Genomic DNA, 1153433 nt, shown 5'->3' on the forward strand with positions numbered 1-1153433 from the left:
CATCTGCTCATTTTAACTCCAAGTGGAAGATTTCCTCGCTGCATAAAAGAAGTAACTCTTGCCAGGTGCAGTTCAAAAAGCGCGTAGTGTAAAGAAATAGATTAATGCAAACGACATTAGCACATTCTGTTACAGGCTGTAGTTGTAGCTTAATTTGCAGATTTGAATATCATCAGAAAGACTCCCTGCAAACCCTATGCTGGTTTTCTTATTAAAGTGAAGTAAAAAGTTTGACATGCAAAATACATCTGACAGATTAGCAAAACATCTCAGAAAATTACTTTCTTGGATTGCAAGAGTGATGGAAAATTCTTCTGCATATGCCAGTATGTGTTGTTCTGGGAAAAAAAATGTGTGATGCTTTAAGAAATTCTTATCTTTCATTTCCTTTATCCTGTGCTCATTTATCTAAAGGGGAGGATCGGCGGGGGGAGAGGACAGGGAATCCTGGAAATGGCATCTCAAATAGCATCAGATATCCTTGTTTGGGGAGGAGAAGGGTGAGCTGCAAGTTAACATTAAAGTGTGAACCTACTTTTGTTTCATGATAAATGCACACAGAGTAAAAAGAATAGAAGAATAATACAACTAGATCCTAGGCTAGTGAGAAAACCCAGGCACAGTACAAACTTTAAATAAATAATTCCTGAACTTGGACTCCCTCCTCTTGCTGAAGAAAACATCTGGATACATTATTCTGACCTTTTTATCACCATGTTGATGAAGAACAAAATTTTATTTGCCATTATTAGACTGTTGAAGCAAGCATTATCTAGAGTGTGCCAAACTGATCACCGGCAAAAATTATATTGACTTTGTCAGGCAACAGGTTTCTAAATTGGACAGTAATGAAAAAGAGAGAAACAGAAAAACATGAGAGTATAGACAGGGCTGAAAATAAAAGTTACTAAGTAATAGTAATAGCAATAGCAGGAGGGTTTTTTCATATCTCAACAGGGGAAGACAGTAAAACTGATGACTTATCCTGCTGCTCCTCTTAGTTTAATCTGCCCAGAATAGACTCAGTGCATCTTCTGCCAGCATCAGAAAGAGGTCACAGCAGCATCAGGGTGACTGTCTGGCACCTAAAGTGTGGTACCAAGTGATTCTGAGAATGGTTAAGGCAATATAGTGCTAGCAAAACTGGCAGGAGTTCTAAGAAAAAAGACTGTATAAAAGGGTTTCAGCAGAGTAAATATCTCCTGGTAACCTATGTAGACTAAGGTTGTTAATCACGCAGGTGAATAGTCTTTCACTAGTCACTGTGAAGTGAATGGAGCTTCCCAGGAGTAGAAGTTCCTGAAGACTCCATAATCTCTGTGTTCAAAGAAAGCTGGCTTACTATAGTTTCACTGGAAGTCTTAAACTCCTAAAGAACAATATTTTTCTTGTTCAAACAAACTCTTTCCTACCATTTCTGTGACCCTATTTTGTGCCATCCATTGCTTATCATCAAGCTTAGCTGCTGTCATCTACTGAAGTTCAGATATTTTGAAAACACCCACTCAGCCTAAATGTAAGCATTACTTAGAAAATGAAATATCCACAATGCAATATCACAGAGCTCCTAATTCGAGTGATTTGCAACACTCTACACACTAAGCCTGCAGTTTTTCTGGACTCTGAATTGGCTGTTCTGCAAGTTGGCCTAATGCATTCTTGTGGAAATTCTGTGGGTTTTTTTTGAGAAAGGCCCGGAGAAGAATATACCATTTATTTATTTCAACAAACAAAACCAGTTTTAAAGATGCTTAGAGATTTGATGTGTTTAAATAATCCTAGTAAAAACAAATTAGAGTATAGGATATGGGTTAGGAAAGATAGGGGAAGATAAAGCAGATTAAATGAAGTCATTACCATTATATAATAACTCTGCAATTTATTATTTGGCTGTCAAAAGCAAATATGTGGCATGTGTTTGTGCATTATATGTAGGCTTCCCTCCTGGAGCAGGAAGAGTCTGTTGCATGTAAAGCAAGGCCAGCATGTCTTAGTGACCAGAGTAGTAATAAGTCAATTCATATATATAATTTTTTCCTTTTTATTGGTGATTTTATAAATAAGCAAGCAGAAAAATAATAGCAACTGCTGGTTAATGGATTCAGCTAACTCTTATATTACCATAGCAACCATACATACTATAGCCACACTGGAAATGCTTGGCTTTTCTTGGATATTAAAATGCAGTTCATTTAAAAAAACCCAAACAAACAGGCACAACAGACTAAGGATGTTTTTATTGCATGTGAAGAAATTATTCATTTCAATTGCATGGCCGAGAAAAATGTGAATATAACACATGTTGCATTGCTATGTTGGCTTGGAGTCTCTGCAAGTAAGACCATATTTGTATTACAATAAGAGTACCGTGCCTTGCAAAATATTAGCAAAATTAATACCAGATGATATTTATGAAAGTTATTGTCTCCACAATAAAGAAACATGGCCCTGATACAAAGGTCCTTGAAATCAATGGGACTCCTTCCATTGACTTCATGGATTTTGCATCAGGTCATAAAGTTGCAACCAAACTATTCTTTTTATAAATACTTTAGTATTTTGCAAATAAAATGGAACAAACATCCTGTAAAATTTCACAATGTGCCAAGAGCTAGGAAGAGCTGTAGATGTGCAAGGTATTTGCAAAATAAATACAACCCAAAGGGCCAAGCAAGCCCAAGACCCAAAAAGCAACCAGAGCCTTTCAGTTGAGACCCTTACCCCAACACCTGCATGGTAAATAGTTATATTTACAATACAGCAGCAGGAAATTTGGCATGCCTGCTTATTGGCTATTCGTTTACAACACATTTGCTATTCCAGGTGATGGAAACAAATGTAATTTTCTTACTGATTAACAAGAATGGAAATTGTCATCTTAATATAGTGTAAACGTGCTCTACAGAACTAGTGCTCTACTTTCCTCCTTCCTTCTACTCCCCTACCTCTCCCACTTTCAATAGAGTTGTCACTGGAATCTCCCAATAAAGAACAAGGAGGGAGAGAATAACCATGGTTTTCTCTGACTTACACACACTTGAAGATCTATCCAAGACTTCCTCTGAGACCTTGATGTGCAGCCAACTCTATAAAAAATGTACACCAAACCTGAGTGCATAAAACATCTTTGGCCTCATTTTCAGGGATACTGAAAGCATCTGTAAGCATCAGAATTATGAGCAGTAATCTGAGTTTCCTGTTTGCCAAAGGAAAACATAGATTTTCTCCTTTAAAGGAGAACAACACAAGAAACCACAGGTTTCCCCTTGTAGGCTAGCAGACTTCCAGTCTAGCTGCTTAGGGCTGGGGGGGAGTGGGAGGAGGGCAATCACAGGCAGAGGGCACCACTGCACCAGGGGGCACCAGTGTAGTGTGGGATCATTTTCAGTTAACAGATGATCCCAGGTATACTACCTGCCAAAGTCAGATCAGCCGGGGCAAAAAGTTGAAACACTTCACCACCACAGTGATGCTGCTACATCTCAAGAGGCAGCACATTCTTGCTCTTCTTCCTCCTCAGCCTCGAACCAGTGGGAGCATGCCCAAAGGGAAGTCTCCCTCATGCTACAAAGCCCCCGCCCCTGCCCCAAAGCAGAGGGAGGACACACTGGAGTGGTGGGGGAAAGCCACAGACAAAGGTGGGGGGGTGTTGCAAGGTCAAGCGAGGTCACCCAGAGCACTGGGGAGATACTTGCTCTGGATGGCCAGCCCTTCTCCTTAGTTGAGCATCCAGGGTTCAGGTGGCTCATGGCCCTATCCTACCAAGTGCCCATATGCACCACCTTTAGCAGGATGGTGGTGCTTTCCCTGTATGAGGCATTCAGGGAGTACTTGAGAGAGGAGCTGTGCAAGGCAGGTCTGCAGGTGGGCAGGCCAACATCTGGAGCAGCTGGGGTTGAGATCACTCCTACATCTACCTCACAGGGTACTGGTATGATCAGTCAGGCTGTCGGTGGGCTCTCCTTCAAGCCAAAGTGATTGATGAGTCCCACGTGGCAATGGAGATCATGGTGGCCATGAACTGCAGGTTGCAGGGGTGACTTGTTAGGCAGGGCAAGCTCACCCGCAGATTCATGGTCACTGACAACAGGGTCAATATGGTCAAGGCCATCCATGATGCCAACTTTGTTGGCATCCACTGTGTGGCACACAAATTCCACCTCAAAGTCAGGGTTGTCTTGGAGGGGGACAGGGCTGCTGGTGACAGCACCATCACTAACATGACCAGCCAGCTCATTTCAAAATGCAGAAAGGGGGCAGGCTACTTCCACCAGACCATCAAGAGGGGCAAGATACTGTGGGAGAAACAGGCAGAGCTGAACATCCCACACCAGAAAATCATGTAGGATGTGGAGACTTGGTGGAACTCCACATACCTGATTCTTGAAAGACTGGTCAAGCAACAGAAGGCCATCCATGAGATGACCTTGCTCAGGGTGATTGGGATCAGTAGCCCTCTTAACAAAACAGAGTGGGATACCATCTTCCAAATTTTGGTGGTCCTCAAGCTGTTCCTCGAGGCCACCGAGAGCCTCAGTGCTGGCGATGCCCTCCTTAGCCAGGTGATTCCCATAGTGAAGGATCTTGGGAATCAAATGGAGATGTTTCAGGGGATTGATGTTCCTGGCTGGGGCAAGTCACTTTCACCCGTGGGGCAGGCACTGGTGAAGCAGCTGAAGGAGGGCATCAAAAATGGCTGGATCCCTTGCAGTCCAGCATGTGCTGGTAGGCATGTCCAACCCAAGGGTGAAGGGGAGCATCTGTCTGCAGCAGCAAAACCCTCAATCACTGGATGGAGATGATGGTGAACATAGTTAGGGAGGCAGAAGGGCAGAGGTGGGGGGATGTGGAAGAGGGGGATCCACTGTCCAATGCCAGCACTCCAAGCACCAGTCAATCTCCTCCACTACAGCAGTGCCAATGTGGGCCAAGGGCATGGCTTTGATGGTGGGGTACAGAGACCCCACCATCTGGCAGGTAGCTCAGAGGCCTCGGTGGCTACCTATCTTGCTGAGGATGTGGAGCCGCTGCACTGCTACCGCTTCACCTGTTGGGCAACCTGCAGCCACATGTGGCTGAATCTGGCCATGGTTGCCCAGGAACACCTGTTCTGTCCACCAACCAGTGTTCCAAGCATTGCTGGTGATGTTGTGACACCCCACCACACCTCCTTGGTTCCTGGTTTGGTGGTGCAGCTGGTGTTCCTGAAGGTGAACCTCCTGCCAGGTGGTTGCAGAAATGGTGATGATTCTGTTCTGGGGTGTAGGAAATGTGGGAGTACTGGAGATATGTTGGCAGGTTTTGAATTTCTTGTCATGGCATAGTCTGAATCCATTCCATGTATTTTAGGCTGTAGGAAGTTTCCTTCTGGTGATGAGGTTAGTGAGGTTTGGTGCTTGTCTGAATTTACAAAATACCTTTTGTAGAAAAGCCTACAAACTTCACTTCATAAATCTACTGGAGATAAAAACTCATGGACTCAATACAGACATTGGATTTATGGCAAACTATAACCAGCCTGACATCTGACTCCCCAGGTACCTCTCCACTTTTTCCTGATTGCTACATCCCCCCTTCCCCCCTTTCCCCTCCTCCAGCCTGTATCTCACCCCCTGACACCTGAATTTACACTTTTACTGACTGGCTTTCTTGTCTACAGCCCAGCCTCTGGCTTCTTTACTATTCCAGGAAGAGCACCTACACCAACTACAGCCTGACAAAGGGTTTTTAAACCCAAAAGCTTGCCAAGATATATTTCTCCAACTATTCAGTTGGTCTAATAAAAGATATCACATCTACTCAAAAAACCTTGCCTGCCTGTTCCTTAGACCAAGACAGCTACAACCAGATACCCAGTTAACACACACAAATGATATGACTTCTGCTTTCAACAATTTGAGGTGCATTTTCAGAGAAGCCCCCACACCTATGTCCTTGAAACCTGGCAGGCTTCATGCCCTCAGAAGGGGCTACTGTCCCTACTACTTTCAACCCGCTCTGCCTTAACACACATGAGTTTTGCTTTCAAAAGTTTAAGGGGCACTTTCACAGAAATCCCTGCACCTTTCTCCTTGAAACTTGGCAGGATTCATGCCCACAGAAGGGGCTACTATCCCTGCTGCTTGCATCCAACTCTGAGAAAAAATGACAAAGTTGTATGTATTTTAGTGATTCCCCATTACAGTCTATGGCTGAATCACTGAATCACACTGAATCAGCGCTGAATCTTCAAAATCCGATTTGGCTGAATCAATTTGGGACAGTGATCCAAATCTGCGATTTGGATCACTGTCCCCTGAATTGGCCGAATCTGAATCCAAATACTGGTTGCTTTGCACAGCCCTAGTGCATAAATGTATGTGGCATCCAGCCGGTGTGGTGGAGAGCAGCTCCCACAGCTTCCCTCAGGTAAGTCTATGGGAGGGCATAAGTGAGGTGTGGGGAAGGTGGGGTGGGGAATAGATGACATGTCAGGAGGGTATGGGGACATATTTCTCTCCAGGTTTCTATGCCCGCAAGGGGCTTCAGCCTGGCTGAACCAGGATAAGCAGAAGCCACCTCCACCACCCAGTGGGTGGGACCCAGCATAGAAGAGTGGAGCAGAGTGGCAAGAGCCTATGCTGCCCCCTACCCACATCCCCTTTGGGGTTGAGACCCAGCCTGAGGGGAGCAGCAGTGGCAACCCAACAATGGGAAAAGGATAGAGCCATGGTCCAGTGTCTGAGTGTCTGGCAGCAGGAAGAGATGAGGGCAGCATGGCCCTCCCCTATTCCTTTACTCCTTGTGCTACTGGAAGCACAGCAGGAGTGGGGATTCTGGCAGCAGTAGCAATGAGTCTTGCTACCCTGCTCTGCCCTGCCATCATGCACTGGGTCCCACCTGCTGGTCCATGCCAGTCCAGCTAGGCTGCAGCCCCAAGTTCTCTGTGGCCACACAAAACTGGGGAAACACATGCCCCACTTTTCTCCCCTGATGCATGACCGGTGGTGTCACCTGTGGTTGGACACCCCTCTTGCCCCCCACACCTCCTGCCCCACATGTTGAGGAGGCTGTGGCCCAGGGGTAGGGGCAGCAGGTCAGGTGTGGGGGGCACCAGCAGGGCTTGGAGGGGTGGGGGGCTGCAGGTCCAGAGTGAGAGGCACTGGCTGGGACAAGGAGCTGCAGGTTGGGAGTGAGGGGCACCGGCCAATCAGGGCTGCTCAGCACCACAAAGTGGTGGCGGGAACAGCTGTATCTGAACTCACATCCTGGTGAGTGGAGGCAGGGGAAGCTCTGATTTTTCTATGAAAATAAAACCAAATCAAATGCCAAAATATATAGGTATTTAGAATTTATTTTATTAAATTGATTGAGGCACTGGTAGACTTCCAAATGTGCTTTAAAATTGTAAATATATGAATAAAACATTGTGTTCAACTGATATCTATCTATCAATCTATCAGTCTATCAATCTGCAATTTGAATTGTAGAAAAATGCAGATTTGGGGTTTTAAAATCAGAGAATTTGGAATTTTTAAACAGAGAAAACTAGGATCCCTGATTATAAGAGCCCTATGATTTTGTAAGTTGTGTATAACTAAACGTCTAGGCCAGGTTTCAAAATGTTGACTTTTGTCAGTCTATCCCTCAACTTCATTATTAATAAAATATACCACTAATATCCTTTTCTGTTGAAAAAAGGAGGAGTTCACAATCACTGATACTTGGATGGAAAGTACAAAGCATTACTTCAATTACATACCAGTACACATAACAGATGCATCTCTGAAGACACTGGCAACTGAACCAGTGTGGCCCATTGACTCAGTTGTGGTATTTTCTAAATTGTAAGGGTTAAAATAGCATTTAGTCTGTCATGTTAACTTAGTTACTTTGTTTTTTGTTCATAGACAGCTGGCAGCAAAAGATGATGCCTAGCTGCCCAGATGTAGCTCTGGGATCAACAAGGACAATTCTTCCCTGCAAGGGAAATCTGAGTTATGAAAGAGCTGGCTTTCACTGAGCTCTGGACTTACTCCTGAAGAGATATAACTCCATAGAATTTGGCTTGCTCTTGGGGAGTTGGGAGCAGCCCTAATGCAATGCAGATGTTCTGTTTCCGTAAGAAAGTTCATTTCACTATCAGGGGCTGTAACAGGCAGTCCAGCTTGAGCTAGCTGCTTAGTGAGCCACACCTGCATGTGGCGTTGACTGGCAGCCTTAACCCAGTTAATGACTCCAGTTGGCCTTGGTCTGGGCCTTTTGAATGACTGCTGGGAGATCAGTTTTGTGTCTGATTTATCTCCAGCTGTGGCAACAGCCACTGAAAAGGCAAGCAAGATCACTCAGACCATTGAGTATATGCTTGCTCTGGATGGCCAGCCCTTCTTCTTTGTTGAGCGCCCAGGGTTCAGGCAGCTCATGGCACTCATGGCCCCATCCTACCAAGTGCCCACATGCGTCATCTTTAGCGGGACAGTGGTACCCTCCCTGTAGGAGGCATGCAGGGAGTACTTGAGGGAAGAGCTGTGCTAAAGTCTGCTTTAAGTCTCCCTGTTCCTGTGCTTTCTGGTTTTCCTGGTCCTGCTTGGCTCTGTTCTTGGACTCCAGCTTGTAGACTTTTGCTTGGATCTGGTAACTTGGTTTCAGCCTCCTGAACCTTGACCCAGTCTGTGTTTTGGACTCTGCCCCAGGGTTTCCCCCTTGGATCTAGTAACTTGGCTCGCAAACCCTGACTCGGCCCATGTTTTAGATTATGCTCCTGGTTCCTTCTTTCCCATCAGTGGCTTAACCACTAGGATAGGCTACATATAACCCAGTATCTCACAGTGACTAACACACAAGTTGTATAACCTGATACCATGACGCAGTGTTTGTTTTGAATCCACTCTTCCAGAGTTTTCCATGTATAATGTTTCTTGATATCAGCAAATTGGTGGAGAATGGAATTTCATGATGGGCTTGTAGGGCAAAAAGGAGAAGAGGGTTGCAGCCCTGACTAGAAGGCATTTTCATAGATTCATAGATTCTAGGGTTGAAAGGGACCTCAGTGGGCCATCTGGTCCAACCCCCTGCCCCTGGCAGGCAAGAAAAGGGTCACCAAACCTGGAATCGTGATCCTAGCCAGGTGCCTGTCCAGTCTCCTCTTGAAGCCCCGCAAGGATGGGGCAAGCACCACCTCCCTTGGAAGCCCATTCCAGATCCTGGCAACCCTGACCGTGAAGAACTTTTTTCTAATGTCCAGTATAAACCTACTCTCCAGTAGCTTATGGACATTGTTCCTTGTTGTTCCAGGGGGTGCCATGGTAAACAGATCATCTCCTACTTCCTGTTGCTCTCCCCTTATGAATTTGTATGGCACCACAAGGTCCTCTCTTGGCATTCTCTTGAAGAGGCTGAAGAGGTTAAGATCTCTTAGCCTTTCCTCATAGGGCCTTCTCTGCAGGCCTCCAGTCAGACAAATGACTCTTCTTTGGACCCTCTCCAGGTTGTCCATATGCTGCTTGAACTGTGGCGCCCAGAACTGGACACAGTACTCCAGTTGCAGCATGACCAGTGCAGCATCGAGAGGGAGAATCACCTCTCTGGACCTGTTTGTGAAACACCTACAGAGGCACGACAAGGTGCAATTGGCTCTGCTGACTACATCACATTTATGACTCATGTTCATCCTGGTGTCAACAGTGACTCCAAGATCTCTTTCTGCCTCAGTGGAGCTGAGAAGGTCACCCCCCAGCCTATAGGTATGATGGCAATTCTTTCTCCCTAGATGCAGCACTTTGCACTTGTCCTTATTGAATTGCATCCTGTTGCTCTCTGCCCACTTGCCCAACCTGTCTAGGTCAGCCTGGATCTGGTTCCTCCTCTCCAGGATGTTAACTTCACCCCATATTTTTGTGTCATCCACGAATTTGGACAGGGTGCTTCCCACCCCCTCATCCAGATCACTGTGAAGATGTTGAACAGGATCAACCCCAGAACTGAGCCCTGCGGGACTCCACTGCACACAGCATTTATAATTGGCTACTTTTTTACTGAATAATACACTTTTATCTTATTTACTTATTTGTAGTACTGTAAAAAATCAGCTCTTCTGACTCCCCTTGTAAAAACCAGTGAGTTACTAGGTGATGCCCCCAATAACCATATATGGAGAGAGGTTTTCATGTAGAAGTCTCACTTCCTCCCACACACACTATAAATTCACAGTATAATTGCTGGAATGATTTTATAATGTAGAAAGTTGCATTTGTCAGTGGCTTTGGAATTTGTGTTAACCTCTGTTTTACTGATGATATTAGATGCTGAAGGTAGCACACTCACCCATGAAACAATGTGAGAGACTCCCTGGAAGCAAATACTTACGCATATTTCCCACTCTACTTCTCACACCCCATATCATTTTTTTGGGCTTTGCTGTAGATTTCTGGCAACTTGTACCTTTGCTTTTAAAAGAAAACTACCCCAAAAAAGTCTATCATTCAGTAAATTTATTATCCAGGAAAGATTAGAAAACTGATTTAGAGACTATTATGTTGTTTATAATAGCCCTTTTACCCCCTCTTTACCTTTGCTTATAAGTTTTACTTCATACTTCCAATATTTTATATCTATCAAATTTAGACTATTTAAGGAGAAGAGGTTATATTGTAATGCAGGGATTGAATAGTGATATTAACAACTGAGGTATAAACTCATAAAATGGGAAAACAGACTTCTAGAAATGTATGGTAGTAAAACCCAGTTAGCTAATGAAAGATAACAAATTGTGTTGTAGGTAGAAGCATTAGTCCAGATAGATTCAGTTGCTTAAAGTTACACTCAGATGGGCATGATTGATACAGTAAATTGCCATTGTTAATTACCTGAACAGTTCTAAATTTAAGTTAAAAACCACGTCTCCATCTTGAAGAGAATTCATAAGCTGAATAAACCAAATTAAGTGAGGGATCAAACACAGAAGCAGCAGATCCAGATAACAGTTGTCATAAATAAATTTTATATACATTTTTAAACATTTTTGTGAGGAAACATATGCTATACCAGTCACCCTCTAAACTTGCTAGCTATTTCTAACTGTCCTTTTCCATTGCTGTCCTTTCACCTTTTGACCATTATTTTCACTCTCTAGTGATTATCTTCTCTTCCACTCCAGATACAAAAAGACTAGGTCTTGGAAAGGGGGTGGGAAAGAGGCGATCACAATTTTTTGTAAGTTATTTATGCTCAGAATGACTATTAGAAATTTTATTAATTAGTGCTGTGCAAAGCTTTGGTCTCTGATTTGATTTGGCAAAGATTCAGCCTGATTCGGTGGCTGAATCCTCGAATCCAGATTGAATCAGAGGACCCTTTAATCTCTCTAAATCAAATTGGAACAGTCCAAATCAATTCAGAAAGAATTGGCGATTCGGACATAGACACAGCTTTAAATGTTTTTTCTACATACCTCTAAGTAGCAGGCAGCTTGTGAATGCTGCAATGGTGGGGCAGATGGAGCATCCCACAGAAGCACAGAGGGCTCCCCAGTGCGCTCAGCAGCAGACCTGTAAGTGGACCAGAAGCATTTCCAGTCCACTTCCAGGTCTGCTGGAGAGCATGCTGGGGGCCCCCCTGCATGCCTCCCTGGCTCGGCGACTGGTGCCTCTTGGGTCTGGGGGGGCACTTGGTCCCTCCATGGCCAATCGCCAAGGCAGGGAGTGTGGGGGAAGCCCTGCCCCCCCTCATTGATGGACCCTGAAGTGGACCAGAACTGTTTCTGGTCCACTTCCGGTTTGCTGCCAAGCACATGGGGGGCCCCACCATGCTCCTGTGGGATCCTCCATCCACCCAGCATCACAGCATTCATGAGCCACACCTGGTACCTCGAGGTATGTAGAAAAAACATTTAAAGCTGTGTGTATGTCCAAATCACTGATTCTCCGAATCAGCATCGAATCTTCATATTCAGATTCAATCGAATTGAATCGGGGACAGTGATCCAACTCAACAGTTTGAATCACTGTCCCCAATTTGGACTGAATCCGAATCAGAATTGAATAGGGCCCATTTTGCAGATCCCTATTGTTAATGTATTACATAAATATAACTGGTACACCTTCTTTGGCAATCCCTCTCAGTCATGGATGATTGTCTTCCATAATTGTCTTATCTGTGTATCCAAAGATGGCTGATAATGAGGCCTAACTGGGACTGACAAACTCTACTGCAGCTCAGACGTGTTTCTGTGTGGGGTGGATGGCACTGAATTCTTGATTGTGTCTGTGATGCATTGTTTCTGCCACTCCTGCTTTTCCATCTCCTGTTGTTGTCGAGGTGTTGTCGACGTTTCACAGTACTGAGATCCTTGCAGCAGACTCTTCCTCCATTTGGGGCGGTCCTGGGCAATAATCTCCCATGAGCTGGCATCAATGTTGCATTTTTGTAAGTTGGCCCTGAAGATGTCGCTGAAGCACCTTCTCTGCCCTCCTCTTGAGCATACACCTTGGCTGAGCTGAGAGAATAAAACTTGCTTTGGGAGTCTGGAGTCGGACATCTAGATGACATGGCAGCCCAACAAAGTTCATAGATTTCATATACATTAGGGCTGGAAGGGACCTTGCAAGATCATTGGGTCTAGCCCCCTGCCCAAGAGGCAGGAAGTCAGCTGGGGTCAGCAAGATAAGCATTTAAGTCACTCCAGCTAGATAAGCATTTAAGTGTTTCTTAAAGGTATCCAGAGTAGGTGCTTGCAACACTTTTGGGGGAAGTCTATTCTAGACTGGAGACTCGGACAGTAAAGAAGTTTTTCATTATGTCTAGTCTAAAACAGTCTTACAGCAGTTTGTGACCATTAGACCTTGTTTGCCTTTGGGGTGCCCTGGTAAACAGACATTCTCCCAGTTCCTGATGCACACCCCTTATATACTTATAGGCTGTCACCAAGTCACACCTGACCCTTTTCCAGGCTGAAGAGTCCCATGCTTCTCAGCTTTTCCTCATAAGGCCTGTTCTCTTGACCTCTAATCATGTGTGTGGCTCTCCTCTGGACTCTCTCAAGCTTCTCCACATCCTTTGTAAAGTGCATAGCCCAGAATTGGTTGCAGTACTCCACCTGTGGCCTCACAAAGGCAGAGTAAAGTGAGAGGATGACATCTTGGGTCTTGCTTGAGATGCATCAGTAGATGTAAGCCAGAGTTTTATTTGCTTTGCCAGCTGTGACATTGCACTGGTTGCTCATATTCATCTTGTGGTCAATCATGCCCCCAAGTCGCTTTTGGTCATGGTGCTAATGAGTGTAGCACTGCTGAGCGTTAAGTATGATGTGGGTTTTTTTCTCCTGAGGTGGATGGAGCACCTTGCATTTCTCAGTGTTAAATGTCATCCAGTTTTGATCCACCTACCTTGTAAGCCTGTCCAGGTCAGCCTGAATTGCCAGCCTATCCTCTAGCATGACCGCACTTTGACCATAATTTAGTGTCATCTGCAAACTTAGCCAGTCCACTTCTGACACCCGAATCCAGATAATTTATGAATATATTAAAGGATAGTGGTCCAAGTGCTGAGCACTGGGGAATGCCACTGGACACCATGTGCCACGTTGACTCAGATCTATCGACTATTACTCTCTGGGTCTGAACATGGAGCCAGTTCCCCAGCCATTGGACTATAGGTTATCAAGGCCACAATTCCCCAATTTTACCATGAGGACATCATGGGAGACCAAGTCAAAGGCTTTTTTGAAATCTAAATATATGACATCAACCTCTTCTCCTTTGTCCAGGTGATGCATCACCTGGTAATAGAAGGAAATGAGGCTGATCAGGCAAGATCTACCCACAATAAAGCCATGTTGATTATCTCTTAGAATGTTGCCTTCCATTAGCCTATAGTTGTTGGCTGCTTTGATGATTTTTCCAAGATATTTCCAGGGATTGAAGTCAAACTTATTGTCCTGTAGTTCCTTGGATCTTTCTTCCTTCCTTTCTTGAAGATAGGCACCACATTGGCCCTCTTCCAATCTTTTGGAACCTCTCCAAGCACCATGAGTTCTCAAATATCCTTGCCATTGGTCATGCTATGATGTCAGGAAACTCTTTTAGCACTCTTGGGTGCATTCCATCCAGGCCAGCTGACTTGTGGGTGTCCAGTCTCTCAAGTTGTTCCCTCACAAGATCTTCATCAATTATAGGTGTATGATTGCCCTTACCCTGCATCCTGCATCTTGTCAGGCAGGGTGATCCCCTTGGGCTGGTGGAAAACTGATACAAAGTAATTGTTAAGGAGATTAGCTTTTTCCTGGGTGCTGGTTGTCAGCTGCCCCATTTGGTTCAGCCAGTGTCTGATGTTGCCCTTGTTTGTTTGTTTTTCCAACTTCCCAAGTATTTGAAGAAGGACTTTTTATTGTCCCTGATTCCTGTAGCCAGTTTGAATTTGGTTTCAGCCTTGGCTTTCCTGGTCTGCTCCCTACAAGTGCAGGCCAGTGCTGCGTAATCTTCCTTAGTGGTGGTTCCTGACTTCCATCCCTTATAAGCTTCTCTTTTCAGATTCAAGAGGTCCATAAGTTCTCTGTTGAGCCAAGGGAGTTTTTCAACCCTTTTGCTACCTTTCTTATGGGCCAGAATGGACTTCCCTTGTGCTTTTAGGATCACATCCTTAAGGAGAGGTCACTCATTATGGACTCCTCTCCCTGTCAGATCATGGTCTCTCAGGGCCTCAACAACTGACCTCCTGAGCTTTCCTAAAGTCAAGGATTTCTGCATTGCTGACTGATTTGCCAGCTTTGTGATACACAGAGAAAGTGATCAACTCATGATCACTGTCACCAAGCTTCCCTTCAATCCTCAGGTCACTGACTAGATAATCCCCTTTAGCCAGTACCAGATCCAGCAGCGCTTTGCCTCTTATCGGCCCATAGACTTCTTGAGTCAAATAGGGCTCATCAATGCAAGTGAGGAAGCTTTGCAACCAATCAGATTTGGCTGAATGCTCTTCCCATGAAATGTCAGGGTGGCTGAAGTCACCCATAATGACCACGCACTGAGAGCATGCAGCCTCTGCCAGTTCCCTAGTGAATCTGTGGTCAAACTCTTTCTCCTGGTTAAGAATTCTGTAATAGACCCTACAGTTATATCCCTGTCACCACATTTTCCCCATATTCTAATCCAGAAAGTCTCAAATTGCCCTCCTTGGGTGCCAATCTCTGCTTGTGGGGAAGTGTATGTTCCTTCACATAGAGAGTTACACCCCCACCCTTTCTTGTAACACGACGCCTCCTGTACAAGTTAGCCATCAATACCTGTGGTCCAGTTATAGGTGGAGTCCTACCATGTCTCCATTATCTCTATGATATAATATTCATTTTTGCTTAGCAGAAGGGCCAGTTCCTCCTGTTTCTTCCCCATGCTCCTGGCATTTGTGTACAGGCAGCTAAACCTGCCATTGGAAGCCCTGGGCTTCATAGATTTCATAGACATTAGGGGCTGGAAGGGACCTCATGAGATCATCGACTGCAGCCCCCTGCCACAGCCAGGAAGTCTGCTGGGGTCAAATGATCCCAGCAAGATAAACATCCAGACACCATCTGAATGAGTACAGAGTAGGTACTTGCACTACCTCATGGTGGAGTCTATTCCAGACCCTGGGCACACAGACTGTAAAGAAGTTTTTTCTTATGTCCAGTCTAAACTGGCCTTCCAGGAGTTTGTGGTCGTTAGACATTGTTATCCCTTGGGGAGCCCTGGTGATCAACTGTTCTCCCAGGTCCTGATGCATCCCCCTTATATACCTGTAGCCTACCATCAGGTCTCCCATGAACCTTCTCTTCTCCAGGTTGAAGAGTCCCAAGTCCTGCAGCCTCTCCTCATAAGGCTTGCTCTCTTGGCCTTTTATCATATAGGTAACTCTCCTTTGGACTCTCTCAAGTTACCCATGTCCCTCCTGAAGTGGGGGACCCAAAACTGGACACAGTACTCTAGCTGTGGCATCACTAAGGCTGAGTAAAGTGGGAGGATGACATCCCTGATTTTGCTCAAGATGCATCAGTGGATTCACGCCAGGTTTTCGATTGTTTTGCCTGCCACAGCATTGCATTGGTGGCTCAAGTTCATCTTGTGGTCAATCAAGACCCCCAAGTCTCTTTCGGTTGTGATGCTAGCAAGCATAGCACTGCTGAGTCTAGAGGTATGCTGCTGCTTCTTTCTTCCATGGTGGAGCACTCTGCACTTGTCTACATTGAAGACCATCAGGTTTTGGTCTGCCTACCTTGCAACTGTGTCCAAGTCAGCCTCTAACCCCAGCCTGTCTTCCAGTGTGACCGCTTTCCCTCATAGTTTAGTGTCATCCACAAACTTTGCCAGCCTACATCTGACACCCATATCCAGATCATTAATGAAGATGTTGAAGAGTATTGGCCTGAATACTGATCCCTGAGGGCTGTGCACTGGTCACCTTGCACCACATTGATTTGCTCCCATCAACTAGTACTCTTTGGGTCTGACCCTGGAGCCAGTTCCCCAGCTGTTGGACCATGTGATGGTCAAGGTTGCAGTTCTCCAGCTTAAGCATGAGGACATCATGGGAGACCAAGTCAAAGGCTTTCTTGAAATACAGATATATGACCTCAACCTTATCTCCCTTGTCCAGGCAATGCATCACCTGGTCATAGGAGGAGACAAGACAAGATCTACCAGTGACAAACCCATTTTGGGTGGCATTCAGAAGGCTTCCTTCCATTAGCCTATTGCTGATGGATTCCTTGATGTTTTTCTCCAAGATCGTTCCAGGGATGGACATCTGACTGATTGGCCTGTAATTCTCTGGATCCTCCTTCCTTTCTTTCCTGAAGATTGGAATAACATTGGCTCTTGGGATCATCGGAGTGCCATGAATTTTCAAATATCTTTGCCAGAGAATGCGCTATGATGTCTGCCAGCTTCTTCAAGACTCATGAGTGCATTCTGTCTGGGCCCATGGACTTATGTCTATGGTTTATGGCTTCCCTTTTCCTCAAGTTTACGTTGGGTGATCATCACCTCAGTACTCATTGTGTTTGCTTGCAGAAGGATGCTAACATTGGTGTATCTATCTTCCCACTGGATTTGGAGGATCTTCTGCAGGCAGGATTGATGGTACTTCTCCAACAACTTTAGACATCTCTTGTACATTATCCATGTCTCAGTTCCATACAGCATGGTGGGGATCATGACTACTTGATAAACCATGAGCTTGGTTTCAGGTCTGATATTGCAATCTTCAAACACCCATTTCTTCAGGCATCCAAAGGCTGAGCTTGCATATTTGAAATTATGTTGAATTTCTTTGTCAGTATTAGCCTTCTGTGAGAGATGGCTTCAAAGGTATGGGAAATGCTCAGTGTTCTCCAGAGTCTCACCATATATCTGGATTACTGGAGCTGGGAACTGTTCAGTAGAAGCTTGTTGGTGAAGGACCTTAGTCTTTTGAATGTTAAGCACCAATCCCATTTTCTTATACACCTCAGTAAAGAAATCAACAATTGCCTGAAGGTCTGCTGAGTAAGCCCACACTACAGAACCATCAGGGTTCTGGAGCTCAGAGGCTGAGGTTGGGGTAGTCTTGGTTTTGGGTCAGAGTTAGCTTAGGTTAAACAGCTTACCCTCCATTTGGTAGTTTAGCTTCACTCCTTGTTGGTGGTCAGCAGGAATCCTGGTTTTCTCTGATTTTTAAAAAAACCCTAAATTTTCTGAAGTAAAAAAACACCCAAATCCACACTTTTCTGTGATTAAAATGAAGTGCCACTTATTTATAGATAGATAGATAGATATAGTATATTAGTGGTGTTTCATTTTAATCATGCAAAAATGTGGATTTTGGGTTATTTTTTTACAACGGAGAATTCTGGTAGTCAGATGTAGCATTGCGGCAAAGAATATTGAGAAAAGCATTGGAGTGATGAAGCAGCCTTGCTTAATGCCCATTTGAACCCCAAAGGGATCTTGATAGGTCCATTGCTGACAGCCAACCACTCAGAGGAGAGCAGATTTCAGTGAGGTAAGGAGACTACCCAGAGAGGTACTGAGGTCCCAGAGGGGAGGGGAGTTGGGAGTCCAAGAAGAGTGGTCATTCCTTAAGGAGACGATCCACCAAGCCCAAAGGGTGACAATCCCCATGCGGATCAAAGGGGGCAAGAGTGCTCAAAATTCCCCATGGCTTACCAAAAGCATCCAGGAACATCTCAAAGCTAAAAAGGAGGCATACGCCCAATGAAGGGAGGGGCCATCACCAAGGAGGATTATACCTCCATTGCTTAAGTTGTCAGGAAGGCTAAGGTGGAGATGGAACTGGGACTAGTGACTCAGATCAAAGATAACAAGTAGTCCTTCTTCAAATACATAGGGGGTAAAAAGAAGGTACTGGGTAATGTGGGGACTCTGCAGGACATGCTTGGAAATTTGATGGTCGCACCAGATGCCAAAGCTAACCTCTTTAATAGAGTCTTTGCTTCCATTTTTCTAAGCAGGAACCAGGACATCCCCCCCCACCAGGATTCTGGACAGACCCAGGGGAGGCACAGCCAGGCCCAGGGTCAGTGAGGACCTAGTCAGGGAACTTCTGGTGGGACTGTTCAAATAAGTAGGTCCTGATGATCTCCACTCCAGAGTGCTGAGGGAATTGGCAGAGGTTGTTGAGGGAACCCTGGCACAGCTTTACGAGCACTCATGGTGCTCTGGCCAGGTGCCAGAGGACTGGAAAAGGGCCAATGTGGTCCTCATTTTCAAAAAAGGAAGGAAAGAGGACCCAGGAAACTATAGGCCTGTTAGTCTTACCTTGGTCCTGGGAAAGCTCTTTGAGAAAATTATCCAGGAGCACATCTGCGAGGGATCAACAGGGGAGATTATGCTCAGGGGCAAACAACATGGGTTCACTAGAGGTAGGTCCTGTCAGACCAACCTGCTTGCCTTCAACCAGGTCACAAAATCCTTGGATGCAGGTGTCATGGTGGATGTAGTCTTTCTGGACTTTAGGAAGGCCTTGGACACTGTCTCTCAACCCATTCTCATTAAAAAATTAGGCTACTGTGGTGTCGACACCTACATAGTCATATGGGTCACAAATTGACTGGAGGGCTGCACCCAGAGAGTGGTGGTAGACAGGTCATTTTCAACCTGGAGCGATGTGGGCAGTGAGATTTCCCAGGGCTTGGTCCTCAGGCCTGCACTGTTCAACATCTTCATCAGTGACTTGGACAAGGGTGTAAAAAGCACCTTGTTCAAATTTGTGGATGACACTAAGATGTGAGGAGAAGTGGGCACGCTAGAAAAGAGGGACAGGCTATAACTAGAACTGGACAGGTTACAGAGGTGGGTGGATGAGAACAGGATGGGCTTCAACACTGACAAGTGCAAGGTATTGCACCTGAGGAAGAAGAACCAGCAGCATACCTATAGGTTGGAGAACTCCCTCCTTATCAGCTCAGAGGCAGAAAAAGATCTTGGAATCACTTTGATTCCAAGATGCACATGGGATGCCTATTTGGGGATGTGGTCAGGAAGGCTAAATGCTCCTTGCCATGCATCCACAGATGCATCATGAGCAGGTCCAAGGAGGTGATCCTCCCCATCTGTGTGACATTGGTCAGGCCACAGTTGGAGTACTTCATCCAGTTATGGGCACCGCACTTCAAGAAGGATGTGGACAGTATGGAGAGGGTCCAAAGGAGGGTCACTCTCATGATCAGGGAGCAGCAGGGCAGGCCCTACAAGGAGAGGCTACGGGACCTGAACCTGTTCAGTCTCCATAAGGGAAGGCTGAGAGGGCATCTGGTGGACATCTATAAACTTACCAAGGGGAACCAGCAGGCAATGGGAGATTCCCTGTTCCCCTGAGCACTACCAGGAATAACAAGGAATAATGGCCATAAGTTGACTGAGAGTAGATCCAGGCTAGACATCAGGAGGCACTACTTCACAGTCAGGACAGCTAGGATCTGAAACCAACTTCCAGGGGAAGTGGTGCTCACTCCTAATCTGGGTGTCTTCAAAAGGAGGCTAGATAATCACCTAGCTGGGGTCATTTGACCCCAGCACTCTTTCCTGCCCATGGCAGGGGGTTAGACTTGATGATCTGCTTAGGTTCCTTCTGAGTCTACCAACTATGAAACTATGAAATACAACATCACAGAGCAGGCAGAGAATGGTGACAGATTTTGGTGATTATCTGTACTTCTGAAGGGTCCTCCACAACACTTCTCAGCTAACAGAGTTGAAAAATGTCATGAGGACATAGAAGCCAGCTAGGTAGAGAGGCTCATGTTGTTCCTGGCATTTCACCTGCAGCTGGCAAGTTGTGAAGATCATGGCAGTTGTGCCTCTTGATGCCCTAAGCCCACACTGCGATTCCAGGAGGAGCTCTTCAGCAAATGGAAGGAGATGGTTGAGGAAGGTTCTCACAATGATCTTTCCTGTAATGGACAGCAAGGCAATCTTTCTGTAGTTTCCAGTGAGACTTGTCTACTTTCTTGAAGATTGTCACAATCATGGTGTCCCTGAGGTCATCTGGGATTTCCTTATTATTCCAGATCCTTAAGATGAAGGCATGGAGCTGTGATGTCAGCTCCTCTCCTCGCTCTCCTTCAAGATTTCTGTGGGGATTCCATCTGCTCCAGATGCCTTATCATTCTTCATCTGTTTAGTGACTGTTGTGGGATGCAATTAAGAATGCTCTTGTCAACAACAGTCGCAACTGAGGTCTTCAAAATTATCTTTTCAAAAGGCACTGATGGCTCCCCTTTCCTTGATCAGGTATCCTCCATCCTTAGATCTCAAGGGGATTGGTTCATGAATGATTGGACCATAAATGGCTTTGGTATCAGTGAAGAAACCCCACATATAATGGGTGTCAGTGAGAAGTTGAATCTTCTTAGCCTTGTCTTCCCACCATTTGTTCTTCATATTATGATCCTCCTTTGGACCTGTTCCTTGGCTTCTTGGAGGTTGAATTTCTTTTGCTTGGAGTTGGTGTCATTTTGCCAAACACAAAAGGCCTTGCACTTGAATCAATCAATTCCTGGAACTCCTCATTTTTCCCATCAAACCAGTCTTGATGTTTCCTAGTAGAGAATCCAAGTGTCTTCTCACAGATGCTGAAGATGGTGGCCTTAAGGGTCACCCCACGTGCTGCTGACCTTCTCCCATTGTGGATTGGAATTCACCAGTTACAAGAAGGTTGTCTAGCATTGGATGAGACAGGACCATGACTGAACAGCTCTCTTCATGATATGCTCTGCTCACCCCACATGGGAAGGAGACTAGAAAAGGTAGGTACCCTAAACATAATCTGTCTAATACAGTATTCTGTATTTCTTTCTGACTTGATAACTGCATCCAGTGGGATCACCTTGACTGCTGTTGAAAATACCAACAAAGACGCGTCATCATTTTTGGGACCTAGAACATCAGGTCCTGGATAGCCCTAATAGTGAACGCACAGAGTGCCACACTTCAGTTGTGGCCCAAGAAATCAGGCAGCACAATATCAGTGAGGCAGCACTGAAGGAGAGCTAGCGAGCAGGAGATGGACAGCTCAAAAAATATGGAAGTGGGTATACCTTCTTCTGGAAGGGTAAACAGGAATAAAAATGCTGACTTTGTGGAGTTGGTTTTGCCATTTAGCATGAACTCATAAACTAACTCAATCAGTTGCCTATCAGAATTAATGAGTGCCTCATGACTCTGCATCTTAAACTTGCAGGGAACCAATATGTTACTGTCATCAGCACATATGCCCTGACTCTTGACAGCACCAATGAAACCGATGAATTCTACGCCAACCTTGACCAAGTTCTTTCTGGTGTTCCAGAGGGAAACAGAATTGTTCTTCTTGAAAATTTTAAAGCCAGAATCAAAAGGGACTCTAAACTCTGGAACAGAATAATCAGCAGGGAGGATTAGGAAAAATCTACTCCAATGGCATCCTCCTCTTAACCAAATGTACAGAAAATGGTCTCACCATTAATAACACCAGAAAAAACAGGCACAAGATATCATGGCACAGACACAAGACACCCATGATCTGAACATTGGCACCAGATTAACTATGTCATCATCTGTGTACAGGATCACAAAGAGGTCGTATCACCTGAGCTACGCTAGGAGGTGATGATTGCTGGACTGATCCAGCAATTGGTCCACTTAGTTATGTCAGTCAAACTGGCTCCCAGATGAGAGCTGTAGCAGAAACAAGGCTGACAGAAGATCAGCATTGATCTGGTACTGGTACACAAGGAACTGGTACTAAATGCTCCAGTGGATTACACGCAGTGTGCCTTAAAACCAAGGCCAGTGAATCTTTCCCTGAACTTCTCAAACTAATTATGAAGCCAAAATAAGTATTTCTAAGTAGCAGAGTTAATACATTTTTCTGATGTCTTTTCTAGTATGGAATTCTGCAAATGGATAAACATCCCACTTTTTAAAAATAAGCTAAATTGGCCTGGAAGAATTCAAGAGTATTTTCATCAACTTAAATGTGAGTGTGTGAGAGTGCACTTAGTAGGATCTCTTGCTCAAGACAGATATTTTACTGTAATATCTTTTGCCTGTTTAGTGTGGGGATAGGGTCCCTCCCTCAAGTCATGGTGTGTAATTGTAAAACATATTCTTGATTTGTACTCATGACAAGCTTTTATCTTTTCTTTGCTTATCATTCAGTTTTGGAGTAGGGGGGAGACTAATGACCACACATGTAAGTTCGATTTAGTTGCTTTTAACAATGGAATTGTATTGTGAAAATCTTGCTGCTGTTTCCGCTTAAAACCATTGCATCTTTTTCCAGGGTGAACATAAAGATCTATCCCAAAAAAGGAAATGTTAACATCTGTGATGTTGATAGGCAAGGTGGAGGGAGTGGGGGAAATAGTGTATAATCCTTTCTACACTATACCACTTGATCATTAGAGTTACACATGCTTTGGGTGCAATAAAACTTACCACAGTAATTTAAGACCCCAGTGGTTTAAGATTAGTTGTTAGATGGTCTCAAAAGCATTAGTTGTGTTTTGGTTCAATTTAATTTTTCTTAGTCTGGTTGTTTAAATAGTTTTTTTTTTTCCTGAATTATATCATCTCCCCACCACCTTGCTTTGCAACCATGTTGTATCTGTATAGCCATCTAACCTTGTAGAAGATCATTGTGCTATGCTATCGGAATAGAATAGTAGGAACTTATACTTCAGAAGGGTATGGTTATTTTAATTGTATCAGTTTGGCCAATTCCCTATGTTGACTACAGTCATGAGCTAGAAGAGAAGTTAATATCAAGGAAAGAGCAGCTATTGCTACTTGTGTATTCTTCACTGGAGATTAACTTGTTTTCATATACTTATTTTTCTATAAACAACTGAACACATGGTTATCATACCTAAAACAAGAAAAACAAAACAACATACCTTTATGTACCAGACGTGCTTGCTGAAACTAGTAGAAGCCATCCTAAAAAAAATTCACCCTAACTTTCACTGATAAATGCCTGTAGAAATTCACTGTATGAACTTCCTTGCTTGTTCTACAACTTCAATGATTTCAGTCATTTGTCAAAAAAAGTATACATTTTGAAGGTCATATTACCACCTGACTGCTGTATTTATAGCCATTTCCGCTTTTTTAAAACCCAGCTTTTGGATTGTCTTTCCTGACCACAGTTGTCCTTCATTTTCTGTTAAGGCTGTTTTTACAACTCCCAAGGGTTTTAGGGCTGACTTAAACCAAATTTTGCAGTGGTTGCTACAAATCCAAGGTCTTCACTGTACCTATTAAAAGTACTTTTGAACTTATATCTACTGCATTTTATATGACCTCTGAGGTTCTGTACCACTCAGAACTGTTGCATCCCATATAGTATCATTCTAATGTTACCATAAGATGTCTAGCCCTGATGGCCCAAGAATTATGGGAGGCAAGGATTTTTTTGGGGTAGGGGTGACATCTTTTAGTGGATTACCTACATTGTTGGGATGAAGTTAGACAAGCTTTTGATTTCATAGATTTCATAGATTTCGTAGACATTAGGGCTGGAAGGGACCTCAGGAGATCATCGAGTCCAGCCCCCTGCCCAAAGGGCAGGAAGTCAGCTGGGGTCATAGGATCCCAGCAAGATAAGCATCCAATTTACTCTTGAAGGTGTTCAATGTAGGCGTTTGAACCACTTCCGCTGGCAGACTGTTCCAGACCTTGGGGGTTCGGACAGTAAAGAAATTCTTCCTTATGTCCAGCCTGAAACGGTCTTGCAGGAGTTTGTGACCGTTCGACCTCGTCATCCCATGGGGCGCTCTGGTGAACAGATGTTCCCCCAGATCCTGGTGGTCACCCCTGATAAACTTGTAGGTGGCCATCAGATCACCCCTGAGCCTGCGCTTTTCCAGGCTAAAGAGTCCCATGGCTCTCAGCCTGTCATCATAAGATCTGTTCTCCTGACCTCTGATCATGCGCGTGGCTCTCCTCTGGACTCTCTCAAGCTTCTCCACATCCTTTTTGAATTGTGGAGCCCAAAACTGGATGCAGTACTCCAGCTGCGGCCTCACCAAGGCCGAGTACAAGGGGAGAATGACGTCCCGGGATTTGCTCGAGAAGCATCTATGGATGCAAGCCAGCATTTTGGTCGCTTTACTAGCCGCAGCATCGCATTGGAGGCTCATGTTCATCTTGTGGTCAATGATGACCCCCAAGTCTTTTTCTTCTGTAGTGCTAACCAACGTAGCCTATAAGGGTGCAGCAGGTTTTTCCTCCCAAGGTGGAGAACCTTGCATTTTTCGGTGTTAAACACCATCAGGTTCTTGTCTGCCCATTTGCTGAGCTTGTCCAGGTCAGCCTGGATCATCCGCCTGTCTTCTGGCGTGGATGCTTTGCCCCAAAGTTTGGTGTCATCGGCGAACTTGGCCAGTCCGCTCCTGACTCCAATGTCCACATCGTTAATGAAGATGTTGAACAGTATGGGTCCCAGGACAGAGCCTTGAGGGACCCCACTGGTCACAGGGCACCACGATGAGTGACTGCCATCAATCACAACCCTCTGGGTCCGACCACGAAGCCAATTTCCCAGCCAGCATATCGTGGTGGAGCCAAAGCCACAACCGGCCAGTTTGGGCAAGAGGTGATCATGGGATACCAGATCAAAAGCTTTTTTGAAGTCAAGATATATGACATCAATCTCTTCTCTTGAATGTACACCTGAAGAAGAATTCTTTGCATTCAAAATCTTGTCTGCCTTTATCCCAACTATCCAACTGGCCCACTAAAAATCTGTTTAAAAAATTGACCAACCACAAAAATCTTTGTCATAGACATGTTATTTCTTGCTGGAACAGCTTCCTCTTCAAAGAAGCCTTTGCTGCAATTATATTTATTTATTAAAAGGAGCAGAAGCCAATGATGCTGTTTAAGTTTCATGATGTAGGTGATAATAACTAGAAACAATTATAAGGAAGCTGTTGGAGTTGCTTAAGATCCTCTGTCATCTAGGTTCCCATAATTAGTACAATTATGTAGAGACAAGTATATCCTTTTTTTAAAAAATCTATTTACTGCCTAGCACAGCTGCATCAAATAAAAGGCTCATCCCATTCCCTATTTAGAACTGAGCAACCATGGCAACAGGCCTTTGAAGAGTAAGCTCCATCAGTAAGTCCAAAGCTGTATGATGGTTCTAGGCTCAAAATTCCAAGGAATGGGAATTTTCCAGGGAAAGTCCAGATTTAAAATCATCTGTGGAACTAATGAGGCTCCTACTCTGAATATTTCAAACAAAAGTAACAGGAATTTGCATCCTTCTTAAAAATAAAGTAATGGAAACACAGCCCTTCCATTCCTGGGGAATAATAGGCAATTGTGTGTGATATTGAGGTGATGTACATTTCTTTTTCTCTGATTTGTAAAACTGTTTGTGAGTAGTAATTTCAGTGCTTTATATCCTCCAATGTGTTCTGTATTCCTCATTACCTCTCCCAGCAGCAAGGTGGTTTAAAAAAACCCTGGCTTCTAAATATTTTGCTTCTATATTATAACAGTTGTATGCTGGATGTTGTGCATGATGAAGAGGTGGTATTGCCCAGATTCCAGCATCTTTTCAGAGATATTATAAAATTCCATCAGAGTTGTCATTCAAACCTATTTTATGATTTTCCTAAGATCATTAAGCCAGCACCTTTTCTTAGAGTGGGAATTAACTCCTGTGTAAATATTATTATTAAAAGAATTTGAATATAGGGTGGGAAGAAACCACCTAATTCATAAAGCCTAGTCCCCTACAATTTCAGGTAATTATGTAATAAATGTTTAGTCCATAATGTTTTGTATGATCATTGACTCTTCGTCTTGCTCTGCCTTTACCCTCTGCATACCACAAAGTAACTCTTTAATACCTGGGAAAAGTTAGGAGCATTAATAGAACAAACCTTGCAATGTGTCATAGTAAGCAAGCAGAAAAAGCAAGAGTGAGTGGCAGGGAATTTGGTAGGTCAAATATGACTAAGTGATTTCAAGAGAGAAATACCATCCCTCTCCTTCCCTCTTCCCATCCCCCACTTCCCCCAAATATGTGCTCAGTGTTAAACAGATTGCCAGATCTTTAGGCATTGGCCAATATCCAGTGCTTCAGAGTAAGCTGGAGAAAAAAAGCCCCACAAGCCAGGTAACTCAATCAAGAAGGAAAAACAATTTCTTTTTAGACTCTAAATTGTTTTAAACAAACAATCACCAGAAGCCCTGAAGCATATGATTAATACAGTACATAACAGAATGCAACAACTATTGTAACACATTAAAAATCAAAGGAAGGAAACCTAATTCAGAAAAAGCTGCCACAGCTACCCAGCTCATTCTTCTTACAAGCCATAATATCTCCTGGGGTGCATCTCCACAAGAGCACACATGCAGGGGTATGTTTTCTCTTAGGGACAAATCGCAGTGGTACAAATTTGTGCCACTGCTATTTGTGCCTGGGCACACCCCTGCATGTGCACTCTGGCATGCAGTGAAGTGATCCAGGTGGGGTAGGGGAGGCTGGAGCCAGCACCTGTGTTGGCCCCAGCAGTCTTACTTGAGGTCCCGGGGGCCTTCCAGGGAAACAGAAGTGGCAAGGCAGCTGCTTGGAGCCTGGCTGACAGCCAGGGCATGGCTCTCGCTGGCTGGCCAGCCTCTGGTTTCTGGCAGCGCCATGAACTGCAAGCACACTTGTGGGGACATGCCCCAGTAGCCCAAACTTAAGTACAAATGCATGGAACTTGTCTCAGGAAACTCAGAATATTTTAAAATTGTTACTTAAATACAAAAATTATTTAAACACTTGACCTACCGCTATCACCAAGTAGTCATGTTTCTTCCTGAGATCACTTTTCTCAGTTTTGACATTTGCTACCAGATTCTTGACTTTGCTGTTGGGGTGAATGTGGCAGAGCACCTTTGGGTGCCTGCCAGTTTAAGGGCTTGAGAAGGCTAAAGATCAGCCTGCAGGTGAGAGCAGACCCAATCAGGCAGTCAGGAGGATGCCTGATTGGTGGAGGGCTGGGCAGCCTGGGTATAAGACTAGGCCCTGAGAGCAGAACTGAAGGTTGCTGCAGGGATGCTGCTGAAGTAACATCACCTGGCTGGAGATCCGCATCTCCCAGAACACCTGGAGGTTAGGGTAGGAACTATGGGGAAGGAGGAGGTTCCTGATCCTAGGATATGACCTGAAACTGCACCCTTCTGGGCTTGGATGCTGTGGTGGGGCTGCCTGTATAGGGCAATCTCCAGGAAAACCACACCTGTGCCTCTCCAGTGAAAGGCAAGGATGGAGCATCATCTAGCCTCAGCCTCCATGATCTGGTATTACCCTATAGAGGGGACAGGCATGTTGACAGACATCTGAGGCCTGAGTGGGCTGTAGGCCAAGTTTGAGACAGTTGAGGCCAGAAAAAGACAGGGACCAGAGTCAGCCTGGAGTATGGGGCAGTAGGCCTGATGCCCTGTTATAGAGTAGGGCCTGAATTGGGCAGCCTGAAGGTCTGAGAGAGGCCAGGACCAAGTGTGAGAGAAAGGAAGCCTGAAGAGCTGTATGGAGTAGGGCTAAGCAGGCCTGACGGGCCATACAGAGTAGGGCAGAGTGCATGTGGCCCATGGTATAGTGAGAATGAGTGGGACCCAGAAAAATGGGCAGTGCGAGTGAGATCCAGTTATGGGATATTAAAGAGGCCCAGAATAGGGGCAGCGTTCAGCCCTGGAAAGGGCTAAACAAGAGTCAACTGTTTGGATGCCATTTGCAAGGCATGGAACATGGTGTAGAGGTGGTTCAGAGCTATGTATTATGCCCTTGGCATCAAGGCATTGAATGGGCAGCCTTCCACCTAGAAACAACTTTTCTAGTTACAACAAAGGCATGGCAGATGAGTCAGGTGGGCAGACTGCCCTGGACAGGTGGGCAGGCCGATGTTGTGACCGGCCCTGGGATGGCCCTGTCACAGTGAACAAGAGACCTATGCTACCAGACACAGTGATCAAATGCAAATAGTCCAGACACTGATCAAATCCTCCTTTCAAGTTCTTCTTGGGTATATTGACCACTTGAACACTTGAAGTTCTATATCACAGGATCTAATTACTAAAGGTCACCCCTACATTACTATATAGTTCCTTCCAAGATCTTAATAGGCTTCATTTGGAAACAAAGCAGTTGGAACAAGAAACCCAAATTATTTGGAAATCCTTTGTAGAACTTCAGTCTTATGATTGGAAAACTTCTAACTTCCAATCTGTATCCATTTATTTTTATACCAATGTTATCCCTAAGCTTGAATAGTTCTTATCCTTCAGTATTTGCTCCTCCCTTCCAGCACCAAAGTATATTTATAAAAAGTAATAGTATGCCCTTCAAATTAGTGGTATTCCATGCTGGATCTGGCATATAGGGCCACTTCACATGTGTTATCAAGTGCACCAGATCAGAGCATGTGCAATGGGGCCCAACTTGACCTAGCTGCATGGTGGAACTGGTTGGCATTTATAAATGTGCTCTGGGAGGCGGAGGCTTGGGGGCTTTCTTGCAGAGTGCCCAGAGCATCACATGTATGAGTGCTAATTAGAGTGCCCAGAGCATCACATGTAGGAGCATCTCTGTGCTGAAAAATGGGAGCGGTACACTTTGAACTAAATCTCATCTCACAAATTTTAATTTAAAGCACCTGCCATCAATTTTCAGTGTGGGGATCCTGGAGCGCGGTAATTACCACGCTTCAGTAGACCTGATTAATCAAGTTTGCTTCAACCTACTGGAAATACAGCTCATTGGAGCAGCCTCTCTGCAAGTATAAAAGAGCTCATAAGTGGTCCCATGCGCTGGCCCGACCATGCACCAACATTATCTAATGCCTAGGGCCATGTCATTCAACCTGTGGAGCTCTCCACGGGTCTGGAAATTTGGTAGCAGAGAAGCAGCAAGTGATACTGCCACTGTTCCCCCACCACCAAATTTTCGGATCTGTAGGGAGACACTTAGGATGGATGACTTCCATTTTGCTAGCCAAGTTCTTTAACTGGATAATCCTAGTAGCCCTTTTCTGAATGTGTTCCAGTAAATTAAACATTTGGGGTCAGACCAGTACACAGTGCTTCAATGCGCAGATGCTAAAGCTTGGTGAATATTGGTTTTGATGGAAACCGCTGTACTTTCAGTTTTGTTTTTACCAGTTCTTTAAAATGTGTCTGTACTGCTGAAGAGATTTGGAGCTAGAGGTAGCATGATGCAATTTAGAATGCATAGCAACACTCATGTACTAATTATAATTTTGCCACTAGCAGTTGTCACAGTTATAAAACTGCCAGTCTGTCTGTTGGTGGGCACTGGCAGCACACTTTCACAGACATCTAGCAAGATCGACAGAGGATTGGCTTGCCAGACTACTGGCTGTGGGAAGGAACGAATAATTCAGTGTCAAAACAGCATGGAGCACTAGTTGTGCTCTGCAGCTGAGGTGTCATCGTGTAATGAAATATCTTTTGGCGCTGAGCAAACAAATCTGTGAATGCACTGCCACATTGGCTGTTGCAAATGCTGCTATTGTTCTCAAACTGCTGCAGCATTCCTTAGAGTACAAATGACTTGAGTATCTTATTTGTCTGTTAAAATACATAATGTGATTTAGTGCTAAGTGGTCAGTTTGTCTGTCTTTGCAATATGGCATGTAGGGAAGCATGGAGCTGTGCTACTGTAGAAAACTGAGAAGCAGACTATGATTCATTCATTTTTACTTCTGGTTCCCAAAGCTCTGGGGTTATGGGAATGTATCTTCCACCAGTGTTATCCTTACTTAAAGTTAACTAAAAATTTTCCCATGGAAATTTCCTGGAATGTTTGACTTTCATAGGAGCTTGACATGAAATCTGATATGTACTTCTTTTCAACAATTTGAAATACTGCTTTTCAACTCTAAATTTCATTTTTAATTTTCTATTACAAACATTTTGATCATGTCATTGTGAAATCTCTCAGAATATTTCATTTTGCAACAAATGTATGGTCTTCTCTCTTCTGACCTGAACTGAGACAGAACACAGTTTCCAAAAACAGAATTTTCTACAGCCTGGTAATGCTATTTTTCAACTAGTTCTGTACCTGTACCAGGGGCAGCATCAGCCTCTTCCCAGTGGGAGGTGCTGAGGTGAGCTAGACAGAAAATTGGGAGCAGGCTCAGCTGCGTGGGGTCGGTGGCAGTGGTCTGGGAGAGAGGGGCAGCACTGGGAGGGGTGCCTATGGGGGAGCTAAGGTGAATTTTGGGGTGGCTATAGCCCCTGCTAACACTGCCCCTGCCTAGTACAGTATACTTCTTCAAACACACTTACACAATTTAGAGCGGCACCAAGCAGAATTATTGCTTTTCTCATTGTCTTGTTTCAGTCATCCTAGTTCAATTAATTTCATTTTATTAATGTAATTGGTTAATTTACACTAATCTTTATTGTCATTGCCATATGCTAGGTGTTGCTCAACTGTCTGCATCAAAAGGGTTGCCTTGGCCCATGTTGCTATATGGTTCAGGTTAGCCACCTGAACATTTACTCTGACAAAAAAATTACTTGTGTTCTTTCTTGGAGATGTTAGGAAGTAACATCTGCCCTCCATGCTTTATCTGAGGATGATTTAAGGACACCTTGTTCTGCAATCCTCTTTACCAGATTATTAACTGTAAATGAAAAGATATAGGGCATGACAGAGATTTGTTCTCCTAAAAGAAAGAATGAGCACAATGTGCCCTCATAACTAAGGCTGGGCAAGCAGGCACCACCCCTGGGTGCTGGGATCCCCCTATACTTGGATTTTCATTGGTACCATTATATCAACGGTGTAGTGCCCGAAGACTGGAAGAAGGCCAATGTGGTGCCGATCTTCAAGAAAGGGAGGAGAGTGGATCCGGCTAACTACAGGCCCATTAGCCTGACTTCTATCCTGGGGAAGATCTTAGAAAAGTTTATTAAGGAGGCCATCCTTGATGGACTGGCCCAGGCTAACATCCTAAGGGATAGCCAGCACGGGTTTGTTGCGGGTAGGCCTTGTTTGACCAATCTCATTTCCTTCTATGACCAGGTGATCTATCACCTGGACGAGGGAGAAGAGATTGATGTCATATATCTTGACTTCAAAAAAGCTTTTGATCTGGTATCCCATGATCACCTCTTGCCCAAACTGCCCAGTTGTGGCCTTGGCTCCACCACAATCCGCTGGCTGGGAAATTGGCCCCGTGGTCGGACCCAGAGGGTTGTAATTGATGGCAGTCACTCATCGTGGTGCCCTGTGACCAGTGGGATCCCTCAAGGCTCTGTCCTGGGACCCATACGGTTCAACATCTTCATTAACGATGTGGACATTGGAGTCAGGAGCGGACTGGCCAAGTTCGCCGATGACACCAAACTTTGGGGCAAAGCATCCACGCCAGAAGATAGGCGGGTGATCCAGGCTGACCTAGACAGGCTCAGCAAATGGGCAGACGAGAACCTGATGGTGTTTAACACCAAAAAATGCAAGGTTCTCCACCTTGGGAGGAAAAACCTGCAGCATCCTTATAGGCTCGGCAGTGCTACGTTGGATAGCATTACAGAAGAAAGAGATTTGGGGGTCATCGTTGACCACAAGATGAACATGAGCCTCCAATGCGATGCTGCGGCTAGTAAAGCGACCAAAACGCTGGCTTGCATTCTTGAGCAAATCCCGGGACGTCATTCTCCCCTTGTACTCGGCCTTGGTGAGGCCGCAGCTGGAGTACTGTGTCCAGTTTTGGGCTCCACAATTCAAAAAGGATGTGGAGAAGCTTGAGAGAGTCCAGAGGAGAGCCACATGCATGATTAGAGATCAGGAAAACAGATCTTACGATGATAGGCTGAGAGCCATGGGACTCTTTAGCCTGGAAAAGCGTAGGCTCAGGGGTGATCTGATGGCCACCTACAAGTTTATCAGGGGTGACCACCAGGATCTGGGGGAACATTTGTTCACCAGAGCGCCTCAAGGGATGACTAGGTCGAACGGTCATAAACTCCTGCAAGACCATTTCAGGCTGGACATAAGGAAGAATTTCTTTACTGTCCGAGCCCCCAAGGTCTGGAACAGTCTGCCAGCGGAGGTGGTTCAAGCACCTACACTGAACACCTTCAAGAGTAAATTGGATGCTTATCTTGCTGGGATCCTATGACCCCAGCTGACTTCCTGCCCTTTGGGCAGGGGGCTGGACTCTATGATCTCCCGAGGTCCCTTCCAGCCCTGATGTCTATGAAATCTATGAAATCAAATAGTGATTTTTTGGGGCAGTTTCCAGGGTGATCAAGGCTCAAATAGTGTGTTTCCACAGTGTTTGCAATAAAATGCTAAGAGGAAAGAGTTTCTATGAGAGTGAAAACTGAGGTAGAAATGGGACTTAGCTTATTCACATTCTGTATGGAAACCGGGCTTTGTTTTGTGTGCTTGGGTCCTGGCTTTTATACACCATTTCAGTACATTGTAAACTTCTGGTTGTTAATGCTACTATACAGAAATGTATAGATTAGGAGGACTTCCCTAAATTTAATTCTTAGGAAAAGTAAAACACATCTTTTTAATTCAGTCTTATTTTAAAAATTGGCTTCTCCATCGCTAACATCATAACTGGGGTAAGATTTTTCACTGGTTAATTACTCTTGTTTAAAAAAAAATCAGGAGAAGAAATGTTTTTCATAAGTAATACAATCAATTCAAAAGTAATTGTTACATGAAAGTAGTCTCTACAAATAAAATGATTGTATTGTCTCATCTGTGACTTACAAATTATATTCAATTAATCTCTCCTACTTAACATTCCAGAATAGCCTAGATGTTAAGATTATCAGTACATTGTAAATGCCAAAAAAAGATGTTGGTAGGTTTGTTTTTTCTCTGCGTGATCTGTATTGCTCGTTACTGAGTGGTATAAAAAGAAGCAATGAAACTTTCTTTGTTGGCATGGTGAATTGCAGTGAAACTGTAGAGAATGCTCCTCCTTTAATTGAGCACTCATGAATAGCAGATAGACCTGGGTTTGCTTGAGACATACACATAGGAGAGATGGTTGACTAGGGCAGAAATATAAGGACCAACAGCAAAGCAGTTTCATTCCATAGAAAGTCATCCCTGGGTGTTTTGTGGCACTGAACAAATGGCTTGGTAGCTCAAATGCTTTTCTGCATTTCCTTTTCTGCCACAAAAGGGTGAATAATTTAACTAAAATGCAATGGGGAATGAGGGAATAGTTATTTATCCTGAAGCATTCTCTGTAGTCCTAGTTTACTATCAGTGGTGGTGCAAGGGAAACATTTTGTGGGGGAAATCATCAACATGAGATTGTGAGGATAATACAATAAAACTGGTGCATTCTGATTCAGTGGATTCCTTGGCTACTCTGATACCACTACTTTCTCATCAACCCATCAAAAGTGTACATTTCTAGTATTGCGTTGTTCCCTTGTGCTGATCTCTATGCCTTACACACCAGGTAAGTGGTTATTAGATAATTGTTGCTGCAGCTTGGCCCACGGATACCTGGTAGGAATTATGTTTAATGTCTGGGACTGCATAGTGAAAAATACTTTTTTGCTTTCTATTTGTCTGGAGCAATTTTTTGAAGGACCAGAGTTCATGCACTTACAAGAACTGGCTTCACATCTAGTATGTTGATGCTTTTTTTTCATTTTTTTCCTTCACTCCTGATTCTTTTAACTTTCTCAATGATATTTTTTGTTTGCTGTATCTTCTAGTATACTTTTCATTTGAATTGATTCCATATAGTTGGATACCTTTTTGGAATATGCTTCAAGGCACTAGATTAAAAAGTTATTGTATATTTGGATTTGTTTTTAAATTAATATATTTGACCAAGTTGTTATCCAAAAACACTTTATAGTGTTTCAAGATTAATGCAATTAACTTGCCTACACAGGACCTCTAATTAAGAATGGTAAGAGATAATTATTTCAGTCAGGAACTAGCTTTCTACATGCTATTTTTATACCACTGCAGGAATTTCCCACGGAGAAGAGGGGATACTTAATACACTTAGAATTCAGAAGTTGGAAACAACCCTTGTAGGGCTTCCTATGACCTAGTGAATATTGATGAAGGGGTATAGTCTCAGCTGGATGCGAAGGACTCTCATTAGCAAATATGGAAATTGCAACTTCAGTGTCCATTCACTAAGTTAAGTTAAACACCAAAATACTTTACAATGAAGGAAGTGTCTATGTGGAATTATTCCAGGTAGTCAACAGAAGAAAGGTTTGGGAAGTAATTCAGAAGAACCTAATGAAGGTAGGTGGCTGGACACCATAAGACAGATGAAAATAAATACAGACTTTATGCACCTAAAACATATTTGAAGGCACGACGGACTACCTGGATATCTTAATAGGTTTTAAATTAACTGTAACTACCTAGAAAAAATAATTAGGCATCAGTGAGGGTAAGCAAAAGAAAGGAAAAAAATACTTCAGTATGCAAAAGTTGTTAAGACTTCAAACCAGCAGTTCTTAGCCTTTTTAGACTCAAGGCATCCCTCACAAGATGCCAGCTCTTAATTTTCACCCCTTTTGGCTATGGAAAAATAAGTTGAATATCTGCAGATGGAGAGGGTGGGGACAAATAGGGGATCTGCTCCAGATGCCATCTTAAACAGGGCAACAGAATGGCACTCCCTGCCCCTGATTATCTTTGCTGTGGCAGCCCTGCACTGCCTGGCTGTAGGAACCATTTGCTGGTACAATGCAGGCAGGTAAGGCCACCCTCCTTCTCTATACACCTTTCCCTCTTCTGCTGCACACAGGGGTTTTTTGCCTATGACAAAAAACCTCATTAGTTATGCCTCAGGGGAAAAATAGTAGAGTAATTATTTGTCACAAATAACTCTGAAAGACCACATCAGGTAGAATGTTTTTGACACTATGGATCCCTATTTAAAATCTGTGGGTATAGCTTGTGAATCATGCATACTTGTTTGTACATCTGGCAATGCTAAAATTGTGTGGTGCCCTAATTGAGAATCCCTGCTTTGGACAGTGCAGTGGAGTCTGGCTAATTAGTCACTAGCATAACTCATCAGTATGGTCTGATTAGTTGCTGCACTGAAACCCCAGTATATTGATTTATACACAAAATACTTTGACTAATTCATCATTTGTTAAAACATAAGTTATTTCAAAATATATGTGCCTTCTAAAACGCAACGGAACTTGCTCTTAATAATTAGTCAGCTTAAATGGTGTTCTCCCACAGCATCTGTCAAGCCAACTGATGTTTGCAAAATGCTGGATACTCTTCAGTTTCCCTTGGCTCCATAAGACATAGGTGATCAACCATTTTGCAGAATAAACTTCTGTTCTGGTGATGAGTACGTGTAAGAGTGCAAAGTAAAAATCACTTTTATTTTATGCCATCATAATCATGCAATTTTCATATACCAAGTTTATAGTGCATTTATCTGTTTAATTCTTTCATAATAAGCCGAAGTGTGTACAATTTGGACTCAGAAGTTTGGTAATATTTTCGTAATATATTTTTAATTTGTTAGAAATGTCAGAAATCATTCTTGGATTGAGAAACTAACCCCTGGATGGGTTTGTGAGAACAAGTACCAGAAAAAACAATCAAGGAGGCATAGAAAGATAGCCATTTATAAGGAAGACTCTGGTAAACTTTGGTATCTGAGCATGAAATCCTATGGTGATATGTGATATATGGAATAACAGATATATGGAATAACAGAGACTCTGTGGGATAGCTCACATGACTGGAGAATTGTCATGGCTGGGTACAAATTGTTTAGGAAGGACAAGCAGGGGAGAAGAGGAGGAGTTGCACTTTATTTAAAAGAGCTGTATGATTGCTCAGAGCTCCAGCATGAAACTGGAGATAGGCCTGTTGAGAGTCTCTGGGTTAGGGTCAGAGGAAACAGCAACAAGGATGATGTCATGGCAGGGTCTACTACAGACCACCAGTCCAGGAGGAAGTGGTGATTGAGGGTTTCTTCATACAGCGAGTGCAAGTTTCCTGGTCACAGGCCCTGGTTCTCACAGAGGACTTCAATGACCCTGACATCTGCCAGGAGGGCAATACACAGGCAATCAAGAAAGTCTTTGGAGAATATTGGGGACAACTTCTTGGTACAAGTGCTGGAGCAGCCAACTAGGGGCCATGCTGTTCTTGACCTTCTGGTGAAAAGGCTGAAGTACTCAATGCCTTTTACCTCAGCCTTTACAGGCAAAGTCAGCTCCCAGACTACTGCACCTGGCATCACAGTTTGGGGAGGAGGGGAGCAACCAACAGTGGAGAAAGAAGGAACTGTAGCTGAACATGTACAAGCTGAACACGTACAAGTCCATGGGGCTGGTCATGATGCACCAGAGGGTGCTGAGGGAGTTGGCCAATGTGATTGTAGAGACACTGGCCATTATCTTTTAAAAAGCATGGGGACTGGGAGAGGTCTGATGACTGGAAAAGGGCAAATATAGTGCCCATCTTTAAGAAAGGGAAGGAGGGGGAATCTGGGAAAACTACAGACCAGTCAGCCTCACCTCAGTCCTTGGAGAAATCATGAAGCAGGTTCTCAAAGAATCAATTTCTAAGCTCTTGAAGGAGAAGAAGGTGATTAGGAACAGTTAAACTGGATTCACCAAGGGCAAGTCATGCCTGAGCAACCTGATTCCCTTCTATGATGAGATGACTGGCTCTGTGGATGTGGGGAGAGTAGTGGATATGGCATACCTTAACTTTAGCAAGGCTTTTGATATAGTCTCCCACAGTATTCTCACAAGCAAGCTAAGGAAGTATGGGCTGGAAGAATGGTCTGTAAGGTAGATAGAAACCTGACTGGATTGTCAGACTCACAGGGTAGTAGCCAGTGGCTCCATGTTTAGTTGGCAGCCAGTATTTGCCTGCTCCATGATTTCATTCAATGTCTTCATCAATGATCTAGAAGATGGGATGGAGTGTACCAAATTTGCTGATGACACCAAGCTGGGCTAGGATTTACAGAGACCTTGACAAACTGGAGGATTGGATCAAAAGAAATCTCATGAGGTTCAATAAGGGGAAGTGCAAAGTTCTGCTCTTAGGAGAGAATAATCCCATGCACCAGTACAGGCTGAAGACTGACCGACTAAGCAGCAGCTCTGCAGAAAAGTGCCTGCAGGTTACAGTGAACAATAAGCTGAAAATGAGCCAGCAGTGTGCCGTTGTTGCCAAGAAGGCTAACAGAATAATGGACTGCATTTGTAGGAGCGTTGCCAGCGAATTGAGGGAAGTGATTACTCCCCTCTATTCAGCACTGGTGAGGCCACATCTGGAGTACTGTGTCCAGTTTTGGGCCCCCACTACAGAAAGGATGTGGACAAGTTGGGGAGATTCCAGAGGAGTGCAACAAAAATGGTTTGGGGAGGGTGGGACACATGACTTCTGAGAAGTGGCTGGGGGAACTGGGTTTATTTAGTCTGTAGAAGAAAAGAGTGAGGGGAGATTTAATAACAGCCTTCAACTACCTGAAAGGTGGTTCCAAAGAGGATTGACTTGACTCTTCTCAGTGGTGGAAGAGAACAGAACAAGGAGCAATGGTCTCAAGTTTCAGCACAGGAAGTTTAGGTTAGATGTCAGGAAAAACTCTTACTAGGAGGGTAGTAAAGCACTGAAACGGGCTGTCCAGAAAGATTGTAGAATCCTATCTTTGGAGGTGTTTAAGACCTGGATAGACAAATCCTTGGCCAGGATGATCTAGTTGGGGATGGTCCTACTTTGAGCAGGGTGTTGAACTAGATGACCACCTGAGGTCCCTTCCAACCCTAATTTTCTATGATTCTATGATCAGAGATTATGAATCAGATTCCATCATGCCTTATTGCCAGTGCAGGGAGGGCCTGATCCTGAGTTTCCCCTGCACCAGCAAGAAGCAAGATCCTGTAGCTGTGAGCCCAATGCTGACAGGGTGCAGGGGCACAAGCTACACATACAAATTAAAGCTGGATAGAAACCAACTTTCAATTTATTATACATTTTCCAGCAATAACTATAGATGGTTGGACCCCTTTAAGGCACCATCATTAATTTGCACAGGCAACCAGTTTAAATTATTTGCATAATTAACTAGGTAATTGCCTAATATGTGTAATGTATAGAGGGTAAGAAGATTAGAGATACCAGCCAAATAATATGAACTGAGATGCAACATGATATAAGCATAAAAAACATCAATCATACACTTCTATATGTACTTTTCTGCATTAATGGACACCTAGTGAAGCTTAAAAGACATTTTGTGTAAAGGAAAAATATTTCTTTACCAAAGCATGTAAAAGAATGGTTGCTCTGCTACAGTTAAGGTTGAGAGTTGCTTGTTTAAATAGAGACTACTCTGTGCTCTAAAATTCATATTCTGAGTCAGAATGTCTCCAAAATTGCTGTGTTTCATGGAAATATGAATAGGTTAAAAATTCGAATTTGGGCTTATGGTGGCAAGGTTTCTCCCATATACAAGCCTTCTAGAAACATACATGCAAGAATGTGCATGGCTCAGGAGCTGAAGCCCAGCTGCACGGGGTTAGGGGACAATGGCATACCTGCTTAAGAACACTGGATCAGCTGACCGAGATGATTGGGCTGGGCTCAGAGGACATTAAAAGCTCCCAAGAAGGGAAGCCAGGTGAGGTACCTGGGGTGAAGCACAGGACCTGTGTTGCTCTTTCTGGTCTGAAGAAGAGACCCAAGGTTTGATTTTGTGTTTGTTCTTTGCACCTGTACTGCTTTTGTTTGCTGTGGAAAGAAGCTATCTCTTTCTTTAATAAATGGACTGGCTTTTATTAGGAAACTGGCTCCTGAATTTGCCTAAGGGAGTGATAACCTGGTACAATACATTGATAAATAATCTGGTGTTGCTTCATGAATACTGTTTTTGAAAACTTACTTTAATGACTAGAACTTTGTCTAACCTATTAGTGGAACTAATTTCCCAAAGGTCAAGATTCTTCTCCTGTGATTCTAAAACAAATAAATACTCATCCTCAGAGAGACCTTTTTTGGAAGCTCAGAAGTACTGATGGGTTCATCTACGTATTCATTAATGTGCAGTGGTTACTGTGAATTTAATTTAGTACTTATATAACCAAATACTAAATAAATGAGCAGTAACCAGAGTTTCTGTGCAGTAGTGCTGTCAACCACCTTTTTAGTGATGCTATTGCACAGTGGCCTAATAATACTGCAGTAGCATATTAGCACTGTCTGTGCAGTGATCCATTACTGCTCAATGTTATTAGGCTACTGAGCAGTTAGTGTCTTGTGTAGACATGTCCACAGAAAAGACCCTTAAGGGAAGAAAGCTGGGTACTTTTCCCTCCAGTGATGTGCTTGAGTGTGAAGGAACAGGGAAGGAAGGGAAATGGAGCCACCTCTACACTCTCCCAAATGCAGAAATCTTCTCTATAGTTTCTTCATGGAGCCAAAGGAAAGGGTTCTTCTTTCTTTCACTACTTCCCATTGAAGGAATAGCCCATGTTTAGCAGGGTTTAAATAGAAGAATGAATGAATTTCTTCCTGTGCAGAAGAGTTAAATCAGGTATATCTATCACGTGTCCTCCAAAAAAGCCCTCCAAAAGGTTCTGGCCCCCAGCCCAACACTTTGCCCTTTGAATAACTATTTCAATTGCATTAGCTAGTATGGGGTTGTCAACTGGAAGTACTTGAGAAGGCCCCAGGAGGTATGTATGGGCAGGCGGGGATGTAGCACCACTATGCACCATCCCACTCTGCTGTGTAGGCACTAGATGCAGGGGGCAGGGGAAGCTTGCCCGCTCTGTCCGGCCACGCACCACCTCACCTCCCCATCTCTGTGTCCAGCCGCTGGGAATACACTGATCCAAAAAGGCTGAAAACCCCTGAGCTAGTATACAAGCTTAATGCTCATGCTTCAGGGTATATGGCAATAACTGCATAGGAAGAAAACCTCTCTTCCATGGTGCAGTGCTGCATTTTTGTTCACTGTAGGATGTTGCTTTCTGTAACAAACCTGGTCCTCATCCTGTTATAGATGACAAAAAACAGTATTTTAAAACTGTATGGCACGTTGTGGTCAGTAGGGCTTCCTATACTAAGGCTGGTTTGCACTCTAATTGGAACACACCAGAGCAGACTTGATTAATAGCAGACTTGATTAATAATTACCTAACCAATCTCATCTCCTATGACCAGGTGACATATCACCTGGACAAGGGAGAAGAGATTGATATCATATATCTGGACTTTAGAAAAAAGCCTTTGATCTGGTGTCCCACGATCTCCTCTTGGAAAAATTGGCCAGCTGTGGCCTCAGTTACATCACAGTCCAATGGCTGGGGAATTGGCTCTGAGGCCGGACACAGAGTGGTGGTTGACAGAAGTGAATTATCATGGTGCTCCATGACAAGTGGTGTCCCCCAAGGCTCTGTCCTTTGACCTGTTCTATTTATTGTTAATGTGTATACTAGTGTCAAAAGTGGACTGGCCAAGTTTGCCAATGACACAAAACTTTGGGGTAGAGTGGTCACACCTGAGGATAGGCTGGTGGTCCAGGCTGACTTGGATAGCCTGAAAAAGTGGGCAGATACAAACCTGATGACACTGAATACTAACAATACTAACAAATGTAAGGTACACCACCTTGAGGGAAGAAAACCCCACAGCATGCTTATAGGCTTGGCAGTGCTACGCTCACTAGCACCAAGGCCAAAAGAAACTTGGGGGTCATGATTGACCACAAGATGAACATGAGCCACCAATGTGATGTCACAGCTAGTAAAGCAAACCAAACTCTGGCTTGCATCCATAGATGCTTCTCAAGTAAATCTCAGGATGTCATCCTCCTGCTGTACTCAGCCTTGGTGAGGCCACAGCTAGAATACTGCATCCAATTCTGGGCTCCACAATTGAAGAAGGATGTGGAGAAGCTTGAGAGAGTCCAGAGGAAAGCCATGCACAAGATCAGAGGACAGGAGACTAGGCCTTATGGAGAAAGGCTGAGAGCCATGGGACTCTTCAGCCTGGAAAACTGCAGGCTCAGGGGTGACCTGGTGGTCAGGGGCGTGCATCAGGATGTGGGGGAACGTTTGTTCACCTGAGTGCCTGAAGGAGTGACAAGAACCAACAGTCACAAACTCCTCCAAGACTGTTTTAGGCTGGACATAAGGAAACGCTTCTTTCCAGGCCTTGGGGGCTCAGACAGTAATAGGCTCCCTCCAGAAGTGGTGCAAGCACCTACTCTGGACTCCTTTAAGAAGCATCTGGGCATTTATCTTGCTGGGATCCTTTGACCCTAGCTGACTTCCTGCCCTTGGGGCAGGGGGCTGGACTCTGATCTCCCAAGGTTCCTTCCAGCCCCAATGTCTATGAAATCTATGAAATAGAGTCTTTTCCACTTTCTTATTAGAATGTTTCAGCATAGCCTCAGTATCATATGTATAAGCCCCTGGATGTTTAAAAATGTCCATAGGGGTGATTTATCTAAATCTTGTCAAATGAAGTTTAGATAAAGTGTCCTGAGGTCATTTTTAAACCTGTGGGGGCTAATACACATGATGGTGAAGCATTTTAATTAGAGCAGCTCTTTGGAAACTGCTCTAATTAAAACACCTCTTCCCCCACCTGCAAGCATATATATAGGCAGCCTAGGAGATTAGCCCTGAGCCTTTTTGGAAAGGACAGCATATAGATCTTATAAACAAATTATTTTTTTTTTAACTCTGAAGAAAATTCCTGAACAATATCTTTCATTGTGGGGGAGAGAAATGTTGATTAAAGAGTGATCTGTTCCCCTCTTTATGTACCTCACTAATAGAATTCTAGTTAGTGATAATGAAAGTAGTTTTTATTTACATCCCTTTCCACTTCAAAAATATGAATTACAGTAGGTTGTAAGGTTTGGGGGGTTTTTTGGTGGATTTATTAATTAATACCTTTTTTCAATCTATTTTTAAAATGTAGAAAAAACACATGCGCTTAGGGTCCTATTTCTTAAGATTTCAAAGACCTCATATAACTTTCCCTACTTGAAAATTTCCTGGATTAGGGACAGAAATTACACACAAACTGGTATAAGTATTGGAAACTGGTTCAAATCTGTAACACAGAAGTAGCTCAGTGCACATAAATCACTTTCAAAGTGACCAAAACCAATTTAAAATAAAGCTGGATGGATGTAGCATCAGACTTAACTGATTTAAGTTCAATTGGTTTATTGAACCTCTGTCCCAGATCCACTCCAGATTCAATCTAACTCTCAGTTCCCCAGTATCACAGGATGATTTACACCTCCCCTACAAACCCCTCCTCCCTTGCAGGGAGGGGATACTAGCCTTGGCCCAAGCTGTCTGCTCCAGCAAAGCAGGGAGGCATGCTGTAGTGCCCCCTGACTTCTGGCCTGGGTGTTTGTAGGCATGTGGCTGCATTTTTGGAATCAAAAGTGAGTGTCTATTTACATGCTTAAAGGTTCAATCTATGCAGCTTAGACTAACCTGCAAAGATTGAATCAATTCAGCCTCAGGCTTTTTGACTGTCTGTACTTAGCCCTGATCTCTAACCTAATGCCCTTTAAACTGACTCATGGAAAATTCTAGAATAGTGTGATGAAAGATGCCTTAAGTGGGGTTCCCTGAGTGATGTACTATCTGTCTGGTGTGGAGCCCCTCCCCTTAACTCGCCTGCCATGACTTGATGTTATTATATAAAGAGAGGGTTCAGTGGAGATCATCTTTCTGGGGGGCTCCCCAGGGACAGCAGTACACATGGTTTGGGTGCAATGGTCCACAGGGCTCTGCCTTCCCTACACCCTGTCCACTCGCCAACCAGATGGGCTCCAGCAATGGTGATTGGGTCATGCTGGCTCGACCATGGCTTGCCTTGAGGGGGACCCCACGTCCAGGTGGGCTCTGTTGGTGCTTGTCAGGCTGCCCCTTCTGCTTTGATGAGTAGCCTTCCCTCCCTAGAGACTGGTAAGCTATATGTGCGTAAGCTGGCACCTACTTCAGTGCCTCTGAGTAGGGCGCTTTGCTCTTATGCCTCTTCTTTTTTTTTTCTCAAAAGAAATAGACCCCTGGGGAGAAGAGGTGTGTGGAGTTGCCTCCTTTCCCCCAGTCTTCTACAGAAGGCTCAAACGCCTCCCCTGCTCTGCCTGCCGGTGTTGCACCAGCTGCGCTGCTCCTCTCCATTGCAGGAACCTCAGTGCATCTGGCGTGTTCTATGCCAGCATGCTCCCTCTCTCCCTCTTCTGCCCTCCGGGTTCTGGTGGGGCTTTTAAATCTTCCCACGGTGGCCGGAACGGCCGCCACGATTGCCTCAGCTGTTCCCTGCCTGAGAAACAGCTGATTAAACAGCCGGTATAATGTTGGCTCACATGGCCGTGGCCGTGGTTCCTGCTCTGGCTCTGGCTGCCCAGCGGGAGGTAAATTCCCCCTGCAGGGTGGCTGTTTGTGGGGTTTGGGGCCAACGGAGACTATCCTCTCCCCTTCAGGAGCCTGTGGGGGCATATCACCACCACAAATAGATATTTTTCAAAAGGTTACATATATTCAAATATTTTTCTCTTGCATAGTGATGAATGAAAAATGTAAAAAAATAGGGTATATGACTTTCTAGCATTGATTTTTGTTTTCTTTAATGTAAAAGGTGGAAAAGATAACTATAATCTTCAGTATAAATATAAAAAGTTGTTCTTATTGTATAAATGAAATATTTATAAACAGTAGGAAGGAATTTGGAGACTTCCAGTATATGAGCACCTTGTGTGGGAATTTTAACTTGAACACATGTATGAAACTTTGTGTTGCAGGGCACTAAGGTGTGCCTGCTCCTTCAAGAGAAGAGGCAGCTTAGCTAGGGAGCCCTGAGAGCTAGGCAGGGCTCTATGGATGCAGGTTGCCTTGGCAGTAGGCTAATCAGGGTATTAACTGGCATCTGTACCTGGTCACCATTTTACTAGTGGTTTACAGGGCCCTGGGCACATATAAGCCCTAAGGCTGAGGCTGGCAGGAAGTTAGTTCTCTGTCAGCAGCCATGGGGAGTGACCTCTTGCAGAAAAACTATGCAGAGATGCTTGGTTACCTATTCTGATGCTGGTAAGACTAATGGGCTCTAGAAGCTCCTAAAGTATCTGGGACTAGGAGGCACACATAATTGAGGGGAAAGTTTGCCTCCTTAAAGGGACAGTGTGTGACCTCCAATGTTATTGCTGTTATGTTATAGCCCATGGGATTGTATTTACATTGTTATTTGAATCTGGTGGACTGGGATGAGGCTTTTTGGGAGGAGGAGGCCTGATTAGGGATGAAGCAAGCCCAGTGCTAGTAAGGGCACAATGGCAGGGCCGCAGCAAGCCCAGCATCAGTGAGGGCACAGCATTAGGTCTCCAGGGAGCCCAGCACTAGAGGGCATCGCTACAGGGGGTGAAGGGAGCCCAGCATGAGGGCATTGCTACAAGATGTGAAGGGAGATCAGCACCAGAGGGTGCTGCCAAAGGGGGTGAAGGGGGCCCAGTGATGACAGGAGGCTGAGCTAGATGGCGGCCTCATCAAAAAGGGACAACATTTAAGTAACATTTGTGAGGCATGGGGCATGGTAAAGGGGCAGTTTTGGAGTCACACATCTATCCCATAAGGCTTAGGGTGTCTCTTTGAGTGAGCCTCGGCAAGGGATCCAAGATCAGCAGGATGTAGTGGGGTTCAGCGGGACCATGACACCACATACTCGTGGCAGCCTCCCAATGTATAATTTCAACCAACAAGACATGGCAGGTGATAGTAGAAGGTGCCTGCAGGGTGGAGCATGCACAGTCATGGAGCCGTAGAGTCATCACAGCCATCCCTGGGGACCCCGTGCTGTAACACTTCATTTTCCCTAAAGGTTATTGTGAGCAAACCCAACTCCATTAAGTACTATCCTAAAAACTGGTTACATGAGCATTTTTTTAGTAAATGATGTTATGTCTTCTATTTAATGAAAACCCTAACTCTACATTAAGTATTAGCATGTTTAAGATAAACTGTTTTTAAACAGTGCTTTTCCCCTCCCCCCTTTAATTAGGCTAAAATCTTACTCAGTCAAATATTTTACTATTATGTAAATGTTTTATTAAATCATAAATATTCATGAATGGTAATATCTTCCTTGCAATAAAAAGTAAATTTTGTTTCTAAAATAAAGACTAAAAGAAAAGAGTCTCATACAATAATGTGATTCTAGGAGCAGGGGATTAAAAAACAACTTTTATGAAAAAACGTTAGCATGCATCATGAGTTTAAGGCTTATTTAAAGTATTTCCTATTAGCATCAACCAGTAGTATTTTGGAATTAAAATGTATGAATGAGAAAAAATTGCTCCAAATACTGTTAGCATAGCTTCTCTGTTATCATGATGTCCAGTACTTTGGACATGAGATTTACTAGACTTTACTAAGTATAAAGTAATCCTCTTTTGCAAGATAATGTGGATTCTTTACAATAGCTTAGGTGGTAATTAGGTGAGGATCTTAGATTCACTGCCTGGATACAATTATAGCTTTGGGGAAGTGTCTGTCCTATGCTTCAGATCTAAGTGCACCTTAGCACATATAGTCTAGGTGTAAACCCATCAGAGGCTGCCTCTCAGATTGGCTTTGTCAATGATCCATTCTCTTTCTAAGTGTTTGTCCTATTGTGGTTGTTGATTCTACCTGTTAGCATTTATGATTGCACACTGTGCTTGTTGAGAGGTGGGTTTTAGAGGCATGGACTGTGAAAACATTTAGACTGTAATGTTTCATTCTGCTCTTAACTAAGACTTTAATATTGTGTAAAAAGAAAAACAAAAACCTCAAAAACCTCCCACTGCATTTAGTTACTACCTCTAATCCCTAGGTGATTAATGCTGGTATTTTCACTCAGTGAATATTAAAACTACTGCATTAGCCTCTTACCACATGCTTAGCCATGTAACTGACAGCAAGAAGATTTTGCTTCACACCTCTGGCCTAGTTCAATATGGTTCCTTTTTCCCAAATCTTACTTCTACTTAAAAAAAAAACAAAACCTCTGCTCAAGGACTGTTCAGTTGCATCTAGAAACTTTTTAAAAGTTATGCTTAATACATTAAATCTTAAATGAATGGTTTCTTGGTTAAAACTTCACTCTGCTTAAAGATTAATGCTATCTTACGTGCTATATCCACTGCACACAGCCTCTGTCCCTGGGGGTGTACTACAAAGTGTAGGATGAATTGGTTTTCTAAGATGGCTGATATCTGTGCAGTGCCTGCTCTTGTTGAAAAGATAAAACTTGCTGGCAATATTAGAAGCTCAGGTTTTCCTGAGTCCTTTATCTTTTCTACATTATACATGTCTATACTGAAGCAAGAGAAAAGCCTCTTTCTTTTGCTAAGACATAGTGATGATGGCTCTTTTGGGAAGAAATATGTATAGAAATGAGGTCAGTGTTTGAAATCCCCTGTCAGATCTGTTCATGCTTCAAGTCCATACAGGATTTCAAAAAAAAAAAAATATATGAAGCAGAGTTAACATGGAATTGAAAAACCAAAATTCAAATATATGGGATTTCCATTGTCCTGCAACCATCGTCTACTTGTCACTCTGCATAAAAGTCATTAGTTTGACTGGGAAGGAAGGTAGAAAGAAAAAACATAAATGTTTTAGTCACAAGATGAGTATAAGTTAAGTAAGATTTCAAGACAATGACTACATCTTTGGTAGAAACAAGTTCAGAGCTTTTGTGAGGTTTACAGGGAACGTTTGGTTTATTAAGGCCATTGTGACCATATGAATTTCACTAGGTGTTAGATAGTATAAGCACACACTGTCAGTGTTTAGCAGCACTAATATTAAGTCCCCATTCTTTTCTCTGACCCATGGAAATACGTGATCCACATGAAGGTCAACTGGGCTGTACAGACTTAGCTCACATGGATCAAAACCTACATGGAAGGGGGAATCCTTTTATGGAGCAGACACTGATCTGAGGTAACTTAAGTCAAAAAGGTGTAACTTTGGTGAAAGATTTGGGGAATAAGGAAATTTTTATCTGTGCTGCTACTCTTTCTGTTGAAGGTATGCAATGTGTATAACAAAGTTTGAAGAAGTAATAATTTCCAAAATGAAAGAAACTTGTTGGCATCCAAGGCTATCTTGGGTCTCTCTTTTTTTAAAAAAATGGATTGTTTAATCTGTAAAGCTGATGGGGGGGAAGTTCACCTACAGATAGTAATTTGCTTTTAAAATGGTGTTCAAAACCATCTGTAAACTGGAGTCAAATTCATTAGATAATGTTATGGTTTTGGAATTTTTGTCAAGGGGGAGAGAGACTAGATATTCACAGATATTCATAGTGGTAGTTCTTATTTACTAGAGCAATGACTAGAACATAAAAATCTCAACTCCCAGGTGAGTGCCCTAAACAAAAAACTAAGGCTGAGGAATCATTCTTTCCTGCTGTACTGAAATGGACCAGTTCCAAGAGAAGAGATTCAGAGAGTCCCATTAAGACTACCTTATAGGACACTTCCTTGGTAGGAGGGTGAGGTACTAGGTTAAAATTATCTCGGGCAAAGGTGTGGGCAGATCTAGGATTTTGAAAAGCGGGGGGTGCAGATAGTGTGGTGTTTCATTGCATATAACATAACACCTTTTTCTCCAGGGAAAAATAAACTAGAAGCTTTGGTAATATGCTAGGGGCCTAGGGCTGTATTATGCAGTTTAAGACAGAAACAAAAACAAATATAACTTTACTGGAATATGCATTAATTTGCTTTATCTTCTATTATGTATAAAACACACCACAAATTAGGCAAAAGCAATCAAAAGATGGTTGTTTATTTAGTACTGTAGCCAGAATTAGATTTATAAAACAAATTCTGACATTTCTTAAACTTGTCAAACAAAATCAAGCCTTCTTGAGCATCTTGATAGTACATCCAATGCTTCACGGAAAGTTATTTCCATACCCGAGTTAAAGTTTCCACCCTTGAATTAATGTTTTTAGCTAGAGTTAAAAACAGTCTGCAGGGCTATGAGATAGGAGCTACATTACCAGGAACAGCAGTAGAGAGCAGAATTGCGGAACAAAGGATAGCTTGATTCGTGGAACATTAAGACTATTAAAAATGGTGAGAGGGCCAATCACACCCATTGAATGAGGAGTTTAAAAGGAATCCAGATTATAACAAGCCATGAAGTCAAGTGACTCCCTCATTGCTGCCTGAGTAGAAATGCTGCTGCCGCCGCCAGGCAGTTTGTTTTTAAACTTTGTACAGCAGGATTTGGGGGGGGGGGAAAGAGGCATGCGGTGCTACTGCACATGCCAGCCAGATCCACCTGAGTGGATCCTTAGTGAGAGCTATTGAATCAAAAGAGACCTTTGCAGCTACCTGCTGTTTTGATGCTAACCATGTATTTTGCTTTGCTTTTCTGATGAGTGCCTGAAACTAAATGTTTTGGGTCAAATAAAATGACACATTGGTTTTTATTTTATCAGGAAAAACATTTAAATTTGATTGAATCCAAAATTAATTCTGTCTTGCTGTTTCTGTTCAGCAGCTGAATTACAAGATTCTATTAAAAATTATATATTTTTTCAAGTTACTATTAAGAAATGAATAACTATATATTCTCTGAAGACTGTCATTGTAATATTTACGGCAGTGTAGCCTGATGACATGTACAGTCTTATATTTGAGAGAAGTTTGAAAATCTGATTATTTTGAGTCTTTCAGGTACACTCACTTCAGAAGGCAAATAAAAAAGGCTGTAAAATCAATTATTATTTTTTAAATTTTGTATTATTTTTAAAACACTCTCATGAGTCACCCTTTCCCCCCATAATCATATTTTGGAATGCTTGGTTGGCAATACTGGAACAATCAGAAACTTAAACGTAGTAAATGCTGTTTTGATTTATTTTCTAAGTGAATTTCTTCCTGGTTCCTGACCTGGGATAGTTAAAATTAGCAAGGAATATATTTGCTAAGAGTAAGTGCAGCTGTAAAATAATCATTATGGAAGTATTTACAAGAAAACTTTTAAGAACACAATTGCTTTACTCTCTAAGCAGGAAGTCTGCAGAATTTTAGCATGACAAGGATCAACATTAGCTAATTAACTTCCATGTGAACTTTTGAGGAATAATTATTGCAAGGCACTGATGGGAAAGCAGACAAAGGGGACTAGTTCTGAAGACAAAATAGTGAAATAATTGCTTTGCAGTAATGAAATATGAAGAAGCCTCTTGTCCTGTGCCTGTATAGAATGGCACTGCAGTGGGAGAACAGATTTAAAACTTTCATTAATGAATGTTAAAAATTATAGCTATTTACATAGCTTTGTACAGTTGGAAGAGAATATAAATTCCCATGCCTGGTAGCTACATGTTTATGTAGTCTGAGACATGTAGTTGGTCATGGAGCCTACATTGGCCCACGCTTACAAAATTCCAGTCCCATACTATAATATAGGTGAGCCCTACATATGGTAGCTGAATTGTCACAGAGATGTACAGTGGCAAGGTAGTGTCAGATTGATGTAGCCATGATGGCCCAAAAATTATGCAAGAGGCAAGGATTTCTTAGATTGATATCTCTTATTGGACCAACTATGTACTTGGGATAAAGTTAGACAAGTTTTTGAATGTCTAACTTCTGAATATCTAAAGCAGTGGTCTCCAACCTTTGTAAGTAGGAGGTCACCTTTGGCATTTAAAAGCAACCCAAGAGCTACCATGCACTGCTGCCACACCCTGCCCCCCTCTCCCCCACCTCCCACCCACCAGGTAAGTCTGTGGGGAGGGAAGGGGGGACAGATTGAGGCAGAGGGAGAAAATAATATTTGTGGGGGCACCTCTGTGGTGGTACTGCTTATGCTTAAGGGTCTTACCCTACTTTCAGTGATTTTTACAATCTTGGGCCCTTTGCGGTATATTTCAACTCTTACCTGCCACATCTTCAGTATTATTTCTTTTATTTTTGATGTTATTAGTTGGGAGGTGTTATTTATTCTCTACCACAGCTGAACAACAGCAATCTATGTGTGGATTTACTTGAGCTACTATCTTTCTTGGCTTTCTTCCAGACAACCCCAAAATTTAGGTCATTGATTGAATTACAGTCCTATTTGGGTTAAACAAATTTCTTTATTTGTGTATTATTACATCTATTACTAATCCACAGTTAGCCAGACTGCAGTTATTTTACTCCATTCCGGTAAATTGTAATGTAAACTGGAAATATGTGGCTGACTCCACTTTTAAGTAATATACGGTTTAGGATAATTTTTACTTAACAGTTCAAACTAAACAAGGAACCTTTCCTTTTATTGTTTCTGTTTTTATCTTAAAAGATCACCCTATCTTCGGGTGAGATCTTGCCTCATCAAAATTCCTTTGTGCACACTTATTTTTTTTAAGTTCCCACCAAACCCTCTAGAGCCTGATTGGCTTCACTCAATATTCACAAATGATAAAAGAAAACAATAAACCCAACCCTTCCCAGCTCAACAGGATCCGGTTGAGCTCTCTCCCACGCTAAGAACCAGTCCTAGAGGCTCTCCTTTCCCGAGCAGCCTTCTCGAGCTTCCTTCCATGGAGCTGTCCTCTGCTCCTGGCTCCCTTGGCATGCCACCCCTCCCCTCCCGGGGCTGCTGTATGTTCATGAAACAGCTGCTCTAGAAGCAGCGCTCTCCCTCTGTCTTCACTCATCGCCGCTTAGTCTCGTTTCCTGCTGTAAGTATTTGATTTATAGCCAGCTCCTCTTCACAGCCTCCCCAGCAGGTAAGTCCCACCCAGCCAGGGCTTCACTCAACTTACCTCTGCTCCTGCCTCTGCAGCACTGTCCTTCACTGTGGGGGCATCGATCTAGCCCCCGCCCCTTTCCTCCTCCACAGACTGAGCTGCTAGGCTGGGGCTTGTGCATGCACGTATGCATGCAGGCACTCAGCCACCCACCTCAGCCTCGGATCAAGTCCAAGAGGCTCTGAGATCTATTGGTGGATCAAGATCCACTGACTCATATAAAGTAAGACATTCTTCCTTAGGTGTCTGATTATAGGAAGTTAGGTACAGCAAGTTAAGCACACCATAGAGGAGGGGCTGAGAGAAATTCTCTGGTGTAGCAGAAACACAGCCAAAGAAAAGAAGCTGAGTACTATGAAGATGAAGGTCTATCAGAAGGGTCATTGGTAGGGTGAGAGGATCAGTTTCAGAATACTTTTCTTGCATGGAAAGTATTCAGGAGTTGCATAAATTATAATGGATCATAAATCCAATATTAGTGTTTAGTCCTTTTTTTCTTAGTGTCCAGCCAGCTTATGAACTTTTGTTTCCAAATTCCTTTTAAAAGGTGTTAAATAGATTTATCTTGAACTTAAGGTAGTGGGTCAGAGAAGGAGTAGTGGTTCTGTGAGAAATGTGCTTCTAGTGGTGGGCTTATGTCTCTGTCCTTCATAACTTTTCTGTGAGAGTTGTACTTGTGCAGTGAGAAGACATTCTTAGACAATGACTTGAGTATGCAGTGTACAACTGTTGGGGTACAGAATAGTTCCACAGAATAGGAGTTCTGGCCTGGATACAAGATGCTCCCCATGTATGCCAGCATGGTTCAGTATATATATACCATCTCCCTCTCAACTGTTTATCTTCTTCTTGGTTCTGGATGTGTATCTTCATCACCTCTTTTTCTCTGCTTGTCCTTAACTTTCATCCCTTTCTTTTTAGCATAGTGATTTGTCATGCCAGAGAAAGAGAAACAGAAAGGGAATTCAGCAGCTGAGGTTTATGGTTTCAGCATCAGAAAACAAAGTAAACTGAGCATGATGTGTAATTTTGGATATCTGAAGCAAGACATGCAGTTCATTGATCCTGTATTGCCTACAGATGCTGTTGTAATATGAAATGATTTATGAATTGATTCCTTTCATTGGCTAGAAAAGAGGCAATGCCCTAATCCAAAATATGGATTTTTCCCCTATTGCTTCAGAATAGTTTTAACTTCTTAAATGACTGAGAGAATCAATTTTTTTATAGTGGCAGGGAAAATACATTTAAGTGTCTGGGAACCCACTCCACCAGCTATGTAAGTATTATGATTTTTCTCAAAAGAAATACCCTCTGCAGAAAAGAAAATTCCCTCTGCTCCCTTCACTAAGTTCCCTTATGACTATTTAAACTTTGTCCTTCATTTTGCAAGAGGCAAGGATTTTTGTGGGTGATAGCTTTATTGGACCAACTGTATAGTTGGAAGGGATACAGATACATTTTTGGGTACCAATGTCTGAAGTAGGGAACCTGATACTTGAAGGTGTATCTATATCCCTCCCAACTATATAGTTGGTCCAATAAAGCTATCACCCACAAAAATCCTTGCTTCCTCCATTTTTCCTGGACCACCATCACTACAATATCACCTGAACTCATCCTTCACATTGCACTTTTGAAGATCAGGAAATTCTCAAAACATACTTTGTCTCTATTTTACCATCTCCAAAATTAAAATTTCCTTGCAAGTAGAGGTATCTCAATATGTGGGTAATGGTGAGGAGAGCTGTTCACATATGAAATTCTTTCCATCCCTTCAGAAATTCACTATGAGATCAGAAATCATGCTGTGTTTTTAAAAATAGCTTCTTCTTCTAAAATTAACACTTAAGTAAAAATTTGAGAGATCTCAAAACTGTTGGGCTATATGCATATTTAACTTGCAGGATTTTATACTTTGCTCCCCCACAAGCTCCTACAGCCAGAACTTGTGAAGTACTGTATTAAACATTACAAGTCCCAGCCAGCCATTGCCATTACCCTATGGTATTACTGAGTTGTGGCACTCTTGATTACTCAGTAACATTTTAAAGAAGCAGAACATTGTTTGCTGTGCTTTCCCTGTGCTTTACCTGTGGCAGGCTAGCATGTTAAGTCTATGTTGTCAGGGTTGATGGTAGTCTTATGTAGAATTTAGATTATGATTGTATGGGATGATTTAGATAAGGATGATCTTGCCTCAGACAAATGATTGGACTGGATGACCTGGATGTCCCTTCCAGCCCTACTTCTGTATGACTCTCTGACTTTCCTTATATGTTGTCCCCTTTATTTACCAGTTTTTGAGATCTTATTCCTCCAAACATCCAACTTCAAGCATCAAACGATGCACTCCCCTATGCACTGTTTTGAATTCTTCTACCTAAGTACAGGTCTCTAAGAATAGGTTTGTTTTTTAGAGGCTGTGTTTGAATCAATATCAGCTGGCTACATTAGAACTATCTCTTAGGAGCATTATCCCTCTCCCTCTTCCCTTTTACATATAACTTGTATTTAAAATCATTCAACACTTGCTCTCATGGGGAAAAACTGAGCGCTTTAACTACTTTTTCATAATGATTCTTTTCTTGTGACTGGTAAGTGCACATAGCTAGAAAGATGTGAATTGCACAATTATTTCATATTTGCATGCATTTTATATGTACAATATCTGCTTGGTCTATGGAAAATGATTGGATATCAATCCCCTATTTGGCAAGCTGTATACCCAATTGAATAGATATGAATAGCAGTCAGATGTCCTGCTCTTTTATTCTTCTTCTCCTTGCTTCTAGCCCACATAGGCATATTTCATAAGCTTCAGTTTCCCAGCTTTGCATATTCCTGTAAGATCTTTTGGCTAGTTGGCAATATATACTGGTACCAAAACAGATAAGGAAAAATTATGTTCATTATGATCATATAAATCATACATAAGAAGTGTTTTGGGGGTTACACTAAACCTCCAAAGATTGTCTGAAACATTACCCATAATCAGGAAAAAATGGGTGCTTGAACACTCATGCTAAACATGCTAACACTATGCTAAAAAGCACAGATTTACAGTTTCATTTGTTAAACAGAACTATTCTGTAGCACAATGTCCATTCCTTGAACACACAGGATTAAACTGATCTCTTTTTTTTGAGTCATAAGCCTCTTTGGTACAGTAATACACATGGATTCCTAACAACTTACATTAGAGTTGGTGAGCGTCTGTAGATTCATTGACTAAATGCAGTTATGGCTGTCTCTTATCAGATTTTTCTAACCCAGACCTTAGATTGTCCATTACCAAGCATCAGCTACACCCCGCATCATTAAATGATTAGTGATTATGTTAGTATTTAAGAGGTTTCCTAAGGGAATGCTACAACCCCTGTAAGTAAACAAATGCCATGGGATAGTAAATATCCATTTTAACAGCTCTACTATTTCCCCAGGAAATGGTGTCTTAAGGCTGAGGTCCAGAAAAGACTGATTGGCTCACTCAAAGTACTATATAAAATCAGCTTGCACTTGTAAAATACCACTCTGTGTTAATGGCCATTTAGAACTGTTTTCACTTTGCACAACTGTTCTATTATAAATTCTTTCCTAAGACTCAGGAGAGTCTGTTGATTTACAGTATTGTGGATACTAGCATGAGGAATCATTATGGATAATGCTTCTCCTGTATTAGCTCTCTGAACTTTTCAGGTGCTACTTTTCTTCAGTGATGACACAGTTTCTGATTACAATTGCTCCTTTTAGTCCTATGCTATTTCTCTGAGAAACTGAAGGGAGACTCATTCTGGTTATGGTTGCTATTATTATTTAGTTGCACTTGGAGCTATTGCCTAGGTCTAGGAGCAATGGCTTAAAAACTTCATCAGAGAGAATTTAGGTTGGATATTAGAAAGAACTTCCTGACTATGAGGGCAGTAAGGCATTGAAGCAAGCTACCTAGAGCGGTTGTGGAATCTTCATTTCCTGGATATTTTCAAGAGCAGGTTAGGAATACACCTATGGGATATTCTTGACTCGGGTGGTTTAATCAAGGATAATCTTGCCTTGAGCAGGGGCTGGACTAGATAAGATCCACAGACTGCTTTCTAGCTCTTCTTTACCATTATCCTATGAACTAAGCAGGCTTCTGTTTGTAAGTGTGGTCTGCCACACTAGGAGCAGCCTTCTGCCAATTTTGGATCTCTGGAGTGCCAATGACCTCGCTGTTTTTCCCAGTCCACCAAAAAAATGGTAGCAGCCGAGCAGTAGAGTACCTTGAGGTCCCCTCCTCCAGTGAAAGACATGATTCAAACCAATATATACACAAACTTTAATACAAATATACACACACACACAAATTATAGGCACTTAACTTTATGAAAAACATATAAGGAAAAATGCATGGCTAATCATATAATACTGGTTAACAACTAACAATAAACAGCCCAACATTCACCAATTTGATCACAATATACTATACTTCACACTGGTAACACAGCACTTCAGATACATGAATGACAGTACCACAATGCTCAGGGTGACAATAAAATACCTTTTGCAATCTCTCTAGCAGCCAGCAGGGGAGCACAGCTTGGGGTCTGCTAGGCTTAGCACACACAACCTGGTCTTCAACTGAGTTTGCAGACAGCAGCCGGTAGAGGGTGCCATGCCCTCTCCCTCATTTGGTAGCTGACTCTGGCTCTAGCTACCTTCACATAGTGCTGTCTTGCCCTGGTACAAACCTTAAGTCAAAGGCAAGCACAAACAAGGCAACAGAAGAGCCACCATGCTTCCCAACCCCTTGATCACACAGCTTTCCTGTGTGGCACCCATTCTCTTCAGGCCAACCCAACCTCTCACAAATGCGTAAGGTGTCCTGGACTGTTGCCTTCCCTCACACCCCACCCAAGTCTCATGGGGTCCTGGTGGATGGTCCCTGCAGGGATCAGCCTGTCACATCCTAAAACCCCAGCTTGGTTGTTCAGGTCTGTGTGCTCCTGGGTCCTCCATTGCTCCTCTCTCAAGCTCCGGTCGGCCAATGGGATGGATCTGCCACTGCCAGGCTCCCTGTCCCCTCTGGTTCTGCATTCGCACCTTCTCTTTTAAAGGATCCTTCGCCCTCTGCCTGCCCCCACAATCAGGATGAGCAGACCAGACCGCAGAAACAGCAGCTGGTGACTTCAGGTTCAGAATCTTACTCTCCATCTACTCACTCTGGACTCTCTCAGCTTTCCCTCTTTTCCCTTCCCTGCTCAGTAGCACATCCTTTCCCCTGCCTTCTGATTTTCCCTCTCCTCTGTCCACCATTGCCACTGCCCCTGGCTGTCCCAGAGGTGGTAAGATCTCTCTTGCTCCATTGCAGCCAAGCGGTAGGGGGAGTGAGGGATGGCAGCAGCAGCAGGAGGGTTCTTCCCTGCTTTTGCTCCTGAGCTAGCAGAGATCACCTGGAGGGGGGATTGGGTAGTGAGAAGTAACCCATTTATTGCTACCACTGCCCCATGCTGAGCCTGGCTTTTCCCACAACCCAGCTGGAGAGAGACAGGAGCAACTCTGGAGGTCCCCCACAGCAGTCAGGAACAGTGGCAGCAGCTAGCAGGAGGGTGGGGCAGGAGTGGAAATGGGAGAGGAGGATCCATTGGTCACAGGGGAAGGGTTGCTGAAGTGCAGAGTTGAATTCTTACCTGGTTGGAAGACTTTACAAAAAATAAAAATTACTCCAGCCATCACTCTCTTATGATGTGGCTTGGAGGGGGAGCAGGGCAGTTTCTGTGCCACTGCTACCTGATTCATAGCAAAGTGCCTTGTGGGCAGTTTGAAGGAAGGATTGTTCACCTAAGAAACAGTGGTCAGGGTTTTTTTTTTCGGTTCTGGGTTTTGCGGGGTTTATATGGGGGGTGGGTTGAAGGATTATTGAAGGGGAAATACTTTTTTATCATTTCTTGGGGACCAAGAATGTGATGTGATGTGCATCTTGAGAAGGAAATGATTAAGGTTGAGGAGATGAAGGGTCCAGAAGAAGGCTGCTTTAATATCTTCTATAATCTCGTGTACCAGTCACAATGTCACAAAATGTGAAATGCACAGTATTTCTACATAGCCACTTGAGGCTCTGAGACTGATAACAAAGGTACTCATAAAAGTGTATATGTGCCTCTCCTTCCCTCTACACCCTTACAAAAATAACATGGGGGCCAATGGGAAATATACACTTATTTTCTATAGGAGTTCTACTGATATTCCCATGGTAGTTCTACAGAACACTAATCTTACTACATGACTCAATTTTCAGAATTTCTATTCATAATTTTAAATCTTAGGTACATGCAGTGGGCCGAAAACAGATGGACTCAACCTGTATAGTTACTGGTGAGTTTATAGTCAATACAGTAGATAAGTGATGAAACTGGAAGCAGAAATTAAAGATGACAGTCCTGTAAATGTTTAAGCATGTGCTTACCTTTCCCCATGTGACTAATATCATGAAGTCAATGGGTATATTCCTAAATAGTGCTCAGCATGTCTGTGGGTTTGCACAGCAGGGGCCTAAATTATTCCACTACCAGTTTCTAGTGAAGTCATGAGAGGAAACAAATTACCTGTTTGAGAAAGTGAAAAGGAGATATATTACAAAATGAGACTCATGTTTGTGTTGAGTAGGCATTACATAACCCATATGATTGTTTGGTGTTTGTGGCAGCGAGACACCCTCACAGGCTCCCGAAGGGGAGAGGATAGTCCCCAAGGGACCCAAACCCCACACACAGCACCCCTGTGGGGGAAACTTACCTCCTGCTGGGCAGCTGGAGCTGGAGCTGGAGCTGGAGCTGGAGCTGGAGCTGGAGTCACAGCCATGTAAGCTGGCATTTTGCTGGCTATTTAATCAGCTGTTTTCTGGGCGGGGAACAGCTGAGCCAATCATGGCAACCGTTCCAGCCACTGCAGGAAGACTTAAAAGCCCCACAGGAATCTGGGAGGAAGGGAGTGTGCTGGTGTAGAGCATGCTGGGGCACTGAGGTTTCTGCAAAGGAGAGGAGTGACACAGCCAGTGCAATGGGGGCAAGCAGAATCAGGAAGCTGTTTGAGCCCCCTGTGGGAGACTGGGGGAAAGGAGGCAACTCCACACCCTTTTCCATCCCAGGGGTCTATTTCTTTAAAAAAAAAAAAAGAGAGAGAGAACGAGAGAGGAGGTGGAGGGGCAAAATGCCCTACTCAGAGGCACTGGGAATAGGTGTCAGCTGACATGCCTATGGCTTGCCAGTCTCTAGAAAAGGGGGAGCTGTATAAGTACCAACAAAGCCCATTTGGACATGGGGTTCTCCTTGAAGCAAGCTATGGTTGAGCCAGCATGACTGAATTACCATCTTTTTGACACCCATCCGGTTGGTGAGTGGATGGAGTGTAGGGAAGACAGAGCCCCTAGGAACATTGCACCTGAACTGTGAGTACTGCTGTTCCCCCCATGGAGCGCCCCCCAGGAAGAAGATCTCCACTGAACCCCCTTCTCTTTACATAATAACATCAAGTCATGGTAGATGAGTTGAGGAGCTCCACATCCAGTGGGTAGTACCTTACTTAGGAAACCTCAGTCAAGGCATCTTTTATCTCAGTGGTAAACCCCTGTAAGCTTGTACGACTATTGGTCCATTGAATGACTCTTTTTATAAGCAAAGCCAGCTAAATGCAGAAGTACATAGAGCTCCATGTTTAAATAATTTACTGTAAGCAGATAGCGGAAATCCCTGTGGAGCCTATAACATTTTCTTGCTAATGTATCAGTTCACTCAGTTAATAAGTGTTTCTGGCAATTTGGTAGATATTTGGAGGAAAATAAATCTGTTGACAAGCCCAAAGACATTTCTGTAGCTTCAGACTGCAAGAAACATGGCACATCTATTTACAGAAGGAAGGGATTGTTGAAGAAACAGATGAAGTGATGCTCCATCTTCAGTATCTCTCAGCTTGAAATATAGTGAACTTTGGAATATCCCTGTAGCTACAACTGGCTTCCTCATAAATATTGCTGACATGCTGAATCACAAAAAAGAACGGAAGTCATTAGGCTTTTCATTAATGATATAGCCATTGGGAGAGAGTGCTAACAACTGCTGAAGACTAAATGACATACTGGCAACCTGTTTGGGTTCCCAAACGTGTTTTTCACTAGAAAGTAAGTTGCAAGGACTTATATTTATGGCAGGGGCATGGAGCACTGAGCAGTAAAAGAACTTGAAATGTGAGATTAATTCTTTTCCTAATTGGCATGCTACAAGATCTGCTATCTTTCAATGTTAAACAACAGTTTCAGGCATGCTTCAGGTGGCTTGTCATTGTAACATTTGAGTTCTTTTGATAATATCATGTCCATCTCATTATGTGTGCTTGGTCTTGCTAATAATGTGCAAGAACTACACCATAAACTACAAAAAATAAAAATAGTTTTTATATCATTTGATTCATGTTGGCATTTTTGTTGTTTGTAGCAGATGGTAAAAAATCTGAGAGAATGTCAGGATTGTGAGAGACAAAAGTAAACTTATTTCTAAATAAGTGAAAGGCCCTGTAAGAATTAATTACAGTTGAAGGATATTCAGTCCATAGCTGGAAGATTATTTCTATATGGTATGTGGGCACATTTGATGATGTAAATATAAAAATAGTTTGTGTGTGATGACTCAGATGCCTTTTTATTTTTGATATGCAATAACTTTTTAAAAATTCCTTTGATGTACACCAAACTTTTTTCCCCCCTGCATCATCAGTATGACTTATTTGGATGTTTTGTTGTAAGATATGAAAAAGGGGAACATGACTGTACTTTGACAAGCTGTCTACAAACAACCTTTATCCTGCAATATGATGAAAAGCTGGTAAATTTTCACAAGGAATGGAAACATCTTTTTTGTTTTTTTCCTGAAACTTGCCTCTAGTCCTGTGCAAAAGAGGATAAATTTCTAATATCTTCCAAACAAACATAGTACCTTAGTAAATGCAACAATTTAAAGCTTTTGTTTTGTTTTCCTTCAATAAGTTCACATAGCATTTTTTGCCATTACAAAGGTAGAGGGGATATTCATTAAAAAAAAATCAGATCCTCTTATACCAAAGACTATGGGTTAGAAGGCTGAAAACACATATACTCCTCCCTGCTTCAAGAAGTCATTGTCTATTGATTCCCTTCTCCCTGAGAAATGAGGCCAGAGGTCATCTTTATCCAATGGGCAGTGTTTCATAAGAGCCTGAAAGTGGAGGGTTATTTTGGAGGTGACAACTACTTGCCACTATCTCCTAGCTCTCCCATGTTCACTTTACAAACTGCATCACACATCTTTAGATCACATGGGAAGCAGGGCTTTTGGGCACCCAGAATTGGTATCACTACTACTTGTAGCAGAGGAGGGTTCTTATTTCCACCAATAGTTAGCCTACAGCCTGGATTGTACTTCCTGGTAGTGAATTGGTATTGCTCTTAAAAATGTAGTCCATCTCTGGTTCATTTGCTGATGAAGTTTCTGCAACATCTGAAAATAGTCTGTAGTCACTCTGCATAGTCAATTAGATTGTTGAGCCTTTCATGAATACAGAGCCAATGTCCCTGATATAAAAATATGTGCAATACATATCTCTCCAAGGGCTAAAAAAAAGTCTCATAATCATAATAGAAGAATGTTCACTGGGGTAATGATACTCAAAACAAATAAAGATTTGGCCAGGTAGATTTTCAGTTCATTTTTAGAGTATAGCGTTAACAACCGTATACATACATAAAATTTCCTCCTCTCCCCCACGGTATCTACTTGCTGGTTACTTTTCATGCTGCTTTGGTTCAAAGCAAACTGACAATTTATCTGGGCCTCGTACATTAGAAGTCAGCATGCGTGTTCTTTTGTCTCCATTTGGTGGATGTAGTGCCCATCTTCAAGACAAACATGATTAATGCAATTGTTTATTAGTGAGTTAATCTGATCTGCTGTTCCACATGCAACATTACCATATTTTTCTCTATAGTTGAACGCTCTTATTTACCTTAAATCCAATGTGGTTAAAAACAAAAAAGGAACAAACTAGTGTGATTGCCAATTTGGTGCAGAGAGGACCACTAGCACTCATGCTTTCTTCAGCAGGCCTGATTCCTGGTTGTGGATAGATATAAATATATTGAGAAAGACATGGAGAAAAAAGTAACTGATCTTACTTTGATATGAAAGCAAACAGGCTTTTCAGGCACACTGATTTTATGGAATACTCAATTAAATAGTATCTTGTTCAGAAATCTTGTTCAGAAGCTTCCTTCTGGTGTTTGGCTATCGGATAGAGAAGGGTTTTGGAGCTGCTGGCGTCTAAGTTTACTCCTCCACCTTCTTGAACCTTTCAGGCAAGCTGTCCTCCCCTGCTCAGTGGAATATCACATACAAATTCTTACATTCAGATTTCAGGAGGTGTTTGAATGTAAGAATTTGCTGGAAGTCAGACATCCTGGATGGTAGGGGTAGCAGTCAGCTCCCCACTTACCGCGGAGAAGAAGCAGTGGCCAGGAGCGTAGGTGGCATCCTTATCCAGAGCAGGGAGCTGGCCCGGTGAGTTGAGGAAACCACTTACCTTCTCCAGGGAAGTGGGACAGCAGCAGGCAAAGCATTGGGATCCATGAATTTCCCCCTGTTGCTTGGATAAATCCCTGTTTGTATTGTGTATTGGCATGACTTTTAGCCTTAAAAAGGAGTAATAATGCATAGTGGTAGGTATGGGACTAACATTTGTACTTACAGGCATTCTTGTACTTTCAGTTTATTTGGGGTTTTCTGTCTCCCCCCCTCCCTCACACACACTGATCCAAGTTGCAAATATAAATGGAGAATGGGTTGAAATGATAGCTTGCCATGAAGATCTTTTGTTTGAGGGTCACTACAGGTGAGGCTTATCACAGGCCTGAGGTCCTGAAATTTATAAATGTAACAGACTGCTGATAGGGCTCACCAGATTGGCTTGAGATACTTACCCAGGGCTAGAAACAGTGCTGGTGAACTCTGAGCTACCCCAAGGGTGGAGCAGGGGAGCCCTGCCCTGTGGAAAAGGAGAAGCCGATCAAAAGAAGGGGTTTTCAATCCCCTCATTCACATGGAAGGGAGATGTCTGGGGTTGTGGGCCAGCCACCCTGAGCCCTGGTTGCCTGGTTTGCAAGGCAGGGAGGGACTGCCGGAGGGGATAAAAGCAGCAGCCGAAGTGGCATGTACAGGCTGCTGACAGGGACTCTGGGGAATGATGCAGGAGGCCTAAGAAGAGCTGGGGTGAGCAGAGAGATCCCTCTGAAGAGCCTTGAAGGCCCTGGGAGAAGGCAGCAGCAGGCGGCCATGCCTCCAGCCCTGCAGCAGAGAGGGAGCAGCGGCCAGGGCTTGGAGTAGAAAGCTGGTTCCCCAAGGCCCCATCACAGTGTGCTGGACGTGCCGGGCATCCTGGAGGCTAGGGGTGGCAGTTGGCCCCCCACTCCACTGCGGAGAAGCAGTGGCCAGGAGTGTAGGTGGCATCGTTATCGGGAGCAGGGAGCTGGGCTGGTGAGTTGAGGAAATCCCTGACATTCCCTCGGGAAGTGGGACAGCAAAGCTTTGGGATCCTGAGGAATAGCACAGCACCAGGATGACAGGCCCCGGGAGCTCGGGGTGCAGGCCGGCACTTGGAGCCCGATTGGCAAGCTGTGAGGCATGTGGGGTGCCTGGCCAGTCATCTGGAGCAGGGTTTAGAGCAGTGACCCTGGGAGCTACCTGTGCTGCTGACCCTCTGCCATTGACTGCCCCAGAGGGGACTCAGTCCTGTTCCTTATTCTACAGCTGATTGGCATCGGATGGAGTCCCTGAGCTTTGTGCTTGAGTCACGCCAATTGCTGCAGGAGCCTACTCTGTTGCTTGCCTTTTTGGTTGCCACAGAGGGTCGCCCTTCAGACTCTTTGCAGGGTTGAGGTTTGATACAATTTGATTGATACAGACTGTTGCAGTGTAAGCTTATTGGGAAGCCTGTTGGAGCTGCTGGAAACGAGCACCCTGCTTCCTTGCTGTAGCATCTCAGCAGTGGCTGAAAGCTGCCAGTTAACCTACCTGTAGTTCTTGAGTCAAGGGTTGACTAATGCATTCTGGTTCGTTTTGCCATTTAAGTTCACTTGTAAATAACCTTTCCTATTATTCTTGTTTTGTAAATGAAGTGTAAATAGTTAAATCAGTTAAGTGTTAGACCTTCTTGGGACCATGGACTGCTCTGCGGGGAGCCAGGGCCAGCTGGAAAGTAAATGGGTGCTGGCTGGAAGCCCTGCCGCACTCTCACCACACCATCCCTGATATTTGGCCTGAGGTGATAAATGTTGCACCCGCCACCTGGGTTACATAAAGGTATGTCTGACAATGAGCTGGGTTTAAAATAAATTGTGCAGTTGAAGATCCTTTCTTGACACAGTTCTTCCCCTACCCTGCTCCCAACCAGGTGCATTAGAATATCCTGATACCCATGATAGGCCCCAGGACATGGATTTTTATGTCCTGAGCAAAGAAACAAATGACTCACACTCATCTTTCCTTGGTTGGCTTTTCAAGGATGGGGTCATTCAATGCAATGTTTTGAATTTTTTTGGCCTTTGATATTGTGGTCAGTGCTCTGTCACTGAAACGGAGAGAGATATTGCTAGATTTTGGATTCTTGTAAGGAAGACATGAAATGTCAAATGTCAGATGGGCACCTCTGTAACAGCAGCGAGGAATTCTGAACAGCATCTAGATCTTTTCTCTTCTTTTTTTATAGTGGTATTGTAGTGATGTGCTCTCATAATACACAGATTTTATCACCTGGGCCCTCTGAATTGAGATAACATCTTTGAAGCAAAAATTTGCATAGGAAGTTTAAATCCAAAAAATTAGGATTACCAATGTAGTTTTTCTTAAGACTTCATCTGGAAAAGCTAGCATTTTGGCAGATGTGGACCTGTGCCTGAATCACTTACTCAACAATAGCCAAAATTATAATAGAAAAAAAAAATCTTTTGGAAAAGGGGGATGCCAGGCAGAACAAATCATTTTGACACATTAGAGAAGTCACTTTACTAAGTAGTCTTGATGGAAGTGAGTCATTTTACATGTTGTGAGGCAAAGATGCTTCACAGAAAATCAAGGTCTATAATCTCCATGCCTGGTGTAAATTACATTTGAATGACAGCACAAAGACCCATGCTATTTATAAAGATGAGTGGAATGAGTTAGCATGTTGATTGGATGGTAAAAATTTCAAAGATGTAGATTAATTTCAGTGAACTGCAGAGTTCGGGGGAAACGCCTTTCAGTTTAATGAAGTTCAGAACTATGTAGTAGTAGCAAGAGATATATGTGCATTGGGCTCATCTTCCACAGGCATTAACAGAAGATTAAAATGCTACTAAATTAGAATGGAGGCAGCATGAGCATTTGCCACTGAACTACATAACTGCACAATATGCAATGCACATGGAAATCCCCTTAAAAATTGGTTCTAATGTTAATAAGGCAGACTTAAATATCCTACAATAGAATTACTTCAACCAGGGGTGCTGTATAGATCCACACTGTGAAGCTTATTTTTCCTTATCCAGTTTCTTGCACTCTGACTTGAGTACTGCCATCATATGCCCAGAATAAAAATGGTTGGCTTAGCTTCTTTGCTCTTTGCTGCTGCTGCCTGTTTCTGAGGAAAGGGTTATAATTTGAAGGAATCTGAAGTGCAGAACAAACTGGCTACTCTTAAATTTTTCATTGCCGGCTGCCTTGTCAGTAGTGCTGTTTGTTCCAGAGTGAGCTGCATAGTACAATCCTACCCCCCACCCCACACACACAAACAAAACAAGCACTTTTTTGTTATTTTTGTTTTGTTTTATTTGCTATGTTCACCTTTTTAACAGGTTTCTTTACATCCTTCTTCTGGAAATAATTTTTCTCCAGGGAGGAAGGAGTGCAGTAACCATAGGTGGCATTTGGGGACTGAATGCCACTCTTTGATAAAAATAAATGGGAAGAAACTTCCAGGGAGAAAATCTCAAAGAGGTGTTTTTTTGGCCTGCCTGCCTGCCTTTCCTCCCTCCCACACACGTTTTTCTACAGGAGGGTAATGTGGTTCTTTCCAACTTCAATATACAGGGCTAACAAATAACTAGATTTTTCTCCATTAGCCCACGATTTTATTATAGTAGGTTAACCTGAATTACTTTTTAAATGAAGTATGTTAAAACTTTCAAGTTTATAATTTTGAAGTTGTACAAAGTAGTAAATATTTTTACTATTGAATGGCCGGACAAAAAGCTTTGATAAATTAAAAAGAAATCCATTTATGGGATCCCATTTCATTTTATCCTTTCCTCTAACTAAATTACAGCTGCGTCCCCAAGCAGCTGGTGAGGTTTTAGGTTATACTTGTAATAATGGATACATATTGTTGTTTTACGTTGATCTCCAGAACTGGTTGGAAAGGGGTGGCTGGGAATCAATTTCCAAGGATTAACCACCTAGCTAAATCTCACTGTTATTCTCTATTAAGAGTTTTGCTGATGTGTAAATTATAGGAATGCAGGACCAGAAGATGGTCTTAGGGAAGACTTTAAAAAATGTGAACTGTATATATAAAAAAAAGAAAATGGAAAGGAAAATTTGTTAATGTTGTTTTTCCATTTCAGAGGAGGCTTGAGAAGATGGTGAATTGCTGATTATGGCCATGTGTAAATGAAATAAGAGGAGTGTGTGCACGACACTTTAAAGCAAGCTTAATGGTGTCAGTGTTTGCACACCTCAGCAGCGTACTGTGCATTAATTCCAGATGCTGTTAGAAATTTGGTGGCATAATGCATCTTAAATGACTTGGGGCGCAGCCAACTAAAACTCCTTTGAGTTTAGCTGCTCCAGGCTCCGTGCAGCTCAGGGGGTCTGTGGGAAGCCCTGCAGGCAGCCTGGCAGCAGCCCGGGAAAGCAGGTTCCACCCAAGAAAAGCAGTGAGCCTGATCTTCCCCTCCTTCTCCCCCACTACCCCGAGAGCCTGCCTGCCTGCCTGAGTTGTGCGGGGGCCTGGTGCGTCCCTCCATGGCTGCGATGCCCCCTGGGACTGCCCAAGCTAGGTGCCTGTGGGCAGGGCTGTTCCTAGGGGGTGCAAATCAGGGTGACAACCCTGCCCCATGACTTGGGAGCCCCATGGAGAGGGGCACAGCAGCAGAAGCGCAGAGCCAGTTGGAGTGGCAGGTCCACATCCAGCCACTTGCTCCACGCACCCCCCCCGCCACCATTGTTGCCTCCGGAGGACGCTCTGCCTGCCAGCAGCTTGCCCTCGCCTCCCTGCCAGAGAGGCAGGTAAGTCAGCAGGGTGTGTGCACAACATGGGGGTTTAATCAGCCCTAAATTGAAGCGGTGTTTTCAAAAACACCGCTTCAGTTTAGGGCCCCCATTTTATCTACACATGCCCCATCTTGAAAACATTCTGAGTCTTGATGGAGCTAAGTGTGAAGTGCTCTACTGCAGTCATTCAGAAGTGATTCTTTAGAGTAGGATCTTGCTAACCTCTAGCTTGAAGGTATATGGTACTGCTGCATAGGAACTATAGTTGTAAATTATGGTCTACAAGATTTATGCAAATTCAATTATAATATAAGTCATCTAAAGTGTAGCATTTTGTTTTTATTTTCAGTGTGATGCTTGCAACAGGAGCCACTATGTTGCATTCCTGAATTATTAGATCACATATACATCTTGATCATTTTAAATTGTAACCTTGCGAGTATCTCTCTTTCTTTTTACATGTAGCACACAAAACAGTTCATTAAATTAGCTTTGCAATTTTCATTCCTTAATTATTTGTCTGATACAAAACAAAAGAGGGAGAGTACAATGTGCAATATCCACAGAATTTAGATTATGGCAAACACATTTTTTTTTACTAATCAACATCTCTGAACAATATTAATTGAGCACTGGAAAATGCAGAGTGCTTGCTATGCAGCATGACTTACCAGCAGGAATAACAGAGACAATAAATAGGCCAACTCTGGCAGGCAGGAGTCATTTAGCAGCTGTTAAAGTTGCTGGGAGAGTGTCACAAGTCTGGGAGGTTTAGGAGCATTCCTAAAGACAGAATTCAGTCTTAGAAAACAGCAGCAAAACAAGAACAAAATGTCCTAGCCATATAAATGTCATGTTTTTATTTTTAAAGTGACCATATTGCTTAGAGTGGTGGTTCAAATCAAAAAACCTTTTTTCAGACTGCAATATGACTCATCAAAACTGAAAATGTACTACTGATGTTTACCTCTTTGTGATTATGTATATATTGAGAGAAAAAAGCAGGCACTAGCCAATCATTAGAATATTGGTAGGAGACAGAACTGGTAATTTTTTAAGCTGAACGTTCTGAAATACCTAGTAGCTGTTAAACTTTATGGTTAGGCCCTTTGGGTTTCTGTACTGTGAACTGAGTGTGATCTTGAGCTTTCAAGAAAGCAGTCATAAAGGACAACAAAGTCTGCAGGAAAAGTGCATTACCAAACCAAACCTTTTGGAATTGTAGGTGAATGACACATAATCTATGGGCTTGGCTAGACATTTGGTTTCTCTAGAGAGAGTCCCTGCTCCCTCTGGGGAAACCGTGAAAGTACAGAAGTTCAGAATTTTTCTCCCAGAGTAAAGAGTAGACAGGGAGAAAAATACTTTGAGAAGCAACCCAAGTGAAGTGGTTCCTCTGAGCATATCTCTTGAGAGACAGAAGTTCTGAACAGGCAGCAGATGCACAGCCAACCTCTATGATCCCATCCATTCTCTCCCTCCCTCTTCCTCTTCTCCACTCCATCCCACCAGAGAGAGGGAGAGAATGTATCAATTTCAGCCAAGCAAGGAGCATAACACTCCATCAGAGTACTTCGGGCTGCAAAATCCCAGTGATAAAGCAGGTAGGGGGCATATTATGCCTCTGACTTGTTCCCTGCCTGAATATATTGCAGCACTTGTGTGCAGAGAAAGGGTGGAAGACTCCTCTGTATGGAACCTTCCCTGACCCTGATGATACCTGCCTACTTTCACTTAAAAAAATACAAAAACAGTGCAAAATTCTCTGGGTTGCATGCTCTAGGGACCTTTGGCAGCCCAGAGTCTACATAGCAGGTTCTTTGCTTCTGTACCTGAACTACTGTACAGGTGATTGATTTTTTTTTTTTTCCCCCTCTCAGGAAAACAAACTGGATAAGTTGTTCTGGACAATTTCAAAGTGTGTATGGAGCCAATGTCATTGTCAGCAAATCCTAGGTTATCTCCTTGGGCAGGTTACCTAGGTTAACTACTTCTAAGGCCAGCCTTGAATATTATGCATCTGTTTATAGTGGGTATGTCTACACATGCAGAGTTTCTGCACAGTAACCAAAAATTACTGTGCAGTACAAGTGCGTGTCTATATGTGTATGCCCATACTGTGCAGTAATGATGCCGACTGATGCCAATTTGGGTGTAAATTTGCCACCTGCATCCTGCAGGTGGCAAACTTTACACCCGGGTAGTTACTGCATTGTAAAGCACGTGTAAATGCTTTACTGTGCAGTAACCATGTGTGGACTAACTTGGGACTCATTTTAGTCCTAAGCCTGTGACCCTGCACGCTAGAGTGAGCACAGGGTAGGGCAGCGAAGGGTCTGATCCTTATACATGGGGCTGATCAGAGGTGATACAGGGTCCCAAAGCCTGATCCCAGCACATAGGGCCCAATCCCAGTGCAAAGATTGGCTCCATGCCATTTATCTGGCCCCCTTGAGGCCCACTTTTCTACATCATCATAATTAGATACACAAGTGCACAACCCCGCTAGGGGTAATGCTTTGCTGGACCTGGTCCTGGCCATGGGAGATGACCTGGTGAGGGGACCGCAGGTCCTTGACCACCTGGGTAATAGCAATCAGCACCTGCTGGATTTCACTATCCAACACAGGGTGTCAAGGGCTTACACCAAGGTTAAAGCCCTTGACTTCAGAAGGGCCAACTTCAATGAGCTTAGGAGACTAGTGGGGGAGGCACTGAGGGCCCAGAAGGTAGAAGAGATGGGAGTCCACGAGGGATGGTCATGCCTTAAGGGGGTGATCCTCCAGGCCCAAAGGATAACAGTCCCTGAGAGAAGCAAGGGGGGTAAGTGTGATCAGAAACCCCCTTGGCTCAGCAAGGGCAATGCCTGAGGACTAAAAAAGAGTGGAATGGAGGAGCTGTCACTGAGGAGGAGTACTCCTCCTTGGCCTGTGAGTGTAGGAGGGCTATTAGGAAGGCCAAGGCAGAGATGGAACTCAGGCTGGCATCCAGGATTAAGGACAACAAAAAGTCCTTTTTCAAGTACATTGGGAGCAAGAAGAGGGCACCAGGCAATGTAGGGCCCCTGCAAGACACAAACAGTAATCTTGTGACTATGCCAAACAAGAAAACTGATATTTGTAACAGTTTCTTTGCCTCCATTTTCTTGAACAGGGACCGGGACATCCCACCTACCAGAGGTAGGGACAATCTCGGGAATAGCTCTGTCAGGCCTTCAGTCACTACAGATGTAGTTAGGAATCTTCTGGAAGGGCTAGACATTTTTAAATCTGTAGGTCTAGATGCCCTGGAAACTGGCTAATGTGGTCCCGATATTCAACAAACGGAGGAAGGAGAACCCAAATAACTATAGGCCTGTAAGCCTCACCTTGGTGCTCAGGAAGATCTTAGCGAGAATCATCAAGGAGCACATCTGTGAGGGGCCATCAGGGGAGATCATGCTCAGGGGCAATCAGCATGGGTTCATCAAAGGCAGGTTCTGCCTGACTAACCTGGTTGCCTTTTATGACCAAGTAACTAAATCCTTGGATGATGATGTCGCCATGGACGTAGTCTTTCTAGACTTTAAGGAGGCCTTTGACACTGTCTCTCACCCCATCCTCATCAATAAATTAAGCGACTGTGGCATTGATGCCTATACAATTGGATGGGTAAAAAACTGGCTGAAGGGGCACTCCCAGGGAGTAGTGGTGGACAGGTTGTGAGATGTGAGCAGTGGGGTACCAGGGCTCAGTCCTCGGGCCCACACTATTTAACATCTTCATCAGCGACTTGGACAAGGGGATGGAAAGCACGCTGTCCAAGTTTGCTGATGACACTAAGATGTGGGGCAAGGTGGACACACTTGAAAGCAGAGAGAGGCTGAAAATAGATTTAGACAGACTACAAAAGTGGGCAGATGAGAACAGGATGAGTTTCAACTTAGATAAATGCAGGGTGCTGCACTTTGGGAGAAGGAATCCACAGCGCACATAGAGGCTGGGGAGTTCCCCTCTTGAAAGTACAGAACGGGATCTTGGAGTCATTATTGACTCCAAGATGAACATGAGCCACCAATGCCAGACCGCAGCCATACCTTGTCATGCATCCAAAGATGTATCTCAAGCCGGTCCAGAGAGGTGATACTCCCCCTCTATGCGACTTTGGTTAGGCCACAGCTGGAGTACTGCATCCAGTACTGGGCACCACACTTCAAAAGGGATGTGGCCAGCTTGGTGAGAGGGCAGCAGGACAAGCCCTACAAGGAAAGACTGAGGGATCTGAACCTGTCAGCAAGAGGAGGCTGAGGGGGGACCTGGTGGCTGCCTACAAACTCATCAGGGGAGATCAACAGCAAATAAGTAGAGCCCTTTTCTCTGCAGCACCACCTGGGGTGATGAGGAGCAATGATAATAAGCTGATGGAGAATAGGTTTAGGTTAGACATCAGAAAGCAATGTTAGAGATCAGAAGGCAATATTTACAGTTAGGGTGGCCAAAATCTGGAACCAACTTCCCAGGGAGGTGATCCTCGCCCCTATTTTGGGCAAATTCAAGAGGAGGTTGGACGATCACCTGTCTGGAGTCTTGTGAACCCAGCATTCATTCGTGCCTGTAGCAGGGGGTCAGGCTAGATGATCTGTTCAGGTCCCTTCTGATCCTAGCTACTATGAAACTAAGATACCACATTATCAGGACCACTGTAAGTATGTTTCCCCTAGAATAAGATTGCTTCCCTATGTAGTATTTTTATTTTCATCTCATCCACACATGGCACTGGATACTACAACATTGCACTTGTTTTCAGTCTCTCCATCTGAGAAGTGAAGGTTTGCTTTTCTGTGGGGGGAGAGGGGCGGAATAGGGTGACCACTACTGCCCATAGCTATTCTTGGCAAGGCAATGGTATCAATTCATATAATGGCATAATTACTTCCATATTACCATCTGTCCTAATATCTTATTTGCTTATTTAACTACTAGTGTCTTATTTGAGCAGTTCACAATGATGCCCAGGTCCCTTTCTTGAGTTGATATAGTTAATTCAGGATGTAACAATGCTTAGACGGTATTCATTTCTTCTCCCATCATAATATAGCTTTAATGCTAGGGAACCACTCTAAAATGACCACTCTCAGGAAGCTGATCCTTTCGCACTCTTTGATCATGGCAGTTTTTCTGGTAGAAGCAACACCAGAGATGTGCTACTGCAGTATTGCAGTACTGAGATCAAAGAGTGGGTACAACAGAGCAGGTGAAAAATGTCCTGAGGGTATGGCCATCCACATGTTCAAAGAGAGGACGGTACTCCACTGCAGTGGCCTATGTGTTTGCTCCCGGCCTAAGTCAAAAAGCCTGAGGCTGAATCAATTCAGTCCTTGCAGGTTAGTTTAACCTGCACAGATTAAATTGAAGCAGAAGTGAACAGATGTCTACCTTTCATTCAGGAAGCCACATATCTGCAGTGGCTCAGGCCAAAAGCCAGGGGGCACTAAGGTACAGTTCTCTGGCTGTGTGTTCATGTCCTCTTCCTGCTGCCTTGGAGATCTCTGGGATTTGCAGCTCAGAATTACAGCAGGAGGACACTGCAGGGTTGCCCATCACCAGGGATCCTGGTTTTCCCTGATAAAAAAATTATAAATTCTCTGCTTAAAAAAAAAAAAAAAAAATCAAAAGTTCCTTGCTAACCCCCCCCCCCCCCCCCCCCCCTGCAAATCCATTATTAAAATTAAAGGTCCCCCCACAGCCTGCCCAAGCCTACTGGTGCCCCTCACTCCCCACCCACAGCCCCTACAGCCTTACTGGTGCCTCTTGCCCCCATCCACAGCCCCTGCTCCCCCAGCCCTGCTGGAGGGGACCTCCCGCTGCCAGGGGTACCAACCCAGGTCCGCAGCCCCTGCCTCCACTCTCTCTCACCCTCCTGCTGCTGGCTTGGGTGGGGTGGTGCCCTGCTGCTGTGTGCTCCCAGGGAGCAGGCGGGACTCACACTCCCCAGATCTGTACCTGGGGCAGGTGCAAGCTGAAGCTGCTGCCCAGCTGGGTAGGACTTGGGGCCACAACACTCAAATGCAGGGCCCCAGTCAGGAGTAGGTTCAGGTCACAGGTGGCTCCTCCATGGGAGGGGAAAGGGGAGCACTGCTCCCCACTACCACAGGCATTCCTGGGGAGCAGAGGAGTCCCCTGCCCCCCAGATCTGTATCTGGGGCAGGCACAAGCTGCAGACTTGAGGTCTTACCCTGCTTCCCTTACCTGCGGCCTCTGGAGCCAGTGTGCATGACCCAGTGCAGCTGGAGACAGTGGTGTGGCATGGGGATTCCTCTCCCCTGCCACTGCCCTGGCAATGCATCTCCAGTGCCTGCTGCTGCTTTGGGGGGCACAGCCCTGTGCCACTGCCCTTGCTGCAGCCCCGCATGCAGCAGGTGCATTGCTGGGCTAGCAGGGAGGTGAAAAGTAGTCAGAAGGTTTTCTACATGGCTCCTTGACTTACTGCTGTGCCTGGTCATGTGGGGTGGGGGGTGGTGTCATGGGGTGGAAAGCAGGGCAGGCGCTTCAGCCTGCAGCCTGTGCCTTCCCCAGGTACAGATTTGGGTACAGATCTGCCCCACCCAGCTGGGCAGCAGCCCCAGTCCTGCCTTCCCTCCCTACTGGGGCCTCAATCCCCTTCTCCCCTGTACTTATGTTGGAGCTGCTCTGCAAGGCCTCGATCCCCCTTTCGCCAGCACTTACCTGCTGGAGCTGCTGTCCAGGCTGACTGGAGCCACGTGCATGTCTATGCATGTAGCACCCCTTGTCCCACTGCCTTCCTCCTGCTCTCTGCCAGCCTGCAGGGAGCTCACTGCAAAATGGCAAAATCCAGAGGTTTCTCTGCTAAAATGAAAAATCTGCATTTTCCTCTGGTAAAAGGCAAAATCTGTGGTTTCCTCCATTTTTCTGTGGGAAACAGAAAGCCCAGATCCCTGTTCATCACTTCCTCTTCCTGTTTCCAGGTGCCTTTGGGATTTGTAGTCCACAGTTGCAACCAGCAGTAAGTTTGAGCAGGGGAAGGGGTGTTTAACCTCCCTCCCTGGCCCCAGACCCCAGCCAAGGTTTGCCTGGGTGGGGGGCAGTCTAGGGGCATCTGCAGCTAGGCTTGCACCCTGCCATCCCTTTATCAACCAGCTCTCACTGCTCCATCTAGGGAGCAGAGGGATAGGCCCTGCTCTCTGAAACAGACAGCCCATCCCATCCCAGAAAAGCATGCTGGGATGGTAGGAGACCGTGATTTAACTTGAACCAGGAAGGGGTCTGGGACAGAAGTTTCATAAACCAGTTTGACCCAAGTCAGTTAAGTCTGATACTACATTTAACCAGGTTTATCTTAAACCAGTTTCAGCCATTTTGAAACTGATTTATGTGCACTGAGCTTCTGTTCCGTTATAGGTTTAAACCAGTTTCTGATCACTTAAACTGGTTTGTGTAACTTCTGTCCCTAGCCTTAGTGTGTGGCAGATGAAAACTATACTGTGGTAGTTTAGCCTGCAATGAAAGACTAGTTTAGGCTAATAAGTCCACAAGGGCATTTACTATCAAACAGCTGATCAGTGGCAAAACCCTCCTCCTTTTTTATTTTGTGCTAACAGCTTCATGTGTTCACACCCTTGATTGATTTCCAATTGTTCTGTTCTGCCAACTGTTTGACTTCTGGCTTCTGTTGAACTCCGTAAGAAGGAAAAATGCATGTATATGTATGTGTGAGAGATGGGATAGGGCAGGAACCACCATCCATTAAAAAAATTAGTCTGACAAAAGGAAGTTTTTACAGAGTCTGAAGCTGACTGACATGTTCTCTAGGTATACAGCTGTTTATAAGAGACCTAAAAACTTGCCTGTGGGGAGAAAAAAGCATAATAGTTATAGTGAGAAATAAGATTGTATGGGTTTTAACATATTTGTTGTTCTTACATTTTAATTGTTTTTCCCCATATATAAATAGAATAATAAGGCAAAATTCTGTTACTTTGCAAGAGGTACAGGTGAAAAATTAATTCTTAAGAAATTGTCTCTGTTCCTGCACAATGAAACATTCTGTCTGCTTAAATATTCAGTCTTGTCGTTAGCATAGCCATAGAAGATTAAAAAATAAACCAGGTTATCTCAGCATGTACCTGTAGATCATGGCAGGGAAGAAAGCTGATCATTAGTAGCTTTGTAGAGCACCCCTAAAGGACAGAGAGTGAATAAAGCTAGAGTAATGTAAACATATATATATATTTCTTGAGAGAGCAGTTCTTTAATTCAAAAAATTATCTGGATCAGCAGATAGCTGAGAAAGTAACTTTTCTTAGGAAAAAAATGAGCAGCTTAATACTTCCTGGTTTGGCAAGGTGTATGAATTTCCCTGCCACCTATTGCACAGACTTCTGTGTTGGGATAACGAACTTTAACTTGACATGGACTTGAGGGTTTCTTGTCCTGTATGCCCAGAAGTAAGAGATGCCTGAGTTTTCTTCTGCCAGAAATAGCGAAATAATTTTGCTTTCTGTGGACACAGATAGACTTGTAGGTTCTTTGTGTATTTTTTTTTTGTTTTGTCCTTTAACTTGATTGTAAATGGTTTTTTTTGCTGGGGATTACAGTTTAGTAATCTTTTTGGCAAATATCAAGTTCAATAAATCTACTATTTGGGGAATGGAAGCTGTTCAGTTGAACATTTTCAGCTGGGAAAAATGAGGAGGGGAATTGAAAATGTCGAAACATTTTGTTTTAGGAAACTTGAAACATTTTGTTTAATGTTTTAAATGAAATATTTTGACTTTTCATGTTGAAGCAGCCTTTTCTCCTGAAAGTAAATGTCTGATTTTAGGGAAGGAAGAAGTCAAGAATGAATCAAATAAAATGGAAACAAAATAAAACATTTTGCTTAAGATCAGATCAAATAATTTGAGTCAACGCAGAATGAATGTTGGGGGGTTATTTGCCCTCTGTTTTTAGCTGGAAGAATTAAAAAATACCATTTTGAATCTAGTTTTGTTTTTTTGCTTTTTTTTCTCTGATTACTAAACCAAAAAATTCATTCTTTACAGGGCTCCCCAGGGGATATACTTGACAAGTTTGAAAGGTCAGTCTATTTTGAATTCTGTTTCTAGGCAGTAGAAATACTAACTTTTATAAAATGGGTTAAATTGTGGGATTGAAGTATCAGGAGACTCCAATGTATCTGAAAGCAACAACAAAGCAGAACTAATAATTTCAGGGTAAAATTATATCTGGAGTATATCCTTATAGTACTTATAACCGTGTCCTTTTTCTCTCTCCTGTGTGATTGTTTGTGCTGGATTCTGATCTCACTTCAGTGAAAGGACAGGAGTGTGACCACCCCTACCTCACCTACTAAAGAAGTGAAAACCCTGTTAATGCATTTAAGCCCATGGATGGCAATGTTTTTTCCTTTCTTTGGCAGAAAAGAAGCAAAAGCAAACCAAATTGATGCATTTATATAGTTCAGTGAATCTTGCATTCAGCAGAGACATAATCCTAGTTTTAAAGAATGTTTAATATCAACCAGCCCAAGTTTGAGGAGACCAGCAGTTAAATGTGTAAGTAGGTCTCCATTGTGCTTTGTTTCAAACTAGGAGATGTAGAACACTGAGTCCTGAAGGGAGAGCTGGAAAAGGCATTTCCTCATATTGCTCCTTAGGATATCATCTGTCTATCTCCAGAGAAGTACTAATGGGCTCTGAAAAGACTATTCTAGATGAATACCCTAATTTAGAATGATGTTAATTCAGACCTAGAATGCACTTCCAGGGCCTTTCTACTTCTTTTTCTGAGATTTAACATTCAATTGCATTTTTACCTGGCAGAAATTATGAAACTCATACTTCTGTTGCTTTGATGTATATGCAAACGATCAAATCAGTGCTGGGATCGGAGGATGGACTGACCAGGCAGGTTGCAAAGAAATATTTGGATATATTTGGTTCCCTAATCCTGTATTCTTAACAAGTTAATTGAATGAAAATCACCTGATTGGGTTGAGAAACCCTCATTCCCTATTTTCTACCCCCTTTCCAAAAAATAAAAAAGGGGGAAGAGGGGAAGGAGGACCTGACTTCAGTGATGAGAAAGTAAGAGCAATGACATTAGGTTATGCCATTGTTAGGTATGTGTTTTCCATAAATGCAAATTTGTAATAACTGGCTGATTACTTCTAGAAATTTCATAAACATTTTTAATATATTTGCTTTAGTCAGGTGCCTATATTCTGTTTGCTTTCCCTTAATATTTAGGTAAGTAAATTTAGTGAGAAGGAATGTTCCCTCAAAGCAAATTGGTATTAGCAGCCATGACTCTCTTTGCTATAAATTCATACACTGTTATAATCAGTGTGCCATAGTCATGATGGCAGTGCCATAGTGTTGGGCAGTACAGTAGACACAGCTGACTGTGTAAGCTTATGCATGGTAGGTAGCATTTGTCATACAGGCTGCGGTGTTGTTTACTGTAGCATTGTTTAGTTTGTGAGCCCATAAATGTGTGCATCCTGAGACTGGGGGGACACCATTTGTAGGTGGCAGTGGGGACTGCCTGCCGATGACAGTGGCGGTGAGCAGAGAGCAGGGAGTGCCTGCAGATGCTGGTGGCCATGTCAGCAGCAAGGGGAGGGGGGCGACTGCCCACAGAAGCCAGCAGCGGCTTTGGTGATGGTCAGTCTTGGGGGCGGGGGAACATGCCCCCCACCCCTCCTACACATCACCTATGTGTGAACCTGTCCAATCCTGCTGTATCCTTTCTAGTCAGCAAACAGAAACAATATTCCTGACTGTGACTTACTGGTACTACTTAATGGAAAAAAAGTGTTCAGTAATTTATTTTGCAGAATTATTTATTTTAATACTATGTAATTATGGATAAAGGAATTTGCTGTAGTGGTAGTCTACTCATAGAAATTCTATGAACAGTAAGATGTTCTATTAAAAAATTGGTTTATTTGGGGGGGATTTTTTTGTTTGTTTCATTTTGCTTTGGGGCTTTTTTTGTTTTTGTTTTTCAATGATCACTGTTATGTTGGGGTATGTCTACATTGCATTTGAAGGTGTGATTGCAATAAAGGGAATGTGTTTGAGAATTATTCTGGCTAATAGAAGTGGAAATAGCAGTGAAGACGTGATTTTATGGACTTAAGCATTGGATGCCCACCAGAGTGGGTACAAACCCACCATGGACTATAAAGGACAGCTTATGCTAGTGTATGTTTGTCTGCAGGAACAACTGATGTTCTTTCTTTTTCTTTCTAGGTAGTTGTCCAATTCAACATCTTAGTTTGTATTTTCAGCTTTGTGTATTGGCTACATTTGTTTACTGATCTGCTTTTTCTGCTTTCTGGAGGAAAACTTATTTCTTACTGTTTCTGTATGAAAAAAACACTTTGATAATGTCACATTTTTCTTGTTTGAATTCATGCCTTTCATAGTAGGTGCCTAAAGTGAGGGTAATGTGACATTTTCATAGCTAGGTAAGAGGTAACATTTTCAAGATGGTCTGAATGACTAACATTTTACTGAAAGCTAATGAATTGGGTCACTCCTGTGTGGTCAGCATTCTTGTCAAAATCTTCCTTTATTGTATTTCATCCAACTTTTGCCTTGATTCTTTTCTAAATTGTCTTAGCCGATCTCAAATAATTGATGTCAATGAACACTTATGTGCATCAAAACAATTTTTAGAAGTAGTGTGTGGTCTTGATTCTTTGTTCATTTAGCATTGCTTTGTCTGTGCTGATTTAACAAACAACCTGGGTATTCCGTGCATTTCCTATGTGGGATACACAGTGTCATACTCCATTTTATTTCAGCCTGAGGATATTTACTCATAGTTAGTCTCCATGGTGCTATCCTGCCTTGCCTTTTGCTTTATTTTTAAACTGAATTTTATCAGAGTAGGTAGAACTAAAAGTATTTTCATACTATAAGCAAAAATGTTAACTCTTATAGTTAACTCTGTTCAGTAATGACTCTCTCAAGTAATTGAAAAGAAGCCGAAGGGTAATTACTTATCATATTAAAATAATCCTATGCATGATATTACAACTGGGCAGTAAGCACCTCTTCCATCCTGTTTAGTGTTTATGCAGTGCTGAAAAAAGTATGGTCTTTTCCCTGCAGATCTGAATCAATATTCCTTGAAATTTTTACCTAGTCCCCAACTACCAGAAAAAAGAGGAGGCTCTTACATGTGAGAAGTGGTCATATAATGTGTGCCCCAATGGTTACAAATGGTAGATGAAACTTCTTAACCTAAAGAAACCCATTTAAATGGGTGGTCAGAGTAGATCCAGAAATAACTACTGCTTCTGGAAGGTTATCCAGGGATACTTGGCACACCTGAATTTGCAGCTACTGGGGTTGTCCAACTCTTGGCAAACAATTAACAAGTAGACATAAGTGCTTCAAGGGTAGATGCTCTCTCTGTGATTTGTTGTTGTGCTCCCTATTCTACTTTTGCTTCACTTCTTTGGCTGCTACTTCATTTCCTCCATATCCTTGGCTAATCTATTTGAAGTAGGGTATTTTGACACTATTCTTGCAGTAGTTTGAGTGCTTATCAGTAGTGCTTTATGCAATATGACTAACATTTATCATGTTTGACTCAAACACCTCCCAAGGGAAGAGTTGTGCAAGTTATTTAGTATTGGGAGACTATTCTTTTTAATGTAAAGACTGCTATACATTTCTGTTTGAGAAAGCAAGGTAGAAGAAGTGTGCTATGCATTTGTCATTGGTGTCGCGCCCCTGATGCCGGTGCACCCTTGACCTGCGAGCCTGGGTCGGCACGACCGGCTTGGCGCGAGGAGGGGGATTTATAACTGGATAGGTGGGTGATAATGGTGAGCAGGAGTCAGATGGTTTAAACACGGCGTATTGGTTACACAGAAAGTTTATTTTACTCATGCTACTGATGTGTCGGACTCGATCTATTGAGGTCCCTTCCGACCCTAGCATCTATGAATCTATGTGATGCAGCGTAGGCAGAGGAGTTGATTTATTGAGTTACAGCATGCAGATATCATATTACCCAGCATTTATAGGGTGGGTAAGAGAGTTGCTTCTGAGCGATTTACACAAGCCGTTGCAGTCTGCAGATTACCGAGAGCTCTTGATAAGAAAGATAACGACAAAGATAGACAGGCCGGCAAGACAGGGGTATGCCAGAAAGATACGTAGGCGGAGAGATAATATTTGTTGTGCACAATCTGTTCTTCTTGAGTGTATACGCAGTTCTCTGCTTTTGGGCGGAAGTTCTTTCAAAGTTATACTTGGCAAAGGTGACCAATTACTATACGCCAGGCATGAATAATTAATGGGTTGGCACTTGTACTCTCTGTTTGCTCAAATTTCAGAAAAAGGGGGGTTATTTTTACTTGGGTGGTACTGGTCCTGTTTGGTCACAGGATGGCGTGCGTAATACATTACTTTAATTTTGCAATTTCTTCAAAGACAGCCAATTTGGTATCTCGTTACCAGGTTACGGTATCTTTCTTGACGTCATAGCCCTTGAGTTATGTACAATTCAAGGTTAGCTTCTCTTTCTCATATGGGAGACTCGAGTGATTAGAAATGAGGCACAGACAGGGGTGTGTATATGCAGCACTGTTAATACAGAAGGATAAATTACAATTACAGAGTTTGTTGTGTTAGCTTCTGACCTTTTGCCATCAGCATCTGAAATCAAAGACTTTGATCTTTGACAATTGGAAGGTAGTGATATTAGCAGTATTTTATGGTTTCTGGAGGAGTACAATGGGAGGACAGTAGGGACTAGATAATAAGCTAGTGGTCATCGTGGTCTATGACTAGATCACAGAATATTGATCATAGGCCACTGAGGGAGCGCAGAAGCCAGGGGGCAAAGTCCATATTGCAGGACAAGTCAGAGGTCAGGAATCAGGGACTAAGGTACCAGATCCAAGATGGAATTCCAGAGGCAGATTTGAAGTCACAGGCCATGTCAGGATTCAAGATCTAAATTACCTAAGCTGAATAGAGTTCCCAAAATCCAGAGTCCAGAGGCAGAGCCAATCAGGGTCAGAAGCCAGAAAGCACAAGGTCCATAGAGGCTTACCACAGCAGAGCTACAAACAGAATTATTGGTTAGTCTGCAGTCTCCTGCCATAGATGGACTTAAATAGGGAGGCTACTCTCCCCAGTAGCCAATCAGGAAGCTCTAACAGTGGTCAGCTGGTTCATCAGCAGGTGTGGGCCACCAGTTTAAGCCTTAGGCAGGTTTGACCAACTAGGCAATTAGTCTGGCTGGGCTACCAGTTAGGGCCCCTGACAGGGACCAGCCTCCAAGAAAGTGGTGTCTTCTGTATAAACAAGCTTCAGCCTAGAAAGTCCCATTTTACCTTAGGAACAGAGTTGTTGACCCCACACTTCAACCTGGACTTTTATGGGCTTTTAGATATTCTAGCCCAGGTTGTCCAGAAATAGACTGAGATCCCCAAAGGGAACGCAGGATAGTAAAGTGTCATGTTAGGAGTACTTAGTGTTGCCCACGGTTCTGTGGAGATGAGATGCAGTATTCTGTAGCAGCTGGAATTTCCTGAGAGCTGATAGCTGTAATATAGTTGGAAGGTGACACAAGTACAACTAAGGTAAGAATATTATCTGCCAGCATGGCACAGTATACTACTCAGCCTATGATGGTAAAAAGCATTCCACAGAAATGCTGCTGTGCATGAACTTATCTTCAGTGAGGAACATGAGTACTTCACTATAATACTAGAGATTTCATTGGTCAAGGAGACCACACCATGCCTACAAACTCCCCCCAGAAATGGACACAAAGTCTCTTTTCCAGTATGGTTCCCTTGTCTGGAGACTCAAGACCTTTAGGAGCTCTGTATTTGGATTAGACTTCATAGGACAAAAACCTTCTTCAAAAGCTTTACCCTAGTGCCCGTATTTTTCTTAAGGACTCTCATTTGTTGCTGCCTTGAAGCAAGCAGCTTCTCCTTCAGATCTGTTGGGATGATCACTTAAGTAGTCTGTTAAAGATTTGTGAGGCAGTTTCTTAAAAAAGACCCATATGCAAATGCATGATCATGCAAACTCTCTGGAAATCATATATATTTTCCATCTCTCTGCAAAGCTGTCAAGATGGATTCAATGCAAGTGTTTTTTTTATTATTGTGTAGTTCCATAATATTTTTTAGTTTTTATTATTTTTATTAATAAACATTCGTAGTTTTTCATTATTGTAGGAACCTCTGGAACACCTGCATGATTCTACATAAGAACCTCTACAAACCTTGGGTGTTTAAAAAGCCTAGTATCCAATTTTGAGATTTTAAAAGATAAGACTTCTTTTTAGCTGTTTGTGTACACTTGTGGCATGTTTTCAAGCTTTCCTCTACAACCAGAAATTTGCTCTCTTTTGAAAAAAATAAAAGCTAAGGTTTTCAAGTAGTCTCTGGATTTCAAGAGGTCTAGGGCTTGTTTGAAAATTAGTTTATTGTGAGATTAGGTCATATAATTGTAAGTTTCCAATGCTACAAAGTAATTAAGTAGTTTGATATCAATGTTTTTCTGTTATAATACATGACTGAATGTTAGTGAAGTTCAGAATCAGTTGTAGAATGGGTAGCTTTTGGACATTGCATTTATTTACCCATACTTTATTTCCCAATTGTCTTCCACATTTGCATAGCTTTTCCTGAAGAACAAGAAAGAAGCCCCAGAGTTTCCTCAGCTTCTGGTTGGGATTATCCTCAGTAATGATGAGAGATAATTATTAGATGAGCCTTTTTAAAAATAACACTTTTATTGTTGTATGCTTGTAGAAGGCATAAGTGCTGCGGGATAAGCCTTCTTCTGTCTGATGCAGAGAGCCACATCCACAGTGAAACAGTTACTTTAAAGTTATGCATTTATCAATGTTTTACATACACAAAGAACATTTTTAATATACAGGTGAAGAGACGACTATAGATATATCAAATAATAGTTTCTTTTTTATTGCATATGTATGCTTTTCATGTAAGCGTAGAAGAAATCTCTTGGCAAAAGCTTTAGCAAATTAGAGATGAACCTATTAACAAGAATATTGAAAGAAACCATTTCCTTGGGCAAAAATATTTATATGTGAATAACATATTCCAATTTACTTTCAATTTGTTTTAAATGTACCTTCAGGATTACTGTTAATACCTGGATTCATAGCAGGAAACCCTGAATCATGAATTGATTGGAAGACCATACAAAGTTCATAAAACTAGAAAGCTTAGTTGTATATCTATGTTCAGTCTATCACATAGTACTCCATATAATTTTATAATCCTGCCGAAAAGGGTTGTACCTTTTTAAAGAGATGTCATCTCATTAAGAGCTGAATAAACCTGTTACACTTGTAGTTCCTGACAAAACTTATTAAATTCCACAGGTATTATAAATATATGCATACATTAAACTTCTTTATATGTAGATATGTATGTGTGTGTGTGTGTTTCATTTTGCCGGGGGGTGGGTTAGAATGTTAAAGTATGTTAGAGATCCCACTTTATTTTGTCGTCATTCCCTGTACTAAAAAGTTCATCACATCACAATGCAAAAGTATTTTGAAGGATTTGGGGCATACAAACATCTCAGCATAAAGAGGCAAGATGCATTGCACTGCTGACTCTTCAAAAAAATCAAAAAGTATCATTTCAAAGAGAGAATGGGGAAAAAAACCTCAAAACCTGAGATTAAAATGCCTAGAGATAAAATGAAATAGTACTTCTGATAACTGAATGTAATGTTACTCTGTATGACTCCAAACTTCAAAAGTCAGTTGATTCTAGTGAGTTCTCAACAACAGATTAAGTTTTATGGAGAGGTAGATGTAGAAAAATAATTATAAACTGATAGCGTGATCTTTCTGTACAAAGTTTACTAAATGCTGCTGCTTGGTAATGGCAGAGGAAGTGATCTGCATGTACTATGTCAGTATCTGAAGTGCAAAGGCCTTTTTTTTTATTTGAGGTAAGGCATGTATATCTTTAAGGTTGGTACGGTTCCTGACTTTATTATTCTGCCAAGCAGGTACTTGCATGCACATATCCTGCTTCTCAAGAGGTAAAGGAATATTTAAAAGATATTTACAATATCTAGTTTGAAATTAACAGTTTGCCAGATATTTAAAACAAAGCACTACTACAGTGTGTGTGTGTGTGTATGAAAGAGAAATCTTATTTTAAAAAAAGAAAGACTAAGCTCCATTTTGCCCTTCTTCAGAACAGGCTAAGAATTCCATTTTATGCCTTGAATCTTGCATCATATTGTAATAATACCTGGTCACTGGTAAAATGTTGTATTTCAGCTATTGGTCCCCTTATCAGAATTGCTTATCTGTGCCATTGCTGACCATCAAACCTCTGTGAATAGCAAAACTCAGCTGGAAAAACAAGAAGCAGTGGCTAAACTTTCTATAATATTTTGAGTGCAAATTCATGTTTGTAAAATCACATTTGGATTAAAACCTGGAGTTACTGTTGGACAATTGTTAAATAATGTCAGTTATTTTGCTTATGAATTGTTTGAGAACAATGAAGACATATTGGATACATGCTGTCACATATAAGACCATATATGTAACATGTAAAAATAACACCCTGTAAAATTACAGTGCTGTTTTCTGGGTTTTGCTCTGATAGGTAAAAACTTAAGATATAAAATTTAATGTACTAATTCTTTTTCTTATTTTATTGAATTTGAAAGCACTATTTGCATCATTTCAATGTCCAGCACCATAACTCAACTTCTTTATTTTAAAGAATTAAGTTTCTAGCTTCCCTTTTGATTCTTTTAATTACAGCAACATAAGATGGCATGTGTTGAAATGAACTAATTAAGCACTGCAACACCTTTTCTTCCATATGTCAATATGAAGGTTGTCTTGACCTTGCTTTTACTATTTAGATACTGTGTTTTCCTAATGTACTCTTTAGATTTTAAAATGGTGGTTGTGGTATGGGGAGGTTTTGGTGACAATATGATCAATGGTCTGCACTAGTTTATCAAAATACAATATTAATTTCAATTACTGTATTTTTGTGCATATAGCTTGCAGGCTATACACGTTTTTACAAACTTGACAGGTGGGTGCGGGCAAACAAGGCTGTGGGCTATGCAGAGTCTTTAGAACAGCATAGCCATCCCTGTCCGTCCCCGGCTGCGGGCTCCGGCTCTGGTGGGGAGCGGGGCTCTGCATGGGAAGGGAGGGATAAGGAGCTGCGAGCTGCACTTGCGGCCACGTCTCAGGGTAAGGGGAATACACAGGTGCGGGGAATACATGGAGTGTTTTACGGAAACACAATTTTCCACAGGTTATACATGGGTGCGGGATATATGCGCAAAAATACGATAAATCTTATTCCATAACTGACTAACCAGCAGGTTGATGTTTTATGCTGGCCATAACTTGGCCAAATCTTTATCTCTCTCTTTTTTTTTCTTTTTAACTTATCCTACTACTTCTAGTCTATGTTTTCCTACATACAGATAGTTTTAGAATGCCAAAGCCTAAAACTGGTTGAGATATAGGTCAAATTTCTCCAGTTTTCCAGTAAAATTGATGTAAAATGTTTCCATCATTTGCCAGGAGGAGAGATGGGCTGGCAGCAGGGAGAGCAGTAGGGAGGGAGGAAAAAAAATGTGGATATATGACTGAAGCTCATAGTCCTCATTTTAGGATGTGACACACAAATGTTTTCACAGTGAAGGTCACAACCCCATAGTGTGTTCATGGACTACTAGATTTTTCATTTGTGGTAGCACAATTTTTTGTTAAAGAAATTGTTTATGGTGGGTAAAAATAACATTTAGTACATATTTAAGTCTTTAAGCCCCTGTAAGCTGGGTTTACAGTCTTTTTAACCTCCTCTCCCCACCCAGAAGCAGTTAGATAGTAGAGCTGTGTGAAATGGCACCGTTTCCTTTCAACTTCTGTTTTGATGGGACAGTTGAAACCATTTCGCCGTTTCAGTGTTTCACCCGTAGGCTATAATGGGGAAGCATGAAACTGCCTATAACTTTGTCATTTCTTGCTTGAGTCAGATGAAACTTGCAGGGATGGTTGCCCCTTCTGAGGCCATGAAGCCTGGCACATTTCAAAGAGATAGGTGAAGGGGTTTCTGAGAAACTATACCTCAGGCTGATAACAAGCAAAACTCATGACATGGATGACTGTGTGTGTGTGTGTGTGTGTGTGTGTGTGTGTGTGTGTGTAAGGCTGAGCAAGGTGAAAACTGCAGAGATGGTAGCCCCTGCTGAGGACATAAAGCCTGACAGGTTTCAAGGAGATAGGTGTAGGGGTTTCTGGGAAACTGCACCTCAGGCTGCTGACAAGCAAAACCTGTGACACATGACTGTGTGTGTGTTCCATCCCTCCCCCAGAGCACTGGGATTGGAAGGGACCTCAGGGAAGGATCACAGTCACTGGCCAGCTACACAGTCAATATGAGAGCAGTCCTTCCCCCTTCTTCCCTATACCTCTCCTTACTTTGTTTCCCTGCAAGCAAGCCCAGCTTGAGCTTTGAAACTCAAAACTTTTGAAACTTTCAAAATATTTCAACTGCCCTTGTTTTGTTTCAAGGCTGTTTCAAAGCCCTTTGTTTCTTTTTGATTTCACTGTTTCAAGCTCAAATTGAGTTGAAACAGCATTGAAACAAAACAGCCGGAGAAATTTCACACCGCTGTAGTAGACAGCAGTTAACAGTCTGTCTGGTTGCAAGGCTGGGAACCAGCTGCAACTCCTGAATAAGAAATGAGGATGGAGGTAAAAGAGTGTTAAAAGCTCCAAGAGCAGAGTGCAAGGGTACAGAGAAGGTGGTTGTGCTAGGAGAGAAGCACAGAGCCTGGATTGCCCCTTGAAGTCTGAAGGAAGACAGCAGGTTTTTTTTGTTTGTTGATTGCATGTTTGCTTGCTTTATTTGTTTCATTTACTCTGGGGATGAAGTTGCCTCACATGAAATAAACAGACTGGAAACCCAAAATGGAGAGCAGAACAGACTAGATAAAGAAGCTGGATGAGTAAACTGCTTATACCACCCACTGAGCTGCTTCCTTCCCATATCCATTCCTTCGCTTGTCTTCTTTAGGTTGGTTCCACTCCAAATATAAGCCAGGCTGTAGTCTTTCTTTTTCTGAAAAGCACCCTTGTTCCATATACCAGCTGACATGTTTTCAGCTGTTGCTTGAAGGTCTTCTCCTTCAGTTACATTCGAAATCTCTTGTAGGTCTCTCTCCTTTGGTTTTCCTGAATTTGATTGAATTAAAGACTAGAAGAACTTTAAGGCATTGGTTCTATCTTAGTCATAAAGAAGTAGGGCTGGAAGGGACCTCCATAGACCATCTAGTTCTGTCCCCTACCTGGGGCACTATCATTCCTATTCAAACCATCCTATACGAATCTATTGTCTAACTTCTTAGCAAAACTACATAGTCAACCCCATGCAAAACAAGACATAACACTCTAACCTGCCATAGGTAAAGCAGGGAGACAATGGAGGCCAACCTCGTGCTGCTGTAAAGGTTGTTAATATTAGTTTGAGAGATTGCAGGAAGGGGGCCATGCTCCACTGCAGATGAAGGCAAAGACCCCACATATACACCAAGTAGAGAGGCAAGACACTGTAGTCAAGAACCTCCTGGTTTAAGTCCCAGCAGAAGCATTGGCACACCCCAGTCAAAATCCCATGCATTGGCTATAGCCAACACCCAATGCTTCTGAGGAAGGGGTTTAAAAAGCTCGGTTACATGTGGCAGCAGGAAGGGGAGAATTCCCTCTAAGCCCCATGCAGCAACCAGCAAAGCCCAGAAGCATAGGATACCCATTAGTAGAACATAAATATAGCTATGCTTTGATCATCCATGACCATTGGCTGTCCAACCTCTTTTTGAAGAGCTCCTGTGATGGAGAGTCCAAAACTTCCCTAGGAAGTCTATTCCACAGCCTCACTGCTCTAATCATGAAGAAATTATTCCTGATATCCAATCTAAATTAAAATCTTAGAACAGATTTGGAGAGCTTCGATGATTCGGACAGTCCCCACCCATTGCAGCAGGGAGCTGCAGCCAGACTCGAAGCTGGTAAGTAAGGAGGCAGGGAAGGGGGCCCCAAAACCCTAACTGAAACTATGTAATATTGTAACTGTTTATTTATCTCTCTCCTGTATGGCTATTTATTACTGGTATCATCATAAGTTCATATACCTGGGAATAAATAACTTTTATGGTCAAGCTGGTTGCTATACTTTCTCTATGAACCTCACCAGCTCTTCCCCTTGACCTCCCCATTTGCTGTACAGCAACGCTTCTTTTACCTAAGCCAAATATTCCTGTAATCCCCAAAACCACAGTGGGGTCTGCTCATCAAGAGGGTTACTACTAGGACCATTGTGAGAAGAGATTGTGATGTGCTGAGTTTTGAGGCGCATGAGGGTATCAACTGAAAGTGCTGATCAGACCCAGCCTGCTCGGACGTACTCTGTTAGTATGTGTATATGTGTGTCTAACTGCATTTATTATTGTCCTAATGAACTGAGTTCAAGGCGCATGAGGGTGTCAGCCTATTCATGCTGAATAGTCTGGCCTGACTCAGATATGTTCTGTTAACCTGTGTGCCTGTCTGCCTGCATTTTAGTGTTGCCCTGATGAACTGAGTTCAAGGCATATGAGAGTGTTAGCCTGTCAATGCTAAATAATCTGGCCTGGCTCAGGCATATCCTGTTGATCTGTGTATGTATGTGCGTATATGTGTTTGACTGCTTCGGTGGTTGGAGGAACCCTGCCCCACTGAACTGCAAGATAGCTCCATTGGGGCTAAGGACTTGCAGAAGGGAGAGATACAGCTCCATATAGAAACACAAGCAGCACATTGACAGAATTACAGAGACCCCCAAAAATGTTCCCCTAATAAATGAGCACACCCCAAAGTGACAGGCAAATCTGGTAACACCTACACCTGGCAGCACCCGCTGAGTCGGGACTTTTTTTCCCCAAGTGCCGGGAGCAGGGGCAGGTGGGGCAGCCATTGCTGGTTTGGAAGAGCAGGCAGGGGGTAGGCCTGCCTGATTTGGAGATTCAGAGATTCAGCTGCAGCTGAATCTCTGAAACAGATTCAGCCTAATCGATTTGGGACAGTGATTCAAATCACCGAATCAAATCGCTGTCCCCTGAATTGGCCAAATCAGAAGCTAATACTAGCCGCTTCGCACAGGCCTAGTATTCACCTTTTGTGCAGCTGTATCACATTGCAGTCTCTTAGTGAATCTGTGATCTACCAAGAGTCTTGTAGCCTTCTCCATAGTTTTGGCATCCAGCCAGTTGTCACCTGTCACAGTCTGCATGTGCTTGTAGTTTTTTATATTATTCTTCCTAAGGTGTATCTTAATACTTTTGACACAATTGATCGTGAACACACTTCTCTGGCTTCCATTCCTTTCTTGAGGTCAGCCTGTTGCTCCCTAACACCTCTAATGGATTTGTTTCCACTACGCCCATCATGACATGGATATACCTGAATGCTTGGTTTCCTTTTACTTCAAAAGTCTCTTGATTACTGGAACAACTTTTCTGTCTTGCTCTTAAAGTAATGAGCAAATATACTCTCCAATTACATGTAGAAGGAAGAGAAGTGTGATAATCTTGTTAAAGAGTATTTATATCCTTTCTTCCACTTAAATGCATGTTTTATTTTATTTTGGTGGCTTTACCTTTATTACAACTGTGATTTCATATGAGAGACTTGGTATTAATAATCAGTTAAAGAAAAGTTTAGAAAATTGGAGGCATACCATAGACTATGAATTTTCCTTTGTTTACCTGCTGCTGCTTCTATAAATGAAATTCTAAAGTTAGGGACTAAGCTACTTATCCCTTTATTGTTCTAACTGCTGGAAGTGGAGGTTCACTTCAAAACTGCTTTTGAACATAAGCCTCATGAAGCTCTGCTGCTATTTTCTCTCGTGTTTTTTCTATTTTTGTATGGTACTTAAGCCACCTTTGTTCTTCTCTGGCTCTTTTCCATCATGCTCAGGACAGAGATATAGGTAGTATTTAGTTGCTTTTATGTAAGTGTTTTAAACTGGAACACAGTAGGAAGAGTTTCTGTTCATCTGCTGAATACAACTGTTACAAGGAAATGTTTACTAATATAATAGAACTCAGTCCCTGCTTATTCTGGTAAGAGTCCTAGGGGAAGCGGCTAGGATCTGGAACCAACCTCCAAGAGAAGTGGTGCTGGCTTCTACCCTGGGGGTCTTTAAAAGGAGGCTGGATGAACACCTCGCCGGGGTCATTTCACCCCAGCATTCTTTCCTCCCCATGGTAGGGGGTCGGACTTGATGATCTGCTCAGGTCCCTTCTGACCCTAGAAACTATGAAACGTGTGTGTGTTGTGGTGTTTTGTTTTTTCAGGGCTCAATGTTCCCCTACACTTATGCAGTTAGAACAGCATGATTTGAGGAATAGATGCACTGCAGTGTGCTGGAGCTCACAGAAATCCCTACTTAGAATTATTAAGCTGTTAGGATCTTCTCTAATTAGAAAGAAGCAATTTTTTTATGGCATGTTTCATATAAGCGGTGATGGACTTCCAATTCGTGGTCTACTTACATGTTAATGTGAACAATAGTGCTCCAAGGACTGGTGAGACTACCTCAGCACTTCCTGACCCTTTCATGTTCAGCAGGCCCTACTGCAGATATTACTGCATCAAGATTTGGTCAATAGTAAGGGTATTTTTTCTTTCTGTGATAGTGCATATATGCCTAAAGCACTTTAAAGGGCTTTAAAAAATTATAATTTTCTGCAAGTCATAATGCTATATCTTTCAAATACTTTTTTTCCTTCAGCATGCAATCTAGTAATATTAAGTCTTTCAGCTAATAAATTTTAAAAAAAGCTTATAAAAAGTACCATGATTGTTGCATTTCAGCTGAGACTGAACACTTACTGTCACTTGAACAACTCTCAGTTTAAAAGTGTTGAATGTGTTAGGTCACCCACGCGCACACACACTTGTAATGTTCTAGGCATCTCTTTGCACTTAAGGTAACAATAATTCTCAGGTCTTTAGTTTCAAACATTTATTTCACAAATACAAGATGCCTTAAGTTGGCACAAAGAGAACTTCAGTTACCTGTTATGACATTTGGAGCATCAAATCATATCCACAGCTTTATACTATTATATACAGGACAAGAAGAGGAAATGATGATTTTTTGGTCAGAAGCAAAAAGTACTTATTACCAGTAATCAATAGCAGAATACATCACTGCACATCTTAGGGTAATTCTGATTTGAATCCAAAAACTATTTTGTAGACAGACTGTAATGCAATCCTTTTCCTGCCCTGACATTTGTTACTAGTGTGTCAGTTTGTCTCATACTATCATAGTCATAATCTACATATCCATGGTTGAGATATGCAGAAAATGTACTCATTATTGTATGCATCTGCAGCAAAAAGTTAAAGGTATTTAATTCATGCCTCTTTGTTTCTCTTACTTTTCAGTAGACTTTTCCTCTTCAGAGAACTCAATAAGGTTTTTAATTTCACTCTTGAGCAAAGGCCTATATTATACCTAAAATTACCATTAAAAGAGCGTTCAAACCACAAAGGAAGAATGGCGTCAGAAATGATGCTTGCTGCTTAAAATTATTAATTATATGTAGACGCTAAGAAAGTAGCTGAAATGACTTGGAGAAAGGTCACTAAATTGATTTTGACCTGGATACATCCCATAGTACAGAAGTAAAATTGAACAGTACCCCATATACAAGAGGAAAAACACACAGCAGGCAGTCTAAGGATTAGAAGGTAACTGTAATTAGTCTCTGATCTGCATGCAAAGCTATGATTGTACTCCAAATGGTAACAAAAGGGGTTTATCCAGCTCTCATTACAATTAAAGCTGAAATTGCGAAGCTTTCAAAGAAAAATTGTAAATGTCCCTATAAAAGACTTATAAATTATCTCTAAAAATTGACTGTGGGATACACAATCACAAGTTGTGTGCCTTGGTAGTTAATGTAAATAAAACCAGTATCTAATATGGTAAAGATGCTTCAACTGAAATGGGAAAAATAATGGTTCTGTTTCCATAAAGTCTCAGTATTTCCTTCTTGGTTCAATTAAGTTAGAAATTGAAAGCAAAGGGGCAAGGTTTGAAATCTGAAGGAGAGGGGACAACTTGCCAAACTTGGAATAAATGAATTACATTAAGCTAAACCCGAACTTGGATGTAAGTGTTTTATCCAGAAACTGGTGCCTATATAATTTCATTTGGGTTGGGATCTTTTAGCAAATTTGGCCCGAAGTGTGTCTGTGTATATGCATCTTTATAGGTCATTTCTGTGAAGAGATGTATCCAAGTTGTATATATTGGATCAGATAATAGACACAATTCATCAATCTTCAAAAAGTGACTGGCAATGGCCTATCATACAATGCTTAAATGAAGTTTGAAAACACCACTGACTACTGTTTTATTATTATTATTATTTCTTACTTCTCATTATGTCTTTCTTTCCCAGATCTCCAATTGTATGAAAAAGAAGTGAACATTTTAGATATATAATAAAGAAGTCTGTCTGTTCTAGAATGACCCCCTACCCCCAAGTTTGCCCCTTATGCAAACTCCTGTTAAAATTAATCGGGGATACATTTGCAGGACCACAGTTTTACCTTAAAATAGATGTGAACTGTTTCTACAGGTACTTATGTACATTGGCAGAGTATTGTCTTTTAAAATAATAACGCTCCAAGATCTAATGAGAATATAGCTAAAGTAGTCACATACGTAAAGGAATTTTGGGGAAAGACAAATGCGCAGAAATATAAGTGAACAATTCTAAGAAATGTATAAGATTTAAGATATATGATGGATCACTATGGCTAAGTACAAATAATCAAAAAGCCCAAAGCTGAATTGAATCAAGCTTTGCAGGTTAGTCTAAACTGTGCAGATTGAACCATTAAGCAAGTAAACAGACATTCAGTTTTAATTAGACAAATATAGCCGCGTGCCTGCAGTGGCCCAGGCCAGAAGCTGGGAAGTGTTAAAGCACACCTCTCTGCTCTGCTGGAGCACACAGCTTGAGCCAAGGCTAGCTGCTTTGTTGGAGAGGTGTAGAGCATCCTGGAATGCTGGGGGACTGTGAGTTAACTTGAATCAGGATGATGGGATTTGAGGACAGAAGTTCAATAGAACATTTTAACTTAAATCAATTAAGTGTGGTAATACATCCATCTAGGTTTATTGTAAACCAGTTTTGGCCATTTTGAAAGTAGTTTGCATGCACTAAGCTTCTGTTGTGTGACAGATTTGAACTGTTTTCCCATCATTTATACCAGTTTCTGTCATTTCTGTCCCAGGCCTTTAGGTGAAATCCAGAGGCTTGCAGTAAAACTGAGCAACTTAAAAATTGGAACAAATAGGAAAGGATCCAAATTTATAAATTGCCTGGTCAAGACTACCGGTATCCGAGATATTTAAAAGGCATAGCTAAGAAACTCTGGACCCTTAATCTTGATTTTAACAAGTATCGGTTTTACATTGGTGAGAAAAAAAACCCTGTTATTGCCAAAGATCAAAAAACAGTGCCTAATGAAGAATTCAGGTAATTGATTTTAAGTGGTCTGGATTATTTGTAAACTGGAAACAATATAGACAAAAAAAGGAACCTGTGTCAAAGAATGAAGGCCGTGCTTTCCAGCTGAGAAACTATCTGGGTAAGCAGTAACTTTGAAAAACTTGTACATCACAGTACATAGTTGGCTAAACATGAGCATCCAGTATGACTTTGTGGCTAATTAAAGCTTATGTGACCCTTAGTTACAGAGGAAGAAAATTACCAAGTAGAAGTAGAAAGATTTATATAACCTATAATTGTTACCAATTTGGCCAGTACTAAAATACTGATTCCAGTTTGGGTGTCTACATTTTTAGGATGCTGAAAAATTGACAAGCATGATTTTAAAAAAAGGAAAATATGCCTTATGATGCGAGACTTAAAGAGATCAATACAGTAGCTTTATGAGGGGTGGGGAAGAGAGACACCAGCCCTGGGCACTGACTTAGGAGGGGTGCCAAAATCATCTTCCCACTGTGGAGTCCATGCTCTGACAAGAAGAGCAGCCCCACAGTGATGCTCTTGTCTGAGCATCAGCTTCTGCTGCTGCGTTTAGACCAAAAGGTGGGGTGGGAGCGGCATGTGGCAGCAGCAGCAGCTGCTGGGGACTTAGTAAGACTCCTGCATGTCCCCCCTCTTCCCCTTGTAACTTCACCCCTTTCCTCCTACCCTTTCCTGCAGAGTTCCCTGGTAGCTCAATCTCCTTAGATCAGTGCCTTTTAACCTGCAGACCCCTGGGGGTCCACAGACTGTGTCTAGAGGGTCCATGAAAGATAATTATGTTCAATCAGAAGTATGTGAATACCCACACTTACAATTCAAAGGGGTCCGCACCTTCATTTGAACTTTTTTAGAGGTCTGCAAATGAAAAAAGGTTGAAAAGCATTTCCTGAGATGAGAAAATAGGGTGTTTGTTCAGTATATGGCAAAGAACAGAAATTGGATATCTTAAGGACTGTTCAGTTTAGCAGGCAAAACTATAACAAGATCCAATACCAAACACGTTTAAACTAGGAACTCTATACAAACTTTTAACATTGAGGCTAATACTGTAACAGGTACTAAAGGACAGTGGATTCTCAAGCATCAGAAACTTTTAATTAGGATACTTTTCTAAAGGATATGCTCTAGTTCTATCCCAACTCAGACCTGAAGTACTAGTACATTTACCAGAGTCTTATGACCAAGAGAATCAGTGAGATGATCATAATTATTACCATCAGACCTTAAGATCTATGAAAGTTCTCTTCCTTCTTACTTTGTCTCCAAACTTGTTCATTAATAAGTAACTTGAAAATTGCACCAACCCAAAATTAAATTGCAACTAAATTAGCAAAGCAAACAAGAGTAAACAAGGAACAATTGAAGATGTGGGGAGAAATACAAATTCAACTTAGTGCCTGTTTTAAAATTAATTTTCATTTCATTTTGAGAGAACCTTAGCAATATTATTTATATTATACTAAATGCAGAATTACTGTATTTATTCAAACATCACATGTATCTTTCTTCCCTCTGCCCCCAAAAGTCAGCCCTCCAAAATTGGGTTACATATCTTAAGCAGGGAGGCTGTTTTTTTTCCACTGGAATAGAAGCAGAGAAGACTAGAAACAAGCAGATACTGTGCTCTGATGGCTGCCAAGATGGATGTTGCTTCTCTCTGGCTCCAGCAAGCGGAAAAATTGGAGTCCTGTGTTAACCATCTCATAGCATTTAAGGATTTTGCAGTAGATATTAGCTGAGAACTGTTGCTTGCACCTGATGCAGCAACTGAGCTAGTATAGGACAAGTGAGCTGCTGCATTCAGTCTGTATCTTGATGAGGCTTGTGACACAAAACCAACATTTTTTTTTATTTACAGGAACTTTATACGGACTTATTTACAGTAAATAATTTAGTCTTGCTATCATCCTTACAAAGATCTGGGTCCTAATTTTGTTGTCCAGCTAAACCAGGGAGTTCCCACTACCTGACTTAGATTAATTCTCTGTCTCTGTTTCTCTCTTTAAGTAAAGAGGTTTCTTTACTTTCGGATACAGCTTTTGTTTCTATCACTGACAAAAATCTTCTTGGACAATTATCATAGACCCTTACACAGAAAAAAAGGTCATCTTATTTCTAAGTATACTCTTGCTAATGGCACCCATAATTCATAATTAGGCAATATAGGGCTGTCTAATCCACACAAAAGTGTAAACTTTTTTCGCTATGAATTCTACCATCAACCAGCTCCCTTGGTACTTGGGAGTCAGAGTCTGGACTAATAGTAAATGTATTTTACTAATTTCATCTTGCAAAAGAGTTAACCTTTCCCATTCTAAATATGTATCTGAATAGATCTATGGTTGAATATAGTGAAACTTCACTTGGTTCATTGTGTAGGAGTTCAAGTCCAGATAGACTGACTGAGAGGGCATACTACTGGCCTACTGAATTGAAATTCCTCAACAAGGTTCTCTATTTCCCTTTAATATATCCTCTGTCCAAAGTCTACTTTGATATTACAGTCAGTACAATAAACCGCAACTGACTCTTCCCAATAAAATGAATTGAAATCCAAGAATGGTACTAAACATCCTCCCATACAATGATCTGCCATGAGAGATAATCAAAGCCAAAATCTTGGCACCTTCAGAGCACACTATAAATATCTCCTTTTTCTTACAATTCTACTTTATTATTAAAATCGAGCGACAAAATGGCAGTCATATATGTGTAGTAGATGGGGAGGGCCCCCATCTTCCCAACACTCTTAGTAGCTGCCTGGATCCTCCCCTTCCCATGTCCACTGACCTCACAGGGGTCTATGTTGCCATTTTGTCTGACACTTCTTGATGTGTACTTGGATTGGGAGGCTTTCCTTAGAGGTCAGGCAGTTTTGCTTCAGGCCTTAGATTCTTGTCTGGGCTGCAGCCCCCTCGTCTTGACCCACTTTACTCTGGCTGGGTGCCTCCAACTGAGATCTGCTGTCCAGGACCCTAGGTTCCCAGGCCCCTTTGTCCCCTATCTCTTGCCCTTATGGGCTCTGGGCTTGTGCCCTCAGTCTTTTCTGCTGTGTGCTACAGTCCTCACTTGATAGCAGTGCTTCTCTCAAAAGCTGTCTGTGGCCCATAAGCTTCTCAGGGCTCACAGATGGGCCTTGGCCCTCTTGGCTTTAGTCCATTTACCCCTTTAAATGGCTTAAGACCTGAGGTGCCCCTTGGCACCCTTCTTGGTGGCCTCCTCTTCTCCTATGTCCACAACTCAGTCCTCCAGTTGAAACTTCAACAGAACAAAAGATACAAGCATCAGCTTCCAAACAAAAGGTTTCCTCTCCACTTTGGGTCAATGACACATCATGCTAACAAGCTAAAACATAAGGGCAAAATTCTTAGCTCTGTTGCCTGGTGATGCAGTGGCACCCTTGCAGCTCCCTGCAGTCTGGAGTCCTTCTTTCTTGGCAGGTCAGACCACCCATGCCTGACCCACTTGATTGCTTTCTATGATGAGATGACTAACTCCGTGGATGTGGGGATAGCATGAACATGACATACCTTGACTTTAGCAAGTCTTTTGATATGGTCTTCCACAACACGCTAGGAAATTTGGTCGTCACACCAGACGACAAAGCTAACATATTTAACGATTTCTTTGCCTCCATTTTCCTGAGCAGGGACCAGAACAGCCACCCCCGCTCTGGGCCCCTCTTAGACCTCAAGGGAGGCGCACCTAGGCCACGGGTTAGTGAGGAACTTGTTAGGGAACTTCTGGAAGGACTGGATGTATTAAAATCAGCTGGTCTGGACGATCTTCACCGTAGAGTACTGAGGGAATTAGCTGCAGTCATTGCGGGACCCCTGGCACGGCTTTACGAGCACTTGTGGTGCTCTGGTGTGATGCCAGAGGACTGGGAGAGGACCAATGTCGTTCCCATCTTCAAAAAGCGGAGGAAGGAGGACCTGGGAAACTATAGGCCAGTTAGTCTTACCTCAATCCTGGGCAGGCTTTTTGAGAGAATTATTCTGGCACATGTCCATGAGGGGCCAGCAGGGGAGATTATGCTTAGGGGCAACCAACACAGGTTCATTAGAGGCCGGTCCTGTCAAACCAACCTGGTGGCCTTCTACGCCCAGGTCACCAAATCCTTAGATGTAGGGGTAGCAGTGGACATAGTCTTCCTGGACTTTCGGAAGGCCTTCGACACTCTCTCTCACCCCATTCTCATTAAGAAACTGGGGGACTGTGGTGTCAACACCTACACAGTCAAATGGGTTGCCAACTGACTGGAGGGCCGCACCCAGAGAGTGGTAGTGGATGGGTCATTTTTGACCTGGAGGGATGTGGGAAGTGGGGTTCCACAGGGCTCGGTCCTCAGACCCGCACTGTTCAACATCTTCATCAGTGACTTGGACGAGGGGGTAAAAAGCACCCTGTTCAAATTTGCTGATGACACTAAGATGTGGGGGGATGTGGGCACGCTGGAAGGAAGGAATAGGCTATAATTGGACCTAGACAGGTTACAGGGGTGGGTGGATGAGAATAGGATGGGATTCAACACTGACAAGTGCAAGGTGCTGCAGCTGGGGAGGAAGAACCAGCACCATATCTAGAGGCTGGGGAACTCCCTTCTCATCAGTGCAGAGGCAGAAAAGGATCTTGGAGCCATCATTGATGCCAAGATGAATATGGGCAGGCAGTGTGGAGATGCAGGCAGGAGATGCCCCTCTATGCGGCACTGGTCAGGCCGCAGCTGGAGTACTGTGTCCAGTTCTGGGCTCCGCACTTCAAGAGGGATGTGGACAACATGGAGAGGGTCCAGAGGAGGGCCACTCACATGATCAGGGGGCAGCCGGGCAGGCCCTACGAGGACAGGTTATGGGACCTGAACCTATTCAGCCTCCACAAGAGAAGGCTGAGGGGGGGATCTAGTGGCCTGTTACAAACTAGTCAGAGGGGACCAGCAGGCATTGGGGGAGTCCCTGTTCCCCCAAGCACTACCAGGAGTGCCTAGGAATAATGGTCACAAGCTGGCAGAAGGTAGATTTAGACTAGATATCAGGAGGTGCTACTTCACGGTCAGGGCAGCTAGGATCTGGAACCAGCTTCCAAGAGAAGTGGTGCTGGCTCCTACCCTGGGGGTCTTTAAGAGGAGGCTGGATGAACACGTTGCTGGGGTCGTTTGACCCCAGTACTCTTTCATGCCATGGCAGGGGGTTGGACTCAATGATCTGCTTAAGTCCCTTCCGATCCTACAAACTATGAAACTATGAAACATTCTTGCAAGTAAGCTACGGAAGTACGAGTTGGATGAATGCACTGTTAGGTGGATAGAAAACTGGGTGAATCGTTGGACTTAAAGGGTAGTAATCAATGGCTTGATGTATAATTGGCAGCTGGTAGCAAGTGGAGTGCACCAGGGGTTGGTCTTGGGGCCAGTTTTGTTCAATATCTCATCAATGACCTGAAAAATGGGATGGAGTGCACCTTCAGCAAGTTTGCAAATGCCACCAGGCTGGAGGGAGTAGTAGATACACTGGAGGGTAGACCTCAACAAATGAGAGGACTGGACCAAAAGAAATGTCATGAGGTCCAATAAGGAGAAGTGCAAGTCTTGAACTTGGGATGGAACAGTCCCATGCACCACTACAGGCTTGGAACCAGGTGGCCAAGCAGCAGCTCTGCAGAAAAGGATCAGGGGTTACAGTGGATAATGAGCTGAATATAAGCCACCAGTGTGCCCTTATTGAAAAGAAGGCTAATGCCAATCTGGGCTGCGTTAGTCGGAGCGTTGCCAGCAGATCAAGGGAAGTGATTCCCCTCTATTCGACATTGGTGAGGCCACATCTGGAGTAATGTGTCCAGTTTTGGGTCCCCCACTACAGAAAGGATGTAGACAAATTGGAGAGAGTCCAGTGTAGGGCAGTGAAAATGATTAGGGGCCTGGGGCACATGACTTCTGAGGAGAAGCTGAGGAACTTGGTGTATTTAGTTTGGAAAAGAGAAGACTGAGGTGGGATTTAATAGCCTTCAACTACCTGGAGGGTGATTCCAAAGAGGAACCCTAGTCAACACCTTGATTAGGATGATTTACTTGAGGATGATCCTGCTTTGAGCAGGAGGTTGGATTAGATGACCTCCTTAGGTCCCTTCCAACCCTCACTTTTTATGATTGTATGAAGTGAAGAAGTCAAGTTGCAGTTAGTTAACTCTAAATCATTCTTTAACTTACAGGTATACAAAAATCACCATCTAAATTCTGTAGTATTGTTTCCTAGACTTCAATTTGATACAGACTGTCATATGTTTCTGCAGTACTCATACCTTTCCCAGTTATTTGGACAGTTTAATAATATTGTGTATATAATGTAACTGACACCTTTTATTTAGTACCCTAATTCAATAATTTAAACAGAACATTTTAAAATAAAGATCCTGTCTTCCTCAGCATCCTTATTCATACATTTTCTCTAGTATTTATTAGATATCAGTTTTATTTTAGCTAAAGGCTGTCAAATCTGCTCATATTTCCAACTCCCATGTTGTCGTGGCAAAGCAAATTTAAATGCTACAGGTACTGTTCTGATGTTATATTAAGAGACAGTCTTTATAAATATATTTTTGTTATATTAAAATTAGTGGGCAATCAATGATGTTCATCAAAATACCCTTTATTTGCATTTTTATTTATTTTGCATGTTTAGCACGCTGTAGATATTATATTTAGTTTCAGAATTGACAACCTGTTGAATGAATTGGAGCAGTTACACCTTTGAGCTCTTGTGAAGTTGTCTTCCTTAAGTATCCTGTCTACCTCATGAAGACAATCTGGCTTCAGCTGCTTCTTTTTTTCTCTTGTTCATATTTCTCAAACATTTCTGCACAATCAAGATTAGAATCATATATGCATAAATGTATTATTTCAATGGTAGCTAAAATCAATCAGAGTGCGAATTTGAGGTTGTGTGTAAATTCTGAAGCCGTAAGCCTATAGCATACACTGCTAATACTTAGCTTTGTTTTTTTCTCTTTGTCTTATGCTTTGTATTTAACAGAGCGCAATTAAAATTTTATTTTGTTTTTGCATAGAAATTTTTATTTTTATTTTCAGCAGGGCTGAGCATTCTGGTGGCAAAAAAGAAATGGGTTCCCCCATATTTGATTTTAGTGGAAATGCACTGTATAATGCAAATTATGCTTTCCCACTTCTCCTGCAAGAAATAATGTCCTAACCTGTCACAAATTTTTCCAGTTTAGTGCAAAAGTTAGTGTCATTTTGTAATGGTTACTTATGTATCACAACTATTGAATTTCAGGAGCTATGGTGGCAAAATATTTTATTTCAGGCAGAGCTGCAAAACCATAGAACTTATCTGCATCTCACATCCAACTTAAAAATAACAGAAAAAAATTACTTCTGAGAAATATCAGGTCTTTTTTGCTGCTGTTCAAAGCAGCAGAATATACTAGTTCCCTATGGATACTTTAAGTTACTGGCTTTTGTATTTCCTCTCTGGTCATTGCAAATATGCATCTCCTATCTATCTTGAATTGTAAGTTTCTATACACCACCTAAATGGGTCCTTGATGATTCTTCTAAATAATCTCTAATTGCCTTTGCTTATGTCTACATGAATTCATTGAGTTTGTTCTAGACTAAGAACTGACTACAGTGGTATGTGGTGTTGGATGAACATAGTTGTTTCCCTCCGCTCTCCCCCCACAAATTGCTGAATGAATTTCTTTAACTACAAGGTGGTGGCAAGGTGTATTAAACACCTGTCATCCTTTCAGCTTTTCTTTCTGTATTTATCAGCAGGTTGTGTGGTGTTTTTCAAATTGGTCATTTCACCGCTATGTATCTCCATTATTACTGATCCCACATAGCGGAATGAATGACCTGGTGTTTGAATGAAATTGGGGTTGGGGTGAGAATTAGCTGGTTCAAATGTAAAGCAAGGTAAGACTGAAATAATACCAGTGGCTAGAAGAAACAGCTGAGAGAATGGCACAATGCTAGCATAGCCTGAGGGAGCAATGTGTGCATGCATGTATGGCTATTGTTCCTTCTTTCTAGGACATAAGCGATTCCCACAAATCCTGCATATCTTAAGCACCTGTAACTCCTACTGATATCATTGGCAGTTCTATGAACATACAACTGATATATCAAGTGTTTAGAAACTTCTTGACTATGGACCCAGTTTTCTGCTTTTTCTCTTTCAATGAATGTCAGTGTCACTTAAAAATAAGATGAGCTCTCTGAATTACCCAGTTCCCTGATTTATTACAGCTTCCTGAAGTGGGTTGCTATGGTCCCTCTCCCACCCCCAACCCTGCACATCATCCTCTTAATGAGTTTTTGGAGATGAAAAGCTTTAACATAATTGAATAGTTATGCTACTAAAAATGGGGATGAAAAAAATTAGTCAAGATCATCTTCATTGTGAACAAGAAGAAGAACAAAAGAGGGAGAGACATGAAAGCCATGGATGTCTGGAATTCTAGCATCAAAATTCCTTTTGTCTTATCACATGAAATTTCAGCTAACTTCTGTATAAGCAACTGGAACTGGTATCACTAAGTATTTCAAGGTTCGATTCATATATTATGAATCTAACTCTTCATATTCCAGCACTTCACATGATTTTCCAAACCTTCAACCCAGGTGCAGAGATAAATTATAAGACTTGCTAGAAATGTTTTCAAGGTCATGTATCTCACTTAATACCGGTGGTTATTTCATAGTGCATGAAGTAGATAATCTCCAGTACACAGCAAGCAAGAATCATCTAGAGAGGAGATTATTGTACGATTTAATACATAGTATGGAGGAAACAAAAAGGCAGCAAATGTTGGGGGATGGGGGGAAAGGGACATAGTGACACAGGTGTTATAGGGACACAGGTGTCATAGGGCACAGTCGTGGGTTAGGACCCCATTGTGGCAAACACTATATAGGTGTAACAAAGTGTTGTATGGTACCTTATGAATATAAAAGACGTGTGGAAAGTGAAATAAATCTCTAGGAAGAGATTGACTTGCTACTTCCATGCTGCTACTTGTTTTCCAGCTATCATTATCTGACACAGCACTTTTCACTCTCGTGTGTCATGTAAGCGTTTGAGGATTAGCACTTCAACATGGGAATCCTTGAACTTCTACATTAAACTCCTTATTTCAGAAACATTTTATCAAAGAAACAATAAACTAAAAAGATCAAACAGGAAAAATTAATTTTGAAGTGGGGCTTTGAACAAAACAGTGGAAGCCTCACAATTAGCTATATAAATGAGAAAATGGCATAAAAATAAAACTATTAAGCCCCAGCTTGTAACTTTATAAGCTTACATGAAGTTCCGGGAACCCAAAATGCCTCCTGAAATGTAATAGAAGTTAAAGGCCTCTCTCAGGTTGTGACAGTTTCAGCGATATGAGAATGAAATTTGCTGAAAAACTCCAAGCAAAGAGAGCGTTTTATCTTGTATTATACACACAAATATTTTGTTAGAGAGAGTTACTTGAATGTTTGACTTCATAATGCTAAAGTTAGGAAATGCCAAATGTAAAGTTTAACTTGGCCCCCAGTGTGAACATACGTGTTCTAATGCATGTGCTACCTATATTATCACACATGCTTCATTCATTGGTGAGCTTGTAACATAATTCTATGATGTTTTGAAGACAGCATATCATGAGCCTCTTCATACAGTTGAAATAGATGACAGCCTTTCCTGAGAGGCACCTACATTACCAATGCTATGATGAAATATAGTTTTCCAGGAGGTAGAGGGAAAGACTGACATGGTTGTGGGAGGAGGTAGATCCATGCAGTCTGTTCCCCTTGAAATTTACTGTCATTTAAAGGTATATTTTACTGCAGATCTGAGCAGCCATTACACTATATCCTGTGTACATAAACCTCAGAGGGACTGAATATATTGGACATCTTTGGGGAAGGTGCAGCATGAGTTAATTGCATCTCAGTAGGGGCCGGAAGCACCATGGTTACTAAATCTGCAAGATTCTCTCTGCTGATTCCAGTTTCTATAAATCTTTTGCAGGGAACTCTGCATCCTTGATTTGCACTCTCACAGGTCTCCTGTTCCAATCAGGACAATGCAGCAGAACAGTAACTACTTACAAGACATGGCTCTGTTCTCACCTTCCCTGCCTTTTATCTGACAAAAGGAGAGAGTTGGTCTTCCTGTTTGCTTTATTAATGTGATTAATGTGATCTTTCCAAGAACATATGTGAACATTAATTCTGATTAGTTTTTATTGCATTGCTAGCACACCCTTAACTTTGTTCACTAATTGGCCTTGTTCTTTAGAGTTTGATTTGTTTTCTTAAAGCGTAACTGTCCATGACTAGCCAGTATTGGCCGCCAGCCTTTTCAGAGCTAGTTGCTGTATTGTTTTCAGCCTTTCCTCACCATCTACCTAGAGTAAATCTGGGAAAATTTTCAAGGCCAAAATTTGGGCAGATGCACATACAAGCCATTTTGGAAACATACTTTCTATTAGAATTTGAATGATTTTGCTTAGATGAGAGAGGCTGTTTCCTGTTAATCATAAAATTCCTCAGCAGTAACATTAGTGATCTGACCAGCATTGAAAAGAACTTCTGCCAAATGACTGACTGAGGCTCTGGATATTTGGCCTTGATCCTGAAGTTTTTTTCACACAGGCAGAGCGTCATAGAGTTTATCTGTGAGACCTAGGTTAATTTTACTCTCACCATTCCCTTGTACTCCCTTATTTGTGTTCATCTGTTGTCTCTTGTCTTGCACTTTTAAACTCAGTGGCATAACAGGCAGGGTTTGCATCCTGGGCAAATGCTGAGGGAGATTTTTGGGCAGGGCACATGTTCACATTCAGGAGAGCAGCGGGAGAGGGATGGGGTCCATGCAGGTTCTGAGATCAGGTGAATGAAGCACAGTCCCTGGCAGCTGCTAATGCTGCTGCTGCTGTTACATACTCTGCCCGTTTCTGCTCGTGGTCTTACAGCAGCAGCAGTGTGGTGTCTGTGCATTAGGGGTGTGTGAAATGGGCCCTATTCAATTCAGATTTGGATTCGGCCCAAATTAAGGACAGTGATTCGATTAGTTGATTTGGATCACTGTCCCTGATTTGATTTGGCTGAATCCGAAACTGAAGATTCAATGCTGATTTGGAGAATTAGAGATCTGGACACAGACACAGCTTTATATGTTTTTTCTGCATACCTCGAGGTACCAGCACAGCTGGTGATCACTGGGATGCTGCAGCGGATGGAGCATCCCACAGGAGCACGGTGGGGCCCTCCACATGCTTGGTGGTGAACCTGGAAGTGGACCAGAAGTACTTCCAGTCCACTTCCAGGTTCACTGGGGAGTGTATGGTGGGCTGCCCCCCACACCCGTTGGCTTGGCAATTGGCCACAGGGGGACCCTGGGTGTATCTATATCCGAATCGCTGAATCTTTCTGAATCTTTTCAAAATGATTCGGAGGGTTCCAATGCGATTCACAGAGATTTAAAGGGTCCTCTGATTCAATTTGGATTCGGAGATTCGGCCACCGAATCGGGCCGAATCTCTGCCAAATCAAATCAGGGGCCAAAGCTCACACAGCCCTACGGTGCACTGGCTGCTCTTGGGGCTGTTCTTGTTTCTGGGTAGAGAGTACCAGAAGCAAGAGCATGGGCATAGGGACAGGTTTGGCACCTTTCCTAAGTCAGCATCTGGGGCTGGTACCTCTCTTGCTCATGCTTATTTACACTTTGTTACTGCTTAAACTTTCTAGGCACATCCAGATAACCAGGTATGTTTGTTTTACTGGGGACAAGTAGCAGTGGCATGCCTTGTGCCCCTGCTACTTTTCCGTAGGGAATGGCAGTGCCATGTGCACTCTGGCACACAGCAGGTTACTCTGGGTGGGGTAGGAAACGCTGGGGCCAGCAACTGTGCTGGCCTCAGCAGCTTTACTTGGGCTCCTGGGGGCCCTCTGGAAGCTGTGGTCATGGCAGAAATTCTGGCCAGTAGCCAGAATGTGGCTCTGGCTGGCCAGGTTCCAGTTTGGGATGCTATGCTGCCACTACATAAGCCGCCTGGCTTTATTTTTTTTTGGAATGTTTTCTTTTCTTTTTTTTTTTTTTTGACCCCTGGATGTCCTGGGGTCAACCCCTCCCAATCCCTCTCCCTCCCCCAGGCTGCAAAGTAGCAGTGTGGGGAATGCCTGCATGTTCAGTGTGCGGTGCCACAGATGGATCTGGCTGCACATCTGGATGCACCCTCTGAGGCAGAGATCATCATTTTATTCTATGTTTGAGTCAAGCCTAACACGGTGAGTTCCAGGTCCATCAGGGCCCCTGGACCATTTGGTAAATTGAATAACGGTTGGGTTGTATTGTTTTTTACATGCTGGCTTACTTAGGATATCACCTGTTAGCTTGATAATGTGAAGAATAATGCTCATGTCATTTAGAGAAACAGCCTGATGCCTGTATTTTAATGAAAAAATTAAGAAACGCAGCCATATGTTTCTGGATCCCTGCCACTTTTTTGGTGAGATAAGTATCATGTTATTCTCTGTTAAGAAGACCTAGATCCTAGAGGATGATAGTGGATGTCTGCCTGCCATCCATTAGCAGCAGGAGACTGTTAATCATTTATTCATTAGTGCCATTAAAGCTCTTTCCAACATAGGATGGTCTGGGTTCAGGCCAGGAGGTGGTAGTCAGCTAGATGGAATGCACTAAGGTTCAGTCTCTTTGAGAAGATTACAAATTTGGTTGAAATAGTAATTCCATAAATATAATATCCTTAGACTTTTGTAAGATGCTTGACTTAAAATCTAAACACTATGTGGTGTTAAAAATAGAACACTGTACAGAAACAATAAAGGAATAAAAAAACTGACCAACACATTTCAAGCAGAGGTTGTGAATGGGAAAAGTTCAACAATGGGTATGCTTTCTAGCAGTGTTCTGCAGGGATTAGTACAAGGTTTGATGATAATGAATATTTTTATCAGTGATCTGAATTAAATATAAAATAATCTGTGATAAAATTTGTGAATGACACAAGGATTGATGAAGTGGTAAATAATGAAAAGGTTGGGATAGTTCTACAGAGTGATCTGAATATGTTTGGTAACTACGTGTACTTTTGATGAGGCAAGTGCAAAATTTTACTCGTAGGAAGAATCTATTTTCCTTTTTCCCCACAGAATAAAGAAACCATATGGTGTATCATAAAGCAATAGTCCCCAACTCATTTGGCCTCACAGGTCAGATTAGTGGCATGGTGCCATCCTATCTGGCCGAAGGGGCTGGGATTTGGAGTAGAGTTAATTGTTTTGGTTCTCAGAATGGTGGCAGCTGCTGTTCCTCCCACACCCAAATTTCCAGCCCCATTGCCAGCCCTGTGTGCCAGACAATGTAGTTCCACACTCCAAATCCAGTACGTGGGGCTCTTCACAAGACTGGAAATTTGATGGCAGAATGAGCAGTGGCAGCATTAATTGTGATGTTTCTGGCCCGTTGGGTTAACGTTGCCAGCACTTCTCCATGCCACCATGATTTCAGATCCATAGGGAGTCCTGCAGGTTGAATGATACAACTATGCAAGCTATATTTTGGTCACCCTGATGTAAAACATTGATTCTGAAAAGCATTTATAAGTTTCTTGTGGGCAAGCAACTCAGCATGAGCTTCCACTGTGGTGCAGTAGCAAAATGCACTCATGCATTGACTATATAAACAAGGTGTGTAAGAGCAAAGAACTGATTTCTGAAATTGGTGTTACCAACATTTTATAGACTAAAAATAGTTCTGGTCTTCCTATTAAAAAAAAAAAAAAAAAAAAAAAGGAGATTGTGAAGAAAAGAGCCACAAAACTGATTCAAAGGTTTGGAGAAAATTTTATGCCAAAAAAATTGATTATATTTATTTATTTAAAAAAAAAACCCCCAAGGATAAAAGGCTTTAATGAACATATAAATACTGGCTGCTTATCCATTAATGAAGAAAGGCATAACAAGAATCAATTACCAAAAGATAAAGCCAGACAAATGGGAAATAAGGTAACAAAATCAGCAACAAAAATATTAACTCTGTGTTTGATGAATCATAGGTGGGGAAATATCTACTGGGAGCAATAAAAAAATGTCGGGGAGAGGGAAATCTACTGTAGGTCCTCTGTTTTCTTTGAGGAGGGATGCCTTTCTGGAAGATTGGTTACTGGAGGATAGGATTGGCCTGCCGGTAGTCACACCTGGCTTGTGAAGCAGCTTGTGGCTTCTGAAGGCCCAGTGAAAAAACAAGCTCAATGTATGGTAAGCACTGACAATTTATGCATCTGTCCTAAAAGGCAGATCACTCTGTCAGTTTATGTACACCTGTTGTCCTTGTCACATCCTTCTAAGCATAATCAATGTTTATCCAGTTATACTTGCAGTAAACATTAATTAATTAGTCTATGTATTTGACTGACCCTCAATAACAGGGTTAAGAATTTAGGCATGACTAAGTTGTATTGAAATGAATGGTTGCTTATGGATCACAAGTGAAGAAAATAAACAATTATTTCTGAATTTAACAGTGAATTGGAGGAGCAAAATATATTCCCAAATGTTTAGCAGTAAAGGTTTACCACATGTGCTTCCCTAATGTTGCTATTGGGAAGAAATGCAATGATAACTGGCTCTTCACAACCTTGCCCACAACGTCCAGTGATTATCCTCAAAACAGAAACATGTAAACAGTAAATGCAGAAGAGCTCAATTACTTCCTAATTCTGGAAGTATTTGCTTGCAATGTTGGATTTTTTCACAGTAGTACAAATCTGTAGCAAAAAGAATAAATAACGTGAAATATACTGACTAGTGGGAGTGTTTACTTGCAGCTACTGACTTTTTTTGATTTTTTTTTTTAAGAATAAATTGGAAATCCTAAAGATTTTGAAATATTGTGCAACTGAGAACATGATAGCAAGAAAGATTGAAGCCACATCTGTAGATGTTGAAGGAAAAACAAAAGTAATCTAGAACATGAGTTCATCATTTTATAGTTGGATGATTCTACATATCTGCAGTTAATTGTATTTATTAGAAGAAATAATTCCACTGAGCTGCAAGACTCGTGGAAAAGGCATTTGCCAACAGTTCAAGGGATTCAGAAAAGAATTGGATATTGTTGGCATTGGGTTTATGACCCAGGTACCTCGTCCTAGGTGGACCCAAACCCTCAGACCAACCATGTCTTCTTCCATTTAATAGTAGGCAAATTTTACTGATACACAATGACAGCAGATAAGAGTATAATGCAGGCAAGCAAACAAAATATCCCCACCCTCCCCATTCCACTTATCTACCAGTTCCTAAGGCTTCACAAGGAGAATGGTGTGCCTGGCCAGTACACCCTGTGGTTCTTGTTGAATGTCAGCAGTCTTGGAGGTTGAGAGCCAATACCCCTCTCCCCAAGTGGGGTGGGTGATATGGGCTGGTGGTATGCCCTCTGTCCATGGTGGCCTCAGATTCCCTCCCTTAGGGACCTTTTGCTGCTCTGAAACCCCTCCTTTTGTATTGTTTATCATCTGATGACTCTTTCCATGCATTGTTGATCGGTCTCCCTGTGGTCATCATACTGTCCACATTCTGTTCTGTCAGCATAATTCTTTGTTTCCCAAACCTATCAGATGCATACATCTTAATTTGGTCCTTTATCAGTGTCTTAACTTGGGTATGCTTGGCCTCCTAATTTGGTTCATCCACCAAAACTGAAAATCCAAGGGGCTTTGCAGCTGGTCACTGTGACCTAATGCCAATGTTGCAAAGTCCCTTATCTTTGTTATGGGTTTTCAGATGACACTGTGATACATGTCTTTAATTTCCCAGGCTGTTTGTCTGCTAGCTTCAGATGCAGTGACTAAGAACATGAAACTTTGTCACAGACAGATTTTTAGAAACCAATTAACCCTTTCCATTCCCCTGAACCATTGTTTTAATGCATATCTACTCTACCTACAAGCCAGTTCCTAAAAGTAAAACTCTAAATATCATTTTCTAGCCCTTAGATTCGTAATTGCAAAAAATGTTTTCAGTAACAGACCGGTACTGTTACATTTGGTGGCACTATTTGTTTTTCTTTTGTTTTGCAGGAAAGATCCTGGTTTCTCAGAATGCCCGTATTTCCATTTCATTATCTACAGTCAGTGGTTCTGTATAAAGGTAGTTGTCAGGATGCCTTGAATGTGCTTCTGAAAATGGTGAAGTCTATCTGTGCCAGATCTCTGCAACACATACTTTTCAAAAAACCCTTTTCAAAAAACTTTTCAAAAACCTCTGTGCACACTACAGTCATCTAGTCTTGCACTCAGAGATGCAAAAGGTGTAATTAAGGTAATGTGTTGAAAAGAGTCTACGACCTTCCAAAATGCATCCTCTTTTGTAATAGAGGTGAACAGAGTGAAGTATTCATTGGTGGTCTGATTTGGCTTTTCTCACCCATTGGAGGTCTAAATTTTATTAACTTAATCTTAATTTAAATGTGAAGGGAAACATGTAACACAACTGGATCAGTAAATGCCTTCAAACTGAAACTAGAACTGTAAATTAATCAATTTCAGAAAGGTTCTTTTTCTTACTTTCCTAGCCTTCAAAAAGAAGTTGTGAAAAAATTTTTATTAGGCTATATATTCCAAGTGTCTTGACAAGATCATGAAGGTTTTTGAAACAAGAACTTCTGATTTCATCCATACCAAGCCAGTATCCACCTTCATTATTAACTCATTTGTTGTTAGTAATGCACAGCACACTCTATTTAAAGACTGAAAAAAAGCTATGTACCTACCACATTTACTCAAATCCAAGATGAGATTTTCACCCCGTCCCAGTTGAACATGGGGGAGGTGGTGGTGGGGGAACCCCATATCTTATATTCATGTACAACTATGGGAGGGGATGTGCAGATGTGGCTGGATCTGAAGGTCCAATTCTGACCCTGGGCTTGGAGTCAGTGGCAGTTGGTGACTCCCCACGACTTGCTTCCTACCACTTATCATCCAATTTCAGCTCCGGCTTCTGACCCTACTCTGGCCCAGGGAAGGAAGCACAGAGTACGTACTGCCTTTGGCCACAATCCAGTTGCATAGTGACAGTGGCAGTTTTGGCCCCAGGACTGGGGCCAAGGCTAAAACTGTTGCTGCTGCCACAACAAACTGCTGCTACGTGCTGGGCCTGGAGGCAGCACATGGTCCATGCTCTCTAGCCTTAGGCAGGGTGGGACCTGGCTGGAGCCAGAGCTGTGAGGGAAACGTAAGTGGCAGTGGCAGTGTGGGGCAGCTCAGGGGGCAAGCAGCAAGGCAGGTGGGAGGTGCAGGGGGTGGGGACAAGTGTATGGGGGAGGACAGGTGTTGGGGTTCCAGGCACTGTGGGGTAGGTGTCAGGGGGCCATATGGGGGGGACCAAGCAGGAGGGGAGGCACTTGGGGGATTAGGTGGCAAAGGTGCAAGTGGTGGTGTGGGGGCAAAACAAGTAGCAAGGGGCAGGAGTCAGGCTGCTGGACTCCCTGCCACCTGTTCCTCCACTACCTGCTCTGAGGTCACTACTTGCCCTGCTGCAGTTGTAGGGAGAAGAATTCAAGATGACTCTCTAAAATTAAAGTCTAGACATGGAAAATGTATAAATATGTTATAGAATCTAATTATTGGGATCATCTTAAATTTGAAGTAATCTTGGATATGGTCTCTGGATCATGTGTTTATCTGAAGTTAATGTAAACAATCAGTGCTTAGTAAGTACATGGCACTGTCAGTGGTATTGTATTAGTGGCCCGAGTACTCAGTAACTCCCCATATTTTCAGAGCTTGTAATAGTAGGAAGAGTGAATATTGGGAACTTGGAAGTGAGTTTTGGGACTGCTAATACAGATGCATTACTAATGCTATATATTTAAGGAGCATCATTTACAGCATTGTCAGTACAGTGGAATTAACCAACACAAAACTGACTAGTTCCATTTGGCATGTCATTATCCATTCAGCTTTGACATGCTCAACTAGAAAAAACTGGCTGAAAATATGAAATTTGCACTAGAACTGCTCTGGAAAACTATTTTTGTAACAGTTTGCAATAATATAGTAAACAACATCCTTCTGTGTCTAATGTTGCAATGTTAAGTTTTTGTTTGTGTAGTACTATGAGAGATGTAAAATTATATAGATGAGTTGAATTGCCTTTTGCTTGGCACATACACCTCAAGGTGGATGGTGAGGAAGGGGCCCAGGACTGTGCTGCCACAAGAATCAGGCCCCTTGCGGCCTCCTCAATGGCCGCCCTGGCACACTAACATCTTCCAAGTAGATGTTGCGGGTGCTTCTGGCACTCTGTGCAAAATCGTTACTGGCCCTTGTCATAGATAATAGAAGTTGATTATAAATTTTAACCACTTTTTAATCCTTAATTTTTACTTTAAGGTTTTTTTAGTGATTTTCATGCATATTTACATTAAAGTTCATAACTAATTTTCTGAATGGGCAGACATATTCCTGCGCTGTTTTCTTAATTAAGAAAAAACCTTCACCACTTTCATCATGAATCTGTTCCACACAGTAACAATAAATATGCATAGACTAAATATTAGGGAAAACAATGTGAGGTATATGCTTCATCTCATTTACATTTCATCCCACTCTTTCCAAGAACTGTTTTGGAATGAATTTATGGTCAGAAAAATAGTACAATTTTATTTTTAAAACAGCATTACTTTTACACAGCATTACACAATCCTTGTCTTTTGGTTTGTATTTTCTAAGATCTCTTTAGTTTTCTGAAAAGTAAATGTAAATTTCTGCCACCTCCCCCTACAGAACAATAGAACAGTAAAATGGTTTATTCCTAGCTCAAATATAGAACAGAATTATTAATCAGGTTCCAATGGCATAATTGCTATTATTTGTGCAGTTCTGTGAGCTAGAAAGAGCACAGTTTGACTTTCAGCCCCAGACTGAATTTGAACATATTGCAGCTTGTAAAGATAACTGAATACATATACTGAAAAAGACATTGAAAGGAATAAACATGGGATCTGACCTTGCCATTCCTAAGAACTCTTGCACAGATAACTATGGTTTAAAACACTTGGTCTTCTTTCTTAAGTTCTTGTAGTAGGTTATCACATGCCCTTAATCACCACTTATTGAAGCTATACATATTTAATTATACTTTAATCTTTTCTCACAAATCCAATTCTCCCTAGCTCAAGACACGATTCCTCTGTGTATGCAGCCCAAAACTCTATTAAAGGGTTTTTTTTCCCTCTACCTTCTCTCTAAGGTAATCAATTAAGCCATCTTTATGGCCCCTTTGTGTCACCAAAGCAACTGTACTGTACAGAGAATTCCTCCCCCATCCATCCTGGGTGTGAGTGATTATAGAAAGAATTGCTCACTATGCCTACTGCAGTGTTTTTGGGAGGGGGTATTATTTTGTTTTGGGGTTTTAAGTACGGGAGTTAGATCTGGTGTCATTGGGCTAATTCTCCTTCCTTTCTTCTTGCTATCCAATGTGATGTACACCAGTTCTGGAACAGACCACATTTATATAAATGGCTGTGTCAGATTGGCAAAGTAACTTATTCAGGTCAGATTTCTATCCTTTGCCAAATTCTGCTTTTTAACACATTTTCTTGCATGCAACAAGCCCCAGAATAAGTTATGCACCTTGTTTTTTGAAAGGCAGAATAAAGAAAAAAATCTTCCCTTGTAGTAATTAACTGAGTAGCAGCTAGGGAGCCCAACCTACTCATTGTTCTGCTCCCTGTGCAGTGCGCACAGAGTTACTTTTGTTTTCTCATAGCAGAAGCTTAAGTGACAGAAACTGCTGTTACAACATTTATTTGCTTATAATCAATCCATCATGCACAACTCCAGTTTCAGTAGCTGGGGGGTGGAGGTTGTCCTGTAAATTAGAAAATACCATATTTTACAATACATCTAAAACATTTTAGAAAGACAGAAGACATAACATGATTTATGAACAGATATTTATCTTATTCATGTATTGTATATTGTGTCAAATAATCTTTTGCACTGGTACTCTGTAATGCAACAAATGGCACTGGCAACAGTGATTCATATCTAACAGTGATATGAATATTTCCAGAAGTGTTTTTATATAAGTCTCAAACTGTGCAAAGTATGCTGGTCTGTATAAGAATTTCCATGTATCTACAGTTTCTTCATGGCTGTACAAATTCTGCAGTATAATGGAACCTGGCCCTATCAAAGTTGCCTGGTTCTGGAAGGAGTTCAACCTGCTGAGAAGAAGCTCCAAGTGCTGTGTTTCCCTTTATAGATGGCAAGTTCTTTGACATCTCACAAATCAGTTACTTGGTACTAGTGTAAACCTGCCTCAGCTGCTGGGAAGCAAGTATTCAACAGCAAAAGCCGAATAGTTGAACCTGCAAGATATGGGAAAGGAAGTTGTCGCATTTGGAGTTATAGTGGTGGCTGTGCAGACAAGAGAGCTGCCATGGACAAGTAGGAAGAGCTGCCTTTCTGCCAGTAAACCAAGCATACTAAATGAATTGTTCCCTCTGCCTCTGTGCATTGAGAGAATGAATACTTAGCAGATGTGTCCAGCTGGGGCAAAGCAAAACCTCAGCTGCTGTTGTGATAGTAGGTACCCTAGCTGCAGGTCCTATATGGGGTCCTCATGTGAGAATGAGAAGAGTGCAAAAGGGAAGGCAATAGGTGTCATTTCTTCTTCTTCAGCAGTCAGCAAATAATCTGCTAAAAACGAACAGGCTATATTAATTCAGGTTTCAGTGTGTTAGGGGCTTATCAGAGGCAAATGAAGCCCTGTCAGAGTGATTTGCTAGGGATGAAGTGACAGAAGCCTGAGAGGCAGGATGGAGGAATTCCTGCCTTCTGGTAGAACCTGAAGGACAGATGATTTTGGAGGCTGAAATCCTTTCTTCTCATAGCTTTTCAGGGAGAAATTTCAGCTTAAAACAAATAATGATTGATGGTTGAAATGTTTTATTTTAAAGCAGTTTGGTAGGAAATTCCAATTAAAGTTATACCTTTTCCTCCAAAATATAAATGAAAAATATATTCAATTTTCAAGAAAGCTCTGGGAAAACCACACAAGGGGATCTTTGTCAACTTTTCCACCCCCTATTTTCTGCGAAGTTGTTTTTCCCTATTTAAAAGAAGAAACTGAACCTTGGTTGTTGCTACCAAATTAATGCTGCAGTATCTACACTATTGGTTAGTAAAATTTTTTGCCCATGTTTAGGCCTTCTCACAGGTAGCATCAGAGAAGCATGCATTAAGTAACAGATCGTATTCCTAATGAGCAAAAGCTTAGGGATAGCAATCAGCAGAGGCCACTAAGGAGCAGATTTGAAAAAGGTATACAAGAATATGCTATATTATTCCTAACATAAATAGAAGTGTCACACAGATGCAGTATTGGATCCAGGTGGGTGTCATAGTGTGGTCACACCCGGTTTTGGCTGTGTGCTGCACGTGTAGTGAGCTTTCTGAGCACTCCTGGGAGCTCTGTATGTGCTGTGATCTCTGAATGCAGGAGTTAATCAGCATGGAGTCTGGTCAGAGCTCCAGAGCCCAGGGGGTGAGTGCTGCTGCTGTTTGCCTTTCTTCTTCCTCTTTCCCCCCACCCTCCAACTTCTTACCTCCCACTGAATTTAGTAGCAGGGTAAAAGAGGAGGCAAGCAACATGACACTCTCAGCTCCAGAGCTGCAAAAAGGAGGGGCTGAATGCCACTGCTGCTTGTCCCCTCTTCTCCTGCTGCTGAATGCAGGGCTGAGGGGAGGGAGAGAGTGGGTGAATGGTGGCAGCACTGTGAAAGCAGGGACTCCAGCTAGACTCCACCCTGACCAGCCTAAGCTCTGACTTCAGTGACATCCAGATGACACTGGATCCACCCATACAGGTGTGTCACCCCATATCACTTAATTTAACACATTGATATTTTTGAAAGAGCAACGTTAATGTAGGAAGACTTCAGTCAGACTAGCTGCATTGAAATAATGGCAGAATTTAGGTGCCAGGGTTCAGAAACTTGGTAGGTTTAGGAGGGAACTATTTTAATTCCTAATATTAATATTACTTTTGTATTCTTCAGTAGTTCATAGAGCCATTTGCGATGCATAACGGCGCACGTGCACCCCCTGAGCTTGGTGGTGCACTCCCTGCCACAAGGCGCCGCCAACACTGCCAGCGAACCCTGTGGGCGGTACTGCTCACTGCTACCCCCCTCCCTCGCTGCTAACACCTCCAGCGGTGTCTGCAGATGGTCCCCAATCGCCACTGGCCACTGCTGCCACTCCTGGCAGCATCTCTGGGTGGTCACCGACCACTGGTCGGCACTCAATACCGCCCTCCCTGCCGCTGACAGCACTGCGGCTGCCTGTGGGAGCTCATCGCTTGCTGTTGCCACTGACAGTGCAACCACTGCCTGCGGGAGCTCACCATGCCCCCTCAGCCTCTGGGGCTAGGCAGCATTCATGTCTAGAGCAGGAATGCGCAATTATTTGGGTTGAGTGCCACTTAGGGGGCTTTTCTGGATTGGATCAGCATCCTACTCCTCCCCCCACCCCGCCACCTCCAACAGCTCACCAAAACTGCTTAAGTGGGCCCTGTAGGCATGGCATGCTCCAGGATGGAGCTGCAGGCAAGCGGGGAGTGGCATCTGGGAGTGGGATAGGTGGCAGGGCTAGCCATGGGCCTGGGATCAGGATTTTGGGGTACTGACAGCACAGAGCTGAGGCCTAGGAAAGAGCTGCAATCTGCTTCTTGCATAATGGATTGTGACTGGCCTGACCTGGGTAGGAGGCAGAGTGTACACACATAACCTGAACCTCACTGCCCCCACCCCAGCACAGGTGTGCATGGACAGCCCCAGTACAGCACAGCTATGGAGTGGCGCAGCCTGGCTGCATTGGGTGGCTCAAAGGGATCATGACTGGATTAGGCTGGTCACAATTTGTTGTGCAGGGAACAGATCATTGCTCAGCCCCCGGACCTGTCCCCACACTGTCACCACCTTGTGATCCTACCTACCCCTAGCTCCACCCCAATCCTGCATACCACTCCCTACCCATCCATTCATGGCCCCATCCCATTCACCCAGCCAAGTTCACCCTGCCACGGGCATCCTGGGCTGGGCTGGTCTCCATAGTGACCCCACCAACTCTATCCAGTGTGCCTTGCAGCAGGTGCAAGGTGGATAGGCCGGGATGCCCAGGCAGCAGGGATGGATCTAGCAGTGATACTGGCTGAGGCAGCCAGAGTGAGCTGCTGCCACTGGAGCTGCCAGGAAGTGGAGTCTGCTGTCAGCCTACCCCTGCTGTGTGCATGGAGTGGTGGGACCAGCTGCCCCTCCATGGCTGGGCTGCCCCAAATCCTGGGCTGGGTGGGGTCAAAGGAACTGCCATGGGCCAGATAAAATCCTTTGGCAGCCCAAATCCAGCCTTTGGGCCATATTTTGCTCACCCCTGACCTAGAGGCTTTGCTCAATTCCAAGGCTTTTTTTGCATCAAGTTCCATACAACTATGAGGATGCATGTGTTTAAAAATCTAAGAAAATGACTCTATTATATTCTTCTACAAATGTTAATAGTTGAAAATTTTGTGCATGTTCTCACATATTTTTATTTCATATCTTATGTAATTTGTTCCTATGCCAGTAAAAAGTTACCCCTAATTTAATTACACTTATCCTATTTTAGGTAAGATATTTTTATGTGATGAAGTGTACATTTTATATCTCTGTTAGAAAATGAAGAAATCTAACTTATTCCCAAATTCTCTGATCCTTCCATTGAACTGTATTGCAAAACTCCTATTGACTTTCATAAGAGGCAGGAACAAGCCTGAAATATCATCTATGCCACCTGCAGTGACGTTATCAGTTCTTCATTGCGCCTTAAAATAATCCCTTTCCCATGCTTGACTGACACCTTTATTGATGTAAGTCTTAATTATCGGTCTTCTCTGGAGTGTAACTCTGTTACAAGTTCCTGTTAAAAGCTTTCCTCAAAACTACTCTAATTGTGAGATCTCAGCATATTCTTCTGGTGTGAAATGCAGAGCAATTGAGCATGTTATAAAATATGTTTTTAATTTTGGATATGGGTCATTTTGACAGCTTGGTAGCATTTTCTGTAGGCAGATGCTTGTCTTTTGATTTTTACCAAGAGTCACTTGTCTATGCAGTAATGTCAAATAATCACAAATAGTTTTCTTCCAGTAATGAACACAGGACGTCAGTAGAATGAACAGCCTTATATCTAAAGCAACTGCAAGTTTATTTCTGTTTCAGAGCAGAGAGGCTGCTTAGTTGACTCTTTCCTGCCTCCCTTCTATAAGTTTAAGAAAAATCAAACAACTTTATATTCCCTATTCATGTCTTCTTTCCTGTGTAAAATGATCTTTAGCAACAATTACTACAGTAACAAAAATTACAGATCTGGATAGGTCATTGGCTCCACCATTTATACACATTCTAGTCACCCCCTGCAGGGGAAATGTTGCTTGAATTGTCACATCACTGTGTTGTAAACTCCTGTTAAATGGTTCAGTGCTCCTCTCAGGGCTGAGAATCATCATTCCTCACCATTGCTGTGAAAATCACTTGGTAATTCTGCTGGATGGAAAATAATCTGAAAGCAATAGTCTTGTTAATCTACTGGGATTTGGGCACAAAAGGCCTTGGTTCATTTCCTGGCTGTGTCTCAGGCCTCCGGTAGACATGCAGCTAAAGCAGGGGTGGGTAAATACAGCCTGCGGGAGGGGCTCTGTTCAGCCCCCAGCAGGTCTCTTGGTCCTGCCTGGCCAAGGCACTGCCCAGCTGTGGTGTGTTCTGCTGCTCCCTGGGCAGGCAGCAGGACTGGGGTGGCTATGCGGGACTGCCTTTCTAGGTGACCTGGGGAGGGTGGCAGCTCTTTTGCTGCTGCCACTGGCCCCAGTCCCATGGTACAGGTGGGGACCAGCATGTGCAGCCCTGACTCCATGTATCCCACGCCTGTCCTGCACTGGCTCCAGGCTCCAGGCTGAGCAGTGGCGCACAGGGGGCAAAGTGGACCTTCCCCTTCGCCGGTGCTTCTTGGCATAGCTGCCTGGAGCCAGGTGGGGCTGCTCCTCGTCTATGCCACATCACTGCTGCATCTGGGCTGCCCTGCAGGGCAGCCATGGCAGCACAGGGCAGATGCAGGGCAGCCTAGTGTGGGCTCTGGGCAGCTACACCAGGAAGCTCTGGCAGCGGGAAGGGGAGGGGTTGCTTTTGCCCCATGCTGAGCAGGAGTTTCTCTCCAGCACCACTGCTCCTCTGGGCTGAGCAGCAGTGGCAGTGGCAGCACTGGGCAAAAAGCGTTGCTCAGCATGGGGAAAGCAGCCCCTCCCCCTCATCACCGCTGAGCAGTTTTTGGTGCAGCTGCCGAAAGCCCACACCATGCCAGGCTGCCCTGGGGCTCTGTCGCTGCCACCTCTGGGCTGCCCTGTGGCTGCTCTGCACTGTCACTGCTGCTGTGCTGGGCAGCCCAGAGGCAACAGTGATGGAGCTGCACTGCAGCCCAGTGCAGCACGGGCTCCAGGTGGCCACACCAAAAATGGCCCAGTGGTGGCGACAAGGGGGGAGGGGCCACTTTGCCCCATGCCAAGCAACACTTTCCGCCTGGCGCCGCCGTTGCTGCATTGAAGCATGGATGGGCAAGCCCACAGCTGGCATAGGGTTGGGGCTATGTGCACTGGTCCCTGCTGCTACCACGTGGCTGGGGCCAGCAGTGGAAGCCAGAAGGAGCTGCCCGAACCCTGCTGCATGCCCAGGGGACGTATCAGGGCTGGACAGCACAGGGTGTGCCGGGGCTGTGCAGTGTTGGCGGTGGCAGGGAGGTGCCACAGGGCACACGGGCTTTGGGCACACCTCACCATACACATATGCTCACACACACCCCCAGTCACCCTCCCCTTCCACAGCCCCACACAAACCCCATACCCACCCCCACACACATCTTCACAAACCCCTATACACACCCACAGCTCCCCACAAAACCCATACCCCTCACCCCCTCATACCCTTCTATACCCCCACACAATACAGAAGAGTAAGATTTCACTTTGAGCTATTATGCAATCAGTTCTATATATACAGCACAAACACACAAATCAGGACAAAAATATTTAAAAAAAAATAAATTCAAATAAATTATTATGGATACTAGATTTTTAGTATACAATTTGTTTTTTTTCCAGTTCTAAGATACTCTTCTCACAAGGAGTACTTCCAGGGGGTGGGACCCCAGGTGGCAAAGGTCAGAGGTTAGGGGCAGGATTTCTGGTCCCAAGATGGTGACTAGAGGGTGGGGCGCTTGTCGAGGGGCGGAGCTACCCCTGCAGCCCTTGACAGCTCACCAAAACTCATTAAGCAGCCCCCCACCAGAAATAATTGCCTGCCCCTGAGCTAAAGGCATGATGGGATCTGACGTGCAATCCCTACAATTGTGCTTCCTGCCATGCTATGTGCGCGGCAGGAGGTGTGATCATGGGATTGGGCATCAGATCCTATCACATCTTATTGCCACTGTGCCCCCATAACTGGGAGATCATCTGCTTATTCCTTACTTTATCATGCTAATAATTGCATTCATGTGTGGCTGGGTAACAATTTACAACACGATTGACTTCTTAATCATGTCTTAAGTGTCATGTATGCCAGGGGCTTCAAAGTTCTTTTTTTGTCCTAGGTGTCTACCTATAAAATCAAAACAATGCTTCCTTTCTCCTATCCTTGTCTTTCTCTTAAGATTAGATTTTAGACTCTTCGGAACAAGGACTGTTTACCCCTATATTTTTATGGGCAGTGACCTAGTCTCAGATAACGTTTCTTAGCACTACTTTAAATATGAAGGACCACTTAGGACTAATATTTACTTCTAAGGTTGGCAGTATTGTTCTGGTATGTTATCCCTAACACATGAACAGCTGAGCTGAACCTGTATAAACTGGTCCTTGTATAAACTGCTGATCTGCTTGCTGATACAATAGTTCTTGTTAATTCTTTTGTGGTTCTTCTATATCCCTGTGCACTGGGATAAAAAAAATTTATTTATTTGTCATCTTCTCCCATTAAATAAATGTATTTTTTCTAATTAACCAGGACATTTCAGGATGGGTGTAACAGAGTCCCACTTCAGGGATGGCTGTATCACCTTTGGAGACCCCTCTGCCCTTGTCACCTTTGCTTCTTTAGGCAGTGTCCCCTTACCTTGCCTGCTATACCTTGATGTAATTATGTTTCTAGAAGAGGGAGGCTGCCCCAGCAGTCACCAAGTGAGATCTCATACTCATGAACACAGATGTCATTTCTCATTTCCTTAAGGGCTAGTTACATGGCTTCCTCCCCTTTCAGCCATGCCCAAGCCTTGTCAGCTATGGGTCCTTGATTCTGGTTTTCACCCCTCACAGGCTACAGGTCCCTGATCCTGCCTACTCTTCTTGTTCTATGGCTGTGGACCTGCTTCTCAGCTTTGGCCCCTATTCCTGGGCTCTGGCCCCACTACTGAGTCAGCTGAGATCTCTACAGTCCCTACAGTCTCACTCTCCAAACCACCTGTGTTGCCTACCCAGCTCAGGAATTAATCAGGAGCCTGACTGCAGCCCATCTGCTCAGGAACTCCTCTCTCCATGGCTTCCAGGTCAGACTGCCTGCTCAGCTCAGATCCTGAATTTATATCCAATAAGCCTGGCCTCTTTTGGGTCATGTGGCTCCCTTGATTGGTCTCTGCCTCATTTGCAGCCTGCATTTCCTTAAAGTGGCAGAAGCACCAAGCTCCCTGCTACAGTGGAAAATATTGAAAAATTCAGAGAGCATTTTCCTTCAGCAACCAATTTCTAATAATCCAGGAACTAATTTCTAATAATATACTTCCAGGATTGCTAATGCTTTCTCACACTCTCATCTCCATTCCTCTGAATTCCCAGAAGATATGAAGGTAGAAGTAACTTTTACTATAGTGCTAGATGTGATGCAGTTGAATTAGTCCCTTAATAGAGTGTCAAAGAACGCTTTTTTTTAAAACAAAAACACTTCCTTTGTCTTTGTATGATGAAAGAATGTGTGCTCAATTATATGCAGACCAAATATGTACTGTGCCTTTAATTAGGAGTTGAGCTGAACTAGTACTGTACTCTGACTGAGCTAAAGCATGTTCCAGAATCTTTTCCTGTGATACCCACCAGGATTAGGAAAAAACTCTAATGCTCTGGGCCTGATGTCACATGCTCATGTGACGTGGCATTATGGGATATGAAAAAGAGCAATGAATCTGACTTTCCTATGGTATGATCTCCAATAGAATCAACGTGACACACTGAAGTGCAACAAGCCTTCTTATAGCTGAAGCTGGTGACGCTGCCTACTGTTACGGGTGTCTGACAACTATTATGAGACCATATGTTCAGTTGCTCATAACTGAACCATTTACCAAACTTTAATCTTTTGATCTAAATTTTTTTATATAGTTGTCTGCTTCAGGCTAGGGTTTTTTTTAAGTTACAAGTAGGGTGATTCAGGTATTTTTGGGAATTAGATTAGAGAATCTTGCACATGGTTAAAAAAATATTCAGCCACTTTATTGAGAAACCTCAGAGGGCCTCCTCATTTTGGAATCTGACAGTGGAGTTACCCGAGTGTCAAAGATCGTTCCAGGGAAATTCATCCAGATTTAGCCATGTTATTAAAAACAGAGAAACAACAACAACAAAACCCTTAGCATTTAATTGAAGCCTATTAAAAATATGGTAGTTAAATTATCTGAAAATTTGTCAGAATTGGGCCTGGTACAACCCTCTATAGCTCCTAGCTGAGACTGGACTGTGCATATATGCATGCACTTTCTCTACAGAGAAAGTCTGAGACTGAAATTCTGACAGATGGGTGTTTCATAGACTCATAGACTGTAAGGCTGGAAGGGACCTTGGAAGATCACCAGGTCCAGCTCCCTGCACCAAGCAGGAAAGATAACTGGGGGTCAGGTGACCCCAGCAAAGTGGCTGTCTAGTCTACTCTTGAGGATTTCACCACCTCTGGAGGGAGCTTATTCCACAGTCTGGACACCCTGACTGTGAAGAAGTGTTTCCTAATTTTGAAACTGAATCTGTCTTCCAGGACTCTGTGGCCATTACTCCTAGTTTTCCCCAAGGGTGCTCAGGTGAACAGTTGCTCACCAAGCTGTTGATATACTCCCTAATGTAGTGGTAAGCTGCTACCAGGTCTCCTCTCAGCCTTCTTTTCTTCAGGCTGAAGAGTCCCAGATCCCTCAGCCTTTCCTCATATGGCTTGCTGTGTAAGACTCTGATCATACAGGTAGTTCTTCTTTGGACTCTGTCAAGTGTGTCCATGTCCTTGTTAAAGTGCGGTGCCCAGAACTGGATGCAGTACTCCAGCTGCGGTCTTACCAGTGCTGAGTAGAGTGTTCCTTGGGTTTGCTGGAGATGCATCAATTGATGCATGCCAGAGTATTATTTGCCCTACTGGCTACAGCATTGCACTGCAAGGTCATATTCATACTGTGGTTTATTATTACCCCAGGTCCCTATCATTCGTGGTGCTAGTCAGTCTGGTGCCACCAATCCTGTAGGTTTGTTGAGGGTTGCTCATCCCCAGGTGAAAGACTTTACATTTCTCAATGTTGAACTTCATCAGATTCCAATCTGCCCAACTTGCTAGCCTATCTAGGTCCACCTGTATCTGTAGCCTATCTTCAAGTGTGACCACGCCTTCCCATAACTTGGTGTCATCCACGAACTTGGCAAGTGAGCTCTTCACCCCCACATCAAAATCATTAATAAAGATGTTGAAAAGTACTGGATGAAGCACCGACCCCTGTGGGACACAGTTGCCCACTGCTCACCAGGGTGACACAGATCCATTCACTGTGACTCTCTGGGTCCCATCCTGCAGCCAGTCAGGTAGTGAGAAACTGTCTCAGAGTTAATCCCACAATCCTCCAATTTCTCTCAAAGACATCATGGGACACTAGATCAAAGGCCTTTTGGAAGTCAAGGTATACAATGTCAACCTGCTCTCTTGTGTCCAGGTGGTGAGTTACCTGGTCATAGAAGGAAATGAGGTTGGTAAGGCAAGACCTGCCTGCAATGAAGCCATGGCTGGCTGTCATTCAGAATCTTACCTTCTGCAAGTTTATCACAGATAGACTCCTTGATTAATTTTTCTAGGATGTTCCCTAGGATGGAAGTTAGGCTGATAGGCCTATAGTTATCCAGGTCCTCACTGCTGTCCTTCTTGTAGATGGGCACAACATTGGCCCTCTTCCAGTCCTCAGGGACTTCTCCAGAGCACCATGAGTTGTGGAAGTTTCACCAGAGTTTCTGCAATGACTTCAGCCAGTTTCTTCAGCACAATCGGATGAAAATCATCTGGTTCCACTGACTTGTTTATGTCTGATTTCTATATGTCTAATTTTGAGTGGCCTCTAAGTTGTCTAATTTCAGGTGGTATCTAAACTATGCCTAGTTTCAGGTGGCATCAGGCACAGGAGTTAAAAGCAAAGTGATCATCTCATTTGCACTTCTGGAATCTATGCAGGAAATAAGGAGAAGGGACCTTTGTTACTGGGAGTAGTGCTGGGCAGGTGGCTATTTAATGCTGTGGGTTTTCCTCAGCAGAATAATTAAGGGCAGGTGACCAGAGTAGCAGCTGCAGGTGCACGATCTTTGGGTGGGGAGGGGCTGCAAAAATAGCTGCCATGAGAATTTGTGGCTGACTGTAGCTCTGCTGTCAGCAGCTGGCTTTGTTCTGTGTACCAGCCACTGCCTGAAGTACAGAGTTCTGCCTCTGGTCTGCCTACTTCCTTCGTTGCTTTTTAGGGCTATTTAAGAAGGGAACTGAGTGAGAAATGGCAGTTTTAGTCCGGCCACTGTAGAGAAAAGAACTCCCAAAGAAGAGGTGCCAGAGAGACTGCTGAAGCAGAGCAGTGGAAGAATAATGAGCTACAAGGTGCAATGGAGAAGATCAGAATAGTGCCTCAACAATGAGGTATTTAAGGTGTCAAGTACATTTCCTGTATCATGCAAGACTAAAGAACTGTGGATATAACAATAGGGGGCCTGACTGATGCAGTCCAGCCTGGAGAGCAAGAGATTAGCAGCCTACATAAATGTGCTAAATGAGATGTGGGCTAGCAGATAATGGAAGAGCTGGAGGCAGGAACTGATCAGGAGCAAAGGGGAAAGGGGGACCAGGAATTTATTTTTGGATAGGAACAGAAAGGTAGGAACCTTAGGCACACACCATCATGGAAAAAATCTTAGGCCAAAAAGTTTCTGTGGCAAAGTGAAAAGCAACTGAAGCTAGGGAATTTAAGAATGAGTTGGACAATCTTAAACAACAGGTGGCTATTTAACTCCATCCATGATTAGTATCCCAAAGAACTAGTCATAGAGCAGCTCTACAGTGGACACACAATGTCAACACACTCCCAGCTTTTACATTTTTAAGGGGTACTGTTTTCCCTTTGTCATATGTGTAGAAGTCCTACTAACTCCTGTGTGTTTTATGTGGGATTAATGGTAATGCTCCACATCTTTGTAACAAAAAGGAGACTGGGCTAGGGGAGTGAGTTCTAGTTTTGGAAAGTTGTAGGGATAAAGATAAAGTTAAAAAGTAACACCAATCGATTAACACTGGTCAACATTTTCTCAGAGACTGGGGGAATTAAAATGCTTTTTACATTTAAATTAATGGAAGAGATGTCTTATTATTTATATTTTAAGGTACTTTCATTTATTTGTTAGGAATAATTGCAGAAAGTAAGATTCATGAACAACTAGTTGAAACAATGTGTACAGTAAAAATAAAAGAATTGTTACAGAGAGTGGCCGCCCAGAATATTGTGTTTGTAAACATGGATGGTGTAATATTCTTCAGTTACAAAGGATTGCCGCGAGCTGCAATGGTATTAAGGCTTATGACGTAAATGAACAGTTCTGACTTTGTCCAGTAGAGGGCAATGGTTCTTGAAAACTAACCATGTATTACAAAAGTCTAGCTGCCTACACTATGAATTGCTAAATTCTAGCAAGTTGAAGGATGGCCTCTGAGCATTTACACAATCATTTTAATTTGCCTGTAATGAGAACCTTTCTCCTCAGCAGTCACACAATAGTTCTGCTTTTTAAAAATCTACGTGTGAAATGGAACATAAAAATAATACTTAAAATTGTCATTCAGACTTGAGATTACAGTACTGAAGGAAAATGAAAATATCTCCCCTCCCTGGTTTCTTGTCAAATGTCACCTTCCCATTTTCCCATTCTTGATCTAGTCTATACATTGTTTATGATCTCTTCCTTTTGGATTTTTATTTTATTCCTTTCTTTTCTTCATACCATGTACACATCTATACCTTTCCTCTTGTAGCCACATTTATACCCCTACTTCTTATTCTGTGAGGTTTAGGGTCTTTTATAGCTTGGCCCAGAAAATAAACTTTTTATTTGGAAACTAAACTAAAGCCTAGTAAGGAAATTGGGAGGACTTAGAAAATTAACTCACTGTTTACAAAGACCTAGGAAAGCCACAGCACTGAAGCCAGTATTTGATGCAATGATAGAAAACCATAAAGAAAGATCATCATGCAGGAATGTCCACTTTTTCTTTCCAGCTGTTTTTAATCTTGAAAGGAAAGTAGATCCATCTTCTTTCCTGGAGCCCTATGCCAATTCTCCCTCTATTACCACGTGGTGCGTTCCTTATAAATGTTCTCACCAGCATCCAATTCTGCTGAATGGATAGAATAGACATTCTTCTCTAGACGTACTGCTATAGATAACTCTGCTAACAGCTCCATAGCTGTAGTGAAAGCAAAAGAGATCATAATTATTTGGGAAGATTACATACATTCTAGCATGAATTCTTTATATACTTTTCTCACAGTCATAACAACAGATTATGATAGGTTTGAAGCTAGCAGTAAAATACAGCTCAGGATGAAATGTCAAATGATTCCTATTAAGACAGACCAGCCTATTGCATATGATACATGATTATACAATTTCATGTGACACATGAAATTACTTAACTGATACATGTGTAAGTAGGAAATATCATAAGAAAGCTATTATTTGTAACAATTTATCCAAGTTAGTTCAGATCAGATTCAGCATGAGGATCTCAGTTATACCAGCTCTTCAAGACTGCTGTGAGCTGTTGTTTGTTTTAGTTTTATTGTGTTGACAGGTCTGAAAGGTTTTGTTTTAATTTAGTTTTGATTTATTACCTATACAGTATAAGAAATGTCAAGGCTCTGGTTTGTTGGTTTTGCTGGAAGGACTTTTGAGAGGCCTCAGAAACATATTGTGATCACTAAACCTTACCGAAAGTTCCTTTATCCAAATGTTAATTGGTCATTGACACCAATAAGTATTAAAAACAAGGTAAGTTCTAAACAGTTAAAACCTCTTTTTTTCTCTTGGTTCTTGTAATGGTTACATTTCACTAATTGATCTGGCAGCACAATCTTCTGGTCGAGATTTGACATGGATTTTTAACATAAAAAGCAACAGAGAAAGAGATGTAGGTACACATTTGTCTGACAAAAAGAAGCCCCACTCCCGAAAAGGGTGCAAGTAGAATCCCTCTGCCTTCACCCCTGTGCAAGTCATTTGGTTGTTTGGTTATTTAACATCTGATACATAACACAATATCTGCTTACCTGGTTTCTCAGAAAGTGATATTCCACCTGGTATGAAAGGCCAATATCAAATCTCTTTCCAGCATGTATTTATGCATTGAAAATGCCACAGATGTAGTTCCAATGCCAATCGAAGCATGCCTCATGTGGGTAAGCAACAGGAATAGGTTCGCAATAGGGGGTATGAATGAAAAAGTTGCAGGTTGTGTTTAACCAGAATCCAGTGGTCCTAACAATGCATACGTGGTGTGAAAAGTTGCTGTGGCCTCTTGTATTCATAGTCAAAGAAAGCAGCTGTGGGAGAGGGCTTGTGTTTGCATCAGACTGAAGGGATGGATTTAACTTTCCTAGCATTTCTCATTCAAAAATATATATTTTTATTAAAGGGTCCATCTCCATTTGGAGACAGATTTAAAGTTGAGATGCAAGATGGGAATAATGGAAATTATCCATACAAAAAGAGATAATGAATTTAGGGGTTGTTAAACCTTATTCATCTACATAATTCTGTCTAGATATCAGTATTCCAGTTCCCATCCTAATAGGGTTGTATCAAAGATTGAAAATCCTAAACTCTAAATAGGGTTTTTGGGGCATGAGAGGGGGTGAATGCTCCAATCAAGGGACAGTTTGCTACAGACCTTCCACTCACAGAAATGTATTGGCAGGAATGTTGCAGAGTAATAGAGTATGAGTGATTATTGGCATGAAATGTTTTATTAATCGAATCTAAATTTTCTTATGAATTTATTTTTGAATAGATCAACATTACCATGGATTTGTTTATTGTTGATTAACTGGAAAATGTTTAGTTTGCATATCCTGCTTTTCATTCTATATATTACTCAAGAATTCTTTGTTATAAGCATTAAGTACAGTACCTGAAACTTGAGCTCATCTGATTGACTCTGGAGGCCAGGGGTGACTGGAGGCAAGGGGCACAATTTGTGAGTGGGCCGTGGGGCGGGCCAAAAGCCCCACATCCACACCTATACTTCTGTGCCACAGCTTACTGTCCGCCCGCCTCCCCACCAACGCGCCTCTGGCCCACACAGCAAAAAAACTGCCCTGTCCTGAGCCGTGCCAAGTTGGGGGGGCACGTGCCCCCCCTTCCAGTTGCCTGTGCTGGAGGCTCTTGTAGTGTTTTCTGCTGTGGCATCCCATTTCCAGTGCAATGGGAAGGGAGTGAAAGGGGAAAATGTATCTAAATAATTCTTATAAATATTCACCCATGACATGATGCAGTTTTTAGCCAGCACCGCCTATCTCTTCTTTCTTAGAATGTGCTCAAGAATCAATCCCAGATAGCGCAAGAGGGGTAGTGGCTCTAGGTGTATCCAGATGAGTGCGCGCACGTGGCTTGTGGCGCTGCAGAGCTGTTTGAGGCACCACAAACTGCACATGGTGCACATGCAACTGTTTGCCACACTGCTAAAATAGCAGCATGGCACCACAACTTGACACTGGGACATCATAGAGACAAAAAAACCTGCTGCTAAAAAAAAAGGGGGGCAGCTCATATGGCAGCAGCGTGTACCGCCACAAACGAAGCCTGGCTGGCTGGAGACGCACTCTGGCTGGCAGCCAGGCTCCAAGCAGCCGGACTGGCACAGCTGCTGCCCTAGGAGGCCCCCAGTTAAGGCTGCTGGGGCCCTAACACCACCCTGGTCCATTTGCTGTGCACTGAAGTGCACAGGCAGGGGCATGACCTGGGACAAAAAAACAGCGGCACAAACATGTGCTGCTGCAATTTTTGAGGCAGAAAACACACACCCCTGCATGTGTATGCTCGCCTGGTCCTCTGCTTTATGTGGGTTACGTACATGCAAATTCGCTCGTATGCGATGCCCCTTTTTATACCAAAAATATATTACATGTGAGGTAAATGCACTCTTATGCAATCGGTGTGGTGGAAGCCTGCAGTCAGCTGCTTTGTGCGATGCATTGTGGGATTGACGCGCACCAAAATATAGTCTCCTGTGTGGATCTGTGCTCCTCGCTCATTGTCTGCCATGTGTTTCTGTAGTTACCATGCCCATGATGATAGTGCCCTGTGCTTGTGTGTACTGTTTGCTGTTGGCGAGTACCAAAATTCTCTTGTAAAAGTTGTAGAAATGGGTCTGGGGGTCAGTACAGTCGAGATCTTGGAGCATATCTCTATTTGTTGCATTGTAAAGTGGGTTCCCTTTACGTTAATTTGAGTGATGCGCTGTTTTCCAGGAACGCATGTACAGCATAAAGCAGAGGGAACTTTTTGGGTTCCTGTTGGCTCCCAAGAAGGCGTAAAGGACCCCTATCCATCTCTCTCTCTGCACGCAGTTCTTCAGTAGCTACAGCCAACCTTTCTTTATCATTTCGGGTGCAAGAATAACGTCTGAGGCTTCCCATCAGAATTTAGGCGCAGTGTTCGGCAAGGTCTCGGCCCTCAGGTTTGGCACGGCCTTGGCCAGGCTTGGACCTGGGTGCAGGTGGAGCGCGGTCCAAGAGCAGGGCATGCTGGGGACTAGCTTTTCAGAGCAGCCCTGGGAGTGGGGGGGCAGGACCCGTTTCCAGCAAGGACTGGGCTTGGCTCCGGGTCCTGGGCAGAGGAGGGAAGGCCTGCACTAGCTCCCTCCCCAGGGCAGGCTCTGCCCTTCCACCCTGCGCTGCCTCGAGGAGCTGAACCCCGCCGGCACCTGGCGACCGCCCCAGGGCGCAGGACCAGCCAGGCGGAGGAGCTGACGAGAGGGCAGCGCCGTGCCCGGGGGGGGGGTGTAGCTGCCTGACTGCCTCCCCCTCAGCGGGGCCGGGCCGGGCCGGGCGGGGCGGGAGCCGGCGCCTCGCCGCCACTCCGCGCGCTGCTGCTGCGGGAAGCCGCTCTGGGCTGGGATTAGCAGCCGCCCCCTCCCCGCTCTCTTCCTCTCCCTCCTTCCTCCTGTCTCTGCGCGGCGGCGGCGGCGGAGGTAAGTGCTCCCCGGCCGCATTGTGCTCCGGGAGCGGCTCCCCCGTCTCGGGGCTGGGGCGGGGTTGCTTTGTGACAAGCCGGGGAAGCCCCCGCTCCCCCTCTGGTACAGCTGCCTGTGGGGAACCCCCTGCGCCCCCTCGGCTCCCGCCCCCGAGCCGGGGCTGCCCCTGCCAGCCCTTCTTGCCTCACGGGGCTGCGTCGCCTTTGCGGAGCGGGGCAGTGCCCTCTGCGGGGAGAGGGGGCCCCGCAGGGCCCGGGGGGCGCGGCGCGGAGCGGAGCGGAGCCGCATGCAGGGGGAAGTGGAGAGAGAGCCCCCCCCCCCCACCTCGGAGAGGCTGCCTGAAAAAAAGCCTGGATTGGTCGCCGCTCCTTTGCCTGCTACTGCATTGCTCCCCGCTCAGGGGGGGCTGGGGGGCCTTGGGCAATTGCCAGCTGCCCTTTTGCCCGCCTACACATCAAGGGGATAGTTCGCCTCCGCTCATGTTTGCGAGCTATCATCCCAAGCTCGCTGGGACCCCATAGCATCTCCTAAAGATGCTATGGATACACACTTGCATTATGCTCTGGGGTTTTTAGTTTCAGCCTGATCAACCACTGCACATGCCTTTTGCTTTGGGGTTTTTAGTAGCAGCCTAGGGACTGACCAACTACTGCACTTGCCTTTTGCTCTGGGATTTTTAGTCTTAGCCTAGGGGCTTGATCAACCACCACATTTGCCTTTTGCTCTGGGGTTTTTAGTCCCAGCCTAGGTACTCATCCATCACCACATTCAAATACCGTTTTGTAAAGGTCCTAAACACTAACTGAAAAGACAGTGGAAATTCAGAGCTGCTTGGTTTCCCCCCTGCTTTGGTAAGCAGCCAGTATTGCAGGACCATGTGGCATAGGACCACCGGAGCACAAGGCATTTGGAGCTGCACTTAGGGAGGTCTCATTTGTGCTATTCTGCTAGAAATGAATGCGCCTTTATTGCTTCAACATGGTCTAGGAGCAGGGATAGCATTCTCCTGACCTTCACCAGGAGGATTTTAAACTGATTTGCGTTTTTGCGGAGGACTGGTGATTATTCCGTTTGGGATTTGATGAGTAGGATGCTTGGGCATTCAAAGCGTTTCCAGAGCAAATTTTGGAGCCCATGCAAATCTTGCACGGATTTGGTCGTTTTACATCTGCTTCAGAAATTTCTGAAAAGGTAGAAAGTTGTAACACATTTTGTTCTGGAAAATTATTCTGCATATTTTGAGGAGGCAAATTTATATAAATCCATAGCTGCCTTATGGAGGGGAAAACACTGATTATGTAATTAGGTGTCTTATGATGAGTATAGCTGAAGATCCCAACCCATAAATTACCTTATTATGGTTATTTTTTAATAAGATTTATATTTTTATTTGAGTTTTGAGGGGAGGGGGGAAAGTAATGTTGGGTTACAGACATTTTTCAGGAAATACTTTGATGTTGGTTAAGCTTATTTTATTCATGTTTTTTTTCCATTTATCAAACATGTAAATACACTAATTCTTATTCAAGATATAGGTAGCAACAGAAACAGACAAATTATAAAATCAGAGAAATACTGTGAGCATTTGTCCAACATTCTCATAATCTGTCTAATGTCAAGAGCATAGATATAATCACAGGGAGAGCATATTTCACATATATAATGCACTGTACAGTATTTCTTTGTTAATAATAATATAATCTACCATTGTAGTCCGCTATAAAAATGGCAACTAGATTTGTAAATATATCTGAGATGCAATCAGTACTCTTCAAAAGTTTCTCCTAACTTGAAAGATGCTACTATTTCAATCGTATTTGTTCTGTTAAGTAAGGCATTAAGTACAGGTGGTATCTTGAAATAATTATAGTGTCATTAGTTGTTGTTAAGTATTTAACTTATGAGATTTTTTTTTAATAGGACCCACTCTATTTCTTTACTACTTTTTGCACTGTTTACTTCCATTTTCCTCAGATATTTCAGAATTACTGAAGTCATGTCATCAGCTAATGAAAACGTATCAGCAATAATCTTGTTTAATAAACGGGTAATTGGGTAACTATGTATAATTCTGAATTACAAGATTTTTATTCTTAGCAGAACTGGTCTTTTGATAGTATTTTTTGTAGAGGCTTTGTTATTAGAGTCCATTCTAGTCTCTTGTGTTGGATGGACACTTTTATCATGTGTACGTAAAGAAGTAATGTTGCCCTTGATAAGGGCAGCCAAATTCAACCTGAACTAGTTAAAGTATCACCTGGAAATAAATACAAGTGTAGTGTGCATATATTTAATCTCAGTTCTTTACCAAACAGTATTTGAAAATACCATCCATAGAGGTTCATGTTGTGACTTTCATTCTATGGATTTGTATAATATCCTGAATCAGGTTTCACAGTAACGAAGGGACCTAATGCTGCCTGAACTGTAGCACCATTTTGGGAGGAAATAGAGTGTGAGCTCAAGCATGCGAGATGTTTTATCCAACCACAATCTTTATAAACATTTTTTATTGTTCCTACAGTATTACCTTTCAAGATTTAAGAGGGATTTTTCTGATAAAATTCACGTATTTAGTCCCCTGTTAATTCCTACTTCTGGATCCCTGCACAAAGTTTAAATACAGACACTCACATAGGGAGATGCCCATGGGAACTAGAAAGGTGAAATACTTTCCCTTAGGCCAGTCAAGAATACAAGTGTATCTACTCTTTAGCTTCTAGTCACCTTCTCTGGCACCTTCCTTTTCTGTGGAGGCATTTTAACTAATATACCTATGCCCTTGCTGTCCTCCTAAAGCTCCCCCTGTATTATTTCAAAGTGACTGTATCTCTGTTGTGTATCCTGTCTCCTTGCATTGTCTCTTCAGAACTTGGATCACTTCTTTATGGTCTTTTATTTAACCTATTTTTTTTAGATATGAACCTACAAAATAAAACCTTTGACAAAAGGTCATATTTTCTCCGTCAGGCAGTTGTTTGATGATCTGTGGAATACTGGACTAAACTATGTATGAAAACTGACAGAACTCCATTTATATCTTTTCTTTTTATTCTACCTCTGGGAAGGGTGGATCTTTGTTCTCACTTTTCACAGAACTTTCTTGACCAAAGCTTTTTTTTATGCCCTTCCAGAGGATTTGAATATGAAATAAGCTATCCTGGATTTTTTTCTGATAAAGGAAGAGTACTTTTTCTTTTTATATTGATATTGGATGTCCACATTTCTGTTTGGGATACCCAAGGTTAAGTAATTGTTTAACCGATAAGTCCAATGATAATTGGTTAGCTTATGGGTTATCATTTAGCACAGAGTGAGGTGCAGTCTGGTGGGGAAGGGAAGCCACGTGGTGCCCCAGCAAGAACTGGAAGTTGGCAGGGCAGGCAGGAGGGAGGAGAGGGGAGGGGAGACTAATACCCCCGCCCCCCCAGTCTTCCATGAGGTTAAAGAAGAAAACATTGGGCAGCCTAATGACTTGTCAATTAAGCAATTAGCTGCTGGTTCACAGGTGTGGTCCTCCACCCCAGCACATGGCTTCAGGTGAACTGTACTGTCTGGTGGGGCTTGCCACTGTCTCCTTCACCATCACCCCCTTCCCCCTCCCTGCAAAGGGCCCTTGGAGCAGCTCTCTGCAGCAGCTGGTTCTGAACTGCTGTATTATTGGTTAACTGTTTAACATACAATTAGAGTAAGTTAAATAGAAGATTTTTAAAATGATACTTACATCCCTAGTTTCTGTTTGTATATGTACTGAATAGGTATTCCCCGCAGTTACACCATTATCCCTATCATTTAAAGTGTAGAAGAATCTAGCCCTGTGATATAGAACTTTCCCCAAAAAGTTTTACAACATTGTTTTCTTGAATAAAGCAGATTTATAGAACCAGAAAAAGCATGGGCATGTAGTAGCATTCAAACTAAAATACACCTCTCACATGAATACTTATTTTTACCAGGTAATTCAAGCAAATTTCAACAAGGAAGACAATTAGTTTTCTGTTTTTTTTCTGCGTGCAGCTTATATAGCAAAAGGCCCCACAAAAGGATATGAAATGACTATTTAAGATGTTCCCATAAGCTGCTGGTGTACCAGGTCTCTCTGGGCATACTTCCAATTCTGCTGCCTATGACATGGCTTTGGATAATTTCAAAACATCTGCTAGTGTAACCACTCAATACAAATCCCAGACATCGTTTATGGACCTGTAATTGGAAGACACACTAATTCTGAGTCTGGCCTTCTCAAACTTACCTTGTCCTTGTGGCAAGGTGTTTGGTCTGCACTCTGTCTCAAACTATTTAGAATGCTCTGCAATTGTGGAATGTAATTCTGTCCCAGGATTTCTTTCTCTGGAGCATGCTTTGGTGAGACTTTCCTTGATACCTGTTCTTTGGGAATATTCATCCCGTTTGAAAACAGTTAGATTTGCTACGTGGCCTACTAAGTACATGTGACTTTGCCCAAGCTTCCTTCTTAAAAACTAAGGAACAATGATTGACAGGTTAGAAACTATTTTTAAAGGTACCCAATAGACTTTTTTGGAGTTGTCCTTTTCATGTAAGACACGTTATCATTTTAGTTCCTTGTCTTAGGCTTGTACATGTGTCAGTGTTAGAATTTCAGATAAAAATGGAGTCTCATAGTTTCTCAACCACCTCAAACTCAGACCAGTGCGTACACTTGTTATCCCTCTGATTTCTCATGTGCAAGCAAACTGGGAATCTCAGAGCTTTTCTGGACTTGAGAACAAGTATATGATAGAAAAACTTCTAATGCATACTGTTTTGTCCATTCAAATTCTGAGTTGTGGTTTTACACTATGTTTAGATCTTGAAGTGTGAATTGCCAATTCAAATCTGACAAATCCATGAGCCTTGTCCCCTCTATATAAAAAGACCAGGGGCGGGGACAAGGTTGTATGCCTACCTGTCCTTTCCTGAGTTGCTAGGTACTAACATGAACCCTAGCATAAGCTTAAACTGGTATAATGTATGTTGGTGTGTGACAGTTCCCAGCCTACACCTCTGAGGTGGGAGTCAGATAAAAATAGCTGAGGTAGAGTTTAGATTACATAGAGTATAAGCAGTATAGTGCTTATACTGGCTGATACAGAGCTTATCCCCAGCTGAGGATAGTTTAGGCTTTTTTTCTATCCCAGTCTAGTATGAAAAACCTGCTTTAAAAGCAACTTCTAGGCTTGAGTTTAACAAATAGGTGGTTTAATTTAGAAAGTACCATAGCTAGTAAGATGTGAGCCCAGTGTTTTTTAAAAAAAATTCTGCAACAGTGAGTGGAATTTCTTTGGCGGATTCCCCTGCCAAAACTAATTCTGTAATAGCGTATGTACAGGTTCTGTGCAGCTTCCTACTAAGTAATTTTAAAGACTGAACATGTAGAAATCTCTGACTGGGGATACAGTTACAGGGAGGGCCTCATGTTTTACTTGCTCACTATAAACTCATTTTTGGTGATGTCCATAGCACTTTGATTAACGTGTTGCTAACTGCTGTTTTTAATGTTCTCACTTTTTCTCTATTTTTCCTTGAACAATACAAACCATCAGTTAATAAAAGCGTATTGAAGAGAAATGAAAAAGCAGAAAATGGAAGCTTGGCTTCTAAGTGGCTCAGCAGTATATTTATACATAATTTTAAAATGGTATTTACAATAATATTGTTTCAGCAAGAAGATGAGGAGGCATCATGCTGAAGAAAAGCGCAGTTGCCTCATGGAACTTGCAAGTGCACAGGCAGATCATACATGCTGCAGTACTCTCTTCAAGGGGTCCAGAACTTTTTCCTTTTGTGTGGTATTGAATGGAATTGCTTTTCCCTTTTCAGGTGGTTTGTGGCCTGGGGGTGCTAGGAGAGTTCATTTTATACTTGATAAAGCACAGAGACTATAGTCGTGTGTAAGTACTTCATCAGGATGTTGAAGGGTGCTTGTTCTATCTAGCTTGTATCCACTCTCTGTCCATGGACCTATGTTGTAACTAGGCAAAATCTCACCTATCATTTACAACTCTCAGCAACTGTACAGCTGCTTTATCTCTTTGGTTTCCTTTTTTGTGCCTCAAAATCCTTTAGAACTTAAATTTGTCCTTTAAATTCTTAAAAAATGCAATCCTATTTTATCTACTTGCTTGCCTCGGCAAGACCCAGTCCCCTTTGTTTTGCTGAGTAAACTTGTGGTCAGTGAAGATAGTAATTTAAACAGATTTTTTGAATGTTCTTGGTAAATACCTTTATCTGGTGTTCCATGTATACACAAATGTTAGCCAAGGTTCTTTGGGTAAATGTGATATCTTTTATTAGACCAATTAAATACTTGGTAAAAATTGTCCTTTGCAAGCTGTTGGGTACTATGCCTGAAGAAAGGTGTTTGTGCCTTAAAGCCTGCAAAGAACAATTTTCCCCAACTATTTAGTTAGTTTAATGAAAGATGTCACATCTACCCAAAGAACCTCATCTGCTTATGTCCTTAGACCAACACGGCTACAACCTACACCACAGAAATATTACACATATTGAGCCATTTGGGGTGGGGGATGGAGGGGAAGAAAAGGGAAGAAGAATGAGGAGAAGGTGGAATAACTATGAATAGGTCGTATTCTTGCTTTTTAGCATTGATTCAAATACATGTGTTCCCAGTGTATTTTGTTATATATGTATAATACATGCAGTGCCACAATTAGCATTGACAATTGTTCTATTAGTTATTATGAATCCAAAAATCTTGTATATATGAAATATTTATTCACTGATAACTGCCTCTACTATTATAAGGAAATGTTTAAATTTATTTAAGAAAATGTTGTTCTGAGTAGAAACGGGTGTTATTTATCTTGTCTTATCCCTTGACCATATCCATGTCTTTATCCATATTAAAATAGATATCTGCTGCAGAAAACAAATTTAAAGAAATGGACATTGAAGAAGCCTTTTCTTTCTACCTTCAGAATTTTTTCTTTCTGAGGGAGATGGGTAAAGCAAAAGGATTTATAGTGAAGATACTGATGTAGAAGTCAGGGAAGGCTAAATGTACCATCTGGTTGTCCATTTGTCCAAGGAATAGCATATATAATTAATTACTAAAGATGTAATGATAAAATGATGATTTGGTAAAATGCTGTTTACTGCTTCTATTTTGTTTCTCAGGTTTCCATTTTAAAAACTGTACTCTGACCCTTATAGCTAGACCTACTTAATTTGCAGTGTTGGGGATTTTTCACAAACTGTGAAATACGCAATTGCCATGGACTGACCTCACATGCTGGGGTTGAATCTAAATGCCAGGTCTGACTGTGGACTTGACCTCATGTGCCAGCCCAGTTGGCCAGAAGAGACAATTCTGGGGCTATGCATGGGGCCCTGTCATCTAGCTGAAGTGGTGCCTTTTAGATCTTGAAATCTGGTAATGAAGTAATGGTGGCAGCATTAATTGTCATGGATCCCAGAGGTGAGGCTGTATCTGGTCCCCCACTGCCATCTTTGCAGACCTGTGCGGATCTGTATTCTCACATATGCACACCCCTATTTCCCCCAGCTGGTTTTGCGGGGGGGAAAGGCATGTGTGCTTTGTGAGAAAATATGGTATGGTCCATGTCCAGTGTTACTTTCACTGCATACCCAGTAAGCATGGATCATCAACAGGGATAATGATCACTGAGTATGTTAAAGAAGAGGTTTCCTTCTCTTATATTTTGCAGCTTTATTTAAGCAGGATGGAATTTGGGGTTAGGTAAGCCTTTCTCAGCCAAGTGAGGGGTGGGGTTTTTACATCCGTGACCTTCATTTCTTCTTGGGCTATACAGAGCTTGAGACTCCTCTTTGAAAACTCTGTAGTGTACAGAGAAAGGGTAAAGAGAGGCTTGGAGTTAGGCTCAAGGGGAATATAAGGAGCACCCTTTCAAGAAACAGAGGAGCTTATTTTTTCCCTGGACAAAGAATGGAGCAAGGGACAAACTGCGACTGAATTTCTTCCCGGGGCTTCTTCTGGAGTAGGGCACTTTTGTGTGTTGCCCCTTACTCTGGCCAAAGGCTGCCTAGCCTTTCTTAGCAGCTTCTTCATACTACCCCTGAAAACACAACATCTCAACGTTAATAATTAAAATTCATAATAAAGGAGTTAATATAATATTGTAGTCAGCCATATAGTGTCCTTGGACACTGTTCCATCTCAGAGAGATGAGGAAATTTGCTCTTCTTTTATTGCTCATTCTAGTAATAAAAACAGCAGTTTGGCAGTGGCAGAGAAACACTACTTTTAAAGAATTTTGTGTAGGCAGATGTGTGCCCCATACAAATTGTAAATAACTATTTTGTTATTTAGTGTTCTATGATGTATGATTGAATTTAAAAATATATATATTAGGCTGCACAGTACAAATGTAGTCAATATGATAAAGCTTTTTCTACCACCACCAGAGGAGCCCAATAATTTATTACAACAATTTAGGTTTATAGATGTGATTTCATTCAGTCTTATCAGATACAAAAACAAATTGGCTTATGTTTGTGTAGCAAGTTATTATTCAAAGCCAGAGCTGAAGGTGTTCATTATATTATGAACACCAAACACATTTTTCGTAAGAAGAAATTGTAAAATTTTCCAAGTAAACTATCAAAATGGTCAATAGCCTGTGTTTTAGTCTAAGTAATTAAAAGTCCATTCCTGTACCTTATCGATTCCACCAAATCGATTTGGGACAGCAATTCGAATCACAGAATCGAATCACTGTCACTTGAATCAGCCGAATCCAAATCCAAAGCAATGAATAGTGAATCTCTAACATTAGCTCAGTAGGGATTGGTCCTAAATTATATGCTGTAACACATAATATTTATAATCCCAGTGGTGCTCAATTCTTTGGCCCCACGTGGGGCCAGTCTACAGGCTGGATTGGACCACTCATGCCAAGATCAAGCCCTGAGACCTTCTGCATGCCACGTTTGGGTTCCATGGCTCTGTGCCAGTCCTGAACACCAAGATTGGACCCTGGGCATGCAACCTAGTGTGCAGGGCCCAGTCCCACAAGGCTCCCCATGGACCCATGGAAAACCCTGCAGGCCATGTGGCACAACACCATGGGCTGAATTGGCTGCAGGCTGGGGTTGAGCATCCCTGTGTAATTCAAATAACTGGTCCAAATAGTTCATTCATCCTTACTAAGATTACTTCAAGGCTAACTGCCTCTGATGTCTTGTACATAAGACTAATTATAGATACCCCACAGTATAATGAACAGAATTTTTAAAATGAATGAAGCAAAGTGTGTAGTGTGTTCTTTGAATTCTGTCTGAAATTAGATAAACAAGACAAACAAATGCTCCTATTTTACTTTGCTGTCTGAATTTTATGATAAGTGACAGGGTGTTGTGACACTGCACTTGCTGCTACTCAAATGTTGATCAGTGTTAGTGCTAGCTTGAGTTGGGAGCAGTTGTATCTGAAAGCTAAAAGCTCCCTCACCTGCTAGCTGTGACTTGCCACTGGAAGGCTGGTGAGGAGGAACTGGACTAGGAGCTGACTGGTGAGCCAGGATAGACTTCTATCCCTGCTCTAGGTGGGGGCATGTGAGGTGGATTAGGGGGTGGGGTGCAAACATGAAGCTGATGGACATGGAGTTAATGGAATGGGAGGTGGAAAGGAAATGAGGGTGGGGGAAGGTTAGTGAAATGAAGGAAGTCAGCCACTGAGGGACAAAATAAAAAGTTAAAAAGAATTTAAAAAGAAATGAGGAAATAAAGATGGTCTTATGTTTTAATAAATTGAGATTGGGGTGTGGGGGTGCTAGTCATGCTTCTTGGCGTAGCTGGGAGGGGGAGCAGTAAGGAAAGGTGCTTTTGGGGGAGCTCCTGACCCAGGCCTGCAAGGGAAGCTGCAGTTCATGGGGATCCAATCTGGGCCCCAACCTTGTTCCCCTTGACCCCCAAGACCCTGCTCCTGGACCCTGCATCTGTGGCTTGTGACCTGGCTAGCTGCTATGTGCTCTGCAGGCTGTTTGTACTGTATTGCACCCCTGGGGGTAGGAAGGGGGGGTTGGTTTGGTGCCAGATTTGCCTTCTGGGCAGTAGAGTTCAGGGAGTGGAAAGTTTGTTCACACAGAACAGGAAATTTGTTCACACAGAACAGGAGAGTGGGGTATGGAACACTGCATCCTGGGATGCTGGAGGACTGAACAACTTGGGTGCCTCATCTGTGGGGAGTAGCCACACATTAATGGAACATGGCCTGGATAACACAGATGGATATAAACCTGCCCTGAAGTGGTGTAATTTTAAAGCTGCCTAAAGTGTAGTTAAAACTAGTTTCAGTTGTTAATGTGTATGCAGTCCAGGAGTTCAGAGTTCCAGGAGCCACCTAAAATTAATGTGTGAAAAGGCCCATAGATTGTTTCCCACAGTTTTATGGAACTGAAAAAAGATCATTTGTTGTTTCTTTGATACATTTCATATTATCTTTATCCTAGTTATACTCAGCAAACTCTTACTTATCCTCAGTGGAGTTTCATTCAGTTTGTATAGCTACTGAAATATCTTAGTGTGCCTAACTGTAGTGAATGTAGTTTCAAAGTATTTTCCCTAAGCACTTTTGTGGAAAGCATGTAAAAATACTCTCTAAAAGTTGGATTAATTTGGTTGAATAGCATAAATATTTTTTAAAATAAAAATACCCCATAATATCAATATTTATTTATTGTCTTTTTTTAACCAGCTCTACCTCTGTTAAATATGAAGATTTGAGGAAACAATTCTGCTGAAGAGACTCATGGTCTAGTCCTAACATCAGAAGAGGTCTGATCCTATCTTCTTGTGCACTCAGAATCCATCAGTTTGAGTTAAAATCCCACTGAATGCTTCAAGAAAGTACAAATTACATTGGTACTACTCTATATTATATACAAAAGGTGAGGTTTGCTTCTGGTGTATGGTTCCTGAAATCAATGGAGTTTTACCAGGGATGAATAGGACTAAATGATATTCACTAAATTTAATGTGGCATCAAGTCAGCTCTTTTGTTTTTCGAAAGGTTTAACTTCTGGCATATATTTGGTTGTGTAATTCTTTCCTTGTCCAATGATTTCCTGAAAAAAAATGGGGAAGAAAGGAAGTTTACAATTTCCCAACTAATGGGAAAACTTCACTTTCTCTAGAAGCTTTAGTGTCTGTGCCAGAGAAGAATTTGGCCCTAGAATATTCAGTAAGTGTCACCTTATGCATCAGAGTAGACTGAAATTAAGACAAACAAGGATGGAATGTGTAATGGAATCATCTCCTCTTCAGTGTGTCGAATACCACAATATGGCAAATCAACTCTATCATGCAGACTACAGTAATAAGATATATTTATTATCTCCTTGGTGACAAATAGCATATTTTTTCTCCCGACAGCTTTAAAGAAATGTTTGCTTTTTGGTACAACTATATTGTTAGGGTAATGAATTTGAAACAACTGTGTACTCGGTAAAAGGAAAAGGATTTATATGTAAATTATGACTTAAAACAGAAGAAGACTATATAAACTGAAACACTATGTATTTTGTGTTTCTTCTGTAGCTTAGTTGTAAATTAGTACATTGTTTCATAGTTTCACAGTTGATAAAATCAGAAGGGACCTGAGCAGATTCATAGATGTTAGGGTTGGAAGGGATGAAGATTTGAGGTCTGACACCCTGCCATGAGCAGGAAAGAATACTGGGGTCAAATGACCCTGGCTAGGTGTCTATCTAGCCTTCTTCTGAAGACCCCCAGGGTAGGAGCAAGCACCACTTCCCTTGGAAGTTGGTTCCAGATCCTAGCCACTCTGACTGTGAAGTAGTGCCTCCTGATATCTAGCCTGAATCTACTCTCTGTCAACTTATGGCAGTTTTTCCTTGTTATTTCTGGTAGTGCTCGGGGGAACAGGGAATCTCCCATTGCTTGCTGGTCCCTCTTGGCCAGTTTGTAGAAGGCTACCAGATCCCCTCTCAGCCTTCTCTTGTGGAGGCTGAACAGATTCAAGTCCCATAGCCTCTCCTCATAGGGCCTGCCCTGTTGCCCTCTGACTATGCGAGTGGCCCTCCTCTGGACGCTCTTGATGATGTCCACATCCCTCCTGAAGTGTGGCGCCCAGAACTGGACACAGTACTCCCACTGCAGCCTGACCAATGTCGCATAGAAGGGGAAGATCGCTTCCTTGGACCTGCTCGTGATGCATCTGTGGATGCATGACAAGGTGCTGTTAGGCTTCCTGATTGTGTCCTCACATTGTTGGCTCATGTTCATCTTGGAGTCAATAATGACTCCAAGATCCTTTTCTGCCTCTGTGCTGATGGGAAGGGAGTTCCCCAGTCTATAGGTGTGCTGCTGGTTCTTCCTTCCCAGGTGAAATACCTTGCACTTGTTGTATTGAAACCCGTCCTGTTCTCATCCACCTACCCCTGTAAGCTGTCCAGATCTAATTGAAGCCTGTCCCTCTCCTCTAGTGTGTCCACTTCTCCCCACATCTTAGTGTCATCCGCGAATTTGAACAAGGTACTTTTCACCCCCTTGTCCAAGTCGCTGATGAACATGTTGAACAGTCCCCCAAGCCCTGGGAACCCCACTGCCCACATCCCTCCAGGTTAAAAATGACCCATCCACCACCACTCTCTGGATGTGGCCCTTCAGCCAAATAGTGACCCATCTGACTATGTAGGCATTGACACCGCAGTTGCCTAATTTTTTAAGGAGAACTGGGTGAGAGACGGTGTCGAAGGCCTTCCTAAAGTCCAGAAAGACTATGTCCACCGTGACACCTGCGTCTAAGGATTTTGTGACCTGGTCATAGAAGGCAGCCAGGTTGGTCTGACAGGACCTGCCCCTAATGAGCCCATGTTGGTTGCCCCTAAGCATAATCTCACCTGTTGGTCGCTTGCTGATGTGCCAATGGATAATTTTCTCAAAAAGCTTCCCCAGGACTGAGGTAAGACTAACAAGCTTGTAGTTTCCTGGGTCCTCTTTCCTCCCTTTTTTGAAAATGGGGACCACATTGGCTCTTTTCCAGTCCTCTGGCACCTTGCCAGAGCACCATGAAGGCTCGTAAAGCCATGCCAGGGGTCCCGCAATGACCTCTGCCAATCCCCTCAGCACTTTGGGATGGAGTGTTAAAGTGTACTTTTTCAAATTCAGTAGTAAAAACATAAAAGAAGATAAAAAGTATAGTACAAAGTATCTATCATTGCTAGGGCTGTGCAATGCTTTGGTAGATTTGGTGGAGATTTGGCCTGTTTCAGTGGCTGAATCTCCAAGTCCAAATCGAATCAGGAGACCTTTTAATCTCTCCAAATTGAATCAAAACCCTCTGAATCAATTCTGAGAGGTTCGGCAAGATTTGGCTCAGTGACTGGTGCTTCCTGGGTCTGGTGGGGGGGGCACCTGAGGTCCCCCCACAACTGATTTCCAAGCCAGAGGGGTGCAGGGAGCCCCCCTGCTCGCTTGGTGGTGGACCCGGAAGTGGACTGGAAGTAGTTCCAGTCCACTTCTGGGTTTACCACTGAGCATGCGGCAGGGCCCCCTATGCTCCTGTGGGATGCTCCATCTGCTCCAGCATTGCAGTGTATACAAGCTGCACCTGGTATCTTGAGGTATGTAGAAAAAACATTTAAAGCTGTGTCTATGGCCGAATCATTGATTCTCCAAAACAGCATCAAATCTTCAGATTCAGCCCAATTGAATTGGGGACAGTGATCCAAATCAATGAATCGAATCACTGTCCCTGATTTGGGCCAAATCCAAATGGAATATGGCCTGTTTCATACACCCCTAATTATTACCTTTGCTATTTAAAATATTTGAGATTTTATTTATGAAGACAATTCCAAAGTGAATTTTGCATTTCATAGGTTAGTGGTACTTAAAGTGTGGCCTGCAGGCTGGTTTCCACCGACAGATCCAAGTCATCCAGTCTCTGGGGCTCCCCATTGCTTGGAAAATTTGGTAGCAGAGGAGCAGTGACAATGTTAATTGCTGAGGCTTTGGAAATCCCGTTGCAATTAACACTACCACCACTCCACTGTTGGTAAATTTTTGGACTATTGGGAGCCCCATGCACAAGGCCACATTATTTGGCTTGCTAAACTGGGCCAGTGTGTAGGGTCAGTCCACAGCTGGGCCCTGTATGTGGTTTGTGGTATGTGGTGGTGCACAAGTTCAGCTTGTGGCCCTAGAGCTGATGCTCAGGATTTGACCAAGCACATGGTAATAGAGCCAGCATGCAGCTCCAGACCAGGCATATGGGGCTGGTTTGTGGTCCTAGACTGGTTGGTGTGCAGGGCTAGTCCATGGCTGGATTTGGTGCGTGGCCCCACACCTGATACATGGCCTACCATGTGGTGTGATCTGACCCTGTATGCCAGATCTGGCTCGCGGACCAGCTGCGATTTACTCATCTGGCCTGTGTGCTGGAAAGATTAAGCACCCCCTGTCATTGACGTGGGGCTGTGCATTGGGTCTAGCCATGAACCAACCCTGCATGCCAGGTCCAGAGCACATCCTGGCTCTATTCCTGTGCGCTGGGTCTAATCCCGCGCACCAGGTCCAGGGCTGAAAATTTACCGTGTGCATTGGTCTGGGAGTTTTATGGTAGCCGGTTGCTTAAGTTAATTTAAATGAAAATACTACATTGATTTGAAAATGGTGAACTTAAAAACAATTATACTTTATAAACAAGCCAAGTAAATGATCTTATTTTCTACATAACTGTGTAAAATACGTTATAAATAGAATGGAAAAAACACACTCATTTCTAAGTCATTCATTAATCACAAAATTTATCAACTACGCTAAAGCCAATCCATTTATATTAACTCAGTTTATATTTGTATGAATCCTGCTCATACTGACTCTGAGGCCAGACTGTCAGAGGTGTTCAGATATCATTGTGATGAACACAGAAGTAAAGCCCTTGAAGTCAATGACAAAACTGTGATGGACTTGAATGGGGTAAGGATTCTATCCCTTGATTTTTAAGGCATAAAAAGAAGCTTGTCAAGAATCCAACAGTAAAATGTACATTTACGGTTTTTATTGTATGGAAATATTTCATGGTTTGGTATAAATGATACAATTCATAGTAGTCTGATTAAATACTGTTGAATTAAATGGTTCACCCTAAGGTGAATGGAGCAACTAGCTTTTACGTCAGCAAGGATTGGGGCCTATGTTCATATTTATTAAAGATCAGTGCCTCTTCTTAGAGTTTCCTTACTGATTAACATATCACTATGTAATAAATGTATTTATTGAACTTCAGACAGAATATTTTTGAGAATTTTAGTGTCAGAATTGAAACAGTAATACTAGCCTGCATGAGTAGCAAGTTGGTTTATGTGCCTCCGTGACATATGGCTGAAATTAACATGAAAATCAAGGTTATGCTGAAATGGTAGGAAATAAGCCCTAAAATTTACTTTGTCAATAAATAAAACTGGTGTTGATTGACAAAATAAACACATTTTAAAAAACGAATTAGGTGAAAATTATGAACACATCCAGAAAACCATGTAACTTTACCAAAGGACAATATATTAAGTATAAAACATATGTATATAATAAAACCTTCTAAGCTCTCTTAGCAGGATTATTGGATTCAAGGAAGACTAGTCTCTCATTAATCGTGAAAATGGTACTATTTTGTGACAGACACCAAACACCTCCCTATTTTTGAGGTGGAAAACCTAAATCTACGCAAACTACTTTCTGACTTTCTGCTGATACTTTATTTCTCAGGTATCTAAGATGACAGACTTATAAGCAGGGATCTATTCAAATTGCAGTTTCGCAGAGGTCACAAAATTGGGTGATCTCTGTGAAACCTGCTGGGGGGGAAGCTAAATGAAAAAAAAAAAATTCTGGCTCCCCACCAGGGAGAAGGGGGCTGCCAGCATGAAGGTGAGCAGGCAGGATGGCTGCTGCCCCACTCCTTGCTGGTGATTGGTTGAGAGGGCTTCCTGTCATGCAGCTGTGCTCCTCTCCACAAATCAACAGCAAGGGGTAGGGTGCATGATGGGTACAGCTGTCTCAGCCAGTCAGTACTGAGGGGTGGGCCACTGGGGCTTCTCAGCCAATCAGAGGTGTGGTGAGGCCCTGCCACAATAAGCTTGCAAAATCAGCTGGCCACCTCCTCCAGTTTGGTACACCCCTACTCATAAGTAGCTTCCTCCTTTGCTTTGCATTGTTGTCTGTGCAGCCCAGTCCTGTGATTCTGAAGCTTCTGACGGTTGAAGTGTGGAAATAGTTATAAAGCAGCTTGTCTTAGTTGTAAACAATTAAGGAAATAAGTTGCAAAGGGTAGCTCTGTACTGTACATGAGTTCCACTGACTTCATTGCATCTTAAACACAAGCTTAAAGATATGTCTATATAGCACAAAAACACTGCTGTATTAAGACATGCTGTGCTACTTCCTAAATTGGAAACAGCATAGCAGCAATAGTCCAGTGCTCCCAGATGCAGATCTGCTTAACCCATATGCAGCACCACTCTAACATGCTATTCTGCTTCTAGTTTGGGAGCTAGTGTACACTCCGTTTTAAAAAGAGTTCCGCACTCATAAGCTTTTATGAGCTCTTAATGAGAACTGCTGGGTACTGAACACTTATGAAAATCTGACCCTTAAGCAATATTCATTTTAGTTTGGTTGGTTTTTTTATTCCTTAAAGCATTGTCCAGAGGCACTTGGTTGCCACCTTGTTTTCTTTGTTATTACTCCAGTGCTTGTGAGTCTCTAGTTATTTTTATCTCACTTAGAATATGCTTAGGCTGGTACTCATGCAAAAGGCATTTTTAACATATTGAAGTAATGTGCAGGTGTGCACTCTGGATGCCAGTCTAGATTCAGCTTTTGAACATGTTAGCTAGTGGTTTTAGACTTTTCAAAGCAGCAATCTGTGAGGTAAGAGTGAAGCTGTCCCTGATTTCTTCCAATCTTAAGATAAAATGTATCCCTGTGCAATGGGCTTGCTAAGTCCCATGCCTGACTTATGCCCCATATTAGAGGTGTTTTGAGGGCTTAAGTGTAGTTTAAGTAGTGCCTGGTGCTTTCTGTGCAGAGATGATTTTTTTCCCATCAGAATAAAATTCTGTTTTTTAGTTTAAATACTGGAAGATTAAGGTAGTATGTATTTCTCTTGCTAAGGTCTTGTAGTAGTTAAGACTGTCAAACTCAATGTCAATTAAACTTCCAGGGGTGAAAAGTCAGCCAGCCTTCAAGAAGAATTTGCTAATTAAAGCAATGAATATTGCATTAATATTCCATTAGTCATATATGATAATTACACACTGATGGGCTGTCATTTTCAACCACATACAGAATAAGATCACAGATAAATTCTGCTGTTGATGTGCACTTGTCATATTTTGGAGCCTATCGACAGTCAACATTATGCATGTGTCTGCTGTAACATTTCTGAAAGACTCTTTCTGTAAACCTGTTATTTATTGTCACACTCCACACTTTGACTTTTGATCTGATGTTTATCATTTGCTTCATTTAACTTCTTTTATACCTTTGACATTTGCCCCTTGACATTTAATTCTTTGGTTGTGCCTGTAGGGAAAAAAACTTCACTAGTCAAGAGATTTGGTGAAAGGATAAAATGTGATATGTTATGGAGGAAGAGGAAACATAAAGGGGAAACAAATTGTTTTTACTTTTTAGGTATTAAGAAAAATCCTTAGAGTAGTGTGATTTCTGAAATGTAATCCAGTACTGCTAGGGCTCTGTGTTTCCTTCCTCACTAAGCTTCCCTGAGGACATTTATTGCTTTGCATTGTTGTCTGTGCAGCCCAGTCCTGTGATTCTGAAGCTTCTGAAGGTTGAAGGGTGGAAGCAGAGTGGGTATGTATCTGAGATCTCTGTCTTCTAAAGTGATTCTTGGGTCCACTGTTGAGGTGAAAATCCTGATAGCACAGTTAGGAGCTGTTTTTGCAGGAAAAGGGAGGTTTGTGTACATTATGTTCTGGGCATAGCATAGCATAAAATTGCAGGCATCAGTGTAACTAAGGGTGGAGGGGGTGAATGGGACTGCATCCACAGGGTGCCAACTTGGTTGAGGAGGGAGCTGCAAAAATAATAGCCTTTACCACTGCCAGCTGGCCATGCTGTCACCTCTGGCAGCCAAGAGCCAAGCTGCCTCATTAGGCATCTGATGACTGTTTTGCAGAACCACTTGCCTAAGTCCAGTTAGGTAGACTTTATGAGCAGGATTCTGTTTCTTCATGGAGTCTCTTTAGCCCATTTTACTAGATTTAGCATAGAGCTGAAGATTCCTATAGGAAGGAGAGTTGTTATATTATTTTTGTTCCATAGCTGAAAGCAGAAATGTTACAATTTCTATGGATGGATATCTTTGGGTGGACCATACATTAAATGAAAGCTAAGGTTGTAAATTTACACCTGCACATGTATAACATTGCTGATGGCAGAGGAATGCTGAGAATCATGAATTCTGTTTCAGGTTCTAGAGGAGAGTATGTTTCAGTGGTTCTAGGTCTTTCTGCTATTGCTTCATCAGCTGTCCCTAACCTCATCACTTATGCTTGCGTCTCCTACTTCCTAGGTTCTGTTCTTTCCTAGTCTGCAGTATTGCTGAGATGGCCTACCTAGTCTCTCTTTCAGTGACAAGTATCATGGTGGCCCATATAATGCTGGTTAAGCAAATGCACGAAAGCCCTGCTCAGCTGCTGAATGGAGCATATTCAGTCACCATTGTAGGAATGGATTATATGCAGTAAAAATAGAATTTTAGCAGAGTTCTTCTGTTCACTTCCAACAAACTTCTGTTTTATGTGCAAGATTTGTAAATGTACGTGTGCAGTCAGAGCCTTGTATACACATTTAGGTGAATATTCATAAGGATAGTGTGTTGTTCTCAAAAGACCAAGGAGTTAAGCTTATAGAATGATAAAACTTTTTTATTCAGAGAGTAGTGCCTTGTCTCCAATTCTGCTGTTCCCTCCTGCAATCCACAGGCAAATATAACAATTTATACATAACACACTTAAAGGTATCCACACATCTTCCCCCCTTTTGCATGTAACATATCCCCATATAATACTAACATTGGCAGTTTAGTTCAACCCATAGTTAAAGCACATTTTAACTGGTTTCTATTGGTCTTTGTGTTGGCTTGTTAGCTCTAAGTGATCGTCTCAGTTTCTCTGCATTCTCCATCCTTATAGGTTCAGTTCTTGTTTAGTTTCCTTGTTCAAATGTCTCTGAAAATGACACAGAAATAACCTTCTCTGTCATTTCTTGTTACTTTGATGTTAGCTCTGTTTCCTTTGGTGAGTCTTGTGATGCTGCTTCTTTTCTCCCTTTTACGAGCTGCAAGTGATGTCTGTTTTCTCTTAACACCTGTCCTTCTGGTATAACTACTTTATAGGATCTGGGCTTGATGGAAAACTAGTGTTTTTTGTTTCCACGTTCGTCCATCTGAAATAAGCACTATATCTTTGTTGTGTAGTGGTGGTAACCCACTTTCATAGTACCATTTTTTGTTTGAGTTTGTCAATTTTTTAAACGTTTTCATGTCTTGCTTCAGATTTTTGCAATCTTGTAATCCTGTGTAGTTCAGCTTGTTCTGTTTTTTCCTCCAACTTGTGCAGCCTGGCATTTTTTATCTCAGCTGCTTAATACATTCTAACTGCCTTAGAAAGTTATCCACACAGGTAGTAAAAGGCAAACCCCTTGACAGAGCAATCCCGTCAATCCAGTTTCAGGCTCCTGATCCAGACAGTGGAAGTATAGCAGTGTCTCAGTGAACAGTTTTAAAACTCTAACATCCCTGAAAGTTTCATTTTTGATGGTAACACTGATAATTTCCTCTATCACCTTTTTAACTTAACTAGTCTTAGGAGCTTAGCTGGAATGTAATGAGACTTACTTAAAAAATGGTAACACTTTATCAGATTTTCAAGAAAAGAATTGCTAGATTTGCCTGTGTTCATGATTAAAATGTTATTAAGATACTGTCCAGAGACTAGCAGTTTTTAACTACTTTTACCAGGATTTTGTAGCAAAAAGATGAAACCAAGTTTAACAAAAATCCTTACTTGGCATTTTTAAAATCATGTCTAACTTGTTATATCTTCCAGCTGACCTAAACACTAATGCCCACTGTATCAGCTTGCTCTAATCTTTCATCTTCTTTGTATGTGCAAATCTTATGTAAGTTAACAGATCTTTTTGTGCATAAGGGTGTACTGAGAATGTCTCCACCAAAAGATGTATACATCTCTCCAATGTATTGCATCAATTCTTTTTTCCTCATATGTTTGTATTTTCTTAAAAGCAAGTGACTGCAGCTGTGGCTTTAGATGCTTTACAGTTCTGTCTTTGGAGAGTAGTTCAACATTCTACTCCTACAAAATACATGCGTCTTTCTCCCTGTCGACAACAGTAAAGTCCTATATAATAGAAGTCTCTAACGTTCATATTTCTTGTATCATGTTCAAAACTCAAAAGTTATTTCTCATGAACTGCATGCCATTAAGTCATAATGACTTACTAATAACTACCATTCTTCATATGTGATATAATACAATAGTTCCTGCATTTATAGTTTAATAGAACGGTAGTACCTGGTGTTGTAGCTATTGGAAAATATTTACTTTTTTAATGGTTCACCTTTATTTCATAATTATACCTGCTTATAAGATTACAAGGCCTTATGAGAGAGCTCCTTCATTTACTCATTTGTGGTGGAAACACCACCATGAACCAAAACTTGCCTCTAATGCTAGAGTGGAGGGAGAGGCGGTGGCCGCAGAATGCCACTGAAGATCAAAGGCATGATGGCAGAGATGCCGGCACCAGAAGACCAGCCATGTTGGTGCAGGGATGGAGAGAAAAGTGGCAACCTCGAAGTGCTGCTGGAGATCAGATGTTTTCCCATGCATCAGCGTGGGCGTGTTTTGTAGATGCATGCTGATATTGGTTTGTTGGTCAGCCCTCGGAGTGCGGGATAAAAGCGCCAGCAATCCATATTCAAGGAGGACCAGAAGTGAGGCCTCCTGAGAGTCTGTTGTTGCAGGAAGCAAACTAATGCCCTGGCAGGGGTGAGTGACGGTAACCTCAAGAGTTGGGATGCCCAACTAAGGCTGGCTCGGAGGAACCCAGGATATGTACCTCTCTTGAAGCTGTGGATCCCAACTGAAGCTGACAGAGTTGGGACAATGGTGAGCCTGTGGGGAGAGAAAAAAAGAAAGGATACTAAAACCATGAGTTGCCCCTGGGAGAGAGAAAGTATTCTGAGGGAAGACACCCTGGGGTGAATGCAGTAATGAGTCAGACTGACGTGAAGCCTGAATAAGGACGATACAGTGTCTGAACTGGGACTGAGATCAGATAAGGGCTAAGGCCCACCTGTGACTGACTGACTTTGTGTTAGACTCAGCCAAGGTCTAACATCATTGCTGGTTGGTGCTAGGCTGGGTGTAGGGGAGGCAGAGCCCTGAGACCAAGACCAAAGTGAGAGACTGAAGAGGAAACCAGGAGAGGCAGGGTTAGAGAACTTCTTCCCAACCGTAATCCTAACAACAAGATGTGGCAGGAAAGAACCCCTGGGGACCTTTTGGGAAATCCTGCTGAAGGGCACGCTACTGACCCGGAAGGAGGCAGCTGAGTTCAATCGGCTCAAAGCCAAAGTGTTCAAGTGAACGTTGTGGGAAATTACATATTGGCACATTGGCTGGGAAACATGAAACGTGTGACCCTGGAGGGCAGATATAGAAATGGATGTGAATCTGGCACCCCAAGTTGACCTATTAGACCAGACTCTACATGCTGTCACCAGAATGTTATAAGTCCGACAGCAGCAGGCCATTCAGCAACAAGAATGGGAGATGAAATTGGACATCCTTTTGGATGCATGAGATGATGAAGGATTCTATGCAAGTCTCTGTGTCATCTTCTTTCAAGAGAATGGGGATACAAATGGGGATCAATAGAATGCTGTGGGCTAGCCAGTTGGGATCCCTGTTAGTAGGGAAGGCACAAGCCACATACTGTAACCCTTCCTAAGGATGATGCCCATGACTATGTGAAAGCCACCATATTGCACTGTTTAGAATTAGGGTTGGAGCATTACTGATGATTGTTCAGGGCCAGGAAAGAGAAGGAAGCCCTAGCAAACCTGGCTATAGGAACAATAGGGCTTCAGTTCAAAACTGCTCAGGAAGATGAAGAAGAATTCCTGAGGATTCAGGAGGAGGGGGTAGCCAGTATAGAGGATCAGGTACTACAGCCTGGACTAAATAAAAGTGACCCCCATTTTGAGATTCATAACGCGTTTTTTGTATTCCTTCTCCTCTGATGTCTCTTTATTCCCAGATGTCATTGATTGGTTTCCTTGGGGATGCCATACTGCTCACGTTCTGTTTTTTCAGCCAAAATCCTATCTTTATAAACCTATCACACTTACACACCTTAATTTGGTCATTTTATTTGAAACTGAAAATCCCAAGGGTTTTTGCAAGTGGGCACTGTAACCCTCCTCTGAGCCAGGCCTATCTCTATTATGAAAATAAAGTTTGGATGTTTTTAATTTCCCAGGATATGTATGAACATTGGCATCAGATACAGTGTCTTCCTTTGTGGCTGTGAAACTATGTCACATACAGACTTTTAAAAATCAATTAACCCTTGCTATTTCCCTAAACCGTTGTTCTAATGCAATATCTATTTTACCTACAAGCCAATTCCTAAAAGCAAATCTCTGAATATCATTTTCTAGCCATCACCACCCTCTGAGTCTAAAACTAATCCAACCAGTTTTTTGTCCACCTTACATTCCATTCATCCAACCTGTACTTTCTTAGCTTGCTTGCAAGAATGTCATGGGAGGCCATATCAAAAGCCTTGCTAAGGTCAAGGTATATCACATCCATTGGTCTCCCCGCATCTGCAGAGCCAGTCATCTCACCATAGAAGGCAATCAGGTTGGTCAAGCATGACTTGCTCTTGGTGAATCCATGTTAACTGTTGTTAATCAACTTCTTCTCTTCCAAGTGCTTAGAAATGGATTCCTTGAGGACCTGCTCCAAATTTATTTCTGGGATTGAGGTGAGGTTGACCAGTCTGTAGTTCCCTGTATTCTCCTTCTCTTTATTAAAGATGGGCACTATATTTGCCCTTTTCTAGTTGTCTGATTACCATGAGTTTTTCAAAGGTGATGGCCAGTGGTTCTGTAGTCACATCAGCCAACTCCCTCAGTACCCTCAGGTTCATTCCATCCAGCCCCATGGGCTTGTACACATCCAGCTTTTCTAAATAGTCCCTACCCTGTTTTCTCATGACTGTTGGCTGCTCACCTCCTTCCCAAACTGTGCTGCCAGGTGCAGCAGTCTGGGAGCTGACCTTGCCTGTGAAGACTGAGGCGAAAAAGGCATTCAGCATTTAAGGGTTTTCTGCATCCTCTGTCACTAGATTGCCCCCCTGACCTTTAGTAAGGTCCCACACTTTCCCTGATCCTCCTCTTGTTGCTGTTGTACTTGTAGAAACCCTTCTTGTTACCCTTCATGTCCCAACTGTGCTTTGGCCTTCCTGATTTCATTGCTGCATGCCTGAGCAATACTGTTATGCTCCTCTGCAGTTGTTGCTGAAGTTTCCACTTCTTATAGGCTTCCTTTTTGTGTTTTCCTTTTGTGAGTCACCATGGCTTGAAATGCTGTTGACTCTGTTGGTAAATCATGAGCCTTTTGGCTTTGGACTAATACAATTTATTGTTTGTTCTATATATAAGTAGGTGCCAAAGCACTCCTTAAAAAGTGTTTTTATGGAGCACCTGTGCTAAAATTTGCCGCAGTTTTAAGAGGTAAGATGTATCAATTTTGGATGAACTAGGTCTGTGGGTACCATATGCAAATTACTACAGCTATGCTTATTTCAAGATCAGTTATTTCAGATTTGCTTTTCACTTCCATGTGATCTGTAAGGGGAGTAGAAAGGAGCTGCAGTGGAAAGAAGTTGGGAGGTGGAGAGCAAAGGGGCTACCTGACCCCCCAGACTTATTTTCCCTGCTCTATAGTAGTGTGAGGGGGATACATTCAAGACAAAACTCCATAAATTAGTTTCTAGACCTGAAAAAATGTATAAATTCGATATAAAATTGTCCATATATAGAACCTAATTATTGGGGGGGGAGGGGCTCATGCTATAATTGGGTTGTCTTATATTTGAGCAGATATGGCTGTTGTATAATTAAGTGTCCTAAAGACAACCAGATACCATCTAGTTAGTTAAAGCTTTGTAATGTTTCTTTTATTTAGTTAGGTAGTGCACTGGGGCTTGTTGTTTTGTATGGAGCTTGGAAGTAACCTTTAGATTCAGGTATGTTTTTATTAACTGTAGGCACAACAGTAGCTTAGTTTTGTGACAGACTAATTAGATGTATTTGTTTTCCTAGCTGTTAAAAATGTATTGATAAGATTGTACTTAAGGAATTTTGTTTTTAGGTATGAACAGAGTTATAAGGGACAAAGACATACTGTTACTGAGAATACATGGATTTAATGCTTCAGCAGTTAATACATAATTCAGTTTGACAACCACTAACATGGATTTCAGAACAGACCAAAATCAGGTGTATAACCATGCCTATGATTGTTGCTCTATGGCACTGTTACCTTTCTGTCATTTCATAGGCTTATCTTTCTGAAGGACAAAAAGTAAGTTAGCATTATTTACTTTACAAAGGAAACTTTTTGAAAATGTAATACTTTGGTGTGTATGAAGCATCTTTGAGATATAGATGTAGGCAGAAATATGATTTGTATAAAATAAATGTATTGAAAAAATTGGAAAGTTGTTACTGCAAGGAATTTGTGATCTGTTTGCAGAGGTTTTTTTTAAAATCAATTTTAGAGGCTTATTTTGATGGTAAACTTAGTATGGTTTGCTCAGATCTTATTTGAAGACTAATTGTAGATTGGAAGGGAGAGTAAATGGAATTAAATGGTACTAGAACATTTCAGAGATTGGCTGAAATTCAGACTTCTTTAACATGAGTTGGATGTGAACAGTGACAAACTATCTGTCTTTGAATACATAAGGTCCTTGCTCCTGGAAAGCTTCAGGAAGAATAACTGCTCAAGGTTATATTTTATTCTACTGAGTAGCAGAATCATGACAGATTATTAGATTTCACTACTTAATGTAATAAAGATTAAAATGGTACCTTATATAAAACAGATGCTTTCTCCTACACACTTGCATTAGAAAATATATCTGATGATTCAATTTCAGATAAAAATGCTCTTAACTTTGTACATGCTTTCTTCTCTGTTTATATCACCTAGATTTAATGAAGCTGCTCCTTTTCATGTGTGTTTGTATTATTAGTTGTGACCTACAGTAAAATATATGTGAGGGGGCCAGGACCCTGAGGGGCCCGGCCCGAGCGGGGAATCCCGGAGTTCCGCCCCGCTTCCGGGTCCGGGCCCGGAAGCCGGGCGGGGAACTTAAGGTTTCCCGGAACTGGAACCGCGCCGACGCGGGACCGGCGTGGGGAGATAAAAAGGAACCGCCTACCCTGAGCAGAGGAGGACGGAGGCTCCGGCGGGAGCCGCGGAGCCGGGAGCGGCGAGACCGGGAGCTGCGGAGCCGGGAGCGGCGGAGGCAGGTACAGCCGCGCCGCGTGCCACGCAGCGGGAGCCGGCAGCGCCGAGGCCAAGTGCCGGGGAGCCGGCGGCGGCGAAGCCGGGAGCCGGAGGTCCAGAGGCAGCTGGGCCGGGTGCGGTAAAGCCGGGAGCCGGGCGGCAAGGACCAGCGGCAGTGAGGCCGACCGCCGCGAAGCCAGGAGCGGCGCAGCACCAGCCGGCAAGGCCGGAGGCGGCGGAGCCAGGGGGCGCAGCAGGCCCCGAACGGATGGAGGTACAAAAGGGACCGGTGGCCATTGCACCGGAGGAAGCCGGGAAGGGAGGCTGGGTCGGAGGGACCCTCCTCCGGCGGCTGCGGGCTGCTTGGCCGCGGGGAAGACCCGCGGGCAGGGGGGGCAGAGTTGTAGTTCCCCCGGGTCGAGAGAGTGAGACCCTGAGGTAGAGACGCCTCAGGACGAGTGGAGCGATCAGCACCAGGGAGACTAGGTGCTGATAGGACTCCTGGGGAGGGCCCAGCAGTGTGGGGTACCCCCCCCCACTGCGGAGCTAAGACGAAGACAAGGGAGCCCTAACGGAGGCTCCCCACCCGGAGGACCGGGCGAGGGTGTAGGGGAGGAGGAGCCCTCAGGACCCCTGGACCTTGGAGGTACTGTACCCCACGTGGACCGCCAGCTTCCCGGCAAGGGTGAACCCCATATTTCCATCAAGTCGTGGCAGGCGAGAGCGGCGAAGCGGGACGGTCCAACGCGTACCCCTCCTCTCCAGGGGACATCCGGGGATCGGGGTCCCACGGTAAGTGGCACACCCCCATCCCCTTACAATATACTAAACAATGCACAGGCAGAAAATTGCACCAAGTATTATGGCCCACTGGATCTAAAATTAATAGAATATAATTGTAGGTGTTACTCTCCTAAGTATGAGTGCTTCAATTTGCCGGTTTTCAGGCAGGGGATAATGTGCATCCCTTTACCAAGAGCAAGAATTTGGTGGGAAAAAACCTAATGTTATCTCAGGAGAATCATAGAACAGTAGGACTGGAAGGGACCTGTAAGATCATCAAATCCGGTCCCCTGCCATGGGCAGGAGGTAGTTGCACTCAAATGAGCTCAGTGAGGTACTTGTCTAGCCTCCTCTTGAACACCTCCAGGGATGGTGACTACACAACCTGTGCTGGGAGCATGTTCCAGTTTTTAGATACTCTTATGGAAAAGAAGCTTTTCCTTATGTCCAACCTAAATTTTTCCTCAACTAGCTTCTGCCCATTGGACCTCATCTTCCCAAGAGGTGTCTTTCTGAAGATTTGCTCCTTTAGATCGTGGTGTTCGCCCCTGACATACTTGCAGGCAGCTATCAAGTCACCTCTCTGTCTTCTCTTACTCAGACTGAACAAACCCAATTCCTGGAGTCTCTTTTCATACAGTCTGCCCTTCAGGCCCTTGATCATATGGGTGGCCCTTCTCTGTACCCTTTTGAGCTTATCCACATTCTTAGTTTCTAGGGTCAGAAGGGACCTGAACAGATCACCAAGCCTGACCCTCTGCCCTAGGCAGGAACGAGTGCTGGGATCATAATACCCCAGCCGGATATCTATCTAACCTCCTCTTGAAGACCCCCAAGGTAGGGGAGAGCACCACCTCTCTTGGGAGCCCATTCCAGAGCCTGGCAGCCCTAACTGCAAAGTAGTTCTTGAAGTATGGTTCCCAGAACTGGACACAGTAGTCCAGTTGTGGTCTCACCAATATGGAACAGAGGAGGAGGAGCACCTCTCTGGATCTATTGGCAATGCATCGACCGATGGACGCCAGAGTTATATTTGCTCTGTTGGCAACTTCATTGCACTGTTGGCTCATATTCATCCTCTGGTTGTTTATCACCCCCAGGTCCCATTCAGATGCAGTGTCATCCAGGGGACCACCACTTATCATATAGTTATGATGAGGGTTCTTCCTACCCAGATGTGAAGGACCTAGCACTTGTCCCTATTGAACCTCATCTGATTGTGTTGAGCCCATAGGACCAACCTGTCAAAGTCATTCTGGATTCTTACCCTGTCCTCAGATGTGCCCACATTTCCCCGCAGCTTGGAGTTGTCCACAAATTTAATCATTGAGCTAAGAAAATATAGAATCTGGTGAGAGAAAATCCTAATGCTTTCTGAGGAGCTAAAGAGGATATAGTCATGTGCATTTCTGATCTCATTAGTTAACATTATTCCAGATGTCAATATTATTGACCTCTGAGGAGGAGCTAAGACAAACTGATTTGTCAGATGCATTACTGAGCCTACTGCAAGCTAGGATGTTATTTGTGTTGGCAAAATGCTCCTTTTTCAGAAAGGGAAAATGATTTATTTGATAAATGCAAAGCAACTAATACTGTATAATATGCCAGCAATTGACTCATTGGTGGGAGAGGCTACTTACTGAAATTATTTGGTTTAAAAAAAAGCCCTTTAATGAAAGAAAAATGATTTCTTACAAAGCCATAAGGGATTAACTAGAATTCAATTTCTAGGTCCTCCCTGTTTTCCCCCCCCCCCCCCGCCCCCAATTTTATAATGTCTCGTGGTCTTAAAATTAAAATACTTTGGGATCCAAATGTTTCAAATAGTTTGTGGCCATCACTGAACTGTGGATAAGGGCTTCCTCTTGGAAACATCATATTTTAGTGAAACATAATCTAATTTGAGATGGGAGGTGAAGTATTAAAATTTTAATTAAACAGCAAAATTTCTGTTTTGTGGTCTCTGAGTATTGATGGTTTTAAAAGAAAGAAAACTAGTTTTCACCAGAATGTTGGAAAAGGCAGTCCTCAGTCCTAATTTTTAGTATTGTCATTGAGACCATTGGAGCGTCACTTACCAGCTCCACTTTAATTTCTCTTTCTGTATAAAAGACATAATTATTTTTATATTTCAGAAAGTTAAGTTGTGAGTTTTAATAGTTAATTTTTATAAATCACTTCAAAGAAAAGGCACTATATTTTGCTTAAATTCTCTGCAAATATTTTAGTAGTGGATGCTGTGGTAAGTAGCAGTAGGAATTCTTCTATGGCAGCTTTCCTAATACCTGTGACAGGCCCTTGTTTGGTGGAAACCACAGTCATTGGCAGATATTGCTTTGGGAGTTCTTGACTGGAAGAGTAGTGAAAAAGAGGACAGCCTTGAGGGGATCTAATTTTCCCTTTACTTATATATTTTACTCAAAATCAGAGTAGTTTTTCACATGTATCAAGAGGGCAGTAGTAATGAATGTAAGAAATCATCTGTTTTACTAAGGATCTATTAATTGGTATTTAGATATACTTCTGCATGGCACTCAACTGCCGTAGCATCTGGGAATTGGGTAATTGTAATGCTGTAAAGAGATATTATTTATAGGGGTGCACCAATAGAGATTTTTAGGCTGATACCGATGGCTGATTTTTAAGGAGCCATATTGGCTGATATCAATCCGATTCTGATATGCAGCCTGGCAGCTTGGAATCCAGTGTCAGGCTGGTAAGTCTGTTATGAGGGGAAGGGGGTGAGGGGAGGGAAGGGGCACGGGGGGTGCAGATTGAGGCCCCCACAATGAGGGAGGGAGTGGGGCTGGGGCAGATGCTGCTTAGCTGGGGAGGGTGGAGCATGGGATGGAGCCATGAGCTGCTTATCTGGGGGTCGCAGGTAGCTCCCACCCTGCATGCACCATGGGGGGGCATGTGCCCTGGATCTGTCCAGGGCAGGGTGGGCTGCCAGGGTGGCACTGGGTTCTTCCTGGTGGGTGGCTGGGCCAGGAAGTTACAGTGTGGGGGGCTGCAGCTACCCCAAAATTCACTGTAGCTCCCTCTCCCCGCCCCCATAGACTCCCTCCCAGCATCACTACTGCCTACTCTGAGTGCAGCCCAGCCCAACAGCCCCCGGGCTCAGCCTGCAGTGCCAGCCTGCCCTGCCCCATGCACAGATCCAGGGGCAGCCCCACATGCCCTCCCAAGGTCCGCGCAGTGTTGAGAGTTGCCTCTCCCATGCCCTCTGGATGAGTCGCTGGTGGCTCCATCCCACACCCCACCCTGTCTGTACACTGCCTGCCCATGCCCCAGTTCACTGCGGGGTCCACTATTTGCACCCCCACGCCCCTTCCCTTCCCTTCCCCTCACCTTTTCCCCACACCAGACTTAACAGACTGATGCTGCACTCCTGGCCATGTGCATGCTGCAGCTATGCACTTGCATGGGCATATATTGGCCACGTTATCAGCGACATCAGGCAAAAAAAGCCAATTTCCAATACTGTCAATTTGTCCTATATCGGTGTCAATTTGATATGGGCTGGGTGTATCAGTGCACCTCTATTTAACAGATTGTAATATAGTTTAGTGAACATGAGAGTGTAAATATAGTAGTCTAATATAACACTTGTATAACTTGCTGTATTCTTACAGAGTTTCACATCTGAATAATTACTTTAATAGTCTTAGTTATGGTAACAGTTCCTAAAGAACATACAAGTTGTTAAATGTTGTGTTTATACTGTGTCCATATTTCTTTAATGGAATCTTGCTTTTTCCCTTGATACCCATGTTCAGTAATTCTCACCAGCTATGCTGATAACTATGTGATATATGTTTAACTATTGTGAAGAAATGAGAAGGGAATGCATGGATCTGTTTGGGTCAAACTCCTTTTGGAGAAGAGTGAGAAAAGAGATTCTTCTTGGATCTGGCATCTACTATACACCCTTAGATTTGGATTTAGAACTAGTTAAGGATCTGTAACACTTTTTAAAGAAATACTGCAGGAAATTGTATAAATACATAGGAGACTTAAACTTCCCAGGTATAGATTGCAGAACAAATGCTGTTAATAATGGTAGACACGTTTTATTGCTCAGTGTGCAAGTCGGAAGTTTCTTCACCAAATTGTCCCTGAACTGCCAAGTGATGATGTTATTTTAGAGTTGGTTTGGGTAAGTAGTGATTAAATTAAATAACCTTGGGCTGAATGATTTCAACTTAAAATATGTAGAAAGATAAGATACTGAAAACAAAAAAGGTTTACCTAAACCTTGGGTACACACAAACACACACACACACGCACCCACCCACCCACCCCCTCCACCCCACGATCTGCTGGCTGGAAAATTGGCTTCGTGGTTGGAACCAGAGGGTGGTAATAGATGGAAGTCAATTGTCATGGTGCCCTTTGACCAGTGGGGTCCTCCAAGACTCTGTCCTTGGACCCATATTGTTCAATATCTTCATTAATGATGTGGACACTGGAATCAGAAGGGGACTAGCCAAGTTTGCCGATGACACCAAACTTCGGGGCAAAGCATCCACATCTGAAGACAGGAGGGTGATCCAGGCTGACCTGGACAGGCTCAAGAAATGGGTGGAAGAGAACCTGATGGTGTTTAACACTGAAAAATCCAATGTTTTCCACCTTGGGAGGAAAAACCTGCAGCATCCTTATAGGCTTGGCAGTGCTACATTGGCTAGCTCTACGGAAGAAAGAGACTTGAGGGTCATGATTGACTACAAGATGAACATGAGTCTGCAATGCGATGCTGCAGCTAGTAAAGTGACCAAAACACAGGCTTGCATCCATAGATGCTTCTCAAGCAAATCGCGGGACGTCATTCTCCCATTGTACTTGGCCCTGGTGAGGCTGCAGCTGTACTACTGCATCCAGTTTTGGGCCCCACAATTCTGGAGAAGCTTGAGAGAGTCCAGAGAAGAGCCACGCACATGATCAGAGGTCAGGAAAACAGACCTTATGATGACAGGCTGAGATCAATGAGGCTCTTAAGTCTGGAAAAGCTCAGGCTCGGGTGATCTGATGACCACCTATAAGTTTATCAGGGGTGACCACCAGTATCTGGGAGAACATTTGTTCACCAGAGCGCCCCAAAAGATGACGAGGCTGAACAGTTACAAACTACTGCAAGACCGTTTCAGTCTGGACATAAGGAAGAATTTCTTTACTGTCCGAGCCCCCAGGGTCTGGAACAGCCTGCCATCGGAGGTGGTTCAAGCACTTACATTGAACATCTTCAAGAGTAAATTGGATGCTTATCTTGCTTGGATCATATGACCTCAGCTGACTTCCTGCCCTTTGGGCAGGGGGCAGGACTCGATCTTCCGAGGTCCCTTCCAGCCCTAATGTCTGTGAAATCTGTGAAAGGAGCTAGTCAGTGAAATCAACCTGAGTGAGGAGTTGAGAAACAGGAATGTAGAGATATAAAGTAGGCTTGAATTTTCTTTAAGTCACTTGTGTAAAAATTATCAGGAATGTATATTTCCAAAAGGGAGCAAATGTGCAGGGAAGAACTCCACATCACACCACACCACACCACACCAGATGAGTGACCACCTCAAAGAAGAATATTCATTTTAAGTGGGAAGCCTGCAAGGAATGGGGGAAGAAGACTGATCATGGAAGAAGGATATTTCTTGAAGGCTATTTGGTCTAAGTAAGGAAAAAGTGAGACTCGCCAAAAACTTGAGCTGAGTTAGGCCTTGCAAATGATATTAGAATAAATAAGAAGTTCTTCAGGAATACAAATAAAAAGACCCCCAAGGTAGGAGCCAGTACCACTTCCCTTAGAAGTTGGTTCCAGATCCTAGCTGCCCTGACTGTGAAGTAGTGTCTTCTAATGTCCAGCCTGAACCTACTCTCAAACAACGTATTCCTTGTTACTCCAGGAGGTGCTCGGGGGAATAGGGTCTCTTCCAGGGTACATCCAGGTGTTTCTCCACTATTGCCATTTTCCAATGAATGGGACCCCCGACTGGAAAAAAAACAAAAAAACAACTATTCTTGGTATTTGTTCCTAGGGACAATGACTTTGCACTGCATGTCATTGGATATTATTTCATTTTACCTTCCATCTCCTCCTAAGTTTGCATAATCTCCTTCCATCTTGAGTAGTCTGTTCCAATTAATTACTACTACAGTGAGAAAGTTCTTCCTAATATGCAGTCTAAGTTACCCTCAATACAATTTAAGATAGTTGTTCCTTGTCCTGTTCCTTGGCCCCACAGAGAATAAACTATCACTGAAGTTTTTATAACAATCCTTCAGATATTTGAAGACTTATCATACTTCCCCTCAGTCTTTCTTCTCCAAACTAAATAATCCCTGTTCTTTGACCCTTCTCCCTCAAGGCATGCTTCCCAGACTCCTAATCGTTTTTACTGTTCTCCACCGGACTCTTTCCAAATGATCCATGTCTTCTTTGAAGTACAGTGACAAAACTGGACACAGCACTCTAAGGTGGGGCCAACTAGAACAGAAGACTCACTTCCCTTGACTTCGAAGCAATAGTTCTATTAATGCAGCCTAGTACATTATTGGCTGTTTCTGAAACAAGACAGTACTATTGTCTTATATTCAGCATATGGTCCACTATATCCCCCAGTCATTTTCTGTAATACTGCAGTCTAATCAGTCATTTACCAATCTGTATTTGTACATGGAATTACTCTCTCAAGTGTAGGACTTCATATTTTTCTTTACCAAATTTCATTTGATTAATTTTAGATAATTTTTCTAGGTTACCAAAATCATTCTGAATCCTAATACCACCTTCCAGACTGTTTGCAACTCCATCCATGTTGGTGTCATTCCCAGATTTGCTAAGCATGAACTCAATCTGATCCTCCAAACCGTTAGTAGAAACATTAAACAACAGACCAGATCCAGGACAAGCCCTGGGGGAACTCCACTTCATATGCCCTCCCTATAAGACACTGAACCGTTAATGACTACTCTTTGAGTGCAATAGTTCAAAGAGACCAAGTATAGTAGAGGTGTGCGAAGCTTCAGTTGCCGATTCAATTCAGAGAAGATTCAGCCTGATTCAGAGGCTAAATCACTGAATCCGAATAAAATCAGGAGACCAAAAAAACCCCCTCTGAATCGATTTGGAGCCTCCAAATTGATTTGGAAAAGATTTAGACCCTCTCCAGGTTCTCCACGTCCCTCTTGAAGTGTGGCGCCCAGAACTGAACACAGTACTCCAGTTGCGCCCTGACCAGCGCCGCATAGAGGGGGAGCAAGACTTGTCTGGACCTGTTAGTGATGCCCCTGTTGATGCATGATAGGGTGCAGTTGGCTCTGCCTATTGCTTCGTTGCATTGGTGACCCATATTCATTCTGGAGTCAATCATGACTCCAAGATCTCTCTCCGCGTCTGTGCTGCTGAGAGGGTCAGCCCCTAACCTATAATCATAATGCTGGTTCCCTCTCCCCAGGTGCAGCACTCTGCACTTGTCCTTGTTGAACCACATCTTGTTCAGATCTGCCCACTTCTCTAACCTATCCAGGTCTGCCTGGATGCGGTCCCTGCCTGCTGATGTATTCACTTTACCCCACAGCTTGGTATCATCAGTAAACTTGAACAGGGTGCTCTCCATACCTTCGTCCAGGTCGCTGATGAAGATGTTGAACAGTACCAGCCCAAGGACCGAGCCCTGGGGGACTCTGCTGCCCACACCCTCCCTTCAAAGGCTGCGGCTTCTCCACTAAACGGGAGATCAACAAAAGTCACACAAAGCTGATTGAAAAGGCAACACACCTAAATATAAGCTGCAGTAGACAACTGGAACCTCAGTCGTCCCATGCAGCTGTTTGCCAAGGCTCTGTATAGCCCTGGTTAATTTGCAATGCCTCATCTTAAAGAGGAGTTAGTAGCAGTGGGATAATATTATTATTTTTATAATTTAGGTTTTTCCAATATTGTCTAAGTGGCTTCCTTAATTATGTGTTTACATCAGGAAGTGGTATTCTAGTGTATATGCCTTCAATTATTGTGATTACATCTAGAAACATTCCCACTGCAGAACATAGCCAAAGGCAGAGATTATGAACTGAGGTGGTAGAGTATGGACTGTATTCTTGAGGAAGGTATTACCTGGGCAGCTGGAGTAAGACAGAAACAGAAGAGGAAGCGAAACAGGGAGGTTTCAGTTGGTTCCGATAGGGATTCAGTGTTCAAATGCACATAAGTGTTTTAGACTTCTGAATCCTCTGAAGTTTATCCTCTGTACTGTGTGCAGTAGTTTGGAAAGAAGACCACGTTGGGATTTAATAGTCTACATTTTTTCATATCTAAAAACAAAGCTTGTCACTAAAAGTGACTTTTTTAAATATCCAAATTATATTAAAATATTGTTGAGATCTGACTTGCCTGCAATGTTTTAGCTCTGAGTGAATTTTTTTGTAACTGATGCACGGATCCATGAACAGTCAGTGAAAATACTGACATTTTTAATAGTGCATCATCAACTGTTATGAACTAAGCCTGGTTCCCAAGCTCTCAACTGTCTATGATTTTTCTATATTTAGTGTTTAATTCCAGTAGGTTTTCAGAAGCATATTAACTTTAATTAGCAAGTTAAAAGAAGATTTGTTTTTCTTCTTATATTTGTGTAGATTAATTCGCTATTGAATTTACTTAATCCAGATAATTTATTAGTTTCCATTACTAAGGGCCAAACACTGCAGTCTTTAGGGAGAATACTCATTTACTTCAGTGGGAGTTTTGCTTGGATAAGTATTATGGGATTTGCCCCTAAATGACATCATGTTTACAAATGTAGTAGGTTTAAAGGGATAATTGGATATACATGTTTAAGACATGGTCCTCTAAACTGATGGTACTATCAGTTAATATCTTTCTAAATCATGCCACTCTACTTTAAAAATAACTTGCTCAAAAGATTATTCCAGACTTGTATCCTTTACTTTAAATCCAATTCTAGCTAACCCTTATGTATATATATGTACCTCTAGTATAACTTTGGGAAGCTTGTGAAAACAACATTTACAAAGTCTTATGACAGTAGATACTTTTTGTTGTCATTACTTTAACAAAAGGTTTTGTTATGGTTTGCATTATTAACTGGTTTTAAATCTTGGTACTAAAAGCAATGCTTATATCAGTAGAGTACACTCAGAATTAATTGCCTTTATGCCTATTAATTCTCCTCCCCTGTCCCCTCCTCCTCCTGCCTCCCCTCTCCCCCTTCTTTTCTCCCATCTAAACAGGGTCACTGTTGTGGAACCTGGCTATCCACCAGCTGCAGTCATATGTATCTTCTTCCAACTCCTCTCTCATATCCCTTTCCACTATATCTCTCCCTCTCATCTTTGGCCTTTTTCTTCCCCTCCTCTCTGGTAGTGCCATTCTGGTAACTTCTTTTCCCATGTATTCTTCCAGACTCCTTTGAACATGCTTATACCATGCCAGTCTTCTCTCTTGTACTTTCTTAGACTTCTCCACTACCTTCACTGATTCTCTGATGTAAGTATTCCTCACTTTATCCATTTTCATCACTCCACACATCTGTCGGAGCATTCTCATCTCTGTCACATTCAGTCTTTTTTCTTGAATTTTCTTTGGGGGCCATGTCTCAGCTCCATACAATAGCTCTGGATGCACACGTGTCTTACAGACTTTCCCGTTCAGCTTTACTGATGCTCTCTTTTTGCATAATATTCCTGTTGCCAATTTCCAGTTCATCCACTCTGCTGTTATTTGATTGGTTCAGCTCTTCATCTAACTCTGCATTTTGCTGAACAGTTGATCCCAGATACTTAAACTTGTCAACTTTTTGAATATGGTTTTCATTGATTATCACATTTATCAGGTACCTTGGAGAAATCACTGTGCATATATTCCATTTTGGATCAACTAATCATCATTCCTCCTCCTTGTAGGACTTTTTTCCATTGGGCCGATCCAGCTTGTACTTCCTCTAGACTTGCAGCGCAAATGACCACATTGTCCATAAATATTGCATTCCAGGACAGTCTTATTTGTTCAGTAAACATCCATCATGACTGCAAAGAGGAACGGGCTCAAAGCTGACCCTAGATGTATACCCACTTTTACCTCAAAACTCTTTGTCTCTCCTGAACTGCTCCTTGCTCTTGCTGTAAATTTCCAATACATATCCTTGATGGTTCTGTCATATTTCTCTGGTGCCTCTTTAACTATTAGGCAGTCCTATATTTCATTCCTGGGTACATGATTGTAGGCTTTCTTCAGGTATATAAAAGCAAGATGGATATCTTTGCAGCCTTCCCTGTATTTCTTCATCATCTGTCTTATTGCCTTTATGTCTATTCATTCATTAGAACTTAAATTGGCTTTTTCTTAGTCTTTCCTTTTTTGCATCCTTGTGACAAGGTATTAGCAGAATTAGCAAATTCATTAGAATATGACAGGTTATGCTGTGAACGCTTCTGCTATAGCCTCAAATTTGTGATCTCTGGGCTGTCAACCATGTATATTAGTGCTTGCACCACCCCAGTCCCTTTTCTTAGTATTTTATATTTTAATGTCACAAATTTAATCTCACAATTTTAGGTGGTAATCACCTATTTCAAAAAATCAGGGCTAATACTTCCCGTGGGGCAGGAATGAACTGTGAAGACAGTTTTATTTGTTTTCTGTTCCAGAAAGGAGCTTAAGTATCTGCATAAACAAATGATTAAGTATCAGCTGGCCTGGAACCTAACTGTCGAATCTCACAAACTTAAGGGAGAAGTCCTATTAATGCTATAATTCTAATATATTGCACAGTTATAATCTTTGAACCATATATATTCCAGAGTTGCTGGTAATGCCTGCCAAGGGCAAGACTCCAGAATGGTGTTGCTTCATCAGGACTATAGGGATTGGCTAGCACAGGGCTACCATCCTTATGGAGGGTTGGCCTTCCTAATGAGAGAATAGGGCCAGGTCAACTCAGAAACATATTGTTTCTCTTCTCCTGGGATCCCGCACCAATAATTATAGCTTTCCTTTTGCTAAACTTTACCTGCCCAATGCTGCAGCAGCCTTAGTAGGGGTTCAGTCTGTAGCTGCCACCTGACTTGTGACCACTAGGGTAAATCTGACTCTAAGCCAAGATTCAAGAAAGACTACTTTAAAAATAAGTTCATACATTTAAAAGGAATAATTTACACATTGCTAGGAATCTGTCCTCTTTGAATGTCTCTTAAATTTGTCATGCATTTAGACTATGAGTGTGCACGTGCTTTCTGTGTGTGCGTGTGTGTGTTTAACAGATATGATACATATATACATATGCATATATATAAAATCTCTTAAATGACAAAATTGAGTTGTGGTTCTTATATTAAAATGGTGGTGAAATGGCAGCTCCCCCTGAGAGCAACCAACTTTCTGCAGAGTCATGAAGATGTGGAAGCATTAACAGCGATTGCTAAAACTGTGTACACGCATTCAGATAATCTGGGAGAATTGTCCCAGGTTTATTCTCTTGGTAGAAGAACATACCCAGAACTGTATCTACAGACATTTGAATTCTGAGGCCCTGAAGAGTGGAGAGCTTGCAGTGCTGACACTACAGGCAGGGTGAAGGAGGGAGCACTCTGCACACATCTGTGTGCTCTGCAGGCTCCCTTAGTCTGCCTAGATGGAAGCAGTGCACAGAACAGCTCTGATTGTCTGACCCAGACTGCCCATGGTCATCCTATATTGTCAGCATGTATAGTCATTTGCTCTCCCAGGAGAAACTCTCCTGGAAGTGATTTAACCCTTGTTGTTCCCAGATTATTTTTCCTCTGGACTTGCCATTTTTACTCTGTGAGAAAAAGCTTGAATGGTTGTAATTTCTCTTGGGAAAGCTGTGATTCTCCCAGGAGAATCTGAAAGTCTTTAGGAGACCTAAAATTGGTTTATACAATGTGTTGTGTAGAAAACCTTACACTTAGTCATCTAAGGTATTAAATAAGTTCCTGAGCTTGTGTCCGAAGTTCAAGACTTATTCTTCAGCAAAACTTTGCTACTGAAGTAGTGAAATTCTGAATTTGCATATTGGTAGTGAGCTACTACCTTTTGTGCTAGTGTTACTGTTTCAATTTCAGAGAGGCGTTCTTTGTAAATAATTTCTCCTGTTTTGATTGCATAGAAACAGCAAAGTGATTGCCTTTGAAAGTAAGAAGGTTGAAAGTTATATAGGAACATTCAGGCATTTCAGTCCAGGGTAGGGCTAGTTATTTGTATCTGGCAAAGAAGGAGATATCATAGGTTGTGTGACTGCATATGTAAAAGTAACAAAGCTAACTTTTGCATTTTTTATGGAAACAGGGATGATCTCTAGGTATACATCTGAGGACTGCTCTGACCGGCACTCATTACTAACACTCTTAACAGGCTACAACCACAGCTGAGAGATGTTTTCAATAAGTCCTAGCCCTTATAATATTTTCATATGGTCAATTTGGTCAAAAGTTTGACCATTTTATGTTCTGTGAGCAAAACTATTATTTTAAATAATAAATTCAAAATGGAGTTTCAGCTTAAAAACATACGAAGGCAATATACTCAGTCTTTAAAGAGATTTCTTTCTGAGCAGATATCAAATATAAAAATGTTCAAGCAGACAGGAGGATTTTTCAAAAAAGTCTGAACTTGTAAACTGTGGTGTTTAAAATAACAGTACTTAAAGTCTTAACTAGTAATATTAATTAGTCTGATTCACAACAATAATAACTTGTACTCATTAATTAAATCTTTTATAATACTAAATCTTTAGACAGAGATTTTCAAAGTTGCCTCTTAAAATTAACGTCAGGCATCCAGAATCCTTAGCTGGATTTGAAAATCTTCATATCTGAAGTCTTGAAAAATATGAAGCTACCAACCATCGCTTGCAGTGTTACTTTGGAATCTATATTCCATACCAACTGGTAAGTGAATCCTAATATGCAAATGTACAACACTTTTCCCCAATGAAATTGTAAAGAATTTTGTATATTGATGAAAATCCCATAGATTTTGAACAGTTATAAAGCAGCTACCATTCCCATTAATTTTCTATTGGTTGGGTTTATTAAACTTGGAAAGCCTAAATTATTACAGTTTAAACTATAAAAAAAGTACTTTAATATGCCATAAATTCTGTTTCTGTCATGTAAATATGTACTATACTGCCACAGTGAATTAGATTAAAATTTTAATCTGACAGAAGATAATGACTTCTAAATCAGATTTCTATTTGAATGTTATTCTCTAGGTAATATTTTCTCATATTTAGTTTGTTTGTAAATGATATCTCTGTCAATCTTAAAGCATTTAGCATCTTAAGTAGGAAGTTAATTAGCTGCAGATTTCTTCTTGGTAAGCTCAGTTATTATGTGGATAGTGTGTGTGTGTGTGTGTGTGTGTGTGTGGGTGGGGAGATAAAATGTTAAAATAAAAAGCAAATGGTAGAAAGAAACACTGGTAGCATTTTCCTTAACGTTAATGAGGAATATTCTTTTGACAGTGAGAGCTGTCCATGTTCCTGGAATCTCCTGCCCCCATCACATGGTCTTTGACACCAGAAGGTCCACCCCTTGAACAGGAAACACTGCTCCTCCATGGGGCCTGCCCTCATGGTGCATGGCTTTCTCCTGGGCCCCAGAAGTTTTGCCTTCTAGGCCACGAGGCACAGGCATGACCTATCAAGTAGTGAGGGGTTATGACCTGTCTAACAACCTGTTCCATTACCCTCAATCAATCGGTGAGTGTTTTATGGGGGTTGGACCTCCCCAAGAATGGTGCCAGTTGAGTTGAGGTCCACGCACACAAAATCTTTCAGAAGAAATTATTTTACTGAAGATTTACAGATTCACAGAAATTTCGGGCTGGAAGAGGCCTCATGATATCATTGGTCCAGCTCTCCTGCTTGGGGCAGGACAGACGGCTGGGGTCAAATAACCCCAGCCAAGGTGTGCATCCAGTCTCCTTTTGAACCTCTCCAGGATAGCTGCCTGCACCACCCCTGCTGGGCATCTGTTACAGAGTCTGGTCACATGAACTGTGAAGAACTTTTTCCATATGTCCAGACTGAAACCTTTTTCTAGGAGTTTATGACCATTGCTCCTGGTTTTCCCGTGGGGCACTTTGGTGAATAGTTGCTCACCTATCCCTTGATGCCCTCCCCTGATATATTTGTAAGCTGCCACCATATCCCCTTGAAGTGTTCTCTTTTCTAGGCTGAACAGTCCCATATTGGTCAGTCTTTCCTTATACGCCTTGCTCTTCAGGCCTCTAATCATACCAGTGGCTCTTCTCTGGATGCTCTCAAGCTTCTCTACATCCTTCTTGAAGTGTGGCACCCAGAACTAGATGCAGTACTCACCAATGCTGGCCAGCAGTTCTGCAATGACTTGAGCTGTCATTCAGTCCTCCTGATTTATACATACCAAACCTCTTTCGCTCTTCTTTCACCAGCTCTACATTGATTGTTGGTAGGTGATCATCCCTACTGTGACTATTCTGTCATATTTGCATTCGGCAAGCTATCACTCTTAGACTGGTGGAATACAGATGAGATGTACTAGTTCAGGAGTTCAGTTTTCTCCTTGATGTCAGTGACCAGGTGTCCAGATGCACTGAGGAGTGATCTCACATTTCCACTGGTTTTCCTCCTGTTATGTACGTACCTCTAGAAGGACTTCTTATTGTCCTTGATTTCATCTGCTAACTTGAATTTGGGCGCTCCATATGGTAAAGTAAGTATTCCCTCAACACTAACTTAAGGTTTGTCTTTGCAATTCACCTTTTATCTAAAGCTTCTACTATGGATAAACTCTTTCCAATGTAGTAGTAATGTATTTTATGTAGCAGAAATTTGTGTGGCTTTCATTGTATGTAATTAAAGTCACATCAATTTTATTTATCCTAATTGTATCCTAATTCACATAAACCTGGAAAGGGATATATATTGGAATGTTGGCTCTAAGTATGACTTCTGCAATCAGAGCTAATGAAATGGGAATTCATAGGTGCATCCAGGAGTCTAGGTCAAGGTAGGATGTCAGGTATTATAGCAGATGAATGTAACAGACTCTTATCCCTTGTGGATAGTAATGGGGGGGGGGGTTGTACTACATAGTACCAGCTGTTTATACAGATATGTCCACACTCTAGCAAGGTGAGGATCAACTGGACTTCATAACTAGTTCTTATTTTTGTTGTGTTCCAGGCCAGAAACCTGTGTCTGAACAAAGCTAAACTTCGAGTTAATTCAGATATAAACGTTGCATTTAGGATCCATCTCTATTCACAGTAATTGCAATTAAAGTAAACCCCCATATCTTGCATTTTGAAGAGATCTGTTTTCTTAAACTTTGCGTCATGATAGACAGATGTAGCACCCTGCAACAGAGCTTCACAGATAAGTGGATATTCCAGTTCTGCTCCTCCTTGGAAGGGACTAAATAACTTGTACAACCTACTTGTAAATGTCTTTATATGTTAGCATAGAATAAGAGTAAAGTATGTATCTTTACTATTAAGTTGTAGCTGCTGTATTAATGTGCTATGAAAATATAAAGCAATTTGGATGAGTAACTGAACAAGAATTTAATTCAGAAACCTGTAAGGGTACATTCTCATTTCAGTGAGAGGAGGCCACAACTACTTTATCTGATCAAATCAGATGCGAGTGCAAATGCCTTATTTTTTCCTATTTAATTCCAATTTACCTTACAAATTTGATTTAAAAAAGTTTAAAAACATTTTTTTTTCATGTTACATGTTTTCTAATCTGGAGTATGAACCCATATGAACATTGCTTTTTCAACTGTTGACTAATACATTTTAAATGCAAGCTGTTAGAAACTGTTGTATTTGTTTTAATTAAATAATGTCTATCTGTGAGTCAATCTATTCTTAGGTAATGTAGTTAATATTTTAAAAAGTCCCAGTAAGGCATGTCTATGTCTTAGTTTGCATTAAAAAGAGAATGCATTTTAAAATGGAGGTACTGATTGTGAAATGAACGGATTTACAACAGGGACATGAATCATTGTAATTTCAGCACCATGGACAGGAACCACCATGACTTTCCTAGTTCTCAGTCTCTGCTCTGGACAGGCTTTGAGAAGGCTTCCTGTTTACTCAGTCTTGGTGTCTTTGCTGAGACCTAGCAAGACTGGTGTCAGGTGTGATACTGATTATGTGATCTAGATAATATCTGTCAGGAAGTACACAGAGACAACGAACTTGTATCAGAGAGGTTAACAAACAGCCTTCAGAGAATTATAAGCTTTAATTATGATAGAATTGAGGTAGTGACCAAGCAGTGAAAGTCTTCTTAGGACAATCCCAATCCCAACGCACTCAATTCTGTTTTTTAAAATTACGTCAAATATTAAAATATTGAGTATCCTTGTAGCAATATAAATTTCCACTAATTTTTATCCATAGTCAACATGAATTTTGTATTATGTTCATGGGGGATAATAGTTTTCTAATTATATTTTTTTCATCTACTATCAGTGAACTGGCATTTTACAACCCCATACACACAAAAAAGGTTTGATTCAAAACAAAGCAGTTGAAATAAAAGACAACAAGTGGCGGCCCAAGGTGCACAACCACTAGTTTTCCCCAGGTAATCAAACATCTACACTCCTCAGATTATGGGCTATGATGTGGCTAGCTGAAGGAAAGAAGAAAGGGGACATTTTACAACTTCCAGTATCTCTGCAGAAGTTGGATCAAATTTTGGTTCTAAACTCTAAATTGTATGTTCCGATTTAAGGATCTAAATTCATGGAATTCAGTGGAAGTGCTTTGACTTCTGTGGGTTTGGGATTAGACTCCAGCCTTTTCCTCCCTTTTTTTATGTTTTTATTTTTTTTGGTACTATGCACAGATAATTAATTACAAGGAGCAAAACCCACAAATTACCCACGACACCCACAATAATTGAATAATTCAATGGGACCAGTGAATCTTCTTTGAACTATATTGTAATTGCATGGAGTATATGACAGAATAAAAAGGAAGGCAATGCTGAAGTCTCACGTGTACAACAAATAGTTATTCTAGACTTGGTCAGTTTGGAATTTAACATTTAGATATTCAATGGAATAAAAAATATGGATCTGTAAGATAAAAAATATTTAAGGTCCATTTTAATTTTTTATGTACAAAAAGATAAAAATGATTTAAGGTCCATTTTAATTGTTCATGTACAAAGTACATATTTTATAGCGGCAGGAGAATAGTCAAATTAGAAGAAACTGCTGCTGATATAATAGAGAACAGCCTTATGAAATAACACTATGTACCAAAAGAATCTACTGGCAATACTGGAAGAAATTTATTTTAGAATGTTATGTAGGAGACTACCACATTTTTAACAGCTGGTTGTTGCTTATGCCTACATAACTGTTTAAAATAACTGAATTGTATGCAGTAGGTTTATTTAGACTTCAGATTAATCAAAAGAGCCATTTGGTGCTTTTTATAGGTCTGTATGCAGTTCAATGTTCTCATATTTATACTGAATTCTAATACCACTTCCTTAAATTTCTCCTTCCATATTATACTATGTATATGAATATCTTATATTTTTCTAGTAATTAATTAATGAAAAACATTCAGTTGTATTTACAGAGGTTTCATAAAAGATGTGCTCCTAAAAATGTAGACAATTAAGTAAATACATTAAGGCTTGTCTACGTTTTTAACAACTGATCAGATAATAATGGCTAACTGGACATAACTGAAAATTCTATCTTGGGCAATGGGAAGCTAAATATAGTTCTTTATTTCACAAATGTAGGGGAATAACAATATATTTTTCCATCTTTTCACATGGTAAAGCTTCTGTTGACTTCAGTAGGAAAAGTTAGGCTAATATTCTGCACTTGAGAAAATCCTACTCAGTTTATGTAAGTAGAAATACTGCTCATTTTACTGCAAGTATTCCAGAAGTCATCTTCAGAGAACCAGAAGTTAAGTATTGATTTTTCCATTTGAATCATATTATCAAGACTTGTAATTTTATTTTGAGTGAGTACATCAAGGCTCATTCTAGTCCTGCTCTTACTCAGATACAGGATTTGCTATTTAAGTTTTAAAGCCCAAATAGAGGCCTATATAGTCTCATCTCTAATGAAGCAGATTCTGCAACTTCCTTATGTAGTTTCTTCCATTGTCCTATTACTCTTAGGAAGTGTTTCCTGAGATTTGGTCTAAAGACTTTCAAGATTGCAGACTTTCAAAGATTTGAAGGTGTCTATCATGTCCCCTTTTAGCATACTTTCCTCCAGACTATATGTACTTGGTTCTTGCAGACATTCCTCACATGGGTTGCTTTTAAATCTCTTTACCATCTGTATCAATTATCTCTTTCCAAGTTTCTCTGCATCATTTTTAAAATGTGTTCCACTAAATTATACACAGTACTCCAGATGAGAGCTATCTGGTACTGGCTAGAGTAATACATGTTTCCCTTGCTTTATGCCATCCATACGTTCCTGGAAAACAGTACACAACTCAAATTCACATAAAGGGAACCCACTTTACAATGTAACAAATAAACATATGTTCCAAAACCTTGACTATACTGACCCACAGACCCATTACTACTACTTTTACAAGACAATTTTCGTACTCACCAACAGCAAACAGTACACACAAGCACAGGGCACTATCATCATGGGGATGGCAACTACAGAAACACTGTCACAGACAACGAGAGAGGAGCACAGATCCACACAGGAGACTATATTTTGGTGTGTGTCACTCCCACAGTGCACCGCACAAAGCAGCTGACTGCTGGTTTCCACCACAACAATTGCATAAGAGTGAATTTACCTCACATTTACTTAATTTTTGGTATAAAAAGGGTCATTGCATAAAAGTGAATTCGCACATACAGAACCCACAGAAAGCGAGGGAAACCTGTACTATCATTTCCTGTCTCTTGAGTTCAATGCTTCTGTTATTGCAGCCCAAAATAGGATTTTTTTTATGATAGCATCATACTGCTGACTCTTGTTGAGTTTGTGATCCATTATGAAATTTTTCTCAGTTGTGCTACTACCAAGCCCCCATTTTTGTTTTTGTGAATTTGTTTGTTTCTGTCCCATATGGTTCTTATCTTGCCTCTTTATTAGAATACCTTCATATTAAGCCTCAAATATTTTGCCTTTTAGGAAGCGCTGTTCCTCTTGCATACCTCTTTCTTTTTAATTTTTTTTAGCCAGGGTGCCTGCATAGTTTTTTGCTGAATCACTTGAAATCTGCCATTCCAAAGTCCAAGTTCCTTTGCTATCCTTATGCCTGCCTTTCCTTAGAATAAATAATTCTACCATCTTCTGTTTGTTTACTCCCTAAGTTAATTGCTTTCACAGTCTTCTTTGTTGATCAAAACTAGATATAAGATAGATAATCCCATATTTATTTCCTCAACTTTCTGTTCTAAAAAGTTGTCCTCTGAACATGTTAAGAAATGGCTGAACTTTTTGGTATCCTTTTTTTCCTTCCCATGTGGATTGGGGAAATTAATCTCCCATTATAAGTACCTAATACATTTTGGATATGCTTGTTAGCTGCTGGAAGTATGCCTTCTCTGTTTCTTCTTCCTGCTTTGGTGATATATAGCAGATGAGTACCACCATAACATTACTATGGTTCCTTTCCTTTATCTTCTCCCAGCGGCCCTCAACAAATATGTTATATTCTTGCTTTTGGATTGTAAAGCAGATATGTGTGTTCCTGATATGTGGTCTGCTTGATTCCATACCTTTAACTGTCCCTCTGGAAACAGATATACCCCTTCAAGTTTATTTTTCAATCATGGGAATCATCCCCTTAAGTTTCTATAATGGCAGTTAAATCATTGTCATCCTGATGGAATTTAAAAAAAATAGATTTTTTCCCTAATTTAAAATTTCCTTGCCAAGAAATTGTGTATATCCTCACTAGGGTGCCAAGCCATGCCATAGTGAAATGGGTCATGTCACCTCCAGGCGTGCTTCCTTCTAAATGAGGAGCGTAGCCATACATGAAAATAAGCTCTCCTGAGAGGCAGAGGCTATCTGTACCAAGGGCAGTGTTGCACTAAGGCAGTGATTCTCAACCAGGGTGTTGGGACACCCTGGGGTACTGCCACGTTTTTTGAAGGGTGCTGTGAGGGGTGAGGAGCTAAATGAAGCATTAGGAAATAAGCAGATAAACTAAGCAGATATGCACAGGTTCAGGCTTGTTCCTGCCTGTGATCCCCTACCCCTTCTGCAAAGAAGCATTGTAATATATAAATTAGTTTTTGAAATTGAGTGTTACTCAATTCACAAGTCATGGAGGGATGCCAACAGTCCAGGGAGCGGTGCTTCTAGTCTAGTGAGGGGGTGCCTTGAGTCCAAAAAAGTTGAGAACCTCTGCAGTAAGATGACTGTGCTACTTCTAGTTTGCGTTGTCTCGCCAACTGGAGATATTACAACCATACTAAGTTGGCTGTCTTTTACCAGGTAAACTACTTTTAGAGCGCAGTAGTATTGACTGGTTCGTAGCTTCAGCCATATCAGAAATTCTGATATTGTGATGATTTTGTACTGTCAGTCAGTGTAGATATTTCATTTCAACTTGAAATGTTTTCTTTCTTTGAATCTACTCTCTTCCTCTTGCTTTAATGTTTTATCCCAAGAATAGTCAGACATGAAGGGCATATGTCCTTTTAATAAATGCTTTCTTCTGTGCTCTTAAATTCAAGAGACAGAAATTGAAGGCTGATCCAAAAGTGATTGAAGCAGAGCACAGAACACACTTAAAATAGTTTATGTGGTTCATTTTTCAGGTAAGTCTGTACAGGACCAGTTTATATCTGGGACAAAGGTCAGAAGTTATAAAAGGAGAGTTAGTGAATTGATATACACATGAGGCTCTGAAAAGAATCTATGCATGCTATATTTATGAATACTCCTTTCTGGCGTTTAGCTCTATTAGAAATGGAAATACACACAGCAAGACCATAAATCTCTGGCTGTGCTTTCTCTCCAATCTTGATTGTTCTGAGGGTTTCCATGAAAGAGCAGTCTTCCACCTTGACCTCAATTTTCTATCCTTAAGCAACCATCTATCTTAGGCCAGTGTTAATGACCTGTATCAACTGAAATGCTGTCAACTCTGTTTTATGTACTACACCTGCTTGTGGAGTATATTAAAAGAAAACCCTTATCACCATGTTACAGGGGTGTAAGAGCAAGGTCTATACAAAAGTTTTATGATTTTGGAACAGTTGGTATAATAAATACACGGCATGGGAATCGGAAATTTAGCAGAACTCATACAAAAATGTGTACGTATAATATTTTAATGTCTAGATTTAACCAGTTGGCACTGTTATAGTAACACTTTTATTTTTCTTGCTTCAAATGTTAATGGCATACAGCAGTCAAGAGAGTAGAGACCTCACTAAAGGAAGAGGTAGAAGAAAATATCTAATTAATATGTTGATGAGTATTTGCATAGCCAAAAGAATTTCAGTGCTGCCTCTCAATGGCTGGAATAATCTGTTCTGCAGGATGAGTTTGCAGTATAAACTGCACCCTCTGAAGGAGTGCTTCCTTGTATTCCCCACAAGACCCATTCATATGCAAATATACCTACATGGTATAACTAAGCTCCAAGTAAGGATTTTACCAAAATGGATAGCATAGTTTAAGTCAAAAGGAAACTATCACTGTCATCTGTCTACCTCAGATACTTTTGAGAGTGTCCATCAGTTTAGCATGTAAGCCTTAATGAGCACTCCTTTTTTGTATAAATGAAATCTATAAATGAACAATGTCAAGTAAAATCAGACAGGGCATGGCATAGATGAAGAGTATGAAAGTATCCCTTTAACAGATAACAAGATACATGTGCCAGGCAACAAAAAGGGTGGAAGAAAGGAATCTCTCTTTTTAGGAAGACACTTAACAAAAAAAAGGGTTTTGCTAATCATTTGAAATCCCTGTGTGTGGTACTAGTTGTATTGTAATGTAAAGTTAGAGGAAGCTAAGAAAATACCAATGAGAATAATTAGACCCTGAGATGAAGCATAATGAAGAGAAGTTGAAGAGGATTGAGGTGGTTATAAGTGAGAAGAGGGCACATGATAAAAGCACAAGAAATAACAAATGGTATAGAGAAAATATACTGGGGACACATTCTCTACTTTTTCTCATACAAATGAATGGATTGGCATACTCTATGGGACAGCGATTAAACCAGTTGGCCAAGCTCACTAAGTGATCTGTGTAGGAGAAGAACCAAAAACTTTCCATTGTTTTTACCACAATACCCAACCATGTTTCATATTAACGTGGAAAAGTATTTAATGTATTTAGTGTATGTGGAGAGTGTGAGGCCATTGGAAATTACAAAACAATGATAATAACATGAATTTCTGTACTAAAGTAGTAAGTGATTGAGAAAGAAGTTTGTTTTTTGTAAGTAGACTACAAAAAAAGATATATGTGAATATAAATATGCCATTTAAGACTTCTGTAATTATGACATGAGTATTTTTCTAATACGTCTCTAATGCTTTTCTGCTGGAGACCTACTTACAGAATGTATTCCACTGAGTATTTGAAATTTATGTTTCATTTACTTGAAGTTGGTCTCTCATAATTTAGATCAGCAAAGAAAATGCATGTACAAGAACCAGTGCAGGTTTCCAAACTCTTGCAAGAAGTGGATCTCCACTGTGACCCCACAGACAGGATTTTTGTAATATTTGTTAGAGCATTTTTCAGGTGGACGATAGGAGAAAAGCAATAAAAAGATGCTATGGGGAAGAAGTGTATTTTTATAGTACCTTGTATAACCATAAGGACTATTTATCTATGATTTATTTTTCTGGATGGTCTGTTTTTCTTTAGGAGGCAGCTTTGGGAATGAAAATGAATGACTATCAATATGATTATAAAACTTGTATCTATGTAATTTTATGAATGTTTCATTAATGTATATCTAGTGATGGTAATGGAAATTGCACAATAGCACTGAAGGAAAAATGAACCCCTTGTCAACAGGTTATATTAATACCCAGAAGTTAAAGAAAAACTTCATACTGTTGGGGATATCAATAATGGCTAATGTAAAACATGTATGGGTTTGATAGCAATTTCTGTGCCAAATACAGATGAAGTTAAATTTGTTTTTATTTCCTGCTGATGCTTGGTCATCCAGAAGTAAGTAGATATCTATTATACTGCCTAGGCTGGAGCTGTCTGTTGCAAACACAGGGCAAATTCCCCAGGCTAAGGATTTCAGGTAAACTCTCTCAAATCTTGTTTTGTTTTTTTGGAGAAGAAACATTACCTTAGTCTGATCAAGACTGCATCTCATCCAAGTAGTCTTCATCCAGCCTTATCTGTAGTTTTTGTATGATATGTTTGCTATCTATGACTTAATTTGGAAACTCTTTTTAAATTTGTACTGGAAATAGTTAATGCATATAGTTCTCTTCCTACTTGTCTTAGTCATATGTGTCCATGTGTTGTGTGGTGTCAGGACTGAATGATGAATAATTTTGTTTTCCTTTTATGAACAACAGTTGTTTTTCTTTTTTAATTATTATGACACATAACTGTACTTTCCTTAGAGGTAATGCATTCCAAAATGTGATGGAATTTGTGTGGTGTTCAGCTTGAAAGCTCAGATTGGGAGATTTGGATTATCTGCTCAAGGAAATTAGTACTGGTATCAGCTGGATAATGGGAAGGGAGCTGGTGAAGGGGGAAACTGCAGTGATGATGGCAAAGTATTTTGTGGGGGGGGGGAGGAGGTAGGCAGAAGGACAGGATGGGAGACAAAAGCACCAAGGTCTGTGACTACTGCAGGGAAGATAGGGAGTTGGGGTTGTGTAGTGAAGAAGACTTGTTTATAAGACCCCTTCCTCACATTTACTGTGTGAGTTGGGATATTAGTTGTGAATGAAGCAGAGAAGATGATTACATAGTGAAGGAAACTGAACGGTGTTCTGAAAAAAGGTTTCTATTAGGGGTGTGCGAAACAGGCTGTATTCAATTCAGATTTGGATTTGGCTCGAATCAGGGACAGTGATTTGATTCGTTGATTTGGGTCACTGTCCCCAATTTGAGTTGGGTGAATCTGAAGATTCAACGCTGATTCAGAGAAACAGTGATTCGGCCATAGACACAACTTTAAATGTTTTTTTCTACGTACCTTGAGCTACCAGGTGTGGCTTGTGAATGCTGCAATGCTGGGACAGGTGGAACATCCCACAGGAGCACAAGAGGGGGGCCCGTGTGCTCCACAGCAAAGCCAGAAGTGGACTAGAAGTACTTCTGGTACACTTCTGGGACCACCACCAAGTGTGCTGTGGGACTCCCCTGTGCCCCCCCAGCGAATGGCCACAGGGGACCCGGAGTGCCCCCCCAGATCTAGGAGGGACCAGTCACTGAGCTGGGGGTGCGTGGTGGGACCCACAGTGCTGTCCCCAGCAGCCCCGGAAGTGGACCAGAAGTGCTTCTGGTCCACTTCCGGGTCTGCTGCTGAGCACGCTGGAGAGCCCTTTGCACTCCTGTGGGATGCTCCATCTGCCCCACCATCACAACATTCACGATCCACCTGGTACCTTGAGGTATGTCTATCATATTGTATCGTTTAAAGTTATTTCTGGGTCCAAATCACTGAATCTTTCTGATTCGATTTGGAGAGATTAAAGGGTCTCCTGATTTGATTTGGATTCAGAGATTCAGCCGTTGAATTAGGCCAAATAGCTACTGAATTGAATTGGGGACTGAAGCTTCGCACAGCCCTAATTTCTGTTGCTCCTGTTGACCCAGTACAGTTGTTTGATGTTAGGGCAAGTCAGTGGAGCTGGTTGTGTTGGATGCCCAACTTGAGAACCTGGGTTCTGCTTTGCAGAAGTTCTGAGCACTCACATCTGTTACTGAAATCAAGGGTTACTGGTGGCCTTAATTCTCACATTTCTTAACATTTTAGTATTTAATTCTGCAGCCTTAACATGATTTTTTTAAGCATAATGTCTCATACACATTTCTTTTTTGCAGTTTGCATGTTAGCAGATTCAGTGCAGCTGACTGAACTGGAATCTGTTCTGTTTTCCTGTATTGTCATTGGTATGGTCTAACTTGCTAGATGCTTGGATAAATCTCTTGCAGGTAGAAAGACTACACGTGTGATTGAAGGCATAATGTAGCCTGCAGAACCTGTGTTGTTGGTAATGATACATGGCAAAGAGAACTTAGAATGACTTTTAGTTCCTAGATTGAGTTTCCAGAAGTGACAGAAGAAAGATCATTCAGCTTAGAAACTGAACTCCCTATATATAGGAAGAATATTACGAGGTCATGCAGAATGCCATCTTTATGGAGTCAGACTAAAGAAAGAAGCAAATTCCAGGTTGAAAGTCTTTCACTGGCAGCACCTTTTTGTTTATGTGTTTTTTCTATATAAATTATAAAGTACACTTTGATTCTTTAAAAAAAAGATTTTTTGTGTATATGCCATAAACAGTAGACTTAGGCTATTATTAATGCTGGAGAACATAAACAGATTGAATGCTCTAGAATAGCAGTTGGTAACCTTTTTAGGATGGTGTGTTGGAATGACCTGGCTTGGGTCCAAGGTGGGCTGACACTAAGATCTGGCTGCTGCTGCCTGCCCATGGCATGGGCAAAGCTCCCTACAGCCTCATACTACCAAAGCTCTGCAGTTCTGCTGGACTGATCTACTGGCTTCATGATCTTCTGTCTCCTTCTCTGGAAGATGAGAAACCATGCACCCTTGACAGAGTAAGTGAAAACAGGTAGGGCAGGAGAGGTCACCCAGAGACTTAAAGAAGCATAAGATGATTTGTGGTCCTTTTCTATAGAGATAGTTAAGATAGTAAAAAGCATCTGTACTGTGATAAAGAAAAGTACTTAGCGGTTCTAGTGTGTGGCTACCCACAGGTACCATTAGCAGTGATTGTATTATGTAGCACTATTTGATTAGAAATGTACATTTTGGAAGAAAATTACTTGCATTTGTAGTGCATGAAACATGTGCGTATTGATAGTCTTGTACTGATGCTGCAAGAAAAGCCAGTATGAGACTGTTGTGTTAAAAGGAAGAGGTAGTTAGCCATGTTAGTCTAGAGCTTGATAGAAGGCAGAGCTGATTTGCACTTTGCAGATAACCTAAATCAGAGGCCTAAGCTTCCATAAGCAGAAGCTTGCTTCGTCAGATTCTGTGTTTTCAGGTAGAGGTGCACTGGCATATCACTCACATATCGGATCGGCACTGATAAACGAAAAATTAACATTATTGCCAATCAGCTTTTTTTTGGCTGGTGTACCCGATAATGTCATCAATAAATGCTGTGTGCATGCATGCAGCTGCAGCATGCATGTAGCCAGGAATGCAGACCAGCAGTTTGGAGAGGAGCGTCCAGCTGGTAAGTCTGTGGGAAGGAAGGAGTGTGGAGGGAGGAGATCAAAGCTCCCACGGTGAGGGAGGGAGTGGGGCAGGGGCAAGTGCTGCCCAGCTAGGGTGGTGAATGTGACTTCGGGGCTGGAAGTGGAATGGAGCCATGGGTGGCTCATCCAGGGGCTGCAAGTTGGGGGGGGGGGGGGGGCGGGTTCCCAGCTGCTGCATGGACCCCTGGAGCAGGCATGGGGGGCATGTGCCTCCCTGGATTTGTGCACGGGGTGAGGGAGGGCTGCCTGCTTCAGGCTTGCGGTCAGCGGCTGTGTCAATCTCTTCCTAGTCGGGGGGGCTGGGCCAGGACTAGGCTCTGAGTGTGTGGGGGCAGGGCGGGCAGTGGCAGCAGTGCTGGGAGGGGTGACTATGGGGTGGGCTACAGCCACCCCAAAATTCCCCATAGCCACCCCTCCCAGCTTTGCCACTACCTGCTCTACCCCTGCTCACCCCAAGTGCAGGCCTCCCCAGCCCTGCTCCACCCTGCTGGGAAGAGGCTGGCACAGCCCATGGCCCCAAGCCCACAGCGAGCAGCCCTCCCTTGAACTGCAGACAAATGCAGGATAGACGTGCCCCCTCTGTCTCCCTCGGGTTTGCACAGTGGCGTGACCTCCACATCCCCTGAACGAACCACCTGTGGCTCCTTCCCGCTTCCAGCCCCAGGGTCGCATTCACCACCCTGGCTGGGCAGCTGCTGCCCATGCCCCTCTCCCTCCCTCACCATGGGGGCCTCAATCTGCCCCCACATACTCCCTTTCCTCCCCCACTTCCTCCCCACAGACTTATCAGCTGGCTACATTCCTGTAAATTGGCTATTGTATCAGTGTTGGCCAATATGGCTGGTTAATAATTGGTATTGGATAAGAAAATCTTTATTGGTGCACCCCTACTACCAGATGCATTTATGAAGTTTGCTGCTTACAAAAGCTTATACCTCTGATTTAGTTAGTCTATAGGTTGCAAATATACTTTGTCCTTTCCCTGTATTAAACAGGAGAATTACCTGCAAGCCAGAGGAAGTGATTTTTCTGTTCTATTCAAAACTGTTGAGGTCTTATTTGGAGTATGATGTCCAGTTCTGGGCACCACAGTTCAAGAAAGATGCAGAAAGAGTCCAGCAGAAAACAGTAAAAATGATTAGAGGTCTGGGGAGCATAGTTTATGAGAAAAGGTTGGAAGAACTGGGATTATTTGGTCTGGAGAAGAGAAGATGGAGGGGGAATTTGATAAATCCTAAAATACCTGAAGTGTGATTATAGAGAGGATGTTGATAATCTGTTCTCTCTGGTTTGAGATGACATTTGGATGCTTACCTTGGAGTCAGGAGTGGACTGGCCAAGTTCGCCGATGACACCAAACTTTGGGGCAAAGCATCCATGCCAGAAGATAGGCGAGTGATCCAGGCTGACCTGGACAAGCTCAGCAAATGGGCAGATGAGAACCTGATGGTGTTTAACACCGAAAAATGCAAGGTTCTCCACCTTGGGAGGAAAAGCCTGCAGCTTCCTTATAGGCTCGGCAGTGCTACGTTGGTTAGCACTACAGAAGAAAGAGACTTGGGGGTCATCATTGACCACAAGATGAACATGAGCCTGCAATGCAATGCTGCGGCTAGTAAAGCGACCAAAACACAGGCTTGCATCCATAGATGCTTCTCAAGCAAATCCCGGGACATCATTCTCCCCTTGTACTCGGCCTTGGTGAGGCCGCAGCTGGAGTACTGCGTCCAGTTTTGGGCTCCACAATTCAAAAAGGATGTGGAGAAGCTTGAGAGAGTCCAGAGGAGAGCCACGCTCATGATTGGAGGTCAGGAAAACAGATCTTACGATGATAGGCTGAGAGACATGGGACTCTTTAGCCTGGAAAAGCGTAGGCTCAGGGGTGATCTGATGGCCACCTATAAGTTTATCAGGGGTGACCACCAGGATCTGGGGGAACGTTTGTTCACCAGAGCGCCCCAAGGGATGACGAGGTCTAACGGTCACAAACTCCTGCAAGACCGTTCAGGCTGGACATAAGGAAGAATTTCTTTACTGTCCAAGCCCCCAAGGTCTGGAACAGTTTGCCAGCGGAGGTGGTTCAAGCACCTACATTGAACACCTTCAAGAGCAAATTGGATGCTTATCTTGCTGGGATCCTATGACCCCAGCTGACTTCCTGCCCTTTGGGCAGGGGGCTGGACTCGATGATCTCCCGAGGTCCCTTCCAGCCCTAATGTCTATGAAATCTATGAAATCTTGCTGGGATCCTATGACCTCTGCTTACTTCCTGCCCCTGGGGCAGGAGGCTGGACTCGATGATCTTCCAAGGTCCCTTCCAGTCCTAATGTCTATGAAATCTATGACATCTATGAGATGAACAATGGGTAATGGTCTTAAATTGCAGCAAGGGACATATGAGTTGTATATTTAGAAGAATTTTTTCACTGTAGGATTGGTTAAGCATTGGAACAGGCTAACCAGAGAGGCTGTGGAATATCCATCCTTGGAAGTTTAAAAGCAGAGTTGGACCAGGTGACCTAGTACTGCCCTTTTTCTGCATGATTGTGACACTGTATTTAATAGTTTTTTCTCGTGTGTTCATTCCTTTCATTTGTTTTTTATGTTTATATTTGACGGAAATTATATATTTTAAACTTATTGTAGTTTATCTGTTGCTTTAATTCGTTTATGGTCACTAAAAGAACTTATGGGAGAACATTTCATTTGCTGTGTATGATAGTTGATGAGTGCAATTAAGTGTTTCACTTGAATGAAAGACCCAAAAAACTTCTTCTGAAATGATGATAAGAAGCGTAGCTAAAATCAGTTTTGATTCAGTTGAGTAGCTGGGCTAGAAGCCATATTTTTTCAAATAATTGATTACCTTGCCTTAGAAATTTGCCACAAAATAATTCTTCTTGTTGCCAGATATAGCCAAAACTTCTTGTGAAACATGCAAAGTTTATGTGAATAAGCTGCTTGCTGAGAATTTCATGGAAACTGAATTCAAAGATCAGTAGTTAGTGCCATATGCACTAGACCTGCTATGTATCTCTCATGTGGCAATCTTTGACAGCTGAACTGTGGACATTTTATATGGTTTGGTACCTCCTATAACAAGGGAAGCGAGAAACATTTGCTCTATATTTCCATGGAAAGTGATGGTGCTGATAGATATGGGGGAAACAAAACAACAAAAAAATGCGTCTTAGCAGAAGAAGTGGTGCGTTTGTTCAACCCAACTCTGAAGCATATGCATAGATTGGGTGTTTCAGTGGGGCTTTTTGGTGCTTTTATCTAATAGCTGATTCAATCACCTATTAGATAAAAGTTCCAAAAAAGCCCTGTTGAAGTGCCCGATCTTCGCAGACATTGGGTGAGCTGGTGCAGCTAAAGCAATGTCTCCACTGGGTATGCGCTGGGCTCAATGCAGGGGTGCACAGTGTTAAAAGTAAAGTGCCATTTTTGTGGAGGGTGTGGGGAGGGTTACATCTGTAAGAAGCACAAAGTCCAGTGCATGTGTGAAGCTAGGTATAGCATGGACATTCTCTTTCAAATATCCTCTTAATCTTCTGCTCACATTCTCTGCCCACATTTCTGCTTATAATTCTAAGGCAGCTAAGGGCAAAATGTGTATTGTTTGGAGGTTCACTGTATAAAGGAATGTGTTTACATTTTTTCTGAGTGGTTTTTCATTTGTTAGTTGATTGATTTGTATTTTTTTTTAGGGTACTTTCAAAAAAGTATGTTTTGTAGTCCCAAACATTCAATGGGTACTGTTAAAGAATAGCAGATTCCAAATAAATAAATTCCTAACATAAGCAGCATTTCAGAAGTGATTATTTTAATTGCATCTGCATAATCCACAATTTGCACCAAAACTTCCTTCTTGTAAGGGGACAGGCTCTGTGGATGGAAGAGCAATGGATGTGGTATACTACCTGGACTTCAGGAAGACTTTTGAGACAGTCTGCCATGGCTTTCTCATTAACAAACTAAGGAAATAGAGATGAGACAAAAGCTTGATGTAAGGTGGATCACAAGTGGTTGGATCATTGTACTTGAAGGAGTCATCAATAGCAATGTCTAGTGGAGAGGAGTTATTGAGTGGGCTTCGAAGTCCAGCACTTTTTTAACTTCAGTATATTCAATTGTTGATAATCAGTCATTGCCTTGGCAACAGCCCGTGTGAGGTATAGATGACTGTAGAGTACAGGGGTGGGAGGGTTGGGTTTTTTTGAGGGGGGAGGGGGCGGTGTTGGGATTTTAGGAAATGGGAGATGTAACACTGACAGATCAGCTTGTCCAGGCACTACCAATCTATTAAAAACATATAGGTGCATGAAGCTGACCCTGCTGTTATCCTAAAAATACTGCACAGAAATTCTGAGTATTGACAGCGTTTCCAGGTAGATTCTGTTTTTCTAGAGGGACAAGCCAGTGTAGACAGGTCTTACCTATTTTGGCAACAGACAAATCATAGAATCTGTTTGATCTGTTACACATAAATGTTTAAAGTACTACTTTGATGAAAAAGTGTGTACTGTGGCAGTATCAGTACTCATCGAATCAATGGAAGCTCTTCCATGAGACAAGAGCTTTCCCTTGGTTTACAATTTTAGTTGTATGTAAATAGAATTAGTACTTACTGGGGAAACCAGAAAGCTCAGTTTAGTGCTATCAATCATACAGTGCTTGTCTAGGGATTTTTACCTCAATTTAATTGCCATCCAGGGAATCGAAGAAACTTAACACATATATAAGCCTAGCATTGACACTACACTACTTACATATTCAATCTAGACTACAAATGTTTATTCTTTACCCTAGACTACTTCCTAAATTAAGTGCCCTGAGTTAATCGTCCGTCAATTAACTCAAGGTAAAGAGGGCATATTCTTAGCATTGTCTGCTGTTTCTGGTGATTACCTGGCAATAATCCCAAAACTGCTGTTAGTTTAACATGATGAATTGTTGCCCTACAGTATGTATTTCAGACAAAAAAAAATGTAATCAAATGAGCATTAAAGATAAACAGAACTACTCCAAAGTTTGTTTGTTTTTAAAAAAAAGCTCTTTAAATCATAGGATCACAGAAAAGTAGGGGTGAAAATAACCTGTGGGAGGTCATCTACCCTCCTGTTCAAGGTGGGATCTTCCCTGACTAAATCACTGCAGCCAAGTGTTTGTTTAATCTGTTGTTAGTAACTTCCAAGGATGGAGTTTCCATTTCCACAGTCTTTCCGGGTAGCCTGTTCTGATGCTTAACCAATTTTATAGCGAACAAGTTCTTACTATCCAACTCAAATATCCCTTGCTGCAGTTTAAGACCATTGACCATCATTGTTCTTTGCAGCCACAGAGAACAGACTATTACTATCCTCTCTGTAATCGCTTCAGACATTAGAAGACTGTTAACAAATCCACTCCTCCCCCCACCATCTTCTCTTCTGCGGTAATTCCAGTTCTTCCAACTTTTTCTCATAAGCTATGTTCCCCAGTTTCTAATTTATCTTTTGCAATTTGTCTATGTCTTTCTTGAACTGCGATGCCCAGAACTGGACATTGTACTCCAAATGAGGCCTCAGTAGCTCTGAACAGAGCAGAAGAATTGTTTCTCTTGACTTGCAAGTGACACTTCTGCTAATACAGACTAGCATGCTGTGAGCTATTTTGGAACAGAAGCCACACTGTTGGCTTATATGCAGCCTCTGGCCCACCCTAACCCTCAGGTCTTTGTGGTATTGCAGCCTAGTCATGTATCTTTATTTTGTTTTTTAAAGATATGTTTTAAACCTCAAACCTTTTTAAATTGTGGAAAGGCAAGGACATTGGAAATGACAGAACTAATGTAATCCAAACAACTTTACCTTTGCTCCTTCTATGCTTCAAGATTTATGTGTATTTCACTCATTTAAATATATTTACAGTCATTTTGGTTCTCCAGAGTTTTACACAAGTTTCATCTTTGCAGCAAAATGCAGATCGAGTACTGGAAGCGGTATAGCTGGACTAGCATAGTGTTCCGTTTAGTATAATATATGCCTCTCAACATTACTCTACATTATTACATTTATGCTCAATTGTGCCATTATGTACACCAGTGATTCTCAACCTCATTAGAGTTGAGGCAGCTCTTGGAAAATCTCAGCTTTTAGCTCTCATTCCTTTTTTGACTGTGGAAGAAAAAAAGCAAATTTTGTGTTGCAAAAAACTCAAAAATACTACAACATGTCAGAATGTTTTTGAAACCATGGATTCCTATTTGAACCTTCTGGGTTTATCTTATGAATCATGTGCAAGTGTTTGCACACTTATAGTACTAATATTGTGAAGTACCCCAGGATGCCCTGGCATATACTGGTTGAAACTCACTGGTATATATTCTTCTGATTGCCTAATTCCCTTTGTGTGCATGTATGCTTGCACTTGTAACTCACTGCCCCTATTTAAAGCAGGGGTCAGCAACCTATGGCCAATTGAGCCCCGGCTTTGGTGCCTTTTCAGGCAGGGGGTGCAGCTCTGCTTGGCCCACATTGGGATCCAGGACTTCAGCAGAGCGGGAGTGTGACAGGGGCAGGTTTTCATGCCCTGTGCAAGCACTGGCCTGCCCCTTGTCTATGGGTCAGCCACCACATCTCTTTCCTGCCATGTCTTGATGTAATAATATTGATGTAATTTTTAGGCAGGAGGCTGCCCATTATATACCCTGATATTGGAGGACTATCAGCGGCTCCGTTCCGCCCCTACACCATGGCCCAAGCCTCGCAGATGGCATCTCAGGCAGCCAACTCAATCATCCCCTTCGCCCATTAGCTGTGGCCCCTTTCCCTGGGACCTTTGACTTCCCTTTAAGCCCTGGCCCCATCTCAGGCTAGTTGGGACCCTTAGCTTCCCTGCTCTATATGGGCATCCCTTGCGGTGGCCCCCTGGCCCTTTGGACCCCTATCTGGGTCCTGGCCCCAGCATTGACTGGTTGGGTCCCTCAGGTTAGGTCTAAGCCCCCTGCCTGCACTCAGGGATTGGGATCCCCCATTCCTGGCTCAGGTGCTTCTCCTGTGGGGTCACTCACCCCAGCAGGCTCAGGCATTTCGAGAAGCTTACCAGGCTTTCTCTGGATTGGATGGATCATATAACCCACCCGAAGGTGAGGGCTGGGGTTAAGCCACCCCTACCCACCTTTCACCGGCGTGGTTACTGGCCTGATATTTCCTGGGGACTCCCACACCACTGGGAGTCCCACCAGACTGCCCACTCCTGGCAGGGGTGCAGTTTTAGGTCATGCCCAGGACCAGAGCCTCCTGCTCCTACCTGCAAGATGTTCCCATGCAGCAGCTCAGCCAGGCAATGTTTCTTACCTGGTTCCCAGCAGCAAACTGCTCTTGTTTATATAGGCGGCCAGAGTTCTAAAATGGCCATTGTTATCAAACACCTGCTGGGTGTTTGATCTAGCCCTTAAAGTGGCAGGCACCACTGGTGCCCTGCCACAGGGAGCCATATCATAGTTGGTCGGCAAGGTCTCTGTAGCAGATATTCTTCTTGCTGCATGCCACAGCTGGGCAGCAAGTGAAGTAGTGGAGGTGGCCAGGTCCTAGTGGCTTCTCATTTTATTCTGAGATTCTTATTTCCCCTGTTGGGAAATATTACTAAACCCTGGTTCAAAGGGTATATTGTCTTAGTTGCTTTGCCCCGCACATCTCTTTTTGCAATCATTTACCAGCCAGTCATATTTCTTTCCCATTATCTCTAGGGCCAAAGATCAGGACAAAAGGGGATCCTTATCCTCTGACCTTGCTTTATGTATACTTAGTATGTGAAGGCCCATACCAATATAGACAGAAGGGGAAGACTTAACTCTTCATTGGGTGAGCAGTTCCTTGTGTTTTCATATTTGGTGGGACTTAGCATGAGCATTCTCTAGTAATTCCATTTGAAGAGGAAGGGTGGAATTTTCCCAAAGCTCAGTTTGTCAGGGACAAAACTGAAGTTCACTTCTTTGCTTTGGTGGTGGGGTCTGGAGTTTGCTGACTAGGGCGAGGGGCAGAAATTACATATAAACTGGTATAAGTGATTGGAAAAAAGTTCAAATGTGTAACAGAACAGAAGTTCAGTGCACATAAACCGCTTTCAAAATGGCCAAAACCAGTTTAAAATAAACCTGGATGGATGCAGTATCAGACTTTACTGATTTAGGTTAAATCAGTTTATTGAATATCTGTCCCAGCTCCCCTCCAGATTCAAGTTAACTCACAGTTCTCCAGTCTCCCAGGATACTTTGCACCTCACCTGCAAACCTCCCCTCACAGGGTGGGCAGACTTGCCTTGGCCCAAGCTGGCTGTTCCAGCTGAAAAGGGAGGTGTGCTCTAGGTCCCCCCAGCTTCTGGCCTGGCCCACTGCAGGCATGTGACTGCATTTCCAGAATCAAAAGTGAATGTCTGTTAACTTGCTTATTGGTTCAATCTATGCAGCTTAGACTAACCTGTGAAGATTGAATTAATTCAGCCTTAGGCTTTTTGACTGTCTGTACTTAGTCTAGTAGAAAGACAGCAACATTTTCCCGCTGATTATCTCTGCAAACATATAGATGAGAAGGATAGTGGTCTTCTTTTGACTGTTATTGATCCAGCCAAGTTAGAGGAATGAAGAGGTTGCCCTATATTAGGCTTGTTTGAGGGCAGACCAGCAGGTGAAGCAGTTGCTTCATGATCCATGCTGCCACAGCTGTGGAGCTGAGCTGAGCTGCTGCTTAGCTTTCTTGTGTATGGCTCCACTGCTGAGCCCAACTCTGTGGTAGCAATGTGGAGCCAGAAGCTCTGTTTTTCCCAGGGTGAGGGGCATGTATATATTTTTTTGAAAATCTAACCTTCATAAGCAGTTAATTATTGATGTTTTTAATGCAATATTATATAGATACTAATCTTAAATTTTGTTCTGCTATGTTTTCTTTAGGTTGATTGATAGCTATACCAGCCTTAGGTAATTTATGCAAAATAATGCACAGAAAATTGATTTATCTTAACCATTCATCTTGAAACCTACATCATTCTAGAATAAGCCATGTACCAAGTGAACTGACAGGAAACTAGGGAGGGTTTTTTTGGTAGACTCCTACCTACATTTCTTTGAAAGTGAATAGTTATTTTTTTATGGGTTTTTTTGCATAAACACATTAATGCCTCACCTTTTTCTAAGAAAATTTTCTCTGTGTCCAAAAGTTCTGGACCCCTTACAAAACAAAGGGAATGAATGTTAACCAGTCTAACTTTTACAAGCTTGGATGTTATGGAAATATTTTCTGATAAGCCTATATTAAAAATAGAAATGACGACAATGGCTCTGTCTGGAGAACTGAATATCAATGTTAGAGCTAATCCGCTGATTTAGGGTATGTGTTATGTTAAAAAAATATGCAGCCTATCTCAGCGATAGTTCCTTAGAAGTTTATAGATGTGATTTTGTCATATGTATTAAGAGTTATATAAATGCTACTAAATTATAGGATCCCTTCCCCCAAAGTCTGTCAAATTTAATTTTCTGCTCTGTGAAGCACAGCTAGTGAGACAGTGAAGCCAAGTGACATTTTACACAGTGTTTGCTGCCAGCTGCTAGAAGCCTATGGCAGTGGATGAATCCATAGTAAAGTAGCTACCAATTGGTCAGAAGAATAGATTATGTAATTCTTTCTTAATATTCTTTCTCTTGGAATGTTCGTCTTTGTCCATCAGAATTATAAAGGCAAAATTAATGAGACTCTGAGGAACATGATGGAGCTATATCTAGCTTCTTTAAAGATTAGTTATGAACAGGATCCTGGTTTTCTCTGGTTTAAAAAAAAAAGTCCAACATTTTCTGATTTAACCCTTCCCTCTCCAATCCACGTTTTTCCACGATTAAAACAAAATGCCACTACATATATATGTATTTAGTGGTGTTTCATTCTAATCAGGGAAAAATGTGGATTTGGGGTGGGTGGGTTTTTTTAATCAGAAAATTTTGGGCTTTTTTTGTCAGAGAAAACCAGGATCCCTAGTTTATAATTACTTGAGGTTCCTCATAGACTGTTTTGGATTAAACATTGCGTCTTTTTAATAGCGTAATAACCAGTGGACAGTGGGATGTCTGGATATAATGCTTATTCCTGGCCATTAATAAGCTGCTTAAAGAACTGTTGAAACTTTCTGAATTGTCATTTATTACTTTTTTTGTTTTATATTTTATTCAGTAGCAGAAAAAGACTATAAATTTTGCAACTTCATGGCCTTTTTAATTTCTCTTCATGTTTCATTAAGATCATTTTGAATACTTGCTTATATGAAACTGAAAAGGAATATAGACATTCTGAATAGGTCAACTTTGCACAAATCTAGAGCTTCAGCTCACATGTCTAGAACTCGATATATCTAGTCTACAATGCTCTATTTTCTTAATTGGGTTAGAACAAAAATCAGAGAGAGGCCATTGTGAATGGCAGCACATCAAAACACCACGATAAATGTGATTCCACAAACAATTTTTGCTGTTTTTGTTTTTCACCCATTGAGGAACATTTTCCCTACTGGCTGAAAAATAGGTCTACCTGTCATGTCTTGCAACATATTGCAATTGTTAATCACAGCAGAGCAGACAGGTAATGTATTTAATTTGGATTTAGTTCAATCAAAAAGCAGTTATATCTTTTTCATTGTGCTGCTTGCTGTGGAAGAGCTGAGCTGCGTATAGCTGATTCTTTTGTACTTCTGTCAGTAAGAATTGAAACACATGAATAAAACATCATTATAAATATGCTAACATCAAAGTTACCTTCTTAGCAATTTTTCTACATTTGACTCTGTATAGAAATAAGCTTTTTCTTGCTTTTTAAAAAGTTGAGAGCCATTTAAAGAACTATTCTAAATTTCTAAACATGTTCCTCTCATATCGAGTATCTAATTCTGACATGCTTGAGAGAACCTGCCTTTTCTTTAGAAGAAATGCAATAATGCAAACAGAAGTCCTCAATAATTTGTTTCTGAATTCTGGTCCACATTAGTTTGCATCTTGAGTTTTGCAGAAATAAGAAGCTGTGCTACTCCAGAAATCCCCAGAATAGCCCCACAGAAAATCATGGGGAATGTCTTTGTCCTCTTTGTCCTGAGAGGAGGAAGCACAAATGCTACATAGGGGTGTCAGGAAGTTGGGTTCCCTTCCCATCTCTGCTACTGACCCTGCTGTGTGAGTCGTTGGACAAGTGAGTTCATATCTTTGTGCTTTGATTTTCCGCAGTTCCTCTTCTTGTTTTTCTTGTCTAATTTAGACCTTAAGCTTTTTGAAACAGGAGTTGCCTCCTACTAGTAATTCATTCAGTGCCTAATGTGGTTGGGCCTCTGGACAAATAAATAACATTCTTGCAGCAGAAGTACTTCTCCTGGTTTAGGTATAGATGTTATACTTATTGTATAGGTGTGTAGGAAGCACCATACAGCTGTAACCAAACAGACGCTGATGGCAAATAGTCTTTAAAAATGGCAGATCCCACTCTAAGTCAACATCTTAATGTAGTATCAGACTTAAGTACTTTAGATTAGAGTACTTTATCGAATATCTGTACCAGCTCCCATCACAAGTCAAGGTAAGTCATGTTCCACTGGTATCCCAGGGGTCCCTCATGGTGTGGCCTACTAGCTTCAGCCCGTGCTTGGCTGCCCCAGGTGAACACTGGCCCAGTCACACCCCACTCCAAGGCTGTCACAGAGAGGAGACAAAAAAGGTGGTCTCTCTGCATGACCGGGCAGGAGTGAGGGAATGGAGCCCCCCCTGACATATGACCACCCCCCCCAGCTTGCTGGCTTGGATTTTGGCGGTAGGGAATTGGGCCGGGTCCATGTGATGGGGAGGCTCCATCCTTCCCCACCTGTTTCAGACTCCTGACACCTGCATCTAAGAGCCTCACTGGGTACTAGCTGTGGGTGGGTGTGGGAATAGAGACCCCTTGCTATGCAAAACTCCCCCTGCTTGCTGGTTTGGGTCTTGGGGAAGGGCTGGGCCAGGGCCATGCAACAGAGGGGCTCTGTTCCCTTGCCTGCCTGTCCCCAGTTCCTGCCACAGCAAATAGCTGCATGCGGTTCTAAGCTGCAGCTATGAGGAGGCTGGGGCATTTGGGGCAGGGAACAGATTGGATGGCCCCAGCCTAGCCCCTCCCAAGATCTGAGCCAGCATGCTGTGTAGGAGAGCCCATGTGGAAGTGGGGCTCCATTCCTCCCCTCTGTTCCTTGTGCAGCAAAAAGCCTGGCAGTTCCAAGCTGCAGCTGAACCAGGGGGCAGGGAACAGAGCTCCCCTGCCATGCTTTCCTGTTTCTACACCCCCCCCCACCCCTCCAGACCTGAACCAGCAAGCTAGGGGTGGGGCATCTAGCAAGGGCCCCCCCCTCCAGCCACCAGCACTGACAGTAGGCAGCTGGTGTTGGGATGGGGCTGGGATCAGGGGCCATGCCGGCCAATCAGGGGTGCTTGCCAGAATGGCAGCCTCCTGGGAGGCATGCAGGAGCACCCTCAGCCTGCTGGCCTCAGCTAGTGCAGGGAGACTGACAGCCTCCCCTCTACCCCACAACAACAAATGTCTGTTCTCTCTGAGTAAAGCGTTATACTTACAGTGCTTCTGCCTTGGGCTTTTTGAGTACTTGTACTTACCCTCGTTTGTTGTGCAAAAAACCTTTTACAAGATAATGGCTACTGGAGCACATGGACCCACTAATTGGTTTTAATATAACAAATACTTACATACTTACATGACTGCCTTTTCTTAATAAACCAACCTCATTTGTGAGCAAGTCGTTCCCTTGATAAATTTGTTTCATGCGGTAATGTTCCCTCGGTAAGGAAACACTTGCACAATATCAGTTTCCTCTATCATTTTGTAAGATTAATTCAGCTACAGGATATAGCAGTCGTCCACAGTGGTCTTACCTATTTGTATTTTTCTTGAGTAAGCCCAAGGACTTCTCCTGCCACAAATATGCTAGTAATTTGGCAGGCTTTATGAATACAGATCTTGATGCATTTTTAGTGGGCTAATAAGTAACCAATATTTAATGAAGCTTTGTGCTAGAATTTTTAGTGCAAAGAGGATGAACTGTTTAAAAAGTTCCAAGCTACAGTTGACATTTATTTTCAAATACGTTATCCCAGTTATAGCAGCAAATTCTTAAATGAGGCTTTTATTTTAAAGATTTGTAACATATCTTAATCTGCTGTTTAATATGTTCTAATTGGTGAAGGGTTGGAGTGGAAAAGCCTGCACAGGTGCTTTTCATGCTGTACCTGTTCTCTAGGTAAATAGAGAAATACATTATCCAGTATTATCAACACAGAAGCATTAAGAATGGATTAAGAATTCTTGGATCAGCTCACAGAGGTAGTGAAGGCTAAGGAAGTGGTAGTCATGGGGGACCTGAATTTCCCGGACATCTGCTGGGAAGAACAGTCAGCCAGGTCTGAACACTCACGTAGGTTCTTGGCCAGAGTGCAGGACCTCCATCTAACCCAGGAGGTGCACAGCCCCACCAGAGGAGACGCCTTGTTGGACCTAGTGCTGGCCACAGGTGATGACCCGGTGAGGGGGCTGCGGGTGCTCGACCACCTGGGCGACAGCGATCATCGCCTGCTGGAATTCACCATCCAGCACAAGGTGGCAAAGGCATGCAGTAAGGCAGCGGCCCTAGTTTTTAGGAGGGCAGACTTCAACAAGCTAAGGAGGATAGTTGGAGAAGCACTGAGGTCCCGGAGGGGAGGGGAGCCAGGTGTCCAAGGAGAGTGGTCGCTCCTTAAGGAGACGATCCTCCAAGCCCAAAGGAAGGTAATCCCAACGAGGATCAAAGGGAGCAGGAGAAAGGCCCTTGCAGGACGCGATGGGAAACTTGGTCGTCACACCAGACAGCAAAGCTAACATGTTTAACGATTTCTTTGCCTCCGTCTTCCTAAGTAGGGACCAGAACAGTCACCTCCCTGCTGGGCCTCCCTCGGGTCCTGGGGGAGGCACACCTGGGCCACGGGTTAGTGAGGATTTAGTTAGGGAGCTTCTGGAGGGGTTGGACGTATTCAAGTCAGCCGGCCCGGATGATCTCCACCCTAGAGTTCTAAAGGAACTGGCCAAGGTCATTGCAAGTCCCCGGCACAACTTTATGAGCACTCGTGGTGCTCTGGTGAGGTACCGGAGGACTGGAAGAGGGCCAACGTGGTTCCCATCTTCAAAAAGGGGAGGAAGGAGGACCCGGGAAACTATAGGCCAGTTTGTCTTACCTCGATCCTAGGCAAGCTGTTTGAGAAAATTATGCTGGCACACATCCAGGAGTGGCCAGCAGGGGACTGCATGCTTAGGGGCAACCAACATCAGTGGCAGGTCCTGTCAGACCAACCTGGTGGCCTTTTACGATCAGATCACCAGATCATTAGATGCAGGGGTAGCAGGGGACTTCCGGAAAGCTTTTGACACTGTCTCTCACCCTGTTCTCATTAAGAAACTGGGGGGCTGTGGTATAGACACCCACACAGTCAAATGGGTTGCCAACTGGGTGGTGGGCCACACCCAGAGGGTGGTAGTGGATGGGTCCTTCTCAACCTGGAAGGACGTGGGCAGTGGGGTTCCGCAGGGCGCGGTCCTCGGGCCCGCACTGTTCAACGCCTTCATCAGTGATTTGGATGAGAGGGTAAAAAGCACCCTGTTCAAATTTGCTGATGACACTAAGATGTTGGGGGAGTGGGCACACTGGAAGGATGCAATAGGCTACAATCAGACCTAGACAGGTTACAAGGGTGGGCGGATGAGAATAGGATGCGTTTCAACACAGACAAGTGCAAGGTGATGCACCTCAGGAGGAACAACCGGCATCATACCTACAAGTTAGGGAACTCCCCTCTTGTCAGCACGGAGGCGGAAAGGGATCTGGGGGTCATCATTGACTCCAAGATGAACATGGGCCGGCAGTGCGGAGAGGCAGTTAGGAAGGCCAGCCGCACCTTGGCATGCATCCACAGATGCATCTCGAGCAGGTCCAAAGAGGTGATCCTCCCCCTCTATGCGGCACTGGTCAGGCCGCAGCTGGAGTATTGCGTCCAGTTCTGGGTGCCACACTTCAAGAGGGATGTCGACAGCGTAGAGAGGGTCCAGAGGAGGGCCACTCGTATGATCAGGGGACAGCAGGGCAGGCCCTATGAGGAGAGGCTACGGGACCTGAACCTGTTCAGCCTCCACAAGAGAAGGCTGGGGGGGGAATCTTGTAGCCTGTTATAAACTAGTCAGGGGGGATCAGCAGGCACTGGGGGAGTCACTGTTCTCCCGAGCACCGCCAGGAGTGACCAGGAATAATGGTCACAAGCTGGCAGAGGGTAGGTTTAGGGTAGATATCAGGAGGCGCTACTTCATGGTCAGGGTGGCTAGGGTCTGGAACCAGCTTCCAAGAGAAGTAGTGCTGCCTCCTACCCTGGGGGTGTTTAAGAGGAGGTTAGATGAACATCTTGTTGGGGTCATTTGACCCCGGTATTCTTTCCTGCCATGGCAGGGGGTCGGACTAGATGATCTGCTCAGGTCCCTTCCAACCCTAGAAACTATGAAACTAAGAAAGCATTAAGGATGAAGAAAGCACCAGGAAATGTGGGGCCCCTGCAAGATCCTCTGGGCAATCTGGTAGTTGGGCCAGGGGAGAAAGCAGACCTCTTTAACCAATTCTTCACCTCCATTTTCTTGGGCAGGGACCGGGACGTCCCCACCGTGATGCAAGACGGACTCGAGGGGAATGCCTCCAGACCTCAAGCTGGGGAGGACCAGGTTAGAGAGCTTCTGGAGGGATTGGACGTGTTCAAATCAGCAGGTCCAGATGCTCTCCACCCCAGGGTGTTGAGGGAGCTAGCTGGGGTTATTGCAGGGCCCTTGGCATGGCTTTACGAGCACTTGTGGTGCTCGGGCCAGGTGCCAGATGATTGGAAGATAGCCAACGTGGTCCCCATCTTTAAAAAAAGGGAAGAGGGAGGACCTGGGCAACTATAGGCCCATCAGTCAATCCTAGGGAAACTCTTTGAGAAGATCATCAAGGACCACATCTGCGATGGGCCAGCCTCAGGGATGATGCTTAAGGGCAACCAGCACAGTTTCATTGGGGCAGGTCCTGTCAGACCACCCTGATTGCCTTTTATGATCAGGTCACAAAAGCACTGGATGCAGGTGTTGCTGTGGACATAGTCTTCTGGACTTCAGTAAGGCCTTTGACACCGTCTCCCACCCCATCCTCATTAAAAAATTGGGCGACTGTGGCATTGATGCCTACATAGTCAGATGGTTTGCAGATTGGCTGAAGGGTCATACTCAGAGCGTGGTGGTGGACTGGTCATAATTGACCTGCGGGGAAATGGGCAGCAGAGTCTTTGGGCCCGCACTGTTCAATTTCTTTATCACCGATTTGGACAATGGGGTGAAAAGCAGCCATTATTGACTCCAAGGTGAACATGGTCCGACAATGTGAGGCCACGATTGGCAGGGCTAACCGGACCTTGTTGTGCATCCACAGGTGCATCTCAAGTAGGGCCAAGGAGGTGATCCTCCCCCTCTACGCAACACTGATCAGGCCACAGCTGGACTACTGTGTCCAGTTCTGTGCGCCCCACTTCAGGAGGGATGTGGATAACATTGAGAAGGTCCAGAGGAGGGCCACCCGCATGATCTGGGGACAACAGGGCAGACCCTACAATGAGAGACTGCGGGACCTGAACCTGTTCAGCCTTCACAAGAGAAGGCTGAGGGGGGGACCTGGTGACCATCTATAAACTCACTGGGGGGACCAGAAGGGTTTGGGAGAGACCTGGTTTCCCCTAGCACCCCCGGCATAACAAGGAATAACGGCCATAACTTGTTGGAGAGTAGGTTTAGATTAAACATCTGTAAGAAGTACTTCACAGTTAGGACGGCTAGGATCTGGAACCAGCTTCCAAGGAAAGTGGTGCTGGCTCCTACCTGGGGGGTCTTTAAAAACAGGTTTGATGCCTACTTGACTGGAGTCATTTGAGCCCAGTTTTTTTTTTCTGCTCAAGCGAGGGGTCGGACTTGAAGATCTACAAGGTCCCTTCCGACCCTACTTCTATGATTCCATGAATAAAATAAAATGCCCTCCCTTGTTCCCCATCTTAAATTCAAAAGGCAAAAATGGCTAGTAGATTTACATTAATATTATACTGTTAATTCTACCATATGTAAGTTACTTGTGGGATACACATATAGGATTTTGGTTACTGCTTGATTGTATATATTTATAGTCTGTTTATATTCTGGCATTAGAAAGACTTCAAGGCATTTGTAAATAATTGCATGTTATTTAAGCAATTTTATGTGCCAGTAGTGGAAATGAGATATGGATCCTTGAAGTTTGATTTGATTTTGTTCAATACTCGTATTGAAAATGCAAACCCTTCTTGTTTTTCGTGGGGAGGAATAGAATGTAATACTCTTAAACTTTTATTATTGGAATGTTATATTATATTGCACTACTATTATGGTGCACAAATCTATTTATAATTTTTGGGTTATCACATGTAATTCAGTTGATCTGATACTGTAAAACTGAAGGAGATGGCTTCATGTTTTGTCATCACATTATTAGCTCTTACTGTTTAAGCAATTTTAAGTGGCGCTGATAAATTTCTTATCTGAGTAACTTTTTGCATGAAGAGAAATAATACTACTAATAACAACGTGCTTATGGTGTTAACATTTTCAGCTACAAGTTGTATGAGAGTAGTGTTCAATATGGATGAGGTATGATGGTTGTTACTAGTTTCTGATAAAATCTGTATTTTTATTAATTGAAGAGAGCGCTCGTTTGGTAATAGGTTATTTTAACAGATATCAAAATTAAGGTTATGAGCCCTTTTGCCATCTCAAGTATACCTAGCTCTGTCATTAGGTTTAGTGTGACTCAGCTTTGTCACAATGATATATTCTGTCCACACACACACTAGCAGGTAGCTGCCTCACATCTATCGTTAAATATCAATTGATACATGTTTAATTTGAAGTGATATTTTGGGGTTAGTGGGTCTTGAACTTTAATCCTGTAAATGTTCCCATATGACTGCTTTGACTAAAGGAACAGCACTTCTTGCTCTGCTTAGCCAAGATTCTTTCCCATATAGAACCACAGAATCTGAAAATTAGGGTTGGAAGGGACCTCAGGAAGTCATCTAGTCCAACGCCCTACAAAAGCAGGACCATCCCCAACTATATCAACCCAGCTAAGGCTTTGTCTAGCCAAGTTTTAAAAACCTCCAAGGATGCAAAGTCTACAACTTCTTTAGGTAACCTGTTCTAGTACTTTACTACCCTCATAGTGAGAGAGTTTGTCCTAATATATAACTTAAACGTCCCCTGCTGCAACTTGAGACTGTCATCTGCCACCACGGACAACAGTCTGGCTCCATCCTCTTTGGAACCACCCTTTAGGTGGTTAAAGGCTGCTGTTAAATCACTGTTGAGTCTTCTCTTATCCATACTAAATAAGCCCAGTTCCCTCAGGCTCTGCTCAAAAGTTATGTGCCCTAGTCTCCTAACCATGTTTGTTGCCTTCTGCTGGGCTCTCTTCAACTTGTCTACATCATTTCTGTAGTGGGGGCAAAAAAACTGGACACAGTACTCCAGATGTGGCCTTATCAGTGCTGAATAGAGGGGAATAATGACTTTTCTTGATCTGCTGGCAGCACTTCTACTAATGCAACCCAGTATGCTGTTAAACTTTTTTGCAACAAGGGCACACTGGCTCATATTCAGCTTATTGTCTGCTGTAACCTTTTCTGCAGAAATGCTGCTTAGTCAATTAATGGAACAATCCCACTCTGTCCTAAGTGCATGACTATGTACTTGACCTTGTTGAACCTCATGAGATTTCTTTTGGTCCAGTCCCCCAATTTGTCTAGGTTACTCTGAATCCTAGCCCTACCCTGCAGTGTATATACTTCTCCCCGCAGCATGGTGTCATCTGCAAACTTGTTGAGGAACCACTCCATCCCATTTTCCAGGTCGCTGGTGAAGGTATTGAATAAAACCGGTTTGAGGACCAACCCCTGGGGCACTCCACTTGATATTAGCTGCCAACCAATCTAATCTGTACTATAGATTACTGCCAACTATACTAATTGAACCATTGATTACTATCCTTTGAAGCCAATGATTCAGCCAGTTTTCTATCCACCTTACAGTCTATTCATCCAACCCGTGCTTCCTTATATAACAAATAATGAACTAAATTACATGGAAGACAGTGAGAAAAACTAGATTTAAGGTTCGTTTTCTGTCCTTAATCTTTATATTGTACCACATAAAAATCACGTATGGCCCTGTAACAGGTAAAGTAAGGTAAGTATAGGACCAGTTTGATCTTGAAAATGCCTATGTTTAGGTATCTTAATGCTAAAATCTAATCACTGTAGCTTAAGCAAGTGATCCATTTGATAATTGGGTTTAAGTGCTGAGGATCTCTACACAAGCAGTGAGGGGAGATATGCCTCAGAACAATCTAATTTCCCTAAGTACTTTTACAAAGAATAAAGAGTTAGGGTCCTCTAAGAGGTGATCCAGGTAACCCAGAGCTATCCAATAAGAAATGCCAAGCTGGGGGGGGGTTCTCACTCTGCCACTTTCAAGAGCATAGTAGATGCCTCTGTTCACTTGTGAACTATTATGCCTCGTTCCACATCTGAATTTGGACACCTAATAAGTTCACTGGCTTGTGAGAGAGCAAAGCATTATTGCTCTTTGGAACTTAAATGCCACTATGGTGCACCTCTACCTTGCATTCTGCCTGCCTAAATTCTGAATAGCTCCTGCTTCAGTGCCTATGAGGCTATAAACAGATGTTGTCTTTGGAGTGGGGTCAGAGGACTGGAAAAGGGTCAGTGTGGTCCCCACTTTCAAAAGAGGGAGGAAGGAGGACCCAGGAAATTATAGGCTTGTTAGTCTTACCTCAGTCCTGGGGAAGCTCTTTGAGAAAATTATCCAGGTGCACACCTGCTAGGGGCCAGCAGGGGTGTGTATGCTTAGGAGCAACCAACATGGGTTCATTAGAGGCAGGTCCTGTCAGACCAACCTGGTGGCCTTCTGTGACCAGGTCACAAAATCCTTGGATGCAGGTGTTGCGGTGGACATAGTCTTTCTGGACTTTAGGAAGGCCTTTGACACTCTCTCTCACCCCATTCTTGTTAAAAAATTAGGAGATTGTTGTGTCAATGCCTACATAGTCAGATGGGTCACCAATTGGCTGGAGGGCCGCACCCAGAGACTGGTGGTAGATGGGTCATTTTTGACCTGGAGGGATATGGGGCTCGGTCCTTGGGTCCTTAATGTTCAACATCTTCATCAGCGACTTGGGACGAGGGTGTGAAAAGCACCTTGTTCAAATTCGCAGATGACACTAAGATGGGAGAAGTGGGCACGCTAGGGGGGAGGGACAAGCTGCAATTGGATCTGGACAGGTTACAGGGGTGGGCAGATAAGAATAAGATGGTATTCAATATTGACAAGTGCAAGGTATTGCACCTAGGGAGAAGAACCAGGAGCATATGTACAGGCTGGGGGACTCCCTTCTCATCAGCACAGAGGCAGAAAAGGATCTTGGAGTCATTATAGACTCTGAGATGAACATGGGCTGCCAATGTGGGGATGCAGTCAGGAAGGCTAACTGCCAAGGGTATTGTCCTGCAGACTTAGGCCCCTGGCATTCCCTAGGTTTTAGGGACCCAATTCCCACTGCCATGCCCCAACCCATAGGGTTTCCCCTGCTTGCAGATGTGTACCTAGAATTGGGGCACAGCAGCATAATGTGTGCAATGGGAACCCCCTGCAGGTATGCATGGGGAAGTACCCCAAGCTGGAACAACAGCATGAAACAAGCTGAGAATCCCCATGGAGTTTCATTTACCCAGGGAGAACATATGGGAGTCCCTGAGAGTTTAGAAGGTGCCGGAGAAATATGACAGAACCATAAAGGACATGTACGGGAAATATACAATGAAAGTGAGGAGAAGTTCAGGTGAGACAAAGAGTTTTGAGGTAAAGGTGGGCATATATCAAGGGTCAGCTTTGAGCCCGTTCCTGTTTATGGTTATGATGGATGTTTTTACTGAACAAATAAGGAAACCATCCTGGAATATGATGCTTGCGGACAACATGATTATTTGCACTGAGAGCCTATAGGAAGTGCAAGCTGGATTGGATCAATGGATGGAAGTGCTAAAGGGAAGAGAAATGAAGATTAGTCAATCCAAAATGGAATATATGCACTATGGTTTCTCAGAGGTACCTAATGTTGGAAATGTGATAATAGATGAGAAACATGTTCAAAAAGTTGACAAATTCAAGTATCTGGGGTCAGCCAGTGGAATGCAGAGTTGGAAATTGATGACAGGAATATTATGCAAAAGGAGAGTGTCAGTGAAGCTGAAGAGGAAAGTCTACAAGACGTGTGTGTGGCCAGTGCTATTGTACAGAGTGTAGACATGGCCCCTGAAGAAAACTCAAAAACGGAGGTCAAACATGACAGAAATGAGAATGCTCTAATGAATTTGTAGAGTGATGAAGATGGATAAAGTGAGGAATACTTGCATCAAAGGGTCAGTGAATGTAGGGGAGGCATCTAAGAAAGTACAAGAAAGAAGACTGGCGTGGTATGAGCATTCAGAAGAATACATGGAAAACGAAGTTACCATAATAGCACAACCAGGAAGATGGGGACTCCCTACTTGTGGAGCATACACGCTTGTCTTTGGCCTCCATTGTCCAGTTTCAGTCTCATACCCCTGTTGTTATTCCTTTCAACTTCCAAAACTTTGTTCTTCATTTCTTTGTGCAGGATGATCCCAACTCCATTTCTTCTTCTGTTTCCACCACTATAGAAGAGTTTTTAAATATTCTTCCAATCTTTCACTTTGTTTCCATTCCATTTCTTGTTTCCTGCACACACACAATATATACTTTCCTCCTTTCCAACAAGTCTCCACTTCTCCCTGTCATATTCCCTGCATTGAGCATCACAACTCTCAAATCCTTTCTTTGGGTTAGCTTCTTCAGCTGCACACATCCTTGGTGCGGTAACTCTTGCCCATTTCCCTCAGAATCCAGGCATTGATCCTGTGCATCACCTATGGGGTACACCTATGGGGTTTTTTCCTTGGATCCACATCATGATGATTGGGAAAAGGTTTTTTACAGCTGGATGCTGTTCCTGGTGCAAACCCTCCTCCTTTATCTGGGCTTGAATGGCTAGAATTGCTCAACCATGGCAGAGGAATTGGACTTTATATATGGGACATTTTATAAATTTGTTATATGTACCACATATAGAATCTAGTTATTGGAGGTTTGCCTTGAATTTGTCCCCCTCCTGCTGCTACAGCTGGGAAAATAAATCTGGGGGGGCAGGTAGCTTCTTTGCTCTTTGTCCCCCCCCCCCAACTTCTTCTCCTGATGCCTCTTCCCCCCTCCCTCCTTATTGTCAGACCCTTTTTTCCCTGAGCACATAGAAGTAAGGGGAAAATTTGAAAACACTGAAATAAACATGTCTGTAGTAATTTGCTTATAGACATATTTCTACAGGTACTTGTAGACTTAGTTCATCCAGAATTGATGTCTTGTACTTTTTTTGAAACTTCTGCAATGTTTAGCACAGGTACTCCAGAAACACACTTTTAAGCAGTGTTTTTATATCTACTTATGTCGTACAAACTGCATGATATTAATCCAAAGCCAAAAGGCTCATGATTTGCTGTCTAGTTCATTGGGCTGGGCCCCAGCAGAGTCAACAGTGTTTTAAGCAGTGCTCATTATGTGTGTATACTCCAGATATATCCCACACAATGAAGGATCCATGTGCAAATGGAGGGAACTGGGAATGCTCGTTATGAGTCCTGGGTTCCTGCAAAAATGTATATGCAGATTTCATAAACATTAGGGCTGGAAGGGACCTCAAAAGATCATTGAGTCCAGTCCCCTGCCCGAGGGGCAGGAAGTCAGCTGGGGTCATAGGATCACAGGAGGGTCAGATAAGGTGCAAGACAGCCTAGTCTGGCTTCACCTCCTGGAGGCAGGGCCTCACTAGTTTTCTAAGACAGGCTGAGAGAGGGGGGTGCCAGAGGGATTCTGGATGAACTGTTTGGGACCCTGTTTGGTGATGTTTTCCAGATATTTAAGGCTGGTAAAGAAAGAAAAATCACTGGAAATGGGAAAGAAAGGTGCAGCTCAGTTTTGGGAGTGAAGCGGAAGTCAAAATGTATTCGAAGTAGTGGCTCACCATAACTTAACAAGAGTCAGCACTGAGGAGAATTTTGATCATATGTCTTATTTAGATGTGCTGCATCTATCCTTTAGGTAAGTTTTCATCTGTATGTCTGCCCAATATGGGCCATGTGTTTTAGTCATGCTCGGTGAGGGCTGAATGTAATCAGCTTCCTAGTTCGTTTCCACTACTGAGCGCATGCTGCTTTTGGCAGCAATTTAATTATAGACAGTGTTTAATGAGTATTTCTTGTATGTGAATATAAGACAAGGAGCTTATTTCCACATGCTGATTGGGAGAAAAAAAAACCTCATCTTGTATTTCAGTAAATATAGCCCAACAAATATCACTAATGCTGGAATGGATTTGTGTGTCTCTTGTAGCTCTGTTATTACATAATACAACCATCTAGCTTTTTGTCTATGTTTATAAAGCATACTTTATAAAGGAAGGAAAGCATCATTATGTGCATTTTACCAATTGGGAAACTGGAGCACATTGTAAAGATATAACCTTGGGAAAGGGACAGAGCTAGGATTAGTCAACAGATGGTTATGTAGGTAGCTGCTTTTACCTGGCACATGGCTTTCTGACCCATTTTCCTTAGATTTCCATGATTTTGTTCTTTGCACTGGTTAATGGTTGTTTGACTTCAATTGTGAATGCCTCCCCCACCAAAAAATGAAGTAATTCTTTGAGTAAATTCTGAGAATGGGAGTGGAAAAGAAGTCTGAAATTAAAAAATGTTGTAGGATTTTCATAGAACAGAACTTTTCCAAACAGTCTGCCTGAATTATTAAAGGGATGCCATAAATTCCAGGCAGTATGTGGTGATGTTACTGATATATTGGGAAATGTATTGTCCTAAAGCTGATTGATACACTGAGTTATGTCTTGTACCAGAGATATAAACTGTACTTCCAGGTGCTATCTTTACATTATGAAGCCAACAGGGAGGGTGAAGACATGTCATGGGATTCAGTCCATAGCATCTAAGCACAGATGGTCAAAAAGCCCAGTGCTGAATAAATTCAATCTTTACAGGTTAGTTCTAGCTATGTAGATTGAACTGATAAGCAAATGAACAGATGTTTAATTTTGAATCAGGAAATGCAGCCACCTGTCTGCAGTGGCCCAGGCCAGAAGCCCAGGTGCAGTAGAGCAAGTTTTCTTGCTTGACTGGAAGACACAGATTGGGCCAAGGTAAGCCAGCCGAACCCGGGTTTGCAAAGGGAGTTGCAAAGCATCCTGGGAGGCTGGGGGACTGAGAGTTAACTTGAATCTGGAGGGGATCTGGGACAGAAGTTCAATAAACTGATTTAACCTGAATCAGTTAAGTCTGATACTGCATCCATCCTGGTTTATTTTAAACTGGTTTTGGCCATTTGAAAGCAGTTTACGTGCACTGAACTTCTGTTGTGTTACAGATTTGAACTGGTTTCCAATCACTTATACCTGTTTATGTGTAATTTCTGTCTCTGGCCAGTTTTTGCTTCTCTACTAAAAACCTCTAGAAAAGTCTTGGTCAGCAATAACTGACTGTAGGGAGAAGATCTTTGTATTAATTTAATTGACTATTATACCGTGTATGTGTGTGTGTGTGTGTGTGTGTGTGTGTGAGGGAGGGGAGGCGATCAGGAACTGTCTGATTTATACAAGAGGCAGGTCATTTATTGCATTTCAGAGAAGGATCACCACTGACCACAATTCTGTCTGGTGCCCCCTTTCTTCCTTCTGCCTCCTTCCAAAAAACATGAAGCCGCTTCTCTATACAGACTCAAACACTTTGATTCCAAATCATCAAAAAAACAGAAATGATACTATACTCTGCCAAATATGCTGTAAACTATAACATATCCAGGTACTTCACGTTGTGCTCTTTTGTCACTTTTTGGGTAGCTTTAGCAGTTTGAAGATTGAGCAATAGGTTCTAAAATACCATTGCCTCATGACAACATTGCTGGGTGCTACCATAGTAACATACAGAATAAAAAATAGCAGCATTATATGTTTAGTATCATGGCCAGTATGTTGTAGGCACTAAAGCTCATTACTTAAAATGTAAATTGATTATACATGGCTAAAATATACATGTAGGAATCCTACTTCAGAATGTCCAGTAGCTATTTGTTTCTGAATGCGCATGGGCATATGAATAAGACTGCATAGTGCTTTCTGGATGCACATTCTTGTTTTTAAAGAAGGAGATATAAATGTATATTAAAAATAAATTGGCAAAACACAGTAAATCAAACCAAGTTTTCTTTACTTAGCTTTACTTCCCCACTCAATTTTTTTTTGTTTCCTTTTAGCATGCTGGCCTAAGTTTATAGGCTTTTTCAACTGTAATTGAAAAGAGGACAGAACACTATCTTGACTCCCTAGCTAGCAGACTACGCACTGGATCAAATTATCCCTAAGACTGGGAAACTAATTTTAAATATTCAGTACTTTTTATTATTGCAAACTACAGTGAAAGAACCATTAACATTCTGTCTTATGCTTCTAGATTGTTTCTGTCTTCTGCTATTATTTTTGTCTAATTCTCAAATTTACTCTGCCTATGAAAAAAGTTGCATGGAAAGGACTGCGCATTCATATTATCAGCATTAACATCTGTATTTAAAAAATGAAAGAAAGTACAATCCTGGACAAAGCAAGATGCAGGTGGCAAGAAAACTCTTTTGGAATGCACTCTAATGTTGATGGTACCAAGCAAATCCAGTTCTGCTCTCTGTGATATAGCTTATGCCACACACTGAAAATTTAAGCATCTCTTGTGATTTCACTTGAAGCTTTTATAGCCAAAGTAACGAGTCCTTCAGCATTTTGTTTAAAAAGCACATTCAGCTGTAGTATACTGCAAGATGCACATCAAGGGAACTGTTAATTGATAGTAGATCTCAAGTTCATTCATATGGAATGCATTTATGTTTCAGCTATTTTATTTGATATGATCTCAGATGAAAATCAGTGTATGAGAGAATACGTATAATATATAGTAGTTAACCATCCATGCCACTCTCTCTCTTTTTTTTTTTTTTAAAGAAGTATATAACTATAGTAATGTTGAGGGGATGTTGCCATAGTGGTCCAGGGAATATGTGAAGGGCAAGAATTTTTGCAGGTGATATATTTTGTATTATATATTGGGGTAGAAGCAGGCACAGCAGAGCTATGTAGCAGATGGAGCAAAAGCTCGTTTAAAACTATATGTAATAAAATAATGAAAACAGAATATAAAAGAAGTTAGCAGGCAGCCCACAAACAGGAGGGATGCAGTAAAAGCCTGATGATGGAAAAACAAGATTGTTTAGGAGGGTTGTTATCCCCCGAGAAGTCCAGAAATTACTGAATATCATCAGGTACAGAGTATAATGGACCATGAAGTCCATGTCTGTGTTAAGTCACTGGTACTTAATGTCCAATAGGCTAATGGATTTTTGCCCCCATGCTCATCTTGTAAAGGTGTTGGGTAGATTTCCTTTGAGCACAAGAACTGTGAAATTGTACAGGGAGTGATTTCTCGTCCCACCTTACCCCCATTTCTCCCCAGTAAAAACCTATGTTCTAATGCCCATGTCCTTTATCTTCTTTTGGTGATCATTATTAAGGTGCTCAATTGTTGTCTGGTTTCACCCACATACTTGCCATGAGAGCATTTGGTGTACTGGATGAGGTAGATATTTGTATGTTTTATGGATTCTGATAGTTTTGCTATGGGGATTATTATGGCAATAGAGATGTCTTGACAGGTCCTGCATTTACTTTTAGGCAGATCTGGATCTGGATCTCACCAGGTACCTACTAGAGAAACTAGAGAAACTGGACCTTTTCAGCCTCCGCAAGAGAAGGTTGAGAGGCGACCTGGTGGCTGCCTATAAGTTCGTCAGGGGGGTACAGAAGGGAATTGGTGAGTATTTATTCACCAAGGCCCCCCCGGGGGTTACAAGAAATAATGGCCACAAGCTAGAAGAGAGCAGATTTAGATTGGATATTAGGAGGAACTTCTTCACAGTTCGAGTGGCCAAGGTCTGGAACGGGCTCCCAAGGGAGGTGGTGCTCTCCCCTACCCTGGGGGTATTCAAGAGAAGGTTGGATGTGTATCTAGCTGGGGTAATGTAGGCCCAGCACTCTTTCCTGCTTATGCAGGGGGTCGGACTCGATGATCTATTGAGGTCCCTTCCGACCCTAGCATCTATGAATCTATGGTCAGCAGGGGTTGTGTCTACATGAGATGCTTTACTGTGCAGTAGAATAATCTTCTGCTGAGTAAAGCATTACCATCTACATGTGTGCAGAATTTACTGTGTAGTAAACCAGTGTACTGCACAGTTAGCTACTACCTGTAAATGCAGGTAGTAAACTAGCTGCGCAATACATACTGTGGAGTAGAACATGTGTAGGTACTGACTGAGAGCAAATTTGTTCCTAGTCTGCCTCAACACTGTGGGGGTATAGAGGATGGGGAACTACCCTGGCCAGCTCCTGGTTCCCACAGAAGCTGGGAGCTGAGCATTGCCTAGACAGAGTAGTTCATGTGTTCTCCCTGAGATTGGTCCCCGAGTTAACACCACTTAGAATGGGACAGTTTTTTGCTGTGTGGGCCAGCGGTGTGTTGGGCGGGGGACACTGAGCTGCGGCATAGAAGTATAGGAGTGGATATGGGGCTTTTGGCCCGCCCCTGGGCCCACCCACAAATTGTGCCCCCGCCAGACTCGGTAGGCACCAGTCACCCCTGCCGATCACTTAAATCAGTTTATGTGTAACATGTGAACCTAGCCTTTTGATTCCAAATAGCAGAATGGAATCAAATAGTGGGTTCGCTTTTGTAGCCTTAAATGCTACTTCAGTAATTTCTTGTTCCCATCTTTTACTGTCTGGAAAGTCAGTATCACGGCATCTCTCCTGAATTCAGGTGTCATGTATTTTAGATACTTGCACAGGGCTAGCATTTTAAGCTTCTGTTTTAAAAAGTCCTGTTGATTTCACCTGGGCTAGGGACAGACATTACACATAAACCAGTTTAAGTGCTCAGAAACTGGTTTAAGCCTGTAACAGAACGGAAGTTCAGTGCACATAAACCATTTGAAAATGGCTGAAACCAATTTGAGATAAACCTGTTTGAGAGTAGGGCGGGGGTAGATTTAGGCCCCAGCATTGGGGGAGGGAGTGGGGCTGGGGCTGGGGCAGGGGCTGCTCAGCTGTCGTGGGGCACCAGACTCAACTGTATGGAGGGTGGCTCCCACCATTGTGTGCACTCTGAGAGGGCATAGGGGGGGTATGTGCCCCCAGATCTGTGTGGGGCAAGGCGGCATGCTGCTGCAGGCTGGGGCCAGGGCTGCATTGGGAACAGTTTAGCACCAGCCCCAGCCCACCCTTCCCCATGCAGATCCAGGGCACATGCCCCCATGCCATCCTGGGAGTGTGTGTAGCTGTGGGAGCCACCGCGCATGGCTCAGTCATGTGCAGTCCCTGCCTCTGCCCCAGCCCAGCTCCCTCCCCCACCCCTGGGCCAGTCTACCCTCATCCCATACGCAGATCCGGGGGCATATGCCCTCATTCCCTTCTGGGGTGTGTGCGCCAGTGGGATCCACCACCCCCTCCCCATGCCCCCCTGGATGAGCCTCTTACAGCTCTGTCCCATGCTGTACCCCTGCTGCACAGCCCCGCTCCCTCCCTTACCATGGGGGGGCCTCAATTTGCCCTCCCCTCCCCCACCCCTTAAGCCTCTTAAAAACAAGAAAATGTAAAGGGGTACCTGAGCTGGAACTTTGAGGGAGAAGGAGTAAACTTGTTAAAAAAGGTTGAAAACCACTGTGCTTGCTAATGCTGAGAGAAGTCTGTGTAAAGCAGACAGGACAGTATCGGCTTAGGGCTTTTTGGAGCTAATTAACAGGTAATGTCCCTTCATTCTGTCCTTGGAAAAAGCTGTTTAAGAAGAGCTTGAACTAATGAGAAGGGTTTTTGTTTTCTTGTTGGGGTGCTAAATTCTCTGTTATCAACACCCCGCTGGCTCCCTTGTTGGTTAGGAGCAGTAAGGGGGGATGGGACCCTTCCCTAATCGGAGCATCCTGCCTGGGCTTGTCCACATCCCAACTCAGCTCAGCATTGTGCAAGGGAAGGGAGGGATGCTCTAGTGTCCCCTGCCTTCTACTTTGAGCCACTGTAGGCATGCGCCTGCCTTTCTTCAGTCCAGGCCTGTGCACTTGCAAACTGGTTCAGCCTAACTAGTTTAAACTAACCTGCAAAGACTAAATCAGTTCAGGATCAGGCTTTTTGAATGTCTGTCCCTAGCCTTGTTGCCTAAACATCCACGAGTGCCAGCACTCAATAACTATTAACATTTAAAAAGTATCCATGGTAAATTTTTCAAACATAAGACCAGAATAGAAACAAATACTGAAACAATATTTATGTCTCTAAATAAGCATTGATTTGATTTTTATTTTTTTTCTCCCTGCAAATTTCAAAACTGTAGGCAGTTTGCCATTTGCATTGCCATGGCAAATTCTTTGTAAATCTTTTGCTCCTTCTATGATCGTAATTATTCACGTTTAAAAATTCAGTGGAAAATGGAAAAGTATGTTGTGGCTCAAATGTACCCCCTGGCAAAGACTATTTTCTTTAAGAGTGTTGATCCTGAGATCTAGCTAAATAAATAGCTGAATGACTGTTTACTAGAGTGTAGGACCTGATATTATTTTGCCCCATCTTACCATCATTTTAAAGATTAGAATTAAGAGTTCTGCCTGTAAAAATCTGATATACAGTTGAATGTGATAGTATAGATGTTTTGCTGTCACCCCTTAGCTCCCTTATAATAGAAAGAACTACAAGATTATTTAAAGCATCTTGTTCATGGGAGCTGAATCCTTGAAGCTAAAAGTGGCTTTTGAGTGCATTTAAGGGAGTAATCAATGATTGGCAAGGTTTTAACAAGAAGATCTGCTAGCTCTTTCTCATCCCAACTAACCTCTCTGTCTTAAGGTCTCTTGACCCGCAGGGATGCTGGATTTGTCCTAATGTGGATAATTGTTGGAGAGTATGTTAAAAAGAAACAAGTCTTTAGTGGAGTGAACTGAATAGAAACATGGTGATTAAATAAACTGTCAATAAGAATTTGTGTCAATTACAAGAAGATGCTTGAATTATCTGGTCTCTGACTAAAATCTTTTCATTACCCCATAGTTCATTATGAAAATGATGATGACAATTTATATCTTTTGAGTATTCTCCTTTCAAATATAACAAAATACTTATTACATTTTGAGACTTCTCTTGTAGTTAGACTGTTGTATGTTCATAACTATGTATGGATCCATTTCACAAAGAAAGGGAGCTAGTACCATTAAAGTGAATAGGTTTTATGACTTTTGTGTGTGAGAACAGAGATTTCTGATTCTAGAGGGTTCAGAGGGATTGTTATAGATTTTATTCCTGGTTTACAGAACATCTGCATTCCACTGCTGCCTTTGAAAGGGCTGAAAGCAAGAAACTATCTTGAAGAGGAAGCAAAAATATGTCAGCATTCGATAAATACTCCTAAGGGCTGAAGCAGCAGTCATTAGAGCACCCATTTCTCATGTTTTTAACTGCTCTGTAAATATTCCTGAAAAATATTTATTCTAAAGTAATTTATGTTCATGAGCCTGGGAGTTAGGGATACAGCCTCTGAATTAAGAACTCCCTCAACCTTAAATGCTGAAGGCTGCAAGTAAGAGAGGAACAGTAGGGAAAAAAACCTGAATCACACCCAGCTCTTTCCCTTTTGGCCTTCATTCTCCATCACTGTGTTCCATAGGATACTGGGGAGGATAGACCTCTGGGTCTGACCCAGTAAATGGCCATTCTTATGTTCTTACCTAACTCTGCTAACAGTTATTAGTATTTAACTGTATATTATTTATTATTACAGCTGAGGTGAAGTAATTATATGTGTGTGTGTGTGTGTGTAAATCTCAAAAGTTCACCAAATATTTTAATAACTATTTTCTTGTTTAAGTAGCTGTGTTTGAGACTGACTTCTTGAGTAGTTGAATACAAAGTAAGTACCCTTTTTTATGAAAGCAGAGTTGAGTGAAATGCACTTCTTCAAAATCCCTTTTATGAAGAAAATAGAAAAGGGATAATATAATGTGTGTGTCTATCTATCTATCTATCTGTCTGTGTATTGATGTCTAAACACACACCAATATTTAAAATATTTAACTTTCTTTGTGACTCAGAAATGTTGGCAAGGTCCATAGCTGACTGAAACTCAGAAAAACTGGCAGATTATTTTTGTGGGGTAGGGGAGGGAGGGAGGTGGGGTTTTTTTTTTTTTTTGGTTTTTAACATACCAGTCCAGTTTCCTATGTCAGAAGTCAGTTCTGGAAACACTGTGCGACTAACTGAAGTCAATGAGGCTACTCACAAAAGTGACAATGGGGCCAGTAACCAGGAATCTTTCAGTTAGGCAACTTTGTGTACTCCTTATTTAGTTCATACTTTGGTTTCAGGTCACCCTACCAAATCATTATTTTGTTCTTTGTTTAAAAAAAAAGGAATATTGTTGTGATATAATAATTGAATTTTGTTTGAAGTGTGGTAACTATATCAGCAATATAGTTACCATATTAACCACCCCCGCTCCCCTGTCTGCCCTCCCCAATTATATCGGTGTTATTTCTGACTACCTATATTTATCTAAGTGAAAAAAGAGGTTCAGAATCACAGATGTAAATTACTGATTTATGAAATGACTACTTAAAATATCAAAATAAGATAAATTGCTGATCTGAAAGGTATATTTAAATTCTGAGTGCAAATTAGGTTTTTATGGTGCTTTTTTTTTTCCTTCTTTTAAAAATGTCTAGCATTGGCTTGGTGGGGGAGACAGGAAAGGCAATGGAAGCCAATGCATTTGATAAGAGCAAACATTTTAGTTTAGATTTTATCAGCTCTGCTTTTTATGTTATAATTGATAATACAACATAAAAGACAGAGCAATCAAATCAAAATGAAATATTTTGACTTTATATAAATGAAACTCTCTGACTTTATCAGAGTAATTCATTCTTCCATCTGAAAATTTCAGTCAGCCCTAGTCAAAAAGTCCCCTTGACTGACTTCATTTCTTTTTAATTCTTAGCACTATTAGCATTGTTGTCACGTTTCCTTATGGGCTATAGTATGTTGCTGTGTAGCTATAGCTGTACAGGGTATTTCAAAAGTAATGGAAAAATGGGTGCCCAAGCTGTATGTCTGCAACAAAGTGGGAAGCTATACAGCAGTGGCAACATTAATGGCAACCTTCTCAATGACGCTTGTTGTTTTGTACTGAACACATGTGATGCTAGTGAGCATGTAAACAACATGGCTACACAGCTATTGATGTTCATCAAAAAAGAACGGTGTTCTATCACTTGTTTTTTGGGGGCCAAAAGTATGCTGCCTAGTGAAAGTTGCCATAGGAAAACTATGGTCTATGATTAGACGAAGAAGTTCAAATACAACCATAGTAGATCAGCCAATTTTGTGGTGTAGGAGCCATTGTCACAACAACCATAAAACTTTTCTGAGGATGATGTCAAAAACCTTGTGACTTACTGGAACACCTGTGCTGCAAAGCAGAGTGACTATGTAGAGAAGCAATGTGATTCAGTAAATGATCATTTCATACAAAATGGCTTTATTATGAAATTGCTGTTAGTTTCTGAAGCACATTTGTATGTTGTATGTGAATGTGGAAGATATCTAAATACTTGAAAAACAAGGGTGGTCACCTATCTTATGCTACTATACTGGTTTTTAAGTAAGCTATGTCTTATGTGAAAAAGTTTTACTACAATAGGGAAAGGACATGGTTGTCTGAATGTTGGTCTTTGCTTCATCTCAAAACGTCTTTTATAGATTTCATAAACATTAGGGGCTGGAAGGGACCTCATGAGATTGAGTCCAGTGTCCCTGCCAGAGGCAGGAAGTCTGCAGGGATCAAATGATCCCAGCAAGATAAACATCCAAATGCCTTTTGAATGAGTCCAGAATGGGTGCTTGCACCACCTCTGGAGGGAGTCTGTTCCAGACCTTGGACACTTGGACTGTAAAGAAGTTTTTCCTTATATCAAGTCTGAATCGGCCTTTTAGAAGGTTGTGGTAGCTAGACCTAATTATCCCTTGGGAAGCTCTGGTGAACAAGTGTTTTCCCAGATCCTGATGCACCCGTCTTATATACTTATATGCTGCCACCAAGTCCCCCCGAGCTTGCTCTTCACCAGGCTGAAGAGTTCCATGTTCCTCAACCTCTCCTCGTAAGGTTGCCCTCTTGGCCTTTGATCATATGGGTGGCTCTCTTCTGCACTCTCTCGAGCTTATCCATATCTCTCCTGAATTGGGGAGCCCAAAACTGGATGCAGTACTCCAGCTGTGGCCTGACTAAGGCCAAGTAAAGTAGAAGGATGATGTCCCTGGCTTTGCTAGAGATGCATGGGCAGATGCATGCCAGAGTTTGGGTTGCTTTGCCGGCCGTCTCATTGGTGGCTCATGTTCATCTTGTGGTCAGTCAAGATCACACCATGACCCAAGTCTCTTTGGGTCATGGTGCTAGTGGGTATAGCATTGCGGAGCTTATAAGTATGATGCTGTTTTTTTTCTCCCAGGGTGGAGTACCCTGCATTTTTCTACATCGAATGCCATCAGGTTTTGGTCTGCCCACTTTGCAAGTGTGTGCAGGTTGGTCTGTATCCCCAGCCTGTCCTCCAGGGTGACTGCCTTCCCCCATAGTTTAGTGTCATCCGTGAACTTTGCCAGTCCTCATCTGATGCCCAAATCCAGATCATTAATGAAGATATTGAAGAGTACTGGCTCAAGCGCTGAGGCCTAGGGGACTCCACTAGTAACCTTGCACCACATTGATTTATTCCTATCAACTAGTAACCTTTAGGTCTGACCCGAGAGTCAGTTTCCCAGCCATCAGGCTGTGAGATGCTTGAGGCCACAGTTCCCCAGTTTCGTCATGAGGACATCATGGGAGACCAAGTCAAAGGCCTTCTTGAAATCCAGATAAATGACATGAACCTCGTCTCCCTTGTCCAGGCAATGCATCAGCTGGTCATAGGAGATGATGTTGGTCAGGCAAGAACTTCCAGTAATAAAACCATGTTGGCTGGTATTCCATAGGTTGCCTTCCATTAGCCTGTGCAGATGGATCCTTGACAATTTTCTCTAAGATCTTTCCAGGGATGGATGTCAGACTGATAGGTCTGTAATTCCCTGGATCTTCCTCCCTTTCTTGAAGATTGGGATCACATTGGCTCTTTTCCAGTCTTCCAGTACATGACCCAGGCAGCACGAGCTTTCAAATATCTTGGCCATGGGGCATGCTATGATGTCAGCTAGCTCTTTTAAGACTCTTGGGTGCAATCCATCTGGGCCTGTAGACTTATGCATGTCAAGCCTCTCAAGGTGTTCTCTCACTTAATCTATGTCAATTGCGGGCCCAACTCCTGAGTCCTGGATGCTTTGCACCCTGCTTGACAGTGTGACCCCCTTGTGTGGGTGGAAAACTAGCGCAAAGTAATCATTTAGGAGACTGGCCTTTTCTTGGGTGTCAGACATCAGCTGTCCTGTTTGATCTTGCAGGGGGCCAATGCTGCTTTTCTTCTTCCTCCGGTTTCCCACGTATCTGAAGAACAACTTTTTGTTATCCTTGATTCCAGTGGCTAGCCTGAGTTCGGTTACTGCTTTGGCTTTTCTGGACCATTCCCTACAGGTACGGGTTAGGACTGAGTAATCCTTCTTGGTGATGATTCCAGTTTTCCATTATTTTCATTTCTCTTCCTTTCATTTTTTTTGGCCCCTGGCAAACATGAGACAAGCTTTGATCCCAGGTCCCAAGAATCATGTTTCCTGCCATGCAACACATGCCTGGCAGGATGCATGATTTTGGGGATCATCTCTCAGTTGTATGCTAATGTCCCAGCCAAGCCCATAAATGCAATTTTGGTACCTACATGCACCAACAATTTGAAAGTTAGGCATGTTGCAGCTCATCTCTGTAACTCTTGGGTGGGTGGGTGGGTGGGGCTCAGGGAGTGAAAGGGAAGTCCCTCAGTCATCTTGGGCTCTTTCAGACTCCTGAGCAACCCTGTCCCAGTTCTGGCTGCCCATTCTTCCTGCTGACACTTAACTGACTGTCAGCGTGTGGACCCAGAAGCCCAGGGTCTCAAACTGGGCTGATGTTGCCCTCCTCCTGATTGGACAATCATTGATTGTTGGCATGAGGAAGGGCATAAGACACACTGCCACAAATATGTGAAACATCTTTGTGATTGGTTTGCCATTTTTGACTGAATTGTAATTGAGGCATAAATGCAGTGTTTGCCAGGGGCTTTTGACTCTAATTTTGGTGAATCTGACTCAAGTTTTGTATTTCAAAATCTGAAGACTTGGTTTTATGCGTGTTTCAGCCTCTTGTGTACCTGTTTTCACCTGAAGGTCAGGTTGCTAGACAGATAGAAGTCAGAAGCTGCACCTGCATATAATTAAGGAGAGAAAATATGTGCCACTTTTTCCTCTGGCTCCTTTTGTTGGAACACACTCCTATCTGACATTCATTGAGCTCCTACCCTCTCTTCTTTCAAGAAGCTTCTAATCCACTTCCTGTTCTGTAAAACCTTCTAAGTGCAATGATTACACCTTTCTTTTTTCGTTTCTGTTCTTGTTGTTCTGCACCCACTCATGCTTCTAAGCTGCAAGCTGCTTGTACTAAGAATTTTGTTCTTTTTGAGAGATTTGTCCTGTGCCAAGAGTCATATGCACTTAATAGAACAACTGGATAATAGTATTTTTATATAAGTGGTTGAAAATGAAAGAGCTACAGTTTAAAATAGTTTTAAATTGATTTATAGAGGCAGCTTGTATTTATAGTCCTTTATGTATTTTTAAGGATCATTTAAATTTTGTATTTAAATTTTTACATGTGAAAGGCATGCAGAACTTGGGTTGAGTTGAGACTAACTTGATTTAGTTTCACAGTTGGTAGGGTTGGAAGGGGCCTGAGCAGATCATCAAGTCCGACCCCCTGCTATGGCAGGAAAGAGTATGGAGACCTTGGCAAGATGTTCATCCAGCCTCCTTTTAAAGACCCCCAGGGTAGGAGCCAGCACCACTTTTCTTGGAAGTTGGTCCTAGATCCTAGCTGCCCTGACAGTGAAGTAGCACCTCCTGATATCTAGCCTGACTCTACCCTCTGCCAGCTTGTGACTGTTATTTCTTGTCACTCCTGGTAGTGGGGCTGTCCAACTTCTGAGTGGCTAGGGGCTGCAAACCCCCTGGCCACATATCACATGGGCTACATGCCCTAGGCCTGCATGTTAAATGTGCTATAGGCCAAGCCATGGCAGCAGCTCCATGGTGCACCATGTGGGCACCACCCACCCTCTGCAGTGCACTGGCATCCTTGTACTGAGTGGTGTCCCTGGGTCCCCTGGCTGTAGGCTCCCTCAGGCTTGTCCTACTGTACTGCTCTGCCCTGCCACCGGGGGTGGGCAGGCTGCAGAAGCCAGAGGAGGAGGTAGAGCCGGGAGATTTCAGCAACAATACATCTGGGTGATTTCAGTAGGAGATTGATGAAGGGAGAGGTGCTTTGTCTGGGAGCCTGGTGGCCATAGGTTAACCCCTCAGTGGCTGCATACAGCTGACCACCAGTTGGACAGCCCTTGTATAAATAAATGAGCAGCATTTTAAATCTCCCATTGTATTTTTACGGGCATGTTATTTTCTGTTATCTGGACTTCAGAGCAAGAACAATGTCATTCGAGTTGGATAAAGGGCAAAATTATTGTCCATAACCCACAATCCCCATTCCTGTTGCAAATCATCTTGGCCCAGTTACAGATGAAGTGTGAAATGTTTCAAATGAATAGTTGTTCACAGCTGAAGTAGCGTGCCAAAATGAGGCTGTGAAATGGAGAAGAGAAGGTAACAGATTTAACTGTACAAGTTCAGAACTCTTCTAATATCTTAACGTTATTGGAACTATCCTTTTGAAATCTGTAATTCTGGTGTCTTTATAAACTGATTTCTTGATTGTATCTGCTACTTTTTTAGATATATCAAAAGTTCACAAAATATTTTAACAACTGTACTTTCTTAAGTAGCTGTTTTTGAGAGGGACTTCTTGAGTAGTTGAATACAAAGTAGTACCCTTTTTTATGAAAGCTGAGTTGAATGAAATGCACTTCTTCAAAATCTCTTTTATGAAGAAAATAGAAAAGGGATAATGTATGCATTTTTATATGAGTGAACAATCTGCCTGTGGAGTGTTCTTTAAAGTGTAATGCAAATGTAAATCTGGTTTTTAACATTAGAAGTGTTGGAGATATTGTAATGGAGGCTTCACCAGGTGTCCAGGCTTGATTAAACAATTTTATATTTAATATTCAAGCAAAAATGGCATAATTTGTCTTTCTTGTGAAATATTTATGAAGTTGCCATTTTGTCTTTGACTCTAGTGGTTTGTAGGTTTGTACATACCAAGTTACATTCTTTGAGCCATGTTCTGATTTCAGCAGCACAGTTCTAAATTCATAGGGTCTATCTCTTATTTACTTGAGGCATCTTTATACTACAGCTGATAGTATAAAAAGGCATTAAAATGGGTGTCACACAAGTACAAATGAGAATGTGGCCCATGAAGCTCATTGGACTGAGAAAAGGAAACATCCTAATAACTGAGCAACATGTGCATGCCTACAGTGTTACTGAGATGCTTTCTAGTGTAGGGTGGGTAGCGAGGCATGTCTCCCTTCTCGGTAATGGCATCTAGGATTACACCTCACCTTCTCTACTCTTGCCTGTTTTGGTGGCTCTGAGACTACTTGCAGTATACAGATCCTTCAGTAGAATGATTCAATCTCTAGTCTATCTTTATTCTTTTGACTCAAGAGTAAAACTCATCTGTCTATAAGAGAGAACCAGGTAGCCCTTGAGAAAGCTCTTGTTGGAGTTTCTCCTATAGTCTTTCAGGACTAACACAAACTTCATCACCTTCCACTCTGAGTACAAAAACTACTTTGAGTTGCTTTCTTTTAATATACTTAGCTGCATATACTTTTTCTTTTAAAATACATACACACGTCAAAACCAAAACTACCAAAACAAAGCACTACAGTCCCATTAGTTCACTCTGAGATGATAGGGTCAGAGAAAAACAAATATCGTAAACAGATATTAGTCATGTCACTTGCAATGCACTGCTGGAAGGTGTTGAGAAATTATAGTGAAGAAAATAATGAGAATCTCTATAGCAGAAGATAGAAAGTGCAGCAGTGTGCTTAAATGAGATAGTGCTTAGTTTGTGTTGACTGATTATTATAATTCAATCAGAAACTCCAGTTTTTCTTATGATGGGAGATGAGAGTAAATTCATGGATGAGAGTAAATCCAGGTTTCATGGCTAACATTCAGTGCTAAGTCTTAACAAGACCTATGCAAATTATGCACAACCTTAGTTCATATTTAAACTGTATCCACAAATGAGTAGTGATTTGCTCAAATTTATCATCGTAAATTTGTATGAAAATTACTGTGATGAAAATGTATTTGCTTTACCTAGCTACCTGCATGTTTGCCCTGCTGTGCTTGAAGATCTATTTACTTGTTGGAATAGATCACTTTCTACAAATCAAGAGAGAATTTTCCTTTGTTTAAGATTCCTTATATAGTCCAGAGGCTATATCTTGCTTAATAGAAGTCGTTTTCATTAAGATACTGAGAGGGAGGTCTTGCATTTTAATTGTTCTCTAAGTCATTTGTAATGATGTGGTAGGGAGTGGGAATCTTAAAAAAGAGCTTCTGCTTTTCTTTGAGTCTGACAGAATGTGATCTAATACACTGATTTCTGCACTTCACCTCTTATGGGTTTAAATTAAATGTAGGTAATTTTTGTACAAATATGTGCAAGTGCTGTATTCTTCTTCTTTTAGAACTTTTGTTATATCAAGGAATCATGTCTCCCTCTGAATCTGATAATTTGTGGGTAAGCACATGTTCTTTGCATTAGGCACATCAGTCAGGGTGTCCTACAACACAATAAAATGTTTCTACCTATGTGTCTCTCTTGATTTTTTTTTTTTTTTTTTTTTAAGTGTAAATCATTGCTATTTTTAGATGAGCCATTAGATATGTATTGCCAGTTGATGCCACAGTATAAATGTGGCAGAACAATTCCTTTTAATATACAGTAAATGATTTCTGTGTTAGCTGTAAAGGATGATTATAGTATTTTCTGAGAGTGGCATCTTTCTTATTTAAAATCTACTGTATTTCACAGTGTATAGGTTGACCCCAGATTTCCAGTGTGAAAGGTTAGGGTTTTCATAGGCACAATGTATAAGATGACCCACATTTTATTCAGGCCCAGGTAGTGCTGCTTGCAGGGGATGGGGTTGTGCTAGCCGAGTGATGAGCCCAGTGCTGCTCGCAGGGGATAGAGCCAAGCTTCGTGCTGAGCTGGCACAGCTGCACCCCCAGCAAGCAGTGCTGTCTGGACTGCGTCAGCTGAGCACCAAGCCTAGCCCCATCTACTGTGAGCATTGCTGGCAGGCCCATCCCCATCCCTATCCCCTGTGAGTGGCACTGGGCTCAGTGTTTGGCTGGTGGGGCCAGGCTTGGCACTCAGCAGTGCTGCTCACAGCAGACAGGGCCAGGATGGTACACCCCCATGCCCTGTGAACCTGGAGCCACTCACAGGGGATGGGACCACGTGAAATGAGCACCAAGCCCCGTGCTATCACAGGGGATGGGAACAGGGCTGCATTCAGCAGTGCCACTCACAGTGGGCAGGACTAGGCTTGGTGCTCAGCTGGTGAGGCCGAGGTACTGCCGCTTGTAGGGGATGGGGTTGCGCTAGCTGAGTGCTGAGTCTGGCCCCATCCCTGTCCCTTGCAAGCAGTGCTGGGCTCGGTGCGTGGCCCTGTTTCTGGCGAGTGGCATTGCCTGGGCTGTGCAAGCTGAGCACCAAACCCAGCACCACTCACAGGGGATGGTGATATGGTATATAAGTTGAGGTTGAATTTTAAGAGTTAAAAATTGGGTTTCATACCTTGACTTATACGCTGTGAAATACAGTAAGTCAAAATGAGAAAAAGTCAGAGAATGATATGATAAATGCATCTCATTCTCTTTTCCCTGTTCTTTGGTAATTTGTTTTAAATAACGTCAGACTTTATAAACATTCACCCGTGAAATGGTCTACATCTGTAAATCTTTTCATTAATCTTCATATCTAATGAAGGTTGGGGCCAGAATAGACTGTCCTTCATTGTAGTTCATCAGAGACCTTCCCAGTGTTTGGGGAAACTTGCAAAGGCATGGTAGTTCCTCCTGGAGCTCCATGTAATGCCGAATCAGTCTCACTTTCTCCCATTCCTCTGGAACTGTTGTAGTTTTCTAACATGGTCAGATAGCTACTAGTAGGGAGGGATGAGCTATGTACCAGAACCACATTTTCTTTCTGGTAGTATAGGTTGCATTCCAAGGAACATTTTAGAAACACCCTTCCCTTTAAAACCTCAAGCACAGGGACTGCAAATTGTGTATTGTTATTAAATATAGACTCAAAAGGGACAGTTCCTTGCACCTTTTTCTCACCTCCACAGTATATCTGAAACAATTGTTAGGCATATTTCAGCTCCTAGTGAAGGAAGGATATGCTACATTGTGACATCAGTGAGATGAAATTTAATAAAGGATAAGAGTAAGTGTAAAGTTTAAAGATTATGTTTAGGAAGGAAAAATATAGAAATACAAAATAGAGATTAACTATTTAGCAGGAGTAATGATGAAATATTGATCTATGGGTTACAGTGGTTTACAAATTCAACATGGGATACAATTACAAAAAGGCTAATATCAAATTATTAATGGACATTAACATGAGGTTGTATGCAAGACACAGGAGATAATTATTCTACTGTACTTGATTCTGGAGAGACCGCTGCTGGAGATCTGTGTCAGTTTTAGGCATTATGCATTAAGAAAGATGTAGGCAAATTGAAAAGTCCAGAGGAGAGCAAAAAGAATCATAGGGGTATTAGAATACTCTATCTGTGGCCCCTGGCAGAAATTACACTTCGCTTAAGATATGATTAGCCAGTTAATCACACCTTAAGTAGTAACCCAGCCATGGAATTAATGGCCCAGTAAAATAGGGAATAAGTCAGAAAGTTATTACACAAAATATGTGCAATAAGCTTTGTGGTTGGTTCATCACACCTTAAATTGAATGTATCACCAGAATCAGCTCCTCAGGGCCCTCAGCCTCTGCGGTGTTGGAGTCAAGGGATCCAATGCACCCCTGAAGCTGGGAGCCCTGATCAGCTGACTGCCACTACCAGCCTCAGGGGTGCATCCAAACCATTTTCTCCCATGCACCTTCAAGCCTGGGAGTGCTGATTATCTCACTGCTGCTCCCAGCACTTGGTTTACTGCTAACCAGTGCTGCGGGAGCCCTGTGCATTGGCAATAGGGTATGATTGGGATTTGATCCCAAATCCCACAATCATACCTCCTGCTATGCACGTATGGAATGGTAGAAACTAGAAAGCACGCTTGTTGGGATTGAAATCAGATGCAACTGCACCTTTAACTGAATGTCTGCCATGGTCCTATGAGAAAAGTTGAAAGATTTGTGTTTAGCAAAGAAAAGTGAAGACTGAAAGTGGGATATGTAATTATATGTAAAAAGCTGTTATCAAGATCATGGTGATTAATTGTGTTCCATGTCCATGGAGGATCAGAGAAGAAGCAATTGGCTTAATTTGCAGCAAGGGAAATTTAGGGTAGATATTCAGAAAGACTTTCTAATTGTATGGATAGTTAAGTACTGGAACAGATTACCAAGGGAGATTGTGGCAGCCCTGACATTTTGATTAAAAAAAAAAAAAAAAAAAAGTTAGATAAACTTCTGTCAGAAATGGTATTAGGTCTACTTGATCCTTTCTCAAATCTAGGGAATGAACTGAACGATCTCTTGAACCTTTCCAGCCTTTTACATTCATATTGTTTTATTTGCCTTCATATTGCAGAATAATATTTATTTGTTCCTTCATTGCATAACAGCCAACCCCCTATGAAAATACAAAACTCCCTTGCTTCTAACACAAAAATGCACTGTGCTTAAATGCTTTACTTGCTACTGGTACATGGTATTTTCCCAGTAGAGCAGCAGATTAAAGAGAATCGACATATTTTTAAGGACATTATTAGTATGCAGAAGAAGGTGGAATGATGATCCATGAGAAGACTCTCCACAGATTTCACTATTTTTCTGCAGTAGAATAAGCAAAATGTTAGGTGTGCTAAAAATACACTGCCCTTTTGAGAGTTTCCATGGATGTCAGGGGTTTCCATGGATGTCAAGAATTTTCATGAACACAATATTAAGCCTATTAAGGGCATTTTGAATTGTTTATAATGAGGGAACAAGAATGAATTTAAAACACTGGCTTTGATTGATTGTGTTAGTAGTAGGGAGAGAGGGAAACATGCAAAATAGTGAATCTCACATTCACCAAATCATCCATTCTCCACCTGCTTATTTATCACTATTTCTGTGTTAAAGTTCATCAGAAGAGGAGGAGGGGTACATTGTAGAGGTGTATGAGAGAAGAAGAGAAATGAAAAAGCAAGGAAAAAATCACAATTAATTGCAAGAGAAATCACAATCCAGAAAATTGGGGACTTTTATATATAAAACCTATTTAAAACTGCAGGAATTTTGGCTGTAATTAACTTTATTATAGGCTTTCTTTAGTGGGTTTTTATTTTGAATGTAATCTTAACTGAAATAAAGTGAAACTAGCTCATAAACTCCTTGGCTAAAGAAGAATATTGCTCTTTTCCAGTGTTGCCTCCAAAGGAAAAAGAGTGAGGCAGCAATATATTGGGTCAAAATCATAAAAGAAAAGACAATTGTATTCTACATTGCACCCAAACAACTTTGATTGCTTTTGGTCTGTCTTATTCAAGGCCATACCCTCACCTTTGCTACAAGGCATGGAGGGAAATAAACTAGTGCCATATCGAGCTGGAAAAATTACAGGGGGTTGAGGGCAGAGAGAAGCAGCTGTGAGGCATTCTGTCTCTTTCTCCAGAGATGGCAGAAATCTTGCATACAAGCACAATATGGTAGGACTTCTTTGGGCTTTTTAGGTGGAGTGCGGAATGGCCAGCTGGAAAAAGAAAACAAAGTGATGTGCTGAACACATTTTTAACAACGGACTCAAGCAGTCATGTATCCTTCTTGGTTTATAATTTATAATTAAACCTATGTTTGGGATGCACATACTTGTAGACGGGCAAGGAAAAGGACAGGAAATTCACAATATACTTTCTCCTTTTAAAAAACGCTGTTTATGATTATAACAAAAAGTGTTAACATGATGAGGCAGCACCGTTTGCCAGACCAATTGATATTAAATAAACTTTGTAGGAAACATTAGTCCTTTATATTTGGAAAATGTGAGAGCAGATTTGTATATTTCTCATATAATATGACATGAGAGTTCATTTTAAGGATATTTTTTGAGAATCCAGAGTTCTCGCTTCCTTAATGTTTGCTGCAATCTGGACCATTCTGCTTACAAAATACTTCAGACAGGGATTGATAAAGGTTCAGCGTAGTCATAAGTCTTCTAGGGCTTCTGTTTCTGAGTTTGTGGAATGGAGGGGGAAGCATATAGCACAACAGCAGGTGGGAGAACTGAAGGCAGGCTGGTTCTGAAGCACAAAAACAAGCCACAGCAGATCTGTTGGTTCTATGCACAGAAGCCTCAAGATTTACAAATTGTCCTGTAAATGATAGGATTGTCAGAGGGTCCTGCAGCTACCCTTTCTGTATTGCTACAAACCACTTCTGTGAAACAAATAATCTGTAAAAAATAACAGAGCTATCAATGTGAATTCGTCCCCCTGCCCAGCTTTTTTTTTTTTTTTTTTGTAGGAAGGGATGAAAGGACTTTAAATTACAATTTTGTGGCTGAATCAAGAAGAATTAAGGGCAAGGTGAGTTGTGGGGAGGGGCTGAAGGGACCAGAGATAAACAGGAACCTGTGGGAGGGAACTTGAAAACAGAAGAAAAGTGGAAGAGACTGGAGAAAACGGGGATGTGAAGGGCCTCTAACCATTAGATTCTTCACAGAGGGTTCTTCAGAGGTTTGTAGTGTTAAATGTACATGGTTTCCATACTTTCCCCCGTATTGGATTACCTCTTGTTTGAACTGGTCCTCCATTCTCTCTTTATCGGGTAAGGTATTAGTACTACCCATGTCAAATTACTGACTTCCCAGTAGGGCAAAATTTGAGTTGCAAACCTGAGGCCTCACACTATGTTTTATCTTTAAAAAGTTAAAGAAATGCAAACAAATTCCTACCACTTAGCAGCCTCTGCTCACCCATGGTCTCCAGTTCTGTTACTGTACCTAGATTACAGGAAATCTTGTGGGTAGGCTACTGATAAGAGGCAGAAACAGGTCTACAGCCTAACCTTTTATTTGCTTGCACTTGGGACAGACATTTAAAAAGCCTGAGCCTGAATTCATAGATTTCATAGACATTTCATAGACATTAGGGCTGGAAGGGACCTCGGGAGATCATCGAGTCCAGCCCCCTGCCCAAAGGGCAGGAAGTCAGCTGGGGTCATAGGATCCCAAAAGCTTGAATTGATTCAATCTTTGCATATTAGTTTAACCTGGCTAGGCTAAATCACTTTGTAACTGAACAGACATCCCAGACCTACAGGCACATGCGTACAGTGGCTCAGGCTAGAAGCTGGGGGGTGCTAGAGAAGCCCTCCCTTCCCTTTTACAGTACTGAGCTGAGGGGGTGTGTGGCCAGGCAGGAAATTGATAACAGGGTTTATCACACCTAACTCAGTGCTTATCACCCTATTAAGAAAACAACTGAGGGACATTACCAGCTACCTGTTGATTCTGCCTGTTGTTTCTGCCTGTTGATTCAAAAGGGACCATAGCCAGCTTGTGGTATGCCAGCTCATACACGACACTTCCTCAGCGAGGCAGAAGTGAAGGGGGAATCCCTGCTTAGGAGGGAGTGGTAAGGGGGAGTGGGAAGAGCTGCAGCCAGGGAGGAGAGGGGAGGGGCCAGCCCTGCTGTGGAGCAGAGAGCTTTGCCCAGCCCAGAGAGCATGCCAGGATGCTGGGGGAGCCTGGTGTATCTTAAACCAGAGAGGGGTCTGGGACAAACATTGCATAAACCAGTTTGACCCAAATCAGTTAAGTCTGTTACTACATTCAAACCAGTTTCAGCCATTTTCAGACAGGCTTATGTGGATTGAACATCTGTTTTATCACAGGTTTAAACCAGTTTCTGAGCACTTAAACCAGTTTATGTGTAATGTCTGTCCCTAGCCTAAAACATAAAAGCAAACATTTATCCCAAGGTCTAACTGGTTACCTGTGACAGCACAACATAAATTCTCACCTATGCTGGCTGGGGAGACTAGAGAGATGGCAGGAAGGTGGCACACAGATTGGCAGCAAGTCTTCTTGAATTTACTGAGTTCTCCAAATTTTCCTCCAGCCTATACCCAGTATTTATAGATAGCTCGTTCTAATATTCTAATAAATATCTCTGATTGGTTTTATTCAAATTTCTTTGTTTCACTCAAACTTTTGGAACAGAACTGAAACAGATTTCATAGACATTTGGGTTGGCAGGGACCTTGCAAAATCATCGGGTCCAGCCCCCTGCCCAAGGAGCAGGATGTTGATTGATGTCATATGATCCCAGCAAGATAGGCATCCAAGTGTTTCTTAAAGGTGTCCAGAGTAGGTGCTTGCACCACTTCTGGGGGAAGTCTATTCTAGACTCTGGGACTCGGACAATAAAGAAGTTTTTCCTTATGTGTAGCCTAAAATGAGTTTGTGACCGCCAGACCCTGTCTTCCCTTGAGGTGCTCTGGGGAACAGACTTTCTCCCAGTTGTCTTGTAGCTTTGGAAGTTGTCAGTTAGTTGGGATTTATATTCTTGGGACAGTAAAAAGGAGGGTTTCTTATCTCTTTTCTTTCCGCATTGTAGAATGCTGTTCAACACTTGGCTGTTTCTTCTTTAATTTATGGTCTTCTCTGACAACGCTGTTTTGTGTTTATAAATTAATTATCTTAACAAAATATATCTGTTACAGTGAAATAACATCTAATACAATTGGTTACATCAATCACTACTACTATTATTTTAAGATTAAGATATGATATACTGGATTCTCTGTGGTCACTCAGAAACAGGTTTTGGGGCCTTGTGCTTAGCCACACATCTGCAGCTTGGCCTAGCCTCCTTGAAAATGGCCAAGGCTGGCAACAGGGTGTGGTGAAAGGAGCTGAGATAAACAGGAACTTGGGATAGGGAACATGATAACAGAAGAGAACTGAAAGAGGCTGGAGAAAACAGGTACTGTAATGTAACTACTAGATTAAACTCCCATAGACTCCAGCGCTATCATTCCTAAATAGCAGCAGTGCTTTGTTCCCTGGCAAACAGTTGCAAAACCCATTTGAAAGGTTCCCTCATTCTATATCTGCTGAAGACCATTGTGAGAGGTTGAATATGTTTCCAAATCACTGATTCTTGTTTTCAGGTTTTTTTAATTTAAAAATGCTGGCAACAAATTCTATAGACTCTTAAATTTGCAAGGTCAAGGACTCAAAAATTAAGACTGCTTAATTTTGTTATATTATATGTGTGAATCATGATGCAGCTTCTAATTAGATGATTTTGTGCCCATTTTTCTCCCCACAAGACTTCAGTATTATAGCCTTTCTGTGGACATCAGTGTTGTATAGTAAAAGATGCTTTTTTTTCCTCTAAGACCTGTTCCTTATTTGTTGTAGAAGATCATAGAATCATAGAAGTAGGGTTGGAAGGGACCTTGTAGATGTTCAAGTCCGACCCCTCGCTTGAGCAGGAAAAAAACTGGGCTCAAATGACTCCAGCCAAGTAGCCATCAAACCTGTTTTTAAAGACCCCCAGGTAGGAGCCAGCACCACTTCCCTTGGAAGTTGGTTCCAGATCCTAGCCGCCCTGACTGTGAAGTAGTTCTTAGGGATGTCTAATCCAAACCTGCTCTCCAACAACTTATGGTCATTATTCCTTGTTATGCCAGGGGGCGCTAGGGGAAACAAGGTCTCTCCCAAACCTTTCTGGTCCCCGCAGTGAGTTTATAGATGGTCACCAGGTCCCCCCTCAGCCTTCTCTTGTGAAGGCTGAACAGGTTCAGGTCCCACAGTCTTTCATTGTAGGGTCTGCCCTGTTGTCCCCGGATCATGCGGGTGGCCCTCCTCTGGACCCTCTCAATGTTGTCCACATCCCTCCTGAAGTGGGGCGCACAGAACTGGACACAGTACTCCAGCTGTGGCCTGACCAGTGTTGCGTAGAGGGGGAGGATCACCTCCTTGGCCCTATTTAAGATGCACCTGTGGATGCACAACAAGGTCCGGTTAGCCCTGACAACTGTGACCTCACGTTGTTGGCCCATGTTCATCTTGGAGTCAGTAATGACTCCAAGATCCCTTTCTGCCTCTGTGCTCTCAAGAAGGGAGTTTCCCATCTTATAAGTGTGCTGCTGGTTACTACTGCCCAAGCGCAGCACCCTGCACTTGCCAGTATTGAAACGCATCCTGTTTTTGTTAGTTCACCCCTGTAACATATCCAGGTCTTGCTGCAGTCTTTCCCTCCCTACTAGCATGCTCACCTCACCCCAAATTTTGGTATCATCAGCAAATTTAAACAGGGCGCTTTTCACCCCATCGTCCAAATCACTGATAAAGAAATTGAACAGTGTGGGCCCAAGGACCGAGCCCTGGGGGACTCTGCTGCCCACTTCTCCCCAGGTTGAATATGACCCGTCCACCACCACCTTCTGAGCACGACCCTTCAGCCAATCTGCAGTCCATCTGACTATGTAGGCATCAATGTCACAGTCACCCAATTTTTTAATGAGGATGGGGTGAGAGATGGTGTCAAAGACCTTGCTGAAGTCCAGAAAGACTGCATCCATGGCGATACCTGCATTCAGTGCTTTTGTGACCTGATCATAAAAGGCAATCAGGGTGGTCTGACATGATCTGCCCCTAATGAAACCGTGCTGGTTGCCCTTGAGCATCATCCCTGAGGCTGGCCCATCGCAGATGTGGTCCTTGATGGTCTTCTCAAAGAGTTTCCCTAGGATTGAGGTAAGACTGATGGGCCTATAGTTGCCCAGGTCCTCTCTCCTCCCTTTTTTAGAGATGGGGACCACGTTGGCTGTCTTCCAATCATCTGGCACCTGGCCCAAGCACCATGAGCGCTCGTAAAGCCGTGCCAAGGTCCCTGCAATAACCCCAGCTAGCTCCCTCAACACCCTGGGGTGTAGAGCATCTGGACCCACTGATTTGAACATGTCCAGCCCCTCCAGAAGCTCTCTAACCCGGTCCTCCCCAACCTGAGGTCTGGAAGCATTCCCCTCGAGTCTGTCTTGCATCATGGTGGGGAAGTCCCAGTCTGTGCACAAGAAAACGGAGGTGAAGAATTGGTTAAAGAGGTCTGCTTTCTCCTCTGGCACAACCACCAGATTGCCCAGAGGATCTTGCAGGGGCCCCACATTTCCTGGTGCTTTCTTCATCCTCCCTATATATTTGAAAAAGGACTTTTTATTATCTTTTATTTTGGATGTAAGTCCTAGCTCTATGTCTGCTTTAGCTTTCCTGACAGCCCCCCTACAGGCCTGAGCAGAGGGGGTATACTCCTCTTTGGAGATAGCAACTCCCTTCCACTGGTTGTACGCTGCCTTTTTGGCAATCAGGCATTCCTGATGATGATGTCTAATGAATAAGGTAGGGACTTACAGGTTGAGAAAAGATGGTCTTGTGATTAAATTAAATGTCACAGTGAAGAACTGGATTCTGTCCTTGCCTCTGCCACAGTTCCTATGACGCTTGACTGCTAATTGCATTGGTTCTTTTCTGGGTGTTCAGTTTCTGATGACTTTTGAATCGGATCTGCAGAAATGCTGAGGACTACCAGTTACAACTGAGGACAGTTTATTGTGAAATACCTTGAACATATGAAACAGTGTAATGCTAAGTACTTTGAAAAATCTGGCCATAAGCTTCTCAAAATGTGCTGCGTAAAACCAGTTGACATTTCTGATGTGCTTGACTTCCTCGTATCAAATAGGTACAGCTTTCCCTCTCACAGCTACGAAGATAAGTTTTTTTTTAATTAGGAAAGAAACTAAGATAATGACAACATTACTTCTGGCATTAGAATTCTAGTAGAAAGCACTTTGCTTTGAAGTGCAAGTATTTTGGCTTATAAGCAAGTATTTTGACTTATTATTCATTGGTGATGTAAAAAGTTGAGTATTTTTAACTTGGATTTAAGCAGAAAGAGGGTTTGTTTGCATGTTTTGTACGTAGGAAGAACCCTGGGAAGAATCCTGGGTAGATTGAATGGCATGTGGTTGGATGCATTGCTTTAGGTAAATGTTGCAGGGCTCTGAAAATAAGCACAAAATTCTGGAACCCACAAAAGACAGTTAAGAAGGCTTATAATAGGAAATTATGACTGATGTGAATTCAAACTACTTTTTTTTCGAGGGGGGAGGGGGGATATTTGAGGAGGAAAAGCCTACTCATACTGATTTTTTTTTTCTGTAGTACTAGCTCATCCGCTTCCCAACTTGTAGGGTGCTTACAAACAAAAGGAATTGACACAGCTGACATGTCAGTTTAATACAAAAAAATCTGTTTAACTTCCTTGAAAAATTCTTAGGCAAAAATTGCAGAGGACAAAGAAAGTATAGCGAGCATGTGGACAGCCATAATTTGTTGTTTTTTTTCCTCTGGTAGAACTAGTAGAAAGTCACACTATTTTTTTTCTTTCAACCCTTTTTTTAATATAGCAGTCTTGTGCTAAATACAGTGTTTATTCATATTATGCAGCAAGTTGAGGGAGGTTGATTAGAAAATACTTTTTGTGTCTGCCAAGAAATAGACCAGTGTATTTATAATAATGCAGTTGATTTTAACTACATCCAATTAATTTAAAATATTGATTAATTACTTTTCAAATACATTGGTTGACTTGCTAACTTGTTTTTAATTAAACCCTTGTTAAATTGATTGACTTAATTAAATTGACTGTAACACCCTGGTGAGAACTGGGTTATTTTGAATCTAGTTAACCTTCAAATGAAGGTGTGTGGGCTTTTTTCTGCAGTGTAATTATGACTGGGATTAGGTTGTTATGTGCATAATAGGTGACCTTTTATTTCATGCAAGGTAAATAAGTGATCTGAGGTATTTATTGTATGAACAGAAAGCACATGAGTTTTAAGGTAAGATTTATAAATATTACTGTTTAGACCCTGAAAGATGTTGCTCAAGGGGATTTTTTTTAATGGGAAATTGTTGAAAGGTATTAATCAGAATAGAAGCTCAATTTTGTTGGGCACTCTATAAAGCTTTTAAAAGAATAGTACAACACCCAAAACTCTGCCTTCATTTTCAGAATGAATTTTAGGCTGTCTCTAATACATTTGGGCCATGTCTTAAATAAAAACAAATACAGTACTTTGTAACTGTAATTTTTTATCATTTCTCCTACCATTAGACTTGTCAATAATATGTTACAATAAGTCTGGAGGGATGTGCACATAGGTTTCAAATGCAGAAACATCCCTGTCACGGCTTCTATATGTTTTCCAGGGCTCCATTCATCAGGAACACTTCTGTTAATTTTTTTTATAGTCAGAATTATACATGTTCATATTTCAATTAAATAGTGATATAGGGTCTAATAGTGCAGGTTTTTAATGAGTAAAGTAATATTTGAGGCACATCAAGTAAGTAGAGGGAGTAACAATGAAGAATATAATTATGCCTAATAATTTCATAATAGAAAACATCACAGGGTAACTTCATAGTTTACATGGGAGGGGTAAGTGACTCATACAGTTGCAATACAGGGGATGCCCAGGCAGAGGACACAAGATGGAAGTTTGACATACAAAATGGAAACTTGACATGACTTATGCTAACTTACATATATAGGCCTGAAACAGTAATCACACAATATAAAAGCAATACAAACATAATAATTATCACTTATAAAACAGTGGGTATCAATATAAAAATAGCAGGGAGATTAAGTGTCATTGTTAGTAATTAATATTTCATAATTAATTAATTGGGAATTATAAAAATGATGTGTTAGTATGTTATGGTCTGTGAGTAATTATATAGGAAAATATTTCTCTGTTATCTTTTCTTATATGTTTTCAAGGACTCTTTGTAGCTTCCAAATGAAAATATAATGCAGTATATACTATAATACAATATATACAATAGTTATCATGCTAGAGCTGCTTACAATGAAAACTCAAGTCAAGAGCTCCATTGCAGGTAGTTCAATGTTTAGAATTTAGTTATTCAATGTTAGTATTTCAAGGCTCTTTCATGATTCCTGATGGCTTTGGATCCTTGTGGTTCTGGATGTTCTTGATCCCCACATAGTTATAATCATCATAGATTCGTGTTTAACCCCCATGGCATGCTCTGCTACACCACTGGGGACCCTCCCGGTGTGCTAATCTGATCCTGTTTCTTTGGCTGACATGCTGCTCTGCTTTCTGATTCCTGACCAATCTGCTGTTCTGCTTTCTGCCCTCTGCTCTCCATTCGATATGCTTCTCTGCTTTCTGCTTCCTGCACTGTCTGCTGCTGTGCTGCATGTCCAAACTCTGATCTGCCATAGACACACTGCCTGTGCCACTTGTGGCATGTACCATAAGTTGGCTACCGCTGCACTAGGCAATCCACAGCCTCCCTCCTGATGGCAATTAAATGATTCTATTAGTCTTCATTAAGGTCGAGTTTGTAGCTGCTGGAAAACAGGTACGTTTGAAGTCTCCTTGAGAGTACTTGAGATGGGAGTGTGTGCATGATCTTCCTCACATTTTTGAAAACAAAACTTTTTTCACATTTTTAACAGCAAGGTGACAGTCCCATAAATACATGAATTCTTTGCTATTTTCACCTCCCTTTACTGATCAGGTTTTCCTTTTGAGGTGGCATTAAGTTGTTAGGACATCATTCAAAGTTAGATGAGAAGAGACTTTTAGGTGTTGATTAGCTTATAAAGTGACTAAATCCGTATGTGATAGTCTGTTTATAAAAGCATTTATTAATGCAAAAAGTGTCAGCTAATAATTTCATAACATGAAAAAGGCACATTTTCCATTTAGTTGTCTGTGGCAAATATTTCTAAGAATGTATCCTGAGATATCTTTATGTGGTTTTTTTTTTTTGTTCCATTGTCTTCCTGTGAATTGCAAAATATGAAAGCAAAGTTTTGAATGGACAAATGAAAGAGTTGTGTGTTGTGAACTATGCATAATATAATAAAATAATACTGATCTAAGTGATAGGTAATTCATATCCAACAAAATGACAACGACTACAAAATTCGGGATTATAAATGAATCTCTAGTACTGTTATGAGTACAAGACTATCTAAGATGAGAAAAATACCTGATGAGGCAGCTAGCCAATAATCACTCTTGCAGCCACCTGTCAAAAAGACATAATTTGTCTAATCTGTAATTTGCTTAGGGCTGCTACTAAGCATTTTTGAAGCATTAGACTTGACTTCAAACCTCAAACTTAGCACTGGTTCAGCTTTAGATCCGACATACTAACTTTGCCCTACCACTGCTTCTTTAGTCAAGTCTTTGTTTAACTACTCCCTGTGGACAAACTCTGTTTGGCCTGATTTTGAAGCCATAATATTTGAATGGCTGGATGAAGTCAGCCATTGTCAATATCTTTAAAACTATCACTTTCTCTTCTCCAAATTCCTTTTTCAAAGCTCACCTTTGCTATGATGCCTACAGGATGCCTTAATCTGATAAAGGCTATGCGGGTGATAAGGTATAATTATTCTTAATTACATCTTATTATGTTCACCTCATAAGAACACAAGAAATGGCATCAATAGCAGTGGTCTCCAGCTTTTTTAAGTAAAGATCACCTTTTGGCATTTAAAAGCAACCCAAGATCTATCGTGTACTGCAGCTGCCACTCCCCTGCCCAGCAGGTAAGTCTGTGAGGAGGGAAGGGGGAGGGCAGATCAAGGCAGAGGGAGAAAAAAATATTTGTGGGTGCACCTCCCCAGCAGGCAAGTCCCACCCAGCTGGGGCCCTACTTAACGTACCCCTGCTCCTGGCTTTGTGGCACTGCCCCTCATCACGAGGGCCTTGATCTAGCCTTTGTCCTGTCCTTACCCCACAGACTGATTTGCTGGGCTGGGCCATGTGTTGCATGCCTGCAGGCATTCAGCCCACCACCCCAGCCTCAGATCGACGTCAAGAGGCTCTGAGATCTGCAAGAGCCTCCAAGATCTGCCAGTGGATTGAGATCTACAGGGTCAGAAATAGGTCCTCTTAGTTTAGTGTCCTGTCTCACAGTGGCAGAGTGTGAATGCCTAGGGGGGATGGGGAGCATGACATGTCCAGGATCTTCCACCCCTTGCTCCTGTCCCATTGCAGCTTTCAGGTTTCAAAGGTTTAGGGAGCTCTGATTCAGAGCTTCTGCCTCTATTTACATATTCAGTACCTACTCATGGGGTTTATATCTACTCATGGCTCCTCTTCACTTACCCGATCTTCACATTTAGATTGTTCTCTTGTGGAAGAGAAGTGTCATTCAGTGTAAGTTTGTTCAGTGCTTAATACAATGCTGCCCTGGCCTGTTTGAAGCCTTTAGATACAGTTACAATACAAATAGTAAATATGAATAATAGCAATTAAAATTTGTTACCATCTGGCTGCTGGTAGAGGCCTTAGTGAATTATTTGCTGACTATCACAAAATCATTACTCTGGCTGACACAAATTTGTGCCTTTGGTAACATTTTGACAGAGGTCAATGTTGAATTGGAATGATGGTTGAAACTCTTGTCATTAGAGGTTCTTCTAGGTTGGGGATGAAGCACATTGCATGGACAATTTGGGGGTGGGAATATATATATATATATATATATATATATATATATATATAAAAAAACTGTGTTGTAATTGTTATGGAAATAAATAGAGGACTTTACTCTTCATCACAGCCAATCCCCTACTGCAAAAGAGCACCAATCTCACTTAAAAAATGAAAAACAACCAAGTAACTACTCCCTCCTCCCACCAGCAATGGTATTTAAGAAGGAAAGTTTTATGGCGTTATAAATGCTAAGTGATGATGGCCCTAATCATTTTGTGAAAAACAAATTCATTTGGAAGAAAGATAAATCATTAAAGAAAACTATCAGAGCTAAAAATTTTAACTTTTTTACATCATTCAGATCTCAGATGACTATGTATGACTTTCAGTTGTCCCAATAAAAATATATTATTATTTTAATTCCTCTGTGGTAGGCAATAAATTAAGCTATTATACCTGTCAGTTTGCCCTTGGTTGTTCTAAGGTGCTTTTATTTAACTTTTCTTGCTGCTTAATAACTTAGTTCTGCTTGGCTGAAGCTTTGAAGAGGTGAAATTTATTTTTTCTTAAAAAGGGTATGATCAAAGTTTTCCTACCTTCAAGTTGATTTTCCTCCCCCCACAATTGGAACAGTTGCAGGTTTTTTCCCTTGTTAAAAGTGTCATACAGAAATTGAAGTGCAGGTTTCTCTCCTGCCACCTCCCCCTCCTCCCCTTCCAATTCTCTGATCTTCTGGAGGGAAAGAACAACAGTTACAGTTCTGATTAATTTGCAAGGCTTCAGAGTTGGTGTTTTTGCACTATGTTTGGATGATTTTCTTCTGTAAGATCTTCTGTCAAGGAGACCCTGTGGTGGGAGGTTGAGTCCTGTTTTTCTTTCACAATCAAAATGTTTTAGAGTTTTTTTTTGTTTCCTTAAAGGAAAGACTTCATTCTGTTTAGGCCAACTGAACAAACAGCAGCTAACGTCACTAGATGTTCATATCATCGTGTGATGGGATCTGATCCTTGATCTCAACAGTTGTACATATAATCAAGCCACATGTGCATGGCAGAACAAAAGATAATGGAAATCAGGGGCATATCCCAATTATGAATCATGCCAGCATCTCAGACTTCACTGACAGTTATGGGACACTAAAAGCTCTCCTGTGGGTGGGCTTTCCCTTCGGTGGAGATTAAAACCTGGTGACCTTTTATGACCAGGTCACCAAATCCTTAGATGCAGGTGTCGCAGTGGATGTAGTCTTTCTGGACTTTAGGAAGGCCTTTGACATGGTCTCTCACCCCATTCTCATAAAAATACTAGGAGATTGTGGTGTTGGTGCCTACACAGTCAGATGGGTCACTAACTGGCTGGTGGGCTGCACCCAGAGAGTGGTGGTAGATGGGTCTTATTCGACCTGGAGGGATGTGGGCAGTGGGGTTGCACAGGGCTTGGTCCTTGGGCCTGTTCAACATGTTCATCGGTGACTTGGACGAGGGGGTAAAAAGTACCCTGTTCAAATTCACAGATGGCACCAAGATATGGGGAGAAGTGGGCATGCTAGGAGGAAGGAATAGGCTGCAATCAGATCTAAACAGGTTACGGGGGTGGTGCAATGGGAACAGGATGGGGTTCAACACTGACAAGTGCAGGGTACTGCACCTGGGGAGGAAAAACCAGCATACCTACAGGCTGGGGAACTCCCTTCTCGTCAGTGCCGAGGCTGGAAAGGACCTAGGAGTCATCATTGATGCCACAATGAACATGGGCTGATAATGTGGGGATGCGGTTAGGAAAGCCAACCATACCTTGTCATGTATTCACAGATGCATCTCGAGCAGGTCCAAGGAGGTGATCCTTCCCCTATATGCGGCACTGATCAGGCCACAGCTTGAGTACTGTGTCCAGTTCTGGGCGCACTTCAGGAGGGATGTGGACAGTATGGAGAGGGTCCAAAGGAGGGCTACTCTCATAATCAGGGTGCGCAGGGCAGGCCCTACGAGGAAAGGCTCAGGGACCTGAACCTGTTCAGCCTCTATAAGAGAAGGCTGAGGGGGGATCTAGTGGCCTGTTACAAACTAGTCAGGGGGGACCAGCAGGCATTGGGAGAGTTCCTGTTTCCCTGAGCACTCCCAGGAGTGAATGGAAGCAACGGACACAAGCTAGCGGAGGGTAGATTCAGGCTAGACATTAGCAGGCGCTGCTTCACTGTCAGGGTGGCTAGGATCTGGAACCAACTTCCAAGAGAAGTGGTGCTGGCTCCTACCCTGGGGGTCTTTAAAAGAAGACTAGATGAACACCTGGCCGGGGTCATTTGACCCAGTACCCTTTCCTGCAATGGCAGGGGGTCGGATTTGATGATCTGCTTAGGTCCCTTCTGACCCTACCAACTATGAAACTATGAAATCCCTAGTGCTGGGAGCACCCGGAGGGCTGTCAGACACAGGGGAATGTTAAGAATTAAGGGCTTTGTGGTTTGTCTTGCATGATTTCTTGAGTTTGTTTTACTGAAATGGCATGTGTTGTCTCTACATAAAGGTAATGTTAAGCTTTATTTAGGCATATTGTCTTAGTATTTATATGCCTTATGGTATCGGATATAAAATATATTTCTTATGTGTCATATTAAGGCCAGGATTGCACAATATTTCAGGTACTAAACAATGAATGTCTCTGACACCTAGGAAAGACTACAATCTTAAATAGCTGAAGAGTAATAATGGCTTAAAATTAGCATTTGACTTGTGTTGTTTACTCATCTCTCATGCCAACCTGTGCTGAGGTATGGGAGCCAGGCTTTGCCAGGCAATGATGAATTCACTTTTCTAAAGAAGGGGCTTGAAGAATAGTCAAACTAGTGTAGTCAAACTATTGGGGGAAGTAAGCAGTATATTAGATTAGCAAATCTCCATGTCTGGAAGGATGCGTATGTTCCTCTGGTCCTAATTAGATCAGGAAAGATTTCTGCTTTGGCAACCATGTACCTTAGGAGTGGGGAAGGAAGATTACAGGTATAGCATTGACTGTTCCCCCAAGAATCCAAGAGGTAATGTGTGTGAGTAGCCAGGTAAACAACTGTACGTAAGCCTGCCTGAAAGTATGGTTTTGTCTTCAGTCTTCCCTGGTACAGGGGAGGCTGTGATCCTTCAGCCCATGAAGCTGAGTAAAGTAACCTGGCAGGGGAAACTACAGGATGCTCTGACACAGGTTGGAGATGTAAACTGCTTCTTAACCTGTTGAAGCTGGCTAAGGATCCTGCATCCTTGGATTTAAGGTGCAAAACAGATTTATTGTTCTGATATTTTCTGTCCATATCTCAACATATGTTTACTGATTTCTTATGCTTGTTCTTTTATAATGCATCTTTTTGTTATCTTTTTCTACCCTACTTGTGATTCCAGAGTTTTTGACTACAGATGCTGCCCCATTCTATGGAAAAGGGGATGCCTCTTTTCTGAGCGAGACCAGTAAAGCTGAGGCATCACAGGCCAAGGAGCTGGTCCCTGGCACATCTCAGCTGGTTCTCACTTGTTGAGCAGCAGAGTGCAGGAAGGGGTTTGCAGGTAAAGAGAACCCCTGAAGGTACAAGAGCACCCTGGGAAGGTCTGAGAGGCATTCCCAGTTGCACCTTGTGGCCAGGGTGTGTCATAGGAGGTTTAAACTCCCTCAGGGAGGGGGAACCCCTTGTCTTTGCCTGCTCTGGACTGGATCAGCCCATGGAGACTGGGGGCTGCTGTGGGGTCTGGTGTGGACCTTCAGGTGATTGTCAGCTCTGTGCTGGTTCATATTATCAGATCCCAGACAGTCCCAGTGTGTGAGCATACCACACATTCAATTTGAGACTATATACACACCAGTCACAAATATGTTCTATATTATATGTGGAACAGCTTTGTGACCAGTTTACCCAATTTCTGCTCCATAAAATGGCAAACACATGGCACCATTGCCATTTATGGCATGATTAACATGTTAATAGTCATAAAAGTAGTGTTTCAGGGACCTTAGTCATATTGTTGGAAAATGTCAGGAAGGATTTTCCTGCTTTATTTTTTCTTAAATCCATCTCTCAATTTTGTGGATCATAGGGATGCTAATCTAAAGATTCACCTGTTATGCTACTTTGGGTGCAATTAACAATCATAGTACGTTGTCATTTTTAAGGTGGAAAAGATTTGTGAAAGATGCGTATAATTATCTGTATAAAAACAAGAATGCTTAATCTAAATTGATATAAAATTTTCACCCTGAGGATCGCAGGCTGCTAGTATAAATTCTGATTCATTTAGATTCACAATACTGTGGGGTAAGCTGTTACTTTCTTGATGAATAAACTGAAGCTCTGAGTTGTGATTTAGCAAAATTTATACTGCATGAGAGTGGACTTTAAAAGGAAGGATGAATTTCTGATTATACACTGGTCTAGGACCAGCTGCATTAAATTCTCAGCTCTGTCACAAACCAATTGTTTGATAGTAACTAGATTGCTAAGAATTTTTTTAGCATAGGCCTTTCCTTTCTTCTCTCCTTAGTCAGTTTTGTCTGTTGAGACTAAGAACTTCAGGTTGGGAAGTTCATTGCATTATGTGCATTTATTTACATGGTGGGACCTCTGATCTCACTTGGGTTGTTTACACCCCATCAAAACCCAAACGACAAGAGCAAGAGTAGCAGTTGTCCTGCTTGAAATAGAAAATTAGAAATAACAGAACCCCAAAATACTAAATTTCAACTTGTTGCGTTATCCCCTGAGGGCAGGCAGTACAGAATACTTTTCACCTTCTATGGTGAATTCTGCACTTGTTCTATTCTCAGTTCCAAGGGGATGGTGGGCTTCTTTGAAAAACAAAATCAGCTGTCTTTTCATATGCATACGGCATGTAAACTATTTACTAGAAGCTAAGGTTTTTTTCAGCAAAAATTGAGTACATTCACGCTTAGATCTCCTCTACATCAGCAGAGCCATCCTATACCACTTCTGCCTGACAGTATCTAGCAGCCAGCAGAAGATGCATCTCTGTGTGTGTAGGCACTCCTACACCATTAGCTAGTTATAGCAGTCCATTCAGTAATGGAAGGTGCACGTGATTTTCTGGTATCACAGCTGCTGCAGTAGAGCTATGGGGAATTGCCAGAACTGTGGATGTGGATGTCTTGTATTTTGTAATCTGCCTTTCTTAGCTGGATATAAGCACAGTGAGGAAAGCAAGTTACTGAAAATATGTTGTATTTGGTGGTAGTGGGAGAATTTCTCTCACTTTTCTCACAAAATACTGGACTACCATTTTCCCTCTATTTAGTGATGCAGTCTGGTTATTGCAGCCATACACCATTTTGTGTTTATTCCAGCTGTACACTGTTGTATTGAATTTGCTTGCACATTTGTAGGTTGCATGCTGTTCAGACCAGTGGCTTTTTATTTATTTGATATTCTTCACTTCATCTACACCCCCAGCTGTGTTGTGTAAATAATCAGACCTATGAGGAGAAGGGCCTGAAATCAAGAAAATTTATGCTATTAAAAATATTTTTATTACTTTAAGATTCTGTCTGTGTGGAGCTGGTAACCTTTGCTAGAGAAGGATATGCCACTGACCACTAATGCCCAAGGTTTAAAAAAAACAGCTGAGAACATAAGCAGTAACTCTGGTGCTTTATGTTTAGCCTGTTAACCAGCCTTGCAGGTCATCATTTAAACATGTTTCTTGTAAGTTTTTTGAAAAGGTATTCATTAAATATTTATAAATTAGAGAGCATTCAGGATCACAGCTACTGCATAAAGCCACAGACATAATGCACAGTTAAAACCTTTTTGAACATATAAGTGAAATAGATTCTCCTGTCTTTTTTTCGAGTGCCTGATTTACTTTATTTCTCTTGTGTAAAAATTAAAGGTCCATTTTTCCCATTAACTTACAAGAGATTTATGCATATAATTCCCATTAATGTCAATAGAAATTACCTGCATTGCTCCCCTACCCATGAATAAGAAAGCAAAACCTTCTTAGGCGGCAAATAATGTCACCTTTGTAATGCCATAAACATTTTTATTGAGGCACAAAACCAAAGTGAATAGACTTCTCAGCCCTTTGTCATGACACAAAAGCCAAAATTCATGAGCTGGGCTATTCCTAGTTAGGGTTTGTGCTGCCTTTTTGTGGCTGAGGTCTGTTCACGTCTGGAGAGACATTTGCTAATGTCTCCAGCCATTCTGGGCAGGTACTCTCAGGGCTTTGGAGGCCCAATCATGTGCGCCTCAGGAATCCCTCAGCAGGAGAATTTCCCAGGGTGTATGTCTGCACGTGTGGAGGGGGAACCCCCATGCAGGGGATTCCTGCAGTGCATGTATCACGCTGCTGTACCCTGATTTGGGGTGCACATCTACAAGTGGGGGAACTCCGGTGATTTCCTCACTTGCAAACATGCCCTGCATTGCGGCGTGGCTACATGGCTGTTGTCCCACAGTATTGGGCCTCTGAAGCCCCAGAAGTGGCTCTACCCTCTGGGACAACAGCTGTAGTGATGTCTCTATAGACACATCCTGACACAGCTGATCCTGCTTCAGACATGTCTGTTTATACGCTTAGATGATTCTGTCATTGGTATTTTATGTACAGTATGTCTCTTACAACTGTCTACTGCTGTTACAGAGCAAGCAAAACCAGAACTTCATTTATCAGTGAGTTCTGTTAGGCAGAAAAATATTCTCCAAAAATAAAGGTAAAAGAAAAATTGTAATAATTTTGGTGTCATAAAACTAAATGGGAGAAACCAATAGGAAATGTACTGTAGAGATCAATTCAGTATTGACCGGGAGATAGATTAGATAATTGTCGGGTTGTTTGTAGATAAGTAAAAGCATTCATTAAAGTAATTTGAACCTCTCAGTAATAGATGGCATTCGCTTCAGGCTTCTCTACCACTTCACCACCATTGCCATTTCATTTTGAAACAGAAAAATGAGGGCATACCAATTCTAATGCATCTAGCCTAGTATTTACTGTTCTAGTGTTAAATCCTGGGCCTTTGCAGTGAATGGAAAAATTCCAAATGGTTTCTAGCATCAAGATTTCACCTGTTATGAAATCCTGAGATCTGCACTCCATTTTGCTGAAGTGACCCTTATAGATTTCATAAATATTAGGGCTAGAAGGGACCTCACAAGATCATTGGGTCCAGCCCCCTGCCTAAAGAGCAAGAAGTCAGCTGGAGTCAGATGACCCCAGCAAGATAATGATCCAAATCCTTCTTTAATGTGTCCAGAGTAGGTACTTCCACCGTTTCTGGTAGGAGTCTATTCCAGACTCTGGAGACTTGGACGGTAAAGAAGTTTTTATTTATGTCCAGTCTAAAATGGCCTTCTAGCAGTTTGTGACCATTTGACCTTGTCTTACCTTGGATGAACAGATGTTCTCCCAGATCCTGATGCCACACCCCTTATGCATTTATAGGCTGCCACCGAGTCTACCCCAAGCCTACACTTCTCCAACCTGAAGCATCCCATACTAAAGAATCCTTTATGTAAGCCACTTCATATAGTCATCCTCCAAAAGGAAAAAACTGGCTGTGATCAGTCCTCCAAGTCTATATAATGGAGGAGAATGGAGTTTGCACCTTATAATGGGGAAACTGCAAACCATATAAATAGATTCAAGAGCACCTCACAAATTGAGCTGTATTTTGACATAATAAAATAGCATTTAAACCCTGTCTAGTATTGCAGTTGATAACATTTTCTGCTTGGTATCCAGGCACAAGACTTGAATCCCTTTATGGACTATACTATCCTAAGCAAATAAAATAAATCCTCAGAGGCCAATTTGTGCCATCTGAGTAGAAGGATTTTTTTTTTTAAAGACTAGAAGGCACCCCTTTGCTCATTTAAAATCTAATACTCTACGTACTACTTGTCAAAGAATTTCATCTAGCAATTCCTGCATTGTGCCAAAATTCTAATGTTTAAGCAAGAATACTTTTTTAGAGATACTGTCTTGATTTAAAGACCACAAGTGGAGAATTAACAAATTGTTTTACAGTTGAATTATAGCCATTGTTCAAACTTCGGAATTTTATCTGTAGTATGAATTTATCTGTCTTCAGCTTCCATCTGTTGCAAGAGTTTCAAACACACCCCATTTTCCAGGTCAAATTGGGACCCTGGGGCTCGATGTGGGCTGGATATGGACTTTGGGCCTCCTTGCAAGCTGGATCTGTGGAGGAAGTGGTGGAGGCAGTGGTAGTAACAGCTGTACTGGAGCTGGTGTCAGTGGCAGGGCAAGCTGTGGCAAGGTGAACAGCCGCAAGCCAAGTGGCTGCAGGGCAAACAAGGCTAGGTTGGCACCATCTTCACTTTCCCCCCTGGCCATCAGCAGCCATATAAAATTGGGCCCCAGATTTCTCAGCCAACTCTGCTGTTCCCTAAGCTATGCCTCTGGCCCACCAGGAGACCCACGGGCTGAATAGAGTAGGTCCAAAGGTATCTGGCCAATGGGCTGTGTATTTTGTACCCATGATCTGTTGGACCTGTTGTTATGCTCCTTTTGCTAAATAAAGAGCCATCTACACAGGTACACTGATACATATAGGGTGCGGACAGAAGTTACAATTTTTGTCTGATCTGGCCACAGGAAGCAGTTTTATAGCCATGACCAAACGCAAGCTGTGACCAAACATTGCATGAGGGGTCAAATGAAGATGTTTCAAAATAGTGCAGACAGAAGTTACGGAAGACACTCTGTCTGCCAGGTTTGAGCTGTTTTCAGAATGGGAGTGGGGAAAGAGAACAGAGAGAGTTTAGTCTGGGGGCTTTTCAGCCCTTGCTGGAGGATGGGGTGGGTATATTGGAGCCCCCCCACCCTGAGCTGGGAGGGCTCCAATTCACCCAACCTGCCCTCCAGTATTTTCTGGGGAACCCCTTGAATAAGCTCCCTCTGCTCCCTTTTCCCTTCTCCTATTCTGAACCACGGACAGGCTGGGGGAGAGGTGGGGCTGGCTGGCTCGCAGACCGTAGCTTGATTTCCCCTAACCCCTGGAACCAACAGTCAACTTCTGTTTGTTCCAGGAGATCATTGTAACTCAGAAGGATTCCTACAAAGTGTTCTCATTTCCAGCGAGGAACTGCACTTCTGTCTGCACCCATAGACCAAACTTTTGGGGAGCATACCACAAGTTATTTGCAGAATATGAAAGTGCCATTCCAATAATAAGCCACCATCATTGCCCAGTGCTATTGAATCCCATTGCAGTCAGGAAGTAGCAACCCTGAATTCAGTGGAAACCCCTGCAGCTGCTGCGGGGCCAAACTCTTGAGCTAGCACCAATCTGCAACCTGTCCCCTCCCTAAGTGCTGCCCCAACTCCCATTGCCAGTGCCCCTTTAATTTGGTACTTGGGGCTTGTGCGCCAAAAACACTAGCTTCCCATATCACTCGTGACAGGCATGCCATAGTTTGGCCATCACTGGTATGGATTATGATGAAGCCACTATTTAACTTTCTCTTTGGTAATCTAAGTATAAAGTTCCTAAGTCTTTCCATGTAAGGATTTTTTTTTTCCAGACCTCAGATAATTTTTTATGGTTCTTTTGTACAGGTTCCTTTCAGCATCCTTCTCTGTTTAGACTCTAGAGGTAGACATCTTACTTCAATAATGATTTTCTGAACACTGTATTTAGAATAGTATCATCTCTCTACTGTTATATTACCCTGGAAGGACTTTGCAGGATTGTATTAACTGTCTTAATCACAGCATCATTCATATGGGGTGATTCTCAGCCAGGGTAGTGTGGTACCTCTGGGGTGCCATGAGATCCTTCTAAGGGTTCCAAGGGGAACCATACAATATTAGCACTGTTGGACATGCAAACATCTACATTATTCACAAGATGAACCCAGGGATTTCAAATAAGAATCCAGAGTGTCAAAAATATTTGGAGCTGGTTATGGTCTTTTTGAGTTCTTTACAACAAAAGAATGCTCTATTCTTTTTCCATAGTCACAAAAACAAGTGGGTGCCCTGAGGCTACAAAGATTGAGAACCTTTACATCAATGTAACCTTCAGTCTTTGTTGCTTTGTCTGCCCTTGCAGTTGACTGTACTAAAATGAATGTTATTCAGATGAGCCTAGCTTACTAAGTGATCCAGACCTATCATTCCACTTCCAGTCCTTTAATCAGTTTTAGAATGCAGAAATATATGTAACAAAAGAAGATGCACTAAAACAGGGGAAGGTTTGGGAACCCCCCACCCCCACCCACCCCATTAATTTTTTTCCTTTGAGTCAGGGGTTTAGACTCTTGATACTTGGGGTCCTAAATAACCAAGCTGCACCTTTGATAGATCTCCCTATAGTATTATAAAAGAGAGAGGGGGAAGTTTCCTGCCTTAGTTTTCAGAATGCCTCTTAGAAAATGGATTCACGTGTAAAGGGATAAGGTATATTGTTGAGTGAACTATTGCAATTCCCTCCTCCCCCAAACAGCCCAAGTTCCACAACAATGTTTAATTTTTATTTTTTCATGTGCATGTAACATAGTTCTTGGCAGGTCATTTTTGCATTGTTTTCAAGTGAATGATTACCCCTTATTAGAAATGAGCTATTTTTGTGTTGAATTCAATGTGCAATGTAACAGAGGGGTGTTTTCAAACTATAATTAAACTTCCTGATCAAAGTTCCAGATGAGACAAAACTGGAAAGGGTTGCAAACACTTCTGAGCATAGAAGTAGAACTCAAACAGTTCTTCATAGACTGGCGATTCGGGCTACACACAATGGAATGAAGTTCAAGGCAGACAAATGTAAGGTGCTCTACTTAAGGGGAAATAAGCTAACGTACTAATACTGAATAAAAGATAGCTGAATGAGTTGTAGCTTTGTTGAGAAGGATCTGGGGGTTTTGGTGGATCACAAACTCAACATGAGTCATGGGTTGCATCAACAGAAGTATTAGGTGTAAAACATTAGAGATGATAGTATCACTATTTTGGTGGTGGTTAGGCCTTCTGTTCTGTTCTGGGCTCTACATTTTAAGAAGGATATAGAGAAGCTAGAAGGAGTCCAGAGGCAAGAAAGAAAATGATAGCAAGTTATAAGGTGAGCTGTATGAGGAAGAGTTGAGAGGTGTAGGCATTTTTAGTTTGAAGAAACAGATTAAGGGGTAACAAGATGGCAGTCTTCAAATATTTGAAAGGCTTCTGTAAAGAAGAGGGAAAACAACTGTTCTTTTTCACATCAAAGGACTGGACATAAAGCAATAGTTTTAAATTACAGCAAAACAGATTTAGGTTAGATCAAAGGAAAATTTTCTATACTGTTGGAACAGTAAGGAAACATAATATACTGTCAAGGAAAGTGGTAGAATCTTCTTCATTGGAGATGTTCAAGAGGCGGCTGGATAAGGATTTGGTAGAGAGAGTTTAGGAATAGCATTTCTGCAGTCATACAGAGGGTTGGATCAGATCACCTTGGAGGTCCCTTCCAGCCCTGATTCTATAAACACGTGCTTTGAACCTGCTTATTGTTTTCTATATACTTGTAATTTTGCAACAAACATCTCTAAGATAAATTAAGCTCTAGAAATAAAGTGAAGATTTAGTATGCCAGCTTCATATTGTGTTAGTATGTGATACTTACTGTAGTTACTTGAATCTGAGATGAGGTTTTCTCCCCTCAGTCAACATGGGGGCATGGGATTCTCTCATCTTAAATTCACATGCAGAATGGAGGGAGGGGCAGGCAGCTGTTACAGCTCTGGCTCTGACCTTGAGTCTGGGGTAGAGTCAGACTTCAGGAGCTTCCTGTCCCCAACTCTGTTTGCCCTCTGCAGCTTTTGCCTTCTCCCTCTATCCTTTCCCTCCCCACCTCCCCATTACTGTCAAGTGCAGCTTGGCTTCAGTTGGGGCTGGGTTCCCTCCTGGACATGGAGTACATGGAAACTCCTTCCTCTGCTCAGCCAATCAGCAATGCCAACACTGCTGCATGCCTGGGCAAGGCTGAGCTTCCATGTGCTGTTCTATGGGAGGGAACAGAGCCCAAGCAGTGTCTGACAGTAAGGAGTAGGGGAAGAGGCAGAGACTGGGATGAGTGAGGAGGGAGAGGTAGAGACTAGGAGGAGCTGGGGTTGGGGGGAATGCAGGGAGAAAAGGTGGAGGTGGGGTAGAGGGCAAGGGTGAGTACCACTGCTTACCCCCACCACTGCTTACCCTATTGTATCAGTATGTGTATGCGTTTTGGGGGGAGGGAGGGGGCAATTTAAGACAACCCTCTGATACTTAGATTTTATACCTGAAAAATTAGAATACATTTATAAATTTTCCATGTATAGCCCCAAAGTGAAGTCAAAGTACATGCCATCTTAAATTTGAGTAAATACTGTAATTAGGTGATTTCAGATCATGTCTTCAAAAGTGGTGATGGTGATGGACTTTTCTAAGTTACCTTGACAAATTGTTTTGCAATTTTAATAGCTTTGGCATAAAATCTACTCTTCAGCTTTTTGTTGAAGATTTATGACAATGAAAAAGATTTCTGAATTCACTGCCTCATCACAATAAATTGCTTGTGCACAATAAAATGCACAAGTCTGAATGTTTAAAAGCTGACTTTGATAGACTACATTTTTTCAGTAATAAATGTTTTATTTTCTTTTAAAACTTTGGGTACAGTTGTCTACCACTTAATAAATTAAACTGATTTTATTCCACTGGATTCCAAAGATATATATGGCTAATCCAGTTTTACAAGATGTAGGAGTATGTGTTTGTATTGAGTCTACTTGACTATATTTGCATTATAATGGAATGTTTCAGTAGTTTTCCAGGATTTTAGGAAAAATTTCATAGAGAAGGACAGGAATACTGCGTTCATGAATACAGTAATTTGTATATGATGGTCCATACTAGCATCTTACTGATAACACTATGAGTGTGTGATATAGATATGCTATCCTCAAAACATTTTGTGTGTTTGTGTATGTTATTCTTTGTGAATCACTGTTGTGCACTGAATTGTTTAAATGAAACCTTTCCATTTCCATATATTTATTTATATTATTTGTATATTAAAAACAACAATGCAGAAATAGGGTTTCAGCTGTTTTGTGATGTATTGTGATACTTTCCCCCTCCATTCTGGAGGATACTACCAGGTAAGAGTTCAGGAATAGCAGTAGCATACAGAGTAGTGGTTATAGACACACTTTTTAATGTTGGTAGTTCATGAACTTTCCTTCTTCTGTGTTGCACTAGAGAGGCAAAGTAATGGAAACAGTACTTTGGAATAACTGCTTCTATTAGGTTATAGTTACTGAAGTAGCATATTAGCTCACCTAAACAGATTTTAGAGAGTGAAAAAGTGCAAAGAAGCCATGCTAGAAGGGCTTTATTTTATTCTTGCTTTAGTTTGGTATGCAATAATATTAAAGAGGCAGGTCTTCTTAGCTTTAATAAAAAGATTAATTCTGTCACAAAGATTTGCCACACAAAAAGGTTAATCATGCACCAAAACTGGAAAATGATATAAGAAGAACAAAACATCCCAAATAAATATTATTTTATGGGCAAGAACCTCTCCCAGATACTGCCCAAGATAAGTACAGGGATACGCCAAAAAGTCAAGTCTGGAGTACCTTTCTTATCGCAGTGTTTTCTGATTCATCCCAGGCTCATAAGAAGTAGTGTTTCTAGGGCAGGGCAAACAAGACACCAGTACTGGGCACAAAGCACCAGTACTGGGCACTGACTACAGCAGGATGCCAGAACTCCCTCCCAACACCCCTCCCCACTCCCACAATGAGTCTTTGCCACAGCAGGAACAGCCCATTGGAGCTGGGTAGGGCAGCACTGCACCAAGTAGTATATCTGGGGGAAGAGGGGTGGTAAGTGGAATGAGCAGAAGGGTGCTCCCCCCACATTCCCCTGGCAGTTGCAGTAGTAGCCCAGGAAGGTAAGCTTTCTTTCACTCACCCATATCCCTCCTTCCCCACCATCTACAGTGGTCAGCGTACCCCTTCACCCACTTCTCCCCCAGCCCTGGGTACTCCCAGCTTGCTATGCCTTGGCTCCTCTGCATTTAATTAACTACATTCTGAGACAGGAAATGTGTAAAAAGTTTACAACACATTGAAAGATTTTGTGCTTACTAAGTAGCAGTGATACAATAATAAGAGTCAAAACCAATTAATGCTTATCTCTGCAGTAACACTGCTGTGAAATAACAAGTTGCCAGGTTTAATTTATTTTGAATTTTTCAGGAGCATACTGCTGCCTTATCTGAATAAGCTATGAAGCCTTGTACTAGATAATTATACAACAGCCACTTAGATTTCTATAGGATGTGTAAGAGTAAACCACCCTAAATCACTTCTAAAATAAGTTTTAAAAATTAACACGTGTTAATGACATTTGCTGTACCATTGCTAAGTTGAAACTGCCTTCCTATTTAACCCCCAGGTTCAACATCCCACCAAAAGAAACAAATCCCTTAACTTCTCATGTGGGATCATATCCAAGAGTAGAATTTATTGGAAATCTAGAAAAATTAAGAGTTTAAAAGGTTTTTTTGCTTCCAACTCTGACCTCCTGAAGATTTGTCTATGTCATGCTTAGGTGTTCATAAGCTCCAAAAACACTTGGCCTAAAACCACCATGTACATTTTCTTTAATTGATCTCACTGATAAGTCCTGCCCCCCCCCCCAAACAAACAAAACAAAAAAACCAAAAAACTCTTACTTTTTTTCTGGGGGCACTAAATTATGAATATTCTGAATATTGTCTTCAGTTGTATCAAACTTTTGAGCGTACCTGTATTCTGTGCCAAAAAAAGACAGAGAAAAGCTTAGCTAGAGATTCATTAGAGAAGAAATCCTCTGTCTCCTCTTTATATATTTCTCTCTCGTTACACATTTAGGAAACATCAGAAAACGTTAGGGTTCAGATGAAGGCAGGAGACAAGGGCTTCCCAAAAATGACCATTATAGATGAGGTCAAGAGACAGATCATTTGTACTGTTTCATGTCAACCATTTGCATCTGCTTATGCAGGAATAAAGTGGAGAAGAAGAAACTCATGGTCAACCCACACTTTACAGTGGGCCACTATTCCAACTGCGTGATGTTTTTACATGGAGAAATAGGATGCATGATAAAACTTGATCCACTTTGGGAATATGGATGATAAATAGAAAAAGAAAGATAAGAGGTCTTGTGGAGACCAGAGGTCCCTAGGTAATGTGTGTATACAGAGAAATTGTGTGTGTCATTTTATTTACATCTTTATTTGATATTAAGAAGCACTGGATAGGCACTTACTAAAGTCTCATTTTTACCACTTCTGTAGGTTCTTCAGCAAGTATCTCTAAGTTTTTGTGGCTAGGTATCTCAATCTATCTTTGATTGGCAGACCAGCCACAAAGGTGGTCTACATTTCGTGTCAATTCAGTGCTGTTTAACGTGGACCATCTTTGTTGCTGTTTTGAATTTTGCTTTAAATTGAATGTGTGATGGGCTTCCTCTGCCCAGTAAGTTTAAAGCTGCTCTCAGGTCAGCCCTATGCTAAGCTGCATCACATGCCTTTCAACTTGCCAGTGCACAAGTATTCATGCCAGCAAGTTAAAAGGGTGCCTCAGGAAGTGCGGCATTGGGGACTGCTCCCTTGCCCCATGCTCTCTGCATTAGCTCCCTGCCATTGGGAACTGACAGTTTTATCACTGATCTCAAAAATCAAGCCTCCTGCCATGAACTTATGATATGACAGAACACTCGATTGTAGGGATCTGCTTCAGATCCCATTGTGTCATTAAATTAGTATCTGCCAGTGCCGTTTATGTACTCTTTGGGGCCTGGCATATTTCCGACTCTGTGTCTATAGGATACCAATTATAGTGGAGACTTGATTTGTTTTGTGGGCTCTGATAAAATTGTAGTACAAATAAGATCTAAGAGAACAACATGGAAGATGAATGGGATGTATCCAGTGGCATGGTTCCTTAATAGAACAAAATGAAAGGGAAAAGTTTGGAAAGAATCTGGGATGCCATATTGGCAATAAGTTCTCTTTTGTGGCCAGCAGAGTATGGGAGATCTCTTAACTATGTCTAAGCAGGTGCCAAGTTTAACCACAGATGACGCCCTGTATCTTGTTTGCTTACATCTTTAAGAAAACACAGATCTTGAGCATTCAAATTGGCTCTGTGTATAGCTTCCAAAAAAATCACACCTTGTACTGTTATAACTGCTGTCCTGCTTTCTCTGCTCCCTCAAATTGTATTCTGGCTTGTTAAAACTTGATTTAATTTAAATTGTCTAGTCTTTGGGACAAGGGGGGGGTGGAACTCTCTTATTGTAGTGGGCTATATCATTACAGTCATTTCTTGGCCATACAGAGGGGTAAAGAAGACCCTCCATCAGTTGTTCTGCTTATCTCTGATCATTCTGTGATTCTGATAGTGGTAAGGGGAGGAGGAGCTTTTCACCTGATACTCCCTGCATGAGCAACTGGAGAATATTTTTGGCTGTACTGTACAACTTACTGGCAAGAGCAGCTGACTGAGAGCACAGAGGAAGTATCTTCTGCTACAAAAAGGAACAGTAACATACTTTGTCTTAGGAAGCACAGGGGAAGGAGCCAGGGATGGATTTTGACCAAGTCACAGTAAGATTCCTGGTTTTCTCCTGCAGCAGTGAAGCTAAATTACCACTCCTTTCAGGTTGTAAAAGTCATAGTTTGGCTATATATGTTTATTTAGTATCCAGTAAGTATTAACAGACTAAATGCCTGCTAGAATAGATTAAGTATATAATGCATTAACCTGGATTCATGGTGTTTCAAGTCCTTATTAGCATTTCTGACAGATTCCATATGGGGATCCTGCCATTTCTTCTTCAGGAAGCTTGTCCTCTGACAGCACTACTACAGTGGTGACATGTTTATCTTTCATGCCCAAACAAAGCCAAACCAAAAAAAAAAAAGCCAACTGATAATGGGGAAAAGAAAACACAGTATTCATGGACACCTCAGGCTTATGGTTGGGAAACTCATTTGGATTATGTAGGGCGTCAACTATGAAGTTTTGTGAATGTACAACCTTCAGGCCATCAGAAGGAGGGTGAATCACATGTAGGCATTGAATTGATGTTAACATTCACTGAAGTATCACCTAGGGCCTTGAAGGAGCTCAGACCAAAAATTGCCAAACTCTGAACTGCAGTATGTAACCTAGCATTAGAAAACAGCCTCAGGACCAGAGAATTGAACAGTTCCCAGTGTGAGTCCAGTATTTTAAAAGAGCTGTAGAAGGGAACTATGCATCAGCAAGTCTGACTTCTGTTCCTGGAAAACTGGTAGACATGATTAAAAAAAAAAAAAAAATTGTTCAGCACATGGATTAACATGATTTGCTAGGGATGGATCAGCATGGATTTGTTGAAGGGAAACTGTACCTCACCAACCTACTGGAGTTCTTTGAAGGTGTCAGTACGCACAAGAACCAGCTCACATGGTATACTTGGACTTCCAAAAACCCTTTGACAAGGGTCCCCCATCAGAGGCTCGCAGGGTAGGTCTGCTTTACTCAGTTTTGATTTAATGAGTGACATGGACAGAATAAACTGATAATTGAGGCAGTTCTGGCCTCATTCAGAACTTATGACACCATTAAGCAGTACCAAAACAAAACTCCAAAACAGATTACAAAGGTATATCCTTACATAGGTCTTCCAAATGATGTGGCCAGGTATCGCCTGGCCAGGTGTTGTTACTGGCCCAGGGTTACAATTACAGCAGCAAGTTGTTGTTTCCTTCTCTGGCTTTTCAAATGTTGAGCTTCTGCTTTGACCATGTACATGTCCTTACAACTTTCTTTTTTCCTTTCACATGACTGACAAGCTCCCACTGGTAGGCTCCCACCAATCACCCCTTCATAGCAATTATCCCCATTACTTTGTTACCCACAGTCTGTGTCTCAAGGTTCTTATTGCTGGGTATCTCATTGTTACAGCCAAATAGGTCATATAAGTAGGTCACCCTGCCTAGCCGCTACATGCTTGCCCCATATCCAGCTAATGGCATTAGTTATGTCAAGGCCTCAAAATGGCGTGGGTTATAGCCAGGCATACAGGTCCACTTATGGATTAGAAATTAAACCAAGGTGGACTGTGAGGAGCTACAAAAGGATCTTGCACTGTGAGCAAATGTGTAGCTAAATGGCAGAATGCATTCAATATAGGCAAGTGTAAAGTTGATGCACATGGACCAAAATAACCCAAATTATACCTACACTTTGATGGGCTCTACATTTAGTTGTTAGCACATAGGAAAGAGATTCCCCCTCCCCACACACGCACTTAAATTTTGTGTGCTTTAAACAGTTTACAGTCTAGATCCAATACAGGTAAGGAAAAGTTTTTAAACTTACATGTTTTGGGTCTGGACTGCAAAGTGTTTGGAGCTGGGACTGTTAAAAAAGTAAATAGCTTGCTTCTGATGTCCCATGATGCTCCCAGACAATATTGCTCCTTTGAAACTGCCCAGGCATGGGGTTTCTGTTCCAGTGGTCCTCTTGGGTCCTCCTTAAGTGAGAATTTTCCTGTGTCTGACTTGAAACTGGGAAAACCTCAGTTTTCCTGCCTAATCTACACAGGGCTGCTAAGAGCTTATATGAAAATCATTATTTATCCATTTAATTTATGTTAAGGAAAATCCTTTTTTTGAAATTATTAAAATGCGTTCCCTGCCATTTTTAACCTTACTCCTTCATTTTGCTTAGTGTGTATGGGTAGGTGCTTTGAGTGTAGTGATACCAAAAAACGTTGGAACTGATGCTGTTAGGGGTGCACCACTAAAGATTTTTTGGGCCGATACCGATGGCCATACTGGCTGATACCTATCCAACTGCCAATATGCAGCCCAGCAGCTTGGAGAGTAGCATCTGGCTGGTAAATCTGTTGTGGAAAAGGGGTGTGGGGGAGGGAAGTAGCGGGGGGGTGCAGATTGAGGCCCCCATGATTAGGGAAGGAATAGGGCTGGGTCAGGGGGCAGTGCTGCCCAGCCAGGGCAGGGTGGGGCATTGGACAGAGCCATGAGCAGTTTGTCCAGGCAGCACAGTAAGGGAGGGGTGGCTCCCGCCACTGCGCACACCCCTGGGGAGGCATGGGGGAGGCGCATGCCATCCAATCTGTGTGTGCAGCAAGGGTGGGCTGGGGCCAAGTGTGGTGCTGGGTTCTTCCAGGCAGGAGTTTGGATGGGGGCTGCACTATGGGCAGTTAGCAACGGTGCTGAGAGGGGGACTATGGGGGGGCTATGATGAACTTTGGGGTAGTTGTGTAGGCCCCCTGCAGCCCCCCCTCCTAGCACTGCAGGTTCCTGCCCCACCCTGCCCAGCCTGGCCCGAGCAGAGTCCCAGCCGAACCCCCCCTCCCCCCCCGGAAGAGCCTGGCACCACCCCTGGCCCCAGCCTGCAGAGCAGCCCACCCTTATCCCATACACAGATCTGGGGGGCATATGCCCCCCATGCCACTATGGGGATGTATGCTGTGGGAGCCCCCCCTCAAGCCTGCTGGATAAGCTGCTCATGGCTCTGTCCCATGCTCGACCCTGTCCTGCCTGGTCAGCCCCAGCCCACTCCCTCCCTTACTGTGGAGGCCTCGATCTGTACCCCCATGCCACTGCCCCCCCCCCCCATAGACTTACCAGTTAGATGCTGGTTTCCAAGCTGCTGGACTGCACTTCTGGTAACATACACATTGTGGCTGAGCACATGCACATGGTATTTATTGGTCACATCATTGGTTACATTAGCCAAAGAAAGCCTATTGCCAATAATGTCAATTTTCCTTTTATCAGTGCTGATATGTTATGGACCAATTTATCGGTGCATCTCTAAATGCTGTATTTATTATTGGCACTACAAAAAGACCAGGTAGATAAACAGAATAATAATTTTGAAATCAGTTTTCTGGAACTTACATTTTCTTTTTACATTGGAATCTTTGAAAAGGTCAATAACAAGTGTACCAAAATGACTTTAGCGGTTTTGTTTCTGTAAGCACTAACAATAAATATTACGTATTACTTTAAAATTATCTGAACATATTAGTATTTACCTCTTCTCCTCCCCCCCCTCCCTGCCCTAGCCCCAGTTTGGACCTTCTATTTGGTAGTGCACACTGTGAAATAACGAATGCTCATGAAGGTATCCTCTTCCCCATTTCACAGGAGGAAAAACCAAGGTATAGAATAATATAGTGCCTTGCCCAAGGTCACAAAAATCAGTAGCAAAATCAGGGATAGACAAACAGATTTCTTGGCTTCTTGAAACTGCCCTGTACACTGACATGTGCTACCACCTACTACATGTAGTCATCTATTTTGAATAAGTTTTTTAATAACAATTTATACCATAGACTATATATAACAAACAAATTGTAAATATGTATTTATGTACCTGTGAACTATTATGATCACAGGTAAAAGTACTTCATTATTCCTTAAGAAAGATTTCTCGGCCCACACTTCTGCACTTTATCTCTACTGTTTAAAAGATAAATTAAAACATGATGGTTTTGACACAACCTAGTCAAAGCTAGAAGATTAAGGCTTTTGATCTTTCTTATGATAACTAACCTGTTCATTTCATCCTCCCCCTTAGTGTTTAACTTGATCTTTGTGAATAAGTGTTAGTTTGAAATTTAATGTTTCTGTGAACATAGACCTGGGAGGGTCAGGTCAGGTTATTGAGTTCTAGTTCCATTACTGTCATGTCAGGACCTAGGCGGTCAGGTCTGTGGGTTACTTCAGGGTCAGGAGAATCAGTCAAGGTGTGAGGTAAGCATGATGAGTCAGTGTAGGGAAGCCAGAAGATCCATGTGGAGAGCTGAGTCAGATTTCAAGAGGATCAGTGTGACAGTTGTCCCTCCCCGGGGCTGTCTATTTGTGGTCCCGCAACACCGATCAAGGGCCAACCGCCTGCCTTCTTGCCTGCCATACCTTGTTGTTATTTGATTGATTGAAAGATCTTAATCAAGAACGGGAGGCTGCCTGTTTTCTGTCTCGGTGCTTGAGGCACTATCTGCGGTTCCTTTCCTCCCCTTATACCGCAGCCCAAGCCTCGCAGATTTATCTGGTATTGTTCAGGTCTATCCTACTCTGCGCCGTGCGGATGCTGTCTGGCTTATCCCTCAGCCTGCACCCTCACCGGCTCCCTCTAGCTTGTCTCACAGCCCACGCCCCTACTGGTGCCCTCTAGCCTGTCCCGCACTGCCTGTTTTGGGACTTCTCGCCCGTGCCAACTCCGGGCTCCTCACTGCCCCCTTCAGTCAGGGCTGGGGCCAACACACCCCAAACAATGCTGCGCCCTTTCTGATGCTGGGAACCCCCACGCTACTGTGGAGTCCCTATGAGGCCTCCTCCAACCCCTAACAGCCTCTCCCGGTCCTCTGGTAAAACCAGCAAACACAAGAATACAAAGCCCCCGGGCTACAATGTAAAACCTGGACCATCCTGGTCAAAAAGTAAGAATCCATCCCTACCAGAGACAGTGAGCGCACCACCTCCCAGCAGGAACCAGGGGATGTTCCCACCATTAGAGTTCTCCCCTTTGTGCTGGCCAAGTTCCTCCTACCTCAGCCGCTGGAGGGAAACTGCCCTCCTGGCCTTCTGCCTGGGCTTAAGAAGGGCTAAGCACCGCCCCTTCCTGTCTCTGTTTCCCTGGTTGCCCTGGCAACCAGCACCTGCGCAGTCCTGGTGACTAGCAGCTGAGGTTCCCCCTTCATGCCAGGGGTCTCTCCCGAGCCATTTCTGCTCTCAGTTGCAGGGCACCTGAGAGCTCTGAGACAATCAGGTAGAACATGGGGTCAAAAGGCTACCAGAATTGGGTCAGGCAAAACTCAGGGCACATGAGCAAGCCAGGTCGGGTGTCTGGAGGGTCTGTCAGGAAGCCAGTAGCAGCACAAGCCAAGACTGCAACAGCCTGGATGCAAGATAGAAAGTCATTGCCCAGAAACTTCCTCTTCCACATCAGGGTTTGATTTGGAAGGGATGAAGGGTCAGCTGACCCTGGCTGGCAGGGAGTGGGCATCTGGCTAGGCTCAATTGGAGGGTTCTGGCCATCTGTCTGCCCCAGTGCTCTGTGGCAGGCCAGATGAGTGGCTCTGCCAGGTAGGCTGAGGCCCCAGGTTCAAGGCTACAGCTGACAATTATGATGGCAGGAAAGCATGTAGTAGACCAAGAGTAGCCAAAATATGGATCTGGCCTGCCGAGGGCGCTGCCTGGCCCATGGTGCATCCTGCTGTGCCCTGGCATGCAGCGAGGTTGGGGAAGCTCCATGACTGGACTCCATTTCTAGGCTGGCCCCACAGCTGGCCCTGGCTCTGTGGAGACTGGTGGGTACCTGCTTCCTCCAGACCCACCTCAACTGGAGTGGACCAGCTCCAGATCAGCCAGGACCCACACTCACAGCCCTGGGCCTGGTCCAGACCCTTCTGCTCATGATGAGCAGTGGCAATGGTGGTGACCAGGCAGAAGCTACTACTAGGTGCGGGGGAAAAATGGCCACTTCTTCCCTCACTGCTGCTGGGTCCTTCTTGCTGTAGCCACCTGAAGCCTGCACCCAGGCTGCCCTGCAGCACCTCTCTGCCACCACCTCCAGGCAGCAGCAGTGGCAGTGGAGAGGAGCTGCAAAGCACGGACTCCAGGCAGCTGCAGCAAGAAGGGCCCAGTAGCAGTGGCTATTTTTTTACCCATGCCCAGCAGCAGCTTCTGCCTGGTTGCCACCACAGCTTGTTGTGTGCTGGCCAGTCCAGAGGAAGCGCAGGGCTGGCCAGGGTCAGGGCTGTGCATGTGGGTACCAGCTAGTTTAGAGCTGGACCACTCTGGCCAGGGTGAGTCTGGAGTGGGTGCGGGCTGGGGTTGGGGCTCAGGCTGTTAACTCAGCTGGTGCTGGGTGCTGGTGGTGGTAGCAGGGAGGAGATGCAGGGTGCATGGGCTGCAGGCTGTTCTGGGGGGGGAGACGAGGGTGCTGACTGGCCTGAGACAGCTCCCCAAAATTGCCTGTGTGGCCCACAGGCCCAAATAATTTTCTGCCCCTGTAATATTTAGTCCAAAAAGGCCCATGAGAACACCCACATTGGCCCCTTCTATATATCACAGCCACAAAGCATCCTTATTACAAAACTTGGGTACCTGGATGCAGAAACAAGTAAATAAAAAGCTCTACAAGAACAACAATAATATCCAGACCCTCAAACATACAGTGTCTCACAGGAACAGAGAAAAAAGTGCTAGCTCCACAATGTCAGGAAGTTTGTTAGGTAAAAATATACGAACATAATGGTTCTTGCCAATCTGACCTAGAGAAGATTCCTTGCTGTTCTCAAATTTGACAATCCATTAGCCCTGAGCATGAACAAGGTATACCAGCCACAAACTAAGAGTTTTCTGAGTACCCCAAAATCACCATTACTCTTGAGCAAGTCTCCCATAATAATTCAATAACTTATGCCACAGAGGAAGGCAAAAAGACACTCCCATAAACCAGGAAGCATGTTCAGGGAGAAAATAAAAATGCTTTCTGTCTTATGCAGGTGATAGGCAGAAGCTCTGAAACATAGAATTTACATAATACCTTATCAAACACTGTCTCTTGAGCCATCAATAGTGTTATCCCTGGATACAAAGTATTCTACATCTCTTCAGTAATTTCTCCCTGACTGAGGAAATACCCAATGTCCTATCACAAATATTTCCCATGGGACCCCAGAGAGTGGGAGAATGCTTTTCATCCCATCATTAATAGGTCCTCAGCTACTGTCCTCTTGGTGATGAGCTCCATGTGCCATTATTAGTGTTCCCCCCAGAAATGGGAAAGGTTCGATATCCCAATAGCTATGCTCTGTATCTCATCTCTGACCTCTCAGAAAAAGTGTGACCTGTGTTTTACTACTACTTCAGGGGTGGGCAGTTTTTTGAGTTGGCAGGCCACTTAATGAGTTTTGGTGACCTGTCAGGGGCCACACCTCTCTCTCCCTCTCTCCCTTCCTCCTTCCCTCCTTCCCTCCTAGGGCTACAACCAGTGTGGAAGCCTGAACCCACCTGCAGCATTAGCACATCTCTCCCCTCCCAGCATCTGAAGTCCACCCACCTGCGGCTTTAGCATACCCCAGACCACACCTGAGTTTGGACCTGGCAGCTGCTGGCTCCGTCCGCTGCCCAAACATGGCCAGCATCTTCTGGATTGGGGCAAGGGCAGGGAAGGGCAATGCTACAGCTGCAAGCTGCAACCAATGTGGAAGCTGAGCCCTCCTGTGGATGTAGCATACCTCCCTCCTCCCACCCTGCACACAGAACTCTAGCCATGAAGCTGCCAGCCACGTTTGGATAATGGGTGGGTCTGGACTTGAGGTGGGGGCGGGGTGAAGGTGCAGGGCGTACAGCAACTGTGGGCAGGTTCCTGCTTCTACCATGCTGGTGCAGCCCTGGCCCAGAGAGGGAGAGCGCCCAGCATGCTTGAAGCAGCCCTGACCACGCAGCACCACACCGCTGCCAGCACTGCTGCCCACCCATGGGCTGAATCCAGTCAGTTGGTGGGCTAGATATGGCCCGTGGGTTGTATTTTGCTCACCCTTTACTACCTCCTGTTCTGTCAATAGTATCCTCACTAAAAGAAGCAATCTTCTGTCCCTGCCATTGTGTACTGCCCAAAAAATAAACTGTTTTGTATCCCATGAATAATTTCCCTCTGGAGGCACAAGACCTGCATGTCTTAGCAGTAGTCGTCCACTTGAAATGATTTTGGTTTTTCACAATCTTTTTCAGCCTGCTGTTTTAAATGTTTTTAAAGGATGTAATACAATAATAAGGATGGGAATGCTGATTAATGGTTAGAGACAGGGTTGTAGAGCCATGACTACCTGGTACTATTTTACTGTGTCATTGAAATGAAACAGAAATCTTTCAAAACCAAGAGGCAGCTAGAATAGACAACAGTCTGGTGTTAGACTACTCGCCTGATGCATGTTCAGGTTCCTGCTTTGAAACTGGATTTGGATCCAAGGTAGTTAGGTGTGTTAGTCTGAAGTCAGGCAGAAGGCAGGGCAGGGCGGTACCTTAGAGACTGAATTGTTCAGAGAGGCATAAGCTTTTATAAGCCATGCCGTTTCTCTGTATTTCCAGAGAGTGCTGTAACTACCACACTACTGGCTACTTTGAGGATGGAGGAAGGGTGTCCCCATTCTTTTTTAATTTCAAAAGATTCTTTTTTTTTTCCATTTTGGTGTGGCACGATAAACTATTTTAAATTTTGGAACATTTTGCTCAATTTTATTTTCCATTAAGACCTTTGTTTTCTGGCAATGCCTTATATGTACCCGTGCATTTTAGATAGAGCAAAGCTTTCCTTCAGTTCTAATTCACAGGTTATAACAAATGTTGTAGCACCCTGTCTTTGTTGTTGTTCACACAAACATTAAACTTAGGGCTTTGTCACCGGTTACTTTAACCATCATAAAGACACTTAAAATGAAACTGTTCACTTGTTAAAGGGTATTAAACTGGCATAAGTACCCTCTACATGTTTTAATGATAAGCCACTCTAAAGGAGGTTAATTTTGGAAATATTTTACCCATGCCATTCCAGGGTATTGTCTGAATAGTCAGGGGAGGTAAAACACTTCACTTTCTCATTCCTTCAGCATCCCAGGATGCACAGCTCCTAGCAACACTATTCATTCCCATCCTCACATTCTGGTGGTTGTCCCCCCCACCCCATTGAGACCAAGTGTTCTGAGCAGCTTAGTTGCAGAGAGTCCATAGAACTGGGGAAGCCTGCTTCCTTCCCCTGGCCACATGGTATTACTGTTGGGAGGCTCAGTTTTGGTGACACCAGAGAGCCCCGAGGAAGTGTGCTTCCCTGAGGCTCTCTGGTTTAGTTGAGCTGCAGCTGTGCGCTGAGAGCAGAGCCACCACCACAGCAGTTTCAGCGAGACCAGAGAATGCAGAGGAAACAGCTTCCCTGGGTCTCTCTAGTCTTACCAAGGCACAGTGGCTTTGCACTGACAGTGGGGCTGCCAGAGCTTAAGCTAGTTAAGTAAGTACTGATAGAATCATTAGAAATTCAGCTGATGGTTATGAAGTTGCACTGGTCTTTTAATAGGCATATTGGGCAACTGGTGAGCTGCATGTGTCACAGTAACCCGTCTACTATTGTGCTTCACGGTGATCACTGAGGAGGATAAGAAATCATGGCTCAGAACAACCACACATGCCCATGATATGAGTGGCAGCACCAGACAGCAGCGATTCATTCCCTTGATGCTCAAATTGCCAGCGTCCAGAGGAGAAGGGATTAGTTTTAAACAAGAAATGTTTTATCCAACTGAGAATGTGGACATTATAGAGCTGTTAATCAGGGCACTCGGCCTGAAAGTGGATTCAACTGTAGGATTTAGTGTAGAGGGAAACTGGAATTAGACTTTGAAGTGGTTGAGAATTGTAGGTAGTAGATTGAATTGCGTATTTTAGGTACTCCTCAAATTGCACCTAGGAAAATTTCACTCTGCAAATGCTAATGAAATGTTTGCATGGTTTGGTATTTTCTTCAAATGACATCCCCCTCAGTACCACTACTGAAGCTGTAAAACAGGCAGTTTAATTTGCTATGTGTTTTTTGCAGTACTATCACTTCAGGCTGTTGTTTTACTAAATCTTATAAATTAAGCCGAGTCCAGCCTAGTCACTAGCTAGGAAAACTCAAAGGAAAACCTGGATGCCCCTAGGCAGTTATATTGGTGATTTTAGCAGATGGTGATCTTTCCTCCTAATTGCTACTGAATGTCGGGTCACAGCCTCAAACCAGGAGCCTCAGGCTGGCCAGTGCAACCATTTGTCTCAGCTTTCTGCCCTTCAGCTGATCACCTGGACTGGTCAAGGGTAACTTGAAGCCTCCAGCAGGGCTTTAACTCTCTTCCCACTCATTGTCACTGGAGAGGCCAGCTGGAGTCAACTGACTCTCCCCTTCATCCCCTTAAAGCTTTAAGACAGAACAGGAAGTGTCTGAGCAACAGGGCTTATACCTGATCTATGACCCATCCCCGATCCTCTGACTTGACCCAAACTTCCCTCTCTGATTGACCTCTCAGCTCCCTGACCCTGCCTGTCCCCAGATTGCCCACCTTGATCCCTGAGTGGTCCCAGACCCAGCTGTCCACATCCCATCATGATACCAAACTATATCTGAGCTAGGTATTAAGGACGTTATACTGCTGGAATTGGGTGTAACACACTACAGTTTGCACATGTTAACTCTCATTTCCCTGGTAGGTGGTATTAAATTTAGCACATGCTACGAGCTGTCACACTTAGGGTTACAGCTCTGACTTGCTGCAAGAGTGTAGGCAAACGGGGGCATGGCTAGGAGCTGCCAAATTTGCTTTATGGCTCTCCAGCAGTTCTTGCTCACTTGTGGCTCCCTGGCAACTCCCTGCTCACCACCCCCTCCTCTGGCTCCCTACTCACTTGCCATTGCCTGGCTTTCCTCTGGTCTTTGTCAGTCTGGGGCAGTAGAGTTCTGGATGATAGATTGTCTGGGGGGGGCACGCTGGGGGCAGTGCATACTGGGATACTGGGAAGACTGCAGATTGCTGGTATTGGTCACATGGAGCAGACTGATGTTACTGCAACATGAGCTGCCTAACACCAGCTAGAGATAACCCTTGCCTGAAAAGATGCAACTTTGAGGCTCTCAGGCCATGTCCAGACAAGTGGAAATCTTTGTTTCCACACCTTGTTCCACTGTTGTCCCTGGGGAGCACCTGTGCCATGTGCACTCTAGTGCACGGCTAGTTACCCTGGGTAGGCTAGGTGAGGCTTAGGCCAGCAACTGTGCTGGCCCCAACAGCCTTAGCTGGGGTTCTGGGTGCCTCAGGGAGCTGCAGCTGCAGCACTCCTGCATCAGGGAGCCTGGCTGGCAGCCAGAGTGTGGCTCTGGCTGACCAGGCTTTGGTTTTGGGTGGTGTGTTCTGCTGCCATGTGCACCGCCCCTTTGTTTTGGCATGGGTTTTTTTTGACCATGGGATCTCCCAGTCTCATGTTCTACAAGGCAGCAGCACGGGGTGCTGCAGGTAGGTCTGTGGCACCGCAATCCACACATCTCCACTTTTCTAGATGAGGCCTCAGAGGGCCTTTTCTTACCTTTTCTTTTCTTACCTTAATATGTGGACGCTCCAATCTTAAGACCATTTAACATGTTGCAATGGTAATAATACCTAGCAATACCCTTTTATATAGATAAGACATAAGGTAAGTTCACATTCATTTATGGTCATTTCAAAACAATTCAAATGATAGGGCCCATATACAGTATATTAGCTTCCTGGTTCAGTGTCAGTTCTATCTACTTGCATTTCTCTCTTTCTCACATGCTCTCTCTCTAATCTAATTTGAACTGTAGCTTGGGAAGCTGATGTGCACTATATATGCTAATACAGGTGTCTGCATTTCACTAGAAAGGGAAATGGTCTTTACCTTAATTTTGTGGTTTGCTTTATCAAGTTTTCAGGTAGATAGGATTTGTTTGTTGTGTCTTTCCTCATTGTTACTTTTCCTTAATTATGTTTAGATGCAGGGACTTATGACTGAAGTTTATACTTTCTTGTCCCTAGTACAGTAATGATATTAGTGGGGTTTTATGCAGGTGCCAGAGTCTATTTGCAAAGAGTTTGTTGAAGGTCTGGGACCTTGATTACAACTGTGTGCCGAAAAAGTTCTCATCACTGTAGCCATAACCATAGTGGAGTCTTTGGCTGTATGGAATGTAAATGAGTGCCTGTGGTTTAGTGTGGTACAAGAATGTGTGCAGTAATACAATACAAATACTAAAATAAATGTAAAAAATGGTCATTATGATAGATTGGTTGAGAACCATGGAAACTTTAATAAAAGCTAAAACTGAAGCTGAAACTCTCAACTGTAATTGCTGTTGTGATATTGCAGATATATTCATAGAAAACTAGGACTGGAGTTTCAGCTCAGGAGACCATCTAGTCTAAGCCTTTATTCAAGGCAGGATCCCTGTCTAAGGTATTTCATCCAAACATTTGCCTGACCTGCTTGTAGAAACTTCTGAGGATTTAGATTTCACAGATTTTCTAGAGTTGGCAACCTGTGGCTCCTGGGCCAGATCTGGCCCAGAAAGCTCTGATATATCCTGGAGGATTGGGAGCATGCAAATGCACGGATCCACTCATCCCCTCTTCAGCACGCTACTCATGAGCCCTCCTTGTTGATCCCTTTGCCCATGCTTGCCATCACTGGAGGTTGGTTGGGTGTCTGCAGCAAGTATAAGAGTAGGCAACTTGAGGTCTTGCAGGAGCCAGGGGGTGCCAATAGCAGGGGGCCAGGTCAAAAGCACCAGCCTGGGGTGAAAAATATTGTTGGCCTATACTCTAGGTATTCTGTTCCAGTGCTTCATTACCCTCATAAGGAGAAAATTCTTCATAATAGCCAACCTAAATTCCCTTGTTGCAATTTGAGATTGATGCTTGTTGTCCTATATATCTTGATTTTAAAAAAGCTTTTGATGTGGTATCCCATGATTATCTCATAGAAAAACTGGCCAACTGCAGCCTCGGCTACATCACAGTCCACTGGCTGGGGAATTGGCTCCAAGGTTGGACCCAGAGAGTGGTAGCTGTTGGAAGTAAATCATCATGGTGCACCGTGACCAGTGGGGTCCTCCAAGGGTCCATCCTTGGGCCTATTCTTTCCAACATCTTCATTAATGATGTGGACATTGGTGTCAGAAGCGAACTGGCCAAGTTTGCTGATGACACAAAACTTTGGGGTAAAGCGTCCACACCCAAGGACAGGATGGTGATCCAGGCCGACCTGGACAGGCTCAGAAAATGAGCAGGTGAAAACCTGATGGCATTCAACACCAAAAAATGTAAGGTACTCCACCTTGGTTAGAAAAACCTGCAGCATGCTTATAGGCTTGGCAGTGCTACACTTTCTAGCACCACGGCTGAAAGGGACTTGGGGGTCATGATTGACCGTAAGATGAATATGCCACCAATGTGATGTTGCAGCCAGTGAAGTGAGCAAAACTCTGGCTTGCATCCATAAATGCTTATCTGGCAAATCCCAGGATGTCATCCTCCTGCTGTACTCAGCCTTGATGAGGCCACAGCTGGAATACTGCATCCAATTCTGGGCTCCACAATTTAAAAAGGATTTGGAGAAGCTTGAGAGAGTGCAGAGGAGAGCCATGCGCATGATCAGAGGGCAGGAGGACAGGCCTTATGATGAGAGGCTGAGAGCTATGGGATTTTTCAGCCTGGAAAAGCACAGGCTCATGGGGGACATGGTGGCTGCCTATAAGTATATAAGGGGTGTACATCAGGATCTAGAGGAATGTCTGTTTACCAGAGCGCCCCATGGAATGACAAGGTCAAATGGTCATAAACTCCTCCAAGACCATTTCAGGCTGGACATAAGGAAGAACTTCTTTACTGTCCGAGCCCCCATGGCCTGGAACAGACTGCTGCCAGAAGTGGTGCAAGCACCTACTCTGGCCTCCTTTAAGAGGCATTTGGATGTTTATCTTGCAGGGTTCCTTTGACCCCAGCTGACTTCTTACCCCTGGAGCAGGGAGCTGGACTCGATGATCTCCCGAGGTCCCTTCCAGCCCTAATGTCTATGAAATCTATGAAGTGATGTGTGCGTATGTATGTTTAGAGAATCCATAAATTGGGTTCACACAGCAAAGCAGATACCCAGTAGCTTAGAAAAAGTCACAATGAAAACATCATTCACAAACTGTTTAAGTTTTTAAAACAGCAGATACTGCAAAACATTGTATTAATGGAGGTCACAGGGAAAACTGGATAATTCATTTGTAATAAGTATTTTCTGAAAGAATTAAATGACACCAAGAAATTCATTCACTCCTCTCTCTCCAATGCATTGTCCCATGTTTCATACTAACAGCAGCTGATTATGGTGGATAAATTCTCTTTCATATTTTATTGATTAACTTATTTCTTCTTTTGCCGTGATGGCTGATTTGGCATATTTTATAACAACTATATAACACAGTATTATGAGATTCTAGTCAGATTTAAAATATAATGTTTAATTACTGAAGGAATGGAAAAAACAAAGAGAGACTGGGATAAATTTTGAGCCACATCATCCAGCAATTCTAAGTAATGGAGGGATAATTATTGCATTTAGAACTCATTTTAATGCACAGATTGCCGTTTCCTCCTTTTTTTGTGTGCATTTCAGATAAGAAGATATTAAAAGAATCATAATGTAAATATCAGTGGATAATTAATAAAAAGACTTTTACCAGAGGAGGAAGGATATTATGCAGTCCACATCAGAGCATGTGTGTGTGGGGGGGGAGGGGTAGAAATATCCAGCTAATAAAGAATTTCTATATTCCTTCTCTGCTTTAGAAAGAGGAGAGCCCCAAAAGGTTTTCCTTCAGGGTTCTTGGACTTTGTGCTAGTCCAAGGAGGGTTCATAACATCTCTGGCCACAGTTATAAATGTTTTCAGTTTCTGCATACTGACCCAAATCTAACTTACACACTTCTTTCCCCCTTTTGATGACATAACATGCTAAGGGAGACAGAAGTTACCTGTATGGATATATATCACAGAAACTAGCAAATAGTAATTAGTAAAAAACTAGGGCATCTGGATAAGAACCCAGTTACAGGCAGTAATATCAGTATCTTTTATCAGTGTTCTCAGGGAAGAATTAGAACAGTTGGTTATTACCTGAAAGTTTATATATTAGGGTGAGAAGCTGTTGGCTACAAAGTACCAACTCATGGGATCATAATAAATTCTAGTTTATTGGACGGGATGTGAAGTTACCAATAAAATCATAAATGCAAACTTTGAGTTATGGGTGGTACTGGTCACCTTAGCGCGCATGTTGATGGTCAGCTTCCTTCAAGGCGGTGTCTTCTCCAGAAGGGGTTTGCCAGCTTGTCCTTCTGTCTCAGTAGGCCAGGTGCTGGATGAGAGGATGCCCCAAGGAGGTCACACTGTACCACTCCATTTATAGAGGTGGGCTACCTGTGACTCCAACGAGAAGGACATGCCCAGGCAAGGACCAGTTCTGTTTGGATGAAGTCATGCTGTTCCAGGTGTCCTCACTGTCCAGTGGGATACAATGGTGGAGTTGCTGGTTTCTATTCTGTTCTTTGTTTCCATGTTGCTGGTTTCTTGGAGTCTTTATCTTTCAAATATTGGGTTTTGTCTCTGGTCCTGGGAGTAGGTATGTGCTTTCAATGCAGGGGCCTGGTCTGGCCATTAAATTGATGGCCCAGTCATTCAGCAGGAGCTATTTTTAGGCCTGCTACCATTATGTCTCAAGCACTCTCATTCATCCAGGAACCAATTTACATAGGACGGGTAGGTATGAATTATAGTTGCAACGCAGTTATAATAGGGTATGCCCAGGCAAGGGACACAAAATGGAGACTTGACATTACAAGATGGAGACTTGATATTACTTTGGCTAACTTTACAGAAACAGGCCTAAAACATACAATATCAATATAAGACAGTAAACATCAATACAAACATAATAGGAATACAATATAAAACAGTAAAAATCAATAAAAAATAAAACGATTTACAGTGATATATGGACAATATAAAAGGGGCTTGTTACAGTAGTGGCATACAAAACTTGTCCTATGTTTTAACTTAACTATGGCTTATAATAACTACTTATAAGGGATAGAGAGGGCAGAGAAAGAGTCAGAAATGGTTGGGGAACAGCAGGGGAATGTGTTTTTATATTAAAAAAGAAAAAATGGGGGTTTAGCTACAAAGCATGGGGAATGAGGAGGAAGAATTGGAGGTCCTAGTACAGCCAGGGGATTAAGATGTAGTTGGGAAAACACAGATATGGTGTGATAGTTCACATGACTGGAGTACTGCTGTAGATGGATTTAATTTGTTCAGGAACGACAAGCAGAGGAAAAAGAGAAGTGTTCACGTGTTGTCCTATATATAAAGTTTTGTTTGTAGTCATGTTTGGTCTAAGGAAATAGGCAGACAAGGTTCTTTGGGTAGATGTGATATCTTTTATTAGACCAACTAAATAGTTGGAAGAATTGTTCTTTGCAAGCTTTTTGGAACAAACACCCTTCTTTAGGCATAGGGAGAGTTTTGAGTATAGTAGTCATTGCGTATCCTTCCTATAACACCAGCTTTCACCTCTAATAGCAGACAGGATACTCACCACAGTTTCCACCTGATTTCCATGTAAATAAGATAGCAGAGTTTAATGAGATGTTGAAGATGCAACAGACATTATTTGATGTTCATAAATTGACTCAGTATTAACAGGATGTATAAACAGGATGCAGGCATGATTATTTCCCAAAATATGACATTATAGAAATGCATAAGTTGGGGGAAACAGCACCACATTCAGAAGTTTCTAAGTTTGAGGACTGCTGCCATTGGCGATGCGTAGGGGGTGCATGTGCATGAGACTGGCGGTGCACCCCCTGCAAAAAGTGCTGTTGACACTGCCAGCGCCACCTGTGGGCAGTCACAGCTCGCCACCTGCCTCTCGCCGCTGCTGCTGCTGGTGGTGTCTGTAGGTGGTTGCCGATAGCTGGTTGGCACTCACTACCCTCCCCCCGCTGCTGATGCCACTGCAGCTGCCTGTGGGAGCTCCCCACTCACCACCATGCTCCCGCTGCCGACACTGCCACCGCCGCCTGCGGGCGGTCACCATACCCACCCAGCCACCAGGGGCACGTGGTATTCATGACTGCTGCAGTAGAATTATGATCAAACAGGCTGCCTAGATTCAGACCAGTAGATATTCATTGCTGGATTGTACAGATTTTGCCTTTTAAATCTATAACGGCAGAAAATGTGGTGTTGTGGGTTTTTTTGTAAAAACATGACTACAGATTCAAGCTGTATTTAACATAAAGCACAATAGCAAAAATATCTATTTGAAGCTGTATCTATAGCTATGGTTGTTTTCCACTTCTTGACTTTTTTTCTCTCTTTAGATGTAGCACAACAGAGACACTGATCTTCAAAATAATACCAGAAATAGAACATACATCCATATGAAAAAGTAAAAAAAAAAAGCCTTAGTTTTGTGGTAACCACATAGTATTCACACAGAAAGCTTACCCTAAGGATCTTTGTAATAACTTGATTGTAAATAAATTGTTGGCTCATGACTTGCTTATACCAGTAGGCTGAAGAATCTAGACTAGAGGCTATTCAACAAATGATTTAACAAAAGCAAATAGGGAGAGCAGAGAAACTTCAAAGAACAATGCACATATACTGTAGCTGTGAATACGTGCTATGGTCTTAGTTTTTGCTTACGTAACACATTTCCTTGGTTTCACAGTCTCATGAATTTCAGTGGAAACCAGTCCATTTATGCAAGGATGGAATTTAGCCCTTCAATTATTTTTTTAAAGGATATTATCCAATGCCCAAATCACACAACTAAAAATATTGCCTGGCTTGTCCCAAATATATACATGTATACACACATGGCTTTATATAGATATATATACACGCACATTTATACATCTGTGTGTATGTGTGTGTCTATATGTACAGATGTTTTCGGGACACAGCAGGCAGTATTGTTAGTATTATGTTGTATATATATCATATTTTTAGTGGAAAAAAAAAATCCTAATCCTTCAAGTTTTTTCATAAGTTTCCCTGTTCGTATCAAATGCTTTTTTTTTCAAAATCTTACCTTTGTTTATTTTATCATTAATTACCTAGTTCTGTAAACATCTAATAAAAAAGGCCTTGTTGCTGAAATGTTCAGATATGATATGCTTTAATTATCCACATGGATAAGTATAGTATAAATATCTAGATGTGGATCAAGAGTTTCTTGATTCAGCAAAGAATGGCAGTGCATTGTTAAATGTGACAGGCAAGAGTTTGTGTGTAATGTCTTTTATTGGGCCAGCTACATGATTGGGATAGATTTATTTGATTGATAGGTAGATAACTCTACCTTGGGATAGATTTAGACAAGCTTTCAGGTATCACAGTACCCTTTCTCATGTCACATTATTAGATGTCATTCACATACATCAATGGCTGCTGCTTTGCTATTTAGTTTGACATTCTTTAATACTTTTAATGAAATACTCTTCCAGATTTTGGAATCATATATGTCTTAATGACATCCTTTTGTAGTTTCAAATTAAGTTGTAGTTATCTAATCTCTTTTTGTTTCAATTGATTCTGTGTATTTATATTTTTTTCCTTTTATTTCTTTAGCAGGCACCATTCCTAGGAGACCACAAGGATCGTTATTGTTCAGGATTTCAAAGAGCCATCATTTATGTTTGTGGACACAAGTGAATGGACAATGGTGCCCCAATCATCTGTTCAAGCTGTTTGAAAGAAAGGCTTCTGTACAAATGGCATGAAAGGTAATTTAACCTCAGAAGATCCCTTGGAGAGCTTTATTTCTACTTAATATCTTATTCTTTCCCTTCCTTAAACAAACAAACAAACAAAAAACCCCTCCAAACCCAAAACTTCATAGATTCTCAGTTTGAAGAGCTGTTAATCATACTAGCTGGTTCTGGTTGCTAAGTAAAAAAAGGTTTATTTCTTCTAAGTAGAAAAGAGCTTTTTGAGATAAATGGGAGATGTCTTATAAGTGGTCTGCTTGCTGTAGGGGGTCATTGTGTTTAATGATTTGTTTCTTAAAACTGAAGTAGTAAGTAATCAGGAAGTGCTGAGTAGTGGCGTGGAAGATATACACTTTCATCATGTTGAATCCCTGTTAGCCATGACACTATTGTTATCCAAGTAAAGCATTCAGTATACTCTTAAAGTAAGGGAAGCTTTCTCTGGTGATGGAAAAGAATGCCCTTTATGCTGTCATGAAAATTATGAATTCTCTCTTAGGCTGTTCTACTTTTCCCTACCATCATCAAGTAATAGTTTTGCAATCTAGTCTTGTATCCCCAGCTGACCTAAACTAACATATTTTATAAGCTGAATCCACCTTCAGTTCATCTCAGTAGAGGATCTAAAATAGTAAGAGTTAAATCTCTACAGTAATAGTAAGAGGGGAAGATGGGATGTTTCCTTTTCAAACATAAGTAAGTGTTTCAGGGACAGGGAAGAAGAGACAGATTGTGAGCTCATTGGATGTAAACTGGTGCCTCTTTGTTGATTACAGTGGTTAACAGTATTGTCAGCAGAAGGTGGCTTCAGTTTTGTGAGGCATACCACAAAAAATATACTCCAACCTTAACCTCTTTCCCTATTAAGATGTTTCTTTTCTAGCACCCTCTATTCCTAATTTACTGAATTTCCGCTGCAACATATTAGAACAGTCTCTCTCTCTTTCCTTCCTGTCTCTTATTTCCTTACATCTTTTCTTCTGCATAGATCTGAATCTACACTGAGATTTGAGGAAAGTAATGCTGGAAGGCTGGTATCCCTTCTGGAGCAGGATTAAGGTGGCAGTAAAAGTAGTTTGAAATATGGGGGTTGTAGAGTTGAACTATTATGTGCTGTTGGAAACCTCATTTTTCATTTATTTTAAAGTTGTGCCTTACATTATGTTTAGACAAATCTTAATTGCTGTACAACTCAGTGGGGTTTTTGTATTCATTTCTCTGTGTTTCTTAAAGCATTTTAAACAATACAGGGTTTTCTTTAGATAGATCTTGTTCTGCAGCAAAGGAGCTGCTCTTATGTTAAGGATCTTGCTCATAATTAAACATTTCCATTAGTTCAACAGCTCAGCTCCTCAAAATACAAGTGAATTTTTTACTTGGGTTCACTAACCTAAATTAGCTAACATGAGTTAAAGTGTCTGTGAAGGCAAGGTACCTTGCAGGTTATTAAGCTGAGATAAAACTTAGGTACCACGGCCTGAAAAACTGCTACTTTTGTAACATGTCTTCGATTTAAGACTTTAAGTCACAAAAATGGGTGATAAGGAGAAGGACCCTCCTATTTTATGCATTAATGTATTTTCATGAATGTGCATCCAGTGAAATAGGATTGTATTTAAACTCACTGGGGGTGTCCAGATGAGTGTGTATGTACCTCTTGTGATGTCTCAAACAGTTTACCAGTTTGAGACACCTCAAGAGGCACGCTAACAATGAAAAAATGTGAAAAAATTTGATACTTGGATTTCCAGAAAAAAGCGGCATAGGGCATGGTTCCCCACCGTGTCCTGAGCAAGTTGGGTCTCAGACGTCCAGAGACACTCTGGTATCCAGCCAGAGCATCTCTGTGGTACCCCCAGCTGCCCTAGCACACTGCTTTTGCATGCAGGGCAAGCAAGAGCAGCATAAGGCTGTGACCCAGGCGCTGTCCTCGGTAAGTAGGGACTGGGGTGGGAGGGATTGGTGGGGGGGCTGTAGATGCATGGGGGTTGTGTGGGGGTGGGAACCTGGTTGGGGGTGTGGGTCCCCCACAGGACCCACAGCCCCCCCACACCAGCAGCGGCTGTGGGGCGCTTAGGGGCCTCTGCAACCAGAGCCCTCAGCAGTGCGGGCCCAGTCACTTTGGAGCCTATGCTGCTTTTCATGGGGCTGGTGTGGCACGCTGTGGAGCCATGTGGCTTCAGGCAGCATCAGGGCCTCTCAAGCTGTCACCCAGGACCTGGCCCCACTTACAGGGACTGTGTGTTGCAACCCCACCCCCATAAACCCTACACCCACCAACAAACTCCCCCAATCCCCCCAAATTGCTTTACATTTGTAAATATATCAGTAAAACATTGCTCAACTGATCTCTCTATGTATAGATAGTGACATTTCATTTTAATAGTGGAAGAAAGCTGTTTTGGGTATTTTAATGAGAGAATTTGGGTTACTTATCAAAGTATTTGCAATTTGTAAACAGGCACACAAGAAACAGGGAACACAAGGATCTCTGCTGGTGAGATAAGTGGTGAGACCTGGGCAGAGGAGGCTGTCAAGGGCCAGCACTGGGGACCCAGCTGGAGAGCAGATGAGGTGTCTGACCTCTAGGCCATTTGGGGCCAAGAGGACATGCTTTGACAGTTCAAAGTGGGCCACAACAAGAAACACATCTTCTGGGCTATAGCTGCCCAGATTACCGAGCAGGGGCACCCCAGCTGGGTCTGGCAGGGGAGCAGCCTTGGGGCCACAGGTCCAAGAGGGCAGCACAGGTGGCAGCACAGGTGACACAGGTGGCAGCAGGTCACAGCCAGATTGCTGCAGTGGGTAGAGGGGGCAGGGGCCACTCCAGGTTAAGGTTGCTTCAGCAGTCCAGCTGGCACAAGGGGCTGTGTCCCCAGATACCAAGTGGTTAGGCCTCAGAAGCTCCTGAGGGTAAGTAGCCCTGAGCTTCTCACCAGGGCAGGTTTTTCTATTGCTGAGGCCAGCACAGGGCAGGTTTTTTATACTGCTGGGGCCAGCACAGGTGCTGGCCCCAGGCTCTAGTTACCCCTACCTGCAGATCTGGGAGGAGCTGTGCAGGGTCCTGCACAGATTTGCCTGAAGTGCCACAGTTTGCCCCACACAAACATGCATGTCCGGGCATGTGTGCTGAGGCAAAAGTCCCTAGTTCAAATTTGTGCCATTCCTCTTTGAGCTGCTGCAAGTGTACATGCCTGCATGTGTGGACGTGCCCATAGGGTGTGTCCAGATGAGCGTGCATGTGCATTTCCCTAGGGATAAGTAGCAGTGGCATGTAGTTGTGCTGCTGCTACTTGTACCTGGGGAACACCTCTGTATGTATGCTCTGCTGCACTGCAAACTGCCCTGGGTGGGGTGAGGGAGGCTGAGGCCAGCACTTGGTTTGGCCTCATCAGCCTTACTTGGGGTTCTGGGAACCTCCTGGGGCTGCGGCGGCAGCGATCCAGGCATATGGAGCCTGGCCAGCAGCTAGAGTGTGACTGGCTCACCAGCCTCTGATTTTGAGTGGCACATGCTACAGCCACATGTACCACCCTGTTTTCTTTTTAACCCTTTTTTTAGATGCTCGGATTTCCTGGTATCTAATTTTGGTTCCAACCTTTTGACTGCATGCGTTTTGCCATGCCTCAAGAGTCTTGCACCTGCACACTCATTTGGATGTGCCCCTAAGTGCCTCTTAGATACCTAATAGCTGGAACAGGATTTGGCCCATTGTGCTTGTCAATGAAAATAAGCAAGTGTCGAATTCCTGCATTAAATGTGAAATATAATGCAACCTTCATAATTACATCACTCCTACTGCACAAAACTGATCCATATTTTGCTTTTCCTTTCCTCTTAAAGAACTCTGAATAAACCCATCTCTTAGATATTTTTAAAAAGATCCAGAAAAGGTGGAACATGACAGATTTGAAAATGTTTTATATAACTTTCAACAAGAAGCAATTTATAGCAACTCAGACTTATGTAACTTTGAACTGAGATTTTTAGTGGCATAATTCAGAGCTGCTTTGGTGCTTTCATGATAATTCAAAGGGATATGCAATCAGTCAATCTATCCAATCTATTTTCAGCATTTCTAAGGAAACCATCATTGTAGTTTCTAGGTGCTAAATCTGAAAGCAAGTGACAGCTTGCCATAAACTTGTATTATGTAGAACATCAAAAAAGAATATGTCTTTATTTGTTTTTAAAGAGAAGGTTGGTCACTCCAGTTGAGAATCTACAATGCTGTCATACATGTGGCCTCTATTATTAAGGAATCTGTATTAATTTTTTAATCGCATTCGGTAAGGTGGGAAAAACTGAATTTGTAAAGGAACGGTGATCTGCTTGGTCTCAGTTAGCCTTTAGGCATATAATATCCTGGAATGTAAGAAACATCAAGCAGGGCTGATTTCATTTCTCCTTAGTTGAAAAAGAGCATGCAGGCGACACATTGGAGCACACTAGATTGGGGATATAATGAAAAGCATGCACTTTGGAAATGAAAATATACCTAGCACTTGAACTACAGCCTAGTATCTAATACATATACCTAAAGAGTATTAAATGATATAATTGAATAATTTATTCAATGAATTTTAGTTATTATTCAAATTATTCGGATATTTTTCATAATATTTGCTTGGTTTATGGAGCTGGATGAATAATTCATGTACACTTACATCGCATAGTTTAATTGAGGGATCATCTACATTTTTCATTATTTACTATGATATATATATTTACTATACTATGATATGGCCACATCAACAAAATAGTTTAATCAAGCAAACATCTTAAATATTCATTTATTAATATTCTACTTATCACCTCATCAGCCCATTAGTAGTTGCTAGACTTGCAATATGCTTACTCTACTTTGCAGCTTGTAGAGTTTAAATACTCCTTGGCAGGGCACACTACCCATTTGGTTCTTTGGAGAAGTAGGAAAAAAATGTTGTTACAAAGCCTGAGGACTTCCCATTTAAGTTCCATGCATAGGATATCTCATATTATCAAAAAAAATATTTTAAAATAGTTTATTGGTTTGTAATCACCGTGTTCAACATAAGACATTTTAAGGGAATTACATTTTTAAAGGTTTGGCCATTTGAATCAAGTATAATTAAAATTTTAAATGGCACTCTGAATAAGGGCTAGTTAAAGAATTTCTTGTAGCTGCTAACATACCAAAACAAAATAAAAAGCACACAAATACTTGGTTAAATGTTTACTTACAGGTAATATCAATATCATTTGTTGTATGATTTACTTTGTGCAATTCCTCTATACTACCTTTTTTGTAATTAACAGTTGTCACCCCACTCTTCCATCTGTTTAAATGAAACAAAATATAACAAGGTAGTTGAATATTGAAGTGTGAAGTGATATAATGAAATAAAACTAATTGAAAAGCAGATTAACAATTCTCTTTGGGCCAAAGTTCAACAGTATTTTAAGCAGGGTTTTTTCTTTTTCAGTTCAGTCTTTGTTTATGTGTCCTGTTTTATAGACTTCTGATAACTTTTGTTCTTCCTCTTTGGATTTTTTCTAATTTATCTACATCTCTCTTAAAGTGCCCTGTCCAAAACTGCACACAGTTATCCAGATGTGATCTTACTAGTGCTGAACAGAATGGAAGAACCACTTCCTCTGATTTGCAGATAAAAGTTGCGGGGTGCCTGGTTGTTTCCAGCAAGAAAAGAGCAACAGTGTTGGGAGATGCAGAGGAATGAGGTATTGTGGAATTAGAAATAGTCTGGAATTATTTGGATGGGTCATTTGGGAATCAGAATTATTTTGAAGAGAAGGGTTAGGGAAAAGATTGTATCAAATTGCCGGCTCACCACTTCCTTTCTATCATCAGTTGCTTGTACCCGGGCCTTCAGTCAGACATGATTCATAGATTTTAAGGCCAGAAGGGATTCTTGCTGTTATAAAATATATTGTGTTTGAATTGTGTATACATTATATTATGTGTGTATGTGTTATATATATAAATATATCAGAGGATGTCTGGAAATTTATTGCTTGAAGACCTATAGCTGTGTGTGAATGAGGCCATGTCTTCTAGGGGAAAAAAATCAATTTTGAAAATAGTCTTTTGTCCCCTTATCCCACATACAGTACTAGAGCCAACCAGCACTAGTTCTGATCCAGTGAGCCCTTTCTTTACCTTGCCTATGTTGTGTTGCACTTAGTTATGTACATATTTACCTTATTTATGCTAATAGAAGATGACTATGATTATAAGATGACTCACAAATAATTAGATTCTGTATATGGAAAATGTATAAATTAGTTATAATATTCCATATATAGAATCTAATTTTTGGAGGCTTCCCTTGAATTTGTCTCTTTCCCACTGCTGCAGCAGGGAAAATAAATCTGGGGGTCAAGTAGACATTTGCTTTCTGCTTTGTCCTAGCTTTTTCCCCTGACATCCCCCTCTCCCTCTTTTTTACTGTCCAACTCTGCACTCTCTGAACCTGTGGAAATGAGCTAATTTGAAAGCAATAACCTTGGAGGTAAACATGGCTATAGCAATTTGCATATAGTGCAGTTTGCATTGCTGCATTGCATATAGTGCAATTTGCATTGCTGCACATAGTTTATTCAGAATTAATGCATGTTCCCTTTTTTTGAAACTGCTGCAAGTTTTAACACAGATTTAGCACATGGACACACGTGAGCAGCACTTTGGCACCTACATATATATTGTACAAACTGGGTGCATCTATACATAAAATTAATACAAATGAATAAACTCTGGTGCATATTGTGCCAGAGTTTATTGTTCCCAGGTGTCAGCTTGCCAGCCCAGAGCTTCTCTCTGGGTCAACATGCTGTGAAGGGGTTAGATGGGGCATGAGGGTGCTCCAGTGTGGGGCTAATTCACAGGCACCGAAGCACCTTCACGCTCTAGCCAGCACCATCTGCGTCTAACACATGCATTGCTGCACCCTCAAAAATACCACTGAAAGATAGTACTTGTATTTACTAAGCTGTAGCAGAGTTAATTATTTTCCTGTAGTTTAATAAGGCCACACATGTAGATGTTGAGAATTTACTGTAGAGCTAATTAGGCAGCTCCATAGTAAATTGTATGTTCATATCACAAGTCCTGGGATGCTCCAAACATTTATATGCAGACGAGACACAGGGCACCCTGGTATGGTTTCATCTCATAGAGGGTTGAGCCACAATAATTACATGCAACAGGCTGAGAGAGTGTGCAGTAGAGGGATTCTGGGTGAACTGTATGCAATGTTGTGGCTCACCATGACACAAAATACTGTAGTGTTAGCTGTGAGGGGAACTGTACTTAATGTGTGCTACTATATGTCTTATTCAGATGGGCTACACTAACATATTCTTGTGGTAGGTTCTCATTAGGATGTTGCCAACATTGCCTAATGTGGGCCACATGTTTTACAGTCATGCTTGGTATTGGCTGCATTTAATCAACTTTATAGTTGCTTTTCATTGCTGAGTGCATGCTGCTTTTGGCAGTTTAATGATGGACAGTGCATTTAGTGAGCATTTTGTTGTATATGATATGAGAGAAGAGGCTATTTCCCCCATGCTAACTGGTGGGTGGAAAGAACCTCATCTTGTATTTGAGTAAATATGGGAAGTACTTGTTGAGAGTGAGTCAATTGTTCCTACCTTAGCCAGATCATAGTCATTCAGTAATAGTATTTCCAGTTGTGTACATTCTTTAATTCCTTGAAGTGTTTTGTGGATAAACATCCAAGGAAGTACCTGGAAGAGAACATCTACCTGGTTCTCTGTTAGGAATAAAGTTAAAATATAAGTCTATAGTTTATGTATATTCTTATTAAAACTGCTATGCCTCTTTATAATTGAACCTTATAGTGGCTTGATGATTGAGGTATTTAGTATTATGAAAACATTTACCATCTATCAAAGGGCATCTTTCTAGTCAGGATTTGTAGCTACTGGAGCTGTCTAACTTTTCTCAACTCAGCCTTTGTAATTTCCGGTTCAGAAATGATTACTGAGCTGCCAACTCCATTTTTCAGGACCTTCTATGATTGATTCCTTTATATTAACAGTAAAACATTCTAGAAGAAAGGGAGGGTTATCGCATAATACAAATACTTTGGGATTCTTTTATGTTAATGAAATTGCAGTGCAGTGGATTTAGGATAATGTATTAAGAAAAAACAGGCACTTGTTTTCAAAAAGGTCAAGAGGGAATTTTGCCTGCAGTCAGATTGACAGGGACTCAGGGAGGGGCAGGAATTGCTTTCTTTGGTAGTGGGATGTTGCTCTCTTCTTTAGATTTCTTGAGCATACTTTAACAAGACTTTCAGCAACAGAACACTGGCTGCCAGTGTCCCCCCTGCCTTACTCATGGCAGATTAGGTGCTATGTGTTGTGGTTGTGTGCCAGGGTTGACTGCGTCATTTTAGTAATAGATGAGACAAGGATTTATATGGAATGGTTTAGGGCAGTTGTCTCCAAGCTTTTTATGGTGAAGATCACTTTTTATAAGTAAAGGGCACCACAGAATCTACTGCCCCCACCCCACCCCCCACCTCCCAGACAAGCTGCCCAGGCTCTGACCCCACTCACTCAGCCCAGCCCCCGCGGCAGGGGGTGTGGCTAAGTCCAGTCATGTGTGCCCTGCTGCTGCCAATCATGGAGCCTCTGACAAAGTGTCAGAGGCTCCACAATCAACCAGTCAATCAAGGTCAACTGGTTGGTGACTACTGGTTTAGGGGCTTGGACTAGATGATCTCCAGACATTTCTTCTAGCCCCACTTTTCTGTGATTCTATGATTTCTTTTTCATAGGGAGTAAGTGTCTTGTTTTTTTCCAGGAAGATAATGTCCGTCTGCAGAATTCTCATAGTTTGGAGGAAGGAATTAATTGACTGCACAAAAATGGTGCATGCTGTAAACAGTGTTTATATTCTTAGTTGGATGTTTTAATTTTTTTAAAGTATAAATAGCTTAATTTGGGAGTTAAATGTCACAAATAGCTTCTGCTTTAAATACCAACTTTTCCTTTTCATTTGTTAATATGACACAAAGTCCTTAAACAGGAGGATTAATTTGTCATTGGAGTACTGATGCTTAATAAGAAAGCAGATCCTGGAGAGAGGCCATGTACACCGAGTTCCTTAAAAATGAAGTCTGATAGCTGTGTTTGGATTTTATAGGAGGTGATTCAAGATATTCTATCCAATTATTTCATACGTGATGTAGCGATATACACTAGAAATGTGAGTAGAGCCTTAGCTGTACCAGTCTGTTTCTGAGCATGACTACAGTTAAGTAACAAGGTGTGGCAGATAGAGCATTGCTAAACAATTTTAGCATGGTTAAAACAGAATGCTAATACTCAAGGGTCCAAATTTGCTATTAGTAGTCTGATTTCAGTGTGAGGCCATTTACATAATAAAGTACTATTCTGTGCAAAGGCTGATAAAATTGGACCTCAAGTGATTTTAAATCACATGACAGTTATTATTTGACCATCTGAGAATTGTACTGGTACCAAGAAATGTGCTGATAATGGAAGCAGTTCTCTGCATTTAATATGCTGTTTATATGATATCACTGACAGCCAGCTAGAGAAATCTATTGATGTTGTACATTTTAATCATTTTACAGTAAAAGTTTACTATTCTGTTTAAAATGCATGCCTTGTTTTTTCATTGTGGTAAAGATGATAGCTTTTTGTTTCACCTTCATGATTTGCTTTATTTTTAAGGTTCAGTTCCACTTGTCTTATATTGCAATATTCATTATTTCTGGTACCAAATCCTTTTATATTTTACAGTAATGTTTTTTTTAATTGTTCCCTGGTTTTATTCATGTTTGGATTAGTCAAAGATAAGATTGCTAGATTTGATGCATCAAAATGTGTGACTTTGTTCTGATACTCAGTCCCAAAAGGAGAGATTTCCCAAAGCATTTTTCAGTGTTCCCAGACTACTTGTCAGCACTGAAAATGGAAGTCACAACCTCACATTCCCAAGCAAATAAGGATTGTAGAACAAATGTTTCCACTGATACCTTCTGTTTTGCCTACAGCAGTAGCTTAATGCAAACAATGCAGTAGGAGAGCAATGAGCTTGAATAATGTTATGAAGAAAGCACATAGAAAATCTGGACTGCCTCTAAAGACTGGATTTTTGACCATCTCTCTCAGATGCATGCTTGTAACCTGTTAGAATTGAATATGGTTACTGTATTATTGTTTCTTGGGCTTGTTTTGGTTTGTTTTTTTCCCCCATATTGTGCATAAATTTCCAGGCTAATCTAAGCTATCTGCTCTCTTGATATTAGGATACAGCACCATCCTTTGGAATTGCACAGTTCTGGAGAACTATATCATATGTTAGATCTCTTTTGGTATTTTCACCGTTTGAACAATTCCTAATCTTCTACAGCAGCTTACTTCCTGTTTCCTGATTTTTACATATTTATTAGAAGACTTTAAAAAGGTACCACAAAACACAATAGAAATAAACCATTTAAAAATCTCAGAGCTGAATAACTTTAAGGAAAGGGATAGAAAGAGGGTTAAATTTCAGTTCTCCAGATCCATAATGATAGTGTGAATTGGTAGATGAAAACATTGTAGAGAGGCTATTTTTTTTTTCTAACCAATGTCATCTTTTAAAAGCTTCTAAAGATGCCTCAGCTGATTTTAGCAGAAACATTTCTGCACAAAAACTAGCTGCAGATGCATTTATTTTACTGCTTTCATCCAAAAAAATAACAGCATAAGCACATACCTGGGGTACAAGGTAGCCAATCAGCTGGTTACTTGGCCACTGGCATAGTTCACAACAATAGAAGGAAGGGAAATGTTTGGGAAACACTTCTCTTCCTTCTGTTGTTGTGAACTATGCCTGTGGCCAAATTTTAAAGCTTTCTCAACTCACAGATATGGCAAAAACCTCCCTCTGGATGGGGGAGAAGATCTGAGAGGAGTATGGTGAAAATGGAATTAAAGGAAGAGTTGCTTTCTTTTTCTTTTTAAAGTTTATTATTAAAATGTTACAAATCAAAGTGCAACAGTGTAGCTGGGCATGACACACTTGTCAGGAACAATCATTATCACCAGAAATTGAAACCCCCTCCCCAGTGCTCTTCATGGAATCACATGTTTAAGACTAACCATCCATTTTCCACCATGCAAAGTGTCTTCTCAGTGGCCCAGCACAACATAAACGGAGCCATGTTCTGTAGTAAAATGAAGTGTCCAGACTCAAGGGAGAGACTGTCTTGGACCAGGAAGCAGAACATGTGAGGGCATCATCAGAGCCCTGTGATCTGGTTCTTGTGGCTCTTCTGGGGCACCATCTTGACCTGACCCAGCAGAAAATTGGCGAAGCAGATCGTATTCCCTTCAGGCACTTGGTATGGGAGAGAGAAAATACAAAACAGTTTCACAGATGACAAAGTCTAGTGCCCTAAAGAGGGTGATGAGGGTAGCAAAGAGTGGATGCAGCCCAGGGTAGTCCAGGGAGGCATGTAGGTGTCATCGCTGTGTATAAAGTCCAGACTTCAGTTCTGATGGGTGTCAGTGATTGACAAAGGTGCTGGTGGCCAGGGCCCCTTGTAGGAGTCACCACTGGAGATTGCTGAACCACTTGGTGAGGGGCAGCTTGTACAGGGTGTGCCAAACCAGGTGGGTTTGCTTTGTTGCTTCTGCCATTAAGCACCACCTCCACATCATGCCAGCGTAGATGGCAAGGACTTGGGTGAGATTCACCTTGATTGTGCACATGTACAGTGCCTTCCTAGACAGGACCGCAAAGCATATCCCACTGCTAGTCTTGTTGGGCATGAGGAACAGCAGGGTACTAGGCTTGCCACTTTTATTGTTATCCATTGTAGAAGTTAGGCAGTGACAGTATTGACTTGTCCAGTAACCTGCCATCACTTGTGTGCAGAAGTGATTCTCCAGAGCAGTGACAGCATCTGTGGGGAAGGCCACCTCCACCATGGCCAAGCGGTATGAAGCAAAGAAGACAGGACTGCAGACCCAGCTGGGCTGTCAGAACTACAATCAGGAGCCAAGTAGACTAGTCAGGGTTAAGAAGGTTGATCGGTTTGATGATGTGTGATGGGACCAAGGAGGAAACAAGGCTTCCAGAGGCTTGGCTCACTGTTTTCCACTGCAAGGCCAGGTTGTGGACCAGGGGATCTTGCAAGAGCTCTGGAAATCACAGATGCATGGCCTGGGGTCTCAGGCAGAGGGAGACCTGTCAGGCCTGTGCAGTGCTGCAGTAGAATGGCAGGAAGGTGTCCCAACCAAGGTGATCAGATTCCAGAAGGAAAAGTTCCCAGCCAAAGTCAATGCCCCACGTGGCACAGGACCACAAAAGCTAACCATTGCCCAGGGAAATGGTTTGCCAGGAAAGAGCAGATGCTTTTCAACCATCCTGCTCTCCAAGTCAATCAGGTCCTATCACCTACCTCACTGGTTGGCAGGTAGAAGATAGCTCACTGAAATCAGTTTTACCCATCCCAAAATAATTCCACAAGGAGCTTCTGGAGCTTCTTAAGCAGGGTCATTGATGGATCCAGGATGGCACACACATGCCACAGCACACCAACTGTGAGGTTCTTGATTGCATGGCCTGAGCCATGGTAGGAGAGGCTGGGCAGATACCAATGCCACCTCTATAATCAGGTCTTAACCTCTTCACTGAGGCCTTCCCCATTCTTGGCTAGATAGTTCAGTGGGCCTTGGAAAATACCCCAGTCTTTGAAGCCATTGCAATACTAGGACAGACCTCCAGGCAGGTCACAGATTGATCGTTGGCTCAGGTGCCCAGGAGAACTGTCTTGCTTCTGGGCCAGTTGATATGGGCTGAGGAAGCATGCTTGTAGGTGTCCGCACAGTCTATCAGGGACTGGACATTGCTTGATGGGAGTGCCATAGGCTAACATCAAGAGGGTGGATTAGATAGAATTCAGCATTTACATACGATTCTATAATGGAATACAAATATGCATCTGAATATGTTTGGAGAAGGAACCCAGATTTTTTATGTGCAGTTATGGCTCTTGGAAATTGCTAACAGACAAATCAAGCCATACAGAAATATTTTTCCTGTTTCATATAACTCTATTTAGGGCTATGCACTGCTTACCAGTTTTGTTTACAGTTGTTTTTTGAGGAAGATGAGGAATATGTAGCCATTTCTTCATTATCATTATTATTTCTATATTTATACAAATCTGGAAGAGGCACACAAGAGAAGGAAATTCTGACAATAGTTTCTGTTGTTTGATAAAGCATTGCTGATTAGTAAAAAACCAGCTTACTTTATGATACAGGATTTTGAAGTATTGCATGTGAGGACAAAGTAATAGTTTCATCCATAGTTGGTTATTCAGTAGCTGACTGCACAGCTGGAAGCGAAAGTCAGAGATCTTAATACTACACACCTAAAACACTGATTCCAAGCTATGCATTATTGCAAGCAATAATAATGCAAGAATTAATTTTATGGCAATTTTAAGGATAATTTTAAAGCAGAATTGCAAACTAATTGTTACGGCAAACTTAGCATGTCTTGCACATTTTGATTATTGCCTGGAGGAAAAAAGAGATGACAGCAACCTCAGGGGAATGCTTTTACCTCTTCCAACTTTATTACTTTAGTTACCAATGTAAGACATGGGCTGATTGTTCACATACAGAAAAAGTTTTCTAATGTTGGTTTTTAGATGAAAATTCCATTTCCCACAAGAAGTATCTGAAGCATCTTTGTCCCTAAATGGTAATGGAATCTCAATTGTACTGCAGTTTCCACTTCATAAACCCTATGTGTACGACAAAGCACTTGCCCTTCTGCTTCAGCTGAGTGCATCCATGGACACTAATGCCTCTTTCTTTAAGTAAGCCACCTTTTATGACTGAGTAAACTGTGTTATATAATCTATACTACATAGGTTTTACTTTTCCCACTGCTATGTACTGAGCTTGCACTCTTTTCACTCCAAAAGAGAACTTCCATCTTCATCTTTCTGGCCAGTATTTGTGACTCGATTAGTTTTGATTAGAACACATACCACATTGAGCACAGTTGTACTGAATGTTTAATAGCAGAAGATGGTGTAGTATTTTTCTTCTCTGAAATATTTTCTTTTACAATCAACATGACATGCATTGTTAGATAGAATTGTCTTTCAGATCTTCACATTTTGTCTTTGAAATTCAGCAATAAGGGACCATTTAGAGGAAACCTAGTTTACATGACATCAGTTCTGTTATATTCCTCATAAGTGGATTTTTTGTTATAGAAAATTCTTAGAATGTTGTGTTTTATCTCTTTTCTAGGTACAAACTCTTTATGGTTAACTTCAAAAGGGTTTGGGGGGGGAAGCTGAAAGAAGACAGAACCATGCCCTAAGGTGCAGCTGAGTGTACTTGAGAAGAGTGCAGATATTTATAGTGTGACACAATTACTTTCAGTGCTAAGATTTATTGGTAATCTGAAAGTGTAAGCCTCAACTGCGGAGGGTAAGTTCATATACTTTACCTGAAAAGCAGCAGCTCTGTTTTATATATAATGTCCTTATCTGAGCCAGGGAGGGATTTTTGCAGCTAATGTCAAGGAAATCAGCCTTATATCTGTATTGTCTGAGAAGAACTGGATTGTAATCATATTTATCATAATTTTGGACACTGCCTGGTGATGATTCTGACAATTTACTATCACAGATTGTTTTCAATGTATTTCTGTGGTCTACCTAAATGGAGTAATACATGAGGTGGACAACACTTTGAGTATAGCACAGAAAGAGATAATAGGAAGTTGTGTTTATGAATTCTTTTCATACTGACAATGCCTCATTTCTGACTTTGTGCATATAATGAGAAAAAATAGTAATGAAAAATATAATTTTTCATAATTGAATACAGCTTGAAGATGTCATTAGAAAGCCATGAGCTACTGTTTCTTTCTGAAGATTTCGAGTCGATACTCCTTTTGTTCGTTTTCTTTCTTTAAAGATGGCTATTTTATTTTTATTTTATTTTGTTTTTATGGGGTAGATATGTTCCTGATGTAGGCTAATTACACAGAAGATAGATAAGCAATATTTAATTGTTAAAGGGGCATGACTGGCTAAAGAGCATGTACTTTAAATAAACCAGTTATTACAAATAATACTGATAACTCTAGATATTGTCAAAGTGAACGTAAGTGTAAAAATCAAATATATTTTCTATCAATTTTTGCTGGTCTTTAGTGCTGGTTGGTTATACTTTCTGCTTCTGTTACTATTGTGTTTTGGGTTATGGCATTCTAGTGAATGTTTATATTTTAAAAATACAGATTTTTAAATGTCACAGCAAATATTTATATGAGTTTTAACTCTTTTCCTCTGTTTTTGCTGTATACAAAAAAGATGATAGTGTCCATGTAAACAGCACAAGCCTTTTGAGTAATGTGAAGGGATAGGTATTTCAGAAGGATACACTTAGGCTGTGGATGTAACTGTATGCTGCACATCTAGCCAGGAGTGTGAGTGAATTTGCCTGGTTTCTAAAGGATATACTTAGAGAGACAATTCTCACACAGCCAAAGCAAACAAACATTGTTGTGTGGATTACCAAGGGAGTTTGCAGAAAGGAAGCAATCCTGTAATCTGAAGGTACAGACCAGGTACCCGTGCAGCCAGGTTGGAGCTACCCAGTGCCCATTGGGCAGTTCTGCATGCACTTAGCCTACAGTACCTGTAGATGTAATAGCTTACAGCTATTGCCTTGCAAACTTGAGTACCAAAGCTCCTCTTCCGACATGCTGCCACTGGGAGACCTACAGCAGATCTTGGCCATTGGTATAGATGGTTGTTTTCAAATTTCCTGAAGTCATGGAACCCTTTCATATCACTTCACCGCAAATCCCTAACCCAGGCTCCCACAGGCTGTGTGAGTGCAAGCAGAGCCAAGCAACTGGGTCAGCAATGGAGGTGCACCACCTCCCATTCCTTTCCATAATTACCCCCAATCACAATTACTTTCATTCTCCAGGAGGACCTATCATGCTGATCTATCATAGAACTTCAGCTTTCCACAGAAGAAAGCTTGAAAAACACTAGAAAACAGGAGGTTGTAGAGTTCCCTCTTCAGTCTCTTAACGCCCCACCTTCTATCTTGGGTCTAGAACCTACTGTTTCTGCTGCACATAAGAGCTTCCACAGCTTTGAAAGCCCATGCAAACTTTGCAGGGCTACTTAGATATTTTGTACCAAATAACCAAATAAAGTGTTTGAATTAATTTCAATTTGTTTGTCAATAACTTGTATTTGCCAGATAGAATGCTAGCAGATCACTGCATCTATTCATCGTTATTTCTTGGTACGTGATTAATCACCTAAATTCCATGGTACTATTTCTGCCCCCTAATATGAATTACTGAAAAATTTTGAACTGATGAATAATTCTGACGTGCAAAGAGAAAATATAAGAATGAAAACTTATTTTTGTGCATAAGTGTCTTGGTTGTCATGCTAGAATTGATAAAGCAAAACACAGTCTCATCCAGAGGACCCACACAAGACCTACCCATCACTTAAGCCCTTTAAAAGTATGGCATAAGCAACAGAATAAGATCCCTTTAATGTACAAAAGAAATTTAATGGCAAGGAGTAGATAATTCAGAATTATACATGTGAGTAGTACATGTAAGTGGGAAGTTGCACTCTTAGGAGTGAGTATATTTGTCTGGTTGCAGTAGGGGAGGCTTAAGGGGCAATTATCAAACAAAAAGCCAAAACAAATGGATTTTTGAGTGAGAAGAGCAAGCAGCTATTGTAGGAGATTAATCGTCATGCAAGCTGAAGATACAGCCCAGGTGCAACTAGATTCCACCTGATAGACTCTTAACATATAAAATTATGTGGAGAAACTGGCTTAAATGGTGCTTTGGCTTCCTTCCAGATTTTTGCCCATGCTGCTGGCAAACTTCTTGAAAAGAAGTTATTTCTCAAACACACATGTTAACAAAAAACCATGTCTACCTGTAAATATTTATAAATAAAAAGGTGCGTGGTGAAAGAGGTGGAATGTGAAAAATCACTGCATGGTGAAAGAGACAGATGGAATGCAAAAAATCACTGCCTCCTGCTCCTTCCATAGACCTAAGTTACCCTGGTTTGTCAAAGGCATAGAGGGATATCCCCACCACTCAGTTCTTCATGGAGACTGGGAGATAATGAGCTGTAGTTACCCCTGCACTTTCCACAGAGCAGGGTGATTTTTCCAAGGGTAGACCTCAGACCTGATTTGCCCACAGAAGAAGGGGGACTGCTGCAGGTGGAAATCCCTCCCACCAGGATTTCTAGTGCTGCAACTTTCCTGGATATTTGCAGAGCTAGAAATTGAATACCTTAGTTAACAATCAGTCAGAAAATACTAACACCTACAGGGAGAATAATACAAAAAGCAAAGGCAAACAAACAAACAATGAAAGGCTAACTTGTTCCCTTGAGTAGAGCTGAGACGCTGGGGAAATAGTAGTTTGCCACAGGTATTAGGTCAGCAGCAAATTACTGTTTTCCTGGAGTAATAGGAAGTTGGTAATGATTATAATCTGTACTGGGTGGTGCATGGATGTGCTGTCCCTTGCAAATTTGGACTATCTCTTAGTAGCATAATTGGGCACTAAGCAATAAACAAGGGGAAAATGTGGAATAATGCAAGGGCTATATGTTGTAGCTGTCAAATACTATTATAATTGAAATACTGTGAGGGACACTTGAGAATGTATTAATATATTATATTAATTGTATGATATTAATTAATTATATGATATTAATAAAATCCTTATCCATGTCTGATCCAATAACATATGCTTATTCAGATGATACATTCATAGAGCAAGAGCCTAACCTTTATATAAATAAGCTATTAGATTTCAAGTACCTACAGAAAGGTTGCCACCTTTGCCTTTACAAATCTAGACCAATCTGTCTTGATAAGTCCAAGCAAGATGTTTTCAGCATGCTCTCCAAAAAAACTGACAGAGGAAACAAGATGTTTTCACTGTGGTAATAGAGTATGACAGCATTCAAGGGCATGAACTCATCCTCCTGGAACCAAGGGGTTAACTGAAGCTCAATATACTGCTCTTACACAGAAAATGTCAAAAGTTTTAATACATATTAGGCCTCATGACTGTACAGTATGACTCCCTGACATCATTTCATTTCACTTGGATTCTCCTATGGTGAGCCCAATAACTTCAGTGAGACCACAGCATTTCAGTCCCCAGGTGAAACTGCTGTGTGCCATAGGCAACATAGAGGTATCAGCAGTTCCTAAAGCTCCTATGATGGCAGAATATTGATTCTGTGTTATATGTCCGAATAATCCCAGCAGGGCATCCATGGCCTATGCTGCAAGGAAGACAGAAAAAAAGCCTCAGGAGATGGTTGGATCTGTACTCATTCATATTAGCTGAAAAGCTTATCAGAGAATGGAAAATAACATTTGACTGCAGAACTCGGCACCCAGGGTCATAGGACTGAGTTTAATGCACTCAGAGGGGAATTCTGGTTACTGATTTTCCTTTTGTTAACTCATTTTTATTTCTTGCATATTGATACCTAAATTACAGGTAACCTTCCAGGTGGGCTATTGATGAAAGGGGCAGAAACAGGTTTATGGCCTTCTGTTCGCTTAACTATCCAGTTCTCCAATTTTCCCTCCAGCCTATACCCCATATCATAGAAGGCTGGTTCTAATATTCTAAAAAATTATCTTTGATTAGTTTTATTTAAATTTCTTTGTTTCACTGAAACTTTTGGAAATGGATTGAACCAATTTTTTTTTTTGTGGGGGGGGGATGTGAAACGTGTTAGTTGGCATTTATGGACACCTAAACAAATGCTCCAGGGTGGGGGTGTTTTAATTAGGGTGGCTCTTGGGAGCCTCCCAATTGAAAACCTGCGCTGTCTCATGTATTCAGCACCCTGCACTGAAAAACGATGGCAGGGATGCTTTAACTAAAGATGATTCGACAAGCTTTAGTTAAAACGCCTCCGCCATCATTTTGAAATGCAGGGACGCTGAATACATGCGACAGCAAGGCTGCTGAGTGTTCTAATTCGAATGGTCCAGCGGACTCAATTACTCAAGTCTGCTCTGATGCGTTGCAATGAGAATGCGTCGGCGCAGGTGTCCCACACATGTCCTGGGGCCCTATGTTTTTCTGAAAATTACACTTCTGGAGGGAAGAATTCCTGTTTCATTTCTTCACCATTACAGAAAACTGCTTGCCCTCATCCTGTTTTTCTCTTTCTCAGAAATTATAGTATTCTGTAAACAGGGCTGCTTTGTTTTCTTTACAACTTGCCTAGAAACTTAACAAAAATGTATCTATCGTAGGAAAACAGCAATTAATACGCTTGGTCACATCAATTACTATTAGATAAAGCTACGATATAGTGTATTTGTATTTTCTTGTATTGTCTCTTTTCAGAGCTTGTGCTTTATTTACCTGCATCTCATTACTGGTTTAGTTAGGCATGTTGGTGGCTTCCTATACTTTCCTGATCAAGCTGGCTGTCATGTCTGCAAAGGTTCGCTCTGTGGTTGCTCGGAAAGCTCCTACGCTTCTGCAGCTTGGACTAGGCCCCTCCCCTGGAAAATGGCGAAGGCTGGCAACAGTGTTTGTGTATGTGTGTATGTCCGTACACACATGCTATCATTTGCTTCTTTCAACTTGTGTAAATTATATTTTTTTCTCTCTTGATAGATAGATAGTTTGTACAACGTTAAAGGAGAAAAGGAAAAAACTGATAATGTGTTTGTCTTCAGGCTTGGTCAGTATGTTAATCGCTATGCAGCTTTGAGCCCAGAATACCTTCCTGAATTCAGTCTGATCAGATAAGTGTGTGCCCATACTCTGATCTTTAAAATTAACTGAACAAAGCTTTTAATTCTACAGTGGTGCCTCCTAATCTATCAGACTGGGTACATTTTAAGGGCCAAATTCTGTCCTTCTTGGCTCCTGATGTTGAATTTAGTAGGAGTCCCTTTTGTGCTTGTTAGGCCAATGGACCGAAAGGATTATCATCATGCTGACAGACCAACTAAAGGTCTCCTCAGAACACACTTCACTGTAGTGGAATAATGGGGATAGCTTAAATGTACATGCCAGCCACAGATAAAACATCCGTTATTTTCAGTTATTAAATAATTACTGAACTCATTGACCTTGAGCTATCTGAAAACAACAGAATACATTGTTTCTACATCCTCCTTTTCCCTTGTGAAATCAGGCCTGTACAAACAGATTTTTGCTTTTTAAAAGGTAACTATGGTAAGTTTTATTACTCACCTCCTGCATAAACTAAAATAAATAGGATATTTCTTTTAAGGCTAACATTTTCTGTAGCTCGTTTTATAACAGAGTTAAATTTTGGTCCTGAAGATAAAGGGTTTTTCCATGGAAGCATTAACGAACTTTTATTTATATTGATATGAGACAGTAATATACCCTGTGGCCATCAAACAGAATCTCTCTTTAAGGGGTGTTACTGAATTTGCTCCCCAGGCTGAAATGGTGTAGCATGCAGGTTTAACAGTTTCACCTCTGGCAGTGCTGTAGGGCATCCTCTAAGCCTTAATGCTAAACTCTAATTAGTGTAGACAGGATTGCAGTGCTGGATTTTGAAGGAGCCTAAGTTAACATGCAGGCAACTTAAATTTCCAGTGAAGTAGCATGACAGGCTTTGACACTACATTCAAATGATTTACAAAGAATACATCTGTCCGTTCTATCACTTCTTAGTAATTTAGCTACCAAACAATTTGCACCCTAAGCTATAAGTCACCAGACTTTTGGGTAAGCACAGAACTAGCTGGAGCTTTTGTGGCAATTCCATAAGCAGTGAAGTGCCTCTGCAAGGAAGAGATAAACAGCTAGTAATCCTCATAATTCCCTACTGATAGCCTATCCATCTCTGCTATAAATTAGAAAGCTTAAAGATTAGGAAACCTAGGCTGGGTATAGCTCACAACATTAATCACAGTATTAGGACAGCAGTGTGCTGAAATACTATGTCTAGGGGGTTGATATTTTACTTCAGGTTAAAGTGACATAATGTAGTTTAGAATAAATATTGATCAAGCTGCCAAACTCTGGCAGAGATGACTGCATGAAACATGGTTACACATTCTTTAGAACTAAAAGATCAACTACAATCTACATAATTAATTAACAGTTGCAATGTAAAAGATGTTACCGCGTTGCACTAATATTCTTCCAGTGTGCTAAATTACAGGTATTTGATTTTTAACACGCAAATTTTCATTTAAGCATGCATAATTCCCAGAGTATATCTAAAATATGGATTTTAGTGGTACAACAAGGGGATGAAACAAATATCACACTTAAAGAGCGCAGATGTTCTTTTAAAATGGTAGAAATTATTTCAGAAATACTATTTAATTGCATTCAGATGCAAAATAAGTAAATAATAAACCTTTCAGTGAAATAAGGAAATGGTTTACTTGGCAGAAATGTGCCATGCCAATGTGTTTGATGATAGCAATGCAATATTGATACTTGAAGGAATTTACAGTCATATGAAGAAGGAAATCAAGTCAGGTGACCAAACCATGATGTGCACAGAATGAATGTGCATTTAAGGACAGTTTTCGCCTTCTAAAGATTAATTTATTTTGGTTTGCTTTGTTGATGCATCACACTTATTAGCACTATGGCATCATATAGCCTAAACCTAATATAAAGTATATTTATTTAAAAAACTGCAAACTTTATAACATTTAATGTATTATAAAACTGATATTTGAAAGTGATATATTTATAATATGTCAAGTCCTTAATTCTTTATCAGATCTTTCTGCCATACCCTTATATATCCTTTCATTCCTGAACATAAATCCACATTTTATTTTAAAACTTTTACAGCTGTAATGTGAAAGCTGCATTTTACTATACACTTCATTTAAATGTTTTCAATATGATGGGAAGACTGCAGCTTGATACTTTTGAAAATATCCACGTTCCAAAAATGGTTGCTTATATTATGGAAAGTGAAATGTTGATTAATATTGACATACAGAATAAAAATGTGCTAGGTATGTCTGTGTGCCATACTGAACCACACTGGGGAGCTCTGCCATGAAAATGCCCTACCCACTGTTACCCACTATGCATACTGAGTGCCCAAAATATGTAATGTAGTCACTTTTCTGATGAAAGCCTAGCACTAATCTGTCTGAGTGGTGCTGGGTACAGCTGGCAGTACTCTGCTGGCAGCTACATTACATTTTTCAGCAGCTGAAATGCATGGTATAAGTGGGAGGGGCATGTTTTCACGGCAGCATTCCCTACCACTGTCTGATGCAATGTAGACATGCCAGCTGGCTTCTGTTTTAATAGAGAAAGTACATGAATACTGGGTGATGCTAATAATACCCTGGGTAATGCTGATGATCTGTGGGAATGTCTACACCTGCAATTAATGCCCATAAAGATTACTGCACAGTAAAATACTCAGTGCAGGGCTACTCCAGATTAGTCCACATTAGTCTACTGCACAGTAAAGTGTCTCGTGTAGACACACCCTGTGTCTCCTTCCTCTCACTGAGGAGGAAAGGGGAGAATACAACAAAGTGAAAGAGACTTATTATGCCTCTATCATAGATGGAAAGAATATGATGTATGAAATGGAGTAGTTGGAGCCAGGAAACAGCTGCCTCTTGTTTTTCATTTCAGTTTAGTCTTGCTGAACTTTGCAAATACAGAATATTAAAAGAAGACATAGTAAGAAGCAGGAGGGTTATTGGCTTAAGAAATACCAAGTTATCAGTGCAATTTTAGTGCGTATGTATACATGACAATGCATTCCTGCAAAATGATACCCCACATAGCTGTGAACATGCAAGCTTGCCCATTAGAGTTTGCAAGGCAACACCAAGTAGAACATACCTGAGCTAACTGTCCATGACAATTCTGGAATGAGTAGTGTAGCTTTGTTATCACAATTCTGCACACAGCCTAAACATGGCTATACAGGTCTCAGTTCTTGAACTAACTGAGGTGTCCTAGCCACTGCACTGTCTTGTGCATATCTATTTAGGGCAAGAAGAAGACAGAGAAAAAAATTCAGATTCCAGAAAAGTTTTCCACAAAAATCAGTAGACCCTTACACAGCACTTTTGACATCAGTCAACATCACTAAATGAATTCCAACAGAACTTCTGATGGCAAGATTATTAAGGGTGCCTCTTCCTGTGGCACTACCTAGACAGATACTTCCACCTAAATTAGCCCTACACTGAATTATTGAAAATCAAACGCTGAAATAGAAATCTGATGGCTAAAAAGCCTTAATGTTCACCCCAAAACATAAGTTACTACCTGAATTAAGACTAGAGAGCACAGGCTGGCTCAGAAATTTCCATGTGATTTAGATTGCTCAGAATATGTTGGTATCTCTCAGGTCCTGTCCTGGGGAGCAGTTGCTTTTGTCTTCATTAGGTGTGCATGCCCATTACAAATGCATAAGAAGTTGATCCTAAAGTATTTAACAGAAAATCACCCTTGTTTTCATATAGGATTCCTTGAAAGATGCCAAAGTTGCATCGCTGGAAAGGCTAGATTTGATATTGTGGGTCAGCCTCAGACTGAGGTGCAAAATAACAGGCCTTGAGTGAGAGGTTTAGATGCTATGTCACAGAAAAAGTGGATAGAAAAATAAAGTGCCCAAAACAAATCAACCAATTAAAACAGATTAAAAAATCTATAGCCACAAATATAGAACATTCACATTATCATGGAATAGTTAAAGTCCTCAGAAAAAGGGATAGATATTATATTACATTTTAAGGGAAACACTGCATTGATCAGATTATGTCATTTTAGCATGGTAGTGATTGCTAATGGCTTTAACATTCCTTTAAATATGGTCAATAAGAATCAGATGTTTCTCTAAGATTAAGTATGCAGAATCAGATGCTCATGCATTCCTCAAAAGTGTAATGATCAACCTGTCTTTTTAGTGTTTCTTAAGAGTTTTGTCTATCTGATATTTGTCTTGTATATCAACTGTAAGGTTAAAATCTTGGGTCACATTCTGTCATTAATCTACCTCAGATAATACATTAAATGATGGGTCATTGACCTATGGCCTGCAGGCTGCATACAGCCTACAAAGTAATTTTATCTGTCCTGTGGGCACACGCATGCTGGGATGGTGGTAGACAGGGGAATCCATGGTGGTGTCAGCAGTGAGAGGAGTGGTGGCCAGTAATGTGCTGAATGCTGCTGTCCCAACTGTCCTTGCTCTCTCTTGCACCCCTTAATGTAGCTGTTGCTTCTCTTACTGCTAAATTGACCCTTGGTAGCAGCTGGGGGCAAGGGAAAAGGTGGCTGCAGTAGGGCGGTGAGAGAGCAGCTCTTGGCACAGAGCAGAGAGGTCTGGAGTGGCAGCAGGTAGTTTGAATAGAGCAGGTTGGAGGAAGGAGTTGTTGGCCTAGGGCATACCTTCAGAACCATCACTAAAGCTGTAACTTTGGCATGTCACTCTTAAAACATTGCTGACCTCTGTGTTAGCTTAAAACAAAAAGCCTTACTTGAGTGTCCATTAGCAAGTTTGGTTACTAAACCAAAAAGAATTTTAAAAATTGAAACTTTTTACTGCAACACTACTGATATTTTGTATTTTGTTCACCTTGGGCAATGAAATTAGGTTAGCTGTATTCACTTTCATGTTATTGTTGTACTCTATCAGAAAGCTGCTCTGTTCTCACTGGACATGGAATAAGCGTGTTGTTTTCCAAACACATGATCTGGCCTGAATATTACTCTTCTAAAGATGAATATCCCCAGAAGAGGGGATGGGGCATGTTTCAAGGGTTTTTTTCCATCTTTGTATTTTCTCTCAATAGTTTCTTGTGTAAGAACTTGGATTATTTTCAGATACAACAGATGATGAATTAAATCTATTAGTAGATTCCAGATAATGAACTTGAGCAAGGTGCTGCAGCAAATAAGAGCTGTAACAGATGGCAGATTTTGTATCATCTTTGCAGTATCAGGTTTGTCACAGTCCCTGTTGTCATACTTTAGTGATCATAGCATGTTTTGCTTACTGCCACTCTAAAAGTGTTTCCACCCTGTTGTCTCATGACTGGAGGCAGACTCTAAAAATTCTGTAAGACCACAGATTCTAGTGATGTCTGCCAGAGATGGCAGATTTCTACATGGTCCTGCTGTCCTGGTCTGGATCTTGGGACTTGAGAGTGGGCAGACAAATTCATATTCTAGTACAGTTTCCATTGGTACATCCAAGACTGAAGTACTCAGTGCCTTTTGCCTCAGTCTTTATAAACAAGGTCAGCTCCCAGACTACCATACCGGGAAGGAGGAGAGCAGCCAGCAGTGGCAAAAGAACAGGTTAGGGACTATTTAGAAAAGCTGGACATATACAAGTCCATGGGATCAAATGGAGTGCTCCTGGGGATGGAGTTGTCTGATGTTATTGCAGAGTCACTGCCCATTATCTCTGAAAACTCATGGTGATCAGGGGAGGTCTCAGATGATTGGAAAAGGGCAAACACAGTGCCTATATTTAAAAAGGAAAAGGGTACTACAGACCAGTCAGCCTCATCTCAGTCCCTGGAAAAATCATGGAGCAGATCCTCAGGGAATCTATTTCTAAGCACTTAGAGGACAAAAAGGTGATTAGGAACAGTCGGCATAGATTCACCAAGAGCAAGTTGTGCCTGACCATCCTGATTACCTTCTATGATGACTGGCTCTGTGGACACGGTGAGACCAGTGGATGTGGTGTCCCTTGAATGTAGCAAGGCTTTTGATATGGTCTCCCACAACATTCTTGTAGGCAAACTACGGGCTGAATGAATGAATGGTAAGGTGGATAGAAATCTGGCTGGAGCATTGGGCTTAGTAGTAATCAATGGCTTGATGTCTAGTTGGCAGCCAGTATCAAGTGGAGTGCCCCAGGGGTCAGTCTGGGGTGTCAGTTTAGTTCAATGTCTTCATCAATGACCTGGAAAGATGGCACAGAGTGCACCCTCAGCAAGTTTGCAGATGACACCAAGCTGGGGGTAGTAGTATATACACTGGAGGGTAGGGCTAAGATTCAGAGTGACATAGACAAATTGGAGGATTGGGCCAAAAGAAATCTCCTGAGGTTCAGCAAGGACAAGTACAAAGTCCTGCACTTAGAATGGAGCACTCATATGGGGATTGCTCCATCATTTGGGGACCTGGTGACCATCTATAAACACTAGAGGGGACTAGAAGGGTTTGGGAGAGATCTTGTTTACCCTAGCGCCCCCTGGCATAACAAGGAATAATGGCCACAAGTTGTTGGAGAGTAGGTTTAGATTAGACATCTGTAAGAACTACTTCACAGTTAGGGTGGCAAGGCTCTGGAACCAACCTCCAAGGGAAGTGATGCTGGCTCCTACCCTGGGGGTCTTTAAGAGGAGGCTGGAATCATTTGAGCCCAGTTTTTTTCTCCTGCCCAGGCAGGGGGTTGGACTTGAAGATCTACAAGGTCCCTTCCGACCCTACTTCTATGATTCTATGATATGGTACAGCCTGGGGACTGACTGACTAGGCAACAGCTCTGCAGAAAAAGAACGTGGGGGTTACAGTGGACAATAAGCTGAAAATGAGCCAACAGTGCACCCTTGTTGCAAATAAGGTGAATGGCATACTGGGCTGCATTGGTAGGTGTGTTGCCAGCAGGTCAAGGGAAGTGATTATTCCCCTCTACTTAGCTCTGGTGAGGCCACATCTGGACTACTGTGTTAAGTGTTGGGCCCTCCACTACCGAAAGGATGTGGAGAAATTGGAGAGAGTTTGGCAGAGGGCAACAATGGTGAGGGGGCTGTGGCACATGACATATGAGGAGAGGTTGAGGGAACTGGGCTTATTTAGTTTGCAGAAGAGAAGACTGAGGCGGGGGGAGTGCTGATAAATGCATTCAACTACCTGAAGGGGGGTTCCAGAGAAGATGGAGCTAGACTGTGCTTAGTGGTGGCAGTTGACAGAACAAGGAGAAATGGTCTTTTAAGTTGCAGCAAGGGAAGTTCTGGTTAGATATTAGGAAAAACTTCCTTCCTAGAAGGGTAGTAAAACCCTGGAACAGGTTACCCAAATAGTTTATGGACTCGCCAATCCTTGGAGGTTCTTAAGACCTGTCTGGACGAAGGTTTGGCTGGGATGATCTAGTTTGGGATGGTCCTGCTTTGAGCAGGGGGTTGGTTGGACTAGATCTCCTGAGGTCCCTTCCAACCCTGATTTTGTATGATTATGCCAACGTAAGTTGAATTGAGATCATGAATGGACATATTTACAGCTATCCTGGGGTAGTTGCATGTGGCTATTACTATGCCACATGATTAGGTGGCTAGAGAAGCAGGTTCTAGTGTGTTTTCCCTTAGCACAGAGGTTGTCACCTGTGGGGTATGCATACCCCTGGGGTAGAAAGACAATAGGGGGTACGCATGGTTATGCAGGGAGGTGGGGACAGAGCACAACCCAGGTTGCAGTGGCAGCATCTCCCCTGGCATTTCCATACTTTGCTTGTTACCTGTGGGAGGGGGAGGTGCTGCCAGCCCTACGCAGTACACTGCAGCACCTCCCTGCCCCCAACCTCTCGCTCTCTGTGCCCGCTCCCAGGAGCAGGGCTGTGGGGGTGGGTGAGGGCAGGAGTACCTCTCTGTGGGCCGCACACATGCTGCCTGGCCAGCTGGATGGAGGGCGGGGCTGCGCTGCTTTCTCATGGATGGTTGCACGTGCAGCTCTGCATCTCTCCATCCATCCATCCATCCATCCAGGCGGTGTGTGTGCAGCCCACAGAGGGGCACCACTGTCCTCACCCACCTAGCCCTGCTCCTGGAAGTGGGCACAGAGACGCACTCCTCCCCTCCTCCCTGCCATTCTCGATCTGGCCCCACCCTGCCCTTCCTCCCACCGCACAAACTTCCCTGGTGGGCGGGTGGGGTCTGTGTGTGTCTGCATCTGCATTTGTGTGCATCTGTCTGCATGTGTGTGTGTCTATATCTACATGTGCATCTATCTGCATGTGTCCGTGTGTATGTCTGTGTCTGCATGTGTGTCTGTGTCTGTATCTTTGTGTGTGTGTGTCTGAATCTGTGTATGCGTCTGCATGTGTGTGCGCCTGCATGTATGTGTCTGTGTCTGTGTCTATTTGCATCTGTGTGTTGGAGTGTGTCTGTGTCTTTGTGTACCTGTGTGTGTCTGTCCCCTGCCTGCCCAGAGGCAGCAGGCACATGGCGTCACGTGGCTCTTGGGGCAGCGGGGTGCCAGCGGGGTGCAAAGTCCAGCCTGCAGCAGTAGCTGCCTCCACCCCACACACAGATCTGGCGCGGGGGGAGCACATGTCCACTGGGCCTCCACCAGGTTGCGTCCAGTGGTGGGAGCTGCCCCCCCACCCATGCCTCCTGAAAGAACCACTTTTGAGGCTCCATCCTACACTCTGCCCAGCTATGCAGTGCCTGCCTCAGCCCCACTCCCTCCCTCACTATGGGGGCCTTGATCTGCTTCCCCTTCCCCACTTTCCGTAAAAACAAGAGAAAAACATAAAGGGGTACATGAACTGAAACTTTGAGGCAGAAGGGATGCACTTGTTAAAAAAGGTTGAAAACCCCTGCCATAGCATATGACTATCTGAGGATATATGCTGCAGCCATACCTAGCCAATTGAGGGCACAGACAGAAGTTCATTTCCACACTGTAACTGAGAAAGCTTTGCAGGAAGTATTTTGAGTTACTAAGGATCCTGTGGACCAAACAGAATTTCACTATTGGTCTCAGGGGGGAGGGGAATCTAGCTGTTGGCCTGAAGTCTGCATCTGGCTTCTATTAGCAATGTACCCTCCTCTCTCCCAATCAGTGCTGTTTTCAGAATGGGAGTTGGGGGGTTAAGAGAGCAGAGAGAGCTCATACTAGGGGTTCCCCAGTCAGCACTGGAGGGTGGGGGGTTGGAGTCTCCCCACCTGGAGGGTTGAGGGGGTCCAATATACCCGTCCACCCTCCAGCAGGGCTGAGAAAACCCCAAACCAAACTCCCTCCACTCCTTTTTCACCCTCTCATTTTGAAAACAGCCGAATTGTCAGGCAATGATGGTTCAGATTTTTTCAGGATCAGGCCCTTTTAAAGTGCTTTGCAACCATGCACTTCTTTTTGGTCACAGCTAAAGTTTTACCCTGATTCTTTGAGGGGTAATTCTCCACTACATTGGAAAAATGTTCTGTAGGTTAGAGCTACTTTTACACACCAATGTAATGCTGGTTACACTAACATGAATGTGTTATGTGAAAGCATACCTAGTGGGGAGGCTGAATCTAATGTTTATTTATATACAATTTTCAAAGGTAGATGTTGACTGTATTTGTCTTCATAGGTTGTCGACGGTAAAATCTTAACTATTTATCTCACTATCTTGGTCATCTTAGCATTTTCATTATATAGTATACACCTGCCCACATTAAGAAGGCTTGCAGCTATTTTCAGTTGAGTCTTGAGAGTTGCATTGTATGGCATTACCAAAGGAAAAATCCCAAATCTCCTTTCCTGCCAGGATTCCAGTATTTCATGTGTAGTGAAGATAAATTAATACAGCTATGTCCCATCTTATTTTTCAGATCTTAACTTCTTTACAGAGGCAACTCTTGTATAGGGTGACAAGGGATCTGAATGGCTCTGAAAAAGCAAAATACAGTATAATACATTCATTTTCATTTGAAGCCACATTGTCTATCAGACAAAAAAGTTGTTCTGAATTATGTGTCTTTAATTCAATGCAGCACAGTCTATGTGAGCATTATTTTTTAAACTCCACAGCTAGGTAAATATGTCACTGATATATCTGAAATTTCATAGGACAGAATTCTGTCCATTGTTCCATGTATGTGTTTACACCAAAAGTTAAAGTTGCCTATGCTAATGTAAGAGCAGAATTTGGCCCAGAATTGGCCAGGTTAAACATTGTCATAGTAAATAATATTGGAATTCAAGCATGAATGTGCATTTTTAATGTTGGATGCATATATCTCAGGAATAAAATCTGATCTACATTTTTTTTATTTTATAGTAGCATGCATAGGAAAAGAATACTCATGCAAACTAGCAGCCATATCATATGTGGGTATTTTTTTTTGAAGAAGAAAGAGAGATTTAGAGAGAAATTATGGTTTTTCAGCTACAATTTTCTAGAGATACACCATTTTAGCCAAAGTCCATGGTATTGTGCCTGACTAAAGGACCATGATTCTGGGAGTAAGGATGAGAAATGATTTCTGTTTTCGTGGAAGTGTTTAGTATATGCCATTTCAGCTAAGCTGGCTAATATGAAGAGTGAGAGGGAACATAGTTCTATTCATTCCCCTTAAGATCACTTTTGGAACTTGCCTTTAAATTCTCTAGACTCCTTGAACACAAGGGCTGTTCTTGGCCCTTTATATAGGCTTTCAAGAGGCTGGGAGAATTTTTCTTGTATTCTCTTCCACTTTTTTGGGTGTTTACCATATATGTACTCACTATCTAATCTGTATGATTTGAATATGTAGAGGAGCTGTTTTGAGCAGTAAATTCTGGCTTTATTATAGCTGTGAAAAATAAATTTATGTTGTACTAATGCTGTGCAGTGTCCAGTATAGTAAAAGATGGAACTGGTGGTCTTGGTGATATTGATTTCTGTCTATAGAATCATAGAACATAGGGCTATAAAGCACCTCAAGGGGTCATATACTTCACCCTCCCCTCCGTAAACCCAAGGCAGGACCACCTATTTCTAAACCATTTCTGACAGATGTTTGTCTAGCCTGTTCTTAAAAATCTCCAATGATCAAGTTCTACATCCTCCCTCAGTAATTTTTCCAGTGTTTAACTGTTCTTAAGTTATGATATTTTTCTCCTAATCTCTGACCTTAATATTTATATAGGCATGGAGCATAACCCTCCTCTTTAACCTTTTACACATTTGAAAATTCTGACTGTGCTTCACCTTAGTCTTCTTTTGTCTAGATTCAACAAATGCAATTCTTTCAGTCTCTCCTCATAGATAATGCTTTCTAGACTTTTGATAACTTCCTTTTTTGACTGTGCTGTCAGTCCTCTGCAGATGGGAAGGGGGGGACTTGGTCCTACCTAGCCCAGGGCCAGGATGTTGGGGTACTTTGTTAGTAAGTGGAAGAAGTGGATTCAAACCCTTCTCTTAGTGAAGAGAGGCTGAGAATGGGGGTCTCCAGCATCCTGGACAAGTGCCCTGAATATAGGCTAAAAGATGCGTGGATCCTCTTCTCTTCTTCCTGGGACTTAACACAGAATTATATGCTTTCTTAGGTGAAAAAGTATTGCCAAAGAGTGTGAGTAGCAATAGAAGACGCTTTCCATATTCAGAAAGGCCAATCTCATTTTAAAGCTGAAAATGGCATCCAAATCTGTGCCATTTAGATATCTAGAGGTGAAACAGAATTTGGGCCTATGTTGTTTAACCCTTTTCCTGTTAATTATGAACAACTTTGGGGTTGCTTCAGTCAGTCCCCTAGGTACTGTAGGGTGAATTTTATTAAGCCGAGATCATCTGAAGCATCTAATTTTTCTAAGGCCCCTGGCAGATGTTACACTTAAGACACAATCAAGCTGTTAATCATGCCTTGAGTAGTAACCTGGTCACATGTTCCAGTCAATTTATGGCATGATAATACCACAAACAAGCCACAACATTATTGCACAGATAATGTGTAATATTTGTGGTTCATTTGTATCATGCCTTAAGTTGAATATGTGGCAGGTTGGGGCTGATTTTTATTTATTTTTCTTTTTAATGGAAATTTTTTCGTGTTCCAAATCAAATTGGCCAAATCAATTCCAAATTCACGAGTCATTCAAGAACCAAATGTGGCCCTACTACTGACAAACATGCTTCACCCCTGCCTGGGGCTTCATATGCTTCCAAATCCTTTGACAGACATCTCAGCTGAGTGGTGAGATCCAGCATGATGCAGCCTGCTGGTCCAGGACACTGTCAATCACTATCCAGTCAGGGTAGGGGCAGAATTAATTCCTGGACCCTGACCCACCCTCACCAGAGGCAGATAGGGTATGGAGGTGGGAGCATGAGCCCAACATCAGGGAGCATCTCCCTGAGCTGAGCTGTACACAGATTTTAAAGGTCCTGATATGCTGGTACCCCAAGATCAGGAACCTCTTTCTGATCCCAGAGTGCTTATGCATTGACGATATCTGAAAACTGTGCACGCAGCCCAGTCACACATGCAGTTTTCAAAGGCTCTGAGGGAACTGGACCCAGAATCAGGGAGAGGCTTCTCAATCCCAGGGTTCCCTGGCATAGCTGGGATCCCATTGGAGTTGGTTTGAAATACCAGTGCATTTCTTCGACTTGGCTGACAATCAGCTAATTGTCAGTCCAGTGGGGACTGCACAGTTTCAGATCCTAGTGCAGTCCCTAGAACCAGCTACAGAACTGACAACTGATTGTCTGTCTGTCAGGGACTGCACTGGGCCTGGTTCAAGACCCTGTTGCAGTCACTGGACCTGGGCAACATTCAGCTGATTGTCCATTTGGCAGGGACCACAGCAGGGCCAGTTCCAGTTCCTGGCCTGAACTGACAGTTAGCTAAATTGTTGGGCACTTGGCTTTCAGCTTGTCCATGCACAAGGAGCCTGGGATCGTGATCCTGGGCTTTCCCTGTATAGGCAAGTAGGGTACAATTTGGATCTGATCCCCAGTCCCAAAATCAAACATGGCAGGGTCAAGGCCATTTCACCTTTAAATGAATGTCTGTCAGTAGCCTAATGGGAGATTTTTTTTTAAACCTAACTTGTTCCTTCCCTCTCCTAGGCTGAGTACTTAATCAGTTACTGATACCTCTTACTGCTAATACTGACAGCATGACCAACTTGATCATATGACCACAGTTAACCTTCTAAGTTAAAAATGAAACAAAAAAGCCATTAAACTTTTGACATTATTTCATTAGCTTTTTCTCCTCACTGGGCGTGTCTACATGTGCATTTACGCTGGCTTAAATACACTGTGTAGTATGTTGCTGTGCAGGAAGTGGGTTTAGGCTGGCATCTACACATGCAGATACTAAAGTGTATTAACACTGTGTATAGACTGACTTGGAACTAAAGCTAGTCTCAGGTGAGTCTACACACCCAGTGTAGACACCCAGGAAAAAGCCAACCTATTAAATGGGTACTTTGTGTCAGTCTTTTATCAGTTCCATGGGACGCCCATGCTTGCTACGGGACATGGAAGTCTGGGTGAGGGGGATCCCCTGCCCTCCATTAATGCTGACCTTGTGAAGGAACATCTTGAGAAGCTGGATAGCTTCAAGTCAGCCGGCCCTGACAATCTACATCCCAGGGTACTCAAGGAGCTGATGAGCATCATAGCCCAGCCTCTGGCATGGATCTTTGAAATCTCCTGGCGCTCTGGTGTAGTGCCCGAAGACTGGAAGAAGGTCAATGTGGTGCCTATCTTCAAGAAAGGGAGGAAAGTGGATCCGGCTAACTATAGGCCCGTCAGCCTGACTTCTATACCGGGGAAAATCTTAGAAAGGTCTATTAAAGAGGCCATCCTTAATGGGCTGGCCAATGCCAACATCCTAAATGATAGCCAGCATGGGTTTGCTGCGGGTAGGTCTTGCTTGACCAATCTCATTTCCTTCTACAACCAGGTGACATATCACCTGGACAAGGGAGAAGAGATTGATGTCATATATCTTGATTTCAAAAAAGCCTTTGATCTGGTATCCCATGATCACCTCTTGGCAAAACTGGCCAATTGTGGCCTTGGGTCCACCACAATCCGCTGGCTGGGAAATTGGCTCCGTGGTCAGACCCAGAGGGTATTAATTGATGGAAGTCAATCATCATGGTGTCCTGTGACCAGTGGGGTCCCCCAAGGCTCTGTCCTTGTACCCATATTGTTCAACATCTCCATGAATGATGTGGACATTGGAGTCAGAAGCAGACTGGCTAAGTTTGCCAATGACACCAAACTCTGGGGCAAAGCATCCACATCAGAAGACAGGCGGGTGATCCAGGCTGACCTGGACAGGCTCAGCAAATGGGCGGACGAGAACCTCATGGTGTTTAACACCGAAAAATGCAAGGTTCTCCACCTTGGGAGGAAAAACCTGCAGCATCCTTATAGGCTCGGCAGTGCTACACTGGCTAGTATTATGGAAGAAAGAGACTTGGGGGTCATCATTGACCACAAGATGAACATGAGCCTGCAATGCGATGCTGCAGCTACTAAAGCAACCAAAATGCTGGCTCGCATCCATAGATGCTTCTCAAGCAAATCCCAGGAAGTCATTCTCCCCTTGTACTCAGCCTTGGTGAGGCTGCAGCGGGAGTACTGCGTCCAGTTTTGGGCTGCACAATTCAAAAAGGATGTGGAGAAGCTTGAGAGAGTCCAGAGGAGAGCCACGCACATGATCAGAGGTCAGGAAGACGGACCTTACGACAACAGCCTGAGAGCCATGGGGCTCTTTAGCCTGGAAAAGCACAGGCTCAAGGGTGATCTGATGGCCACCTATAAGTTTATCAAGGGTGACCACCAGGATCTGGGGGAATGGTTGTTCACCAGATTGCCCCAAGGGATGACGAGGTTGAACTGTCATAAGCTACTACAGGCCATTTCAGGCTGGACATAAGGAAGAATTTCTTTACTGTCCGAGCCCCCAAGGTCTGGAACGGCCTGCCATTGGAGGTGGTTCAGGCACCTACACTGAACACCTTCAAGAGCAAATTGGATGCTTATCTTGCTGGGATCTTATGACCCTAGCTGACTTCCTGCCCTTTGGGCGGGGGACTGGACTTGATGATCTTCTAAGTTCCCTTCCAGCCCTAATGTCTATGAAAACTATACACACACGATGTTACTATGCGGTAAGGCAGTTACATGTGCATTACTTTGCAGTAACTAATCGGAAGTAAATTTGATACCTGCATTATGCTCAAGTCGGCATAAGTCAGCATAAATACTGCATATTTACTATGCAGTATGGGTGTGCACATGTAGATGTGTGCCCGTATTGTGCAGTAATTTTGGTTAATGCACAGTAAATGTGCATGTGTAGATGCGCCCTCTAAGTAGTGGACCAACTCCCTCCTTTTACTTACTACTAATGAACTTATGGAATGTTTTCTCTTCACACTTTACCCTTTCTAAATGCATCTCGCTTTGTGCCTTGGATTTTCTAGATTTGTCCATATGTAGTTTCCACTTTTTGTGGGATTCTTTCTTGATGTTTTGGTCATAGAATAGCTTGTGATTTTACTTTACTTTGCATGTATTCCCTAAATATTCTTTTTTCCTTAAGAAACTTCCAACTCTGGTGAATAACTTTATCCTTTTAACTTACTTGCCAACTTTCTGACATAATTTAAGTCTGCTGTCTAGAAGTACATTATCTTTATTTTGCAATGTTTGCTCCTTTCTTTCCTAAAAATCATGAGCTCTGTCATTTCACAATCACTGTTATCCAAACTGCCTTTCTCCTTCACATTCTCAAGCATTTTCTCACTTGCACAATCAGATTTAGAGGAGCCTTCCCTGTAGTTGTTTTCTTACCTTCTGTGTCAAAGTGTGTCCCTGATGCATTCTAAGAATGCACTGGAAATCCTGTGTTCTGATGGCTGGGGGTTTAAAATTCCACATTACCACCAAGTCTTACATTTTGGATGCTTCTCTTAGTTTTTAAAAAAGCTCTTTCACCAAATTGGCCCCAGTCTTTCCATCATGAGACTGACAAAGTACTGGAAATACTATGAAATAAATTCATTAGCAGTTGTACAGCAGTAGGTTCCTTACACAACTACACAATGCCATTGCCTCACAAACGTGAAGAGAATTTTAAGGGGAGAAGTTTCTCCCAGTTTTCCTAGTGAGATGTGATATTCTGTGGTCCTGAGGTTTGGAATGTAAAGTGAGAGAAATGGGATCTACAGACTAAAAAGCATTCCCAATGCAATGTAGATATCATATAACTGAGCAGACTTTTCTTTTTCCCAAGAAGGGGGAAAAATTTTTTTGGATAATTTGTGGCAAAATGTCTCATGAAAGTATATTGCTACTAAATTTTATTTTTTACTGATCCTTGGAGAGACTTTTTATTGTAAGTCTAGCACTGTGAGATATTTTAGAGTTAACACATTGTTGCGGGGCACTCCCGCGCCCCGCTCCTAAGGAGATGCCCCAGGAAGGGGAGAGGTGTAACAGGGCACCAGGGTGCCTGCTACTAGCAGGAGGAATAGGGCTGCTGAAGCACCCTGGCGCAACAGAAGGGGGTTGCTAGGGCAACCAGGCAGGTCATGTGGCCAGGAGGGGGCAGGGCCAGGCCCTTATAAACAGCTAGGCCCAAGCCTAGCTAGCAGTACCCTTCTGGATGCCACAGGAGCAGGAGCTCTGTGGCTGAGCTGAGCGGCCAGAGTTGGGGGTTGCAGCCTTACCTTACTGACCGGCTGCGATGATGCTAGGGACGAGGACACCCTGATAAGAGGTAGGGCTGAGAGCCCGAGAGGGGCTGAGAGTTTGCATTACGAGCGGGTAGGCTCTTTGTTGGTTTTGTTACAGCCGTTCGGGCTTGGCTTGAGTTATGGTTAACCGGAGGACCGGGTGAGGCTGTAGGGGAGCGAGGAGGCCTCAGCGGGGCTCCCCAGCAGCTTGGGGGCTCCAGGTGCCCAGTAGGGGCACAGTGCCAGGGGGGCACAACTGCTTGTGCCGGAGTGGCATGGAGCCCGGGGTTGGACCCCGGCCCGTAAGGATGGCACTTTGCCCAGTGGGGCAAAAGACCCAGGAAAGGGTCAAGGGGGCCAGGCACGGCTAAGGCCACCTGAGCCCCAAGCCCAGAGAGGGTGCAGCGCCAAGGAGCGCGGTACAGGCCCAGAGAGGACGCAGCGCTGAGAGAGCGCGGTACACAGGCCCCAAGAGAGGGCGCGGCGCTGAGAGAGCGCGGTACACAGGCCCCAAGAGAGGGCGCGGCGCTGAGAGAGCGCGGTACACAGGCCCCAAGAGAGGGCGTGGCGCTGAGAGAGCGCGGTACACAGGCTCCAGAGAGGGCGAGGCCCCAAGAGAGGGCGCGGCGCTGAGAGAGCATGGTACACAGGCCCCAGAGAGGGCGAGGCCCCAAGAGAGGGCGCAGCGCCGAGAGCGCGGTACAAGCCCAGAGAGGGCGAGGCCCGGAGAGGGCGCAGAGCAGAAACGACCCAGGAAAGGGTCAAGGGGGCCAGGCACGGCTACGGCCACCTGAGCCCCAAGCACCCGCAAGCGTGGAGAGCGTGGCAGAGACCCCGAGTGGGGCCGCAAGCACAGAGGGCGCGGCGGGGACCCCGAGAGGGGTGAGAGGAGCTAGGGAGACCCCAGGGTGTCAGTAATAGGCCGGTGGGTGAGAGCCCGGCCCAGGGGCGCCAGGTGGGTGACGAGCCCAGGGTGCCAGAGGGAGAGCACCCGAGGGGCAGGGGACCAGACAACGTCCCCCAGGACAGCTGCGAGGCTTGGGGCGTGCTATAGGGGAGGTTTGGAGGCACGCATTTGCCCATAAGGCTGGGGTGAGAGTACCCCCACTTTGGAACGGAGGTGATACCATCAAGGTGCTGTTAGGTGTAAGTAGGCAGCCTCCCATTCTGAACCTCAACAGCAAAGACGTGGCGGGCGAGAAGAGGGTGCCAGACCACCCTAATTGGCACGGCAAGGGGGCGCTCGCGAGCTCACGGCCGCTCGTGGGGCCATCCGTGACACACGTAATGCTGTACTAGTGTTATTGTGGTTTGATTTTTCACATTATTATTTTATATAGCATCTGGGGACCAGCCCTTTCCTTTAAGAATCTTTTTTTTCTTCCTTTTAGAAACAAAAATTGGTGGTTTCACTCATGTTCCCCAGTCTTCTTCCTTTCTTTCTCTCCTGTGCCATTCCCTATTACTCAGTTATGGTGACCTTTTCTCCAGGGAGGGTGAATGGCTATCCAGAACCTGTCAGTGATAGTTCTTCAGTCATCCAGAGGTGACTGCTGAAGAGCTGTGTAACACCCACACTCCCCTCAGAGATTGGATGTGTTGTTTCTATACTAGCCAGTTGGACTCGATGATCTTCCAAGGTCCCTTCCAGCCCTAATGTCTATGAAATCTGTTCCCTGCCTGGGGCGGTGTAGGGATGGGGGATTGATGTGGGAAGCAAATTTTTATCTCCACTATGGCAACTTGATACAAGGGACCTCTCATCAGTACTGATTTACACATATACACACATTTTCTTTGAAATATCTTCAGCATTATTTTCCCTGCCTCATATGCCAGTAAAAGAAATCTATTTATTGATTGTATAACACACACACCTAATTGTTTATAAAATTACCAACTTAACTTTATTAACATATAATGAAATATTCTCTTAATGCTAAAATACAGTGCTCAGACTGGAAAAAAATAAGTGATGGATTTGCGAGACAGCCCTAACCACAGTCTAAATCCTACTTTTTTGTGATGGATCAACTGGAAGCCAATCACATAGGATCATTAAAACCTTTGAGGATATGACACCTTCTTCTAGGTTCAGTATTGTTCAGTATAATAATGTTAACATCTCAGTTCTTGTCAAGCCTTAGTGTTAAATGGGAGTGCTTTGAATCTCTCATATGTGCTGCTTCAGGCTTCTGCAAACTCAAACAGGTATGAAACAGACATAAAGTTATTGAGCAATTCTTTGGAACTTCTCTGTAGAACCATAGGGTAGGAGTTACTTCTAATGTAATAAAAATGAAGATTTTGGAGGACAAGATGGAGAATTGCCAGACTGTTGATTAGCTGAGAGCCAAGACAGTCCAATCTCTAAAGGCCTGACTAGAAACAACGCTCAAAGTACATTTTGTGATGCTTTATATTTGCATCTGATTGTTTATTCTGATAACATTCATTTCTGCAAGAGGCTTCACGCCTCAGAAAGCTGAACTTTCTCTGCTCTCAGCAGAGTTGAGGTTGCTGAGCACTTTGTGGCTAGGGACAGAAGTTACACATAAACTGGTTTAAGTGATCAGAAACTGGTTTAAACCTGTAACAGAACAGAAGTTCAGTGCCCATAAACCAGTTTCAAAATGGCTGAAACAGGTTTGAGATAAACTTGGTTGAATGTTATGTCAGACTTAACTGATTGAGCTCAAACCAGTTTATGCAACTTCTGTCCTAGACCCCTTCATGGTTTAACTTAACCAGAATCCCCCAGCATCCCAGCATGCTCTGCAGCCCTGGCGGGGCTGTGCTCTCTGCTCCAGTGAAACAAGGCTGGCCTCACCCCTCTGCTCCCTAGTTGGAGCATGGGTGAGCAGGGTGGGGGCATGGCCAGATACTGGCCCCACAAAGGGTGGCAGAGAAGAGGTTTATTCCTCCCTCCCTCCCCTGTACCACCAGCACAGACCCCGGGGGGGGGTCTCACAGTCAGGGGACAGCTGCTCCTGCCAGGCATCTCTCTGCTCGCTACCCAGCAGTGGGGGCATGGCCAGCCCTGGTAGTTGCCTGAAGTGAACTGGCAGGGAGGAGGTTTAATTCCCCTCCTCCCTGTCCCAATGGCATGGACCCACACCAGAGTCTGCCTGGTATTTCCTGCTCACTGCTCTAGTGGCAGGGATGGGGGCATAGTCAGAGGCCAGCTGACATGGCCACCTGAGCCAGAGGGGGCAAGGAGGGGGTTTCTTTGCCCCTCTGCCCGCAAGGGACCACAGTCAGGATTTGCCCACCCCAACTGCTGCTGATCACTCCACCTGCGTGGGGTGATTGGTGGGATAAACCCCCTCCCTGCCCCCTCCACCAGACGTCAGAGGTAGGGGGGACCTCTGGCTACGCCCCCACCTCTGCAGCTGGAGTGGTGAGGGGGAAGGTACCTTGATGGGGTGGTACCCCTTTCGTGGTTTCCTGGGGAGTGCAAGCCTCTTCCCAGTGGAGAGCTGTGCTGTGGGTGGGAGCAGGGCACAGCAGGGCAGGCAGAACTGCTGCAGACTGCCCAGGGCAAGTGGCAGAACTGGGGCTTGGAGGGGTGGCCATAGCCCCCCACACCCACCTTGCTCCACTGCCTCTCACCCCACGTTGTCTGTGGCAGCTCTGACCACCCTGCAGTGCAGTCCTCCTGCTGGGAAGAGGCTTGCAGTCCCTGGGAAAACATGAGAGGGGCTGTTGCCTCATCAGGGTTGCTCCCCCTCATCGCTCCAATGGTGGGGGAAGGGGGGCGGCCAGAGGCCAGCTGGCATGGCTCTCTGAGGCAACAGGGAAAGGGAGGGGAGGGTCATTTCCTATCTGGTGGAGGGGGCAGGGAGAGGGGGTTTATCCCACTGCTCACCCCACACAGGGAGCAATCAGAGGTGGTGCTGGCAGTTCGAGGTAGGAGACCCTGGCTGTGGTCCCTCAGAAGCAGAGGTTGTGGAGGGGAACTACACTCCCTCCCTGCCCCCTCTGCCTTGGGGGTCATCCTGACCAGCCTCTGGCTGTGCCCCTGCCCCCACTGCTTGAGCAGTGAGGGGGGAGCCCCAGACAAGGAGGGGGGACTTAAACTTGAGGCTACTGTAAGGATTACCCCACCCCACATCACAGCTTCCCTACAGTCAAAGGCACGCTGTAGCACCCCCTGGCTTCTGGCCTGAGCTACTGCAGGTCTGTGCCTGCATTTTCTGAATGTCTATTCACTTGAAAATTGGTTCAGTTGGGGCAGCTTAGACTGAACTGTAAAGATTGAATCAATTCAGGCTCTGTTTTCTATAATTCCAGGAAAAGGTATGATATTACAGTGACTTTCTACTTCTGTAAAATCAAGTTGATGGGGAATTTGTTTTGGGTCCTGATCCTACTCTATTGGGACAGACATTGCACATAAATGGTTTCATAATAGTTAGGGGTCAGAAGGGGCCTAAACAGATCATCTAACCCCCCACCACTGGCCAGAGCACACGCTGGGATTACACAGTCCCAGACAGGAGTTCATCCAACCTCTTTTAGAATTTCCCCAAGGTAGGAGCAAGGACAGCTTCCCTAGGAAGTTGGTTCCAGTTCCTAGCCACCCTAACAGTGAAATAGTGCCTCCTAATCTCTAACCTGAACCTATTCTCCAGCAGCTTCTGGCCATTGTTCCTCGTCACCCCTTCCTATTTGCTGCTGATCTCCCCTAACGAGTTTGTAGGCAGCCACCAAATCCCCCCTCAGCCTCTGTTTGCTGAGGCTGAACAGGTTCAGGTCCCTTAAACAGGTTTAAGTGTTCAGAAACTCATTTAAACCTGTAACAGAAGTTACAGGTTACAGTTTCAGCCATTTTCAAAGACATAAACTGCTCTGAAAATGGCTGAAACTGGTTTAAGATAAACCTTGTTGAATGTAGTATCAGACTTATCTAATTTAGGTCAAGCCAATTCAAGGAACTTCTGTCCCAGACTCCTTCTTGGTTTAAGTCGGGGTGGGCAATTATTTTAGGTGGAGGGCTGCTTGCTGAGCTTTGGCAAGCTGTCAAGAGCTGTATGAGTTGCCCCATCCCTTGACAGGTGCCCTGCCCCCTGAACACCATCTTGTAACCTGAAGTTCCACTCCCTAAGCCCTGACTTTTACCACCAGAAGTCCTTTCCCTTGCCCCAGAAGTATTCCTTTCAGAAAAGGGTCGTGCTGTCTCAGAACTAGAGAAATACCAAATTATATACTAAAAATGGAACATCTACAACATTCATTAATTTGATTTCAAAATTTTTTCCTGATTTATATGTGTTTGTGTAGTGTACATAGAGGTGATTGCACAATAGCTTAAAATAAAGTCTTGCTCTTGTATATTCTGGAGGGATGAGTATAGGTTTGTTGGGTGGCTGTGGGTGTGTGGGTATGGAGGGTATGGGTGTCTGTGAGGGGTGGATAGGTGTGCGGGGTGTGGATGTGGGGTGAGGGAGTATGTGGGTGTATATGTGAATACATGGGGTGTGGGTGGGGATGAGTGGGCTGTGTGTGGGGGAAGGGTGGCTTGGGTGTGTGAGGGGGTGTGGGGGTCAGCATGTATGGCATTGTGAGGGGGATATGGGTGCATGTGTATGGTGGGATGTGCATGTGAGACTTGCCCAGTGAAAATACCCACACACTGTCCCTTTCTCCCTCATTGTGCACACACATGTACACATACCCTTCTACTCCTGGCCCCAGGGTACTGATGTAGGCCCTGTGCTCCCAAAGTCCACCCATGCAGTTAGGAACCACCTGGTGCAGGAGTGGCCAGCGGTCAGAGAAGTGGTGAAAGTGGCAGTGGGGGTGTGGAGTGCAGTGACAGCTGGGTTGGAGCGCAGGGGCCCGCACCAGTGTTCTTGGGCCATTGGTGGCCGAGCCCAAAGCAGGGCAGCAGGAGCATTGGGCGCAGGTTGGCAGCTCCCCCCTCTCCCTGCTGTGAAGCTTGGCCCAGCTTCATAGAGCTCTGCCAGCCCAGGCCCTGCGCTCCTGCTGCCCCTGCCCAACTCTGGGTGTCACCAGTACTGGCCCCAGGACACCAGTGAGTGCCCCGTACTCCCACCCAGCTGTAGCTGTGCTCCCGTGCACCTGGTTACTGCCACCCAACCCTGCCTCCAGCTGCTTTCACTTCTTTCTGCCCCTTACTGGCTGCATGGCCGGACTGAAGGACTCAGCAGGACCCAGACCGGCCCTGAGGATTGGGACAATGCCCTCCACCCTCCCCTGCCTCTCCTCCACTCTTATTTGAATTTTCCTCTGGCACAGGGAGGCAGGAACAGCCCCAGGGTCCCAGGGCAGAAGCCTTCTGAGTGGTAGAGTGGGGGTGGCGAAGGGCCAGGTGGGCCTGGCTGCTGGGTCCTGTCAGCTTCCTTTCTTCCTTCCTTGTCATCTTCAAAAGGCAGCCAGGGTCAAGTAAATATTAATTTTCTAAGTTTTTTAGCAGGCCTGCAGACTGGGTAGAATGGCCTGTCAGGCTGAATTTGGTCTGCGGGCTGTATTTTGTCCACCCCAGTTTAAGTTAACTCAGTCCCTGAGAATCTCAGGAGAGGGGGTGTGGGCTGGTTATACTGCAGGGGCGGGCAATTATTTTGGGCTTATCCAGTTTTGACAAGCTGTCAAGGGCTGCAGTGTAGCCCTGCCCCTTGACAGATGTTCCACCTCTTGACAGGTGCCCCACCCGTGGTCACCATTTTGGGACCAATGTCCTAATGTCTTGGGACCAATGTCTCAGGGCCAGAACCGGCAGGGCCCAGAGCGGGGCGCAGGCTGGCAGGGGTCTGTGGAGCTGGGCTAGGCTGCACCAGTAGGGGGAGTGGGGAGTTGGCCCGGCTCTATACAGCCCCTACTGTACTCCTGTCGTCCTGCTTTGGGCCCCACTGGTGCAGGCCACTGGACACTGGTGTGGGCCCCATGCACCCGCTCACTCCCAGTGCCCCCCAGCCATGTGGTAAAGATGGGGGGCAGCGTGCAGCCCCAACCCCCTGCTCCATGGCAGGGAACAAGCTGGTGCTGAGTGTGGGGAAAAGCAGCCCCTCCCCCAACCCATGGCCAGCAGTCCTTGCTGCAGCTGCTTGCAGCCCACGCGAGGCTCTCCTGATCAGGCACAAGGTAGGCTGCCAGTGGCTGAAGCACGGGGTGCCAGCCATGGGGCAGGCAAGGGGCTGCTTTTCCCTGTGCTCAGCACCAGCTTGTAACCCACCCCTGCTGCCAGCCTGGGCCCTGCACCGGCTCTGGGCTCGCCTGTTGGGGGTGTGCCATGGTGGCAGCAGCTGCAGCACCGCCCCCAACTTGCCGCACTGGGCAGTGTTTACCACTGCTGCCTCTGGACTGCCCAGAGCGCAAGCTCTAGGTGGGCAGCATCAGCAAACACTGCAGTAAGTGGGGGGCCACAGCTGCTGCCGCCGTGATGAGGCCCTGACCGGCGAGCTTGGAGCTGGCGCAGGGCCCAGGCTGGCAGCAGGCGTGGGTTACAGGCTGGTGTGGAGTACAGGGAAAAGTGGCCCCTTGACTACCCCATGCCCGATGCCCCACACTGCAGCCACGTGCAGCCTGTGTGAGGCTGCCTGTGCCTGCTCAGGACAGCCCCACGCGGGCTGCAAGTGGCTGCAGCAGGGAGCACCGGCCACAAAGCTGGGGTGGGGCCAGTTTTCCCTGGGCTCTTTCCCTGCCCTCACTTACCTGAGTTTCTGGCATGGTGCAACCACATGGTCCCAGGCCAGAAGACCCAGCAGGGGAATGGAGACAGGTGGGCCCTTCTGCTGCTGTCCTACTGCCCCTGGTTCCTGCCATTTTTGACAGGCACCAACGACAGATGCATATTAATTTTCTAAATTTTTTAGGGGCCCCATGGGCTGGATAGAATGGCCTCGCGGGCTGTATTTGGCCCGTGGGCTGTATTTTGTCCACCCCTGGTGTACTGTCTGGTCCAGCGGAGCAGGATTGGTCCCACACTTCTGCTTCTTTACCTGGAGCACTATCACTGCTGTGGCTGGCTGAGAAGGGGGTGGGAAACCCTGCTTGTGACTGCAGTTGGGATCTGCCTGGAAGGGGTGCAGCAGCCCCTGCCTCTGCCACTCAAGCAGGGAAGAGGGGTAAAAGCTTGGCAGGGGCTGCTGTGCTCCTGCCAGGCAGACCCCTGCTATGATCCCATGCCAGTGGGAGAGGAAAGAGAGGAAGGGAGGTGGGGGATAAACCCCTCTGTCTCCCTCCCCCCCTCACCTTAGCAGGCCAGGTCCCAGGGTCTGGCCGCACCTCTGCCCCTGGAGCAGCAAGTTATGTCCTCCTTCCCCCTCCAGGCACGCCCTGGCTGTGAAACATGCAGGCCAGGGTTGGGGATTAAATCCCCCCCAGTCATACTCAGCAGCCTGCCCATGTCCCAGCTGCCTTCGTTCCCAGCTTGCCTTCAGCCTTCCAGCCACAGTGGAAGGAAAGGGAAGGCTTGTTGTAGCACCACCCCCATCTTCTAGCTTGAGCCACTGTAGGCATGTAGCTGCTTTTCTGGAATCAAATGTGAATGTCAATTCACTTGCTTCTCGGTTTAATTTATGCAGTATAGCCTAATTTGCAAAGACTGAATTGAATCAGGCTCAGGTTTTTTGAATGTCTGTACTTAGCCTTGGAGTTTATCTTTGATATTAGAAAAAGCCAGTAACATATCCTTCGTGTTAACACAATTTAAGTCATCTTGAGAGAAAATGTTTGAGAAATAAGTGAGGGCATTTAAAGAAAGATAGTAAATCTGCCAACTACAAATTCATTTATGAAATAAAATGTACTTCTAAGACACTGTAACACTGTAGCACTTGTAGCATACTAGAACTGCAGAGATATAATTCAGATTTATATTAGTCTGAAAAATACGCTAAATAGTATTGCTAACGAGGAAATGCATTTGAATTTAAAACCTCCTGAAATGTATATGCTTCATATGAATTACACAACCTGCTGTACATGAAAGAATTGTGACATCGATTTGGCCAGATGACAAAGCATATGGCAAGCTCTTTTATGGTGCCCGTGATCTGTAATGATAGCTGTATGTGTAGCTGTACCATTCACTGTGTGAGGATGGAACAGTGATGCAGCGTACACTGCTAAATAGAGCAAGCTGCTTTTATCAAGGACAAAAAAAACTGAGGAGCAACATTTCAGAAAGAGGAAAGAAGAAGAGAAGCAATGCAATCACCCAAGGGGGTTGATATAGAAGCAGTAATCTGAAGCATCCAGGCATATTGCCAAGAGCTCCAGCATGTTGTGTTAATCAAAACTTCCAAGTTTCCTGCCAGTCTATGGTGCTGCTTTTTAACAACTCTGTGCATCAAAAGAAAAAAAAAGCTATGAAATATTATGTGAAGTAAAGTATATTTTAATTTTGTGTTCATGAGCATTAGTACCTTTTAGAGTTTTCTTTTTTACCCATATCAAAAGATTTCTCTAATATCAGGCTTAAAACAGAAGTCATGTGCTTTTATAAAGATACAGGATAACTTGAAATACTCTCATAGATGATTCATTCTGTGTTAGCTGTAGTTAGTAGCAATAACATACAGTTTCTGTAGTGCTCTATAGAAACAGAAAAAATAGTGTAAGAGTCAAATGTATTTATACAAGAACACATTTTGATTTTGGTATATATAGCTTTCATATACAACGATTTTACTTATCTGTGTAGTTATTAATTTCTGTCTTTAATTTGGGCATTAAACAAATGTCTTTAAATTAACCAGAATAAATGGAACGATAAATTTCCAATATACATAGGTGTAGAATTAAAGTGTTTTGGTTTAATATTATCAGACACTAGATGCTTTACTTTGTAATTACTTATGATGAGCCTTGCATCTAGAAAATATTTCTTTAGTATAGTCTTATCATAACGAAGAGGTGAATTGTACCATTTACATATTTTCCACTTACATTTCTGATGGGAAATGCTTTTTCACTCCACTCCTAGGAATAGGAAGTAGATGATAAAAGGAGACTCTGTGGTGTGATTCTCCCGTCCTGTTTGCCAGACAGATTCTGTGGGAGGGGCTGCACACAAGAGAGGCAATCCAAAGGCTAGAAGGGATACGGTATGAGTATCATCATTCTTTGAGATGACAGCCTTCCAATATCCCTCTGCAGTTTCACGTAACTTAGAGATTATGGGATCTGAACTGACACAGTGAGTCGCGTCTGTTTTGTAGCAGTGAGCTTCTTGGGAAGCCTTTTTGGACCCAATTCTGCTTCCATTGACATTTGTCATTGATTTTACAGAAACAGGTGAGCATCCTTCATATTAACATAATCTGAATCGCATGAAAAACTGGGAAAGAAATGTATTGAAAGGCTAAAAATCTGCTCACCACAAATGGGTGTGTGAAACAAAATTCAGCATTAAAGGATCTCTGTGTTACCACTAAAACAATATTAACCACAATTAATAAAAGAAGATGAATTCTCTGATGAGACCTGGATTTATACTGTTTCTTTATAAAAAAACACATGACTTCTTCTAAAACTCATTTTACAGGGGTGAAAAAGAAAAAAACAGGAGTGTAAGAAATGCATTTTATGATTATGTGGTCTGGCAAGTTTTAAAATGTAATCCTTCATGAGCATGTGGGAAGCCTGCAAGCCTAAGGAATAAGGCTTTTTGGAAGCTATGCTGCTATGGAAACTGAGATGTTGAATTGAGGAGTATTGGCTCTCCCAGTGGATGGCCCTGGCTCCCAATATGTAGATCACAGGAGAGGTATGCATTTATGTGAATTAAAACCTGTTTCCTCTAAAATTCCCCTTCCACATCATCGCATAATGAAATTATTTAAAAGAAATTGTTGAGTCTGAATTAATAGATCTCCCACTGCCTTTTGCAGGGTAGAGAACATGATTTAACCCAAAGATTTCATCAACAAATATTTAATCCTGGCCCAATGAGCCAGGGATTTTTTATGTGAAAATATGACTTTTTATATTATAGAATGCATCTGTAAGGTCATTTTATATTTAACTTATTCCTGAGATTTCCGCTCTCTGGAACTCCAAATGGTGATTACACTGACAAATAGGCCTATTGATATCATAAACATGTTGGGCATCATTGTAGATCAGTTTCCTTTTCTGGGCTTATCAATTTTTAAGAAAATCAAGGCAAATTAAGTAAAGTTGCAAAAGTGACTACATATAAGTTAAAGTGTGTGGTACCCTTGTTTTGGAAATTCCTTCATTCAGTTTGTAGTTTGCTGAAGTTTAATTTATCCTGTATCTGTATAAAAAACAAAAAATGACTTCTGTTATGCCCTCTCTACACATTCAGGTAAAGGTATGATGGGATCTAATGAGCAATTCATGCAGCTGTACTCTTACCATGCCACATGCCTCAGCTGACAGGGCTCCCAGCTGCTGGGAAGGCTCAGTACATGTACAAATAAAAGCTCATTAGCAATCAACTATGAAGTTAGTACACATTTTTGAGGTCCAACTTTATACAGGAAACCCTTGGTATTCATGGGTTCAGCATTCCAGATTTCAAATATTTATGAATGCTGATGCCACTGGGGGGTGCCGTATTTATAGATTTTGCTATTTGCGGGGATCACAGGAACATATTCCCGGCAAATGGTGAGGGTCACCTGTTGGCTGGAAATTTTTATGGTGTGATAGCTATTTTGCATGTGTAGTTGGTCTCCAGATAATTTTACAATTAACCAGTTAATTTCATGATACCTGTAACATGTAGAGGAGGCCTTAGTTCATTGTTGTTAGTTAGTTTTCTAAAATAAGTCATTTTGGACAAATGCATGATAAATAAAACTACAGTAAATGAATACCATTATTTCTAAACCGAAATGTCATAGCTGTGCTAACTTTACAGCTTCAGTTGATTTGTCTTAATTTTCCTGAGGGCATGCCCAGATTGGAGTCGGAGGTATAACTCCATATTCACACCCCCAAGCTACTTTGTAATTTGCCTCACCCCATTTCCAAGAGCAGCTGTATGGCTCTGGTGGCATGTGTTACTGTAAAGGCTTTCTGAGCAAGTAAATAAAAGTGGCCTGAACCAAGTAGCCCATGCAGAGGCGGACTCTATTTTGATGGCTTCATTGCCATAGCAACTGAGCTAGCTAAATTAAAGATAACTTGGATACGCCCATATATGATTCAATCCGTCATACACTGTTTAATGTCAGTGTAAACATATCTTGCCTGTCTCATTGTCTTTTTAAGTGAGAGGGAAAATAGCTTTTTGGTGGATTGAAGTTTGGCAAAACTGGATTGTATTCAGTATAACCTTAAATCCCCAAGCTCTACCTCTAGAAGCAGCGTAATCATACTGATTATATTAGTAGTAGTCCATTACTTTTTAAAAATGTTTTACACTTTCCAAGCTAACATCTAGAATAAAATAATTTCTGTGCCAATCCTATTTCATATGTCTGTGTTACATAACCATTTTAAGTTCTGAATTGGCATCGGTTTTTTTCAGAAGCATATAAGAGATAGATGTTCATTATGTCTGCTCTGTCTTCTAGATTGCTACATTGTGTATGAATTCCATAGAGGGTGGGGAGAGGAAGGCAAGTATATAAACAAATTTCACTAAAAGAGAACAGTCAGCAGTTATGCCTGAGCTATTTTCAGTGATGATTTGCTGAACAGCAAATTAAGATACTGGAAAACTGTTCTAAAATATTGTTTCTCTTGGAAGGTTTTTTGCCTTTACAGTCTTGGTTTTTTTAATAACACAAGTGTTTCACTATTGATTTGGTTTGATAAAGTGCAGTAGCTACTGTTAATTTTAAATGCAGTTTCAAGTGCTTTTTACTTGCCTATTTGACAGAGGTTATTGATTTACTTTTTAATTTAAAGTAATCTGTCCTTTTATCAGGTGTGTACCCAATTAAAAATGGAAATCTCACGATGACAAAGTCAGTCAGTTTTCATCTTGCACTCAGCCACACTGCATTTCATTCATATGACAGTTCATTTTGTTACCAATTTGGGCCTAAAAACATGGGGAAAGCAATTAGCTCAGATTACGAGACTGAAGGTGCCCAGGAGGAACTTTTCATTAAAATTGGATACAATCTGTTTTTAATAATAATATTTGCTGTAATACTGTGAATCTGCAAATCCCAAAAACAGCTTTAAAACTACTTTGCTGCATTTATTAGGGAAGCACCTGGTGACTGAAAGGAACATCATTCTGGATCATTCATTTTTCAATAACATTTTTGATTTTGCTATGGTAATGGTAAAAGAACGTAAACAGTCACTGTGATCCTAGGGTCCTAGAAAAGCTGAATTTGGCTCCTAGATTCAGATTTTCAATTTCAGATTCTGACTGTGCTTTTATTGCACGTCTTTCTACTAACAGGAAAAGGGTCTTTTCTCTGAACATCATTTAATGTACCTTTACTGATTTGCGACATGCTTCAGTATCTGAATAAGTGCAGGTTTGCTTAGTTTTTTAAGTCAGACACTGACATATTCTACACACAAAGATCTATATCAAAGTTAACACCTCCTATAAACATATATTTTCACTCAAGAATCAGGCCCTGACTGCAGTTAGGAAGGAGCTATATATGTATTTTAGCTCTTTTGCATATTATGTCATGTGGCAGACTTTCCCATTTTAGAGTTGGTGGGAATACCCAATTCTGATGGGCCCAGGATTCCACTTTTCTGCCAACTTAAATAAAACATTAGTCCTACTTCATAATAAGTATGAATGAGTGTTTACCAGATGCTGGGGTAGTAAAGAACCACTAGAGGCTTTGAATGTAATATGAAAAGATTACTCTTTATTGGATCTCAACCATAGGAAGCTGAGAAAAATGCCTGGTGTTTAATTATTAACATTGAATGTAAATCAATAGCAAAATAGACTTTGATGGTGATCTTCAAAAGGGTTTTCATCATTACTATCCCAGATATAGAGAAAGCAATGCTGAACACTAGAGGTTTAGACCGTTTCTGCTAACTGTATTAGAAGGTTACAGCTGTGGGAGATTATGCTAACATTGATATCACTAATTAGTTTAGCACCAGGCTTTAAAAAATATCAGTATCTTGGGCTTTATTGTTACTTCACTGTACACATGGGTAACTCCTAAAGAACAGATGACAGCCTAATGACTACCACTCCATTAAGTCCCATAGAAATTAATGAAACCATATAATGGGGAAGTCACTGTAGAACTTGGCACCATGTGGTTCACAGGCAGCACACAAAGGTGCACTGCAAATAATTAAAATATTGAACACAGTGTTAGAATGATGTATATAATCTACTTAAGCCTGTCTAGACTTCATTGGCTCCTATATGAAAATAGATGTCTAGGATTATCCATACATTCTGATACTATGCTGAACTTTTCACAGCGCTACTCCTATATTATAGGTTAAATTCCTATGCTTTAAAAAGTAAAAATCACTGCTATAGAGAGTTGCTGCACTGAAATGGCTGGAGATACCTGTCTTTAATCTATAAACAGAGAAGATACAAGGGAACTGAGTGTAGGAGAGATGTTTGAGAAACAAGGCAAAAAGTTTTGAAAGTGTTGGTTGGTATGCTGCTAAATAAGGGAAGAGCAGTTTAACCAAAAGGCTGTGATAAAAGAAAAGGAAAAAAATCTATAATGAAGTGTCTGCAAGATATCTAGATTTCTTCCCAGTGTGTGGAGGCAGAATAATTTTGATAAAAGAAATCAGTATGAGTTCTATTTTACCATGTGGGTCCTCCAACAAAATTTCCATCTAGTGAGTGTTTCTGATCCTTTTTATTTTTTCTGATGATGTTACACAGAGGAGAAATGAAACATCATTTTTATATGTTAGCTTTTATGGTCTTTGGTGAAATCAAAATATTGGTATGTTTGTGCTCTTGGCCCAGCAGGACTTTGGTGTCTGTTCCCTTGTGTGATAGCGTTAGTAGTATAAAAAGATTCCCTCTACTTTTTCCCTCAGGACAGGGAGCTGTAGCAGAGGCAATATAAAATGGCATTTCTTTTTCTTTCCACCTGCCATGAACTTTGCCATTGCTCTGTTGACTTCAGTGTACTTTATTTCAGCAAGTAAATGAGCATCTGTTTCTATTAACATGGGTCATGTATTGTTTGGTCTGGGGGTAGTGGTAAAAACTGCTGCTGGTGCTGCTTCTTTTCTATTACTAAGCCAACAGATTAGTTGAAGCACCATAGGATCACTCTCTGTGGCTTCAAAATTGTAGATTAGTTCCTGGATTTAAAAGTTGGGTCTTCCAATGAAAAGGACAAGACACTTCTACCAGGATACAGAGTTTTAATAGGCTAAATCGTCTAGATCATCCTACCCTACCACTCAAACTGATAAATAGTCTAGAGAGAAATTAACTTTCTGTTCCCTAGAAGACTCTTTTATCTTGAAAATGTTTTTCAGGAGAGTTTTACAGTACTATAAATTATTCTTTTGGCTAGTGCCATTTTTCATGAAGCAAAATCAAGGAGTTATCTGTCTGTATGAAATGTTATTCATGTGTTGTTTGTGAAATAATTTTCTTTATACTTTTCTTATGGAATCTTAAGTGCAGTATTTGAATATTGTAGTTTCCAAGCTTTGTCTTTCTTAGTTACTCTTGTATAAAGTGACTAACATTTTTATCAGTGTCATTCCTACCCCCCTTGCAGTTAGTTTTCCACAGCCCATATCCCATGAATGCTGGCTAAATTATAGACTTTTATATCAATATTAGCCAATTGCCCATTGAGAATGATGGGGGGGGGGGAGCGGGCGGGGATGGAGCCCTGTGTCACCCCCCACATCCGGGGCCATTCCCCCTTTACCTCCTGCTGCTTGGGATCCAGGCCCACTCCCCACCCTTGCCACCGCAGTGACATGGGGAGGAGAGGAGTGGGCCCAGGGCTGATGTGGGTGGGACTGGGCCCAAGAATGGGGAAAATCTGGCCTGCTATGGCAGGGAGGAGCAGCAGGCCTGGGCCAACTTGGTGGCAGGGGAACAGGAGGAGTGGGCTCAGAGCCAATGGGGGTGGAAAGGGGGAGGGCTGCATGGGGCTGGGCCCACTGCTCCCCCCAATGCCACAGTGTGCCTGCTTCTCCCCTGGCTCTGGCTCGCTTCTCCTCCACCCCCCCGGCTTGGGCCAGGGTCCCTCTCCCTGCTGCTGCCACATTGGGCCAGGGTCCACTTCTCCCCTCCTACTGCTTCAACAGGCTGGCTTCTCTATCCCCCCCTCAAGCCCGATCCTCCCCCACACCTCCTCTGCATCAGACCCAGGCCTGGGCGCCTCCCATGTTACTGTGGGCCCGCTCCTCCCCCCCATCCCACCCATGCTGGGCCTGGACCCGCTCTCCCACTTCTGCTTGGGGTCCAGGACCCTTCCCCTGTTCCCTGCCGCAGCAACAGGGGAATGGCAGGAGTATGTGCAGGCCCGCTTCTCCCTTCCTTGCTGTTGGGGCTGGCCCTGCAGGCAGCAACAATGGAAGAGGGGAGGGGCAGGCCGAGGCCATCAGCACTGTCCTCAGCCTCCATAGCATCCTGACTCCACTTCCCTTGCCCCCCCTTCTCCATCATTGCCATCTGTAGGGAGCCGGGGGGGCAGGGAGGCCAGGGCCTCGCCCCCCCCCACCCACTCTGTCCCCCTGTGTCACCACCATCATGGTGGTGGGCTGCCACCTGTCCAAATGCTTCTTCATGCTCTGATTGGCTCTTTGACAGCCAATCAGGTTGTGGATAAAGCATGATGGACGGACGGATAGACTTAGGCTTTTATAATATTAGAATCTATATGGTCCTTTTCTAATCCTACATTCCTCTTAGAAATGACAGATCTTTAGATTCTTCCTAAATATTTATGATATGCTTATGAGAAGAACTCAAACTATTGGGAAGGGTTCACAAGCAATCTTTATCAACCTAGGGAAAAAATCAAGTAAAAATATGACTTTATAAAACCTGATATTATAATATTCAGGAATCCAGAAAGAAAATCCCTTTCTGTTTTACATTGTGAACTCCTGGCCCTGAGATGCATGGTGAGGTAAAAATGCACAGTCTAAAACAATTATATATGAAATACTAACGTGTAGCAGTGAGGCACAGATATCCAATTAGCTATGCATCCTTTTTTTTTTGTCCTCAAATAGACTTTAAATGACATACAGTATAGTAATAAGATCAGACCAATCCATACAATAGTACAGTTTATTACAGATTACTGCTAACAGAATTATATTTTTATAACTCCAAAATGTGACATCTGAGTTATTTAAGAAAAAAACATTTTTCTATCCTGAAATATTTATCTGTTTGAGTCTTGGCCACTTAAAATTTGGATCCAATCTGTAGCTTAAACTTGTTGGAATTAATGCAGATTTTGCTATCATCACTGCCATAAACTGCAAGTACAAATCTTATGAGAACAGGTGCTCTATAGAACATAACTCTTAAGTGTTTATGCTCTGTTGAATAAGTTTCTTGCCTGAAAGATTCTGTACGGTGATTTTTCCAGCATATGTGAGGAATGACTGTTCTATTTCTCTTCTCTGAGAAGTTGGCTGACATCCAGAAGAGTGTTCATCATACCTCTCTTCTATGGGTTCTGGGAAGGTTTAGAAAGGTATGAATCAAGTTGTTCCCAAGATGGGTTAATTTATTCCAAGTTGATCTAATTTCTTGAATTCGTGAGGATATTGTATCTACTAATTCAAGACTTCCACATTTCTTTGAACCCAGTGAATCCAGGTATAACATTTATGTATTTATTATGTTTTGGTTATGGATTTCAGTCATTTAAAGCAATCATACTAAAATGTGATTGGACCATGTAAGTTTTCTTTGATGTGATATGCTCACATTCATTCTGAAGCCTTCCTCTACCCCTTTCTTTTTTTGTGAGGTGCTGAACTGATTGTGCACAGACTTGTCCCCTGCCTGAAGATTCCTAAGAGCCTATATTCTTCAAAATAGAATTTAGATAGTGATGTGGTTTTTTAGATGTGCATTTAATCTATCAGATATTGTACAACTTGTAGCATATATCACTTCCTCAACAATTTTATATATATACAATTATTGAGTGGTGCATTTATATTTGGAGGAAAAAAATCCTCCTGACCCAGCAAAATGTTCATGTGTCTAAATCCACTTTTCTACATGATCATGTTGATGTAAAACACCTTTCTGAATCATATTGTTTGTCACGTTCATTGCATTAGATTTTAAACTCTTTTGAAAACTGTTTTTTTTTTTTGGTTGTTTTCTCTAAAGAGAAAATGCCCAGGACATTTTTGGGGTTTAGAAAATAATAGTAGGAGCAGCTGTTTGCAGAAGGAGAATTAGATTTATCACACTGGCAGACTGTTCAGGATATTTTTTCTATTCAGTGCTATGGAAACAATAGCACTTTCTGTCCACTTTAATGTAGCAGATGGTATCTCTTCATTATCAAATAAAATTAAAAGTAATAAAATGTAAAGTAATCGGTTTATAACTGCTACCCTGTAAAACACATGGCATATGCTTAATTTTAAGCATGTGAATATTCCTTTTTATATGCTTAAAGTTAAATAGTGTATTGAAATATTTTCTGAATTAGCATCTAATTCATATTTGTTCATCCAAGATACATGTCAAGGCAAGGCTTAATTCAGAAAGTGATATACAAACAACACACATTGATGTGGGTTTTTTGGCAAGATTCAGACCCGATATCATTCAACCATACATTGGGATTACCTGCTGAAGGTCTGCCACCATAACTTATCTAGTGGAGAATTGGATTTTAATATCCTTTAAATATGTACTAGTTAAACAATAATGCTAAAGTTGTGTAGTCTTTGCAAAACAATTAGTTAGAAGTGTATGATAGGAAAAGATATCTTCGTTACAGTTGGAGGTCAAGGACTTTGAGTATATTGATTATTTGTTCTAAGTTGTGGCATGTTACCATAGCTGAAATTGTATAAAACCTGATGGCTGATTATGATTAGTCTTCATTAGACTAAATTTCTAGGAACTGTCACTTGCCATTATCAGGGTGATTCTTATCTTCCAAATATACAGAAAGATGTCCATGAAGATCTCTTTTCCTAGTTTCAAAATGTATATCCCTTCAGCCAATTTAATGGCCAAACATGCAATCTCATTTAATAAAGATTGCTTTAAAAGTTCTCAGTTTGACTTTTCCAGTCTTTCCAGATGAGATGAGTCATATTGGCATAATTTTCATTTGTTTAGTTCTCTTTCAGTGCCTGAACATCAGTTGTTTAAGTAAATATTTTTATATTATTCTCAGTTCTTGCAATCTATTTTTATTTCTTAATTCCTGTATTTTTCAGGTTTTACTCTGTATTTTAACAGATAGGGTAAATCATACTATGTTTCTTAAAATTCTTGACCAAAATGTGATGATTTTCAAAACTCTATCTTCATTCTCATTTGGTACTCCAGGAACATCATCATTTAGATCTTCCTAGTTATCAAAGACGTAGGTCCTGATTCCTTGTTCTTAGTGAAATGAGGAAAGTCTCATCAAGGAAGTGAATTTTCTAAGTCTTATAAAATACATTTACTGTAAATGTGGAATGAAGCCTAATAGAACCACTAAAATATGATGGATATTTATCTCTAAGCGTCTTCTTTTTCTTCTATTTCTTATGTTGGCAGTTCCCAGATCAGGCAATGGTCAGCTGATATTTATTGCTGAGCATTTTAGAAGAAAACTTGCACATTATCCCCAGTATATTTCCATTTCTATTCCAGGAGTCCTCATCCATTTATGTGGCAGTGAGGTTGTTGTTACTATCTTTCACATTGCATCATGCATGAGAGCCTAGTCTGTAGTAAGCAGACATGCAGAAAATATAGCTGACCCTTACAAAAAGCTTTTTTTCTTTTTCTTTTTTAATATAATAATTTTTAGCTTGACACTTCTTTGTAAAGACAGAAAAACTGAAACTCTGTAGAGCTTGTGCTGGGCTGTGTCAGGTCTGTCTGTAGTCATTAGGGCTGTGTAAAGCTTCAGTCCCTGATTCGATTCAGCAGAGATTCAGCCCAATTCAGTGGCTGAATCTCCGAATCGAATCAAAGGACCCTTTAATTTCTCATAATGGAATCAGAACCCTCTGAAGCGATTTGGAGAGATTCGGAAAGATTCGCTGATTTGGACATAGACACAGCTTTAATTTTTTTTCTACATACCTCGAGGTAGCAGGTGACTCATGAATGCTGCGATGCTGGAGTACATGGAGTGTCCAACAGAAGCATGGGGGGCTCCCCAGCGCACTTGGCAGCAGACCTGGAAATGGATCAGAACCACTTCCAGTTCACTTCTGGGTCCACCGGGGAGCATGCTGGGGTCCCTCCCCCACTCCCCTCCCCAGCTCGAAGACTGGTGTCTCCTGGGTCTGGGGGGGGGGGCTTGGGGTTCCCCCCGTGGCCGATCACCAAGCCAGGGGGGGCCCTCAAGTGCAGTCCTCAGCAGACCCGGTAGTGGACCAGAAGTACGTGCAGTAGATCCTGGATTGCACTTTCATTCAAAAAGTGATCTTGTACTTAAAGAAGTTGGAGACCACTGAACTAGAGCTATTCTGGGATTGCTGGTCATCTGTCTGAACCAGATCCTGGTCATAGTTTTATAATTAGTAGGGTCGGAAGGAACCTGAGCAGATCACTCTGACCCCCTGCCATGGCAGGAAAGAGTACTGGGGTCAAATGACCCCAGCAAGGTGTTCATCTAGCCTCTCTTAAAGACCCCCAGGGTAGGAGCCAGCACAACTTCTCCTGGAAGTTGGTTCCAGATCCTAGCCGCCCTGACAATGAAGTAGCGCCTCCTGATATCTAGCCTAAATCTACCTTCTGCCAGCTTGTGACCGTTATTCCTAGTCACTCCTGGTAGTGCTTGGGGGAACAGGGACTCCCCCAGTGCCTGTTGGTCCCTTCTAACTAGTTTGTAACAGAACACTAGATCCCCCCTCAGCCTTCTCTTGTGGAGGCTGAACAGGTTTAGGTCCCATAGCCTGTCCTCGTAGGGCCTGCCCTGCTGCCCCCGATCATGCGAGTGGCCCTCCTCTGGACCCTCTTCATGTTGTCCACATCCCTTCTGAAGTGCACCACCCAGAACTGAACGCAGTACTCCAGCTGCGGCCTGACCAGTGCCACATAGAGGGGGAATATCACCTCCTTGGATCTGCTTGAGATGCATCTGTGGATGCATTTCAAGGTATGGTTGGCCTTCCTGACTGCATCCCACACTGCCAGCCCATGTTCATCCTGGCATCAGTGATGACTCCAAGATCCTTTTCTGCCTCTGCACTGATGAGAAGAGAATTCCCCAGCCTGTAGGTATGGTGCTTGTTCTTCCTCCCCAGGTGTATCACCTTGCACTTGTCGGTGTTGAATCTCTCATCCTTTTCTCATCCGCCCACCTCAGTAACCTGTCTAGGTCTGATCATAGCCTTTTCCTTCCTTCTAGCATGCCCATATCCCCCCACATCTTAGTGTCATCAGCAGATTTGAACAGGGTGCTTTTTAGCCCCCATCCAAGTCACTGATGAAGATGTTGAACAGTATGGGCCTGAGGACCGAGTCCTGTGGAACCCCACTGCCCACTTCCCTCCAGGTCAAAAATGATCCATCCACTACCACTCTCTGGGTGTGGCCCACCAGCCAGTTGGCGACCCATTTGACTGTGTGGCTGTCGACACCACAGTCCCCCAGTTTCTTAATGAGAAACGAGGTGAGAGACAGTGTTGAAGGCCTTCCAAAAGTCCAGGAAGACTATGCCTACTGCTACCCCTGCATCTAAGGATTTGGTGACTTGGTCATAGAAGGCCACCAGGTTGGTCTGACAGAACCTGCCTCTAATGAACCCGTGTTGGTTGCCCCTAAGCTTAATCTCCCTGCTGGCCCCTCGTGGACATGTGCCAGAATAATTCTCTCAAAAACCTTACCCAGGATTGAGGTAAGACTAACTGGCCTATAGTTTCCCATGTCCTCCTTCCTCCCCTTTTTGAAGATGGGAACCACATTGGCCCTCTTCCAGTCCTCTGGCACTACACCAGAGCACCACAAGTGCTTGTAAAGCCATGCCAGGGGTCCCGCAATGAACTCAGCTAATTCCCTCAGTACTCTAGGGTGGAGATCATCCAGACCAGCTGATTTGAATACACCCAGACCCTCCAGAAGTTCCCTAACTAGTTCCTCACTAACCCTTTGCCTACGTGCGCCTGCCTCCCCTGGAGTCTAAAGGGGCCCAGAGGAAGGGTGTCTGTTCCGGTCCCTGCTCAGAAAAATGGAGTCAAAGAACTTGTTAAATAGGTTAGCTTTGTCATCTGGTGTGATGACCAAATTTCCTAATGTGTCTTTCAGGGGCCCTACGTTACCCGGAACCTTCTTTTTGCCCCCTACGTATTTAAAAAAGGACTTCTTGTTGTCCTTCATCTGCGAAGCTAGTCCCAGTTCTATCTCCGCCTTGGCCTTCCTGACTGCCCCCCTGCATCCCCGAGCAACCGCAGTATAGTCCTCCCTGGTGATGGCCCCTCCCTTCCATTGGGTGTGCACCTCCCTTTTAGCTAGGAGACTCCCAGATGCTTTTGGTGAGCCATGGGGGCTTTTGCGCCCTCCTGCCCCCTTTGATCCATGTTGGGATTACCTCCCTTTGGGCTTGGAGGATCGTCTCCTTAAGGAGCGACCACTCTCCTTGGACACCTAGTGCTTCTCCCCTCTGGGACCTCAGTGCTTCCCCGACTATTCTTCTTAGCTCATTGAAGTCCACCCTCCTGAAATGTAGGGCTGCTGCCTTGCTGTAGGCCTTTGCCACCTTGCAATGGATGGTGGATTCCAGCAGGCAATGATCACTGTTGCCCAGGTGATTGAACACCTGCAGACCCTCACCAGGTCATTGCCGGTAGCCAGCACCAGGTCCAACAAGGCATCTCCCCTGGTGGGGCTGTGCACCTCCTGGGTTAGATGGAGGTCCTGCATTCTGACTAGGAACCTACGTGATTGGTCAGACCTGGCTGACTGCTCTTCCCAGAAGATGTCTGGAAAGTTCAGTCACACATGATGACCACGTCCTTTGACCTAACTACCTCTGTGGGTGACTTAAGAATTCCTGGTCTAGCTCTTCCACTTGGTTGGGTGGTCTGTAGTAGACCCCCACTGTTAAATCTCTGTCCCCTCGACTGCCTTGTATTCTAACCCAGCACTTCAGAATGCCCCTCCTCTGACTCTGGTCTGTTTGCATCAGTTTCGAAAAATAATGTGAACTCCCATTCTGTTAGTGTTGTATGTGTCCTAGTCAACCATATTTCTTTCCGTCTATATGCTGGTGATAATTTTTTTTTGGTAAATCTTAGTAAAGCAGTACCATGTCTGCTTGTTCAAGACCTCTGTGAATACCTTTGTAAAAAGAATACTTTCTAGCATCAAATCCTGTCAACTCTTCTTTTCTAACCTCTGTTGACTTCAAGGGTAGTTTAGGTAAGTAAAGTGTGTACTGCAGTGTGTGAGCTTTGTTCTGCAGTAGCCACTATTCTAAGAGCTGGACTTATTGATTATGGTAGTACATGCAAAAAAAGAACTGTGCAATGAAAAACATTACCAAATACAGTACATGCCAAACAGAGAGGAGAATCACTAAGAGAGCAATTTTAATTTAAAACTGGAGAATACATTGCCAAAGAGCTTTTAAAACTGTTTAAACCAAAAATGCAAACTATAAAAAAGAGTGCTTTTTAATAAGGAAATGATACTTAGTAACTGATTCTGAAGAATGAAATCAGGGGAATTTCAAATTTTTGTAAAAGTGTTGTTATGACTCTCTGCAAATTATTTAGCATCTCTTTGCTAGGTTTCTCATCCGTAAAATGGGATGATGATATCTACATTAAAGAAATACCGAGCCATAATTCATTAAAGATGACAAAGTGCTTGGAACCATGAATCAAGTGAATCTTTCTATTCAGGATGTGCCTACGTACTTATCTAAAGAAGGATAGACATGAGCATTAACGTAAATGCTTTTCTGAGTCAGAGCATTGGTAATTTTGGAGTGCAAGGCATTATACATGACAATTTTTGTTTGTTGGTTTTTAAAATGTACAAATGTTTCTGTGTTCATAGAGAGCAGGAAGGGAGATGGGAAACCAACAACTTTTAAGCACCATCTTATTTTATGTGGAAAAATAACATCCGTAGTTTATATTTTTGCATTGCTAAGCTTGTGTGCTACATAATATGAAACAGTATGGCATAGGTTGGAAACAAATGTTAGAGGTGAATAATGCAGATATTTTTCAATGTACTTACATTGGTGATATGAGTTAGTTACATAGATATTTCATAATAGCAACAGCAGTGGTATAGTAACTCCTTTGGAAACAATAGTATTTTCAAGTGAAGCCTCTTAATGCCATTGCTTACTGCCCAGTAAGTTTACAAGTTTCCTTTGCTGCAGAATATATTTCCTCAGGTAGTTCTAGCAGTAGTACCTTATCTCTTCTGTAGATGTCATTTTTGTCTTGGGTGAGAATGGTGTTAAGCATCTGAATAATGGTTCCTATCAGGCATCTCCTTCCTGTTTTTATTTTTAATTACCAACATCTGGCACTCTAGATCAAGACTGCAGTGTAATTGTGTTGAGTGCTAAAGGTTCCAGGACATAGTCTCTGTCTGAAGTCTGTTAATAATACTTAGTGTTTGTTAAGTATTAAATAAGTTCTATCTAAGTCTCTCAAAATACCTCTGTGAAGTAAGTTAAGCCCAAATGAGGCTGAGAGGTTAAAGGAAAGGCCATAGACTATAGAGTCGGATTAAGGAAATTTCTGGCATTTAACTCTGCCATAAGACAACCTGCATGATGGGTTTATTTGTACTTATACATTATCCTGGACTGGCCAACATCTCCTTTTCTTCATTCTCTCCTGTATTAAGAGTATAGAGTATTTTACGTTGTCTGGTCCAAAGAAAAAGATACAATACATTATACTGTAACACTTAGAGACTATGTACAGATATTTAATGTAATTTTGTACTGTTATTTTAGAGTGCATTTCTCTGTTAGCCACTCTGTTTCTTTTATTCTCACTTTTCATAAATACAGGGGAAATACAACCCTGTCTATTCTGGAAATTACTTTGAAATGGAACCCCTGGCTCTGCTCATCTACCAGAAGTAAAATATTTTTTGCTTGCTTATTTAAAAATACTTACTGACCAAACCTGGGTAAGTGTCTTAGTGTAAAGAGTGGGTGCATCCACACATGCAGGCACATATACTTGTAGCAGCTTAAATAATGGCAGCACAAATTTGTGCCAGAGATTTGTGCCTCGCACTGAACATACACTTTGGTATGGGGCAAACTGACCCTGCCTAGCTCCTTTTAGATCTTCAGCCAGGGGGAGCTAGAGACTGGGGCCAGTACGTGCGCTGGTCCCAGCATTATAAAAAGCTGCCCTGGCAAGCAGCTTCAGGAGCAGGAGTTCTGAGGCCTGGCCAGTTGGTATTTGGGGACACTAAGCCCTTGTGCCAGCTGGACTGCTGAAGCAGCTCTAACCTAGAGGGTCCCCTGCACCCTCTACCACCTGCAGCAGTATGGCAGTGGGGGCTGCTGCCTAGCTGTAACCTGCTGCCACCTGCAATAGCATCCACCTTGTTGAACCTATGGCCCCATGACTATATAACTTGGCAGACCCAGGTAGGGCCCACATGGCCTCCTGGGCTGTGGTATGGGCACTGCAGCAGAGCTTCTTGCAGGGGCTGTGGCTGCACAGCTGGCAGGGGCTGTGGCTGCACAGTTGGCCTTCAGGTGGCACTGAGGTCATTTCTTCTGGTGCCTCCATTCTGCCATCTGCGCAGCTATGGCCCAGAAGATGTGCTTCTTGTGGTAGCCTACTTCGAACTGTTGAAGTGTGTCCTCCTGGGCCCAAATGGCCAGATCAGTGACCTTGCCTGCCCTAAAGCTGGGTCTTCGGTGCTGGCCCTTAGCAGGCTTCTCTGCTCGGGTCCTGCCACTTGCCTCACCAGCAGGGGTCCTGGTGTTTCCTGTTTAAAACTTGCAAATTCTCTGATAACTCCCCCCCGCCCAATTCTTGCATTAAAATACCCCAAATCCTTGATCTTCCATGATTTAAATGATATGCAACGATATAGAGGTATCAGTTCAGCATTATTTTATTGATATATTTACAAGTTTAAAGCAATTTGGAAGCCTACCAGTGCCACTGTCATCATAATAAAATGAATTCTAAATATCTCAATACAATTTGGTGTTTGCTTTTGTTTTTTTGTCATAGAAAAATCAGAGCTGACCCTGCCCCCTTTGCTCACCAGGATGTGGGGTGCTGAGCAGCACTGATATGCTGGTGCCCTGCTCCTGCTCTTGCCTCTCACTCCTAACCCACAGCCCTGCCAGTGTCCCTTACTCCAGACCTGCAGCCCCTGCCTGCCCCCACTAGCTCCCTCTTGGCAGCTGCTCAGTCCCAGCACCAGGACATGAGTCCAGCTGCAGCTGTCCCACCTGGTGCTTTATGGCTCTGAGCAGTGCCAGCCGTTGCTGTTCTGCTCCCTGTACCTATGCCCAGGCCCCAGCAATCCCCATACTGTTTCTGGAAAGCCCTCAACTAGGGCTCAGGGACTAGGCTGGGAAGCCCCTTCCCGTCCAAGCTGGCCTTCCTTTGCACAAGCTGCTTTAGGGAGACAGGGGGGCTCTAAGCCTGGCTGTGGTGGCCTCTCCTGTGTGGAGCACTCCCCCAACCACCTTCTCTCTATCTCTCACACACATGCCTGCTGCCACCTCCACCCCTCTCCCCAACCCATCACACCCCACTACTGGTTCCTGGGACCAGGAGCCCCCATAGGTTGGGGGCACATCTCCAAGCACTGGTGTGGTCATAGGGCAGGACTGCACTGTGGCAGTTGCCCCTACAGCCATGGGTCCTGTCAGCAGTTCCCATCCTGTCCTGTCTGGCAGCTGGGCATGCAGGTGGTGAGATTTGTGGGGGGGATGTGGGGTGTGGAGGAGGAAGGGATGTGGGGGGATTTATGAATGGGGATGAGGTTTGTGGGGGGGTGGGATTTGTGGCTGGGTATGTGGGTACGAGGGTTTGTGGGGGTGGTTTGTGGGTGTGGGGGTGACTGTGTGGGTGGGAGGCAACTGCTTGGGAGAGGTAGGTCCACCCACACAGGGTGCACAACCACTCCCAGACCCCCCCTCCCCAAGCAGCAGCAGCAGCGGCCGTTGTGCTCAGTGCATATTTCTGATAGTGACCAAAAAGAGCTGAGCATAGAGAACAACACTAGTTGGCTGACTTTCTCACCAAAGATGTGAATTCCAATCTCTTCTTGGCCTGACCCAGGATCTCCAATCCCTCAGTGACTGATTGTCTTATCTGGAGTCAGATCTTCAGCAACTTTCTGAAGAGGGCAGTGGTAGAACTGAGCAAATCCTTGCCTTGCCCACTGTAATCTACAAGCACTCTGTGCTTTGGTAGCATGAGCTCCTGGCCCTGATGAAGCACTACTTTGAGGACTGTGATGCTGCCAGGGGCATTTATGCTTAACCACTTGCAGGAGGTACAACACAATGTCTTAAAAGCTGCAGTACTGTGGCTCGATATCGGATGCCATTTCACTGCTGCTGGACATTAACAGCAAGCTCAGGCTGGTGGGAACAGCTCGTGCTTGAAACCTGGGATGATCATCAGTGATAGCAGAGCTTTAGGATGTCCTGTGGCATGTTTGCACCATGCTCACTTCCTGCTGTAACACAAGGATTTTGGGCTTTGGAGCCCCATGCCCATCAAAAGACATTTGGACCTGGTGATTGGGAAGTTCATGAACACTGACAGCCTGTCACCAACTAATTTGACATGGGGCAGACAATGGCAACAACAATATGTGTAATACCAAACCTGAGGAGCTTGAGTCTTGAAAAATCTGGCTCAGTGGCCTACAGAAGGTCATCGCTGGGTTTGAGTAAATGGGCTTCCTGAACTGTGTGGGGGCCATTGATGGGACTGCTATACCATTCTGTGCCTCCATGCCTCATATTACATAAAACATAATGGATTATTTTCAGTTTTACGCCAAAGAGTTGTGGACACCAGGAGTGCTTAACAACATCAGTGTTGGGTGATTGGGGTGGATGCACAATATCCATGTATTTAAGAACTGTGATTTCCTGGAGATGCCGCAGCAGAGGGGTTTGCCCCTGGTGCTCCCACCATGGATTTGAGTGTCTGACCATTTCCTCCTTGATCACTAGGGACCTAGCCTATACTGGGAGTTTACAAGGGCTGGCTGAGAGGAGAAAACTGAGGCACAGACCACTGGGTGGTTCAGAGTTGTGAATAATGCAAGTTAAAGACTGGACAGGAAGCACACAAGGAACAAATTTCAAAATTGTGAAAACTTTATTTTTTTTCAAATAAATCTGAGATAAGCAGTCGAAAAAATAAGCCATCTCACAAATGGGTTTGCTAATTAAACTCTTTAACACTGTGCAAGTTGGGCTAAATGTACTGTGGAGTGGTTTGGTGTCTGCCCAAGTTCCTTGTCTCTAGACCTCCCTGCTGGAGGAGGAGAGCTATGCTGTGGAAGCATGCTGCCCCAAGTCTGAGCCAGGTGGTTGCAAGGAGCAAAATACCTGCATTTCCAAGAGTGCATTCAACTCTGCACAGCTAGCAAGCTGGATGGGGCAAACAGTGCCAGGATCTGTCCTCCCATCTCATCATTGAAATTCAGGTACTTTTTTGTGATACTGCCCTCTGCTGCTGCAGTTTAGGGACCTGGGAGGATAGTGGCATTCCTGTCACTTGAGGAAAGAGAAGGACTCCCTCTACTGGGACATTCAGTGGACCTGCCACTTAGACCTCCATGGTTTGTTTAGCATCCCGCCATGCCAGGGGGTGCAAGACTTTGTCCAGCCAGGGCAGCTGGAGAATGGGCAAGTGCACCTGGACAGCTTCCCTGTACTCCCACTGACCATTGAGGGATGTGCTTAAATTCCCCACTGACCATCTAGGATGGAGGTGCAATTGGGGGTGCAGCAAGTGTCCTTTGTCCCCTTTTTTATTTTTATGTGTAATGGAACCACTTTTTGAAAAGTTAAGAAGTGACTGGGTGATGAATGGAGTTCCTGTACCTAAGAGAGATGGGAACCAAGCCAAATGCGTGGCATATATGGACAATTTTAATGTTAACTATCAGGATCACCTGTCTGTGGAAAGGGTGCTGAGGCACACAGGTGAATATGAGAAGATGGCAGGAGATAAGTTAAATATTCCAAAGAGTACACATATGGTGTATGGTGATGTGGGAGATTTAAGCACACTGGAGGTCAAGATTGTTAAAGAGGGATGGGTGTTGGGAATTGATTTTGACCCAGGGCTGGAGGGAGAAACCACACGGAGGAAAGTAAGCAGTAAAATGATGTAGTTACTGGGGCTCTGGAGTTCACAAAAACTAGCTTTAGTGGGAAAGGTGAGGATAATCAAGGCATTAATCTTGTCATTACTGCTCTACATGGGGATCATTTTTCTGCCTCTGTGGAGGTTGGCGTGCAAGATTCAGAAGGATTTGTGTGCCTTCTTTTGGCAGTCCCATAAGGAACAATTGGCAAAAGCGATACTATATAGGATACAGAGGTGTGTAGGATTGGGGTTTCCTAATGTATTTTGTTTGTCTTTGTAAAATACCATATTTACTTGAATATAAAACAACTGTAATAATTAGATTATATATATGGAAAATATATAAATGTGCTATAATTTTCTAGGCGTTGAATCTAATTATTGGAGATCTGCTTAAATTTGTCCATCTCTTACTTCTACATTAGTGAAAATAAATCTGGGTGCTCAGGTAGCCCCCTTTTCCTCTGCCTCCCCCCAGCTTCTTCCTCCATGAAGCCTCTTTCCCTCCTCCTTACTGAGAGACCTTGCTCTCCCTGAGCACTTGGAGGAAAGGAGCAAATTTGAAAACAATTACCTTGAAATAAACATAGCTGTAGTAATTTACATATAGACTTAGTTCACCCAAAATTGATGCATTTTACCTTTTTAAAGCAGCTACAGGCTTTAGCACAGGTACTCCATAAACACACTTTTTAAGCAGCACTTTTGTATGTACTTATATGTAATGCAAATTATGCGTGATACTAGTCCAAAGCCAAAAGGCTCATGATTTAGTATAGTTCACGTGCATATACTGCAGGTACTGCCCCTACAAAGGAAGAGTGTGTATATGTGTGTTTGGTGGGGGGAGGTTAGTACCTGGTGAAACAAAACTGGGCACTAAAACTGCCAAAGTGTTATGCTATCTTTGAGGCCTTCAAAAATAAAAGTAAGTTTCAGCCAGCAGGACCAGAAATCTTGAGCAAATAAATGCTGGAAATAGGTGTATCTGGTCCAAGGGCCATCTCACTCTGGTGGGTTACCTGAATAAGGAGAGATCATGATTGATGTAGAACAACATTTTTTAAGATGAACTTGTTGAAAGAGCACAGAGATTTTGAATGGCTGATGGGTATTTCCAGTTTGGCACCTGTAGAAGGCTTGGGGACTGGATAGTGCAGTTGACTGCCCAACAGCTAACTGTGGAGAGGAAGAATCTTAAAGGCATACCTTCTGGGGATGTCATGTTATAAGAAGGGTATGGACAAGAGTGGAATGTTCTTGAGATACTGGTGGGAATACAGAGTGTGACACAAATGATGGTGCTGTGGGGTGAGTTCCCACAAACTAAAAAATTGCATGCAAGAAAAGGACAGAAATTGATATTTTTTTTTAAGATATAATTTATAAATTTGAGAGATTTGATTGCAACATGTTGAACTATCAGTTAAAGATATTTTAAAGATAGGGTAGAATAAGTTAAACGTTTACTCTATAAGAGAACAGGACGAATTAGGAGAAGAAAAAGCTGAAAGTATGTGACAGAGGGCTAAGTGGTTGATTCTGTCTCTATGAACTTTGTGCATAATATACAACATTCCTGACTCAGGGCACTGTTTTTGTGCACAGTATTGGCCTACATAGTTTTGTGGATTTTTTGTTTGTTTGTTTACTTTCAGTCCCTATGTTTTTTAATACTATATTGTGTTAAATTAGGTTTTGGGTAGGAGAATGAATACATTTCTGGTCTTTTGTTGGAGTGGGAGAGATATGTCTTAATGTTATACATAATGGGTTGTTGGGTTTAGTGGAAAGCTTTTCTTAAACAAAGAAAAATATTTGGTTTTGATGCTTTATTAAAAAACAAATAAACTGTTGTCTCTATGTACCTGTTCCCAGATTACAAACCTGATGTCCCTTTGTCAGCCCTGCCTAGAATCTGCAGAATCTGAACTGTTCCTCTGCCACACAACTCTGTTTCATTCTGAACTCCAGGTACCTGATGCAGCTTGCTACCTGACTCTGCTCTGCCTATTATCTCAGCCTTGTCTGAGACTGTGACTTCCTGTTTTTGACCCTGCTATTCCTCAGATCTCTGATTCGTATCTTGCACTAGCCACTGGGCAGACCACACATGCCTCAGCGTATGATAATTTGTTCAGACCATTCTTGGGCAAGAAGGCTAGTGTCTGTGGAATTAGTTCTGCAGACCAGCCTCTGAGTGGGAGCTAACAGTGGTACTGAAGCAGGTCAGTCAGTTAGCAGTGGAAAACCAAAACTCAGGTAGCCACTTCCCTCTGACCAACAGCATTTGCAGGAGTGCATACAATTACTGCAAACAAAGAATTACTCCCTCTGAGGGCATCTGTCAGAAATGTACCTGATGGCTTCCTGTTCTCCCAGATTGATGGTGATCATTATTACTTCTAGGGCTTTATTAACCACTGACACCTTTTGTTTCTGACCTAACCCATACTTGTGCCAATGACCAAACAAAGGCAGCCCTAGTTATCAATCTGTTGTCTGGGATGCTCTGGAGTAGACCTCCCCATCTTGGGAAAAAAACAGTCTGATATTGAGATACAGGGAAACATTTCTTGTGCCATGTCTGTCATGTCTGATGATTTCCCATCATTCCTGGACAGTGGGCTACAGCCACCCCAAAATTTGCCATAGCCTCCCCACCCCTCAGCGCTGATACTGCCTACCTAAATTGCAGCTCCGGCTCAGCCTCCTGCCAGGAAGAGTGCAGCGCTGGCCCCAGCCCCAGCCTGCAGTGGCAACACACCCTTGCCCCTTGTGCAGATCCAGGTGGCATATAGTTTCTAGGGTCGGAAGGGACCTGAGCAGATCATCTAGTCCGACCCCCTGCCATGGCAGGAAAGAATACTGGGGTCAAATGACCCCAGCAAGATGTTCATCTAACCTCCTCTTAAACACCCCCAGGGTAGGAGCCTGCACCACTTCTCTTGGAAGCTGGTTCCAGACCCTAGCTGCCTGGACTGTGAAGTAGCGCCTCCTGATATCTAACCTAAACCTACCCTCTGCCAGCTTGTGACCGTTATTCCCGGTCACTTCTGGCAGTGCTCGGGGGAACAGTGACTCCCCCAATGCCTGCTGATCCCCCCTGACTAGTTTATAACAGGCCACAAGATCCCCCCTCAGCCTTCTCTTTTGGAGGCTGAACAGGTTCAGGTCCCATAGCCTCTCCTTATAGGGCCTGCCCTGTTGGCCTCATAGGGCCTACCCTGATCGTACGAGTGGCCCTCCTCTGGACCCTCTCCATGCTGTCAACATCCCTCTTGAAGTGTGGCGCCCAGAACTGGATGCAATACTCCAGCTGCGGTCTGACCAGTGCCGCATAGAGGGGGAGGATCACCTCTTTGGACCTGCTCGAGATGCGTCTATGGATGCATGCCAAGGTGCGGTTGGCCTTCCTAACTGCCTCTCCACACTGCCGGCCCATGTTCATCTTGGAGTCAGTGATGACCCCCAGATCCCTTTCTGCCTCCGTGCTGACAAGAGGGGAGTTCCCTAACCTGTAGGTATGGTGCTGGTTGTTCCTCCCCAGGTGCATCACCTTGCACTTGTCTGTGTTGAAACACATCCTATTCTTGTCCACCCACCCTTGTAACCTGTCTAGGTCTGATTGTAGCCTGTTGCATCCTTCCAGTGTGCCCATGTCCCCCCACATCTTAGTGTCATCAGCAATTTTGAACAGGGTGCTTTTTACCCCCTCATCCAAATCACTGATGAAGATGTTGAACAGTGTGGGCCTGAGGACCGAGCCCTGCAGAACCCTACTGCCCATGTCCTTCCAGGTTGAGAAGGACCCATCCACTACCACCCTCTGGGTGCAGCCCTCCAGCCAGTTGGCGACCCATTTGACTGTGTGGGTGTCTACACCACAGCCCCCCAGTTTCTTAATGAGAATGGGGTGAGAGACAGTGTCAAAAGCCTTCCAGAAGTCCAGGAAGACTGTATCCACTGCTATCCCTGCATCTAATGATCTGGTGATCTGATCGTAAAGGCCACCAGGTTGGTCTGACAGGACCTTCCACTGATGAACCCATGTTGGTTGCCCCTAAGCATGCAGTCCCCTGCTGGCCCCTCCTGGAGTGCGTGTAGTGGCAGGATCTGCACCCCCTGGACAAGCCTTTTGCAGCTCCATCCTGTGCTCTGCCCTGGCTGGGCAGTGCCCGCCCCAACCACACTCCCTCCCTCACTGGAGAGACCTCAATCTCCACCCCCATCTTCCCCCCCCCCAACAGACTTACCAACTGGATGCTGCTTTCCAAGCTTCTGGGCTGCATATCAGCAATTGGATTGGTATCAGCCAATTTGGCTTGTTAATAATTGGCCACCAGTATCAGCCCAAAAATCTTTATCAGTGCACCTTTACTTTTGTACAGTGGAAGTTGCAAGAGCTCTGTTTTATCTTGGAGTACTTCCAGTGACACTTTTGGAAGGCCTGGAAATTAGCTACCATGAAGTTTCCCTCAAGGGTGTCTAGGACCTTGATGTGAGGACAGAGTGCTCCTTAGATGATGACTGGCCTTCCCTTCAAGTATGGGGGCAAGGCCAACATCTTTCAAAAAAGAATGTGGCTATCGTATCCGAGGGAGGAAATGGGGGGCAAAATACGGCCTGTGGGCCAGATCCGACCTGCCAGGCTGTTCTGTCCAGCCTATGGGGCCTCTGAAAATTTAGAAAATATATATTTATCTGCTCCTGGCTGCCTGTCAAAGATGACAAGATCCAGAGGCAGTAGGACTCAGAGGAAGCTGGCAGGACTCGCCAACAAGGTCTGCCCAGCTCTGCCCTGCCCCCAGCCCCTTCCCACCAACTGGAAGTCTCTGCCTACTGCAGCTTTCAGGCTATTCCAGCAGCACGTGGCCCCCCCAGCTACATCAGCAGTCTGCCGGAGCACAGGGCCTGCGCCAGTACCCTGGGGTATGTGTGTGTGGGGAGAGAGAGTTCATAGGGCAAGGCCCACACACACACCCCACCATGCACCCACATGTGCACCCACCCCCCCACACTTCTGTAAATGCAGACCCCCACACCCATACCCCCTCACACACCTCAGCCACCGTCCCTCCACCCACACCCCACATATCCAGACACCCAGATGTTCTATCACCCCACACTCATACCCCCATACCCACATCCTCTTCCACACCCCATATACCCACACACTAACAGCCCCCCACAAATTCTATATCCATGCTCCTGCCCCCCTCCCTCCACAATATACAAGAGTAAGATTTCATTTTAAGCTATTGTGCAGTCAGTCACCTCTATGTACACTACACAAACGCATGTAAATCAGGACAAAAATATTTTTTGAAATCAAATTAATGAATGTTGTAGATGTTCAAATTTTAGAATATAATTTGTGAATATAATTTGAATATAATTTAGAATAGAATATTATTTTTCTGGTTCTGAGCTAGCAAAACCCCTTGCTGAAAGGAGTATTTCTAGGGACAAAGGGAGGTACTTTGGGTGGCAAAGATTGGGAGTTAGGGGGCAGGACTTCTGGTCACAAGATGGCGACCAGGGGACGGCACCTGTCAAGTGGCGAGGCTATCAGTGCAGCATGCCAAAACTCAGTAAGCGGCCTTCTGCCCGAAATAATTGCCCACCCCTTTCCTGTTTGTAAAGAAAAAAGATAGAAGTCTCTGCCTTTAAGTAGCTTATTGGGCACTAAACCAAGTATCCAATATCCGATATCCCATGGAGGCTGGAACCAGTCCCCTCAGTAGATGAGTTCTTAGGGGTGGATAGACTCTCCCATGGAGCAGGAGTGAGGGGGCTGGGAGTGGTGAATCCTGAGATGCTTAACTGCAAATTTCTTGTACTACCTCAATGTAGCAGTCTGACAATAGCTGCACATATGTTTCTTAATATGATATGGAGATATTCCTCACACACAAAGTAATAACGTTACTAAAATATGAGTGAACTTAGCATGTATTTAACTGCTTGAACAAACAGTGGCTGACACTTTTTAAATGCATCTAATATATATTAAGTGTAACATGCAACACAGCCCTGAATGTGCAGCTTGAGCATTGAAATATATGAACAGAAAAATTCTCATAATACAACCAGAGTTCTGGAGATATTACTGGAACTCTAATATGGAAAGTCTTTATATTATGTTATTTCATAAATGTATTTTTCTCAAAAATAGTTCAGTTTTGTTAAAATGTTGTTACATATACATATATGTAGATATATAGATATGGGGGTCTGCATATTTATTTATTTATTTATTTATTTTACATTTGTTATTAGCGTGTGCCAGTAGCTATAATATGTGACATCCCTACTGTTTTCTGTTACTCTCAATGGCTTAATTTTTAGGAATATTCATGAGCAAAATAGTTTATATTGGTTTGTTTGTAGTAGAACAGCTGCACTAGGTTAAGCATTTAAATGACAAGAATTCATTATAAACTCATAATAACCATAAACTGTTTTTCCTGTTTTGCTTGAACTTTGAGGTCCTGTTTTTCTTTCATTTTACCCAACTAGCCATCATTCAGACTGTGAAATTCCTAGAAAAGATGTAGAATTGTGTTTTCAGGTCATCCATTATCTCCATACGTTTATTATGTATTTGTGCACAGCAGACTATATTGTATTTGTGGAAAAAATTGTTTTGAGGTATCATTTTGGTTTTACAAACTGTGAAATTAATACCCTGTCTTTTCAAACGTAAACTTTACAATCATAGGTGCTATGGTACAGCCTTAGGAAGAGACTTAAAGTTGCTCAGTTTTGCTGCTGAAGTACAGCCTTTTAAAAATGTTAGTACAATTTCTATCAGAATATGTAGCAATAGCAAATATTTCTGTAATTAAAACCAGTATGCCCTGCTAGCTTTCAATTTTTCCTTGCTTTCAAATAAAATAACATTTTAAATTAACTAAAGTAGAAATAGTGCTAGGAATACAGAGGGTACCTTGTGTTAGCTCTTGCATTATGTTTGAAGAAAAATAAAGTATGTTTGCTTGTGCTAATGAAAAAATCTTAAGAGTAAACACTGTGCATTTTTATAAGGGCCTGGTTCTGCACCTTTCAACACCTTGAATTCAATGAAATGTTACACAATTTTTACGTAAAGTAAAAATTCAACTTACGGTGTGTGATACTTAAATATTTTGAGACTGATACTAAGCTGGCATAAATGAGCATAGCTCTGCCTGTAGATATATGCCAGTTTATTTCTGTGGAACATATATTCAATATCAAATATATAATGTATTAACAAAAACAAAGCATGCAGATATTTTGAGCATTTATTCCTGGGTTTTGATATGTTTTCTAGCTCCCTTGGTTTAAAGAAAAGCCTTTAATTCACTACAAAGCTGCAATAACATTGGCACAGCATTGAAACTGCTTCTCAGAACTATACTACTGACATCTAAGCTGCCAAACTTTGCACTTTCAAATGAATCAAAAATATCTAAAGCTTATAATGAATATAAAATTAAGGCGGAGTAAGGAAATGAGCCATAGTAAGTAAAGAAAAGGACCATAGATTTCTTTCTGACATCAAATGCAAAATGACACTTATTTGAGGAAATGTATCTTCTGGCAAAAATGTATTTATAGTTCTTTCTCTCTGATACTATAGGTCATTGTTCAAAGGTAGCTTATGAACATTCGGATATAGAAAATTTTAAAAAGCTATTTGCTGTGTGGAGCACATTCAAAAGCATAGCTAAAAAGGTGCTGATTGAGTTGCTTAAAAAGAAAAGTATGATTAGGACTCAAAATGGGCCACTTTTTGAGCTCACTCTCATTTGCATTATATACCTATTTTTGTTTATGCAATTTGTCCCCATTAGAAAAACAAAAGATGGATGGAGTCAGATGCACAAGTGTTTGCAACGCTGAGCTGTTTCATGGCATGACCTTTTTAACTTGCATGTTAAAACACTAAATGTTTTATATACATTTTGGAAGTCTTTTATTCCACTTAGTTTTATATGTATGTATATGTGTGTATGTGTATGTACGTATGTATGTGTATACATGTGTATATGTGTGTATGTATTTATGTATATATAATATAGATATAGATATATTCAAGCCAAAATAGTCCTACAAACCAAATTAGAAACTCATGTGTAATGGAACCTCACGTGTAATGTCTTGTTTTAATGTTGAGTGTAATGGTTATTAAATGTTGAATGACAAGCTGGTTTCCTTGCTGTTTTCAAATGGAAGTACAAATTAAATGTAGGAGTCCTTGAGTGTCTATACACTAAATTATCAATAAAACAGATAGGACATGTCATGCCAATAGAAACAGAAGCTAGGATCTGACTATATACATTATTTTTAGTGTGGTCTATGAACCATTCTAATACCAGTCAGGTTTTCAAGCATACCTCAGAACAAAGTTACATTTACTGCCCTTTAGAACTCTGGTAATGTTTCCCAGTTTCAGTGTATTATACCTTCTCCATTTCCAGTTGAATTGGACTCGAATTGGACTCTGTACCCAGGGTACTATTTCATAACAAGAGTCAAATCCATACCCATATGAAACACATCTAGTGTTTCATTATATGTTTAAGATTTCAGTTTCACAAGAGGTTGTGACCTTTGAGCAAAAACTGTTTATCCTTGAGTTTGGGGAAGAAATTTATGTACATATATAAAACTCTACAGCTCAGCTCTTCTGGTGGAGATTCCTCCTCAGGTGGAGCTGTAAGAGTTATTGTCTTGCTTCCTTAATGAAATAGCCTCCTGTTTTAAACAAGAAGCATAAGCTTTTTATGGGATCATTTAGAAATCTGCTAAATTTAATTCTCTAAAGTATTGCCAAAAATGTTTCATGTTGTTGGCAATGTGTATAGAAAATTACAAATATGTATTTCAAAAGATTTTAAAATCCTTTGTCCTTTATGTTGTAAACCAGGTGTATTTAGCATTTCACTAGCTGCTGTATTATGTCCTCCTGGCCTGTTGCTTCTAAATGAGATGCACTGCTTTCTTTAATAATATACAAAGTGTCCTTCTTAGAAGAGATTTATTTTGCTGCACAGGTACATACCTCTGAATCAATGCAATGTTGAGCCTGTTTATGTGTTTGTGGTATAGTGAGGAAGCACTAAGCATATATCCAGAGCCCTTTAATGCATGTAAATGGCAGGTAAAAATCTGTTAAACTGCAGTTTTTGGCACTTGCCAACAATTCAGGATTCAACATAGCCTGTGTTTCTTATGGAGCATCCTTAGGGGTTGTGCTCTGGGGCAACACAATTACTCAGACACATGCATAAGGTCAGGCACGTCCCAAAACTTTAGTTAGAGAAAAAATGCAGCTATAAGGTGTCAGGTGCTGGAGGAGGACCAGGATCACTGAATACACTTCAACTGATGGCTTCTCCTGCTTTTTTTTTTTCCTGCTGACATGTTCAGTGGCCACTTAAATACTGATTTTCAGCAACAGAAAGGAAAGTGACATCTCCTTCTGCAGCAACCTCTCTCCTCTGCTTGTGTGCCATGCATCACCTCTTTTGCTTTGCCCTCCCTGCTGCCAGAGCTGGAGCTGATGCAAGGAAGGTGTGGGTGTGGGTGGGTGTGGCAGGGGGACAACAGAACAACTGCATAGGTAATGCATGGGAGAGGCATATATCTCCCCAGATTTCTGCAATGATGCCAGGGCACCAAGCTCCAGCCTGGCTGGGCCCAGTACCTGGCAGCAGGGGGGGCAGCGGTGGCAGCGTGGACTTGTGCTCCCCTCCCTGTCACTACTTACACATAGTCTATGGACTGGAAGAGGCACCTTTAGCTCCATTCTGGCCCTTCCCAAATAGGGAGCACCTAGGGATTGTGCCCCACTCACCCACTCATTATTATGCTCTAGGGATCACCCTTTGTGTGTACCTGTCACAAGTAAAATAGAGAGTCCTCCTACCTTTTAGTCCAGTAGCCTAGTAGCCAGGGCATTTGCCCAGGAAGCAATAGACCTGTGATTTCTGATACTTGTCACCCATGTAGTTTGAACATGAATTGCCTGCTTTCCCAGCACCATGCTCTAACTACCAGGCCACGAGGTGGAAATTGTCCAGAGTGCCCTCCGGACTTCCTTTTGAAACTGGCCCACTGGACAGCCAAGTGAGAGATGTGGGGCTAAGAGGAAGAAAATACAATAACAAAGGGACCAGTCAGACAGATGCTGCTTTGAAAGGGAGGACCCCATATATTCTAGCCTGGCCCCAGTGGGTCAAACTTTCTCAGTTTTGCTTATCCATTTTATCACATGAATATTCAAGGCAAGGTACACTAGAGCAGTTTCAAAGGGAGAGCTGGAGAATATTCTGGTTAATGTTTGGCTGTGGCCAGATGTTCAGAGACCTTTGCTGGGAAGAACAAGATTCAGCTTCAAACCCCCTCTGAGTGAGGAGGGGGTATAGAACCTGAGGCTCCTGCTTCCTGAGCAAGTACCCTATCACTAATTTGGCCTAAAAGGCAGGAGGCCACTTACCCTCCATTTTACTCCTGGTAACTCCTGGTAAGTATACATATGTGTGTACCAGAATACATTGTGTCCTATCCTATTCTGCCATGGAGGAAATAGAAACCCAAGCTGTGCAAAAAGACTAAGAACTGAAGTTTCATAGTTCCGTACTTGCCACATAGGTGCATTAAAGGTAAATAGGATCTGGCCCAAAGTTACCACATTGTCCTGGTCTAAGCGCAAAGAAAATTACTGTTAAATCATCTGTGTAATTAATCAAGATTTACAAAAGTACCTAGGGATTTTGAGTGGCTCTGTTTTTGGATGGCCAAATAGGATAGTACATTTAATAGGCTTCATTTTCAGAGGATGGGTATAAACCAGACCTCATTAATGTGCACTGGAATGGGCTGCCAAAATGGTACACAGCCTGTGCACACGCAAATATCTAGTTGCATGTGAAAATTTTCATTTGACTTTTTGTAACTTCTGCTGTATATTCAAGTTACAGTATTATCACTTGGAGAGTTGATGATGTCCATAGCAGCAGTAAAATCTTAGTACTTCTGTCTAGAAGTACTGTTAGTACCTGCTTTCTTTACCCACAGTAAGCAACAGTGTTTTCTGTTTCCTGAGTGGAAATTAGAGAGTTTTAAAGTAACCCAAAAAAAGTTACTCTTGGTTTAAGAGCAATTTGTCTAATTTCCTGTGACAGCCAAAATTCTACTAAAAATATAAGTGAAGAGAGCATCCCACTACTTGTACTTGAAGTATTTACCCTTTAGTTGAAAAAGATAACAACTGATGCCACACATTTTGATTTCCCTTTTTCTTCAGGTATTCTGAATTCCAGCACTTTAATAGTGCTAAACCCCCCCAAAAGCACAGATCCACTGAAGCAGAAAAGCCTCATTAGTGGAGGCAGCTATGATTCCAGCTTTGGAATGGTATTTGACTGCTCAACTGCAGTGATTCAATCATTCCACACAGCTAATTTAGCATGTTTCTCAACTCACCTCATAGAAGATTGTGAAGGCACTGACCATTGTTTTCCTGTGTAGTCAAATCGAGATAATCAGTGCTCCTATGTGTGAGGAGAAAGGTGCTAGATTATAATCAAACTCATTAGCCTCCAAATGGAAGACCTAAGTGTGAATGGAAAAATAGGATTATATTGAGAAGTAGTAAAGCTGCTTATTTCATGAACATAAAGAATGTTTAGGCCTAATTTCTAAATGTCTTTGCATCCTTTCCCAGGGGCAAATTTAGCTTTATGACAAGTCAGTCATTTTTCTTGATCCTGTATTATGCTGATACTTTCGTGCATGTTTACCATTTTTGAAAATTGGGACACTTGTTTAGGCAGCTGATGTAGATTTAGCTGATGAAGATGGAGTAACTTTAGGCGCTTGATTTTGAAAATACTGCCTGCTTGGTAGGTAGGTTACTGCTCAGGATGAGTAATTGTATCAGAATCTGTACTGAGCTACTGAACCTGAACTGCCTGTGCACAAAGACGGAACCATGACACAGACAGAAATCAGTAGGTTTTTTATGTTCCGTTTTTTACATTATCTGACATCACAGCCTCATCACCTGTAGTCAGAGCCTATAAACAGCTATTACAAAGAATTAACAGAAAATTTTCAAGTGCACATGGATGTTAAAAATGGATTACGAGACCCCAAATTTATCAAGTATTTTGAGATGGATGCTATGGATTTCAAAAACCATTAAAACTTGAAATACAGTAAAAGATCAGGATTAGAAAACAGCCTTTTTCATCTTACACTGTTAGTGCAGTTAGAAAACAGTAAAATCTTCAGCAATAAAGTTGAACCTCATACTAGCTAAAAATTTTAGATGACTTTTTTCAGATGGTTAAGATGACTTGACATTATTGGTGGAGCAGCTGGCTTCTGAATTACTGGATTTAAACATTAACAAAAGATTCTATTCATGCTGAAAAGCTTATGTCACAGTATGAGTACCATCCAAAATTCTGAATGACTATTGCAGAACAATTATTTTTAAAGTTGCTGAGCTATAGGATAAATATAGGTTTTTACGAAGCCTCAGACAAATGAGAGGTCCTCTGTTGAAAAAAAAAAGCTGGATTTTATTTTTTCCAGACTTGAGTTCAAATACTCAATAAAAAGATATTGCACAGTAATCAAAAAAGTTTTTTTTTTTAATAGGAAGGAAGTTGAAGCTGCACTTCTTTTCCTACACAATACAGGCAGATGTTCTAGAAGGCTCTTAGTTATCTTAAATGCAGAGTGCTAACACAAAGGAGGACCAAGGTCTGAGAGCTGTCTCTACATCATCTCATCAAGGACAACATGAGATGTTGCACAGAGCCTGGGCCATTGTGGGGCCAAAATCCATTCTTTGTAGGCGTAGCACAGTGGGTCTCAATCTTGTTAGATCCAAAGAACCACTACAAAAATACCAGGTCTTAGCTTTCACTTATTTTTGACTACATAACAATAATAGAGCAATGCTAATGCAGAGAACTCAGAAAGACCACAGTAGATCAGAATGTTTTAACACTGTGGATTCCTATGCCTTAGGCCATAAGGGCAGACTTCATCCTTCAAACCATTCTTCATTTGCGTAGAGCTCAAATATTTAGTGTTTCTGTGAATAGAATTGATCTTATCAAAGGGAAGTCTTGTGCATGCTTATTTGTTATTGTCAGCCGCCTAAAATTAATTACTGACAAAAATGATCAAGGTTACTAGCTCAAACACTAATTAGGAATTTTAGGCACATGGAGAGTCATACTGTATTTACTGGGACTATGAACATACTTAGAGCTAAACAGAAACTTAAATGCTCTACTGGATCAGTGCCATTACTGAATTACTAAATCAGTACCTCTTGGGAACTTTATCTAACAGTTGGAATTGTTGGTCTGATTTTATCAGTCTTGCACCAAAGGGCATTTTATTCTATTGGTTTTGAATAGATGATCTGGTTCGACTGGCCTGTGGCAAATGTAGACCCCACACTGGAAAAATGGGAAGGTTGCAATTCATATCTCAGCAAAAGCAAGAAAGAAAAAGAAATGATTGTGGATATAAAGAAGTGGAGAGTTTGATAATCTGCATATGCTAAAATTGTCCCATTGCTGTAGAATCTGAGATGGCAGATTATTGACATGACTCTTATGTGAAAAAATTTAAATGAATGCGATTATATCAATTAACTCCTTTAAGTAAATAAAAGCCACACGGTAGTCTAAAGGGGAAACGCACGTTCATTGTCCCATTGCTGAAATGTTCCATCCTTACAGGATAATAATTGTATGTGTTTATATATATATTGCACAGTAATGATTTGTGTCAGTCAAACAAGCATCAGCATAGTCACATACCAAAATTGTCTTTAATTGGATTTAGCAGGAGAGATAAATGAAGACACAGGCATAAATAGATCAGGTTTGTCTTTCAAAAAGCTTATTGGCTAGCGTGGTCTTAAATTTCTGGGTGTTTCTAGCATTCTCTGTAAAACTGTACTAAGGGCCTTGTTACATGGTAATTTTGAGTGGCTCCTGTAGTTCTTAACCCCTGGATTGTCCACACATGAGCACTTTAGAGTGGTTTAAAGCATATGGTATGTGGCTCAAGTTACACCACTCCAGGGCAGGATTATTTCTGATCCGTACAGCTCAGCTCCTGTTCCATTTAGATGTGGCCACTCCCCACAGCTGTGCTGCTCAAGTTCAAGTCCTCCAGTATCCCATGATGCAGTAGCTTCTCCTCCACCCTCCTGTTCTGAGGGCTCTCATACCTCTAGCCGCTCAGTGGAGCAACCCAGGGACTGGAGCCAAAGCTTTTCTATTTCCTTCAGTCTCCCAGTCCAAAAACAGCATCCTGGGGCACCTTTCCCGACCATGAGCCTGGCTGGCCAGGTGGCAACTGCTAGATCCCCTGCTTCTACACCCGCTTGCCAAGCCCTGCGGAGCAGAGGAAAGCATGGCCAGTCTGAGAGCCCCCAGATCTGGCCAGGCTCTGGTAAGTCACAAGCTCCAGCCCTGTGGCTCCAGCAATGCCCTGCTTCATGCACCTGATTGATGTGCAGCATGGTGAGAACTGATGGCATCTGCTGCAGGGTGGGAGGCAGTTTGCTGCTGGGCAGCCATGCTTCTGGAGCAAGGTCCCCTGTGGATGGATCTTGGCTGCAGGTGTAGGGCCTTGCTACTGCCCATGTAGATGTGGGAGCTGACTGCAGGTAGATTCTGCTCCCAGGTGTGGAGTGAACCCAACCTGGGAGGGAGCTGGCATGCCTTGGCCATGCCTGCTGTTTTTGCAATGTTCCCTCTTCCCTTCTCCACATTCGAGCTGGCACAGCTGTCTGCCAGTAAACTACAGACCAGCCCTGGATCCCAGGGACAGCAACCCACAAGGAAAGCTGGAGGTAGTGCAGCCATCTTGCCAGGCCTGGGAGTTCTGGACCACCCCAGTGAAGCACCAAGCCTCAGCCCCATGGAAATGGTCCTAGGGGCCAGCTGCTACTTCGGTTTTATGACAAGTGCTTTGGATTTTACCTCCATCAGCTCCCATGCACCCTGCAGTAAACACAGCCTCAGCCTCCCACTGTGAGCCCAGGGGACCTAAGCACAAACACTCCCAACCTCAACATTAGAAGCATAATTATAGAAAAATAGGACTGGCCTCTAGTGACAAGTCACAGCTGTGCAGGTGAGGCCAGTCAGAGAAGGTTTCTAGACTAAGAGTTGACTGCTCCAAACTCCAAGCTAGCACTAAGCCAATCAACATTTGTATGGCTCAAAGTACAATATGTAACAAGGCCCTAATCTCTTGAGACTTATCTGCCTAAGCAACTCTGCAAGTTGGCATAATAAAAAATAATAGACTGTCAAGTGGTAGGATTGCTAGAAATATGGACAACTTCTATGTGTCATTAAGGGATTTCATTGGCTCATATCAGCTATTAATTTTTTATGCCTCACTTTATATCTCCCTCTCACTATCCCTGCAAAGTAATATTATAACATGTTAGTGATGATTTATAATAAGGCTAAAACTTTATGGGACTAACCATTTGTCCTCTTGAAAAATTCCATGCATTTTTTTTTTTTTGCTTGATGAAAACTAGGATAGTGTTCTATACAGATCTGGAAATCCATGCTGTTACAGGACTTCTGTATTACATGTCATAATGGTTTTACTGTTTGTCCTAAAACAAGATTTGTTATCATGACTCAAAGCACTGTTGTATTCTGAAACAGAGTTGTGGAAAAACACAGTATCTTACTCAATGGATCTACTTGTCTATGAATTTTGGTTGAAACTTAATCTCAAGGCAAAAATATATTTTTTAAAGCCAATGCAGCTAAGAGAAAGTAATCTAAGTTCTGTCATACTGATTTGTTTACTTGGTTCTGATCAGTTACATTTAGGCAAACTCACTGAAGACAATTGAATGGCCTGGAATGATAAAAAGAAACTCAGCTTAACTCTGATCATTCGTGTCCAGTTTCCAGTAGTAGTGATGAAGTAAAAATCTTTTTACATCACATTTCAGTAAATTTCAAATAAGTCATTGAGCAAAAATAAACATTGAGCCTAATCTGTATCAGCATTCAGATAAGAGATGGAGTTAAAGCTGTAGAATCTGTAGCAATAAGTACCTACCTCTCTAAGAAGCATTTCATAAACACAAAACCATTCACTAATCTTAGCAAGAAATTTCTTGTTGGCAAAAAGGAAAGTACATTTTCAGTGAAACCACAGATAGGCAGTGAATTTGGAGATGGCAGATTATTGACATGACTCTTATGTGAAAAAAATGAATGCAATTACATCAATTAACTCCTTTAAGTAAATAAAAGCCACACAGTAGTCTAAAGGGGAAACACACGTTGATTGTCCCATTGCTGAAATGTTCCATCCTTACAGGATAATAATTGTTTGTGTTTATATATATTGCACAGTAATGATTTGTGTCAGTCAAACAAGCATCAGCATAGTCACATCAGTTCAACTCCTCCTGCTATACTCAGGTACAGATCTTCTGTTCTGAAGTTCTCATTTTCTGTTATAACTAATATTTTTTATCTTAAAATATAAAACAAATTAAGTAGACCTAGTGTGACTAACTGAAACCTGGTGGGATTCTGCTCATGACTGTGTGGTGGGAATACAAAGCTATAGGCTGTATAGAGTAGGGAAAAAAGGTGGGGTAGTTGCTTTCTAGGAACAGTACACATCTTCCCTAATCAAATTAGGGTCAGAGGGTGGTCAAACAGAGACTCTGTGGGTTAGGATCCAAGTGGCTTGGGGTGAGAGGGATCTGGTGGTGGGGGTCTACTATAGGCCACCACACCAGGATGATGAACTAGACCAGGAATTTTTCAAGCAGCTCAAAGAGGCTGTGAGGTCTAGAGATATGGTAGTCATGGGGAACCTTAACTACCCAGACATATGCTGGGAGGAGCAGTCAGCCAGATCTAACCCCTCTCGCAGGTTCTTAACCTGTATTCAGGACCTCCACCTATCACAGGAGGTAAGGTGTCCCAGCAGGGGCAACAGCTTGCTTGACTTCGTGTTGGCCCCACCAGATGATCTGGTGGGGGACCTGTGGATTCAAGGCAACTTAGGGGACAGTGATCACCAAATGATTAAATTCACTATCCAGTGAAGGGTGGGCATTATACCCAGCAGGGCACAGGTGCTGAACTTTAAAAAAGTTGACTTTAATAGACTCAGGGGATTGGTTAGCAGGGTGTTAGGAGCTAAGAACTTGGATGTGTTGAGAGTCTAGGATGGGTGGACATTCCTCAAGGAAACCATTCTTTGGGCTCAGAGTGAGTCAATCCCACGGCAGAGGAAAGGGGACCAGGGGCATCCAAGATACCCTAAGGTAAAAAAAAAGAAGCATACAGGAAATGGAAGTCGGGGGTAGCTAGCAAAGAGGAGCATACTTTTTTGGCCTGTACCTGCAGGGAGTCAGTCAAGAAGGCCAAGGCAACTCTAGAACTCAAGCTAGTGTCAGGGATTAAGGACAATAAAAAGTCCTTCTTTAGGTACGTTGGGAGCAAAAAGAGGGTTTGGGGTAGTGTAGGACTCATACAGAATGTGAAGGGGGTATAGTGACAGAGAGCAGGGACAAGGCAGAGCTCTTCAGTGAGTTTTTTGCCTCCATCTTCTTAAATGGGAATCTAGACAAACCCTCAACATACATCATGGACACCAACAAAGAGAACATCAGTCAACTAAGTGTCAGTGCCGACACGGTAAAAAGACATTTGGAGGGACTGGACATATTCAGATCACCAGGGCCGGAAGGACTCCACCCATGGGTAATGAAATAATTAGTGGGGGTCATAGCTGATCCACTGGCAAGGATATATGAGCACTCCTGGTACTCAAGTCAGTTCTGAATGATTGGAAGAGGGCTAACATTGTCCCAATCTTTAAGAAGGAGAGGAAGGAGGACCCAGGGAACTATAGACCAGTCAACCTTACCTCTATCCCTGGGAAAATCCTAGAAAAAAATTATCAAGGAGCACATCTGTGGGAGCCCACTGGCTAATGTGATGCGGAGGGGTAACCAACATGGGTTTTTAGCAGGCAGGTCCTACCTGACTAGCCTAGTTTCCTTTTACGACAAGGCCAGCAATTGTTTAGATGCAGGAGTTGAGGTGGATGTTATCTATCTAGACTTCAAGGCCTTTGACAAGGTATCCCATACCATCCTTATAAATAAACTGAGAGGATTTGCCTTGGATGATTACACGGTAGACTGGGTAGCAAATTGGCTCAAGGGTCACACTCAGAGGGTGGTAGTGGATGGGTCAGTGTCAGCCTGGACAGATGTGGGCAGTGGAGTCCCTCAGGGCTGGGGGATGGATGGGGGAGTGGGAAGCACCCTGTCCAAATTCACAGATGACACAAAATTATGGGGTGCAGCTAACACCCTGGAGAGGAGGAACCATATCCAGGCTGACCTAGACAGGTTGGGGAAGTGGGCAGAGAGCAACAGGATGCAATTAATTAAGGACAAGTGTAGGGTGCTGCATCTAGGGAGGAAGAACTGCCATCATACCTACAGGCTGGGGGGCAACCTTCTCAGTTCAGCTGAGGCAGAAAAAATATCTTGGAGTCACTGTTGACTCCAGGATGAATATGAGTCACCAATGTGATGAAGCAGTTGGCAGAGACAATCACACCTTGCCGTGCATCCCTAAGTGCTTCGCAAACCAGTTCAGGGAAGTGATTCTCCCCTTCTATGTGGCACTGGTCAGACCTCAGCTGGAGTACTGTCCAGTTCTGGATGCCACAGTTGCTGTCATGACCCCAGGGTTGGTGACTCTTGTCTTGCCTGCCAGGGGCAGGGGGTCAGACTGAATGGCCCACTGAGGTCTCTTCTGACTGTAGGAATCTATGAAATGAAATATATTTCTATTGGTGTAACTATAATAAGCTTTAGGGAGATTTACCCTTGAAACATTTAGCTTTGAAAGAACTATTTAGAAAAGTTGGACATACACAAGGCCATGGGGTCAGATGGGATGCACCTGAGGGTGGAGCTGGCTGGTGACATTGCAGAGCCATTGGCCATCATCTTTGAAAACTCATGGTGATCAGGAGAGGTCTCAGATAATTGGAACAACCTGATTGCCTTCTATGTTGAGATGACTGACTCCATGGATGTGGGGAGTGGTATACGTTGATTTTAGCAAGGCTTTTGATATGTTCTCTCATGACATTCTCGCAGGCAAGCTAAGGAAGTATGGACTGGATTAACGGATTGTAAGGTGGAGAGAAAACTGGCTGGAGCACCAGGCTTAGAGAGTAGCAGTCTGTGGCTTAATGCCTAGTTGGCAGCCAGTATCAAGTGGAGTGCCAAAGGGGTCAATCCTGAGGTCGGTTTTATTTGGTGTCTTCATTAACGATCTGGAAGATGGCATAGAGTGCACCCTCAGCATGTTTGGTGGGGGGAATAGTAGATATGCTGTAGGGTAGATCTGGGATTCAGAGTAACCTAGACAAATAGGTGGATTGGGCCAAAAGAAATCTCATGAGGTTCAACAAGGACAAGTACAGTGTCCTACACTTACAGTGGACAGTAAGCTGAAAATGAGCCGGCAGTGTGTCCTTGTTGCCAAGAAGGCTAATGTCATAGTGGGCTGCACTGGTAGGTGTGTTGCCAGTAGGTCAAGGGATGCTCTACTCAGCACTGGTAAGGCCACATCTGGAGTACTGTGTTTAGTTTTGGGCCCCCTACTACAGAAACAATGTGGAGAAATTGGAGAGAGTCCAGCAGAGGGCAGCAGAAATAGTGAGGAGGCTGGGGGGACATGACTTCTGAGGACAGGCTGAGGGAACTGGGCTTATTTAATCTAGAGAAGAGAAGACTGAGGGGGGATTTAATAGCAGCCTTCAACTACCTGAATGGGAGTTGAAACGAGGATGGAGCTAGACTGTTCTCAGAGGTCGAAGACGACAGAACAAGGAGCAACCATCTCAGGTTGCAGCAAGGCAAGTTTAGGTTAGATATCAGAAAGAATTTTCTCACTAGGAGGGTAGTAAAACACTGGAAAAAGTCACCTACAGAAGTTGGAACCTCTGTCCTTGGAGGTTTTTAGGACATGGCTAGACAAAGCTTTGGCTGGGAAGATCTAGTTGGGGGTTAGACTAGATGATCTCCTGAGATCCCTTCCAACCTGAATTTTCTATATCAGAGAAAAATGCTCATTTTGGTTTAAATACTGGACTCCCACAGGTGGCCTAGGGCAGATATAAACACTGAAGATTACAGTCCTCATTAGTGTATTAATAAATCTACCTATTTCTCTCGTCAAGTCTCAACATACCCTGGAACATATAAATTTACTAAGTGTTATGATAGATTTGCAACAGTTTTTTCTCTATATGAGTTACTAGCTATACAGGGTCTTCATAAAGTCCTTGTGCACTTTTAAACTTTAATAACTTAGGTTGTAGGTATGATGGAAACAATCTGTAAACAGCATTTAAAAGCAAATTTATTAAAGTTTTTGCCTTATGTCCATGTTTTTCACCTCCTGGCATGTTGCTTCCCCTTCTCACCAGGAGACCCTGGCTTCCAGGCTCAAATATGCCCCCTGCTCCCTGACCCTCTAGTGGCAGATCTGAGCAGTGCATGTTAGAGAGGGTATTAACTTAATATGCAACTAAACATTAGCTAGTAATAACCTTAAAACTAACTAACATTCCTTGCAAACTCAAATGTGTAAACTCACCCTCAGACTCTAAAGTGAGAAGTCACTAGGATAAATTCACCTACCAGCTCAATTGTTTGATAGTACAGAATTGCACTGCTGCACTAGCACTATGAAAGAACCTTTAGTTTGGCCCCTCAGCTTGTGTGAATCACTCAGTGTAGCTCCACTAAAAGGAGTGAAACCATGTTGAAATGGTTTAGCTTTCTATCCTGATGTAGAGCTTGCTGCTGAGACTGTCTATTGCTAGGTGTGCCATTCTGCTAGCTAAACTAAAATATACGGGAACTTACTATCAAGAAAAAATGTTATGAAGTTATAATTAATAGTGTTTAAAGCTTATACAAATATTGTATTTTAAAGAGCTCTGTTCCTATGAGGCCATCTTGATTCCCCATGTCAGTTTATTACTTCAGAGCCATACACCCTGATTAATGACAGAGTGAGAAGTGACTTTCTGGGCATCTGTTTGAGTTGGTTTTGCTTGAAATAATATTTTCATTTTGATAGTCCCTTTGCCTATTTTTCATGTATCTTTTACTGCAGAATCATCTGTAGCTCATAAACTTAATAGTTAAGTCAATAAAAAGAGCTTTTTAAAAAGTCTCTTATCTTTCATATCCCAAAGTACTTTTCTGATCATATACATGCAGAAAATGCTTCATAACAGAAATAGAGTGATCTTTATAATGGGCAACAGTAATCAACATAATATTTTACAGTAATGTGGAGGGGTGAGCTCCCTAATTGTATGCAGGCTTTTACATCTAACTTATGAAGTAAGGCTAGTGGTCCAAGTACATTTTAAATTTCTGATATGTTCATGAACAGGCTTGCCATGACTCATAGTAAATACATTTTATGTGTTAAATATAAGCGTATAGATAGCTCATGGAAGTACTAGTTTTAGGGTTACAGTCATCATAATTATTTTTAAATGATTCTAAAAAAATCCTTTATGCTTTAGGCTACACACAAAATAAGCAAACAGGCCCTGGCAAACTATATGCTGTTCAACTTCTCTGGGAAGGAAGTATAAATAGTTGAATTAAAACTCTGGTTATCTGAACATGTAACTCAGGAAAAGGTAGAAGTGTCAAGCCTGTTATGAGATTGTCCACTGACATTAAACATTCTGGGTCATTGTTTTGGCAGACTGTTGAACCTTTAGAAAATGTGCTATTATAGAATGGAATGGAAAAAAAAAGATTAGCTTGGGATTTTCAAAGGAGCCTAAGGGAGCCAACTTGGTTATCATCTCTATTTCAGAGTTCTTTGATAAAAACTTGGAGAGAGATCATTTTATCTGTAATTGCTTTCTTTATCTGACAATTTAAATGACTAATTCTTGTCTCATATGGCTGCTTTTTTATTTATTACATCCTGAAGAACTACGCTAAGAATGTTAAGGTTGCAGAATCGAATACTGTAAAGTTAAATATCGGAATTAAGGTTCCCATGCAATATTTATTCAGCCTTCTTGTTCATTAGTGGCAGGACATCATACTGTTTTTTTCATGGAGTATTATCTTGTTTTGGGGGGACAAAAAATTCTTAGGGAAAGAATCAGAGTCTGCTGATACTAATGTAGCTGTGCATAGAATCTCTCTCTGTCTCTCACTTATTGCAGAAGGTGGAAGGTGTTTAGTGAATGACAAAAAGAAATAAGGGCTCATTATTTAAGTGCAGCCCTACTTCTGAGGGTAGTACCTAGATGTACTGGCCTGATAAAATAAGTTATTATGGGATGCTAGGCACATCACTTCAATCAACCTTTTTGTCAGTGCCTGCTTCTTGTTTGTTTTTCATTTTCTGATTGTCAAGACTGAGATGAAAAAGCCTGAACTGCAGATTTGCTGCATGCTCACAGCTGCAATTGAAGTCCATAGAAACTGTGCTTTGAATAGATTAATTCCTACCAAAATGCTAAATAAATGTATGATTGTAGACATCTCAAATTACAAAGCCAAAATTAGTGGAGATTTTACAATATTGACATTAATCTTATGCCTCAGATCTATTAAATACAATCTGTAAATAACACCTGACCTCATAGGGGGTGAGTGTGAAGATAAAATCATTAATGTTTGTCGTGAAGTCATAAAAATCTTATACAAAAGCTAATAACTCCAGAGCAGTTTGGATGGTATAAAATAAATAAAAGGTTGGTTGTACATGTTGAATTATAAGGATAAAAACAAATACTGAATAGCTGTTGAATAACTGCCAGCAAACGCTATCCTCTGCACTGACTGAGGCATGGTTCCTGTAGAAAAATAGTATGTGATCATGTAATTAACAGTTCCATTATAATTTGTATGTATGAGGAGTCTAAGCAGTATTCTGACATTTTCTAATTTTGAGTGCTTGTTTTTACAACCTAAGGACCCATCTACATGGCCTCTGACAGTGCTAGGGAATATTGTCATGAACGAAGCCCTGCCCATTCGCTTTCTCTCCACGCATGCCAAATGACAGATAAATGTAATGTTGCTGCTATAAGACCAGTGCCAGTGAATGCAACTGAGTCAAAGAGCGGTGCTAGGTATGTATAAGCAGCAGTTTGACTGTGTGCTTTTTGTCATTTGGTACACACAGGGCGCATTCACACTTGCAGGCATGTGTACTTGCAGCAGCTCAAATAGGAGTGGCACAAATTTGTGCTGGGAATTTTTGCCTCAGTGCATGTGTTTGGACACGCACTTTGGTGTGAGGGTGATGTGAGGTTTGCAGAAGTTGTGTGCAGGGTGGAGGTGGTGTGGGATTTGCAGGAGGGGGTGGGGGGATGCGGGAAGGGATGTCAGGTTTGTGGGAGAGGCATCACATGCCCGCCTCCTCACTCCTTGTGGCGCCAGCCATGTCGTGCCGTGCCATGCCGGGAGCAGCACTGTCAGACCCACGGTCTGTGTGGGGAGAAAACATATGGCGGGACCCAGCCTGGCCCCTTAACACACCTTTGCTCAGGACTGGGAGGTGCAGATCCTGTGGAAAGGTGCACTCTAGCTGCGTGAACTGGGCTGGGTTGCATCAGGCCAGCTGGACACATTTTTCATGAAGGTCAGGCAGCGATGCGCCATGGCCCATTTTAGGCACAGTGCTATGGCCATGCATCACCATCTAAGCCTCACGGAGTACGTGCCTGATGCAACCCAGCCCAGCCTGCACAGCTTGTGTATGCCTTTGCACAGGAGCCGCACCTCCTGATCCTGTGCAAAAGTGCACATAGCAGGTTGGGTTGGGTCCCACTGCATGCTTTCTATCCTCACAGACCACAGGTCCAGCAGCTCTGCTGCTAGCATTGCTTGGCTGGTGCTAGCGCTGGGTGTATGCAGTGTGGGTGGGCTTGAGATGGGGCTGGTATACGGTGCTGGCTGCTGCCCACTCCTTGTGGCACCGGTGGCAGCAGCCAGTGCAGCTGTGGCCCGGCTGTAGACAGAACCCCGTGGTAGCATGGCACTGTGTGACACGGGCTCTGTGCCAAATGAGACCAGCCTGCTAGTACAGCCGGTCATGTCCGAAGTCGTGCACTAGTGGACTAGGTTGGGGACGGATTCATTCAGCATGTACAGAGCCCGCGTCAGGCAGTGCTGTGCTGCCATGGACTGCAAACAGCAAGTGGGGGGGCAGGTGTGTGCCAGCCCCTGATCACACCTCTCCACAAACCCATCCATAGACCGCACTCCCACGTCCCTAACTTACCTGTGACAGTGCCTGAGTCCCAGTCAGGCTGCATCCTTGCCCCATTCTCTTGTTTGCCCCAACATGCTTAGGGTTCATGCCCCATGTGCTGGGGCAGCAGAAGCACCAGAGACACTCTGGCCAGGAACCAGACATGTCTCTGGAGGACTGGCTTCCAGGTTACCTCAGGGCATAGTCCAGGACCATGCCCTACCCTGCTTTTTTTCCTTCATGGGTTTTTTTTTATACCTGGATTGCCAGGTAGAACTTATATCTAGAGAGATACTCAAGAAGTCATCTAGTCTGGCCCCCTCTTAAAAGTAGGATTTGTACCTACTAAGCCGTCCCTGGCAAACGTGTAGTTCAAGGCTAAGTACAGACAGTCAAAAAGCCTGAGGCTGAATCGATTCAATCTTTGAAGCTTAGTCTAAACTGTGTAGATTGAACTGATAAGCAAGTGAACAGACATTCACTTTTCATTCTGGAAATGCAGCCACATACCTGCAGTGGCGCAGATCAGAAGTCAGGGGGTGCTAGAGCACACCTCCCTGCTCAGCTGGAGCAGACAGCTTGAGCCAAGGGGAGGTGCAAAGCATCTGGGGATGCTGGGGGACTATGAGTTAACTTGAATCTGGAGGGGATCAAGGACAGAAGTTCAATAAACCAGTTTAACCTAAACCAGTTTAATCTGATACTACATCCATCCAGGTTTATCTTACACTGGTTTTGGCCATTTTGCAAGTAGTTTATGTGCACTGAAATTCTGTTGTGTTACAGATATGAACTGATTTCCAATTAAGTTTACCAGTTTATGTGTAATTTTTGTCCCTATCCCAAAAATTTGTGTTGGAGATTCTACAGTCTCTTCTCAATGGCAAATTGATCTATTTAGTCATGAAACTCGCACTTTCAATTCCATTTTTCAAAGCTATGTGAAATGACTGCTTTGGGCTTTGTCTGTAACACATCAAGGATGTGGGCTTACCAAATTTCCTGTTTTCTATGCAGAGGAATTAAACTACAACTATTAGTGAGCAGGAACCTTCATTCCTGTAGAGATAGGATTTGTTTGGTTTCAACATGTTCTCAGTGACACATTACACCCTGGGGAATTATGCAATTATGCACCAATGCAATTTTGCACCTAAAACATATGATCACACATAATTGCATAATTTTGCAAAATTCAACCCAGGCAGGCTCTGTGCCTCCATCTCTGCAGGATTCCCGGCACTTCGTCTGGGAGCCCCATGTGGCAGTACCAAGCACAGTGGTGCACAACTGAATAGCTGGTGTGCGGGGAGGGGAGCTCATGCTTGCAGGAGTGGGGGGTGAGGGGGTGGGGTTTGTGGGTAGATGTGGGGGGGTGTGGATGGGTGGGTGTGGGCCATATGCACCCCCAAGTGCACAGCCCTTGTCACTGCTGGCAGCAGCAGCTGGTAGCAGATCCTCATGGGACCCATGGCCATGGTGGGCATGTGGCTTCAGCTGAGTCCTAGGAGCTACACATGGTGGCATGGAGCCGGTCCAGGTGGCCTGCTGGCACGTACCTTCAACCCAGACCAAGGTGGCTCCGTGCCAACACATGGCTTGGCAGGAGTCTCATGCCATCAGGCTGGGCTGGGCTGGGCCAGCTCTAGCAGGAAGCCACATGTGGAGGCATGGAGCTCACCCAGCCCGATGGCATGCAACTCCCCACAGTTCCCAGTCTATGTGCCATTGGGCTCGGTGGGCTCTGTGCTGGAAGCCCCATGTGGAGGCACAGAGCTGGCCAGGCCCAGCTCAGTGGTGTATGGCTCCTTCCTGCAGTGCCAGAAGCCCAGCCTGGGTTGAAGGCGCTCACCAGCGGGCCAGGCCAGGCTGGCTCCATGCTGTCACATGCACTCCCTGGGACTCAGTGCATAATTTTGAATTTTTCTGTGCATTAGTCCCTGAGATGTAATTAATTCCTCTTTTCCCACATGTATGAGAGAGAGAGAGATGCTGCATAGAAAGATAGAAATGTGAGAAAAGAAATATTCCTGCCAAAAAAAAGAAAAAACCAAAACCTTATTTTATATTATTTTACAAATATTGTGTGGTTTTTTTGTTTATTAGATTCATATGACACGCTTCCCAACAAAGCTCAGGGCAACTTACAGTAATAAAGCAAAATAACTTATAAATGGGAATAGAATATAAAATTAAAATATAAAACAAAACCTGTCTAAAAAAATCCCAGCTTAAGCTTGCTGGGTTTTGGCTGCCTAACTAGACGCCTGTCCAAATAGCTTTCCTGTGCTTCCAGAAAATGTCTATGTTCAGTCTGCAGGAGGCCTCAAGAGAGGAAGGAGTTATAGAGATGAGGAGTGACTTTGGAGAACAACCCCCTGCGTGTGTTTGTGAAGTGAACTTAGCACGTTAATGTTAGTTGCAGTAGGTTGCTCTCAGGTTACCCCATAAAGTTATTGACAGCTATTGCAGACTCTGGAGAATGGGAGTTACATGAGTCTGGTGACCCAGCCTGTCAGCAGGCGAGCTATTATGTTCTGCATCAGCTGCACCTTCTGGCCAGTCCTCAAGGGGATTCCCATGTACAGTGCATTTCATTATTTCAGCCTCAAGATTATGAAAGCATGGATGATTGTGGATGGATTCAAATCTGCAAGAAAGGGTTGTAGCCTTCTCACTAGATGGAGCTGGTGAAAGGTACTCCTAGCCACCATTGTCACCTGAAGATCCAGGTGCAGCAGAGGATCCAAGAGCTCCATAAGGCTATGAATCTGAGTGGCAATGACAGATTTAACCCCATAAATGATCGATGCCATAGTCAATCCAAGGCCAAATAGTCTGCCCATTATCTTCACCCCTGTCTTCTCTAGCTTCAGGTGTTTCATTTGCATCCAGTTGCCAAGCTGTTGCCAAGCACCAGGGAAAAACCAAGACTGTGGGATTCAGGTTAGATGAGAAAGAGAGATGGAGCTGGATGCCAGTGAACTTACCAATGGTAACTCAGTCCAGATCTGCACACAACTTTGCCCAGTAGCTTTATATATACATTGAACAGGAGGCGTGACAAGATGAAGCCCCATGAATACCTAACAAGAAAGATCCAAACTAGACAGGATGAAAGCCAGAAAGACAAAGCTTCAGCAATCCAATAATGTTCAGATGTGCCTGAAGTTGTCAAATGACCACCTCAAAATGGGTATTCAGTGACTTTCCCCAAAAAGGGGTTAAGTTGGAAATGAGACAATAGCCAGCTGATGAGTCAACATCAGATAGTCTCTTGAGTAGGGGCCAGAGGATGATAGGTTTAAGAACATCTGTTACTCTGCCCTCCCAGAAGGAGGCCTTGACAACCCCTGCCAGAAATGGCCCCAGTCTCTCTTGGCTGGATTTTACAAGCCAGGATGAGTATGGTTCCAATTCACTACTGATCTTGTGCACCTCTATGAGTACATCTCCATCAGTGGGTGATAGTGACTGAAGAACATCTATATAAACCAGGGGTGGGCAAAATACAGCCCACAGGCTGGATCTGGCATGTCAGGCCATTCTACCTGGCCCATGGGGCACTTACAAAGTTTAGAAGATTAATATTAATCTGCTCCAGGCTTCTTGTCAAAGCTGACAGAAGAGAGGGGTAGTAGGACCCAGGGGAAGGTGGCAGGAGTCAGGAGAAAGGCCAGCCTCTGCCTGCCAGAGCTTTCCCTGCAGGTGGCTGCTCCAGCACCATGTGGCCCCAGCTGGACTGGAGGGGCAGGGTGGGGGGCACAGTGATACCCCAGGGCCAGGGGAAGGGGGGGTTGTGTGTGTGTGATTGTGCAATAAGGGAGGGAGAGAGAAAGAGAGAGCAATGAGGGAAGGGGGGGTGGAGAGAGAGAGAGAGAATGTGTGTGTATGTGTGCGCGTGTGTGTGTGTGTGTGATAAGCGAAGCACAGGGGATGTAGTGAGAGAAGCACAGTGTGTGCATGTGTGTGCAATGAGGGAGGGAGAGGGAGAGTGTGTGTGTGTTCGTAGGGTGAGTCCCAGAAGCACCCCCACCACACACATGCACCCACCCCCTCACACTGCCATACATGCAGACCCCACACCCATACCCCCTCACGCACCCCAGCTATCCTCCCACAAACCCCATACCCACCCACACCGTATATATCCACACACACCTACATGCTTCCTCATCCCACATCCCATACAACTATCTACCCCCACAACCCTCCCCACACCCACAGCCCCCACAAATGTATAACCCCCCTTAAGCCCCCCACACCCTCATAGTATACAAGAATAAGACTTCATTTCAAGCTACTGTGTGATCACCTCTATGTACACTACACAAACACCTGTAAATCAGGACAAAAGTATTTAAATCAAATTAATGCATTCTGTAGATGTTTGATTTTTAGAATATAACTTGGTGTTTTTCTGGTTCTGAGATGGCAAAACCCCTTACTGAAAGGAGTGTTTCCAGGGGCAAAGGGAGGGGCTTTTGGTGGTAAAGGTCAGAGGTTAGGAGGATGGACTTCTGGTCCAAAGATGGTGACCAGGGGTGGGGTACCTGTCAAGGGGCAGGGCTACCCTTGAGGTCCTCGACAGCTTGCCAAAATTCAGTGAGTGGCCCTCCGCCTGAAATAATTGCCCGCCCCAATACAAACCAAAAGCCAGGTAAATTCAAGAATAAGCTTCCACAGCCCTGAATTTCAGATCTGCAACTAAACTGGTGGTCCCCAATCTGTGTTGGATATGGGTAATTTTGCTTGCAGAGCAGATGGCAGACATGTCATGGCAGACTGTAGAAAGCTCAGCTGCTAGGTGGAGACAACCTAGATTAACCAGGTCATTCACTACCTAGAGCAGTTCTATCAGATGGCTCTTTGCAGATGTAATAGCAGTGAAAAAGAAAAGCTTTCCTGCTGTCACTGCTACATCATAGTCCTTTAATAAGGATCTATGCTGCAATCAGTTAGCTTTGGCATGGGTCAAAAGCCACCTGTGTTATAACCACCTAATCTACAGCTTCAGCTGCCTTAGCACCCATGTACCAAGAGGATCTGTATCACCACTGCAGCAGCAATAGGTGCTGGGGAGCTACTGTATGTATGGCTAAAATCAGCGTGCTATTCCACAAATGAATCAGGTTATTCACAGAGTAATCATCAAAGTCAGTGAAAATGTCTGCCAGAGAGTTCTGGAATCACAGTGTCTGAAGGTGAACCAATTTAGCCAGTCTACCACCCTGATAGGGGCATAGGCACAGGGATCTTTGTCTTTAGAAAGTAGTGGTCCAACTATGTTAGAGGTGTCTTGATGAACTCCCAATAACTGGAGGCCCTATATCCAGATAGGGGCAAAGCATTGGGTCCAGCTTGTGCCCTGACTCACATATCAGTCCAGTTACAATCTGGGGTAGTCCCATGGTTGTCTTGGAGGCCAGAAAGTCCTGTTCCAACTCTGAAGAGCTTGACCCAAGACAATAGGTCTGCATGTTCTCAATATCACTTCTAAGACCAGTTCAGGTAGTTTGGGAATCCACTGTGTAGTGAGGTGAGTGGTACACCAGTAGAATCCACAATCTGTCTTTAGCCTTCAGCATGAGGTAAATACACTCCACTGTTGGACAAGTTTGGCAAGGAATATCTTGCTATACTGCTGGCTTGCCATACTATCCTCTTTGCTTTCCATTTCTTCCTAGGGTAAGGTAGTGGGGAGAGGAGCACTGTTGGCTTCTGGAGTACCTATAGATCCCCTGTTCTTATGTACATGTAATATAAAGTAGAATACTCCAAAACATTCCCTTTAAAAGGTACTATTTTAGAGCACATCAGCCACTTTGAAATGTTTCAAAGGGGCATGTATAGTTGGCCCATTGATATGTTGCAGAAGCATTTGAAACATTTAAATTTTACTTCTTTGTACAATCTAAGTGCTTGTGCTGTTTGTTAAAGATAGCCTGTAGTGTGTGTACATTAACCCACAGTAATCCCAGTACTGACTGTACTAGCCATAACCAATGGTATATTTCTCATTTATGTCAAAGAGAAAAGTTAGTTCAGCACCTAAGCCTGACTTATCTTGAGTCTATGCTAAATTTGGGGGTGATTTTCTGATCTAGCTAGGAAGAGAGAGCCACTGATCTTTCTCTAAAAGGCTAACTTGATTTTCTGGGAGTGTTTATTCAAAATTCTAATGTCATTTCTCAAAACAGTTATCATTCCACTATTCTTTTGTCACCCCTCTTTACTGTTGAGTCATTTCAAAAAGCTCAACAGATTTGCACACCAGAGTCTTCTCATGGAGCATATCTATGTGTGCAATAGATGTGGCTGAATAAACTCCAGCACAGTTTGTGCCAGAGTTCGTTGCTTCCAGGCACACTGTTTGCACATGTGCCTGGGACTGCAGCATGTTGAGCTGGGGCAGTGCAGCCCTGGCTGGCAGGGGTCCTGAGGATCAGCCTCCCAGCTCAGGGATGCTCTGACCCAGTTCATTGTGCTACAGAGGGGCTGGCTGGGGCACCAGGGTATTTCAGTTTAGGCTAGCCGGCAGGCAGTCCCCACACTGAAGCACCCTCTTGCCCTAGCCAGCCCCATCTGTGTCTGCATGTGCATTGTGGCAGAGTAAATAACTGTCGTAGGATAGTACTCTCCTACAGCAGAGATAATTAGTTTACTCCATCCTAGTAGCACTGTACATGTAGATGGTGATGTTTTACTGCAGAACTAATTAGTCAACTCCACAGGAAACTTCTGTCTAGTTGTGTCCCCAGAGAACTACGCAACTAGGGAGATTGCTTAGTGAAAACTGATTCTGGTTTCTTTTTCTGTGTATGTGCATGCGGGTGCACACACACATACACACACAAAGGCTTGTATGGTAATTTGCAGTGCTGAAGATGAATAGTTTTTCTTAAGTCCTGCTTGTGTAAGGATATCTTCTTTAAATGTACAGATTGTTGCAGTACTTTGGGAAATTATTGTTCTGCCTGCTTTATGTGCACCTGGTGACTGCCTACTGCTAGACTTTCCTCCACAAATTGTTAAATGTGCTATCTGACCTCTGATAAATGTCAGAGAAAGGGAGAAGTGTTAGTAATAGTTGTCCGTAAGAGGGTATGGGAGAATGGTTTTCTTTATGTTTTAAGAGCACTTGAAACAGTGTAATAATGGTATTTTAAAAACTTTACATGAATTTTGAGTACTCAAGAAAAGTGAGGGGCAGCCTGGATATGCGTATCTTCTTTTAGCCCATAAGGAAACAGGTAAAAGGGTAGAAAAGCACAAAGCAAAGTCACCCATGTTAGTCTGTTCCTCCTTTTTGTGGAGGGAGCACTGCTGGAAACAAGAAAGAAGCTCAATCTCCATGCCTACTGAGACCCTAGTCATCTTGCCAAGATGACAGCATCTCTTCAGTTGTTTTAATGGTATCCTTGCAAAAACACTTACAATCTCAACAGGTACAAGAAAGTTAGAACCAATCCTAGATGAATTTGAGCCAGTAAACAAAAAGATTCAAAATCATTCTCTTTATTTGACTTCACAAAGAAAGCTAGAAATTTGCATTAGGTTAATTTCTGCAATTTACTGATTTTTTAAAATTAGTGTAATCAACCAGATGTTCATAAAAGCAGTATATTCATAATTTTTGCACAAATTTGTGTGCTCATAGCAATGTTGGGTCACCCTAGATTCAGCTGGAAAACTCTGCTTTATGTTTCAGGGCAATTACTGCAAAGTAATGCTGGCAGAAAAATATACCATAAAAAGTGGGAGAAAGCCTCCTTGGGAGAGAAGGGAACTAGGAACAGTCCATCTTGTAGAGAAAACTAAGCTGTGTTGTTATATTTACGTTATCAACAAAGTGGTGGGAGAGAGCTTTTAGGCATCTAAAGATTCAGATAGATGTCTAGTGTGGTTTTAAAAGCAATAAGACAAGCTAACTGCTGAACACCATTAATTTTATTTGGTGATAAATGAAATGTAGTGCCTAATCTACTTCTGTGTTTATAAAAATCCCACTACACACCTATCTTCATCTTCATCTTCAGCCACAGAGACACCTTTGGAAATCAGTCACCAGGGTTAGGGACAGAAGTTACACATAAATTGGTTTAAGTTATCAGAACCCAGATTAAACCTGTAACAGAACAAAAATTCAGTGTGCTTAGACCACTTTTAAAATGGCTAAAACTGGTTTAAGGTAAACCTGGTTGAATGTAATATCAAACTTAATTAATTTAGGTCAAACTGGTTTATGGAACTTCTATCCTAGATCCTGACCCAGTTCTGCCCCACTGCACTGTTCCCTACCCAGAGCACTATCATTCCAGGTGGCTGAGGGGGAGAAAAACTCACCCCTCTGGTCTAGCACCAGATCCCCAGCCAGGTGCTGCTAGTTGGAGTGGCAGGGCAGGGGGGGAGGGAGGTAGGAAACCAGGCCCCCCAGCTGGGTGCCTAGGGAAGGGAACCAGCCTAGGAAAGGGAGGGAGAGTCTTCAGCAGGGGCATCTGCAAAAGAAGCTTGATTCTGGTTCCCCCAGAACCAGTAGCTGGGAGCCATGCCCCCTTTTCAGTCTCTAGGCTGGCTAAGAGATGCAGCTTGGTTGACGAGCCTTGCACTGGGGCTTGGTTCTGTCCTCAGAGCCCAGTGCCAGGAGCCATGCTTCCTTCTCAGCCTCCAGGCTGGGTAAGGGGAGGCTCGGAGTCGGGGGGAGGAGAGAGAGGAAAACGCTACATGAGGGTTTGGCTCACCAGGAGCCATGCCCTATTCTTAGCCTCCTGGGTGGCTGGGAGGAGGGACAAACCTGTACCAAGGCTTGGCTCTGCCCCCCAGAGCCTGGGGCAGGGCTTAGGTCCCCTGCCATGTCCCCTTCTCAGGTTCTGGGCCAAGTTTGGCTCCTCTCCCCAGTTTTGGGGAGAGGAGCCAAACCCTGTTGCAGGCTTTTGCCCCTACCGTGCCCTTAGCTGGCCCAGAGGCTGAGAAAGGGACATGGCAAGGGACTCCAGCCCTGCTCCAGACTCTCAGGGGAGGGGAGGGCAGAGCCAAGCCCCATACCTTCCACCCCTCTCCCCTCAGCCCACCCGGAGGCTGAGAAGGAGGCATCCAGGAGGACTCCAGCCCTGTGCCCAGCTCTGGGAGGGGACAGAGCCAAGCCCCACTGCAGCCTTTCCCTTTATCCAGGTTCAATGCTGAGGAATGGCCATGACTCCTGGTTTCCAACTCTGGGGGCAGAGCCAAGCCCTGCTGTGGGCTTCCCTTTACCCCTCCGCTCAGCCAGCCCCAGGCTGTGGAGGGACATAGCTCCTAGCTCCCTGCTCTTGGGGCAGAGCCAAGTCCAGATGCAGACTTCCCTCCCCTACTGTCTCCCCAGCTGGCTGGGAGACTGAGAAGGGGGCATGTCTAGGAGATTCCAGTCCCACTCCCAGCTGGGCCTTGCAGAGTAAACCTCCCAGTTTGTCTCCCCTCGCCCCGCCCCGCCGTTGCTCAGCTGGCACGGAGGCTGAAGTGGGAGTGTGGCTTGGAGATACAGGGGGCTCCAGCTCTTGGCAGCGGCCAGCAGACTGGGAGGTGTGCTCTAGTGCCCCCCCCCCCCCCCCCGGTTCTTAGTGTTCTTAGTATGGGCCACTACAGGGGTCTGCCTGCCTTTCCTGTTTGCTTATTGGTTCAATCTATGCAGTTTAAAAAAACCTGCAAAGATTGAATCAATTTAGCCTTGGGCTTTTTAACTGTTTATACTTAGCCCAAGCATCTGTGATATGTAGGTAACTATGTACTGTGGCTAGAAACACATGTTGCATTTATCCCTGGACAGGTTGTGCCTGTGTTTATCCTAGAACAGAAATCTCTCTGGATTGGCTTGTAAATGCATCACCCTTGGAATCCAGGTTTAGTGAGCAGTTGACTTAATTGCCACCTTTCTGCCATTGATTCAGTGATCCAATCCCAGGATAACCATTCAAATGCACTTTGCACTATCACAGGATAAACTGGTAGTATTTCTTATCCTGTGAAACTTTGTAGGATTTATCTCGGGATAATGGATATGAATGTCTGAACAATTGCACTTTGTTTTGGGATAAAATGCTTTATCTTAGGGTAAATGCAATGTCTATGTGTAGGTAATATCCTCTTACCTTTAACATATGGATCCATTCTGACTATAGAAGTTACAAGGTATGTGCATAGTGAAAAAGGGATGCATCAGAACCATTCTCAGTTACAGAGATATTGGAGGAACTATCCAGGGAAATAGGCTTTCTAGGATAGACTTGGACAAGGTTTTTGAATCGACTGCACTGCTGAAGTGGAATGTACTACACTTGAAAGCTTGCTATCCCAACCATGGAGTTGATCCATTAAAAGATACCACCCACAAAAATCCTTTCTTCTTGCATATTTCGTAGACCAGGGATTTTCAACCTTTTTGAATCATTGCATCCCCTGGTGGCTGGAGGTCGAGCAGCTGTGGGGGGGAAGGCGCACAGCCAGACGCAGAGTGGCAGCAGCCACCATATGTGAGTTTCCTACGCATCCGGCCAGGTGGGGCAGTGTGGGATAGTGTGTGGTGGTGCTCTGTCCTCTCCTGCCTGTGCATACCCCTAAGGGCCTTCTCAAGTACTCCTGGGGGTACGCATACCCCTGGTTGACAACCCCTGTGCTAGACCATCATGGGTACAGCATCACTCCAACATTATCTGTTTAAGTATTAAAATTAATCAGTACTCAATTTAGACCAGGGCATGTATCACGTAAGACTTGCATGAGACATAAAAATCTCCCTTCTTTTGAGCTACCTAAAGTGATGTGCGGCATCTGCAACAAGCTTGAAATATATTTTGTTGATATTGATCATGGTCTAATGGAATGGTGTAACTTTTATTGATCTTATTAAATGAAAGTTATTTTAATCAGGATCAGTCCCTTTGTCAATATGTAATAGCAAACCTATTTACTGTTGTTCCTGGTTTTCTGGTTACAATCAGACAAAGTTAAATTAAGAGTCCCAACTAACCCTTAACCCCTGTGATTCAGCCCTGACTGAACTCTCACAACCTACTCTTTCCTCTCATAAATCATTGAGCTCCCATGAGGTGGAGTACCTTGTTTACATTTTATATTCAAAGTTATCTCTTTAGATACAAAACTATTCTAGGTATCTCAGCTTCATTTTCTCTTATATCTGTACTCTGAATCACAGATAAGCTTTTAGGCCTGTTGGGTATTTTTTTTAATTTACTAGTTACGTTGTGGCAGCATGGAGAAACCTGATTGCATGAGGAATAATACCAGTGAGTAAAAAAGAAGACAGCTCCTGGCACAGAGAACTCACAATCTACAGATCAAGTGCAAAAAACACCCAGAAGACTTATATATCTGCCTTACCCGATAAAAGTATTGATAGTCCATAGTACTAGTGCATTAACCAGCCCAGCAGGGCTTCTAGACTGTTTAGAAGAAGAGATAAAATAAAAACTTAAAATTGGTAGCTCCATTTGTCAGCTGCAACACACACAGGCACACACACTACCCTTTTGATTCCAGAATGTGGGGTAATCTGGCACTTGGAGTAAGTGAGGTACTACACCATTAAACTGTATGACAGGCTTGCAAATGTAATTCATGAGAACAAAACTAATCAGGAAAAGGAGAATATGAGAACTCTGAAGAACCCTAGGGAGCAGAAATGTGCTCCCTATGCTGGTGGCAAGATCCAAATCCTACTTGAGTTCAACAAGTATGTCAACGTTAAACCAAAAGGGCTCAAGGAGCCATTTCTGGTTTCCTATCCCATTAGATCTTACAAGTGTATGTGAAAGCACAAGACAGACTTTAAGGAACGATAATAGTTTTTTGGGACATAAAAACAAGGGAATGCTGCACAGAATTTAAATAGCTCCAACTGAGAAAAGCATAGTGTGTGTAAAACATAGGGAGTATGTGATTCAGAGGACATGAATGCTGCAGTTCAGAGCTATACAGAGAGACCCAGTGTACCATCTGGTGGTAGAAGAAAAAGGATTGGTACCTTTGGCTGTTAGAAGTTTAGATGAGGGTTAGATTAATTTTATGCACCACATAATACATACCTTATTTTAAAAAGGTACAAGTTGATATTTTAAATGATATACATATATTATGCTATACTTGATATGCTCTATGTTGCCTGTGTATTGTCTGACCTTGTTAAAATGTTTGCATGTTATTTATAGACAAAGCAAGGATCTGATATTGGAATGGATAAATGCACAACAGAAGCTCCTTTTTAAACACACAGTTTAACCTCTGCCAGTGTGCCAAATGATATCAGTTGCACTTGCTAACTGTGTGTCTGGCCAGTACTTGAGAGAGAAGCTGCTTGACCATCTAGGCTAGGGACATAAATTACACATAAACTGATGTAAGTGATTGAAAACCAGTTCAGATCTGTAACACAACAGAAGTTCTGTGCACATAAACTGGTTTCAGCTATTTGAAACCAGTTTAAGGTAAACCTGAATGGATGTAGTATCAGACTTAACTGATTTAGGTTAAATTGGTTTATTGAACTTTTGTCCCAGAGGCCCTCCAGATTCATTTTTACTCATAGTCCCCCGGTATCCCAGGATGCTTACCACCTCTCCCACAAACTCCCTTCGGAGGGTGGGTGGGCTAGCCTTGTCCCAAACTGTCTGCTCCAGCTGAGCAGGGAGATGTGCTCTAATGCCCCCTGACTTCTGGCCTGACCCACTGTAGGCATGTGGCTGAATTTCTGGAATCAAAAGTGAATATCTGTTCACCTGCTTATCAGTCCAATCTATGCAGTTTAGCCTAACCTGTGAAGCTCGAATCGATTCAACCTCAGGCTTTTTGACTGTGTAGTTAGCTCTAAAGGCCCTGTAGTGTCATCTTTATTATACCGCCAAATATTTCTCTGGTTGACTTATGTTTTCAGTAGCTTCACTTCAATATTAAAGCTGGACTAGATGGCAGAAGAACTTCAGCTGCTCTCAGTATGAAATTGGCTGTTAATGAGCTTATTTGAGAATAAATGTAATAATCACTTCTCACCTCTTGTGGGATAAGATCAAGTTTGGTTTAATATCATATATGAAAAGCCCTCTATAATGGCAAGTTGATCAGTTGGGTCTTTTATATTCTAACAAGCATGATCTGAAGACTATTTCAAGTAAAAATGTGATAATTGTCCAAAAATAAGCTTTCCTTTTTCACTTTTAAAATTATACTCTACTGAGTACCCAAGTATTGAGATAATTGGTTCACTGAAAGAGAATTGAAGTACTGAAAAGGAGATATTCACTTTTAGGACAAATAAGAGGGAATATAAAAATGATTGTCATAAATGGTGGAAATTGCATGCCTCTTCTCAAAAAATAAAACATCATTCAAGGAAGTACATTTTACACAGCTCAGAACTAATTTGCAACCAAATACTCAGGTCAAGTAGAATTAGAAAATGAGACATTTTGTCAGAGAATAAGAACTGCCACAGTTATATTAGAAAAGGGGAGAGGAAAACCCTCATAATTCAGGGGATATAACTGATCTTATTAGGAAGAACCATTTTCATGGGAAGGTTGTTGCATGATTGTCCACTATGGGCTTTCTTGTGCCTTCTTGAACTCTCTACTGCTGAGCACTCACTGCCACAGATGTGATACTGAGGTAGACGAACCCTTTACCTGGCCTGGTAAGTCCTATGGAACATTTTGTCTTAAAATTAGCCAGCAGGTCATTTGATCTAGGTCTCAGAGTGCAAGAAAAAGGCTAAAATTATGAACAAGACATGATGTTTACTATGGAAAGTTGAATACTTTTAAAAGAAAGTAGACTCTTGCAATGCCAGTTGGCAGATCACTGTAATTTGTGACTGCACGGTCATCACTAGCCCGATCAACATAAACAGGCAGGATCTATTGGGGGTATGTCTCAAGAAGGATGCTGCAGCACAATTCTCAAGAGTTTTGTAGCCAGGTTCAGTCTGATGTCACTAAACAGGCTATTTAGAAAAGTATGGTGTAAATGCTGCTTGTCCTTATACATATTAGATTTCTTAGCATGACTGCAGCATGGCAGATATGCTTCCCCTTGGTGTAACCCTTGTTTTGAATTTTGGCTGGAAACTCTATCACCTGTTTCAGTAGTTACTCTCTCATAGTTTCCAAAATATGTATGTTAACAAGGGACTGGTTTGTAAAACTAATTATATCACTGTGACACTTAAGAACACCTTGCCTAAACAACTAATATTAAACTATGCTACAAGTAGTGCATAATGCATATACCTAGTTCCATTTAGAAAGTAATCTATCTAGCATAATAAGGTTTGATGCTCTGTTGGAGACCCTTTTGGAAAGAGGGCTATCTTCATTACAGCAGAAGAAAAATCTACTTTGTAATGCCTGAATGCTCAGAAGAGACCACAGCTTGCAGTGTTTTAGCCACTTACTTATGGGATTCTAAAGAGGTTTTTTCCAACAAACAAATCCGGAATTAGTAATGTTTTTCATCCAGTGCTAGAGACACCTATAGTCTTCCTTGTATAATAGCAGGACCTTTAAATTCAAATTTTCTTCTGCTTCCACAGGAGAATAAATCTATTTGACAAGACATAACAAATTATAGTTTGAAACTGCAAGTGGATATGCCGCCTTACAACTAGTCACCTCTTTCGCAAGAAATAATTGCTCTTATTTTTTCTAGAATGCTCATCGGAGCTAAGTTACATCCACAAATGGTCACAAAACTTCAGCTGAAAACATTTCAACCTGCTTTTTTAATTAAAGGCACAAAAAATATGAATCACATAATACCTGTAAATTTGTGTGCCCTGCCAACCTAAAACCAGCCCTGACTCATTTTATAAGCACTTCTGATGAGATTTCTTTATAGCAATGTTTAGTTTAAAGCAAACTTTCCTGACGGTTTGTTTTATATGCTATTATATTGGTCTGTAAGGAACTTTGATTACATTACAGTGAAAAAATGACAGTACTACCGTATCTTACGTAAGGATTGCATTAGGAGGATCAGTCACTATGAGTCACATTCCAAATGTAAAAGTTAGGGTGGTTCCTTGTTGCCATACCATGAGCCAATCAGAGAAATTATTTAGTAAGAAAACTTTTTTAATTATGCATATTCATACATACACTTAGCTATTAATATCCATTGTCATTATTCTGCAAAATCACATTTCAGAATTATTCCTGTATGATTTCTTTGTTCTTATACCAGCATACTTTCAAGAACAAATGTCTTCTTTTTCAGAAAAACTTTAATACCGTCAAAGGATTCTGTACATTTTTAAATGTTTAACTGCTCAACCAGGTAGTTCAAGCAGACAGAACTAGACCAAGAATATGGTGCCCAAAGAATTATTATGATGTAATATTTAAAGTAGACAATAACCTGAAATTATACAGTAATTTGTTAGTGACTGACTGGGAAGTCTTTGGAAAACATTAAGTGGGAGAAACTTGTCCATCAAGGGAGAATTAGGTCTACTGTACTCATGTTAGTTTCTTTCTTTCATAAACTGGTTACATTTTGATTTGTCTAGGTGGCTATGTTTAGCTAAATAACTTACCATACTTTGTGGACTTTGGACTTTATCCAGATGGCAGCAGGAATAAAGACTTTGTAAAACACATTGGCTTACTTTTTCCACTAAAACAGATATAGACAAGCCATTTACAAAGTTGGCAGTAGCTACAAGAAGCTACCAATGCAAAGAAAATAGATTTTTTTAAACCAAGGAGAAATTGAAGGCATATTTTGCTATGTATTTTTATCTGAGCTAAGTAGTGATTAGCTGGGTTAATAAATGACAAGTGTAAAGTAAGCTTCTCAGAGTATCCAAATGTATAAGAAGTAAACAATTGGGTACCATAACATCAAATAGAATCTCTTAGGTAGACTTTTTCAGGAGACAAGGATTTCTTAGTATGATATCTCCTGTTGGACCAACTATGTAGCTGGGATAATATTAGACAAGGTTTTGAATGCAAGGCATTCTTCATTAGATCTGTCTTGCATTCAACAGCTTGTCTAACATTATTTCAGCTACCTAGTTGGTCCAATAAAAGATATCACCCTAAGAAATCCTTGCCTCATATAATTTCTGGACCATCATGGCTACATCACTCTTAAACTACTGTAGACTTTTTCTGAATTTATTTACATTTTCTTAGTATAGATAAAGGGCTAGATTATCAGCTTGTGTAAATCAAAGGAATTACACTGACTTAAAGAGAGTTATAGATGTTCTTACTTGCTAAAGATGTGCCCCAAAATATAAGTAGAACTAAGAGGAAGACCAAGAAAAGTGAAGGGCTCTTAGTGAATGGGGAGGGCAGTTGGAAATGGATGAGGCAGAAAAGGCTGAATAATGTTTTTACTTCAGTCTTTACAAAAAAAAAGGTCTGTTATCAGTGGATGAGCACAGTTAGAAGCATAGATATGGGAGAAGATACTCAGCCTAGAGTAAGGGAAAAATAGATAAGAGATTACATTGAAAAGTTGGATCTTTTTGAATCATCAGGGCTGGATCAGATGCATCCCAAAATACTCCTCTTTGCAGACATGTGAAGGTCAGAGAAGGTTCTGAAGAACAGGAAAAGGGCAAATTGAGTGCATATTTTTGAGAAAGAGGAGGAGGAGAATCTGGGAAATTACAGACTGGCCAGCCTGGCTTCCATTCCTTGGAGAGGTACAATCCATCAAACAATCTTTCTAAGCGCCTAGAGCAGGACTGCTCAACCCCCACTCCACAGAGCTAGGCATCCAGCCTGTGGGGCTCCCCATAGGTGGTGGTGGGGTGTGTGGTGGCAATACTGCCACCCCTTCCAAGCTGCCAAATTCCCAAACCCTGCAAAGCTGGGTCAAGAGCCAGGCCATGCCCCCTTTCCCCTATATGGCTGGATTGGGGCTGCGACACGGCATCTTTTCCCCCTTGTAGCCAGCTCATGACTGACCATGATCCTCATACCTTGTGCAACTAGATCAGGACTAGCCTTTCTCCCACCTCACTTCTGTGTAGCGGACTTGGGCCTATCAACTGGATCCAGCCCATCAAGCCTGTGGGGCAAAAAGATTGAGCACCACTGACTTAGAAGTCAGTGGTGCTCAAGGTTCATGGTAACAAGGTGATCAGGAATAACCAACATATATTTGTTAAGAATAAACCATTCTTGCCCAGCCTGATTTTGCTTTTACAACAAAGTGTGACATGGCTGTGGATGGAAGGAAGGGAGCAGTGGATGTGATATACTTGATTTTATCAAGATTTCTGACACTTTCTCCCATGATATTCTCATAAGTATTCTTAAAAAATCAGTCTGCATGAAACTACTATAAGGTGAGGGCATAACTGAGCACAATGGTCCAGTTTAAGAATGGTCAGTGGCTTGATGTCTAACTGGAAGGAGATATTGAGTGGGGTGCCCCAGAGGTTTGTCCTGGATTTGGTACTATTTAATCTCCTTGTTGATGATTTGGAAGGTGGGTTCATGTGCACAGTTGAGTTAGTAAATTTGGAGGTGGACATCACACTGGGTGGAATTGCAGATACTCCTGCATTAGGATTCCAAATCACCTTAAACTGGAGAAATGTTTGAAATAAATTGAACAAGGACATTGTAGAGCTCTACGTTTGGGTGAAGTGATTGCATGTCCAACTGAAAAGTGCAGAATGATTGGTTAGACTGCAGGACTGCCGGGAAAAAAAAAAAACTTCAGGGACTGTAAGAAGAATCTGACTCAACACTATTCTTCTGTTGCAAAAAAGCTGGGAACATACTGAGCTGTATTAAAATGGGTGCAACTGGCAAATCAAGGGAAGTGATTTTTCCATTTTGTTCAGCATTGATGAAGCCTTGTCTGGAGTCCTGTGTTCAGTTTTGGGCACTATGCTTCATGAACAATGTCAGCAAATTAGAAAGAGTCCAGTGAAGAGCCACAAAAACCACTAGAGATCTAGGAAGTAAGACTTACAAGAAACAGTTGAAAGAGTTGGAATTATTTAGTCTGAAGAAAAGACTAAAGGGCGATTAAATAACAATATGCCACTTGGACTAACTAGGTGAGCTCTTGAGGCCCTATTTTTCAATGATTCTGTAAGTTATTGCTTTTAGTTTATATAGAATAATGCTTTTATCCTGATCACCTCCTGATGCTTAAAAAGATTTTCCCTTCAGACTTTTCTTATTTTGAATTGCAGTTAGCAGATTTAAACACACTTTTAAATCATTAAACTATGTTAGACGATGGAGACCTAATTCTTTCTTAAAGTTGCCTTTAGCTTTACTGTAAACTTTTTATAGTACTCTAGTATTTGTGTTCTTCTGTTCTGAAAATAGACCTAGTAGAATAAATTAAGCTTATTTTTTAGCGTTTTCACACATTGAAACTTGCTACATATTACAATGACCACAGTTTAGCTAGGTTTTCTTTTATTGTGACTGTTTAGGAACAAGTTTCTCTTTTATAACTGTATACAAGGTTCTCATTGATACATGTTCATCCAAAAAAGAACTACCCTTCTTTATATTAGTATATGTCCAAGTAAAGTTTTGGATTTATCAGTACTTGCCAATTGCTTTGAAATCTTCAACAACCCTAAATCTATGAGTCAATTAATTTGCGTATATGGCTGTTTTGTCGTGCAGCAGCAGTACATGTGTGGGTGAGTTTGGGCTATTGTTTTTTTAAAAAATAATCCAGGCACATGGATTATTTAAAAAATGTGCACAGTTAAGTTAGATGTGCATCTGCAAATAGATGACTGTTTGCAGATCTTATTAGCAGAACTGCAGCTAAAAATCCTTACTTTCAATTCTCTTACTATGGGAGGCCAGCTATCAAAATATTTGACAAATGACCAAAGTATAAGGTGTATGTTTTGTCATGTGTTCCACCGTAATCTTTAGATTAAAAGAGGTTTTTTCCTTTTAAACACACTATAAAATTAAAGGACATTTTAAAGTAATAAAATCATAAATCATAAAACAAAAGCATCTTAGAAAAGCAAATTCGGTCACATACCACCGTAAAATTAACCTTTCTCCTGCTACCTGTAGTATTTAAACACTGGATCTTCAGATACCAGCACAGAGCTATACCTATACAGGAATAAAAGTATCCATTGTATGCAGGACTTTGAGTTACTCACTAGAAAAAAAAATCAATATTTTGCTAGACAACACACTAGAACAGGTGTAGGCACCCCCAGCACAGGTACGAGAGTGTGGAATGCAAAGGCATTTTGCTTGGCACGCACATCTTGGGGCAGATGGTGTGGAAGGGGCTGGGGCTGCACTACTACAATAAGGATCAGGCCCCTTGTGGCTCCCCCTCCATCTGCCTCTGGCACACCAACTTCTTACAAGTTGAGGTTGCCGGTGTTTTTGGTACTCTGCCCAAAAGCATTGCCAACCTCTGCACTAGAACATCGAAGATCAGGTATCAAAGGTTCTGTCCCAGACTGGCAAGAGCATGAGGCGGTGACCAAATATAGGCTTGCCAAAGTGTCCTATCCAGCATTTGCAAAATCAAAGATGGCATTTCTGAGTGGATAAGAAATGGATTTGAGGCTTCAGATCTTTTGGCTATTCTGCTTGATACAGAATTAGTGTTGGTGTGTGTGATTCCTCGTACAAGAATAGGAGGGCTGCAGTAGTGGTATGCAGTCTCTGCCCAAATGCCAAGCTCCATGGTTAGTTCAGTTGTAAGGCTTATTTCACAGGCACTGCAAGCACTGGATATTAGTCATGACATATCAGACTCAGCTTTCTTTTAAAAAACAAATGTTTCTAGCCCTTGTGATTTCAAAGAAAACTTAAAAATACAACTCGAGTCTAATGGTCCATTCTCTCTGATGGGAAATGGAACAGGCAGCCTAATTTGGCACAATGCTTCCCGAACTTTTCCTCAGCATGGCCCCTCACTCCCAACCCACAGCTCCCCACCCTGGCAATCCCATCTGCTCATGTTACCACACCATTTAGGGTCACAACCCACAGTTTGGAAACCATTGATTTAGCAAGTCAGTTTCTGATTGCCTTAGAACATGTATCTGACTATTTTCCAGTAGTAGAACACATCTTTGATTGTAAGTATGTAGGAGCTGTAAAGTGGCATACTGTTGAAACAGAGGAGCAGAAGCAAAGAAAAAGGTCTTCAGTCTGCCTTAGACCTGTTTATGTGTAACTTCTACCAATGTTAATTGGAGAAATATTTATGTATTGAAGAGAAAATAGCTGCTCACGACTTTCTGAAATCCCACAAACATTATGTTTATTATACAAGCATTGAGCTATTAAACTTCTATTGAAGAAAATAACAGAAAAGTCACTTCTCCTAACAAAACAGTGGAACTCTGCCCATGTGCTGCTTCACGTGCTCAGAAAACTAAATAAACCTATTGTAGGAAAGAACGCCTGTGGGATTCATAATAACAAAAGGCAAGTATATTAATTATCTATCAATAACAACACAAAAGATGTACAAAAGAAAAGATACTTGCCTTAATGACATGTACAATATTAAATATTATAGAAATAAATTGAGATTATTATACTCTCCTGCCCAGGCAGGGGGTCGGACTTGAAGAGCTACAAGGTCCCTTCCGACCCTACGGTCTATGATTCTGTGATTATATAAAGGATACACAATATGATGGAGAAATTAATCTGATTTATCTTTTCTTGTTCTGTAAACTTGTCATACCTTTATGTTAGGCATGTGTTAGTACTAGCTGGTTGGTTAATTAATTTTTTTTCCCTTGACTTCAACTATGGTTTTTTGGAAGTGTTTCATTTCTACTTGGAAAAAACATATATTGTTCATATTATACCATCTTGTAAATATGACATTTGTTATACATCACATAACATAATCTTGTCTTTTTTCTGCTTGCAAGTGTTTCCACGGTCCCCAAATACATTTTTATTCTTAAAGCAATGCATTTTATCTGTTTTTTAACTTCTTCATACAGCCTGTCCATTTTCCCCACCATTTTCCCCATCAGCGAGAAGAAATCTGTTCAGTTTGCATCATCCATTTATGCATGATCTTATTCTCAGTTAGTGATAAATTTACTGTCTTTCCTCTACTATTCAGCTCTTCGGTCATTCTGACAGCAGTAGCCAATGTTCCAGTTGAAAAGGGTTCATCAGGTCATCAGAAGTGCCTACTAAAGCACCTTTACACCATCAAACTGACTTAAATATCACTGTATCATATTAATTTATGAGATGGTCTACAATAGTGTCCAGCTAAACTCATAATAATATAAAGAAGGATGCTGTCACACTGGTTAGTGGAATTATTGCTGCTAGATTACAATCTAGTGACACAGCCATTTTTCTCTACTGTTTTGCTTCTTTTCTGCCATATGTTCTCTTAAATAAAAGCACTTGGGTAACAGTTTTTTGGTCTTCCATTCATATCTTCTCATTTTCCATTTCTTATAGCTGATGCAATGCCTGCTTCTTGTTTCCTCTCTGTGATTATTTCCTAGTTCATTGTTCCTGATAAACAGGGATCCTGGTTTTCTCTGATTCAAAAAAATCCCCAATTTTTGGATTAAAAAAGTAACCCAAAATCCACATTTTCCTGTGATTAAAATGAAGCACCACTAATATATATGCAGGGTCTTCATAAAGTCCTTGTGAACTTTTAAACTTTAATAACTTAGGTTGTAGGTATGAGAGAAACAATCTGTATACGGCATTTAAAAGCAAATTTATTAAAGTTTTAGGACAACTAGAGTGCACAATGCTAGACTTCAACATAACCACCATCCGTCATGATACAGTGTCCAATCTGATTTTCCAACTCCTTGAAAACGTTTTCCCAGGTGCTCTTGAGTTACTGCACTAATTGCATTGGTGATGCTAGCCCTAAGTTCCGCCAAAGAATGTGGTTCTGATAAGTAAACTACACTTTTAACATGTCCCTGTAAAAAGAAGCAATAGGTCAGGTGAACCAGGTGGCCAAGCAATTGGTCCACCTAAGCCTATCCACTCCTCTGGGAAAATGTCATTTAGGAACTGTCGTACATTCAGAGTGGCACAGAGCTCCATCTTATTTAAGAAAAAAATCGTTATTACTTATGAAGTCTAGCATTGTGTACTCTAATTGTCCTAAAACTTTAATAAATTTGCTTTTAAGTGCCATTCACAGATTGTTTCTATCATTTTTACAACCTAAATTATTAAAGTTTAAAAATGTACAGGGACTTTATGAAGGCCCTGTATAGTGGTGTTTCATTTTGATCAGAGAAATGTGGATTTTGGGTTACTTTTTTAAATTGAAAAATTGGATATTTTTTTTTTATCAGACGCAGCCAGGATCCCTGATAAAAAAAAACAAGCTCCTCAAGCAATATAAGATAATTTTTCCAGTAATGTATTAATGTATTTATTCAGTTTCAAGATGAGACTTTTTCTCCATTTAACATGTTCTCATTTAACATAGGGAGAAAAAAGCCCCCAGAATCCTTTGTCTTGGCACAAGGCAGCAGGGGGACAAGGAAGGAACAGCTTCTTTGGCTCTGGCTCCAGCCCTGCCACTTTTGCCCCCTTACTGCCTCACAGACTCTTTCCCTTACCGTCTCTACTCTCCCATGTCTTCTTTTCTCCCATAGCCTCAGATCTGCCTGCCCCCTTTCCATCCTCCCCCTGCCCCCACCGCTGTGCTCCCTGCCTGTCTCCTCCCCCATCACCACTTATCCTTACACCATCTCTAGTTTTGGTAGGCTACCCTCCTGCAGCCTGGGGCACAGAACATATATTTGCTCTGGCCCTATATTCATAGGGGACAGACCCAGAGCTAGACCCAGAGATGAAGCATGGGTAAGTGGCAGTGTGGCAGGGGGGAGGGGAGAGGCAGGGAAAAGGCTGCAGAGTGGGGCAAGACAGAAGGATGGAGAACCCAAGGCTGCTGGGGGATCCGAGGCAGAGGCAGTTTAGGGCAAGCAGTAGGGGGGCAAGTGGTGAGGGCAGACAGATGCCAGGGTGTAGGGGGGAGCAAGAGGCATGAGTCAAGCCCCACTACTTGCTCCCTTATGATCTGCCCCCCCACCACTTCCCCTACCATTTGCCCTACATCCGCCTCCCCGCCCCCCCATGCCTCCTTGCCTTCCTTCCTACTATTTCCCCCCTGCCTGGGCCCATACTGCCCCCCTCCACTGCATGGCATCCACCACTGCTTTCCCCACTGAAGTGGTGAGGGGGACAAATTGAAGATGATCCTCCAATAATTGTATATTTTGTACATGGAAAATTTTAACAAATGTATACCTTCTTCATATATAAAATCTAATTATTAGTAGATCATCTTAAGTTCAGGATCATCTTGGATTCAAGTAAGTATGGGGGGTATATTATTCATGAACAAATTGCAGTTGTGCTTGTACATTACATAAATATTATTAGTTAGCACATATACTGCTTTACATTTTCTAAGCACTCTGCCAGCTAACTAATCATGCTGTTATTAATGTAATTAATCAAGCAATTACAGTGTTATTGCCTCTGCATTGGTATAGTACAAAAAATTCTTGTTTACCAGTACATTGTAAAGCCTAATCAGAAACAGTATATAAATAAAATAAGTTATAATTAAAAGATTTCTTCATTTTTCTTTGATGGGGCAGTTTTAATTATTAAAAAATGGCTCCTCTCTTTCCTAGCAGGGCAGTCCTAGAACATCGTGTGAAACAAGTGCCCATCTTCCCTTTGTAACCTTCTCTGTTGGTTTACCCATGTCCTGGAAAGCTTTTTTAACACTGTGCTTGCAGCCAGTTTTGAAATACAATACAGATTCCTAAACCTGATGTGTTTAAAAAAATTCAGTGAAGCTAATCCAGTCACTGGTGCAGTGGATGTTTCCAGTATTTTTGCTAGCTAGTGCTGCTTGTATCATGGACCCCAGCTAGAGACAGGCATTCAAAAATCCTGATCCTGAATTAATTCAATTTCTGCAGGTTAGTCTAACCTGGCTAGGATGAACTGGTTTGTAATCACATAGATATCCCCTCAGGACTAAAGAAATGCAGGCACATGCCTGCAGCAGCTCAGACTAGAAGCTGGGGGGCACTATAGAGCAGCCCTACCTTTCCTTTCAAAGTGCTGAGTGGGCACATGGCCAGGCCCTGGCAGGATACTCTGGTTGTGGGTGGTCCCCCCTCCCCTCGCTGGTCAGTATGGGAACCAGCAGGGATTTACCCAGTATTTAGTTGTACAGCAGGGAGTTGCACAACATTTATCACTCCATCACCAAAACAAAAGGTTCTTGCATTAAGTCAAGCTCTTAACTTTTTCCAAGGAAGGAACGGAGGGACATTACCAGCTGACCTGTTAGCTCCAAAATGAGTAGAGCAGAGGGGCCAATCCTGCTGTGCTTGAGCAAACAGCAGAGCCCAACTCCGGGCTACAAAGCATCCTTGGATGCTGGGGGACTGTGATTTAACTTGAACCAGGAAAGGATCTGGGAAAGAAGTTCCATAAACTGGTTTGATCTAAATTCAGTTAAGTCTGATACTTACATTCAGTTAAGTCTGATACTACATTCAACCAGGGTTATCTCAAACCAGTTTCAGCCATCTTCAAGCTGGTTTACGTGCACTGAACATCTGTTCTGTTACAGGTTTAAACTAGTTCCTGATCACTTAAACTGGTTTATGTGTATTATCTGTCCGAGCCTTCAAAGATGTAATGAACCTATTGCTGGTAACCATTTTTTTCCATCACCACAGTGCCACATCCAAAACATTGTGCAGCATTTTGGAAACTTGATTTGTGAAGCCATAAAATGAGCAAAAAATGAACATTGTTTCTCTTTCTCTTCTCTGGACATTACCCACCAGTAGAAGAGTAGAATTTCAACTCTGACTCAATTCAGTGTTATCTGCAGGCATACATGTAAAATGACATTTTAATTTGCCAACAGCTGTGATCTGAATATGGAAATATAAGAACCTCACAAAGAGATAAGCAGGAGGAGATTGATTACTGGAGAATAATGAAATTAAATACATTTTAAAAATGTCTTTGTCTAATGACAAATATGCTTCTTGATGCTCTGAAAGATATTTATTTGCATGTATATATTATTGCGTGGGTTATTTATTACAAAAATTCACACTAGGTAAGTAAAGTATCCCGTAGTCTGCTGGTGCATAATTCTGATGTACAAGTGGAATGTTACTGCATCATCTCTTGTTCACTTCTCTAGTATACTTTTCAACCAGCTGTGAAATTAAAAAATTCTTCATGCAATAGTAGGATGCAGTTTGTTAGTTTGTATGTTATCAAAAACTATTTAAATGCATCTCATGCTATTTCAGCAGTAATTGAATACAGGCTTTCAAAGTTTTGGAGTGAAGAGAACACATCAATGATTACATGACTTTACTGTAACTGAGGAAAGGATGTAATAATCCATCCCAGGAAATAATATGGCTATGATTTCTGTGGTTGGTTGGTTGGTTTTATCTACCTAGTTACTCATAATTGATACTAATTTAATGAAGGTGCTTGTTGGTCAAGATGACTGTGAAAGCCTTTGTACTATACATAATCTTAGCAAGTCAAATTATAGTGTAAAGAAAATTTATGCTACATCCGTATAAAGTAATCTTAGGTCTAAGTTCCTTTTTACATTATTAAGCTAGCTAAAAAAGTTAATTATACCTCATTTCCTACAGGAAGACTATCATCCCTCTTAACTATTTTTTAAAGAAGAGATTTAAATCTCTTTCAAAATGCACAACTGAGATTCACAATTCGAAAGAGAATATTTAAAATTTGCAGAGAGTAATTAAAAAGAAATGTTAAAATAAGTCCAGCCACAATTTTATTTTTAATGACAAACTGCTACAATGTTTAAAGGATTATTTAAATACACTTACAAATTATAAGAAAAGTTATGTAGATTCATAAATTTTTAAAGGTATAGGGACCATGGTCTTGATTTAGTTCTAGATCCCGAATAATTCAGGCCATAAAATTTAAATCAACAATTGAATTCAACCAGTTCAGTCCTTGCACTGGCAAGAATTGTTTTCCCCTGCTCCCTATGTGAATAGTAACAAATCCTGTACTTTGGTTGGATTAGAACAGGGGCGGCCAACATGAAGGACAAATGCCACAGCTAGCATGGGTAGTCTCTGTCTGTGGCATGTGGCAGAGGACAGGCAACAGGATGGCAAATAAGAAAAAAGGAGAGCGGCAGATTGGGCAGAAGGAGGGGGTCATAGTGGCATTCCAGTATGGTGTGGGGCTAATTTGTGGCACACCTGCCAAAAAGGTTGCCTTCCAACACCCCAAACTTGACTTCATCTTTAGAAGAGCATCTAACCTCAATTTAAAAAGAGATAAATGAAATGATAATGAATTTACCATATCCCTTGGTAACCTGTTGTAATGATTGATTAGCCTTACTGTTAAAATTACCTTAGCTTTTTTTATTCTGAGTCTGATTCTTTTTTAACTTTGTCTTCCTGTAATATGAAATTTCAAGGTGTTTTGTTTACTTAAAAAACCCCAACCTTTTAAACTAGTTTTTCAGCCATAGAAACAGTAGAATCCAATAACTGATGTTTGATTATCAAACAGTTTGTATTAAGCTGTATTTTATTGTTGTTGTTTTTTAGAGTTTTGATGTGGGCTACCTAGAACCTATTTGAAATCCTTTTCCTCTGAAAAGCATTCTGGAACCAAATAAAAATGTACCTATGCTTCTCTTCTGACAGTATGAGCTAGTCTAAAGCTATGGTAATTACAATAGTTTTACATCAGTTGTGGCCTTGAACCAAAATTATCTTCATTATGTATTTATTTTTCTTTTGAGAGGTTAGAAACTATAATTTAGTTAAAGTTAATCTTGCTGAATACCAATGTCAATTCATGCTTCTGTCCTTAATTTAAAAAATGCTAATGACATGGGTACAGCTTGGTCAGATGAGCATGCCAAAAGTCGAAATTAGCACACATCTGGAAAACAAAATAAATACACACCAAAAAAAGTGCTGCCTTTACATTTCCTTTTAGTGTAAATTAATCTAAAATACCATCAATGTATATTGCATGTAAGTTGTATGAACGTCACACAAAATTATAAGATGGCTACAGTTTTAAGTCTTTATGAGCAAAAGATTAGGATGGCCAAAATGCTCACTCATTATATGTATCTATGTGTATATTATGTAAGTACCACACACAAATTTGCACAGTTTACTCCATACCATTATGTATTCTGTATAGATATTACAAGAAAGTTACATTAGAGAATTTGAAGCACATTATTTTTGTATCTTTCCATCTGTAAAATCAAGATACCATTGTATGTGCCAACTGTATGGACATCTAAAGAGAGATGGAAAATAGTTTAAAAAAACAAAAACAATCAAAAAACCAAAATAAAACAAAGCAATTTTCACATATGTCCATCTGCTTGAGTTAAGTGTGATGAGAAATCTTTACTAACAGCAGCAATTGGGACTATGCATGATTAAAATATAAAGTAGATAATAGAGGCAGTATTTTTCTTTTCTTAGTTTCTCCTATGTTACTCTTACACTAGAAGTTGGCTCTCCTCCCCTATGGTGGTGGTTTTTTTGTTTCAGGACTGGGGAGTTGTTCAAACTTTAAAATGCTGCTCCCCAAAAGTGTCATATTTTAAGTTTTGTTTTTTATTTCTGTTGAGAAGAGTATGTTTTTATGACATCTTATTCTACTTTTCTGCTCAGCTCCAGTTGGATTGCAGTTCTTGTATTTCACTTTAGGCTCATGGAAACCTTTTTATTTTGGAATATTTTAGAAATATTTACTTTTTAATTCCTTCCTTCCTTCCTTCCTTCCTTCTTCATCAAAGAACAAATTAAACCTGTCTTTAGTTCAGAAATAAAAATTAGTTGAACATACAGGGATATCTGCTGTGTGCAATATAATAGACCCTGATTCTACCAGCTCATTAAAATTATGCGTTACCCTTTGGAGCTAGGGTTTCCTTTGGTTAACTAACTAGTAGAGTTCATCTGCTTTTAGAACTTCTATAGGTTTTTATGAAGGAATATTTTACAGCCTGTTCTTGCTTGCCAGCTGACAGCAGAGTAAAACCTTTGTTTTGATTTCTCCCTTATGTTATGTATAGAGTAAACTCAGTTTCACGTGTAATAAATATTTATGAGGCCAGACAGAATAATACAGTTGCCATGGAAAAACCAGGCAAAGAGAAGTATGTGCTATGGAAACACTATCCTATTATGGCAGGAATACATTTAAAAAATGTGAATGAATGAAATTATATATAATCTTTTTTTCTGTGAATGTGTAAACAGATACCAGGGTACGTCATCACTGGAATATATTGTTAGTAAGTGACAAGTGCTGTCAGCATAATTTAGGCACATTTCTTTCCTTGCAGACTGCACAACTGAAATCTTGAGTGATTCAGAGTTTTAAAATTTCTTTCATAGGTGTGCTAGGCAGTGAAATCAGTAGGTTTTCTTAAGATATGAATCACTTTAGCTACAGGAACAACTGGTTGCCCATAATGATGGTATATTGACTTCCTAAAATAGCATAATTAAAGTGTTCAGCAAAGAGTGATTTTTAATCTTCATGGATTTGGATCTTTTAACTTTAGGTTAGCTCCTATTCAATTTAAAGTAAAAATAGTCTTCAGCATATATGTATAATTGGTGGCAAATTGTGACAGAAGATGCATGTAGTTCAGGTTAGTAATGCAATGCCATGGTTGTCATGGGGAAAAATAATCAGTTTGCTTTAACTTGGAACAAAATCTATCTGCATTATTAATTCTGTACTTTAGTGGCTGTGCTGTAGACTGAAGTATTACATTAATATTTTCTGTGAATGAATTAGTTGAATTGACAGAAAATTTAAGTAGGAGCTTTCACATTATTTACTCAGTTATATTTGTACTTTATTGTGGCTTGGCATGCAGTATAATTTTTAATTGTCAGAGGGAGACTTAATTGACAGATGAAAAGTAGGAGAAACAGAATAACAGTGATTGTAATAGTGCTGTCTCTTCTTTGTAGAAAAATGGTTGACTTTTTATTGTTGTTCCATTTATAGTATTTCCATTATAGCCAAAGTAGCAGGATACCTACTGGTAATTGAATACATTCTCTTTTCCCAGTAGTTGCTACCCAGTATCAATTGGGATTGCTATTTTTTCATAAATAAGTACTTGGGATTAAAAAAATCTGATCTGGTAAAATTTTAGAGGTTAAAATTGTTGTTAGCTCTCTTTCTGTAAAATTATGTTCTTAAAAAAGAACTGCTTTTTAATATATGGAAATATCTATAGTGTACAATATCCTGGATCTACCAGCTCATTAAAATTGTGTTATCCCTCTGGAGTTAGGGTTTTCTTTGGCTAATATCTTTTTCATAGACAAAAACAGCCATATACTTCATTGTTATTTTATTTTATATTAATAAAAACAACACTGGACAAAATTGTCTCTAATCACAACATTAAGTTTGAATCTCTTATTTCATTTCTCTTGTCAGCTCAAAAAAGCAGGAGAGAATTGTCCTTAAAATGTAAAGTTACAGTACACAAAAAGGAGAACTTGACAGTATAACAATTCAGTTGCAGTACATATTTTTCTGCTGAATTAGCTTAACAATCATGGTAGCGCTGTGAACTGACGTTCTCTTAGGGTCTCCTGTCAGTGTCCTTCTACACAAAATTAAAGAGGCCCATATACTGATTGGTAATACCTAAGAAGTCTATGGGCCAATGAGAAGCAAAGCGCTGCTCGACCTGGTACTGGCTACGGGGGACGACCTAATCGGTGACCTAGTAATCGATGGGAAGCTGGGTGACAGCGACCACAAGCTGATCACCTTCACCATCCACCGTAAAGCTGGCAAGTCAGTCAGCAACACAGAAGTCCTTGACTTCAGAAAAGCCAACTTTGACAAGCTCAAGAGGCTTGTCGGTCAGGCCCTTAGGGACCATGACCCCAGGGAGTTCGAGAAGAGTGGTTGTTCCTCAAGGAAGCGATCCTCAATGCACAAGTTAAATCTATTCCAACACGGAGGAAAGGCAGCAAGAAGGCACAACAGCCCTCCTGGCTCTCCAGGGACCTAGTGGACCTCCTGCGGCTAAAAAGGAAAGCCTACAAAGGATGGAGGATGGGATTCACCTCCAAGGAGGATTACTCCGCGCTGGTCCGGTCCTGCAGGGAGCAAACCAGGAAAGCCAAGGCTGCAACTGAACTCCAACTAGCTTCAAGCATCAAGGACAACAAAAAGTCCTTTTTCAGATATGTTAGGAGCCGGAGGAAAAGCAAGGGCAATGTTGGACCCCTGCTAAACCAGATGGGGCTGGACAACTGATGCCCAGGAAAAAGCCAACCTATTAAATAGGTACTTTGCTTCAGTCTTTCATCAGTCCCATGGGACGCCCATACCTGCTATGGGACAGGGAGATCCGGGTGATGGGGATCCCCTACCCTCCATAAATGCTGACCTTGTGAAGGAACACCTTGAGAAGCTGGATACCTTCAAGTCAGCCGGCCCTGACAATCTGCACCCCCGGGTACTCAAGGAGCTGGCGAGCGTCATAGCCCAGCCCCTGGCACAGATCTCTGAAAACTCCTGGCACTCTGGTGTAGTGCCCAAAGACTGGAAGAAGGCCAATGTGGTGCCGATTTTCAAGAAAGGGAGGAGAGTGGATCCGGCTAACTACAGGCCCATTAGCCTGACTTCTATCCTGGGGAAGATCTTAGAAAAGTTTATTAAGGAGGCCATCCTTGAGGGACTGGCCCAGGCTAACATCCTAAGGGATAGCCAGCACGGATTTGTTGTGGGTAGGTCTTGTTTGACCAATCTCATTTCCTTCTATGACTGGGTGACCTATCACCTGGACGAGGGAGAAGAGATTGATGTCATATATCTTGACTTCAAAAAAGTTTTTGATCTGGTATCCCATGATCACCTCTTGGCCAAACTGGCCAGTTGCGGCCTTGGCTCCACCACAATCCGCTGGCTGGGAAATTGGCTCCGTGGTCAGACCCAGAGGGTTGTAATTGATGGCAGTCACTCATCGTGGTGCCCTGTGACCAGTGGGGTCCCTCAAGGCTCTGTCCTTGGACCCATACTGTTAAACATCTTCATTAATGAAATGGACGTTGGAGTCAGGAGTGGACTGGCCAAGCTTGCCGATGACACCAAACTTTGGGGCAAAGCATCCACGCCAGAAGATAGGCGGGTGATTCAGGCTGACCTGGACAAGCTCAGCAAATGGGCAGACAAGAACCTGATGGTGTTTAACACCGAAAAATGCAAGGTTCTCCACTTTGGGAGGAAAAGCCTGCAGCATCCTTATAGGCTCGGCAGTGCTACGTTGGTTAGCACTGCAGAAGAAAGAGACTTGGGGGTCATCATTGACCACAAGATGAACATGAGCCTGCAATGCAATGCTGCGGCTAATAAAGCGACCAAAATGCTGGCTTGCATCCATAGATGCTTCTCAAGCAAATCCCGGGACATCATTCTCCCCTTGTACTCGGCCTTGGTGAGGCCGCAGCTGGAGTACTGCGTCCGGTTTTGGGCCCCACAATTCAAAAAGGATGTGGAGAAGCTTGAGAGAGTCCAGAGAGAGAGCCACGCGCATGATCAGACGTCAGGAAAACAGATCTTATGATGATAGGCTGAGAGCCATGGGACTCTTTAGCCTGGAAAAGCGTAGGCTCAGGGGTGATCTGATGGCCACCTATAAGTTTATCAGGGGTGACCACCAGGATCTGGGGGAACGTTTGTTCACCAGAGCGCCCCAAGGGATGACGAGGTCGAACGGTCACAAACTCCTGCAAGACCGTTTCAGGCTGGACATAAGGAAGAATTTCTTTACTGTCCGAGCTCCCAAGGTCTAGAACAGTCTGCCAGTGGAGGTGGTTCAAGCACCTACATTGAACACCTTCAAGAGTAAATTGGATGCTTATCTTGCTGGGATCCTATGACCCCAGCTGACTTCCTGCCCTTTGGGCAGGGGGCTGGACTCGATGATCTCCCGAGGTCCCTTCCAGCCCTGATGTCTATGAAATCTAAAACTGTTTTTAAATTTTCTGCCTTTTGTTAATAGGCACCAAACAATGATAGGATGATGTGACAGAGATTTTGGTTACCAGCGTGTGTTGAAATCAGACTAATGCCTCAGAGTTTTAAGATACCATAAGAACGAATTCAAGTTCAAATTCTTCTGAGTAGCAGGAGGAGGAGTTAGTATGGGTACTAGTTGAACTACACTGGAGTATGCCTACTAATACATGGAGATAGGTAACAAAGATGTATTTTTCTAACAAAAGGAGACAGAGAGAGAGAGGCAGGGGTATGGGGAGGGTGAGAGACAGAATATTCTTGTGTGTTAGAGATTAGGAGAAGAGAGATATCTGAAAACAATATGTTGAAGTTCAAAATGTTTAAAATGGCACTAATTCAGTTTATTCTGTTGACTTCAACAGGGTGCTGAGCACAGAATCAGTGAGAACTTCTGAAAAGAGGGTTGACTGTACTTAGAATATATGTAGCAGAATTTGGGCTGGGCTACACCCCCTCACCCCTCCCCGCAGTGGGATTAGGGCTGGGCTGCACCACTGTGACTGGATTGGGGCTGGGCCACACCCCAGCCCCTCTGGGGTTGCACTGGGGCCATACCCATCTTCCCCCCTCCCAGCACAGCCGATGGGGTTCTGCTGCAACCACCCCAGATGCCAGATTGGGACCACTGGCTGGATCTAGCCTATGGATGGCACTGCCCATCTGGCTTGTGGGTCAAAAAAGGTTGAGCACCACTGGGTTAGAGTGTTGTTGTAGTTATTATGGTCCAAGAAATAGGTGAGAAGCAAAGTTTTTCCTGGTGGTATTTCTAGACCAGCTATACAGTTGGGAGAGATATCAGGCAACCTGTTGAGACACAAAAGGTTTGAAGAAGGGCACTTCATGCCTGCAAGCTTGTCTAAAAATTTTTATAGTGGCACAGGTTGCAAGAGAACAGATGCCTTTGTATCTTGACAATAAATCGAGTCTGCTGGAACATGGTAATTACTCTGCTACAGCAGCTTCCCATGTCTTGTATATCATCATTCCCACGCCTCAGAAGGGCAGTGGGAGCACTTAGGATTTTACGAGTTACTTGTTTGATGATGGTGATGTTGAAGATATCCCATATTTAGCAACCTTCTGTTGGGTGATCTGTAAAATTGTTTTGATATTATTTCAATTATCTCTCAATTAGGAAAAAAAATACTTATATGACTGATGCCTGGTGAGGAGGAAAAAGTTACAGTAAAGAGAGAGGGGTAGGGGAAGGAAGGTAGTAGTCAATATGTCAGGTGTGGTTGGACAATTGAAAGCAAAACATATACATCTTTATATGGACTGGTTTTGTAAAGAAAGAGAAAAGTAGCTTGCCTGTATGTTGTCCAAGAAGAGAAGAACTGTGACATATAAATACTTCAATTTTTATTTATTTTGTATTTCTTGGAAGCAGAAAAAAAGATGTAGAATATAGTACCATGCAGAAATCTTATTTATGCTGCTTTGGTATAAAATTTTTGCCCACATTGCTACAGTGACTTTTAATAGTTGAATGCATATCTGCTTTTGAGGGGGTTGTTAATTTTCATGTGGTTCAGACTAGAAGATTAATTGTTCCATTTTGTTTACATTTCAGAACAGTCAAGCATCAAATATCACAACTGATGTGTGAATTCAAGACTGTGCTAAGCTCTCCTCCCTTTTAAGCCTTGACTCAAACTAAGATGGAAAACTGACAAAAGGGGTAAGCTCTTCCTTCTCTTTATATATGGTTTTTCCCTGCTTAGTCTCTTAATTTGTTCTTTCAGATGCTTTTCTGTAGCTCTGCATGTTTTAGACAAACAACCATAAAATCAGTTGACTCCATAATTAGGGGCCTTATTAATGGAGATGAAGCTGGCTTGGTGACTTGCTATATTTTGGTTGACTAAGTATTTATACTTGATGCTTTCCTGGTGGATCCAAGATTTAAGTGGGGTTCAGGAGCAAGAACTGGTACTGTAGGGGTAGCTGCACCTATACTCCTAACCTCTTCCCCCACACCAGGGTGGGCAGACCATACTGCAGGAGCAGCAGCAGGGACTTTTTTTAGTGTTCAAATGGGATAAAAATTTCCCCCTTTCTCTCAGCCTCCCTTCCCCGCTGTGCTTAGCAGCATGACCCCTTCCCACCCATTCCCTCCCGACCCACCTGTCTGCAGCTGACTTGGGGTAGGCAGATCCCCAGAGCCCTTCCTACTTACACCTTTGGGCCCACCTGCTGTTGCCACTGTCTCGGCCACTCCTGCCCCAGTGCAGCAGGGGTTGTGGGAAGTTGCACAGGAAGCTAGGCTTGGTCAGGATCAATGACAGTGTTCCTCCTCCCTGAGCATGCTTTCAGGCTGGCAAGGAACACCTGTGGGGACTGGACAAAGAAGAGGAATCCACTTACTTCCATTGTTTCTGCTGTCATCAGCTGAGCCTGGCTCCCTGCATAACTCAGCTGGAGTGGATCAGGAGCAGCTCTGGAGCTTCTTCTGCCCTGGGTCAGCAAGGAACAGCAGCAGCGGGTGGGGAAGCAGGGGAGGGGAGGAGAGGGGACATTCTGCTGAACACAGAGCAGCCGGTGGGGAGGTGGCAGTGGCATTCATATCTGCTTTGGGGACTTAAAAAAGAGACCCAGCTGTGGCTTTCATAGCATGGCCTGAAAGAGGGGTGTGACCGTGCCACTAAACCCATTCTGGTGGGTCTGCCTCTGCTTAGTGCTTGTCTCTGTATTTGTCTTGCAAGTGTTGGGTAGAGCCCTAATGGGCTGGACGTACTATGGCTATGGAGCCAGATTAGGAAGTTAAAGAGAGAGGACTGGCTTGGCCAGGAGTCTAAAGGAAGAGATCAGAGCAGAAAAGGGAGTGCAGGAAAAAACATGAGGGGAGGATGGTGTAAAGCTGAGGCATCTTGGTGAAAACATTGCAATGGCCTAAAAGAGCTCTGTATGTGAATGAACTTCTTGCTTCACAGTTTTTTTTTTTCCAGTGAAGGCCACAGACAAACAACACCTTATAGACCTCATATATATCTGGAAAATAAATAGGCCTTTAACAACTCTACCCTGTCTGGAACAAATGGTTTGATGGTAAAATGCAGCTTAACTTGATTTAGTCTAACACATTTCCTCTTTTTCCGATTGCAAAAATTATCCCAATATCACAACCCTGCAAAAACTTGGTATCAACTTTAGCAGAAGTGACAGAATTATTTCAGAGTACATACTGCTCACCATACCAATCCAGATGCATTACGTCAAAAGATGAGGCAAAGGAAGAAAAACTAGATTGTTCAGTATTAATTTAATGGAGGCAGCAGAATCAAGAAAGATTGCCATGTAACTTTGTTGATAATGCACACAGTAGACAGTGAAACTATTTCTAAAAAATTCTTCTTGGAACATTTGCTGGTAGTCCACTGAAGTAATTTTGCAATACACCTGTCTGCACATGCTTTTAGTTCACCTATGTATAACGAATCCCTAAGAAACCAAGGACTTTTAATTATGCTTGCATATATTTAATTATATTAGACCTGTAGGTGGGAACACATCAAAATTGGGTATGTGTCATGCTTTATTTCAGCACTGTTAGAGATTTCTTCAAGTCTACAGTAAGCTTAATTTATGAAAGGCACTCATATTCATCTCTGGGGCATTCTTTAGATGAATGATGATTGGTAATTATTTTTTTCTCCTTTATTGAACAAGGTCTAATATATTATCTCAAAGTAATTGAAAAAGTAACTTTCTGTTAATGGGCATATTAGTGTCCATTTTTAATGCTAATTTGTTCTCTTTAACAAATGGTACTGCCAGCGGATGCAATTATATTGCATTTTAGTAAATTTGAAAGAAAAGAAAATATAACTGCTATTGGCAGTTTTTCTGAAACTGTCAAAATTCATCCTTGATTAACAGTCTTAAAAATAAAACGTATGAGACTAGAGAACTTGAAACTAAGTCCTTTACCACTGACGTATGTCAGTTCATCTCTCCTTGCCTCAGTTTACCCATCTATAAAACAAGTCTTACTAACTGCAAGATTTAATATTTATGCAATATTTTTCACATTTTCAAATAAGTATAACATAACATTTCTATGTAACAGAACAATATGTCCTGGAATAAGAATTTTATTAATTGCTTATAAGTTTTTGATGACAGTTATAGTACAATTTGGCATTTAAACTTTTTCTTTTCCTGTTTCTCTGCTGTGGGGGTGGGCAGACAGTACAGGTAGTAGCAGGTACAGTTATGGAGGTTGCCAGACACTTTCCATAAGATATTGTTTTCAGTTTCATATTTTTCTTTCATTCTTTAAAGCAGACTTAGAATTTGGCAATGTCAGAAAAGGTGGTATAATCGAATCTCAGGATTGTATCCTAAATATACATGTGGTAACAGGCACCTTTTTTGTTTTCCCTGTGGAAATGCACTCATCTTTGACCACATTTTGCATGTTTGAAAATGTCTATCCAAACATTAGCAGTTTCAGTAAAGTTTGGCTTAGATAGCCTGGAGAGACAAGCAGATTAATGGCTTGATGTAATGAGGGTGGCAGTGGGTATCAGAGATAGAAACTGGTTGGGTATCATGGATGGGTAATAATTGCTGAGACAAGATTAAGAAAATTATCTGCAGATGAAAAATAAACTGAGGAGAATAGAAGGGAAACCGGATGGTACAGTTGCTGAACAAGCTTAATAAAGTATTGATAGTAATGCATTGTAAAACATGTTAATTAATTCATGGGTTTAACACATAAAGGTTGTAGTGTAATGTAAATCCTTATCAATCTGTGTTGATTAGATAGACCTTGTATTATTGGAGCTTGTACTAAGCTTCTCTCTTTCACATCAACAACTTTGTATTAGGGCTGTGCGAAGCTTTGGTTGCTGATTTGATTTGGGGGAGATTTGGCCCGATTTGGCAGCCAAATCTCTGAATCTGAATCGAATTGGGAGACCAATTAAAAAGGTCCAAATCAATCTGAAGCCTCTGAATCTATTTGGAAAAGATTCAGAGGAGATTTGGAGATTCCGGCAGTCCCCGCTCGCCCTCGCAGGGAGCTGGACCTGGACTGCATGCTGGTAAGTAGGGGGTGGAGGGAGGGTACCATGGGGGAATCCCCGCTAGGCCCCATCCCCTGCCTGCTCCTATAGGCCTCCTGAGTGCCTCCCGATCTCTGCCTGCTCTCCCAGCCATATCAATAGCTGCTACACCCAGCCCCAGTGTCCTGGTGCTTTAAAAAAAAAAGCCCTGCACTCAGCAGCTGCTGCAGCTGCCATTGGGCCCTCTGGGAACTCATGGCAGGGCCCCCCACCCATACAGCATGGGGCAGTTGGGTCAGCGGGGATTGCCTTCCCACCTGGCAGGGGCCAGCGAGTTTGGGGCTTTTTTTAAAGTGCCAGGATGCTGGGGGTGGGCGGGACAGCCATTGACAGGGCTGGAAGAGTGCGTGTGGGATGGGGAGATTTGTAGAGTCGGTTGATTCGACAGTGGCCAAATCTCTGAATCAGATTTGGCTGAATCGATTTGGGACAGTGATTCGAATCCCCAAGTCAGCCAAATCTGAATCCAAAGCAGATATTAGCTGCTTTGCACAGGCCTACTTTGTATGGCTGATCTCTTCATAGGAAATGGGTTGAATTGGGAGGAGTCAAATGCCATGGTGTGCAGCAAGCTAAATTCTCTAAAGATCCTATCTGCACTAAGCAAGTCTTGTTTCTTCATGGGAAAGAGGTACATAGACAAATTGCCTTGAGATAAAGGAGGGGTAGGGCTTCACAGAGCATCAGTTACTTTGCTACAGTGACCAGTGTGCAGAGGCATAATATCTGAATAATATGACTGGGGCAGACCTCTCTTGCCTTTCCCCATGAGGTAGTGCATGGAGCAGCAGCAATCAGTAGGCATGGGCAGCATGTGTCATAGAGTGAAGACCTCCTGGAGACTTGTAGTTCTTTGGAGTGTCAGTAGACTTCACTGCTGCTGGGGGAAACTTTCACCATATTTTTTTGCCACAGAAGCCCATGCTGAAAGGGCAAAAATTTGCTGATTTTGATAGCAAAAGGAGGGGTTGGGGTCAGTTTCTGCTCCCTCCCCCCCCCCCGGAACGGTGAACTCTACCACTGCTCTATAAAACTATGCTTCCCAGAATGCTTTGTAGTCCATGACATACATCACCCACTTGGCTGCAATAGGCAGTGAAAGCCATGAGGGGAGCAGGAGAGTAAAGTGCCCTCTCACTCCTTCTGGTGCCCCCTCCCTTTAAGTGGCATCCAGGGCATGCGCCCCTCTCGCTCATCCCATGTTACCTTGTTGCCTGTGTGTATCTTCTTACCATCCTATAAGTAAAAGCTGAAATGGGTTACATTTAATTTCTTGAAAGATGTACACAGGCACCTATCACAGAGTAGTTAACATGCTACTCCTATACCTCATGGAAGTTCTTCCTATGGCTGTGCCCTGTATTCTGATGTTCATGTGGACTGGACCTGTACCCTCCCCACAGTGTGAAAGAGTACAATCCAAATACAACTTGAATGAAACAACAGGGATTGAATTGGGGACCTCCCGATCTAACAACATGAACACCTACATCTTGGCCAAACTTCCAGGCTTAATATTTGGAGAATGTAGCAACTCAGATCATCAGTGCCTGGCACAGGGGAATCTGTAACCCTACTGTAACACCACAGTGGAGTACAGAACTATAGTCAAGGGCTCAATATAATATATATATACACATGTATGTATATCCGTGTCTGTGTGTGTGTGTGTTTAGATCTGAGTATTTCCCTCTAATGCTATAGCCTCTCTTTATTGAGTAGGAACAAAATAAAGGTCACTTAAGTGTGGCCAAGAGTTCTTCTTCTATTAGACTATGAGAGTAGGAATGTCATAGGGAAAACTTTTCAGAATATTGAGCTATTTGAAGAATAGACAGTATAGGGGGAAAAGAGCACAGCAAGAGAGAAGCTATTTTAATTATGAATTTATCAAGTTATTAGAGACTGAATTAACCCATATGGAAATAATCTAAGAGGAAATCTAAGTGGGAAATAATTCTGATAAAATAACATTAGTGTAATGAAATCTTCATGGGGACTTCATTGGTTAAATGAAAAACATTTAATGCTCAGATCTTAAGTTAATGTGAGAAATGAAGGAAGGCTGTGACTAAATTTAAATATTCCCATCAGGAAATAGAACATGCAAAAATTCATACAGTGTTTGAAGGCTTATGAAAAACCTACTTGTTTATGGCTAGTTTAGATGTATTTGCCTGCAGCAAAAGAAAGTGTAAGGGAATACAAAATCTCTTAACAAAAGCAGTACAACATGAAACTTTGCATAGTCAAAAAGGGATCTTATGACTAGAGTATCAATTCTGAAGGAAAGGTGCCATGGTTTATTTATGTGCCAAAATAGAGATACACAATTATTTTGCCAGTTATAGCAACAAGTATAATAAAGGGGGAGAGCATTGAAATGTTAGGGAGGTTGGGGGAGGAAAATTCATAGGAAGCAGGCTCTAATATATAATGGATAGAGACAGGGGTAGATCTATCATTTTGAAAAGCGGGGTACAGGTGGTGTGCTGCATCATCACATATAAAACAAGACATTTTTCTCCAGTTAAAAATAAACTAGAAGCTTTACCAATATGCTAGATGCCTAGGGCTATGTTATTTAAGATTGAAGGAAAAACAAATATAACTTCATTGGAATAAGCTAAAAAATCTTCAGGGCTGTGAAATAGGAGCTTCATTACCAGGAGCAGCTGAGAGACAGCAAAGCAAAGGATAGTTTTATTTGTGGAACATCAAGACCGTTAAAAAGAAGAGAGCGTTGTTAACACCTGTGGAATCAAGAATTTGGAAAGGATCAGGTATGTTATAATAATGAGCCACGAAATCAATTGACTCCCTCAGCACTGCCTGACTAGAAATGCTGCTGCCACAGCTAGGCAGTTACTTTTAAACTCTCGATGGAACAGAAATCAGAAAGGGTTGCAAGTGTACCAGTACTCCACCTGGATTCACCCCGGACACAGATGAATCCTCAGCCCACTCATGTCCCCTTTCTCTGTACATGAGAATGAATTATTTTTAGTTTCTGCTTCTCTTGACTTCAGAGAAGCAGACTATTAGAGTGAAGTAATATTTGATATCTAGTATGATCCAACCATGCCATAGTCTGGTACAGACTGAGCTTGAGGAAGGGTAACAAAGGATCTAGAGGATAAATAATTACCAGTTAAAATATATGGCCTTAAGTACAAGAAGAAATAAAAAGTGATTCTGCTAATAATGCTAATGTGGAACTTGTAGAACTGTTAAAAAAATTGATAAATGATGCCTCAGGTAAAATTCACATGAGAGGGTCCAAGAAGCTCAGATACCTAGTGAAACAAAAATATAAAGAAGCATGGCTTTGACAAAATATTCTAAAGTTTAAGAACTTTCAGGTGCTCTCTGAATATTGGAAAAATATGGAGCACACTTTATTGTAGTATTTCTGAATGGGGAAACAAAGCCCATGAATTTGTAACATACGAGCTTTGAATGGGAAAAAAAGAAAAACAAGCTGTTTTGTAACCTGCGAAAACATGAGAGATAAAATACCGTACGAGTAACTTCAGATGTTCCAAAATTCTATTCCCAACCCAGAACAAACCCAGAGACTTAATCTTTAAAGAAAATATGTCCTGACACAAAAACAAGGTTACAGAAATGACCTAATGGAATATAAAACATTCAAAATATAATTATGATTCCTTTGGAAAGCATTTTTTTTCAGCTAGCACTATGCTTTAATCCAATTGTCTACCTTTATGTAAACAGAAAAAAGCTTGTTTTGCATTTTTGACTCTGTGTCCAGCTTTAGGTGAGGAGTCATGAAGAACACTTCAATCTTGTGGGATCCAGTAGTAACTAAAACTAATCTTTATTTTGTTAATGTAAAGTATAATAACAATTTCCCCTCTTGCAACTGTTATAACTCCCTCAAAATGTATAACTATATAAGGCTAAGAGCCATAGCCAAATAAGATAAGTATAGCAACTTGTTAAAAACATGTAACATATAGCAACTTGTTAAAAACATGTAACATAGACAATTTAATAGATAAAGGCAGGGATCTGCAACTTAATGTTATGTAATTATTAACAAAATTAAACATTTCCATTCCATTCACCAGGTAAAGATATAGTTGTTCCATAACTGGACATTGCAAGAGCTTAATCTCAAAACTATATGAAAACCTGATTCATTTGGACACGAAACTTAAATATGACTATATGATAAAATGAAACCAGGGAGTTGATAAAGGAGGATGGAATTTGATTTGGCAAAGACTGTCATTTTCTTTCTGGGTTTCTTTGAAGCAAATCCTAATTAAATACCCTGTAATTGATAACTCAATACAGTATCTTCATTAACATTTTATAATTTTCTCGTGCATGTACAAATGAATCTGATGATTCTGTCTATACAGAATCAGCTTATATGACTGTACCTTTGATCTTCTGTTCTTCTGATGATTGGTGTTATCCCAAAGCTCTTTGGCTGTACTCTGGTTGAGAGCACTTCTGCCATTCATAATATATTTCTGTGCAATATGAGAAACCAGTAATTGACTGCCAAAAACCACCTCTTTTGGTAGAACCTTACTTCCCCTTTTGTAGTATGAGGAAGGGGCATCATTTCTGTAACTTTCAAACTTTTATTGCAATCTGGTCTGCAGAACACAGCTGCCTGACAATTTAAAGAGAGAGAGAAAAGAAGAAATATCCTGTGTTTCAATAACTCTTATTATTGTGCATGTATACAGTTCTCCAAAAAATTACTTGAAAACTAAATATGATGAAACAGTATTCTCCTGATGCTGAAAACCAGCAGCTGCCACAGACAGCCATGGGCTGGTTCCAGTTCCAGCCCTGGGAGAATGCCCTCCCCTCCTTCCCTTTTGCCATTTCACCAATGGACAGATTGACAGAAGTAGAAGGACATTCTCCCATGGTGGGAACCCTACAGTTCCTGCTGCAGGAGAATAGCTCCCGCTGCTTGCACTCCTCTGGGCAGATCTGGAACAGCTCTGGGTGAGGTGGGGCATGGCGACAAGGCTCTCCAAGTTCTCATTGCTCTTCTCCTAGCACAAATGGCACATCTGTTCATGGCCTTACCCTGCAGATGTGGAACATGCCCTGATACAACTGTGCTTATTTTGGTGGAGCATAGATGTGTCCTCATAGAAATGAGTCTCCCACCAATAGATCTTTGAATTTAAATCAACATTAGTCCTGTTTTCAACTGACACAGCTGTATTCAAGTGAAAGTTAAACTGAATTTCTGGCTACATGAACAGGTTTGTATGGCCAGTCAAACAAGTCTGGTGCAAGCGGTCCTCCCGCTGTCATCACACATGCCAATTACTGCAGAATTGACCTATTTTGTTTACTTTTCTGTACTTTACTGCCCCAGGATCAGCACAGCTTCAGGTCACACGTCTGTTAAAGAGCTCTGGTAAATCCATATACATAGTATTTGCAGGCTGTTTTCCTTGTGTATAAATATTACTTCTCAGAGACATGCAACTGAGAATGGCCAGAAGGAATGAAACGACAATTATGAACTGAATATTAGACCTGAAAAGAGACTTCATCTCTTAACTGAGGTTTGGGTTCTTTTGTGGCTCAGCTTTTGAGTTTTCTGAGAACTATACAGCACTGAATTTCAGCTACATAGCCTTTCTATATATATCAAACCTGGAAGAGATAAAAACAGTTTTGTGGGTCTCATCCTGTGGGAATATTTCAATACCAATTCATAAGTCAACAATATGAAAACCAGCCAGATAGAAAACAGTATAGTCTGCTTGTAGTTACTACCACAGAATGAATTTCTCAGTACTGTGTCTGCCTTGTCACTCCTGAGCTGTTCTAAAAGGTTTTTCATTGGATATTCAAAATTGCTTCTTGATCCCAGTGTTTTAAATATATGGCATAAATAATTTGTATATTTTATACTTTGAATACATACTGTTCGTTATGGATATTTTTGGAATCTGACCATACAAAGCATCTGCTTGACAACTAAGATCCACTAGTAGATTGTTGGGGCTATATCAGTGTTATGGAGGCTATTTGTCATCTTCAAGGATGATACATCATTATCAAAATGAAAATCATACTGACGAGATTGCTTACAGTTCTCGTTGCTGTTGTGGAGCTGAAGCAATATGTATTTGAGACAAATAGCAACTGACAGTGGCTGTGTATATAAAAGAGCTTATATAATGATTCTATGAAAAATTGGAACCGTAAGTAACCACTGAAAGGACATTTAGACTATATGATAAAATTGTGATTTTGAAAAAAATCTGTTTAGCAAACATGGCTAAAATATGTAATGTGTCATGATCAAGTTATTCTATCCAAAATTTGAGTAATGTAAGCATAGCTTTAATGGTGATTCTCTAAATTTATTGAGTACAAAAATAGAAGTATAACTGGAAGCAGACTGCAGATTATTTTTTATGAATGTAGTATTTAAGGGCCAAGTTTTAATAGATATATGCTTGTTAATTAAAATAACTTTATAGTAATAAACTGAATCAGCTCATTCTTTGATTTGGTCAAATGACTCTGAAATATTTTCACAAGCAACAGTAGAAGCTCCCAAGTATACTTGATCCTAAATCATTTCACAAACTCTGCCTAAAATGATTTTCTTCTAATGTCAGGTTTGAAAGTAGATGTAATTGGAAAATTGTAATATAAAATAAATAAGGCAACCTATCCTTCCTAGAAGGTATAAACTGGACTGGTTAGATCAAAAACATATTTTTGATATAAAATATGGAGTTTGCTTATAAGCAGAGTAATGCCAGGCAAGACTGAAAATAGTCTTAGATGACATTAAAATGGAAATAACCCCACCTGGTGAGAATGTGACTTTAAATCTTGGGTTTTAAATCAACAGCAGTCCAATGTAAAAGAGAGTGCAGCTATTGCATCTTAAGTAAAGCTGCCTTAACATGTTATACCAGCTACAAGCTGGCTATGATACAAAAATAGGCACTTTTACCCAAATGCTGTTAGATTGCTTTAGGATCATTTCCTTCTGGAGGAAAGTTGTAACAAGGATCAACTTCATCCTGCAGCAAGATTTCCAATATAACTGATTCAGTGATACTTTGTGACACCATTCAGTCGGATCTGTTAAAGTATCATGAAAAGAGTCAGAGTCACAGTGGCTTCAAGACATTCGTGTTATTGGAAAAAACATAACAGGCCCAGATGTAACACACTGGTTCAGTGAAGTTTTAAATTTTCCAAGTTTGAGAGAACGGTTTTAAGGCTGGACAGACTAATGCATTCGGGCTACCTGCATGATGATTTTTGCCCATCTTGAAATGTATGTGAGTTGAATAGAAAATAGAAAATCATTGTTGATTAAGGTTCTGATATGTGTTGACTGTCTACTGCAGAGATACTGTACTAGGACACCAGGGAACCCTGGGATACTGCAAGATTCTTTGAAAGGTGCCACAGGAAATGTTAGGAGACAAGTGACATGTGACAAGATAAGCAGATAAGGGCATGCTCAGGCTCTCCTTGCCTAGTGGCTCCCCTCCATTTTCTGCCCCCTCTGCAGGAAAGTATGCCCTGTAATAATAAATCAGTTTTTAAAATGGAGTTCCAGTCATTTCACAGAAGTTACAGAGGTGTACCTCATCCAACAAGGGGTGCTTTGAGTTTAAAAAGTTTACAAGCCACTGGTTGACTGTATCCTTGAACTATCTTGTTGTTTTCAGTAGGTTTCCCTTTTAAACTACTAAGCTTTCTTACACAACTATATATTGGTAAATCCCAAAATGTTGTGTGATGTGGTATGTCCTATATAACTATACAGTGTGAGAAATAAATTATATGGATGTTTTTATGTGTGACCAGTACCTAAATGTGATGTTTTAAACGTCAGCCTTAGGGAAAATGGTGCCCTGGGCAAACTTGTACTTTGTCAGTCCCTTCCTCCCACCCCCCCAGCACACCCCCAAGTCACTGGTGCTGTGTGTGGAGGGTGTGGGGGTGTGCAAGAATATGGGGTGTGGGAGCGGCTGTGTGCATAGTTGTATGTGTGTGGGGGGAGTGCATGCATGTGTGAGGGGCACATGTGCCCCAGTGACTGTGGGTGGCAGGGGACCCTGTGTGCTATCATGGGACAGTATATATCTGCTTACCCAAGATGCTGGCCTGCTGCTGGGCGGTGGGGCCAGGGAGTGTTTGGGACTCATTATAGGGCAGCAGAAAGGGCAGGCATGTGGGCAGCAGGCAGGATGGCCTACACAGGAAGCCCAGCCCCAGCAGTAGGGTGCTGCCACCCAGAGGCTCCCACTGGCAGGGTGCCACCAACCAGAGCCACCCAGCAGTGGTGGCGGTGGCCAGGATGGGGGCTGCATCTCTGCCTCCAGCCCCAGCACTTCAGTGACAGTTAAGCCTTTGGTGTGCAAGCCAGGGCCACCCGGCTGTGTCACCTCTTCACTGGGCACTGCCACCTTGCTCTTAGCTCACCCATCTCCTGGCCTGTCATGCTGCCTGGCAAAACCTGCCACCACCTGGGTGCTTTTTATCCCATCGCCTCAGCTAGCTGGCTCCAATCAGTTCTAGGTGCAGCTGCAGGGGGCGGCCCCACTGCCTAGGCATCAGAATTAATTGCCACCAAAGTCTCTCAATGGCTCCTTCCTGGCATGAGCAGAGGGGCAGGGCAGGGTGTGTGTGTGTGTTGTGCCCCCCTGACCATGGCACCCTGGGCAGTCACCCACATCACCCACCCCTATGGCCAGCTCTGACCTCAACAGTCTTTCATTGTATATCGGTTTAATATGTACAGTTCTGTAAAATTATATTTGCATTCTGAATAGTAACATGTATTTAATTAGCCCAGGTAAATTACTGCTTTCCTTTCTAGGTGTCCTGTCTCCATTCCAACTATATTCTATTTACTTACATAGTGCAAAATGTTTTTATATTAGGGCTCTACATACTGGACTCAATGGGCACTTTTACACATGCTCCAATACGTTCTGATTAGAACACATTGGCAAAGACTTAATTAATCGAGTCTACTTCGACTTGATTAGAGTCAATTCATCAAGTCTGCTGGAGCGTTCTAATCAGAACCCTCCAGCATGCTTGCATTCAGTGTCCCTACGTTTCAAAATGGCAGTGGGGGCACTTTAACGAATAGCTCATTGAACAAGCTTTAGTTAAAGCACCCCCCCCCCCACATTGCCATTTTGAAACCTGGGATGTTGAATACATAAGATGCTGTGGATGTCTTAGAGTGGCTCCTAAGAGCCACTCTAATTAAAATGTCCCCCCACCCTGCCCCAGAGCATGTGTGTAGGTGCCCACTGCCCAGTACGTTTTGGTTGAAATTATGAAAATGCAATCCTGTTTACAATATACAATGCCTGTAGTTTATGCTCTTATATTCGCTTATGTTTTATGATATAGCTGAGAAACACAAGCCTGTTTATTCTGCTACAGAATCTTGAATTCATTTAAAGTTTTACTCCATAGAAACATGCAGTAGTGGAGTCTTAGCTAAATAAAATGGCAGGGTCTGCTTTTAGGAAACACCTGAAAAGAAATGATGTTGCTGTTTTTATGAGTTATCTTTCTAAATAAAGAATATTAGCTAATGGCCTCATTGAAACATGAAGTCACAAAAACTAAGGAAACAAATACAATATTGTTCCCAGAGAAGAAAATATTATGAAAACCAGGGCATATACGCCAAACTTGTATTAGTTATACATCAAACATTGGCTTTAAAAATTCAGATGAAACTCATGTGCATTGCCATAATCTATTCAGTTTTTTTTCTCCTGCTGTTTTAGTAATTGTTCAGACTCTGAAAAGTATAAGGCTGGGATTTTCATATCCCAGAGTAAATAAATATCATTCATATCCCCAAAATGTGCAGGTACTCACCAAATGCAGGGTTTTTTCTTCACCACAAATATTTTCAATTTAAAATGACCTTTTCATAGCTAATAAGAAATTACTATTTTATTATATTGATTAATCACTCAATTTATTCATTCATTTTTTCTGTGCTCATCATCATAAGCATCTCACCTATTTGCAAACATCATTGGATTGATTCCCTAAACCTCCCTGTGAGACAGTGAGATAATGGCCTTACAAGAATGACTGGGAAAGGTACGTGAAATGGAGATACCTGTCTAGGAAGTGGTGTCACAGGGAAGGATACATTTGTTCTGGTTTTGTGATGTTAAAATGCTTGTAAGTCTGAATGTGGAGAATTCTCTTTTTGTTAGTGGGTTTTTCAGTATTTGGAGTGCAAGTGAGGAAAAAGAGAATATAGAGGTGTTCCTAAGAGACTTGATCTACCTCCCTCCCTACCTTTGCTTCTGTCAATTATGGTTGTTTGGAAAGATGCATTTATCATTAACACTTTCCTGTAGCTGAGCTTGTTTGTAGATGCATCTCTCTCCACTTTTGTAGCTGAAGACTTTTAGTAAGTTTAGGAATAGCATAGTTTATATTGAGTTGAATAATAAGAAATAATAGGTATATCAACGGGATATCTTGCCTGGACACAATTGCTTACCACCAGTATTTAAAAATAAACAACCAGTGTAGGCACTGACTTACTATTTTATTTTGAGCACTGATTTTCATAGATTTCATAGACATTAGGGCTGGAAGGGACCTCGGGAGATCATCGAGTCCAGCCCCCTGCCCAAAGGGCAGGAAGTCAGCTGGGGTCATAGGATCCCAGCAAGATAAGCATCCAATTTGCTCTTGAAGGTGTTCAATGTAGGTGTTTGAAACACCTCCGCTGGCAGACTGTTCCAGACCCTGGGGGCTCGGACAATAAAGAAATTCTTCCTTATGTCCAGCCTGAAACGGTCTTGCAGGAGTTTGTGACCGTTCGACCTCGTCATCCCTTGGGGTGCTCTGGTGAACAGACGTTCCCCCAGATCCTGGTGGTCACCCCTGATAAACTTATAGGTGGCCATCAGATCACCCCTGAGCCTACGCTTTTCCAGGCTAAAGAGTCCCATGGCTCTCAGCCTGTCATCATAAGATCTGTTTTCCTGACCTCTGATCATGTGCGTGGCTCTCCTCTGGACTCTCTCAAGCTTCTCCACATCCTTTTTGAATTGTGGAGCGCAAAACTGGATGCAGTACTCCAGCTGCGGCCTCACCAAGGCCGAGTACAAGGGGAGAATGACGTCCCGGGATTTGCTCGAGAAGCATCTATGGATGCACGCCAGCATTTTGGTCGCTTTACTAGCCGCAGCATCGCAGTGGAGGCTCATGTTCATCTTGTGGTCAATGATGACCCCCAAGTCTTTTTCTTCTGTAGTGCTAACCAACGTAGCGCTGCCGAGCCTATAAGGGTGCTGCAGGTTTTTCCTCCCAAGGTGGAGAACCTTGCATTTTTCGGTGTTAAACACCATGAGGTTCTCGTCTGCCCATTTGCTGAGCTTGCCCAGGTCAGCCTGGATCACCAGCCTATCTTCTGGCGTGGATGCTTTGCCCCAAAGTTTGGTGTCATCAGTGAACTTGGCCAGTCCACTCCTGACTCCAATGTCCACATCGTTAATGAAGATGAAGATGTTGAACAGTATGGGTCCCAGGACAGAGCCTTGAGGGACCCCACTGGTCACAGGGCACCATGATGAGTGACTGCCATCAATCACAACCCTCTGCGTCCAACCACGAAGCCAATTTCCCAGACAGTGGATCGTGGTGGAGCCAAGGCCACAACTGGCCAGTTTGGCCAAGAGGTGATCATGGGATACCAGATCAAAAGCTTTTTTGAAGTCAAGATATATGACATCAATCTCTTCTCCCTTGTCCAGGTGATAGGGGCTGCTAAAAGTCACAAAATTTAATGGGTGCAGCTACCTGTTTTCAGTGGGGAGTCCATTGACTTCGGGAATGAGTTTTTCGTTTGAAGGTATGTCCCTTTACATAAGTATGTACAGTATTTGAATTGAGTTATAGGAGTCAGCAAGATGAAGAGTATTTCCTATTATAGCACTGAATTTTTTATGTTGTTTAAATTGCATATAATTTTACACAGAGGCTGTAATGATTCTTTACTTTCCCTTTAAAATGGTAATTACCCATTTCAAAATATAGTGAATTATCATCTGTCAAGCTAATAATGCCTTGATTGCTATCAATTGCATTAGTGTTTTTTGTTAATTTACCCCTCAAATATCAGTTTACAAATTTATTGTGTCATGAATGTTGATGAAGTAAATGTTTCATATTTTGTCATGTGTCCTCAAATAAAAAATGTTTAAAAAGTAATCTGATACAAGTCAAACACTTACATGTTTTAAAGCAGTACAGAGCAACCTTTTTGGCAGGTATGCCATAAATTAGCCCCATACCTTCCCTGAGGGCGCAGACAGAACTGACAATTTTTTCCTGATCTGGCTCCTGAAAGCACTCCATAGCCATGACCTAACACAAGTGCACAGCTGCAGAGTGCTTTAAAAGGACCTGATCCTGTGACAATCTGAGCCCTCATTACAGGAAGGTTCAGATGAAGGCACTTCAAAGCCTAGCACCTTCATTAACTTGTGTCTGCATACACCAAGAGCAGGGCTGGGACGCATCCCGGCCCTGCTCCCAGTGATGTTTTCAGAATGGGATTGGTGGGGGGATAAGGGAGCCAAGGGAGCTTGTTCTGGGGATTGCTAAGCCAGTGCTGGAGGGTGCAGTAGGTAGACGGGAGTTCCCCCAACCTGGGGGGCTCCAATCTCCCCCTGCTTCCACTGCCTTCTCTCCCTCCCAGCCTGAGACAGTGCTGGGCGGGGGGGGGGGGGGGGAAGCAAAGCTAGAGGTAGTGCCCTTTTGGGCCAGCTACAGACATTACACTTTCATTGGTATAAATGATCAGTACCCAGTCTATACCTATAACAAAACAGAAGTTTGGCACACAGAAACTGGTTTTTAAATGGTGGAATCTGGTCTAAAATTTGCACTCCCCCACCAAAGGGCAACTATGTGTTCTGTTCACTACTTATTTAAATTATGCCGCTTACAGAAAACAGCATAACTTAGATCAATTCCACCTTAGGCATTTTGAATGTCTCTACCTAACCTTGATGAGTAATGCAGAGGAAGAGAATGTTCAAATTAGCTTGCAGACTGTAAGTAACTCTAGTTGCTTGTGTTTTTCTCTAATAGGCAACCTCTTGTGGCAACCTACCATTTTATCAGCTCCAATATACACCAGTTAACAAATCTGATGACATACGAGGTTGCCTGTAAGTGTTACCACACAGCAAGGAAATTTTATCTCAAGTTCCTTTCCGTTGCTGGAAGGGAACAGGATACCACAGGCCTATAGCACTCATACTATATGACTGTGTGTTTTAGTCACTTTAGAAAAGAGTGTACCTGATGTGTAATTCCCATCCATAATAAATTAACTAGAAAAGGTGCGTTGTGGTAAATTACTGCATGATTTGAGGGATTGATCCTAAATGGTCTGCAGTGTATATTGCCAAAATTCAGAAAGCATTGCTCGAAGGAAATGAACAGTTAGAATCATAGGATATTTGGGCTAGAAGGAACTTCAAAAGTCCATCTAGTCCAGCCTTCTGCTCAAGTCAGGATCATCCCTGACTAAACCATCCTAGCCAAGTATCCATGCAACCCATCCAGGGATGGGGGGTAGCCCACAACTCTTCTAGGTAGCTTTTTTCAGTGTTTGATCACCCTCATAATCAAAAACCGCCTAATCTCCAACCTAAATTTCCTCTGGTGCAGCATGTGTACATTGTCCTAGTCCTGTCACCTACAGCCACAGAGAAGAGTCTATCTTCATCCTCCCTGTAATCACTTTTCATGTATTTGAAAACTGTTATCATATATTCCCTTGGTCTTCTCTTCTCCAGGTTTAATAATCCTAATTTTCTCAGAATCTCATCAGGATGATCATGGCTTCCCAGGCCTCTTCATTTTTTTCAGTCTCTGCTGCACTCCTTCGCAATCTGTCCACATCTTTCATGAAGCATGGGGCCCAAAACTGAATACAGTACTCCAGATGAGGCCTAACCAGTGCTGAATAGGATGAAAGAAACATTTCCCTTCATTTACAAATGACACTCCTGTTAATACAACCCAGTATGCTTTTGGCCTTTTTTGCAACTAGAGTACAGTATTGGTTGATATTTACCTTATAGTCTGCTGTAAACTCCATGCCCTTATTGGCAGTCATTCCCCAATCTGTTCCATCCCAAATGTAGGACTTTGCACTTGTTCTTGTGGAATGTTATACTTACCTTCATTGCCACTTGAAGTTTCTTTTAGGGCATTTCTGTTTTGTCTGAGTGTGTTAAAACCAGCATTTGTTTTCAATATGGGATCTCTCTTCTTCATATGTTTTCTTTATAAAAAAACCCTGCAACATTATCTGTTTTATTTGTTATTTTATTTATACGTCATCTTCCTTACATTGCAAATCCATAACACCCTTATTAGTTCAGCTTTCCTTTGTTAAGGAAGAAACAAATGTATTTAGGTGCTAAGACTTTTCCCTGTAGGGAAAACAAAGAGGAAAAGAGAAGCAGAGCGATGAACTTGCAATGACTAAACTGAAAAACTGAATTTTCTATCAAGCATGGGAAAGGAGGCTTTCAGCTTGTTGTCAAAGGACTTGTACTTTAAAAAAAGATTTACATTTAGAGTATTCTGTCTTTTATACCTCTCATAGTAAAATTTACTTTGCAAATCTATAAATACTTGTTCCTTATGTAACTTCAAAAATGATGTTGATGATGTTTTAAATATGATTCTTAAAATTGTATACAAATTTAAAGCGCATTTAATTATAAAATTTAAAAAATATGCAAAGGTATAAGACATGTACATTTGTCTGTGCCCCATAGTGAACTTTCATCTAATGGTAGAGAGAGAATTCATATTTTGACTAATTTTACCTCTATTTTGTATAAAGAGTATGTAAATAAACTACAAAATGTAATCACACTTTTTCAAATTTTGTCAATAATTTAGGGTCTGCAAATGTAACGTTACTGTAAATATTACATTCAGATATACAATATATGGTAAATTAGGTCAATATAAATGTCAAATGCATGCACGGATCTAGAATTTTGAAGAGGACAATGCAGATGGTGATGTACATCATCATCACATGTAAAGTATAACACACATTTTTCTCCAGTTAAAAATAAACTAGAAGCTTTATGAAAAAGCTAGAGGTGTAGGGGTGTATTATTTAGTTTAAGATTGAAACAAAAAAATAATAATTTCATTGGAACAAGCCAAAAACAATCTGCAGGGCTGTGAAATAAGAGCTTTGTTGCCGGGAACAGCTATGAGACAGAAGAACTGTGGAGCAAAGGATAGCTTTACTGGTGGAAAATTAAAAATAAGAGAGATTCATTAACACCTATGGAATGAAGAGTTTAGAAGGGTTCAGATAGATTATAATGAGCCATGAAGTCAGTCTACTTTTTCAGCACTGCCTGACTAGCAATGCTGTTGCCGTTGCCAGGCAGTTGGTTTTAAACTTTTGATGTAGCAGGAATCAGCGGGGTGCAAGTGCACCAGTGCATCCCCACCCTTGGATCTGCCACTGTACATTTGACTATAATATTCAAAATAGTGGTTTAAGTGGGATATATGTGCTTTGAAGTCTAGTTTTAAGGTCTGACTTTGGGGAAGAATTTAATCCATTTACACTGAATGGATTCACTTATAGGAAGGATTCATCATCGCAAAATTTGACAATTGGTGCATGGAAAGTCCATGTGAAAGTTGTTGATATAACGGCAGAGAAATTTACTTTTGAATTTGGAAATAAGTCATTAAAATATTCTTTTTTTAACTGCATTATAGTTTTCCATGACCACCAATTTTCCCCTTTTTTATTACCCTACTTTCTTTCCAAACCAAAACTACTATTTGTGCATCATTAAAAGAAAAATCTGGCAAATAAATATCTTGTTATCTCAATTTTGTAACTGATTATTAAAAACAGAGCAACCCATGATTTATTTCTAAAAATTACTGCAGTGGGCTGTCAAAATACTTCTGTATGATCTCACTGCAGATGTATTTTAATTCTTGACCAGTCAGCCAGTAATGATAATTTTATACAAAGATAAAAGATATAGAGTAAACTCCATTTGTAGGTGTCTTTATTTATTCCCTCCATTTATTCTAAATACAGTTTGTCCATTTAAGCATGCTAGATGCATCTGGCAGAATGGGCAAGAAAAACAGTTTGATTTACAGGCTGATAAACTACTTGCGTTACTGCATCCGATAATCTCCAGGCCTTCTGGCTACTTATTGTTCATAACATAGAGGGGGAGGAGGGGAGTAAAGAAGTGGCACACTTATGTGACAATCCTGTCTCTGTACTTTTCATCAGAACTAAATTAATGTAACAGCTTTTAAATTAATTTAATTTTAAAAGATTCAATTGAAAATAAAACAGTAGGTGACTGGCAAAAAGGCAAGTGCAGTGCATTACTTGCACATAGCCTTTTCATATTGACTTTGTGTCAGGTTAAGGATTAAACACATGACCTTTATTGTTTGCCTGCCCCATTTACAATGAGGATAAGAATCTACTTCTAACTGCTTTATTCAATCAATAGCATTCTTTGATGGCCTTTAACAATTTAATTGGGTGGCTTGATAATGTTTCCTGGCAGCATAAAGCATTTGACAGTTGTTAAAATAAATGCCAACTGTCAAAAAGACTTGTTTTCATCAGTGTTCTTCAAAAGTAATGAATACTTGAAAGATTCTTCATAATACATTACATTTTAATAGTGGTTAGTTTACAGACTTAGTAAATATCTATTTTCTATGTACTGCATGTTTTTTGAGAGACACATTCATATTACAGGTTAGAACTCATTCGGCATTCTTTCATTCAGTCAACTCTACTACTTTTCATCATCAAGGTCTTTTATGCTGCTTCTTAAATGAGGGGGGTTTTTTTACAGCATTTCTAGCTCAAGGGACTATTAAAATTCAAAGTCACTGAATCATGCAGATCAAGAATGTTTTTTCTCTCTCATGCAAGTTAATAAGCAAGAAAATGTATACAACCAAAAGATGTCTTTTTTCATAAGGAAATAATCTGAGATCCTCTACTTTGTTTTTACCTCTCAGTAAATCGTGCATTGTGAAATAATTTAAGTAATGACCTTTTAGCTTAGAATTAAACAAATAACAATGTTATGCTACAGTTATATTATTGCAAGTGAATATATTTAAGCAAATGTAATCACAACATGCCTGTTTCAATGGAAATAAAGGCTGGGTCAACAATGTCTTACCATTACAGTTACAGAGATAGGAAAACTTTGTATGGGCCGTCAAGAGAAGAAATCTTTGGCCTTATTTATAGATTGCTCCATATCTTTTTTGCATCTCCTCTTCACATGATACTAATTTTCCTTGTAGGTTTTTGAAGGCTGTCTCTGAAGCACCTGGCTTTCTAGATAAATACAGTGTAAGCCTCACACATACAAGGAGGTCTTTGCCTTTCCTTGGGAGCCAAACAGCACTCAAGGACAACTCTCCCCATGCTTTCTAATCCCCAATATAGAACTGATATATGTAGTAGCCTTGGGCTAGGCTTACCATTATTGAGGGGCTAGAAAATAATTTTCCCCTCATTTTTCTCACTGCCAGATTGTCTTGAACAGTGTGTGTGTGGATTCAGGGAGGGGAGGCGGGACCTTGCAGAGGAGTGCACGGGAGGCGGGAAGAGATTGCTATTTTAAATTTTTACTTAACTTTAATAGCTTGAGGACCTAATGACTAGTGGAAGGATGTCATGTTGTATACCTGTGTGACCTATCAAAGTAGAGGTGAATGGACATAAAGCAAGCCACCTACACCTTTCTCATTTTCTTCAAAAATCCTGTCTTTCAGTTTTTAAATAGTGTGGGGGAGGGGGAATCCTTTACTGCATATTTGGCACTGCAGGAAAGACTGAATCCATCAAGATCTCTAGGCACTAATGTGATATAAATTTATTATATCTTGCTTAATGCTATGATTACATATTTCTGTCTCTCTTGTTTGATTGTCATGAGGTTGAGAGAGATAAAAAAAACACTTTAAGTGTCCTACAGATGACTAGCTTTAATATGCTTTATTTACTAAGTTGTGCTTTCATTTTTTCCCGTGTTGCAGCATTTGCACCACTTCCATTCCCACATAATAAATATTTAGTAACTTCAAATGCATGCTCAGTGGCTTTACAAATGGCATGGTCACATATCATTGCTCATTTCATTTAATTGCTTTGGTGGAAATGTTCTAGTTAGGGACAGGGAACAACACAGGTCCCATAATGTTATAGAACAGCAGGAACTCAACTTAGTTGCTATCAGCACACTCTGAGTGAACATTATCAGTTCTCCAACAAAACAGTGGATAAAATGCCTGCTATTGTACAGAAGGAGATACAGATTTCTCTCTTTTCTGGTTTGTGATGTCAGACCATATACAAAAAGTCAGAAAACCCAGGGTAGAAACTATTTTCCATATTTTTTTTATTATCTATGTATCATAGGAAGTCTCTATAATCATTCTTCAATACGGGTTTCAGACTTTGCAGACTTAGAAGTCTCTGGCAGAAGGCACCCTAAGGGGGTGCCATTTGCTGTGCTGCTAATTTGCAGTGCTGTGTCAAAATTTGACACTGGAAATCTTGGTGTCAAAAAAAAAACCTGCTGCTAAAAAAAGCAGCATCTCACACATGGCAGCAGCATGTGATGCCAGAAAGAGAGCCTGAGCTACGGTCTGCGTGCCAGCCAGGACCCTGGGTAAGACTGCTTGTACCCGGTACAATTTGGCACATGTTGGAGCACGTGTGCAAGGGTGTGCCCTGGAGCACAAAGCAGCGGCACAAATATGTGCCGCTGCCATTTGTGCTGTGGCAAATGTACACCCCTGCACATGTGTATTTGACTGGACGCTCCCCTAGAATCTAACTGCCCTGCTTTCTGCCTGATTTCAGACCAACTCAGGTAACTAGCACTTAGAAGACTCAGAGAACCAGCTTCACATCTTCCTGGCTCATTCCCTCAAGGTTTCATTTAGCCAGCCTTGAGGAAAACTGACTGTAGTCTACTACAGTCAGATTTCCTCAAGGCTGGCTAAATGAAGAAAAGGCAGTTAGCAGTCTAAAGGCATTGAAGTCATTAGGTATTGATAGACTTTAGTACCTGGGGCAGTCAGACTTGATGACTACAATAGTCTATTCTGGCTTTATAATCTGTTAATAAAGGCCAGCCAGCTTCTAGTTTTTATGTATTCAAAGCCATTTCCTTTTAAACTGCCATTTCTCTGACACTATAAGAGTTGTATGGAAGCCATGTTGGTTTAAGGACGTAGGGAGGCAAGGTTCTTTGGGTAGACATGATATCTTTTATTAGATGCATTGAGTAGTTGGAACAAAGTTGTTTGCAAACTTTCAGGCACAAACACCCTTCGTCAGCTTGCAAACAACTTTTTTCCAACTTTTTAGTTGATCTAATAGAAGATATCACATCTACCAAAACAACCTTGCCTCCCAAAAGAGTTGTATTGTATTGCATTTTTAAGAACATGTTGATTTTATTTTATAGTAATCTTCATAGTACTCTCAATCAAGATATTATTGATTCAGTATTAATTGCATACGTTTAAACTTTCTGTGAAAAAGCTGTAATAGAAAAATATTTTTAAAGGGTTTAAAAATAATTAAAATGTCTTTAAACATTGGGTATCTTGTTTATTCCCCCCACCCCCTGATTTGAGGTCAATAATTGAGTTTTTTTAAAAACATTCCAGGAAACTTTTGAAATAAATAATTCGTTTTTAAAATTTGTTCAGTTAAGATATTTATTTGCAAATAGAAAATCTAAATTTTTAAACTACAGTTGTTCAGATTTATGTTTTTTCAATAAAAAACAAGGAATTTCAACAGAATTTTTTTGTTATTTTTCTGTTAAAGAAACCATGTTTTTATTTCTAAAAAGTTGACTATATTTTTACCATTTAAAATATTCAGAGCCATATATTTAACTACCTCAGGCACATTTCTATGTGCGCATCCCCTTCAGACAATAAAGTGGTCTCTTGTACAGGAGTAAAAAATGTGCATAAATTCTAAAATTTCTAATAGCTAGAGGAAACTTTCTCTTTTACAAGTCTGAAATATTTGAAAAGCAGCCTTTTGTGAGGAGTCTGCTTTTGACACAGTCTCCCCTGGCTCAATCTTTGTACTCAAAGAGTAATTATTAATAACTTGATGTCTCAGTGAATGGAGGGGAGGAGATTTAAAGTGGTGTTCCCAGGAGTCTTCCTAGGAACTGTTTAATAACTTCATTAAGGACATGTAGGATGAGATTGAATGCACATTTAAGAAATGTGCACATGACACCAAGCTGGGCAGAGTTGCAGACACTTTGGAAATGGTTTGAATTTAATCAAATAAAAATCTGTGCATTTGACAAGTGCAGAGTCTCTGACTTAAGACAGAGTGATCAAGTACACGCATATGAATTGGATAATGAAAGGCTAGGCTATTGCAGTGCAGGAAAGGACCCCCAATGCTTATAGGGGGCCACAAAGAACAGCATACGGTTGTTGCTCACAAAGTGAATTGCATATTGGGTTATATTAATAGGAATGAGCCTGCAAGTCAGGGGAAGTGATTCCTCTACTCTGTTCAGCACAGCACTGAAGGCTCTTCACCTGTCCAGGTTAGGGTGTTACTTTTAAGGAAAGTTATAGACACATTTGAAAGATTCTGGTTGAGAGCAATGCAAATTATCAGATCTCTCTGAAGCATGAATTATGAGAAAAGGGTGAAAGAACTGAGATTATTTAGTCTGAAGAAGAGAAGACTGGGTTGATGGGGAAAGGGGAATTTGATAACAGACTTCAAATATATGGCTATAAATACAGTGGTGACTTTTGTCTGTGGCTTCAGGAGACAGGACAGACACCGTCTTAATAGTTTTAAATTGCAGCATGGGAGATTTAGTTTGGATATAGGGAAGAACTTTTTTAAAATGATGGCATTAAGCACTGGAACAGAATACCCGGAGAAACTACCTAAATAGCCTAACAAAAACATATTAAAATAAAGGCTGTGCCTATTTAATGATCAGTATTGTAAAGCTAGAACCAAGCACCCCGGACGGTGTCTGAATTTGGACTTGAGGTGTCAGTCATGATAGTAGAATTAAACTCTTAGTGAAACATAAACCCAGTGAACACATTTGTACGTTATATATCCTGACAAGCCATTTACGAAAAAGCAATAGCACAGAAAAATTATTTTACTCATTTTGTTGCCCCAGGACTCTTCTGTAAGAGCTAGCTTAATAACTGTAAGCATGCTTGCTCCACAGTTAAATCCACTAAAGTCAGTAGAGACATTTGTGGAGTAAGATGTTGCTTGTTATAAGTAAAGATACCTGAATCTGGCACAAAATAAGGGTGACATTCTAGCAGAATCCCTCAGCCTTTACTTTAAAAGCCCATCTCTTAACTTCTCCCAGATGGTTCACACAAGCCTGCCTCTCCCAGGTGAGGATCCTTTTTTCTTCTCCGTTAACAGCTGTTGTGTTAGTTGCAGGCAGGCAGGTCCGTGATGAGCAGACATATCTAGGCTCATGCTTTTGTAACAGGCTCACTTCTGTCACAGAAGCATTTGATACAAAGCTTGTCATAGGCAGAATTTTCTCTTTAATTCTTCATTTTGTTTCTGACATGGTTAATTAACTATATGCAGTTATAATCCAACCCATGGTCTTTCAGGGTTTGGCAGCTAATCCATGAGGTATGTAGTTCTGAATATCTAAAGTTGGGTTTAGATAATTGTACTACCTCATGCCTAGTGTGTTGAATCTGTAACATTTGTCCGGAATCCTGTGACCACTGATTTCTTGTGAATGTGTAGTGTATTTTGGGGATAGGTTGTTGTTGTTATAATTGTTGAAATACAGGCTTTCTAAAGTTATTTTGGCATATTTTATCTGCAGGTTTTGAGTTAAAACTGACCTTCCTTGTAGATTTTTGACTTTTTTGAGGCAGTTTAGAATTTCAAGCCCGGTACATCAGATAGGCTAAGCAGCTCTCAGAAGATAAGAATAATCTTGCCCCAGACTTATATATATAAATGTATTTTTGAACATAATTAAAATGTCGAGCATTTCAGCACAAATGCTTTGTTGGGAGTTCTTTACTAAGATAGATAACTATACTTATCATGTGTAAGCTGCTTAGTTTGTCTGATGTAGGCAGACAGAAATTCTGAATTGCCTCAAGGAGTTAAAAATGTTAGGAGGAAGGCCAATTTTCATTCTAAACCTGCACATAAAGTATCTTTTGGAAGACAACACAGAAAGGGCTCATTCAAATGACCGTGAACATGCGTTTCCCCAAGGACAAATAGCAGCAGCACATAGTTGTGCCACTGTTACTTGTCCTCAGAGAATACCCCTGCATGTGCACTCTGGTGCACGGCAAATTATCCAAGGTGGAGTAGAGGAGGCTGGGAACAGCACCTGCGCTGGCCTCAGCAGCCTTACTTGGGGTCCTCCTGGGACTGCAGTAGTGGCAATCCAGGCACATGAAGCCTGGCTGGCAGCCGGAGGATGGCCCTGGCCAGTTGGGCGCTGGTTTTGGGTGGTGTGTGCTGCAGCTACGTGCACCAGACTGCTTTTTTTTAAACCATTATTTTTTTTTAGATACTGGGATTTCCTGGTATCTAATTTTGGCTGCGCATTGCAAATATACGGGACAGAGAACCGTTTCACATGCTCTACATGCATTTTGCAGTGCCTCAAAAACCATTGCATAACCAAATACTAAATGACTGCGCATGGTTGCCTGGTGATGCTTACTACACAGTAGCTGATTACTACTTCCCAGTAGTTTATTACTACTGCACAATTGGCCTGTGCAAAGTGGAAAGTATTCACTTTGGATTTGGTTTTGGCAATTAGGAGGGATAGTGATTTGATTCGGTGATTGGAATCACCATCCCTATTCGATTCAACTGAATCCAAATCTGAAGATACTCGACACCAAATTTTATTTGGCCATAGACTATACAGGCAGGCAGTGCTGGTGGCAGCAGTTGGGGGAGCAGCTGGACGAGCCCAGGCTTATCTTGCTGTTCTCTCTCTCCCTCCCCCCTGCCAGGGTGAGGCAGGCAGTGCTAGCAGCCTTGGGAGAAGTTGTGGGGGCGGGGGGAATGATTGGGAGCTGGGGGACCAAACCAGGAGTTTGGGGGAAAGTCCCTGTTTGTTCCCACAGCTCCCAATTGGATTCCCCAGTTCCCAAATTAATACCCCAGCTCTCTGATTATTGTTCCCAGGCCCACAGCTTCTCCCATGTCTGCCAGCACTGCCTCCCTCACTGTGGTGGGATGGGGGACAGGTGGATGAGCTGCAGCATGAGCTGGGAGCCCTGGGAGAAGCCACAGGGGCTGGGGGGAGTGATCAGGGGGATCAAACTGGGAGCTAGGGAATCAAACCAAGAGCTGGAGGGGAAGCCCCTGATCATTCCCCTAGCCCCTGATCATTTCTCCCAGCTCCCAATCATTTCCCCCCAGCTCCCAATCATTTCCCCCCAACCCCTGCAGCTTCTCCCAGGGCTGTCAGCACTGCCTGCCTCACCCTGGTGGAGCGGGGGGGCAGCCAGGGGAGCAACCAGATGAGCCACAGCTTGAGCCAGCAGCCCTGGGGGAATCCGTGGGGACTAGGGGGAATTATCACGGAGCTGGGGAATCGAACTGAGAACTGGGAAATCAAAGTGGGAGCTGTTCATTCCCCAGGTCCTGGTTCAAACCCCCAGTTCCTCAATCCTTCCCCCAGCTCCTGTAGCTTCTCCTGGGGCTGCCAGCACTGCCTGCCTCACCCCGTTGGGGAGCAGGTGGAGGAGCAGCCAGATGAGCTGTGGCTTCTCCTGGGACTGCTTGCTCAAGCCGGGGCTCATCTGGCTGCCCCCTCCAGCTGCCCCCATTGGCACAGCCTGTTGCCTGCCTCTACAGTCTATACCCAAATCTCTGAATCTCTCCAAATTTCTCTGAATTGATTCAGAGGTTTCTGATTTGATTTGGAGAGATTTATGGGTCTCCCGATTCAATTCAATTCAAAGATTCGGCAGCTGCATTGGGCCAAATCTCCTCCAAATTGAATCAGTTACTGAAGCTTCGCACAGCCCTACTACACAGTAGTGTCACATCATGGTTTGTGCCCAGCAACACTGCTGCTTAGCAGTACTGAGCTACTGCACAGTATCTCATGAAGACACGGCCACTGATTTGTACAGCTGCAACCAATCACTGGCTTAAGCCATACATTTGCAGTAAGTCTCCTATGGAACCTGTTGGTTTACAGCACTGTAATGATGATTGATAAGAATATTAGGAATGCAATTTACTGGGTCAGATCATAGGTCCATCTTTCCCAGTATTCTGTGTCACATATTGGCAGAGAGCGAATGGGGTATGACGGGGAGGGGTGGTTTCCACTGTGCCTCTCTCATTTGCAGCCTCCAGCATTTAAAGTATAGGAAGTTCTAATTCAGAGTCTGTATTCTGAACTCCCATGCTCAAAAGCTATTGATTCCCCTTTCCTCCAAGAATTTGTCCAACCCCTTTTTGTATCTGGCTGAACTATCAACTCCCACATTTGGTGGCAATGAGTTTCACACTTTAATTACATGCTGTATGAACAATAACGTCTTCTTGTTAGTTTAAACTTACTACCTGATAGTTTAATTTTGTGGCCCCTAGTTCTTGTATTGTGAGGCAGTAAATAATAAATGCCTATTTACTTTCTCTTCACCATCTGGTTTTTTGTAAACCGTTATTATGTCTCCTCATGGAAGGAGAGACTAAAGTCCATACCACTAATTATCCTTGTTTCCCTTCTCCATAACTTCTCTAGTTTTCCTGGATCTTTTTTGAGGTGTGAGGAGCAGAACCTAGGGGTGGGGACCAGAACCTAGGTACAGTATTCAAGGTGTGGATAAACTATGGATTTATAAGCACCATGGATTTATCACCCTGATCTACCAGCAAGAACTGTAGTAGGTTGGTAAGGCATGATTTCCCTTGGATGAAGCCATGTTGAGTCCTCTCCAGTAAGTCACATTCATCCACACGCTGAACAATTCTTTTAAAAAAAAAATTTTCTACCAGTTTTTGAGGAACAGAAGTGAGGCTCACCAGCCTGTAGTTCCCTGCATTCCCTCTAGAGCTTTTTTATATATGGGAGTCACATTGGCAACCCTCCAGTCCTCTGATACTGAGGCTGTTTTGAGAGATAAGTTGCATGCTACATTAGAAGCTCAGCAATTTCTGTTCTGAGCTCCTTCAGGACCCTAGATGAATGCCATCAGATCCAGGTTATTTGCTACTGTTCAGTTTATCAATTTCCTCTACTACCTCATCTATTGGAACCTCGGTTTGGGTCAGCCCCAGTGACTTGTCCCTAGAGAGGAGTGAATCTGGTGATGGAATTTCTCTAACATCTTATACAGTGAAGACAGATAAAAGAATGCATTTAGTTTATCAATAATGGCCCTGTCATCCACTAGCACCCTTTTTACAGCCACATCATCCAAAGTCATTACTGACCTGACTTGGCAGGTCGTTGGGCTCTAATGTACTTAAAAGAAATTTTTATTGTTACCTGTTGTGTCTCTAGCAAGTTTCTCCTCAAATTTTCTTGGCTTGTCTTATTAGTTGTACATTTGATTTGCCAGTGTTCATACTCTGTTTTATTTTCCTCATTAGGATTTGACTTCCTTTTTTCACAAGAAGCTTTTTTTTTCCCTATTGCCTCTGCAACTGTTGTTAAACCATGCTGACTTGCTTTTGGTCTATTTTCTGGGTTGTTGGGTTTTGTTTTGTTTTTTGAAGTGTGCATTTGTTCTATGCCTCCAATATAATGTGTTCTTAAACAGTGTCCATGTTGCTTGCAAGTTCCTCACCTTCTTAAGGGCCCCTTTTAACTTCTGTTGAACTAGCTTCCTCATTCTGGTGTAGTTTACCTTTTTAAATTAAAGACTACTGTGGTAGATTGTCTTGTCTCCCCTTCTACATGGATGTTAAACCCAGTTGCATTGTGGTCACTATTGTCGAGCAGCTCATTAGCCCTTACCTTTTGCACCAAATCCTATGCATTACCTAGGACTAAGTAAAAAAATAGCTTTTTTCTTTTAGCTTCCAGGACTAACTGCTCCAGGAAGCAATCTTTTCTAACATCAGGAAATTAGGTCTCTGCATACTAACCTGATGTTAGATTGACCCAGTCTATTTGTGAATAATTTAAGTCCTCCATTTTAACTGTGTTTTCTACAGTTGCAGCCTCTCTCAACTCCCTTAACATTTCTAGCTTGCTGATACCATACTGGTCTAGGAGTTGATAGTATATCCCTATACATACTTTTTTTCAACTGAAACTCAGGATTTCTATCCACAAAGATCCTAAGGTATCTCTCTTATCAGCTGAAATATCTACTGTATTTGATTTGATGCAGTCTTTGATGTAGAGTGCTGCTTATCCACAGGTACTACCTACTCTGTCTTTTGTGTATAATTTGTATCCTGGTATTACAGTATCCCATTGACATTTCTCATTCTACCATGTTTCAGAGATACCTATTATGTCCACAGAAGGCAGGGAGCAGCCTGGTCCCAATCCAGATGTGTGTGTGTGTCTGTGTAGGGGGGGTTCAGGGTGGAGCAACCCCAAACCCTGATGTGCATCTGGGGGGGAAGCCCACCCAGCCCTGAGCTAAATACCGGGGAGCATGCGGAGTTAAGCAGCCCCTATTTGGATATGTAGAGGAGACAGGGTGCAGCCCGGTCATAACCAGAAACTTGTGGAGCAGGGTTGGATGCCACTGCACAGAGCTTCCCCATACTCCACCAGCCAATTTTTTCCAGTCCGTGGGGATCCCCACAGGTTGGATGCCATGGCTCCATGGGCCAGATTTAGCCCATGGGCTGGAGGGTGGGCACCCCTGAGCTAGAGGACTGCCTGTGGCTTTGGTAGCAGAGGGGTGCAGAGCAGCAGCAGTAGCAGATGGTATAGGCACAGTGGCTGGTGGTTCACCACTGGAGGCAGGAATTTCACCTCCTTTTTGCCACCGAAAACTGGTGTTTAAATGGCTACTTGACCCACATCAATAGCAAGAAAAACGAGGTGACATCTCCCTCAGTAGTAGGAAGTCTCCATATACTGGTCCTATATTGTGCACTGCTGCCACCCAAGGTACAGTACTAGTTGGTTATACCTCTGTTCACTTAACTTCTGTTTGGCTTTGAATGTGGCCCAACACCTTAGTGGGTGGCTGCTTTTGTTACCCAAATTGCCAATTGCTCAAATCACGAGTGAAACTTTATAAAGGGGGATAAGGCAAGGTGCCACGTTTATTGATTACATGAGTTAGACCTAGAGGTTCAGGCACACCATTCATACAAACGCACACAAATCATCATACACATCATTACACACAGGCATACACATACCCAAAACAACCATTTCATCCACACATACACCAGATATAGTTACCAGCAATAGTTGCTCAATATCAGCCCAGGGTGGCCAACCCAGGCTTATTGAGCAGATGATGATGATTTGAAGATAGCAGATTTGAAGATAACAGTTGGAGTGGGGTGAACAGATGCATCTGTGCTCCAATGAAACAGCAGTTGAGAAAGAGACTCACCCAACTTGGCATTTTCAAAGTGTTCTTTTATAGGAATTGGCATCCTTTGTTTCAGTGCTTTGGGGTTTTTCCATACCCAGCTTCTGTTTTTGCGGTTGTTCTTCTTTTGTCTTCAGCTTATCTTAGCCTAGGAGTATTCTTGTTGCTCGTCTGGCAGAATTTTTTCTTTTATCGTCTCCTTTGTGCCCTCGAGCTTCAAAGGGATTCTTCTGCAGTTTATTAATTAGTTTACTGACCAGTAACTTACATTTGGCGCCTTGTTGCTTATATAAACAGTTCAATCTTCTTCTTCCGTCTCTATGCCATTCTCTCACTATTTACCCTTTTACACACAGTCATACATAAAAGCTGTGCAGAGTTCATTCACTTATGTCAAGCAGAAAGATACAAAATGGAGTTTTCAAGTTGCTTACAGGACAAGAATAACATGGTTATATTTCGCTATTATTACACTCTATGTTAACATCAGCTACATTATTTCAGTTCATGCGACACTTTTCCTTAGCTGTCTGACATCATAAAGGGTCTTAACTGATTCACTCATTTAACCTGAATGAAGAGAGGTTTTGCCAAGGTCTGGGATGATCTACAGCACAGAAACATGCCAGATACCAACCATTATCACTTTCTAGCTTAATTCAATTTATTAAAATAAAAATTGCATTCTAGAAGCTGATAGCTCATCATAGCCTCCTTCAAATAGCAGCACCCTTTACTTTATTGATGTATAACCTCTGTAACTATATGTTAAAAAAATTAATTGTGTTTGCCCTCTGGCAAGTAGGTTCTTTCTCTTGTTCTGTCTCACCAATTATTATACCATCTATTTTTTTATTCCATGCTATATTTTTAACTATTGATAGGGTATTTTCTTAATCTCTCTTCTTTGCTAGAAAAAAGCAGAGATTCTTGAGTTCATGTGAACTTATACTGTAACATCTTTACAATGCTGTTTTCAGACATTGACTATAACACTGTTGCTTGTCTAATGCCTTCTGCTGAATGATATTTTTAGTTTACCTATTTAATCCAAATGTGAAATTACTCATCAATCCAATATGACCCATCCTGATTTTGAAATTTTCACTTCCTTCTTGTAATTGTTTCTATGTGCATCATTTTGAGAGAGTGATATATGAGATCAGTGAAAAAAGAAGATACTAATTTGGTACACTGCATGATAAAAGTACCTTTAAAATTTAATTTATTTTCTCTATATCATTATGAAAAGAGGTTAGTATTAGAATGTATTTAGAGGTGTTACCAAGAAACTGTATATGAACTGAACTAATGTATATTATGTCTTAATTCCTATAGAATTTGTAAACTGCTGCTAGACAGGTATCGTTATACAGTTTGTAATTAAAATTATACTATTCTTTTACCATGATTTAAAGGCCTTTAAAAACTGGTGGTAGACTAAAATAAAACGGAAATCTAATTCTCGTAGGTGAGGCAAAGTCAGTGGTTTACACTGTGATGGCAAAGGGAAGAAAAGCCTTGTTATATAGGATGAGATGATGCAACTGGGTTCTGATAATATAAACAAAGGAAATGTGCTGTCTTCAGCAAAGATGAAACTATTAATTAACATAACGGAATTAGAAGTTGAACCCATAATCACTGCTATGTGTAGATAATCAAAACCCCTTCCACAACTCCAGGTTTTTAAGAGTTCCAACTAGGCAGTATATTATTAGTTACTTCATTGTAAAAAAGCTGCCATTTTGAAAAGACTGAAAGCATTTCAGTAGTTTGTTTTTTACAGAGGAAGTTCCAAGTCTTCCATTTACTCATTTATTTTGCATGCAGGGGGCAAAGTGTCATCTTTGTGTGCTTCAGTAATTTTGTACAGCGCCCAAAACAAACAAATACTAAGTTCCTGAAGTCAAAGTGGTATGCAGGTAGCCAGGTCCTATTTTGCCTGTATACCTTTGTATCCATCTAGCTCAATAAAAGTGAATATATGATTTACTGAAAAATGTTTTTTAAAAATTTGCTACTGTGTGTGTAATCATTCAAGAAATACCAGATAGAATGTACCTTTCAGTGAGGTAGAAATGCTGCACTGTGTTCCCAGCCAGTCTGAAAGCTGATCGTGTTGGGTTTTTTCCCATTGTCATTTTATTGCCTTATCTAAAAACCCTACCTTCTAATGCTCAGTACAATAAAGTAAGGTTAGTATGAAGAAATGGTCTCAAACTCCTGCTTGCATAGACTTTAAAAAAACATACATCCAAGTAAGACCATACAAAACTGTAAGTATTTTTAGAAGCTAAAAGCAGAGCTTGAATCTATTATTGTCTTAGTTCACATTCCCAGCAAATAAGTATATCAGTCCTTTCACTAGATTAAATACAAAGTATTTTTAAGGGAAGAATAAAATCTAACATACCAGTTTTATATTGGAATGCAATGCTGTCAAAATAGGTCTCAGGCTGTTTCTGATACTAAAAATTATTTTTCATTCTGTCTTGTAAATGGTTTATTTAATGAATAAGATCTTGATGAGTACAAATGCAGTTGCTAACATAAATTAAATAAAAAGCTAATTTAAGAAAAGGAAATAGTGCTAATTATAAAATACAATTGATACATAGTTTACTATAGAAAAAGATCATGAAGAAGGTTCATGGGAAAATAGGCATCATTTGATCTATTCTTCATTTCGTCACAGGCAAGCTGCTTTTTAGTATTAGCATATCAAAATGCCTACATATATTTTTGAAGTAAAACAAGAAATGTATGTTCACTTTGTTTTAGAACATAAATAACGTAATCTATGATATAATCGCTAATGAATAATTATATATTTGGGAAGAAATATTTAATATACCAAACTGAAATTGTGGATTTGGGTGGTTTTTTTAATAGCTACCAACATGTAAGGGCATATGGATTCAGGGTTTTGCTTTTGACCTATTAGAAAGAATTAGGTCACTTAGAAAATTTGGGTCAATTTATTTTTTAAGATTTTTATTCTGGTCCTTCTCTTGTACTAAGATTACAAATTGGGATGCTGGTCAGTAGGATAAATAATAGTTAGAATTCCACATTTTTTACTGAATTTATTGGGAACTTTACTGATTATGATACCAAATAAGTTTTAAAATATCTGGACATAGCTTGTTTCACATGTTTCAAACAAAATGAAAGCAAGAGTAATTACTGTTATGGTCAGTTTTTCAAATCTTTAGTTTAGAACTTTTATTGGCCGGAAGCATGTTAGAGACATGACATTGTATCTGAAGCATTATTACACCCAACATCTTTCTGACATACAGCACTATTATGCTTTTTAAGGTTTCATTGTTGTTCCTGGTTTCATATCACACCAGAAATCGACCATGATGTCTCAGCAGAACACTGTTATCATCTGTCTTTTGTGCCCTGTATATTTGTCAGAATCACTCACTATTGTAATTGCTGCCATAAATATACGTTTAAGTTCTCATTCTGTTTCTCTGTACATTTCAAGTTATCTCTGAATAAGTGTTTCCACTTCCAGGGGTGTGCCTGTAAGGTCCCCATCTCCAGGAAACAAGTCCTGCCTACTCACTCCCACTCTGCATATGTTACATACTGAAAATTATCATATAGTTGTTGTTAGAGCAATGCCAGGTATACCTAATGCAGATCTCAGGAGCACACCCAAAACAGAGATCCTAAAGGCAACCTTGGGCATACTTCACAAAGTGACAGCACAGTATTTTTCAGCAAACAGCATTTGCAGAGCAGGAGTGAGCGGGCTAGGGTTGTTTCTTGGCAAGTTTTCAGATTGCTGTGAAGATGTTATAGAAGTACTCTTTGTATGGTTGATTGTACCAGCCTGAAGCCAGCTTGCTATCTTACTTATATTTGTGTTTTACGACACGGGACTCATCGTTCTAATAATGTATGGGTGAAATTCTTCAGAAATAGGATTTATTCAGTTCTTAAGTGCTCTTGTGCTGGATTTAATAATAGGAGTTAGTTTACTTTCTTAGCCTTAATTCTTTTATACATTAAACATGAACTAGTGACAGAATGATGTTGATTTGTTACAGTGGGTATGGGAGAAAGTATTTTCTGATGATTTTGGAAAATTGAGAGCCAGTGAAGCAGAAAGATGCGAGGAGGTGGTTTTCAAATGACAGAGTGACAGAAGAAGGCTCAGGCACAGCATGATAGAGCTGTATGAAGAGACAGAGAGCAGGCTAACATTAGCTGGGACTGGAGAGGAACAGTACAGGTGGGAGGTCACATGAGAAGTCCTGACCAACACATGCCCAATCTTTTCGTGTTTACGCATCTATGATGTCAGAGGTTACTGCAACGTGTTCAGTTTTGGATTAAAATGGATCCATAACCATGAGATTGCTTCCTTGCCCAATATGCAGAAATTGGCAGAATTTAAGGCCAGAATTTATTCAACTTTAGTGAAATGTATGTCTCATTGCTGCTTTATACTGGAAGTGGGGCCCCTCAGTACTCACCTCTTCTTCTGTGGTATATTAGTTCAGGCTGCTTTCCGAGAAGTGGTAGACAATTCAACAAGTTCTGCAATATTTAATTTTTATTTTTGTAGCCTCAGCTCCGTGAATCATATTATTACATGAGTGTCTTGGCTTTATTTTTTTAAGTAGAATGTAGCACAATTTGTTCCTTCTGAAGACTGAGATCACTGCACACACCAAGAGCTCTTGTTATGATTTTTGTGACCCAAATTGTAATTCTCAGAACTGGCATTATCATCTGTGACACGTGAAAGCATAAGTGCAAACTCACTTCTTTCTTTGGCAATCCCTTGCAGTCAACTATCATAGTGTTCTATGAATGTCTTATCATTGTGTCCTAAGATGGCTAATGAGGCCAATCCAGAAGCATCAAACTCTGTTGCAACTTGGGCATGTGTTTCCATGCAGGATGGGTGGCTCCAGATTCTTGATTTGTTCCATGATACACTGTTTCTGCTGCTCCCGCTTTTCCATCTCCTATTATCATCATAAGGTTTCAGAGTACTGAGATCCTTGCAGTAAGCTGTTCCTTCATTTCTGGTGGTCCTGCTTGATATTGAGTTGATGTCAGTGTTGCATTTTTTTCAAGTTGGCTTTGAGGACATCCTTGAAGCACTTTGTCTGACCTCCTCTTGAGCATATACCTTGACTGAGCTGGGAAAATAAAAATCGTGTTGAGAGTCTGGAGTTGGACATTTGGATGATGTGGCCAGCCCAGTGAAGGTGATGTTGGATGATCATTGCCTCGATGCTCAAGGTGTTTCTTTGTGAGAGGACAGTAATGTTGGCACATCTAGCTTCCTGCTCAATTCGAAGGAGCTTCTGCACAAAGCTTTGATGGTATTTCTCCAGCAACATACTGTATGTTGTCCACATCTCAGCTCTGTACAGTAAGGTTGGGATCATAACTGCTTGATAAATTGAGCTTGGTTTTGGATCTGACATAATGTGGCAGGCCAGTAGGGGGCACTCCTGAGCTGAGCCACCTACCTCACTGCACCCAACCACCTTCCAGGCTCTGAGTGCCTCCCTGGGGGTGCCTCACATCTGGCCAACCCCTTTGCCGGAGCACACCTGCCAGCCTGTGGATAATGGTGCCACCACCCAGGGTCTGGAATGATCCTAGCACTGTGCCCCCTGGGAAATACAGGCCTAATAGCCCTTGAGGGTACTCGACCCACTTCAAGAACTTGGGGTGCTTCCCTCAGTCTGAAGCACAAAGAGTGGTCTCCCTTAGTCAGCCAAACCAAGGAGATCCCAAGGCATAATCTAGACCCACTCCCAAAAAGTCTCCCATGCTAGGTACAAAGGAGAATTTTATTGGTTACAAGGAGTAGGTTTGGAATAGGGCAAATGGGGTGGCTGGGTAACCTTTGATCACACACCTGAGTTACTGCAAGCTATAGTTAGAGCTCAAGTAGCTTACTCACAAGTATCATAGATTCATAGATTCATAGATGCTAGGGTCGGAAGGGACCTCAACAGATCATCGAGTCCGACCCCCTGCATAAGCAGGAAAGAGTGCTGGGCCTACATTACCCCAGCTAGATACACATCCAGCCTTCGCTTGAAGACCCCCAGGGTAGGGGAGAGCACCACCTCCCTTGGGAGCCCGTTCCAGACCTTGGCCACTCGAACTGTGAAGAAGTTCCTCCTAATATCCAATCTAAATCTGCTCTCTTCTAGTTTGTGGCCATTATTTCTTGTAACCCCCGGGGGGGCCTTGGTGAATAAATACTCACCAATTCCCTTCTGTGCCCCCCTGATGAACTTATAGGCAGCCACCAGGTCGCCTCTCAACCTTCTCATGCGGAGGCTGAAAAGGTCCAGTTTCTCTAGTCTCTCCTCGTAGGGCTTGGCCTGCAGGCCCTTAACCATACGAGTGGCCCTTCTCTGGACCCTCTCCAGATTATCCGCATCCTTCGTGAAGTGCGGCGCCCAGAATTGCATGCAGTACTCCAGCTGCGGTCTGACCAGCGCCCGATAGAGGGGAAGTATCACCTCCTTGGACATATTTGTCATGCATCTGCTGATGCACGATAAAGTGCCATTGGCTTTTTTGATGGTTTCGTCACACTGCCGACTCATGTTCATCTTGGAGGCGGGTGAAGATTCCCTCTGGAGGCAGGCAGTTCCTTGATCATGAGTTTCAAGAGAGAGAACAAGTTTCAGATGGTCCAGCTCTTCTCTCTCTGAGTTTTTATCATGGCTACTTCTCCTTCTCCTTGGCAGTCCTTAATTTTTATAGACCTTATGACCTCATTTACCTGGTCCAATGGAGGCTAGCACCTGTTGGCTGCCAGCCAACCACTTTGAAATGTGTCACTGGTTGCCAGGTAGAATGGCATTACTTAGAACAATAGGGAGCCTAAGCCCCCAACCCATGTATGTGATGCCAGTCACATAGGTAGAGGGAGTAGGTTTCCCCCCTCCTGAGGAATGTATCCAGCTCAGGTTACCTAAAGAGATGGGATGTCTGCCCTCTGCAGAGCCCATGTTAACCCAGTTGTTACATAGTTGAGTTTTGAGGGAGAGACAGAGGTGGCATTCTGCCACAATAACCATCTTCAAATACCCATTTCCTCAGGCATCTGAAGGCTGCACTTGCACATTCAAGGTGATGTTGGATTTCTTCATCGATGTCAGCCTTCTGCGAGAGAAGGCTTCCAGGGTATGAGTAATACTCAGTACTCTCCAAAGCCTCACCATGAATCTGAATTACAAGATCTGGACACTGCTCATTAAGAGGTTGATGGAAGACCTTAGTTTTTCTGAATGTTAAGCATCAGTCCCATATTTTATATGTCTTAGTAAAGATGTCAATGATTGCTTAAACATCAGCTTCTGAGTGAACAGACTACAGCATCATCAGTGTACTGGAGCTCGATAATTGAGGTCAGGGTGGTCTTGGGTTTGTCTCAGAGTTGGCTGAGATTAAACAGTGTACCATCTATTCAGCAGTTTACCTCCACGGCAACTGGAAGCTTGTTTGTGGTCAGATGTAACACTGTGGTAAGGAATATAGAGAACAGTGTTGGAGCAATGATACAGCCTTGCTTAGCTCCTGCTTAACCTCAAAGGGATCTGTGATAGACCCATTAGTGAGAAACACCATTTGCATACCATCATGGAGCAGGCAGAGAATAATGACAGATTTTGGTGGATATACATACTTCAGAAGGAACTGCTTCTTGGTTGACAGAATCAAAAGTTTTTGTGAGGTGAAAGAATGCCATGTAGAGAGGTTTTTTGTTGTTCCTAGCATTTTTCCTGCAGCTGGCAAGCTGTGAAGATCATGTCAATTGTGCCTCTCGATGCCCTAAACTCACACTGAGATTCCGGGAGGAGCTCTTCAGCAAGTGGAAGGAGATGTTTAGGAGGGTTCTTGTAATGACCTTTCCTGTGGTGGACAGCAAGGCTATCCCTCGGTAGTTTCCACAGTCAGACTTGACTCCTTTCTTGAAGGTTGTCACAGTCATGGTGTCCCTGAGGTCATCTGGGATTTCCTCATCACGCAAGATCCTTAAGACTAAGGCATGGAGCTGTGATCTGAGCTCCTCTCCCCCCTGCTTGAAGATTTTGGTAGGAATTCCATCAGCTCCAGATGTTGTTCTTCATCTAATTGATGGCTTTCCTCACCTCATGAAAGGCTGGGCTCTGACTGGGTGTTGCAGGGTGGAGTTGAGAACACTATCATCAACAGCAGAGTCTTGATTGAGAAGGTCTTCAAAATGCTCCTTTCAACAGGTGTTGGTGGCTCCCCTTTCCTTGATCAGGTCTGCTCTATCCTTAGGTCTCAAGGGGATTGGTGGATGAGTGTAGAGACTGTCAATACGTTGGTGGCATTAAAAAAACTGTATATTGTGGATGTCAGCAAGATGTTGAATCTCTTTTGCCTTGCCTTTTCACCATTTGTTTTTCATATAGCAGCTTCTTCTTTGGACCTCCATCTTGGCTATCATTCGGCCAAGCACAAGAGGCATTGAGCTTGTAGTCAATCAACTCTTGGATCTCCCAGTCACTCTCATCAAACTAGTCCTGATGTTTTCTGGTTGAGAATCCAAGTGTCTCTTCACAGGCATGGATGATAGTGGACTTGAAGGCACCCCAGGTTTTGCCAACATTCTACCATTGTTGTTGATTGGAATTCACCAGTTTTTCATTGAGGCTGTGGTGGAAGAGGTCTCGCTTGATTGGGTTCCTCAAGTGCTTCAGCAGTGATCTTCTGTTACCATTGCTTCTGCTGTAGCTGTCATTTAGGAGCCAGTCTGAGAGACATAACCAAGCAGATGAGTCAGTGATCAATGCAGCAATCATCAGCTCCCAGTGTAGCTCAGGTGATGTGGGCATCTTTGTGATCCTGGGCATGAAAAATGATATAGTCAATCAGGTGCCAATGCTTAGATCACAGGCATTGTCATGATGCCTCGTGCTTGTTTTATTAGTGGAACAGGGTGGTGGTGAGTCCATGTTCTGCATATTTAGTCAGGAGGAGTTGACCTTTCCTGCTTCTTCCTTGCTGATGGTTCCATTCCAGAGGTTTGAATCTCTTCTGACTCTGGAAATGAAATCATTGAGAAGAGTAAGTCTCTTTCCCTCTGAACTGTCAGAAAAGACTTGTTCAAGTTTGGTGTAGAATTCCCCCTTGGTTTCATTGGTGGCATCAAGATTTAAGGTGGATAGAAAACTGGCTACAGCATCAGGCTCAGAGAGTAGTAATCAATAACTCAATGTCTAGTTGGCAGCCAATATCAAGTGAAGTGGTGCTGGAGTTCATTCCAGGGCCGGTTTTGTTCAATGTCTTCATCAGCGACCTGGAAGATGGCAGAGCGTGCACCCTTAGCAAATTTGTAAATGACACCAAGCTGGGGAGAGTAGTAGATATGCTGGAGGGTAGAGCTAGGATTCAGAATGACCTAGATAAATTGGAGTATTGGGCCAAAAGGAATCTCATGAGGTTCAATGAGGGAAAGTGCAAAGTCCTGCACTTAGAACAATCCCATGCACCAGTATAGGCTGCGGGCTGACTGGCTGGGCAGCAACTCTGCAGAAAAGGACCTGGGACAACACATTGGACAATAAGATGAATATGAGCCAGCAGTGTGTTCTTGTTGCCAAGAAGGCTAACGATATACTGGGTTGCGTTTGTAGGTGTGTTGCCATCAGGTCAAGGAAAGTGATTATTCCCCTCTATTCAGCACTGGTGAAGCCACATCTGGAGTGTACTGTGTTCCGTTTTAGGCCCTCCCTCCCCCCGCCACAGAAAGAATGTGGAGAAAATGGAGAGAGTCCAGTGGAGGGTGACAAAAACAGTGAGGGGGCTGGCGTACCTGGCTTACGAGGAAAGACAGAAGAAACTGGACTTATTTGATCTAGAGAAGAGGAGCCTGAGAGGGGACTTAATAGCAGCCTTCAACTACCTGAAGGGGAGTTCAAAAGAGGATGGAGCTAGACTGTTCTCAATGGTGGCAGATGACAGAACAAGGAGCAATGGTCTCAAGTTGCAGCAAGGGAACTTTAGGTTAGATATTAGGAAGAATTTTATCACTAGGAGGGTAGTAAAACAGTGGAACGGGTTACCTAGAGATGTGATGAAAGCTCCATCCTTGGAGGTTTTCAAGATGCTGGCTAGACAACACTTTGGCTGGGATTATCTAGCTGGGGATAGTCCTGTTTTGACCAGGGGGTTGAACTACATGAGCTCCTGAGGTCCCTTACTACCCTGACTTTCTATAATGCTCTGACTCGGGATATGCACTGACAGTGAATATTGGTTTCCTGCCAGTTAAAGACAGAGAGTCACAAGGTGCTCATTAATTCTGACAGGGAATTCATTGAGTTGGTTTATGAGTTTAGACTTGATGGCAAAACCAACTCTGTGAAGCCAACATTATCCTTCTTGTTTATCCTTCCAGAATAAGGTATAGCTGCCTCCATGTTACTTGAGCTGCCCATCTCCTGCTCTCCAAGTCTTGCTCAGTGTAACAATGTCAATGTTGTGTCACCTGAGTTCTGAAGCTGCAAGTGCATTACTATTGTGATTTTCCATGAAGGACCCAATGTTCCAGGTCCTATCATCGATTATGTTTCTTCAGTGATTTCGATCACAGTAAAGGTGATCCCTTTGGATGCAGTTATCCAGTCAGAGAGAAGGTAGGCAGACTCTGTGTAGGCACCTCTTTCAGTACCTTTCCCATATGGGGATGAGCAGATCAGATTCTGAAGAAGGCTGCTCAGTTGTAGTTAACATTGTGAAATTACACTTTTGCCTTGTCCAAGTGCTAGATGACCTTTTTATAACTGCTGCCTTCATCCCAGTTCATGACTAGGAGCCTCCAGATTATCACAGTCCCGCTCCTGTCAGCACTAGCTGGTCACCAAAGGTCTTAAAAATGTGCTGGAAATGCTGTTTTCATGAAAGGCAACTGTGTGATTTCTTTTATCATTGAGAAGCTGCTGCACATCACCTGCCACATGGTTCTTGACAGAACGGGATCTTGATCCAATGGCAAGAAGGCCCACACGAGTAGAGATCTTGTCTGCTGCAGCCTTTGTCTGCCTTTGCGGCTGTTGAGATTCTAATGTCTTCTTCCACCTCTTCCACCACTGAGGACTTGTAGACCCATGGCTGAGGCCTGGACAGACTTTGGCGATCTGTACTCACCATGTCACAGCACCATCAAAAGATATATATTTTCGGAAGGGAAACCATTGCGATCTGCTGTCCCCACCACATGCTGGTAGTGCTGCCCCTGCTTGGTCCATGCTTATTTCACAGGCCACCTTCCCTGAAGGTCGTTCCTCTATCCACCACCTGTGGATGCACTGGGCAGCAGTATAGCTCTGCCACCACTGAGTACAAACTCAGAATGATGAAAGTAAAGTTTAGTTCCTTGCTACTGATGCTTACTGCTGAACCTGCAAATCCTCAAAGCTGTTGTGCAGTTACTAAGAAAACATTGGCAAGCCTCTAACATTTGCTTTCCACTCTTTCATATCTGCTCCTAATGATTCAGTGTTCTTTAAAGGTGTGAGGTTGTAACTATGTAGAGCCCTTAGGTATTAGCACCTCACTAGGGGTATCAGATTTGTGAGCAGTTATATAACATTTTTGTATGTCTGTTTTAATCAGACTGAATTTTAAGTTATACATTTCTATTGCTTCTGAAGTACTCCAATATTGCTATTGCCAGTCAGTTTACAGAGAGAAAAATATAACTTTAAAAGAAAATGAAGTGATTCTACATTGTAGAAAAAATGTAAGGTTGATTCATTAGACTCCGAAATGTGACTAAATGTCACTATACTTAGCCTAATATGAGTAGCTAAACAATGTTCCAGATTTAGGGTTGATGTTTCCATGCAATAGAACTTGAAATAGGAATTTAAGTGTTTCTGTGTTGTTTGACTGTAAGTATATGTGTTGTGAAAGTTTGTGGTAATTCAAGGTTACTGGGCTATGCTAACCAAAAGTAGCACATTGAAAAACAGTGTTTGATATGCTGCCCTGTAATTAATTTCTGATTTACATTAATATTAAGTCTTATCTCCCATTTTATTTAACAGTGTTAAAAACTGTTGACTAATGATGACAAAAATAACAAATGTCCTTTGTTGCTTTGACAAATGAGATCCTTGCAAATTCGTGTATAACAGCTAGAATTTAGCAATTTATTTGCAACTGAAATGAGTAAACCAGTCCCATGGTGGTTGTATGATGTGTTGCACCTCAACAAGTTGGGATTAGGTGATAGTTAAAATAGGAAACTTGTTTGGTATAACATTAGTCACTTATTAGACTCTTTTCCTTCACCAGCTTACTTAAGATGCATCTGTTTGAAGAGAAACTGGCAGAAATCTTAGTCACATTTAAAGTGTTTGAAGGTGATCAGTTATTAGTAGTTCCATGTGGCATGAAAATAAGTAAATTTGCCAAAAATACCAAGAATTGATTACATGCCTGGTGTGTAAAAAAAAAAAAAGCATTTAGCATTAAACCACTGACCCCGTGCAATTAGTAGTTGTGAACTAGTTTGATATTGAATATATAATGATAGATACTGTGCACGAAAAAAATGTCTTTTGGTTTGCCAGTGGTGCAATCACTATACATAAACAGAACAAAGAGAAACTAGAGTTAACCTACAGATTCTACTGTAGAAGGCAGTGCCCAAGGGAAAAATAAAAGGGAGACAGTAGGCAGGAAAAGACATAATTCTTGTACAGCTTAAACACTTAAATTAATGTTGATGCATTGTAGAAGGCCCAGTGGCATATCTTAAAATAAATCTGGTGGGCTAGGTACAAGAAGGATGAAAAGGGAGGAAAAAAAGCTGCATGATTTTATTTTGTAATGAAAACACAAAATTGTCACTGGCAAATGAAACCCACACATGAAAGTGTCTTTAGCAGCTTGACAGAAAAATATCTACAAATATACTGCATTACCTCTTAATTCTGGTTAATAAAATCTGTATTACATTTTTTTCACTAAATCTGTAGTAAAATTCTTGAAGCTCTGTGTCGATGCATTATAGACTATGAATACATTGTTGCAAACTGCACAAATAAAGCAATCATTATCTCTGATATGTGAAATTTCTTGTGAAATACTGCAGATTTGCAAATTCTTTACAACTATTTTTTGAAGGCAGTATTTGATATGTAAATTTGGGGCAAAAGTAAGAGTGAGGTTGCCCTTCTACATCCATGCAGTTCCAAGGCTCCAGATAAAGACCTCTCTCCCCCAGTCCAATATGTGGGGCAGGGATTTTCCCATTCTCCATGGGAAAGGCACCTCAAATCACTGTCTACAACAGTGACAGAGAGCAAACTTTCAAAGGTCTTGTAGCCTTTACTTCTGTCATCAGCAATTGTTTGTTCATACTGATGGAAGGGATCCATTTAATTGAGGTTGGCAGGAGGAACAGAGGCAACACAATGATAGAATAGTTGGGATGACAGAGAAGACCGCGAGTTGGCTTGAAGGACTTAAGAACTTTACAAAAATGGAATGTTAACATTATACATCAAAATATTTCCATTTATTTCAAGTTTAAATCCTGTATAACTCTTGGTATTAGAAAAATAGGACCTTTTGATTTTTCATTTCTGATATTTCCATGTGTATTTACTGCTGATAAAACTGCTGCCTCTTTGGATCCTGCAGGTCAATGCCTTCTGATACAAGGACCATCTTCTGGTCCTCTTCCCTGCCCCCAAAATGTACATTATGTGAGGCTGGGCCTAGATGGAGTAAAATACTGGCCAACTGATAGCTCCAGGGCCACATGCAACTCCTGAAGGGTTAGAAAGAGACCCACAGATTCCTCCCTGGCCACCACTCCTCATTTCCAGTTGCTTCTGTTCTGGTGGCCATTGTCACGGGATTTATGACCCAGATACCTCGTTCTGGGGGGACTCAAACTCTCAGACTGACCACTACTTTTCCATTTGATAATAGTCGGACTCTGTTGATACACAGTGATCGCAGGTAAGAAAAATGCAGGCAAGGCAAATGAGATGACCCACCCCGAATCTATGTCTATCAGTCCTAGATCTGTCACAGAGGAAAGGTACATCTTAGCTTCACTGTGTAGTTCTTTCTTGAATGTCAGATGTCAGCAGTGGAGTGGGTGAGATGGGTTGGTGGTGTGCCCTCTGTCCATGGTGGTCTCTAGTTCTCCCATTAGGGACCTTTTGCTGCTCTGAAATCCCTTCTTTTGTATTCTTTCTCCCCTCTGATGACTCTTCATTCCCAGGCATCATTTATTGGTTTCCCTGTGGTCATCTTACTGTCTATGTTCTGTCCTGTCAGCATATTCCTGTTTCCCAAACCCATCATATGCACACATCTTAATTTGGTTATTTACTCGTGTTTTAATTTGGTCTGTCCACCAAAACCAGAAATCCTCAAAGCTCTGCATTTGGGCCCTGTGACCTGGTGCCAATGCTGAAGAGTCCCTTATCTCTGTTTGGGTACACTGTTCATGTTATGGAATAGCGTGATGCATGTCTTCAGTTTCCGAGCTTGTGTGCCTGCTGGCTTCAGACACAGTGGGTCCTGAAGGAAACAGTCTTTTAGAAACCAATTTACCCTTGCTGTTCCCTTGGACCATTATTCTAAAGTATATCTACTTTACCTACAAGCCAATTCCTAAAAGCAAACCTCTAAATATCATTTTTTAGCCAGATAGATTATGTTGAGGTAGCATTTCAGTTTACTGTGATTTGATTTAGAAGTCTTATGGCAGTCAGATCAGTTCATAGGTTCATAGATTGTTAGGGGCTGGAAGGGACCTTGTAGATCATCAGGTCCAGTCCCCCTGCACTAGGCAGGAAAAGACAACTGGGGTCAAATGACCCCAACAATGTGACTGTCCAGTCTCCTTTTGAAGATTTCCAGGGTAGGTGACTGTACCACCACTGGAGGGAGTTTATTCCACAGTCTAGACACCTGGACTGTAAAGGAGTTTTTCCTTGAACTGACCTTGAAGCAGCCTTCCAAGAGTTTGTATCCATTGTATCACAAACAGTGGATGTATCACAAACAATGGTCTTCCCCAGGGGTGCCCTGGTGAACAGCTGTTCAACAAGTTCTTGATGTACTCCCCTGATATAGCGGTAAGCCACTACCAAGTCCCCTCTCAACCTTCTCTTTTGTAGGCTGAATATGCCCAGGTCCCCCAGTCTCTCCTCGTATGGCTTGTTTTGCAAGTCCTTGATCATACAGGTGACTCTTCTCTGGATCCTCTCAAGTTTGTCTATGTCCTTGTTGAAGTGCGGTGCCCAGAACTGGATGCAGTACTCCAGCTGTGGTCTCACCAGTGCTGAGAACAGTGGGAGTATCACTTTCTTAGTTTTGCATGAGATGCAATGGTTAATGCATGCCAGCATGTTGTTTGCTGTGCTGGCTCATGTTCATACCCCTAGGTCCCTTTCAGCCATGGTTCAAGTCAAATTGTTGCCACTGAGCCTGTAGGTATGTTGGGGATTGTTTGCCCCAAGATGCACCTTATACTTCCTTTGCTGCTGCTTCTGGTCTGCACCACAATATGGCAATTTCTAGAAATTTCTTAAAAGATTCTATGCTATTGAGGCAGAGCCAAACTGGGACTCTTGTGTAAAGTCAGTCACAAATTTACTTCTCTATATCTTCTTCTTCTGCTAAGTTTTGCCTTTTATCCTAACCCAGAAAACAACGGGTGCATGCAGAAAAGTCTATATAAAGGGGCATTCCATCTTGCTTTGTGGGTGAGAGGAATAAGGATATCTGCTCTGTTTGTAGTAGAAACATTGATAACAGCCACAGCAAGTAAGTTAGGAGAGGCCTAACAAGGGATGTGTAAACAGGGGTCTTATTTTGAAGGGAAAAAGGATAAAGACATAGAGTATATAGGCAAATCAATGTGGAAGAGTATTGAGGCCCCTCATTAAAATATGTTATGAACATATGCCCACATTAAGGAATCAACAGATGCATTGTAGCCACATAAACTGTTAGCCATATTTGATAAATATAGATTTTCCTTCAGCAGACTTCCAACAGCAGACTAAAAGATAAGACCTTTTTAAAGCTTTTAATGTTTCAACTAGAATTTTGTTCTCTCACTGAGTCACCCTCTTCTTTTGTGGCCTATATGACTTGCTTGTTATGTCTTATGCTTATAACAGCTCTGTGGAAAATGTAGTTTTAATATTGAAACAAAGAGACAAGACTCTTTCAACTATATTTTTATCCTTGACCAAGGAACTTAAAGTTTTTGCATGTCTTGGAAGTTCCTCACAGTGTCTGTATGTGAAACAAGTGCCCTACAAATACCTGCTTTTTGCCGTCCCTGCTTATGAGTAAATTTAGAATTTTGTGAGTTCAGTGAAGTCATGCTGATGACAATGTACAAGTGTGAACCAGGCAAATCCTAGCTTGATAAAAAGGATTTAAAAAAATGTATCAAATGGAGCTTGTTAAAAAAGCAAACAAAAAATCAAGATTTTTCTATAGTTTTTGGTGTCTTTCTGATTATTCTTCAGGAGATTGCTGGTTGAGCACAGATAAGTGCAAGTTTGGTGAAAAAGGAAACAAATATGTCAGCTTTCTTTTTTTGTGAATATTTCTTTTGAATAATTGTTCAAACTCAAGTTTTCTTATTAATTTTTGAAACACATAGAAAATATGGGATTTTAAAATCTTTTTGGTATTGCCTTTGGGCCCATTGTTAAAGAATATATCAGTCTAGAATTGACTTTCAGTCACTGGGATTTCAGATGGAGCATAGGTGAAAGTCCATTAAGGAAAACACATTTTTGAATTCCATCCTTGACATACCAAGTATCATATGCAAGGGGAATGAAAAAAGAAATAACTAAAGATGAAATATGGAGCAGGACAAGTATCCGATGGAAAGGGAAGTTAGAGGAGAGTTTCAAAAAAAAGGAAGCCAAGCTGAAAAAGAGGAGTAAGAGAAAGGAGTAAGAGTAGAGGTTAGGGTAGTATCCTGTCAAGAGTGAATAGGGAAAAAAAGAATGTATTGACCAAAAGAACAGAGTTCTCTAACTAATAACACTGTTTTAATGCATCTTATTTTAAACCACCAGAGATCTAAATAGCTCTTTAAATTTAATTTAATGAATTACTACAGCATGTTTAACCTGAAAATTGAAACGAGAAGTGAAGAATCTAATCTACAAATTGTGTGGAGTTCTTTATCCTTTTTGGTAATAGAGCCTTAATTAGTGTTGCAGTTCAGCAGTCTGCCAAAAACTGAGTCTGTAGCTAACAGTTCAGGAGATTCACATTTGACATATGCAGCTGAGCTATCAATTTTCAATGAAAAAGCCAGACAGGTCATGTTTCCAGTGCTAATTTGGATTTGACATCTCATTTAAACTTAAGAAAGGTTGATAGAAAATCTTAGAATGCAAATAATGCTATCACAGCAGGGTTTTGAAAAAGAGATTGTGTTGACTGACTTTGCATGAAGATGTAAATAAATGTATAAGAAGAAGAAATGTATACAGTATCCAAAGAAAAATATCATACCAGACAGTTTGGTGAAAGACCAGTCATTTACTGTAGCTACCTCAACCATTCAGCAGCTTAAGTGATATTTTATGATTTTTATTTTATTGAATTTCTGTGAGGCATGTGAAATGACTAAGTCTGTACAGACACAGAACAAGAAGGTATTTTTAAACAATTTCTCAGTGGGAGACAGGACATAATGATCTTAAAGTATACCAAAAACAAGTATATTTGAAATGTAGAGGTTTAATTTTTCAGATGGTAGAAAGTGGCATAGCTCCTTCAGAGCTGTCACAAGGTGTGAAGTTTGAGCTTTATCCTGGTGGGCAAAATCTTATATAACGGAAGACACAGACAAGCCTAAAGAAGCAATACCAATATCAACTACAGGCTTACCAATCTGCATTCTGGGTATGATGGCATTCTATAAAGGAAATTATAGACAGGAAGCAGCCAATACAAATGTTACAAATAATAAAGCCACTTTCAATTATAATACTTTTGCTAATTTCAGTATCATTTCTCTGAATACTCAAATCTAAAACCTTGAAAAACTTTCTGTCTTCAGGTGCATCTACACATGCTAGTAACATGCAGCAATAAACTCTGGTGCTCATTGTACTGGCGTTTATTGCTCCGAGGCGGCCCATTTGACCATGTGCCTGAGACTGCAGCATGTTGAGCTGGGTCAGAGCAGCCCCACTGGCAGGGATCTCTGGGGGTCAGCCTACCAGCCTGGGACTGCTCCTGCCCAGCTCAGTATGCTACGAAGGGACCGGCTGGGCCATGAGGGTGCTTCAGTACAGGGCTAGCCAGCATGTAGGTCTGTGCAAAGCGGCTAGTATTCGCTTTGGATTCAGATTGGGCTGATTTGGGGGACAGTGATTCGATTCACTATCCCAAATTGATTTGGCCAAATCTGATTCAGAGATTGAGCCAGGCCAGGCCCATCTCCCACTCCTCTCCCAGCCTGGCAATGGCTGCCCCAGCTCCTGACACTCATTAAAAAAAAAAAGCCTGGGTGCTCACTGGGTGCTGCCAGGTAGGGGGCAATCCCTCCTGCCCCCCACTGTCCCACATTACGTGAGGGGCTCTGAATGAGCCTCCTCAACCTCTCCTTGCTCCCCCACCCCCACCTGGGCCAGCTCCAGCCCTTTAAGAAAAAAAGCCCCTGGATTCACTGCTTCTGGCAGTGAGGAGCAATCCCCACTGCCCCCCATTGCCGCACACCACGTGGGAGGATCTGCACGAGCCCCAAAGCCCTGAGGCTGCTGTAGGAGTGGTGAGTCCGGGGTTTTCTTGGCTTTTTTTTTTCTTAAAGGGCCAGAGCTGGCCTGGGCGGGGCATCTGTGGGGGAGATGGAGGAATGGGGGGGTCGGGGGGCTTGTGCAGAGCCCCCCATGCAGCATGGGACATTGGGGATTGCCCCCCACCCAGCAGCACCTGATGAGCACCAGGGCTTTTCTTTAAAGTACCAGGAGCTGGGGTGGGCAGGGAGCCCATGGGGGGGCTGGGGGAGCAGGCAGGAGTCAGGGGGCTGGCAGGGGTTCCCCCATGGTCTCCTCCCCACTCCCACAGCCCCTCCGTCTCTGCCCCGAGTACTTACCAGTTTGAAATCGGCTGCAGCTCCCTGCTACAGCCACCGGGGACTGCATGAATCATCAAAGATCATCTTTTCCAAAGATTCGGAGAGCTTTGAATTGATTTGGACCTTTAAATTGGTCCCCTGATTCTATTCAGATTCAGAGATTAGGCCACCGAATCAGGCCAGATCTCCTCTGAATCAAATCACCACCCGAAGCTTCGCACAGCCCTACCAGCAGGTAATTCCCGCACTAAAGCACCCTCAAGCCCCAGCCAGCCAGGTCAACATCTATATGTGTGTTGCTGTGCATGAAAAAAAGTCTGCAGCAGGGTAGTACTTGTATTTACAACTGCTACCCTGCTGTGGAATTTACTAGCTTACTGCGGCCTAATAGGGCTGTACATGTAGATGCCAAGATATTTAGTGTGGAGCTAATTACATAGATTTCATAGACATTAGTCAGCTCTGCAGTAAACGTCTCATGTAGATGCACCCTTTGGGTATTAATGTATAATTACATAGCTTGAATGTTTGCAAAAAGTTCATATAGAAAAGCTATAAGCATCTATGACTAAAATTCATTGAAAAAATCAAGAATATTTATGGTGAAATATATGTTCTGTATAGTTTGCACAGTACATTTTTACATTACATTTTAATTTGAAACACAAAATTATAAACATTCAAAATGTCTTAACATTAGATCTAAAATTGCAGGACATTTGTTCTAATAAAATCCCCTAAGTGACTTCTTCCATGGTGCCAATAACTCTGGAGCTCATTCTCATGGACACACAAATAATCTGCTGTTGTATGTCAGTTTGAAGTCCCCAGAACAATGACATTTACCCTACTTGAGATTTTGGACTATAACACTGTATTTACTCAAATAGAAGATGACCCTGAATATAATACAACCTCCAATAGTTAGATTTCATATATGGAAAAATTATACACGTGATAAGATTTTTACAGGTATAGAATCTAATTATTGGAGGTTTGCCTTGGATTTGTTCTCCTCTCACTGCTACAGCAATAAATCAGGGTGGGGGTGGCAGGTAGCCCCCTTGCTGTCTACCCCCCTGAACTTCTTACCCCTGCAGCCCCTTCCTTGCATCCTTACTGTTAGACCCTGCTCTCCCTCAACACATGAAAGTGGGAGGCAAATTTGTAAACACTGACTTTGAAATAAATATGCCTGTAGTAATTTGTACATAGGCAAGTTACTACAGATGTATGGTTATTTATACACATACATTTGTCTGCTCTGACGTGCCAGAGATGCAGCGTGTCAGAGATCAGCTCTGCATGTGAGCTGATGTGCCCGGTGCTGAATTGCATACATTTGTATAAGTGGTGAAATACGTGTCAGCACTGAGAAAATGGCGGCAGTGCACTTTTGAACTAAAACACCTAAAGTGCTGCCATCATTTTCTCAGCAATGACACACATTTTGCCATTTATACAAATGCATGTGCTGCAGCACTGAGCTCTTTTAAAAGCACCTGGCACTGCAGTGCAAGCATGTGTACAAATGCCCATAGACTTCATCCAAAAGTGAAGTCTTTTACCTTTTTTGAAAAAGGTGCAAGTTTTAGCCACAGTAGTCATATGTGACAGGCTGAGGGCAACAGAGGGATTCTGGGTGAACTGTTTGGGGCCCTGTTTAGTGATGTTTATCAGAGATTTAAAGCTGGTGAAGAAACATGGATCAATGGAAATGGGAAAGAAAGGTGCAGCTCAGCTGTGGGAGTAAAGAGGATGTCAAAATGTACTCAGTGTAATTGAATACCATGACTTAAAAAAGAGTTGGAGCTAAAGGGGACTGCATGCAATGGGCTCTGTCATGTGTCTTATTCAGATGGGCTGCCTAACAGGTCCTTCGTGTGGTTTTAGCATCTCAGTTTTTTGGCTAAGATCAAGCCTTTTTGGCACAAAACAGAAAGTGTTAGGGCTGGCTCTGGTCCTCTGAGTGCCAACCTGATGTTGAAGTACCTCCAGTGCTAATTCCCTGTGGAGGAAATACTTGCCTATTTTTTTAAGGGTCAAAAAAAAAAGGTTCCTATCAGCATTTTTGATACCAGGAGAAAGTATCAGAGCTAGCGCTGGCATCTTTAAGTGCTGACCTGGTATTGCTGTACCTCCAGGCTCAGTACTCATTCCTTCCTGGGGGAGCAACTGCCTTTTTTTTTGTTTAAGGGCCACACTAACCAAATAAAAAAGGATCCCATCAGTATGTATGCCCAATATGGGTTAAATATTTTATAGTAGTGCTCAGTGTTGGCTGCATTTAATCCACTTCATAGTTGGTTTCTATTATGGAGCACGTGCTATTTTTGGCAACATTTTAATTATAGACAATGCATTTAATGAGATTTCCTTATATGTGAATATAAGGTGAGAGGCTTTTTTCCCATGCTGATTGGGGGAAAAACCTAGTCTTTTATCCAAGTAAATATGGATGCACGTAAACCAGGATGTAGGATGTAGCCAGGACCCAAAGTCTGAACTCATTGAGCAGGCCATGGAACCTGGGGACAAGTGTAGAATCCACTTCCTCACCATTATGAATTCTACCAGTAACATTTTTAGACTTCATGTGATGCTTTAGAGGATATTGTAGAGGGGGATGAAGGAGAAGGGCATTGAATTTATTTTAATGAAAACCAATAGATAAGAACATTAATACCCAAATTTTGTATGGGGTGTACCATTTAAAGATTGTCTTTACCTTGTTCATCTGTCTAATGGTAACTTGCAAAATACGAGATAGCTCCCCATGTGATTAACAGTGTACTACAAATCGTAAATGTATTGTAAAACAGGCAATATTGATACATTTAAGTAAGAATAATTTTTTTTATATTTTCTTCTCAAATTGGTGATGTCATCTGTAAAAGTACTTAATTTCCCATTTATCTTGAGTCTTACTTGTCTATCCTTGAATGGAAATATGTGTGCTTGTTAATAGTTTACAGGCATGATAATACAAGAAGATTTTCTGAGCAGCTAAGCTTTAAAAGGCTGATCAGGATATCACAATGACTTTATTTTTATCACTATTTAAATATATGACATAGTGAATATTGCCAGCTTCCAAAACATGAGTCATCTACAAAAAAAAGAGTTAAATAATATATTGTTCTTCATTTGTTTCCCTGTTCTTGATTCTCTAGGGTGCACTTGAATCTCATTTTCATGTATTCGCATAATGATTAAGATAGGAAAAGACTTTATTTTTAACATAGGCTGAGATTCTCACCTAATCACTTTTCCAGGAGCTAAGTCTTAAAGAAAACCCCAAGATTTGAGATGAAATATTAGCAGTACTGCAGAGTTCACAATGATTTCTGTTGGAGGAAAGTTAGATATTTTGTTTTCTATAAAGAGGAAATAAAGAAGTTCTCTTATAAGGTATGAATATTACCGCTAAACAAAGAATATTGTAAAGTATAATTGCTGACACAACCTGTGTTCTTTTGGATACATTGGAGAACTTCTTGTAGAAGGCTTGACTTATGAAGTATTGGTGATATACCCCCTCCCTTTATTTTCAAAGGTAAAATTGATTTTGCTTCCTTTGTATAAGGAGACTTGTCTAACTGTTGAGATAAAAAAAGCTTTAGGAAATTGACAGATCTCACATTTTTCCTTCCAAACCAATAAAGAAAATGTTAACAGATTCACTTCAGTATATGTGCAAACCCACCCTCTCCAATTAAAATCAGGTACATAATAGAAAACCAGTCACTCTAAATGAATTGAGTTGTCTTCCAAATTTCCATCAGATGGCATGAAAACATTCAAAATGATGACTAATTCAGCACAAAAGGGAACCAAAAACTGAAACCATATGAAGTATTTAATTTTCAAAATTATGTACAGTAGTTATGGGTATCACTATAACCGTAGAACAGTAATTCTCAAACAGGGTTTTGTGGGAGTCTGAGGGTACCATGAGATCTTTTTAAAGGTGCCACATAATATTAGCAGCTCAGTGTGCAAGCATCATTCACAAGATAAACTCACGGGGCACCTATACACATGATGGTGCTCTGCTCTGGCACATGCTAATTACCACACATCAGAGCAGACTCAATTAATTAAGCCGGCTGAAAGTCTGCTGGAGTATGCTAATTAGCATACTGCAGCAGCTTCCATGTCATACATATTCAGTGTCGCTGCATTTCAACATAGTGGTGGGGGTACTTTAACTAAAGCTTTTTGACCAAGCTTTAGTTAAAGTGCCCCCCGCCCCTTTTGGAAGTGTGGGACACTGAATACATGTGACGCTGCAAACTCTTTAATTATATTGGCTCTTAAAACTGCTCTAATTAAAGCGCCCCCCTCTCCTACACCCCAGAGCACATGCATAGATGCCCAGAGATTTCAAATAGGAACCTGTACTGTCAAAAACATTCTGACCTGTTATTGTCTTTCTGAGTTCTTTATAGTAGAAAAAAATTCTATTATTTCTCTAGAAATGAGTGAGATTGAAATGCTGCCTTGAGTCTAACGAGGGTTGCCTTGAATCTAAAATGTTGAGAACTAGTGCTATAGATATACTTTATTCAGGTAAACTCAGTAGAATTTTGACAGGTGCAATTTTGTGTGCCATTAGACAAAGAAGGGTGTCTATTATAGTTCAAAGGAAGAAAATAAAATAATTATTTGTTAAAGGGAAAATTTAAAAATTAGATTTTGGATTCAGAAGTCAGCAAGAGTCACAAAAAAAAGCTGTTGTTCTTAAAATTACAGTCAATTGTCTATATTTTATTCTCTCTGAAAAATGTTTTCCCTAGAAACTAATGTCTTTCTTTGTAGACATTAGTCAAGTGATATGATCTCTATGCTTCCCTGGTGGGATAAGCAAGCCCAATAACAACATTTTGTGGTGTTTTCCTTAGCATTAGTAAGATCCTCTTCTTATGAGGTTAGCTCCTGTAATTCAATAGAGTTACTTCTTATTTACCCTGGTACAAGCAACAGGTGGATAAGACCCATTCTTCTAATGATGCCATTAAAGGTACCTGTAGATATGTGGGGACTGTGCTGTGATGCACTGTAATTACAGTATGTCAGAGCAGACTTGATTACTTGAGTCTACTGGAGTGTGCACTTAAAAATGGTGGTGGGGGCGCTTTAACTAAAGCTCGTCAAACAAGCTTTAGTTAAAGTGCCCCCACCACCATTTTTAAGTGTGGGACACTGAATACACAAGACACTGTAGGCACTTCATGTACAGCAGCTCTCAAACTACTCTAATTAAAGCTCTCCCCCTACAAACCTTGGAGTGTGTGTAAAGATGCTCTGAGGACCTACAAAGTCTAGGGGGAGAAGATATAAATTTCTTCTAAGGAGATGGCATAATTCAAGGGTGGCCAATCTGCATCACATATCCCAGAGGTGGCGAAGGAAATACCTGTGTGTGGCATGTTGTGGATCAGTAAGGGGACAGGCAGCGCGATGGCAAATAGGGAAGGAAACCAGAAAGAAAGTACATTGGGCAGGGAACACAGGGCAGAGAGCAGAAAGCAAAGCAATAGATTCAACAGGGAAAGGGAATGAGAGTGGCACTCAGAAGGATCCAGGATAAGTTGTAGCATGCCTGCTAAAAAGGTTGGCCCCCACTGGATAATTGATCACTATGATGTGCATTAAAATTTCCACAGAAGTTAACAGTGCAAGCTCCAATTTAAATTTCTCAGTGTACTTCATTCCTGTCGTATCACTGCTGATTGTAACACAGCTAAAATATCACTGCTGGCTGTAATGCACCATCATCCACATATAATAATATGGCATGATTCATGTCTAATAATGCTTCTAAAATTATACTGAATGAGATGACTAATATTGGACATTATATAGTTCTATGTATAATATTTTAAGAGAGATGAAACAAAAAATTGTAATAAAATATATTGGTATTACAAAATATATCATTTTATATATCTATAGATATTGAGTCTCTACATATAGGCAGTCCTCAGACTTACAACACAATTGGTTCCTGAAAACTGCATCTTAAGTCGCAACATCGTAACTCGGAACCAATTTCCCATAGGAACAACTGTACAAATGGGGGATTGATTTCTTTACCATGCTGTACACAGCTACATCAGGCTAGAAAATTGTGGTGGGAGGGAAGGGGAGAGGGTTGGGGCTGCACTGGGGTGTGCTTCAGGAAGAAGGCACTGGGAGCGGGAACTATACCTAGCAGGCATAGGGCTCCCCACCACTCACCTAGCAGGCATGGGGCTCGCGCAAGACCGCACCGCTGTACTGCCTCCAGACAAGCAGCAAGCAGTGTCAGGAGCCATCCTGACCTGCTGGCACCTCCTGGACGAGTAGCATCTTTACCCCAGCTGGGCTAGTGGCAGCAGAGCATGTGTTGGGGGGTGCCACCCAAAAACTTGCTATAACTCTCGCTCTGCCACCTGCCTCACCCTGATCTGAAGGCACATGACTTCCCCATGCCCTGCCACCACTCACCCAGCTGGAGTGAAGCCGCTGCTCATCTGGGAGGTGTGGGAAGGCTGGGATGGCTTCTGCCACTGTGCGCCACTTATCTGGAGGAAGTGCAGAGCCTCAGTCTCACACCAGCCCTACACTGGCTGGGTGAGTGGTGGGTGGGGCATAACACCCACTCCCAAGACCTTCAGCCCAGACCACAGCCCAGTGCAGCCGTGGCCCTGCCTGCCTCATGCAGATCCTGGGGTACACGCCCCTCCCATGCCCTCCTGGACCAGAGGCAGGAATAGCAGCAAAAGCCACCAGACAAGCTGCCACACGAGCAGCTCCAAGACTGGTGGTGCATAGCAGTGTGAGCCGCCCCACCCCCTTCCTGGGCTGTGCTTGCCCCAGCCCCAATCTCTCCCTCACTGCCTCCCCACATCCCTTCCTTCCCCCCTCCCCCTCCCTACAACATGAATGCATGACAAGGTGCAGTTAGCCTTCCTGACTGCGTCCTCGCATTGGCAGCTCATGTTCATCTTGGAATCAATGACTCCAAGATCCTTTTCTGTCTCTGCTGACAAGAAGGGAGTTCCCCAGCCTATATGTATGCTGCTGGTTCTTTCTCCCTAGGTGTAGTACCTTGCACTTTTCAGTATTGAATCGCATCCTGTTCTCATCTGCCCACCCCTCTAACCTGTCCAGATCTAGTTGTAGCCTGTCCCTCCCTTCTAGCATGCCAACCTCTCCCCACATCTTAGTGTCAACCATGAATTTGAACAAGGTGCTTTTCACCCCTTTGTCCAAGGCCCTGATAAGGATGTTGAATAGTACAGGCCCAAGGACTGGGCTATGGGGGACTCCACTGCCCACATCCCTCCAGGTCGAAAATGACCCATCCACCACCACTCCCTGGGTGTGCCCTCTAGCCAATTTGCAACCCATCTGATTGTGTAGGCATCAGTGCCACAGTTGCCTAGTGTATTAATGAGAATGGGGTGAGAAGCAGTATTGAAGGCCTCCCTAAGGTCCAGAAAGACTATGTCCACCACGACACCTGCATCCAAGGATTTAGTAACCTGATCATAAAAGGCAACCAGGCTGGTCTGATAGGACCTGCCCCTAATGAACCCATGTTGGTTGCCCCTGAGCATAATCTTCCCTGCTGGTCCCTCGCAGATGTGCTCCTGGATACCGTATTTTTCGGACCATAAGACGCACCCAGTTTTTAGAGCAGGAAAACAAGAAAAAAAATATTCTGAACCAAATAGTACCGGTATAGTTGTTATGAGAGACATATTACCACACACATCAGTACTGTAATTTGACTCATACCGCTTGGTATTACTATTACAGGGCACCAACCAACCTGACAGGCAAGGCTTTTTCCCACTTTTGGGGGGAAAAAAGTGCGTCTTATGGTCCGAAAAATACGGTAATTTTCTTAAAGAGCTTCCCTAGGACCAAGGTAAGACTAATGGGCCTATAGTTATCTAGGTCCTCCTTCCTCCCTTTTTTGAAAATGGGGACCACATTGGCCTTTTTCCAGTCCTCTGGCACCTGGCCAGAGCACCACAAGTGCTTATAAAGCTGTGCCAGGAGCCCCACAATGACCCCTGCCAATTCCCTCAGCACCTTGGGGTGGAGATCATCTATACCTGCTGATTTAAACATGTGCAGCCCCACTGGAAGTTCCCTAACAAGGTCCTCCCTGACCCTAGGCCTGGCAGTGCCTTTCCTGAGTCCATCCGGAATCCCAGTGGGGGAGATGTCCCGGTCCCTGCTCAGAAAAATGGAGGCAAAGAATTTGTTAATGAGGTCAGCTTTTTTGTCTGGTGCAACCACCAAATTATCAAGGGTGTCCTACAGAGGCCCCATGTTACCCGGGGCCTTCTTTTTACTCCCTATGTATTTAAAAAAGGACTTCTTGTTATCTTTGATCCTGGTCCTCTAGTCCAAGTTCTGTCTCCACCTTAGCCTTCCTAACAGCCCCCCTGCAGTCTCAAGCAATGGAGGTATAATCCTGCTTAGTGATAGCCCCTCCCTTCCACCAGGTGTATGCCTCCTTTTTAGCTTTCAGATGTTCCTGAATGCCTTTGAGCCATGGGGGCTTTTGAGCACTCTTGCCCTCTTTGACTCACATTGGGACTGTCACCCTTTGGGCTCGGAGGATCGTCTCCTTAAGGAACAATCACTTGTCTTGGACTCCCAACTCCCCTGCCTTCTGGGATCTCAGTGCTTCTCCTATTAATCTTAACTCATTGAAATTGGCCTTCCTGAAGTCAAGGGCTACTGCCTTGCTGCAGACCTTTGACACCCTGTGCTGGATAGCGAATTCCAGTAGGTGATAATCATTATCACCCAGGCGGTCGAGAACTTGCAGTCCCCACACCAGGTCATCGCCTATGGCCAGGATGAGGTCTAGCAAGGCATTTCCCCTGGTAGGACTGTGCACCTCCTGGGTTAGGTGGAGGTTCTGTATCTTGGCTAGGAACCTACGTGAGTGGTCAGACCTGGCTGACTGCTCCTCCCAGTGTATGTCCAGGTAGTTTAGGTCACTCATGATGACCATATCCCTTGACTTAACTGCCTCTATGAGCTGACATGAGAATTCCCGGTCCAGTTCTTCCCCCTGGTTGGGTAGTCTGTAGTAGACACCCACCATTAAGTCCCTTTCCCCATGACCCCCTTGTATTCTTACCCAGAGCACTTCAGTCTGCCTCTCCTCTGACTCCGTCTTGTTTGTTGAGAATGTGTAATGCTCTTTCACGTAGAGTACCACACCCCAACCTTTCCTCCCCATTCTATCCCACCTGTACAGTCTATAGCCCCTAATGTTTACCACCCAATCATGGTTTGAATCCCACCAGGTTTCAGTGAGCCCTGTTATGTCCGGGTTTGTGTTAATTAGCAGGAGGGCAAGTTCCTCCTGCTTGTTCCCTATACTACAGGCATTAGTGAGGAGGCATTTAAGGCCTTCTATGGGTGCTTGCACGACTGCCTTGATACCAGGACTATCTGTACCCCTGCCACTTACCTGGGTACTTCTTGTGCTCACCACTTGTCTCGGCTGGGAAGTGTCCTTATGTCCCCCTGTGGCGCCATTCCATGGCGAAGTTAGGTTAAAGCATGCTGTATGAGATCAGCCAACCTGGAAGAGAAGACATGCTTTCCATAAGGGGAGAGATGAAGCCAATCCCACCCAAGTGTGCCCCCTGGGTGAAAATGTGGGTTGTTGTCAAGGAACCTGAAGCCTGCCTGGTAATACTAACTCCATAGCCACTGGTTGACCACTCCGATGCCAGCCTCATGGCACCGTCTGCATCACTTACCAGGAGAATAGAGGAGAATACCACCTGTGCCCCCATCTTCTTGAGCTTGGCCCCCAGGGCCCCGTAGTCCTTCATGATGCAGTCTGGACTGCTCCTGGCTGTATCATTCATTCCCATATGGATTAGAACCGTGAGGTACTGGTCTGAGGGTCAAACGAGGTCTAGGATTATTTCTGTAATATCCTGAATCTGAGCCCCCGGCAGGCAGCAGACCTCACATACCATGGGGTCGGGTTGGCAGATGGGACCCTCCATTCCTCTCAGGATGGAATCTCCAATGATGAGGACTCAGCACTTCTTCCTCTTGTTGTTCTATCCTTGCTCAGACCATGCCGTGCATAGAGTGGCACCATCCCCACTGGAGGCATCTACTTCAACCTTCTCTTCTAAGGCTGCCAAGTCCTCATATCTGTTTCCCAGTTGTACCTGGGGAGCTGCCACCTCTTCTGTGTGTTGCTCCTAGGAAGTCTGTCCACTGGAAAACTGATCCTGCACAGAACAGAAATACATGTCAATTTCATCCTCTGCAACCCTAATCCCCCACAGCCTGCTCACCTTGGCCTGGAGCTCCCTCACCTGTTCCTCCAGGGCCTGAAGTCAGGTACAAGAGGAACAGACGAGGGCTCCCAGACCTATCTCCCATCCCTGACAGCAGGGCCTCTACCAGGCAGCCCCCACAGACAGGGGGGCTGGGTGCCACTGACCCTGCCATAGGCTCCATCTGGGTGGAGGCCTCAGAGGAGCCCAGGGCAGGTGGCACCACCGGGGTAGGGTTCCTAACGGCAGCTCATCCTTACCATGTCCAGGGAGCTCCAAGTCATCTTCTCTTCCCTCCTGGGTTACTCCTGCACACCTGCCTAGTATGAATGTCGGTGCGCCCTTACAGCCGGCTCAGTTAAGAGGGATCCGTGGGGCTCCCCCTCCAGATCCTCTACAGCTGTGCCAGTTTATCTGCCCAGCTTACCTTTGGAGAATCTGCTGCCTTTGCCTGTACCTCTGCCGCAGCTGCTGCTGGTGAGTACAGGAGGCACACGTGTACTGGGGGCACATGTGCGTCCACTCTGGACTCAAGCCCCAACTGCCAGGGCTTGATAAAACCATGGCCTTTAAAGACTGTGGTTTGAATTACATGTCCTGGCCCAGCAGTGAATCAGGCCACTCTGGGTTTCCGTGGAACAACCTGCCAACAGCCCCGCTCCCTGTCTCCCTCCCACCCCTGGCTCCTGGGGTGGCTGCAGCCACTGTCCCAAGAATCAGGCTCTGTCCCCTCTCACCCAAGGGGAAGTCGCCCCCAGCCTGCTTCCTGCCTGCGCCCCACAGAGCACGCCTGTTTGTCTTAACTCAAAAAGTCATAAATTGAGGACTGCCTGTAGTATTATTTAAGATGTTCTAGTGGAAAGCAGAATCTATCTAGCTGCTATTTCTATATCTATACTAATTCCATAAAAGACCTATGTTACTTAAAAGTGCAACTCTTAAAATTGATAGTAAAAATAGCTTTGTAGGATTCCATACTTAGTGCATGTCATAATTTCTAAATCAAATGTAATTTTTTTACAAATAAAAGTTGGCCAGTGCTATGAACTTAACCTGTGCTCTGAGTGAAACTAGTTTCTTTCCTTCATATTTATTATCACCAATAAGAAAAGGTTCTTCAGGACATATTATACCCTCAGTTACTTGAGAGTAGCCCTGTTATCTTCAGATTATTTGCACAATCCTCTTGACTTCATTGGACTTTCACAGTTTAGCTTAAAAACCCCCGTCCAGATCCTTCCAAAGAAGATGAGAAATAGTGACAAGGATCATGCAAAATAGAGAGAACCAGCCAAAGCAAACAAATTCCTAACTAAACAAAAAAGTAAGCTGCTAGGCAAAGATAGTAGTATTTCTGTATCAATGAACATTTCCTTTGAATTATTCTGTAAAGGGCAGAAGCACTCCAAAAATCTCCTAGAGGAAACAGCTACAATATAGAAACACTTCAAAATGCTCTATGGAACATGGGAGGCGAATATTTAGTCCCATGATTTGGGATAAGCTTGTAGATCAGGGTGGTCAGATTGATATAGTGTATTTGGACTTTAAAAATGCTTCTGATAAGCTTCTGCATCAAAGTCTCTTAATGAAATTAGGCTGTCATGGCATCAAAGACAAGGCCTCTATTGGTCTCACAAGTAGATCAGCAGCTAGTTAAAGGACAGAAAATGTATGGTGAGTATAAATGAGGGGTGGACTGATAAAGATTTTGGGGGTTGATACTGATCGCCGATATTTAAGGAGGCATATCAGCCGATACCAGTCCAATATCCAATACAGCTACCTCCAGGTGGTAAGTCTGTACTGTGAGCTATAGGACGCTATAGGACAGGGCTGAAAGGAATTGCGTTCTGATTTAGTATGGCATTTCTTATTTTCCTAACTTACTGGAATTTAGAAAACACTAGCCTGGAATGTTGCTTGAATGAGCAAAGAATGCTTGTTGGGCTATCTCTTGTGCCACTACATCTGTTGCACCTGTAGTCTGAGGGCTCCCCACAGTGCCCTTATGAATTTCCTGTGGATTTCAGAGCTAAGTCATTCAATAAGGCTTCTTAAAATGACTTTTAAAAGGTTTTAAATGGTTAAGATTAGATATAGGTTATATTCCAATCCTATCCCCCTCTATCGAGATGCCTCAAGTAGGTGCTTTCAATGAGCTTTTACACTGTTAGAGAAGGTGATGTATTTTGCTTTAAGATCTTGATTGAAAAGATAAAAAATTATCTCATCTAGTTTGCTTCAGAACTATATAAACTGAATGTTTCCTGTTATCAACGCAATTCCTTTAAAATTAATAGGGTAAAAAAATGAAAACAATTTAAATTGAAAAATAGACTTTATAACCAGGTTTTCTAGAATCACAAAAATAAGGTAAGTGGTGCTACTGAGCATGATCTATGCCTCCAGACTTCCCCATTTAGCTTTTTAAGATGTTTGTTTTCACACTGTAAATCAAATACAGTATTGCCAACTTCCACGATTTATGTCAAGTAACACAGTTGCAGAAAGCAATAAAGACCCTTGCATTTCCTTGCACTCTAAGAGAAGGTACACTACATTGCAAGCCCAGAAACCATAAATTCTAGCCCCGGGATTTCTCCTAACTGTTGTTAAATGTCTATGCAGGTTTCATTTTGCTATCTTGGGCAATAACTATCATTTCCCCATTTAAAAAACAATATAGCTAAGAACTTGTGAAAAGTCACTTTAGGTAGAGCTGGGAACACAACCAAGGTTTCTAATATAGCAGCACAAACTTGTCCACTGTACCGCACAGTCGTTCATTAGGAGCATGGTAAAGCAGCATATGCTTCAGTATCCTGCATGAACACAGTGAGGATCTATGTCACCCTTTAACAGCTAAACCACAGATGGGGGTATGATTCTTCTGCTATTTCCAGCATGGGAGGCATGTGGCCAAATGCAGAGCAATGGCAGTGCGGGGTGGTGAATGGCGGCAGTGGTGCAGAGGGGCGCCACTGCCCTCGCCCTGCCCCGGCCCTGCTCCTGGGAGGCGGTGTTACAGGGTGGTGGGTGGTGGCGTTCCATCCCTGCCTGCCTGCGCATACCCCCTAGGGCCTTCCCAAGTGCCCCTAAGGGTACACACATCTCTGGCTGACAACCCCTGGTGTAGCTGAAATAGGAGAGGTCAATGCTCTGGGCTTACAGATTGACTGCCAGTGGTCTATGTGGAGTTTATACATTCACAAACTTTACACACACACATATGTGTTTGTCTGTGTGTATATTACAGTTTGTGTTGGGAGCCTTATATGATCAATGAAATGGTTTTACAGGAAACAGGGTGAAATAATTTTATACTGTGAAATATTAGAAGAAGTTCTGTGAATCTTTGTGTATTTTGATCTGATGGTAATATATGTATTTAACAATTTATTGGACCATACTAGAAAATAACAACAAAAAAACCCCTTTCTTTGCAAACTTTTGGGCGCACACATCCTTCTTCAGCCTGAGGGGAAACCAAAGATTGTAAAAGTCCCCTTAGGTAGAAAATAAACTTCATTTTGCACAGAGAAAGCTGAAGATGGATGGATGTTCCTCTGGGTCCATGAGAGTCCCTTTGTCTGAGTTGCTCTTTGATGTGCAGAGCTCTCCCCTGGTGGTGTCAGATGGCAGAAAGGCAGGGAGGTCTAGATATCTTTTTGTCTTGTTTAGAAATGAAGTTTATAACTCCCAAAACAGCTAAAATATGGTTATCTTCCATGTTTCAAGGAAAGAATTTTATAGTTGGTCTAATAAAAGGTATCACATCTGAACCAAGAGTTTTAAAGTTTTGTATTCCTCTTTGTCTCAGACCAACACAGCTACAAAACAGATCCCTGTATTTAACCATTGCATTTTCCTTTTTTCCTTTTGTTTAATGTGAAAATTTTGCACTAAACTCAGAGTTTGGCAGGTATGCGAGTGTTTATGTCACCGAGATCATTGCATTGGACATTTTGCCCCTGGTACAAAAGAGAAAACCTTTGCTGCGTAAGCTACAAAAAGGTCAGAACTTGATTTAACAAACTTGTTCTTCCACAAGTTAGGCTTCATTTTCACAGGTGTGCTGTGTGTGCTTACAAGAGACTGAATGCCTCATGATATTGTTAGGGAGCCACAGGTGCTTTCATTTAGAAGTCAACAGTTCGAATGCTGCCAGGGATTAAGTAGTCTTACTTTAAGTCTACAAAGGAATAGGAAAACTATTATTGTCACACATGTATTGAGAGAGGAAAGGAGCATTAAAAAAATGAAAACACAGACCAAAAATCATGAGGGTTTTTTTCTGTTTTTTGCTTTGAAAGCTGCATGCTTCTTTGTCTGGTCTCTCAAAATTTGGGATCTGACTTAGGGATTTGGAGGTTTTGGCGAGGGAAGTGACAATACCTCAATTGCCTTAATTAAACTAAGATATGTGACCCGAGTTCAGAGCTCACTGACTCCAATAGAATTGCGTATCGGCTATTCTATGCATCTCTCATGTACAAATTAGAAGTAAGTGAAAAGAATCCATGTCTTTGCATTTATTGCAAGAATATTGCTTTTATCAGCTCAAGTAATTTGACATAACTTCTTTTTAAAAAATCACAAGAAGAGTAACTTGGTCTCAAAGCTAACATATGTTTTAGCAATTTTTAATTGTATGTAGTTTAAAAAGAAAATAAGACCTCATGGTCTCTTGTGTTAATCTGTATTAAGGTACTTCAGTGCTATTATAATGGCAGTCTGCAGAATAAATTAGTAAAGAAATCCCTACAATATGTGGGGATGTTCCACTGTGTTAATCTGTAATGTGTAATGTGGCAACACTTTGATTTGATGCAGATTTTAAAAAATTAGTAAAAATGCAATGGGTTTCCAAAGTAGCAGGTGTTGAGACATCTTATTGAAACGCCAAGAGCCAAATTCTGTACTACCTTTTTTTGCTCACTGATTTCACTGGGTTGCACAGAGTATAAATCTACCTGGATTTGGCCCCAGGTCCTTAGAAGAAAAAGTAAAAGCACAGGCAAACAAGGAGCAGTATCTTTCCCAAGGGAGGTGGTGCTCTCCCCTACCTTGGGGGTCTTCAACAGGAAGTTGGATAGATAGCTGGCTGGGGTATGATGGTCCCACACCCAGAGCAGGGGATCGGGCTTGGTGATCTGTTCAGGTCCCTTCCAACCCTAGAAACTATGAAACTATATAAGCAGATGCATGAAGATCCTAACTTATTTTCCTTAACTTACTACACTGCCGTATTGTATGACAGATGCTGAGGTGTTTTTCACCATACATACTGCTCTCATTGTGACAGGATCCCGTGTGCTCTGTGAGTATGAAAGGAAACAGGCTTTGGAAATCTAACTGGAAGGGATACCATTTACCAGGAAAGTCTCTGTTTGTGGGGGTGAGGTTATTATTCATTATTTTAGCTTCTGGGGTATGGGTGGAAGGAGAAAGGAGACAGTGGGTAAAGTATGTTCTACTTCAAACTTGGATCCATTTTGCTCTTAGTATTCACTCAGAACTACATCAGCAACATCTTTTTAAAATACTTTAAGAGTGACTAGGCTGCAGAAAATACACATAGACATTAAGGTAAACAATCTTTCATTCTCTCTGAGCATACCTGTCAGCAAAAAGATGTTTTTAAGCGTCAGCCCTGGAATGCAGGGATCGTACATCTGACAAGTTGTCACACGAGTAGGTCTGCTTTCCAAGGCAACAGATTCTTCTTCCCAGTATCTTTCTGGAGTGAACATAACTGGCTACTACCTGAATGTCTGATTTTTTTAGTACCATGCTTAAGTCTACTCTGAATAAACACAGTAGGGTTAGCAAGCTAGACAACTGACTGGTCAAATATTGTCAGTTGACTGGTCAATTGAGTCCATATTTTTGACCAGTCAAGGATTATAGCAGTTTTGCAAAAAAACCAACATTTGTTTTTGTAGTTTTCTTAACAGAAATATGTTTGTTTATCTTTTGACACATTTCTTAATGAAAAATTTGTGCTTTTTCTGTGCATTATTTGAAGACTGTTGGCAATGTGTTTTACAGTTTTTGACTGATATTTGACAGTCAGTTGACCGAACTTTATTTGACCAGCCAAGTACCCAACCCTAAACTAGATTACTAAAGTGACAGATTCATATACAAAGTGCACTGATGGTATTTCTGAGTGGTTTTACTCCATGTTGGAGTGACACGTTGCAAGCAGCTTCTTCTGTTCAGTGATAGGAAATGAATAAATAAATAAAACGCTTGCTTTTTTAAATTTGTACTGCACTCACATGGAATATTTATGAAGTGACAGCAAAAATAGAGGACCATTCTAAGAAGCTGAATAAAATAGGAGGCTTTACTGTTAAGAAATAAAGTTTAAAGGTAATTAATTTTCCAAGTATTTTCACACATCTTTTGTCCTGAGAGCCTCTACAAGGAGGGGTGGGAGAATGCATGTGAGAATTAGAAGTTCTACACGTTACACAACGCAATATGTTTAGGAGACTTTAGAAAAGGTGCATATGGAAAATCAATTGGTATCCAGGGATAACATTAGCTTATGCCTCATTTACTTGGCATTTTTCTTTTGCACATTTTACTTAATTGCTTCATAAAAAAGAAAGAAACCTGAAGAACATAACATATGGTACACAGAGCTCTGTCCTTTCAATAGAAGCACAGAATCTTTAAGAGAAATGTCCTTTTTATACACTTATCATATCCTTGATCTTCCACATTCATCTGTTGTTTTATTTTATTCTTTTGAAAATATGTTACATTTTGTCTTCAAAACACTGACGTGTTTAGGGTTATAATTGTCCAGACCACCTATTATTCAGGGAAAATCATGGAAGTATAAACTGAACTTAGATTGTGGCTAGCACTGTTTACAAAAAGAGAATTTGTTAACTATGAAGTGAAGTAAAATCAGGCCTGGTTTTGATAGTATAAAAATAGGTGCATAAGAAGTCGTTTCTGGAATGGCCAGGGCAGTGGTGATAGCTGAACCAGTGGTGTCTGGAGTGGCAGCAACTGTGGCTGTGAGGCCAACAGTGACAGTGGCTGCCATTTTTGCAGGCGTTCCCACCAAAATTGGTAACTGGTTCTGACTGTAGAAGCCCTAGACTCTCTTGAATGTAGTTTATTTATTGTAGTATATTCACTAAAGCAAATATTTATTACAGATCAAGAGTAAGGATGGATTTGTGACTAAGGCATAGGACTGGAACCGTCCTGCAGATAGGTGTAGTACAGGTCACTTATCTTTTTGGTTCCTTATCTGTAATGGGTACAATACTTCCTTTTTTCTTCATCAGGTTTGTCAGTTATCAGTAAATTTGCTGTCAGTAAAAAGTCAGGCTAAAAATGCAATCAGTAAAGTCTGTAAAAAAAACCCCAAAACTTTAGCTATTAGTAAAAACCCTAAGCCACTGCAGCTGGATTAAAGCTCTGACAGACAGAGCACAGAAGTGCCGCCTGGTGCCCTAGCAGGTGCACTCTACCTTGCAGGGAGCATTCTCTCAGTAACATGCTGCTGCTGCTGCTGCATCCGAAGCTGCTTATAATACTGTTGAGCTGCAGGTAGGCTTCTTTAGGGGTCTGTGCCAGGATGTGGGGGGCAGGGGAGGAGTCAGGCTGGTAGGATAAAGTTGCAGGCCAGCATGATACAGGGTGCAGTCAGGTCATCAGGGGCCATATCTACATGAGATGCTGAAGCTACTGCACAGTCAACATCATGAAAAAGCCATTAGGCGGTGTTACTGTGCAGTATCTCCAGTAACAACTGCACAGTCATCATTTTATGTAGACAAAGCCAAGGCGTAGGGGTTAGTGGGGGCCCCTGGAAGGAGGGGTGGGCAGGACAGTATAATATAATCACTGCACTCAACCAAGGTTGCCAACCCAGGACTTTTTTTACCACAAATTTTACTGACAACCAAACTTTTTGCTATGATTGATGATAAACCCCTAAATTTGAAGCCAGCCCTTCTAACTGGAACCTGGCAGAAGATTTACATTTACATTATGTAAAACATATATCAGTGGTAACATGTATCAGTTAAAAAGTTTGGCTATCAGGAAAAAGCTTGCAGATTCAGTAAAAATTAAAAAATGTTTGGGTTGGCAACCCTACTGTTCACACTTATCGATCTCATCTAGTTCTTCATGGCAGAGAGAAACTCTGTGTTCATACACAGAACCTATAAACAGGTAGCCGTGATTGTAGTTGGGATCTATACAAACTTGTCTAATACAAATAATGATAATCCAAAGAAAATAAATTTTCTGTAGAAGGAAAGGAGCTCTTCCTTTGACAACAGCAGTTGAAATCTATATGTATACTTGTTTATCATATTTTAAATGAGGTGCTTTTTGAATAGTAAACCCGTAACTTAAATGAGAAATGATTTTATGTAGGTTGGTACTAAATATACAGGCATATCCTTAGTTAAAGCAAAATGGATATTCTACTGAGGAATTTTTTTTATTAGGACAAGAGACTGTTAAGTGGACTCAGTTGCATTGTGCATTTTGTACATGCAGTTTTCATTTTAAAATCTTTTTACAATGGGAGGTGACAGACATAGCCAGAATAAATTGTTAAAAAAAACCCCCAAACCTAGTTATTTGAAGACTATTTAATTGATTAGCAGCATAGATATAAAAACTATTGTCAGATTAAGAATGCTCCCTGTACCAGCAGGATGGTAACACTTGTATTTTTATCAGTCTTGCAAATTGTTATGACGATTTTGTAGCCTGTGTACAGTTTTTTACTACATTTAAGTATGATGATTGATGAAAATGTTTTCTCCTCTGGGCCACAGCCTACTCTTTCTAAAATGAGCCTAAAATTCTTATTACTACAGGTGTTTTTAGGTAAAATCAATTAACAGTAGTGAAACACTAAGATGGAAGGTGCTATATTTATGCTCTTAGTTGCTGTCAATATTATCATCAATAGATTCTTGAATATAAGCTATTAATTTCAGCTAACAAGATGCAAATTATCTCACTTCAAAATCCTGACTACCTCTATCAAGGATTAAATAATTAGATTACAGCTGCTAGCATTGTATTAATTCACACATTTGTTAATTTCTAAAATTCAATGCACAATTGAATCTTGTGTGAACATTTTTCTGTTAGATACAACTTTTAAAATCTAAAACTGGTATATTCAGTATACTTTTGTAACAACCTATAGAATATAAATATTCATTGAAACACTTTCAGCAAGAGACTTGAGCGTATGTTTAATTTTAAGCACATACTTAAAATCCATTGACTTAAGTATATGTTTAAAATTAAACATAGGCTTAACGTGTTTACGGACTGGAAATTATTTTCTAAATCCAATCCAGTTTGTTTGGTTCACTAGGAAAAAAAAATTGAGGGTGAGATCCTCCAGCTTCTTTATGCTAAGTAAAGAGATGGAGTCAGATAAAGGTAACTCAAAGCCATGTGTTGCTGGGGGACCACTGCAAAGCTACCCTTCAAAGGCTTCCAGAAAGTCCTAGTACAGGTCATGTGCAAGGGACAGGGAAGGGGAAGGAGTTATGGGGCGGGCCTCAATACACAGAAATATAGTTTGTGCAACAGTCCTAAAGACTTACCATAACCTATATTTCCCAGGGCTGTCAAAATCACACCGGGGGCTCTAGAACAACCAAGAAGAGGAAAAGCACAAAGGTAGCTCAAAGCCATTTTGTAAAATCATACCTTGTGAGCTGCAGGTTTTGTTCTGTGTTTCACAGAGATGCAGGTTTTAACCATAAGTAACAGGAAAGGAAGCATGTCAGATAGTATTCTGGCCAGTCAGTAGTAATGAGCTACACCTTAATAAATGAGACTGTTCCTTTAAGTCCTTCCAGTGCAAGTCCTCACTGTTCTGTTTGCACCTGTCTTTTGTTTGATCACATCTCGTTTTTTATAAAAGTGCCTACACTGATGACCTGCTGTGTTTCTTACAGCAGATTGTGTATATAGCTTCCTTCATGCAGCAGTGTCTCACTGAGCTAATAAGAGAATCCCTTTTTTCCCCAAAGACCATGGCAGCTTAGCAGGTTAATTACGGAAGACCTTTTTTTAAAATTCTGTTACAGGAAAAAAAAAACCTCAGAAAAAACTGAAACGCTGTCAAAGTGTCTAATTGTAGAGACCTTAACAACTAAAGGTACTATTTACTGAATAAATTGTAGACCAGAAATAGGTAAGTGCTGTATTTTGCTATTAGAAAGAATGTCAACTTAATTCAAAGTTGCTGGAAGAAGTGGTTTGATATTTGGATTATGACGAATTGCTAAGTAGGTTTTTTTCTAAGGGCTATTATAGAACAGTTTGCCCTTCGGCAGCCAGGAGCTGTCCAGCCCTATTTGTGTAGCCCTGCTTACTACACATGAAGGATTCTGGTCTTTAGAGAAAAAAGCCCAGAAGTTAAGGAGGTGGCTGGGGAGAAGGACAGAAAAGAGGAGATCTAGTGGACTAAGTTGGCTGTACCTGCTTAAAGGCTTACTGCAGGTGGTGTTAACTAGACCTCAGGAGAACTGGTGAACCAGCCAGCAAGGATGTGGATACTATGACCCACTTGTAAAAGGTAGAGCCTGATTATTCGTCTCAGAGAAGCTAAGGAAGGTATTTACTGCAGTGAGAGACTCTGGCCACAGCCTGTGCACTAGGGTGAACTCAAATGAAGAGGAGAGAAGGTGCCTCCAAGAAAATCTGAAGTAGGCGGTGGCTCAAAAAAGCATCAAAGAACAAGATGAAAAGCTGCCCTTAGTTGCATTTCTATCAAACCCCTGTTTTGGAACAGAGTTATGTGAGCATGGGTTTTTGCTCTTCACTGCAGGTGAAGCAACATCCTCTCTGACTGCTTTGTTGAGTGCTTCTCAGCTCTAGTTAACACAATTGGAACCGAGCTCTCTGACAGGCGGCAGCCTGCAGCCAGCTCTTAGTCCACTGCAGTTTTCTTTTGTTTTTTATTAAATTCCCTTCAGAAGTAGCAGTCAGGGCTAACTGAAGAGGATGGATGGAGCAACTGCAGGCTTCCTGGCGCTAAGAGGTTCAGGCCATCTTGTTACAGGGGTAAATCCAAATGCTTCCCCTGGTCCTACTTGTCAGTTAGTTGCAGTAGGTTGCCAAGAGCCATGTGCTGTGGTTCTTTGCTCCATGGTGAGCTTATTATTTTCATCAGAGTATGAGTTGAGATTAGTGGAGAAGCGGGGACAGGATAGGTGGATCTGCAACTCTGCAGATTCTACTCTCATTATCTTGTGTGAGGACACAAGTTCTGCAAACAGTACTGCACTTTAAGGCAGATGCCACTTCATGATCTGATAAGGGAAAGAGTCTCTCAACCTTTAGTAATTAAAGTGAAAAAATCATATCCCTAGTCAAGGCTATTAGAAACTTTGATGGTCTCAAGTGAGTCAATTGTGTAGTAGCTATGTGACAACTCATGAAAATGTGTGTAACTCAAAGTACAGCAGGACATATATGGAAAGTGTGCTAAGGTCTAAAGCTGGAGGTCAATAGCATGGTGTCGTATATCTTCATAGTTGATAAAATGTAAACATCCTCAGCAAACAGACAGTTCTTACAATGGTCAGATTACTAAATCTATCCATTTTCATCAATATCTATAAATGCAGGGCACACTGAAACACACTTCATCTTTGAGGACTGCTTTATTTGCATTTTAGTTGGAGGGAATATCCTTAGCTTTAACCCAAAGACTCGGATGCTAAAACAGATAAGAGAGAGAGAGAGAATTAGTTCTGCAATGTTACTGGGCAATATTTTTGCTGTGGTTTCAAAATAGATTTAATTCCAATGTATGGAAATTTCTGGGGAATCCCATAAATGAAATTCATATATAAATCTGAATAACCACAGAGTAAGAGGAAATATTAAAAACCTGTTTATTACTAAAGATATGTGTGTATTAGAATCACTCTCTTCAGAAGCTGTTTTGTAACATCACAAAACATTGAATTTGACAGCGTGGGCATTCTCATCAGTTTTAGAGATTTCTTCAAATGAGTGGTGTGTTTTGTTTGGTTGCTTTTCTTTTTCTATTTTTCCAGGCATGGCAGAGAACTTCTCAGCTATTAAAAACCATTCTCCTTTCTGACAGTAACCAGGTATTGATAAATACCCACACTATATTCTTTTTTTCCTGGGAGCAATTGGTCTTTTACTTTTCTTTATTTTAACAGTGTTTTGCTTGAGAACACCTTTATAATAAGTGTGCATAATAACAATGAGGAGCTATACAGTGTGTTTCAGGAAAAGGGAATCAAGCTGAAAACAACATCATTCATAGCAGAAGCAGGAGTCTGGCAATGTGAGTTTTACTCATTGGACTCAAATCCATCTTTATTACACAAAAATTTGTAAGATCCTTATGTGGTTTTCCCAAAGGTGTTATTTTAATTGTGCATTTCCGTTCTGAGAAACAACCCTTAAAAAGACAATGAAAGATTCTATCATGTATTGTTTCTGGGGGGCTTCCAGTTTACATGTAAAGAATGCAAAAAACCACAATTTACAAGCTGCCTCTAGGATCTGAAGTCAAGCTGGGTTATTTTCTTCTTGCCCTTCATCATTATCTTCATACTTACGCTTTCAGTAAGAACTGTGCAAGCCCATTTGATTAGGTTCTTCATTCCTTCGGTCCTACATTTGGCACAAAGGAAACAGAGTAGCTTTAATCCATTTCTTTCCCTCATAATGCTATTCTAATGCTGCTCTAATCTGGCCAGATTATAACAGTTGGCTATCAGATGCTCAACAGGCAAAGAATAGCCAAACTGCAGACTACACCAGACACGTATCCTTCTTCTCCTTGCTTGCTCTGAAATAATTTTTACAGCAGGGACCATGACACGAGCAGATGGAGAGCTATTAAACTTGGTATTTTCTGAGTATTCTACAAGTGTCAAGTTTAAGATGCACTCTGCCAAGATGGAAGACTGTACAATTGAAAATCATTTCTGTGATGGGAGTTCATACACTTAGTTCATGTTGGCTCCTTTATGGTTATACTAGTACCACATACGCTTCTGTGTTGAGGAAGAGCATGGTCATTTTGGTGCCTTTGAACTTGTACCTAGGCAGCCACTAACAGTATCTGGATAGGATTTTCAAAAGCTCTGGAAGTCATTTGTGAGAACAAATGGCATTGACTTTGAATGGGGCATGTCTGAGATCATGAACTGGAAGGTTGGAAAATGCAGCATACTCACATTTGTCTCTCTTTAGAACCCAGTTCACTTTAGATTGCATCATATTAATATTTAAAAGCATTTTTCCAAATGGAAGGATAGAAAACTAGTCACCATATTTTCCTATATACCACATGCCCCTCTTCCCTCCCCATGCCAGGAAGACACTTACGTTGATTTGGGAAGGCAGAATGAAGAAGAAGAAAAAAAAAATATTCAGTCATGGCTGTGGCTGTGAGAAACTCTGTAGCTCAGACCCTTAAGGGTGAACTTGGCTCCCTCCCTCCCTGAGCCTGGCAGAGGGAGAAGCATGACAGCCATCTTGCAGAAGTGTCTCCCAGCTTCTATTCCTCCATTTCCTGGAATTTGACACAGGATTCTGAAGGTGGCCTCTGAGATGCTAATTATAAAGACAGTAAAGGAAATCAAATTATTACCAGCAGACTGCTCTTCACTTTGCCTTTCACTGCTGCTTCTTCCTCCAAAAGGAATGTATCATTTATAGCAATCAATTCTTTGAGGTGGGGATATAAAAATAATAATTCAGGTTGGAATAAAAAGGCCTCTCAAGCCTTGCAGTATTGCACAAGGTGCCACCACATTAACACTAGGTCAAAGTGCATATTAAGTTTTTGATTAAACATCTTCCTCTTTTTGTAGCTCAAAATATATCAAATTATGATATGATTTCCTTTTCTGTTATAAAAGTATGCTGACCTGTGATTAATTAGTGGTACTTTGTTTCATTAGAGTTCTTGAATATTATTGTGCATCTCTAAAGAGGCTTGTCTCATGGTCTTTACTTAGACCCTAGGGAACTTGCTATCTTGAAATACAGCAAACAGGATTTATACATTTTTTTCTAATTAATCTGCCCTGTATGTACCTTACAAATGCATCAATAACTTTCTAGTAGCAGAACACAATTAGCATGTCACTCAGGTTTACCCCAGATGGTTTAGTCCTGTGTATACCAACACATCTGAACTACAGAGTAATAGTGAATATAACATTGGGAATGATGCACAAAACTGCATACATTTAATATTGAAGAAATTGGCCGTGTTTTTTTTTCACAATAAAACATTGTTCAGTGTATGTCAGGCACAGGTGCAGTACAATTGTAAGTCAAAATCATTAGTTATTTTTTGGGGTTTTTTGTTTCTTTCTTGCAAGCATATTAACTAAAGCCCTAGAGGTTCTTGCACCAGTCTTGGGGCTGCTGAGCTTTTCTACATATCTCACCCTTGTATTTTGTCTGATACATCTCAAATGTAGTTTCAGACAGGCAAACACTAAATAAGTTCATAAACACATGCTCTAAACAGAATGTTCAAAAGCTAATCCAACATTGCTTAAAAAGACAAGGGATTGACAAAAAGTGACCAACCACCAGTGAAAAAATCAGAATATTTAGGGGAAAATTTTCTGTCCTCTTCTTGCTATTATCACAATGAACAAATCTAAACATATTCTTCAAAGCATGCTGTGGTTGAAACATTGCTGTTGCTTAAATGAATAAGGAAAGAAACAAAAACATGTCCTATTAGTGCCAAATTACTTGGTAGAAAACAGGAAGTATGCCCTGGTTTCATAGACATTGGGCATTCTTGTAATCTTGGAGGAAAATTCATTTAACTTCTTGAGGTTGTATTCCAAGGATTTGTAGTTGCCAGTAGCAACTATAGCCTCTGCTAGATCCTGGTTCACAGTTTTACTTTCTGTTGCATCCACGCACTTTTCAAAATCTGATGGTGATTTTAATAGATCAGCACATACTTGAATAGAGAGATTAAAGTGAGAATAACCAACTGATGGAAAGCACTAAATTAATTGTTGCTTTCAACTTGTTTTATAATACAAGTTAGGAGGAAGTTAATTTCATGCTCTGGTGTGTGCTTTGGACTTTAACTATTCCTATTCCATTATATAGCTTTATGAGACGCAACTGTTTCTCTGCCTAAATTACTGTGGTCATTCAAGTGATATGCAGAGTTTATGAAACCATCCAACATGATGAAGATGTAACATATAATTTACCATAGAAAAATGAAGATAGATATTGGAGACTATATTGCTTGGACTTTTCAATTTTTCCTTCAATTTCTTTCTATTTCACTTTTGTTTTTTCAGAATTGCTCACCAAAGCATTTCAGTTTATTTCTCCCAAAGTGTAATAACACATTTTATTAAGGGTAACACAAAGGGAGCCAGCTTGATTTCTCAAAGCATGTTCTTTGAGTTAGGTTCCTGCTCTATTCCTTTGTTCCAAATCCCCCCCAACCATATGGGTAGAAAAAAATGGCTATTCTACTCTCAAGCAGTCCCATAGCATATCCATTGATGGTCAAGACACAGTTATTAGTTAATGCTTTCTATTGTCCCTACTCCAGTGGGTAAATGACGACAGCCTTGTTGGAAAGGGAAATGCACATTGATAGAAGCATTTATGATAGAGCAATATTCATGGTGACAGCTGCATAATAATTTTAAAATATTAACTGCAACTTGTAAGTTGTATATGGCTTTGCTGGGCCATTAACATCAGAAGCAAACTAGTCACTGACCAGCCCTGACATCAGCGGGGGGGAGAGTAATGGTGACATAAAGCACCTTTGCGATCTTTGAACTTTACCAATGATCCATTCCATTGATTTGTATGGAAACTTCCAACATTAATGTTTACTGACCAATAGGAATTTCAGAACATTGTAATGGCAATTTTTAATTTGGAATTTTGAAAGCTTGTGTAAAGTTGTACTGGCAGAACATAATTGCTACTTGGATATATTGTATTTAGAATACTAGATGTAAATATGTGTCTACTGGGACAAACACTGTTTCGAGTTATACTCAGTGCTAATAGCACTCATAATCAAACCATTTGGGATAAATTTTGAGTAATATAAAATACTCTTATTTAGATACAAATAACCAGTATTATTTCTGCAGTGACTATCTTAATTGACTCTGCAGCTCCAGTAATTAGTAGAACCTAGAAATTAATGTAATCAGTGTCATGCTGAGTGTATATATGCTGCTTTGCAAAGTGAATTTACTTGTATTAATATTAATTTTGGACAGGCACAAAATTTACCAAGTACAGAAGGGGAAAACAACCCCCATGGATTTAAGTATTTTCTTTCCTTTTGACAGAACCACTCATCACTCCTGCTCAGGCAAGTATCAGGTCTTGATCCAAATCCCACTAAATTCAGTGGAAAGGTTCCCATTGATTTCAGGGAGACCAAAGAGAGAGATAACTGTAAATGTATTGTCAGTAAATCATCAACATTTCCACAAAAATCAGTATCAGCTAAAATTAATAATAACATGGACAAAAAGGGACAAGGTAATTTTGAGAATATTACTGCATTATAGATTTCTGAAGAATATTAGTACTGCTAACATATAACCCAATCATAGATTGTATAAGTATCTGCCTAGAAAAAAAGGTTTTAAAAAATTAGGGGAAGGAAAAGGGAGAAAAGAAAAGGGAAGTGTGGAATGAGGGACAATCTAGTGAACAAGATATTGCAAAAATTCCTTACAGATTGCATCAAACTTTTCAAAGCAGCTAAGCCTGCTAAGCATGACTCTTTCTCCATAGCTGTGGGATCTCATTGTATGATATTTTGACTTTTGGAGATGTTCTGCATTTCCGGTGCACCAGTGGAATTACTAAGTCCTGCTGTAAGAGTGCAATTTGGAAAGGATTCAGTTTGAATTCCTTGGGTATCAGTGTTGTGTTCAAACTGTGTTAACTGTTTTTATAATTTCTTTCTAGAAAGAATTGATAATAGGTCATGACCAAAACTTGTGACCAAGTGTAGCTTGCAAGGCAGTCATAGCTCCATCATGTATCTACTGGCAGCATATTTAATTTTTCTAAGTTTAAAGGGAACCCAGTGAAGATGAAAAATGATCTTTTGTTGTATAAAATGAAGTAAGATTAATTGTCAGTGTTCAAATCTTGTAAACTGCTGATTTCTACTAGGATTCTGTCATCTGGATACCTAAGTCTCTATTCCATTTCAGTCTTAAATAGTTTGTATCAGATCTGTTGTATGACATTCTGTATCCATCAAGTGATGGCACAGGATGGGGAAAAGAAGCAGATTTTAAGGCAAAAAATAATATATCAGGAGTATTTGATATAACTAAAGCCTCAGGTCCAAACTGATTTTCTGACACTTGATGCACCTGCATACTTTGCAGTTGCAACTCTTGTGGTAGAGGTAATGTCTTTTATTAGACCAACTAGAGAGTTGCAAAACATTTTCTTTATTTTCAAGCTTTCGCGCTCACATGCCCTTCCTCAGGAAAAGGAGAATGCAAAGATTGTAAAGTTTCTCCCAGGTAGAAACGAAACTTCATATTGCACAGGATGGTACAGGTTCTCCTGGGTGGAAGAAAAGATTTTATGCAAATTAGTCTCAGATAAAAGCTGGAGCAGTCTGTTTACCTCAGACGTATCTGATGGCAAGCAGGATGTTGAATTTTTCTTCTTTCTTGTTAACATGTTTCATTTTGTGCAGGAGGATTGATGATGGAATGTTTCTCCTGGGTAAGAAACAATCAAAGACTTTCCCTGAGCCAAGTACTAAAAGAGCCATAGGGACTTTGGAATTTTGTACTGCTGGTACTCTATCAACAAGGTGATGTGTGCACAGTATCTGAGCCATGTATTTTTTGGTAAATCCTACTTGATTTTTGTGAATTAATTTAGGACCTGTTCTAATCTGTGTGATAAGGTTTTAACTATGATTTTGGTAGCTAACTATAGACCATTCTTTAAAGAAATTGGTCTATAGTTAGAACTATTAATAGAATCCTTGTCTAGTATAGCAATTACAGACATAATAGCTCACATAAGCGGTTGGTAGTGTACTTTGGTTTTTACTATCATTATGTCTGTTCAATAATTGAGGTAACAATATAACCAGTTTTTTAATAAAACTCTCCAGGGAATCCATCACTGCCTGAAGTTTTATTATTGTTCATGAAGGCCAAAGTTATTTTATCTAATAATAAAGGAGCCTCTAAGATCTCCTTCTCCATCTCTGAAACCTGTTGTATGGGTATAAAGTTCAGGGACCTATCTGTTTCCTCAGTAGTAGCATTTAGATTTTTGATGTATGCATTAGAATGGAATTGACTGAAGGGTTGGTTGAATTGTCTCTGTGTCATATCCATACTCCCAAGAGTTTATAGCTGATATTTTATTATGGTTGGATTTACTCTGTAATCTATTGGCTAGTATCTTTCCCGCACATTCCCCTGATTCCCATTAATCTTGGTGTGTAATCTATATAAAGCATACTCAGTCTTCTGGGACACTAATTAATTCAGTTCATATTTTATATTGGTAATAATGTGTAGTTTATTAGGCAAAGGATTCATAACATAATCCTCATCTAAAGACTTATTTTTTTTATTAAAGTGTCTATTTCTATATCTAGAAAAAGAATTTAATAAATACCAAATTGCTTTTAAATCATTATTTCTGAGTTCTGAAAACCTTTGCAAATCTTTTTATCCTCTCTGCTTTTAAAGTTTTCAATAAATGTAGCTGGAATGTCACAATGTATTATAGACAGGACAGTCTCTCTTTGACTTCCTCTGTCTTTTGTCTTCCCACTGATATCTCCCAGCAACACCTTTTCTTGTTCCCCATGCTATTACTTTCATAATCATTTTTGGCCTCAAACATCTCGTTCATTCTTACTTTTCCCCATTCCTTATTAAGCCCTGCCTCTTTTTGTCTTCTCATCCTGCTAGTATTAAACTCTGCCCATAACTTAGTCTTCTCTTATATTGCCCTTTTTTAAGTCATTTCTACTGTCTTGTATTTCTGTCTCTTCTTACACTTTCTGTCTATCCTTACCTGGTATCGTCCCTTATCTGTCTGTCATGTCTTTATCTCCTACCTTTTTATCATAGTTTCTCTAACTCCTACCAACCCTTTTTTCGGAGGCACTAGGTAATGAAACATTGAGAGTTAGATGTGACCACTCTTCACCTATGTTGAGGCACTGAAGGTAGAAGAGCACTTGTGGAAGAAGCAAAGTTTCTTTGAGGGAAAGAGTTACAGGTGTATATGCGTATGGGGTAGGGGAGCCGCGTTAATTAAAGTGGCTCTGAGAGCCACTCTGTTAAAGCGTCCACAGCATCTCGTGTATCAAGGTGACCCCATGCTTCAAAATTGCAGTGGGAGCACTTTAACAAAAGCTCATTGAATGAGCTTTAACTTTAGTTAAAGTGCCTTGCCACCATTTTGAAATGCAGGGATGCTGATACATGAGACAAGGAGGCTCCTGGAGTGTGCTAATTAGCATATTGCAGCAGACTCAATTAATCAAGTTAATGGATTAATCAAGTTTTCTCTGACATGTTATAAATACAGTGCATTGGAGCAGCCTTCCCACACATCTATAGGCACCTGCATGTCTTTTCATCTTCCCTTGAGGTACTAGTATGAAGGGCCTGATTGAAGTAGCTACTGTTTCTTGTGAAAAGGCCAGAACAAGTCCAAACTTGTAAAATATCTTCTACAGTGTCCTATTCATAAAAGAAAAGGGCTAAAGTGATATAATGATAAAATATACCTGATGCCATCACGTACATTTAGTTAATTAGCTGAACCTTTTCTGGAAAAGCTTTTCTGATTTTGAATATGCCTTCCCCGCCATTTATAACAAGCATGTTGGTTTATCACTATATACCTGCTACAGTAAAAGCTGTGCTAACCATCACTTCGTTAACTGGCATGCTCTATTAACTGGCATGCTGGTTGACGCTGGTTGATGTGGCAAAAGTGAAACCAGAAATGGGACTTCCAGTTTTGTCAAATCCCACAGCCCGGGGGAAAGCAGCCTGTGTGGAGCTCTCCCTCCCTTTCTCCTAGCACACTGACACCAAGGGAGGGGCGGACAGGGCAGCATGGTTAATCTGAGATGTGGATGCGGCAGGACAGGCATCTTTGCTTGACCAGGCAAGTATGCCTCTCAGATAACTGGCACATTTGGTTATTTGGCACCCTCCATTTCCCATGGGTCCCAGATAACAGAGTCTTTGCTGTATATGAAGTGGATGATAAAACCATGTTCTGTAACAATAAAGCAAGAACAGTGATGTGAGTCCAAATTTGGGTTTCTTACTTTGAAAAGCCCTATCATTTGACAGCGGTCAGATTTAATGTTTTAAATTACATTTCTAGCAATTTTAGAATTCCATCCAATGCTTCTGATGGGTTCAGTGGTGTAATTTCTCTAAGGCTTTTAAACATCCATACAGTTATTGATAGGATTACTGTTTTCTATATTAATATCAAAGCACTGATTGTCTATTCCAAATTCCTTTGCCAAACTAATTTGAATCATTAACTATCTCAGTGTAGCAACCACAGGATTCAATAAACAGAGGCATACATGAATGAAAGCAAGAATCTAGAATTGTCAGAGCTGACCTTAGGGGTAAGCAATGTGGGCAACCACCCAGGGCACCATGGTCAGGAGTAGCAGTGCCCAGCCCAGCCCAGCAGGCACCAGCTGAGCCCAACCACCGTCCCCCACCCTCATAGGGTCCCTTCATGCACCCCTGGCTCAGCCATTCAGAGCAGTTCCTCTGCCCCCACCCCTATCCAAGTTTCCCCAGGGCACCATTTTCCCTAAGACTAGTTTGTAGATTCATAGATGTTAGGGTCAGAAAGGACCTCAGTAGGTCATCAAATCTGACCCCCCTGCCCTGGACAGGAAAGAGTGCTGGGATCAAATGACCCCAACTAGGTTCTTGTCCAGTCTCCTCTTGAAGACCCCTAAGGTAGGGGAGAGCACCACCTCCCTTGGAAGCCCATTCCAGATTCTGGCAACACCTTACTGTGAAGAAGTTCTTTTTAATGTCCAACCTAAGTCTGCTGTCTGTCAATTTGTGGCCATTGTTTCTAGTTACTCCAGGGGGTGTCCTAGTAAATAGGGCATCTTCTATTCCCTGCTGCCCTCCCCTGATGAATTTATTAGGCAGCCACAAGATCACCTCTCAGCCTTCTCTTGCGATGGCTGAAGAAATCTAGGTCCCTCAGTCTCTCCTCATAGGGCCTTGCCTGCAGTCCTCTGACCATATGAGTGGCCCTCCTCTGGACCCTCTCAAGATTCTCCACATCCCTCTTGAACTGCAGCGCCCAAAACTGGATGCAGTGCTCCAACTGCGGCCTGACCAGTGCTGCATAGAGAGGAAGCATCACCTCTCCGGACCTGTTTGTGAGGCATCTAATGCATGATACATCTGCTAATGCATGAATTAGCTCTGTTAGTTGTGGAGCAGTAAGCAACCACTGCAGCCCCTTGGTCTGTCTCTCTAGTCTTTTCTAGGGATAAGTCTGCCTAATGCAGTATTTTTTCTTGTAATACAGTGTCTGCAAATCAAATAATCCTGCAAGAAGCAAGGACTTCTTATGGTGATATCCTTTATTGAACCAACTATGTACTTGGCTAGTTGGACAAGCTTTTGAATATTAAAACATTCTTTCTCAGGTCTCTGATTACAAGAAGCTAGGTACAGCAAATGAAACACAGCATAGGGGAGGGGCTAAGATAAATTGTCAGATGAAGCAGACACAATTAGCACAAGAAAAGAAGCTAATTACCAGGAAATGAAGGCCTGTCAAAAGTAGGAAGGTGGGGGGTCAATCTCACTTTTCTTCTGTGAAAAGAATTCAGGATTTCAATAAATTATATTGGGCCAAAAATCCAATATCAATGTTGTGCCCGCCTGGTCTCAAAAATATGCTTGTGAGCCGCCTTGATGCATGCACCAGGTGTTGGCTGCTGCATGGATTCCAGTGACCTCTGAATGAGCCCACGATCACCCCGGGGAAAGCCCGGACTTGCCTGCCATGACTTTGATGATATTTTCACTGATAGGCTCTCCTTCAGTGGGCTTGCTTAGATTGGCTGCAACCTTAGGTGGGTGTCCATGAGTTTCCACCTTCCTTACACCCCATCCATGTGCCAGCCTCTAGGACAGCCCTCAGTTTTCACAAGGCTCACCCTCCAATGTTGTTTCTTGCCACCCCTCTCGTGGGGAGAGAGGGGATGTTTCATCTCAGCCTCTGTGTTCCTGGCGTGTCTTGAGTTGCCTCCGGCTTCCTGATGGACCTTTGGCTAAGCCTGTTTGCTGGCTGCAGCCCTTCAGCCACTCCTACCTTTGGGGTGCCACCTCTGCCCCTGCCCTTACCTCAGGGTCTCTTGGGGCTGTTTCCCATCAGAAAGGGGTGAAGCAATGAAATAACAAACAAAAAGAAAAGATTTCAACAGTATTTGGGGTAGGGTCCTGGCCCATCCCCTTTCCACTCATGGATACAAAGCTTTATGGTCTTTGTCATCCCTCGACGTCATCCGAGGTCCTCTCCCCTGCTGGAGACCTCCCTCTGCTGCTCCAACTCCATGTCCCATGCTGCATACCAGCGTTGTGAACGCCTGGTGTGGGAAGTATCCTCATTGTATACCTCCTGTGCTGCCTGCCTGGCGTCTCCCTTGATGCCAGCTTTTATCCTGGCTGGGCAGCATCCGGGGATGGTGTCACCCACCTGTGCTGGCTCAAGCCAGAAATAGGCAGAGCTCACAAACCGTGTAGCTCTTTGGTGCTGGTGCAGAGTGTCTGCCTCCTCTCCTCCTGCAACAGGTAAGTCTGCCCTGTTTTCAGGGCTTTTTGTATGGTGGTGGGCTGTCCTGTTCCCCACCCAACCATGGAGGGGTGGGCAGAATTCCCCATCTCCCAGTGGCTGTCCTCCTGGGACAAATGTTTAGTCCTTAGTTCTCAGTGTCCAGCAAGCTTACGAATTTTGTTCCCAAGTTCATGTTTTAACAGTGCAGGGTAAATTTCCCTTGAGCATGATGATAATGAGGTCAAAGACAGAATGCTTGTTCTGTGAGAAATGTACTCCTAATGGGGAGAGTATGGCTCTGTCCTTTATATTTTTTTCTGTGCAAGTTCATTATCTTGCATAGTTGCTGTTTAGTTTCATCCACATAGTTGCCATAAGGACATTTGGTGCATTGAATCAGGTGTATCACTTTTTAGGAAAGGCATGTATAGGAACCGTGGAATCTGATGGTTTCTTTATGGATGATGTTGATAGAAGTGGCAGTGGAGATTTGCTTACAGGTTAAAAATGTCTTGCTAAAGTAAGGTTGTGTTCCACTTGATGTTTGTTGGGCAGTGGAGAGTTTGCTTTTGAGTGGGACAAGACTGGGAAGCTGTTTGAAAGCCAGGAGCAGAAGGGCTGGGAATATTTCTCTCAAGGTTTGTTTTTTGTTGAGTATAGTCTTTAGGAATAGAGAATGACATTACACATAAACTGGTTTAAGTGATAAGAAACTGATTTAAACGTGTAACAGAACAGAAGTTCAGTGCACATAAACTACTTTGAAAATGACTGAAACCAGTTTGAGATAAACCTGGTTGAGTGTAGTATCAGACTTAAATGATTTGGGTCAAACCAGTTTATGCAATGTCTGTCCCAGACTCCTCACTGGTTTAAGATAAACCAGACATACCCAGCATCCTGACATGCTCTGTGGGCTAGGCAGGGCTCTCTGCCCCACAGCAGGCCTGGCCCCTCCCCTCTGCTCCCTGGCTGGAGCTCTGGCAAAGACTTGCAGGTGCAGAGCATCTGCCTGGCTTCTCCCTGCTAAGCAGGGATTATTCCCCGCCCCACCGTCCCCTGCCTTACACAGATGCCTCAGCATTAGCTAGGAGACCACATGCTGGCTACTGTCTGAGCTGTGGGAGATGACAACCAGACAGGCTTTTTGGAGCTAATCAACAGGTGGCTTAATGTCCTTTTTTGGAAGACCTGTTTAAGAAGAGCTCCATTTGTTAATGGAGAGAGGCTTTGTTCTCTTAATGGGTTTATAAACACTGAGGTAGGGGTGATTAACATTCCCTGCTGGGGTACTTAAGAGGTGGGGGACTAATCAGAGCATCCTGCCTGGGCCTGGCCATGCCCCACCTCAGCTCAGCCCTGTGGAAGCCAAGGGAGGGCTGCTCTAGCACCCCCCATCTTCTAGCCTGAGCCACTGCAGGCATGTGCCTGCATTTCTGGGATGTCTGTCCAGTTACAAAACTGATTTAGCCTAGCCAGATTAGACTAACCTGCAAAGATTGAATCAATTCAAGGTCAGGCTTTTTGAATGTCTGTCCCTAGCCTAGTTGCTTGGTGATTCTTTTGATTGGTTCCAGTGTAGGATGGTAGGTGACCACCATGGGGGTGTGGTCCCGGGGGATTTCTTTTTGTATTGTAGAAGGTTACTGGAAGGTATTTGGATACCTCTTTCAAATGTACAATGTGTTTCGCTACTGGAGTGTCCTTGTTCTGTAAAGGCAGATTTTACACTGCACAGGTTGGTATCATGGGTGTTCTGATCTGAGCATATGCAGTGGTACGTGAGCATCTGGCTCTAGACAACAGCTTTTTTGGTGTGTTTGGATGATTGCTGGTCTTGTGAACGTAAGTATCATGGTCTGTGGGTTCTTTGTTTATAGTGGTTTGTATGGTGCCATCCTGGATGTGGACTGTGGTATATAGAAAGCTGATACTGGTGTCAGAGGAATCGATCTCTAATCAGAGAGCCTAGTTTCATATTATATTTAGTAGGTATTGTATTTGGAGCATAGTAAGCATTAATATGACTTAGAAAGTTTTATGTACAAGCATATGATAATACTTACTAGGATCTAAATATAGGTCATAGTACCAGGTGGAGTCTTGATCCAGTTTTAGTGGAATCCCACAGCTGAGACTGAAGATCAGCTGATTTTTCGACTAAGCCTTGGGATTCCACCAGAGTCAATTCAATACTCTGGCATGGTGTAAGGAGAAACACTGCAGCTGGGGAACTGGTCTCAACCCCAGGTTGTACAGGAGTTGGTTCAAGGTGCTTGGGCAGGGACTGGGAGTGACATTGGTACCCAGCCACCGCATAGGAGCCATTTCAAGGGTCTGGTGCAGTGCAGAGCTGGGAATTATATTGGCATGGTATGGGAGCTGGTCCAAACCCCCACACAACACAGGAGCTGGACCAGCAAGGAGCCTTAAACTAACAGGGAACCTGGGAGACTGACAAACAGCTCTGTCAGGCTTCTGTTACTTCCACCATTGGACCAGAACCTCCTGATCATATTACCTTTGTGGAGCAATTCAGTGTTAGCTCAACACACATTAAGTAATACAATCTGGAGATACTCAATGAAAGAGGCCTAATTTTACTACACTACAATAGCACTTTGCACATGCTTTAGCGACCTGAACGAGGGTGTGGAGAGCACCCTGTTCAAGTTCGCTGATGACACCAAGCTGTGGGGTAAAGTGAATACACCGGCAGACAGGGACCGCATCCAGGCAGACCTGGATAGGTTAGAGAAGTGGACAGATCTGAACAGGATGCGGTTCAACAAGGACAAGTGCAGGGTGCTGCACCTGGGGAGAGGGAACCAGCATTATGGTTATAGGTTAGGGGCTGACCCTCTCAGCAGCACAGAGGCAAGAGCGGGATCTTGGAGTCAGGATTGACTCCAGGATGAATATGAGTCACCAATGCAACAAAGCAATAGCCAGAGCCAACCACACCCTGTCATACATCAACAGGGGCATCACTAACAGGTCCAGAGAGGTCGTGCTCCCCCTCTATGCAGCGCTCGTCAGGCTGCAGCTGGAGTACTGTGTCCAGTTCCGGGTGCCGCACTTCAAGAGGGACATGGGGAACCTGGAGAGGGTCCAGAGGAGGGCCACTCGTATGGTTGGGGGCCTCCGTGGCCAGCCCTATGAGGAGAGGCTGAGGGACCTGAATCTCTTCAGTCTCTGCAAGAGGAGACTGAGGGGGGATCTTGTGGCTGCCTACAACCTTATCAGGGGCCAGCAGCAGGGACTCGGGGAAAATCTGTTCACCAGAGCCCCCCTTGGAGTCACCAGGAACAATGGCCACAAGCTGAGGGAGGATAGGTTTAGGTTAGATATTAGGAAAAACTACTTCACTGTAAGGGTGGCAGAGCCTGGAATAGGCTTCCCAGAGAGGTGGTGCTCTCACCTTCTCTGGAAATCTTCAAGAAGAGATTGGACAGGCACCTGGCTGGGGTCTTATGACCCCTGCCATCCCCAGTGCTCATTTCTGCCAATGGCAGAGCAACGGACTAGATCTGTCTAGGTCCCTTCTGACTCATTGATTCTATGATATTGTTTAAACATTTGGACACTAGCATTGTATACTCAGTTAGCATGTGCTAAGAAACATGTAACAAGGCCCAGAGATTCTGTCAAATCCCCAAAAGCAGTCTTACTCACCCTCTTTAGTTCAGTAACATACTGATGTATACTTTGCTCTTGTTTGCACATAAAAAATTGTGTCTTGCAAAGTGTCATTCTTTTTAGGTATTCAGTATTCATCATATTTAGAGAGTATTATTTTTAATTTCGTATCTTGACCATTTTTGGAGGTAAAGGTATTCTAAACTATCGTGGCTTCTTTCCCCATGATATACAAGAAGACGGAGGTTTTGACTCTGTCATTTTTCTCTTTTGCCCCTATGACTGCTAGACAGCACTCAAACCTTTCTCTGACTGCCCTCCAGGTCTCTGCTATGTTGCCCAATATCAGAAGGGCAGGTGGGTGTTGTAAAACTTCCATGACTAACTGTTATGTTACATAAGTGTGCAGTCAAGTCACTTGCAGAGGTCTTTGTCCTTCCATGTGGTTGCAATACTCCATTTAGTCTCAGTTTCCAACTTCTTTTTCAGTTTCAAACTCAGGGTTTTTTTAAATTTCTTTCTCATTTACCACTTTTGACACCATATAGTGATCACTGGGTTCAATAAACAGAGGAATACATGAATGAGAAGAACAACAACAATTTTTAACCATAGAGCAGTAAGTGACCATTGCAGAACCTTCGTTTAACTAACTGACTTTTTTAACTGAGGGACTATCTCCCAATTACTAATTCAGTCTCCTTAGTTAGGGTTCATCTTTAAATTATACTTTCTATCACTACACCCAGTGAGGTCAGAATTCGGATTTTCTTTAAACTGTTTTATTAGTCTTTTAAAGCAAAACCATCTTCTCTGTATTGAATTTTAAGAATCATTCAGTTCAACCAATACACACTGTGAATTCTTACAGTGAGTCAAATTTCCCCATTGAAACCATAAAATAAACATTTTCAGGCCTTCAGATGTTTGAAATGGAATCAGAAATGACTAAAAATTAAATATTTCATCTAAAAAATCTTTGAGAGTGGCAAGCATGATCATCACAATTTAAAAAATGAAAAAACTTAGGCACAGATGAGATAAGGGTCATTCAGTGAGATAGAAACAGAACTCAAGTTCCCTGAGTTCCAGTGCAGTGTCCTACCCATGAAATATGATCCTGAGAATTACAGGCCAATCAGCTTGACCTCAGTCCCTGGTAAGATTCTGGAGAAAATTATCAAGGAGACCTTCTGGATTGGTCAGGCAAGACCTACCCACAACAAATCCGTGCTGCCTGAGGGACAGCCAGCACAGGTTTGTTGTGGGTAGGTCTTGCCTGACCAATCTCATCTCCGTCTATGACCAAGTGACATATCACCTGGACAAGGGAAAAGATATCGACATCATATATCTGGACTTCAGAAGAGCCTTTGGTCTGGTGTCCCATGACCTCCTCATGGAAAAATTGGCCAACTGTCACCTCGGCTACACCACAGCCAATGGCTGGGAAATTGGCTCCGAGGTTGGACCCAGAAAGTAGTGGTTGATGGTAGCGAATCATTATGGTGCTCCATGACCAGTGGCGTTCCCCAAGGCTCTGTCCTTGGACTGGTTCTCTTTAACATCTTTATCAGTGATGTGGACATTGGTGTCAGAAGTGCACTGGCTAAGTTTGCTGAAGACACTAAACTTTGGGGCATAGCGTCCACACCTGAGGACAGGCCAGCGATCCAGGCTGACTTGGATAAACTTAGTAAGTGGGCGGATACAAACTTGATGATATTCAATACCATAAATGTAAGGTACTTCACCTCGGCAAAAAAACCCCACAGCATACTTATAGGCTCGGCAGTGCTACATTTGCTAGCACCACTGCTGAAAGATTTGGGGGTCATGATTAACCACAAGATGAACGTGAGCCACCAGTGCAAGTCACAGTTGGTAAAGCAAACAAAACTCTGGCTTGCATCCACAGATGCTTCTCAGGTAAATCTCCAGATGTGATCCCCCCACTGTACTTGGCCTTGGTGAGGCCGTATCTGGAGTACTGCATCCAATTCTGGGCTCCACAATTCAAGAAGGATGTCAAGAAGCTTGAGAGAGTCCAGAGGAGAGCCATGCGCATGATTAGAGGGCAAGAGAATAAGCCTTATGATGAGAGGCTGAGAGCCATGGGACTCTTCAGCCTGGAAAAGTGCAGTCTCAGGGGGGATCTGGTGGCTGCTTATAAGTACATAAGGGATGTCCATCAGAACCTGGGAGAACATCTGTCCACCAGAGCGCCCCAAGGAAAAACAAGGACCAATGGTCATAAACTCCTCCAAGACCATTTTAGGCTGGACATAAGAAAAAATTTCTTTACTGTCCAAGCCCCCAAGACCCAGAATAGACTCCCTCCAGAAGTGGTGCAGGCACCTACTCTGGACTCATTCAAGAAACACTTGGATGCTTATGTTGCTGGGATCTTTTGACCCTAGCTAACTTCTTACCCTTGGGGCAGGGGGCAGGACTTGATGATCTTCGAGGTCCCTTCCAGCCCTAACATCTATGAAATCTATTAAATATGTTGCCAGATACTGTCCAATTGTACCAATATCCATTTAGCCATTTCCAGGTACAAGGAGAATGCAAGGTTAGTGGAAGCAGATAATCTTGGATGAGTATGATCTTAATTTCAGATAAATTAGGAAGGATAATCTGTCATTAACAAGCCCCTCAATGCAAACTCTGAGATATCCTCCTTATCTATTCTTGTATGTGTCCTGCTTACCTTGAAGAGTCCACCATTACTTCTCCTCATTCCCTCTGTTAGCCCTGACTATGTATGCCATGAATGAGCCAATATTGGGCCCAAGATTCCACTTAAACTTTGATACCAATGTGATAGGAGCCAAAGAGTATTAATATGTATGCATACAAACTCTGGCCTTGAGGATTAAATCATATAGCAGAAAAGCACTACTGAAAAATCAAGTGAGACAGAAGAATATGCGGTGTTTTCTGCATTGCAGCATCTATACCAGTCACAAGAACCTTATGGCAAGATGACACCTGGTATTAGAAATGCTGTTGGGAACAATTAGCCCTGCTGCACCAAATAGAAAGTATCCAGAAAAAAAAAAGGGGACAGGAAAAATGTCTTAGATAGGCAGCCCCTTTGTCATGTTCTAGAAACAGAAAAGGGAAAGATTAACTTAATCCACCTACCTTTATTTTTAAATAGATATCTACTGTGTACATGAAGGAGGAAAAAATCTTTGACTACAAAGTATCGCATAAGGATTAATGATTTAAAACTGGGGCTTGGGTACCATATTTATTCAAATATAAGGTGATCCTGAATATAAGACAACCCCTAATAATTAGATTCCATATATGAAAAATTTATAAATTTGTTCTAATTTTCCAGGTATAAAATCTAATTATTGGAGTTTTGCTTTGAATATATCCCCTTCCCACTGCTACTAGGAAAAATATATCTGGTGGGTCAGATGACCCCCCAGCTTAGCACTGCTCACTATATGTGTATACTCCATATACCCCCTGCAAAAGATCCATGTGCTAATTAACTCCCCCATGACTGGAACTAGGTGTTTTTATCACAAATCCACAATTCCTCCACACAATTATATGCAGATGAGGCACAGGACAGCCTAGTCTGGCTTTACCTTGTGGAGGGCAGGCCCACACTAATCATATGCAACAGGCTGAGAGAGAGGGTGACAGAGGGATTCTGGATGAAGTGTATAGCATCCTGTTTTGTAATATTTGCCAGACAGTTAAGGCTAGTGAAGAAACAGGAATTATGGAAATGGGAAAGAAAGGTACAGCTTAGCTGTGGAAGTGAAGGAGAAATCAAAAAGTATTCAAGTTTGTGGCTCGCCATGACTTGGAAAAAGAGTCAGTGCTGAGGGGACTGCACACAATGTGAGTTAGTGTATATCTTATTTAGATGGGCTATACAAGCTTATTGTTAGCACCCAGAGAGAGTGCCAGAGCTTGTTCTGGCCCCTCAGAGAGTTAGCCTTGTATTGCAGTACCTCCAGGACCAGTGCAAAAACTGCCTATTTTTTAAGGGGCACAAAGTTCCCATCTGTGTTTGCCCAGCATGGGCCATATGTGTTATAGTCATGTTCAGTATTGGTTGCATGTAATCAGCTTCATAATTGTTTTCCATTACTGCGCACATGCTACTTTTGACAGCTTTTTAATGCTAGACAGTGTATTTAATGTGGTTTCCTTTTATGCAATTATAAGACAAAGGGCTTTTCTTCACATGCTGATTGAGGAAAAGAACTTTGTCTTATATTAGAGTAAATATGGTATTATGGTGAGAGAGAATTAAAAATGTACAATAGTTACCTCTGGGGAAACTGACTCAAAATAGATTAATATTGATATGTAATGTCTGCACAGTTATGAGACAAATGTAGGTACATAATTGCAATGAAACTTTAATAAAAGGGAAAGAAAGACATCTAATGGTCAAAGGGAAATTAACAGAACAGAATTTAGCACAGCCCTAAAAACAGACGAGAAGCCCATTTGATGTCATAACTGTAAATTGTATAGGGCAGATAATCTGATCAAAATATTAAACATTTGACAAAATGGCATTGGTACATATGCTCCAAGAAACACAGTTACAACACAAGAAAAGGTATCACAGGATGTACCAGATAAATCCAAATTCAGAAAAATGGAAGTAAACTTTCTCATACCCATTAACTACTAAAGGACTTGGGGAATGGTCTTCTAATATTAGAAGATATTAAATGAAGGAATTTCCTCCTACATATTTTATTTCTTTTTAATTGATAAGAAATATGCCCAGGTGCAAGTAGCACAGTTATTGCAAATGCATCCATAAAATATTAGAAAAACTAGGCTTGAAAATAGAATATGTTAACCTCTATAGGTAGCGTCCTCCTCCCCTACCAGCCCAGTCTATCTCCTTGCAAGAAGGTGGAGTGACATCTAAGGTATCAAATGAAAAACTCTATATTTGAAATGTATCTGAACAAAATGGAAGGAAAGTGAGATACAAAGCAAATCTCAGTAGTTCCAAGATTGGTACAAGTATTTCTGGGGTGTTAGCTATCTTGCTGGCTAAGAAATAAATAATGACCTTGAGTTAAAATGACACTGCACCAGTGCTTGACATACGGAGTAAACAGCACCCTCAAAACAGCCCTGCATAACCATCGGATACCTGCTTGCTCATATAATATCTTACTCTGCCACTTCTCTGCTTATCTACATACATGCACATTACACTAAATATTGATATATCACTTTTGCATCACTTAAAAGCTCTTCCTCTTGTATAAAACAATAATGTACCAAAAACTAATTTTTGCAAGTGTAGCTGCCTGTGTACATGAAGTCTTAATAAATATGTAATTATATACTTACAGATAAATATAGTGCACCAACACTCCTCAACACAGGTAAGTCAAATCACTGCTAACCCATGGAGTGTGGTTTCAGAAAATAGTAAGAACTAAATTGTATTGCAACATGTACAGAGTGCTAGAAGTAAAGAGAGTGGTTTTATGGCATAACCCCTCAAAATAATATAGGTTTTCCTTTAATAGGGAGAGAGGGGGCAAGTATAAAATTTAATTATTGAAGAGTCCTTGATTGATAACAGGAGCACCATGAAAATGATAGGTTTCAAATAAATGAAGTGACACCAGCATATAACTTCAGTTATAGTGTAGTGATTTGGGTTCACTATATCTGTCTTTTATATCTTTATAGCAAGAAGCAAAAATCTTGCTCCTCTTCCTTCCCCCAGCCTCTCAGGCTGTTTCTACACCAATAGCCAGAATTGGCCACTAGGACCATACTTGAGCCTAAACCTGCCTGTCACAAACCCATTCATGGGGTACTTTCACAGTCTCTAGTTTCTCCCCACTGCTTGTCCCAAGGAATAGATCGAGGTTGCCTGGGCATAACTCCTTATTTATGCAAGGCTTACTTCCACCGCCATTATGCTGGATCTCACAACTGCAGCAGAGGAATCTCTGCTAGCTCCAGGTGGCTTCCTTTTGGGGTGTGAAAGAAATTTTAGGTCCTCCTTTCCACAGAATGGGCTAGCCTGGAATATCAGTCTCCCAGAGTTTACTCTTTCTACAGGCAATCAGTAAGGACACAAAACAATAAAAAGATTTATTATGTAGGAGAAGGGAATTTTACAAGCACAAATGACCATAAGTTTAAAGACAGAACAAAAAGATAAGTAAAGTTTCTTACAAGCTCATTTGGCTACCACCTACCCTCATCCTGCCAATATCTCCAGAAAACAGTTTTTCTGTTGATTCTGCCAGTCCTGGCGGCTTGGGACTTGGACCCTTCTCTAGCATGGGAAAAATCTGAAGACCCCAGACACAGCTAGCCCTTAAAACAGATTGAAGGCAGCCCCTCCTCAGCCCCATCAGCATTGTCCCAATTCTTCCTGAGTTTCAGAATCCTCCAGAAATGTTGTTCCCTGAGGCATCTGGTATTCTCACTGGTGAGCTTTGTGTGCTCATCTCTATAATGTTTTCTTCTAGCTGTCTCTGGGAGCGGCAGTTCTTCTTGCTGCTATGGAACACCAACAAGAGATATTTAGCAGTGCTGCCCTTTTGCCTATGAATGCATCCCTCAGTTACCTGGCTAAACCATGCCCCAAATCATAAAGATATATACAGACAACATAATATAATAGTGGTAACAGCAACATAAAGGGATGCAGCGTAACATGGGGTCAACCCCACTACTTTCAGCCCACCCCTTTCTGTTGTATGTTTGGAACTTAGGTGCACATTGCAGGCCTCAAGCACAGAAAGTCCTTCATCAGTGATGCCACAGTTCTCTGTTGATGCCTTCCAACCCTTCTGCACCTCTCTTCCTCTCTCTATTACCTGGAGATAGAGAGAAATCCGGGAGAGCCAAGTAATCCACAGACTGATTCCTAGAAGAACTCTGTTTCATGTGGTGCAATGGAAACTAGGATATAGCTTAGTGCCATGCTCAAGAACTAAGAATACATAAAGTGGATGGCATTGATGTGGCCTACAGGGTACAGTGTGAAAGGGGAAAGGGCAAATCACACTTCTCAGCTGACAGAAGTTAATCTTGAGTTCAATCTTAATGATCAGTAGACATACGTTAATATACATGTGGGTCAGTATTTTGCATACCATATTTTTTTCAGAAATATAACTGTGATCTGATTCATAGGTAGGAGTACCTGCAGCTATTGTCCTTTCTTATAAAGAGACATCTAAATCTACACTAAGCACTTTGGCACATGTAGTAGCAATCTCACAGATAGTTACAAGGCAAGTCTTTTTTACAAAACCAAGTGTATAGATAATAAACCTAAGCATTGTACGATTGGACATTCAGATTCTCCTTTTAGCATACTGTGAGAGAAATTGATCAAATATATTGACTCCTGCATAAAATTAACGGAGACAGGAATAGAAAAGAATTAAAACTATGCTAAAGATATGTCTGTCACACTTTTTAGAAGTCATTTCACCATTTTTACTGCCTGTAGTAATAATCCCAGTAGTGTTTCAGACAAGGGTTGTCCAACTTTCAGCCTGCAGGTCTCATGCAGCCTGCCAGGATTTAACTCACAGCTCCCAGACTAGACCCTATGCCCCCTATTGGTGTCCTGCTGAAGTTGCCATTGGGGTCTGTAGGATTCCCCTCCCTTCTCCAGCTTCTTCCTGCTCCCACCTGGGGTATGGTGGATGAAGTGAAACCAAGGCCTGAGTGTCCCATAGCCTCCTTAACATGTGGTCTGGGGCAGAGGGGCATGCATCCCCCAGCTACTCAGAAGTTAGACCGTCCTGCTTAGGTTAACAGGATAACATAGCAGAACAAAGACAACTTCTACAACTTCTACAAATGCCTATCAGAGGCAGAACCAGGATATTGAAAGGTCCCCAGAGCAGGCAGACCATGTTGTGAGCAAAGCAGATGGGAACTTTAAGTCCCTTAAGCACAGGGGTGGGCAAAATGGTAGATCTGGCTGGTGGCTGGACTGTATTTCCCAGCAGCCCCTGCCCATGTTGCTATGGCCTGTTTCCATGGAGACCCCAGGAGCAACAAAGTTGTGACGTTGCAGGGCCAAGGTTTCCATGGAGGCCTGTGCTGGCAAGGCGTGCAGCTAGATGGGGAGCTACTCCAGAGCTGAGGCTGGGATCTCACAGCAGTGACAGCGTGGTCTGGAGCCAGGGAACAGCTGTCATCTGCTGCCTGCACACCCCTGCTCAGGGTATGCAGGCAGCAGATTGCAGCTGTGCCCCAGTTCTGGAGCACACTGTCATCATCGCAAGACCCCAGCCCCAGAGCATCTCCCCACCCTGCCAGCATATCCACCCCTACCTAAGCAGGTAAGAATACTCCCTTGTCTCAGAACCCACTTTCTTCCCCACCATCCTTAGGAGTACCTCCTGCCCATTCCTCTCCTTTGCCACCTCTACGTATGCCTCTTGGTGTAGGAGGCAGAGAGACCTGCCCACCACTGCTGCTGTCCTAACTACTTCTGCCCCACTTCAGCAAGGGATGCAAAGAGTGGCTGAACGGGGAGCCAGGCTCAGACAGGGACAACAACAGCTGTAAGCGGGTTCCTTCTCCTTGGGCCTGCTCCCAGCCAGTGGGGAAAACCCAGGGAAACTGGGCAGGGAGTGGGAGCCCATTCACTGCCACCACTGCTGCTGTCCCTGGCCGAGTGTTGCTCCCCACACAGCTGCTTCCTGCAGTCCTCCTCTTCCTGCACCTAGTGGTGTAAGTAGAAAGGATGAGGAGTGGTGCCACTGAAGATGGAGGGGAAAAGAGAGAGGGCCCAGAGTTGAGTTGGGATTTTCCCCTGCTTCTAGGACCTTAAAAAGTCTCCAGCTGCTGCTCCAGACTGCACCGGGGGACCCAGGTTTCTGGGGCTGTGAGGAACTGGAGCCATCAAGCTCCAGTGGAAAGGGAGTGAGACCATGCCACCCTCTGGACCTGCCCCTTCTGTCTAGGGTTCAAATTTGTGTCTTGGTGTGGATGATTCTCAGTGAGAATTATTAATCTCAAACTAAATATATTTCCAAATACAGATGTTGTTGACAGCACTGTCTTTTTCCTGATCCAAATAATTGTTGGTGATATTTATGCCTTTGAAATCCATCCTTCAGCACAGCTTTCCCCCACACAGGAATTATTCATCCATCCATCAAGAGGTTTGTGTGGGTGATAATGATGCACGCAATAAAATTAAGCTGCAGTACCTCACCTTCAGCAACACACTTTCGGTAGATTCTGACAAGCTTCTGGTTTCTGAGTATTTATTGTGAGCCTTGAATATTGTTTTCCAAAACTGTGGTGAACATTTCCCAGGCAGGGGGTCTTTTCAAGGAAACTCTGCTTAGGTAGAGGGAACTGCTATACAAATTAGAGGCCATGCTGTTTCCCTGCTTTCTTTTGCTTCTCTGCTTGCCTGCTCTAATATGCTGTGCACTACTCTCATGCAGCATTATCAAAAAACACAATCCTAGGCAAAAAAGCAAAAGGTATATAGAATCCATACTTTTTCTATAGCTCTGAGACGGCACAGGTTTTTCCATGTTTGTATTCATGAAACCAATGTGTTTCTTGTGCTCCGTCCTGACTATTTTAAGGTATGTACAGACATTCAAAAAGTCTCCAGTGGAAGTACTCTATCATGCTTTACTTAAGGCAATATAAGTCAGAGCATGAGCAAATCAAAGATATGTTCACTATTGTGGGGAAGGGGTTGAGGGGATGGGATCAGAGCCTTCCTGTACTGGCCATGGAGGGTATTTCCCAGGAGGCTGCCCGAGTGGCCTCTTTCTCTAACCCTGCCCCTCCCACCAGCTGATGACAGCAGTACCTGGGGGAGAGATCCCAGACCACTTCCCCACAGGTCTCCCAGCCAGGCAGCGGTGCACCGTGGGGATGGGGCTGCTGCAGGATGAGAAACCCTGGTTTCCTTCCCCAACCTCCTGGCCAGACCTGGAGGGCTTTGGGAGAAAGGAATCTGGTCTCTGTCCCTGCAGCAGCCCAAGCCCCACAGCATGCCACTGCCTGGTCACAGGGACTGCTAGGAAAAGGGATCTGGACTCTGTGTCCCTGCAGGTGCTCTGGCCTGGCAGCAGTGCACTGTGGGGCCAAGGATGCTGCAGGAAAGGGGTCTGGGCTCTGTGTCCCCACAGCAGTCCCAGCCCTGCAGCACACCACTGCCTGGCTGGGGCTCCTGCGGAGATATAGAGCCCAGCCTCCTTTCTCCCACAGCCAGGCAGTAGCACACTGTGGGGCCAGGGCTGCTTCAGGGATACAGAGCCCAGACCTTTACCACCACAGAAGCCCTGGTCCTGAAGGGAATCTCTGCCTTGCTGGGGGAGGGGGGCTGCAGGGACAGAGGGCCCCTGTACATGTGCAGTGGCATGCCACAGGGCCAGGACTGCTGCAGAGACTCAGAGCCCAGACCCCTTTCCCCAGAACCACCCACAGCCAGCCCGCGGGGTTTGTGGGGGAAAAGGGCCTGATCTCTTTGTCCCCAAAACAGCTCCAGCCCTGGCACTCACTGTAGCCCACCCAGAGGAGCTATGATGGAAAAGAGGTCTGGGTTTTTTGTCCCCACATCCCCCGCAACCAAACAGAAGCAAGCCATGGGGCCAGGGATGCTTCATGGAGAGAGACCCCAGGCCCCATCCACCATAGCCCACCCTGGCTGGGATGCAGCATGTTGTGGGGCTGGGGCAGCTACAGAGAGAAGACCCCCTTTGTCTCCCCAGTCATCTGTGATTCACAGCTGGGGCTAGAGGGATGAGGCAGGACTGGGATCAAAGGCTGCCACTGACTCAGCTCAGTGAAAACCAAGGGGGCGGATCTAGCCTGGCACTTGGGCAGAGCAAATGAGCTCTGCCTAAGTCTACAGCTCAGCCCTGCATATTGAGTGGGGGCAGGGCATGTGGGGGGTGGGGGAGATGTGTGCCTCCAGATTGGGGGAGGGTGAGCGGCGCAGCAGGGGCTAAGCGGTGGGGCTGCAGCAAGTTTTCAGGTGGCACATGCCCCCGCATGCTCTGCTGCCACTCACCCAGCCAGGGCAAAGCTGCTGCTCATCTGCGAGGTATGGGGAGGCTAAGTCAGCTTCTGCTGATGCACGCCGCTTGTCTGGAGGCAGCACAAGGGCTCAGTCTTGTGCTGGCCCCACACTTGCTGGGCTAGTGGTGGGAGGGCATAGTCCCTGCTCCCAGCGCCTTCTGCCTTTCACCCAGCACAGCCCTGCCCCCCTGCACAGATTGTGGGGCAAATGGCCCCATGCCCTCCCAGGCCGGCAGCGGAAGCAGTAGCGAGAGCTGCCAGAGAAGCCGCCACACAAGCCGGTCCCAGAATGGCATTATGCAGTGCCATGAGCTGCCCCACCCTGTAGCTGGCCAGAGCTGCACTCCGGATGGCAAGCCCCCACTGCCAGGCTGTGCTCTGTGGGGCAGGCTTAGCCAGGGCTGGGAGACTAGCCCCAGTTGCCTGCTCCCTGGCTCCACCCGCCCGGAGGAGCACAGCCTGCTGGTGGGTGGCTGGAGCTAACCTCCCAGTGCACAGCCCAGCCCACCCTGGGTGGATCCAGGACAAATGCCCACTCCCATGCCCTCCTGGACTGGCTGCACATGGTGGAGCACAGTGGTAGGAATCCTGTTGCCTGGATCCTGTGACCCTCTGTCCCAGCTGGCCAGCTTGTCCCAACCCCAATCCCGCCTTTACTGTGGGGGTGCTGATCTTACCTCCCATGCCTCTTCCATCCCCCCTCTGCCCACCACAACAGACTTACCAGCTGGAGGCAGCTGTGTCCAACATCAAAGACTGTTGCATGTTTGGTCTGTGGCTGAATCTCTGAAGCAGTGCCAAATCTTCACATCTGATTTGGCCAAATCAAACTGGGACAGTGATTCTGATCAAGTCACAAAACGGAGTAGAGGTGAATCATTTTCTTAGATTTTACAAAGGCCTTTGATACCCTATCTCATCCCATTCTCATAAATAAATTAAGAGGCTGTGACTTACACGCTTACATGGTCCGGTGGGTGGCAAATTGGCTTGGGGGTTGCACTCAGAGAGCGGTAGTGGATGGGTCAGTATCAACCTGGAAGGATGTGGGTAGTGGGGTCCCACAGGGCTTAATCGTTGGACCTGTACTCTTCAATGTCTTCATCAGTGACTTGGATGTGGGCGTGAAGTGTACTCTGTCTAACTTTGTGTGTGATACTAAATTATGGGGCGAATAGAATGCTCCACAGGGTAGGGAACGACTGCAGGCAGACCTGGACAGGCTGGATAAGTGGGCAGACCAGAACAGAATGCCGTACAACAAGGACAAATGCAGAGGTCTGCACCTAGGGCATAAAAATATCCAGCACACCTACTGGATATCCAGCACAGAAGCGGAAATGGATCTTGGAGTCATAGTGGACTCCAAGCTGAAGATGAGCCATCAGTGTGATGAAATCATCAGCAAAGTTAACTGCACTTTATCATGCATCAGCAGATGCATGACAGAACCAAGGAGGTGATACTTCCCCTCTACGCAGCATCCAGTTCTGGGTGCAGTACTTTAAGAAGGATATGGATAACCTCAAGAGGGTCCAGAGGAGGCCAGTTGTTTGGTTAAGAGGAGGAAGGAGGACCCAGGAAACTATAGGCCTCTTGGTCTTACCTCAGTCCTGGGGAAGCTCTTTGAGAAAATTATCCAGGAGCACAACTGTGAGGGACCAGCAGGGGAGATTATGCTTAGGAGCAGCCAGCATGGGTTCATTAGGGGCAGGTCCTGTCAAACTAATCTGGTTGCCATCAATGACTAGGTCACAAAATCCTTAGATGCAGGTGTCGTGGTGGACATAGTCTTTCTGGACTTTAGGAAGGCCTTTGACACTGTCCCTCACCCCATTCTAATTAAAAAATTAGGTGACTGTGGAATTGATGCCTACACAGTCAGATGGGTTGCAAATTGGCTGAAGGGCCATGCCCGGAGAGTGGTGGTGGATGGTTCATTTTTGACCTGGAGGGACGTGGGCAGTGGGGGTCCTCCAGGGCTTGGTCCTCGGGCCTGCACTGTTTAACATTTTCATCAATGACTTGGACAAGGGGTGAAAAGCACCTTTTCAAAGGGAAGGACAGGCTACAACTAGATCTGGACAGGTTACAGAGGTGGGCAGATGAGAATAGGATGGGATTCAATACTGACAAGTGCAAGGTACTGCACCTGGGGAGGAAGAACCAGCAGCATACCTACAGGCTGGGGAGCTCCCTTCTTGTCAGCCCAGAAGCAGAAAAGTATCTTGGATTCATTATTGATTCCAAGATCAACATGGGCCCCCAATATGAGGACACGGTCAGTAAAGCTAACTGCACCTTGTCATGCATCACAATCACAGGTCCAAGGAGGCGATCGTCCCACTCTATGCGACACTGGTCAGCCTGCAGTTGGAGTACTGCATCCAGTTCTGGGTGCCGCACTTCAGGAGAGTTGTGGACAGCATTCAGAGGGTCCAAAGGAGGGCCACTCTCATGGTCAGGGGTCAGCAGGGCAAGCCCTACAAGGAGAGGCTATGGGACCTGAACCTATTCAGCCTGTACAAGAGAAGACTGAGAGGGGATCTGGTGGCCATCTATAAACTTACCAGGAGGAACCAGTGGGGAATGGGAGAGTCCCTGTTCCCCAAAGCACTACCAGGAGTAATTAGGAATAATGGCCATAAGTTGACTGAGAGTAGGTTCAGACTAGACATCTGGAATCAACTTCCTACCCTGGGTGTCTTGAAAAGGAGGCTAGACAGTCACCTTGCTGGGGTTGTTTGACCCCAGCATTCTTTCCTGCCCATTGGAAGGGGTCAGACTTGATGGTCTGCTCAGGTCCCTTCCGACCCTACCAACTATGAAATTATGAAACTAAGGGTTTACAGGCCAAGCCCTATGATGTAGAAATTCAGACAGGATCACTGTTTGGCTAACAGAAGCGCTTTATTTTGTATGTCCACGGGAGAACAGCAAGAGTGGCTGATGCTCAACGAGAGTAAAAAACAGGCTGCTTTATATACTGATAAATCACATACAGGTCAACCCGCCTTGCAACAGGCTCTTGGCAGTCTGACAGCAACTCATCTCGGTGTCTGGCTGAGCTGAGTGAGTTTTCTCAAGCTGCTTTCTGATAAGCTTATCCTGAAGGCCTCTGTGTTATTCCCGCTCAGCCTTCACCCAGATCTTCCCCCTCCATCTGACCCGACACGTATACACTTCTTTCAGTACTTTTCCATTCCTCATCACCTATGAGGAAAAACTAAGGGGCCTGCACCTCTTCAGCTTCTGCAAGAGAAGACTGAGAGAAAACTGGTCTTGTGGCCACCTACAAATTCATTAGTGGGGCATAGCAAAGAACTGGATATGTTTTGTTCACCAGGGCACCTCTTAGGGTAACAAGCAACAATGGTCACACACTGACAGGGAGCAGATTTAGGCTAGACCTCAGGAAAAACTTCTTCACAGTAAGGGTGGCCAAATCTTGGAGTGGGCTTCCACGGGAGGTGATGCTGTCCCCTTAGGTTTCTTTAAGAGAAGCCTGGATAGGCATCTGGCTGGGGCCATCTGACCCCAGCACTCTTTCCTGCCCAGGGCAGGGGGTCAGACTCGATCATCTGTTGAGACCCCTTCTGACCCTGGCATCTATGAATCTTATGAATCACTGTCCCTCTGAATTGGCCGATTCCAAATCCTAGTCGAATACTTTCCACTCAGAATTTAGGTGTCTGATTTCCAGAGAGTGATCTCAGATGGCCCACTAACCCATTCATGCCCTAACTTCATTCAGTACCTCTATTTTGGACTGCAGAGTTCCCCATGCACCTGTATGTGAACTTTACATCCTCAGTAGTGATCCAGATTGAGCACCTAACTCCTGCTGACGCTCTGTTCCATTCAAAATGGTGCTAGAAAGATGCCTATGATACTCCATGACCCCGGATATGGCCAGGTGTATCTTGGGTTGTTCTCACATCTTTATTGTACCCTTCTGACCCAAATGTCTCCTTGTTGTCTACTCTTTGACCACTAAGAACCAGATGACATGTGCCTGAGGCCAGCCCCTTGGCCTAGGACACCAGAGCCTTGCCCATCTCAGCCAGATATTGCCAGCCTGTACCAGAAGGGATTTTCACCAGATAGAAGAATCACACCCTTGTCCAGTCATGTGCTCACAAAGCATAAATCCCCCCCCTTCCAGAAAAGAGGCCAGGCTGTATGTTCAGATACTCTGAAATCACACTTACCCGGCTAATAAGTAAGTTGTAAAAGATAACAGATTTATTATAAAAAGAAAAGTAAACATAAGAAATCAGTAACCATATGTTGACATATAGATAGAGATATAAGAACAAACAAAAGTGAGTATGAGAACGATAACTGGTTCTTACCCTGTATCTTAAGTCTAAGAGTATAGTTTCTATTCAGCCTGCCAACTGAAGGACTCCAGTGTTTTCTTATGCCCATGGAAAAAATTAAGGACCAAAACTTGCTCTCAGGGCTCATTTCAGCCACTTCTCAGAAACATAGCTTAATTAGCAGATGATAGCGATATACATACAGCATGCGTAGGATTCTTGGGGGAGCCTACAGTATACATATGACCTCCCCCCCAATATATTTGTTTATCAGAACAGAAGTCTTTCCTGATCTAATTAAGACTAACAGAATATTTGCATCCTTTCATACAAGAAGATTTCTAATCCAGTATCCTAAACAGACTGGGCACATCTACATGAGATACTATGGCTTATTGCTGTAGCTCACTGCTGCTGTGCAGTAGCATTGTACAGTGATGGTACTGCACAGTGCTCTGCAGTCGTTTAGTACTTGGTTAAGCAAGTGTACTAAATAACTGTGCAGTAACCAGTAGACTGTTATGCAGAAAGTGAACATGAAACCACTGCCATCACCAGCAGCACCTACCCTGAGAAGAGGATCTAAGTGCCCAAGTGACAGAAGACAGCTCTGGTTCAAGCATCTAAATTCTAATGAAGGCAGGAATTCATAGAAACCCACATGCCTAATTTTTCTTGTTGTTTGGCTCTATGTGCCTCTGGGCTTCCAGAGTCACTTTTCAGGAGTGCCTAATTTTCTGTCTGTGCCTAATTCTAAGCGTCTAACCCAAACTTGCTCTCTATGGATGCCTCAATGTCCCCATTGACTGTATAGGAATTTTAGGCACCTCACCCTGTCTATCTGGATTGCCTGACATAGCCAACTGCCTAATCTTAAGTGATTGCTTTTTAACTGGCCTTAGGCACAGAGAAATTAACATCCCCAAGTGTGGAGTGAGAATAATAGTTCCCTCCCTCACACTTTTGTTGTATGGATGAATTCATTCATTTTGGGACTATTACCAGTGTAAATTTCATCAGTTATTCATTTAGGTTAACTTTAAATATACAGATAATAGGGCTGTGCGAAATTTCACCAAGTTTCATTTTGAAGCTGTTTTGATAAGTTTTGAGCTGGAAACAGCAAAACTGAAACAAAACAAACAGCATCGAAAAAGCTTCAAAACAAAATGAGGGCACTTGAAACATTTCAAAAGTTTTGAAAAGTTTTGAGCTTTGAAGCAGCCCAGTGGTGGGAGGCAGGGGAGAGCCAGGGCTTTGCTCCACATGACTCTGCAGCCCCACATAGCTCAGCCCTGTGGGGAGCAGAGCCCTGGCTCTCCACGCCTCCCACTGTTGGGATGTACCCTGTGGGGCTGGCAGAGCCAGTCGGAGGGCAGTGTCGGCTCTGCCAGCCTTCTGCCACTAAGCGGCACTGCAATCAGTTCCACTAGCTCCATGGACCTAAGCCCGGAAGCAGGAGCCAGAGCGCAATGCTGGCTCTGTCTGCCTCCTGCCACCATGGGGGTGGAGGAACTGATTGGAGCGCAGTGCCAGCTTTGCCCGCCTCCCGTCCCTGGGCTGCACTCCAATTGGCTCCGCCAGCCCCATGGAGCTCAGCCTGGGGGCAGGAGGAAGAGCACAGTGCCAGCTCTGCCCGCCTCGCACTTCTGGGCTGTGCTCAAATCGGCTCCCCGCCAACCCCATGGAGCAGGCTGCACCCAGCACCGGTCCCAGGCAGCAGCAGTGGTCTCCTGTCATCCAGCGCAGATCCAGGGTCCTGCATTCCCCAGAGGAGTCTGGCACACCGCAGCAGCCCTCCTGAAGGTGTGAGCCCCAGATCTGCACCCCAGATGACAGGAGGCTCTGGCTGCCTCTCCCACCTGGGACCAGTGGTGGGCACAGGCTGCACCCAGCATTGGAAAAGATTCCTGCTGCGGCAGCCTGAGCCTCCTTTCATCTGGCACACAGATCCATTGGCTTCTGTATTTACTTGCTGGGCTGTGCCAGACTCCTCCCAGGAGTGTGAACCCCCAGATCTGCATGCCAGATGAGGGGAGGCTGCTGCTGCTGCCCGGGTGCAGTTTCTGAGAAACCTCTACACCTATCATGTTGAAACTCGGCAGGCTTCATGCCCTGAGAAGGGTCTACCATCCCTGAAATTTGCATGCAAATCAGGCAACAAATAACAATATTTCAGGCATTTTTATGATTCCCCATTATAGCCTGTGGGCAAAAAGTATAAACAAGTCGAAACAGCAAGACAGTTTTGATGAAATGAAATGGGACAGTGCTTCAAAATGAAATGACAACAAAAAGCTGTCCCTTTGAAATGGCAAAATGGACATCAAGACAAAACGATAGTGTTTTGCACAGCCCTATAAGACTTAGAAGAGTTTATGATAATTTTACTGTTTTTTAAAAGATGTAGTCCCTTGAAGTGAGATGTCTTCTTTGGAATGAAAGGGGTTATTAATAAGGGATGAGAATAAGCAAAGGAAATGGAAATAGAATATCAAGAAATTATATTTGCTATTTGGGGATTATATGCAGTCTGCAAACCTTGAAACAAGTCTTTGAATTGCTCTTACTTAATTCATTTATAGGAACTGAACTAGGGAAAATCTTCAAATATATTGTTTTTAGTGAATAATATTGTTTAGTAAACAGGGAGATGGAACATGATATATAATATCTTTTTCAAGTTTTATATAATATTTAAGTGTATCTTATCTCCAGTTTTTATATTCAGAGCAAATTTTAAAATCTGGTACTCAGATTATGACAAACAGTTCCTTTCCCTCTCTCTTTATAACTAAATTGGTTATTATCAGAATCAGAGAGAGCTCTGCTGAGAGGTCTACTCGTATCATAGAGGTCTCACATTAGGAGGCACTGTTCAAATAGATTATTCTAAAGGGGAATACCCTGACACATCTTTTAGAAAGAGGAAGTGAGCCTAAAGGATTTGAATATTCCGTGCTGCCTAATTGTCTGTTTTGGCTGGATGAGAAATTGCCAAGGTGTTATTATGACTAAATAGTATTCATTTAAGTTAACTTTAAAGTTTATATTCCAGGGAAGAATGAAACCAGGAATGCAGCTGTGGTGATCAAAGCTGACAGCACGATCATCTTTAATATAGAGAGTGGAGACAGTTATACTAAGCACTGTAGGCGAACAAAAATACTGCAGCTGAACAAAAATATTACAGTTCCTTCAAAAGATGTCAGGCTTCTTTAACTGGAGCAGTGAGCACTGAGATGACATTTTATCAGATATTATAAGTAAAATAATTTTTCTTGCTTGCTTGCTTAATTGGTAGAAATAAAGTTTATCACCTGAGGAGATATGCAGGAATGAGAGAAAAATACAGCTGATTTTAAAACATTGGCAGTTTTTTCCTCTCTGAAACAGAATCCCCAAATGATTATTTTTTTAAATGCTGAAAGAAATGTACAAAGATCATACAGTTTGTAAATAGAAGGATTAAGCACATCTGATGAATACTTACATAGAGCTAATAAATATATATTTGAAGCAAGTTCTAGGAAGGGTTATGCTGTTTTAAGGCCCTCAATCTGCCAAGGTACCAAAGAAATTAAACACATTTTTTAGCATGTTCCATTTAGTGTGTCCATCTTTTACTTTTAGTTTCACTGAACTAAAGGTCTTAATGAATAGATCATAAGACATAGAATACAATATGTGATAAATAAGGCTAGGGGATATATAGGGATATTCTGATTGACAGGGTGGGACAAAATACTTTGGTATGGCAATTACAGTCATGCTGAATATCCCATGCCAATAGTTTCCATCAGTTGTTTCCTTCTTTTTTCTCAGCTAAATTTGGTCACTGTCTATCCATATCAATGTTTTAGCTTCTGTCTTCAAACTACTTCACAGAAATTTAATGTCCTCATAAACACCAGTGGAAGGCACATAAATAGTATCGCCTCATTGTTAGAGAAGTTTAACATAGAAGAAAATGGGTAATTAAGGACCAGTGCTTCAAAAATATCTATTCCCAGCTCCTCTGAATATCAGGTGGTGGCTATTATAGGTTAGATATAAAAAAAAAAATCAAGGTACGTTTTGCAAGTGGCTACTTTTAAAAATTGTTGACTTAAATGAATTACCTAAGGATAAAGGAAAAAAAGAAGTGGCAGATCTGAGGGTCCCATTTTATTTCTGACTAATGCAAGTGATTTCCATTGAAGTCAATTGGAGTTACAGATCTCAGGAACTCTTGCCTACCTCTTGTACTCACCTGCCCCTCTACTCACTCACCCCCACTATTTTTCTCTGTTGGAGAGGCTCTTGTTTCCTGACAGCTGACCTGGTTTAGGTGGAGCTTGAGGGGGAAAAAAATCTCTCTTCTTTCTTTTCCTCAAACTAGTAGATTTCTTTTTCTATTTCAGTAATTACTACACTCACTTACAACATGATTTCTTCAAAAGCTCTTTGTCATTGACCTATTTAAGTATCTGCTGATGAAAACTGACAGCCTGGTGGTCTTAATCATTTGCTGTCACATCAGATATCTGTAATTAAGAGAGATGAAAACCTTATGAATGACTCATGTTTTTCCTCACATGACTCACAGGCGATTTTGTTATTGCGTGTGTTATGTTTTCCAGAAAACTTTTCCCTTGGTCTCTTCTAGAGAAGCAGATACAATAATGACCTAAATTTATACTAGAACTTCATCCCTCTCTCTTGCTCCCACCGCCCCTGCCCTTGCTGTTCCTTGTCTAGATTCTCAAAAACCTGTTCATAAATCACACTGCATGTTTCTGTGTACTTCAAATAGATTTTTCACTTTCGTTCTTCAGTTTCTATTGAAAAATCCATGCCACTTTAAACTAGTCATGAATTTTAATGAAGTAGCTGCCAATATTTTGAATGTACAAGGTGATACACTATTATTTGCTTTCACATTAAATTAATATTGTGAAATGCAGTGTTCTTAGTCATCTAAAACATATATTTTTCACATTCTGTCATGCAGACTCTTCCTGTTTCTCCCATCTCCCTCGTCTCCCCCTTCTCCCCCCCCCCCCCCCCCACCCCCTTGGCATAAACAAGAAAGGACAATTTAAACAGGTGTTTCCTGTCGCATCTAGCACCCCTAAGAACACTGTCATCATGTTATCTAGTTTTCTTATTATTATTTAAATTACATGAATGCCTGAAGGGTTCCCACTGTACTGTGCACTGCACAGACATAGTAAATGTCAGCCCTTGTTCCAAAGAATTTCCCATCTAGAAGACATTTGGATAACAAATGGATACAAACAAATAAGCAAGGAGCACGAAGCTGCAAAAATCACAGGATGGTGTAGGACAGAGCTGTCCAATTTCTAAGTGGCAGGGGACAGGCCACACTAGCAGGGCCCCCGAGCACCACATGATACCCTGTTGCATCCTGCACCTTGGCACTTCCCCATTGCCCTGTCGCCCCACTGTATTCAGCAGCCAGGTGTCCCACCACACCCTAAGCTGGCCAGCCATGGGCTTCCTTGCTGCGTTGTGCCTCTCAAGTGATGTGGGCTGCGGGCTTCCCCAGCACTGCAGGTTGTGTCATGCTGCACTGCCTCAACCCCTGGGTTGGGGAAGGAGAAGCCAGAGAGAGAGGGAGTCGGAGTCCTTCCCCACTCGTCCTCGTTCTCTGCCCTTCATCTCTCCCCCCCAAACACACCTTTCTGCAGCTGGAGCAATAGGAAGTGTTGCCAGGTAAAAGCCCAGGGGCTGCATTTTAACCCCGCACAGGTTACTTACAGCCTTCAGACTGCCGGTTGGACAGCTCTGATTTCAAATGACCGGGCTATTATTAATAGCCAGCCAATCCCATTGTTCTCATAATCCTGCCATGTGGTTAATTTGTATCCACTATTTTCAGGTGGCCTTACAAACTGTTATTGACTTCACAGACTCAAAGTGAGTTTTCGTAATATATCTAACATCTCTTTCAAGTTATTTTCTAGACTATAAATGTGAAAAAGGTTCCAAACTTTTTAAAACAAAAAATACGGTAGTGGCATTAAATATCTGTCTTCATTTAGCTTCATTTTTAAATTCTTTTCAATGTCATGGCAAAGCTCCTGTGAATTGCCCTTGATACTATGGTAGATGTTTTGTTCATGGTGTCTGTGAAATGTGATGGGTCTGTGCAGCTTTGTCATTAAATACTGTGTAACAGGATTGGCAATGGAACACATTTCTTTTTAGAGAGTTGTTTCAAACAGAAGTACAGTAAAGGGCATCTAGATTTTTAAAAGCCTTGAACAGACACCTCAGATATGCAGGGAGCAGAAATGGGCAGATTTGCAGCTATTGTGGGGAAGCTCATGCAGGAGGCAGCTTTCACTACGCCCATCATGCAGTAGGGCAGAGTTAATGAGAAGGCTATTGCTTGGCTCTGCAGATCTGCATTTGCTAAACAATAGTGGGGGAGAAGGTAGCAGCCTGTTTTCCTTCAGAAAATGGCTATCTCAAAATTAATGCACATAGACAAAATACAAAGTGGGGTACAGTTTTACCTTTGATCCCTTAAGGGATAACTGTTCACCACTACTTCTTCATTTGTCGTCTACTTTATTTACACTGACATAATGCTGATTACACTGATGCAAATGTTTTAATCTGTCCAGCTCCCCAGATAATGCAATGATATTAAATAGATATTAGATTTGACCATCTGATGCTAAATATGTGAAGTGTCAAGGATGAGGAAAAAAGACTTAAGTTAGGGGAAGTCCGATCCTTATTCTTATGGGTTTAACAAGAGCTTTTTCCTAACTTGACACTTTTTAAGAGTCTGCCTGGTATTTAGCTGGCATGTAGATGTTAGAACAAACTCTATACCCAGGAAATATGGAGTACTCATAAAATGTAAGATATCTTACTTTATAACTTTTTAGGCTTGGAACTAATGGTTTATTTGAAAAAGAGTATTGTCTATTCAGAAATATTAAAGCTTGTAATTGAGTAGAAACTTATTCTGAAGAACTCACCCAAATACCAGTCTTTTTATAATATTTCTAATGTTTTTAGTTCACATTTATGACTCACTATTAGCAGCTTATGGATGTTGATTTATGTAGAAAGTAATGTATACAGCTATAACAGCCCTGGAGCCAAAGTGGAAATCTATTGAGTCCTGCCAGTCTTAGAATTCTGAGTTTCCATGAGTCATAAGGATGATGTGACAAGGTAAAGCCAAATGTTGCCTTTGAAAGTTAGTATTTTTGCTCCAATATCATATCTTTTTATTTAGAAAATTTAGTCACAAGCTGTTTCATTTTTAGTAGAACTAAGACTAGGGGTGCACTGATAGAGATTTTGGGAGCTGATACCAATCGTGGATTTTTAAGGAGGCATATTAGCCGATACCAGTCTGATTTCCAATACCAGCCCAACAGCTTGAAAAGCAGTGTCCAGCTGGTAAGTCTGTTGTGGTGGAAGGAGAGGAGGAAGAGAAGGGGCATGGGGAGAGGCAGATTGAGGCCCCTGCGGTGATGGAGGGAGTGAGGCTAGAGCTGGAGCTGGGGCAGGCACTGCCCAACCGGGGTGGGGTGGGGCATGGGATGGAACAGCAAGCAGCTCATCCGGGAGGCATGGGTGGGGGAAGGGGGTGGCTTCTACCACTGCATGCATCCTGGGAGGACATGGATGGGGGCATGTGCCCCCAGATCTGTATGGAGTGGGGCAGCTGCCACTGTGGGTTGGGGCTGGGGCCAGAGCTGCACCAGGCTTTTCCTGGCTGGGGCTGAGCTGGGCTGCACTCTAAGCAGGTGGTGGCAGCGCTGGAAGAGGGCTATTTGGGGGAGGAGCTGCAACCACCCTTAAATTCGCTGTAGCTCCCAGTGCTGTCATATGCCCCAAGTGCAACCTGGCCCAGCCCCCTACTGGGAAGAGTCCTACACAGCCCCAGCCCCAGCCTACTCTGCCCCACCCCACACAGATCCAGGGGCACACCCCCTCATGTCCTCCTGTGGTGCGTGTAGCAACAGGAGCTGCCCCCCCATTACCACACCTCCAGATGAGCCACAGTTCTATCCTGCACCAACCCCACCCCAGCTGGGCAGCACCTGCCCCAGCCCCACTCCCTTCCTCACTGTGGGGGCCTTGATCTGGTTCCCCCTACATCCCTTCCCTCACCCCTCCCCTTTCAGCACAACAGACTTACCAGGTGGGCACAGCTCTCCAAGCTGCCGGGCTGTTCTCCTTACCGCCTATGGGCTGCACTGCAGCTGCATGCATGCATAGGCCATTTTTTTGGCCAAATTATCATCCACATCAGGCCAATTTTTGATACAGTCAATTTTCTTTATATTGGTGCCAATTTGATATCAGACCGATGTATCAGTGCACCTCAGTTTAAGACTTTTCCATTAAAGTACATAAATAACAAAAGCATAGCTATTTAGGATGGACCAAGATGGGAGTATAACTACAAGTAATATTGTGGCTGTGTGAAAGGAAAAATTTAGATTGAAAATTAAAAGAATATTCTTGATGTTGAAATTTATTATACCTAGAAATAATTTCCACCCCTTTTTTCCACTTAAAACTAAACTAGCATTATAAAAAAGATCCCTCATCAGCAAGAAGTCCCCTAGTTTACCAGGATGCTTTTGCAAACCTTCCTCGCAAACCCCTCCTCTTAGGATGGGCAAGGTAGCCTTGGCCCAAGCTATCTGCTCCAGCCAAGCATGGAGGTGTGCAGAGATGCACCCCCCTCCACACCCCCCAGCTTCTGGAGGCAAGCATTTGCCTACATTTCTGGAGTTAGAAGTGGATGTCTGTTCATTTGCTTATCAGTTCAGTCTATGGAGCTTTGACTAACCTATGAAGATTGAATTAATTCAGCCTCGGGCTTTTTGACTATCTGTACTTAGCCATTATGTCCATTGGTTAAAGTCTTCTTGTGTCTTTTAGATCTTTCGTCATGTAACAGGTGGGAGCTAACTAAATAATTATTACATGTAAAAAATAGTAGAAGTAGCAGCAGAAGTACTAATTTTTTTACAGCTTTCACTAAAACAATATAATCAAATGAACAATAAAAATCTATATAATATGCACATTTATATAGTTTATAATTTTTCTAAATGCATACAATTAGAGTATCCATTCTACCAGTTTACCCAAAATTAAAACATAGCATGGTATATGATGATACAAAAACAAACATAAAATGAAGCAGTGGACAGTAAGCCAATAAAGGAAAATTCTATCTGATTTTGGATTTTATTCTTTATGTAAGTAATGCAGATACACCTAGGGAATATAGAACAGTGTTTGAGTTGCTAGAGAGAAACCAAATTGTGTTTTTCTTCAGTAACCCAGTATTTAAGATTTTCCACTAATGGAGAAATCAATTTTCCTCTTATTTCTTCAAAAAACAAGTAAGACCACAAATAGTGATTTAAGTAATCTATTTCATTCTTCCCACAAGAACATACGCTGTCCAAAAATGGGGTCTGACCCTGCCTGTCTATGACAACTGCAGACCTCATTAGAGTGAATCACGGTCTAGTAACAGCTTGTTGTTTGTTTTTCAGTAGAACATAGGATCAGCACCCCATAGTTTCGCTCCATACAATAAATTGGACCTACATTATAGAACTTCAGTGTTGCCAGTATATCCGTTGTGCCTGTTTTTGTTGTAAAAGTATAAAACTCCCAAGACTTGTTTTTCTCCGGTGCTTACATTTTTAATACGTTTATTCCAGCTCAGATTTATATTAAATGGATTTGAAAGTATTTAGATGAAGATACCACCTCTAATTTATTTTCTTGTAAAAGCCAAATTTGTTTCCTTCTTCCATATCCAAAAACCAGCATCTTGGATTTAGCTGTGTTGATTTCCAAGTTATTTGAGGTGTAATACCACTGAAAAGCATCTAATCACTTTTGGAGGCCTATTTGGGATTGTGACATTAATAATGCATCCCCTGCATAAATCAAGCCAGGGTTAGGGACATTCGGTATCATGGGTACATGGAACCGATTACTTGTTAGCATGTTTTAAATCATTCATAAATAGATTAAAAAGAAATGGAGCAATCAGACAACCTTTTTGTACCCCTGTCTTTATTGGGTAGCCATCGGACAAAGCACCGCCAATCTCATAATCAGGGATCCTGATTTTCAGTGTTTAAAAATTGCAAATTGTCTGATTAAAACCCCCAAAAATCTGTGATTAAAATGAAACGGTGCTATATTTATATAGGTATCGATTGAATGTTTTATTGATATATTGACAATTTTAAAGCAATTTGGAACCCTACCAGCGCTCAATCACTATAATAAAATAAATTCTAAGTACCTATACATTTTGGTATTTGATTTTTTTATCATGGAAAATCAGAGCTCCCCCTACCCCCTCCTCTCACCAGGACGCAGGTCCAGGCCCCACACTCTCAAGCTATAACCCCCCAGTCCTGCTGGTACCCTTCATTCCCCACCCACAGCCACCCCCCCCCCCAATCTCTGCTGGTGCCTGTCACTCCCCACCCACAGCCTCTGCTCCACCAACCCTGCCAGAACAGTCCCCCAGTTGCCAGAGCTACAGGGCCAGGGACCCAGGTCCACAGCCCCCTTTTGTCTTTTTATGTTTAAATTCTAAATAGTGCAACACTAAACAATGGTGCATGAAAGAATAGCCTTCCCTGAAACCAGCCTGCTCTTCTCCCAAAACTTTATTTTCAGAAATCCATGTCTGAAGATGAAAAAGTAAATACTATTCTCAGTATATTAATAGGACACTATGATTTGATGTCTCTCTTACCACCCTTTTTTTTAAATTGGGACAATTATATTTTCATTACAAAACTTTGGATAAAATCATTCTAACATACAGTAAAAGCTGCCTTAACCAGCACCTTACAAGCCAGCATGCTCTATTAACCGGCTTGCAGGCTTATAAGGTAAAAGCGAAACCGGAAGTGCCCACCATGGCACTTCTGGTTTCGCTGAGCCCCCACAGCCCAGGGCATAGCAGGCTGTGCAGGACCCGCCTCCCTGTCCCTCAGGGCCCGTGGGAGGCTGGCAACACCCTGGACGCAGTGGGAGAAGTGGCGGCCTGAACAGGCAAAGATGCCTGTTTGGGCCTCTCAAATAACTGGCATATTTTGTTATCTGGCACCCCCATTCCCCATGGATGCCGGATAACAAAGCTTTCGCTGTACTTGTATTAAACATTAGTCATACAAAATTATTACAAAGTAAAATTTTCAAAAAGACCTAAATGATTTAGAAGTCTGATCCCATTTTCAGAAATGACTAAGCATTTAGGACCCTATGTCCTCTTGATTTCCAGTGACATTTAGGCTAGGGACGAACATACTTTCTAACTGCTTCAAGAGAGGAGCAGGCGCTATGATTCAGGAGTGTACATTACCTGTTACATGGTGTCTGTTACATCTGCATGCTCCAGTGCCAATATAAATGGGCTAAATCCCTGTAACATTACCTCCAAATAAATCAGGGTTAAAGTTGCAGTGGTTTTGTTACACTTGTATTCCTATAGAAGCATGCCATTGTAACAGTACCAGTTTATATCAGTATAATTTGATAGCAATACACTTTTTATGTCTCTCAGTACCCTTAGGTTTCAAAATGGATGAATTACATTGCAAATGGAATTTAGATCTCTAAATCACTTGATAATTTTTTGAAAAAGTTATCCTGTGTTGTATTGGAGGCTGAAACACAGCCACAATTGTATATTTTAAAGCTAAAGGCTGCAATTTTATGAACTTCTATGTTTGAACTTCTTTATCTGATCTATTTCATGATCAGATCAGAAATGGGTATTTATATACCCAAGGCACTATATAGGCACATGCTATTTAGGTTAGATAGGCATTTAGCTGAGCAGTTTTGACCCAAAAATTAGTCACTCAGGCAAATGCACTACATTACTGTCTTAATTCAATTTATAACACTGGAACATTATAATGTTACGGTATGTTCTTCTTTTTGCCTTCTAATTTAAAACTGAAAATAAACCTCATTTCACTCCTGCAGAGATTTTATTTTCAAATGGCTTGATTGATTTGTTTGCTTTGGGCTGCATATCACTCTTCCAACCTCTCTACCTAATAGAGAGAAACTCAAGGTGACTTTAGATTCAATTTTGGACTCCTTTTTTGCAGATAAAGAAGGCAAATCTAATTGTCCCTTGGAGAGACTAACCGTGGATCGTAGTTTCTGCATTTTTAGAATATTCCAAGTGAAACAGTCATGTCATTAATTTGCAGAAATAATAAAGCCATCTGTATAAGGCTTAGTTCCTTCCCCAGGTCTTGCTGTTAAGTTTGCTACAGGAGAAATAATTAAAATTGACTTGCAGCAAAGTCCTTTGCAATCTTTTCATTATCTTTAGTCGGTACTGGATCAGGTTCTTTGTAGGTACCAGAACATCCTACTTCCCAAAACACCTGCTCACTGCATCTCAGTTGCTGAGCACATCTCAGATACCATGCCAGTTCTTTGTCATCTGTAATTTATCTTCCTAATCTCAACCACTCAGCCTGAAATGTCAGGAACCAGCAGCATGGGGATGAAGTATTTGATGCTTCAGTTACGTATTAGCCAGTTAGTAGGTTGCAGGAGACAATTTTATAGTTTGATCTTGGTCCTTGCAAGTACCAGAACTTGACCTGCTTTCTACTGGTCTTGAACCCTTCTTCCTTTACAGTATAATACCTGCTCTTTGCCATGGTCATGACTGGTTTCTGATTGACTTCTCTTCATCACCATAAATTATGTGTTCAGGGTATCCTGTCCCTTTCTTCCATCCCCTTTTCATATTCTTTGTTCTCTTTACTTATTACCCTTCCTCTATCCTGTTGCCCAAATCAAGTTTTTGGTAATAAAATAAAGTCCAATAGTAATAATACTGAGATCCTGCTCTCCAGATGGCTCTAAGTCAGGTCTGCTTTTGAAGTGTTTGATAACTATGCCATCTATATATGCAGTAGAGGAGCTAGAAGTGGCTGACTAGATAAATTATTGCTTTGGAGAAGACCTGCTATAGGAAGAATGAGACACCTTTTGAGGCAGGAAGATGTTCTTGTTGATTCTTAGGAAGGAAAGGGAATTTGTGGTTTAAAAGGTATGGTTTGTCATAAGCAGGACAAATAATTTTTATAAAACCATGAGACCACTGACTGAATCGTGGGTTTTGGCAGATCAGAGACATACCAGGTGAATGATGCAGATTATTTTCTCATTGAACAGATGGCATCTGCAGGTTTTGATAACAAATGCTGTCCTGTGAATTCTTAGCTGCTCAGGTGCTGTCCAAGTCATTTCAATATACAATATCGAGTTAGTGAGCAGGAGATAAAATCTCCTTTACTTATGCCAGCATATTTTTGTAAATATAGGGGAGAGAAGAAGGAATGGAATGTGTTATAAACTACATCTTAAACTAATTCTGATTGGAAGCACATACAGGACCAGGAAATTTCCTGTTCATTCTTTTCTGCAATAGACAGCAAGCTTGCAAAAGTCATATGTATTTCATAAAGGGGCAGAAAAGTCACTCTTAGCCTGATTTTTTAGAAATACCCAGATCCACAGCTGAAGTTGAAGTCAATGAAAGCTGTAAGTACTCATCTTCTCTGAATATGACAATTTAACATTGAAAGGCAGAGATAGAGATTAGGCAGGTGCACACTGCTCAAAAATTACAATATTAGTCATATGAATGGTGTTTGGGTGCTCTTAAATTTTGGATAGATTTCATTATATTATGTAACTGGATAAATAGATAGATCAGTCTCGAATTTCTAAACTATGTGGAAGGTGGGTGTACTTAACTGTATGTAACTCCAAGCTTCAATACTAAACCACTGATAATGGAATAAAACCAACAACTACTAGAAATTCATTTCAGCAAGGGGCAGACACACAAACCAGTTTAAGTGATCAGAAACTGGTTTAAACCTGTAACAGAGCAGACATTCAGTGCACATAAGCCAGTTTGAAAATGACTGAAACTGAGATAAACCTGTTTGAATGTAGTATCAGACTGAACTGATTGAGCTCAGACCGGTTTGTGCAATGTCTGTCCCAGGCCCCAGCCTGGTTTAATTTAAACCAGCATCCCCCAGCATCTCAACATGCTCTCTGAACTGGGCTTCAGTTCAGATTTTAGTCTTATAATTATAAATTGTTTAAATGCCCCTTACAGTCTGCAGATTGGAGGTGGGGGGGAGGGGAGAGGAAGGGAGAAATGCAGACACACAGTGTTTCTAGAGAAAAGATTAAAATGCTTCTAACCAAGAGCAATATCTCTATCATACTTCTGTTAATACCATTATCTATTTATCAACCAAAACACAGAAGTAGAGAGTGATAAAACAAAGATTCTGGTGAATATTTTTTCTTTGTTAATCCAGTTTGCACATTTTTTACTGAAAAAGTCATGAGTCTAGTATGTTAAGGAGAGGATTCAGGCTTCTTGTGTTCTATTCCCAGGTCTGCAAATGCCTTATCTCGGGCCACATTTACAAAGGTAGCTCAGCACCCAAAAATGGAGATGTTTTGGTAAATCTAGGCTATTATGTCTTTGAAGAGAATGTAATAGGTGCTGATTTTCAAAAATGTGTTTCTTTGAACATCCCAGCCTACATCTCTCTTTTCTGTGTACTCTTTCAAAAATGGCTGTAACACTCTCCTGGAGTCTTAAATTTCCATCAGTCATGCCGGTACTCCTGGTATTAAACTCACATAGCAAGACAAGTGGGATAATAAACTCCAAAGTGAAATTGCACGGAAGTGCAATTCTCTATTTGAGAGAGGTGATGTGAGATCTTGGGATGGAAAGTGCCATGTATGTGAACTGACTTGATCCATAAGGGCAAAAGTCTTGGAACTAACCAGAATAGATGGGCTTTGGGTGGGTGAAAAGGGGGCTCTCTCCCCAGAATGCTGGGCAGTTGTTGGATATATGTTTAGACATTCACAGTTCACAGTGGTAGAAGCTAGTCTTGCCTAGGCTAGCATCAGGGGATGTTAAGTCTTTAGGTAAGATAGATATCCAAGTGAGCTGTTTTTAAATCCTTTTTCCCTTAAGTGTTTTATTCCCTCCTCTTGAAATTGAAAGATACTCTAATTTTAAGAAGGCTCTTTGGTCTCTGTATATCTGGTATGCTAGTCACAGGCTCCCAAAGTAAGAAACTTCAGGTTTCCAAACCCAGTTGAGCCTGCTGTGTGAAAATGTTTGATACACAAGAGTACTGTAGTCTAGGTTCAAGACTATCAGTGGGGGGAAATTGTGAAATGTCACCCCAGAAGAAGCAAAGGCCTGAGACCTGGTAGCTGAAGAGAGGTACCCTGTTAGCCCAGAAACAGAACAGAAGTTGATGCAGCCAGCTCTGCAAATTTGATTGTGTCATCTGACTTAAAGAGCAACTCATGGGATAAAGCATACACTCCTATGCCAGAGATGTGTCTAGCAAAAGATTCTGAATGCCATATTTACTTGAATCTAAGATGACCCCTACCCCTTACTCTTGCTCTGCACTAGCAGGCTTCATTCCTGTTCTAGCCTGGAGCACTGAGCCCAGCCGCTGTGTGGGCTGTGTGCCACTGCTACAGGGCAGAGCTGTGGCCATGTTCAGTGCCCCAGGCTGGAGCATAGACAGATCCTACCAGTATGAAGCAAGGGCAAGTGGAGGAGGAAGGGGACAGGCACGGAAGAGGAGACTGTGTGAGAGCAGAGGGAAGATATGGGGGTACAGAGGCAGGGGGGAGAAGATGGGGAAGCAGCAGCTACAGCTGCGGCACCAACCCCAAGCCACCCCACCACCACCATCATACTTGACTCTTAAGATGAGAGGCTTTTCCCCCTATGTGAATCAAGTAAATATGGTATATTGCAGGTGGGAGAATAAACCAGCCAAGCCCATATGGTGGCAATTAAGGACTGTGTTATTGTTGCGTATGTGTTCAGAAATAATTGTTACATTCATTTTGGCTTGGAACTTGGGCCAAATTATAGTTACACCACAGTGAAGAAGAAATGACATTTGATACATAGGAACACAAGGCATTGAGTCCAATCCCTTCCTAGTACAGACAACCACGTCAGATAATTTTCACAGGTGGCTTTTTTTTTCCTTTGGGAAAGTACATTTAATTGGTTGGGAGTCAAAGTTTTATGAATAAAATAAATCACTATCCTTATGTTTGAAAAGGTGTTCAAATAAATCTAAGTGGATCTGTTCTTTCAAATAACTCCACCTGAGTGCTCAGAAGAGAGCAACATGTAACAATAATAACATGGGAATTCCTGTACTAGGTCAGATGAGTTGTTCCTTTTGCCTGGTATTCTTTCTCTGACAGTGGCAAGCTAGTGGAAGCTTTGGTGAAAGAGGATAAGAATATAGTGGCGTGATCCACCTGCCTTTCATACCTAATAGAAGTACTGTAATATTGTCCGTTGGAGGCACTTTGTCACATTTGCACTCACTGCCTAGTAAAGTGCAAATTGCTCTGTGTCTTTCCTCCTAGGAGTGTAGGATGGTTTGTAACACACACAGAGAAACAGGCCATAGTAATGACCTCTGTAGTTTCCTACTAATGGAAAGTCTGTGCCATTTCAACTTGGTACAAAAGCTTCTGCTCTTCATTTTTCTGCCTATTGCAGGGTGTTCATTTAACTGTATGATTTAAAACGAAGAACATTTGGCTAATTAGCAGGCAGCTGTTCACTTAAGTAAATGACTCATACAATGATATTTATGGTGCATAACTATTTTTCAAGCCTGCAGAAACTTAAAGCAAGAAAGATGGAAAAGCAGATGTTTTTCCTACTGCATCCATGAAAAATGTTGTTGAAAATTGATTCCTGCTCTTGTGTAGCAGCATCTTTTTCAAAGCTGAGTGATCAGCAGGTAAATCAGAACTTTATCAAGTACCCCTTAAACAACAGTAGTATAATGTCTCACTGTAAACAAAATCTGTTTGTTTTGTATGTACTTCCTGTCTCAAAGATTTTGTGTATAGTTGTACTCAATGTATAACAGTGAGTGATTTGCAATCAAGCACAGTCTCAGGAGACCTTAAAAGTTACCATAAGCTAGGGCTAAATTAGCTGGTCAGAGGAATCTCCGAATCACCTTTCCTTTAATTTTTTCATCCTATTATGAGATGTTACTTTAAAAGGTTCAAACAGAACTCAAAATAGGAAAAAACATTCTGACCTCCCCGCTTTACACACTGTAGAGTCCATTTCATAGTGCTATTATTACAATCATATGTAAATAGTATTGCCTTCAAAACTGGGATCTAGCCCTTAGATTAGTAGGGCCAATAAAAACATCAGACTGGTAAATTGATGGGATTTTTTTTTAAGTTGATGCTGTTCTGTTTCAGCACATCTCTTTTGCTTGCTTGTTCATAAGCTGAGCTGTGCCAGCATCTTGAGGATGCTTTTCTTTCTCCATTTTAACCCACGTGGCCTTTTTCAGTTGTATCACAGAACAGATGCGTTTCTTCTGCTGTCAGGTACTTCTCCTCAGTTATTATTGTTGTTCTCCTGTTTGGATTAGTGCAAGATCTTCTGGGTACTAGATCAGTGAATCATGCCCCAGATGTACTGTAAGCATAATGGAAAAAAATATTCAGATCAAACAAAGGCAAAACTAAAAGGATAATATTTCTGTTCCTTTTTTGTTTTCTGTCTCTCACTCTGTCTCTAGCACATATTGATAACAGTGTAGTACAAGCAGTGCTTGCTCATTTAAGATTTCTGAACCTTTAGTGCCACTTTCTAAAGTAGCACTTTACAGGATTAAGAAGCTGAGTACTCCTATTTCATTCTTCACTCATTCTGCTTAGGCTCCTGCTTTCAGCTTCCCATAAGAATATTTGTCAATGCTGTTGCTTAAAATATGTAGCCTTTAAATACTTCAGGCTTTGCACCAGCTGTTTAAGTTATATGCTGTGAAAGGACTGAGGCTTCTTCACTAAATGAGAACTTGTGCTCTGCAGAAATTATATAGATGCATTATACTACTGTTTGCTATTTTTCTCTTTCACTGGGGCAAAGAGGGGCTTTTATTTCATTTATATAGCAGTCAGTTACTTTTAAGAAAATGTTCAGATGTTCAAACAAATACTAAGTAAAATTGTGACTTGTTACTATAGACTAAAAGAGAGACACACCTATCTATAATTCATTGTATTTGTTATCATAAAATAATAGAAAATTAGAGTTAGAAGGGACCTCGGGATAGTACCTAGCCCAACCCCCTGCTTAAAGCAGGACCATCCCCTACTAGATCAACTTAGCCAAGCCTTTGTCTAGTCAGGTCTTAAAAACCTCCAAGAATGGAGATTACATTTTGCCTTGTTCGGGCCTCGGCCTTAGCGTCCATCCCCTCTCTTGCTGGTTCTTTTAGCCGAGGCCCACTGTGCTGGACCTGGATTCTGGGCTCCAGCTCTTGTCTCAGCTATTATGGCTCTGCGCCCTGCTTTGGGCACTGGACTCTCTAGCTCTAGCTCTGTCTCTGCCCTGCTCAGGGTTCTTGCCTGCTTTGGCTCTCTCTCTGCCCTGCTTTGAGCACTGGGCCCCTTGGCCCTGTCTCCGCTCTTCTCTGGGCATTGGGCCTCTTGACTGTGTGTTCACCCTGTTCTGGGCACTGTTGGGGTCTCCTCTACCCGTATAACCCACAATCCTAACTACCAGTCTTTAAACTATGGAACAAGCCCTTTGGCTATTAGTAGAAGCACTACCAGCAGATCAAGGGAAGTAATTATTTCCCTCCATTCTGCACTGGTGGGACCACATCTGGAGTATTGTGTCCAGTTTTGCCCCCCATCTCCATTACAGAAAGGATGCAGACGCGTTGGAGAGAATCCAGCAGAGGGCAACAAAAATGGTTAAGGGGCTGGGGCAAATGAAGAGAGGCTGAGGGAACTGGCCTTATTTAGTCTGCAGAGGAAGAGACTGAGGAGCTATTTGATAGCAGCCTTTAACTATCTGAAGAATGGTTCCAAAGAGTTTGAGCTAGAGTGTTCTCAGCGGTGGCAGATGACAGAACAAGGAACAATGGTTTCAAGTTGCAGCAAGGGAAGTTTAGGTTGGACATTAGGAAGAAACTGTCTCACTAGGAGGGTCATGAAACACTGGAACAGGTTACTTAGAGAGGCGGAGGTTTTTAAGGCCTGGCTCAACAAAGTCCTAGCTAGGATGAGGTAGTTGGGGATGGTTCTGCATTGAGTAGGAAGTTGGATAAATGGCCTCCCGAGGTTCCTCCCAACCCTAATTTCTATGTCCTATAACACAACATATAGGTAGGCTCATACCTTGACTAAACCCTCCCCTCAGTGATTAAGGCAACACTGTAAAGAAAAAGTCATGCTTTCACTTTAATACAGGCAGCCTCACTCAGGCAGCCATGCAAGCAGAGAATGGGCCATTGTTTTAATGCAAGCAAAATCCTCTCTTCTCAGAGTAAATGAATCTCTCTCCAGGCATTTTCTCACCCAGGTCTCTCATTGTGCTCCCAAGGAGCCTGACTTCTGCCTGAGCTCTGCGGTGGTTACTTTGTCACACCTGGAACTGGTGAATCTGCCATCACACCTGGAACTGGGGACTCGCTGGCTTTCCGGTGTTTGCCCTTTTTTGCTAATGAGCCTCTCTCCCTCCCTATATTTATAGTCCTGGCTGTTTGTTTACACATAAAGCAGCCATCCTCGTGTGTGTTCCTCTTGTCCATAACGGGAGTCTCCAGCTTCCTGTTACATTTTCCCTAGTCATTGTCCAAGTTTTCACTTCTTGTAAACTTCCTTTTTGTGTTTTGGGTTACTGAAGAGTTCCCTGCTAAGTCAAGCTGGTCTTCTGCCATACTTGCTAGTTGTGGGATGGCTTCGGGCTAGATTTTCTGCAGAGATGAATTTACTTAGTGCAGCCTGAAATGGGTACCAACAAGCAACTATTACCAGCTTCCTGATTTTCACTCTAGACCTGGACCCAGTGTACTTTAGAGAAGATCAGTCAGGCCAGTTTGATTTGTGTCATTTGTGAAGGATCTTCCCAGGGTCTTCTGTCAGCTGGGCATAGCCAGAAGGACAGCATGTCTCTATAGGCCCCTTTCTCAGTGTCCACTTGGACTAGCTTTGCCAATTTTACCCCTGCTGGCAGAACCTTGCTACCCCTGTACTACCTGCTGGAGACATGGGGTACTTCCTTTCCTTTTTTCCATTGACTAAATGGCACAACAAGGTATACTCAGTCTGTGAATCTTCCTCTGTGGTTTTATATTCCCTTCCTTCCTTCCCTGCCTTCCCCTCCACCCCAGGCAGTGTGGTCATTTTGTTGGTCCCATCTGTGTACACCTCTTGTAACATGGTAGTCTAACTATTTCTGGTTAAAAAATTCAAAGATTGCTTCTTGCTTTCTGGGGTTCCTGTATCCATTTGCATTTAGTGAGCCGAGGGTAAAGGTCAGCAGTGTGAGAGGTTTGAGAAGGTGATAGCAAAAGCAGAGAGGGAAAATGAAGAAGGAAGGAAGGACTTTAAGTTAGGAAGTAGCCCAGAAAGTTGCGCTTGGCAGTTGAGGGGTGCTGGTGAACAGGATGGCTGTCTTCTACTTGCAGGCCATTTGGTACTTGCTTTTTGCTGGTGAATCCCTCCCCAGGCAATGGCTGGCCTTTGCTTTTCTGCATCAAGTAGGGGAATTCATCAGGAACTTTTCCTGTTAGATCTTGATCTCCTTGGCTGGGATGTCCTGTTGCCTTCTGCTGCATCCTTGCCTGGGCCTGGTGGGCCTATCTCCAACTCAGACCCCAAGCAGATCCCTGTGATTTCCAGAGCTTCTTCAAGAACCCCTGGTCCATAAGATGACCTTGCAGCAGAGGGTGCCATGTCTCTGAAAACCTCATTGGTTTCTTGATTTGGTTGCATACCATCAAGCTGGCCTACTTCAACTCAGCTTGGTCTGCCTGGCTCTTGCCCAGAGCCCTATCCAATTGGCTGGGCTTCACTTTGTTCATTTTGCTTCACACCTCTTGGCTGAAGTGAAAGCTGCCCTAGAAGTCAACCGCCACACACAACATGCCCTCCCTGATGGCACCTCACTAGGCAGACCCCATCTATTCGTGCCTGTTTCTCCAGCTGTGGACACTGATGAGAGTGATTGGCCTGGTAACCTGCTGTCCATCGTTGTACCTAGTGATGGGATGGTGGGATCTGTATTGAGATTCTGTGTGGGAAAGCAGCATACATGCGAGCAGTCTAAGTGTACTATGTCCATGTCCTCACCACCTTTCTCGACATGACTTTGAGGCAGTACCTAATGACAGCAATACCACAGCAAGTCCATCTGGTCTGGAGCACCTCCAGTGGCAGCTGATGCATGGGGCCCTGGCCACAGCCATCTTTGTCCACCACTTAGACCTGGCAGCATAAGTGACCTGCCCTTTCTGGAAGGAGTAAGTGGAAGAGACTCTTTCTGGGCTGGCCCATTCTGCAGCTGCTGTTTGCTGCCCTCAGCACCCTCTTTGGTGCACTGAACTTGGACTTTTCTGAGACGATGTATATCTTCTCTATTCCCTACTGAGCAGCAAAGGGGAGCCAGGCCAAGATGACAACTCTGAAAAGCCACAGAAACTAGCTCAGAAGGACCAGGTTTGACGACACCTTCAAACTCTTTACTTCTTGGTCTAGGTGTGTGTCATTTAAATTTGGACACTTTACCTTGCAACAAAATGTGGACCACACTGGGCCATTGAGGGGGCACCTTGGAAGGTGAAAGATGGACAGCTGTTCCTACCTGTAGAACCTCGTGAGGGGTGTGGCAGAAGGCATGGGGTGTCAATCTCTGGTGATATGGCGTTTTTTGTCATGACTAAGTGCATCACACTCAGCCCCTTCAGGAGGGCCACATAGCTTTGCACTTAGATTTCATAGATTTCATAGACATTAGGGCTGGAAGGGACCTCGGGAGATCATCGAGTCCAGCCCCCTGCCCAAAGGGCAGGAAGTCAGCTGGATAGGATCCCAGCAAGATAAGCATCCAATTTACTCTTGAAGGTGTTCAATGTAGGTGCTTGAACCACCTCCTCTGGCAGACTGTTCCAGACCTTGGGGGCTCGGACAGTAAAGAAATTCTTCCTTATGTCCAGCCTGAAACGGTCTTGCAGGAGTTTGTGACCGTTTGACCTCGTCATCCCTTGGGGTGCTCTGGTGAACAGACGTTCCCCCAGATCCTGGTGGTCACCCCTGATAAACTTATAGGTGGCCATCAGGTCACCCCTGAGCCATTTGTTTTTAATATTTTCATAATAAAAGTTTAATAAGTCAGAAAAATCTGCCTGCCTGCCTTTTCAATGTGTAAATCAAGCAAAGGCAATTAGAATTTTAAAGCTCACACTAAAATTATTACTTGAGCATACTAGAACTTTGAGTTTTAATTTTAATGACCTCTCTAACTGGAAAGTTTTTAGGATCTCAGTTTTCCTTCACAGTGGTTTTGCAGCACTTTAATATGAACTTAGTATGGACAGATATTATTAACCATATTATTTTTAAAGTATTCTAAAAATATATTCTGTATCAAGCAATATTTCTCCTGAATGGCGACCCAAACAGATAAAGTAAAATTTGTGAGGTGAGGTTTCGTAGGACCAACTTGTATTGTTGGGAGAGATGGGAGAAAAACTTTGGGGTTTGTAGCACCCTTCATCAGGTCTTGCTTCTATCATAATTCTTGGCCATTGTGACTATACTAGTACAACTAGTTCACAAGTACAACACAACTTTGCACTTACTTGCAAAATGCAAAACTGACTATATCTAGTGTACACTAGCTATCCTGGTCTACCAAAGGTCAGTAGACTTTGCGAATTGCCCCAAGGGGGGGAAAAATTCAAATATTCTAACTGGTTACTTATTTAAATATTAACCCTACTCAGATTGTTTACCTGAATTATTGGATACTTACAAATTGTTTCTCTCTCAACACTTCGCATACACTAATCACACTCTGGAGCAGGCTATGAGTAGAAGATTTCCTAGGGAAATTTAAAGCCCATCTTATCCACGTGTAAAGAAAGAACAGAAACTCTTTCTGCTACAAAAAAAAGAGATAGTTGGCAGACAACAATTTGGCTAAAATCAATTTGAGGCTATATTTTAGCCAGACAATAATAGGACATTTTACGGTAATCAAGTTATATAAAAGCTCTGCATATATCCCATTTGAAAGCATATCAAGAAAAGTACAAAGCTGAATACATAGCCAAAGTTAAAATATTTTGATATGAAGCGAAAACAATGTGTTGTCAAATGTAGTAAAGACAAGGATATTAACAAACAAGGAATACAAATAGAGGTGGAATTTAAAAAGGCTTTAAATGATTTTCAGCACTGTGTTTTCAATTCACTTTAGTTTCATAGCACATTACCATTTCAGCAACAATATACAACTGGTAGAGAGAATTCATTTTTTGTTAGTTTTGTTCTGTACATATAATCTCTTTATAGTGTGTCTCTGCAAGAATATGTAATATATATGCATGCTACATTACTATAATCTTTTAGAAATGCAAATTTAGTAGTTATGAGATAATGTCCTTCAACCCTTGAAATTCTCTATAAACAGAAGAAATCATAGGCAGTAAAAATGAAAGCTTCCCTAAAGTACTTTGCTAATGTGCATTAAACTCAACCTGTAGCAACTACATATTTAAGGAGCAGTTTAGTCTCAATGTGTATTAAGTCTTTATTATTTTTCCTGAGACTGTCATTTGATGTTTTCACCTCAGTACCAAAATACTAGATTTAAGACCAGAAGGCTCATTTTACAGAGGCCACTAGATGGCCATCAAAGATTAACAACCTAGTTAACTACCAAATTTGACTGCATTTGAAGAGCTAAATTAAGAGATGAGAGTCTTTCTCATGTAGCGTTTTCCTGAACATCTCCCTTATTTCCTTGTGATGTTTATAGAATATAATTACTTCCTTTTTATGCTGATCCATCCAGTTGAAGTCATACAAGCTAAAATTCAAATTATTTGGGATTATAGCATGAATGGAATTTGGATGAGCTAAAAGTTGCTCTTTGAGAAAAAATAATATTACTGATCATTGCACTGTGTACATATAACAATGATCAGACAGCCTAACAATTCGAAATATGAAGTTAAATATTTGGATAGACAAATCTGGCCCTGAGATGGACAAGGGGGAAAGATTTGTAATGCTACAGGGAACGAGAGCATGCATTCTGAACCTATGAATGTACAACCTATGTTATGAACAACAGCAACCTTTAAAAATTTCAGCAATGCCTTTAAATGTGTAGGTAACATTCCATCCTAATTTACCGATTTTTCTTAATTTTCAGTTATCAGAGTCAGATAAAATGTTTTAACAATAAACATTCTTCATCCACTGGAAGTAGCAGTAGCTTCTTTTTATTAATACATTTTTCCAACTTCCTGCATATTATTAAAGGATTTTATTTTAAAAACCTCTAGCATTTAATATAGGATGTGGCCTTGATAATTCCAAAGTATAATGTGCATTTAAAATTTTTCAACAATGGGTATTAGCAATCTTTTTCTTAGAGCTTTAAAGGATAAAGCATCCAGAAGAGAAGGAATATTGTTTTTCTATCTTGATTAATTATCTGAAATGAACTGGCCTGATTTTCTGTGCAACAAGGGAATTCATTCATTGAATTGGCAATGTGGAGTTCTTAGGCAGGGTTCTCTCAGATCACTTTGCATTATTAATGAAAATAAATTGGATATTGGAAAGTATGTGTCTTGAACTATCAGGATCCATAATATCTTCAATGTGCATCTTATACAATATGTATAATATTTTTATCATGAAAGCTAAATTATAAACCAGATGATTTTTCCTTAAAATATAAGAAATGGATAGCTATATTTTAAGGAAAAATCCTCTGGTTTATCATTTAGCTTTCTGTGGGAGGAATGATGACTACTGAGCATCTTTGCAACTGACGTTATTGATACTATTTTTGTTGGATATCATATTCATGCTTATTCAAGAAAAATCAAAAAGGAAGTACCATAGATAAATTTCCTTGTGGGGGGGGGGGAAACAATGCATATTTGATATAAAGCATCCAGTTTCAAGGTCCTGTGAAGTTTAATCACTGCACTTTATTGAGGTAGATTTGAATTCACATAAATGATGTATAATCTAATAAAAGCCAGGAATCCAGGAGCATGGCAAAGAAAACTAGAAAAGTACAAACCTGGTTGATCAGAAAAGGGGATAGTTGTTCATGTAATGGAGAGGGACTGAAAACAATTGCTTCACAAAAAAAGTCTTACAAAATAAAATTACCTGAATACATTTAAACTCGAATAAAGCAATGACATTTGCACTTATACATGGCTGTGTTCACAAAGGCAGATATTCTGTTATTTTAATCATAGAATTGTGATGAGAATAAGGAGGAGGGACGAGATCCTGAGAGAATCAAACAAATGGAGTCTTGACATTTAAAATTAAGAAACATTTGCCAAACAAATAAGAGCTTCCCTCCTTGATAAAAAGGCAGAGGCTTTGATTGGTTATGCAAGGAGCATGTGACACATTTGTGATGTTTTTTGTGTGTGTTAGGAAAACATTAATTTTAACAAAGCCCAAATCTGTGTCTAAAATGTTATACTAAAACTTCATTACTTTAAAACGGTTTTAAATATGTAACCAAAGAATTTGTTTCCAGGGATACGTGCTAAATACATAGCTGTATTCTAGGGATGTAAATAGTTAAATGACAATTACATTTATACCATTTACCACTTACCAATTACTGTTTAGTGACCTCTGGCAGGAATGGCTCTGGTCCTGGTGCTGTTTGAGCCCCAGACCACTGGCAGGGAGCTGTGGACAGGGGGCAGTGGGTATGGGCGAGCCAGTAGGGGCAGGCACTGCCCAACTGCAGAGCCCTTGCCCCCTTGGCTTGGGGATGGGGCTGTGGACAAAACCAGAGCTGCAGACCTGCCCTGTGCCCAGATTCCACTGCCACAGGAGGGAGATGGGAGGGAGGTGCTGGGCCCCCCACAAGGGTCAGGCAAGGCCTTTGTCACAGCAGCAAGACTCCCAAGGTGGGTCTGCCCAGCCCCCCTCCAGCGATAGGGCCTGGGCAGGGTGACAAGCTCCTTGCATCTCCCGCCGCACTTGTGCAGCTAAGGCCCAGACATGGAAGGCTCTTCCATGCTGCCGGGCCAGGCCCTCCACACCTGCCCACAGGGCAGGAAGCATCAGATGTTACGTATTCACCTCTGCCGGGTACACTTCATCCGTCCTCCTCCTGCTCATGGTTCTGGAGCCACACCGGGCCTGACCCAGCCCTGAGGCAGGGCTGAGTGCATGGCTGGCTCAGCCCAGAGAGGCACTGTGATGGCAGCTAGAACAGGAGCCGGCAGGCACAGGTGGGAGCGTGGCATTGGCAGCCCCAAGTGGAGCACCACGTGCTGGATGCAGTCAGTTGGCAGGCACCCCCCATAAGCAGATCCAATTAATTAGCTAGCCATATCCAGCCTGCAGGCCATATTTTCCTATCCCTTGTTTAACATATAATTGGAGAAATTTAAATGGATAATTTTTAAACAATATTTACATCCCTACTGAGTACACACAAGAGATTACATCTGTCTGCTGAAACAAGCACAAGACTTTTAGTTCCAAAGTGCAAGCTACTGCCTCTTAAGTTGTAGGTGAATCTCTTTTCTGCACTAGTATTAGTGCAACTTATTAATAATAAATGTAGTTAATATGTTAGTCAGATAGAAAGTTACTAATAAAGCTTGTTTCATCGCCATATAGTATTTAACAGTAAGTTTAAGTGATGCAGGCAAAAACCAGTGTAGTCAAACATTTATATAAGTCTGACATATACACAATACATTATTTTAGTGAACTTACAGCCCTGTGTATGAAGCCCAGTCTAATGAACTGTAATCCATTTTGATAATTTCCAAGCAAGTCTTCCTGCTTATCAGTCTATAGTGGCAAAACAGCAAAAGTGCTGTTGTGAGGCAGTGTACAGCTCTGGCAGACCAGCATAGAGAAGAACCCACAGGGTTAGGTAGCTTGTGGAAGAAATTTTGTCAAGTGCTTGCAGCTGTTCTATTGGACTTTTTATTTGGACTTAATAATTTCTCACACAAAAGACAACATTTCCAAGAATCAGTTTGAGCAGTGCCAGTTACCTAGGAAAAATCCTATCAAATGTGCCTATATTTAGTCTGAATTTACCAGGGCTGCAACAGTAAAAAGGGCTCTGATAGGGAGGTGCTTGTGGTACAAGGTCCCTGCAGATTATCTTTTCCCTAAGAGCAGCAGGTGAACAGTACTGTACTAAAAAATGACAGAGATCATCAAAAAATGTGGTAGGGCCAAGGTGTACACAGACAGAGGGCCTCCTTCCAATATCCATGACTCATATGGTTAGTAGGCAGGTTTCCAGTAACTTAAAAACTATTTTTCCTAGAAGAAAACTGCAGGAGTGGCAATACTACCAACTGTTCTCTGTTAGGATAAATGCCATTGCGTGGTAGATATTGGGAGGCGTCATCTGCTCTTCCCTGGATGAGTTTTAGGAAGTCTGACCTACAGAGTATTTTTATGTATATTTTTATGTATATCAACCTGCCCACTTTTAAAAAATAATAATAATTTAACATTCTTGCTAAATGATTGGAAGAGCTATTGGAAAGAGAGTTTTCCTTAATGAATGCCATTCCTATATGTTAGGAGAGAAATATCTCTTAAGAGAGTCTATCCAGTGCTCACTGAAATCCACCAAAATGAAACTGGTGCTGTATGAAGCCTCATAAAAGTATAATCACAGTGCTCTGCTTTTTGTATAATGATGCTGTTAAAACACAGGTTTGAATTCACTCAAGAAATACTGAACTTAGTGTAGCAGAATAAAACCCTTTAAATATGTTTATGATTTTGGTATTTATTGGCAAATAAATTCAGTATCTTTCATTTGATTTAGTAGCAGTTGTAAGCAACTATTCTCTATTAACTCTTGAATCATAAACATAGCTTTCTCTTTGCTTACTTTTTCATTACTGTATTAGTTCCTTTGAGAAAAGCTAGGGATATGAATTGCAGAATCCATTTCTTTTTCACAATAAAGTTGGCTTTAATGAGACTAAGAATTTCAGTCTCACTACTCTTTTGGGAAAAGGTTCTCTCTTTGGATGAAGCAAAACTTCTTCTTCCTGAATTCTGTAAGGCAGTTAGGCACCACTCACATTATGGTTAAAATAAAGCCATAGCTTCTATAACATGAAGAGATACAAGTAAAGATTGTAGAACATGTCCTCACAAAACTACCTCCCAGGGCAAAGCACAGATGATTCTCAGCTATTCATAATACCTCAGAGAGACTGTCTCACCCACCAGGACCTATAAAATCAGATACACCTGATAAAAGCTTGAACCCAAGTCACCTTCATTTTTCAAGGAAAGCAAAAAGTCATATCATGCAATTCCATGTTAAGGGGAAAAAATGCTTAGCTTCTGAGATTCAGCTGTAGAATAAATTGCATGTGAAGTACAGTATCATTAAAGAATCTGCAGCAATTGACCAGTCCCAGTGAAGTGAATGTACATTCTGCTTCTACCCTTTCTTATGTCCTACACCCAGAAGGCACCTTTAAGGACAGCTGCTCATATGACAACAGTCCTGCTGAATAAGGCCACTATGGGGAAGAGAGTCTGCATCTTCCCATGCCAGCCAGCATCCCAGCTGTTTGTCTCCATTGCTGCTCCAGCCACCTCTGCTCTTCCACAGGCACTCTAGCAGAGCTGGGGAATATCTAATTATATGCAAGGAGAAACATTTAACCTTCTCAAACCCTACGCAGGTACTTGCAGAGTAGAGTTAGACACTGTTGCCAGCCAGTGCATCTCAATCGTAATGAGTTTTCCGCTAAAATAATTCCCTTCTTTCTATTCCACCCGGTACATCTACACATGCATGTGATCCAAGATCAGTTTACATACAAGTAAACTACTTGTGAGTAAACACTCCCAGACAGGCATCTACACATGCAAGGACATGGCAGCAGATTTGCTGTTCTTAGCAGCAAACTGCTGCCACTTCCTGTGGCCCTACAATGGGCCCCTGCCACCACTCGGGGGAGCTCGATGATCCAGCTGCAGCTGCCCCAGGGGTCTTCTCCAGTGAGGTGCCTCAGGGTCTGTTGCCCCCATATGGCTGCTGTGCCCCAAGTGTGCCCCTGCTGTATGTGTCCTGGGCAATGCGTAAGGAGCTGGTTGTGTGGACCAAGGGGTGCCTGACCCACTACACTCTGCTGCTGCTGATAGTCATGGTGCATTCCTTGGCACATGAGAAACCCATGTCCACCTAACTGCAGGGGCACAAGCTGCTCAATAAAGTTTTACACTTTCTCCTGCCTCCTGCCTGCTGGGGGGGCCAAGGGTGTGCACAGGGGCCAGGGGAGTGCAGCCAGGCTGGGTGGGGAAATGGGATGGGGAGGGCCCTTCCCCCAGCGTGGGGCTTACTACATGGCCAGGGCTGGTGTGGCCAGTGGCTCTGCTTGGTCCCGGATGGTGGCAACGGCGTGCAGCTCTGCGTAGACTCTTCAGACAGTGGGACACAGTGGGCAGATGTCCAGGTAGGGGCCCCTCTAGGAGGAGTTGGCACTGCTGACAGCCAGCAGTTACGTTGCTAGCCATGCCTTGTGGCTGGGGCTGAGGCTGCAGAGCTGTCAGGGCAGGCACTGGCCTGGTTTCCCCAAGCTGCTGGTGGAGGCTGCGGCTGAGCAGCGAGGCCGGACACGTTGCTGGCACCCCAAGGGGCCCTCCCATGATGACATGTCACCATGGGTGCCAGACCGATGCAGAGGCTTGGGCAGCCCACCTGTGCTGCTGTACAAAGCATGTCTGTGACTTGGGCCCCAGGGTGTGAAGCTCTCTGTCAGTTGCCATATAAAGGGCATGGTCTTGCAGGCACTTCCCGATTAATGATTGTAGTCGGTAATGATGACCCACTATGCCTTGACCTTTATGCAGCACTGCCATGCCAATCAGTCATGCCCACACTCCCCCATGCATATTGGCAGCCTCTCATAGACATGGGCATTGGAGTGCCCACCCCACAAAAACTGGCTCTGTACCTCCACCTTGCCCCACAGTGCCATGAAGTTGCCAGCCTCCTCTATGGAGCAGTTGGGGCCCTGGGTGTCTGGCACTGGCATTGGCAATGTCAAGGCCAATGGGGCTTCTGTGCCAGCTCTCTGGGCTTCTGCATGGCTATCCCTGTGTTGCTGGGCCTGGGCAGCTGCCCGCAGCACCCAGAACAGGGGCACAATGCAGGATTGGCAGCTGCATGGCAAGGTGATGCCTCAAGGCACCTGCAGGCTCTGGGGAGGTTGGGGGTGGTCTGTGGGCAGCTGGAGCTGGCCCTGATGGCCAGGAGCTTCCTGCAGCTGGGACTGGGTGCTGGCAGGCTTGGCAGCAGTTTGGAACAGCCTGCAGGCCTGAATGACATGGACCTGGGGTAGGAGAGGCTCCCAGCCTAGAGCCCTGGGGCTGGCTTCAGCAGAGGGGGGCCCTAGTGGTAGGGCTGACCAAGAACAAATTTGCTGCCAAGTAGCATCTTCACAAGTGTTACTATGCAAGAAGAACTTGCAAGTAAATTTGCTACTTGCATTTGCAGGTAGCAAATTTATCCACAAGTAGTGTCATTTATTGCACAGTAATAAGCATGTGCACATGTAGAAGCCCACACTTATTGCACAATAACCTATGCTACTGTGCAGTAAAGCATCTCATGTAGATGTGCCCACTGTGTAGGAAAAAGTTCTAACCTCTGTGATTTGGATGCAATTTGATTTAGAGGAAGACATAATCCCTCTCCTCCAGAACCTGGATCTAAGCTAAATCTGAATCTAATTTTAAAAAATTTGGTTTTTCCCTTTTACATCTGAATAATTTAAAAACACTTTTTTTCAACTTCTAATTTCATACAACTGCCAGGAGAACAAATAAGCTTTATGAAACTCTGAATAAACAAGCTTTATGGATTTGCACTAACCTCCAGTTCTAAGTTCATGCACAGAAACAGGTTATAATTTCTAGCTCTTAATGAAATATGTGGTTAATAGAAAATCTACCATTTTTCTTAGAAAGTGACCTGCAGCGATAATGAGCTTTGGCTCCGCTATCCCTTACTTTTTCCATACAGCACTTTTAAATGAAGTATGTGTGCAAGGAGACACCAAATGCATTTTTATATGATTGTAAAATGCATTAAGTGGTATTAAAAGGCATCACTCACACTCCCTTCTTACCCCTAGTGGATGACAATTCTTTAAAACATAGGATAATGTGTTAGACAGAAATAAGAATTTAGATTACAAGATGTTTATCTTCTTTGCTTATTTTTATATAAATTACTAATGTTAACGGAAAAAGGATATTGCATATGTGTAATCAGTATTTTTTTTGTTCTGTTCCTTCAGATTCTTTGCACATCTTGTGTGTTAATGATTGTTATTGTATAACCATGTTCAAAATAACAGTGTCAGACCTGGGTTTAATAATGTAAATAGGAATTTGTGCCAAGTGTTTAGTTTGACACTATCCTCACTCAGATCAAAAAAGGGACAGAATCTGACCCTGCATTATAGGCCAGCCAGTAGGTCTCATCTAGAAGGAAAATAAAAGGTTTTCCTATTATAACTTGTCTCCAAGTAGACTTCAGACACTTTTAGTACTTTTCACAGCAACATATGCAAAATGTTTAGCAAGTTAAGACAGACAGGGTCCAAAGTCTTTCATAATTCTAATTTTTGTTTACATCTTTGGCTTTTGTAAATAGAGAATGTCTTAAACCTTCAGGAATATTGAGTTCTTTTGTTTACTGGCTTTGCGGAGAAGCTTTTTAGGCTCCATAATATTGAATAGAGAGAGGAAGCTGATGTTTTCAGAGCGCTGCTTCATTAGTATCCATTTTCTCCATCCTTTGGGGAGAAATGAACAATAAGAAGTTCCAGGACTATGTACATACTCAAAGTTTGAACAGGAAGTAGCACAGCATTTTTATCATTCAAGTATATTTCATTTCAGATTAAGATGAGGTGCTCAGACTCTTTCATGATGAAGCAGAAATCTATGAGCTTGGCTGGAGTGGGAATTGACATGTAGGGAACACAGCTGAGAAATGTGTGCAGAGGATGGGTGACTTGAATAGGACCAAGGGAATAGCAGAGTGAATCACATAGTTTTTCAAATGTAGTCTCAGTGGAACTGATTAAACTGTCCAGTTTTGAGCTGTCTCCAAGGTGGAAAAAGTGTACTCCTTTTATTTCATGAAGATCATTTTAGCTGAAAGCTCGTCACTCTTGAGAAACAGTGGTTGGCAAAGGTGTCATACTGTTATGCAAGACTGTCACCTCATTGGCATTACACTATCACTTAGCTGATACCCTTTTCTGGTATCAGTGTTCAGAACTTCATACTTTTCCCCACAATTTTAGTGTTTTTGTCTTCTAGTTCCTATTTATTTTTAAACACAAATTTATATGTTAGGCAATATCTGCAAACAAACAAATTTTGCATTTCTCTCATTAGAATACCAGAACTCTAAATACTCAGGACGACTTTGAGAATTAGCACAAATGCAATTGTTGGTATGAAAATATAGCTCACAAGTACTTGACAGTAATTATATACTTTTTTGGCATTTGCTTTCACACAAATAATTTGGTCCAGTATGTTCCAAATTCAGAGAAGAGAAGGAAAAAAAACCCACAAACAAAACAAAAAAACCCTCATTTTAGTGGTTCGTGAAGCAACTACAAAGTGAGAGCAGTATTACCTGTACAAATCTTTTAATAAGGACTTCAGAATGTTTGACATTGAAACACACGGAAGCAGCAGGAGAACTGGGTTAATATTATTATTAGATTCATATATGTATATAATTCTTTATATTGAGAGCTAAGCAGAGGCCTGCGTATTAGTGATCACTTCCAGCCCCACAGACTGTCAGGAGTCTGTCTGGAAGGTGAAGAGTACACACAATCCTCAACAATCCCGCTTTGCTAGTTAGGGTGGAGCTGGGCAGGGTAATTTTTCTTACACTAGTTCTCCTTGCCACTGCTGGTAAGTTTAATGCCAAAAATAAAGTAATTGAGACGGGTGGGCAATAAGGACAGCAGCCTGGGGGCTGCTTTTATGGAGGGGGCACAAAAGCAGCTATTACCATAGTGGCAGCTGAACATGCCGTCACAGTCGCTACAGCAGGAACTAGCACTGCCCTAGGTACTATGTAGCTGCTCCAGATACAGAACGGCCCAACTGTGCCTCTTACTGCCAGTCACTTGAGGGAACTGACCCAAAATATCCACTGAAATTAGTGACCCTTTGATTGAACTGTAAAAGTGCCGTGTTATAAGTATTCTTGCTCCCCAATCCATTGCACCTACTAACACCTGTTCATCGCTGTATCAGGCAGTGAGTCTGTGCGTCTCTATGTAGTTTTACCATCTCTGATTTTGTTGGTACATGGGAGGAAATAATAGTATAAATACCATTCTACTGCATGTTATGCCAGAAGCAAATGTATAACTAGTTGGTGGTCAATTAGCAATTTTTTTACTTTCAACTGTGATTAGTCACCTTCAAATATATCTGATGTATTTGCTTGCAAGTATAATTATGAGTTAGTTTAGTTTGAAGCTGCCTACTTGTAGCACTCTGTTTCACACAGAATTAAGGGTTAAGGATAAGATGCTTTGAAAACCATGTTATGAAAATGTTTTAAAATGTTATATACCCACATACACATAACACACACACACACACACACACACGATTGTAATGTTTAAAGAGTGGAAAATACTGTTTTTATTTTAGCTAGTCAAAATTCCTTTTAAAACTAAATACCTATGTCAAAATTTTATCTGTTCTTTTCAGAAAGGTTTAATCTTTTGAAAAAGAAGAGAGAAATGAGAGGTATTTGTTTTCAGCCAAAAACTGGACTAATTTTAATTCTTGACATGGGGTGTGACACCTCTTAAAAACTGTAGCTTAGTTTTATGCCCCCGTTCTCCATTGTGGAGCAAACTGCCCAACCCAGCTTCATCTCCCATGACATATGCCAGGGACTCTCCTGACTTAATCATCTTTGTTCACTCATCATCATCCTTGTGCACCATGGGAAATGTATTCTGCCCAGAGATTCCAGGATATAGAAGGAAATGGAAGCATGAAGCTCCAGACTCATCAGTAGCATTTCCAAATCAAAGTAGCTATTTTTTTAAACTATTCAACCAAAAAAAGTAATCTAAATTTTATTGGAAAAAAAATGTATTTTTTCATATTCATTAAAATTGGAAAATACCATTTACAGCTAGTTCAAATATTTACTTTTATACTGTGTTATTAAAAGTAATGGGGTTTCGAGTTCCTGTTTCTTCAGAAGCAAAAAGCATTCCACGACTGATGTATTTGATACCAAGTATTCTATAGTTTATCTGAAAAGTGAAATGGGGATTCAGTGAGAAAATAGTCTTACATATTACAATTTCTTTTCCATTTTTTTTGTAAATAATAAGTGCTATTCATATAATACCTTTAATTTATTTTTTGTTCAGAGAAAGTTGCTTGGATTCCAGCATGACAGACAGTAGGTAACCCCAAGACTAGATGCATGCCAGGAGACTGACATTATTCCTAGCTCTCTTTCCTAGTCTGTCCTTGGGTTGTCTTTCAATCTCCCTGTCCCTCAATTAATGAGAATAAATTATAAGTGAATGGTACTGTTAGAGTGATGAAGTAGCCAAGATGGTCCAGGAATTATGCAAGAGGCAAACATTTCTTTGAGTGATATCACCCAAATCCCTGCTTCTTACCTTATTACTGAATGTAAGAGAAAGCAAACTGTAAAAGGTAGATTACATAATGAAGAGAACTATGCAATATCACAGGGTATGGAAAATGAATTTTTGAAAATGTGATTATTGGTAATTTATTTAAGCATGTAGTCTTATATGCAAAAACTTCTCATCTTTGGGTACACTAATCTCTTGATGTTATGAGACAATTAAAAATAAAATATGTATATGAAATATACATATGAAACACAGTAGTGACCATCAGAAACTGACCTTCAAAGCTGAAGGTCTCTACATTTATAGGCATGTTCTGATGATGAAAGATACTTGCTTCTTCCAGGGTTTCCATTAGGATACATCAGACATCTTGACTTTAATCTGTTATCTAATATCCATAATGTAAGCAGATATGCAGTTATACCAGGCTATACCATGGTGAAATTCTGTTTCCTGCCATGCATCTAAATGGCAGTTTTCAACCACGTAAGTGATATTTCTATAGGTTTGGCAGAATTCAATTTATGTTTTTTATAATTTTGATGGCTAAAATTAATGTTTATTTTTAAGCACTTGCTTTGATCTTTATCAATTTAGGTTTTCAGGATTGTGTGAAATTAAGGGTGGGGGGGCAGACAATCAAGTAATGATATTATACTGTTAAAAGCTTTATAAAAAAATTGCATATCAAAATATAAAAAGTAAGTACCAATAAATCAATAAAGAAGCATACCTTCTTTAAATCATTCTGTTCATTTGGTAGTACATTCATACCAGGATGGGGCCTTCATTTTCATGGAGCAGAGTTCAGGGGCAGGGGCTGAGTTGGGCTCAGTGAGAGTTTCGTACCCTGCTCTGAGCACCCAAGGACCAGGCAGGACTTAGAAGGAATTTGGCACTCAATCCCTGACTAGGACCTAGGCAGAGTAAGTGGCCAGTGGCACCAGGCTCCTGGCTGCCAACAGCCCTGCCCCTCATGGGTGACTGGTGCCACCTTAGTCGGGGGGGGGGAGGGGGAATGGTACCCCTGTCCTGGATTCCCTTGCTTCTGTCTCATTTTTTTTCTTATGTCCCATTTTGATTATTATCTATGGAAATATTTTTTCAGCCTGTAAGTATGAGGGGACTTCAACATTTAGTGATAAACGAAAGAAACTAAATCCAAGCCTATACTTTCCCATTTACACATGCTTTGCTGTGCTCTTACCCCTGCAGTATAGAAATAGATGTACGCATCTGTAGCCTAAACATGTGCAGTACACTATGCACTGGCTGAGTATTTATGCAACTTTGTTCATGTACCCATTGCTGGTGTGCACCAGCATGAAAATCAAATACAGGCAGTCCTCACACTTAGAGTGGGTTACATTCCTGGAAAAGGCGCTGTAAGTTGAAACGATGCAAGTCAAATCTGACTTTCCCATAGAAACAATGTTCTAATAGGGGGTTATGTTCCTGACCAAGGGCCTGATGCCCGACTTTTTATAGAAATGACCATAAACACCATATTTAAAATCAACTATTTAATTTTATGTAATCAGAAGGTGAAAGAACACCTTCACTAGGGTCACGGAATGGGCTTCTTTGGGGAGATTTTTGGGGAGACTTAGGGCCACTTGATGGCTTTTTGAGAAACTGATCCAGGGATGTTTGTTTTGCTGCTATCTTTTTCTCATTGTAAATTTCGCTGTAGCACACATGGGCATTAGAGATCAAGTTGTTGGTCTTTGAGCTGCTTAACACTAAGTACTAAGAATCCAAAGAGGAAGCAGACAAACTGGATGATGTATGGCACTGGATCCTCGCACTTACAGCATGCCATAAGTGCGAGGATCCAGCACCATAAGTAATAACATAGGTGTAAAATGGTGGAGTGCCACAAGTGCGGCTCACTGCAAGTCTAAGTGCCATAAGTTGAGGACTGCCTGTATGTAGCAGACCAGAAACCCAGAACTAGTGGGTGTTAGACTACGAAAAAAGATCCTCCCATACTCTTTGCCCAAGAAGCCAGAGACCTGGGTTCTAGGCCCCACTCACCCAAAGTTAGAGGGTTCTTCCCATTTTGGGCAAGTGCCCCACCAAGTCAGCTGTTGAGTATGAAACATGAAAGAACCCTCCTGCCCTTCATCATTTATCTAGGACTTGCACTCAAGCAAGTGTGTGAGTAGCCACATATGCACTGAACCAGTGAATAGCTTTAATGTGCATGCTCACACTTACATAGAGAGCATAAGTAAGGGCCAAAAATTGCCAGATGGAAAAAACTGCCATTTAGTTTTTAGACAGAGAGAAATTGAAAGACTGTGAATGGAATTCTAAGGAAAGCTTGGAACTTTTTCTACAAAACACTGAAAAATTAGACTTCTGCCTTTTGAATAAAACCTCTATATGCAGGGAAATTAAAATACTGAAAATATATAGAATCATGGAAAATTAGGGTTGGAAGGGACCTCAGCAGGTCATCTAGTCCAACCCCCTGTTCAAAGCAGGACCATCCTTAACTAAATTATCTAAGCCAAGGTTTCCTCTAGCCTGGTCTTAAAAACGTATAAGGTTAGAGATTCTGTAACCTCTCTGGGTAACCTGTTCCAGTATTTTACTACCCTCCTACTGAGAAAGTTCTCAAACCTAAATTTCTCTTGCTGCAACTTGAGACTCTTCCTCCTTGTTCTGTTATCTGCCACAACTGTGAGTAGTCTAGCATCATCTTTTTTGTAATTACCCTTCATATTGAAGTCAGTTATTAAATCCCTGCTTAATCTTCTCCTCTCCAAACTAAATAAACCTAGTTCCCTCAGCCTTTATTCAGAAGTCATGTTCCCTAGCCTTCTAACCATTTCTGTTGCCCTCTACTAGACTCTCTCCAATTTGTCCAATTGGACTCTGTCCAATTCTTCCTGTAGTAGGAGCCCAAAACTGAACACAGTACTCCAGATGTGGCCACACCAGTGCCAAATGGAGGGGAATGATCACTTCCTTTGATCTGCTGCCAGCATTCCTACTGCATTAACACAGCCTAACCTTCTTCACAAGAAGGGCACACTTTTGACTCATATTCTGCTTATTGTCCACTGTAACCCCTTGGTTCTTTTCTGCAGAGTTGCTGCTTATCCAGTCAGTCCCCAGTCTGTACAAGTGCATGGGATTGTTTTGTCCTACATGCAGGTTTTTGCACCTATCCTTATTGAACTTTTTTGGCACCCAATCCCCAATTTCTTTTGGTCCAATCCTCCAATTTGTCTAGGTCACTCCGAATCCTAGCTCAGCTCTCCAGTATATCTACTACTCTACCCAGGTTGGTGTCATCTACAAATTTGCTGAAGGTGCACTCCCAGGACACAGGTAAGAGATAGGGGCCAGGGTAATGCTCATACTAGGGGTTCAGTACACACATCCACGGGAGGCCTCAAATGCCTCTACACAAACGCTCATAGTATGGGTAATAAGCAGGAGGAACTCACCCTCCTGCTGGCTGACGCCAGCCCGGACATAGTGGGGATCACGGAAACGTGGTGGGACTCAACGCATGATTGGGCGGTGAATGTCAAGGGCTATAGGCTGTACAGGAGGGACAGGATAGGAAAGAGAGGTGGGGGTGTGGCGCTCTATATTAAGGAGGAATACACATCCTCGTCAATTAGCAAGTAGTCGGGGGAGGGGCACTCTGAAGTGCTTTGGGTTAGAGTACAAGGCAGTCGAGGGGAAAGAGACTTAACGGTGGGAGTCTACTACAGACCTCCCAACCAGGGAGATGAGCTTGACCAGGAATTCTTGGGTCAGCTTACAGAGGTAGTGAAGGCTAAGGATGTGGTAGTCATGGGGGACCTGAACTTCCCGGACATCTGCTGGGAAGAGCAATCAGCCAGGTCTGACCGCTCACGTAGGTTCTTAGACAGAGTGCAGGACCTCCATCTAACCCAGGAGGTGCACAGCCCCACCAGGGGAGACACCTTGTTGGACCTAGTGCTGGCCACGGGTGATGACCTGGTGAGGGGGCTGTGGGTGCTCGACCACCTGGGTGACAGCGATCATCGCCTGCTGGAATTCACCATCCAGCACAAGGTGGCAAAGGCATGCAGTAAGGCAGCGGCCCTAGATTTTAGGAGGGCAAACTTCAGCGAGCTAAGGAGGATAGTTGGAGAAGCGCTGAGGTCCTGGAGTGGGGGGGAGCCAGGTGTCCAAGGAGAGTGGTTGCTCCTTAAGGAGACGATCCTCCAAGCCCAAAGGAAGGTAATCCCAACGAGGATCAAAGGGAGCAGGAGAGCACACAAGCCTCCATGGCTCACCAAAAGCATCTGGGAATGTCTCCTTGCTAAAAAGGAGGCTTACACCCAATGGAAAGAAGGGGTCATCACCAGGGAGGACTATTCTGTAGTTGCTCGGGGATGTAGGGGGGTAGTTAGGAAGGCCAAGGCAGAGAAGGAACTGGGACTAGCTTCCCAGATTAAGGACAATAAGAAGTCCTTTTTTAAATACATAGGGGGTAAAAAGAAGGTCCCAGGTAATGTGGGGCCCTTGCAGGACGAGTTGGGAAATTTGGTTGTCACACCAGATGGCAAAGCTAACATGTTTAATGATTTCTTTGCCTCTGTCTTCTTAAGTAGGGACCAGAACAGCCACCTCCCTGCTGGGCCAAAACCAAACCTATTCTCTGGCAAACCTAATTTAAAGCCATCCTCACTAGGTTAATAAGTCTGTCTATGAAAATGCTGTTCCCTCCGTTAGGTGGATCCATCTCTTCTTAGTAATCCTTTGTCTTGGAACAACTTCCTGTAGTCAAGGAAAGCAAAGTTCTGCAGATGACACCATCTGTGCAGCCATGCATTGATCTGCAAGATGCACCCACTCCTTTCTCTTTGACTGGAAGGATCAAGGAGAACCACCACATGAACCCCTGTCCCCTTCACCCTTGGACCCAGAGCCCTCTAGTTATTTTTGATCTGCTCAGGTTCCCTCCAGCTGTATCATGGGTGCCAACATGAATGAGCAACATGGGGTAATAGTCAGAGAGCCAGATGAGTCTCAGAAATCCTTCAATGACCTCTCAGGCAAGCAGCAGACCTCTCGAGATAACAGGTTAGGTTGCCAGATGGCTACTTCTGTCCCCAACAAAAAGGAGTCATCTACCACCACCACATCACTTCCTTTTGGTGGCAGTGGTCTTGATCATTGGAGATGCCTGGCCTGGGCTCTTCCACTGACAGAACATGCTCCTCTGTTGCTAGGTTTCCATAACTGTTCTCCAGCCAACCTGCTGCAGGTGGGCATGAAGACTTCCGCTTGCTGCCAGAGGTCACAAACTTCCACTTTTCTCGAAGTCTATGTCCTTTTCTTTTACCAGTGCCACCTCTGGCAGTCCTTGTGCAGTCCTAGAGATCTCCTTTAGCATTGAATTGGTGGATTGACTGAGGATGCTTGGGAGCCTTGTCACCTCTTCCTGAAGCTCTCTTACCCTGGTCCCTGAGGGACACCCAGGCGCTCCTCCACCTGGCTGTCCCTGGAAAGAACCTGGAAGCTGCAGTCCCCACAGTACCTAACCAACACTTGGGTGGAAGCCTTGATGGGGAACAGTTCTGCCTAGTGGATAGACACCTTACAGGTGCAAGCAGAGGAAGAGCTGGCAGTGGCTCTGGCATTCCAATGTCCTCCAGCCATCTCTCTGGGTCCCTTAAATCCACCACCTACTTCTTCCTCCCCTTCTCTCCAAGTAAACGTTCCGTAACAAACTCCCCTGTAAGCTGAACTGTTTGCTGCTTCTCAGTCCTGAGAGGTAGGGCTGTGTGAAGCTTCAGTAGCTGATTTGATTCAGAAGAGATTCAGCCAAATTCAGGGACCAAATCTCCAAATCAAAATTTGGAGACCAAGTAAAAGCTCTGAATCAATTCAAAGCATCAGAATCAATTCAGAAAAGTTTTGGAAAAAGATCTGGCCAATTTGGAGGTTTGGCCATAGACTAAACAGGCAGGTGACAGCTGCCTCCAGCTGGTAAGTCTGTGGGGGAGGAGGGAGGGAGAGATTGGGGCTGGGGCAAGCTACCCAGCCAGGGCCAGGGCTCGCTCCAGGCAGAAGGGGGCAAGTGGCAGCAGGGCATAGACCCTGCTCCAAGCATTGCCACACTGTCTGGGAGCTGGGGAGCTCCACGTGTCAGCCACAGCTCCCAGTTTGATTCCCTAGCTCTATGATCATTCCCCCAGTTCTTCCCAGGGGCTGTGGCCCCCAGATCTGAGTGTGGGGCTTCAGCAGGCAGCTGCTGCTGGCTGGAGAAATAGCCATCTCCAGCTGGCAGCAGCAGCCTGCTGTCATCCCACATCATCCAGGGGCCTATGCCCCCCAGGAAGAGCTGGAGGAAGTGATCAGAGAGCTGGGAGAAATATCAGGAAGCTGGGGAATTGAACCGGGAACTGGGAGAAATGTTCAGGGATCTGAACACTCCCCCAAACCCTGGTTTGATTCACCTGAGAGCTGGGGTGGCTCCACGTGTCAGCCAGAGCCCGGCAGCACTCAGCCCCAATAGCCCCAGCTCCCAGACACCCTGCTGAACTACACTGCACCTATGCTATGGGGCTCCTGCCACATAGGTGCCAGGCAAGGCGGGGGGGGGGGGGGGGGAGAGTGTGATTCCTCACTGCCCTGTGCTCTGCAGGGGTGCTCTACCATGAGTGCCAATCGCCACTCCTGCAGCTAGTGAGTGCAGGGCTTTTTTTTTTTTAATTGTTATTATTATAAAGTCCCAGGACTAGGCTGGGGATGGGGCCAGGCTGGGCAGCCATGGGGGTTTCCCCTGCCCCCACCCCCAGGGAGAGGTAGGCACAGCCAGAGGAGCCACAGGAGGCCAGCTGTGCTTGCCTCTCCCTGGCTGATCCAAATCAGCGAATGTCTCCAAATCAGTGCTAAATCTTCCAAAGCTGATTCAGCTAAATTGATTCAGGACAGTGATACAAATCTCTGAATTGAGTCACTGTCCTCTGAATCAGCCAAATCCAAATCCGTATCCAATATGTCCCTATTCACACAGGGATACTGAAAGGCTGCCTTTTCCCTGATAACCTGCCTCTTACCAATCTTACAGTGAGAGTTAAAGTGAGAGAGAGAATTTCCAGGTAGACTCCATAGCAAACTCCCCACTTACTCTGGCTTCTAATTAAGCAAGGGACTTAAGTATTACCCTAACTGGTGAGTTATACCTACTTACGTTAAATATCTATGTTAGTTACTCTTAATTAAAGAAACAACTTACTTTAAAGGTTCCTGTTCAAAGGAGAGGGGGCAGCAAACTGACCTGTGAACTGCTTGCAAACTACCATGTTTGCTGTCCCTCCTTGCTCAGGGAATTTCCTTTTATATTCTCCTGGGCATGGACTGGCTCCACCCCCTTGTTTGAGGTTTTGTCAGACACAGGCAGCAGTCACTCAGGTGACAGCACTCCCAGCTGCTCAGAGCACACTCCCCAACACAGAGCCAGCCAAACAAATGTTCACCAAGCCAAACATACAGACGGCCTTGGCTCACTTACCTTCCAGGAGAAGCATCTGGTGCCTGATGCCTGGCTCCTCTTCATCTTCCTCCTCTTGTTCTCAGTAAACTGCTTGCAAACTGCCCTGTTTGCTGTCCTCGTTCACCCTGTTTTATACAGAGTGAAATCCTTCTCTCACTGAATTCAGTGGGAGTCCTGCTGTTAATATAAGTGGAATCAACTGAGTTGTGTGTGTGAAAACCTTAATATTGAGCCTGCATTTGTTTACTAGAAGGCAGGATAGATTTGCACCTTGTTAACTAGGCCACAGGTAAAGCAAACTTATGTTGTGGACAGCATCCTAGGGTACAATAAAAAGAAAGTCTCAAAGCTTGTTGTACAATTTGTTCAATGTGAGCAACAAGTTTTACCAGAAATGTACTACTACCTGTGCCTAACTGGAAATACAATTCAGCTTTGATTATCCAAAACTCCATTTTATTACAAGCTCTATTAGGCACTGAAATAGCCTCCAGGGGTAAGCACTGAGAAACATATCACAAGAAGATTTCTAAATGGACCTGAACACAGTGTTCACTAAACGATGGCAAGGGTGGTACTACATGACAAGCTGCATGAAATTCAGTGACTGTCATCATGTGGGACTTTAGACTTATTTTCTGTGGTTTCAGTCCAAGCAGGCTCAGACACTTCCCAGGTTTTTCTTGCAGTTTCATGTCCAGAAAAGAAAGCAAAGCATATTTTAGTCAAAAACCATAAAGTTCACTCAATAGGAACGGAGCAGGTCCAGTTTAAGAGCTGGAAAATTGTGTTGCATACTTCCTGTCTTTCACAAATGCATGCCTTGCTTGAGTCATCCACATCTGTCTCAATACAGGTCACCATGCTAGAGGCAGTTTAATAACTCCACTGTAAATGGAGTCTTGAAAGTTCAGACACTAGAAAGCAGGCAAAATATTACCTGTCCAAGTAGGGGATGTCTCTTTACTAGTCTGTTAACCTAAGGGTCTTCTGATAACACCTTTATTATGAACATTAAAAAAAAACCCTTTTTTGTTTAGGAATATTGAAACTGTGTAAAAAGGAATGAAGCTAGAGAGCAGTTGAAAGCAAAAATTAAATTTATTGTGTGACAAACAAGGGTCCCTCCCAGCTGTACAGTTAGTTGAATAAAAGTTATCACCCACAAAAATCCATGCCTCTGCCATTTTTCCTGGACCATAACATCACCCCACTGCCATTTACCATGTGATCCGTATGTCTTAGGACTTTAGTATGTGACTAAGCAGAGCACTATCTGCAGTCTCTTTCCTCTTACCTCTCAAAGGAGGAATTATTCCCTGAATTCAGAAAGGATAACCGCTAACTGCTGTGATTGCATTTAAACTATAGACATGAAATATGCTGTCTGGATTTCAATAAAATCCTTTCCATTCCTGCATTAAGTCACTTAGAATTTCAAATCTGCAGAGGCATCCTGACTAATGCAACTGTAAAAAAATGATTAGCGCCTATAAGCTAAATACTGAACTTCCCCCCCCTTCCCCCCCAGTCTGCTCTTTCATGAACTGTTAGTTGCACTTTAAAATGTATCAAAAGTTTCTTTAGCTCAGAAGTGGCACTGAAATCTGGTGATCATAGCAATTTTATAAATTTAAATAGAATAGCACTTTCTTTTCATGTGAAATTCTAGCTTCTTTTCACTTCTTAGCCCAAGCTCCCGTTATTGTGCTGTGCTTTTAGAGCACTTAATGTTTCTCTTTTCAGAAGAGCATCACCTGTTATTTATTTGTAGCCACAAAAGGTTTCTTTACATGTTATTTAAAATGCTGATGCAGCCTTCTCTATTTCAGCAGGAAAGTGTGTTTTACAAAACATAAGGCTGTTTATTTAAAAACTTTAAAATAGCATCTAGTTGTTATGTTCAGTGTTTGAATTACACTTCGACTCTGGGTGGGGGAGAGAGGGGTCTGTAAAAAAAATTGGCTGGGCTCAGGGTTGTGCACACAGGTCCCTGCCAGTACTGCGAGGCTGGGGCCAGTGGCAGTGGCAGCCCAAAGGAGCTGCCACTGCCACTTGGGCTGCTTAGAAAGGCGTAGGACGGGATGGGGGCTGCCTGGCCCTCAGAAGGTTCTTGTTTCTTCTGGGGGGTTGATCTCCCCCATAATTCAAACCTTGGTTATGTTTCTAGTGTTTGATTCTTACCATGCTTGCAGTGACATTTTCCCATGCTTCAACTCATTTGCATTTTTTCCTTTCCCTATAACTTGTAAGTTTAAGTATCCATTATTGTATAACTTGTAATGAATTGGGAGAACTCTGACAATATAGAAGAGCACACAACAAGGGATTTTACTTGTGCTTTTAACTTTTCATATCAGAGCCTGAAAATAACATTTTGTAAGAAAGATTTTTCTTCTGTTTAATAAGTACCAGAATAGAAACATAAAGCAGTACTGTAGTATATTTGTTATAGACTAGCAAAAATTGCTTAAAACATTCCACCCTTTTAGGAGGTGTTGACCTGGGCTGGAGGGGAGTAAGTTGGCTCTATTTATTCAGGAGGCTCCCACTCAAATAGGACAGAGGTAGAATCATAGAATATGGTGGAATAGCTGTCTGGAGATAGCCTGTGGGCTAAGCAATCCTGATGTAGGAACACCAGGAGCAATTAGTCCTGTGGAAAGGGCAATTTACATGCCATCGTTTTGTTGCATTGCATGTAACGATGACAGGTAACTTAGCTAATACTCTTATGTCTAAAAAAGGTGACACTGTAATGTAAAATATACTGTCGTGTACAATAAAATGCATCCAGTTATAAGCATGTGATGATCACAAACCTTTGCTCTGTGTACTAATCCTGGTCTACCTGGACTAATTCCAGCTTGCAAAGATCTGAACATCTGCAGACAGCTGCCATTTTTTTCATTTACTTGTTAACCAAAAGTTTTCTCCTTCCCCTTATACTGGAATTTCCTTCCCAAATGTACCATGTTCCAAAATCCAGAATAGGAAACACAGTCCAGATTGAATGTCCAATATTTTGTGGTTTATCAGCAGGGATCTATCTGGGTTTGCCATTAGATGCAGAAAAATGTGGATTTTCTCTTTTAAAGGAGAAAATCATGGATTTTCCCCTTGGAAGGAGAAAAATGTGGGGAAACTGTGGGTTCCCCTTGCAGACTGACAGAGTTCCAGCTTGCAAAGGAGAGTTTGGGGCTGCAAAGAGTGGGATGTGGGGGGCACCACGTGCATGTGCATGTGCACATGTGGCAGCCAGGCAGCAATGGAAAGCAGCTCCTTCCAAGCATGTCTATGGGGTCAGGTAGGGAAGGAACACAGGCCATATGTTGGGTGGGGAGAGGGGACACAGGCTACATGAGGCAGGGCAAGGCTCACAGGCCATGCAAGGGGGGAGGTGGCAGAGGCCATGTGCGGCAGTGTTGCACATATGACCTGTTGTGGACAGGGGGCATGTGCCCCCTCAAAATTTCTGCACCCACAGGGCTGCAGCAGGGCCCTCTGCTGCAGAGCCACCTGCATGGCTGAGTGTGCAGGACCTGGCATGGGAGGAGGGAGTGCCATGCTACCATAGCCACCAATGGGTGGCACCCCCTGCCCGCTTGACAGCAATGGGGGCACAATTCCCTGCCATGGCCAATGCCACTGGTGCACCTTGCCATGGCGATGCAGTGCTACTCCAGCACCAGGCCCTGCCCAGTGGGCTGCAGATGTGACTCTTGCCTAGAGGTAGTCTGGCCCAGCTGCAGCCCCATGTCCTGCTGTCACTGCAGAATTCTCAGGGGGCACCTGCCCCTCTGCTGCGTTGTCTATGCCCCCCCTCCACTTTCCCTACACAGCCACTCCCTCATGCACTGGGAAGCTGGGGCAGAGGAGAGCAGGTTGGGAGTTTGGGGCACCAGCAGGCCCATGAGGCCTGTGGGCTTGGAGTGAGGGGCACCAGCAGGGCTGGGAGACTGTGGGTCAGGATGGAGGGACACTGGCAGGGCTGTGGAGCTGTTGTTAGAGAGGGAGGGACACTGGCAGGGCCAGAGGGCTGTGGGTTTGGAGTGAGGGACACCAGCAAGGCCAGGGGGCTGTAGCTTGGAAGTGAGGAGCAACAGTATAAGCAGGGGCAAGGGCAGGTTACTGGCATATCAGAGCTGCTGAGGACCACAAAGCTGGGGCAGGAGGGAACAGCTGCAGCTGGACCCATATCCTGGTGAGCAAAGGGGACAAGGGGGAGCTCTTATTTTCCATGATAAAAAACCCAAAATTAAATGCCAAAATTTATACATATTTAGAATTTATTTTACTATAATGATTGAGGCACCGGTAGGCTTTCCAAATTGCTTTAAAATGGTAAATATACCAATAAAACATTGTGTTTAATATATATATAGTGGTTTCACTACTTTCATTGTAATAGTGGTAAAACGTGGATTTTGGGGTTCTTAATTAGAAAATTTGAAATTTTTTATCAGAGAATTTGCGATTTTTAAACATAAAATCAGGATCCCTGCTGATCATCAGCACTAGTAATAGCTGCTTGTCAGTGCCAAAGTGAAAAATACAACTTCAGAAGTGCTGGTTATCACATCTAGAATCTCCTGACATGTCAGATTTTAAAGTTGTAAAATTTTAGGAGGTCTGAAAAATCCTATTTACTTTTTTTTTTTCTCTCTCTCTCCCAGTCCCAGAGAGCTGAATTTAACATTAATGTATTACAAGTGAAAGTGCCCAAAGGTCGAGCCCCAAAATAAAAAATGTAAATGCTCTAATATATGAAAATGTTTCTCTTGTGTAAAATATATTTCATATGCCATACAGGTGCTGGCTTAGTGGGTTATGCAGTTTGTCCACAGAAGTTTGGGGTGAACTCAGGAAGAACAAATCTCACTCATGGTTTTGTTGTTCATGAACAAGAATAATTCAGACTTCCCAAACATAATGATAATGGGCATTTTGTACTTCTCTTATATTTACAGAGACCAAGAAACACACATTTTACATTTGAGAAATTAATTCAGCCACATATAAGAATAGTCAGTGTGCCTATTACTAATTTAGTCTAAGATGCTTACAAATGTCTTATTATCCAAAATACATATCTGTCCACCCAGAAAAATAAAATTTTGAAGATATTTAAATGTAAAATTATTATGGCCTGTTTTATGCATTCATAAAATATGAAAGCAGTTACTATTGTTTGCCTCTCTAAATAGTTAAAATAGAATGACTTTTTAATTTGATGGCCTTGGGTATTAATGAAAGTAAGATGGAGTGTACACAGTCATGTATTTTTTATAATGCCTTTTTGAAGGAGTTAATTTCTGAGGTACTGCCCTGCCCTAACTTGTATTCTTTGTGAATAAACAGGATTACCCTAATGAAATACCTCATTTGTGTAAATTATTTCCTTTCCTCACAGGAAAGAACTTGGCAAGGCCTCAGATATTGGTTAATAGCTTAGACCAATGGATAACAGTATGCATAGTTCTAAAGTCTCTAAGGTTTGATTCTCTTGGACACTGAGACCCTTTTATGCAATTTTTGGTGGTATACAGGAGCCCTAAAATGCTTGTACAGTGTGAGCAGCATGGTGGGACCTTAATATCAATAAGAATCATGCCGTATAGCAGGACTGTCCAACTGGTGGCCCTCAGGCCATAGGCAACCCATGAGGTATTAAGTTGCAGCCCACAGGCTCCCTCACAGAACCTCTCCACTGATTGCTCCAGCTGTAATAGCAGCCAGAGTCTCTGAGCAACCTCTCTGTGAGTGGGTCGTGGGACATCAAAGGGAGACACCCCACCTTACCCAGTCTTGGAGCCAATAAGCTGTGCCATGCCTGAGCCATGACATTTTCAAACCAGCCTCTCACTCTGGATTCGAGGGAGGGGCTCCAGCACAGCTATTTCAAGCTCCAGAAAGAGGCAGTGTGGGGAGAACAGCATCAGAGTGAGGTCTGAATACACTACTAGAGCAGCCAGAAGTGAAAGTCCTCCAGGAGGCAGGAGCCAAGGAGTCTGCAAGCAGGTGGTGGCTGAGGGGCTGCCAATTAATGCTGAGGAGCCATCCCGAGGAAAAGGAGATGGCTCTTTAGACAATCCTAGGAAGATTTGAACCCTGTGAGACCCAGGATTGAACTAATCTGGACAGGTGAAGTGACCAGCCTCACTATGGGCCGGTGAGTCCCGTGACAGTGAGATAAGACTGCATTTTATTTGTTTTCTCTGTTAATGTTTTGTGCCCAGTCAGGAAAAGTTACCCTTTTTTGACTGGACTAGGGACTTGACTTGAGACACCTGCTGGGGTAAGTAGCCCAAGAAAGGGCCAGCGTTGCGATAAAGACTCCCAGAAATAAGATATTAAAGCGCATGTGGGACTTCAGAGTGGTGAAGAGCCGAGGACTGTTTTTGTTTTGTTGTTAGTGTTTATATGTGAACCAGTTAGTTCTACAATCCCAGTCAGGAATTGTGTGATTTGTGAACATTGTCTCAAAAGATCTGATGAGCACAGTAGCCGTTGCCCTGCTCTTGGAGAACTGGCACAGTATTGGGACCCAGGGGACTCAGGTTAGAATCAGGTCTGTGCCTTTGTCTTCAGTGCCTAGGCACAATATCCTTCATGTGACAAAAGAAGGTGGAGGGAGGTACAAGAGCTGGGAAATCTATGCTGAAATACAGTGATGTGGTAAGGGTGTGGTGAAGGGGTGTTGGAGCCCCATAAGAAGACTGGCCTACAGCTCTTGGAATTATTGTCACTCCACTACCTACAGCTCCCATAAATCTACATGATAACATCAAGACATGGCAGGAGAGACCACTCCATCTGAGTAAAATGGACCGCAGTGTTCCTAGACATAATTCCAACAGTGCAGGCCTGCTGCATCCTGGGAAGGTGGGGCCTCCCCAGCCCTATAGAGTGAGAAAACATGCTTCTGCTTTTGGTGCTCAGCCCAGGTGGTAAAATGCTACAATGTAGTATGGTGTGAGGGGTTGAGGGTGAGCCCATTGCAGCCATATGGGAGAGGAGGGTCATGGGTCCATGGTGCCACAGTGGGGGGTTGGGGGCACCACTGCATGCACATGGTGCAGGAGTGGACATCTATGTCGCCTGGGGCTTGTGGGCCCCCTCTGATGCAGCCCAAAGGGTTGTGCCAACAGCCACTTAAAAGTTGGGCAGTCCTGCCTTGTTTTTTTTTTTAAATATTAAGGTACAAGAAATTAAATTTTAAAATAATGGAAAATGGTGCTCATTTTGTGCTTCGGTAGTGGTTTATTACTACTGAACAGTGAATTGCAATCTGGCAGACTCCTAACCTGTATGAATATAAGTTTGATATCTCCATAGCTTTGAGCCTTTACTATTCAGCCAGTTTTCAATATATTTTACAGGTTTCCCTCGCTTTATGTGAGTTCTGTATATGCAAATTTGCTGTTATGCAATGACCCTTTTTATACCCAAAATTTGTTATATGTGAGGTAAATTCACTCTTATGTGATTGGCAGCAGGTAAGTCTGTGGGGGGAGGGGAAAGGGCCATGGGTGGAGGGTCAGATCAAGGGAAGAAGCAGGGCACAGGCAGGAGCAGGGGCTGGCATGAGTGGGGCCTTGATCTGTACCCCATCTGGTGGTGAGGGAGGGAGTGGGGCTGGGGCTGGGGTAGAGGCAGAGGCAGGTAGTCAGGTGCTGTATACAGGCACTGTACAAGCCCTGTATAGTCGGGGCAAGGGGCATGGGATGGGGGGTGAGGCTTTTGCTGCTATGGGTTGCCTCTGTGGGCTGGACCCCTTCCCTCACCACTTGTGGCAGGGCAGATCATGGCCCCACTCACCCCAGCCTCCAGAGCCAGGCTCTTCCTAGCAGGGGAGTTGGGCTGCACTGTTCTTGAAGCAGGTGGCAGTAGTGGAAGGGGGGTCTGGGCAGCTATGGCAAATTTGGGGGTGGCTGCAGCCTCTCGGTAGCCCCCCCCAGTGCCATGCCCACCTACCCCATCTGTTAGGTGTGGGACAGGGAGCACAGCTCCTGCTGCTATCGGCTGCCACTGTGGGGTAGGGCTAGGGGCTTTGCCAGGCTTTTCCTGGTAAGGGCTGGACTGGGCTGCACTCAGGGAGGGCAATGGTGGCACTGGGGTGGGGAGAGGCTGCAGCAGTATCAAAATTTTCTGGATCCCCCCCAACCCCCCTCCCAGCACTGCTGCTGCCCACCCCAAGCACAGTGTGCCCCAAACCCCCTGCTGGGAAGAGTCTAGTGTGGGCCCCAGTCCCAGCCCATAGGAGCAGGAGCCTGCCTTTGACCCAGCCTCACTCCCTCCTTCACCACTGGTGGGAAGGGCAGATCAAGGCCCCACTCATCCCAGCCCCTGGGGCCTTGCTCTTCCTGGCAGGAGGGTTGGGCCACGCTGTGTTTGGGGCAGCCAAGGGAGTTGGGGTGCTGGGAAGGGAGTTGGGGTGGGAAGGGAGTTGGGGTGGCTACAACAAATTTTGGGGTGGCTGCAGCCCCCCCATAACCTCCCTTCCAGTGCTGTTGCCACCTGTTCCAAGCACAGCCTGGCCTAGCCCCCTGCTGGGAAGAGCCCAGCACTGTCTCGGCCCCAGCAGATTTACCTCCTGCCAATGTAGCTGAGGTCTTGAAACGTATCCCTGTTTGTTATGCACTGTGTTTTAGGAACACATGTACTGCATAAAGCAAGGGAAACCTGTACATCCTTTTTTAATCATCCAAATAAATGTATTATATAGTACTGTGGCTAGACTTTTGAGCAATCTAATTACCTAAAATCTGTTAAACAAGTATCCAATAATGGTTAGGCTGCAGTACTCCAGAAAAGTTCTCCGTATTACAGTGGAATATAACCTAAATATGAGCCAAAAATGTGCTTTTGCTTAAAAAAAGGCCAATAGCATAGTGGGCTGTATTAATAAGAGAAATTCAAGGGAAGTGATTGTCCTGCTGTATTTATCACTAGTGAGGCCTTATCTGGGGTACTGTGTCCAGTTTTGTGTCCCTCACTTCAAGAAAGATGTGGACAAATTAAAGGAAATAAGAATGAGGAAAGTCTGAAAGGGCTAGGATCATTTATTCTAGAGAAGAGAAGGGAAGGGGGAAAAGAAGGGAGACTGAGGAAGGTAGGTGTTGATAATAGTCTTCAAACAGCTGAAGGATGGTTATTTGGAGGTTGGAAATCAACTACTCTGTGTGGCCACAGGGGATAAGACAACAATCAGTGGTCTTAAATTGCAGCAAAGGAAATATAATCTGAATATTGGAGAGTTCTCTCACTATAAAGGTAGTTAAGCACTGGAGTAGGTTGGGGAAGTGCAATCCTTGGACTTTAAGTGCAGGTTAGACAGACACTTGTCTGGGATGGTTTCATCAGGGATGATTCTTCCTTGAACAGGAGGTTGGACTCTATTACCTTGTGAGGTCCCTTCCAACCCTACTTTTCTATGATTCTATGACACATTGAATAAGGTGCATGTAGGTTGTTTTGCAAATGCCTTCAGTTCATTCTCTCCACAGTAGCGTATCCTCAGGTTTCCCCAGCCTCTTTCTAATAATAGATCCCTTATCTTACAGAGCTTGGTGACTGGTAAATGGTTAGCCCGCCTTCATGAGCAAAGGGTGAGAATGAGGCATACCTCCCTTTTTGCATTGCAGGGAGGTGATCAGGTCCAAAATGTTTCTACTTCTTTAATCAAATGGTTTCTTAAAATAATCCTGATTGTAGAAAAAGAACTTAGTTTGGTACCTACTCTTTACGTGACATCCAGCTTCCATGTTTTATCCACCTAGTTTAAAAAGCAAATTTAAATAAATCTGTTAAGGAGCTTAAATTTGGTGGATGCTATCACTCAACAAACCTAGTTAACCTGTGTCATCAAGTGTCAGCTCTTAGCAGCCCCTGGACAAAAAGAGAGAGAATCTTAGTAAGCAGTTCTTATATACCTGGTGTAACGTCACCCAAGCCTTGTCCAGTTAGGGCGGTTCACATTTTAGTCTTTCTCCCCGCCTTTCTGAAGAATCCTCTGCTTCCTCTGCCCAATGGAGCCAGAGGGTTTTACATACTGTGCCCAGATATAGGCTAGCTTGCCATGTGCTAAGCACATAGCCAGAATAACAGGGGCCATCTTGGCCATATCAAAACACACAAAAAATCCCATAATGCAACCCAGTGTGTGTGGGAGTGTTACACAAACATTAATTTATGAGCTGAAAAAGCCCTTTCTAATCTGCTACTGTGGCAATATCTTCAGGTTAAGGCTTTAAATAAGAGCCATATCACCAACTTATGTAAATACTGTAGATCCAAACATTTTGAATGTTCTCAGTAAACTAATGAAAACTGCATGAGAAGAATAAGCATGAAAAAGAACTTAGAATAACTTAACAGAAAGTATTGTTTCCAGACTTTCCAGATTAGAATTGTTGCTTTAATTGAGAATTCTCAGAAAGCAGAATTTTGGAAGGAACAACTTTGATGAGGAAATGCATTTTTTTCTTTCTTCCAATCAAAGCTCAGATGACTTCAGATGCTCTGCGACAAAATCTTATGCTGGTTTATCTAGCTGGTACCATCTGTGTTTTGTATTTTATAAAGTGAAGTTGTTTCCATGGACAAAACAAAACATCATTTGGGCTAAAAAACTGAGTAGACAGGTGGTTTTCATAAAAGACATTTTTTCCCATTGTGATGTATACCCCCATTTGGTCTAATTAGCTCTATCATCTCACCCTTCCTATTGTGATTTCTCAGAGGCAAGCAAATAAACATTTTTTTCTTTCGGAAAAAAAAGAATTAACTCGGAAATCATACCCCAAAAAACAGCACTGCCCATTGGTAGTTTTACAAAAAAATTTGCTGGCAACAAAATAAAGGACTTAAAGGGCTATTTAAAATCTAAATGATTTGAAAAAAAATTATTTTCAGATTTTCTGCCTGCCTTTGAGTCTTTCTGCCAATACATGCTTGTTTTTCATGAGTCATTTGTTCTAAAATCCAGGTTATAAGTGTTATAGTATTCTAGCAGGGGAAGGAAAAGGAACAATGTCAGAAATGAGCCACACAATTTTTTAACAGCAAGGTGCCGAATTAGCTACCTTCATGAAAAACATTGTCAGGTGCCTTCATATAGTTGAACAGATTTAAGAGAATCACAGTCTGTTTGTGGATATTCCATGAACAATGTTGGTGAAATTTTTCATATAATGTGTTCTGTAGTAACTAAGTATTGATTTTAGATAACTGACATCACAAAAACAGTATCTAGCTTGAAAATAATAGTAAAAAAATCCCCAGACAATCTAGGCTGGAATGGTCATTTGATCACAGTCTAGATGGGCTAACATTTGTGGATATGCTTAGAAGTATGACTGAGTTTTCAGGAGAGATTAGGGTGGAAAAAGGAGTATTCTTCTAGAAAACTGGGATAAGGCAGTTGTTTCAAGAAAAGGGACTAATGTAAAGGAGAGAACAAATAAGAGAGCAAGAGAAGGAAACCCAGGATTCAGAGAGGTCCTGGCATCACTGGTGCAAAGAGGACAAGAGCACATGTAATAAAACCAGGTAGCAGAAGCAATGTGGTGATAGCATTATCAGAAGTTTGAAGGTGAAGGTGATTCTTCTGAACTTGATTTGATGAGCACAGCGCAGCAGATCAGTGGGTTCATAAACAGGGGTGTACTCATCTGAGATCACTGGTCCAAGGAATGTGACTGCAGGTTACTTAATATTAGGGCTGTGTGAAATTTCAGGAGCCATTTCGTTTTGGATGTGTTTCAGCACATTTCAGCACGGCTCAGCAGGGCGCTGCATGCTCTCTGAGATCTGGGGCCGCTGGGGCTGAGCAGTGCCAGACCCCGCTGCCTGGCTGCTCCCCTGTCTCTGTGCGTCTCAGCATGTTGCAGCATGTGGAGCCCCTGCGCTGAAGCACCCTGGACCAGGCACATGGCACTTTGGCTTGCCTTGTGCCACGTTTTTTTCCAGGGGGTTTATTTGCTACCAGGAAATCTCAGTAGCAAATTTTGCCCCGGCACTGCTAATTAGCAATGTTGGGTATGATTTAACCAGCAACGTGCAGTTTGTGGTGCCACAAGGAGTTTTTGGCTGGATCCAGCCAGATAAGGCAGAGCGAAGGCCAAGAAGGTGTGCAGCCGTAGGGATGACAGTGTTTATGTAGAAACAAAAGTAAAGAGATATTAAACACTTCTGAATAATTCCTCTCAGTGGTTATACTTGGTTATCTCATGGCTGTTACTGGACAGTAGATTGTCAGGTAAGTATAAACTTAAAAATATGATACATTTTGGTGCTGATGCTGTATGCCCAAATTGCCGTGTTGTGGCCTGCAGTATGTATTATGACTGAGAAGATTCTCACAGCTTAACTTATTATGATTTTTAAAATCTCTCTCATCCCTCAAAGCCTGCCACAGTAATAATTTAGTATGGGTGAAATTAGCGGGGATTAAATCCAGCACTGTATTTCTACTAAATATATCCAGTTTCTAATCCATTACCAAAGAGAATTTTCTAGAACACTATCATTTCCTAATAAAAGTATGCACGCAGTCATGTATGACATGTAATAAAATACCTACCTGATGATCTAATTTCTGATATTAGTCATGGCTGTTGAGACAGCCAAGAACAACCCCTGAGATGAACAGTTCAGAAGTGCTCCATTTGGCTGGCTGTATACTTGCATTTATAAATTTGGACCAATTTCTCCAAAAAAATCGCAAAGGTTTGTTTACCTTTTTGTAGGTTTAGACAGAGATTTGGTTAAAATTGTTGTCTTCACATCTCATATAAAATATAGGTATATGTACTTGAACTAGAATGTGTCCATATTATTTTAAAAAATGCCCTCCACAAAGATTTGTACTTAAACTGTTTTTATTACCTTGTGAGAAAATTCACTCCAATTCTTGTGAAAAAGTGAAAACATTAGGAACGCAAGCCTGGCTGAAGCAAATTTGAGAAAATACTAGTGCAAGTGTTGGTGTCACATTTATCAAGCCCATATTAATAGTTTTCATCATGAGTAATTGGAGCAGTTCTCAGCTCATGGCACATCAGTGTAATGGCTAAGAAATGAGAATAACAACATTTTTAACAGAGCATAACTTGTTATTATGTGGGAATTGCTGAGAGACAAGACAGGATTAAAAGGAGAACAATTGCAATGGGAGTTCAACTCCCTTTTTAATGAATTGATCAACATAATTTACAAGCTATTCATTTACACACATGAAGGAAGAAAATACTGCATAACATTTTTGGTCGTAGTACGCCTGACTTCAGTACTGTTACCATGGGCAAGCAGCTTTTAGCGCATGTAGTGTTATTGCAAAGTTCCTAGGGACAGAGAAAGATGCATCCATTACTAGGTTATATTGATTCTTCATAGTCCACCACTAAAACAAAGTAGTAAATGAATAAGCAATATTTTTATAAATGCAAACTTCCTTTCTTTATAGAATATGAACAGGATTTGAAGAAGGTGGCAGCAGCAGGGTCCTAGTGCCATCCTATTCACTTTCAATGACACAGAATGCACCGTGTCATTCTGGCCCACAGCCAGAAGTTGCCTACTCCTGCACTAAGGCATCTTTTATGCATATTGGAGATAAAGTAGGATTTAGATCCAGGATACCACTGTCAATTAATGTGGTCATAAGTTACTTTTTCTTGTAGACAGAAAAACAAGAGATTTATAGTTGTTAGGAAGAAAATTATTCGATTTACGTCACAAAGATTATCACGGATAATTTCATTAGGATCTCATGTCCATGTAATTTGAGAATTTCTGAAACAGATAATGTTTCTGAGAATGAAAGTGTGGAGATTTTAAAAGAGAGTGAAAACAGGCAGTTGAATAATAAGTAGAGAGAGGAAGTGAAAACAATCAAACAGAAGTCAGACCAGGAGTTTATACATGTGATTTCTTTCTTTCATTGTTTCATATTGTTTTTCATTCATTTGTGTCTGAAAACTACATGGCTGATCTGGGCTCCATGAGGCTGGTAAGTGGTAGCATGTAGTTTTGGGGTTAATGAATAACCACGACTGAAGTAAATGCTTCTCTTGATGAATGCAGAATGGCAGCTACCTGGCATCTTTGATGTTAGTGACCATATGGTTTTGTTCACTCACATCAGTCTTGTGGGAATGAATGGGAAAAGCATTCAGAAGACTCATCCCTCCCACTCTGAGGTTCTTCAGAATAGCAATGAACACTTCTTTTTTTTTACTTTCTTAGTCCCTGGCGTGAGTTTTCATATGGTAGGTTCTCTCCTTCCTGTACCTGTGACTTGTAATTGGGAGGATCGAGAAGAAAACTACCTGTACCCCCTACCCTCTGAGCCCAGCCCCCAGAGCCCTTTAGTCACTCATGACCTGGCCAGGATTGCTCTGAGCTGTGCCATTTGTGCCCACATGGATGAGGAGTGGTAGTGGTCATAGGGCTGGACAAGTTTAGGGATCCTCCCAGCTACATCCCAGATACAGGCCCCTGGGAGGCAGCAGACCTCACAGGCAAAGGGGTCAGGGCAACAGATCACTCCCTCTGTCCTCCTCAGAAGGGAGTCTCAAACAAGGACCACTCTACGTCTGGTTGCCTTCCTTCCTCAAGTGCTGGAGCTGCTGGTGCTGTGAGTTCACATCTGTTGTGACATTCCAGGGGGGTGGTGATCCTGGCACAGCGTGCCTTGGGGCTGGATACAACCTTTGTCCACGCGACCCCTGGCTGGACTTCACAGTAGCTCTCCTTGTCCACCCTCATTCTGCCAGCCATCCTTGCTCTTCCCTCTTCATTATTCTGGTGAAGAGCCTGGCAGTAGGCATCAATCTCCTCTTCACCATCCCTGATGGTATGCAACCTCTGCACCACAGCTTGGATTTCCCATATCTGGCACCCGAGAGACTGTAATGTGAAACATACTCCACAAGGGGAGGTGTCTTTGCTCCTGATCCCAGGTGCTTGCATTCATTCCAGGCAGCCCCCACAGCCAAGAACCAGGGGCTCCGTCTTGGTGGAGGCCTCAGTGGTACTGGTGCTGACCCTTGTTTTCAGGCTCACCACCCAGAGCCTCGTGCCCCTCCTGCTCGCCCTCCTGTGTTAACTCATGTACCGGGCCCAAAGCATGCCTGTTTGCACGGCTTCAGTCGCATGGCTCCCTGGAGGGATGGGCTAAGTAGAAGCTGCGGGGTGCGGGGGGGGGGGGGCGGGTGATGTGACCCTCCTCAGCTCTGCTCAGCTGCCTTCCACTCCTAACTAGTGCCTACCCACTGCAGGCCCCCGCTTACCTCCTGGCTCTGCACTGGGGGCCAGGGTTGGGGTCCGCTGGGGTCCTGTACTCACAGGAGTATGACAGGCTTTCACCCATGTGTCTTACATTGGAGCTGAGCCCAACTGATTGTCCATTTTGGATGTAACAGTGCTTCAGGATTCCCACATGAGCTATTGTATATTGTATTTTTTTTTTGTTAATGGTTGGTCAGAAGCTAAGACCATTCCTCTGTGAAGGAATTAAGTTTCAAAGAATTCATATCTTTGTAACCTTTAGCTTGTAATATTGCTACTTGAAGCTACCCTTGAAAAGGACGTAAGTTATTGGTGTAACACATCAGCTCACATTTTAAGTGGGGCAAGCCATTATAATCCAAGTGCTCTATGACCTGCACAGGTTACACCGTGGCTGCTTCCAAACGAGCGCAGCTGTGTGGTGTGTGGTGATACGGATACATCTGTGGCCTCACTGCAAGGGAGCAGCACAGAGGGGGTTTTTGACCCCTGGATATCCAATCCCATTGAAAAACCTGTGGAAAAAAAGAGCTGAGTGGTGCACATGGTAGCAGCATGTGCCACCCAAAGCCGGAGCCTGCCCAGCCGGAGCCATGCTCCACTGGCAGCCAGGTTCTGTGTGGCAGGATTGCTGCTGCTGCAGCCCTGGGAGACCCCCAGAACCCCAGGTAAGGCTTCTGGGGCCAGCCCAATGCTGGCCCCAACCTCCCCTACCCCACCCATGATAACCTGCCGCGCACAGCGTGCACGTGGCACAGGTGTTCCCCAGGGACAACTAGCAGTGGCACAAGGTGCACCACCATTAGTCATCTCCAGGGAAGCAAATGTGTACACATGTCTGGACATGGCCAGTGAGTTCTTTTTATGTTCTAAGTGGTCCCCAAATCAGGGATCTCATTTTGCTTCTCTGTGGAAATTAAAATCTTCTGCATCGCTCTTACTCTCTCCTTTTCAACATCCTGCAACCACAAAGCAGAACACTAAATACAGGAATGATTCCTCTAGAAACTGATTCACCAGAACCCAATTTTGGCAGCTTTCAGGACATAACATAGGACTTATTTGCAAATCAAGGAATTGGTGGAGGGGATGGGATTTTTAATGAAGAGGCTTGTTAACTTCTATTGATTTATAATTGGTATCTATCCATGCAAGATGCCCAGAGGTTTGGATAAGAGGTACCAGTAAATACAAACTTCTTCCATTCTGTGAAACTTTTTTTTTAACACTCATCTGTATTCTTACTGCTCCACACTTGGTAAAGCACGCTTTTTTTCAATGTCTAACACTTACCATTTGCATATCAGCTGTAGCTGAGAGATCTTTTTCTTGATTCAACCTGTGATTGAGCATGCCAAAATTCCTTAGAAACTTTCATTTGGCTTTTATATTCCTCGGTTTCAAGAGGCATCTACTGTGTTGAATTATTAAATCAGTTTAGGCACCAACTAAAATTTATCATTTTCCTTGTAGTTAATCAAGTGGAATGCTTCAAATGGGAGTGAGGGGTAACTTCCTTCTTGTCAAGTAAAACAAAGTAGGAACCACCATATGCTACTTCTTGTATTGTAATAATCCATTTTTACTATTGTGCTGTTATGATCAAGGTCATATATTTTGACCATATACAGAAAGATGAAGAAGTTTCAACCAAATAAGAAAGTATTTTATCACTTGATCTTTCAAAATACTGTAGTTTAAGTACTGGCACAATGCCTAGCTTCAGGGCCATACCTGGGGGAAAGGGAGGGTGACTGCCCCAGGCCCTGCACTTTGGGGGGTACCACAGAGCTGGGCAGAGCAGTCACAGCGACTCTGCGCCACCAGCTTTGCGTTCAGCTGCTCACTACACCCCTACCACCGCCAATGGCAGCAGCAGCTTCTCTGGATCTGGGGCATGTGGGATTGGAGCAGGGGCCGGGCCCCTCACGGGCTGATTTGCCCTGGGCTCCACACCCTGCTTGGGTTGGCTCTGCACAGCTGTCACTTGTATCATATCCATTTTAGTTTTTTTCACATCACTAACTTTTAATAGACACTCTGAAATAGTTACAGAACTGTCAGGTATGATTAGTTCCAAAATGTTTCTCAGAAGCTGTTATACAGTTACATACTTAGTATTCCTACTTCCATTAAGACAGGACTATTTTAATGAAGTTTTTCATTCATTTTTTCTCATTTCCTATATATTACTTCAAAACTGTAAATTATTATTTAACCAATATGTTGATTTCATCATAATAAAGTATTTTAGAAAACCCTATGTTTTAAAATCATAACCCTTATTGCCTACATTTGCAGCCATGAGTGGTTAGAGTTTTGCAGCTCAGGACTCGAGGTCACAAAATAGAAACCTATGCAACGAGTAAACATTCACTCTGCGAACACCTGTGAAGTCTGGCTAAGTGCCGTGCTTAGCTTCAGGCATGATGTTTGTAGAAAAAAGCAGGGATAGTAGCCAATCCTCTGGGACAATAGCTTCCTTAATGATCCTTTCTCTTCATGCAGTGCCCTCTGTGACAGGTCCCAGCCCCCAGGGGTGACCACAATGTCCCTGGTAGCCATGCAGCCCCTACCCCACTTGGACCCCTTTTTACTTTTCCTGCCACACATTGGTGTTTCTGGAAGTATATAAGGAGGCTGCCCCCAGGTTCCATGTTCACCTTCTATTCCAGGCTGCCTGAGACTAGCAGAGTAACCACTAAGAACCCAGAAGAAACAGTCTCCTTTCTCCTAGTTTAGAGGACCAGATTTGGCATAGCCCACAACAGCTCAGCGTTCTTCTCAGCCTCAGGAAGGACACGTAGCAACTAAAACCTAAGGTGTCTGTACTGAGTGTGTGTGTAAACTGTGATTATTTTCAAGGCTTAAAGTCGGGCAGATTTTACAAGAAATCTGGGCCTTGACCCAAGGGCCACCTTTTCATTCCCCTGCTATATCTCGATTCCCAACTCAAAAGAATGGAAGCTTTGATCACCCTTCAAGCTTTTCAATAGGAAATGATCACCAGATTTTTTAGAAAGTAGGAAAACAACATAATTCTATTCTCTGTGTTAGTTGAACTAATTCAAGTGAAATTTTCCAAAATATTTTGATTGAGGCAAAAATGTGGAAGTGTACAATGCAAATACTTAACATGGTGGAGTTATAAGTAACTATGAGTGCTTTTAGTGGGAAGTGCTATAATGGGAAGTATTTAGCAACCTTAGTATTAGGTAAGACTAGTAGCATCATCTATAATACACCTTTAATTTTGCTAAAGCCAAAGCTTTTACTACTCTAATATTAGAATTGGGCTTGATTGACCATTTGAGTCTTTTTTTAAATAGTTCCAGATGGATTCAACAATTATGTATAAGCAAAAGGCCTGATTCTCTCTCACTTGCATCACTTTTACTCTAATGTAATCTCGCTGTATGGATTTACTGAAATTAGTTCCTGACTCAGTTGATTTATTGGGCTTTGGACCAGGCCTGTTAACTGGTGTTAGGAAGAAAAAAAAGTCGAGCCATTTGTTTATATGTGTGCTCCACAGTTTTGATTTTAATCGTGGGATTTTTTTTCCTGAACATATAAATAAATGTGAAGTTTGTACTGCCTTGGGATATTACTTTAAGCACTATTACAAACAATAGTAATAGTTTACTTTATTTCTCCTACAAACACAGATTTCCAATCACCACAGTAAAAGTTTAAATAACCTTTATTTATGAACAGGTCTTAATGCTTAGGAAAAAAAATAAAGACACCGGAATGGCAGCTTTGGAAAAATATTGAGATAAAACCTACCATACACAAGTGAATCTCGGTCTAGTTTTGTATTCTGATTATTACAATTTTAGAAAACATCATTAATTTACATTACTACAATCTATCCCTTAAAATATAACAGATGATGCTTTTAAAAATTTCTAAAATATTATCTAGTTATACATATGTTTATATCACCCCTACGTCCTTAGCTCATATTCTATGACATACCCAATTGGCTCTTTTTTTATTAGTCACTCTTGCAGGATCTGATAAAATAACCTTATGTGCTTCAGTGACCCTGAACCTATCCTTCTATCTATCTGAAGTCAATGGTGTTCCTTTAATTTTAGAAGTATATAAATGAAGCACAGATGAGGACCTGAAATTCTTCCTGAAGTTCTGATAAATACTCTTCTAGTAACTGACAAATTCAGCAACCTTCTCTTATCATCTGTCACTGTTCACTATTCTCCCTTTTTATTTATTCTTAAATTGGAGCTGATTGTGTATCAAGGTTTTACCTTTGGCAGTGCTGGTGCCAATAATCTCTCTCTATGCTGCTTTGCTGTAGCTGTGAATCATGTCATAATCTACTTGTGTTACTTTTCAGATTTTAATGTCTCACATGGCTATGTCTAAGTGTATAATTTGGATTTTTTACCCTGTGCTCTTTTTTATAGCCTAAGCTTGTTGGTAGCTGTGCTTCCAGCAGAAAATTTAAAAAAAAATTAAAGTTATCTCAAACACTAGGAGCATATATGTTGCTGATTTCAGTTTAAAAATAGAAAGACTTTATCAGGTTTTATCCATCAGAGTTTAACATTGGTTTGTACATACCATGTTTTTTGTATTTTTTAGCTGAAATGCATGTTAGCCTTACAGAACTTAGAGCTGAAGCATGAAATCCTTCATAATGATAGTTTCGTGCTTGTTGGCTCTTCTGATTTAAGCCATGGACTTCAGTGGGACTGTGCAGCTGGGAGAGTTCACCTGCATTGGCCCTTAGCAGACTTGGGCCCTTAGTTTTATAAAGAGAGTTGACCCCATGAAAACCATTTTTCATGTGCTGTGATTGCAGATAGTGAACACTTCTGGGGTAAGATTGCATTTTCTGGCATAGGGAGCCTCTACATTCCTTGATACAATTCAAACAATACAATGACATAACCAATAAGGATCATTTCTAGGGCTGTGCAAAACTTCAGCTGCTGATCCAATTCAGAGGATATTTGGCCTGATTCGGTGGCCGAATCTCCAAATCCAAATTAAATCAGGAGACCAATAAAAAAGTCCAAATCGATTCAAAGCCTCCAAATCAATTTGGAAAAGATTTGTAGAGCTTCAGAGAGATTCAGAGATTTGGGCAGTCCCCATTCGCCACCACAGGGAGCTGGACCCGGACTTTGTGCCGGTAAGTGAGGGGAGGGGGGAGGGGACCATGGAGGAACCCCCACTAGGCCCCATCCTCTGCCTGCTCCCCCAGCCCCTGTGAGCACACCCTGACCTCTACCCACTCTCTAGCCCCGTCAATGGCTGCCCTGCCCAGTCCCAGCATCCTGGCACTTTAAAAGAAAAAAAAAGCCCTGCACTCACTGGCAGCTACAACAGCTGTTGGGGCCTCTGGAGGTTCATGGAAGAGCCCCCCCCTGCCTGGTAAGAGCTGGTGAGAGCATGGCTTTTTTTTTTTTTTTTTTGGAAGTGCTGGAACACTGAGGCAGGGCAGGGCAGCCATTGATGGGGCTGGGAGAGTGGGCAGGGCACTGGGCCTGTTTGATTCAGCTGATTTGGTGGCAGCCGAATCACTGAAACAGATTCAGCCAAATCGATTCAGGATAGTGATTCAAATCACCAAATCAAATCACTGTCCCCTGAATTGGCCAAATCTGAATCCAAAGTGAATACTAGCTGTTTCGCACAGGCCTAATATTTTCTATAAACTACACTATATTCTGAATGGCAATCATATATATATATTTTACTTACTTTTGTAATGATTAAGTAAATATTTTAGGATATTGGTAGATTGAATCTTCTTTCTGCATTTTTTTTGCAAAGGTGAAGAGTTGATTCAGTGCATTTCACCTGAATGTTACATTAAATGTCATTACAAAAGCAGGAAAGGGCTGAGAAAAATTCTGTTGCTTCATATTTTATGTCATCTTAGATATTGAAAGGTCATTATTTTTATGTATATTCCAACTGTTAAAGTGCAATATTAAATCCACATTTCACCTAACAAGTTCTTATGATCTAGCAATGTACATTTTTCGGCATCTTAATTTTTTTGCCTTTGCTGGTTGAGTGGACAGGCAGAGCATTTAAAAATAGCCTTTAACAATACTGTATTTCACACATAAATATATACAGCAAAAGCTGTGTTAACTGGAACTTTATGAGCTGGAAAACTCTATTAACTGGCATCCGAGGGACGTGGCAAAAGCGAAACCAGAAGTACCACTTCCGGGTTTCACCACCGCAAGCAGAGTTTTTTTTTGCCACTGCTTCAGCCCACAGCCCAGGGCAAAGCAGCCTGCGCAGGGCCCCTCTCCCTGTCCCCTGGCACACTGATGCCGAGGAGGGCACCAGACAGTGCACATTTGATTAACCGGAATATTTGATAACAGAGCTTTTACTGTAGATATAGGTTGTTTTGTTAGCATGCATGCCCATGAAGATTGGCACGCTTTATTATGATCATAATCTCACTTCTAAGTGTGGGCTTTTAGCTGCACACTCCCATTAGCTGCTCATTAACAGGAAATTTACCTTCCTTATCAGGGAAGTCTCATAGAAAAATCTGTTAATATATATTTTGGACAACATTTGCTAAGACAAAAGAAGGAGAGGGTAGGGGAAATGTATATAAAACAGTTTGGGAAAATCTTGATACATGATTTTCAGTCTGGCCTGCATCCTTTGTCACTGTGTCATCATATGAGGGGGCAGCTTTGCATACACCCCAAGTCAGCGAAGAGAGCTGGAACTGTAGAGATGATTCTAGATAAACAGGCCTGGAACTAATAGAAAACTGGATTGTTACTAAAAGGAATGTTAAAAATAAATGCATATCATTGTGCTGCAAGCAAGGGCCTAACCCCAATTATAGCCTGAAGTTCTTAGCCACCATCCTAGCTGTACCAGCACAATACCCAGCATCATCAGGCAAAGCTGTAATTTGCAGATTAACTCAGAGGTAACCTCCATTGGTACTAATAGTAGTTTTGCCTGTCTGTGCCACAGCTTTGTATTGAGCAAGTCCCTACTGTCAACAAGGTCACATTGTCAATAACCTAATAGAAAAACCTTTGCTTTTAAGCCAACGGATAGATCTAAAGTCCACTGAATTCGACAGAAAGATGAAACCATTAAAGAACTAGAGAATTTACTTTCTGTCTTACTCTAGAATGTTATTTTGGAAACTACTCATCCTTAGACTGAGGGACAGTTCATAATGTCTACATTAGCAGGTACTCAGGCATGTTCCAAATGATTAAATAAAGATACTACATTTAGCACTGAGCACTTAGGGGTACAGTGAGGTGGTGTTCATTTCACAGGTTATCCCTCAACAATTTGATGTTCATTATAAGAACATATTCAGGAAATATATCTTTAAATATTTTTATGGAATTGGGTGTAAGCATTTGAATTTTGAATGGTGTCACTTAGCAGTGATTGGTTAATTTATGTCACCTGGTGTAGCTTCTGTTGAGTTTGGAATTTCTGACAAGTATCTGCCAATTTAAAATGCAGTTTCCATGAATACCTGCACATGCAATTTTAAAATGGAGTTTCTGTAATTTGTCAATAAAACTCAATTACTCAGGTAGTCAGAGCCCAGAACACAGAAGATATTCTTTCCAATGAATGCGTTTAAAAATATTATAAAATACTTGCAGAAAATGTTTTGCGTTATTCACACTACAACAATTATTCCAAAGGTAGGATATACATGCTTGAAAAGGCTAAAATCATTTGAAGTCAGTTGAAAGAGTACTAGATGTCATGTACAAAATGTAACTATTTTAATAAGATCACTGGAAATATTAAGAAAGAAAATAAGTACAAGAGGTTATCACATTAAATGTAGGTGGATTTGTATTTTTTAATTCAACATATTTTTTGTAAAGATGATGGTGACTATGCATAAATTATTTCACTATCAATATGAAAATAATGAGCTTTTGTTTCATCCATTTCTTCCTTTTTTGGAAGTAAAATTATGTTGGTCTTGAATTAATCCCTAACAATGAGATTTAGTTTTATAGCATTATGCTAAAGCAGCTGCAGATTGATAAGTTAAAAAAAAAAAGCAGGGTGTGGGGAAAGGAACTTCTATTTCAGAGTACAAAATGAGTTATCTTAGCCTTAGAAAGCCAACATTTTGAAAACTCCCAGATAAGTGAATATTAAAAAAAATAATGACTCTGTAGTACACGTTCATAGCATGATGGGATTCATTCGTGAATCCAAACAGTCAGGCCTCCTGCCATGCCACATGTGCATGGCAGAGTGTGCAATTTAGGGATCAGAGATCAGATCCCAATTGTGCCATTACTATTTGCTGGTTCAGGGGGAGCCCAGGACTGTGATCCTAGATTCCCCCTGCACCAGCAAGTGGAAAGCTGCATGCTCGATGATTGCAACCCTAGGACCTCTGTTTTAAAGCCCAATGACTCTGCCAGAGCAATATAAGAGCGTGTTACTCAAAAGCCACATACAAACATTGCATTTTTACTGAGAGAATCATTACTCTTCTTGTAGAAACTAGACGCATACAAGCATTTGGTCAGTATCTCCCCAGAGTAAACATGCCCCTTTCAGGAGAAAGATCTTCCAGATTGTTCTCTTGCAAGAATAAGTACCTGTATCCTGCTCTACTCCCCTCCTTGGCCTGGACGGAAGTAGAGCAGAGGGGCAACGAACCCACCTGTTCCCCAGAGCAGTTCAAGAGGAGAATGATGTAGCCACTGCTGCTCCCTCCCCCATCATCCCAAGAGGCTGGGAGGAATGGAACAGCCAGTGCTCTCTTCATCTTCCCTAGACCCCAGAGATTTCTCATAAATTTCCACTGCTAAAAACAAATGCCTGCTGATAAGGTCAGCATAGGCATGCACTGTCTTTAAGGCCTGTGGCAGATGTGCAATTACAGGTGCGAAGGGATCTGATGTGGCATTCCCACAGTCGTGCTTCCTGCCATGCTGCAAATGCATGGCAAGAGGCATGATTGTGAGATCCAGTATCATATGCCATCAGGCCTTATTGCCAGTAGAGGAGGAGTCAGGATTGTGATTCTGGACTCCCCCTGTACCAGCAAGTAGCAAGCTCTTGTGACTGGGAGCATTGTCAGTTAATGGGGCTCCTGGCCACAGGGGTGCACTGTGTACTCCGGTGGCTGGGAGTCTGGATCAGCAATACAGGGCTCCAAGCTGTGGGAGCATTCAGTTAATGGCATGATAGTAATCTTTTGGGTAATAACTTTGTAGTTATTCCTTGTTTTATCATGCTATATTGACCATATTGCTATATAAGAATTGGCAAACAAAAATATGCAAAATATATCCATAGCAGTATGGTCAATTACAAACATAAAGACAAGTTTATGGAGTCCATTGCTCCCTTAAAGCAATGGAAAATTATGAGGTTGTATAAGCAATGATGTACGTGCTTGTAAGCAATTGGATTCTTGCATCTGAAATTTTATCCTGTGGGATTATCAACGTGATCTGTAGATAAAAAAGAAACGCATTCTGATTTATATTTATCTTAATTAACAGAGTTATTTAGTTTATCTGCAATTCAAGTGTATTCAGTTATCAGGGTAAAATTTTAATCCTCAGGAATATGTTGCTTCATGACATAGCACGGTCATTTAATAACTGTAGGCGCCTCTGTATAAATCCTACTTGAATGAAAGCATATGGCAAGTGTTATTTAAGGACAAGCATAGCAAAAAGTGATAAATTGCTTGATTCTACTTTTCATTTTCACTTAATGTTCTACATTCAGATTTCAAAGAAACAGGTGAAACACAAATAAAATCATTTAGATAATAAGTCAGATACGAAGACTGCTCCTAAAATGTAGTGAAACCAGTAATGGGAACATCAACAGTAATAAGTGCACCATTATTAAAAAAACACATGCCCCATTGATCTGTAGCAGCTCAACCAGACATTTAAGTCTGTAGAAATAGCTCCATAGATGACCTGAGATTAAAAGTAATTCTGCCTCAGGAGAATTTCTTTATATTTATTGAAAAGGTAGCAAATTTGTTATGAAAAATAGTAGTTGGTTTATACTGTCACTACAGAGAATGGCTAGGGACAGAAGTTACACATAAACCATTGTAAGTGATCAGAAACTGGTTTAAACCTGTAACAGAACAGAAATTCAGTGCACATAAACCAGTTTCAAAATTGCCAAAACAGGTTTAAGATACACCTGGTAGGATGTAGTATCAGATTTAACTGATTTAGGTCAAACTGGTTTATGGAACTTCTGTCCCAGACCCGTTCCTGGTTCAAGTTAAATCACAGTCCCCCAACATGCAAGGAGGCTTTGTAGCTCTGAGGTGGACTGTGCTGTCTGCTCAAGCACAGCAGGGTTGGCTGCCCTGCTCTGCAGACTAGCCAGAGCAGTGATGGCTGGTTGTCAAGGGGTGGCGGTGGGAAACTGGGCTGGGGATGCAGCCTGGTCTGCCTGGTGAGGGTGCAGCAGCTCCTGCCAGATGTTTCATCTAAGTAAGTAGAATTACTTAGAGAATGGCGGCCAGCAGGCTCAGGTGGGGGGGGGGGGAGTTTAAACCCACTCCATGGCCCATGAGACCCCCAGCTTCTGCCATACTTCTGCTCCCTACCCTGCTCCAGCAGAGATCAGGATGTGTGGCCATGCCCTGGCCAAGACCTCCCAATGACACAGGACCCCAGCTTTCCCCCCACTTGCCACTTGAGTGGTGGGTGGCAAGGCCAGATGCTGGCCTGAGGTGAACAGAGGGGAGGGAGGGGGATTAAGCCCCTGCCCCTGCCTCCCCTCTCCCACTGGCATGGGACCCCAGCTGGGGTCTGTTTGGCTTTTCCTCCCAGTCAGGCTGTCTCAGGCCAGCATGTGGCCATGCCCTCCACTACTTGAGTGGGGCAGAAAGCCAGACAGACCCTGACTGCAGGCCTGTGCTAGTTGGAGAGGGGACGGAGAAGGGGATTTAATACCTTTCCCTCCCCCCCTTCACCACAGGTTGGTATCCGGCCAGGGCCCCCGCCACTAAAGCAGGGAGGAAAGCCGGACAGACCCCAGATTGAGTACTGTGCTGGTGGGAGGAAGGGGGGTTAGTCACACATACCTCCCCCGCTCAAGCGGGTGAGGAGGGGAGGAGAAAGGCAGGCAGACCCCGGATGTGGTCCTGTGCTGGTGGGAGACCAGAGGGAAGGATGATTCAATCCTCCTCCCCCCGACTTCATCTCAGACAGGCATTTGGCCTCACCCCCTGCCTCTTAAGATGGGGAAAAGCCAGGTAGACCCTGGATGGAGTCCCATGCTGGTAGGAGAAGGATAGGAGGGGGGAATGGCCCCTCCCCCCCTTTGCCTCAGGCCAGCATCTGGCAATGCCCCCCCTCGTGACCACTGAAGTGGGAGGGGAAGTCAGGTAGATCCTGGCTGGGGTCTGTGCAAAGAGTGGAGGGGGATTAATCCCCCTCCCTACCCTACTTCACCTCATGCTGCTGCCTGGGGGGCCAGCATCGAGCCATACCCCCTACCATTTGGGGACAAGCCTGGCAAAGGCTGCTTCCCCCTCCACACACACCCTGACTGGGGACTGCACAGGCCAGGGTGGGTATTTAAACCCCTCTCTAATCATACTCAGTGGGGCCTGGCCATGGCCCTCCTTCAGCTCAGCTTCTCTTCAATTTTCCAGTCACTGCTGAAGGGAAAGGAGGGCTTGCTCTGGTATGCCCCAGCTTCTGCAATGAGTGACTGCAGGCATGTGGCTGCATTTCTGGAATAAAAAATGAGTGTCTATTCACTTGCTTCTTGATTCAATCCGTGCAGATTAGACTAACCTGCAAAGATTGAATCAATTCAGGCTTGGACTTTTTGAATGTCTGTACTTAGCCAATGTGCTGCTCACTTTAGCAGAACTGCAGAAAATAAGCAATACATATGTATGCATCTGCATTGTAACAGGCAAGTTCTCTTTCAGAACACCTCCAGTTGACTTTTAATATTTAAAGAGTTTTTGATCAAATCTTCCTTGCATGTTATATGTCAATCAGTGCAAACAAAAAGTGAATTAATATGCTGAAAAACGGAAAGCAATCTCTAAAAATGTATTCTTACTATGACTGGGTTCTATTGCTGGAGAGTTATGAACATTTTGACCCCAGTTCTGATAAACACATTAAGCATTTTCATAACTTTTTTGAAACAAGCAGTCCCATTAATTTGTTTTAGATGACTTGGGTTTGTAAATTTGATCATGTGTTAGTGTTTTGAGAATTGGAACCATGTATAGGAAAATATGGAATGTAATCTGATGTCATAGCTGTACACTGTAACATGGTTGGTGTCCCAGGGATGGCCGTGATGCCCCCTGCAGGCCCCGTGACTGTGCCCCTTCTCATCTCACCAGCTATGCCTTGATGGAATAATGATAAATAGGGAGGCTGCCCCCAGAACTTTCCATAGCCCCGGTTCCACTGAACCCCGCTAGGGTCCCTGCCACCCTACTAGTCCTCACTGATCCTCAGCCCCTTGCTGGGCCTTTATAGTCAACCGTGCGTGGCAGGGCACCGAAAGTCTTAAGGGCTAATTGCATGGCTCCAAATCCTTCCCTACACCACATCCCCTGCCTCGCAGATGGTACTGTAACCTTGTTCCCTCTGTTGGGGCCTTGGCCTCGGCTTCTGCCCCTTTAGCTAGGCCTTCTGGGCTCGCTGTATCAGACCTGACTTTGAGACACTGGCTCTGGCTTGTCCTTTCTGGTTGTGGGGCCCCTGGCCCCTGTCTGCCGGGCACCAGGCCCCTGTGCATCTGCATTCCTCTGGCACCGGGTCTCTGGCCCCTGCCTCACTGCCCCCTTGCACTCTGTGCCCTCTCTGGGCTCAGTAACTACTTGAGCCTTGAGCTGCCTCTGGTAGGGCTCAAGGCTATTGCATGCCTCTCAGGCACTAATGAGATCTTCTTAACTGCCCCTTACAGCCCTATCCCAAACCTGTGGTTTAAACACAGTGTAAACTTAAGCCAGTGGGCTATGGCATAATATAAAGGAATAACAGCCCCTTATCCCTTTAAGAGGGCAAACCTTCTTTCACCCTTAGGCCAGCATACCTCCCAGCCTGGCTCGTTGTGAGCACCCTGAGCCACACTGTTCTTGCTGGCAGAAAAGTGGTCAGCTGAGCATCCCTGTGATGCTTAAAGTGGTTCGTTTCTCTGGAGGCCACCAAAATCACAGACACACACTCATTAGATGGCACAAAAGGTGTATTTGCAAATAGGGTCAGAGCAGAGTCAAAAACTCAGATTACTCTGAACCCACCAAGGAATTTTGCAGGCTGTATTTATCTTTTTCCTCCTGGGCACGTGTGCAGAAACAGGAACTCTTACAGCTCACTTCCGTTTCATACAAGCATACATGTGGTTACATCACTACATACATCACATGTATAGTATAATTAACTACTTAAGTATGCAGGGCGGAGAGGTAAATATGCATCAGCTAATTAAGCATGCTCAGAGACTACTATAGGTCACCAAGAGTTCAACCCCCCCCCCTTTCAAGGACACAGTCAGTTGAATTCCAGCTTCTGTAATCTGCATGAGAAAGGCTAGGGAGAAGCTGGGGGAGAGTCTGCGATTTAGTATAAGAAAAGCTATGGCAAGGCTGGGCAAGGAAAAAAGTCCTTGGCAGTGTTTCTTTCTTATCAGGTGCAAGATGCAAGCTGTGCATTTCTAACAATACTCCATTTCTAACACCTGGGTGGCTTCCCTGAGTAGGAGCTCATTCCCCTGCGGCTGCCAGGGAGAGACTCCCTAAGCCCACCCCAGCCTTGGGCTTATAAACTCCCAGGGTCCTGCATACCTCTGGTCAGCTGACCGTCTGCAGGTGCCGGCTAATTGCCCAGTAGTCTGTTGCCTAGGCAACTTGCAGCTGCTGCCCTCTGCCCAGCCTGTGGAACTCCCTGGCTGGGCTGCCTTTATCTTAAAGCAGAAGTGGGTAAAATGCGGCCTGCAGGCTGAATGCGACCTGCCAGGCCATTCTACCTGGCCTGCGGGGCCCCTAACAAAAATAGAAAAGTAATATTTATGTGCCCTGGCCGCCTGTCATGTGGCCCTCGATAACTTGCCAAAACTCAGTAAGCAGCCCTCTGCCCAAAATAATTGCCCACCCCTGTCTTAAAGTAACAGGGAGCCCCAGGTTCTGTGTTACTTACACTAACAGCAAGTAATGAACTGAGGTTTCATAATAGAAGTGGCCAAACTGTAGCACACATACTACAAGTGGCATGTGCAGCCTCTGTTTTTTGGCATGTAGCAGATCAGGGAGGGAACAGTAGCACAGCAGCAGATAGGAAAGGGAGCAGAAAACAGAGCAGGCAATCAGGCAAGGAACACAGGGGCAGAAAGCAGAGCAGCAGGTGGAGCAGGAAATGGGGACTGGATTGGCACTCCGGGAAGGAGCAGAGCTAATTTGTGGCACACCTGCAAAAGGGTTAGTCCGCACTGTTTTATACCATTTTATATTCTCTGCTTCTCATATTAAATGGATCAGGATTTGCCATTAGTCCAAAAGTACACTATTGGCATTGACATATCAGTAGGTAACTGGACAGTAATCTTCCTAAAATCAAGTAATATTTGGGATCATGTATCACAGATTAAATAACTGTGGTCAGGTGTATAAAGGGAAAAAAACTTTTATAATTTCTTCCTTAATATTGTTTTAGAATTTTTTTTATGTTGAAAAAGTTAACCAGTTTTACTGCTGACAACTGTTATGTGGGATAGTATCAATTCCCATGTATATCTCTGTAAATATGCTACAGACCTGACCTCAAAATATCTGCTATCAAATACAAAAAATAGTATCAAATGGCATGGTAAACTTTCTGACATAAATAGTGTAAGTCAGGATTTGAATTTATTTCTAGAGAAGTCAAAGTTTAGACCATTTATCCAATGTGGCATTGCCCCCCACATGTATTTTATATGAGCTTGATGAGATTAATATTTTTCCAAGGACATTGAAACTTTGAAGTGTGTTGCTAACAATTCTGCCTGCTCCAATTCAAAATGCAGGGTAATGTCTTTCTTATACCAAGTTCTGTACTAAGAGCCTATAAAGGTTGTTAAAAGCAGCGTACTTGTATCAGTACTTTTACAGCCTGTATTAATTGTGTCAAGATTAAAAGCCTCACCTGTGTCAACTGTATGCAGAGACTTTGCAGCCCCTTCAGTCTTATCCAGGCTACAGAAGGCAAGGATTTCCTGTTTCACACCTTTTGTCGTAACTTCAGATGTGTGATCATCCATTACATACCACAATTACTAGGATGGCAAGGTTCTTTGGGTAGATGTGATATTTTTTATTAGACCAACTAAATAGTTGGGAAAAGTTCTTTGCAAGCTTTTGGGGAAAAACACCCTTTGTCCCATCCTTTGACTGCTGGTGTTATGTGTTCTCCAAGGTAGAAAAGAAGCTAATTTATGACATGCAGGTCTGTGAAAATGCAAGCTTCCATTCATTTGTATTTTAACTTCTAAAATTTGTATAACTTCTTTTCTACTTTGGAGATCATAAAACACCTATGCCTGATGAAGGGTGTTTGTGCCCAAAAGCTTGCAAATAACTTTTTGCCAACTATTTAGTAGGTCCAGTGAAGGCTATCACATCTGCCCAAAGAACCATGCCTGTCTGTGTCCTTAGACCAACATGGCTACAACCAACAACCCTGCCATTAATTACCAGAAAGCACTGAAGATGCATCAGATAGTGGTTATCTTTGGTGGAGGATTGCAGTTATACCAGAACTTCACACTGTGCTGTACCCTTCTTATCTGAATACATTAGACTATCCACAATGAAAATATTTTTCCATGAGCAAAGATCCAGATTGGATTTGCATGAACTGTGCGCTTCCCCACTCTAAATTGATGGCATAAAGCCTAAACTGTCCATATGCTCATCCATGCTCTGGAATTGCTGAGGCATGCTGACAGTTTGGTGATTGGTACTGTTCCTGTGGGCGTCACTGAGACATTGCTGCTTCACTTCAATTCTTTTATATCATATGATGTTCTGGGAAGTTGTGTACATTCTGTTTCTTCATGCTGCAATGAAAGCTAAGTCACATAGCCTGAATTCCAAGAAGGTAAGAAATCTAATCTCACGTGTCATGAGAGATACTTGACCGGTATGTGATTCAGAGGGTCCAGAGTAGAAATTTTCCAGGCTGGTAATTTAATGTCACCATCCAATGCTGTACTTGCTCTTAGCTTCTGAGCACCAATATGAGGTTCCATGTTCACTGGGAGGCAGCCAGCAGTCTGTCTTGGTACTCTTAGTTCTGATCATCCCCATGCCTTTGCACGAGTCCTTAGGGTAATTTGCTGCTTCTCTTTTTCCTACTCATATTTATAATTTTTTCCTCTATTCTCTTGAGGAAAATCATTTCTACAGCACACAGGAGCTTGTTTACATGCTGAAAAATTGTGGAAGAGCAGAGATGGAGTCACAAGGAAAAGAATGGCTACTGCTTTTAAATGTTAGAATAGCTATTGTAGTATTTGCATGCCTCCTTTAATTAGTTGGTGGCAAGTGGTTCATTACAGATCTTTTGGCCCTGTTCCTGTGTTGCTATCAATATAAGATATTATATAATGCATTTCCCAAATAGTGCTAGAGACCTGGAAGTACTCCAAGCATGTAGGGCTCATATTAAAACAAATTTAAAGTTTACCTTTTCATCAACAGGCTAAAATATCATTTTGGGTTTTTTTCTTCATTACAATTCTGTGACTTTATTATTGATAACACTAGTATAGTTACACTATCATGGCAAAACCAGCATGTCCAGATACTATAAATTGCCTAATTCAACAGAAATATACAGCTGCAATTTTCAAAGTGGTATTGAGGTTTAGTTGCACATATTTCCAATTTATGTAAAACATATGCTAATTACTACATGAGGGGAGACTTAGGGTACATACAAATATTACATTTAGATCAACCTAAGCAAAGTTAGTGCTGTCTAAATGGCTAAACATGCAGATGTTCACAGAGCTTAAATCGCCCTTAAAAATGCATGCCTGATCTAAAATTGGCACACCTGATCTCAAAGGTGAACTAAGTTTCAGCTTGGGTTAATCCAGTCTAAAATGAGTTAACCCAATCTAGTGAATGCCTGTACATGTTCGAAGCACAGCCCCAGGGCTCAGAAAGCCCAGCCGCTTGCCACAGCCCCAGGGCTTCACTGTTCCTACCTCCCTAATCCTGACTGGGCTTTTTGTTGTCCCCTGACTACCTCCCCTTGGACTAGACAATCCCCCCTGAAGGCCACCAGCAATCCCTGCCCAGATTCCACCAGTCCCTCCCTTGGCCATGAGTTACTTCACTGGGACTGCCCATACTGCTCCTGGCAGTGGTGACTACCTGCATGCACCTTTCCAGGCTTAGGTTTAGGTGGCTTAAATATTCAGTAAAGATAATTTAGCATTTATATAATTCAAGATATATAAGTTTGTCTGTATAGGTAGTGATGATAATTCTTTGCATGCATATATCATACTTCATTCCATCTTTTCTTCTTACAATGTTTAAACACAAGCTAATTGATTTTTGCATATTCAAAAGTGAATCGTCAATTTGACATTACAGTTATCATCTGAGACTAAAGATTATGCCAAATATATTCATAGTATTTATTTAGTACTTTTGACATGTTTTATAATCTCTAGCGTATTCTAATTCTATAGTAGAAAACTAGGTGTTAGCTATTCATCCCGATGGCTTCTCAAAATCCAATGTGATTCAGTAAAAGACTGAGAGGAGAGAGTTGTTTATTTCAACTTCTCTTGAATATTTCATATTAGAGCTATCAGTCAGTTTACTTAGAGGCACTGTAATCTTGCTAGCCTGGATGATTTTTCCAGGTGGACATCAAAAAAAATCATAAAACATTTTTTACCAGCAGAGTTTACTTAGTACTGAAAAATAGTGTTAAACATTATCATGCCACCAAGCATTTCACAATGAGTTCTTCAGCGAATAACTTATATGGGAAGTCAAATAACTGTTTTGCTGTGTCCGCCAAATATTCTAATTGGTCATTAGAAACAGCTTAAAATGGAGACTTTAGGCTATACTCATCCTTGATGTTCCATTAAAGACAGTGGAGCTATATGCCAGATAAATTTGATCCATAACCTCTTATTTGTAATAATACTGTTCATCACATATAGGGCAAGTTCATGTGGACTGTATGGGAAATTAAACAAAATTTCTTGTTGTTAAAGCAATTTTAACGAAATTGGATTTTGCTGGTGGATTAAACCATGCTCTCTAGAATCAACTTACACCTCCCCCCAGGCAGAGAATGGAAAACCAAGGCCAAGCATAATACATCTCAAAAGTGACTATTTCAGATAGTTATGAGTGCATGCTCGCTTATGAGCAAATGGAGCATGCAGTTTTAAAGTTTTGTTTCCTTTGTTACAGTGGGGCAAGCTAGACTTCAGATAATAGCTAGGGAGGTAACCGAAATCATGATTTCACAATTTTGTGGAAAATTTAAAATCAGGCATTTTCCACAAAAATCAGAGAAAAACATGAAAAAAAGGGCCCCACAGAGCAAGGCTTCATGTAAAATAACAGGTTTTTCCCTTTTTTCCCCTCCCCTGGACAGCCTAGGCAGACAGGGACAGGCCCAGCCTCCTTTTTTTTTTCTCTGCAGCCACAGCTGCCCAGCCCAGCTGGGCCCATCCCATGGGCAGTGGCTGCTGCACAAGGTGGGGGACAGGGCTGGGAGGAGTGGGCTGGGCTGGGGAGAGCAAAGTTGGGATGGGCGGCAGCATGGCCAGGTCATGGTGGGAGGACTGGGGTTGTGCCAAGGGAAGCAGAGCTGGGCCAGGGTGGTAGAAGACCATGGCCTGGCAAGGGGGGACAGCAGGGCCCAGCCAGGAGGTAGCTGAGTGACAGCAGCCTATTCCCGCACCTGTGAGGTCCTTGGGGGAGCTTATTTTCCCCCCTATGCAAGCCAGAGCTGGGCAGCTAGCAGGAAGCAAGGCCAGACCACATCAAAGGGCAGTGAAGCAGTGGCAGCCTATGTGTCTGCTGGCCTCTCCAGCCAATCAGAGGCATGGGGGAGGCAGCCACAATCTGCCTGCAAAACTGGAGGCCAGAGCCACGGTGAGTGCATAAAATCTGGCACTGGGCTCTGCTATTCGAGTACATCCCTAATAATAGCTGATCATTTAGTAAAGTTAGTGGTAGTATTTCCATTTACTTTATTGAGGTTTGGATCAGCTCCTTATAACAGCTTTTCCTGATGCCCTACTGTAACCTCTACCCAGATGTTCTTGACTCAATATTCTGTTCTGAGCAAAAGAGAATCAGGTAGCAATGAATGCAACCTCAAATATCCTGTATCCTGCTCCCCTTTGAAGAGATTGGACTGCCACTTTTTGAGCATTCTACATATCCACTGCTAGAAAGCATAACAGGATAGATTGAAGTTACTTATGAAATGGACCATACATGTGTTTTGTATAAGTTAAATTCCTGTTTGCTGATTGTCCCACAGAAACCTGAAATGAGATGAAGTAATCAGATAGGCTTTTCTCCCACCTTACTTCTCTCACACATTTTCTCCTAGAAGTTATATTCTGAACTTGAAGAGGGCAGGTGAAAGCTAGAACCATAGTATGCAATGAACAAAATCTTTGGTATTGCTGAAGTCTCATTGAAGTTAACAGGACAGTGTCAGTATAAACCAATAGTACATTTAGTTTCAGTTCTTTCCTTTCCATTGCTATTTTGTTTAATTCTGATGAGCAGGTGGAGTTTTTAATTACCTGTAGACTAAATTCTAGCTTGCTTTAGTTTTTCTTAGGATGGCAGGTACAAAATCCCACCTTGCAAAATATATATATATATGTATGCACACAAGGTAATCAGAATTTTTCTGGGATACAACTGAGGTGGAATGAACAGAAACCTATTCATTAACTTATATTATTTCAGCAGCTTTTGTCTGGGACCCAAAAAAGTAAAATAACTTCTTCTCATTTTTTAAAATGCCTTGAATATTAAGAGACAAGGTTTTTTGTGATATCTTTGTACCAACAGTACCTCTTTATACTGTTACTTTTTTACCAGCAGTGATATACTGGGTATGTCTACACATGTGTTTTAATGCACTGTAGTCTATTTTACTGTGTACTAAAACATCACGTAAAAAAATGTGATTATGCTAATGTGCAGTGTAATAGACTATTGCACATTTAGCATCACTTAACATGCATTGTTACTACTGTGCATTAACGCAGCCTAATGCACATTGGTTTAGTACCTCACATTGAAGGTACTAAATGTAAAGTGCATTAAGAAAAGCTCTTTAATGCACCATAGACATGCCCACTGTGTACCAGCAGTATACTTAGAACAGCTGTTGGACAAACTTTCAAGCATCAGGTACCCTTTCTCAGGTCAGGTCAATTGTGAATAAACAAATTTAACTTATATGGTTGACCTGTGTTTTTTTACTTTTCTTGGATGTAATATACTCCAATTCCATATTTTTCAAGGGGAAAAATTCGGCTATATGAAGTTTGAAAGAACAACTAATTATAAATGTTTCAAAAAATTATCTAGGAATGGTGGGTTGAACTAGAACCCTTACTGTTTGATGCTCAGTTCAAAATCTGACTGAGAAGGCAGTAATGAAGATTGTAGTTGTATATGTGTTGTGAAAGTTGTATAAGTGAATTGTTTGTTGCTACTATTACTTTTTATTATCTATTACATTGTGATAGAAATCAGGCCAATCACATTTATAGCACACATTTAACAATCCATAGAAAGACATGTACAATGTGTATCTAATGTTTCAAAGGAAGGAAAAGATTTCTGTTCAAAGTATACATGTTGTTTGACGGTATGTATTTTAAGTTGACCAGTTTAGGAAGTTAAACCTTTTCAGTAGATGATAAAAACAGTGGTATGAGCTTCCTCCCCCTTACTCCAAAAATAAAATGAAATAGAAAAAAATAGTGATAGAAACAGATTATCCTGGTGCTATGTGTGCATATTAGTTTGATTCATGCACTGTCTCAATTATTAAGTTTTATCTTTTCCTGATAACCATGGATTTTCTGAAGCTGTTTGAGAGCCATGGAATCACTTAATACCAATATTGGAGCTGCACTCAGTTTTTCAGACCACAGTATAATTTTAGCTTGTATAATTTAAAATATTCAGGACAAGCTATTCTGCAGTGGGACCTAAAAATGTAGCACTTCACTTCACAAAGAGATTTATGGTATCCCAAAACTATGTGTACTTGATTATTTGGTCATAGTTACAGAAAAAACCTGATAAACTCCTTATACTGTAGTTTATAACATATACTGTATTTGTGATTGTTTTCGTGATGCATTGATTACTCACTAAATTACTCTTCTAAGAGAACAAAAAGTGTGTTTACTAAATGTTATAAAAATCTATTATTACCTTCAAATTAGTAAGTCTTCTAAATCTTAAAAACAGAGGTTCTAAGATTATATTCCATTCCCTTTTATTCTCACTTACACTGGTTTCAATCAGAAGTAAGTCCACTAAAGCCCATGGAGTTATATCAGTGCAAATCTTCAAAGCAAAATCAGAATCCACGCTTGCTTGCTTTTCCTGCTTTCTAAGGTCCACTCTACACATGACAGGTATCACACAAATAACTGGTTAACTGCACAGTTACCTTGAAACCAGCTACACATGCAAAGTAGCTATCACACAATAAAAAGCTCTAACCAACTATAAAGTTAGACCTTGAAAATATATAATAACTTTATAGCTGGTTACTATCAAGCTTTGATTTGCAAGTATAGCAGGGTCTCCTCTGCAGCCTTTCAGGCCCAGCAACTGCTGACTCTGGGTCCTGGGAGCTGAGGACCTAGAGTCCCACAGCTGTGGACACTAGTATGCCTTCTGGTGCTGGAAGCCAGCTGGGTCCTGGCAGACATGGGATGCAATTGCAGTGTCAAGTCCCAGGGACACATAGAGCTCTTGGGGCTGGGAGCTTCCATGATCTCCTAGCCTCGGGGGTGCATAAAACCCCCAAAGCTGGGGAATCATGGCTATCACAATATTTTGGGAGTGCATGAAACTCATGTGGCTAGGAGATCACTGAAGCTGTGATCCCTCAGCCTCGGGGGAATGAGAAACCCCTGAGGCTGGGGGACTGTGGCTTCCCTAATCTCCAAGCTTTGGTGGTTTCACTTATCCCTGAGGCTGGGAGATCATGGCAGCCATGATCCCCCAGTCCCTGCAGTTACACATACCCCTGAGGCTGAGAGTTCACAGCAGCTGTGATCTCCCAGCCCCCGGGGTGCATGCGGGTCCCCTGCAGCTGGGAGACCCTCAACTGAGGAGACTCACAGCCATGGGAGCTTGCTTTTTACTGATGGAAGGGGAGTCTGATCCATGTATCAGGCTCCCCCTGCGCTGACAATAAGGCTCAATGGGCTCTAATGCACAATCTCACAATCACGCCTCCTGCCTTGCACATGTGGCAAGGCAGGAGGTGTGATTTTGTGGATCATGCCTTAGATCCCATCACACTTTTATCTGCATGTGTAGATGGGCCCTATTTAATATATTTTCTATTCTGCTTCTCCATCGCTATTTCTTTGGCTGTCCTTCAAAACATGAAAGCTCAAGTGGAACAGTTCCTGAATGTATTCTATATCTACTTCTTACTACAATGGTTATTTTTCCTTATTAGCTTTAGCATTAGCAGCATGGTAGGCCTTCTCCAGACAGATATACAATATAGGAACTCAATGGCATTTTGCGCCCATCCTCCAGCTGTGCCGATTACTCCTCAGCATGTAGAGCTAAGTACACAACATATAAATGCATAATGGCTTTGGAATGTGAGAAAATTAAGTATCCTTCAGTAATAACATGCTCGTTTATCATTTTTATATTATCTCATCACAACAATTTGCCATGCAATTCTAGAAAGAACGTAGTCAGTGACTAAGACTGCACTTCTTAAATTATACTTGCCTTGTAAACATGTCCAAGTAGCACAATTCAGAAGCCTAGGCTGAGGCTAGGCTCTATCTTTTTCTTTCAAGAACCAAAGCTTCAGATATAACTATCTGTGACCTCATTAATTTGATGAAAGATCAGTCCCAGGCCGTACAAATAAAAATCAATCAAGTGCACAAATAATTCTGACTATGCACACATTATAGAGGGGGTCTGATCAGTCCTGGATAGCTGATTGTTTGCTTATTCATTTTTCTTTCTGAGCTAAGCAATATTAGCCAAACATTCCTATGTTCCTAATTTTGCCAAATTGCCATAGACAGCAGAAGGCCAGGGCTAATGGAGCTCAGTCCCCACAAATGTGGGGCAGTGGGTAGGGCCACAGAGCAGTCCGGCTAAGGGCTCCAGGCATCTGTAGCAGATGTGGGGAGGGACGTGCATGTAGCCAGGATCACAGCCAGCATGTGGATCACTGGCTGCCCAGCACGGCAGGCAAGTATCAGTCAATTCTGTGGAGGGGAAGGGGCTGGCGGGGGGAGCAGATCAGTGCCCCTGCAGTGAGGGAGAGAGTGGGGCACAGGCAGGGGCCAGGGTGGGGGCTGGGATGAGTGGGGCCCTGGCTGGGCTGAATGATGGGACAATCAGAGCCCAGGTGACTCATCTAGAGATGCTGAGAGCTCCCACCTCTGTGTACATCCCTACTGCCACTGGGCTGAGCTACACCCCCTGCCAGCCCAACAGCAAGACACACATGGCATTGTGCTGCTCCTAGGGCAGCTGCAACGGGGAGCAAAGCCTAGCATGCAGCAGCAGCCACCTTCACCCCGCACACAGATTGGGGGGGCACATGGTCCCCAGGCCTCCACCGGGATGACCACAGTGGTAGGAGCCCCCCACACTCCTGAATGAGCTGTCTAGGTTCTGATTGACCTGATACACAGCCCAGCCATGGTGCCACTCAACCCCAGCCCCTGCCCCTCTCCCTCCCTCACCGTGGGGGCCTTGATCTGCCCACCCCCATGGCCCTTTCTGTCCTCTCCCCTTGATCTCCCCTTCCCCCCATAGACTTACCTGCTGCGGGGGGCATCCTCAGCACCCCCAAATATTATTTTCTGTCTCCACCTATGCAAATTGCACAAATATTTTTTGGCCAATAACTTATTCAATGAACATTGCTTTTTCTTTTTTGACTTCACAAGCAGTTTCTGATTTTTTCATACCTATTTCTTATTCTAAAGTATTTATGTTTCTATGAATATTTTTTAGATTATTTGCAAACACTTGATTTGAAGTATTCAGAATCTAATACTGGATCTTTGTTCATTTTCATCTGCCCTGTGGTTTAATAGTATTCCCTGATATATACCTGGATGAGTATAATTCTTAAAATCAGGTTCTTATTCAATGCATGATTTCAGGATTAGTGCTTGCTTAAAATGTTGCTTGTTTAAGATTATCCATTCCCACATGCATCCTAGCCATTGAACAAATTCACTGAAATATCAGTGAAAATTAAACACAAAAGGTTCATGAACAAGTTGAAGTAAATTATAGTTTTTTTCTGGAAAAATATTGTAGAAATATGCTGAAGTATTTAACCAGATTTTAATTTTTTTTAATTAGTGTCATTTAAAAAAATCAAAATTTTTATTGTAAAAGGAATTTTTTTTAAGAGCTTTTAAATTATTTTATTATAAATACAAGTCTCAAATCATGATTGTGGTTCCATAGTTAAGATGGAGTTGAACTGAGTTTTGACCTTACAGCAGGGTTTCATCCATTTTGCTGTAGAGTATAAACTACACTTACTCTTGAATACAAAAGCGCTTTCAGAGATTTTAGAAATAAATCAGCTAATTAAAATTAATTTAAAAAATTAAAATTAAAATTAAAAAATTGTGTTCTCAAAGAAAATTGTCATGTGGTAATTAGGGTATTTTTGTCCCAAATAATCTTAATAACAACACAACTGAATCTTTTCCTGTGTACTTAGAGCTCACTGAACTCCTATGCATTAGCTACATTTAAAAAATTTCTATAACTAATGGCCATTTTTTCCAATTCGTCTTTATAACTTCTTCAGCAAAGGTGGACAAATACTGTTGTCCTTCATAGAATTCCTTGAACTCATTTCTTCCATAATGACTGTCAACTTCTGTTGTTCTCAATGACAGTAAGATTAAAATCATCCTTAGGAAAGATCCTTTCCTTCAAAATACAGAATCCCTTTCCCATTCTCAGAGCCATTCTGTTCCCAAGGAGTAGGTGTAGTTGAGACAATAAAAAAGCATTTACCCCACCGTATAACAACATCAGACAAGGAAATATTACAAAAAATATCCTCCGTGGGAATAAAAACATTAGTTTGCACAAATCATAAATATATGTTTGTTGCATGGCATCAGAGAAAGTTAAGGTTGTCTTAGTTCCTTAATTGTGCCATTCCATACCTTAAAATATGTTTAATTCTTTAATATTTATTCTTATATTTGCTTTACAGTGCTTGATTTGGAAATGATTGCAACAGCCCTATTATGTTTTAGCTTTAAATTGCTAATATTTATTCAGTACCGACTCCAGTTTTCCATAATTCTTTCTTTCTGTTGTTCTTTCTTTCTTTGTTTCTTTCTTTCTTCTGGAACTATTTTAAAGGTATTTTAATGTTAAATTTGTAAAATATGGAACAAATAAACCAAGCAAGGGCAAATCTCAACAGTTCATTAAAACAAATGAAAAATTCCTTCATAAATTAAAGAGATGTTTAAATTCTTTAAAATTAAATTATTTGTTTAAGTTTTATGACACATTTGCCTGTACCACTGCCTGCCTTTAAAAATCCTGGCTGAAATCTTCTTTATATGGGTCACATGAATCCCAAGACACTTTTTAAACATCTGAAAAAAAGAAGAGGTGTGGAAATTAGCTTAGGGAAATGCCAGGCCCTTTCTGACCTTGAGGTGTAGATGGAAGTGAAATGAACTGAGCATTAATTATTTTGGCTCTTGGTACTTCCAGAATGCTCACCCACTGATTGGGGAATATAAAGGGTGAGCACAAAAGTGGCAGGGGTATGTCTGACATATGCTTTAAACCCCTTCCAGGCCACCTTACAGCCTGATATGGTTGGTGACTCTAAGTAGCAGCAATTCTCCAATTTCTTTTTCTCACGGGCAGAGCACAGAAGCAGTAGTCACTAGAACAGTTTCTTGGCTGTGTATCATTACCCTCCAGATATCTTGCATGCAGCTAGATCTGTTAGGGTATTTTAAGCAATGCTTAGAAGATATTCACGAAGGGCTGGCCCCACTCTTAGGGTGACTGGGCTGCCTCTTACCCACTACAGAAATCTAATCCGGATTTCCCAGATTTGTAAGGAGGCGCATTAACTCTTTAGGCAGCCGTCTTCCTTATACATTCCAAATTCGACAGAGTCCAGCGGTGGAATCGGAGAGGGGAAGGGTTTTTTAATCCAGCAGTTCTTCCACATGCTCTTGGCCTCAAGTTTATGCCATGGAGTATGTGTTCATTAGTATTTCTGGGCAAAGGCTAACCAGACCTTGTACCAGCTCCAGGTCTGGACCATCAGGTCTTCAGGGACAGTGTCCTCATTATGGGCACCAAGTTTGGCTCCAATGTGACAACCCATGATTCTGAGTACAGGACGACCCATGGAGGGTTGCTTCCACCTTTTCTGTTAACCAATGAGGGTTCATCTGAGTGAGGAAGCCTTATTTTGGGCTACCCTCTGGGTAGCGATTGTAAATGTCCAAATTAAGCATTTGGAATGGGAATTTGAAGAGCCTTTTCACTGCTGATCAGGGAAATGCTCCCAAGCTCAAAGTGGTGGGGAAGGGTCTAATGAGAGGGGTCCAAGTAGACAAAGTTCCCTATAAAGCTGAACAATTGGATTTTGCACTTTATTTGACTTTAACTTGTGACTAAACCTTATGCAGAAGTACAGCCATATATAAATATCAAGAAACAATTCATAGGGTTTGGGTTATTTCTGAGGGAAAGGGATGGAGGGATTATGATAAGCAATTCTGTTTAAGAGCTTCAAAACATCATGAAATCAATCGGTATTTTCCAGATCTTGTCCCCAGTATGACAATACACTGAGTATGATGGCACAGCATGGCAGAAATTTAACATATTAACTGTACCCTCACTTGCAATGAAAAATAGTTCCATCAATTATTACAGATTATAATGATTATAGATTCTGGGGGACCCAAATCCCAGACATGAGAATTGTATTTTGAAGGTGTTTTTAAATAGGTTAAAAAATCTGTAACAAAAGAGAAAGTTGTAGTTTCCTGTCTAATGGCTGAAAACTGCTCAGGACTGGACTTTCCAAATATTATTTACTGGAAAATCTAAGAGGCCTTATAATGGTCATAATCTTTTGATCATTTACCAGTGGAAGAAGCATAATCTAACTACTGGTAAATGGTAGTTACAAAAAAAGTTTGTGGAATTTCATTTATTCCATTATTTCTTATTCAAATTGGAACTTTATGAATGCTGTTATTGATCCTGCACTTTCTGTTCCTACTTTGATTCCATAGCCAAAGTAAGGATATGTGAAAAAGCACCAGATGGCCAAAAGCGATATAATCTTGGCTTTCAGAGTGTTGTTGATGCATCTTTCTGCTTCATGTTTCTGGGATTTAAATTCAGTGGGCATTCTTACTTTGACAAAGCTATGCCAAGGTGATGCTCAGTCTCCCATAAAGCTTTTCAGAAGTCTGCCATAATATAACAATAGACAACAGGTAAGGGAATCTGAAATTTACCTTTTATCTCATTGACTTTTTTTTTAAAGCAGGAACAGATGAATAAATTTCAGACTATGTACAAAAAATGGGAGTCCCAAATGCATGGGTATAGAAGAAATAATTACTGCAACTGTGAGATTTGTTGTCTATCATGCTAGTGTCTAAGAAGTATGTCTGACATATATTTTAGACACCAGGACATTAATGTTTATTTAAATTTTATTTGAAGTCTAATGGTTCCTGGTGATATGTTTAATACCTAACTAGCAGTAGCCACAGTGGGCATCAGTAGGCCTCACCACTGTACTAGAATGACTAGGAAGATAAGAGAGTCTCTGTATTGTTAGAATACAATGTAGTAATGTTTTACTACAAAGAGTGATGGTTAAACACTGACCTGCAGGTCGCATGGATGCAGCAAGTCTTCAATGGGTAATTCCAAGATGTGCCCAAAAGTGGTCAGAGGGATTGCTTACAATGAGTCATTGCAAAAACAAATCATATTTCTGCAATGTTTTTCTATATGAGTGGCCATCACTATTTGGTGTATCAGTTTTAGGATAAGCAGGTCCACTCTGGAGTGACAGTACGGAAGGGGTATAGACTATTAGCACGCAGCCTTCCTAGTGGCCTTTGCAGGGCTGTCCCCTGGGGCATGGAGCTAAGTCTTGCTTCTAGCTTACTGTTCAAAGAATGTTCAGTCAGGCAGGGCAGTAGCCATTGAAGATGGCCTTAAGTAAGTGAAGAAAAGGTCCCTGCTCCATCACTATAACTGATCAACTCAGCAATGGTAGAAAGATCAGCATCAACAACAGTAGGAAAGTGGGCCTGAATTTTGTTCATACATTAATAGTCATCCCTATCCAAGTCCATTGCTTATCCAGAAGATTTTTTTAACAATGTTTCTGTTTAGAGTGGGCTAAAGAAAGAAATTGAGTTTATCATCTTAGCTCTCTTTCACTTATAATAGGGCAGCTGCATTTGCTGCAATATTAGGTATGGGAGTTGATGAAACACCACCTCTTGCAGTGTGGCAGGGAAGGTGTTTCTCTTCTTGCATTTGGCCAAAAAAAGGAGCCAGTAGGCCAAGATAAAATTATAATAATGATTAATTATACTGTCTACTCTGTTGCGGAAAACCCTTCATCCCAATGGCAATCAAGATCTGCATGCACAGTATTGCACAACATGTGAGAAAAGGGCATCTAACAAGTATAGGGGAGCATAGCTTCCCCAGTTTAGCTATCTTCCTGAATTATTAGTAAGGAAACAGCTTGCTGTGAGGTCAGCCGACCCATCTGTTCTAGGATAGATGAATCCCACTATCTGTTGGTGTTCAAAAGAGACAATATTGAGAGAGTATGATTTAGGCATAGCAAAGGGGTTAAAGAAGTCTTTGAGGTAATAAAGGCCAAAACTAACTTCTGCACTTCTCCATAATATTAGTCTGCACTTATCAGAGATGCTTCCCAACAGTTTCTCAAGGACTTTCCAGACAAACAAAAAGGGAAATTAATAAATATGCTGCCCGGAAAGCAGGGTAATGCAGTGATTGGATTTGCAAATATTGTGGACATCCTGAGAAGCTCACATGTGTTGGCGCACACATTTCCTGTTGTACAAATAGCAAATATTTGTTCCACTGCTATTTGTCCCAGGGTACACTCTGGCACATGGTAAATTGACCCATGTGGGGTAGGGGAGGCTGGAGCCATCACCTGTGCTGATCCCAGCAGCCTTACCTGGGGTCTGGGGGACTCCCAGGGAGGCAGTGGCACTGAGCTGACTGCTTAAAGTCTAACAGGAGCTCTGGCCTGCCAGGCTGTGTTTCTGGCTGTGCACACTGCTTCTGTGTGTGCTGTGCCACTTTTTCTAATGGTGGATTTTTTTGACACCAGGATCTCCCAGTGTCAAAAATACCAGTTGCACTGCAGATTAGCAATGTGGCAAATGAGTACACAAGGGCTGTGTGAAGCTTTGGGTGCTGATTCAATTTGGAGGCCTGATTTGGTGGCCAAATCTCTGAATCCAGATTGAATCAGGGGACCAATTAAAAGGTCTGAATTGATTCAAAGCTCTCCAAATTGATTCAGAAAAGATTTGGAGAGCTTCAGCAATTCAGGCAGTCCCCACTTGCTGCAGGAGAGAGCTGAACCTGGACTCCAAGCTGGTAAGTAGGGGAGGGGGGGCTAGTGGAGAAGGGAGGGAACCATGGGAGGATCCCCACCAGGCCCCATCCCCTGCCTGCTCCCCCTGCCCACTTCCCCAGACCCCCCCCCCATGGCTGCCCTGCCCGCCTGAGCTCCCAGCACTTTAAAAAAAGCCCCCGCTCACCAGGTGCTGCCAGGTGGGGGTGCAATCCCTGCTGCCCCTCACTGCTCCATGGTGATTTGGAGATTCGGCTGATTTGGAAGCAGCTGAATCTTCGTATCAGATTCGGCCAAATCGATTCGGGACAGTGATTCGAATCACCTAATCGAATCCTTGTCCCCCAAATCAGCTGAATCCAAATCCAAAGTGAATACCAGCCACTTTGCACAGGCCTAGTGCACATGCACTGCATGTGGTTTGAGGCACTGGAAATTGCACATGCACGCTCATTGGGATACACCCATTAAGTACACTTTCCCAAAGGTGTTTAGAGAGGACCAAATACTGCTGCCTGGGATAAGGTGAAATTATTTCTTACAAGATTTCAGACAACCAATGATTAAGTAGCCAAGGAGGGTCAGAGTGGATAGCTAAACTAATTGCTGGTCACCTGACTGTTTGTAATGAATTCTGATAAAATAGGAGGGTTAAAAAAGAATCTGATATAAAGTATCATGTAATCTAACGTACTGCTTAGCTATAGGCTTCAAAACAACGCTACCTAGTAAGGCAGTTTGTCTCCATGTCTTGTACTGCACTTCATTTTATCTCATGGCATGGATGACAGGATTAAGTTGGGACTCCAGGTTCCTGACAGAGTCCTTGGGCAGTTCACTTACCTATCCTCCACATTCATCACCTGCGGTCCAGTTAAATTCCACACTTGCTAAATACTTCGGGGAAGAACTCCTCTGACTAATAGATTTTAAAAGCTGTGACCTCTGTGCTTAATCATTCTCTGGAATGTGTATCTCATGGATTCCATGTCCACACCAAGCATTACTTTATAGAAACTGATTTTGAAGGAGCATCCTAAAACTCCAATTCTGCATTAAGTAGAAGTGTTTCCTACTTATCCCAACAGCTGTCTTTGCTGCTAACTGAACTGATATGTACAAAATGATTTGAAAAAGTCCTTCACATTGTCCTTGGATTAGTACCCCAAGCATCTTAAATCAGAAAGTGGTAGGCCTTTGATGTAAGTGAAACTTTCTCCAATGTATATCTCTTACTTGCTTTTCCTACTGCCATAATGGAAAAAACATTATTTTATATTATATACACTGTACATTGTTGTATGTTGCTTTTATTAATATGGCATGAATCTTCAACAATTCATAGGTTAATAAGATATATGAAATTACTCCTTTCATACCTCTGTATGTACTTAGTCATTTAATGATTTGTATGTTCTATATTGTGACTGTGCATCCATGTTCAAAAGACTTTCACTGCTGTTGAGATATATTAGGCATATCTAAATTCCTGCCACTACTGATAATGCAAGAGATTCCTCCTCTGTGTGATCTTATACAAGCGGTTTGTCACTCATGCTATGAGCTCAATAGAAAATAATATTAATGTTCCTTTCCCTGTATGATATCTTCTACCTGGAAAGTAATATCACATAATTTGTGCTTGTACAGACAGTAAAAGATCTCTAGAGCCCCAACCAAAAGCAGGAGCTCTGTAATTACTTAAGGAGTTCATGGGACAGCCCATGGTATATAGTTGTAATTTCCAAATCCTAGAATTTCTTTTTTCTTTCCCCACTTACCTCTCCCTGCCCCCTCCAAAGAATCACTCTGGAAATTTTGTGTAAACACCATTAAGAGAATGCTAAGGCATGTTGTTCAGCATTCAAAGCCAGGAATAATAAAAGTAGTTTTAAGCTTAAAATATATACATAATTTTATAGTCATGGGCGGATCCAGAATTTTGAAAAGGTTGGGGGGGAGTAGCAATGAGTGCTGCAAGAGTGGCTGCACTCCTGCTTCCAGCCTTCCTTCCCCCACCAGGGAACAGAAGACTGAACCTTTTATTAAATCTCCAAATCAGGTAAGAATTCCCCCCCAAAACTCATTCCCTTGACACCTCTTCTCTTCCCCACCATGTACTCCATTTCCACCATTGCTGCTATCCTTAGCTGACCGGGTGGGTAGGGGGAACTACAGAGCTGCTTCTGGCCCTACTTCAGCTTGGCTGCATGTGGAGCTGGGCTCAGCCTGCTCCCAGGCTGGAGGGAAACACCCAGGGCAACTGGGGAGGTAGAAGGAATCTGCCCACCAACACTGCAGCTTCTGCTGTTTGGCTGAGCATGCCCCCCCCCCCCCAATCACGCTGGAACAGGACAGGAATGTCTCTGAAGCTCCTCCTGTACCTGGATCTGCTGGATACAGTGACAGCAGGTGGGGAAGAAGGAGAGGGGACTTACCACTGACATGGAAGGGAAGAAAAATTTGTACCTGCCTTGGGGATTTTAAAAAGTCCTTGGCTGCTGCTCCCATGGCAGTGTGGTTTGAAAGGAGGGGGAACACTATGCCACTTCACCTCTGGATCCAACCCCATATATATATATATATAATTGACATATTTCCCAAATGATTCAATTTAATTTACTTTCCAATCCATACTCCCTCATGCATACATGCATATCTAGGTGTGGGTACAATAGTATTATATGTTATGTGCTTAATATATATTGTAATGCTTAGCTAGACACTTTTCAAAACCAGGAGGTAAATGATTCTTTCTTCAGATATGAGAATACAAAATGACAGTTGTGAAACTGTGAGAGAACCCACCACGGATGCTATGTAAAATACATTGCATTTTCCCTTGGGAGACAGATTGTAACCACAGAAAATGCATGAGTATACAGGCTTATTGCTAGGGACCTACCAAATTTGCAGTTTCTCAGATTTGGTGGATTCTGCCAAATCCGGCATTGCCTGCAAAATCTGGTCAATACCTGTGGAATCTGTAAAATCTGCAGGGAAAAAAAAAAAGAATGTACCAAGCACTGCAGCAGCTTGGCAGGGCAGGAAAGAGAGGATGGGAGGCTGCCAGCTAGATGGCTGCCACCCCTACCCCTTGCCACTAATTGGCTGCAAGGGTTGCCTGCCATGTGTCCCCACCCCATCCAATTGGTGGGGGGGGGGGGTGTCTGTGTGGCAGTTAGCCCTTGCAGCCAATCAGCCGTGAGTTGCGGGGACACATGGCTGCCCAGGCCCGTGTGCTGCCCCCAGAATCAGGGGATAGCCCCCATGAATTAGGGTGGCCCCTACTTACTGCACAATATATCATTACAGATCTTACTGAATCAGACTTAAGAACACACAGTTGATCCTTAAAGTATTTAAATGAGGTAAATGGAACATGCATGGCAGGTTATCAGTTTGCCATTTTTACATGTAGTTCCTTAAATTTGTAACTGATTGAATCCCAGATTTATACTTGCATTCCCAATAACTGCACACCTAACGTGAATCAAAATCAGTCTCAATATGTCAAATGTCATAGAAACATCTCACTGCTGCATGTTTTCCCGACTTTATAATGGTATTTAGGTATGACTCATAGATTAATTATGTGTTAGTTTCCTGCAGTGATACCATCTTAGTAACACTCTCAGTGAAGAATTTGCTTGTTCTTAGCCATAGAAAAGAAAATAGTGCCAGCAGCAGGTCCAGTGCTCAATTTAGAGCTCCAAAATCACCAATTTAGGTGAGAATAGGGGTCCTGTTTGTTAACTTTAGACTTCATACTAATTGTTTCCATTAAATTCATCTGATGCAATGGATCATTTATGATCACATTCTAGGGTGTGTAAATTTGTATTTCCCTTCAAGACAGAAATCTGCTAGATACCAGGATGTGAAAATGCTCAGAGGAAAAAGAGACAAACACAAAATCATTTAATTTTGTTTTTTTAATACCATATTTTCTTGCACATAGCACACCCTGGAATATAACATATACCTTTTTTTTAAAGGCAGAAGAAAGAAAAAAAAAGATTTTTCCAGAGTTCTGGCTGCATAGAGCTTTATCTTCAGCTAACTCACCTTTTCATTTCCTCCTTAACTAAAGCTGTCCAGGAGTGGTCTCGATGGGTGGATCCATTATTCTGAAAAGACATAAAGCATCTCCAAGGCTATGAAATAGGAGGGAGATCAGTAGCAGCTAGCAGACATCAAAACTGTCTGCCATACGAAAGGTTAGCTTGATTAGTGGAACATCAAGACCATTCAAAGGGAGAGACCATCACTAACACCTCTGGAATAAAAAACAAAGAGCCACTAAATCAGTTGACTTCCCTCAGATGCTTTAATAATAAATGCATAATAATAATGGATCAGCTTCTGCACTGTAGTGCAGGAATCAAAGTAAGGTGCTTCTGTTCCAGGCAGAAATTCCGCTTCCCTGCTTAATGCATTCACCCAAACTTTTGGGGGAAATGTGTGTTGTGTGTGAGAATATATCATATTTCACTATCCTAATTAAATTACCCTGTTGTTTTTCTCTGTTGGTTTTTGTCACTACCATCAGTTCCAAGGTACTTCTCAGAGATCATCCACAGTGTAATTACTTTTTTTTCAAGTTACACTTACATATTGATCTGTCTGTAAAATTGGAAAAAGTGTGGACTCCTGCCCAGAACAGTTCCCTTGCTGATTCCCTTTCTGCTGTTCAAAGCTAGAAATATATTTTAGGCATGATTTTCCTGCCTGATCTGACTGCCTGGCATAGATGAAAAATCCACAAATACTTTAAGACTTCGACCAAAGGTGTCTTAGCGTCAACATATGCTAAAAAGATTTGGAAAATTAATGAGGGACTTTGTTTTCCTTCTGATGGACTCTGGGCAAGCCTAATAGAGTATATGATTATATTTTTACACATGCACTCTGTTCTTTATTTATTGAGCTTCATTATTGCATTGTAACATCATAACAGTGACATTATTAAAGCCAACAGAAAGGCTGCACAAAATAATTGGTTGTGAAATATCAAGGTTGGGAAGATCAGTGATCTCCATTGCAAGGAGCAAATGACAGTTTTATTCCCTTTCCAAATACAACTGTTTGGGCTACATACTGACAGTCAGAAAGCCCAAAGCCCACACAGACAGGCAAAAAGCCCCTGTCCAATCCTTGCAGGTTAGCTTAAGCTGCTTAGATTGAACTGATAAGCAAGTGAACAGACATTCAGTTTTGATTCCAGAAATGCAGCCATATGTTTGCAATGGTCCAGGCCAGAAGCCAGGGGGTACTAGAGCAAGCCTCCCTGCTCTGCTGGATCAGACAGCTTGGGCCTGGGAAATGAGGGGGTTGTATGGGAGGTGCAAAGTATCCCGGGATGCTGGGGGACTGAGTTAATTTGAATCTGGAGGGGTTCTGGCACAGAAGTTCAATAAACCAATTTAACCTAAATCAGTTAAGTCTGATACTACATCCATCCAGGTTTATCTTAAATGATTTTTGGCCATTTGGAAAGTGGTTTATGTGCACTGAACTTCTGTTGTATTGCACATTTGAACCACTTACACATACACACACTACAGAGTTTTTTATTATGCACTTAACACTATTGTTACATAATTAAATCATTAAATGCAGAGAGAGGTCATCAGTGTTTGCTTTGTATAGCATAATGTTGACGTAATAGAAGTTTCTATCCATTATGAAATATTTATAAGATGATAATGAATACAACCTGTTTTGAATATTTTATTCATTATGTCTTCATGGCGTTCTCTAAAACATGAGAAATGTAACTTTGCAAACTTTTGAGATAAAATGGAAGAGGCATCACTAATTTTTTTTTTAAGTATTGTTTTCCACACACATTTAAAACGCAACACATGTTGTTAGCAATAAGTATGAATGGATTTTCACGCTCATTTTTTGAGACATACTTAAAACAATGGTGGAAAACTAATGTGAAATCTGAATGAATTAGCCTTCCCAGAGCCTGACGAAATAACACGTTATCTCATCTATCACCAAGCTATCAAGTGCTTTTGTTCTTTTGGTCATAGAGCTGCTATTTCTGTTGTTTATAAACATGTAATTTATTCAGCAATTATCCTGCATTATTTTATGAGTGATTAAATGTTCTTCATTTGGCCAGGAAGCAACAATATAGTGAAAACTCAATTTTCCTCCTCTCAGCTACTCATGACACAGTCAAATTTCCCACTCACTGTTAATTACATTGAAAAAAATTCTTGACAGGTTTGTCCTATTCTTTGATGGAAACTATATATAATCTTTTAAAATCTATTTCTGATTCGATGGATGATGATGGGAGGATGTAGTTAGATGCATTCTTGCTTGTTACAAGTACTCTCTAAATCAACTTAATATACAAAAGGAAACAAGTGTACTTTTTATTGTGCAGGAGGACTTTCTATGAAATATTTAATAAAACTACTATAGATCTTGTAGAGTTCGGAAAGTACATGACTTACTATATTTAATGTATTGCACTGACTTAGCCTGATGTTTTTGTGTTTTGTTATAGCTCCCTTTCAGTAGCAGCAGCAGCATAGTAAAAGTGCAGTGGTGTATATTCTTGTTAACTAGATAAAGATATATCATTCATATATATAATCTGATATATACCAGTAACAAAATAATGTCCATTTCTCAGCAAATGTAACTGTTGTTACTATTTTGAAACAGAGGGATCATTGTAAGGGTCTTTAATTATATAGAATACATTTCTGGAAATCAGGGGCATATACAGAGCAGGGGCAGTGGTACAGTCAAACCCCTGTTTTGAACTGCTCTTTGGGAGTAGCAGCCAGGGACTTTTTCTAAGTCCCAAAACAGGGAGGAATCCACCCCTTTTGCCCCCTTCCTCCTGCTTTCCCTTCTGTTTAGTGGCACATCCCCTCTCTTCCCTTCCCATCCCCCTCTCCTGCTTGCCACTGCTGTTGTCCCCAGCTGACCTGGCAGACAAAGGGGTGGGGAAACTCTAGGACTGCTCCTGCCCTACTCTGGCCAGGCTGCATGGGGAGCTGGACTCAGCCAGGAATAGCAGCAATGGCAGCCAGGTTCCTCCTCCCTATCTAGTCCCCCAGGCAGAGAGGAGCAACCAGGAGCAGGCCCAAATACAGAAAAACTGACCTGCTGCTTCCACCTCTGCCATGCTACTGTCTGCAGCTAAGTGCATCTACCCATGCAGCTGCTTGCTGCAGACTTGGCTGTAGAGGGACAGGAGTGGCCAGGATGGTGGGGAGGGGGTGGGATATTGGCAGGTTTCTCTGTACTCAGAGATATAATGGGAGGAGGGAGGGGAGATAGGAGGATTGGGAAAGGGAGCTCCTGGTGAACATGGAGGCTAAAGATGATAGTGCCAAAAGCAGGAGAGGAGAGCAGATTCTTTCTTGCCTCATGAACCTAAATCAGATCTCCAGCTGCTGCTCCCATGGTGTGGTCTGCCCACCATGGTGGGCAGTGAAGAGAAGCTGGGAACAGAAAGTGCAGCCATTCCTACAGTGCTGGTCACTAATCCTGCATCTTCCTTTTAAAAGTCCTAGATCCACCTATGCTGACAAGTCTTCGGGCCTTTGCCCATCCTGTTCATTCTGTAGCTTTTGATACTATTGTTCACTCCATTCAGCATTATTCTCTGTTTTCCCTTGGCATTCATGGGACTCCTGTTTCTGGTTCTCCTACCAATCTTCAACACTTGAGATAGGAAGAAGCAGAAAAAACAACTATCTCCCTCTCTCTGTTTATCCTGCAAGGTTTGACCTAAACTGCCTCCTTTTCTTTATCTTCCCCATAACCCTGTGTGACCTAATTCCTCACAGATTTACCTCTTCAATGTTGTCAACAAGAAAATCATCATGTGGAGTTTATTGGCACTTATTTGTTAATCATTATATGATTTCCCCATTCTCTCCTCTTCCTCTGACGGTTCTTCTGTGCTTTGACAACTCAGCCTTAATAGAGATGTAAAATTGTTTTTCATCTTTCCTTCTAACTCTCTCCACCAGCCCATTTGCCATCCAAACTCACGAACCTGGGATTTTCTTTTCTTTTGACTTCCGTATTCAGGCCTTCTTGCTGTGTCTTCCTCCAAAATATATTGAAGTTTTTTACCCTTTCTCTCTGTCCTGATATCTACCCCTTTTTCATGTGCCACTTTTTTATTCTCTTGATCATTAAGAGATCTATCCTCCATCCTTTTTAACACCCACATTACCTTCTTCTCCAATCTGTCCAAAACATTGCTTGTAAAATTATTCTCCTCTACCATCCATCAAATGACATCACACACTCTTTTAAGCCATCCACCTTGCACAGTATTCAGTTGTCTTCAAGATCCCACGCAGCTCTGCCCCCGACTACATATTTGCCTGATACAGTGCTCCTTTTTCTCCCCACAACCACTTCACCTTATCAGTGGTACCAGCCTGTATGTGTCATTCATGTCCTTCACCCACCCTATCTCCATTACTCTCTTCCTGTTCAGGCCCTATCAACTTTGTGAACTATCATCCCCCTCAGCTCTCATTCTAACCTCTCATTTACAAATTCACTGTCACAATAACCTCAAATTATGAGTTCAGTTACAAAAATATAAATAGGTAATTCCTCAACCAACTCTTTTGCTGTGCCCTGTCTTCCTTACATCTTTTGGATGGTAAAATATTTGGGATGGAGGTGGTAGCTCTTTGTCTTTCATGGCACACTTGTATTTTGCTATCATTAATATCATTTTAATAATTATGTAATCCCAAAGCCTGTGATATTATTAGAAAAAGATTTTCATCTAAATGATATAGCCGAAATGATTTGGCTATTTTCATAAATTTTAGAGTGCAAATCCATATTAAAGATATTTGAGAGCGGAAGAGACATGTTTACTCATCAAGTGCATTTTTGCAAGATTGTTTTTAATGGTGTATATGTCATTAAGTCACATTATAAATGACTCAAGGGAGTTTCACTTGGGAGATTCAACAATTCCAACAGTTTAATAAAGCAGGGATGCAGAGGAGTTGGTAAAGCTGTATAATATTATTTGGAACTCTAGTGTAAGTCAGTGGTCTCCAGCCCCTTTAAGTAGGAGATCAGGTTTGACATTTAAAAGCAACCCAAAATCTACCCTATACCACTGCCACCCCCCTCCCCACAGCACATAACTGTAGGGAGGGAAGCGGGGGGTGGAGATTGAGGCAGAGGGAGAAACAATTATTTGGAGGCATGTCTCCACAGCAGCTAAGTCCCACCCGGCCGGGGCCCCACTCAACTTACCCCTCCTCCTGCCTCTGCAGCACTCTCTCTCACCGTGGGGGCCTCAGTCTAGCCCCTGCACCTTCCTTCCCCCATGGGCCCCATGGACTGACCTGCTGGACTGGGGTGCATGCATGTGGGCACTCTGCCCCTGCACCCCAGCCTTGAATCCACTCCAAGAGACTCTGTGATCTACCGGTGGATTAAGATCCACTGGTTGGTGACCACTGGTGTAAGTGATCACTTTCAGGCTTTTAAAAAAGCTTGAGGCCATGTCCATATTTGAGCAAATCAGTGAGCCCATCTCTTGTTTGAAGATTTCAAATGCCATTTGTGATATTTTGAAATCTCCTTTTAGCATTGAAGGCCTCTTGATAAAGAACATTTCCTGCATTGCAGGAAGCTAGTGTGGGAGAATGAAATGTAGGCTACCCATGCTGACTCTGTAGAATATTGATAAACTGCTTTGGCTTCCTAGGGGTTGAGAGAAAATACTAAATATGTTCTGCTTAAATACAATACAAGTTTTTGCAGTGCTGACAGGTATTTAATGTTGTTTCAGAAAGTGTTTTCATAGCTGATTTTCTAGTAGGTTTAATTTCTACAAATCATTAAAATATGAACACTTATCTGAAAGAAATAACTTAGTAATACAACTGCAGTACCAGTTGCTATGCAAGCCTCTCCACACTTCCAAGGAAACCTCAGACTGAAATAATGTTCCAAGAGGTACAACACATAATAGCCCCCATGAAAATAACATAGCTGAGTGAGTCCTATTTCAGTTATTTTGTAGCTGCAAAGAGATTGTATTACTTCCAAAGTCCTCTCTATACATTAACTCCCTACATTAAATCCCATTCAAATATTTTTGGAACATTAGCAATTCATACATTAGTAGTTCAGATACTGAAGCAACATCAAGACTGCTGATCCCTAGTCCAATAAATTTGTCCCTGGTGAAATCTAAATTAAGAGTATCTCTTGTCAGAGCCATTGTTACTGCTCTACCTGAGGTAAAGGAAAATGTCTAATTGCCAGTTTATTATAACCTGTACCATAAAACACTAAGAATCACTGTCAGGACAAACAATTCCAATCCAATGTCAATTTTCAAAGCTATGTGCAAGATTTGGCAATACAAATCTGATTGACGTTAGAAGGCACAATGATGCTACAATGCTGCTTAGTGCTTTGGAAATGTATGGGGATAAGTCAGAACAGTCTGTTGTAAATGTAAAGATTTTTTTCTGGTAAATAGTTGGAGAAAGTAAATAGGTCTGCAATCATCCCAGAGATACAGATTGTAAAACTGTTACAAGTTTGGCTTTGTTCTTCCAGCATCAGCAAATTTTATTATTTTTTTATTTTCTGTTCTTGATTTCATAATGTGTGTTTAGTGTTCTACGAGAAGGAAAAGAAGGTCTCATTCTTGCCCTGAGAATGCTTACAGTCACGCAACAAATAGGACACAAAATTCACTCAAAGCCTGATCCATTGTGCAGTGAAGTCAGTGGAAAAATTCCCGTTGTCTTCATTGTATTAAGTGACCCAGAAAATATTTCTATAAGAGCATGACTTTGTGATTTGAGGTCCACTGAAACAGCTTCCATGAGCACTTGTTTGCAGGACTGAGGATTAGTGGGTCTATAGCACCTTTTTAAATACTGTGCATTATATATAGCCATGGTAAACTTTACAGAAGAAAATATTTTTCTTTCTAGTTTTCAGGAGATATAACAGGTTCATTATGCTTTTTGTAATGTGCTAAATTATCCATTATATGATACCATAAGGCCATGGGTAAAGGAACAAAAAATAGTTAACAGAAGAGGCTGATATGATTTATACCAAAAAAAATAAAAAAAAAAATACAGGCAATTCATTTTAAAAATATGCATGTTAATACCTATCATAGGTATTATACATGTTAATATCTGTCATAAGGTAATACCTTAAATATGTCACACATTCTGTTGTTTTCCATTCTTCTAGGTATTTCTCTGCAACCTGTCTCTAACATAACTATATGTGTTAGATGCCTTTGGGACTCTCTTTACATCAGCCATGAAAGGATTATCTAGCAGCCGCAGTCATCATCATGGGGTTACCTGTGACCCTACATGTGACAGTCTGCCACATCACCCAGACAGGAAGCCATATTTATTAAATCCAGTGGACCCTCACCCTGCAGATCATCCTTATTATACTCAAAGGAACTCTTTTCAGGCAGAATGCATGGTGCCCTATAATGACCAGCTTGCTAGCAGCACATTTCCTCGGAGGCATTATAGCTCTAACCATGAACTGAAAGATGAGTGTACTCTTGTTCCCCATGGAACTTCCAATAAAACTAACCGCATCCCTGCCAATCTTTTGGACCAGTTTGAAAGGCAGTTGCCTCTTAATCGAGATGGCTACCATACCTTACAGTACAAACGAACTGCCGTGGAACATCGGAGTGATAGCCCAGGGAGGATCCGCCACTTGGTTCATTCTGTTCAAAAGCTCTTCACAAAGTCTCATTCTCTTGAGGGACCATCCAAGGGAAGTGTCAATGGTGGCAAAGCAAGCCCAGAAGAGACACAGACGATGAGGTATGGGAAGCGTAGCAAGAGTAAAGAAAGGAGACCAGAAGGGAAGCCTAGGTCCAATGCATCTGGGTGGTGGAGTTCAGATGACAATTTGGACAATGATGTTTGCGTTTATCATGGTCCCAGTGGGGTTATGACTATGGGAAGATGCCCTGATCGTTCCTCGTCCCAGTACTTTATGGAAGCCTATAACACTATTAGTGAACATACTGTGAAGTCATCCAGAAGCAATAATGATGTCAAATGCTCTACCTGTGCAAACCTGCCTGTGAATTTGGACTCACAGCTAATGAAGAAAAGCTCTTGGTCCTCTACACTAACAGTGAGCAGAGCTCGTGAGGTTTACCAGAAAGCTTCGGTTAATATGGATCAAACAGTGATGAAGTCAGAGACATGTCAACAGGAACGGTCTTGTCAATACCTCCAGGTACAGTATTTAGCACTGATTGCTGTTAACTATGCTGTCCCTTGTTGGTGGTGTTCTGGGTCCCCCCATTCTGGTCCTTCAGAGGTAATTTTTTTTCAGACTTCTAAAAGGTCATTTAACCAGAAAAGAGGATAATCAATATAAAAAAAATAAAACTATTTCCTTGCTAAAATTCACAGTTTCAAATGAATGCTTCAGGGGAGGAGGCTGATTTTTTTTATGTGGGAAGAATGAGAGCTTTCTGTGTAATCTTTTGGATTAAAAAGGCAGTCTCAGTGGGGGCACAGAGAACGGGAGGTTGTAGTGTTTGCATTTAGCATTACAATGCCAGCGAACAGGATGTTACCAGTATACAAATTCTTTGGTTTCTGTAATTTCAGGATTTGTCTTCATTTACAGCTTCTTTTATTATTCAAGCTTTGAGACCTTTTGAAAACTTTGAGATGTCTTAATTCTTTGTACAGAAGGGAAACAACCTGCTGTCTATTCTTTTTTTGCCATCAAATATAAATCCTTACAAAACAGTTACTATAAAGTGTCCAGATTTGTGTATCTGGCTATTGCTCTTTTTGATGGCATTGATTCAAAAATACCAAATAGAAATGTTGAAATTATTGCTTGTTCTGATTATACACTTTAGGAGTACATCACCTACTCCCTCACAAGCTGTTTGCAGTTAATACAGCGTCACTATTTTTCACCAGTATTGTATCTTTAAATGTCAAGAATCAGATGTCTGCTCTTGGAGCTATCATACTGCCGGTGAATGGTTGTGGCAGAAACATGGATCCGAAAATTTTAAAACCATTTCATTCTTAGAAGAGCGGTGGATAGCTTTTTTGCATTTTAAACAAAGCAGTTATGGCACATCTAAGTGTATGTGTAAAATGGAATAATGTTACCCAGAGAAGAGAGAAGACCATGAGGAAAAAAGAGGTTTGATATAACTCTGTTTTTCTTTAAAATAATGGGACTACTGCCTATTTGTGCCTGTTGATTTATTTGCTTATATATACAAACATATATAGAAGCCCAGTTTTATAATGTGGATACATTAATGAGGCATTGAGTTTCCACATTTTTCTGTTCAAATCAGCACCTGGGCAAAGTGCAGGATTTGGATGCTTTGGAAAAGTACCCACATTTCTAAATTGAGCTCAGTAAGCATGATAAAATGACATATAAAATCCTTTATAATACCAACTTTTGAATTTCTCAGTTTTTAATGTGTAAACAGACATCCATGTTTTCTATTAATTTAGAGCAGAGTGGGGCAAAGGGAATGGGTAAAATGTGTATGGGCAGCATGTATGTACAGATGTACGTGTAGAGTGGGGAGGGACTTCAGGCTGGAACAGCAAAATGTTTCAACTTTTTAAGATTTAATACATTAGATTTCTTGGGTGTCTTTAAAAAACCAGAAGAAATGTAAATTTTGGATTTAATGATTTAGATTAATTTGGACTTTTGGGGTTTCTTTGTTGTTTTTGTTTACTCTTTTAGCTTCCGGGCAGATTTTGATAAAATAGCTGACAATTCAGTTAACAACCAGATGGTTAGGAAAGAGTGAAAAACTGTGCCACCATCAGCTTCAAATGAACACCTCTGCAGGGACTTTTAGATAATATTTAATTGACGGGAATTGGTTCTTGAAGAGGAATTAGAGGACATTATTTGTGTCTTAATGAAACTATACCCAACAGTCACGTAGGGCAGAAATTAAAATAACTAAATGTTCTCTTCTAAGTTTGCCATTCTATTTATGTCCAAATTTTGTCTTGTGTTTGTTTTCCTCCACAACCCCTGCCAATTATGTGGATGGTTTTAAAAATATTTAGTGGAATATGACTGTTTCTAAGTTGTTAAAAAACAAAGGAAAACCTTAATCAGGCTTTAATTAACATTGAGAATGTTATGAGACAGTTAATGAGGGCTAGTTTAAAGTGTGACACTGGAATAACTGAAGTCTATTTTTCTCTGTTAATAATATAACAAGATCACACATGCACACACACACATATATATAGTGCTTGTAAAAACATCATGAAAATGTTGATTCCTTTCATGTATCACTTTCCCTTTGTATATTCCTTACTTTCTTAGACTATAAACAGTTTAGTGCATAGGTATTATCATTATCTTCCCTGGTATATGAAAAGTGTGAAGCCTAATGGACCCTGACACTAATTGTGGCCCTTTTGGCGCTGTTTCAACCTAAATATTTAAAATAATCAGTATCCCTTTCTCAATAGGATGTAGATATAGTTCAGCTGGCTTTAATTTTCCTGATGAACTTCTAATCCTGTCATAGAAAGCCTGGTTTCCTGTGTTGTTAGGACAATTTGAAATGTAATAATTGAAATTCAAGCTAGTTAACTGCAAATTCATGACACTTTTGGACTACTCTGATAATGACTTTGAATAAGGGGATGCTTCTTTGTTTTTTGCTTGTTCATTTTAAATCACTAACCAAATTACTAGATGCTCTGATCACTTGTAATTTAAACTGCTGTTGATGACCCAGCAAATGAACTATGCAATCCTTAGAAGAGCCTATTGTTTTATGCAACCCTTTCTTGTGATATTAATATTGAAAATATTTTATTAAATAAATGTTGTGTGCAGATATTAAATATTAAATACAAGTTCTTTCTCTGAAGCTGAATGGCTGAGTCTGAAATAGGTCATGGCTGAAATTCTGTTGGGACCTGCCTGCTTATTCTAATGGCCTTTTCACCAGAGTATCTGGATGACTTCTAAGAATTTAGAAATGGAAATAACAAACAAGAGTAATCTCACTTTGTTAACTTTAGTATGGTCCCCAGTTGGTGTCTACTAAAATTAGAGAAGTTAGAGATGCTATTTTCTCAAGTTTTGGAGTTTTGATTCAGGGCAGAGTTGCTCACCTGTCATACAGTGTTTTCTAATGCTAACAGATAATCCCTGTAGGGAAGTCCACTTATTTGAGCTGCAGTGGCAGAAGTGCCAAGCAGTACCCTTCCTATATCCAAACTCTTTTTAACAGTAGCCACAAATTCCCTGTTTTAGGAGGAGGGCTGATAAATCTCTTTTCTTACTATTTTTTCTCATATGATATACTTTGTGCCTCCTCCCTTACGTCTTATTTGCCAGTGATGAGTTACAAAGAAATTTTCTCTAGTAATGTTCCCAATTGTAATGATATTTTATGTGTTTGGATGCTTCTTACCTCATCAGTTTTACAGTAGTAGAACCCAAAATTCATCTTTAACTCTTGTGGCACTTGGGTCTTTAAATCTCACAATATTCTGTGGCTGACATAGGCTAAGATCAGTAGATTGTTAGGAATTTTCTGTACTCAGTAATCCTCTGCAACAGTACAGAAAAGGAAATCATACCCCAAGGCTTGCTTCCATGTGAATTTGTGTAGATTAAAAATCTCATCTGCAAGATCAGGACAAATTAGAATTATCTGATTGTTTCTCTGAAAAGTGACTGTATTTATGTTGGTGGAAGAAAGACGGTGAGTGAGCTGGTAAATTTCTTTAAGTCAAGAAAATGTTCAGGTTTGTTTCAACTTTAGGAATAGTCTAATTTTCAATCAGAGACAGGTGGGGAGATAGTGAGGATGGCTCTTGATTCATTCAAGATAGTTTCCTATTTCTTGAAAGTGAAATCTGTTAGGCACTGAACACTGTTTTTGCCAAACTGAACATGGTATATGTCCATTGTAATATCTAAAACTAGACACATTAATGGAAACAGTAACATAACAGGGAGTCCTTCCCTGACAGATATTCTAAATGTATTCATAGCTTTACACCACCCTCAATTTCTATGAAACTATAATCATTCATGCATCAGAGTTATTGCAGTGCACAGTTCATCTCTAATCATGTATTTGCTGCTTGATGTTCTCCCTAATTACTGTATTCCACTAGGCCTTGGCACATCTGTAGAGTGAAAGAAAATTTACATAGATTTTTTTCACATTTCTTTTTTTTTTGGTATCAGTTATGTTTTCTCATGAGCCACTGGATGGCTCTGCAACCACCAGTATACTCAGAGTTGGGGAAATAAGTTTACTTAAGGGCCTTAATTACAGCTCAGAAGAAATGCGGATGAAACGCAGAGTACAGGGAAGCAGAAATTGTAGATCCTTTATTGCTGGCAACTGCTGTTTGGAGAAGATTCAGCAGTGGAACGTTGCCACGTCTGAAAGGGAAAGTGTGAAGTAAGTGAGGAAGTCTGTGCTCAGCATGCTACAGTTTGCCCAGCAGTCCATCTGCAGGAAACAGGGAAAACAAAAAAAAAACACCTATAAGCCAAAAGTCTTGAATCAGTCCATATTTCCTGGTTTATTTTGATTTGGAGCTGCCAGAGAAGGGATATGATTTGTCCCAGATCCCATGCTTTATCTCCTGGTTTAGGTTTTGTTGGAGACTGGCTGCAATGTCCATAATCTCTATAAGTGTAAAGACACTCTTCTTCAATAACTCCTATTTTTTTTTCTTAAGACTGGTTACTATACTTGATTCTTTAGATATTCATTAGATATTCCTTGACTTCTATTCTTGCCTGATTTTTTTGCATGGCCAAGTCAAGAGCATCACGTAATTTTAAAGAAAATCCAGGTGCTAATCTGTATTGTGATCTATCATATTATTTATTAATGTGTTATAATCAATTATCTAGTACATTGTTTGTTCTTTTGGCCTAGTAATGTGTTTAAATTACATTTTGCTGGATTTACCTGTATACTCCCATCTGCATTTGCAGGCATTCTTGACTTGTTCTTTTTTGTCAACTTTGTTTACATGACTTTCACAATGAAATGAATACCATATCCAAGTTAATTTATTCAATATCTCCTTGTCTTGCCTACATATGCAAGGTACATTTTATACCCCATTAATACTTACTTCCAGCCTACTTGATTCTTTACTCATGCCACTATAAATAAGAAGTGAATCCACTGACTGGCAAATATTCCATTTCAATTGCAGTTTGCTGATCAGTTTTGTAAAATAGAGAGACCTTCCATTATTATTTTTTTCTGAACTCTATTTCCTGTTCCCTAGTAAAGCTAGAGACATGATGGAGAGGAAAAATATTTTTAAATATGTTTCCAAGTAAAGCACTACATTTGGTACTAATGTTGGGACTATACGATTCAAAAATATTGTAGTACGGTTGGAGTGTTGTTGGAGTCATGATGGTCCAGGAAATGTCTGAGAGGCAAGAATGATATTCTTTACTGAACTACCTTTTATTGAGATAGGTGTTGGACAATCTTTCAGGCATCAAGTACCCTTCCTTTGACTGGGCACTTGACCAACAGCTCTTTGAACTATACAATGGATTCGGTAAAAGATATCACAGGCAAAAAATTTGGGCACTGTCCAGGTGCTTTTGAAAATATTTGTGAATCCCCAAAGTTTAATGAAATGTTGGAATTTGCAAGTCATTGTAGAAACTGAGATATTTTGAGGAAGATATATTTAGGAAGGTATATTTAGGCACAACTGATTGTTTAATATTTCATATCAAAAGCATATAATTCATCTCTAATAATTTTTCAACAGTTAAAAATTGCTCCTCCAAACTGGCAAATGTTTTTGAATAATGTGTGGATTCAGAGAGCTATAGACAGGTTTGTAAACAATTAACAAAAGGCAAAAAAAAAGCTAAGTTTGGAACAAATATATTTAGAGTGAATAATTCAAGCAGAACTACATCCTAGGCAGTCAGCTTCATTCTGTATGTATCCAAGATATCTTTATTGCATGATGGAAAATCATTCTATTAAAATAACCCATACATGTAGCAAAACATTTCTAGTTAGCCTTCCATCCCCTCTCAACCTGTTCTTTAACGTACACTAAAACCTTGTAATCATATCAAATACTGATGTTGGTGAGAATGACCTTTCTGAACTCTTGACTATAATAAACAGCATTTTCTCATATAGTTAATAAAGACCGGTCATTGATGTAGCTGCCCCATCTTAGGTGCTCAGATACTACAGTGAGGGGAGCCATACAACTAGATCTTAGGATTATAGGAAAGAAGACTGGAAGGAACTTCATGAGGTCATCTAGTTCAACCTTCTGCCCTAGCCAGGGTCACCCCTGACTAAACCAGGGATTTATGTCCATTCTGATCTTGAAAGTTTCCAAGGAAGGAGATTTAACAGCTTCTCTTGGAGGCCTGTTCCAATGTGTGACTACCCTTATAGTCAGAAGTCCCTCCTAATGTCCAATCTAAATTTCCTTTGCTGCAGCTTGAGTTCATTGCTCCTAGTCTTGTCCCTTACAGCCACAGAAAAAGTCTGTCTCCATCCTCGTTAAAGTCATCCTTCAGGTATTTGAAGACCATTACCAAATTCCTCCCTCAGTCTTCTCTTCCCCAGAGTAAATAGTTTCAGTCTTTCATTATAAGTCAGGCTTTACTGGCCTATAATCATTTGTGTTGCTCTCCGCTAGACTCATTTGAATTTGTCCACGATCTTGAAGTGTGGGACCCAAAACTGTAACCAGTGCTCCAAACGAGGCCTCACCAGTGCTGAATAGATTGGAAGAATCACTTATCTTGATTTGCAAGTGACACCCCTGTAAATACAATCCAGTCTATTTTGCAGCAAGAGCACACTGTTGGGTCTTATTCAGCTTATGGTCTATGATAACTCCTCTGTAGTAGTGCATCCTAGCCAGTTGTTCTCAAGTCTGTATTTGTGCATGCCATTATTTCATCCCAAATGCAACACTTTGCATTTGTCAGTTAGGGACTGGGTCATGGGCACTCTGGCCTAGTGGTTAGGTACCTGAAGCACGGGTACAGTCCAGGTTGTTTTCCCAGGAACCAGGGGAAGGAGGGGCATGCAACTAGAACTGGAACTGGGAGCGAGTATGGAAAAAGACAGACCAGGGTCAAAAGCGAGAACCAGAGACAGGATAAGCTGAGGGTTAACCAGGATCAGAAACCAAAAGTCAAAGCCAGAGGTCAAACCAGAATCAAGAGCAGAAAACAAGAATCAGGTTGCCAAGGATCCTTCAAGAATCAGAAGCTGGAATTGGAGTCAGGATTCAAAACCAGAGAACCAGCAAGGAAGCACACGGAGGGTCAGGAGCCATGAGGTTAAAATCCCTCATAAGAACCAGCTCTGCTATTTGAAAGCTCCTGTCAGTTGTTTAAAGATGGGGCCATCCACCTCTTCCTTGTGGCTTGCAGGACTATAGCAGATGCCTACCATGATGCCCCCCTGATGCTCTCCCCTCTTACCTTTTACAAAGAGGCTTTCAATGGGCCTACCTTCCAGTTTATACCACACCACAAAATACATGTTCATCTCCTTTATATACATAGGGCAAAACCTATACCTTTTTTCCCGAGGCTATCATTCCTGAACAAATTACACCTGTCCATGATGGTATTCTAGTCATGTGGATTATCCTATCACATCTCTATAATCTCAGTTGCTTCCTAATTCCTTGATTATACTAGAACATCCAGTTCTTCCTGTTTATCTCCCAATTTCCCATGCTTCTTGTATAAGTATATAGATGTTTAAGTATCTAATTGCTTGTCCCTTTTTCTTCCTGAGACACTGCTAATGGTTCTGCTTAGTTCCCTTCAGTAAGTTTTTATCCAGAACCCCAGGCTCTTTACATGCTTCTGGACACTCATCTCCAACCCCCAAGGGAACCTTGTTTAAAGTCCTCCTCACTAGGTTAGCAAGCCTGTATGCAAAGATATTCTTCCTTCTCCATCAGGTGGACGCATCTCTTCCCAGCAGTCCAAATTCTTGGAACACCACTCCATGTTTGCAGAAGTCAAAGCCCTGCTGGACAACACCATCTATGCAGCCATATGTTGATCCCCAGGATGCAGCTGCTCCTGCTTTACCCTTGACTGGAAAGCTCAATGAGAGTACTACTTGGGGCCCCTGTCCTGGTCACACTTGTAGCCAAAGCCATGTAGTCACTTTTAATCTGCAGTATCATTATTGTCCATATGGATGAGCAGTATGGCATAGTATTCAGAGAGCTGGATGGGTCCAAGTATCCTTTCCATGTCATCTCAGATAGAAGTTCCTGGAAGGCAGCAGACCTCTTGGGCCAGTAGGTATACCAGTTCTTCAGCTGGGCAGCCACAAGTTGAAAAGAGGAGTGCTCTTTGTTTTCTGGAGGTAACAAGTTGCCAGCTTCCACCTTCCTGAATACCTCTGTCTTTTCTGTGTCCCAGTGCCTTCACAGGCTGCCCCTCTTTCATTATGCTGGAGGTCTCTGTGCATTGAGCTGATAGGAGCCTCATGCTTGTGGATGATGCTATCATGATGACAGGTCTTTTATGACTATAGCTTCAGTCTTATCTGTCACATGAAAATTTTCTGTTTAGGACTCTAGTCTTCATCCACAAAAATCCTGATCAAAGCAGTCCTAACACAAAGGACAGTTTGGACCCAGGGTAGAAGCTCAGCATAAGTATAAACTCCACAACATTTCTAATGGAGACATGTACAATACTCTACAAATATTTGAGGTGCATTATTACAGTGAAGGCAGATTGGTTTAAGCTAAATATGCATATCTGGCTCAGTCTTTTATCATATTCTTCATAGATTTTACTATCATGCTGATTATTGAATTAACTGGGTACTTCCACACATTCATTAATGTGCCGAGATTATGGCACATTAAGTTTAGTACCTGTAATTACAGGTACTAACTTAATACACCACAATCAGCTGGCGCACACTTTGTTTGTGATGCTAATATGCAGTAGACTAATTCTACTGTGCATTAGCATGGTTTTTGCCTGCTGTGCTAACAGGCAGTAGAATAAGTCTACTTTGCTGCTAGTGTCTTGTGTAGACATGCCCACTGAGCATCTCCCACTAGTCCATTAGGTGGCAAAAGTGTGTGTCTTTCACCTTTTTTAATCTCTCAGGAGGAAAAGGATGTGAAATCGTTTGCTTTGTTTTGATAAGGAAATTAGTCATTTGTTTGTTTTTAAATATACAGGTTATCATGTATTTACTTGAGAGAAGGCAAAGTCAGACACACGCTTTGCCTGTGGTGCAGAAAATGGCAAGGTTTGTGATAGTATTTCATTCCTAGGGGAATTCATTCCACTGTCTTATACTGGCCACTGAGAAAGTTCTGTCTGCTATACAAATGAACTTCCACCTTAGTGTAGAGAGTTCGGTATGTCTTTATCCAGGTACTTAGACAGCCTTTCAGATAATTGGGGCCCAGCCTATGGAGGGAATGGAAGATTGGAATGAAGACTGAACTTTAATTGAATTTCTATGGGAAATTAATATAGAGATAAGCAGCAAGTTTGATTTACTTGCAGTAACCTGGGTTGCTAAGGAAACACATTGCAGTGTTCACTTCTAGTTGGTGAAAGATTTTGTTCCCAGGAATATGCTTTACTATAATCCTACCAAGAAAAGACACATTTGTGAATAATAGAGACTAGTTCATGCACCGGGATGGGACTGAATCTGCTAGCCAAATAGGGATGATAGAAAGCAACACCTGCCATTGTAGATATGGAACGCTTATCATTAGCAAGAGATCCTAAACTACTGTTTGACTGATTATGAATGTAAAACTTGTATTCAAGAAGACAGCAACTTAACCACAGATTCCTCAGACTTTTCAAAATACTCTCTTCTGTTGACTCTACCTTATTTGTATTCAGCTTTATCCAACCATTCCTCATTCATGCTGAGATCTCATTCAAATAGTGAATCCTGTTTGGGGGAGGTAGAAGAGTTATGTGGTCAAAGACAGGCAAAACTAGAAATATGTTATGTTGTCTTCCTATTACCAGCACTTGAATCCATGTCTCATCAGTTCACTATACAGATGACTGTATGTTGATGTCACAAAAGAGTAGAGAGAATTTCTCTCTGTGAGACTCCTCAAACAGCGCATCTTGTAATGAATGTGCAGTTCCCATCATTGTCTTCAGAGTGGTCCTGGAGAAAGAACTCTACTACTTTGGATGTCTGCCACCATTCTTGGTTGAAGCAGCAGCATCTTATGGGTCAGCAGCACTGAATGCTGCAGAAAGGTCAGGGAGAAGAGGATGAATGTCTTCTCTCTATCCATTGACAGGAAGATGTCATCCATCAGTGCCACTACTATGGTTTCAGTTAAGGGTCCTAGCCTGAATGCAGATTATGCTACATGCAAAAAACTGGCTTAATTAGGTGATATTTTAGTTGGACTTTGTCTATAGCTTTTCTGTATGTTTGTTTAAGAATGGAAGGTGTGGCACTGAGTAGTAGGCTGAAACAAATGTATTCAAAGTTGGGGTTTTTTCAGTCTTGGTTAGACATTTATGTATCTAAGAGGAAAAAAGGATTCCTTCCCTTAATTGTGCATTATCTGTTCCAGTCAGCAGTGGTAGCTTATGACTCTTTCAGACATGTAGGTCAAATACACAAGTCTTAGGCTGAGTGTACTTTAGGTTATCCAGAACTACTTGATAAATGAAAATACTGTGCTTTAGAAATACAGGCTGTCTATTGGCTAGTAGCTTTAAACAAAGGATCCATGCTGCTAGTGGAGCCTTCCCTAGGTTAGTGCAGGGAGATTTGCAGTTCTTGTAAAACTGAGGGCTAAATACTATTTTAGTTTATGTACCCAAATGGCAAATACCTAGCCCCATAATTGCATTTTGGGGGATTTGCACATGCTTTGCAATTCAGCATTACATAGACTACTCTAACAAGCATGGTGAGTGGGTTTGGATAGAATCATACAGTTATGTGCGAAAGACAGGTAAGTCTCAAAATTTTAGTCTGACAAAAAACAAAGCTAATGGGCTGTGGGTGAGGGACAGGGTCAGGCCATCCTAACACTTTAACCCAGTATGTTAGTAGTTAATGGTCTTGCCCAGAGAATCAGAGACCCAGTTTCTAGACCCCCACTCACCCAAAGAGAGTTTGAACTTGCATCTCATGCTTCCCAGCAAAGGCTAGCTGTTGTTTAAATCCTTGTCTAGAAGCTGGGTCCACTGAGCAGCCAAGAGAGGGAGACATTGGACACCAGAAGGAAGAAGACAGGCCAGCAGGTACATGGGTCAACTAAATGGACAGTTCCCCAGAAGGGATTGGAGCACTGATTCTAGCCTGAGACTTCTCTTTTCCCAGTGGGGCAGGAAGTTTCCCCATATCTCTTTTTCCAACGAATTTGAAACAGTGTGTGAAGACATTGTAGATTCAAACACATCTGGGTGAGGGAGGCTAGAATGCATATATCCTGCTCCCTGGGCAAGTGCCCCAACTATTAGGCTGTCGGTCTATATGTCCTCCCCTATGTTTTTCTTCCAGGAGGTATACAAATAGGCATGTGCAAGTAGCAAAAACTGCAGTTATGTAGCTATGTATGCACCACTTCAGCACATCAGATGAAATAGGATTTGGCCCTTGATGTTCAGCTGTAATGGAGATTATAAAAATTCAAGAGCAATTTGCCACCCTGGACAGCTCCTTGGTCTGTTTCACTGTTGTTTTTATGAGTTCTTCCAGATGGAAAATGCATGCAGATACCTCAGTCAAATGAACTGAGTTTAAAATAGAACTTGATTGCTAAAATCCCCATAGGTGAAGCAAATGTTGTCAGGGATATTTCAAATCTTAAACTTACCCTAATGGAAATAACCTGAATATCTGCTTTTCTGAAAACAGCTAAAGGATATTTTTAATGTAGCATTTACAGCATTTGTTAAAGCTTAGGACTTCCTTTCTTCCTTCAATGACTTCTGAAACCATGTATGTTGATAGGATGCACAGCTACTCTTTTTTATTGGTCTAAGTAATTCAATATTCATGACTGCCAAGAATAGATCTAGAAAGCAGAAGATGGCAATTGAAATTTCTCTAACAACATGCAAAACAGCCATAATAACTGCTAAGGAAACCAGATTGCATGGGTTTGAAAATCTGCACTGAGCAGTCATTAAGTATTGTTCTTTAGTTGTGTGATTTCATTTCATTAAGTATTTGCATACTAATAGAAAGCTAAAGTTACAAGTATACTGCTGTGAGTGATGCCCAACCACTCCCTTCCAGCCCTTGTGTTTACTTCCATAGTCATCCACATTGCATTGGCAAAGCACAGGGAAAAGCTTTAATGCTCTCAGCTGCAGTAAACCAAATCAAATTTGAGATGAATAATGAACTTAATTTGCCATAAAGACAGTCTGTTTGGTATTTCATCCAATAAGGTAAGTTAATAACAATTTTAGGGGGAAAAAGGAATAAAAGATCCTTATTTTCTTTGTTGTTTTCTTGTAAGCCTAAATAAAATCCTAATTTTTTTCTTTACATTGTGAACTTTGTTTCACGTTTCATCCAGTATATGAATTTAAGGTGAATGACGTAGCACTGAGTACTTCTATATGTCTGACTTTTGTTTATTTGGCGACCCAGAAATATATATTAGGAAAAAAATCCAGATTTCTGTATACATATATAAAATACAAAAAGCATGCTAAATGAAATGTGCTTGTCAGTGCAAACTGCCTAATCATAAATTGTTCACTTTCAGAGCAAAGCAAATTTAGATCAAGATTAGGCCATGTAACTGATACAGCAGATGTGGCTGAATCCAGTTAAGGCATTAGGTATTAACTAGATATTATTTGCATGGTCTATTTTATTTACAGCATAGGCATTTGAGCAGAAAGAAAGAGAAGCACGATCAGCGTTGTGTTTCATAGCTATAAGGAATGTTGTGTGTTTGTAGTCGAGGTGTTTTGCACAGCAGTTTTTCTAGTTCAGAGGCCTCAGTGAGGTCTTATGTTACTTATTTCAAAGTGTTTAATTAAAGTACATTAATGATTATTAGTTATATAAAGAAGAAAAAAAATCACTTTTAAAAATCACGTTCAATATTTTAAAGAATACTTGCAAAGAAAAATGTCTTTATTTTGTATGTGATTTTAATAGCTCAATAATAAAAATGATACTTTATTAAAGACAGTGATTACCGTAGACAGATTTGGTTTTTATTTTTTGCTGTTCTCTTTCCCTTCCTTGTCTCTGGGAGTAAAAATATTCAGTAGAATACAGGATTATTTTGTTTTAGTCATTCTGCAGAGTAGCATTTGTAATGCTGGCAAAAGTATATCATTGAGGAAAATGGATGTTATGATCAAGGATCCTGGATTTCTCTGGTTTTAAAAAAACCCCAATTTTCAAATGAAAAAACATAACCTAAAATCTACATTTTTTCATGATTAAAATGAAACACCCCTATATACATATCTATATATAAATTGTGTTTCATTTTAACCATGGAAAATGTGGATTTGGGTTACTTTTTTAATCCAAAAATTGAGGATTTTTTTAAATCAGAGAAAACCAGGATTCCTGGTTATGATTAACTTAAAAACCTTAAACAAAAATAAAGTTGCCTACTCTCTCAGCTATGTCTCAGCAGGTCTCACTGCTATGAGTCTTCAAAGGCAGGAGCTACTATCTAGGTGTGCTTGCATGCAGCATTGACTGTGATTTTGTAAGGTACAACACTGGCCGTTCAAATGTAGCAAGAGCCTGTGGGAAAATTTCTGCAAACCTCCCAAGCCAAAAAGCTGAAGACTTACACTGGCATTATTCCCCAACATTTTCTCAGTCCCGTTGAATTCATAGCACAGTAAAATATGACAGCATATCGTGGAATGGAATTAGTTAGGCCCTGGAGAATATTATGGTCAGTTTTATTTTACCAACTCTTCGTTTTAGACTAGGGACTCAGTATATTATTTCTTTTCAATCTGAAACATTTTGCTGTGATAGCAGATGACGGCTCTAATTTTGACCAAAGATGCTTTAGGAACCTAGTAAAGGCAATAAAAAAACCCCAAATGACTCAGCATTATTTTGAAAAAAATGTATACACAAAATTGCTGCTTATTATTCCAAAGATGTATAATGTCAAGTACAGAAATATGTATGAAGTTGTTGAGTTTTGAAAATAGTGTTCTGCCATGTCATGGGAGCTTGTCGAAGAGCTTACAGAAGATTTTAAATCAGGAAGACTCCTGGGTTCTGTATCCATTCCACCACGCCATGCTAGATGTATCCATATTAGGCACCCATTAAAACAGCAATGTAACTGAAGTTGTAGCATAAAAATATCACAGCCGGTGGCTGGTCATGCTACTTCTGCCAGCAGCCAACACTGCCCCATGCAAAGCTGCTGTCCATTGCACAGTGCTGCCCTGTTATGTTTGGAAAAACTGACCTAATATGCTCTCTACCTGTTTCCCCAACAATCAAATGTGACTAATAATGACAATGAAGATAATACCAAAGAGTATATAGCAGGGTCATGTGGCTTAATAAAATATTTGGAAAGGAATTTGTGAACTTTTGGTAGATGCTTTTACAGAAATACTGTTAAAAATAAATGCAAATATAAACTATGTGTTGTATAGTTTTAATATGGTGTAAATGTTGAAATCAATGGAGTTACCATCATAAAATTGAAGTAAGCTAGTGAGGAATCAGACATACATTTTTTTTTAAATAATATTGTCTTACAAAATTAAAAGATCCCTTTAAAGCAAAACTGACTTAAGCATAGACTTCAGCAAGCAATTTAAGCAAAGTATGTAAACATTCTCCACAGACAAAATGTTGGACCTAGTACTACCATTTTTTAATTAATTGTTTCCATGAAATTTTCTTTGTACTTCCTCATTCATTGAAATTGTAATAGCACATGCAACATCCTGACTTCTCAGATGCTATAGACTTAAATTAGAATTCTATTTATAATGTTGAATTCTGAGTTATTACTTAAATAATATGGGATTTTCCTAACCAGTCCTCTTCTTTTTGACAGATATAGACCTTCCACTCACAACCTCAGTGTAATATGAAATTTCACATTTTTCTGGATTATTTAATTTATTTCCCTATTTCTGGAGCTTCAGCTTCCAGGATTTTGGACCTCTTCAAATTAAGAGTGACCAATTGACTTTTTGATGCCTTTGGACTTCTGTATCCCTGAGTTCTTCCTTAACACCTCAATTCTTATTCTGAATGAAAATGATTGAAATAACAAAATGGATGTTACAAAGTTCATTTGTTCATTTGCACTAAATGAGCCTGCTTCACTGAGCAAACAGAGTTCAGACCACTGACTTCTGAGTAGGGAATTAATGAAGGATATGCCCACAAACGTAAGTGCACAGTCACATGCACACACATACATACATAGTGTCATATACCAAAAACTACACCAATAACTACATTTTTTGTGTATGCCTATTTGAGGCTATAAATTGCATGTGTGAATATAAAGCCTTGTGAAAAATGTATTGCAACCAGCTCCAACTTGTTTAATAGTATCTAAATCACTTTGAAAGTCTGCACTAGAAGGCACTGTATGCACACTACAACATTATTAACAACACAACTCAAAAATTCAAAGTTATAGATCCCCTAGGAACTATAGCTCATTTATATTGCGGCACTGTACTACAGCATTAAATTCGACAGTGCGTTTATTTTTTCAAAAATTATGAGTGTTCCACTTGGCTGAATTATGCATGGGCATTGTACCTTTAAATGCCCTGGTTTTTGTTCAGTTAAAATATCAGCCTCAGTGCTGCGTTTACATAGTTCTTTTTAAATTTACTGTAGTAGTTAATTTAGGTAAACCTGAATAGGGTAAACCTGAATAGTAAAGTCAAAAAAGTGGAGAAAAATTTATGAGATGCCTGTTCCTCAGAATATCTAGATGTACTCTTTAATCTAATACTGCAGATAACAGCTATGTTCTGAGTGACTAGAAACAAATTTTATTGTGCTTGCCTTGCATATAAGTTCTGGGTAGGTATCCTACTTTTCATTCAGGATGTCAGCAAGTCCTAACTGTGAGGCTGTGTTAATTTCAATTTTGTTTCTGAATGATTTTTACTCCCAACATGAGCAGTACAATGGACTGCTCTTGGATACATTTGAGGAATGCTAAGGGAATGGGCTGAATTTTTCCTTGTTCATATGTGCTTATAGTCCTAGAACCGACGAAATAGCTAAAATAGAAAAGGAAATTATTTTACTGGTTATCACAACTGCCCTGCAAAAAAAGTGTAAAATGCCCCGTCTTCCTATACATTAACACAAAACTGTATACACTATAAATAGTGCTGAGCAAGAACCAAAACTCCATCCCTTAAATATGGTGTTAGCTGTGTCCAGATCTAAATTATTAATGGGAAACCCAACTAGATACTATTCCAGTTTGGTTTCTTGACTTCTGATCTCTAATGGACACCTCCCCCTCTACCATCTTTTCTTTTTCTTTATTCCGTATTAAAAGGTTCCCCTCCACCACAGCCCTTCTCCCATTACCAACAGAAAAAAGGATGGAAAACATACTAATTTCACTAAGGTATTTTATTTTTTTCATATGTGAATGCATTTGTACATAGCATTATATAATAAGGAAACTAGCCCCAACTAAACCTATTCCCCTATCCTGGAGATCTTGAATTCCTGAAGCAAAAGTAGATATATATTAGAGTACACAGCATAACATCAACTTAGTGTATGTGCTTTACAGAACAGTCACTAGAGGACATTTCAAGCAGTCAAGATAATATAGAAGACGGCATAAAAATAAGTAGATAAAGAAGCTTGGGCAGTGAGAAGAAATGATGGCAGAGACATAGACAAGAACAGACTTGGGAGATGAAATCCAAAATCTGTTGAAATCCAAACTCTGTTAAAGAAAAAGACCAAAGCTCTAGTAACTTTTCAGTCTCTATGATGAGCCCAGGAACACTGCCGAGAAGCAAACCCTGCCACATGCTCATACTCACTGTGTGCCAAACCCCCAGAAATTATGCAGGGTGCTGGTTTAGGACAGCCCTGAGCAAGTGGGATGAGCTGTCCTCAGGCACACCATTGTGAACATGTTTTTTGGCATTGTTCACATACACATGTACTAAACTGGCTACATAACTTAATTTCTGGAGTGGCAGTGAATGAGCAGGATGTATGGTCTCAGTGGCACTCATAGGCTTGCCAGAAAGCCAGTGCAAACATGCCTTGAGTAGGGGAAGAATTGTTTCACTGGAGTACTTCCAAAATGAACGAGAAGCTTGAATTTAATGCAGAATTTGTGAAGGAGCTAATGCAGAAATTCAAGAAAGGGAAGCCAGTATTATTTGTCCCTCGCAGCAGCAGGAAAGGAAGAAGAGCTGAGAAAAGAGGTTAAAAGAAAGAAGATGCAATCATCAACATAAAAAAATAGAATAGAAAATTAGGGTTGGAAGAGATCCCAGAAGGTCATTTAGTTCTAGTCCAACTCCTTGCTCAAACCTAAACTTTCCTTGCTCAAAGCAGGGCCATCCCCAACTAGATCATCCCAGCCAAGGATTTGTCCAGCTGGGTCTTAAAAACCTTCAAGGATGGGGAGTCCACAACCTCTCTGGGTAATCCATTACAGTCTTTTACTACCCTCCCAGTGAGAGAGTTTTTCCTAAAATCAAACCTAAACTTTCCTTGCTGCAACTTCAGACCATTGCTCCTTGTTCTGTCATCTGCCATCACTGAGAACAGTCTAGCACCATCCTCTTTGGAACTAGCTTTCAGATAGTTGAAGGCTGCTATTAAATCCTTCCTCAGTGAATGCATCTACACATGCATTTATTCTGGCCTCAATTTACTCTGATGTAAACTAATCTGGAGTAAGGATTTTCAGGCAGACATCTACACATGCAGGTATTAGGGAGAAGATTTGCATCCAGTTTTCTGCAGCCCCACAATGAGGCCCTGTGGCCACCAGGCTCTGGCTGCAGCTGCCAGCACTTGGTAGCCCTCTTTAAAATCCAGCCCAGCTTGCTGCTCTCTGGCCAGCCTCTTCCTTGCCCAGGAGCAGCATACCAAGAGCAGGGACAATATGCGTCAGCTTTCTCCTTGGCCATACAACCTCCTGCACTATGATTGCTCCAGCCCCTGACCCTGGCAGTGACAACCAGTGCCCTGGGCTCCTCCTGGCCCCTATGATCACTCTGTTGGCCCACCACACTGACTGCCACCTGGTCCACAGCTTTCATTCTACCTGACTCTCCCACAACCAGCAACTGCCTGCCTGGCCACAGCATGCCACCACTGCCACTGCGAAACTGCCACTGCCAGGAACACCAGCAAGGGGCTACACAGTGCCACTACCGGGGCTGCAAACACCCACATGGGCCTCCAGCTCCACTACTTCTGGGCCTGCCATGCCAGCTAGGATTGGTGGTGGCACATTGTCCAATACACCTGGGATGACGAGCAGTGGCTGGATGGCTTCTGCATGAACTAAGCCACCTTTCAGAACCGGCTCCAACAGCTGTGGCCCCACTTGGAGCATCAGGACACTGGCATGTGCCTGGCCCTCCCCACAGACACCTGGCTGGCCCTCACCATGCTGAAGCTGGCTATGCCTGCCAGCCTCCAATACATCAGATGCCTTTTCAGCATGGACAAGGCCACTGCTGGGGAGGCAGTCCTGGTGGTGTGTGGGGCCCTCCAGGATGTGCTACGGCACACTGTGCTCCATGTCCATGACCCCCTGGTGGTGGTGTATTGGGGTCCTGGCGGGGACCCACATCCCTATCACCTATCCACCCCATGGAGACCACCCCTATTACAGCTGCAGAAGATTTCACTCCATGGTCCCGCAGGTCATCATGGACAGCATGTTCACCAATGTTAACACCAGCACTTACAACACCCATGTGTTTCACAACTCTGGCCTTGTGGGACTGGTGGAGAGTGGGCACTTTACTCTGGGGGTATCACACCTGTAGCTGGGTGCCATCATGGTCCTGCCCCTATTCATCAGGGATCCTACCCACCCACTCCTGCCCTGACTGATGCAACCTTACACCTGGACCCCTGCCAGACCACCCGGACCCCTTCTAGGCCTGCTTTAACCAGTGACTGCGCTGGACCCGTGCCCTTGTGGAGTGCACCTTTGACTGCCTCAAGGGTCACTGACATGCCCTCACTGCCCAACTTGAGATCACCGAGGACAACCCCCCATGGGTCATTGTAGAAGCCTGCATGCTGCATAACATCTGCAAGGCCTGGACGCAGGAGGTGCGGCACATGGAGGATGCCTGGCAATGGAACACCACTTGCAGTGGCAGTGATAGCAGTGGACCCCCCTCACTGAGGCCCCAAGAGAGCCATACACCTGCCAGCAGGGGCCAGGGCATGGGTACAGGGGCTCTAGCTAAACACCTCCTCCTTTACTCCCCACTGTATCCCACCTACCCTGCTACCCATGGATCCCCGACCTCCCCTGTTCACCTTCAGCACCATGTTCACTACAGACACATGTTGGAAGAACAAGCCTTTATCCTCTTCATATCACATCACACAGACCCCTCTCCCTGCCTCTCCAACACACAGAGCCCCCCCTTCCCCCTCCTTGCCCAACAAAGCCCCTCCACCACCCACTCCACCCACCAACAATAAAAAGTCCTTGTCCCTATGCAAACTATTTACAAAGTGACTTTTATGGTGTCCCAGAGTGGGGAGCCATGGGGCTTGGAGCACCTAGGAGGTAGAGCCTGCAGGCAGGCAACCAGCACCATGGCCTCTGGCCACTCCCCATGGGTCCAGACACTGCGGTGAGTATGGGGAATGGGGAATTTTCCCAGGAGTGACAGCAGCCAGTGCTCCTCTGGCATGGCTGGCTTCCTCTCCAGCAGGCAGAGTCCAGGCACCAGTCCAGACAGCTCTGGCTCCATGCCTGCATGCAGGCATGGAGCCAGAGTAAGTGGCAGGGCTAGGCTGAGGCTGGGGATCTGGGTGGTGGGCTACCCAATGCAGAGGCCAGGCCAGGGGCTCCTGGCAGCTGGTGATGGTAGAGGACCTCCTCCCAGGCCTAGGTGGGGGTCTGCTGTGGGCCAGTGGGCAGGCACCAGCAGGTGATTGGGGCTAGGGGTAATAGGCAGCTGTGACCCTGAGCCAGCATCCCCACTGCCAACTGTGACCTTTCCCCAGTGTCCAGATGCAGGACCAGCAGAGCCATGAGACAGAAGCTTTTCGTGAGACATTGCAACATTTTAGAGATAAGATGCTCTGTACCAGGAACCAGATGCAGTGCCCAGCTCCAGATCAGGGGTCAGGCATGCATGGGTGCCCAGGGACCATGATAAGTTGGCTAGTCTAGGCCCAGGTGGCAGCTGGCCAAGCCCACTGTCCCTGCAATGCTTCCTTTGGTCTGGTGGCCCAATGGGTTCTAGCTGCAGGAAGCCTGCCTTCCCCACCCCATTCCCACAATGGGACAGGCCAGGCTCCTGATAGCACCTGATGCCATGACTCCAGACCAGGGGCCACGGGCCAGATCTGGCCTGCCAGGCCATTCTGTTCAGCCCACAGGGCCCCTAAAAAATTTAGTGAATTAATATTTATTCGCTGCTGACAGCCTGTCAAACCTGACAGGAGCCAGGGGCAGTAGGACCCAGAGGAAGCCCTCCACAGGCTTGAGCAGCCCAGTCCTACCCTGCCCCCAGCCAGTTCCCTGCTTTCCTGCCCCTGCCCTGCTCCAGCACCACGTGGCTCCCAGCTACATCACCAGACTGCGGAGCACAGGACCACACTGGTATGTGGTGTGTGCGTGCATGTATATGTATGTGTCCAAGCTCAGCAGCAGAGTGTGTGTGTGTGTGTGTGTGTGTAAGGACAGAGGCAGAGAATGTATGTGTTTTCATAGGGTGAGTGCAAAGGGCTGTGTGGGTGTACATGCATACTCCACCATACATGTGCACCCACACCCCCCTTTGCACTGCCATACCCTGCCACTCTTCTCCCAAGGACAGGCCCCTACAAACCCCATACTCACCCACACCCCACATGTCCACACACACACCCACATCACACCACAAACCTATACCCACCCCCCACAATATACAAGAGTAAGACTTCATTTTAAGCTATTGTGCAATCACCTCTATGTACACTACACAAACACATGTCAATCAGGACAAAAATATTTTTTGAAATCAAATTAATTAATGTTGTAGATGTTCACTTTTTAGAATATAATTTGGTATTTTTCTGGTTCCTAGATGGCAAACCCTTTGCTGAAAGGAGTACTTCTGGGGGCAGGGGAAGGGACTTCTGGTAACAAAGGCCAGGGGTTAGGGGCAAGACTTCTGGTCACAAGATGGTGAACAGGGAATGGGGCACCTGTCAAGGGGTGGGCCTACCCATGCGGCCTTCTACAGCTTGCCAAAACTCAGTAAGTGGCCCTATGCCCAAAATGATTGCTTGCCCCTGCTCCGGACCCTGCTGCCCTCCCCCTCCTGCTGCAGGCCAAATGATCATCTGTGTTGCTGCCCAGCCCATGGTGCCTGCGCGTGAGAGGCACAGATGTCCTGGACAACTACAGGGGCAAGGAGCTGCCCATGCCTCCTCCCTCCCCCGCTGGGGTCTTCTGTGGAGAGGCACCCCAGGACTGTACTGCTACTGTGCCAAGAGTGTGCCCCTCCTGCTGTGCGTGCCCTGGGCAGTGCACGGTGAGCTGTTTGCATGGGCTAAGGGGTGCCTGACCCACTTCGCCCTGCTGCTATTGATCCTCATGGTGCCCTGGGCATACCTGCACTCCTAGTTTGGGACCCTGAGCTTCAACAGTGCAGGGGGCAAGTTTAGGCTGGCCCTCAAATTCCACCCTACATGTCCCTGCCTGCTGTTGCTGAGGAGGTCATCGCCACTAGCATCAATGCTTTCCTCAGCATATGAGAGGCCCATGGGTCATGTCTACATGTGCACTACTGTGCATTAACTAATCTCACTTAAATTTACTACTTGTATTTACAAGTAGGAAATTTAAGTGGGATTAAGGGTTTTTCTGTCTCAGTAAGTGCACGCACTTGTAGATGCATGCGCTTACTGTGCAGTAAACTGTGCTAATGCGGAGTAACATGTCTCATGTAGACACACCCAGCCTTCTCTTTTGCAGACTAAAAAAGCCCAGTTCCCTCAGTCTTTGCTCAGAAGTCATGTGGCCCAACCCCCTAACCATTTTCATTGCCCTCCACTGGATTCTTCAATTTTTCCACACCCTTTTTGTAGTGAGGGGGACCAAATGGTAATTAGGTGATTAAATATAATTATGGCATTAGAGAAAGAAGAGGAAATGGATTTTAGAAATATTTAAAGAAAGAGTCTTGGAATTTGAGATTGGAGGTGGTTATTGGCACTGGTTTTATGACCCAGATGCCTTATTTTGGGAGGACCCAAAACCCTCAGACTGACCATGACCTTTCCATTCAATAATAGGGGAAATGTTGTGATACACAGTGATAGCAGATAAGAATAATGCAAACAATTCTATATCTCCCAGTCCTAGAGCTGTCATTAGAGGGGAGGTATGTCTGGCCACTATGCAAGCTTTACCCTAAGGTTCTCTTGAATGTCAGATGTCAGCAGTCTGGAGGTCAGAGGCTGAGGCCCACCCTCCCCCAGTCGAATGGGTGAGATGGGTTGGTGGTGTGCCCTCTGTCTGTGGTGGCCTTGGGTTCCCTTCTTGGGGACCCTTTACTGCCCTGAAATTCCTTCTTTTTGTATTCTTTTCCCCTTCTGATGACTCTTCATTTCTGGCCATTGCTGATTGGTCTCTCAGTGGTTGTCATACTGTCCAAGTTCTATCCTGTCAGCATATTCCTTTGTTTCACAAACCCATCACATGTGCATATCCTATTTTGGTTCTTTCTGGTGTCCTCCTATGGGCTGTTCCCCAAAACTGAAAATCCCAAGGGCCCTGCAGTTGGGCACTGTGACCTGATGCCATCTTATCTTGTGTTATGGAACAGGAAACATGGCTTCAATTCCTAGCCTGTGTGTCTGCTTGCTCCTTTCCTGTATCAGACAGAGCGGGCCTTGGAGAAAATTTTTCACAGACAGGTTTTTTGGAAATCAGTTAACACTTGCTGTTCCCCTGGACCATTATTCTAATGCATATCTACTTTACCTATAAGCCAATTCCCAAAAGCAAACCTCTAAATACCATTTTCTAGCTATCAGTGATGAAAAATGGAAAAGGAACACCATTTTTGTTTACAATTAGCTTTACTGGCTAATTATAATAATCAGGAACAGTCATTATAATCATTGGCAAACTGGTGGTCAAGATTGTGGAATCATTTTTTCTTTGTCTAGCACAGTATTTTGTTGGGTTTTAGCAAAATTGCTAGACTATGCCATAAAAATTAAAATACTGGCAATAGTTATATTTGTAAGGGTTTATTTACCTTCCAGGCTCAAGTTGGTGATTGCAGTGAGGTGTTGGCAGCTGAGGAGTAATTTAAATTTAATAGGTAATTCAGTACTTGCCTTTTCATTATGAATGTGTAAATAAACTAAAATCTAGGCGCTATCATAATATATGGGAAGCAATGGATGTATGATCCGCTGTACTGAAAGTTCTGTATGTTGGGTTATGAAAAATATCTTGCATTCAAAAGATTGTCTAACTTTATTCTAACCATGCAGTTGGTCCAATAAAAGAAATGACCCCAAAAAATCCTTGCCTCTCATGTGTTCGGGGTTACATTTAACAATTTATAAAGGTCCAGATGCCACAGTGATGCACTCCTAATGGTAATCTTAGTAGGACAACATGAATATTCACAACATGTAAATCAATTTTTGACAACCCAAGTTTGGCATTAGCCATAGCAGGTCACAATGTTATATAAATCATTCACTTTACATATTGCTCTCAATAAAGTGAGAATGAAAAGAATGTGTGGAGAAACAATTAGGAAATATATAATTCTTTAAATTTTTCTTTGCTTAGTTTTATAGTTTTGGAGTTTCTCCTCAAACTGTAATAGAGAGGTACAGTGAATGAGTGCGTTGTGTTTATTTCTATAGGTTCCTCAGGACGAATGGACTGGGTACACTCCACGAGGCAAAGATGATGAGATTCCATGCCGGCGAATGCGCAGTGGTAGTTACATTAAAGCCATGGGAGATGATGACAGTGGGGACTCAGACACCAGCCCAAAGCCATCTCCAAAGATTGCAGCAAGAAGGGAGAGCTATCTCAAGGCTACCCAGCCATCACTTACAGAACTCACCACCCTCAAGTAAGACATAGTCAAAATTAACCGAGGATCTCTCCATGTTTTCTGTTCTTGTCTGCCCATTTCAGATTCTGGGTACCCATTAAGGAAACACTTAAATCCCAGTGATTTCCTTTTAAGTGTTTTTTTAAATACAGATAGACTTAAGCATGTAATTCCTGAACAGTTGCCTAATATTTAGGACTCAAATGGCAAAGAGGATCAGTTTGTTGATTACGGTGAGACTGACGACATGCTTAAAGTTCTTTTTTTTTCTTAAGCAGAAATGTATTTAAATAACTATGTATATTCTTTAATCATCATTGCATTAGTGGAAAACAGTACCAAACCAACAAAGCAAGCTCTAAGTCTGGTGGTTTCACTCCAATCTGTTAGAGATTTACTACATGAAAACTCATAGGTAAAACTTTGCCTGTCTAGGTAATACCAATTTAAGTTTGTCTGTCTGCTTTCATTACAAGGGAGTTAAAGGTAAACAGGATGCTCCCACAACACATAGTGCAAGGCATAGTAGTAGTCACTAGGTAGGTGAATTAGCTGTACATTTGTCCACAACCTCAGATCACAAGATGGCAGTCACCACTGAAGAAGGTGATGAAATAGATATTAGTTTGATTAGGATTAAATAATGTGTATCCAGTTGAATGGAGTAGTTGCAAATTATTTGGAGTAGCTAAGGCACTCATTAAATTTCCCTGTGATGGTGAAAAGTGTTTCTAATAACTATTATGTCCAGGGAAGGAGGAGCATCTGTCCAATTCAGAATGTAATCCTAAATACCTCTTAACCTGGGGCAGCAAAGTCATGTTCAGGTCATCCTACCTTGGCTTTACCTTAAAGGAGTGCTTTTCAAGCCTTGTTACACCAGAGGTACCAAACTTTCTGGCCCTGTGAGCCAAATGAGTGGTGCAGGGTCAGTCTACAGGATAGATTCCATACATATTTGGTCCATAGACCCCATTCTACATCCCTGGATCTGGCCACATACCATATGTTGGCTTATACAAGCATGTGCTGCCGTGCCACTAACCTAATCCAGCCATGTACTGACCTAATCCAGCTGTGCACTGCCCACCACCCCAATCCAACTGCACACATACCTGATCCCACACGCCCAGATCCAGCTGTATGCTGGTGTGATCTGATGCACAGCGCTATGTTATCATGCCTGCAAGAATTCCCATGAATCTAGAAATTTGGGAGCAAAGATGCAGCAATTGACTTTGCAACCATTTTCTCACCATCAAATTTCCATGCCCTTGGAATGTCTTGCAGGCCAGATGACATGGCTACATAGGCCAGATCCAGCCTATGGGGTGGGGGTTCAGTACCCATGTATTAAACTAAAGGCCCCTTTCAGAAAATACTGTCTCTTGGTTTCATTCATTCTTTTGATTGTGAAAGTATAATAATGTAATTCTGATGCTGCAAAGAAATTGGGAAGACCACAGCAGATCAGAATATTTTTGAAACTATGGATTCCTATTTGAAATCTGTATCTTGTGAGTCACATGTAGACGTTGCATACCTAATAGTGCTCATATTGCACAACATCCTTAGAAAGATCGTACAATACCCCAGGGTGCCACAGCACTCCTGAGGAACATCATGGTTGTAGAGCAATTCTAGCAAGTCTTTTACTTCTCAATTTATTATGCAAGCTCCTGAAGTGCTAAAGCATATGCTTTATTATAAGCATAAGCATGTAAGTAGTTCAATGGACAACAGTTATACTACTAATACTAGAAATGAGAGAGAACAAACAGCATAGTATAAAAATACCTCACTATCTCAATGTAAACAGATGGCAAATTTATACACAGAACCTGGTTTATGAATCATTACCTGGTTTATGAATCATCATCACCAGATACCCTGGTTAAACCCTGGTGTTTCTCGAATTAGCAGCATGAAACCTGATCAGTCAATGTCTGTCTGTTTTCTTAGCATCTGATGCTTAATCATACTATCCAGGGGCATGTATACATGTACCTTTGTCTGCTCTGGTGCACTGAAATCCAGCACATTGGAGCAGACTTGATTAATCAAGTCTGTGGAGCATGCAAGCTGATGTGCCCAGTGCTGCATTGCATATATTTATACAAATGGTGAAATACACATCAGCACACAGAAAATGGCAGCAGTACACTTTTGAACTAAAACACCTTTGATGTGTTTTAGTTCAAAACCACGCCGCCACCATTTTCTGCGTGCTGGCTCACATTTTGCTGTTTATACAAATGCCCCCAGTGATTACATTTTAAACCAGATCAACTGAGAGTCAGCCCTGCTGTAACTAGGCAAGGAAGTGGATGTGAGGATTAAAGACTGTGGGCACATCTACACATGTGCTTTAATGTACATTAGCCTATTATGATGTGCATTAAAGCATCACAAAAAACGTGCATTTTGCTAATGTGCATTAAAATAGGCTAGTGCACCCTATTCTAGTACCACACAGTGGAGGTACTAAATTTAATGCACACTAGCAAAAGCACAGTAACAAATGTGTAGACACACCCTTTGAGTCCACATACTGTTCATGAGGCGGGAAACAAGCAGGGCAGGGAGTAGACTATCTATATGCCAGAGTTCGGTCGACTGAAGGAAGGTAGCCTGCACCTTTTTCAGGGCTACAACCAATTATTTTTCTTCAAGTATAAAAAATGTGCCCTGGGATGAATTTTGATACTCAGAGTCACAGTTCCACTTGTGATTCACCCTGTGGCAATTCCAAGAGTTATGCAGTTTATGACCTTTCTTAGGGCATTTCAGTAGTGCCAACCTGAAGCATTCAAAAATCATGAATCAGACCCCAAAAAAACATGTTAGACTTTAGATTTTGAGATTTTAAACACCTGACTTTTGAGACTATAAAAACAATATAACTGGGGTCCTTTTCATGCCTTCTTGTATAGACATTTAGGATTTACTTTTTTCAAGCTTCTCTCTTCATATGTGATACACATCTATATATTTAAATGGGAGCTGAGATTCTAATTTCATTTTATGAAGTCAAGGTCTGAGGCTTTAAAGTCCCATATATCATGAGAGTTGCAAAAAAATTGCAAGAGTTGGGAACTCTTAAAGCAGTGTATTAAAGTGATTTTAGAATGAAGAATTGGTATGGGATGCTCATCCCCTCTTTTTCCCTGCCTCTGGATGAGATGGATGAACGGTGGCAGCACTCATCCACTTGACTCTAGAGCTGCATGAAAGCAGGGGCTGCAGCTAGAGCCTGTGATAAGCAGCTGGTGACCTCAGATTTCATGGCACATATGAACAGGATCTGAGCTGACAATTGGGTAAGCTCAGAGCTTACTGCACATTTGTCCACATCCACAGGGGGATGCGGCCATGTGGCCTTACCCCTCTGGATACAGCTCTCCAAAAAATAATTTTTCATTGTTGTTCTTGTTTGTCTCATATTTAAGTCAACATTTGTTTCAGTCTGTTCTTTGCAAAAACTTCAGTTGCAATAGTGAATTAGTGCTCACTGAAATAGAAACTAGCCTAAATATAATTTAACTGTAGCCTAACACTACAGGTTTTAATATTTTTTCATTGTCTTCATGATTAGTAACAGAAGACTCCTTCTGCACTTCTTTCATCAATTTTCTCTCCTTCTTTGTCCTCCTCTCCACTGCTCAGAGACCTCATCTAAGAAATAGGCTGTAGAGTGTTTTATCATTGTTACCAATGTTACACTCTTAGTTTTTGCAGACACTTTCAGAATATGCCTGCACAGTACAGAGCAGCTATTTGCTGAGCTATGCCATGCTGGGCACGCCAGCTCCTGAACCAGAAACAACATAGGCACATTAGAGCAAGGCTCTGTGCAGGGTAATAGCTCTGCTTCTCAGAAGAGCTTATTGCTGTGTGCACAGTGCCACACTAATACAACCATAGTGCTTTCAGTTCAGGAACTAATACACACAGATCCGCTCAGCACAGAGATATCTAAATGCTGAAAGCTGTGGTGGGAGTGGAGCCAGAAATGTCTGGACATGCACTATTCATTCTCCTCCAGCATCTACTCTGTCCCACTTTGTGAAACAGGATACTGGACTAGACAGAGCACATTCCTCAAAAGTCTGCCATATCTGGCCCTAAATGGTCATATCTGGCCCCACCTTTGGAGGCAATGCCAGTTACCCATAAGGTCCCCACCAGAGAGGTGACTCTAAGCACCTTTCACCACCACAAAGCCCATACACATAAACTAGAATTATAGGGTTGGATGGGACCTCAAAGTCTAAGTGCACAAATGTAGGATGCCCTAACTCTATGCTATCCTAGAAATATGCCTATGGTTTCCTCTTCTGGGATATCTCCCATGAAGGGGATTCACAATTTCTCTGAACAGTCTTTTCTGCTCTCCTACTGTTCTGACAGTAATGAGGTTTTTTTTCTGAGATTCTCTTTATTCTGGAGTACCCTCTCAACCTGGGCGGAACTGCTGCTGGAGGCCCCAGAATACAGGTATCTTGGGTTCCACAGTCACTTCTATGACCATTGTTGTTTGGTGGGAGACTAAAATGCTAGCTCTTGAACATATGATGATTCGTGATGACAGTAGGTGAAGTTAGGAAAATAATTTAAAATAATTAAAAATGAAAAAATAAGCACCTAAAAATAAGATCCAGAAAAGGTTTTAGATACAGCAAGGTGCCAAGTAGAAAAAATATATGCAACAGCTACAGGCAAGAAAGGAAGGAGAAACTTCTTTATCCCTCTGGCTCTTACTCAGCAAAGCACTTTTTGGCACATAGGGCAATTTTACAAATACTCCAGGGGTCTGTGCAAAGTGCTTTAATTGGAGCAACTCCAGGTGCCTCTCTAATTAAAGAGCCCAGAGCATCTTGTGTATCAGTGTCCCTATGCGTCAAAATGGTGGCAGGGGCACATTATCTAAAGCTTATCAAACGAGCTTTAGTTAAAGTGCTGCTGCCACCATTTTGAAGTGTGGGGATGCTGATACACGTGACACGGAGGTTGGTTGGAGCAAAGTAATTACCATGCTTTAGCCAACTCAATTGTGTCTGCTCTGATGTGCTATAGTTACAGTGAGCAGCCTCCTGGCTTGTATACAGGCCCCCCCGTAGTTTTTAAAATCCCTCCAATTTGTGGGGGTTCTTAAGAGCATATTTTAACTTTCGCATTTTTTAAGTTCCATTTGCATCCTTTTAGGTGCTTTGCTGAAATGAAACCTATGTCACACTAGGAAACAACAGTGACGTGGAAAGATTGTTTAATAAATACCATATTTTCTCACATAAAGCATGTACCTTTTTCCCCAAAAAAATTTAGGTGCTGGAAATTGGGGTGTACATTATAAGCTAGGAAATATGGTAACAACAGTTTCCACTGCTTAAGTTTCTGCTGGGTTAAAAGAAAAACAACGCTGCTCAAGATCCACAAGGAACAGAACACTGAGCAGATTTTGCTCCCTAACTGCTGTTACTCATTTACTGACTATGAGGAAAGATCTTATTTTTCTTCATTCTGCATTTCAGAAAAAAGGTGAATATCTTATTCTGGTGCATGTTGTATGTGGGGAAATATAGCATTTTTACTTTATCTTCTACTTTTCAAAAGGAAATAAAATTAAGTAGAATTTTCCTCCCATGGTACTGGTTGAAATGTTGTCTGAGATTAGACCACATCTGTTAGAAAACATTTATTTTTAAGGCCCTAGTATATGAAACATAAACCTACCATATATATAAAAACACTTAATATATATTTTTGTGGAAAATGTCCAGGTGATCTCTCGAGGAAGCAAAATCTCCTGTTTATATACATAATGACCACAGTCAGGCCCAGGAAATCAAAATACAAGCTTCTTCACATTGACCTTCTAATGTGACTCAATGTTGCCCCACAGGAAACCATATCTAGATTATTTTGTTTCCGTATCTAGTCATTCCTTGGCCTCTCTGATTGGTCTACCATGCAAACTGATAGTTCTGATGATGTGAGTTTCATGAACATCTGCCAGAGACTGGACTTAAGTCCCTAACTCATTTTCACATAGTGAAAACAAGTTAATTCCATTGCCTAAATTTGTATGTAAATCAGAGTTCTATGCGGCTGATCCAAAATCCATTCAGGTCAGTATGGTATTTTCTATTGATATTATTAGGGAGCTTTGGATCAGATCCTAATCTATATCCAAAAACTGAACCTTTCTCTAGTTCTCCGTCATTTATTTGCTGACTGTGAAAAAGAAACTGTAGTGTTATGATAAAATAGTAGTAGTATGGTGTCCCAGGGGGGATGAAGGAAAAGAGGCAGGAGGCCCCTTCCATGGCAGGGCTCAAGACAGAAACAACCCGCCACCACAACAAAAAGAAAAGCCCTGAAGACAGGGCAAACTTACCTTTTTCAGAAGCAGCAGGGCCGGACAAGCCACAGTAAAACAGAATACCCACATGGTCCATCAGCTGCTTTTGTCTGCAGCTGAAACTGGTGCGGAGCAATGACATCATCCATGAACACTGTCCGGCAGAAATAAAAGCCAGTGGCCAGGAAGCAGCTGGGGGAATGCTGCAGAGAACAGGCTGTGGAGCTGTCCCCCAAGCTGGGCAAGGACTTCCTGGCCAGGAGCAAGAGAGGCTGAGGAGGGACCTGTTGGAAGGGTCTGACTGTAATTAAGGGAGTATAACCCTGATGATGAGGAAGCTGGAGGAAGGCGTCAAGCCATGAGAGAGTCCACAGATGCCGGGAGCGTGAGTGGGGTGAGCTGAGACCCTTCCCCAGAGTTTCAGTTTATTGTTTCTTTTCTTAATTTTTTCCCTGGGCCCCAGGGCTGGCAGAAGTGGCTGCAGGCACTGCTCAAAGGGCAGAGCGGACTGGGGCCATTTTGGGGATCTCGATGCAGAGAATGAGATCCAGCACACTATCAAGGACAGCCCACCATCCTGAGGGCACTGGAGCAAAGCAAGGAAGACTGGAAACAGGATGGATGGAGAGGAAACAGGAGGCAACACCGGGGGAGCAAGCCGACTGACCATTGTTTGGTCACCCTAAGAGGCTGGCACATGGTTGGAGTGCAGAGGAGGTGTAGCCCCAAGAGCGCTTGCTAGGAGTGACACCTGACCCACAGAGAGCAATTGAAGGGAGCCCCACAACTAAATGGAAGATCTAGGTCGTGGCAGGCGAGTGTCAGAGCTTCCCTCAGGGAGAACGTGACCTGATATCGAGACCACTAAAACAGTCTCTGCAGCAGACCCCAGGCACAGGCCCCAAGGTGGCCAGGGAGCATCTACACGAGGCCAGGCTGGTGCATAAGGTTTCATGGATCCTTTGCTTTCTCCATATGATCTCCTGTGTGACATCTACTCAACTTCAACTTTATCTCTGCAAGAAAAATGAGCTTGTTAATTTAAAAACATCTCCCCATTTGCTTTCACTTTTTTCACTGTGTGGGATATTATTCTCTCCAAATACGTTTCGCCTCATGTTGGTCCCACAACCCACACTCTCCCACCCACATACCTACCATTTCCCACACTACTTCTCTTCCAAGAAAAGGTTTTCATTATCAGTGTTTCTTTTTATGTAAGTAGTAAGTTTTTAAAAGCACAACTGTGTCATATCTACTTTATGTAATGCAAAATATTTCCTGGTTTTTTTACTGAATTTTTTTCTTGTTATACCTTACAATCTCCCTCCTACAATCTTCCTCCCATGCCATCGTTTCCATGTGGTTACAGAACATGTTTCATATGCTCTGGGTAACATTTTGAATAGAGCACAGCTTGCTGTGATCTTGGAATCCACACCTCCGCTGCTACACTCCCATTATCCTACCAGGAAGTGAGAAGCTTTTTCTTTCTCCTTGTTGGCAGTATCCCCTTGGTTTTTTATCATTAATTGACCTAGCAAATCTGCCCCAACTGAAGAAGTGTCATTTTTCTGTCCGTTACTGAAAAGTGACAAAAAGTTTTTCTTGTATTATTAAAGAGAGAAACAGGACATGTTAATCTGACCTTTAAAGGATGTGCACAAAATAGGAAACTGAAATTCCCTCGAAGCTGTCCTGATCATACCCTTTTCCCCTTACAATGTGCAGTTCCTTTAAATTGTTTTAGTTGTGCTAAGAAAAACAGTATACAAGTATAAGGTGAAAGACTGTCTTTATTACCTATGCCTTGTTTAAGCCAAAAGACAGGTACAGTAATCTGACTGGACTCGCTTAGTGCAACACACTTACTAGTTCAGGAGCCTAGGGGCTACTGAAGCTTTTGAATTTTTCTTAGTCTATTTATAAAATAATACATTTATTAATCCTTTGGGACTCATTTTTAGGCAATTTACTCAAAATTCTAGTTAATATATAACCAAAACTGCTGAACTAAGGATAACAATTTTGTGGGGAAAAAAGTCTATCGTCTTGATCAGCAATACATTTCTCTCTCTTGAGATTTTGATACTTGCATATTTTCTGGTGTTTTTCCACATCTTGAAAAAATAGCCCTTACAAAGAGATGAGAAAGGACATGCAATCTAACAAATGTATATTTTTTTCAAAATATCATTTTATGAATCAGCTATTTTTTCTCCAGTTGTATACATTCCATTCATTACTGCCTTGTACATTTCAGAATAATTCACATCAATGACCAAGAGAAAGTAACGTGTAACATGGTAGCATATGACTGCATTTGTGTAAGTATTAGTGTGAAAGTATTAGATAGGATATACAACCTGCAGAATTATTTTACACAACTTACTTCATAGAACTCTTTCTGTGACCTCCCACTTCCAGGTGTGTGAGTATGTTATAAAATAGAATAAGCTAGTTATTACAGTTCCTTGTGCTAATCACAGTCACTCAGGAATTAGTGTATCATAGTTTCATAGTTGGTAGGGTCAGAAGGGGCCTGAGCAGATCATCAAGTCTGACCCCCTGCCATGGACAGGAAAGAATGCTGTGGTCAAACAACCCCAGTGAGGTGATTATCTAGCCTCCTTTTGAAGACCCCCAGTATAGGAGCAAGCACCACTTCCCTTGGAAGTTGGTTCCAGATCCTAGCCACCCTGACAGTGAAGTAGTGCCTCCTGATATCTATCCTGAATCTACTCTCCATCAATTTATGGCCATTATTCCTTGCTACTCCCAGTAGTGCTCGGGGGAACAGGGACTCTCCCATTGCCTGCTGGTCTCCCTTGGCCAGTTTATAGACAGCCACCAGATCCCCTCTCAGCCTTCTCTTGTGTATCAAAATGTATATATTTATCAATATTTATTATTTTCTTATCTAAGATTTTTTGTATGTGAGTCTGATTTAGGCTACAATCTCAGAAGACGATAAGATGAGATTGCAAATCTCTGTGCTCTTTCTTATGAGGATCAATCCAAACACAGCAAGTGAAACTACTAAATTAATGGAGAGAAAGAGTGCCATCTGACATATTGAAAATGGTAGTAAAAAGTGAAGATTAAAGCAGAGATTAACCTGATTCCTGATCACAAATTCAGATTTTTTACCAACTATACAAAGGTTGCTGCACGGTGAATCCCCAGGGAACCAAATTATAACAGTTTATCTTGCAAATCACACCTTGCAAGGGCTTTGGATAAGTAATAGAACATGGTTTCTGGTGGCATGGTCTTTTCTCATTGAGACCTCTTTGCTTTAGAAGCTTATCCATAGAACATGGAAGAGAGTTTGACTGTATTTCTCTACCACCCATATTTTGGGGAAGGACTCCAGAGCAAAAGCTTTGTCCTGAAACCTGGTGACATTTACATTATGATATAGGTTGTGTTCAAATTTAGGGTGCATTAAACTATAAGAAGCAACCGAACCTTTTGTGTTCATCAATCCCTGCCTTATTACAGTTGAACTAAATACCCTTACTTTTATAAGCTGAAAAAGCCTCTTCAGTTAGAGGACCCTTATATTGTGCAGTAATATCAGAAGAGCCTGCCTAAAATACCCTCACGGAGTTTGCACCAGCTCTTAACTGGGAGGGAAAGAAGAGTGTGGCAAGGGCAGACATGCACACAGACACACACATACACAAAGCCCACAGATCTGGTAAGAAATATAGTGCATTCACACCATATGGTGCATTCACACCATCGTGATGCAGTTGCAGTAGGATTATCTGAATTAGCCTGTGAAACGTATTTTGATGCTTAGGCTGCTGCTCAATGAAAAGCTGAGAAATCGAAAACAGTGACAGAAAGATATCTATTGTCACAAGGACTTTGATACCTAAAGTTGTGTTTCAGTTGTATTGTGTACAAAAAGAGAAAAAGTGTACAGTAAGAACATGATAGTATTGAAATGATGTTGTTTCCAGGATGGTGTAGGAGATATGCAGAAGACAAGAATTCTTGTGGATGTTATCTTTTATTTGGCCAACCAGATGGTTGGTATAGACATAAGCAAGTTTTGGGGTATCACAGCACCCTTCCTCAGGCCTCTCAATTCTTGCCAATAAGAACATGAATGTTATCATCTCTACACATCAAACTTTTTTTCTATACTGGGGTAATCTGTACACAGAAATATTAAGTTATACTTTCTTTGATTGAAATTATTAGTAGCTGGTGCATAGAAAACATCTTCCTGCAAACAGTGGGACCACTAACATAGGTTCGCTCTTTTGGTCCGCTCTAGTGAAATGGTCTCTTAGAGAATGTTTGTACTTCAGGCTACCTAATGTAGCTTTGGACAGTAACATAGTTTAGGTACCAGAAGAAGGTACCAGTAACATAGTTTAGGTACCTGCAACAGCATGGATCCCAGTGGGCTATTTTACGCTGCTGAGGACCAGTGTAAGTTAACCTGCTCTGAGCCATTGTTAGCTCACTTAAAGCTACTTCAGGTCTCTATACTGCACTGCATTCTGAAGGACAACCATGCCTTTCAACATAGAGGGAGAGATTTTCAAAAACACTTAGGGAAGAAGAAGCCCCATGATTTTTTTTAATGGGTTTCATACTTCTGTATTCTTCAGGTCTATTTGAAACTCTCTCTGGACAAGCTTCTCAGGTCTAAAGTAAACAACACATTTTCAAACATTAAGTATTACATACCCACTACACTGAAATAATAATAGCTTCTCATTAACTTAAATGTCTGGGATTTCACCCAAAGTGAGGGGAGAATTAGAATTCAAGGGGCAAGGAGTTCTATCTGCACTTTGGATATATTTAGGCCTGTAAGGTGCGTCCAAATGAGCCCGCACATGCCTCTTGCCACATCTCAAGGCAGTTTGAGATATGGCATGGGGCACATTGGGCACAAAAAAATGATCCCCGCACTGCATACTTGCACAGGGGCTCAAAATTTGATTCCTGGATATCCAGGTATCAAAACAACTCACAGAAAGAAAGTGGGCAGGACATGGTCCACAACCATGACCTAAGGCAACTGGAGACTGGGGTCCTTCAAAGGCTGCCCCTTTGGCTGCCCCTTGCCCTGGTGCTGAAGCATGCTGCTTCCATGTGCAGGGCAGCCTGGACCTGGTGCAGGCTGCAAGGACTCTGGCTCCGTCGGAGGTTAGTTAGGGACAGGGGGTAGGGGAGACTGGAGCTGGGGGGCTATGGGGGTGTGGGGAACTGTGGGTATGGGGGATGGGAGGGGTGGTTCCCCCTCTTGCCCCCTGCATGGTTTACAGCCCCCCACCCCCCAGCAGCAACCCATCAGGGCACTTGGAGCCCTCCTGGCAAAGCTTCCCTGCAGTGCGGGCCAGCTCAACTCAGCCCTGGCCACCAGGCACCCAGCGCTGCTTGTGGCAAATTGTGCAGAGCTGTGCTCTTTCAGACAGCTCCAGGCTGCGGCTGTCACCCAAGGCCCTGCGCTGCTCGTGGGGACTGCCTGTCACACCGGGCTGGGTCTTGCATCTACAGGCCTCTCCTGGGCCAGTTCCATGCAACAGGCAGTCCCTGTGAATAGCACAGGGCCCCAAATGACAGCCTGAGTGGTCCGGAGTTCCCTGAAAGCGCATGGCACCAAGCCAGGCCAGGCCCACGTGATATGGCACAGGAAGTGCCAGGTGGCTGGGGCCAAGCTGTGTTGCCCCAAGCCATGTGGGGAGGGTTGTGCCAGGAGGCCCCAAGTGCCATGATGGCTGCTGATGCTGTGGATGAGCTGTGGGCCCTGTGGAGGGGAATGTAGCGCCTCTGGGGGGTTGGGCCCTGTGGGGGGAGGGCTGTGGCCTTTGTGGGAGGGGGGCCATGAAGTGTGCAAGAGGGCTGTGGCCTGCATGGGGCATGGGACCCATCCCTCCTGGGCAAGCCCCCTACACACAACCCCTGCACACCCACAGCCCTCCCCCCACAATTGACCCACAAATCCCACACCCCCAAGCCACCCCCACAACCTTCTTACCACACCTCACCCTGTTTTAGGAGTAAGGGTACTGGAGCAGGAGGCAGGCTGTGGGTTGAGAATGAGGGGCAAGGGCAGGGGCAGTGCTTCTCAGCACTACACATCCTGATGAGCAAAGAGGGTAGGGGCAGCTCTGGTTTTTCTATGACAAAAAAGCCAAATGTAAATGCCAAAGTGTATAGATATTTAGAATTTATTTTATTATAATGATAGAGGCATTGATAGGCTTCCCAATTGTTTTAAACCTGTAAGTATATCAATAAAACATTGCCCAACTGATCTCTTTATATCTAGCGGCATTTCTTTTAATAGCAAAAGAACACCATTGTAATGAGAGAATTTGGGTTTCTTATAAGAGAATTTGCAATTTTTAAACAGGGAACACAAGAATCTCTGCTGGTAACACAAGTGGTGAGACCCGGGCAGAGGAGCCTGTCAAGGGCCAGCACTGGAGACCCAGCTGGAGGGCAGATGAGGTGACTGACTTCTTGGCCATTCAGAGCCAAGAGGACATGCTTTGACAGTTCACAGAGCAGGGACACCCCATCTGGATCTGGCAGGTGTACAGCCAGGGGGCCTCAGTTCCAAGGGGGCAGATGCTGTTGCAGGTGGTAGCAGGTCACAGCCTGGCAGCAGCCCCCACTGCCAGACTGCTGCAGTGGATAGAGGGAACAGGGGCCACTTCAGGTCAGGGCTGCTTCAGCAGTCCAGCTGGCTTAAGGGGTAGTGTCCCCAGATACCAACTGGGTGGGTCTCAGAAGCTCCTATCTGTTTGTAACATTCAAACACCATGGGCCCTAAGGCCCACCTGGCTAACTAGTTACTCTTATTGTCGTATTGTCTGGGGGCTAAGGGGTGAATGCTACAACAAAATACTTGGGACAACAAAGGCAAAAAACAGGACAGGAGTGATGTGACAGTCAAAGGGTCAAAACATGAAACTGAGTGCGCCTGAGGGGGACACCGAGCAGAGCCCCCTGGGCAGCACCCACCAGTCCTCAAAGGCATCCAAGGAGCCAGTGGATGCTACCCACTGGTGCTTTGCCTGAAAGTGTGTGCAGACAAGTGAAAGGAAAGCAGCCCCATGGTCTCCAGGCACCTTCCCGGCCAGAACCTCCTTCCTGGTCAAGTACAGGGCTCACTTGGCAAGGGCCAAGAGGCGGTTGACCAGGAGGTCCTGGGACTTGGTGGGGCCGCAGATAGGGTGCCCAAAAATAAAAAGGTGGGAGGTGAAATTCCGCCAGAACCTCAAGAGAAGGTGGAGGTGGAGGGGTTGCAGCCTGGAGCACTTGAGTGTCATGGACCAAGAAGCTCCTGAGGGCAAGTATCCCTTAGCTGGTCACCAAGGCAAGTTTTTATACAGCACAGGTGCTGGCTCCAGGCTCTAACTCCCCCTGGCTGCAGATCTGGGAGGAGCTGGGCAGGGTTATTTTGCCCCAAATGGCACAGCTTGCCCCACACCAAAGTACATGTCCAGGCACGTGTGCTGAGGCAAAAATCCCCAGCTCAAATTTGTGCTGTTCCTATTTGAGCTGCTGCAAGCGCATGTGCCTGCATGTGTGGATACGCCTGTAAAGGGCATGCTGTTAAATTTCTTCTTTGTCAGGTGCTCATCAGTACAGCTCAATACAAGAGGAATATTCTGCTGAGTGTTCAGTATTATTAGTATTTTACACTAGGTTTCAGTATTGTCAAATCATTAGCAAATGAGAGGGACAGGGAAGGAAAGACAATTTTTCATATTTTCTTTAAGGTTCTTTGGTCCTACCATGAAATGCTAGTGGCCTCCCAAGAGGCCAGGCACACAGCCAAAGAAACAGTGATCTTGATTTATTGCTGACCTAAGCAATCACTTTCCCAGCCCTCAGTCACTGGCATAGCAGTCTATCATTAACCATTTACTTCCCTTACTACTTTGTTACTTATGGCAAACAGCTCTTCTCTCTGGAAGTTAGAGATGGACCTGATTGAAAGCTTTCTCATTTTTCAGACCTAGAAATAGCTCAGTTAAGGTCAGTGGATAATTTAAGTCAGAAGAGCAAAATATAATTTGAAGGCACGACATTAAAAAAATCAAGGTGCTGAAATCAGCTCAGAAGCCAGTGGTTTCTTGATGGCAGTTCTCATCAGTTTTATATATAGTATGATATTTAAGGAATATTGATTTGCTGTGGGAGCTTTGAATGAGCCAGCCTTGGCAATAGGAGTCTAACAACTTGGACTTCCCAGTGACAGATGTAAAGCATCAACTACTCAATGTTACAAATAGGAATGTCGGGAATGCTGCTCCCCAGAGTAACTTTACTTCTAGGCTTTCTCTTCACAGGCACAGAGGCATGAAATTTTTACAGCAAAATAACTAATGTTCAATAGTTATCTCTCCGTAGTATCCTACACGACAATGAGAGACTTGTAGAATTTATTGCAAGGGATTTGGGGAAAGTTATTCCTGCCCCCCCGTCCATACTTCACCTTGCCTATTTTATTTCACAGTAAAACTAAAGTGGCTTGTCATCAGTATGTTTTTAAAGACCGATCACTTTAAAACACCTTTTTTTCCACTGAAGAACTTCACAATCCACTGCCATTATTGTTACATCTGTGAAAATAAAACCATGTTGTTTTTATTCATTAACTTAAGGCAAGTTTACTGTAGCGTTGGTTGATTTTAAAAAAGGTTTTAATAAAAAAGTTATTTTTTCCTAAGACTTCATACAGACCCACTTTTTAAAAATATTCCTAAATATGTTTCATATTTTTTCCAAAAGTGTTATTGAAACTACTGTTGAAATGCTGAACAACTTCTGCTTAATTAAGACCATTTTTCTGTGAAAATAGTGCTGAAGTCTGGCTTACCAAAAGTGGTGCTTTGAGGAAAAGTGATGTTGGCTGCTCTTTATTTTCTGTTTACTTTCCAAATTGATTAGAAGAACAGAGACAAGAGCCTGGGATTCTCCAGTTTGCCATGTAACACTTCACAAATCTCACCCTTCAGACATGTCAGTATTTGAGGATGCTTTCACCTTTTCTCTTGGGGATTTTTGACACTGTAGACACTCTCATCCCCAATCCTTCTCATTCACAGTTCAGAGGAGATTCTAGATTTAGGAGCAGCATAGCAGGAAATAGAAAAACAAGCCTCTCATTGTCTTCCCTAGCCCTAACTCTTAAGACCTGGATCTTGAACAATCTTGTACGCTTGTTCAAATTTATTCAACAGGATTTCTCTTATGCAAAGATTTAAGCATGTGAAAAAGTATTTGTAATGATCAAGAATGGAAATTAGAAAATAATGCAGCAAAGACCTCTTAGGGTTTCTGTTTTTCTCAATTTATTAATGCATATATTTAATTGATATTTAGTTAATGCATATATAGAGAGTTAGGAAATTATTTCAGAGCTTTAATATTTATATCATCCTCTGTTTAGAGTTCAAAATAGACTTTAAGAGATTTCACAGTAATGAATTGGACAAAGACAAGCGTTTCCTCAGTATCTGGCATTCAAGTCTTTCTGTGTTAGGGATGTTACAGCACCAAACATCTTTTTTGTGAAAAATTGTCTTTGTTTGTTAAGAGCTCTGCTCACATCCCTATGGTATTATAGGCTATTTAAGATGTCCAGCGTCATGCTCTATACTTCTCCTATCTGAAATATCCTTATCAAGACCTCATTGCTGACAGCCTGTTGTTGAGTAATAATGAAGATATTCAGCCTGCCTTTTGACCCACACTGTTTCTGAATATGCATTTGGAAACTGTGCTCTTGAAGGCTGCCAGCCACACTCACCTCCTCTGTGTGATCATGTGTTCTCCAGTACAGTTTGCTAAAGGGAGTACAGCTGATGTATTAAACCTGCCATGCAGAAAATTCATAGGCATAAAAAGAGATGCGCACTTACACAAAATTCAGTGCAGAGCTCTTAACATCCAGTTTAATGAGATGAGCAAACAGGCAACAATAGGGAAGTTAATTATTCATGGAAATGTTCTGTTTGGAGCAGACAAAAGTATGTACGCTGTGGAACATTAGTTCATCGTGATGCTCTAGAGCCCTTTTACAGTAAAACAGCACAAGTTAGGTATAGTGGATTGTACTTTGTTTTGTTTTGTTTTTCATTACCAGGTTCCTACAAGAGAAACATGTGTCTCCACTTCTGGACATGCTTTAATATGAAGTAGAACATAGGGTAGATGTGCACCTTATATACTTTGTATATATACTTATATCATGGACAGACATTCACTGTCCGAGGAATTGTTCCCTCGTTGTTCCCAGGTTATTTTTCCCCTGGAATGTCCATATCTTTTCTCTAGGGATCATTTCAGACATTCAAAAAGCCCAAGACTGAATTGATCTAAGTTATGTGGTTTTCTGTAAGCAGCATAATTTAGATCAGTAGTGAACAGACACACATTTACCATTTGGTGGGGGAGCCAATCTCAGACCAGGTTCCACCATTAGTCGGTGTCTGCCAAACTTCTGTTCTGCTATCCATATGTAATGGTTTCTGATCACATATACCAGTAAAAGTGTAATGACTGTACCTGGCTTTGGAGAAAAGCCTGAACATCTGTACACTCTTGGTTTCTTCTAGGAGTGCAGGAGAAACTGAATGTCTGTTTGAGGCCTTAGTCTGAAAGGTACAAATCTAACCTGGCTTTTACTTGACTTCAGACTAACACAGATAACTACTTTTCTGTGCTTTAATACAGGGGTGAGCAAAATACTGATTGCATCTGGCCCACTGGAGGGTAGCTGCAAAGTCACAGGATCCAGCCCATGGTGAGCTGGTGGCTCCAGCTGCTACATCATCCCAGGCAGGCGAGCACATCCTGGGCCTGTCCGCAGCTTATGCCAGTTCCCTGCCCATGCACTGAAAGGAGTGCCAGGCACATGCCAGCATCAGCTGTGGACACTGCCAGAAGGTTTCCAGTGGAGACTGAGGTGATGCAGCAGTGTCACCTGCAGAGCCAAGCAGACACCCCAATCTTCAGTAGAAACCTGCCAGCTGTGTTGATGTTGGTGTATGCCTGGTGCTGCTTCAGGTACATGAGCCAGGAGCTGGTGTAAGGGACATGCGGCAGGTGCAGATCAGTTTGGGTAGTGGTTGAGGGGGAGGAAGACAGAGACAGAGAGAAGTGGCCCTGCCCACCCCCTGCTCATGGTGGGTAGTGGTGGTTGGTGTTGGAAGCTGCAAAAAAGCAGGACCCAGTGGCTGGTGTGCTCACCACTGCTGCGGCCCTTCTGGTTGCAGCCACCTGGAGCCTGTGCTGAAGCTGTCCTGCAGCTCCTCCCCGGCTCTCTCTCTGTCTTCCTCTGTGCTCCTTCCATTTTCCCCCTGCCCCAAACCATCCCACACCTACAGCATGTCCCTGCAATTTACATGAGCTACCAACTACTCACTGGAAGCAGCACCAGGCAGGCACCAGCATCAGCTGTGGACACAGCCTGCAGGTTCCCACTAGATATTTTGGCATCTGCCCAAGTCACTTCTTGGGGTAGAAGGCGGCACAGAGGCAGTGCTGGTAGTAGCAGGATCCCTGCCTGAGCTGCCCTTGCTGAAGCTGCTGCCCACACTCACTCCCATGCCAGTTCCCTGCCTACCCACTGCCCCATCCCATATAGAGAGGTATGGTGAGCTGGGGGCTCTTTGGACCTGGCCCACGACAGCTTCCCAAAACTCCTTAGGTGGTCCATGGGCCCAAATAATTGCCCACCCCTACTTAAATATTTCCAGCCCAGTAGAAAATGTTAACTTGCACGGGCTTATGATGTAACAACCAGAGTCTGCACCCTGAGCAGCAGCAGCAGCAATCGCTCGGTTGGCAGTGCTGGCAGCCCCCTCCAAGTGGGTGTCTGGACCTAGCACCGCACTCTTTCCACCTGCCCACAATTATACTACTGAAGTGAGAGACACCCCAGAGGTATTATGAGAAATGATGCTCCCCAATGAAATATAGAGAAATATGTTGTTATGAGATACGTTTGTGGACATCCATTTATTTTTTTAATTTTTACATGGCTGTTTCATATAGAAACTTGAAATAGTGATTTTAAATATTCTGGGAACAGAAAGAAAGTGTCTCACAGCAGGAGAAGATCCTAAAATGTAGCATCAAGTATTGGTCTGCATTGGAGGTAGATATGTGAGTACAAAGTTCAGCTTATTGGATTTGACTTTCTATCATCTTCTCTTTCTTCCTAACTGATTTATAATGCTCTTGGGGAGATTCTCTCTTTCTCTCTCTTTTTTTTTTGTGTGGGAGGGGAGGGAGTTCTTAAGTTGTGCTTGCTTTCTGAGTAAATAGATGCTAACAAGATAGGGAATTATCTGTGTCTGTTTCTTAATAGGATCATTATTTAATTATAAGGAAAAGAAAAGGTGCTCATAAAAAATAGTACTGCCACAGACATTTTCCTCCACTTAAGAGATTTTTGTTATTGCATCCAGCTGAGTTGCACAGTAATTTCCAGCTGCCATCCAAAAAGTCTATGATACCTGACAAGACTATACCCCTGCTGCCCAACAGCCTCGCCTGTGGGAAGCCTATACAGTCTATCCAGCACTAATTGACTCTGTCATGCCCAAGTGCCAGAAGCCAGATCTAGAACACCCAGATCCTTACCTTTTATTTTGATGAAGCTTGAATGGTAGCCATGTTTGTTTTTTGTCTATGTATGTCTTCAGTGTGACAGTGATGTATTATGCTGGAGGCAGGTTCAGGACCCTTCAGGCCTGGCATATAAATCTCTCCTATTTCATATCTGACAACTGGGATTGCAGATCTGCTCTAAACCTTCGTTACTGCAGACTAGAAAGCAAATCTTGAAAAACTCTCAGTGAGAGGCACTTATTTTTCTCTTGGGCTCATTCCCAAGAATATTATACTCTAGCACTAGGAATTTATTTATGATTTTGTCATACCAAAATAGGGATAATGCAGTCAAATGCTAGGTCAGAAGCCTGTAACAACTGTCACTTTTTTAAAATAATGGATTGCCCATTCATTGTCTGCTTGACAAAATTTCAGAACTGTAATGAAATCCAAAGTAGGGATCTGACACGCATCTGCTTTCTGACATCTGTTTTTCAAAACTTAAAACTGCTTCATGGGCTTTTTTACCAGTTAGTGAAAAAAATTATCCTAAGGCTTAGATTTTCCTTGCTGTGTGTTAATATCACAGGACTCTTGGAGAGTCTAGGTCAGAGGCGGGGAATTATTTTGGGTGGAGGGCTGCTTACCGAGTTTTGGCAAGTTGGCAAGGGCTGAATGGGTAGCCCCACCCCTTGACAGGTGCCCCACCCCCTGGTCACCATCTTGTGACCAGACATCCCTCCCTCTAACCCCTGATCTTGCCACCAGGAGTCTCTCCCCTTGCTCCCAGAAGTACTCCTTTCAGCAAGGGGTTTGCCATCTCAGAACCAGAAAAATACCAAATTATATTCCAAAAAGCGATCATCTACAACGTTCAACTTGATTTTAAAAAATATTTTTGTCCTGATTTAGATTTGTGTGTGTAGTGTACACAGAGGTGACTGCACAATAGCTTAAAATGAAGTCTTATTTTTCTATATTGTGTGGGGTGGGTGTGTGGGTATGGGGGATGTGGGTGGGTATGAGTGGAGGGTGGTTGGGGTTTGTGTATAGCAGTGCAAGGGGAGGCGTAGGTACATGTGCATGGAGGGGTGTGCCTGTGGGACTCACCCTATGAACACACACACTGCCCTGTACCTACACGCATGCACACACACACTTTGCCCCTGTGCCTGTGCGCGTACAGGCACGCACGCACCCATGACTGCCAGCTTTGACAGGGAGCCAGGGCAAATAAATATTAATTTACAAAATATTTTAGGGGCTCTGCAAGCCAGATAGAATGGGCTGGTGGGCTGCATTTTGCCCGTCCCTGGTCTAGGGCTACCTGCAGTCCTCTAGAGGTCAGCTCCTGCCTTCCTGCCCAACCACTCACCCAAACACCTGCCACATCTTGATGTCATTTTGCATGTAGCCCCTCAGTCTGGTCAGTGTCTTGCTTATCTCATCATCCCAACACTGTGTCCTGTCTTTGAGGACCACCCCCCACTCCATCCACCAAACAGGCCACACAGCTTGCCAGTCCCAAAGCCACACAGCTGGCTAGCCCCCTATAGTCACAAATGGCATTTCTCGCTGAAGCCTCCCTGCTCTCTCTCTCAGTTTCTCCATGCCTCTCAGCTCACAAGTTTGTGCTAGGTTGCCTTGCAGCCAGTTCAGTTCTCACAGGATGCCTTCCTACTCAGGCCTCTCACTGGATCTCTCTAAATGCAGCTTGGTGAGGCTGCAGCTGGAGTACTGCGTCCAGTTTTGGGCTCCACAATTCAAAAAGGATGTGGAGAAGCTTGACAGAGTCCAGAGGAGAGCCACGCTCATGATCGGAGGTCAGGAAAACAGATCTTACGATGATAGGCTGAGAGACATGGGACTCTTTAGCCTGGAAAAGCGTAGGCTTAGGGGTGATCTGATGGCCACCTATAAGTTTATCAGGGGTGACCACCAGGATCTGGGGGAACGTTTGTTCACCAGAGTGCCCCAAGGGATGACTAGGTTGAACGGTCACAAACTCCTGCAAGACCATTTCAGGCTGGACATAAGGAAGAATTTCTTTACTGTCCAAGCCCCCATGGTCTGGAACAGTCTGCCAGCGGAGGTGGTTCAAGCACCTACACTGAACACCTTCAAGAGTAAATTGGATGCTTATCTTGCTGGGATCCTATGACCCCAGCTGACTTCCTGCCCTTTGGGCAGGGGGCTGGACTCGATGATCTCCCAAGGTCCCTTCCAGCCCTGATGTCTATGAAATCTATGAACTTCACCCAGCTCTGGCCCTTCCCCAGCCCTGGTCGTGGTCATGTTCACAGTCTCTGGGATTGACCTTTCCCAGTTTTATCCCACAGGAATTAATCTCTTTTCCACTGCCAGGTCCCTTCTGTGTATAGAGCTCAGCTGGGACAGTGCTCCTGACCAGACTGTAAAGATTAGAGATACAATTTTGCCACCATTGACTTCAACCAAGCCAAGATTTCATTCCATAAATGGTCCTGCTGTAATGCCAAGAAGATATTGACAAATATCTTAGTTTTTAATGACAACATGTCAAAATTGAAATTGTACCTCCGCATTTCAAGATAAGGAAGAATAGCTCAATTTCTAACTCTACTTCTGTCTTCTTATTCTCTTGGCAATGAAGCTAAAACATGAGAACTACTGTTCTTAAAGGTTTAGTTCCAGATGTTCTCCTGTCTAATCAGGACATGCTGATGTTATCTTAAACTTAAACCTCTAGCCATACCTTAAGTGAAAGCCACAATAACTTTGATTTTTCTCAGGCACATAGCTGTAATTGCTCTGAAACATAGTTTCAGTTCTTAGGCAAGAATCAGTATTTCTTGCTCAGACCGGTTTGAAATTCTGGTGAGTCAGACTATTCTATCACAGCTGTCCTGTCATTTACTTATTAGATAGATCATAATTTCTACCATAACAGTAACTGTTCCTTTCTGTTTCTATTACATGTGTCCTTTTATTTCAGTAAGAAATGGTATGAAGAGCAGCACAAGTTAATTGCAATTTATCTTTTCCAAACAGTAGTATTTGAACAGGGTGGGGACTGAGGTGTGTGAAGTGGTGCATGATGTCGTTATAGTAACAGGTTGCAGGCCTGACTCTTTTGTGTACTGTGGTTCCTTACTGGTTTCTGGTTTCTGTAATGTTTTTTTCTAATGCTTCGTTATTCTTTTATTAATACAATATCAGGATTTGTATGTAGATTAGTCTTGGTATGATTTCATCATTCCCTCACAGAGCAACAGAAAATCTTGTCAGTGGGCTAATTTCTGTATTAGTATAATCCAAATCAGTTTGTTTTCCTTTTATTAAACTTGTTTAAATTAATCATATGCTTGTAAAAATAACAAGCCTTCTGATCTGTACTGCCTTAAAAATCCCCTTGAAAGCTCTTTCACACTAAAGCAATTTTATTTCCATTTAAGACATACATCAAAATCATACATGTTAATGTTTTACACTACTTTGCAAGCTGCATTCTGTCTAAACATGTTGATGTCCAAAGACTGGCTTTATTCCTGTCAACTCACATTAACTTCTTTGCAGAAGAGACAATCAGATTTGTTAAGCAGGCTTATTTTTTCCCAGTTTGTTTGTCCATATATTCTCCTTTGTCCAAGATCTAAATTTCATATGGAAGTAGCACGTATCTCTGATCTTCCAATCTTCTTTCTCCATCATTCAAAGCCAGTAAGTTCACATAATGATGCAGTTCATTCTTTAATTTATACTAATTCAGTTGAAGACAGTAAGTGAAATCATAGCTAAGGTATTTCAAAATTCATATATGCATGCAACAAAGCACCTAGAAAATTATCTTTTTCATAACAGACTATAGTTTTCCGGTGGTCATTCAAGGATTTTGAGTTTTCTCACACATTTATACATTGGATGATAATAGGTTGCAATGTATATGAGGAACAATAATCTTAACAAATATTTTATTTTTGAGAAAACAAAATTTACCAGTAAAATATTACTCAAGGTGTCTGTTTCAGAACTCCTTGGAATTTATTCACCATGCTGAAGGGGGGAAAAGAGTATATTGTAAGTGATCAACACAAGGTTAGAATAGTTGTCAAAAGTTGTCATATGGCCCAACCCCCCACATAGAAAATATAGCTTAATTTTTTTCTCAGAGGAGGTTCCATGGGTAAATTATACATGCTTGCTAGCAAGAGAGCACAAAAGTACCCATCACAGATAGCTGTTGGATTAGATTTAGGCAAACTTGGTGATTCTCAACCAGGTTGCCACAGCACCTTGAGATCCTTTCAGGGGTGCCACACAACATTAGCACCATTAGGTGTGAAAATTTGATTCACAAGATAAGCCCAAAGATTTCAAATAAGGCTCCATAGTGTTAGAACTAATTCTGGCCTGTCTTTCTGAGTTCTTTGCAACAAAAAAATTGCTGCATTATTTTGCCAGGGTCAAAAAATGAGTGAAAACCAAAAGTTGGCATTTTCCAAGGGACATCTTGAGTCTAAAAATGTATGTGTGTGGTGAGGCTGCTCTGACGTGCTGTAATTTCAGAGCCTTGGAGCATACTTGATTAACTGTGTCTGCTGGAGCATGGCAATTACTATGCTCCAGTGGACTCCAGTGTCCCCATGCTGAAAAATGGCGGTGGGGACATTTTTACTAAACCTTATGGCCGCAGCACATGTATAAACACCTGTTGTGACTGGATTAAATCTTCAGGACCAGGACTGAAACCAGGCTCTGGCTCAGCTTTGATTATACTGAGATTTTGCAAGCTATTTCTGCAATTCTCCTGCAGTATTGGGGTGTACTGCAATCAGATCTGGAAGCTAGGCTCTCTTCCAGTTTGGATATCAGGACTTTTACCCTCGCTTTCTCCTGCAGAAAAAGTTGAGGACAGGAATCACATTTCAGATTCCATTTAGTGCCCCCCCTCCCCCCCCCCAAAAAAAAAAAATTAACCCAAATGTTTCCCTTTTCTTAAACTGATGTAAACAATAACCTCTCTTCATGAAATATAAATTTAAAATTCAAATGCATGCTCATGGAGAAAAATATTTGCATATTCGTCTTGCATATATATGGTTTTATTTGGTTTTTAAATTGTACAAGAGCTATGTTTTCTGATACATGCACATTCTGTTCAAGCTTTTAATCCACCCCAGGTGTATTCCCTTCTACTTCATGAGCTTTAATGATAGTAGACATTTGGCATACGTTCACAGGCCAGAATCACTAGGGTCAAGCTGTAAGTTCTCTCCTGTTCTCAGTGAAGTCCTTGGAAATGTCAGTGGAGCCAGGCTTCAGGCCCTCTGCCCTTTACAGTATATAGCTCAGGAGTTGCGTCAGATATAGTTTATGAGTTGTTTGGGGGAGTGGGGTGAAGGTAGAGGTGGAGGAAGGGATTCAGAGTAGGTTTGAGTTTAAAAGATGTCAGCCCTTTCCATACGGATTCAGTGGTTCTAAACAGATAACAACATCTACTACGAATAAATCAAGTTGCTAGTTAAAAACACAGTCTTGCTGCTATTATTCTAGGTTCTTTTCAGTGCAGCCAAATTTAACAGCTTCCTTTTCCATAAAATGATATACTAAGGTTAATTATAGTGCAGGAACACCACAAGGTATGATTTGTCTGCTCAGCATTTATCACGTCCAAAAAAGAACATAAGGAGTGCACCTGGAATAGAACACTTGGATCACAACATTAAAACCGAGAAGAAGAAGGAGTCTAGTGATTAACGTAAAGAACTGGGAGACAGAAGATCTCAGTTCTGCTCCTAGTGCTACCACAGAATCCCTAGGGACTCTTGGAAAATGCCGCTAAACCTATCAGTGCTTCCATTTCCCAATGAAGGGGAGGTAATAATACTTACCTGCTTTATACCAGGGTATTACAAAGATTGATTCATTAATGTTAGCACAGCAGTTAGAAAATCTTGTTAAGACAGGGCTCTAGAAATGCAAACTACCATTATTATTAAACATTATACTATATGCTTAGTCCTTGTTTTGTATTCTTAAAAGAATATTTGCAGTAGTATTTCCTTGTGTTGCCTAAGATACAAGTGACGGAAGGGGGAAGAACAATATATTCCATAACAATTAGTGCATGGCTGCAGGAAAAAGGTGAAATCCTCCACACATGCCTCTCGTGGAGGCAGAGCTGGTAGGCTTGAAGAATCAGCAGGGGGCAGGTTCTTCAGAATTAATGTAGGCAGAGTATCCACAGGACCAATTTTTGTGATCGTCTCTGCTTCCCACATATATCCCGTTGCCAGGCTGCCTTCTCCTGCCTTTCTACCCGCTGTGTATATGATGTTTAAAATCCACAAAGGGGAGTGTGCCATTGCTTACAGTAGCTAAGACTTATGCTACGTTTTGCAGTATGCTTTGGCAGGAAACCCATAGCTACATCCTTCTCCAAATTCAGCATGTCTCCCCCTCCCTTACCACTGCCCCTCTGCCCATGCCAATGCAAACATATGTCGCAAAAATCCTACAGATGGTTCCCCATGGGGGAAAGCAGGTATGGTAGATAGACACTTCATCAGAACCACCCCCACATCCCTACCAACAGATTTTCTTTGAGGTCATTTCCCTCTCCACTAGCAGAAAGGACTAGCCAGGCCAGATTTTAAAAAATGAAATAAAATAAAGTCTTCTAAGAGATGATCATTCTTGTGCAAAGACAGAGCCTCTCAGGTCTGCATTGCAGATGGAGCAAATGCAGATCATAGGAATCATTAAATGTGAGTGGTTGGGAGGGAATGTGCAGGAAGTTCTCCTTGGAACCCCTCTGGATTTTCTGACAGGGAGCCCAGTGAAAATTGCACCTGCTCACAGCAAGGTTAATTTCCAAGCCATTGATTTTATCCTCTTTAGGGAAGGATAGAGGGCAGCAGCCAAGCCAAGGTGCCAGTAATAACTCTTGAGTTGGCTGTGCTGTGAGGAAGAGCAACTCAAAACAGCTTAGAGGGGCAAGATCCCCAAAAAATGGTCAGCAAAGCAAACCATGTCAGTGGTTTGTTTTTTTCATTACTGACAGCAATTCATTTTCCTCCCAATGAGTTTAAGCATGCTTTTAAGGTCTTGTAACATGGGAGAATTGCCGTTAAAGCTGTGGAATGTTACATGGTATTAAAATTAGAGCACGTTCTGAGCAGTCTTACCTTAGTGCTTTCTGTGAACCCTACATGCACAGCCCATGCTCCACCACTAGGCAGTCAGCAAGCAGGCCTCCTGGCATGTCATGCTGGAGCCACTTTTTCCCAGTTTTCCAACAGTGGCTGAAAATGGGTGAGGACAGAGGAAAGCACTGATTGGCTGACCATCTTGCTTAGGTAAGAAAACAGATTGTAATCCTTCCTTGGCCTGGAATGCTTTCTCCAACATTACCTCTGAGCGTTACGTGTCAGGGAGTACAACCCTCTGGCCAGCCAGGGAGATGGCATATGAGAAAGCATGGACACAGTGCATTTGGCCAGCTTCTTCTTACTCCCGCTGACCATCCAGAGGCAGTTGCTAGCCAGGGAAGGGTTGAGAAAGACAGATGGGAGGTGGCTGGTCTCCATGATAGCCCAAGCTGGCATGAGGCTGGTGCCATTGCTTCTGGTCAGATAGAGAAGGGTAGGCATCAGGGAGGTACCTGCTTCCTTGCTATCATAACACAAACATACAGTGGTAGCTACTCTGACCAGGAAGAACTTGCATGACTACAATAGACTGAAAGGATGCAAAGGTGTGGAGATCCAGTTCCTAGACCACTTCTAAGCTCATGGTCCTGAGTCTCAAAAGTCTGCTGAAGATTTCTTAGCAGCTCCTCTCACTGACTGCCAGCACTCGTAGGTGGCAAGCTAGCTCTCATTAGTGTTGGCTTGGTATGAGAAAGACTCCACAGCTAGGGACAGACATTCAAAAAGCCAGAGCCTGAATTGATTCACTCTTTGCAGGTTAGTATAACCAATTTGCAAGTAAGTAGATATTCACTGTCAACTCCAGAAATACAGGCACATGCCTGCAGTGGCCCAGATCACAAGCTGGGGGGTGCTAGAACAGCCCTGGACTTCATGGAAGCTGTGGTGGGGGATGTGGCCAACCCCAGGAGTAGCCTGGAGTGAACTGGCCAGGGTGGGGGGAATTACAGGGGTTTAATTCTATCCTCCCTGTCCCACGGACCTGGGCTGGGGTCTGCTGAGTGCTTCCCCCTCACTGCTGCAGCAGCAGAGGTAGGGGTGTGCTAGACTCCAGCTGGCATGGCCCCCTGAGGCACAGGGGGCAGGGAGAGGAGTTATTCCCCACTCTGTCCCTGATGAACCAGCTGGGGACTACCAGCCCCAACCCGTGCCAGTGTTCACTCCCTGTGTGGGACAAAGAGTGTGATAAGCCACCTCCTGCCCCCTCCACCAGATGCCGTGACTGGGGCAGCACCCCCTTTCATGGTGTCCTGGAGGCAGGGAGGCTGCGTTGCAGGCAGGGGCAGGGGTGGGGTAGAGAAAGCTGCCACAAACTGCACAGGGTGAGTGGCAGAGGTGCTAGGGGGGCTTGGGGAGCTATGGACACCTCTCTGAGCCCCAAGTACTGCCACTTGCCCCATGCAGTCTGCAGCAGCTCTGACCCCCTGCCCTGCCCACAGTGCACCCCCACCTGCACCAGGAAGATGCTTGTGTTCCCCAGACACCATGACACAGGGTGCTGGCCCCATCAAGGGCCCTCCCCCCTTGCTGCTACAGCAGTAGGGGTGGAGGCATGTGCAGAGGCTGGCTGGCAGGGCCCCTTAGGTCCTGCCCCTTAGGGGGCAGGAGGGGAGCTTATCCCAGCACTCGTCTCACACAAGGAGCAATTGGAGGCAGCAGTTGGGACTGATGGACCCCAGCTGTGGTCCCCTGGGGCATACAGGGTGGAGGGAGGAATAACCCCCCTCCCTGGCCCCTCTGCCTCAGGGGGACATGCCAGCTGGCATCTGGCTGCACCCTGAATGCTTCAGTGGCAAGAGGGAACTTGGAAAACCGTGACTCTGGGATGGGGAGAGGGGAATTAAGCCCTCTTCCTGGCCAGTTCACTCTAAGCTAATGCCAGGGCTGGCCATGCCCTGACCACTGGAGCAGCCAGTGGAGAAGTGCCTGGCAGGTCTGTGCTGGTGGGACAGGGGAGGGAGTGGGGAATAAGCTCCTTCCCTGCTACATTCTTGGGCTAGTGTCTGACCAGGCCCCCATCCCTACCTGTCCCTTCTCCAACTAGGGAGCAGAGTGGGGCCAGCCCTGCTCCACTGGAGCAGAGAGCACAGCCCAGCCCAGAGAACATGCTGGGATGCTGGAAACTTTGATTTAACTTAGACCAGAAACGGGTCTAGGATAGAAGTTGCATAAATTAGTTTCAGCTTGATCAGTTAAGTCCGATACTATGTTCAACCAGGTTTATGTTAACGGAAACTGGTTTTGGTCATTTTGAAACTAGTTTATGTTATAGGTTTAAACATGTTTCTGATCACTTAAAACTGGTTTATGCTTAACTTCTGTCCCTAGCCCATGAGGTCCTCCAGCATCTGATCCCGCTGGTCCCACCAATGTTTTTAGTTACATGACAACCTTATGAGCAGAAATATCCTTTCACATCCTTGAGGCAGGAGCCTCCCAAGCTCTCATGGGCCAGAGATAATACTAAGGACTGAACATAGTAGAAGTGACTGTGTTTCCATAGTTAGCAGATAATGTGTGTGAGGATGTCCCCCAAAATCCACTGAAGTACCCCGGTGCACATGGGATGTCTGGAGAGGGGGAGGAGGGCTGCAAGCTGTCATTTCTAGGGAAGGTAGTCTGTGGGTGGTGTGGAACAGGTGGATCAGGTTTCCACTGACCAGTTCATACTAGAGGTGCACCTATACATTGGTCCAATAATCAGATTGCCACCAATATAAAGAAAATTGGTTGTATTGGAAATTGGCCTGATGCGGGCAATAATTTGGCTGATAAATGCCCATGTGTGTGCAGCCGCAGTGGAGCATGTAGGCAGCGAGGAGCACAACCCAGCAGCAAGGAGGTAGCAAGGGGCACAGCCCGGCAGGGGCTGGGGCAAGTGCTGCCCAGTCAGGGCAAGGCAGGCGTGGGACAGATTTGCGGCTTGTCTGGGGGGACAATGAGGGATGGCCCCCGCCACTACATGCTGCTCATCGTGCCGCTGGTCTGGTGTTTGCCCGCTTGTCTGGCAGCTCCCACCGCTCGTTCAGGATGGCATGGGGGGGGCACCTGATCTGCATGGGGTGAGGCAGGATGGGGACAAGGCTATGCTGGGCTCTTCCCGGCCTGCCCCACCCTGCGCAGATCCAGGGGTACACATCACCCCCGATGCCCTCCCAGATGAGCAGTGTGAGCAGAAACAGGATCTGCCAGGCAAGCGCTGGACCAGCAGCTCCCAGACCAGCAGCATGCAGTGGAAGGAGTTGCCCGCCCCCTCCCCCCCCCCCACGTCATGCACCCCTGACAAGCCACAGCTCTGTCCCATGCCTGACCCGCCCTAGCTGGGCAGCGCTGCCCCAACCCTGCCCCAGCCCCATTCCTCCCTCACTGTGGGGACCTTATAGTTTCATAGTTTCATAGTAGCTAGAGTCGGAAGGGACCTAGGTAGATCATCTAGTCCGACCCCCTGCCTTAGCAGGAAAGAGCACCGGGGTCAGATGACCCCGGCAAGGTGCTCATCTAACTTCCTTTTAAAAATCCCCAGGCTAGGAGCCTGCACCACTTCCCCTGGAAGCTGGTTCCAGGCCCTAGCCGCCCTGACTGTGAAGTAGCGCCTCCTAATATCTAATCTAAACTTACCCTCCGCCAGTTTGTGACCGTTATTCCTGGTCACTCCTGGCAGCGCACGGGGGAACAGGGACTCCCCCAATACCTGCTGATCCCCCCTGACCAGTTTGTAGCAGGCCACAAGGTCCCCCCTTAACCTTCTCTTGTGGAGGCTAAACAGGTTCAGGTCCCGTAGCCTATCCTCATAAGGCCTGCCCTGCTGACCCCTGATCATACGAGTGGCCCTCCTCTGAACTCTTTCCATATTGTCCACGTCCCTCTTGAAGTGTGGCGCCCAGAACTGGACGCAGTACTCCAGCTGCGGCCTGACCAGTGCCGCATAGAGGGGGAGGATCACCTCCCTGGACCTGCTCGAGATGCATCTGTGGATGCATGACAGGGTACGGTTGGCCTTCTTGACTGCCTCCCCACACTGCCGGCCCATGTTCATCGTGGAGTCAATGACGACTCCAAGATCCTTTTCCGTCTCCGTGCTGGCAAGAGGGGAGTTCCCCAACCTGTAAGTGTGGTGCCGGTTCTTCCTCCCCATGTGCAACACCTTGCACTTATCAGTGTTAAACCCCATCCTATTCTCATCCGCCCACCGTTGCAACCTGTCAAGGGACCTTGATCTGCACCCCCCTTCTCTTCCACCCCACCAGACTTACCAGCTGCACACAGTTCTTCAAGCTGCCAGGATAGTATCAGAAATCAGATCAGTATTGGCCAATATGCCTTCTTAAAAATTGGCTATCGGTATTGGCCCGAAAAATCTCATTCAGTGCACCCCTAGTTCACACACATAAGTTTAACTAGTGTTAAATCTGACTTAGCCAACCTTCAAGTGCCATCAAGCCTTAACTGGGTCATTGGCCCCACACAACTGCTATAGTTGAATGAGACCCTCAAGCGGGCAAACAGACGATGCAACACCAACACTAGTAAATTTCAGCAACTCTGGGGGAAAAGGTGACTGGTGGGTTAACTCAGGGCTCTGGGGATGGTTTGGGGTGACTCACTCTAGGGGTGGTTAATGGCTCAGGGGTGACTCAGGTACTAACTACCCTCTGCCTCTGGGATTCACCAGAAGGGAGGGGGCTTTGTGTTTTGTGCAACGTAGTGGACATGAGAACTGGTGGCACAGCAGGCTACAGTTTTAGGTCAGGACCAGGACCAGGAGCCTCCTGACCATCCCCTACAGCTCCTCCCTTACCTCCAGAGTGTTCCATGAAGCCTCACAGACAGGTGATATTGTTGCACCTCCAACTAGCAGCCAAATGCCCTGTTTATATGGCTGGCCAAAGCTCTAAAATAGCCACCACAATTAAGCACCTGCTGGCTGCTTGGCCCCAGGTCTTAAAGTGGCAGGCACCAAAGGCCTCAGCAAACCTTGAGGCTTTCAATAGGTGTTTGGTGTGATATGATGTAAGCTGGGACCATACACTCCTGGAGAGTGTAGGAGTGTTGCACTGTGATTGGTATCACCCCCTAAGCAGTAGAGCTTGGGTGGGTGGATAGACTGGCCCACAGAGAGGGAGTGGGGGCACTGGGAGTATATGTTATCTCTGTGGAGCAGGTCAGTGGTAGCTGAACACATGCTATCTGGAGATACTATCCGTACAAAAATTCATAAATTTGCTATGACATGAGTGCGCTTGGTACATGTTTTACTGCTTGAGCATGTGGATGCTCACATTGTAAGTACATTTAACATGTACTAAGTGTCCTGTGCAGCATGGTCCTTATTTGGTGTCAGAGGGAACAGGATCCATCCATTTATTCAAGCAGAGTTTTTCTGAAGCAGAGATAAATAAAAAATGGGCTCCAGACTTTGTCATCTGTTTTTTGAGAAGAGTTCTCCAGTCAAGACATCAGAATTGGTCTCTTGGAAAAACAGAAACTCTGCATCTAAAACGTCACATTCCTTCACATAAAAGTAGCTTTTTCAGTTTACGCTGTATTTTCCTATTTTGTATATCTCTAATTACTGGATAGCTACGCATGGATGAAACGTGAATATATGAATATGAAGGGGAAAAAACCTTCTTATTCAAATTACCAGACCTCCCTGCTGTTAAATATTACAACATTGCAAACGTTACAAATGGAAATTCAGTGCTGCCTTCTACATACAAAGAAATGAAATAGCAAATAATGATATTTCTATCGTAAGTCTATTACACATTGGAACTTTATTTATTTTCTGCTTTCATGTAGCTTCTTTGGTCAGCATGTGACAATTATTGCAAGTCTGCCAGATTCTGCAGAAAAAAATCTGTTCCTTTCTCATCGGCAGCTTTAGTCTGGTCTTTCTGGTCAACCAGAAAAATTTTACAGAAGTGAAGTTCAGTTTTTGTGAAGAGTAGAGAAAAGGCTATGAACATTACAGTTTATACATTATATAAACAGTAGATTTAATCTTATTTTTGCACTGTGGTCTAGTATCTATCAATATTTTCAACCCTAAATGTTTAAAAACCAGAAGCTGGTCCCAACTCCCCCTGCCTTCCCCCTCCATGTTCAGGTTGGCATAATGTTAGAACACTACAAAAAAAGGGAGTGGGGCAGGGCAAGGTTCTTGTTATTTGCTTTCTGCTTTTTAGACTCTTGGCATTCATCTATTTCAAGTTTTTCTCTGAAACCACAGAACTAGAAACTTTTTAAAAAATGAAATTTGGGATTCTTTGCCTCCTTGATCTGGGGCTTCCAGGGAAATATCAAATATTGCAAGACCCAGGATAAAATTGCAAGAGCTGTAACAACCTTGTTTTGTACCCTGCCCCAAACCCTACTGGAGAGTGGAGGGAAGCAAGGTGGTCAGGGTAGTCAGTCTTACCTGTCCCAGGAACTCAGAGACTCTGGCTGTTGCTGTCAGGGTCACTGTCTGCCAACCCCCGACTGTTGCCAGGGAGCTTTGCCCTGTCCCCACTTCTCCTCTGCCCCCCCACCCGCCTGCTACTTTTGATACCCGGGGCTACAGTGCTGCAGCAAGGGGGCCGCTATTTAGATGCCCCCTCTAAGTCTACATCAGTACTGGTGCTCAGCTTGCCCATTCCTAGTTATGCTACTGATTGATAACACCAGATAATTTCTCTCCCAGGATGGTCTTCCTGAACATAGCGGGACCTACTCCATGTAATGGAGTAATTTGACTCCTTTAGCCTAACTATTAGGGGCTTATGCTTTTGATGCATAAATTTACTAGTTCAGTGCCTGCCTAACAACTCATGGTTTCCCTGCATATATGGCCATAGCTCCATTACACCATTATCTTTCACCTTTATGAGCAGGGATCTGGGTTATCCATTGCCTGTGAAAGAATGTGGATTTTCCCATTTAAAAAAAGAAAAACATGGATTTTCCCTTTTGAAGCATGAAACCACGGGTTTCCCCTTTAGCAGACAGCTTTCCACAAGCTGGCAGAATTCCAGCCTGCAAATGGGCTGCTTGCAAAAAGGGCACAAAACACTGAGCCCTGTCTGAAGGGGGGCAGGCAGGGGCTACAGGTTGGGAGTGAGGGGCACTGGCAGGCCTGGGGGGGGGCTATGGCTTGGGAGAGGGGAACTGATATATCAGAGCTGCTCAGCAACACAAAACAATGTGGGGGGACAGCCACAGCTGGACTAACGATTGAGGCTGGTAGGCTTCCAAATCGCTTAAAGTTGTAAATATATTAATAAAATGTTGTGTTCAACTGATACCTACTTCTCTCTCTCTCTCTATATATATATATATATATGTGTGTGTGTGTGTGTGTGTGTGTGTGTGTATAATATATATATATATGTATGTATGTATATAGTTTCATAATTGGTAGGGTCAGAAGGGCCCTGAGCAGATCATCAAGTCCGACCCCCTGCCATGGCAGGGAAGAGTACTAGGGTCAAACGAGTGTTCATCTAGCCTCCTCTTAAACACCCCCAGGGTAGGAGCCTGCACCACTTCTCTTGGAAGTTGGTTCCAGATCCTAGCTGCCCTGACTGTAAAGTAGCACCTCCTGATATCTAGCCTGAATCTACCATCTTCCAGCTTGTGACCGTTATTTCTAGTCACTCCTGGTAGCGCTTGGGGGAACAGGGACTCCCCCAATGCCTGCTGGTCCCCCCTGACTAGTTTGTAACAGGCCACTAGATCCCCCCCCTCAGCCTTCTCTTGTGGAGGCTGAACAGGCTCAGGTCCCTGAGCCTCTCCTCATAGGGCCTGCTCTGCTGTCCCCTGATCATGAGGGTGGCCCTCCTCTGGACCTTCTCCATGTTGTCCACATCTCTCCGGAAGTGCAGCGCCCAGAACTGGATGCAGTACCCCAACTGTGGCCTGACCAGCATCACATAGAGGGGGAGGATCACCTCCTTGGACCTGCTTGAGATGCATCTGTGGATGCATGACAAGGTACAGTTGGCTTTCCTGACCTCTTGCCCTCTTTGATCCGTGTTGGGATTACCTCCCTTTGGGCTTGGAGGATCATCTCCTTGAGGAACGACCACTCTTCTTGGACACCTGACTCCTCTCCTGTCCGCTATGTATATAAGGGTGTTTCATTTTAATTGCAGAAAAACACAGATTTTGGGGAGGAATTTTGGATTGTTATCAGAAAATTTTGTTTTTTTTAACAGGGAAAACCAGCATCCCTGTTTATGAGGCACCTTGGACTTCAGTGCTATTGGGTTTTGCTCTTAATTTCAGTTCCCTATATGATAAACCATCTAATTTCAGGGAGGCAAGAAGGGCAGCACATCAACATGCTACTAACATTTCTAAGATTTACGTGACATAATTTAAGCTATGATCAGCTAACTTAGTATGCTCTATATACTTAAACACAAGGAACATATATAGTGTCTTGTGTAGCATCATAAGCTTGACTGCCTCACTTGCCTAGCAGTAGTGTAATACTGAGTCATTCCCTGAAAATGGGTAAAGGTGTTAGCAGTGCTCCCAAGTCTGCAATCGTGTGGGTGAGTTCCTGAAAAGGGCTCTATCTTTATATTATCCATAGAGCACAGAGTGTCTTTTACCCCCTTGGTGAAATTCAAAGGATTCAACTTGTTCCATCACAACTGGGACCGGAAAGATTTAGAAGCAGAGGGGAAACAGCAGGCTGAGTCCCACGCAGGAAGGAGAAGATCATTTCACTTTGCAGAAACTCCTCATTAGCTCAAAAGCAAAATTAAGGCTTGAAGCAAGAGCTGCATATAGTCCTTCTTGGCCTATATGCCTATATGCATAGGGTGCATCCACACATGCAAGCACATGTATTTGCAGCAGCTCAAATAGAAGTGGTGCAAATTTGAGGCAGGGCTTTTTGCCTCAGCACACGTGCTCAGACATGCACTTTGTTGTGGAGCAAATTGTGCAGCTTGGGGCAAAATAACCCTGCCTGGCTCAGCCAGGGGGAGCTAGAGCCTGGGGACAGCAACTGTGCTGTCCCCAGCAATATAAAAAGCTACCCTGTCCTGGCTCCATCCATAAAAAAAGCTGCCCTGGCAAGCAGCTCAGGACTACTCACTCTCAGGAGCCACTGGGGCCCAGTCAATTGGTACCTGGAGACACTACCCCTTGTGCCAGCTGGACTGCTACAGCAGCATCCCAACTCCATTTTTAAAAGTACCCCAAAATCTATGTTCTTCCACAGTTAAAACAAAAAACCACTCTACACACACACACACACACATACATATTTAGCAGGGACAGGCAATTATTTCAGGCGGAGGGCAGCTTACTGAATTTTGGCAAGCCTTCGAGGGCTGCATGACAGGCAGCCAGGGACAGATAAATATTAATTTTCTAAATTTTTAGGGGTCGTGCAACCAGATAGAATGGCCTGGTGGGCCGCGTTTTTCCCACCCCGATGATCTATAGAGAGAGAGAGACAGAGAGATAGCAATCAGTTGGGTAATGCTTATTGGTACATTTACAATGTTAAAGTAATTTGGAAATCTACTACCATCTCTATCATCATGAAAAAATAAATTCTAAATACATATATGTGTTGATGTGTACTTTTTGTTTTCTTCACATATGATGGGTGTGTGATGGGGTGATGTGGTGTTTGCAGGAAGTGGGTGAGAAGGAGTGTGGGGGAAGGCGGGTGGGTATGTGGGTGTGTGTGGAGGGATGTGGGTAGGTGTGGGGCAATTGCTGGGGGGACTGTGGGTGTGGGGAACCTTATGGGGGGCTGCTCAGGAGGGTTGGGTCCCTTGGCCTCCACAGGGTTCAGCCTCCCCCTCCCCCTGCCCAGGGTCCCAGCTCCACCCTGGAGGGACCCCCCCACCCAAGGTCCCAGCTTGCCCCTGGAGGGCTACAGCCCCTATCCTCCACAGGGCTCCAGCCCCCCTGCCCAGAGTCACATGCACCCTGGAGGGCCCCCCACCCAGGGTCCCAACTCCACCCTGGAGGGCCCCAGCTCCCCCGCCCAGGGATCATTAACTGACCTGTCTCAGCAGCAGTGGTACTTCTCCTGCTGACCCAGCATGGCATGTAGGGACCGCATGCCAGGACCAGCCAGCTCCTGCCACCCTTGGCGCTGCTCTGCCACCCAGCCAGGCCAGGCCTATGGCACCAAGACCTGGCGCCGGGCCCAGCTGGGTCCTGGGGCCCCTCTGCCACTCAGCCAGTCTGGGTCCATGGCACCAAGACCTGGCGTAGCACGTGGTCCCCACGTGCCGGGCCCAGCTGGGTCCTGCTGCCCTTGCAGCCTGCTCTGCCACCTGGCCTGGCCCTTCCTATAGGGGCAGGATCTGACCTGGCACATGGGAGCCATGTGCACCAGGCAGCATGAGCAGCCCCAGGGCCAGCAGGACCTGGCTTGGCTCCACACAGTCCCCACGTGCCGGGCTGGGCCAGACAGCATGAGCAGCCCAGGGACCATGCAGAGCCAAGCCAGGTCCTGCTGGGCCTCAGCTGCTCCAGCACGAGCAGCCCCAGGGCCAGCAGGACCTGACTCATCTCCACGCAGTCCCTGCATGCTGGGCCAGGCAGAATAAGCAGCCCAGGGCCAGCAGGACCCAGCTTGGCTCTGCGCGGTCCCCAGGCTGCTCATGCTGCCTGGCCTGGCCCAGCACAGGCTCCACATGGAGCCGAGCCTAGTCCTGCTGGCCATGGGGCTGATCATGTTGCCTGGTATGGCCAGGTGGCACAAGCAGCCCCAGGGCTGGCAGAATGTGGCTCAGCTCCACGCAGTCCCTGTATGCCAGGCCAGGTCCTGCCACTATAGGAAGGGCCTGGCCAGGCAGCAGGACCCGGTGCAGCATGCGGGCACCGCATGCCATGCCAGGTCCTGTCACCATGGGCCGGGCCCAGCCAGGCTGGGTGGCAGACAGGACACAGGGCTGGCTCCTACCTCTGCCCCGCTGTGCCTGGGGGAGTGGGGGGTGAGGACCTGGCCCAGCCATGTGTGATGTCTTGTCTGGCTTTGCACTGGAGTGTGTCACGTGGCTCTGGGAGATGCGGCTGCTGTGTGCACCTCCCGGAGCTGTGTGACTCACTCTGGTGCAAAGCCAGACTAGTGAGCCACGCAGATCTGGGCCAGGTCCTCACCCCCCGCAGCTCTGGGGACATCCCCCCACCGCTTCCCCAAAACCCCCACTTCCGTCTGTCATCCCTCACCCACACAGACCCATGAACCCCTCCACTCCCCTCTGCACTTACCTTGGACAGCACCAGGGGCAGCTGGAGCACCAAAGGGACACACTGGCTGAAACCAGAGTGTCTCTTTTGGAGGACCAACTCCCTGCTGGCTCTGGGCATGGTCTGGAACTGTGCCTTGATCTGCTCTGTTGCAAATGATTTTTTTAGACCCCTGAATATCCAGGGGTCTAATTTTCTCCCTGCACTGCAAGTTTGCAGCGTGGGGAACTTTTTTTTGTTCCCGCACGTGCCTCTTACCCCGCCTCAAAGGGATTTGAGGTGGGGCAACTGGCATGTGCAAACTCATCTGAATGCACGCGTAGTATACATTTGGCATACCATAGTGCCCTGAAGTGGGATTGTCAAGGCTCTGACAATCTGTTTTTGTTGATAAGAAATGGATTTATACATTATCAACATTTTGTTATTTTTGACATGCACAAAGCATCAACCTAAAGAAAGGAAATGGTCAAGTGCCGCAGGCCATTGCAAGGGCAAAACTGAAAAGCCTTCCATGCACTCCAAGGTTCAGAGAAGTAATGTGTCTCTCACTGTGGTTTTTTAAAGTCCTCAGTTTCAATGTTTAATTCTTTCCTGCCTTTTCCATAAAGCTGACCTCTTCAAAGCTCAGCAAAAACACTGACTGAGTGGGTGTCATAAATCAGCATCTCCATAGTTAATTGTGTCTTTAATCTAAAGGATAGATTTTTCCTGAAGCATCTTTTAACCAGCATCCTACACATTCTTTTCTCTTTATTAACCAACTAGTCACCTGCTGCATTGGTCCCAGTGGTTGAATTTTATTATTTCAGTCATTTGGTTAGAATTGCCTCTGGTTGGTAATAAAAATATTGCATTGCTATCCCCTCCATCCAGGAATCGGGAGCACTTTTGCTAAGTTTAATTAAACTTCACAAACCTACCTAAGAGGTGTTGTCATAACCCATTTATTTGTGCAGTTTGCACAGTTAGAAAGGCTATAAGCAGCTTTTCCCCACATCACACAGCCAGCCTTTGATGGGAACAAACTAGGAGTCTTTCCTCATCCAGGTTTTGACCACTGGAGAGTCATTTATTACCCTGAAGAAATCAGGGTTCTTTCTCACCTTTTGATAATGATATAAACAAAAAACCAGGAGCCCTAGTGTTTCATGCTGCTTTGATTTACTGAGATGCCTGAACATTTTCCATGTCATCAAATAGGTCTCACATTATATCGTGTCCAAGAGTGCTCTATTTAATTCATTCACTGGTGGTTGATTGACATCTGGCTTCATGATATAGCTTATAACTGCTATTTATCATCTCTGGCTAAACAGATAATTGAGTTTTTTTCTGCTGCTTGACCAGAGGAGTTTTAACACTTTGTTGATGTTATAATGACTGTAGTTATTCAATTCTCAGTCTCTGTTCTGTTATTTCTGTTTCCACTTTATCTGTTTTTTTTCCAGTCTTAAGGCATCTGGGTTTTTCCCATGAGTTTCCCTTTTTTAACAAACAATGTTCTGATTCATCAAGGGACAGAATTAATTTTAAGCATGGTGCTTATTTCCTCACTATCAGTGGGACTTTTGTAGGAGGGTGAGGTCAGTTAGATTTGTCAGGTAGCTTGAAGAACCCCTTTCCTACCAGAAGTCTTTGTATACAGTTTTCATATTCAGTTTTATTCCTAGCTCAATCATATGATTCTAACAGATTTTTTTTTCCTGTTGGAACTGGTTCTTAAAAATTCACCCATTTTTCTTTTCTGAGTGAACTTTCTGTATATACTCCCAGTTCCAACACCCAGTCTCCTACATTTTAATAGGATTAAAAGTTTTATCTTTAAATGATTGCATGGAAAGTCCTTAAGTCTATTGCTGGCTTTGGCATTTTTAAATAAGCCTGCAAAGCCATATTTTGCTGTACTCCCTCTCATTCAAATATGTGACCAGTTCCTGTCTATTGTGATTCACTGTGCCATGGGGTAAGCATGGAGACAGCATACATTGCAGAAAATATCTAGCATTTTTTTAAATGTCTTAAAACTTGCTAGTCAACTACAAGTATTGAGTCTTCCTGAGCACATTCTACTTTCCAAAAAAAGCTATGCAAAGTAAAAATCAGCTTTATATCTGCATTAAGGATGTTAAACAATACAATGCTGTCTCCTTATCTCCCATCCCCCACTTTGCCATTGCAATCAGGGAGCAGGGGGCTGGGAGATCTTTATCTCCCAATGCCAGCTCCATGTTTGTGGAGCTGGAGCTGGGAGATCCTTATATCCCAGCACTGGCCCTATGACTGGGGAGCTGGCATTGGGAGATAGGGATCTCCAAGCCTGAGCCCCACAACCATGGAGCTCAGGCTGAAAGATAAAGATCTCCCAGCACCGGCCCCTCAGTCATGGAGTTAGTGCTGGGAGCTCCCTGCTGACAGGGGCTGCGGACCCTGTTCCCTGCCCAGCTCTGTGATAGCAGAGCTTGGCGGGAAACAGGCTGGGGAACTTGTGCAAAGCTTGCACAGCTGAAGTGGGAACCTTCTCCCCACCCAAAAAACACTCACAGAGCTGAGCAGGAAACAAGCTCCCCAATCTGTTCCCCAGCCTGTTCTGTACCCAGCTCCACACTCACAGAGCTAAATGGGAAAGAAGCTCCCCAGCCTGTTCCCACCCAGCTCCATACCTACATGCTTCTGCAGCCCCTACCCTGCGATCAAGGAGCAGGGGCTGGGATCTGTCTCAGTCAGGGGAAGGTCCCAGCCCTGGGCTCCTATTGGGTGGTCGAGACATGGGGCTTGGAAAGAGCTGCAGGTGGGGGGCAGGTCCCAGCCCCCTGCCCCATTTGCCAGTGAGGCAGCTAGTAGGGAGCCCCTGGCTGGGCAAGAAATTGCCATCCAGCCAGGGGCTTGCTGCTAGCTGCCCCACCAGTGGATTGGGGTGGGGGGCTGGGACCTGTCCCTCCTCTGCAACTCTTTCCAAGTCCCCTGCCCTGATCAGAGATCCAGGGCTGGGAACCCCCTGCTGCTGGGGCAGGGCAACAAAATTGTCTAGGTCCCAACAGCAGGTAGCTCCCCAGGGGCAAGGAGCAATATCCCAGACCTGACCAAGAGACAGCTGTCTCCTGGCCCAGTGCTCCCTGCCAACCCTTAGGCTAGTACCCAGAGGCAGGGCCATCCCTGGGGGGTGGGGGGCAAATCAGGGTGACTGCCCCAGGCCCCATGCTTTGGGGGGCCCCCCAGAGCCAGGCAAAGTGGTGCGGGGACTCCATGCTGTTGGTGGCTTCATGTCCAGCCACTTGGCACCTCCCCACCACCACCAAATCCACTGCCGGAGGCAGGGCCCCACACAGGCTGATTTGCCCTGGGCCTCACACCCTGTTCAGGTCATCTCTCCCCAGGGGAAGCCAAAAGCTCCCCCTGGAAGGAGCAGAAGCCCATTACAGGGCTGCAGGAAGTGGGAGCATTTTGCTGCTAGGAGCAGCAAATCTGCTGCCATGTCCCTGCATGTGTAGACACCTGCCCAGGAGCATTTACTTGCAAGTAAATTGATCCCAGACCAAATGCATATGTGGATGCACCCTATGGGTCTGAAATAAGTTCCCAGTACAAAAGAGAAGACCTTTCATAGTGTACCTGAAATAAAAATTTCAAGAAACAGAAAAGATATCCAGTAGGTGACTGGCCCCTTCTCCCAGCACCCTCTCTTTTCACATAGTCAATGGCAGCTGTACCCCAGTTATTTTCAACAGCTTACAGGTGTTCATAGGAAAACAAAATTTACTAAATCAAAACCACTTGCTTAAAAATAAAAACAAGTCGACTTCTCCCCGGGCACTTCAAACTAATGCTTAGTGTTCTTCAAATACAAACAGGCTAAAATGAAGGATATTGCAGCAGCCACTTAGTAGAAGTGCACACATGTACTCTCCAACTGAAACCAGGGAGAAAGAGGAGAAAAAACCCACACTCTGCATCATCAGTAGCTCAGCCCAACTCAACAGTTTGCAGGTGTTAACCAGAAAAAATGCATATTCACAGCTGAGAGCTAGTCAAAATAGTTTTTACAAATAACAGTCATTATAAATCCCAGTCCTCTTTCTTCAAATAATCATTTGACGTAAACGAATCCACTCACAGTAGTTATATGCCACACCGTGTTGTATCACAATTAGGCCCTTAGTCTATTCTTTTTTTTTCATAGAATCACATGCAAGCTAGTCCTGATTGACTTCACACATTTGCATTTTTCAGAATTTCTCAGATAGCTTGACTGGTGGTTATACTATGCAGCTAATCACCTAGGTCACATGACATTGTCTCTGCTCCTTGACAGAAACTTTTTAAGATGGAGAAAAGAGTATCAAATAAAGGCTAATGCAGTTGTGATGTACATTTTCATATACATAAATGTCCATGTTACAATTTATAAAATTTTCATTAATGACATTGGCTTGTGAGGCTAAAAAATACTCCTAATTTCATTCATTAAAAACTAAACCAAGAAGGTGGTGTTCAGCTGTTTGGCCCCATAAGCCAAAGGGTCAGTCCATGGCCTAGTTCGGACCCCATGTGCCAGGATTGGGTTCTGTGCAGGCTTGATTAGCCCCTCTCGTGTGACAGGATCAGGGCCGTGGGGCCCCACATCACCTCAGCTCCATCCTGTGGGCTAGGATTCAGCCCAAGGGCACGTGCCACTTCCATCTGGCCCCATGTGCCAGGATCAGGGCCGCAAGGCCCTGTGTTACCTTAGCCTGGCCCCATGTACTGGAATCAGGGCCCTGAGGCCTCACACCACCTCAGCCCAGCCCTTCATCCCAGGATTGGCTCCCAGGACTCTGTGTTACCTCAGTCTGGCCTCACATGCTGGGTTCAGGGCCCTGAAGCCACACGCCATCTCAGCTCAGCCCTGCATGCCAAGATCCTGTGCAACAAAGGACTTGGTGCTGGGGGCCCAAGGTGGACCACCCCTGAACTGGGGTGTTTAGAAATTTCTTCCTCTGTAAAATAAGAAACTAAGACACAGAGGAAGTAGCAGGTATGCAGTGTCATGATTGTGCAGTGCTCCACTGCAGAAGAAACTGTTTTGCTTTGCTCCAAGGTAACCACAGACTTGGACTGATTGTTTATTTTTAATAATAAAGAATTCGCTTAGCAAACACTGTTTGCCAATATATGCAGAACAAAACATAATTGGCTGGCATGACACAGTGATACCGCTGGTGGGCACTGTGCCCAGAAGATGTTTTCTGTTACCAATACCAACTAATGCTTTCTAAAGGATGGTTGATGCTGACCATAGAAGTTTGCAAGACAGGGAAAACTCCCAGAGTCCAACAATACAAACACTGTCTCCCTTCTCTCATCCTTTCTGATGAGTTGGCAGGACAGTGCACTTTTCACCAGAGGTAAACTGAGCCTCTAGCATGTGAAGAAGAGAAATCTGAATATTAAATTTAAGCAAGTGAAGAGAGAAATAATGAAAATGTCTGAATATCCCATTTTGAAATTACATTGAGTAGCAGATTAGGACTACTGTATCCACTGTAAAATTAAAGGAATGAGTATGGCTGTGTCACCAAATCTCAACCTATCTAAAGAATCCCTTGGAAAGATAATTCAGGCCTAGTTTTCCTTGTTGCTAGGATAACAGAAACAGCAGTTCATATTGTAGAGATTGTACTGTTGCCAGGTACCTAAGAGACAAGGAAATGCCTGCATGTGGGCTGGATGCTCTTTTATTATGACAGCTCCAGATTTCTGTGATAGTGACAGAGTACTGTACTCGTGACTATGGCATGGCATAGACCCCCATGAAATGCTATGTTTGACTACAGGTGGGAAACCACCTTCCAGTCTGGATAGCAAGAGGAGAATGGCAAGTGGACCAAGACAATTTTCTGGAGGAGTACATCTGAGCAAAGCTGGAGGTAGGCTGCCAATGACTTCAGTTTGAGTTGAGAGGACTGAGAGGACTCCAGTAACCCAGAGAGGATTCTGTAATTGGGAGTCACCCCAAGTGACTGAGCCTGCTGACTGGTCATGAGGAGAGGCTGGAGAAGATGCTGTTGTATCATGGGGTATTTGGTTTGTGTGTTAGGAGGAACTAAGATAGAAGTTACTGCAGATGGGATCTATGCAGCAGTTGGGTCAGTCCAGGAGGTTCAGAACAACCTTATAGGGATGACGTTAGACAATCCAGGCAAAAAAAAACAAACCCATATCCTTCAAGGGTGACACAGCAAACCAAGAATATAAATGACAGCAGCACATGGTTGATTCTTAACTTTCAGGATGAAGAGAGGTCAGGTTAGGTTTTACTGGAACTATTCATTAGGTCAGAGTATATTACTTGGTATATTTATGTTCCTGAAGCTGGGAATATTGGATGATTGCTGGGAAAAGTGTAATTTCCCTACAGGGTCCTTTCTTAAGCATGGGAACTGCTTAAGAACACCATATTGGAGGCACTGAGCAAAGCATACTGAAAAATCAAAAAAACAGAAAGTGGACCAAAAGGGGACCAGCATGGTTTAATGACAGAATTGCAGAAACAACAAGCAGAAAAAAAAGCTTTTTGTAGAAAGTGACAATCTAATCCCAATGAGGAAAAATTTTAAAAGGGCATAAACACTAGCAAATCAAATGTAAAACTGTAATAAGCCAAGCCAAGAAAGAATTTGAGGAGAAACTTGCTAGAGACACAAAAGGCAACAATAACAATTTCTTTAAGGTCATTAGAAACCAAGGACATGCCAGGGAGTCAAAACAATGCTAATAGATGACCAGACCATTGCCAAGAAATGAAATGCATTCTTTGCATCTGTCTTCACTATGGAAGTTGTTAAGGAAATTCCATCATCAGATTCACTGCTCCCGAAGGACAAGTCAGTGGAGTTGACCCAAACTGAAGTTTCAATAAATGATCTTATAGAGGAAATTGATAAATTAAACAATATCAAATCACCGGGACCTGATGACATCAACCCCTCAGGTCCTAAAGGAGCTCAGGTTGGAAATTGTCAAACTCCTAACTGTAGTATGCAACCTGTCACTAAAAACAGCCTTGGTACCCCAGGTCTGGAGGGTTTCCAGTGTGACTTCCATATTTAAAAAGACTCTAGAGGGGATACAGGGAAATACAGATGGGCAAGCCTAACTTCTGTTTCTAGAAAGCTGGTAGAAACAATTATAAAAAGAATTGTTCAGCACGTGGATGGACATGACTTGTGGGGTCATGTTGTGAACATGAATTGTGGGGTGGAGGTGTGGATGAACATGACTTGCTGGGAAGGAATTAACATGACTTTGCCAAAGAGAAACCATTTTTCTAGAGTGTTTTGAGAGTACCAATAAGCAGGTGGATCGGGGTGATTCAGTTGATATATTATATTTTGTTCCCCCTTAGAGGCTGTTAACTAAGTTAAGTAGTCACTGAATTAGAGAATGTCTACTCATGAATTAGAAACTGGCTTAAAGATGGAAAGCAAAGAGTGAGTGTAAATGCTCAGTTTTCAGTATGGAAAGAAATAAACAGCGGGGTCCCCCAGGGATCTGTGTTGGGACCAGTTCTGTTTAACATATTCATAAGTGATTCGTAGATTCATAGATGTTTGGGTTGGAAGGGCTCTTAGCAGATCATCGAGTCCAACCCCCTGCCCTAGGCACCAGAAAAGAGTGATGAGGTCATATGACCCCAGCCAGGTGCATGTGTAGCCTCCTCTTAAAGACCCCCAAGGTAGAGGAAAGCATTGTCTCCCTTGGAAGCCCATTACAGATTTTGGTAACTCTTACTGTAAAGTTCTTCCTGATGTCTAACCTAAATCTGCTCCCCGTCAGTTTGTGGTCATTGTTTCTAGTTACTCCAAAGGGTGCCCTGGTAAACAGAGCATCTCTTACTCCTTGCTGTTCCCACCTAATGAATTTGTAGCTGGCCACAAGATCACCTCTCAGCCTTCTTTTGTGGAGACTGAAGAGATCCAGGGCCCTCAATCTCTCCTCATAGGGATTTGCCTGCAGGCCCCTAATCATATGAGTGGCTGAACCCTCTTGAGGTTGTCCATATTGAAGTGTGGCATCCAAAACTAGATGCAGTACTCCAACTGTGGCCTGACCAATGCCACATAATGCACGATAAAGTGCAGTTAGTTTTACTGATCCCTTCCTCACATTGACAACTCATGTTCATCTTGGAGTCACCAGTGACTCCAAGATCCCTTTCATCTGCTGTGCTGCTGAGTAGATCCTCCCCCAGTCTGTAAGCGTGCTAGTGGTTCCTTCTTCCTAGGTGCAGCACCTTGCATTTGTCCTTATTGAACTGCATCCTGTTCTGTTCCACCCACCTTTCCAACCTGTCCAGATCCACCTCGATTCATTCCCTACCCTCTGGTGTGTTAACTTTACCCCATAATTTGGTATCCAAGTCACTGATAAAGATGCTGAACAGCACCAGTCCAAGTACCGAGTCCTGTGGGACTCCACTGCCAACATCTTTACAGGTTGATACCAACCCATCCACCACCACTCTCTGGGTGTGACCCCTAAGCCAATTTGCCACCCACCTGACTGTAATCATCTACGTCACAGTCACTCAGTTTATCTATGAGAATATGAGATACTGTACTGAAGGACTTCTCAAAATCCAAGAAGATGACATCCACCTTGATTCCTATGTCTAAGCATTTTGTAACCTGGTCATAAAAAGAAACAAGGTTAGTCAGGTAGCTTCTACCTGCTGTAAATCTGTGCTGGTTTCCCTTTACCATCGCTGGACTCCCACAAATGTGATCCTTAATAATTTTTTCAAAGGTTTTCCTGAGGATAGATGTGAGACTAACCGTCTATATTTAACCGGATCCTCCTTCCTCCCCTTCTTAAAAATAGGGACCACATTGGTCCTTTTTCAGTCCTCTGGGACCTGACCTGAGCACCAAGAGTGCTCAAACAGCCGTGCCAGTGGCTCTGCTATGACACTGGCCAGTTCCTTCAGCACCCTTAGATGAACATCATCCAGGCTTGCTGACTTAAACACAACCAGCCCTCCCCTTCCCACTCCCCCAAAGTATCTCTTCACTAAGTCAGTGTTAACAACTGGTGGGCTGGTTTCCCCTTTATGCCTGTCTCTGATCCAATCATGAGATTTGTCCTGATCCGAGTTCAGGAATACAGAGGCAAAAAACTCATTGAAGAGCTCAGCTTTGTCCCCCCTATCTGTCACTAATTGCCCTCATTGGTCTTGTAGGGGACCTATGCTACCCTGCGCCTTCTTTTTGATCTAGAAAAGGGGATGTGTAGTGAGGTGGCCAAACCTGCAGAGAACACAAAACTATTCAAAGTGGCAAAGACCAAGGCAAACTGTGAGGAAATACAGAAGGATTTGGCACTACTGAGCAAATGGGCAACTAAATGACAGATGAAATTCAATGTATATAAGTGTAAAGTGATGCACATGGGCAAAAATAACCCAAGTTATACTTACGCTGTGATGGGCTCTGCATTAGCTATTACCACACAGGAAAGAGATCTGAGAGTTATTGTGGATATTTCATTAAAAACATCAGCTCAGTACTCATCAGCAGTCAAAAAGCAAACAAAATGTTAAGGATTATTAAGGAAATTGTAAACAAAACAGAAAGTATCATTATGTCATTTTATAAATCCAGGCTGCATCCACACCTTGAGTACTGTACCCAGTTTTGGTTTCCCCACCTCAAAAAGAATATAGGAAACCTAGAGAAGGTACAGAGAAGGGCGACAATGATGATTAGTGGTATGGAAGGGCTTCCATATGAGAAGAAACTGAAGAGGCTAGGCCTATTCAGTTTAGAAGAGAGACACCTGAGGGGCAACATGATATGGGTTTAAAAAATCCTAAATGGCAAAGAGGGGTTTATAATTTATTATCTCTCAGAATACAAGAACAAGGGGTCACAAAACTAAACTAGTGGGTACTTAATTTAAAAGGAAGTTCTGTTTCACACAGTGTGTAATAAGTGTGGAACTCACTGCCCCAGATGTGGAAGCTGATAGTTTAGCCAGATCCTAAAAGGGGTTGGACAAATTCTTGGAGGAAAGGGTCATCAGGAGCTACTGTGCACAAGAGTTAGAGATACGGCCTCTGAATTGCAACTTCCTAGTCCAGGGGTAAGCAATTATTTCAGCTAGAGGGCCACTTAATGAATTTTGATGAGCTGTCAATGACCACACACACAAAAGATATCATTTAAACAAATTATAGATAAAAAGGAAACAGTATATTAAGAATCAAATATCTACTATAACAGCTTAATTTAATTTCAAAAATATTTTTGTCCTGATTTATGTTTTTTTGAGTAATGTATATAGAAGTGATTGCATAATAAATCAATCACATGCATCAGAGCCCACCTGGGTTGGGGGCAAGTGCAGGTGTGGTCAGCCCCCTTAGCCCATGGCTGCCCTGCAGCACTCTGCACGGAGCCAAACCCTGCCTGCTCTTGCCTGAGGCAGCCCACACTGCAGATAGCACTACCCTGACCCCAGCCAATGCTCACAGCTTCCTGGTGCAACTGCAGCCACTTAGGTACTGTTCAGCTCCTGCCACCCCCAGCAGCTTCTCCTCTTCCTGTCCCTACTGTGCCACTCTGGACAGCAGGTACTGCAGGCAAGTGGTGGTGACCGTGGAGGCATGTGCCGGGCAGCAGATGCCCAGCCAGATGTGGGGGAAGCTGCAGCTGGGTAGCTCCTGCCCCAGTGCCTGGGGATCCAGGCACCTTCCACTCAATCAGCCACCCGGAGGTGGCTGCTCATTCCACCAGGCAGACAGAGTAGATGGAAGGTAGCTGGGAGCTGGAGCCCTGCACACTGGGGCAAAAGCCACCCAGCTGCAGATTCTTCCTACCTAGCTGAACTTGTGGAGCCCGGCATGCATCCCCGTGGCTTTCTTGCATTGCCTGCTGCCCAGAGTGGCACAGCAGTGGCAGGAGGAGGAGGAGAAGCCACTGGAGGCATGGGGAGCCAAGCAGTACCTGGGTGGCTGCAGCTGCACCAGGAGCAGCCCCACTGGGAAGCTGCATGCATTGGCCAGGGCCAGGGCTATGCAGTTGGCAGGTGCAGGTTAGGTGCATGTGGAAGTGCAGCATGGGCTGCCCCAGGCAGGAGCAGGCAGTGTTTGGCCCCATGAGGAGCACTCCTGGGGAAGCTGGACTGGATACAATCAATTGGCAGGTGCCAACCCACAGGCGAGATCCAATCAGTTGGTGGGCTGGATCTGGCTCATGGGCCATATTTTGCCTACTCCTTTCCTAGACCTTAAATGCTAGAGGCTGCAAGTGAGAGAGGAACAGTGAAAAAAACCTTGGTTCAGTCTTCTGTTCAGCATCTATTCTCTGCCACCTTGAGACAGGATACTGGGCAAGATGGACTTTTGGTTTGACCCAGTAAATGGCAATTTTTATGTTCTTATTGTTTAACATATTTGCTAGTATATAAAATGACCTGATCAATACATCCTTTTTGGTAAAAACAGAATTCCCGATCTCAGTATCTGTGCCAGACTTTTAATTAATAAACTGTGGTATGCCTGTCTAGAGTCTTTCCTCAATTTCTTTGAAACAAAAGTACTCTTTCTCACTTCCTGTCTTTTGCTGTTAAACAGAAGTCACATTTCACTAAGGGCTGCATTCTTCTGAAGGGTGAAAGGTTCCTTATAGGTAGCTTGTTTGTTCAGTGCTTGAGGGTTTTCTGAGATAGCCTATACTAAAATACTGCCTGCTATGACAAGACATGAATTTGATGGTGGCACCAAAATCAAGGACTGATAATACCACTGAATTTGTCCCTTGATCTTTACAGCATGGCCTCTGAAACAAGGACTTCATAAGTTCTCTGTTTGGGGAACAGAGAACACAGGTAATCATAGAAATATGTTTCTAGCCTGATTCTGGGGCTGATCAGCACTGAACTCCATGACCAGTCAGACACAAATGACTTTAAAGGAAATGGGGCTTTTAAAAAGTTTTTACAAAAATAAAATGTTGATCAAAGTCTTTTTGATCTCTGCCAAACAGACTCCTTGGCAGAACTCCATTGTTCACACGAGAAGCAGCATATTTTACCAGCTAGAGATAGACACGGCTATGGCAGCTGTGTGGCATTTAATTGTGCGCCACAGGCTGCATAGCATTTAAGTAAGCTAAATCATGGATTAATTCTCTGACATCGTCATTAGCCTTTTTGATAAACAAAAAAATCAGGCAGGCCGACATATATAAAAAGATATACCACAGTGTCCACTGCTTTTCACCCTGTCTCTGTGTGACGCGTGGTCCACCTTAACAAGCTACCAAGGGTTAAGAAATTAATAACTCTTCCCTTGGTTATCAGGATGCATGCTCATTGGTCCATGTAGCTAGACTGATTAATGGAGACTTTTATAATCGAAAGAGAAATGGATGCCATCTTGGTCTTATTCCTGTTGTATTTCTGCTCAGCTTTCCTGGTTATATGCAAGTTTCTGTTTTGCTTTCTCCTGACTGGCTCCATAGCAACTGTACTAGGACTGGTACAGAGATTTTATCTTCAAGGTAGGAAATTCCTATCAAGACAAGCTCATTATTTTAAATAAAATGGACAGGAAGATTCTAAGAAAAGTCAGTATTACATAATGTAAATGCAAAAGCAATAAAATTACCCCCATTTGGTAATTCACATCATAACTTGAATTCTTTGTTGATGTCCTTCAGTTTTCAGTTAGCATCAAACTGCCATTAATTACTTTACCTTTAAGCAAAACTTAAATGTACATAGTATGAAATGTAAATATGTTCTGGATTCTAACACCGGCCAGGCTTGGAAGCAGGGTTTTCAGTGTAGAAATAATTAATCCTATAGGAACTATTCTATCAGTGATTGCCTAGAAAAGAATTATCCTGGGATAGCTAACTAATAAGAGGCAAATATTTTTTTAATGAATTAAAGCGTATTTTTTTGCTGGATAACCTGCCGTTGTGCTTCAGCGGCAGAATCCTTCTCTGCTGCATGGGAGACCTCGGTTTGATTTCTGGACATGTGTATAACTGCAGCCATTGAGATACCGAATGTCTGGACTCCGTCTGGCCTTTGGATTCTATCTCAATGGTCAATGGGATGGAAGGTCTCCACTCCTCCATGCTCCTGCCTACGTCTATGTTTTGAAGGTCCTGGTAACCTCTCATATATGTACCATGACCTAGAAGGATTGATGGTTGCATACTGCTATGATGAATGTTCTTCACAACCTGGCTATCTATACACAGTACCATCACAACCTGGGAGTATTCATTGCATATTTCTGGACTCACCTCCATTTTATATTTACCTTGATCACCTATCATGCTTTATAGTGACATGTCAAGGTTGCCTTTTGATTTGACATTGAATGTTGGGCTATAAATCTGAACATTGAGGTTTCACAAAAAAATATATGTTCTCTAGGATTTATTTCTTTTTCATGTGGCAGTTTCTTCTTTGAGCCAGGCCTTTAGGACTGAAGTCAAGCATTGCTGGAATATCTTTTCCTTTTTCATCTAAAATAAAGTATAATAAAATGATATTTTCCCTAGGGACTGAAAGTACAATATTATCCATTCTTCCTCATAAATAAAATGGAAGTATTCCTACTATGCAACTTGCCCGCTCTTTGTAAATACTTGAAGTCAAATTTTTCTAGCCTGTCACATTTTCACCTAAAGTCATAGGATCTCACCCTAAAATCATTCAGAAGTATTCCATTCAGATACAGTTCCTCTAACACGGTGGTTCCCAAGCTTTTTAGACTCAATGCATCCTCCTTAGTTTTGAAGCATCCCTCGGAAAATGTCTGCTCTTTATTTTCACTCAGTTTTTGACCACAGAAAAATAATAGAGTGATTCTTCTGTTGGTGAGAACTCAGAAAGATCACAAAAAGTCTGAATATTTTAAACACTGTGAATTTCTATTTGAAATCTCTGGGTTTACCTGGGGTATTATGTTTGCACACCTAACAATAATAATGTTGTATGGCACCCTACAGTACCCTTGAAAGGATATCAGAGGCTGCGGCCCACTGGTTGAGAATCACTGTTCTAATATATTTTGAACACATTTACATTTGAATAATACTAGATAGTCAAGTTAGGTCTGACCAAAATGTACAGAACATAAATAACAAGATGGTGTCCAAAGGTTTCCCTGATTCTGGATTTATGTACTAGAATTAAATCATGGATACACAACCAAATTATACTTAATTAAAAATGGGAGGGAGAATTTACTGCTCATCAGCTTCTGCATGGTAACTCTTGTGTGTGCCTGAGCCTATCCCATTAAGTAGGAGCTAAACTGTGGTATGAGCAGAAGTTCAGTGTCTCCTAAGAGAATCCCTGCTCTCTCAGGAGAAAACATAAGTGTACAGATATTCATAATTTTTTTCTCAGAATAAAAGAAACCACTCAGAGAAAAATAACTTGGGAATAACCAGAGTGACCCGATGATCTCATGAGGTCCCTTCCAGCCTTAAACTTCTGTGAATCTGTATGAAGTAGCTCTAAGGATAATATCTCTCAAAAAACCAATTGTCTGTACAGGCAGTTAGTCCTGTTTTATTCAAGAGTAAGATAGCTAGATTCTAGGATTAGATTCTCCCACATTTACTTTTGGGCACATCTACACGAGACACTACAAGACACTACGTCACCGTAATGATGAGCTACAGCATGTAGCTCATCACTACAGCGGTGTAGCATCAACAGGTACTAACCATGATGCCACCACAACTGCGCGGTAGCAACAATGTACTGCACGGTAGTCGAAAATAACCTGTGCACCACTGGGACCACAGAGTACTGGCAGATACTGAGCAGTCATTTAGTACTTGCTAAAACAAATTCAAGTACCAAATGACTAAAGCAAGTACTAAATGACTGCACAGTACCAACTGCATAATCGGGGCATGTGTAGATGCACCCAGTATGGAGCAACATATTACAGTCTAAACAAAAATGGTAGAGTCAAACTTTATTTTTTTGTGTCTTACATTTACATCTGTATCAGTGGTCTAATACCACTCGTACCTCATACAGGTGATATATATATATATATATATATATGCTGAAACCAGTTTGAGATAAACCTAGTTGAATGTAGTATCAGATTTAACTGATTGGGCTCAAATGAGTGTATGTAATGTCTGCCCCAGACTGCTTGCTGTTTTAAGTTAAACCAGACTTTCCCAGCATCCTGGCATGCTCTCTGGGCTGGGCAGGCTTTGTGCTCCACTGCAGGGCTGGCTCCACCCCTCTGCTCCCTGACTGCAGCTCTGGCAGAGACTGTAGGCTGCTCCTTGTCTTCCCCCTCACCACTCCCTGCTAAGGAGGAATTTCCTGCTCCCCTCTGGGGAGAGATGTCTGTGTATTAGCAGATGGGAAAAAGGCAGAATCAACAGGTAGCTGGTAATTTCCCTCTGTTGTTTTCTCAATAGGGTGATAGACACTGTGTTATCAATTCCCTGCTGGGCTGGTCAGGAGAGGGGGGAGCCCCTCTCTAAACAGAGCATCCTGCTGGGGCCTGGCCACTGCCCCCTTAGTTCAGCACTGTGAAAGGGAGGGAGGGCTTCTCTAGAGTACTCCAGCTTCTAGCCTGAGCCACTGCAATTACAGTACACTGCATGTCTGAGGTGTCTGTACAGTTACAAACTGATTTAGCATAGCCAGGTTAGACTAACCTGCAAGGATTGAATCAATTCAAGCTCAGGCTTTTTGAATGTCTGTCCCTAGCCGTGGAAGTTAAGTGAGTTCCCAAATGACTAGAAAAGAGCAAATATAGTACCCATCTTCATGGGTGGATCCAGGGGAAGGTACAGGGTATGTGGCTATGTAGCCTGCTCCAGCTATACAGTGCTCTCTGAACTCTCTGAGCTTATTCTCTCATCAGTGCAGCTGCTGCCTGAGTTTGCACTGGTACAACTCTGGAACCCAGGTGGTAAATGCCACTTCTGCTTACCCCCTTCATCCCATATACTGTCTTGCCTCCCACTAAATTCAGCAGCAGGAGAAAAGTGGAGGTAAGTGGTAGCATTACCTGCCCCTACCCTAGATCCAACCCGCCCACCTTTAAGAAAGGAGACAAAAAGCACCCATGCAATGACTGGCTAGTCAAAATAACCTTGATACCCAGAATAGTTATGATTTGTATCATCATGATCTCTGTTTCTAAGCACCTAGAGCATAATAAGATGATCAGAAACAGCCAACATAGATTTGTCAAGAGCCAGTCATGCTTCACTGACCTAATTTCTTTCTATGGCAGGTAATGGGCTTTATGAATTGGGAGAGAGCAGTGGATGTAGGTCATAGGGTGCCAACCTCTAATCTAGACTGTGTTTCCTTAGCTTGTTAATGAGAATGTTGTGAGAGACTGTCAAAAGTCTTGCTAAAGTCAAGATATATCTCAGCCGCTGCTCTCCCCACATCCACAGAGCCTGCCATCTTATCAAATAAAATCAGGTTGGTCAGGCATGACTTTCTGCTGGTGAATACATGCTGGCTGTTCCTGATCTCCTCTAGGTACTTCACAGTAGATTCCTTAAGTACCTTCTCCATGATCTTTCCATGTATCAACATCCAGCTGATAGGTCTGTAGATCCCTGGATCCTCCTACTTCCCTTTCTTAAAGATGGGCACTGTATTTGTCCTTTTCCCATCATCTAGGACCTCAACCTGACCTCCAGAAGTTCTCAGGGAGGATAACCAATGGCTTGAAAATGACCTCAGCCAGTTCCTTCAGCACCCTAAGGCATATCCCATCCAGCCCTGCCATGTTGAAATCATCTATCTTCTCTGAGTAATTCCTAACCTGTTCTGCCATTACTGTAGGCTGTTTGTGTCTCTCCCTATCTTTGCCGCCAACTGCACTCATCATCCGATAGCTGCCTCTATTTGTGAAGACTGAAGTAAAAAAGGCATTAAATAATTCAGCCTTCTCTGCATCTATAACTAGATTTCTTTCTGCATTCCGCATGGAATCTATGGTTTCTCTAGTCTTTTTCCTGCTCTTCACATTCTTGTAGACTCCCTTTTTATTGCCTTTTATGTCCCTTGCCAGCTGTATCTCAAATTATGCCTTGACTTTCCTAATTTCCTCCCTGCATGCCTGTGCAATACTCTTCCCTAGTACAATGACCAAGTTTCCACTTTTTATAGGATTAATTTTTGAGTTTCAAAACTGTCTAACCAGGCTGGCCTCCTGTTCCCACTGTTCCATCACATCAGGATAGCTTGCTCCTGCACCCTTAAAAGAGCCTCCTTAAAGTACAGCCAGAAATATTTCAGAAATATATTGGAATATAACAGTGAAAACTCATCTTCGTTATACAGGAGAAAAACCTGTTTAAAATAGTTTCAGAGGTGCTGCAACAGATAACAATTTTTTTAATAAGTAAATACATGTTTTCCTTTGAAAATGAAACCACAAAGAGAGCTACAGTTGACTTAAAAGGAAAATTATCTCTAAATGAACTATACTTTTAAAAAAGAAAAATATCAAGAATTAATTACATTTATAAACTTAACATTTACAAAATTTGGCTTTGAAAGTATTTATATCCATCATTGCTAAAGGCAATCTGGAAATTATAGTAAGTTTCCTTTCCTTTCAAGCTCAAACAAAACATCAAACAAGTTGCAGAACCCCATTTGACCTCCAAAATAGCATCTCTGAAACCAATTTAAATGCGTGTTTGTCCAATAAAACAAAAATAACTTTTCATTGTTACATATTTCTGAAATTGCAGTCGGAGTCCCTACTGACACCAAAATGCAGATAAAGTGTTTTCACTTGTCAGGACAATATTACTAGTCTGAGTCAAATAACATGTCAGTTAAAAAAATGGATTAATGATCAGTCTTTCTGACCCCATGCTAAAAGAGGTCTTTCAGATACATTGTTTCTAGACACATCTCCATTTTCTAATGTCATGTTCATGTTAGTTTGAGAAACAGAAATGGACTTTTTTACACTTCAGATTTTAAATGAAAGATCATTTACAAGGTACTTAGTATGTTTTCTGCAAATGATAAATATCCATCCAACATTAAAAATGCCTTCAACCTGCAGCTTCTGTCACTATCCAAACTAAAATATACTGTTTGCACCAGTGTGGCAAGAAGTTGTTGGAGTGAGAGCCTATTGGGTTACAGTTAGGCTGTTTTATGACTCTGATCACATTTTGTTTGTGTGGTACAGATGATTGATTTACTTGATATTACATTTACCCTTAATTACCTTTGTCTCTTCAAGAGACAAAACCCTAAAGGAAATCAGCCCCTAAAACGCCTTCCTGCTGTTTTCAGTAGAAGTAAAGCATGCTCAGTAGCTGTGTGCATGATGAACCTGTCAACTTTATGGGCTCCTATACACATGCAGGGAGCCTGCTCCAACGCGCTGTAATTGCAGTTAATTGAGTCTGCTGGAGTGTGGAAATTAATGCACTCTGGCAGCCTCCAACATCACCAGGGCTGGATTAACCTTCTAGTGGGCCCTAGGCAAACAAACTTTTGGGGTCCAGGCCAGTTGAAGCCCCCTCCTCCCCCCAGCACTGCCACCCATGGGGAGTGGGGCTCAGAGCCCCGCTGGTAGGAATAAGCTGTGGCAGCAGCAAGGCTGGCAAAGGGCAGGGAAGGGAAGGGAAGGGAAGGAAAGGGAAGGGAAGGGAAAGGAGGTGGATGGGGCCATTCTCATCACCACGGCAGAGGGAAGGCCAGGCCCCTGAAGCTCAGGGCCCTAGGCATGTGCCTAGTTTGCGCATGCATTAATCTAGCCCTGAGCATCACATGTATCAACGTCCCCACACTGAAAAATGGCAGTGGGATGCTTTAAACTAAAGCTTGTTTGATGAGCTTTAGTTCAAACGGCCCCACTACTATTTTTCAGCACAGGTACACTGATACATGTGATGCTCCGGGTGCTTTTAATTAGTGCGGCTCCACTCCCCCCCACACACACCTCCCAGAACAAGTGTATAAACACCCAATGGTTTTCCACTAGGTCTTTTTCTTTGCCACTGCTTTCTGTGCCTTCTCATGTATTCTGTTGATGGTTGTTGTAATATTATTGGTTGAGGATATTATGTCTTAGACAGCTGTTTCTTTGATTGTACACACCTACATGTCTTTACCACTGTTTTAATAATGGACTTTGTATCTTTCGGCAGTTTACTTTTAAAGCAAGCAATATTAATCTCATTCTAATTGCCTTAAGAATCACATACATTGCACTACTTGCCATGTTTCCCATGAGGCTAAATTTTACTGTTGTCATCGCATCATGACCTTTTGCTTTGAACTCCAATAAATATCATGAAGATTGTGTTATTATGAACGCTAAGCTTGTAGTAAGACAAGAAAGGAAGTAAGTTCGAGAAAGTGACCTGGAAGTGAACCATTTCCTGAATTTAATACTGAATTTACTATATTGAATTTACAAATGGCTAAGGATTATATAGTCTGATTTGAGTTTTTCTAACTAATTTAAATGTCTTTCAACTGAACTGTTAATTAGCATTCTCAGTTGCAACATGGACTTGATTAATTGTTTCTTTCCTGCTGTTTCCTTCAAGGATATCCAGTGAACATTCTCCAAAGCTTCAGATCCGGAGCCACAGTTACTTGAGGGCTGTGAGTGAAGTCTCTATCAATAGGAGTTTGGACAGTCTAGACCCTGCAGGTCTGCTTACTTCTCCCAAATTCCGTTCCCGGAATGAGAGCTACATGAGAGCCATGAGTACCATCAGTCAGGTTAGTGATATGCATGCACAGTTAAGAAAACAAGATCAAACTTAGTCCCTAGCCAATTTAAATATTTATGCAATGTATGTAGTCCTATCATTCTCACTACTGTTGAAAGTAAACCAGATCTGCTACTAATTATGCATTCAAAATAAATAAATAATGACATGTATGTATCTATACTTTCGGTGAAGTATAATGTTTTGTAACATCAAATCTAAATTTTTAAAATTGACTACTGATTCTGATTACACAACATGAAAGTATGTGCTCAGTACTGTTTGATACTCTGATCACTTTAAAGGGTTTCATGTTTGGCACCCAAATATAGGCTTCTAAAAATGTAGGCGTTGGAATCCTAATGTTAGCAAGTAAAGACTTCCAGTTTTCCTTTGAAGTATGGAAACAAACGGTTTGCGGAGAAAAAAACAAAGACCACTGTTCTTTTGTATTCCACAAACGTCATTCTGAAGTGGACTTTAATAGACAATTTTAAGAAGGTTTATTAATTCCATTTTTACTAACATTTTTTAACTTGAAAAACTATAAAGTAATGGCCTTGACACACGTGTATGGTTCAGATGCTAGTTACAAAAATGTGTCTCATTTTCCTGAAGAAAAATGTATGCTATATATAGTCTGCAAGATAAACATCATGTAACTTGGTGCTTTGGAAATTACAAGTTTTGGCACAGTGATGTAGCCTAGTCTTGTATACAGTATGCTTTTGGAATCAACCTACTGTTACGTCTCTCTAGCTACCATTCATTTTTTAGATTTGAATCAACTATTAGCAAACTTATAAAGTATATAATAAAGTAAAAATACTGTAGGTTATTTGTTAAGGTAAGTAAACATCAAGATATTTCAAAAGTATAGGGCTTCAGACTTACAGAATGAAATAATGGCCTCACTGACATCAGTAGGAAGTCAAAAAATAAGTTAACTTTATCCTTGAGTCCTTGCGAGTGAAGAAAATGGACTAGAAAAGTGACTTCCATTCTGGATGGAGGCTCCAATGCTCAGGGATTGCTGTGTTTGGGCATTACTTTCTCAACAGTGCAACCTGCTCATTACATGCTGTGAAGTCCATGGCGCCTCAAAAACTCAATTTGAAGAAAGCCAAAAGAAGACAGCACCCCAACATGTTAAGCTTGGGATACAATTCTATACAAGACTGGTTGGTTAGTTTAATAGCTTAAGCTTAGAAAAAAGGTCAGAAAAATTAGGTCCCTATATCAATAAAAATAGGCAAAAAAAAAATTAGAGCAATTAAGTGTGAGATACTTGTTTGGCAATTTAAGCTATTGTCTGCCAGTTAGGGTTGTTCTTTACAGCAGGGTTTATCCACTGTTTTTTTCTAAGCAATCCCCCTTACTTCCCTTTGGAAATGATTTCACATCCTAATGGATTTCACTATACAAAAATATTCCCTGACGCGTAGCCTAAACTTTTCTTTCTTAGCATTCAGCCCGGTATAGAATGGGTTGTACTCTCACAGACCACACTAAGCACTTCTGATCTTCCCTGCACCTGCTGAATTCCTGAAAAAAAATGAATACTTCTACATATTACAGTTTAGGGTATATTTTTTCCTGTGATGATTATCAACAGTGTAACTGAGCAGGGTGACTGGGACAGTAGCCCCAGGTGTTGCCAGCTGGGGGACAGTGCAAAAACAGGTGCTGCCACCACACCACTGGGAGCTGGTGCTACCCTGTGCCAGGCTGCTGACCTGTTATGCCTCTGGGGATTACTATAATTCAGTAAGGCCCAGTTTAGGGCTCACTCTTGAGTGTAGAAACACGGGTTGCCCAGTTTGTAAGATATGCAGCATAGCCTTGTGCTTTTTAATGTAACCCAGGTTACAAGTTATCATTATCATCTAACAACCCCAGAACAAAGGTAAATGAGTCTGTTCTGGCTGTTAGCCAGGGTAGTCAGTCCTTTAATTCCAGTAGTAGAGGCTCTATCCAAGGCTTCAGGTTTAATCCCTATTGTTGGCCCAGATGAGTTTGGAACTGAGGTTTTAGCATCCATAACTCAGTATTCTATCTAAGTAGGTAAGTTTTTTATTTGCTTTTATTTTATAAAAAAAATAAAAATTCTGTGATGTGTAATTGCTTTTCATTTTCAAAGCATCCCTTAATTGGGATTATAGGTATTGCACCAATTTGGGGGTTTGTTTGTTTTTTTAATGTGGAAATAGGATGGATCTACGAGATATAATTAAACTGCCTGTGTTTTGCCTCCAGGTGAGTGAGATGGAAGTAAATGGTCAATTTGAATCAGTCTGTGAATCGGTGTTCAGTGAACTAGAATCTCAGGCAGTGGAGGCCCTGGATCTGCCAATGCCAGGCTGCTTCCGCATGAGGAGCCACAGCTATGTGAGAGCAATCGAGAAGGGCTGTTCCCAGGATGATGAATGTGTGTCGTTAAGGTCCTCATCTCCTCCACGCACAACCACTACTGTGAGGACCATCCAGAGCAGTACCGGTGAGTAACAAAAGGGGGATTCAGGAAGGGGCAAAAGAAAGATACCAGTTATCATAACATACGACATGCAGGGTCACATTTCAGCTCCCCTTTGTCAGTACACAACATCTGAAATGCATGGAGATGCTATATTCCATCTTTATTCTGGGGTTAGACAGTGGGAAAGACTTAGAGCTGCCCTCTACATGGGAACATGAAAATCAATGACAAAATGAGTTATGTGGATCCTCTGGCCCAAAATATATCCAGGAGAGCACAGAGGCCACATTATCTATCTCCTCTTCTGGGGTTAGCAACTGCAGGTTGGCTGCATAGGAGCAACAGGGGCTAGATTCTCAACTAGTATGAAGTAGACAAGTAAAGGGACTATGCTGACTTAAGTGGATTTAGTTTAGATTCATTCAAGCCTTATAATGGAGGGGGTTTAAGAAATAGATTTGAATATCCAGGGTCAAGTTTTTTTTTATATCTATTCCTGGTTTGAAAAACCCTTGTTTGAAGCAGAAAGAAAACAATGATAAGTGCTAGATATAGCTATCTGAATTCTCAGAGAAAGAACTCAGAAAACCAAAATAAAATAGATATTTTCATAGGTCTTTTAGAGGAAAAAAAAAGGAAACAAAGGTTATTAAGTGTACACTAGTATCTCTGGAGTGGGATGGCAGGAGCTCCCTCTTCTGACTTATTCTTCTCCCTCCTTTACTCAAGCACCATTTAAATCTTGATTCAGGTCATTAGAAGCTATTTTAAAGTCCACCGTTTTTTTCCCCCATTCTGTATATTTTTATATAGTCTGAGTTTTCTCTTTTTATTGTGTGTTATTGCAGTCTTACAGTGTTTATATACAGTATAATGAATTCCTTCACCCAGTCCTTTCACAATGACATTTAACAACAGATTTGCATCATCAAAAGACACTTTCAGCTCTTGCAGCAAATATTTTCATTTGAATTCATGCTGTTTTGAAGTATCAAATGTAAACATTATTAGAAATATGTTGACAATGCTCATGCTTCAAAGCTCTTTAACAAATAATATGTGAAAAAGTCATTATAACTTAATGTATATTAAGACACATATTCAAGTAACACTAATGCTAATGTTCAAGGTCATTTTGTGTGTGCAGCATTTGCCTATGCAGTTTGCAATCAATTGCAGAGGAAGGCTTGGATGTGTTAGTTTATCATCCAACAGTAGCTCATGACAGATAGCTTGTGAGGTAGGTTGCTCTCTCTTCTGTCTGAAGAGTGTTTCAATGCTAAGAGCTTGCGGTATGCAGGTGCCATTATTGAACTATACTTGATGCCTCAGAGCATTTTTTTTTTTTTGTTTACCAAAACAGCATTTTGAAGAACAGGACAACAGCTTTGTTAAAACTAGCCCTGTTCTAAAAGAGAATATTTTGAAAAAAATATTCAAATAAACATCAATCTGCATAAGATTAGATAATCATTTCAATTTAAAACAAAGTTGTGGTGGCATAGAAAAATTTCACGTGTTTAGATATGATGTGGGGGGCGAGTAGGAGTAAGAGGGAAAAAAAATGACTGCAAAGGTAGCCCAAAAGGTTGAAGAAAAGAAGGAAATGTTTAGGTATTTTAGGCTGCCATTTGGTTATGCTTATTTTTGTTTTTGGCAAGAGTCCACAGTGTGCTGAGCCACGCAAATAAGCACAAACCCAGGCATGATTCCTTCCCTTAAGCTTATAGTCTAAAATAAATGAAGTCAGCAAAGGATGCAATGAAGGAGACAATCCTATATCTAGAGGGAGAAAACTTCCTCAGCCTGCTACTCCTTTTGCAGTGGGTCTTTTAAAATGAAGAGAAGAAAGCACCTTGCAGACCTATTAGCTGTGTTATATTATCTTTTATCTTTAATTTCCAGAATTCACAATGTCTGTCCCTTAGAGGGAAGCCACTCGAACCACATTTTTGTGGCTCAAATTTTAATCTAGTAGATTAAAAATCTACTAGTTTTAATCTACTAGATTAAAATGCTTTTTTTCTCGGGTCTGAACCTGAGTTGGTTGTTTAATTCCATCTGTCCTCCCTTGTTCTTGCCTAAATCTGATAGACAGTGAAACAGTAATCATCTTGAGTAGTTCCTATTCATGTACAGTTCAGTACAATAGTGGGGAGAGAACTTGCCGGAGATATAGGGAGAGTAGAAAAAGAATCTCAGAAATGTCTCTACAGATAATGAGTAGCGGGTCCCACAGGGAGTGGTGGGGCCTATGGGGAGTGGCATAAGAAGTGGTGGGGCTGCAGGGAGTGGCATGGCAAGTGGCAGGGGCTGCAGGGAATGGTGGGGGGAGCGGTGGGCAAGCATGCAGAAGGGAATGCAGGGAAACAGGGGTGGTAGGTGGCAGCTAGGGACCCAAGGTGGGGCAGCAGGAGTCCAGAGACTGGGCATGGGTTCTGCTTGGCTGCATCATGTGAGGCTCATATGCAGTCTGCTAGTGCCGCACACGATGGAGCTGGCAGCCCAGCCCCATCTCTCTCTCTCCCACCCCACCCACCATAACCCCACACCCTCCCACAGCCTCCACCCCAACCACATACCCCACACCCTCCCACAGCCTCCACCCCAACCACATACCCCACACCCCACCACATACACCCACTTACTGCTCAGACACACCATGCAGTAGGACTATTATGCAGTCACCTCTAGATACACTTCATAAACACATAAATCAGTACAAAATATTTTTAAATAAAATTAAAGGAAGTTATAGTAGTTGTTTTTTTGTATATGATTTGTTTGTTTTCTGGTTTCAAGCTTGCAGCCCTCTTCCTCCCAAAAGGAGTACTTCTGGGTCAAGGGGAGGGACTTCTGGTGGCAAAGCTCAGGGAGTGGGGGAAGGACTTCTGGTCCCAATATGGTGGCTGGGAGCAGGGGAAGTGTCAAGGGGTGGGGCTACCCATGAGGCCCTCAGCAGCTCGCCAAAACTCAGTAAGTGGTCCTCCACCCAAAATAACTGCCCACCCCGATTTAGGAGTTTGTAGACTAAACACAGTATCTTGAATCTCACTCAGAAATGACCAGAAGAGTCAAGGAATTGATGTAATGTGTTCCTTCAGCTGACAGCACATAATAGGCCACTTCATTCTGAACCAGCTTTATATACTGAGTAGTCTTCAAGTGTGGGTCTGTGTACTGTTATTTGCTACAACAAACAGAAGGTCACAGAAGCATAAGAAGTCTGCATCCAAAGTGTTGCAAGGGCCTTGTCAGGCTTATTTTTTCAACTCCCATTCTCCACTGGCACAGAACATTATCGCATACAAATAGACTCTGCCCACCTTGGCACTTGTGTGGGTAGAGCTTTCATCACTCTTATCCAATTTTCCACACACATCAATCGAGTTCCTTAAGAGGCAATTCCATCAGACAGAGCAGTGAGTCAGCACCATCCTTCTTCATGTAGGCAATATAGCAACCCCCCACCCAAACCAATGAAAACTCTACTTTAAATTTCTATCACAAAAACTGCTGTCTTTGGAGTAGCCATCTGTGAATGGGAGCCTTAAATTGATCAGATTTATTTCTGGGGCAAACAAGAAAAAATTATAAAATAGCTCAGCAGTATTTTAGTTAAAATCTGCTGTAAGTAAAATTTGGTGCTGCTGAAGTGAATATGGAGCACCCCTCCCAAGTCACTTCTTTATTAATTGAGGAGACCATATTTTTAAAACCTGGTTTGAGCAATTAGATAACAGATCCAAAGTGCAGAACATGTCCCAGGCTTCCTTGAGCAGAGAGAGGGAAATAAACCATGCAAATCTTTTGACGCATGATTTTCTACGCTTTTCTAACCTGTCTTAAGGTTCAGTTTCAACTTGCATTAAGGAAAGCTACTACTTAGCTTCTTTTTAACCAGCCCTTTTTTGGTATTGTTTTCCTCACTTTGGGCATAGACCCTGTAACTTCTTCCGCTGTCCTGACTCTAAGTGAAAATCATACTTAAAATGTGCCTGAATTACTCAGTCTTTGTTTCTTTATGGGCAGATTAGCTCTTGAACAAACAGCTCTGAAAAAACAAAAAGAACTTTGAAACAGCTGGTACACAGTCAGTTCCAACTTCCTGCTCCATATGCAGTGATTCCCCCCCCAAATGCCACCTGGCACAAGCCCTGTGTTTATTTCAGTTGCAATGTTTCTATTGGGTATGAAAGCCTCTTGATATCCGTATATGAAACACTAGGCCCCTCTTGGTCAGATATTCCAAAGAAGAAAATAAAAGCAGTCTGAATGGTTGAAATCCCTTAATCATTGTGTATTGAATAAAGGATTTTTAAAATCATATGTAACATCTCTTTCCCAAAAAACCCAAAAACAACCCCCAAAACTGTCAAGACTGTAGTGTCCTAGAGTGTCCTAAAGAAACCTTTGAGATAACTATATGGTCCTTTCTTTTCTGCTGTCCGCAAACATAACTCAGTTGAATTGCTGTCTATTTGTTTGTTTCTTTTTTAATCAGGAGACTAATATTCTTGGGATTTGCTGAATGGTGTTACTGCAGATAATCTTCCTATTTCTGTTTCTCTGAATGTACACCAGTCAGATCTTGTGGAAACAGTTTCTGTTAATTACTGTGTAGCTTTCAAAATTAGGCTTATTTTATTCAGAAATATTATTCAGTCTAACATATACACTAATGATTGACTAAGGCCTTGGACACCTGTTCATTTGCAGCACTACCCTCAGTGCTTTCTAGCATTACAAAAATAGAGTGCTATGGGTCATGCATACATGCAAAGACCCTTCCCCCCTGCTGTAAAGGTATCCTCTCAAGTCAGGGGAGTTATGGGAGGTTGCTCCTTTGACAGCCTACCCAGTCCCCGACAGTGGCAGGAAGCTGTATATGATAGCTGTTGCTGCTCCAGGGGGGAGGGGGAGACTTCTCTCGGGAAGAAAGAAGGAAGTTTGAAGCTCTGCTGCCTTCTGGGGCTAGGTACAGACAGTCAAAAAGCCCAAGCCTGAATTGATTCAGTCTTTGCAGGTTAGTCTAAACTGCACAAATTAAATTGAAACAGAAGTGAACACATTTACCTTTGATTCAGGAAGTGCAGCCACATGCCTACAGTGGCTCAGGTGAGAAGCTAGGGGGTGCTAGAGCATGGTTCTCTGGGTGTGTGTTCACTTCCTGCTGCCCCTGTGGTCTCTGGGATTTTCAGTCCAGAATTACAGCAGCAGGACTCTGCAGGGTTGCTCATTACTTCCTCTTTCTGCTTTCAGATGCCGCTGGGATTTGTAGTCCACAGTTGTAGCCAGCAATAGGTTTGAGCAGGGGAAGGTATGTTTAACCCTCCCTCCCTGGCCCCAGACCCCAGCCAGGGTTTGCCGGGGGGGCAGCCCCCCTGCAGACTGGGCTGCACCTCCAGCTGGGATTGCCTCCTACCCCCACCCTCTTGTCAGCCAGCCCTCACTGCTCCAGCTACAGAGCAGAGGAGCAGGCCCAACCCTGTTCTCTGGAGCAGACAGCACAGCCCAGCCCAGGGCTGGAAAGCATGCTGGGATTGTGGGGGCTGTGATTTAATTTGAACTGGTAAGGGGTCTGGGGCAGAAGTTTCATAAACTGGTTTGACCCAAATCAGTTAAGTCTGATACTACATCCAACCAGGTTTATCTTAAACCAGTTTTTGAAACTGGTTTATATGCACTGAACTTCTGTTCTGTTACAGGTTTAAACCAGTTTCTGATAACTTAAACTGGTTTATGTGTAACTTCTGTCCCTAGCCTGACTGTCCAGGAGCCAACCATCCTTCTTCCCACCCTTCCACACATTCTATGTTCTTCTGACAGTTCCCTCTCAAGTCACTACAACCCATGATAATTACAAAGTAATTTCACTAATTACAATAATAATTCTATTATTACATATAGATCATCCTTGATTAATACATAGTAGTATCTCATATGTCACTGTTTATGATGTGTTGCACAACATCATTACATTAAGGTTACCATATGTCCAGGTTTTCCTGGACATGTCCTCTTTTTGGGTCCTCCCATCTTGGTCCATGCAGTTTTTTTTAAATCTGAACAAATGTCCAGGATTTTTCTCTACTCTGCTGGTGGGAGCAGGCAGAGGGCAATTGGAGGCAAGGGGTATCACATGTGTCTGTGTGAGCACACACACTTGGCTGGCATGCAGCCAAGCAGGGGGCTGGGAGCAGCCCCAGCAGCTGGGTGCAGGTAAATCTATAGGGAGCAGGGGCTGGAGGACCAGGGCTTGGGGACTGTCTGGGGAGTAGGTGTCACAGGGTGTGGAGGGGATGGGTGTGTGAGGGAGGCAGGTGTCTGCTGGCACTGGTGGAAACTACCTGGGTGCTAGGGTTGCAGCAGGGCAAGGGGGTGTAGGGAGCAGGTACCTGCCCCTCCAACAGGGGAAGGGGACAGGGGGGCCCTTTGAGAGGAGCAGTGCTCTGTGGCTAGATTGGCAGCACAGGGGCCAGTGCCTGTGCTTACAGGGGCTGAGTGGCCAGGAGACACTGCCCAAGGTGGGGAGGAGGGGGACATGGCCAAGCCACCTCCTGCAATACAGAAGCCCCAGCCCAGGGGTGCCACAGGCCTCCCTTCCTCTTCCCTCCCACCTGCACCAGGGCCAGACTCACAAATTGGAGTCACTGTGGTCTCGCCTGGTCGGGATGGGATCAGCTGGAGGCCCCCTCCAGCAGGGCTGGGGGAGCTGTGCCATGGAAGTCTGGGCATGGCGGGGAGGGCAGTAGGCTGTGGGTCAGAAGTACAGGGCACTGGCAGCGCCAAGGAGCTGTGGATCAGGAGTGAGGAGCCTGGGGGCAGGGAACTGTCAGTTGGGAGTGAAGGGAAATGGCAGGGCCAAGGGTCTGTGTAGGATTACCATCTGTCCAGGTTTTCCCAGACATGTCCTCTTTTTTAGACCCCTGTGCTGCATCTGGGTAGGTTTTTAAAATAAAAACAAATGTTCGCGTTTTCTGCTCTCCGGGCTGGCTGCTTGGGGCTGGGAGCAGCGGACAAAGTGATTGGCTGCCAGGAGTCATGTGGTCCCTGTCCAGGCTCCGGCAAGCAAGATAAAGAGAAAGAGAGAGAGCGAGCAGGCATGGGCACAGTGTGGGAGCTGCTTGGGCAGCAGGGCTGGGGGTCAGGAGTGAGGGGAACCAGCTAGGCTGGGGGGCAGAAGCAGCACTGGGGTGGCAGGGGCTGCAGGCTTGGAGTGAGGGGCAGGGTGGGGGCACGGAAGAGGGCTCTGGGTCAAGAGTGAGGGGCACCACAAGGCTGGGGGGCAGGGCAGGGGGTTGCAGGTCAGGAGTGCAGGTGCACTGCAGGGCTGGTGGGTAGGGCAGGGGGCTGCAGTAGTGCTGCATTCCTGACCTGGGAGTGACGGGTGCTGGGAGGTGGGCAGGGGGCTGTGGATCAGGAGTGAGGAGCACAGGGGACAGGATGGGTGACTGGGTTGGGTGTGCAGGGCACTGGCAGCACTTTTGGTTTTGCCGCCAGCACTTCTAGTGTCAGTGATCGGGCGCTGGTGCCCCCCGAGTCAGAAGGCATCACTAGCCCATGTCCCCACCATAATATTCCCCCTGCCCCCCCACCCCCTCCATGATAAGTGTCCTCCTTTTTAAGCCTGGAAATAGGGCAACCCTCGGTCTGTGGGTCAGAAGTGAGGCAGCAGCAGGGTCAGGGGGCTGCAGGTTAGGAGTGAGGTGTCCCCCCAACAAGTGTCCTCTTTTTTGGAACTAGAAATATGATAACCCTCATTAAATATAAGTTTAAATGTGGAATCCCAGTAGTTTCTCTCCACTATTCACAACTGTGTGTTACAAAACCAAGGAGTAATAACATAATACCTAAGAATATGTTTTGTTTGGGTTTTTTTATTTAAAAAAAATAAATTTCTGTAGCCTTCTAGTCAACATGCAGTAATGATGTGGCATTTGCCTCCTAAATGTCTCTGTTTCCATATAAAATGGTAAAATCATGTTCTCAGTTTTCTGTTTAAATAAGGCTACTTTTAAAGCAGGGGTAAAGCATAATAGTTTTATATGCAAAGCCTGTTTCAACTACAAATGAATTCCCCTCTCTCAGAATTCACAGAAACTGTCAAAATTGAGTGACCTAAGTTTTTCTCTTTCATCATATTTCATCTATATCATTAAGGGTTAATATGTCTCCACTGTGGTCATTTCTGTGCCAGCTGCTCTTGTGTATGTACCCTGGATTTAAACGAGATAACTTGTGTGCTGTTAATAGCATAGCCACAGCAGCATGTGGAGTTCAGCAGGGCTGCAAAACCCATGCAAAAAGCTGGATACATACTCAGGCAATCAGCCCACTCAGTTCCACCTACACTGGTTTAAAACTAGCTAGGTAGGCCTGTGAGAGCTGCAGTAACTGCAACATAGACATCCCAGAATTTAAAATGTCCATATAACTTTCCATTCAACTGTGTTCTGCATTTCCCTTCTTCCCAACTCCCAAGTATGTCTGCTAGTGTTCCATAAACTGGGTAAATATAGTATTGTGTGTCCTTTCTCTTTTCCTTTCCCTCTATAGGTTCTTGAGGTCAACTTGCTCTTAAGCGAACTTTCATTTTTTGTTTAGAAATGCTTAGAAAGTCTTTTCCTATCCTATATTTTTTGCCAGGTCCTCTGGAAAGAAAGCTATCATTCAGAAATGTGGTCTGTATGGAAAGCATCCTTCATTTTGGTGATGCTAGCTATATGATACTCTGTTAGATTATTAGAATGGTTATGGGCTTGACAGAATAAGAGGAAATTGGAGGAAGTATGGATTTTGCTTGAGAAGATGATATTAGGGATTTGTGTATAATCAGTTAGTTTTACAATCTTAACTTTCAGGGGGATTCAGTCATATATGGGTGATACAAACGGCACAGTCAATGTGATATGCTTATTATAAATTTTTCTCACAAAATAAGAAAGTAATCTGGCTCCTTTACATAGGTCTGTGTGGGATGTATTTAAACAAACATTAGACGGTCTTGTTCAGCAATAAATTCCTCTACCCTGCATGCATCATACAGGCTTATGTTAATTTATGTGCATCATGATGTGATCAGCAGCACAAAGCCATCTTGAACGGAATCCGAAATCACAGTTTGGTTTGATTATAGGCTTTTTCATCGGAACAGGAATGTGTGGGTTTACCTCTATGCATGTTTGAGTGCCAGCATTTATTACAACAGCACCCAAAGCCCCAGTCCAAAGGGGATCTTATTGTATAAAATTTTATACAAACACAGTCAAATAGTCTCTGACTCCACAGGTTTACACAGTCTTATAAGTATGTACTTCACTTATGTGCAATCTCTCACTAAAATCAACAGCCCTACTTTACTGAACAAAATGAAGGACGTGCATAAGTGTTAACAGGGTCAGAGCCTAAACTGAGAAAATATAAGATGATATAACCAACGAATCGAGACAGAGATAAGGTCACTGTGGCGTAAGCTGTTATATCAACTGGTTATATGTATTGTTATAGGTTTGTGGCCTGATTGCTTGCTTTGGTTGTTGGGGAGGGTTTTGATATAAAGAAATATGAAATTTACATTATGTCAGTGGCCTTCCAGGGTAAATTCTGTTGCAGTTTCTTTACTAGTCCTGAACTGTAAATGGGACTAGGTATCTGCAGTGTTATAATAACAGAAGTCCTATCTCAAGGAAACAAGTTCCCCTACTAAAGCCGGGCTATAGTTATGTGGAGTTTAGCTAGTGGGGTGAGCGGGGCACCAGCTCTGGGCATCAGGTTAGGAAGGGGTGCAAAAAACCAGCAGCTGCTGCACTGACATTGCCCTGTGCACCACTGCTGCCCAGCACACAAAAAGCCCAAGTATGCCTCTGATGTGAAGCAAAGCAAATAATAAAAACAAGACCATTTCCAGTTACTAGATGATTAGCAGAGGGATGATATAGGTCTTTGTCAAGAAATACTGTACACAGCCAAGTAGCCCTCAGCTCTGGAACACCGATTTTTACAGCAAATACATACTTTGACCTGACCCTGGATGACTATTACAATTAAACAGAGAACCATTCAAATGGTTCATCTTACATGAAAATCTTACCTTATTCTGGCTACATATATTATTAAGCAGTTCTCAAAGCAAATTAAAAAACACCCAACTATAGCCATTTCTGTTAACCTTCTTGATTTCTACTGTATCCTTTTTATGATGACAATGGCCAAAACTAAACCTAACTTCAAGGTTAAGATGTACCCTAGATTTATATAATGAAATCATAGTTGCAGTATTATTTTCTGTGCTTTTCTTAATACAGCCCAACTCATTGTTCACTTTTAACTGCTGCACACTGAACAGATGGTTTCACTGAACTGTCTACCGCTATATCTTTTTCCTGATTGGCTATGGTTAATGTGGACTCCATCAATATGTAAGCATAATTCAGACTTTTCTTTTCAGTGTGCACATACACTATGTTGCATTTTTAGTATTCATGTTCAGTTGCCATAGTGTTATCCAATCACTTGGATTTAAGTCCTTCTGGAGTTTCATATAATCCTCTTTAGCCTTTATTAATCTGAATAATTTTGCATCACCTGCAAATAAAAATGTTAACACTTTTAGATATTGTCATACATTCCAAAAACTAATTAAAAGGTTTGTTTGCTCTTTGAAACAATGGAGGGCTTTTGTTCTGAATCACAAACTGTGTAATCATATTTAATGAGCACCAGCAACCAGCAGGCCTCTATATACTAGAACAATTCATTTGAAGCCATTACATTTCTTCATGTTAGTAACTTCAATTTCAGAACTCCCATAGTCCATATTTATTTACCAGAGACCATACATACTACACATCTTCAAGCCTCCTAAACTTGTATTTATGTAACAGTCCATAACCATAATTGGCCCTTTGAAGCTTTGGTGGACTATTGGGTGCATACATTATTAAGTAGTTCTCAAAGCTAAAAATCTCCCTTTTTTGTGATAACATAAAAGAAAAACCCAAAGGAATGCAGCAGCACAGAACCCCATGCCTTTAAAAAACAAGTGATAGGGTAATGACATCAAAATATAATTTACTGTATTTATGCCTACATATTGAAATATATCAGTACTCATTTCATCTCGCTGATCTCATACTCTGTAATAACAAGACAACAGGATTTAAACACCAGGATGCAGAAAATGTCTAATACTATTTTCTGTAAAGAAAGAAAAAATAGCTATCTTATTAGATCTTCATCAAGGACATTAGAAGCAGATACTGGCATTTTATTCGAAAACTGAGAGCTTTGTTCTGGCCTAAATCTCCTCTGGATGGGTTGAGTGGCTATATTAGGGTCTTTAGAAATTGCTTTCCTGTATTGGATTTGATTTTGGTCAGTTTGGAGTGCACTAAAATTGCATTCCATTTAAAATTCAGTAACCCATCTAATCAAAATAATTTCTAGCATTCAGATCAAGGATAAATTAAGATAGACTATCAATGAAGAAATAGCAATAAATAATCCTACTAATCCCTCCAGTGTCTCCTGTTCTGTCCCACTGCAAACAAACAAACAAACAAACAAAATACTTCCTGTTTTCTGTCTTGAAACTTTAAGTCATTGGCAGGAGGGAAGGGAGAGACTTGATTTGATTAATCATCCCTTTTGTTGTAAGGATTTTTCAAATTGTGTTAAAATGTAGGTCTCTGTGTCCTTAGGAAGTTTCCCCAAAGAAGATAAATTGTGGCAATATTCTAATAAAATTGATATTGACAGACTTTCTTTTAAAGCCAGTCAGGATGTTTTGCCTTTGAAATTTCTTGCTCTTTTTTGGCTTCCTTGAAGTCTGTTAGCCACAGTCTTGAATTTTTTTTTTGTAAAGTGCCTGCCTGGCAAAATGATCTATGTAAAAAAAAATCATTAGTATTATGTGCTTTTTTTAAATGCTTCCAGTGTAGTCAAGAATTACCAAGCTATGTATAAAACTAAGGACTGCCCTCAAATTACTAGAATTAATCTGGCTACTGCAAAAAGACTTTAAATAAATATTATAGCCTCAACCTAATATAGAACATGAAGAGCAATTTGTACCTTAGAGTAGAATCAGTTGAAGCCTGTCACATTGTTGTATCCTTAAGAAGGGTTACTTCTTACTTGGCATTTTGCCTGTAAGTCATCTGAAGTTTAATATTGTAAAAAAATGGACTAGAATAAAATATGTTTATGTGGGTATTATAGTAGTTGTTTTTCTGTACAGGTTTTGTTTTAATACTCTGTCTGATTGTCTATTGTACCTTGGCTATAAGCTTGGTCAAATTCAAGCTGTTATGGATGTAATTTAACTCCCATTAAAGCCAATGGGAATCTTACCAATTACTCTGAAGGAAACCAGATCAGGCCAAATGATACACCCTTTTTGCATTCAAATTACATTTTTCTTTTGAATGTTACTGTAAAGAAGTAAAGAGTCCATACAAACTATTGACTGCCCCTTCAATAAAACAGTGATGCATAACTAAGGCGATATGTTATTCTCCTTACAAGAAAGAAATTGACTATGGTCCTTAAGTCATGAAGTTCTCGGTTATTTTCCTTCATCCATCTAATGCTTAATATTTAATATTTACTCCACCCTTCACTTGCACCTTGTCTACACTTAAGAATTATACCATATCAGAACACTTACTCATGGCAGAACAGACTTATATTTACCGTCATGTCAGCTTGTTATGCAATATTGTAGAGTTGTTACATGTTCGTGTATCTACACATGAAATTAATGCACTGAATTTTCTGCACAGAAAACTCATGTGCAGATGGTCTGAGGTCAGATGGCCAAGAAACCAAGAGAGCTTTGCCAAGAGACCAAGGGAGCTTGGAATACATTTTGCAAAACAGAAACGTAGCCAATCACTCAAAAAAGAGCTTGTCCCAAAAACATTTTATTGCTCCTACATGGGCATGCAATAGAGAGAGAAAAGCGGTCATAAACATGACTTTTACTAGTCTACTCTTGCCCTAACATGTGTTTACTGAGATATAGAAGTGGCTTCTTAGGTTTCTGAGGCACCCATGGGCCATGTCTACATTAAACAAAGAAGTTGCACTTAAAAATGTGTTCCCTCAAACATTTTAAGTAAAAAAAAAAAATTAATAATGTAGCAGTGATCTAATATCTTTAAAAATGTGTTTGCTGGTTCTGATGAATCATAGGTTCCCCTCAAGTAGATACACAAATATGGGAAGTCATCAAAACAGTCTCATCATTGTCTTGAAAAATCAGAAGTAAATAGTGAATGGAAAATAGTGCACATGGTAGATAATTGTGGGTGTGGGGTGCAAAACCTTTAAATGGCTTTGTGAACTTGTGAGGACTACAGCTGCATTAGCAACAGCAGCAAAGCAATTACATTTCATCAAATAAGATGCAGTGAGTTGGTTTATTCTCTTTCTCTCCCCTCACTTGCTCTTTCCCTAGTATGTTTAATAGACACTTTTTTTATTTAAGTACAAAATTGCGGTTGTGTGTTCTCTGCCATGCTGCAAAATTAGCTAGATTTTTCTTTAAGGAGTTTGCATTGAAGGCTTTGCTGTTTTAGGGCCTAATCATGAAAGGTGCTGAATGCTCTCAGCTGCCAGCACTGTAGAACTGATCCATCATTTTCATGTGGCTAGTGTCACAGAAGTATCTTGCTCTTTTCTTTCGTTATAGATGGTTTTACAATGAGAAGAGGGGAGATCAGGGGAATAAATCCATTGGAATCCAGCTTATGAGGTCTTTTAAAAAGATAACTCTAAGCTGTTGTAGTTCTGGTGCTGATGAAAGCTTAAATCTCTGATCAAGGTTTAAGCTTTTACCTGTCTCCCTGTAAGAAAAGTTTCCTAAGTGGTGAGTTAAAAGGGAAAAAAAGAGACTTGTACTCCTTCTGAGACCTGCAGGAGTCTTTAGAATGTCACTTTCCTTTTTTTTTTCTTTTCCCTCTAGAAAATAGGGCTGATATAAAAAAGTTTTTAAAATACAATTTCTGGGCAGTCTCTTCAAATGGGATCATTTGTTATTCATTGTGTACTAAAAAAATGTATATACTGGGAAACAAAGGTGCTGCCACTGCTGCAAAGATTTACTCTTCTCTCAAAGCAGCTGTACATGTCTGAGGTGCGACCCACTGATATTCACCTGTGACTAGATCATCCCCTTTGCTTATATGAATGAAGGAGGCCCCAAGCTTTATATAAAACTAAGGACTGCCCTCAAATTACTAGAATTAATCTGGGTACTGCAAAAAGACCCCAAATTGGAGGTGGGGAGTGAAAGGGCAGGCTCTATATTGCCAAGCCTCCACTATCACCAGTGAAGGGACCCATGCTGTTGAAGATAAGAACAATCCCTTCCCCACTATGGATTCTCCATTAAGATGAGGCCCTTCTCTGTTTATAAATAACACATGTGAGGTCTTGTATTATGAAAGGATTTGTAAAACTAAACTGTCTTCCCCACCACAGGCAGCCCTTGTGCCAGCCCTCCTTCCCCCCACCTCCATGGCATGAACAGCACGCTGTGTTGCTAGCTGGTAGGAGGATAGATGTGCAAACAAAGCCATGCTTTGCAGCCCCGGTTATTCCCTCCACTCCTCTCACACTCCCAGACCTGGCAGTAGCTGCCATGGTGGTGATGGTAGGTATATGAGACCTTTCAGGAGCAGTCTTAGCAGCAGGAGTTAGGGGGCAGACCAGGGGCACAAACCAGGGGCCACCAGGGACAGTGGAAAGAGCAGAGCCCAGCAGGCAGAGGCAGATTAAGGTGTACTGGGGCCCTGAGCAAACACAAAATTGAAGGCTCCCTCCCGCTGTCAGAGCTGGGCTGTAGGGGGGAGGGGCCCTTTCCTCCCCTAGTGCTGGCTGGGGAGGCAGGGTGGACCCCACTCTGCCAGGGGGGCATGCCTGCCTCTTCTCCCTGATCCCCTCTCCTTCCACCACAGCCAAATGTACACACATACATGCACATACACAGGCACTCACACAGACACAGGCGTGCACTCCACTCTCACTCACTCTCTGCACATGGACACACACACAAACACACTCTCCCTGCCGTGAACATGGGTACGTGCACACACACACACATGCACAGACACACTTGCCACACACAGGACCTCCTCCCTCCCCCATTCTTGATCACCCCGAGGCAGCCGCCCCCTCTGTCTTCCTTCCACGACGAGCTGCCCGGGGCTCCATTTAGCGCCCCACCCTGGCACCTATTACACTTACCTGCAGGGAGCTGCTTTCTGGCTGTTTCCCATGTGGCCGTGCAGATGCATAGGGCTGGGCTGGGAGCACCACACCACTGTGGGCAGGCAGCAGAGCTAGGAGGAATGGCTACAGGGGGGCTAAGATGAATTGGGGGGGCTATAGACCCCCAATGCCCTACCCCCCAAGTGCCTGCAGAGGCACAGCACATCACTTCCAGCCCAGCCCCAATCCTGGCCGTCCCCCCACAGACGTGGTGCTCCCAGCCTGGCCCAGCCCCACCCCTGCCCCACAACCTTTGGTGAAGAGGCTCCACTCCTAGCTCGCAGGGAAGCAAATGCAAAAGCTACAGTTTTAAACTTGGCGCCATTTTAGTCTCCCTACTGGGAGACAAAAAAGTGCCAAGTATAAAACTGTGGCTTTTGCTTCCCTGCTAATGAGGACCCCAGGGGCCCCCCATTTGGTAGTGGCCCCTGGGCGCGGGCCCAGCTGGCCCATGTGTTAATCCACCTACGGCACCAGAGTAAGGTCCTGAAAATTCAGAGAAGTTTTGGAGAGGTGCCTTGAGGCTGAAAAGGTTGAGAACCACTGATATAGAAACGGATGCTTTGCTTAAAGAAAGATGTATCTGATGTCATTTATTTAACAGTACATATCAGCACTGATATGATTTCCTCTGGCAGGAGAATGGAATATGTTATATGTTTTACACATGCACACACACACAAACCTTTTTGGGTGTAAGGGTGAACTGTGCCACCAATTTTAATCCAGAAAAAGGTGTGCCCCAGATACCAAAATCTAGGAAACATTATTTTCACTGACTGCCTCCCCCATGCATACTGGCCTCTAGCTGCTTTTCTGTTCCATCCAGAAAGAGTACAGATGCAGATGCTTCCTCAGCCTGATGAAGGGTGTTTGTACCCAAAAGCTTGCAAAAAATAATTTTTCCAACTATTTCAGTTGGTCTAATAAAAGATATGAATTTACTTAAAGAACCTTGTTCTATACAGTGCTTTCTGAATGATTATCAACTTTCTCCCGTACATGTTTACTCAAAGGTGAATTGATAGAATTATTCCAGTCCAAAGAGTACAAATAATTGCTCCCTTTTTTCTCTGGTGACTGCTCCTTTCTGCATCAGCATTTTCAAGCAGAGCCCTGGGGATGAGGATGCTGGCTTTGTATTAGAATTTGTTTTAGGCCTTCTCCTGTGGTATCAGTTACACTGTAGCTGTACCTGATCTCCAAGATTGTAATACTTCAGGAAGTATTATGCCTAATTTTCTTTTCTGACTTTTACTTGAATCTCTGACCGATCTAGTAGAGCATCCTTGTGGGTAAATGGCCCTTTAGGATTTACAGTCTTTTTATAGGTAGACACAAAACCTAGAAAAGTTGTTTGCCATTCCAATACATTGTTAGACTTCCTTGTCATCTTTTGGTTTGGGATTTTTCTCAGTGGCACTCAGTTTCTCAGGGGCTAGAGTCCCTCAGAAGTCAACAGATGTCCAACACAGAGAACCTTAGTTTTCCTCAGCTTCAGCTCATCCAACCTAATACTGCTCCCCTAGCAACTATTTAGGATTGTTGCAGCTTAGTATTATGACCTTGCATTGTCTTCTACTTGATATCTTCTACAAGAAGAAAGCCAGCCATGACACCTCGGAGTCCCTGTAGCACCTGCTCCACATGACCTCTAAAGCTAAGCTAATGCCCCAAAATATTTGTATCCAACAGCACCTGGCAGATATAATCAGGTAGCTGGACAGATCATCTAGCTCAGTATGGCAGAACTTATTCATGACGCTACAAGCAGTGAGTACTTTTGCTCTAGATAAATTGGGTAGGAGGTCCTCAGCTACAGGTAATGCGTAGGGTTGCTTTTTCAGGGCTCTTTTCAGTGGTTTCAGACTAATGATGGTCCTCAGTTTATCTCACTGTTCTCTCCTCATTAGTAGGCTGCTGATCTACTGGTTTTAATGAGCATAATAGCCCTCCCTGGAGGCTTGCTGATTCCCTCTTGATTCACTGTGGCTAACAGAACTCTGTTTTTTGGTACTGCCACTTTAGTGGGAGTCTCCTTTAACCTCAGCTTTCTCTCCAGGTATTCACTTACCTAAAATCTATTCTTGAATTCAATCATAATAAGGGGTCAGTCAGACTTTTCTCTCTCTCCTTTCTCAGACCAGTGATGTTCTAGTGTATATTGTGAACAACTCCATGTCTAGCACTGCCCTCCTTTGGGTCAACTACCATAAACTCCAAATGGTAACATCTCACACTTCATAGGTTTCTTTTTAACAGCCTGAATTTTCTCACTAACTTAATTGTCATCAGTACCTGGTCATGTTTCTCCTGATAAGTATTGCACTTTTCAGCACAATTGAAATTACATTGCAGATGAGTCTACAATGCACCCAGAATCAAAATAACATTTCATCCCACCCTCCTACCTGTTTGCTGTTGGTTGGTGCTGCTTTGTCTTCTTGCTACTTGTGCTCTCATTCTACCTCTACAAACTTACCACAGCCACCACAGTTCATCAGCAATGTACCACGTAATGACATGAAAGGATTCTATGATTGTAAAACTAATTTGGTACCATATTTAGAGAGATGCTGCAGTTGTGGCTAGATTAGGTTCCTGATGTGTCTTCTATATTCTTTGTCCTGCAACCCCTATTTCTCCAAGTTACTAAATGTCCCTCTTTAAAGAGGTTGCAAGAATCTAATTTGCTAACCACTGCAAAAGATCAAACTCCAAGTTTATCTGCCACTTCCTAGGAACATGGAGCATTTTTACATGTGCTTCAGGAAGCACAGGGGGAGGGGTGCTTTTATTAGTGAGCACTTTTAATTTCAAGTGCCTGAGCATCACATGTATCGGCATCCCCCATGCTGAGAAATGGCAGTGAGGCACTTCAGGCTACAGCTCATCGAATGCTCATTGAATTAACGGGGACACTAATACACATGATGCCAGAGTCTGCTGGAGCACATTTATTTCCATGCTCCAACAGACTCGATTAATTGAGTCTGCTCCAATGCGCTGGATTTCCAGTGCATTGGAGCCTGTTCTCTGTACATGTATAGGAGCCCATAGGTTCCATGGGATTACATTGGGAACAAGTGGGATTAAGAGATCACCCTTACAACTTGGCTACTAGCCAGTAACTGTGCAAAGGACAAGGATGGACAGAAGTTCTTATTCCAGGTAAGGATGTGGCCTTGCGTAAGAACAAAATACTGCTTATTATTATTACTAATCTCTTAATTACTAAACATAAGAGCATAGATTTCATAGATTTCATAGACATTAGGGACCTTGCGAAATCATCAGGTCCAGCCCCCTAGCCAAAGGGCAGGAAGTCAGCTGGGGTCAGATGACCCCAGGAAGGTGAGCATCCAAGCGTTTCTTGAACATATCTGGAGTAGGTGCTCACACCACTTTCTGGGGAGAGTCTATTCCAGACTCTGGAGACTCGGATGGTAAAGAAGTTTTTCCTTATGTCCAGTCTAAAACTGTCTTCCAGCAGTTTGTAACTGTTAGACCTTGTCTTCCCTTGGGGAGCCCTGGTAAACAGATGTTCTCCCAGATCCTGATGCACTCCCCTTATATACTTATAGGCTGCCACCAAGTCCCCCTTGAGCCTGTGCTTCTCCAGGCTGAAGAGTCCCATGCCTCTCAGCATCTCCTCATAAGGTCTGTTCTCTTGACCTCTGATCATGCGCGTGGCTCTCCTCTGCACTCTCTCAAGCTTCTTTGTAAAGTGTGGAGCCCCGACTTGGATGCAGTACTCCAGTTGCGGCCTCACCAAGGCCGAGTAAAGTGGGAGGATGACTTCTAGGGTCTTGCAATGGCTATATGACAGTACAAATGGAACCATTCTGGATAAATGACAGGAATCATGAGAAAAGAAAGAGGTATCCTCTAATATTCCCAGAATATTGCTGTTCCTTATACACCTTTTTTCCTTTCATTTGTTTTTTTGGCAACATGACATGTACTTCTATTGAGCCTTAGGCTGTGACACTTTGGCAGGTCCTGATATTGTAGTACAGTGTTTGCATATAATCCAGCAAAGTCTTCCACGTTTATTTTTTCCTTCTGAAATATGTATCATTGTTGAAGCATGACATGCTATTAATTTAGGAAAAAAAGAAAGGCATATATATTATATATTATACTATATATTAATTCCAATATCTAATTCACTTGTATTGTCATGGAAAATATTTTACATATAAAATAAAACTGGCACATATTTACCTTTTGACAATTTAGCAGCAATACATGGTGCCTTGCAATGCTGCACAATATTAGGTGTGCAAACACCTACACATTTCACTAGATAAACAGAGATTTCAAACAGGGATTCATAGTATCAAAAACATTCTCTGCCCTCTTGAATTCTTTCTGAGTTCTTTGAAACAGAAGAATTTCTCTATTATTTTTTCCATAGTCAAAAAACTAGTGAAAACTAAGTGCTGGCATTCTTTGAAGGGTGTATAGAGTCTAAAAAGGTTGAGAACCACTGCTCTATTGACTCCACTGGGTAAGAATGAGATGGTCTGAATTAAGTCAAGCACGCTTTAGAGAAGTAGTACGTGCTGAAGTTAATTTGGTTATGAATTTAAGATAATGCATGCCAGTTTAATAAACCTTTCTGTCTTCCTCCCTTGATGTCAGTGTAACTGCAATGTCATGTTCCTTTGGTCACTTAGGTGCCTGGCACTTGTTACACTTAAGGCATAATTAACCAGTTAATCATATCTTAAATTGTTACCCAGCCACACTTTAATGCAATTAATGGTGTGCTAAAACAAGAAATATGCCAGAAAGTTATTACACAAAAAATGTGTAATAACTTTGTGGCTAGTTCCTCTCACATCATTAACTGAACATATGGCCAGGTTGGGATGCATCTGGGAGCCCTGTCATCTGATCCTAGCTCCCAGCCTCAGGGGTGCACCATGTGCCCCCACCACTAGGATTCTAGATAAGTCGACGGTTCCTAGCTTAAAGTCACATGGTGCAACCCTACAGTTAGGAGCCCCATCAGCTGAGAGGGCTCCCAACCATGACAGCTTGCTACTTGCTGATGTAGGGAGAGCTCAGAATTGTAATCCCAGGCTTCTCTCTGCACGCCCTGCAGTAAGGCATGATGGGATCTGATGCTCAGTCACACAATGGCATTTCCTAACAAGCACTTACGGCATAATAGGAAGTGTGATTCTGTGGAACATGCATCAGATCCCAGCATGTCTTTGCTTGCATGCCTGCCAGGGGCATCAGTTTCCTTTTTACTGATACAGGTTTTCAGTACTTTAGTATTGCTATGGTGTTGCCTATGCCCATGCCCCAGTATGTAAATTCCCATTTCACTTTGTATTGTGAAATGAGTTCAGAATTCAGCTCTTCTATGAATTTGCCAGCTAACAATGCCTTCAGATAACCAACTGATTTCAACAGCCTTTTCCTTTAAACAACCTATTTTATTGTACATTTTACAAAAATTGAGAGGAAAAAAAGGTCACATATCAGACAGCTACACACTGAAACAAATGTTGAAGGAAGCATTGCTTATCTGCATTTAATTTACAGGACATAGTAGAACATAAAAATTACCTTGTGGAAAAATGGCTGGTCTGTCCCTGCCTGTGGCATATACATGAAGAGAGACAGGCATCTCTCAGGAGGGCCTTCCATAGTCTGTGTGCAAGACTACCCTTCAGTTACAGTGAAAAGAGAGATATAGTCAAGCCAAAGGGAAGCAGATATCTGAAGTTCTTGCTTTCTCTGCTTTCATTTTGAACATAACTGCTGTATTTACCTGAATCCAAGATGACTCTGAATTTAAGACAACTCCCCAGTAATAGATTCTGTACATGGAAAATGACAGTCTTGTTGTCATTTTCCATGTATAGAATCTAATTATTCTTGTTGTCTTAAATTCAACCCCCTCCCATCTCTGTGGCAGGGAAAGCAAGCAGCAGGAAAAGTCGTGGCAGGGGGACAAGCAGCCTTCTCCTTGGCCCCATGTCACTTGCCCCACCAGTGATTGCGCCCGCCCTGAAGCCTGTCCCCCTTGCGGTTTTCCCCCCTTCCCCTGACCACATGCTTCCCCCCGGCTTGTTCCCTATGTGGCAGCTGTGACTACTAGCTCCATCCCAAGGCATGGAGCACATGATGGCTTTGGCCAGGTAGCAGCAGTTCCAGCCTTAGCTCCACCTCAAACCAGAGCTGGAGCCACAGCAACTTCCCTGCCACTGCATGGTCTCTCCACTGCTCCCCACAGGCCAGGCACCACATAATATCCCCATCTCCCCGGCCCTCACCTCCCTGCAGCACTGTGCAATCTCCCATGTGCTCCATCATGCAGCCTGTGACCCCCCACCTTGCACTGTGCCTCTCCTGCCTCTACCTCACATGCTCTCCCCCCAGATTGGGGTTGGGACTGGAGTCACAGCCACAGCCATAGCAGCCACTTGCCCAAGGCTGTACTCCAAGATGATTTATTTTTCTCATTTTGAATGGGGAAAAAACCCTCATCTTGGATTCAAGTAAATATCATAAATGGCTGTTTCCATGGGGTGACAGAGAAGAGAGGAGGAGCCTGTAACGGGAGGGATACCTGAATAAATCCCAAAATAATAGAGGAGAGGGCTTTATTTCTAGAGCCCAACTTCACCAACTTGTCAATTTTCTATGAATATCATACAGTAAAGATTTTTTGCTGCCTTTTTTAATGCTTTCATTAGGGCTTGATTTAGCAGTGAAAATGATATGTTGAAGTGGTGAACTGCACTCTGTATTAATCTCAGATATCTGAATGACACAAATACTGCAACTGATGTAACCCATCCCATTGTGGACTATAACATCACACTTGCATTCTCCAAAATCGAAGGAGAATCAAAAGTGTGTAGAGTATTTAATGAAGGAATAGTAATAATTTAAAAAGCTGTTTTAAAACGGTATCATTCTCAACCTAATATAAAAGTGTTTTAGATGAGATTGTCTTCTATCATGGTTTCTTGCTCTGGTTTTCTGGTTGATATGAGTAGATACATGGTACCCCCTGATTTCCAGAAATTACTTGGCTTGACTGAGGAACCCAAAACATGACATAACATGTCATCCTTACTACACTTCATGGTCAGCACTCCCTTAATGAGCAGATGATACCTTGATAGAACTATTGTTTTAGCCTGTGTTTCCTTGGATTAGTCTCCTAGTCTTTGTTGCTTTAATTGCCTGAGCAATCGGTATTACACTGAATTGCCTTCAGAAGGTTTTAGTTTCAATAATATCTTGTGTAAGTAAATAAAGGCATGCACTAAAGTACAAAGATAATGTCTTATTAGTGGAACTGCAGGAGTCTGTTCCACACTCTTAACAGTACTAGCACTCTATTAGGCTTGCATTAGTTCTTGAGCTTTTGTCTCAGATTATCATAAGATAGTGGCTTTAAAGAAACATACCCTTCCAAATGGCTTGCGATAGAAATGTATTGCTTACTATTCACCACTGTTGCCATCAGATTAAATGATAACTGTAGATAAAATTAGACAATTCACATTTTGAAAATAAAAATTTCTATTGTGCCGAAATGGCTAGAACATGGGTACTCTCTGACTGGTGGTGATAATAGATACATGAATCAAAAGCCATCACCTAAACACTCTTACCTTCCTTAACATAGGAGCTTCATTTTGCATAATTAGGTCAAGCATATAGATCATGTGTGTGTTTTCCTTCCATTTGAGGCTGCACAAAGAATTTAACTGTAAAATAACAGCTAACTCTTCTCCATGCATATAATTATACCAAGTTCAGATGAGAGGATCAGTTTACTCTGGTATCCATTTTCCCCCTATCTAATCATAATCAGCACAAAGCTTCACCAGTAATTTGACTGGCTCAGTTCCACATTATGATTGTCCTTCCATTAGAATTCTCTGTGAACAAGTTGTTACAAACTCAGAATACTTAAAACATTGTATTTCTTCAGCTTCTAGATTGGAAAATGGGAGAATAAGAGAGTTGATGTTGGGTAGGACAGAACCTGGACTTTGGCAAACTTTTGGACAATGAGGCACAACAGGGTGTATATTTATGAGAGCATTCAGGACTGCCAGGGCAGATGTCTCTCAACCAGAGGGAGTACTGATTTCATTACTGTTATAGCTCGTCAGTAAGAAGGATACAATACTGTTTAAAATATATAAAAATGCCTATTTTTTAAATATATGGAGTGATTCATAATCATGGCCATAGCTGAATTAGGTCTAATCTCAGTATTCAACAAATTATGGATTAAACACCCTTTTTTGTTGTATTCATGTTCTGAGTTGAAATAAAGACATAATCCCTCCTAATTATTAAGGGCACTGTATACAGTAGCTGTAATTGATGGAAATAAAGGGCACCTTTGAAACATCAGAAATTATGTTTTTCTTCATATCTTTGAAACGCTGAGCAAATGGGGGTATCTGTGAAATCAAAATGAAATCAAGCAAGCATGGTTCATGTTGGCCCTCCTATAGAGTGAATGTTCTGCAGGCTGTGATGCACAGTTGTACAAGAAACTTTGGACTGCTGTGGCTATGATATAATTCAGAATTTCACACATAGCACTAGTGTTGAGAATAGATAGTTCCAGTGTATGAAGTTGATCTGGATTTAAAATGCAACACAGCATGAAACCCTATCAGCATCTCCCCTGCCTTTCATTTGCTGAAAGTTGTAGAGTTGCTGTGATAACAACACCCGTTCCTTGCTATTAACCTAACAAAAATGAGTATTGTTTCCTTATAACATTTAGCAAGGCAGGACATACTCACAAAATAGGAGCTGTTTCATGCTGTGTTAAAAACAACAAGGCAGAGGTTATTTTCTGCTCTTTCTTCTGCTTCTAAATGAATGGCCATCTGATCCAAGGAAGTAAATATTCAAAATTAAGATTTGGAATTTAACTGGTGATACAATATTTAATAAACATCTCCTTGCTTCAAATGTTTCTGTTCTGAGACAGCATGTGCATACTGTAGGTTTAATAATTTATTACTATAGAATAGTTATTTCCTTTTGTTTTGTTGTATTTTTATCATAGTAATTTTTTTCAGTCCAGCACTTAATTCTTGAGGAAATCTGTAGGGATTCTCATTAACAGAAGTTATCTTTCTTTTACATCATCTGATAAAATATATTCCATTGTTTTTTATCTTTAATTTGGAATAGAGACATAAGTTCCAACCTAAATTTAAATTCTCCCAAAATACAGGAGGAGTAATTTGGCTTTGGTAAAAGATGGACTCTAAAGGATAAATATAATGAACTTTAAAAATAATGAGAACTATCTTTGAGGCAAATGATGAGCTTTCTACAACAATAAGCAAACTTACACAGTGCTGCCTTTTCTTTCAACACCAGTGCCCCATTGCTGGTACCAATTTAGTCTTTCTGCTACGTGACAACAGAATTCTCTGGCCTTGAAGGTTTGCTTATCAATTAAGAAGAAATCAGCACTTAAGGTTCTAGGTGTAAGTAAAACTTGTTTTCTTTATACACTTACCTCCATCCAGGAACAGGCAGTCATAAACAGCCTTTAGGCAATCCCCACTTCCATGATCTCAACCCATTCACAAGATCCCAATTCCCACAAATTACATTGTCTTAGGAATTGCTCCTTCTACAGAGAATAAAGCAGAGTGCACACTTTTGCTCTGTACCAGGACTTTCTGTAAAAGGATAGTGCAGACCAAAACTAACAACTTAATTTCACCTCTTCAAAGACATAAAACTTGTTCACCTGCTAAGAAAAAGAATTTAATCAGGTGTGTAACAAAAGCTGTTTGGTGACTACTACCATAACAGTATACCTTAAAATTTAACAGTGACATTTACACAGGGGCTTTGGAAAGACAAGTACCCAAATCCCACTGAAATTCAATGGATTTTTGATGCCTAACAATCTTAGACTTTATTAAATCCTATCCTAAATTATTTGCAAAAAATGTTTCATTCCAGATAGTAGAACATTTCAATGTTGGTATTTCAGTATAGAAGCTCTTGAGCATTTTCATCCCTTATAATAATGTGTGCTCTTGTACCTTTTTATTTTTAGAAGAAAATTCAAAATGACTGCGCTATGGCAAATTTGCAGAAATTGAAAGCATAATTCATTAAGTTTTTTAGCATAGTGTAAGCTATGTGTAGGGTGAGGATCACAAATACAATTCATCAAATCACTCAACTGGAAAATGTTTTCTATGAGTTGGAAAATCAGATTGAATGATGTATCATGAAAGGTGGCAGTTATGTTGAAGTCTAGAAATTTGAGCTGTATTGTGTTAAAACTTAATGAATTATGCTTTCAATTGCTGTTTATGGTTTGCTTCTATCATGTGTACATCCACAGTTAGTAAAGTTTAAAGTTGCACAAGGACTTTATAAACACCCTGTATATCCTAGAGCCAGCTCATATGCCTGCTTAATGCCTGGCTCCATGGTGTCCCCTGCCGGCCCAAGGGCTCCAGTCATACTTCATCCCCACTCCACTTCTGAAGTGTCTAACACCTATGCTGGCTGGAATATTTTAAATATATAGAAGGGGGGCCTGTAAACATAAAGCACTGTACTGTGTTGTAGTGAAGGCAGCCATCTGGCATGAGGTGAACCCTGGTTCAAATCTTTGCTCTGAATGAAAATAAACTCCTGTTCTGAATCATGCAAGGTCTCCACGAGTTTCTAGCTGTCATACCTACCTGGCTATAGAGAGAGAAACTCTTCTACTGTCCTACAAACTTTGGTTGTAGGTGGGTAGGTATGTGTGTGTGAGAGAGAGAGAGAGAGAGAGAGAAAGAGAGAGCATCATTTAGAACAGCAGTTCCCAAACTGTGGTACATGAACCACTGGTGGTATCCAGATGACCTACAAGTGGTACGCAGAAGGCTGCAGGGAGGGGTGGCACACACCCAGAGCCCAGCAGCAGCCTGATGCACACAGCCAGGAACACAGTACCTCATGTCAAGCAGCACCCAGTAGGTAAGTGTGTTGGGACAAGGTGGGGGCAGATCAAGGCCCCTATAGTGGCAGAGGTAGTGGGGCAGAGGCAGGGGATAGGGTGAATAAGCCCCTGGGGTGGCTGGTGTGATGGTCAGAGCCCGGGCAACTCATCCAGGGGTGTGGGGGGAGAGCTCCCCACCATCGCGTGTATCCCAGGGCAGGCACGGATGGCACATGGCCCCCAGATCTGTACATGGAGCAGAGGCAGGCCACAGCTGTGCGCTGGGTTCTGCTCTGCACTGCACTGCTAGTGGCCCAGGAACCTCGTGCGATACCATGAGCCTGCTGTGTGCTGGCTGTGCTGCATCCTCTGCCTGCCTGGCGGCAGCAGGCACATAACATCCACGCAGCTCTGGCAGCAGCTGTAGCATGGTACAGAGCAAAGCAACACCCCACAGGGTTTTTCTCCACTTGGGCTGCCTCTCCACGTCCTCATGGCAAGGTCAGCACAAAGGTGACCTGGGCCTTTTCGGGGATGGGGGGGCTCCTTCCACTGGGTGTACCCCAGGGCAGACATAGGGGCCACATGCCCCTTGGATCTGTGTGCGGGGGGGAGGCAGGCTGCGCACTGGGCTCTGCACCACATGGCACTGCCTCCGGACCTGCATGAGACACCATGTGCCTGCCACTGCCGGGCAGGCAGAGGCATTTCGCCAGCTGCAGTACACACATGGTGTCCCATGCAGGTCTAGAGGCAGCAGCGGCTGGGGCTGGGGGAAGGGCTGTTCACACTCCAGGGCAGACACAGGGTACATACAGCAGCAGGAACCCCCCCCAACCCCACTGCAACCAGAGCTACACGGGATGCTATATGCATACTGAGCGCTGGCTGACTGCCTCTTCCCACTCAGTGACAGCAGGCAGATGGCATCCCACGCAGGGCTCTGCCCCGCTCGCACTGTGCCCAGCATGCATAGGTCAAGCAGGGAGTCCCCTGAGTCAGATGTTCTGCTCCAGACAGGCAGTGTCAGAGGTAGTGGCTCTGTGGAGCTGTGTGGCTGGGCCTGGGCCCCATCTCCGGTGCTGCTGAGCACCCCTGCTGCAGCCAAAGTCTATGGATCCCCAGGGCAGCCCTTGCTCCCCACCTGGCTGCCACTCTCTGACCAGCTCCCACCTTCTCAAGGGTCCAGCCGGACCAATTTGCCCACAGCACCTACCCCATGTCTGCTTTTCCCCATGCCTCTCTCCGTCTCTGTCTTCCCTCCCTCTTTATTCTGTCTTTGTTCTCTCTCTTTTCCTCTCTCTGTTCACTCTCTCTGTTTCCTCTCTCATTCTTCTCTCTCTTCTGTCTCTCTCTCTTCTCTCTTCCCTCTCTCTTCTTTCTCCTCTCTCTCCTTCATCTTTTTCCCTCTCTTCTCTCTATCCCTCTCTCATCTCTTTCTTTCCTCTCTTGTCTCTTTCTCCCCCCATCACAACATGCTTAACAAAAAAGAATGCACAATATGAAGTTTTATTTATTGTCACTGGGTTTAGAATTTTTAGAAAACCTGGTATTTACTGTAAAAACAAAAAAACACCAAAAGAAGCAACATTTATGAGTATTAAATATATTAATATGCAGTATGTCTTGCCATGTACCCTCCGCCCACTTTTGTTTTTCTGGTGTGCCCGCACTCTAGCACTTTACAGGGTATACATTGCAGATTTTTTTGGTACTCTGGCGAAAAATGTTGCCTACCCCTAGTTTACACTGTCTTTTTCCAATTTACAATTGTTTTATATGGCTACAGGAACTGATAAAACAATGTTTTTTATGATTACTAAATGTTTCAATGTTGTTTTACAATAGTCTGTTACCTATGTGTATCAAAAATTTGCTGGTGGTATTTAAGGCTGTATCATTTGAAACTGATGGTACTCAGTAGTGCTGTGCGAAGCTTTGGGTGCTGAATCAATTCGGAGGAGATTCAGCCCAATTTGGTGGCTGAATCTCCAAATCAAGTTCGGACACCAATAAAAATGTCCAAATCTATTCAAAGCTCTCTGTATCGACTGAGAAAATTCAGAGAGCTTTGGAGATTCAGGCAGTCGCTACTTGCTGCTGCAGGGACTCCATGCTGGTAAGTATGGATGGGGGGGACAGAAGGAGGGGCAGGTGACCATGCGGGGGACCCCTGTCAGGCCCTATTCCCTGCCTGCTCCCCCAGGCCCCCTAAGCACCTCCCAGCCCCCACCTGCTCTCCCAGCCATGCCATTGGCTGACCCGCCCAGCCCCAGCCTCCTAGCTCTTGGTAGGGGGAATCCCCACACTTACTGACTGCTGCCAGGCCCCATGCTGTGTGGGAGGATCTGCCATGAGGCCTCATCCCCCAACCACTCTCCCAACCCCTCCCCCCCAGAGCTGCCACACCTGGCCCCAGCTTCCGGTTCTTTAAAAAAAAAAAAAAGCCCCATGCTCATTGACTGCTGCAGCAGCCATCAGGGCTTTTGGGGGCTCATGTCAGAGCCCCCCATGCAGCATAGTGTAATGGGGGGCAGTGGGGATCGCCTCGCTGCCTGGCAGCAGCTGATGGGGCAAGGCTTTATTTTTTTGCTTTTTTTTTTTATTTTTAAGAGCGGGGATGCTGGGACTGGGAGAGTGGGTGGGGAATGGGGGTTCATGACAGAGCCGCCCCCCATGCAGCTCAAGGCAGTGGGGGGCAGCAGAGATTACCCCTCAACCACCCCCCCCCCGGCCTGGTAGGAGCTGGTGAGTGTGGGGCTTTTTTTTCTTTTTTATACCTGGGATGCTGGAGCCTGTTTGATTCAGAGATTCAGCCAATTCAGCAGTGGCCAAATCTCTAAATCAGATTCAGCCAAATCGATTCAGAACAGTGATTCCAATCATGGAATTGAATCACTGTCCCGCAAATCAGCCAAATCCGAAGCAAATACTAGCCATTTCGCACAGGCCTAGTACCCAGTTGGTCAGAGTTTGAGAACTCCTGATTTAGGATATATGCAGTCTACTGTTCTGTTGGTCAAGGTCCCTACTGTATTCTCTTCTCTTATGGCGGAATTTAATTTAATTTGTTATGCCTTTACAGTTAATTGCCCATCATTTAATTTGAAATGTATCCCTTTGGGTGAATTCATTTTGTTATTTTAAAGCCAAAAATGAATTGTATATCTTAGTGGTTTTACAGATTCCGATATCAAGAAGCATATTTGCCAGAATGCAGCATGTAGTGGAAAACCTAGCTGGAATTGGTGACTGACAAAGTGTCATGGGCAGTATGTGTGCTTGTACAGCCTTAAAGATGTCCTGTTAAATACAGACAGGGTACTAACAAAGCTAGCATAAATACAATGTTAGTTTCACGTGTTAGCTGCTAATTAATAAGAGTAACAAGCTCCACTTAACTGTAATGCAGAGAGCTTCAGAAGGATGACACTGAAAATTAGGTGCTTTCCTATTCCTTTTGTTTGTCTTCTACATTTCCCATTGTGTTTTTTTGTAGCTGTCACTGTTTTGGTTAAAATGTTTCAGATGAACTTGTCCAGGATTTTGAGCTAAATCTCCCACTAATTTCTACACCTTTGAGAATATCAATTGCAGTAGTATTAAATCAGCTCCATTTCCTTTTTAGAACAACATGTACTAAGCCTGGCATATAACTAAAAAGGGAAGTATAATAGTTCCCTCATGGTCTGGATGGAAGAAATTATTTTTGCCCTCATCCACATTCTGTTCAACCAGAAGAGCACATGATCTTGAGCTATGTCAGTCAGCTGACTAGCTGATGAGCCTCAACCAGCATCATGCCTGCAACTGGATGACTTTCCACACCACTAGTTTATACTGCCACTGATCCATACTGGTCTTCAACTCTTAGTCCTCAAAAGCATCAACAAACCAAGGTGGAGTTTGCACTGAAGTGAACTGGAAGAAATACTGGGGCAGCTTAAAACACATCATTATGACAAACCCTGCCCTCCCTGTCACATCCCAACTGAGCAAGAATTTCAACATTTCATCAATGTCATCTTTAAGGCATCCTACATCTCTGTCACTCATTGAAAAGGTGTCAGGTGATAAGTCTTCCATGCCTGGCAGCAGCTCCATTTGAAGTGACCAACTCAGAATTATCCATAGCCATTTGAAATGTCATAAATGGACCACATGCTAAACAGCCTACTAGGTATAAAACCTCTTCAGAGTTCCTGAAAAACATTGGTCCACGTGCTTATTCTTGATTAGTTCAGTTCTTCACTCAGCTCCAAAGATCAAAGGCTTGTTTAAGGTTACTGTCCTAAAGAAAAAACCACATCAGCAAACTATCAGCCAATATCACTGTTATTTGTATACCTTAAAGGATTCCATCATAAATTACCAGAAGGGCAAGACCACTTTGGAATTTGACCAAGCTGGACTTTGATGAGTTCCTGCCTCCAAGTTCTGGCACTGACTGCTTATATTAAAAGCAGGTTTCAGCAAAATCTTAAGTCATACTTCTGAATTTCACAGCAATATACAACACTATTCAGCACACTGGTCTTTCAGACAAATGTCCCAAGTTTTATGAAGATGGGTGGTAGACATTACAAAACTGCTTCTTCATTACAAATAATTTATGGTCTACAAGGGAAATAAAACAAGCTCATGGAAATGGTAAGTCATCTTCCACTGGCCATCCCCAGGGCTTTCTGCTAGCATCTGTGTTATCAACCTGTATATCAACAACCTCCCATTCACTCGCATGTGAAAGTTAATCTATGCAGTACAAAGCTCAGCACCCAAGTTTGAGTTCTCTCTGACTTTGATGTTTTAAATGCCAACATGGATAAGCTACATGAACACTGCAACAGGTAGCATCTTCAGCCAAGTACAACCAAAGCAATGCAATGCATTTCATTTGCACAGTGCTCTCTCTGCCCATGACCTAAATGTAACTGGTTTACACTTAGTACTTCCAGTGTATATTCAGTTTGCCTTGATGTGACTCTAGACTGAACTTTTGCCTTTCATGAATGTATGGAAACACCTGACTTTTTAAGTTTGCAAAGTCAAGCACACACAAGTTAAGAGATGCCAGAATTAATATGGTTTGCTCAGTCTTATTTCAACTCCATAGCACACATATATTATGATACAGTCTTTAATTATGTGATCATATGTACTCTGTCATGCAGTGCACAAGATAGATTGTGCTCTAGCAATAAATCAGTGGCGTGTAGTATATGAGGCTGTAGTCTGTAGGACTCCTGCCTTACATGTTGCTAAAGTTAGTGAATGAGGTCAGGGATGGCAGGAACACAAAAGGTGGTCTAACAATTAAAACAATTGAATCTTGCCCTACAGATCTGGATTCTGTCCCTGCCTTTGCCATGAAGCTTCTGTGTAATGCTAGACAGGTCACTTAGAAAGATTTCTTTTTCAGGTGGTCACTAATTTCATGTTCCTATTTAATGTCTGCTTGACATTAAATACTGGGACCTCCAAGTGGGCCCTCTATTGTGAACAAATTAAGTGTTTATAATGCTGTGATTTCTGGAAAATCAGGCTATTTCAAATTGGGCACTCAAAATGATCTGATATCTTTGGTTTTAATCACTTTGTGCATCTCAGTCCTGTCCCTTTCTCCTCCTCCTTCCCCCTCCCAGTCACCACCATTGTACCCACTTACTTCCTGGTATACTGTGAAAATAACTTAATGTTCATGAGGCAAAAGAAAAGTCCATTAGGAAATTAATCACTGTGTACTCCAGGCATGGTTTGAATTATGTGTAGCAAATGAGACACTGAACTCTACATTGAACAAGGAGGAAGAAACAAAATATTGAAAATCCACTCATTAAGTGAGGCTTTTCCATTCTGTACAATGAAAGTCAGGGGTTCTATGGGAAAAATAATGCATTATTGTATAATTGAATATTGTATTAAAGCATTCACTCAAAGGGCCCATGTTCAGTTGGCAAGGTCTGGAATTTCTTAAATGTTGACTTTTCATCCAAAATGTTCTTGTAATACAGTTATTTGTGTTCTGTGTGGGTCTGGTGTGGTGCGTATGTATGTATATATACATATAGTATTTGACAGTTTCTTTCCATATTTGGTTTGGAAATCAAATCTGTGTGTGTTTCCAGCTGGAGTCACCTGTAAATCTTTTTCAGTCTCTCAGTCTCCTAGTATTTCAACAGTTACACAGAATTCTTATTCAGACAGAAGATGCAAATCCAGATAAGTACCACTAGGGGTCCCCTATTACCAACTCTGCTTTTCAAATGTATGTTGACCAGAATTTAAACACTGGAATTGAGAATCTACATATTGAATGCAAGTTATTTCTGTAATCCAGTTATGCAATATTTAAGGGTCTATAGGGTGCCCCAGAAAATAACATAATGCTGATAAATCTGCTGGGCAAAGGAAACAAAACAACTATTATTAAAAATATATTGCAAAATGAATGTGAAATATATTGGAGCAAGATGGCTAAAATTTTTATTTCACACAGATGCATTAAAGTGTATTGTGATAGCTGTAAACAGAAGCTAAGGAAAAGGTAAATACAGCAGGTGAAAATGGTTAAAGTATATTTATAATATTCCAGATGTCTGCACTGAATCAAAATATTGTAATTGTTTCAATTAATACAACCCCAAAATGATTCTTCATAAGGGTCAAGACAGCAGAGATAGCTGCTCTACATACTAAAATGTCACTGCTTCACATTAGCAGAAAGTGGAGCTTTTTACTAGTGGAAGGAAAAATTCATTGCTAGTGGTTCTTAGCACCTGCTTCTTTCTAACCCTAAAAAATCTAACACATCAAACTTTGGGTTGTCAACTTCAGGCATAAAACAGTCCTCTGGAGCACATGACAGTAGAGATGAGAGGTTTTGCACTGGTTAAGACATGGTTGAGTCCCATCTGTTACCTATTCGGCACTGCAGAGTTTGCTTCTGATGATGAGTTGGCAAGGGTAGGGGGTTGTCTGAAAGCCCTTGAGAAGAGTAGGGGACTGGAATCGTCATGGCTACAACATCACTGCAAGGACCCCTCCACACATTACATTTATGCTGTAATTAAAGTATTAATCATGACAAAAAATGGCAAGGGTGATACACATGTACCCAATTTAAGACACCATAAAATGGCAAACCAGCCATTAAAATATTCCACAAATAATGTAGAACATTTTTATTTTCTACGTTAAATGTAAAACATCTCATATAGAACAAATAATGTCGGTTGTGTGTGCCATGGCAGGAGGCATGATGGCCATGAAGGACCCAGATCCCATGGTGCCTTTAAATGAATGTGTGCCAGAGGGCCAGCACTATCAAGTATGTTTCTCTTGTAACCTGACCAAACAGTAGTATTTTGGATTAAATGAGAGAGCAGGTTCAAGAGTCCTCAAATCGTCACAGAGAAAGACCCAGTGAGTCACCCCTTCACTTGTACAATGAGGGTACTCCAACTTGAGCACATCCAGGTAACTGCAGCTGTGATTAAATAGTTTGGCAGAATTGTGGCTTGATGTTAAAGCATGAACTTGACAAGGTATAGACCTATGTGTCCTGACTGATTTAAGATTTGCAGGCCTTTCAAGTGATTTGTTTTGGTGTCATTGATACATGAGTGGGATTTTATGTCTCTCATTTTCTCCAAAAAAATTTAAAAAAAAAAAATTCTAGATCAGAATCTACAATCAGCTTTATTAAAATATATGTCATATTAACTGAATTAGTAATTAATAAAATAATTATTATGAGCCCTTATGGCACATGTAACCTTCCAAAGCTATAACGTATTGTTTCTTTATATACAATTTCACCCATCAGCTTATATTATTTGTGGTATGTTTTTTGCATCCTGTAACATAAAATACATTATACACCTAATACTTTAAACAATGGATACATTTTAGGAATAATTAGAGCATATAAATGAAGTTCATGATATCATTATGGTCTCACAGTGGATCATAAATTAGGATTTAGGTATTTTACAGATAATACTTCCTTTTATACTTGTTAGTTACACAGTGGCCACATCTACACGAGACACTGACTGTGCAGTAGATCGTTACTACTGCACAGTAGCGTTGTGTGGCATAAAGCACGATGGAGTGCTGCTGTGCAGTAGTAGTAAGCTGCTGCACAGTCAGTGTGCCCTAAAAGTCATTCAGTGATGCTACTGTACAGAAACTCCAGTTTCTTTTAGTACAGTCATTTAGTACTTTGGCACAGAGTAGTATACTAAATGTTAGCCTTTTGATACAGTCTTTTTTTCCACCCCATTTAACAAGTATTCTAAGAAAACTTCAGGTACTTGTCCATACAGCTTGTCAATCTCAATCTTCACACTCCTTTTTTGGGAATGATTGCACTACTGACAGAGTTTGCTGACAGCAATAAGTTTGAACAACTTTTTAGTGAACACATTGTGTCACTGTGGCTTAAGCAGTTAGAATGTTTTCAAGTAATGGTTTTATAGGTAGATAGCATGAATTTTCATTTCTGACCATTGCTGATTGATCTCTCTGTGGTCATCATACTGTCCACGTTCTGTCCTGTCAGCATAATCCTTCATTTTACAAACACATCACATGCAGATATCCTAATTTGGGCTTCACAAGTCTTCTTCTAATTTGGTCTGTTCCCCCAAAACTAGAAAGCCCAAGGGCCCTGCAGTTAGGCACTATGACCTGGTGCTACCTTATCTTATGTTATGGAACAGTGTGGTACATGTCTTTAATTTCCCAGCCTGTGTGTCTACTCACTACTTGCCTGTATCAGACACAGTGGGCCTTGAAGAAACTTTGCCACGAACAGGCTTTTTAGACTCAATTAACCCTTGCTGTTGCCCTGGACCATTATTCTAATTTACTTTACCTATGAGCCAGTTCCCAAAAACAAGCCTCTAAATACCATTTTCTAGCCATCAACAAGAGAAAATAATAAGGCAATGGATGCAGGTGTTGCCGTGGACATAGTCTTTCTAGACTTCAGCAAGGCCTTTGACACTGTCTCCCACCCCATCCTCATTAAAAAACTAGGCGACTGTGGCATTGATGCCTACACAGTCGGGTGGATTGCAGATTGGCTCAAGGGTCGTACTCAGAGGGTGGTGGTGGATGGGTCATATTCAACCTGGGGGGAAGTGGGCAGCGGAGTCCCCCAGGGCTCGGTCCTGGGGCTTGCGCTGTTCAATTTCTTCATCAGTGATTTGGATGATGGGGTGAATTGCAACCTGTTTAAATTCACTGATGATACCAAAATCTGGGGGGAGGTGAGCACATTAGTAAGGAGGGAAAGACTGCAACAAGACCTGGATAGGTTACAGGAGTGGGCTGACATAAACAAGATGTGTTTCAATACTGACAAGTGCAGGGTGCTGCACTTAGGCAGTAGAAACCAGCAGCACACTTATAGAATGGGAAACTCCCTTCTTGAGAGCACGGAGACGGAAAGGGATCTTGGAGTCATTACTGACTCCAAGATGAACATGGGCCGACAATGTGAGGTCACGGTTGGCAGGGCTAACCAGACCTTGTCGTGCATCCACAGGTGCATCTCAAGTAGAGCCAGGGAGGTGATCCTCCCCCTCTATGCAACGCTGGTCAGGCCACAGCTGGAGTACTGCGTCCAGTTCTGTGCGCCCCATTTCAGGAGGGATGTGGACAACATTGAAAGGGTCCAGAGGAGGGCCACCCACAAGATCCAGGGACTACAGGGCAGACCCTACATTGAAAGACTGCGGGACCTAAACCTGTTCAGCCTTCACAAGAGAAGGCTGAGGGGGGACCTGGTGACTGTCTGTAAACTCACTAGGGGGGACCAGAAGGGTTTAGGGGAGACACTGTTTTGCCCAGCGTCCCCTGGCATGACAAGGAACAATGGACACAAGTTATTAGAGAGTAGATTTAGATTAGACATCCGCAAGAACTACTTCACAGTTAGGGCAGCTAGGAGCTGGAACCAACTTCCTAGGGAAGTGGTGCTGGCTCCTACCCTGGGGATCTTTAAGAAGAGACTTGATGACTACCTGGCTGGACTCATTTGAGTCCAGTCTTTTCTCCTGCCCAGGCAGGGGTCGGACTTGAAGATCTACAAGGTCCCTTCCAACCCTGATTCTATGATTCTATGATTCATTTTCCCAATCATATTTTATCATCTCCTGCTTCATATATATTCTTAATGATTGTTTATATTAGTATTCAAACATGAATGTGATTTTGAGATTTTTTAAACTAACAACAATAGTTCAAAATAATAATATCAAAATTCACACAACACTTTTCATCTTTAAAGCACCAAAAACATTAATCCTTTAAGCAATTCTATGAACTAGGAAGATAAGGGATTTTTGCCTTGTTTCACAGCTGATGAAGTTGCAGTAAGGTGGGAATTAGTTTCAGAGCTTTAATTTGAACATCCTGATTTCAGTCTGGTAAGCACTAACACCATTAGACTTCTCATTATATATGTTAAGTTACCTCTTCCTCATATTGGTTCAGAGGGTTTACTTTGGCTTCTTTTCTAATCCTTTTTCATTCCATCTCCTAGGGCCTTAATTTACATATTACTGTAAACATTGGGAATGGCATAAAAGGACTATTTCCTTTCCTCTTCTAGGAGGAAATTTTCACATGCTCTGCAGTTTTGTATAGTTATAAGGGTTTTTCAGTGCTGTTTCTCACTGCTGTTATCACAGGTTGCAGTCCTTGTTTTGTGAGTCTGTGTATGATTAGAGAGGGGGTTGAAGCCATAGGGGAGTACAGATTCCCCTGAACTTTGTGATTAAGGCATCTCTCCAGGATATCGTGTACCAGTGTAGCAGGCCCAGGAACCCTCAAACTTTGTAGAAGTTCACATTCAACTTTGCAATTTAGGTTCTGTTCTCATTAGGATATAGAAATCTCGAATTAACTAAAAGTGACCTTGTTTCAGTAATATTGTAGTTCAGCAAGGTAAGTAGCGGTGCATGAGGGGAACATAAGTCCTGGCTTCTAAGGGTGGGGACATTGGAACGGAGGTATTGGGGCACTGGATTGTAGGCAGGGAGTCCAGCAGCCAAGGGTTTTAACCCTCTCACCTACTTTCACAGCCACTGCTGAGCCTGGCACAGGATTTGGCAGTGGTTGCAAGGAGCAAACAAAAGGGTTGACTCCTTGGCTGCTGGCTACCTTCCTTTTAATCTATGACTCCCTTCATGCCAACACCTCTCCTTGCAACAGCAGCTATTTCCTGGGGTCCTAGAACACAAACAAACCAGGTAAACTTCTGTTGTAGTTTCTTAGGTCCTCTGAAGAACACCTAAACTTCTTACAAATAGAAGATCAAACAGTACATAGTATGATGATGTGTAACTAAGGTTCATCTCTGATACATAGCACAGCCAATCTACACCAGGGCTGCTGTCACAAGATAGCAGCAGACCACAGAGTTCATCATATCAGTAGCAGACTAAGATCCTCTGACCTGCTTGGTTTGCTAAACCAGAGAAAAGGAAAGGAGAGAGCACTCACCCAGCTCTAATGAAAATCTAAGAGTGAGAGAACAAGGCCAGAAAAGTGGGCAGTGCATAATATTCATAACTACAGGCTGAGCTAGGCTACAGGAAACTACTAGCTGAAACAGATCAATTAACTTTCACCTAGAGACAGGAACAGAAGGAATAAAAGACCACAAGACTGTATTTTAAAAACAAGCTTCTAGGTACCAGTTTTGGAAAGTGGAGGACACAGACTGAGTAGGGGTCAACAGTCTTATATAGGACAATTAGCTAATTGTTAGAACCTCTAGAATCTGTATATCAGCCTGTCACCTAGATTGAAAAAATAATACATCATCATCTGCAATTGTCAGAAGGGAAAAAAAGATCTTTGAACTATAGTAGTGGTGGTTGTAATCTCAGTTTATACTGGTGATAATGAATTCATAAGCAGATAATTTTCCTTTAAGGCATGGTTTTTGGTAAAGTAACTGCACTCTAAGTTTTCACATCCAAATTAATGCAGCAAGTACAAATGTCTAGAATAGTCGTGCTCAACCTGCTGGCCCACAGCCCAGATGAGTGGCCCAGAACTGGTCCACAAGGTAGATGGAGCCCTCAGTGCCAGGATCAGAGCCTGCAGCCCAGCACCACCCCATCCCAGCTCTGCACAGAAGGGGGCTTGGTCCTGCCAGGATTGGGTCCTAGGGCCCTGGCACCACCCCTTCCCACCTCAATGTACCAGGATTGTGCCTCCAGATCTGGTGTTGCCCCCTCTCAGGTTTCCACACAAGGATTTAGCCACCAGAAGGGAGTGGTGCCACTCTTCACCTGCTACCAAATTTTCAGACCCATAAGATGTAGGCAGTGAGGGCTAGGTTTGCCATACAGGCCAGGGGTTGATCACCCCTATTCTAGAATCATAATAGTACTGAAACTTAGATTATTCAATAGATTTTTCATGTAAGCTAACAAGTATCTAACTGATAGGATGAGGGCCCTATTATATTTCCCTATTCCAGTCTGCTTTTGTCCAAGGAAGGAGGAGAATGTTGTTACTTCGGACATAGAAGTATCTCCTTCAGAGTTTTCCATTCTGTGACCTACGTCTTTCATATGCTACCCACTTTCACAAAATCTTAATGCCCCATTTCTGACAAGACAAATAGTGGATGTGCTATTATTTTCTTGACAACAAAAACTGTTAAATTGATTTAGCCAGCCACATATTGATTCCAAAACAATGTCATTCATTTTAAACATTCAAATTCTAGTGCTCTGAAAATTGTGCTCAGAAATTTATGATGCTCATAAATTATAGTGCTCAGAAATTTATAATGAAAAAGTTTTAAAGAGCATAGGGGATTTTAGGAGGATTACCATACAGAAAAAGGATTGCCATTTGAGAAACAAACAAAAAAAACCCCAGATAGTGTAAGTGGTATGACACAGAGACGTACAGAGATATGATCATTCCTAATAGGCTCTTGGCAATGGAAGTTTCTGCCATTGAGTTATTTGTTAAACATTTTAGTGTACCAGAGAGCTAGGAATTAATAGAAACTTTTAGAGCAGAACTCATTTTAACTATTTCTTCTATGACTTAACTTTATACATCAGCATTCAAAGTGATCAGAGATCAAGATGTTTACTTGTATAAGTAAATTGACACTAAGACAATTATTTATTTATATATTCCTAGCTTGTGATATGTAAAAAAAAATATTCCAGATGTTTCAGCTAAATATTAAAAGCTTCTCCATTAATAAAAGAATATCCAACTGAAAAAATATTTGCACTGATCTTTGGAGGAACCGTCATTGTTGGTCAAACCAACAATAATATGCCTATTTCTGGCAGTAGCTTCATCTTTAACATCTGAATTTTCCTTTTTCATATGTATTTTTCTCAACTGATTGTTTCACAGATTTCATAGACATTAGGGCTGGAAGGGACCTCGCAAGATCATCAGGTCCAGCCCCTGCCCAAAGGGCAGGCAGTCAGCAGGGGTCAAATGATCCCAGCAAGATAGGCATCCAAGTGTTTCTTGAAGGAATCCAGAGTAGCTGCTTGCACTACCTCTGGGGGGAGTTTATTCCAGGCCCTGGGGACTTGGACAGTAAAGAAGTTTTTCCTTATGTCCAGCCTAAAATGGTCTTCCAAGAGCTCATTACCGTTGGACCTAGTCTTCCCATGGGGTGCTCTGATGAACAGTCGTTCTCCCAGTTCCTGGTGTACACCCCTTATATACTTATAGGCTGCCACCAAGTCACCCCTGAGCCTATGCTTCATCAGGCTGAAGAGTGCCCTGTCTCTCAGCCTCTCCTCACTAAGCCTCCCCTCTTGTCCTCTAATCAGTTGCATGGCTCTCCTCTGGACTCTCTCAAGCTTCTCCACATCCTTTCTGAATTGTGGAGCCCAGAACTGGACACAGTATTCCAGCTGTGGTCTCACCAAGGCTGAGTAAAGTGGGAAAATAACTTCCTGGGTCTTGTTTGAGATGCATCAGAAGATGCAGGCCAGTTTTGTTTGCTTTGCTGGCTGCAGCAACAAACTGGTGGCTCATGCTTATCTTGTGGTCAATCATGGCCCCCAAGTCTTTTTTAGATGCAGTGCTAGCTAGCGTAGCACTGCCAAGGCTATATGTGTAGTGTGGGTTCTTCCTCCCAAGGTAGAGTACCTTGCATTTCTTGGTACTGAATGTCATGAGGTTTTGATCCGGCCACCTTGTAAACCTGTCGACGTTAGCCTGGATTGCCAGCCTATCCTCTGGGCTGGCTGCACTTCCCTGTAGTTTGGTGTCATCAGCAAGTTTAGCCAGTCCACTTGTAACACCCAATTCCAGATAATTTATAAATATATAGAAAATTATGCTGGCACACATCCAGGAGGGGCCAGCAGGGGACTGTATGCTTAGGGGCAACCAACATGGGTTCATCAGCGGCAGGTCCTGTCAGACCAACCTGGTGGCCTTTTACGATCAGATCACCAGATCATTAGATGCAGGGGTAGCAGTGGATATAGTCTTCCTGGACTTCCGGAAGGCTTTTAACACTGTCTCTCACCCCGATCTCATTAAGAAACTGGGGGGCTGTGGTGTAGACACCCACACAGTCAAATGGGTTGCCAACTGGCTGGAGGGCCGCACCCAGAGGGTGGTAGTGGATGGGTCCTTCTCAACCTGGAAGGACGTGGGCAGTGGGGTTCCGCAGGGCTCGGTCCTCGGGCCCGCACTGTTCAACTTCTTCATCAGTGATTTGGATGAGGGGGTAAAAAGCACCCTGTTCAAATTTGCTGATGACACTAAGATGTGGGGGGACATGGGCACACTGGAAGGATGCAACAGGCTACAATCAGACCTAGACAGGTTACAAGGGTGGGCGGACGAGAATAGGATGGGTTGCAACACAAGTGCAAGGTGATGCACCTGGGGAGGAACAACCGGCACCATACCTACAGGTTGGGGAACTCCCCTCTTGTCAGCATGGAGGCAGAAAGGGATCTGGGGGTCATCATTGACTCCAAGATGAACATGGGCCGGCAGTGTGGAGAGGCAGTCAGGAAGGCCAACCGCACCTTGGCATGCATCCACAGATGCATCTCGAGCAGGTCCAGAGAGGTGATCCTCCCCCTCTATCCGGCACTGGTGAGGCTGCAGCTGGAGTACTGCATCCAGTTCTGGGCACCACACTTCAGGAGGGATGTTGACAGCATGGAGAGGGTCCAGAGGAGGGCCACTCGCATGATCAGGGGACAGCAGGGCAGGCCCTATGAGGAGAGGCTACGGGACCTGAACCTGTTCAGCCTCCAAAAGAGAAGGCTGAGGGGGGATCTTGTGGCCTGTTATAAACTAGTCAGGGGGGATCAGCAGGCATTGGGGGAGTCACTGTTCCCCCGAGCACCGCCAGGAGTGACCAGGAATAACGGTCACAAGCTGGCAGAGGGTAGGTTTAGGTTAGATATCAGGAGGCGCTACTTCACGGTCAGGGCGGCTAGGGTCTGGAACCAGCTTCCAAGAGAAGTGGTGCAGGCTCCTACCCTGGAGGTGTTTAAGAGGAGGTTAGATGAACATCTTGCTGGGGTCCTTTGACCCCAGTACTCTTTCCTGTCATGGCAGGGGGTCGGACTAGATGATCTGCTCAGGTCCCTTCCAACCCTAGAAACTATGAAACTATATTGAAGAGTACAGGTCCAAGAATGGAGCCCTGAGGGACACCACTAGTTATAGTGCACCCAGTTGATTTGGTTCCATCAACTATCACTCTCTGGGTCCGTCTCTGGAGCCAATTCCCCAGGCATCAGACCGTGAAATTGTGTAGGCTGCAATTCCCTAATTTTTCCATGAGGACATCATAGGACACCAGGTCAAAGGCTTTCTTGAAGTCTAAGAATATGATATCCATCTCTTCTCCTTGTCCAGGTGATGCGTCACCTGGTCATAGAAGGAGATCAGGTTGGTCGGACAAGATCTACCTGCCATGAAGCCATGTTGGCTATCTCTCAGAATATTACCTTCCGTTAGGCTGTTGGTAATGGTTTCCTTAATGATTTTTTCCAGGATCTTTCCAGAGATTGAGGTCAAGCTAATTAGCCTGTAGTTCCCTGGATCTTCCCTTCTCACTGTCTTGAAGATAGGCATCACATTATTGCAAGCACCTGAAACATTAAATGGTAATAGACTAATTAATTTATCATCGTAATACTAGTAATTAAATAGGCATGTGCAAACTAGCATAATGAATTCTTCAACAAGCAGGATTCTCATAGGTTTCATTTTCCTACCTCTGCCAGCAGGTGCATTTTGAAAACAATTTGTAGATCAAATTCTATGCCAGGGGCTTCTGTCACAAGATAGCATGACATGTATAAATGAGATGAAATTTTGTAATAGTTTCCAACAGCCAGTTGATAATTCTATATCCCTTTTCATTCTGGAGAGCACCACAGAGCATTGACTACTTGAACTGTTTGTAGTAATTTGCATTTCCTCATGGGTATGAACAGGAATTTGTCCTGAGAGAAAGCCTTTTGTCCTGGGATAGTACAGAAGTATGTGTCCATTATCTGACTTTAAGTCCCCCTGAAAAATGCTGGATTAAATGCACTAATACCTTTTCGCAGGATATCCTGTTGTGCATCTTTATGGTTATTGCAGTTCATTCCAGGGATAAGCCTATCTGACCATGTGTTCTCCCTGCTGGTGAAGGAGCAGCAGTACAGCTTGGAAGGGCAACATTTTTAAGGAACCTGGGGGTAAAAATAGACATCAAGCTTATCATGGGCTTGATTGCCCTCAGCTTTGACTTACATCAAAACTGAGGCAGATAAGAAGGGGCAGGGGACAACAATCATGCATCTTGGATGTTAATTAATTCCAGTCAGCCCCTTGTTGTCCTGGGAGAAAAGTGTTATCATGGCTACTTCACAGGTACTTAAAGTGGGACAATGGTTTTGTAGGCCTGTAGGATCCTAGAATAAAAGACTGTCCCAGAAGAAATCTGACATCTGTTTTTAGCTTGTGCTGCACCAGTTTTAATCCAGGTCACATCCCAGGACAATTCAACCTGGAAGAGATGAGAGGTCTGTTTACAGCCTATGTCTATGCTGGGTCGCCAGGGAGTAAATGATGTTGTTAGGTGCATCAGACAGAGAATGCTGCCATTTCCATAATGTTTAATCAATTAGCCTATTTTATTTCTGATTTGTCTGTTTTTACATATCTCTAAATTTGGGGCTAATTTTCCTCAGTACCTATCTTTCTCTTTGTAATATTTAATGAAAATAGTGGTCTTCCAGCTGATCTCAAGTTAGCTTCCTTTAGAAGTTTCCCTGAGAGCATCATGGCAAAAAGTAACAGTATTTTTTATTTACACGTAGACCTTTTATGATTAGCAAACTCTTTGTATAATTAAGCAAATCCAGGGAGCACATTAATAATTTATTTTGACAAGAGAACTCTTTAGAAAGCAAGATGATTTTGTCATTAGTATTTGTCAGTCAGCTTTTAAATGTAGAATGGTGCTCACTTTCAGCTGTGCATGTATATGGGGTGGCATGTACACTTGTCATCTGTCCCTGATGTAGTAGTCATATAATATGTTAGTCAGAGAAAATGCTGTTCACTTTGCATTACATAAATTATCTGGCAGCATTTTATAGTGCTGTGCATGCTGAAGTAACAATCACAGACAAACAGCAGAGGGAGCTGTAGTTCCACTGAAAAAATAACAAAAGGCAAGCCATAGGTTCTGGTATTTTAGAGGATTCACTCAATGTCTGTGATGAAAGAAAATATTTGTGTTGATGGAGCCCTACTAATGACAACACTTTTGACTAGAGAATGACAGACGTTACATTTTGCATGGGCCCGTTGTTTAGTGTTCTATTCATTAGCTATCATTTACATAGTTCATTTTAACTTTATTTCTCTTGTTATGACTTCTTATTGTCCTATAGTGTTAAAATAGTATTGCAGTAATATAAGTAGTGATACTTCAGTGACCAAAGCCAAAAACAAGATAACCTTTTTTGTTTATTTAAATAAGATTTTTGTTGAACAATTTGAATGAATCCTTCCTTTCTATGTAATGGTGCCCTCCACATCTCCAAATATTTATATGCATACCCTACACCGGACCTTAATTGCTTATAAGTTAATTGAACCTTAATATTTCCATATTATATTCTAAGTGCTTATTCTCTCACTCTCTCTCTCTCTCTTTCACACACACACAGACACAGATACACACACACACACACACACTTTTCCTTTACATTGACACAGGTATAGGTCCAGATAGTTTTTCATGTATCCACATGTGAAGCTCTTTCCTTGCCAGTGGGCACAGTTCTGCCCTTGCACCACTGTTCCACATCCTGCTGTTTCCAGGATGTGGAAACAAGATCCTTGCTGTTTCCAGGATATACATTGGCCCAGAAGTGTTGGTCCATTTGGCTATAGCTCCCGGATTCTCTACTGATTTTCAAAGTGGTTAAGCGATGGTACCACTAGGCCCCATTTGCCAGCTCACTCCCAAAACTGAGACTGCAGAAGGGCTGGCTTTGTTGTTGCTAATGAAGTGAACTCAAGTTCATGAAAGCTTGTGCTTTAGATCTTAGTTAGTCTATAAGGTGCATATTTACCCTAACTTTTTTGTTGTACTGGAAGGCAGCCTACTCGTGCCAGAGGATTCTTGAGTTGGCCAGATCAAGGAAAATGAAGTATTGGGCTCTCTGTATTTCAGGTTTGTCAGTGTAACAGATGATTTTCCAGTGTAGTTGAAGGAGATGTAAAAAACACTGTCCTAAAATGAGTCTGTATTCATTTACTCGTTTCCCTCGCTTCATGCTGTACATGAGTTCCTGGAAAATGGCGTATAACTTGAATTCTCATAAAGGGAACCCACTTTACAATGTAGCAAATAGGGATACGTTCCAAGACCTCGACTGTACTGACCCCCAGACCCATATCTACCACTTCTACAAGACAGTTTTGGTGCTCACCAACAGCAGACAGTACACACAAGCACAGGGCACTATCGTCATGGGGATGGAAACTACAGAAACACGGGTCGCAGACAATGAGCAAGGAGCACAGATCCACATAGGAGACTATATTTTGGTGCACATCCTTCCCACAAAGCACCGCACAAAGCAGTTGACTGCAGGCTTCCACCACACCAATCGCATTATACTTCTCATATAATGATTTTTTTATATAAAAAGGGTCATCGCATAAGAGCGAATTTGCACATACAAAACCTGCATAAAGCGAGGGAAACCTGTATTAGAAAGAAGTTTCAGTTCACAAATTGATTTAACTACTCAGTGATGTATATACTACCAGGATCTGATGCAGGGCTCCAGGTAGTTAAATTTGAACTTACAAGGCCATTGCATAAGGATAGATTCTTTCTGTCCTTGTCCCATATGAAACTGCTGCTTTTACACTGACTTTTCATCATTTATGTTATTTACAAGGTGCTTAGCATCCCAGAGCCATAAAACTGAGGTTCACCTACAAAATGTAAAAGCAAAACAGCTGCCTTTTCAAAGGTAAGACCTCAAACTGCAGTTCTAGTCTGAAAATGGTATTCTGTAAAAATAGCATTATGGGGTTTGTTTGTTTGTTGTCTCTCAATGGTTTTCATAACTTTACTCCTTTTACAAGAACCAAGATAATTTTCCCAATAGCTAGCACTGCTATTCCAGGCATCCAGCCTAATGTCTGAAAATCAATCTGTAGAATCATAGAATCAATGAGTAGGAAGGGACCTAGACAGATCTAGTCCGACCCCCTGCCATGGGCAGGAAGGAGCACTGAGGGTGGCAGGGGTCATAAGACCCCAGCCGGGTGCCTATCCAGTCTCCTCTTGAAGATCTCCAGGGAAGGTGAGAGCACCACCTCTCTGGGAAGCCTGTTCCAGGCTCTGGCCACCCTTACAGTGAAGTAGTTCTTCCTAATATCTAACCTAAACCTATCCTCCCTCAGCTTGTGGCCATTGTTCCTGGTGACTCCAAGGGGGGCCCTGGTGAACAGACTTTCCTCGAGTCCCTGCTGCTCGCCCCTGATAAGGTTGTAGACAGCCACAAGATCCCCCCTCAGTCTCCTCTTGCGGAGACTGAAAAGATTCAGGTCCCTCAGCCTCTCCTCATAGGGCTGGCCACGGAGGCCCCCAACCATACGAGTGGCCCTCCTCTGGACCCTCTCCAGGTTCCCCACGTCCCTCTTGAAGTGCGGCACCCAAAACTGGACACAGTACTCCAGCTGCGGCCTGACCAGCACCGCATAGAGGGGGAGCAAGACCTCTCTGGACTTGTTAGTGATGCCCCTGTTGATGCATGATAGGGTGCGGTTGGCTCTGCCTATTGCTTCATCGCACTGGCAACTCATATTCATCCTGGAGTCAATCATGACTCCAAGATCCCGCTCTGCCTCTGTGCTGCCAAGAGGGGCAGCCCCTAACCTATAACCATAATGCTGGTTCCCTCTCCCCAGGTGCAGAACTCTGCACTTGTCCTTGTTGAACCACATCCTGTTCAGATCCGCCCACTTCTCTAACCTATCCAGGTCTGCCTGGATGCAGTCCCTGCCTGCCGATGTAATCCCTTTACCCCACAGCTTGGTGTCATCAGCGAACTTGAACAGGGTGCTCTCCACACCCTCGTCCAGGTTGCTAATGAAGATGTTGAACAGCACCAGCCCAAGGACTGAGCCCTGGGGGACTCCACTGACCACACCCTCCCAGGATGACATCGACCCATCCACTACCACCCTCTGGGTGCACCCCTGGAGCCAGTTTGCCACCCATGTGACTGTGCATTCGTCAATGCCGCAAGCAGTCCCTCAGCTTGCCCACCAGAATTGGGTGGGACACTGTGTCGAAGGCCTTCTGGAAGTCCAAGAAGATGACATTGACTTCCTCCTTCACATCTAAGCTCTTTGTTACCTGGTCATAGAAAGAGATCAGGTTAGTCAGGCAGGATCAGCCTTGCACACACCCATGTTGGTTACCCCTCAACATCACTTCCCCTGCAGGGCTCTCACAAATGTGGCCCTTTATAATTTTTTCAAAGACCTTCGCCAGGATAGAAGTAAGGCTGACTTGCCTGTAGTTGCCAGGCTCTTCCTTCCTCCCCTTCTTGAAAATAGGGACCACATTGGACCTTTTTCAGTCCTCAGGCACTTGGCCCAAGCACCAGGAATCCTCAAACAGCCGTGCCAATGGCTCCGCAATGAAACCAGCCAATTCCCTCAGCACCCACGGATGAAGGTCATCCGGGCCCGCCAACTTGGATACATCTAAGCCCTCCAGGTAATCCTTAACTAGGTCTGAACTAACAACTGGGGGACTCACATCCTTCCTGGGCCTCTCTATGCTATCACCTGAGAGCACCCCATAGTCAGCAGACAGGAACACGGACACAAAGAACTTGTTGAAGAGTTCTGCCTTCTCTCGCGCGTCCGCCACCAACTGCCCTGCCCTGCCCTGCCCTGCCCCATAGGGGTCCAATGTTACCTCGAGACTTCTTCTTGCTACCCATATACTTGAAAAAGGACTTTTTATTATCCTTAATCCCAGAAGCTAATCTAAGCTCCAGTGCTGCTTTAGCTTCCCTTACCAAATCCCTACAAGCTCGGGTCAGAGAGGTGTACTCCTCCTTTGTCCCTGCCCCCTGCTTCCACCGCCAATATGTTTTTTTCTTTGCCCTCAGGGTAGGCTGAATATCTGTGCTCAGCCATGAATGTTTCTTGGACCCTTTTCCTGCCGTCCTGCTGCGCCCCAAGGATAGCCTTCTTGAGGAAGGACCACCTTCTCCCCCTGCCCTCCTTGAAGCTTGACCCACAGGGTCTCAGTTAAGCCTTCCTCTGGTCCCATTTGGAAGGTAGAACTGGTATACTGTTCCCTAACATAGAGCACAACCCCCCACCTTTTTTCCCCTTCCTATCTCTTCTAAACAACCTATAGCCCTCTATGTCTAATGCCCAGTCAAATGTTTCATCCCACCATGTCTCTACTAGGCCAACCAAGTCGGTTTTACTACTTGCAAGCAGGAGAGCAAGCTTCTCCTGTTTGTTCCCCATGCTTCTTGCATTAGTGAAGAGACAACTTAATCCCCCCGAGGGAGCCCTGGGCAGCCCCCTACCTGAGAGACAACTGGTCCCTTGGTATATACCTGAGCTCTTACCTGGGCAGGTCCTACACTTGGTTGAGTTTTCTTTTGCTCCTGTGGATCCCCATCCCCTGACAAACTTAGTTTAAAGCCTGCCAGAGGAGGTTAACTAGCCTGTAAGAAAACAAACCCAGCCCCTGCCCCACTCCATCCTTCACCGTGGGGGTGTCGATCTACCCCCGCTTCACTCTCCCCCGACTCTTCCCCTCCACAGACTTACTGGCACAACACTGCTCTACATGGGTCAGAAGGAAAAAAACAACAAGATTTGGTGTCTCTATCCAGAGATCATGAGTTAGAGTTAAGTTGACCTGGAAGTCAGGAGTCTTGCAATTGTTTCATGAGAGTTGGCATTACTGCAGGTAGATCTTAGTCATGTCATTAAAATGAGCAGGTACAGTTTTACTTCACGCAAACTCTGGTGGCAGAGCTGTACTGCTGCCCAGTGCATCTGTAGGTGGTGGATAGAAGAATGACCTTCAGGGAGTGTTAGCTATGAAATAAGCAGGGGTTACTCCGACAAATAAGCTTAGTTGTGGACCAAGCCATAGCAGCACCACCAGAATGTGGTGGGGACAGCATACGATAACACTTTTCCTACTGAAAAGCCACATCCATCGTTTGACAATGCTGTGACATGGCGAGTCCAGGTTGCCACTATAATAAGCTTGCCCAGCCCCCAGCCATGGGTCTACAAGTCCTCAGTGGTGGAGCAGGAGGAAGATGTTAGAATCTCAATGGCTGTGAAGGTGAATGAAGGCTGCAGTGGAACAAGATCTCCAATTGTCTTAGTCTCCTTGCCATTGGATTAAGGTCCTGTTCTGTCAAGAACCATGTAGAAGCTGATGTGCAGCAGGTTCTCCACAATAAAAGAAATCATGTGCAGGCATCTTCCATGTAAAAAGATTTTCCCATAATTTTTCAAGCCTTTTGGTGACCAGCTAGTGACAACAGGAGCAGGATTGTCTGGAAGCTCCTAGCCATAAACTGGCATGAAGGTAGCAGTTACAAAAAGGTCATCTAGCACTTGGACAAGGCAAGAGTGTGATTAAGCAGCTGTAACTGCAGCTAAGTAACCCTCTTCAGGATCCACTCTGCTTACCCCACATGGGGTGTAGGCTAGGAAAGATGTTCATCAAGCAGATGAAGAACAACAAGGCATCTGGAGTTGATGAAATCCCCACAAAAATCTTCAAACGGGGCAGAGGAGCTCACATCATAGCTCCATGCCTTCATCTTAATTTGGAATGATTAGGAAATCCCAGATGACCTCAGAGACACCATGTTTGTGACAGTCTCCGAGAAAGGAAACAAGTCCGACTGTGGAAATTACACAGGGTTCATTTTGGTGTCCACCACCGGAAAGATCTTTGTGAAAACCCTCCTGAACTGTCTCCTTCCACTTGCTGAAGAGCTTCTCTCTCCCAGAATCTCAGTGTGGGTTTAGGCTATCAAAAGGCAAAAGTGACATAATCTTCCCAGGTTGCCAACTGCAGGAAAAGTGCCAGGAACAATGTAAACCTTTCTACATGGCCCTCTTTGACCTCATGAAAGCCTTCAACTCTGTCAGCAAAAAAGCACCAAAATACAGATGCCCACTGAAATTCATCCCCATTCTTTGCCTGCTCCAGGACAGAATGCAAGTGATTGTTCTCAGTTACGGATCAAAGCTGCATCATAGCTCCAAAATTCTTCTTGATATTCCTTACTATAATGCTACATCTGACCACCAACAAGCTTCCAGTTGGAGTGGAGCTAAATTATTGAATGGATGGTACACTGTTTAATCTCAGAGAACTCTAAGCAAAAACCAAGTCCACTTGACCTCAGTCATCAAGCTCCAATATGCTGGTGATGCTGTAGTCTGTACTGACTCAGAAGCAGATATTCAGGCACTCATTGATGTCTTTACTGAGGCATACAAGAAAATGGAATTCTTAACATTCAGAAGACTAAGATCTTCCATCAGCAAGCTCTTCATGAGCAGTCCCCCACTCTGGTAATTCAGATTCACAGTAAGACTCTGGAGAACACTGAGTTTTTCCTGTACCTCAGAAGCCATCTGTCACAGAAGGGTGACATCAACAGAAAAATCCAACATCACCTCAAACATGCAAGCGCAGTTTTTGGGCACCTAAGGAAACAGGTGTTCTAATATCGCCACGTTAGATCCAAAACCAAGCTCATGTTTTGTCAAGCAGTTGTGACCTCCATCTTAATGTATAGAGTCAAGACATAGATACTGTATGGGAGACACACCTCAAGACGCTGTAGAAGTACCATCGATGCTGCCTGCAGAAGATCCTTCCAGTGGGAAGGCAGATGCACCTACATTCACGCCCTCTCCCAAGCAAACACCATGAGCATCAAGCTGATGATCATCCAATATCAACTTTTCTGTGCCAGCCACATCATCTGAATACCTGACTCCAAAATCCTAAAGCAAGTTTTATTATTCCAGCTCAGTAAAGGCATATACTCAATAGGAGAGCAAAGAAAGCACTTCAAAGAAATTCTCAAAGCCAGCTTGAAAAATATCTGACATCAACTGATGGGAGACTATTGTCCAGGACTGCCCCACATATAGGAAGCGCCTTCTGCAAGGATCTATTTCAGTAGTGTGAAACCTCACAATGACAACAGGAGACAGAAAAATGGGAGCAGCAGAAACAATGTGTCATGGACTAAGTCAAGAATCTGGAACCACCCACCTCGCACAGAAACTCATGCCTGAGTTTCAACAGAGTCTGTCAATCTTGCATCAGCCTTGTAACAGGGTCCCAACTGAAACCCTGTTACTAGAGGGACATGGCCAGCTGGAGACAATTACTACTCGGCAGGGAGGAGGCGTGCCACACCCACCAAGAACCAATGAGACTCAGCCCTGAAGGATAAGAGGGGGAGGCCAGGGAGAAATTGCCTTCGGGCACCACAAACCAAAGAGACGCTTGTGAGGATACAGCTACAAAGGATCCTGAGGGTGGACCCCAGGCGCAAGGGTCCACACGAGGACAACGACGGAATCCCGGGACCAGCCGCCCTCCTCATTATGCACCTGAAGTCTACGCCGGCAGCAGTGAGTCATAGAGAAGTGGAGCCGTAATGTGGGGAAAAGCCATGGCTCCACACCAGGATGTGGTGGAGCTCCCTGGGAGACAAAGAGGAGCAGGGAGTGCCCTGCCTGGTCCTAAGGAGACAGGGACTCAGCACCCCGCATCTGAAAAGAAGAGGGTTGGGGATAAGAGCCCCCTAGAATGCCGCGGGCCCCAATCTGGCACAAGGTGTGGCCAGGGAACTTTGGCGTTGCCACTAACGAGCCGCTAATAAGGTAATTAGCAGCGGGTATCGGGACTTTATGCAGCACTTACCACCTGCAGAACTGGGCAGGGATCAGCCTGGATGCCCAGGGGATCCCCAGGCTTGATCTGTTGCACTGCTTCCTCCTCTGTGGGTTCCTGTAAATAAGAGAAATAGAAAAAGTATTAAAAGCACTTGTACCATAACCCGATCCAGCGTGATCCTTCCCACAGGTACTCGTTCGATTAACATCTCCTTCCTCCCTATTTCCATTGAGATCAAAGTCGTTGCATGCGAGAATCAAGAGGCTTAGGGGGTACCCTGCATGGACACACTGACAGGCCTCATCAACCATATTTGGACCCACAGATAGGGCAGTCATGGAAGACAATGACCCTTGACTGGGAGGGACTGCCAAAGAGATCTTAGTTTTGTCATTAAAATGAGTAGGTAAGGTTTTTACTTCACATTTCCCAGCCCTGAGCTGGATTTGGACCCACTTAGTCAAATGGAATAGTACCTTAGGGCATTTATAAATGTGCTGGGGGGTGCTTTAATTAGTACAGCTCTGAGAGCCACACTAATTAAAAGTGCTTGGAGCATCACATGTATCAGAGGTGGATTAAGATTTTTGGGGCCCTGGGCAAACAGAAAATTGGAGGTCCCCCACACTCCATTGTAAACACAAATGTATCAAAAAGCATTAATAAATAGACCCATTAAATGCTGACATGGTATATTAATAAATAAAGCTCAATATGCAAAGTCAAAATTAACTACTCAGTTTTGCCCCACACACAACTAAATAAAACAACTGCCTTAGGGAAATTACTCAGATGCATGGGATCACCATAAACATCATAACACAAAAGCATCCCAGTGCTTCAAAACAGTGGCAGGGGTGCTTGAACTAAAGTTTGGTGAATGAGCTTTAGTTCAAGTGCTGCAACCACCATTTTTAAGTGTGGGGACACTGGCATATGAGAGACCATGGCACTTTAATTAGAGCAGTTCTCAGAGCTGCTGTAATTAAAGCACCACCCCCAAAGCACATGTAAAAGTGTCAAGGGGCAGTTGCCTGAGCCTGTCCAGCAAGGCAGAGGAGGAAGGTGTCAGCCATCCTTGCTGCCCAGGGCTGGGTAGTCTCTGAGCCAGGCTCTCAGCATGACCTGCAACCTGACCCATCTGCGTGTTTGTGTCTGTGTGTGTCTGCCCCTCGTTCCCAAGCCACAGCCCCACCCCTTGGCCTAAAGTTGCCCCTCACTCCTGACCCACAGCACCCCGCATCCTGCCAGGGTGTGTGGGGACCCCCCTCCCTCCCCAGCCTCCAAACCCCCCCACAAACACACACCTTCACAAATAACTCCCCCATACACACAGTTCAAAAAATAACCTCTGATGATTTACATGTCAGATCTCTTGATTTTTAAGAGTTTGTCTCATGATTTTTGAGAGGGTGGGTTTGGCAATATTGCATGGATTTTATTTCCCCCTCCCCCCCCCGGCTGACATCTGATGCCTACAGGTAAACAACCTCCTATAGTTGTATTCCTGCAGAACAGGCTTCTAAAGACTGGCTTTTTCATACCTGAGGGATTTCTGACCATCTTTCATCTCTCTCACCACTTTTTTGTTCTTTGTTTTCTTTTTTCTTTTGCCTGAGAGAGGATGTGGGTGTCCAAAAGCTTGCATATAAAAACTTTTTTGCAACTATTTATTTGGTCTAATAAAAGATATCACATTTACCCAAAGACTCCACCTACAGGTCAACATTCCCCACCTCCATCCCTACCTGTTTCTCACCCATTGTCTGGTGTCATTTTTATTGACTGACAAGGTTTTTTGTGAAAATCTGATATCTTTTATTAGACCAACTAAATAGTTGGAAAAAAATTCTTAGCAAGCTTTCGGGTTTAAAAACCCTTCATCAGGCTGCGGAAGCACCTGCAGTTGATGTGCGCTCTTCCTGGATGGAATGTATAGTAAAGAGACCAGAGGCTGGTATGCATGCAAGAAGGTCAGTCAATGAAGATGTAAATTAAGGAGTCAGTGGGTGAGAGACAGGCTGGGGGAGGGAGAAGGGAGATGAATGTAGCAGGTAAATAGTGGAGAGGTACCTGGGGAGTCAGATGTCAGGCAGATTATAGTGTGTCATAAATCCAATGTCTGTATTTAGTCCATGGGTTTTTGTATCCAGGAGGTCGATTAAGTGAAGGTCATAGGCTCATCTGTCAATAGCTGTGCCCATGGTCTGGAATAAGTGTTGGTTATTAGAAGTGAAATTGCCATGTGTGAGGATGAAGTGTATAAGGTCAGTAGTATCTTTGGGTCTGTACTTGGAGTTGTCATCTTGCTCTCGTAGGTATGTAAGGCAGGCTTGGATGCCATTCTAGTGTGGGATGTTGGTATATAAGCTGGTAATATCCATGGTGGATAGGAAGGTGTTGCTGGGAAGGTGGTCTATGTTTTTAAGTTTTTCACTTTTAATAACCAACATTTCCTCCAGACCACAGGAACAGATATGGGCACCAAAATGGCCCCACAGTATGCCAACCTTTTTATGAGCCTCCTGGAAGAAAAAATTGTCAAAGACTGCACCAGCAAACCCTTGCTATCTATACTTAAGACATATCCATGACATCTTCATCATTTGGACTGAAAACCAGCAATCTCTGAGTTCCATTAGAAATTCAGCAATCATCACCCCTCCATTCAACTATCTCTTGAGTACTCCAGGACCAACATTTCCTTTTTAGACGCAATGATCAGAATGGTAAAATACAGACCATGTTACACAAGAAACCCACAGACCAACATACATATCTGCACAGAACCAGCAATCACCCTAAACACACCAAGAAAGTTGTGCTATACAGCCAAGCCCTCAGATACCACTGAATGGGCACTGAGAAAAACACTCGGGATTGTCACCTCACAAATCTTAAAAAGGCTTTCACGCAACAAAGACACTCCCCCCAGAAAGATAGATCGTATGTTTGAAAGAGCCACCCAGATACCACATGAAGAATTGCTGCAGTACAGAAGGAAAACCCTCACGAATCGCACATCACTAGTTATGACGTATCACCACCCCTCCCTCAAACCCATACAGAAAATCCTCAGACAATTGCAACCCATACTAGGAGACCCAATTCTTAAAGAGATCTTCCCAGAGTCAGCCATCCTAGCCTTTAAACAAGCACCGAACCTCACTAATCTCATCACTAGAAGCAAACTTTCTACGGCCCAAAACACACCAAATGGATCCAGACCATGCCATGATAAGAAATGCAAAATCTGCCAACACATATCCACCACCTCCACAATCACTACACTCCACAACAGAACTGTCACCATTCCTGGATATTACAACTGCACCTCCAGACATGTAATACATCTCATCCAATGCCCTGATGGAAAATACAAAGGAGAGACCAAACAACAACTGCGCACCAGAACGAACACACACCAGAAATCTATTAAAAGAATACCCAATTACTGGTGGGGCCACATTTCTCACAAGAAAACCACTCTGTCTCTAGTCTCTCAGTTCTGATCCTTAAAGGGAATTTACAAAACACTTTTTCAGATGTACATTTTTTAAAAACACAGAACCCTAAAGTTAGGTTTTAAAGGCTTTGGGCAAGTGGCCCAAAGATTTTTCAAGTATGCTAAGCATCCCATTCACTTAGGAGCCTAGCTTCAGATATGGAGATTTTTAAATAATTTGCCCAGCTGCTTGGAGTTGTACTAGTATTTTGCTTGGAGGTCTCTGCACTGTTGCCTGTGCTCCAGGGGCCCTGCACCCTGCCCAGCAGGACAGGGAGGGGACTCAGGGCCCAGGCAAAGGCAGCAGGCACAGACCTGAGCAAACAGTGTGCAGCCTGCCTCTGCTCTGTAATCTGGGGGGGCACTTGCCCCCCCATGCCTCCCCTGGCCCAGGGTGCATGCAGTAATAGGGAGATGCCCCTTCTTCCATCCCCATCCCCCCTCTCCTAGACAGGCCGTCTGCCTGTGCCTCTGCCCTGCTCCCTGCCCCAGGCATGCACTGCCCTGGCTGGGGCTGGGCCGCACTATGGCCCCAGCCCCTGCTGCCCTGGCTCCAGTCCCAGCCCCCCTCACCGTGGGAGGTTTCCACACCCCATTTTCCCTACCTCAAACTTACCTCCAGGCAGTAAGTGGGCTGGGCAGCTCTGCTGAGCTGCTCTGCTCCCTGCTTTTTCCTCTCTGTCAGTCAAGCGGGCTCCTGGGCAGCAGTGCCTGCAACCAGACTATATATGCAAATATGCATGCTGCCCTCGCTGCCTGCCTCCCCCTCCCAGGGCCCCTATTTCCTGAAGGGCCCTGGGCTACTACCCACTTGACCCAAGAATTAATCAGCCTATAACATGTATCAGAATCCCCATCCTGCATGGCTCTTTGAATTAAAGCTTGTTGAACCAGCTTTAGTTTAAAGTGCCCCACCACCATTTTTCAGTGCAGGAACACTGACACACATGACTCTGGAGTCTGCTGGAGCTCCAAATCGAGCCAGCTCCAGCACTCTGGAATTACAGTGCATCAGAGCAGTCTCCCTGCATGTGTATAAGTGCCCTTAGTCTATAAATAATCCCACTAAAATCATATGAGTACGGCTAGGAGAATTTGCCTGCCTTGACTAAATTCAGAATGCCCCTTGTCTCTCACTCTATGACAGTAATGTATATTCCCCTCAATTTTTGACATTCTCATATACAACCTAGGGAACTATTGTTCTGACAAAAGTACTATAATACAGAAGTATAACTAGCTTCCAAATTGTACTCAGAGAGCACAGTGGTTCATTGTCCAAGTAGGAAGCCTATAAAGTGGAGTTCCTCAGCTATCTGTTCTTGGGTACTAGTCAATATTTTTATTAATAACCTTAATAGAGAGTCCACATATAAAATTTGCAGATGATATTAAGCCAGGTGGGGTTGCCCCGTTAGGCTCCGTCAACAAGTATCCCTTACAGATATTTTATCAAAAATCAGCTGGTAAGTTATTATATCCATGACAAGATCTTACTAGTTTCCTTTATACAATGTTTGTACAAGGTTTTATTTTAGAAAAGCTACATCAGAATCAGGTCAGGATTAGCTGTATCTTTTCAGCTTGGGGCAGTTAGATTTTGGGTTACTAAATGAAACAATTTTCAGGTTATCTGAGAGCAGCCCAAGAGATAGTCCCATTTTGTTCCTGCCACGTCCAACCTAATCTTTCATACTGTGGCAACTGGGTCTGTATTCAGGTCATAGTAGGGCATGTCTAGTATCCTGTGCAACACTTAAATAAATTGTCTCCTAGGCAATAAATCTGTATGAGTCCAATTTACCACCTCACACAGGGACAGGAGTTTTCCCCCCTCTGTCTCTGATGTGGACTGGTTGAAAGAACAAAGCACAGACGGTGCATGAAAAGATAAATAAGCATAAGTAACTCTTTTACATCAAGATAAAAGACAGTTCAATAAGGATCTGCATTTCACTTCATTTTTTTGCTTTCCCCTTTCCTTAAAAACAACGCACAGAACACCCACTGTTAAGAAGTTAGTGCATGCTTCACATTAAAGCTTGCTCAGAGCCAAGCCTGTACTTGATAATTTTTGTAGGTTGTAGGCAGAGGATTATCTTAAGAGGGGAGAATAACCCAAGCCTGAGGCTTCTTGTATATACAGATGTGTATTTCTGGGCTAGCAGCTCCTTGCCTGACCTCAGAAAGACGTGATAAAACACAGCACTAGCAAATGAGCCAATTGAGCTCTTTGAACTGATAACCATGTCATGTCTTGTGATGTGGTTTGCCTGGAAATATATTTGTTTCGTTTGAAAATACCGAATAACAAAATGACATCAATACTAGTGTCCATTTAACATGACTGTTTTATTTCATAAAATGGTTGCAGGTGTGTGTGGGAAGGCTACAAAACATGAAGTTATGGAAATGGGCAGATTTGGCAGATGAGGCAGGGTCCTATATAAGCACCAGCATCTTTCTCATGCATATCATTTGGTCACATTTCAGAGTGGCATTAAAGGCATTCAAAAAGAAGTGATCAATATAACAGGGGCAATGCATATGGGTTTAGAAACAGCTTGTATTGCTCGTTATATAGATTTGCCTCACGTAGAGGGATGTCACCCATGAATTAGACCTGTCGCTTGTATGAAGGAGGCTTATGCTGGGTTGTCCTGGTTTGTGGTTTATTAGAGGCTGCCAGGTGCTGTAGCAGACCACTAGATATTCTATTCATCTCAGACCTGACACCCAGATTCAAGAAAACATCTGTGTTCAGGATACTACTGTTTTGTGTTAGCATGGACTTAAACAAGTTTGGTTATTTCCAAAACAGGTTGCAGGTCTTTTATACATCATGCAGGTTTGTGAAGACTTCAAGAAGGTCACATATTTCTTTATTACAAAATATTTTAAAAGGAAGTATTCTTTAATATGTCAAGCTAAATTGCCAACAAGATACTGGCATTTGAGCTATGAGGCTTATACCAACCTATACACATTTACAATTTTTTTTTAATTTACAGCTGTATGGTACTCTGTTAGTGCAGTATTATAATCATCATCATCATCACCATCATCTGAGTCCTAAGGCAGGTAAAGGCACAATGGAATCTAATGCACAGTCCACACAATCGTGTCCTGCCATGCCACATGTGAATCACAGGAAACGCGATTGTGGGATCACACATTAGATCCTGTTGTGCCTTATTGCCCAAGCAGGGGGGAGCTGAATCCAGGGCTCCCCTGCATCAGCAAGAAGCAAGCTCCTGTGGCTGAAAGCCCCATCAGCTAAGGGGTTCCCAGCTGGAAGCTGCAGCAACTGCTATCTTCTAGCCCTGGGGCAATATGGAGCCTGCCACAACTGGCAGATCACAGCAGCTGTGGTCACCCAGCCCCAGGGATGTGTGGAGCCATGCAGCGGCTGGGAGATCGCAGCAGCTGCAGTCTCCCAGTCCTGGGCGTGCATAGTGCACTCCCACAACTAGGAGATTTCAGCAGCTGAGATCTCCCAGCCACGTGGGTGCTCCATGCACCTCCAGGACTGAGATTGTAGCCAGACCCCATGGCTGCTGGGACCCAGGGGAATCTCTGAAACATGTGCAAATTAAAGCCAGGTAGCAACCAACTATAAAGTTATTATACTTTGTTGAGGTCTAACTTTATATGTGCAATACCTATAACGTGTAGAGGGAGCCTTAAAGTGAAAAAGGGTTTACTGCTGTGTTTTTCCACTTGATCAGCAGAGTTGCCTCATGTTATATTAGCATTAAGTTCTTCTAAACCCTGATGACAGTTTTATAGCTCATGTGTTTATTACTGAAGACAAATTAAAACTGAAGTTTCTGTGCAACAGAAAATTTCTTTTTCACATCTCTTAAAATGAAAGTGTCAACTTTTTTTCAGGCAGTTTTCTTTTTAACAAACTTTTAACAAATCTGGAACCCATCATTTCTTTCCCAGCCCCTTTTGTCCTTTTCTGTTTGCCAAATATCTTAGTTTAAAATGTTTGGAGTTTGTAAGTTTCTTCGTTCTGTTTATGTCCCTCACTCCATACTTACCAGTAAGGTTTTCAGTAAGGTGAATAATTCCAGGAAACTGAAGCCCGGAGGGGAATACACACATTACATTTTGGTATGATCAGCTTGTACACCACCCAGGGTGCCAGCATGGTTTACACACTTTTTTGGACTTCTTCCCACTAGCCTACTCTTTGGTTCCCTTGGGCTCTTCCCCTTCTATACTCTGGCCTGCCATGACTTGATGGAATCAGTAGATGGGGAAAGGCCTTTCATGGGTGAGGAGACTCTCAGGCGTCAGATCCGTATCTGGGCTGGGGTCATTCTGGCCTCAGCCCAGTTTTACTCTAGCTGTGCCTACTGACCCACTCAATTTTACTCTAGCTGTGCCTACAGAGCCCACTATTGAAGGCTGCAAGCTTTAGATGTAGCTGGCATGTTGCAGGCTTGAGGGTCTACTGCCATGTATCATGTCACCACCTTTCAGCTGGCTTCTCCCTGCTGGGCCCAGAGTTAACCACCCAGTCTCTGTCCTCTGCCTTCCCAATCATGTTTGAGGTCTGGAGTACCTCACATCCATCTCTTTTCTAAGGTCACAGTCCAGACTACTGGATTGAGGATCACCCACAGTCCTGGTTGTCAACTCAACTCAAAATAAAAATGATCTGCCTCAAGTTTGTCTCACCCTGAGGCAGCACTCTCCAAGCCAAAACTAAAAGAATAAACAAGTTCTGGAACTTATGTGGTTCCCAATACAACATTGCCAGTCTTCTCCACCTGGCTGCCACCCAGAGCCACTTCTCCCTGGTTCTGAGTTCAGTTCCTCTGCCTCTCTGCAGGGAGCTCCTTCCCCTGGGACTCCTATGGCCAGACTGCCTCTCTGGCCTGAGGCTTGAGTTTATATCAGGTGATGCAGGTCCCTAACTCTTCTACTTCCATCCCTGGGTCACCAGGGGCTGACTGAAAAATCCTCAGCCTGCTAGTGGGCGAATATGAGTAACAATGACCAAGTAATGCACTGGGGGAGGGGAGGGGAGCAGGGTGTAAGGAGAGAGCGTGTGAGAGCAACAGGGCATAAAGGGGGAAGGACTACCCCTGAGGCAGCCAGGGGGACACCCCAAAGGGATAGGACAACCCCATAGGCTCTAGCAGAGGGCAAGTGAGGGAGTGAAAGGAAAGAAAGGGCAGGGGGGGAAGCCCAAGCATCCTTGCTCTTCTAGTAACATCATAGGGGCCCCATTACACAGCTGCACTCATGCTAAATCCATATCAGTTGACACAACTGTGAAGAATCTAGTCATTTTAGTTGAGAAGCCAAAGTCTTCTGGGTATGATACTATCCACATCACACTTTCACTGTTGTGCCTTAACCACAACATCCCTATAGGCTGCTAGGCTGAGGTAGAACTTTTGACTTTTTGATTATTTGTACCAATAATAATTTAATTGTATGTTGATGCTGGAGAAGAAAATGTGCTTATATCCCTGTATGTATGTGTGTGTTTGTAGTTTATGAAATAATGTTTAAGTATTTAGATGCATGGACATCATGGTCATGAGTGAAGTAGCTTGTTAGATTTGATAACAATGAGTATCATGTTATCATGTCAGCATGGATAGATTCTAAATATGAGCTCCATTAATTACACTAGGATAACCCTGCAGGTAAGTCCATGTAGAGGAGTCAGGAAGTGTCACAAGTGTTAACATTCAAAACAAATGACATACTCTGAGTCAGAATCTACTCTCAGGTGCATGCACATAGATTCAGTTGAACTCAGTGGGAGTTGATTACACATAGCAGGAGGCAGAATTTGGCCTTGTGATTTCAAAACATGCTGCTCCTATTTTGCAGCTTGGGGTTCTGCTTTTGTAGTTATATTATCAGCAAGATCTTCACCTGAATTCATTGCTTTATTGAAAACAGCAGTTATTGAAAGCAGAGAGCTGTTAATTTAATGAAAAATGCTGGAGTGCATAAAAGAATTTCTCAGGTATCCACGTTATAGCCGTATTGGTCTGGAGGAAAAAGCAATCAGTAGAGACTCATAGTAGTGATGATATCTTCTATTAGACCAACAAGATTTTTGCAAAAAAAGTTCTTTAATTGCAAGCTTTCAGGCACAAACACCCTTCATCAGGCATTGAAGAAAAGATTGTAAAAGTTCTTCTGAGTAAAAATGAAAGTTCATATTTCATAGGATTTCACAGAGGAGTTAATAGATGGAAAACTCCTCTGGGCAGTCAGTTTATAGCTGGTATAGAGTCTCTCACCTCCTGTAAGGATCTGTGATAATGCAAATTACCTTGAACCAAAGGCATGAGCAGGATCTCAGGTTTCAGGTGGTCACAGTTGCTTCCTGCTTGGGAAAATATGAAGATTTTATTTTAAAAAATTGGCTAAAATGCAATCATTTTTTGCCAGATTTTTCTGCAGAGCTGTATTGACCATTGCATGTACTTAGAACTAGATAGGATGTTAATATAGATGTACAGCTTCATACATGGATATCTGTATCTTTAAGGCTAAGGACAGAAGTCACACATAAACTGGTTTAAGTAATCAGAAACAGGTTTAAGCCTATAACAGAACAGAAGTTCAATGCACATAAACCAGTTTAAAAATGGCCAAAATGGGTTTAAGATGCACCTGGTTTAATGTAGTATCAGGCTTCACTACTTTAGGTTAAACCAGTTTATGGAACTTCTATCCCAGATCCCTTCCTGGTTCAAGTTAAATCAGAGTCCCACAGCATCCCAGCATGCTTTTCAGCCCTAGGCTGGGCTAGGCTATTCTGTGCTGTCTGTTTGAGTAGAGCAGAGTTGGCTCCACTCCTCTGCTCTGTAGCCAGAGCAGTGAGGGCTGGCTGACAAGAGGATGGGAAACCTGGCTGAGGATGCAGCGCAGTCTGCCTGGTGGTGGTGGAGCAGCCTCTGCCAGACTTTTCCCTGCTAGAATGGAGGGGATGGAGGCATGGGACAGCATGCTCAGGCAGAGGGGAATCAAATATCCTGCCTCCCCTCTCCCACAGGCATGGGACCCCAGCTGGGGACTGCCTGGCTTTTCCCTGCTGCTTGCAGCTCAGCACATCCCAGGATCCCCACAGCCCCCTCCCAGCCAGAGGGTGATCCTGCTGCACCTTCCCAACTGCTGGGGCAGGGGTTTTGTTTAGGGCAGCCCAGGAGCAAAGGCCAGATCGGCGGGGGGGGGGGGGGGGGAGGGGAAAGAAACCAGCCCCAACCCCAAGTGGGGACATGCACAGAGCAGAGCACAGCAGGATCGTGGTGGTGGCAGCTCCATCCTGGACGTAAGCCCCACCAAGAAGTGGGACCCAGGCTTGGGTGGGGAAGGGGGTGGAGTGTGTATCCGTGCTAGCCTGAGGCAGAACTAAGTCAAGTTGAACCGAGCGTGCAGCTGGAGGAGCAGTTCCTGCATGGCAGCCCCTTCTACTGCTGGAGAGCGACATCCAGGCTGGCCCAGCCCTGTCCCCCCATAACTACAGTGCTGTCAGTACTTTCTCCCTGAGCTTAGACCCCTAGTAGAGGAAGGTATAAATACATAACGCCTACACAATACCAATGTAGCCAGTGACAAGGCTCAACTTCTTTTCTGCTCCTCACTCATCACAGTAAAGCTCCCAGGCCATGACTTCAGTCAGAAAGGGAGCAGCAAGGGCTGAAAGAACAAATCATGGTTAGAAACCTAATTTCATTTTTCTCCCCTAATTTGGGAGTTGTTCTGAAGATGGAATTCTTATTGGTTAAATCAGCATAACAGCCAGAATTTAAGGCTAAGGAGAGATACTACTAGAGATGCACTAATATATTGGTCCATATCGTATCAGTACTAATAAAAGGAAAATTGACATTATCATCAGCAGTTAGGTTTTTTTGGCTGATATGGCCAATAATGTCACTGATAAATGCCACGTGCATGCACGCAGCCACAGCATGCACTCAGCCAGGGATACAGCCCAACAGCTTGGAGAGCAGCATCCAGCCAGTAAGTCTGTGGGTGGGGTTAAGGAGAGTGGAGGAGAGAAGGGGTCTGGGAGTGGCCGATCAAGGCCCCCATGGTGAGGGAGAGAGTGGGGCTGGGGCAGTGGCAGGTGCTACTAAGCCAGGGTGAGGTGTGGCATGGAGCTGCAGGTGGTTCATCCAGGGGATATGGGGAGGGGACAGAGAGGAGGGAGTGGCTCCTGCTGCTGTGCACACCCCTGGGGGAGGCCTGGGTAGCATGTGCCCCATGGATTTGTGGGCAGGGCGAGGGCAGGCTGCCTGTTGCATGCTCAGAACCTGGGGCTGTGTCGGCCTCTTTCCATCAAGGGGGATGGGCTGGGGCTGCACTTGGGGTGGGCAGGGCAGGGCAGGGAGTGGCAATGCTGGGAGGGAAAATATGGTGGGGCTATAGGGAATTTTGGGGTGGCCCATCCCATAGCCCCGTCCCCCAGCACTGTTATCACCTGCCCTGCCCCGGCCTGTCCCAATGCAGCTCTGACCCAGCCCCACCACCAGGAAGAGGCCAATGCAGCTCCCAGCCCCAACTGTGTAACAGGCAGCCCCTTCTCACCCCATGCACAAATCTGGGGGGCATATGCCCCCCATGCCTCCCTCAGGGGTGCTCACAGCAGTGGGAGCTGCTCCCCCTGGATGAGCCATCCACAGCTCCATCCCGCATCCTGCCTCACCCTGGCTAAGCAGTGCCAGCCCCTGCTCCAGCCCCAGCCCCACTCACTCCATGGGCAGCCTTTATCTGCTCCCCCACAAGCCCTTCCCTCCTCCATGCCCCTTCCCCTCAACAGACTTACCTTTACCTGCCAGATGCTGCTTCCCAAGCTTCAGGGCTACATATATATAATTGGATCAGTCTCAGCCAATATGACTGGTTAATAATTGGCCATTGGTATTGGCCAAACAATCTTTATCAGTGCACCCCTAGAAATTACATATAACTGGTATAAGTAATCGGAAACTGGTTTAAATCTATAACAACAGAAGTTCAGTGCATATAAACTGCTTTCAAATGGCTGAAACCAGTTTAAGATAAACCTGGATGGATGTAGTATCAGACTTAACTGATTGAATTTCTGTCCCAGATCCCCTCCAGATTCAAGTTAACTCACAGCCCCAGCATGGCAGGTTGCTTTGCACCTCCCCTTTGCACTTCCTCTCACAGGGTGGGTGGGCTAGCCTTGGCTCTAGCCAAACAGGGAGACATGCTCTAGCTTCCCCAGCTTCTGGTCTGGGCCACTGAAGACCTGTGGTTGCTTTTTGAATTAAAAGTAAATGCTGCTCACTTGCTAATCGGTTCAATCAATGCACCTTTAACTAACCTGCAAATATTGAACTGATTCAGCCTCGGGCTTTTTGACTGTCCATACTTAGCCTAATAGTCTCCCCAGGACCCACCTCCTCCCCAAAGAATAAATGTTGCTGGGTATGTATGTGTGTGTGTGTGTACACATACACATGCACACACACACACACACACACACACGAAAGGCACTTATGACCACTTCCTCCAAATTTTTTGTTTCTCAATTCTCAGTTGGTTAACATTCTTTTAATGGTTTCTGTCAGGTCTGAATAAAAGGAGGTGCAAGTAGGCAGGTCTGAAAATAGGACAGCATGTGAAATAAGGTGTTTTGTTCATTATTACAGTGCAACTTCTCATTTAGTTAGAATGCGGGTTGCTAAATGGTTATTTTTAGCTGTACACTAAAACAGAAAGTTTCAAAGGCACTCATGGCAGTTAGGCACTAGCCACTGAAAATCAATGGGAACAAGACTACTTCCGTTAAGGCTAAGGGTTATGATTGGCTTGTCATGACTTCTCCCATGCTGGTTGTATGAATCTAGGCTCCATGGCCCCCAAAATATTCACCCCAAAATATTGGCAAACTTAATCCAAATTTACATATAGCTTTGAGTTCTATTCACCCAAAAACAGTGTTTTTGGGTGAATAACCTATTCACTGAAAAAAAAAGTCCAGCTCTGCTACGAGTGTTTGAACATCTCCTATGAGTTTTTCTTGGTAACGTTGAGACATCAACAGTCCAGCATGGAATCCCAGCTGCAGCTGTGGATGCTAATTTTCCACACTATGCTAAAACCTGCAGATCCTTCTTGCTTTGAAATAAGAGGCACCAAAGCAGTAATTTAGTGACTAATAATACACTTTACTAGAGTTACTGTAAGAGTGTGAATGGTTGTAGACTGTATCATCATTGAGTGTGAATGGTTAGGCAGTATCATCACTGGGCCACAAATGTCTCTCACTGTTTTTACAATGCTAATAATACCCTAATCTTATCTGGTTTCTAGGTACAAATAATAATAATATCCTACAAGACAGCATCAAATGAGGTTCAAGCAGGTGGCTGGGAGTTAGTCAAGTCCACTGAGTTCTATTTCTGACTCTGCCTCTTACTTGGTTGGTGCCACCAGACAAGTAATTTCACTTCTGGGCCTCACTTTCTTCTTCTCTAAAATCAGGATAATGTGAAGCTAACTTCACTGATGTCTGTATATTTCTTAGATATGTCTGGATACAAGGTGCAGCATAACTGTAGAGTGTTGGTGACACAAGGTATTATGGTGTTTACGTAAAGCAATTTGAGGTAGATAAGTAGGGACCTACCGAATTCATGGTGGAAGTGGAGTGCACTATGGCTCTTTTAATATTGCAAGTTTCCCTGCAAACCCCACCCCCTGCCACTGCTTGGTGGGAAGGGCCCTGCTTCTGGCTCATTGCTGCTCAGTAGGAATTGGTAGGTCCCTATAGGTACGGAATCAGAGAAAAAAGGAGTTCCATAGCTTTCCTTATTGTAGCTGACACTATTATAACATGCAGTAGAACTTTATTTTCCAACTACAATTGTCTTACACCATACTGGAATGCCATGGTAGAAGAAATTAGGACTAGTGGGAAAATATGGACTATGGTGTCATCACCACCAGTAATACATACTACTATTAATTATTACAACATGCCTTAATGAGGTGCAGTTATTCAGTGTTTTTACTTGTCCATGTTGTTTGTTCTTCTACAGGTTAGGTACTTTGTAGGTTCTTCCTTCTATTTATTTATCTATTATTTGTATGGTCATAAGTGCCAAGAGCCCGATTCGTGAATCAGGACTTCATTGTTCAAACATGAAACAACAGAGCAGTCCCCAAACAACTTATAGTCCCTTTTTTTCACTTCTACTTAGTCTTTACCATCTGCTCACTTTACTGTCTCTCCAATCCTCTCTCCCTTCTCCATCTCTATTTCACAAATATAAAAATATATTTTTGTACTTATAGTGCCTGAAATAATTTATGATCTTAAATAAATATAATATGAAGAGAGAAGCTAGTCACACTCATGTGTTTGGGGGATACAGGTTGTAACCATATTGGTCAACAGGCAAAAGGAATCAGAACTCATGGTAGAGGTGGTATCTTTTATTAGACCAACTATATATTTGCAAAAAAAATCTTTATTTGCAAGCTTTGGGGCATACTCATCCTTCTTTGGGCATAGGAGAATGCAAAGATCTTAAAATTTCTTCTAGGTAGAAATGAAAATTTATATTTCACAGGAGAGCCAAAGGTGTTGTAAGATCTCCTGGTTGGGAAAATTCATTTTGTGCAAATTCCACTCAGATAAAAGTTAGAAAAGTCTAGCTCTAGATAGCCTGATCTAACTTTTATCAGAGCCACATTTGCACAAAATGAACTTTCCCAACCAGGAGATCTTACAACACCTTTATCTCTACCATGAGTTCTGATTCCTTGTGTTTGGGGTTTTTTTAGGATACACGTGTTTTAGTTCATAATATTCCAGCAACATCAGATGTGTAACTGTCAAGTTCTATGTCCTGGACAGGAGTGGTGATAGGGGCAGCAGCAGCTGCTGTTACTGAGCCCTCCCTCCCTGGTGACTGCCCCTAGTCCGCCAACCCTAGTTACCAACTAACACTGATCATATCGCAAGCTTTCAGGTTAAAAAAAAAATCTAATTTATGATGTCCATCTGTATTTGTTTGGATCCAAACCCAGAGCTTCTAATAGCATCTGTCACAGTGAGTGCAGTATAGAGTTAGTAACCAACCAAGTTTTTAAACAGACATTGGAATTCAGCAACATTAATCATTACAAAAAGTTTTAAAAGGGCTTCAAAGGGGTTTGGGCTAGCAGTTTAAATAGTCTGAGAAACCAACTCAGCAATTTTCTTGATGTTTTTACTGACTTGGTAAATCATTTATTGGCCCAGCCTGAAAGCCTTGAAGACCTATAAAAAGATATTTAGCACAAAATACAGCCCTTCTAGCAGTAATATTCCAGTTTGTGTTTATGCTTCCCAAACAAGCTGTCAGTGTCAGAATGTTATGAGGCATTAGGGAATGGAGTGGGGGTATCTATTGTATTTTCTCTGAAAACTTCTTTAATGACTTGTTTGTAACTTTGAGGCCTCTCATTTTGCATTTAACATAAAGTATGCTTATGTTTGTTTTCTTTTAACGATTTGCTAATTTCATGCAGTAGCTCTAAGAAAAAATGTTACATTTTTTTCTTTTTAGAATGAATGGCCATGAATATATTATTGTTGGTGTGTCCTATCAAACTTTTCTCTTGATTCTGCTTAGTTTAGAATGGTCATATGAGTGGAAAGTCTCAGATCTTTAAAAATTGACTATCCTCCAGTATCCTTGAGAGTCTGCCTCTGGTTTCAAGGGTGAATTTGGCCTTATGTTTCTAGATTGTGAGATGTGTCTCTTGCTAAAATATCCTATGCCATACAGAACCAGTTGTACATAGCACAGTGCAGTATTGCCAATTCCAAGTATTTAAGTATCCTGAGTCAGTCATCCCTAAGTCATGAGATTTTAAATAGAAAGGCACATTTCAGAGATTCTTTTATTCTGGTATTTTATCCTTTCAGGAATTGGATCACATTTTTCAGTTTATTTCAGCTGATAAGAGGGCTAACACATAATTTTTAATGAAAGGTGAGGATTTACATATCAACCTGGCACTAGGAACTAGGGCTTAGAGAGCGATCTCATGTATCTCAGGACTCATAATGGAATTTCAAGATTTGGCAATACTAAGATTTGGCTGATCAGAGATTATTAGGAAGCCTGGATAAATTCTATCACATTTTCTATAGAGTCATGTCAATTTTCTAGTAATTTGATCTAGCGTAGGGTAAAACTGAAAAGTACAAACTAGGGTGAAGAGTCACTAAAGGATTTGTGCAGATGGTGGATGACTTTGCTATGAATCCAGTTTCACAAAGAAAAAAAAAGGCAGGTCCAGATAAATGTTTGGAAGAAGGCAAAATTATGCCCAGAAATCGCAACCAAATTTTGATGGAATGTGCTTTTTCTGCACATAACCTCAACCAAGAGATTTTGTAATGTTCCCATGTGCTGCATATACAATTAGCCTTTTTTGCTGCAATTTGACACAACAACAACAAATAGTACCCTGGAAGAAAATTGTCATCCCAGTCTACATGGAGCTGGAAAAATATGCAAAAAAAAGTATTTGCAAACATTTGTTTAGAAATAAGTGTAAGGTGACTGCTTCAGTTCCACAATAAAGTTTGTTTTCTATTTAAAACAGGGATTTAACTTCACTATTTTAAGTATTAAATCCTCCCTAGCATTACATCACTTACTCTGTTAGTACTGAAGGAATTTTCTGAATATGTGCAAGTAAATCTATTAAATAGTTTAGAACTAACATACATTTTAAGATGGATCCTTTCAGAAATCTTGAACCTGACATCTGCCTGTTTTTTTGTTTTTGAATGAACTTAACAATAAAATACTACTAATGCTTTGGGCTTTCCACAAAGTATATACTAATGAAAACGTTGTGAATATGGTCTATTGAAAAAAATATTGTAGGATTACTGGTATTTTTTTCATATTATTCTTAGAATTGTCAACCCCAGAAATTTCAAACTGATATGGTTGTGCCAGAATAATGAGCTTTCTAAAGGTCCGTGGGTTGAATCTGCAATACATGTTATAGGGTGATTTTAGCTATCTCTAGGAGTAGGTACAAACATTGTACTTTTACCGGTATGAGCGATTGGAAACCAGCCTATACCCATAACAAAAGTTTGGCACACATGGACTGGTTTAAAAATGGCAGAGCCCGGTTTAAAATTTGCTCCCACATACACATGAGCAAACCAGAATACAAATGTGTATTCTGGCTTGTCCTGATCTAAACTTTACTGCTTACAGAAAACCATGTAACTTAGACCAATTCCACCTCAGGCTTTTTGAATGTCTGTGCCTAGCCTGGAAAACCCAGCTGAAATCACATTCTAGTGGCTGTCTAATATACAGTTCCCAGTTTCCTTCTAAACCACAGAATATTAATTAATTCTGCCCCCCACAGCTGCTTGTCCCTCAGCCCAAGAATGGATTTTGTGCCTACCTCCCACATCAGTGTAACCCTCTCTGTACTCCACATCTACCCTGTGCTCTTCTGCCACTTCAGGGGTGGTTCTCCCTTCCCCCCCCCCATTCCTAGCTGCAGTTCTGTGAGTGAAAGAGGAGAGAGCAACAAACAGCCTGATCCATTGTTTTTACAGCAGGCAATTGGTAAAGTGAGAAAATAACTTTTCTGAGTTGCATCATTATCAGAGAGGTGGTTAGTCTTGGTAGCCTGAAGTCAGGGAAAAGGTAACCTGAAGTCAGGGAAAAGGTAACACCCTGCCCTACCTTCTGCCTGTCCATCATATGAACATAATTAACTGCTCCTATACTCTAAAACCTCTCTGGCTCTGGAGGGAAAGGCCAAAAGCAGTGTCCGGCTCCTGCAGCAGCTCTCATTGGCTGCTTTTCTCCAAGAGGTGGGGAAGTAGGTGAGGCAGCCAAGCAGAGTTTGCATTCCTCTTGGCAGAAGAATGTTAACAGGATGAACATTATGAAGGTTGGACCCTCTTCCGCTATTGGGACATTGCCTTCAATTAGAGCCTAAAATCACAGTTGGAAAGCTGGAGAAGCAGTATCCACCATAACTGAAATGCTGTCTTTCAGCAGAAGTTCATAAATAATCATCAGTTATAAAGAACTTAAAGAAATGCACTTTCTCTAAATGGCTGCTACCGGTACCCATTTTTTGAAAGAAATATATTGCCTGTTTTTTTCAACAGGACTGAGTAAGGACAGTACAAAGTAGGCAGTTAGGTAAGGCTGGAGTAGGTGACCATTTTGAAAGAGGTCATCAACCAATGAGCTCAGTTCCTTTGAAAACACTGGGAGATAGCAGCTGGTTTGAATAAGGACAGCTCTTTTCAAGTTACTCTGAAGAAAATGATGTTATGCACCAGCCTGACAGATAAGGGCAAAACATAACCAGTCATCCTAAATATCTTTGCAAAAGCTGCTTTAAAATCAGTTTCAACTGTGACCACAAACGCTAATATAATACAATCACAAGTACATGATGTCACTCTGGGGCAGAGTTTAAATTTTCTGCATTTTATAGTGTTGGAGTGATGCTGTAGCCGTGATGCTCCAAGAATAATGCAAGAGGCAAGCATTTCTGTGGATGCTAGTTTTTGTTGGACTAACTGCATGGTTTGGATAAAGTTAAACAAGCTTTCATATGCAAGGCATTCTTCATCAGGTCTGGATTGTGAGGAATAACAACATGCCTGTGTTTTTGCCCTGAATTACTGATATGTATTCTCAAACATAACTCAGTCTTAATATAGTTTTTCTCTGAAATCAGTTAACAATATTCCTGTGCTTTTTCATCCACTTTCCATTAATGTTTTTATAAGTAATTTTGACTCAGAGCAAATAAGAAATCAAATAGAAACGTAAGTAAAATAAGTGTTCTGCAAGGATTGTTCTTGCAGCTATTTTGAAATTTCTGATATTTCTCCCCTTTATAAATGTTCCAGTTATAAGGAGTAGGAATACTAGTCAAATACCACAAATACTGAATATTTACTGAAGTAAGTTGTTTGTTAATAGAATAGCACATTAACTATTTTAAAAGATGTCCACAGATTGTTTGTAGAGTAATTTTGAATAACCAACTGTCTCATAAATGCCAAAGTATTTTTGTGAATAGTTCATAAAGAGAAGAAGGAATTCATTAAACATGATGTGTTATGAATACTTTTCCCAGCTCTGTTCTTAGTTTAGTTTCACTGACATGCACACCCTTCCAAATTCCAGCAAATACGGTAGTCATCATTTTTTCTTATCTTAGAGCGTACTTTTGAAAACCAGAAAACTGGTGTCTCTAATATACTATAATAGACTCATTAAGTTCTTAAAGTTGGTGGCCAAAGACATTGTATTTTTAAAGAGCTGAAGTCCTCATGATTATCTTAACAAATGCCATACTGCTAAAGGACAATCTCAGTCATATGACAGGAATGCTTTGCACATCCTGATTTAGATTCATAGATTGTATTTGTTAGGCCCAAAATGGTTCTGAATAGTACCTATCTTTAATAATAATGGGCCTTACTAACCCCCTGTTATAACTTACACTTTTCTTCACAATGCTTGCTTTTTTGTTTTTGAACTAGCAGCAACCAGTTCACCTCTGAAATATATCAAAGGAAGCAATATAGTGAATTGGAGAAGAAAGCACCAGGTGCATTTAGTCCTATGCAGCCCTTGGAAGTGGAAGCTCTTGTATTTTTTTGTTACCGTTATTATTTCGATGTACCAGATCAAGGACAGTGGGAGTGTATATAGCTATTTGAATAAACAGCTTGGAAGAAATAAGATGATAAACTAATGATCACTGTGCTACTAGAAAAAAGCTGTTTTATATGCTAACAATGTGTTTTTTTATGGGACTGCTTCAGTCAATGCCATTTTCTTGAGCTTCATGTCTTGCAGGCTAGAGACTGGGCTTAATTAGGGGCTAACCTTGAAAACCAGATGTAAGTTGCAGTATGTAAGCATGTACTGCTCAAGGGCCTCTATCCTCAAATAAATGATACCCAGCTCTACAAGCTGCCTATTTATCAAGCGTGATTCACATGTTTCTTTGAAAATTTAGAAGCATAAGCAACATAAAACTTGTTCATGAAGCATGGTTTGGTTTTGATCGGTTTGGTTTTAATTTTGGAGGGTGAGCCAAGAGGACAGGGGTTTGATCCAGGAGACAGAAGTCTCTATATTAAATGTGCAAAGCAACCCCCACTCTTACTGACTCATTTTACTCTTCCTACCCCTCTGGCATGTTTTGTCCTCCTGTCAGGTTGTAAATCAGTGAGCCCAACAGGGCATTCATTTCTTTAGCTGTGTTCACATGCACGCATACATGCCCCAGTTCCTGTGGTAACGTCAGTGTGTTGGGGTCAAATATTTGCTTATTAGTTATAGGAAAGACTGCACTTTTTGGCTTGGGTGTTTGTAGGTTAAATTATGATGGTTTCGTGAATGTGCTGTAGAGGGTTGTTGTTTTGCTCATGCTCTGGGCTTCTTTAGCAGTGCTTATTTGTTTGAAAGTTTTATATTTTCAGTTATCCTCAGTAATGGTGCCCAGCTACTAAAACGTACCCATCACGTTTGAAAGTGTATCACGATTTCATAGGAGTCTGCTTTTTAGTGTTCTACAGAGATCTAAATCCTTGCACTTGCTAAGCTCTTTACATTAAAATAGTAAATGCCAGTTTACTACCTTATATATCCCAAGGCTGATTCTGATTTCCTTAGGTCAGCTTACACTGGTGTAATTCCCAGGTGTACATGGAGCAAAATCAAGGCCTGCTCTAAAGTGAAAGTCAAGAATGGCCCACTAGTGTACTAAAAAAAATGCATGACTACCAAGAGAAATTACTTGGCAAAAGTTGAAGCACCAGACATACAGAAATGTTTGCTTTGAAATTCCAGAGACTTGACTGGTCCTTTGGTTTTCTGGAATGCTTTGATTTAGTCATGTGGGATGGAAGTAGTCTGTAACCTCAAAAGGGCACTTGGAATAATACCTCTTGTGCAGCTACAGGATATGTGAAGTGAATTAACTGTCAGTGAGTCAGTGAGCTTCAATCTGACAGCTAGTTTATACGTGGTGTAGCAAGTATAACAAATCAGCTAGGAAATGTTAAGTCATCTTACATTTATACAGCACATTTCTTCCAAAGAATCTGAAAGCATTTTTAAAAATATTTACCAGTTATCTCTCAATGTGGAATATACAATAGAATATAGTGAAGGAGGTGGGGAACTGGGAAATTTATTGTAGACACAAATCTACGTCATTTCACTTCTAGCTACTTGATTGCAGGAGGAAACCAGGCAGTTACAGTTTTGTGAGCACCTCCAGGCAAAGGGATTTACATGTAAATTTAAAAATGTAAATAAAAAGCCACATCTCCTTGTTTGAGGGCTCAGTTTGCAGGCGCACACCTCACATCTGCAGAATGACCTGTCAGCACAAATGTGGTGACTATACTTGAATATCTCTGTGATTGTTGTGCTGTAAGTAGCTGGACCTGGTCTATTCAGATTTTGTGCCTAGAACTACAATGCAAATGTTGTGAGTGAAGTTTGCCCCCTCAAACTTTGAAAATGTGAAAATGCAGGAATCTCATATGTGTATAAAAGCATATAGCAGGACTGAACAGCAGAAAATAAGAGGATCCTTGTGTTCTCTTGTGATTGGGAGGGAAGTGCTGTTAAGTTCCCAGAGCAAGGCATTAAATATCAGAAGTCCTTTCGCCCATTTCTGGCTCTGTCACTGGCTTTGTCCAGCTATTTCTCTGTACTCCTCTTTATCCATCTGCACCGTGTCATTACAAAGTTAGTTTAGACAAGCAAAATATATTTATCCAAACTAAATTTGGCCAGATAAATATGCCCTTATCTTTTGTGAAAAGGGCCATCGGATCTTTAAAGGTGACAAGCAGGAAGAATGTGTGTTATATGTTTCATCCAAAAGCCATGGCATGGGGCCCCTAAAACCATGCAGTGGCCTTGCCTGAGTTTTGAAAGCCAAATATTTGATCACCTACAGCAGGAGTGTCAAACTCAGCTTGCACCCCAGGCCAAATCCAGCTTGGGGCACACAATGGCAGCAGCGGGAGCTCTGGCTCCAAACTGGGGCATGTAGCAGCAACTCCAGCAGGGGATGGTACTGAGGCCAGTGGCTGAGAAAGAAGGGCCACAGCAGTGGCAACAGGCAAAGCAGCTGGAGGGAAACCGGAGCTATATCAGCTTTCATTTGCCCTCCTGTCCACCAGAGCCCAAAAGCCCTGGATTCTGTGGCAGGCGGCTCCTCCCGGACCCACCCCCCAAATTCTGGTGACTCACCAATAGCCCACCAGGCCAGATAAAGCACCCCCATGGGCCTGATCCAGCCAGCAGGGTGTATGCACAATTAACCTTTACTGGTGAATGGATTGAGCATTTCAAATTTCCCTTAAAAAACATTCTGGTTCACTCAAATTAAGCCTTTCCTGCCAAGACTTGTAAAGCGGTCCAGTGAGGTAACTCTGACTTAATGACACAGATCAGAGGTATTTTGCTTTATTTTCCTTACAGGGCAGGCACTGCTGTTTCTGGAATGATGAGTAGGGGATAAAAGCCTAGAAAAAACATGGTTTAAAAGCTTTACACTGAGTGCTGTATCAGAAAAACTGAAAAAGTATGCTAATGCCCGGAAATATGTGCTAAATGCCCTGATACCTTCTCATATTGTGGATGGCATTCAGTGGAAAAAATGTTTTAAGTGACACTTTTAAAATTAGTTTTCCCTCTGAGAATCCTCTGGTGCTTGCTAAGAGTGTTGCACATCTTCTAGCTGATGTCTCCCTTTTGACTGTATGTGGGATATATTGAGCAAACTGAGATGTTGTTGAAGGGGAAACGAATTTTCCAAGTGCTAGTTTAATATAATTTCAATGTTAGTACACTCAGAGGCTTGGGAGGGAAGGCTTGCAGCATGCAGTTTTGAACATCACTTGGCTTTCATTTTAGCTTGCATTTTGCCTTTAAACATATGTTCTGATTCAGACCTTTGTGAAAACATAAAATGCATTTAAAAAAGGTTTTAAAGGGTATTAGGAAGCTCAATGGGAACTCTGTTGAAGTTGTTTGCCTGAAGGGCTTTGAGAAATGAAAAAGTATTCGTAAAAAAACGGAAAATGAACAGTTTGTTTTCAGTGCTTTCAGGGTCATCTTAGGTGTGTCTTTGAGAAGAATATGCTCAGCTGTGTGACTAAGCACACAGGGATTATGTATAGTGGATGGGAAATGTTCATCTCATACATAATCTAAAACTTGCTACAATGATCCCATAAAGCCAAGGTATGTTGTCAACACAGGGGAAATCAGAAAGGAAAGAAGGGTATGTTTGTTCTTGCTGATTTTAGAAAGAGCTGTCTGCAAGCCCCTGATTTTATTTCCATGCTATTGCATTAAAAGCAAAGTGACTTGAACCTCTCTTGCTCAGTTGTAATGACTGCATCTGCATGGCTTTTATTTTCCTATGACACCAAGAACATTACAGCTAGTCTGACAGCTTCTCTATTTTTCTGGAATTCTTCATTTGGAAAGATCTCCACACTTTGTAAAAACTGAGTAAATTGATAACCTGCAAAAATAAATAAACCTAACACAGCACCAGAACAATCATTTACAGGTTTCCCTCATCAACCACAGTTTTGAGTATCCACATTTAATATTCTGTATGCCATTTTGGCTACCACGGTATACAGTTTTGAGTAACCACAGCAAAAAAGCAATCCAATTTCCGCTGTGGGCTGTGTTGGGGAGGAGAGGGGGGAGGGAGGGAGGAGTGAAGGGGCATCGGGGGAGCAGATCAAGGCCTCTACAGTGAGGGAGGGAGTAGGACTGGGGCAGGGGCCGGGGCAGGTGCTGCCCAACTGGGGTGAGGCAGGGCATGGGACAAAGCCTGGTTCATCTGGGGGGTAGGCAGGGGCAGCTCCCACTGCTGCACACACCCCAGGAGGGCAAGGGGGCGGGGCATGTGCCCCCAGATCTGTGCAGAGCAGGGTGGCTGCAGCTGCAGGCTGGGGCCAGGGCTGTGCAGGGCTCTTCCTGGAGGGGACTGGCCTACGATGTGCTCAGGCTGGGTGGCAGTGGCGCTGGGAGGGCTGCAGCCACCCCAAATTTCACCATAGCCCCCACCATAACCCCCCCCCCCCAGTGCCGCTGTCACCCACCTCGAGTACAGCTATGGCCAAACCACCCCCCACCCCCAGCACCAGGAAGAGCCCAACACAGCCCTGGCCCCAGCCCACAGCTGCAGCCCACCCCCCACACACAGATATGAGAGCACATGCCCTCCCCAGGCCCTCCTGGGGTACATGCAGCAATGGGAGCCACTGTGGGTGGGAGGGACTATGTGGGAGGGGTGGGTCCCCTGCCTGCCCCCCCTCGCATGGCACCATAGCAGCCATCTGGGTGCTACTGGCCCACTCCTGGCAGAGACCCCAGCAGCACTGGTGCACACTCTTACACAGAACCAGGCCATTCTTGCTTTCACCCAGGATTCCAGAACCACACACCAGAACTGTGCACCCTTGGGCTGGGCCAGGTCCTGCCACCATATGCCCCATGTGCCATTGGGCCAGCCTGGGTCCACAGAGGCAGGACCCAGCCTGGCCCGGCCCAAGGGTGCACAGCTTCAGTGTGCAGTGCTACAACCCTGGGTGACAATAAAAGTGGCCTAGTCATGTGTGAGGGCACACACCAGCACTGCCTAGGGTCTCTGCCAGGACCACCCCAACAGCGGCTACTGCTGCTGCTGCAGGGGACTGTGTGCCATGCAGGGGGGCAGGCAGGGGACCCACCGCCCCCACATAATACCACCAGCCTACAGTCCCCTCCACCCCCATATCCATAGGTGGCAGAAGGCCAGAGCTAATGGGGCTTAGCTCCACCCCAAATGTAGGGCAGAGGGTAGGTCCACAACTCAGCCCAGCTGCGGGCTCTGGATGGCTGCAGCAGAGGTGTGGAGGAGTGTGCGTGCAGCAGTGAGACGGAGTAAGGCTGGGCTGGGGCAGAGCCAGGTGCTGCACAGATGGGGTGGGAGGTGAGTGGGAGCCACAAGCGACTTGTCCAGGGGGCACGGCTCCTGCTGCTACATGCACACCCTGAGAGAGCATGGGGGGCATGTGCTCCTGGATCGGTGCACAGGGTAAGGGTGGGCTGCCGCTGCAGGCTAGGGCCAGGGCAGTGCTGGGCTCTTCCTGCCAGGGGGCTGAACCAGACTCCGCTCACAGCGGGCAGCAGCAGTACTGTGAGGAGAGGTATGGGGGGCTGCAGCCACCCCAAAATTTGCTGTAGTCCCTCCAAACCCCCCCCCCCAGTGCCGCCACCACCCACCCAGAGTGCAGTGCAGCCCAACCCCCCTCCCCCACAGGGAAAAGCCCAGCACAGCCCCCCAGCCTCCACCCACAGCCCCCCCTACACCAGGCGCCCCTCACACAAGCCACTCATAGCCCCACCCCAGCTGTTTAGGGCCTGCCCCTGCCCCAGCCCCATTCCCTTCCTCACTCCTATGGGGGGAGGGCAGATTGAAGCCCCAGAGGTGAGGGAGGAAACAGGACACAGGCAGGAGCAGGGACTGGGGTGAGTGGGGCCCCAGTTGGGCTGCGTGGTGGGACTAGCAGAGGCCCAGGGGACACATGCCTCCCTGACCTGTGTGCCGGATAGAAGCAGTTGCCACTGCACGCTGTGCTGTGCTCCCTGCTGCAGCTGCCCAGGGAGCAGTGGGACGCACATGACATTGCGTGGCTTTTGGGGTAGCAGGGTTTGAAGCCCAGCACGCAGCAGCAACTGCCTCCACCCCGTGCACACATTGGTGGGACATGTGCCCCCCAGGCCTCCACTTGTCCCACCACCTGGTCTGGCCAGGGCCCCACTCACCCCAGCCCCTGCTCCTGCCTGGGCCCCAGTCCCTCAGTCACCACTGGGGCCTCGATCTGTACTCCCCACCCCCCCGTCCCTTATCCTTCCCCCTACCTCTTCTCCCACAGACTGACCTGCTAGGGGGGCACCCACATGCATGCGTGCACACCCTCACCTCCCCAAATAATTTTTTCTCTCTCCGGCTATGCCCATATTCCTGCTTGCTTCGGTCGATCCATTGCTGCAGTCTGAGTCAATCTACTGCTGCAGCCTTACCCTGCTCCTTTTTGCCCCAGCACATGCTGGGGCACCATGGACACAGGGCAGCCATAGAGATGCTCTGGCCTGGTGCCAAAGCGTCTCTCTGGAGGACTCAGCCCATGGGTGCTGCAGGGCATGCTCCAGGAGCAGCAGTGCCCCATGCTGCTTTTTTCCATCATGGTTTTGGTTTTTGGTTTTTTTGATACCAGAATTCCTGGTATCAGAATTAGAGTCTGCGCTGCAAATATGTGGCACGGGGAACATTTTTTCAGTTTCAGCGTGTCTCTTGCTGCATCTCAAATTGCTTTGAGGCACCGCAACAAGTACATGCTCACTCATCTGGATGCAGACTTGGTGTTTGTCTCCTCTTTAACTCTCTTTACTGAAACAAATGCAGAATGGCCAAATGCAGTTGCTTTGATGCTATTGGAATCTTTGATCTATGTACACACTGTATAGCCCAGAACCCAGCTCTGTCTCAGAAGTATATAAGTGAAAGTGCTCTTTTAAAATAAAACCTCCAAATCTGAACACCTGTAAAGTTAGAGATGTTAACACTGGGGTTTTAATTACAGCCTCTCAGAGAAAGTAATCAAGTTGTAGAGAATTCCTGATTCCATTTCCTCAGGTTATATATAGATGACTCATCTGAAAATTAAAGAAAAAATCTCATTAAGGAAAGAACTCTCCTATTTAGATGATTCGTTCCACTGATTTAGCATCCTGTGAAAAATGGTAATCTGATGGTGCCACAATACTAGTGCCCAGTGAACTATAAAGCTTGCAATCCACCACTGCAGGGGTGAATGCTGTTAGTTATGGGATTGGGCTAAAATAAGTAGTGAAGTAACATATATTATTTTTCATTTAAGCAGGATTTTTTTTTAACTCAGAGTAAGCAGGTTCTGTTTGTAACCAGGATGCAGCTTTTGGCTTTTTTTCCATGGACAAGATAGTGAATCACAGAAAAGAACTAGTTCCTCAATATTGTTAAGTGAAAATCCACTTGTCAAATTTATCACAGATCTCATCACATCTCAGACCCTAATCACATCCCAAAAATTAACCACCACTTATACATTTATTTTAAAACTGAAAGAGATTCTATGTTCATTAGTATTATCTTACATCATCTACAACTCATTTGGTTTCTTGTATGGAGAAACAAAAATATTGCAGAACATTTTTTATACAGAATGCTTCATGTATTTTTCATAATGTGTTGCTGCTGCTTTTCCTTTCCAGGATAGCAAAATATTTATAGCAGTGTCTTTCCTTTCTGAAAATAGTTTTAAACTATATGCTGGGACATCTATTTTGAATATAGCCACCTCTGAATTGAAAGGCCACAGCCAAACAAAAAAATAACATTGATACCAGCAGAGCAACCCTCCTCTCTTGAAAACCTGTCAGGGACCATTTAGTACTTTCCCAGAGCTGAGAGGATGTTGGTTTTTAAGATCAAATGACCCATAGAAACTGAGAGAATCCTGCTGTGATTTGACCCTGTGGCCACAGAGTAGGTAAGTATTCCAAGTCTCATGTCCAGTCCTTTCTCCATCCCTTTCTGAAATATTCTCTTCCAAAATGTTTTAAAAACAAAATCAGTTTCTCCATACCTTTCTCATATTCAGCAAGTATTTCTTCTGCATTTTCAATTAAGCTGGCATTTACAACTGCAAAGGATACCAAGTTACTATATTGTCCTTCCTCTATGGAACCTCATCCAGGTTACAGTCCCAAAAGTTCAGGTCTTGAGCCTTTAATTCTTCTCAGGAGGGATTCAGCAGTTCAGCTGATCCTAGGTTACTGGTCCCCACACCCCAGTCTCTCTGGGGAGACCACAAGGACAGTTGATTAAAGTGACTTTGAAACAGCTTCAAAACAAGACATTCTTTAATGTCAGCCAAAGACACAGAGGACACAGGGCTAAATCTTATATGTATGTTCCTTTACCCAAGTCTAATCTCACTGTCCATAACTCAAGTGAGTCCTGTTTATTGAGTTGGGACACAGACTGCCCTGTTTTCTGCACATTCCCTCTCGCTCAAGTTTGCAGTGTTTTAAAAAGATACAGCTCTTCAGCAACTGCTTATGTGGATACTCTTACACCAGGCTATAGAAAGCTAAGTTGCATATCCCTGTAACTTAGTCCTCCTCCACTGAGAAATAAATTTATAATGATTCACATCCCACTTACCGGAGGATAAAAGTATGGACAAAGACAGTTACCACAGAGGAGCTGACACAGCGTACAATAAGTACGCCATGTTAGTCTGATCAGGCAGGAGGCAGGGTAGAAATGCACATTATAAACTTACTAAATAAGGTATATTTAGAGTGTAACCTGGACAAACATTGAACCAAGGTCATACTGAATATCAGAGTAGGCAACCACATCCTTCCTGGTGAGCATTAGGAGTCGCATTAGACCATTCCCTCACCTATAAATATCACGGTCAGAAGGGAAGTCCCTGCGTGGGTAGCTGTCTTAAGATATTTAGCCAGCACAATATGGGGTGCCAACTTCAAAGTGCTCAGAACCACCATACTCACAATGGTATATGCCCCAGCAGAATATTGTACTCCTGTATGGTCCAGAAATTGTCACACTAAAAACCTTGACACTATACTTAACAGTGCACTGAGACTCATAACAGGGTGCACAACTTATACACACACAGATACTGAACTCCCTGTACTCTCAGGCATAGACTAAGTGATATAAGAAGACAGACCCTAACATCATTACTGACACAGCAGAGGCAAGAGATAATGAAATCGTTTGCTCCATCAACTGTTAACTGAAGACCTGAATAGACAGAGGCTTAAGGAGGCTTAAAAGTCATAAACTGTTTGCACAAGCTCCCAGAAGAGATTGGAGATGCTGAACCAGACCCATGGGCAGTGGAGTGGGCCAACCACTGGGAAAGGTTAGACTTATTCCCACAGTGTTTTATACCAACACCAAACAAGTCCCCCATTGGGCAAGACCTTGACAGAGAAGCATCGGTCAAGCTGAACAGACTGAGATCTGGATGCAGATCAGAATGAGATCTGTATGAATGTTCATCTTGTAAAGTGTTGCTTCAGAACAACACTTCAAAGAATGAACATCTTGGACAGTCCCCTGTGTGAATGCGGTATCTAACAAACAGCATAGTGCTTGATGGAAAGCTGCAGCCTTTACAAATGCCTAGATGGGTAAATGGAATCTGTACATTGAGTGATAATACCAGACAGTGGCTCATAGATTTGGCAGCTGATATCTGATGTCATACAAAACAGAGGGCGTAAGCTTTCGTGAACTCAAGCTCACTTCATGGGATGCTGTGTAAGGGCAGCATATAGCAGTGTATAAAGTGGAGTGAGTGATCTGAATACAAAAGGTGCAAAGGGAGGAGGGAGAAGAAGCAGAGCAAGGAAGGGGGAGAGGTAGACAAGGAAAGAACTCATAAGGACAGAGGGGTCACAAAAACTAATGCACATTTAAACCATACTTAATACAATCCAATTTGTGAATTTCTTTTTCTGCAGTTTCCTATTTAGACTTGTTTTAAAAATGTTGCTGCCTGCGAAGAGCAATCCTGATGTCAGCAGTGGAGTGTCCAGGGAGGTTAAAGTGTTCTGTTGCAGACCTTTTTTTTTATTTCAACTGATGTTAGACTGGTATTCATTCATTCTTACACATATAGATTACCCTGTCTGTCTGACCTCTCCCTCCCCACATCTTAGATATATCTATATATGTTCTATATATACCTTATTTAGTTAGTCTGTACGGCCTACCAGGGAGGGTACAATTCCACTCCCTTTCACCCTGCAATAAACTGTCAGTTTGTCTGCACCCAATAGTCTTCTAAATCTGTCAGCTTTTCTACTGACAGTGCTCAGGTAGGCTCTGGCCACTCTTTCTATCCCCTTCCTTTTCTGCAGGCTAGCATCTGCAGTGGAGCAGCATAGTGCTGACAGCTCCAAATTAGCTTTAAGCTGGCAAACTCAAGTTCCTGTAACAGTCCAGCCAAGATAAGACAAGACTTAGCATGAGCTAATTTGCCCAACTTCTCAGGCAAGTTTGTTGCAGCCTGCACTGAGCTTTGTGCTACCCACAGCTAGGCTCATTGCACAGCTATACTACTCTACTTTAGGGGTGGACCCAGAGAAGGTGTGGTGGTGCAGTCCATCCCCTTTTTTGGACCACATGGATGGAGTAGCAGCTGGGGACTCAAAAAAGTTCTCAAAGTAGTTAAGAAACCCAGCCCCTCTTAGCAGTCCCTCCTTTCCCCTCCAGGCTCAGTGACCTCTCCCCTCACATTTCCCCCTCCCCACCCACCACTGTCACTGCCCCCAGCTGATCCAGAAGCAGGGGGAGCTCCAGAGCTGCTCCTACCCTACTCTCACTGGGCTGCACAGGGAGGCAGGCTCAGCTGGGTTCCCTTTCCCAGCCCAATCCCCCTGGGTGTTCCCTGCCATGCCAGGAGCAGGCACAGGGGAGGGAAAACCACCCACTGCCACTGCTGTCTTCATCTGAGCCCAGTTCCCAAGATAGCTGCTCCCTGTAGCCCCTGCTGGAGCAGGGCAGAAGTGGCCAAAACAGCCATAGCAATAGGCAAATCTCCCCTTACTGAGCCCAGAGGCATAAGGAGAGAGAGAGCAAGGGAGGGGAATAGGAGGGCAGAGGAGGTGTTTCTCAGCATAGAGAGTGTCAAGAGCAGGGGTGAAGAGATTCTTACCTAATCTGAGGGCTTAAATCCTGCTCCACCAGTGTGATCTTCCTGCAGCAAAAGAAGTGGGAAGATGCTGGAGCAGGGTGGTACAGCCACCACTGCAGTCTCAGTCTCTGCTCCCATACCCCTCCTTTTAATATCCTTGATCCACTTACGCTGTGCCACCATATCTGCATAGACATACTTTCATAAGGGCATGTCTACACCCCACAATGTAGCGCACTGTAAAAGCACACAAGGACACGAGTGTTACATGAAAGCTAATTTATCCTGCTACTCAGTCTGAATAAAGGAGGAGCTGTGCTACTTCCAGTATCTGAGCTTTTTTGGGCATCTCCACGTAGCACTTTATGCAATGTAGATGTATCCTAAAATAGCCAACTGTTCTCTTCCCCTTTGAAGCTATGGACCTGAGACAGGTCTTATCTGTATGTTTCACCTTCCCTGCTTTGTTCTTTAACAACCTCTTTACAGCCTCTTTTGGTTCAGGTTTATGAACTCAGGCTTACTAAGAAGGGGCAATTTTGCCTGAAAGCTTGTCTAACCTTCACCTCATTATAAAGCTGGTCCAATAAAAGATATTACCTCTCCTCACAAATCTCAGACTCAGACAAACAGCTGTACAAAACTGAGTCTCACATAATATTCCTAAAAATGCTGGAGCTATTTTACCTGTTAGTCACAATAACTTTCTCTTAATTTGTGGTGGTCTCCGTTAACACTTATTTTGTGGGATAGTAGTATTGATTAGGCTAGAACAGGAGGAAATGAGTTTTGAAGGCCTCTCCAGAAGTTTACTCTGGGACAACATGAAACTTCAGCATCTTACAGTAAGAGGCAGTTGTATTCTGATTCATACTTTTGTATTCTGGGAAGACAGAGCTTATTAGCTCCAATTTGTAGGACAGTTGGAACTAGAGGCAAACACAGAAGGCCCCTGCTGGGGAAAACTGAAACTATAAAGCCAATCTCAAAAGAAAGAAAACATTGAAAGCCATCTTGTCATGTTAGTTAAACATAAAGACAAAACTCCAAAAAAGGTTCATTTTGAGCTTTGGTTCTGTGTATGTGTGTGTGAGTGTACATGTGCTTAGGTGCATATGTTCACACAGGTACTGAAGTTAAAAATATTGTTCTGTGGGCATTGGTTGTTCACTGCATGTATAACTTGAAGGCACTTTTACATATGCTTGGGGTATGGGGGGATGCCACTCTAATTAAAGCACCACCAACTCTCCTGTATCAGCATCCCCATGCTTACAAATAGTTTCATAGTTTCACATTTGGTAGGGTCAGAAGGGACCTGATTAGATCATCAAGTCTGACCCCCTGCTATGGCAGGAAAGATTACTGGGGTCAAACGACCGCAGCAAGGTGTACATCTAGCTTCCTCTTAAAGACCCCCAGGGTAGGAGCCTGCACCACTTCCCTTGGAAGCTGGTTCCAGATCCTAGCCGCCCTGACCGTGAAGTAGCGCCTCCTGATATCTAACCTAAATCTACCCTCTGCCAGCTTGTGACCATTATTTCTAGTCACTCCTGGTAGTGCTCAGGGGAACAGGGACTCCCCCAGTGCCTGTTGATCCCCCCTTACTAGTTTGTAACAGGCCACTAGATCCCCCCTCAGCCTTCTCTTCTGGAGGTTGAACAGGTTCAGGTCTCTTAGCCTGTCCTTGTAGGGCCTGCCCTGCTGCCCCCTGATCATGAGAGTGGCCCTCCTCTGGACCCTCTCCATGTTGTCTACATCCCTCCTGAAGTGCAGGGCCCAGAACTGGATGCAGTACTCCAGCTGTGGCCTGACCAGTGCTGCATAGAGGGGGAGGATCACCTCCTTGGACTTGCTCGTGATGCATCTGTGGATGCATGACAAGGTGTGGCTACAACCTACCCCCCTGTAGCAAGGGTTCAATGAGCTTTAATTCAAGTGCCCCCACCACCATTTTTAAGGGAGGGGACACACACAAGATGCAAGAGGCTGCTGGGGCATGGTAATTGCCTCACTCCAGCGGACTCTTTCAATCTATTTAATGGAATTCCAGTGCACTGGAGCAGCCTCTGCACTCATGTATAGGTGCCCTGAATACCCAGCCTGTTTGCAGCCCTATCTCCTGTATGTTGTACAATAAGTTTTTCCTAGTAAATTCCCAAAAATATGGTACTGAGTGCTACGTATATTGTTCTTCATTAGAAAATTGTATATACATAACAGCAATAGTTACACAGTCCAGTTTTCAGTTAGTTTTGGAAACTGCAGAAAAGGATGCATAGAGGGGCTTGCGTGTTAATTATGACCTGACTCAGAAATGTCACAGTGGTCAGGTTTTGTGCATAGCAGGTTTGCATTCACTTGAGCTCTCAATTCTGAGTTGACATAGGCACACAGCATACAATATCATGAAGAGCTAGGTCCCATGCATGAAGCATCATTTTAAAAAACTGTTTCTCAGCTGAGAAATTTGCAACAACAACAAAAACCCCAAAGCAATATGAGACCTAATTTTCCCCAGGAGCACCACCAACTTCAATGGATCTATTCTTGATGAATCCCAATATACTTTAGGAAAATCAAGCCCTTGGAATCTGAAAAACATCCCATAGCAGCTTATAGCCATTTTAAAGGCAGAACACTGAGCGTGTTACTAACTTACAGGTTTACTTGACAGTAACTTCTAAAACTGCATTAGGCTTTTCAGACTTGAACCTGTTCCGATGCCTTTGAGGATGTCCCACTTACAGCAAGCATGTCTTTCAGAATATATCATATAATACAATCTCATATAATATATTTAATGTTTTCACTGTCATTTATGCAAAATAAAATGGTTGAAGTGCCCCAGGAGATTGAAATGGCCTTGTCATTGCAGTGTCTGAACATTGGCTTATCATTGTTGAGTTGTTTGTGATCACAAACTTGCTGACTTTTATTTATTATTTTAGGGGACAAAAAACCCCACTTAATAGGTCCTAAAAAGCATATAAAAAGAAATAGATGGGCTTTGCAGAGAAGTGCGATCAATGTAATAGGTCAGCTTTTCTAACTTCCCAGTGCTGATTTTTAAATAAAATGGAAAAACTGTTTCTATACAAAAGATTTAAACAATCTGGAAGTTAGTCATTGTAGTGGCTTCATGTTGGTTTATCATTATTGAGTTGCTCATAAGTATAAACCTGTTGACATTTTATATATTCTTACAGGGGACAAAACCCAACATAATGTTTTAAGGAGCAGGTAGGGAGGGAAAAAAGAGATGGACTCTGTGGAGAACATAATGAAGGTTACAGTTCAGCTTTTCTAACTTAAAAGTGTCCATTTTTAAATAAAATGGAAAGACTTGTTTCTGTAAGTTTTTCTTCAGGAGTATCTCTCTACAAGGAAAAATGTCCTGTCCTACAATGCTTTGTTTTTTGTTCTGGTTCTATAGTTTAGGGTTAAAAAGAAATCACCCGGGCTTGGGAAAAATAGGAAAGGAAATTTTAAAACAATCTTGTTCTGTTGAGTTGACACTTTTCTCCTAATAAACAGGTCAAATCAGCAGGTTCCCAATCTCAGAGAAAGCTGCTGTGATGGCTTATTTGTCTGTTCATACGCAGTATATTCATGTCATATATAGAAAAGTCAACTAAATGGGATAAAGGGGAAAAATTATTTATGCTCTCCCAAATGTGTAATGATACACATTATATCATAATATAAAAATCTACCAAAAAGATGTAAGTAGTTGTACTAGTAATGTTTATTCCTGGTGTACATTAATTAAATAGTAATTTTAGCCAACAGAATATATTGTTTTATATATTCCCTTTTATTTTATAAATATCTAATTATTTATGCTTTTAATAACACTGTTTTCTGTGCTGAGAGTTCTAGGATAGGCATTCCATTCAATTTTTTATCTGTGTTCAAAAACCCTTGGCTGGTTTTTGACACAAGCTATGCTGCCAAACCACCTTAAATAGTTGTTCTTATCAGAACTCAAAAGCTAAAAAAGTTAGCTTTACTTAGCACTAAGATGGGAGATTTCTAAAGAAGGCAAAGGTTGATGGCAGGAAGGCTGCATTGATAAGCCTGGTCTATACTTGGAAATTCCCCAAAATGTCAGAATAATTCTCTTTGTAGGCGATCTTTATTTGTAATAAGAGTGTTTTGTTTTGTTTAATCTTAAATTTAATCTTAAAATTAATCTACTTCCAAAGTAGTGAATTACTCCAAAATGGCTATTTTGAAAAATATACAAGTATGGACAAGCTCTAGTGAATCAGTGTCTCAGCATGGTGCCCCAAGGTACATTTTATCTGGAGATGACACTAATGTGACCCATTGATATGTGCATGGAGTATATCCTTTTAGATCTTTATGATAAAACATGTTAGACAATGTAAATTGCATTACCATTTTACCAACTAAAACTGACTGAATTATTCATGGCAACTGAATTCCATTGCAAATTTATCCTTTATCCAGTTCATGAATCCTTCTTGAACTGACAGACTTTTAAAAACCTATTTTTTTGTTTTTAATTATCAGTAGTTTATAGAAAACAAAATTAAACCTGTTCATTCATCAGCTATTCACTTTGACTATATGTTCTTTGTGTTATGGGATTGTCATCTGACAATGGTATTGCTTTAACACTGTAACTGGAGGAAAAGAACAAATAAGGAATAAATGCATGCTTTTATCTATGTACTGCAAGCAAGGGTTAGCATGCAGGCACAGGTATTGGTATGAAGAACAGCTATTCCCTAAACACTAATGCAAACAAAGATCCAGGTCATACACACATTTGCAAATAGCAAATGAAAAGGGTATAAGCAAAGTTAAATAAAACACCTGCTTAAAATCAGAGTGAATGTTCCTTACTAATGTTTGTCAGTATTCTACCACCTTTGTCAATATTCTGCCAATAATTTCTGTTTCTGTAGGGACTTTTTAAAAAAATGTTAAATTGTTATTAATTGTGGTTAACTGGTTTGGACAACTGATCCAGACATGAAGGTAGAGAGATTGTTGCTCTAATCCTGTGTACTCTGGGACTTCATCCATCAGAGGTATACCTTGTCTTCTGGAGCACCACTGAACAGTGAAGTCAAACTACCTGAAATTTTTATTCCAAAAGAAAACCCAGAGCCAGACAGAACAGGTAGGGATCAGTGGTTCTCAGCTTTTTTAGAGCTGAGACACCACTCATTAGCGTCAAGGCACCCCTTGTTAGAGCTGAGGCACCCCTCAGAAAATGCCCTTTGACTACCAAAAAATAATAGAGCATGGAAACTGTGTTAAGCCACTGGGTTTTGTCACTGGAATGATGAGAGGGGGCAGCATGCTCATCATCTTGGCAAGAGTTAAAATTATTTTGCTGTGAAATTAACAAGGCTTTTAAAAATGTATCAGAATAACAGAATAAACAAAATAGATTAAAGTAGCTAGCATCCTGTCATCAATATGCAGCTGAAACTGAACAAGTAGCCTGCATTCAAGTTTTTTGGGCTTGTGCCTGGCATCTCTTACATTCAGTGGCTTGGACTTTTTTCAGGGATCATAGCCCCCCCATTATGTGACCCATTTTTACCTACATTTCTACATTATGTCTAGGAATAGGTGGGGTTAGGAAAATTGAGAATCTCTCTTACTCAATACCTATTTGTATTAAACAAAAGATTCAGTTACTCTTTTGCTTTTTGCCAGGGCTTCCTTGTCTAAATCCTTTAGGTTTTGAAACAATATGGAATGGTTACTGTCCTGGTGGTAGCCTAGGACTTTGAACAATAGGTGATTTCTGAGCTCTCAGTTATTGAAATTGTCTTATCTGTGTCCTGGAATGATTGTAAATGAGATGTCAATAGAACCTCTTTGGTGCTGAAGATTAGGAATTTTTCATGCTGGGCTAGTATTTGCAGCTGATTTGTTGCCATGTTAACTAGAAGTCTTGTCAAATTTGTTGCATGCATTAAAGAATAGTAAGGTTACTCATAGTGAATTAACTATCTCACACAACAAGGTGACAATTAATTAATTTGCTTTGGGAATATAAAGTTCATAAACAGTGTAAGGGTTTTTTTGGAGTTGTTTTTTTCTTGCATATTCATAGTTACAAGTTTTTGGTGGCAGATTCCATCTTTAGAGAATACATGTGATTTACTACATGAATTCAGACTTGTCAGCAAAACAATACTATCCTCCTAGTTTTTCACAAAGCTAGTTTTCTAAGGTCTTGATACCATCTTACAGTTTGTCTTGAAATCAGTCTAATTTAGATGGATACAGCTGCTTGCCTTGCACCTACTGTTTATTTTTCCTTTCTTTAAATGACAACTTTTACTTGAAATTTGACATATTTACTCTTCTCAGCTGACATTGTTGGTTAGCTGAGGATGGTGAACTCTGTTGTTTTTACTGTCTGATAATATTATCAGTAACTGTAAATGACTGAACCTATGAACTATCAGAATTCTCTCTCTCAGGTGACAGTTTACTGTTCTGCCCAAAGCCTAGCTTGCTTCTAATTTGCCTTTCTTTCCTTTTCTTCTAATGTCAGTTGTTTTACACTCCACATGTGGATGGTAAATATGAAACCATGAAATGCTGGGAAGGTTCCCAAGCAATATGTGGAACACCCAAAAACGATAGAAGTGCTAAGCAACCTTAGATAAATGAGTACTGCTCCAATTCAATGAGCATCAGTAATCCCTCAGTTCAAGGATGATTTCTTATATGGCTCATTGATGGGTCTGGAGATGACTTATAAATACAAACCTTGAGCCACAGATCCATTTGCAGAAGTTGCAGGTCTTTCTGCAGGAGAGGGTAGGGCATAAACCTAGATTTCTTTTTCCTTCCTCCATTCTGCTTCAAAAAGAAGACACTTTACTTCGAAGCAGGCTGCCACTGGTTGAGGTTGTAGCACTGTTGGTTAGCAGCCAGCTCCTCCCAGCTCTTGATGGTGGCATCCATTTTTGGAGGTATGCAGACTGCCATGAGATCTCAGGCCACAACTAAGCTGGAAGTAGAGCACTTGAATTGGGAGTCAAGAGTCAGGCATCCATACACAGCCTCTGGTTCAAAAATCTTGGTGCTTGAGGATTATTTATAGTTTCATAGTTTCTAGGGTAGGAAGGGACCTGAGCAGATCATCTAATCCGACCCCCTGCCATGACAGGAAAGAGTACTGGGGTCAAAGGACCCCAGCAAGATGTTCATCTAACCTCCTCTTAAAAACCCCCAGGGTAGGAGCCTGCACCACTTCTCTTGGAAGTTGGTTCCAGACCCTAGCCGCCCTGACCGTGAAGTAGCGCCTCCTGATATCTAACCTAAACCTGCCCTCTGCCAGCTTGTGACCGTTATTCCTGGTCACTCCTGGCAGTGCTTGGGGGAACAGGGACTCCCCCAATGCCTGCTGATCTCCCCTGACTAGTTTGTAACAGGCCACAAGATCCCCCCTCAGCCTTCTCTTTTGGAGGCTGAACAGGTTCAGGTCCCGCAGCCTCTCCTCATAGGGCCTGCCCTGCTGCCCCCTGATCATGCGAATGGCCCTCCTCTGGACCCTCTCCATGCTGTCCACATCCCTCTTGAAGTGTGGCGCCCAGAACTGGATGCAGTACTCCAGCTGCAGCCTGACCAGTGCCGCATAGAGGGGGAGGATCACCTCTTTGGACCTGCTCGAGATGCATCTGTGGATGCATGACAAGGTACAGTTGGCCTTCCTGACTGCATCCCCACACTGCCGGCCCATGTTCATCTTGGAGTCAATGATGACCCCAAGATCCTTTTCCGCCTCCATGCTGACAAGAGGGGAGTTCTCTAACCTGTAGGTGTGGTGCCGGTTGTTCCTCCCCAGGTGCATCACCTTGCACTTGTCTGTGTTGCAACCCATCCTATTCTCGTCCGCCCAACCTTGTAACCTGTCTAGGTCTAATTGTAGACTGTTGCATCCTTCCAGTGTGCCCACGTCCCCCCACATCTTAGTGTCATCAGCAAATTTGAACAGGGTGCTTTTTACCCCCTCGTCCAAATCACTGATGAAGAAGTTGAACAGTGCGGGCCCACGGACCGAGCCCTGCGGAACCCCACTGCCCACGTCCTTCCAGGTTGAGAAGGACCCATCTACTACCACCCTCTGGGTGCAGCCCACCAGCCAGTTGGCGACCCATTTGACTGTGTGGGTGTCTACACCACAGCCCTCCAGTTTCTTAATGAGAATGGGGTAAGAGACAGTGTCAAAAGCCTTCTGGAAGTCCAGGAAGACTATGTCCACTGCTACCCCTGCGTCTAACGATCTGGTGATCTGATCGTAAAAGGCCACCAGGTTGGTCTGACAGGACGTGCCACTGATGAACCCATGTTGGTTGCCCCTAAGCATGCAGTCCCCTGCTGGCCCCTCCTGGATGTGTGCCAGCATAATTTTCTCAAACAGCTTGCCTAGGATCGAGGTAAGACTAACCGGCCTATAGTTTCCCGGGTCCTCCTTCCTGCCTTTTTTGAAGATGGGAACCACGTTGGCCCTCTTTCAGTCCTCCTGTATTTCACCAAGAGCACCACGAGCCATGGAGGCTTGTGTGCTCTCCTGCTCCCTTTGATCCTCTTTGGGATTACCTTTCTTTGGGCTTGGAGGATCGTCTCCTTAAGGAGCAACCACTCTCCTTGGACACCTGGCTCCCCTCCCCTCCGGGACCTCAACACTTCTCCAACTATCCTCCTTAGCTCATTGAAGTTTGCCCTCCTAAAATCTAGGGCCGCTGACTTACTGCATGCCTTTGCCACCTTGCACTGGATGGTAAATTCCAGCAGGCGATGATCGCTGTCACCCAGGTGGTCGAGCACCCGCAGCCCCCTCACCAGGTCATCACCCGTGGCCAGCACTAGGTCGAACAAGGCGTCTCCCCTGGTGGGGCTGTGCACCTCCTGGGTTAGAGGGAGGTCCTGCACTCTGGCCAAGAACCTACATGAGCGTTCAGACCTGGCTGACTGCTCTTCCCAGCAGATGTCCGGGAAGTTCAGGTCCCCCATGACTACCACTTCCTTAGCCTTCACTACCTCTGTGAGCTGACCCAAGAATTCCTGGTCAAGCTCTTCTCCCTGGTTGGGAGGTCTGTAGTAGACTCCCACCATTAAGTCTCTTTCCCCTCGACTGCCTTGTACTCTAACCCAAAGCTCTTCAGAGTGCCCCTCTCCTGACTCCTTGCTAATTGACGAGGATGTATATTCCTCCTTAATATAGAGTGCCACAGCCCCACCTCTCTTTCCTATCCTGTCCCTCCTGTACAGCCTATAGCCCTTGACATTCGCCACCCAATCATGCGTTGAGTCCCACCATGTTTCTGTAATCCCCACTATGTCCAGGCTGGTGTCAGCCAGCAGGAGGGTGAGTTCCTCCTGTTTGTTACCCATACTACGAGCGTTTGTGTAGGGGCATTTGAGGCCTCCTGTGGATGTGTGTATTGACCCCCTAGTCCCAGCATTACTCTGGCTCCTATCTCTTACCTGTTTATTCACTTCGCTCATTGGGCTGGGCTGGGCTGTAGTTGTGGGTGCTGTTTGGTCTGGCAGTCTGATATTTCCTCTGCCCTCATCTTCCCCTTCCCCCGACGAGCCTAGTTTAAAGCCTGTCGGAGGAGGTCCGCCAACCTAGAAGAGAACACACACTTACCTTTAGGGGAAAGGTGGAGCCCATCTCATCCCAGCATGTCTCTTGTCGTGATGTGCCGGTCGTGGTTGAGGAAGCCAAAGCCTCAGTACTGACTCAGTATCGATTCAGTACTGGTAACATGAGTTGAGGATGTGGAGAATTTTCCAGTGGTGGTGATCTTCATTGGTGATACCTCTCTAGGCTCTTGAGATGACAAAGGTAGGTCACCCCCATTTCACATCTGTGGAGGAGAGGGGGGATGACAACTGCATTGCAGACTTAGATCTTTGTATCTTTCCAGAGATTGCAATCAATAAAAGCACTCCCAAGCAATTTCCCAAAGGAGGCAGTTGTGCACCAAATCCTGTGCTGGATCTTCTCATCAGTGTTCACTCTCTGAAACAGGTGGCTACTGAGGTAAGGGAAGTGCTCAACTATCTTTAGAGTCTTTCCTTTGATGGTAATTTGAGGAGGTAGATTGTTACATTCTTGTCTTGAAGGTCAAGTATGGTTGTTTTGAATACTTTGGCCTTCAATTGAAAAAGTCCTCCATCATTTCAGTACTCACAGTTTTAATTCTGGAAAGAAGGCAGTCCTTGAACAAGAACCAGGATAACAGTCAAAAATGGAGAACAGAATTGGGACAGATACTTGCTTGACCCTAGTTCAGATAACAAATGGATCTATCTCTGACCTGCTACAAAGAATGGTCATAGTAATCTGGTTGTAAAGAAGCTTCAAGACCTTGATGTATTTTTCAGGACATCCAAATCTGGTCAGTATTTTCCACAAGGCTTCACAACCAGTGGAGTCAAAGACAGCCACAGACAGGTCCTGATGTTGTTCATGACACTTTTCTTGGACTTGGTGGGCAACAAAAATCATGTCAACTGCCTTGTGGGATGGTGTCAAACCACAATGAGATTCTGGCAGGACTTTCTCAGCAAGAGATAAAAGACAGTTCAGAAGGGTACGAGCAAAATTTTCCATGCTGTGGAAAGGAAGGCGATACCTCAGTAGTTCCCACACACAGACTTGTCTCCTTTCTTGAAAATGATTACAGTGCTGGTGTTCCTTAGGTCCCCAGGGATCTTCTTGTTGTTCCAGATTTGAAAAATAAATTTATGGAGTCTCAGTATCAGTTCCTTGCCACCAGCCTTAGAGATTGTAGCTGTCCTGTCATGCAGTTCTTGGTTTCCTTGATGGGATGCCAGACATCTTCTAGGATGGGATAGTTGGTGAGAGATCCCCTTTTGGGGTGTTGAGGAACTGACTATATAGTGGCAAAGTTGACCCATGGTTCAGCAGCATCTCGAAGTGTTCTTTCCATCTAGCTTGGATAGACTCATTGTTTTTGAGAAGCATCAAACCATCCTGCAGTCAAAGGAGAGTAGGATTATGGGAGGTTGGAACACAGATGGCTTTCATTTCCTGGAAGAAAATGTGAATGTCATGTTTGTCAGTATAGAGCTGAATCTCCTTGGCTTTATCTTTGGGATTTATCTCCTTTTATGGCCTCCCCTGGTTTTTGATTTCCTGGACACTCCTTTGAACTTCAGCTTTGAGGAGCTGACATGTCTCCTTCTTCTGCTTAGATGAGGTGTCATCTTGCCTGACAGAATGAGCCCCTCTCTTCTGGTCAAGGAGAGCTTGAATCTCAACTTTGTTCTCATCAAACCAACCTTGGTGTCAACAGGTGGTATAGAATAGACAATAGATTCAAGACCATGCTCTGTTCATTTGTACAGGAGAAGGATGCCTTTGGAGTTGGCTTCCCCTACTCCTTGCTTCCCGGAGTTCCAGGTCACACCCAACTCTGGCACTAAAGTCACCAAGGAGAATGATCTTGTTCTTGGGAGTATTAGTAAGAACATGGTCAAGGGTGGAGTAGAATTTTTTCTTTGCTATCACCGTCAGCATAATGAGCTTTATTATACTATACACACCTGACACTTGCTTTCTAACATATTTATTGCTATATTTTCAAATTATTGGCCCCATAAAAAATAAGTGGGTCATATTTATTTGGTTCTATCCTATTATGGTAAAAGAGAGACAGATCCTTAAATGGTATACATCATTTTCTTTTCTAACAGTTGAGGATCAATTATCATTTTCTTCATTTTCATTGGCTTTATTATCTTGCCTTTTACATTTGGACAGTTTCCTTCTGCAATGCCTCAAAGAAAAAATGCTAGTCCTTAATTTATTTTATATTACTTCAAATGGAAGAATATAATTTGCAAATCAAACAGATTCAATATTTTATAGTTTTCAGTTTACTAAAGGTTCAATTTCCCAAGCTGCTGAGCACTGTAGCCTGGTCCAGAAATGTGTACCTTCAAATATGTAAGGAGTCCCATTGACATACAGAGGATTACTCGGATTCTTAAGTCTTTTGCTGAATTAGGGAACAAAGTACTCAGCACTGTGAAGGTCCGAACCCTAGGGAAACTTACTTTTAACATAAGTAGTTTTTAAGAATATTGAGGCAACTGTTGAAAATATTAAGCTGCTGCTTTCATATTTTGTACTAAATAACTTTTTAATAAGTTTATTTCAAATCTATTATTCTCTTTGTCATTAAAACCATTAGAACAGCCTCAGTACTGACTAACATGCAAAGGTTATGGATAACACTTAGCATAGCATTTCTAAATAGATTCAGTATAAATCTATCTATCTCTTATAGGAAAGCTTTCTTAAGGTTCTTCTCTGAAAGCAAACTTGTGGAAGTGACAGCTCTGGAGTCCATGTTTATTATGGGTCAAAGATTTTTTGATCAAATGTTAAAATATGCCAGCTTTGCAAACTCAAGCTGGCCCCTAGGAAATTAACTGGGTTGTCCATCATCAATAATAAAGGTTCCTTGATCCCTGTATAGCCTTCAGTAACGTTACACAGTTACAATTTATTGGTATTTAGGACTTGCCTATTCATATGACTTATACAAGTAGAAATAAGTCTATTTAGAAAACACTAGACTGATGCAAGAGTATAGATGTGTTCAATGTGCCATGGAGTTAAAGGGGACATGGGCCTTACTGTGTACCATCGGCTTTGAGGTAACTATGTAAGTGCATGCTCTCAACAGAAATGAAGGTACCCATATTAGCCTTCAGTGAGAGAGGGATAAATTGGCTTGTTTTCAGTTCCTCAGTTAGTTGCTAGTATGTCCAAACTTGGGCTAAATTGGGGTGAACCTTTTGGTAGACACACTTTTTTTAGCCCTATTTTCATTTACCTTACTTTTAGCACTTAATCCTAATCAGTCTAGCGCACTCTTAATCCAAAATAAATTTGAACTAACCAAGGGGTTATCAACATGTCTTGAACGCTCATCTAACATTATGCCAACTACATCATTGGTCCAATTAAAGATATTGCCCTAAAAAATCCTTCACAATCATTTTTTAACTCATTTAGTTAAAAGAGCATACCAAAGTGTGTGTAGATCAGCTCTGTGAAAACAGGTCTGTTGATGACACATGCAGTAAAGTAAAATCTCGCCTATTGTAGTTTCCATGTATGTAGTTTACACACTAATAAAAATAGAAAATTAAAAAAGCATAATGTTATATTTTACTGCTGATATCAGTAGCAGTCTCTCCAAATTCATGACAGGATCATAGGTACAATTTTCACAGGTTTTTTTAGAGAAGAACTGTACTTTAGTAGGTCAATAGTCAATATCTGAACATTGCTTCTTAAAGGTTAGTCACAGTGCTATAGCAAAAGCAGCAAAAGCTTGAAGGGATTCAAATGAAGTTGGTCAGAGATGTTAGGTGCCTTGTTATACATTACACTTGGCACATGTTATATTTAGATCATAGCATGTATTTAATACGATTTAGTAAATTTTCTGAACACTCATATTTTAATGCTTACTATGATCTAAATGTAGACTGTGGTACTGCATTGGAGCCTTGAACAAACTATAATGTGGTCCCAGGTCTGAGACTGCAGCATCGCCAGGAAGCTGATCCCAGCCCCTTCACCAGGTAAGAGCCAGTTCATAGCTCTGGTATGGTGTGGAGGCTAGGAGCAGCACCAGCCCAGCATGAGATCTGGTACCACCCCCTCTCCCACACTGTACAGGACCCAGTTCAAGGCTCTCCTGCAGTGCAAGGGCTTGATGCCAGTCTTGCCGCAAGACTGCAGTGCACTGTGGCCTTGGACCAGCTCCTATGCAGTGTTGGCATTGCAACTGGCTCCCACACCATATCACTGTTGCTTCCAGTCCCCTGCGCTGCACCAGAGCTCAAGAGCCTTGAGCTGGCAAGGTTGCAATGCAATGCGGGGGTGGAGGAAGCGGGTATTGGGAGCCCAACAAACAGGTCAGCAACAGCTTCCCTCCATCACCACACCTGAGTCCCCTGATCACATTACCTCTGTGACACAGTTTAGGTCAGCAGGTGTTAGGTAATGCAATTCCTCACTGGAAAAGGCCTAAATTTACTACATTATTGATGGCGCTTACCACATACTTCACTCCTTGACTGGTCAGATACTAGCATGTGCTAAGTGTAATGTGTAACAAGGCCCTTAATAGGAGGCAGGGTAGATTTTCACCTTTATAGACTAACTAAACAAGAGCTCACATTTGATAGACTAAATAAACAATAGTTCACATTTTAATGAGCTGGAGCTTACTATCCAGTTTAACTAGACATCCAGCTTAACTAGTAACCATCTGACCAAATTACTCATAGATAACTGGATAACTCAGATCATCAGAAAGATACACAGGGCACTGTGTTTGTATGCAAAAATACTACCCAGAGATTAATGGATGTAATTAATACCATTAGATTACAAGGCCAGAAGGAATCATTACAGTCATATGGTCTGATGGCCTGTACAACACAGGCAATAGAATTTCACCCAGCAATTCCTCCATAAAGACCATAACTTCTGATTGAACAAGCTACTTCTAAATTGACTGGTTGCTTGGACTGTTTCATTGGCATTCAATTCCTTTGTCACAAGCATGAGGTGGAGAAGATCAGCAAGAACAAATGTTGTTCCTTAATTGAACTGTGAAGGAGGCCATGACCTGCCATGCTTTTGTTGTGAGGACTTTAGTAAACCTGATGCTGAGCTCACATGCCTACGTTGGTATAGCTCCAGATTTCGCAAGCTTTAGTTCAGGTGTGCATTGGCTGCAACTATGCAGATGTTACCCTTAATACATTTTAAGTACTTAGTTTTCAGTTATGTGTGAATGCAGGAAAAGGTGTGTGTATGTTATGGCGGCTGTCATTATCCTTTCCTGTATACGCTGGACAGAGTTTTTAAAAATGATACCTACCTAAGTTTTTACCTGCACAGAAATCTAACTCTGCACAGAAATCTAACTCTGTACTTGCAACCCTCAAAAGGTGTCTGTGGAAACAGGAATTTCCAGACTTGGGTATTCCAGACTTTCAAAAGTTCTCAGTCCCTAAAGTTGGGGTCCAGTTTTCAAAGGGGCCCCCTTTGAAACTAAGCTCTTCCTCTTGTGGTATCTCATTCACAAATGAGAACAGAACTTGAAAAAGCCATGCAAATTCAGCTCCTATTTACTGCCAATTCTAGACACTGAGCACTTTGAAAATAAGTTCAGTCCTTGATGTGGACAAGCACCAGTATTTCACACTTGTATGCTTGGTTGCTCATGTGTATACATAACTGGTGAGTTCAACTTAGCCAACAGTTTTTTAGCCCATTCCATCTTATTCACAATAACATTGAATAGAAAGTACTGAGAATGTGTTTAAGTGCTTCATAATAGAACAACTAATACAATGCCAAAGTGTCCAGTAAAGTGAAGTGCAGCTTCCTAGAAATCATATGGGGAAAGAATCTCACTAAACTGCATGTTATTTAATTTATTCACCATTAATAATCCCTGGTCTACATGTAAAAACTGCCATTTTTATGTCGTTTCTTCTCTTCCCTGTAAAAGCTTTTTAAAATAATAAGTTTATGGTAGTCAAAAAAGTTTATGAATTTCCTACTGTTTTAATGACATTTAAGTTATGCAGCCTAATATACTTTTCAAAATTCCTATTTCATCTAATATTCTATATACTGCTCCTGTTTTTCCTTAATAAATCCAGGTATTTAGGGAATGTATTTGAGGATGTAAAGTATGTGAAAAGATCACTGGACTAAGCTGTAGCTCAAACATTGTTTATCTACTCAGCTCACTGTAAAGATGGAAAAAAAAGAATGTAAATAATGACCATGCTAACTAAAAAGGCCAGTGCTACTGATCTCCCATACCCCCATAATCCTCTGTTTAAGCTTTGTGTGATGATTTCACACCAGACTTTGACTAACAATTACTAGTCTTTCCTTTTTCCCTCTTTCCAGCTCACTCTGATCTCACTGACCATAGAGGTTGATGTTATCTATAGATATAGATAAGGGCTATGTGAAGCTTCAGTAGCCAACTCGATTCAGAGGAGATTTGGACAGATTCGACAACCAAATCTTCAAATCCAAATTGAATAGGGAGAACAATTAAAAGGTCTGAATCAAATCGGAAGGCTCCAAATCAATACGGAAAAGATTCAGCGCCGCTTTGGAGATTCGGGCATAGACTAATCAGGCGGCGGTCCTTACCATGTTGAACACAGCTGCCTCCAGCTGGTAAATTTGTTGTGGTGGGTGGAGAGGGGAAGGAAGGGACATGGGGGAAGGAGGGATTGGGGCTGGGACAAGCTGCCCAGCCAGGGCAGCGTGGGGTGCGGGACTTGGGGAGGGGAAGCCCGGGATGCAGGCATGGCAGAAGGTGCTGGGAGCACCCCAGGTGCAGGGCATAGAACCCACTCTGAGCGCTGCCATCCTGTACCCCCCCCACTCCCCTCCCTGAGTCCCATGCCCCTCCGCCCTGGCTGGGTCGCTTGTCCCAGCCCCAGTCCCTCCCTCCCCCACACCCCTTCCTTTGCCCCTCCACCCACCACAACAGACTTACCAGCTGGAGGCAGCTGTGTCCAGCCTAGTAAGGACTGCAGCCTGTTTAATCTATGGCTAAATCTCCAAAGCAGCAGCACGAAATCTTCTGATCCGATTTGGCCAAATCAAATTGGGGAACTGATTCAAATCTCCGATTCATATCACTGTCCCTCCAGATTGGCCAAATCTGTCTGAAGCAAATACTTGCTGCTTCGCACAGGCATAAGATAGATGCAGACATAACCTGCCATAAATCAGTTTTAAACTAATTTAAACTGGCTTTCTTTAGAGATGATCTGTTTGAAATAGGATCACATTGTTGCTTCTGCTGTTATTAGACCTCTTTTTCCAGGTGGTTTGCCAGTAGCAAGTCAAAAATAATGTTTTGTTTCTGACTTAAGCCTCAGCCTAAGCAAGTTTCTATCTAGTTGTCTGTTGATGTATCTCAGTTATTGACTGATTTGATATCGTCTGTGGAACCCTGTGTAAAGTAAAACTTTAATAATTTTATATTTTACAGCTTGAACTTATATAGAAAGGTACATGTTAAAGAATGTCAAAGCAGATGTATGGTGCAACTCTGGAGCTCTTTGTTTCTTCACTAGATGGTATATAAGAAGACCTGGGCACATACTCATTCAATGAGACAAACTTTCTATTTTACCTTCTACACCAGGGGTGGTCAGCTTTTTAGCAGGTGTGCCACAAATTAAGTATACCACAAGTGAAGGTCTGCTCCCTCCCTCCACATTCCAGTCTGCTCCCGCTCCCTGCTCCCTCCTCAAACTGCTGTGTGCCAAACAGCAGCTCCCCATGCCCCTTGTGGCAAAGTCTGAAAATTAGCCACCCCGATCTACAGTGCACAATGTACAAGTTTGTGTACATCGTTCCCATAAGCCAAATCTTAAGTTCATACCATTTGAAATGATTAATGATCACAAGGCACTTTGCTCATGATTAAAGTCTTACTCTCTGTCCTGGTCAAGTTCTAATTTGGATAATTACATTCAGTCTATTTAACATTCTCCTTATAGTTTCAGTTTTACATAGGATTTGTTTCATAGTAACATTCTCCTTACATAGTTTCAGTGGTAACCTGCTGCTATGTTCTTTGTAAGCAGGTGTACACAGATGGTGTATTTCAGTAACAAGTGGAGTGATTTCTGTGAAAGCACCATGGGCAGTTTATGGATCTGTACTGTATAAAGGTCCATTTAGGGCTATAGTTTATTTTAATACTTATTTTTTACAATATAGACCTAAATGGGCTATATAAAATAAAGACCCAGTAATAAGCTCTAAATCTCAGATCAGTTCTTTCTATAATTTGTTAGTAATCAGTTTTGTCTGCTTCCCAATTCTGCATCTCTTAGATTCATGGTAAAGATGACACTTTTATTCTTACTTATTAGTTTAATATACTGCCCTTCCCAACAAGAGCTCAGAGTGACTTATAGAAGATAGCTAAATAACTTTAAAATACAAGAGAATAAAACAGGAAAAGTAAAAAAAACTTATAAAAGCCAGTAGAGTATTAAAACATACTGTAGAATAAACACCCCTGAGCAATAGCCCAGCTTAGACTTGCCTGCTAAACACCTCTCCAATTATGAAAGTCTTGAAAGGTGTGCTTCCGGAAAATGTCCAGGTCTGGCCTTGGGAGGGTCTCAAGGAGGAGGGAGTTCCAGGGCTGAGGGATGACTACTGGGAACTACCTCCCATGTGTTTTCACTATGTAAACTTGGTGCATTGATGGTACTTGCAGGAGTTTGTTCTTGGCTGATCTTAGGAATTACATTGAGGCATAAAAGGGAAGGTAATTCACTCTGAATTAGGTCATTGTTACCTGTGAACACCAAGCGCTCCCTAAGAGGAGACTCAGTCTTGTCAGTCCTCCAGGCATTCCACACTGCATCACTCCTCACCTCCACCCTGTTATAACTGGCTGCTGTCATACGTGGCTGGAGCAGTTTTGCCCATTTTCCTTTTGTTGCACTTCTTAATCAAAGAGCTCTCTCTCCAATAACCAGCTCTGTCCTCACTCTCTACCCAAGTGTAGCCCCTCATCATGCTCCTACCCCCACAACCCTGGACTAGGGACAGACATTCAAAAAGCCTGGGCCTGATAAGCCAAATAAGTCTTTGCAGTTTAGTCCAGCCTTTGGAGCATGAACTGGTTTTCAAGTGGATAGATGTTTGGCTAGCAACCCTCCCTTCCACAGGGAAGATGAGCTGAGGAGGGGGTCTGGCCAGGCCCCGGGAGGCCCATCTCAGCAGCTCCCTGACAGCCAGGAGCAATCCCGGCACACAGAATTGCCCAGCCCCAGAGGGGAGCTCTTCCCCCTCTTCCTTCTCCCCCACTGACATGGGCTGGGAGGGGGGCCTGTTTGGTGCTGGGGGGCTCTTCTCCCTCTGCCCCACCCCATGGTGGCAGGGAGGTGAGAGCTCTGTGAGGCTGCCTGGTAGGGCTGTGTGACATTTTGCCACCAGTTTTGTTTTGATGCTGTTTCAACTTGTTTTGAGGTTGAAGCAGCAAAATCTAAATGAAACAGATATCCTTGAAACAGCCTCAAAACAAAACGAGGCAAGTCAAAACGTTTCGCCATTTCAGTGCTATTTTGATGTTTCACCCATAGGCTACAATGGGAAAGGTCGAAACAGCCTATAACTTTGTCATTTCTGGCCTGATTTGGATGAAACCTGCAGGAATGGTCGCCCCCTCTGAGGGCATGAAGCCTGCCATGCTTAAGGAGATATGTGTGGGGGTTCAGGGAAACTAAACCCCAAAACCTTGAAAGCAAACCTCATGTCACATGTATGTGTTAAGTCACAGTAGGGTCAAAACTGCAGGCATGCTAGCCCCTGCTGGGGCCACAAAGCCTGCCAGCTTTCAAGGAGTCACCCCCAGCATGAAACAGAGCCCCCCTCCCCACCCTTCAGGACAACCAACCCAGCATGGCCCTGTTAAGGTGAAGGGGGCTGGGGAAAAGGTTAATTCCTCCCTCCCTCCCTTCCCTGCAGCAGGGGTCTGCCAGCTCCAGGGGCCACCACTACTCCCCAGCAGACAGACTGCCCCGACTGTTGTGGGGGAAGAGGGGAAGGAGGGAAGAATTAACCCCCTTCCTGCACATTTTGCCTTAATAGGGCCATGCCGGCTGGTGTCTCTGCTAGGGCCTGTCCCTGCTCCGGCTAAAAAGTGAAGGAGCAGGGTCAGCCCTGCAGCTGGAGCAGAGAGCCCTGCCCAGCTCAGAGAGCATGCCGGGATGCTGGGGGTGTCAAGTTAATCTTAAACCATCAAGGGGTCTGGGACGGACGTTGCATAAACTGGTTTGAGCCAAATCAGTTAAGTCTGATGATACAAGCAGACAAGGTTCTTTGGGTGAATCTGATATCTTTTATTAGATCAACTTAAATAGTTAGAAAAAAAAAATTTAAGCAAGCTTTCAGGTTTAAAAACCCTCCATCAGGCTGAGGAAGTTTCAGCAGGTGGTGTGTGCTCTTCCTGGATGGAATGAAAAGTAAAGAAGCCAGAGGCTGGGCTGCATGCAAGACAGGCAGTCAGTGAAGATGTAAATTGAGGAGCCAGTGGGTAAGAGACAGGCTGGGTAGGGTGGAGAAGGGGGATGAATAGTGGAGATGTACCTGGGGAGTCAGATGTCAGGCAGGTTATAATGCGTCATAAATCCAATATCTATATTTAGTCCATGATTTTTACTATCCAGAAGGCTGATGATGTGGAGTTCGTGGGCTCATCTCTGGGAAGTGTTTTGTAAGTTTCCTTTGAGGATTAGAACTGAGACACTGGAGAGAGAGTGGTTTTCTTGTGAGAAATGTGCTTCCACAGGTAACTGGGTATTCCTGTCTTTGATAGATTTCCAGTGTGCATTCATTCTGGTGCGCAGTTGTTGTTTAGTCTCTCCTACGTATTTTCCATCAGGGCATTTGGTGCATTGGATGAGATAAATTACTCTGGAGGTGCTGTTGTAAGAACTGGGAATAATGATGGCTCTGTTGTGGGGTGCAGTAATTGTGGGGGTGGTGGAGAGGGGTTAGCAGGTTTTGCATGTCTTGTCATAGCATGGTCTAAATTACTTTGGTGTGTTTTGGGCCTGAGAAAGTTTGCTTCTGGTGATGAGATTAGCGAGGTTCGGTGCTTGTTTGAAGGCTAGGATGGGTGGCTCTGGGAAGTTCTCTTTAAGAATGGGGTCTCTTTCCAGTATGGCTTGCAGTTGTTTGAGGATTTTCTGTATGGGTTCAAGGGAGGGGTGGTATGCCATAATCAGTGGTGTGTGAGTCATGGGGGGGGCGGGTTCTTCTGCACTGCAGCAATTCTTCACGTGGTAACTGGGTGGCTCTTTCAGATGTGTGCTCTCTCTCTCTCTGGAGGAGTGTCCTTCCGGAGTGAAAGCCTTTTTAAGATTGGTGAGGTGGCAATCCTGGGTGTTCTACTCAGCGCAAATTCTATTAAGTCTGATACTACACTCAACCAGGTTTATCTCAAACCAGTTTTGGCCATTTTCAAACTAGCTGATGTGTACTAAATGTCTGCTCTGTTACAGGTTTAAACCAGTTTCTGATCACTTAAACTGGTTTATGTGTAATATCTATCCCTAGCCCCAAGCACCTGGGAATCCAAAAGCATGTGTTGAAGCATCCCCACCCTCCTGGGTACGAATCACAAGCACGCTGCAGAGGTCGCTTAAGGGCAGGCTACTGAGCTTTATTAAATTCCATGTTTAGGAAAGAAGGGAAAGCAAAAAAAGTGAAAAGTCCCCCAAATGCAGGTCACCCACCTGCTGGGAACCTCAATGCATGGTGTGAGCACTCCCTTCCCCTACACTCCTGAATATATAGTAATTCCTCAAGAACTCCACCTGTAGACATTCTTATTCTGAAATAACTCTTGTTGAATATCTAAGTGGATGCAAAATTGTTTTCCACATTATTGTACATGGAACACAGTCTTCTATAGCAGGAATATATTCTGTTTTTGAAGAGTGTACATAAGGTCACTTCCAAAATCTATGAAGTCAGTGGAAAGATACCTGCTAATTCCAGTGAGCTTCGAGTCGGATCCAGCATTTCCATTTGTATTAATGGACTAACAAACTCCTAACTGTTAGTTCTGATCTCTTACTGATTTTTACTTTGATCCCAAATGCATAGTAGGATAGCACTGGGTGCAGACAGAAGTGCAGCTACCAGCTGTAACTCAGAACCTGTTCTGCAAAGGGATTTGAGTTACAACGTTACCCCAGACCAAACAGAAGTTCACTGGTGGTTCCAAAGGGGGGAGGGAGGGACAGAAAATTTGGCTGTGGGTTGGGAACCTGCACCCAGGTTCCCATAGCAGCAGCCACAGCTCTCTGCCAGTGCTCACTGTTTTCAGAATGGGAGGGGGGACAGGCAGCAGAGCGAATTCGTTTTTGAGGCTCCCCTGCTGGTGCTGAATCATGGGATGGGTGAATTAGAGCTCCTCCACCTCAGGGTGGGAGGGCTCCAATACAGCTGTCCCACCTTGCGGGGGGGCTGAAAACCCTCAAAGTGAACTCCCTCTATTCCCTTCTCCCCTCCCATTCTGAAAACAGGGACAGACTGGGAGCTCCACAGGCGCAAGTTACTGAAGACGCTACAGTTTGAAACGTCTTTATCTGATACCTCATGCAACAAGGGGTTAGATTTTCACCCATTGGTGATTTTTTAAGCTGTCTGCACTTGTGTTTGGTCACAGCTAGGCTGCTTTCTGGGGCCAAATTGGGCAAAAACTGTCACTTCTGTCTGCTTGTCAGAAAAGCATGAGAACATTTCTATTAGCTAATGTTTCCAAAACAACTAATTCACCCCAAAAGAATCTGGGAAAAGGAGCATCAACTTCCCAGTTCGGAAGGATGTCTAACGATAACAAAAGTTATACAGCATTACTTAATATTAAAGACTTCAGTTTTAATGTTTCATTATAAGAGTGCTTCTGTTTAAACTTGTTTAGTGGGGAACAAACATGAATGTGCAGTCACAGACCTTTTATATAAGCAGTGATGGGTAAATCATCAATCTATGTGAGGAAATCTTATGCCTTACTCTGGAATGTGTAAGCGAAATATATTAATCTCATAGAGCACTTTTATTCCTGAATAACTCCATGTGTAAACATACTCTGAAATGAGTACCTTGTCCCTGCTTAGCTGAATATTTAGTTTGAAAGTAGATTATCATTTCTTGATCCAGAATAAAAGTGCTTATTCCCTGTTTAGTTTATGATGTCTGGATGTAGTTGTTCAGAAATTAATAATTCAATTAACAACCTCCCTTAATCCAAATTACCTTTCAAATGGAGTTAAATCCACAGCACATTTCTGCGTCCAAGGGAAGAATTTACTGTCTTTTGCACTCTCCCCTCCCAGGCAGTAATCTCAAAGTACACCTTCATGGTGGCCTCTTTCTGGCAGACCATAGCAGGTTGGGATTCTTTGGCACCCGCTGACATAGCTCCTGGCACAGCCAGGACAGCAGCGCTGATGAAACACACTGTCTCTATTGGCCTGGGTAAGGAGAGTGCCTGGGTTTGTTGGGGTTTTTAACAGTTTTAACCGCTTTTAAATTTGCTACAAGATTTTGAATAATAAAAAGCCAAATGCCTTTTCAAGACCCTACCAGTTACCATGTCACAAGTTGCCAGGTTCTTGAAAGTGGTTGGAAAGAACTGAGGCGTGGAGTCCATTTGGTTGTTGTTATGTTTCGGCTTCTGAAGGGCTCAGTCAGTTATGACATTTAGAGAGCAGCTGCCACAGACTGCAGCTTTCTCATTGTTTTGTTGTAGTTTCTGCAAAGGAGTGGCAGCCGCTTACATCATTTCCAGTAATGAAGTGCCTGGGGCTCTTTTATGACTTGCACTCTCTGCCTCTCTGGATTTGTACAGTATGTGCTGTGTGGCTCCAGGAAACTGAGGATTTGTTTTGACATGTGAAAGCAACTGTACTGTTCCTTTTCTACACATTTCACCATATGACCTGTCAGTTTTTTTCTCCACTTAATAACAATGTTATTCTTAATTAACTGGGTAGAAACATGTTCACAATATGAACTATTTTCTTTGTTGGGTGCATTTACCAGAAGGTCGAAAAAACATCTACATTATTTAGCATTAGAAACTGTCCAAAATGCTGTTAAGATACCAATACTCAACAAGTACTGTTTATTGGCTTCCTTTGTAGAATGAGATGACCAATGTTATTACTACCTGAGATCAACTTTAAAGGGCCTCACCACATATAGGACCTCCAGGTCCCCTCGTGTTAGCTTCCATATGTGTTAAATAGAAATAACAATACCCTTGCTTTGCTGGCATGTTCTGAGAGTTAATTATTTAATGGGCTAAATTTACACCCACTGATTCACAGAAATACTGTGCCTCAAGGGGAATCATCCAAAGTACCATCACCTATCCTTTGGGTGGGGGCTGTTTCTGTGTCCTCCAAGAACACAGAAACCCTGCATGGTACGTCTGAAAGGAGACGCAATATGCTTCATCAGATAGTCCAATACTGTTATAGTGTTGTACATAAAACTTTTCTGCGCCAATACATTTTTTAACATCATCTGAGCAAGCACATGTTCAATTTCATCATCCCCAAAATTTTCAGGTTTGTATTTCCAATATGCAAAGAATACTCTCAAGACCATGAATCTCCTCAGTCACTTGTGGTGTTTGTGTGCTGATGAAACATGCCAGCTACATTCTTGGTAATTTTTTTAAGTCCTGGTATAAAAGCTTCTGCTGTATCAGTAGTAGCAGATTCTCCTAAACATCAGCATTTGCAACAAATGCTTTTTTTGTTACATCACCCCCAGTCAAGAGACTTAGACAAAATTCAGAATCCTGTTCAAAAATGACATTTTCTTATCTCCCGATATTTTCCCTATCATGAGCTAGTTAAAACAGCACCTTAGTCCGCATCTCATATAAAAACTTTGCAGATTAAAGGTTATGTGAGGAGTTCATTTTTAATCAATTCCTCCTACCCCACCCCAGAAGCTGATTTTTCAGTTTATTTTATGGCACTTTCAAAACCCTAATTATTTTAGTGAGCTTTTCTTTTTCATCATTGCTTAATATGTTTGAATCAACCAATGCAGAATTTCACATTCACCAACATCTAATCACAAACTAATACCGGGATCTTTAGAAAAATAATCCATGTGTGATTTCATGTCTTTGTTCAGCCTTTATTCCACAGCCAAATAAAATGCATTCTTACAGCAGTAAAAAGACATGCAATGTAGACCTGAGGTGGCCAAATTAATGTCATAATGGCTTCTGGCTCAGCAAGCACATACAGTACAAAAACAGGCAGCGGAACAGCTGTAGTGTAGTGACCATTTATGTGGGTGGCACAGATGTCTGCCAGTTAAAATGACCTGATAAATCATCTCTTTCCTTATGATTATTGTTAGACCATTGCTGACATGTTCATGACTGAACGTATGCATACATTAATGCCTGTATTTACTTTCCCCAAAACATATAACATTTTGTGATTGGATTTGGGTTCCTACTTTTTTAATTGAAAGCATTTAAAAAATAGCCAACTAACCCTGAAGGCTGGATTTTCTTAAATCTCTGTGCTGTGCTTTGCTAATGTAATTCTATGTGCAAAAAGGTAAAATTTTCCAAGCTGGAAACCTGAAGTTAAGCTTCAAATCCATAGTCAGATAAGCTGAGCTGATGTTTAGAATGGTGGACCATAGAGCCTCTTGAAGCACTGTTTTTCCTTACACTGCGTAAGCCCCTAACACTGCAAAAGATGTGTGCATAGACTCAACTTTATATGCTGTCCCCTTGACTCCAGTCTCCCATCGCTGACTTGAGGGAGACTATTTACAGTGAGTAAAATTAAGCATGCACATCAATCTTTTCAGAACTGAAATGATATATTTAGTATACGACGTATCCATGATAACTGTTGGCTATTACTTTAAATGTCTTACATAGTTATTTTTCATGTTTACAGGATATTTTAGTGTGACCTGAGGACCCATTACAATTTACAAGACACTTGTGGCATTCAGAAATACATAGGTTTAAGTATAATTCATGGTAAACAGACTTTAACATGAGATGCTCTTTGAATCTCATGAGCACAGTAAAAGCAAATACCATCTTCACTGGCCATAGAATTGCCTTTAGAAATCCAGCTTAAATTTGGGTTTATGCAGTAATTGATGTTGTAATGCCTAGATCAGTGGTTCTGAACCTTTATAGACTTAAAGGTTAAAAACCCCTTGAAATATGCTAGTTAAAGTTTTTACGTGTTGTTTGACTATGGAAAAATAATAGAGCTGTTGTTGTGTTGCAAAGAAGTCAGAAAGCCCAGAACACTCAGAATGTTTTTAACACCATGGATTCCTAGTTGAAATCTCGGGGTTTATCTTGTGAATAATGTTTGCATACCCAATAATGCTAGCATCGCATGGCACCCCAGGGCACCCTTGAAAGGATCTCAAGACACCCCAGGGTGCCATGGCACCCTAACTGAAAATCACTGGTGTAGATGGTATCCAGGTTGTAACTGCATTGGTCTACAGGCCAAAGGAATCAGAACTTGTGACACAGGTGACACCTTTTATTAGACCAACTAGATATTTGAAAAAAAAAATCTTTATTTTCAAGTTTTGGGCCCTTCTTCAGGCACAAGAGAGTGCAGAAGATTGTAACATTTCTCCTATGTAGAAATGAAAATACATATTTCACAGCAGAGCTAGGAGAAATGTTACAATCTTCTGTTTTACACTCTCCTATGCTTGACGAAGGGTGTGTGTGCCCAAAAGCTTGCAAATATATATTTATTTTTTGCAAATATCTAGTTGGTCTAATAAAAGATACCACCTCTGCCATGAGTTCTGACACATTTGGCCTAGATGAAACACATGACAACAGTAAAATATAGCATAAGGTACAGTTTTGCCTAGGTGAGTTTGTCCTGAGATCAACCTATGTCAATGCTGTTTAAAAACTATGGCAAAGGGATATGTACATGGAGAATACTTGTGACACTTATAAAAACCAGACTGGTCCAGAGTAGAAAATATACTGAAGAAAACAATCCTGACAAGGTGGGAGAGGGACTAGGTGGCTGTGTATTTTCCATCCCCTGTATGAGTAATTTTGCCATTGGCATTGATATGTACAGAAGTAGCCAATAAACAAGGTAACAGCCTAGCTCTTTCATTGGAACCTGCTGTAGCTTGTTGTCAGACAGTTCCTTCTCACCTCCCATTTCCCCAATGCCAGCTGATGCCTTACAGTCAATTCTGCAGGTCTGGAATCTGTAGGAATTAGTTTCTCACACTGCTCTGCAGCTACAATAGCAAAACAAAAACAGAAACCAAAGACTCTTTTTGTTTTTTTCCAGTGTCATCCTGTATTACTACCTATAAGAAGACACCACCTCCAGTTCCACCAAGAACAACCACCAAACCTTTTATTTCCATCACTGCTCAAAGCAGCACAGAGTCTGCCCAAGATGCATATATGGACGGGCAGGGACAAAGGGGAGATATCATCAGTCAGTCTGGACTTAGCAACTCTACAGAGAGCTTGGACAGCATGAAGGCATTAACTGCTGCTATTGAGGCCGCTAATGCACAGATCCATGGCCCAGCTAGCCAACATGTAGGTAACAATACTGCCACTGTCACCACAACCACCACAATCGCCACTGTTGCTGTAGAAGACAGAAAGAAGGACCACTTCAAGAAAAACAGATGTTTATCCATTGGAATACAGGTAAGATAAAAGGTTATAGTAGCAAATAAGTGTCTGTCGCTCATTCCACTTTCTATATTAGTTTCAGAATGAGCCATATATCTCTCTTTCAAATCTCCCCTTTTCTATTTCAGTCAGGTACCTGTGTAGAGATTTCAGTAGTACTTATTCTGGGTACTGCTGCTGAAATTTTACTAATTAATCTTAACTATATCAGGTGTAAGACTTTGCTAACTCTGCTTGCTACCAAACCAATTCAGTTGTGTTAAATTATACATAAGCACCAACCCATGAGTCATAACACAGCAGGGGTCAGAAAAGCCTGAATGAAGTCATTGAAAGAGAATGTGTAAAACAATGATTTACATTACACTATCACGAGAAAAATATTTTCAGCCAGCTTAGCTGAATTGTTACTGCTTAGTCATGCATTTCATAGCAACTGTTAGTCACTTGAATGAGGTGGCATTGTTCTATATGGCAGTTATCTCTGCCCCAAGACTGTAAGATAAGATCCTTCCAATTTACACTAGCTCAAACTAAATTAAAACTTTGTTACCTCTAGTTGTGTGAAACAAGATGAAAACAAACACAACCAAGAGCTGCTGAAGCTTACAGAAAGGGGAAGAGTAAATAATGTTCTCTATTTCCATTGTGGATTTGCTATATGGTTATGCTGTAAATGTGGACTCCAACTCAGACAACAGAGGGATCTGTGAAACATGTAACAAGCTGTGTTGCTCTCCAGTTGGGTTTGTCAGCCACAAACGGATTCATCAGATTAGACCTCTGACTAGACCTCTTACGTGTACACCATAATCCAGAGAATCAAGGGCTGCCTACGACTACTGCTACTATATTTACAGATGTTTATGACATGCGCGCACACACAAATCTCTCTGATGACTCTCTTAAAATATTACTGGTAAACCTAGAACATGCTCATAGACACTTGAAATCTGCTGGCTGCTCATGTTTTCAAAACCAGAATTGGAGTTAATTGAGAATCAACTCATTTTCTGGAGAAAAATAAATCCCAAGAAAACAGGTCATAGAACCATAAACTAATCATCCCTCCTGAAAATGCAGTTAGTCTTCCCTTTGAAGATAAGTGCACTTGATTTCATATGAATGATCACTGATCATGGATCAGACAATGATCATTAATCACAAAGCTTTTCAATGAATTGGTCAGGAAGGCTGGTCTAATTACTGTGGACTAGATAGGCTTCTGGCTGAGCACAGTAATGTGTGGGATGCTACTGTGCCACCTCAGGAGAAGCTCCTGCTCCCCTCTTGCTCTGAGCAGAGGTGAACTACTGCAAGCCTTAAAAAGGCATAAGTTATTGCTCCCTTGGTGCCCTCACTTTCTCTTCCCCAACCTGATCTATTCGAAGAGGAGGGCCTGGGCTCAGCTCCAGATCTGGAATCCTGATCCAAGTAGGCTGAACGAGGTAGGGAAGCATCTACTACTGTTTATGCCCATCTCAGATCAGTCTTTGTCACTCATTTCATTAGGATCTTTACTAATGGCAAAGACCATTTGCAGTGTAAAAGACAAAAAGGAATTAAGTTTTGCACAAAACAGAGAAAATTACAAAGCTAGAGGTTGTTGTAAAGTTCTTGGAATAAGAATAGAAAGTGTAGAAATACTACATGTGAGGAAAATTGAATTAATGATACTGTTGTAACCATAATTCCTAAAGGGAAATGTAGGGTCTCACTTTTGTCCATTCTTAAAATGGATATAATTTTAAATAAAATATGCTTGGATTTAATAATCTACTGTGCCAATAGAGATGAAGATGTTCAAACTTTTTGTTCGTGTCTTTGAAATATTCCCCTACAATATTTTACATCTCCTGATTGCAAGTAATATTATTCCTTATTCCAATTCCAAGCAAAATGTTGCAGGAATGTTAATTACTTATATCCATAAGAAGTTAAGACTGTCAGTGACCAGGGAACCTGTCTCAAGCAACATGTAAAGATGCTTCCTTAGAGAACAAAGTAGGTCACATTTGCTGGTCACATGCTTTTGTTTTATTGTATTTTCTCTCTCTAATGGATGTAGTTTGAAGTGCACTTATCATTAAACTTTTATCACCTCACCAAGACTTCTGATATTTCAAACCTTAGCTTCAGAGCTGTCTTTAGATAAAACAAAACAAAACTTAAAAAAACCAATACAAAAATGTTGCCTCCTTTGTACCAGTTGACAGATTTCTCTATAGACTTGAGCCAATGAAGGGCTTAAGATGTAAAATTTCACCAAATGTTAGAGATAGCAATAGAAGTTATATTGAAAGGCTGTGTAACTCTGGACCTTTCCTTTCTGATATTACATTTTCCTCTGTTGGTGTAGTTTAGTTTAGTTTAGTGTAGTTTGTAATGTTCTTCAGGGCACAAACTAAAGGGCTCCTACTGAAAATCATTTGGGTCCTGAGGCTCTTCTTTATGTTTCAATCTTTATAGAATTACACAGTTTCATAGTTTCTAGGGTCGGAAGGGACCTGAGCAGATCATCTAGTCCGACCCCCTGCCATGGCAGGAAAGAATACTGGGGTCAAAGGACCCCAGCAAGATGTTCATCTAACCTCCTCTTAAACACCCCCAGGGTAGGAGTGAGCACCACTTCTCTTGGAAGCTGGTTCCAGATCCTAGCCGCCCTGCCCATGAAGTAGCGCCTCCTGATATCTAACCTAAACCTGCCCTCTGCCAGCTTGTGCCCGTTATTCCTGGTCACTCCTGGTGGTGCTCGGAGGAACAGTGACTCCCCCGATGCCTGCTGATCCCCCCTGACTAGTTTATAACAGGCCACAAGATCCCCCCTCAGCCTTCTCTTTTGGAGGCTGAACAGGTTCAGGTCCCGTAGCCTCTCCTCATAGGGCCTGCCCTGCTGTCCCCTGATCATGTGAGTGGCCCTCCTCTGGACCCTCTCCATGCTGTCGACATCCCTCTTGAAGTGTGGCGCCCAGAACTGGACACAGTACTCCAGCTGCAGCCTGACCAGTGCTGCATAGAGGAGGAGGATCACCTCTTTGGACCTGCTCGAGATGCATCTGTGGATGCATGACAAAGTGCGGCTGGCCTTCCTAACTGCCTCCCCACACTGCCGGCCCATGTTCATCTTGGAGTCAGTGATGTTTATGTAGTAGTCAGTTGGGAGAGACACTCATTATAGTACGTGTTAGCACTGTGTTTTCCACTTCCAACCCTCTCGGTCTAGATATTTAGGTGCTCATATTCCACAGCTCAGAGTAGGAATTTTTAGATCACTTCTTCACATTACTCTAGTCTCCATAGGAAAATGTCATTTGCTGCTAGGTGCCGAGTTGTTATTATAATAACCATTCATAATATTTTAAATTTACATCTTAAAACACCAAGGTCCAGATTTTTTTTTTAACCTTGAGTAGTGCGTAACTCTTTGAGTACCGCCCCTGGTGTTAGTAGGATCTATTCCAGAAAAATATTCCTCTTCACATGAGTTAAGAGGATATAATCTGATTCAGAGAAGAAAATGATCTCTACCCCAAAGAGCTGTTTTGGTTTGTTTTGTTTTAATAGTTCCATGTCAGTCCAAAATAACAAAGCTTAATATCCATATCCTGGACAGTCATCAATCCCCCACCCACCCCAATTTTCTGCTGGGCTGGTATCTTACATGCAATGCCTGGGGCAAAAGAACCAGGAATTCAGATACTACCCAAAACACCCAATCATACTTACCTTCAGGTTATTTTGTAAAATCAGGTCCCAATTGAACTGGGAAATTATCAAATATGTTATGATGAATGTTGACATGAATCAATTTGAAGATTAATAGTGCCGATAAAAAGCACGTATAATGTGTTTTGAATCTTGTACTGGTAATATTCCATTCCAAAATGCTAATACGTAAACAAAATTAATTCCTTTAAAATATATAACTTTCAACATCACTTCACTTCTCATGCACATTCACATTAGTTAAAAATAAATCAAGTAATCAGAATCTATCATATGTTGGAGAAACTCCATCTGCATATTGCAAGTCCATCCTTGCCTACAAACGTTTTATACATTAGCAAGAATCACAGTTGTGTATATAGTCATAAATGTGCATGGTATTTTATAGATAAATAAGCATCTGAATGAATGAAGGCAGCTATGGTAGAAGCATAGACCTTATATCCCTTGGTCAATAAGATACAATAACAATTTAAGTAAATAAGCTGCATTAAATATCTTTATTAAAACACATACCATTTATATCTGGTTTGTTTAGCTTTTGTTGTTTTTTTTTTTCAGGTGGATGGTGCTGAAGAATCCACCAGACTGGGTGAAAATAAAGCAACCAGTAAGTTCCAATCCATAGGTGTTCAAGTAGAGGAGGAGAAATGGTAAGTACACAGTTGATTGATTTCTTGAAGCAAAGGTGCAGACAGAAGTGACAATTTTTGCCTATCTAGCCACAAAAAGCAGTTTATAGCTGTGACCAAACACAAGTGCATGGCTTCAAACAGCTTAAAGATGGCCGATTGAGTGAAAATCTGACCACTCGTGGCATGAGGTATCAGATAAAAATGTTACAAAATGTAGCATCTTGTATAACTTGTGTCTTCTGAGCTCCCAACCTACTGCTGTTTTCAGAATAGGAGTGGGGAAAGGAAGCGGAGGGAGTTCAGTTGGGGGGGGGTTTAACCCCCCTCTGGAGTGTGGGAGGGCTGTATTGCAGCCATCCCCTAAGGCTCCAATTCACCCACCCCACCCTTCAGCACCAGCTGGGGAGTCCCAAGAATGAGCTCCCTCCACTGCCTTTCCCCCCTCCCATTGTGCAAACAGGGAGAGATGACAGAGAGTGCCGACCCTCGCTATGGGAACTTGGCTACAAGCTCTGCAGCTAGATTCCCTTCCCCCCTGGTACCAACAGTGAACTTCTGTTTGGTCTGGAGTAAGGTTGTACCTCAGAACGCTTTGCAGAACCAGTTCGGAGTTACAGCTGGGAACTGCACTTCTGTCTGCACCCTAAATTATTATGTATGATGTTCTTTTCAGATACAAAATACCACCACAATATTTTAAGGCAAAAATCACACCAACTAGACAAGGTGTCCGAGAGCCTGCATGCAAAATCACTTTTTTCATAGTTAAGATTAAAAATTTTAGATAAAACAGAAACTAGATAAAGATAATGCATGTGTGCTTCCACAATTCATTATGTTCCTGTTTTACAGGTACATTTAAAGTGGAGTGTCATAGCTTGTATAACTGAGGAATGGTACTTGGTACCCTTAAAGCTTGTTTATAGCCTTCCCAGTTAGTTCAATAAGAGAGGCCATCCACAAAAAAATCCTTTGTATAAAAGCAATTTTAAAAATCTCTTTGAGAAAAAAGACAAAAAATGCATAATTATACTTACAATATGAACTTTACTATAGAAGATAATTTCTTCCAGTGTTTTCTCTCAGTAAAGCAGGTTGTCTTGTTCACAATCTTAAGTGAACTGTAGCTGAATTCAAATAAAATGTGTGGTCTGTTGGTCATAGCACTGGGAATCAGGCTGGAGTTGATGTTGACTCCATGTATGGATTTAGACAAGTCAATTAACCTGCCTACTTGAGTCTCCCCATCTGCAAAAGAGACATAGTGATAATTACTTGCTGGCATGGAGAGGGTTAATTTTAGAATACTATTTGTAAATCACTTCAAACAGATTATTGTTGCTATGCTGTTACACCAGCAGTGTCACAATATACACTGTTAGCACTTCCAGGGGCTGGAAGGCCGAGAATCAAGTCCCCTGGCTTTGTGAGGACATGAGTGTAGTCTGTAAGCTGATGTCTTGACAACTTCATCCTGCTACCTTCTCACAAGAGGCAAAAAGCAGCCTGATGGAGCTGCATCTGTAATCAGACCAATATCTACCTCACAGATGAACTGTTGATTGGTCACCCAGGTGAAAAGCTAGGTTTGATAAAGTGTTTGGGTTCTTTATTCAGGAGCTGGTTTTTCAGGCTTCACAAAACAGGTGAATATCTGTTTTAAAGAGCTATAAAGCTTTAAATACATAATTCATGACTGGGATTTATTAACCCATTGCTTTATAAAGCACTTTACGGCACCTGGTTCCTTTTTTGATTGCTGTCTAATTAACTGTGCCCACTATCAGCACTCTCAAAAAGACACCATGTGGCTCTGTGCTACCAGCCCATCTGATAGCAGTGAAACCAGATTTATCTGTGCAACATGAAGGGTGAGTAAGTCAAGGCAAGCACAGTAAGTTTGTAGTCTTGACAGGGCTCTAAAGCAGTGGTTTTCAATCTTTTTATTGATGGACCCCTAAAACATTTTGAACGGAGGTGCAGACCCTTTTGAACTATAGAGGTGGGTATTCACATATTTTTGATTCATCATAGTCATCTTTTGTGGACCCCTTAGACATAGTCTGTAGACCCCCAAGGGTCCATGAAGCACAGCTTGAAAACCACAGTTCTCAAGTATGTGTCCACAGTGCACTGCCAGGCAGATGCTTGGGGTAATAGCCAATTTCAGGGCTAGTTTGGGTATCTCTATACAGCACTGTAAAACAGTATATCTATGAAATATTCTCAAATGAACACAGAAACACTGTAGGTATTTTCGCATTTTAAACTTGCTGGATAGGCATGTGGTACCTGAGTTAAATCCCAGAAAAAGCACTCAGGAATGGGGAAGAGACAGCCTCCCTTATTGTATCCTCATTAGCTGAGAGCTTAAGGTATTAACTTAGGACCTGGGTTTTAAGCTGCCCTTGCCCAGAGATGTTTGAATCTGGTTCTCTGAAGTACGATGCTAGAAAGTCAGAATTACCACATCACAGGTTAGGCACTTTCTGATTCTTCTCCAGCACTTCTTTTAAAACTGATTCACTACCCACTGCATTTAATGGGCAAAATGTTTTAGTAACAGCTGTTTCTGCCTCATGGGGAACAAGGTCCAGGTTAGAACAGAAGGCCTGCTGTCTTCTTGGCCAGCAGGCATCCCACTGAGCTACACATCCTCTAGCTTACTTGCTTCCTTCAAGTCCTACATATATCATTGTTTGGGCTGCCCAGTAGTCCAGCTTTAAAAGAAGCACTAACGAGGAGTCTAAGTAGTGCCTAACCCAGGGGCGGGCAATTACTTTGGGCAGATGGCCACTTACTGAGTTTCAGCAGATGAATCTTCTAAATGTTTAGGGGCCCCATGGGCCGGATAGAATGGCCTGGCGGGACGCAACCAGCCCCTGGGCCGCATTTTGCCCAGCCCTGGCCTAACCAGTGGCGTTATGGTTAGAGTATTATGCTGGGAAGTTAGAGAGATGCTGGGTCAAGTCTCTACTAGATGAGTAAGGACTTGAAACCTAGGCTTCTGCCTTCCTGGACAAGTACCCTAATCACTAACCTATTGGGACTAAAATGTGGAAAGCGTCTTCTCTGGAATCTAACATCCAGCCATGGATTGTTGGCTGGTTTTATATATATAAAACTTTGACACAGGTACATGTCCAGAGTGGGAGCATGTGCATAGCTGTACCTGCCCAGCCAGCTCGTACCAACTACACGCACTGAGTCTACACGTAGGCATAACAGAATCTAAACCTGTGTGTAAATAGCTAAAATGGCACTTGTGCTGCCAGCAAATTGCCACTTGAATGCACATACGGAAATAGACTTCCACACAGCATTTGACTTCAGGGGTTTTCACACGGTTTTCAGCAAACAACATTCCTCCCTCTCCAAAGAGGTGGAGCATCTGCCAAGCGGACTCTGATGACTGCAGCAGTACTGTCCTCTTCCTTGTTGGGGTTGGGGAGGGCATTTTTAGCTAGTATAACTGTCTAATTGTGGATTTAGTACAACACTGCCTCACAGCCACTGTGCAGTGTGGTAGAGCGTGCAGCAGTGAACACGGTGAAGTACTGCTTCATGCCAGGCAATGAGAGAGCAAGCTACACATCCTCTTACTTTCTTCCTTCTAGTCCTACACATATCATTGTTTGGGCTGCCCGATGGTCCAGCTTTAAAAGAAGCACTAATGAGGAGTCTGAGTATCTTGTGCATCTTCTCCCTGACAGGAAACCCCACACACAACAAATCTGAGCTGCTTCTACTGGGCTTCCTTAAGTCTACAGGATTTTTCTCACCGACAGTAGTTAGAAGTAGATCACAAGACCATTTAGTGCCAATTTCTTATATTTTGTATCTGCTAAGAAGATAACTAAATAATAGACAGTGTATGCTGTTACTAAATATACCAGAACATCCTCCTCCTCTAACTTTCAAACCACGAGAGAAAAAAGACTTCAGAAAAAATATGAATGGCAGTGGCCTTGCTTATTATGATTTTTCTGAGCAGGTTCCTCATTACCTGTTAAACCACGGTTCTGGCAGACCTTATTTTACATATTGGTCTTCAGTACCCTACACCCCATAGCTTTTCTAATGTTAAGTAAATGAGCCCATTTAAACAGGTGATGAAGGCCCATTTACCTTCTCCCTAATAACAAAAGAAATAAATATCCAAAATAAGCCAACTGCTGGTAATGAATATCCTATTTACACAGTCTTTTTTCCTATTACTTTTTTTTATTGGTCTGGAGAACAAAATCAAGAGGTAAGATTTGCCTGTCAAGTTCTGTAGTGAGAAAACATTATTTCTGCATTACCTGATGACAGCTATTTTGGGATTCCTTGCTGATAAAGTTGAGGCTACTGGTGTTTTATACAGACCGGCAGACAGTAATCCATCATGTACTTCCAAAAGTGAACTGACTGATAAAGGACAGCCACCAAATAGTCAGCAAATGAGTTCACTCAGGATACAAAAGACTTATAATCCGAAAAGGCCTTTACATGTTACAAGCGGGAAATGATACATATGTAGCAAAACTAATCCCATACTGGATGAAGCAGTATATAGGCTCCAAATGTACAGGTGTCCATCTTCTCAGGCTTGCTAGCTTTTGCAACCTATTCCTCAACCCCAAGTACAACCTTTTTTAATTCATCTTTCTTTTAGTTTAGATGGTCTTGCATTAAACAATAATACATACTTCACATGGCTTCCTGCTTGTGCTACTATTTAAACTGCCAAAACAAGATTTTACAGTTTTACCTTTGCAGTTATTCATCTGTTGTCAATAGACCTTCTCAAATTTCAGAATTCTAGGTAAGACTTTTGAAATGTGTACTTCCCCTAAATTATACCCTTGGCTGGCTGACTTTGCTTGGATATTCAGCATTTTTGTCCACACACATTCTCTACAGTGCATTAAAAAAATATCTAAAGGATTTTACTAACATAGAATAATAATAGAGAAATAGTTTCTATTTTAAGGCTATATAAGGGTGCAAAAATATATGAATGAAAAAGAAGACCCATGAACATGAGATTCTCATTCTATAACCTCACAGCTCACTTAGTCTGCTGCCTATTTAACAGGAATTCTTGAAGATATATTGTCAAGAGTCCTACTGTTGCAAGACTCGCATGTCAATGATATTGAAGCACAAGTAGTTTCACTCTGCTAAAAGCATCATAACCTTGGCAGACAAGCCAAATACAAGAAGCAACAGAACAGAGATAATGGAGCAGGCTGGAATCACTGTGTCATTACAACTTGCCATCTGTAGGTTGCTTTGCTGTTTAAAAAAAAAAAGCCCCACAATAGAAACAAACATGTTTCTCAGAAAGAACAAGCAGCAGCAGCAGAGAGATGAGTGACCCTGCTGTTGCTTTTCAGAACAGACATTTTATTGTGCTCCATACTGGTTTATCCAGTCTGTGGTTTCACGGTTTTCTGCACCATGGGCCAGATATCTCTTGTAGTTCTCTGAAGTTGTAATTATTACACCTTGTGCCTACAGGGCACAAATGAGTACAAAAGCAAGGAATCTAAAAGCAGGTGAAGAGGCAAGCCAGAGAGTTCGTGTTTTTAGCTCTTTACCCCTAAAAGTCATCTTTTGTATAAAAGCTTTTTCAAGAAAGATTTACCTACTTGTAAATGTTCTGTACATGTAAAGGCAATGTAAACTTTGTTGTATAGATTTAGTAGATCTCCTGCTAGATGTGGCATGGAACTTTAATTGACCTAAACAGATCTTTGGGATTCAGATAGCATTTTGTAAGGATAGATTATCTTAGAAATGGGTAGAGAAGTTACCTTGGGGACCAAACTACCATTAACTGAGGCACTCTCTATAAGTGTGCAGTGAGAGGCATTTTATTTCATTTAATTTAACTTCTATTTCTTTCCATTCTTAAATGCTAAGCTGATGCTGCTTTCTATCACCAAATGATTTTTTTTTTCCCAAGGGCAGATATCATTACAGAGCCTGGTATCAAAAACAGTCTGTCAGGCAAGCCTGTAGCATAGTATTGTATAGATAAAAACAGAGCAAGAAAAAGTAGGTCATTCTGCTGTATATGTTGAACTGAGTCTGTCACTGGAAACACTAGTTCATACTGAAAACAGTAAGGGTATACTTCTGAAAGTTTTGAAATATAATGCTTCTGGCAATACATCATCTTGGTTAAGAGAGCCTGATGTTTTCACATTTGGGATTTGCTTTGTGCTGGAGAACCAGGAAGTTACCTGCAGTACAAACAGTTGATTCACAGATATGCTAAAATAGAGGCATATCACCATCTGGTTAAGTTTCACAACTTGGGGTAAATCACAAGAGAGCAAAAGCAGGCTCTGCTGCAGTTAGACTTCCTCAGAGCCATGGAAAAGAGAGCTGCCGGTGCTTTTTCCCCTCTGCCCACAAAGTTTGTTGTCTTAAGAGGAGTATACTGTTTATTGATTGTCAGGCTTTCTTTGGTTCCTGAATAAAAGGAGTGGAAGTGCAAGTGAGAGAGAGAGTGCACATGCATGCATCGACATGCATATTAGAGTTGTGTAAATAATGGATTTTTCAGTTTGGTGGCCTAATTGATAAGCAAAACCAGATCAATGTGAAGTTAAATGTTTCGCTCAGTTAAAAAACTTCAGATATTGGCTTATCTCATATTTTGTAGCTTGTCAATGCAACTGGAGCCTATTGTGAAAAAACTATAATGGTATCACTGTGACTTACATCACTTAACCACCTGTTTCAAAATAAGTCCAGAGCAACAGCTGTTATAATAAAAATACTGTCTTATTCTGTTGTTAAAAAAAGTGAGAGAGAGAGAGAAGAAGAATCTACATTTAGAATATAGTTCACAGATGCAGATAGGACAACTACTGAGAAGATAACAACTAAAATACTGCCAGCACTTTTCTCCCCTCAACCTTTCCATCCCCCCTCACTGTAGGGGTATCCCCTTCTAAACTCCCATTTTACCATGCTTTGACTCACTGAGAGGCCACATCAGCAGCCATGAAATGTCAGGCTAGTGAACTGTTTTATTATTCTACCTCTCTCTCTCTTCCCTACTCTAAAGAAGGAAGATAGCTCCCATTCTTCCTCTGAGGCTACAAACAGATGTCGTTCTTGTTGCATAATCAGCAGTGCTGGGATGTGTCCAGGCACAGCTGATCCAGGTGCAGAAGCACAGAGCCAGCCTTAGGAGTGGGTGTAGCATGGCCATTGGTCCCGTTTTATACCGGCCCATCCTGTTTTAAAACCCTTTGTCCCCCATCCATTTTGAAATGAGGAACCAATGGCAAAATGTCCTGTTTCTCAGGTCATTGGTGGCAATACATGTCAGTCATTTATCTTCACAATTCTATTGGCTGTGCCTAGACATAGGGCAGCGCACAGCCAGGAGCAGCATGGTTCTAAGCCAGCCAAGCAGAGAGGTGGCCTTTTGTGGTGACCCTGCCCCCTGCTGCCAAATGACCAAGGGGCCCAGTTGCTCCACCCTCACTGCTGATTGGCCAAGGAGGTGGTTGCCCTACCCCTCACTGCTGATCAGGCTAGGGGGGCAGTGGTTTCCCCCCACACCAGTGGGATGCCCTGTATTCTAGGGATGACTTGGTCACTCTACATGGGTGATTCCCCACGGTGCCATGGTCGGGGGGGCCAAACACAACATAAGTGTGAGCAGCCTGCACTTACAGCAGCACTCTCCCCATGCCCTGCCCCATGCCAGCTGATCCCCAACCCAAGCAGGAAGAGTCGTGCCCATCCTAGTCTGCCTTCAGTCACTGCAGGAGGAGCTGGGCCAGGCACATGCAGGTGGGGTGGTGCCTGCTGCAGTCTGCCGCCTTGCTCCTGCACAGCAGCAGTGATGCCTGTCACCTGCCTGCCTGGCACACCATGCTGCTCTGCCTCTGTACCAGGCTGCCCCGTGCCCCTGTCTGCCTGCAGCAGTGCCACTTACTGGCAGGGGTGGGGAGGAAGACAAAATACAAGTTTGCCCAGAGCACCATTTTCCCTATGGCCGGCTTTGAAGACAATGTCCAGGGCCATTGTCCCACAAGATTGGGAACCTGCTTCCCAACACTTCAGGGCCCTGATCCTGCAGAGCAACAGCCCTAGCTCCTTGGCCAAATGCCAAGATGCGTATCTGCAAGCATGGGGCAGGCTAGCCCATGGGATTCCCTTTCTCTGCAGCGCAGAACACACACTCTGAAATAATCTGCCTGGGGCACAGGCACTGACTCCATGTGTGCTCCAGGGCTCAAGCAGCCACTGAAACTCAGCATCCATGGAGCCACACTGGCAGATGTTTAAAAATAAAAAATAAGCATTTTACTGGAAGAAGCACCACATTACTTCAGTCTGACTCTGCAGCATCTGTAAAAATTGGGCACTTCAGCAGGGCTTTTTGGCTCTTTTAGCTGAAGCTGAGTCAATCAGGTGTTACATAAAAATCCCCAAAAAGCCCTACTAAAGTGCCTGATCTATACAGATGCTGCAGAGATGGGTAGAAGTAACACACTGCCTTGTCTGGGCATGTGCAGGTCTCAGCACAGGAATACGCCGAATTAAAAGTAAAGTGCCATTTTGGGAGGTATTTTTTCTTTTTTTACTTCTGTGAACACCCACCAGCAAAAAAGCAAAGTCAGCACCTATGTGCCTGGAGAGTGCAGGCAGCCCCCACTTGCAGGAACTATACCATAGGCAGTATGGTGCACCTGCTACTGTGCAGGAGCAAGGCAGAAAGACTGGAGCAGGCACCACCCCACCTGGACATGCCCAGCCCAGCTCCTCTTAAGCAAAGATTCACCACAATCACATGGCACAAGCTACTACTAGGAATTATCATGCTTACATTTTAGGCATTTTGTTCATTTACATTATGTTCCATAAAACATTTTCTGGCACAAGGGTGACACCTGTTTGTAGCCTGAGTTCCTGTAAGAGTTATCAAATCCCCACATACCTACTGGCCTCTGTATTTCTCTACTCCTTTCTTTCCACACACTTCCAACTTCTACCTTCACCCTTGCTGCCATATCACATTCCATTGCAACAACCATTACTTGCTTCTGCACTTCCTGAGTCTGCCTTCTACCATTTACAAACCCTGCAGCCCTTCTGAGTCTGCCTCCTGCTCTGACCACACAGGTTGTTTGCTCTGTTTTCTTAATACAGTTTGCTGTCCTCCTCCCCAATCCATGCCGTTCCTGCCATCTGTACAATCCCTTAAATGGTGACAAAAGAATCAATGTCTCCCCTCTTAGGCCTCTGCCTTATTGGAAACAATGCAAAATGAAGACAGCGACAGCGATCATCACCTGCTGTAATTTACCATCCAGCGCAAGGTGGCAAAGGCATGCAGTAAGGCAGCAGCCCTAGACTTTAGGAGGGCAAGCTTCAACAAGCTAAGGAGGATAATTGGGGATGCGCTGAGGTCCCAGAGGGGAGGGGAGCCAGATGTCCAAGGAGAGTGGTTGCTCCTTAAGGAGGCGATCCTCCAAGCCCAAAGGAAGGTAATCCCAACGAGGATCAAAGGGAACAGGAGAGCACACAAGCCTCCATGGCTCACTAAAAGCATCCGGGAATGTCTCCTTGCTAAAAAGGAGGCGTATACCCAATGGAAAGAACGGGTCATCACCAGGGAGGGCTATTCTGCAGTCGCTTGGGGATGTAGGAAGGCAGTTAGGAAGGCCAAGGCAAAAATGGAATTAGGAATAGCTTCTCAGATTAAGGACAATAAGAAGTCCTTTTTTAAATACATAGGGAGCAAAAAGAAGGTCCCAGGTAACGTGGGGCCCTTGCAGGACGCATTGGGAAATTTGGTCGTCACACCAGATGACAAACCTAACATGTTTAACGATTTCTTTGCCTCTGTCTTCCTAAGTAGGGACCAGAACAGCCACCTCCCTGCTGGGCCCCCCTTGGGCCCCGGGGGAGGCACACCTGGGCCAAAGGTTAGTGAGGAACCAGTTAGGGGGCTTCTGGAGGGGCTGGACGTGTTCAAGTCAGCCGGCCCGGACGATCTCCACCCTAGAGTCCTAAAGGAATTGGCCGAGGTCATTGCAGGACCCCCTGGCACGGCTTTATGAGCACTCGGGGTGCTCTGGTGTAGTCCCAGAGGACTGGAAGAGGGCCAACGTGGTTCCCATCTTCAAAAAGGGGAGGAAGGAGGACCCAGGAAACTATAGGCCAGTTAGTCTCACCTCGATCCTAGGCAACTTGTTAGAGAAAATTATCCTGGCACACATCCATGCATGCTTAGGGGCAACCAACACGGGTTCATCAGTGGCAGGTCCTGTCAGACCAACCTGGTGGCCTTCTATGATCAGATTACCAGATCATTTGATGCAGGGGTAGCAGTGGACATGGACTTCCGGAAGGCATTCGACACTGTCTCTCACCCTGTTCTCATTAAGAAACTGGAGGGCTGTGGTGTAGACACCCACACAGTCAAATGGGTCGCCAACTGGCTGGAGGGCCGCACCCAGAGGGTGGTAGTAGATGGGTCCTTCTCAACCTGGAAGGACGTGGGCAGTGGGGTTCCGCAGGGCTCGGTCCTCGGGCCCGTGCTGTTCAACATTTTCATCAGTAATTTGGATGAGGGGGTAAAAAGCACCCTGTTCAAATTTGCTGATGACACTAAGATGTGGGGGGATGTGAGCACACTAGAAGGAAGCATCAGGCTTCAATCAGACCTAGACAGACTACAAGGGTGGGCGGATGTGAATAGGATGGGATTCAACACAGACAAGTGCAAGGTGATGCACCTGGGGAGGAACAACCAGCACCATACCTACAGGTTGGGGAACTCCCCTCTTGTCAGCATGGAGGCGAACAAGGAACTTGGAGTCATCACTGACTCCAAGATGAACATGGGCCGGCAGTGTGGAGAGGCAGTTAGGAAGGCCAACCGCACCTTGGCATGTATCCATAGATGCATCTTGAGCAGGTCCAAAGAGGTGATCCTCCCCCTCTATGCGGCACTGGTCAGGCTGCAGCTGGAGTACTGCGTCCAGTTCTGGGCGCCACACTTCAAGAGGGATGTGGACAGCATGGAGAGGGTCCAGAGGAGGGCCACCCGCATGATCAGGGGGCAGCAGGGCAGGCCCTATGAGGAGAGGCTACGGGACCTGAACCTGTTCAGCCTCCACAAGAGAAGGCTGAGGGGGGATCTAGTGGCCTGTTATAAATTAGTCAGGGGGGATCAGCAGGCATTGGGGGAATCACTATTCCCCCGTGCACTGCCAGGAGTGACCAGGAATAACGGTCACAAGCTGGCAGAGGGCAGGTTTAGGCTAGATATCAGGAGGCGCTACTTCACGGTCAGGGCGGCTAGGGTCTGGAACCAACTTCCAAGAGAAGTGGTGCAGGCTTCTACCCTGGGGGTTTTTAAGAGGAGGTTGGATGAACATCTTGCTGGGGTCATTTGACCCCAGTACTATTTCCTGCCATGGCAGGGGGTTGGACTAGATGATCTACTCAGGTCCCTTCCGACCCTAGAAACTATGTATGTGGAGGGAAGCCTCATTTTCAGGTACAGAGTAGCCACCTTAGTGAGGGTAGCTTTCACTTAATCCTATTCACAATAGCAGGAGATAACAACTTGTATGGATAAGGGTAGATTGTTGCATGATTGATGGCAGACATTATAAAAATTGCAGAACCATTTAGAAATATTGTGATGCTCGCAATCAAATCATCCAAGATGGCAATAATAAGTTTTGAGCAGAAGTAAATTATTTATGAGAAATTAAAATAAACTGAGAATACTTTTCCCTTCTTCCCCTCCACCTCTTCATAAAAATTCCATATATAATGAATTTGTAGCTTATTGGCAGAATTAGGAAGAGGCAAAAGAGTCAATGGGCATAAACATCAAATTCCCCTTACAGCCATCTGCAGGTGACTTTCAAAAGGTCAGAATCAAAGCATCCCTACAGGTTTCAGTGGAGAAGTACAGTATCTTACTTACCTTGGTGTACCTGCTCAGTGCATACATAACTTAAGAAAAAGATTTTTCAAAAGTCATAAGTGATTTCAGGTGTTTCAGTTTCTGGGTATCCAACCTTAACTTAGTCTGCATTTCAGAGTGTGGAAGCTTAATCATTTCAGAAAGTCCATTCCTCTTAGGTGCCTCAAACTGGGCAAAAATATGAGGCACTTGAAGCCAATATTTATCATCTGGTCTGTTCTCCAGGTCCATTCTCCAAATCATCACAAGCACTAACTCAAAGTAAAAAGTTGAGTAAAGTTGGCTTGCTTTAAAGGAAAGAAAACTATTCTGGTCATTTATCAAAAAAAAAAAAAACACCCAATAAAACCAGTCTCTGCTAAAAATTGACAGCCATGACTGCCATTTCTGCAAAGCTTCCAAGAAGTAGAACCTTAGACTATCCTTGCTTCTTGAATTACTAGTTTATCACAGTGTGTCTGAGTATGTTGTTTTTGTGTTCTTCAAAGCTTCCGCAGGTTTACGCGATCTAATAGTGTAACGGCAGCTGTGCAAGCAGACCTGGATTTCCATGAGAACTTTGAAATATCATTGGATCCTCAAGAGGACACTTTGTACACTGGGCAAATATCAAGACAGTTTTCCCGAGATGCAAGCACCTCCACTGTTAGCATACAGGGGTCAGGGAACCATTATCATGCATGTGCGGTGGATGATGACTTTGATACAGATTTTGACCCTTCAATTTTACCTCCTCCTGACCCTTGGATTGATTCTATAACTGAAGATCCTCTGGAGGCTGTTCAAAGGTCAGTGTGTCACAGAGATGGACACTGGTTTCTGAAGCTTCTTCAGGCAGAGAGAGATCGCATGGAAGGCTGGTGCCAACAGATGGAAAGAGAAGAACAGGAAAACAACTTGCCTGAGGACAGTAAGTAATTGAATATAATATTGCTGGTAAAAAATATTCTTTTAATACCAGATCCAACCAGTCCATAGAAGTTAATAGGCATCTTTCCACTGACTTTCGATCAGGCCACTTTACAAGTACAGTAATCAGACAGGTGTCAATACTCATTCTGCCTACCATAAAAAAATGAAGCCCAGGACCTTCAAGTGCAGATTCACATATCCCAGACTTGGAGCTATGCTTAGATACAGGGTTTTGTTTGAGCCTTACCTTTCCAATGTATATCAACAATCTATGTTATTAATAAATATATATTAGAGCACATGCCACTACAATATTTTTCTCTTCAAGGGATGCAAATAATGAATGTCATGAATTAAGGAGTTTAATAGTGAAAGCTGAATGCATGCACAAACACACACAAAAATATTTAAAAACATACAACCGTACAATCTGTGTGCCTGCCATATATGGTAATGACAGATGGCAGGGGAAAACCTAATGATGTTTTACACGGCCATCAAAACAACTAGTCATCTAGGGAAAGTGGGCAAACAGAAAATTCATGGGGCTGATGTATACAAAGCTGTTAAGTTTCTGTGCTAGAATGTCCTTGAAGTATTTCACAGTATTCATACTTACAAAGCTTTTAAATTGAACTGCCCATTAAAAAAAAATTGTTCTGGCCATAGAAAGTAGGAGTTATGTAGGCTAGGATCAGTACCTCTATATAAAGCACAAAAATCACATGGTATATATAACCTGCAGAGTCTTTATCTGCTTTTTGAATCTTTTTTTTTTTTTTTTTTTAACTGTGCTTGGTGGCAGCAGCAGGAGGAAAGGGGTCGACCTTAACAGCCCTTAGTGAGTTATCGGTTGCTTTGTGATGTCATCTGAGATTCTTGAATGTGACAGCTGTTTCCTGAGGACATTGTTTGACATTCCACTGCTGGACAGCAGTTTCCTATTCTACCTGCTGCCAAATAAAAGCATATGGTGAAAGTCACAGTAGCCAGCTCACTAATGTTGGGAACAAAAGCTTGTTGTTGTAAACTCAGAACCAAATCATGTCTTTTATAAACTCGGCAGAGACGGCGGATTTTTTTTTAACTGATAAAACATAAGCAGAATAAGGAATGCATCTTTTGTTTTCAGCCTTCAACTCTGACAGTGCACAGTGCATGTTTGACCTGATAACAAAATAATGACAATCTGCAACGAGCAAATTTTCCTCAATGCCATGGCAGCTGACAGAATGCTTGTTCCCTCAGCACTTGAAGTAAAACGATACAAGCTTCTTCCAGACAATGCAGCCCTTGTGTGAAACAGCTGTCTTGGGGAGACGGCTTACTGCTATTTGACAGTAGCTTGTATGTTACATAGATACGTTCAGTATTATCTAACTAGGAATGAATCTACCAGATGGGACTGAATGTTTCTTGCTAGGAATGCAGTCTATTGCTGTGTTAAGCAAGCAGGTTAAGGTTCAGCTGTTCCAGGGGGAAATACAAATATACAGAGAAATGTCTTTGGTCCTGTCTCATCTTGAGAAATAATTGTACAAATATACTGGTTTTACTTGACAACACAGTCTGATAAAACTGTTGCATGTGTAGTAAGCACACTGATACCCCTTTTCTATTGTATACTCATTCTTTCAAGCCATGACACCCAATATGCCTCCATCATAGTTTATTTTTTTGTGTATGTCCAAGTATTGTTTCTAGGAATTCTTGTGCTTTCTCTTTATGCAAGGAAAGAGTTAAAGATGCAAGCTTAAGTATGCAATTAAGGACTTGATCTAACATTTATTGAAGTTACTAGGTTTTTGTCAGTTGATTTCAGAATAGTTTGGATTTATCTATTACATGCTTGCTATTCTCCCCCTCTCCCCTGCCCCCAAAGCAAGATATTACACTGTAAGCCTGTTAAGGAATCCTATCCATAACAAACTTTGACTATCCTAAAATCCTTTCCTCATATTGGCATTAAATCAGCAGAATATGATCTCAGGGTACATTTGTAGCCAGCTGAAGTATAGGAAAAAGTAGTGTTCTTACAATCCATGGTCTACATTCCATATTCATGTACAGCTTCAATATTTCAACTGGATTTAATTCATCCTAAAAAACTGCAAATAGTTCTGATTCACCACAGGTCATGGGTATTATGCAACTGCATTGGTAGATGTAAATAGAGAAATGAGTCAGAACCCAAATAGTTAAAACTGCAATAGAAAACAAAGGAGGTCAGAAGACAAATGGCCACCATCATCCTGATCACTTAGCCTGAATACTTTATCCCTCTGGGCTTGTGCATATACAAAGGGTGACCTCAAATCTTCACTACCCCTATTATTGAAGTCAAGAGTCTCCGCTTGCAGTTATGTTGGGTTTACACATTTTCATGAAAATTTACTTTTTAAAGTAAAATATAAGCAGTGCAGCCTAGGAACAAGAGCGAAAGTTTGGGCAAAGGTAAAAAGACTTCTCTTATCTTAACTGGCTAGATATGAGAAATGGTAACTAGAAGTAGTCAAAGTTCTGACTAATTTTACTCCCACTATCCTCCCGTACTTCTGTTTCCTCTGATTTCTGATAAATATTCTCCCTTACCATGCTCTATGCATTCAGTCTGTTTTTCAAAGTCTCAGAAGACACAGGTCCCATATATTCTCTCCACCAGTATTTGAAGAATGAAATACAATAGCAAAAAAAAAAAAATCTACAAGCTACAAGATACTATAGTTAGGAAATGTCAATTGTACTATTAAAAAACAGATATACATTTAGGGATTGATTCTACAGCCCTTACTTAAATTAAGTAGTAGTCACCTATCAACACAGACCCAATAACTTCATCAAGATTATTTCTATAATTAAATGTTATTCAAACCAAGGACTGTAGAATCAGGTCGTCTTAACTTGCTCTATTGAGCCTTTATTCTCCTTAATAGCTGACCTAGGGGTATTTCCTGCCTTTTGTCATGCCTTGAGTTATTTAAATGCTGCCCTGTCAACATAAATAGGCTAGAATATTGGTCCATCCTACTTTAGAAATAGATTGTGACAACTCCTATGGCAGGATCACTTCATATGCACAAGATGCTTCTGACATTTGTGTTTAAGTTGTTAGTCTTGGTCCCAGTGACTGAGTCATTCTTTTCTGTGTTATTCTCTTTGGGTTTTTTGCCTTTACTTCTTTACCCTTGCATTTATTTATATATCATTCCAAAGAGAGGACTGAGCAATGTATAGACCTAATAGAATTGATAGTCCCTGCCCAAAGGACCTACAATTAAGCTTAAGCATACAAATGATGAGAAAAATCAGTAACTTAAAGGCTTCTCTCCACAAGGAGATTGATTGGTATAACTGATACAAAATAAATGTCCCGCATGGATGTTACTCTGGAACAATAATAAAAAACACAACAGTAAGAGTTTCACATTTTGAAATAATGCCCACATGGTGGAGTTATTTTAGAATAAGTAATTATTGCAAAATAGCTATTGCAGAATAGTTATTCACAAAACAGCTGTGACAATAGATCCCACCCCCCCTCCAGTAGACCAGTTCAGGAAGTAGATTTAGAAGGAAAAGTGGGTCATAGCAAAACAGATGACAACTACCAGTATCACCACCCTTCTGAAACAAGATACCTCACTTTCCCCCCGAGGGAGGTATGAAGGCAACACGTGACAGATGTTAGTCACATTACTTAATACACTTCTGTAAAGTCATTCACGTCTGACAGTAATGAGTGTAGTATGAGAAACTGTACAGATTAGAAGGTAACATGAGTCAACTTCTATACCCATTTCCAACTGTTATGACTGCATGTTGGATTCTAGTCGTTTGCCATTGGCTTCGTAAATGTCGAGGTTCTATGAATTGAAGGTGTCGGTTTAAGTATTTTTGTCTTCTGGATCCCCCTCTCCTGGTGCAAAGGGCTTTGGCTATCTCTGATTAACATATTTTGACTCATATTTTCACTTTCCTGTGTTTGGCCCCAAACTGTTGTGGGTTTTTTGCAAGTGTAGAGCCTCTCAGGATTTTAACCAGAGAAAGAGTATAGCAGCACGTTGTTTTCTCCGTGTGTGTGTGTTTTGTTTTTTACTGTTTCCTAGGTCCTTTCTTTCTGGCAGCAGAAGTTTTGACTGAATTAGAGAGAAGAGCATTCTGCCTTCAAAATTAAAAGCAACATGTATTGTTGAGGCAGAACTGGAAAGACTTTGCTTTCTGGGAAGATTCCTTTCAGTCTTTCATGTTCTTTGTCAACAGCTTTAAAAAAATCTTCTGCGACAGGGTTGGTTGTGCTGGCTGGTAGAACATTAATAGACTGCTTGTTTTGAGGGGCAAGAAATCAGCAACACTTGACTAGATACATCAGCAGCTATAACAGAAACAGTAACAATGGAGAACAGCATCAGCATGCACCTCACAGTCAGCTGGGATGGTGATTTTCAGAGAAACAGCCAGTCGCTAGGCAGCCAGGCCTTCCTTTCTTCCCTCATTCTACTTCATGATAATTTTGGAATATTAAAAACTTTTATAGCTTGAAAACAAAAGAAAGAGGAATGATTCCCTACCCTCATGGCAAAAGTTATTATTACTTCATTTGCGAACACGCTTCCTACATGATTTCCCACAGTCACTGTCCATCCTACAAACAACACTTTCTTCATTTTTAATAAGAAGTTTAGAGCCCATTCTCTCCCCATCTCTACTCTTGGGCTCTGTTGTGAAGTGTCGGATGGCCACGCTCCAGATGAGGCAGCTGTGCTGAAGTATACTCAGTGGGAAGAGTTTTCATAACAATGGAAACCACATGAAAGCTCTCGGAGTACCTCCTCCCTACTATTGAAGCCTCCTTTCAGTTGAGTGGTTTGCACATTGGGTTGCATAAATGACTAGACACACCAAGGGGTCCATTTTCAGCACTGTGCGCAGGGAATTAGACACGCAAGTCTTACTAACAATAATGAGACTGGTGTGTAGAATTCCCTGCGCAATGTGTTGAAAATATCCCACTTAGTGAATCTGCCAGTTCACAGCTATTTCTTGGTAGTGGTCATCTGAGCTATGAGAACAAAGTAAAAGGCTTGGGGTGAAGAGAGGGTGTATACGACTCTTTTCCATGCCTTCTAAAGATAAAACTGGAACATTTTTCCCCAGCCAGCTTTTTATTCCTCCTTCCTACTCTACACGCAACTTTGCAACCATAAGGCTCATAAGCATAGCAATACAAATTAGAAAGCAAAATATGGGTCTGCGATTGTATACGTGCTTTCCATTAAGCACACTTCAGCATCTAATGATAGCTTTATACCTGCTTGGTCCATTTATTTAAGTGTTCTTGATTATCCAGAAAAAAAATTGGCAAATAGGTAATTTTGTGGCAGCACTCTGGTAGCAAATGGATAATATGGGCCCTGCTGGGTCACCAGAGTTCTTGGTTTGTTTTACAAGTCAAATATCTTCATGGTATTTTCCCCCCAAGAAGTCTCCTAACATTGTGTTAGAGTGGAGGAGAGAGGCAGCGTGGTCCACAGACATGGCACAGAAGACCTGGATTCTATTCCAAATTGTGCCAGTGGTCTGCTGCGAAGTGTCATGACCGAGGTCACATTGCTCTGTGCCTCTGTTTCCCCTCCTTCATGTGTCCATCTCACCTGTTTAGATTTAGACCTAGTTTTTAATCTGGGGTTTCTGTCTGTTACAGAAATACAGATAATTAGGGGATAATAATATTGAAAATTAAAGCAGAACAAATTGTGTTTGTGTCTTTCGGTAGTGAAGTGATAATAATATTTTTTGGCTTGAGATACTACCCAAAAAAATCAGGGTTTAGTAGCAGATTCCAGTTAGAAGGGAAAATTGGTGATGAAGATAATTTTGTTGGTTTACAAACAGGCACTTACATGCAAGAATGGACACAATCCCACTTTTCTGAGCACAAAAAGAATAAGATAAACCAAAGACAGATTTTTTTTGTTGGTCACAGCACCAAATCTCTTTAAATCATCATTCCCCAAAGTCTGCCCCTATCTCTTTTCTTTCCTTTCCCTTTCCCGAAGATCGCATTTTTGGTGTTAATTTAAGTTTCAGCTTTGTTTCTGTGTGTTTCTTCTCTCTTCCCTTTCCAATATGTACACCTACCCCCCTCTTCCCAAATAAACAATATTCCTCAAAGCCTCCGTTACCCAGCTACTTCCAATTCCAGAGCAGACTGCCTTTGTTTTAGATGGTGACTTATGCTTAACAGATTCCTCAGCTGTTTCACAGCCCAAGCAGTAACAATATAAATTCAAGCTCAGCCAACTTGTTATAGAAACATATGCTATGGGCCAAGATCTCTGATGTGCTGCACAGATCATTATATACTGTTCGGATGGTCCACGGAAGCTTAGCTTGGCTGGCCAAATGAAGACTCTCTCAGTGGGCCTGAGTCTCCAAGGGGTAAAGAACTAATACAGAGGCTCCTTGATACCTTCCTTTAGGACCTGGCTGGGTCATTATCAGCTGCTCAAATGTCTATGGCAGCTGGATACAACTAAAAGCAACCCTGAGGCTTCTACAAGTTGTGCTGGTGGCTGAAAAAAAGTTTCTGGGTTGCCTTTGGGCTCTGACCTAAACCCCTACTCCCTCTTTTGGGGACCAGCATAACCTAGCAGCACTTGGCCAGTCCCTAGAACTGAGCCTTATATTTCTAAGTGAAATAGCAGAGGTGTTGGTAGAAGTAGGGTTTCCCAAATAAAGTTGCCTTGCAAGTTTGTAACAATTTCTGCAAGCTCTTTGCTATTCTGCAAGTGGGCCAGTCTACCCTAAGAAGTTTTACCTCTATTGCCTGTTGCCTAGAGATGCAATTTTCTGCAACATTTCTCTACAAGCAAACCCCTTAGTATGATTGCAGTTACACCAGCATATTTCCCAATTCTGATTTTTTTCATTTGGGGAAACCAGTATAAGCTATACCAGCAAAACTGTGGTTTAGCCTATAAAAGTTGTATATGTACAAACTAGGAGGGTTTGCAGTAGTGCTGCAATGTTATCTATAATGCAGATCAATGATAACACTCTTTAAAAAAAAACATAATGTCAACTACTACATAGCTTTTTCATTTGCTTATATGTTTCAGTCTCTGTAGTAAAGGGGACTGTAACACAGTGGCTGACCAACATTTGCTTTCCTTTCAGTTCTAGGGAAGATTCGAACTGCAGTGGGCAGTGCCCAACTTCTCATGGCCCAGAAATTTTACCAGTTCAGAGAACTGTGTGAAGAAAACCTGGTACGTAGCATGCATTATAGTTATGACTGTGTGTCTGTCACTGCTAGGGAACTGACTCTGAGTTACTACATCCTAAATTAGATGAGATTTTTTTCCCTACAACTTGTTTTTATGAAGGACTTGATTTTGGCTTCCTGCCAATGCAAACTGGGAATAATACAATTGCAGTTAATGTAGTCACACCAGTGCAGAAACTTTGTGATGCCTGGGATAGAAAAAAAAAAGAGAGAGAGAGAGAGACTCAAAAGGCTTTGGATGAAAGCCAATGGATGTTTTGCCACTGATTTCAATGGAGCCTGGATTTTACCTTCAAAGCTGGAGACTGTTCAGATAAACACTCATGGTTTGGATACTTTTCCATATTGACTGAACCTTGAGTCTTCAAAGTTGGGCTGAAAATCTCATGAAATGAGACTCATATGGGATTTCCAGGGCCACCTGCCTTCTGGTGAACAGAAGTGCAAGGAGACTAGTAGTACTTGTATTATTTTGGCTCTTTCGCTTCTAGTACTAGGAAGCAGTGTTAAAATGAAAACTAATAAGACATTTTTTCCAAACCTCAAAAAGGAAAAATAGTTTGTTGTGTTAGCCACTTATCAAGTATCTCAGACCATGCTTTTAACTAAGATTGACCCCATAAAAGTAGGTAAGCACAAGCACTCCCAGTTTACTCATGAGGAAACAAGCAGAGAAAGGTGGACAACAGAACGTGGAATGGAGCACAAAACTCACCACTTTCCATCCTGTGCTTTAAACACTGTATTATTAAAACCTCCAGGCAAGCTGAGGTAGGGGAACTGTGGTACAGTATTGCCAGCCCCCACCACATCAAGAATTGAGATAAACTCTTAAAAAAAAAATCAAGAGATTTGGCATGTAAATCATGAGGTGCTCTTTTTGAAGTGTGGCGGTGGGGTTATTTGTGGAGGTGTGGGGGGCCCCTGCACACCCTGGCAAGAAGCAGGGTCCTGTGGGTCAGGAGTGAGGGGCAGCAGCAGGGCTGGGGAGGCCGTAGCTTGAGAATGAGGGACAGACACAGAGACATAAATGGGCTGGGGTAGGTCATGTGACAGCTGCATGCCACTCATCCAGGAGCAGAGGGAAGGCGCAGCCCCCTACATCTCCGCGCACCCCCAGGGGAGGCATGGGGGACACATGCCCCCCAGATTTGTGCATGGGACAAAGGCAGGCTGCCCACTGTGGGCTGGGGCTCTGCGCCCTGCTGCCTTTGTCACAGGAGCTGCTTGGCAATATTGCTGCCTGCTGGGTGGGCAGGGGATGCATGGCTCCCGGGGCAAAGGCAGCAGGGCACAGAGCCCCAGCCTGTAGTGGGTAGCCTGCCTCTGCCCCATGCACAAATCCAAGGACACGTGCCCCCCATTCCTCCCCTGGGGTTGCATGCCACTGTGGGAAGCCACCCCCCCACCCGCCTTCGATGACCCATCCATAGCTCTGTTGCATGACCCGCCTTGGCCCCAGGGCCCCATTTACCCCAGCCCCTGTCCCACTCCCTCCCTCACCGTAAGGGCCTTGATCTCCCCACCCCTGCCCTTTCCCTCTCCTCCTGCCCCCTCCCCTCCACAGTCTTACTGGGTCAGTGCTCTCTACATGCACCAGAAGAAAAAATCCCAAGATTTGAGGGTTCTAGCCGGAGATCCTTAGTCAGAGTTCATTTAACTTGGAAATCGGGAGTCTCGCGATTTTTTGTTGTTGTGAGAGCTGGCATTACTGATGATTACCACATTACAATTGAATGGATTTTATTTTCTGTTGTTAAGAAAATGCTTTTTTAAAGTGCTGACTTCACCTTAAGGGATGGAATGAATTTGAATGTGACGTGCGCTTTCATTAAAGCCAAAGTCTCTGTGAAGTTTAAAAGTAGCTGGATAAAAGACATTAAAAATAAATATATCCCTGTAAAAACGCCATATTTAACTCTAGTTTGTAATCAAAGGTGCAGTCTTTTAGCAACATGCTAAAATTTTCAAGTTCCACTCTTGTTAAAGAGATGGAAATGTTCAACACATCACAAAATCAGGTCCTAGCCTCATGGCTAAAGACTGTGAAAAGAGCCTACCTCCTAGCTGTGCTGGCAAGACCCCTAGACTGAACACAGCTCTGCCAACAGAAGAGGGCTCCTTCCAATTTAGCTGATGTTTTCTTGGCGAAGGCATGCCATACCAACAGAAAAGCGTTTCTTCTGTTGAAGAAAAGCACACCCTGCATCTCCACTAGGGGGCTCTGCCCCTATAGCTATGCTGCTGTAGCAGTGGTGAGCCATCCATAATGTAGACAATCCATCTGTTTCAAAATGCAATAGGAAAAAACACTCTGCGTTGCTGTGAAGAATGAAAAAGCATTTTGCTAATCTAATAGTTATATAATCAATTATAGTTGATACCCTTTCTATGTAAGAAAGTCATTTTTGGTTGGTTTGTTTCTCCTACAGTCACTGCTTTGGTGGTATACACATCCTTTTAAAAATCACTTGCCAGCGATGCTGTGAAATACATGTCGGAAGACAGTTGTTGAGGGAAACAGCTTCATACCTGGCTCTTCAGGGTTTACTTTTGCTAATGAGAGAAAAAAAAACCATAAACACTTTATACGGACGTAAAAATATAACCATAACCTCAACCAAGCCAACTACTACACAGAACTGTGGGAGTAAATTATACAAAGCCTTTATGGAACTGCTTTTAAGAGGCACTGAGCATTCACAAATCCTACTGATTCCTACTGGAACTGCAGGTGTTCAGTGCTTCTGAAAAAGCAGGTACCCAACAGCTCATTTCAATTAGAAACTAAATTTCAAATAAAAATTGCTTATCTCATCGGAAGTTATCCCTGAAATGCATTCCACCAGAGCAGTGCTCAGCATTAAGGTAAAAAAAAAAAAACTTGCAAGCCAATGGCATATGCAGAATTTCAGGGGCTACATTCTGGTTTAGTTAATTATTCTTTCTAAAAGGATACACTGCAAAAAGCAGAATTAACATGCATCCTTTCCTCCGAGATTTTCACTCTTCAAAGATTCTTCTTGCTAATAATCTGCCAAGGACACATGGTAGACTATTTTTTTTGCTGGAAGTGTAGTCTTTCCATAGTCTTTAGCAAAGTGCATAGAAAAATTAATGAATGCATTGCTAAATGAATAGATGCACATACACTATCATCAGGTAATATCCTGGCATCCATGCAGTTAAATGGAGTTTTGCCATTGACTTCAGCGGGGTCAAGGTTTCACCCAAGCATACCACAGTGATCATGCCCAAGAATATTCCTACATAGCTCTTTTTACAGAGGGCCAAAAAAGCAAGGCAAATTTTCTCCGCATTTTGGCACATAGTCAGAAATAAAGCTTTTGCCTTGAAGTCCCTAAACATACCAGAATTTGCCCCGATTCTTCACAAGTAAAACCCTGATAAATAACATTGTGTTAACTTTCCTTATGCATCTACTAGATCAGAGAAGTCTGATTAAATTTCTACGCTGCTGAGTTTTGTAGCTGTTTGTACAAATGCTTTACATTAATCGGTACTGAAGCCAAAATTCTTTTTTCTTCTGTTGTACAGAATCCTAATGCACATCCAAGGCCGACCTCCCAGGATTTAGCAGGGTTTTGGGATATGCTGCAGTTGTCCATAGAAAATATTAGTATGAAATTTGATGAACTTCATCAGTTAAAGGCCAATAATTGGAAACAGATGGATCCTCATGACAAGAAGGTAGAACAATGTAGATTTTGTATGCTTCATTTAAAACCCTGCACAAATACTGGACAAATTAAATAGGCCTCTGCGTACAGCACTGATGTTAAAATGTGAAATGAAGCTCATATCAGATAAATTTCATTGTAATAACAATGTTTACATAATAATCATCTGGGATATTATCTGTAATATGTTTCAGGCATATTTTTTAACCAAATCTGTCTTTGTGAATCAGATAATGGGAATGTGGTACTTTGTTAAACTTTACATTTAATCATATTAGATGATCAATCGTTGGAAGGAACTGCCTTATATATTGATTCTCAAAATTTAAATAAATCACATACGGTGCATATTACTGCATAGACCAAGAGTTCAGTTTAATTGCACACTCTAGGCTGTGTGACTGAGAGGAGTAGGGAAGTATTGTGATCATCACTAACCTGGGTAACCAGCTCATAAATGCAGCGAGAAGCTGCTGTTTTACAGATCTGAAAAACACTTCTTAGAAATTACATGTCATTTTTTGTTTGTTTGTTTTCTTTTTGAATTTTTTTTTAATGGGAAGTCTTGTTCTTGGGTTCACTATGCTGGCAGGGTCATTTACCCATGATAATCAAACTCATCTGCAACACTGGTAACTTTTTAATTTTTTTTTAAATGTAGTCTTTTGTTGTTCCCATAAGAGAAAACTAGTTTCCAACTGTGAACCGTGTTCCTCTTTTCATTCCAGTATGGCACAATGTATGTATTTTTTCCTCCTTACCATCTGCCTCAGGACAGCAGATCAGCTGGACAAACTGCACCTTGGGTGAACACAATGCATAACTGAAAAACTGCCATTATCAGCATTTATTGTTTTATAGTGCCTAAGGGTGTATGCTACATGCTTTGCAGTAAACGCTTAAAAAGACAGGTCCAAATCTGGAGGATCTTTCAAACTAATGGCTGTGTTTCCATTAGCCTCATTACAAGCAAGAATAAGTCTCTGCCTGATAAATATGACATCTAGATAGGGATACAACAAACAGAATGGAGGGTGGGACAAGAATCGCACCTTGATCTGTTAATATATGGTGGCTCAGGCACGTACATGGTCTTCCAGCTTAACCTAAGCTGCGATCCATCTTGTTGCTAAAGCAGCATTTTGTCCTGGATAAAAACCATATTTCCTCACATAAATTACACTCCCGAATAAGAGGTGCACCTTGCTTTTGAAAGGCAGAATAAAAGGGGGGGTGGGGGAGAAATGATTCCTTGTAGTAAGTAACTACATAGCAGCAGCTAGAAAGCCAAGCCTGTTCGTCATTCTGCTCCCTGTGGATTAATGCAGATGATTTTTCTTTTTGCTTGGAAAACAGCAGAAACTGTTCTTGCCATATATTTGTTGCATATAATGCACACTCCAGTTTCCAGCGGCTGTTTCTTGGTGGGGGGGATAGGGGGAGAGGGGGTGTATTGTACACAAGAAAACACATCCTACAAATCTTCCAGAAGGAAGGTTTGGAAAAAAACCCACAATGCTGACATGTGTTTTGCAAACGAAAAGAAAAAATTCACCTCTGTTATTCCCAAATTGGGAATGGCAGGTTCCAGGTTAAATCACAAACCATCAGGAGAATGCCACTTGTGTACAAAGCAGGGAATTTTTTTTTGACGGGCTGATTGCAGAGATGTGGTTTTTTGGCCAAAACACAAATCAGGTAATCATTTGTCCTGGCATTAATTGAAAAAAACAAGGGCTCAAAAGCTGAACACAGGCATGCTAAGGCACACTTTCATTAACTTCTAGAATAAAACCTTGTGGAAAGTGAAAACACTTTTCCTTACAAAAAAAAGAAAGCTCACCAAAAAACATCCCTCTTATTTGCATCTGAGAACATTTCAAAGCATTACCAACAAAAGAAAGACCGTAACGGGATTAAAATAAGTTAAGCAGTATTGAAAAAGGAACATATGCATCATGCAACCTATAGTAGGAAAGCAGAGTTTAGGTGTTTTAAAGAATTAGATTGACTTTGTTCCTCATTTATATAAACATTTGTCTGGGATTTTAAATTAAACTGTTGAGGATGTTGTGCAGCCTGTAAGCCTTTTAAGACAGGAGTGCTGTGGCCTGCACAACTTCATGGCCATAAGTACAAACACACAAAGCACATGTCATGAGTTTGTTATCGGAGTAGCCTTTAATCACGGTCAGACAGCTCATTGGACTGCTGGCTGCAGGGAAAAATGATGGGGACATTAATTCTTACAAAAGAAAGAAAAAGAAACTTCATATGGAATCACTTTTGCATTTGCCTCCATCTTTAACCTTGGAGACTTCTTTAAACAATATCGTTTAATCTTTGGAAAAAGAGGGAAACTATACATAAGTGTAATGAGGCACCTTTATATTTCATGCAATGGAAGCTGTTGTGACCAACATGAGACAAAACTAAAGACTAGAATGTAACCTTTGTAGTGTAATAAAATCCCTTGTCTCAGAAGCCGTGCTCACAGTTGGAAGAGAGGTAACTTAAAAGACAGTCTAACTAACTTGACAGAGACTTGTGGCTGCCTGAAATTCAGAACTAATTTACTCCCCCACCCTCCGAGATACCACTTTGTGTATTTTTACACACACACTTTCTCCTTGTTAAACATGTATCTTTGGCTGCCAAAGTGATGATTAGTGTGTGTTTTCTCAATGATTTTTAAATATTTTTTTCAGTTTGTAGCTGATTGTTGCTCCTTATGCCCACCCAGCACACTGCTAAATCTAAAGAATTTTTATACTGAGACACCAAACGTGGATTCTGTGAGATATTATCAAGATCAACTATCGCTATATGCAATTTTTTTATTCTTACTCTGGTACACTAAACTCCAGGCAGGTAGTTTACATTACATTTACATTGTGAACTATATCCATGAAGTCTCAGTGTTGTAAGCCCATGTAGTGCTATGTGTGTACTGTATGTAAAGGACAAGGTCATTTGTGTATTTCAGTTCTATAACATCAACTGCTGCTACAGTAAGTTAATTTTATTAATGAATCCTAAGAGTCTTATAGGAGTTGGAAATTTCAATTATATAGTGAAATTTACACATGAGGATTATGAAACTGTATTAGCTTAAATAGTGGTAAAAAGTTCTGTTTAAGATGCTTTCCTTTCTAATCCCTGGCACCAGGAGGAGGACTCTGGCTTCCCAAATGGGAACCACATTAAGTCGTTAGCTATGGGAGCTTCAGCCCTTTCAGCGCCAGGCGTTTAATAAGCATCGTACCTGAGGAGAACTAGCACTGCTGTCAATACTATCTTTTTCTTTAAGCTTACATTATTTTTATGAACCTTTGAATACAAAAGCCAGTTGAATGAAGAAAAAAAATGCAGATAAGAACTAACAAACTTTAGGTAAAATGTGTGTTCTAACTACTGACATATCCTAGTTTTTCCAATCTTTCCCTGAGAATTTGTATAATGTCATTAACCTTCTGCTTTGATCAGGAGAGAAGGGTCCCTCCTCCAGTGCCAAAGAAGCCAACGAAAGGCCAGGTGCCACTTATACGGGAACGCTCTCTGGAGAGCTCACAGCGTCAAGAGGCCCGGAAACGGCTGATGGCTGCCAAGCGAGCTGCATCTGTCCGTCAGAACTCAGCCACCGAGAGCGCCGAAAGCATTGAGATTTACATCCCCGAAGCCCAGACCAGGCTATGAAGGGATCCTACCAGGAGGACTCTCACTGGCAAGACAAGTCTCCTGTATAATCTGCCCCTCTAGGTCCCTGCTCAAAGCCACCATTAAGTATTTGTATTTCCCTCTCTCTCTCTTCCCCCCTCTCTCCCACACTCCTCTGTACACAATCCCAATGAAGTCCACTTTTGTGGTGTAGTTGTCAATCTTTCAAGAGATGTCCTCTAATAACCCTTGCTTTTTAAAGGTTTGCCCATATCATCATAATGCTTGGTCACATGTACTGACGCTACCATCTTGCCTCACGTAAAAGGTACAATCCTTTTTTCTGTTTAATAAAATAAAACACCACATTCACACACATACACATAACTGTACAGTAGATGTTCCATTTAACTCATTCACAATCTTTAGTTTATCTAAAGCTAGTCTGTTACCTAGTGTACAGCAATATAAAACTATAGGGTATTTTGGAAATCCAGTAATGCAGAGTGATCCTTTTGGACTCTGCTGTCTTCCTCATAAAAGATGGAATGGAGCTATGACTTAGATTCCCTTCTTTTTATTAGTATTATTTTTTAAAGCAGATGGCGCACTTTATTCTGAACCTTGGTATCACAGCTTCTCACCTGACCTTCTTACCTGTAATGGTCACAAGGGGGTGGGGAAACAGCTGTGTTGAGGTGAAAGGAAGGGGGGGGGTAAGATAGTAGGGATAGGAAAGATCTTATGGAAAGAAAACTGAACTCACAACTCCACGCTCACAGCTGCACAGACTGCCTCATTTTTATTTCCTCAATCACTACTTACACATTTGGTCAGCAGAAGATAGTAAATTCAATCTTCCAGGGAAATAAATCTATTTTGAAAGGCAATAAAAAGGTGAAAAGAAATGGTCAAAGATAACAAAAAAGATGAAGGATTTTTTTTTGGTCCAAGAATTAAGAATTAAACATACCCACACACCTGTACCGTATTGTCAATTCCTATCGTATTGCATTGAATGGATTATATTGGTTAAAAAAAGAAAAAAAGCTTGGTTTTGTTACCGTCTTAATCTTGGTGAAACTATCCAATTTCACACAGACGCACACAGACACCTGTTACTGAAACATCGTAAATGGAACCCACGATACTTTTCAAAGCAAAAGTTTTGTTTGTTTTATATGCAGCTGGTTGTACGCTACAGGTTAGACTACTTACCATCAAACGGTTCATACCTAGGAGTAAGTTTCTATTTCAGTCTCTCAATACTACCCTGTTTTTTAAAGCAAGGATTTTTCACAAGTTGTGGGACCATAACAAGGCTATGTTTTTTCACTACAGGGCTAAAAGGCTAACTTCCTACACTAGCTTTTCCTGTCATTTTGAAATCATGACTACTATACATTCCCAAGTTTTCAGCAGTTCATTTAATACTTAGGGTAAAATCTTGCCCATGCCACTAGGAGGTGCCTGCCATGTATAAGTGACAATAGCCATTGTGCCATTATAGGGCAAGATGTCTCAGGCATAGCACTGGAAGAAAAAAAAAAAAAAAGCAATGCGGCTTCTTGCTTGGCACATGCACTAGAAGGCAACATTAGTTGGCCGCAGCAATCTGGCCGTGCCCTACAGTTAGCACACCATGCGCTCTGGGGACTGACATGTGTCAGATGGTAACAGCATTTTCCCTACATAAGTGTTGTCTGCAGGATGAGGGATGAATCCTTCCTTGCCAATTCCTCTTACAATCTCTTCTTCCACTGGGGCACCCATGTAGCATGGGCAGAACGTGGCCCTTACTATGAGACACGTGTACATAAAGAAGGAAACTAGAAATGGTCTGGTGGAAAAGTCCACTGATTGAGATGACATGTACTTTGTACCACACCAGAGTTGGTCTTAAATGCCCTAATTCTTTAAACAGTTTGAACATTCCAACTGTGACAATCCCACTGCACGGTCAACATAATTGTGTAGCTCACATTTAAAAGATACCATCGGAAAGTTAAGCTGTTTCCAATTCGTACATCAAAGATCACGCCAGACAGCTTTGAATATAACATCATGACCAGGTGCTAGTTTAATTTTATTCAAGAAATTAGGAGAGGTAATAGGTTCTAGCACCAAATCTGTTTTCATGAAAACATTCAAAAACCACTTTAGAATTGCTACCTCTCAAAGCCATTGATATCTGAGCTATGTCTTTATAAACAGGGCACAAATATTTACTGCTGTGGTTTATAAAATAAGGGCTAATCATTTAATATTTAAAAGACTTTTAACTAGAATAATCAGAAATCCAATGTAACCCAAGAATGCTTCATGTGAAGCAGGCTTTAAAAGGTTTGACCCTAGAAGCATTTGAATACCAGTGTATTTGATAGTTTTGAAAGAACATACTTCATTTAACTTTTAGCAGCAGCGAAAGATCAGTGTTTGCAGTACATATGGTGCCAACTGCCACTTTTGACCATGTAATCATGTTAAGAATTAAATATTATTTGGAACTCATTTGTATTAAGAGATACAAAGCAGCATCCCAGTGAGGGTCCACAGTCACATATATGTTTTGGTTGATTTATGAAAGAAGAGTTAAGACTTTGGTTGACAAGTGGCAAGAGAAATTTATTTAAAGATTATGCTGTAGTTAGTTCCAAAAAAACAAAAACAAAAAAAAGGCAGAAAACTGAAGACTTCTTAGTCTTGCACATGATAAATCATTGTATTTGTATAACATAGGATATTTTTTGTAAGTATTTTAAATGAATCTATTCTTAGCGAAATGCCTGTTAGTTCATATTGACTGTGGACAGGGCATTATAACATTTTCCTAGCTTTCCAGCACTGAAGAGTATGTTCAACCTTGAAACTGGTTAATATATGACTATACTTCCACCCCCAGACTGCCACTGGTTAACCACTTGACTCCTTACTTACCACTATGAATATACTTTTTCTATAATTTATTTTAGTGTAATTTGTAACTATTTGTTCTTGGTCTAATCTGCCCAATGTAATCTAAAAAAAATATTATTTTCTGTTGATCTTTGGTACAAAAACCGTTGCTTTTTCCCTCTTTGGGAAAATTGACAAAAAAAAGTTGTTTTTGTTTCCGGCTTCAAAAGTTAAAAGAAAAGTATTTATTATATTTTTTGCAGATGTTTCCATAAAATTCTCATAATCTTTTTGTAAAGAAAGATGAAGAAATGGATTAAAGATTTTTAATAATTGAAAAGGTAAATAGAAATAATTTATTTGTAATATATCTCCGTTTATTTATTGGTGTTTCCCTTAATGTTTTGGTGTGCACTATCACTTTAATTTACAATTTATCTTTGTGACTTGACAGTTTCTTTAAAAAAAAAAGTTTAAACACATTTTAAATAACTGGAATGTACATCACTGACCTACCTATATTCCCAAATGAGATTTTTAAAATGTTTTTGGTTGGGGTGGGGGGAAGGGAAATAAGGTATAAATTTGAAAGCCTTTAGACGGAGGGGTAGAGCACATTTTTATGGCTTTATGAATTGGGTTCATAGGATTATCTATCTAGTTTGTGTGTGGACAGAAAATGTAAATAGATGAATGTTTCCCATAATGTAAAAAATAAAATAAAATAAAAAAAAGCAAATTAATAAAATAATTAATGCACTGCTTGTAAGAGCTGTGGGTTTTCAATGCAAATTCACAATCCCAGCACAGTAAAAATGTTTCATTTGATGTGGTCAAGGATAAAAGCCAAACCAAGAAAAAGCTTCTCTTAAGTTTTCAGAGCGTTAGACTTTGCAAAGATTTTGCTTGAGCAACTTTCATCATATGAAGAGTTCGCATGAACTCACTGGAATTGGTCAAAGGTTGGAAGTTACTCTCAGGCATAAGTAGGGTGACCACCTTTTCTAAATGGAGAGGCCGGACACATGCCCGCCATCCCCCCATCCTCCAGTGGCAAGGCCAGAGAAAAGCCAAGCAGAACCCATGGGTGGGTAGAGGCGGATACAAGCTGCTAGCTGTGGGGTCGGGGCTCCCTGCCTTGCTTCCCCTCCCCCAGAAGCCCTGCACTGGCCATACTGCCATGGTGAGGCACCCCCTACCTGCCCAGCAACAGCAAGGGGCACACCTCCACTGCTGCTGCTGGGTGGGCAGGGGCCACTTCACCACAGCTGCACAGCCAGTGCGAGGCTCCTGGAGGAAAGGCAGCAGAGCAGGCAGCCCCAAACCCGCAGCAGGCAGCCTGCATCTGCCCCTGCCCTACACATAACTTTGGGGGGCATATGTCCCCCATGTACACCTACCTGGGAGTGCACACAGCAGCAGGGAACTGGCCCTCTCCCCCCCGAAACCCTGAATAAGCCACCCCTGGCTCTGCCCCACTCCCCACCCCAGCCCTGGACCCCATGCACTGCCCTGCCTGAGCAGTGCCCCCAGGACCAGCTCCTGCTGCTGCCCCACTCCCTCCCTCACTGTGGGGGCATCAATCTCCCCCCCCCTTACCTGCAGGCAGCTAGGGGAGCTGATCTTCACCGCTGCCTGGGTGGTGCCCCTGCATCCTGCACATGGCACCCCATGCCCCCCACAGCTTCTTGCAGGCTGGAACTCTGCCACCTTGCAAGGGGAAACCTGCTGTTTCCTATGTTTTTCTGTGATGAATGGAAAACCCAAATCCTGGGACAAATGATGTCCCGGAGTCATGCAGCCCAGGACCCGGACCTGATGTTCCCATTTTGGGACTGTCCCACCCAGTTAGGGAGAGGTGGTCACCCTAGATGTAATGGTTACCAGGAGCAGGGCCTTCATCCTTAGAAATACTTTCAAAGACGAATCCAGCTGGTACCAAACCACTCTCTGCTGAAGACAACAGAAATCACGCTTCAAAGAAAACAAAAGCCTTATGTTTGTTTATTTTTCCATCATATTTTCTCACATTATCTTAATTATCTTCAGCTGTGGTTAAATCAAGATAGATGGGTCAAACTGATCCTTAATATCGCCAGGGGAAGCTGTATTCCCTTCAGTGGAAACTGACCAGTTTATTCAAGACTGAATTTTGCCCTGTAGTATAAACTGTGTATAAACCAATGGTTTATCTATAAATTACTCTTACAATGCTTGTCTGAATTCTAAACCTACCTATTTTTGCTGTAGTGGTACAAACCAATGCCAACAACTTAAATAAGACTGGGAATTTGGGGTGTTGACAATAATTGTTTTACCCATATACCTATTTGACACTAAGTACCTTATGTTATTTGGGTCAATGACATCTGAATTTGCAGCATATAACCATGCTAACCACTTGATGTGCTTATGGAGTCTCAGTACCAGGAAGAACTGAGCAGAGATTTGTATCAATGATGTGCTAAATGGAAGAAAATTTTACTACCAAATGGGTTGGGGACAATTTCTCTGCCTCAGAGTTCATTCCTTCTTTGGGCAGTGCTATGCTGTCTCACAAAACATGATGTTTAAACTGGACCAGAATACACTAAATAACTTGTATTTCCAAATCATTTTCTAGATGAAGAATTCATTCACATCTCTTGTGCAAAACCATTGTCCACTACCTGAGCCTCAGTTTGAAGTAGTTGTCTTGTAAAGGTCAGTTAAAATTCTGACTATTTCTACAACCTCAGTTAAGAATGGCTAGTAAACAAACCGATACTGATCTCCCTCTTTGTCCGTGGTTCTGGAAATGCAATTTTGTTTATGCTAAATCAGAAAATAATAAAATAAGAGATTCCCACATCCATTTCTGAGGATCCATCCTGGCAACACTGGTACTGGCAGCACGTACTGAACTCTTTGGTGTGGACTTGTTCTCAGTGGACACATCACATACAGCCACACAAAAGGGACAGCTTCTTGAACAAGAGATACTGCTGAGTTTGTTAATTATTTTACAGAGCCCCACAGTGCCAAATGATTAAAAAATACAAAGTTGGGTGAAAACCGGCACCTCAGGAACGTCCTTGGCAGCTGTAACTAAGGTTGAGGGCGTTCAAGCAATGGTGCAGTCTGTTTTCCTTGCTCTTCAAGATACTTCAAAGAAAAATGACTGGGTAACAGGATCCCTGGCAAAATGGCAGAGATCAAATTACCTTTAAGTCAGGGTTAATGCAGCTGTTCAGCCAGTCAATACAAATGCACCTGGGCTAGGACATTCCTTGCTTCACATAACAGACAGAGCTAGACTCACCAGCTTCTCATGAAAATGCTGTTACCCTGAACAAACGTATCCCCAACGATCAGAATCCATTCTAAATATTTTTTCCCTGCATTGTTGTACTATGCAAAAGTTAAAATACTACTGTCCTTCCACATGTGCTCTCCCTCTTTAAGAGACTTTTGTGCAGAGAAGAAAGATGTTTCACAGTGTCCTTCTGTGTTCTTGCAATGCCACTATTTGTAGCAGAAAGGTAGTCACTATCATTTAATTCAATAGGATCTATTTGAATTGCAGCTGCAAAGCATGACGTGGTTGGCCTTTTCAGCAAATGCTCAGACTTTCCCACGCTTAGGACTGATCTTCATGCAGCAGCCTCTCACTACCACAGATTAATACAGCAGGTCTTCTATTTCTATTTCTCTGGGAATCACATGCAGAATAGCTAAATGACAAGGAAAGAAACCAGGCTTCCTGGTAATTGTGTTTTTCATGGTTCTCTTCACTGATCCAGCAGTGATTTAATCACAGAAGAGCTTTAGGTCATTGAGTTGATCCCTCTGCCAATACAAGATTGCTATCTACTGTGTTGTCAGGTAAGTTCTCACCTCAGTGACTTAGTTCCACCCAGCAATAGCAAGTGGGAAACTGAGCTGTGACACAAGTGGAAACTGTTTTGCATGACTCCACCCAACATCCCCAGGCTATAACAATCCCCATAGCTGGTTGCCTTTTTTATCCAAGAAGAATGGAAGCAATTATGGACTTCGCAAGATCCCATGTGACAGGTATGTTCAAGGATTTTAGATTCTCTGGAGGACAGAAACAACACAGGGTTTCCAGGTTTCTTATGGGGCTTCCATTCTTCACAAAAACTATGTTTAACAACGGTCAAATATTCAGGGCAATGGATAGACCTTGTTTGGAGAGAGAAACAGGAACAGAACAGAATGTGAAGGTTGTTTTGAGTGTATCAGCTGTAAAACCACGCATCAAGAAAAGACAACAACTATCTGCTTAGGAGTGAACCAACCAATATTGATATCAAAATACTCCAACAAGGGTAAATTGAATGATAAACATTGATGCATAAGGGAGAAATTCTTCCTATGGACTGCCTTTACATACTATTTCTTGCTACAGGATAAATAATATTCTAACCAGGCAAAGATTAACTTACCTAGTTCCCTTTGCAATTCAACTTGTAGAGCCAGAAGTTACACATAAACCAGTTTAAGTGATCAAAACCTGGTTTAAACCTGTAACAGAACACAGAAGTTCAGTGCATCTAAACCAGTTTCAAAATAGCTGACACAGGTTTAAGATAGGCCTGGCTGAATACAGTATTAGCGTTAACTGATTGAGGTAAAACTAGTTAATGCAACTTCTCTCCTAGACCCCATCCTGGTTTAAATTAAATCAGAATCCCCCAGCATCCTTTGCAGCCCCAGGCTGGGCTGTGCTGTGCTGTCTGCTCTGTTCTCCAGCTGAAGCAAGGGCAGGGGCATGGCCAGACCCCAGCCCGGCGTGGCCCCCTGAGGTGAAGGGAGCAGGGATGCTGATCGGCCCTGCCTCAGGCAGACCCTGGCTGGGGTCCTCCTCCCTCCCCTCTCCTACCAGGTGACCCCAGCCAGGGTCTGCCTGGCCAGAGCTGATCAGCCCGCCAAGCATTTCCCCCTGCATTCCTGCTGCTCAAGCAGTGGGGGGGCATGGCTAGATGCTGGCCTGGAGCAGCTGCCTGAGATGAAAGGGTGAGGGATGGGTGGATTAATCCCCCTCCTCCCTCCTGTCTCCCACCCACATGGGTTTCCAGCTGGGGTCTGCCTGGCCAGGGCATAGCAGCCTGTCAGGGTCCCCTCCCCCTGCTCCAGTGACAGGGGCAGGGCATGGCCAGACACCAGCTGGCATTGCCCCCTAAGGTGAAAGGTGCAGGGAGGAAGTTTAGTCCCCTCTCCCTCCCCTCTCTCAAGAGCGGACCTTAGCCAGGGTCTGCCAGTCCTGGCCACCACCTTTACCTCCCACTGCACCCCACCCAAGCAAACCCCCTCCCTGCCCCCTTCATCTCAGAGAGCCATGCTAGCTAGTATCTGGCCATGCTCCTGCTCCTGCCACTGAAGCAGTGAAGTGAGGGGCAGGGGCAGAAGCCCCAGACAGTGCAAGCTTCGTCCTGGTAGGGGGTTGTGTTGTGGGTGGGAGCAGGGAGGGCAGAGCTGCCACAGCATGTGCATGACAAGTGGCAGTGGCAGGGCTGGGAGGGGTGGCTATGGTGGGTTAAGTGTCAGTGGTGCTAGCAGGGAGCTAGGGGGCTTTGGCCACCCCAAAATTTGCCTTAGCCTCCATAGCAACTGCTGCTCACCTTGCGCAGGCTGCAGCAACTCTGCCCACCCCACTTCTGCCCATAGTGTAGCCCCTTCCCCCCACTTTCTGGTCCAACTCCCCTTGCTGTTCCAGCAGCAGGGGTGGGGGCATGGCCAAACACCAGCCGGCATAGCCCCACTATACGCAGGTCTGAGACTGGGGCTGGGGCTGCGGGGCTGAGCCAGGACAGCCTGTGGGCACTGCTGAGGGTAGGTGTGGAGGGCTGGGCTGAGCCACAGGGGTAGGGCTTGGGGCTGTGCACCAGCTACAGCTTGGGCTGGGGCTGTGCACCTGGTTTTCTCTTGGCTCCCCATGCCCAGGCTGGTCTGGGCCGAGTTGTCGTGGAGCCGCTGCGGCAGGCAGGGCTCTCCCCTCCTCATTTTCCCCCCCTGCCACCTGGCGGGGGGCGGACCTCGACCATTCGGTGGCAGCTGGGGTCTGGCCACACTCCCTCACACCCCCAAAGCCTAGCAGGAGCTACTTCCCCACTCCCCCTCCAGGCACACCCCAGCTGGGGTCCCTGTAGGTTTAAACCCCTCCCCAATCATATTCAGGCCTGGTCACCCCTCCGTTCAGCCTCCCTGCCACTGCAGAAGGGAGGACTCACTCCAGCACCCCCCCCCCCCCCCCCCCCCCCCCCCCCCCCGCTTCTAGCCTGAGCCACTGCAGGGATGTGGCTGCATTTCCCAAATCAGAGGTGAATGCTCTTCACTTGCTTGCCAGTTCAATCTACGAAGGTTGAATCAATTAACCTGCAAAGATTGAATCAATTCAGGCTTGGGCTTTTTGAATGTCTGTACTTAGCCTCATACTCAAAATTGTAAAAGGCAGGCTGTGTTTTCTTAAAGCACATGTTATCAGGCTTCTCCTACACAAGCATGGATTTCTGAAGTATTCTGAATTCAACTGCCATTACGTTAAAAATACACAATATAGGCACATATTTGAAATAAAGATCTTAAGAAACAATGCATAGTTGAGAGTTTATACAATTCATAAATATGGTATATCATTTGGTTCTTATTTTTTGGATAGTCACTAAGGGTAAGTGCAAGTAGAACCATTCTTAAGTGTACCCAAGTCCTAAGGGGAAGTGAAGGAAGTCAATATCCCCATGATACCTCATCCCTCCATGAAATAATGAACATTGGATAGGAAAACTGGTACTCAGAACAGGCAGATCACAGATAACGTATGTAAAGGCTATGGTAGAGCCTACCTAGCTGATGCCAAGAGAGAAATGCACACCTGACACTGAAATGAAGTGATGGTATTAGTGTGAGCAGCTGAAGCAGACAGTTTCCAAGGACTGGCTTAAGAAGGGAGTGTCACTGAAACAGAGAGAGGAAGTGAAGAGACAGATTGAAAGGCAGGAAGCAAAGAACAGTAATGCCATTAAAGGCTAACACAGGATTCTTGTAGCAGTTTCATTTTTGACCCAATTATTAGTCTCCACAGGTCTGCAATCACAGCTGAAGGCCGAGTAGCCCTTCACATTCTTGAACCGTGTACCAGAGATGCAATATCCTGTTTCACTCATTTCCTAAGCACTTGCTTATTTGCCACAAAAAAATAGTTCATAAATATCCTGCTCTCCTCAAGAAAAATCCCACCATCAAAAACACCAGTGCCAGCCTAATGCTATGAACCCATAAATAATATGCTATGCACACCTTTTGTAAGCAAAGTTCATTAGGTGTGCTGAGAACTCAAAATAAATAAATCACCTTGGTAAGTCAAATGGGAGATGTAAGTGCTCCATACATTTGAAAACAAAGGCATGTGCACATGGAGACTTCTTTATATACAACTGAGGTACAACCACTGGTGGGGGGAAGGAGCAGGAAGGAGATAACATATCTAATATCATTCAGTTTTAAGACAGTTAGTGAAGAAAAGTAGCGTATGTACACAACCAAGCACCTGAGGCACAAGGGCAGTGGCAATTTCTGGTTGCTACCACATCACAATCATGATCATATGTTTTTCTTCTCTCTCTCCAAGTTAGTGTCCAGGGCAGTTGCCTCATTCACCCTAACCTAGTTAGGCAACTGGTGAAGAGTACAGCTACCTTCAATTAAAACAGTGTGGAAAGAGAATGTAGGTAGAAAAATGTGTCCCACAATCATGCCAGTTAGAACAGTTTCATGCTAGTGGAACCCCAGTGTTATAATTCAGTGAAGTTACTTTTGACATACAATACCACAAACAAAAATTCCTTGTAGTGTAATGAACCATCTTGGAAGGTAGCCATCACAATGAAGCAGCATATTAGTTCTTCCAGCTGAAAATGAGTATTTATCAACTTCCAACTGAACAGAAAGATCTGTATCTAAAGTGTTTGCACTTCAACTCGAGGTCATATACAGTGGAATAAGTTCACCATCTTGATTCTCCACCCAAAACACTTTTATAATAAAGAATATACACATGGGTAGTGCGTGTCAATTCTGCTGTATATATTAAAGCAGAAAATACCTCATCTAATCTAACACTTTAATTGACAAAGCAAATTCCCCTTTCCTAGGAACAGCCTCACAACAACTACAGAGTAGCTGCAGGAACATGCATATATGTGGAACCCAGCCATACATTTGCAAACTGCTGCATCCTATGCCCATAAGTTCTTTTCTGTTTAATAGCAGAATGCCCGTCTAGCAATGGAAAACCACCATGTAAATGCAAAGTAACATTATTACTAGGTTTTTGTTGGTTTTATTGTTATGTGTGCCAAGCAGCTTCTCCCAAGAAGCTCTAGCAAATTCAGGGAAAGGAAGGAGATGCGTGGAAGTGGCAGCAATGCTCAGCCCCTACTTTCATGAAACCCACGGACTACGTGCCACCACTCAACCCTTCCTTTCCTCTGATGCTGACTTTCAGAGGGAAGGGGAGGAGGAGGAAGGGGAAGATCAAATAGCAGCAGACTCCAGACCTGAAAACAGGTATGCAGCTCTGGCAGGAGCTGAACTGACATGCTGGTAAACCCCAAGAGCCCACTGGCGTCTAGAGCTACAGGAACGTGCTGAGGCCACACCTCCATCACTGTAATCCTGGATCCACCCATGGCACTAGATACTGAGTTTTCTAAACAAAACCACAGGCCTCACAGGCAGACTGGACTCTACGGCTGGGATTTTGGCAGTGCATCTTACTTGTGTGTTCCTGGTCCTTCTGGGAGCCCTGCAGGCTTGATGAAACAGCTTCATACATTTGACATCCCTGCTATAGTCAAACCATTTAGAGGGCAATCCAAACACCAATAAATGGGGAAATAACCAAGATACAAGTTTTTTGTTACCAACCACCCTTTCCCCTTCCCAATTTATGCCAATTTAAAAAATGTAAAAGTTCAAGTGACCCATATTTCCACCCAAGTGGATTTGAAAATCATTCAGTGTTCCAGAATAATAATATAGAATTATAGCAAATTAGGGCTGGAAGGTACCTTAGGATGTCATCTAGTGCAAGCCCTTGCTCAGAAGGACCATCCCCAACTAGATCACCCCAGCCAAGGCTTTGTCTAGCCAGGTCTTAAAAACCTCCAAGGATAAAGATTCCACAGCCTCTCTCTGATAGCCTGTTCTTGGGTTTTATTACTCTCCTAGTGAGGAAGGTTTTTCTAATATCTAACCTAAACTTCACTTGCTGCAACTTGAGCATTGCTCCTCGTTCAGTTTTCTGCCACCACTGAGAACAGTCTGGCTCTAACTCTTGATCCATTCTCACTTAGACTCTCAGCTTCTCACAGATCTGATGCTGCCCTTTGCAGGAAAGATCAAACCCTTTTCTTACTGCTGTTATGGCAGTGCAGAGTTATGCACCACCATGAGGAGAGCCAGAGCCATTGTGCAAGCATCTTTCTGCCTCACCAGAAGTTGCACTAGGCACCTTGGAAGCTTGATCTCTTACACCGCTGAACAGACTTTTTCCATTTACTCTGGATTTACAGCAATAAGGAAAGACCAAAATCAGGATAATCATGAAAATTCTGAACACACAAAAAGAAATTATCTTGATTATGCCTGTATAAACCTAGACAGCAACTGTTTTTTTAACATTTCCTCTTTTAGATGCAGAATACTTTGATGTTCCCTCAGACAGCTGAGTTCTCTATTTTCTCCCCTCTCTTTGTAGCAGTCTTTGAGTTTATTCCTAGTAATATTTACTTACAATGCTTGAAAAACTTTTGAAATCCAAGCAAGACAATAGGAATGTGATAAGATGACGAGTGGAACCATCATATGTGGAATTCACACGTTTTGCTTTGTCACAATGCACTGAATCCTCCAAACATTATTTCTTATGGTACATAGCAGAGGTGTACTGAAACATCAGTCCAGTATCAGATCAGCACCGATATAAAGATAATAATTAATAATAATAATTTGGCCAATAAATGGCCCATGTATGGGCTCAGCGATAGCACAGCACAGCCCAGCAGCTTAGTGAACTGCCTCCAGCCGGTAAGTCTGGTGTGGTGGAAGGAGAGGGGAGGAAAGAAGGGATGTGGGGGGGGAAGGATTAAGGCCCCCATGGTGAGGGAGGCATGGGGCTGGAGCAGGGGCTGCCCAGCCAGGGCAGGGCAGGCATGGGACGGAGCTGCAGCTCATCTGGGGGTGTGGTATCGGTTGATATGCCTCCTTAAAAACTGGCTATTGGTATCAGCCACAAAAATCTCTTTGGTACTCCCCTAGTACATAGTTCATAGATTTCTAGAGTTGGAAGTGACCTGGTAGATCATCAGGTCTGGCCCCCTGCTCCAGGCAGGAAAGAGCGCTGGGGTTAAGTAACCCCAGCCAGATGCCTGTCTAATCTCCTCTTGAAGACCTCCAGGGTAGGGGAGAGCAACACCTCCTTTGGAAGCCCATTCCATATTTTGGCAGCCTTCACCATAAATCATTTCTTCCTTATGTCTAATCTAAAGCTGTTCTCCTTTAGTTTGTGGCCATTATTTCTGGTAACCCAAGAGGCACCCTGGTAAACAGAGTGTCCCCTATTCCCTGCTGACCCCCTGCATGAGTTTGTAGGCACCATAAGATCACCTCTCAGCCTTCTCTTGCAGAGGCTAAAGAGATTCAGGTCCTTCAATCTGTCTTCATAGGGTCTTACCTGCAGGCCCTCAACCATACAAGTAGCCCTTCTCTGAACCCTCTCAAGGTTATCCACATCCCTCTTGAAGTGTGGTGCCCAAAACTGGATGCAGTACTCCAGCTGTGGCCTCACTAGTGCTGCATAGAGGGGAATTATCACCTCCCTAGATCTGCTCGTGATGCTCCTGCCGATGCAAGAAAGAGTGTAGTTAGCCTTACTTATTACCTTGTCACACTGGCGACTCATGTTCATTTTTGCGTCAACCAGGATCTCTTTCCACTGTTGTGATACTTCATGTTCCATAGTATTACGTATAAGTATATGCAGAATTAAATAAGAACTTGTAGAAGAGGCAAGTCATAGGTATCAAATGTTAATATTTATGTTACCATAGCTCCCCAAAATCCCCAGTAAGGATTATGCTATCAGTGGGCACATCTACACAAGATGCTAACTGCACAGTAGCCAAATAGTACTGTGCAGCAGCACATCACAGCACCAACAGTGCTAAAACGCTACTGCACTGTATTATTAGGCTACCGTGCAGTCACATCCCTTACGAGGCGTTCACCAGCACTACTATGCTGTAACTCCAGTTACTGCGCATTTATTTAGTACTTGATTATACAAGTACTAAATAAACTCACAGTAAACACTGCGCAGTAGTGTCTCTTGTAGACATACACAGTATTGATGGTCCCAGTCTTCAAGTGTTTATAGTCTAAGAAATATTTCTGTACCTAGAGTGTTGTGATTTGATCATTTATCTTTATAAACAATCCATAGGATTTGATTGTCATTTTCTTACCCATATTACTAGTTGTGCACTAAGCATTTTATGGACTATGAAGACCTACTTTGCCCTAAACAGAAGTCATAATCTAGATAAAATTCTACATTTTGCTATACAATTAAATCCAGTACTTCCACAGGGCATCTACTCATGTGAATTTAAAAAGAAAAAACCCAAAAATAAAAATGAGCACATGCGAGGCCACTGCCCAGTAGCAATAATTTGCACATGCAGGGATAAGATACTGCTCTGCTCTTCCTCAGTAAGGACTTCATTTATGCCATTTGAGGAAGCTGCAATTTGTATAATCATTGATGAAGCCCCTAAGCCAGGGGCAGGCAAATTGCGGCCTGCGGGCTGGATGCGGCCCACCAGGCCACTCTATCCAGCCCGCAGGGCCCCTAAAAAAGTTAGAATATTCATATTTGTCTGCCCCTAACTGCCTGTCATGCAGCCCTTGATGGCTTGACAAAATTCAGTAAGCGGCCCTCAGCCCAAAATAACTGCCCGCCCCTGCCCTAAGCAGTCCTGGGGGTGAAGCAAGCATGGGTAGCTGTAGAGAAACCCACAGTGGGAATCAGAGGGATTCATGATCTTATATGTACTATGTGTGCAAGCACCGCAGGAACCCCAGAAAGGATTTTTTTATTGGCCCAATGACAACCATAGGACAAACTGTGCATGGGCACAGTGAAAGAGTTACTGAAGGTATTGTAGTCTGTGGAGAAGATAACAGTTTCTGCAGCCATGCATGTCTGGCTTTATGCATGAGCTGGATTTCCCCCAGCTATAGATGCAACCTTTGGACTGGTATCTGGGAGCATCTAAGTACAACTGCTTCAGCGCTCAAAAGCAAAGTTACGGAAATCTTGCTGCTCCCCAGAGTACTCCCAAGTTCTATACTCCATCATCTCCACTGGCAACAAAAGTTGTTTACCAACACTCCATGTAATTCAAGCTCAGGGAGTAGTAATATGATTACAACACCTTCACATTCAAGATCAGTGGATGATTTGTCATAGCTTTGCGCCTGATCTGGGAAACTATTCTTTGCTTTTAAAACAGGATCAAAAGGAAAGTTTTTCCAAAAGGAAAACATTTCTGTTTATTAAAATAAGGCAACATGAGGAAAAAAGAACCCACAGTATTTTTCTAGGTACAGTCTGTGCCTAAGCTTTCTAAAATCCAAGAGTGAGACATTCTCACTTAGACTCTCAGCTTCTCACAGATCTGATGCTGCCCTTTGCAGGAAAGATCAAATGCTTTTCTTACTGCTGTTATGACAGTGCAGAGTTATGCACCACCATGAGGCGAGCCAGAGCCATTGTGCAAATACAGCTATGCCCTTTTCCACACAATAAGGTGACAGTTCTTGCTCCTCGTTTGCAATGGTACAGTTGTGAACATGAAATGGCAACTACTGATCATTTCCAAAGGTCTGGTTAATGTTTCAGTACCTACTCATCCCAGATCGTACTTTGATCTTTCATATGGCATATTATTGGTGAAGTCAGCATTCACATGTCTGTTCCCATCACTTGTCAATCTCTTCCTTAGGCAAAGCAAAGACAAAGGATCTTGTACACAGGTGGTGATTTCCACCTGTTTAATCTTTCAGAGATAACTAATGAAGGACACACTGTCATGGAACACAGACATAAGTTACATTTCCCCTGACAGATAAGAGACCAAGCCACAGTTGAAAAGACTGGGCCGTTGTTTTACTGACCACATTTTATAATGCAATCTTTTTTCTTAGGTAGTGGAAAAACTTCAGGCCATGTTTTTGTTTCGTTTTGTTGATTTTAACAGTTTATTAAAGCAGATAAGCCTGCATTCAGTTGAGGTGCTGCTTGTTGTTCTGGGAAGAAAAGGGGTATGTATAGTTCTTTCTAGGCACAGAACCCACAGGTAACAAATAAATAATGATGATCTAGGATCAATGCAGCCCCAGACCCAAAAGGGCTGACAAGTGGATTTATGAATAGATGCTATACTGATTAGGAATGCAGTTTGGTTCCTAATGCTCCTTTGACAAAACTCATTCATTGCCTTCTTTAGGCTAGGTACAGACATTCAAAAAACCAGAGGTAAAATCAGTCTAAGTTATGCAGTTTTCTGTAAGGGGTGTAATTTAGATGAGTAGCAAACAGAACACACATTTGTCTTTGGCGGGGAAAGGGGAAGGAGGGGACAAACTTAGACTGGGTTCCACCATTTTTAAACCAGTCTATGTGCACCAAACTTCTGTTCTGTTACAGGCATAGACTGGTTGTGTGTGCTGAATTTCTGTTCCCTTATGGGTATAGACCAATTTACAATCACTTATATGGGTAAAAGTGTAATGTCTGTACTTGACCCTAAGGACAAGTGTATTGTGCCTAGCTCTGTACACCAAATAATCTTTCCTGTTCCCATTCTTGGTGATAATCAGAGCCATGCTTGATATGTAAATTAATTACAATTTTGAATACAGCAGTGGGCATAGCTACCCTTAGAAATACAACATGCCTCTGTATTTTAAATATTTAAAAAAAAAAAAAAAACCTAGAAGGCTACTCAAATCTCATGCAAAGAATCTGTATCACCAAAGCGCTGTTACTGAGTCTTCAGCCAGTCTCCCCTGCAGCCTTGGCAACTTCCAAGGTTCTCAGCAAAATTGTTGTGTCTCTTACCATCACAATCATCCACCCACATGCAAAAAGTTCCCAAATGTCAAAAACCATGAGGTTTAAGCAAAGAATGTGATAACTACAATATCCATGACTCCCAGGTCAAATGCAGCCAGAAAAAGAAACTTCATTCTCTTTGTTCATGAATTCCATTTAAGTCAATGGAATTCCTCTAATAAGTTCTTACCAACACAAGTAAGCCTTGCAAAATTACAATCTTACAAGTTGCAGTCATCAGTATTAAGAAAAAAAACAGATCCAGTGGAAACTCAATTACTATATAATTACATATCATGCAGTATGGGAATTAAATAATCTAGCTGCAAAACACAAGTTTATTATTCCACGAATGGATATATTATCTGCCTATTTTTGGACTGCAACTCTAGACATCATTCTATTTTGAATACATTTGCATAAATGTATGTAAATACATATGAACTTAGAGCAGCAGCCTGGCAATATTGTCATGGATTAAGAATTAAATGATCGAAATCAGATTATGAAAAGTAGCAGTTTTACATGTAAACTGCACACATTAAAATGTTGCCAAATGTGCATATTGTACAAGGGTGTAGAGTTAAATAAAGGGTACAGCTGATCATTAGGCAGGGTTGGTTTTTGTACAGAATTTAGATTTGTTTTATTACATTGTTTAAAACCACCTTTCTTCCTATGAGCACACACACAGTAATTATTGAATATGGCTTAAGAGGACTGAAACCCACTGGTAAGCCCGCAGGGTATATATTAGGCCTACAACTACTAACAGCATTTTTTAAAAATGTTTATATATAACCAGAAAGAGATTTCTAGGTCAAGAAGCATGCTCCCACATAAACAAGATAAAATAAGGCCTTACCTAGCAATTGCATGGAATCCAAAACTTGATTTGAGCTGGCTCTATGAGACTGATTCAAATTTGACACCCAAACTCACTTCCCAAGCCAGCAGCAGCTGGAAAGAAAGTGCTAGAGCAGTGGAGTAATTAACCCCCAGGTGATGGAAGTGTCTCCAATTGCTCAACAACACCTAAACTGACCATTAAGAAGCAGAGTTTGCAGAGGGATAGGAAGAGAACCCATATGGGCTTCAGTTGAAACTGCTGGTTACAGCCTGCAGATATAAAAGTGACTGCGATATAATAATAGGAACAAAAGGTGATCTGTGAGAGATAAGGAGCCTTGTTCCCCAAGAATTACTACACACCATAACAGTCTGAGTTAAACTAGTGTTTTGTTTCCTGTCCCATTAAAATATCTCATAGATCATTTCAGAAAGACTGAAATTCTGACTAACCTAATAAGCCCTTGCTAACAGAATCATTCTTTTTGACCCTCTGGAGGACCTTAGCTTCTTCTCCATATTTATATATGCATGTAACACTTTTCCTTATAAAAGAAGCGGTGAAAAGCTGCTAAGATTTAAAAGAAAAATACAGCAGGAAAAGATTTAATAGTCCACCTCAGCATCAGAGTTACTCCTTGAGGGGGACCATCTTGCTGGTCTCTACAGGACTGTTTGGCTGACTTTATGCATAATCATCCATGATGCGATACTCACCAGCAGGGAACTGCTTGTAACAGAGGACAGCCAGTAAAACTCTGTTTTGTGACTGACTCAGAAGTGGGTCATCTCTGTTAGTTAACCTTTTTCAGGCCTCTCTGAGTGCCAGCTGCTCCAAGTAGACCATGCTTCAGTTCCTGACCTCTACTTCTGGACAGGAATGAAGGAGCCACAATATATTCATCAGGTGGATTATTCTAACAGCCTACAAAGTAGAGGAGGATATAGAATGAGATGCTACTGCCTGGCTCTAAATTCAGCCCAGAATCCAGAGAAATGGTATCTAAAGCTGTTCCCTCTCACAGCAAGGTAGCCTGGTCTTACTGGCATAGGTGGTATAAGCACACCTGTGCCAGCTTGGGGAATCTATTCCCCAGCTGACTACATTGGCATACATTTAGCTCAGATGTCTGACCAACCATCCCAAAGCAGGAGACTTCAGAATAATCCACCCAGCAACTGATAACTGTTATGAGAAACTTGTCAGACAGGACTAGAGTCTCAGTGGGGCAGAGTGTTTCAGGAAGAGAACAGGGATTGGTGGACTAGGAGGGTAGGAGGACTGATTGATTTTGCAGGGGGAAGAATAAAAATCAAATAAAGGGATATTTTTATAGAAGAGGAGCCTTCTAGCCAGTGACTGTTGCATGGTTGCTAACCGCAGAAGAAACTTTTTCAAGGAGTCCCTTGTTAACTTCTGGTTGCACAACCAGAAGGTTAAGTATAGACAGTCAAAAAAACCCAAGGTTGAATCAATTCAATCTTTGGAGATTAGTCTAAACTGTGAAGATTGAACCAATAATCAAGTGAACAGATCTTCACTTTTGATTCAAACAATCCAACCACGCTTGTAGTGGCTCAAGTCAGAAGCCAAGGGGATGCTAAAGCACGCCTCCCTGCTCAGTTAGAGCAAATAGCTTAGGCCAAGCTAGCCTCCCCACCATACAAGGAGGCTTTGCGGGAGAGGTACAAAGCCTCTTGGGATGCTGGAGGACTGAGTTAACTTGAATCTGGAGGGGATCTGGGACAGCAGTTCAGTAAATTGATTTCACCTAAATCAGTTAAGTCTGATACTATATCCATCCAGGTGTATCTTAAACCGGATTCAGACATTTTGAAAGCAGTTTACATGCACTAAACTTCTGTTGTGTTACAGATTTTTAACTGGTTTCCAATCACTTATACTGGTTTGTGTATAATTTCTGTACCTAGTCTAAAAATACTTCAACTGAATGCAAACTGAATGAGTTTAAAATGTGAAGTGAATAACAGCAGCAGTGTTTACTTGATAATCTGAACTAGCCTTTTAGTCAAACTTGGGCTGGAATTTCTATGGCATACTTTGTCTCATTGTTACAAATTAAAACAGAGTGAAATCTTGACATGTCTTTCTGCTATCTAGGTGGAGCATTGTTTACTGAAACTAAAAGGCCACAAAGCATTGTTTAAAGTCAAGCTTGTTGTTTTGAATGCATTTTTACTGGGCCTATCTTTTCTTTATGGGTTCTTTTCCTCTTGTTCTAACATTAAAAGCAACAGAGAGAAAAAGCCAAAGCAGCTGCACTGGTAAGAAAAGCAACCTAGTTTCCTTGAGTAATCCCCTCTCAGACTGAATGTGCACTAGTTTATGTTTGCTTCCTAGCAAGGCAGGGCTTTGATCTTTCTGCTAATTTGGTGAAGCAGCAAGAAGCAGCTGACTTCCAAAACAATACAAGTCCAGTCAAAATAATCTCTCAAGCAGTTAAATGGACTCTGTTTAATATTAGGCAAACATTCTGAAGTAAAAGAGAAGAGAGAAATGATAGGGGGAAGTATTCAACCAACTAGTGATATCAGAGCTAGGAAAGGAAAAATAAGATCCGCTTAACACAAGGTCAGACAATCAGAACATTGTGGGCTAGAAAAGGAAGTGAAATTACAGGGTCTGGCAAAATAGCCAAATGCTTTCTCAATCAACTTACAAAACAGTTCCCATCCTGACACTGCATGGGCATCTAGGATCCGGCACAACTTCAAGAGCAGCCAGGCAAATTCATAAAGCAGGCTGGAATGTCTCAGTGCCAACAAATCTCACCTAAGAACAGGCAGAATTCAGCCAAATGGTTTTATTGAAAAAGCAATCATGGCTGAAATCTAACTCCAGAAGTTGCTGGAAATGACTATGAAAATTCTCCCCTTCACTGACAACGCCTGTAGGACTGCTGAAGGCACTGCTGGCCAGAACACTAACCCATATGCAACATGTACAACAGGTCCAGTGTTGTATCTCTAACTTACAAAATGAGGATACCAAAAGTCTAGTGAAGGTGTAGAATAATACATTTTTTTCATAGGACAGAGGAAGTGAGGTTCCATTCAGCAGGGACTTTACTTGCTGTGTTGGTGATAACACTTTAAGGCTAGGCATACAGAAAAACACTACATGGGCAGATCTCCCCATTTCCTCCTAATTCCATCCTTGACTCCACAAAGGCAAGGATAAGGAGCTACTTGTCTGGAAGTGGCAGGAACAAGCTTGAACAGCATGCTTCTCTACTACCTAGATGTATTCCTTAGGGCATATTTCCATATATTTTATGTATTGCTACTTTTAATGTGGTAGCACACCAGGCCTCACAATCAGAGGCTGGAGTCTTTGTGCTATTTAGGAAATACCTAGCACCAATGTCTTAACTGTACCAGGCAAATATTAAATAATAATAGATACTCTCAAAAGTGAATGGAAACCCTTCCAGGACATCTCACTCGATGAAGTTTAGGGATACTTGTTAGTGGGAAAATCCATTGCCTTGGAAAACAAGTAAGGGAGACCTGAAGAGGACAAGGCTTGTCCTTTTACACCTGTGGCAGCCCTGCAGGACTTGGGATTTAGGCAATGCCTGCTCTACCCTGGAGCCAATACCTCTGGTTTGGGAGGGACTACCCTTGGATGAATCATGGCCCAGGCTTTGAGTTTGTAATGTAACCAGGAGACTTTAGTATGATACATATTCGTGATATGGAACTGAGGATTAGACTAGAGAATGGAAATGTACAGCACACATTATTATTATAACTAGAATCCCAAAGTGTGTGACATATCACCAGAGTGGCTAATCCATTCACTGTCATTTTAATCCAAATTCTGCAGCTACAAGAAAAGATCCAGCTAAATTAGTGAAACGGGAGAGACATGGCCAAACAGGTAAGCAGCCATAAAACAGATAACATCTACATAAGAAAACTTTGTTGTAGCTGTGGCGCTAATAGCTGGCAACAACTCTAGGAAGCGTTAACATATTTGGTACAAGCTGGCTCCAAAAAGCAATTACAACTTCAGCAGCACAAAGTTTTGAAATGGACCATAAAAAGCTTTGCATCTAAATACATGTGCAGACAGTCAGCAGTCACAATATGTGGACTAATAGTCAGAACAAAATGCACATGAAAGTTATGCAGCTTGCAATTAACTGTAAAGGACACAGCCGCAATGGGTGTAACACTCAGTATGTTCCTGCTACACACAGACCCTAGGCTTTCTACCTATTTCAGGCAATCTCAAATATGGTTTTCTCCAGGCTAGGTTTGCTACACGGTGTTTAACTAGATCTCTACGTGTGCTGCCTCAGCATGCTCCATTTTTCCCTGGGTTCTGCGTCCATTCTTCAACTCTCTTCCTGCTGAGCACAGTACCTGCTCCACCTCCCCTCCTCACTTCCCAAGTCTGCATGGCTGGAGCAAAACTCCAGAAGCTGAGTCAGTGCCACCCAGAAATGTGTAAACATGCTACTCTCACTTCCTGACCTGAGCTAGCCCAACCCCAGCTCCAGCTCCTCCCTGTAGCACATAAAGCTGGCTATTATGTTTTCAAACTCCCAGCCTCATAAATTGAATTTAGTTTATCAACAGATCAGTTGGCAAGCCCTTACACGACTGCAAGGCTTCAGCCTTTGCCTTGCAGTCCTCACCTGATGTAATCATTGCTGGATAGAGTGTTAAGTGTTTACAGACACTGAAGTTGTTTGCTATCTATTCAACAGCATTTCTTTGACTTTTGATAAATTAATGAGTTACCTGGTTTTGCTGGCATAGCTTTGTCAGGCTTTTCGCATTGTTTATTCTGTACCAGGGGGCTGCGTGTTACTCTTCTCTATTAAAACATGGTGGATAACTGTCAAGTTTTCACTGCCTTTGCCCCTTGCATTGTGCTGTTTTGGTCTATTTGTGTGTTTAACTGAGGCAGGGTCTTGCGCGTAACATAACTTCCTTTCAGTTAGCTTTTATCACCAGTTAACCTAACAGCAAAAATATCAAAGCTGTTCTTCTTGTCTTATAGGTTTATTCACTCTTTTTTAAAAATGATTCTTTGTATATGCTATAGCCAATGTTTCCAGAAATAAACTTCTTACAGAAGCTAACTCCCTAGCTAGTTTTCACAATCCATTTTGAAAATGGTTTAATCAGAATCCACCTCCACTTTTCCCTTTTGCAGTCACCTCAGGCTGCTTAAAAGCTAGCTAGTCCTTCCTTGACTGCATTGCTTTCATCTGAGTCCAGTGACATTTCTCCAACATTTAACAGGGCCAAAGGTAGCTGAAACTCCCTTTTGATATTTTTGTGGATGCTTCAATATGACTCGCATTCTTCCCAAATTAAATAGTAAGATCCTTAGGGCAGGGAATGTTTTATTCTGTGGTTGAGTAGTACATAGCACAAAGGAGTTCACTTTTACATATTGCCGTAATACAAATAATTTTTTTTGGCCTGAAGTGTTTCTGGAGACTTAATTTACAGCCTAAATCACAGAGCAAAAGGGAATGTGAGCTATTCAGAGATATATGTGCTTTTACACCACCTGAAATGGCCTTAAGGTAAATGAGAATCAGGCCCAAAGTGCAGGTTTATATTTTCCATCAAAGACTATTTTAGTCTCAAGTAACAACATTTTTCTCCCTCATCCTGTTTTTATCTGCATCTTTATAGCTGTTTCAGTGGAACTATGAAAGAGGTCAGCAAGTTAAACTATTTTTTCAACATGCTGACATTTTAATTTAAAAGGATAACGGAAATGAAGAGCAAGGATTTCAAGAAAAAAAGATACTAAGGCTTTTTTTCCCCTTCCCTTCTTCATTCATTCAAACTTCAGTGCACAATACCTTAGAAACTACCGCCAGTAACAGGTAACACAAGAGAAAAATATATATTATTTGCACATTTCAGGAAAACATAACTTACTTGCTTGAGGTCAGTTTTCCTTAACCCAGTGTATCAGGCATAGGAGTCAGAATTGTTAAAAATACACTCAGTTTTGTGCATTAACAAGTTAAAATCACATAGAACTTCAGCGCAAAAGGGCTCCAAATAAATTAGCCTCTGGAACAATTAAAAAACAATACCCATTGCCCAGCAGGAAAAAAAGTTTCTATGGAGCAGGGTTTTCTTCAGTCAACTTCACGCCCTGATGTATCCAGATTCATTTTATACAGTTATAAAACTGAAACGAAAACATTTTGTATAGGTAATCCAATAAAAATAGCATAAAAGGAGATTAACACTTGGGTTTGGACAAGGAAGAAAATAAACAAAAGAAGCACTTTCAGAATTTGATGTTTCTTGAAACTGTATATACAGCTGTGTCTGTTTTCTAAGCCTAAATGTGTTTTTGGTTTTACAGAAGTACAAATTACTTCTATATTGTCCTTCAAACATACTTAGTATTTTTTAAACATGCAGTATATGAGATGGCCCTGGGGCATCATATTTTTCAATCATATGACTTTATTGTTCTTTAAGGTCAATATGCTGTGCTTTTAAAGATGGAAGTCAAAGTAATCATGAAATGTAACCCCTTAGAATTCCAGTCTTCCAGCCACAAAAATACTCAAGAACCAAGATAATGTCAGCCTCCAATAGATTAAGAACCATTACGAAGTATAGCAGACAGACAGATGCACAAAACAACCAATCTTGTCTTCCTATTAGATATAAAAATGTTTGCAAAGTTGTCTCCCTCCCCCTTTCTCCTCTAATCACCCTACAAAAGCATTAGTGATTTGGGTACTTTGTTTTAGTTGCCTTTGGAGTGACATTCAAATATTTCGGTCTGTACTGCAGATCCCCTAAATTAATAAAATAATAGAAAACACCCAAGTCAATTTGATGCGTCTCATGTTCAGAAATCCTTTGGGACTGTAGATCCAGATATTTAAACAACGTAAACATATTGCAAGGTGCCTAGTGAGATTTACAGAAGCTCCTACCCACATAGGAAGGTACTTAAAGACCTTTGAAAATCTGGCTTTTATGAGCTTATGTCCTAAAGGAAGCAAAGCGTTTCCAAAAAAATTTACTCCTCATCCAAGACCTAGAGAAACTACAGCTCAGTTGCTGTTTGTGGGAGGAGTGTTTTATTATGACATTAAACTCACCCCAGTAAACCAGCTAAGAACAGGAAGCCAAGCCTTGACAGTTCCAATGTAAGAAGAGAAGCAGGAAGCGTGTAATTTGATTCTTTAAGGATATCTTCCAACACGGAATCTCTTTAAAAGTTCCAGCCTAGCTGGACACTGTCAGGTAGTTCTGGCCCTATTGGCAATGTCCTTCAGCACTTTATTTACAATAACTTATAGTTTGCTAGTGTTGTTTTGCACACTAAACAGAAAGGAGATACAATCTTGAATGCCCCAGCTGTCATCTTGTTATTTCACTTTTTGGGGGGAAGGCACTCTGTATCCTCAGAATTTCCTGTTTAACAAAACACTCTGTATACAGCTATTTTTAAAGAAAATATTTTATTACATCATGGAAAAAAGCATAATCATCCAAGTTCATATTGTTTAAAAAAATGTAAATTTTAGACAGCGTGTCGGTATATTCTGTTCCACATGGGAATGATAAGAAGACTCTATATCATTACTAGATATTGCACAGTCTGAAAGAAACAAAAACAAATCACATGATCTTGGGAACCATCTCACATTATGAAAAACCTACTAAGAAACATTAAAAAAAACCAAAACAAAAACACAACCATTTCTTTCTACAGTAGCTTTACGTTTATAATTCTTGGAATGACCATATTCCACTGAAGACCATCTCAGTGACAGGAAGCTTCATTTCAGCAATCCCTTGTGCAAATAAGATGAATAAAAAAATAATAATGCATTTAGTCTGTTGATATTATGTGGGCAACAACCACCACACATTTGTTAGATCCCTGCCTGAAACAACTGGATTTAAGCCATAAGTTTTGCCTGCAACTCCATCTCTGCAGCCCTTTTGAGTGCAACATCCACCAGAAGCTGAAATCCACTAAAATCCTGGTTGAGATCTGGCGGAGTAGGAGGAGGAGTGTTAAAAAGCCCACTTTGTGCATTCACACCAGGTCCCAGTTTAGTGGGATCCTCATTGTATGCGAGGGAGTTTTCTGTGAAGCCACTGGCTAGTGCATACTGCAAGTCTGTGGTCTGGCCTATGCCAGCTGGCTGGCAGAAATGGAAAGGGGTATCTTTCAATGAAGTTACAGTAGTATGGCAAATCACTGAAGGTCGAACCAAGATAGATCCTGGGGAAGAAGATTTAGAAGACAGATTCTTGTTTGGTCCTGTGGTACCGGAAAGGAATGAGCTCTCCTCCAACAGTGGAATGTAGTTTTTTGTGCCAATGGAAGACTCTACTGGACTTTCAGAAATCTTGGTCCCTCTTCGTGATATAGTGAACTGGTTTGGGTCCTTGCCATCCTTTCTTAGCATGTCAGGTAAAAGCCTGCGGCGTGCATTGATAAACCAGTTGCAGACCTGGGGATATAATGACATCTTAATTTCTACCTTCATTCATTTCCGACTATGTGCCATTAGAGTCATTCAGTTAGATTAATAAATACCTTCAAGAAGTTTCCTTAACTACAGGACAAGAGAGACATTGACAGGCAAGTTCTGACACACCCAGCAAAGGCCTTTCCCTTTTAACTGTTCTATACCAACTCCTCTCTCCTTGCACAAAAAGCCCCAAGACATCTAAGGACTGGTAGCCTGAACTGAAAAGCTTAGCTTTTAACTCTGCACATATATTAACCTGTTAGCTATTGTTCTCTGTGTCTAGGTTAATTAACAACAGGAAAACCTTCTCTCTGTGAAAAGAGCCACTCCTCCCACAAACAGTTACTGATTTTCCTTGTTCAGCTGACTGTGTCAACAGACATAACATGAATTACCTCATTTAAAGTTTGTCCTTGTTTAAATATCAAACCAGTTTCCTGGGCAATAGTGGACAGCTTAACGTCTTTTTAATGTTTACTATATAAAGTAGTTTTTCCTTCTGATGGTACATTAAAGAAATTTTACTCAGTAGGTAGTTATGAACTATACACTAAAGTACAGAGCTACGAAAATAAAGCATCCAGTAATGCTCCCCACATGCCTGCAGTACTTTCCAAATCCCAAGAAATTTAAAATGCTATGGAAACATTCATACATTAAGTTCCAACATTTGTCTACTACCGTTATGCCCATTTTACAGGAGAGGGAAGCATGGCAGAAAAAATCTAAGCGGTGTACCCAGAGTCACTAGCAAGGCCCAAACTAGAACCACACTCATATTCCAAAATACAGGCTTGATATCCCAAAACATATGCATGCTACATGCAAGTAGTTTTATCTATGCAAACTGTCCTACAATGACTTCAGTTAAACAAATCAGAGGTATGTATGTTTAAGCATTTGTAGGATTAAGCCCTAAATTACTATTTTAATAGTGAAAAGAAAATATATAGTGTTAATACCTGACCTCATTACTATGATCATTTTCCTTATATGCATGCTCCCTGTCCCCAGTGAGCATTTCCAAACAGCCTTGTTGTATTTTAGCCACTGATCTTGCACAGGCTAATGTCTATGCTTAACTCTGCTTGCTGTGAGAACAGACAATTCATGAAGTTACGTATGTGCACAGGACTTGCAAGATCAGAAGCTTCAACTCTAAGCTTTATCTCCACATATAGAAGCTTTTGGCTGCCAATTCCACTCACATCTTTGGGTAGTATAGCACTTTATTGGGACGGGAGGAGGGCAGGGAAAGAGGAATGTACATTTCAATGCCCATACCTGTAGTGTAGAAAGGTGTGTTTGTCGAGACAATAGTGCTTTTTCTTGCTCTGAGGGATAGGCATTATACCGGTGTTCATACAGCCAATCCCGAAGAATCTGCACAGACTCCTTGGGCAGGTTACCACGTCTCCTCCGTTTGCTCGAGCCAGCAGAAGAGGAAAGATCCAGTGGGACATCCATGGTGTCATCATCCTCTGTCTCACTGCCAGATATTGCAACTACACCTACAACAATAAAGAAGCAAGAACAGTCATTTCAGTTCAATAAACTTGCTTTTTTTCCCTTCCCTCTCCCTTCCCCTTGGCTCAGACACTTTTTTTATTATATTGGCTGACTTCAATGTGAATCAAGCCACAGCCTCATGTTTCGAAGATGTGTACTATAGCTATAGCTTGTCAAGCTGTAGTTCCCTGTCAATTGAATTAAAGTGGCACCAACAACTTGTTCCTTGGAGGATTCTTCTCCAGATATCCTCACTTACTGGTTCCCTTAGCAACCTTTTATCTGATCACATACAGCAGATGACTTCCATTTGATGCTAAAGTCACACCAAATGTTGACCAGCAAAGGGTGGTTGGTATGCACTCAAGGCTAACCGTCTCATAGCTAGGCAAAAATGCTACTAGAAAAAGAATGTAAATACATACATTGAACTTTGGGTGTTTTAAATTATAGTTTAACATGCTGCTGCATCTCCCTTGATGAGGGGTAACTTGTAGGTTTTATATGTTATCAAATCTTTCCAGAACTATTAATAGAAAAAACATGGTGTAGGAAAAGAACAGAAAAACAAGCTGTGGCTGGTTGTCCTGAAGCTTCACAGAAATTTCCCCATTAAGTAAAAGTGCACAGAAAGGTTAGCACAAGTATCTAACTAGCATCACAGCTGGGACAGAATTTTATTCTTCTGGAGAACATGCCCTGCTTCAACTCTGTCCTGATTAGTTATGCTTTGAACCTCACTATTTTCTTCACACTTTGACTGGTTTACTTACTCAAATTTTGACATACATTTACAGGAAGGACCCCAAATTTACAGTTTGCACATCCTCCCATTGAACAAGGAATTTATTTTACTAATGCATTTAAAATAGATTTTGCAATTGATTCAGTAAACCCAGTACAGTAGAACCATAGTATATAAACAAACAAATATTTTTGATGACTGAACAGTCATCAATTCTGCTTCTTCAGTAAAGTGTACAATATGACTGAGGAAGCAAAACAAATAGCATTGTAATCCCCAGAGGAAACCATGCTCTGGCTTTAAGTACTTTAATCCCAACAGAAATTTAAGGAATTTTACAAGCCATATATAAACCTAAATCACAGATGCCTCAGCTGCAATCAGTTTGGTGACTCCTGACTTGCAGTGGATTTGCTTCTCAAAAGCATTTTCTAGAAATTAACAAAGTGAGAACTTAACTTATATTTCCTTTGTTTGAACTTCCATCTTACTATAAAAAGAAGCCTGCACATTTATAATTACTATCCAAGTTAAATGCCAAACAATACAGTCATATCTGAAGCTTTTCTATTTCACAGATAGCCTAAAACTCTACATTAATGTTCATACTTATAGATGAGGAGTAAGGGTTAGAGAGAAAACACTGAGTTTTCCAGCAGGAGTTTCATAAATGCACATGTAGGATTTTTGAGGTATTATGATGCTCAGCTATATTAAGTTTTTCTTTTTTGCCTTTTCATGGGCAAATTGTAATATTGTTAAATTTGAAAATATTCAAATTTATTCTGCCTGTTTTCACAGGCAGATTGTTCATGCACTGTGAATAATTACAATTCATTCCATGATGGTTACTCAAGTAACTTGAATGGTATTGTTTCCAATCTCTGAATGGATGATTTATGTAACTAAACAACACTGAACTGTAGGTGTAACAGATGCATAACAATTTATGCTGTGATGTTTAGTTACTTAAGTTACTCAGTCAGAAACACGAAATTAAAAAATCCAAAGTAAATTCTGAATTTTGACTTGATCCTTAACAAACACAGACCCTATTTTTACAAGCCTTTGTTATCACCATTCCAAGTCTTTTTTCCTTTAAATCCATAGTAACTTCATACTGATTTTTTTTTTGCTTAGGCAAATTAAATTTACAATTTGATTTTCATCACAATTAAGTCCTTCTACAAAGCAGCTTGGTAGTGGTAAGCAAAAACTTAGACTTACTAAAACTACTTCACAGGATTCACCTAACATTTTCCAGGCTGCTCCTATTGCTTCACAGAATGTATTGAGGGTTGCTGCACTGATTTTTAATTTTTTAAATGTTTTTTTCAAAGTATACTAGGCTCTGGGGATCCTTATCAAATCAGAGACCTTGGGAAATAGAGAGAGGCAGATGGTGGAGACTGAAAACCAAGAACTAAGATAAGTCAATGAAACTGCTCAAAGGAGTAAAATTGTGTACGTAAGTGTTTGCAGAACCAAGCTCTACCAATTAAATCCCTTTGGCTCCCTCTCCTAAGCTCTAACAAACAATTACAAATGCCTCATGAAAGCATCTTGCTAACCAAAGCCTTGGTTTTTGAACTGTTCCTTTGCATCATCTAAAATTTTACCTAAAAAAAAAAAAAACTATCTGAAATTCAGAGGTCAAAAATATTTTTGACAGTGTTATCTTCTCATACCCCATTCCTTTTTTTTTTTAAAGTAAGAAGTTGTTTTTCAATGAAGTTGTCTTACTGTAACTCAGTAATAAAAGAAATGAAACCGCACCAGACTCTGCTCTTTGATCTGCTTGCTTAGTGTGACATGGTCCCTCAATTAATAGGTTAGTGACACAAACCAAGTTTTGCTTAAACAGGAACAAACTGTATTACAAGTTCTCATTGAAATGAGCATCAGCTTTCTAAACCTTTAGCAAACATCTCTAGAATATGTACACATAATGCAGCAACAGGAAGTGAAGGCTGCAGATCTCACTCCCCCAGTTGATAGTCTACTACAGCAGAAGCCACGTTGGTGCTGTCAAGGCTCTGTTTTCATTAGAACATTCCTGCTGATTACAAGCCAGCTTTGTTTTTTCTTCTTGTTAGTAATCAGACTGTACACTGCTGGTTTCCTGTTTTAACAGGGCCCAACTGAAAGGCTTCCTGGCTAGGCTCCATGTCTGGACCATGAACTAATGGTTATATACACCGTAGAATAAGGACACATACATAGGTAGAGCAACTCTGACTTAGTTTAACTGGTTCAAAAGACTCTGTTGGCATTAAATTTTGGCATAAGATAAAGTTTACATCATGGTAGCATAAGGGAATAGGAGCAGTTAAGATCATTTGATATGAGTAGTGGAGAGTTAGCCATGTTAGTTGGGCAGAAGGCAGGACAGGGTAGGGTAGCAAGACTAACAGCTTCTGCCTCACAGAAGAGCATCTACACTGAGCTTTTCCCCCATCTAACTGTCATAAATACATACGCAGAGAACGCCTGAGAACCAAAACAAGACCCTGACTCTGATCCTATGATTTTTGCTCCGATGAGCTAGTCCTTATTCACTCAAGTCAAGTCATCTTATTTATTTCAATAGGATTACTGCTTTAACCTGTAAGGTTTATAAGAGCTCCCCATTCAGATTATATATATTGATTTACCTGTCCCCCACTTCTTATCTATCAACATATGAAAAATTCAAACTACTGTTGTATCATATCACAGGCTAAAAAATTCGCAGATCATGGAAGATCAACCCTGACTACTTCATAAAAATTTGTCCTCAATACTTGAAAGTTGCCAAATATTTAGCCAAAGTATGGTTAAAAGTATTTTGGTTTTGTTGTTGTTGTTGTTTGTTTTTTTACAGACTAGAGGGATAAATCTGATGGGAAATAAAAACTGATTGTGACTAGTTTTGCATAATAATGAGTGTAGTATAACTACTACTTGGAAGTATGGACCCAAGCAGAGGAGCTGACAAAAAATGAGGTAGGGCAGAGTAGGATTTATACACAGGAAAAAAAACTGAATGAAGTTAAAGCAAATGTACATTTAGGCTGCATATTAGAGATAGATATCCTAACATATTGCAGAAGACTTTCACAAGGAAAGCAGTTGCAGCCAACTGTTGTTCAAAAAGTGTGCTGCACAGAACTGCCTCCCTTCTGCAGAAGTAGACTAAATCACCTCCAGCACACACTCCCCACTTTTATGCAAGTATCTCTAGCTCGGTTTTTATACAGTTATAGTTAGATTGGAGAATCTGCAGTCTAAGCCTACCCACCACCCCCAACTGTAATTGACTGCATACAAATGAGCAGTCTCAAAGAACATATGCCTTTATTTTGGCCATTATCTTTGCAAGATTAGGTCCTAAATTGTATAATTGACAAATTAAAGGGAAGTTTATAAATATCAGACTGGTCCCATCAACTGAAGACCAATTATCATTACCATCATTTATTAACTAAATTCTTACCATTCACTGAGAAATTTAACGTAGTACTGTACATGCAAGTTCAAAAAAAAAAAAAAAGAGATTGTAGTTAAAATCTTATGTGAATTTGGGGGGGGGGTGTAAGCAGCTTAAATAGTTTGCATAATGAATCAGGTCTAACAAAGGAGCTATGGGAATGTGAGGGAATTTCCAGAACAAGGAATTGAAAGTTTTCCTTATCCCTTGAATGTACTTTTCACAAGTGGAGGAACCAGTTTTCTTCCCTGTGCTTTTCACAGCTTGAACTTTCAGAAAACAGTCACACTTGGCTATTCTGTAGAAAACAGATATAAAAATCCCTACAGAAAACAAATACCCCCCCCACCCCGGGGGAGGGAGTATTTTTAAGAGTACAAGAAAGAAATATGAAACAAGGTCAGGCTTTGAAAGTTCGTGAATGGAGTCCCGAGCGCCAGGCCACAAATGCAAACTGGAAGTCCAGACTTTAATAAAAAAAGCCTCTTTGTAAACACCTTTTAAACGTTTTTAAAAGTTTTCATTCTTTTGTAAGCTTCTCAACTTCTAATGTCTGCCACATGAATTCTAAACCCACAGTCTCAAAAGTTCTCCTTCCACCATGTCACCTTTCATTGTTTCCATTGTTTCAGAAACAGAACTCCCAATTCACAGGGCAGATCACACACACATGCACACATACTTGGTAACTTCATCAGCTTTTTCCACACACATGTACTTGGGAGGTGGTGAGAATAACCAGTTGGAAAGTGTACAAAGTTTGGTATTTAAGCAACCAGTAGCTGCCCTCAGGGAGAGGAGTACGAACAATGGAAGCAACAGCAGACAGGAAACTAACTCACCACTACTGTGCAAATAGGGAGCAAAGGAATGTTCTAAAAATAACTAGTCTAAATAATTCAGTTAAACCATATAAAACCACTTTCAATAACGTTAAGACTCTGAGCAAACCTCCGATGGCTGAGAAATTTGGAGTCCCATGCTGTAACTCTCTGGGAATACAGGGCTGGGTTTGGTATGCAGCACATGTTATCTAAGATACCATTCCAGTCAGAAGACTAAAATATTTGAGCAAGGGAGGCTGGCTTATAAAAACACCAAGTTTCATTTTGAATTCTTAAGTCCTTGGTTTTTGAGAGTTAAAAAAAAATGATCACGAGTGTTCCTTCAACTTAGCATTTATGTTTTAATGTCCTTCGTATGTTTTGTTTCCAATCAATGGAGTGCGAGACTTTTCATGAGTGCCAAAAGTACATTATGAGAGCACACATCTGAACTTGTATAGCGAGCATTCAGAAGATGCTTCGAGATGTGTATAAATGTAGGTGCCGAGAGCCGCGGGAACATTAACAATGGAGTAGATAGCTGTACTTTGGATCCACGAGAAGGTGTAGTTAAAAAAAAAAAAAAAGTATAGTGAACATGCGCAGTGTTGTCTCTCTCAACTCACTCTTGGCTGTTTTAAAGGTCTTTAAATACAAAAAAAAAAAAGCCAACAACCAACTAACAAACCAAACAAACCCAAAACTTTTACTTCCTTTCTGGAGTATGAACCTACAACTGAAAACAAAAAGTTCATAGGAAACAAATATGTTAAAAAGCTGTCCTTAAATGCACTCAAAATTGTATCTTTATAACAGAATTGTGTTTTGAAGGCACTCCAGCGATTACATGCAAAGAGTGAGGATCTGTTGGCTATAACATCTGTCTAATTTCATCTCCTGAAAACTTTTCCGAGTGTGTTTACCACTCTCTCCCACCCCCCTCCTAGTTGTGGAAACTTTTATATCACTTTTAGGCTATAAAACAAAAGAACAAAAACGACTAAAAACAATCAGACAGGGACTTTTGCCAAAAGGGGAGAGAGAAATCAGATATTTTAAGAACTAAAGATTAAAAAACCGCCCAAAGCCTGACTTGCAATTCCCTTCCAAGCCCTACGTCTCCCATGCTCACTCTCAAACAAAGAGTTGAGGGAGCTTCCTTGCCTGCCCCTTGTCCCGAGACTTGGCTTTGGTTTTTCCGGGGAAAGTTGGGGAAAAGGATCAAAGAGCCTCGTCCTTGGTGACCTGCCTGGAGACAGCTTAGAGGGGCAGGAGAGAGGGGTCGGTTTGATGGGAAGGGAGAAGGAGGGCGAGGGGCAGGAGGCTGGTGTGCACACAAAGCGGGAGCCCAACATGTTTCTTGACAGCGAGCCAGCGGCATGGAGGGAAGCTGCGGCCAAAACAACAGCCCCGCATGTTTTGTCTGGAAGCGAAACATCATCCGCTGCCATTGGGGGCAACGGCTCCAGAGAGCGGCAGCGGGACAAGGACAAAGAAGAGAGGACGCAAAGTGCGCGAGGGGGTCAGCGAAGTAAACTCCGCGGATAAGTTTTAAACGCCCGGCAGAGCACGAGGCACAGGGGCGAGGCGGCCGCGCTCACCTACCTCGCTTCGTTTTCATCTTGAGCTCGGGGCGCCGCGGCGCGGGGACCCTCCGGCTCCAGGCAGCCGCCACCAGCCAGCCAAGTCGCCGCCTCCCCGAGCCCCTGGGCAGCAAGGCGAGGGGCAGCGATCGCACCCCCAGCGCCGCGTGCCCTGCGCCGCCGCCGCCGCCGGCCCGCAGCTCTGCCCCCGCCCCCCTTTTCTTTGTGATGCGTCTGGCTGGGAGCCCCCTTCCTCCTCCTCCTCCGCCCCGCGCCGAGCCGGAGTGAGACGCGGCACCGAGGAAGCGGCGACACGAGGTCCGCCCCCCCCGCCCCGCGCCGAGCCACTGCGAGCCGCACCAGCGCCGCCTCCGCGCCCGCACTGTGGGGGGCGCAGCCCTTACACACACACGCTTCTTACACACCCCTACAAACGCCTCATTACCCTTACACACTCTTACCTATTACCCCCTACATACACCTTCCCACCCTTACTACCCCTTACACCCCCTCACCCCTTACACGCCGCTACACACGCGTTACGTCTCCCCTTCCGCACACGCTTGACATACTATCCTTACACGCCCTCCTATACACACACTTCACACCCCCCCCTCCCCCTTACACGCGCACGAGGCGAGGCTGCGGGGCAGGGGGAGCCCGGTGCCCCCCGGCGGGGGGAGGGGGAGGTTGGACTTGACAGCTCCCCGCACCTCGCCGGCTCCTGTGGCTGCCGGCTGAACCGCCCACTCCCGAACGTGTCACGGCGCCGGGGGGAGACGCGCTCCGCTCCGGCGGGCCGGGGGCTGGCACTGCGGGAGACCCCCGGAGGGCCGGGGCGAGGGGGGCCTTGCCGGGCAGAGCGGGCGGCCGCACGGCGGCGCTGCTTTCTGCCTCACGCGCTCTGAGCCCTCGCTGAAACCGCCTCCCTCCACCCCGCGTGGCGGGCTGCCCCCGGGCTTTGCACCCGCCCCCTCTCCCACCGCGCGCGGGGAGTCTCCTTGTGCGAGGCTAAGCTAGCTCCCCCCAACCCCGCGGCTTTGCTGTGAGACAGGAGCGCTCACGACGCTAAACAAACTGAAAAAAAAAGCATCTCGCTCCCAGCCTGACTCATGGCTGCGAGACGAGCACGTGGCTCAGCAGCCGTTTATTTTGCTCCGAGCCCGACAGGGGCCGGTGGGACGCGGGGTGCCCGGGTGCAAGGCCCGAGGGAAGCTGCCAGCCCCCCTCCCCCTTCCAAAACGGGGCCGGCAAAGGCAGCGGCCACACGAGGCTGCTTGAGCCTGGGAAGGAAAAGCAGACCTCCCCTCCGGCCCCCACGAACTGGTGTCTGGGCCAAGCTGGGAGCTCTCCTCAAAGAAACTCTCTCCTCAAAGAAACTTTCCAATCCCAGATCCGCCATACGCAGCCGATCCCTGTCCTCGCAATGCGCCCAAACCCAAGAGGTCAAGGAACAGCATGACAAAAAAATAAACAAATCTCCCAAGTCCTGTAACTATATATATTTTTGCACGGGGGAGCGGCACTGGAGAGAAAACAGCTGTTGCCTTGTGCACTGGGGACAGATGTGAGGGGGAGGGGAAGGCGGCTGTGGAGCAATGTCAGTTAACAAGGCTCCAGTGTTTGCTGCTGCGGGGAGTCGTGGTTCTCTCGTATTTACCGTGAGGCTGTTTGGGGCAGGGATTGGTAGCTCATATCCGGTGGTGTCTGTCTGAGAGCGGAGAGTGAGTCGAGAGTGAGTGAAGCGAGACCCGGCCCAGCCAGACGCAGTGACTCAGAGGAGCTTAGCCCAGTGCAGAGCGAGCAGGGGAGGAGACAAGCTGCCTGCGGGGGGGAGAAGCTGTCTGTTGTGTAACTCTGGAAGCTTCAGCAAAGGCAGCCTTTCCCACAAAGCAAATCGTGTAGGCGATATTTCCCAGTGTCCTTCCTCCCTCCGGGACTCAGACCAGGGGGCGAGGGAGAGCAGCTCAGCTCCCCAGCTGGCCCTTTAAACTTGTCCTCACAATGGCTTGTTGCTGCTCCAAATCTGGTGGAGTCTGTGACTTAGCTGAGGTCCAAGTGTGCAGATAAGGATCCTGAAGCTTTAGCCCGGCCCTGCCCCACTTACTTGAAAGGAAAAAGGCTCAGTCCAGACTTGGCATTTTTAACATGACTTGAAAAGACACAGAATCAAACGTGTTTCCAAGGCACTGGGGATGACTCATGGGATTTTTTTTTTTTTGAAGTTGTTTTGCTACCAGCTGTGAGGTCTGAATTTACAACTAGGGTTTGGCCTATTTCTTCCTAAGTACTCTCAGAAGGCAATTAAGTGGGCAACAATAGCCTGCACCAAGGGACCTTCCCCTCTGTGTATTTTTTTTTTGTTTTGGAGTTCCTTTCTATATAGCAGCCCAGCCAGCTCACATTCTCCCACTGCTGTTGCCCTTGAAGTTAGTAACTGGCTGGGAATTTCAGTCTTATTTTGAGGTGTAATCTTGCTCTCGATTGAAACGCTAAACAAGATTATTTTATTGAGGCTTTTGTCCTCCTGATCTTGCACTGATTTCTGGGTGGATGCATTCATTTCATGATGGAATATTAGGAGTGTGCCTTCTTCCACTGGAGTATATACTACTAGGATCTCTCTGGAGGGCAGATTAATAAAAATGGGTAGATGAACAGGATGATTTACTGGGAAAGATATTTGGAGTTTCCACAACAGAATTGGTTCAGAAACACTTTCCTATACCAGCTGGGCCCAACTTGGTGAATATTAGTGGACTTTTTTATGTGACTCTTAAGTTCCCCATTTGTAATGTGGGGGTATCATCTCACTTTTCAGGATGTTGTGAACATGCATTAATCTTTGAAGCACTCAGCCTTCAGATATCTCTGGACATTATATACATATGAATGTCTGACCCCTTAATAAATCTTAAATTCTTGTCCACAATGACTTCCAGCAGTAGCAAGTTCCACAGTTCAATCACACATGGTATGTAATAGTATTTCCATTTGTTGCTTTGGAATTTCTCCTCTTTTAATTTTATTCAGACACAGAAAGCACATTCTGGATCCACCTTATCTGTACAATTCGTTTCATATACTATTATTTTGTTACCTTTTAAAGATAAAATTCCTTTTCTTCCATAAGAATTCTTCTGCACCCTGGATCATTCTATTGGGTATATTGGGTATCTTTCAAACATCATTGTGTTCAACAACATGGGTGCTTGACCCCTGAGTCCTGGGCCAGATCCAGCCCGTGGAACTATGCCATCTGACCAGTGGAGTTCCCCAAGGGCCTGGAAATTTGTCAATAGGGGAGTGGTGGCAGTATTAATCACCATTTCCCCACTGTCAAATTTCTGGACCCAGTAGGACACAGATGTATCCAGGTGCAAGAAGAGATTGGACTAGCATGCAGACCAAACCTATGCTCCAGTATCACATGGGATCTAGCCTGCTGATTAACCTCACACTGCTCATTCAGAAAGTTGGGCACTACCATTCTACAAGACCCTTTTTCTGAAACACGGGGGACCTATACTGTGTGCAGCTTCCAGATTAGGCTGCACAGATGTATAAAGCCATATTGTTTTACTACTAGTAGTAGTAGTACTCCCATGCCACTACTCAACATATTGTTAACTTTTTTACCATAGCTGTACATTGAACAGAAGTTTTCAGTGAACTGGCTACAGTGAAACTTGGGTTTCTTCCTTATGCTTCCTTGTACATTGTACATTGAATTCTTTAAGCTGTGGGAGTTTATTTTTTTCCTCTGATATTAGAGGGAACCATTTATGCGTTGACAGTAAATGTAATTTCACATCAACTTGTCATTTACCGTTTTTGTTTAAGGAATCTCTTGAACTAGTCACAGCCCTCTTGTCTTGATTAACCTGGATAACCTTGAGTCATCTGTCAGTTTAGTCCCTCATTCAAGATCCTTAATAAACATACTAAACAATACTGGGACTAATATGAAACCTAGAAACACACTGCTGTTAACCTTTTGCCATGATGAAAATTGACCACTTAATCCTATTTTTTGTTCCCGCCAGTTTTTGATCCATGACAATAATTAGCTTCTTCCTCCAGTGTCTACTTAGCTTCTTTAGTGGTCTCTTGCATGGGACCTTGTCAACAGCCTTCTGGAAGTCTAAATTAATTATGCCTGCCAGCTGTGATCACATAATTAAAGACTATCTCAATGCAGATGGGTAAAAAGGATAAATTAAGACTGCACAGACAACCCATGCTGGCCTCTCTTAACTTTTGAGTGCTGGACTTTGTAACTTTAACAGCCTTTGCATGTTTATGTCTGTAAATTTCTAGCGTTTTCAAAGATCAAGGAGAAATAAAATAGAAACAGAAAATACATTATGTGGAGACATACTGAGTTATACATAGGTTATCATTTAGGATTGGGACATTTGGATCCACAATATGAGTTTTTTCTACTCAAAGTGACAGAATAACTGACAACAGGTCATTATTCTCCTTGTAGGCTGGCATTAGAGTAGGGGTTTCCTAAAGTTTTCTTCATGAAGGACCACTTAATGGGTTAGGCATCATGCTGGGGCCACATGACAAAATTAATCTACAGTCCAATACCTTTATGTTCAATAGATGTAAAATAATATGCTTTACATATACAAAGCTACAGTAAGGAGAATCACAGGGCTGCTGCTAAGGTTTGTCACTCAGTTACTCCTGAATAGTCAATGACTAGTCTCATCAATTAGCTTGTTCTGCCAAAGACAGCCACCATTAAGAAGTCCATTGCAGGCTGTATACAAATACTTTGTAGGGTTGTACTTTGCGAGCTGCTACACTAGAGAGAACCAACATATAGGACATGTCTAGGCTGCAAACTTACCAAACCATGCAGTAGGGTGCTCAAACACACTTTGCTGCTCTATACTGGCTACCTTCTGAGCTGGAAACTGTAGATATGTTTCAGCAGCACTAATTAGCCTTCCCACAGCATTGGGCAGATGTGGCTATCTTATTTTGAAAAGCTTGTCTCACTTTCCATGCATTTTGTTTCCATTCTTTTGTTTTCCCTCCCAAGATGTTTTACCTGCTCTCTGCTAGGAAGGACTGCCCATCTGGGCAGAGAACAGAATACTAAAACACATGCTTCTTCTCCTGTTCCAGAGCAAAACTGAAGTCTTGGACACCTAGAGGAAGGGAGGTGTGTTAGTTGGCTAAAATCTAGTTGGCTAAGCAGCATAGTAACATTCACCTAGTGCTATGGAAAGGCTAGTCAATGCTGCCAAAACAAAAGTACCCTGTTTCCAGCTCAGAAGGTAGCCCATGGAGAGCAACATGGTGTGTGCAAATGTGCCTCTGCCTGGCACAGATACTTTGCAGTGTAGACATTAACATATCTCACAAATATTTATCAACAGCAGAGGAAACACAACTTGTAGTTCAGTTATGGCGGTAAATGTTTTAATCCTTCTCCTCTGTTCCTTCCTGATGTCTTCTACTTACATCTTTGCTAGACTCTCCCTGTGCCATGCCGTTTCCCTCAACTGTACTTCTATCCCAGTCTCTAGGCATCTGGAAAGAGGGGCTTATTATTAGATGTGTTGGGAAATGTTAACTATAGGCCATGTTGCTAACGTCATTTGACATAACCTTGCAGCATCTGATGAAGTAAGCCACTGCTTACAAAAGCTTATGCATCCCTAATTTAGCTAATCTATAACAGGGGTGTAAAATATATAGCCTAAGGGCTGGGTACAGCCTGTGGAACCGTTTCATCTGGCCTGGTGGCTGTACGATGGGCTACCGAAAGTTGCGGGGTATGGCAGGCCACAAAATTTGTGTCCCTGGGGTCCCATGTCTATTGACAGCAGCCCCCAAACCTGTGTAGGCCCATGCCACCTCACGCCCCTAGACCTGTGCTGCTACCCCCAGACTCAAGCTGCTGCCCAAACCCAGCTTCATGCTGCCACCTAGTGCCAGACCCACTGCAGTTGCTGCTGGCCCTCTGGGTCCAGCCCAGGGCAGGGGTGAATTTGATATCCTGGCTTTTGCATCCACCCTGCCTTTTGCCTTAGATTGAAAGCCTTATAGATATCCTGGGGAGTAGTTTATGGACCTTATGGAAGTGAATTATTAGATTTACTCTCACCTGGGATAATGGTACTCATTGTCCCGAATTCATTTAAAAATGAAAAATAAAACTTGATGAGTTGGATACATCAGGAACAAATTGCCTCTAGGTCTTTGTTAGTAACAGTTTTTGTTGTCTTCAGATACATCTTACAGCTTTTTGGTTTGTATTCTTTGTATAAAATGTTATCTATATCTACAATGTAAGGCGGGACATAGCTGTTAGTATAAAACTCACCATTATAATTAATATGCTTGTTGACGGACTCAGCATAGCACTTGGAGCATGAGGAGAGAAGCGGGAAACCATTGCCCCATTCTGCAAACACTTACTTCTTCCTGACTGCTTCTCTGAGTAAAGTTTAAGCAAGTACAGGCTTGTCCTACAAACAAAAACAGTTTTTACCATGTTTTACTGTGAGTTAACTGCCAGGCATTAGCTCTCATAGCCGCATCCAGATGAGCAAGCACATGCCTGTTGCAGCATCTCAAAGAAGTTTGAGACGCTGCAAGAGGCACACTAGGAATGAAAAAATGTTCCCCATGCTACGTATTTGTAGTGCGGGCTCTGATTTTGATACCAGGAAATCTCAGTATCAAAAAAAAAAAATACAGTGGGAAAAAGTAGTGCAGGGAATGCTCCAAGAGGCTGGGTCATCCAAAGAGAGGCTCTGGGACCTGGCCAGAGTATCTCTATGCCTTCCCCCTTCCCCTGCTGCTCCAGCATGCCACACATGGCACCAGCCCAGCCCAGCCCAACCCGCGCACCCTTGGACAGAATCAGGCCAGCTCTTGTCACCCACGGCTGTCGGCACTGCAGGCAGAAGTCATGCACCCTCAGGCCCAGCCGGATCCTGCCAGCATGGGGCTGGCCTGCCTTGACAGCATGCAGGACACATGGAGGCAGGACCCAGCCGAGTCCAAGGGTGCATGGCTTCTACCTGCAGTGCTGAGAGCCACGGGTGACAGCAGGAGATGGCCCACTGTCCAAGGGTGCACACTCTGGGCCAGGCCAATGCCATCTGCAGCCAACAGGTCTGAGGTGGCCCTGTGCCACCAGGGGTCTGTGCCAGGAGTGAGCATAAGCACCCTGATGGCTGCTTCTGCTGCTGTGGGGGTGCTGTGTGCAATGAGGGGGGGTCTGTGTGCCATGCAGGGGACAGGCAGAGGTACCACCTGTTATCTGTCAGCTCCATGTTCCTGGGGAACCCTGCCACAGGACACAGACTGTCTGACTCACAAAGAATCGCCCCCCCCCCACCTAAACAGAAACTGATTAAGATGCAGTAAGAGAGACACCTAAAACCCTCCAGATAAGGGTGACAAAAGTGAAACAACTGCCCTAGGTCTCATTTGCATTGGAGATGGGGACAGATGACCATTCATTTACATGAGAGATGGAGAACAGAAAGCCTGTAGCAGAGACTGCAGTGAATTCTGGGATCAGCGAAGCAGGGAAGCATTGCATGATGGGGAAGCTGTGTTCCAAATGCTAATCAACCCTCACACCCAGCTCAGCATTTATCAGACCAGTTCTAATCTGGATTTACAAAGGACTCCACCCCCCCCCCCCCCGCATCCCCTCCCCCTACCACATACACACACACACCTCTAAGCAAGAGGTAAGTTTACTAGGTATCTCAGGCTGTACATTCCCCGGTCCCACTATGGGAGGCCTATGTAAACTTAATTGGCTAAAACTCGGTTGCCAGCTTAGGGAATGCTGAGGCAATAGACTGAGTCTGAGGGGGTATGGATAACATTTGAACAATGGTATAGGGTTCGTCACAGCGTCCAGCCTGTTGGAGCCCTGTCCACAAGTGTTGTCATACTTTTCCCGAGACGACTGGTGGAAGTCCTCTCCACAATAGATTATGAATACTCCAATAAGTGCCTTAAGTCTGTTAAAAAAAATATAGTAAGATCTGGAAAAGTCATGCTAAATTGAGGCTTGTTCACAGCAAGTAAAAATCCAAAACTCTGATGCTGCATTCTGTTGTTTCTGAAGACACCAGGAGATATCCCATCAAGTATATCTGCTATCCATAGGAATGTCAAGCTGGCTCCCAAGTAGGTGTTTCCTGAGTATCAATCAAGTTCCTGAGATGTTCCAATCAGATAACCCCTTGTCAATAGAAAAGACAATTTGATTTACTCTATTGAGAATGCTTGAAAGAAGCTGAACTGGGGGTATAAAAATCTGTAAAAGCAGCAGCAGTGTGTGTGCTGACACCACCCGCTTTCTTCTGGAGAGGCTGAAGGAGGCAGATCATCTCCCTTCAAGGATCGTGCTGAGAACTTTGACCTGTCAGCTTTGCAACCCAAGTGCCTTGGACTGGTGAGATCCCAGCTTTCTCTCTTTTCTCTTCTCTCTCTCTAAGCATAGATTTCTGAACTTGAACTGTATTAGTTAAGCTTGAGCTAAGTTTCCCCAAATACTTAGGAAACCAGGGTATACTGTGACTGTTTGTGTTTGTTTTTCCTTTGCATATCTATTACTACTAGTGTCAATATATATTTCATCTACTTAGCAATAAATAACTTTTATAGTCAAACTGGTGGTAATTGGGTATATTTTTCCTTCTTTACTTCTCTTTCCCCCACTTGCTAAAGATCCCTGTGTAGCCCAAAAATACTGTGGGGTCTGCTCATTAAGAGGCTAAAAGATTGGGACATGCTGAGTTTGAAACACATAAGGGGATCAGCTTGTACAGGCTGATTAACCCAGTTTGGCTCAGACGTGCGCTAATGAACTGAATGCTGGCCCATGAGGGTGTCATCTGGACACCCGGCCGGATTCAGAGGTATTCTGTTTAACTGTGTGCTTGTGTCTGACTGTAGTTACTGTTGCTCTGATGAACTGATTCTTGGCATATGAGGGTGTCAGCCTGTCCATGCTGATCAACCTGGCCAGGTCAGGCATGTCACGTTAATCTCTGTGTGTTTGTGTGTATGACTGATTTGGGGACTGGAAGAACCAAGCCCCACTGAACTGAGTCCTGCAAGAAAGCTCCATTGGGGGTGAGGGCTTGCAGGGGGAGAGATACAGCTCCGTATAGAAACACAAGTAATGTAAGCAGGACATTGATAGAATTACCAAGACCCTAGCCCTAATAAATGAGAACACCCCAAAGTAGCAGAAAAATCTGGTAACACACCTCTCCCAAGCAGTCACCCCCACCTCCACGCAGTATCCACACTTCCACACAGCCCCCGCACAATCCACCCACAAACCCCACACCCCCAAATCACCCCCACCCACATACCTACCCACAGACCCCACAACACCCCAAACCCCTGCCCGAAGCCACCCCTACAAACCTCACCCGAACAAATCTCACACCCACTCCCCACACCCATTGCCCCCTCAAACATCACATCCTGCATGCCTAGCTGCCAGACTGGACAAGACCTGCTGGCAGGCGCTGGAGCTGCAGCTGCAGGGGCAACTGCCACACTGTAGCACTGCACCATGCCCACACCAGTGATGGAACATGGGGCCCTGGGCTGTGGGGGCTCCGGGCTCCAGGAGCCTCTTGGAGAGTGTGATGGGCTGAGGGGAGGGATGGGGTGGCAGCAGGATTGTGTATGAGAGAGAAAGAGATAGGGGTTGGGGGTGAGGGAAAGCTCTGGGTAGGAGAGGCTGCCAGAGCCAGGCTTAGAGCCCTCCTGCTCCCCTAGAGCAACCTGTGCAGGGGGAGGTCAGCCTGGAAGAGAAGGGGGTTGCCCAGCTCAGTCCCTGAGACCCAGTGGAGGACTTCCTAGGAATGGCATGGGGATTGCTGGGGCCTGGACACAGGGAGCAGAACAGCGAGAGCTGGCACTGCTCAGTGTCACAAAGCAGCGGGTGGGACAGCTGCAGCTGGACTCATGTCCTGGTGCTGGGCTGGAGCTGAAGCCAGGATGGAGCTAGTGGGGGTGAGGGCTGCAGATCAGGAGTGAGGGGCACTGCCAGAGTTGTGGGTTGGTAGTGAGGGGCAAGGGCATGGGCAGGGCCCTAGCACCCACATCCTGGTGAGCAAAGGGGACAGAGGCAGCTCTGATTTTTCTATGAGAAAAAAAACCAAAAGCAAATGCCAAAGTATACAGATATTTTGAATTCATTTTATTATGATGATAGAGGCATTGGTAGGCTTCCAAATTGCTTTAAATTTGTAAATATATCAGTAAAACACTGCTGAACTGATCTCTCTATATATAGTGGTGTTTCATTTTAATCATGGAAGAACACAGATTTTGAGTATTTGAATGTGAGAATTTGGGTTTTTTAATAAGAGAATTTGCAATCTTTAAACAGGAAACACCAGGCTCTCTGCTGCTGAGGCAAGTTGCGGGCCCTGGGCAGAGGAGCCTGCCCAAGAGCCAGCACTGGGGACTCAGCTGGAGGGCAGGTGAGATGGCTGAGCTTCTGGCCATATGGGGCCAGAAGAACCTGCTTTGACAGTTTGAAGCGGGCCATTGCAAGGACCCATAGCTGCCCAGATGGCAGGGGGGGGACATCAGAAAACAAGACAGCAGTGCTGCCTGAAGGCCAACTTTGCAGCCACAGCCCACTGGAAACTGGCCCAGAGGTGCAGACGGCTCCACTACAGTACCTGTACCAGAGCCCAGGCAGCCATGTGGTCCTCGTCTGAGTCTGGCAGACATGCAACCAAGGGGCTGCATGCTGTCACAGGTGGCAGCAGGTAACAGCCAGGCAGCAGCTCCCATTGCCAGACTGCTGCAATGGGTAGAGGGTGTAGGAGCCACTCTAGGTTAAGACTGCTTCAGCAGTCCACCTGGCACACGGGTCTAGTGTCCCACATACCAACTAGCCAGACCTCAGAAGCTCCTGAGGGCAAGTTGTTCTGAGCTGCTCACCAGGGCACCATTTTATGCTGCTCAGGCCAGTGCAAGTCCTGGCCACAGCCCCTTGCTCCCCCTGACTGCAGATCTGGGAGGAGCTGGGCATGGTCAGTTTGTGCCAAGTTGCACAATTTGCCCCACACCAAAGTGCATATTCAGGTGCATGTGCACAGGCACAAATCTCCGGCACACATTTGTGCCACTGCTATTCGACCTGCTGTGAGCACACGTGCCAGCATGTGTGGATGTGCCCATACGGTAAAAATATTGTGAGGACAAGACACTAGTTTTAAAGAGCTGACCTTACCTAGATTAAATTACAAGTTCTTTGTCTTCATTTAGGATTTGGCAGCAATACATCTATTTCATGTTTGTTACCTTACTATAAATAGCATTTTTAAGCTATGAAGACAAAGCCTAAGGGCCTGTCAACACTTGAAAGTTGTTTCTAATTTGAAGTGGGGTATGAATTTAAAATGCAGTAATTATATCACCTGTGGGCACTTTTATTCTGGAATAAGAGTGCCTTGTTATTATTTAGTTTAATCCACTTTAAAAGGAATAGTTTTATGGATAGACAAGCCAAGTGTATGCAGAAATGTTTGTTTCCTGGTTAGCTCCTTCTAATAATAGTTGCCAAATATTCTTACTGGAAGGATGGTACTTTAAATCTCATTGAAGCTGTGGCATTGCCCTTTAACAGCAAGGTTAAAGGTGATCTGCAAAAGGAGAAAAAACATGCTTACATCCTTTTTTGTTATTTTATGCTGCAGGGTCTGAAAGATATGTTATTTTTTAAACATATTTTGTTTCTTTTTTTTACATTCTGTATTTAGGACATATGGAGCCTGGACTATTTTGTGATAGCTGGAGAAAAATAATACAGATTAGAAAAGTAGAAATTGAACAGTCAAGGAGGGAATGAATGAAGGGTTATATGAGATCTAATAATACCTATCCTCTGAGATATCAAGTCCTTCAGCAAAATCAAGTAATAAACATTTTATGTTATAGGATGAAAAGCAGAAATATAAGAAGGCACTCAAATGCTTTATTACTTGTCTATCATAAAGAAGCAGAAAAATGTACAAACCCAATTAAGGAAAAATAACTTTTACATCAGGTCATGATTAAATCACATTGAGTAGCCAGTTTAGAAAAGCTGTCATCACTGTCTGTGTTGTACCTGTTCTGTGTATAAATTGACAGCTTTTGTTTCCAAAGTTGGTGCCTTTTTCTTACCATGAATTTAGTTTTCAAATTAATAGTGGAGCAGCACAATGAATAAGCATTCAAATAACATACTTTGAATTCATAGTTTCATAGTTTCTAGGGTCGGAAGGGACCTGAGTAGATCATCTAGCCCAATCCCCTGCCATGGCAGGAAATAATACTGGGGTCAAATGACCCCAGCAAGATGTTCATCTAACCTCCTCTTAAAAACCCCCAGGGTAGGAGCCAGCACCATTTCTCTTGGAAGTTGGTTCCAGACCCTAGCCGCCCTGACCGTGAAGTAGCGCCTCCTGATACCTAACCTAAACCTGCCCTCTGCCAGCTTGTGACCGTTATTCCTGGTCACTCCTGGCAGTGCACGGGGGAATAGTGACTCCCCCAATGCCTGCTGATCCCCCCTGACTAATTTATAACAGGCCACTAGATCTCCCCTCAGCCTTCTCTTTTGGAGGCTGAACAGGTTCAGGTCCCGTAGCCTCTCCTCATAAGGCCTGCCCTGCTGTCCCCTGATCATGCGAGTGGCCCTCCTCTGGACCCTCTCCATGCTGTCCACATCCCTCTTAAAGTGCGGCGCCCAGAACTGGACGCAGTGCTCAAACTTCGACCTGACCAGTGCCGCATAGAGGGGGAGGATCACCTCTTTGGACCTGCTTGAGATGCATCTGTGGATGCATGACAAGGTGCGGTTGGCCTTCCTAACTGCCTCCCGACACTGCCGGCCCACGTTCATCTTGGAGTCAATGACGACTCCAAGATCCTTTTCCGCCTTCATGCTGACAAGAGGGGAGGTCCCCGACCTGTAAGTATGGTGCCGGTTGTTCTTCCCCAGGTGCATCACCTTGCACTTGTCTGTGTTGAATCCCATCCTATTCACATCCGCCCACCCTTGTAACCTGTCTAAGTCTGATTGTAGCCTGATGCTTCCTTCTAGTGTGCCCACGTCCCCCCACATCTTAGTGTCATCAGCAAATTTGAACAGGGTGCTTTTCACCCCCTCGTCCAAATCGCCGATGAAGACGTTGAACAGCGCAGGCACGAGGACCGAGCCCTGCGGAACCCCACTGCCCACATCCTTCCAGGTTGAGAAGGACCCATCTACTACCACCCTCTGGGTGCAGCCCACCAGCCAGTTGGCGACCCATTTGACTGTGTGGGCGTCGACACCACAGTCCCCCAGTTTCTTAATGACAACAGGGTGAGAGACAGTGTCGAATGCCTTCCAGAAGTCCAGGAAGACTATATCCACTGCTACCCCTGCATCTAATGATCTGGTAATCTGATCATAGAAGGCCACCAGGTTGGTCTGACAGGACCTGCCACTGATGAACCCGTGTTGGTTGCCCCTAAGCATGCAGTCTTCTGCTGGCCCCTCCTGGATGTGTGCCAGCATAATTTTCTCAAACAGCTTGCCTAGGATCGAGGTAAGACAAACTGGCCTACAGTTTCCCGGGTCCTCCTTCCTCCCCTTTTTGAAGATGGGAACCATGTTGGCCCTCTTCCAGTCCTCCAGCACCACACCAGAGCACCACGAGTGCTCATAAAGTCGTGCCAGGGGTCCTGCAATGACCTCAGCCAAATCCTTTAGAACTCTAGGGTGGAGATCATCCGGGCCGGCTGACATGAATACGTCCAGCTCCTCCAGAAGCTCCCTAACTAGTTCCTCACTAACCTTTGGCCCAGGTGTGCCTCCCCTGGGGCCCGAGGGGGGCCCAGCAGGGAGGTGGCTGTTCTGGTCCCTACTTAGGAAGATAGAGGCAAAGAAATCATTAGACATGTTAGCTTTGTCATCTGGTGTGACGACCAAATTTCCCAATGCGTCCTGCAAGGGCCCCACGTTACCCGGGACCTTCTTTTTGCCCCCTATATATTTAAAAAAGGACTTCTTATTGCCTTTTAGCAAGGAGACATTCCTGGATGCTTTTGGTGAGCCATGGAGGCTCGTGTGCTCTCCTGCTCCCTTTGATCCTCGTTGGGATTACCTTCCTTTGGGCTTGGAGGATCGCCTCCTTAAGGAGCAACCATTCTCCTTGGACATCTGGCTCCCCTCCCCTCTGGGACCTCAGCACATCCCCAACTATCCTCCTTAGCTCGTTGAAGTTTGCCCTCCTGAAATCTAGGGCTGCTGCCTTACTGCATGCTTTTGCCACCTTGCGCTGGATGGTAAATTCCAGCAGGCGATGATCGCTGTCACCCAGGTGGTCGAGCACCCGCAGCCCCCTCACCAGGTCATCACCCATGGCCAGCACTAGGTCCAACAAGGCGTCTCCCCTAGTGGGGCTGTGCACCTCCTGGGTTAGATGGAGGTCCTGCACTCTGTCTAAGAACCTACGTGAGCATTCAGACCTGGCTGACTGCTCCTCCCAGCAGATGTCCGGGAAGTTCAGGCCCCCCATGACTACCACATCTTTAGCCTTCACTACCTTTGTGAGCTGACCTAAGAATTCCTGGTCAAGCTCTTCTCCCTGGTTGGGAGGTCTGTAGTAGACCCCCACCGTTAAGTCTCTCTCCCCTCGACTGCCTTGTACTCTAACCCAAAGCACTTCAGAGTGCCCCTCCTCTGACTCCTTGCTAATTGACGAGGATGTGTATTCTTCCTTGATACAGAGTGCCATGCCCCCCACCTCTCCTTCCTATCCTGTCCCTCCTGTACAACCTATAGCCCTTGACATTCACTGCCCAGTCATGTGTAGAGTCCCACCACATTTCTGTGATCCCCACTATGTCCGGGCTGGTGTCAGCCAGCAGGAGGGTGAGTTCCTCCTGCTTGTTTCCCATGCTACGAGCGTCTGTGTAGAGGCATTTGAGGCCTCCTGTGGATGTGTGTACTGTCCTCCTAGTCCCAGCATTGTCCTGGCCCCCACTGCTTACCGTTTCGCTCGTTGGTCTGGGCTGGGCTGTAGTTATAGGTGTTGTTTGGTCTGGCAGTCTGATGTTTCCTCCGCCCTCATCTTCCCCTTTCCCCGACGAGCCTAGTTTAAAGCCTGCTGGAGGAGGTCCGCCAACCTAGAAGAGAACACACGCTTACCTTTAGGGGAAAGGTGGAGCCCATCCCATCCCAGCATGTCTCTTGTCGTGATGTGCCGGTCATGGCTGAGGAAGCCAAAGCCCACCTCGTAGCACCATTTCTGTAGCTGCCAGTTGGTCTCCGCGATGCACGTTTCATGCCGTCTGCCTCGTCCACTCACTGGCATTCATATACTAACTTTAAAATATATTTTCACATAGCTGATATCAGTCTTTCTTTCAGTATTATTTACATGTATGTTAAAGAGAGTATGAGCTTTACTGACTGTCTTGTAGGGAAGTGGCTGCAAAAGGAGATTCCCCAATCTGTGGTTTAGAAGTGAGGTCATATACAGGAGGAAGAATTTTAAAAAAATGGTCAATAACAAGAAAAATGAAAGTGATATGTGCATGTGAGTATGCGTACTACTTTGTCAGGACCCAAGTGTTTCTTGTGATATCTTAAGTAAAGAATTATTGTGTGTTTATGTCTTCAAGTACTGTGCCACTACAGAGAAAACTGAAGACTGAGCCACTACAAGGCTATGAAAAGGTGTGTATTAGATACTAGCATCACCTATGAGCCCATGACTCTAGGTCAGTTGGGCCTTTTTTGGCAGAGTAACAGAAGAACTGAATCCAGAAAGGGTTCATGCCACAGAGGCTGGAATAATAAATGATGCTGTGATTTACTTAGACAAAATCAGCTTTAAAACACAAGGATAAAGCAGTGCTGCTCAATGTTTTGCCCTTATGGACCAAATGAGTGGTGTGGGACCACTCTGCAGGCCATCATGCTCCCATACACATACCCCTATTGATGCAGTGGGCAAAATGCCTCGTGCACCAAGGCTTCTGTTGGAGTGGCTGTGCTCCTGCCTCACTTGTTCCCATGCTGTTCCACCCTGCCCAACTCAGCTTACACTGCCCAGCTCTACTCTGTGGCACCCTGCTTAGGCTTGTGCCACCACATTTGGCCCTGTGTGCTCAGTTGAGCCTGCAGGGCCATGCTATCCAGCCTGTAGTGTTCCCACCAAGTCTGGAAATTTGACAGAAGGAGAGTGGCAATTAGCTGCCATCACGTTTTCAGACAGCTGGAGAGTCCTGCAGGGTAGATGACATGGCTCTGCAGGCTGGATCAGGCCTGTGGGCTAGGGGTTGAGCACCCCTAATCTAATATATGGGCTTCCAAACACTACAGCCAGGGGATTTGTATGCATACTTAACTTTGATGCATGCTCAACTTAGCTTGGTATTTTCTGGCTATGCGTAGACTGCGAGCTTACCATGTCTGACAGCGGTGCCCTCAAATATGCCACACTGCTCTGCACAGGTTGTCACCTGAATCAAAACACAGTTGAATGTCATTTAACTTACCCACAGCACCAAGCTATGGCTGTTCCTGGTTCAGGAACACAGTATATGGGGCCAGAGTATGCCTATCCTCTGGCACAATGAGATTGTGTCTTAGAGATGGCCTATAAGTCATGTCACTGATGTGCATATATGGTGCAGGCACAAGCTTCTGGGAATTCTTTCAGAAGGCGCATTTTAAAGATGTGTTTTTGTAGGACTGGGGTCTTTACTTTTTTTTCTTCAGTAAAGTCCGAAGTCCTCTTTCGAGCAGAAGTAAACCTTGGTGATTTCATTTCCGTTTATGGGTAAGACTTCATTATACATTTAACCTGGGTGTGTATAACTACACTGGGAAGCCTTATTCATATATTCACAGATTGTTAGGGGCTAGAAGGGACCTTGCAGATCATTGTGTCCAGCCCCTCCCCCCCCCCCACTGTAGGCAGGAAGACAACTGGGGTTATGTGACCCCAGCGAGATGACTGTCTAATTTCCTCTTGAAAACCCCCAGGGTAGGTGACTGTACCACCTTTGGAGGTAGTTTATTCCACAGTCTGGATACCCTGATAGTGAAGGAGTTATCTGACTAATACTTTTCTAGTATTGTCATCACTTGAATGGACTTTTAGGTGTATATCCCATGTGCATTTGTTGTAGGAGCCTGTTGCCTGTTCTTCTGGGGAATTGTTGGCACTAAAAGACACTCAGTAGTTTAACCTGCATCTCATCTTCATTACAAAGCAGGTAGGTGACTAGGCCCAGAAGAAGCAGAACACTAATCTAACTATAGCAGTGCTACTTAGTTTGAATTGAAATGATTGCTTTATTAGATTGGGCAGGGAAGCTAATGGTGATGATAACTACCCTGGGTCTTCACTAATTCTGCAGTGAAAACTTACTCCAAATTGGGAGAATCCATCTTTGTTTATGTGTTAATGGGCAATCAATTAGTTTACTTGCCCTTAAAAAACAAGAACAAAACCCAACTCCTTCCTAGTCACACCTTTGCAAATCTTGACCCCTCCCCACCCCCAAACCATGGCATCCTCCGGGTTTCTGGCACCTCCTCCAGAATCATTGTTAACTGTGAGAGTACCAAACCATTCTAAAGTCAGTAGCTTCCTGATAAGTCTGTGTTTCATAGATTTATAGATTGTTAGGGGCTGGAAGGGACCTCACAGATCATTGGGTCCAGCCCCCCCACTCTATGCAGGAAGACAAGTGACCCCAGTGAGGTGACTGTCCAGTCTCCTCTTGAAAATCTCCAGGGTAGGTGACTGCACCACCTCTGGAGGGACTTTATTCCACAGTCTGGACACCCCGACTGTGAAAGAGTTTTTTGTGGTATTAAGACTGAAGTGGCCTTCCAGGAGTTTGTATCTATTCGTCCTGGTCTTCCTCAGGAGTGCCCTAGCTATTCACCAAGCTCCTGATACACTCCTCTGATATAGCAGTAAGCTGCTATCAAACCGCTATCTTCTCTTCCTTAGGCTAAAGAGGCCAAGGTCCCTCAGCCTTTCCTCATGTAGCTTGCCTTGCAAGTCCCTAATCATAAGGGTAGATGTTTTCTGTACCCTCTCAAGTTTTTCCACATCCTTATTGAAGTGTGGCTCCCAGAACTGGATGCAGTACTCCAATTGTGGTCTCCCCAGTGCTGAGTACAGGAGGAGTATCACTTCCTTAGTTTTATACAAGATCCATCAGCAGAGGCAGGCAATTATTTTGGGCAGAGGGCCACTTACCCAGTTTTGGCAAGCGGTCAAGGGCTTCATGGGTAGCCCTGCCCCTTTACAGGTACCCCGCCCCTTGACAGGTGCCCCAGCCCCTGGTCACCATCTTGGGACCGGTGTCCCAAGGCCAGCACCAGTAGGGTCCAGAGCAGGGTACAGGCTGGCAAGGGTCTGCGGAGCTGGGCTGGGCTGCACCAGCAGGGAGTGGGGGAGCTGGCCCAGCTCCATAGAGTCCCTGCCAGTCAGGATCCTGTATCCCTGCCGCCTTGCTTTGGGCCCTGCTGATGTGGGCCCCGGGACACACCGGTGTGGGCCCCATGCTCCAGCTGGCTCCCTGCCCACTCATTCCCAGTGCCCGCCCAGCCCCACAGTACAGGCGGGGGGCAGCATGCAGTCCCGACCCCCTGCTCACAGGCAGGGAAGCAGCTGGTGCTGAGCACGGAGAAAAGCGGCCCTTACCCCACCCCGTGGCCAGTGCTCCCTGCTGCAGCTGTTTGCAGACCATGTGGGGCTGTTCTGAGCAGGCACAGGCAGCCCCATGTGGGCTGCAAGTGGCTGCAGCGTGGGGTGCCAGCCACGGGGCAGATGAGGGGCCACTTTTCCCATGCTTAGCACCAGCTTGTAACCTGCCCCCGCTGCCAGCCTGGGCCTTGCACTGGCTCCGGATTTGCCTGTTAAGGCTGCACACAGTGCCAGTAGCTGCAGCCCCCCGGCTTGCTGCACCAGGCAGTGTTTGCTGCTGCTGCCTGCCTGGAGCTCGCACTGGCCAGCACAGAGGCGGCAGTGGCAAACACTGCCTAGTGCGCCAAGCCGGGGGGGGGGGCCGCAGCTGCTGGGGGGCTGCTCCACTAAATCGTCAAGCTGCTGAGCTCACAATCTTCCAGTTTTCCCATACGGATATTGTGGAATATCAGATCAATGCTGAATACTGATACTAGATCAATGTGCTGAATGCTAAGTGTTTCATTTTAAATCATAAGATAAGTAAGGCTCCAATGTAATTCCTCTAGGATAAACAAGACTCAGGAGGCCTGGAATGCCTATTTCACCCTGAGCAGTATCATAAAAATTGATGTAACCCTCCATCTTCATGCTGAATTTCCTAATACTCCCCAACAAACAGCCAATACACTTGCTTGTGCAGGTACACCCTAACCAATTCCGGGATTACCAAGAGTAAGTGTTCAAAAATCATCAGTTAGACTCCCAGGGCATGTCCAGGCAAGTATGGTTGTGTGGTATGTGGTGCTGCAAACACATTTGCAGTGCCATATACTGCACAGTCCAGTATTCTCCATGCTGCAAGGGCATGCTGCCTGAGTGTGCACTGCACCAGGTTTTTTTTCTGTATTTTTTTTGACCCCATGGATATTCAGGGGTAAAAAAACACTTGGGGAAAAAAACCCGGAGCAACGCACACTCGGACAGCATGTGCTTCTGAAAAGCGGAGCCAGGCTGCCCAGAGCCCTGCTCCACTGCCAGCTAGACTCTGCATGGCAGAATGGCCAGAGCTGAAGCCCCAGGAGGCCCCCAAGCCCCCAGGTAAGGCTGCTGAGGCCAGCCCAGTGATGACCGCAGCCTCCCCTACCCCATCCAGGGCAATTTGCTGCATGCCAAAACATGAGTGGCATGGGCATTCCCCAGGGACAAGTAGCAGCTGCGCCAGGTGTGTTGCTGCCACTTGTCCCTGGGGAACCAAATGTCCATGCATGTCTTGATACGCCCCCAATGAGTAAGGAGTGGGTTTATAATTATTTGCATTCTAGTTCCCAAGTCTTTAGGGATCACAGATTTATATAGCTGTGAAGGTTAGAGAGGCAAAGATTTGTGTGGGTGATATCATTTATTGGATCCATTGCAGGGTTGGGACAGACACGGTCAGACATGGTGATATTCTGCTATGTATGAGCTCCAGGAACTCATGCTTTAAGAACATTAACTATTGCAAAGTTCATGAAAAATTTTCAGAACACTGCCAAAGCGGACACATTTTTGTTCCTCTAAGTCGGGGTGGCCAACCCATGGCTCCAGAGTCCAAACTTCCAAATCCAAATTGAGTAATGTGCTTGCTGTGAGCAGTCACGTCACACGACGAGACGTAATGGCTATGGAAGCTGGTCATTGTGTGCTTGTGCAAAGATTCAAAGAGACACATATTAACTTCTGAAGAGCCATATGTGTCTCCGGAGCTGCGAGTTGGCTACCTCTGCCTAAGTATTTGTTTTCTCTTAAAAATCTAAGCCTGCCGAATTTGTGGATCTCTATCTACCGCTTCTTTTAAGAAATCTATTTAAAAAAAAAGTATTCTTAGGCTGAAGTGCAAAACCAAAGAACAATCAAAGAAAGCATACTAATTAATTTACAACATTTGTTAATAAACTGAGATGTCATAAATAATTGCTACTAAAAATTAAATGCAGTTAGTATAAACTATTGACCTGATTTTTGCCACTTGCAATTATGCCCATAATTTAAAAAAATGCTGGGTTATGTCATTGTAACTGTAAAATTAGATCCATGCTACAATTCTGACTAGTACTCAAGTTTAATGGAAGTAATATTCAAGATTATTAGAATGATTAGAAATTTTCCCATTGGAAATTGGCGTGTCTTAATGTTCCTTTATTTGAAAAAAAACTACAACACCAAAAATGTGTATGATTTACTGCAGAATAAATAATGCATGTTTGTTATTCTGCAGCAAAATCCTTGTGGAAACAAAGCTCTGCACTTTATATCATGAGGTTGCTTGGTGAGGTCACCACTATACGTCTTCCTGTCACTGACCTCACATACTTACCTCATTAAAAAAAAATATATAGCTGCTTTGTCTCCACTAGGATTTTACAAGACAGCTAAGGCACATTAGGTACATTATCTCAATTTAAGAAATATAAGATTTTTTTGTATTGAAGACATAATGTAAAGCTCCAAATATTATACATCGTCAAATATATAACATTATTTGATTAAAAGGGTCTTACTTTTGTCCCTTAAGTGGTGCTTGAAGTACCAGCAGTCCAAAAATGTTGGATTTCCATCTATAGCTTTAGGTATTTTGTGTGTTTTGCCTATTCTTTGGACCAGAAGCTCTTGTTAGTTCATCTTAAAACCAAAGACTTGAATTTCTCCCATAGAAATAAATCCAAGATTTACTGTTGATTTTAATGGGACAAACCTGGGTCTTCAGTAAAGCCTCAGTGTCTACATATGTAGCCCTATTAGGCCACAGTACACTAATAAACACTATCCTAGGATAGTATTGCCCAACACAAGTGTTAGTCTATGGTGGCATTTAAATGCAGATGGGGCTGGCTGGGGCATGACGGGGGGGGGAGGTCAGCCTGCTAGCTAGACCTGCACTGAAGCAACCTTGTGCCATGCCAGCCCCTCCACAGCACGTTGAGCCCAGTCAGAGCAGCCCTGGGCTAGCAGGCTGTCCCCTGGGCCCTTTGCCAGCCAAGGCTGCCCTGACCCGGCTCAATGTGCTGTGGTCCCAGGTATACGTGTAAACATGGCACCCAGGAGCATTAAACTCTGGCATGCACAGCTGCCCAAATTGCATGTGTAGACATGCCCGGTGAATAACGACTTTTGAGTATGTCTTCTCCACAGAATTAACTCAGGGCGATTGAACTCTCCCAGCTTATCTGCAAAGCTATACCTGTGCTCTACTACCATACATGAAATACTAGACTTCTGCAAGTATATCCTTTGGTTCTTCATACTGCAGGATACTGAGGTGCTCTGGTTCTTCCACTGTGAACTGTAGAGAAATTGTCTGTCCTTATGAGCATGTGGGAGAACTGTGAAAGGTAGTGAAAGTTACTTAGCATGCAAGTGATTTATCATGTGTATACACTGCTTAGTGGGTTGGTTATTGGAGCATAAGAAGCCATCAGGCTTCAGGTCAGTGGTCTCCAACCTTTTTACGTAGGAGATCACCTTTGGCATTTAAAAGCAACCCAAGATCTACCGTGAATCACTGCCACCCCCTCTCACCCCCGTCCCACCCAGCAGGTAAGTCTGTGGGGAGGGAAGGGTGGGGCAGATCAGGGCAGAGGGAGAAAAAATTATTTGTGGGTGTACCTCCTCAGCAGGTAAGTCCCACCTGGCTGGGATCTCACTCAATTTACCTTAGCCCCCGCCCCTTCCCTCCTGCATGGGCTGACCTGCTAGGCTGGGGCACACGCATGCATGTATGTGGGCTCTCAGCCTCCCCCCCCAGCCTTGGATCGACTCCAAGAGGCTCCGAGTTCTACCTCAAGAGGCTCCAAGATCTACCGGTGGATCAAGATTCACTGGTCGGTGACAACTGCTTTAGGCTATATTCCAGGAAAGGCAACCTAACCTTTTAAGAGCTAACAAGAGATTTTTATGTGGAGACAGGAGCAGCACCACAGTAAGAGCTTGCATTTAATTCTGGAGTGAAGACAAGCCCTTCCTTGTTCATTACCCTGATGTCTAAGTCTAAGGTCAAGAACACTAAAATACCTAGTCTTTTCTAGTAGGCTTGGAATGTTGTTTGTAGCTGTGATGGTCCAGGAAATATGTGAGAAGCAAGTTTTATTTAGTGATATTTTTACTTGACCAGCTGTATAGTTGGGAGAGATGTTTGACAAGCTTTTGGGTACTTAATGTCCCTTTGCTAGTAGAAAGCCATTTTGTGTCTGAAAGCTTGACAAACATCTCTTCAAACTGTACATTTGTTCCAATAAAAGATGACATCCAAAAAACTTTGCATCCAAAGACTTGGTAGATCCTGGGAAGATGGGATTATAAGGAAAATCCTAGTATATTCTTTATGTAGATTAGAAGTCTTCAGAGTAACAAAAACATATTTTGAGATTGCATACTTTTGTCCCAGTCTAAATATATTCAAAGCAATAAAAAACTGTTATTTGACACAGTCATAATTTGTGTTCTAGGTATATGGGCATGAAACTCCAGATACCTTAAAGCTTCTGGGTGTTTTCCCCACCTTCCCCCCACTTCTTACTCTAGGCTTTTTTCTGCTTCTTTGACACAGACTATTGGACCATACATTTCAGAAAAAGTCAGATAAGGGTACATAAAAGACAGAGCATTCATTGCTGGATAATGAATCTTGTGTTATTAAATGTCATTTTACAAAAGAGGGATCTCAGAGTAATTTGCCATTTAGAAGGGATATAGCTTTACATTCATATGACAAAACAGACCACTTAGAAGACAGCTTTAGAACAGCCAGGTTAAAATTCTAACAATGTTATTTATTCTGAACAAGGAGGCTGCTTTTTACAAGATATAAGATAATATAAGGCTTAAAGATCGTTACAAGCTGCTAAGTCAAGAGACTTATTTTATCAAAGCCCTATTAACATACCATGAAATTTCACAGGATGGATCTTAATGTTATAAGAAATGTGTGTGCACATGCCTGCAGAAGGCAAAGCGTTGGTGCAGAAGAACACAACAAATTGTTAAGAAAAAGTAAGTTAATTTGGGGGATAAAGCTTACCAGAATAAGGGAAGAATAACTTATTTCCAGGAGATGTGTGTATACTCAGTTTTGTTGCAACAATGTGTGGATACAAATATTGCCATGGACAGTTGATCAGTATGCTCTATAAATGAATCCCAGGTTTTAAAACAGAAGTCAGGCCCAATTGTTTTCATTGTTATTTTCAGGGTATTTGGAAATATCCTCAGGTGCTATTCAGATGGAAATTATTCTTTTTGGCTTGTATGTTGAGAGGTATAAAATATATGTGAACTAACAAGCATTTTGGTTATATTTGGCACTTGTCCATGTGATACCATTAACATGTAAACATGATGAAAATGTCACTTTGTATGGCTTAATGGCATCACAGTGTACACATACAAGATTTTGTGGGGTTTTCAATGACTTTGCATAGTTGTAAGCTAAACTACATCCAGATTTAGTTTGCAGTGTTGCAAATTGCTGCAATGCAGTTGTCAGCTTGCCCCCCACCCCCAGTTGTAGGAGAGGCAGGCAGGCTCTGCAGAAAAAAGGGATTGGGCCCCTCACCACTTCTGCCTTCAGCAAGCTCCTGTGGCTGGCAGGACAGCTGGGGCTGCCTGGGAATGGGCTGGCTTGCCCCTGGAGCAGTGCAAGAAGTTGGCAGCAGGGCAGCTGGGTTTGCTGGCAGCTGGAGAAGGCAGTTGGGATGGTGCATGGGGTGCTGGAAGCCCAGGCAAGCTGCTAGCTAGCTGGGTGCTGCCTTATCTTGGAGATGCCTCATCCAATGCTTCCCCAAGTCTGCCCAAGCTTCCAGTGCCCAGTGTACCATCTCCACTGCCTTGGGAGGTGAGCTGCTAGCAGGCTGAGTAGCCCCTGAGCTTCAGGGAGCCCTGATCCTTCCCTCCATGGTGGTGGCATCCTCTGGGGCTGGCTGGGTGGGCTGCCAGCAGACCAGGTGCTAACCAGCTCAGAGGCAGTACCCAGCTTGATCCAACTGTACCCTGAGCCCACCTGCTGGAAGCCCACCATGCACGGCTTCCAGATAGGCTCGGGGAAGAGTTGGATTGAACCGGGTGCTGACTGTGATCTGAGGGGGGTTCCACCACTGTGGAGGGAAGGACCAGAGCCCCCACACAGCTCAGGGGCTACTCACCCTACCAGCAGCTTGCCCCCTAGCCATGAGGGGAGGTGACAGGCTCTGATAGAAGCAGGAATGGGCCCCTTGCCGCTTGTGCTTCTAGCAGCTTGCTAAATCCAGCTGGATCCCTGGGGCCATACCGTAATGGGTTGGCTTGCCCCAGGGGCACTGCATGGAAGTGGCAGGAGGGTGGCTGTGTGGTGGGAGAAGCCGGCGGGGGCAGCACGTGAGGTGGGGAAGTTGGATCGGGCACCTCCAAGCTGGGGCAGCTCCCAGCCAGATAGCACCTCACCTGGGTAACCCCGGTGGGCACTGCTGCTGCAGAGGGAAGGACAGGGGGGCCCCACATCTCAGGGGCCACTTGGACCTCCGACACCTCACCCCTCCAGCTATGGGCAGGCTCTGGCTTTGACAAAAAAGGATCAGGCCCCTTGCCATAAAGTGATGGAAAAATTGAAATTCTTTAGTCCTCATGTTTTTATTCTATGTCCCACTGTTTCAATTTAGGGGGTATAGAAAAAAACCTTGGGTATTAAATCCCTGTCATGGGTACAAATGCCCATTAGCAATTAGGCTGTGATCCTTCAGTGACTTACATTTATGTAAGGATTATGCCGAGTAATCCTGTTGAGACAATGAGATTACTCACTAGTATGTGTAAAGCATAAAACTTTTACAGGATCAGGTCTCTAGTGCCCAGTTTGGCAATCCTTACTCATACAAATAATTTCTGCTCATGCAAGCATAGCTCAGGACTGCTAGCCTACTTCAGGACTGCTTGCTCAAAGGAGGTTGCAGGAAGTGCTCAAATACCATAGTTGTGAGACCAACACAAGTTCCTGGGTGGAAAGAAAAAGTCACATATTTATGCTGCAAGTACAGCTAGTTGTTTATATGTAAGAACGTGTGTATCTGTACATATATAATGAGGCTATTGCTTTTACATCTAAATCTGACTCACAAGGGTGGTGTTTCATCAGTATTCACTGCTGTCTTGTTACAATAACAATGTTTAATATGTAGCCAAGGGCATTTTCAAAAGATTCAATTTTCCAGGCCTTTTTAGCCACCAATTTATTTTTTAAAAAAAATTCAAATACTGGATGGACTGCCCAGCTGTAATGAACTTCCAGGTGTATGTGTATTATACTGACCTCTACTGGGGAGCCATGGGTCTCATCATATCAGGTTCTGAAAAGGATGAACTAGAACTGGACTGATTTTTAGTCATGCAGTTTAGTTGTCCCAGTATTTAAGGGTATTTAAATTTAGCATAAATGAAACAAAATAGTCTCATTACTGCTTCAGAAGTTATGACAGCTGTGTTGGAAGAATATGGCACAGTTTGTAAGGGAAGAAATTAATGGAGACAGAATAGTTTATTCAGTCATCATTACAATGCCAGTTATAGTATTACAATCCAGAGGAGACAATCTAACCTAGGTCAGATTAACAGTAAAACCCCCATTGATTTCACTGGAACAGAGTTCTGTAGAATCTAGTCCTGTGCACACACTAATAGGCAGCTCTTCTCAGTAATTTAATCTCTCCAGTATCAATGGATCAGATCAATTGATTAATACAACTTAACTTGTTTTGACAGGCGAATCTTAAAAAAAAGATTCAAATACTGGGTGGACTGTCCAGCTGTAATGAACTTCCAAGTGTATGTGTATTATACTGACCTCTACTGTGGCATTGATGCCTACACAGTCAGATGGATTGCAGATTGGCTCAAGGGTCATACTCAGAGGGTGGTGGTGGATGGGTCATATTCAACCTGGGGGGAAGTGGGCAGTGGAGTCCCCCAGGGCTCAGTTCTTGGGCCTACGCTGTTCAATTTCTTCATCAGCAATTTGGATGATGGAGTGAAATGCAACCTGTTTAAATTTGCTGATGATACCAAAATTTGGGGTGAGGTGAGCACGCTAGTAGGGAGGGAAAGATTGCAGCAAAATCTGGATAGGTTACAGGAGTGGGCTAACAAACAGGATGCGTTTCAATACTGACAAGTGCGGGGTGCTGCACTTGGGCAGTAGTAACCAACAGCACACTTATAAGATGGGGAAACTCCCTACTTGAGAGCATGGAGGCAGAAAGAGATCTTGGAGTCATTGTTGACTCCAAGGTGAACATAGGCCGACAATGTGAGGTCACGATTGGCAGGGCTAACCGGACCTTGTCGTGCATCCACAGGTGCATCTCAGGTAGAGCCAGGGAGGTGATCCTCCCCCTCTACGCGACACTGGTCAGGCCACAGCTGGAATACTGTGTCCAATTCTGTGCGCCCCATTTCAGGAGGGATGTGGACAACATTGAAAGGGTCCAGAGGAGGGCCACCCACATGATCCAAGGACAACAGGGCAGACCCTACATTGAAAGACTGCGGGACCTGAACCTGTTCAGCCTTCACAAGAGCAGGCTGAGGGGGGACCTAGTGACTGTCTGTAAACTCACTAAGGGGGACCAGAAGGGTTTAGGGGAGACACTTTCCCCTAGCGCCCCCTGGGATAACAAGGAATAATGGACACAAATTATTGGAGCGTAGGTTTAGATTAGACATCTGCAAGAACTACTTCACAGTTAGGGCAGCTAGGAGCTGCAACCAACTTCCAAGGGAAATGGTGCTGGCTCCTACCCTGGGGATCTTTAAGAAGAGGCTTGATGCCTACCTGGCTGGACTCATTGGAGTCCAGTTTTTCTCCCGCCCAGGCAGGGGGTCGGACTTGAAGATCTACAAGGTCCCTTCTGACCCTACTTCTATGATTCTATGACAGCCCAAAAAAAGAAATATAAAAGTTGGTTTATTAACAGAGAGAGGAAAATTCTGAGCTGTCCTAGGGAAGAGAAATAAGATACCCAAGAATGCCTTATGATGGGATTCTTTGCTTCACTGTCAGGCTGTGGGTTCATCTATGCTTAAAAAAAAAACAAAAAAAACTCAGGTCCCATGTTAAAAAAAAATTCCATGATGTAGTATCAAAATCTATTTGTGTTGTACTGCAGATGGAGTCAAACTATGCTTAGTGAATTTCTACAGCATAAGCAGAAAACTGTCCTATTACTGCAAAACAAAAGGATATTTTAACCATGTCAAGAGATAACTGTGTGGTTCCTGACAATATGGGAATATGGGACAATGAGAATATGGAACAACTACCTGGCAGTAAGGAGTTTCTGATAATTTTTTATGTTCCATGTGGATGCACAAGCCTCAAGTGTGCTACTTTTGACTTAAGATATTTTTATAGGGAAAACCCCACAACTAACAGGGAAGTCAAGGATTCTTGTGGGTGATATATTTTATTACACCAAATGCATGGCTGGGAAAGGCATAGGGAAGCGATCAAAGGAAATGATTAAGGGAAGTGATTCTTCCTTTCTATTCGGCATTGTCACCTGGAGTACTGTGCCCAGTTTGCTTCAAGAAGGATGTAAACAGATTGAAAAAAGTCCAGTGCAGGGCAACGAAAATTATTAGGGGTCTGTGAGGCAAGCCTTATGAATAAAGGTTGAAAGACCTAGAGTTGTTTAGCCTGGACAAGAGAAGACTGAGGGAGGTGGGGATTTGATAATAGTCTTCAAATACCTGGATGGTGATTATGGAGAGGCTTGAAATGGCCTTTTTGTGGCTGTAAGGGACAAGACTGGAAGCAATGGAGTCCAGCTGCAGCAGGAGAAATCTAGGTTGGAGATTGGGAGGAACTTTCTGACTTTGAGGGTGGTCATGCACTAGAACAGGTTACCTAGAGAAGTTGTGGAATCTCCATCCTTGGAAACTTTCAAAATTAAGTTAGACAGACACTTGGCTGGGATGGTTTAGTCATGGATGATCCTGCCTCAAGCAGCAGTCTGGATTAGATGACAGTAACAGGGGTCCATTCCTGGCTTCTGTTCTGAGGGTAGAAAGAAAACAGAGGGGCACTCACTTGCAGTGAACCTATCTTGTCACTTCCATGCCTGATGATGTCAGATGCTGGGGGAGATTCCAGCAGCACAAAGGTTGCCACAGGAGCCATTGCTGATTGGCCCTTGACTCAGAAGAACCTGTTGAGAAGACAGCCACTGGTGAGTGCTGTTGCCCTGGAGAGGGGACACAGGAGCAACTGGAGCAAGCTGTGAATCCACGTGGAGGTGCAGGGATCTTTGAGTTGACAGTGGAATGCTGGCTGAGTGAAGAAGGCCAGGATGTACTCCAGCAGGCTGGGTGAGTCTTCTGGGGATGAAGAACCCTGGGAGGGGTGATGGGGGCAAGGCTAATCGGCCTCACTTGAAGTTTATGCAGAAGACGTTTATGTGACTAAAGACTGGTATGCATAGTGCCCCAAAGGGAAGGAAGGTTCTGTAGTAAGGTTTGGGGGGCAAGCATACAAAACAGAAGGTCCTCCTGAGGGCATTCCATTTAGACTAAAAAGGTGCAGGGAGAAAGATCCTCACCTAGAAAAAAAGTACTGAGTGAGAGCCAGCCCACAAAGTAAATAAGCTGGGCAATGTTCCTTGTATCTGAAGAGGAAAAACGCTATGATGACCAGGAGTGACACCAACTGGACACAGGTAAGGTAAGGACAGAGCATATGGGAGACAGTAGAGACCAGAGCACCAGCCATCTGCCGCTACACTAGTCATTGTCAATACGTTTCTATATTTTCTTATTCCAACAAGGCGTGGCAGAAGAGTAAGGGAGACAGCTATTAGAGTGGCAGGCACCAAGAAGGCACTTGCTCACAATGTCCTTGTGAGGTCCCTTCTAGCCCTACTTTCTGATGATCCTATAGACAAACTTATGGTATCACAGTTCCCTTTTTAGCACTCTGGGAGAGAAGCAGGCACAGCAGAGCTAAGTAACAGATGGAACAAAAGATTGTCTAAAGCTCCATATGTAAATCAATATGGCCGATTCCTCCTAGATTTGGGTGCCATCTGTAGCTGGGTACAAGAGCAAGCTATGGCAGAGGCAGAAAGGAACCTTCAGCTCTGTGGACTAGTGGTCAAAGCAGCCAGAGTGGAATGCAACCATTGACGTCCAAGGCCTCCAGCTGCCATGTAAATTCCTCATCACAAAGAATGCCAATCAAGATGCCTCATTGGGCACTGACTTCAAGAAAAAACTTCAGGTTACTATTAATTTTGCAAACAGTTCCTGTTTCTTTCTAAGACATTGTTTCCCCCTGTATACCACAGATGGACAAACTGGAGTATGTGAAGATACAGTGTGAAACAATCTAGCAATTCCTCCTCAAAGTGAGATGATGATTACTGGCAAGCTTAGGAGATGGTGTAGTGGAGACAAGGAGGGTTTATTTGAACCTAAGCCCAAAGAGGAGTCAGTTGCTTAGAGGGTACTGAGCTCAGACAATAACCAGAATCTTGGAGAATTGGGTGACTGTCACAGAGCGGGGTGCAGGAGCGGCCGTGATCTCTCTCTAGCACCCCCTGCCGTGCCAGGTAGGTGGTCCAGCACCTTCTTACTCACCAGCCACATCTTGTTGTTATATGGTTCTAGAAGGGAGGCTGCCTCTTGTTGCCCTGGACACCGTGCTATGCTTATACTGTCCCCGTTCCGTAGGGAGTGACCTAGTGCACCCGAGCCTTATGGGCTTTGTGTGCCTCCAACCTGCCCTTTAGCACACCCCAAGCCTCGCAGATGTACCGGACGTTATCTGGTCAGATTCCTGTATGCGCCCTTCACTGGCGTCCCTGGGCTTGTCATGCAACCGGCGCCCCTCTATCTGCTAGCCCTCTCGGGCCTACTAATTATATCCGCCCCCCCTCCTGGGGTCCACTCAATATACTCGCCCCTCCTGGGGCCTCTCCACGTACAGACAGTACTCCCACTGGGGCCTGTCCCTCCACACACTCGCCCTCTCCGGGCTCTCTATAATTGCGGACTCATCTCTATAGTAGCACCCTACCCTGGGCTTCTCTTCCTGTGTGCCCCACCTTGGGCCTAACACGAGCCCCTCGGGCTTCTCACTGGTGCTCCTTGCAAGTGGGGCTCAGGTGGCCTTAGCCGTGCCTGGCCCCCAAAAATCCTTTTTGCCCTCTCAGGGCTGGGGTACTGCAACCCAAACTACAGTGCCCTCGCTGGCACTGTGCACTTTGTCAGGGCTGGGGTAGTACACCCCTACTACGGTGCCCTCACAGGCACCGGGGTCCCCACCACTGTGGAGCCCCTCTGGGACTCTTTCCAATTGGGGATCAGGCGGCCGTAGCCTTACCTGGCCCCCTTGACCCCTTTCTCTGGGTCCTGCCCCCCGGGGCTTCTACCTACACCCACGCTGGGCTTCCTCTCACTAAACATGCCCTCCCCAGGCTCCTCAATCTGTTCACCCCTTCTGGGGCCAGCATCTAGACACCCCACAACACAGCACCCCTCTCTGGCACCAGGAGCACCCCACCTCCCTGGGGAGCTCCTGATGAGGCCTCCTCAACCCCTGCAGCCTCACCCGGTCCTCCAGTATAACAATAACTAAACAGAACCATAAGCCAATCAGTTGTAATGCAACAATAAGCCTCCTGGCTATAACATAGAATCTAGGCCCACCTGGCTCTCTTGCAAAGGCCTCCCAGTCAGGGGTCTCTCCACCCTTACCATGATGCAGCCCCTTGGGTGCTCAGGCTGCACCAGTCATCTCTGCTCTGGTTGACTCTCCTGCACCTCAAGCTACCAAAAGAGAACTGCTGCTAAGCTTTGGCCTGGGCTGTTTATAAAGGCCCGGCCCTGCCCCCTTCTGGTCATGTGACCAGCCTGGCTGCTTCAGCAACCAACACCTGTGCTGTCTCAAGGAGCTTCAGCAGCCCTTATTCCTTCATAGGAACAGGGCACCCAAGTGCTCCTGTGACAGTGACAACCTCCAATGAACTGCAGAAAAATTGGAACACAAGTTCAGGGTAAGTCATTATGGCCTGGAACCTGAGCAAGTGAGGGCAACACAGGAAGTCCTACTGGAGTATACAGATGGATTTGGCCTGGGAGACCATGATCTAGGTTGTATAGGCCTGACAAAACACCAGATCAACACTGACAGTGCCTGTCAAACAGGGTCCTAGAAGAGTACCCATTCACTTCCAGTGGGAGTTTGAACACCAGCTGCAAGAGATGGAAAAGGCATCATCAAGCCCTCTGCCAACTCATGGGCTTCCCCTGTGGTACTGGTACAAGAGAAGGGGAGAGGTGTGTGCATACATGTGGATTATCATAGGCTGAATAACATCACTGTTATGGATTCCTACCCTTTTCCTTGGATTGATGACATGCCTCCTGGCCAAAGCCCAATGATTTTCCTCTCTTGATCTGGCTAATAGATACTGGTAGGTGGAAGTGCACCTGGAGGACAGAACCAAGACCACCTTTTGCATTTATAAGGGACTTTTTAAGTTTAATATGCAATGTTCCTGGTACATTTTAGAGACTCATGGGTATCATGTTGGCAAATTTACAAGGGACTGCCTATCTGGTGTACCTGGATGATTTCAATGTGCTTTCAGGAGCACTTGCAGAAGCTGAAAGCAGTACTTAGGTGGCTGAAAGAAGCCAATCTAAAATTTAAACTTGCCAAATGTCATCTTTTCTGCAAAGAAGTGAACTTTTTGGGATGTGTGGTTTCCACAGAGTGCATAGACCCAGATTCAGAGAAAGTGGAGGCTGTTAAAACCTGGCCAGTATCTTGAAATGTAAAAGAACTGCATAGTTTTTTGGATCTGGCCTCCTATTATAGGAGATTTATGGTAGGCTTCACCACCATTGCAAGCCCTTTACATAAGCTGTCTGATAAGGGGAAGTTCACCTGGCCTAAGAAATTTCAAGATGCCTTTCTTGAGTTGAAGAGGCAGTTGATGTCACCTCCTGTCTTAGCATATCCCAACCCTCAGTTACCCTTCTCATTGGACAGTAATGCAACTTCAAGTGACATTGGCATTGGAGCTGTTTTGTCACAAGTTGAAGGAGACCAGGAGAAGGCAACCTGTGCAAGCTGAATCCTGTACAAAGCTGAACATGCAACCATGTAAAAGCAATTGCTTGCTGTAGTGAACTTTACCAAACATTTTTGATAGTTTCTCCTAGGGAGTTGCTTCATGCTAAGAATAGACCATGGTTCTCTCTTGATGGCTACACAGTTTGAAGGACCACTGGCTAGATGGTTGAAACAACTATTCAAGATTGATTATAGTGCATTGCCCTGGGTGACAGCACCAAAATGCCGATGCCTTGTTCCATAGGCGTTCTACAGTGGAAGTTGAAACTAAAGTGGTCGGGGTACAACCACTATCCACAGAAAAGAGCTCAAACTGAATCAATCCAAAGCACTGAGGAAGTTGGTGAGTTGGCAGATTGGGGTGGAAAATGGCAGGAATATGCTTATGTTGAGCAGCTGATAAGGTGGAAGGAAAGCAATGCATCATCTGTGCTTAAAATGGTATCAGGGAGTGTGGCCTGAACTAAGCATTAGGCAAGGAGTTCTGATGCAAAAACTTCCAGAATTGGCTCAAGGACCCAAACATATTCAGATAATGGTACCCGAGAAGGAGATAGTAACAGCAGATGCATGATTTCAATAATGGGGGACATTTAGGCATGAAGAAGTCTTGCATAAGGTCCAGTCTTGGTATTTTTGGTTGGGCTGGAGAAAATCTGCCACGGACTGATGTAGGTCATGTGAGGTGTGTGGTGTATCAAAAGGGATGACGAGTTACTCCAGGGCTCCCATGGTCTCCATGCTGGCTGGAAGACCCCTGGAAAGAATAGCCATGGATCACTAGGAACACCATATGGAAACAAGTATGTTTTAGCAGAGGCTGACTGTTTTTCAAGTGGGCAGCAGCATACTCTCCCTGATCAAGAGGCTCAGACTGTGGCATAGATTTTTTTTGAGAGATTCATGTCCTACCATGGTATACCTCGATTCCTCTACACTGACCAGGGGAGAAATTTGGAATCTCAGTTATTCCACCACGTTTGTCCTTTTTCAACAAAACAGAATAACACTGTACCACCCCCAATCTGATGAGCTGGTGGAATGGTTCAGTCATACCTTGGTTGACATCATAGGTGGAAAGAGATAAAAGATTTGGGGAGTGGATGACTGAGCGCATGTGTGGATGCACATACCCCTCCACCCCCACGTGGGAAAGTCTTTGGGGGGGAAAGGACTGGGGATCATGGGGCTGAGCAGGGATCAGGAGGGAGTAGAGCTGAGCTGGGCCCAGGATTGGGATCGGGGCTGGGGCTGGGGCCTGCTGTGCCAGTGTGGCCACCCCTTCCCCCACGTCCAGGGTCATTGCCCGGCACCTCCTGCACCAATGAATCTGCCACCCACCAGCCCTGCCCACCTTCCCACACCAGCCCCAGCCCTGCACCACCTGGGGGGACCCAGAGCCAGGGGCTGAAGTTAAGCCAGCCTCAGCTACACTGCTGGGCTGGAAGGGATGGAGCCCTAAGGACCTCTGCGCCCACCCCATCCCAAGTCAGGGTGGGGCACAGGACGAACCCACAGCTCATATGGGGAGCATGGGGAGGGAGTGGTGGCTCCTGCTGCTGCATGTGTCCCAGTCCATATGGGGGGCTTGTGCCCCTGGATCTGCATGGGGTAGGGCAGACTGCTGCTGTGGGCTGGGGCTGAGGCAGCACTGGGCTCTTTCCAATGGGGGGGCTGGGCTTGGCTGTGCTCAGGGTGGGCGGTGATGGCACAGGGAGGGGGGTCAGGTGGGCTATGGTGAATTTTGGGGTGGTTGCACCCTACCCTATAGCTCCTTCCTAGCACTACAACCGCAGCTCCGGCCTCAGCCCACAGTGGCAGTCTGCTCTGTCCCATGCAGATCTTGGGGGCACACGTCCCTTCATGCATCCTGGGGTGTAGCAGCAGGAACTGTACCGCCCAAATGATCCACTCACAGCTCAGTCCCATGCCCCACCAGCTGTGCAGTGCCTGCCCCTCCGCTAGTCCCAGCCCCAGCCCCAACCCCACTCCCTCCCCACCCCTGCTGCAGCCACCAGAGTCCTCAGACAGGCTGCCTTGTGGCCCTACTGCTGCCTGGCATTTGGGGGTGCTAAGCCCCATTAGCCCCCCTTCGGCCGCCTATGATTGACATGCTGTCCTCCCTGGCCAAAGACAATCAGATGACATGGGATGAGGTGTTACCTGTCAGCTCCATGTTCTTGGGGAACCCTGCCACAGGACACAGACTGTCTGACTCACAAAGAATTGCCCCCCCCACCTAAACAGAAACTGATTAAGATGCAGTGAGAGACACACCTAAAACCCTCCAGATAAGGGTGACAAAAGTGAAATAACTGCCCTAGGTCTCATTTGCATCGGAGATGGGAACAGATGACCATTCATTTACATGAGAGATGGAGAACAGAAAGCCTGTAGCAGAGACTGCAGTGAATTCTGGGATCAGCGAAGCAGGGGAACACTGCATGGTGTTCCAAATGCTAATCAACCCTCACACCCAGCTCAGCATGTATCAGACCAGTTCTAATCTGGATTTACAAAGGACTTTTTCTCCCCCCCCTCCCCTGCACACACACACCTCTAAGCAAAAGTAAGTTTATTAGGCATCTCGGGCCGTACATTCCCCGGTCCCACTATGGGAGGCCTATGTAAACTTAATTGGCTAAAACTCGGTTGCCGGCTTAGGGAATGCTGAGGCAATAGACCGAGTCTGAGGAGGTATGGATAACATTTGAACAATGGTATAGGGTTCGTCACAGCGTCCAGCCTGTTGGAGCCCTGTCCACAAGTGTTGTCATACTTTTCCCGAGACGACTGGTGGAAGTTCTCTCCACAACAAGTTATGAAACTCCAATAAGTGCCTTAAGTCTGTTAAAAGACTATAGTAAGATCTGGAAAAGTCATGCTAAATTGAGGCTTGTTCACAGCAAGTAAAAATCCAAAACTCTGATGCTGCATTCTGTTGTTTCTGAAGACACCAGGAGATATCCCATCAAGTATATCTGCTATCCATAGGAATGTCAAGCTGGCTCCCAAGTAGGTGTTTCCTGAGTGTCAGTCAAGTTCCTGAGATGTTCCAATCAGATAACGCCTTGTCAATGGAGAGGACAATTTGATTTACACTATTGAGAATGCTTGAAAGAAGCTGAACTGGGGGTATAAAAATCTGTAAAAGCAGCAGTGTGTGTGTTGACACCACCCATTTTCTTCTGGAGAGGCTGAAGGAGGAAGATCATCTCCCTTCAAGGATCGTGCTGAGAACTTTGACCTGTCAGCTTTGCAATGCAAGTGCCTTGGACTGGTGAGATCCCAGCTCTCTCTCTCTTTTCTCTTCTCTCTCTCTAAGCACAGATTTCTGAATTTGAACTGTATTAGTTAAGCTTGAGCTAAGTTTCCCCAAATACTTAGTGAAACCAGGGTATACTGTAACTGTCTGTGTTTGTTTTTCCTTTGCATGTCTATCACTACTAGTGTCATAATATATTTAATCTACTTAGCAATAAATAACTTTTATAGTCAAACTGGTGGTAATTGGGTATATTTTTCCTTCTTTACTTCTCTTTCCCCCACTTGCTCTGCAGCAACACTCCTTTAACCTAAGCTAAAGGAGTATTTTGTGTAGCCCAAAAATACTGTGGGGTCTGCTCATCAAGAGGCTAAAAGATTGGGACTTGCTGAGTTTGAAACACATAAGGGGATCAGCTTGTACAGGCTGATTGACCCAGTTTGGCTCAGACGTGCCGTAATGAACTGAATGCTGGCCCATGAGGGTGTCATCTGGACACCCAGCCAGATTCAGAGGTATTCTGTTTAACTGTGTGCTTGTGTCTGACTGTAGTTATTGTTGCTCTGATGAACTGATTCTTGGCATATGAAGGTGTCAGCCTGTCCATGCTGATCAACCTGGCCAGGTCAGGTGTGTCACGTTAATCTGTGTGTGTTTGTGTGTATGACTGATTTGGGGACTGGAGGAACCCACCCCACTGAACTGAGTCCTGCAAGAAAGCTCCATTGGGGGTGAGGGCTTGAAGGGGGAGAGATACAGCTCCATATAGAAACACAAGTAACGCAAGCAGCACATCGATAGAATTACCAAGACCCTAGCCCTAATAAATGAGAACACCCCAAAGTAGCAGGCAAATCTGGTAACAGAGGTAGTTCCTTATGTGATGATGGCCTACTAGAGCAGCCTCCAGTCATCTACAGGGTATACACCATATATGGTTTGTTTAGACAGGAGCTTCACCTACGTTTTGATGTCATCTCTGGAATAAATGTTTTGGAGGAATTTAATAACCCCTCTAAATATGTTATAAAGGTGGCGGGATACCTAAGCTGTTAGCCAAGCCATTTAGAACCATCAGGCTGCAGCCACACAAAGGCAAAACATGTACTATGACCTTGGGTCATTGGGCAGGTGTATGAACTGGGAGATGGAACCAGACCGGGAGGTGGGGACGGTATGAAAAGCTTTGTAAAAGGTTCAGTGGCCTCTATACTGTCATCAAAAAGTTGTCTGAGGTGCTATATGAGCTGGCAAGCAGGCCTGGTGGACAAATATCAGTACCGCACTACAATCAGATGAAGACCTGTGTGTACTCAGAGGACAGAGACCCTGGCCGAACAAGAGAGCTAGGGAGTCCTGCTTATCAACAACCAAAATGATGCCAGGGGTTTCACAACTGAATTTGCACTAATACAGTTCTGAACAGGGTGCTGCCAGAGGGAGCTTCCAAATCCAGAATTATAGGGTGGGATCCATGGCCCGACGGAAATGATGATAGTGAAAAATCAACGAGTACAAGGGGTAAGACCAAGGCTGGGTACACTTGAGGATACCCAAAACCCACCAGAGTCAGTGGAGGCCCCCGTTCCTGAACTCTTTGGTAGATCCCAGGGACAAACAAAGATATCCTGAGTATCTTAGTGATTATATGGTATAACTTCAGTTAAATTGTGAGGGTGCATCCAGTTAAAGGGGGGTGGAAAAATGTAATTTATTGTGTAAGCTAATTGTAATATAAAGATGTGACAGTAGGGGGAGCTGCTCTGCTAACTGAATTGAACTGTAAAACTCTGCTGGCTGTGTAAGAACTATAGCTCCTGGAGACTATGAACTGAGGACAAAGAATGAGGAAACCAGAATTGGTTGAAAGCACAGGAGCAGTGCCTGAACATAGGGAAAGCTGCAGCAGGACACAGATTCAGTGGCAGAGGATAGCGTGGCCAGAGACTCCAAAGGAACCAGGACTGTTGAACTGTAGCAGTGGAACTTGGACGTGCGAATGGCGGTTGAGCGCTGTCAGGACTGGCAGCTGGTTTGGGGCAAATCCAAAGGTGTGCAAGGGTACCAGGTTCTTTGAGTGAAGATACCACAGTCTTATTGCTTGTTATCTGTTATTTAGTCATTAAGTGTATGTACTTTAATGTTAATGTTTATCTATTTGTATGTGTCATTATTAACTAATTTCATTGCTTAGTATGTTGACTATGATCAAATGTTTGAGCCTAGATAGGCAGATAGCTACACAGAGGTAGAGAAGTAAAACTGCAATGACTTCAGTATAAAATTGGCTTAACTGGGACAGGAACTGTCTGTTTTTTTATCTGTATATCTAGCACCTGGCACAATAGGTTCTCTGCAGCCACTGCCACTCTACAAATACAAGTTTCCCTTACTTTATGCTGTAGAAGCATTCCTGGAAAATGGCGCATAACTTGAATTTGCATAAAGGGAACATACTTTACAATGTAACAAATAGGGATAAGTTCCAAGACCTCAACTGTACTGACTCCCAGACCCATTTCTACTGCTTTTACGGACAATTTTGGTACTCACCAACAGCAGACAGTACACACAAGCACAGGGCACTATCATCATGGGGATGGCAACTACAGAAACATGTGTCGCAGACAACAAGTGAGGAGCACAGATCCATGCAGGAGACTATGTTTTGGTGTGCGTCACTCCCATAATGCACTGCACAAAGCAGCTTCCATCACACCAATCACATAAGAGTGAATTTACCTTGCATATAATAATTTTTTGGTATAAAAACGGTCATCGCATAACAGCAAATTTGCATATACAGAACCCACATAAAACAAGGGAAACCTGTAATGACTTTATTGAATAAACGACAACATATAATGACTGCTAATATCTGAATATTGCAGGTTCACATACAATCAAATTACTTGCATAACAGCAGTCATGTATGTAAAATTACTCATGTGCACAAGTATTCATAGTATTAGGACTTAAGTAAAAAATAACTGAACACTAACTGTGGCTCAGTAGAATAACATTTGATTGAGCTTTCTTGTTCATAAAATATCTTTGTGATGGAAAAAGAAGTGTTTAATTGCCAAAGTACTGTGGTATGAAAAGAACTTGCTACAAAAAAATTCTGTTTCTCAACGTATGTTTTAAAACATGGGCTTATTTTTCACACAGGTAGAAATCTTATCCATCTTAAGCAAATGCCATTTTCCTCACTCCTGTAACTTCAGAGCTAAGTGATTGCAGAAATCTTTTTAATTTTCCTTTTTATCCTTGCTTGGCCCTCACTGGATTTGAAGTGTGGTTTAGGTCAAATTGTACATTCATCTTTTAAAGTGTCTGAAGTAGTAACCTCAGTTTCTCCTTTAGATCTTGAAAGCTTACACTTTTATTCTAAGGTAACTTTAATTCAGCTCTTGAAAGCCTGTAGCTGGAATGATTGGAAGCAATGAGTAGCTTTTTTAATAAAAAAAAAAAATACAGTGCTTCTTCAGGGACCTTGCTAGAATTCATTTTGAATAGAAAGAAACTCTTTCTTTGTAAATGTCGCTAGTAAAAAGTATTTTCTAACAAAACGTGAATTATTTAATCAAAAGAATTTCCATTAATTATTTTCACGTCTCCGTTATGGGTTCTGTTGCCTTCTGTCTGCAATAACAACGAGTACAGGGGGTAAGACCAAGGCTGGGTACACTTGAGGATACCCAAAACCCACCAGAGTCAGTGGAGGCCCCCGTTCCTGAACTCTTTCTACGTTTCCTGACGTAGGTAAAGCTCTGTCAACAGAAGGGATTCTTCTTTCAGTTGTCCCAAACAACAAAAACCCTTCAGCAGCAGATCCACATGAATCCTAGCTTTTTTTTTTGGCAGAGATGCACTGGATATGGGGTATGAACTCCCCTCCACCCCCAGTTAACACGGAACTGTGCAGACGTCTGTAGAGTAGATACAGGCTTGGCCTACCCAGGGTTGGATTAACGCACAGGCAAATTAGCCACATGCCCAGTAGTATTCGCTTCAGATTCAGCTGATTCGGGGAACAGTAATTTGATTCAGTGATTTGAATCACTATCCTGAATCGATTCAGTCGAATCTGATTCAGAGATTTGGCTGCCACTGCATTGGCTGAATCTTCGAATGAAACAGGCCTCATCCCCTGCCCACACTCCCAGTCCCATCAATGGCTGCCCCGCTCAGCTCCAGCATCCCAGCTCTTTAAAAAAACAAAACAAAAGAAAAGCCCCGCACTCACTGAATGCTACCAGGCCAGGAGGGGGGGAAATCCCTGCTGCCCCCCACTGCCCTGCACTGCATAGGGGGCTCTGCCATAAGCCGCCATCCTCTGCCTGTTCTCCCAGCCCCTTCCCCTCCCCCCCATGGCTGCCCCACCTGGCATCCCCGTTAAAAAAAAAAAGTCCCGCACTCACCAGCTCCTGCTAGGTGGGGATTGAGGGGTGATCCCCACACTGTATGAGAGGAGTCTGCCACAAGCCCCCAGAAGCCCTGACAGCTGCTGCAGTATCTGGTGAGTGTGGGGCTTTTTTTTTTTTAAAGAACCAGGAGCTGGGGATGGGTTGGGCAGCTATCGATGGGGCTGGGAGAGCAGGCAGGGGACAGGGGCTCATGGCAGAGGCACCCCATGCAGTGCACGGCAGTGGCAATCATTCCTGCCCTGCCCGACAGCATCTGGTGAGTGCAGGGCTTTTTTTTTTTTTTTAGCGCTGGGACACTGGGGCCAGGTGGGGCAGCCATTGATGGGGGTCAGAGGGTGCTTGGGGGGCTTGGGGAGCAGAGAGAGGGTGGGCCCTGGCAGGGGTCCCCCCATGGTCCCCTCCCCCTTCACCAGCCCCCACTCCCACCTGCTACTTACCAGCACAGAATCCAGGTCCAGCTCCCTGTAGCTGTGAGTGGAGACTGCCTGAACCTCCAAAGTTCTCCAAATCAATTTGGATGCTTCAAATCAATTTGGGCCATTTTATTGGTCTCCCGATTTGATTCAGATTTGGAGATTCATCCGCCAAATGAACTGCATTCAGTTTTGGGTGTTGCACTTCAAGAGGGTTTCAGAGAATCCTGAGAGGGTTCAGAGGAGGACCACTCATGGTTGGAGGCCTGCAGGCAAGGTCCTATGAGGAGAGACTGAAGGACCTAAATCTCTTCAGCCTTTGCAAGAGAAGGCTGAGAGGTGATTTTGTGGCTGCCTATAACTTCATCAGGATGCAGCGCAGGGAATAGGAGATGCTCTATTTACTAGGGCTCTCCCTGGAATAAATAGGAACAATGGCCACAAATTGACGGAGAGCAGATTTAGGTTGGACATTTGAAAGAACTTCTTCACAGTTTGCCAGAATCTGGAATGGGCTTCCAAGGGAGGGGCCTACGAGGTGCTCTCCCCTACCTTGGGGGTCTTCAAGAGGAGACTGGACAAGCACCTAGCTGGGGTCATCTGACCCCGTCTCTCTTTCCTGTCCAGGGCAGGGGGTTGGACTCAATGACCTACTGAGGTCCCTTCTGACTCTAACATCTATGAATCTATGAGTCTCTATGGTGCTCCTACTGCCCTAGGACACTGCATCAGCAGCGTGCTAGGGCAGACAGAAGCGGGGCAAGGCTGCAATGTGACCCATCCGCAGGTGCTGTCTCAGGTAAGCAGGGACTGGGGGGGGCTGTGTGGTTTCTCAGGGGGTTGGTGGGTGTGGTGTGTGTGGGGAGTGGAAGGGTGTGTGGGGGGCTTTGGGAGGGTGCCACATGTCCCCCCACCCCTGCAGCACACAGCCCCTAGTGCTAGCAGCAACAGCCAGCCATGCCTTGCACACTGCAGCACTGCCTAACCTGCAGTATGTGCAGGGAAAATGGGCCCAGCCCAACCTGACCCAGCTTGACCTGGCCTGGCCTGGCCTGGCCCGGCCAAGCCCACCGTGATAGCGTGCCTGACACTTGGCACGCTAGTGGGGTGGGCCAGGCCGGGCCAGTTCTTTCTGCACAGACCATGGCTCAGGAAGTGCTGCAGTAGGCATGACCCAGCTAGCTGGCTGCTGCTGCCAGTGCCAGGAGCTGTGCACCACAGGGGATGGGGAGGTGGGCACATGGTGACCCCCCTCAAATCCCACATCCCACCCACCCCATCCCCACATCACCCCACCCCTCTGCTGCAAACCCTATATCCCCATACCTACCCACACCCCCCACACATTCCACACCCTCCAACATCTCCCCACACCCATTTCCACCCCCCCCTTGTAAACCTCACATCCCCCATCACATACCCAGCATGCCCAGCTGCCAGACAGGATGATACATGCTGGCAGGAACTGTGGCTGCAGGGACAGCTGTCCCCACATCCTGGTAAATGAAGGGGTCAAGTGAGCTCTATTTTTTTCTATGATAAGAAAACCAAAAGCAAACTTCAAAGCATATATTTAGAATATATTTTATTATGATGATAGAGCCACTGGTAGGCATCCAAATTGCTTTAAAATTGTAAATATATCAATAAAACTTTGCCCAACTGATCTATAGATAGATAGGGATGTTTTGTTTTAATTGTAGAAGAACATGGATTTTGGGGTATTTTAAAGAGTGGACTGGGGATTTTTTTCATAGATTTCATAGACATTAGGGCTGGAAGGGACCTTGGAAGATCATCGAGTCCAGCTCCCTGCCCAAAGGGCAGGAAGTCAACTGGGGTCATAGGATCCCAGCAAGATAAGCATCCAATTTACTCTTGAAGGTGTTCAATGTAGGTGCTTGAACCACCTCCAATGGCAGGCTGTTCCAGACCTTGGGGGCTCGGACAGTAAAGAAATTCTTCCTTATGTCCAGCCTGAAATGGTTTTGCAGTAGTTCATGACCGTTCAACCTCATCATCCCTTGGGGTGCTCTGGTGAACAAACGTTCCCCCAGATCCTGGTGGTCACCCCTCATAAACTTATAGGTGGCCATCAGATCACCCCTGAGCCTGCACTTTTCCAGGCTAAAGAGCACCATGGCTCTCAGTCTGTCATTGTAAGGTCTGTTTTCCTGACCTCTGATCATGCACGTGGCTCTTCTCTGGACTCTCTCAAGCTTCTCCACATCCTTTTTGAATTGTGGAGCCCAAAACTGGATGCAGTACTCCAGCTGCGGCCTCACCAAGGTTGAGTACAAGGGGAGAATGATGTCCCGGGATTTGCTTGAGAAGCTTCTATGGATGCGAGCCAGCATTTTGGTCGCTTTACTAGCCGCAGCATCACATTGCAGGCTCATGTTCATCTTGTGGTTAATGATGACCCCCAAGTCTCTTTCTTTCATAGTGCTGGCCAGAGTAGCACTGCTGAGCCTATAAAGATGCTGCAGGTTTGTCCTCCCAAGGTGGAGAACCTTGCATTTTTTGGTGTTAAACACCATGAGGTTCTCATCCGCCCATTTGCTGAGCCTGTCCAGGTCAGCCTGGATCACCTGCCTGTCTTCTGGAGTGGATGCTTTGCCCCAAAGTTTGGTGTCATCGGCGAACCTGGCCAGTCCGCTTCTGATTCCAATGTCCACATCATTAATGAAGATGTTGAACAATATGGGTCCAAGGACAGAGCCTTGAGGGACCCCACTGGTCACAGGACACCATGATGAGTGACTTCCATCAATGACTACCCTCTGGGTCTGACCACGGAGCCAATTTCCCAGCCAGTGGATCATGGTGGAGCCCTCTTGCTGCCTTTCCTCTGAGATGGAATAGAATTAGCTTGTGCATTGAGTATCTCTCCCTTGAGGAGCAACCACTCTTCTTGAACTCCTCTCTCCCTAGGGTTATGGTTCCTTAGGGCATCACTGACAAGCCTTCTCATCTTGTCAAAGTCAGCTTTCCTGAAGTCAAGGACTTCCATGTTGCTGACTGACTTGCCAGCTTTATGGTGGATGGTGAAGGTGATCAGTTCATGGTCACTGTCACCCAGCTTCCCATCGATCACTAGGTCGCCGATTAGGTCATCCCCAGTAGCCAGTACCAGGTTGAGCAGTGCTTTACCTCTTGTTGGCCCATAGACTTCTTGAGTCAAGTAGAGGTCATCCACGCATGAGAGGAAGCTTTGTGACTGCTCAGATTTTGCTGAGTGATCCTCCCACAAGATGTCCGGGTAATTGAAGTCACCCATGACAACCATAGTCCTGGAGCATGTGGCCTCAGCCAGTTCCTGGGTGAACTCCTGGTCAAGCTCTTGACTGTGGGTGGGAGGTCTGTAGTAGACTCCCACCATTGTGTCCCCTGTGCCATGTTCCCCATGGATTTTAACCCAGAGGGTTTCCAGTTGTCCACCCTGGTTGCCAACATCAGCTTGCAGGGATGTGTAGCTTTACTTAACATAGAGAGCTACATCCCTGCCCCTTTTATATACTCGATCCCACCTGTACAGGGTATAGCCATCTATACTCGTGGTCCAGTCATGGGTGGAGTCCCGCCAGGGCTCCATTATCCCTATGACATCATAATTATTTGCATTAAGCAGGACGACGAGCTCCTTCTGCTTATTCCCCAAACTCCTGGCATTTGTGTACAGGCAGGCGAGTGTCCCCTTGGGGGCTCTTGCCTTGCCCACAGATTGTATCAGGGCTGGGATAGTGGTGGGATCCCTTAAGCCTTGGTCTGCTTGCTTTGCAAGTTGCTCAGCGGGCCAGCAGTGGCGGTAGTCCCCCCGTCTCCTAGTGGGCTTAATTTAAAGCCTGGTGGAGCAGGTCAGCCAGTCTGGCTGAGAAGAGCCTCCTCCCCAGGGGAGAGAGGTGAAGGCCATCTCTTCCCAGCAGCTCGCTGCCTCTCTTGCCAAAGAGCGGGCTGTGGTTGTCAAAGCCAAAGCCTTCCCTATGACACCAGTGCTGCAGTCTTTGGTTAACTACGTGGATCCTCCTCTCCCTCCTCAGCCCATACCCCAAGACTGGGAGGATTTAAGAGAACACCACCTGTGCCCCCAGACCCCGCTCCCAAATCCCTGTAGTGTCTCATGATCCAGCTGGGAGCACTCTGAGCTGTGTCATTGGTGCTCACATGAATAAGGAGCATGGGATAGTGGTCTGTGGGCTGGAAGAGCTTAGGGATCCTCTCCGCAATGTCCCGGATGTGGGCCCCTGGGAAGCAGCAGACTTCCCAGGCTAAGGGGTCAGGTTGGAAGATTACCCCCTCAGTCCCCCTCAAGATGGAGTCTCCTACAACAAACACCTTACGTTTTGTCTTGGGGACAGTTGGGGCGGTAGCTGCAGTTGAGCCTGTGTTGCCTGTGGGGGCTGGCAACTCAGCCTTGGTGCAGCAGGCCTTAGGACCTTTGACCACCTTGGTCCATGCCCCTGACTGGACAGAATGGGAGGTCCCAGATTTCTCTTTTGTCCTGGAGAGAAACCGTGGTCTATCCTCCTGCTCCAGGGGAAGAAGGGCCTGGCAGTAGGAGTCTATCTCCTGTTCACAGTCCCTGATGGCACACAGTCTCTGGACTGTGGCCTGGAGCTCCTCCAGTTGGTGAGCAAGAGACCCCAAAAGGGAGCAGACCCCACAAGGAGAGGTGGTCATACTCCTGGGCTGCAGAGCCTGAAAAAGGGACAGGCAGCCCCTGCAGCCGAGAGCCAGAGGCTCCATCTGTGTGGAGCCCGGAACCATGAGCTCCATCTGGGTGGCCGTCGCTGAGGTGCCGGGGGGGGGGGGGGCCGCAGACCCCTCGGGGACCCTCAGGGTGTGGCACGTGCCCATATGTGTCATGCCACTGCTAGGCTGGCTACAGCTTGGACTGTCTACCCTAGGGGGTTTGCAGGCAGGGCCTTGGGTTCTCCCGCACACCCTCCTACGTGAACTCTGCACTAACTCACACGCTGGCAGACAAGCGCGCTTGTTTGCGCAGCCTGTTCACGTGGCTCTGGTTATGTGGCTCCCTGGAGGGCTGGGCAAAGTAGAGGCCTGGGCAGGGCGAGACCCGGCCCGGTTCAACTCAGCCGCCTCCTTCCACTCACTAAGGGGTTAACCCCCTCACACCATGGACCCTGCTTACTTCCAGCAGTGCTGGGGATCGGCAGGGGGCGTCGCGGCTGCTGGGGGGGTCTCTGGGGAGCTTTGGGGGGGTATTTGCATTTTTTAAATAGGGAACACCAGGATTCTGCTACTGAGGCAAGTGGCAGGATCCAGGCAGAGGAGCCTGCTCAGGGCTGGCACCCAGGACTCAGATGGAGGGCATACAAGGTGGCTGACCTCCTGACATGCTTTGACAGTTCAAAGCAGCCCACCACACTGAGAACATCTTCCAGGCAGTAAATGCCCAGATGGTAGGGCGGGGGCACACAATGCAGCAGTGCCACACAAAGGCCAACTGTGCAGCCTCAGCCCATTGGCAGCTGGCCCAGAGGTGTAGATGCCTCTGCTGCAGTACCCATGACACAGCCCAGGTGGCTGTGCGGTCCCTGTCTGGGTCTGGCAGGCACACAGATTGGGGCTGCATGCTGTCACAGCTGGCAACAGCACATAGCCAGGCAGCTGCCCCCACTTCCAGACTGCTGTAGTGGGTCCAGGGTGCAAGGAACTCTAGGTTAGGACTGCTTTAGCAGTCCAGCTGGCACAGTGGCTAGTGTCCCCAGTTACCAATAGACTGGGCTGCAGAAGGTCCTGTCAGCAAGTAGCTCTGAGCTGTTTGCCAGGGCAGTATTTTAGACTGCTCGATCCAGCAAAGGTGCTGGCCCCAGGCTCTAGCTCCCCCTGGATGAAGATCTGGGAGGAGCTGGGCAGGGTCAGTTTGCCCCAAGCGGCACAACTTGCCCTGCTCCCAAGTACATGTTCAGGCACATGTGCTGAGGCAAAAATCCTTGGCACAAATTTGTGTCACTCATATTTGAGCTGCTGAAAGCACATGTGCCTGCATAGGCATGTCCACACATGCAAGCAAGTGTGATTGCAGCAGCTCAAATAGAAGAGGTGCAAATTTGAGCCGGGGCTTTTTGCTTCAGTACACGTGCTCGGACATGCACTTTGGTGTGGAGCAAATAGTGCCATTTGGGGCAAAATAACCCTGCCTGGCTCCTCCTGAATCTGCAGCCAGGGAGAGCTAGAGCCCAGGGCCAGCACCTGTGCTGTTCCCAACAGTATAAAAAGCTGCCCTGTCCTAGCCCCAGCAGTATAAAAAGCTGCCCTGGCAAGTAGCTCAGGACTACTAGCTCTCAGGAGCTTCAGGTGCCCAGGCAATTGGTACCTGGAGACACTACCCCTTGTGCCAGCTGGACTGCTGAAGGAGCCCTCTACCCACTGCAGCAGTCTGGCAGTGGGAGATGCTGCCTGGCTGTGTCCTGCTGTATACCTGCCAGACTCAGATGGGGACTGCACAGCCAGTAGAGGCATCTGCCCCTCCGGGCCAGCTGCCAGTGAACTGTAGTTGCAGGGTTATTCTCTGTATGGCACTACTGCCACGTATGCCCCCTGCCCAGCCATCTGGGCAGCTACTGCCTGGAAGATGTTCTGGGTGTGGTAGCCTGCTTTGACCTGTCAAAGGAGGTCAGCCACAGCCAGCTGGGTCCAAGGTGCCAACTCTGAGCAGGCAGGGTCCTGCCATTGGCCTCCCTAGCAGGAATTCTGGTGTTCCCTATTGGAAAATTGAAAAATCCCTGATAAAAAAAATCCCAAAATCACTCTCTAAAATACCCCCAAATCCATGTTCCTCCACAAGTAAAACAAAAGACCACTATAATGAGAGAAAGATAGCAAGACAGAGACAGCAATCCGTTGGAGAATGTTTTACTGGTATATCTACAGTGGTAAAGCAAGTTTCTTATAATAATAAAGTGAACTCTAAATACAGGTTTCATGAATTCATGAATACACGTTTTGCTGCACTCCCACAAGGAGATGTCCCCCAGTCAAGGGGTTTGGCCCCCCAACATGGGGTTCAACCCCCAAACAAGGGGTACAGCCCCCAAACAAGGGGTTTGGCCCCCCAACAGGGGATTCAGCCCCCACACAAGAGGTACGCCTCCCAATGGGGGTCAAATATCTCCCACAGGGGCTACCACCCCCCCTGCAAGGCTCACATTCCCCCCCAACTGCTGCTTCTTGACCCCATCCCCCACCAGTTGCTGCAGGCCCCCAATGGCTGCCCCACCCAGCCCCACCCCCCAATGGCTTCCCCACCCAGCCTCACCCCCCCAACTTGCACCCCAAGACCCCCATGGTTAACCCCACAACCTCAGGCACCATCACAAAACCCAGAAAACAAAACAGAAAAAAAATGGGGGAAAAAAGCCTCTGCTTACCTTTGAAGAAGAGCTGGGGGGCTCCAGGGCATCCTGGCAGAGCCCCCCGGGCAACACAGGGCAGTGTGGGGGGCAGCAGGGCCTGGGCTGCAGCACTAGGGCTGTCAGCCTGCTCTGCACTGTGCGGGCGGGGCACGAGTCAGCCAGATCACAGCTGAACTGCAGGTAAGTGCCCAGTTTTGGTTTTTGTTTTTAAAGCTGTAGGGTGGGAGGGCAGGGATCAGGGGGGTTTGGGAGGATGGGACCAGCCAGGGAAGGGTTCAGGGAGCTTGGGGGCAACGGTGGTGGAGGGACCAGCCCCAGCAGGGGTTGGGGGTTTTGGCGGGCTGGTAGGGGGAGGGGCCAGCCCCGGCAGGGGTCGGGGGGGTTGGTGTAGTAGGCAGGGCCATCGGGGGTCCCCCCCATGGTCCCCTCCTCCAGCCCTTCCGACCCCTTACTCATCAGCACCAGAGCCCTGGTGCTGAAACAGATGGCCTAGCCTGCCACACGTTTCAGCACCAGGGCGAGGGCCAACCATAGAGATGCTCTGGCAACCAGAGTGTCTCCATGGAGGACCCAGACTCCAGTTGCCTCAGGGCATGGTCTGGGACTGTGCCCTGCTTCACTCTTTAAACTTCAATTTTTTTAGACCCCTGGATATCCAGGGGTCTCATTTTCTCCCTGCACTGCAAGTTTGCAGTGCAGGGAATGTTTTTTCATTCCCCCATGTGCTTGTTACCTCACCTCAAAGGGGTTTGAGGCAGGACAAGAGACATGTGCACGCTTGTCTGGATGCGCCCCATGAAGTCCTTTTCTGGCCCAATCCTCCAATTTATCTAGGTCACTCTGAGTCCTAGCCCTACCCTCCAGTGTATATACTACTCCTTGCTGAGAGTGCAGTCCATTCCATCGTCCAGATCCTTAATTAAGACATTGAACAAAACTGGTCCCAGGACCGACCTCTGGGCCACTCCACTTGATACTGGCTGCCAGCGGGACATCGAGCCATTGTTGCTACCCATTGAGTCTGACACTCCAGCCAGCTTTCTTACGGTCCATTCATCCAACCCATACTTCCTCAATACTTCCTCAGCTTGCTTGCAAGAATGCTGTGGGAGACACTATCAAAAGCCTTGCTAAAGTCAAGGTATATTATGTCCACCACTTTCTCCACATCACAGATTCAGTTATGGCATCATAGAAGGCAATCAGGTTGGTCAGGCATGACTTGCTCTTGGGGACTGTTCCTAATCACCTTCTTTTCTTTCAAGTGTTTAGAAATGGTTTCTTTCAGGACCTGCTCCATGATTTTTCCAGGGATTGAGGTGAGGCTGACTGTTCCATAGTTCCCTGGATCTTCCTTCTTCCTGTTCTTAAAGATGGGTGCTATATTTGCGCTTTTCCAATTATCCAGGACCTTCCCTGATTGCCTCAAGTTTTCAAAGATAACGGCCAGTGGCTCTGCAATCACACAAGCCAACTTCCTCAGCACCCTTGAATGCATTGCATCCAGCCCCATGGACTTGTACACGTCCAACTTTTCTAAATAGTCCCTAACCTGTTCTTTCACCACAGTTGGCTGCTCACCTTTTCCCCAGTAGTGCAGTAGTGCAGTGCAGTAGTCTGGAAGCTGACTTTGCCTGTGAAGACCAACATAGGCAACTAGTGCCTCTCAAATGTGGGGAGGCACCAGATTGCCAATGTGGGTGGGGTCCCCCAGTGGCTGATCAATGACTTGGGGCAGGGGGGAGTCCCCCAGTGGCTGATTGGCAAGCCAGCAGCAAAATCAGAAGTGCACTTCCAGTTTTGTGGCTGGTGCTTCCAGGGGCTGCACAGCCAATCTCAGGGGCTGCATGTGTATCTGTGTGCAACCCCTACACATCGCCAATAAAGACCAAGGTAAAAAAGGTACTGAGTAATTCAGCCTTTTCCTCATCATCTGTCACTAGGTTCCTCCCCCATTCAGTAAGAGACCCCCACACTTTCTCTGACTTGGCTCTTGTTGCTAACATATTTGTAAAAACCCTTCTTATCCCTTGCTAGCTGCAACTCCAATTGCACTTGGTCTTCCTGACTTCATCCTTGCATGCCTGAACAATATTCCTATACTCTTCCCAAGTTGTTTGTCCAAGTTCCCACTTCTTGTAAGCTTCTTTTTTGTGTTTTAGCTCACAGAAGTGTTCTTTGCTGGTCGCTTGCCACATTTGCTATTCTTCTTGCATATCAGGATGGTTCATTTATCAGTTTTCCTGTTGTGCTTATTCTAGGCAAAATTTGAACCACAATTTTTTCCTTACATGAGAATGTTTCTGGTCTAAATGATCTGTTCTCCTGTCCCACATATAATTACTTACACTTACACTGGTGAAAAAATGGCATAAAATGACAAGTCACTTTGTACAGGAGTAAAGGGTAACACAAGAGACATTGAAGTAGAAAACCTTCTTTAGTTTTTTTTAATTACCATGCTGTGTACCTTCTGCCTCATGATCTCCATTTTGTTTTATACACATAACATCTGTTCTCACAAGACAAGTACCATACTACATTTTGGACAGGCGCCTTACCCAGGAAAATGAAGAATCACCACAGAGAAGACACTGGACAATCTTGAGCTCATTTTTTTAGCTGATGGCCCAACCCAAGGAATAATGGATTGTCTACAAAGGATTGTCAAGATGGCTGATACATCTTTTAGCTTCTCAATTCAGGTACATAGCAGAGCCAGACAGCTTTTCCTGGAAGAAGGATGGTTTTCAGTGAAGATGGCAGTAGCGGGTCACCATACTAAGGTAGAATGGCTGGAGAGACTGGTAGTGTGAGGGACTGCCTAGTCTGAAACACTAACAAATCCTGGACTTATAGAGAGGAGAGATGAGACTGATATAGAGTGTCTCAGGACTTCTGTTATTTTTCAAAGATACATAACTCTAATGCTTTTTAAGATTAAAGTGAGTGCAGTCAAATACTTCCTTTGATAAAGCTTTGCTAGTGGAGTTAAAGCACAGAATGGTACATACACTTCATAGGCTTCTGAGGGAGTCTGAGTAAGCTTAAGGGAGAATTTGAAACTCAGAAGCTCTCAGGTACCTGGACTACGCATGCTGGCCTGTGCCCCAAGGAAGAGCTTTGAAAAAGGATCCACATCTGGGAGTAAGCCTTATAGATCTGGAGCTAGAAACAGTGTCCAGATTCTGTACAGGTCTAGTTAATTTAGAAATGCATGGGACTATATGACTGAGTGTCCCTGTATTACCAGTGCAAGTAAAGCCTGGGAATGTTTAATAATGATGGTCAGACACTGGATTTGCAGTGGATTCACTCCTCTTGAAGGCTGTTTTGTATCCAGTACAGAGGGTTGAGAATCTGGCCCCTTTGCTTAACAAAAAAGGGCAAGGAGAATAGAAATATAGTTTGTTTTCAATAACTGTCTTACAGCCTTTTATTCTCCAACCTTTTGTCCATGAATAATCCTGACTTTTATGTGAGAAAATCTACAGAATTGGACCCTATATCTTGTCTGGTGGGATTTCAGTGGGCTGGGAATCCAGAGGCCTAGCTATACCTGGATACATTTACTGTGTGATCTTGGGTAAGTCATTGAAAGTCTGAAACTCTCAGGTACCTGTATTTCACAGATTGGAAAACTGAGACATCAGTACCAATGTCTTCAAGCTAAAATACCTAAAGTTAGCTGCTCAGATTCATAAACACATTCTAAAGCAGAGCTTAGTAACAAATTTATGTATTTGTCTTGTATTCTGGAACTGTAAATATACTGGTTTTTAGGGTTACCATATTTCCAGGTCCAAAAAACAAGACATCTGTCACTGGCGGGGAGGCTGGGGAAATATGATGGGGGGGGCAGAGGCAGTGACATGCTGGGACCCTCCCCATTCTGTTGCTTCTCACTGCCAACCCACTCCCCCCACCCCACCCTCTGTCCATAACTCCAGACCCACTGACCCCACCCTGCCAGTGCCCCTCACCCCCAAACAGCAGTACCCTGCCCCCCACCAAGGTTCCCTCTAAGGTGAACACGTGTGCAGCCGTGCACAAGTAAAAGTCTGGCTGTGCACCAACTTTTAAGGCCACTCACCCACTGGGAGAAGAGCTGGGCTGCATCATGGGACACTCACTGAAGGTAAGCTCCTCCCCAAGGTGAGGGGGAAGCTGGCTCAGGCTCTGCCAGCTCCAGGGAACTGCTCAGCTCCCCCACATCACCTCGGGGAGTGAGGAGGCACATGGCATCAGGGCTGGGGAGTGGAGCACTTCCCCAGAGCTAGCGGAGCCCATGCCAGCCCCCAGCCCCAGCCCGTATCCCTGCCTTGCCTCACCCCAAGTGAGGCTCTGCCAGCTCTGAGGAATTGCTTCTAAGGCCCTGCTGGCTCTGAGGAAGTGCTCTACTCCCCAGCCCTGATGCCACATGCCTCCTTGCTCCCTGAGGTGATGCGGGGGAGTGGAGCAGTTCCACAGAGCCGGTGGAGCGCACTCCCAGGCCTCAGCCCTCAGGCCCCCATTGGAGCCTACCCCAGCCCCCCAGCCCCCAGGCAGAGCCCATCCCAGCGCCCCAGGCCCTAGCCTTCAGGCCGTCAGCAGAGCCCACCCCAGCCCCTAGCCCCCAGGCCCCCAGCAGAGCCCACACCTAGCCCCCAACCCCTAGGTGGAGCCTACCCCAGGCCCTAGCCCCCAGGCCCCCAGCAGAGCTCTCCCCAGGCCCCCGGTGGAGCCCACCCCAGCGCCCCAGGCCCCACTGCCTGCCCTGGGTGAAGAGTGAGGAACTTGCCTTCAGCAAGTGTGCCCTGCTGCACCGAAAGAAGGAGGCGTGTTCACGGACCAAAGCAGCACACTTACAGACTGCTACTCTTTAGAGGGAACATTGCCCCCTACCCCTTGCTGGCAGCTCTCTGGTACTGCCCGTGCCCTGCACACCCAACCCACAGTCACCCATCCCACCCCCCATGCACCTCACTCCTGATCCGCAGCCTCCTGCCCTCTGCCCCCCTCCCAGCCCTGCCAGTGCCTCTCACTCTTGACCTGCAGCCTCTGCCCCCCAGCTATGTTGGTGCCCCTCACTCCCAACCCATGGACCCCTGGCACTGCCAGTGCCCTGCACACCCAACCCACAGTAACCCCTCCTGTCCCCCTTGCCCCTTACTTCCGATCTGCAACCCCCTGCTTCCCTAGCACTGCCAGTGTCCAAGCACTCTGGACCCGCAGTCCCTGACAGCTCCCCAGCCCTGATGGTGCCCCTCACTCCTGACCAGCAGACCCCTGCCTCCCCAGCCCTGCTGCCTGAGTGCACCCACTTTCTCTCTGTCACTCTTTCTCTCTGTTTACCTGGCTTGTGAGAGGCTGTGTGGTGAGCACAACCCCAGACAGCCAATCACCTTACCTGCTGCTCGCAGCTTGGAGCAGCCAGCCTGGAAAAGCAGAAAAGCTGGACATTTGCTGTTATTTTAAAAACCCACCCAGACACAGGGGTCCAAAAAAGAGGACATGTCTGGGAGAACCTGGACATATGGTAACCTTAGGTTTGATTCTGATCTCAACTCATTTTCACTGTTTTAATTTTTAACTGTTTTAACATTTAACTGTTTTATTGTTTTAACTGTTTTAACTTTTACAGACTTTGGAGCAGTTATCACTCTTAATTTACACTCTCATGAGAGAAGAAAATAGGGTTCTTGTATGTCGTTATTCCCAGTAACTCTGGTGAGGCTGCAGTCAGTAGTCTCCTCATGGTTCGTCTCCACTGATGGCTAGCTACACCCTCACTGACAAGCCTGAGATACTTCTGGAGCTTAATTACAGTGCATCTGTGCCAATGTCTTGTACTATGATAGTGGATAAGATGCCAAAGTCCTGCCTTGTTCAGAATCACTCCTCTTCCTCTGCTTCAGAGAAAAATCACTATAATTAGCAAATCGCTTTCACAGACACATACTGGCCTCATGACATCATCACGTGTACAGCTACCCAGGAGACACTTCATGTTTATGTCTCAATGCAGTTTTGCAGCATACCAGGAAGCAGGTGCAGTGCTTCTCATAACTAAATGTTTTCTTAGCTTGGTTTTCAGCCCTTCCTAAAGTCCTTATTTAATTCTTGCAAATAAATGCCTCCTTTCCCTCATCTTTTTAAAATGGTTAAATAAAATCATGCGCACTAAATACTCAGTTGTTGCAAATTGGTGCAGCCCCACTGAAATCAATGGAGTTATGCCACTTTGCACAATCTTACCCAAATCCTAGTGATGATAGCAATGAGTTTATAGGCCTGTATGTGTCTGTGAAAGTGATTTGCTAATTATAGTGATTGTTCTCTGAAGCAGAGGAAGAGGGATGCTTCTGAAGCCAGCCCATTCCTGGGTGGCCTCAGGCATCCTGCTGGCTGCCAGCAAACAGGGACTGCCAACAGGGGAGCAGTTTGCAAGCAGTCAGCAGTTCACAGGCCAGTTGTGAGCAGGAGTACATGGGAGTTGGGGGTTCCCTTGCCTGCCTCACATGTGCCCGGATTGAGGCCCTGGAGGGGCAAGTTGGGGAATTCTGGGCAGAGGTGAGCAGGCTGCCGGGGATCAGGGCAATTGAAGAAGAGATTGATGGCTACTTTCATCTCTGCAGGACAAGATGCCTGGTGGAGAAGCTGTGAGGAATGCCCTGAAGCTAGTGAGTGGAAGGCTGTCACCTCAGGGGCCAGACCTCTCACCACAGAGACAGCTCCCCCAGTGCAGTTGGGGAACAAATATGAGGCCCTGGCTGCACTGGAGGAGTGTGCGGTGGGGAAAGTGCACTGGAGGGGCCTGCCACCATCACTGAGTGAGTTGTGGGCCAAGCCAGGTAAGCAGAAGAAGAGACATCATTGTGGGCAACTCCCTGCTGACAGGAACAGAGGGAGCCATCTGTTGTCCAGATCCCGTGGCGCGTGAGGTATGTTGCCTGCCTCGAGCCAGGATCAGGAATTTTCACTGTGATGTCCCTGACCTCATCTGGCCCTCTGACAACTATCCCATGGTTGTCATCCATGTGTGAACAAGGATGCAGCCAGGAGTAGTCCAGATCATATCATGAGTGACTACAGGGCTCTGGGGACCAGACTCAGGAAGACGGGGGTGCAGGTAGTCTTCTCATCAATCCTCCCAGTCAGCAGTCACGGTAGGCATCACATCACCTGTGTCAGAGAAGTCAACATGCAACTCTGGAGTTGGTGCCATCATGTGGGTTTTGGCTTCCTGGACCCCGATCCGCACTTCCATGCAAGGGACCTCCTGGGACACAATGGGCTTCATCTCTCTGCAAAAACAAAGAGTCTCTTTTCTTACAGGTTGGCTGACCTCCTATGTCAGGCTTTAAACTAAATATGATGGGGGCTGGGCAGGGGACAGGAGATGAATAGAACCTAGAACCTACAAACTGTGAGACGTGCAGCAGTACATCCCAGGTAAGTATCAAGGGGTGCTTTGGGCATCAGAATGGGGGGAAACCAAAGTCACCATTCAGAGGTCTCAAGTGCCTCTATACTAATGCTAGGAGCATGAGGTGCTAGCAGGAAGAACTCACACTTCTGCTTGTAGACAATAATTTCAATTTAGTGGGGCTAACAGAAACCTGGTGGGACCCTACCCATGACTGGGCAGTACACATTGAGGGCTACAGGTTGTACAGAAGGGACAGCGTAGGGAGGAAACAGAGTGGGGTTTTGCTCTATGTAAAGGATCATTATACATCTACCCTAATCAAAATGGGATCAGAGGAGGAGAAAGTTGAGGCATTGTGGGTTAGGATACATGGAGATCGAGGAGAAAAGGACTTGGTGGTCGGGGTCTGCTACAGACCACCACTCCAAGAGGAAAAGCTAGACTTGGAATTCTTATGGCAGCTCTCAGAGGCTGTACAGTCTAGGGATGTGGTTGTAATGGGGGACCTAAACTACCCCGACATCTGCTGGGAGGAGTCAGCCAAATCCAACCATTCACATAGGTGAAGGTCCTGCACGCAGGTTAAGAATCTAACGCAGGAGGTATATGGTCCGACTAGGGGGAATGCCTTACTGGACTTGGTGTTGGCTACGGGGGAGGACCTGGTAGGGGAGCTGCAGATTTGTGGTCACCTTGGGGACAGTGAGCACCAATCAATCGAATTCACCATACAGCGTAAGGTGGGTAAGAAAATTAGTAGGGTGGAAGCGCTTGACTTTAGGAAGACTAACTTCAGTGTGCTTGGGAGTCTAGTCAATGATGCACTGCAGGATAGGAGTATTGGTGAGATGGGAGTCCAGGAAGGGTGGTTGTTCCTAAAAGAAGTGATCCTTCAGGCACAGAGGGAGATGATCTCAGTATGAGGGAAAAGGGGGAAAGGAGCCAAAAACTTCCTTGGCTAAACAGGGAAATCCAGGGGAGCCTAAAGGCAAAAAAGAAGGCATATAGGTGGTGGAAGTAGGGGGAAGCTACCAAGGAGGAGTATGCTTACTTGGCCCGCACTTGCAGGGAGGCAGTTAGAAAGGCCAAAGCAACTACAGAGCTGAGGCTCGCAACATAAATTAAAGACAACAGAAAGTCTTTTTTTAGGTATGTAGGGAGTAAAAGGAAGGTGCAGGGCAGCATAGGACCCCTACTGAAAAAGAAGGAGCAATTAGTGACAGACAGGGGTAAAAAGGCTAAGCTATTTAATGAGTTCAGAGGAGGGTCACACTGAAGTGCACTGGGTTAGAATACAAGGAGGTTGAGGGGAAAGGGACTTAACGGTGGGGGTCTACTACAGACCACCCAACCAAGGGGAAGAGCTAGACCGCAAATTCTTAAGTCAGCTCACAGAGGTAGTTAGGTCAAAAGACAGGTCATCATGGGTGACCTGAACTTTCCAGACATCTGCTGGGAAGAGCAGTCAGCCAGGTCTGACTGCTCACATAGGTTCCTAGCCAAAATACGGGACCTCCATCTAACCCAGGAGGAGCATAGCCCCACCAGGGAAGATACCTTGTCGTACTGGCCATGGGCAATGACCTGGTGAGGGGACTGCGGGTGCTCAACCACCTGGGCGACAGTGATCATTGCCTGCTGGAATTCACCATCCAGCACAAGGTGGCAAAGGCCTGCAGCAAGGCAGCAGCCCTGGACTTCAGGATGGCGGACCTCAGTGAGGTAGGATAATAGTCAGGGAGGCACTGAGGTCCCAAAGGGGAGGAGAGTCGGGTGTCCAGGAAGAGTGGTCGTTCCTTAAGGAGATGATCCTCCAAGCCCAAAGGGAGGTAATCCCAATATGGATCAAGGGGGGCAAGAGAGCACAAAAGCCCATATGGCTCACCAAAAGCATACGGAAATGTCTCCTAGCTAAAAGGGAGGTGCACACCCAATGGAAGGGAGGGGCCATCAGCAGGGAGGACTATACCTCGGTTGCTCGGGGCTGTAGGGGGGCAGTCAGGAAGGCCAAGGCGGAGATGGAACTGGGACTAGCTACCTGGATCAAGTACAACAAGAAGTCCTTTTTTAATACATAGGGGGTAAAAAGAAGGTACCAGGTAATGTGGGGTCTCTGCAAGACACACTAGGAAATCTGGTCGTCATACCGGATGACAAAGCTAACTTATTTAACAATTTCTTTGCCTCCATTTTCCTGAGCAGGGACTGGATCAGCCCTCCCACTGGGACACCTTCAGGCTCCACAGGAGGCGCACCCAGGCCTAGGGTCAGTGAGGATCTAGTCAGGGAACTTCTGGAGGGACTGGATGTATTTAAATCAGCTGGTCCAGATGATCTCCACCCCAGAGTGCTGAGGGAATTAGCAGAGGTCATTGCGGGACCCCTGGCATGGCTTTACGAGCATTCATGGTGCTCTGGTGGTGCCAGAGGATTGGAAAAGGGCCAGTGTGGTTCCCACTATAAGCCAGTTAGTCTTACCTCGATTCTGGGAAAGCTTTTTGAGAGAATTATCCTGGTTCATGTCCATGAGGGGCCAGCAGGGGAGATTATGCTTAGGGGCAACCAACATAGATTCATTAGAGGCAGGTCCTGTCAGACCAACATGGTGGCCTTCTACGACCAGGTCACCAAATCCTTAGACGCAGGGGTAGCAGTGGACATAGTTTTTCTGGATGTTAGAAAGGCCTTTGACACCATCATTTACCCCATTCCCATTAAAAAACTAGGGGACTGTGGCGTTGACACCTACACAGTCAAATGGGTCACTAACTGGCTGGAGGGCTGCACCCAGAGGGTGGTAGTGGATAGGTCATTTTTGACTTGGAGGGATGTGGGCAGTGGGGTCCCCCAGAGCTCGGTCCTCGGGCCCGCACTGTTCAATATCTTCATCAATGACTTGGACGAGGGGCTAAAAAGCACTGTTAAAATCTGACTACACTAAGATGTAGGGGAGATGTGGGCATGCTAGAAGGGAGGAGGAAGGAGTAGGCTGCAATTGGACCTAGACAGGTTACAGGGGTGGGCGTATGAGAACAGGATGGGTTTCAACACTGACAAGTGCAAGGTGCTGCACCTGGGGAGGAAGAACCAGCAGCATGCCTACAGGCTGGGGAACTCCCTTCTAGTCAGTGCAGAGGCAGAAAAGGATCTTGGGGGTCTTCAAGAAAAGGCTGGATAGGCATCTGGCTCCTGCCTAAACAGGGGGATGGACTCAATGATCTGTTGAGGTCCCTTCCGACCCTAGTATCTATGAATCTGTGAAGGCAAAAGTGGCGAGGGGCCTGATCCTTTTTTTCTACAGAGCCTACCCAGCTTTCCTATGGCTGGGGGTGAGCCAACAGGTTAACGGCACAGATTAATGGCCCACCACCCATGGGGGAGGTGGGGAGGCTCTGCCAAAAAAAAAGGATTGGGCCCCTCATCACTTCTGCCTTCAGCAACCAGGACACTAACGTATATATATATATACAGTGATAGAATAATAAAACCCACCCCACAATTTAGGGGGCATAGAATGCAAACCTAAGGACTAAAACCCTGTCACATGTACAAGTTCCCTCTGATTCTAATTTATACAAGTCTTACACAGCTATAACTCCACTGATTTTTAAATGGAGTTATTCTTGATTTGCTTTTGTATAAGGAAATTCAGACCCATGAAATTTGGAGACCAGCAGGTAAACTGGGCTGCCTCTGCATATCGAGTGGATCTGTGCAGAGTTTCTAGTTTGGTACCAGCATTATTTGTTTTCAGGACTGGAAATTTAACTCTTACTAGTGATGGAGTTACATAGGGAAGGTTTAAGATGTCTCTAACTATGCTATCAAATAGAATGATTACCTAATTTGAGAAGCAGCCTTACAGGACCTATGAGCTATTTTGGGAGGTAGTGCTGATTTTCCCTGTGCTTTTGAAGCATGAGTTCATCCTTTGCAAATGACCTGTGTTAGGGTGTTTCAGACTCCTGAGCAATCATGAATGTTTTGGTTCTGCACAGGAGGGCAGGGGGAGCAGTCAGTGGCTCAACAGACTTATTTAAACCAGGAAATTATACCAAACAAATCCTTTACCACTTGACAGAGCAGGTGTCTGATTCTGAATTGATATGAGGATGATCTCAGTAAGAAGAGATCTATCTAATTTCCTCCAGCACCCTATTCAAGAAAAGACTGTTCTTAACCTGTCATCCTAGCAGAGGGATGTGGGTAGCAGAATGGGAAGGGCAGGGATGTATTTAGTCCACCCACACTCCCCAAGTTAGTCCAGCCAGCACTACTGCCACCAATACTGGGCTAGAAGGCTTGAAGTCTCTTGCACTGTGTCCAGAGTGGACTGCACCCCTTCCTGCAAGGAGATAGGGACAATCCTCTAATTGGATTGCCAGAGTGAGAAGTTAATGATCTGCGGTATCTTAATTCAGTCCCTGGGTGTGTATGCATTATCATTAAGTTCTTAAATACACAAGCACCAACTATTTATTTTCCATAAAATTTCTGAATCATTTAATTTAAAGGATATATCTGTTCAGGGAATGAATCAGGGTTGTGTAGTGAAGGAGGCTGCTTCCTGTGGGACGCGTGCCTCATTTGTTGCAGAGTTGAAAGGTACGCAAAGAATGAGGCAGGGGATTACAGGAATAGTAATGAGATGGTTTTGTGGTTAGGGTACATCAGTGTTATGATGGAGGTATGGATTCTATCACCCCCTCTGCCACAAATTTCTCGAGTAATGCCAGGCAAGTTTCCTAGGGTCAAATCCAAAAGAGGACTTGAGTATCTAAAACAGGACTCAGGTGGATAACTGTGATCCAACTCATCCCTCTACCGCCACTCAACTGCTGCCTAACATAACATGTAAGCTTTTTTAAAAAAATAGTTTTACTCAATTTCCAAAATGCAACCAAGGTCTTATCTGCGGCCCCTGGCAGATGTTACATTTGAAATGCAATTAATAGAGCAGTAAATTGTAACATGCTGTACAATTTTTAGCAATAATGAATGAATGATGAGACAATAATGAACCACAAATTGTAATTCAAAGTGTAATTACTATTTATTTTATAGCAGTGTCCTCAGGCCTAGTGCAATCAGGACTATCACCCAGTAATGAGCCACAGAATGGTGATCCAGCTACAAAAATGTTAGAGTTTAAATTTAGACTATTTTTGCAGCTTGCTTGTGTCATTGTTTCATTTTAAATAGTATGGCATGTTACACACATGTTGACAATGTTTGGCCATGTCACCCAGCATTCCAGAGTGGACTGCACCCCTTCCTGCAAGGAGACTCTGTGACTCACACTGACTCTGCTGCCCTAGGATGGCTCAGCAGGAGATGTCATGATTCACAGCCCCTACTCCCTTTCCCCAACCAGCTTTCAAGGCTCTTATATCAACTCTTCCTGGTGAAAGCCAGAGTTACTTGCACATAGCAGGAAAGTGTTGGGGAGAGAGGAAAAGCTAGGGTTACCATATTTCCAGTTTCAAAAATGAGGACACCTGTTAGGGAGGGGCTGTAATATGATTGTGGTGGGGAGGGGGCAGTGATATGCTCATGCTATGACCCTGTCCTTAACTCCCAAGCCACAGTCCCACCCCCAGCCCTGCTGATGCCCCTCACTTCCAACCCGTAGACCCCTGGCTCTACCTGTTCCCTGCGCTCCCAACCCAGTCTCCTACCCCCCAGGTGCCCCTCACTCCCAAACCACCGTCCCTTACTTCCCTCCCCCAGCCCTGATAGTGCCCCTCACTCCTAACCCACAAACCACTACTCCCCCCCAGCCCTGTAAGCATCTCCTAGCTGCCCTACCCCTGTAAGCACAGGCACTGGTGTGGTACAGCACTGCTGTGGTACAGCTCAGCCACACAGCTCCCTCCTGTCCCTGCTCATGCTTTTCCTCCACTGGAGGACCAGGTGCTTCCCCCGTTCTGCTGTAGCCCAGTGCTAGGGAAAACTTTGATGCTGAGCAGAGCAAAATCCCAAATCCTGGACATTTGTTGATATTTTTTAAAAGTGCCTGGATGGAAATGGGAGGATCCAAAGAGAGGACATGTCCAGAAAAACCCAGACGTATGTTAACTCTAGGAACAGCACATGCACAAAAGCAGGTCAGGAGGTGTATATTAATCAGGATAAAATAAAACTTCTTCACCATATGGTGAAACAAATATATAGAGGTTTGAAAAAAAAAAAGGGGTGTCAACGCTCATACTATTAAGGTTTTCAGTCATTTCTTACTCTGGATGACTTTCAATACCCTCTTCAACCCAACATGTGTTACCAGATTTGCCCCGCTACTTTGGGGTGTGCTCATTTATTAGGGCTAGGGTCTTGGTAATTCTATCAATGTGCTGCTTGTGTTACTTGTGTTTTTATATGGAGCTGTATCTTTCCCTTCTGCAAGCCCTCACCCCCATATGCCACGAATCAGTTCATCAGAGCAACAATAACCACAGTCAGACACAAGCACACAATTAAACAGAATACCTCTGAATCTGGCTGGGTGTCCAGATGACACCCTCATGGGCCAGCATGCAGTTCATTAGGGCACGTCTGAGCCAAACTGGGTTAATCAGCCTGTACAAGCGGATCCCCTTATGCGTTTTGAACTCAGCATGTCCCAAACTTTTAGCCTCTTGATGAGCAGACCCCACAGTATTTCTGGGCTTCACAGGGATCTTTAGCTTAGGTAAGAGGGGCGTTGCTAAAGAGCAAGTGGGGAAAGAGAAGTAAAGAAGGCAAAATATACCCAATTACCACCAGTTTGACTATAAAAGTTATTTATTGCTAAGTAGATGAAATATTGACACTAGTAGTGATAGATATGCAAAGGAAAAACAAACACAAACAGTCACAGTATACCCTTGTTTCACTAAGTATTTGGGGAAACTTAGCTTAAGCTTAACTAATACTGTTCAAGTTCAGAAATTTATGCTTAGAGGGAGAGAAGAGAAAAGAGAGAGAGAGCTGGGATCTCACCAGTCCAAGGCACTCGGGTTGCAAAGCTGACATGTTGAAGTTTTTAGCACGATCCTTGAAGGGAGATGATCTTCCTCCTTCAGCCTCTCCAGAAGAAAGTGAGTGGTGTCAGCACCCCCCACTGCTGCTTCTTTTTACAGATTTTTATACCCTCAGTTTAGTTTCTTTCAAGCATTGTCAATATTGTAAATCAAATTGTTTTGACATTTTTATGGATAGCAGATATCTCTCTTGGTGTTTTCAGAAACAACCTCTCCATTGACAAGGGGTTATCTGAGTGGAACATCCCAGGAACTTGATTGATACTCAGGAAACACCTACTTGGAGCCAGCTTGACATTTTTATGGATAGCAGATATCTCTCTTGGCGTTTTTAGAAACAGCCTTTTTATTGACAAGGGGTTTTTGGTTTTTTGCTTGCTGTGAACAAGCCTCAGCTTAGCATGACTTTTTAGATCTTACTATAGTCTTTTAACAGACTTAAGGCACTTATTGGAGTGTTCATGACTTGTTGTGGAGAGGACTTCCACCAGTCGTCTCGGGAAAAGTATGACAACACTTGTGGACAGGGCTCCAACGGGCTGGACGCTGTGATGAACCCTGTGCCATTGTTCAAATGTTGCCCATACCCCCTCGGACTCGGTCTATTGCCTCAGCATTCCCTAAGCCGGCAACCGAGTTTTAGCCAATTAAGTTTACATAGGCCTCCCATAGTGGGACCAGGGAATGTACGGCCCGAGATGCCTATTAAACCTACTTTTGCTTAGAGTTGCGCGTGTGTGGTGGGGGAAAGTCCTTTGTAAATCCAGATTAGAACTGGTCTGATACATGCTGAACTGGGTGTAAGGGTCGATTAGCATTTGGAACACAGCTTCCCCATCATGCAGTGCTCTCCTGCTTTGCTGATCCCAGAATTCACTGCAGTCTCTGCTTCAGGTTTTCTGTTTAGGTTGGGGGGGGTGAGTCTTTGTGAGTCAGACAGTCTGTGTCCTGTATCAGGGTTCCCCAAGAACATGGAGCTGACAGGTAACACACGAGTAAACCAAAATAGGCACAAGTGAGCACTAATTGTAAGTTCTTTAGTCTTGGGTGCCCAACATGAGACAGCTGGGGCTAGCTTTGCAGAAGTTTTAAGCACTCTTAACTGCAGCTGCAGTCAGTAGCTGTCAAGCTTTGAATGCATCAAATGCTGTAAAAATACCAAGTACTTGGCAAAAGTCAGGCCTGAGGTCTCTCCAGGTGGGTACCCAAAATTAATAGCAATTTTTGACAATGTTGGTATTAACCTCTCCAGGTCTCAATTCCCCAACTATAGTAAAACTGAATAATAAGACTACCTGATTTCACAGGGATACTATGAAAATAAAGTCATTGATATTTGTGAAGCAATCAGGTACGATGATGAGAGCACCATGGAAATTAGGAAATTTATATTCAGTGTCTGATTTGGATGGTGTGTTTTAAATATGACCAGAGGTCAAAAATTGCATATGGAGATAAAGTGAAATATTATCCCACTCACTCCTGACTGGAAAAAAAGGTTATATTATCATCATGTACTGAAAGACTGTGCATAAGGTATATACACAGGGGGCTGGATTAGGCTGCATGAGTAACCTTAATTTTGCATTCATTAACCTTTGAATGCTTGACAGTGCAAATTTAGTAATCATTTAACATGGCATTTTTAGCTCCCCTCTTTTCCTTGCCCTGTGTGTAATTACTGTTTATTTTATAGCAGTGTCTACAGGTCCAGTACAATCAGGGCCCTGCTGCAAAAGCTAGTCCTTCTACAGACACATAATAAGATATTTCTTTGCATGAACATGAATACAAACATGCATCCCAACGGGACTTTAGGTAAGTGCGAGATAGATACCAACCCACCAACTGTTAGTGCTGACCCAGTAAAGGGGCATCTGGAAGGGTTGAATATATTTAAGTCAACAGGTCCTGATGATCTTCATCCTAGGGTATTTATGGAATTAGCTGGAGTCATAGCAGATCCACTGGCGCAACTGTTTGAGCACTTGTGGTGGTCAAGACAAGTCCCAGAGGATTGGAAAATAGCCAATGTGGTCCCTATTTTCAAGAAGGGGAGGAAGGAGGAACCAGGTAACTATAGGCCGGTTAGCCTCACCTCTATCCTTGGCAAGACCTTTGAGAAAATTGTTAAGGATCACATTTGTGGGGGACAAGCGGGTAAACTAATGCTAAAGGGCAATCAGCATGGGTTCACAGCAGGCAGATCCTGCCTGATGAACCTGGTTTCTTTTTCTGACCAGGTCACAAAATGCTTGGATGAAGGAATAGAGGTAGATGTTATTTACTTAGATTTTAAAAAGGCCTTTGACACAGTGTTGCACCAAAGTCTTATCAATAAACTACACCGTTGTAATGTAGATTATTACATAGTCCAGTAGGCGGAAAATTGGCTTATGGGATGTACTCAGAGAGTGGTGGTAGATGGGTTAGTTTCTACCTGGAGAAATGTGGGCAGTGGAATCCCCCAAGGCTTTTTCCTGGGACTGGTACTATTCAATATCTTCATTAGTGACTTGGACGAGGGAGTAGAAAGCACCCTGTCCAAGTTTGCAGATGACACCAAACTATGGGGGGTGGTACACAAATTAGACTGCAGGGAGCGAATCCAGGCAGATATGGACAAGCTGGGGAAGTGGGATGCAGTTTAACAAATGTAAGTGTCATGTGTTACACCTAGAGAGGAAGAATCATCCATACTCCTATAGCCTGGGAGATACCATTCTAAGTAGCACAACTGGACTCGATGATCTCCCAAGGTCCCTTCCAACCCTAATGTCTATGAAATCTATGAAATATGAAATCTATGAAAGGGATCTCAGAGTTGTAGTCGACTCCAAACTGAAAATAAGTCACCAATGTGATTGAATAATAAGTAAAAATAACTGCACTCTTTCTTGCATAAGTAGGTGCATCAGAAACATGTCTAGGGAGGTGTTACTTCCACTCTATGAGGCACTGGTCAGGCCGCAGCTGGAGTACTGTGTCCAGTTTTGGGCACCGCTCTTCAAGAGGGATGTAGTTAACCTGGAAAGAGTTCCAAGGAGGACCACCTGTCTGGTGAAAGGCCTACAGAAAAAAAACCCTACAAGGACCAATTGAGGGACCTGAATCTCTTCAGCCTTTACAAGAGAAGACCGAGAGGTAACCTTGTGGCCATTTACAAACACATCAGGGGGGACAGCAGGAAATAGGGGATATGATGTTTAGCAGGGTGCCCATTGGGGTAACTAGAAACAATGGCCACAAACTGAAGGAAAGCAAATTTAGATTGGACATCAGGAAAAAAAATCTTTACAGTGAGAGTTGCCAAAATATGGAATACACTTCCAAGGGAGGTGGTACTGTCCTCTTCCTTGGACGTATTTAAGAGGATATTGGACAAACACCTGGCTGGGATCATCTGACCCTAGCACTCTTTCCTGCCCAGGGCAGGGGGTCAAACTTGCTGATCTAATAGGTCCCACTCCCTAAAATCTATGAAATCTATTAAATCCATTTCCTATCCCAGAAAGCTCACAGCCTACATTGGTAATTCTCAACCATAATGCTGTGGCACCTTGGAATACCTTGAGATCATTTCAGGGGTACCATAGAATCTTAGCATGATTAGAGGTGTGTACAAACATTCATGGGGGAAGTTATATTGAGTTTAAAATGGCCACCCAATCTAAGACAAGTTCGAATGGGGATGTTGGGGGCGGGGGGGACTTGGTTAGATTGGAGTGGCAGGCAGGGTCTACAGAAGGAATGGGTAGGGCAGGAAGTGTCCACAGGGTGGGAATCAGGGAATGGCATGGGCGACTGCTGCCGCCTTAGTCAAGGGAAGCACATGCCCCCCCAGTGACCAGTCAGCAACCAGGGGGAGTCCCCAACGCTGCCAATCTTGCTCACTGGGGGGGCAGGGAGTCGCCCCACAGCCAACTGCAAGGTGGTCGATCACTGTGGCTGCTTCCAGAAGTGGTTGTGGCTGCTTCTGGGAGCACCACGGCACTCCCACTCACTGGCCAGTGCTTGCAGGAGGAGAACTGGTGCTCCCACCTGCCGACCCTGCCCATCGCCTAAGCATCTAGTTACACTTACACTCAGAAATAGGGTTAACTTAGATAGGTTTGGCCATTTTTAGACAGATCTAAATGTCCTGAACTTCTATACATTTTGCACTTAGATCCACCTAACTTGTGTGAGCTGTGCACCTCAGTGAATTACGTTAGATTGTTAGCCATTCTTAATACAATCCAATGTCCCCCTAACCTCCCAGATAGCCAAACATGATTCACATGATAACCCCAGAGATTTCTAATAGGAATCCATAGTGTTAAATATATTCTGACCCAGTGGCAACACATAAGGGGTGCACGTGCACCCCCTGACAGCCAGTGTTCCCAGGCAGGGGGAGCATGTGAGAGTGCTGGTGGTCATCTCTGAGAGCACTGGCTAGGGAGTGGGGCACCAGAAAAAATGATCACTGCAGTTCCCCGATGGCTGGTTGTGCTCACCCGGAACTGCCAGTGGCAGACCCGGAAATGGCAGGGGTGTGCCACTGCCACTTGTCAGTCGGCAGGATCTGCTGTGGGAGGGACCTCCCCCCGGTCGCCGACTGGCCACTGCAGAGGCAAGTACCCCCCCAACTCAGGAGGCATCAGTCACCCATGTTCTGACCTGTTATAGTCTTTCTGATTACTTTGCAACAGAAAAATTGTTCTATTATTTTTTGTAGTAAAAAAATCAAGTAAAAAATAAGAGCTGACATTTTTTAAGGGGTGCTTTGAGTCAGAGGGATGCATCTTGAATCCTAAAAGACAGAACCACTGATCTACATAGACAAGAAACAGAAAAGTTAAGCCTATAAACAAAAAGGTTAAATTACTTGTCTCAGGTCAGCTGTAGAAGCAAGGTTTCCCAAGTCTCCAGTACTGAGTCCACAAAACATGCATATTATGACATTCACAGCTTCATCAAAACCAAAGAGACTCAGTTTTTTCTGGAGTCCTCATTCTGGCTCCCATTCTGTTAGAAAATGTATGAACTCCATCTACATTATGTTTTCATTTATTAATATAAAAAACCTGCTTTTTTTAAATGAACCAAGGATACTGTCAGAGTGAAAAATGAAAACAAAGCAAACAAACAAAAAGCAAACTTTACATTTTCACTTCTATCTGAATAAAGATGCATAAATTTTTTTTAAAAACATCATGTGAGATGTTTAGCTAAAGTGACTGCTTTGTTCCTATGAGTTTACTGCTTGTTTGCTTGCTTCTTCCAGCACTGCCCCTCTTTTCCCCCTTTCATCTCTTCCCTTGCCTTTTGTATTCTAATTTATCTCTCTTTCTTATACACTGCTTGTTGCACATCCTCTCTCAGCAGATAAAGTGACCTTCAGTTCATAAAGACTCCTGCTATATAGCTATAGCTACTTTGGTTAGTCAATTGGGTGCAGACAGAAGTGACAATTTTCACCTGATGTGACCACAGAAAGCAGTTTATGTCCATGACCAAACACAAGTGCATGGCTGGAGACAGCTTCAAAAATGACTGGGTCAGCTGAAGAAGTTTCAAAACACAGTGTCTTCTGTAACTTCTGTCTGGGATGCCTGCCAGCCTTGAGCTGTTTTCAGAAGGGGAGGGGGTAAAGGGAGCAGAAGAAGTTTGGCGGGGGGGGACTCAGCCCAATACACCCGCCCCATCCTCCAGAGGTGGCTGGGAAACCCCCAGAATTAGCTTCCTCTGCTCCTTTTCCCCTCTCCCCTTCTGAATCAGGGACAGGCTGGGAGACAGGAGGGGCTGTTGCAAGGGGAACCTGGCTGCAGGCTGGGCAGCCAGCAGCTAGATTTTCCTCCCACTCCCCAAAACCAGGGGATCATTGTAACTCAAAAGCAGGGATCATTGTAACTCAAAAGGCTTCCTGCAAAGCATTCTCAGTTACAGTGGGGAGCTGCATTTCTGTCTGTACCTTATAAGGTGCAAATCTATTCTGCCTTCTACTTATTAAATTGACCAGAGAGCTGCTTTTACCATTTTTCACATTCCTGCTGGGTCTAGAAGGAACATTTGTTTACACCTTGTTTGCTAGGTGCAGTACCCAGTTGCTCAGCTTTATCTAACTTCCCAGTCTGGTAAGGTTCATAGTTGAATTACAAAGAGCACTTCTACACATGCAATTAATGTACAAGCAGTTCAGCAAATTCCTGGAGTTAACTTGGAGATAACTTTGTGAATTTCGTTCACAGGGCCATTTTCTTTCAAGCTCAGGGCCTTCACAGAAAATTTAGGCTCATTAAAACACATCTACACATACGCCCCTGTTGGGAGCAAATTGCACCTGACAGGAGCAGCCCAGTTCAGAGCTGCTCCTGTCCTGCTCTGCCCCCCTGCAGCAGCCAGCTAGGCTAGGCTTGCCCAGGTACCAGCCCTGGGGCTGGCAGGGGACACAGTCCCAATTCCCACATGGCTGAGAGAGCCACCTCCACTTGGCAGGGATGTTGCCTGCCAGCCATGTGGGGATCGAGAGGGTTGTGATCTCCACATGGCCAGGAGAGCCACTGTACTCATCATGCTGTACTCCTGCAGTATGAAGTGAAAAACAAGCCTGTTGAAAGCCTCTATGTAAACATCAAAGGGGAGAGCACTAGGAAGGATGTCACGGTGGGCAGCTGTTACAGGCCTTCAAACCAAGAGAAGGTAAATGAGGCCTTCTTTAAACAAGTAACAGAAGTTTCCAAATATCAGGACTTGGTTCTCCTGGGGGACTTGAATGATCAGAACACATGTTGCATAGCAATGTACAAGCAGTTCAGCAAATTCCTGGAGTTAACTTTTTGATTCAGATGGTAGAGAGGCCAGTGATGGAGGAAGTCTTTACACTCACAAACAGGGAGGAATTGGTTGAGAATATGAAGCTGGAAGGTAAGGTAATGGTTACCATGAAATGGCAGAGTTCAAGATCCTAAGGAGAGCATCAAAATAAAGACACTGGACTTTAGCAAAGCAAACTTGAACAAACTCAGGGACCTGATGGGCAGGATTCCTTGGGAGGCAACTCTGAGGGAAAAAGGAGTCTATGAGAGCTGGCTGTACTTTAAGGAATTTATGTTAAGGGCATAGGACCAAAATATTCCAATGCAACAGAAGAATTCATAGATGTAGGGTCAGAAGGGACCTTGCAGATCTCCTAGTCCAACCCCCTGCCCTGGGCAGGAGAGAAAACTCAGTTCAAATGACCCCAGCTATGTAATTGTCAAGCCTCTTCTTAAAGACCACCAAGGTAGGACCAGCAATACTTCCCTGGGAAGGTGGTTCCAGATCCTAGCCACCCTGACTGTGAAGTAGTGCCTTCTAATGTCTAGTCTGAACCTACTCTCCTGCCAGACCAACCTGGTGGCCTTCTATGACCAGGTCACAAAATCCATCGGGGGATCTAGTGGCCTGTTACAAACTAGTCAGAGGGAACCAGCAGGCACTGGGGGAGTCCCTGTTCCCCCAAGCACTACCAGGGATGACTAGAAATAATGGTTACAAGTTGGCGGAGGGTAGATTCAGACTAGACATCAGGAGGCGCTACTTCACTGTCAGGGCGGCTAGGATCTGGAACAAACTTCCAAGTGAAGTGGTGCTGGCTCTTACCCTGGGTATCTTTAAGAGGAAGCTAGACAAACACCTTGCTGGGGTTGTTTGACCCCAGTACTTTTTTCTGCCATGGCAGGGGGTTGGACTTGATGATCTGCTCAGGTCCCTTTCGACCCTACCAACTATGAAACTTATGGCCATTATTCATTGCTACTCTGACAAGCGCTTGGGGGAACAAGGTCTTTCCCAATCCCTGCTGGTCCCCCCTAGTAAGTTTATAGATGGTCACCAGGTCCCCTCTCATCCTTCTCTTGTGAAGGTTAAATAGGATAAGGTCCCATAGCCCCTCCTTGTAGGGTCTACCCTGCTGCCCCCTGATCACGTGAGTGGCTCTCCTTTGGACCCCTCTCAATGCTGTCCACATCCTCCTGAAGTGCAGCGCCCAGAACTGGATGCAGTACTCCAACTGTGGCCTCACCAGTGTCGCATAGAGAGGGGAGGATCACCTCCTTGGACCTGCTTGTGATGCATCTGTGGATGCACGACAAGGTGCGGTTAGACCTACTGACCGTGTCCTTGTATTGGCAGCCCATGTTTATCTTGGAATTGATAATGACTCCAAGATCTGTTTCTGCCACTGTGCTTTTGAGAAGAGAGTTCCCCAGCCTATACATATGCTACTGGTTCCTACTATCTGAGTGCAGCACCCTGCACTTGTCAGTATTGAATCCCATCCTATTATCATTTGCCCACCCCTGTAACCTGTCCAGGTCCAGCTATATCCTGTACCTCCCTTCTAATGTGTCCACCTCACCCCAAATCTTGGTGTCATCTGCGAATTTAAACAGGGTGCTTTTCACCCCCTCATCCAAGTCACTAATAAAGAAATTGAACAGTGCAGGCCCCGGGACCGAGCCGTGGGGGAGAATGGGAAGTGCTATAGGAGAACAGGGTGGCTAGATACAATCTCTTCCAAGGAGCTGAAACTCAAAGAAGGAATATTATAAAAAGTGTAAACTTGGTCACAGTACAAGGGAAGAAAACAAGAGTGTTGCATGGGGATGCAGGAAGACAGTTTAGAAGGCTAAGGCACAATTTGAGATGCAGCTGGCAAGGGATATAAAAGCAATAAAACCAGATTCTATAGGTATGTCAAAAGTAAGAGGAAGACCATTGATTCCATAGGTCCCTAATGGAACGTGGAAGGCAATCTGGTCATAGATGATGCAGAGAAGGCTGCCTTTTTTTACTTCAGTTTTCAAAAATAGGGGTAGCTACCAGATGATGAGTGCAGTTGGTAGCAGAGATAAGGAAGGAGACATAGAGCCTACAGTAATGGCAGAACAGGTTAGGGATTACTTAGAGAATCTAGATGCTTTCAAGTTGGCAGGGCCAGATGGGATACACCCAAGGATGCTGAAGGAATTGACTGAGGTAATTTCGGGTAATTTCATTGGCTATCCTTTCTGAGAATTCCTAGAGGTCAAGTTAGGTCCCAGATGACTGAAAAAGGGCAAATATAATGCCCGTTTTTAAGAAGGAGAAGAAGAAGGATCTGTGGAAATATAGAAGTCACTTGGGCTGACTGGTACTTAGAAAGTTTATAGAGCAGGTGCTCAAGGAATACTTTGTGAAGCACCTAAAGGAGAACAAAGTGATTGGGGATAGCAAACATGCATTCATGCAGAGCAAATCATGCCTGACCCATCTGATTTCCTTCTATGATTAAGTGACAGGTTCTGTGGATGAAGAGAGAGCCTTGTATGCTGTATACTTTGACTTAGCAAGGCTTTTGACACTGTCTCCCATGAGATGCTCATTAACAACCTAAGGGAAAACAGACTTGACAAAAGTAATGTACAGTGAATACATATCTAGCTGGATCATCATACTCAGTGGGTAGTCCAATTGGCTCAATGTGTAGTTGGGAGGAAGTATCAAGTGGGGTCCCCAGGGCTCTGTCCTGGATCCAATATTGTTCAACATCTTCATTACTGATTTTGATGATGATAGGATCAAGTGTACACTTAGCAAATTTGGGGATGACACCAAGTTGGGTGGAATTATGGACACTCTAGAGGGTAGGGCTAGAATCCAGAATGACTGAAAAAAAAAAGATGAGATTCAACAAGGACAAGTGCAAAGTCCTGCTCTTGGGAAGGAATAACAGCATGCATAAATACAGCCTGGAGGATGACTGGCTAGGCTTCAGTACTGCAGAAAAGACCTGGGAGTTATGGTGGACCATAAACTGAATAAAAGCCAACAGTGTGCTGCTGTTGCAAAAATAGCTCAAAGCATCCTGGGTTGTATTAAAAAGAATGTCACTGGCAAACCAAGAGATGTGATTCACCTGCTCTAGTTGGTACTGGTGAGGCCTCCCCTGGGGAACTGTGTCCAGTTTCAGGTCCCAAACTTCAAAAAGGATGTGGACAGTTTCAAAAGAGTCCAGCATAGGTCAACAAAAATGTCAGGGGCCTGGGAGACAAGAATTATGAGGGAAGGCTGAAAGAACTAGGGCTATTTAGCCTGGAGAAGAGAAGATTGAGGTGGTATTTGCTAACAGCCTTCAGATATCTGAAGGGTGATTATAGAAAGGATGGAGATGGGCTTTTCTCTTTGGTTACTGGGGACAGGACTAGGACCAATGGACTCCAGCTGCAGCAGAAGAAATTTAGGTTGGAAATTAAGGAGGAGCTTTCTGACTTTGAGAGTGGTCAGGCAGTGGAACAGGGTACCTAGAGAAGTTGTGCAATCTCCATCCTTGGAAACTTTCAAAAACAAGTTAAAGATACTTAGCTGGGATGCCTTGAGCAGGGGGCTGGACTAGATGTCCTTATGATGTCACTTTCAGCCTTACTTCCCTATGATATGAAGATACCATAATCCACTAGATGAATATATTAATTTTATTTTTTTTTAAATGTAAAATCATTATGGAGATTATCCTAGTGTTACTATTGTGATGGTTTATCATAAACTTGGGTCAGATATTTATCTGTCATGCACAGATTACTACACCTGGCCAGATAACCAAGACTGTATATAATGGATAGCATTCCAGAAGTGCTCACTGGTTCTTTGTCCCTTCAATGCATTTTTCACTATACAACAGAATGGCTACCATATATATACACTTCCGTAGCTGTGTACTTTCCCAGCCTTGGCCCTGCTGTACTGTACTGCTGAATACAAGAATCTGTATATGTGAAATGTTCCAGGCACTTCAGCTATATGGCTTTTTTCTTTTTGGATAAGTTTGTGTTTGGGGTTCTGGCCACAAATGTTAAAAGACCAATACTGAAATGACTTACATAGTCAGTTTTACAAACAGCGTATAGTTCCATGGAAGTCAATCAGACTACTTGTACATAAAGTTAACATGCACGTAATCTTTTCAAGCCCAGGGCCTTAGTGAATTCTTATATGCAACCTGCATGTCACATGCATAGCATAGTGTTCATAGGGTTATAACCTGGTTACATCAAAAAGTTTCACAGAATTCTCAAGCAGTTTGTTTCAATGTAAACAGGAATGTGTTCTCCCTAGGTGGCACAAAATTGGAAGAACTTTGTTCCAATTTTAAATAGACTAAAATTTCCTCCAGATGTCAACCAAACATAGAAAATCTTGTTGAACACTGTGACAGGGGGCCTGCTCAGGGCTGATCTCAGTGTAGCCCGCCCATCTGTTCCTGGACTAACCGCCTGTGCTCTCGCTCACCACGCCGTGATGTTAATTGATTAATAGATGCCAATTAGTGAGAGGCTGCCCATTTTCTGCCCCAATGCCAGGGGGTGCTATCTGTGGCTCCATTCCTCCCCACACCACAGACCAAGCCTCGCAGATGGTATCTAGCTGTTATCATAATCACTGGCCCCCACACTGGGTCCCAAAATCCTCCTATTGAACCCCACCTGGATTCCTCCCCTCAGGCAGCCTCTTCTGCCACCAAACCAGGCAACATAACTCCCTGAGCTGCTTCCCCTTCAGGTGTGATCCCCCCACTGGGACCTTTGGCTACTAGCCCTGGCCCACCTCCAGGCCAGTTGGAACCCCAGGCCCTCGGCTCTTGGGTGTTCCTCGTGGGGAGCCCCCGGCCCTTCGACCCCTCCAGTCCTGGCCTCAGCATTGGCCAGTCAGGGGAAATTCAGACAGGCCCTGAGTCAATGGCCCTTACTGTTCTTCATGGTGATGCAAAAAATTGCGGTCCGTTTCTTGGAAGCTCGCAAAGTATCACAGACACACATACATTAGATGGCACAAAAGGTGTATTTGCAAATAGGGTCAGAGCAGAGTCAAAAACTCAGATTACTCTGAACCCACCAAGGAATTTTGCAGGCTGTATTTATCTTTTTCCTCCTGGGCACGTGTGCAGAAACAGGAACTCTTACAGCTCACTTCCATTTCATACAAGCATACATGTGGTTACATCACTACATATATCGCATGTATATTATAATTAACTGCTTAAGTATGCACGGCTGAGAGGTAAATATGCATCAGCTAATTGAGCATGCTCAGAGACTACTATAGGTCACCAAGAGTTTAACCACCCCCCCCTTCAAGGACACAGTCAGTTGAATTCCAGCTTCTGTAATCTGCATGAGAAAGGCTAGGGAGAAGCTGGGGGAGAGTCTGCGATTTAGTATAAGAAGAGCTGTGGCAAGGCTGGGCAAGGAAAAAAGTCCTTGGCAGTGTTTCTTTCTTATCAGGTGCAAGATGCAAGCTGTGCATTTCTAACAATACTCCATTTCTAACAATGGGGTCCACCTTCCCGACCCTCCAACAAGGGGTAATCCACTGGTTGAGCGGGCTAGGGGTTAAGGCGCCCTGACTCACCTTTCACCAGGGTAGTAACTGGCCTGGCATTTCCTGGGGGCTCCCATGCCACTGAGAGCCCCACCAGGCCACCCATTCCTGGCAGAGTGCAGTTTTAGGTTATACCCAGGACCAGGAGCCTCCTTACCATCCCCTGGAGCTCCTCCTTTATCTCCAGGTGATAACAGCAACCCTCTGGCCAGGCAGTTCTGCCTGGTTTATATGGGCAGCCCCAAATCCAAAATGGCTGCCCTTATCAGGCACCTGGCGGCTGCCAGCTCCAGGCCCTTAAAGTGGCAGGCACCAACAGTGTCCTGCCACAAACACCTAAGAAGATTACACATGATTGAAAACAAGGAGGTAAATTAGAAACAGCCATTCAGTCTCAAAAACAGTTGAAGAGGAGATTCTGCACACATGAAATATTCTTTGCATTGTTTTATAAAGGTCTGTGTTTGGGTTTTTCATCAAAATGTTGATTCTATTACTAGAAACAGCAGAAGTGATAAGGAAAATCAGAGCAGGACTAAATGGTAGTGCATCTGCCATATACAGTAATTATACGTTGTTACAACACAGCCCGGTTGCTCTGTCTGGCTGTATACCAATTTGTTGAGAGGATGCAGCAGCTAAATCTCCCATGCCTGGATCCAGGGTAGCATTTGTTGGTTGTTCTAAACAATGAGCCTTTTGGGTTCACTCCACAGGCTAATGCCCTTCTTGGGCTTTGGATTTCAGAATCAGTGCTTCAGCCCTCCTAAGCCCCAGTTTATTAGACATGTGCAGCAAAGGTCAACCTGACTATGAGGCTCTGGTGTCTATTCTATAAGTGACAACAATTACTCAGTCCTCACTACCCATAAATTATATCACAGAACATTTACTATAAGATAATAAACAGGTAAAAATAACTTTACCTATCTCAGTTCCTGAGCCTTCCTTCACTTTGATCAATCAAACCATTATTATTCCTTTATGACATTATATGTGACAGTCTGTTGCCAAACTCACGTCTATAATGACAGAAGAAAAGATATTAGCTTAATAGCCTGAGTAAACAGGAGGGGATCATCCATGAGTGATTGATGAAAATTCTTTTCACACATCATTGTCTTATATCACAAGTTTTAGAAAAAAAGAAGACAACGTGGGAGATAAATGGATCCACATTTGCATGTTGTTTTAGTCTCAGCTACGCAGACAAAGCTTATTTAAATTTTGGGAGTTTAAATAAAGAAAGTATTACACAGCTACTTCTCCATTCAGGCAAATGTTCAAAATGTAATCAAAATCACATTAATCATTAGCATTTATGTTTTTTATCTTCTCACCACTCCTGCCAATGATACTCTGTGTAAATCAGACATTCTTCTGTTCAGTCAGAAATGATGTCATGACCTAGCTGTCTATACAGAAGACACAAAGCCAGCAACTCAGCAATCCCAACTCTTTATGGAATTCCTCTGGGACTTTTGGACTTTTGAACTTCTAACTGGGTGGTGGGGGGCGGGGGAGTAATGTGTAATGGCCTGTCTGTTCAGAGGGATGGGGCCACCTGACAGGGATGATTGCCTGGCCTGGAAGGAAGTTAAAAGCTCCCAGGGAGGGAAGGCTGTGGTGCTGGTACAGAGCTGGGTTTACCCTTTCCAGGTCTGACAAAGCACAAAGGCCCACAGGTTTTGAGTTAACCCTTTTGTTGCTTGTATATTATTGATGGTGTTTCCTGTGGGGACAAGTTTGCCCCAGGGAAAACAGAAGCTGGGATGAAAAACCTGCTACAGAACCTTTATGTTCTCACCTGTAGCTTTCTCTCTCCCAATCTGGGATGTGATCAGAATTAGTTTTATGGTTTGCTCCTGCTAGGGTGGCCATCATAGAGGACAGTCCAGTTGTCCTCTGTCCTCTATTGATATGAAACTGGGTACCTTTATGTCCTCTATTTTCCTCTTGAAGAGAAAAATACAGCACATAAAGGAGTTGGATTTCGTATCAATAAAGGGCAGAGTAGCAGAAAACTGGAATGTCCTCTATGATGGCCACCCTAGCTCCTACCCTAGTTTTTTGTTAAATAGTGCAAAGCATGGCTCAGATTGGAGAGGAAGTAAAGTGCACAGGAGATGGAGATTTTTGCCACTTGCTCAGTAGTGGAGGAGGAACTGTTCCCATATGTCCCATAATAACTCTAAGAAGCAACATGAACTTTTGCTTAGAAGACATACGGCATTTCCTCCAGCATGTATCTGCAGGAACCACATCCTCAATCCTGCTTTAGGATTTTCTATACTAGTGGCAGCATAAGGCCTTATCCCCACTATTGCATTGAGCTGTAGCAGTTTAAAGAAGTGACAGACTAGTTGCCGCCTTTATGGCCATGGAGAAGTAGGAGTCAGAGTCCCAAAAGCGCGTGCAGGACAGAATGACTTAGTCCCAACCCTCCTATCACTTTTGCCCTGTGCATGCAGTGGTATTGCACTATAGCATTTGACTTGTAAACCCAGCACCAAGATAGGCAATATCCCTACTTTATCTTAGAGACCTGCAGGGAGCTGCAGGGACCTACAGAACCTGCCCATGTTCTAGAAGAACTAGAAAAAATGTCATAGGCCACATTAGGGGATGGGGAGTGGAATTTCAATTAAGTCTTTTCCCAGTGAATGGTGAAATTAGATTTAAGTTAGGTTGTTTTGGGTGGGAATGAAATAAAATGTAAGGGGAGAAAGCTTCATGTGAATGGACAGGAAAGGAGCAGGATTTAAAAAAACAGTCTTAGCAGAGTTTTCCTTTACACCACTAGCACTATATTAGTAAATTGCTTTTAGATCCATATTTCTGAGCCCTTCCTCCTGTCAATCTGTCTCTTGCCTTCTCAATTCAAATGCAGGTAAAGGTCACATCACATGGCAGAGCTACTCTGCCACCGTCAAAATGATTTGGGGGGACACAGGTGATCTCACAAAGGGAAAAGACTTTCTTTTACATGCGCTGCTAATTAGCAAAGGCTGGGGAGGAGGGAAAAAACCCAAAGAAAACCCCTCATAACTGAATAGGGCTTTTTCAATGTTCAATTTAATGTGGGGGGTTTTTGTAGTTTATTTTATGTGTTGATCATATTAATGCTCACTTGTTGAAATGGAGGATATTAGCAAGTCATAGAGCCTTTGTAGTTCAGTATCACATACACCTGTATTAAATATCTGACTCCACTAAGCTGTGGAAAGGTGGGAAGTGACAGGATAGTTGCCTCCTGTACAGCTATGGAGAAGTAGGAGTCATGTCTGCTGTTGTTAATGCTAAGCAGATAAAAAATAGGTGAGGCTCTGTTCCCCCGGGCACCACCTGGGATAACAAGGAATAACAGCCACAAATTGATTGAAAGTAGGTTCAGGCTTGATATCAGGAGGCATAACTTTATCGTTAGGGCTGCCAGGCTCTGGAAAGGGCTCCCAAGAGAGGTGGTGCTCTCCCCTACCTTGGGGGCTTCAGGAGGAGGTTGGATAGATATCTGGCTGGTCCCAGCACTTGTTCCTGCCCATGGCAGGGGCTAGGACTTGATGATCTGTTCAGGTCCCATCCGACCCTAGAAACTATGAAAACAGACCATAAAACAGAAATGTTGAAACCAATTCAATTCTTATAACATTTCTCTCCCCAGAAACAAAACTCTCAGTGAACCAAATAAGCTGACCTGAAGCTTCGTTTGATTTGACTTCTACCTCTTGCCTAGCTCCTTCATTCTCACTCAAGCTCTACTTTTTTGTACTCAATATCCAATTTGGGGTAAGGCCATGCCCCTAATTTAACAGTGGATCATTCTCTGCTTTTCTCCCTTGCAGCTCATGGTCTCTTCTCCCCCACCTCACTCTTTCCTTTTGCTTGAAGCAATAGAAAAGTGTTCTCCACTCAGAAAAAATCACCATCTCACTGCCCTCTCATATATTGTAGCCTGATTTGCTCTCTTAATATATCATTTGCTAACCTCTCTCCTTCAGCCTCTTGTAGTGATACCAATATTCTGCCTTGTCTGTTGGTCTTATTCATCTAGCCCTCCTTATGACCTGCAATCTCCCCCACTGTTCAGCTTCTTTCAGCCATATCAGCTAGCTCAGATCTTCAAGTAGACAAGTTGAAAATGATAGTGCATCTCCTTTGTTAAACATGAATTTCTGGAAATCTAATCCCATACACAGATTTCAGAAGATACTGTTAATTTTTTTTCCTTTTTCAATATAAGTAACTCTAGTCTCAGTCTCTCACCTTCTTTCCCACTCCTCCAACCTTCCCATGCTACACAAAACATTTGCTTCCTTAAACTAATCAAGAGTTTATTCCCATCCCCACTCCACACTTCAAATATCTCATCCAGTCACATTTTGCCTCTTACTAATGCATAGCAAAATATGCCTTCCAGCCCTTTAAGGGAACGATTTAAATGCCCCCTTCACTTGGTCATTATTAATGTGTGTAATGCATCATTAGTAACGTGATCTAGCTCTTTAACAGGAGCTCCTTTATAATCTCCTCTGATCAAACATAAAAACATCCCATTTATGTTCATGTTTTAAGAATCACACAACTGCCACTTTTATAGAGAACAGAGTGTGAAAGTACCCTTGCTTCAGCTTTGCCATTGCTTTTCATGCAATAGTATATTTGAAAATGGATTTCAACACCTATCAATCTGGCTGTAACTCAGAAACCACGCTGCCCCCATGTTATTAACAACTTCCTTTCTACAGATACTTCCTCTTTTGCACACATTCTTTTTGACCTCAGTACAGCCTTGAAAGTCAAGCATCATTCTGTTGCTAACCAGGGCATGGGCAGTCTGCCATAATACTTTGGGCCAGGTCATGAACTTGGAATGCAAAGCCAACAGTCAGTATGAAGAATCAAGCTGAGATTCTGGAGACAAGAGCCTTAGTCCAACACTGTACCTAGAGTTAAAAGCCAAGAACTAGCAAAGAACTAGAATCAAGGCAAAAGCAGGAGCTAAGGCAGGGGTGGGCAAAGTCCAGCCTGCAGGCTGGCATCATTTCCCACCAGCTCCTGCCTGCATGGGTGGGGCTGGTCTCCATGGAGACCCCAGTTGCACCTGCATTGTGATCATAGACGGAGGGAGAAAAAATTATTTGGGGGGACTGAGCACCTGTCGCACGTGTGTGTGCCCTCCCTCCCAAGCAGATAAATCGGTGAGGGAAGGGACAGAGGGAGGGGAAAGGGCCATGGAGGCAGGGCAGAATGAGGCCCCAGCAGTGACAGAGGGAGTAAGGCACAGGCAGGAGCAGGGGCAAGGGTGAGTGGAGCCCCAGTCAGGTCAGGTGGTGGCACAAGCGGAAGCCCAGGGAGCATGGGCCCCCTTCTCTCCCCCCCATCTGTAGGCAGGGTGGAGTGGCTTCCACTGCACGCTGGGCTTTCAACCCTGCTGCCCCAAGAGTCTCATGACACCACATGTGTCCCACTGCTGGGCAGGTAGGCGGCGCGGTGCAGCCCAGCAGCAGCAGGCACATGGTGTCAGTTGGTCCTGGAGCAGCTACAGTAGGGAGCAAAGCACAGTGCAAAGCAGCAGACACCTTTGCACTACACACAGATGGTGGGGGCACATGTCCCCAGGCCTCTGCTTGTCCCACCACCCGGCCCAGCAGGGGCCCCAATCACCACAGCCCCTGTTCTTGTGCCCCCCTTCCTCTCTCAGAGATCCCTGGGAGATGTTTCCCCAGAAGCCTGAGCACAGGACACTGAGTAGAGCATCAGTGAAACATTATACTTCCCTCTGACTAGCACTTGTTTTAGTCTATCTGTATCAGGGTACTCAACCTCTGGTCTGAAGTACCATGGTATCTGGCCCACAGTCTCACTGCAGGTCAGGAAATTTGACAATCAGGGAATGGTGGCAAGTAATATGGCCACCCTTCCCCACTGCGAAATTCCCAAACCCCAAGTGCTACATGCCTGGGTTGGGGAAGAGCTACACCTCCTTTCCCCCTGTGTAGCCAGAGAGGGGATAGATCACTCCCTGCCCTGAACATGCAGCTGGATTGAGGCTTGACCATGCCCTCTTTATCCCTGCTGAATCAGGGCAGGACCACATTCCCTTTCCCATGGCTGGGTCAGGGTTGGGCCTTGTCCCCTTCCTTTTGTGGCTTGTTCAGGGCCAGGCCATGCCCCTTCCCCACCATGGGGCTGGGTTGAAGTCATGTTAAGCCCCTTGCCCTGCATGGGGCCAGGTTGAGGCCAGCCTCTCTCCCCGGAAAGGCCAGATAGTGTCCCACTGTGACTGTCCCAGCTGGATTCAACCTGCAGATGGACTGGGCACTGCTCGTCCAGCCCACCAGCCAAAAAGGTTGAGCACCACTGATCTATATTATTCTGCTTTGGGATGGGCTAATATAAAGGAAGTAAATTTAGGATGGATCACTTCAGCTAGTTCTGTAGAGGGATCCACATGCAGTAGGGAACTGAGAGCAGACAAGCTCAGAGCATGGCAGAGATATACAACCCTAGACCCCTGAGGCCAAGTAGGGAATATGTTTAGGCAACAGTAAAAAGACTAGGCCAGGGAACTGAGAAAAGACAAAGGCCAGATATTCAGTTTTTCTGGAGAAAGCTGTTCTCCCATTAGAAAACACATGTACAAACATTCATGCTATTTCTCCAGCACCAAAATGGTGGTTCCAGGAGAAAAATAAGCTGGCTCCAAACAGATAGAAGTCACTCCCAAGAGAGTTTCTCTGGGGAGAATGAATATTTGTACACTTTTCCACAGGTTAATTTCCCCCTGGAACCAGGAGGAATGGAGCTGTGGCGAAAGGCTCCTGGGAGCAGCAGCCACCATACCCTGCCTCTTCCCCAAAACAGGCAACCCCAGTGTCAGGAAGAGGCCAAGGGGTTTGTCAGCTTCCTCTGCCTTCCCTTTGACCCTCTACTGCCTAGTTGGGCACTGCAAGGGTGGGGACTGCAAAGCTTCAGGAACCAAGGAAATTATCTCTGACCCAGCTGCCTACTCCCTCCCATACTGCCTGGCTGACTGGTGGGACTGGGATTGCAAAACCTGTGGTTCTTGGCCCTCTGGATTTCCCTTGCCTCCCATATCATCCAGCTAAGCAGTTAGAAATGAATATTTGCACATAACCATAGGCAGCAGAAAGAGGGGGCTAACAGGGGTTAGTCTCCCCGCAAATGCGGGGCAGTGGTAAGGCAGCCTGGCTGCAGACTTCTGAAGGCTGCAGCAGGGGTGGGGAGGGGTGCATACATAGTGGTTAGGGAGGGAGTGGGGCTGGGGCCGGGGCTGGAGCTGGGGTTGGAGCAGCCACTGAACAGCCAGGCCAGGATGCAGGATGGAGCCATGAGTGGCTCACCCAGGGGAAACAGCTCTTGCTGCGGCATGGGGGCATGTGCCCCCAGATCTGCACTGGGCGAGGGTGAGCTGTTGCTGCAGGCTCGGTTAGGGGCAGTGCCAGGCTTGCTCTTCCTGGCGGGAAGCTGGGCCAGGCTGTGCTTGGGGCAGGCGGTGACAGTGCTGGAAGGGGGCTATGAGGGGGCTGTAGCCCTCCCAACCCTCCCCTCCCAGTGCCACCACCTGCCCCAAGCACAGCCAAGGCTGGCCCAGCCCCATTGTGGGAAAAGCCTGGCATAGCCCTGGCCCCTGCCCACAGCAGCAGCCTGCCCTGCCCCATGTGCAGATCCAGGGGCACATGCCCCTCATGCCTCCAAGGGTCTCTGCAGCAGTGGGAGCTGCCCCCTCCCCTGTGAGCAGCTTGCAGCTCTGTCTCATGCCTTGCCCCGCTTGAGCAGGGCCTGCCCATACCCCAGCCCCACTTTCTCCTACACTGCTGTGGGGGAGGGTAAATCAAGACCTCAGCAGTGAGGGAGGGAGCAGGGCACAGGCAGGATCAGGGGCTGGGGTCCTGGCAGGGCCAGGTGGTAAGACAAGGAGAGGCCAGGGAGCACATACCCCCGCAAGCTGTGTGTGGGGAGGACATGGTTGCCACTGTGCTTTGCTCCCTGCTGAAGCTGCCCTGCACCCCTGCCCACCCAGCAGTGGGATACATGTGGCATTGCACGGCTCTCAGGGCAGTGGAGCTCAAAGCGGAGTACACAGAGGCATCCACCTCCACCCTGTGCACCAATTGGGGGGGACACCTGCCCCCCAGCCTCTGCTTGTCCCACCACCTGGACTGGCCGGGTCCTCACTCACTCCAGCCTCTGCTCCTGCCTGTGCCCCACTCCCTCCCTCACTGCTGGGCCCTTGATCTGCCCTCCACCCTATGACCCTTTCCCCTCCCCCTGCCTCTTCCCCCACAGGCTTACCTGTGGGGGATGGGGGAACATGCACGTGTGCCCTCAGTGCCCCCACCAATAATTTTTTCTCCCTCCACCTATCCACATAACGGTAAACATAGCGCTAAGAGTAAGGTAGGGAACTTTCCTTAAATTACCCGGACATCTGCTGGGAGAAACAGACAGCCAGGTCAGACCGTTCCAGGAGGTTCCTGGCCAAGACAGAGGACCTCCACTTAATTCAGGAGGTGCACAGTCCCACTACAGGAAATGCCCTGTTAGACTTGGTCCTGGCCACAGGCAATGACCTGGTAAGGGGCCTCCAGGTTCTTGACCACCCAGGTGATAACGATCATCACTTGCTGGAATTCACCATCCAGTGTAGGGTGTCAAGGGCCCGCAGCAAGGCGGTAGCCCTACATTTCAAGAGGGCCAACTTCAACAATTTGAGGAGATCAGTGTGAGAGGCACTGGGGTTCTCGAGATCAGGAGAACTCAGTGCCCAAGATGAGTGGTCATTCCTTCAAGAGATGATACTCAGGGCCCAAGGAATGACCATCCCAACAAGAAGCAAAGGGGGCAAGAGTGCCCAAAAGCCCCCCTGGCTCACCAAAGGCATCTGGGAATGCCTGATTGCCAAAAAGGTGACGTACAACTGGTGGAAGAGAGGTGCTATCTTCAAAGAGGAGTATACCTCCTCTGCTCAGGCCTGTAGCGGGGCTGTCAGGAAAGCTAAGGTGGATATAGAGCTAGGGCTAGTGTCCAAGATCAAAGATAATAAAAAGTCCTTTTTCAAAAATATAGGGAGGATGAAGAAAGCACCGGGAAATGTGGGGCCCCTGCAAGATTCTCTGGGCAATCTGATGGTTGCACCGTAGGAGAAAGCAGACCTCTTTAACCAATTCTTCACCTCTGTTTTCTTGTGTAGGGACTGGGACTTCCCCACCGTGATGCAAGATGGACTCAAGGGGAATGATGCCAGACCTCAGGTTGGGGGGGACCAGGTTAGAAAGCTTTTGGAGGGGCTGGACGTGTTCAAATCAGTGGGTCCAGATGCTTTCTGCCCCAGGGTGTTGAGGGAGCTAGCAGGGGTTATTGCAGGGCCCTAGGCATGGCTTTACAAGCGCTCGTGGTGCTTCAGCCAGGTGCCAGATGATTGGAAGATAGCCAACATGGTCCCTGTCTTTAAGAAAGGGAGGAGGGAGGACCCGAGCAACTATAGGCCCATCAGTCTTACCTCAATCCTAGGGAAACTCTTTGAGAAGATCATCATGGAGCACATCTGTGATGGGCCGGCCTCAGAGATGATGCTTAAGGGCAACCAGCATGGTTTCATTAGGGGCAGGTCATGTCAGACCAACCTGATTGCCTTTTATGATCAGGTCACAAAAGCACTGGATGCAGGTGTCGCTGTGGACGTAGTCTTTCTGGACTTCAGCAAGCCCTTTGACACTGTCTCCCACCCCATCCTCATTAAAAAACTAGGCAACTGTGGCATTGATGCCTACACAGTCAGATGGATTGCAGATTGGCTGAAGGGTCATACTCAGAGGGTGGTGGTAGACAGGTCATATTTGACCTGGGGGGAAGTGGGCAGTGGAGTCCCCCAGGGCTTGGTCCTTGGGCCCGCGCTGTTCAATTTCTTTATTGGTGATCTGGACGATGGGGTGAAAAGCCACCTGTTTAAATTTGCTGATGATACCAAAATTTGGGGTGAGGTGAGCACGCTAGTAGGGAGGGAAAGACTGCAGCAAGACCTGGATAAGTTACAGGGGTGGGCTAACGAAAACAGGATGCATTTCAATATTGACAAGTGCAGGGTGCTGCACTTGGGCAGTAGTAACCAGTAGCATACTTATAAGATGGGAAACTCTCTTCTTGAGAGCAGGGAGGCAGAAAGGGACTTTGGAGTCATTATTGACTCCAAGATAAGCATGGGCTGACAATGCGAGGTCATGGTTGGAAGGGCTAACCAGACCTTGTCATGCATCCACAGGTGCATTTCAAGTAGGGCAAGGAGGTGATCCTCCCCCTCTACATGACCCTGGTCAGGCCACAGCTTGAGTACTGTGTCCAGTTCTGTGCACCCCACTTCAGGAAGGATGTGGACAACATTGAGAAGGTCCAGGGGAGGGCCACCCACATGATCAGGGGACAACAGGGCAGACCCTACAATGAGAGACTGCGGGACCTGAACCTGTTTAGCCTTCACAGGAGAAGGCTGAGGGAGGACCTGGTGACCATCTATAAATTCAGTAGGGGGGACCAGAAGGGTTTGGGAGAGACCTTGTTTCCCCTAGTGACCCCTGGCATAACAAGGAATAATGGCCACAAGTTGTTGGAGAGTAGGTTTAGATTAGACATCTGTAAGAACTACTTCCCGGTCAGGGCGGCTGGGATCTGGAACCAACTTCCAAGGGAAGTGGTGCTGGCTCCTACCCTGGGGGTCTTTAAGAGGAGGCTTGATGCCTACCTAGCTGGGATCATTTGAGCCCAGTTTTTTCTCCTGCCCAGGTCCCTTCCGACCCTACTTCTATGATTCTATGATATGATTCTTATCTGGAGGTATATTGGCTCATCAAAAGCAGAGCCAGTATACTGTGTTTTCTCAATGCTCAGAGGCAGCTGAAGAGCTTTGCAGAATTGCAGGAATCACTGCTCTGCTGTGGGCATAGGGGACACTTGGTAGACGACACGCACCAGAAAGAGACCTAGGGGAATGTTTGAAGATATGGTAGGTCTGACACCCATTGCTTAGACATTTTTGGCTAAGTAGAGAAGAATGAGCAGAACCCTGTGACCCTTGCCCCACTGAAGAAACAAACTCCTGGGGCACCCCCCACAGATGCAGGGGCATGTGTTTGTCACAGCACAAATAGTAGAGGCACATATTTGTGCTGCTGCTTTGTGCCCCAGGCATGGCTCTGGATAGTCAGGCTCTGTTTCTGACAGTGCAGGCTACTGCCGCCTGCAGCACACCTCTCTTTTTGCAACAGTTCTTTCTGACACTGGGATCTCCCAGGGTTAAATTAGCAGCATGGCAAACGGTTGTGTGCATGTCACGTGCAGTTTGTGGTACCTCAGACTGCATGTGTGTGCTTATCTGAATGCACCCCTGGAGTGTGTAGCTGTAGATAAGCTTCATGAGGGAAGGATTCTGTGGATTCCCTCCTCCCCTCCTCTTCTTCCCTCCCCTCCTCCATAGCATTTGCTATTCCATAGTTAAGGCTGCAATAGGGTTACTCAGTACTTCAGTACTCAATGTTGAAGCTGAGAATGTAGGCAATACTCAATGTATTGTAGGCAATACTCAATACTGCAGCACAGTTACTCGATGTAGGCAATACTTAATGTTGAAGCTGAGAAGAATCTGCGGTAACTGGCTTGCCTCAACCAGCAGTTCATGAGGGGCTTTCTGAGTAGGGCCATACAGTAAGTGATATGTAACCAGATGGAGGAAAACCAGTGGCCTTGTTACAGAAATAGGCTATGAATTGGGTTTTGTCCTGAGATTGCCCACAGACTTGTTTTCTGATGTACTGATTATTCCGAAATGCACCTGGGCTGTTCCTCCTTCCTTACATCTTTTGATGAAAAAATGAAATATTAATAATGCTTACACTCCTATTATCACCATGAGGCACATGAATGACAAGACCCCTGAGGTAAATGGGATGTTTCACACCTCTCCCAGGATTTGAGCAAGCAGCTGGTGTCAGTATTTTTCGTAACCATCTGGGCTAGAGTCTTACTTTGAAAAAAATGAATGCTAGTGTTATGGAGACATGAAATCTTTTTGAAAAGGTCACTCATGCAGCATGACCTGGTCAATGTCAAACCCAAGAGAGAGAGCAGTGGAGGAGCTGTGACGAGTGCCTTGGCAGGCCCTGAACACTACTTGCACCTTCTCAAAAATCATGAGAAATTTGCTAACTTTGTAATGGAGTGAAAGTGAATTGTATACATCAGCACCTTCTGCTCTCCACACTCTCCCAGTACACATCTTCCAAACACACACACAAGAAAAATCAGAGAACGCAGAGGTAAGATGAAACAACAGGCCTTAAATCTGGCAAAGGGAATGAGGGATAACAGCTCCTTACATACCCCCAAGTACAAATAACATATTTTTTGTACCCAGAACCATTGCATTTTAGAACCTCTTTGATACTCTCCTCTATTTCAGGTGGCTTCTCTGGAGCTTTAGTGTCTGGGGAATACTTGCAGCTGGTGGCTGGCTATCTCACTGCCACCTCAGGTGAGTAGGTTGGAGAGACCACTAGATAGTGGAAGTATCAAAAGTCCTTCCTGCCATTAGCAACCTCTTTGGTTTTCTCTGCACTACCCCAATTCCAAGTCAGGATCCCTAACTATGCATTCTGGCAGATCTCCACAAGCAGAAAGGGGAAGAAAATAATCAATGGCTTGATATGTGTTCTTGAAATAGGACATGTTTAAAGTGCAAGTGTCTCTCTAGAAGTTATGCATAAACCCTGAATTTTAGTCAGTTGTTACTGCACTGGCTCATTCATGATCTGAAACAGAAGCTCCTTTCAACTGTGATATAATGAAAGACATTCCTTTGTTAAAAGCGAAGACTCAGACCTAGTCCAACGCTTGCTTACCAAATGTGTATGAGTGGTGAAATTATGTGCATGAGTCTAGGCAGGCACGCAAGCTTGGAACTGCACATGGCCCATATTCATGTAGCTGCATCCATGTTGGTGCTTCAGTTAACTGGGCTAGAAACTAGATTTTCCAAAGTCTATCCCAAGGTTTTTGGGGCAACATTTAATATCTGTAAGGGTATAACTATATTAATTTACTGGTGAGACTTACTGACAAAAAGAGCAGTATGTGCTGAAATATGGACTCGCACTTGCTAAACCTGTACTCCCAGTTCAGATTTTTTTTCCTTAAAAATGGTGCAGATTTAGTAAGAATGGATCCTAAGTTGCATGGACTAGTTTTCTTTCCTTCCGTCAGAATTTATCTTGCATATGGTGAGAAGGAAAGAAAGGCAGCCAGGAAAATGGTATGTCTTTTTTTCTCAGCTGATGCTAAACCCATCCCATTGCACCTGATACGCTTTGTAACAATAGTTGTATTGCTCACGACCAGGAAATCCTTTATACTTATGCTACTTTTGCCTGTATAATAATAAAGATGGCAACAGCTTAAGTGGGTAGGAGTGATATGCACACCTACTCTGGTGTCCCTTCTGCTCTAGTCTGTTCCCTAGGCTCATCCCTGAATATGGCTCCATATGGCCTGCTTCAGAGTCTCTTCTATCACTGCAGTCTGTCCAAGGGTCTTTCCCTGCTCTTCTGCCTATGGGGTTTCCTTTGCTGCAGCTATGAACCTTGGCTCTCGTCTAAAACTCATACTGTCTCTTCACAGAAGCCTGTCATGGGCTATGTGCTCAGGATCATCAGAGGACTTGGTTAAACTCCTTGCAGTCAGGCCAGGGAGATGCGGACTGGTAGAATTTGGTATTTAGGCTATTTAGGTATTTGAAATTTGGCTATTTAGGTTTTAAAAAGACTCCCTGCACTTATGGGCCATTTGGGTTGGGCAGACCATTCTGACCATTTTAACTTCACTGACTGTATATTTTACCAGCCACTTTGAGATATCAAGTACATCTCTTATCATTGTCCTTTTTATGTCTGTGGCTGTAGGCACACAAAAGGTTAATCTGAACTGTGTATGATCCTCTTAGCCAGCAAGGAGCACACTGGGGTGGCATCATCAAAGGCTGCATCATGCAGAAATGCAATGAGCCATGAGAAATGAAGGGCTACATATCAACTGGCAGGTACTGTAGGTGGTGCGCTGGAAGCAGTACATAGAAAGCCCAGAAAACACAGACCCGGGGAGCCATAGGCTGGCACTGGAGATTTATGTACCTCTTTATCACTGGAAAGTGGACAGCTCACCTTAAAGAGAAACCAAGGTCATTTGTACATGCCACGGGGGTTTACTTCTGTTTAATTCCCCCTAAATTGAAGCAGTGGGTTTTTAAAAACACTGCTTTGATTTAGGATGAAGTAAATCCCCATGGCGTGTACACAAGGATTGGGTCTAATCCTTACCTGCCTCTCTGGCGGTGGGGAGGGGAGGGCAAGCTGCTGGCGGGCCAAGCGGTCCCTGAGCTGTGGGGGCACGGCTGGTGCTTCCCTCCATGACAGTGGCAGCATCCCCCATGTGGCACCTGCCCACAGGCACCCAGCTGTAGAGGGAAGCACTGGGCCCCCACTCAGCTCAGACAGGCAAGCAGGCTTCAGGGGAAAATGGGAAAAAAAAGATCAGACTCGTCACTTTTTTTTCCCTTCACTGGATCCTGCCTGCGCAGTACCTGAGCTGCACGGGGCCTGGTGCTTCCCTCCATGGCTGTAAGATAGCAAACTAAAACACCTTGGGAATGTTTTATTTTGCTGCATCCCAAAGTCATTTAAAGCACATTATGCCACCGACATGTGTGAACAGCTGCACCATTAAAACAGTGCAAAAGTGCATTAAGTCCCTTAAAAGCCAATTTTATGGTGTGTACAAATGGCCCGAGACTCTAGCCCATATCCCAGATGGCTAAACAAGTTCAGGTTCAAATCAGGGATTTCTGAGAGGATGATCAGGTGATTTGGCTAAAAACACGGTAGGAGTCAGGGAAAGTTTGCAATGTAGACATAATTTGTAACTATGGGCTAGTATACTCTACAAAGATACTATATGTCCACTAAAAGCTATGTTAACCAGCATTTTATCAACTGGAATACTTTATTAACCAAAATTTAATACATCTGCATGGGGCAGGGCGGGCTGCTGATGTGGGCTGGGACAGCACCAGGGTCTTCTCAGTGGCCATGCTCCACGTGGGTGGCGGTGACACTGGGTGCTGGGACTGGCCTGCCTCACTCTCCAGCCTGCCCAGCGGTGGGACACACATGGCACCATGCCACTCTGCTTTCAAAGCAGCGGCAGCAAGGCGGAGAGGCAGGTAGCAGAGCCCAGCCCACAGCTGCAGCACGCCCTTGTCCCATGCACAAATAAAATAAAATAGATTGAAAGAAACTTAGCTGCCTGCTGGGCTGGCTGCACAGGATATAACTCTCAGATAACCAGAATTTTTACATAACCAGCACCCCCCTTACTCCGCTGATGCTGGATAACAAAGCTTTTACTGTATAACTATACCAGCTAATATCTTTAGCAGAGATGCAGCATATGCTGGCAAAAAGAGGGGGCTTTGCTAGCGTAGTTAAAACTTCCTACATGTCTGTCAGACATTAGCAACACTAGTTAGCTACCATATTTACTGAAATACAAGACAAGTTTTTTCCCCAAGCAATGTGGGGGTTGGGGGGAAAGGCCTTATCTTAGATTGGAGTAACAGCCTGGTTGAGGACATGGCTTGGGGCTGAAGCCTAAGCTGAGCTTCTGCCTGCCCCAGTCCAGGGTGGCTTGTGCAATAGGGGAGAGGGCTTATGGCAGGAGAAGCATGGAAAAGGCTGCATGGTGGTGATGGGGGTACAAACGGGGGAGATCTGTGGTGGGGGTGGGACACACAGGGAGACCCCAAGTGAGAGACCCATTGTGGGAGAGAGGAGCATAGGGGAGACCTTACAGCCTGCCCCCTCCCCTGGGTACTTTAGACTTAGGCTTAGGCTTAAGCTTCAGCTCTGAGTCCCAGCTGCCCAGAGCTGCCATCACCGTGTTTGCCTGGCCAGGCTGGGCCAGGGCTGGAGCACTGGTAGTGTCTCTCCTGAAGCTGGAGCCAGAGCTGCCTGAAAGGTAAGGGGGTGGGCAGAAGGAAGGGGTAGTACAAAGGTGAAGATAGGTGGCAGGGGGGGCACGCACAGACACAAGGAGGGTGAAGGGTGGGGCAGGCAGGGGGACAGGCAGCAAGGAAACAGACAGAGGCATGGGAAGGCAAGGTGGGGACAGGTTGCAGGGGGACAGGCACAGGCATGGTGGGGGAAGGAAGTGCAGAGGGACCAGACAGAGAGGCTAGGGGTAGGAGTCTGACCCCCTGCCCCTGCTGCCACTTTCTCTGCCACAGCTGTGGGGGACTAATTTAAATATGACCCAAGACAAGATGCACATTAGCAGTGGGTCCAGTCTGGTTGTTATGGGCATGTTAATTATCTTGGGTTAATTGACAATCAATATTTTACTATGGACACAGGCCAAATCTATAGTACAAAGTTTTGATGCAAAAATAATACTGCTAACCAGTATACTTGAGCCAGCAGCCCTCATCTGCATGCTCCACAGCCGTAACAAAAAAAGAATCCAAGATGACTTTGATGATAATAATAATTATAATACATTTGTTATAATTTTCCATGTATAGAATCTAATTATTCGAGGGTCACCTTGAATTCAAAGTCATCTTGGATTCTTTTGTTGTTAGGGGTATAATTTTTCAAGTATACTGGTTAGGAATATAATTTTTTCTGGCAAAACTCTGTACTATAGATCTGGACTATGTCTGCAGTAGAATAATGATTGTCATTTAACTCAACATAATTGACATGTCCATAAAGACTATTCTGGACCCACTGCTAACATGCATCTTGGGCCACCTAAATACATCTTCAGTGAAGATAAGGCTAGAGTGCCAACCCAAACAAAGGTTACTACAAAAGGTATCTATGTTTCAGTAGATTCACTAACATTTCTAGAGTTTGTTCCCTTTGTCTCCAAGTGGCAGTGTGTTAGATTTTAGTCCCATTCTAGACTTTTCAGCTGAATAAATTTAATCATAGTTTACCACTCATGACCTTGTGAGAATAGCGCTAATGGTGTCAAATGTGTAGTTATGTTGGGATGGAATGTGATTTTTCAACTGAATTAAGCTAGTTTAATTGAACTAACTCCTTGAAAGAAGCACCTGGAGAGAAGCCTACATAAGGTTTTAGGATAGTTTATTGAGCACACATTAATTAATACATCCTTTAACCCCCTACTCTAGATGGACAAATGGTTTCATGACACATTAGAGAGGGTAGCTGTACAGCTGCTTTGATTAATTCTGTTGTGTTATTATTATTCCTATTATGGCAGTCTTGAGGGCCCAGTTAAACTTTAGTTTCCATTAGATACTGTACAAACACAATGGTAAGCATAGTTGTTCTCTAAAGAACTTAGAGTATGGAGTTTTGAACACAGAACTGCACATGTAACTTGTAAGTAAACAGTAAAGGCGGTAGTAGTGCTTATCTTGAATCAAGGTAGTAACAAGATTTATATGAACACTATTAATATAAAAAGCCATTGGTACATTAGCTATGACAGTCATTTTTTTTCCAACAGGGAAATAACTTACTTTAAATGTCCAAACAATTCCTGACTTGAAAACCCAGAACTATGCATCTTTGCCTGTAATTTATTTTTTGCTCCACTATTATTTATGTTTGGCTAGATTAATTCTGTGGGACACTACATAAAAATCAGATTGCTGTACAGTACTGTGATTTACAGTACTGTGAAAAGTACTGTAAAGGGCTTCTATGCATTTAGTAAATGCGTTTCTTGGTTTCTGGATGATTTTGTAAAAAATGCCTAAGGTAGAAAAGCAATAAGAACAGCAAGACACTAGAGATGTTGTTCAGGGGACTTTGTAATAATCGTAAGCAATTTAATTTTCTGTGTTAAAAGTTAATCACTTACTTTAGGGAAAGACCAATTTGATGCCTTCAATCAAATAAGTGAACCTGATTCCTGAAGTGCAGCCAATATTGCAAATACCTGAATAACATGTTTGCTTTATTTTCCAGGGGTTAAATACATGTTATCTTCACTCCCCCACCCCTTCTCCTTTCTGTTTAGATTCTTATACAGTCCTCTCCCCCAAGAGGGGAAAGCTTGAAATCAATCTCTGCAAATTATGTAAGACTATATAGATATAAAAGGCTTCTCACATCAGCTTGTACAAGACAAATGTAAGAGGATCAGCAAGTAAGAATCTCAGCTATTACAGAAAAGATATATGGGGCAAACTGTGTAGGAATTTCAATGAGATTCATGTTGATGCTGTTGTCTCTTGAAACTTAGCAAAGTGATTTTTTTTAAAATAATTGTTCTAGACATTATCTAGAATGGTGAAGTTGGCAGTAAAAAGAAACTATGGGTATTGGCACTGTAAAGATAAATTTCAGAAACTAACATGTTATTGTGATACCCTGATGACAGCAGTCTTTAAACAAGCCATAGATTTAAGCAGTAACTTGTCTGTGTAAAGAATATAGGCCTATGCTGTCCATTAGGTATCAAAAGGAAAGGAAAAAGATATAATTAAAGTAAACAAACCTCAACCTTTATCCTGAATTTTGATAATGATGTGATTCTCCCCTAGTGCTTTGAGCATTTTTATAGTAGCTAATGTTAACGCTTTTAAATCCATCAATAGATGACAAGAAATAATCTTGGTAAGTGGGACTGTGACTGCTAGAAAGAAATCAATACTTTAAAAACAGAAGTCAGAACAGGTCAGAACATGGTAGAATTAGTGAGTGTTAAGTGCAATTCTGATTTAAAAAGCAATTCTGAAAAATGGAATGTTGGGTCTTGTTAATTTCTATATTAAGTATACTTGGCTTAGGGGTACAGGGATGGAGGAGTCTGGGATCCAGACCTGTAAACTCAGCCAGGGCTCTCCTTTCCAGTTAGCACCAGTAACAGGTTGAATGGTCAAAGTAACCCCTTATTTACCCTATGCAATCCTAGCCTTTAAACAATATCTTTGTCTTGCTGCCCTGGGGTATTGAATTTGGTGATCTTTCTGAGATTCTCACTAAGTCTTCTGGGCCAGCTGCCTCAAACTGCTTGAGCACCTGTCTCTCTACCTCTACAGGTGCACCAGGCCACCATTTAGGCATCACTGGCTGCATCTACACGTGACGCTGACCGCGGTTGTTACTGCACAGTCATTTAGTACTTGTGTAAACTTGTGTAAACAAGTACTAAATGACTGCATAGTAACCAGAGTTACTGCCCAGTTGTGCTGAGGAATGGCTCCTTCATGACGCTGACTGCGCAGGAGCTTTAACTACCACACAGTAGTGTTGCATCATGCTTCCTGAAATGCAATGGTACTGGGCTACTGCACAGTCAGCATCTCATGTAGACATGGCCACTGACACTTTAAAAGCCACCATTCAACAGCTATCTAATCCAGTAGATGCCAACATTTCTATTGATTGTAAAGCTGCCACCCAAATCATATAAGTTGCTTGGTGTCTTTGTTCAAGTTGAAATTTGGAGACCCTAAAGTAGGGCTCTCAAACTGGGCAGGTGAATGTTTATCTTCCCATAAGGCCTGGCCCTGCAGACCTGTTGCCATCCAAATAACAGGCCATGGTTTGGTGGATGAATAACTGCACAGAAGATGGACAGCAGGACAGGAAAAAGTAGTACCCTGTGTGCAAGAGGTATCAGGCTTGAGCAGGAGACTGTTTGTTTTGGGTGCTAAGCTGTGAGCAGCCTACAGTGCTAATCCAGTTTAGATGCTTAACTCCTGGAGAAAGCTTGCAGCTCTGAGGGTCATTATTTGAGGGGGGCACTTATAGTTTCATAGTTTCTAGGTTCGCAAGGGACCTGAGTAGATCATCTAGTCTGACCCCCTGCCATAGCAGGAAAGAGTACTGGGGTCAAACGACGCCAGCAAGGTATTCATCTAATCTCCTATTAAAGACCCCCAGGGTAGGAGCCAGCACCACTTCTCTTGGAAGTTGGTTCCAGACTCTAGCTGCCCTGACCATGAAGCAGCGCCTCCTGATATCTAGCTTAAATCTACCCTCTACCAGCTTGTGACCATTATTCCCGGTCACTCCTGTCAGTGCTTGCAGGAACGGACTTCCCCAGTGCCTGCTGATCCCCCCTGACTAGTTTGTAACAGGCCACTAGATCCCCCCTCAGCCTTCTCTTGTGGAGGCTGAACAGGTTCAGGTCCTGTAGCCTCTCCTCGTAGGGCCTGCCCTGCTGCCCCCTGATCATGCGTGTGGCCCTCCTCTGGACCCTCTCCATGCTGTTGACATCCCTCTTGAAGTGCAGCACCCAGAACTGGATGCAGTACTCCAGCTGTGGCCTGACCAGTGCCGCATAGAGGGGGAGGATCACCTCCTTGGACCTGCTCGAGATGCATCTGTGGATGCATGACAAGGTACGGAGTCAATGATGACTCCAAGATCCTTTTCTGCCTCTGTACTGACAAGAAGGGAGTTCCCCAACCTGTAGGTATGGAGCCGGTTGTTCTTTCCCAGGTGCATCACTTTGCACTTGTCGGTGTTGAATCCCATCCTGTTCTCATCCGCCCACCCTTGTAACCTGTCTAGGTCCGACTGTAGCCTATTGCTCCCTTCTAGAGTGCCCACACCACCCCACATCTTAGTGTCATCAGCAAATTTGAACAGGGTGCTTTTTACCCCCTCGTCCAAGTCGCTGATGAAGATGTTGAACAGTGAGGGCCTGAGAACCGAGCCCTGCGGAACCCCACTGCCCAAGTCCTTCCAGGTTGAAAATGACCCATCCACCACCACTCTCTGGGTGCGACCCTCCAGCCAGTTGGCGACCCAATTGACTATGTGGATGTCGACACCACAGTCCCCCAGTTTCTTAATGAGAACAGGGTGAGAGACAGTGTTGAAGGCTTTCCGAAAGTCCAGGAAGACTATGTCCACTGCTACCCCTGCATCTAATGATTTGGTTATCTGATCATAGAAGGCCACCAGGTTGGTCTGACAGGACCTGCCACTGATGAACCGTGTTGGTTGCCCCTAAGCATGCAGTCCCCAGCTGGCCCCTCATGGATGTGTGCCAGCATAATTTTCTCAAACAGCTTGCCTAGGATCGAAGTAAGACTAACTGACCTATAGTTTCCTGGGTCCTCCTTCTTCCCCTTTTTGAAGATTGGAACCATGTTGGCCCTCTTCCAGTCCTCTGGCACAACACCAGAGCACCATGAGTGCTTGTAAAGCCGCACCAGGGGTCCTGCAATGACCTCGGCCAATTCTTTTAGTACTCTAGGGTGGAGATCGTCTGGACCGGCTGGCTTGAATATGTCCAATCTCTCCAGAAGCCCCCTAACAAGTTCCTCGCTAACCCTTGGCCTAGGTACACCTCCCCTGGGGCCTGAGGGGGGCCCAGCGGGGGGGTGACTGTTCCGGTCCCTGCTTAGGAAGATGGAGGCAAAGAGATCGTTAAATATGTTGGCTTATTTTTAGCCCATCAGCTGTATTGGCACATAAGCCCATTACCCTCCCTACCCCATCATCTAGACATACTCCTGGACAGTTTAGATGCCTTTAGTTCTTAGGTATCCAGCTATTCCTATGAATTGTGTGGGGAGCCTGTTGCTATACCTTGGGCCTAAAAATTCTACTATACAGTAAATGACAGAGGTTAAATGCTGCACCACTATGTCCAAGTTCCATTGTCTTTTCATACCTCTCCTGGTTAGCTTTCAATAGGTCTGTCCACATCACAAAGTTGGAACCTGCAAACTGGTGTTTTGTTTTTGCTAGTGGTCTAGGGTTTGCCTATGATTATCTTCCTCCAAGGAGGTCAGCTTGGGTTTTTGTTTTGCTTTTGGGTTGCTGTTTTTTTAAAGCAGCTCAGGCCCACTAGTAGTGAATATGGTTAATCCTCATCCTCCAAACATTATATGTGGTAGGACATTTCAGAATACATATGCCCTGCTTCTTTGTGGGCATATGCATCTCTGGGTAAGGCACTGCCAGATTTCCTCAGAGGACAACAATACAAACGTCATTAGGGAATGAGGTAAGTACAGCCCTACATATTTACAACTGTGACTATAGAAGATGACTTGTTTCTTGATGACTGCATCTAAACTTGCAAAATTGTATTTTAATATTTTAATTCAAGTATTTAATACAAGACCTAGGGAGAAAGATTCAGCTGCTTCTAGCAACTTTAATACTGTTTTGTTAAAAGACAGTACTAGCTATTTTGAGATTACTAGTAGAACTCTTATTTCATCTGGTCATCTCTGAAATATTTCTGTAGGCAATTCCAGAGATATGCACTATGGTCTAATAAAAGAAATGACAATTGAATCCTTCTACAATGCACCCTAAATTAAGAGTAGTGACAGGAATCGATATAGGCAAATCACACTTGAAGTTTAATTTGTCATATTCTCTCTCTCTCTCAGATATCATCAGTTTTACTTGGTTTATGCAAAACATTTTTACCTCACTTTTTTAGCTGGCTCCACCTCCATAAAGTTGATTAGAGTCTGTGGCAAGACAGTGCAGACACCAGAAAAAACACTACATGCTAAAAACCTTCCTCCCTCCCCCCGGGAGGTATCTCCTGTATATTTTCAAGTTTCAAATGTCACACTGACCTACAGAGGAGGTTTCCACCTGCAGGTGTTTTTAGGCCTTGAACATTTGAGAAGCTGCAGCTGTCATCCACCTGGTGCAGGAAACATGCCAGGACTGATCCACATCCTTATAGAAGTCTTCTCATTTTTCACTGGATAGCCCTAGGATTTGATAACAAGTCACAGCTACTATCTACTTGTGGAAGAAGCCTCACTGCATTTCCTTTCCCTGCAACTCAGTGTTGCTAAATGACCCTTGACGCTGCTGCAGTTGTAGAAAATTCAGAACTGCAGTTGTGGAAAGTTCCAGGAGAACTTTTATGATCTTTTCTCTGATGCCTGATGAAGGGTGTTTGTGCCTGAAGGCTTCCAATTAAAGAACTTTTTTTTTCAAAAATCTTGTTGGTCTAATAATCAACAATCACTCTGTCCATAAGCACTGGTTGCTTATACACAAGATTAGGCATTTAAGAACTGGATCCACCATGAACGCCACATGTCCCCAGAGGCTGGGGGGGCACAGCGAGCTCCCACAGGCAGCTGTGGCACTGTTGGCAGCAAGGGATGGGGGTGGCAAGCACCAGCCAGCAGTTGGCGACCACCCACAGATGCCACTGGCAGCATCAGCAGTGGCCAGCGGCGACCAGGGATCACCTATAGACGCTGCCAGCGGTGTTGGCAGCAAGGGGGGAGGGTGGTGAGCAGTGGCCGCCCACAGGCGCCTCTGGCAGCATCAGCAGTGCTTTCTGCAGGGGGTGCACGTGCACCCACATGCACCCCTTATGCATTGCCAGTGGGATCCATCCACTAAAGAGAGAGCTGTTTAATGCAAACAGTAAGTTGGGGGGCAGGATGGGGGTTTTAAACCTTACCTCTTTCTGAGACTTAAGAACCTTACTCCAGACTCCCTCTACCTGAACCTTTTCAGTTTTTGAATGAAAAGCTTAGGTACATAATTCCAGGAAAAGTGGGCCAGTCCTCTACTGCAAAAGACAACTGGAAAAGAAGCCATCCTTCACTTCCCCTTCCATATCCAACAGCTATCCTGGGAGAATGCCCAAAGACTAATCTAATGAATAAAAGTAGGAGCAATTATTACACCAGCGGCAACTGTGTTTTGCCAAGGACCATTTCAGTAACCAATCTCTGAGCACTCCTGATTTGTGAATCTTGTTAGGGCTTAGGTGTGAGATGATAGCTGTCCAGGCATAGGCACCTTTGAACATGTCTATCAGTAAAACTTAAAATGGCAGAATCATGGGAACCTATGGATTGTAGGCATTACCAAGGTTAGGTGATAAAAAGAGGATATATGCTACATTTATTCAAATAGAAGATGACCCCCCCCCCCAATAATTAGATTCTATACATAGAATCATAGAATCATAGAATCAGGGTCGGAAGGGACTTTGTAGATCTTCAAGTCCGACCCCCTGCCTGGGCGGGAGAAAAAGACTGGACTCAAATGAGTCCAGCCAGGTAGTCATCAAGCCTCTTCTTAAAGACCCCCAGGGTAGGAGCCAGCACATGGAAAATTTATAAAATTTACATGGAAAATTTATAAAATTGTTATAATTTCCAAGATATAAAATCTAATTATTAGAGGTTTGCCTTGAATTTGTCACACTCCCACTATTATAGCAGGGAAAATAGAATCATAGAATCATAAAAGTAGGGTCAGAAGGAACCTTGTAGATCTTCAAGTCCGACCCCCTGCCTGGGCGGGAGAAAAACTCGACTCAAATGGGTTCAGCCAGGTAGGCATCAAGCCTCTTCTTAAAGACCCCCAGGGTAGGGGCCAGCACCACTTCTCTTGGACGTTGGTTCCAGATCCTAGCTGCCCTAACTGTGAAGTAGTTCTTGCGGATGTCTAAACTAAATCTACTCTCCAATAATTTGTGTCCATTATTCCTTGTCATGCCAGGGGGCGCTAGGGGAAACAGTGTCTCCCCTAAACCCTTCTGGTCCCCCCTAGTGAGTTTATGGACAGTCACCAGGTCCCCCCTCAGCCTGCTCTTGTGAAGGCTGAACAGGTTTAGGTCCCACAGTCTCTCATTGTAGGGTCTGCCCTGTTGTCCATGCCGGTGGCCCTCCTCTGGACCCTTTCAATGTTGTCCACATCCCTCCTGAAATGGGGCACACAGAACTGGACACAGTACTCCAGCTGTGGCCTGACCAGCATCACATAGAGGGGGAGGATCACCTCCCTGGCTCTACTTGAGATGCACCTGTGGATGCACGACAAGGTCCGGTTAGCCCTGCCAACCGTGACCTCACATTGTCGGCCCATGTTCATCTTGGAGTCGATAATGACTCCAAGATCCCTTTCTGCCTCCATGCTCTCAAGAAGGGAGTTTCCCATTCTATAAGTGTGCTGCTGATTTCTACTGCCTAAGTGCAGCACCCTGGAAGATCAGGTTGCTCTTCTTCCCCCCTTCCTCCCCCCACAACTTTTTTCCCTGGCAGCCACTACCACTTCTACTTTCCCTTCCCCTTCTGTCAGACCCTGCTTTCCCTGAGGATGGAGAAATGAGGAATGTATTTGTAAACAATAACCTTGAAAGTAAATGTGGCTGTAGCAATTTGTAGACTAACCTATAGACTAAATTCCTCCAAAATTGATGCATGTTAGCTTTTTTGGAAACTGTCACAAGTTTTAGCACAAGTGTTTCATAACATACTTTTGAGCATCACTTACTATTCATGGCATTAGTGCAAAGGCAAAAGGGTCATAATTTACTACATAGGTCCCACCAGTGTCAGCAGCATTTCAAGCCATTGTGAGCTATGAAATTGCATACAGTTCTCCCAGATTCCCTCTATCGTGTCCACTCTCACCCTGGTGCATCTGGCCTCCCCCTCCAGGAAATGAAGCCAGACCAGGTTGCCCTGTGTCTCATCTACACATAGATTTTTGAAGCATCCCAGAACTTGTGACAAAAACAGTCAGTTCCAGTCATGAGTGAGGGCTAATTAGCACATGAAGCCATTGTTGCAGGTATCTGGAATATATACACATACTGAGCAGTGCTGAGTTGTGGGGTCACTGTGGTGTGACAGAGGGACTACAGGTGAACTGTATGCAATCTTGTGGCTCACCATGAATTGAAAATGCAGTCAGCAGTGAAAGGGACTGCACTTAATGGGCTTAGCATATGCCTTATTCAGATGGAGAATTTTTCCAGTGCAGGCCATGTGTTTTACAGACATGCTCAGCATTGGTTGTGTTTCATAGTTTCTATGGTCGGAAGGGACCTGAGCAGATCATCGAGTCTGAGCCCCGGCATGGCAAGAAAGGGTACTGGGGTCAAACTGTTAGAAATATTATTGAAAATGCATTATCAATAGTGTTGTTAGAACAGCACAGCTGCCAGCTCTCCCTGGTGGGAGGAGGAGGTTGGAGGAGAAGCTATTAAGGGCTCTTTGTATTAAGGTATCACTTTCTCTTTGTTTTGCAAATTTACTATCTCTTTGTTACAGTAAAGCACATACTCCTTAGCGTTCTCATGCAGATAAGAGTAAATTGCAATTTTTAATGGTCCTGTCCTTGGGGCAGAGAAGGTTTGAACTTTTTGTAACCTAAAGTACTTTCTGAGCAGGTGTAATTAGCTAATGCATATAAGCCTATTTGCCCCGCATACTTAAGTAGTTAATTATAATGCACATGCGACGGATGACGTGACGTCATTTCATATATGTTTGTATGAACGGGAAATGAGTTGTAAGAGTTCCTGCTTCTGCACACGTGCTCAGGAGAGAGGGGATAAAGCCTGCTGAGAAGTTGTCCCTGCGGGCAGAGTGTGGTCTTTTGTCTTCGCTCTGACCCTATTTGCAAATATACCTTTTGTGTTGCTAATAGAGTGTGTCTGAGACTGAGAGTTCTTCGCTTCCCGAGAAACGAACCGCAGCCATTTCTGCAACAAATTTGGCGACCCAGATGGGACCTTCTCGTGGACGACCCCGAGATCCAGCGGTGAAGCGCCTCCCGTACCAGGGGAAGTGCGCACCGAGTCGACTTTTTGGGCTCGCCCCTGGAATTTGAGGCATGAGTCGGGATATTCGGGAAGTTAAAAGGATCCCATGCAAAATTCTCAGTTTCTGGAGAGGTCAGACACACCTTGGTATTTGGATCAAGATCTCTGGGGTATCTGAGTGAGTATATGAATTCTCTTTGCCCAATTTGGTTCTGGATCCAGAGCGGGGGGCGTGCATGATTGCTGGGGAATTTTTTTGTTTAGCCTCGGCTTTCAGTAAACCCTCTGTTATAGGGATCTTTTGGTATTTGGTGTGCCTTGGGTGCACTCTTGTGGGCAAAATGGGTATGGGTCGCTCCCGTGTAGAAAATTCAGATGCGCCTCTACAATTCATATTAGGTCATTTTAATAAATTTGCAAAGCCGGCCGATTACGGAGTAAAAATGAAAATGATTTAATTAAGTTTTGTCAACTCGAGTGGCCAACATTTGGGGTCCACTGGACCCCGAAAGGATCCTTTGTGCTAAAAGAAGTGATAGCTATCCATGAAATTGTTATGCAGAATGGGTATTGGAATCAGTTTCCTTATATTGATTGTTGGTTGTGGGTGGTTCAAAATCAGCCACCTTGGATTAAGAATTACTTAGTAAAGTCTCATGTGATGGTTGTTAAGGAAAAGACTCCAGAGGGACTGCCTGTACTCCCTGAGTCTAATGAGGGAGGGGATTCTGAATTGGCTGAGTATCGGACCCGCGCTCCGGTTGCCCTGTCAGGTAGCAAAGATGAGTCAGACGCCTCCTCGGGATCCAGTCCCTCTGCACCACTGCCCCCTCCCTTAGGGAGACCACCACCGACGTATCAAAGCATACCTAATGATTTAGAGCGTGAGCCTCAGCCAAGTGCCCCATCTGAATCGGAGAAAAAGGGTTATTATTTGCACAAGCCTGTAGAGTCACAGCCGGTGCTGAACTGCCCGATGCGAGAGGTTATTGGGGAAGGAGGCAATGCAACTTTTGTCTACACCCCATTTAGCACTTCAGATTTATTTAACTGGAAGAATCAGAGCCCCTCTTTTCGTGAAGACCCTGAAAAGATGAGGGACCTGTTTCGATCTATTGGGCAGACTCATCGACCCACTTGGGCTGATGTCCAGATGATGCTCCAGACCCTCCTAACCCCGGAGGAGAGGAGATTAGTGTTGGGAACAGCAGAACGTATTGCGGCAGCCAGAGAGTCAGAGGGTGCTGCTGGTCGTACTCTACATGATACCTGCCCTGTTGAGGAGCCGAGATGGGATAATCATACTACAGAGGGAAGAGAGCTGAGTGCACGGTATCTGGGAATTATAGTGGAAGCAATGGGAAAGGCAGTGCCTCGGGTTACTAATCTGTCTAAGTTGTATGAAGTGAGACAGGGAAGAGAGGAGGATCCCTCAGCTTTCCTTGGGAGGCTGTATGAGGCGTTTCGCAGGTTTTCGGATCTGGATCCAGAAGCCCCAGATAATCAACGCATGGTAAATCTTATGTTTATTGGTCAATCTGCTGCTGATATCCGTAAGAAGTTACAGAAAACTGAGGGAGGTGCGGGGAAACCGATTTCAGAGCTGGTGGAAATTGCATATAAGGTGTATGGGAATCGTGAGCAAGTGCAGGAGCGCAAGAAGGATAAAAAGGCTCAGCGACAGATGGCAGCACTAGCAGCTGCTATAACTGGAGGTAACCCTGGAAAGGCTGGGATACAGAAGGGGAAAGGAGAAAGAGTGGGAGCAGACGTTTGTGCTTATTGCAAAGAGAAAGGACACCGGAAGAGGGAATGCCCGAAGTTGAAGGAGAAGAGAGAGAGGGAACCGAGAGGTCACCTCATGCGGGTAGAAGAAAGGGGTGAGGATTCAGAATGAAGGGGACGGGGATCTAAGACCACTACCCTTCGGGTTGGAGCCCGAGAAGATCCCATGGTAACCATTAGGGTTGGTGGCAAAAACTTTGAAGCCTTGGTGGATACTGGGGCTACATTTTCAATGATTCCAGAGAAACCCCGCTGTGCAGGAGCTAGTGAACAGCATGTACTTGTGGAAGGGATTGAGGGAACGCAATCCCGACTCCCTGTTTGTAAACCACGCCTCACCAAAGTGGGGGACCATTTGCTCGAGCACTCCTTTGTGTATTCTCCAAGTTGCCCGGTTGCACTCCTTGGGCGAGACTTACTCACAAAATTGCAAGCTGAGATCTTTTTCAGAGACGATCAGATGGTGGTCCAGCTACCTGTCAAGCAGAGCTCGAACTATCAGATGGCTCTCCTGGAGGACCGATGCCCTGCAGTAAGTCCAGAAGATCACATGACTGGAGTAGACCCCTCGGTATGGGCTGATGGAACCCCTGCGCGAGCTAAGTCCGTCTCCCCGGTAAGGATCGTACTCAAGGATGGGGAGGGGCCCGTTCAGGTAAAGCAGTACTCACTCAGCCGAGCGGCCAGAGCTGGACTCAAGCCGTTAATAGAGAAATACAAGAGGTGCGGATGGCTAGTGGAAGGGTCCTCACCCTATAACACCCCCATCCTTGGAGTGCCAAAGGCAGATGGGGTCTCATACAGACTGGTCCAAGACCTACGAGCAGTAAATAAGAAGGTCCTTTCAGACCATCCTGTAGTCCCGAACCCTCACACGATTTTGGCACAAGTACCGGGGGAAGCTGAAATATTTTCAGTGCTAGATTTGAAAGATGCTTTCTTCTCTATTCCCCTTCACCGAGAGAGTCAAAAATTGTTTGCTTTTGAATGGGAGGATCCAGATACTTTCCATAAAGCCCAACTCATGTGGACAGTTCTCCCACAAGGATTCGTAGCAGCCCCCCATATTTTTGGACTTGCCCTTCAGAAGGACTTCGAGGAGTGGAAGGGATCACACCCCGCAGTGACTCTCCTCCAGTATGTGGATGACCTGCTAGTTGCAAGCCCAAACTTGCAGCTCTGCGAGGAAGCCACCAGGTCACTCCTAAACACTCTGGGGAAAAAAGGATATAAAGTCTCTAGAGAGAAAGCCCAAATATGTCAGCCTGAAGTCACATTTTTGGGATATAAGCTCTCAAAAGGAGTCAGAGCCCTGAGTGCAGATCGCATACAGGCAATCCAAGGTCTAACCCCACCTAAGTCACCCAAGGAGCTGCGGGCATTCCTAGGGCTAACAGTCAACTATGGATACCAGATTATGGTGGGAAGGCCAGACCACTGTATGACTCCCTGACTAAGGAGAGTCTCACTAAATGGAAATGGAATAAAGAAATGCAGCATGCCTTTGATCTGCTGAAGGCAGCATTAATCCAGCCCCCTGCCCTGGCCATCCCAAATAGTAAAAAGCCATATCGACTGTATGTTCATGAGAATCGAGGGGTTGCATCAGGGGTGCTGACACAGCCATCGGGCCCGACCTGGAGACCCGTGGGATATTACTCAAAGGTTCTAGATCCAGTTGCACTCGGGTGGCCAGCCTGTCTTCGGGCTGTGGCAGCCACAGCAGTGGTTGTTGAAGAAGCCCAGAAGATAGTCATGGGTGCGGATATGGAAATACTCACTCCTCATGGAGTTCCCCAGATCCTAGGGACTGAGGGAGGGAAGTTTCTTAACTCCTCCAGACAATCACGGTATGAGATATTTTTGCTCTCTAATCCAGGACTTACTTTCAAACATACTACAGCCTTAAACCCTGCAACCTTGCTGCCGGAGCCAGGGAAACCGACGCATGACTGCCTTGAGGTCCTGAACCAAACCACACAGGTGCGACCTGATCTTGCTGAGAACCCAGTTGAGGACCCAGGTGTTGAATACTTCGTAGACGGCTCCAGCTCTGTCATCGATGGAAAAAGACGAACAGGATGTGCAGTGGTAACCTTGGATAAGGTAGTATGGAGGGAGTCATTGCTGAGCTCATGGTCGGCACAGGCCACGGAACTCACTGCGCTCACCCGAGCATTACAGCTGGGGACAGACCAGCGGGTTAATATATATACTGACTCTCGCTATGCTTTTTCTACAGTCCATGTGCACGGACTATTGTGGAAAGAAAGGGGTTTCATTATGGCCTCTGGGAATAAGATTGCTAATGGCCCCCAGATTATCAAGCTACTAGAGGCACTCCACCAGCCTAAAGAGGTAACAGTCATTCATGTGCAGGCCCATGGGAAGGCTGCTGAGAAAAAGCATAAGCTTGGAAATGCAAAGGCTGATGCGGCAGCAAAGGAAGCCGCATTTATTGGGGGAGAAGCGGAGGAGGTATCCAAGCAGGCCATGTCCCATGCCATATGGCCCTACGTCCAGGATTTAGTCCCACAGTATTCCCCTGAAGAAGATAAGTTTGCACAGAAAGCTCGTGCAGAAAAGAACTCCCAGGGGTGGTGGATAGTACCAGGAGGGAAAGTCATGATACCCAGGCCATTGCTTCGGGAGGTGCTGCAACAGCTCCATGCAAGAACCCATATGGGAGGCTTGGCCATGGGTGATCTAGTGATCCGCCAAGCAGTAGCCCCAGGGCTATATGTAGAAGCTCAGCGCATTGCTACTAAGTGCATCACATACCAGAAAGTAAACCCTCGAAGGAAACCCCCTGTGCCAATGGGAGGTAGACCCTGGGCAGCGTACCCTGGACAGGCATGGCAGATTGATTTTGCCGAGCTCCCACGGTCCGGACATCACGGATTTTTACTTGTCACGGTAGACCAGCTCTCTGGTTGGGTCGAGGCCTGGCCCACCAGGACTGCCACTGCGGCTTCAGTAGTGAAGGAGATCATTCCACGGTATTCCCTGCCTGAGTCCATTGAGTCAGATCAAGGACAACACTTTGTGGGAATAGTGGTTCAAGAAGTCGCACAAACTCTCAAGGTTACTTGGAAACTACACACACCATGGAGACCACAGAGTTCAGGACAAGTGGAACGCATGAATAGGACTTTAAAGACTCTGCTCACCAAAATTTGTATTGAGACACGCCTTAAGTGGCCTCAAGCATTGCCGCTAGCTCTTACTTGCATTCGAAACACTCCCCGACGGGGCCTCAAATTGACCCCATATGAAATTATGTTTGGCAAGCCCCCTCGAGTCTTACCCCCTGGGATACGAGAAAATGTAACTTTTGAATTAGGTAATAGCGAGCTTCATATATACGTTATTGCTTTGCAGTCTGTCTTGTCTTCTCTTCACAGGTATGCAGCCTCCTTTCAGCTCCTGCCTTTAGACGTACCGGTACATGACTTCTCCCCGGGAGACTGGGTCTTGGTGCAACGGTGGAAAAAGGAACCCTTGACTGAGAGGTGGAGTGGCCCGTTCCAGGTACTTCTAACAACCCACACCGCTGTAAAGATTGCTGGCCATGACCGTTGGATACACCATACCCGTGTGAAACGACATCCACGAGCATCAGAGGACATCAACTCCCAAGACGAGCTCACTCCGGAAGCTGAGTCGTCTTCGGAACAAGAAGCCAGCAAGTGGAGCTGTGAACCTATTGGTGATCTCCAAGTGCACCTGAGACGGCTTAATCAAAGCTCAGAAAATTAGACAAGAAAATGAAAGGGAAACATTTAGGCTGTGTTTGATCTCATAAAAGGGAAAATATGGTGGGAATCTTAATGTGCCTTGTTGTTATCTGCATAATGAAAGAAACAGAATTGAGCAGCCTTAGCTGCTGGCTCACACCCTCGCTTTCCCAAATTGCTCCCCCAGGGACAAATTTGTATGTTGATATGATGGAAAGAATTGCAGGCACTTTTAATCTTACCAACTGCTGGGCCTGTGGGGGGCTCCGAGAGACCGGAGAACAGTGGCCTTGGAGGGCTTTTCCTTTGGCCCCAAAATGGTTGGTCAGTGACAAGGCGGATGTTAAGAGTACTGGTCAAGAATGGGATGAGAACCGCAGCTGGGATCTTTCCCAAGTGGCATTAGGAGAGTACTGTATTAGCAGTAATGATACAGGGAGGAGTTTGGGACATAGTCAGTGTACATGGACATTGAAATGGGCCCGAATATGCAGCAAGTATGCTGATCAATGGAATTCTGCTGCTGTTAGGCTCCCAATCTCCACGCAGATGCAAAAGGTCAAAAGGACAAGAATATTACCTTTTGATCCTGACCCTACCAGATGTCAGGCATATGAAAAGGCCCGAAGTGAACGATTTACCTACATCTATAATTGGCAATGGGCACATCCGAATGGCACGGTGGCAAGGTTTAATACATATTGGAGTGCCTTAAATGACACAAATGAAATAACCGAGTGCGAGTATAGGGATAAAGATGGCGTATGGAAATGTCAGTTTAAACTGAGTAACTATTACACTGGCCCTTTAGGGCATAGGGGCAACAAATACTATCCCCTTCTTTTCCACAGCTGTGACCCCCTAGCCTTGGGAGGGGAAAACAGGGCCCTAAAAGGACATTATTGGATTTGTGGAAGACGAGCCTATACGGTACTACCACAAGGGTGGACAGGAACCTGCTATATTGGAGTAATTGTACCATCTTTCTTTTTGCTACCATCTGAGGTCGGAAATAAGCTGGGAGTCTCTTTGTATGATGATTGGAAAAGGGCCAAGAGAGGTATTGATGTAAGTTTGACACAGGGTGGCTCCCAAAAGTGGAAGGAGGATGAGTGGCCTTCTCAAAGGATCATTGAGTATTATGGACCAGCTACATGGGCTAATGATGGGAGTTGGGGATACCGGACACCAATATATATGCTAAATAGAATCATCCGGTTGCAGGCAGTCTTGGAAGTTCTCGAGTTGCTGGCCCGACAGAGTTCTCAGATAAGGGAAGCCATATACCAAAATCGAATGGCTTTAGACTATTTACTCGCAGAGGATGGCAGAGTCTGTGGAAAGTTCAACCTTTCTAATTGTTGTCTCCAAATAGATGATAACGGGAAAGTAGTCTTAGAGATTGCCAAAGAGATCAGGAAAATAGCCCATGTACCAATACAAACGTGGGAAACCACATGGAATAAAGACTGGTGGTTTAAATTATTTGAAGGACCCTGGTGGAAAAAAGTAGGATTTGTGCTTTTGTGTGCTCTGACTGGTTTGATTTTTATCCCTTGCCTTATTCCTTGTCTCACTAGATTGATAACCACCACAGTAGAAAGAATGCAGGTTGCAGCAGTCCCTTTGAAAGCACAGACTGCAGCAAAAGTCATGATCCTCAGAAAAATTCCTTGTAATTATCTTGATTTGCCTAAATGAAGTAAAGAACAGAAAGCATCTTGAGGGGGGATATTGTTAGAAATATTATTGAAAATGCATTATCAATAGTGTTGCTAGAACAGCACAGCTGCCAGCTCTCCCTGGTGGGAGGAGGAGGTTAGAGGAGAAGCTACTAAGGGCTCTTTGTATTAAGGTATCACTCTCTCTTTGTTTTGCAAATTTACTATCTCTTTGTTACAGTAAAGCACATACTCCTTAGCGTTCTCATGCAGATAAGAGTAAATTGCAATTTTTAATGGTCCTGTCCTTGGGGCAGAGAAGGTTTGAACTTTTTGTAACCTAAAGTACTTTCTGAGCAGGCGTAATTAGCTAATGCATATAAGCCTATCCGCCCCGCATACTTAAGTAGTTAATTATAATGCACATGCGACGGATGACGTGACGTCATTTCATATATGTTTGTATGAACCAGAAATGAGTTGTAAGAGTTCCTGCTTCTGCACACGTGCTCAGGAGAGAGGGGATAAAGCCTGCTGAGAAGTTGTCCCCGCGGGCAGAGTGTGGTCTTTTGTCTTCGCTCTGACCCTATTTGCAAATATACCTTTTGTGTTGCTAATAGAGTGTGTCTGAGACTGAGAGTTCTTCGCCTCCCGAGAAACGAACCGCAGCCATTTCTGCAACAAAACTACAGCTAGTGTTAAATCAACACTATAGCAGGTTTTCATTGCTGAGTATGTGATGCTTCCAGTAGTAGTTTAATAGTAAACAATATATTTACCAAGACTTCATTATATATGATTAAAAGACAAGGGGCTTTTTTGCCCTATGCCAATAGAGGGAAATCTTGTCTTGTATCTGAGTAAATACAATACATTTATAGCTTCATATACATCTATTCAGATGTATAGATAGGAAGATAAAGATATAAATTGATATCTCAGCCTCCTCTCAGTCTCAGAAACTTGTTACTTACTGGTGTAGAGGGAGACAAGGCCCATGGCCCTAGGCTCCTCCTGCACCAGCAACAAGGCATGATAAGATCTGATGCTGGATCGCACACTGACACTTCCTGTTATACATGTATGACATGTCAGGAAGCAAAGCTGCGTGGACCATACATGAGATCCCATTGTGCCTTTATCCGCTTGTCTGGCAGGAGTCTAAGAAAATAAAATAACTTAAAAAGGGGTGAATGACAAGAGAACAAAAATTACTTGAAAGGGAACTAGAACATCAAGGAAAAACAGAGAACCCCTAAATAATTTCTCATCCTAGCTTTGATTGGTAAGTGCCTATCCAGATAGTAAGTTATTACAGCTTTTCAGAAAGTTGCCCAGGCTTGAACTCTGGAAAGCCTCAAGAGGGAGGGAGTTCCAGAGCTGAGGAGCAGCTGCAGAGAACCATGTTCCACGTATTTCTACCCAGCAGACTTGAGATATCAATGGTATTTGTAGGTTGCTCTTGGCTGACCTTAGGAATTGTGATGAGGCATAAAGGACAAGGTCATTCCTTTAGGCATATACAGCCCAGACAATTTAGGGCCTTTGGTCTCATGTACACACCACAGTTTTTACCCTTTCATACGCTGCAACTGCACGTCTGTTTGTACAAGCAGGATTTCCCAACGCTTTAAAAGCCTTTCTTATCCATTAAACTAAAACTCCTCAGACGTAGTTTAGTTTGGCTCACTGGGAATTAAAATGGATTCCTTGTGTGCAAACACAAAAGCACTCAAAGATGTGTAATGAGCCTTTCTGTCCACCAGATGGTGCTGTGACGTTTTTGTAGTTCACCCCTTCTAATTGCTTTCACTTTCAAATTGCTTCCACTTTTTTTTCTTGGTTTGCTGATTCCCTGATTCCACAGCTGTGTGGCAAGGGAAAGGCACAGGCACAGGGTGTGTGGTGGGCCCCAGGGGCAGTGCTGGACCATGCCACTTTCCTGCAGTGCCGGCCAGGGACCTGGTTTAATTAGTTTGAAAACCTAGTGTGAGTAAACACAGATGCAACACTCCAAAATAAACAAGTTTAAATTTTATAAAACTATTTAATTTAATGAGGATTAAAACCCATGGTATGTACAAGCACCCTTAGAGATCAAAACTAACACCTTGAATTATGTCCAGAAAGCTATTGAGGGCCAGTGCACTCAGTTATGCAAATTTGGAATTATCTACCTATGGCAAATCTCATCCTAATCCTTAATACTTATAGATTAAATCCTACTGCATAGTTATTTGAAGGGACAGATAAGGATAAAGGACAATATTGTTAAGGTATTTAGGCACCTAAAGAAGCAAATACGTATTTGGGATTTTCAAAGCATCTAACCAAAAAGTATGTTTTAAAAAATCTTAATATGCACCTCCATGCATCTTTACGCACCGAAATACCTTTGAAAAATCTTGGTTTTGCTGAACATAAACAAACACACTTGAACCATCTTTCACTTTTGCTTGTCCCCCCCAATGAATAATCTTTACAAAAAGCCAAAATTCAGCATACATATGAACTATAATCTGAAAAAATCCTGATGGCTTTAGTGTTGTTTTAATTATGGTGGAAGTTCCTTGGGGAAGAGACCACAGCTTCCTCTGTGTACAGTACAAAGCATGTTTTTGGTATTTAAAAAGAAACAGAAGGACTATTGTACAACTATATATGTTTCATGGCTAAATTAGTAATAGGAATAATGCCATCTAGTGATTGTTTTAAAAATTGTCCACGAGTTGAAAACCTAAGTTTAAGTATTTTTATATTACTTTAGAAATTCAACAAGGGTAGTGGTATTGTATATATCAAGTCAAATTAAAAATTCAGATAATATTGCCCCCATTAGAAACAGTCCAGTTTTTCAATTAGCAATCACTCTAACATTCACTTTCTTTCCATTTTTTCCGTATGTCTAACATCTTCCTTAAAAATATGGTGCATGTATTTTCAGCCACAAAAACTAAATTATGCTGAAAAAAAAGCAAGAGTGAAGTTTAAAAAAAAAAAGCACACCTATAGCTTAGACTTCAGGAACCTATGTCCAAGTAAGGAATCCAGGGAAACTGCCTAACCAGATTAATGTTTTTTTACTAGTAGAGAAGCCTAAAGCAATTCTACTGCACATGTTCACAACTGATACCAAGTCAAATGGAGACATTTAAGAACAGGACTGTGCCACTCTGCACTTTTAACTGTATAAATATTGTGGGTTTTGAAGTATTATCCTTCTGTTGCAGCTCAAGCAATACTGTACTATCCATTTGTAGGTTAATTATAACTAGCCACCTATTATGGAGAATTAAGACTAGCCACCTATTATCACTAGTCCTCCCAGGAGTTGATTCATACTAGTAGAACAGCAGCCAACATACACTACTTGTGCTCCCAGAAGCAGAAGTGCCAAGGAAACCATGTAGGGGCGTGATGCAACTGGGGAGGTACTATTAGAACAATCTGAAAGATGAAACTAACTTTGGAAGCAAAATACTTTCTGCCATGGGGAGCACCATGTTTGCTTTGGTAAATGCTATATAGCTGTTGCACTTCAAAAGTATTTCATAGATTCATAGATGTTAGGGTCAGAAGGGACCTCAGTAGGTCATCGAGTCCTACTTCCTGTCCTGGGCAGGAAAGAGCACTGGGGTCAGATTATGCCAGCTAGGTGCTTGTCCAGTCTCCTTGTGAAGATCCCCAAGGTAGAGGAGATCACCACATTCCTTGGAAGCCCATTCTAGATTCTACCAACCCTTACCGTGAAGTTCTTTTGAATGTCCAACTTAAGTCTGCTGTCCGTCAATTTGTGGCCATTGTTCCTAGTTACTCCAAGGGGTGCCCTAGTAAATAGAGCATCTCCTATTCCCTGCTACCCTCCCCTGATGAATTTATAGGCAGTCACAAGATCACCTCTCAGCCTTCTCTTGGAAAGACTGAAGAGATCTAGGTCCCTCAGTCTCTCCTTGTAGGGCCTTGCCTGCAGGCCTCTGACCATACAAGTGGCCCTCCTCTGAACCCTCTCAAGATGCTCCACATCCCTCTTGAAATGCAGCACCCAAAACTGGATGCAGTACTCCAACTACAACCTGACCAGTCCTGCATAAAGGGGAAGCATCACCTCCTGGGACCTGTTCATCATGCATCTGTTAATGCATGATAAAGTGCGGTTAGCCGTGTTGATCATTTCATCACATTGCCGACTAATGTTCATTTTGGAGTAAACTACGATGATCCCCAGACTTTAAGTGTGTTGGTGGTTCTTTTTGTCCAGGTGCAGTACTTTGCACTTGTCTTTGTTGAACTGCATCCCATTTTGTTTTGCCCGTTTTTCCAAACTATCCAGATCCGCCTGGATCCATTCCCTACCCTCTGGTGTGTAAACTTTGTCCCATAATTTGGTATAATCTGCGACCTTGGACAGGGTTTTCTCTCTCTACACCGTTGTCCAAGTTACTGATGAAGACATTAAATAGCACCGGTCCAAGGACTGAGCCTTGCAGGACTCTACTGCCTGCATCCTTCCAGGTCGATATTGACTCATACACCACCACTCTCTGGGTGCAACCTCTAAGCCAATTTACCACCCACCTGACTGTAATCATATCCATCACAGCTTGTCAGTTTATTTACAAGGACAAAATGTGATACTGTATCAAAAGCCTTCTTAGTCTAGGTAGATGACATCTACCTGGACTCCTGCATCTAAGCATTCTGGTCATAAAAAGAAACAAGGTTACTCATGCAGGATCTACCTGCAATGAACCCATGCTGGATTTCCTTTCAGCATTATTTCCCCCGCTGGACTCCCACAAATGTGATCCTTAATGATTTTTTCCACTGTTTTCCCAAGGATAGAGGTGAGACTAACTGGCCTATAGTTTCCCCGATTCGTCCTTCCTCCCCTTCTTGAAAATAGGGACCACACTGGCTCTTTTCCAGTCCTCTGGGACCTGACTGGAGCACCATGAATGCTCAAAGAGCCATGCTAGCTGCTCTCCTATGACACTGGCCAATTCCTTCAGCACCCTTGGATGAAGTTTATCCAAGCCCACTGATCTGAACACATCCAGCCCCTCCAAGTGCCCCTTCACTAAGCCTGTGCTTAGTGGTGTGCCGGTGTCTCTCCTGTGTCTATCTACGGTCCAACTGGGAGATGTGTCTTGGTCTCTGTCTAGGAATACAGATGCAAAGAACTCATTGAAGAGCTCAGCTCCACTCCACAGCCCCCCTCCCCCAGCTCACCAATTTCCCTAGTTTGTCCTGTAGGAGTCCTATGCTATCCTGCACATTCCTTTTGCTCCCAATATAACCGGACTTTTTGTTGTCCATAATTTTTGTCACCTATGTTCTAATCCTGCTTTGGCCTTCCTGCTTCCCTACGCATGTGAACCAGGGAGGTATACTCCTCCTTGGTAGCTACCCCATTTCCACAGCCTGTATTTCTCTTTCTTTTCCCTTAGGCTTTACTGGACTAGTTTGAAAAAGCTTTTGTTACAATGAGTAGTGTTTCCTTAAAGAAACATCTATAGAACCAATAAAAACAATAGAGCACTTACTCCAGTTACTTCTCTATGAAGCATTTCTAATATATATTAGGGAAGGGTTAACTCTTGGCAGTGACACCTGACACCTCCTTTCACAGTAGCATTCTGTCCCCACTCTGGTTTGAGATTAGGCCAGTGTCCCCCCACCCCCTTCATTTCCCCCCACTTCCAGTGCCTCCCTTACCAAGTGCCTGGGTCTCAGGCAGCACGCACAGCTGCTACCCATGCCACATGCTTCTTGGCTCAGATCAAGTGTCTCGGTCTCTTGTGGGCTAAGATCAAGTGGGGACATCCAAATCCCAAGACCTCTAGGATTGGGCCTGAGCATAGGATGCCTACCAATAGATTTGGGAGTATCTGAAGTCCCAGGATGACAGCCTGAGACAGAAGATGCTTACCAGTTGTAGCACCATACATGGTGTTTAGAATGATTGAGTTCTGCCTGCTCAATCAATGTGGTTTTTGGAATGACTGAGTTCTGCTCAATCAATATGATTTGGAACTGATTTCACCTGGAACACAAAATATATTAATAAAAAACAAAAAAACCATGCTGCATGTTGGCCAGCCCTGGTCTAAGACCTTGCCTATGCTTGCGAGCATAGCTCTAGTAGCCATCCCCCAGTGTTAGTTTGTTCTGACTAGAATAGCTTAAATCAGTTCCTTCTGAGTGAATATCCTTTCAACTAGTAAAACCATAGACAGTATGGGGTTTTGCCAGCCTAGCTATATCCAGTTAGGAATATTTTTTTTCTTAGCACAGCTGAAAAGAAACTTAAGGGGAAATCATTGCACGCAAGTTGGGGCATCATTTTAAGCAGACAGGATTACTGATTACAGATGCAATATATCTTTCATCATGGCACAGGAACAAACATTTCTATATAAGCACAGCAGACCAACTGTTTTATTAACTTTCTTTGGACAAAGAAGTTGGCTAAGTATTTAAGAAAGCAGATGTCTCAGAAATGTTTTTAAAAATAGAGTCAAATTTAACCAAGCAACTTTTTTTAGCTGACATTTGAAGAACTTTTAATATAAATTTTTGACACACAAAGATTCCATCTCAAATTCAAATTGTTACTGTTTACAGAAGATCAATGATCACAAACAAAGCTATGAATCTGTGAAAATCATGTCATTTTTATCATAAGGTTAGCTTTTGGTTTTTTTCCCCCCCAAGAGTATGTCCTCCTTCAAAATATAAGCTAACAACTGTCTTGTAATAAAAGCGAGATTCATGTGTTTCAAGTTAGAGACAGAAATTATACTTTAAAAAAAGACCTCAAACCTCTAATACTGTCAAAACATCATTCATCACAGAATTTTGCCCTTCAGTTCCTTACCCACTTTGTTTTAAGATAATGGAAAGAGGAGACAAAAAGAAAAAAAAGAAAATTCTATCAATAGTGAAAACATCCAGTAGTTCTGCAGCTCCTGAGAGATACCGGGCACGTCTACATAAAACACTGACTGTGCAGTAGTCTTGAGTGGCAAAAGCCATGCCAAAACACTACTGCGCAGTAGTATTAGGTTACTGCACAGTAGTGTCACTTAAAAGGCATTTGCTGGCGCTACTGCACATTTATTTAGTACTGCACATTTATTTAGTACACTGCTTATACAAGTACTAAATAAATGCACAGTAACCACTGTGCAGTAGTATCTTGTGTAGATGCGCCCACTGTATCTGAGGCCTAAGTAGCAGGTCTCCTGTCATTCACCATTAAATCATTTTCTCATTTAAAAAAGCAAGGATGTTACTTTAAAAGCAAACAAACAAAAACCCTAATTAACTTTGTAAAATTAATGACCCAATAAATCACTTGAGAAATGGAGGAGTTAAAGTTGTGATGCATCACCTCAATTCTTAGGATTTTTTGTTCCATAATTTGTGACAAATCTGACTTTTAAAACCAGAACTGTTTATTTACTTTGAACCAGAGACTGAAATATAGGAACTTTCTCAATATGTTATCTAAAACTGTAACTTCACAGTACATACAAGATCAGCACAGACTAAACAAAGAATGTCCATTATTGTCATAAAATCACTGCTTAGTATTTTAGAGCTGAAACAGAGGTCAACAGTAGATGTCCTGACTGCTTCCGTTTGGAGAAATTATTTAGATAAGGTGGGAGAAACCTTTCCTTCTTTGCAAGTAAAAAAATTTTAAATGAGCTACTTTACTTAAATAGCAATCTTTATTTCAAAATGACGTTATAAAAAAAATGTAAAAATCCACCTAAAACTAAAAACATTGCGATTTTTTCCTAGGCCTTCACAGTCACTTATTTTTTATTACCAAATCTGTATTGTTACAATACAGACCTTCCATTTCCAGTATGATTATATTGATGCAAGTTTGCCCAAATGGTCTGTAATCCAGAAATACATGAAGAAACGTTAACAGTTGTAAAGCTAAATGCATGCAACAGATTCTACCAGGAAAAATACCCTGAGAAATAAACATGAGTGGAAAACAAAGTTATCTAGCTGCAGGTGTCTGGAGTTTTGTTCAGTCATCTTTGTCTTTTGCTCCATGTTTAAGGATGCGTGTGAATTCGATGTAATTGAAATTGCCCTTTTTGTCTACTGGTGCCTCTCTGTACAGCTCATCAACTTCTTCATCTGTAAATCTGTCTCCCATTGTTGTCAGCAACTCTCTCAGGTAATCTTCTTGAATAAACCCTAGGATGTAATATAGAAAGGGAATCAACTAAGAAGATTTGTTTGCAACAAATCTTCCAAAGCAAAAGGTGTCAACAGTGAGGGGGTTCAGAGTTATATTAAAGATATTGTATGCCATAATAAACTGCTATAGACACACATTTACACTAAGAAGCCAGAATAAATTTGTAGGGTGTTACAAAAGGTTCAAATTCACCGGGAAAAAAAAGCCTACTCTGCTGCAATTTACAGATTCCTAAAAGCCATTTACAGAGATATACTGCATTACTAAAAGGTGGTTAAGTACCTTAAACAGAATTAAAAAGGAAAAACAAGCAAGTTGCAAAGACAGAAATAGAGTCACTTGCTTTTAGGATCATATTTGTCTTGACTTTACTACTATATGTTTTATTTTGAATAAGGCAGTTTTCTCTGGGAACTGATACCCATTCTGTTACTACTGGGTATTTATTTGAATATAGGGGAAATCAAATGGCAAGTGCCTAGGAAGAGGGTTTATAACTGAAAAAAAGACTTTTAGACAGGACTGGGCAAGTTAACTCAGGAGGAAGAAAGAAGGGGAACAGAATGGAAGGGAAGCCAGAGAAGATGGGAGAACTATAGCTGTTTATCTTGTGGTAAAAAGGGATAAACAGAAGAACGGAGGAAATTGTTAACAGAGGTACAAAAATGCTAGGTCAAGGTTTTGGATCCTGAATAGAAAATTCTGTTAATTGAACTAAAGTAGATGAGAGCAACCAGCTGCCAAATGATTCCAAAGTAGTTCAGAGAATATAACGTACAAATAGATGCCAAACTGATTGTAGAAACAACCAAAACTCAATTAAATAGATTCCATTTTAAAAATGGACTCAACCTCAGCAAGCAAAGTTTGGAGGAGACTAAAGGACAGAAAACCATATGAGGAGCAAAACAACTAGCACGTGTAAAAAACAGGTATGGGGTTTAATCTAAACTCAGATGCATTATATGTGTCAATTAACAGCCTGTTATTTCTCCACTTATATGAGGCCCTCATTGCTTACCCAAAAGAAAAAAAAAATCAAAGTGTCTCAGTATCTTGCATAAAAGCAGAAGAACACCACCTTAACAGGGTCAGGGAAGGACCATAGTATTGCACTGAGCACCTCAAAAAGTGAAGACAACCATCTGTTCTAAGTTTATAAAGACAAGTCCATTTCAGAAAAAGGTATAGGGATTAGTATTCAAGGAAAGCTCAACTTCTTGGTGGTAGGAGTTTTGTCTGCCTGTGCCTCAGTGGGCACCTCTATACATACAATCAATTCATAGCGCATACCATATTGGAGTTTATTGCTCTCAGGTGTGCCATTTGAATTTGTACCTAGGACCATGGCATGTAGAGCCAGGTTAGAGCAGCCTCAGCTCACAGAAGAGTCAACCTGCCAGCCTGGGGCTGCTTGACTCAACTCAACATGCTGCAGAGAAGCTGGCTGGGGCACGAGGGTACTCCAGCAGGCAGCCCCCACAGTGAAGCACCATTTGGCCCCAGTCAGCCCTGTCAACCTCTACAATGTGCTGCTGTGGAGTAAAAAAATTCCACAACAGAATAGTACTTCTAAATACATTTATAAGTACTATCCTACTGCAGAGTATATTTGTTTCCTGTGGCCTAACAGGGCTGCATGTGTAGACTCTGAGACGTTTACTGCGGAGCTAATTAGGCAACTGCAGCAAATATCTCCTGTAGGCAAGTCCAGTACACATGTAACAGCTGGGCCAGTAAAAAAGATATCACCACAAAACCCATGTGTCTTGCTTATTTTCTGGGTCACCATGGCTACAACACTTCAAACCAACTGCATGTGGGTAGGCAGTTTGTAATCAAACCTATGGAGCTAACTGGGTATGGTATCCCTGTACCCAGTGCTGGGATATCAAGAATATTAGGGAGATAACAGAACTCAAAACATACTGACAGAATACCCAAAAAAAGCCTTGTTAACACACATTAAGTGGTTACTATTAACCACTTAAAAAGGGCTCAAGACAGTTGGAAGAACACCTTGAAAATGCAGAACTCATAAAATTAGTAAAACGCAAAAGCAACAGTGGTCTATATATGCAAGAAGATACTATGAAGAACAGATTTACAGTCAATCAGTAAAAAGCAAATGGATATAATAATGTTTAAACAAATTATTCCTGGTTAAAATTTAAATTTATGTTTCAGTATAAAATTAAGCAATGGTGTAAAATGCTAGAAGCTGTAAAATCATTATAATAGAAACTGGAGATGAAATTAAAAACTTCTCTAGGAAAATCTAAGGATAACAACAGTCAGTCTTGTTATTAGAGATGGTCTGAATTAGAATCACCTTCCAAACTAACTGATGATATTTGTTTCAACTACGATAACCTAGGAAGCGCCATAACACTAGCATCATTACACTAACAGTTCTAACGCACTTTTTCTTTCCATCCTAATTCATACACCTCTTTTGGCATACACAGAGAACGACATGATGAATCCAAGACTACCTGTGCAGACAAAATAATTAGCCCAGACAAACGGCAGGGTAGAAGACAACAAAATATTTCCCTAAGGAAGGAAGAAGTAAATTGCTATTTGAAAAGACCTTACAAAAGAAGGGCTGTTTATTTAAAGGACTGTAGAAGGAAGGGGATATCCTTCCTTCTAGAAGATGCCAAAAATATAAAAGTTCAAAATAGCTATTTGAAATGGGACAATACCTTTTGAAATGTTCAGTGTACATACCCACAAATGAGACTGAAATACTATAGTAGACAATTTGAGATAAGCTTACAGGTGTGTTAACATCTGTGGTACAGAACAGAGTATGATAACGAAGTCTGGACCTTTCTTTTCAAATAACTACAGGGTTTTGTTTTCTCACTAGTGAAGCCAATATTTTGACTAGTGCAATATTATAGCTGCAGAATTTGCTGTGAAGTCATCCTTTACTGTCAGTTATTACTGTAATACTGCAGCTTTCATTTGGAAAGATAAAAGAAAAAAAGGTAAATTTCCACCTTTATAAACAACTTGGAAAGAATAAACCAAACACAAATTAAGGCAGGGATTTCTGTCCAAGTTGGCAGAAATTTTGAAACAGTTCTGAGAGGTGTGACCTCTTTAATTCTCTCAAACAAGACCCTGGGACTTTGATTCTCTGGCTGAAGAATATGTCACTTTGCTAAGAAGCCACAGAATTCCCAAAGTGGGGGATAGTTTCAGAGCAACAGCTCAGGGAGAGGATTATCAGATGGCACAACATGACTGGCACCTAGGCCAGAGAAGGAATTACTGTAGTCTAGATGACTGCATGAACAAAAGCCCAGGCAGTTTCAACAAATATCTCATTCTTTGAAATCCCATACTGTAGAAGTTCCAGGCTATGTGGAAGACTTGCATGTTTGGCAGTGGAGAGGGGGCCAGGTCCATTATGCTCAGACAGCAAGCTTCACATTTCAGTTACCTTTTGAATACTAAAAGGTTTTGCCTGAACAGCCTCCTGTTGTGCCAAATTCCTCCTCCTCAAGTACTTGTGTTTGTATCTCTGACTACACTCTGGGGAGCTGGCACATTCCCTAGTCACATATATTATTCTCCAGGCCTTTCCAGGACTACTGCTGGTATGAAATGCTTAGGGATAAGCACAAAGGGAGACAATCTTCATTTCAGCTCAATAAGTGAAATGCTTATTACTACTTGTCATCCAGGAGTTGGACGATTTACTGAAACATTACTTTACTTTTTTGCCTTTTTTTTTAAAGTGTTAAGATGCCCCTTACAGACCAACTTGTCCATCCGGTGCATTTCTACCTGCCAGTTGCCTAACTTCAGACTAACACAGCTTTTAAAACAGTGCAGAAATAAGCCTATGATCCAAAAAGATTAGATTATAGGATTTTACAGTTCAATCCTAGCAGATATTTTGTTCACTTACCAGTTGCCTCTTCATCAAAACAAGCAAAAGCATTTCTGATTACATCTTCTGGATCTGTGCCATTTAACTTCTCTCCAAACATTGTAAGGAACATAGTGAAGTTTATAGGGCCTGGAGCCTCATTCATCATGGCATCTAGGTATTCATCAGTTGGATTCTTCCCTACAAGTAAAAAAAATATTTATTTTTTTTAAGTTTAAAAAGCACAGCAGGCATTTGTCAACCCATACAATATTATGTAATTTGAAATACCTTTCACAATTCTTGCTTATGATTTTTTTTTACATTCATTCAACTAGAATAATTTGAGATACCTATTAATAAAGCAACAATTTTATAACCAGAGAACATTACCAAGGGAAGCAAGCATATCATGCAAGTCTTCTTTGTCAACGAAGCCATCTCTGTTCTGATCAATCATGTTAAAGGCCTCTTTGAATTCCTGAATTTGTGACTGATCGAACATTGCAAATACATTGGAGGTGGCACGCTGAGGGCGCTTTTTGGCGGTCTTTGTCTTTGCTCTTTTGCTAGACATGTTGATTATTGGATTCTAGGGGAGAAAATAAGTACAATGATTAAAGCACAAACTTAATACTTGTTGTAGTAAAATGTAGTTACGTATTATATAGCCTAGAAAATGGGTAACGTACTGGTGTGTTTCCTAACTCATCCCACATACGCCCTTCTCTACTAAGTGTAGAAAAGCAGAAAAGAAAGATGAGTACATAAAAATGATAGCTAGGGTTCCAACCAAAAAGTTATTCAAAGACTTCAGCTTAAAAAAAATGAGGGGGGCTTGATTTACACAGAAGCTGACATAATTAGATCTTCTGAATTCTCAAGACTGGAAATGATCTGATAAAGGGTTAAACCCCTTCCCCTGTACTATATAACATTTCACTATCATCCTAACAACCTTGTACCAACTTTAAGAACAAAACAAGTAGAAAAAAATAAATAGAAATATACTGTGCAACATGCACAAGCAAAGTTTATTAAATGTGCTGTGCCAATATTGGACAACACTCCTAGGGATCAGTAGTTACAGTGAAGCTCCCTGGTTTCAAACCCTATGACAACTTGAAATAGTGTACTTTTATGAACTTTTCAGTTTGGTGTTACAAAATCTGCTGATGTAAGATGAAGTAAGTGACTAAGCATCACATAACTAACGAGGGAAACTTATACCTCAGTTATCCAAATGACAGGAAAGAAACTCAGATACATAAACAGAGCTCACAAGTTTAAATACTTAGTTAAAGTGTCTGGCAATTAATATACATTTTAATAGACAATGCATGCCACTGTTACAGTGAATCACACTTGATCTCCACAGTACAAAATGAATCTCAGTCCTACACTTTACTTTTTTGACCTTTGCTAGTATTCTTGAAAACTGTAGTTGCCAAGTTAAAGTTTGACGTAAGTCAAGGTAGGGTAGGATTGTACAACAAAAAGAAACAAGAAGGTTTCTTTGCCAGATAGCTTCCAGACCTTGAAATATTTGCAATCAAATATTTCTTCTTTTTTTTTTTAAACAACAAGGTTGCACTCATTGGAGACACAGGGGCTGAAATCTCCTAAACAATTTCAACCTTCGTGGAAACATTTATGAGTTGGGGATTTCAATTCTTGATACTTTAACCTGTAGGTAGAGAGCTCTACTGCTATGGACCTGAGATTCATCAAAGCAACATTCATCTTGTCAAGGCTTCCCCAAAAGCTCTGTGTGATTAGACCAGGAGACTTGCACTTCAGTTAGCCAGCTAATGGAAGAGAAACTCATACACAAAGAAAACTTGAAAGCACCTCAATTTCATACTTGGAAAGTGTTATGCATTTAATATTTTGGACTTGGATAGCAATCTTTGTTCCTTCTCTCGCCTATCCTTTTTTCAATTATACACCTGGTAGAAGCTGCACATTATAGATCCATTAACTAAAATACAATGTGTGGCAGATACCTATTTGGTTTTATCATTTTAAAACTTGCTTGCTTATAGGCAGGTCTAGCATACAAGAAAAATAAAATGAAGCTCCCTACAATAAACAATCATCTAAATCAGGGGTGTCAAAGATACAGCTCAGGAGCCAATCATTCAGCCCATAGTGCTGTATGTGGGTCTGAGACCAACCATATGTAGCATGCACCAGTCCCACCCATGCATATGGCATGTGGAGCAGCAGGGGCTTCAGTCAGTATGCACACATCACAAGGGGTCAGTAAGGTATCTCTCCATGTGGCGCTTGCACCAGACAAGCCCTGCATGCTGGATCTGGACCAGCCGCACGTGCTGAATCCAGAGTGTGGGGTTGGTCTGGGCCATGCACTGCATGCAGTCCCCATGCCAGTCTGGCCCTCCACACTGGAGCCAGAACTAGTCCAGATTGGAGCTAGTCTGTGGGCCCAGTATGGTGTAGGTGCTACATGCAGCACATGCCCCAGACTGGCCCTGTGCCCACCCCAGACCTGCCCTATGAGCTGCATGTGAGGCTGGTGCATACAGCATACAGGTGCACAGGCTGAAGTCAGCTTGTGAACTGCAAGCAGCACACTGTACATAGTATCCAAATCATACTGGCCTTGTATGTTGGATTTGGCATGCAAGGCCAGTCTGTGGACCCTAACCAGCCTGCAGACCAGGCCTGCTCCCCATATCTAGCCTGTGAGGCCAGATGAGTTTGATACCCCTGACCTAAATACAAACCAGTTACCAATCTAAGCAACATGGGAAAGCATGTGCTTTCAAGTGCTTTCACTAGTCTCCCAAGCAAAATGTTCAAAGCAACAGCGCAGACGTCTTCACTGGATAATTAACTCTGGCGGATCTCACCTGGAATCTGAACCATACTACAAGATGAAAATTGAGCTAATTCACTTTCCATGCTCTTCACTTGTGTCCTTTCTAGCGCTGCATTCAACCATGCATCTTGCTATGACTTGTGAATAAATATCCCTGGCTGCAGTAAATCAAGCTTAGGCTTCTTCCCCATTCCTTTCATGTGCATGTGACATTTGTGCGGTGGCACTGAGGACTGCCAGACTTTCATTAGCTCAGCCTTCAAAGTTGGTTGGTTACCAGCACAACTAGCAACAACATCTCAGCTTTGGTCTGCAGCCCCATTCAACCCCAAGCTCACAGAAGTACTAAGCATCAAAGGTTTATGAACATGGTACTACCCTCTCACCTCCATCCTGTCCAAGTGAGAGTTCAAGTTAATTCTACAAACAAAACAATCCTAAACTGAACTTCAGTGGGAGCTGCTGGATGCTCAGCACTTTGTTTTCTAAAGCAAAATCAGGTTTCATGAGACACGCATATATAATAATATACACACCCACACACCCACTTAAGAACCACTCCCTCTTTGACCTCTCTCAAACTAACCAACCCAACTTTGATGGCAATTAGAGGGAAATGAACTTTCAGACCTTTAGAAATGTTAAAGTACTTCACGCAAGACAGAGCAATAATGCTTTTATGACAATGCCCATTGGTCACTTTCAGATTAATGCAAAATTAAACATGTGGTCTTTAAACAAACTACTTTCAATTATTTTAGCTCTGGGGTTCATCAGTTTTGAGTCATTACAGGCTAGAGGCAGGAACTGACTGCACCAGGCCCCATGCTGGTATGTGTTTCAGTAGCTCCACTGGTAGGTTCTAGCTCACTTTGGAAGCCAAAGAGGAAGGGAGATTAGGGAGAGAGTTTCCTGCATCAGGCACAAGAAGGTTGTGCGGTTGTACCTGGCACACGGGCTCCTCACAAACTGAAACAAACGGTTTCAGGGGTTTTTTTACATTATACCCTGCACGGAGTTAGCACAACAAACAGCTCCAGTTGTAACAATTCCTGTTCTTAGCAGGGGCTGTTCCGAACCAGCACAAGAGGCAAGAAGAACTGCAAGGAAGAACAGGAGAGGGGAGTGTGTGAGGGGCAGTCTTCTCCCCCTTCAGTTTGAAATGTTTCCCTATAGCCAGATTGGCATCAACTGTGGGAGCTTTTGCCTTCCTCTGTAGCGGGTCTGCTTCCCTCTATCTGGGCTCTCTGGAGTGTATATTAACCACATTTCATAGAAGCAGACATGGGCTGCCGTGGTTCTCTGGATTCCCTTGTGGCAGGTTAGGTTAGGGTGTTAGAGTTGTTTCAGTGGGTGAGGAGCCCATGCGCCAAGTACAACCACAGCCCTGAGAAACTAGGGGTGCAACGATACAGATTTTGGGGGATGATACTGATAGCTGATTTTTAAGGCAACATATCGGCCAATACCGATCTGATTTCTAATACACAGCCCAGCAGCTTGAAGAGCAGTGGCCAGCTGGTAAGTCTGTTGTGGTGGAAGGAGAGGGGGCAGATTGAGGCCCCTGAGTTAAGGGAAGAAGTGGGGCTGGGGCAGACACTACCCAGCTGGGGTGAGGCTGGGCGTGGGATGGAACTGCAGCTCATCTGGGGGGTCTGGGGGGTGGCTCCCGCTGCTGTGTCCACCCCGGGAGGGCATAGACAGCATATGCTCCCCAGATCTGCTTGAGGAAGGGCATGCTGCAGCTGTGGGCTGGGGCCAGGGCTGCGCTGGGCTCTTCCCAGTGGAGGCTGGGACAGACTCTACTTGGCGTGGGTGGCAGGAGCATTAGAGGGGAATACGGGGGAGGGAGGCATAGCCCTCCTCAACCCCTCTCCCAGTGCTGCCGCTGCCCACCCCAACTGCACCCTGGTCCAGCCCCTGCAAGAAAGAGCCCAGTGCAGCCCCAACGCCAGCCCACAGCAGCCTGCGCCTCCCAGACAAATCACAGCTCCATCCTATGCCCTGCCCCTCCCCACCACAGCTGGACAGTGCCTGCACCAGCCCCTGCCCCACTCCCTCTCTCATGGGAGGGGCCTTGATCTGTCCCCCCATGCCCCTTCCCTCCCACAACAGACTTACCACCTGCATGCAGTTCTCCAAGCTGCCAGGCTATGCTCCTCACTGGCTACGTGCTGTGCTGCAGCTGCGTGCATGCACAGGCCATTTATTGGCCACATCAGGCTAATTTCTGATGTAGTCAATTTTATTTATATCGGTGCCAATCCGATATTGAACCAATGTATTGGTGCACCTCTATGAGAAACAACAGCACAACCTTCTTGTGCTGGTGCAAGAAACTCTCCCTCTAATATCCCTTCCTCCTTTACTTCCTGAAGTGGGCTAGAGCAGTGGTTCTCAATCCTTTTTGTACCAGGACCATCTGTAAACATCAATGGCCGGTCTCAACCCAGTGCCCCTCACTTGCAACCTGCTGCCCCCAACCCCCCTAATGTGTGGGGCAGGGAATACATGGGGCAGGGGTGGGTGTGTCAGGCAGGAGGGGCCCCAAGCAGCCCTTTGCAAGCTGGAAGTCTGCCAGCCTGTGAGGGAAGGGGGGGGGAAGAGATTCTCATGCTTTTCTCCTTTAAAAGAGAAACCATTTTTAAAGTTTGTTCATGACCCCTTTATATATTCTTGCCCCACTTTTGGGTCATGACCCATAGGTTGAGAAATGCCTGGCTAGAGCCTGCAGGTGGCGCTACTGAAGCGCATCCCAAGACAGGGCCTGGAGCAGGCAGTTCCTGTCCCTAGCCTGCAATGACTCAAAACTGATAAATGCAGAGGCTAAACTTCTCACGAAAGCCTTTTCCTTCAAAAACCACATGCTTCATTCACTCTGCCTTGTTCTGAAGGTGGCCAACAGGCCACCATCCTGCAAGCAGCACTCCTCTGTGGTGAGGAGTGCAGCAGCTGCATTAGCAGGAGCGCTGCCAGCAGGGCCAGGGAAATGACTCTTCACCTCTATTCAGCACAGGTGAGGCCACATCTGGAGTCCTGTGTCCAGTTTTGGGCCCCCTGCTACGGAAAGGACATGCACAAGTTTGACAGAGCCGTGGAAGGAAACGAAAACGGCTCGGGACTGGGGGACATAGCTTGCCAGGCCAGGCTGAGGGAACTAGGCGTGTTTAGTTGCCGAAGAGAAGACTGAGGGAGCACTTCGTAACGTACCCCAGCAGGGTCTGCCACAACGGTTGGCCCAGGTCAGCCATTTTACTTCCCCCCTAAGTTGACGACAACAATGACGTGAAGCTACCACCCGCGCATGCGCTCTACGAGCGGACCCCTGGGCTCCCTGGCTGGCTAATTCCCCCTCTCCCCCGGCCCGGCCCCCCGCCCCCACCGGACCACCACAGCCTCACCCTACGGCCACAGCTGAGAATCAGGTCCAGCTAGGAGCGCGAGCACCCGGTACTGCCGCCGCTGCCCTGCGCTTCTGGAACGCACCACCACCGAGCGTGGCTGGGGGGGAAAGGGGAAGGGACAGGCTCAACCATTTCCGAGAGGAACCGGGCAGTGATACAGGCACAGCAGGGGAGAGGTCGGGAGCTATTCAGCAGGACCCTTGCTATTTACTCTGCCTCCATCCCCCACTTCCCAGCGTCCCAGGGGAATTAGTTTAGATCGCGCCACCCTCCGCGGTGCTTTGGTACAGTCCACTGCCGCATTCTACCGGCGCGGAGGAGGGGGCGTGGCCAGTGGGGATGGTCCCGCCCCCTTCCAAGCTCCGGACCTAAGTGGGCGGGGGACTCAAGACCGGCCTCCGAGGAGAAGCATCCTAATAAATAATGCGCGTATCTACAGAGGTGGCGGGAGCTTTGGCTTTGGTAGTTTTAAGTGCAGGTTTTATAAGCCTCTGTCTAGAAGGGTTGTGCGGGGCGGGTTAAGAATCACTGGGGGGCTCCAGGCTCCCCCCCCCGACCTATACGCTGCCCCACCACCATGGGCCCCATCCCTGGCAGCAGCAGCAGCCGGAGTAGGACGTGATACCCAGCTGGCCCATGCATTAATCCACCTATGTCTCACTCAATCTGTGGGTCGCAACCCAAAAGTGGGTCACAGGATTATTGGAAAGGGTCACCAACAAACTTTAAAAATGGATTTACCTTTAAAGGAGAAAAACGTGGGAAACTGGCTTTTCCCTTGCAGGCTGGCACAGTTTCAGCCTTATGGGGGTGCTTGGGGCCTGCCGTGCTCCATGTGCAACCCCCCTGCCCCACATAACCACTTCCGGCCCATGCACTGGGGGCGGGGGCCAGTGGGTCTGGCATGAGGGGCACTAGGTTGGGACTGGCCATTGATGTTTACAAATGAGACCTGGTACAAAACAGGTTGAGAACCACTGTTTTGATTATCCTGCACGGAGGTGGTTGGAGTACTAGTCTACTAACGCAGTGCTCTAAATGCCTAGGGATGCAGACCAAGCAATCCTGCATTGAGCAGGTGGTTGGACTAATAGTCTTCTAATGCAGACCGAAGCAGATGAAGGCTGAAGAGAGCGTTCTTTTTTTCTTTTTTTGGAAGAAAAGTTAACTTTTATGCAAGAGGTTAAATATTTTCAATGGAAACCTTTGGAAACCAAGTTGTAATGAGTAACAACTGGAATTGATAGCTGAGTTGAAGGATGACTTGCAGAAGAAAAAACTGTATGTTTCTTCCCTTTTTAAACCAGTAGTGCAAAAGTTTTGAGAGGTTTCTTCACAACATTGTTGCTTTTTACACTTATTTTTTTATACACTCAAAATTAAAACCTTACCAACCTTTTTTTTTCTGGAAATCGCTACAGGTGATTGAAGAAAGAGCTAGCAGGTTCATGGATACTATGGGAAAGAAACCTGAATACCACAGGGGTCATGTAATTTTTATTTTTATTCAGACTTTCTTCCCTTTTCATCCATGTGGGAGAAAAGACCTTGTGTTAAAAGAATCAGCTCCCAGCTATTCAGTTAAGTGCTGAGAAACAGTTTCACATATCTGGGTCTTTCAATTAAGACTCCTAGTATAAGCAAGATTTAGGAATACCTAAAAAAAAAAGAAAAAAAAAAGGGTAAAATGCCCTTCAAGCCATCTTTGTAGTACATAAAAATAGGAAGTGAAAGCATAAACTCCTTTTATTGCCCTCAGTAATGCTGTTTAATAGTGGCACAATCCCTGTAATGACCTCTTTAAATTGAAAGATTGTTTCTCATGTTAGTATCTCCCTTGAGGCTAGGAGCTGAAATGTGGTGGGGGGAAGTTGGCGGCTTATATGGGCTCCAAATGCTTCTGCATTTTTGGAATTTTTCTAATGGACTCCAAGGCTGGGTATTTACATTTTGCATATTCAACTCAAACTGCATGATTGGATTTCAGGAAGTTGTGGAGTGGGATGAAAATAGGAATTATACACAAAGAGCATTCTGAATCATTGTTATAGTTGAACGTACATTGTTAGGACCTTACTACCATAACTCATTTCCTATATCTTCTTTAATTTTCATCAAATGCATCACTAAGTTGTTTCTCATTACTGTATTTTACTGTGTTGCTAAAATGACAGCCATAATAGCAAGCAAGGAAGTCTAACTTAATTGTATGAAAAACATTGAGGAGATGGTCCATGAGTGGTTGATAAAGATTGTTTGCTGAAATATCCATTTACATTTCAAAGTAGAAGAATCAGTACCAAATCACCAAGACCTGATGGCATTCATTCTGGGGTCCTGAAGTAGCATAGATTGGATATTGCCAAACTCCTAACTGTAGTATATACCATATCACTAAAAACAGCCTTGGTATCAGGGGACTGGAGGGTTGCTAATGTGAATCCTATATTTAAAAAAGGCTCTAGAGGTGACTTAGGGAACTAGTGGTCATTGAAACACTTGTTCAGCACGTGGATTAACATGACTTGTTAGGGAAGATTCGACATGGTTTGTCAAAGGGAAATTATGCCTCACCAACCTACTGGAGTTCTTTGAGGGTGTCAATAAGCAATGGCAACACAGAGGGGGTGCACAGGGGTGTCCGTGCACCCCCTGAGAGCACCGATGCACCCCCTGACCAGCCGTGCTCACCACTTAGGTGATGGGCGGGGGGGGCAGGTGTGAGCACGGGTACCCACACCCTGCAAGCATCAGCCGATGCTGCAGCTGCTCCTGGAAGCAGCCCAGCCACAGGAGGAACTCCCCCCAGGCAGTGAAATCAGCTGCAGGGGGACCTCCCCCCCTGGGCAGCAAGGCTGGTCGCAGGGGGATCACATGGCACCAGTAAGTGGATCAAAGTGATCCAGTTGACATAATGTATCTAGACTTCCAAAAAACCTTTGACAAGGTCATTAAAGGCTCTTAATGAAGTTAGGTAGCCATGGGATTACAGAGAAGGCCTACTTATGGATTTGAAATTGGTTTAAGGATAGGAAACAAAGAGTAGGTTTAAAAATAGTTTTGGGGATGGGCAAAAGTAAACAATTTGGTCCCATAGGGATATATGTTGAGACCAGTACTGTTTAACATGTTCATAAATGATCTGGAAAAGGGGGTGCATCGTGAGGTGGCCAAATTGGTAAATGACACAAATTATTCAAAGCTGTAAAGACCAAGGTGGACTAAGGAAATACAGAAGGATCTGGCACTATTGAGCAAATGGGCAAGTAAATGGCAGATAAAATTCAGTGTAGATAAGTGTAAAATGATGCACATGGGCAAAAATAACTCAGACTATACCAGCATTAAGATGGGCTCTGCATTAGCTGTTACCACACAGGAAAGAGATCTGGGAGCCATTATGGACAGTTTGCTAAAAATTTCAGCTCAGTGCTCAACAGCTGTCAAAAAAGGCAAACAAAATGTTAGGAATTATTAAGAAGGGAATATTGAACAAAACAGAAAGTATTATTATACCTCTTTATAAATCCATGGTGCATCTGCACCTTGAATACTGTGCCCAGTTTTGGTCTCCCACTTGAAAAAAGAATATAGGAGAACTAGAAAAGGATGATTAGTGGTATGAAGGAGCTTCCATATGAGGAGAGATTAAAAAGACTTGGCCTATTCAGTTTAGAAAAGAATTGTTTGAGTGGGGAACATTATAAGGGTTTACACAATACTTCCTTTCTCATTTCCTTGTGACAAGGTATTTAGCAGAATTCACAGAATTGTTGGAATCAGACATGGTACCATGTGTACTTCTGCAATGGTCTCAAACTTTCAACTTCTGGGTTGTCAACTGTGTGTCTTAGTGTCCATGCCACCCCAGCCCCCCACAAAATGCTAAATAATAAAGAGAAAGTAAATAGGAATGTATTATTTACTCTCTTTCACAACAGAAGAACTAGGTGTTAAAATGAAACAAGCAGGTACTAAGTATAAAACTAGCAAAAGGAAGTTTTCACACAGTATATATTTGAAGTGTGGAACTTCATTGCCACTAGATGTTGTGGAGACTGACAGTTTAGCCATATTCAAAAAAGGATTGTAAAATTCTAGGAGGAAAGGTGCATCAGTAGCGCTTGAGCATGGGAAGTAAGGGTGCTATTGACAGCCTCTGAATCAGAACTTTCTATACCTTAAATGCTGAAGGCTGCAAGTGAGAGAGGAACAGTAGAAAAAGCCCTGGTCATACTCTGCTCCCTCTCCCTCTCAGCATCCACTCTACCACTATGTGACTGCGACACAGATAGACCTATCACAGGGGTTGGCAAAATGCCAGGCCATTCTTTCAGGCCCCTGGGGACCCTAAAACATTTAGAAAATTAATATTAATCTGTCTTGGGCTGCCTGTCTTGCGGCCCACGATGGCTTGCCAAAACTCAGTAAGCAGCCCTCTGCCCAAAATAATTGCCCTCCAGACTGTCCTTTTTTAAAATCCTTTGTCCCTTGTCCATTTCTAAATGAGGAACAGACTGCAAAAAGTCCTGTTTTCCAGTTCATTGGTGGAAATACATGTCAGTCATTTGTCCTTACAATTCCACTGGCTGTGCCTAGAGGTAGGGCCAGTGCCATAACAATGAAATTGGCACCCGGGTCAAAGCCCACAATGGCATCCTGCCCTCACCCTGCACACACATCTGGGGGGCACATGCTCCCCCGTGCTTGCCTGGGGGTGCATGCAGCAGCAGGAGCCACCTTTCCCTCATCCCTGCACCCTGCCAGACAAGCTGCTTGTGGCTCCATCCTGCACCCCGCCCAGGCTGGGCAGTGCCTGTTGGTGCCCCTTCGCTTCAGTGCCTGAGGCACTCGCCTCCCCTGGCCCCCCCCCCTTGCTATGGTACTGGGTAGGGTGGTTCACAGCCAGGAGGAGCAGGGTTGTGAGCCAGCCTGGGAGGGAGGCGGCCCTTTTATGGTGGCCCTGCCCCTTGTTGCTGATTGGCCAAGGGGCCCAGTGACCCCCCCCCCCCCCCACTGCTGATAGGCCAGGGAAGTGGCAGCCCCACCCCTCACCACTGATTGGCCAAAGGGGGCAGTGGTTTCCCCCCTTATGAAGGGGATGTCCTGTATTCTGGGGATGGGTTAGTGGCTATCCTACTGTTCTAGTAAATGGCAGTTCTTTTGTCCTGTGCTCTAAAATGGGTAGGCAATGTTTTTTGGCTGGACTGGCAAAAAAACCACAATATCTACCTTGGAAGGTGTTGGAGTACTGCCATGCCAGAGCCCAGAGCAGCCGGCCCATGGAGCCCAGTCTGCTTGCAGCCTCCCAGCTGCCTGCTGGGAGCAGCCTGGGCTCTGTGGCTGGCAGCAGCTGCTTAGAGCCTGGGCTGGCAGTGGTGTGCTGAGGAAAATGGCCTTGTATGCCAAGCTCAGCATGCATGCCAGGGATTGCTGACCCCTTCTCTAAAAAGTTTTAAATTGTCTGTTAATGAGAATTAGGCCTATTGTCAAAGTCTTTGACCCAAGCTGTTTTAATTATGAAATAAACACCCCTTTAATCATTGCAGAGATAAAAAAGAGGATGTTGGGAGGACTGAGGATTAGGTCTAATTTGTCTATGAATAATAAATGATCATAAATATCCATTTTATTATTAAATAAAAATCTGAATTTTATCATTAGCCAGCTAATAATGTTCCAGAATTAGAGGGTGCAAAACTATTAATCTTTCACCAAAACAAATAAAATGCTACAGAAGAATGTCGGAAACTGCCTTTTTGTATTTAATAAGGATGGTTCATACTTTCAGGGTGATTACATACAAAACGCTGGAAGCAGAAAAGCAATGGAATAACTAAGACGGTCAGTATTTTTTAAGAGCATGTGGTAATAATCTTGAACAACTTAATTTTATGTTGAAAGTTAATTATGAAAATACTTATTTGCTATCTTCAATTAAAGAAGAAACTCATCCATTAATGAAAATAAATCAATAGACCAGTACTCCGGATATAACAAGTATGTATTATTCTGTTTTTCAACAGTCGAATATATAGCATATAATACTTTTTTAAGGGGAAAAAAACTCGTAAGATACATGTATTTGAAATAGATTCTCTTTTGATCCTCACATTTAACTTCTGGACGTGCCACAGCACATCCAGTAATATTACTGTCATTGCTCAATCACAGCCTCGGTTCCAAAATGGTGCAGTTTGCTTCCATTCAAACATCTTCAACTGTCATCATTTAAGAAAATGTGAAAGAAAAATTATCTTGTGTGTGATATAAAACTGAGAGAAAAGTTAATAAACTTAGGTGTTTTCAAAAACAGCTTTCTTTTTTACTCTCTCTTTATAGTAAAATAAAAAATCTGATCTTCCTTCTTGTCACTTAAAGTTTGGCAAATTTTTCTTATGCCATAAAGAACTTGAAAATTAATTCAAAGTGAAATATACCTGTTCTGTGATTTATTTATTTCTACACCTCTTCTTGTAATTTGACCCTGGGGATTATCCCACTTTCGGAGGTTTTATACCCTAAATAGTTAAAGGTCTGAGTCAGAGCTACAATTCTGGAACTGGTTCAAAATCTAAAGATTTTTGTTTTTAATTAGTCTTTGATATTTAACTCCCCTTGTTTGCCTCCATGTGTGTTTACTTGACAGTATCATGAATGCTTCCAAATTTACTGAGACAAGTTAACTTTGGCCCTGGCTGCAGAAGCTCTGAAACCCACATCTGCTTCAAACCTCACATTATTGATGTTTCCCAGACCTGCATTAATTCTGACCCTAAATGATTTCTGTTTCCCCAGTTTCTGTGTCGTGTTTTCTCCTTTATCCCATATTAGTTCCACCCACACAGCCTCACATCTGTTTTTCCTACAGTCCCAGGGAATTTTCACTCCCCTTTCTCAGGCTTCAGGAGCTGCAATTTTAGCTCTAAGAAATAGTACCACTTAATTGATAGATTTAGTAAAGCAAAACAGTGCTCCTGTGTGGATTAGAGAAAATGAACTGAAATTCCAAATCACTAAGCATGCATTTAAACAGTATTTCCTCCCAACAATATGTTGAACAATATTTCTCTCAGAACAGAAATTCTTTCACATTCTTCCCCCCGACCATTAACAGAAGGAAATTCTTTCATGCTAAGCACATCTTCCTGTGTTCACTCCTCTCACTTTGCTCTAGTTTTTTGTTGATGACTCCTTTTCTTCTTTTAGCCACCTCCTACTTATGCCTTCTCGCCCATGTGTGTGTGTCCAGATTTGGAGAAATTCTCCTGTTTTTTATAGCAAACTTTTTAATTGTTCACTCTGTTTACATGAAAAGTTCTATATTTTTATTAGAAATGAAATATGTATCTCCATTTTTCTCCACAAAAGTCTTATTTATAGTAGGTTTAGTGATTTGAAGCAGTATGCCAACTGAAGTATAATTTTTTACATGTGTAAATTTACAGGAGACTAGAGATACTAATCACGGCAATATGCATGAGACAAAATTAAAATGGTCAAAAATGGGAACTGCAGAGTTGGTTGACAGGAGAGAGAACATTTAAAGCTTCTCAGACAGGTTAGGAACAAACATTCAAAAAGCCTTGAACCTAAATTGATTCAGTCTTTGCAGGTTAGTTTAACCTGCAGAGAGTGAACCACTTTACAAGTGGATAGATGTTTGGCATATGCATGCAGTGGCTCAAACTAGAAGCCCAGGGGCACTAGAGCAACCCTCCCTCCCACAGGGAAGCTGAGCTGAGGAGGGGGTCTGGCCAGGCCCCAGCAGGCCTGCCCCAACAGCTCTCTGACAGCTGGGAGCAATTTGGGCACACAGGGTTACCCAGCCCCAGAAGAACTCTTCCCCCTCCTCCCTTTCCCCCACTGCCATGGGGCTGGTAGGGGGACCCACACTCACACAGGGAAGCCCCACGCTGGACTCTGTGGGGAAGCAGGGGGTGGGGCTCCCTTCACTCCCAACAGAGTGCTGGGACTGCAGCTGGGAAGACAGCAGGCCCCAGTGTGGAGCTTCTCCTGCTGCCAGGACTGGAGCTACAGGTGCGGGGAGCAGAGCCTAGGGAATAAGGCAGGCTCCACTCCCTCCTCCATGCAATGCTGGCTGGAGCCACGCCTGTACCAGGCACGAGCACCCTGATGTCCTTGCTTGCTGCTGCTGCCAGGCAGTGGAAGCTGCACACCATGTAGGGAGTGTGTGGAGGTCTCTACACGCACACCCTGCCCAGCTGAGCTCTGAGCTCCCTCTGCCCCTCTGGGGAGAGGAGGAAGAGGGGGAAGAGTTCTCCAAGGCATGGAACAGCCTGCCCCTGCTCTGGGACTAGTGGGCATTATTGCATGAAACCCTGCCCTTCCCAGCCCTGGGGCCGGAGGGGGAAGGGGAGGAAGACTCCCATCCAGCACCTCACAGAGCCCTCCTCCCCACCCAGGGAAGAAGAGGAGGGGGAAGAGTCCCCCCAAGCATGGAACAGAGCCCCTCTCCCAACCCTGTGGGACAACCAAACCAGCATGGCCCTGTTAAGGTGAAGGGAGCAGGGAGAAGGATTAATTCCTCTCTCTACCACTTCCCTGCAGCCAGGGTCTGGCAGCTCCAGGGGCCACTGCTGCAGCCCCCTCCCCTTTACTCCCCAGCAAACAGGCTGATCTCAGCTGTGGTGGGGGAAGAGGGAAAGAATTAACCTCTTCCCTGCCCACTTTGCCGTAACAGGGCTATGCCCACCGGTGTCTCCACTAGAGCTGATCCCTGCTCCCGGCTATGGAGCAGGGAGGGCTAGCTCTTCTGTGGGTCTCAAAGATTGAATGGCATGGAATGCCATGACCAACCCTCTGGAGTTAGGCATGATGTGCCAAGCCACCCATTTTGGCTCATGCTCCATCTTGAGCAACCTGAGTGGCTATGGAGTCTGGCCCACATGGGACTGGAGCACCAAGCAGTGTGTGTGGCCCAGCCACTTCCCTAGACTTAATTCTGTCATCCGTAATTCTAGAGAAACATACTAATTGAGCAACATCTGCATCTGTCTGCCTTTCTGTGGTCACAGTACCAGAGTTTTTTTTTTTGTTACAAACAAGTGTTTTATACTGTTAAGACTCTTTTCACAGCCTGACTTTCAAAATACCATAGACAAAAGTAGAGAGATAAATAAGTACCTATAGATAAGGGCAGGCATACTTTTCATTATAAGAGATGCTAATGTAGATGCTTATGTGTTGTAAACTTAAGCACGTTCAGTTATTCATAGGATCATAGCCTACTCTTGAATCAGAATTCATACATATTCAGTACTCTAAACAATAAGTATGAAAACATTACCCATTTAACTACAATCCCTCTTCCTCCCTGTTTTGCATGGATAGTATGACACGCATTTAAATGACATTATTCCTTTTACTTATGTTACACAGGGCCCAAAGTTCATTCAGAGCACAGGATAGATCTGCTCTGGTATGAATGAGTGGTGCGCAAAGATGTTTGTATGCTTTATTAAGCATACTGTGATTCACTCCCAAGAGCATATTGCCTGTAGATCTCTGCCTCACCTGTTGTAGAAATTGAAACTTGCAGTGACAGGGCAGGGATCCACAAGAAGAAACCAAACAAAACAAAAAAGTTTGAGCATGTTCACAGGTATAGTGGAAATCATTAAATTTTATTGCAAGAACAGAGTCCTATTTTGTTAACAATATAATTTGTAGAGGGAAAAAAAATGAAGTCATGTAACTTAATGGAGTCTTGCTTTATCAAGACACTTAAAAGACTCTAAAATTAATGTCTATAAAACCCAATACCAGTAACTTTGTAGCAAAAACAGTACTTGATAAACATGTAGGCTGTTACTCGAGCCCCAAGAGAAGACAACGTGATGATGACATAGGAAACTTGAATTGTAATACTATTCCACATACTAGATCAAAAGCATCATTATCTCAAACTCTTCTTTAGTGACCAGTTATCTTTATTTTTGGAAGTGGATTAGTGATGACATTGCTATGGGCTCAGGCATGCAGGCTCAGCTGTTCATACATATATGGTCTCTTTGGATGTTCCTGTTCATAACCTTATGTTGCTATGGTATTGTGCCTATGCAGAAGTCAACTGCAGTAGAGGTACCAGGCAAAAGTGAACTTCGTAGAACATCATGCAATACTAGGACATCTCTGAAACCTCTTCTTCACTATTAAAATCTTCTAGTTGAGATTTTTCTCTCTATAACTTGTACATTAAAAGATTATGCATGGTGTAGCAAAGAAAAATGAAACAAAGTTTATACACAGTGGCATCTTCATATTTCAACAGGCTCCATAGAAATGTAGAAAAAAAGTTTGTCAAAATGTGGCTTATACAAAACCCATGCTGTGATGCCATACTCATCTCCCTCAAGACCACTGCAAAACCCAAAGATGTGTATTCTAAGAAATGAGGAGAAGTACTAAGCTTCATTGGATCCTATGCTCTTCCAGTGCACCACAGAACCTTCACAAATGTTTGTTTTACTTAAGGCAGAAGTTTCCAAATCAAGGAGTGCTGAACAAAAGAAAAGAAATCCAAAAGGACTGTGCCTGACACTTTAAATTGAAACATCCCAAGAACTAAGGTGCAAGAGATTCGAGTGCTGACAGCATAGAGGGACCATCAAAAGTCATTATGATACATCCATTATTAAGTGGCTGAGATAAAGCAGGTAGCTACTGGCATGCATAAACAAAGCCAAGTGGTCTGTGTTTCATGACGTGACATCATATATGGACTTACACAAAAACTTATGGGACAACTTGAACATAGAGCATAAGTGGTTTATTTTGTATCTGTTGTTACAGCTTCAATATTATATAGCTATCTTTCAATAGCTTACGTTGTTTCTTAAAGAGCTACGTTATTGGTCCCCCTTCCATCCGCAACCTGGATAGGCCAAGATCTTAAGTACAGCGTTGCGTTTTAGACTTCATCCTCCCAATAGCTACCACAGCACTCTAGCTAGCATTGTTCCTAAGCACATCTTCTTAGAACATCTGTAAGATTTCAGCAATAACACATTTTTCTGAAAGGCCATTTACTGAATATGCAATCCCAGTACCTCCTTTTTTTACAGTACTCTGATCATAGGAACACTACCATGGAGGGCAGGGGGAACAAATCTACGAGAGCAAAGGCAAAGGATTTAAAAGGAAAGTCACCACAAGGACTGGTTTTAATTAAAACATTGAAGGAGAGAATGAAAGACTGCCCAAGGGTCAAATAAAAAAAACTTTAGGAATTGCTATGCTAAAAATGTGAGTTAGATTAGAAATCAACTTTACATATATATATAAAGTAGCTGTGAATAGGAACAGCATTTCATAGTGCAGTTTTCATCTTAAAAAGATCCCTTCTACTTTTACTGAAAACCCATCAGAATAAGAATCTAGAAAAAAACCGGAAATCCCATGTTCTTTAACTTTTGTTTAACATCATATCCAAGTCCCAGTTCTTTCAGGTAAGCACAAGGAATCCCATTCCCAAACTCTGAAAGCTCCTGCTTAAAACTAATTGCACTGTTTGCCCCAAAGAATATTGGAATGCTCCAGCTGCAAAGGAAGCCAACAGGACTGCATAGCAGCAATATTTGTAATTTTTTTAACATAGCCTTGGGTAATGGCAGCATAGAAATTTCAGTCTGGAACAAGCTCTTTTTGAGGGTACTAGTTGCAATGGAGCACAGATATATTAATATATGCCTAGCTTGTATGTAGGCTACAAAAGCACAAATGTTAGTCTTGCCTTCTATATTCCTGTTCACCAAATTAGTATTCTGCATACAAAAAAAAATATTCCCAAGATCCTCAATAATTATATGGAGGAAAATAAAAGATTACACCATTACAGTCATCTTCTCCAGCCATTCCATCTGAATACCATTTATGCCATTCCAATTTCCTTTCAGGGACTAAAACCATTACTTCTGTGAACTTAAGCAACATAATTTCAAAATCACACCTTCAGAGCACAAAGAAACAAAACAAGCTTTGTTTTACAAAATGCTATGAAGTAGTAGACTCACTGGGTCTTACCAGAAATAAAAAAGTTAGGTAACAGTTCTTCATTTGTAAAAGCCTATTCAGTAATAATAAAATTGTCACCCTTCACAAAAGTTTGAGGTATTTTATTTATATAGTAATCTTTATTTCAAAATGGCATTTTTATTACAAAAATGTAAAAATCCAGCTAACCCAGAAACAGAGATCTTTTCCCCCCCCGGGCCTTCAAATTCAAACTTTGTCCCCAATCCTTTTCATTATAGGGGACAAAGGCCCCCCCCATTTCCAGTCTGATTACGCAGGTGCAATTTTGCTGGAATGGCCTGAAATAGATAAATACACGGAGATAGGCAAAAGCTGTAGCGCTAAATGCATGCAACAGGTTCTACCAGGAAAAAACCCTCAAAAGTAAACACAAGTGAAAACTAGAGATATTTGCATGTGCCTGGAATTTTGTTCAATCATCTTTGTCTTTTGCTCCATGTTTAAGGATGCGTGTGAATTCAATGTAATTGAAATTGCCCTTTTTATCAATTGGTGCCTCTCTGTATAGCTCATCAACTTCTTCATCTGTAAACCTGTCTCCCATTGTTGTCAGCAACTCTCTCAGGTAATCTTCTTGAATAAACCCTAGAATGCAATATACAAGGATTCAGGATGAAGCAGAAAAAGTTCTAAATGTGAACTTAGCGCACCAACACATAAAAAGGCAAGCAATGCCCCATAAGACGACATTTACAAGCCTATTTGCCCATTTACTCCATGGAGAGAAAAAAAAGATACAAAGCTATCAACATAAGCTTTCAGAAGGCTAGAACTAATGCTTTAGCTGCATTTAATAAAAGGCCAGATTATTTTAATTACTAAAAACTATATTGTAGTTACACAAGCGAAGTTAGTAGTCAAGTTTCAGGCTTCAGAGTCAAGCAACTACTCCCCTCATAGTTCAGGTAACAGTCATTTTGGGATGGTGAATGGTGTAATCCAGGAGTGTCAAACTCAACTGGCCACCTGGGCCAGTGGCGCAGGGGTTAACAAAGTCAACACACATCGCTAACTCTGTACCTGGGAATTTGGCAGCAAGTCCTATCCCCAAATTCCTGGCCCTTCCAGGCACCCTCTGGGCCAGGTGAAATGGTTCCATGTACCAGATTCAGCTCATGGACAGTATCTTTGACATCCCCGTCTAAGATCTACCTTATCTGGTGCATCCTGTCAAAAGGCCAGACCTTAAGACCTAGCCCACTCACCAAATGGATAAACTAAACAAGAATTCTGCTTAACCCGATACAAGAACTTGCTTGTATTAAGCACTTCCTAATTAAAACTATGAATGCCCAATCCAGCTCATACTGAATGGGAGCTGGATGGAGCTTAACTGGCAAGGCCAACATACATAAAATACAAGTACCAGTATATCTGCATTAAGGCTTTTAAAGCAATTCAATGAAAGCCTAAGCCAGGAGTTCCCAAAGTCATAAAACATGAACTATCTACGACTGTTTAGACAAAAGCTGTTTTTTCACCTAAGATGATAAGAAGATTATAGAGATAGATATCTTCTTAGGTGAAAAAACAGTTTTCGCAGCTTTTAAAAACAGACCACATGGCAAGCATTTCATAGGCATGGTCTTACAGATCAGTTTGAAACAAGTACCCTATTCTTCATGTCAAGGGTGGCCAGTCTGTGGCAAGGGCTGCCTCTTCATGGGGCACACACCAATCAGGGAGCGGATAAGCAGCACAGAAACAAGTAGGGCAGTAAGCAGAGGAGATCAAACAGGATGCAGAGAGTAGGGAGCAAAAGTAGAGCAACAGAGTGGGCAGGGGAAGTGGGGGAAAAGAGGGAGTGGCACTCTGGGACAGTGCAGGGCTAACTTGTAGCATACCTGCCAGAAAGATGACTTCCCACTGCTTTAGATCACAATTTGTGACAGTAGTGCCCAACCTCCCAGCCCCATGACCTGGCTGTGCACTAGCCTGATCCAGCTGCACACTTGGATTTAGTCATGGAGTGACCGTGCACGCTGGCGTTGGGCCATATATATTATCCAGCCTGCAGGGCTCCCTATGGACCCGGAAACTTACTGCTCCCCAGCTGCCAACTAATAATGCCACTACTTCCCCTACCCCCCAGCTTACCAAATCCACACAGAACCCCATTGGTCAGGTAACATGGTTCCATAGGCTGGAGGATGAATGCCATTGATTTATACTATTTTTAATAAAGATCTTATCCAATGAACCAGCTTAGATTTTAAACAATAGCATAAATTGTTTAAAATGATTTAATGATTTCAGCTGCATCAAAGATGATATATAACTATATATTCTTAATTGCAGAAGTCATTCCACCTGCTCACCTGTTGCTTCTTCATCAAAACAAGCAAAAGCATTTCTGATTACATCTTCTGGATCTGTACCATTTAACTTCTCTCCAAACATCGTAAGGAACATAGTGAAATTTATGGGGCCTGGAGCCTCATTCATCATAGCATCTAGGTATTCATCAGTTGGATTCTTCCCTACAAAGAAGACATTCATACTTTTTTTATACATACACTCTGACTGTCAATTTATACGGTCAACTGTCAAAAGGCTTTTAACATTTCAAAGGTCATGCATTTGGCATTAACAATGTTTGCAATACAAGCATGCATTTTATAATGACTTATAAAATTATAATTTTATTATAATACAAGCAACATTTTATAATGGTCAATTCAGAGTGATATACTGAGCAGCTAAACAGAGAAAAACAGAACATTACCAAGAGAAGCAAGCATGTCATGCAAATCTTCCTTGTCAATGAAACCATCTCTGTTCTGATCAATCATGTTAAATGCCTCTTTGAATTCCTGAATCTGCGACTGATCAAACATTGCAAATACATTGGAGGTTGCGCGCTGAGGGCGCTTTTTGGTGGTCTTCGTCTTTGCCCTTTTGCTAGACATCTTGGCTGTTGTTTCTAGGGAAGAAAAAAACCCCAGTGAATCAAGTATAGGGAACTGAAATTAGCATATTTAAGAAAAAGCAAGTGATTTTTTTTTTTTTTTTAAAGAGACCTACAATACCTGGGTCTGTACTTCAGAACTTCACCCACGTCTAGCAAGGGTGAAACAAATTACTATATTTGACTCTGCTCACCTTGCTTGGATATAAGCAGGACAGCACCACAAGAAAAGCTACATAGGTACTACAGTTTCTTCTCCATAGTCATAACAAGTATTGATTTATTCTCTCCTCCTAATGAAGCAATCCCTTAATTAAAGGAATAATCGGGGGGGGGGGGGGTTAAAAAACTAGTTTCAAATACCATACAAGCCCAAACCTGGTTATTTCTGTAGTTTTAGAGCAAGTTTCCTGTATAGCAAAGGTGAAATACAGAAAACAGTGAAACTGGCATAAAACTGCTGTTGAATGAGCAAGTTGGGGTATCATTTTATCTGTTACATCACCTGGAAGTAAAACAATTTGAAGAGATGTAAGGATCTGAAGTTCATTGTGACTTCTGTTATAAAGACTTGTATAATTACTTTTCAAGCTAGTTTGTTAATAACACATAATCTAACTCATTAACTGAAATGTAATATTGAGGCCTTGAGGTGTTACAACTAGACCTACATCCTACATGGCTGGACCCCTGTGCCCCACTGATTTTAGGTTTTCCTATTTAGCAGAATCAGGGTCTCAAGTTTGCTAAAATAAAGAAATTTGAAGTAGAAAAGAGTATATATTTAAAGGAAAGCTTACCACATTTTAAGAGTTAATGAAGGTGTTTAGCTTGCTATTACTGCCTTTACTAAGCTTACATAACTTTTTTCATTACATTTGATCTGGGCAACACATAGCACTCAATCAAATCTCCACATGTATTATTAGTTGCACTCTTCATAAAGTAATGGGAGGAAAATTTTTCTGGCAATTAGGAAAATAGAAGATAAAGCTAGTGCCAGGTGTAGTACTAGAGGATATTTATACATGTTTCTTATCTAGTTTCAGAACGGACACTGTCAATATTAACCTTATTCCTCATTTATCACATTGAGAGTTAGTGATCCACAAGAGTACTAATTTAGTGTGTCACAACTCTGCAATATAACTAAACACAATTCTAGCACACATGCCACAAATTTGTTTGGTACTTAAATTAAGAGCTTGAGACCACGTGCTTTCATTTTAAAGTAACTTAAAATAGAAGATCATTATCACAGCCTTGTATTTACTAGCAACACAGATTCTGTTAAGCATCAATTTGATCATATATTGGGATGTTAACTTTTAAAAAGTATCTAATCTGAAACTGCATTTCTAAAAAGAGCTACTTAATGAGTCACAAAAAGCAGCCTTAGTGACTCCTTAAGCAGTTTAATTCACAAGGCTCCCTTGAGAAGTTGTCTATCCATATAAATGACAATTAAAAAGAAGACTGTAATCTTTGTCCATTTTAGACAGGAGCCAACATTAATTAGCTTTAATTAATACAGCGAAGTAATTAGCTGAGGCAAAAGAATCAGAATGAATGCACATATATAATCAGCCAGTTAGCTCAAAGAAATCACCAATCTTTCCCAAGACAACAAAACACATTTTACCTTCCATGTTTCAGTGTGCTTTACCACGCCTCTAGATGGTAAAAGGGGGACACTGCCTGGTTATATTCTTCCCTGTACATCTACAAATAGCATTACTGATTTCATCCACTGATTAATTCAACACTTTTAAAACCTACGTTCCATATACAACATTCTTCTGACACATAAAAACAACCTGTTATACCATGAACTAAAAATAACAAATGAAATGCAACATCACCCAGCAACAGTGAAGTCTCTTCATTCCACTTCCACAACTAATCTCCCTACAAGCACTCGGACTAAAACACTTTCCAATTAAAGTGTCAGGAAATCAGTTTCGTTGCTGAAGTCAGTCACAATTAGGTATTAAGTTGCTTTCAAGAGAAGAGAAAGACCTGAACTCAGTCTACTTCTGTTACCAAGCCAATACAAGAAATTCTTACAATTGGAAAGTTCATTCTAAAATTCTAAGACAGGTTATCATCAGGGATCCTAGTTTTCAGTTTAAAACCCCCCAAATTTTCTGATTAAAAAACTCCAAAAATCTGCATTTTTCCATGCATAAAATTAAACACCATTATATGAATATCAGCTGAACACAATGTTTTATTGATATATTTACAATTTTAAAGCAATTTGGAAACCTACCAGTACATCAATAGTTTTCATTAAATAAATTCTAAGTACTTATATTTTGGCCTTTACTTTGAGTTTATTCATTTTTTTTTTAATCACTGAAAATAGCTTCCCCTGCCCCCTTTGTTCACAAGGACATGGGTCCAACTGTGGCTGCTCCCCCGTTGCCCTCCCCTCCCCCCTCTTCGTGGTGCTGAGCAGCCCCGATAGGCCGATGCCCCTCACATAACATAACTGAATCCAACATCATTGAAATCAAAGTCTGATAGATTTACACATTCAACTTGTTAAAACAATAACATATATATAAAAACAACTAAAATAAGGCAACCTGCAGGCTGGAACCAAGCCAGCCTACAAAGGGAAAACCCACAGTTTCCAATTTTTCTGTGACAAACAGAAAACCTGTATCTGTATCCTTGGCTATCAGTTACAATGACAGCCAGCCTGCTTTCTTACTCAGTTTTTCAGTGTGCCCTGACATCTAGACAATATAAAGCAACACACCCAGCAAGTCCAGAGAAGCATGTAGAGCAAAAAAAGTAACACACAAAATAAAGCTGTCTTATAAACTTGCTTCATCACTTTCAATACAGTAGGCAGAGATGTAATGGTAGTGAGGAACAAGGAAAACAGTAGCCTCAACTTTAAGTAGAGATTCAGGAGGTAATGAGTAAACAATGAATTTGCAGTTAAAAAAAAAAAAAAGTCTGAGCCAATTTAAATTGCATAAATAGATGTATTAAATTTCATAAGATGATAACCCTATTTAAAATAATTTGGGTGCTGCCAGCCATGAAGTACTATTCAATAAAGCCTCTTTACTAAAAAGGAGGTTAGAAGATGCTCAGAGAAGAAAAAAACAGAAGGAATTTAGTGAGCTAAAAAATGATCTTTAGAGGAAGAGTTTAAATGTTGGATGATTATAGCCAAGTGTAAACATAACTGAACAAAGGAACATAACTGAAACCAACTTCATTGTAAATCTATCAAAATTTGATTTCACATTCAACTTGTTAAAACAATATAAATATATGAAAACAGCTAAAATAAAGCAAGTTGGGGTTTCTGTAGAGGAGCTGGAACATACTACACTGCACAGAACAGAAAAATAAACCTGTTGTCAGAACAAATGATTTTAAATGTGAAAAACCATACTTCTGATTACAGTAAGAGTAATAGCAGCAATCAACAATCCTCAACAACCCACACTGATTTGTCCACTAACTCCCATATCCTCATTTAATGTGAAGAGGCAAGCAATGCTATTTAAGGATAAAATAACATCTACCTTGTTGTTTCAGTCATCAGAAAATTTTAAGTAATTTTACGTAAATGCCGACTCAAGTTTCCAAACATGTCATTTGTGATGATCTGTTTGTTCAAAACAAAGCCCTAACAAATTACTAGCTGAAGTATGTTTTGTAACAGCTTTGCCCAACAAATGTAAAAGCACTTCAAGACTAATAAAGGAATTCTAGGTATGGTATATCAACTGTTTACGCAACAGCAACATGAAAAAGGCCCCAATGCAGTGTCTTAGGTCCTGGACAATCATATTCCAAAATGACAGTACCCACCTTGGAAATAATAATAATAATAAAAAAAACTCAGTCTTATAAAAGCCATCCCTGTTCAGCTCCAAGATTCTTCTTTTCATTTTGCTATTTAGAGTGAAAAATATGTATTAATGTGAAACCATATTCAGAATTTGTATAAAAATTAAACCAGACTGGGTCTTTTACTATGCATAGTAACAGAGTGCAGATCTGCATGGTTTAGGCCTTCTTTATTTTGGAAACTGGGAAATGTTTACTATAAAGACCTTGCCCATGGGAAATTGCAGGCTTTCAGACAAACAGCATGTTTATTTAGGTAGGCTTTTTCATAAGTTTTGAAAACTGATGTGGAGAAATATGGATAATAAGTGAAATCATTGGGCTACAACAACAGCAGCAGCATAACTTTCTTACCAAGATTTAATTGTTATTGAACAATCAAAAAGCTACAACAATAGGCACCATAAATAATTACAGAAAGATACTTTCATTGCCAAAATTGGGTTAAAATAAAATAATCATTCTATTATGTACTTAGCTTAAGCTGTATCTGTTTCTTTCCCCAGAGTTGAGGGAAGGGCATTTTGTGCCTGAAAGCTTAGCTAGCCTCTCTCAACAATAAAACTGGTCCAATAAAATATTAGCTCCCCTCCAAAATCTTGCATCTTACAAGGGACACAGCTAACAATACCGTAAGACACAGTAAGCCTTCTTATATCTCTAGTTCTATGAGGAAATGGAAGTCAATCGTAATGACTAAGTAACTTATATAGAGGAAATAGGATAGCCGAAGCTTTTCATCTTCAAAACATTGATGAGAGTCAGGATGCACTAACCAAAAGTTATTGTCATCTGATGAACTGATATGCAGTGGAAAACAGTTTAGTTTTTGGGAATGAGCACTTACATCATTAGAAAGCCTATCAAAATAAAAACAATGTGGACCTCCACATACAGCCAAGGAAAAAATGTTGTATTTTAACATATGCATCAACATACTATTGGGAACCCGACTAAAATTGAGTGACATTTTTTCCTTTCATTTATTACTCTTAATCATCAAACCTTTGGGATTACCTTTCAGGATAGCTCATTCAGGCCCTTGATCATCCAGACTTACTCATTCATACTGGTTTCAGTGGGATATTGGGAGGATCATACATCTTTTTTTTACCTTTGTAGCAAGAACTAATAATTAAGGATGGATTCAATCTAAAAGATACTGGATATCTCCTGTTTTCAACAGGCACCTTAATATACATTCCCAACCCCATGTATAAGTTGCACCATAGCAGGACCCAAGTTTTTATCCTTAGTTGCTGCTTTTTGAGCTTTTGCTCTTATGCTGAATATCTCAGTTTGCTTTATTTTACAAGTGTAAAGAGGATGTTTGGATGCTGAACAGAATAACTAAAATATGGTTGCAGCCTTATCAACTCTGTTTGAGAATTGCTCCATAGAAATGAAGCATCGAGGACAGGCTGTGACCCATGGATTGTACTAAAAATAAGTTACCTGGGCATATATAGGTCTAACCTACTGAAGAGAAGACATCTTTTGACTAGTTTATTCCATTACGATTCCTCCATATTTTTTGGTGTTAGGTATTTGCATAAATATTCACACCTGCTTTCCAATTATTTAGCTCTTCTGCCTGACAGCATGGCTATCCACATGCTAGGGAATGAAAGCCAAAATCTGAAATATATTTGGCTGCAGCTGCTCTTTAGCATGACTAATGATCCAGGACAGCAGTGTTCAACCTTTTCTGCTGGCAGCCCAGATGGGCAGCACCCAGGCCATCAGCAAGCCAGATCTGGTTGATGGTCCCAGTCCAGCACAGGGCAGTTGTGCTGAGGAGGGCAGGGGGCATCCTGGCTCCAACATGTCCCCCCCCCGGAATTGATCCATAGAAATGAAGCATCAATGAGGACAGGCTCTGACTCATGGACTGTACTAAAAATAAGTTACCTACGCAAGTGGGGGCAAGGCCCAGCCCCAACCCAGTCCCACAGGAAGGGGAGGGCGAGGGAGCAGGGCCCAGCCTCAACCCAGTCCCACAGTGAGGGGAAAGGAGAGGAGGCAAAGCCCAGCCCCAACCCAGCCCAGACAGGAAGGAGGGGGGTGGGGGGAGGGAAGGAGGAGAGGGCATGACCTGGCCCTAACCTGCTGTGCAGGGCTTGGGAATCTAGCAATGAGAAAAAGTGGCCAAAGCTATTGCTGCTGCTCCCTTGCCATCAAATTTCCCAATCTGCACAGAGCCCTGTGGGCTGGATGCCTATGGCTCCATTGGTCACATTTGGCCTGCAGGCCAGAGACTGAACACCCCATATCCAGGATGCCTTACTAGAATGAAACCTGTACAACAACAAAAGGGATGCATTTGTTCTTTTCAAATTTTTTCACCACAAATTACCCTGCCTCCTACTCTGAATATCACTAGGTTTTTCCCTTCAATATAAAAATGTGACATTTCAGCCTGACAAGTCAGGAATCACCCACCCAGGCACGAAATTCCACTGCAGCACTGAGCCTCAAAGGAAAAAACATTCAGTGTGACTGTCAAAACACCCGACTTGCCCCAGGCAGATGCTGCAAGACCCATGCATTTGGAAAGTGGATGTGGGGCATTTCAAGCCTCCCTCCTTGTCTCCCTCTCTGTTATCAGTCTCTGAATTTATTCATTTCCTTATGCTGAAGAGTTAACACCCAACCAGTATCACAAGAGCTCAAAGGCATCCTAAGACTTAGGCTGTTTGTGTAGGAGAACTCAACTCCCTGTGACATGTTGAGCGAACAGAGAGGCCAGTGGGAAGGGAAAACACAAGAAGAGGAGGAGGTCACTGGGCCCAAGTGGGCACCGGAAGAGGCCATTTCCTGCCAATCTCTTAGTCCCAGCACCTCCTGGTCAACCTCCTCCCCTGCATTTGTGACACGTCCAACCACGAGGAAGGCTTTGGCTGGGAGGACCTGTGGAGACTGCAGGGCAGCTTTCCTGCCCCTCCTCTGTTCACGTCTTGAAGCAGAGTTTCACTGGGCAACGTCCCCTGGCTCCTTGGAGTCATCCGAGGGACAGCAGGCGCCACCTGGTGCTTGGCGACCCCCCTCAGTACACTCCCTCCAAACCTCCGGCCTTCACTCCTGTCCCCACTCTGCATTTAACACGTCCCGACAATTTGGTTTGCGGCATCCCCAGTGCCAATACCTCTATCAATGAGGGAGCGGGATCACTGCTCTGTAGACACCGGGCCGTGTTCCCCACACGCGCCGACCAGGCCTGGCCCACCCCTCCCGGCCACAGCCAAGCCCGCCACGCACCTCCGCAGGCAGGATGCCCCGCGGCACTCTCCCTTCCCATCTCGGGGCCGTCTCCCTGGGCAGCGCCCATGGCTCCCAGAACCCGCCCGCTGGGCTCTGCTCCGTGTCCCCCCTTCTTCCCTCCCCACCCGCCCCGCGCGCATTTCCCTCGTCCCAAGCAACCCCCTCAGCGCCTCCACCCCGACAAAGAGCAGCGCAAGGCCCCCGCCAGCACCCCCGGGCCTCACCCGACACCAGTAGCGGAGAAACAAGTCCAACCCCAAGAGCGAAGCCCGGCACTTCCGGAGCGCTTAGACAGGGCGCTACCACCGCCTGGCAGGTAGGGGAGGCGAGGATGGGCTGAACCATCCGCGAGACGGACACGAGCAGAGTGGAGAGGGGCACGCGGCTTCTTGATACGGCCCCTACCACCCGGCAATCCCGCCCGCAGGGAGTTAGTTCAGCCCACCGCCGGCTTCCATCCCCGCGGGGTGTTGGTACAGCCCAGTGCGCTCACCACATTCCAGCGAGGGGGGGTGGGGCGTGTGCGCAGGCAGCTGTGGTGTCCTTATAAGGGCACGGCGGGGGTTTCCTGTGCGTCATGGGTGGGGTTTGGGGTTAGTGGCTTCTGGGTTGGGCGGGAGCCTCCCAGTCCAGGTAGTGGTATTGCTCAGCCGTACGCCAGCCCCAGCCCTAGGCTCAGCCGTGGGCTCTCCCGCCCTCCTTGGAGTCCAACGGCCCCCGCTGCAGCCAGGGGTGGATCCGGGGCAGGGGGCCCTTTGATGTTTGCTGCCCCCTAGGCTTAAGGCAAGGCCTTGCAGTGGCAGCAGCATGTTGCTTGTCTTCCTGGCTTGTATGAGGGGTCCTGGCTTTCTATTATTTTTTTAAAAATCCCCCAATTTTCAGATTTAAAACAAAGTAGCCCCGAATCCAGTTTTCCATGATTAACATGAAACACCACTAATATATAAATATTTATCTATTTTAGTGGTGAGTGGTGTTTCATGTTAATCATGGAAAACTGGATTCGGGGCTACTTTGTTTTAAATCTGAAAATTGGGGGATTTTTTTTTTTTATATGGGAGAAAACCAGGATCCCTGGTTATCATCTACCTGGTCTGTTCGGAGCTCTTCCTTCCACCTGTGATAACAGCCTTCATGTTCCACCAGTGGTGCTGGCCCTTGCTCTGCCAGGAGCTGGCCCTTGGCTGCTCCTGGTTATTTTTATATATATATATATATATATATATATATAAAAAAAAAAATTAAAAAAAATATATATATATTTCCAAGTCATAAATAACAGTGGTTTTGTTTTTACCATGGATTGACTATTTTTCTGAACAGGGTGTGGTGGGGCAATGCCAACTCTGAAAGAACTGGGAAAAACCTGGAGATAATGCTAATTTAATCCTAGACCAACAAATGTAGATGATCCATCTTGGGAATGCATTTGCTCCAAATCGCTGAATATAACTTATTCCTGCTCCTGGTTGTGAAATTCTCACTTCCAATGAATCATATGAAGTCCTATTTGCAATGAATCATAGAGAAGTCGGGGGCTGGAAGGAACCTCCAGAGGTTGTCTAGTTCAACCCCTGCCTGAGGCAATGGGATCATCCCTATCCACACCATTCTGTACTTTCCCTAATCTAAACTCTACCAAAGGCTACAGTCAACCCTAATACAGTGCAGCCCTAACACCCTAACCTGCCAGAGGTAAAACAGAGGAACCACAGCAGCCATTGTCTTGCTTCTATGAAATGTCACCAACAGATGTTCAAGAGGGCCCAGGTAGAGGGCTACACACCTGCTACGGAGGAAGGCAAAAACCTCCCACACTTTGTATCAATGTGATCAGTGGGTAAAATTCCTTCCTGGCCCCAAACATGATGATCAGTCTGACCCCAAATGAAGGGGCAAGACCCTCTAGCCAGGAACATCCAGCTTTTGTCCCAGCAGGAGAATTGGGACACCCCAGTCAAAGTCCCCAGCCTTGGCTGTAGCCAGCACCCAGTGCCTCTGAGGAAGGCTTACAAACATCTTGACCCATGTAGCAGTAGGTGTGGGGGCAAACAACAACACCCAGAAGCATGGCAAATTCAACTTGGAAGTAAAACATAGGCATGGCTTCATCCCTGACCAGTCCCCATCCAACCTCTTCTTGAACAGCTCTGGTGATGGAGAGACCACAGCTACCCTGGGCGGTCTATTCCCCTGCCCCCCTGTTCTAACAGTGAAAAGGTTTTTCCAGTTATTCAATCTGAATTTATTTTGCTGCAACTTCAAGCCATTGGTCTGTGTTATATTTGTTTTTGCTTCAATCTCAGACTGAATAATGCAGCCTTAACCCCTAGCATATTAGTAAATCTTCCAGTTTATTTTTAACTGGAGAAAAACGTATTGCGTTCTATGTGATGATGGGAACTAGAAGCTTTACTAAAATGCTAGAGGGCCTGAGTTGTATTATTCAGTTTAAGAACAAAGCAAAAACATGGGAGTGTGCTTTAATTTCCTATATTATGTATAAAAACACAACAAGCTAGGTAAAAATATGCAAAACATGGTGTTTCATTAGTCCTGCAGTCATTAGAATTAAACGGGCATCTCCTTTTCAGATTCATAAAGCAATATCTAGCCTTCCTGAACATTTTGACAGTGCTCCACTGAACACTTTTGCCACACTTGAGTTAATGTTCTCAGCTAGATTTAAAAAATAGTCTGCGGGGCTGTGAAATAGGAACTACATTACCAGGAGCAACTAACAGATAGCTGAACTGCAGAAGAGAGGTGAGCCTGATTGGTGGAACATGGAGACAGATAAAAAGGAGAAAGGATCATTAACAAATGAAGAGTTTGGAAGGGATCAGGTGGATTATAATGAGCTCTGAAGTCAACTGACTCCCTCAGTTCTGCCTGCATAAAAATGCTGCTGCCACTGCCAGGCAGTTGGTTTAAAACTTGGGGTGGAGCATGAATCAAAGGGGAGCGTGACTCCATCACTGCGCCTCTCCTGGATCCACCCCGGTCCCAAATGTCCCTTCCAATGATCAGGAAGCCCCTTTTGCCCAGGACCTCAACTGTCGCAGAACCCCGAGTACAGGATCCTAACTGCTGTTCCCAACTGTCACTGAACGCCAGCTGCCACAGTCCCCCCGCTGCCCGGGAAGTATGTGCATAAGCACAATTGAACGTTTTCGTGGCCAAAGCGCTGGTGTCGGAAGTATTTAGAGCAGAATCAATATCCCATTATTTATCAATCAGCTTAATCGCTAGGGCTTGTGTGTCAGGCCATAGACAAACAATCATCAACTTGTGGATTGTTAGGCTGTCATACCAGGACAACTCCCCATAGGAATGTTAAAAATAAGCTATAAAAAAGTGTCTTGTCTTAGTCCTTTTGAAACACACCCCCACCCCCGTTCAGGAATGAGTGTCCGCAAAGGCTGTAAACAGATGTCATATCTGTCCCTAGAGATCCCCTTTTATCCTGGGGATTGAACAGACATCCACATCCACAGTCCCGCTTCATGTCCCTCTGAAGAATGCTGGATACAACTTAGCAACACTCCTGAGCCATTCTGTACAATTTGTTCCAGGGGCAAGCCAGCCAGGCTGTGCACTCTTGCCTACCCACTTGAAAAGGAGCAGCAGTTCAGCTTGGAAGGGAGATGTGTTCCTGTTTTCATGCAGGTCAAACCCTGGGACAGCCAGTCCTGCATCAAATGAGACATCTGTTCATACTTACAGGGTGTAAACTGGCATAGAGATTTGACAGCCTAGGAGTCCATAGCTGCTCTTTTTTGTACCTTATCCCCCTTGCATGCTGGAAGATTGATTCACTATGAATCATAGCTCCATCATGGTGATCAGGATTTCAGTGACCTGAGATCCGCAGTAGTACTATACAACAATCCCACAGAAACAATTAAAATACAGTTTCCCCTATTACAATTAATGCTATTAGCATTATTATTTTTTGTATCAGTCTTGAAGCCTTGTAGCTGCTCTCACAAGTGTTTTTGGGGAAAACTGGAGAGGGAGGGTCATTAGGAGTTTTTGCAGACCTGCCATTTCACACTCACTTGGAAAGACATTTCATTTTCAGTTCATTCTAAGGTGTTTTTCATGGGAACTAAGTGACACAGAAGAATTTTGCAAAGCATTTCAATTAGGTATTTCTTCCTGATTCTTCCTCTATTAATTCATTATAGCTTGCGACATCTTGTTATGGGTCTGGAAATCCTTTACTTCCCCATGTCACCTAAGATACTGTGTCCATTGCTTTCTTTATCTTTTCTTAATTTTTTTTTAACCCACTGGAGTCAATGGCAAATTACTATGAAATTTAATGGAGAGTGGAGTGGCACTCCTTCTTTACAGTTCATGATAGATCTGAGCATATAAATATGCACATATTGACTGTTGAAAATGAAATATTTAAAAGAAAAAAAATTCTTGGAAAAAAATGCACAGTTGTCAAATTGGTATTATAAATGTTTATTTTTCCTTATGACCCTCTCCACATTTTTTGTAATAATTTGTATATGGTAAGATGTATGAGTAAGCTTGCAGGGCTATGGCCCTTGTCTAAAGTGCATTAGATATAAGTGACTGCCAGATTTAATATTTAACATTGTTAGTCATACAAGCCAGAGTAACCAAAAGGAACTTTAGCCTACACTCTATGTTATTCTAGAGAACTTTGCTCATTGCCTTTTAGCTGTAAAAAATGATTTACATCAATTGCATTAAAATTACTAAATATTATATAATTTTTAGGGGAAAAAAAGAGAAATTTCTTTTAAATAGTATCCTTCAAAATAACATGAAAGGAAAAAAAGGAAGAAACAGCTTTCTAGAAAAGAGGTAAAAAGATTATTTCCAAAGTTTCTTTTGTTACTTCTTCATTGAAGAAGTTCACATACTGAGAAGGAGAAAGTCTACATACCCACTTAATCTCAGAAAATTTAGGACATGTAGAAGGTGACTGTGTGGATACACAAGCCTAACATTCTTTTTTCAAAACAGCACTTCGTTCTTGTATAGCATTTTCATTAAAGAATCTTACAAAAAATTAAAATTTCTTATAAATTAGATCATTATTATTATTTGCACTCAACAGATAGGAAAAATGAGGCACAGAAAGGAAGAGGATAACTTACAAAGAAATGTAGATACCTAAAGATGCAAATAGGAACCTACTAGGATTTCCAGAAGCGACTAATTAGCTTATGGCTAGGTATAGTGGTTACACTTATTGTGTGATAAGCATGCAGAAAGTGCCCTACAGTCATAACTGAACAGATGCTCATGGCACATAGAGTGCTTTAAAAACAGCAGGTTCTGCTCTAGGTTAACCGTGGATGGATGCGGTATCAGACTAAAGCACTTTTGGTTAGGACACTTTATTTTAACATCTGTACCACATCCCATCACAAGTCAAGGTAGATTGCATTCCCCTAGCATCCTAAGGCCCCCTCTCAGGGTGGCATGCTCACCTCAGCCAGTGCTTGTCTGTTCTGGGCAAGCACCAGCCCAGTCTTGCCCCTGGGCCATCACGGAGAGGAGATAGAAAATGTTCTGTCTACTCCCTGAGTGGCTGAGTGAGGGTAGATTGGGGAATGGAGGCACTCAGCCATGTGCCCTCCCCCCACCCAGATGCTGGCTCAGGTCTGTTGAGGGTTGTGCCATGCTTGCATGGCAGGGGGGCTACATTCCCCTGCCCACCTTCCTCCAGTTCCTGATGCAGTGAAAAGCTGCATGCAGCTCTACACTGCAGCCATCGGGAAACTGGGGCAGACAGTGGAGGGAACCAAAGCCCTCTGCCACGTGACCTGCTCCCTCCAAGACCCAAACTAGCAAACTGGGAAGAGGCCTGCCCATTAGATGGACTCCATTCCCCACCTGTAGTTCCCAGTGCAGTGAAAAACCAGGCCATTCTGATCTGCAGCTGTCAGGAAGCTGGGGCAGGGAGGAACAGAGCTCCCCTACTATGCTTACATGGCTTGGGGTCCCCCCCAGAGCCTGAGCCAGCAAGCTGGAGCGGGGCCCACGGAGCAGAGGGTGCTCTGTTCCCCCTCTCACTCTCCAGCTGCTGGTGTTGACAGCAACCAGCTGGCGGGGCAGGAGGGAGGTGCAGGGAGGCTGCTCTGGCCAATCAGGGGTTGCTGGCTGTTCCTCTGCTTGGCTGGGCTCAGCATTCTCCAGCAGCCTCTTGGGAGGTGTGTGGGAACGCCCCCATCCTGTGGCCCCAGCCAGTGCAGGCAGGCTCTGGATGCATTCTGCCCCACAAACAGCAAACGTCCGTTCTGTTCACTTGCTACCTAATCTAGAGCGCTCCGAGTACAGGGTGATACTTAGAGTGCTTCTGCTTCGGGCTTTTTAAATATCTGTACTTAGCTTATATGCCTAAACTCTGTTAATTAGGATTTACATGCTTAATCTGTTTAAATACTTTTGAAAAGCTTACTAAATAACAACTTACAGCTTTTAAACATCTAAATAACTCAGAATATATAGTCCAAAATGACTTGTCTAAGGTTATTTAACAGACCAATGGCAGCCAGAGCTCACAAATCGCAGTTCAGTGTTATATCTTCTATGGATAACAGCTGTCAAGGATTATTTGTAAACTCATGTCACTAAGTGGAATCCATGTATCTGAGGGCAGATACTAGTTCTGTCATTCTTAAGACTTTCCAGTATTAAAGTGAATATACTGTCATCCCCTCTCCTGCTTGACTCCTCTCCATGTTCCAAAAGTGCCCCTTTTTTTGCTTATTTTTGCACCTCTTAGCAGAGGAAAAGCATGGAGACCTTTGTTAGGTCAGTTACCTACGTGGAAGTTTACAAATGAAAAAATGCTTTAAAAATGTTCAGTAACTTCAATATAACTTTAGAACATTTATGAGGGAAAAAAACAATTCAATACTATTCTATTCTTGCTGCAAACAGAAACAGCCAAAAACAATGGGATGTGGCACATGCAGGAAGGAACTATGACACAAGTTTCTGAAACATGAGCAAAGAGAGCTTTTATGGGTTGGGTATGTTGTTTGGAAATCCATGTGTACAACATAGTTATGTCCTCTGAGACTAACATGCTGAACAAGAAACAGCTTGAAAACAGTAATTTTAAAAGAATTGTCCTCTCTGGAGTATGCTATGTTACTTCAGATCCTGTATTTTCCCCTCTTTGTTCCTTCCAAAGGTTAGTGCATATATATAATTGTACAGGCCCCTAGGCAGTTCTTTCTTTCTTTCTTTTTTCAAATTATGATCCTAACAAGCTAACTGGAAATAATTCAGCTTGACCAATTCTTCAGCATTCATTTCCTTTCAGTTTTGCTAATGTGCATGTTTTAGTTTTGCTTCACTTGACAAGGGCCTAGACTAGAGCAGTGGTTCTCAACCTTTTTCATACTAGGACCCATTTGGAAATATCAGTGGCCAGTCCCAACCCAGTGCCCCTTACTTCCAACCCACTGCCCTGCCTCCAGACCCCAGTCCCACAGTGTGTGGGATTTTTTTTTTTTTTTGGGGGGGGGGGGGCAGGGCAGGCATCCCTAAGCAGCCCCTTGCAGGCTGGAACTCTGCCAGCCTGCAAGAGAAAAGTTAGTTTCCCACATTTTTCTTCTTTAAAAGGGGAATCCATTTTTAAAAGTTTGTTGATCCATTTTTAAAGTTTGTTTGTGACCCTTTCATATATCTGCTGACCTGACTTCTTGTCTCAGGAGGTCTGCTGCTTGCCAGGAGCCCGGATGCGAGATGTCACCAAGGGACTACTGAGGGTCATCTGGCCCTCTTACTACTACCCCATGCTGCTCATCTATGTGGGCACCAATGATACTGCCAGGGTAGACTCTGAGCATATCAAGAGTGACTACAGGGCTCTGGGTGCAAGGGTGAAGGGGTCTGGGGCTCAGGTTGTGTTCTTGTCGATCCTGGGTTCCTGCCCAGGGAAAGGGCCTGGGCAGGAACAGGAGCATTCTGCAGACCAACACCTGGCTGTGCAGATGCTATCACCAGCAGAGCTTTGGCTTCTTCGACCATGGGATGTTGTTCCCAGAAGAAGGTTTTCTACGAAGACATGGGATCCACCTAACAACAAGAGGAAAGAGCATCTTCGCATACAGGCTCGCTAACCTAGTGAAGAGGGCTTTAAACTAGGTTTGCTGGGGGGGTGGAGACCAAAGCGCTGAGGTAAGTGGGGAAGCAGAAGACCTGGAGGAAGAGCAAGCAGGAGTGGGCAACAGGGGAGGTGCTCTCATACTTCCTGAGAAATCAGGAAAGTCAACTAGTTACCTCAGGTGCCTGTACATGATTGCATGGAGCCTGAAAAACAAGCAGGAAGAATGGAAGTCCTTGAACAGGCACAGAACCACGATGTAATTGGAACAACAGAGACATGGTGGGAGCTCACGTGACTGCAGCACTGTCATGGATGGGTACAAACTGTTCAGGAAGGACAGGCAGGGGAGAAGAGGAGGAGTTGCACTTTGTGTAAAACAGCTGTATGATTGCTCAGAGCTCCAGTATGAAGCTGGAGATAGGCCTGTTGAGAGTCTCTGGGTTAGGTTCAGAGGGGAGAGCAACAAGGGGTGGGGGTCTGCTATAGACCACCAGACCAGGAAGAAGTGGTGGATGAGGCTTTCTTGAAACAGTTAGCTGAAGTTTCCTGATCACAGACCCCGATTCTCATGGGGGACTTCAAATCAACCTGACATCTGCTGGGAGGGCAATAGAGCAGAGCACAGGAAATCCAAGAAGTTTTTAGAGAGTACTGGGGACAACTTCCTGGTGCAGCCAACTAGGGGCCATGCTCTTCTTGACCTGCTGCTCACAAGAAGGGAAGAATTGGTGGGGAATGTAGTAGCAAATGGCAACTTGGGCAGCAGTGACCACAAGATGATTGAGTTCAGGGTCTTGAGGAAAGGAAGGATGGAGAGCAGCAGAATAAAGACCCTGGACTTCAGAAAAGCAGACTTCAATTCACTTAGGGAGAATGGGCAGAATCCTCTGAGAAGCCAGACTGAGTGGGAGAGGAGTCCAGGAGAGCTGACTCTACTTCTGAGAAGCCTTACTGAGAGTACAGGAACAAACCATCCTGACGTACAGGAAGAATAGCAAGTATGACAGAAAACCAGCTTGGCTTAACAGGGAACTCTTCAGTAAACTAAATCACAGAAGGGAAGCTTATAAGAAATGGAAACTTGGACAAATAACTAGGGAAGAATATAAGAGCATTGCTTGGGCATCCAGGGATGAAATGAGAAAGGCCAAAGCACAACTGGAGTTGCAGCTAGCAAGGGATGTGAAGAGTAACATGAAGGGTTTCTACAGGTATGTCAGTAGAGGAGGATCAGGATTCAGAAGTTAGACACTTACAATCATAGACATGTTCATCAAGTTGATGAAAGACAGGGTTAATAAAATATAAAACATAACAAGCAGAACAAACAATACTGGTTGGTGAAATATAAAAGGCACATATGGCCTAAGTACTTGGAGGGGAATAACACAATGACCCCTTTCCACTGCAACAAGACTTCCTCCTTGTAACTTCACTCACCCCAACTGGGAGTTGGGCACAGGTCTTCCACATGGTGTGCAGAAACTCTACCACACAGCTACCAGTGCTAGTACTGCACTATGCTGCTAGGGGTCTTGACATTCACTTAGCACCTACCACACATCAAGCTGCCTGGCCTTTTATTGGAGGAGCTGGAAGCAGAGCTAGGAACCTCTGAGGTCACTGCTCAGATCCTTGCTGGAGCTGGGGAACCTCTCCTGCTGGCTGCAGCCTTGCCTTGGGGATCCTGGAGCCCAGTGGGGAGCCTCTTCTACTGGCTGCACACCACACTGCTGACAGTCCAACTGCTGCCTGCAGGTCCCACTCCTTCAGGTGCTTCTGGAGCAACTGCTTCCACCCCACTAACCCAGCTCTTTGAAACTCCTTTCTTGTGGTCACTCACTGGTCTCTCCTGAGTCAGCCACGCTGCCCCTTTTATCCCCCTCCAGGTGACCCAAGGGGCCAATTAGAGGACATGGAAGGTGAGTCTCTGGGGCCTGATTGGTGAGGAAAGGGAATCCCAAGTCCTCCAATCATCTTTTACCCTTTCAAAACTCCTGGGCTAAATCACTGCCAGCCAGCCCATCACACTTAGAACTGGATTCCTTGAGAATGTGCTCCATATTTTTTCCAGGGACTGAGGTGAAGCTGACTAGTTTGTAATTCCGTGGATCCTCCTTCCTTTCTTCATTATGGGCACTATGTTTGCCCTTTTCCAATCATCCAGGACTTCCCCCATTCAGTAAGGGAATGCAGATTTCCCCCATTCTGCCTACCATATGGGAGATCTGCGTTCAAGTCCCAGTTGGGATGAGTGAAGTAACAGGGAGAAAGTCTTGTTGCAGTGGAAAGGGACCATTGTGTTCTCCCCTCTAGGTACCTAGGCCATATACGCCTTTGTATTTTGTGCCTTTTATATTTTACCAACCAGTATTGTTTGTTCTGCTCTTTATATTTTATATTTTGTTAACCCTGTCTTTCATCAACTTGATGAACATGTCTATGATTGTAAGTATCTAATCTTTGTTGAATCCTGCCTCCTCGGGGCATTGTACTGCCCCCTATACCCCCTGGTTTATACTGGTTATGTTCCCAGTACTGTTCTCTCATTAAAAGATAAATGGTTAAGTCTCCATTGGTGGTCTGGCTCTGCTCTATAGGGGGAGGAGAGTCCCTACACCTCCCACAGCACTTGTGCACCTGCTTTGATCCCTTCAAATGAAGAGGGGGCACCATTTGGAGTACTGCCCAGGTTACATAAGCACTATTTGGAGGAGAAAAACAGGCAGCATGAATTCACCAAGGGAAAGTCATGCCTGGCCAACCTGATTGCCTTCTATGATGAGGTGACTGGTGGCTCTGTGGATGTGGGGAGACCAGTGGATGTGGTGTACCTTGATTTTAGGAAGGCTTTTGATATGGTTTCCTGCAGCATTCTCACAAGCAAGCTAAGGAAGTATGGTCTGGATGAATGGACTGTAAGGTGGACAGAAAATTGGCTGGAGCATTGGGCTCAGACAGTAGTAATCAATGGCTTGATATCTAGTTGGCAGCCAGTATGTGGAGTGCCCCAGGGGTTGGTCCTGGGACTGTTTTTGTTCAACGTCTTCATCAATGACCTGGATGATGGCATAGAGTGCACCCTCAGCAAGTTTGCAGATAACATCAAGCTGGGGGGAGTAGTAGGTATGATGGAGGGTAAGGCTAGGATTCAGAGTGACCTAGACAAATTGGAGGAGCGGGCCAAAAGAATCTCATGAGTTTCAACAAAGACAAGTGCAAAGTCCTGCACTTAAGATGGAACAATCCCTAAGGCTGGGGGCCAACTGGCTGGGCAACAGCTCTGCAGAAAAGGACCTGGGGATTACAGTGGACAATAAGATGAATATAATCCAACAGTGTGTCCTTGCTGCTGAGAAGCCTAATGGTATACTGGGCTGCATGGGAAGGTGTGTTGCCATAGGTCAAAGGAAGTAATTATTCCCTGCTATTCAGCATATGTGGAGTACTGTGTTCAGTTTTGGGGTCCCCACTACAGAAAAGATGTGGAAAAATTAGAGACAGTCCAGCGGAGGGCAACAAAAATGGTTAGGGGGCTGTGGGACATGCCTTCTGAGGAAAGGCTGAGGGAACTGGGCTTATTTAATCTAGAGAAGAGAAGACTGAGGGGGGATTTAATAGCAGCCTTCAACTACCTGAAGCAGGGTTCGAAAGAAGATGCAGCTAGACTGTTTTTAGTGGTGGCAGATGCCAGAACAAGGAGCAAAGGTCCCAAGTTGCAGCAAGGGAAGTTTAGGTTAGATATTAGGAAGACCTCTCTCACTAGGAGGGTAGTAAAACACTGGAACAGGTCACCCAGAGAGGTAGTAGAAGCTCCATCCTTCGAGTTTTTTAAAACTGGGCTAGTCAAAGTTTTAGTTAGGGATGGTCCTGCTTTGAGCAGGGGGTTGGACTAGATGACCTTCTGAGATCCTGTCCAACCCTAACTTTCTATGATTCTATTTCCACCTAAATATCCAGCTAAATTGTATATGAAACAGACAAGTGTAGTATTAGTAAATTTTTAGTTTTCAAAGGAATATTCAGAAGCTTAATTATTCAGTATTAATTGTTTAGACATCCTGGATTTTAAGGCATTGGATAGCTGCAGTATTACAGTACTATTAGTAGCAGTACTACTAGTAATATACAACATTTACACAGAAATACAATTAAAATGCAGTTGGTTTTGTCACTTATAGGAGTAAATTTAGTCGGGATTCTGGCCTACTTGACTAGAAAAACAAGCAGTATCAGCACTTCTGGTCTCTATTTCAGTTGCATGTTTTGAGATAAGAAATCCTGCATGTCAGTCATATTACCCTGTGCACAGATGTCCAATTACGTAAACTTGTTTTAATTTCTCCAAGGTTGTATTTTTTTTCTCTCTTATCTGTCTTAACTATAAAAATGCTTGAAAACTTAGAGAGGAGGAGGATTCCTTTGAAACAGGCAAGTGGATGATTCCCGTTGCTGTATAAAATCCTCCCTGTGATAACAGTATAGCCCTAAATAAAGAAAAGCTGGCTCTGTCAGTTTTGATTCAACCACAATGTGAAGTTTGATTTCTTCCACACACTGTAAGCACTATTGGCATTTTTTCACCAGTTATGAAGCCAGGTAGCTGCTCTTTTCTACCCTTCCTTACATGTCCCTTGCATGCTGGAATACTGATTCCCTATAGAGCATAGCTCCATGGTGCACAGGATCTTAGATTCCCTATGTGGGTTCCTGGGATTCTGTGTCTGAGCCCCTGTATAGGGAATGCAGAACAGTTCTGCTGCTGTCAAAGTCTTCTGTAGCTCTATAACAAGTACAGCAGAATTTTCATTTTGATGCATTTCAGAGCTTTGGTCTTGGTTTAACCACATTATAATGTATGATTTTTCCTTGGACTGTTGTTCAGGAAGATTGTCAATAAAAGAAACGGGAAATATGAAAAGCACAAAAGAAAATGAGCTCCAAATGGATAATTCAGCCCTACTATTATTAACTGTCATCAAATTTCTCAGTTCTGTCTAATCGATTCCAGTCAGAACCAGCAGGAGGAGCTCCTTACATTATTTGAAAGAAGGTACAAATTGCTGGTGTACCTGTGCACTATTGTAACTATGAAACTTAAATGAATACAAAGTTAAAAACTTGCAAGGCATGTATAGAAATGGAAAAAAAAAGGATATCTGCTACTGGATGCTTTTTCAGTTGAAAATGGGCTTAGGGGACAGGATCTGGAACATGTTTGATTCTTTAAAGGAATGAGTGGTTCTCTAATTACACGAATGCTATAAAAACTGCTACACAGCTACCAAACAGAAACTGTTCGGCATTTTTTAAAGAGCAAGTGCCATCTTACTATTTCTGTACCAATATTTCCCTACTTTCCAATACCAGGAAGTCACCAACTGTCCTGAACTTTCAAGGTCAGTCCTGGGGAAGTCAATTCCAGGTCAGTTAGTCTTGGTGTCTGCACAAGAATTCATGCAATGTAAATTTTGTCCTGATTTTGGAAAATTGGTCCTATATCAGCTGAGCCCACAACTGATCTTTTAGCACTGGGCAGTATGATGATGTGTTTGCTGATAAATGGTGATGATCAACCCACATAATGCTGCATGAATATGGCTATACTGATTCATGATCAGGACTGCATCTGCCCCAGACTACCCCCAGACTGGAAGCAGTATAGCTATCTTCATACTAATTAGCCTGCCTACAACACTGGAGTCAGGAGTGGACTGGCCAAGTTTGCCAATGACACCAAACTTTGGGGCAAAGCATCCATGCCAGAAGATAGGCGGGTGATCCAGGCTGACCTGGACAAGCTCAGCAAACGGGCGGACGAGACCCTGATGGTGTTTAACACCGAAAAATGCAAGGTTCTCCACCTTGGGAGGAAAAACCTGCAGCTTCCTTATAGGCTCGGAAGTGCTACGTTGGATAACACTACAGAAGAAAGAGACTTGGGGGTCATCATTGACCACAAGATGAACATGAGCCTCCAATGCGATGCTGCAGCTAGTAAAGCGACCAAAACGCTGGCTTGCATCCATAGATGCTTCTCGAGCAAATGCCGGGACGTCATTCTCCCCTTGTACTCAGCCTTGGTGAGGCCGCAGCGGGAGTACTGCATCCAGTTTTGGGCTCCACAATTCAAAAAGGATGTGGAGAAGCTTGAGAGAGTCCAGAGGAGAGCCACGCGCATGATCAGAGGTCAGGAAAACAGATCTTACGATGACAGGCTGAGAGCCATGGGACTCTTTAGCCTGGAAAAGCGTAGGCTCAGGGGTGATCTGATGGCCACCTATAAGTTTATCAGGGGTGACCACCAGGATCTGGGGGAACGTTTGTTCACCAGAGCGCTCAAAGGGATGACGAGGTTGAACGGTCACAAACTCCTGCAAGACCGTTTCAGGCTGGACATAAGGAAGAATTTCTTTACTGTCCGAGCCCCCAAGGTCTGGAACAGTCTGCTAGTGAAGGTGGTTCAAGCACCTACACTGAACACCTTCAAGAGTAAATTGGATGCTTATCTTGCTGGGATCCTATGACCCCAGCTGACTTCCCGCCCTTTGGGCAGGGGGCTGGACTCGATGATCTCCTGAGGTCCCTTCCAGCCCTAATGTCTATGAAAGCTATGAAACACTGCATTAAGTCAGTTGCGCTAAATAGAAGTGGAAATGGTTTAGACTAGAGGTTCCCAACCACTGGGCCATGGCCCAGTACCAGGCTGTGGTGGGTTGGATTTGAGGTAGTGGTATGAGCTCCCTGTTTGGAGCCCTATCTGTCTGCTAGGCTGAGTGGCTTCCAGGGTCACATCGAGCTTCCAGGGTTAAAGCCGGGTTGTGGGAGAGCCCTGGGAGCGAGGCAGGTGGCTCTGCACACCCTGTCCCAGTCCTGCTGGCTGCAGTAAAAAAAAAAAAAAAAAAAAAAAAAAAGGTTGGGAACCACTGGTTTAGACCATTTTTTGTTTCAGAGGTTTCAGACTTCTGGAGTAGAAATAAATAGACCTCAAATCTGTGGAGTATCTAGGACTGAGTCCTAGATTTTGATTGCAGACCTGAACCGAAAATATGTTCAAGGAAGGCTCGAGTTTTCTTCTGTATGTGAAAAATTCAGCACATTTGACCTACTCTCACAATCTGAACTCCAACTTCATCTTCATTCTGTCTTCATTTTCATCTTTCTTCTCATTGACTTCAAGGGTGGGACTTGTTGACATTGGATTTATGACCCAGATACCTTGTTCTGGGCAGACCCAAACCCTCAGACTGGCCACAACTTCTACATTCAGTAATAGGTGAATTTTAGTGATACACAGTGATAGCAGCTAAGAGTAATTCAGGCAAGGCAAACAGATTTTGTATCTACCAGTCGTAGGTCCGTCACAGAGGAAAGGTATGTCTGACCAGTATGCAAGCTTCACTCTGAGGTTCTCTCTTGAATGTCAAAGGTCCGCAGCCTGGAGGTTGGAGGCTGAGCCCCACCCTTCCTCAGTGGGGTGGGTAAGATGGGCTGGTGGTATGCCCTCTGTTCATGGTGGCCTTGGGTTCCCTTCTCAGGGGCCTTTTGTTGCTCTGAAATCCCTCCTTTTGTATCCTTTCTCCCCCTCTGACTCTTCATTCCTGGGCATCATTGACTGGTTTCCCCGTCATACTGTTCATGTTCTGTCCTGTCAGCATATTCCCTCGTTTCAACAAACCCATCACATGCACGCATCTTAATTTGGTTATTTACCAGTTTCCTAATTTGGTTCATCTACCAAAAGCAGAAATCTCAAGGGATCTGCAGTTGGGCACTGTGATCAAATGCCACCTTATCTCATGTTACGGAACAGTGTGGTACGTGTCTTCAATTTCCCAGCCTGTATGCCCGTTGGCTTCAGAGACAGCAGGCCTTGAAGGGAACTTTGTCACAAACAGGCTTTTTAACCAATTAACCCTTGCTGTTCCCCTGGACCATTGCTCTAATGTAATAGGAGAAGTACACCCTGCTGGCCAACATCCTCAGGGGCCGTGGCTACAACGTGACGGTCAATGCACTCATTGTGGGAATGCTCAGAGCCTGGGACCCCAGCAATGAGAGTGTTCTGCATGCCTGCCGTGTCTCCCGCTGCTACGCCAAGCTGATTCACTGCCTCATGGTGTCCGACATCATCCGCTGGTCCCGCAACATCTATGTGGAGCATATCATGGGCCATCGCCAGTACTCCGACCCCACCAGACAAACTGGCACCAGACTGGACCCAGAGGGGATCACCTGAACCCCCCTCTGTACCAGATGGACTTCACTTCGAGAGGATTCTTCAGAAACAGAACACCCTGCTCCACCCAAAGCGGACCCCCGCAATGAGATTCTATATGGACTGAGACACTTTCTTTGACCTACTTCCTCCACCATTCCTGACCATTGTACGGGTTTGTGTGTATCTATCTTCTTTCTCCCTCAGTGTTGCGAACCCCCTCTCCCCCCACCCCTGGGCTTAGTTAGCTAACATTGTATTTTCTGTAACCTAGTTCCACTCTCCTCCTCACCCCCATCCCTCTAATGTTAATTCCTCGCTCGGGTGATTTGTATTTCCCTACTGGCTTTGTCACCTTTTTGGATTCACAATCCTAAACATCTACTTTACCTACAAGCCAATTCCCCAAAACAAATCTCTCAATGTCATTTTCTAGCCATCAGTGTTCAGGTGAGCAGGCTAAGCCAGAATCGATCTCTAAAATATAGTCATATTTGCAAATCTTCCTCTGAATTGGGGTTGAGCCTAAAACAAGCCTGAACCATTCTGAATTTGGCTGTGTTGAATCTAATATCCATCGCCTTATTGAAATATTTACTTAATTAAATATTTACTTGGAAAGCAAATAGCATAGACCAACATCTGGGCAAATAATGGATGATTTTCATTCAAACCTAAAAGTCAAAACAAAAGGAAGACTGAAAAAGGTACATATGAACTACAGCAATAGGAAACCCTGCAGTTTCACACAGATCCAGTTAACAACCTCTTTGTAGCCATGTCCCCTTTCTGTTAGAAAAGTCTTTAACACATCATAATCAGCTTTAAAAATTCTTTTACAACTTTGGAATAAGATATATAGTTCTCTCCCTTGTGTACGTAAGAGAAACAAGTCACAATAAACCTGTGGAGACTGTAGTAAAGGCATTACAGTAATACATAATAGCATCTCTCATATGTAACCAGCCTCCTGGTTACCTTCTACAGTCACTATGTTTTGCAGTGGCATGGTGTTAAATCAGGTATGACAGGTGGAAGGAGATAGGAAAACAGCCTTTTAATGTGACATGTCCTTCTCTGAACCTTAGCCTTCCATCTATTTTGTAGTCTCAGCTAGCTGACAAGTGTTCCTAGAAGAATGTGTGTTTTAAATTGATCACTGATGAAAGATTGATAGGGGACACAAATGCTTTTAATATTAAGGCTTTACAAAGCTGCTCATTTGTAAACCTATCCTGCTGAGTGCTATCTGAATTTGTGAGCTTCAGTGTTTTACTTGAGTCCCATTGCCAAGTATGAAAGGAAATATTTTTTTCCACCAATGACCTGGAGGGAGCTGTCAAAAATCCTTTTGAAGGAAATCAGCTTTTATGCCTTTGAAAAGGAAATATCACTATCCATTAAAAAAAATATTAAGTCTTTGGCCCATGTGAAAAGCAACCTAGAGAACAGAAACTAATGCAAGATGGAAAGCCATAAGCAGCTTCATTCAACTTGTGTAGCATGAAGCTTGTGGGGGTGGGGAGTCAGAATAATTTACTAGCCCACCCTGAAGTCCCAGATAAACAGATGGTAGACAGAAATGAATTATAAATGGTGGGAGACATGAACAAGTATTTTTCAATCTATCCAAAAATGTTAAGGTTAAATCATTTTATTTTAATCTATGTGGCAATGATTGCTATGAAATGCTTATCTTTTGTTCCCTTATGGCAGAGGCATGGCAGATGTTAATTACTCCATTTGCTTCCAACTCAAGCTTATTTGAGAAAGAAAATAAGAGCTGTAACCACTCTATGGGCCTACTACTGGGAGAACCACTGTTTGCTTACCACCATTCTGAGAAGATTTATATTTCCTCACTATAAAAAGGCTACCAACTTTGGGAGATTTGCCTTCCAACAGGCACGGGAACATCTACAAGAGCAGAAAGGGAGCAATTCTTTTAATGACTACCCAGCCCATTTTAGTGGAGACTTGCTCCCAAACTGATTGGCTGCTTTGCAGCCTGAGACTATAGACTACTTGCCTGCCACCCACATGGCTAATCAAGGTGCAAGACACTGTATGGCTTGTCAACAGTTGCCAAATAACAAATAAGAGAACTCATTGGCTAAGTACAGACAATCAAAAAGCCTTAGGCAGAATCAATTCAGTCTTTACATGTTAATCTTAACTGCACAGATTAAATTGAAACATAAGTCAAGAGACATTTACCTTTGTCTCAAGAAATGCAGCCACATGCCTGCAGTGACTCAAACCATAAGCCACGAGTTGCTAGAGCACAACCCTCTGGCTGTGTGTTTACCTCCTCTTCCTGCTGCCCCTAAGACCTCTGGGATCTGCAGTCCAAAATCAAAGCAGCAGGACTCTGTAGGGCTGCTCATCACTTCCTCTTCCTGCTTCCAGTTGCCTCTGGGATTTGTAGGCTACTGTTGCAGCCAGCAGTAAGTTTGAGCATGGGAAAGGGGTGTTTAACCCCGCTCACTGGCTCCAGACCCCAGCTGGGGTTTCCCTGGAGGGGGCAGCCCCCACCGCCTGTAGACTGGGCTGCATCCCTAGCCAGGCTTGCCCTCACCCTTGTCAGCCAGCCCTCACTGCTCCAGCTAGCAAGCAGAGGGATGGGGCCAATCCTGCTCTTTAGAGTAGACAGCACAACCCAGGGCTGAAAAGCATGCTGGGGGACTGTGATTTAACTGAACCAGGAAGGAGTCTGGTACAGAAGTTTCTTAAACTGGTTTGACCCAAATTAATTAAGTCTGATACTACATGCAACCAGGTTTATTTTAAATGGTTTCAGCCATTTTGAAACTGGGTTATGTACACTGAGCTTCTGTTCTGTTGTTGGTTTAAGCCAGTTTCTGGTTACTTTAACCAGTTTATGTGTAAATTCTGTCCCTAACCCTTGGGTTCCAGAGAAAGAAAGTGGGAGACAGGGTTTAGATTAGTGCTATGCTTTAGGTTAGAGAGAAAGTGTAGCCATACCTGGGTCCATACCTGTTGGATAAATCCCTTACAGGAGACAGCAGGCATTGTTGACTGAGGCAGACATTTCTGGGCAAGAACCTTGTTAAAATGTTAGTAGATCACTGAATATTTATTTAGATGTAATGTGCAGAACAGTTCACTATGTTGAGGAGGGACTTTAAAGAGAGGAATGGGGACAGAATCCAATTTCACTTCATGTACTCAAATAGACTTATCCAGTTGTGTTACTGTTGCTTTTGGGACTTAAGTATAATTTTCCATTCTATTCCATGTACCCTGTGGCTGCACAAACACAGTATCGTAACAGAAACAAGAACAACAATCCTAGGTGACAACTTAAGAGAAGGTGGTATAAGGAAGTGCTCAGCCTGACAACTAGCTGAAGGTATAGGCGATGCATGGAGCACATGCCCCACCCTGAGACTGGCTGCCCCCAAAGCTGCTGCCACCTCCCCCATGTGGTTCTTGCCCCACCTCCTGCCGCTGACATCAGCTGCAGGCTGTTCCACTTGCTGCTGACACCACAGGAAGCAGCTGCGGGTGGTCCCCATTTGCCAGATGCTGCTGCTGCTGACACCATGGGCGATGGCTGCGGGTGGTCCCTGCTCACTGCTTTCCACCATGGTGCCCCCCAAGTTGCGGGAGGCACCGATCATTCATGGTGCAGGTAGTCAGCAGTTAAGATTCTGCCTAGCTGGAAGACTGACAGCAGCTGAAACTGGTGAGTGAAATATAGTTGAGCCATAAAGGTGTGAAAGCTTTAGGAACAACATGTAAAGGATAGAGGAGGAAGGTTGTGGTGTTGAGGGAGGATCTGAGAAAAGACTATAGGTTTCAGTTTATCTGTCTGTTGTTTTGCGTACTTCTTTCATTGTTTCTGGGGGCAAGTTTGCCCCATGGAAATTAAACTGGCTCGAAACTCAAGACAGATCTGACTAGCATTGAGAAGGAAGCTGGGTGAGCAAACTGCTTACAAGGGGGAATAAAAACTACTGCTGCAACTACACTTTAGCACTAGCAAGCAGAAGTTCCTATTGCCCCTGTGTGACAGGTCTGCCCTGGGTGCCTAGCTTCCCTGTTATACCTCTGCACAACTATCTACATGACTACTGAGCATGCACAGTAGACTCTGGGGGTCTAGGGTTCCAAGTGCTTGTTCCCAAGTAGATCACAAAACTGTAGCTTAGAAAAATGGGGCATGGTAACACCTGACCTGTAGTAAATATGGTAGTAAATCTATGACCTGGTGGCTAGAGCACAGTACTGAAAAGTCAAAAGGGGCAGAGGTTCAAAACCCGTCTATATGGGGGCCTAGAATCTGGGTCTCTTGCCAGAGAGAGACTTTGAATGCCCCCTTGGGTTAAAACCAGGAAGATTCTACCACCTTCTAGTTATGTGATTGTGTAGCAAAACCCCCAATTTTTCTTTTTCTTTTTCTATTTAAAAATACATTCTCTTCCCTAGCCCTAACCATTTCTGACTTTCTCTCTGCCCTCTCTATTATAAATGATTACAAGTAATACTAGGTAAGCTAAGCTAAGTTCTTGAATACTAAACTGCTTTCTATATTGCAAGTAGTGTTCTGTTATGTTTGTATTGATTTTTTTACTATTTTATATTGTATTATATTGTATTCCTATCATTTTTGCATTGATTTTTAATATTTTATGTTGAATTTATATAATTTAGGCTTATGTCTGTAAAGTAATGTCAAGTTTCCATTCTCTATGTCAAGCCTGTATCTTGTGCCCCGATGTTGTAACCTATGACTCATACCTACACTGCCTATGTAAATTGGTTCTTGAATGAATGGGGATGAATGAGGGTGCTTGAGAGAAAATGGCAGGAGGTCTAAAAATAGCTCCCTCTGAATGACCAGACCATCAACTCGATGTCCTATCCATCACCCTGCACTGGCCCTCCCTGGATCGAGATTTGGAAGACAAAGACCTCTGCAGAAACCAGCCAACCCACCATCATGCCAAGGCTGCACATGCTCAGTATGAACAACTGGAACCTCTGGAACATAGCTGACTTTGCCTGGACATGCCCCCCGCATAGGAGATCATAGGTAGTCTGCCCCATGAAAAGGGGTAGTGAAGACTGACTCCTTGGGACGCCCTTTCCATCTGGACCAGCACCATGCCACACCACCTATCCACCCAGAGGCCCTGCCGGCAACCTCCCTCTGGACAACACCTTGCTGGAGAAGACCCCAACTGGCCATTGAGGATCAACTCACAGCCCAGGATAGGTAGCTATTGCCCACCTTCCTTCCCCAAGCAAAGGACCTGGACTCTGTCCCAATACACCTTGACTTTAATCCCTCCACCAAGCCTTGTTCTCTCCTGCTACCACTGTGTGGGTGTGTATGTGAGTGCTTGTGTGTTGTAGCAGGGCACTAGGGTGCCTGCTACTGGCATTGATAATAGGGCGTGGCTGCCAATCAGCAGGGCAGCACAGCTGAAGGTTGCTTAGGCAACTGAGTGGGTCAGCTGACCAAAAGGGGGGGCAGAGCCTGGCCTTTATAAACAGCCAGGCCGAGGCCGGAGTCAGTTCCCTTCTGACAGGCTGAGAGGCAGGAGCTCTGCTGCAGAGCAGAGCAAGGCTGAGCTGCCTGGGCGCTTGAGCACCCGCGTGCTGATGAGATGGAGAGGCCTCTGACAGGGAGGCTTGATGGAGAGCCAGGGTGGCACGCGATGTTATAGCCGGTAGGCTGACTTTTGGGTTACCGCCAGTTGGCATGGCTTTGAGTTTGGCTTTGATGGTGATTGTGTTACTGGAGGACCGGGTGAGGCTGTAGGGGAAGGAGGAGGCCTCAGGGGAGCACCCCAGCAGAACAGGGGGTGTTCCTTGCACCGCAGAGGGCGCTGTGTTTTGGGGGTGTGCCCAGGGAGGGCACAGTGATTGGTGCCAGAGGCAAGGCATGGCAGTTTGGCGCCGGGGTGGCACTGCGTTTGGGGTGTTGTGACCCCAGCCCTGTGAGGGCAGTATCTGGTAAAGCCCAGTGGGGCGAATGACCCAGAAGAAGGGTCAGGTCGGCCAGGCAGGCTACGGGCCACCTGAGCCCCAAGCGCGAGGAGTGCAGACATAGGCCCCAGAGGGGGTGAGAGCGCGAAAGGGCGCGGGAAGCTCGAGAAGCACGGACATAGGCCCCAGAGGGGGCGAGAGCATGAAAGAGCGCAGGAAGCGCGAGAAGCATGAGGCATAGGCCCCAGAGGGGGCTGTGAGGGGGTGAGGAAGGTGCTGGGCGAGGGCGATGCCGATGGCAGCGGAAACCGGCCCGACCGCCAGGTCCGGGCGGAAAGCCAAGCACTCAAGTTTCCCCCTTCCAGGAACCCGGAAGTACCCGGGTCGAGACCTACCTGGGTGGATAAAAGGAGCCTGGTGGGACAGGAGAGGGCCCCTGCGGATCTGGGGGCAGGAGCGGTGGATCTGGAGACACGAGCGGCAGATCCGGGGGTGAGCAGGGAAAGAGCTGGCGTCGGGGGATCCACCCTGGAGTGGGTACGAGCCGCCTGGCGATGAGGCAGGACCTTCTGGGGCAGGGGTAAGCCCCAGCACAGCGAGGTGGCCCGGCCGACTAGCGGCGGAGAGACGAGCAGCTTAACACCGCGGGAAGTGGCAGCACCCGGCAGAAGCCAGGTACCGTAAGTACTGTAAAATAGGGGCAATCATAGGCAGGAAAAACCACCGTGCCTGTGATTCTCTGGAAGACTAAGGGGCGAAAGGAGGCCCCTGGGAGAGGGCGGAAGATCCCAGCCCGGATCCAGGAAGGGGGGGTCAGCTTAGGGGTCAAACAAACCCCGGCCCCGGGGAACTCCTGTCAGGAACTTTGTGTTGGACTTTGTATTTTTGTTTTCTCCTTTACGAACATTGTTAGGGCTAGCGCCCTGTTGAGTGGTCCGCCCTGAGAGGTGGCCACTTACCTGGAGGACCGGGCGAGGGTGTAGGGGAGGAGGAGCCCTCAGGACCCGCCCGGACTTAGCAGAGACGGAGTGCGGTTTCCGAACTGCACGCGCCACAATATAGTGAACTCCAATTTACCATCAAAGTCGTGGCAGGTGAGACTGGCATGGGTGCAGTGAGGACGACATATTCCCCTCCCACCAGGGGTCCCCTGTGAGGCGGGCAGTCGACGAAGAGCATCCCCTCACAGGGGGAGAGCGCAAAAGGGCACGGGAAGCACGAGAAGCATGAGGCATAGGCCCCAGAAGGGGCGAGCGTGAGAAGTGCGAGGTATAGGCCCCAGTGAGGGCGAGTATATTGGGCAAACTCCAGAAGGAAGGGGTGGGCCTATCAAGAAGCCTCAGAAGAGGGTGAGTGCACAAGTAAGCCCTGGAGAAGGGCAGGCGCGCAATTAGAAGCCCAGAGAGGGGACAAGCGTGAATAGAAGCCCAGAGGGGGCGCATACATTGGAGAGGCCCGGAGAAGGGCGGACGTGCGATTAGAAGCCCGGAGAAGGGCGGGCACGCGATTAGAAGCCCAGAGGGGGCACATACATTGGAGAGGGCGTGTATACCTGAGAGGCCCCAGAGGGGGTGTGTAAATAGAGACACGAGAACGTCCGGAACACCGGCGAGGCTTGGGCATGGTATTGGGGGCGGAAGGAGCCACACGACGCCCTAGGGGGAGTGCACCAAGAGATATCCATAGAGGGCAAGAGCACCGGGTCCAAGAAGCCCAGGAATGGCAGCCTCCCATTAATATTATATAAACAGCAAAGACGTGGCGGGTGAGACGAGGGTGCTAGAAGGGCAACTTGGCACGGTAGGGGTGCAGGAGAGATCACGGCCCTCTGGGGCCCCGCCCCATGACGTGTGTAGGAACCAATAACTTCGTGGGGCTGTGTAGTGTGTTGTCTGTTTAATAAACCTGTTACTTTGAAACCCCGAGTTGGGTTTTTGTCTTATTGACCTCCCAACCCTCCTCCTCAATCTCCCAGCTTTCTGCCTCTCTGTTTCATGCACCAATCTCCCAGCCTTCTGTCTCTCCCTTTCCTGGCTGTCTTCTCCCTTACTTCCACCCCAGCACCAGTGACCCCAAGTAACCCTGGGGCCACTTGGCCTTAAGTAACCCCAAGCCTCAGTTCCTCAACCAGCTTCTCTCTAGTCTAAAGCTTCTAATCCCGGTCCCAGCAACTTTCACTCCCTACACTTTCACTCTGTCACCTTAACCTTCCCTCAAGTACCCCAAGCCCACACATACACACCATACCATCCAAGTTAGGACCTCACCTGTGTATATGTGTAGGTAGGAGGTATGTGTGTGAACTGGTGAATATATATATGTGTGTCATCGTGTGCGTGATATATGAATTAGTGATCCCTGTATGTGTACTGAGTGTGTAGGTATTGACAACTGATCGGTGTCTAATTTTCAGTGTGTATACTGTGTATGAGCTTGAATTGGTAATAGGCGTGTATATGCCTAGGCTGGAAATTTTGGATGTGTGTGCATGCCTGAGTTGGTAGTGGGGGGAGAGGTGTGTGTGCCTAGTGTGTGTATATGTGCCTAATTGAATTTTGAGTGTGTATATGTGCAATTGTGTCTCACACTCTTCCATCTAACAGTGCAATTTTGAGATCCTGAGAGTTGGCCTGACCCCACAGGGCAACAATTCTGCACAATTACCTTTGTGTGTCTGACGCTTGCCCAAGCATGTACGTGCAGAAACATGTATCCTCTTTGCCAGTGCACAGCATATTGTGCTTGCTCAATAGCTGTGTAGACACTTATGAGTCCTCACTATGGATGGAATAGGATCGCAAATTGTGTAAGTACCAAAAATGACAGTTGGATGGCTGAGTAACTGCCTTTTTGGGGGTCCAGAGTGAAATAAGAGTCTGCCCACAGTATTTTGAGGAGGGTGTTCTCTGTATAAGGAGAAATGTGGAAGAAAGCAAAGATATGTTTTGGGGGCCAGGGGTAGGGCGAGGCTGTGCAACTCCATTAGCAAAGTTGAGGGGAAGTAGGGGTCAATAAAAAAAACAAAGGCAGATGAAGAACTGTGAAGGCTTTTAAGGTAAGATAAGAGCTTGAATCATATATCATGGAAGAGGAGTAACTAGTGGAGAAAAAAAATTTTTTTGAGTAACTGATGTGGTTGGCATATGTACAATGGAAGGAGTAGAGGAGGAAAATGTGGTATTAAGGAGACCAAATAGAATGAGGTTACATTAAGTGAAATGGCTGTAATAGATACAAGGATCTAAGGCAGTGGTTCCCAACCTTTTTTTTCTGCACCCCACTGTGGGAAGCAGAGTGCAGCAGCGGCGGTAGCCCAGGGGCGGGGTAGGTCCCAGCATATGCAGTTCCTCTTTTCTGTGTGGCACCACTGGTATTGCCCCCATAACCCTCATGTGGGTCATGACCCGGGGTTGGGAACCGCTGATCTAAGGCATCTGATATCCACCCACTAAAAGCCATTATAGCAGGTAGGTGGGTACTGCAGCAGCACTTAAGTTACTCTGTACTAGGTATCCTCATCTAGTGGCAGGACAAGGACTGACCATCTTGCTCTGGGTTCTAGTGAGCATTGGCTGGTCATTATGAAGTGGTGAAATTTGAAGCAGGCACATGCATTGGGAATGCATAGGGGGTGCACATGAGTGCACGTGCACCTCTGAGATCAGCCATGCACCCCCTGGAAGCACCAGCCATGAAATGGGAAGTGCCGGCGGAAGTGCACTTCCGGTTTCACTGCTGGCTAAGCTATCGGCGGCTGGGCCCCCCTCCTGTCAGCAATCTGGTGCCCCCCCAGACTTGAGAGGCACTAGTCGCCCATGGGCACGTGGTAACAAAGAAGCAGCCCCAGACTGGGGAAATCACAGGTAACTTGCTCCCCTCTCAGATGTGCCGTACTATTCACAAGGTGCAGCTAACAATTACATGTAATTTTTTCAAAATAAAACTAATTTAGGACTGTAACAGAAATTTTTAAACCTACATAAAAACATGTAAAAATATTGTAGGAAAATCTAAGTATTTTATTTTTACATAGGCACAACTAGAAAAACGTGATGCAAATTGAAAAAAAAATCCAGTGCCTTTATTTTTAATGGGTTTTTGCAAAAAGAGGAAATATGAAGAATTTGTTTTTCTTCACTAGTGCTAGTGAAAACTATGTTTTATTGCATCATTCAAAAGAAAATAGTGGCATAATTCTTAAAGTAATGCATGTGTCTGTTCCAGAATCTTGGCAATCTTTCCCAATATGAACTATTTGCAAAGTGTTTCCACAAAAATCCAGCTGAAGATGAAACATTAATAAAGTATAACCTCTACAAGTTAACCAACATAAGGCTTCAGTTCATAAAAATACCAACTGTGAAAACAGGCTTGAAGTTTTTCTTTTGGCTCTGCTTTGCGGTTAAATTTAGGTATCCTCTCTCTATTAGTCTCCAACCAGAACTAAAGTGATTCTTTAGCTAAGGAAATCTTATGGCAAGTACAAATACAGTGACAGTGCTATGCTTCAAAGAGCTGCCATTAGGTGATAAATGGTGAACAGATGGTTGCAAACTTGGACCATCTGATAAAAAATAAAATGTATGTCTGGTGGTCAAATTGTTCCCCTTGATCCTGATATATTAATAGTGAACAAAGATGCATACATTATGTTTTTCATACATGCTGTGCACACTTTTTCCTGGATTGTTGTTAACTTTAACACTGAAATAAACAAAATTAGGCTCCACATTTTTAACCGTATCCTATAATTTATAAATGCATTTGTCTTTATGGTTCTAATAACTCTGAAGAGAAAAAATCTTACCAATTAATCTAATGAGTGTATCTAGGTGCAGATAATTCTAGAAAAATCTCCTTTTCACTCCTTTTCTCAAGAAATGTTAACTTCATAGATTGAGTTTATAAGCTATAACAAAGCAGTGGACCAGGCACTTTCATGTCTCTGGTGTACTGTGTTCCAGAAATATGTTATTGGGTATTTTGGGGGTCGCTTGCAGTGCTTTTCTGTAAATTCAGAATAGATTTCTCCATACGTAAGTCCCTAGAATTAAATTTCTTAAGCAGCCCTTTTTAAACTTGCAGAGTGTAAATGTTTGACAAACAGATAGCTTAAGCAGATAAAAAGTGAAAAATAACTCAGGAAAAGGCATTTCTTTCTACTTGTGTAAATGTCTACAAAGAATTGTAAAGAAAAAAAGTTGATAATGTTGGAGATAGAAATAATCCATATAACCTCTAATGTGTGGACAAACAAGTATAATTAATACTTTATCAAAATCCCCTAGTTCAGAAACTTGTGGGCTAAAGCCAAAAATCTTGATGCTAGTGTCTAATCATCTTCTTGAAGCAAAGAGTTAACACTTCTTAAGAAGAACAGAAGACATTTTGTGAGGATAATGCCAAATTACCAAGTCCTTCTGCAAACAGCAGAGAATTTTAGACTTCAAACAGAAAACAGGTGGCATTCTTCCAATTTAACAGCTTTACCAGCTGCCTTGAAATCAGTCATTATAACTACCCCTGAAGGTCAGTCCTAGAGGAGGAACAGAAAAAATCCAAACAAACCAAGGAGGACATTGACTCTGTAATGCAGATAGCCTGAATACTATTGTCAGAAATGATACATGGCCATTCAGTTAGTAAACGTGTAGATCTCCAACAGTAGTGGATTCATAACCATGGAATAAGCAGTTGTACAAGAAACTGTTTTGGGAACAAGAATTCCTATGGGATAAGAAAGTCATGGAGGTTCAGAGATTGCACATACAGATTAGTATGTGAATGTTGTTAGTGTTGGTATTATGTTGGCAATTATTTTAATTTTAGGCTTTTTAAAAAACAAAAAAAGAACAAGGATACCAAAATAATTAGTCAGTTGACATTGACTCCTCTCTGGTGGCTGGGGATTTAGCTTTTGAAAACTTGATTTGGGTCAATCATTGTTCATGACTGGATTCTCTGGTCTCTTAAGGTTACTTTGTACCACATTTGCTTCCAGTGCCAGCTGCCTTCTTTTTTCCATAGGAAAAGGAGGTGTCAAGATGCAGGTAGAAAGTGTAGGAATGGAGTTTACTATACCTAGTCACTGACAGTATAATGTTCCTGAGGCTACCCTTCTGCAGTGCTAAGTGATGGTGGGGTCAGATGGGCCTCAGTTAAGGAGCTGCCACTGACTACCTGCAATGGCCAGGCATAGCTAGTACGTTGTGGAGAACTTGGGTTTTGGTTCCTTATCAGCCAGTTCAAACCCTATTACAACGGACAGTCTATTGACTACCTGCATGTACAGCACAATAGGTACATTTACATACATCTTGACTAGTCCATTACATCTTGGAATAAAAAAAATGTACTTTCATGTAGTCCAACTGTGCTTGCAGTTTTGACCCCACAGACTGGATGGATAGCATGGACCTGGTTCATGGGGTGGATCATGCCCTGTTTCACTGCCCTTGGCTAGGACTGGGCTCCAGGGGCCTCATATCACCCCTGACCAGTCTGGATTGAGCTCTGGGGGCCCCACACAGGCCCCTATGCACCCTGCCCAGATGCTATGTGCCAGGATTGGGCCGTGTCGTGTGCCTGATCTAGTGCATAGGATCACAGCCCATGGGGCTCCCCACAGATCCAGAGGGAGCTCCATGAGCCTTCTGACACAGCACCAGGGGCTGGATCTGGCCTGTGGACTGGGGGTAGAACAACCCTGGTGTAGTCCAATCACTTCACATCTCAGGATGTTTGAAAGGTTTATTTAGCCCACAGCTGTTTTTCCTAGGCAAACCTATTTTCCTAGTTTAAGCTATACAGTCTTAAGGTTAGCACCTCATATTGATCATGAGCTTTTAGGTTAGCTCATCATATTAAAACTGTTTTCAAATCATACATTTTATACTCCTATTTAACACTTGGAAAGAAAAAAACAACAACAAACTTTGCAGTGTTTCACAAGAGGCATCATGATACTGCTTGCAGCATTTCACACTGACATACTGTAATGCAGATGAATAGTTGATTAGCTAGTCTTACACTTGGGATACAGAGATTTTACTTCCAGGCATAATTTGAAGATATGGTCTGTTTTGAAGATTACTGTTGTTCAATGGTTTTCTTTTAATACATTCTAAATGTAAAATGCCTTTCATTGTTACAGTTCTGTTTCTAAAGCTTGCAACATCATCTTATTACTCATGAAGGTGGTTAATGTAAATATTATACATTCAAATACCCTTACACTTCATTCATCACCAGCCTTCCTGCTGTCCCTCAATCTTTCCTTGCCACAATTGAACCTGCTTCTATTGTTGATCCTTCTTGGGAGTTATTGAAACCTGAGAGCCACATTGACTCCTGTGGAGCAGCACCACAGCTGCTCCAGAGCCTGAAGAAACAATGCTTTTTTCCAGCTTCTTTTATCTCAGGCTGGATACTGAGCTCAGGACTTATCTGTTGAGCCATATTTATGGGCACAATATAAGTAAGTTCTTATGTTTAAACGTTTGCCAAATTTCCAGCTCTCATAACATTTGGATATGATGCAAGTTTAGCCCCATGCAGAAGCACGTATCCCATGAAGAGAGATACTTTACTTGCTCACCAGAGTTTTTCAGCCCTGCCTGGGAGAAAGCCCTTATTACTGTTCTGGTCCTGGGAAAGACCCATTAGAATTTATACAGGAAGGAGGGGTGGAGAAGAGGTGGAGTAGAAAGGAGTAGGAAAAGCCCAATAGGTCCCCTGCATCCTCTTTTTCATGCAAATAGATTTGTCGACTCCTCCCACCCTCCTATACATATAAAGAGAGAAGGGGATGAAGAGGTCCTGGAGTTCTCTGAACCTTGCTCAGGTCTGGGAGAAGGGAACCTTCACTGCATCGGCTCTCTAGGTCTGGAAGAGCAGTGAAGAACTTTGGCACTTTATGAGGAACTGAGGTTAATGCTGGGGAGGTGCAGAATTAATTTCTGGGCTGTGGGACCAGCAGATGTGCAGCAGTTGAGAATGGGGAAGAGCAGAATTTAATTAATTGGCATGCTGAGATTTGGGGGAAGCTTGAAACTTTACAAGAGATAGGCAATGAGAACTCTTGTAGGAGGAACGAAACCACCACCATTAATTCAGAAGCATTCACAACATTTTAGTTGTTCTCCCACACACTGGGGGTAGCAAGGGGTGTTCAAAAGGCACCGTGTAAAAAAACCCCAGCATTATCTAATCTTAAAAACAGAACTCACATTCTTTGGGTCAGATTCATATTTGTGAGTATTTAAAGGAGGCAGTACTGCCCCGGTGTAAAGCATATTGTGAGACGGCATTGATTGTTGTACAACATAGATTTTATTGTATTTTAATAGTAGATATATTAGTTATCATATAATCATGAAAATATAATGATAAAATATCCATTTGATATCTTAAGGCTTGGAAAATGGTATCTGAGACACATCTATGCAATTTCTATTCGAGCAAAATTCCCATTAATAACAAAGGGTGTTTTTGCTGCAGTAAATAGTATAAGTTTTGGCTTGTTTTTCTTAAATGAAAATTCACAATAAGCAACTTCTGAAATACCAGTCAATAATTCTTACACTCAGCTTACAAATTCAGCATTAATTTTTGCAAGATACTTTTCCTGTACCTGCAGTCTGTTATGACTCTTAGAGTTGAAGTATTGCTCCCATATCCCAGTTCACACTGACATAATGTACTACAGATGAATGGTTGATTAGTTAGTTTTAACTTACACTTGGGATACAAAGATTTTACTTCCAGGCCCATTCCTTGAAATATACAAATGAAGTCTAAAAGAGATAATGATCACTTTTTACTGGAGTTCAGATGTGCAAGCTATGGGCTCTTATAGTATTTCAGACACTAATGTTACACTGCTGCATACAATTGAGGTTCATAAGAGGCTAGTTTGATTGAAAACCACAACTGAAGTAGCATTGGATTTAGATATTTTGCTAGTGGTGCATCGTTTGAAATAGAAATTCCCTCTGGTGCATGGAAAATTTAGAAAAGGCTCCAGGCAGCCAAGGAACACTTTGATACTGTAGCAGAAAAAGAGAGCAAGAGAGAGAGAGACCTAGAGAGAGCAATAAAGGAAGAACACAAAATAATAAGATGGAACTTTTGCAAAAGAAGAAATTGGAAACACAGAGAGTCCTGTCTATGATGCAGCATATTAATAAACTGGAATAACATATGATATCAATGGTGACAAAGTGGGCAAATTTCCATATTTCTTTGGTGTGATGATGGGAGTAAGACCAAAGAATTAAAAGACACTTAGCCAATGAGTCAATGATGTTCTACCAGTACATGCTAAATGATTTTGGTTTCATTAAAACCAGTAAAACCTGGAAGTGAATTATGTTTTTTAGGTTCATTTTGATTTGGTGATGAGAGTGTTTTTGTTTTCATCTACCACTAGCAATGGACAGTCCATCATCTGTGGCTGATGCTAGCATGGATTCCTTAAACTCATGTTATTTGGTGGTTTAGAATGTGCAGTGTCTGTGGGAAAAGGATTCACAATTACGATGGAAGTCAATTTTTTTCTCTTGCAATGTATTTTCTTCCATTGTGGTGGAGCTCAGTTACTGAGTTTTCTTCCAGATTCTAAATAATTTTATGTCTACTAGATTAAACTCTTATTTAAAAAACAGAAATGAATTTCCAAGATAATTGATTAGAAGATTAGTTATATTTTAATTTATGCTCATAAAAGTTTTGCCTTGCCTATTATAAAAAATGATATAAGACTATTCAAAATTTTTCAGTTTACAAATTCATGAAATGGGGAAGTAAAAAGTGAGGGATAACTCGTGAAATTCCTGAACTTATTTTTTAAATGGAAAGTGACACATCAAACACTGGAAATTTACCCAGAGAAGGACAAGCTAGGTCAGGATAGAACAGAGCAAAGACCAGTTACCAAAAAGGAAATAAAAACTAAATAAGATGTTAGTCAAAATACAAAACAGAAGATTAAATCAGAAGATACAGGACAAAATGAAAATGGTACATCTTGTAAACAGTATACAGTTTACAGTGTAACTGTACTGTTTATACCATAGCATGTAGAGGTCCCACATCTACAGATTCTTCATAGTAAGTTTGTTGCTGCTGTTATAGGGACTTATAATTTATCCACCTTCCATATTTGTGAGCCACCAGTGCTATGCAGTTGTGGAAAAGGTAAATGCTGTCCTGGAATATATTAAATGAAGTATTTTCAATACAGGTAGGGAAGTATTAATTCTATTGTGCAGGCAAGGGTGAGATTTCAACTGGAATACTGTGTGAAATGCTGGTGCAATGCAGGGAACAGAGAGGAAGGAGAGGAAAAGAGCTTGGGTTGTTTAGCAAAACAAAGGTTTAGAGGCAGTTATAATTGTTTGTTTTAAGTATATTCGGGGTCATTTATACAAGGGAAGGAAATGGACTAGTTAATTTGAAAGGCAACGTTGATGCATGGATAAATGGACATAAAAGGGCCACAAATAAATATATAGTGAAGATGAGATGATAGTTTCTAATCTTCAGAGCAGTGCAGTTCTGAAGCAACTTTCCAATAGGAAGAGTGAAGGAAAAGAAATGTTGCTAGTTCTGAGAGAGAGCTCGATCAGTTTACAAGAGGGATCGTATGATGTTTTTTATTGCACTAGTAAACAGGGATTACATTTGTGTTGAAAAAAAGCCCTCTCCTGGAATGAAAAGAGAGTGTAGGTACATTCAAGTGCTTTCTTGCAGAAGAAAAACAGCTCTTCTGCAGGAAAGCTCTACCTTGTCAAATCAGATAGATCTCTCCCCTCCTGTACTCATTTGAACAAGCTGCACACTTCTCTCAAGTATTGCACAAGCTCATTTGTACAAGCTGCACACTTCTCTCAAGTGTTGAAGACCCCCACTATCCCACAGTCCTCTGCTCTCCTCACAGCCTGCCCAGGGGTGTACTGTCAGGAAGCCTTGTGGGAATCCTTTTCCCTGTCCTGCCAACAGCTGATTTATGAACATTTTCCTCTGGGGAAACTCTCAGCATCCCAGGAAGGTTCCTACCACAGGAAAAGAGCCTGTACCCGGTGCACTCCTCAAGTTCCACTGGGAAGCGTGGTGGGGAGGAACAAGGACATATTCACCACATTCAGGGAGCCTTGAAGCCATTGGAGAATTGTCCCCTGCCTCTCCCTGCCCAGTGCCCAGTAGGACCAGAGACGCATGGGAGCCAGAGATAAACCTGGGTTCAGGCACCCTTGCTGCTGTGACAGAATGCTCCCACCTCCTGGAAGTGGCTATCTCTGGGTCTGCCCAGAAGAGTACAAAGAATATTTTCCTGTAGGGGGCTCTTACCATGGGAAAATGGCCCTCTTTATTGGTTGATTGGTGGGATGGGCGAACTGTTCTTGCTAGGCTGGAACCCTTTTGAGTCTATCTGTGTTTTGTTTCCCAGGTCAAATTAGCCAGATCAAGTCCAAATCTATTTGAATCACCCAAGAACCAGATAGATACTTCCAGGTATCCTCCACCCCAACCTGGGGCTTCAGATACTTCCAAATCCTTTGGCAGGCATCCTACCTGCAGGCCCAAGCCCAGAGACCTGGGGCTTGGATGCCCCTGAGTTTCACTTGCCCTTAGCCATATGGCCACAGGAGCAACCTGGGGAGGCAGGGGAAATACCATGACCACAAAGGTGGCAGGGGGCAGTACCCTGACCAAGTAGGTGGCTTACAAATTGCTTTGTGTAGTGGAGGGTGCAACCCTGTCTGCTTGCAGATGGGGCTCTCTGTGAGAGCCTCATAGTTAGCTTCTCACTGGCCAGCTTCCAGTGGGAGGATCTCGGCTACACACTGACTTTATGGAAATGGGAGACTTCTCCCTACTTAGCTCCTGAGGCCATACGATTGAGGGCAAGTGAAACTTGGGGGCGTCTGGTGATCTTAAATTCAGGGTGAACTTAGATTTGAGGAAATATGTTAATCATCAAGACAAAGAACAAAGGAGAGAGTATCTCTCGCTTGCCTGGTTTTTAAAATACTCATCTGGGAGATGGGAGATGGCAGTCAAAACACCTGTTTAAGTAGAACAGTGTCAGCAAGACAGCATGCAACGCCAGCCTATATTTTATTGATGAGGTTCAAATCCCCTTGCCATTACCTTCAATAAATGCTGAAATACTGGATAAAAAGGAAGCAACAAATTCTCCTTCATACTGTTATAAATCTAGAATTCCCAAAAATTGCTGCCAAAAATGTTCTGCAAATTTGACTCAAATTAACCAACGATGTCAAGAAAGTCAGTATTTTTCAGTAAATTTATTGTTCACACAAAATAATTTGCTCATGGATATGGGGCTTGACCCTAGAAAAAGAGGGGTGCAGAATGATGAAGGATTGCCACCACAACATACAGGACATGTCTACACATGTGCCTGACTGCACAGTTGTTACTGCACAGTCATTTAGTATTTGCTTCAGCCAGTCCAAATTTGCTTTAGCAAGTACTAAATGACTGCGCAGTAATCACCATTACTGTGCAGTCCTGGTGGTGCACAGGTCGTTTCCAGCCCTACTGTGCAGTAGCAATGAACTACTGCACAGGATGGCTGGCATTATTGTTTGTGCCCACCGATGTTACAGCGCCGTAGTGACAAACTACATTGCCATAAATCGTCACTACAGTGACGTAGCATTTTGTGTAGACACACCCACAAATCAATACCCACAGAGAGAAAGAGTCTGAAGAGTTTCCATGGAGCAACAGCTGGGGAAGCTTTTTCTGCGGAATTAAACCCTAAATTCAGGTTCTCCATTTTCCATTCAGAAAAAAATGTGCTGTAGTTTTTGCTGTAGAATTTTTAAGTGCCAGGGGTTTAAATTAAAAAATAAATAAATAATAATGATCTAAGTAACCAAATATATGCTGACAAGGAGTTTTGCAGGAGTTTCTAAGTGATTTGCACTATGTATTTTGATATTCAGATGGGAATTGAATGGCTTGAAATGAGGAGCTGAATAGCATTCCTCTTATAGCCTGAAAGCGATCATGTTCATCTGAGAGATCTAACTTTAACTGCCTAAATAATGAAGCTGGAGGAATTTATTGTTAATGCCCTATATGTATCTTATTTACAGTAAGCAATTCAGGACAGTGATAATGTTTATTATGTCTTCTTAAATCCCCAGTCAGGGTAGTGGCATTCAGGAGTGGTTCCAGAAGGGGTGCAATGGTATGATTGTGGCACCCCCCTTTCCAATCACATGGCAGGTGCAACAGCTGGGGCCTTTCTTAAGAATCCCCCATTCCCCTGTCTCCTGCTCTGGAGCTCCCCTATACCCCAGTACATTGGCAGTTGTTGGAGTGTGCCTCTGAGCATGGAGGTGAAATGTGTGGGGGGGAGGGAGATGGACTTCTTGCTTTGGGGACTTTAAAAAGTCTCTGACTGCTGCTTCTATGGGAGGGAGGACGCTGGGAGCAGAGGGTGCAACCAGTTGCTGTTCCTGCACCCCCATTTGCAATATCCTGGATCTAGTTCTGGTGGCATTATATCATGATAAATTCTAGTTGCCCCTTTTGGGACTCTCATATCTAACCCATGATCTGTACAATTAATAATATAATAAAAGTAAAATAAAGAATACTTTGTACTTCTATACTGCTTTTCATTGAAGAATTTCAAACTGTATACAGTTAAGCCTCATGCTGTGTCTATCAGTTCTGTTCTATTCATTTGACAAAGATGAAACTAAAGGACCAGACTCAGGAGTGCAACCACCATGTTCTCTAGTTTCTCTAAACTGGTATGTATTATTGTCTAGCCCAACTAAGCTGAACTAAGTAGGAAGAAAAGGTGGCTTTACTCTGCATTGGTAAGTGGTTTTCGCTGATTAAGTGGTGCAAACAACCGGAGTAGGCCTGAGAGTTGGAGTCAATTTATTTATAAATGTAAGTGCACAAAAATGTGTACACTTATATTTATAATGATGGGTATTTTAAATGAAATGTAAGAACTGAATAAATATTTGTTGACTGCACAGTCATAGAATATTCATCATACACATACATTATAAGCTATTTTTATGTTAGAGAATCCCCAGTTGTTATATTTAGCCATGCTAATTATATACCATTAAAGTATCAGGTTTCTGTGACTTAAACAAAAGAAAAAGAAATGCCTATTGAATCAGCCCTAGTCTAAAGCTATGGGAAGATTTCTCTGTTGGTATTTCAATAGAGATAATACTGTTTTAATTTAGAAAAATATGTTGGCTCTTAGAACTGTGTTGTTTATATCCAGTTAAATGCCTTGGTTGAGGTTATATCCTAAATTTAGAATTTTATCTTTAATAAGAAGATAAAAATGTAACACCTTGTCCCCGCAGCACAGAAACAAATTTTCTGTTTAATTGAACCTGCTGTTTGACCTTATGAGGTTTGCCATTAATTACTTCTCTGATTTCTCTTTTATTTAACTGGAACCTGTCCTGTTTGTAATCTACACCTGTTACATCAAGAACTTCATGTAGTATAACCTGATGTAAGAAGAAATCCAAGAATTCCATATGGCATTCAGAATATGCTACCTATACTTCTACCCATATGAAAGTTTCTCTGTTGTACTTTGGGATCACAGTAGGGCCCATGTGCTTTTTTTTCTCATTCTGATTCTGTTCAGCAATAAAAACCTGGACAGATACATTGATTTTGGGATGAATTTATTGAGGTTACTTAAAAGGGAGACTCCTTAGCTTGAAGCTGCTGTCATCATATATTTGCATAGAGACAGCTCGCTGTATCTGTATCTGTCTCTGTCTCTCCCCGTCGTTGCTGCTATATTTATCAGCCTTCCTGGCCATAAAAGGCCTGGACTGTGGCTCTGACATTCCACTGACTACAGGCATTATTTTTGTTCTAGACCCTGGAGTCCAGTCCTTAGCCCTGGTCCTGACTACCTCTTTGCTGGATTCAACTTTACGGGATTTTTCTCTCTATCATTCATTCACTTCAGGACATTTAGATTTGTCATTTTTCATTTGGCTGCTGGTAAGTGTTCTGTTTAGACAGGAAATCTTTCTAGGTTGTCACCTGGCTTCATCTGTAACATCGAACTGATGGCAGCTCCCTTTAATCTTCTGAGCTCGGCAGTTGTTTGAAGGAGTTGTGGCAGCACGTTGGAGAAATCCGGACATTCACTTAGAGACAAAATAAAGTAAAGCAGAGGCTCCGTTATTATCAGCTCAGCTATCCTAACAGATAGCTGTAGTACTTTCAAATGAGGCATGAGTTATTGGAGCTACAAGAGGGGTTTGTTGTCTAAGTTCATCCGGAATGAAAGGATGTGTAAATAATCTTCTAACAATTTTCTCATTATGTGGGATTTACTGTAAATTTGTGAAGCAGATGAAGCGACATTGACTGAGATCAGAAGAAAATCTGTTAGTTTTCTTTTTATCGACATTTTTATTTCAGTGTTTTTAAAATGTTATTCTCAGCAGACTTTTAAAAGCACAAACTAATCATATTGAATACTAGCTCAAGAGATATGCTATGAATAAAAATCTTTCTTCAATAAGTATTTGCTGTACAGATAAGCACAGAATAACTGTCTATATTTATTATCTAGGAATTCGTTCTGACAGCTCTTAGCACAGGGTCCCAAAACTAGGACTTTTGGATAACTCTGACATGGATTCTTGGCCACGTCTAGACCAGGCTCTGCAATCATACAAAGCCTATACAATTTTTTAGAAGGAATTCCATTATCCGCATGCATGGCCAAGTAACAGATTCAGCTCTGCATGGGGTTTAAGAAGGGACTAAGCATGTTATTAAATTGAGGTGTAGGATTCCATAGTGTCCTACTTAAATCCTCCTGATTTCAGGGAGAGCCAAAACTTTTTTTGGCCCAAAAAATGGGGCCAAAAATTTTGTGAGGATCAGGGATCTTTTTGTAGATTTTCAAAGAGCATAGGACATATTGGACTGGACCAGCACGGGTTTTCTGTCTGACTAATCCCTGTTAGCAACCAACAGCAGATGTTTCAGGGAAAGATGTAAATCCTCATAATGGACAATTACGCAATAATACTCCTATGAAAAAAAGTGTCTTCCTAACATCAGGCAATTAGCAGGAAGGTCGAAATCTCATGTCAGTTTGTATCTTTATTTGTGTAACTGCATATTTTTTATCTAGATAAATGTATAACTCCATTCAGTTCTTTCCGAAAGTTATTTCTTCTGACAAGAGAGATGTACAAATTAATCATGTATGCAAAGAAAAAGAAAGTTTTCTTGTGTACATTTTAAACTATAATGACTCTAAGTTGATTGCATGACCTCTTGTTCTTGCAAGGAGGTGGCACATGGAAATGTTTGATTTAACTTGTATAAGGTACAATTTATATCCCTCCATCACATCTCCTCCTATTCAGTCTTTTCACAAAACTAAATAGTTTTTCAGTCTTTTTTGTTAAATCTATCCTCCTCTAGAAGTCTAGTGCAGCTTCTAATTATTTCACTTGTCCTGCTTTAATTGCTTATCTTTTCTTTATCTTTTTTGAGATTGGATTACTAGAACTAAACACTAACATATGGAAACTAAAGGGGTACCATGAGCAACAGGGGCAATAATGCAGCAGTTAATATTCACAATGAACCTTGCCGGTTCTGAAAACAAAGCTGGAGAAGATGAAGCAGTAACACTCTCTGCTGTAGGAAATCAGAATGATCCTTTCCCCATTTTTTCCATTTAGTGTATAGTGCAAGACCTTTTTTTTGCATTTTCTCTTCCTCATCAGAGATGGATTCATATCATCCTTAGCTTGCATGTGATGAAGGAAAGACAATGAGAAAAGTAGGGAAGAACAAAAACCTCTGGCACCAAAATAGTGTGACAGATTCACTATAAACCATTAAATAAGCCCCCTCATTTGCTGCAAATAGCTTATTTCTAGTCTAGTAGATCACAGATTCAGTACAAATCTGCAAGGTCATGGAGCTACAGAAATATGGTTTTGGGATTCATTAATAGAAGCGTTAGGTGAAAGACATAGGAGATAATAGCACCTCTTTACTTGGCCTTATTTAAAGTACTGTGTTCAGATTTAGACTCCACATTTTAAAAGGGACATGAAGAAGTTAAAGTCCAGAGATAGGTGGCAAAAATGATAAAGGGCTTGGAAGCCAAGTCACATGAGGAGAGGTTGAAGGAAATAGTTGCTGAAAAGGCACTTAAGAGGGGACATGGTAGTAGTCTTCAAATATCCAAAAGGCTGTTATAAAGAAGAGGGAAAACACCTTTATCCTCTTGCTGCAGAGACTTGGCTTGAAGTTGCAGCAAAGTAAGTTTAGATCAGGAAAAACTTCACTGTTAGAACAGTAGGGCAGTGGAATAGATTGCCTAGGGAAATTGTGAGATATGTTCCACTGATGGTGTTCCAGATGCAGATGGAAAAGCATTGGTCCAGAATAATCTAGGACTAGCTATGGCTTTGTTTTACTTTGAGTATATCTCATGCTTCTGGGCTTTGCTGTTTGCCACATGCGGCCAGGAAGAAATTTGGGCTGGCTCTCTACTGCTGTGTGCACTCCTGGGGAGATGGGGGGCATATGCCGCCCAGATCTGTGTGCCAGGCAGAGGCAAGCATGGGTTCAGGCAGCCTACTGCAGGCTCAGGCTCCCCACCCTGCTGCACTCTCCCCAGGGCCTCTGCAGCCCGGTGGGCATGGCATGACAGAGCGGGGCCAGGTGGGGAAACTCACTGTGGCTGTTGTGAGCCCCACACTGCCCTGGCAGCACATCCCCTGCCTTCCCTGGAGCAGTGAGGGGCAGTAGTACAGGGTTGCCAGGGCAGTGCGGAGCTTGCAATGGCTGCAATGAGCTTCCCCACCCATCCCCACTCTGCCCTGCTGCACCCACCAGGCTTCGAAGGACCTAAGCGAGGGCAGCCTGGAGGGGAGACCAAGCCCGCAGCGGGTAGCCTGCCCCGTGCACCGTTCTGGGGTGCATGTCTTCCCCCCTGCCCCAAGGAGGGTGTGCAGTGGTGGGGAACTAGATCCTCCCACTACCCTCTGGATGGCTCCATCCCACTCCTCACCAGGGCCCTGCAGCTGCACATCGTGGCCCTAGACCCCAAGCCCTATGCACCACCTGGCTGGGCAGCAACCCCAGCCCCAGCCCTGCCATGCCCGACTCCCTTCCTCTCTATGGGAGCCTCAATTCACTGCCAGACTTACCTGCAAGAGCTGCTGTCCAGACTGCCTGGTGGTCATGGGCATATACATGCACATGGCGCCCCCTGCCTGACCGCAAAAGGATATTGGCCACCGTGGTCCCCCTAGGGTGTTATGTCTTGTGGTTGTATCAGTTTACTAACAATGAAATTGTATAAGGTTTGGACAGGGATGACACTGCCTCAGGCAAGAGGTTGGACTGGATCAATGGCCCTCAACTTGCGGTATGCGGCATCCAACTCACCTCAGTCCCCACACCAGGTTTTAGGGGGTCCACTTGGCCCTGGCATGGGGACTGAGGTAGGCCTCAAGGGCAGGGGGCATCCTGCCCTGTCTGGCCCTGCAGCCTTCATCTTCCAAGCAGTGCTGCAGGTCAGCAGGCAAAACTCCACGAACCTGCTGCTCAGATGAGTGGGGCCCTGGGACTCTGCCACACCTGGAAGTGTGCAGTCAGGGCTGGGGAGCTGGGCCAGTCCTCTCCCATGCAAAGGCTGAGAACCCCTAGACTAGATTACCTGTGGAGGTCCCTTCCTGCCCTACATTTCTATGTTTCTGTCTTTTAAGTAGTTTCAGCTTCAGATCAGAACTTTCTTCCCTCCTGTAACCAACTATGTCATTGCCTTTTTATGAAGCACTTGAAAAAATCTTTAAATATTTTGGAAAATTCAGTGGCTTTACTAGGCTTACACATAATAAAGAGAGTAAATTGGGAACACAGGAAACATTAAAGATAAGCTAAGTGTTATGTTTGTATCATTTTTCACCATGGAGGAAAAAGGGATGGTGCCTTCCCCTTAGCTACCTTTTGCAGGTAAAAATAAAAATGAGAAGTGAAATTTGGGTTTCACAAAAGCCAGGTACTAAATTCTTAGTGACTTCATTGTGGCCAGGTTTCACCAAAAAATTAACAATGAAAAATTTCTGAATTAATACCCGAATGAAGTCAATATTTTGCAACTTAAATGGTCATTTTTGTTATCAGTAACATGTAGTTCTGAAACTTTGATTTGTGGCGGTAAGCATGGAAACATTCAGAGTTTACTTCTTTTTTCCATTTTTTCCCCTTTTGGTTTGATTTAGTCCTTGTGAGTGTTTATCGTATTCCTTGAACAGAACAAGTCAGAAACTGGATGATTTATACTGGATCCAAACACTGCTAAAAAATATCAAGGGATGATCTCTTGGTGCCATTAAGTACAGTGTTAAAATTCCCCATAGGCTTCACTGAGAGCAGAATTTCTTTCTTCCATTCCATTTTTTTAAGTATCTTTTATAGTTAGAATATAAAATAGTGAGTTTTATAACAGAAATAAAAAGAAGGGAATAAATTCTCTGTCTTTCAGACTATTAAAAGAAGCCATCCCTTTTTCTTTTCATAATGTTCAAGGTTCAGCTCTTGTGCCAGATGAGGGACAAGTATGGGACACCATAAGAAAAGAGACTAGAAAAGCTATTCTCCTCCCACAATTAATATCCCTTCATTATGCAACTCTATGAACTTTCTCATTGCTGAGATGCTTAGTCCCATTCCAGGGGATTATTGCACCTTGCATACTTACAGCTAACCACAGGTAGCCCTAACAAGAGTCAAGGTTTCTTCTGTAAAACAAAATCTTGGTTTTCATTTAAAAAAAACAAAAGGCACTAGCAGCCGAGGTAGATCAGGTAAAACCAGTATCCGCGTCAGGGAGAATTCAAAAACTAGAGTCAGGATTTAGAGAGCCCAAGGCAGGAATCAAGCCAGAGGCCAAGAAGACCAGAACTGGGAAAAAAGGCTGGAACTGAGCGGCTTCAGGTGTGAAGGCCATAGTATAAGAAGAGTGCAGGAGCTTGGGCTGTTGTTAAATCTAGGGCTGTAGCCCAACAAACAACCATACCAAACAGGCAGCCTGCTAAGCTTTGGCTGTAGCTGGTTTTGATTGGGTTTCATACCACATGGGGAGACTTAATCATTATTCAAGTAAAGGTTGGATCTTCAACTGTCTGTGCCAACTTGATGAACCAATAGCATATTGTAAGAACTGCTTCCCACTTGTTCAAACTCCACAGGTCAGCTGAAGACTCTAGGAATGTGATTATCTGCTGAAGGCTCTGAGAAACACCTGCTAAGTGGGGGCAACATCTAGAGGAGATTTCATGGAGAGCTTGAGTGTGAAGCTCTAGACTGGCATGGGGAATAAAAATGGATGAAACTTGGAAAGTAGGAGGTTGTATTTTAACAGCAAATGTAGTTTGTATTGCTGAATAAGATTTGACAAGATTTTTTTTTTAATTTGGACATATAGTCTTTGAATCTCTAACAGTGTATAGAAAAGAATCTGGTTAATAAGGGCCCACTTTTTTTTATAGCCAAAATTTAGCGTTCTACTTAATTACTAGTTTTATTGCTTTCAATTTGTTGTTGGAAAAGTTGAACATCCCATAAACTGAAGCTGATTTGAATGGATTTTTTTCCTGTGGGTAAATCTTGGAACCTGAAGTAAATAAATACCTAACTAATTTTTTTTTTACTTCATTTAAACATTTCAGTTTCTTTGTCCTCTCAAATATTTTTCATTTAAAAGACATATTGAAATAATTTCTGAGGAACATGATCATGTAAGACCTCAATAATTTATAACATCAATTGGGAGACAATTATACATTGCAAATTAATGAACAAATACAATAATACAAATATTTCTGAGCATGTCAATTAATGTGTGAGTTTCCTGAAATGTGGGGGACACCATAAGAAGACCATTCAAAGTGTGTTGTACTGGATATGAAGGAAAAGTTTTAGATAATGTGTTAATATTAATGAGAGGTTGGCTTGGTTTGAATCATCGTATATTTAATCTTTTCTTTTTTTCAGACTGGGCACACCTCAGTCAGAAGAGTGTAGTGAAATCTGATTTAGGCACCCATCATGGCTTTACCTTTCTACCAAAAACACCACCAACATTATGACCGCTCATATCGTCACAAAGAGCTGCAATCTGCTTTAAGCCAGTACCAAAAGGAGGAGAAGCGTAAATCTGCAGCCTATGCTCATGGGTCTGCAGCATATCATCACCGTTCTGTGGCAGACTACAGCCATGCCGCTGTAGCAGACTACAGCCATGGATCTGAAGCCTACAGTTATGGATCTCTAGCCTATGATCATGAATCTGCAGCTCAGAGTAAGAGGTCAGCTGCCTACAGCCTTGAATCTGCAGCTCAGAGTAAGAGGTCAGCTGCCTACAGCCTTGAATCTGCAGCTCAGAGTAAGAGGTCAGCTGCCTACAGCCTTGGATCTGAAGCCCTCACCAAGACTTCAGCTGCCTACAGCCTTGGATCTGAAGCCCTCAGCAAGAGATCAGCTGCTTACAGCCTTGGATCTGAAGCCCTCAGTAAGAGATCGGCTGCCTACAGCCTTGGATCTGAAGCCTACAGTCTTGGGTAAGATGAGAAAAACATAGCTTTGGAACAATAATGAGAAAATGCTTGTTCAGCATGTTCCCATTAAAATTAGTGGTGAAACTCCCAGTGACTGGGACAAAAGCAGGTTCTGTGGTGTTAATATATTTTTCTATATGGAAGAGGGTGCAGTTTCTAGTCAAACTGGAGAGGCCACATGCCCCAGAATAGACAATATCCCAGTGTTTAGGGTATTTACTTGGCACGGATGAGTTTAAGATTCAAGTCCCTCCTCTGTATGTTTCAGCCCAAGAACATGAACCTCAGTTGTCACAAGCTAGGTGTTCTTTCTGTCTTGTCTGTTGGCTGTTGTGGGGTGAATCAGTCAACTGGGGTATGAAAGACTGAAGTTCAAGCTCCTAGTCTGAATCAGGCATAGTCTCTTGAATCAGGCATTGAACCTTAGTTTCCCACATCATGAGGATGTCTTTTTTGGCAGGGTAGGGAACATTCAACATTAATTCAATGTTCAACAACGTTTTCTTCCCAACCTCTAATAACCAATGAACTTGAGAAGATGGTTTGCTGGACCAAATTTGTCTTTGGGCAACTTTTCGGATATTGAATGAATTATACCAGACTGACTTCTACAACGAAGTAAACGAAGTTACACTAGAGTTAATAAATTTGAGCTAATGCATTTTAACAGTTTTCTTACAGTAACATAACCATATTGCATTTCTAGTTCCTACTGTTTCCATTTAAGAGAACGGGGTTTTTAATTTTTTTTATTTTATGTCATGCATTGTAGACCGGCTTTCAATCTGTTTTACACCAGTTGCCAATAGCTCTTCTGCCAATTCTAGCAACAAGGGACCAGCAATTTAGTTAAGTATATCCCATCCATAATGTCTTTTCTCTTCTGCTAGAGATTAGAAGAGGTTGATGTAGAAAATCCCAGTACAGCCAGAAGATAAGCTCCACCATATTTAAATCTCTTTTGGCACAATGCAGACTTAACATGCATGAAAATGTGGCTCTGAGTGATGAACTTAGTATTGTACCCACATTTATGGTTAATTTGTGTCCCTTAGGCCACCATATTTTTGGTTTCCTAAAGGAAGCAGGGATCATGTAAACAGTTGAACAATTAATCATTTAACTGGTAAGCCTAGTGAAAACCCATTATAGCTTACTGGTTATCATTTAGTGTGGAACAGGGAGTAGTCGGTTGGGGAAGGGAAGCCACATGGTGCCCCAGCAGGAACCAGAAGGTGGCAGGGCAAGCAGAAGTGAGGAGTATGGGAGAGAGGAAGGGAGGGGCAGGCAGGACTATTACCTATAGCTAGGCTCCACAGACCTCAGTGCAGCCCTTTGCAGCCCTAACATCACCTGCCACAAGCATCCTGGGCTTGTGGCAACCCCTTCTCTCTGCAACAGAGGCTGGGCTGTTCAAGGCAGGCAGCAGAGAGGCAGCAAGTGGCTGCAGTGAGGTCTGTGGAGCCTGGGTATTAGGTACTAGTCCCCACTTCCCCTCCCCTCTACTCTGCTGTCCACAAAGAAACCAGCTCGGCTCCTTCTCATGATGTTTAATTGTTTAACCATTGTAATTACAACAGGTGAAGTGGATATTTGTTTAAATTGGTATTTACATCCCTAGAAAGAAGTGTTCAGTATGTGGCCTTCTTATCTGACTTTTAAAATATTCCCAGTGTTAGTTCATCCTCCCCAAACAATCCAGATAATTTGAGAAGAAAATCTTGCAAAAATATTTTTCTTGGCAAATTTAAAGTACTTCCTGCTTTTAGGTGGGTCAGAAATAACTTCAGGGCATTTTGCCCCTTCTGCATTAGAGCCCAGAAAAAGAGGGGTGTATTAAAATACACCTGACATGGGTTTTTCAAATATGTTTGACCTTCATAAAGTACCGATGGTTTTTAACCAAATGCAAAACTTTTGTGGAGAGTTGAAGTCTGAGCCCAGATATCAGTCTATGACAGGAATTTTCAAATAATGCCAATCTTGTATATTTCATTGATGTGTAACTTGTGTTTAATTCAAATCTAGATGTAAATTTTGTGGGTGAAGCCCATGTCTAGTAAAATATGATTTGAATTTAGATCTTATGTTCAAGTCAATTCTTTTATCCAAATTAACTCCATTAAATTTTACTCGTCAGACCAGATCCTTGTCCCTTCCTGCAGTTGCTTTACACAAGCATTCATAAAGCAGTCTTACAGGAGGATCCAAAGATTCCCGTGAATAGAACAGTTCTGCTGCCTGTTTCATGCACTGTGTTTGTAAGGCATTTGTTAGCGATAAGGAGCAGAAGGATGGGTGGGCTGCACCACATGTGACTGGTCCTCTGATGGTCTATTATACAGGAGCCTCATTGGTGCTGAAAGCATGCCTAATGGAGCTGGAGTATAGAAAACTCTCCGGGGGTGGGGGGGGGGATGAATATTGACAAGATTATACCATTTGCTAGCATCATTCTTGAAAATGGTTGAATCATATTAATTGCAACATTAAATGGGCCCTCTACCTGGGATCTCCTGAGTGTATATTAATTCAGTCTTTTATAGAAGTAGGACATTGGCTGCCATGGTTCCCCTGCTTTACCTGTTGCAGTTTAGGTTGTTGCATATTGTGTTAGAAATCATAGAAAATAGGGGTGTATGAAAAGGGCCATAATCAATTTGGATTCAGATTCGGCCTGAATCACGGACAGTGATTTGATTAATTGATTCGGATCATTGTCTCCGATTCGACTTCGTCAAATCCGAATCTGAAGATTTGAAGCTGATTTGGAGAATCAGTGATTTAGCCATAGACATAGCTTTAAATATTTTTCTACATACCTCGAGGTACCGGGTGTGGCTCATGAATGCTGAGGCGGATGGAGCATCCACAGGAGTGTGAGGGGGGAACCCCCCCCCCCCCCCACGTGCTCAGCAGTGAACCCAGAAGTGGACTGGAAGTACTTCTGGTCCACTTCTGGGTCTGATGGGGAGTGCACTGGGAGGACCCCTGTGCCCCCCCCCCCCCCCCCCCCCCGGCTTGGTGATTGGCCACAGGGGGACTGTAGGTGTCTCCCCAGACCCAGGAAGCACCAGTCACTGAGCCAGGGAGCCATGGGGGGCCCCCCCTGCATGCTCCCTGGTGGACCCAGAAGTGGACCAGAAGTGCTTCTGGTTCACTTCTGGGTCTGTTGCTGAGCATGCTGGGGAGCTCCCCGTGCTCCTGTGGGATGCATTGCAGCATTCATGAGCCCCTTGGTACCTTGAGGTATGTAGAAAAAAACATTTAAAGCTGTGTCGGTGAACAAATCTCCAAATCTTTCCAAATCTCTCTGAATCAATTTGGAGGGTTCCGATTTGATTCAAGGGATTAAAAGGTCTGATTCCATTCAGATTTGGACATTCAGCCATCAAATTGGCCCAACTCTCCGCCAAATTGAAACAGGGACTGAATATAAAATTAGGGTCAGAAGGGATGTCTGGAGGTTGTCTAGTGCAACCCCTTAGCTCAAAGCAGGACTAGACTAGATCATCTCAGCCAAAGCTTTGTCTAACCAGGAATTAAAAACTTCTAAAGATGGATATTCCAGCACCTCTCTGGGTTGCCTGTTCCAGTGCTTTACTACTTTCCTAGTGAGAGTTTTTCCTAATATCTAACCTAAACATCCCTTGCTGCCACTTTAGACCGTTGCTCCTTGTTCTGTCATCTGCCACCACTGAGAACAGTCTAGCTCCATCCTCTTTAGAAACCCCCTTCAGGTAGTTGAAGGCTGCTATAAAATCCTCAGTCTTCTCTTCTCTACACTAAATAAGCCCAGTTCTCTCAGCCTCTCCTTAGAAGTCATGTCCTCCATTTTTGTACTCTCTGTTGGACTCTCTCCAACTGGTCTCCATCCTTGCTGTAGTGGGGGGCCCAAAACTGAATACAGTACTCATGATGTGGCCTCACCAGTGCTGAATAGAGGGGAGGAATCACTTCCCTGGACCTGCTGGCAACACACCTACCAGTGCAGCCGAGGATGCTGTTAGCCTTGTTTGCAACAGGGGCACACTGCTGGCTCATTTTCAGCTTATTGTCCACTGTAACCCCCCAGCTCTTTTTCTGCAGAGGTGCTGCCCAGCCAGTCCGCCCCCAGCCTGTACTGGTGCATGGGATATTATGGATTTGTATAGGATGGTTTTGATAGGACTCCCTCAGGCAGGGGGTTGGACTACATAACCTCTGGAGGTCCCTTCCAGTCTTACTTTTCTATGATTCTATGAAGATCAACTACAGCCAGCCAGGTAGGGTGAAGAAGTTCAACCTTTGTTGTTACATTTTGTCTGTATCATTAACAACTGAACTGTAATTAAAATGGGGCTTTTATTTCGTTAGACAACTTTACACGTAGGTATAATACTGTAGCCAGTCTCCACTTTACTACATAAGTATATAATAAACTATATTATTCAAAGTGTTATCTGCATATAATACTTTGGGACTGTGAAATGACAGAGCTAAACTAAGGCCATTGGTATCTTTTTACTTGGGAGTGTAGTTAGTTGTTCTAATGCGTGTTCCAGCTTTCAGTGATTTTTTCATATGCCCTTTTTCTGGCTAACAGCATAGTATGAGTGTTACAGCTGATAATCCAATGCAGAGAAGTGTGTGCTACAACACTGTGGGCTAAAGGTTTTCTGTTATTTGGTATGGCTTAGTGTAGAACATTTGCATTTATTTGCAGTATTGAAAAAACAGTAATCAAGAACACATCATTCCGGTAAATCAAATAGAAAACAGGGTGTTTTTTTCAATATCTGTAGTTACTACTTCTTTCAGCAGTAAATACATAGAAGACTGCTGAGTGATCTTGAGATCCTCATTGGCATTGTCCCAACCATTAGTTAATTATAGGTGAACATTTAAAAGAGTTAGCTTCCAAATGTCACGGGCAGGCTTGGAAATTGCTGTCATGAGATCATCCATATGAAACCATTTCCTCTTAAAAAAAAACTGTTGATGATGCAAGCTGCATTAGCAAGCAATGTGACCCCTGGCCAGCTATTTGGCTTGGCCCCCTGATGAATCTGGAACTGTAAGGCAGTTAGAATGAATTTAAAATGAAGAGAATGCTTCTCATTCTTCAGGAACAATTTGGCTCTCAGATTCATTTGGCAAAACTCCATATATTTATTAGCAATGAATGGAAGCAGCTCTAACTTGATTTTATACCAATGGAAAATCAGATGCCCTGTCAGCAGCATACTCTCAATACTACACTTTGTTCCCTTTATACCCAGAGTGAGGTGTGCATTTCTACAAAGGACCTTCTCCCATGGCCATCTCTAGACTCTTTCAGTCTACTTTGTAGTGATTACACTTATGTGGTGCATAAAAGATAGTAAACTGGTGAATACAGACTCAAAAAAATCTATAACTGTATCTAATAACTATATCTATACATATATATATACATACATACATACATATACACACATATATATATGTGTGTATTCACCAGCTGCTAATACAAATTGCTAATACAATAAATTCCATTAATCTCTAATTTGTATTGGGGCAGCTACCTGAACTCAGCTTCATCTGTGTGCTCAGCTCTACTGTACCTACACTCTGCTTTGGCAGAACAGGAAATCTGCCTTATAGGCCAAGAAATACAGTAATGGCAGTGTAAGCCACTGGTAGATTTATAGGGTGGATTTACATCTAGATCGTGTGTATCTGAGGAGAAGAAACAACAATTTGGGAGATGCAAAGGTCCTGTTTAACAATCTTACACTGAGTTTCTATTGTGAGAGCCAGGGGAAAAGGTTCATACTAACATATATTCTTCTATTTTTACACCTATAAAGGATAACTTTGTGCTTATATCTTTGGAGACAACCCTAGTTCAGCTTTATTTCACTCAGTAATTTTAATAAATTGGGAGGGACACTGAGAAAACATTAGCCTTATAAGTGAAAATTCGGAAGACTATATCAAGAAATGAGAACAGCAAGCTTAGGTCAGCAGCCCTGATGACGGCCTGTGGGTAGTAGTGACCTGGGAAAACATATGTATATTTGCTGAGAGTTAAAATTAGGCTGAAAGCTGTTAAAAGGTCATGGTAGTGTTCCTCTCTGTGAAATCAGAGAGCAATGTTAGTCGGCTAGGTTTTGCTCCAGGGATATTCTATTCCATGTATCAGGTAAAAGCATGGGTTGCAACATTTTGAAATAAAGGGCAAGATTTTGGAAAGAAGAACATAGAGCCTCTGTCTCTCTGTGTCTCTGTCTCTGTCTGTCTCTCTTTCAGGCAACCTAAACAATGACTAGACAGAGTTTAATTTCCTGTATGATACAAAAGGGATCAGGAGTGAAGCAATGCTCCCATTTCATCTTCAAAGCAACTCAATTTGAATCTTTAAATTTGAATTCAGGTGTTAATTTTCTATCATGTTTGTTTTGTATGGAAGCCAGTGGACAAACATTTTCTATAGCAGCATAATTTATACAATTTTGGATTGAAACATGCCTGTTTATCTTTTCAGTATGCCTCCTTTGCTGGTTTAAGCTTTTGTATAAGGTCAAGGGATGACTATGCCTATCAGGTACAGGCCTAGGTTGGGGAAAGTAAGGTTCTGCACTAGTTCATGGGAAGCTCAAGGAGACGTAAGAAACCACTGTAGCCTATTCATTTAGTCAGTTCTTTCTATGATCTGTGACAGGATTTAGGGTCTGCAGATTATTAAAGTCAGTAGTGCAGATTATTATATTAATTAATCTCTGAACAACAAACAGAGCCAAGAACAAGGAAGGCACTGAAATTGTGGCTGGTCCTTCCAGAGGGGACACAAAAAGGACCTGATGCTTTTTTCCATTAGTGTATATAGACAGAGGTTGACAACTGTTGGGTCCAAACAATATAGGGAATTATCAGAGCTTGCTTTAGCTACCTGCAGCAATAGAGGCTGTAGGAGGCACCTCTCTGTCAAAAGAGGTCTAGTATAGTAGACTCTTTTGAAGGTGATTAGTGGGAAAGTTATGGGAAGGCAGATGTGTGTATTTGATATTTTTATCATCTACAGCAGTTCTCAAAGTCACAGTTCCATTCCTGCTGGCCATGGCTAGATGTTGTACTGTGAAGATTTCCACCGTTAATTTGAGGGTCCTGAAGGGCCCTACTTTTTGGTAAAACCAATAGCAGACAAAATATAAAAGAAAAGATATTCAATTCAGATATTCAAAGACACACTTAGACTGTTTGATAGGAAACAGGCTGAGATACTTTATCTCTTTTAAATAATTTTAGAAAATTACTGTTAGGGAAGGAAAGAATCTTAGGAAAAGAAACATGATGTGGCCATTAGGTCTGAGCATTAAAAGCCAACACAAAATGGTAAAAAAAACCCAAAAACCTGTGGGAGGGGAGGGGAGGGGAGGGGGAAGAAATTCCTAGGGGCAGCAGGCAAACAATTAGCAAAAGAAAGGAAACTGATTACTGGGAGTTCAAGGCCTAACAGAAGTAAAGAGAATCTTTCTCATCTTCTATGTGCAGGGAGAATTTAGGAATCAAAACCAATCGGTGGCAGCAATCCCTCATGGTCAAGGATGATCATTCTCATGGGTCAAGTAAAGGGCTGTAAATGAGTCTGTTGATGGCTAAGAGGGCCAATCCTAGAGCCGCAGATTCTGGCAAATGCCACAGGTGGTGGTTAAAGGGGGGGTCCGACCACAGATTTCTTGGTCTTGTTTCCTTCCATTTCTGTCATTTTTCTGCCTCCAAGCCAAGATGGCTTTCCTCAAAGTAAGATGTACCTTCTCTCATGAGGCATCACCATATAGCCCTGTCCTGGGCTAGTTTTTCCCAATCTTTGGTGTCAATGCCACACTTCTTAATGTTCGACTTAAGGGTATCCTTGAAACATTTCCTCTGGCCACTTCATGTCCTTTGTCCTTAGCTGAGTTGGGAATGTTGCAGCTCTTTTGGCAAACATACATCAGGCATGCACACACAATGCCCTGTCCACCACAGCTGATATTGAGTAATCAATGCTTACACCTGGGTGGTGTTAGTGTCACTGAGGATAACTGGCATTTGTATGATGATCCTCCCATTTTATCCCAAAAAACTTCCAGAGGTAATGCTGGTGATATCATTCCAGGCTTTTCAGGTGGTCCCTGTAGGTCACAAAAACCAATATCAGTGTTAAGTCCTTGATTCCTGTTGTCCAGCCAGCTTATGAATTTTTGTTTCCAAGTTTGCCTTTTAAAGGTGTTAGGTAGATTTCCTTTGAGCACAAGAATAGTGAGGTCAGAAAGGGAGTTTTTTTCTGTGAGAGTTCAATCTGGTGTGTAGTTGCTGTTTAGATTCACCCACATTGTTGCCATGAGGACATTTGGTGCAGTGGATCAGTGTATCACATTTTGGGAAAGGCATATATAGGAACCATGGATTCTGTTAGTTTCATTACTAAGTGTTAACTGTAGTAGCAGCGGAGATGTGTTGAAGGGTTAAGTATTTCTTGCTAAGGCAAGGCTGTTCCACTTGTTTGTTGGGCATTGGAGAGTTTGCTTCTGGTGACGAGTGGGGCAAAGGCATGGGGTTGTTTGAAAGCCAGGAGCAGAGAGACTGGGACTATTTATCTCAATGTCTAATCTTTGTCAAGTACAAGCTGTAGTTTGATGATTTTTCTAATCGGCTTCCAGTGTGGGTGGTAGATTGCCTCCTTGTTATATAAAGTGGTGTAGGTTGTAGCTGTGTTGGTCTAAGGACACAGGCAGACAAGGGCTGATATCAGATTCACCCAAAGAAGCTTGTCTGCCTCTTGTTGTATAAAGGAAGATTTTAGACTGACCAGATGGACAACACAAGTGTTCTTCTTGGAGCAGATGTGGTATGACTGCTAGTCTTGTGGATATAAGTATGGTGGTCTACAGGGTTTCTATGGTCTATGGGGTGGTCTATGATAGTTTGTAGGGTACAATCCTAGACATGGATTGTGCTATAGCTACCTAGAGAATTGATGTTAGTGTAGGAATATTCCAGAGAAAGTGTGATTGAGGGGTGATAATAGTTAAATCTGTGGTGGAAGTTCATCAGTGAGGCCAGGTATTCAGTCCAGTATATGAAAATATCATCTATCCAGTCATTTAGCTCATCTATACAGTCCAGGTTTGATTGTGAAGTTTTTAGAAATTTTTCCCCCACATGGTTCATGAAAAGGCTGGCATATTGAGGGGTCATTTTTGTGGCCATAGCTGTGCCCATGGTTGGGAGGAAGTGAAAATTGTTGAAAGTGAAGTTGTTGTGGGTAAGGATGAAGTCGATTTGTGCAATGTGTCATCTGGGTTTGATGTAAAGTTTCTTACCACTTGCTTGATGATGATTTGTCAGGGTACATTTGTACTTGGCTGCAATGCTTGTATTATATCCCCAAATCCTGCAAGATGAATACATTATATAACATTATGCTATTGTGTATCCTCTTCCACTACCTCTCTCCTCTGTTGCTGTGTCTAGCCTGTTGCTATCAGTGTTTTATGCATGTCTGTGCAAACAGAAATACAGCTGTTGAGCTCTCTTTGGACTCTGCCTGTGGTGCAAAGAAATCTTTTGCCAAAGCAAATACATCTCCTCCAGGACTAATACTTCCATAGAGTGTTGGCACCAGCAAAGCAGCATCCATTCTTTTAAAACTCTCTGACCAGGGGAAATGGTATATGGAAAATTTGTATGGAGAACTTTTTCTTTAGGTGTTTTGATTATAAAGGGCAATTTGGCTAAATCAAGTGTGTGTGTATACTTGCATACACAAGTATGTGCACATTACAGAGATACTTGAGAGAAATCCAAACATGAACTACTGTTGCAAGACTAAAAATGAAATGGTGCAGTAATGTATAGTTGGTGCTACTTAATATTTGGACATGAGCTGCATGAAATATAGAGCTGGTAACACTACTTTAAAATTAGTCGCCAGACACATCCCATTATAATACACTTTTTTAGTTTCTTATAACATTGCCAAGCTTTAATTATTTGGGCTGAAATTTCAGAAGCTGGCTATATGCTTCAGGACTTTTTTTTTTTTAATTTTATCCAAAATAGTTCATCCATTCTAGACTATGAGGCTTGAAAAAAGAATGTTCCTTTTTCCATGTTAAAAAAAACTCTGACAACCTTTTCTTAGCACCATCCTGCTTAGGGGCAGAGACCTGAAATCTAGAAAGAGATGATGTTTGTCAGGAATGTCCTCTTTTCCTTTTTCACTGCTTATGAACATCTACCCATATTTGGTTACAACTGTGTCAACACTTCTGACAATTTAGTGGTGTGAGGTCTTGGAAGATTTTGTATTCACTGAACATGTTCCCAACTGGTGTACGTGAGCAGCCTGCACCTTCTTTCCTCATGGAGCACCCCCCAGACTGTAATAGTTTCATAGTTGGTAGGGTCGGAAGGGACCTGAGCAGATCATCAAGTCCGACCCCCTGCCATGGCAGAAAAGAGTACTGGGGTCAAATGACCCCAGCAAGGTGTACATCTAGCTTCCTCTTAAAGACCCCCAGGGTAGGAGCCAGCTCCACTTCTCTTGGAAGTGATTGGTTCCAGATCCTAGCCACCCGGACTGTGCAGTAGCGCCTCCTGATGTCTAGCCTAAGTCTACCCTCTGCCAGCTTGTGACCGTTATTCCTGGTCACTCCTGGCAGTGCTCGGGGAAACACGGACTTCCCCAGTGCCTGCTGGCCCCTTCTGACTAGTTTGTAAAAGGCCACTAGATCCCCCCTCAGCCTTCTGTTGTGGAGGCTGAACAGGCTCAGGTCCCGTAGCCTCTCCTTGTAGGGCCTGCCCTGCTTCCCCCGATCATGCGAGTGGCCCTCCTCTGGACCCTCTCCATGTTGTCCACATCCCTCTTGAAGTGCGGCGCCCAGAACTGGACGCAGTACTCCAGCTGCAGCCTGACCAGTGCCGCATAGAGCGGGAGGATCACCTCCTTGGACCTGCTCGAGATGCATCTGTGGATGCATGACAAGGTATGATTGGCCTTCCAGACCGCATCCCTGCACTGTCGACTCATGTTCATTTTGGCATCAATAATGCCTCCAAGATCCTTTTCTGCCTCTGCACTGATGAGAAGGGAGTCCCCAGCCTGGAGGTATGGTGCTGGTTCTTCCTCTCCAGGTACAGTACCCTGCAGTTGCCATCCTGTTCTCATCTGCCCACCCCTATAACCTGTCTAAGTCTGATTGCAGCCTATTCCTCCTTTCTAGTGTGCCCGTGCCCCCCCCCCCATGTTAGTGTCTTCAGCAAATTTGAACAGGGTGCTTTTTACCCCCTCATCCAAGTCACTGATGAAGATGTTGAACAGTGCGGGCCCAAGGACCAAGCCCTGGGGGACTCCACTGCCCACATCCCTTCAGGTTGAAAATGACCCATTCACCACCACTGTCTGGGTGCAGCCCTCCAGCCAGTTAGTGACCCATCTGACTATATAGGAGTCAACGCCACAGTCCCTTAGTTTTTAAATGAGAATGGGGTGAGATACAGTGCTGAAGGCCTTCCTAAAGTCCAGAAAGAATACATCCACTGCTACCCCTGCTTCTAAGGATTTTGTGACCTGGTCATAGAAGGCCACCAAGTTGGTTTGACAGGACCTGCCTCTAATGAACCCGTGTTGGTTGCCCCTAAGCATAACCTCCCCTGCTGGCCCCTCATGGGCATGTGCCAGAATAATTCTCTCAAAAAGCTTACCCAGGATCGAAATAAGACTAACTGGCCTACAGTTTTCTGGGTCCTCCTTCCTCCCTTTTTTGAAAATGGGAACCACATTGGCCCTCTTCCAGTCCTCTGGCACCACACCAGAGCACCTCAAGTGCTCATAAAGCTGTGCCAGGTTACCCAAAGAGATTGGGATTGGATTGATAAACTTGAAGAGTGGAGGCTGGTACAATGTGGCTAAATAAATAGGACTGAAAGAAAGGGAGGAGCCTGAGACTGGTGCAGATTGTCAGGGACAGCACAGAAGGGATTAAGCTTCTGGATAGAACAGGCCAAAAGACCCTTCTGTGCCTTTCAAAGTTGGAAATGGAATTTGTCCCTCACTGATTTTCTGTTTTCAGTGAATACCTGTAAAGCTCATTGGCAAAGTGTGTATATATCTCATTCTTTTCTAGTGCTGCTTCATAGAGAGGAGGATAATCTACTGCTGCTTTCAGTTACTCCAGGGCTGTCCAGATGGTGATCTTCAGGCTGTATGTGGCCCACAAAGGGTTAGCATGCAGTCTCTCATCTGGTGGTTTCTTCCCACATCACTCCAGCTACAGCAGCAGCTGGAATCTCCCTCTTCCAGCTTCCACTTCCAACTCTTCCTCAGGGTGTGGGGTGGGTTGTGGCAGCATGGTGCAGCACATCACAAGGTGCTAAAGTCCATAGTGGAGGCTCTGTGAGTGGGGCCTGGAACACCCTTGTGGCAGAGTGCAGCAGGGGTGGGGAGTGCTCATGCAGCTAGGAGCCTGTGACCTGCCTGCATCAGTGTGCCCTCCACAAAGAGGAGGTCTAATGTAGCTGGTCTAATAAAAGCTATCACATTTATCCAAAGAACCTTATCTACCTATGTCTTTAGAACAACACGGCTACGGCTACAACCAACAACCCTAAATCATGGTAGATATCAAATTTCGCCATTTGAGTGGAAACTTTACAACACCAAAGAAGAAAGAATTTAGTTGGTCTAATAAAAGATATTACATTTATCTGAAAACCTTGTCTCCACAAAGCATAGTTCCTGCTGATAGATCCCCCCTGCCCCCACCAGGCACTTGGAAGTTGGACAGCCTAAGTTACTCAATAGCCCAAGTTGCACAAGTTTGTGTAATGGATTTGAAGTTTCCAACCTCTCGATATTCACAGAATCCTGCTGGGTGGCCAGGAGCAGTGCACTGTGTCCATCATCAGTTATATGCGTGTCTAATGTATCAGTACATGTCAGCCCTTGTTTCAAAGATAATGCTTGTAAGATAGGGCTGTCCATCTTCCAAGGGCCACGTTACAGAGGTCTGTGCACTGAATGGACCACAGCAGAATGAGGTACAAACCTCATCCCTGCTCCCCGCAGGGCTGCATGCCTTTCAGAAGTGCTGCCACTACAACACACAGGTGCCCCCTCCCACTGCACCATGCATTTGTGTGGGCACACTCCCCCTCCAACCACACTGCATGCCTGTATGGATGCCCCACACCACGGTGCCACATGCCTGCGTGACTCTGGCCTAGGCCTCATCTCCCCACACTAGGCTGCACTGCATTGCACTGGGGTGGAGAAAAACAGCAGAAGCTGGAGGAGGGAGGAAAACCCATGCGGAAAGCAGCAGCCAGGCAGAGCCTGGGGGCCAACTTAACCCCTCATGGCCCATATGTAGTCTGTGCATTGCCAGTAGGACAGTCCTGCCTTTAAGAGAGGCAACAACTAGTCATATCAGCTGAACTCTCTAGCATTCCCTGTCAGCCAAACCAGATATAATACTGCTTCTTCCCAGTTTTTCAGCTGCCTGCACTTTTTTCTGCTGTATTTTTCCCAATTAAAAATGAGACAGTGATAGTTAACAAGTATTTTAGAACAGCAGGAAGTTTTTGCCTCATAATAAGACTTTTGTTACTGGCCTCTCTGAAATAGCATATTTCCTTGTATACAACATGACATGCCCTGAGTAAGATGTGTGCCTTGTTTTTGAACAGCGGAATGAAGAAAAAAAGCTCTTTCTTTGAAAACGATGGTAAGTAATATGAAGTACTGAGTAGGAGCAGCTAGGGAGCCCAGCATCCATGTGGAGCATGTGGAATATTACATTCCTTTTTTCTCAGAGTCTTATGCTGTAGAAACTATTACCATATGTCCTTACCTATAGCATGCATCCCAATTCCCAGCAGCTGATTTTTGGGAAAATGGGTGCATGTATGCAAGAAAATATGGTGTATACCTTCAAGTGAACTTAGTCTAAAATGGGGGTTCTCAACCCTCTGCCTTGGGCCAAATTTGGGACTGTATCATCTGACCCACAGAGCTCCCCACATGTTTATGGGGAGTCCCATGGGCTGTGTCCTGCATGCTAGATCAGGCACAAAGGGCAGAGCGGGAGAAATCCCAGCTTGCAAGGCTGGGTAGGGGTGGTGTGAGGCCCTGAAGCCCAATCCCAGTGCATGGTTGGGCAGAGGCAGCACAGGATCCTGGGGTTTGATCCTGGCATGCTGACTGGGCAGAGGTGGTGCAGGGCCTCAGGGCCCAAATTTGGCCTATAGGGGCCTATGAGGCTGGTATAGGGGCCCGGGGCCTGATCCCAACATTTTGAGAGCCTCACAGGGCCTAATCTGGGTGGGTGGGGTCCAATCCAGTCTGTGACTTGGCCTGTACCATTGATCCGGCCCTCAGGGCCAAAACACTGAATACCACTGGTCTAAAGAGCATGGAAGATCTAGATGCTTGGAAATTTTTATGTCATGACTATTGTTATATACTTCATAGATTTCATAGACATTAGGGTTGGAAGGGACTTCGGAAGATCATCAAGTCCAGCCCCCTGCCCAAAGAGCAGGAAGTCAGCTGGGGTCATAGGATCCCAGCAAGATAAGCATCCAATTTGCTCTTGAAGGTGATAAATGTAGGTGCTTGAAACACCTGCAATGGCAGGCTGTTCCAGACCTTGGGGGCTCGGACAGTAAAGAAATTCTTCCTTATGTCCAGTCTGAAACAGTCTCGCAGTAGTTTATGACCGTTCAACCTCGTCATCCCTTGGGGCGCTCTGGTGAATAAACGTTCCCCCAGGTACTGGTGGTCACCCCGATAAACTTATAGGTGGCCATCAGATCACCCCTGAGCCTGCGCTTTTCCAGGCTAAAGAGCCTCATGGCTCTCACCCTGTCATCGTAAGGTCTGTTTTCCTGACCGCTGATCATGCACTTCTCTGGACTCTCTCAAGCTTCTCCACATCCTTTTTGAATTGTGGAGCCCAAAACTGGACGCAGTACTCCAGCTGCGGCCTCACCAAGGCCGAGTACAAGGGGAGAATGACGTCCCGGGACTTGCTTGAGAAGCATCTATAGATGCAAGCCAGTGTTTCGGTCGCTTTAATAGCCACAGCATCGCATTGAAGGCTCATGTTCATCTTGTGGTCAATGAAGTCTCTTTCTTCCGTAGTGCTATATATAGCACTTATGGGCACTGCCGAGCCTATAAGGATGCTGCAGGTTTTTCTTCCACGGTGGAGAGCCTTGCATTTTTCAGTGTTAAACACCATCAGGTTCTCATCCGCCCATTTGCTGAGCCTGTCCAAGTTAGCCTGGATCACCCGCCTGTCTTCTGGCGTGGATGCTTTGCCCCGAAGTTTGGTGTCATCAGCGAACTTGGCCAGTCTGCTCCTGACTCCAATGACCACTGCATTAATGAAGATGTTGAACAAAATGGATCCAAGGACAGAGCCTTGGGAGACCCCACTGGTCACAGGACACCATGATGAGTGACAGTGTTTTGATAAAATAGCCTTAACTGGAACATATATTTTAGAAAAACATACAATCTTCATTTAAGAATTTCAGTGGTAGGGAAGCCACCATAACCCTTGATAAGCTGTACTCATGGTTAATTGCCTTTATCATTAAATATTTATACCTTGTGTAATTTCAATTTCTTGCTACTCAGTTTTGTTTTACTTTGCCAGTTTGCCAGTTTGAAGAGACATTTCTTATCAAATTTCTGTTCCCCATATTCCTCAGGGATCCATGTTTGTACCCATGCTGTTTAACACTTTTGTTCATGACCTTGGTACGAGACTAGAATTGTCCTTCTGTAATTGTGGATGACACAGTTGGAACATATTGCCAATATGGAGAAGGACTGGATTATTATACAGGAAGAACTGGATAATGAGATCATGCTGTGTTTTATCCAGAGGTACAGATAGTAAATATCTGGACTCCAAGCATGAATTATTACTCTGGTCAAGTTCTTCCAAGGTGTTAACATGGATCTTAGTGATGGGCAGTCTAGAAATGTGATATCTTAGGATGACCTTTGGCATGTTTGGATTATAAAGGAATAGATCAGCCTTTACAATTAGAGAAGGTTGATGATTATTTAGACCTTAGACTCTTTAAGTATATTCTGATTATGAGGAACAAATGACTAATGATGAGGTGCATGATGGCTGTTGTATCACCTATAGGGTTGCTAGCCCTCCTGGGAGTCTACCAGAATCAGCATCAATCCCGGTGACTACTGTGAACGGGTTGAACAGTACAGTTAATGACATTAGGTCATGTTGGGGAAAAAAATCTTCCAGAATAGCTTCAGTCAGAGTTGGCAACCCTAATCACCTAGTATTGGAAAATATCAGTAAGAAGGCCCTGTGTTTTTCAAAGGAAGTAGAAACTAGAAAGCATTCTGAAATCAAACTACTTCTATCCATGTCTTATGTGTTATCTGGGTGTCTTTGGAAACTTGCAAATGTTAGTGGTGAACCACAGATTTTAGTTTATTAAATGGCTTGGCAGTAGCAAAGGGTTGTATCAAACTGACTAACATATTGGTATATAATTTGCTTAGACAAATTTAAAAGTGCTTTCAATCTGAAGATATTCAAAATTTTGCTAACTGGGGGGATCTTATGATTTCATACCTTGTTTTTAGCAGTGTTCAGAAAATTTAGTATATACAGTATTACCCAAAAGTCTCTGATTCAAATCCAATCCATTGGAGCAAAATTCATTACAATTGTCAAATAATCAGCGGCTACAAGAATGGGAGATGGTAGTCCAAGTCCAGCTTTTAGTGAATGAAGTACTCATCACAAAAATCCTCATTACAATTGAGATAGTTGGAACCTCTGTCCTGTCTGACGGTGTCTGTAGGAGTGCCAAGGGTGGGTATGGAAACTTTGCAGAGCTCAGAGTGGTAAAATAGGCATTGCTGCTGAATGTTTCAGCTGTTCTCTGTACTTAAATTGATTTAATGTCAAGGGTCATCAATTTTTCACCTTTAACCAACAGTTAATTCAAATACATTTTGAAAATTTACCTCTTAAAGCTTCATAATTTCTTGCTTACAAAATGCCTATTTTTTTCTGAATGTTTTTTTTTCAAAAGCTGTTTAATTCTCTTTGTGTGTTTAACAATATGGTTTTCATTTCAGACTAAAAGATTCTAATATAATGTTAGACGATCAATCCTATAAATTGAGTCCCAAAGCAAAGAGGGCCAAGCAGAGTTCACTCCTAGAAGACAAAGAAAATAAAGGCATTGACTACGTAGTACCGGTGTTCACAGGGCGGTATGTTTGTTTTTCTTTTATTTTGTGTCTTTCTCTAGTGATGACAATACAATAATTAGCATTCCCTCCAAAAGGCCCTTTTACCTCTAGATCTCAAAGTGTTTTACAACGGTGGGTAAGGGTAAGTTTTATTATTTCTATGTTGTTGCTCTGGCTCTGGCCCCAGGCTGGGCTGGAGCATGGAGCACATGGTCATTCCAATCCCCACTCAGCCATGCAGCAGTGGCTACAGTGGCAGCAGCTCTGGCCCTAGACCCATTGCCAACATGCTGAGGTGACCAGACAGAGGCCAGGGTGAACATGTGCTCTGTGCCCCAAGCTGGAGCAGGGCCAGAGCTGGAGGGTAAGCAGTGGTGGCGTGGGGGGGTAGATCGGGGCAGAGGTGGCATGGGGTGGGGGGAGGCAGAGGCTGCAGGTGGCAGGTGACTGGGGGTGGGGAGCAGTGTCTCCAGATCTTACTTCAACCCCAATTCGGGTCCGGGACAGAATTGGAGCTTCAGCAGCTGCCTGCCCCCCTGCTCATACTTGGATCCAAGATGAGGGACTTCCTCCCATGTTGAATGGGGAAAAGAGAATCTTGGGAATTCTATTTATTAGAATCTTGGATTCTAATAAATAAGGTATCCCTTATCTAATGTTAAAGATGGTGAAACTGAAACAGCCAGTTAGTTCATGTCTTGCCTTGGCAGAGACAAAAAATATTATCAGCAAAACTAATGAATGTCTAAAGATCAGCATAATGTACCATAATGATCCCTGGCACTGGTGATATTTATTTCATAGGAACTATTAATGTGAACATTTTTATGCCAGCAATGTCCTAAGTAAATCTGAATGTGAACTTTGTATGAGAGCCAAATCCAAGGCAAACAAGGAGGCTTCCATGTTTTTTCTAGGATGTGGCATAATGATTTATTGCGAGGCTATGGCAGTCCAGACATAGTCTTTTGTTCAGGTTAATTCATACCACAGTATGTCATGGAAAACTAACTCATGATTAGAGGCAAGGAGAAAAGCTTTTTGTGTCCACTTGCAGTTAAATACGCACCTCTCTCTCCAGCTTTGGTGTCTCTTGCAAAGCTATGCCTAACACATGGCATTTATGATGTGTTTTGGGATTTAGTGGTATCACGGTTTAGCACAGAATTTACATTTGGAAACACTCTTGTATCTACACTCATGCCTTTGTGCAGAATTCTTTCATGTGTGGTTTTCTTCTGATTAATGAAATATTTCATTTACTTTAGCCTTTTTAATAGTTTGCTTTCAGGCATCTCTGAACCAGAAGTTTTTTTTCTTATTATAGTCCCTCCAGCTATTTCAGAATGCAGGTGCTGTTTTACTTATATCCTTCTAGGCCATGGACTACTTGCTGTCTAATCTGGCCAATAAATTGAGACATATCCACCTTACATTTCAAAATGTTGTTCTGGATGTAGATACATTTTAAAATTTCATACACTACTTGCAATACAACTCTTGCAAAACTAGTTCTGTCTGTGGTTCAGTAGGAATGATTTAGAAGTGTTATAACGGCAATTCCCCATCAGCTCTCAATGACCAGCATGTGTGTTTTCTGCTGTGGCTAGCTGTGGAATTTAGTTTTATTCCTCAGTGAGAAGAAGAGTAGCTACAACACACAAATGATAGCCACTTCCCCTATATTGTAGTCCTAACCTTGCTACTGGTTTGTTGATTCTGCGTTACAACCAGTCTGTGCTTCACTTTACAGGCAGTTTTCAGACTTACGACACAATTGGTTCCTGAAAACCACGTCATAAGTGGAAACGTAACTCGGAAACAATTTTCCCATAGGAAACAATGTTATAAATGGGGGATTGGTTCCTGAACCAAGGCCTAATACCCTATTTTCACCTAAAATAACTCAGAATTTTGTACTAAATTATAGATGAGTAATATAGCTACATTAATATATTTATATTGTAAATAGCAATCATATTGATATAGAAGGACTTCTTTGAAGGGCTCTTGGTTGGACTTTTTGAAGGGTTCTTGGCTGGAGTCTTCTCAGGAATCTTGGCTGCAGGTTTTTCTGGAGCCTTGTCTGCTTTCTTAAAGAAAGTGTCCAAGGAAGTTGGGACAGATGTTCTCCAGGGAGATGGGTGACACAGTGAATTTGTTTGCTGGCGTGGCTTGGCATCAGATCAAGTGTTGTAAATTCAAAACTGATGCCAGAAAGTTGAAACAGGGTGTCAATTTATAAACATTGTAAGTGCAAAATGTTGTAACTTGAAATGTTGTAAGTCAAGGACTGCCTAGTATATTCTTTTACTATATATACTTCTTAACTAAAATTCTGTACTAAAATAACCTATGTAGTATAATAGTATAGTATATCTGTAACATATATGGATATAATACAATGATGCCTAATTCAGAAAGATGTTAGGGGGCTTACCTTATTTGTCTGTACAATATTTTGAGATCCTGAGATAAAGAATACTATGCATTTCCTAAATACTGTTGTTATTATTATTATGCCATTTACTACTATTTATTGACTCTAGTTCCTTCACATGGCAACTCAAAATATTGCATATCTTTGTGCTACTGAGTTGGCTCAGATTGGGTTTCTGAATTAGTTGAGGAGTTTTAAAAGGCCAGTGATGATCATTAGCGTGCCCAAGTGGGCATGTTTCCATACATGTTTTTTTTTTCTTTGTTGGCATCATAATCATGCCTGTGTGCCAGGATTATGGAAGTGACATGTTAAGCCAATGCCAAGTATTTATTTTTGTTTGAAAGATAATAACTCAGATGCATTCAACCATTTGCATGTAATATATCATACCTAAATTCTCCTGTGAAATCAATGTGCCATTTCCCTAGGGCAGATAACGTGTATATGTATAGTTATTTTAAGTGTTGTCATTCTATCCAAGGTCAGCATTCTGTCCATGCTACAGGGCTATTAAATTTGCTGCAGTATTGTTTCTGTAGCTCATCAGCATTTCCACTTTAAATCCTACTTGCAGGGGCTCAGGATTATGATGTAAAAATTCCTTCACTTGGAAAAGAAGTGTTAGCTCTTGACTGCTTTACATAGGTGCATGAACACACGTATACATAGGGATGTACACACACAAGAAAGTAGACATTGACCTCTATGAAATTGTAGATGGTACAAATCAGGGAAATGGAGGAGAAAATGAGGGAAAGCTTGCCACTATTCTAGTTTATAAAGCACAGAGGGCTCAATCTAATTGAATGTATTCCAAATTTATTTGAAACTGAAGCTGGTTCATAGGCATGAACTATCTAAGATGAAAGTTTATGAAGACTAGTCCATTCATAGACATTCTCTTCTTCCTGAAGAAGTTTTTAAAAATCTGTCGTTTGGGACAATCTCTGTCTACATAAAACTTCCCATTGCAATCTCTGAGAATTGTGTCTACATAAAGATGGAGGAATTGTGCTTTAAATTTAAAAGATATGTTGCATATAGAATCATAGAATCACTGAGTCAGAAGGGCCCTAGACAGATCATCCAGTCCAACCCCCCACCATGGGCAGGAATGAGCACTGGGATTGGGAGGGGTCATAATGGTGCGAACCATTGTTGCAGAGAGCACTGAATCCTGGCCTTTGGCCTTGAAAATGGAGTTAATTACTTTCTGCTTAATTTTAACATTCTTCTTATTTAGCAATACTAGATCTGCAAATTTGTGGCTCAGTTCTGCAAGGGTGTGAGTCCCTATTCAGAGCTGAAGGTGCACATGATCTCATAGAAGGTGTTCAGCACTTCGCTCAGATCCAAATGGACTCTTACTCATTTGTAATCAAAAAGAAAAAAAAATCAGTTAACCTTTAAAAGAAAATGTCATTTGTTTATTTGAAGTGACTTCAGATAACTGCATTTATATTTGTTGAAGTAGAATTGAGTATTCAAAGCAGTTATTAGACATTTCCCTCATGGTTTATTTAGCTATGTCTGGAAATTTTGGATGTCTCCAGGTGAGGGAGACCATTCTCTTGATATTTCCTGGGAAATACCCAGGATTTCCCAAAGTGGGGGGTGGAGAGAGGGCAGGAGCAGCAACCTGTACTGTATGGTACTGTGGTACTGTTCCCTCTGCTCCTGGCCTCCTCTTCCCCCACCATTGTAGACAGATGCACTGCAGGAGCCTCTGGGAGTTGTACGAGTCCCTAAAGGAAGTAAAAATCCACCCCCACTTTCCCCTTCCCCTTCCTGCTTAGAGGTATAGTCTCTCCCCTCCCTTTCCCCCACCTTCCAACTTCCATGCCTGCTGCTGCTGTTTGTCTGCTGTTCGGTGCGGGGTGGGGAGCTCCAGATCTAGCCAGGCTACCCAGATACTGGGATCAGCTGGGTAGAGGACAGTGGCAACAAAAGGAATGGGAGAGTAGTTCCTTTACCTTGCATGGTCCCCTGGGAGAAGATGAGAAGAAGGGGAAATGCCCCATCCCCCAGTTGATCCCAGCCCCTGCCCAGCAGACAGGAATGGCTCTGGTACTTTCCTCCCACCCCTGGGGCAGTGGGCAAAGCAGCATCAGCAGATTGGTGGTGGGGGAATGGGAAGGGAATAAGGGATGCCTTTAAGCAGGAAGGAGGAGGGAGGAGGGAGGATTTTTACCTGCTTTAGGCATTTGAAAAAGCCCCTGGATGCTCCTTTGGTGCAGTCGAATCCAAAAAGGCAGGGGGTGCAGTCATACCGCTGCACCACTCCTCTAGATCCACCCCTAGATATTTCCTACAAAGTCCTTTCCAGTAAAGTCACTTGAAATACAGTTTAAGTCAGACTTTGAATATATGAGAAAGCTAGAAAACAGTCCAAACTCTCATGTAATTTTTTTTCAGTGTTTTGAGAATGTGTTATGCTTGGTTAGTAGAACTAGTTATTGCAATACTGAGTTCTACTGCTTCTCTTTACTGATACTGGCATGACACAGTAAACACAGAACCTTGGGATTTCATTATGATTTTAGAGATAGTCCCAAATAAAACCCAGATCCAGTCTTTGATCTTTCAGAAGTCCTATCAAATATACAACATTAATAAATTAAAAAATTAAGAACAAACTTTTAAAATACTTTTCAGCTGTGGTTGCAGGTAAATTGGAAATCAAGGAGGAGGCAGGAAGCTGTAGCTACAATTTCCAAACGTAAAGTAGCATCCCGTCCTTAACTGCATGAGTATATGTTACAGGAGTGGCAGTACTTGTGAACAGCTTGTCATTTTTACCTGAAATAAATACCTCAAAATCATCAGAAAGGCATCTAGCAAGCTTTTAAGTAAAACCACTTTATGCTGTGAAACTGAATATTGTACATACACAACTGCAGTAGCTGAATCTACCAGAACTATAGTAAGGCATCTCTGTGAATCAAGGAATGCTCACGCTGCTTGCTAAATTGTAACAGTTTCTAAGTTCCAACAGTTCTAACCAAAAAGATAGAAACAGTTGCAGTGCATGGATCTTGAAGGCAGAATTTGACCCACTAGGCATGTCTACACATGCTATTAATGAGAAGCAATAAACTCCAGTGCAGCTTGTGTGCTCCAGTTTACATGTGTCCCTGGCACTGCAGCACATTCAGCTGGTGAGGGACCTGGGGGTCAGCCTGCCAGCCTAGGACTGCTCTGCCCTGGCTCAGTGTGCTGTGGAGGGGCTGGCTGGGGCACAAGGGTGCTATAGTGTGGGACTAGCTGGCAGGCAGCCCCACACTGAAGCACCCTCTGCCCCAGCCATCCCTGTCTCTGCCTACATGTGTATTTTACCACATGCAACTGTGCCACCATAGGATAGTACTTGTGCTAGACAGTACTATCTTACAGCAAAGTGAATTCATTTACTGCAGCCTAATAGCACTGCACATGCAGATGGTGACAATTTACTGCACAGCAAATTAGCTCCATAGTAGACATCTCATGTAGACATGCCCACTGATATTAATAAAATTGTGTTCACTGCCTCCTACACCTGTAAAATGCTTGTGGCTGACTCAGGGATGAGATAGTAGTATTCAAAACCCTGTTTGAAGAAAAAATAACATTAAAGAATAAAGTGTTGCTTTTCTTGGACAGAACTTTTTGTAGTATATAAATTAGGAGTGTTATAATTCAGCTGCAATCTACCCACTTTTGTATTGCTACTGTAAGTGCTAGAGGTATAAGGAAGTCAGTGACTGAAGTATTATTTTGTTTTGCACTAATCTTTATTAAAATGGAAAAGTGAAAGCATAGCAGGAGAGTTACTAGATTAAAAACCTGCATGGCACATGTAATAGATAAATGCATTGAAAATGGTAATGGATTTAAACTGCAAAATATACTCAGTCATTCACCTGTATACTGTTGTGAATCTTTTGTTGTTGGGATATGGAACTGTTTCAGGGGTGATGATCCTTAAGGTAGAAAGGCTTCATGAGCAGTCTATTGGCTGTTATTTATTAATTGTTATTTATTCATTGTAGTAGGCCAAGCTAATAGCAGATGTTGCAAATGAAATGTTTTTTGCCACAGTGATTATGCTTTTTTCAATCTCTTCAGTGATGTGTATGACAGTGGAATTACAGATACAGAAGAGGAAAGGATCAAGGAAAGTGCTGCATACATTGCCAGAAGGAACCTTTTTGCTACAGGTGAAGGAGTTAGTGTGAGCAGCAGAGTGGCTGCTTCATCTGCAGAAGAGCAGCATGAGAAGAAATCAAGGAAAGTAGCAATAAGAGAGTCAGCTGAACGTTTGGCCCTAAGGAAAACGGTAATAAAACACAAAAGAACCCATAGATTGTAAATAGCTTGCACTTGGGAATTTCTTCTTATTCTGCATGGTATAGTTCCCTAGCACCTGATCTACAGCCAGGATCCACACCATGATTGCAATGCAGTAATCAAAGCAACAATCAACTGGAAGTGTTTTCAAAAGCTTGTATTTTGGCTTTTAGCCAGAACTGTGTTTTGGGTACATGGGAGAGGACAGTGCCTCACTGGAAGTACTGGAAGCTCCCGAGTTGCTTTTGGGAAAAAGGGTTATTTTTACATTCTTCCTTTAAATGGTGCAGCATACTCCCTCTTACATAACTATGGAGGTCTGCTTGTGATGAAAGAGAAAGGCTGTATAAAAGGGCTGTATAAAATCTGCTTCCTGAAGACAGTAGAAATTAAGGAAAGGAATTATTAAAGGCATCCGAAATTTGGTCCAGAATTACTGGCTTCTTTGATATTTAGTACACAACTGGTTGAAAAAAAAATACTGTAAGGGCAGTTATCAGTCGTTCACTTCCAAACTGGAAGGCCTGTCAAGTGAGATCCCACAGAGATTTGTACTGGGCCTGGTTCAAGTCAATATTTTCATGAATGACTTGAATAACAGAATAGATAGTATACACACAACATTTGTGGATGACACCAAGCTGGGAAAGGTTGCAAGTATTCTGCAGTCAGAACTCAAAATCTAATTCTAGAAAAATATCCCAAAACATTTCTGGGGAATGAATCAGTAATTTTATGTTGGGTAGTTTAATGCTGGGTTTTATGATGAAATATTCTCTTCCAGATAGAAGAGACTCAGGAATTTCACCGAAGGTTGAATGAAGATAAACTTTTACATGCTCCTGAGTTTGTTATCAAGCCTCGGTCCCACACTGTCTGGGAAAAACAGAACGTTAAATTACATTGCACTGTGACTGGCTGGCCAGAACCCCGTGTTACATGGTAGGCTTGCATCTCTATCTATGATGTTGTTAATTTATATATCTGTTCTGAATTTGTAAATGCTTTGGAATACTATGTGGGAGACACTCAGGAAAGGTCAATGGAGATATGCAATCAGTGCACTGTGATGATAAAGAAAGAGAGTCATGAGACAGAGGAGTGAATATGATGCTGTCTTATTCAACCTCCTTATTCACACTGAATAGCTGTTTATACCATAAGTGGTTCCATTAAGATCATTACCTCTATAGTTTTGGTTGCGATGAGAAAGATCATAATGAACATAATCTGAGGGCAAGTCTACACATTTATTAATGCACCAGAATTATCGTGCATTAAGTTTAGTATCCATAATTGGCGCAACTGCACATTAGCACAGATGTATGCTTTTTTTGTGACAATGAACAATAGACTAAGTCTGCTGCACATTAGGGTGTTTTTTGTGTGACATGCTAATATGTGCTAGAATTAGCCTAATGCACATTTAGTGTCTCGTGTAGACGTGCCCTGAGACTCCCAAGAGTCTCCAATAAAAAAGAAGAACAGAAGGATGTAGTTAGCTGTATTTGTACGATGTTAGAGAGAAGAGATGCTAAGATGGAAGATATGTATAATATTTCTAAAATAAAATGAAAAATTAAAAAAACAGAGACCATATTTTGTAGACCACTCTCCCAGCGCTCTTTACTTTATTATTTTAAATACTTTTCAAGCCCATTTATCATTGTGGCCTCAGATAATCTATAATGATTCTGGAACATTTATAACTGCTGTGGTGAGAGAGAAGCTGCTTAAATGCTAATCAGTTATAGTAACCTGACTCCATGAAAATGAAGTCTCAAGATTCACATGCACTCATGGAAGTCCGTCATAATTATTTAAAATCAGATGCTGGAGATAAGTTTAATGCCTGATCCAAAGGCCACTGAATTCTCTTGGAAGCTTTCTATTTACTAGAATGGCCCTTGGAGAAGACCTTAATATAAAAGGACTCAAATATACTACTGAAGATTGTGTGGGAAAGAGGTGACAGTCTAATTAGACCCTTGGGCTAGTGTCTTCCTTGACTGGTGTTTTATTCTTGTTTAACTGGTGCTGTACTGTAGAGCCTTTCTGTCTCATCACTTGTCAAGCTGATCCTTTTTTGCCTGGTTTCGATTCCATAAAAATATAATTAGTTGTTTAAACAATAGATAAAGACATAATAATGTTTTTTTCGGGCTTGAAATGGAACATCATACATATGTACTTTTATTATCTGTGATACTTTGAGACTGTGCATATATATCATCATAAATTTTAGCACATAAAAGCTGACAGAAAATCACCATATGTTCAGCATTAAATGTTCATTATATCAATAAACTGTATAATGGGAACTATCTGCAAAGGCATCTGAAAAAGTCTTTTATCAGCATGGAAGGTATTATATATAGTTTTCAGTTTGTAGCCTGAATTACTTCACATTCAGCATGAACTCTATGTTAGATATTAGCTTGCCACTCACTGTTAATGGAAAGAATGAACCAGCATGCAATCCTTGCAGCAGGTGCTTTGGTCTAAGATAAAGAGCAACACTGAACTGCATTTACCAGCTCTCATTCAGTGTTTGTTAATCAGATGTCATTCACATATTCCCTTGCATGCCAGAAGTGATAAGTAAAAAAAAATCCTAGGAGTTTTCACTGTAGGAATCTTTTGCTGTGTGATACAGTTTTACTGGCTCTAGTAGAAAGAAGATATGGAAACCTAGGACATTTGAGACCTGCAACAGAAAGTGAAAACTATTAATACAGAATGATAGCAAGCGGGTTAGGATCCAACATTAGCTAATGACTTGGCTCTTCTGGAATTTGACTTTCCAAAAGTAACAAGTAGTCCTTCTAAAGTGTAAGATGAATATAAACTTGCCAAAATCTAATCTATTATTCTTTTTACAAACCTGATGATGACAAGAAAAGAAGTATTCTAAACACTAACATTATTCATTTAGAGCTCAGTCATACAATGGTCACTTATGAAGCCAAGCTTCTACTGAACTCAGCAGGTGCTCAGCACTGGGTTGGAGCTTCCTATTGCAGGTTACAAGAACAAATCTTTAGTTTGGGAGGTCAGAAGTAAAATGCACACTGTTATATCCCCTGTCATGCCCCCTGAAGAAAATAATTGGTCAGATACAAATAATATATACTTCTAGCAATACTTTAAAAGATTTATGGCATAATTTCCACTTGTTAGAAATCTGTATGAGATGGAATGAGTCCACATGCATGTGAAAACATTCAGGGGCATCCAGTCACTGATTTTTGTATTCTTGTGCTTTTGCTATTTGATGAGAAGTTTTTCTCACAGTGTTTCTCAAGGTGATCACAGCATTTTATATATCTATATCTAGATGTAGATGTATCTTGACCCCAAATCCTCGTCTATAAACATAAGTAGTGTATTTCCACTTTGTGGGCATGTGTTACTATCTGGGGAGCCAGTGCACATGGTCAGTACCTCATCCACCAACATGAGTTCTGTATGGATGCTTTGCACATTCCAAGGAGTACAATTTGGAAACAGTATAGGAAGGTCAGGCGACGAGTGGTGAAAGGTAGATCCACCTCTATATAGATCCACTAACCATTGTTTCTTGTGGGGCAAAATAATAAAAGAACAGGGGGTATATACTGGCTGTCAAGCCACTCCAGTGCTGTTCACAATCTGAGGAAAGGGATTCCTTCATCCGATTCCCACAGAATGCTTTTGTATCAATCCTACCTTGCTAGACACTACACTGAGATGGGGTCTGAATTGAAAGTCAGTGGGACATAGGATCCTAACACACTTTGGCACTTTTGAAAATCCCAGCCTTAAACATCTACCCACAAATTTGCAGATGTGGGTACTGTTCTTTTTTCCCAATAGTAAGCAGCATGAAAAAGCAATTTTAATATAAGGGTTTGACAGCAGGTGGAGCTTTACTTTGAACTATATTTTAAAAAATGCTCAATAATATTCATGGTATAAATCCAGCTGCATGTTTCTTAGTTGTTTTGTAAAACAGCATATACCATTGGCAGATTAGTTCTTATTCCCTTCCGTGGTCAAAAATCAGGAAATAAATTATGACATTTCTAAAAATAAAACCAAGCAAATAAATCCCTTTTGATGAATGTTTATTATAAATCACAAAATGATTGAACCTCTTAAAAGTAAGAATTATTGCAATTTTCATGCATATTAATCTAAAAATCCAATACTTTTATACATATATATTAAATAGTACAGGAAAACCTTGGAATCAGTACAGTAAAAACTACAGTAGGGTTTATTCTGTCATAGATTATGCCTGCACAAATGTAAGTGTAGGATAGGGTTTAGACTGAAAATGCAGAGTTTTGCTAATCTGTAGAAGTCTGAAAGAGTTCCCTTGTGGCTCTGCCACTCCTAAATAATGCAGTCACCTGAAGTTCATGGTAATATGCACATTATTTGTCCATAATGTATTCATTTTTGGATTATAGGATAAAATTCATTTGAACCATAACGTGAGAATTTGGGCCTCAAAAGGAAAGTGTGCAATGAATTTAAAGGATATTAGACTGCATCTTATCTAGGAGCATCATAGAGAAACTACAGCTGATACGGTTAAACCTCTAACATCAAGTACTTGCCCTTTTAAAGTAGATGATTTGTACTTCAGTTTACCACATGCTGTTTTTGTTGTTTCATAGGTACAAAAACAATGTGCCCATCAACGTACATACTAACCCGGGCAAGTATGTCATTGAAAGTCGATATGGGCTACACTCACTGGAGATTAGCACGTAAGGCAATACTGGTTAACATAAGAGATCATTTAAGCAAAAATGTTAACTGTTGATTTTGAAGTACATTTATTTATTGTAGATACGATCGCATTGGTATAGATGAACTATCTCTAGTAAATATTTAAGCAGTTCTGGTTTTCATCTGTAATTTTCCTAAGTGAGGTACAATTATGTTATAGTGCTGTTTACAGCTGAATCACAAATACTTGGGGCACTTTAGATAACTTCTGCTGCCTCCACCTTCTCAGGTTCAAACATTTTAAATTCCTCAGTATAAATTTGGTAACAAAAACTGTACAGGCTTTATGTGTGAGACATACATGTTAGTATATCTAGCAAGTATTTTTAAATATGGTGAAAATCCTGATTGTTAGCCCTTCCAAAAATGGAGAAAGTATTGCGCTTCCCCCCAATACACACACAAACAGAAAAGTTTTAGCAGTATTCAGCCACAATAGGGAGCTGTTTTAAAGTAGCCTGTATCTAAGAAAAATTAAAACAGGGAGAAGTCTATTTATAATATTGAACTTGCTGAGTGAAACTCCAGAAAGCTTTCCTTTGGCTGCTGGATTTTATTGAATTCATAATTTTTGCTCTCTGAGACCTGTGAGTTATAGCAGGTTTTGAATTTGAATTCACTAGAGTCAAGGCCCAAGCAGACAGGGAGTATTGTAGCTATTGTAATATGATGCACAATTGCCCAGAAGGCATAGGATCTGGAGTGCTATTGAAGGGTTGGAAAAAAGGAAGGGTGAATAAGGAATCTAATACAGCCAGTCTAGTTTCTGGTCAGAATGAAGGAAGAAGGTAGGGAAGACTTGCATGTTAATATATGTGTTATGAGAATTCAGTTCAGATCACTGGAAGATGGGCAAAGTTTCAAGCCAAGTCTCATTTTCAGACCAGTTCGCCCCTTCTACTTACCAAGTGAGATAGGCCTGTACTACTTTAAAATCTCATTAGGCCAAGTTCTGTACTTTACACCCATGGTCTATCTAGGAACCACTGAAAAGAAAGGAAGTCTCAGTCCATAATCATGTATAATTTATGTTGACTTCAGTTGGGGATTTTACTTGAATAAGGACTGTAGGTTAGACCCACAATTAAACTCAATTACAGTAAACAGTTTCTCAGTGAACACAGAGTAGTCCTATGATAAATAGTCACGGGGAGGATGGGGCTTTTGTCTTTAGAAAATTGTATGTTTATCGCAAGTAATCTAGAAATGTTAAAATGTTGTGTGGCCTGCCTAAATATTTGCATCATTTCAGATGTGAATTTGAAGACACTGCTCAGTATCGTGCTTCTGCTATGAATGTTAAAGGAGAACTTTCAGCTTATGCATCCATCGTGGTAAAGAGTAGGTTTGCAGGGAATGTTTTCCCACAATTTCTCTCTAAAGTGAATTTTAATCTGATTTACTTGGCTCAAAGACCTGATTACTTCTCAGTCATCATAACTAGGTTCACTCTCTCTTTTTTATTCCCATTTTTCGCTAGGATATAAAGGAGAAATTGATGACACCTTTTTTCATGCTGGAATTGTCACCATGCCTCTCAGCTGTAAGTTCAAAGATGTGTTTGCCTAAGCTATCCTTTAAAAATTATGGCTCACTGACAACTACCAACAAAATATATGGTAACATTTTATATAAACAAAATGGTTATGATTTTTCAGAGAAGCTGAATACTATCAGTTCAGCTGAAGTCATTTAGATCTGCAAGAATTCAACATCTCTAAAAATCAGAATGTGTACTCTGATGTTATAGTTTGGTGTTTATTGCTATTCTTGATTATTTAACAAACATCTACTGTACATATCTGGTAAAATAGTGGGATATACTGTGTCATAGTCATAAAGAAGTCAGATTGGAAGGGACTTCCAGAGGTCATCTAGTCCAACCCCCTGCCTGAGGCAGGATCATCCCTATCTCAGCTATTCCATACAAACCATAATCTACATACAGGTGTGACAATATTTGTTAGATTTGGCCACAAAAAGTGGTCTATAGCTGTGACCAAACATAAGTACACAGCTGCAGACAGCTTAAAAATAGCTGATCCAGTAAAAATCTGAACCCTCATTGCATGACAGGTCAAATGAAGATGTTTCAAAATGGAGCATCTTCTGTAACTTCTGTCTGCACTGCCTTCCAGCAGTGCAGCTGTTTTCAGAATAGGAGCAGGAAAAGGGACCAAAGGGAATTTGTTCTGGGGGGTTTTCAGCCCCTGCAGGGAGGTGGGACAGGTGTATTGGAGCTCCAACTTACCCAACCCACTCTCCCGTGCTGGCTGGGGAAGCCCTAGAATGAGCTCCCTTTGCTCCCTTTCCCCATCCCGTTCTGCAAACTTTGCAGCCTGGCAGAAAGGAGGGGCTATTGCTAAGGGAAACCAGCTGCAGGTTCACAGCCAGCAGCTATATTCCCATCCCCTCTGGAACCAACAGTGAACTTCTGTTTGTTCCAAGGGATTGTTGCAACTGAGAACAGTTCCAGCAAAGCGTTCTCAATTATAGCAGGGAGCTGCACTTCTCTCTGCACCCTAAAACTCTACATAAGACTACCATTAGCCCTGACACAACATAGACCTAATACCCTAACCTGCCGCAGGTGAAGCAGGGGAACTGTGGCAGCCAGTATCTTGCTTCTGTAAAAAATACTGTGATATGTATATTGTACTTAGATCTGGAGGAAAAAGCATCATCCTTTGAAACATATAAGGCTATATTGGATACAAACAACCTCACAGAATGTTTAGAAGAGGACAAATTTGCTTTGGCTTCATGGGCTAGACTAGATGAAGTAATGTTTATTGCCTACTTTATTCTCTTTGGTTCCTTGATATCAAGAGGACCAACAGTGGACATCAAGAGCAGACTTCTGCTTCACTGTACATGGCTAAATACCATGAATGTAGCATATAACTGCAGTTTTTGCACTTAACGCCATTTTTGGATTCTATAACACCATTTTAACTGCCCTGCACACACGCCACATCCCTGCCAGAAATAAAGTGGAGTAGGAGGGCCATCATGTGTGTTTGCCTATTATCCAGAGGCCACTCAGCCTTCTTCCTTGAAGGTGACCCACTTCACCTTGCATTTAATAGTCATGGGATTAAATAGATGGAGAACAGTAGGGAAGTTTCTGCCCCATTGAAAAGCAAGGGCCCAAGCTGAATCCTAGGAGTCCTTCCATCCAGGGTGATACCCATCTTACAGAGCCAAACACCAGCCTCCTTGCCTCACACAGTTCCCTTTTGTGAGATTAAATTTAATCTCACGAAATGCAAGACAGTGACTAACAACAAGAATTCTGGCCTACTGATGTGTTTTCTTGCATACAACATGCCCCCAAATCTGATACTCACCTTGCAGGGGTGGTTCCAAAGAGGGTGTAGCGACATGGACACCCCTCTTTCGGTGGAGTAAGGGACTTTTTTTTAAGTCCCTGAAGGAAGTAATGATTACCCCACCTCCTTTCCCCTCTGTGCTCCCCTCCAATTTCCCCCTCCTGCCTGCTGCTGCCGTCCCCACTGGCTGTGTTCACCTGGAGGCAGGAGAGGCTCCAGAGTCACTCTAGCTTGCTCCAGCTGTGCTCTGAGGTGAGCTGGGCTCAGCCAGGGACAGTGGTAGTGATGGGTGAGTTTCCCCTTCTTGCTCAGTCCCCTTGTGGGTTCCCTGCCAGTCCAGAAGCAAGCGTGGGAGAAAGAAAACCACCTGCTGCCACTGCCGCTGCTGTCCTAGACAGTTCCAGCTCCCTGAACAGCCTGGTGGAATGGGGCAGGAGTGACTCTTGAGTCTCCTCTCCCCATTCCCTTGTCCCCAAGGAGTGGGTGGCAGCAGAAACAGTGGCAGTGGTGAGTGGGAAAGGGGAGAGTGGAGAAGAGGGAACATATTGCCGAGCAGAGAGGGGAGGGGAGGAGGGACTGAGATGGAGAAGGGAAGATTCTTACCTGACTGATGGACTTTAAAAAGTCCTCCACTGCTGGTCCTGCTGCAGGGGATGCCTAGTATGGGGGAAGGAAACTTGGAGCAGGAGATGCAGCCACCCTGGCAGCACCAGTGGTGGCTCTCACACCTCCCTTTACAAAATCCTGGATCCACCCAGGTCATCTTGTTTTTGAAGGACAAAATGAAGAAAAAAGATGTTTCTGTAGTTATGGCTGCATAAAGCAAAGGCAGAGCCTAATCTTCAGTTCTCCCTTTTTCTTGTTCTCCTTCTACATAACTAAGGATCCCTAGCAGCTCCTGAAGACTGGTTTCTCAGGGTAGAACTACAATTTGGAAAGAACTAAAATGTCTGAGCTAAAGAGGCTATAAAACAGTCCATGAGCAGCAAATTAGGGTGCTTTCAACCTCCAGCAGAAAAAAAATCTGTTTTCCTATTTAATATATGTACCCCAGTTTTGAGGGGGCTGAGTTTGGGAGGAAAGGTGAGTATTATATGCTTGTTCATATATATGTATATACACACACACACTAACGAATTGCCCATCAAGCATGACTCAATTTCAAATAACAAAAACAAACGGATAGATTTTACTTTTATATATATTTAAAAAAATTAAATATTTATAAAACTTCAATAAAACAGGCTGAACATTTGAAGATACCAATCCCTTCCTGCACTTGCCCTCATTCAGTGGGCTGGGGGCAGACCCACCCATGCTGCCACCCAGCTTCTGCCTGAACACCTCTTTGTTGGGCAAAGGCAGGAGAGCTCCGTGCCTTGCAACAGCCACCCATGCCCTGGAGCTTCCTCTGCACCATCCCTTAATGCCTCATTCGTTGCTTGGGACTCCAGATAGGGCCACCACTGCTCACCCACTGTCTTGCACCCCTGCCCAGCTCCCACTTTTCCTCAGCTGGCCCCTCCCTCTGCCCTTCCTGCTGTGCCAGGCTCCCAGCACCCTCCCAGGAGGAGCTCAGTAGAAAGAGCCCTAGCCCCTGACTTTTTTCCAAATTATGGAAGTTAGGATCATCTTGACATGGTCACTAAACAAATGCTAAGGTTTAGTTCCACTGGAAATAGGACAGGTCTTATAGCCCTCCTATCAGGGGCTCACAGTGCCTATAGGTTCTTCCTGGTCACCTGCGTCCTCGTTAATGTCCTTTTGGGAGAAATGAAGCTGGGCTGGTGCTGGTATCTGACCAGCTCTGTGGTGGTGCTGAGGACCAAGTCTATCTGTTGGCCTGGCTGCCTTGGCTTCAAATCCCTATGGTCCTAACCTCAGGCAATGCTGATGGAGTCAATTGACTTCATGGTTCATTATAATCTATCTGAGTCCTGCTCTTCACTCCACAGGTACTAACAACATTCTCTTTTTTTTTTAAGTCTTGAAGTTCCACTAATCAAGCTTTTCCGTCTTTAGCAATTTTGCTGTCTGTTAGATACCCCTGATCTTTCTTCTTCTATTCTTTTCAGCTCTTTTCAGAATCCTAGATCCATCCATGAAGTCCAGTCTTCAACAACAGCTATAATTTAATCTTTTGGCTGAGCAGTCAATTCAGCTGTGAAAAGGTTAAAGCTGTCACTTTTGCTTGAACAGGAAAGGGAGAGTAAGTGGGGTGAAGATTTGGCTCTGTCTGCTGTATTCTACAACAACTCCGGGGGGTGGAAATCTTCATTCTGCTTTCCTATAAACAAAGTGCATGCGTTATTTGGGGACATGTAGTATGTGAGAAAACGGAGACTTAAAAATACCCATAGAAATTGTTGTAGCCACCATGATGAGAAGCTGGAGCGGCTTTCAAATAGCAGTAGTAGGAGAAAAAATCTAACCAACATCAAGATCAATGTACTTAAACTGATTTAAAAGATTGTGGCATGATTGCCTGTGCCAGCAGGAAACTGGACTTGATGACCACAGAAGTCCCTTTCAAATCTGTTGCCTGTGTTTCGATATTTGTGTTCATCTATAGTCAAACCATGAGCTAATATTGTGAGCTTTTGGCATGGTTTTGTCTTTTACCCTTACAAAAGGATAGAAACCGTAAATATTTTTTCTTTATGCAGTTGGTGTTACCCCACATGGCTATGCCTCAAGGTTTGAAATCCATTTTGTTGACAAATTTGAGGTAACCTTTGGGAGAGAAGGAGAGACAATGAGTCTGGGTTGCACAGTTATCATTCATCCTGAGATTAAACGCTTCCAGCCAGAGATCCAGTGGTACAAGAATGGTGAGAACACTTTCTAAGATGGACTGTAAATTTGTCTGACTGAAAGATTTATTCACTTTAATATCATGTGAAAGTATGATAGGAATAACTATAAGGCTATACTGTATCAAATTGATCTAATTAAAATGGAGGGGATAGATTTTTTGCAATTATTTTTCAAATAAAGTATTTCCAATTTTTAACATTTAATACTTTTTACAAATTTGAAGCTTATAAAACTTCAGTTTACTACATAGATGATTAGTAAACAAGTGGGTAATTCTGTGAAAATATTTTGAAGTCTTTAAAAAAAATTATATCAGAAACATTTTAAATTACTCTACTTTTTTATATAGCATTCTCTGTACAGTCTATTTGACTTTTGTTGTTTATTGAGCCGCTGAAACCTCTCTTTAGTGACCATAAAAGAGATTTATAAAAGTCAGCCCCTTCATGCTGTTGAACCACTAAATTCACTTTAAAACTGATGCAGGGTCAGAGTTAGGGGGACATTGTGATTGTTTCTTAACAAGAAATTGTCTATTAAAGATGGTCTGTACTATGAGTTTCACTGTATTTAGGGATAGATTTAATTTTTCCACCTCTCTTTATGAAACACTCTAACTTCTAGGAGTTCTTATTACACCCTCGAAATGGGTTAATATGCATTGGAGTGGGGAACGAGCTACACTAACTCTTACACATGCAAACAAGGAAGATGAAGGTCTTTATACTCTACGTGTCGTGATGGGAGACTACTATGAACAGTACAGCAGTTATGTCTTTGTTCGAGGTAAGACATGGTGATGCTACCCTATGAATTACACAAGTAGCAAGTAAATGTGGTTACAGAGTTGTTTAAGATGGGTAGAATTACCTGACATTGAAGAAATAACCATTTCTAGTATGATAATTTCCCATTATTGTCACTTAGAAAATATGATAGGATACCTTTGGTCTGGTGACACTGCCATATGGCAGAGGATATTTGGACCATACCAACATAGTCATGATTCAGATGAGAAAGTCACTGAATTGGTGCAGTTTTGCAGTCTTTTCTTGATACATCTTTGAACAATGTTGCACACTAATCATAAAGAAGAAAAACTCACTTAAATGGTTAATGTGTTCTTGGGGCAATTGATTTGCTAATTTCAGATCACAGTTTTTGACTAAGGTTTTGTGCAAGAATTCTGAGGCATTCTAACACACAAGACAATATGATCCGATAAAATAGATATCAAATAGGGAAGGTGAGTCAGTCTCTAGACTAGAATATATTTAAAATTCACAACCCGCTAAGAATAACTTTTTGTCTCTCAGTTTTATATTTTTGTATAATGAAAAGTTCTGTTAGACAGAATCTTCCTTTAAGAAAGTTCGGAACTATCAGATTGTGCTGGTCCATGCACTGATTCTATACCTGTCTCAGCTGCCAAAAGCAGCTGCGGTGTGCAATGCTAATGCTAAATACTTTGGAAAAAAAAATTTTAACATGACCAGAGTCATTTTTTAAACTTTGTCAAACTCAGCAGAACCCAGAGAGACACAAATAACAGCCTGTTTGGAAAACCGATCAAGAGCAGAGATATTCACACTTTGTAGAAAGAAACTATTGAAATGTACAGTTGTGACAAGAGAACACTGTGAAAAAATTATAAATAAATAATCATTCTTGCTGCTGTTATACCTTTTGCATGAAATACAGAATTGAGTTCTTAATCATTTATGACCACTGAAGTTCTCCTGACACTTGTCAAAGTAGTGTGGAAGTTAGCCATGCTGTCTTTGCCAAATCCTAATTAGGATAATTACTTACTTGCTTTTTTTAATACAAATTCTTGCTTACTTAGATTTTCTGTACAATTTCAGTTAAATATTTTCTTCACTTCCTATCCTAACCAATTGCTTTATATAAGTGGTCAGCTGCCATATTTAATCCCAACCGGTTGCCCTTCAGTGGTGTGTATAGACATCCTAATACCTAGCCCTAAGCCTGTGAGTGCAGAGCAATGCATAGGATCAGGTCTGGTTAGGAACACATTTGACAGAGTTTGGAAAGTGCTTTGGCACCTACTATTTCCATACAGTGGTCACTGTTATCAAGTACGCATTTGTAAGCAAACTATAGGGGTAGAAATATGGTATTGCTTAAGTCAGTGGGAATTTATCACAGTTATTTCCTAATATAAGTATTGAAGAGAATCTGTGGTACCTCAGATCCTACCATGTGATAAATATTAACAATAAAAGCCTTTCAAATAGTCACCATGGCATATGCTTTAAAAATATTGCCATTGTCAATAATACTGATAATGTTTATAATGTTACTATATTAAATGAATAATTTATTCTATAAAATATGAGTTATGTAGTATAACACTGATATTGGGGCCGGGGGAGGGGAATATACAGAGTCCAGACTCAAGTGGCTTTGGCATAGTCCCTGAATGTTCAAATAATATTTTAATATCCACAAGGGGTTATGTTATAATTGGGTCTTTTCCAAAGGTTTCAAAGTATTTATTTTGGAGCTAATAAGAGTTGGAAAAATATTGTAAAATGGGCCATTATAATAAATAATAAAAAATGTGGTAATATTCTGGAAAACCAAACATATTTAAAATTCATGTTTATAGATAACATGTAAAAATGCTTAATTAACTAAAGTACACTATTTTCCTTTAAGTCTGTAGATCCTTTTTGTTTAACTCCACCCCCTACCTCTGTTCTCTTAAGTAGCTCCCAACAGGATTGAGAAAATGCCAGGAGTAATTACATAAACTGATGTTGATCTGGTCAGAAACAATGGCTTTTCTGTGGAAACTTTTCACACAGACTTTTTGGAAAGGTTACAAAATGTTTATTTTTCCCCACAAGTATGTTAAGATACTTACAGCTATATAAACAGACCCTGTCCCAAGAATGAGGATCTGGTTGCATAAACAATTTCAGGCCCCTGCATCTAGTCCTACACTTTGGCTTTGAAAGTTTTAGATAAGGTTGGCCTAAAAATAGATACTAAATCAAGGCTTCTCTGATACCTAGGGCCTCAGACTTGTAATAAACATATGAAAGGAAGAACATACTTATCCTTCTGCAGCTTCCTTTCCAAAATGAGTGTGTCTATGTAGTGTAGTATAGTGATAGGCAAACCTCAAAGGATATGGGTAAGCACTCTTGCATGTCTGAATTCCTCATGCTTAAATCTTCTCCCTGATACTGTGGTTTCATGCTGTTGCTATGAGTTTCCTCAGTGTATTTACTCCTGATTCTCATCAATATGGCTAAGTACAGACGGTCAAAAAGCCCAAGGCTGAATTGATTGAGTCTTTGCATGTTAGTCTAAACTACAGAGATTAAACCGAGAATCAAGTGAACAGACAGTCACTTTTGATTCGGGAAATGCAGCCACAAGCCTGCAGTGGCTCAGGCCAGAAGCCAGGGGCACTAGAGCAGTGGTCTCCAAAGTGGGGTGCGCACACCCCAGGGGGTGTGCAAGATGATCCATTGGGGTGCGGGAAGAAAATATTAGAACTTTCTATTTATATTTATTTTTTATCTAAAAAAATAAGAAAGAAATTAAGATTTACTAATATTTAGTGTACGGATTGACACTGGTGCCCTCACTCGGTCCATATGTCAGACGGTCATGTGTCATGTACGGTACGCAAAGTATCCTGAGGGAAGAGTGGGAGTTCCACAATGCGGAGGTACAGTAGTACAGTGTACAGTGGTCTTCAAACTTTGTAAAGTGTTACACTGAGTAGTACATGTATATAATTTATAAATAAATATATATATATTGGGGGGGTGTGCTCAAAAATTTTTTACTGATGGAGTGTGCGATCAAAAAAGTTTGGAGACCATTGCACCAGAGCATGTCTCCCAGCCTGCCAGTCACTGCCAAAGGGAAGGGACTGAAGCTCCAAGGCTTTTCCCCCATCCCTGCTTGAGCAGAGAGGGAGTAGCCAGGCCACAGCCCGGGGTTAGCACACTGGAGGGTGGGGGTTTAAAGCCCCTCCCTGGCCCACACGGGATCCCAGCCCAGGTCTACTTGAGCGGGCGGGCACTGCCTGCCAGGCTTCTGCCCCCACCCCACTTGGGGAGGGGAGAGCAGTCCCTGCTAGGCTGAGGAAGGGGTGGTTGGGGGAAAAAGGTAGTGGCACTGAATTCATAAAAGCTTGAACAAGAATAGTCCTTTCTCTGAAGGAAGCATGTACTGGACACAATAATTTGCAACCTCAAGCACACAACAAAAAACAACCAAAAATGTTCACCTAAGCTAAGATACAGCTCAGTAAAACACAGTGAGAGCACACATAGCTTAGTCTAACTTAAAATGGAATATAATAAACCAAAAAGACAAGAGAAAGCCATGCATAAGTCTTATGTAATCCTGAGGACAGTGTCTCCTTACATCCAAGCATTCAGAAAGTCCTTCTTGGGGGATCAGCAGGTGGTCATAGGTGTTGGAGTGGGGATCCCACAGGCATCATCTCTACTTGGGTTTTTACAGGCACACTTGCATCCTCTTCTCCCCTTTGGTTGCCTTGACATTACTATGGTTGTCACCTATAGCACCTTTGGCAGGACCCTCATGGATTAATTGTCTTTTGTCATTGGTTAGGTCCCCACTTTTTACAGGTTCTGCTTTATAATGTAAATGTAGTTCCCTGCTTTCTTTGGTGACACCACCCCACCCAGTCCGGGACCATCTCCTGTTCCCTTAGCTCTGCCTCCTGCATATATATGTGAAGATCATGCAAGATCTTTGCCAACACCTCCCACCTCTCATTCTGGTCCTGCAGGTCTTGGCCTTGTGCTCACAGGTGGCAGGGGGCCAGTCCCTCCAGCCCCAGATCCCCAGCCTCTTCCACCTCCCCCATGGGAGTCACGGGGTAATATAACCCCTCTTCTTCCCCTTATCAACTGCTTACCTCAGTCTCTGCCAGAGGTGGGAGGGGGTGGAATCTACTCATCTTTTGCCAGCCCCCTGCCAAACAGACCTCAGCTGGGGTCTCATGCCAGTGAGAGAGGGGGTTTAAATCACCCTCCCTCTCCTGTGCCTAAGCCTGCCTGCCCACACCTCCTGCCTCCTCCACTCCAGTGTGGAAAAGTCTGGCAGGGGCTGCCCCTTCTCTCCCCCCACAAGCAAACCTGGCCCTAGCTGCGTTTCTCACCTCCACCCCCTTGTCAGCCAGCTCTCACTGCTCCAGGTAAGGAGCAGAGGGGCAGGGCCAACCCTGCTCTCTGGAGCAGACAACACAACCCAGACCAGAGCTGCAAAGCATTCTGGGATGCTGGGGGACTGTGATTTAACTTGAACTAGGAAGGGGTCTGGGACAGAAGTTTCATAAACTGGTTTGACCTAAATCAGTTAAGTCTGATACTACATTCAACCACTGAACTTCTGTTCTGTTACAGGTTTAAACCAGTTTCTGATCACTTAAACCAGTTTATGTATAACTTCTATCCCTAACCTTTGAGACTAGAATTAAACCCCTTCTTCAGACTGAAGAAACTGCTGGAAATATCATGAAAATAGGATTCTGACAGTTTCAAACTGCAACAACTGTTTTTCTTCCAAACCAAACTAAGATCAAGTAGTGCACAAGTGTGTGAAAATATCATATTCATTTGATTCACTCTTTTCAATGAAAATATACTCAGAATTTTTTTAATTAAAAAAATGGCTTGGGATTTGATTTATGAAAATAGTCACTGCTTGTATTATAAATTCTAGTTCATCTGCCTTAGAAGAGAAAGACTAGTGTTTCCTTAAAAAAGGTTTTGTTCTATTCCTTAGTTTGATATTCTAGAAATTATAATTTCATAAAGATGAATATTTCAGGGAGTGCCTGGTAAAGACCTGGCCACCTTTTGTGGGGGAGATTAATTTTGACTGGACTGTAGTGATGGTCAGTGTTCTAGCAATATTTCATCAACTTGTAATTTAATACAATCTACCTTTCTATCTGTCTGTGTCAGAGAGATCACAAAAATGGAAAGCATGCCCTTGAAAATTACAACAGTGTATATCCAAGGACTAGATAACAATGTCAGAACACCTCTGCTTGAAAAATCGAGTTTTACATTTTACTTAAAATAGGTCATCAGAATGTCATTTAATCAGCCAAGAGATTTTAGTTTAAGTATGCATGGCTGCATCCTAATCAAGATGCATGATTCTGGTTTGTTTCAAAGCGTCTGTATCAATTATTGTAATATGCCTCAGCATATTGAATGTTATTAAGTTGTTGCAAAAGGGAAAGAAATGTAGAATTTTAGGGGGATGTTGGACCTAATCATGGTCCCACTGAAGTTAATGATAAAACTTCTTACTAAAAAGGAACAGCATTTGGACTTTAGAGAGTAACCTTGAAATAACTGTCATGCATATTCAAAACATTGTATCTCCATTTTCACAGATACAGATGCTGAAATTGCAGGAGCTCCTGGTTCACCCCTGGATGTTCAGTGCTTAGATGCTAACAAAGATTATGTCATCATCTCCTGGAAACAGCCAGCTGTTGATGGAGGAAGCCACATCCTTGGATATTTCATTGATAAGTCAGTATTTATGTCATGCTGTATCTGTATCTCTATTACTGATTGTTGTTGTTCAAAAACAGAGGACATAGAGGAATAAAATGTAGTGATCAAATACAAGGGATGGTATACCATTACTTATTAGGCCTGTGCGAAGTAGCTAGTATTCTCTTCAGAGTCAGCCAGCTTGGGGGACAGTGATTTGATTCGGTGATTTAAATTACTGTCCTGAATCGATTCAGCTGTATCTGATTCAGAGATTCAGCTGCCACCGAATCTTCGAATCAAACAGGCCCCATCCCCTGCCCACTCTCCCAGTCCCATCAATGGCTGCCCCACTTGGCCCCAGTGTCTTGGCCCTTTTAAAAAAAAAAAGACCCTCATCACTGGCTCCTATACACGTGCAGTGAGGCTGCTCCAACTCACTATAATTACAGTGCCTCTGAGCAGACTTGATAAATCAAATCTGCTGGATTGTGGTAATTCCTGTGCTCCAGCAGACTCCAGCATCATACATAGCAGCACCCCCACACTGAAAAATGGCAGCAGGGCTGTTTTAACTAAAGCTTGTTAGGTGAACTTTAGTTAAAGCAGCCCTGCTGCCATTTTTCAGTGCAGGGACAATAATAGATGTATTGCTATGGATACCTTAATTAGAGCAGCTCTCAGAGCCACTCTAATTATGGAGCACATATGTAAATGCCATAAGGGCCTGAGTTTCAAAGGTATGAGACACAGAAAGATTCAGCTGTGTGCCTAGGGGATTATTGAAAAGTTTCTTTGTACCTGCCTAAATGTCCTGAGTGACTTGCTCAAGAAAGGTTGTGGGAGTTAAACCCACATGTCCTGAGACCCAGCCTAGTGCCTGATCTACCAGGTCTCCCTAACTGAATCCTTTGGGTGCTACTCTGCAGGTGCATCTACAACTTCATTCATGTGCCTTTGCTACTGTGCATTATGTTTAGTATCACTAATATGGGGTACTAGATAAAGGCACAGTAGTTGTGCTAATGTGCAGTAGCAAAGGTGAACTTTATTTCCAACATGTAATATGCAGAACACATCCTACTGTGCATTAGCACCATAGGCAGCAGAAGGCCAAGTCAAACAGGGCTCAGCACCCCCAAGCATGGAGCAGTGGGTAGGGCCTCAAGGCAGCCCAGCCACAGGCACTGGGTGGCTGCAGCTGGGGGGAGGGGCATGAACACAGCCAGGACCGCAGTCCGGCATGTGGATCACTGACTGCCCAGCACAGCAGGCAAGTATCAATTTATTTTGGGAAAGGACTGCTGGGGGTGCAGATTGAGGCCCCCAAGGTGAGGGAGGGAGCAGGGCACAAGCAGGGACAGGGGTGAGTGGGGCTCCAGCCAGGCCAGGTGGTAGGACAGTCAGAGCCTGGGTGGCTTATCCAGGGGCAAGGGAGGCTCTTGCTGCTGTGCACACCCCAGTGGAGGCCCAGGGGCGCATGCCCCCCTATCTGTGTTTGGGATGGAGGCTGCTGCCTACGTGCTTTGTGCCCCTCTGCAGATGTCCCCAGAGTGGTACAATGCCACGCGCCTGCTGCTGCTGAGCTGCACCATGCCCCCTGTGCACCCCACGGGGGGGGGTGCACATGGAATTGTGTGGGTCTGCAGGGAAGCAGCAGCTTCAGTAGGGTGCCAAGCACAGAAGCAACTGCCTCTGCCCCACAGATCAGGATGCACACAAAAGTGGGAGCTCCCCCATGTCCCTGGATGAGCTGCCTGGGCTCCAATTGTCCCACCACTCAACCCAACCAGGGCCCCACTCACCCCTGCCCCTGCCTATGCCCCACTCCCTCCCTCACTATGGGGGTCTCAATCTGCACCCCCCATGGCCTTTCCCCCACCCCTTCCCCCACAGACTTACCTGCTGGGTGGAGGGGCGAGGGGTGGGCGGAGCACACATATGCTCTGCCTTCCCGAATAATTTCTTCTCCCTCCGCCTATGATTAGCTCATTAGCATGGTTTTTGCTGTAACGCACTAATGCACAGTAGAACAGTCCACTGCTCATTAAGGCATCTCATGTAGACGTGCCCTGTTATAAGCAAAAACATCAGAAATGATGGCTTTTCTATGGACAAAATCAGAGGTGTTAAAGTTATGTCCTTAGGGCTAGGACATCTGGCCCACAGGACTGCCCACTGGTTGAAAATAGGGAGGCTGATGCTTATCCCACCTGTGAAATAGAATTTGGCTCTTAAACTATGTTTTTTGCCCAGTAAAACTCATTATATTTGTTGGATGTCCGGCAGAGGTGAAAATTCTTAGTACTGGGCACAAAAGTTGAGGTATGCACCCCCTGTAAGCACTAAGGGTGACTGGGGTTTGATTTTCCTTAGCTTATGCTGAAGCTGAAATGCTCACTGATCATCTTGAGCCACACTTCAAAGGGTATAAGCATTGAAGTGAGGTCTCTGAAAGGAATAGCCTGAAATCCCTTTCCTTCTGTACTTCATGAAAGAGGCAGTGTAGCTGCAGGGAATTTATTGCCAGCATTCATGCAAGGTACTTGAGCTTTGACATCTTTGTGCAGATGTTTTTATGTTGGCAATATGTGAGTGCTGAGCAAACTGGTACAAGCAAGCCAATGTATATGAACAACTGTTTAAAGTAGTAGGAGGTTGTGTTCAGAGTTTTCTTCCTCTGTCCATCTTCAGTATCACATTTATTTGTTTTTTCAGATGCGAGGTTGGTACCACCAACTGGACCCAATGCAATGACACTCCAGTGAAGTTTGCTCGTTTCCCCGTCACGGGTTTGATAGAAGGTCGCTCATACATATTCCGAGTCCGAGCTGTGAATAATGCTGGAATAAGCATACCATCCCGAGTTTCTGATCCGGTGGCAGCTCTGGATCCTGCTGACAGAGCCAGGCTTAGAAGTGAGCTGTTTTGATATATTCCCTAAGGGGCTAAAAAAATTATCAGTCATGGAATCATGATTTGTAAGCCTTCAAAGTTTCCACAAGAGGGAGCAATGCAAAAACGTATCTTCTTCCTTTGGCAATTTGGATTTGCCAACAAGTTAGTCTACTCTTCCTTGTAAAATTTATTCTAAAAAAAAGAAATCCCTCCATCCAAAGCTTGCCTCTAGGTAACCAGAGTGCAGAAAAACAAGAAAAGGAGCAGGGAAGTGTGTTCTCTGGATAGAAAACTCCTACGTCAGCAGTTTGATTCTTATCTTTTTTTTCTTTGGAATAGCTGGCATTGCAGCCAACTTCATTCTAAAGTGCTTGAGAGTGGCATAAGAAGGCCCAGCTGACTGAACACTCTGTAGAGGGACAGGATCAGGTGCCTAAGTTGGCATTTTTCAAGCTGGTTATATAAGACATTCCAAAAAAGCTACCTAAAATCATATCAGTTGGGACTAATGGCAAGGCAGTGGCGTAGTTTCTGTTAGCAACTGTGAACCTTGTGTTGCAACTTGGTATTATGAGAGCAACCAAGCAGAGAAAAAGAAAAACAGCAGCTTCTAGAAACTTGCCAACTGCTTTAATGAGTGAACTGTTGAATTATATAGTATGGAAAATACAGTTCAAATGGAAAAATATTACAGTTCAAATGGCCAAATTCTTCTGTAATATGACCTTAATGACTTCAAAGATGACAGCAAGGAATAGTTTAGCTCAGTGGACATTCAATTTTGGTCATATTGTAAGCTTAGTTTGGATTCATTGAAGAAAATGGAGTTAATTCTGATTTTAACCAGTATAAATGGAGTAAAAATATGACCCGAGTTCCCTTGGGAGCAAAAGTTTGAAAAGTGCCTTCATGACTTCTACGTGACTTAGGAGGTTAAAACCCATTTTCAGTAGTAACTTAAGTTGACTCTCAGTGGGCGCATCTACACAAGGCGTGTACTGCAAGTCGACTAAGTAGCTCAGCAGTAAACATGATGTGTCTACACATGTGCCCCTATTAAACTGGAGTAAACTAATAAACTCCACAGTTTTTTGTTCTGCAGCATTGCGCGTGTAGACGCTAACCCAGCTGGCTGGGGCACAAGGGTATTTCAGTGTGGGGCCTGCCTGCTGACTAGTCCCACACTGAAGCACCCTTGTGGCCCAGCCAGCCCCTCCACAATGCAATGAGCTCAGAGGAGCATTCCCGGGCTGGCTTGACTCCCAGGGCCCTCTGCCACCCAGGGCTGCGTTGACCTGGCTCAACATGCTGCAGTATCAGGCACACATTCAAATAGTGTATCCGGGAGCAATATACTTCAGAGCAATAGGATCCAGAGTCTATGACTTTGCATTAATTGCATGTGTGGATGTGCCTCATGAGACTTAGGCACCTAAGTATCGATGTATCTTTTGGACCAGGACAATAAGCTTGTAACTCCTTTTTGCTTCTGAAAATGTTACCGCCAGCCTCCTTCAGACATTTTCTCTAGGGTCATATGATCTCTTTGTATCTCATTTTCCTCATCTGTTAAGTGAAGAGAAGAGTACTTACTGACCTGTCTAAAAATTCACAAAAAAACATTATAGTACCTGCAAACTTAGTTAATCAAAGTACAGTCCTTTCCCAGCCATCTCATTTGATAATCAAACCTTCTCAACTTTTCTGCTTCAATCCTGACATAGTACAATAACCATTGCAGACTTTCTGTCATTTTGAATACAATCCCTTTAGCCAGTCCATCTGCACGACCCTGGAAATGAGCCTTCATTCTGGCATTCTTCTATCAGTTTCCCTTTCTTCAGTATAGAGAAAGAGGTGCCAAGTTAGAGACAAAATTATTAGTAGGCTCCAGTGCAATATCACATCTGCCCATTTCTTTATCCCCTGGGTGTGGATTTTTTAAAGTGATATGAATAAATATCTTAATTATTCTTTACAAGCCTTTCTCAGAACACTCAATATCATTCAGGAGTATGTCCACCCTCGAGTACAACTAGCAGTGTAGTAGCTACAGTAGTATGGAGCTTAGTGGAGGCTAACCATCTAAGTATTGTTCAGCTTCTTGGATAGATGTTGTAGCAGCCTTGCTATGCTGCTAGCAGTACTTAAGCTAGTTGATTAAGCTAAGGTTGACTAACAAGTAGCAGTAGCAACTGCAGTATAGACATACCTCTAGATGGAATTTACAGGAAATCATTAGTGTGAAGGTTTGGTATGAGCAACAAATAAAAGCCCTCTTTTCTGTTTAAAAACAGTTTTTCATTTCTCTGACTCCTGAGTTAATTCTGCACCCTGTTTCAGGTCATCCTTCTGCCCCCTGGACTGGACAGATTATTGTTACTGAGGAAGAACCAACAGGTAAACATGTACTTTCTCTTTAAACAATCTGATCTGAAGTTTATTGAAGCCAGTGGAATCTGATGCTTATTGAAACTGAACCTTACTGAAGCCTATAGAAGCTTATTTAAGCCAGTCTTCATTAAATTCAATGGACTTTGGATCAGACCAAAGTCCTTCCCAGCTAGAATCACTGTACCTTAAAATATCTATCCCTGTGTATGTTGTCCAAATAAACAATTATGCACACAGATAATGCAAATTTAAAGAGAAACAGTGTTTTGATGATTTTTAATTCAATTATATTTTGAGAGAAATATACTCCTAAAGAGTGGTTCATAGTTTTCTAATGAGATACTTTTTTATATTTTCAATCCAGCAATAATTCAGAAATTCAAGTAAGTCGGCACATTTTTAAAGACTTCTAAAATCACTCAACTTTGAGGTTGTCTGATGCAACACAAACAAATCTATTGATGTATTTACTGGAGCACCTGGATCAGGGCTGAGGACTTTCCTAGCTTAGCTGCTTGACTCAAACATGTATTTCTCTCTCTTCTATCCTGTTCTACAGAGGGTGTTGTTCCTGGGCCACCTTCAAACCTCCAAGTTATTGAAGCTACTAAAAACTATGTGGTGCTCAGCTGGAAACCTCCTGGAGAGCGAGGCCATGAGGGTGTCATGTATTTTGTGGAGAAGGTAAAATAGCATCAGTGTCAAATGGCATGTCATCTCTAAAGCATATTCTGCCGTCTTGCCTAATATTTTTTCCAAATTATGGTGCCCATCTTTCTTCAGACTTGTGAATTTTCCCTGCTTAGTGAATAAAACTTGAACATTCACTCAGGAATAACTTTTACTCTTGATTAAGGAAAACTGCAAGAAAGAATTAACAAGGAAAAAAATCTTCATGAAAGAGAAAACAATGTGCCTAGTGCTGTAAGATCCTCCACTTTGCATTGTATCATGACATAGCATTCTAGCAGATATAGGTTGACATACTTTCAACATAAGGGGTTAGTATGGAGGAAACAGAGAATTGTAGTCCTGGGCTATTTTATCTGAAAGTTAGTCTTGTGGGAGCTCTGTATGTACACTGTGCTTGGAGGTATCCCTCAGGAGGCTTCTGTGCCCTCACAACCATCCTCTTCATTGACATTTTCATATGCTCATTCAGGTCAATACAAATAACCATCATTTTTCTTTTCCAGTAATTACACAATTGTCAGTTTTAATTTAAGTGCCCTTTGTCTTTCCTTAACCTTAATCACGTTACTGCTAATCTACATGATCCTTTGTGGTTCTCCATTTATCTCTGCTTCTGACAATACCTGTTTCATCCAGGTATTGGCATCCTTCTGGCAATAACTGTCTCATCCACTTCCCTCCCTTGGTCCAGGAATAATTGTAATGGAAAACAACAGACTTTGTGGGTTCTTTTCTCTGTTCTATTTCCAATCCATCTCATGAAATTTGAATGATTTTACAATGTAAATGAAGTAAATCAACTTATTGACATAAAAGGTGGCTCTGCTGAGGTTTTCTGAAAAGCAGATAATGGGAGTAAGGCCAATTTCCAGTTTAGGGAAAACTGGCAACCCAGTGTGGCAAGCTTTTCCCTTCATTTCTGCCTGCGTGTTCTTTTAAATATCTGTATGACAAAAGCACTTGTTAACTCATTGGATGCTGGATGACCTGGAACAGATGTTGTGTTCTCTGATAACATTGTCTTAATTTTCTTTGAAATTCTTCAAAAACAAACTGAGGGCTGTCATCTGAAATAGTGCCTTTAGGTAACCCCGATGGGTCACTGCAGGCAGGTGGCTGCATTTCCAGAATCAAAAGTAAATATCTGTTCACTTGTTTGTTGGTTCAATCTATGCAGGTTAGATTAACCTCTAAAGACTGAATTGATTTAGCCTTGGGCTTTTTGACTTTCTGTACTTAGCCCAAATATATCACTTCTGTATCAGTGAAAATTGATTGTTTTTTGAAAAACATTAATAATTAAAACTTTTTTTTTTTGAAAAATCTAGCTCAGCTCATGGTTCATCCTAGTAGAAAAGAGTGCACAAAAGACTATCTTAATTGTACAGTCATTCACAGTGCACGCCAATGATTGTAGTCCCTGAATTTATTAGAGAATAAGGGATTTCTCTGCCAAGACACTGTGATGCAAGCCACCCTAAAGGGCGCACTGTAGTGGCCATGGAGCTTCAACAAGCACTGTGATGATAATGTATTGTCTCTTTGGTGATTTGAGATATCTGCAAAACTTTTTGTGGAAGATGCTTCTTTTCACATTCTGAAAACTCTAAAGTCTGAGCAAGTGCTAAAACACTTTATTCAGGACAGGGCTGTCCAACTGACCTGCAAGGGGCTAACATAGAACCTCCTAGGCTCCCATCTAGATGCCACTGCCCCTATTGCTTTGGCTGCAGTTGGCGGCTTGGGGCTCTCCATTCCTGCCCCCCTAGCAGCTGGTGAAGGGGGGAGCTACCCATGGCACAGCCCACGTGGGAAGCCCGCCCCTCCCCCCCATGCCAATGGCTCCTCATGAGCCACCATGCTCAGGGCCATCCAGGAAGTTCCACCCCCCCACCCTCCCGCTAGACCCCGGCTTGGTACAGTCCACTCCCCCACCCCACACCAGTGGTACAGTCTACTTGCTTCCTGGCAGCATGCACACAGCCACATAGGTAGGGCTGTGTACCCGCATTGGTATAGCCCATGCTCCTTCCCTGCAACAGGCATTGGTATGGCCCACTCATGCCCTAGTAAGGTCCAAAGTAGGGGTGGTATAACTCACCTCTCCTGCTCCCTGCAAAGACACGGTCCCCCAAACCAACCCAGAAAGTATGTTGTATATGTGGTAATAAATGCAATATTTTTCTTATTTGGCACACAATTAAAATTACTTATTTTTATAATAATTGAAGTTTGGGGGCGGTAGTTTTTGGTCTTGCCCCAGGCACCAACCTTCCTTGCTATGGCACAGGAATCATATAGGCATGGACTCTGGAATCAGTGATCACCTAAAAGGTGAGAAATCTATTAATTCATTCTGAGGCCTTGCCAAACAGAAGAGTACAGGGTCTTTCTTCCATAATAGCTGTGCCTTTAGCAGTCCAGATGGAACTGCTTGACATCTTAGATAATTTTCTAAGTTTTGTTCTTGGAATATTTGTCCTAAAAACTGTTTCTTCTTTTGATTGCAGTGTATTGCAGGCACCGAGAACTGGCAGAGAGTGAACACTGAGATCCCTGTAAAATCTCCTCGTTTTGCTGTTTTTGATTTGGCTGAAGGGAAATCTTACCATTTCCGTGTTCGCTGTTGTAATTCAGCTGGCATTGGTGAGCCCTGTGAAGCAACAGAGTCAACTGTGGTGGGTGACAAACTTGGTAAGTGCATTACCAATTATATTATACAGTCTCTGAGACTATATAATGGTTGAATTACTTTACAGGAAGAAGACTTATGGGTTTTACATGGTTGGCACTACTGTGGACTGTAGATAGTGATATGTTCTTTTTTACATATTTAATCATGACCTGAGTTATCCATTGTATATTTAATGGCAGATACAAAAACTGCAGCAAAGACAGCAAGTAATTTAGTAGAAATTAAATACATGAAAAGAAAATTGCACAAGGGGGGAGAAGGAATTCATCCAAAAATCACACTCTTTTTTTGTTTTCAGTTTTTCACTGAAAATAATTCCTCTATATTGCCAGCCATTGGTGATGTGTAGGGGGTGCACATGCACCCCCTGAGCATGACAGTGCACCCCCTATGAAAAGGCATCACTGACACTGCTAGCAGCACCTGCAGGTGGTCACCGCTTGCCACCCCTCCCCCCGCTGCCAACAGCACCAGCAGCACCTGTGGGCTGTCCATGATCGCTGCTGGCCACCACTGGCGCTGCTGGCACCATCTGCAGGTGGTCACTGACCTCTGTTCAGTGCTCGGTCCCCCCTGCCCCCCGCCAGCTCCACAACTGCCTGCAGGAGCTCCCTATTTACTGCTGCCACGCTCCCGCCGCCACCGCCACCTGCTAGAGCTCACCATACCCCCCACCCTCCAGGGGCATGTGGCATTCATGTTGCCAGCCCTAATGATTACTGTTTCACCAAAAAAATATGATGCTTATAACACTTGCATGGACACAGAGACTCCTTGTGCTATAGTATAGCACAATTCCAACATTACTGGTCATTCATTTGGTTTTGTTTTTTCCCCCACCAGATATTCCAAAAGCTCCTGGCCGTATTATACCAACCAGGAATACAGACACCTCGGTGGTTGTCACTTGGACAGAACCCGAAGATGCAAAGGAGTTGGTCGGGTATTACATAGAAGCAAGCATAGTTGGATCTGGTCATTGGGAACCATGCAACAACAATCCAGTGAAAGGCACAAGGTAATATATCCAAAAGCATGGAATGCAAGATTTCTGATTTGCTGGCTTTGATTACCAAACATGGCAACTTTTTTTGGTGGCTTATTCTTGACAGGCACCAAAGCCTGAGCAAGGGACTGGTGGCAGTAATACTAATGATACCAAAGTAGCAAACAAAGGCTTAAATCACTTTAGGATGGGGCGGGCAATTATTTTGGATGGAGGGCTGCTTACCAAATTTTGGCAAGTTGTCAAGGGCCACATGGGTAGCCTCACCCCTTGACAGGTTCCCCACCCCTTGGTCTCCATCTTGTGACCAAAAGTCCCACCCCCTAACCCCTGACCTTTGCCACCAGAAGTCCCTCCCCTTGCTCCCAGAAGTACTCCTTTCAGCAAAGGGTTTTGCCATCTCAGAACCAGAAAAATACCAAATTATATTCTAAAAAGTGATCACCTACAACATTCATTAATTTGATTTCAAAAAAATTTTTTGTCCTGGTTTATATGCATTTGTATAGTGTACGTAGTGGTGAATGCACAATAGCTTAAAATGAAGTCTTATTCTTGTATATTGTGGGGAGTGGGTATAGGTTTGTGGGGGCTGTGGGTGTGTAAGTATGTGGCGTGTGGGTGAATTTGGGGGGAGGGTGACTGGGTTTGTGTATGGTAGTGCAAGGGGAGGCATAGGTGCATGTGTATGGAGGGGTGTACTTGTGCAACTCACCCTATGAACACACACACACACACACACACTCTGCCCCTGTGTCTGCCAACACATGTGCACACACACATACAGCCAATCAGTGTCCAAACAAACATTTAAATAGAAACTGGCGGTGGTGAAGTGCTGCCTGATGGCAGAGACACAGGGGATGGAGTGGTGGGGAGACGCCAGCACAGCTGGCCTCGTCCCTCTCCCTCGCCCTGCTCCCTGGAAGTGAGGGCAACAGAGTGGATGAAACGGGGAGGGGCGATGACGGAGTGGAGGTGGGGGTGGGAGGCCACCAGACCCGGCCTCGTCCCCCCCACTCCTCACAGGTGATGGTGGTGGCAGCGCAGGGGGGCAGTGGAGTTGGAATGCTGTGGGGGGCCAGGCCACTGGCTCTGGCCTCAGCCTACCCCTCCCTTCTTCTGTCATTGCTGCCTGCAGGGCCCAATGTGACAGTGGTGGGGGGAGGGGAGGGGAGGACTGGGCCGGGCCCAATACAGGGGAGGACTGGGCCTGAGAGTGAGGAGAAGCCGGGCCTCCATGGCAGGGGAAGCAGCAGGTCTGGGCTGACCCAGCAATGGCGGGGAGGGCAGGAGGAGCAGGCTTTGAGCCAACACAAGGATAAGGGAGGGATGGGGAAAGAGTGGGACCAGGCCTGAGGCGGGGAGGAGGAGGACTGAGCCCAATCAGTGGGAGAAGACAACCCACCATGGCAGTGGACGGGAGCAGCAGGCCTGGCCCGCTGCAGCAGCAGTAGGGGTAGGGGTGGAGCAGGCCTCCTCCCCTCCTCAGACCCAGTCCCACTCCTCCCCCACCAGTCCCTCCTACCCCGCGTCGGCCTTGAACCCACTTCTCCCATACCCCCATCACCACCAGGTTGGCCCTGGCCCGGTCCTCCCCCCATTGCATTGGCCTGGCTTCTCCCCAGGCTAGGTCCCAGTCCTCCCCCTGCATTGGGCCCACACCCACTCCTCCAACTGCCACCATGTGGGGGAGCAGGTCCTACTCCTCCCCCATTCCCCACACCCCCACATTGGGCCCCCCCCCTCGCTCCTCTCATCCCCCCACCGCTGCCAGTTCCAGCCCGGGCCCACTGTTCCCCTGCCCCCCCCACCCCCAGGCAGCCCGGCTTCTTCCCACCCTCGGGCATCATCCTCCCACAAATCGGGCCCAGGCCCACTCCTTCTCCCACCACTGCAGCAAGGAGGAGGGGAACAGGCCCAGCCCCAAAGCAGCAGGAGGGAAGGGGGAAGCAGGCTCGGACGGAGGGGCCACAGGGCTCCATCCCTTCCTGCTCCACCCCCCCCCCATTCTTGACAGGCAATTGGCTAGTTGGTTAATAAAGTTAATCAAGATATATATACCTTAGTAAATTAAATCAATATTTTGCCACAGGAAAATTTAGTCTGAATAAGCTTTTCAGAATTAGATCCTAAATTCACAAAATCCCAGTTCTGATCCCAGTTACACTGATGGAAGTCCAGAATAATTTTGGTAATTTGATAGGAATTAGTGCATATATCATTTTAATTGAGAAGCAAGTCTGGCATGTTATGACCTATTACAGTAATTTATTAACAAGGCTAATGTTAGCATCATTATCCTCCATTCTTTGACATTTCTCTGTTACCAGGCAGGAATAATTTGAGACTTACAGAGAAATGCTATCATTCACGTAAGGTCAAATTTCCGTCTGTTCCTTGTCCTGCTCATCATCACCCAAGTCTTATCTTCATTTAAGTTTTCCATATTTCACCTGGTTTACACAGCTTCATGTGCAACATTTTTATGAGACAGAATCCTAACACTCCTAATAAAATCACTCATGTACTGATCAGTTATTTCCAGAATTTGCTGTTGAAAAAGGTTTATGTGTTCCTGAGATTAATTTTTTTGTCAGCCTTTGTGCTGATATCTAAGTTTCCTTTGTGTCTCACTGCACTACAGGTACCACATTGATGAATTCCTGGACAGTAGCATGACTTCTGTCAACCACAGTATTCAGAATTTCAGTGCTGAGTTCCAAAAGCCAAAAAAAAAAAATGATGCTGTAGTTTTGTCTTGTCTTTTTTGGACTTCTTTCAGTATTCTCTAAATATTCCTTCACCGTTTTATTTTAGATTTATTTGCCATGGACTCCTGACTGATGAAAACTATGTTTTCAGAGTCAGAGCTGTTAATGCAGCTGGACTCAGTGAATTTTCACAGGAATCAGAGGCTATTCAAGTGAAAGCAGCCATTGGTAAGCTATTTCTCATTGCTAGGGTCAACAGTAAGCAAAAAAGCAAAAATATATTTCACCAATAGTTTTTAGCAACTATTTGTAACTAATGCCATGTTCTATGGAGCTGTCCACAGATAATGATTTACTTATAGATTATATGTAATGCCTCACAGCCATCCTTTTGCAGTAATTGAGTCCCTGTACTATAGACCATTCACCTTCACTATGCAGGCTTCCTTGGATGCTATTCATGAACCACTGTGTAAAAACACTGCTAAGTTCACTTCACAGTTATGCTGGAAAATGGAGTCGCAGTCTGATTCCATGATGTGGTATTTATCATCTCTATTTATCACCTAATACACACCATCTTGCATAAAGTCAGTTTCTAATCCTAACCGCCTGATTTGTTTTCATATCTGAGCCCACTAATATTGCTATGATGCTTTTCTGTGCTTCTAAAACCTGTGCTTCCTCCATTCTGGTGGCGAGTTATTTCCATTTTGCTATTGCCTGAAGTAATACAAAAAGATGAATGAACTCACTGGGCCAGAATAAATTGTATGTTTACATTTTAACATGTATGTGTACATTCTAACTCTAGTTTGTCTTAAACTGACATACCTCCCAACCCCATTAGCTTCTAAATTATGAAGCATTCACATGTACTGTAAAATGTATACCATAAAAAGTCTTGGTTGGGGCGAGGAGGGTGAGAGGTATTGCGTGCTTTTCGAATTTGTGAATCTCAGCATATCATAATGTCCATTAAAAACATGTTGCTTATGTTCTGCCTGTGTTGTTACCTATGTGAGTTTCTTCATTCTGTTAAGTAAATGAAGAAATAAGGATGAATTCTAATGTCTTTGTTATTTTCTGGTAATTATAGGGGGAGGATTGCTTCATGGTGTGTGTCCTGAACTGAGTGGTAAAGCTGGTGGACTAACAGACTACACTACAAGTTGGGAAGGCATGCATGAGTCCTCCCAGCCTATATTTGACACAGATGCTTTGCTAAAATGCAATGCTAAATTTAACAGACATACACTGCCCAGTAGCTCTGATAAGCTGGGACATACAAGAGTCAGTAAATTGAGTGAAACGGTAAAGGATGGTACTGCACCTTCACCACAGAAGGGAGCTTCTAAGCAGGCAAGTAATTCTCAACCTGGGGACTCCTTGGCATTGGAAAAAGTGAAAAAGACGACACATATAGGTGAGAGCTAATAAAATCAACCCATCTCATCACTTCAGTGCATTCACTTAATCATCCCTGATCACCCAAGTCACAAAAGAACATTCTCCTCAACGCATCCTTCATCAGATTTATTTGATACATCCTCAGCTTTCCATTAAGGGTCATCTTGCATGTAACAAATTGGGGTTCATTTCATATACATTGTGCCTATTGACAATGAAACTTTTACAATTGTTAACTAATTTAAGAGCTTGCTTTACTATGATGTATGTTTATTTATCCAACGTATCACATCACTTTTAAATACTTCAGTAACTTTTATGGGGATAGCAAAAATATTTGCATAGCATACTGAAAAGTGTATTTTGAACAAGTGCCAGCAATTCACTCTGTTCGGAATCTTATTATTTAGGCCCTAGGTTAGAATCATAGAATCACTGAAAATTAGGGTTGGAAGGAACCTCAGGAGCTCTAGTCTAACCCTCTGCTCAAAACAGGACCATGCCAAACTAGATCCTCCCAGCCAAGGCTTTGTCAAGCCGGGCCTTAAAAACCTCCAAGGATGGAGATTCCACCACCTCTCTAGGTAACCTGTTCCAGTGCTTCACCCCCCACCTGGTGAGCAAGTTTTTTCCTAATATCCAACCCAAACCTCCTTTACTGCAACTTGAGACCATTGGTCCTTGTTCTGTCATCTGTCACTACTGAGAACAGTCTCTAGCTCCTTCCTCTATGGAACCTCCCTTCAAGTAGCTGAAGGTTGCTATCAAATCCCCCCTCAGTCTTCTCTTTTGCAGACTAAATAAACCTAGTTCCTTCATTCTCTCTTCATAAGTCATGTGCCTCAGCCCCCAAGCCATTTTTGTTGCTTTCCACTGGACTCTCTCCAATTTGTCCACATCCTTTCTGTAGTGGGGGCCCAAAACTGGACACAGTACTCCAGATATGGTCTCACTAGCGCAGAATAGAGGGGAATAATTACTTCCCTCGATCTCGGAATTCTCCTACTAATGCAGCCCAGTATGCTGTTAGCCATCTTGGCAACAAGGGCACGCTGCTGTCTTGTATCAATGTTATTGTCTACGGCAACCCCCAGGTCCCTTTCTGCAGATCTACTGCTTACCCAGTCCGTCCCCAGGCTGTAGTGGTGCATGGGATTCTTCCATCCTAAGTGCAGGACTTTGTACTTGTCTTTGTTGAACCTCATGAGATTTCTTTTGGCCCAATCCTCCAATTTGTCTCAGTCACTCTGAATCCTAGCCCTACCCTTCAGCATATCTACTACACCCCCCAGTTTGGTATTACTTGCAAACTTGCTGAGGGTGCAGTCCATCCCTTCTTCCAGACCGTTAATGATATTGAAAAAAATCAGCCCCAGGACCAACCCCTGGGCCACTCCAGTTGATACTGGCTTCCAGCTAGACATTGAGCCATTGATGTCTACCTGTTGAGCCCAACAATCCAGCCAGCTTTCTGTCTACCTTAGAGTACATTTGTCCAACCCATACTTCCTCAGCTTGCTTGCATGAATGCTGTGGGAGAAGGTATCAAAAGACTAGCTGAAGTCAAGGTATATTATGCCCACTGGTTTCTCCGCATCCACAGAGCCACTTACCTCATCATATAAGGCAATCAGATTGTTCAGCCATGACTTGCCCTTGGTGTGTCCATGCTAACTGTTCCTAATCACATTCTCCTTCAAGTGCTTAGAAATACATTCTTTGAAGACCTGTGTCACGGAGTCACAGAGGTGCCCCGTGACTGTGAGGGTGATTGGCAGAGCTGCCAATCACCCAGGCAGCTCAGGTGCCTGGTTGCCAGGGCAACCAGGCGGTCACATGGCCGGAAGAGGGCAGGGCCTGGCCTTTATAACCAGCTGAGGCCGGAGCTGGAAACACAGTTCCCTTCTGGCTGCCGCAGGAGCAGGAGCTCTGCGGCTCGAGCTGAGTGGCCTGAGGGAGTGCTTGCTGCTTTACCCCACTCACAGGCCGCGATGATGCAGGGAACAAGATCGCCCTGACTGGAGGTAGGATGGAAAGCCCTGGGGGGGCTTGGAGTTGTTAGGCATGTGGAGCCTCTGTATTTATGTTATAGCCAGATGGCTGGAGTATTACGTTACAGTTTACACCGGAGGACCGGGTGAGGCGGTAGGGGAGCGAGGAGGCCTCAGGGGAACTCCCCAACAGCTTGGGGGTTCCCAGTGCCCAGCTGAGGCACAGTGCCAGGGGCACTAGTGTCGGTGCTGCTGGGCATTATAGTGCGCCAGGGAGGCGCGGTGTGCGGGGTTACAGACCCCAGCCCATAAGGGCGGTGTTTAGCCCCGGAGCGGGGCAGCGACAGAGCGCAAGAGGCGCGGAGTCAGCCCTAGAGAGGGCAAGGCCCCGGAGCGGGGCAAGGACAGGGCGCGTGGCGTGTTGGCCCCAGAGTGGGAAGCCCACAGGGGCGAAGCGCAGGGAGTGCGGTAGAGGCCCCTGGAGGGGGCGAGGCCCCAGAGAGAGGCCGAATAGCCAGGCCTAGCTAGCCACCCAAGGACGCCGAGACTAGGGCGGTGATAGCGCCGGCCCAAGGGCGCCGAGACTAGGGTGGCGATAGAGCTAAGGCTGGCGCAGTGAGAGCAGCCGAGCTAACCACCCGAGGGCGCCGAGACTAGGACGGCGATAGAGCCGGCCGAGGGCGCCGAGACTAAGGCAGTGATAGAGCTCAGGCTAGAACCCGGCCCGAGGGCGCCGAGACTAGGGCGGCGGGAGTGAGCCGGCCCGAGGGCGCCGAGACTAGGGCGGCGGGAGTGAGCCGGCCCGAGGGCGCCGAGACTAGGGCGGCGGGAGTGAGCCGGCCCGAGGGCGCCGAGACTAGGGCGGCGGGAGTGAGCCGGCCCGAGGGCGCCGAGACTAGGGCGGCGGGAGTGAGCCGGCCCGAGGGCGCCGAGACTAGGGCGGTGATAGAGCCGAGATCCGGGCAGAGGGAGCGTGCCGGCCCAAGGGCGCCGAGGCTAGGGCGGCGAGAGCGCTCCAGACTTAAGACAGAGCCGGCAATTAGCCAGGCGCCGGCTAGGACCCGGCCCAGGGGGCGCCGGTAGTGAGTGGCGCTGGCGAGCCGACCCAGGAGGAGCCAGCAAGTAGCTGGGCGCCAGCGTGACAGGCCCAGGGCGCGGGGAACGGGCGAGAGATTGGGGCCCGACCCAAGGAGGCGCCAGGTGGGCGAGGAGCCCCGGTGCCCGAGAGTGAGAACAAGGGCACCCGAGGGGCGAGGGACCATACAAGCGTCCCCCGGAACAGCTGCGAGGCTTGGGGCGTGCTGAGGGGGAGGCTTGGAGGCACGCGTTGCCCTTAAGGCAGGAAGCGCATAGATACCCCGTCTGGAATAGGGACGAACAACTAGACCGTCCATTAGGGAAACTGGCAGCCTCCACATTACATATTTAACCATCAAAGTCGTGGCGGGTGAGATTCTGAGGGTGCTACGTCACCCTAACGTGACGGTAGGCGGCGCTAGGGGGCTCACGGCCGCCCCTAGCGCGCGCGCCCTCACAACCTGCTCTATGATTTTTATGCGAACTGAGGTAAGGCTGACTGGTCTATAGTTCCCTGTATCTTCCATCTTCCCTTTCTTAAAGATGGGCACTATATTTGCCTGTTTCCAATCATCTGAGACCTCCCCCGATCACCATGAGCTTTTAAAGATAATGGTCAGTAGCTCTACAATCACATCAGCCAATTTCCTCAGCACCCTCAGATGCATTGCATTTGGCCCCATGGATTTGTACACATTCAGCTTTTCTAAATAGTCCCTGACCTGTTTTTTCACCGCTGAGGGCTGCTCACCTTTTCCCCAAACTATGCTGCAAGTTGCAGGACTGTGGTAGCTGACCTTGCCTGTGAAGACTGAGGTTAAAAGGCATTAAGTACTTCAGCCTTTTCTTTATTATCTGTCACTAGGTTGTCTCCCCCATTCAGTAACGGACCCACACTTTCCCTAACCTTCCTCTTGTTGCTAACATACTTACAGAAAACCTTCTTGTTACCCTTCACATCCCTTGCTAGCTATAACTCCAGTTGGGTGTTGGCCTTTCTGACTTCATCCCTGCATGCCCAAGCAATGCTCTTATACTCCTCCCAAGTTGTTTGTCCAAGCTTCTACTTCTTGTAAGCTTCCTTTTTGTGTTTAAGCTCCCCAAAGAGTTCTCTGCTAAGCCAAGCTTGCCACATTTACTATTTTCCTGCACAGCAGGATGGTTTGTTCCTGTGCTCCCAGTAAGATTTCTTTACAATACAACCTGCTCTCCTCTTTCCTCCTCGGACTGGCCTCCCAGGGGATCCTGCTCATCAGTTCCCTAAAGGAATCAAAGTTTGTTCTTCTGAAGTCCAGAGTCCATACTCTGCTGCTTTCCTTTCTTCCTTTTGTCAGGATCCTGAACTGGATCATGTAGTGGCCACTGCTGCCCAACTTGCCATTCACTTCTATATTGCCCACCAATTCTTCCCTGTTTGTGAGCAGTAGGTCAAGAAGAGCATGGCCCCTAGTCAGTCTCTCCAACACTTGCACCAGGAAGTTGTCTCCAAGACTCTCCAAAAACATCCTGGATTGCCTGTGCACTGCTGTATTGCCCTCCCAACGGACGTCAGGGTGATTGAAGTCCCCTATGAAAACCATGAGGCCTGTGATGGGGAAACTTCCACTAGAAGAAAACCTCATCTGCCTCATCCTCCTGGTCTGGTGGTCTATAGCAGACACCCACCACAATATCACTCTTGTTGCTCTCCCCTCTAATCTTAACCCAGAGACTTTCAGCAGTCCTACCTCCAGTTTCATACTGGTGCTCTGAGTATGTACTACAGTTCTTTTACATAAAGTGGAACTCCTCCTCCGCTTCTCCCCTGCCCATCCTTCCTGAACAGTTTGTACCCATCCGTGACAGTTCTCCAGTCGCGCGAGCTCCCACCACGTCTCTGTTATTCCAGTCGCATCATAGTTCTGTGACTCTGTGAAGATTTCCATTCTTCCTGCTTTTTCCCAGGCTCCATGCATTTGTGTACAGACACCTGAGGTGACTAGCTGATTGCCCTACTTTCTCAGGAAGCATGAAGCCTCTCTTGCTTCTGCTTCCTCCAGGTTCCCCTCTTCCCCGCTTACCTCAGTGCTTTGTTTTTCATTTGCCAGCAAACCTAGTTTAAGCCCTCCTCACAGGTTAATGAGCCTGTCTGCAAAGATGTTCTTCCCGCTCTTTGTCAGGCTGTATACAAAGGACATCTCTGCTGTTATCCAGTAGGAACACTGAACCCTCAAGAACATTGAGTCAGCTGATATAAACTGATCACCTAAGTAAATCCATTCTAAATTAGTCCAAATGTTATAACCCATTAATCAGAGCAAAAAGAAAATAAAAGGAAATATACAAAGGACTGTAATATGCATACAGTTAGCCTTTCCTTGCACGTATCTATCCATTCAGGCTCAGCACTGTGGCATTGGACTACCTATACCTATCTGAAGATATACCTAGATAATGTAAAGTACATTTCAGTAATAGTTGACTTAAATTTGCTAATTATTCATGAAGTTAAATTTTTCATGATGGTTTTAGCCAATTCCTGTACCTTTTAGATGATGTATTATTCTGAAAGATGAGTCTACAAATATGGTCACTCTAAAGATGTCTGAGCTTCATCTAAAGTGGGACCAAAAAACCCTTTCAGGCTGCATCCAGACGAGCATGGCCATGCGGCATGTGCCATGCATGCCACACAGTCAGGTGTTCTCTGTGCTGCAAGGTAGTGGCATGGGACACAGGGGGATGGGGAGTTATGACCCTGGGAGATCCCGAGGTCAAAAAACCCACACAAAAAGAAGCAAGATGGCACACATGGGGACGTGTGCCACTCAAAACTGGAACCTAGCCAGCTGGAGCCACACACTAGCTGCCAGCTAGGCTCCGAGCCACAGAATTGCCACTGCTGCAGCCCCAGAAGGCTCCCAGGACCCCAGGTAAGGCTGCTGGGGCCAGCCCAATGCTAGCCCCTGCCTCCTCTACTCCACCTGGGGTAACCTGCTGTGTGCCAGAGGGCATATGACACAGGCTTTCCCCCAGGACAAGTAGCAATGGCACAAGGTGCGCTGCTGCTTCTTTTCCCCAGGGAAACAAATGTCCATGCTCATGTGGACACAGCTTCAGAGGTGTATCAATATTCTACCAATATAAATAGAGGAGATATGGCAAGCCAGTCAATTTGATTGGAGGGTCTGAAGTTACATGCTTTCTATGTTGATTAAACAAAGAAAAAGAATTATGCTGCAAATGTTTTTAAACTGAGCTCCAGAACCAGGCATCTTCCATTTCTGATCAGACTGCAGTGGTTATGACTGTGTCTTGTTTCAGTAAGGTAAGTTACCCAGAAGGTGCAATGATAACATTATTACAATGTAGAGGTGCCAAAAGAGAACAAACGGATTGCGGTCTGCTCTTATCAGGGGAGTATGGTGTTAAAAAAATTAGGAAGTTAAGCAAATATTGTGTGTTTGGTTTCAGCAAAAGAAAATAAATCATTGCATCTCCAAATCTTGTAAGTCTGCTATAGTATTAGTTTTATTTGTCACCATTTTGTAAAATAAAAAAATCACTTAAAAGAGCTGCAGTTGCAACACACACTTTCACTGTGTATCAGCTTACCACCTGAAAAAACAACTGTTGCAGTCCAACTAATTTTTATCCAGTTTGCAGTTTTATGGGACTGACAGTGGCTTGAATCCTGCACTCCTTATTCCAGCAAAATACCCATTGATTCCAATAAGAGATTTTCCTGATTAGAAAATAGAAGATGGGCCTACCCAAGAAATTCAATTAAATATATCTTTAGTTAATAGAATGGTTACTTTTTACTCATGTGTTGTTCATGTTGAAACAGCTTCCCCATCACCACCTTATGATATCACTGTATTGGAGAGTGTTCGTGATTCCATGGTGCTAGGATGGAAGCAGCCTAAAGTCATTGGTGGGGCTGAAATTACAGGCTACTATGTGGACTATCGTGAAGTGATTGATGGAATTCCTGGGAAATGGAAAGAAGCCAACATTAAACCTATCAGTGAGAGGGCATATAGGGTAAGAGGTTAAGTTTCATATTGATATGTGTGAATTAGAAATGTTTAAATAGCAAAATGCAGTTCCTAAAGACTGGATCAGAAAAGGACACATTACAAGTTATTGTTTCCTTTGAAATGGAATTTTTGTTCATAGTAACCAAATGCTAATGTACTAACTGCTTGGTTTTCTCATTCATAAGTGCCAAATATTGCTAAATTTATGCAGAAGTTATTTGTCATATCTGTAAAGTGTTTAGAAATCCTTCATAGAAAGATGCTAGATAAAATAGTATTATTAGTCTGTTAAATGTGACTCAGACACCTGTTCTCCAGTTTAATATATGGCAGCTTTTAAAAAATGATGTTTCATGCGCTAGAACAGGGTTGTCAAAGATACCACCTGTGGGCCAGATCTAGCCAATGGAGCCCTATAAGTTGGCCCACAGTGCTGCCCCTGGGTCTTGCAGTTGACCCACAGGCAACATATGGCACACATTGGATGGCCCTGCATGCTGTTTGCGCTGACCAGTCTGGGACCATCTCACACATGGTGCCTACTCCAACACACATGCCAGAGCAGGAAAGTGGCCACCACAAGCAGCATGGCCTTGAAGTGGCCACATGATATTCCCCCATTCCAGAGTCACGCTCTTTGCACTGGCCACTCTGCCACTCTGGGACTGTGCTGCATACAGTGCCCACTCCGGCTGCTCTAAGATGTTTGCTGGATCTAGCACTCAGGGCCAGTCACAGACCAGAGGTTGACCTAGTCAGGTCGATCTAAATGTAATGTCTACATGTACCCACACATTCTGTCCTATTGACTAACGTCTGTGGCCAGATCTTGATTTCACTTGCAAGACTGCTATATGTCAGAGACAAATGTGCATTTTGCAAGGACAGTTCTTGCTCTAAACCATCCTGCTGTGTGTCAGCAGAACGACTCATATAATTAATGTTTGGCTGGCAACAGTCTTGCTTATTTTTACCTAGCATACTGTCTATCATTAAGGGCAGGGTTTTACAATTTGAGCACATTCAAAACAGTCATTGTCTCAAATCCTCTTCACTTTGCTTAAGGTATATTGTCCAGGTCTTAAAGTACCAAGGTCTCATTTGTAATGCCCTTCCATTCTTGATAATGGAAACTATGATATTAATAATGTTGAGAGAGAAGGAGAGAGAGATAAATAATTTTTAATGTTGTTATAATCTATTTATCATACAGGATTTCAAAGATGATTTGTATTAGATAATGTCACTTATGAGGAGAGGCTGAGGGAACTGGGCTTATTTTGTTTGGAGAAGAGAAGATTGAGAGAGGATTTAATAGCAGCCTTCAACTACCTGAAGGAGGGTTTGAAAGAAGATGGAGCTAGACTGTTCTCAGTGGTGGCAGATGACAGAACAAGGAGCAATGGTCTCAAGTTGCAGCAAGGAAAGTTTAGGTTAGATATTAGGAAGAATTGTCTCACTAGGAGGGTAGTAAAACACTGGGACAGGTTCTATGAATTTTCATGTGTGGGAAATAGCCAGTTGTCTATTTCTGATAGCTTTAAAGCAAGGCTGATGAGTACAACTTTCTTGGTCCTGCAGATTACCAATTTGAAGGAAAACATGATATACCAGTTCCAAGTGGCTGCTACTAATGTGGCTGGAGTCGGGACTCCCTCACCACCTAGCCGTTCCTTCAAATGTGAAGAATGGAGCATTGCTGTTCCAGGTAAAAACTTGAATGTAGCTTTGAAGTTTTATATCATGAAGCTTAATGTAACAAAAGCACTTTGAAAACAGGAGGAAAGAATGGTACTTCCAACAGGAACGCTGCCCCGTTCTGTATTCTCAACAGTTCCATAATGCAAGTGCTTGAGTGTCCTCAGTTTCAGTGGAGGTGCAGAGAAGGAGAGGTTGCAAAACAATAAGGGTTTGAACCTCTACTGCCTTGTACATGGAAAAGGCATTTACTGCTCTGCAGAATAGATTTTAAGCAGGATTTTACAACACCATTATATTTTCCATTTTTCTTGAGCTTTTCATACTATGTCCATCAGAGTAGCTTGTGTGTAAATAGCCACACGACATACAGGGCTGAGTAGCCCAGTGCTACACATAGCAATCTGGATCTAGTAATGGGTTTAATAATTAACACCCCCACCCCCACAATACTTCATATTGTTGGTCATTTATGTTTGTTGATGACTATGTGGTCAGGATAGTGGAGGTCACAAAATAAATTTGATTATTTTATGGGCGAATGCAATTTAACATGATCAAGACAATATTTTTTCTTGATGTACAAGATAAAATGGAGCAATACTGGCTTGCACCAGATCTGAACTTAGCCCACAGTTTTTTGAGACTGCATAAAATTAATAAAGAATATACATTCGCCTATTTGTCATTTTAATTAATTTATGGGATTCCATGTTTGTTTTTTTTATTTAGGACCACCCCATGATCTCGTCTGCACTGAAGTTAGGAAAGACTCTTTGGTTTTACTTTGGAAAGAGCCAGTTTATACTGGTCGTAGCCCTGTATCTGGTTACTATGTTGATGTGAAAGAAACTGACGCAACAGATGAACATTGGAAAAGCGCCAATGAGAAAACAATTACAAAAAGATTCTTGAAGGTAAAACAGTTTGGGGCCAAATTTAGTTTTACCAGTGAAACCAGGAACAATGAAGTCAGTTCAAGGTATGCCACTATTATTTTGGTAGTGCTTCCTTGTAATTTTAGATTTGCCAACCTTTATTATGCTCTGAGTTACACCCATGTAATGCCAGTATTTGTACATTACTAAATTTGGAAGAAAATTTAGCACAGCAAGGAGGGAACTCTAGTTACCAGCGTAGAAATGCAAAATTCAGAGTGCCAGAATCTAAAAAATAGAAGAAAGCACTGACAACATATACGGCATTCCTAAAATCCAGGATATATACTTCCTATATTTTTTGATTCAAAGGTGAAATAAGCGCACATCACCAAGACAGATATTGTGGAGATATGACAGGATAATTTTTTTAAGCATAATATAGTGTTGTCATTGCATTCTACCATGAGTTTGAATTTAGATTTCTGTATTGTAGTACATAATTTCATGGAGTTGCTTCTAAATATAGGATAACTGTAACTTGATTATAGACATTCTCCCACGAATGTGCAAATGAATAGATTTGAAATGTGTATCCACAGATGATTTTTAAATCCTTTCACTTTAAAATGTTATCCCTGCATGTGCCTTTTTAAAGAGATATTCATTTATAGTGTCCTCAAACTACAGGCTAAAACCACCGGATCCCAACAGACGACATTCTCCAGATTCTAAATATCTGTCCTTTGAAGTGTTTGCTCTGCTGCCTCAGAGACAGATAGGTAAAACTGGAGTTAAAAAAAACCCATCCTGTTCCGAGAAATATACTAACATCATTGATGACACTATCAAAAACTACGAGGTACACACACAGGGAAGTAGCAAACAAAAACAAGTTAGTCATATTGTCTGGGCTAACAAAACATAAGGAAGGAAATACTTGCCAAGTGGAAAATGTTAGAAACAACAGATCTATTACTGTCAATCCTGCAAGCCAGGGGAACAGACCAAGTAGAATAAAAAAAGTGCTCAGTTGTATACATTATTTGTGTTTATTTCTTAGATCACCGGCTTAAAGGAAGGCGTCAGCTATGTATTCCGTGTGCGGGCAACAAACCAGGCAGGCGTTGGGAAACCATCCGATCTCACTGACCCAGTCATAGCTCAAACACGGCCAGGTTTGTTAAATATTCTGGTTTTGCATCCGATTAAAGCAGGTCCATATTTGTCAGCTATGTTCATAAATAGACTTTCATATAAAGAAATGGATCCACCTGTCTTTTGATTTATTACAAAGTTACGAGGCCCTTTTCCTATGCAGAACAGAACATTGAAATTTTTAATCACTTTTTAAATAAAATTAGATGTCTATACCATAATGTACTGGAACACACAAATATGATAAGCTAATAAGGTTTGTATGTAGTTGCAGAAAGACCCATAAATGCAGAGCCTAATTATTTTTATTGAGAAGCACAGGAAATGTACCTGCCACCTGTCACCATGGAAAGTGTTGGGGAGACAGACTGGGAAGATCTCCCCCCCACCTTTATCACCCACCACTACATTCTTGAAAAAGTGAATATAGATAGTGTCAGTGCCATGGAGACTACCATTAAGTAATCTCAGGGTAACTGGAGTAACTGCTGGCTGGGGAGGCATGGTTTCACAGGGCTAGAAAGGCTAGAAGAACAGAGAGAGCCTAGGAATCACTGAAGAGACATCAAATCCCTGCACAGTTGGCCTTACAACTGTATTGGGTAGCTGAATTCCATACAAATACTTCAGCGGTTTTGGACTCTGGGCCCCTGATTTTTCTACAAGGCAAAAAATCCTAAGAAAAGACAGAAGATGAAGAAAACTTTTTGAGCCTCCAAAAGCTTTCCTCCCTTCAGACTCTGCCTCTGAATATTTCATAGAAGGACACTGTTGAGCTTTTGACTGACTCACAAGATGTGGTATCATAGTTAGAACTGTAAGGTAATACATAAAACTGATGAAAACACTAAAATAAAATAAGTCTGGACACAAAGGCTGTATTTTATATTGGAAAATTTAAAATCAAAATGGGTGATTAAATGATGAAAAATTTCCTTAAATATCTTTCAAACAATCTATTTAATAATAACTTAATATAAATAGACAGTGTCCAGACGAGCACAGCCATGAGGTATGTGGTGCTGCAGACCCATCTGAGGCACCACATACCACACATTTAGGTGTTTCCTGTGCTGCTACCTTGCAATATGGTGGGGTTTTTTACCCCTGGAGCATCTCCAGGGGTCAAAAAAAACACGCAGAAAAAGGTGGGGTGACGCATACGGGGACAGCATGCGCTGACTAAAATTGGAGCCTGGCCAGCCAGAGCCACACTCCAGCTGCCATCCAGGAGCAACATGGCTGCAGCTTCCCGGGCCCCCAGGACCCCAGGTAAAGCTGTTGGGGCTAGCAACTGCATTGGCCCCAGCCTCCCCTACCCAACCTGGAGTAATTTGCTGCGTGCCAGAGCGTACATGGCATGTGCATTCCCCTGGGACAACCAGTAGTGGCAGAAAGTGCCCTCTGCTTGTTGTCCTTGGGGAACCAAATGTCCATGCTTTTCAAAGCCCGGTGCTATGAGCTCTTGATTTACAAGGACTTTTGCCACACTCTGCAGTTGGAACTGATAACTGTTTCTACACAAAGGAAGGCAAGCCTCATGAAAAAGAGAGTCAGATGAACACTTAGTTCCAAAACTTTCTGGTTGTATTAATTTCTTTCCCTTGAGAATTAATGTTTAGTCTTCAGACTGATAACAAATGTTTGCCTTGCAATAAAAAGCCCTGGACATATTGAACAGAAAAGCATAGATAATTATATTAATTGAGATCTGGGGATGCTTTTTTACAAAAAGCAAGGAGATTTAACCTCAGTAACATTTCTGAAAGCTAAAATAGGGGAAGCTTATGGAGTCATAAGGCCAAATCAGCATAACATTTTGCCTGCAGACCACACATCTTGGTGAAGAGGAACTGCAAAGCAGAACCGTGGCTGTTTCTCATGTTGCACTTTTGTTCAAGGGACACAGGTTGCAGCCAAAACATCAGTTCCAAGTCCAGAGATTGGGAGCGTCAGGCATCTGCCCATTAAAATTCTCAGGATAGCTGAAGGTTTATACTGAGCTTAATGACCCATATTTCTAGATCAGATCTGCAGATGTGGTAACAGGCAACTCTTCTTAAAAATGAGTTTAAGAAAAGACAAAAGACTGATTAAATAATTCCCTCAGAAAACATTTCTGGGCCAAGCTTTTATCTTTCTCAATAATAATTGTGCCATTCTTAAAACTGTCTCCACTTTCTAGGAAAGGTATTTTTCTAATGAGCATTGCTGTTACTCAGATCTTAGATGGATGTAAAATATTACGGTGGTCAGCTGGGTCTTTCTATGGCCAGACCACCACTCCTATGCAAAGCACCTTTGATTTTAAAAGGGTTCTTCTTGGACTTAAAGAACTGCCCATTGGAATTAGACTGCAAAATCAGGGTCTTAAACCTCACTTAAATGTTGGGGATCGTCCTTGTGTGTCTTTCAAAGGGGAGCCCATGTGTAGTGCTATTCGATCCTGTTATCTTCAACTGTAAAAACAATAATTTGTGGGCTGTTGCAGCTACCAATAACTTAGTTTTAGAGCAGGTTGCTCCAAGTTCCATGAACAGCTGAAATGATCCCCAACCAATGAATTAAGAGCACTTTTAGAAATCATGAAGATGCATTTGCCCATTCTCTTTGCCATGGCTTCTAGCTCTGCAGGGAGCACAGCTCTTCCAGACCCAAGAACAGAGCTACTGTCCTCAGTATATTTCTGCTGTTTCACACTAGTCACACAGCCTCTTAGCCACCACAGTCATTGCAGCTGATCAATGAGCAATTCCAGCTTTACAGAAAAATCTTTGGCAGTGAGTTCAGAAAGTTTTAAATCCAAACTGCAGAAATTAATGAAACTGTCCTGTTCAACCATTCTCTTCTAGTTGGCCAAATTTGAAATGATGGCAGTAACTTTGAAGTTTCTAAGCTGTCCATCTTATCTAAATGTTCTCTCTTTCCTTTCATTGTAATGAAACCCTCAGCAAAATTGACGATATTTAATAGGTGATATAATATCCTTTACTATAATCCAAGTATTTTTTTCCTATGGCAGATCTTCAGTGAGATACAAAACAACATGTTAAAATTGCTATGCTATCAGGAAAAGGAATTTGCCTGGTATTGTTTTATCTACCTCTCTGGTTCCCTTTTGAAAGCTTGATGAATACCTCTGGTAGATAAAACTAATAATATAAAAACATGCTTTGGTTTTCTAATGGCCTAGTTAAGAATTGAAGGTAGAGGTAAACCATCAGCAAAATAAAAAAAAAACAGAGAACTCACAGAAAATATAGCAGAACTTAATTGCATATGTACCACTACTCAAGATAAATGCCTAATATTATCATCATATTATGAACATTTTAAAAGTAAGTAAAAAGTATATTTATCCTGGTTGGCCATTATGGCTGTCATATATTATCTACGCTGTCATCAAAAGATTCACGTACAAACAATCTACAGTGCAATCAAATGCTAATGACATGTCAAACAGTGGATTTCCACATAATGGATTATTTGAAAAACGTAAAAACATGCTGCTGCCCAGTAAGAGATTTGTAGAGCTCAGACTTCACTTACAGTTCACTAGTATTAAACCCGTATCTTTGAACTGTAAAGAGCATTATCAGAAGGGCTAGAGAATAGATTCACAGATTCATAGCCATTAAGTGCTAGAATGATAATACCGATTGTAAGAAAAATATGAATTTCACCTTTCATTAAATATTAAAGGGAAGTTAGAGACGAGAAGAAGGCTACATGTTCACAAATACATTTATTATAAGGAGCATGCTGCTGTCCCCAATACTGAAGAAGCCATGCAAGGTGCTGCAGGCTGATGAAACACAGGATTTAAGAAAAGTGCTGAAAATAAGCCATTTTCTATAACCGTTTAGAATTCTGCAAGTGTTTTGTGTTTGAGGCCCTTTTCTCTAAGATATAACAGTTTAGGGTAAAAGGATGTCATTAACATTCTAGGCACACCAAGGCTTTCCTAACTGGATATTGTGACATCAGTGTCTTTTTTAAAAATTACAGTCAAGTGCAGTGCTGTGCCAAAAAAAGAAGTTGGATATTTTCCAACTCCTCCTGAATGCAAACCACTTTCAGGACATTCTCAGGCAAGCTGTTGGAGTAAAAGTTAACTCCATGTTCAAGAGTGGGTCAGAGCTATCTCTGCACTCATACACAAAATTGAGCTCTCTTATCTGTACAAGGATACAAAAGGCATAGATTCTAAGTATATTCTGGTTCTGGACCTTTTATTCTCTATTTGGTACCCTCCTGGAGTGTGCTGGATGATCTTGCTCTTACCAAGTATTCTAGCTACTGGAGTGACAAGGCAGTAGTCAGGACTAGGTCTTAGTTTGAATCAAAGGGTGCATCTACATGTTGCCCTACAGTGACATTGCAACATGCTGCGTTACCATATGGTGCACTATGGTGACGTAGCAATCATTGCTATGGCGGTGCCCTTCCAGGAATGGAGTGCCACCATGGTGATGCAGCAGTGAAATTTAACTGTGCGCCACATGCACAATGCAGTAACCACCCATACTACACCATGCTTTAGTACCTCTAAAAGGAAGTACTGAAGCACAGCGCCACAGGGATCCATTTCACAGGCTGTTGCAGATCAACATGCTGTAAGTTTAATCCAACCTGTATGTGTGAATGAGCTCAGAACTGTGAACAGTAGAGTAGTTCAGTTGTACAAGTGAGTGTTGTAGCGTTTCAATTCACCTATTTCCAAAGTATGCACTTTTGCATTTGGCATTTTATTAGGTTTTTTATTAGCAAATGAAAAATTTGCCCTGCCTAAAGAAAACTATAGATGCACCTTACCTTGGAAAGTATTGCCTTTACAATATTTCAACATCCTGTGCATTTGAATGTACTTGCATTTGTTCATTTTCATTCTCTCCACCCCATTACATTTTTTCTATTAGCCTTTTTTTAAAGCTTCTTTTAACCCAGGGCTCCATGTTGCAAGTTTCAGATACGTACACTCCTTTTCCAAGTGCATGTAGCCACATTGATCTATGAACCCTCTTTAATCATTATTTTATGAACCTTCTTTGAGCTCACTCTTTGAATGAAAATCATCCAATCTTTATGCTTCTTTGTATGAAAAATAACTAGAATTGCCTTGTGTTGATCTTCTAGGAACTAAAGAAGTGGTGGCGGAAGTAGATGATAATGGAGTCATTTCCCTCAACTTTGAATGTGATCAGATGTCTCCAGACTCTAAGTTCATCTGGTCTAAGAATTATGAACCAATTGAAGATGACTCTCGATTAGACATTGACACTAAGGGTGGAAAGTAAGAAACCTTGATAATAGCAATTCTATGATATTTAGCAGCTCTAGAAACTGAAATCCATCTTATCTAATCAAGGGTGGATTCAAGGAGATTCAGTGGTGCAGTTCCACCCCACTTTTGTTACTGTTTTGCTGCTGAGAGCTCTGGTGTCAGCTGCCAAACATGTACACAGTGAGTTTTCCACTGCCACCACACCCTGTTTTTTTCCATCCTGGATCCACTGCTGTATTGGATGCAGATCCAATACCACATCCAATGTGGTATTGGATACAGATACCAAGATTATCCATGCCTGAAGGTAAGATTGTTACCATGCTGTCTTCATGGGAGTCCACTTTCAGACTATTCAGAAATTGCAGCTAAAATGAAATGATGCAGCCTGCTTACTTAAATGGTGTTTTATACTGAAAGGACATTACACATATGCTCTGTAACCTAACCTAACTACCACATAGTTTTCAGGTGTTATTTAAGATTTTTCTTAATCTATGAAGCTATAAATTTTCTATGCCTTGAATGCTTAAGCTCTTTCATCATGAAACACTGCAAATGTCTCAGTCCCCTGAAGTGCTGCAGCAAACACCTTAGCCTGATCACAAGGGACTGGTCCTCCAAGATTTTTTCAGTGAATAATGGCACATTTTGTTCCACCAGGCTCCAGATTTGGTGACTTTCAGGTTGCTCTACAAAATTAATATATTTCCCCAGATTTTTATTTGGGGGGAGGGAACTGTAAATACATGTTCACAAACTAAAATGGATACGGGGGGTCCTGATTATTATAGAGCCTCAAAACAATTTGGTATCTCCCCTCCCTGGTGGATAACAGCCTACTATGCTCCCTGATCCCTCCCATAAAAAACTAGGTCCAGGAAGAATTTTCTCCCTGGAGAGGTGCCTGTTAGGTAGTATAATATATGTCTGTAGTCCTATTACTGTAACTTGTGTAGACAGACCCATGCCATCTTTAAGCGTGCTAGTTGTGAACTTGTAACAGGGTAGCCACAGTAGAATGGAGCTCAACACAGGCGAATTGCCTGAATATTTTTCCAGCTCCCAGGATAGATTTTCCATCCAGCTCCATACTACATGAGCTCTCTAATTTAAATTTAGTTTGGGTATGACCACAAACAAAGCAGCAAACACACTTCAGTTACATGTCAATGCTTCCTAGCCATCTTTACTCCTGTATGCTTTGCTCTTGGAAGTTGCCCATTCTGTCTCCGGACTAATCAGAGCTAAACTATTCATATCCTTCTTATAGTTGACAGTGGGGAGGGGGCTTTACAGATTTAGCAGATACAGATTTTTCATTGACCGTACACCTCTATTCTCTTGCTCAGCTAGAGGTAAAGCAAACATACAGATTTGTTAGGGACAGAAAGGTCGGTTCAGACACATCTGTGCTTTTAATTTATGTTTTTTATCTGAAGGTCGAAAGCTGTCTTTAAAGATCTTGGAGAAGATGATTTGGGCATTTACTCTTGTATTGTCACGGACACTGATGGCGTTTCATCAAGCTACACAATGGATGAGGAAGGTAAGAACAAAACCCACTTCTTTTTGCATAGCTGCTTCATTTTTTAAATCTTATATTTTTTCTTCTGCAGTACATGAAAATGTAGAAAAATCTGTGCCCATTAAAGGCTGTGAAATAGATGCGTGCATACTTACACATCGTATCTTTTTAAATTTTTGCAGAAATGAAGCGGCTACTTGCACTCAGCCATGAACATAAATTCCCAAGTATGTATTATGAGCATGTTCATAGGGGAAAGATTTGTATGCATGTATATTACAAAGTTTCTGCCAGGGGAGCTGCACCACTAGTTTCATAAGAAAGTTTGTGTGTGTGAAGCTTGGTTTCTTCTAATAAATCTTTCTGGTCATATAATACGTTAATAGCGCACATTTGGAATGCTATAAGTTATGTAGTATAGTACTGTCCATGTATTGGCTGTGTTGAAAACATCCCATTGGCTTTTTCTTTTAGAGACTGATGTTATTGTTGACAATATGACTATTCTTCATCATGCGTGGGCTTTTACTTTGGAGGATGCATTCGGGTCACAGACTCAGTTTATCCAACAATAGCCTGGTGTAGCACCATGCTTTTTCAGTGAATCATGGTAGTGTAACTGGAGTACACAATGCTGAATCCTGTTTCATATAGCCAGGCCATATCTGGTTGTTCGTACCTCTGGTGCATATCAAAACATAGACTGTTCCTTTTTTCTGAACTGAAATTCTTGACCAAACTTTGATCATCTGCCTCAGTTGCCAGAATCCCCACTCTTCTGGCCTACTTGAGACCCTCACTGCACCTCTCCAGTCCTTCCAAAACCTGGACATGACCATCACTCTGGCCATCTCATTCTGAATCCTTCCACTGATTCTTTTAAAAACTCCACTCCTGTCCAACAGCCAACTTTCACTTTAATGTGTCATCCATGGACACAGTTTTGCCACCCTGAAGCCACTTTGGCATCCCACTTGTTTGCTTCTTCCTCAACTACCTGCTTTCTGGCCTAATTGGAGTTCCACACCCACAATTTTGTAATTCCACAGTGTTATTGCTATTGTTATTTGTCCCTCCTCACCCTTTCCCCTCACTACTAGTTGTTCCTTCCTACCTCTGGTATCATGTCCAACATTAGATAGTGTAATGTCTTCAGGGTGGGGCCCATGCCTTTGCTTTTGCATAACTATTGGATCTTTTGGATAGCAGCAGACTTTTAGAAACCGTAAAAACATAAATAACAATAATAAGATAAAATATGCTAGCAGATGCCTAAGAGGATAGAATAAAAGTAATGAGATCCAGTGGGTATGCAGGGGACTTCAGTCTCAACTCCTGACAATCTTTGACAAGCAGTAACAAAATTAGTTCTGTACATGAATATTAATTTCCAGAACTTACACATTAAGCTTAAATACTTGCATGTTCACTCACTTGAACTTCTGAACAGTGCTTAACTTGAACAGATTGTAATTCCTGTTTAGACACGACAACAGCTGGCAAGTTTATTGGCAAGTGGGTTGCCTGAGCAATCCAGTCTTACTGAACTCAGACAAGCATGAATAGTAGCCATGTAGGGATTCAGAGAAGGATGGGAAAGCCTTGCTTTTCAACTTTGGAACTGCCAAAGGAGGTTTAATCAAAAGCCTGTGATACTTTGGATCCTATGCAAAATAGGAAGGAAGGCTGAAATACCCTAGTGTTGCTGCCAGTCAGTGCCTCATAATACAGAGATTATAAATAAGCTTTTTTGTTGGGAAAAACAAGTGCTCAGTCATGTTACTCGGATTCTTGTAGATTGGGGAGTGAATTCTCTTCACAAGAGAAAAAGCTTTTAGCTCATTGTAGTCTTCTGTGAGGCTTTTTCCCCCCTGTTTCCATTTTAGGCTAAGATATTCATAGTTAATTGCATACAAATCAAGTGAAGAGTGTAAAACTGCCACAGAGCTGACAGTAAGACAAAAGCAGCACAGCCTAATTTCTTCTTTTACACCCACTTCCTGCTGCAAACACTGGTACATGTGACATTTCATTCCTTTGTTTTTAAAGATTATGCAAGATCCTAGATTCCCTTCATTTCTCATAAACTGAGCAGTGAAGCAAGTAAGGAAGCTTTTAACAGCACCATTGTACTAATATGCAGAAGTTAAACAGAGAGGAAAGTGTCACTTTAATGCTAGATCCCATTTCCCCCCACCCTTAGTGACTCTTTTTGCCATTTTCCCTCTAGTAGCTATTGCTTCCTTTTTTCCTTATGACTGTTCCCCATTTCCCCACATACCAAATGTCTTAGGATTAGTAAGATTGGAAGAGGGTTCCCTGCTACTCAGGCAGTGAAGGTTTGTGTGTGTGTGCATGATTTATGAGAGACGTACAAGCTTCATATGCAGTGTAGCCTCTATGTTTTTCATGACCATATACAGACTGGGAGGCAGTTATTTCTATGTATATTGCCTGCTTTGGAAGGTGCATTTGCTCTGGGAAGTGGAGCTTTAAAGGAACCATCTGCCACTGTTCTACAACATCAGGTTAGGCTGAGAGCGTAACATAAGGACGCTCAACCCCCAGCCTGTGGGCCAGATCCAGCCCCTGGTGCCATGTTATCTGGCCTGCCGGGCTCCCCACAGACCCCTGGGTAGCACAACAGGTTGTGTCCCTGTGTACTAGATTGGATGCTCAAAGCAGCACAGGGTCTGATCCCAGCCCACAGGATCTAATGGAGAATGTGCAGGGCCCTGGGGCCCCAATTTTGGCCCACGGACTGGGCAGAGGTAGCGTGGGGGCCTGCTGCCCTGATCCTGGCGTGCAGGACCAGGCAGAGGGAGCACAGGGCCTTAGAGCCCTGATCTTGGTACATGGGACCGAGCAGAAGTGGCACATGGCTCTGGGGCCCCGATTTCAGCAGACACAACTAGGCCGAGGTAATGCAGGAGGCCTTGATCCTGGTACACAGGACTGAGCAGTGAAGCTCTGGGATAGTGTTATACCCTAATTTTACTATAGTAGAGAAGATGAATAAGTAATAATGTACTAATTCAGGTCGCCAATCTGGCAGGTTCTTATATTTTGGGGGAAACTACTATTTTTAAAAATATGTATGTATACACACAAGATACCTGTAGGAGGGCAAGGGATTTTTCACATAGTTTACAAAGCTCTGTGAGTTTGATTATGTATAAACTCTGGGTGGGAGCTTAAGTCGCACAATCAAATGACCATGCGATTTAAGTAAACTAAAGTCCAAGGAAGATTTAAAATGAAATATGTTAAACATTTTGAACTTGTTAGTACTGGAAAAACTAAAAGTATGACTACAGTTATTATAGGGTAAGAGACCACAACACGATTCAGTAGAGTTTGGCCCATTCAATGCAATGGATTTGGCCCTTGTCAGTGACTTCAATTTGAGTTAGCCACTGAGATTTATGGCACAATATGACATACAGCATACATTTTAGGAATGAAGGACTTCACATGCAGGGGTTCACAGTGCTTAAAAAAACTCCCTAGCTTGGAGAGCACCTGTCTGTTTTTTAATTGCCCTTCAGGACAAGACCTTGCATACTATTTTGTCTGCTGAGTCACTCCACTCCCTTAAAGTCTAATTACAGAGTGAATCATTAAGTGTGGTTCTGTGCCATGGACAGTCCATCATGCTGCAAAGATATTTTCAGTTTACTGTTTGGCTTTGAACTTGAATGGAGGCCAATTAAATATAACTTAAATGAATCCTGAATATTTCCAGGTGTATGCAGGTCTGGCAATGGTGAATAGTAGAGGGATTACTAATTTATTGTTTATATGAACAAAAAAAAGGGATTTCAATACAAGTGCACAATTAATATTACTGGTAGTTAATGCATACATTCCCTGCACATTTGTGGAAGAAATGGCATTTGAATATGAAAAAGAAAAATTGTGAAACACAGAAAAGACTGTCTCTAACTTTTTCTTTCCTTTTTGTAGCTATCCCACTTACATCTGAGTTGGCAGTTGAAATTATGGAGAAAGGACAAGTGAGGTTTTGGTTGCAGGCTGAAAAGTTGTCTGGCAATGCAAAGGTCAACTTTGTATTTAATGACAAAGAAATTTTTAATGGAGAGGTAAGACTTGTAATTGCTTATGGTTTTCTGATTTTTATAAGCAATGAATATTAATATGTCAATTAAGTGTTTTGAATACAGTCAAAACATACTTCTTTAATATCTTTTCATGGTGATCATAAGTAATGGAAAACATCAGTGTGATGATTAGGGACAAATTCTGAGCTGCAGCTCAGTTCTGCTGGATGAAGACCAGGAGGGTGGGCCCAAAGCATTTTTAGGTCATATTCATGGGTACCCAGAGCTAGCAGTAGCTGAAGACCATTTCAGACCTCAGAAGAGGCGTTTCAGGGGTTGCTGTAACTTGCAGCTGCCTGTCATTGGTTTATATAAGCGTTTACGGTAGCCCAGAATCCCAGTTTCAAACCATACCTTCTTTTCCCTCATCCAGGCCACCAGCTAGGGACTGTAAGGCTAGGTCTGTTATTTCTATACTTTGTGGGGAAGCTTCTTATGTTGAGGGGGATTTCCAGGCAACCATTCCTTTGAGTTTATAGCCATAACATTCTACTGGAAAGGGGCTGCATGTAGCCCAAGACTGGGAACTGTATGTAAGTATGTAAGTTTCCATTAATAATAGGCAAGGAAGTTGTATGAGATGTATAGAATTCCATTGCTTTTATCCTGTTCTGTATCAGCAGAGTATTCTGTGCTGATGAGATCCACAATTATCTTTGGTTCAAGAGTCAGTAGTGTTCAGCAGAAATTACAATATATTTTTAAAACTCCCGTCTAATGAAACAGATTTGATGCTTAGAATCCAACAGGAATAATATTGTTCTAATATTAATAAATATGTTTTGACTGCAGATCTGTTTGTTTGGTTGTATAATCAGACTGGGTTAGACACAGTGAGCAAATGAAGAAAATGAGGAATTTTATATAACTTATATCATTGAGTATTGGCTCGATAGTGATTTTGGCTGCGGGGGGGCGGTTCTGAAGGCAGTCATTATTCTTACTTTTCTTTTTGTTTCTAAAGAAATATAAAATGAATGTAGATCAGAAGACTGGTCTGGTTGAAATGGTCATGGAAAAACTTGAGGCCAAGGATGAAGGGACCTATACCTTCCAACTTCAGGATGGAAAAGCAACCAACCAATCCAGCCTTGTGCTAATTGGTGATGGTAAGCTCGTTTGTAGCTTTGCTTTTATGAGAGAGGGCTGAACTAAGCAGCCATTGACCCTTGAGTCTTGATCTGTGTTTTTATGGATGATCTGTGTTTTCCTATGGATGAATTTGTCCTTTGCACAAGTCATTATTTAGTCTCCTCAACTGTATATTGGGATAAGAACACTTAATAGAGCATGTCAAATTTCCATTTTTTTGATAAAAAGGAAAATATTCCACAAAAACATTATAAAAAAATGTTCCAAGATTTTGGCCATCAGAAATACATCTGCCTCTCACAGGCATTGTATGAATGAAGTAATATTTGCAAAGTGCTTGAAATACGACAACTGCTATGCAAGAGTTAAATATTACTACCTACAATAGCTCTATCACTTCTTCCAGATTGCTTTCCTTACTTTTCTATTTACACTGACAATGATCCACAATGCTATGTTGATGCATATTGGAAGTAGTTGGATCTATTCTCATATTTCAGGTTAGCTGTTCAGATATACTAGCTGTCTGTATTTCAACTACTTATTTATTTGGCTGCCATTCTTAATTTCCTTCCTTTGAGGATCAAATGTGATTGTTTGACTGAGGCTAATACTTCATCAGAATTGTTTGACACATGCAAAAGATTTGATGACTATTAGCAGTTAGTAGAACTTAGTTCCCTGTACTAACACCATGAAAGTGGACGTGGTTAAATGTTGAGATATGTAATACTGAAGACCCAAGATGCATTTCTGGCCCTTTTGAAGTCGATAGCAAAACTCTGTGACCTCCACAGGGACAGGATTTTACCCTTCCAATACAATAATATTCAGTTACCTATGAGAAATGAAATGTTATGTTTGAGAGGTTTACATTTTCTCTTTATTATTTCTGATCCCTAGTTTTTAAGAAACTACAGGATGAAGCAGACTTCCAGAGGCGGGAATGGTACAGGAAACAAGGTATTGGACAGCATAGTATATGGATGTGAAAGGAATCCATATTTATATTAGCTAATTAAATATAGGAGTAGGTTTCAATAAATTTTTTAATATAAATTGCTAAATAATTGTTTGACTTACATAGAAGAAATATAAAATGTACAATGTCAGTGTACGCTTAGCCTAAAAAATGGTTGAACGTACTTTTGTATTATGATTCATTGCTGATACATATTTTTTATATATATAATTTTAAACAGGTCCCCATTTTGTTGAGTATCTGGGATGGGAAGTTACCAGTGACTGCAATGTGTTATTGAAATGCAAGGTAAGAAGCATGCAGATTTTCAACACTTGATCAGTAATACTTAACATATGGCTCTTAGGCTAGATCTTGCCCATGGAGCTGTTGTCACCTGGATCATGGGGCTCCCTATGGGTCTGAAAATTTGGCAGTGGAGGAATGGTTGTCGTGTTAATTCTGCCACTGTGCTTCCCTCAGCTAAATTTCTGAAAACATGGGGAACTCTATGATCCAAAAGACATGGCCCTGTATGGTGGTGAATCACATCGACACAAGGTTGAGCTGTGGCTGTACCTCATGCATGGCATTGGGATAGCATGTGGCTGGATCATTGCACACATGCATTAATCCTGTACACTGACCCCAGACTGGATTCAGCCTTCAAACTGGCCCTGCACCACTCATCTGGTGTGTGGGGCTGGATAAGTTGAGCACCACTGCTGTACAGCAAGCTAAATAAAAGTGTACAATATACCAGGCCAGGTATGACAAGTCATTGCATGGAAGTGCAGGGTAGGGAAGAGATCAAGAAAGTTCCCTTTACCTTTCTGTGCTGCCTTGAGATGGGTCTCAGTAGAAGCAAGGGCCCCTAAAACCAGAATTGGTTAGAGGAAGGGAAGCATACTGCTCTTAATTAAAGCACATTTTAGTAACAAGTATGCTCCACCTGGATATTGGATAAAGCCATGAGAGATGGAGCCTCTGGACATAAATCCTTCTAGTGCTGGTGTTTTCAGGCTTTCCTTACACAGAGATAGGCCTACCAGGCACAAGTGAGCCCAAAACAGCTAGGGGAGAGTGCAGTAGTTAAGTCACTCTTATATTCCAAATCCAAGTCAAGTTAGTAGTACAATATTGGATAAGGTCAGACCGCTGTTTTTTGGCGAGTACAATGTCCTAGTAAAACAGCAAAGCCTTAATCCTTCTGCCTGAGGGAGAAAGAAATCAGGAGGAAGAGTAAACTGCTCAGGATAAGGACTCTATTTTTTGTATACGTGCAGTGCTTTGAACCTGTAGGCCTCTTGAAACTGTTGTAATACAAACATAAACTAATAAGGGGAACCTAGGAAAGGGACTGAGAGAATTGGAAGGGCACAGTCTCTCAGTCCCTTTCCTAGGTTCCCCTTATTAGGGAGCCTCCAACCTTAGGTCAGACATTATAACCTGGCTGCTACCTAGGTCTGAAGAGCTGAAGGTATAAGTCTTGTGTCTAGTGCATCCATGTCTATGTTTCAAGAAAATAAAAACACAAAACCAACAACAACAACAAAAATGGCACTCTCCTTGGCTGTCTGAGAAGAAAGCTCAAGGACATAATGGACAAATAGACTGAACTTTACTCTCCAGGGCTGTAAACCATTTGACTGCCAAGAAAAGGAAGCTGAAACAGGATTCTCTGAATGTATAAGACCTTTTTTTGGTCTCATGCCTGTTCACATAACTAAGGATAGTTCCTCTAGGCCAGGGGTGTCAAACTCATCTGGCCCCAGGGTTGGATGAGTGGTGAGAGGCTGGTATGGGTACACAGGCCAGATTGGGCTCATGGGCCCCCTGTCCTCCTCAACGCCTCCTCCCCAACCATGACATGACAGATCCACAATATGCAGCGGTCATTCTGGCTACTCTGGGATCTGTGCTGCATACAATGACCAGTCCACCTGGTCTGGGACCCACATTGCATGTGGCACCTGCAGGCACCTACACTGGTGAGGGTGATGGGGCCAACATGCTGTGCAGATCCCAGAGTGGTGGTATGCAGTATGTCCTGGTCCTTGCCTGCAAGTCCAGGCTAGTATGTATGGGTCAACTCAGACCCAGGGGCAGCACTAGGGGCAAGACAATAGCTATATGTTTGATACCTCTGCTCTAGGCCGACTCCTTGAACTCTCAGAATAGCTCCTACTGTATTTTCCCTCCCTGCCTGTGGATTCCTGATTTTGACCTACACTTTTTGTTTCCTAATCTATTAAATCCATTTTCCGAGGAGCTTATTGTTGTTGTGGATTCTGTGCCATCTCAGGAAAGAGTTTAGTAGATGCAACATTAAATTAGTTGTGTTAAAAGAAGATGATAACCCAAGTGTGTTTTGTATATGCTACAGGTGGCTAACATTAAGAAGGAAACACACATCGTTTGGTACAAAGATGACAGGGAAATAATGGTGGATGAGGAACATGACTTTAAGGATGGTGTATGTACTCTTCTGATATCAGAGGTGAGTGAATGTGCACTTTCAATGTAGAGATCCATATTATTCAGTTGAATTCATAGATTTGATTGAATCTGATATTTCAACAGAACTACTAAAAACAAGTACTTGGATATAGGTTATAAAAAAACCTCACTTTACATCTAGGTTTCAGCTAAAGCAAATTTCTATTTATAATCCTATGAATGCAGTTTTTTATGAAATGGTGTAAAAAAAATAATGAGCTTCCAATTTCCATGTAAGAGTCAGATAATATTACTTTGCTGTATGTTACATGCATTTGGAAAGGGATTATTATCCCTATCATGAACGTTCATTCCTATCAATCAGTGACAGGAAAACTACCTTGAAGTTATTCACTGAACTAAAATTCAGGAAAGATAGGTTGAATTCCCTGCTCTCCTCCAGGCTTCACGTATTATTTTAGGCAAGCCCCTTAGTCTCCTTTCTGTGTCTGAGTTCCCCAGAAGGAAAAGAGAAAAGTTAAAACAAGCACATAGCTGGAAGAACTTTGCATTCTTGTTCTTTTCAGTCAAACGATTGATACAATGGTCCAATTCTTTAAAATAGTCATTTTGAATGCTAATATTTACTCTTGTTACTTTATAGTTCTCCAAGAAAGATGCTGGGATTTATGAAGTCATACTGAAGGATGACAGAGGAAAGGACAGAAGCGAGCTTAAGCTTCTGGATGCAGGTCAGAACTGCATTCTGAATGGTTTACTGATGACCAGCTGGGTCATCAGTACATTAAGGGACAGTGCTTTGAGATTTTGATAACATAGGTGAACTACTGCGTCCTCTTCAGGTGTTCCTTAACAAACAGGCTGACAAAACAAAACTTATTACAGAGGCATAAGATCCTCTTGATAGGAAGGTGTAGCTTTTCAGTACAAACAGCATTCAGATTTACTTTTGTTAATTCAATTATGTGTAATTTTCTTCAGGATAACACCACTAAGGTAACGGTGGTAGCAGCTGATATGGCGATCTGTGTTAGAAATAATTCCAGAAATACGGAAGAAAAGTATACAACTAGATCATGTTATGGACATCAGAGGTTTTCACAAAGAACTTCCAGTTACTGAACTCCTTATACTTTAATGAGCTTGCTGCTACTTACTCTACCAAGTGGGGCAAAATTCATGTTCAGTACATAGGTCATAGGGTGAACACTGTCACATATAGAAAAAAGCATATTACTGCATTGTACAGCAGCAGGCTTCAACACAGAAGGGGTTAAATAACACCCCGAAGCCATGGAAAAGACAAGAAAGGTAGCTGTACTACATTTGTAACTGGTCCATTTTAAAAGGTTAACTCAAGATTTCAATAGGAACTCTTTTGACAAAATACTCCAGAGCCAGTTTTATCCCATTTCTGAATGTCTGAGCAAGGAACATTGAGTCTCAATCTCTGGATTTTGTTTCTACAGCTTTTGCAGATCTGATGAATGAAGTATGTAGAATAATTGGTAAGGATTTAATTCTTCCTTCAGATGAATGATTAACTGTGCCATGCCATGAATGGTTGTAGGGTTGTATTAAACATATACTCTTTTTTTCAGCTTTATCTGCAACAGAACTGAAAATCCAGAGCACAGAACAGGGTATCAGATTATACTCCTTTGTTAGTCATTATGTAGAAGATCTGAGGGTGAGCTGGTCACACAAGTAAGTACATCTCAAGTAAGAGCTTGCCAGCTGTCTGTAAATTCTTTGTTTTTAAACATTCAGCAGAAACTCATGTGCTAAAAGCACTGGATTCAGTTATCCTTTTATTTATGCCCATGTAATCAACTGTAGTGCTACTGAATTTGATAGCATTACACCAGTGTGAAACTGAGAAAAGAGAAGAATTAGATCCATTAACTGTAGCAGCCTGAAGGAGGAATTTGAAGATAATGTTAACTGGCCTTCCATTTGTGAAGTTGGTGCATATCACATCTCACTAGAGGTTAGGTAGTCTATCACTTGACAGTATTGCAAGGACACTAAAGGTATAGAACAAATGGGTGTGTTTTTAAATCTTTCAATATGTAAATTCATCTTTAAAAGACGAGCAAACTCCAAAAATGTGAAAAACTCTCCCTACACTACAGTTTATAATGTTATGACCTAAACAAGGTATTGAAAATCTTAGTCTTTCTCAATGCCTTTAAGGATTTGAATGACAAATTCCCATTAAAATTAATGGGAGCTGAGTATCCAAATCTTTTAGACAGCTCCAAGATTTCAGCCAGAATAGAGGAGCACGGGGAAAACTAGAGTAAGTAATTATGATTATTTAAAATCTATTATGAATATTATTGCTGTTCCTCTTCTGGTCGTTACAAAAGAAATTTGTCATGAAAAGGGATCTCAGTCACTGATTTTTCAATAAAACTGTATGGAACTGACAGGCATAGAATGCTAGTTAGATATTCTGCCATTATAGCTATACTAACAGGCACTGGTGCTGATCAGAAAAGCAAGTCAACACTGTCAGAAATATTGAAGGTAGCGTAAGAGTGATGTCATAACAACCAATGGTTTTCCTCAGGAGTGGCATCATCACTACTTTCAACCTCATATTGGAGGACTCTACGTATTTTATAATGGGAAGCTAATATCACATGGTCTCACTTTGTTGCACTTTTTCATTTATAGGTATCTGTTTTGTTTTTAGAAACTAATTGGATACTAGAACAGATTGAATTAATCCAGTAAATGCTAGTAAATTTCTCCTTGACCCTGTAGTATATCCCAAGGCATTTATTTAAGGAGGAAGGGGAAATGAGCATCTGTTTTGACACATAGTTTTCCCACTTGTCTCAGACAATTAACTTTATAACAGGAAAGCTTGTAAATGGATGCTTTTTGTAGAAGGAATACACTGATAAATGAAGAGATTTAAAGGACCAAATTCTGACATAGTGCCAAACTGTTTTTAAGCCAGGCATATATTAATAATACAATAATAGATTTGTTGCAGGCCTGTGTCCTGACCAGTTCCAATCCTATATTTTTCCTCAGCAAAGAATAAACTGTGTTGAGAAGGAAATATGTAAGTGAGGTGTACAGTGGGGTTAAATGGTGAAAATCAGAGCTCCTCACCATAACCCATAGGTCTTGACTTACATATACAACTTCAGGTCTGGTTATGGAAGATGCATGTCTTGATCTTTGTGAATGTTGGAAGTAAAACAGACAAATGCCTTCCTCAGACCCCTGGTAGCCCTCATCTTTCCTGGCATGGTGTAATCCCTGGTAAGAATATGACCTCAGAAGCTTCAAATTTTGATTTATTCTGGTCATGTAGAACCCTAGGCACACCTACACCTGGCCCGTATGGTGCAGTTGTTACTTTGCTGTCATTTAGTACTTGCTTTAGGAAGTACTAAATGATGGTACATTAACAGCTTCTCTGTCCCAGTGGTGCATGGTTATTCTTAGTAGCTATGTCACCGTAGAACTATAGCGAGGCAGCAACGAGCTATGGCGATATAGCATCATGCGCCACCTGGGAATCATTTCCTAAAATTCTGTATTGTAGATAGGTACAATGAAGCCAAAAAGGTGTCACATTTTTCTGTAGAATAAAAATGAAAGGTTAATTTTGCTTTGTATTTTTCAGTGATGCCAAGATTAAATATACAGACAGAGTTAAGACTGGTGTCACTGGGGAGCAGATCTGGTTACAGATCAATGAGCCAACTCCACATGACAAGGGCAAATATACAATGGAGATTTTTGATGGTAAAAAGACACACACGAAGATGGTGGATCTTTCTGGACAAGGTAAAAGAGTCACTCTATCTCTGAATCAGTGCAGGAAGTAATCTCTGAATCAGTGCAGGATTTGAGAAAGAAGCTACATTAAGATATGTGGGTTGTTATGTGCTGCAAGATATTCTACTCTTCTGATTTAATTCTTGTTATGCTTATGCTACTCCTAAGCAGCCTGGTACTGTTTATTAAGGAAGATCCTGGCTTACTTGTGCTCAAGTAGTGAATTACAGTTTAGGCTTTAGCTTGTCTCAATGTCAGATGACAGCTTTTCTTTTAGTTTAAATCCAGTTTCTGGTTCACATTACAAAAAAACACAATATTATTCACACTGATTGGCATTCTAAGAAAAAGGGTGAGTAGCTGAATGGGCATGTACTGAACAACACCCAGTCAAATATAAGCTACATTGAGGAGGAAGAGAAGCAGAATTTTGCTCTGCTGTTCCCCTGTGATAGCTCTTCTATGAAAAAAACAGAGGATCTCATTGTTCAGAATTCTCCATGTTGGTACTTTCACCAGCAATAAGAATAGGGGAGAGCAGGTGCAGAGTGTAGATTAATTCTTGGGATGGCGTTCCACTGAGAAACCTCTTATATCTCAAGAGGAACAATGATACAGTGGCTGTTCCCAAGCTCCAATCTTTCCTTCCAGAGCTGTCTCAATGCTTGAGGCTTCATTGTGCCTGCAGGCTCTGAGCGATAGGATGATCTGACAGTAGTCATTGTTGCCCCTCTCTACTGTTTTTCAGTTTATGTGAAAATGTTTCTTTTCTTCTCCTTAAGAGAAAAAAATAGGGCTGGCTCCCTCAGGTCAACACCAAATATTTTGTTGTTTGACCGGTTGCATGCACTGGGTGTGAAAAGTACTTGTAAAAACAGATTTTGTTAATATCTTGTAACCTATAATTAATTTGAAACGTTGTAGCTTTGTTCCTGATGTGGCTTTAGTTGGATACTCACAGCCTGTCTCTCCAGCTCTCTGCATTTAAGCCTGATCTTTTGTATTTATTATATGTATATATATATATCCAGGCCAACTGCCTCAGCCGGCATTGGGCTGCACTGCTTGGCTAAACTGCCGCGGGCTTTATGGCACCATCAGGTGTATTGGAACAATGCTGGCCCAGCATTGGGTACAGCTGCCTCAAGTCACTAGACATGGCCTGGGGGTTCAGGCGCGCCCTCTCTTGGCTTAGAGCCAAGCTGCCTCTGGCTACAGTCCAGTGACTGCGGCCCTACACGAGGTGCTGACAGACCCCATGGCCCCTGGGCATGCTCTGCATCTTTCTCTGCATTCCCCAGCCAAGAATACTGTCATTGTTTGTGCTGCCCCCAGCCATTTTCCAGCGTGGCACCCACCCACTGCCTGCAGGCCCTAGCACTGCTGTACATATGAGGGGGCTGTCCAGGGTGCTGCCTAGCCCAGGCTGCAAATGCGTTCACCCACCAATCTGCGTTAAGGTGCCTTAAGATATACATATATATACATATATCAGCCTTTCATTTAATTAAATCCCTGGTTGTTTTGTCTTACACAATACCAAAGTAAAGTTACCTGGTTGTTTTGTCTTACATGATACCAAATGGGTTAATTTTAATCTTCAAATTATTGGCTACAACATAAGTTATAAGCTATTGTTCTATGATGACTGTTTATGAACGTACCCTTAACATTATTTTTCTTTTTAAAGCATTTGATGAAGCCTATGCTGAATTCCAGAGGTTAAAGTAAGTATTACTTATAACAAGTGTCATTTAAATACAATAATGGTGCTCAAGAAGAGGGAAAATATAGTAGTGTTCATTTTGTACTGATGTTAAAAAAGACTTTGGACCAGATCTTGGTTGTAATAAGGTCAATGGAAAGTTATGACTCTATTGATAAGGAACAAGCAGAATTAGCAAGTGATGTACTCTGTAGAAAATTTCTTTAACTGATTAAAAGCACTTACAAAGCTTAACCATGCTTAGTCAACCTAAATTAACTTAAAATAAAATTGGAATTTTTTTTCCCCCTCAACTACAGGCTAGCTGCCATTGCAGAGAAAAGTAAGTGGACTGTCTTTTACAGTGATTTTCATAAATTGTTTATGATTGGTTTCCTTAGCACTGTGAATTGAAACTGTGTGTGACAGACAGACAGACAGAATTAGTTTATCCTAATACCATAGAAAAATGGATTTTTTTCCATGACTGGCATGATAATATTTAACTAATCCCAATATTATTATAAATAAATTGACTTTTGCAGCTTTTGCTTGTTTTTATTGCCAGATTAGCTTCAGGTTGAAATTTCTTTGCCTTCTCTAAGCAAAAGTAACTTTGATATGAAGGAAGGACATTGTTCAATTGCTGTTGAATTATCCCATGTGGTAAATGTTTTCACATCACATACAGTAATATGAAATATTATGTATAATGGGCCAAAGTCACTGCCTCTCTGAAAGTAACATTTTGAATTTCTTGACATATATATATTAAAAAACCCTAATCTCAGTTAAGAAAAACATATTTAGTAATTAATTCCGCTGTTCATAAACAGTAATTAATTCCATGAATAAAGCCATTATACATTGACTACAAGGACTAAGCTCTCTAGGCATCCTGTCTTATATAAAGATGTATGGAGTACAACAGATGAATTAAACATTTTAGAGGGGCATAGGTTGTAGCCAGGGGTGGGCCATTATTTTGGGCAGAGGGCCACTTACTGAGTTTTGGCAAGCCATCGAGGGCCGCATGACAGGCAGCCCAGGGCAGATAAATATTAATTTTCTAAAATTGTTAGGGGCCCCATGGGCCGGATAGAATGGCCCGGGGGGGTCCGCATTTTGCCCACCCCTGGTCTAAGGACATAGGCAAACAAGGTTCTTTGGGTAAATCTGATATCTTTTATTAGACCAACTAAATAGTTGTAAACATTTTTCTTAACAAACTTTCAGGTTTAAAGCTTTCTTAGCAAGCTTTTGGGGTTTGAAATATTTTAGCAAATTCTCCCCACTTCCTGCATCTTTCTTTTCCACAAAGAAATGATGCAGACGGGTAGAATCTGAAAAGACAACGAAGTATAATGAATATGTTGTGATCTGGGCCCCTAACCCCACCTTCCCACCTCCTGCAGGTTCATAGGAAATTAGCAGTCCCCACCACTGCCACCACCACCCACAGCCAATGTGATGACCAGTAATCATACTGAGCACTGAGTGGTCTTTTCAAGCTATACTCTAATTCTGACTTTAGTTGGATGTGGGGAGTAGGGAGGGAGCATATCACATAACAGAGTTTGACCCAAGCCCTACACTGCCAACTCTTTTTCAAAAGATTATTTTTGACAGAGTCCATATTTTACAAGGTGATGAACAACAACTAAGCTAAAGGGAAAAGCATCATGTGTTGCTACAAGATCAAGAGCTGCAACTAACAAAACTTTACTCCACTTCCTAGAATAGCTGTAGCAAACAACTGTGTGCACTGGGCATGGTTTTAGCTGTATGGGATTGCAGTAGGGTTTTGAAACTAAAATAAATCAGGCTAGATTCTGATCTCATTTACACCTGTATAAATCCAAAGAAACTCCAATGAAGTTAATGTAATTATTCCAGACAGCGTAACTGAAATCAGAATCTGTCTTTGTATTTAGATCAGAGCCTTAATATCCACTTCAGAGTCTCTTCTACAGGCTTTAACTCATCTCTTTTGAAAACACAGAATTGCTGTTTACTCTGGAAATTTAGAAAAATTGAGCCAAACACTTTTACATTGTTTGTATATCCAGTATTCATACCAAACTCATCAGAGGTAACTGCAAGCAAAGGCCTATGCTTCAATTTTACTGAGTAGGTGACAGATATTAACATGTGGCTTTTGCAGAAGATTTGCCATTTTACAACTGGTGTGCTAGGAATACTGAATATCTTTCATCATTTGCATATGCCAGGGACAACTTGTACAAAAACAGGATAAAAGAAAAGTGCTGGAGGAAACAAAATCTGGGACAGAGTTGATTGTGTAGACATTAAAGGAAACTGTATTTGTGTATTTTCAGATCGTGCCCGCGTACTTGGAGGTTTGCCCGATGTTGTCACCATCCAGGAGGGCAAGGTACAGTAAATTAACTGAAACTTTACATAGCAGCTAACCAACTTTGCTACCATTTAGAGAAAGATTCCATGTTAAAGTTTCATCTAAAGTATCTGTTGTATTATTTATTAAATTTCAGTCTTTTGTACTTATGGGGTTACTTTGGATTTATATTAATATAACACAGTTTGGGCCAAAGACTGCTCACTGGAGGAATAGGGTCCATGTAGGGAATGCTGCTGTAGTAGTTCTTGGGAATGACTCTCACTACCCAAGAAACCTGTTCATGTCTAATAATCATTTACCAACACTGCATTCCTGGTTTTTATCAGCTCTCCACTGGGTTCCATCAAGTCCTAATGAAATCAATTTTACCAAAAAGTACAAAGCCTGATTAGGTGCATGGTCTGGTTCACAATTGTCTTTCCTGCTGAAGATCTACAAATATGTTCAGTAATGATCAAAAGATGGAGCAGCACCTTTTCTCCTTTCTCTATCACGGGCTGTGTTAAGAACGCCAAAATATAGGTGACAATCACATGTGAGCTGAAGGTATGCACTCTAAAAGAAGAAACTCTGTTATGGGAATGATTTTTTTCTTGACAAGGACAGTAAGAGTGCTTTCCAGATCCTCAGTGTTGATCTAACAATGAGAAAAAACAGGGCAAAAATATTTTAATGTGAATTGAAGGGAAATATTGGAAATCTAATGTCCTAAACTGCTTTGTCTCATGAATAATAGCACATCTTAGCATTCTCAAGAGAGACAGGTACCACACAACTCCTTTTTCATAGGTTACTATCAGTTAAGGAAAATACGTAGGGAATAAGAAGTCCTCAAAGACTTTTAAAAATTGCAACAGAATAGGAGCTGTCCAGAGGAAGAATAAATCATTTTGCAGATTTTCAGCTAAAATAATTGTTTTTGCTCAGAGATAAGATTCTGATATGGAGCAAAAGCTCAGCTGGTTACATCAACTGAGAGTTCTTTGCCAGAAGAGGGTTGAAATTAAGTGAGAATAGATGAGTATTTCTAAAGCAAAATGCAGTGATTATGTGTGTGGGGAGAGAAAGAGCGAGATTGAGAGTGAGTGAGCGAAAGTGCAATCATTTCATATTATAAAAAAGCAAGCTGCAAAGGCTTCTGCAGACATGCATTGCCCCAACCATAAAGACACCTGTGTTTTTGTGAAAGATTGGGGCACTAAAGTCCCAGCAAGGATATCCATGACCCTATAATAATGAATTTATTGAAAGTCATTTTTATCCCCTTTTTTGCCCAGGAGCAGTGTAGTGCTCCTAAGGGGTATACTGCTTTTAAAAAATTTATGGTTAATATAGTACAAACTTTTCATTGTACGCTGCCAGGGCATGTCCAAAAATAAGAAAAGTCTCTGACAACGTTTTATTCAAAATTCTATTCCTAAATGATAGGACAAAACCTATTACCAATAAATAAATAAAAATAAAGACTCAAACAGAGAATGCTTTGCTTGGGCTACGTTCTTCAAGATCATGGGTCTCTTTGGAGATCTCTCATCTCAGACCCAAATACTTGTTCCTTACTCTGCACAGACACCTTAATGCTGTGTATGTCGACTGAGTGGGCCGGAGTTGAGCCTGCAGGGCCCTGTGCTACCGCCAAATGCTGCCAAGAAGTGGCAGGTATTGTTCTCTGAGGTGCAGACACTAGAGCAGTGGTTCCAGCACCAGCGGTACCTGTCAGTGTGCCAACTGACTTGGGACTAAGTCCCAAGTCGCTGCTTCTTCTTGGTGGTACCCAGCAGCAGCAGGCTTGGGCCCAGCCCACTCTTGACTGATGCTGGGAAGGCAGGAACGCAGGGAGGGGGTTGAGCTGGGGCCAGGCTGATTGCATCCAGGCCAGCTGCCTCAGCCAGCATTGGGCTGCACTGCTGCAGGCTTTATGGCACCATCAGGTGTATTGGAACAATGCTGGCCCAGCATTGGGTACAGCTGCCTCAAGTCTCTAGACATGGCCTGGGGGTTCAGGCGCGCCTTCTCTTTGCTTGGAGCCAAGCTGTCTCTGGCTACAGTCCAGTGACTGCGGCCCTACACGAGGTGCTGACAGACCCCATGGCCCCTGGGCATGCTCTGCATCTTTCTCTGCATTCCCCAGCCAGGAATGCAGTCATTGTTTGTGCTGCCCCCAGCCATTTTCCAGCGTGGCACCCACTCACTGCCTGCAGGCCCTAGCACTGCTGTACATATGAGGGGGCTGTCCAGGGTGCTGCCCAGCCCAGGTTGCAAACACCCACCAATCTGCATTAAGGTGCCTTAAGGTACGAACATGTAGACACATGCCTAAACCACTTTAATGTGCCTTAGGCTAAGGTGCATTAAGTTTAGGTATGCATACATTCACAAGTAGACAGGCCCAGAAGGTTCCTTGGAGGGGAACACTGAAGAAAGAAGCTAATGTCCCCAACAGGAATAGGCTAGGGCATTTGCACATGAAACTGGAACACAGATATAAGGATTTGGCCTAGTCTTATCATCAGTGATTTCTGAAATCCTGTAGTGGTACATACTGCTTTATGAACACATTGGTAAATAAGGGTCCTTCCCCAAGCAGTAAAAATACCCAAAACAGATAGATGTACCATTACACACAAGGGATCAGACCTTCTTGGCAGTAGGCCCACAATTATGGAAATTCCCTCCAGATGATATCAAAATGGCCAGAGATCTTACCATCTTCATACTGAATTATAAGGACTCAGCCTCAAGAAGAGCAGCAGTCAGGCAACAGCAGCTGGGTAGACAAGTTAACCCTTCTCTGCCTGATTCCCCTGGGACAGGCAGCCAGGCAGCTACAAGTATGTGGGGATGGAGTTGGAGTGGGGGCAGGAGAGGAAGCCCGGGGGGGATGGGGGAGGACAGGGGGAAAGGGCAGAATGGGAGTGTGGGGGATTCTTACCTTTCAGTCCTCCAGGCCCCTACTGAAGTGTGACTGCTTCAAACTTGAACTAGCACTAACACGGAACACAGTGCAGCTCACAGTGTAAGGTGTAACAAGGCCCTAAGACTTATTTTTTCATGCAGAGACAAAACGCAAATAATAAACAGTTAATGCATGACAATGTGAACACAATACCAAAGAGAGGATTGGTGATGTAAGGCTAAACAAAATGAAAGATTTGAAGGAAAGATTTGAAGAAGAAAAGTGTTATTGTTTCTGGTGTGTTGCACTGAATTAGGGAAAATTGGCATGTTTTCTCACTGTTAGGGTTTGAATAATGCCTCTGATACATGTGTGTCATTGATATCAGCCCGTTAGGATCTTACAGTGGTAGACCCCTGATCAGTATTGATCAGTGGCCTGTTAGATTGTGTAGCAATGTTAGAGACAGACCTGGCTGAGCTTGAACATGAAGGAGAAATAAGAGTTTTTTCTCTTTTCAGCTGTTTAATCAGATTGGAACAATATGCTGATTTCATTGTCAAAAACATGTTTACTTTATGGCATACGATTGAGAGGACAGGGTGAAGAGCCCCACTTATCATCAACCGCAGCTGCTCCAGAAAAATAGATAGGGGTCATTTTCAGCAGGCTTTGACTGCTGATGTCCAGAGTCTGCACTTTCCATTTGTTCATACCAAGATGAATAGTTTTGAGAGGAGGAATTTTTTTTTCTTTCTCTTGTTTCTATTTTATATCTTGTGTGTTTTTGGTTTTGCTTCTCTAGGAATTTACTGCACTGTGGCCTGCTGTAGTCAAGTGCTTTTTTGTGGGGAAAGATTATATTTCACCTCTACCCATTTTCTTGTTTTCTTATCCCAGCCCTTCACCCCATCCTAATCCTACTGTTTCCTTGGATATAATTCCCTCTACCTTCAAACCAAATTTGAAATAAAACTAGATTGTGTTTTAAATTTAGAACAATGTACCACAGTTCTATGGCAAATACAGTATAGATACAATTGATAAAATGATGCATTTTCCTGTTCCAAAGAAGAGGATACCTCTAACTGAAGGATTTAGCTCTGTAGAGATAAATTTCCCCAAGTACAGAGCTCCAGTGCAAGGACTGATGATCACTTAAGTATCACGTAACCCCTACTTTTTGTACTTATGCTGTATTCCATGGAGTTCACTTTTGTGAGTTCTTCTAACAAGACACAATATACTTTATTTTGATATTTTATTCTTGTATCTTGTCTTTGGAAAGCTCAATAAAGCTGGATTTTTTTAAAGCTTAGTAAGAAGCAACTACACATAGGGAAGGAAGAGGAAATAGTTAGCCTAGGAACCAGACGTTGCTCATGCTCCATTTCTCGCTCAACCCACCCATATTCAGAATTAAAGTTATACCTTGGCAATAAGTATCCTGAACATGCACACCATTTTTATAGCTTTTTAGAGAGTTTTGTTCCATGCACCAGGCTCAAGAGAAGGGCTAATGCCTGCTAACTGGGATAGCTAAGCACTGAAGGAAAAGTTAGACATGCTTACAATCCTAGATTTTTACAGTGCCTGTATTCACCTGCTTCTGAGCAGAGTTGGAAACAAGGATGTAGATAGCTGATTCATGAATTCAGACAGAATAACCTGACTAATTTTGCCTTTTTTTTTTTTTACTTATAAAATATGTATAAGGGAATCCATTCATTATTCAAATTTACCTTGTGAAGAATGGCAATCTCCCCTCCCCTTCTATCCCTAGTTTCAGAATTATTCTGAACAATATCTCTCAGCAGAGGTGGCACTTAATCAGGTTGGATAACACCCTGCTCCATAACTCTTGCTAAAAGCAGTATTCATAGGAAAAATAAGGTTCCCCTCCTGGGGGATCCTTCATCTCAAATGGAGGAAGCAGCATTCACTCCAGTTGTGAGAGCCTTCATTCTGTTAATATCCGTACATTATTTGCCTTTATCTTAATAATTAGCCAATTGCCCATCAAGAATGATGGGGTGGGGGGAGCAGGCAGGAATGGAGGCCCAGGCCTCCTCCATTCAGGCCTGTTCCTGGCCCCACTGTCACCACTGACATCATGGTGCACCCACTCCTCCCCCTCTACCCCCCCACGGCAGGAGTGGGTTCAAGGCCAATGCGGGGAGGGGAGTGGCGAAGGAGTGGGCCCAGGCCCAAGGGGGGAAGGAGGCCCACTCTTTCCCTCCACCAGCTGCTGCTGTGGTTGCATTGGGTCAGGGCCGCTGTTCCCCCACCCCACATTACCTGCAGGGAGCAGGGCAGTGGGGGTCAAGGCTAGCTCTGCTAGCCTTGCCCACTCCTTCTGTCTACTCTGTGTTGTCACCACCTCTAGGGAGCAAGGGCGGGGGGTAAGGCCAGCCCCTGTGTCCCCTGGGTCCCCACCATCACGGTGGCAGGCTGCCTTCTGTCAGAACATTTCACACTGATTGGCCAATCAGAGTGTGAATAAAGCATTACAGACAGACAGACTTAGGCTTTTATAATATTAGAATTCTTTAATACTTAAGGGTCAGTGCAGAAGCAAAAAGGATCTTGGAGTCATTATTGATGGCAAAATGAACGTGGGCCAAGAGTGTGGGGACACAGTCGGGAAGGCCAACCGCACCTTGTCATACATCAACAGATGCATCTCAAGCAGGTCCAAGGAGGTGATCCTCCCTGTCTATGCAACACTGGTCAGGCCACAGTTGGAGTACTGCGTCCAGTTCTGGGCGCCGCAATTCAAGAGGGATGTGGACAACATGGAGAGGGTCCAGAGGAGGGCCACTCACATGATCAGGGGGCAGTAGAGCCCAAGGAGAGGCTAGGGGACCTGAACCTGTTCAGCCTCCACAAGAGAAGGTTGAGGGGAGAACTAGTGGTTGCTTACAAACTAGTCAGAGGGGACCAGCAGGCATCGGAGGAGTCTCTGTTCCCCTGAGCACTGCCAGGAGTAACAAGAAATAACAGTCATAAGTTGGCAGAGGGTAGATTTAGGCTAGATATCAGGAGGCGCTACTTCACTGTCAGGGCGGCTAGGATCTGGAACCAACTTCCAAGAGAAGTGGTGCTGGCTCCTACCCTGGGGGTCTTTAAGAGGAGGCTAGATGAACACCTCACTTGACCCCAGTGTTCTTTCCTGCCATGGCAGGGGGTCAGACTTGATGATCTGCTCAGGTCCCTTCTGACCCTACGAACTATGAAAGGGTCAAATTCAGTCTGCGTGGTGAAGGCAATATTTAATATCTGGCAATCTTGTGTGTGTGTATTTTGGGGTTGGTATTGAAAAAGACTGAAGCATTAAAGGCATGGTGCCACCTTAGTCAGGGGGCATATGCCCCCCCCAGTGACCAGTCAGTGACTGAGGGGGAATCACCCTGCAGCCAGTCTTACTGACCAGGGGGGTGGGGTGGGGGGTGGGGGTGTCACCCTGGAACTGATTGGGCTGACTGGGAAGTGGCCACACCACTTCATCCAGAGCTCCCACTCCCCAGCGAGCACTTGCAATGGGGGCACTGGCACTCCCACCTGCCCCCTGCCCATTGCTTAAGTGAGGAGCACAGCCTGTCAGGGGGTGCACCAGCGCTCTCAGGGGGTGCACATGCACCCCCTAAGTGTCACCACTGGTTGAAGGAGTTCTGATGCTTAGTGCCAATCACATATTTAAAATTTTAGCAGTTGGATGCTATATACTAATTGTGTCTGTAAAATAGCTTAATGCACTGTGTAGATGAGGCTGTCAGGTGGTAGCTCAGAGAGTTCTTAAAGCAAACTAATTAATTTAAGTGTCTTAATGCTTAATCATTATTTAGATCATTATGATAGATTTGCCTTCAATATTCCTGCAGCATGTTCATCATGCATATACATCATGCAAATAAATCCATTTGACAGTTTTCAAACACTTGCTTAAGGCCTAATGTTCAAATGCTACTAATGCCTAAACAGGTATTAAACAACAGTGAGAGAGAGAGAGAGAGAGAACAGTAGTAATGATCATGAAAGAAATGGCAAAGATCTGTGAAATACTGAAGGTTTTTAATTTTTTATGTTTCTTTTCCTTGGTAACACATCAGGCTATAGCAAAACACTACTGATCTTGGATCCTTGCATCCATTTTTTAATAGAAAGCAGCAAAGAAGGGACTTTCTGGGAACTATTTGTCAATATGGATGTAAACAAATATCTGTTAACAATAATCCTTTGTACATTTGCTACAGGCGCTTAATCTTACTTGTAATGTCTGGGGAGATCCCACCCCAGAGATCACATGGCTGAAGAACGAGAAAACATTCACAGCAGATGACCATTGCATCCTGAAATATGAAGCTGGAAAATGTGCCAGTTTTACCATTACTGCTGTCAGCACAGTCGACTCGGGAAAATATGCCCTTCTGGTGAAAAATAAATACGGCACAGAGACAAGTGATTTCACTGTAAGTGTATTCATACCTGAAGAAGAAGGTACCATACCTTACCCTGAGCACATTACAGGAGCTAAGAAAAAGAAAGTGTGAATTTAAGAGTAGAAAGCAAAGGAATAGAGGAGAGATTAAATAATAAACACTGACATAATCCATGTGTGCAAATTATTTTATGCATAGTAGAGGGTCTTGACCTTTCCACTGACTTCACTGGTGTATTTACTACTTCTTTTACATGAAGCAAAGTAGTGCCTTTGCTAATTAATCTTCAAACACCATTCGTTTACTATTAATCTCAAATGGCTTCTTTTTGCAATTTTTTTCAAAACAAAAAGATTAAGGAAGTGTTTCATGGGAGGTAACCAATGAAGTGACTGAAAAGATTAGGAATGTTCTAGGCTAAAGGAGATGGTTTTTTGAGCAGCAATTTAGACTTTTTTTCAGACTTTGATAAAGTAGTCTACATGGAATAAATCATAGAATAATATAGGTATGAGTAAAAGAGGTCCTGAATCTCCTTTACGTGCTTTGGAAGTGTCAAGGAACCACTTAAGAGTTTGGTTATACTTAGTGCTGTAAAGGGGCTATAATGTAAATGAAAAATCAGGCTGAAGATGCTAAACCAATGAATTTGTTGTATGTGTTCCTATAACGTTAATGTGTGATCATGTCAGCAAAAGTGTATGAACCCTCCTCAATGTTTATGAATAAATGTATCACAGTTCTTTCATCTCTACCTCCACCTTGTTTCACTGTCTTGTTTTATTGGTCACTGGTTGTTCACGATAGCCTGCATTTTCATAACTCCTTTTGGCCACAATAATCTTCCACTCCCCACATTTCAGTGCCAGTCATCACCAGCTTCAGCAATTTTGCCAAATACTTAAGAACTTTCCTAAGTTTAAGCTCAAGTAAATCTAAATAATAATAATAACACTTGATTTCAAGAGGCATGATCTTACTATTATATGTGTTTTAAATACTTTGGTGCATTGAAATCCTAGTAAATCACTTACGTAAAGTTTATCATAACATCTGTTATTGGATATTAACATCACAAAAAATTAGCACTGAATAGCAAAATCATAGGGGCTGATTTAAAAAATGAGATGAATATATGTTATATTTATAAACTTAGATTTATAAACTTATTTCAAAGGGATGTAAGAGATGGTGCCTGAATTTCTGCTGTTGTTATTTGTGCTGTGGTCTGGTGGACTAGGCATGGGGATAGGAGTTGGGAACATCGAGTTCTTAATTCTACCTCTGCCACTGATTCACTGACCAGAGAATGTCCAGACATTCATTCTCTTGGAAGAGACTCTCTGGAGAGCGACCTCTGCCATGTTAGACAGGTAACTTTTCTCCAGAAACTGCCTTTTTTTTCCCAAGAGAAAGTGTGCCCACCTATATGCTTGTGCTTTTTTTTTACTAGGAGAGCTGATGCTCCTGATAAAAACATGTCCCAAGTTTATCCCTACCGTGATTTCAATTAAGTTAACTTGAGCAAGTTACTTAATTTCTTGCTGTGCTGTTTTTTTCACATGTAAAATGGAAATAATACTATTTAGATACTTACCTGACAAGGACATTATGATGATTAATTACTGTTATGTTTAATGATGAAATATGCTATACATTAGGGCTGTGCAACGTTTCAGTTCCTGATTTAATTCGACAGATATGGCTCAATCTGGTGGCCAAATCTCTGAATCCAGATCAAATCAGAGGACCCTTTAATTTCTCCAAATCAAATCAGAACCCTCCAAATTGATTCAGAGAGATTTGGAAAAATTTGGCAATTCGGACATAGACACAGCTTTAAATGTTTTTTCTACATACCTTTAGGTAGCAGGTACTCATGAATGCTGTGATTCTGGGGCACATGGAGTGTCCCACAGAAGCATGGGGGACTCCCCAGCATGCTCAGCAGCAAACCCAGAAGTGGACCAGAAGCACTTCTGGTCCACTTCTGGGTCTGCCAGGGAATGAGCTGGGGGGCTCCCCCTGCACCCCTGTGGCTTAGTGACTGGTGCATCCTGGGGCAGGGGGGCACCCGGGTTCCCCCTGCAGTCAATTGCTGAGCTGGGGAAGAGCAAGGGGGCCCAGAAGTGGCAGGCCTGGAAGTGGACCAGAAGTACTTCTGGTCCACTTCTGGGTTCACTGCCCAGCACTTGGAGGGCCCCCCCCCACTGCTGTGAGATGCTCCATGCACTCTAGCATCACAGCGGTCAAGAGCCATGCCTGCTACCTCAAGGTATGTAGAAAAAACTTTTAAAGCTGTGTCTGTGCCTGAATCGCTGGTTCTCTGAATCGGAATCGATCTTCAGATTCAGATTCGGCCTAATTGAGTCAAGGACAAATCTGAATTCAAATTGAATAGGGCCTGCTTTGCACACCCCTACTATACATATATGTATTGTGTGTATGTGTATGTGCATGTGTGTGTGTGTGTGTGTGTGTATATACACAGACAGAAGAATGCAAAACTGTAGAACTGTTGGTTCAGAGATGATACTTTTTATCTTAAAAGGTATCATCTCTGAATCAAGAGTTCTAGAGTTTTGCATTTGCTTTTTGTCTCAGACCAACACAGCTACCAAATACATCCCTGTATATACATACCCCACTCCCCGATTCACTATTGCTATGCTTATTGGAGTATAAAAAGAGGTCTCTGAGCTGCTTATGGTGCAGAAGCATGGCAGAACTTGGTTGATGTACTGTTTGATGCAATATAAAGCTGTGACACTGTGTTGCCTGCTGGACTCCAGGAAGGAATTCATCCAAAGGGAAAAACAGCTTTTCCATCACTGCCCTCCCATGGGGTTTGTATCAGAAAATGGCAGCATCCCTTGTGTCACACATTTTGGACTCCTGATTCCTATTGGCTTTGGTCCATGGAAGCTGTGGCTGCCTTGTGCTGCAAAAATCTCCCTCCTGCTCCTCCCTCCTTTCTTGCATCAGAAAGTTTGAATTGTTTTACTGGCTAGTGGGGGTGGAAGTCTGGAGTGAGTCCTCTCAAGTTGAGCAATTTACCCACTGAAGTTAATTGTTATCCATAATTTTATTATTATCATTATTATAAAGTAGGGAAAGAATGGGAACAAGAGAGCATGTAGCTCCAAAACGATCAATTAACTTGTCAAACTCGTTATGTTACATTGGGCGTCCCCAGTCTCTACAGGCACAATCACTAATGACTGACCTATGCTTTTCATTATTTTGTATTCTCTGTATTATTTTTCATTGTGGCAGTACAAAATGGGTGATTATTGAATCCTAGAGTACCTGTTTTCAGTTTAAAATTTTCCTTAACCTTTAAGCCAAAACTTGGATCTGTTTGCAAGAACCTTTTAGCAGCAATAGTAATATCTGTGGCAATGATTTTATAAAAATGCCTTTGTTTATTCTTAAAAAAGGTGAGGCAATTAAATTCCTATATACACTCAGCCCTGTGGTCTAAAATAGTTATTAACTTAATCTCTGATTTTGATAGTAAAATTTCTTAATATCATCTGGACTATATTATTTTGCACAACTGATCTTACACAACAGTCTAATTTTTTTTGCATGATCTATGTTCACTTTTTTCACAAACTTTTATCTTCTATACTATCTCAACCACTGTGAACCCACAAACCCTACAGTCTCTCAGTCACCTTACTGTAATAGAGGCAGCTTTGTGAAGAACAAAAGGTAAGTGCTGTATGCCTGGTAAATTAAACACTTGCCCAGCTGAGGCCTATTGCAGCCCTTATTCATGCAAGTCGGATGCAGGATGGCAGTCTTTCAAGTGTAACAGTATAATTTTGTTGGTTTAAATTTAAAAGTTTGATCCGATTCTTTTTCTATAAGTTAGAATGCTGCAAAATGTTAA

At 43.1% G+C, this 1153433-nt stretch overlaps 5 protein-coding genes and 1 pseudogene across 13 annotated transcripts; 3 read left to right on the plus strand and 3 right to left on the minus strand.

Moving 5' to 3' along the window:
* The first annotated feature begins 129722 nt into the window (after positions 1-129722).
* On the plus strand, positions 129723-828468 carry DLGAP1 (DLG associated protein 1). 6 transcript variants are annotated; one of them, XM_090039737.1, is made up of 15 exons: positions 129723-129869; positions 140590-140782; positions 272303-272457; positions 278004-278163; positions 396430-396537; positions 597813-598838; positions 622726-622940; positions 679877-680054; positions 682301-682541; positions 792592-792965; positions 797238-797329; positions 809762-810183; positions 817362-817453; positions 821029-821181; positions 824658-828468. In XM_090039737.1, the coding sequence occupies exons 6-15, from the start codon at positions 597885-597887 to the stop codon at positions 824865-824867; spliced, it is 2931 nt and encodes a 976-aa protein (XP_089895863.1). In that variant the 5' UTR covers positions 129723-129869; positions 140590-140782; positions 272303-272457; positions 278004-278163; positions 396430-396537; positions 597813-597884; the 3' UTR covers positions 824868-828468. The 6 variants fall into 6 exon arrangements, with proteins under 6 accessions (XP_089895863.1, XP_089895859.1, XP_089895861.1 ...); XM_090039733.1 differs by lacking the exon at positions 278004-278163 and adding an exon at positions 340232-340327; XM_090039735.1 differs by lacking the exon at positions 278004-278163 and adding an exon at positions 340232-340327 and having other exon boundaries at positions 272306-272457.
* LOC149869112 (U2 spliceosomal RNA) lies at positions 448619-448889 on the plus strand (annotated as a pseudogene).
* Positions 828469-850231: 21763 nt separating the features above from the next.
* Positions 850232-859687, minus strand: TGIF1 (TGFB induced factor homeobox 1). 2 transcript variants are annotated; one of them, XM_090039740.1, is made up of 3 exons: positions 859416-859687; positions 852552-852778; positions 850232-851246 (listed from the first exon to the last, which is right to left on the minus strand). In XM_090039740.1, exons 2-3 carry the CDS (start codon positions 852732-852734, stop codon positions 850686-850688), a joined length of 744 nt encoding a protein of 247 aa, XP_089895866.1. In that variant the 5' UTR covers positions 852735-852778; positions 859416-859687; the 3' UTR covers positions 850232-850685. The 2 variants fall into 2 exon arrangements, with proteins under 2 accessions (XP_089895866.1, XP_089895865.1); XM_090039739.1 differs by having other exon boundaries at positions 859420-859686.
* A 115068-nt stretch (positions 859688-974755) lies between these two features.
* Positions 974756-986862, minus strand: LOC149869114 (myosin regulatory light chain 2, smooth muscle minor isoform-like). The gene is made up of 4 exons (XM_090039741.1): positions 986707-986862; positions 980854-981052; positions 980500-980661; positions 974756-976570 (listed from the first exon to the last, which is right to left on the minus strand). Exons 2-4 carry the CDS (start codon positions 981035-981037, stop codon positions 976398-976400), a joined length of 519 nt encoding a protein of 172 aa, XP_089895867.1. The 5' UTR covers positions 981038-981052; positions 986707-986862; the 3' UTR covers positions 974756-976397.
* Positions 986863-996335: 9473 nt separating this feature from the next.
* LOC149869115 (myosin regulatory light chain 2, smooth muscle minor isoform) lies at positions 996336-1009288 on the minus strand. Of its 2 annotated transcripts, none has more exons than XM_090039742.1 (4): positions 1009039-1009288; positions 1001492-1001689; positions 1001085-1001246; positions 996336-999351 (listed from the first exon to the last, which is right to left on the minus strand). In XM_090039742.1, exons 1-4 carry the CDS (start codon positions 1009157-1009159, stop codon positions 999179-999181), a joined length of 654 nt encoding a protein of 217 aa, XP_089895868.1. In that variant the 5' UTR covers positions 1009160-1009288; the 3' UTR covers positions 996336-999178. The 2 variants fall into 2 exon arrangements, with proteins under 2 accessions (XP_089895868.1, XP_089895869.1); XM_090039743.1 differs by lacking the exon at positions 1009039-1009288 and adding an exon at positions 1003317-1003688.
* A 36692-nt stretch (positions 1009289-1045980) lies between these two features.
* MYOM1 (myomesin 1) lies at positions 1045981-1150295 on the plus strand. Of its 2 annotated transcripts, XM_090039747.1 has the most exons (38): positions 1045981-1046139; positions 1052182-1052747; positions 1069885-1070022; positions 1076552-1076762; positions 1077558-1077715; positions 1081438-1081530; positions 1082805-1082893; positions 1083033-1083095; positions 1087551-1087715; positions 1088326-1088487; positions 1094126-1094267; positions 1096950-1097149; positions 1099473-1099529; positions 1100083-1100207; positions 1102727-1102910; positions 1103755-1103929; positions 1106738-1106859; positions 1107731-1108057; positions 1114939-1115135; positions 1116713-1116839; positions 1117562-1117746; positions 1118771-1118885; positions 1124002-1124158; positions 1125592-1125698; positions 1125860-1125904; positions 1129644-1129780; positions 1130763-1130907; positions 1131794-1131853; positions 1132093-1132160; positions 1134238-1134351; positions 1134955-1135042; positions 1135781-1135819; positions 1135913-1136018; positions 1137961-1138124; positions 1139806-1139842; positions 1140141-1140163; positions 1142160-1142215; positions 1149350-1150295. In XM_090039747.1, the coding sequence occupies exons 2-38, from the start codon at positions 1052236-1052238 to the stop codon at positions 1149644-1149646; spliced, it is 5190 nt and encodes a 1729-aa protein (XP_089895873.1). In that variant the 5' UTR covers positions 1045981-1046139; positions 1052182-1052235; the 3' UTR covers positions 1149647-1150295. The 2 variants fall into 2 exon arrangements, with proteins under 2 accessions (XP_089895873.1, XP_089895870.1); XM_090039744.1 differs by lacking the exon at positions 1107731-1108057 and having other exon boundaries at positions 1045982-1046139.
* Positions 1150296-1153433: the final 3138 nt, after the last annotated feature.

The sequence above is a fragment of the Crocodylus siamensis genome, chromosome 3 (genome assembly GCF_052110815.1).
Source record: "Crocodylus siamensis isolate JL-2025a chromosome 3, ASM5211081v1, whole genome shotgun sequence".
NCBI lineage: Eukaryota > Metazoa > Chordata > Crocodylia > Crocodylidae > Crocodylus > Crocodylus siamensis.

Bases quoted from the DNA above. Each gene is read 5' to 3' on its own strand.
- LOC149869115 (XM_090039742.1), bottom strand. From the start codon at position 1,009,159: ATGGTTCAGCCCATCCTCGCCTCCCCTACCTGCCAGGCGGTGGTAGCG. The intron at 1,001,247-1,001,491 runs GTAATGTTCTGT...TCTTCTTTGTAG, and splicing joins TGACATGCTTGCTTCTCTTG to GGAAGAATCCAACTGATGAA. The intron at 999,352-1,001,084 runs GTGAGCAGGTGG...ATTGCATTCTAG, and splicing joins TTTTGATGAAGAAGCAACAG to GGTTTATTCAAGAAGATTAC.
- LOC149869114 (XM_090039741.1), bottom strand. From the start codon at position 981,037: ATGTCTAGCAAAAGAGCAAAGACAAAGACCGCCAAAAAGCGCCCTCAG. The intron at 980,662-980,853 runs GTAATGTTCTCT...TTTTACTTGTAG, and splicing joins TGATATGCTTGCTTCCCTTG to GGAAGAATCCAACTGATGAA. The intron at 976,571-980,499 runs GTAAGTGAACAA...ATTACATCCTAG, and splicing joins TTTTGATGAAGAGGCAACTG to GGTTTATTCAAGAAGATTAC.
- DLGAP1 (XM_090039737.1), top strand. From the start codon at position 597,885: ATGAAAGGATTATCTAGCAGCCGCAGTCATCATCATGGGGTTACCTGT. The intron at 810,184-817,361 runs GTAAGTAATTGA...CTTTCCTTTCAG, and splicing joins AAACAACTTGCCTGAGGACA to TTCTAGGGAAGATTCGAACT. The intron at 821,182-824,657 runs GTAGAACAATGT...TGCTTTGATCAG, and splicing joins TGGATCCTCATGACAAGAAG to GAGAGAAGGGTCCCTCCTCC.
- TGIF1 (XM_090039739.1), bottom strand. The intron at 851,247-852,551 runs GTATGGGCATTG...TTATATCCCCAG, and splicing joins CACACCTTTCTACACTACAG to GTCTGCAACTGGTTTATCAA.
- MYOM1 (XM_090039747.1), top strand. From the start codon at position 1,052,236: ATGGCTTTACCTTTCTACCAAAAACACCACCAACATTATGACCGCTCA. The intron at 1,118,886-1,124,001 runs GTTTGTTAAATA...TTGATCTTCTAG, and splicing joins CATAGCTCAAACACGGCCAG to GAACTAAAGAAGTGGTGGCG. The intron at 1,130,908-1,131,793 runs GTAAGCTCGTTT...TCTGATCCCTAG, and splicing joins CCTTGTGCTAATTGGTGATG to TTTTTAAGAAACTACAGGAT.